Raw genomic sequence first — 1,153,433 nt, forward strand, 5'->3', positions numbered from 1 at the left:
TGCACTTCCAGGAGTGCAAACAGATGAGAGGAGGTAGAAAGGGAAGAGAGCTTAGTCCCTACAAGAATGTGTTTGAATGAGTAATCATTGAAATCAGTGCAACTCTATTTGTTTCAATCCACAGTGGCCCCACTATACTCCTGCCACACTATCTATTATTCGATTAAAAATTTGGTGCAAGCTTACAAGATGTGATTTTTGGACACCTACATTCATTTCTTAACCAAGTTTCTTCAAAAAACGTGAATGACGCTGATCACTGAGGGACAGATCCAAATCTGAAGTTTTTAAAACAGGCCAGATCCTCGGCTGGTGTAAATCAGCTCCATTGAAGACAATCTATTTGCATCAGCTGGGGAGCGAGCCCAAAATGAGGTCTGAGTTATCCAGGCACAGAAAAAGCATTTGATAAAGCTCTTAACTGTCCAGTTATTGCATGCTCAGTCAGCTCAAACCACCAAATGTAACATTACCAAACCTTCCACGAGAAAATCCATCTTTGTGATGCAGTTTTCATGCTTTTTCCTAGCACAAAGGCTAATTTTTCTGAAAACTTGAAATCACTAAACAAGAAAGGCTCATAAAAAAGGAGTGATGGTCTTGTGGTTTAGATGTGAGACTCAGAGTCACAAGAGCGAGGGTCTATTCCTGGCTCGGGTACAGACTTCCTTTGTGACCTTGGGCAAGGCCTCGTCAGTATACTCATCTGCACAACTGGAATTAAAATACTTCCTTACCTCTTAAGGGCAGTAATTCCTTAACATTTGCTGTAGATGTAAGTCTCTCTATATAAGTGCAATTCATGCTGTCTCAACCATCATCCTGATATTTCTAATGCAACACTATAATAATGTTCAGAGACATGCACTGAAATATAGTTTAAAAAAAGAAAAAGTATTTTACAGACATTGTGTTTAAACATCTGAGGTATTTCTAAGAAAATCAATATGTATCTTTTTCTGTATGCTCTAAAAGGAGCATATATAGTTTTTGAGATTTGAAATGCCTTTGTTCCGAAGCGATAAAGTAACCGCAGAACAGGGCTTGCAAGTGTCTTTTATCATGGAAGGGTTAATAGGAATATGGATAATATGAAGACACTTTTAGTCTAGCAAAAATGCCAGCATGTTAATAATAGATGACCAGCTCTACTCAGCATGATGTAGGAATCTGTGAAACGTTACAAAGCGTAAGTCTCATATTAGTGAACTGCTAGGTGGTAGCACTGATGGAGTCAGTATGTGTAAAAGAAATCTTCCCTTGAGGATGACTCTACGTGCATATTCTCAACCACAACACTTTTTTAGATCAGAAAAAGAGTACTAATTTTTTGAAGGCTTCCTAATGGTTCAATGACTTCATCTAATGGTCCCCTCTAATAGTGCTAGCACTTACAAAGCCCATTCAAAGGCACGGCTACAGCAGTTACAACGTGATCTAACAAGATATTGAGGGCCTCTTGGAAGGTAATATGTACCCTTAATTCCCACTGTTCTCAAAGGGAGCTGAGGCTACTTAGTACTTTTAAGGAGGTGCTTAGCACCTTGCAGAATCAAGCATTTAGGCCACTGATATTTCATACATTCTAAGGCCAAGGGAGACTATCCCCTTAGACAATAAAAATAATTTATGGCTTTGTCTCTGAGAGGGAAAACTATTGCTTATGAATGGTCTGCTTTGGATATTACCAGTCTCGAATTCACTGTCAGATATGCTTTTGTCACTTGGAAAAAAAGCGTGTGCAAAAATCAAAGGCCCATATGCCAAGAGGGTAGAATTTCATTGCAATGACAGAAAGAGTTCTGTAACATCTTAATTCCAGTTATCAAAAACTAAAGCAATCAGATTGGTATATTACCTCCTTCAGCCTAACTATACTGTGAAGATCCAAGTTCTTTTTATACAGTCAAAGAAGTCCTTAAATCCATCCATCGGGGGGAGGAGGCAGGAGAAATCCTTAATTTTCTTTAAATGGTCCCCACTCTATATTGTGGAGAGTCAACTTTAGCATTTTTGCAATTAAAACTTTTCATTCATCCTCACATCATGACCCACAAAAAATAACTGACTCCTGTCTTCTGTGAGGACTCTCCCCCACGAACACGTCTGGCATGAAGATTCTTTGTGGCATGGGCATTCTCAGACAAAATCATTCTTTAGCAAGGGGGTGAGGAGGATGTTTTGGTCAGCACCAGCCTCCTGCTGGAGGAAAAGTGGAGCACAGCAGCTTGTGCTGGGGTCTACTCAGATCTGTCAACATGTGGAAAAGTTTATGAGGGCAATTTTCCAAATACCTTGGGTGTGTGGAGGCCACCAAAATTGACCTCATGCCAGGGCTCTGTTGCACATTGCAGTGAAATATTAACAGATACATGCATGTGTGTGTATATATATACATACACAAACCTTACAAACATTAAGTAATTAAAAACCCATGCATATTTCTACATATGCACATTTGCACTCCCAAGTGCCATGAGTACACACATAAAAATCAACTGTTTGCCCATGGATACACACCTATACTCACATGTGGGTCATACGCCCAATTTACGGTAGTTGAACACACAAATATAACCACACAGAGAAGAAAAATGGCCCTGAGGCTAACTGCTTGCACTAGAGAGACTTGAGTTCAGCTCCCAGACTTTGCATGTGAACTCAAGCAAGTTACTTAATGTCTCTGTGCTTCCTTTGACCCACTTTGTGTGTCCTGTGTTAGACTGTAAGCTCTTTGGGGAAGAGTCTGTCTCTTACCATGTGTATGTACAGAGCCTAGCACGAAAGCACTCTTAGCTGTACTATAATGCAAATGATTTTTAAAAAGTAACAACACTCTCTTGTGATCAGAAGTTACACTGGCTGTGCAGCAGATGAATCAGTTTGGAGGAAACGTGTGGTGGCCCTCACAGTGCATGTGTGGCACATCCTTCAGCTTTTTCAACTTGGACTTTAATTCTCTCAAAAACTGAGGGACTGGTGGCCCTGGGTTTCACTTGTCACACAGGAACTTTATAAAACTTAGATGAACTGTGAATCTATAGATAAGATCAGTGACAAGCTTTCAACCATACAGATCAATTTTCATTTGCATGGTTATCTACACAGAGAAAAGGCCTAGAAACTTTGGTTTTAAATAAAATCTGAGATTAACCTTGACAGTTCTAGAGTCCCCAAAGCCTTCAGAAAACAGGTCTTCAACTTTTAATGTAAGTGAACATCATATACGGCCTGTGCATAAAAAGACTGTATCCTGTTCGTAGAAACTTTTAGTGATACAAAAATGAGATGAAATTATTTCACTTCAGCTTTCCCCTGATTCTTCCATTTGATCTTTAATTCACTTAAGCAACCAAGAAAGGTCACTAGAACTCTCATGCCATTGTGCAGCATGTGTCCATGATACACGTCGTCCAAGCTCAGTAGGCTAGGGAAACACAGAATCAGACTTTGATCCACAGATGTGCAGAGCTATGTTATGAAATAACTGGAAATGTTGGATGCCTTGATGTCTAAGGGTTTGATCATATTAATCCAATTTAAACTGAGTTTGGCACTTTGTGGTTACTTCTAACACAACAGAGTCAGCTCCATCTTTCATCAAATCACTATGATTAAATTATACATTAATAATACAACTTAAAGCCATTCAAGACATCCATGACTAAAGTTAAAATACTTCAATACACTTCAAGTCATTTGTGACGATGAAGTTTAAATTTAGAATACTTTCATTTTTATTTACAAAGTCTCATCACAAATGCAGTTTTTGACGGCAAAACTCTTTCAATTCCATTTCACTACTCTTTTGAAAGAGCCACTGTGAGAAAGGCATTACAGAAAGTGACATTATTAGTTTGTTCATCCAGCATTAGTCATTATCTATCATATTTATGTTCTAGTTTTTCTGAAACAAAATCCTATCAGTCACTCGCCCTTTTTAGTGTGCTGGTGCCTACAATATACGAGGAGCCAAATTCAGTCTTAAATTAGACTGCGCACAATACCACTAACTTCTGTGGGATTACAGCAGATGTAAACCATGGCAAAATGCAACCCAGTGCTACAAACCCTCTTTTTTTTACCCAGAGACCAAGAAAAATTATTTGATGTGTATTGAAGCATTATTAAAGGGGTTTCCTATGTACCTTGTGCTTTACTTTATAGAAGAGAAGATAGGGAAATTCACAAGTGGAATCCTAGGCCTGACATTCTGAAAACCTATCCTGGTTCTCAACCAAGATGTAGTGCTCAATTCTCAGTTTTTGGATTGTTGGGTTTTGGTATTTTTAAAGCCACAGGAATTTTAATCTTCATTTGTGTAACTAAAACGTATGTTAAAGCTATACACAGTATTCATTGTTCTACTGCGTGTACCTACCAATTCCTTTATAATTATCATCAAGCCCTACATTAAACCATAGCATGCTTCATAATTGTCAAGTAGGAGACACTTGCAGAAGGAAACGGTGTGATGATGGGACAGCTTCTCAGTTGGAATAAGGGAACTGTGAGCAGGAATAGCTGGGGGAATGAGGAGAGCCGCTGATCAGCTGGGTGATTAGCAGCTGTTAGTAGCAACCAATAATCTTGTCTTGAGAGCTGTGGAAAGGGTCTGAAGCCAAAGGGAGGGAAAGAGAACAGGGCCTGGAACTTGACAAGGGGTAGGTGGGAGGAACATTCAGAGACAAGCACTAGTCTCAGAGAAAAGAGAAGCAGAAGGGTTCTAGGCTAGAATGGCACACAGAGTCCAGTATCTCATGAGAATTAATATCTGGAGCCAGGAATTTGCTATGGGAGGAAAGGAAGAGTGAGCTAGGGCAGTAGTTAGGGAGGTTTTTTAACAAGATAGTCAATTGGGAGATAGCAGGAAGTTTAAGCAGCAGGGTAGACTGTGAGATTTGGGCCATTTATGGGGAATGGGGAAGAATCTAAGCACTTGTTATTGAATGTGCATATTACAGTGAAGGGCATCCTAAAAATGAATAGATGGTCACAGAGAAGTCAATTAGTCTTCAGTAGTTCAGTGGACTTTAATGAGGACTCTACTCCTCAGTGTTCTGAGAGTAAAGTGGGTTAGTCTGGGTTAGAACACTTTGGAGATTTCCATGATGTAAATAATTCAGATAGTCCATGGGAGTAGCAAGTCTTCTGACAAATTAAAATCCTCTAAACACTCCTACCTTGACAGTGTCTACCTAATTCAGGAAAAAGAATAAATATTAAATAATAAAACTTTTCAGTTCACTGTGCAGGAAAAAGGTACAGGAAGCTTTTAGCAGTAAGAATAAATAGCCCTCCTCCCCCACAAAAAAAGGCTATTTAGGTTGCATTGAGAGGGTGGGTAGGATAAAGCTAGGCTTGGATGGATTACATTGTCATCAATAAATATCAGTAAATCTCAATTTCACCGCATATACACAAACCCATGACAAAATATTTCCATTGATGATCACTGAAATTTGGAGATAGGCAAAAAAAGAAAAATGATGCCTGAGAACTTATTAGAATCAAAATCCAGCGATTTAGACTTTTTTAGTAAGCTTGTTACAAATGGACTAGCAAATGAATAATAAAAACAGGTGTGATTTATTCACTGAAGGATATTTACTTTGTATATTTTGACATGCAATGTTGACAATTTGGGTTTTAACATTTATAAAACTAACTTTTCGAATCCCAGTATCCATTGCTATTAAATAATTGTCTGAGCTCCCCCCACACACACACAGTTTTCCACTACTATAAAAATTTAAATACATAAAAATATCTGTGTTTAAAAATAAATGTTGATATTATCCATTCACATTATTTAAAAAAAAATACAGTACAAATTTAATTCTACCAAGCCTCGATAAAGCTTGTACATTTCTGTGATATTATTTCTGTAGTATAATTTATGTTATTGCCCAGCTTTGGGGGTTTTCTTGAAGCAGCAAGAACTTTAATTTTCTATGCATGCCTTCCTGGGAAGGTACAAAAGTGTGATATTTACACTAAATGTTAACAGAATCCCATTTTTAGAAAATGAGACACAATATAAAAGCCGATATATTCCACAGTTTCATTCTGAATAAAAATCCATTTTAGAATATTGGCCTGGTTGTGGGTGGCATCTGTAGTGGTGGCTTCTCCTGTATGTGTCAAAACTCTCCACTGAAGAGTTTCACAAGGTCCAGTTCTCAGGTATATGTTCTTTTCTACCTAGTCTTCCTTCCTGATTACTATAGCTATCTTCTACAATGATGACACTTAATTGTACATATATTTCCATGCCTGTAAGAACTCCTCTATGTTCACAATTTCTGATTCTCTTGATCAAATAAAGTTGTGCCTTTGTCTCAACTTCCTTCATGTGAATCCTGTAGTATGATCTTTTAAAAAGAATAACACTCTTAAGCACAACTAGTTGGTTTCCTTTCCTCATTCTTTTGCATTTCACAAATTTTCACATTTTACTTTTTTTTATTAGAACTTTCTATTGGGGACATTTGTCTGGTAGTCACTGTTTGTTTCAAATCCAAGCAGAAAACCAACTTTTCTGAATATTATATTTGTGTGCCTTTACTGTTTAGAAAGGTTTTATTGTTCTTTTTCCTTGAGCCTATCATTGTAAAAGCACTAGACCCATAAGAATGACTTTCTGGGACTTCAGTGGGAGTTTAGAGCATTCAGCAACTCATAAAATCAGGTACAAAATCACCAGATACACCATTAAAGATATCAGTCTACCAGCCCATTGAGCCAAGGAAAGATAATGCACAAGGTATGGATCCATGTGCAGGAAGACGACAATAGGGGAATATAATAAAAAATGAAAAGTCAAAATAAAATCTTTTACTATCTTTTTGTTACCATGGTCTTAAGCACTCTGTACGTTCCAGAGATCAAAGATTTATCCCGGCTTACTACTGCCTATAAACCTGCCAAAAGGCACAGATTTATAGTGAAATCACAAAGATTTCATTGATCACACAAAGGAAAAAAAGACCATAATCACACTAAAAATTGTGATAGTGCCACTGGTACTGATTTGTCAGGGAAGTGCAGTCCACACTGAAAGTAGCATCACATAAACCTAAACCTTTGGAAAGGTATGCATTAGTCTCACTTGATAGATGAAGGGAGATAGTTTTATGTGATGTGATTCAGAAAAACTTTCAAGATTCTAAAGTAAGTATTTCCCAAGTGCTGAATATTTTCTGTTGCCTGAATTTGGTTTCCAAGTCAAAAAGTCTTTCAAATAAAAAGTGGGGGACAAGGGTAGGGAAGGGAAGGGGCTCTTCCTTAACAAAACTGAAATCTAGGTAATAATCCATGCCATTTATTTTGTGTTTGTGTGTGTTTGGTTTGTTTGCTTGCTTGTTTGTTTTGGAGTAGGTGGGTGTTAAACATAATGTATTGCTTATGAAAGGTGCCAGATTGAGAGCCCTAGAAAATAAAGTTCTGTATTATAAACCAGGTACAACATAGGCAAAGTACTGCAAACTTCATCACAGCACCCTGCTGATATTCCTGAACAACGGCCTGTCGGAACCACTAGGATAAAAGAGTGCTTTGGTATTCATGACACCATGGCCTTTTGCTGAGACTAGTACTACCACATCAGCCAGGCTGCCAATTAGTGCTAATATGGAACTGTTGTTTTTTTTTAATATAGACATTGTATTGAAACACTTATTGCAGAGAGGCCATAATGACTTTCAGCAGCAACTAACCTGCACTGAATTTCAATTAGTGACCTAAAAATGAAAGACTCTTCATCCTATTACTAGTCTCCTGAACCATGAAGTCCCTTATTGTTATTACTATATACTACTTATCTAGAGTCATAGATGTGCGTCACATTTTGCAATACAGATAAAGACAGATTCCCTGCCCCAAAGTGGTTGCAGTCTAGTTTAGTATATCAGTGTAAAATTGAGTGAATTAACTTTAACTGGTTTTAATACAAATGCACCTATACAAGATTTGACATAGTGTTCGTGGAATAAAAACAAGAAGGCAAAATTACCCCCAGATAATTGCTATTCTTTTGTAAATTTAGCAGTGAAATTTAATAGAGAGAGGGATGTCTGAAGGCTGAAAATTACCATTCCCATTTCAGATTCATTTCCACAGCATGAAACTAGCAGTTTTAAAAAGATTCTAAGGACTTCTTACACCCTCAATGTAATCTAAATTACTGAATTCTTTAAATGTCCTCCTGTGGGAGACGGAGCTGCCCAATATTGCCCTCTTTAGGGCCACACATGGTCCTCCCACCTTAGTTTGTAAGGTTTGGATATCTGCTTGGGGCAGGGCAGTCTGTGCCATAAGTGACCATCAGTCTCTAAACCAGTGGTCCCCAAACTGTGAGGAGGAAGGTTCGGGTGGGGGGAGTGCGGTAGGGCCCAGGCCAGCCCCCATAAGGGGCAGGGAAGGACGCCACCCAGTTCCGCTCTGCCCCCAGCTCTGCTCTGGCTCCGGCCCCAGCCCTCCAGCCAAGGCACCGGATTTGGCTCCCAGTCCCAACCGCAGCCCAGCCTCGGCCTCAGTCCCCAAATGTGGCCTGGCTTGCAGCCCTGCTCCCGGCCATGACTCCACTCCTGGCCCCGGCCCCAGTCCTTGCTCTGCTCCTGGCTCCCAGCCCTGCTCCCAGGGGAGGCACAGATAGATTATGTTACAGGTAAGGGGGGGTGTGTGCAACATAAAAAGTTTGGAGACCACAGCTCTAAACAATCATGTAATAAAATAGCAATTCAGTATTCAGCTGTCTGTGCTTTTAAACCAGGGGGTTGTACCCCCTCAGGGGGTCACGAGATTATTATGTGGAGGTCGCAAGCTGTCAGCGTCCACCCCTAAATCCCGCTTCGCCTCCAGCATTTATAATAGTGTCAAATATAAAAAGTATGTTTTTAGTTTGGGGGGGGCACATGCAGAAGCTTGCTGTGTGAAAGGGGTCACCAATACAAAAGTTTGAGAGCCACTACTTTAAACAAAGAGGAAAAACCCTTCAAATGCAAGTGCTTAGCCCTGAGAAACACCTCCCCTGTCCCAGTCTCACCTGGCCCTGCCCCTAAGCAAAAAGAGGCAAGCCTTCCTGACTGGCCTGCTAGTTCAGTATTTCCTCCTGACCCTTCTAGGCCTCTGGTGGACTGTCTTGATGCTCACCTAGTCTGAGTGGATTTTCCTTAGGCAGGGAATGTCAGTGTGCTGATGCCTCCTCAGCAAGCAGACAAGATCTGGCAGACCCAGTCACACCTTTTAATGAAGAATCCATGGCTGTTTATATTGCACCTGAGCAAGATGCCTACCAATATCTGTACCAATGCTTGATCCTGCTCCTATTAAAGTCAGTTGCAAAATTGATATGGTCTTCTATAGTGCGAGATCAGGTTATAAGAACTTTGTGACCTGTTCCATTCCTTATTTACATATGTAATCAATTAAAGTTTAACTTATTTATGTAAGGAAGTAATATGTAGATTAGAGATGAGCCAAAACCCAAAGCACAGATTAAAAATGTAAAGGTAGTAGACTTCTGATTTCAAATCTCATATCTGAACCTGCCACTACTGTGGCTGAAATCTCTTTGCAAGATGATATTGAAAGATTTCTGACACCTATAATCTCTAAGGTTAGGTTTTTTCCTATTTTGTACCATTACCTCACAAAAATCAGCAATTGGACATCATCTAGTCAGCCCCTGCCCTGATCAGAGTGGAGAACACAAATCCTGTCCTGATCCTAATAAACAAATCCACATCCAAGTTCTGCATCCTGATTTAGATGTAACAACATAATTCCTGTTTTGAATTTCAATGATTTTTATGAGGGGAACCTCTGTAAACCGTAATATCTCAAACCCAAAAATCTGTTGTTTGGGACAGCAGCAGATGTGCAGCAGGTACTGGTATCCTATTGTTATATTCCCAGAAAATGATAGATCATATGGCCATTAGAGATCCTACATAACTCACTTTCAATTAATTAACTTCTGCTTCCACCCACAATCAAGACTAGATGTTTAAATCTTAACTCTTTCATCTCAGAGATGCAAAAACAATCATAATTCTACACAGCAGCCTCTGTGCATCATGAACCTATAATGAAAAGGAAAGGAGTAGCGTGCTATGGTGGACTGAACCTGAGACTGGGAGCTTGGCCTTCCCTGCTTTGCCACTATGTATGCTGACTTACTGTGTGACTTTTGGAAAGTCACATAGAGACAATTTTGTAAGAGAGCTCGCTCTCAGTTTGAGAAGGCATCCCCTCAAACATTAGCATATTTGAAAATTTAGTCCCTACCCACTCTAAGAGTATGTGTATACTGAATTTGTATCTGGGTCCATGTACTTACACATGAGCTTGCTCTTTTCAAGCTCAACTGTAAGCATCCACACAATTTTGGTGTGCACACCTCATTTCCATCCCATATACAAGCAGGTGCATCCATCCTGGCTTTGTGTTGATACACGTCTGGTGCTGTGGTATCTGGGGCCATATCCCACAGTTCTTACCACCTTGCTAGCTGTAGTTACTCTAAGGCTTAGTTCCTGGTATGCTGCTTCATTTTCGTCATCTGTAAAAGGGCATTTGCTTATGGAACTCACTTTCACCCAACATCAGCCTGACACTAAAACCATCCTGCTCCAGAGGATGTTACAGCTCTTTCGGCTCATGTTTCCCCAAACAACTATATCATATGATACGCAACACAAATCTCCTGAAAATCAACCACCAACCACTGGTATCTGAAATAAATTAGATTTAAATAAAAGTACTTTTCATTCTGGAGGTTAATTTGTTATTATTATTTTGCAGTGTGCTCAGAAACTAACATAGTAGGCCATTTGGAAATATGTATATTAATATCGCACAGGGATGTTGTGATTATTGAATGTATATACAATACACTCAAAGTGCAAATGTTAAGCATTATTTTTAGGCGGGAGGAATATTTATGTCCTTGATGACCAACAAGTTACAGAAGCATGATTCTAACTGATGATTTGGGCCCCCACCTGTAAAGATTTATGTGTACGCATAACTTTGAGCACTAGTACCGCTCTGAACTAAATAGGATTGCTCACATGCTTGAAGTTAAGTATAAGATCTAGTCAGAAATTTTACAGAATATTTTTCCATTGGAAGATTTTAATTTGTTGAAAGCTAAATGTTTTGTAGAAACGTGTTGATTGACAACATTTCATTTAAAGGAAAAATTGGGGAAAAAGCACTTTGATAAGGTCAAAACAACTTTTCAGAACTTAAAGCTTTGATTTTCCATTTTGAAATTACTTAAATTTTAATTTGTTTTAATGTTACATAATATACAATTTTAATAAGTCAACTCAGAGAAAAACATTCTGATTTTATCTAAATGAAACATTTCAATCAACCCAAAACAATATTTTTTTCAGAATTTAATTTCACAGGAAATTTCAAAAAACGTTGGTTTTATTCTGTTTTGGAATTTAAAAATAAATGAAATCACAGCTTTTCCTGCTAAACAAAAAACCCAGTTCCCACCCAGCTCTTTTAAGCATGTATATAAATGTTTACAGGATCAGGGCCTTCAAAAAGAGAGTCAGTCTGTCAGGAACAGCCAAAAGACTAGGACTTCATTTTGTAGAACCCACATGAGATGCCAGAGCAAATTTACCAATGTTATCTTACACCTTCTTCCCTTACTAAAAACAACATACCTTCTGGTTCTTGCAGTCAGTACATTCGCCAGTGCTAGGAACCACGCCCTTCCTTGCCCCACTAATATAAAACATACATTCTCAAACTCCTGCTTTACCCATGGACAGATGCTTCCTCTCCAGATCAATGGACTGGTAATTCTTTTACCAGCATCAAATAGTGCAGCAATGTATTGGTTCAAAGGGTTTACTTTCTTTCATTCATCACATCGCTCAAGTCCTTATGCTGTTATATAAATGTTATACATCTGTTCTAACATAAGAGTGCATAGAGCCAAAATCAGGAGGTTACAAAAAGTGTATTTTAGCAGCAGTTATAATTTCCTGCTTTGTAAAGTATACTCAAATGAGATGAAAAAATGTAAATTATTACAGCACGTGTTATGTATCATTTGCCAGCACCGCTATCGAAATGGTATTATGCATACTAATCAATGGTGAAGTATTATCTTTTAGTCTAATGGATACAGTCTCATCTCAAAGTGCAAGGATTTACACGTTACTCCAATTAGCATTAATGGGACTTACAAGCATAAATCTCCTGCATATCAAGAGAAGAATTATTTTAAGATGACCGAATGCACTCACCAAATAATCACTTAGTTGGCAAATATTAATACATAGTCACATTTTCATTACAATTATCTAAACTTGTGCTAAACTAACACTGAAATTGATTTGAAAGTAATATGGTAAGTAGAAAATAACTATTTTATACCAGCTGCACCATATAATGTACTTTTAAATCAAGAGCTTTAAATGAACACAGAGCACCAACACCTACAGATTAAATCATAGGCTGAGATTTTCAAAACTGTGATGGGGTGTTAGCCATACAGTTTCCATTAATCTTCTCTGCACTGCTTTTAAAATCTGAGCCATGACTTAACACTTTTTGTTGTGTTTACATAGCTATATAATTCTTGCCTACCAACATCCTTGCCCCACCAGCACACACACCTAATGTAAACTTTAAAACAAAATTAAATGTAAATTCCTTAGAGATACATTTTCAAGGCCGCATAGGACTTTAGCTGTGACACATTAACTACAATTGGATTCACACAGCTAACTCTGTATAATTCTTTGCCAATTTACCCCTTCCAGAATTTATTAGTATTTTTTTATTTGCTTTATTTTCTGAACATTTTCATTTTGCAGTGTTTCATTACCTGGTGGCTACACTAGCATTTAAAACATTGCTGGCAGTTTCTATAATAAGGCTATTGACTTATCTTGTATAGAAAAGGTCAACATATGTGATTCCTGATGATGCTAATGAGAGTTACAGCACATACTCAAAGATTAATATATCATTATGATATATTCTCTTGATACATGTACATAACTCCTGCTATGCACACATTAGGAGGATATATACATCTTAGAGCTCCCAGTATGACATCTTCTGAAATGACATTTTACAATGCTAGAGTTAATAAGATCACAGTGTAAAGTCAAGTCCTCAAAATTGCTCTCCTTACTCCGGGTTCTTCAAAGGGAGTTTTGCTTGAGCAAATATTGGGGCAGCCTCCAAGATTGTAAGATGACCCAATTCAGGAAAGCTTGTGCTTAAGTGCCTCCCTGAATCAGGGCCTAATAATGCCCTATTTAATTTGAAGCTATTTCCAGAACCCTTGTGTGATGAGGCATACTTGCCCCACACTGGCCATGCCCCCTTGGCCCTGATGGGCATGCTCCAGCTGGGGTATAAAAGGGTGCAGCTCAGCTCATTCAGGGCTGACCACTGAAGAGGGAGGATGCACGCTGCAAGCTCCAGCCCAGGAGCTGCTGAAGCAACAGATGGCAGTAGCCAGAGATGCTGAGACCCAAGCGAATGCCCCAGCTCCTGCAGATGCCCAAGGAGTGACAGAGCTGCAGAGAGTTGCAGAGGCCAAGGAGACTATGGACTTCTGGGACACCAGGACCACTACATAAGGGAAAGGGTAGGCAGTAGCTCAGGGGGACTAGGCATTGTACCGAGTGGTGTGAGCGTGTTTCAGGAGGATTCCCTGCTGACCCAGTGGTGAGCATACTTGCCACTGTCAGGGCCCTGAGCTGGGACCCGGAGGAGCAGGGAGGGTCCAGGTTCCCCTACCCAATCCCCACCACCCCACCCCCACCCAAGGTAGCAGCCCACTTTCCTGACTGGCCACCAGACCAAACAACCCTACTGAAGAGGGCGATTATGCTGACCCTGGCCTTGGGTCTCGCAGCCCTGAGAAAGGGTAGTTGGACTGACTCTGGCCATTGGGCCACACAGCCCTGCTGAACCAGGCAGCTCTATTGACTGACCGCTAGGCCACACAGCCCTGAGAGAGGGCAGCATATTGACTTTTATCCCCAGGCCAAGTTATCCCAAGACAAGGGATGGTTGTATAGACTCAACCGCGGGGCCATCATTACCAGCATTTTGTCTCAAGAAGAGACGGGGTGCACTTTCCTTGTGACACCTTGTATTATACATATTTATGCAGATTTACATTTGAAGAAATGTACATTTATATGAAACCATATAAGACATGGAATGCCTTGGAGAGTTCACTAGTGTGCATTTTTTTTTATTGTACTGAGAGTCTATTGCACTTAAGACTGAACTATATTCAGTACCAAATCTGTAAGGTTATGTAGTCAGTTTGGTGTATACACTCTTGTAGATCAAAATGTAGAAATGAAAATAATATATTTTAAAATATTTTCTACTGAATCTCACATACACACACCACTCCATATTTACAAACAATTCTTCTTGAAGATAGTAAGCCATAGTCTCTGGATTAAGTTTAGAAGTGTGAGCAACAAAGGTGATGTCATGGTGGGAGTCTGCTATAGACCACCAGACCAAGGGGATGAGGTGGACAAGGCTTTCTTCTGGCAACTAATAGAAGTTACTAGATCATAGGCCCTGGTTCTCATGGGGGACTTCAATCACGCTAATATCTGCTGGGAGAGCAATACAGCAGTGCACAGACAATCCAGGAAGTTTTTGGAAAAAGTGTACAATTTCCTGGTGCAAGTGCTGGAGGAACGAACTAGAGCAGAGCTCTTCTTGACCTGCTGCTCAAAAACAGGGAAGAATTAGTAGAGGAAGCAAAAGTGGATGGGAACCTGGGAGGCAGTGACCATGAGATGGTCAAGTTCAGGATCCTGACACAAGGAAGAAAGGAGAGCAGCAGAATACGGACCCTGGACTTCAGAAAAGCAGACTTTGACTCCCTCAGGGAACCGATAGGCAGGATCCCCTGGGAAAATAACATGAAGGGGAAAGGAGTCCAGGAGAGCTGGCTGTACATTAAAGAATCCTTATTGAGGTTGCAGGAACAAACCATCCCAATGTGTAGAAAGAATAGTAAATATGGCAGGCGACCAGCTTGGCTTAACAGTGAAATCCTTGCTGATCTTAAACACAAAAAAGAAGCTTACAAGAAGTGGAAGACTGGACAAATGACCAGGGAGGAGTATAAAAATATTACTCAGGCATGCAAGAGTGAAATCAGGAAGGCCAAACGAGACTTGGAGTTGCAGCTAGCAAGGGATATTAAGAGTAACAAGAAGGGTTTCTTCAGGTATGTTAGCAATAAGAAGAAGGTCAAGGAAAATGTGAGCCCCTTACTGAATGAGGGAGGCAACCTAGTAACAGAGGATGTGGGAAAAGGTAATGTACTCAATGCTTTTTTCTCCTCTGTCTTCACGAACAATGTCAGCTCCCAGACTACTGCACTGGGCAGCACAGTATGGGGAGCTGGTGACCAGCCCTCTGTAGAGAAAGAAGTGGTTCAGGACTATTTAGAAAAGCTGGATGAGCTAAAGGAGTTGGTGAATGTGATTGCAGAACCATTGGCCATTATCTTTGAAAACTCATGGTGATCAGAGGAGGTCCCAGATGATTGGAAAAAGGCTAATGTAGTGCCCATCTTTAAAAAACTGAAGGAGGAGGATCTGGGGAACTAAAGGCCAGTCAGCCTCATCTCAGTCCCTGGAAAAATCACGGAGCAGGTCCCCAAGGAATCAACTCTGAAGAACTTAGAGGGGAGGAAAGTGACCAGGAACAGTCAGCATGGATTCACCAAGGGTAAGTCATGTATGGCTAACATAATTGCCTTCCATGATGAGATAACTGGCTCTGTGGATAAGGGGAAAGCAGTGGACATGTTATTCCTTGACTTTAGCAAAGCTTTTGATACGGTCTCCCACGGTATTCTTGCCAGCAAGTTAAAGAAGTATGGGCTGGATGAATGGACTATAAGGTGGATAGAAAGCTAGCTAGATCATCGGGCTCAGCAGGTAGTGATCAATGGCTCCATGTCTAGTTGGCAGCCAGTATCAAGTGGAGTGCCCCAAGGGTCGGTCCTGCGGCTGGTTTTGTTCAATATCTTCATTAATGATCTGGATGATGGTGTGGATTGCACCCTCAGCAAGTTTGAAGATGACACTAAACTGGGAGGAGTGATAGATACGCTGGAGGGTAGAGATAGGCTACAGAGGGACCTAGACAAATTAGAGGATTGGGCCAAAAGAAATCTGATGAGGTTCAACAAGGACAAGTGCAGAATCCTGCACTTAGGATGGAAGAATCCCATGCACTGCTACAGACTAGGGACCGAGTGGCTAGGCAGCAGTTCTGCAGAAAAGGACCTGGGGGTTACAGTGGATGAGAAGCTGGATATCAGTCAACAGTGTGCCCGTGTTCCCAAGAAGGCTAACAGCATCTTGGGCTGTATAAGTAGGAGCACTGCCAGCAGATCGAGGGACGTGATCATTCCCCCTATTCGACATTGGTGAGGCCTCATCTAGAGTACTGTGTCCAGTTTTGGCCCCACACTACAAGAAGGATGTGGAAAAATTGGAAAAAGTCCAGCGGAGGGCAACAAAAATGATTGGGGGGGGCTGGAGCACATGACTTATGAGAAGAGGCTGAGGGAACTGGGATCATTTAGTCTGCAGAAGAGAAGAATGAGGGGGGATTTGATAGCTGCTTTCAACTACCTGAAAGGGGGTTCCAAAGAGGATGGATCTATACTGTTCTCAGTGGTAACAGTTGACAGAACAAGGAGTAATGGTCTCAAGCTGCAGTGCGGGAGGTTTAGGTTGGATATTAGGAAAAACTTTTTCACTAGGAGGGTGGTGAAGCACTGGAATGGGTTACCTAGGGAGGTGGTGGAATCTCCTTCCTTAGAGGTTTTTAAGGTCAAGCTTGACAAAGCCCTGGCTGGGATGATTTAGTTGGTGTTGGTCCTGCTTTGAGTAGGGGGTTGGACTAGATGACCTCCTGAGGTCCCTTCCAATCCTGATATTCTATGATTCTATGATAGTATTTTACCATTAGAGAAAGGATGGCGTATAGACCGCCCCCCCCCCCACCACCTCCACGGTCATTTCAATGACTGTGGTTCTCTTTCCAACAGCATTTCTCTATATACAAGCATAATGAGCAAAAGAAAGACGGTAAAATAGATATGATGGGGAAAGGTTGTGAGGGAACCAGTAAAACTGTGCTGAGAAGCCAGCACACATCACAAATGTGGCCAGCATTTTTAGAGGCAATTAGAACAGAATCCTTAGAGAGATTATGGGCCTGATTCTCCACTATCTTATACCAGTTTTACACTAGTGTTACTCCATTTACTTTAATGAAATCCCCTGGTATCAAATTTGTGTAACACAGTGGAAAATCAGGCTCTGGTCCAAAGGTCTAATTTTGAGCAACTAACTAAAATCAAAGCTCCAAGGACAAGGATTGTGTGAGTGTGATGGACACTCCACTTAGGAATAATGATAATATCATTTGTGTAGAAAGACTTCCAATTCCAAACATCAGTACATCTACACAATAATAGAAATGTCCTGTGTTGCAGGGTTTCTCAACCTTTTTCTTTCTGAGGCCACCCCAACATGCAATAAAAACTCCATGGCCCACAACTACTGTTTTTCTGCATATAAGAGTCAGGGCCAGCATTAGGGGGTAGCAAGCAGGAGTTGCCCAGGGCCCCATGCCACAATGGACCCTGTGAAGTTAAGTTGCTCAGGCTTTGGCTTCAGCCCCGGGTGGCGGGGCTTGGGTCACCAGGCTTCAGCCCCATGTGGTGGGGCTTTGGCTTTCTGCATTTAACCCAAATAAGTCTAATGCCAGCCCTGTTTGACGGACCCCCTGAAACCTGCTCGCGGGCCCCCAGGGAGCCCCGGACCCCTGGTTGAGAACCACTGCTGTGCTGGGTATCAAATATTTCTGAAATATTAGTTTTATTGGCAATCACCAGGGAAATGTGAGTGGCACAATCCATATCACAAACAAACAAAGAGAATTGCAAATTAAGTATTTTCATGAAGATTTTTGGCTCTCTGACTTTTCAGGTGCGTCTATACAGTCCTTAATCAAATAAAGGTTTGAATTGTTCACATAAACCCTTTCTATTGACCTATTTTTGTTTCCTTTGGTGTGGTCTGACAAGACTGTTATTGAGAAGGTGAACTGTTTCTTGTGTGGAAATTCACTACTTTATTTTTTAAAGCATTGCCATCTTTCTATTTTTCTAAAGTTTTCTCAATCCGTAGAAACCATTTGTATTTTTGCATTGCTACAAATTAGCAAGACAAGTACTTTGGCTTCTGTAGCACTTAATCTAAACATAGTCCACAGTCAGTAATATGTCTTTCACCTCTCCATAAATGGATTCAAGGTAAAATAAATCTCTCTTAATGATAGTAATGTCTGGGGATGCAGTTTTGTTGGGCATGCTTTATACTCATGACCTCTGTGATGTTAGAAACAGATCTAAAATCCCCTGTGGTGACAATTCCTACAAACATAAATTCAACACCACCACCACTGAGATCATTGTGAGTACCTTGGCTCGAGTTTATGTCTACTAGATTAAATCTTAAGTCTAACACATATTTATACTGCAGTTTTTATTTTTTTGTTTTTAATGAAAATAAATTACACTAAAAGCATTTGGCTAGACATGGATTGATCAGTCACTAAAACCTATGGATGTTATAGTAGACTGTACCTAATGTAGGCATTTTTATAAAACAGGAAAGTACAGTAGAAAAATCTACATACCGGTATTAAAAGTCTACAGTTTGAAAGTTGTTAGATCATTTGATGGGTCTGTTATAAAACATGATACCTTTTCTGAAAGATTTTATCTGCAGTACTCTACATATTATGATGGCTATTCATACTTTACTTCTTTGGTTTTTATAGCCTCCAAGTAATCTTACAGAATAGTAAATACTGTTACTATAACCTTCATAACTGTGTTAGTGTTATATTTTTAAAAGATGAAGCACCCGATTCTCCTCTCACACACATCAGTGTAAATCAAAAATAACTCCATAGTAGTCAAGAGGTTACAGCAGTGTAAAACAAATGCAGGGGATCAAGGCCACAGCTTTATAAACAAAGATTTGTTAATATTAAAAGTACAGATTATGAATACATTAAATCCTTTCCTCTTTTGTTAGTCTGTTTTATTCAGGTTTTAACATTGTACCCTCCCCATGGTATTTAAGAATATCTGAATAGAAGACAGTACTAATGAACCAATTTGCACCAGCTGAGGATTTGACTAATACTTTGAAAATGAATGATGTTCTTAAAGTGAAGTATTGAATATGTTGTGTTTAACCGTACATTAATATTACTCCTGAAACAGAAGCCTTTTCTAGAGGTTTAGCAGGAAGCTAGGAAGACTGCCAAATGATCATCTTCTGTAATCACCGGATAGTTTTACTTTACACATACACTTGCACACCCACAGACTGAAGAACCCATGCTCATCAAAAGAAAGATCATGTGGCAAAAAAAGATGACTGAATCAGTAGAAAAGAAAAAAAATTAAATTCTCATGGGATTAGAGACTGACTGTTAAAGGAAGAACATTATTTTATCACTCAGCTAATGAGCCATACAAGGAATTGTTATTGCTCAATATAATTCCGTTCTGACAACACTTCTTTGAAACAAATATGCCAACTTTAATACACAAAGAAAACAAGATACATTTTCAATTGTGTCAATTACATATCCAGGTGTATGTAATTGAAATAAAACACTTCGGAGAAAATACCCAGAAGGATGTGCAGATTTTGCCTTTTTAAACAGAACGAGATTTTTGCACATTCCACAATGGATCTGACACAAAAGATTGGTGGCTCCTGACCTCAAGGAAGTGACTAGAAAATAAATAGCAGAGTCCAATGACAGGTCCCAACACACATGTCCTAAAAGTGTCATTCTTGTGCTAGGTTATCATATACAACTTAGTCTCCCAGTCCCACTTCATATCGCACACACACATTGGCATCATCCGACCCCAATGCCGCCTGCACACCGTGATTTTATACTGATCATGAAGTGATTTTAACACAAGCCTGTCAACCTGAGACAATGTGCATGGGTGTGATTTCCAAAGAAATCTGAGTGAGATTTTTAAAATCTAGTTCAAACAGATTGGTTAGGGGGGCTGGGAAACGGGGAGCTGAGGAAGAAAGAGACTCAAAATGAATTCAGAATCCCTTCAAACACATGAGACTTGGCAGGCACAGAAAAGCTGTGCCAACCCCCTAGAGACCCGAAAGAGAAACTGGGCAACGTTAAACGGAGCCTCGTCTTGGGATGAGAGCAGATCCCCCCCCAAAAATGAACAGATTTCGAACCAAACAAATTTGTTTTAACATAAAAATACAAAACTTAATCCCAGGGCGCAAGAGTTAGCTGTGCTCCCCGGGTGAGAGCGGGTGATGAGGCGGGGATGGGTCACTCACTGAGAGGTGCCCGGTTAGTCAGCACTCACCAAAGGCAACGTGCAGAGGAGAGCGCAGTGAGCCCCTGCACCGCAACAGCCCTGGAGCAGCTGGCAGTGCCCGATGGGTGAGACCTGCATGCAGGGAGCCCGAGACAGGTACGGCTTGGTCATCCCACCAGCTGCAGCGTGCATGGGACCATCAGCCCCAGCGGAGGAGCTGGCGGTGCCCGGGGAGAGCTGGGGAGGGAGGAGAGGGGAATCCCGCCAGCTGCAGCGTGCATGGGACCATCAGCTCCAGCGGAGGAGCTGGCAGTGCCCTGGGAGAGCTGGGGGCCATCCCGCCAGCCGCAGCGTGCACGGGACCATCAGCCCCAGGCTGGCAGTGCCCGGGGAGTGCTGGGGAGGGAGGAGAGGGGAATCCCGCCAGCCGCAGCGTGCACGGGACCATCAGCCCCAGGCTGGCAGTGGCCGTGGGTGCGGAGCGCGGGTCAGTCACTCACCAGCTGCAGCGCGCAGAGGAAGATCAGCGTGCAGCGCCCGGTGCAGCAGCCCATGGTGGTGGCCGGCGGTGCCCGATCCCCGCTTCTCTCTCTCTCTCCTGCCTTCCGCTAAGGCAGCCCCGGAGGCGACGCGGCGCTCACCGCATCCGGACCGACCCGCTGCCCGGCTCCTTCCCCGCGGGAGGCGCGTCGCTTCCTCGGGATTCTTCCCTCCTTTGTGGCGGGCAGGAGCCGGCAGAGCTCAGCGCCAGCCGGGCAAGCGGAGCATCCGGCGGCGGCGGGCGGGCTCTGGCCAGCCCCGAGCTGCAGCGGCTCTCGGTGGTCGCGGGTCGGGGACGGCGTGTGCGGAGGGGAGCGGTGGCCGGGGGCGGGCAGAGGGAGTTTGCGATGGGGAGAGGCGGGGGGGGTGTTTGGGGGCTGGGATAATGGTGGGGGGAGAGTGCTCGGGGGGCGGGGAGGAGAGGGCTGAGAGGGCGGCTCGGGGGGGGGGGTGTAGTGAGATGGCGGGACGCCGTGGGCTGTGTGACTGTCTGGGGAGGGGGCGTGGGGGGGTGAATGGCTGAGGGGGCGTGGGCGGGAGGCTGCTGCGAAGCAGGCTCCGGGGTGCCGCTTTCCGGGCGCTAGTGCTTGGTGCGAGAGTCTCCCAGGGAAAGTTCAAGGGACTTGGGCGGCTCGGCGAGGGGGGCTGGCTGGAGAGAAGTGCGCGGGGGGGAGACGATGACGCTTTGCTGCTGGGTGGGGCTTGCACTCGACCACACCCACCCCCCTTCCCCCGTCTTCACAGCTGGGGCCGGGGAGAGAAAGGATGGGCTCGGGGGAGCCTGGCTCCATTGTTCACTGGTCCGTACTGGCACTGGGAGACCCCGGGGCCAGTGGGGAAGGGCGCCAATGCTGTCCGAAAGCACGTGTGCTGGGAGGGCATTGGTGTGTCTGTGGAGGGCAAAGGGAGACGCGTGGGCAGCATGCGGCGTGGATACCAGAAGGGGCTAGCAGGACCTGAACGGGCTGCCGTGGGCTGGCACTCAGGCACCGATAACACGGTTCGGCGGGTGCCTCTGGCTGCTTCGGATGTTAAAGAGCACAATCATCTCGCAGCTGTTTCTATCCCTCGGAAAAGAAGGAGCGTGCAAGCATCTCAGCAGCCCGGGTTAGTAAAACCCTGCTCTGAAATGCATCCCAGCGCCATTCTCACTAAGGAAGAGAAATTTAACTTGAGCCTCATACCTCGTCGGATTGGGGTGGGGGAAGCTGCACAGGTGTAACTGAGTTCGGATATTGGTCTAAATAACCTCCTGTTCCAAGGAACACCCTGGATTGCTGCCTAGGTGTAACTGAGGGCAGAATTTGGTCCAGACTCTTGTTCCTGCAGGATTCCCTCAAAGGTTGGGTGAACAGGATTAGTTGAAGGTAGTCATATCCCTATGGAGTTATGCTGCGGATTGCAGGAACATCAGCGATTCCAGCTCTCCTCACCTTCCCCCACAGCACTAGAGTGCAGCCAGGGATAGCGGAGGTTGTAGTTGGAAGGCAAGGCACCTGGGTGCCCTGCACGGGAGCTCAAATTCTTTAATCTGCTCCTTGGCCAATTAACCCATGGCAGGGCCGCCCAGAAGATTCCGGGGGCCCGGGGTCTTCGGTGGCGGGGGACCCTTCTGTTCCGGGACCCGCCGCCGAAGTGCCCCGAAGACCCGGCGGGGACCCCCCACCGCCGAATTACCACCAAAGCGGGACCCGCCGCCGAAGTGCAGCCCGGTCTTTGGTGGTAATTCGGCAGCGGGGGGGGCCCCACCGCGGGTCTTCAGGGCACTTCGGCGGCGGGTCCCAGAACGGAAGGGCCCCCTGCTGCTGAATTACCGCCGAAGACCGAGCTGCACTCCGGCGGCGGGTCCTGCTCCGTCTTCGGCAGTAATTCGCCAGTGGGGGGTCCTTCCGCCCCGGAGCGGAAGAACCCCCCGCTGGCGAAGACCGGGAGCGAAGAAGCTCCTGCGCCCGGCCCCGCAAGAGTTTTCCGCCCCCCCCCCGGAGCAAGTGAGGGACCCCGCTCCAGGGGCCCCGAAAAACTCTCGTGGGGGCCCCTGTGGGACTCGGGGCCTGGGGCAAATTGCCCCTCTTGCCCCCCCCCCTCAGGGCGGCCCTGACCCACGGGATATTTGCGGAATCACGGTTCCTTCCAATCAGGGGCGGCTCTAGGATTTGCGCCGCTCCAAGCAGGGCGGCACGCCGCGGGGGGGCGCTCTGGTGGTCGCCGGTCCCGCGGCTCCCATGGCCCTCCTGCAGACGTGCCTGCGGAGGGTCCGCTGGTCCAGCGGCTCCGGTGGACCTCCCGCAGGCACGCCTGCGGATGCTCCACCAGAGCCGCGGGACCAGCGGACCCTCCGCAGGCACATCTGCGGGAGGTCCACCGGAGCCGCCTGCCACCCTCCCGCGGGACGCCGCCCCAAGCACGCGCTTGGCGCGCTGGGATCTGGAGCCGGCCCTGCTTCCAATGTCAACTTCTGTGTGCCGCTCCAGCCAGGCAGATTATACAGTCACAGGTTCCCATGTAGGAGCTGAGAAAGACCCCTAGGAGAAAGGCTTGGCCACATGAATAGTTTCACTTGGTAAAGGGAATCAGAGTGCTGCAAAGAAGGAGATGCCTTCATGAAAAGGCAAGGATGAATAACCATTCCTCTGAGAAAGTCTTGCTATGGGGATGTGAGGGTTGCAGGATGAATGGGGTCCATACAGGTGTAAAGGTCCGTACTTCTGCACCACACTGAAAGATCTACATAAGAACGGCCATACTGGGTCAGACCAAAAGTCCATCCAGCCCAGTATCCTGTCTACCGATGGTGGCCAATCCCAGGTGCCCCAGAGGGAATGAACCTAACAGGTAATGATCAAATGATCTCTCTCCTAACATCCATCTCCACCCTCTGACAAACAGAGGCTAGGGTCACCATTCCTTACCCATCCTGGCTAATAGCTATTAGTGGACTTAACTTCAATGAATTTATCTAGTTCTCTTTTAAACCCTGTTATAGTCCTAGCCTTCACAACCTCCTCAGGCAACGAGTTCCACAGGTTGACTGTACACTGTGTGAAGAAGAACTTCCTTTTATTTGTTTAAAACCTGCTGCCCATTAATTTCATTTGTTGGCCCCTAGTTCTTATGTTATGGGAACGAGTAAATAGCTTTTCCGTATTCACTTTCTCCACACCACTCATGATTTTATACACCTCTATCATATCCCCCCTTAGTCTCCTCTTTTCCAAGCTGAAAAGTCCTAGCTTCTTTAATCACTCTTCATATGGGACCTGTTCCAAACCCCTAATCATTTTAGTTGCCCTTCTCTGAACCTTTTCTAATGCTAGCATGTCTTTTTTGAGATGAGGAGACCACATCTGTACGCAGTATTCAAGATGTGGGCGTACCATGGATTTATATAATGGCAATAAGATATTCTCCATCTTATTCTCCAGCCCTTTTTGAATGATTCCTAACATCTCGTTTGCTTTTTTTGTCTGCTGCTGCACATGCATGGACATCTTCAGAGAAGTACCCACTATGACTCCAAGGCCTGGTCTACACTAGGACTTTAAGTCGAATTTAGCAGCGTTAATTCGAACTAACCGCTCAACCATCCACACCAGGAAGCCATTTAATTCGAACTAGAGGGCTCTTTAGTTCGAATTTGGTACTCCACCCCGACAGGTGGAGTAGCGCTAAATTCGACATGGCTAGCTCGAATTAGGCTAGGTGTGGATGTTAATCGAACTTAGTAGCTCCGGGAGCTATCCCACACTGCACCACTCTGTTGACGCTCTGGACAGCAGTCTGAGCTTGGATGCTCTGACCAGCCACACAGGAAACGACCCGGGAAAATTTGAATTCCTTTTCCTGTCTGGGCACTTTGAATCTGACGTCCTGGTTGGACATCGGGGCGAGCTCCGCAGCACCTGCAACGATGCAGAGCTCTCTAGCAGAGGAGTCCGGGCAATCCAAGAATAGAAAGAGGTCCCCAGCATGGACTGACCGGGAAGTCATGGATCTGATCGCTGTGTGGGGCGAGGAGTCTGTGCTCTCGGAGCTGCGCTCCAACGAGCGGAATGCAAAGACCTTCGAGAAGGTCTCCAAAGCCATGATAGACAAAGGATACAGCCGGGATGCGATGCAGTGCCGCGTGAAAGTCAAGGACCTGAGACAAGGTTACCAAAAAGTCAGAGCGGCAAACGGACGCTCCGGAGCACAGCCCCAGACATGCCGCTTCTACGAGGCACTGCATGCCATTCTCGGTGGGTCTGCCACCACTGCCCCACCAGTGACCGTGGACTCTGAGGATGGCATAGTGTACCTGGACAGTTCCTCGGCGATGTTCGCCGATGGGGAAGATGAGGAAGGGTTCGTGGAGGACGGCGCAGGCGACAGCGAACACAATACCGCTTGCCCTGACAGCCAGGATCTCTTCATCACCCTCACAGAGATCCCCTACCAACCGTCCCCGCCCGTTAACCCGGACTCAGAATCAGGGGAAGGATCAGGCGGTAAGTGCTATAAACATGGAAACATTTATTTTTTTAAAAACGGGTATAGAAAAAATAGAAATACTATATACAAAATTTTAAATGTCAAACTATATAAATAGTAGGTCCACACATATAGGGATTGAACAATAATCCTCTTGGGACAGTTCAACAAAGCTCTCAGAGAGCTGCTCGAAAAGCCTCCGCAGGAGGTTCCTGGGGAGAGGTGCCTTATTGGGTGCTCCGTGGAAGCACACTCTTCCGCGCCAGGACATCCTAATGTAGAGAGGAATCATCGCCTCCACCAGCATTGCTGCATATGGTCCTGGTCTGTGCAGGGCTTCCCTTAGCATCCGCTCTCTCTGACTCCGAGTGACCCGCCTCAGGGTGATGTCATTCTGGACAGGCTGCATCTAAGTAGGGCAATTAGTGTATTGTTACTATTGTTAATGGTTTAAAATTAGGTTGCATAACAACGACCCTCGCTTAACAGCCACGTGCTGGAGGCCACAGAGAACAAGCATACATTGATCTTTCCCGTGCACTGGCGGGAGGGGCTGGAAAAGGCTCAGCCTTTCTGCTTTCCAGATTGCCTTTAGCAGGAGAGCACAGCTATCCACTAACTGATAAGCATTATCTACTTTAAGGCTTACCAGGACTGTCTGCAAGACGGATTCAGCTGTCTCTCCCCGCTTGTCCGCTCTCCTGTGCAATGGCGCCGCCAATGAGAGCGTATTCCGAAATCTCGAACTTGTCCTGAGATCTCATGGAACTTGGTGCCCTGTATGGTCTTGTTCAGAGAAACTGACTAGACTGTGTTCACTGTTCGCAAACATGTATCTGTTCAAGGAAATCACTTACTGTTTCCCATCACACAGCTTCTGCTCTTTCCCGGACTGCCCCGGCATCCCCCTCGCAGAGGCTGGCTCAGATTAGGCAGCGAAAGAAAAAGACTCGGGACGAGATGTTCGCGGAACTGATGGCCTGCTCCAGAGCCAAGGCGGCCCAGCAGAGCCAGTGGAGGGAGACCCTCTCTCAGCAGCAGCGCTCACACAGCGAACGGGAGGACAGGTGGCGGCAGGAAGACCAGCAGGCAACTCAAACGCTGCTTGGGCTAATGAGGGAGCAAACGGACACGCTCCGGCGCCTTGTTGATGTTCTGCAGGACCGCAGGCAGGAGGAGAGAGCCCCCCTGCACTGTATCTGCAACCACCCTCCAACGCCAAGAAGTCCTGTCCCCCCCTCACTGAAAATTACAAGACGGAGGGGCGGTAGGGGCCGTGAGAACTGTCACTGCACCACAGCTGAGCGCTAATGTACCACACACCTCTGACGCTATAACTGTGTAGAAGCGCTTCCCTTACAGGATCACCCAGTCCCAAATCCAAGTTTCATCACCCCACTATGTAGTAGATTAATAAAAGCTGTTTGCTGTTGTTCACTCTTTCCGTCACGTCTTTCGTGTCAGAAGACTGTGTATGTAGGGGGGGGCAGGGGATTTATAATTGCACGGGATAGCCTACATTAGCAGGGTACAGACTATCGGGGGCAGGATCAACTGCAGGGCACACACAGACTGCAGTCAGTAGTCACCAGGGTCACTCTGTGTGGTGTATGCTGCCCCGGGTCATTCTGTGATGTGTACGCTTGTCCACGGTCCTAGCGCCTGCCACCCCTTAATGTTAAGGCATGCTGCCCTTACCATGCACTTCCACCGTAGGCACGATCCTCTCCGCTGCCCTGAGCCCCAACAAGAGCCCTCATCCACAGACAGATACTCACCCTTCCCCCACACCCCTCACCCCTTCCTACGCCCAAACCCACAGCCCAGAGCCTGCATCCAAATCCCTATCCAAAGACGGCACCACTCGCCCCTTCCTGCAAACCCACCCCTACATGCACAACCACTTGAAACCGTCCCCCACCCCAGAGACCTATGTAGGAGCAGGAGGCTGTCCGTCCTGTATTGTACAAGCGGTCTGTACATCAGTGCACACCGTACCCAGCACAGTATGCGTCCATGTTTCAAACCCTGAACAGAAATGCAAAGTAAAAGAAAGATTTATTAACAATAACTGTTCCGTTTAATTTGTTTTAAAACTTGTTTTGGAAGTGGGGGAAACTTGGAGAACGGGGTATGTAACCGCAGATCTCACTCAACACATAGAGACACAGGCCCAGGATCAGCTTCTCTTAAAATCAAGTGGAGAGTCATAGGTTACCCTGCTCTCCGAGGAAACTTGCTTTCAAAGCCTCCCGGATACACAGCGCTTCCCGCTGGGATATTCTTTCGGCACGGGTGTCTGGCTGAGCGTAAACAGCAGCCAGGCGATTTGCCTCAACCTCCCATCCGGCCAAAAAGGTCTCGCCCTTGCTCTCACAGACATTGTGGCGCACACAGCAAGCAGCAATAACTACGGGGATATTCTTTTCGCTGATGTCCGAGCGAGTCAGTAAGCTCCGCCACCTCCCCTTAAGACGTCCGAAAGCACACTCCACCACCATTCTGCACTTGCTCAGCCGGTAGTTGAAGAGTTCCTTCTCACTGTCCAAGGTGCCTGTATAGGGCTTCATGAGCCAGGGCATTAGCGGGTAGGCTGGGTCCTCGAGGATCACTGTAGGCATCTGCACATCCCCAACCGTTATTTTGTGGTCCGGGAAGAAAGTTCCTGCCTGGAGGCGTCTAAACAGACCAGAGTTCCTGAACACACGCGCGTCATGAACCTTGCCCGCCCACCCGACGAAGATGTTGGTAAAACGTCCCCTATGGTCCACCAGTGCTTGCAGCACCATTGAAAAGTAGCCCTTTCGGTTAATATACTGGCTGGCCTGGTGGGCTGGTGCCAGGATAGGGATGTGAGTCCCATCTATAGCCCCACCGCAGTTTGGGAATCCCATCGCGGCGAAGCCATCTATGACGACCTGGACGTTTCCCAGAGTCACTACCTTTGAGAGCAGTTGCTCAACGATTGCGTGGGCTACTTGAATCACAGCAACCCTTACGGTAGATTTGCCCACGCCAAAGTGGTTCGCTACTGACCGGTAGCTGTCTGGCGTTGCAAGTTTCCAGAGGGCTATGGCCACTCGCTTCTGCACACTCAGGGCTGCTCGCATCCGTGTGTCCTGGCGCTTCAGGGCAGGGGCCAGCAAGTCACAGAGTTCAAGGAAAGTGCCCTTACGCATCCTGAAGTTTCGCAGCCACTGTGATTCATCCCAGACCTGCAGCACTATGCGGTCCCACCAGTCCGTGCTTGTTTCCCGGGCCCAGAATCGCCGTTCCACACCATGAACTTGACCCATTGCCACCATGATCTCCACTGCGCGGCGTACCCTGCTTTCTGAGAGGTCTGCGCCACTCTCCTCACCGCGCTGCCGGAGCCTCCTCGCCCGATTTCTCAGCAGCTGACTGTGGAAGAGGTGGACGATAAGGTGCGAGGAGTTGACAACGGCCATAAGTGCAGCGATGATCGCAGCGGGCTCCATGCTCGCAGTGCTGTGGCGTCCGCGCTGTAACCGACCAGAAAAGTGCGCGAACAGATTTCCCGCCGGCGCTTTCATGGAGGGAGGGTGTGATTGACGGTTCGATGACGACAGTTACCCAAAACCACCCTCGACACATTTTTTCCCCCAGCAGGCATTGGGAGCTCTACCCAGCATTCCAATGGGCAGCGGGGACTGCGGGAACTGTGGGATAGCTTCCCACAGTGCACCGCTTCGAAAGTCGATGCCGGCCCTGTTAATGTGGACTCGGAAATTCGAATTAGTGTATTTACTGTGGATGCACAAATTCGACTTCATAAGGTCGAATCCACAAATTCGACTTAAGTAGATTCGAAATAGTCTTGTAGTGTAGACAAGGCCCAAGATCTCTTTCCTGATCATTATGGCAGATGTGGCATGTTCCAGTCACTAATCACCAACATCCTTTGGTCTACTGTTGCCATTGTTGTCTACTAACTATTACCAATTATTGTTGAGCCTTGCTTCGGGAGAAACCTACATTTCTGTGAGGGTGGAAAAATACCTGATTAATACTCCCTGTTGAAATATATAGTACTTTCATATACCCAAGAATTAAAATACATTTTACAGGCAGGTTTTTAATTCCTCAAAGAGATAATAGTGACTTATTTAAAATTTGTTACCAACATCTGAATTATTACTTTATTGATGGATTAAATGTTTATAATAATCATAAAATAATTATGATTATTATACCAGAAGATTACCAGAAAATTAATTATGGGACTGTGACATGTTTACCATATGTTCACACTAAGCGCATTAAGTTGAAATGCTGCTTTAAATTTATTAAAATTTTGGTTTTTTTAAATAAAGTGCTACAGATAGTTTTATATTCATGAAGGAACAAAATAAAGAAAGATGTGAGAGCCATGTAATGCTCACGTTACTCAAATAAGTAATCAATTAGTCATGTGTTTAAGGAAAGCAAAATTTAACCCCATTGTGGAACATCTTCAAGGCACATACTGAATAAAAGTGTCAGAGGTTTATATTGACTCCACAAGTGTCTTAGACACAAACTAAAACCAGGCTCTAAACTTTCCCAAAGTTTAGGGGTACAGAGAATAAAGGTTCCATCTTGATCCCAGTATTTAGGAAAAGTGCTCAAATACCATATTGATAGGTGGAGTATAAGCAGCTGGTTCTCCTTTCAATGTAGGGGTGACACCAAGGGTATAGCTACACTACGAAATTAGGTCGATTTTATAGAAGTTGATTTTTAGAAATTGATTTTATACAGTTGATTGCATATGTTCACACTAAGCGCATTAAGTCGGCAGAGTGCATCCTCACTACCGTGGCTAGCATTGACTTACAGAGCGGTGCACTGTGGGTAGCTATCCCACAGTTCCTGCAGTCTCCGCCACCCATTGGAATTCTGGGTTAAGCTCTCAATGCCTGATGAGGCAAAAACATTGTCGCGGATAGTTTGGGGTACATGTTGTCAGTGTCACCTCCCTCCGTGAAAACAATGGCAGACAATCGTTTTGTGCCTTTTTTCCATACAAACATCATACCATGACAAGCGTGCAGCCTGCTCAGCTCAGCTCACTGACACTGCCGTTGTTGTGTCCTGGGTGCTGCTGTCAGCAGACGGTGCAGCAGGACTGCTAACCGTTGTCATACACCGCTTCCACTGCAACTCTGCTCTGCTGTTATTGCCTCAATAGCGAATTTCTCCTTATTGTCTGTCATAGGCTCCCGGGTACAGGTGTTCTTCCTCAGGAAATGTGCGCGATGCTAACCATCATCCTCCACCGCTTCCACTGCAACTCTACTCTCCTGCTCTTGCCTCAATAGCGAATTTCTCCTTATTGTCTGTCATAGGCTCCCGGGTACAGGTGTTCTTCCTCAGGAAATGTGCGCGATGCTAACCATCATCCTCCACCGCTTCCGCTGCAACTCTACTCTCCTGCTCTTGCCTCGATAGCGAATTTCTCCATGTTGTCTGTCATGGGCTCCCGGGTACGTGTGTTCTTCCTCGGGAAATATGCGCGGTTCTACCCATTGTCCTCCACCGCTTCCGCTGCAACTCTGCTCTCCTGGTGCCATGAATCCACCTCGCAGGTCCTCCCGTCGTTCTGTATAAATATCTATTCTCATGGCATCCGTTGTCATCCACCACTTCTGTGGCAACTCTGCTTTCCTGCTCTCCTTCAGACACCACACCACAGCAAGCATGGAGCCTGCTCAGCTCACTGCTGCTGTTGTGAGCCGTGTAAACAACTCACGCATTATCCTGCAGTATGTGCAGAACCTGCAAAAGCAGGCAAGGAGGCGACGATAGTGATGAGGACATGAATACAGACTTCTCTCAAGTCACGGGCCCTGGCAATTTGGACATCATGGTGGTACTGGGGCAGGTTCATGCTGTGGAATGACATTCTGGGCCCGGGAAACAAGCACAGACTGGTGGGACTGCATAGAGTTGCAGGTCTGGGATGATTCCCAGTGGCTGTGAAACTTTCACATGCGTAAGGGCACTTTCATGGAACTTTGTGACTTGCTTTCCCCTGCCCAGAAGCACCAGAATACCAAGATGAGAACAGCCCTCACAGTTGAGAAGCGAGTGGCGATAGCCCTCTGAAAGCTTGCAACACCAGACAGCTACTGGTCAGTCGGGAATCAGTTTGGAGTGGGTAAATCTGTTGTGGGGGCTGCTGTGATCCAAGTAGCCAACGCAATCACTGAGCTGCTGCTATCAAGGGTAGTGACTCTGAGAAATGTGCAGGTCATAGTAGATGGCTTTGCTGCAATGGGATTCCCTAACTGTGGTGGGACGATAGATGGAACACATATCCCTATCTTGGGACCGGACCACCTTGGCAGCCAGTACGTAAACTGCAAGGGGTACTTTTCAATGGTGCTGCAAGCACTGGTGGATCACAAGGGACGTTTCACTGACATCAACGTGGGATGACCGGGAAAGGTGCATGACACTCGCATCTTCAGGAACTCTGGTCTGTTTGAACAGCTGCAGGAAGGAACTTACTTCCCAGATCAGAAAATTACCATTGGAGATGTTGAAATGCCTATAGTTATCCTTGGGGACCCAGCCTACCCCTTAATGCCATGGCTCATGAAGCCGTACACAGGCAGCCTGGACAGTAGTAAAGAGCAGTTCATCTACAAGCTGAGCAAGTGCAGAAAGGTGGTAGAATGTGCATTTGGACATTTAAAAACTCACTGGCGCAGTTTAATGACTAGATTAGACCTCAGTGAAACCAATGCTCCCTTTGTTATTGCTGCTTGCTGTGTGCTCCACAATATCTGTGAGAGTAAGGGGGAGATATTTATGGTGGGATGGGAGGTTAAGGCAAATCACCTGGCGGCCGCTTACACACAACTAGACACCAGGGCGATTAGAAGAGGACAGCTGGGCGCCCTCTGCATCAGAGAAACTTTGAAAACCAGTTTCATGACTGTCCAGGCTACAGTGTGACAGTTTTCTTTGTTTCTTCTTGAAGAAAACCTGCCTCCTTGGTTGATTTTACTTCCCTGTAAACCAACTGACCTCCCATCTTCAATCACTGTTTTCAGAGGCAATAAAGTCATTATTGTTTCCAAATCACGCATTCTTTATTAATTCATCACACAAATAGGGGGAAAACTCGCAAGGTAGCTGAGAGGGGTGGGTGAGGAGAGAAGCACCAGGTGGGGGTGGTGGATGAGAAAAGGGCAATGTCACAATACAGTTCAAAATGTATTGAATGCCAGCCTTCTGTTGCTTGGGCAATCCTCTGGGGTGGAATGGCTGGGTGCCCGTAGCCTCCTCCACCCCCTGCCCCACGTTCTTGGGTGTCTGGGTGAGAAGGATACTTGGGGAGGAGGAAAGGTGGTTATACAGGGGCTGCAGCAGCAGTCTGTGCTCCTGCTGCCTTTCCTGCAGCTCCACCAGATGCCTGAGCATGTCAGTTTGCTCCCCCATTAGCCTCAGCATTGCATCCTGCTTCCTCTCAGCATGCTCCTCCCTCCTCTCATCGCATTCATTTAACGCTTTCCTGGACTCTGCCATTGTTTGCCTCCATGCATTCTGCTGAGCTCTTTCAGTGTGGGAGGACTGCATGAACTCTGAGAACATCTCGTTGGGAGTGCGGTTTTTTCGCCTTCTAATCTGCGCTAGCCTCTGGGACAGAGATGACAGGAGGAGCGTAGAAACATTTGCAGCTGTGAGAGGGAAAAAAAAGGTAAATTAGTATTTTAAAAGATACATTTTAGAGAACAAAGGGAAGACTATTTCACACTGAATCAAGCGATTCACATTACATAGCACATGTGCTTTTGGTAAGGTCGCATTTTGCCTCTTATATTGAGTGCCTGCCGGTTTGGTGTGAGACATCACACACGCTCAGCTGGGCAACAGAATTCGGCTTGCAGGCAGCCATGGTAAGGCAAAGGGTTTTGGTTTCTTCAACCTTCCTAACACGTGGGAACAGTTTCAAACAGCAGCACCCTCCTTTCCCATACCAAGCAAAGCCTGTTGGATTGGCCATTTAAAAGGAGGGGCTGCAGTTTTAAGGTGAATGTGCAGCACAATCCAACCCCCCCCCCACCACCACCTAATTCTCTGGGATGATTGCTTCACCCCACCCACTGCGTGGCTAGTATCAGGGAAGATCCCTGAGAGCCATACGTGAACTCCTCAGCATGAACAAGCCTCTCACCACCGCATGGATAACAGCAGGGATGATTTATTTTCAGCCAAAGGCAAACAGCCCAGCAGGAACAGGCACCTCTGAATGTCCCTTTAAACAAATTTCCCATATTTCAACCGGGTGATTATGAATGATATCACCCTCCTAAGGCTAACACAGAGAGATAAAGAACAGATATTGCTTGAATGCCACCAAAGCCTAAGCCCATTTGCTGCAAGGTTTTGTTCTTCAATGATTCCAGACTACTTACTACTGGCTTGGCGTAGTAAATTAATCATTAAACATGCTTGCTTTTAAACCCTGTATTATATTTACAAAGGTACACTTAGCAGAGGTGCTTTCTCCGGCTTCATAGTCTGGGAGCCTGCCTTGGGACGGTTGGGAGGATATTGGCTCCAGGGTGATGAACAGTTTCTGGCTGCCGGGAAGAAGGGATTCTCCGCTTGCCTGCTGTGTGCTATCCTCAACCTCCTCCTCATCATCATCTTCCTCATCTTCAAACTCCTCGTCCCTGTTGCGTGAGACTCTCCCATTGCAGGTGTCTAGGGACAGTAGTGGGGTAGTGGTAGGGGCCACCCCTAGAATTGCATGCAGCTCATCATAGAACTGGCATGTTTGGGGCTCTGACCTGGAGCAACCGTTTGGATCCTTTGGTTTTTGGTAGGCTTGCCTCAGCTCTTTAACTTTCATGCAGCCCTGCTGTGTGTCCCTGTTGTAGCCTCTGTCCATCATGCCCTTGGAGATTTTGGCAAATATTTTGGCTTTTCGTCTTTTGGAATGGAGTTCTGCCTGCATGGATTCTTCTCCCCTTACAGCAATTAGATCCAGTACCTACCGTTCAGTCCATGCTGGAGCTCTTTTGCGATTCTGGGACTCCATGGTCACCTGTGCTGATGAGCTCTGCATGGTCACCTGTGCTGATCAGCCCGCCACGCTGGCCAAACAGGAAATGAAATTCAAAAATTCCCGGGGCTTTTCCTGTCTACCTGGCCAGTACATCTGAGTTGAGAGTGCTGTCCAGAGCGGTCACAATGGAGCACTCTGGGATAGCTCCTGGAGGCCAATACCGTTGAATTGCGTCCACACTACCCCAAATTCCACCCAGTGAAGTCAATCTTAGCGCTAAACCCCTCGCCAGGGAGGAGTACATAAATTGATTTTAAAAGCCCTTTAAGTCGACAAAACAGGCTAGGTCGTGTGGACGGGTGCAGGGTTAAATCAACCTAACGCTGCTAAATTCCACCTAAACTCGTAATGTAGACTAGGGCCAAGTCTTTGTATTTACTTCTTTTCCAACCCTTTGGAGTTGAGCAACTAACTCAATGTCTAACAGAGACTGTGGTATGGCTGAGGTTTCAACCCAGATAAGAGTGAGGTGATGCACATAGGTTAGTAGAAGCAGTTGTAAGGAATAAGAGATATCAGTATTTCCTTCTCTGAGGAGACATATGCCTGAATTCACGGTCTTGCTGGATTCCCAACTGCTGCTAGATGCTCAGGTAGCAGCAGTTACCAAGAGTGTTCTTATCTGCAACATAAGAAGAAAGTTGCAGTCCTTTTTTCAGATGCAGATTCTGTTACAGTCATTCATATCTGATCCAGATTGAATCACCGTAACCTTAAAACCATTTAGAAATTGCAGCACGCACATGTGGTGCTCACATTTTAAGCAGTGTGTCATATTGCGAGTATATTACACCTGCCTTCCATGATCTGGACTAGCCTACATACTGACTGATTTCCAGATGAAGTTTAAGGTATTGCTTGGTATTTCAACCATAAAACTTTGAATGACTTTGGTACTTCAGATACCACCTGTCTCCTAGTGTAATTCCATTACAGTAAAAAATCAACTGAGACATTCAAGCTAGTAACCTTCTATTTAAGACAAGAGCAAGCAGCTAGCAGGGCATTCTCAGTGAAGGGTCAACAGTTTTGGATTTTACTTTTACGCTCAATCCAGCAGAGTCCTCAGGGTATGTGGGCAAGGCCCATCTACTCTCCTGGGCTTTTCTTGGAGAGAGTCAGTCTATGACACTGATAGTACCTGTGACGGGTTGGGTCACAGAAACCACCTTGGGGCCGTCACCTGATGTGCTGAGACTACCTCTGAGCCCATTTTCTCTGCCAGTTTAGGCCTCCAGAACCCTGCCTTGTCGAGCCAGACATGCCAGTCTGCTCCAACACAGACCCAGGGTCTGAACCACGCACCCTGGAACTGCAGACATAACTGAAAACAGCTTAAGAAGTGTTCCTGTCTCTAGAACCCAGACACCCAGCTCCCAGTGGGATCCAAACCCCAAATAAATCCGTTTTACTCTTTATAAAGCTTATACAGGGTAAACTCATAAATTCTCTGCCCTCTATAACACTGATAGAGAGATATGCACAGCTGTTTGCTCCTACAAGTATTAATTACTTACTCTGGGTCAATTAATAAGCAAAAGTGACTTTTATTATGTTTAAAAAGTAGGATTTAAGTGGTTCCAAGTAATAACCGACTGAACAAAGTAAGTTACCAAGCAAAATAAAACAAAACAGGCAAGTCTAAGCCTAATTCATTAAGAAACTGATTACAGATAAAATCTCACTCTCAGAGATGTTCCAATAAGCTTCTTTCACAGATTGGACTCCTTCCTAGTCTGGGCCCAATCCTTTCCCTGGTACGGTTCTTGTTAGCTCCAGCTGGTGGTAACTAGGGCATTTCTCATGATTTCTCCTCCTTTGTTCTGTTCTCTGTTCTTTGTTCTCCTCCTTATATAGCTTTGGCACAAGGCAGGAATCTTTTGTCTCTCTGGGTCCCCAACCATCCTTCTAAATGGAAAAGCACCAGGTTTAAGATGGATTCCAGTAGCAGGGGACATGGTCACATGTCCTGTGAGACCCAAGCCTTCATTCTTCCTGGCCTGACTCACAGGAAGGCTTGCAAGTAAACAGAGCCATTTACAACCAATTGTCCTAGTTGATAGGAACCATCAAGATTCCAAACCACCATTAATGGCCCACACTTTGCATAATTACAATAGGACCTCAGAGTTATATTTCATTTTTCTAGTTTCAGGTACAAGAATGATACATTTATACAATTAGGATGGCCACACTCAGTAGATTATAAACTTTGTAATGATACTTTACAAGAGACCTTTTGCATGAAGCATATTCTAGTTACATTATATTCACACTCATTAGCATATTTTCATGAAATCATATGGAGTGCGACGTCACAGTACCAAGAAAAGGCTCTGACAACTATGTCATTTTGTAAATGCTTGTAGTTTAACTTTTGTTTTCAGGGGGAGCTATGACAATCTGGTTCCCAAGGCCACCATGACACAGGTCTCCCATTGCCCCTGAGGTTCCACCCTTGTGGTCTCACCCTTGCACCATAACCCTACCTGCACATCAAGAGGCAGGGTCTGTAGCCTGAGGCTCCCTTAATATGTCCCCCCCGCCATACTAGTAGTACTCATCTTGGGAGTAGTAAGAGCTACCTCTTCCCCTCCCCACCACCAGAGAGGCAGGGATGGCAGCAAGGACCCATCCAGTTCTTATCCCAGTTTCTGGGGTACCTGGCAAAACCGGGTAGATGGACTGGGCCCACTGCACTCTTCTCAACATGCTACACACATAGTCTTCTGCTGGGGTGGCATTGGCTGGACTCCCCCAGATCAGTGGGTCTTGGAATAAATACTCAGTTGAAATGCATGGGGCAGTCCACACCTCTCATAGCTACTGTTTCAAGCTGGCTGCAGCCTGAGGCAGATAGTGCTGCTTTGCTTACAGTCAGTTCACATTTTCAAGTTTTTCTTTGGAAATACGTAGGGCTAGAAAGTTTTTTTTTTTAAAGCTGATATTCTGATATAATGGCATGATTCAAGGAGCTGGAGCTGTAGATACGGACCTATAATGCCTTATACTTTAATCCAATTCTGAAGTGTTTTTCAAACTAAACTTGAAAATGTGTCTAGAGAATATTGGTCAGCACAATTATATATATTACATTAAATACATTATTGTTTAATATGCTAAATCAATTATAGAATTAGGTACAAGCTATGAAGTTTTGATCTGTCTGAATCAAACTTTCCCACAATTTGAGTGATTCAAATTTGCAGTTCCAATTTGGGTCAATATGTACTTATGGCATCAGGCAGGAGAGACTGTTTATAACCTATATGTACAGGGATTAATAGGTTACATCCTTGGCGATCACAGATATGCAAATACTATACTTTGGACTCTATGAATCACAGGTTAAAAGGCTCAAGTCAACAAACAAAAAGTAAGTAGAATTCATGATATTCAACTGATCTTGCCCCCACAAATTTCCTTGTAACTTTTTTAATTGATCACAGAAGCTAGTAACATGTTTTTTTTAATTCTCTGCCTGAGCCTGTGCTTCAACCTCGATTAAATATGGTTGATCAGGACCTTAAGGAAAGTAGTTTTGTTAAATATGTTCAGCATAGCCCAATTATCAAATTATCAAAACAGGGAATGGACTCTTCTCTTGTGGTCTGACATTTGGAATAATAACTGACTTGAAAGGAATCCATTGAGTTCATTGAGACTCCCCAGAGTAGGGTACCCTTCACTCATTCTGACTAGTCTCAGAATCTGGCTCTTACAGTTTAGGCCCTGATTCTGCAAAGACTTACACCCCTGCCTACCTTTATTTACTCTAAGTAGTCCTAAATGTAGTATGGAAAATTAAGCCTACTCATCTAAGAGTTTCAGGATTGGATCTTAAAATAGTTTCCCATGGTCCGTAGGTTTTTGGTTCTTCTGCATATGGTGGAGAAATAATGGAAGATGGTCAGAGTCTGTGTTATTTTTTTTAAACATTTGTGTTCTATAGTTACAGAATTCATACTGCTTCTCCTTATAGTTAACAATAGGCTAAGTTTTAGTCAGATACAGAATTGTAATAGCTTAGGAAAACATATTCTAGTATATTTTCCACAAGCATCTTAAAGTACTGCAGTGCAAACAACATAGAAACTAGATAGAATTTAATATACTTTTAAAGACAAATGAGTATTTCAAGATCGTATCGGTGTTAGTAAATCTCAATTTCAATTTATCTTTCAGAAGGCAGAACTGCAGTATAATGAACTAATTTTTCATTCCAATTTTAACACCTCCTCCTAGGAAATGGTATTCCTCATTAAAATGTAAAGACTTTATGGAATGGGAAAGTTTATTAAGTCCTGTGTGATCAGTGAAAGAAGTTTTTATTTAAAAGATACTGTTTTAAATAATATTGTGGGTGAATCAATGGCACATATCTGAGCAAGGAATAGCATGAGCAGCTGTTGTACTATTTTCCTCTTGCAAATCTGCCCATATGCCTTAACTTTGATTTGTAACACCCTGGCTTTCCAGTCCTTGGTTCCCTTGTTCAGAGGTTGACTAGGGATGTTGACAGAGTAGAATGAGACCAGAAGCTAATTTGTACTTATAACCCAAGATGACATATGAAACCAAGTTTGCAAACCTCAGCCTGTCTGTGGTGTATAAATATAGCATTTCTTGGCAAGTTGACAAAATATTTTGTACAGCCAAGCTATATTCCCTCTGTTTTCTATCTTTTTCTTTACTATTCCTGTTTATCTGTAGTGCTTGCTACAATGGCACAATCACCCCTAGACTAGGACACCACTAGAGATCTTCACTTTGTAACTCTCTTGTTTATGTTAACCATAGAAACACTTAAGATGACAAGTACTCAGACACTTTTTTTTGTTTGCTAGGCAATAAATGTTTCACTTGAAAACATTCACTGTGAACAAATACAGTGCTGCAGTCCTTATTTATTTAACTTTCTTTCAAGGGTAAACAATTGAATACAAGTGCAGTACCAAAGCCTGACTGCAAACAAACAAAAATTAATGGAAACACTACCACGTACACAAAGCAAAAATCATTGACACAATACACTAGGTGTTTTTGTTCCACTGTATTGTATTCACTAAAACAATAGTAATGAACAGTATCCTGATTTTAGCAAAGACTTGTGAAAATGGGTAACATTCTCAAATGTGCCTAAGTGACTCAGGAGCCTAAGTGTGTTTTTGAAAGTGTTACCCAATATCATTAGGAAATTGCATGAACATTTTTAGAAATCAGCATACCAGTACCTTTGTATTTCCTGGATTAGAAGATACAGAAATATTTTAGTTTAGAAAAAAGCATGCATTTTAGAAATGCATGTTTTCCAGTAGTGAATAAATGACAAAATTTAAAATATCTTCTAGTTGCAGAAGGGTGATAACAAATAGTCTGCTGCTACTCATTCTTTAAAAGCATTTGTAATGGAACACTGGAAACTTCTGACAATATTTTAGAGGAAAATCCCTGCATACATGAAGTTGAATTTTGATTATCCAAAACATAGGAAATTTCTGAGGTGTTCTTTATAATTTCTCTTCTGCTTGGTTCTACTCTAATATTAATTCATTTTTACTAATACAGGACACAGCAGGTGTCAATACCATTCTTTAAATGGCCATGGGGCTTATTGTTAATCAAGAATACTTAGTGTTTTTTCAGGGTGAGTCACGCTTCCTTTCCTGCAATTGTGTACCAATATGTAATGGCAAGAAAGGCAAAAATGACTTGTCTACTTAATGCCAAACAACATAATTCACCTAAATTATAGTTATTATATTTGTTTTTAAAAACATGTCTGTAGTATTAAACATTTTAACTAAGGTGCCTGTTTTCTGCAACTTACAAGGCTAGATTGTGCTATCTAGGCACAGCCCATAATATGGGGTTGTGAGGAGCTACCCCAGGGGAAGCATTCTGACTCACAAAGCAGAATGCAACCCCTGCAATCTCAAGGTGCGAGGATGTTTTGACTGGGTTTGTGGAAAAAAGGATAGTGGGTTCTTTAATTATCCCCCAACCTTAGGGGACTGGGAAGGGAGCTGAGAGGGAGGGAGGGGATGAATCAGCTAAACTGGTAGGTGGCAGCTAAGCTGGTAAACCATCAGTCCTGTGTACCCGGGCCAGGGTATATAAACCCTGCCCCTCAAGCCTAAACCCCCTTTCTTGCAAGTCACTCAGAATAAGAAGTGTGTAGAATTTGAGAATTGGTGCAGAGGGCCAGCGAGGAGCCCATTCAGGTACAGCTAAACCTCTGCAACTTTGTTTTTTGACAAATTTTGTCTTTGCGCAAAACACTTAATGCCAGAATGTTCAAAATATTTATGGGGGATGTGGAAGGCTATTGGATGGGTCATGTCTATCAGGGCTAATAGGGGGATAGTCTAGAATGGATTTAGATAGGACTCTGGAATTTAGGGATCTGCAAGGGACAGGGAAGGAGATTGACACACTGATGCTCAAAGTACCAAAAAAAAACCAAACAGACCTGCAACATTGACACACTAACTCAGGCCACAGCCATAAGCCAATTTACTTGAGGGTGACTATCACAGAAATGTTAAGTATATTAATATGTATTCAAACTAATTCACTCGTATGCTAATAGAGATCAAAGGAGATGCTAATGTTATTGTATTCACTTATCTATAACCAGTTATCTACCATTACATTACATATATGTATACCTGTGACACGGTGGAGTAGGCCCTGGGGGCCCCTGCTGGGGGCCTTATGGCCCTGCCACATCCCACCCAAGAAAAGGGCAGTGGAGAGTGTGATATTGCACTCTACATGAATTTATGAAAATATTCTAATGAGTATGAATATAATGTAACTGGGATATGCTTCATGCAAAAGGTGTCTTGTAAGGTATCATTACAAAGCTTATAATCTACTGAGTGTGGTCATCCTATTTGTATAAATGTACCACTCTTGTATCTGAAGCTAGAAATATGAAATAAAACTCTGAGGTCCTATTGTAATTATGCAAAGTGTGGGCCATTAATGGTGGTTTGGAATCTTGATGGCTCACATTAATCAGGACAATTGACTTTGGATGGCTCTGTTTGATTGCAGGCCTTCCTGTGAGTCAGGCTGGGAGGAATAAGGGCTTGGAGTCTTACAGTGACATGTCTTCATGTCACCTGAACTGGAATCCATCTTTAACCTGGTGCTTTTCCATTTAGAACGAGGGTTGGGGACCCAGAGAGGGACAAAAGATTCCCGCCTTGTGCCAAAGCTATATAAGGGGCTGGATCAGAACAAAGGGGGCTGCAATCATAGCTACCAACTGAGCTGGAACAAGGGCTGTACCAGGGGAAAGGATTGTGCCCAGACTAGGAAGATGTCCAGTCTGTAATAGAGGCTTATTTGAACATCTCTGAGGGTGAGATTTTCTCTCTATTCCGCTTCTTACTGTATTAGGTGTAGAATTGCATGCTTTGTTTTAATTTTATTGGTTATTCACTTTGTTCTGTCTGTTATTACTTGGAATGACTTAAATCCTACTTTTTGTATTTAATAAAATCACTTTTTACTTATTAATTAACCCAGAGTATGTATTAATACCTGTGAGGGCAAACACTTGTGCATATCTCTCTACCAGTGTTATAGAGGGTGAACAATTTATGAGTTTATCCTGTATAAGCTTTATACAGAGTAAAACAGATTTATTTGGGGTTTGGACCCCATTGGGGGCTGGGCAACTGAGTGTTAGAGACAGGAACACTTCTTAAGCTGTTTTGAGTTAAGCCTGCATCTGTTGGGGGACATGGTTCAGACCTGGGGCTGTGTCTGGCTCAAACCAGGCAGGACACTGAAAGTCCTAAGCTGGCAGGGAAAACAGACTCAGAGGTAGTCAAAGCACATCAGGTGGCAGTCCCATGGGGGTTTCTGTGATCCAACCCATCGCTCAGAGAGTCCTCCAAGCAGCCCAAAGCGGCATCATGGGACACAGCCAATCAGAGAGGGGCGGCAGGCAGCAGCCAATCCGGGCCCAGCAGGTCCATATAAAAGGAGCTGCCATGCAGCACAGACATTCGTTCCTTGCTTCATGGTGTGCCTGTCTGGATGAGGGAGGTATAGTACCTCAGACAGAGCAGTGCTGGCAAAGACTGGGGGAACATGAAGGAGTTCTGGGATGGCTGCTGGGACTCAACCAGGACAAGGCCCTGAGGTAAGGGCAAAGAATGAGCTGGAGTCATGAGGAAGTGGCGCAGGGAATTTCAGTAGTGATGCGGTTTAAAGGGACATGGTGGATGGCTGCTATCTTGGATGTACCCCAGAAGGGGAACTTAACTCTTTTAGTGGCCCGGCAGGAGAGCTGGGGCCGGAAAGACCCAGAGGGGGTGAAAACATGGCCTCCAGGGAGGGAGTCCTGGGACACCGCTCCATATCAGAGCAGGGACAATTTGAGAAAGCCTAGAAGGGGCTGAGATACAGTGATAGGGTACCATACCAGGGTACTGTGATAGGCTTTGTTGGACTGACTGAGGATTGAGTCCAGGGATAGGGTCAGATAAAGAGATGTTACAGAGGGCATTGGTATAGGCCCCCTTTTGGACTTGTACCTGGGAAAGGGTTTGATTTTTATCTCACATACAGACTGCGTGTGACTTGGCTCTGCAGAGGACTGAGTCACTGAAGACTCCACCGGAAGCCAGAGAGAACGTTCAGGCACATGCACTCATACCAGAAGCGCTGGTGAGAAGTGAGTGCCACCCTGTTACAATACCTCTGTAATTAGGTAACCCTGAATTAAAGCGTGTGTTAGTATGAAAATGTATTCAGGTGTTCATGAAAACTAGTGAAATCCCTGATTGTTTGCTATTACAAAGATTTGCATTTATGTATAGCCCTGTAACTAATTTATTCAAAGAAATCTTGTGAAATGCTAATTTCAAAGCAAGAGACCATTCTGTGAGTAAAAACACTTACTGTTGTCTGAAGAAGGTATAAGTACTGATTCAAAGGAAGATCCTTTATCGCTGGACTGTTTGGATTCTAACAGGATAGAATAAATGAACAAAAAGACAGATCCCAAGAGTTACGCTGGGTAGCCCTGAACAGACTCTTGGGAAACTGGCAGATTACTACATCTCTACCATTTTGGATTTACAAACTTTTGCTCATCTGTTATTACATTTTACCTGCTTTAACTTCTCAATGTTTTTTTTTCTTAACTAATAAACCTGTACTTAGTTTACTATAGAATTGGCTGCCAGCATTGTCTTTGGTGTGAGATCCAGAGTACCAACTGATCTGAGAGTAAGTGACTGATCCTTTGGGACTGGGAGAAACCTGAGGTGGTGTGACTTGTGCCTTATAAAACTTTTTATATAAAGGTTTATATAAAAGTTAGCCTCTCCAGTCTAAGGGAACAGTCTGTGATTCCGTGGTAAGACTGGCATAGTGATCCAGTTCACATTTGTTACTGGCTTGGTGAAATTGAATTATAGAACATATCACCAGTTTGGGATATCTGCCCTTGTTTTCTGGTAATCTGCCCTGAGGTAGGCACTCATTCACAGTTGTGAGCCACTCCGGAGAGTGTGACAACACCCTCCCCCCCTACAGTTAACATATGGCAAGGTTAGCCATAATATTACAAGAGTGTGGGGAGCATGGGTGGCAGGTATCGAACAGAGGGGAAGGCGGCACTCCCCCAAACATCCTGGCCTGGCGCCGCCCACGCTCCAGCCCCAGACCCCTTCCTGTCTGCTGTTCCCTTCTGTGGCCCAGAGGCTGGGGCAGGCAGGCTGGGGGCTGCGGTGTGCACAAGACCCCTGGGGCTGGGGGTGCTCCAGCCATGCCACCTGCCTGAGGCTGGGGGTGCATGGGGAGGGGCAGTGACCATGTGTGTGTGGGGGGGCGCACTGTACTTTAGGGGGGAGAGGGGCAGAAGAGTTGGAGCCTCAGGCAGACGGGGAGGGGCCAGGGGCTAGCTTCCCTCAAGGGCGTGTTCATCCGCCACCATGGTATGGAGGCTTGGATTTCCCCAGTCAGAGCATACAGACTTGCCTAGTGTTGAGGCTGCTGAGGCCAGGCCATGCTCTCTTCACCAGGAAGGGAGTTAACCTTGCAAAGAGACTCACAGTTCATGGCAATATCAAAGATCGTGTGTCACTGATGCTACCCTAACTCATAGAGTCTGTCTACGCTACAGCTGGAAGTGTGATCAAGCAGCATGCTAAAAATAGAAGTGCAGCTACAGCAGCATGAACAGCAATGTGGGCTAGCCTCCCTGAGTACATGCCTAGGATCCCCTGCAGCATCATATCTGGGGAAGCCAGCCTGTCCTGCCTCTCCCACTGCTATGGCTATATTTCTATATTTAGCATGCTAGTTTGATCAGAGCTAGCGTGAGTATGTCTACTCAATATTACACCTCCTGCTGCAGCACAGACATACCTGTAGATAGGATTAGATGGGACCATTGTGATAATCTAATCTGGCCTCCACAATAACACAGGCCACTGGACTTCTCTCAATTAATTCTTGTTTAAACTAGAGCAGATGTTTTTCTAATCAATTTTAAAATCACCAGTGGCAGAGAATCCTTCACAACCCTGGGTAAGTTGTTCCTAGGGTTAATTATCCTCACTATTAAAACTTTGCTTCTTATGTCCCGTCTGAATTTGTTTAGCTTCAACTTCCAACCATTCCACCAGAAGATTCTGCTGAAGAGAGATCTCATTTGCACACTACTGGATCACATCCATAGCACAGCTTGGTATGGGAGCCCAGAGAGCTATGCCTGCCAATGATGTCATCCAAATACATACAAAGGTATAGAGCCCCTTCTGGGGAGTATAATTCATTCTTTATCCGTTCCGTCAGCATCTAGTAAATAGGTCACAGGGATTGGTGAGTGGATGTGCAATCACAGTATTGTGTATTTGGCCCAGAAAGTTAACCATTGGGCCTCTGTCTTGAGGCCGCTCTGATTTGGAATGGACAGAGGAGCACACTGTGGAGTCAGTGGATGCCCCTCTTCCATTTTTTGGCCAGGGAGTGGATCAATATGCAGCTTGAGGGAAACAATTTGGGGAATTCAGTAAAAAAATACCCAAAGTAACTGAGGTGGAGTCAGGAGTCCAAAGAAGCTGCAAGGCCTTTATAAGTGGGACAAGGCCTTTAGATAGATAAATCAGTTGGTGGCTAAACTGTGTGAGTGAGAAAGGTTTGTGATTGCCCATCATGAAATTTCATAAGGCTCATAGGATACAGGTGATCACTCTTTGGCATTCAAATATTCACAGGCTGTATGTGAGCTCCCCAGGTGAGAATCAAAGTCCAATGCTGTTTATCCAATTTTCAGGAACTAGGGAATGGGCTATCAGAGCTGGTGTCTTATCTATACACACACAGGCAGGCATCCCTGGGGGCTCACAGCTGGGCCTAGGCAAGAGGGGCATGCACTGGGACCAGCTGATGCTCCTCTTAAACTCTTTTGCAGACAGAAAGACACACAAAATCCTAAGTCACTTTCTCAACCCCAATAATTTCATAAGGGGTTTGAAGAGATTTAGGGCAGATCTAGGACTTTTTCCTGGGCTGACTGTAAACTGGCCTAAAATTCTGCAGCAGGTCTCCATGGGTTGACAAGGCCCAAAGATGTGTGAATTGGTAATGGGTAATTGCCCATCAAATATATCATATGAGCTACAGAGAAATTCAGGGACTATGGGGTACCCCTCTTTGACTAGAGAACATATAGGGGTTGGGTTTTTTTGCAGTCAGGGAAGGAATTATTAACTCTCGTAGAGCCAGCTTAGGTCAGCAGCGTGGTGGGAGGGATAAGCAGCTAAGCTAATTGTTGGCACCTCCTTTGACTGATGTCACATGCAGGTACTCATTCTATAAAGACTGCAGTTCCAAGGACTGCAGTTCCCAGATAAACCAGAATTGGAAGTGGACTTAGAGGAAGATATCTCCTAGAAAAGCTTAGGAATGGGGTTGGGACCCCCCCTAATATTTGGTACAGCAAGGAGACAACCCTCTTTCCCCTGTCCTTAACCCTCATAGAAAGGGAGGACAGTGGAGTCCCAGCAATGGGCTGGGGAGCTGATGGCATCCCTCTGCCCGCTGGAAATTATTAAGGAAGGATGACTGCACTATACAACTTATTGCTGGATAGTTCTCAGCTGAATTAAGTTATTAAAGTTGCAGCCTTATTAAACCCTTTTTTCCATTTTTTTTCTGTCTTCCCTCATTGTCCAGGACACTGCCTCCCAGATGCAGAGGGAATGTGCTTACTACTTCAGTTCTTTGTGGCGTGTGGCTTCCTCCACATAAAGCCAGCTAGCTCCCCTGAAAGCAAAGGCTATGGGCCAGATCCTTGGCTAGTGTAAAGTGACATAGCTCCATCAGCTTCAATTGAGCTATGACAATTTACACAAGTTGAGGATCTGGCCCTGCAAAAATGCCTGGCACTTAACCAACCATGCAGAAGCAGGAAGCTTCTTCCATTAGCACCTGCCAGGCCAGGCAGATTAGGTGGGCAGTATCTGTTTCCCATTTGTGTATTGTAGGATGGTCACTATTTGCCAGGTGCCCCCTGGTGACCCAAGGTGTTACCATAGAGCCTTCCCTCCGCCTACTCTCTTCGGCGGCTGTTGGAAGCTACGTCTAGCTCTAAGAGATTATCATTGAAACTATTAGTTTCCCAAAGTAATTCAAAATAGTCCTCAGTGTCCCAAACACAAGATCCAGGAATAGTAACCCCATAGTTCATACCCATCACCAATGCCCCTGTCATCCACAAGGCTCTTATGCTGCATAGCAGAAACCTAGCCTTCCATCTCTGGATTCCTTGCTCTGTCTGGCTGCCCCCTGCCGCTTAGTGCTACCTTTTACATTTGAATGACCTGGTTCCCCTTAGGTAGGGCTCATCTTGTAATCAAGGCTCACTTACTCCCAGGCTATGTAGCCCACAAGCAAGCCACCCTGTTACATGTATCTTCACACACACAATTTTGCTCCACATCATTTTAACTTTCTGCTCAATGAGCTCACAATACAAACATTAAGTTGCTGAAAAAAGTTAGACTTACCCATTTTCCTAAAACAAAACCAATTTCTGCTAGTTAAACCAACCAGATTTACAAATTATCATTTGGATCTTATACAGAGTGGCATTTATGTATGAGTGTGTGTATACACACCCCTCCCCCTCATGCACACAATAATTCCACAATTATATTAGCTGTTTAAGGGTTTACCTAATTTTATACTCTATACATAATCCTTGAAAATGAGATTTGCATAAAATAATTTAAAACAGACAGGGCAAACTAGAACCACATAATTATGTGTCACTCTGAAATAAATACATTTTTCAGTTTTCAATTTCCATAACTGAGTTCACAGAAACCTAATTTAGCCTGTGTATCTGAATTACTAAAAAAACTACTCTCCTTTTTCTACTATACACAGTTATATCTGGCTTTTACAGAGAGGCACTTTTGTTAGACTTACTTAGTAGAATACCTACATGCAGGAGCGGCGCCAGGGTTTTTGGCACCTTAGGCACGGGGCCGGCTCTACCCATTTCACCGCCGGTCCCGTGGTTCCGGTGGACCTCCCGCAGGCATCCCTGCGGAGGGTCCGCTGGTCCCGGGGCTCTGGTGGACCTGCCGCAGGCGTGCCTGCAGATGCTCCACCGGAGCCACGGGACCAGCGGACCCTCCGTAGGCACACCTGCGGGAGGTCCACCGGAGCCACCTGCCACCCTCCCGGCAAAATGCCGCCCCCCCCCCGAATCATGGCACCCTAGGCGACTGCCTAGGTCGCCTAAATGGAAGTGCCGGCCCTGCCTACATGGAGGGCAAACCCTGATAGCATCAAAAAGGATTGCTCTCCAAAAGCTGAGGGCTGGTCTATACTACACAGTGAGGTCACCATAAGGCAGTTTACTTCAGCCTAATTATATCAGGCCTGGTCTACACTACAAAGTTAGGTCGACATATGCCGTGTTAGGTTGAGTTAATAATGTATGTCTACACTACCAAGTCCCTTCTATCAACTCAAAGGGCTTGTAAAGTCAACTGCTGAATTCTACCATCGTGAGAGGCGTAGTGCTTGAGTTGACATCCATGCATTGGCATGGAGATAGCACAGACACTGCATTGTGTAATTCGAATGAATTGGCCTCCAGGAGGTGTCTCACAGTGCTCTACTGTAACCTCTCTGGAGAGCATTTTCAACTCCACTGCACTTCAGCCAGGTACACAGGAAACAGCCGCCCCCTTCTTAAAGCCCCAGAAACTTCTGAATTTTCATTTCCTGTTTGATTGGTGTGGAGAGCTCATCTGATCATGGGTGCTCAAAGCCACAAACATGCTCCAGCATGGCGCACACAGGAGATGGTGGGTATTATTGCTGTGTAGGGAGAAGAGTCTGTGCAAGCAGAGCTCCAATGCAGCAGAAGAAATGCTAACATCTATGCCAGAATCATGCAGGGCATGGAGGAGAAGGGCTACACCAGGGACACCCAGCAGTGCCGCGTGAAAATAAAGGAGCTTTGTCAAGCGTACCAGAAGACAAAGGAGGCAAACACTTGCTCTGGTTCTGAGACACAGATATCTTCCTTCTATGAGGAGCTGCATGCAATTCTTCACAGTGACCCCACCACTACCCCAAAATGCTTTGTGGATACCTCCCAGGAGCCCCAGGTCACCTCAGGGAAACAACGAGGAGGACACTGTTGATGAGGAAGAGGCGAATGCAAGGCAGGCAAGTGGAGCATCCATTCTCCCCAACAGTCAAGAACTTTTTTTAACTCTGGAGCCCATCCCCTCACCAGACCAATTGTTGGTGGAGTGTGATGCTGGGGAAGGCATCTCTGGTGAGTACACATTTTCAATGAAACTGGAGGGGTTACATGATATTATTTTTAATGTTAAATCTGAATTTAAAAATTGAGATAATAGTTATCGGTGGCCACTCCAGCTATGCAGAAGGTGCTCTTCAAAAAAGACTGTTTATGTACCCAGGGATGGCCCTGGAATCCTCCCCTGAGATCTCTCAAAAGCTTTCATGGAGGTACTCTGCAATCCTTTGCAGAAGGCTTCTGGGAAGGGCTGCCTTATTTTGTCCATCACAATAGGACACTTTCCTGCACCACTCCAGTATTAACTCTGCTGGCATCATTGCAGCACACAGCATTGCAGCATAAGGACCAGGTCTGTACCCAGACACTTGCAGCATCTTCTCCCTTTCCACCTGTTACCCTCAGGAGAGTGATATTGCATAGGGTCACCTAGAGGAAATGGGGAAAGCCCTTAAACTGCAAACAATTCGACAAGTAATCTGCCCCTATTTGGTGAATTCTGGGTCACACAACCATGCTTTCCCGAGCATGTCCTGGTTATGGTTGGAAGGGATCACCATGTATTGCAATCAGCATTTTAAAATGGGGGAGGAGGGGAAGGCGATGCTTCCTGTTCGTCTCCATTCCACCCCAACTCAGTGCTGCTTTTGCAACAATCAAACTATTTGCGGGGCTCTAGGCTGGTGCCTGTCCTCAAGCACCATCCAGGTTGCTAGGGGAAAGGGGGCTTTTCTCAAGTTCCAACCTGTGATCCTAAGGATGTCTTAACAAAAGCTGCAGCACAAGACCTCTTGCCCATGCCTCTTGGCCTTACTCACCATGGCTGGAGCAGCAAACCGACTCTTGCAGTAGCCAGTGTTTCTGATTGAGGGGTGTTTCTTTTATAAAAAGATTTAATCTTGCACCAGAAACAATGTATGCACTGTCAATGCTATCCTTGTGCTTTGTATTCTTTGCAGTGGAAACTTTATTCATCAGCGCATCCTCCACGCTGGGACAGAAACTTTTCCAGATTAGAAATCAGAAAAAGAAGACTCGAGAGGACATGTTCAATGAGTTAATGCGTGCCTCCAAGAGTGACAAAATGGAGCTCAGCACATGGAGGATTACACTGTGCAAATGCCTGCACAAGGACAGAAAGGACAGGAGCGCATGCAGGGAACATAAGCATGACATGCAGGATGAGATGCTGCAGATTATGAAGGAGCAAACAGACATGTTGAGACATCTGGTTGAGGTTCAGGAAAAGCAACTGGATGCTAGAGTCTCACTGCAGCCTATGCTGAACCTGCTGCCATCATTGCCCAGTACTCCCCCAAACGTCCTAGGATGGGGGAGGGAAGGTCCGGTATCACTTGCACTCAACTCCAGGGGAGGGTACAAGGACAGGAGGCATCCATTCCCACATCTTTGATTGTTATTTCAGTGAAATTGTAAGCAAGCTGTCCTGGTTTCTCCTCCCCCCCCCCCCGAGTGTTATCAGCCCCAAGTTATCTTACTTTTCTTTGCTGTGTCTCAGCATAATAAAACTTTGTGAGCATAATAAAACTTAATGGATTGAGGAGAAAAGGCTCTTTATTCATTCAGCACGCTGTGGTTAGTGGGAGTTTAGTTTACAGGGGAGTACATGCAACGAAGAGGCCAGCTTGGTAAGGAACAACACTCATAAGTGTCACGTTACTGTGGGTCATCGATGAAACTAGTTTTCAAAGCATCATGGAGACACAGTGCCCCTCGATGTGCTCTTCTAATTGCCCTGGTGTCTGGCTGCTCAAAACTGGCTGCCACGCAATCTGACTCAACCCACCACCCTGCGGAAACTTTTCTCCCTTTGTTTCACAGATATTATGGAGCACACAGCAACAACCATGAGGACACTGCTTTCACTGGAGTCTAACCTAGTAAACAAACTATGCCAGTGGGCTTTTAAACATCTAAAGGCACATTCCACCACCATTCTGCACTTGCTCAGCCTATGGTTGAACCACTCCTTGCTGCTGTCCAGGCTGCCCGTGTACCATTTCATGAGCCATGGGAGTAAGGGATATGCTGGGTCTCCCAGGTTCACGATTAGCATTTCACTGCTCATTGTCCCATAGCTGGATAACTATGCAGTCCTACCAGTCAGTTTGTGTTTCCTGGGCCCAGAAGCGGTGCTTCACCCTGTCAAGGTGATACACCAGTGTCACCAGCATCTGCAAATTGCTCTGCTCCATGGCTTCAAGCAGGACTGCTTGCGTGGCATCACATTGTTCGGCGCAGCGACTCCTGCTTCAGTTGAGCAAATACTGCAGGAAAAGGCACGAGGTGTTTGTAATGCTCACAGCAACAGTGTACAGCTGAGTGGGGTCCACACTTGCCGTGCTACGGCGTCTGCACAGGTAACCCAGGCTTAGGAAAAAAGGTGCGAAAAAGGCTTGGTTTGTTTGCCATTGATTTCAGGGAGGGAGTGAAGTAAGTGCATCATGAGAGACCTGTGCCATGTTCCAATAACCACCAGTGCAAATATTTTAGTCCCATGAGGCATTGCAAGCCCAACCCAACATTCCACTCAGTTCCATGCACTGTGGGATAGCTACCCACAGTGCAGCGCTCTGTGAGTTGATGCAAGTCCTGCTAGTTAGGATGCACTCTGCCAACACAATAAGCATAGTGGGGACATGAAAAATCAACTTGTCTAAATCAGAGGCTCAATGTTGGCTTATGTAAAATTGACCTAATTTTGTATTGTAGACATAACCTCAGTGTCTACACTACAGCCTTCCTCCCACTGATGTAAGAGCCCTACTACATCGACATCATAACTCCACCTCCATGAGAGCCATAAGGCTTATGTTGGTGTAGTTACAGCAACACAGTGTCTATGTAGAACACTGTGTTCCTTACATTGGTTTTTGGCTGTCCCCCCCCCACCGCTCCCCTGGAGAACTGGGGGGCCTGGACCCCACTGATGGCCAGGATCCGGGGTGAGAAGCCCCAAGCAGCTTCCTCCCGCTCCTGGCAGGGAACTGGGGCAGGTGGGGGGGGGCAGCCATCAGGAGTCCAGGAGCCTGTGTGGCAGCCGGACACCCTGCAGAGAGCTGCTAGAGGAGCTGAGACTGGCCTCCCAGCTCCCCACACTGCCCTTCTTAGGTCAGTGGAAGTGTTCCTGGTAAGGACACACACCACCAACCCAAGGAGGGTAGTGTAGACATGCACCGCTGCAGTAATTACTGTGGTGGCTGTAAGTTAACTTAATAAAGGTTGACTTAGGTTTGCAGTGTAGACATACCCTTAGATTTAGATATGTTGGGAGAGATTCTCATCCCCAGTCTGGCCTGTGGACATTAGATAATGGGTCTGGAATAGCGTAAGGGGACTTTAAAACTGAGAACTCTTCCAGTATAGGAATGGAGGAAGATAACTCCAAGCTGTCCACTGAGGACACCCTCACAAGACTTAGTATAAAGTGGGTATGTGGCAAAATGACCCCTCCTGTCTGGATACAGTGTTGCAGCAACTTTGTCTCAGGTTCCCTTACTGTCCTTTGGCCTACTCCAGTTTACAATCCACCCTCTTCCTGAGCTAGAGACCTTTACCAAAATCCTATAGTAGCAATATAAAAACCAAACCTTCTGCCCGGCTGGGCTCATCTGGCTGCCATTTTGTCACCAACATGTCTCCGCTGCTTTACGCTGTCCTGTGCTTCAACCCACCCCACAATCGAGGAGCTCTCCTCAGAGCATGACAGCAGAGTTTCTTTCTATCTGCAGCCTTTCCTTTTTTCATGACAAAGCAGACTTGATTGAATAATTTATGGCTACCACTAACTATAATTCCTCAATATTTAACAGTGTAGATTCTCTCGCTCTGCCCTGTCTTTTTCAGGTAATATAACAATGCCTTTTTAATAATAACCCAGTTCCCCAATGTTTTTAATTTGTTACCTCAAGTCATTTGAATTCCTCAGAAAGCTTTTCCCTTTTATCAAAATCCTTACATACCTGTACAAGATGATCAATTCTTTCTTCCACCTTACAGTGCATGCATAGTCCATCTTTGTCTACACTGCAAAATTAGATCGATTTTATAGAAGTTGATTTTTAGAAATTGATTTTATATAGTCAATTGCGTATGTCCACACTAAGCGCATTAAGTCGATGGAATGCATCCTCACTACTGTGGCTAGCATTGATGCCAGACAGCTACTGGTCAGTCGGGAATCAATTTGGAGTGGGTAAATCTACTGTGAGGGTTGCTGTGATCCAAGTAGCCAATGCAATCACTGAGCTGCTGCTATCAAGGGTTGTGACTCTGGGAAATGTGCATGTCGGAGTGGATGGCTTTGCTGCAATGGGGTTCCCTAACTGGGGGGGGGGGGCGATATACGGAATGCATATCCCTATCTTGGGACTGGACCACCTTGGTAGCCAGTACGTAAACTGCAAGGGGTACTTTTCAATGGTGCTGCAAGCACTGGTGGATCACAAGGGATGTTTCACTGACATCAACGTGGGATGACCAGGAAAGGTGCATGACACTCGCATCTTCAGGAACTCTGGTCTGTTTGAACAGCTGCAGGAAGGAACTTACTTCCCAGATCAGAAAATTACCATTGGAGATGTTGAAATGCCTATAGTTATCCTTGGGGACCCAGCCTACCCCAAAATGCCATGGCTCATGAAGCCGTACACAGGCAGCCTGGACAGTAGTAAAGAGCAGTTCATCTACAAGCTGAGCAAGTGCAGAAAGGTGGTAGAATGTGCATTTGGACATTTAAAAACTCACTGGCGCAGTTTAATGACTAGATTAGACCTCAGTGAAACCAATGCTCCCTTTGTTATTGCTGCTTGCTGTGTGCTCCACAATATCTGTGAGAGTAAGGGGGAGATATTTATGGTGGGATGGGAGGTTAAGGCAAATCACCTGGCGGCCGCTTACACACAACTAGACACCAGGGCGATTAGAAGAGCACAGCTGGGCGCCCTTCGCATCAGAGAAGCTTTGAAAACCAGTTTCATGACTGTCCAGGCTACAGTGTGACAGTTCTCTTTGTTTTTCCTTGAAGGAAACCTGTCCCCTTGGTTGACTCTACTTCCCTGTAAGTCAACAGACCTCCCCCCTTCGATCACTGGTTTCAGAGGCAATAAAGTCATTATTGTTTCCAAATCACGCATTCTTTTATTAATTCATCACACAAATAGGGGGGAAACTCGCAAGGTAGCCTGGGAGGGGTGGGTGAGGATGGAAGCACCGGTTGGGGTGGTGGATGAGAGGAGGAGGGTAGGACAAGGCCACACTACAGTTCAAAACGTATTGAATGCCAGCCTTCTGTTGCTTGGTTAGTCCTCTGGGGTGGAGTGGCTGGGTGCCCCCCTCACCCTCGCGTTCTTGAGCGTCTGGGTGAGGAGGATATGGAACTTGCGGAGGAGGGCAGGCAGTTATACAGGGGCTGCAGCGGTGGTCAGTGCTCCTGCTGCCTTTCCTGCAGCTCCACCAGACACCTGAGCATGACAGTTTGCTCCCCCATTAGCCTCAGCATTGAATCCTGACTCCTCTGAGCATGCTCCTCCCTCCTCTCATCACATTCATTTAACGCTTTCCTGGACTCTGTCATTGTTTGCCTCCACTCATTCTGCTGAGCTCTTTCAGTGCAGGAGGACTGCATGAGCTCCTAGAACATCTCGTCGCGAGTGAGTGTTTTTTCACCTTCTAATCTGCGCTAGCCTCTGGGATGGAGATGATAGGGGGAGCGTAGAAACATCTGCAGCTGTAGGAGGAAAAAAGGTAAAGTAGTATTTTAAAAGATACATTTTAGAGAACAAAGGGAAGACTATTTCACACTGAATCAAGTGATTCACATTACATAGCACATGTGCTTGTGGTACAAGGTTGCATTTTGCCTCTTTTATTGAGAGCCTGCCAGTTTGGTGTGAGACATCACACATGCTCAGCTGGGCAACAGAATTCGGCTTGCAGGAAGCCATGGTAAGGCAAAGAGTTTCAGCTTCTTCAACCTTCATAACATGTGGGAATAGTTTCAAACAGCAGCACTCTCTTTTCCCATACTGAGCAAACAGATGAATGTGCAGCACAATCCAAGCCCCCGCCCAATTCTCTGGGATGACCACCCTGCCTCCCTCCACTCCGGTGTGGCTAGTATCAGGGAAGATTCCTGTCAGCCAAACGCAATCAGCTCAGCATGAACGGGCCTCCCCTCACCGCGTGGCTAATAGCGGGGATGATTTATTTTAGCCAAAGGCAAACAGCCAAAGCCCAGGTCCATTCGCTGCAAGGTTTTGTTCTGCAATGATTCCAGACTACTTGCTGCTGGCTTGGAGTGGTAAATCAATCATTAAACACACTTGCTTTTAAACCCTGTATTATATTTACCAAGGTACACTCACCAGAGGTGCTTTCTCCAGCTTCATGGTCTGGGAGCCTGCCTTGGGAGGGTTGGGAGGGTATTGGTTCCAGGGTGATGAACAGTTCCTGGCTGCCGGGGAGAAGGGATGCAGTTCATCATAGAACCAGCATGTATGGGGCTCTGAACCAGAGCGACTGTTTGGATCCTTTGTTTTTTGGTAGGCTCAGCTTCTTCACTTTCACACGGCACTGCTGTGTGTCCCTATTGTAGCTTCTGTCCATCATACCCTTGGAGATTTTGGCAAATATATTGGCATTTCGTCTTTTGGAATGGAGTTCTGCCTGCACAGATACTTCTCCCCATACAGCGATCAGATCCAGTACCTCCCATTCAGTCCATACTGGAGCTCTTTTGCGATTCTGGGACTCCATGGTCACCTGTGCTGATGAGCTCTGCATGGTCATCTGTGTTGATCAGCTCGCCACGCTGGCCAAACAGGAAATGAAATTCAAAAGTTCCCAGGGCTTTTCCTGTCTACCTGGCCCATGCATCTGAGTTGAGACTGCTACCCAGAGCGGTCACAGTGGAGCACTCTGAGGTAGCTCCCCGGAGGTCAGTACCGTTGAATTGCGTCCACACTACCCCAAATTCGACCCAGCGAGGTCGATTTTAGTGCTAAACCCCTCTCTGGGGAGGAATACAGAAATCAATTTTAAGAGCCCTTTTAGTTGACAAAACAGGCTTGGTCATGTGGATAGGTGCAAGGTTAAATCGACCAAACACTGCTAAATTCGACCTAAACTCATATTGTAGACCAGGGCTTTGTGTCTATTTATTAAAAAAATAGGCCACAATGTTTAAGCCACAATGGCCAGTTAGTACTCTAAACAAAAGCACTTCCTTATTCCTATAAAGACTTGAAGTATGTTGTTATCCTTAACTAGCCCTAGCACAATTAAAAAAAAATCTTCCATTTCTTTTTCCATTAATCCAATTTTTTTGCCATTCCTCTTTTAAATGTTTCTGTACTAGGCTTTTGAATTCCTGTTTACTCAAGGCTATTTATGTGTCAATCCTTCCATTTTTTTTACAGTGTTTTTAGCTGCTTTGTCTGTCATTTCATTCCCTGTTGTCCCAATATGCACTTAGATCCAAGCTAATGCTACATGTATCCTTATCTGTTATTAGAAATATAATTGCATTGATTAAATCACGTCTGCATACTGACACCCTTTTTATTCACCATAAGGCCTGAAATTGTATCCAAAAAAATGACCACCGCTGCTGGGCATACATCCCAGATCCAATTTAATGCTAGCATTATGGGTACTAGTTCAGCTGTCATGGCAGCTATATAATTGGATATTCTTTTAGATGTACTAATTCCCAGTTTTGGTATACAATATGCTGTCTCCACTTTGTTTTTTCTTTTCTGGACCCATCTGTATATATATGACAAAACTAATTCCACTTTTCATCTACACAATGGTACACTTCATTTTTAATACCTACTTATCTCTTTTTTCCCCTTAAGTTTATAAAAGGATTATAAATCCATGTTTAAACATGCAGCTTTCCACCCATAAGTGATCTTCCCAGGACTAAAAGTTCTGACTTTGTTCAGCTTTTCCTTGTCTTTCAGCTTCTGCATCTACACTTGAACTCAGATAGTATGTGGAGTTCTAACATTGTGTGCTATGGTTCACCTATAAAATGCCAAACAATCTTCATACTTGTTTGGTATTTTCATCACTGCAGATACCATTAACTTTGGCCCAGAAAGTTATGTTCAGTAGTTTAAGGTGTAGAGTAACTGGCATTTCACTAGAAAGTGTAGCACACATGTAGGTGTTGTAATAAAATGCACCACACGCAATATGCAGTGTCTGGGCTTATATTAAATCTAATTTTTTAAGTTCTAATTTTGATTATGGCTGCCCAGCTTTTGGGTCAGCCATAGTCAATAACTAAGGTTACATTTTAGTCATGAGTATTTTTAGTAAAAGTCATGGACAGTTCACGGGCAGTAAATAAAAATTCATGTCCCGTGACCTGTCCATGACTTGTAGTATATACCCCTGACTATAATTTGGGGCGAGGGTGGCCTGGGGGCACCCCGGGTGCTGGGGTGGGACAGATGGCAGGGCTGGCAGTCTCCCTACCTGGCTCCACACCTCCCAGGAAGCAGCGACATCCCCCTCCCTCAGCTCCTAGGTGGATGCTTGGCCAGGCAACTCTGTGTGCTGCCTCCACCCCGAGCGCTGGCTCCGCAGCTCCCATTGGCCAGGGACGGTGCCTGCAGGCAGAGGCAGCATGCAGAAGTGCCTGGCTACACCTCTGCCTAGGAGTTGAGGGAGGGAGAAGTCACCCCTTCCGGGGAGGCCCCCAAGGTAAGTGCCACCCAGAGCCTTCACCCCCTCCCATGCCCCAACCTCCAACCCTGAGCCCCCTCCCACACCCAAACTTCTGCTGCTGCTGGAGAGGCGGGAGGTAACCTGAGACTGCCCAAGCAGCGGCCTGTGTGGCTGGCCTCAGAGCCACCCCAGCTGCTCGGGAGGCCTCGGGGTCAGCCGGACTGGCCGCTGCAGAAGTCACGGAGGTCCCAGAAGGTCACAGAATTTGTGACCTCCGTAACAAACTCGCAGCCTTATCAATAGCTGGTCTGATTAAGGCTTTGTATACTATCAACAGTGTTTTTTAACTGTCCCCCGAATTAGTCCCAGGAAGATTTTGAAGCAGGTTAATCCTTCCTGTACATTTATCTTTAATATAGTTTATATTATCTTTCCAAGGTAATTTAGTAATCAAATATTACCCCTAAGAATTTTTTTAAACCTTTTAATTATTTCTAGTTGTTCTCTCTACAGATAGAGGCTACATTCCTTTGTTGATTTCCTTTTTGTAAAGAAAAGTCCTTTGGGCTTAGCAATGGAGAACTTGAAACCCCATGCATTTCCCCAGTCAGAGGTCTCTCGTAGCACTTTGTTAATTCTCTTTTCTGCCACCTAACCCCCAGAGTACAATCATCTGTGAATAAAGTGACACTTATCCCGCACTTATTTGTTTTGAGAGATCATTTTTAATATATATATTCAACATTACACTTTCTCCAACTCTGCATGGTGCTTTTACTCAATTCTCTAATCCACTCATACATTCTTCCCCTTATCCATAGTGCACCTATTTTATACAACTAGTCTTCCCTCCACAGTGTGTTATATGCCTTTTCAATATCTAACAAGACAGCTATGATGAAACCTTTGTGCCTCATACTTTTTTGCATTTCAGTTTCTAACTTAATAATGTGAACAATGGTGCATTTTCTTCTCCTAAAACCATTCTGCCCTTACTTATAATGCCACTGTTTTCCAAATAGGCAACCAATCTTGCATCCACCTTTCACTCCATAATTTTATCCAGAAAGGATGTAAAGGCAATTGGGCTGTAGGTATCCACTTCTGTGGATAGTTTGCCTGGTTTTCATATTGGAATTACTACTATGTGTTTCCACTCTATCGGTATCAGTCCTTTTTCCCCCATATACGGTTATGTGATTCCAGGAGAAGCCTAAAAGTGCTTTCAGAGAGATATTTTAACATTATGTTGCATATATTATTTTTATCTGGAGATATATTCTTGCTGATACTTGCTGATAACTTTCTCAAATTTCCACAGGCAAAACCATTTAGTCAGAGCAGTATCTTCATGTTTACTCCAACTACATAATAGATCAGGACTCACTCTTCAATGAATTGTCTTAATCTAGTGGAAAATTTCACTTTGATTTTCATCATTACTTAGCCCTGGGAAAGTTTCTGCTAAACTTCTGCTTTCTCATTATTAGAACTTCTAGTTATGTTGTCAGTCACAATCAGACCTACGACTATTAGTCTGAATTCCATTAATTTTTCTAATTTGCCTGTATATTTCTGATGTCTTGGTATCTTTATTTATCCGCCCACAGTGTTTCCTCCAACTTTCTTTCTTTGATGTTTATTTAATAATTCTTTGTGCTATTGCCTTGCTTCTTTTATACTTCATTAGATCTTTGCTATTCATTGTACTTTTCACTTTTTGTAGGCGTTGTTCCTTTCTTTAATTGCCATTTTACACTCTTCATTCCACCATGGAAGTGAGTTTTTAGTTCTGGGAACTTCAGTATTTTAGGTATGATTACAGTAGCTGCTGCTATTAATCCCCGTATTACATTATCATTGCAGTTGCCTATGTCATCACTCACACAAAGATTATTCCCAAATTCAGTACATTTACATGCAAATATTTCCTAGTTAGCTTTCTTAAAATTCCAGGTGGATAATTTTCCATTACCTTCAAACTCACCTTGCCCTTGAAAAGTAATAAGTATATGGAAATGATCACACCCCATTCTTTCTTCTTTATATATTCCCCAGTTGCATTTAGTTGCCATATCTGCTGTTATATTTACCAGGTCTAAACAGGAAACATTACCAGTTGCTGCATTAAATCTAGTGGTGGGGCCATCATTTAAAACTACTGAATTGTTTTAATCAATTAACTTTTCTAAACATGCACCATTTTTATCAGTTGTTTTACTTCCCCCACAATTTGTTATGACTATTTAGGTCACCAGATATAATATACGATTTAGCATTCTTCACTATTTCTTGTAGCTCCGAGTTTTCTAATTTCCCTCCACAGGCACCAACTTCCTGCATTACCGGAGGGTGCTCAATCCCAGCTCCGCTCCAGACCCTGCCCCCACTCCACCCCTGCCCTGCCCTTTCCCACCCCACCCTCACCCCACCTCCTACCTCCCTGAGTGCATCCTGCCCTCGCTCCTCCCCCTCCCCCACAGTGCCTCCTGCATGCTGCTGAACAGCTGATCTGTGGCAAATGGGAGGTGCTGGGAGGAGGGAGGGGGAGGCACTGATCAGCAGGGCCACCGGCAGCCGGAGGTGCTGGGGGGTGGGGAGCTGATTAGTGGAGCTTTCAGTAGGTGCTGAGCACCCACTATTTTTTCCCCCATGGGTGCTCCAGTCCTGGTTTTTGGTTTTGCCTAAAGTCAATATACCCTGGCATTTTAAAAGGAAGCTTTTTCGCCAACCATGTTTCCTGTCTACATATATCTGGTTTAGTTTTCATTTCCAGTATATTTTGTTTTTTTGTTCTTGACCATATGCTATCAAACTCTGCACAGTCCAACAAAAGATTGTGATCCCCACTGGTCATATTTCTCCATTAATCTAATTGCATGAATACCTTCCATTGACAAATTGCTAATATACAAGCATTTTTCTGTTGCTCTTGCTATAATTTTCATTTTTTCTGATTTTTCCCGTTTGTGATGTACAATTTATCACTTCTATCATAAAAGCAATAAACCCTTATTTTGTCACTACTAGTATATCATTGCCTATTCCTTTTGCAGAGTTTATCATATTCTTTACAGAATAAGGCTGTGTCTCCTTTTCCTTTGCTGATTTTCTCTTCCATTTCCACTTGATGCTTTGAGAGACTCCTTACAGCTTGTGCAAAAGATATGTTATTAATTTTTTGTCTTTTGTGTCTCTTTAGCTCAATGGGTCTCAAACTTTTTTTTACTGGCGACCCCTTTCACATCGCAAGCCTCTGAGTGCGACCCCCCTATAAGTTAAACACACTGTTTAATATATTTAACATCATTATAAATGCTGGAGGCAAGCGGAGTTTGAGGTGGAGGCTGACAGCTCACAACCCCCCATGTAATAACCTCATGACCCCCTGAGGGGTCCCAGCCCCCAGTTTGAGAACCCCTGCTTAGCTTGTCTTGCTCCAATACACCCTCTATATGCTGGACTGTGATTACCACTGCAGTTACCACATTTGACCTCTGTCCCTTCTATATAATTTTCATATGAATGCTCTCCCTCACATTTACTGCATCTCATTTTCCCTTTACAAAAAGTTGCCACATGCCCATACCATTGGCACTAATAACCCCTTAAGGGAGGGGGGCTATATGGCTTGGTTCTGAATAGCTGAACCCTTAGGGCAGGTCTACCCTATAGAATTACTTTGGTATAACTACATCGCTCAGGGGTGTGAAAAATCCATACACAACCCCAGCAACATAGTTATACTGACCTAAACTTCTGTGTAGACAGCGCTGTCAGCAGGAGAGCGTCTCCCGCTGACATAGCTACTACCTGTAACGGAGGTGGATTAACTATGCCAACGAGAGAGCTCTCTCTAACAGTTTCCAGTTTCCAGAGTGACTTCATATGTAAAATTCCCCACCTCCTTCTAGCCCAGCACCCAGCCCCTTTCTGCTCTGAATTTCCTGTTTATAGTAGCCACCCAGTTCCTTTGCCAGCTGGGTACTAGTGTTCATTTAAGTCTGGCCCATTCTCAAGATGCAGCCAGATAGCATAACTGGCTGTGCAGGCCCACATTAACCTATTCAGGGCCTGTGTGGGGTACACACCTTATCACAGGGGACCCTGGCTAGAGTAAGAGGGACCTGTCAGGGATAGGAACAGGTGGAACCATGGTGCATAGAGCTACAAAAAGTCTAGGCAGCACCGTCACCCATCAGTAATCAGTGACAGGCTGCCATAATGTAGACAGCCCTCCAGGGCTTTGGGAGTCATCCATTCAGGGAGGAGATCCAATACTACCTGACTCATTTGACTGATTACCCAGCATGAAAGATAGCCAGAGTGAATAGTTCAAAAGTGGTCCATGGGCTCAAAGACAGTTGCCTAAATAACTAATTGAATAACTTGAATTTTATTGGTTTATTATTCAATCGGTTTGCAGATAATTCTCAAACAAAAAGGCTATGAATAAATTGTCTGCTGCAAATAGTTTTCCCAGCTCTAATGGTGAGAGCTTTCTCTGACTGGACAGAATGAGGCTGTGATTTAGGATGATTTTTGATCTTATAAGTTCCTAAGGTATTCAAAATCTGAATTATGTCCATTGCAAAATGAAAAGGCTATTTGGACAGTCCTTCAATATTGCACAGTATCACAGGAGATGTAAATAGGAACTAATCCAAAGTCCATTCTATTGACTTCAATGGGCTTTGGATCAGCCCCTTAATAATCATCATTCCAACTTTACAGTTTGCATATCTGTGTATAGTTAAGAAAAAAAGCAGTCTTGCCAACATTAAATGAATCAAACAACGATGATGCTTACTGGACTAGATTTTCTATTGGTTTTACACTGGTGCAGCTCCATTGGGTGCAGTCCCACTATATCTTTGATGCTGGAGTAAGTAAAGCTGTGCATATATGCTTCCAATAGTGCATGATACTGATGCTAGGGCACAACTTTGTTTTGTGTGGCAACTATCTAGGTCCTATACTTTTTAATTATAATAATGGGGTGATTTAACACTTTCCATATTCCACAATAAGAACCATGTTAGCTCTTGCATTTCTGATATAAAAGGAGTAAACTCTTCCCCTTTAAGATGTTTTCTAGTTTGTCTTGATATATTTATCAAAAACTTTAAAGCAGAGACCATCTTTTATGTTGCATTTGCTACCTTACCCCCAAAGGGACCCTAATCTGGACTGAAGTCTGTGGATGCTACCATGGTAAATAAAATAACATTGCAATTTGCCTTAAACAACTCAGTGTCAGCTTTTCATCCATTTGACACCACAGTGGAGAAGGATTGAGACTCCAGAACAAATAACTTGTGTAATGTTTCCTCAAAAGTTAATGAAACCAAAAATGCCTTGTCTGTCATTTGTTTGCTAAAATATCAAATATTTCAGAAAAAAATGTAATATGCTAGTTTTGTATTTTTAAATGTCAGCATTCAATAGCAAATGTCATCTTTTCAGTAAGGAACAAGAGCTTTGCAATATCAATGAAACTACAGTGAACTTCTGGATATGAATTTGACCCACCTGTAGTTCATTCTTCATACAGATAGAGATTTTTGTTAGCCCCAAGGAAAAGTAAAGGTAATTTGAGCCAGGGATTTTGTCAACCACACCATGAACTTTGACCTCTATCCTAATACAAAGACAGATTTTCAAATGAAAGAACCCCTCTTATGGCACAAAGACATCTCATCTCAAGCACCTGTAGGCATTGAACCTGTTGTCTCCTTATCTCCCATGCTTCTGCAACAACTAGCATTGTACTGCACACCACTGTTCTATACAGGTGGGCTTTTAAGACTCAGTGGAATTTTGGCTTGAATTACACAACCCCTGAGATGTTATTCCACAGTCTTCCAGCATTCCTCAATCTGGACTGTATCTCATCTTCAAGCTTGCAGTCTTCCAAAACCCATCTGCCAACGTACTTGAACTGGTCAGGCTGGTTTAATTTCATTTCATTAATCTCTATGTCCAGTTTCCCTGTGGCACCTCTACTGACCCATATGACCTCAATCGTAGTCATACTAATTTTCATCCCATGCCAGTGTAGCTGGTCATACCACTGGTTTACTATCTCTAGGTGTCCTTTTGAGAATGCCCTTTTCTTGCTATGTCAGCTGCAGATAACAGCTTCTCACCGTTTCCCAATGGGAGCCTCATGCTGACACGGTCTGTCGATATGATAAACAGCAGCAGAATTAGGGCTGTCCCCTGGTGTGGTCCAGCTTTCACTTCAAAGAGACTTGTTGTTCCAAAAACCACATTCAGATAGATCACTGTTATAGGTGATCTAAATAGGGCTTTCCTATAATTCTTAAATCTTTCATACTTCCTCAGCATTGGTGCGAGCATCCTTTGGTCCACTTTATTGTATGCCTTTTCCAGGTCTCTAAAAGCCTATCCTGCTGATGTTCTAGCTGCTTGTCTATCCTTTGCCAAATTATAAACATGGCACCTGTGGTTCCTCATCCTTTCCTAAAGCTGAACTTGTCTTGTTTGAGGAGGGGGTTGCATCATTCTCCTTATCCTAGCATCCAGGATACGTTCCAGTATCATCATCCTATGCAACAATAGCTTTATTCCTTGATAATTTCCACATTCATAGATGCTTCCCTTCTTATGTATTGGAACCAAGCTAGGAGAATTCCTGAAGGACAGATGCAAGTCTGTCTATCCATATGGCCTTAACCACTCTGATCATCCGTCTTATGCCTCTCTTGTCCAAGTCTTTCACCAGGTCCACTGTCACTTCATCAGGTCCCATTCTTCATTTTCTGGAGCATTTATTTCTCTAACCAAAAAGTAATATGTTCAATTCTGTGATTGTTAGTGTTGTATTTTTGTATTGTGTTTGGTAGTGATTTGTAAAGTTCCTTGCTCATGCTTTATAAATAAAATGCAATAAAAAAATACCAGCTACACAATGGCCTCTGATTTGTTGCAATTACTTATATTTACTACATTCCAAGTGTTAAGAGAAGACTCCTTCTTATACCTGGAAGCATACAAGCTCTCTAATTTGTAGATCATAAGGATGGACTGTATCAACAGTCCATACACCTGAGAAGAATAGTTTTAGTTTTGTTAATAGCCTAATGTTCTTGTCAATTTGTTCATTTTAAAAAGTAACTGATAAGGAAGGGATGTGCTACACATTAATTAGTCTTACTGATGCTAAACCATGAAAAGTAAAAGGAGGTTTGTGTCTATGTCACTGCAATCAGCATTGCTGCAGGGTTGCAAGGGTCTGGAAAATTGCTGTTCATCTATTGTACCAGCCTTAAAACCAAATTCTGCTCTCAGGAAGAAAAATGTGCCCAAGACAAGTTTAATAAGATCTTAGTGCATCACAGAGGTTTGGAATGTTTTCAAAGGCCTTAACTCTTAATTTCCACAGATCTCTATTTACAGGGGAGACTACTGGAAGCCTATGGATCTACACTTCTGCCAAAAACATTCAGTGTTTAACCCATAGTGATAGCTGTGTTAGGGTGACCAGACAGCAAGTATGAAAAATCGGGACAGAGGGAGGGGGTAATAGATGCCCATATTAAAAAAAGCCCCGAATATCAGGACTGTCCCTATAAAATCGAGACATCTGGTCACCCTGAGCTGTGTATAGGCTTCTCCGTACATATATTTGTTCTTTCAACATTCCTGCTCTTGCTTTCAAAAACAAAGAACTAGACTGTTGGTTATTCCATTACTTGAAATAACTGACCATATTACCCTCTGGAAACAATATTTTCTAAAGCGCATAATTACGGATGTTTTGAAATCCCAGGAACCCAACCTTTTATCCACTGTACTAGGAGTCAGCACATTTAGGACTGAATCTTCAGCTGTGATGGAGCAGAGCCCAGCATAGCTAAGACAAAAGAAAAAGGGCTTCTAAACCACTTTCCTGACTCACTCACTCCCCAAATCTTTCCACACCACAAGCCTAGAGCTGCTGTAATTTACATTGGGTTGTAATGTCTCAAGTGGCACAAAGAGACAAGGATCTGGCCTCTAATTTCTGGTCCCACTCTTATGCTGACTTCCTTTGCAATGTGTGACAAGTCACTAAGCCTCACTTACAGGAGGCACTGAGAGATGAAATACCTGCATGCCTCCATTATGCCTACTTCCCCTCTACTTCAGCCTCATCTCCTTTACATATGAGCTCTCTCATTCAAACCAACCTCCTTTTTTCCCTTAAATGGTTATGCTTCACCCTCCAACTGTGAAGTCTTGTGCACGCTAGTGAACACACACTCACTGCTTATGTCCCAATAGAAAGAAATCAAAGTCTCCCAGCTTCACTAGAGAAAATTCTTAAAGGTACAGCAAGTGCAGTGCCAGAGCCTTCAACAGAAACCAGTTTAGAGCATGTTCATTTCAGAACCAAAAGAGCAGCAGTATTTATTTGTAAAAAAAAAAGAAAAGACAGTTAACTATGCAAAAACCCAAATGCTTTGCTTTGAGCAAAGGCACAGACACTTCCTGCTTTTTTAGGCCAGAGATATGTTTATAGCTGATCTCTCCTATACTGTACCCTCTGACTTCTCAAGAAAGCAAGTCTTGTATTTAAAACCAGCAGGCCCCTGCTCCTTTCAGGTCACTTTCTGCCAGTGACTTGTCAGTCTGTCAATCATCCCAGCTCCTACCACCCCGTACATATTTATATAGAAAAAGCAGTCCCAGCCCCTATCCATTCCTGGTAGCGGTTAGGAGTTTTCTCTCCCCACTTTTTAGATCACATGAGGACCTATCTCCCAGTGAAAAGGTGATAGCCTTTTCTTTGGTGATGGGCTACCACTCATGTGCCTTTCTCCTCACAAGAAGCAAATCACAGCACTATAGAGTAAACTCAGTAAGTACTGAGAGGAACACTTGACGTAGTAAATGCCACAGATCTAGGGTGACCATATTTCCCAAATTGAAAACGGGAAACCCCCAGCCAGTTGCCCGATTCCCCCTCCCCGGTCCCCCGGGAGACTGTGGCCCATGGCTAGAATCCTGCGGGGGGCCCTCAGGAGGCTGTCTGCCAGTCTCTGGAACCCTGCCACCCCCCAATGCTGGAACGCTGCCTCCCCTCCCCGCTCTGCCTCCTCACTGCGGGTAGGGGGTGGGCGGGCTGTTATCTCTGCTCACCCCCACACACGTTCCTGCACACTGCACCCCACTTTTTTGACAAAAGTGGGCATTTGTCCTGTTTTCTCTTGCCAACTGATCAAGTCAGCAAGAGCAAACAGAACAAATGCCTCCTTGGGGGGGCGGGGGCGGGAAGGAAATCAGGACAGCTAGGACAGAGCTTAAAAAAGGGACCATCCTGGACAAAACAGGATGTATGGTCTCCCTACACGGATCTGTGGATTTCATGGAGGGTGACGTTCAGCAAGGATGTGGAGATGGAGAAGAACCACTAGGGTGGGTCATGGTAAGATGAATACTGGTGAAAATGGTGGATAGTGGGATTAAAATGAATTAAGGTCTCTTTATATAAAACAGGTTTCTGCATAGATTGTCAGTTTAAAATGGACAGACGTCTTAACTGGACTGTCCAGACAATCCTTGTACTGTTTAAGAGAGGTCAGTGGGTCAGTTTATTATTAATTACTGTTGTCATTGTTTGTATTTAAGCAGTGCCTCCAGCCAGGTTGGGGGCACATTGTCCTAGGTGCTGCACAGATATATAACAAAAGATAATCCCTACCTCACACACACAACCTTAAAGACAAAACACAAGACAAATGGGTGGAGGGTTGAATGGGAGGACAGGACAGGGCAATAGTAAATCACGCATGTTTTGCATAGACCAACTGTATGCACAATACATCGGTGTAATAAGCTCATCAATATCAGTCATCTCTGCTCATCACCTGCTTAGCTCTTATCAGATGGCAGTGTCCTGTATGCATCATGGGGGAGGTGACCCTTAAAGCAGATCTGAAAGTAGTGGTGTTTACAGATTTTAACCAGCTTTCCCTCCACCCCTCACACACAAAAGCAACGTGATTGCAGCTGGAATAAAAAGGCTTAATTTGTCAGTACTCTTTGAAATTCAGCATGTAAATTTCATTGACTTCCTGCTGGGGAAGCTACAAAAAAAAAGTCCTCCCTCCTTTCCCTAAGAATGTTGGGGAAATAAAATTATGAGATGCAAATCCCACTTGTATGCGCTCTGAGAAAACATGAAAATTAAGGGCCAGATTCTGCCAGGCTTATACATGAACCCCAGTTAGGCTCTTTGAGGGCCTACTTGCCATGCCAAACAGGGTTGGCATAAAAGTGCCCATCTGCACCCAGTGATGAGGAGAAATAAAAAGGATCTTGGGGCATGGTCATAGCTACTAAAGGATTCAGCAACAGATCCTGCAGAAGAGAAATGCACAAAATATTGGTCCATAAATTGATAGATGCCAGTTTGGAGAAAAATACTTTTTTCTAAATAAACAGTTAAAGATCAACATGATTAAATTTATTAAAATTATTTTTTTGTTTTCAGATCACTATATTACAAATGTACGTTCTGTACATTTTAGTAATATAGCCGTGTATTGTTTGATTTATAAGAAATGCACAAAAAAATGTCTACCACTATTTCATAAGAGAAGTCAGAAATGCATAGAGTAGTGGTGTTTTACATGAATTAAAAAAAAAAAGACAAGTCATCCTGATTCTCCACTGCCTTGCACCGTCTGTAGTCATGCAAAATGAGGGCAGGGTGCAGAAGAGTAGCATTCGATATTATCTATAGGACACCCATCACCACAGGCCTTGGGACAACTAATAGAATAGAACTGAAACATAACACTTAAAAAAAAAAAAGAAAGAAAGACAATGTAGTTCAATACATGAGAATGATTCAAAGAAACACCAGCTAAGAAAAAGGTGAAATAGTATTGAACGTCTATTAGAAGGATTCCACAACTGTACACAGTGAATATTGATGGAAATAGACAAAGCCCTAGTGAACGTGGAATGCTATGTTGTTGTATGATGACAGAACCCCTCTGAGAGACATTTCTAAAAGGTATATACGTATATATAATGCCAAATGACTTCAATTCAAATACTGTTACGTCCTCCTAAATATAGAGACTTCAAGTAAAAGAAAAACATGTCTTTGACATGGGAGGAACGTTCAAACTGAATACATGAACTTTTCCTATTTTGAATAAAAGCAAATGTCATTTACTTGGCTCATGATATACTGACTGAAAACTGAGAGACACACAGGAAAGAATGTGATTAAATAGTTCTTCATCTGGTACACTGTTTATGTATTCAGCCTTGATGATAATGCTCCCAAAGACAATCAATCACTGATTTTAATTTGCTTTATTGTGTTCCAGCCAGAAAAAGAAAAAAGTGAATTAAATGTAGAAGTTCTTTAGCCATTCCCTTGCATTCTAAAATAACCCAGATGAAACATACCACATATTGCTTAATTTCACATCTTAGTGAATAGCATAAGACTAAAACACTGTAATTTTAGGGCTTATTAATATAAATTATAGATGGAAGGGAGATAGGGGTCATCTCCTTCACAAGTTTATTGTATATCTTAGGTGCAGTAGGTGGTCAATAATGACATTCATTTATATAGTGGGTGTAAGTGTGTGAAGAGCTACATAAAACAGAGTGACACCTTTCTACCATGAATTTTACAGTCAAAGATGAGACATAAAACAGAGTGTGGGTGGGTGGGAGAAAAGAGATTACAATTGAGGAGAACAAGAGAAGACGTAGGTTTGAAGGAGGAAAATGCTCACTATGCAGACAAGAAATGGGAGATTAATTTAAAAGTAGTCAGCTGCACTATAGACTTTGTAAAGCTCAGACTGGAAGAAGACGACAACAAGGATCTAGGAAAGGGGTCAGAGCAGGGTGCTGTAGTGACTAGACTGGGTTAACTCATTGGAATGCTGTGACTTGATAGATTATGACAAGCTGTAGGCTTGATTAGTAAATTCAGCTACTGCCTTTACAGTTTGTTCATCACAATGTCGACATGCTTCCTGTTTTTGTTAGTTATGTTAATGTACAAGCATTTTGTTTGTGTTGCATTCAGGAAAAGTCCATATTCCTCTCTAACTGTTCTTAGAGACTCCAATGTTTGTTGCATTGCACTGGTAATTGTAGCAAAGAGTAGTGTGTCATCAGTCTGTTGAAGGTCAGTTAAGAAGTGTCTACTAAAGGAAATCCCAGCTCTTTCCACTTTGTCAGAACCTTCCAAGGCTTATCCCATAACGAATTCCGTGTATACATTTAAAAACCTTGGCGCAAAATACCCGCTTGTTTCACACCCTGCCCAGTAGAAAACCATTCACTGTTGCCTACTGCTGTTGATACTGTGGTCTGTTGGTGATGGTAGAGATTTGTGACGAGTTTAAGGAGATGCTCTGGAATCCCCACGTCAGCCAGTATCCTCCAAATATGATTGTGCTGGACAGGATCAAATGCTTTTTAATAGTTAATGAAGCACACGATCAGTGGGTGACTGTACTCTGCATTTTTCAATGATGTGACAGATATTCATGATTTGGTCATGTGTGCCTCAGTCCCCTCTGAAACCGGCTTTGTTGTGGTGCTAGTTCTGCTTCTGTCTTTAGTTTCATGCAATCCTAAATACGTTGATCAGAGCTTTGCTCCTGAGTGATATCAGGGAGATGGTTTGATAGTTACTACACTGTGTTATGTCTCCCTTTTTTTGGCAAGGACAGAAAAATTCCCGTTGGCCAGTCAGCTGGGCAATTTCTAGTCATCCATATATCATTACAAATTTTCCACATAATATCAGGACCACATTCACCAGTCGCTTTTAACTGATCTGTAGGCAAGTTATCTATCCTTGGTGCTTTCCCAGGCCTCATTGTCATGATAGCAAGAGCCACATCCTTTTGCATGATTGATGGCTTTGGCTCCAGATTCTCTTTTCCATTTTCTTGTATTATACATGGCTCTGGTGAGGCTGGCAGACTGGCACAGTAATCTTTCCACTTATGTTTAATATCATGACCCTCAATGAGGACTCTGCCCTCATGCTCATGTTTGATTATAGGGAAAACCTTTTGTTGAGAAGTCTCATAACTGTGAACAAACCTTTTGTATTATTACTCTTTATAGTTCTCAAGTTCCATGCGTTTTGCCCTTATATATTTGCTCATCTTGTCTCATCTGCCTTTGAATCTGTCTGCTCAGTTCCATATATTCTCTTCTATATTATTCTGTCTCCAAGTCATTCTCCGTTACTCTACCTCATATTTCTGTCAGCTCAAACACCTTCTCAGTAAACCATGATGCAATCTGACACTGACTTTTTGGAATGTGTGCTTTGGCAGTGTCAAGCATTATAGTTTTCATTTTACTCTAAAGTTTGTTGGGGTTATTCTCTTCTTTCACCTGTGCCAATGCTCAACCCCATTCTGGACAAAAATTATTTAACTTTGGTTGATTCTGGACAAGTCCAAATGTAGTAGACCTGTCAAACATCTTATCTTTTTGCATTTTAATTTGATGTTTGAGGTGAACAGCTGATTGCAGATTGTGGGTCAGACACTCAGGAAAATCTTTGTCCATTGGACACTTGATCGCCAATGTTGCTGTATCGCTACATAGTCAATATGGTTCTTTGTCATACCATCAGGCAGATGAATTTAATTATCTGGGCTCAGATAAATCCAATCAAGGAGCTGTTCCAAATGAAATCGGAAGATGAGTAGAGATTGCTTGCTCAGTTGTGGCCTCACTTAAAGTGTAGAAAAACATCTGAGAATGTACAGAGGTGTGACTGGTGAAAAGCCTAACTTTCTCCTTAGCAATTTATGGATATGAAGTGTGGAAAGTTAATGCTGCTGACAAGAAGAAAATTGAAGCTTTTGAAATATGGTGCTAGTGAAGACTCTTGTGTATCTGCTGGACAGAAAAAAAGACAAATGCCTGTATTAGAAATATTATTAGAAAAAAAGCAGACCTTGGTGTTGGAAATTGCTCACATTCTGCATGGATATGGAAATAACAGTGAGAAAGTTACTGTGACCAGGGTGCCTGGATGGGCCATGCTGAGAATGCCACACTCAGGAAAGACAGCAAGGAATAGGGCAGACAATCTGCCCCAAACTGACGGTTGAGTCTATAATTAGATTCACCAAGCCAGTAACAAAACAGCTTCTGTACAACCACACTCTTTAACAAGAAGTCAAACACAGTCCGCTTAAAGCATTCCAGTCCTTCACTCCCATTAGACAGCCAAGTCTAATATAGTGAGGGGGTACTGAAAATCTGATTCACCATATGTGAGGTTTACCAATTCCAAAGGACCAATCACTTCTCCCTTGGTCAGTATGAGCCTCAGATCTTACTAAAGGATTGACATCAATGTGATTATTGGGTAACTAAAACTAAAAGCTTCATAATAAAAGGAAAAAAGAAAGAAGAGAGTTATAGTTAAAGATCAACATCAAATGGTTAAAGATCAACATACGTATGAGTGACTTCCAGTGTTCATAGTTCAGGATCACAGCAGTCATGGAATCAACTGCTAGCATGCAAAAGTCTCTCTGGAATCATCTCAACAGGTCAGAATACAAAGGCAGCTTAGATGTAAAGTCTGTTATAGTCTTTTGTGCATTTTCCAGGTTATTCCAAATAATAATTTGAAAGATCTCCATCTTATGACTTATACTCAGGGGTGCATTAGGGTTTTGTGGGGCCTCTGGGCCTGAGAAAGTGGGGGCACCTTCCCACTCCATCCGCCTGCCGGGGGGCCCCCCACGCTGGGCAGGTGGAGCGGGGCAAGCTTCTGCGCCCCAACCCCATTCCCTGACTAGAGCTCACTGGCTACAGCACCCGCAGGCAGAGCAGGTCGGGGGTGGGGGTGCCCATTTTTCCAAGGGCCCCCAATTGGCCAGGGCCCCTGGGCACAGGCCCTGTTGGCCCAGTGGCTAATCTGCCACTGCTTATACTTTCCCTGTTCAAAGTTTAAGCAGATTAGAGATGGTAGGATCAGGTCTGAGGTTTCACTTTTATAGCTCTTTAGCAGGCTGACAAATCTCCACACAGCAATCGTCACAGCAGGGCCTTCCCTGGAAAAAGAATAGGTAATTTGGACCTTTGCTTGTCAATTAATCTTCTATCTCCTATGCATACACAGATAAACTAGTTACACTCATTCATGTAAGGTGATTAACCATAGGCGCCAGCTTCCTCCGGGCCTGGAGGGTTCTCAATCCCCCGCTCCGCCTGAGGCCCTGCTCCCACCCGACCCCTTCCCCCCAAGCTTCTACCCCCATCCTACCTCTTCCCACCCCCGCTCTGCCCCAGACCCTGCCCCCACCCTTTCCTCCAAGTCCCCACCCCCACCCCAAGCGGTCCAGTTCTGCCCCCTCCCCCAAGCATGCCCTGTTCCTGCTCCTCCCCTTCCTCCCAAAGCCTCCTGCATGCCATGAAACAGCTGATTGCAGCAGGTGGTAGGCACTGGGAGGGATGGGGAGGAGATGATCAGTGGGGCTGCTGGTGGATGGAAGGCATTGGGGTGGGAAGCTGGCTGCCAGTGAGTGCTAAGTGGAGCACTCACAGCCTCAGCACCTATGCAATTAACTGGTCCTTCATTATAACAGAGATTGTCTTCAGCTTAACTATGTAGATAATATTATTAGTTTCCTGAAGTATCTTACATCTTTGATCTTAAGGTTAACTGGACATAGTCACATACATAATTAACACAATTAAGACATGAAAGGGAATTAGCATCTATAAACTAATCTAGTTACATTGTTACACTTCTAATAAGATACAGGGAAACACAAATAAACACACTTTGCATCTACCTTTGATTTCTGTTACTACAAACCAATGAGTTTGATTGCTAGTCTAGTACATCTCTTTGAAATTCACATACAAGTGTATTGCCTTGATTGCAATTGTTATGCCTCCTGTTAAGTTGTTATGGGTCATACACAGGTTGGCTGGTCTGTTAGTGTCACAGTTACAATGGAAGAAATGGTGGAGGGTCATTGTAGTAGGGCATGACCAGTGAGGAGATGGATGGATGGATGGTGTGCAGCAAAGCACTGGAAGGCCAGCTGCTGAGTGCTCAAAGTCAGTGATGGATCATGAAGGCTTTAGAAAGTTCTGCTATGACACTTGTATTCAGACATAAATAACAATGGGTTTACTTTAGGCTTGAACAATGGCTGATGCAAAATATACAGTTGCTAGCTGATCAGTGAAACAGATCTTACCATATATTTTAGCATTATTAAAAACCTAAACCTTGTAAATGATTGTAACGGGTGGTGTTTGCTGGTAGCGTCACCTAGTAGTTAGGGCTTCTGCTTTCCATGACTCTAATCTTTCCCTCTGGGCCACTGTCATGTCCCATGGCAGTCTGCTTTTTAATGGGAGTTGACCCAACCCTCTGGTCAGGTCTGCAATCACTCATCTCTCTCACCAGTGTGATGGGATTCCAAGGAAGATATGGGGTCCATCTATTGACCCCTTTGGATGTCCAGTCCCACCTGAGGATTTCCAAAGGTCTTTACCTTTTCCTTCCTGCCCTCATAGAGAGTCTAGAAATTAAGATTTTTGTGTCCTCCTTAACAAGCAGCATTGGTAGGAAAGCCCAGGCCCTCCCATTTCACCAGGTTCTGCCCCAGGGCCCTGTAAAAGGTATCAGTGTCTAGCACTCAGGAATGCCTTACAGCTGCCTCCCCGGACCACTTCCTACCACCCCTCTCTTGCCAAAGTCTTACAATTTGCCTCTCAAAGTAGTAAAAGAAAATATTATAATTCAATTTTTTTTTATTTTATTTTTTTATTTTTTAAACCGCAGCCCCTCTGGACTCAGCAGGCAGGCTCTTTCTCTGTGGAAGGTAGTTTGTTTAGCACCCTGCTCCAGGGACCCTCAGGGTAGGTCTTTCCCCCTGCCTTGCCAGACATTGTCTGAGCTGTCTGGCTCCCTTTTAAGCTTTACCTCCAGCTGGAGCATGCTCTGCAGGTGTGGCTGGGTGGGGTTGCCTGGGCCCAGAGCTTCTCCTTAACTCTTTCAGTTCTAGTGCATACTGAAGAATTGAAAAACCATCCTATTTCCTGTGCCCCAAAAGAAGTTCTCAGAAGACTAATATTATATGAAAAATGGGGGATTTCCAGTCAAACCAGGATGTCTGGGCTTTTTACAGAGCTCCACAAATTAAAACAGCTCTGAAGCGGCCCATCTGCTTTTTCTCCTCTGCCCACATACCTGGACAGTGGATGCAAATTCTTAACCTATCACATCACTAGCATCACACTATACTAAATGATAAGGCAGAACATCCAAGCAACAGAAGGAAACAATGGATTTCATGCACCCAACCTAGTTCTGCTGAATGTCTATATTGAGATGATAACCTCCATGTTCACTTTCTAGCTTAAAGAATACAAGTGTCCAATTATTTCACTACTCTCTCTCCCCTTTCCTTTGACTTTCAGAGCTGCAAAAGAAAAGAGTTTCAGAGCTAGGTATATTTTTATCTTGCATTTGAACTCCCTTGCTTACTTTTTAAAAAAAAATGATTTTCAGCAAATTCACAAAAATCTACTGTTTCCCACCCCCTAAATCTTTTTACCCTAAAATATGCGCTTTCAAATCTTCAAAGCTTTTGTAAATTTGCTCCTTTTAGATTTGGTGTATTTTTAAATTATACTTCAATAACACATTGCTAACATGATGAAATTTACAATTTATAAATAATGAAAATAAAGTACTGAAGTTGGAAACAAGGATTTTAAAATAGAATCATAGAAATATAGGACTGGAAGGGACCTCAGTAGGTCATCTAGTCCAGGCCCCTGCCTGAGGCATCTAGACCATCCCTGACACGTTTGTCCAACAGTTCTTCCTTTGATCTGTGCTAGAGACAATCTCTTCTTGACATGCTTCAATTAATTTGCTTCTATTAGCAAATATTAATTTTCATCAGCATCCCATGGCAATCCTAGGACTGCCACTGTCTACAGAGTTTTCCCCTGACAAACCTCCCTATGAACGTATTGGTTATAATGGTTTGTCCCCAGACCACTAATCTGGAGACCAAGCAGCCTGCTTAATTGTTTGAAGCTAGAGACTTATGATTAACAACAGAGGTTGTGTCTCAGAGCCTGGGCTCCAGCCTGAGCCTTAATGTCTACACTATTATTAGCCCCATAGCGTGAAGAAGTAGTTGTCAACTTTTTCAGCATGAGCGGTTTAACTAAGAATACCAAAATGAAATGGGAAAACTTGTCCATATTTATTAAATTACAGTAATGATCTAAGTCAAATGAGTCTAATGTATTCAAGGCACTTTTGTATGAACTTTGAACATCATTTTTATATGGATCATTTTATAGTCTAATTAATGTACTCTTGAATAATTAGGTTCTTATGGCCCTTATTTTAGAAAGAAACCAATAATTTTTTATTCTCAAATAAAAAATTTAGTACATTCTACTCCTCCCCATTGTTTTTCCAACATCTTCCCTAAACACCTGTTATTTATTTGTTCTATTCCTATTTGTGTTGCTCTTGAATAATGCCTAGACATTTTCTCTTGAGCAGGGAGCAAACACTTGAAGATTATGGGAGCAATGATAATCATGACAAACTAGAGTAGCTATCTGATAGCTCCTGTTCCATGTTTGATGGCCAAATCCTAGTATGTGATGACTTTGAAAATGTAAGAGGGAGAAAAATTCTTCCCATTTAGAAAAATGGGTCAGGTATAGAAGGGCTAGTACTTGAATAATGGCGCCTGCCATTGACGAGAAGTTTATTCTCACATCAAAGAGGATTGTCTGCTACTGTCCCCTGCTGCCTGACAAAAAAAATAAAAAAATAAGTGCAAAAATAGGAAGAGAGGATTTATGTTGGCATGCATTTATATTACATGAATGTCAGTGACTGCAATAAAGTCAGCCTCTGGGTTTGTTGTTGGTATCATGCAACTGAGGAACGAGGATTTTAATAATGTTACCACTCTCATTTTAGAGGGATAGGAGAATTTTCAGTACATTACTGGGTTACCTTTCAAGATGAACTGCAAGAGTAGAGCACAGATGATCACGAAGGGAGGGGGCATGTCCAGTGACACTGTGATCATATTGTTTTGGCAGTTGTCACCAGGAGGCACTGTCAGAGTCTTCCGAGTTCTTTTTCTTTGCATTTGAGCAAATGTTCAGTGATGGGAAGATTCATTTTTATGATTGTAAGGCTGGAAGGAACCTCAAGAAGTCAAGTCCAGTCCTCTGTGCTGAGGCAGGACCCAGTATATCTAGACCATCACTGACAAGTGATTGTCCAGCCTATTCTTAAAAGCCTCCAGGCAGGGCTGGTGCAACCATTCATGCCTAGGGCGTGAAACATCCTTGCACCAGCCCTGCCTCCAGGGATGGGGATGCCACAAGTCTCCCTTGAAAGGCTATTCCAGTGCTTAACTACCCGTATAGTTAGAAAGTTTTTCCTAATATTTAATTTAAATATCCCTTGCTGCAGATTAAGCTGATTACTTCTTGTCCCTCCTTCAGTGAACATGGAGAGCAATTGCTCACCGTCCTCTTTTATAATAGCCCTTAACATATTTGAAGATTGTTTCTCAGGTCCCCCTCCCCCCATTGGGCTTATTTTCTCAAGACTAAACATGCCCAATTTTTTAAAAACTGGTGTTAGTTTTAGTTATGCAAGATTCTGGATGGAGGAAGCCATGAAAACAGCAGGGAGTGTGCTCTCTGCGTTGGTTTCTGATTGGAATAAATTTCTTTATAATTTGTATTGAAATAGTGCCTAGAGACCTTAGTCATAGACCAGAACTCTATTGTGTTAAATACATAATAAATACAATTCCAAATTTCTGAGGAAGAGCTGCTCCCTGGGAACCAAGTATAAGGGCTAAACTGAGACTCCTGGAAGAAGGGATTGTCTTACATGATGTTTGACCACCTCTGTTCCAGGACTGTGCAACATGCGTGAATAAGATAAGATATATCCAGACTCTGCACCACTGATTCCTCCTTCACTGGGAAGCCAACCTTCAAGGCCCTGGACATCTACTACTGCTTGGCAGATGGGCAATAATATTAATCTACTGACACAAACTTACTGCCTCTGATACTGCAGGGAAAGCACTGAGACTAGATTGTCCGTTTTTTCGGAGGTGGGTGGGTGTTTTTTCCCCTTTCTCTTAAATCCTGTTGAGATTCTGAATGTCATGCATGTTTTACAGAGGATTAGGTATTAGCCAAATGGTCCCTAACATGCAAAATTACTCACCGATTCCAATGGTAAAACTCATATGAGTAAGATTTATGCATAAGGAACAGGACAACAGTTTATAAGATTTGTAGACTGTAAGGGTGTTGAAACAATAAATTCATAATTATAAATCCAGATTATTTCCTCTTTGACAAGGCCCCAGATTGATCAAAAACGATTCTGCCTAAAGGTGAATGCCAAACTGCTGTATTCTTAAAACCATGACGAGTACATTGTGGCAGGGGAAAGAGACAAAATGGAGCCTCCATCTAGCAGCTTCGTCTAGAATCATTGCCAAATATGCTAGTATCTCTGTTATTTGTCCCAGCCTCCATTAGATTGGGAGAAGAGCAAATGTCAAAGACGGTTTCCAGAGTTTTCTTTAAGATTCTAAGACGGACATGCCAAAGATATTGTGGGGTACAAGTACTGGTACTATAGAGGCTCCAGTTCAAGAAGGCACTTAAGCAGGTGCCTAACTTTAACAACATGAGTAGCCCTATTGAAATGAAAGAGACTACTCATGTGATTCTAAATAGGCAGCCGTTTAAGGGCCTTGCTGAATCAGACAAGAATGAATCAACATTCTACAGAACTACAAGGCAACATACCTACTAAATGTTCAGAAGTATAAATTATAGTTGTAAAAATACAAAAAACTCAATATGTTTGGTTAGAGATGGACCTTAGCTAAAATCCTGGATCAAAATGGTCCTGAAATCCTGGACATTCAATGATCTGAATATAATTTACTACAGATTTATAAACCGATATATGCTGCAAAAGAAAAAGGCAGATTTGCAGTTTGTCCAAGCCATATTTAAATAAGCTGAACTCTATGCTCATTCATGCACGTAGAAATACTGTACATGAATCTGCTTGTTAAAATCCTCATTAAGATTGGTTTATTAAGATTATACTGTTGCTTAATTTTCAAATCACATCCTGTGGGGTTTTGCATCCGTGTAAATATTGTCAGCCTTGAAAGCCAGAATCAACACGATTAACTGAAGCTAAAATCTCTGGAGAATAGGAACGTATTTAACGAAGGGTGCGCTAATAGCATTTGAAAGAGTGACATAGTTTAGATGCCTAGTGACAGGAAATGCTTTCATTCAAGGCTTAAACCATTAAAAAAGTTATATCATCCCATGTGAAAAACCTGATAGAGAGACTGTGTACTGCATGTATGTTATATATGTGCATGTGCACACACACACACACTCATTAGTGACCACCTAAAGGAACAGCCCAGAGTACTTGCCTAGAAAAGGTCAAGTAAAATTGTACTGGAAACATTGGGAAAACTTTAAATTAATAGAGGAAGATATGGGTGTGGTCACTATTGCTGGTTTTATTGTGATCTGTTAATAGGATATGCAGCAATGCCAGCCTATCAAGTCAAGAAATGGCCCCTACAGCCGTGGAACATTTCAGCCATTAGTAAACATACACTGCTGCTCATGCTATATCTCTTCTCTGGATAAATACAGGACTTCAGACTCCAAGGCTGTATATGTCAAGAACTAAACTCCCCAAAAGATTATAAATAATCAAAATCAGTATGAGCTGAAGATTCTCTTAAAACTGTATGCCAGTGCTGTGACACCCTGACACCCCAATATTCACCACTGTCATATAATTAGGATATGTTTTGTACAAAGTATGCCTTGTGAGGTATTGTAAAAGTCTTCATCTGCTAGACAGTAATACCTAGTTGGATTGTATGTGCTATTGTTGTATGGGAAGTTATGAAGTTTGGCTATGTATGTGTTACTGAGACATGTTGTGAGGTTGAAAGCGCGCACAAACAACCTTTAAGGTACAACAGTAGAAAGGCCAAACAATATTAATGGCTTATTGAGGAGATGCACACAAGCACAAGGATTACCCAAGAACTGTGTACAATAGAAAACTCTCAGAGACAGGACCCAATGGGAACTGTTTGACCCAGGTCACAGCAAAAGAGCTTTCCAGCAAGTGAGAAGAAGATGTAAAAGGGGGACAATGAAATCATGGAGGGACCTCACTCTCCCAGCAACAACACACCTGAAAACACCCGAGGGGCAAGGACTGAACTGTAAGAAATGATGGTCCCAGGCTAGAAGGATTTTTAGCCTGTGTGTGAAAATCTGGAAAAGCCAAAGCAACTTGTTCCTTAAGAGTCTGCCAGCCTGTTTATCACTCAGGGTGAGAATTTTCTAATTTATGTCCTGCGTATCTAGTGTGTAAAACTCAGTTTGCAGTTTTTGTTTATTTAATCTACCTCTTGTACTTAATAAACTTGTTTTTGTTTTAAAGCCACTTTGTGTAATTCATAACTGGGAGGGGCAGGGGAAAACCTGTGCATCTCTCTCTCCACCGTGAGGGAGAGCGCGCATTTCAATTAGCTTACGCTGTACAGTTCTTGGTGCAGCGCAAGACAATACAATTTTGGGTTTACCTTCCAGAGGGAGAGTGCATTTGAGTGCTGGGCAATTCCTTAGCTGAAAGTCTTCCCACTCAGCACTGATTTCAGTGTTTGTGTCTTTCTGCAGCTGGGTGTCTCCCTGCCTGAATGTGCGCTAGAGGAGGCTTGAGGGCCTGGCGTAGCAGGACAGGGTGAGGGAGCCCAGGCTGGTGGACAGGTGGGCTCAGTGGTACCCCAGTACATCAGGTGGCACCCTGGAAGGGGGGGCAACCCATCATAAGTGCAAAGGTGCAAAACTAGTTTCAATACATTGCTATTTTTAGCAAGCAAAAATGTATGCCAAATGTTCACTCTGCTACAGAACAAGAAGCCAGAAAACAGTAATAAACAAAGTGTGTCAGTTGGTCTTTGAACATGCAAGTGAACAAAGTACTCACAATCAACACAGTAAAAAGGATTTAAAGAGGGTCTTCCACAGAGGGCCAGACTAGCAGTGGGGAAAAAAATCCATAGAAAATAATGTATTGAGTCATTTTTCCATTCAGTTTTTAGTTATTTGAGGGGGCTGGTTTGAATAAGAGCCTTCTCCCTCTGTCTTCCTGTTATAACCTGCAATGAAGTCATAATTCTGTGTTTGCAGTATCACAATTGATTGAAACAAGGTGATGAAATCCTGGCCCTATTAAGTCAATTGCAAAACTCTCGTTCTCTTAATTGGGGCCAGAATTTCACCCTAAAAGTTTATGATGTCACAAACTCAGCCTTATGATTTCACTTCAGGGTCAAACAACAGGCGAAGATAGGCTAGGAAAGAATACATGCCTGCTTAACGACCTGATTCTTTATTGCCTTGCACTTTGTGTAGTCATTTACTCCTGTGCAACATGGGTGTGAAATTCTATCATTTCATAGATGTAAATGTCTATGCAAGGTACAAGGTAGTGGAGAATCAGGCACAAAATATCTTCAATAGGTAGCAAGTGTGGCAGGAATATAAGGAAACACGAAATCAGACTGAACCAACACCGTGGCTTTGACAACGCCTAAACTTTGGGGAAGCTTGAATCTATTTCTGAACTGTGTGGCTCAATGGCCTATCTCCAGAAGCTAATAAAACTGAAATAAGTCTGTTACATGCATTTCCCCAGCACAAATCTCCCTTTTAAGGCACAATGGTGATATTACAAGTGTGGGTTTTGACAGAAGAGTTCTGGATTGATGCAACTTTCACCACCCTTCACCTCTAACTTTTAGCAATAGCTTAGAAAGGGACTGGACCCTCACCTAATCCAGAATAATATTTTTTCTTTTAAATCCCTGTGTCGCTGAACCTGTGCAATGGAATCAGGTTCCATAAATTTTGTGTTAGTAGAATTGAACTGGAGACATTCATAGTTTTCTATTTTTCACACAGCAGCATAAGTGAGCATCCGAAATGCCAAGCTTCAAGGTCAAAGATATGGAAAAGCTAGAGATTGTATACATCACCAGTGAAGAAACAGAACTGCATTATGCCAACCAATAAATAAAAGGCACCAAACGCTGATATGACACAGATAGTAAACAGAATCTAATGAAGCTCCTGTTGAAGAATTATAGTACTCAGAGAAAAGTTACCCTGCAAAAACATAAATAAAATACAGCTGTTGCCTGTGGGGTGAGTAAGACCAAACCAAGTCAAACCAAGGAAGTGCCAAGTTCAGTCAGTGGGTGGGGGCGGGCGGGCGGGGAGTGGGGCTGGGAGGTGGCAGCTTGTTATTCAGAAGTCTGGGTACATATGCTCTGTGATTTGGAGTTTTAGTTTTATGGGCACTTAGCTTTTTAATTTTAATAGGATTGTGGAGAAGACCAAACTGGGAACATTCTTATTAGGAATGTCTAGGAGGAGGAGAAATAAAAAAAGACTGCAAGTATTTTCTGTAGGCCATAAACATGGAACTCTAAAGTGGGATGCAATAGGCCATCTCGTTCCCACACTCCTGATTCAGCAACGACAACCCTGACAATTCACAGAAGAAAGCTGATGGCAAAATATGGTGTGTTGGCTTCTTTAATAATTGATTGGATTTACACATATAAATCCAATCTCCAAGTCAAGAGGGAATATTAATATACGTCATAAGAACGGCCATACTGGGTCTGATCAAAGGTCCATCTAGCCCAGTATCCTGTCTCCTGACAGTTGCCAATGCCAGGTGCTTCAGAGGGAATGAACAGAACAAGAAATCATCAAGTGAGCCATCCCCTGTCGCCCATTCCCAGTTTCTGGCAAACAGAGGCTAAGGACACTTCAGATCATAGTTTTGCATCCCTGCCCATCCAGGCTAATAGCCATTGATTGGCCTATCCTACATGAACTTATCTAGTTCTTTTTTGAACCCTGTTATAGACTTGGCCTTCACAACATTCTCTAGCAAAGAGTGCTACTGGTTGACTGTGTGTTGTGTGAAGAAATACTTCCTTTTGTTTGTTTTAAACCTGCGACCTATTTATTTCATTTGGCAACCTTTAGTTATTGTGTTATGAGAAGGAGTAAATACGAAAGTGTTATTTACTTTCTCCACACCCATCATAATTATATCGACCTCTATCATATCCCCCCTTAGTTGTGTCTTTTCCAAGCTGAAAAGTCCGAGTCTTATAAATCTCTCTTCATACGGAAGCTGTTCCATAACCCTAATCATTTTTGTTGCCCTTTTCTGTACCTTTTCCAATTCCAACATCTTTTTTTTAGATGAGGCAATCAGATCTGCATGCAGTATTCAAAATGTATTCACCCTGGATTTGTATAGAGGCAATATGATATTTTCTGTCTTCTTATCTATCTCTTTCTTAATGATTCCCAACATAGCTTTTTTGACTGCTGCTGCACATTGAGTGGATGTTTTCAGAGAACTATCTACAATGACACCAAGATGGTAACAGCTAATTTAGACCCCATCATTTTATATGTATGGTTCTGATTGTTTTCCAATATGCATTACTTTGCATTTATCAACATTGAATTTCATGTCACAGGTGAAGTTAAAGATTCAGGATAACCACTTTTCCAAGGTACTGTCTAGAAACTGCTAAGGATCAAGTCAGGGCCCTAAAATAGATTTACCAAACCATATTGAAGCACGGGCTACATAGCACTTAAAAGCTAGATGGAAGGCAGAAAGGGGAATCTCTATGGAGCATGGAGCAGAACCTTCTGAGGACATGGTACCATGTGGGGAAATGATAGTGGGCACGAGAGGCAGAAGTGGAATCATGGGGAGAGAGAGAAGAGCTATGGGTGGGAAAAGGAACCATGGGAACAGAGTAAAGCAGGGGAAGACAAAATTGTTTCAAGGGAAGACTTTGAAATAGTCTGGGAAATTGGGAGGAGCCAGGAGAAGGAATTAGGTGCCATCTAAAAAAAATGAATAGTAAGCAATTTCCTCTGCTTTTTTCCCCTTGCACTCTAATCAAAAAATAACCCCAAATTCACTAACAAATGTATACTCATATCAGTTGAGTGGCTGGGAACCTGATGGCCATCGAACCCTTACTTATATGAAAAACTGTTTCTCGTAAATTTTTCACATTGGCAACTATGCTCTGCACTAATGTGAATTTTATACAAAAAGCACCAGATATGGCTCCAGAACTAAGATTGAATTGAGTATTTAATATGTTTTGTAAATCCTCCTTCTTTCTCACCCTCCCCTTATTTTTTCTAATAAATAGTGGGCCTAAATTACTACCCAGTATCCCACTTCCTTATAGGTCCTTCCATCACATTTGTCATCATAGTATCTGTGTGACTATGCAAACCACCACAAGTTGTATAAGGCTTGACAAAAGACCTAGAGAACTTGAAGCAGACTGAAAAATGCTGATGTGTTAACATTTGCCAAAAAGTCCTGAAGTTGGCAATGCAACACAGTTTGAACAGAAGGGTCAGAAATCATGTAAGGTAAGATTTATAGACTTGTCCTGTTCACCCACCCAAGCAAACAAACATAAAAGAACTTGAACTTACTATCAGATTACATCCTTTCCTTAAAACATAAGGAAATAACCTAGAAACCCGATGGAAGATAATAAGTCTGGTAGACAGAATTCTATTACACAGGATGTCATGAACTGTCTGCATTCCTCTTAAGGAGTCCATGGAGATGGTCTCCTTCATGTGGCTTAATGGCTTTACAATGATATTTAGAGTTCTGAAAAGTGCAAAGAGGAGCTAGCAATAAACTTCTGCAGCAGCAGCCACCAGCAAAATAATTGGTGCTGGACTTATGCGAGTAGATTAAAAAATAAACCGATAAACCCAGCTCTGGGTCAGAATGAGACCCCCAGCAAGCTTGCTGTGTTTAGCTTTTTATCACACTCTGCACTATTGATCTAAGCTATTGGTAAACATTGTTCTCAGAACTGTTCATGGGCAGCACTCTTCAGATTGCACTTTCTTTCGTAACCTCCATCCAAGGGATAAGGAAAATTTAACACTCCAGAATGCGGTTTAGAAGCAGTAGAGGTAGATCAGGCATGTAGAGGCTGACTGCATTTACCAGTCCTGCTTGTGGCTCTCACTACTAAATAGTTGTGGTAATTATGCACTGATGTGACAGCTCAATTAAGTGATATGAGTCAGTAAAAGCAGCATAAAGAAAGGATTACAAATAGTTCTCTACTATTGAAGAGGTAAGACACTAGAGTGAAACATAAAGATGGATCCAAGCCAAACATTTTGGATCCAAACTGTTCCAAAGTTTGGTTCAAACCCAGTGGTTTAAGAAGCATTTGCCACCAGACAACTGCTTAGAAGGAAGCAGTCTTCTCTGTGTCTTGTAATGCTTCCCACTCAGCTACACATTCCCTTTCATGTGTGCAAGCACAGTCTGGACAAGGAAAAAAGACCCTGAATACACATAAAGCACAACAGCTCTTCCTTCATTAACGGGAATTGTAATGTTACAAATAATAGAGCAGATTCTCCACTCCATTACACCAGCTGCGCATGGGTGTGACTCCACTGGAGTCAACAGGCCTAGAGATTGGGGTGGGAGTCTCCTCTGACGTACATGAAGGGAAATAAAGGGTAACTCTAATGAAGTTAGTAGAATCACACCTTTGTGCGGGTGATATAACGGAGTGGAGAATCAGATCAACCACAGATTTAAAATGTCCCATTCTCTGTATCACTATAAATGATTACTGTAAAGACTGAGTACTTAAATGGACGCAATTTTAAAAATCTAATTTCATGTATTCTGTGTCCTTTCTTCTTTTGTCGCATTCACAAAGGGTAATGAACATAGAGTAGTAAGTTTCCATGGCTTCCAAGGGTCACACCTCTGATGTGACACTCCTGCATTTGACAGCACTATCACACCTTCCCGCAGCCCAGCTGAGATCTCACACATCCAAGTGGGCTATAGGAATGGCCTGCAATTGCTGCTCCTGGTTAGCCAGGCCTAGATCCTCAGAGGCATTTAGGCAACTAACTCTCCATTGAAACCTTTGAGGATCTGCGCCCAGGTGCCTCTGGGTCATCTGCTGATCTGCGCCCAGTGCTTCTGGGTCATCTGTTGCCAGGTGTCTTCTCTGCCTCTCATCTTGCTGCTGCTGCTAGATCTAGGCTGGAAAGGAATAGCCAGGAGGAGCAGGTGGTGACACCAGCAGCAGCAAGTGGAGGAGGCAGAAGTGGCAGCAGAAACTGAAGTATGGGCCCCAGTTCTGGCCTTGCTCTCTCTCAACACCCGCCCCACATCCTCTAGTAGTCCCCCCTCCCTTAAATTCACAACTGCCAAGTTTTGTGCAGCTCCATGCCCTACTCCCTCCATTGCTTGAGGCAGGGTGCGTTAACCATCAAATGCAGTTTATGGATCAATGTACATTTACAAATTCCCCTCATTAAATAATTTTCATTAAATGTCACACATGAAGCAGCACAAAACTTGGTACCTATGGGTTTTGCTGTTTGTTTTTTGGTTCTGTTGGGTTTTTGTTTTTGTTTTGCTTACCATGATTCTGGTTCTCATGCTCTAGAACCACGATGCAATGGAGGAGGTGCAAACACTGTAAAACAATGTTTATATCTAAGTAAAACGTTTTACAGACATTTTGTTTTGAAGAGCATCAACACCTCTGAATTAACATTTTGTATCTGTTTTTGTAGATTGTGTCTGTGTAAAAATTGGCCTAAACTGCCTGACAGCATACAATAATCTTAGGCCACCCGGCCCCTCAGAGTGATCTATCTGTGTTTGCTTGCTACTACCTTTGCGCTCTCTCACTCTGTGCCAGCATCAACATGATTCATAGGCCATATTTATGCCCATATACACTAGGGCTGAAGAAACTTCAAGGAATTTAGGGTGGGATTTTCAGAAGCAGTCAATGGCCTAACTCTTCTTCCATTGACGTCAATGGGAGAAGAGTTAGGCCAACCCTATTGTCCAATTATACCAGGGATTAATTTGGTCCTTTATATCTCAAGCTTGTAAATCTAAACTGTGAGCTCAGTTTAAACAAAGTCCCACCTAAACTGTTTTCAAACAGGGCCAACTGGTTCGTATGCAGGCTGGAGAATAGTTTTAGAAAGCTGTTCAAAAACATTTTGGCTCCATCTGCTGTATGTGGGAAACCTGCATTAACTTCCCTCACACACAAACTTCAACATGTGGTTAAGCTCCTTTCACCAACAACTTTCTCATTTCTTACACAAAGCAACAACTACAAATGGCTCCCAGAGGTCATCCACCCTGCTGTTCATGTCTCCTGTTGAGCTTGTTAACAACGGAGAGTTTGTGCGAGAAAATTATAGAGATTCCCTCCCTATCAAAGATGTCTATCAAGGCTCTGCAGCTTCAGGGGAGTCATGGAGTCTGCATTCACAAACCCCAAGAGCAGGGGTAGATGACACAATGGTAAAAATGCCTTTGCCTGATCTAACCTACTCCCTCTGCTGGTACCACCAGTGAGCTTCATTGGTGCAATGGGAAAAGAGCTAATGTAGACACACACCCATTTATCTTCATCATGATATATAAAGATTGCAAAATCTAGGAAGAAGTGTGTGAGCACTCAGGACAAAGCATTTTCCATTGCCTGCCAGCTTGTGTTGTCACTGACACATGTGCCCAGTGAGCATAAACCATTCTGACTTGGCAATGATTTACACATGTCAATGACTACACAAGCTGCAAGGCAGTGGAGAATCAGGCCCTAGGTTTGTAAGCTCCCACTTCTCCTGCGCCATTTAAAACTCAACAATTTTTCACTCTGAGCTCTCGTAAACAAGTTTTATAGTGCTTTCTTGAGTCTATCGTGTGTTGCTGGAGAATTACAAGTAGTTCGGATTTAAATCTTTTTCTCAGCATAGCAGGCTGAAGGAGCAAATGCTGTAAAAAAAATGCTTTAAAAAATCTTCCAGAACTCTTTTGAATAAGGTTCCTATTTTCCTCAATATGCTTTGGTATGTGTCAGATGAAAGACTAAATCACTCATTCAAATAATTAATGGTTAAAATTAGATTTTAAAAAGTCTAATGCAATATCCACTCCTCCCTCTGTCTGTAGATTGCAGTCTCTTCAGACAGGAAGGAAACAGAAACATGCTTAGTGTGACATCTAGTGTAGGTTACAAATACTTGAAATCATGTCAAACACAATGGCAGCTATTTAATTGTTATACACAGTACATGGTAAAGCTATTTAATAGCCAAACTGTAGGGCAACAAAGCATACTAGATATCAAATAAAATCAAAAATACAGAAATGGGGAATAGTGAAATAGTTCTACAAAAATACAACTTTTCAGGCATTTATTTGTCACTATCTTCTTCCCCACCATATCTAGGCCTCATTGTTTGTGTCATCCACCTATTATACTTTCTCTTTTAGGCTGTAAGCTGTTAGGGGCAAGGACTAATTTATTTATGTCTGGGCAGCATCTAGCAGAACAGCTAGGCCACTGATGTGCTGAGAATGCGGCCTATCATACTGACCAATATTCTCACTGTTTCTTTGTATTCCCCCATCTGCCAGTACCCATCTGTTGTCTTATGCAAAGACTGTAAGCTCTTTGGGCATATTGTTTATACAGCGCCTAGCACAATGGGGTCCTGGTCCATGAGTAGGGCTCTTAGGTGTTACCAATATATAAATAAATAAATTAAAAATAATATAATTAATGAAAGGGTCCAAAATTGGTTGAAGCTACAATATTAATGTTAAACAAATACCTTCATAAATAACACATTGTGGCATCAAAAATTGAACTGTACAGTTGAAATAATTCATGTAATAAGTGTTACTTGTGATTATTATGTATCCAGTTCTAGTTTGTTCAGATTCTCTGCACACCTAATATTAGTATCCCAAGGGGAAAAAAAAATACCTCTGAACCATTTTTTCTCGTCAGCCATTTTAAAAAGCAATTAATTCTAAATAGTAATTTCAATTGATGCCTAATGAAAGTTTGGTACTTGTGGTGTCACATTTTCTGTAGATATGATTTGCTACCATCATTAAGCTGACAGCTCACAGCTTTATCTCACTCACTCACTCGCTTAGGCTTTCAGTTCTCCTACTTAACTGATATTCAGACTTGAAGATCAAAACCTGTCCTAAAGGAGTCTTCATGATTGTTAGTGTTTGTAGTCTTGCAATGCCCTGGATGTGCCAGGGCAGTCCAAACACATAGGAAGACATAGCTCTGCCCCAAAAGAGTTTCAGTGTAAGGGCGACATACAACTTTGAGTATATCAGCTGTACAGTTATGTAACATTATGGAAAGTTTCTATACACCAGCGGTTCTCAAACTGGGTCGTGACCCTGTTTTAATGGGGTCGCCAGGGTTGGCGTTAGACTTGCTGGGGCCTGGAGACAAAGCCCCAGCCCAAGCCCTACTACCCGGTGCAAAGCCCAAGCCTCACCGCTAGGGTCTGAAACCAAAGCCTAAGCCCCACTGCCCAGGGCTGAAACCAAAGCCCGAGGGCTTCAGCTCTGGGTGGCAGGGCTCAGGTTACTGAAGCTGTTAGGCTTCAGCTTTGGTCCCCCCATCCAGAGCGGTGAGGCTCAGACTTTGGTTTTGCCTCCCATCCCACCTAGAGTTGTGGGGCTTGGGCGGGCTCAGGCTTCAGTCCCCTCTCCTGTGGTTGTGTAGTAATTTTTGTTGCCAGAAGGGGGTCACGGTACAATGAAGTTTGAGAACCCCTGCTATACACATATAGCTCAGTCCAGCTCATTTATGGGAATCAACTCTACCACTATAAACACATTTACACTGGTATAAATGCATTCATAATAGGGAGTTGCACTGCTTTAACTATCTCAGTTTCTAACCTGAGATAGTTAAATTAGTACAAACTGTGTGCAAACAAGTCCCAAGACGAGGCTACAAGCACATGAAGAGGAGGAGGAGAGGGATAAAACATGCTATCAAAATATGTATAGCGTACTCGTTACAGGTTTCTAAAAATATATATTATCCAAAACTGTCCTTGGCCAGGCTATTATTAGCTAGCTAGTTTCTTATAGGCATCATGGCATAAGTGCAGGGCCGGCTCCAGACCGAAGCACGCCAAGTGCACGCTTGGGGCGGCATGCTGCAGGGGACGCTCTGCCTGTCGCCGGGAGGACGGCAGGCGGCTCCGGTGGACCTCCCGCAGGCGTGCCTTCGGAGGGTCCGCTGGTCCCGCGCCTCCGGTGGACCTCCCGCAGGCATGGCTGCAGCAGGTCCACTGGAGCCGCGGGACCGGCGACCGCCAGCGCGCACCCCGCAGCGTGCCGCCCTGCTTGGGGCGGCAGAATTCCTAAAGCCGCCCCTGTTCAGGAGAGAGCTGGAGGAGGAGGAGTGTGACCTGACAGATCAGTTTGAGGGCATTACATGTACAGGGGGCAAACCTGACATTAAAATGAACAAACCCAAAAGGCTTGGAGGCATAAAATCCAACTGCCAGCTTGCCCCTACACCATGATAGGTCAACGAAAAAGATGATGTGAAGTCATTTCCCCAGAACTGTGTGTTGAGCTCATCCCTCCCGCACTGAGGGCCAGCAGGGATCAGCCACTTACCCCTGACACCCGATGTGTCTGCATGTGATCAGGTGTTAGGAGGAACGAGACGGGGCAGGGCCAACAATACTCACACCAGCCACCAGTGTTGGCCAGCATGAGCCCTACCAAAAGGATCATACAGCCTCAGAATGCACCACCTTTTCATTATTCCTCAATGTGCAGTTGAACTTTCCCTTCCTAGGAGCTCCAGCAGCAGAGGCAGCTCTGGCAGCATGGATCTGACCATCATATTTCCAAGGTGTGGAGAGCCACAGGATGCTCTGAAACTGGTGCACAGATAATTATGGCCTCTGGTGGATTCCCCAAGATTCCGAGCTGTCAGAGGACCCGGGAGGCTTGAGTGGTGGAACCTTTGTTCCTCCTGTGAAATTTCACCCCCTCAATAATAAAATACCAGGAACCTCTGTAAAGGATAATTACATAGAGTTTTCTTCCATGTGGGCACTATACCAACTATCTTAGCAGTCAGGCAGTGGCTCCACTGTTCTTTCTGGCCTGATCATTCCAGAAGGGGTCCCGGACAGGTCATATGTGGCAGACATCAGTCCTTCCTGAGTGTTTCTCTTACTCCCCTTAGGGTTCTGTCACAGCAGAGGCACAGGGAAGCAAGGTAGGTGGACCTAGGCCGACCCATTCCAGCAGGTTCAACCCTGGGCCTTAGAAGGGCATTAAAGAGTCCAAGCCACTCACAGATCCACCCCAAATTATCCTCCCCCCAGGTCCCTTCCTACTGTATGGCTCCTCTGTCTGGGGTGTGGTCACAGACTCATCTGTCAGTGGGACAATATCCATTCTTCACCATCTCTTGTCAGTTTCCAGTTCCCAAAGGGGGGTGGGGAATCTAGATCACTGGTTCCAGAATAGCCTTAAGAATGCTGCAACCACTGTCTCATTTCTTAGTGTAGCCTGTAACTCCTTCCCTTGGCCTACCAGGGTCCTTTTAAACTAGCCCTCCACCTGGAGCATGCCCTGCAGCTGCCCATGGGCAGGGTCTCCCTACCCCAGTACTGCTCTATGCCTTGCCCTAGTTTAGTGTGGGGTCTGTCAACCTCTAATGCAGGGGTTCCCAATGCAGTGCCCAAGGGCACCATGGCGCCCGCTGGGGCATCTAAGTGTGCCCGTGTACTGGCCAGTGGATGAGCATCCACCGAAATGCCGCCAAATTTTGGCAGTATTTCGGTGGCAACACCTCTGGACGACACTGCTTGTCGGTGGCATTTCGACGGATGCTCGTCCACCGCCACAGTCCTCCATGGCTTGTCGTCTGGCCCCTGCCAGACGAAAAAGGTTGGGGACCACTGCTCTAATAGGCCCTACTTCAGGAGAATGGAATCTGGCCCAAAATGTTTTATTCAGATCTCAAAAAACGAGCTTAATCAGATGAATGGGTGAGTAGAATGTGCAGGCTTGTTTTAAATGGAAGGTACTCTAACTAAGATATGGGCTTAATTAGACCTCCATATCTAAATACTTGAAACCCTAGGAAAGCTAAATACAAAACCATTTCTGCTGAATACAAAAAGCACTTTTACAAAGTTTAAGCAATGTTCATCTGAGAGCTTCTCAGCAGAAATTAATTACCTCAATTTATTAGGGAACTGTAAGTAATCAATAAGATGTCTGCTTCCTGTACGTAACACATTTGATGTTCATTGCCTGGGCAGTGTGGAACTTATTCGCTCTTTAATTATGGTTGAGACAGATTTATCCTGCTGCATCATTGAGCAATCAGTCAGCTGTTGCCTTCTTGAATTTGAAAAGGCTTTATTGCTAGTAATGAAATCATGCAGCAGAAAAACAAGACTGTAAAAGGGTTGGTATATTTTTTCTGTAACTTTGTTGTGAAGGTTATGAAAAGTAAATTAATTCTGACTTGCAAGTTTTCCATCTATCTTACCTGTCTAGTGATTTGTTTTAAAGAGTGACTACACTTGTTTTAACTGAAAGCCCAGCATTTCCCCCTTCCCTCCCAACCCATCAAGTGAAGCAGAACAAAGTCCTTACACTAACTGATATTATGGCAAAGCTCCAACAACTTTAGTGGTGCAGGATTAGAGCTTTAAAGTACATATGAAGTTTAAGCATATAGTAGAGGCCCATTGCCTTCAACAGGACTACAGCTCATGCTTGAATATTGTTCTGAATTGGAGCCTGAGTAAATTTGTCAGAAGATGGGTGTAAGTGCCAAAATAGTCTACATTAAATAACTCGGATTTAACTGTTTTTCAAAAGGATTCTGCTTAGCCATGCAATCAAGTCCCTCTAGTCTAAAAAGAGTTTGGAAAAACATGGATTTTGTAGCATATCTTGGTTGATTCAATAACCAAAAAGGGAACTACATTTGTAATGGATATTATTTGTTGTGGTGTATTGTTAAAATTACAAGATATCACTTTAAATATAGTGATTTAAGTATTTCCTAGTCCTGCTTTCAGATTAGGGTGCTCTGTAGGGAAGCATGCAATCTGGGACTTGTGTAGTCAGTCTGCAAAGAACCAGCCTAGAGTAAGGTGGGGTGAGTTGCACCTCTCTGCCTCAGGGAGAAGCCTGTTTTCTCTTTCTGTGTTTTAGGTTCTCATGTCTTAGGGTTCTGAATTCTAAGAAACAAAGTTGTGTTACACAGCAATCTTCCAGAAAAAAGTATTTAATATTTTTATCTAACTTCCCTGTGTGTATGCTGTGAACACAATAGCTGTAATGGACAGTTTAACCAAATCTGGGCTCTGGCAGACCAACTAGCAAGATGAGTTCCAAAACTGAGGATATCTTACTAAGAATGCTCTACCACCAACTCCTCCCACTTATAAGAACATGTGGGACTGCTTGTTCAAGTGTGCCAGATAAATTCCTCAGCTGTGATAGCACACAAGGAGAGAGGAAAGGTCTAAGATAGCCAGACCCAAGCCATCATTTAGGATTTTAAAGGTCAGAATTAACCTTTCTTAAAATTCTCACAGAAATCAGTCAATAACCAACACAGATCCCAGATCAAAGGTACAACGTGCTCTTTACTCAGATTAGTGGTTGCCACATTCTTTGCTAGCTGAAGTTTGCAAATATTTTTTATATATTCATGGTCATGCATTTCTGTAAAACATGCTGGTAAGATAGAGGAGTATGGATACACAATGAGATGATATTATTGATCGGTTATATTAAATCTTATTAATGGTAATGGGTCATATCATCCCATCCAGGAATGAAGGATGCAGCAGAACTTGTCTCCATGCAGAAGGCAATTTTGCCATTGTGAAATGACTTTCCTTCCCCCTCCCTTCCCCGAGCCAGCTGAAGTTTCTCCAAAGAGACTCTGAAGAACAGTATGGCTAAGGAGAGAATCAGCCATACGTTGGAGGGGGCAGGAGGAAGAATTTACCAAGGCTTCATACCCTCTCAATGACACAAGGTTACGTTAACTATCCCTTGTAACCGTACTTGACTGCACAAGAACTGCTCACAATCTGGCCCTTCTCTTTTTACTGAGTATTTAGAATCTTCACCTTATTCTTGTGCATATTGATTTCCCCTGCTATTGTCAGTGCCGGCTCCAGACCCCAGCGCGCCAAGCGCGCGCTTGGGGTGGCATCCCGCAGGAGGGCGGCAGGCGGCTCTGGTGGACCTCCCGCAGACGTGCCTGCGGAGGGTCCGTTGGTCCCGCGGCTCCGGTGGACCTCCCGCAGATGTGCCTACGGGAGGTCCACTGGAGCCGCGGGACCAGCGGACCCTCCACAGGCACGTCTGCAGGAGGTCCACCGGAGCCGTGGGACCGGCGACCGCCAGAGCGCCCCCCGCGGAGTGCCGCCCTGCTTGGGGCGGCGAAATTGCTAGAGCCGCCCCTGGCTATTGTATAACTTGCCTCTCAAATGGATCTGAATATACAGAATGTGTGTCTTAACAATTTAATGCAAATATGAATTGGGGGAAGGGAAGGGGAAATCCCCTGTGACTTATGGCGGGGTAGGCGTGCTGAAACAGTCACTCATGAAAGAAAGATGAAATGGATGCTGCCCATGAGCTCAACTAAGCTAGTGGTGTAACTGAACATTAGTGTGACTAATGGTAATAGGACCTTTTGATGAATTATTTGGTGAAGGGGGTCCAGCTGCTTCAACACTACACAAGTCAGTCAGATGTAGGAGATTCACTTTCCTAATGTTTTTGTAGTTAATTGTTGTTGCATTACACAATAAATGAATGATATGGACATGGACATCTCAGTAATTGTAAATATGTTGAAACAATGGGGAAGTGATTGGTATTGTGTCCCTAGCAGGACACTGATAGATATACGTCATCTTCACACCAGCTATCAGTTTGATGGGTGGTATTAATTTCAGATTCCTTATGCCTCGTACAAGATTCATGGTACTTCATCCTTAATAAGGACTCAATTCTGCAATCCTTAATCACAGAGTTCCATTTACTTTAGTGAAATTTGTCCCATGAATAAGTGCTACTCAATATGAGTGAGTCTGTAATAGGGGGAACTCACTGCCAGAGTACCCCGGCTGTGAGTGTTGCAGGGGTTCTTTAATATCCATTGTCATCTGCTATTTTTGTTCTGCAGTGGGGCAGCTTCCATGGCCGACCCATCTCGCCTGGTCACGTTTCAAGTTCAGGCCCCTTCTGTGCTAACAAAAGTCCAACTAAAAGTCAAACAAATAGTTCTTTTGTCCCTCTTGGGTTACTCTTCAATTTCAGCCCTTGGGCTACTCAATTCTCAGCCCCCTTCTGGGCTACCTTTAAGTCTTGCCCAGCTTTGTTATAGAATGGGGATTCCCAGGCTGCTTTCCATGCAGTCTTTCTCCTATTCACTGTATATCCCAGCTCTTCACCCCTTCCTCCCACGCCCCGTAGAGCTTTCCCTTGCTCTTTTAACTCAGCACAGCCTCCCAGGGCTTTCTTTCTGGAGATTCTTTTTTTCTATCAGGTTCCTGCTGCCTCACCTCCCAGGGGACTCTAGCAGCTTCTCCTGGGACCTTAATGCAGATCCTACCTCAGAGCCTTCCATAGGAGCCTAATCTACTTTCTATAGTTTCTTTCCATACCTGAGTTCTCTTAGCCCTTTATATGAGGCCCAGGTGTTCATCGGGCTATCACCTGGCCCCATTGAGCTCATTCCCTCAGGATAAGAGGCAGCTAACTATGGCACAGGTGGAGCTGGTGCCATTTCCCTATAAAGGGGCCAGTCACTCTGTGGGTCAATGACTCTCTCCATATAAGTAAGTACTGCCCATTGTAAGAATTGCAGAGTCAGTACTGGAATCCTGTTGTCTAACTCTGCAGCTGAATCTTGCCTCTTGGTTGATTTCTGACTTCTGATATTAGAGATGAGCCCAAATCAAAACTCCAGATCACAGTTCATAGCTCTAAACCAATCTCTATAATGGGTAGAATCTAAACACCCTGACATTTGGAAAATAATTATTGTTATTTCACATGTATACTGAGCTTGTCACAGACCAGAAGTGAAATCCAGAGTGATTTCTAGTGTGATCTAAAGAAACTGATATGCAGTGAAGGCCCCCTGGCATCTTTTCACCACAGTTTTGCTGAATGAGGAAATAAGAGGAAGAAAGTCCAAATGACACAATGTTGATGATGAGTGAAAATTCTTACAGAAAAATGCTCTCACAAACCTCTAGACAAGACAGCTTTATAGAAAAAGATATGGTTCCCCTTTATTTACAGAGTAAGAGAACAAGAAGGAATGTTTTAAGCAGTGTAAGACTAATAGTATAGTGCCCCTAAAGCAGCAGTTCCCAAACTGTGGATCGTGACCCTAAGTGGGGTCTCTCCATCAGCAGATGGGGTTGTAGCAATCTCAAGTGTGCAGACGACACCATTTTGCAAAATGGCACCCCACACACAATGTGACCTCACAAACACCGTATGTACAAGTCACACAAACACAGAAAATGCCGTTTTGCTCTACAAAATGGCACTCTCCATGCAGCTTGACCTCACATGCAACATACTGTGCATGCAAGGTCATGTTGCATAGAAAATGCCATTTTTAAATGACATCATCAATGCTGTCTGGGGTCATGGGAAGCAATACATGTGAAGATGGGGTCTTGCCAGAAAAATGTTTGGTAACCACTGTCTTAAAGCAATGTAATGAATTTGCCTAAGATCAAGACAGTGCAAGAAATTAGTGATTCTGTGCTTTAGATCCACAATGTTCCCTCAGAACCTGTGGGAAAATGAGGGTATGTGTAAAATATGTTCATGTCCCAGCACGGGTTTTTACTGCCCAAGGTATCAGGATTAGAAATAGGCTCAAACACAAAGTTTAGATCCTGCTTTGAGCTTTCCAAACCTTGGGGTTGTTCCAGGTGTTTTCATCAGGGCACAACTCAAGTCAGTACACTCAGCCTTGGAAAGGAAAGGCTGCCTCATTGGTGTTGTTAAGACTGACCTCTCTAGTCACTTAGAATGTGTTATACTCTGAAAAATCACTGTTAATGGGACTGTGGGATTCCACGTTTATTGTCTATGATTTCCAAATTAAGGCCCAGAGCTTCTGAATTGGCTGAGCTGCAAATAGTGCTAATAATAGTTTGGAGGGTAAAATGGCATTAGACCTGCTTGGCATCTTCATGATCCTGGGGCCAATCAGTGCCAACACAGTGACCTGCACAAAACTGAGCAGTTTAAAGGCAGCTCTGTCTTATTCCATGTGTCACCAGACCAACCTAGCTATTCTGAGAGGCATGGATGAGCAGGGTGTGGAAGCACCTTGGCCATACCACCTTTTTCCTGGCCACACTCCTAAAATAGCCCTAGACAATGGGCATCTTCCAATGGCCAATTAAGATCCATTTAAGTCTGCTTTGCACTAGTGTAATAATGCAAAGGAAACTTAATGGACCCCTTGTACACATTTTCAAAATAGCAGCTGCTCCAGCTGGGCAATCGGTCTCCATCTCATGCTAAGGCCCCAACTATTGACCGTTTTTAAGACCACACCATGGAGAGTACATGTCTATCTACTTCTTTCCTGCCTCCTTGCCCCACACTTGTCCTGCCTGGTCAATCTCTCGTGCCTCGAACTTGGTTCAAGAACTCAAAATGGCAGCTGGCATCATGGGGCAAGTGGAAGCTGCACCCCACCCTCCCTCAGCAAATGTGAATGGTGAAAACATTCATTTGTGCAAAAATTCAACAGTTTATGGAGAGAGTGGTTACAGGAAAATAAGTTTGGTCAGTATTCTCTGTTTACATGAGGTAGACATGGACATTGCATGCTCCTAAAGGTAGAAATATTACAGCTCCCTTCAGAGGTATAAATGCCTTGTAACACACTTTCTTACAGGAAAAGAGCTTTACTTTAGGGATAGCAAAGCTCTTAATGGCTTCTTACAGGCTCACATGGAGAAACTCTGGGAACACTATGCTTCAGACAATCATTGCAGAACTATATTTTTCTCTGCACTTCACCGTGTCTGCAGGGGGGGATAAAGCAGAATCTAACACTAAAAAATTGCTCTAGTTTGATCTAGACATTATGGAGGATAACTGCATGTCTTCCCTGCTACCCCCACCTCCCAACCCCATCCATATAGCTCGCAACTCCCTTCCACTCTTGCAGCACTTCTGGGGGTACCATCTTGGTGAATAACTTCACGACATATCTCACTGGTCTACCCTTGACCTTTTTGAGTAAGGTCATTGTCTGCCTCCTAATCACTTAATTTGGTGTAATGTCATCAAAAGTCAGGACAACTTAATGGGGATGTAGACAGGATTACTATGCAGGTCACTCCCAGAATCCCCCCATTAGCCCTTCCAACACTTTATAAGCAAAAATACAAACCCAAACAGGGAACATAGTTCCCAACCCCCCTGCCCTCAGCTTCCAGTTGGCAATGGTTCCCAACCCACTTCTCCACAGGTACGAGATACCACATATTTGTATGCTACCACTGTAGCTCAACACACACATATCACAAAAAAGATTGCTTATGCCATCCTTGAAATTTTCTTGCCACTGCTACTCATCCCAGGTCTGCAGAACAATCCTTTCCCACCAATCCACGCTGATTTCCCAAGCCCAGAAATGGCCCAGCATGATGTGAAGCTGCTCCAGAAATGGCTCCTCTAGTATCAGTTGTTCAATGCCCTTCTCTTCTTCCCGGTCGTCATTCCACTTCTGCTGCTGCCACTGAATCAGCTGGAGGAACTGCTGCTGCTACCACATCATCCCACTGTATATGTCTAAATCGAAATATGTCTACTCTTGGTATAGCTATGTTGACTGAATTGGCTATAAAACATTTAGTGTAGCTCAAGCCGAGCTCATATTCTCACTGTCCCAAAGTTCCAATCCATTCTGCATGCACAACCCCATTGATCTTGGAATGCTCACAGAACAGACCCTCAACACTAACCTCATTATGTATTCTTCCTTCCACACCCTATTGGCAACACTCCAGCATGCAGATCATGCTCCAAGCACTTCTTTTAATTTAGGATCTGCCATACACCATCTTTAAAGTTCAAAACTTTTGGACCAACATTTAGGCCAACTGGGGGGGGGGGTTCGAACTAAGGTACGCAAGTTCAGCTACGCGAATAGCGTAGCTGAACTCGAACTACCTTAGTTCAAACTACTTACCCATCCTGACGGTGCGGGATCGAAGTCCACGGCTCCCCCGTCGACTCCGCCACCGCCGTTCGCGGTGGTGGAGTTCCGGAGTCGATGGGAGCACGTTCGGAGTTCGATATATCGCGTCTAGATGAGATGCGATATATCGAACTCCGAGAAGTCGATCGCTACCCGCCGACCCGGGCGGGTAGTATGGACGTACCCTTAGTAACTGCAGTTTAGTATCACCAGAAAGGTTTCTAGTTCTTTAATTCTTTCTACTAGCCAAACATTTTAATCTTTGAAGACTAGGTACTTTGATGATAAAGGAAAAAAGGGCCTTATTTATCTCTTGACTGGGGCATTTATTAGCAATTACTTTTCCAGATAAGCCATTTATTTATTTATTTGTTGCATTAATGTAACTGCACACAGCAAATCAAAGCTGCCCATGCTTAGTATTGGTGCACTGCTAGAGACAGTGGGACTGGTTCTGGTGTAAATCAGGAGTAACTTCTCTGAATTCAATGGACTTATGTGGGTATAATGTTGATGTGAGAGGAGCCTCTGGCCCAGTGCAAAATATGGATGTGTCATTTGTCAAAGTGCTGACTGCAAAGGCATAACATACAGGAATTCTTGGGCACACTTAGTCTTTTATTTTTTTTGTGGAAGGAAAAGTTGTTGTTTTTGAAATGTTAATTAAGGAAGGACAGAAAGAGATTACTCATTGTCACTAAACCCTGGTCTACACTTAAAAGTTTTGCCAGCCTAGCTGTGTCAGCAGGGCCGGCTCCAGACCCCAGCGCGCCAAGCACGCGCTTGGGGCGGCATTTTGCCGGCAGGGCGGCAGCCGGCTTGGGTGGACCTCCCGCAGGCATGCCAGCGGATGCTCCACCGGAGCCGCGGGACCAGCGGAACCTCTGCAGGCATGTCTGCAAGAGGTCCCCCAGAGCCACGGGACCAGCGACCGCCAGAGCGCACCCTGCGGTGCGCCGCCCTGCTTGGGGCGTCGGGATTCCTAGAGCCGCCCCTGTGTGTCAGTTAGGAGTGTGCAATAAAAATCATATTCCTAACCAAAGAAAGTCCCAGTGTAGATGCAGTTAAGCTGATATAGGTATGGGGTTTTTGGGGGGGAGGGAGAAAGGGTGGGCTGGGGCAGGGACCTGGCATAAGCTGTATTGGAAAAAGACAGCTAACTTGAATTAAGAACACATCTTTTTCCACAGTGAAGACAGAGCCTTACTAGAAGCAGCTTTATCGCACTTCCCCTTGCCTATATATAATCTATACCTGTTCCTTTGGTGTGTGATCGAAAGCCAACTGAATTGGGACTCTCTTAACTGACTTCAATGGACTTTGAATCAGGCCCTTAATATGTATCAGAATTCAAAGTGCTTCATATCTAAGACCCATTCCACCTTCCAATGAAGTCAGCTGAAAAACACTCTTTGATTTTAATGGGAGTTGAATCAGGCCTTAGCACAGCTGAGGGAATGAGATGGAACAGGTATAGGGTGGATTTTAGGATTGTTATGGGCTGCACAGTTTCTTTGTTTCATTCTAAATTAAAATAATCTTTTTAACCTGAAGTTGAGTTCTGAGCCTCCTCAAGAGCAAGACAGATGATTGTGCTAAATTAATGTGTCATTGAATTATTGTTTCAGAGAGGAGAGAGAGTCCTTAAATCCATTCAATTAGAACCTGAGTAACAGCACAAAAGTAAGGAGGACTGCTAAACTGTGCAAGCACTGGAAATACATTTCCTGTTCAGAAAGCAACCTTTTGGCAATACATTATGGTTTACAACACAGTCAGTGTTCTGAGAAGCTACGTTTCAAATCAGTAACCAAAATGTGTTAAATGTTCCTATTGATTTTACATTATTAAAACCTAAAAAAAATCTATATATGTTGATCAGCGACCCAGTTCTGCATGATGTCTAATTTACTTGATTTAGTACTTTAATAATTCTGTCCCTGAAGATAAGTAAATAATATGGAAAGGAAAACTGCAGTGATTCTTCTCTATGGCCTTAGATAACTATAGATAAAATAATTTAATTAGGTTAGGTAAGAACATTAAAAAGTAGTCTTTTAAAATGTATGTTAAACTGTCTCAAAATCTGCAATGACGTGAACGTTCATCCTTTGGGCTCCTATGTACTACCGTACTGATGCAAAGTCTACTAAAGACAATGGAGTCCCACTGACTCCAATGAGCCTTGGATCAGGGTCATTACATTTCCAAAAGGAAATACAGCTTGATGACATGTATTAAGACAGGATGATCAGAGGTGCAGCGTGAGCTACTGATGACAGCAAGAGATTTCTACATCTCTTTCCCCTCTTCCCTCTACTTTGTACATTTGAATATCCACATAAAAAAACCCAGAAAACATATAAAACTCTGAAAGAGAAATCTGCTACTCCCCATCCCTCTTGCTGTAGAACTGATCTTCCTTAATAGGTACATGTCATCAGGCTGACAATACGGCTTCCTGCTTAATAATTTTCTATTCATGGGCATATTACGATTATTAATAAACCTTTTTATTTGTAATCTAATTGTTGTGGGCTATGTTTTAATTTTTTTTACAGTACCTACAGTTTAGAAATGAGTTGTTTTAAATCCAAATAAAGGTTATATCTCTAGTATTAAATGATTACTGGTGAGATAATCACATTTTATATCAGATCAAATTATTAGAAATGATTTTATATTCCATTGCATTTTTCCTTTAAAGTTTTGCTAAAAAAGAAGGTTATTTTAATTCCACTTCTGGAAATCACAATTTTCCAGACTTTTCCAGTTGCAACATTGATGTATGGAACTATGAGTTCTTAAAAGAATGTTCAGTTTTTCTCTGCTATGCTTCTCTACTGACCTCTGCTGAGCAATAAGTATATTGACTGAATAAATTCCTTTGCCTCGTTGCCCATTTATAGCAGAGGGAGAAATGGGGTGATACTATAAGGTCTTCCTCCTATGACTTATCCTCTTGACTGTCAGTGGGAATGCTTGCATGAGTAAGAGCTGTAGAATCATATCCTTAGATTGCGTTTAATCAAGAGCTGGGTTCTATAACCTTCTGAAGGAGCTGGTTTTCATTAGAATGTATGGCATGACTATCAGAGAGTGATAAGGAATGTAGTTGTGAAACGGAGTTAAAATTCTAAACATTAGTATCTGATGGCCCAGTCATGCAAACACCATTAGAGTCAATGAGAGTTCTGCATGCTGAGTGCTTTCACCACTGGGATCTTAGACCTCCTGTCACTAAAATTAAAGACATGTGTAAGTCTCTCTTAGAAGTAGAGCCCTACTTTGTATTGTAAAAATAGAACACTATTAAAATAGTACAGCAGAGATCTCTTGGTATGAGAATAACTGGTTAGGCATTTAATTAATGAGGAGCATGAGGCATATCATATTCTGTAGCAAGAACATGTCTTCCATTAACAAACAATATTTAATAAATTGTCTGAGGCTGAGCACTTTAAATCATCATTTTGTAGCTTTTTAATGTTCTGGTTTACTTTAAATCTGAATGTGGATTGTGTTAATATTTTATCCCTCTAATCCTAATTCTACTTAAGCACTTTAGACCCCAGAATTAGATATGATTTTTAAAATATATGGTAATCCTTCTGAAAAGTTCCAGACTGACCAATCTAGATATTAATGATGGAGGACTTTTGTCAGCCTAATTAGATTTTTATATTTATCCACACAAACAGTATTGCATGGGCAACAACAGTGCTACCATCATCACGCCTCTTCAGGGTGAGAAAAGGTAGAGCATTCTCCATGCCCATTTGATCCTTGGACTTCCTACTAGGACTGACATTATGGGCCATGGTGGGGGCATCTGTACAGAATTCAAGCTCGCTTCACATAGGGCTTTTTACCAGTCAGAAGAACTCCACTGACTACATTCAGACCTGGGCTGGATTCAATCAGTTATTTAAAGCAAAAGACTCATCATTCCATTATCCATCGCTGAGCTCTGTGGAATATAATATACCTTAAAATTATTACAGTGCTTTACAATACACAATATCTACCAATTAAATAATATTTCCAGACTGCTATCTTCTTGCCTGATTATTATGGTGCACATAACACAAAGTAAAAAGCCTTATTAGTTTCAGCACCAGTCAAAAGTGTAAGGAACAAAACAAATATTTGCCAAATGGAAAAGGGACAAAATCAGTGGGGAGAGAAATCTATTCTTTAGGGCCTCAAAGGATATTAAAAATAGAAGGTGGGGGGGGGGTTTAAATCAACAAGAGTAAATGACAATCTCTAATAAAGCTTCAGTTTTATTTTCTTCAGAGAAAATAACAGGTAACAATGCAAGGCAAAGGGCTACCTGTCTGGAAGGACTGAGAGTAGGAACATTGCCTCTGCCACAATTCTCTTGTGGCTTGTTTACCAGGAAATTGGTAAACTCTTGAGGAAATTGACCAGAATAGCTTCTGTTGTGTACAAACTTTTTCTAGAATAGAGAGCCTTTTTTTGATTTACCTAAATCCATTTTAGAACTGAAGTAAGCTAAACCAGAAAAAGACACTTCTGCTTTGGAATAATAGTGTCAACATGGGTAATTATTCCAGAATACCTATTGCACTTGCAATTCAAACCTTATCTTATTCTGGAATAACTTCCTTGTGTAGATGTGACGAAGTGGGAATGTGCGTGCTGTGTTATGTGAATGCTGAGTGGGGAATATTGACCTGGGAAGGTTTTTTTTTTGTTTTTTTTCCCCCCAACCAAACCAGGTTTTATTTATTGTATGCCTGCTACATTCAACTACAAAGACCAGAACCAGTCCAGAACGTGAAAGCTCAGGGCTACCACCCATATGGATGAGACCTTCATTCTTAAGATGGAAAACTCTTGAAGACTGATAGGAAAGCACTCCTGCAACACCAGGAAGGTTGCAAGGGAGTTGGGACTGCCTGCCTTGGGGAAGGGAGCATACCTGAGCATGTAACCTGAGAACCCAGGAGAGGTGTTGGAGGTCAGGTGACCTCCTGGCCCGAGAAAGAGACAAAGGCCAAAAAGGAGGGGCTAGAGGGGGTTTTCAGTTTGGGGCTGGCTGGGGATGAGGAGTGAGGGCAGACGTGGGGGTCTGCCTCACTGGGCCTCAGAATGGACCTGGCTGAGGGGTCCAGTTCTCTGCACCTACAAGCTCTGTTTTAGACCGTGTTCCTGTCATCTAATAAACCTCTGTTTTACTGGCTGGCTAAGGGTATGTCTACACTTACCGCACGGGTCGACGTGGTGAGTTCGACTTCTCAGAGTTCGAACTATCACATCTACTCTAGACGCGATAGTTCGAACTCCCCGCGCGCTCCGGTCGACTCCAGAACTCCACCACTGCAAACGGCGGTGGCGAAGTCAACCTTGGAGCCACGGACTTCGATCCCGCGGCGTCTGGACGGGTAAGTAGTTCGAACTAGGGTACTTCGAGTTCAGCTACGCTATTCACATAGCTGAACTTACGTACCCTAGTTCGACCCCCGCCCTTAGTGTAGACCAGGCCTAAGAGTCACGTCTGACTGCGAAGTGGGGGTGCAGGATACCTATACTATACTATAAATAACACTTTGGAAAATGAATGGTAACATTGTTTATTTCTCTCTAAGTTTAGACAATGAAAATAGATTACTCTGTTTCACTTTTGTTTCTAGAAACTTTCTATTCAGCAATTTTTCAGGGGGATATTAGCACAAAGTGGCATGTTTGTCAGCAGTAAAGGTGAATGTTTATTCATAGATTCTAGGACTGGAAGGGACCTCAAGAGGTCATCGAGTCCAGTCCCCTGCCCTCATGGCAGGACCAAATACTGTCTAGACCATCCCTGATAGACATTTATCTAACCTACTCTTAAATATCTCCAGAGATGGAGATTCCACAACCTCCCTAGGCAATTTATTCCAGTGTTTAACCACCCTGACAGTTAGGAACTTTTTTCCTAATGTCCAACCTAAACCTCCCTTGTGGCAGTTAAAGCCCATTGCTTCTTGTTCTATCCTTAGAGGCTAAGGTGAACAAGTTTTCTCCCTCCTCCTCATGACACCCTTTTAGATACCTGAAAACTTAGATCATGTCCCCTCTCAGTCTTCTCTTTTCCAAATTAAACAAACCCAATTCTCTTTCATCCTTCCTTCATAGGTCATGTTCTCAAGACCTTTAATCATTCTTGTTGCTCTTCTCTGGACCCTCTCCAATTTCTCCACATCTTTCTTGAAATGCGGTGTCCAGAACTGGACACAATACTCTAGTTGAGGCCTAACCAGTGCAGAGTAGAGCGGAAGAATGACTTCTCGTGTCTTGCTTACAACATACCTGTTAATGTATCCCAGAATCATGTTTGCTTATTTTGCAACAGCATCACACTGTTGACTCATATTTAGCTTGTGGTCCACTATAACCCCTAGATCCCTTTCTGTCGTACTCCTTCCTAGACAGTCTCTTCCCATTCTGTATGTGTGAAACTGATTGTTCCTTCCTAAGTGGAGCACTTTGCATTTGTCTTTATTAAACTTCATCCTGTTTACCTCAGACCATTTCTCCAATTTGTCCAGATCATTTTGTATTATGATCCTATCCTCCAAAGCAGTTGCAATCCCTCCCAGTTTGGTATCATCTGCAAACTTAATAAGCGTACTTTCTATGCCAATATCTAAATGATTCCATTGGAATTTAAGTTAATAGGGGAAGCACTTCTATGATTCTTTTTTTTTGTAAATGTTTAAAAAAAGAAAAAAAAAGATTGGGACCTACCCTCAATGGACCATGTCCTTTTAACAGGTTCTGAAATGTAAGCATACATATAGTAAGCTAGGATCAATTATACTGATTCAGTGACCATTAAAGTTAATAGGCTAACTTCAATGGGCATTGGATAAGACCCAGGGCTGGATTTAGGGGCAGGCAGCCCAGGCGACTACCTGAGGTGCCAGGCTTGGGGGGGCGCCAGAGTCTAGCATGCAAATTTATCATCTTATACAACAGGGATAATTCATGCATGCAAATGGTGCACCAAAGTCGTGAAATGGGCTACAAATGCAATAAAAATAAGATATTCAAAAATTTAACAAATAAAGGGGGGGGCGTGGAAGATGTTCTTCGCCTGCCTGGGGTACAATTTGTTGAGGGTCAGCCCTGACAAGATGCAGCTGAGATGCTAGAGGCCAAGTGAGCTGCTAGAAATCTTGGATCTTGTTGAAACTAATGTCCTAGTCTGCACCTATATTTAATTATTCTAGATCCAGAGCTGTGTAGTGACCTCCCTGAGAAATGCTAAAGTAGTGTGCTGCCTTCTATACTGGTTACTCTGCTACATTGCTCTCTAATTCTTGAGCTTTTCTTTCTGTGTTAAATCAAAGTTAACCATTTTGTTAACGAAATCCATGTGGGTGCTTTGTGACTCTTCAAAACACAACAGGGAGCATAGTTTTAAAAAATGCAAGTGCAACCCACGTATTAGTGTATGATTTACATGTCCCCCACTATGCCTGTTCCACAGAGGAAGTGTGAGTCTGTTGTAGCTTAGTTATAGAGGTTAGATCTTCAGCTCAAACTGTAGAAACTCATGCCTTTAGCTTTGGAAGTTGCTGGTTTAGTGTCTGGTGACAGCCAAGATGGCAGCCATCACATAAGCAAGGGCTTCTCTGGGATTCAAACTGCTGAACCTCAGATGCTTGAGACAAGCTCCCTCTCTAGAGGGGAAGCATATCAGCCATGGGAGAGCATGTTTTATGTCCCACTCTATGTTCAATGGATCTATAACAACTCTGGAGAGCCCAGCTCCTTGATTTAAGCTGAAGTATATTGTATTTCATACAGAGACACAGCATAAACAGAATAATTTATTCACCCCATTATTTTACTTTTTCCCCCAAATAGTGTGTGGTAGTACAGCTAAGGATAATTTTGACAGATAAATTATATAAACATTGATTTTAAGAATTTGATTATCCTCATTAAATTCTACTTCTAATTATATGCCTGCCTGAAAAAGAAGGTACCCATAAAAAACAGGTTGGGTTGCAAATGCACATTAGTCACATAGCCCTCCAAAGCAGTGAAGTGGAGCATGTGTAAAATTGCTGAAATGCCAGACTCATAAATCTGATGATACAATGGGAAGACTTTTGTTTTTAAAGCTAACTTCATCAGAATTGTTTCATGATCCTAAAACTCTTCAGTGCAAAATTGCTTAAGAACAAAGCGATATGCATTACTAAACCCTAATAGAAGGTAAGTCACAAACCTGAAGACCACTGTACTTGTCTCCCAGTGACATTTAAGAGCTCTAAAGAAAAAGAACAATGGCATCTAATTTAGTGCCTGAGCCAAAGCCCACTGAAGTCAGTGGAGAGATTCCCATTGACTTCAGTGGGGCTTCAAGCAGGCTCTTAGGACTATATGCTATTTGGAGCCACATACATACACTGGGAACAGAATTTGACCTCTTATTTTCTCTCACACACACCCCACATTTAAAATGGTTCTACAAATATTGAAGTTTACCAGTTTGAGACATATTTCTTATAAACGCAATGGGGAATATACCTAGAGCTGGTAACATCTCACACAAATGAACGAACATTTTGAGTGTGACCACTCTATGCATATATCTATAACTTTGTGCGAAGTATATTTTCATTGTGTTCTGCCCGCTTTCATAGTTCTCCTAGGTAGACTTTTAAAGTAATGTATATGATGGATATTGTAGACAGCCTGATTCAGATCTCACTCATAACCCATTTTATAATGGCACAATGCTGTAGGTCCTTATTCAATACCTAGGTTCAACTCTTGTGAGTCAGTCTGGAACTGTTCCAATTTATGGCAGCTTCCTGCGGGTTGCTCAAAGGCTGCTCCATAGCTCTGAGCATCCTAGAATTCCTGTAGTGCCATTTGCTACACCAACTCACTTCCTGGCCCCAGCTCTGGGCTTGGAAGGGGGCAGTAGCCCTACACAGTGCCTAAAATGGGCGAATTCTCCCAATTCGTTGCAGGGCTTTTGTGACCCCTGTACACTGGTGCACCATTGTCTATCATATGCTCTGCATTTGCACGAGGAAGAAATAGAAGAGTAACCACTTAAATTAAGTGATCATCAATTAAAATGTCTGGCCAGCACAAATTCATAGATTTTAAAGACAATTATAATAATCCAATCTCTACATAACACTGGCAATAGAACTTCCCACAGAAATTACTTAATCAAGCCCAGTAACACAGCAGCAGTTATAGAAGCAATCAGGATACATGGGTGAGTTAAAAGAGAGATACAAAATAAATAGCATAACCCTCCTGCCAGACGCCAATGGCAGCAATAAGGGCTGGGTGCAATCTGTGTGGGATCCTTTTCTAACGTAAATAGAATGATGGCTTGAGCCCCCATCCAGAGCTGTATTCCTGCCTTAGCTCTGAGAAATTTAAATATAACCTCTTTGCTCATCTCTGCAGGTGGTTCTTCCCTAATCATAAGCACTCAGGATTCCCAGGAAACATGGAACCAAAAAGAGGTTTGGGGGCGGGAGAGAAGAGAAACAATAACCCTCTACACACACACACACACATACATATATATATATATATATATATACACACACACACAAAGGAGAAACCCCAGTCAGTGTATCAGCATGGCTCCAGCACAGTTCAAAGTATGTATTATCTGGCTTATTGAGGTCCAGAATGTAGTTACCAAATACCACCCACCCGAATGCCTACCCACAGGTCGAATTAGACTCACTGATCATCTGAAGATCTGAGGGTTTTGCTCTCCTCAGGCTGTTTGCTTCAGTCCAGAGAGGTCCACACTACAGAACATCAGCTCTGCCACAAGTGGTCTTTTTGGGCCTATGAAGCTCAGCACTGAGCTGCTGCTACCTGTCAGGATACTGTTAAGTCACTGCACACTAATTCAGCCTAGTCCAGTCTAGTTACATCCCCTGACACGGTATCTCTCCACCCAGGATTCAGAATCTCCAAATAGAGAGCTTAGAACAAAATAGGACCCTTGGAAGTTCATTCTTTTTCAGGCAGAGCTCCTAGTTTCTAGGATAAAATGCATTCCCCTTTCTTTTTGAACTTGAATCTGATTCCCAAATCAAAGTCCTCTGCCTGTACACTCAGGGTGATCTACTTACTTCAGGGCATATTGAGCACTATTCCTTTGCTTTTTCATTAGTTCAGTCCCAGGAACAATCTGTTATCATTTACACACTCAGAACACAGACAAATTCCAACTAATTCAACAAAACACAGTATGTGGGACTATGGGTAAACAACATTATAACAGACACAAATGAGGCTGGAGAAGACCTGGCTTTTCCCCTGCAGAAGAAGCAGAGTTTCATCCCTCTAACTTTGGGGAAGGAAGCAATCAAATCATAGAATATCAGGGTTGGAAGGGACCTCAGGAGGTCATCTAGTCCAACCCCCTGCTCAAAGCAGGACCAATCCCCAGACAGATTTTTGCCCCAGATCCCTAAGATTGAACTCACAACCTTTGGTTTAGCAAACCAATGCTCAAACCACTGAGCTATCCCTCCCACTGCACTTCATTATACACTGGTATGAGCTCAGTTAAAATAGTTTTTTTATTTTGGTTGCCTCACTTTAAAATAAAAGCAGATATTGGAAAGTAACAAGAAGGGAAACAAATATGGCTTGAGCAAAGACTTCCCAATAATAAGAGATTAAATACACTATAATTGTTTAGTTGGGAAATGAGAAACTAGATGTTTAGTTTAGTTTAGTTTTGTAGCTGCATCAGTCCCAGAATATTAGAGAGACAAGGTGGGTGAGGTAATATCTTTTATTAGACCATCAAAATGATATTTCCAATAAAAGATATTATCTTTTGTTGGTCTAATAAAAGATATTGCCTCTCACCCACCTTGTTCCTAAATTTAAGTATTCAAAATTATGAAGTTTATAATAAAAACTGATTGGTAACTCTTTTATACTGTTTCCTTATAATACAAACACAAGGGGCCACCTTTGAAATTAAAAGCTAGTATATTTAGTACAAATTAAGAGAATATTGCTTTTTACAGTATAGAAGTAAAATTATATTCAACAGGAAGTCATTAAATCAGATATAATTTCTGATTTTTTTTAAAGGATTGGATGATTTTATGAGCATTAAAGACCATTTGTAGCTAAGCAAGTTAACATAATAAGACCTATCAAATTTCATGCTTCAAGGCATGAACTGATCACCCACAGAGATCCGGAAAGAATTTTGTTCAAACATGTATCTTAGCAGATTTGGCTTGGTGCATTGTGGGTCTGGGTTTTTTTTTGTTTTTTAATCCTTCCTCTGAAGTACATGGTGTTAGCACTTGCCTAAAGCAGGATGCTGGACTAAGTAGTTTAATGATCTGATTCTGTATACCAAATCCTATGCCCTCACATTTTGACTGCCATGCATTTCCCCTGTAATCATGCAAACTGAACCTGCTACTATTCATACTTTCCTTCTCAATTTACACACACACACACACACACACGCCAAAGTCATTACATTTACATTACATTTTTTTCTGCAATTTATTTTCATGGTCCAACACACACTCTGTAAATGAATATATTACACAAGTAAGAGAGAAATGTATAGCATTACACTCATGCAAGAAATCTAAAACCTCCTTAGCATCAGAAAGTTATCCTAATAAAAGCACGGTGAACCATTTCAATTACAATTTGTGTACACATTTGTTTATGTAATTTAATTGGATTTGACCGAGCCACTGTCCAGTGCTCTAGGAGGCATAGGCAATTTTTGACAAGATAAACAAAACATGTCAGTCCCCCCAGATCAGATCAAAGAGCCAAGGATAGGATAAATTAAACAGAAATCAGTCAAATCCACCCATGTCCACAACCCAAGTCCAACACCACCACTACCCAGCCCTACGCAACTCCCATCACCTCATGAGCATGGGAAAAATATGAGCCTTACAGGGCAGCTGGACAGCTGAAAAAACTCGGGGTTGGGGGGGGGGTTTGGGGGGTGAGGAGGATTTTTTGTTTTGTTTTTACAGACCTGGGGAGGAAGCAAGTTCCAAAGGTTCTAATGGAGAATGACCTACCAGCCACGCACTCTTATTCCAATGAGGCATCAGCTCAAACTCCTCAGTTAGCTGCATCTCTAGCAGTATGTCACAGGGATAGATGCGGTTTCTTATATAGGCCTCAGGCCATTTAAGGCTCAGCAAATCAAAACTAATATCTTAAAACCAATCTGGAAATCAATAGACAGCCAGTACAGGTTTAATATGCTCCACAAAAGGAACACCACTTAAAAAGCAGGCCGTCAATTTCTGCACCAGTTGCAGTTTCTCAATAGAGTCAAGCAGTAGTCCCCTATAGAGCACACTCCAGTAGTCTAATCTTAAGGTGGCAAAGGCATGCATGATAAGATCCACATCTGAAATAAATGGGTCCAATCTCACAGCTGTCCATATTTAGGAAAAGGTGCACCTGGTTGGATGATTCTCCATGCTGAAGAATTGTTAACTATCATCACAACTTATTAGATGCAGTAGAGAACTACAGTCATTTTTGTAAGTGTTCATGTAAAAATGAATATGCCCTTCCACGCAGTTACCTTGACTGCATGCATAATCATAATTATTGCTTATGCAAATGAGAATTGCAACTGGACATTTGCAGATGCAATTACTGAAAAGCCACATACAGCTGCATCACAATAAAGAGCAGCAAGTCACAGGCCAAGTTACAAAAATCACTGCTTTCTTTTTTAATATTGCAATTTGTTAAATCTTCTTTTCATGAAGGCAGGAATAATGTTCTTGGCATCAGAGATAGTTAAGTCCTCTTGTAACAAAATATTAATCACCTGCAAAAGCAGTTTATTGACACATACACACGATCTTCCTCCATCCACCAGCCTGGGAACAACAACTGGCCAATCCCAGTTCAGTTTGTTGCCTTTACCTCAGGGCCCTGTTTATTGTACAATGCGGGGGAAGGAAACATGGAAAAATAATATAAAATAACAGTCTTGTTCCCAACCTAGATCATGAGGCCCTCTGGCCTCCGACAGCTTAATGGTCAGGGCCTTTCCCAGCCCAGGGAGGCTCCAAGGCCTTCTAGCCCTCTTGTAATCTTCTTCTGCTGCAGTTACGGGAATATCTTTCTAGCCCTCTGTGATGCAGTATGGTAGAACTATGACCATTTATATCATTAATATTGCCACTGTTAGACAACTGCAACAAACATTGTACAAAGTATGTCATGTAAGGTATCAATGGAAAAGTTACAATCTAACAAATACAATTATCCTGTTTGTATGCATGTATCTCTGACAAGTTCCCCCTGGGGTGCCACCTGGATTCACTGAGCCCACCGGCCTGGCCTCCTTCTCACACTGTGCTGCTGTGACAAGCTGCAAAGCCCTCCAGCCTGCACTTTCACCAGCATTCACACAGGTAGGGTCACACCCAGCTGCAGTTACACACAGGCTCTCTAACCACCAGTCACCCAGCCTAGGACCCCAGAGCAGTATTGTCCTGCCCTGGTCAAATCTGACCAGTATATGGGTTTAATACCTGGTCTGCCTCTCCCTCAATGTGAAGAGGACCATGTACACTTGTCGTAACCAAGATGAGATTTTCCCCAGACACCTTAGTCAAATGCACACTGGTTTCTGAGAGGTTTCTATTGTATACAGTTCCTGGGGTAATCTTTGTGCATTTGTGCATCGCCTCAATAAGCCATTAACATTGTTTGGCCTTTTTACTGTTGTAGCAGAAAGGCTGTTTGTGGGTGTTCTCAACCTTCACAACAAGTTTCAGTAACACATACATAGCCAAACTTCATAACTTCACATATGATGATAGCACATGCAATCCAATGAGATATTAATGTCTAGCAGATCAAGACTTTTAGAATGATACCTCACAAGGCATACTTTGTGCAAAACATATCCTAATTATATGACAGTGGTGAATAAGGGAGTGTCAGGATGTCACGGTATCATCTTTGTATCTAAAGTTATGGATATTGATGATGTACCAGTATTTCAAATGTGTTTGCTCCTGGGGCAACACCCACAAGATAGTTTACATCTGGTCTAGCCAGCACATTGTGAATGGACCATTCAAGTTGATGGCCTATTAAAGAATACAGTGGGCCAAGCTTGTCCCTATCCAGTAAGTTTTCCTGTGGATGCTTTAGCCATAATATGGGTACTGGCTGCTCCTATGAGTCATCGAAGTGTGCAAGGGCATGTGACTTTCTCTTGTGACCTGGACTCCATCTTGTGCCTATAATTTTCCACAAATTAGTCTGAGAGCAGTCCCTTTACATGGGAGAAGATACAAAGGACCATCTCCATTTTGCCTCTTTCCTGCTCTGAACTATGCACTTACACTAAAAGAAGCATTTCAATCAATGCACTGAGGACCTTCCAATTTTTTGGAAGTTACCAGAGACTTGAGAAGCCAGCAGTTTATAACATCACTGCTACAAACCTGATTCAAGAACTTTGCAATGGTTGTATGTACTTGATTCCTTTGACCATTTTAACTCTCTCCTCTTTCTTTTCTCATATAAATAAACCTTTAGATATTAGATACTAAAGGATTGGCAACAGTGTGATTATTGGGTAAGATCTGAGTTATATATTGACCTTCCTGTGTGGCTGATCTCTTGGGTTAGAAGGACCTTTTGTTTGATGAAATTGGTTTTCAATAACCACTCATCATAAAGTCTAGTGTCTGGGTGGTGAAATGAGTGCAGGAATGCTTAAGAAGACTGCATTCTTAACTTCTTGTTACTGTGGTGAGACAGAAGTTTATTTTGTTGCTGGCTTGGTATATCTAATGGTAGAATAACCACCAGTCTGGGGTGTGTGCCATATTTCTCAGCAGTTTGTCTGGAATTTGGCATCCTCAGCTGTGACCCACTGAGGCACAGTGACACCCTCTCATGGGCCTGGGGTCCTCATTTATATCCCCTACCTGAGAATCATCAGACCCTATCACTGAATTCTGTCCAGGCAGGTTGGATGATTCTCAATACCTGCCTCTCCTGAACAGAGCTGGTTGCTTCCTGGACCTCTGGAGTATTAAAGGAGCAGATTGCCCTGTCATAATGGGTTTGTAGTGTCAGAAGATATCAGCATAGTCTACTTTACCACAAAGGGTGAAGTGGCGCAAACACCATTTGCACTTCCTAGTGGTAAATACCTCCAAGGCTGAGCTACCTTCAGTAATGCAGGGCGAAACCATGCACCCTGCTCTCCCAGAGTCAATGAAGGCAGCAGCATTCCAGTAAGTTGCTCTTTTTATACCACCCCAGGATCAGCTTCAGAGTGTCATGAAGCTCTCAAAGTATGTGAGGTTGGTAGTATTCTCACACCAAATTTTGATGTGTTATATGATTTGTAAGAGAGATGCATAACTTGGAAGTTAATATCTTAGCAACACGTTATAAGCTCATAGCTGAACCCTATATCCAAATAAAAATTTCCACCCTTTTTTCCATGCATGATGGTTTGTTGTAAGCTTGCTCCTGAGTGCTGGACAAACTAACATAGTGTTTGATGTGAAAAAAAAACCACATTAAAATAGCTCAACATATTTTGCAACTAGAAGGGACCATAGTGGAATCCTCCTATAAAATACAGGAGCAAATTACAACTGCATGCTGCGGTTATATGTGGGGGGTCTCCAATGTGTTGAGAATTGAACTATTTGGGTGGTACATCTCTGTTGCCTCACCTAACTGGGAGTGATTTTGGAGTCTGACTAGTATTGCTTACATTGCAGCAGCGGAATTCCAGCAGTGCTACCAATCCTAATTGGTAGCTATAGCGTAGATGCCACAGGCATTTATACAATTGTATTGAAGAGTTAAGCGACACAGTAGTAAAATTGCCTGCACCCTTTCTGCCATACAGCTTTATGACTGGTAATACAGGGAAGCTGCACTAGTGCAGAAAAACACAAGTTTTTCCATGTAGATACACTCTGAAGAAGAGGGCTGGCGTTGGTGGTAAAGTTCACACATGACCCCAGAGTTCAGTACTTTGGGAATTTTCTGGTTAACCAAAAAACAAACATTTTCACCTCACAGAAAAGTCTTCATTTTGCTCGTTACATTTCAAAGGAGCCTTTGTCTCTGAGGCAATTGGCACTAGACCTAAAGCCCAGTGAAGCCAATGGAAAGATTCCCATTGGCTTCAAGTGATCTGGGTCAGGCGCTTCATGCTGAAGCACCCTTTTCAGTGGTTACGAATAACTGTGATCACTTGACCACTCACCCAATTAACAAACACACTGAGAGGCCCGCAGTGGCACTCAGAGATGGGGGCACTTCAAATACAGTCTACTTCAATGAATGTTTTGTTTTCACATATTGCTCTGTAAGCATTAGACAGGTAGAGGACCCCTTCAGTCTGTTAATTCACTCAGAATAATTCATTAGCTAACACTGTTCAGCTGTGACAATCAGCAGAGCAGGCTCTTGTAACATATGTAAGTATAAAAGCAGTATACCATGTGGGGAATAGTATAAGATTATAATCTTAAAGCTGTAATAGCACCGGAAATAATGCTAACTCAACCCGGGCCTGTATTAGTGTCATGCTATTTTCTGGTCTTGTTCTGTTCTTAGCTAGAGATGGAATTATCAGAATTAAATGGCAATTCATTGTGAAGAAGAAGAGCAGCAATGACAGTGACACTAATGCTATTCAGTACTTAGATACTACACTGATAGGAGCTATATACATAGAGGTCTTCAAAGATGGCTGGGCCACTCTCCATTGAGTTGCCCAGCACCGTCGGGCTGCTTTAATTTGTGGCAATTGTCATCAGTCCCAAGGATCAGTTATGGACACAGGGACACCCCGGTCATGAAATCATTGCCCCAGCAACATTGATTACACTGGTCACTGGGAGAGGGGAGGAATGGAAGCTACTTGTTTAGTGGGACATTACTACTGGTTAATACTGTTTGAACCTAACTAGAGAAATTGCTATCAAACCAATTGCATCCTGCACCTTCTCTCAGCCTCTTCACCTCAACCCACTTGACACCGGCCCTTCATAGCCTCCCCCTTCCTTTACTGCCCCCTCCCTTCAATAGCTCGATCCCTGCTCTTGTATTTCCATTAGCATATCCCCTCCCAACTAACCTTCTCCCCAAAAATTGTGGAACTAGTGGCGTATTTGCCACCATCACATTGTTCACTCTACTTGTGTATAACAGCTCTTTCTACTATCCTTTGTCCATGCTATCTGTTTAGATTTGTATATTTATACAGTGCCTAGCACAATGGGACCATGTTCTTGTTGGCCCCTATGTACCACTTGAATAAACATGATTAATATTACTAATAATAGATAGTAAAATTAGTTTGAGCTTGTTTTGTTTTTGTTCATTTTTTTGCTGAGGCATATTCACCCAAATAAGTACATAAAATAAAAAAATGTATTTTGCCTAATGTTTGTCAATTCTGCCCTTGCTTTTACTCTGCCCACTCCTTGTTCCACCACAAATACTATTTTATTAACAAAATAATTTCAGATTTTGCCATCGTGTATTCATGGTTCAGAGTGTGTGGTTTTTTTTAATAAATCATGTCATGTTTTTATCTAATCAGGAATAAAGCAAATACATTCTTGAAATAAGACACTTCTTTTCAACATCATACTTAACATGACTAATTTAGTTAATGCATGCTGACAAGTGTTGTAGTTTTAGATTACCATCTTCTTATACATTTGTATTTAACTATTTCACCTATAGTGTAACATAACTGGGGCTTGGAACATCACTTTCCATAGTTTTACTTCCATTTACTTCAATGAAAGCAGGACTGGGACCTTATTTTTAACATCATTATAATCATTTTTTATCAGCAGGGGCAGAAAAATAACTTTAAAAAAATTTGCATTTAGAGTTTAAAACTTAGTAGCAATATTTCATTTTTCAATGGGAGATTCCCAGCACACAATAGGACACATTTTTGTTTAGCAGCTCAATTTATTGTGTCCTTATAAATTAATTAAACACACAGACTATATAATGTCGGTGACTAAAATACAGAAAACAATTGCTTCAAGTGTAGCTTTAAAATAGAAGTAATAGCTCTCTTGGACTCAACAAAAGAGTGCACTCCAGATTGGATAGGGTCAGCTAAAAGCTAAAAACCTGGGACTAGATCTTTAATTCATGTAAATCAGCAATGTTCTGTGGAAATCAATAACACTACACTGATTTACACCAGCTGAGGATCTAGCCCCTAAGGTTTGGAGCCCATGTCTCAGAGTCACTAGAAGACTGACATTGCTAAATGTTATCAAGAGAAAAACTAATTAATAAAACAGGCCAGATTCAGCCACCCTTACTCATGTTGAGTTGGACCCTGCTCCACTCAAAAAAGAAATGACTCATAACTCAACATGAGTAAGGGTTGGCAGACTTTGACCCACAGTGTTCTAAAAACAGCCACTTCAAATCTGTTAGTCTTACTGGGTCCAGGCTTAACATTGACACATCTGATTTATACTAGATGACCCTTATACTAGATGACCCTTGTGGTCTGTGACGGTGCTGTCCGTGGGAGCCAGCTGAGGTCACTCAATTAGGGTGAACTGCAAACAAAATGGGGCAGCCAAACCCCAAAAAGCTGGTGGATATTCCAATACTTAGGTTTACCAAGCCAGCACAAAACAGCTTCTGTAGTACCTCACTGGTTACTCAGAAGTCCAAACAACGCAGTTCCCTTCAAGTAAGCAGCCTCAGGCCTCAATCCAGACACACCTGTCGAATATGATGATGATTACTGAAAATCTTATCTCATCGTATTAAAAAAAGGTTCTTCCAATCCCAAAGGATCAGCCACATGCCCAGGTCCAATTATAATTTAGATCTTACCCAAAATACACACAATTAGCCAATTCTTATTAACTAAGCTAAAATTTATTTAAAAAGAAAGAGAGTTGGTTAAAAGATCAATACACATACAGACTTGAATTCAATTCTTGAGGTTCAGATACATAGTAGAGATGAGCTTGTAGTTGCAAAAAGTCCTTTTAGAAATAGTCCATAGGTTATAGTCCAATGTCCATATTCAGGGTGACTCCAGTCAGGGACTGGGGATCTCAATCCTTATGGCTTAAGGTTTCCCCTTCTTGAAACCCAAAGCATATCTGAGATGAAGTAGGATCATGTCCCAGGGTTCTTATACGTTTCCAGCAGCCTTTTGGCCTGAGTAAACAATAGGCTTAACTCCTCCCAAACATGCTGGCAATTAGCACAGGGTAATTTATCCAATAAACAGTTCAGATACAGGTTACTACAACCTTCAAAGAGACATATAGACAATAATACTATTTCACTCAAGTGTCATCATAAATGTTAATATTCCTTTTTTGATCTTTGAATTAAAGCTATAGCAATAGACAAGACTTGTTTGCTTACATCACAAGACCTGAGCAAACACCTACCCTTCTACCTCTAACAATGCAGACTTGCATTTCAAAGCTCTATTCATTTACATATCTTCCTAACCAGTCTCTAAAGTTCGGCTGTGGGTCAGCTCAGTCTGTGAGATAATTAACTCTTTTTGGCCCTGTCATCTTTCAATGAGATATTATATCACACTTATAACGTCATACGGTCCCTTCTAACCCTATGATTCCATTACAATGAAAGAAAAAGAAACAGTACTGATAATGACAGGTTTCAGAGTAGCAGCCGTGTTAGTCTGTATCTGCAAAAAGAACAGGAGTACTTGTGGCACCTTAGAGACTAACAAATTATCAGTATTGATAATCACATGCATGGTTAATAATGAATAAGGAACCTTCAGTACAACACATCTTCTATTACCACCTTCACAACTAAGACAATGGAGACCTTTATACTGGCAATGATGGTGTCACTATGAACAACTGTTTTGAGTCATGAAGTATGGTGTCTAAAGTAATTTCCTTTTGATGGCAATAAAGAAGCAAAACCATATAATCTGCATGAAAAATAAAATCAGGAAGAGAAATAATACCCTTGTATTTCATGGACTTTGATCTTTTGATTGTCAAATAACTGCAGTTTCTGAGGAGGCAATGTAGTGATGCACAATACATACTGCAGTGAAAGCGTAATGCAATCAAATGTTTACGAGAGTCACTTTTGGCTCCTTTTGGACAAGAGTGTACTAGCCTGCCTGCCTACTCCATATATAATTGCTGTCTTCATGCTGAAAATATTAAGGTTGGTCAGAAATCAAGTTGAACTTGTTGACTAATTTGGCACAAATAAATGCAGCCAAGTGTGGCTCTTGTGGTGTGGTCTGTTTCTTTTCTTTAGCTTAGTTTCATTATTTTCTTTTTCACTGAAATTTCTGGGGAAATAACATGGAAGAGAGTAAAACAAAAATAAAAAAGAGTTTATGGGTCATTTAATCAAGCACTAAAATCAACCAGTCTTAGAAATAATTCTGCTCTAGTCAGAGGGGAGGACATACTGTTACCTGTCAGTGACTGAAGAACAGCTAATTAAAATATACAGCTTGTGGAAAGTGCCCTTTTCAGAACATTTTAAACCCAAAGAGTTAAATAAAGGGAATGCAAATGTTGTATTATTTAGTACAATGTGGTGCACATTTTAAAGCACCAGCCAGACTGAAAATGGCACAAAGCTATATAAAATCATCACTATCCACAATCTGGTCTCAGAGGAGGCAACCAACCTCCAGTGCATCTCGGAAATGTAGATAAATGACTCCACCAACTCTTGGGGACAAGCTCCAAAATGTATAGCTCATTAATTTTAATTTTAAAAAGGACTGGGACTTATAGTGCCATATATCAGAATGATGCAGTGCTGTTGTAGCTGTGTTGGTCCCAGGATATTAGAAAGACAAGATGGGTGAGATAATATCTGTTATTGGCCCAACTGCTCTTGGTGAGAGAAAGACAAGCTTTCAAGCTATACCAAGTTCTTCTTCAGGACTGGGAAACGTAACACCAGTTAACACCTTTCCAGTCATAGGGGGAAAGGAAAAAAAGACACCTGGCCACTTCACCTTAAATGGTCCCTTGAAATATGTGTTAACTCTTATGCTAAATAATCTCTTTCATCTTGTATTTAGCTGTGACACTGAGTATTTCCCAGACCTGAAAAAGATGCTGTGTAAGCTCGAAAACTTGTCTCTTTTACCAACAGAAGTTGGTCCAATAACAGATATTGCATCACCCACATTGTTTCTCTAATATATTTAAAATATTATGAAAATGTGGAACCAACCATATTTTGACACCAACATCTGATTTGCAATTAAACACAGCAGGAGGAGAAAATCCTTCATGAATTTTAAAAGATAGTATACATGTACTCAAATACTTTTAAAGTCCAGATGTGCAGTGTACAGTTGCTTTGCAAATAAGCATGAATCATGCCATACAATAAACTCTTTCCTCCCTACTATATTTTTTCTATGTTTGCCCTTGATAAAATTAAAATGTAAACCTTTTCAGAACTGTTTGTTCACCAGAAGGCCAATGTTTACCAATCTATCCTATGGGATGTTGCTTGTCCAGATAATAATGTTGTACAGTAAAACCTTATAGCTTTATAGACAATGTTGCCACATATATTTTACCAGGACAATAATGGTCAGCAAATTATGAGTTTTCAAATGATACCTCACAAGACATACTTTGTATGAAGTTTATCATAGTCCTGTAAAAGGGGTGAACATAGGCTACAGACTGACACACCCACATCAACCTATTTTCCAACAGGACTCTTTATCTGGACAAGCAAAACATACAGAGTTCTTTTACTCTTTCCTCAGAGCCACTCCCTCAAACTACTTCACGATTTGTACTGTTCTTCCCTCAATTGCCTCTGTAATAGGTTATACTTCTCTGGCACCCCTTTGGGGAAATGATTGGAACCATTTCTGTCTCAGAGATCCCTCGCTGGACCATAGCATTGCTATAGGGTTATCCCAGAGTCCAGAGCACAACCTTCAGGTTGTATTGCTTAGGCATCTGCCCCCTTACAGCGGGGTAGGTAAAGTAGTCCAAATGAAAAAGTCAGGATGCTTCTGCAGTCCACAAAAAGCAGATTCTAGGGCCTTTGGAAAGCAAAGGAAAAAAAGAGAAAAGAACCGGTACCTCTCCTTTCTGACAGGGCCTGGGTGGCTAAGCCTCTCAAGTGGTTATGCCAAACCCCTGCTTCCTGGGGCTAAGGAGCTCCGAGCCCTGATCCTGCAGAGTGCCACCCCAAACTGAGCAGGGACCTGCCTTTCTCCAGGCTTGACAAGAACATAAGAACAAAGGTCCATCTAGCCCAGTATCCTGTCTTCTGACAGTGGCCAATGCCAGGTGCCCCAGAAGGAATGAACAGAACAGGTAATCATCAAGTGATCCATCCGCTGTCGCCCATTCCCAGCTTCTGTCAAACAGAGGCTAGGGACACAATCCCTGCCCATCCTAGCTAATAGCCATTGATGGACCTATCCTCCATGAATTTATCTAGTTCTTTTTTGAACCCTTTTACAGTCATGACCTTCACAACATCATCTGGCAAGGAGTTCCACAGGTTGGCTGTGCATTATGTGAAGAAATACTTCCTTACAGCAGTAAAGAATCCTGTGGCACCTTATAGACTAACAGACGTTTTGCAGCATGAGCTTTCGTGGGTGAATGCCAATGAAGTGGGCATTCACCCACGAAAGCTCATGCTGCAAAACGTCTGTTAGTCTATAAGATGCCACAGGATTCTTTGCTGCTTTTACAGAACCAGACTAACATGGCTACCTCTCTGATACTTCCTTATAGGTTCACCAGCTTGGGACTGACTGTGCCCAGAGGAGCACTTTAAGCCCTTCATGGATCCATCCAGCCCTCCATCTTGTTGGTATCTTTCTGGTTCTGAGATTCCTAGAACTGAACATACCATATGTAGTGTATTGAGGACTGTGTTTGGAACTGCAAGCTATCACTTTAAGGGGAAGGGGGCATAGGGGCCAACTTCGTGGGTGCTCCAGGACTGGAGCACCCATGGGGAAAAATGGGTGGGTGCTCTGCACCCACCAGCAGCTCACCGCTCCCCCCTGCCCCAGCTCACCTTCATCTCCTCCCCTGAGCATGTCGCTGCTCCCTGAGACGTACAGGGGAGGAGGGAGAACGCGGTGTGCTTGGGGAGGAGGTGGGGCTGGGGTGGGGATTTTGGGAAGGGGTCCAATGGGGCAGGGAGGGGGGTGGAGTTGGAGCAGGAACTTTGGAAGGGGTTGGAATGGGGCAGGGCAGGGGTGGAGTCAGGGCAGGGCTGGGGGAGGGGGGTGAACACCCACCAGCGCCGGGAAGGTTGGCACCTATGGAAGGGGGTTCCTGGTCCTGCTTGCAGACTGAAAGGCTCTGTAGGAAAGCAGCTATCAGAGTCAGCTTGTATACAGCCAGCCTAGAGTAAGGAGCAGTGAGTGGTGCCTCCGTGTTTTAGGGAGAAGACTGCTTTTTTTCTGTGTTGAGGTTCTTGTGTGTTCTGAATTCTAAGAAGTACAGTAGTGTTATGATGCAACCTGCCAGCAAGAGTATTTCATATTTTTATTCTAATTTCTCTGTGGTGAAACATAACAGGATATAAATTGATCTTGCACACCTTGATTATTGAAGTTTAGTTGCTGGAAGATGGCACCGTTCATGAATGCACCCTTAATCATTTTGAATCCTTGCATATTTTTACAGAAACTGGGCGGCTGGAGAATCATCTATCGCTTCCAATCTGATCGCAACAAAGTGTTGCAAGGGTTGGTTTTGTCCTAGTTGCCTCAACTGGATTCTTAGTAGATAGAAGACAAAAACAGTTGGAAAGGAGATAGGAGGAATAAAGTAGGGGTAAAGATTGACACACAAGGGAGGACCTCTGAAACTGATACAGCTACAGAGAATTGTCTGATTCTCTCCCCTTATCTGGTTTGTTTGGAACGTATTTCAGGATCAGGAAGAAAAGGATCAACAGAGTAATGGAAAAGCCCTTAATCCCAGCCTACTGTGGTGGTGGTAGAGATGATGATGATGATAATGATGCCCTGATCTCTCTCTGACCCCTTTTTGAATAAGCCACTAAGTCCTTCCTAGAACAGAAATATTCAAGGTGCATGGCACCCTTGACCCATGAGACTAGACCAATCTACACAAATTTCCACTTGTTCATACTTGAACACCTACTCTAATCTTGAGAGCATTTTGATCTATTACTAAAAAAATGTTAACCTCATTTAGGAGACTAAAACTCCTGATCAACCATTCTTTTACTTTCAAGAAACTCATTTTAAATCATTTATTTAACTCTTTCTTACAACAACAATTTGACATAACATATTTATAGGTTAAAAGGGCAGCTCTGCCACTTTTCACCCATTCTGAACAATTTAAAACTTCAGCTCAGGATATGGGTCAATACAGTATCCTCTCCCACTTGTTCTTCTTACAGATTTCTGTCATAGGTCTTCTCCCCCACTTGGAGCTTTTGGGTTCCAAGATGGGGACCTGCATGGGCTCCTCTAAACTAATCTTAGTCTAGATCCGGTTCTGCTGCCACCAGTTAAGTTTAAAGTGGGTAACACACTGCCTGTCCCCCAAACTTCCCCTGGGGAACCCAGATTCAAACCCCTTGAACCTCACCAAAGAGAGAGAAACAGCCAGTTCCCCTCCCCCACTTCCCTCTCTCCAGCCTGCTCCGGAGAGATACACACCGAGTCAAATCCTTGACTCAACAAAAAGAGGGACTCCCCTCCCCCTCCCCTTCCCTTGAAAATGCAAACAAGAGAAGAATCAATCAAGTCCTAATAAGAAAAGAGTTTATTAAAAGAACAAAAAGAAAGTACACTATCTCTGTAATACCAGGATGGAACAATACACAGGGTCTAACTTATAACCTGGAGAGATTTCCCCCTCTCCCTTTCTTTCTCAGTAAAAGCAAAGTAACAGCAACAGAAATAAAGATATTCCTTCAGCAAAACACACAACTGCAAATGTAGAAATAAACTTATAATACTAGTTCGCCTGTTTAACACTTACTAGCCTAAATAGATGAACAATACTGCAGAAATCTTGGAGGACTTGAAAAAGGTGTCTGGACTTCCTTAGCTCCAAAGAGAGACTCAACACAAACAAAAAAACAGAAAAAAAAATTCCCTCCACAGAGATTTGAAATTATCTTGTCCCTGATTTGTCCTCTGGTCAGGTGTTCATCAGGTACTGCTTGTTAACCCTTAACTAACTGTTTATGACAATTTCATTACTGGATATGACTCTCAGAACTGGTGACAAGTGAGGGCTGGGTATTGCTGCCAGAACCTCATTCCCCAACTGCCCTCCTGGCCAGAGTTTGGCCTTAGCTGAAATGGCGCTGAACCCAGTTTGTCCTCATCTACATTGGTAGCTCAGCTGTGCTCATCACTGACTCATTGTTGTCCCTATTGCTGACTCCCGTTGTCCATAAAGGGTATTACATCTGGAGTAAACAGGGCCTTGAGGAAAATAACTTTATGGCTAGACTCAGGCTGACCCTGCATCAGTGTGCAGAGCTGGGGAGAAGTATGACTGCAGAAGAAGCCTTCTCCCTGTTACTTTTTTGTCCCCTGTGCTGTGCAAAAGCCTGCCACAAATCCCTGTGCTCTCCTGAGGACAGAGTTGTCGTCTTTGTTGTGCTTTCTGGGGCACAAACTGCAGCAAAGGAGGCTAGGATGAGGTGGAGTCATGGCACCACTCCAAATCCTCCATGCTAGCAACAGAACTGTCTGGTTGTGGAAGGGAATTCACATAGGGCATGTCTACATGGCAGCTGGGAGGTGTAATTCCCAGCATGGGTAGATATACACACACTAGCTCTGCTCAAGCTAGCACCTAAAAATAGCAGTGTGGCCACGGGGTATGGGCAGAAGCTTGGTCTAGCTGCCCAAGTACAGTTCCACATGACCCTTGGGGTACATACTCACATGGCTAGCCCAAGCTGCCACACTGCTATTTTTAGGTGCACTGAGAATTATATCTAAATAAATAATAATAGGAGATATGCCAATCTCCTAGAACTGGAAGGGACCTTGAAAGGTCATCAAGTCTAGCCCCATGCCTTCACTAGCAGGACCAATTTTTACCCCAGATCCCTAAGTAGCCCCCTCAAGGATAGAACTCACAACCCTGGGTTTAGCAGGCCAGTGCTCAAACCACTGAGCTATCCCTCACCCCCAAAGTCTCCAAGGGACTGTGTAAATGTACCCCAATGGGAGGCACAGTACATGTGCACCTCTGTTCTCCAAGAAGCTCTGGGAAGTATTGGTGTACTGCTTCCACACAGGTGATGCAATTCTGCATGGCTGTGCCTATAAGGCACAATCAAACCCTTCATGTGAGCTTACGTTCCCTGTGTTATGCTTTGCTCCCCTGCCGCTTTCTGGGATGGTGGGGCTTGGGCTTTGGCTTTGGTCCCCCACCTGGGATGGCAGGGCTCGGTGGGCTCAGGCTTTGGTCCCCTCCTGCTGGGGTCATGTAGTAATTTTTGTTGTCAGAAGGGTGTCCCAGTGCAATGAAGTTTGAGAACGGCTGGTGTAAGTCAATGAAGCAAGAGGAACAGGATTTTACCTTTGCCTTGTTTACATGTAGCCTGTTTTTTAACTGCCAATTTTAAGTCTAACTTGGCTTCAGTTGGAGCTTTGCTGAGCTAAGACTGCTGTATTTGGCATTAAGTGCTTAATTTCCTTTAAATTCCAGATATTGGGACAAGATTTAAGACGGCTGTGACTAAGTATATTTCATATATTAACAATTAAATCATATTTTATATAATATATGACAAATTACACACTGGGAACAGGTGTTTCTGACTTGGAGAGTTCACAATGTAACTACTTCCTAGACAGTTGACACTGTTTTAGGCTTAACTGCACCTTCGATCCCTCTTCATTGAGGGCACCCACTTAAGGTTTCAGGCTTTCCAGATATCTCCACTCTTGGGGTGGAGACTCATGTCTCTCTCCGTGCAGACTGGGTGTGATGCATCCTGTAGGATAAATGACCCAAATTCAACCCTTAGAGACATTTTGGTAGATAAGGTTTGTGTTTTTGTATGTTTACATATATATTGTTAGAAGTTAACAATGTAATCAAACAGTCCCTGTCTATGCTGTATTCTGTTAATTCAGTGGTTCCCAAACTTTAACAACCTGTGAACCCCTTTCATTAAAATGTCAAGTCTCACAAACCCCTCTCTTAAAAATTAATATTTCCAGGGATTTTCTCCTTTACCTGAGTATAAATGATAAAAGCAGTGATCTTGGAAATATAAGATTTGTTTTTGTGACATGCTTATTACACGCTATTTATTATTAATTATTAATCATTACAGTATTTTTATTATGTTATGAAAACAGCAACACTCTTCCAAGATCTCACTTTCGTAGCTTGTATCACTTTGAATAAGCCTGTTATAAGACAAGACTCCTATGTTTCATCAAGGAGTATCAGATGTGAAACAGCATGAAGGTATTTAAGAAGCCAACTCAAAGAGTTCCTTCTGCATAAGCATTCAGGTCTTGAGCAGTCTAGGCAAACAACGCACGTTACAACAAAGCTTAAACTTATTCTTCATCATAATTTTAAAAACAATACTAGCTGCCTATTTCATTTTAAAAACAGCAAAAAATATCCACCTCCCTTTCCATTTTTTATAAGGAGTCTTGAAGTTTAGATCTCCTCAGTGTGATAGATATGCTTGCTTTGATCTGCTTAGCTCTTGGAAGTCTAGGGGCTCCGGGCTGCTGGCCTTGTGCTGCCCAGGGTCCCTAGAGACAGCTGTGTCGGCCATTAGGGAATTTTTTCCCGAGAACACTGTGTAACATTTTGCGAACCCCCGGGGAACCCCAGTTTGGGAACCACTGTGTTAATTTAAAGATCAAAAGGAAATATTAACATTTAAATGAACTGTAAACATAGTGATATCGCTGAATTCATCTCTCTTTGAAATGTATAGCAATTCCCTACTAGTGATAGAAAATAGGCAATTGCCTTATGTTAATCTGTGTAGCTAATTGCCAGTGATGCTTAGGAAATAGGTCTACTTCAAAGACCCCATGACTGCCTATTGTTCGCCTAAGGACTCTAAGCTGTCAAAAGAAGGCCTGGAACTGAATAAAAACCCCTTGGGTCCTGATCCTTTTTATCTCAGGTCTGCTTAAGTGTTATCAGGGGAAGTTTGAATCACAAAACTGAGGTTTCCAGCTCCAATCTGGATCACCCTGATAACGAATATTGGACTATAACCTATGGACAAATTCTGAAATAATTCTTTGCAACTATAAAGCTCGCCATCTCTACTATGAATCTGATCTCAGAACTGTATTCATGTCTGTATGTATACTGATCTTTTAACCAATTCTCTCTCTCTTGTTTTCTAATAAATTTTAGTTTAGTTAATAAGCATTGGCTGTAAGTGTGTATTTGAGTAAGACCTGGAATATTTATTAACCTGGGAGGTAATGTGTCCGATCCTTTGGGATTGATAGAACTTTTTTATACGATGAATAAGATTTTCAGTAATCCTCATCATATTTGACTTGGGTGTCTGGGTGGAGGCCTAAGGCTGGGTTGCTTTAAGGGAACTGTGTTATTGGCTTCTGGGTGACAAGTAAGGTATTATAGAAGCTATTTTGTGCTTGTTTGATAAATCTAAGTATTGGAATATCCACCAGCTTTGGGGATTGTCTGCCCCATTCTTTGCAGTTCACCCTAATTGAGTAACCTCAGTGTGGCTCCCTTGGGATCCCGGTCACACTGGGTGTTTAGGCCTGTAGTCCCTCTGCACCTCACTACAATTTTCAGCAGGTCTGACTAGGATCCAGGCAGCACCTGTGGCTAACTCTTTCCCCAGGCTATAACAATGAATACTAGTTACCAACCAGTTTTCACACAGCAACCTTCATTTATTCTTAGGGCAAACGCATTACAGAGAAAATATATACAAAAATATAAACGTTCCCATATGCATGCTAACACTTACTAGAGGTCACCCAACAGATTTATAGGGTCCTTGCAGGCCAAAGTCTTTCCAACACTTCTACAAGGGCTGGGCCCTTGGGGAAAAAAGTCCTGTTCATTTGCTGGATCAGAAAAAAGGCCCTGAGTCAGTTTAAACACAGTCTTTTTAAGCCAAAAGTGCTTTCTTTGTTTTCCTAGTCTCTGGAAATCCAGTTTGAACCAGTATATGTGAACTGGGTCCCTCTCTGGAGGTGTTTACAAGGAGAATGATTCACCATAATCACCGAACACTGTTTTAGTTCCTGAGGAGCTGTGGTAACGCTCTGCAATGGAGTAGAACACACCTTCTGGGTGTGGTGTTCTGTCCCATCTAGTGGCACCAAGACCACTTAGGCCTGGTCTACACTACGGGGGGGGGTTTGAACTAAGGTACGCGACTTCAGCTACTCGAACTACCTTAGTTTGAATTTCCTACCTGTCCAGATGCTGCGGAATCGAACTCCGCGGCTCCCCCGTCGACTCCGCCACCACTGTTCGCGGTGGTGGAGTTCCGGAGTCGACGGGAGCGCGTTCGGAGTTCGAACTATCGCATCTAGATTAGACGTGATAGTTTGAACTCCGAGAAGTCGAACTCTCCGCGTCGGCCCGGCGGGTACGTATGGACCTAGAGAGAGAGAGAGAGAGAGAGAGAGAGAGAGAGAGAGAGAGAGAGAGAGAGTGTGTGTGTGTGTGTGTGTGTGTGTGTGTGTGTGTGTGTGTGTGTGTGTGTGTGTGTGTGTGTGTGTGTGTGTGTGTGTGTGTGTGTGTGTGTGTGTGTGTGTGTGTGTGTGTGTGTGTGTGTGTGTGTGTGTGTGTGTGTGTGTGTGTGTGTGTGTGTGTGTTCGTTCGTTCGTTCGTTCGTTCGTTCGTTCTACAGCCAGTTGGCTTTTAGCTCATCTGGTAGAAGCTCATACACTAAGCTCCCTAGATCCCCGGTTTGATCCTGACAACCAGGGTCTGTCAGTCTTACACCAGCTCATGCCAAATTCCCAGCCTCACTGAGCACTGACAAATGCATAGCTGGAAACTAGTCTGGCTTGCCTGTGGGTTAGTGTAGTTAAAACAGATATTAGCGTTATAAGCATATGTTTAATGTTTAGATTTTGTGGAATGCTTGTAGGATGTTGTATGTATTAATCCTACTTATAATATCTGTATCCCACGCAATAAGGAACATTTAAGTGTTTGCTCTATAACTGTAAAATGTTAGTTTTGAAAATCTGTAACTCAAACAGGAACAAATTAATCTAATGGAAAATGCTGGATTCCTACAGAAGGTGTAATCTCCTGCCAGTCAGGAAGGACTACTGAATCCAAATGGGCCATTGTGGAACAAAGCCTTTATCAGTTGCTCTCCCCACCCATGAAGGGGTTATATGCAGAAGCACTGATCCCATCATCTTGGACTCTGGGGTGGGGAGGGGGGAATAAAAATCTCTGACTAAAAGGAATTAAGGTCTTTTTTATGCTGCTTGGTCTCTAACGGACAAAGATTCCTGAACATAAGCGAGAGGTCCCTAGCAGCTCTATCACCATCTGAAACCTAAGAGTGCATGCTATTTGTGTGTTTGTCTGTTGTAACCTTGTAAATAACTCTTATTTCTTTTTCCTAGTTAATAAACCTTTAGTTAGTCTATCACCGGATTTGCTACAATCATTGTCTTTGGTATGAGATCTGAGGTGCAAATTGACCTGAGGTAAGTGACTAGTCCTATAGGACCAGAAGTATTTTGTGATATTTTGTGAGCTTTGGTGTAAAGTGACCTTCTATCATAGATAGATAGGGGAGGGATAGCTCAGTGGTTTGAGCATTGGCCTGCTAAACCCAGGGTTGTGAGTTCAATCCTTGAGGAGGCCACTTAGGGATCTGGGGAAAAAAGTTGGTCCTGCTAGTGAAGGCAGGGGCTGGACTAGATGACCTTTCAAGGTCCCTTCCAGTTCTAGGAGATTGGTATATCTCCAATTATTACCTTTTATTTTATGGCAAAACAGTCCAGCACAGAAACGATGGGACGAAGGACCAAAACCTTGCTATGAATGACCGGAGACCTGCTGCAGCCAGAAGAAAGGAGACACTACCAGCACTCCCAGCTATCTTCGAGACACCACTGACTTCCTGAGGAAACTACAATCCATCGGTGATCTTCCAGAAAACACCATTCTAGCCACTATGGATGTGGAAGCCCTCTACACCAACATTCCACACAAAGATGGACTACAAGCCATCAGGAACAGTATCCCCGATAATATCACGGCTAACCTGGTGGCTGAATTTTGTGACTTTGTCCTCACCCACAACTATTTCACTTTTGGGGACAATATATATCTTCAAGTCAGTGGCACTGCTATGGGTACCCGCATGGCCCCTCAGTATGCCAACATCTTTATGGCTGACTTAGAACAACGCTTCCTTAGCTCTCGTTCCCTAACGCCCCTACTCTACTTGCGCTACATTGATGACATCTTCATCATCTGGACTTATGGAAAAGAAGCCCTCGAGGAATTCCACCGTGATTTTAACAATTTCCATCCCACCATCAACCTCAGCCTAGACCAATCCACACAAGCAGTCCATTTCCTAGACACTACTGTACTAATAAGCGATGGTCACATAAATACTACCCTATACCGGAAACCCACTGACCGCTATACTTACTTACATGCCTCCAGCTTCCATCCCGGACACACCACACGATCCATTATCTACAGCCAAGCTCTAAGATACAACTGTATTTGCTCCAATCCCTCAGACAGAGATAAACACCTACAAGATCTCTATCAAGCATTCTTAAAACTACAATACCCACCTGCTGAAGTGAAAAAACAGATTGACAGAGCCAGAAGAGTACCCAGAAGTCACCTACTACAGGACAGGCCTAAAAAAGAAAATAACAGAACGCCACTAGCCATCACCTACAGCCCCCAACTAAAACCTCTCCAGCGTATCATCAAAGATCTACAACCTATCCTTAAAGATGATCCCTCACTCTCACAGATCTTGGGAGACAGGCCAGTCCTCGCTTACAGACAGCCTCCCAACCTGAAGCAAATACTCACCAGCAACTGCACACCATACAACATAAACACTAACCCAGGAACCTATCCTTGCAACAAAGCCCGATGCCAGCTCTGTCCACATATCCATTCAAGTGACACCATCATAGGACCTAATCACATCAGACACACCATCAGGGGCTCGTATACCTGCACATATACCAACGTGATATATGCCATCATGTGCCAGCAATGCCCCTCTGCCACGTACACTGGCCAAACCGGACAGTCTCTACGCAAAAGAATAAATGGACACAAATCTGACATCAGGAATCATAACATTCAAAAACCAGTGGGAGAACACTTCAACCTCTCTAACCACTCAGTGACAGACTTGAAGGTGGCAATTTTGCAACAAAAAAACTTCAAAAACAGACTCCAAAGAGAGACTGCTGAACTCGAATTAATATGCAAATTAGATACAATTAACTCTGGCCTAAACAAAGACTGGGAATGGTTGGGTCATTACACTAATTGAATCTATTTCCCTATGTTAAGTTCTCCTCACACCTTCTATTGGCCATCTTAATTATCACTTCAAAAAGTTTTTTTTCCTCCTGCTGATAAGAGCTCATCTCAATTGATTAGACTTTTCCTGTTGTTATGCATACTTCCACCTTTTCATGTTCTCTGTATGTATAAATATCTCCTGTCTGTGTGTTCCATTCTATGCATCCGAAGAAGTGAGCTGTAGCTCATGAAAGCTCATGCTACAATAAATTTGTTAGTCTTTAAGGTGCCACAAGTACTCCTGTTCTTTTTGCGGATACAGACTAACACGGGTGCTACTCTGAAACCACCAAAAGGAGATGGGCAACAATCAGAGAAAGCAGGCACTAGAGTACAACAGGTCAGAAGGACATAAAAACAGCCACACAGGGTCAGAACAAAGGTCTGTCTAGCCCAGTATCCAGTTTTCTGACAGTGGCTAATGCCAGGTGCTTCAGAGGGAATGCACAGAACAGGTAATCATTAAGTGATCTATCCCATGTCACTCATTCCTAAACAGAGGCTAGTTCAGCCAATGACCTGATGGCCCTGGAGACAGGCACTCCTGTGAGGATCCAGCCATTAGAAAGATGCCAGAAGAAGTGGAATAAAGGAATCATGAGGGTTGCAGGCCCACCCCAGGGTCATATAAGGTGATTATTAGGCAAGAGGGATAACTGATCTGAAAGAACAGGAGATGATTATGAGCCAGAAGACACAACACCTGAAGGTCTAGCTCTCTCCTGACTAGAAGATCATGAGAGTCCCTTCTGACCTTAAAAATCTATGAGTCTGATAGCCTATAGAGGTCATTACAGACAGAGAAACAGAGAACCATCCAGAGGCCACAGGGAGAGGGAGACTCCACAGACTCAGAGACAAGGTGACAGTCAGCAGAGATAGGTCACTCCCTGTGTGGTCACTTCTTGTGGAGACCAAACTATCTCAAAGATTGCATAACCGGCTGAGCTTGAGGCAAAGACAAGACTCCAACTTGCCTATGTAGTAGTGTGATGGGGTCTATCAGGCTTTCTCTGCCCCCAGTTAAGAAGGTTTGGCTACTTTTTCCTCAGTTGAGGGTGAGACTGGGACAGAAGAGGAGCTCCTCTGGCCTAGCCCAGAACCCTAGGTGCAGGCCAGGAACTGTTCTCAAGCACTGAAGATATGTCTTTGCCTTGGAGTTTTGTTTATTTAAAGGCAGAGACTGTGAGGTTCTGAGGGGACTAAAACCTGGGGCTGTGGGAGGGCCACTGCCTCCACACTGCTACCCTGCAGCTGTGATAGGGCTGTGTGTATTATCGAATCATAGAATATCAGGGATAGAAGGGACCTCAGGCGGTCATCTAGTCCAACCTCTGCTCAAAGCAGGACCAATCTCCACATATAAACCCTGTGGAGACAAACACCACAGGAAGTACCATCTTGGAAGGTCAGACTGACATATTCCCTCATTGGTCCAGGCACCCTATTTAAGCTGAGGAGGAGTTCCAGGAAGTGTCCGTGCAACAAGGTTATAAAGCCCCTGCCAGTTATAGTGATGCATTTGCCTTTTGGCTTGCTCTTGGACTCCTGACATTGGCTCTAACTCCTGGTTCCTGGATCTGGCTCTGACCTCTGGAGCATTTCCTCACCTTCTGATCGCCACTGCCCTGACCACTAGGCATGACCACTCATGCCCTAGTCATGACACAGAGTGCCAAAGTTTGAGTTTGTTATCATTCTTGTTACTGAGCTGGTAACAGACCAATGCTAGTCTTACGGTAACAACCAGTGGATAAAGCAGTGCCGGCTCCAGCAAAGGAAGCAGGTGCCTGGAGCGGCCAATAGAAAGGAGCGGAAGTCTGTCCGTTGTTGTGGCGGCATGTCTGGGTATGCAGCGGCAATTTGGCGGCGGGTCTTTCAATCCCTCGCTTCCTCTTCACCAGCACTTCGGCGGCAACTCAATTGGTCTGTTTCAGTCTTCGGCGGCGGGTCCTTCACTCCCTCTCTTCTTCTTCGGCAACACTTCGGTGGCAGCTCAGTCGGGTTTCTCTTTTTTTTCCTTTGCCTCTTGGGGTGGCAAAAAGGCTGGAGCCGGCCCTGGGATAAAGGTAGGGAGTGCCTGCAGTACCATGCTTGGCCTTACAGGGTGGTGCTACAGAGCAGCCCCACCTGCCACAACTAGCAACCTAGGGCTGAAGGGACACAAGTGGGACTCGGGGCATTAATTATTTGTTTTTAATGTTTATATTAGAATTTTTGTAAAAAAGGGAAGATGACTAATGATCAGTGGTTTTGGAATCAGAGGGCCCATGTTCCCTGGAGGGACTGATAATGATGGGACAGTTGTGACAACAGAATCTGTCTGGTGACCAGGACTGTCCTTTCATAGGACAGAACCAGAACCAGGCTTGACCAAATAAGACAGTTGGAAGGCATGTGTAAATGCAGATAGTTCAAAGTAAATTATTAACATTAAACATTAGCTTTTGAATGTCACTCTTTACCCAGTAACTTATCAGCTCTTATCTCTTTTCTCTCCTCCCCTTACGTCTCACATAGTAACTTCAGCAAACTACACTCAGCCCCCAAAAGACATTTTCTCATGCTGTAGCAACTTTTCATATGGAAATCAGCTACAGAGGCACTCCAAAAACCATCTGCAAAAATTTGCAGCTAGAGCTAAGGTTTATGAAACATATTTCACCATTCACAAATCTCTAACGAGACAGGAAACTAAGCACTTTGCAAAACATTAATTACATGTTTAGAATTTTTACCAGTTAAAGTACAAAACAATGCTGCCTTTCTGTCTGTTACTTGACTATGTTTCAAAGTCTGGACCTCATTACAGAATTGCGTCTTAGTGCTCATCAGTAAACAATTCTGACTAGGCCTTAGTCTATTATTTAGGTCAGTAGCAAGTAGTATGGTAATATTGAAAAGAGTTTCCTCCATTCTAGATTTCTTTTTCAATAGTTCATAACTTTTACAAATATTTCTTTTGAACTGAAACTTCAGATTCATGGTGTGATGCAATATGGAATACGGGACACACTTTATGATATTGCTGATACCAATATTAATAAATTGCAACAGATATGCTGTGTGAAGTATCTGCAAAAATGTTATAATTGGCCAAGTATGATGATCTTGTTCATATGTTTGTATCACCTTTGTATTATGAGTTATAGATACGTAGGGTATATCTGTATTTCCAAACTTGTGCTGTGTTTCTGGGTGACACTCTCAGACAGATTGACTTCAGCACTAGGCCTGCTTGAGGGCCATCAAGGGACATCACCTCTACAATGAAGTTGAAAGGGCCAGGGACTACACCTTACGACTAAGGCTGCGAGTTTGTCATGGAAGTCACAGATTCCGTGATTTTTTTTAACCTTCGTGACTTCGGCAGCGGCTGGTGTGCCTGGCTCATGCCTATGGAGAGAATTCTAAGGTCTTTCAATGCCTGTGCTACAAGTTTGTGTTTGAAACAAAGGAAGTACCAGACACATGGCAAAAGGACTATAAAGGGCAGCTGTATCATCTCCATTTTCTTTTCAGTCCTGCTTGTCTTCATTCCTGCTTCTTATCTCTGGAATAACCTTTCTATAAATGAAGCTTTTAACAAAGGACTGAATGACCCATCCAAGCTGTGGATGTGTTCCAGAGGGACTTTCTTCAAGCCAGCAAACTCATCAATACTGCTAAGAACCTGATATATGGACTTTGAAGTCTTTGTATGTATAGTATGTGATTGCTTTACAATTTAACAACTCTCTTCTTGTTCTTTTTTCTTTATAATAAACCTTTAGGTTTAGTCGACTAAAGGATTGGCTGGCAGCCTGGTATTTTGGGTAAGATCCAAACCTATACTGACCTGGTAACATGGCTGACGCTTTGGGGTCAGAAGAACATTTTGTTTATGTGAGCAGAGTTTTTTTTTTAATAATTTCTCACTTTACTGGACCTATGTGCTGACTGGAAGCCAGGGAACAAATGCAATAAACTGGCCTGTGTGATTTCTTTTTTTGCTTCTTGATAACCAGTGTGGGGGATCAGAAGCACAGTTTATGACTGGTTGGGGAGTTTAACTATAGTGTTACTCAGCAGTCTTGAGAGTATCTGCTCTCCCTTTTGCAGTCTGCCCTGACCTTGACATTTCCAGCGACAGCTGCCCTAGGCACCCAGGGTCACACATGGTCTTAGCCCAAATGTGACTTTTTTTTTTGTGGTGGGCAAGTTCATTTGTTTTTATGTCAGTCTGTTCATAGACGCCGACTTCCCCTCTACCTGGCAGGTACTTGACCCCCCTCCTCTGCCCAGGCCCCGTCCCCACTCCACCCCTTCCCTCAAACTGGGCCTCTTTCCACCCCTGCTTGTGGACTACTTGTCTCCCATAGTTTGGAGGCTCCAATATCCCCAGCTAAGAGTAAATTAATATTGGACAAACCAGTTTAAGAAACATAACAAAAAGCTTCGAACAAAATCTTAAGCACTTGAAGAATGTATTTATAGCCTGCATTTAGCTGTCTTTTTTTGCATAAAGATCTATTTTTGTTCTCACTGAAGTCTATGATAAAATTTCCATTGACTTGTGGGTTTAGGTTCATATCCAGAGCAATGCGGCCCCAAGGGAAAGAGCACTAAACTGAAACTCAGAAGCTCAGCTACTGACTTACTGGGTGACCTTGGGCACATCATGTAACCACTGTGCCTCAGTGTCCCTATCTGTAAAATGGGGGTATTGATACTGATCTCCTTTGTAAAGGGCTTTGAGATCTACTGAAGAAAATGTCTATATAATATTATAATATACTTACATAGGACATTTATAATTTAAAATGAAAAAAACATTTTCTATGCACATAACATTGGATAACTGTACATGTTCTATTAATATTTATTTAATAGAAGCCAAAAATGTGCTTGGTGCCTCACAATACAGATAAACAACATAAATCCCTGCACTGAAGAGCTGAAAATTAATGATTTGGTGCATAATTCTGTGGGCTGGGGGACAACTTTTTGGTGAGTTTCTTTGAATGCAGCTCACTGACTGAAAAAGTGGCAGATCAAAAGGAAAGCTAATTACTTTCAGAGCATATCTGTGAAAAAGGAGCCTCTTTCCCCACTATACTCCAGGTCCCCACTGTGAAGTAAGAACTAGTATTGTCACACATCTATCACCATTGCCCAGATCTTCACTATGCTGCATATCCTAGCCAATGGCACAAGGAATGGCATTTTGGTCTCCTGCTCCAGTAGCACAAACTCCTACCACTTGCACATCCTCAACAGGGAGGGGGTTATGAGACACACCCAGTAAGGCCATATCTACACTAAAAACTTAAGTCAACTTATGTTGGTATATAGCTGCAGCAGCAATTACATTGCTTGTGCATATCTACTGTAGAGATGTTGGGACTCACCCCTGCGGCGCCTCCTGCTGGTGACTTCTGGGAATTAGCTTGTTCCAGCTCCAGGCACCCTCTGCAGGGCAGTGATCTGCCTGTCCTCTGACAACTGTGTCCCTCCCAGACCCGGTGCCCTGTTTGGCAGTAACCCCTTTCTCTCAAGGTCTCCCCTCCCCTGGGGCAGATTGCAGTATCAGCCTACTCATCACTGACATGGTTGGGTTTGGACCTGCTGCCTTTGCCTACCCCCAGGCTGCCCTCTGCAATCCCCAGTACCTATTAGCCTTGTACTAGACAGCAGCCAGGGGCTTTCCAGGCTGGAGCTCTCCAACTCCTCTACCTTTCCCCAGCCCTGCACCACTCAGGTACCCTATTTCTAGCTCCCTTCAACCAGGCCCATGTCCCTTTGTAAACAGAGAGTGACTGCCTATCTGCCCCTGGCTTCTCTGCCTTTATAGTGCCAGCTGAGTCTGTTTGGGGCATGGCCCCAGCTGCAGCCTCTTCCCTCAATCAGCCCAGGGTTTTACTGGCCCAGCCCCAGCAGCCTGCAGGGCTTTTCCAACCCTTTTGGGGTGGAGCAGGTTGTTACCCTGCTACAGTACACTTTGCTTCTTGTGTCAGCAGTGCATATCCTTACCAGGAGCACTTGTGTCAGTTGCATGGGGCAGCTTGTGAAAGTCAGTAACAGCAAGTAGGCATTTTAGCACCCAGGGTAAGCAAACATATTTGCACCCCCTACCATTTTTTCCATCATTTTCCTGCCCCATGTTTCCTCCTCCACAGCTTTGCACCCTGAGTAACTGCCCCACTTGCCCCACCCTGGTTATAGCTCTCGACATAAGCGACACAATGTCTACACTGACACTGTGTCAATCTAACTACATCGACTTTGACTTCATGCCACTCATGGAGGTAGAGTTATTAAGTCAGGGTAATGGGGCAATTAGATCAGCAAGAGCAAAATTTAAGTGTAGATACTTCCATAGTTAGTTCAATGTAAGCTACTTTGTATGGATCTAACTCTGTAGTGTACACCACACCTGGGTGTACAGTAGCAGACAGCATTAGCCAGTTCGAATATTTCTTATGTCATGCTTGCAAGCTGCTTTTTGCACAGATAACTGAGCACTGTCCCTTTCCTATAAGTAGGGAAACTGAGGCACGGGGCTCACTCAGCAACCCAAGTAGGTGAGCATGCAGCTGAGATCAGGGTAACGCCGCAAGCCCTGGCTAAAGAACCCTACGCTGAGCACAGCCACAGGCCGCCACCCCAGGCCTGCAGCCCCCGGCCCCTCCAAGCAGCCCCGCCCGCCTGCCCCTCGCTGACAGCGCGCGCTTCTCCCACTGGGTCGGAAGCGGAGTCCTCGCGAGAGCACTCGCTCCATGTTGCCACGTTCCAAGCGGCCGGTTTCGGGGAGGGGAGAGGAGAAAAGCGCAACGTGTCCCGCCCAGTCCTCGCGTCTACACCAATAAGACGCAAGTGATGCCCCGCCCATGCCGAGGAGAGCGCTAGGATTGGCGGAGGTGGCTGTCAGTCGGTCTCCGGGGCGGGTCCTTTGGCTGCGGCTGCTACACACGCAGGGTCAGGCAGAAGCCACCGCTGTGTCCTCGCTCAGGCCCGGGGCGCCCGCTCCTCCCCCTGACAGACGGTGACATGGCTCCGCGCAGGAACCCCCCCAAAGGCGCCGGCAGCAGCAGCAGCAGCCCCGGCCAGGGGGCCAGGAAAGGTCAGTGCTGGGGCGGGCCCGGCCCCTCTCCCGCGCCGGGGCCGCGATCGTCGGGCCACAAGCCGGGGCGGAGCCGGCGGGGCGCGCCGGGCAAGGGGGCGCCGCTCCCCGCTGGCGGGGGCCCGTCGGCTGCCAGCTCCGCGCTGGGTGCCTGTGGGGCAGGCGCTTTGCAGCAGGCTCGGCCCCTGGTGCCCCGGGATAGGGGGGCGGCGGGTGTCCCGCGACCCCTGGTGCCCCGCGGGGGGGAGGGGGGCGCGGCGCCGCCTGCTGCATTTTCGAAGTTGCCGCGTTCTTGAGTTCGTGGCTCCCGTGGCTGGGCCCGTGGCGCAGGGCGCGCCTCGCTGCACGCCGGGCTCCTGCGGGTCCGGGGGTGCGGCGGGGCAGCGCCCGGCAGCGGGTGTGTATCTGCCTCCCTCTAGCTGCCTGGTCACCTTCGGCCTCCTTCGTGTGTTTACGTGTCGTGTCAGCTCAGCTCTGGGAGGGCGGGGAGGTAGGAACAGATGGTTTAAATCTGTTACTCAAATTTCATTTATTCCCCTTTTTGCTAGAGTTGAAGTGGAGGAAAAGCTTAGAGTCTGGCTGAGCAAACAGAGAGAATCCAAATTACAGAGGATTAGTAATGAGCAGAGCTGGACATATCCCTAGGTGTGCTTAGGCCAGTAATTACAAACTTGGTTGTCTAAGAGAGGCTTCTAAATCCATGTGTGTCTTAAATTCCCCTATAAAAAGCAGTCCGGTTTTTAAAAAGGTGCTGAGCATTGCAGTCAGTGGAAAATATGGCTGTTTGGCACCTTTTTAAAATCAGACTGCTTTTAATCAGCTGTCCAAATTTGGATTTGAGATCTTCATTTGAGGCAACCACCTTTGAAAACTGTCATTATTAATGTGTAGGCTTCTTACTTAAATGCAAATGATGTATGAAAAATGCAGATATAAAGGAAGACTTATTTTCAGAGTAAAACATATGAACAACTTGAAACTGGGTCAACGAACCTAATCATAGAAGTAAATTAATAAAACATTTACAATAAACTCCTGTAACATAACAAAGCTAACCTCAATGGAAGGAAAGTCCTTGTCAGGTGAAAGTACGTGAACTCCTTTCTGAGAGTTGTATAACTGTACAGATTGTAAAGGTCTGATCTCTTTAACTTTACAGTGAACAAGCTTTCTGCCTGTACATTGTTAGCTTTCTAGAATTTTAATTTCTCAGTTTCATTTAACATCACTGGCACAGATGTGATGTTGACCTTGCATTTCACGTATGTGCATAGTACTAGTAGAGCTCACAGTGCATATCCTTGAATGCTACAGAGAACTCCAACATAGATAATACTTAATATTTCAAATTAAACAAAACAAAACCTCTTGATCGGAGTTTGAAAAATCCACTTACCCATGATGAGTAAGAACCTTTCCCAGGAATGTACAGTACCGATAAGAGGCAAAATTGGAAAGTAACTAAAATATTTCTCTGATGGATTATATCTACAAAGGGACAACCCATCCTAAGAGCTCGATTATTGAGGGGCAATCTACACTCATTCCTATATTTGCTTTCAACAACCAACTCTCTATATAACTGTTCATGAGTGATATACCTGAGTATTTGGATTCCAATATCTAAACTGTATCATCAAATTTACCTAAATTTGGGTTATTGCAAATTATGTACTGTACGTATTTTAAGAGTGTTTCAACGGACTTTGTATTTGTGGATAATCTAAGCACTGTACCCAGATGTACATACTCTTTTCTCAACTTGTGTATTATATAATTTTAACATTAGGTTTAACAAAATTTTTGACCTCTGCAAAATCTGTCCTTTTATTTTAAAAAGGTCTGGCCTGTATACTTGCATAGGGCACCTTTCAGTTGTGAACAGTGTAAACAGAAGCAGAGGGGTGGATGCTTTAAATCTGCAGCACAGTCCCAAGATGGGAGCAGCTTTGTTACTATCTTAAAACAAACAAACGGTGACTAAAGTATTGTCATTTTTGGCTACTCCTAATCAGAACTCTGTGGGCAACTGTGTGTAAATGACAGGTCTCAGGTCAGTTTCTTGAGAAAACCAAGAAGCAGCAGAGGCAGGCACTGGACAATGGTTGCTCAACAGGAATGAAAGTGGACTTCTTACATTGCATTAGCAACTAGGTGTCTTTGGAGTCAGAGTGAGAGTCCTCACTCCAGCTCCCAGAAAAGAGAGGGGTGAAGTGGTCCAGAGATAAAGTTTCACACTTTCATGTTGCAAAAGTCAAGATAGAGCCCTCTGATTTGGGGCAGCCCCTTGGAGAGATTCCGGCTATCCTTCCTTTTCTGAGCAACTAATGGAGGAAGATTTGGTTTCACACCTAGCATTGCCCATTGACAGTGGAGCCAATGAAGTCAATAGGAACTGCAATACTATTGAACATCAGGACGTTTACTTAGGAACCTATGTTTAGCCACCAAGGTCTCACTGACTGTTTTGGCATTAGTCTCACAAGTAGATGAAATCTGAAACGGTCGGAATTCCTGAAATTGTTCTACAGAAGTTGAAAGTGGTATAGATTTTGAAGTTTAAACCAAAATTTAGAATTGACTTTAAATAGCATGTGCTTGAAAAGCCTCTACTCCACCATCCTGCTGCAAGGCAGATGTCCCAAGCTCCCCACTGCCCCCAGTCTGGTGGGTGGAGAATGGGGAGGGGCATGGGAGGCTCTGCAAGCCGCACTTCAATGGTAAAAGAGCCACATGTGGCTTGTGAGCCACAGTTTGGCCACCCCTGCAATATAGATGCATGGTATGGGGCAGAGGACAGAAAACAAGTACAGGAAGAAGAGGTTTCTATAAATTAATCTGAGGTTGATTTGTTTTACAATGTATTCATCAATTGAGTTTCTTTGTTGGTATACATTTTGGAATTGCCATTGGAGTGTATGGGTCGTTACTGACTGCTTCAGATCTTACTATGAAGTAATTGAATGCTATGTTTCTTACACTGAGAAATGATGATGGCTTTCCCCAAAACTTCTTTTTCTACAACTATTCTTGTGTTTCTCAAAGTTGTTACGAACATATGCTGGTAGTATTGCATACAAACTTTTACTAGAGCAAGACTTAGTTTTGCTCTTAATAGCTGAGAGACTTCGTACTCTGTTATGTATTTAAATACAGCCAGTAACTTAGTGTATAAAACAAAATGTGGTCTTGGATATGTAACTGATAACTTCAAATTGTTTTGGGCTCGCTAACTTCTACATTGTGAAACTGAATAGAAGTCTAACTCAACATTAATAGTAGTATGACACTATCCCTATAGATATTATCAAGTCACATTGTATATATAAGTGAATTAGAAAGCTTTGACCTTGAAATTGAAAGGAAGACATAGTTATAACTTTTTTATTAAGAATGATTTTTGCCATATCCAAAAGAAAATGCCACTTATTATTATTTAAAAAAAAACAAAACAAAAAACAAAACCTTTTGTATTAGTGATGCACTTTAGTGAAATTCATTAGGTATAGAAGATTTGCTGTAAAGGTTAGCATATGTCAGAATGTACGTATTGAGGGCTTGTGGTACATATAATAGGTCTGCTGTATCTCAGAGCAGAAAAATTCAAGTGCAACTTTCCCTGAATTATAACTGTTGTCCTATTTATCAGAACAATATTCCATTTAATCCAGTATCCTGTGTGTGACAGTGGCTTTAGGAAAAAGGTTCAAGAACCTCCCTAATGGCCAGTTACATATAACCTGGGCAGTATCTTTCTAACCCATGTCAGTTGGCTTAACCCTTCACGTTTCAGGGTATATATGCCTTATAAAACGTATAGTATTTGTATACAGTAGACCCTAGACTCCCCACTGAGAGATTGATGCTCCATTGTGCTATGCACTGCACACACACACACAACAAAAGACAGTGTCTGCACCAAGTTACTTACCATTTAAATATATTAGATAAGATCAGGGATAGCATGTTTGTGGGGAGGTTAATGGGTCGTTCCATCCTGGAGGAGGTAGCATTTCAGTCCTATCCTGGAGAATGTGTAGGTGGGGGTGGGAGGCAGTGGTGAACAGGAGAGTGTCTCTCACTGATGGCTGGTCCAGGGCAGGAATTTGGGCCCGGCTCACTCTGAACTCAGCTCTTTTCTAGGCTGTGGCTGCTTCCTGTCCATCTGGGGGCAGAGGGGATGATGTTGACAATGTGATGATTAGGATCCCCTTCCACCTACGGTCCTGAAGGAGACACTTGAGCATCAGCTGGCAAGGAGCTATGAAAAATTTTGGGGGGACCAACTCTGGGGGTGAGGGGAGCTACTCCCTCTTCTCATAGCAAATGATGTGCTTAGACAAGAGACTCTTATTTATTTGTGTGTGAATGTTCAATCATCTGCCTTTCAATAGTTCTCTGAAGATCAGAGGAGGATTCTCTAGTTACTTTGGAGTAGTGGAGTGATTAGTCCTCTCTCTCTTTCTCTAGGACCCTGCAAAGTTCTTTTAAAGGCAAAATTGGGTCCAGCAGGAGACCTTTATCTTCTCTTTAATTTTATCTCTGATTGCAGAACTACAACCTGTAATATATAAACTGTTGCTGAAGCAAGGCTCTGTGCCAAATGACTGGAAGGTAGCTAATGTAACGCTGACTTTTAAAAAGGGCTCCAGAGGTGATCCTGGCTATTAGGGGTTGGTGAGCCTAACTTCAGTACCAGCAAACTGGCATAAACTGTAATAAAGAACAGAATTATCCAGGGCTTTGGAGCTGTGCTCCGGCTCCGCTCCAGCTGCAGGCAAAAACCTGCAGCTCCACTGCTCCGGAGCTGCTCCAGCTCTAGGCTCTGCTTCAAAGCCCTGGAATTATCAGACACACAGAGAAACACAATATGTTGCGGAAGAGTCAACATGGCTTTCGTAAAGGAAAGCCATGCCTCCCCAATCAATTAGAATTCTTTGAGGGTGTCAACAAATGCGGACAAGGATGATCCAGTTGATACAGTGTACTTGGACTTTTAGAAAGCCTTCTACAAGATTCCTCACCAAACACTCTTAAAGAACCTAAGTAGTCAAGGGATAACAGGGGTCCTGTCATGGATCAATAATTGATTAAAAAGTAGGAAACAAAGGGTAGGAATAAAAGTTCAATTTTCACAATGGATAGAGTAAACAGCGGGGTTTCACAAGCATCTGTTCTGGGACCTGTGGGTTCAACATATTCATTAATGATCTGGAAAAGGGAATTAACAGTGAAGTGGCAAAGTTTGCAGATGATACAAAATTATTGTATCAGTTACAGAGGGATCTCACAAAAGTGAGTGACTGGGCAACTAAATGACAGGTGAAATACAGTGTTGATAAGTGCAAAGTAATGTACATTGGGAAAATAATCCCAGCTACACATACATAATGATGGGGTCTGAATTAGCTGTTACTACTCAAGAAAGAGATTTTGGAGTCACTGTGTATAATCTTTTGAAAACTTCATCTCAGTGCACAGCAGTGGTCAAAAATGCTAGCAGAATCTTAGGGACTATTAAGAAAGGGATAGAAAATGAGACAGCAAATATCATAATCTCACTATGCAAATCTATGGCATGCCCACACCTTGAATACTGTGTACAGGTCTGGTTGCCTCATCTCAAAAAGAACAAGGTTCAGAGAAAGGAAACAAAGATGACCAGTGGTATGGTATGGTATGGTTTGGTTCCCATATGAGGAGAGACTCGAAAAGTTTAGGCCTGTTCATCTTAGAAAAGAGATGACTAAGGGATGATATAATAGAGGTCTATAAAATCATGAATGTTGCCAAAAAAGTGAATAGACAAGTGTTGTTTACCCTCCCCCACAATACAAATACCAGGGGTCACCAAGTGAAATTAAAAGAAGGTTTAATACAAAGATGAGGAAGTACTTTTTCACACTATGCACAATTAACCTGTGAAACTTGTTGGCATGGGATGTTGTCATAGCTAAAAGTATAACTGGGTTTTTAAAAAAACAAACTAGATAAATTCATGGATAATAGGTCCGTCAATGGCTATTACTCAAGATTGTCAGGAACCATCCTAAACCTCTGACTGCTGAAAGCTGGGATGGGAAGAATAGATGATCACTCTAACTGCCCTTATCTGTGCACTTACATGAAGCTCATACAGGCCACTATCAGAGACCGGATATTGGGTTTAGATGGCCATTTGTCATACCCAGTATGGCAGTTCTTGTGTTCTCATTGTCCTCCTGTATTTTTCTGAGGTCTCCATGCTTCTCTCTATCTCGGATACTGTGATTTATTAACTCAAAGTTATTACTCTCATCCTTCTAATTTGTCATAATCCCTCTTCATTTCCCTCCTTATCATTTGCTCTCCTCTTCTCTTTCCTATCTGCATTCAAGCTTATCTTGAAGAAATCCTGATCTATACAGTTTTTTTGGTGCTGTTTTAACTATTTTGGTTAGGGTATGATTGCCTGTCTCTTTTAACCAAAAATATTAAATCAGTACAACTTTTTGTGTGTCTGCAGTTATACCAGTATAAAGGTGCCTTGTACTGGTACAGGTTTCTCCCTAAATTTATGAGACTAAGCTATCCTAATAGAAGCACCTTCATACTATACTCCTGGGGGAATTCTGCTCCACTGTGTGCATGCATAATTAATGAGCTGCACATTTTTAATTTTTTGCGCAGAAAAAAGCTTCTTCCCGAAAGTTGCTGCAGTTCTGCCTTTTGCCCACCAGAGGACACTGTGGTGATAGAACAGAGTAGCAGCTCCCTGCCAGGTAGAGAAGAAAAAGAGCCTGCCTTTTTCACAGCGCCTGTCGGGCCAGGTCAGGAGACAGGGGCTATGGGGAGACAGACAGCATGGGGCTGCTGGGAGGTCAGCTAGGAGCTCATACAGGCTACTGGGGGAGGAAAGACTGGGGCAGGAGCTGAATGGGAGTGAAGGTGCAGGGCCACATAGGGACAGGGGATTGGCTGAGTGGGGGCACAAACACATGGGGACAGGGGGAGGAGGTGCAGGGCCAATGGGGTTGAGGGGAGTGGGTGTCTGTGTGGGGATGGATAGACACATAGGGACCGGGGGTTCAAGGACACGTGACGATGCAGGGGGATGGGGCAGATGTGCCTAACTAATGGGAGAGGCTAGGGGTCAGCCAGGGTTTGCCTGGGGGAAGCTCCCTAACAATGTCCTCCCCCCAAAACCTGTTCTATACTTTTCCCACCCACGTTCAACAACCCTCCAAGTTCTAAGCTCCTTCCCTTTTCCTCAGCTCCTCCGTTACTCCCATCTCCCTAAGCCTTTGCACTGCTTCTGAGGGTTTGGAGAAATACAGTTCTGTATTGTAGTTTAAATAAATTATTACTCGGAGTTCTGCATTAATATGCCTAGTAAGGAATCTATTTGTCAAACATTTCCTGATTCGTTTTTTGTTGTCTGTATTGTTACAGACAATACTGACAGGTATTTTGAAATAAATTACCAAACATAATTGAAACTGGTGATATTATATTGTGTTTTGATAAATAAAATATGCAGAATTTTGCAGAATTTTTAATTTTTTGGCACAGAATTCCTCCAGGAGTAATACTAGTTTAACTGCATCCATATTAGTATGACATACTACCTTAATTATATCTATTTGAAACTGGCAATAAAGAGGTACAAAACTGTGCAAACAAGTCCTGTTTCTCTCTATTGCCTCAACTCCCTTCCCTGTTAACTCCAAGGTCTTTGAAGGAGCTGAATTTTTCCAGTGCCTTTGACTTGGTCTTCCGTCAAACTCCTTGTCCTCTCTTCCAGTGCTTTGTGCAGATCTGCCCCTGCCTACATCTTATCTGGCTTAGCCCCCTGATCTCAGTTGTGCTCTGCTCACCCTTTCCCCCTCCTTTCCTCTTCCTAATTTCATCGAAATGCTCTTTCACTCTGCTCCTTGCTTCTGGAATGGCATCCTCCTTTTCTTTAAGCATCCTCACTCATTCCTCCTTGAAATCCCTCCTGACGCCTGCTTTGTTGGCTTACTTTCTATCACTGACTTAAACTCCTATACTATATTGCCTCTTCTTTCCCTATTTCGATCCCTCTAAACTTTCCTTTGTAGACTTTAAATTGTAAATTCTTGCAGTAAAGGATATTTTTTTAAGAACTCTGTAAAATTAGTGCTATGTAAGTGTTCGTTTGGACTGGTCTAAAGTCCCAGTGTGCCTCACCCCATTTCTGAATGTTGATGTGCCGGAATTAATTGTACTGTTCAATTAAATACCGTAATCAGTTCAGTTCAGTTTCACTTTTAGGTCAAGATGAAATCTTTTCTTCGCAATTTCCAGTAGCAGTTATTCAAAAATATGCAGATCTTATTTTGGTTTCTTAGCACTTTTTAGATGGCTGTTACATGATAGTGACAGAATACTTACTAGTTGAACTACTCAGGCCTTTCTATGATACTAAACTGCATTATGGGAGTTTTGAAACATCAATTTTAAATTCTGCAAATTCTTGGAAGTGAAGAGATGGATACTACGTTAACAAGCTACTAGCTGGGCCTCTGATCAAATTGGCACTTAATGTTGGCCTCTAGCTATATTTTTAATGCTACTAATTGATCAAAATACTTGGGTTTGGTGCAGGTAACCTTAAACTACCAAATATGCTTTCTGATTTTCAACATTGCCTTTCTAAACCAATTCATCCAAAAAGATAGATTGTAACTCATCTGGCTGATGCTGACATGTTCTACCTGGTTCTGAAAGTTAGTGACTTTGCTTGCACGTTATACCGCAATAAAGCCTCTCTACCTTACTCCCTGTCCACACTGGCAAGACACATAGAGCGCTCTGACTCCCTCTCTCTCTCCCCCCACATTTCCTGTCACACTCTGCCCTACCACCCCCATTTGAAAAGCACATTGCAGCCACTTGAACGCTGGGATAGCTGCCCATAATGCACCGCTCCCAAAGCAGCTGCAAATGTGGTCACGCCAGTGCGCTTTCAGCTCTCAGTGTGGACAGACTGGAGCGCTTTCCCTAGTGTGCTCTCCGAAGGATGGTTTAACCTAAAGCGCTTTACAGCTACAGGTGTAGCCAAGCCTGAAGTAGAGGGTTTGGTGGTAGTTATTTAATTATTTCAAAGTGCATAAGTTATACTGCCATACTAATATCTCTCTGAAAGACTAGTTTTTGATACGAGAATGATATGGGGGCAGGATGGAAGGAAATACAAAAAAATAGAGGAAAAACATAAGGGGGAAAAGGGTTAACTAGGTGTATAGCTTTCCATTATCTTTTTTTTCCTTAAAGATCCATTTGGTCCTATCTTAAGTAATATCATGCATGAAACTACTAATACCCAACTTTATGGCACTGTACCAAATTCAATTTGAGGCTAGACTTAATAAACTCTAGCTTGTGCACTTTAAAAATGAGCCAGTTTTTATTACTTGGCTTACTGTAGTGAAAGTGAAGGAAATTGTCCTGATTTTTCTAGAGCAGCAGTTGTCAAACTATGGGTCGGGACTCTCAAATGGGTCACGACCCCATTTTAATGGTGTCGCTAGGGTTGTCTTAAACCTGAGTGGCAGGGCTCAGGTTACAGGCCCCCTGCCTGGGGCTGAAGCCTTTGCCATTTAACTGTGGCCTCCCGGCACAGAGTAGTGGGGCTTGGGTTAAGTGGCGGGACTTGGGTGGGTTCAGGCTTCAGTCCCCTCTCCTGGGGTTGTGTAGTAATTTTTGTTATCAGAAGAGGGTCACCATGCAATGAAGTTTGAGAACCCCTGTTCTAGAGCAAAATTTCTCAAACTCAGATGAGTTTTAATGGTGTTTGTGGAGAAGTATTAAGGTAGTCAGATACTTTTAGATGATTGTTTTAAAAATTCTCAGATTTGTTGAATGTAAGAGCTTGTCTACAAGGTGAAGTAGCTATTGCACAATAAGTACTTTGCATTAGCTCCACGTGCAGGCACTTATTTAATACTGACACTCAGTGGAATGCTAGTGCAGAATAGCTGTTGTACTTTAAATTCAGACCCTAGTTTATTTTGCAGTTGCTCCCTTGTGAGGACAAGCTCTGAGAAATCCAGTCACACAGAATTTTGGGACATATCTGGCCTGTCTGTATATTCCATATGCATAATTATAGGTTTAACAGACGTTTTTTTAAATGTGGAGAATGAAGAGGACTCTGTTCTTCCAGTAGCTTGGACTGTCTTTGAAAGTGAAGCTATTCTTTAAATGCAGACATAGTGGTTTGCGATACTGTATTTCTTCCAACATGTGATTTAAAATCTGTAATCCAAACTTTTGCAGAGACAACTTGCTAAATGTTGACAGGCCTCGTTTTTAAATTAGAAAAAAATTCTTAAGTTACATGGGCAGTCTTTCAAAAGCTGCTGTTGTGCACATGTAGCCATGACCGGGCACAATTCTGATATTTTTCTTTTCTTGTATCCTATTATATCTTTTTGTTTGTTTCTGTTTGCTCATTTTTCTTCCTGGGTGTCCATGTGTATAACAGAAAGCTGCATACCCCTGTGGATAGGGTGGATATTCTATTGTTGGCTTTGTGGTATTAGGCTGCTTTGAATTCTTATGGCTCAGCTAACTGTTGAGAAGCAGAAAATGTTTGAACTAGTGGGGTATTGCCAGAGCACACATCCATGGGCTCTTTCTATATAGGGTGACTAGACAGCATGTGTGAAAAATCGGGACAGGGGGTGAGGGGTAATAGGCGCCTATATAAGAAAAAGACCCAAAAATTGGGACTGTCCCTATAAAATCAGGACATCTGGTCACCCTATTTCTACAACTCTTCTCTATCAGGGTTTATGGCCTGAGCAAAGTGTGGCCCAAGATACTTGCATTTGGATGTAAGGACCCAGGGACCATACACTTGATGTAGTACAGTTCACTGTTAACACCTCATCCAGTGCTTAGCTATTTTCATTGACTACCCATTGGAAAGAATCCAGTTCAAAGTCTGTCCTGATATTTAAGGCCTTCTGTAAAATTCACCCTAGTTACATGATAAATTGCCTCTACCACGACAACCATGTTCCACTGGAACCAGTACTGTCCATCAAAGGATAGAGGCTCATGAGTGCAACATAGAGCTTTCACAGGAGCGAGACCTAGACTATGGAACTTACATTTGGAAGAGATAAGAATGGCAAAAGACCTTGCCATTTTTTTTAGAACGCAATGCAACCTTTTTTAAACCTGGCTTTGTTTCAGAAATTTCTTCATGTTCAGCCCCCTTCTCTAAATAAACTCATCAAGCTATCTCTCCTACATATTGGAATTTTAGATAGTGTATTCTTTAATTCTACTTCATAGTGGGCAATGACATTTAAATCATTATAGTAGATAATACAAAAATATTCAATTACAAAAGCATCTTTCACATCTCATTTTATGGAACATATGGTGCTTATTCTTCTTGGACTGTGTAGTAAGCTGAAGTGTGTTTGATATGGAATCAAGTACTAGAATTAGCTTAAGGTCTTTTGAAATTCAAAAAAATTCCCCAAAATTATTTCCCCCCTCTAACTCTATCAAGCACTATTTGTGTAAATACCAAAATCCATGCTGAATTCACATGCAAAAACTAATGTTGATGGAGGCTCTACAGTGGTATTGTATTTCATAGTTCACATTTTGGGATACATGGCATATTGCCATTGAACAGAAAGAGTGGATGATTCAAAAGCTTTTAGTTTTGTGGTGGTGTCTGTTTCCTATTGCATTACTGTGACTGTGCCTCAGTGGGTCACAACTGAGAATGCCAAACTCAGGACAAAATGCTGAGAAACATGGCAAACACACCCCAAAACTGGTGGTTATTGTTCCATAAAATACACCTCTACCTCGAGATAACGCTGTCTTTGGGAGCCAAAAAATCTTACCGTGTTATAGGTGAAACTGCGTTATATCGAACTTGCTTTGATCCACTGGAGTGCGCAGCCCCTCCCCCCCGAGCACTGTTTTACCACGTTATATCCGAATTCGTGTTCTATCGGGTCGCGTTATATCAGGGTAGAGGTGTATACTTTTGTTGCTGGTTTGGTAAACTTCTGTTTACCAAAAGTCATAAAAGCAGTTTCCTTAGGCATTCCAGTCCTTGTATCACCACAAAAAACACTGGATTTAAAGATGAGTGGTTCTTTACAACCAGTCTCATCAAATAAAAGGTTCTCCTGATCGCAAAGGACCAGTCACACACCCTGGTCAATATATAACTCAGATCTTACCCCAAAAATCACTCTGATGCCAATCCTTTATTATCTAGAATCTAAAGGTTTATTCATAAGAAAGAAAGGTGAGAGTTAAACTTGATTAAAAGAATCAGATACATACAATAAATGCAGAGTTCTTGGTTCAGGCTTGTAGCAATGACGGAGTAAACTGCTGGTTTAAGTCAAGTCTCTGGCTGCTTCCAAATCATTGGAAGGTCCTCAATTCCTTAGTTAGAATGCTCCTATTAATATAAATTCATAGTCTGGCGGCTGGAGCAGGATAGAGGCAAAATGGCGGGGTTTCCAGGGCCCTTTATATCTTCTGCCATGTGGAGGGAACCCCATTGTTTTAAACAAAGCCCTCAGCACAGCTACTGGATAAATTACAGGTTACAAGAGAGTGTTTGGAGTCACATGTCCATGCATGAAGGTTTGGACACAGTAGAAGCCATTACCTGTACCTCAAACAGCACGTTTGCAGGACAGACCATTCAGTGTAGATGGGCGTCTCCTATGGTCCATTGCCAGTTAAGTGTTTCTTCATGAGCTACTTAATTTGAATAGTCCCTTCAAGAGATGCTGGCTAACCACCTTGTGGGCCTTACCCCAGGAGCAAACATTTGAAATCCAGGTATAGAGCCTATATTCATAACTTCAAATACCCAAAATGATATATGCATAAAGTTTGCATATTCATAACCAGCAAAACATAACCATTTCATAGACATTTTACATGCCACATTTTGTACAAGATTTGTTGCAAATATATAACTGTGGTTGCAACAATGATCTAGAGTCATATTTTACTCAGATAATGTCACAATTACAAACACCTTTAGTGTGAATATCATGTGTATTTACTGGTACTTGAAATAGTTAGTTATTTGCAGTGTTGTTGTAGCTGTGTTTGATCCCAGGATATGAAATTGACAAGGTAGGTGAGAGAATATATTTTATTGGACCAAATTCTGTTGGTACATGATACAAGCTTTTGAGCTACACAGAGCTTTTCTTCCGAAGTAAACATGTCACATTCTTCAGAAGAGCAGCTTTAGGTTGCTCAAAAGATTGTATTGTCCACCAACAGAAGTTGGTCTAATAAAACCTATCTAGTTTCTCTAGCAATAATTAGTCATGCGGACAATTTGGTTAATGGTAGTGTGGGGTGGATGAAACTTTTACTTCTTGTCTTCTATCCTTACTGCCACACCATCTGGAACTGCTCCTTAAGGAAGATCCATTTTGCTATTTCAAGGACCCTCAATGTGGGATGTCCCATCTGCTGTAGTCTGCATAATGAAGATAGAATCTTTGTTATAGAAAACCTGAGGCAATAACTGTTTCCATATTAGATAAAATGAAAGCAGCATTTATCAGCACTCTACATAACTTTTGAAAAGTTAGTTTGTTTCTAGAAGTATCCAGAATATCTCATTTTGTCTTCCTAGTAAGGCAGAAGTTCTTCAGGTCCTCAGTGGAGAAGCATATTTGGTGATCGGGGAGATTATGGGTCTTTGATGCTGCTTTTCTTCCACATGTTTGTCATGTGTTTAAATCAAATAGGTATTAGAGTGTCAAATACTCCGAGTGTTGTATGTTGGGGGAGAGGGGGATTATTACTGTTAATTAGTTAATATCCTATTACACAATGACTTCACCTTATGCTGCTGCTAGGTGCAAAGCCACCAATGCCATTAACCAGTTAGTGGTAATGTAGAATGTCCAGCATCCTGCAGTGCCATGGGTTTTTAAGGCCCAGTTTGACAAAGCCCTGGCTGGGATCATTTAGTTGGGGTTGGTCCTGCTTTGAGCAGGGGGTTGGAGTAGATGACCTCCTGAAGTCCCTTCCAACCCTGATATTCTATGATTCTAAAATTAAGGAAAAATGGTAAATTTGATCCCTGAGGCAGGGGATTATGGGTTTAAGTAATAAATCCATAATGGAGAAGTACCCATATTTCCTGGGTATCCTACTGCTGTGTGACTCCAGGATAACTACCTAAGTGTGCCAGAATGAACTCCTGAAAATAAGGTCAGTTTAGGATGCTAGGTTTATGCATAAAGTTATATTGGACAAAGACAGAAAAGTTGCTGTATGTTGAGCTGTGTAATTGATTAAACTTACTGTGTCGTATCTATCTACTAAATTACAGGTCCAGCTATAATATATACAGAGCCATAATCAGGTTTCACATATTTGGTATCTGTTAGTTCTCCAGGTGTACGCATCAGCGATTTAAATGTAGGCAGCATCTGAATTTCTAAACTAAAGTTCTAAAGTTAAAGCAGCTTTCTTAGCAAAACAAATTAGGGCACAGTCCTTTTTTTATTTCATCCTTTCTGTAGGTCATGTTTGCTCTTCCCGCATTCCCCCAAAATGAAGCAAACAAGCCGCTTGATTTTTACAAAGGAATTAAAAGGTGTAAAGAATGGGTCCTGGAGCATGACTGGAGGTCAAGTTGTATAGGGTTAACTGCATAAATTGAATCTAATGAGAGTCACCTTATTATACAGACATAACTTTGAAAATCTGAGGATGTGAAGTACAGAATCTTTGAATATTCAATTGCTGCAATAAACTTTGAAGTAATGTACAGTAGTAGTGCTACAAGACAAGCTTATGTAAGCTTATAGTATGAATTGACCATCTAGGTGAGACCGTTTGCCCTTGCTGTTTCTGTAAACTGAAAGTAAAGCTTCTGTACACAGACTGTCACTAAAAGAATAGTTCAGTTTTTTAAAATCTGCATGGAAACATGGTACTTCTGCTTAATGCCCTTGTGAAAAATGTTTTGAAGCTAATTATTTTATTGGATTCTTCATTGTAGAGAACTTATGCAGTGAAGTTCTGATTCTATCCAGGTGGTTCTTTCCTGATGAAGATCATAAACTGGTAATTTGTGTGGAGAGCATGCAGTGGTTGACTCTTTCTCTTCCTCCCCCTCTTCCCCCCCCCCAAACTGCATCATATGGACTGACTTCCTGCATGGAGAGTTTTTTGTGTGACTTCATTTGAAATGAAATGAAAAGTAAATCTTACCTGTATGAACTGTCTTGAAAACATTGTAATATGATACACACATGCTGAAATTTGAGAGACTGTAATATTTGTACTTTTAAAACTTTTTTGTTTTTTAATCTTCACAATTAAAGATCCTAACCTGTGCTTTTGTACATAGTATAACTTATTTACTACTGCATAGTGCTGTTGGCACATGATACCTAGTTATGACAAACGTTTAATACCAAACTTTAAGAATGTTATTGAGTGAAGTCTTGTTATGAACTACTGTTTTATAAACTACTATATATACTCATTTATTAGCCTGTTCATTTATAAGCTGACACCTCCCTCCCCCAAATGGATAGGTAAAAATAGCAAAAACTGTATGACCCTTTCATAAGCCGACCCTATATTTCAGGGGTTGGAAAACTTTGGCTCCTGGCCTGTCAGGGTAAGCCGCTGGCGGGTTGGGACGTTTTGTTTACGTCTGCAGGCACGGAGCCCCTCAGCTCCCTGGGGCCGTGGTTCGCTGTTCCCAGCCAATGGGAGCTGTGGGAAGTGGCGCGGACACTGGTAGCTGAGGGGCTCCATGCCTGCAGACGCTCCAGGTAAACAAAACAACAATGTATTAGATATTCAATTCAATGATTCTATAGAGTTTAAAATCATCAAATTTTGGTGTAGACCTGTTTATAAGCCAACCCCTACTCTTTGATGCATCACTTTTTTACCAAAAATATTCAGCTTATGAATGAGTATATACGGCAAGTGCTCTTTTAAATATAGGATGGTGATTTGCTTTGAGGGGAGAAGAAAGTAATTTGAGTTAACCAGAATTCAAGTTATTCAAAATTAGCATGATTACTGGTCCGCAACTAGCTAGACATCTACCATACCATCTCCCACGCTTAGTACTGTGAAAAGATGTGGACAGTAGTTGGAAAATCTGCTCCTGGAAATTGTTTTCTATTAAATGAACTTTTAAAGACTATTGGAGAGAAGTGATACACTTTCTATTATGGATCAGATGAATGCTTAAGGGTGTCATTTTAAGTTTGGATGCCTAAGTAGAGGCATTTGAAGCCAGATCTGGACTTCTAATTTCCGTAACTAGCTGAACTCAGTAAGAGCGTCAGGTGCTTAACGTTTGTGAGAATCAGATTGCTTTAATGAAGTGCCAAACTTGAAGTTCCTAACTTCAGAAATTTTGACAAAAGCTTTTAGAACACTTTTTGAATGTCTCCATGATCTTTTTATAATATTTTATGATTGCAAAATAGTGCAGGGATAATTGAAGTGTAGCCATTAGATGTCTTTTCATTTTAGGTAACTTTTTCTTTCAAACCATGGAAGAAATTCAGTACAGCAAAAGAACATCTCAGCTAGCTGCTCACTTACTTTTAATTGGAACATATAGCTAAGCATGATAATAGGAAATACACTACAGAGTAAGTGAATATAGAACAAGGAGGGAAATATTTTCCCTCGAATCATGGTGTTAATTAATCAGAAATTGAAAACTTAAAATCCTTGGTAACTAGAAATGACCATTTAAGGTGCCCAGCGCACCCTCTACATTCAGATGAGGAACATCTCTATGCTTATGGTATCTCTTTTTATATTTAGTCTATGTACTTATATCACATCCATTCCTATGGCATCTTAATTATTTCCCCAGCGTGGGATTGAAGCCACATCACTAGAGCGAGTAGAAAAATGTTTACAGGAATGTGTCAGTTTTATCAGCTCTCTGATAGAAACCAGGCAAGTTTCTTGTCAGCCTCCAGCCCTGCCACAGAGCTGAAATCCTGGAGACCTGTTTGAGCCATAGCAGTCAGGGCTTCTGGTTCCACTCTCCAAGTTGGGGAGCCTGAAAGCAGGGCTTCAGAGTCTCCAGCCAGCTCAACGATCCTCTTCAACCTCATTTTGATATATGCATTTTTTTAATTCTTAATTCCCATTTCATTGGAAGATTTGCGATTTTGTTCTGATGCAGAAATAATTTTTTTAAAATATATTTTTAGAATTTCCTGCTGAAGGGGAATTCCAGGTTCCAACCAGCCCTACTCATCAGCCACATACAACCAGATACACATCGTGACTACTACTTTTAGATACAGCTGCGTATTCCACTTAGGAATGTGCATGACCAGTACACCGGAGCTGGAGAAATTTGCCTAAAAGTAGAGGGGTGGCACTTGCATGTCATGGCCATATTCCCTTCCTGGCTCCATCAGGCAGCGCCACCCGGACCCTCAGTTCCTTTTTACTGCTCGTGGCTCAAGATGGAGTTCTTTGGTCTAAACCTCACAACAAATTCAGTCCCCCCCCCCACCCCCATTGTGTATAGTTAGTAGTACCCTCAATGTTAGAGAAGTGTTAATTGTAGTAGTTTCCCTTGGTAATGCCTTCACTGGGGTTTAAACATTGTCCTTTGTTTCGGGGAGCAGACTCCACGTGCAGTCCATGTGAAGGAGCTTAGCATGATCTGCATATTTCTTAAGAAACAGACTCTTGTGGCCTCGGGACTTTTATCTGAAGCAGCACCTGCTTGGGTAGGCCATGCGGTCTGCTTTGGTACCAAAGCCCTCATTGGTTTGGAGATTACCCTTGGGCTCTGAGTGCGCTGCTGTTTCACATTCTGGAGTGGGTGCCTTTCTGAAGAAACAGGAGCTGTTTTCCGTCAACTGTGCTGAGGAAAAGGTTGCATAAGACCCAATTAAGATTCCTCTTGGTCATGGGGTGACTCATCTGCCTCCCCATGGACTGTCATGGAAAAGCATGGACTGGCATGGAGTTGGTGCTGGTGTGCAGGGTGTTGTAGGTACCTTTAAGCCTTCACTGGTACCAAGTAGGGAGGTTAGAAACCCTGTACCACCCACTCTTGTTCCAGCTTCTGGACTCAATGGATGCCTGGTGCTGATGAGGGACATGCCAGTACCAACTGTTTCCATGTTTGGTGGTTTACCAGATAGCTACACACCTATTCTGCCTTTTGGTTCTGATCGCTTTGGTTCAGGACTTTGCCGGCCTGCATCAGCTATAGCCCCGTGAATTGAGTGAGCCACTGAACTATTGGGTCTATTAGTATTGCTCCCCAATGTTCCCCTTTCACAGGGGAATCTTGCTGCTGTCGGTACTGCAAATGCTTCTGTGCTGACTTTCACCATCATCGATATTGGTACCACAGACAGTCTGGTACCACTGTTTGCTTCAGGACCAATGCTGCTTCCGACATCGGCATACTCAGTACTGATGGTACTACTTCCATCAGCAGCACTGCTTCCTGCCTTGTTTTGGATGACGGATGAGTCAGACTTGCTCTGGTCTTTCTCCACCCTTATTTCTGAGATTCCAAGACTTCTCTGTGTCTGAACTGGGGTTGTCATCATCCTGCTCTCTATTGCCTGACCAGCATTGAGGGTTATGATGGACCGTTACAGGTACCAGGATTGGCATGCATCTTGTGGTCAGGATGGAGGTCCCATGCCTGGTGTATAGTGGCCACCAGTACCGTACCCACATCAGCGGCCTCCATAGAATCTGTGGGATGCTCCTCAGTCGCAGGTGTCCCACTCTTCATCTTTCTGGAAGGCGAGATTGTCAGCCAGGTTTGCAGAGATGACCAATCTGCCACAAGCCCAGGCATGGCAGTGCTGCTCCCTGCAGAGCCTCCAGAGTTGTCCCGTCTGAATGCATGAGCTCTGTAACAGAATCCAGCTTTGGTGCAGTTAAGATGATGTTGTGCTGCCTCTCTTGTCCTTACCTTCAGTACTAGAGGATTTTAAGGCATACCAAGATTTATTGCAGCATATAGCTGTTTCCCTCTGTATCCAGGTAGAGTTCTTGGAAGAGAACATCTGCAAATTGGTAGAGTTGCCTTCCCTATCAATGATGCACGGTGGCTTCAATACCACTTGTGGCTAAGTGCTTGGAAAAGCACTGTTTCAATCCCATGCAGAGTTTTTGAGGAGTTTTACTGCTGTCTGGCCTCCAATTTCCTAGTTGTAACTACAGTGAATGATGGAGCCCAGCAGGGCTGGTTCACGTGTACCCCCAAGGATAGGAACTCTGAATGGTTGGACTTCATGAGCAGAAAGATTTACGAACTGTGACGAACTAGGCATGTTCTTAATGTTTTCTCTGAATACTGTGTTGGTGCCTCAGTGTCCCCTATGCAGTTCTTAAGTATCTAGCAGACTAAAGGGCCAGTGCACCTAAATGCCTGTCTCCTAGCAACTGTTGGCCTGGGCCCCTCCCCAGCAAAGGTGCCAACTGAAGGTGTTGGAGACAAAGAGGTCAGGTGACTTCCTGGCCCGGGAAAGGAACTGAGCAGAGGAGGAGGGGCTGGAGGGTTTTCATTCTGGAGCTGGCTGGGGACGAGGAGTGAAGTACAGACTTGGGAGTCTAGCTCACTGCCCCTAGAATGGACCCGGCTGAGGGGTCCGGTTCGTGGTACCTACAAGCTCTGTTTTAGACCGTGTTCCTGTCATCTAATAAACCTCTGTTTTACTGGCTGGCTGAGAGTCGCATCTGACTGTGAAGTCGGGGTGCAGGACCCCGCTGGGGCGGGCTCACTGTGGGAAGCGCACGGAGGGGCAAGGGATGCTGAATGCTCCAAGGAGAGACCCAGGAGGTGAAGACGTGTGAGCTGCTTGCCCTGAAAAAGTCTGCTCCAAGGGAGAGGAGGCTCCCCAAAGTCCTGCCTGGCTTTGTGGGGAGCAGTTCCAGAGCATCGCCCAGGGACTCCGTGACAAGCTCTTCCTTATAAATATGAATGGCTAACCAGCAAGCCTTGCTGTCCAAGTATGACTTCAACTGGATAGCTGGGTCAGAGTTTGCAGACCAGCTGCCAAAGGCTTTACAAGAGGGGTTTTGCGCATTTGTCACTGAGGGTTGCTTGGTAGCTTAGACATCTTTGCAGTCCACGCTAGACATCATGGCTTCTGCAGTTGTCATAACTGGGGCTTCCTGTCTTTGGAATTCAGGCATTGCCCCCGATGTCCAGCAAGCCATTGAAGATTTGCCCTTTGACAGCCAAAAACAACTCTCAGGTGAAACTTCAGAGACTCTGCTCTCCTTCAAGGGCTATCATGTGGTCCTTGGAAGTGTATGTGCTTGTGGTGCAGAGGCACCACTATGATGTTCAACAGTGGCAGCAGCAGCATCAGCATCAGTGCATGCTTGGACAGCCTTTCCCTTCTCTGAGGCAATGCGACTACTCCAGAAAGAGTGATAGATCCCACGGAAGAAAGCAGTTGGGCTTGAGGTTCGGACAGTCCAAGCACCCATTTTGACTCCTTGGTCCAGAGCCCTGTTGTAATTTGTTGCTCCTCTCACCTCATCTATGCCCTTTGGGGGAAGGCTGGCTTGCTTTCACAATGCTTTGGGCTCCGTCACCACCAATAGCTGGATCCTAAGCACTGTCTTATCAGTTATGCTATCAATTTCCTCTTCACACTACCTCCCCATTTTTCCTCCTTGGTCTCTCTTTAGGGACCCCCGTCATGAGATATTGCTTCTCAAGCAGGTCTGTTTTTCTTCTGGCTTTGGGAGCAGTGGAAAGGGTACTTCCCAGTATCCATATGCAAGGGTGGCATAAGACCCATCCTCAACCTTTGCAGCCTCAACAAATATATCCGGTATGGAGGTTCTGAATGGTCACTCTTTTGACTATCTTCCCTGCATGGTCTCAAAAGAATGGGTTTGCTGCTCTGAACCCCTACTTTTCATGTGGCAATTTTGTCTAGCCAGAGAAAGTTCCTTGAGTTTGTTGTGGTGGAACATCCCCAGAATTTTTACTAAATGTGTGGTGGTTGTTGGGTGTATCTCACAGAGGGGAATTCACATCTTCCCAGATCTAGACGTCTGGTTACCGAGTGGCAGATCCAGAGGGGAAGTTCTTGCTCATGATGGTACCACACTGAACTTGTTTGACCTATCAGGGTCTCATCCTAAACACTGGAAACTCAATGTTGGCTCCCACTCAAAAAATTGAATTCATTGGGACACTGTTAGATTTTTAGGGATGTAAAATGCTAATAGTAAGCATTAGTCTTACCAGTTAACCTGCCTTAATCATTAACCCCAGAACTGTCCAGAGCAGCCTTGTGCCGGCCAGCTGGCCCTTTAATCGGTTAACTGTTTCAACTAAATATCTTTAGACAGTTAACTTTTTAAATGGTATTTACATCCCTAGTAGATTCCATGACATCAAGAGCATTTCTGCTGACTGTTTGCAGCCTTCCACAACAGTTTAGACGTCTCTCAGGTTCTTGGACCACATGTCCATTTGCACACAGGTAGTCCAGTTTACAAGGTTGTGCATTCGCTCCCTTCAAATATGGCTTAGGACAGTCTGCTGTCATACTGTTCATCCTCTAGACAGGCTGGTTCATCCTGTTCGCTGGTCGTGGATGCCTTGCAATGGTGGATACATCCTCACAATGTTTACCAAAGCTCTGTTTGACTGGCTCTTGCCAGCCAAGTTGATTATTACTGACTCTCCCTGATGGATTTAGAGGGGGCACCTGGTGTCGCTGAAAGTACAGAGACAGGTTGGAGCAGGAGGCCTCTCTACATATAAGCTTGCTGGAGCTTTGGGCCATATACAGTGCATGTCACACCTTTTTCGTCACTGTCTGTGAGACTCAGTGGTTTACATACATTGCGGTGGTGTTCTCAGTGAGTATTATGTGAACGGGGGAGCACACTCCAGATTGCTCTGCCTAGAGGAGAACATTATTATGATAGCCATTCACTTACTGGGTTTCAGAATAATCTCGTGGTGTTTTTCCCTAAGTCACGGAAGGTCCTTGAAGACAAGTATCCACTGGGACAACAAGAAATGTCATTGGTTCTGCTCTCGAGAGGGCGTCAGTCCAGGCTCCCAGTCCAAGGTTTTCTATCTGTTGGTTCTCCTGTAAACCTTTCCCCCAGTCCAGGTCATTCCTTGGGTCATACTCAAACTCAAGGCTGTCTCATTATTGACCCAGCCTAGCTGAGATAGTGGTGGTTCTCCGATCTTCTCTTACTGTCTATTCAGCCTCCCATACTGCTGCCTCTCCATCTCGACCTACTAATTTGGAATCACGGTTGCACCTTGCATCCTGAGCTCAGATCCCGGTATTTCAGGCATAGCTGCTGCATGGTTGAGTGAGGAGGAAGAGCAGTGTTTGGCAGCTGTTTGGTGCGAAGGAACTGAGGGAGGGTTGGGGCAGCACTGCCTCATGTAGCCAGGGGAGGGAGTACAGGTAGGAGACGCGTGTGCCACCCCTTTTGGGTACTGTTAAATTATATTTCTGGCTCTGGTGCGCTGGGTGTGCATACACCTAAGTGGAATACATGGCTGCATCGCATCTTGAAGAACCAGTTAAGTAACCATTTCTTCTATTAGAAAAATACTAACCACGAGTGTCAAACTACCTCTTAGAAACATGATAGGCAGCTTATAACCTTAATGTTCTACCACGGAGAGCTTGTGTGTATATGTACACACAGTTTCTTACATTTTTGTTGTCCTATTCAAAAGTAGTTTAAATAGTATCTTAGATCTGTTTCTGTTATGAAGCTGACTCTTACTGTAGGGTAAGAGACAATTAATAAACTTAATTCTGCATTGTCATACTCATTTTTTGTAAATCTTTTGAATTTCCTGGTTTGCTGATACTAAAGATCTACAAATTTAATATTTCTTTCCCTTACATATTTACAACTTTAAGTGATGCTTTAGGATTTAATTGTTTTGGTCTGTGAGTTGAAAAACAATTTTAAGTGTACCTACTGTGTGTATGAGTGTGCACACTTTTTCAAAATTTGATAGATATAACACTGTTAAGGTCCACCATTAATAATGAAGCAATTAGGGTGGATAAAAGTAAACTTAAAAAAAGCAGATTTTTAAAAAATTTAAATGCATATTTTAAAAATAAACATATTAAAATTAAGTTAGAAATTGATAGCCTATATTACTCTAAACTCACTATGATCTGTTAAAATTGTTTAAATTAAAATTTTAAACAAATTAGCAGTATACTGGCTGAAATTTTTAAAGAAAGTCAAATCACTGAACTAATGACAGTTGCTGTGTACACTCTGGGGACCAGAATTTGAAGTGCTAAACCAGCTTTTAACAGCACCAGCCTCTCCTCCAGGTGCGGAGAGAATATTTTCTTTATTTCAGTTTTTATTCAATGAGTTCAGTTCACTGACAAGTTCATTCAGAGTTATGAAACTGATAGGTAATTGAAAAAACAGGAAAGGTATTTTTGCCTTCTTATCAATAAGTAAAAACTAGGTGTGAGAGCATGAGATCTACTAGTTTTAACATCTTCATGGCTCTGGTGACCAGAAACTATCAGTGCAGGGAAGAAAATCTAAGGGGGGCGGGGGGGAAAGGAGCTGAGCACTGGCATCTTCTGAGATAATATTAAAGGCACAATTTCAGGCTGACTGTCTGAATTTGAAGGAAAGATTGGAAGAATAGTAAGGGGCCAATATGGCCTCATCAGGAACTCTTTAGGAACCTGAAAATCGTATGGAATCTGACAAAAAGTGCGAACGTGGACAGATTGCTGAGGAGGCTTACAAAGAAATAGCACAAACATGTAAGGAGAAAATCAGAAAGGCTAAGGCAGAAAATGAGTTGCACCTAGGAAAGGACAGTAAGAAGTTCTAAAAATAAATTCGAAGCAAGGGAAAAACACAGAAATTGTGGGTCCACTACTGAGCAAGGAATGAGAGCTAATAATTAATAATATCAAGAAGGCTGAGATGTTTAATGCCTGTTTTACTTCAGTCTTCACTAAAAAGATTAATGCTGATCAGGTGTTCAACACAATATTAACAACAAGGTGGAAGGAACACAAGTCGGAATAAGGAACAGGTTTAAGAATATTTTGGTAAGTTAGATGTATTCATTTGAAATTTTAAATCTGCAATACGAGTTCTGCCTTTTTTTGAAAAACCATCCCTCCTCCTGCATTAACAGAGTTAATGCTGAAAGCCTAATGGTTAATACCCAAGAAAAAAAAATACCTTCTTGATGAAAATTCTACTTATTTTTTTTATAAACCTCTAACATTACAAAAATCTAGAAAGGAACAGCTTAAGGACGGAGCCTCCTCCATAGTGCCATATACTCTTTTTAGCATGCTGACTTGCACTGCTTACCCATGCATAACTTTCTACTAGAGGAGAATGTTATCAACAGAGCCATGCTGGCACTCAACAAATCTCCAAAACGTCATTAGAAAAGATAGAATCATAGAACTTAAGATCAGAAGGGACCATTATGATCATCTAGTCTGACCTCCCGCAAGATGCAGGCCACAAAAGCTGACCCACTCACTCCTGAAATAATTCTCTCCCTTGACTCAGCTGTTGAAGTCCCCAAATCCTGATTTAAAGACTTCAAGTAGCAGATAATCCTCCAGCAAGTGATCCCTGCCCCATGCTGCGGAGGAAGGCGAAAAACCTCCAGGGCCACTGCCAATCTACCCTGGAGGAAAATTCCTTCCCGACCCCAAATATGGCGATCAGCTGAACCCCGAGCATGCGGGCAAGACTCTCCAGCCAGACACTCAGGAAAAAGACTTTCAGTATCCCAACATTGACCCTCGGTACTAATTACCAGTGGTCGCACGTTATTGACCTATTGACTAAATCACGTTATCCTATCAAACCATTCCCTCCATAAACTTATCAAACTTAACACTGGTAGTTCAATGACTATATATACAAGCAGTATCTACTTTTGTGCTGTTTTTTAATGTAAAATAGATTATCTTGGGTAAATCTTATAGAACTGTCCAACATCATATGATGAAAATATTTTTCAAAACTGTTTGCTTCAGTGAAAAAGTATTACATAATCCTGTTTTTATACTGACTTTCATCAATAGCTTTTTTTTTAACTGAATTGACTTTATAGTTTCTGTAACAAGATATATGCATTTTAGTGGGAAGAAAGAAACTTGTTTGTTCAACATTAACTAGTCTGGACTGATCACTGATTTATTTTTTAAAACCTAGAAACATAATGGAAGTTGTAATAAATGACCTTCACTTATCCTAAACTTAAGTTAATGGTCTCATTCTATGTAATTATTGGTAACCAATCTCCCATTGGAAACAGGTAATCAGTACCAATATTAAATCTGTCCACACAGCTCAAACACTTGTTCAAGTCTTCATATCACTTTTGGATTACCATATCCTCCTTACTGATTTCTGTGATGCCACATTCCCCCTTGCAAAATACAGCATTAATGATTCTTTTCTTTGTACGTTCTGAATGTCATTTTCTCATTAGAAATTCAGACTTCCACCTTCACCCTCGGGTCTTTTGCTGTCCTCCCTTAACTGCCCTTTATGTGTGTTTTACACTCACTTTTGCATCCAGACTGTAATTAAACTGTAGGATAGTGATTATTTTTTCTGCTGTTTGTACAGCCTCTCATATGACATGGTCCCAATCTTGGTTTTAGGTATAGCTAGTTGAAATCTGGAATGTCCATTTCTGCAAGAAGTTCCAAAATTCTGAAATGGGGTGGGGGGAATCCTGCTTCAGAACAAAAAATATAAGTTCAGAAATTTCCTGCAGAAGACAAAATACTTTTTTTTTAAAATAATTGAAATATTTCACTTTGAAAACTTAGAAATATAATTGAGCCTCGGAGAACCAAGGGCTTTCAGGCTCCCTGCTGCAAAGCAGGGAGCCTAGACTTTCTTGCCCCCTCTCCCATCACAGGATTCACCCTGCCAGCCCCTGGCTCACCCCAACATTCATTTCCTATACTCCTGCTCTCATGCTGCACAGCATCTCTGGCAAAAATCCCTTGAGTGGGTTGACTTCTTCCATTATAAATTTGTTCTCTTTTTAATTCTACCATTTTTAAGCTAAACAGCTCTACTTCTGTAACTTAATTGAATCTTACGCCTGCAATCCCAACTGCCTTTTTGCCACCCCTAATGGACTCCTTAAAATCTCCTCTTCTCTTGCCTCTACTTCTCCCTGCACAGGATTTTGCCAATTTCTTTCAAGAGAAAACTGATCAAATATGGTGTGACCTTTCCCTTTCCTCTACCACCACCTCCTCCCCATGACGGTGTCCTTCTCTCTGGTCACGGATGCAGAAATTTATATTTATTTATTTTTGCTCCTGTTCTCTAACTCCTCCCATTGCCCCTGTGACGCCATCCCATCTTCTGACTTCCCTTGTGCCCGCTCTCATCCCCTACCTTATTCTTCTCCTTAACTTCTCGCTCACCTCTGGCTCCTTCCTCTCACAGTAAAAACCTGTTTAGTCTCTCCCATCTTAAGAGAACCCACCCTTGAGAGCACTTGCTTCTCTAACTAAACCCCCGTCCCTTGTGCCTTTTTATCTCTAAGCTCATTGTATGTGCTTTTTTATACTTGTTGTCTTGAGTTCCTCTCCTCCAATTCGATCCTTGACCCTCTCTGATCTGGCTTTCACCCCTTGCACTCAACTGAAACTGTTCTTGCCAAAGTGTGCCCTTAGCTCTTCTTAGCCACATCTCAGAACCAGTACTCCATCCTCATCCTCCTTGACCTGTCAGCTGCCTTCAGTGAAGTTGACCCTGCTGTTCTTGAAATCTTGTCTTTTCTTGGCTTCTGAGATTGTCCTCTCCTGATTCTCTTCCTACCTCTGATTGCTCCTTCAGAGGAGCCTCCTCATCCCCCTTCAGCTTCCTGTGGAGGTTCCACAGGGCTTTGTCCTGGATCCCTTTCTTTTCTCTCTACCTTATCTTTGCGTAGTCTCATCCTCAGACACAAATTCAACTACCATCTCTGGTGATGACTCAAATTGTATTTCTATATTCCAGACCTGTCTACTTCTGTCCACCCTAAAATCTCAGCCTATCTCTCTGACATCTCCTCCTTGTGGATGTCTAGCTGTCATTATTATCCTTCAAAATCCTCCTTCTTTGCTTTGATGTGTACAATAAAACTTGACAACAGCTAGGCTTCTGGTGTGCTGAGACCACTGCCATCTATCTCTCCATATCCATCTGTCTCGTCTTATACTTTAATTAAAAGCTCTTTGGGGTGGTGGCCATCTTTTTGCTCCCTCTTTGTACACATCCTAGCACAATGAGGTCTTGGTCCATGGCTGATGTTCCTGTGTGCTATGATAATACAAACAATAAGAAGACCCTGAGAACCCTGGCTAAGGCCGGGTGTCCAAGGGCTTCTGGAATTGCTAGTCTCTAGGCATTAAAAGGAATAAAAGTTGTGTATTTGTACACAGTGAACACAAGTGCTGCACTTAATCCTAACATATTGTCCTTTTAATTTTATGCATTAAAAATATAAATTACCACGTCATCCATGTTTTCGTGGTGTCTTTTCCTTTCAGGTTTTACTCCTTTTTCTGTGTCTGTAGTAGATCGTGATGTATCTTTTCTTGCATTGTTTCCAATGTCTATTTTTATCTTCCAACACCCCGCTTTTAACAGTAAGCCTTTAAAAAACAAGTTTTGGAAGAGAGAGAAATGTTCAGGCTTCACCCTAACTGATGAAGTTAAGAAGCTATTCCATAACTTCTTACTGCAGGTTTCCACACCTTTTTCTGAAGCAGGTGCTAGTTATGGTCAGAGACTGGATTATGGACTGCATCAAACACTGTTGTGATCCAGTATGTCAGTTCCTGTTATCTTAATCCTTTTCCTTAACTTACGTGTTCTAAGTTCCTTTACTCTCCCTTCTCTTCTCACTTTCTCCCTCCTATACCAATCCTTTTCTTATCTAATTTGTAAGCTCTTGATTTGTAAACTCTTTGTGGGAGGAAACCTACAGTAAAAGCTTTGTTATCCAGCATGTTGGGAGACTAGGGGGGTGCTAGTAAGTCAAAAATTCCGGTTAACGAAGAGGGAGGGAGTTTGGGTGCAGGAGGAGGCTGGGGGTTGGGAGGCAGAAGGGGGTGTGGGGCATGGGAGAGAAAAGCCAGTTACTAGTGCTTTCTGGTTGGTAAAGTTCTGGATAACCTGGTTTTTACTGTAGGCATCTTTGCAAATACAGTATTACTGCCTGGCAGGATATAAATATATTTACTCTACTTTTGTTGATAAGAAACCATAATCCCCCAAAATACAATTGCAAATAATTCACAACACTAGAGAGGAAAATAAGGTGTTAGTGGGAGATGCTGCTTGTTAAATGATCATAGTAATTCAGGAAAAGGTTTTTAAATACGTGTAGAGAAACCATAATCAGCTAATTTTAAAAATCAGGTCATCCACCAACTATAAATTTCTTCAAAGCGCCCCCCCCCCTTTTTTTAAGAAGGCGTAACCAAACACACATTTTAAAATCTTTGCATCTACTCTGACTTGGCAGTGCTCACTGAATACAACTTGTGATTCAAAATAGGAAGGGAATTCAAATAATCGGGAAAAGAGACAGAATAAGTGGTGGAGACAGTGGCCATATAATGGGGGCCAGTTAAGGTAATTACTATGTATAGTCTATCACACACGGATACCTGAAAATGCTGTTTTGACAACTATAAACATACACTATGATTCAGTGTTTCTGAAATGTGGCCACAGCCTCTTGGGCAGTGATTGAGGGGTGCGGGGGGGGGGGGGGAAGCAGCAGAGCCACAAATGCCAAACACCTGTGAGAGTTTCCCACCTTCCCAGGAGTGGTGAGGTTCAGGTTTCTGGCTTCAGCTCTGGGGTGGCGGGCTCTGTTCTCTGGCCGTGCAGCAACAGGCTCCATCCTATGGCTGCAGGGTTTTGGGCTCTGACCCTGTCCAGGGTCACCACCTCATCGCCTCTGGCCCCTGCTGCCTCCCCTGGCCCACTCTGCTTCCCTACCCACCTCCCAATCCAAGGCTTAAATTTGTCCTCCAGCTTACCAGGGCTAAATAAGTCTGTTACAAATATCACTTTTCACATGTTTGTTAATATCACTTTTCACTGCCTCCAAGCTAGCAAGACTGCTGCTATGAAAAGTGATATTAACATACAAATATCACTTTTAATGGAAACAGACTCACTAGCTAGCAAGTCACTATTAAAAAAAAAAAAGCAAGCAAAAAACAGATAAGAACATGCAAAGCACTGCATTTGTGTTTCCATTCTGTTTAGATTCAGTAAAGAATGCAGACAACTGTATGTTATTTTTATTATTGAGTCGGCAAAAAACCATACATAAATAAATTACACTGATTTGGACCTGTATATTAACATATTTATTTGTTTTTCCTAAAGTTAATTAAGTATTTTAGGAAAAATGGTCAGAGCGGCCACCAGCAAAACCTTGGACTGGGAGCCCCCATTCACCCAACAAAGCTTTTGTATTAGATTTCCTCCCACAAGGAGTTTACAAATCAAGAGCTTGTTGCCATATTTGGTGATTTTAAAAAATAAATGGCCATATCCCTGTCTATAGTATAGTACTGTTGTTGTTCTCAGAATAGGGAAGGCATTGTGACCTAAAGAGAGCTTTTGAGGATGAAGGGCATTAAGGGTTAAATATGTGGAATGTAGCATTGTCACAGTTATCTAATTTTTCTATCAGAGCATCACTGTGGATGTTGGTCACCACTGAATCGGTTTAGTTTTAAATGGTAACAGTCATGTGCAGGTTTTCAGAACCGAAAAGGAGGTGAAGGATGCCTCTATATTTGATTGTGCCACATTATTTTAGAAATGTTATGCTTCTAGAGCAGGAGTCTCACACTCAAATGACCATGAGGGCCACATGAGGGCTAGTTCATTGGCCCGAGGGCTGCATCACTGACACATCCCCCCCCCCTCGCTGCCCCCAGCCCTGCCCCCGCTCCACCCCTTCCATGAGGCCCCGCCTCTTCCCACCCCTTCCTTGCCCCCATTCCCACCCCAACTCCGTCCCCCCCTGCCCCCAGAATGTGCATGAGGGGTGTGGCGGGGGCTCAGGGCAGGGAGTTGAGGTGCAGCAGGGGGCTCAGGGCAAGGGGTTGGGGTGTGGGGTGCAGCAGGGGGATCAGGGTAGAGAGTTGGGCTGAGGAGGGATGTGGGATGTGGCAGGGGGCTCAAGGCAGGGGGTTGGGGTGCAGCAGGGCGTTGAGGTTCAGGCCGTGGGCTCAGGGCAGGGAGTTTGGGTGCACCAGGGGGTTGGGTTTCGAGTTCAGGCGGGGGGCTCAGGGCAGGGGATTGGGGTGCAAAAGAGGTGTGGGAATACAGCAGGGGGCTCAGGGCACGGGTCTGGGGTGCAGGACGGGGCTGAGGGCAGGGGGTTGAGGTGCAGGCAGGGGGCTCAGGTCATGGGGTTGGGGTGTGGGGTGCAGCAGGGGATTGAGGTGCAGGCAGGGGGCTCAGGGCAGGGAGTTGGGGTGCAGAAGGGGTGTGGGATGCAGCAGGGGGCTCGGGGCACGGGGTTGCGGGGCGGGGTGTAGGAGGGCTTCAGGCTCTGGGGTGGCAGCGGTACACACTGGGGCTGGCAGCCAGCCAGCCAGGGCACCTCTGGGAAGTAGCTGGAACCATGTCCCTGGGGGAGGGGGACGCAGGGCTCTGCATGCTGCTTGACGCGCCTCCAGGTACCTCCCCCGAAGCTCCCATTGGCCGCGGTTCCCCCCCCTCTCCTGCCGCAGGGACGTGATACCAGCCGCTTCAGGGAGTGGCGCGGGCTGCTTGGTGGGCCGCAGGAAATAGCCCCGTGGGCCGTGTGTTTGAGAGCCCTGTTCTAGAGAGATATGATGTGGTTACCCTTGGTAAAATCAACATGGGCTTTGTAGGAAAATGCTCATTTAATAAGTTTTAAAAAAAAAAACCTGTGTGTGTGTATTTATGCTGCTGAGTTTGAGAAGTCATTTTGGGACTGAAGTTAATCTTCATTCTTTTTTTGCTAATGCAAAATGGCCAATAGCCCTGACCCAATTTAAGAATGCTAGAGGCAAAGTTGAGGTGCAGTTGAAATACTCAGAGAATAAATATGAATTCCTGGAGGTTCTTAGTCATGTTTAAGAGATTTTTCATTTGTAGTTTTTTAGCTGTGTTTTATCCTTAATGTGGATAGCAACAAATTTCAAGTAAACTATTTACTCAGGATGTTAGGAAAAAATGTATGTGCCAACACAAAGCAAGTTTCTTGGGTGAAGGCTAGCTTGAAAAATGCTACACAGACAAACTCTGGGTCCAGACTTTTGTTTTAGTTTATACTGCTGGATCTAATGCCCTTACAAGTCGGGCATTGAGGCATGACTTATTACAAAAAATACAGCAGCACAATTTGTTCTGTTTCATTTGCCTGGTATGTTTGGTGTTCAGGGATTAAGGGAGGAGAAAGGACCAACTATCCAAAATGCTTTGTTAAGAGGGAGTAAATTTGATTGTTGCCAGCACTGGATTTCCTTATGAGTGCTTAAAAGCCTGTAGCTTGTGAAGATGATTGCTCTAAAAATAGCTTTGGAGAAGAGTTTGCAGTCAGGTCCAGTTTCAGATTCTAGCTGAGTTAGCTTTATTAAACTACTTTTTTTGTGTGTGTGCGCCACTGTTACAAGACTAGATTGAGGGTAACTTGTTCCTTATTCCTCTTGGATGTTGATTTTGGACTCCAATATACTTTATTTTATCCATGGATAAGGGACACTAACGCCATGGCTGAAGATTCAGGTATAATTCTAACCTTTGGCAGAAACGAACCAAAAAAAATGCATAATTGTCCTTTGGCTGTGTCTGTTTTTTGTGTTCAACAGAATAACCGGCTTATTGTAGTATGTGGGTGCTTCGGATTCAGTTTACTATTTTGCTCTGCATCACAAACTGTTTTATTTTTCCTATTTTAAATGAATTCTGAAGTAGAGATCTTTTCTCCTAGGTTTTATGGCAGGTGGTCAATCATACTATGCTAAAAAAATATGTTGAGTATTCCTATTGAAATGGGAAGGTTTCACTTGAACATGCTGTTTGTTTGTTTTTTATTTACTTATTTATTTGAGGTAGAGCAAATTTCCAAACATATTAAGAACCATAGGTAAATGAACAAATTCGTTCCCACATAACCTCTTTATTCATAGAAACCAGTCATAACCAGTAGCTTAATATTTGTTATTGAAGAGTATTATGCAGTTCAAGACACTTATGGTATCTGTATAAAGACATATGGCAGGGTAAGCAAAGGCTTACCAGATATGGAAACTGACCTACTTTCTACATAGCTGATATGTGCAGAGAAAGGACTTCAAAGTTAAATTAAGGCCCTGGAATGAGTTCAAATCCAGAGTTAGTATTCCTTAATGGTTAGTTAGCTTTTAGCTCTTACTCTGTGTATGTATGTTTGCCTCTGCAAATGATGAATGAATCTTATGGTGACGAATTTAACATTTGCTTTAAAAAAAAAATTGTTGCAAGTTAGAGCAGATATCAAACAAAAACAAACAGTTCTGTATAGCAAAATTGTTCAAAGCACTTAAAGGTTGGGAGTCAAAGCTTGCAAATTGAAGCTACACTTGTAACAGATGTTTGTGTTGTAGGATCTGATTCTGCGAGACTTGGATAAAACTTTTTTAGAAGTGGAAGTGTGCAGCAGTAATATTAGGTTACTTATTTAATTTAAAAAAACTGTATTATTTAGATGTCCTGTCTTGTTGCTCTGTGGTGCACAGTCCTTTTTCCAGAGACAAATAGTGGTAAAGAAAATGCCACGCAAGAAAAGAGTATAGACATGTAAAATAGAATCATGCTATATTTGCTTATGCAAATACAAATAGTTTTCTTTAATGATACAATATAAGATCTTTGTCACAGACTTCTTTTAAAACACCCATTTAATATAAACTGTTCTTATGAAACATAATTGTGATTTATGTACTTGTAAGAGTTGGATGTGCTTATAAAATGGCATATTTATCTATGCTCTCTGTAAACATTCAGTAACTTCTTAGCCAGGGCATTTTTTATGTGATTTGTAATATTTGCTGAATATATTACAACACATCGTTTATCTTTGCCTGTAACCTTCCCTTGTGAATTTAACCAGTAATCACTAGTGTATTGAACTATACTCACGTGTCCAAGCATGAGGTTAAACTGTCTTAATCTTTTTCTAAAGATTATTGGAAACACCATACTAGGGGAATGTTTTATGGTTAGAATGTCAAAGAAACAGAATTCTATACTTAATTTTTTCTTATCTGTGCTTCTAGGATCAATATTAAATAGATTTTTTTTCCCACTATAAATATTGCATCAGTAACAACTGAGCTAAGGCAGCTATTTTTGGGACTGTCTTTACTCTGCATCTAACACCATGAATATGGTGAAGGGTTAGCTTAGTATGTCTGATCCTGACAACAAGGAGGGACTGGAAGCCCTTCTGCACTGACTTCCCCTCCCTCCCCTGTCCCTCTGTCATGTAAGCCAGCTAAAGAGGCCACCACTATCTCTACTTCCTCTACCCTTATCTAGGGCTACTACCTTTTAGTGTGAGATATAACTTGTGATCATTTAGATCTAGTTTTGCCTAATTAATCCTACTAGAGATGGCAAACAAATTTTTGATTAGACTTAATATGATAATACTGATATTAAACACAAATCTTAATCACAGTATATTAATGATGCTTAAATATTCTTTGTATTTGAAAAATGCATAACATATCTTTTTAATTTGGCAAAGATTTGGCCTAAACTATTTGGGTTAACTCCATTGTCTGGCAACCTTTGAAAAGTTGAGCCATTACAGTAACTTAGCTGCTGTATTGTTTGATTATAATACCCTTTTGTAAAGTTTTTACTTTTCCCGAGTGGGCTTGAAGTGCATGCACATTACACATCTAAATAATCACTAATTCCTTTTCCTTCTAATTAATCATATTGGCCGACTCCCTTCACCTGTGGGAAAACCCAGGAAAAAAAATTGATTATTCTGTTCTTATTCATTTTATTTGTTTATAACGTATGTGTTCTTGTAAAAATGTTAATCTTTTTTGGTATTTTTACTTTTAAAAAAAATTATGAGCTCTTATTTTTAGCTGGATTTTTTTTCATTGTAACTTTAATGTCTCCAAGAAACACCTTGAAGGTTTAAGATATTCTCCAAATACATCAAGAGCATTGATGAATTCTGTGCTTTTAGGACCATAGTTCAGGTGAATGAGAGCTGTTAATGGATGTTGCATCAAATAGGGATGTAACTATCAGTTAATAAAGTTAACCAGTTAAATGGTTAAAATTATATCGTTTAACCAGTTAACTGTTAACCAAGGTCCCTGGTGCGGCCGGGGCAGAGGTTAGCGATTTAAGGTCAGTTAATGGTAAGCTATTGCTTACCGGTTAACCGTTTTAACCTTTTACATGTCTAGCTTCAAATAGTCATTTTTCTGGAGTTGTTCTGAGAAGTCTGCTAGCTGTGCTTTCTCTTCCACAGAAAAATTGAACTTTGGTTAGTCAGTATTGGAGTTCCTCCTCAGTACTTTTATCCAGGTTGATTCCCCACCCCCGAATGCTTGACTTTTAACCATTTTCGGTAGAAATTGAGTCCTTGAACGGGCTGATTGATTCAAAGTAGGATCTTGGGTTGCAGAGTGGCACTTTTTATGAGGCCTCCCAAAAGGGTTTAAATCTGTTAAGGCATATTCAATTTTAGGAGGCTCTACCTTCCTTCATGGAAGTGACCTACTCTTTCCATTAATTTATGCCTAAATTACTTCTGTTTAGCATGTTAGCTGAAATACTGTCTTCAGTTTGTTTTCAGGGAACAGTTCCCAAAGATTTGTGCTCTGGATACATTAAGGTCTGTAATTACTCTTTAAACCTGCATTAACCAAGTCTTAACTCAGCAGTGCAAGGAGTAGGTTGTTCTCTTGCTTAGATTGAGTGTCTGCAAGATTAAGACTGGAGAGCAGGGACTACCTGTCTGATACTTCTGTGAGCAAGTGGGTGGGGAGTAGGAATAGCACTGGGTCTGCCATCATTTGCCAACAAGAATTGTTGGCTAGGTACACAGCAGGGAGTAAACTGCTGTATGAACATGTTTGAAGTAATCTTTTCCCTAGAGCAAGGGGGAAGCAGGGGAGAAATTTTGATGCTCTGAGTCACATTTCTTTCTCTGCCCTTAATAAAGGAAAGCTCGTACCAGATTGTAATTTTACAGTTTAGCCCTTTGAGTTGGGTACATAATACACTAACTCTGTTTTTAATATGAAGGCTTTAGAAACTTTTGGCAAATGGATAAAATCCATCATTTTCCTCATCCTTTTTGAGTAGTAGAGATGGGAGCAACAAGGTGTCTGAGTTCCAGATCAAAACCTGTAATGTGTTCTAGCATTTGAGCTCTGTCTACACACGTGACAATGGTGTGTTTTTTAAAATGTTACCTCAGTCAATTTATCTTAACTAGATTGAAAATCCCCTTTAAACCATTGTAGATCTGATTTAACACCCCTTAGATCTTTTGATCTGGTCATATTGTCACTTTGGTGGGAGCCTAGGAAACAATACAACCAATTTAAACCATCTAAAAGGAGTTAAACTGTGTATTTGCTGGCATTAAGTAGGTGCATGTTCAATCACGTTAGCTTCACTCATTTAAAAAACACACTTTTTGCCTGCGTATGCAAACCCTGGATGTCTATTACAATTACTACTAATAAAGGAGATAATAGTAGTGAAAGTAACTTAAACCTGGTCTAAAATTTATGTTAAACTATCTGTCACTTTTGGGGTTAAGACCACTTAAGCCCTGGTACTGAGCCCAGAGAACTGCGAGGTCGACAGATGAATTTTTTTGTCAACCTAGCTACTGCCTTTCTACGGGGTGGATTTACTACAGTATTGGGGGAAAAAACCCTTTCTGTTGCTGTAGCAAATGTCTACACTGTAATTCTATAGTGGCATAGCTGCAGCTGTGCTACTGTAGTGCTTGTAGTGTAAACAGCCTTACAAAGGTTATTGAGCACTTTGTACTATTGAAACATTATTCTAGAATACTTTTACTTGCAGAGTGTGTAAAAACATGCATACTTTTATAATAAAATATTATGCCTTCTAATAGTAATCCAGTTTCCATGTTTACACATCTTTCTTTAACAGAGACAAAGCATGGAGGAAACAAGAATGGGAAGAAAGAAGGCCTCTCTGGAAGCTCATTTTTCACCTGGTTTATGGTAATAGCACTGCTGGGAGTTTGGACATCAGTAGCAGTTGTTTGGTTTGAACTTGTAGATTATGAAGAAGTTCTAGGTAAGAACTTTCATGTCTTAATATGTATAATTTAGTACGTCAGAAAATGTGCGACGTGTATCTTCATTCATTGAATAGAAGCATTTTCCGATTTCAGGAAGAAAGACTGAAGATTTAATCTTGCCTTCAGATAGATGGGAGTACATCACCAATTTGTAAATTAACTATTGCACATATATTTGCAAGTGTATTATTTTTTCCAAGATAAATGTCAGTGGACTCCTGGTATGATAGGATGCATACTGTGCTTTGTGTATAATGTTTAAAATTCATAGTTCCAATAGCGTTTAAAAAAAAAAAACTTCGTATTTGTTAGGCGCTAAGAAATCTGTCCAGTGTTCACCTGACATTACACATGCAGATGCGTTGTTAGTTTGTCCTTGATCTTTGATGCAGGTGAATCTAGGAGAATATTATACTTGAACTCTGATTTAAAACCTGATCAGGGTCTGATGATGCAAATAATGGTTTTTGTATTTTTACCATGCATGCAGCCAAAGCAAAGGACTTCCGTTATAACTTGTCAGAGGTACTTCAAGGTAGGCTATTGGGAAACAAACTTCCTTTACTCTCCCTGGGATTAAAATCTTATGCTAATCATATTCTGCTTTACTCTTTATTTTAACGTATAAAAATTGTTTCTTTCCTTCAGTCATCATTCAAATGAAAAACTCCAGCATTCTATTATTTCTAACTTTTCTTCCTATTCTTGGAGAAAATGCAATTCTTTACTAGCTGAATGTTACAGAATTTCTAACTATGTACTTTAACCTGAAAATCAACAGCAATAATTTTGATTTCATTGTTGCAACAGAATAGTGATGGCTTACTTAGTCTACTCTGGACCTGTTCCTGGAATCCAGCTTCCACCAAACTGTCTTATTTTCTAAACTATATTTTAGTTTTATTTAAATATTTTCTGTAGGATTATTTTTTTTGTGAAGAACAGGAAAATAGTAGTTAACATTTTGTTTTGTTTTTTGTAGAAATTTTGCCACAGTTTTAGTGGTTGGTGATAGTTCTTTCCTCAAGGAAAAAAGCAATGGCATGCTCATGATAAACTGATAAGCTGTAAGAACCTCTAAATTTTACAACTCCTCCCCATGATCTTACAGCATTGTGAGTCAGGCTTGAGTTTTGCCATGATATTGAGATGTATCAAAAATTAATTAAGTATTAAATGACCTACTAATTCATTTGTTGATCCCAGGAAACATCTATTTTTAGCTGACATAGTTTTAGATAATACTTTATTTTCTAAAAGATACTACGTTCCCCTGAGTGTTAACTCTATGGCTGCTAGAGCTACTGTGGCTGAAATAAAAGCAAGACCTCTAATGTTTTGATCATGTATTAAAAATACTTACTAGATTTTACTGATTAAGGCAGCTACCATTTATGACGTTGCTTTTGCTTATCCATGTATACCAGGGCTCATGACTAGTGATGGTGATAAGCCCTGGATGATGAATAATTTCTTAGCTATAGTAAACTTATGTAGCCATTGGTGAAATGTTTGTGAATTCTTTCCCACTTTTTGTGGGATATGGGCTGCGTCTGTTCTATTAACCCAATACTGAAACCAGTCTACCATAATTTTAACTGTCCAATAACATTTTTATATATGGGAAGTGTCTAGAATAGCAGTCAGTATGAAGAAAGAAAAAATAAATGGTGATTATATGATTGCATAAATTTGGTTGATTATACCCTTTCAGATTGCTCGTTGTTATATGGCTAGCTTTGAATTTAGTACATTCAGATAAAGTGCACAATTTCTAATTGAATTATATACTTGCTATTGTGTGTGACAGACTAAAGAAATTATGCATTGAAATAGATATCGACTTATACTCCAGTAAGAATCATATTTAGAGAATATGTTGTACTCAGTATGGTTTTGCTGTTTTCCGCATGACCTAAAATTGAGTTAGGTAGAGAGAGGCTTAAATCATTAATATTAATATTTTTATATTTACAACCATCTGTATATAATGAACACATGTTGAACATATTACTTTTGGAAGCATTTTACTCAAGTCCTTCATCCTTATCCCTCCTTTTTTTGCATTTTAGGCAAGCTTGGGATATATGATGCTGATGGAGATGGAGATTTTGATGTGGAAGATGCCAAAGTTTTGCTAGGCAAGTACACACACAACTTTTTGGATTACAGTCTGAAGGCTATGTTATATAGATTTCAGTATTTCATATGGCTTTGTCTTAGTTTATGACATTAAGTGATTAAGTCGGGAAATAGAGAAATACCCTAAGAATAGAATTCTTTTCATGAAAATTATAGGAACTCCTTTTTCCTCCTAATACCTTTACAAAGTAGGTAGAATTATTTAGTACCTCGCATTGCTTGACTTTAAGATCCTCAGGCCTCAAAGTATTCACTTATCCCTATACCGAGAATTTTTTTAATTGATTATCTTATGTAAGATGTCCCAGTACTTCAAATGCTCACAGTATTACAGCATTCTTCAAACATATGTCAGGTCCATTATAAATCAGGTTGTAGCAGAAATAACTAAATATTATGTAACTGCTTTCAATACATTAAAAGTATGAGCATTTGGCATTTATTTTCTGTTGTCCCTCAGAGGGGTCATGAAAGCTCCAAAGATCACTGTTTACTTCCTTTGCCCTTCAAAGATCTTGCATAACATTGACTATCCCTTTGATATAGAAAAAGCCTAGTCTAGGCTTCCTCTGGAGCACACCAACATTATTCCATTTGTGGCTAGAGAATATCTTTTCTTGTACTCACCTGGAATTTTAGGGGAGATATTTCTAAAACATAAACTTCAGATACTACTCATGTCAATGCACTACATCAGATTCATTAAGACCTCTGGACCACCATGTCTCAAACTTGGATCAAGACTTGCACAGTTATTTCATATGTAGCTGAAAATAAGTTCCAGGTTGGGTTTTGACTTTAGTTTTTTCTTTTGTTCAAATTAACCCATTCAGAGTTCTGGGGACATATATAAATGTTACCAATAAAAACAATACATATACTGTTTGGACTGATGTCCAAACTAAATCTTTCTGAATCTCTCCCACAATTCCCTTCCACTCTATTATAACAACATTGATTGTTACAGTCTTTTAAAAAAAGTAAATAGGGAGCCTGAATAGAGGGAAATAAGGAGCAATATATTGATATCAAACTCACTTCACTGTTGAAACTAAAGAGAAAATAATTAGTATTCTTGTTCATTAGAAAACGTTGAAAAATAGTGACTCAGTGTACAAAGCTGGTGAAATACATTGTCATCAAATGGAATTGGAAAGAGTAACTGAAAAATTTCAATTCAGTGTCCTGAAATTACCTTAACTGTTTGCATCTTGATGGTGCATCATTGCAAAATATTACATAAGAACAGCCATACTGGGTCAGACCAAAGATCCATCTACCTCAGTATGCTGTCTTGCGACAGTGGCTAATGCAACGTGCTTCAGAGGGAATGAACAGAATAGGCAATCATCAAGTGATCCATCCCATGTTGCCCATTCCCAGCTTCTGGCAAACAGAGGCTAGAGACACCATCCCTACCCACAGTGGCTAATAGCCATTGATGGACCTATCCTCCATGAATTTGTCTAGTTCTTTTTTGAACCCAGTTATAGTCTTGGCCTTCACAACATTCTCTGGCAAAGTGTTCCACAGGTTGACTGTGTGTTGTGTGAAGAAATACTTCCTTTTGTTTTGTTTTTAAACCTGCTGCCTATTAATTTCATTTGGTGACCCCTACTTCTTGTGTTATGTGTTGATGCCACACTTCAGTGCAAACTTCCAGTATAGAATCAGGACGTTGTTAATACTCTCTGAAAGGCCGTTTAATGCTACCCTCCCTGATTTCTGTCTGAAAAGAGAGGCAAGCATCTTTGTTCAGTCCATTTGTTTAGCTCTTCTGTATAGGAGGAGAACTCCTGAGATCAGAGCTACATTCAGTCCGCTGAAGATCAGGTAGAGCAAGAAGAATTCTAATCAAACCTATAACTATGAGGGTTCTGTGTGTCTGTAGAGCTACAGATTGGGAGCTGTCACTGAACAGTATGCATGCTTGTATTTTATCTTGTTTTCTGTCAACTTATGATAAACTCTAACATTTCTTTTCCCGTAATCATTCTGCAAATCTGAATTTTCTCATGGTGTATATAAATAGGATAGTACTCTGACTATTGCTTTTCATGCCAGTCTCATTCTGGCTGCAGTGCTGGTAGCAAGATACATGTGTTGCTCTTTGATACATCTCCACTTTTACAGAACTTGATATGATTGGGGATTCTGCCAGTTATGTGACACTGTTTCTATAATAAACTCACATTCCCATGTGCATAAAACATAGTCTCCTTTAAATTTGTTATAAAAGGTCACAGATTAGTTACTTCCCCCCCCTCTAAATACCAGTTTTGAAATATAATTTTACAGTTACAACAATGTGTTCTGGAGGATGGGGAAAAATAATTGGTGATTTTAAGAAGTTCTGTTGCAGATTAATACACAAACTTTAGGAATTAAAAAGTAAAACTTGTCAAGCGATGAGTCCACAGTATGATTTTAATTGCAGTTACATTTTAGGAAAGAAATGGATAGTAGCCAAGGGACTTGGTTCTGTTTATTATCTATTTATACAAGGTTATTATCTGTATAGTACCATATAGATGCATAGTGCTCTAAAGACAAGTAAGACATGACCCTGCCCTGAGAAACGTGGTGTCTAAAATTAAATCTGTGAAGCTAATGAAGAAACATGTATATTAATAAGACTACTTCATCTGCTTGTGTGTAACTATCCAAGCACTTGCCTGTTGTGACTATTTTACTATGTATCTTGTGTGACTTTGATTAGAATTTTTTTTTCTTTTTGTCAAAGGATATCTTTTGTGGTGCATATATCTGTGGGAATACAATATTAAGAGATTGTTTGTTTGTTTCCATGCTAATTTAATACAGTATTAAATAATGAGAAGATCTTTACTGCATAATATTTAATGCTAATAAACCATATATTTTTTTCTGCTCTTTAACTGGCCTTTAAAGCAGGAGAGAAACCACTGATCTTTAAAATCCCCAACATCAACTTCCAGTAATACTGTAGCTGCTAGCAGGAGGTTTAAAATTTGTTTTAGTTAATTTCATTATAAATACAGTTTACATTTTCTAAATAGTGAAAAGTGTTTCTCACCAATGTGCTTTCAAGAGGCTCAAAAGGGGAGTGTAGGTTTTTATTGCAGGGGTGTGATAAGTTGTTGATTTAATATTCCGTGTGCTACAATATTTATGTACACTGGAACATGAGATTGCCGTATCAACCTTAAATTTAGTTTGTATTGATTTTGGACCCTATTCCTCTTCCTGTTGAAGTTATTGACTTTAGTGAGAGCAAGGTTGGGTGTTTGAGTAATACCCTTCATACATATGAAGCAGTAGTGTGTGGGTGAGCAGAGAACTTTTATCTCTCTGCCCAAACAAAACAGTTATTTGGGTTTTTAAGTTCAGTCCCTGAACTGTGTATACTTCTCTGATGCTATCAGTTGTAGGCCCTTATTTTCAGGCTGAATTGATTTAAGCTTTTGGGGATCTTTGGAAGATGCATAAAAAAGACATATTGGAGATGGCCTACAACTACTGCATGAAGCATTGGAGTTGCACTGGTGTAAATGAGGGCAGAATTTTGGTCCTCAAAACTTATTTTTGAAACTTTAAGCAAATATAAGGTTCCTGCATTATTTTGGGCTGGTGTAAATAAACGTGTGGCTAATTTAAATCTTTATTGGATTTCTCCATGTGTGTTACAATCTTTTTGTTTTCACAAATTAGTGGAAAGCATCATGTTTTAAGTTGCCCCACCATGCAGTAAACAAAGTAATCAAGAATAGATAATAGCTTTTTTAATCCTGCTATTTTTTCTTTGCTATATTATGCACCCTTTTAAAAATCTATTCCCTTTTTGGTCTAAGACAGACACTTTTTAGGATTTCTCTAGGATGGTTTTCATGTAGGCAATGTATATTAGCTTGGTTTTGGGATTTTTTTTTTTTTTAAAGACTAAAAAAAGAAGTGCTTTTGGCAGTCTTTTTCAAGTTCACCACTAATTGCCTGGTTATCTGTTGTATTCTTCCTATATTGTTGGAACATGTTGATTGCTGGCTACTTTCTAGTAGTACAGAGCCAGAGCAGTGGTTTCTATATACAAACAATGATTTTACGTATTACTTAGATCAAGCTCCTACTGTGCATGGTACTATGCAAACATAGTAAGTCTTCACCTCAAAAGAGTTTACAGTCTGTACACTTGTAATTTTGATTTCCTTTAGTAGCTCTCCACTGCTCTGCCAGCCCCAGCTCATACTGTTTTTGTTTTAAAATGAATAAATATACTTTTTTGACATAATTCAGCTACAGAATAAAAAAACATCTACACTTACTTCTGTGCCATGTGGATCGGATCATGTCTTGTGTTGTATCCTCAGCATGCCAGCAGGGGGAATTGTCAAGCAAGTACAAAAAAAAAATACAGGAACTCCTCACTTAGTCATCCTGGTTAACGTTTCGGTGTTAAGTTGCTGATCAATTAGGGAACACGCTTGTTTAAAGTCGTGAAATGCTCCCTTCTAAAGTCATTGGGCAGCCGCCTGTTTTGTCCACTGCTTGCAGGAAGAGCAGCCCGTTGCAGCTAGCTGGTGGGTGGGTGGAACTAGGGTGGACTGGCAGTTCTCCATCAGCTCCCCCTATCAGCTCCCCACTCCCCTAAGTTCCCTGTGAAGCAGCTGTCCCTCCCCCCACTGCCATGTGCTGCTCCTGCTCTCTGCCTTGGAGCTGCTCCCAGAGACTCCTGCTTGCTGTATGGGGGAGAGGGGGGAAGAAGGGGGCTAATGTCAAGGTGTCTCTCCCTTCCCCCGCTCCTGCACCCCGCTTACCCCGTCTTCCATAGAGTAGGGGGGACACAAGACGGACGGAGGGAGCTTCTAGGCAGTAGCTGTGGATCTCAGGTCTCAGCAAGCTGATTTAATTAACAAGGCAGTGTACTTAAAGGGGAAATGCGCATTTTTTTCTCTCTCACCCAGGGTGTGTGTCTCTGTCTGCCCTCCCCTCCTTTCCTGCTGCCTTGTCGAGTGTTGTGAGAGTTAACCCTTGAGGGCTCAGTCAGTTGCTAGTTCATTTAGCAGTAAGGCATTCCCTGGGAAATATCCCACCCTCTGACTCCACCTCAACCAAACTTCACAATCATCATCACTGTGTACCAGTATTAAATTGTTTGTTTAAAACTTATACTGTGTCTCTCTGTCCGTCTCTCTCTGTCTGTCTGTCTTCTGCCTGGTGAAAAAAAGTCCCTGGAACCTAACCCCCTCATTTACATTAATTCTTATGGGGAAATTGGATTTGCTTAACATTGTTTTGCTTAAAGTAGCATTTTTCAGGAACATAACTACAACGTTAAGTGAGGAGTTACTGTACACTATGGTGCCATAGAAAACTGAGATAGAAAGGAGGATAGAAAACAAGAACAAGCAAAACTCTTGATACCCACCTCTCTATATAAGCTGGAATGGGTAGAATAACTCCAGCAGCACTTGATCAGGCTAGTGGATATTGACTACGAGCAAAATTTACCCTTTACTAGTGACAAACTTTTGTTTAAAATACACAGCTGTTAAACCAAATATTGTTCTCAGATATTATCATAGAGATTTAATAATTGTGAGCTCTACAGTTTGATTACCTTAAGTTGGATTTGATCATTCTAAGCAGGGATGCTTAGTTTCTTCTTTGAGTGCTTGCTCATGTCAATTCCATGTTAGGTGTGTGCATGCCCATGTGCACGGCTGCTGGAGATTGTAGTGCTGGGTGTAGTGCCCCCTGGAATCCTGCGCTCCTGCATCGCTATAACGGACAGTGCCATCCCCATGCCCTCTCAGTTCCTTCTTACCGCCCATGACAGTCTCTTGCACTTGCAAGTGTTCCTAGTGGTTTTTTGGTCTCTGTTTCATGTATATAGTTACCTATTCGTTCTTAGTTGTTAGATTAGTTAGTATAGATAGTGGTCCCATCATGGAACATTGTCCCAGGGCACTCCCCCATACTGAAGAAGGATAAGAAAGCAGTGGCGGGAGCCAGAGCCAGGACCCGTGCCTCACCACTTGTCCTCTTCTGAGCTGCATGCAGGAGCATCTCAGGGCTCCGAGCCCAGTGAGGCAGCAGTCGGGACTTGCACCTGAGAGCCCCTTTGACACTGGCGGCATTTCAGGTGGCAAGGGACCTGATGACCCTCCCCATTGCAAGACTAACCTTTGACCTCAGAGTCAGTGAAGGCGGCTTCCACAGTGGGCAGTCGCTGGCTCCTCAATCCCAGACTCCTCAGTATTCTCCATCTCAGCACTGATTCCCACCTTCCCAGTATCAGTCTCTGGAGTCATGATGCCAGTCTCCTTCCCTCCGGTGTCTCCCCCCATCATAGCTGGCAGGGGGAAGCACTGACATCCCTGCCCATGGTCTCTGAGGGAGGAGTCCACCTCGGAATTGGAAAGGGAATCCATCCCCTGGCCACAGAGACACCATTTGGCCTATACACTGGGTTTTGGGACTGTTCCTGCAGTGGGCACCTGGCCATCAGGGCAGTAGCCAACACACTGCAAATATTGGAACCCCTGGGGGTTCTGCCTGATGCTAGGGCCCCACTCCCATCAGTCATCCACATCTTAGAAGTGAGCCCCAGCGCCGCTTGTGCAGTTGCGGTTGCCTGACTCGGACTCCAATGCCGGTACTGAGGCTCCAGCAACGGTTCCAGAGGCAGCTACCCCAGTTACAGAGGAGGTTCCAGCCCTTCCCATAGCATTAGCGTTGTCCTCATCATCCCCAGATGAGGTGGTGGGAGTGGGTGGGCAGGACCAGCCATTGGACAACTTCCAGGCTCACCATGAGCTCCTTAGGTCATCTCGAATTTGGAACCAGAAGTGGAGCTGAAGGAGCCCACAGACAGCCTCTTGGGTATTCTGGCTGCAGCACCCCCTCTAAGGTTGCGCTACCAGTCCATGAAGGGGTGCTGAAACTAGTCAAAGCACTCTGGCAGACCCCGTCATCTCTGCTTCCAACATCGAAAAGGGCAGAGAAAAAGCATCATGTCCTGACCTAGGGTTAAGAATAAATGTACTTTCATCCACTGCCCGGGTCTCTACTGGTGTCTGCTGTAAATAAGTGGAAGAGACTGGATCAGGCAAGCACCACACCTAAAAATATGGACACAAGAAGGCTGGACTTGTTTGGAAGAAAAATTTATTCCACCACCAGCCTCCAGCTCGGGATCTACAACCACCAGGCATTGCTAGGGAGATATAGATATAATATCTGGGACTCCGTGATGAAATTTAAAGACTCCTTGCCTCAGGATTCGAGGCAAGAATTCCTGGCCATTGTGGACTCAGAGGCCAGATCAGTGGCCTCGGCAGTGTCCATGCGGCACAGCTCATGGCTGCAGTGCTCTCTTCTCCAGAAGTGCAGCAGTCAAAGACCTCCCTGTCGAGGGCAATGCCCTGTTCTCTGAGCTGACAGATGCCAATCTGTATGGGCTGAAAGACTCAAGGGCCATGCTGCGATCTTTTGCCTACACGTGCCCCTGGCCTCCAGAAAAGGCTTCCGGCCGCAACCACCTCACAAGTTCTCAGGACCTCCTTGGCACGAGCCCTTCAAGAAGAAAGGCAAGGGCTATAAATGAAGACAGCCTGCACCTTCCACTTCGGCCTACCCAGCTGGCCCTAAACAGGCCTTTTTGAAGACGTGCCTGAGGGTGGCATACCGGACTTAGCCCAGGATCCAACCGTCTGCCCTTTTGGTTTTGACTATTTATTTCTATTCCATACTTCATGGTTCCAAATAACTTCAGACCACTGGGTTCTCTCCACCTTGACACTCGGATACATTCTGCAGTTTTTCATCCATTCCCTCCCTCTCATCTCCCAGTCCTGTCCCTCTTCAGACACCTCCTCACGGGCATTTCCTCATCCAGGAGATAGACTCTCTTGCATGTGAGAGCCATAGAGGTAGTTCTTCAAGACTTGAGGGGAAAGGGGTTTTACTCCCAATATTTTCTAATCCCAAAGGCCAAAGGAGACCTCAGGTCCCATCCTAAAGTGACCTGTATCTCTTCAACAAACATGTCAAGAAGTTCTGCATGGTCTCCCTGTCCTCCATCATTTCATCCCTGGATTCGGGAGATTGGTACTCCGCCCTCACTCCAAAAGATGCCTATTTCCATATCTCCATCTTCTATGGACACAGAAGGTTCTTTTGATTCATGGTGGGCCAGCGCCACTACCAATTCACTGCACTCGTCTTCGGACTTTCATCAACCCCAAGGATTTTTACGAAGTGTATGGCGGTATTTGCAGTTCACTTGAGACATCGAGGCATACAGATCTATCCATACCTTGACAACTGGTTAATCAAGGACCTTTTGCGAGTTCAGGTTCAACATGCGTCACTTGTCTAGGGATGGGTCTACTGATAAGCAGATATTCATTCTAATCCCAGTACAGAGGATAGATTTTTATAGGAGCAGTGCTTGACTCCAGTCAGGCCAGAGCCTACCTGCCAGAAGTCCAGTTTCCCCATGTCAGATCCCACCCGCTCACAACCCCTCGGGTATGTTTTGAGACTGCTAGGGCACATGGCAGCATGCACACTACGCGTGGCTGCACTTCAGACCTCAACTCCTCCAGCAAACACCACTTGGAATTATTCCTCACAATCTCGTCTGCCATTCTCACACCATTGACTTGGTGGGCAGATCCGTGATCAGAAATGACTGGGAGTCCCTTTGCCACTCTGTGCCCATCAGTGACATTGGTCTCAGATGCATCTGACCTGGAGTGGGGAGCCCACCTTGGCAATTGCAGTATCCAAGATCTCTGGTCACAGAAGGAACTCTCCCTCACCATGAATATCAGGGAACTGAGGGAGATTTTCTTGTCTTGCCAGGTGTTTCTTCCTTATCTCATGGACAAGGTGGTGCAGATACTGATGGACAATATAGCCTTGATGTTCTATAATAAACAAGGAGGGGCTCGTTCCTCAGCCCTGTGCCAGGAGGCATTACGGTTGTCGGACTTCTTTGTCTAACATGTTCACCTCAAACAGTGCACTTTCCAGGGGACTGGAATACGCTGGCGGATTCCCTTAGCAGGTTCTTTTCCTCTAGCCACGAGTGGTCTCTCCACCCTGAGGTAGTCAGCACCATCTTCCAGAACTGGTAGAATTCCCGAATGGACCTGTTCACCACCAGGCAGAACAGGAAATGCTAGCAGTTCTGCTCAATGTGAGGGCTCAGCAAGTGCTCCCTGTCCAATGCCTTTCTGCTCCCATCATCTGGGGGGGGGTCTACTTGTACACCTTTCCATCGATACCGTTGGTTCACAAGGGCCTTTTAAAGATCAAGAGAGACAAGGCAAAGATAATCCAAATCGCACCCGGCATTGGTATGGCATACTTCTGGAATTTTTGGTAGCAGCTGGATTAGAGCTCATGATGCTGAAAAAACTTGATCTTCCAGAACCAAGGCTGTTTACTCCATCTGAACCTTGCATCCCTGCACCTGGCGGCCTGACTGCTGTGTGGCTGAACTGGGAGGAAGGAGCCTGATTGGAGCAGGTCCACAAGGTTTTACTAGGTAGCAGAAAACCCTCCACCAGAAAGACCTCCTTGGCCAAGTGGAAGCAGTTCACCTATTGGGCTGCTGATCAGAGTCTTGCCCCGACATAGTCCATCTCTATAGACCATCTTGGACTACTTGCCCCACCTGAAGCACCATGGTCTGGCTCTATCCTTGGTCAGGGTTCACTTGGTGACCATTTTGACCTTCCATCCTCCAGTCCAGGGCAGGTCAGTATTCTCTATGAGATGACAGTGTGGTTCCTCAAGGGCTTAGCGAAACTATACCCACAGGTCCACGTCCTGGTCCCCTGTGGGACCTAAATCTGGTTCTGTCAATGGCTTCTTGTTCGCTGCTGCTCTCCTGGAACATTCTCTCCTAGTGGCAATCATGTTGGTTAGAAGGGTCTCCGAAATCAGAGCCCTGACTTCAAACCCCTTTACCAGTATTCTTCAAATACGAAGTCCAGCTGCACCTCTATTTGGCTTTCTTGCTAAAGGTGGCATCACAGTTCCACTACAGCCAGGCTTTTTTTCTGCCTGTCTTATTCCAGAAGCCCCACGGTTTGGATGAGGAACATGGTCTGCATGCATTAGGCACGCCCTGGCCTTCTACATTGAAAGGGCTAGACCCTTTCACAAGTCAACAGCTCTTCATGGCAGACAGGATGAAAGGTCTGCCGATGTCATCCCAGAGAATCTCGTCCTGGATAACCTCCTGCATCAGGTTTTGCTATGAGCAGGCAAAGGTTCCGCTGCCAGCCATCTTGACGGCCTATTCAGTGAGAGTTCAAGATTCGTCAGCGGTCTTCCTCGCACAAGTTCTGATCCCAGACATCTGCAGAGCTGTGACATGGTCATCTATTCATACCTTTGCATCCCACTATGCTATCACCCAGCAGGCCTGGGATGACGCGCACTTTGAGAGAGCAGTGTTACAATCAGCATGCCTGTGAACTCTGAGCCCACCTCCAGGGATACTGCTTCTGACTCATCTAATATGGAATCAACATGAGCAAGCACTCAAAGAAAAAAATGGTTACCTACCTTTCGTATCTGTTGTTTTTTGAGATGTGTTGCTCATGTCCATTCCATGACACCCCCGACCCTGTGTCAGAGTTGCCGCAAGAAGGAAAAGAGAGGGTGCGGGGCCATTGATGCCTCTTATACCGGCACATGAGCACAGGGCTCCAGGGGGCACTACGGCCTGTCCTATGGATACCACGAGGGGAAAAATCTCCAGCAGCTGTGCGCACATGGCTGCGCATACACCTAACATGGAATGGAAATGAGCAACACATCACGAAGAACAACAGTTAGGAAAGTTAGGTAACTTTTTTTTTTTCCCCGCTGAGACAGCTCCCGCCTTTTAATATTAAGTGCCACAAGAGACCAGATGAATATGAACATTATTCAGTTTGTTTACAGGGAGGAAGGTGTGAAAGAGGAACCAGATTTGCCTTGTTGCCTGAAACAATGATATGGTGCATGTATTGTCCAAATCTTTACTTCTTTGCAGGTTGACACTTTTTGTAACCTCTCTTCTATTCCTAATTAGCATTCCTGTAAAGACTGCTGTCTGACATATGTCTTTCATAGATCCTCCTTCTTCAGTTTCCTTTTTCCACCTAACTGCTCTCCTTTTTTTTCTCTTTCTCTCTTTCCTCTATTCTTGTGTAGGCTTGACCAAAGATGGCAGTAATGAAAATATTGATTCCCTTGAGGAAGTCCTTAATATTTTAGCAGAGGAAAGTTCTGATTGGTTTTATGGCTTCCTCTCATTTCTCTATGATGTAATGACTCCTTTTGAAATACTAGAAGAAGAAGAGAGCGAAGCTGCAGATGATGTTGATGGTACGTCACAGAATGAAGGGGTTCAGGGAAAAAAGACTTGCGTTATTTTGGATTTACAGAACCAGTGACTGATTCAGGGGCTAATTTTATTGGCTTATGAAAATGTCCGTGCAATTATCAATCTTAATATGACAGGGCTTTATGGCAGTGGGTGGATTAAAAAACAAACCAAACCGTTAATGGACATTCTAAATATGAGCTAAAATCAGCCAGCCATGTGATATAGTTTCACTACTTGAAAAGCCTTTCAGTGACTTTCTCCATTTTGTGACTGGGAGATTAACATTTGCACAAATGTGTAATTATGCCTAGGATAAAATAATTAAATAAAAAGTGTCTGCAGTTATGTAGTTGGCTTCTGTATGGTTTTGCTTCAATTTGTGCATTTTGTGCACTAAAGTTGGCAAACTAACTATAATAAGTTGTACCATTACCCCCTTATAAACATTTGTCTTTCTAACAAGCATTAATTGAGGCATTTTGTAATGGGCTTGATTACAAGATATTCTGGCATGATTAATATGTTATGTAAATATATATTTATATGTTAATCCTTACTAATATAGCTATTATACAAATGAGTGCTCTTATGAAATACCATATGATAAATTATTCATACCTTACATTTAAAATTAATTTTGTGATTCACTGATTTCTCAGATACATGCTTTTTACCCCTTTAATTAGAAGCACTGTATTAATAGTGCTTGTAAAATGTATAAAAAATATTTTGTTCTAGGTTAGTTTACATACCATATTTAGGAAATAGCATGCCAATATGTTTGTCTAATTTGAAAGAAAGTTTTCAGTCTAATTTTTTGTATAATAATCACACCCTAAGGGCTGTTATGATCTGTTTTCAAGGAATTTTTTTTTAGTGGGCATTTTATGAAAGTAGGGAATTGTGAATATGTATTTCTTATGTAATGATGAAATATATTAAAGATTACTCCACACAACGTCTTCTATTTTTTGCCAAATTCAACAAACCTGATTCCATTTTTCAAGGGTTAATCTGTTAAATTGTGTAATGCATGTTTCCAAAGTCTATTTTGGCATATGTGGATTTGTTGATAGTGAAGGTAACTGCTATAGAGAGACAGGTATTTAGTGGTGTTCAATCAGCTTCAGTTCTTATCTAATTCAGAAACCTTGAACTGAGATCTCATTTTAATATAGAAATATGGTATATTCATATAATTAATTCTTTGATATAATTTTAATGTTGAAAATACCATACACATTTTGTTAATGATGCCTGTTAACTTTGCTATGCTTATGTTTTGTAAAAAAATTCTATTATGAAACTCATATCTCAGAGTTTTAATTTGTCATATCCAGGCTAAAATTTAATGTGCTTTATTTTAAATGAATTATGAATTGACATGGCAGTTTTAAAAATGTATAAATAGTGTTGTAGCTTGGACAGCATTGATACATAATTCAAAATGAAACTAACAAAATTAAGTGTAGGTGGCTTCTTCAACTGCAAGTAAATTGCGGAGTGAGGTACATAAGTGGTCTAGAAATATTAGAGAACTGCAAGCACCCAGAACGGGCAATAATTACTTAGAGTAGGGTATAACCCAAAGAAACAAGATAAAATGAAGGGAGGGTGAGGTCTGGTTGAGTGTCATGAACATTTCTCAACAATAAGACATATTAAGAATGTAAGGGCGTTTTCCAAGGAAAATAGTGGAAGCAACCTGAAAACATATCCAGAGTCCCCAGTTGGCTTCTTATGGGACATAGCCAACAGTGAAGCCATCACATCTCCACTACTGTTGTTATGCACTAGCCTGATTACAGCTAGTGTGAGTATTCCTAACTGTGCGACAGTTTTAGACCTTAATTTGAGGTGTAGATATATCCTAAAATCCCATTGACATCAATAGGAGCAGTGTTAAGTCAATGCTGAGCAATTGTGAAATCCCACTCTGAAAATCTATGATAAAACTTATATTTCAGTGCAATGAAACTGTTAATGGTTACCTAACACATGAGGGACTTCGGTCTTGGAGGTTCTAATACAAGTTTAGTGAGTTTTAATTTTACTTTAGTGTGTTTTAAAAATTAAAATAAGTTTATTTTTGGGATTCCCTCCAAGACCAGCTTATCCAGAACACCTTCTCCAGTTCTGGGAGAACACTTCATCTGGTTCTCCGGGATCCAGAAACTCAGTTCAACTCCACATTTCATCACTCAGGTTCCTTTATTTGGCATACAGGAAAGCTACGCTGAGTAGATCAGACTCAAGCGTAGGGGCTGGGCATAGGACATACCACATATCCAAAGTTACACAGAAAAAAACGCTTCCTTTATATACATTTACTGAATTGGCTTGATTAGTTTTCAGGAATCTATCCCTGTACAGCCTGCTCTTCCCATGTGCTGCTCATATAGAACCTGATCTTTACATTCCGTATTTATCTTGTCCATTGTCCCTAGCATTGAGGTGTTCTGGCTTATCTTAACTAGCATAGACATCATGACTTTAACGTAATGCTTGTTAAGCCTCTGTTTACAGTCTAACCTTCCATTCACTTTCCTAATCATGCCCATTAAGAAATGATGCAAGTTATCTATGTCAAGTCAGGCCTATAGCTATATTCAAGTAAGTAAGGGAATAGTTAGAACTGAAACTCAATTCCATCTTGTCTAAGTACAAACTATATGCTTGAGCCTTACATAGTTTGTTCTGAAATGCCCATGTAACAAAATGGTGGGCTAAAGCCTAAACTTAGGGTTACCATATTTCAGGTTCCCAAAAGAGGACACTGCCAAAGGAGGGACCTGGGAGGAAGAGGTGGGGGGGTATCTGCTGCAGGGGTACTCAGTGGAGGTGGGGGCAGTGTCGCTGTCTGTCACCGTGGCAGAGCAGCTGGCCCAAGCTCAGGATGCAGCGACAGCCATTAGTCAGTGCCTCCCTGTGGAACCTCTTGCCCAGGGCTGAGAGCCAGGACCTGGGTGGGTGGGATCCAGCACCTGTGGCTTGCAGGGAAATAGACCAGTTAACTGCAGGTTAGGGATCAGTTGGGAAGCGGCTCAATCGGGGGTCTTTCTGAGCTGCAGATTGTCTGCTCTGCAAAAACCTAGGACATTTCCTATTGGTTATATAATCCCCCTTGGCTAGAGAAAAGAGACCCAAAAAGAGGCTTTGGCTGGGAAAATCTGAACATATAGTTGTCCTTTGTGACTTAATTCACTTTTAAAATACATTGGGTATATTAAAATATTCTACAAAAGCCAAAGAAATGTGTAAAATGTGCAAAATTTTATTTACTTCCACATGCATTGATATGATCTAAAATATGTTCAGAGAAGAGAGCTGGGTTACGTATAACAGTTGAAGTTAAGTGATAATACATATTTTAATGGAATTTGCATATACAGCATAAATGATAAATTCTCAGTTTATTTTGTAGTCCTAAATGAAAGAATACTGTTCTGTGAGCTCTTGTTAATGTGACATGAACTAAACTACATCCTATACCATATTATTAATTTTGCTGTGAAGATTTATGACTAAATATTTTCCCTTGGGATACATTTATGATGGTCTTAATCTTTCTCAAAAAGTTATTTTTAATGAAGTGTATTGAGTTGCATCAAATAAGTGTCCTGTTGCTTTAAAAAAGCTGCAGTTAATGATTCTGTCCACCTCTCCAGAATTTTTATGAACAGTATTTCTGGATGCCTTTATCTGTTCTGCTCCCTTATGCTCTCCAAGTCTTAGATGGAAAATTTCAAAATGCAAGCAGTTATCAGAATTCAAGTCCACAGCTTACAAACAAGATATTATATGAAAAATTGCATTTGTAAAATTGTTAGGTTTTCCAGAGAGCTCAGAAAAGCATTGGGTTAAATAATGTGACACTTCAAAAACTAGGCATGCTGACCCTTAGCTGAAGGGGTTGGATCTGAAAATTACTGGTTGAGGTTTCAAAAAGAAATCTTAGTTATAAATATGAAATATGATTCTTCTAACTTGTGCAATCTACTATCATTTTATTCTAGAAAAGAAAATCAAGTTAATTCTGTGTTTATCATTTTTTGTTTTCTACACAATGGTTAGGGGGAGCGCTGTTAAGCTGATCAGAAGTTAAGTTTTTTTATTAAAAATATTATTTAGTGAGCTGAGCTAATGAATGGATGCTGGGAAGTCATTAATCTTTCTGCATAAGCTTTTGCTTGCTTTGCTGTGATACTAATAAAATGAATTACATAAAAGTTTTATAGTTCTGTTCCACCCACAAAAATTGTAATGGCTGATGATGTATTTAAAGGCTGAACCCCTGATTTCTGTGACACCTTCAACAGTATTTAATGTGAAAGTGTAAGCAATTTTTTTAAAGGGACAATGTTTAGCATGGCTGGAATCAGTTATATTAAAGTTAATAAAATGAACCAAGAAATGTTTATATATCTTTTGAGATGACTATTGCATATATTTTGGAGCTTTTTTTTTAAAAAAAGCATCTTTAAAACTTTCACTCTTAAACTTTTTCAAGGGCAGTTGGTTATAAGACTGCTCATTCTTAGGTAACATTTCATAATTTTCTATCATTAGTCAGTCTCCAGTGACTTACCTTAGATGGAAATTAAAATTGTATGAATTATTCATTTAGGTTATGGGGGGAGGGGGAAGGAAGGGAAGGTGTTGAATGGTTAGGGAAGATTTTTATTGCAGCTTCTGTTAGTAAAAATGGTAGGATAGAACAAATCCATTTTTTAAAACATTTTTTGCTTAATACTTTGAGGTCAAAAAGTCTGTCGCTGTGGTTCAGTCAGTCTGCACTGATGTGTTTCCCAACTCCATAGCCATCCAGCAAGGTAGATTTCTATAGTAATTAATGAATTTCATGCTGCTGCACCACTACCAAGGGGTTTTTCAATCAGTTTTCATAGCTGTGTTGCACTTGTGAATGGTTCTTCCACTCTGAGGCTAACAAAGACAAAAGACTTCTTGGACTTTGTTTCTACTTGGCAAACAAGATGCAATACTCATACATCTGTGATTTATCGTCACCAAAAAAAAAAAATCCAACTTTTTTAAAGCCCAATTCTTTCTGTTCAGAGAGAAAGATAGTCTTAGTTATGAATCTCCTCTAACAACATACATTCCGGCCCAGATATTCTTGGTATCCATATAATTGAGGGAAGTGTTTAACAGATTTTAGGTCAACATCTTTCAGCTCAGAAACCCTGATCAAATGTACCATGGCTATGACTCAGTTCTTCCTTTCATAGTTAAGTGAGCAGGCAAGCAAGAGAGTCTTGAGAGAAGCTTACTCTGAATGACTTGACAGCAGTTCCTGCAATCCTCTGTTATGCTAACTGTGTAAACTACAAAGCTCTCTTGTATTTGAGAGTGTGGGAAGAACATCTTTCCAAGCTCTGATTTTCCTGGTTACCTGAAGGATATGTGAAACTTGGTAGCAAATAGAATCCAACTTAAGGTAAGTGATAGCCTGTTATAAGCAAACTATTTTGGTTGAGCAGAAGGCCATACAATTCCAATGTAGTATGTTGCAGAAGTAAAAAATAAAGATATGGACAAGACCAAAAAAAGCATAAATTAGTTTTCTCTTGTGATTCCTCTATGGAGTATAGATAGATGTGTTTAAAAAAAAAAAAAGTAACTTCTTGCTTGGAAACTTACTTTTGCGTTCTTAGTTCCACAATTTAAATATCTTCCTTTGTTAATCTTCTGCTAGAGATAAACTTTTTGAATAGGTAGTTTGGGAAACTGGTTGGTGGTGGACTGACATGAAACTCTTTTCTTTCTGCTACTCCGATGTGCCTGATGGAACTTTCTGGGGTATGGCAACAAATATGCTCAGACTGAATGTGAACTACAAAAGTTATTACTAAGTATGAAAATGTAGCCTCTGATGTTAACTTACAGTTCTAGTAAATGTGCTTTACCTGTGTAGAACAAGAATAGTAACAAGTATTGTCAATGTCAGTAATGGATTTGAGGTAATTTAACTCTTAAAATTTCATTAAACAACTATACTATAGCTTTAATATCACTAATTATTAAGTTCAGCATTGTGACTCCTCGGAAAACAGGACCTTCTTTTGTTAGAAACTAGCTCAGAAATATTTACGTTTTACCTTTTTAAAAAAAATCCACCTAAGAGTTGTAAACTGATGGGGGAATGTCCTCTGGATGTATAGGACCAAATCATGCTGTCAGTATTCAAACAGAATTCCCCATCAACTGGGAGTACTGCTTAAAATCAGTGATATTTTATGAATATTTTTTTTAAAAAAGAGAAAATTACCATTTTATTTATTTATTTTTTTGAATAGCCACTGGTTTGGTAGACCCTACTAAACAAAACTCTCAAAACAAAAAAACAAAACAGCATCAGCAGTTCTCTAGATATATGTTGACCTCAATTAATGAAACTGACACTGAAAGGCACTTGAAAAGTGTATTCAGTCATGTTAATTGAAATGTTTAGAAAAAAAACATTTTCTCAAATAAAATTGGAGAAGTAAATTGTTTTATTTATTTGTAAAGAGTGAAACTTGGAAGTTTCCAAGAAGATATTGTACATCAAAAGTATAAAGTGCGAACAGCTTTAAAATGATATCCTTTAGAAGTTTCATTTTGTATTAAATACTCTAACTATTATTTGTCTTTGAATGCTGTTCTTTCTGAATTAATAGTACTTGGGTATTGTTTCTGTAGTGATGAAATGCTTGAGGTGCTATTTGTGAGATTCATTGTACATTTTCTTTTGTATTGAAAAAATTTGTCATAGAAGTGTAAGAATGTAAGAATACCTTGTGTGTAATGTTTTAAGAGTTAGTGTCCATTAAGTAGAGTTGTGTAGTACCAAGTTGACTAATATTAGGAATTATGAAAAGATACTCTATTTATAGTAATATTTGTTTTTAATTTAGTAAGGGGCTTGTGAAAAGAATTCCAGAAGTCTCCAAATCTGTCATAAAATTTGGAAATAGTATGTGTGGCAAGGTACCCCTTCTGCCTCGCTGGACTTAGCGCTCCCTCCTCTGGCAGGGACAGGGTCTGGGGTAAATCAGCCCCACTCTGGAGCGTGTCTGTCTTCCCTCTTCAGGGTTTGTTTCTCAGAGCCTTCCCGGTAGGCCTTGGGGCAGGCCTTAGGAGTGGTCCTTGGCCAAACAAGAAAACAAGTCTATAACGCACTGAAACTAAAGGGGAATACCTTTCTCTGGCCCCCTCACTGGGGCAGGTGTTGTCCTGTCACTGGCCCTGGGGTCTCAGTGCTTCCTCTAAACAGGCACTGCATTAGGGTGTCTCCCTTGTGGAGAAGCCTATCTCCCTCCTGCCACCAGCCTTGCGGCAGTTTGTCTCCACCCCCACCAGGAGAGAGAGAGTAACAGGTTTCAGGCAGCCCTTAATTGGACTCAGGTGTCCTTAATTGACCTGAAGTAACCCCTTCCCAGCTTGTAGGAAAAAGGGCCTTTAGCATTCTAGGGCTAACATACCTGTTTTCCCAGACCCTCCTGCAGCTGTCTGGCCTGACTTTGTCACATATGTTTATCACATATGATTGAAATGGTACTAATACTGACATTTACAATATATGCCTTCAAATTTATGAAAACTATATTGTAGTATCTTCTTAAAAAAAAAAGTGGTATGTACAGCGAAAACAAAACAAATTTTTCAGGAAAAGTTATGGATTTGGTTGAAATCTTTCTTGTGGCTAGTTGTTTGTTTATGTATGTATGTAACAGTGTGGTATAGAATTGCTTTCAGATACTACATCGTTCTCCTAGAAAGGTATAACTATAATATGTTAATGTTCACCATGTAAGGCATTAACCTCTTATATGCGGTAAGGGTTTTGTTTTGTTGAAATCATATTTGTTGACAATAATAATTCTCTCTAACAAAACAAAACTAATATTGATGCCAAAAGTTTGTAAAGCATTCAAATTAGATCAAAATATAGTAGTAATTTTAAAGTGTGTTCTTGTTTTAAGTATTTAGAGATATTTTACTGTAGAATTCTGTGACCAAGAATGATGATAGACATGTTTTGATTTGGAAATGATACTATCTGTTAGTTGGCTTGCTAAATAGAAGTGCACGTAAAATTTGCACACCTGAGGGCTGCATTAATAACTTGCTCAGAACTTGGACTATTCTTTGTCTACATAAGAAGAGTTAAACTGCAGCAAATTATGGGTATCTATAAACAAGTGAAACATCCATAAAACAGAAACAGGGTATTTGCTGAGCCTATGGAGTATGCACATTTCAATTTAAAATAGTTTTAAATTACTGATCTTTTGGGGAAAGGTAAAATTAAATTCTGTATGGTTTTTTCCTAATTAAATCACGCTCTTATTTATGCAAAAGGCTTTTGAAATAACCAGATTTTTTTACCATTTTAAATTATTAAACACTTGTAACAGCTTAAGATGTTTTCATATTTACTTGCTTCATAAGTTTGCTAAATAAGTTTTATTACTTCTGCTATCTCCATTGACTCAATAGTACTCCTCCTTTTGCTTCAACTGATTGATTTATTCAGTTCTTGTAGGTTTATTCACTGGAGGCAGTAAAGTTACACAAGTGTAATTTTGCCAGCTAAGTTAGGCCTTAACTATTTTATCACTGATGTTAAAGCACGAGGAGAGAACACAGTTTGGCTTTCAGGTCAAGTTTGTAGGGCTAGCAGTTCAAAAAGTTTTTCAGTCTAATAAAGCCATTTTTTGTTAGTTTTCAGCACAAATTACACAACTTAACTGTAGCGGCCAAAAGTGTTTAATATAATCAATTGGTGAATACATTTAGTAGTTTGAAAGTTGTTGTTTCAATTAAAGTACGTATAGCCCCAGACACATACCGTACTTGGTCTTCATCTCACTGGCTGGCTATGCAGTAGCAGATTACACAATGTCTAGTGAAGTAAGCGTGCTCATCGGTAGGGAAGGCTGCCATCACCATGGTGGTAATGGTCTATTATCCTTTTGTTCTGGCTGTGTGATGGGTGCAGCAGTCTGCTTATGGTTGGTATTTGTGGGAATCATTTAACTGTTCCATGAACATCTGACCCTAGTTTGAGCCCAGTCCTGCAATCCATGCTGTCTCCAACAAATGGAAGTACAATAAAGAGCTCTTATTTTAACAAATATATAATTCAAAATATATTTAGAAATAGTTGGCATTTGGAAGAAATCTGAACACTAACTACCAGAAAGAGCCAATGAAATTTTGTTGCTCTAGATTGGTAAATTATATCTGTTGTTTGCTTAATGTATTGAATATCAGAAAATATGTTTATAACCTGTTTCCATCTTACAAACATTAGGAGAGGCGCCAGGAGGGGTAGACAAGAGAAAAGCTAAGGCCAAAGGTACTTTGATACGTCTTTTGTCAGTGAGTTTTGTGCAAATAATTTCTAATGCCTGAAATGCATGAGATTTGCAAACCAGGTAATTGAACTCTGGCTACTAATGCTAGATGTGATAGTTGTCTTTTTAGTTGGAGATGCAGTAAACAAATACCCAGCGAATTCTCAGTCAGAATTTCAAATTCCTGTTATCTATCTGCAGTTAATTTGAGTGCTTTCCTAGTGCGGGATATAATTAAATGCACAAAATGTTTTTGAATAGATTTACAAGTTTTTTGCATGATTTCGCTGATTATGTCTTGCAACTCTGTTATTTCATATTGTGTATGTAGAGAGATGCATTTAGAATATATGCCCTGATTTTGCTTTGTTTCTTAATCCTCTTCAGTGACATCTTTACTGTTTTCAGATATTTAAGGGATTTATTGATCTTCAGGCAGAAGAGGGGCCATTAGGATCATATAGTCTGTTAATTTACCTAACATAAGCAATAGAATTTCATCCAGTAATTCTTAAGTGTGGTTTAGAAATTAAAGTAGAGTTTAGTGGTTGTTCTCATTATAATTGGATGTTATTTCTAGAGTTGTTTCCAATTCTAGTCTTATTTGAAGAAACATTTGCCAGGAATAATCTGTTGCATCTACTGCTCTGTACTGGGCAGCCTGCTTGCTGAATGTAACAAACTTTATGCCATCATTGGTTGTCATTTTTTCCCCTAAGGCTAGCGTATCAAATTATTTTTTTGTTAATTTACAGTGACAAGATGGTTAGAAAAAATGTCAACTGGGGAAAGCTCTCATGCACATATGAATACTATTTTTTCTTATATTTGCTTGCCAGCTGAAATTTATAGCTTTTTGCTTTGCATTGTGTTTGGAATAACTTGTTTTGAAAGTGTGTTTCCCAAAATATTAATAAATGAGCCATTTAGTTACTTGTGTTTAGGTTCTTACTGAAGAATTATATGGTATTGTAGTGAAGGAATATTATGAAATGCCTTCAGTCCTTGCACATCATGTAGAGAACCTATTGGGAGGATATATTGTGGCTGAATTATAAATTTTATGAATTGAAAGAGTATATTCTTTTCGTATGCAGAAAATGTAATGAGAAGGTACAGGTATTCAGTTAGTACCCTACATTACAGCTTTCAATATTATTTACTCTGGCAAAACCTCCAGTAGGCTTCAAAGGGAGACTTTCCTGAGTAAGGATTGAAAACCTAAATTACATTGGTAAAAAATTACTATTGCTTTTCATAGGAAGAGGACCAGACTAATTTCTTTTGTTTGTAAGTGTGAAGAGGGCTGAAAGTAAATGACTTTTTTTTTCTATGCTAACCCCATCATAGTAAGCAAAATATTTTTCTAGTTTTTAGGTTTATGTATAAAGTGGAAAGTTACTTTGACATAGATTTCCCTCCCCCACCCCTCCCTCCACACACAAAGTATGAAAATAGCATCAAAGTAACTTTATTTTGCTGAATCACCTTTTCTGCATATTGTTAAGGAAATTAAATATTAAATCCTGATGACAAGTGAGGACAAACATATTGTAAACATTCCCTCCCCTTTTGAAAATTTCTACCAGTTTCAAACACCTTCTATTTAAAATGGGGAATACTACTGTAACTGATCATCTTTTTTTAAGTGTACTTTCAGTAGTTAAGAAGGCTGTGTTGATCTGCTTTGTTTGCATGTTATCTGGATGTTGCATCACAGTCGTAAGCTACTGTAATTTAAATAAATAAGAAAAAATAAAGTATGAAAGGGACAATGTCAAGATAAAAATCATAATAAAATGTATATATATTAATGCTATTGATTAAAATGCCAAGATTTTAAAATCAGATTTATCTTTGATGCTTTTAATTTGTATTTCATTGTACAATGAAAATAGACTGATCAGTTTGCATTTTTTTTGTTTGTTTGTTTTTACTGTCATTTTCTAGTACTCCCTATTCTGGCTTTAATTCACTGACAGTGCTGTTGGGTTCTCATCCTTTTTCCTAGTCATACTAACTTTTTTTGTGATCTTTGGCCTAACTAAGGTGACAGTGTCCCTAAAGTGTTATGCTATAGATATTAGTTACTGTAAATTTCCTTGCTGATCTATGAGGTTGAAAAATTCATGAGTAGATCTTGTTTTAAAGAAGGTAGTCTTACAAATAAAATACTTGCTTTATCTTATAAGATTCAAAGTACCAGGATCAAAGAGGTGTTAGACAAAGTCATTGAAAAGCATGTGTTCTGTAAAAGGAAATTAACAGTATTAGTTATAGAAAAGTAGTTTTCTTAGAGTATGAAATTGAAAATACAGCAATTTAATATAAGAAGCTTATTTTCTGCTTCTGCTGCATGATTTAAGACTTCAGTATGAAACTCAGATCTAATTTGTGTAGTTTTATAAATGTATTAATAGCTTTAAATTGCCATCTTAATTGGCAAGTATTTAGGCATCAAGAGATCTTTCTGCATAAATATTTCATGAATTTTGTTATGGGTTAATTAGAATAAAAAATAGACTACTAGCTATGCCAGCATTAGATTGGAGGTGGGGGGAAATATGGGTGGTCATCTTCGATTATTCAGGTTTGGAGCTGCAATTGGCATTGAATTATGCAGATACCTTGCACAAAAATATGTTCCATGATCTAAAAATGGTGCTGTTAATTAACGTTTTTCTTTTTTAAATGAAAATCTGAAAAGTAAAAGAAGCAATTAAAGAACCACTCAAGAAAATAAGAGAGAAAGAAGCATCCAGGAAGAAGGAAAACAAAGTTGAAGAGAAAAAGAAAACCATGGAAGGAAAAGTTGCTGACCGAAAGGTTAAGAAAGTTGTTGAGGTGGCTAAATTGAGGAAAGATTCTGACAAGGTTAAAAAAGACAAAGGCAAGGAAAACGAAAAATCAGGAATAGACAAAAATGTGAAACACAAGGAAACTATGAAGAAATCAGCCCCTGAAAAGGTGGTTACCCCTTCTCAAGCAGGGAAAGACACAGTAACTAAAAAGATAGCTAAAATCCTTTCTGGAGTTTCTGAAAATTCAGCAAAGGAAGATGAGAAGAAAAAACAAATAGGAATTTGATGGTGAGAAAAAATTAGTGTATTGGTAACAATTTTTCTGAAAGTCATTAGTGTGAGTGATTATGCAGAATGCTTATGTGTGTACTTGCATTGTAAACACACAACAAATATCTGCTGTGGAGCTCAAATGTGTACATAATGCTTTTGACCACAAGTCCTGTACATTAAAAAATTGTTGCTATAGCTTTGAAATAGGACTTCTTTTACATACAATATCAAACCCTTAAATACATGTCTCTTGCTTTGTATTAAGGTGTTACATTTTTCTTGTAGATATGTGAAGAGTGTATAAACATTGTTGATCATATGTAAAAGTTTATTAATGTATTATTAGAGGATAATCTGAACATTACCTAAGTGATGAAAATTCCTGTTGTAAGAAACTAATTCTCATTTCATTATAAGGCATGCAAACTAGAAATAGTGTCAGTGAAACACATTTGTCAGAGTCTGATGCTTTTATTGAGCGCTGTAATGTTTTTCAGTGGTGCTGTGACAGTTTTTGTTTTGTATTGCTACTACTGTGCTAAATTACTGCTGTGTTGGCTTCATCTTTTGTCTGAAACCTTTGTTAGTTCACTATGGGCGAGATTTTCAAAAGTATTTAGCACCCAAAATTGGGGGCAGATTTTCAAAAGAAATCTCCCAGAAGCCAGCAGCTCCCTTCTCAATGGAAGCTTCTGGGTGCTTACTGCTTTTGAAAATCTAGCCACTTACTGAGATGACTAACTGGGAGTTGTTGCTTGCTGATCAAATTTCAGGAAGCTGACATTGTACCATTATTTGTATTTTGGCTAGACTGGATTAGAGAACAGATTTGTGTATTGCAGCCACTCATAGAATAGCTTATTCCTACAATAGTTCTAAATGTTCTACTTCTATACATTAGCTCATTTTTTGGACTGGTATTTCTTTTGTTTTATTTCAACAGTGAAGAATGAGAAGTCTTATTAATTGGGGTAAATAGGATGTTACAAAATTTCTTCAGAAATAGTGTATTTCAGTATGTTACAAAATCTATACTTAATTTCTAGTTGGTATATAAGAGATACTTTATGTACAAATCCTGATTTTATTGGACAAACGATAGAATTGATTATATGCTGAATCATTGCAAATAAAATTACAAGAGACTTGAACAAAATCTGAAAATGATACTTGAGGGTCACTGACTGTAGTGGCTGGTGGTCCTAGCAAGGTTCTGGAATTTGACTCTGCAATTCTGGGTCTACCATAAACTGTTCTGTGACCTTGTATAAGTCACTTCACTTCTGTCTCTCAGTTGATCCAGTACATATATGCATGCTTAGTTGTATTGAGGCTTAGTATTTATAAGGTGCTTTAAGACCTATGAGTGACAGGTGCAGTAGTATACTTTTATATAACACTGTGAAGGAAACAATGTTTTTGAAAACAAAAACAATGGCAAACAGTACAATGTGACACACGTTGTCATAATTAGGGGGAATGACATATGAATTAGTTTCTAAACACTGGGAAAATATAAAGTGTATGGATACACATCTGCGTGTTGATCAGGGTACATTTTAGAGATTAGCAAAAATGTGGGAGTGAATATAGAAATCTCTCAGAACAGCTCTAGAAAAATATTCTAAATCTCCTTTGGAAATGGGACTTGATATCTATTCTTGCATAACAAGCCCAGACTTCTCCTAAGTTTAAGTTCAGTAACAATATTATACTCTTATCTCTTATTCCATTGTAATCTGTTGGAAATTAAGATAAATATTTGATAGAGAAACACTTTTCTTGTAATTAGGTACTGGAAGTACTTCTATTGGCAGATTACATCTAGGGTCCCTCCAGTGTCTGGATTGAGGGTGTGTACATCAACATTTTTCTTATATCTGGTAACAGAGAAAAGTACCGGGGGGGGGGGAGGGGAGAGGAGGGGAAGGTGGAGATTTGAGTGTCATACTTTTCTATAATGCCTCTTATCTGTTCCAACCTCTGAACTGCCATATTGCAGTTTGCTTTTTTTTCTCCTACTGGGAAACGAACAGATGTCTCAGTATACATAAAAAATAACTTTTTACACTTGCAGTAAAAATGGTCTTCAAAGTGAATAGAGCAGTTATATTTAAGACTATATATGTATGTATTTTTAAGTTGCATGCATCGAATGGTATTGAGGAAAAAAGGCAGAATTAACTCTCCTTCATACACTCCCGCGCCCCCCAAAAAGCCCCCCACACAAAAACCCCAACAATCCTGTTATGTCCCAATCTTACAAAGATTATACACATATGAAGTCCCATTGATTTCATTAGGACTGTTCCCATGCATAAAGTTAAGCACGTGTGTAAGACTTGGAGTATTGGAACCTTACTTAAGATTCTGTTTTAAAGCAGCTTCATGAAAACTTCTAATGTAGTTCAGACCATCATGTTTCTTTGTGATTGTTAATTTACGTTTTTCCTGTGAATTCCAATATGTATACAGTTTTAAATGGGATAAACATACACATGCTTCGTGTGTGAAAGATCAGTCACACAGTCACTCTGTAACCTAGTACGTGGGGTTGTCTCTAAACACCTTTCATTAAAATCAAACATCTAAATCCAATAGAGTTGTTACTGTATAAAGGTATGTTTAAGAGCCTGAAAATAAAATGTAAATATAATTTCCTTCATTGAAACAGTACACAAGGAACATCGCAACAGACGATTGTTCATCATAGTGTACGACCTTTTTGAAAGAGCATATTCTGAGGACATTAGTCATTTGTCTTGCATAAGTATGTTGCATTTGAGTGACACAAACCATGTTAGTTTTTTTAAGTTGCTTGGCTTCCATGGGTATAGTTAAAAAAAAAAAAAAAAAAAAAAAGTCAAATACGCAATATTAATCTTTTAACTCTGGATTTGCTGGTCTGCTACAATCTGCTCATGCTGTTCCAGGTAATTTAATTTAAAAACCCTTAAGCTTATTAGTATAAAAGATATGAGTTAAACAATCCTTGTACCACAGTAATTTCAAATATCCCGTTAAGTAATATAAAAGTACTTGTTTACATAAATAATAGTTCAGAATAGCCCAGAAATGGTTGTGAAATTAAGGCATATAATGCAGATTTAGCTTTCAGAAAAAATTCTCTAAACAGAATAATAGTAAAAAGCTGATGGAACTGAAGTGGTGGCTTAAAGCCCATTTTAAAGGGGTACGGTGTAGTTCACTTTGGAGCAACTTGTTTGCTTCCTGACTTGCCATCACATAATTACAGCACATCTGTTCCTCTGTCAATTTATACTTAAAGACAAATGGAGAACTTGAAACAATGAATCCAAGACATGGGTGCATATTTTAACATGCATTTTGTGCTCTGTTGATCTACCCAGTTTGTAAACTCAGTTGATATTGTGAGAGATTTGAAACTGAGAGTTTTGTTTTGGGATGTGCAGTAAGAAGTCTAAATTGCTATGTTTTTTTTTTTTTAAATAAGTGAGGAGGAGTTAGTATGCAAAGTGGTGAACTGCAGGTTTTTTGGGTTTTTTTTCAATCAGGTTTCAAATATTTTAAGTACCGACATGTTTCAGCTGTGCTTGTAACTATTAGAAAGAAGATCCTACAGAACTGTTGAAATACTTATAGTTGGTCATTTCTCTATCTTTTGATGTTCATTTAGGCCAAGTTCTGTTGAGAATTAATTAAAAAAAACCCTATATAACACTATCCTGGCTAAAAACACCTAATATAGAGTTGAAGGAACTAAAGTTCTCACTGCTCCCTCCATTGTTCAGGCCTCAAAAATTAGACCTGTTTGAGCCCTAATGAAAATTGTTCAGTGACTAATGTTGGATTTTGTTAATCATAAAACAAATCTGATGTATAATCAATTTTAAATCTTATGAGTTTGACATTTTAGGAATGAATGTTTCTGTTAATGAGACAGACAATACAATCTGATGTGTTTCAATGAGAACAACACAGGAAGCGTGTAGACCTTGTAGTATGGTTATTGAGTAAGAACTCGGGCTTGTATCCACTCTTCTAAAAGAGGAAAATTTATCCTGATTATCAAGATATTCTTGAGAATGTTCTACAACCTAATATCTCAATGTGAGTGGCTCAAAACGCTCACTTGTTACTTTCCAAAACTAGACTTCATAAGTAAGTGGAAAATGTGTGTTAGGTAACAATTCTGCACTGGACACATGAATGATGGGACTAGGTGATCTTCCCACCTGGAAATTCTGTGACTCTCTTACTTCTGGCACTGATCACTGTATATGTGCAGCTCCCTTGTTTTCCATCATAGTCAGATCCAGAGGCACTTATTTAGTTGTACGTCAAGTCTTACTATATTGGGGAAACCTTTGTACCAGAACTCCGTGAATCATAGTTTTGTTACAGCATTCATGAACCTGATGTATGGACTGAAGAGAACTAAAGGGTAGATTGCTGAATCTGAAGGCACAGTTAGGCTAGTAGCCTTCTTTACAATTTATTGAGCTATATTTGTGAGCTTAGTCAATGGTTTTATTGCGAGCTATGCGTTATGAAAACTTTTTAGAAGAACTCAAGATAAGATAACTTAAAAAAATCACAAGTACCATTTTTAAAATTTGGAAATAGTTGAAGTGAAAAGAAATGTCTGTTTTTATCAGCATACATTACTTTTTCATACTAAACAAAACCTATGAACAGTATTGTGATGTGTTTAAATCAGTGTGGACTTTGTTCAATAAACTTATACCAAAGAAAGAAGTTTGGGCATTTTTACCCATTTTTCTAATTTCATGGTTATGTGTTCTTCAAACAACCCTCCCAACGTGCTTCAGTTTTTGCAGAGACTGTACTGTTATGGACAACCTAGAACAGTACATTGCTTGAGTAAATCCTCAGGTGCTTATACTGTCCATTTGTTTTACTGATAATATAATTGAATCTCATGCTGATTATCAAGGTTATCTCATGCTGATATATAATTAAATCAAGACAAAAAAAAGCCTAAAGTTAACTTTATAACTGAAAAATGCAGGACTTAAAGAAAGATCTGTCCCAGCACAGCCAACACCAGCAGAATCTGAAGAGTCCATTCGACCTGCAGAACAGTCATTCGTTAAATCAGGTAAGGTCTTTCACAAACTGTACATGACAACAAAAGGCAAGAAACATTTCACTTGAATTATGATACTTTTGTCTGCGTGGATGTGAAATTGTATGACCTCTCATCACAGGTAAAAAATCCCTTCTTTCTGTTGCCAACATTTGCCATTTAACTTCTTAATAATTGTCAGTTTACTGTAGTAATTTATTCCAGAATATTGAGGAATCACTATAAGTAACAGTTAAGAATTTTAATGTTTATTAATTTTATAACTGGTTAATTCATACAATAGAAAGAGCAACTGTAAACATTCTTGACTACAATTTGTATAGTACTGTTCCAGCATATTTTTCTGTAAGAATACAAATGCTGGTATGTATATAAATTTAGTAGAGTTCTTAATAAAAAATGGGAGCAGATTTGTCAGTTTGAGTAGTCTGTGAAGTTTAATTAGGTTGCACCACCAAGTGTTTAATGAAGGTAGCGCAGTACATAAAAATGGACATGAATGTTGTCTCTTATGATTTTATTGCTCTCCTGGTTAGAGGACAAAATATACAAATATACAATTTAAGTTTGTGACTTGAAAGATACAGGCATAAAACTTGTTTTTTAAAATTAGATCAGCATTTTTTTTAAATGATTACATCTATAATAGTTTATACTGGGAGTTCATATTTGGCTCAACTGCTAGAACAAAAGTGTGGAAACAATTGTAAACCGATTATTAATATTAATATAAATAGGCATTAATGTTGTTGCTGCTATTATTATTTGTATTATGGTAATACCAAGAGGCCACCAAACTAGGCTCAGGACAACACAATGTTTTACACACACACACTTATACACACACACACTTACACACACACACACACACCCACCCACCCAAAAAGATGGTATTTTCTTTTTGTAATTTAAATGCTTTTTGTGTTTTTGCAATATTTTAAGCTCAATAACTAGGCAAAGTTTAATCAATGCTACATATTTTAAGTATTCAGTACTTATGTACTACAGTACTCAAGTACTTGTACTTAAGTTCAAAATCTACCTTCAGGAACAGATTTCCTGCTTAAAACATCAAAAAGATTAAAACCCGCAAGTCCTATGCAGAATTCAAGGAAATAAATTAAATACCCAATTTTACAAGTGCTTGCTAGCAAGTTTTACTTACTACCAGACACAATGCATGGATTGGACTCTCAAAACCTATTTTCTGCATCTTTTTTCTGTCCTTTCAGAAAGCACATCCTATTGAATATGTGCATAAGACTGTACAGAATGAGTTACGAACGTAGGACATATTGTTAATAAGCTGGAAATTAGAATCTGGGCTAAAAAAGCACAAGAAAATAATTTTATCATAGTTGATAAAATTCATAGAGTTTTTAAGTAGTAGTTTCCATGTGTTCTGAAGATACAGGTATATGCACTTCATCTGAATATACAGACGGTGGTAGTTTTCCTACAGCATTTAATTTTGCTATACAATTTATTTAAAAGCTGAGTTGTTTATTTTCAATTTCCCCCACTGATTTTAAGCGATCTGAATGCGTGAACTGCGTAAGTGCCAAAAGTACTATTACACAAGTAAACTTCTTTGAGTGATCCCTTCTGCATACACGTATAGTACCTAATTGGTATAATAATAAATATAAATATTACTATTAATGGATTATATTTAATATTAATAGTATAATTTATACAATTTTGTATTAAATAATTTCTATCCTATGTCTATAATCTTATCAGAAGAAGCACCCTATGGAAACAAACATCTGGTTCTTTTTCTAAATCCCTTTGTTGGAAACCTTAAAATTTCTCTTCAGTGTTTATAATTACTTAAATAATTTTAATATGATTTTTAGATTATCTAAATTGAATTGAGTACAGCTTGGTATATTCTTTTAAGCACTTATTCTCCCAGTGTCTGTAAATCCATTGTTTTCACTTACTTGAATTTAGAATTTCAAAAGAGTGTCTAATTATATAATCTTAAATGTATCTGACAGTTCCCTCCATATATGCAGTTCATTTTTTGCTGCTGAATAAGGGATTAGAAAAAGAATAGTCACTATTTGAACTGCATATATAATAGTCTTACTATTTTAAATTAATATTGAAAATAGAAGTGTTTTATGGAAACTGTTTTGAAAATGAGTTTTCTGTTATTTTTTTAAAAAACCTTTGTTATAGACATCAGAATTTTTTTTTTTAAAAATCTATTATTGTAATACTTTTATTTATAAATAACACTTCCCCTCTTTAAGCATTAAAGATTACATCCATTCCATTTTTCTTGGCTCAGACAAATTCTTCAGTTTGAGCCACTGTGGACTAGGCTCTGGACAAGGACTAAAAGACTTCCTTTCTGAAAACTTAGTCCATTTTACAAGTAATATTTTAATTTGTTGAGAAGCTCAAGTAGCTGAAGCTGACATGAACTTATGTAATATATGTTCAGTGTGTGTAAAACTGAAGAGCCAGAAGGCATTTAAGGGTCACTGATTTTTACAAAGACTTATTAGTTGCCATTTTGTTTCTTTATCTTTAAATTTCAAATTCAGAAAAAAATTCATATAATTAATAAAATGATATTTCCTTCCATATCTCATATATATTGTGGGAGTGTGTGTGTACACACACACACACCCCATAATAGGAAAGTAAATCTTTCTTCAATTGATAGAAGAATAAGTGTTCCAAAATTTCATATTGAAAACCCAGGACCCATCTTTCTGGAACTTGCAATGATTACTCCTTAGGGCATTGTGCACCAAAATTTTAAAAATTGTGTGTCAAAAATTAAAAATTCCCCACACACTATTTTTTAAAATTCTGCAAATTTTATTTGTCAAATAAATGAAGGCTCCAGCATGACTTTGCACAGGCCACTGGCTGCATGGAGGTGAGATCACTGTGACGCTCCCACCGCCCTCAGGACACAGATCCAGCGATGAGGCTGCACCCAACCCTGACACAGCGCAAAGACAGGTCCCTGCCCCTGAAACACCCCAGGGTACTGTCCCTCCGTGTCAAGCATGGAGGGGCTTAGTGTGGAGGGGATCCAGGTGTGTGTGTGTGTGGGGTCTGGGTGAGGGGTGAGGTTCAATGGGAGGGTCTGGGTATGAAGGGAAGGGGGTGTCTGGATGCTTGGGGTTGGGTGGATAGGGAAGCAGCTCCCTGTACAGTGACCCTGCCTCCTGCACCTGAGGAATGATGGGTGCAGGAAGCGCGAGGGAGAGAGTTTGCAGAGCTTCCTACAGCCAGGGGAGAAATCTGGGGGTGGGTCTCATATGGCCAGGAATACTGTGGAGGGGAAGAGGAAGTCCCATCCTCTCCAGCCCAGCTGGGACTAGGAGCTGAGCCTGGTGCAGGGTAGGAGCCACCAGCCGATTCTTCCCCAGTCCTGCCCCCATCCCCTGGTGATTTACCTCTTTGCCAGCTGCGCTGGCCACCTGAAACATACTGCTGGGGAGGGTCCCATGACTACTCTTGTGACCTCCCTTTGTATCCTGTTAGTCATTTTTCTGCAGGGTAGCAAAGAAATCTGATGGGGACATAAATTCTGCGCATGAGCAGTGGTGCAGAATTCCCCCAGGAGTAAATCTGGTGACTGTCAAACTTTCAACCATCCTTCCAGCATGTGCATACTGTAAGAAGAAATGATATCTGGTAACAGTGTGGGCCAAATATTCAAAGATGTTGTGTGTAAACCATTGCAGACTCAACACAGGTATTAAGAGCTTGATGTCTTCATTAACGTGTATTTTTGTATTCACCTGGTAGTTGAGCACCTAACTGGACACATGCTTCTGTGAATTTCTGGTTTAGCCTGTGCACACTAAGTATTTGTAATTGAGTTAGGTGTACACAAATGAGCAGTTGCACATACCTAACTGTAATAGTCAGTTTCTGTCTCTGTCGCATGAAAGGAATTATAAAGGAAGCAATAAATATAATAATATGGACATGGCCTATTTTTTTCTCATCAAGATACCTTTGAAAGCTCAATCTGATAATACAGTATGTATTGCTGTTTATCACCTCTTCTTTTTTTGTGTGGGTAGTGTCTTAAATTAGAGCCCCATAAATCTGAGAGGTGAAATAAAGTGAAGACTTACAAAACTGTGTCCTGAAGGCACATGCATGCATACATACACTTCCTTTTAGCAGACTTGTCTTTTAACTCCTGTAGTATTGTTTTGTTCGCATCTTATTTATGGAGCTATATAATTGCTGGAAAGAGAACCAATCACCTGAAGCAGTTTTTTAAAACAGGTGTTTGGGGAGCGTGTGCCAAAGGTTTTACCATAAATAAATGGGTCAGAAGTGGGACAGTTATGTGTAATGTGGCATGAACTGCTTGGGAAGTGTTACCAGTGGAAAAATTGACACCATTTGGCTGTTGTTTTTACAAAACAAAAACCCCACTGACTTGGATAGTGTTTTGCTGTCCCTACAGCATGACACACACATGACATTGCCTGTAAGATAAGAGTGTTTTGTTTAAGGGATTAAAATAACGTGGTGGGTTTTGGAACCATAAAAAGTAATAGTGGATCAGGTAAGATACAGAGTTTTACTGCTACTTGAAGCAGTTCAATTTTTTTCAGTGCCTGCCATTTTTATTTTTAAAAGTTGTGGGTTGTGTTTTAATTTTTTTTCTTGTGTATGTAGCGGGAAATATTTTTGTATAGGTTAACATCAGAGCGTTCTTAGTTGCATTTCAGCTGCCATATAGTAATCACCATCTGAAATCACTAGTTGTACAGAAAAGTTGATGTTCTTCACATACTGAAAAGCATAAAGCAAATGCTTTCAATTCATCTTCAGTGAAATTGCTAGAAGTCTGGCAAAGGTGTTCATTTTTACTGTTTAAAAATGCAATCTATTTTATCTGATCCCCTGCCTCCAGTCCAATTAATTACAGAGGTGATAGGAAAACTCTACAGTGATCTAATGAGGTCAAGGAGTTGCTTTACTGAATATGACAGGTTTCGGAGTAGCAGCTGTGTTAGTCTGTATCCGCAAAAAGAACAGGAGTACTTGTGGCACCTTAGAGACTAACAAATTTATTTGAGCATAAGCTTTTGTGGGCTGCAGCCCACTTCATCGGATGCATAGACTGGAACATATAGTGAGGAGATATATACATACAGAGAACATGAAAAGGTGGAAGTGGCTACTTCAAAAGTTTTTTTTTTCTCCTGCTGATGATAGTTCATCTCAATTGATTGGCCTCTTACAGTTGGTATGGCTACTTCCACCTTTTCATGTTCTCTATATGTATAAATATCTTCTTGCTATATGTTCCAGTCTATGCAGACGATGAAGTGAGCTGTAGCCCACGAAAGCTTATGCTCAAATGTTAGTCTCTAAGGTGCCACAAGTACTCTTGTTCTTTATACTGAATACGTCCATCTTTTTACTACAAACTAATTGCAACAGTTGCAAAGTGCAAACTTTGTTATCCTTTACATCTATCTTTGACATATTTTATAACCCATTTAGAGCACAAGAATGTTGAAGCAGAACTGGAAGAGGAAATCCAGGCCATTCTTCATGAAGCACTCCATTCACAAGCCGGTATGAATTCAGATTTTGCAGTCACTGTGTAATTTATAAATAGCACAACAGACTAGACAAATTTGGGAGAGATTCTTGATGATGGTGCACTGGATTTCTTTTCAGCTGTATGTGAGGGGGTAGCCAACAAGTTGTTAACACCTTGGTGGTCTAGGGAGCAAACCCTGATAACTGGCCTGATTTTCAGAGGTTCTGAGTACCTGTAACTCCCATTGACCAGTCTACAAATAATGTTTCAAAATGTTTCATCTTGACATAGCAAGAGAGGACAGGGATGGTGTCATCTGTCACTGTGGTTCTATCTCCAAGCCGTTTCTCCAGTGGATCAATGTACAGGCATTTTAGAAGTTCATTCTGATAATGGTTAAGATCATACTTATTTTGGGGAATGTCTAAGATCTATTAGAGATAAATTTGAATGTGGATTATTTGTTGGAAATTTAATTCAGCGGGTGCTGGATATGGTGTTTACATCTTCTGTACTTATTATTAATCAGGAGAGAGGCATGAGGAAGGTGCAGATGAAGGATTAAATGACGAGCCTGGGGAAGGTGCAGATGAAGGATTAGATGATGACCATGAGGAAGGTGCAGATGAAGGATTAAATGATGAACGGCAGGAGAAGGATGAAGTATATGAAGAAGCTTTTGAAATTCCTACAACAGATGACCTTTATGAAGCATTAGAAGATGAAATACCTGAAGTACCTGAAATACCAAAACCGGTTCAGGAAGGTATCTTATCTGAACCAATTAAAAATATTTCTAGTTGATTCTTGTAGAAATAGCAAGAGCTAATATAATGGAAATTATTTAAGTGTAGCAAGAGAGAAATTCTCATTGAAGTTTTTAGGGCCTTTCTTTTTTGACAAGCCAATTACTGCATTTATGTGTACAAACCCTAACTGAGAACAAAACTGGCAAATATTCACAAACAAATACGCTTTTGTACACCTACGGGAGTGTACATGACAATTTATGAAGTGCATGTAATGCATACCTTTTAAGAGTGTGACTCCATCTAAATTTCAGTTTGGTGAAGATGTTACAAGTGTTAAACGTCAGCAAAAGCTATTCCCAAATATAAATATGTTATAAATCAAAACAAGATTTTTAACGCATTTTAATTCATAGCATATTAATTAACCCTATTGTTTGTTTTATTTGTTTTTAACAGGATTATTTTTTGATTGCTTGAGATTTTCTTTATTCTACCGAGACACTTTTATTATATTCTCCAGATGGTCTTACTGTGACAAGTTAGAGGCTGCGCTGAAGGCTATTTGAAATTTGACTCTGTCATTACTTAGTTTTGTACACACACTTCACACTCACACTAGCTAATAATTGAAAGCAATTCTTTAATTTTTGTCTCTCAGAAACTGACAGTCATGATCAGGTAGAAGAGCATGGAGTAGGTGAGCCTGAAGCTGTTGAAATTCCTGGTATGAATCTGTTTTTCTTAACTACATAATACTGGGTTTTTTTGCCTTACTGCTAAAAATAAAATCAGAAAAGCTAAATAGAAATTACTGAACTAATCTAGAGTTGTGAATTTTTTAAAACACTTCGTACTGCTCCAGAATCTTTTTTTTTTATTGTTGTCTAAGGTATTCGAATCCTTTGAATGGACTAAGTGGTTTGCAATTTAAAATTAATAATGTAAGGGAAGAATTTTTGTAATCACAAAAAAGTGTCTGTCTTCAGTAGTGCAAAAGCTGCAGAAAGACTTCTTGTATTCAACATATGCCCCTGGCTGTCTAGAATATGTATTTGATAGTAAAATTCCACACAGAAAGTGGTGTTTTGTTTTTTTTTCACATACGGACAGACGAAGAAGACTAGGAGGGGATCTGTGGTTGGATGCTCTAAAAGTAAATGCATTGCTTTTCGAGTAAGGTCTTGTGTATTATGAGTTTTAATATCTTATTTAGTTGATTTTAAATCAGTAAACAAAGCGGTAGTAATAAAGCAAAAGATTTAAAAAAAAATTATTATCCAAGAAGACTTTCATTATGTTAGTTCCATTAATGCTGTCATTCAACAGCAAGCTTTGTTCTCAAGACTCCTGCCCCCATGACTGTTGTTTGGTGAAAAACAGACTTACCATGCAAGTGACAGTTTTGTATGGAGACTATTATCCAGTAACCCTTTAACCAGGTAGCTGATTCACTAAGCAATATCGACCTTGACCTTGAAAAATACAGCCAAGAATTGTGGTGTCCTGCCATTTAATTGACTGTTCTTAATGGTATAATGAAAACTCCCTCCTCGCCTCCCCCTTCTGTGGTTCATCATAGATTAATGTACAATTTCCCAGAATCTTGTTTCCCTATTCTTGAACAAAGATGTATTAGACAACAGACCAATGCTGACTTGATTTTTTTCTATTGTTTAGTTGTAGTGGTTCTCTATGTATGTTGACAGACATGTGTTGATAGACAAGGGTGATGGCAGAATTTGTAAGTGAGATAAAAATTGGAAGATTTTATTATGATATGGGCATCCTTATATGAAGATGATCAGAAGTTTAGAATCTGCTGGTATATCAAACATGTTTTTTTCTCTTGTTGTTCTTACTGTGAAACTTCACTTGAAATTTAGGCCCTATGCCTACATATGGAACTTTCTGTTGAACGACCACATTAATGGAACTAACATAATGAAAGTCTACTTCTATGGATAATTTACATTATCTGATTAAAAATATAACCATGTAGATCATTGTTGCTACCACTGTATTATAATTGCAACATATCTTGTACAATATATGCCATCTAAAAGTGGAAAAAGTTATGGTTTGCTGAGCGTGATCATCCTATTTGTATGCATGCATTATTTTTGTATCTGGAGTTATGAATATCGACTGTATACCTGTATTTCCAGTGTTTGCTTCTGGGTAACACCCACAAGGTATTTAAATCCAGTCTAGCCAGCATATTGGGAAAGGAATTTTTGAGTTGATGGGCCATCAATGAACACAGTAGGCCATGGAAGAAACCTATCTTCACTTGATCAACATTCTTGTGGACATTCTAGCTAGAATATGGGTAATAGCCCCAGCTCTGACTCATAGAAGCATACAAGGGCATGTGACTAGACCATGTGGTACTGAACTCCATTTTGTGCCTATATTTTTCCACAAACTAAGACTGAGAGCTTTCCCTCCATATGCCAGAAGCTATAAAAGGCTCTGGAAACATCTCCGTTTTGCAGCTTTCCTGCTCTGATCTCTGGACTATGAAGTTACATTCATGGGAGCATTCTAACCTATGATTTGGAAGCACCCAGAGACTTAATAAGCCAGCAGTTTATTCCATCGCTGCTCCAAACCCGGTACAGTAACTCCTTGCTTAATGTTGTAGTTATGTTCCTGAAAAATGCGACTTTAAGTGAAACAATGTTAAGTGAATCGAATTTCCCCATAAGAATGAATGTAATGGGGGTTAGGTTCCAGGAAAAAATGTTTTCGTCAGACAAGACTATATTTTATATATATAAAACTTATACTATGTATATGTGTTGTATAAACAATTTAATACTTTACACAGCAATGATGATTGTGAAGCTCAGTTGAGATGGTGAAGTCAGAGGGTGGAAGAGAGTGGGATATTTCCCAGGGAATGTCTTACTGTTAAATGATGAACTAACACTCGGCTGAGCCCTCAAGGGTTAACACGTTGTTAATGTAGCCTCACATTCTGCAAGGCAGCACAAATGGAGGGAGGGGAGACAGCATGGTAGACAGAGACAGACACACACACCGTGTGTGTGTGAGAGAGAAAGATGTGCATTACCCCTTTAAGAACGCTGACCCCACTCTAAGTACATTGCCTTTTTAAGTAGATCAGCAAGTTAAGACAGCAGCTGCTGCCAGCAAGCTCCCTCCCACATGAGCCCTGTCGTGTCCCCCTCCACTCTGTGGAGATGAGATACGGGGGGGCACCCTGACATTAGTACCCCTCTTCTCCCCCTCCCCCGCCCTTTCACAGCAAGCAGGAGGCAGTGAGGGGAGGGACAGGTGAACTGCCTGGCAATTGATAGCCTGCTGGGTGGCTGCAGCACAGGGAACGTAGGTCAGCTGCTGGCCCACCCTGGTTCCAAGCTCCCCAGCTAGCTCCAATAGGCTGCTCTTTCTGCAAGTGGTAGACAAAGGCTGCTGCCAAACAACATTATAAGGGGGCATTGCGCAACTTTAAACGAGCATGTTCTCTAATTGATCAGCAATGTAACAATGAAGCAAGGTTAACTGGGCCGACTTTAAGTGAGGAGTTACGCTATAAGAACTCGGCAATTATGTATGTATTTTATTTCTTTAACCAGTTTTAACTCTCTCACCTTTTTTCTTTCTCTTATAAATAAGCCTTTAGATATTAGCTACTAAAGGATTGGCAACAGCGTGATTATTGGGTAAGATCTGAGTTATATATTGATCTGGGTATGCGGCTGGTTCTTTGGGATCAGAAGAACCCTTTGAAATTGTTTTTAAATAACCATTCATCATTAAATCTAGTGTCTGGGTGTTGAATCCAGGTCTGGAATACCTAAGGAGGCTGCATTTCTGACTTCTTGTTAGCCAATGTGGTGAGACAGAAGTTTACTTTTTGTTGCTAGTGTGGTATATCCTATAGAAGAAAAAACACCAGTTTTGGGATGTCTGCCCTATTTCTCAGCAGTTTCTCCTGAATTTGGTGTTATCAGTTGTGATCCACTGAGGCATGGTGACAGCTTACATGTGGAACTTGATATTGAGTGGCAGTCATTAATGGAACTAACATAATGAAAGTCTACTTCTGTGGGTAATTCTTTTAATTCTCTTTTGCTTTATTACCCTTTTTTTGTTTACTGATTTAAATCAACTAAATAAGATACTAAAACTCATGATACATAAGACCTTAGTCGAAGAGCAATGCATTTACTTTTAGAATATCCAACCATAGGTCCCTTCCCTCCTCTTTTTAATCTATCCGTGTGTGGAAAAAACATACGTTCTTTGTGGAATTTTACTATCAGACATGCATGAGTCCAACCACACAGATTCAGTTGCAGGGCCTTAGTTTGTTCGTTGTCAGCCAGTTGTCCCTATATATACATGGAGAGGTTATTTGCCGTGATTGAGAGCCAGAATATGGTCACCCATTAAAATATCAGAACATTAAATATGAAAAAACAGCAAATGTCTTACTTTACAGATCCATATGAATATTACATGGATTTAGAAGAGCCAGCATATGAGTCAGAAGTTCCAGGTTTGTAAACTATTAAAAAGCCCTCTTATTAAAAATTATTTGTATATGTTATATATGGTACTCAGGTTTGTATTCTCAAGTAGCTTGGCATAATAAACACTTTTTGGTGTATGTTGTATACGTTAGTCTGTAATGAGGAATGGGCAAATCTGGGTGTGGCTTTGGTTTTGCAAAACCAGCAGTTCTATTTAATTTTGGTAAGATGAAAAAAATTTAGGCCACCATTGGTGAAATCTTTGCCTCGTTGAAGTCAATGATAAAACTTCCATTAACTTCAGTGAGGCCAGGATTTCACTCCATGTGTTTGAATTTTTTTAACCAGTAAGGAGTTTCCTGTGCTCACTTTGTGACTCTTGAACTACAGTAACTATAGATCCTTAGATTTTAAGGCCAGAAGGTACCATTATGATCTAGTTTGATCTCCTGCATAACACAAGCCATACGATTTCACCCGTAATTCCTGCAGCAAGCCAAATAACTTCTGTTTAAACTAGAGCAGCCTTTTAAAAGGACATCCAATCTTGATTTAAAATCTGAGACAATCCACCACATCCCTTGGTAAGTTGTTTCATTAGTTAATTACCATCACTGATAAAAATTTGAACTTTATTTCTTATTTGAATTTGTTTAGCTTCAGCTTTCAGCCATTGTTAAATGTAAGATCCCTCTGCTATAAGAAATCTTCTCCCCCTAGAGGTACCAACAGATTGTGATTGTTTCTCCTTAACCCTCTCTTTGATAAGTTAAATAGACTGAACTACTTTAGTCTCCCACTGTAAGCAAGGTTTTCCAGACCCCAAATCATTCTTGTAGCTCTTTTCTGAACCATTTCCAATTTGTCAGCATCCTTTTTAAAATGTGGAAACCAGGACATTGCATTACAATAATGGAACGCAGGGACATAGTGTTCCAGCTGATGCTGTATATGGAGGTAATACCACCTCTCTACTCCTAACCTATATTGCCCTCTTTATACATCCAAGGATTGTGCTACCCCTCTTAGCCACAGCTTTGCACTGGGAGTTTGTGTTCAGTTGGTTATACACCATGACCCCTAAATTCCTTTAGAGTTTCTGTTTTCCAGGATATACCCCCTCATTTTGTAAGTCTGACCCACGATTCATTGTTCTTTAATGTATTATCTTTTGCATTTGGCTATATTAAATGTTCCGGTGAGTCCAGTTTACTAGATAGTCCCAGTTCCTTTATATTAATGACCTGTCCTTATTTACCACTTGACTAATCTTTGTTTAATCTGCAAACTTTATTTGTAAAGGTTCTGTTTTTCCTTCCAGGTCACTGATAGGTAGCACTAGGACAAGAGCAGATCCATGCCAGGCTACACTAATAGTACCACCAGTTGATGAGTCCTAATGAGTTATTTTTCAAATGTCAGCCAGTTTTTAATCCATTTAGTATGTGCTACGTTATTTTTGTTTAGTGCTATTTTTTAATCAGAATGCGATTTGACTTACTACCACATGACTTGCAGAAGTCTAAGTATATTGTGTCAACACAGTTATCTTTATCAACCAAACATGTTATCTCATCTAAAAATATATATAGTTTACAAAACAATATCAAGTTCATAATTCTATCTTCCCTTTATCTTGAAATAATTATTACCCTGTTTCTGAGACCACAAGGAAAATGAAAAATAAGTTAGCACATGTTTTTTTAAGATCATGTATGGTATAAGTAGAAACATTATTTTGATTAAATGCAAAAATCTGTTGCCCTAATTTTTGGAATACTATTTGCTTTATAGTTGTAAATACAACTCCCTAGGCCCCAATCCTGCAAATACACATGGGCTTCATTTGACTTATGGAAATAGTCCCACCAAAGTCAACGAGACTACTCACATGCTTAAAGTTAAGCACATGCATAAATGTTTCCAAGACTGGGGATTCCTATTGTAGATTGTGGGATGTGTGGTTTTATAAAACAGTAATCAGTGCTTAAACATAATGTTGCATGATTATTAATACTATTAGTATTAGTATGTGGAATATAATTGGAGTGTAGCTAACTGTTTACTCACAGGGTATTTTGGTTACTGCTGTGTTTCTTGGCTATTTTATGACAGATTAATCTAAACAAAGCAAGTAAATATACCTTCCTTTTTAGATAACACTGAATTAGCACAGGAAGATGCTCTTGAACATCATGGAGGTACTGTAAAATAAAACGTTTTTTTCCCCTTTTTATACTATGTGGTTAAAAAGCTGCATTTCAGTTGGTTGTCGGGGGAGAGGTGTGCCTTTCTTCCTACAGTTTAAGGACTTCATCAACTTTTTGATAATGCCTTACATTTATATTATAGCTTCCATCCTGCAGGATTCCAAAGCACTTTATAAACCTAACTTGTATGTATTGTAAAACAATGCAGCTGCCCCAGTAATGGAGCCACATGTATGGAATATCTATCTTGCTCAGAACATACACATATGAAAAACAGAAACTAGAATGGATCTTAAGTGGTAGGCAATAACTTTATTAACTTAATACTGGGTAGGGGCAATATCTACCCATTGCTAGGGCCCTACCAAATTCACAGCTGTGAAAAATGCGCCATGGACTGTGAAATCTGGTCTTTTGTGTACTTTTATCTTATACTATGCAGATTTCACAGGGGAGACCAGCGTTTCTCAAACTGGAGGTCCTGACCCAAAAGAGGGTTGTGGAGGGGTTGCAAGGTTATTGTAGCAGGGACATGGTATTGCCATCCTTACTTCTGCACTCCCTTTAAAGCTGAGTGGCCAGAGAGTGGTGGCTGCTGGACGAGGGCCCAGCTCTGAAGGCAGCAGCCCAGAAGTAAGGGTAGCAATATTACACCATGCCATCTGTAATCTGCACTGCTGCTGGTGGCAGTGCTGCCTTCCGAGCTGGACTCCTGGCCAGCAGTTGCCACCAGCAGCAGTAGCGCAGAAGTAAGGGTGGCAATACCCCAACCCACCTACAATAATTTTACAACCCCCTTCACTCCTCCCCCACCACTACCCTCTTTGGGGTCAGGACCCCTACAGTTACAATGCCGTTAAATTTCAGTTTTAAATATCTGCAATCATGAAATGTATGATTTTTTAAATCCTACGACCGTGAAATTGACCAAAATGTAATGTGAATTTGGTAGGGCCCTACCCATTGCTTACCAGGCATTCAACTGGATCCAGTGTGAGGTTGCCAGTCTCCCTCCAAATAGCCAGTAACTCAGGACTCAACTCATTTCTGAATTCCTTGATCCTTGGTACCCTCTACCCCTTATAGGTTGAGATAGAGTGTACCAAAAGGGCTCTTGGTCTGCCAAGACGTTAGGCCTCCCCTTATGGGCACAAGGCCCACCAGCTAAAATAAACATTCCTATATTTTCTTTCAGTATTGGGCTCCTGAATCTTAGTTGTCTTCTGTGTTGTCTCAGTTCGCCAACCTGGGATGCCTTTTACACTGCTTTGCCTGTGAACAGACTCCTGGCCAGTTATCTCACAGCCTCCAGCATGTAACTTGATCCCAGCTACACTGTATTGAGTGCCACTAGCTACCCACTCATGAATTATTCTGCAGAAGAACACCAGCAGATTCTCTAGTCCCAGACTTTCTCCCAGAAATTGCATCTTGTATTGCCTGGCACTCTACTGGACTATGCAGGCTCATAGAAAGTGTCATTTCATCAGCTGAAAATGACATGCACCAGTTTTGTTATCCTATATGGAGTTTCCCACATACTTTATCTAACCAGTGTGTTTGGATTAAAATAGTGAAATAAGTTTAACTACAGAAAGAAAAGAGAGACTTTTAAGTGACTACAAGTAATGAGGCATAAAAGTCAGGACTGGTTACATCAGAAATAAAAGATAAAATGCAACTGACATTTAATTTAACAAACTAAAATGAATCCAAAGCAAATATCTTTTTCACCAGATGCTTTGCAGTCCGCTGGCTGAGATTTTTTCAACCAGGACTTGCCCCATCCTCCCAGTTCAGTTCTTTGAGTCATTGATGTTATAAGCAGGAGGAGGAGAAGTGAGGTCAAGTGTTCTTCTCCCCTCTTTATTATTCAATTTCTTGTGCTAGAAACATCATTGCTAAGCCATGGTGAGAAACCCTTGTGGACATGAGGTTTTGAACCATCCTTGTGATGAAATGTAAATTTCTTGTCCATGCCTTCCCGCTGCCGGAGAATGACCAACTAACCAGGTGGTAGTCCATTAACACTTGGCTGGGGTGCCAATGTGTCTTAGTCTCTGAAAACTGGTTTGGGCCTGCTTTTCTAACTTGGAATATGTTACAGCAATGATAATATTTTACTGTATAAAACTTTACATACAATATTGATTCACATATTTTACCAAGACAGTATTGTTCAGTAGATTTGAGTTTTCAAATGATACCTCACAAGGTGTACTTTGTACAACATTTTATCATCTTGAAAAAATGCAGGCTGTCACAGATGTTTAAGTGCTATAGGATAATTAATGATCAAATCCAAAACAAGCACTTAAAGCAGCAGAATGTCCCATTACATCATGCTGTAAATAGAAATGACTGAGTGCTGTCATTGTAAATTGATGGCATTTTTTTTGTAGTATTGTGAATTTCACAGGAAAATCTAGCTACTGACTCAACCTAAACCTTTCCTATCTTGTGGGAACTTATTTTTAAATTTGTCTTTTGGTGCAGGAAAGTTTTCAGAATTCTGTTGGGGGCGGGGGTGGGGGAAGCTCTACCCGAATTGAACTTTTTTGTCTTAATTTTAAGTATATCACTAACTTACAATTCAAACAAATAACTTAGTATATTCATTAGATAACTTTTAACGTTTATCCTATTCATGTTATCTCTAAAATTCTGTGACTTTAATACTTTTTTAACAGAAGATATAGTGCACCAAGACTATGATAAACATTTTATAACTATTGTCTTTAATGAAAATATTGATCTTGATTACATTTTAATTGTCCTGATACTTTAATATTTCACTTTCTTTTTTGTGAAACTAGACCCTATTTTCACCTCCCCTCCTTTTTATCAATAGGAGAGCCAGGAAAACATAGATTAAATAGATTAATCTAGATGCTCAGAAGTGAAGCACATATTTGTAACAATGAAATTACATAAAAGTTCAAGTAGTAACAGTTGTTACCAGATTTGCCCATTACTTGATTTATTCAGGTTACTCTTCTGGGGAAGAGGATTCTGTAATTCTATCACTGTACTGCATGTGTCACTTGTGTTTTCATATGGAGTTCTGCTTCTCCCTTCTGCAAGTCCCCTCCCAGTGGAGCTATCCTGCAGGACCTAGGTTCCCCAGGGCTGGGTTTCTCCAGCCCTAGAACTGGATGAACACACACACACACACCCACATACATTAACAAAGCAAGTCTGAGTGGATAGGTTCAATCAGCACTGTCAAGCTGCCCCTTATGTCTCTGGACTCACTGGGCTGGATGAAGCAGCACTTTCAAGCTGACTCTCCTTATATGCCCCTGGGCTCCATGGACTGGGTCAAGCAGCACTTTCAAGCTGTTACCCTTATGCGTCCCAGATTCAGCACGTCCTTATCCCCCCTCTCACAGCACAATTGTACTGTCAGTAACCTAGTTGATGAGCAGACCCCACAGTATTTTGGGCACTGCAGGATCTTTAGCTTAGGTAAAAGAAGCGTTGTTGTAGAGTGAATGGGGGAAGCTAAAAACACAAAAGAGTAAAATTCAGCAAGAGAGAGAGAAGCAACCAACTTAACCCTAAGTTATTTATTGAATAATAGTGATAACTACACAAGGAGGACTAAGACAACATAACATACATTATTAAAGGTTAATACCTAAGGTAGAAAGGAAAACGAAGAGAGAGAGAGAGAGAGAAGGGGGATCTCACCGCTTCCTGAAGCTTGAACTGGTCGGGGTTCCCAGATGATGGTGGTAGCTGAGGGTCCTGAGGGCAGGAGACAGGCATAGTCCCCAGCATGATCAGTTAGGAGAATATGGAGTCCCAGTGGAACTGATGTATAGTTTGGATCTAAGCATCAGAACCCTGACTAGAGGGTGAGTAGGGATTTTTGTAGAGAAAATACTGTTGTTGAATGGAGAACAATAGATTTGTTTATAGGTAAGCTGATGACTCAAGGGTTTTCTTTAGACTAGACAATAGGAGCTGATCACTCTTGGCTATGGGTGGTGTTTTCTTCCAGGGAGCTCACAATGCAACTAGGCGGCTTCAGTATTTGGATATCAATTACCAGAATTGGTCTGATGATTGCTGAGCTGGGTGTGTGCAGACATAGGTTCATTATCATCTGGAGCAGAGATTCCCATGATGCAGTGCTTCCCTGCTTTTTCTGGTCCCAGAGTCCAGTGTGGTTCTCTGTTCTCCATTCTGAATGCAAATTGAGATGTCTTAATCTTGTCACCCTTGTCAGGAGGGGTCTAGGTGTGTCTCCCAACGCCCTTCACTGCTCTCTGCAAGTTTTTTCCTCTGATGGGTTTTGGTCTAAGCAGAGGCTGGGGCGGGGGACGGGGGCGGGGGAAGGAGGGCTTCATGAGTCAGGCTGGATACTGCACCCTGGTTCCCCAAGAACACAGAGGTGTCTGGTATCACAGTGTGTTTAAAAAAACAGAAACCAGCTTTTTGGACAGCATTATAAATTGCTGCTTATTGCTCTCGCCTAACTTAACCCTGAACACCAATGGCTTAGATTCACAAAGAAACCTAGGCATGATGATGCTCAGTGTCACCATTCCTAATTTTAACCAACTAGAAAATCACTGGGATTCACAAAGCTTGAATTTGGTGCCTACCCTCCCTATATAATGAATGTGGAGAGATAGGCTCCTCAGAGTGGGATTCACAAAAGTCCCAGCACTCTAGTCAGCTTCTTACCTAAAATAGCCAAAGGAAGGTGCTAAGCTGAGGGGTATGTGCTAAGCTCCTCCCTCTATATGCCTAAATCTGGGCTGCAGGGAGGCATCTCTGTCCGCTTGGGAGTCTCAGCTGGAAACCCTCTCTTGATGTTAGGTGACTGTGCTGTTTTAGCGAGAAGCTGGGGTGGGGTTTGGGGTGGGGTGACAGTGTCTACATTGGGCCAGAGATGAGAGCGAGAGAGAGAGCATGAGAATGACACTGTAGCATGATGTTTGGAGCATTCACCTGGGAAGTGGAAGGCCCAGGATCCAGTCCCTCTGCTCCAATGATTTTTTTAAAAAATTATTTATCCACAGGGGTGGATAAACAGCTTCAACAGGAAAAACTGGGGAAGCCCCCACATCAGAATATCCCATAGTCCAGAGGCTACGGCACTTATTTGAGAGGTAGCAGATCCCAGTTCAAATCTCTTCTTCCCCCGCAGGTGAAGAGGAGACTTGAACCAAGGTCTCCCACATCCCAGGTGAGTACTGTAACCACTGAGCTAAAAGTTATAAGGAAGATCTTCCTCCCCTCCCCTCAGCATTTTGTGTAGGTGAGTTTTCAGCATGCATACCAGATTGGGCCCTGCAGGTAAGTTAGTCAGATGAATGCCTATATTTTCTTGGTTCAGGCATTGCTGTGGGGCTTAGGTGTCTGGACTTGTGACATGGGTTGCAATGTGCATGCTCACAGGCAGAAACATAGACACTTACCACTTAAATGTTTGCAGTAAAATTTCCCTAAGTGAGTTTAGGCTCCTGCAGGGTCGCAGGGATATTTGAGTGGGGATTTGTGACTCCTGTTGGTGCCTGATTCTGGGATTTAGGCCCCTGAAGTGGCAGTTAGGCGCACAAGTCCTTTTGTGAATCTTGTTCTAAATAGTTTGGGGTATTCTATTTTTAGAATAACATGTTAATTTGTTTGCATTTAAATTGAGCTTTTCTTTTAGTACTTACTGACATTGCATACATTTGATATAAAACTCGGTGTCCATCTAATGTACTGCGTACCTTTCCAAATTTTTAAAAATCACAACATCAGCAACACGTTAAACCTCCACAGGGGCGGCTCTAGAAAATAGGCTGCCCCAAGCAGCCGTGCGCAGCGCCGCCCCTTACCCGGTCCCGCGGCGGGTCCCCTCTTCCCGCGGCTCCGGTTGAGCTCCCGCAGGCATGCCTGCGGCAGGTCAACCGGAGCCCGGGACCAGCGGACCTGCCGCAGGCATGCCTGCGGGAGCTCAACCGGAGCCGCGAGAAGAGGGGACCCGCCGCAGTCATGCCTGCGGCAGGTCCGCTCCTCCCGGGCTCCGGTTGACCTGCCGCAGGCATGCCTGCGGGAGCTCAGCCGGAGCCAAATGCCGCCCCCCAGGGAAAGGGCTGCCCCACGCGCCTGCTTGGCGCGCTGGGGTCTAGAGCCGGCCCTGAACCTCCATATAATAAATAGCTAATTCTTAACGTTCTAATTGCCGTTACCCAACAGCAAAATAATAAAGCCTTTTAGTCAATTAGCCTCTTTCCTGTCCAAAGACTTGAAAGAAAAAATAGCCCTTGAATTATGTACAAAGGTAACAAATTTGGCTTGACAAAATAATTGTATAAAATTATTCTGCATATCAGTGATAATTGTCCTGAGGATTTATCTCTGCTTGGTGGGTCAATGTGCTGAAATCTAACTTTTTGATCTCATCTGGTTGAATGGAAAAATACTTTTTGAACTTTCACTTGACTGAATTTTTTTAATGAGACATTTATGGATCTGGTTATATAGTTGTTCCGGGTGTGGAATTCCCATTGACTTAAATAAAGACTCTGTGTGTATGTGGAGCTGCTGCTCAGTCAGGCCCCAGAACTTTACTGGGGAAAGCAGTTGAATGCGCTACATTGACTAGATGAGCTAATTTCTAACTCTAACACCTACACTTAGCAAATGTGTTACATTTTATGACACTTTGCTAAATCAGACCCCAGAACTTTTGATTGATATTAATTCTTCTCTCTCTTTTTTAGAACCAAATTATGAAGAAGGGACTGAGACTCAGGATACAGGTAGAGCTCTATTACTGTTATGTTGGACGTGGGAAGACATTGCAGTTATTAAACAAATGTCATTAAGGTGGAGTTACAGCTGCAAATCAATACCAATTAAATCAAACATAATATCTTAGTTTTTTAAGAGTAATTGAGCATTAGATAATTGTAAGTTAATGCTCCCCAAACAACCTTTAATTTCAGCCTATAATCCAGCTATATTAGTGTGGAATCTGGGTCATGTCAGAAAGTTACAAATATCATATGTGGCCTATTCAGTCAGAATATACTTTGGATGGTAGAAAAGGTGGATTATGCTCTTCAGCTAATGGTGTTTATAATGAGATGTTAGTTTTGAACAATATTTTGAGGATTATCACCTCCACGTATGTCTTTTTAGATAATATCCTCAAAGGATTCTCACCCTTGAGGTTTGACCCAGTAAGACACAGGTTGGGAACTTCTTTAGCTCAAAGCTTTTTGGGAGGGCTCCTTCGGACAGTTGTGATGTGATAGTTTAGTATTGCACCTCTCCACCTACTGGTTGCGTGCTGCCACTACCATAGCCCTAAAACCTTCCGGGCCATTGCTTATTGACTGCATTCAGGCAAGGAGCCTACAGGATCTGTAATCAAAACCATCTGGAGCTGCCACTAGTGGCTCTGCTTTGACCCATTGATCCTGCATTCAGTGCTGGATGTCCTTTGTTGGTGTCTCTACCCTCTTGGCAACACCAATAAGTTAGGTTTGTTTATTTTGTTTGGCTGCAGTGTGCTATATTCAGGAATACGAAGCTTCTTTGAGGCCTTTGCACATAAACAGAGGTGATTGAAAAGACTGATTCTTCAGCTTTCGAAGGAGACAAATAAGAATAGCCACAATAAAAGTATATAAAATAGCAAATGTTATAGGGAAGGTAGATCAAGAGCTTCTGTGTTCTCCTTGTTCTTATGTTGTCTCAGAACATAAGAAAAAGGAGACAGTCAATTTGATTAAAAGGTGGCAAATTCATCTCAAAATTAATTAAATTAAAAGATGACAAACTCATAAAAAGAATTTTTTCCCCCACACAAGTTGTGGAACTCCATTGCCACAGGATGTCCTCAAAGCCAAAAATTTGTCAAGTTTCAAAGAGACTGGTATTTATATGGATAACAAAAATACAGTTAGTTAAAGCAGTTAATCGAAACAGATTTTGGAAGAGATACCCTCCTGCCTCAAGGTTTAGGTTGCATTAAGTTACGCCACTACTGTAATTAAACCGCTGTTGCATGTCCACACTATGCTCCTTGTGTCAGTGGAGCGCATCCACAATAGCAGCTCTTGCATCGACACAGAGAATAGTGCACCATGGGTAGCTATCCCAGTGTGCAACTGGCTGCAGCATGTTTTGGGAAGGATTTGCAGTGTCTCGTGTGGGCTGGTTCAGCATCAGATGATGCAGGTTTCTCAATCCCATTGTTCCATGGGGATCCTTCTCGATTGCCAGCTGTGTTTCAACTGCCCTGGTAACCTGCAGCCCAGCCATCTCTGTCAGAAAGCATGGCTCCTGCACTGCTTTTTAGTATTGCACCATGCATTGACCACAAGGCTATAAGCGCAGCTCAATAGGAGAGGAGTGCTATTCGGCTGAGGGAGGCTTTGAAGGAGCATTTTAACACTGAGCCACAGTAATGGGTGCTGCTGTAGTGTGTTAAGCCTGGCATTATTTGTCAGGCTGTGCTCTGAGCCTTGTAATGATTGCTGTGTGCCCAAAAAGTAACACATTTTAAATACTTTTGAAAGTAATGTGACCAAACTGACATTGCTGAACAGTAACACAAGAAGTCCACAGATGGGGCGGGAGGGAGAATGGGATGGGTGTGTGTGTGTGTGTGTGTGTGTGTGAGAGAGAGAGACTGTGTGTGGAGGGGTGTGCACCTGAGTGAGTGTGTAAGCATGGTGTCTCTTTTAAGTGCAGCTGCAGGGGACCCAGCCATGCTGCCTGCCTGCCACTGTGGCCCTAGTGTTGGGGAGAGTAGGATTCCCCCAACGCTATGTTTGGCTGTCATTGTGTTTAATCTCCTATGGGTGGAGAGCCTTGGGTACTGCTGCAGCCTTGGAAGATACATGGAGGGGGGGTTGTAGGGAGTGCCTTATGATTCTCTCCCCCTGCCTCCCTACAGTGATTTCTCCCCTCAGATCCACAGCCTTCTCTCCCCACAGCCTCAGTAGAAGTAGCACTTCCCCTGTAGTGCAGACAGGAGCATTGGGCAGATGCTATGTGACCTCTCCAGCCGAGCAAACAGGAAGAGCAATTTCAAAACTTCCTGGGGCTTTAAAAAGAGAGTGGCGCATAGCTGTGTAGCTGGCTGCAGGACGGTGGAGTTCAAAACAGTGACCAGTCACGGTGGGCATTGTAGGATACCAGCTTGAGGCTAGTTATGGTAATGTAAGGAACTCAGTGTCTACACTGATGCTGCATCGCTCTAACTACATCACAAAAAGCTCTGTCTCTTGTCAGGGTTGTTTTATTATGTCGACATAGCAGGTGAGTTAAATTGGCAGGAGGAGCATTGTAGTGTGTAGGCCTCCACTGTTTTGTTGACAAAAGCTGCCTTTTGTCAACAAAACTGTGTTGTGTAGACAAGGCCTAACTATAAAGGGATTCAGAGGCAACCTGAAGTTAGGGACGGATGATCCCACAGCCGCCTAATGCAAGATACCTTACACCTTCTGAAGTCTCTGATGCTGGCCACAGGAGGCTGAATATGGGACTAGAATATGGACCACTGGTCTGATCCAGTATGACAATTCTTACCTACTTATAAAAGTAATGGGGAAAAAACAATAGGCAGAATTGAGAGGGGAAAGAATTGGTTCAGGGGTAGAGTGAAACAGCTCCAGAGAAGAGAGAGAGACTAAGTAGTGGAAGAAAGTAAAGAACAAAGCTAACATATCATTTAGGTTAGTAACCCTAATATGTTTATGCTGGATTTTATTTTACAGAAAAAATCTTAGCCAATGTTTTTTGTATGACTGCACTTATGTAAATAACTAAGATAAAATTATATCCCCTTAGTGTATGCAGAATTGGAGACTGGAAAAACAGAAGAAACTGCAGGTAAACTACTTTGGGATAGTAACCTTTAGATATAAGCGACAAAGAGTCCTGTGACACCTTATAGACTAACAGACGTATTGGAGCATGAGCTTTTGTGGGTGAATACTCCTCTGATACTTTAGATATAAGTAAATCTCCCCAATGCCAAAATAAAGAGAAAACAACCCCAACTGCTACCCTATTTCTTCTAGAGCCAAAAGGAGATTTTTTTTTTTTTTACTGGTGCACAGGTAACTTAAAATTCACTATCTGAAAACTTTATTATTTTTCATGTAACAGCTAAGATTGCTATAGCTGAAAGATTAGAGAGAGCAGTTAATTTTTCTGTTTGTATCAAAAAATTGTTTTTGGTGCATTTTACACCACCAGTATATAGGTAGCTTCACTGTTCTACCCTGTCTAATCAGTTGTTTTTCCCCTATTTGTGTAGAGTGGGAGAAAGAGAACCATTTTAAAAAGTAGGAAAAAGTAATTTTTTTGAATCTATGAAATTTGCCAGGGAGATTCTGGGACATGTAATATCTGAAACTATTTTAACACAATGAAATTGACAGGATTTCAAGCTAGCATCCCTTTGTAAATTAGATTGTAAATAACACCTTGCTTATGAATTCTGCATTGGTTTAATAAAGGTAATTTTAAAGAATGTTCTCATGTATCATTTGAATGTATCCCCATTTCAGGTAAACAGCCTGTAAATGAACACTACTATGAAGAAAGCATAAAAGGTGAAAATAAATACATTTGTTAGTTGTTTACATTAATCGTGGAACAATGTTTGTGTATTGTATGGTTTTATACACAGAAGATTGTTAAATATTATGAAAATTGGGGCCCATATCATATTGGCATGGTCACTTTCTCAGTCCTTGTCAGGAATTTCACATTTTATAAATGTTCTCTTGATGCTTAGCAATGATGTTGGCCCAAAATAATAAATTTGAAGCTAAGAAATGTTGTTCCCAACAGAACCAGCTGCTGATGCTGAAAAGGAAGATGAAAGTGAGTATAAGCAGCTGTTCTCTTCTCTCTGAAAGGAGGGCTAAAAGATTATTTTTCTAAAGTTGCTCTATCTTAATACAAATTGAAGATACTTGTTAAAAAAATGTACTTGACTGAGATTTTTTCTGTTACATACAGTAGTTTTAAATAGCTAATTTCCTTTGGAGAGTTAAATAAAAAAAAAATTATAAAAGCAGGTTTCTTCCCCCCAGGTTGTAACAAAATGTTTTATTGCTTACAGCCTCTTGTGGATCTCAGATTCTGGATGTGGTATCTGAACTCCATGGTTGTCCAAACCTATTTGTGGTCTCATTGTTCCTTAACCATTTTATACTTCACTTTTTTCAGTAGCTTTGGACTTGACTAAATTAGGTTCTGCTTCTGCGTGTTGTTTCTTTAACTCCTGTCTAAGCAGTGGAAACTGAAAGTACTCAGAGCCTTGCAGGAACAGACCAATTCATTCCAATGGGACTTACTCGCATCCTTAAAGTTGCTCATTGGAGTATCTGTTTGCAGAATTGGAGCCTTAGACTTTGTCTGTACTGAGGGTTTCCCCTGAATTCAGATACTGATGGGCAGTGACAAGAGTAGCTGAACCAATCAAACCTCCGGGGGTAGAAAAGATAAAATGATGTACTGTAAGTCACAGTTTGCACTGGTGCCACATACCTGTTTCAGGTAAGACTAAGCTCTACTGGTGCAAGTAGTCTCTGTGTGTCAAAGGGTGGCCGCCACCTCGCGCCCCCCCCCCCTCCCCCCGGCTTCAGGGTGGCCCTGCGAGGGTCCTCCTGCCTTGATTTCCCTCTTTCATGCACTGGCTGTTCCCCCTCTTCCAAGAGGCCCATTGCCCTCCCACATTCTCCACCATATTTGATAAGATGTCTCCTGCCTGGGGTGCTCTCCAGTTGCAGGTTTAAGGCCTGGTCTGCATTGGAGGGAGGGGGGGAATCGATCTAAGTTACGCAACTTCAGCTACGTGAATAACGTAGCTGAAGTCAACGTACTTAGACTTACTCACCGCATTGTCTTCACTGTGGTGAGTCGACTGCTGCCGCTCCCCTGTCAACCCCGCCTGCGCCTCTCACGGTGGTGGAGTACAAGAGTCAACGGGAGAGCGCGATAAATCAACCCCCACGGGATCTATCACTGCCTGCCAATCTGGCAGGTAGTGTAGACGTACCCACAGTATGACAGACCTACCTGCTTCAATTTCCCCTTCTCCTAGAGTCCCTAATAACTCCACACACATTGTCCACATGTAAATCGCCCTTTGCAGGGTTAATTTATTATAAAAGTTCCACAACAAGAGACCAATATTCCCCACCATAGTACGGGAAATCTTTCAAGTCCCACTAATCAATGAACCCTGGCATCTTTCATGATGCTCCTGCTCTCTGGCACAGGCTGGTATAGTATAAAATTGAGCATTAGTCAGGAAATTGAAAAGCATTGGCTCCTATAGCAATATTAACTCTGCCATGTAGTACAGTTTCTATACAACACAGTTGTTACTAATGGTTTTGGGAAACTTCTAACCTTTTGACATTTTCTTATTTGAAATTGACTTAAATTTTTTCACCTTGAACGCATGCGTAAAGAGGATGGATGGTCCATTGGTTGAGGTGCTTGTTTGGGAATCAGACACAAACTGCATAGAACTTTCCTTATCTCGGTTCTCTTCCTGCGAGGTTTTCCATGGGAGGGGTAATATGAGCCTTAGAAATTAGCCTTCGCTTTGTTTTGTTGCAGGTTTAACAAGTGTAGAACTTACTTTAGGTATTGCTACAAATATTCTGTCTTCTTAGCTGCAGGGGCGCTTCCAGAACCAGTAAATGAAGATACAGAGCCAGGTATGTTTTCTAATTATAGTCTTAAACGTCTATGAGAGATGCATTTTTTGAAGTATTTGACCCTAAAACAGCTAATTGGTTTTTGTTTTTTTGTTTTTGCATACCTTGAACTCTAGATGAAATTCCTGAGGATGTTGAAATTAATAAAAAGCAATCAGGTATGCATATTTTGTAAAAGTAATTATTTGCATGTTCAAATTGCCATATCTGTCAGTTAAATGTAAAAGGAAGGGATGTAATTAATTGATGTTTCCTACAGTGCATTACAAGAAATATTTGAGGTTTCAGATTTCCCAATAGGAAGAGTTAATTTTGCCCACTGACACACCAACTGTTAAATAAATGTTTTAATTACTTGCAGAAATGTATTTGCATTTGATTTAAAAAATTTAATGTATAGACTCTTAATTCTGAATGCAGTGTTATTGTCGCCATGTTGGTCCCAGAATAGTCGAGAGACAAGTTGTGTGAGGTAATATCTTTTATTGAGCCAACTTCTGTTGGTCCAGTAAAAGATATTTCCTCACCAATCTTGTCTCTCTTTATTTTGAAGACTATTTGAAAAGATTTAAGTTTGAAAACCTTTACATTTGTGGCTTTGGTGTTGCTGGCTACATTCTTGTTGCACCGAACTTAATACAAAGTGCCTTAATATGTCAGCTTACTGTGAGGAAAAATGATACAAGCCTTACTCTGTCCGTGCTCAGTCAGTCCTTCCAGTGAACTAAATTGGAGTTTTTCCTGAGTAATGCCTACAGGATTTGACCGTATATTAATATAGTTGTTTTCTTATGAAACTGTTTTAGTTTAATGAACTTAAAAAATCTTGCTCTAATATAACTAACTGAAAGTGTATATTACTGTTGGTATTTCATATTACAATTATTTATACTTTTAATATATAGTTCTGTTTTACTGAAAACAAGGTATTTATTGTAATGAAGAGGCATTAAAAACTATTGCACATAACAGTTGTTAATAAGTAATGTCTAGTGTCACATCTGTACCCATCTGTTGGGTTTGCAGTTAGTGTGATAAACTCATGCACACAATACTGTAAGTGTAATATACACCTTAATTTTCTTTGTAACAGAGGAAAAAGAACATACAGAAGACACTGTTGCTGCTGGACCTCAGGAAACAGGTTTGTGTAGTAATTCTTCTGCAATAAATCTGACCTAATTTTTTTTAGCGAATATTTCTATTGTGAAACTCAAGAACTGTGACTGTTGTGATATGGAATCCTGTTTTATAATTAGGCAGATATGAACTAAATTCTTTTTTCTGTTTCCAGATTTGTTCTGCAAAGGTTAACAGTGTTACAGTTCATGCTCTTTCTGAAGCTTTTAGTGTGGTCATTTTTGTAATAACACCTTTGCTATAATAAATACTATCAAACAGTGAGGCTGAGTGACGAGGTATATATTTTTTGGCTTTAAATACAAAAGGACATAAGAATAGTTATACTTGGTCAGACCACTGGTCCATCTAGCCCCAGTATCATGTCTTCCTACAGTGGCCTATGCCAGATGCTTCAGAGAGAATGGACAAAACAGGGCAATTATTGAGTGATCCACTCCCTATTGTACAGTCCCAGCTTCTGGCAATAAAATACAGTAATACAGTTTTTAACATTTAAATGTGTGTAAATAAGTGAAAAGCATACATACTGAAAAAGTGCATGGTCAATGTACACACACATTTCAAAAGGTGTGTGTGTGTAATGGGCCCAGTGTCCCCATTACATACCCCTAGCAAAAGCCCACTTCTCCCCACGCGCTCTAATAATAATCTGTTCAGAAAGGTATTTTGAAAGAGTAGCTTGTGTTAATGAAATAGTTACTACTAAAATGACCTGTACATGATTATTTAAGAGTTTTGAAAACAGATACATTATATGTAATTGCTGCAAAATTTGATTGACAGAAGTTCCTGTTGAAGCAGAGAATTACTCAAATGATGATCTAGTGGGTAAGTTAATTTTTAGAGTGTTATATTTTTGTAATAAGATTAAACTCTTCACAGTAGTAAAATTTATGGTGTGTGTGTGTGTGTGTGTGTGAGAGAGAGAGAGAAAAGTATAGGTATTCAAATATTATGACTTGAATTTGCTTTCTGTTTCTGAAGTCTGAATAAATCCTAAGGCTGTTTATTATTGAGTTAACAGGAAGTAACTTCAGAATACTATTCTAATTATTTTTAATTCAAATTTTAAACGAATAAGAAAAAAATTGCCAAAATAAAAATGGACTGTTCAACTGATGAAGACGTAAAAATAAAAATGTGTGTATTTGAAGAAAGCAATGCATTCTTTAGTGTAATTTTAGGTCCTGGTCTGAGAAGAAGACTTTTTATGACAGGGATGGGCAAACTTTGTGGAAATTCTATGGCGGGCTATGAATGCTCACGAAGTTGGGGTGTGGGAGTGGGCGAGGGCTCTGGCTGGAGATGTGGGCTTTGGGGTAGGGCCAGAAATGAGGAGTTCAGGGTGTGGGAGGGGGGCTCTGTGCTGGGGCAAGGTAGTGGGGTGTGGGGATGTGTGTGAGGGCTCCAGCTGGGGGTGCAGGCTCTGGGGTAGGGCCGGGGATGCGAGGTTTGGGATGCAGGAGGGTGCTCCATGCTTGGACTGAGGGGTTTGGAGGGCGGGAGGGGGGTCAGGGTTGGGGCAGCAGGTAGGGGCATGGGCATGGGTGGCTCGGGGTTCCGCAGGCTTGGCGCTGCTTACCTCAAGCAGCGACATGTCCCTCCACCTCCTACACAGAGGCAGGGCCAGGAGGCTCTGCTGCATGCTGCCACATCTGCAGGCGCTGCCCCTGCAGCTCCCATTGGCTATAGTTCCCAGCCAATAGGAGCTGCGGGGGATGTGTGCAGCGCGGAGCCCCCTGACTGCCCGTATGCGCAGGAGCCAGATGGGGACATGCCGCTGCTTCCAGGAGCCATGCAGAGTGGCCCCTGACCCTGCTTCCCGGCTGGAGCACCAGAGTGGGGAAAGCCCCAGAGCCCGCTCCCCAGCGGGAGCTCGAGGACTGGATTAAAACAGCTGGATGTGGCCAGCGGGCCACATGCAGCCCATGGGCTGTAGTTTACCCATCCCTGTTTAAGACATGCTACTTTGAGTATTTTTATCTTAGTCATCGATTAACCAGACTACCACAGTACTTCCAGTTCCTCCATCCATTACCTAAATGGACTGCGTGATGCATAGTGTTTGTCAGACCCATAAATATGCTCCATATGTTCAGAACTTGGTACCTTTTGAGATTTACTTCTACAGATGGGTACGTGGTTTTGTTCCTTCCTTACTATCCAATAAATTGAGCCCCATGCACACACTTTCCTTGGGTCCTGCTTTCAGAGTTCAACACCAAACATTGCCAGTGTTTCTTTTAAAACGGAGCAGATAAGTTGTAAGAAGTACAGTGCAGAATCTCACATGAGCCAATGGATAGACCTTGTAGTCCAGAGGAGGATCAAATGTGCCCATCTGACTGGGCTGCTCTGGGGGCCCCCAGCATAATTTTAGTCAGCCCTTTGGTTAGACGGCTGTCTAATGGATGGCACCCTCCCTGGGCTACCCAGAATCTCTGAAGTATTGTGTTGTGGCCCCATTTCTAGCTATGTCCTGGAATACCCCCTTCACTAGAGCTTGCCAGGCATCCTTGAAAGGCAACCTTATGGATGTCCTCCACCGTACGTGTCCTCTAGGAATCTGCCTCTGGCAGGGTTCAGGACTTTTATGCCACTCCAGCTCTTTCATCTGGCATAAAGGAGGTGGTGAACATCTGATCCTCTTTGTTTCTTTCTCTGTCTGTCTATCTCTCCTGGATGCAAGTCTGTTTCTTCAGTCTTTTGGTCAATCTATTAGAGTTTTAGACACACACTCTTCAATTTGTACCATTTAGAATTTGTCAACTTTTTGTTTGTCTTCAGGTGCAAAATACCGTCTGGGTTTATTTCCTGGAACAAGACAGAGACACTCATCCTTGTTCAGTTTTCAAAAAGTGCTATGAGAGATTTTGGATATGAGTTAGTCGATTTGTTTAGTTTTGTTTCTATTCCTCTTTCAATTAATTCTTCATCCTGAAACTGTTGGGTATCTTACATAATACCTGATATCTCAGATATTTCATGTGCAGGCTATATTTCTGGTTAAAGTTTTCACTATATTATTTTTTAATCCTCTATTTTTAAATGCAGTGAAATTCTATTCAGTGAACAAGTGGTTCAGTGGTAAAATTGTCGCCTACTATACAAGATATCTGCATTTGTTTGACTTTTGGTCAATGCAGGAGTGGCTGTGGTAGTCAAAGATCCATGAACCCTATGTTGTGGCTTTTTACAAATCACAGTTGTGAAGTGGTTAGTGTGCTAAATTTACATAATGAACCTTGACTAAGGGAATCTAAAATGTTCGTAGTAGTACATAATCCCATATTGGCTATGAGGTTTATCCAACAAATGTATTATTAATCCTGGCACGATACATTCCACTGCTTATGACATGGTATGAACATTGATCTGAGATTTATCTAAAAATGCAATTTAGTTAATTGTTTAACAATAGCTGTTTTAGAAAAAGTTTATAAACTGAATAAGGTATGACTGACTGACAGAGTAAATTCAGTGAAGATGGTATCCAGATTTGGTATGTTTTTGTTTTGAGGCTGCACCCTTAGTCCAAGGAAAGATACTTGTTGTCAAGGCTGATTTGTTCCATGGTAATGTTACTACTTCCTACTTTAGTACAAATGCAATACTGTATGGTAGTACAAATAATAAAGAAGCTAACATTTTATGGCTCTGGTGCAACTAGTCCATAATTTTCGAAGTAGAGAATTGTCCCGCTTGCATAATGTTCTTCAGACTGGTACAAAATGTAGTAACATCACCCCATTGTGTGATTTGCATACTGTTTTGATGCTTAATTCAAATTCCAATCATCAACTCAAATGTTGTTGATTTTGGTTTTGGTAGATGACATTCCTGTAATTTAGGATTACTTCTGATGTGATTTCTGCCTCATAATTATGTGTCCGTGAACGTTTCCAGTATTTGCTCAAAGTAATTTGGCTTATGTTAAATACTGGCGTCTGATTCTCCTATCTTTCCACATGTGTAACTGTGTAATCCCTACTACTGTTAATGGAAGCGTGAGTGGATTATGTGGCAGAACTGGGCCCTAATTGTTTACTGTGTGTTCCTTACATTCTGGTTTAAAGAGAAGCCTTTAAGACCGTTACAGATTTTCATAAACCATGTAGAGACTGGCTCAGAGGTAGGCTATGACATGGTTTTCTGCCAGCATGGTATTGTGTATTGTGGGCTTTTTTTTTTTTTTAATTGTGAGAGGGAGTGAGTCTGGTGAATTCCTATCTGGAGAAATTGTGCTTTGCTACTGTAACCCACACACCTACTGGGTGTGGTGTTCTGTCCCATGTAATGGCACTGAGACCACAGAGAGAGGTTGAGTCTGCTCTACAGCCTTAGCTAACCGAGTTGGCTTTTAGCTCATGCACTAAGCTCCAGAGCTCCCAGGTTCAATCCCGCCCACCACCGACAGGGGTCTGTCTGTGTTACAAGTGGGGGCTTGTCCGGGATTTCAACTGGGATATGTTCCTCAGCTAGGAGATGTATGTAACCCCACACCTACTGGGTGTGGTGCTCTGTCCTATCTAGTGACACTGAGACCAGAGAGAGACAGGGGCGACAGGTTATATGGGCTCAAGGTGCTCGAGCACAAGAAATATTCAAGGCTGAGGGCTGTGCTCCACCAATATTTGGAGCTGGGGGGTTTCTCCCCTGGCCCTACCTGGAGCGGGCCCTGCCCCCCCCCCCACCTCAGTGCTTCCCTGCCTGAAAGAAAACAGCCTGTGCCTCTCTCCCTTGCTTGTGCTGCTTCTGCCTAAGGCTATAGAGATCAGCGGCGGGCAGCCTCTTGGAGCACCGGGGGAGGGGAAGAGGGAGAGAGGAGGAGGGGGGAAGGCAAACATGTGCTTGGGAGCTCTCTTCCCTGCCCCCGGCACCCACATGGAGGAGACGCCAACGGGACTTCCGTCCAGGAGATGGACATCTGGGGTGGACCTCACTCACCTGAGCAGCTGCTGGGGCTTCGGTGAGGTTTGACCCTGTGATCCACCCCCTCCCCCCACAGCCCCCACTCCTGCCCAATGCTGGGCAAGGGTCAGCCCCATCCCCAGTGAGACAAGGGTGAGGGGCAGCAGGCTGCAGCAGGGGAGGAAGGAAGCCACATGTGCTGGCAGTCCCCCCGCCCCGCAGCACCCACCCACCTACCACAAGGGAGATGGGGGAGGAGAGGAGCTTCCTAGACCTGAGCAACTGGCACTTGGGTGAATTTTGTGACACCCTACCCCCCATCCCAGCCACCACCCTGCAGTCCCCACTCCTGCCCCATGCTGGGCAAGAGGCAGTCCCATCTCCATCCCCAGTGAGGCTATGGTGAGGGGCAGCAGCAGGGGAGGCCACACTTGATGGCAGTCCCCCGCCCCGGTACCCACCGTAGGGGAGGCGAGTGGGCTTTCTGGACCTGAGAGAGTCCCTAGGAGCATCTGCAGTGACCGTGGTGCAGAGTGAGTGTGCTGCCGGGGGGGAGGGGTAGAGGAGGGGTCCCTCCCCTGGAGCTTGCTGCTGCCAATAATGGGGAGGAGTCCTCTCTGGCCCTAGTCCTGGGGCAGCCTGTCTGCATCCCAAGTTCCTTATCCCAAGCCCTGTCCCACCCCAGAGCCTGCGCCCCCAGCACCCCAACCCTGAGCACCCTCCTGCACTGTGAACCCCTCATCCCCAGCCCCACCCCAGAGCCCTCACTTGAGGGAAAAAATGTGCAACTTAAATTTGGTGGTCAGTTTGGAGTATCATTGTGTTTAGCACAATACTTGATTATTTTACACCCTTTAAAGTATCCAAGTGTTACAAAGTGGGAATGTTCTTAATGTTTTCTCTGAATACTGTGTGGGTGCCTCAGTTTCCCCTATGCATTTCTCAAGGATCTAGATGGTGGGATAAGGGTGTGTGATTGTTGTAGAGCCCTAGAGTGCCAGTGTGATGCCGTCTGCACAGTGAATGGCCGAAACCCTGTCTCCGGGCAACTGATGGTCCCGGCTGCTCTCCTGCAAGGTGCCAACTGAAGGTGTTGGAGAACAAAGAGATCAGGTGGCCTCCTAATGCCTGGAAAAGAGACAAAGGCCAGAGGAGAGAGTGTCAGTGGCTCTGTGGACTTCCAGGAAGCACATGGTGTGGAAGGGGATGCTGGGATGCTTTGGAACTACTCCATACAAAGCCAGTCAGGACTCTGGGGGAAGCCTCCTCTCTCGGAGCATACTGTCTCCAGGGCAAGAAGCTTACACCTTCCTGGGTCTGACCTCGGAGCATTCAGCATGCCCTTCCACACCATGTGCTTTCCGCAGCGAGTCTGCCCAGGCAGGTCCTGGGGCAACCAGAGGCCCCTGCACCCCAACTCTGCAGTCAGACATGACTCTTAGCCAGACGGTAAAACAGAAGGTTTATTAGATGACAGGATCACTGTCTAAAACACAGCGTGTAGGTACAGAAAACAGGACCCTTCAGTCAGGTCCATCTTGGAGAGTGGGGAGCCTAGACCTAAGTTCTGGGTCCCCCATTTCCCCAGCCAGCTCCAAACTGACACTCCCTCCTCTGGCCTTTGTGTCTCTTCTGGACAAGGAGGCCACCTGATCTCTTTGTCCCCAACACCTTCAATTGACACCTTGCAGGGGAAACTGAGGCACCCACACATTATTCAGAGAAAACATTAAGAACATTCCCACTTTGTCACAACAGGTGCAGCAAAATATAATACCGTATATTGAAGCAGGCAAGTGCTACTTCTGACTTTCCACTTTTAATTGACCCTTGTAATCTTGTGGTGCCGACGCGTTGTAGCTTCATTTTATATCGGCTTATGGGGCAGGAGTGGGAGGGGGACCCCATTTTGGGCACCACCAAAAATTATACAAACCTGCCGCCTATGGAGAGAGATATTAATGAGTCTGCTACAGCCTTAGCTAACAGGCAGTTGGCTTTTAGTTCATGCAGTAAAGGATCATGCACTAAGCTTCGAAGGTCCCAGGTTCAGTCCCTCCTGCTGACAACCGAGGTCGTCGGTGTTACACTACCAATACAGAAAATGCCAGTAGCTAACACAGTTTGACTCTTAGTGTTTGGTCACAGTAAGTACCCCTTTTTTTAAGGTAACTTTCTCTGTCTGTCCCTTAAAATATGAGAAATGTTACTTTCTTTTGCCGGTATTAACAAATTTAGTTTAGCATAGCAAACGTGTTTTAGTACCTGCGGGAGACAGGACTTCCTCTCTATATTTGCCTCTTTTGTATTTTTATTCATTACAATAACTGAAATATTAAGGGTAGTTTAGATGAAAGAATAGAAGACATTTACCATTCTTTTAAGCAAGTCTAAATTGATTTGCAGGCAGAGTTTTAGAAATCTCATATGGTACAAGTGAAAAGGTCCAATTGTTTAATTACTTCAGATTTGTCATGGTTCCCTTGCTGGTGATTTTAGGGTTATCCTTCTGTTGTATGTTTTACATTTAATGCAGCCCTTCTCAAACTGAGATTGGCCTTCTGGTGGATGTTGCTTCTCTTCTGGGAAACTCTGGGAAATGTAGCGGGAAGAGAATATATTTTTCTTTCTCCTTAGGACTTGGAATAAACTAGAGCTTGTTAAATTAACAAATTCGGTGCTGATTATTAAATATAGTATCTGACTATTCAAAATGAAATGACCCACTCAACAAAAAGAAATAGGCTACCCTGTCTATACGTACAGTATGTAAGAAAAAGTAAGTATTTTTCCTTGCTCAGATGAGAAACTTTGAGTGGAATATCTTGATCTAATTGCATAATCCTTTTTGAGAAAATACATATTGTAAATAAAACTTAGTTTTATGTCAGTATGTAGGCTACAAGTCTACAATTAATTTTAAAAAAGTAAAGGTGATGATGTAAGGGGAAGTAAGTGTAAAATGTGTCTCTTACCTAAATGTCTGCATACATGGGCAGAAATGGGTTTAGGTATCGATGCAGGGGATGCGCATATGGTAGATGCATGAAAAATGACACAGTATAAAAGAGTGGAAGCTACACAACACCCATTCTGCCATTTCAGAATTGGTGAAGTAGAACTGTTAAATGGAACATAAGTTACTGCTGGTCCTTGGTAGTGTAACTTGTGATACGCATGATGGGGAAGGAAAAACAGTTTCCCCCAGGTCCTTACTTGGGCTTATTCTCTTTCACCCCTCCTCCTAACACAGCTGGTTTTTCCCAGCTGTTAATCCACCTCATTATCCCCAAACCAAGCCGTGTCTGGCTTGCATCCAGCTGTCTCTGCCATCCAGTCCCCCCATTAGATAATGGCTTTTTTTCTTTGTGTTTCAAGCACCCTAGCCTCCCATTTCCCCCATCCCTTGTTTTTGATGGAGTTCTGTGAGCATTTTCTCTACTCAGTTGTCATTTTGGGGAGGGCAGGATAATCTTTAAAATTGCTAACTGGGTATGTAACTTTTGTTCAAATACAGATGGTTCTGATACTTTTAAGGTCTCAGACTTTACTGTCTGCTTTCCATAGGAGACATTCTTGTTATATTACACCCACCCACCCCCCGTCCCTCTGTCCTCCAGAATATAAAATTCATACTTATCAAACAATCATGACTGAAAAGACATTTTCGGTGATTGAGTGTTCCCTCTCTTTCAGGTGGGTAAAAATAATTTTTTTAAATGAGAAATTTAAATTAAATATTTTAATTACAATTTTTTTAAAAAAATATATGTAAATTTGAAATTGACATCCAGTGTTATGGCCTAAACTTAGTATAATCTCTCTCAAAATTACTTAAATAATATTAATCAGTACATATTTGTTGCTGAAGTTTCAGTCAGACCACTGAATTCGTGGAAGTCACTGGCCATATACCTGGAACCAGAGTTTGTTGAAGTGCTAAGCCAGTTTTTGACAGCAGTAGCCTCTTCTGCAGGTGCACAGAGATTATTATTTTCATTTCATTTTATTCAGCTGTTCAGTACAGTTCAGTGCCTAGTTCATTGAAAGTTAAGAAACTAATTGGGAGTTGTAAAAGCAGGAAAGCTTGTTTTCCTCTTCCAATTGATGAATAAAATCTAAGTGTAAAAAGAGAAAATCTTCTAGTTCTAAAATTGGGAAGGACTTGTTGACCAGAAATAACCAGTTCACTTCACTAAATACAGATACTTCCTTTGTTTAATAAATCAAGTAGTTTTATCAAAACATATTTTGAATTTGAAAGCTTTTACTTTTGTAGCCAGCATATTTAAGGTAGTTTTATTTAACTAATAAACTGTTTTAAATGCCAATTTCCATTCAAATAGAATTTGACACAAATCATGAGTAAACAGTCATCTAGGAAATAAAAAATTCACCATTTCTAACATCAAAAATTTAAAAATCAAGAATCTGATTAAATGTATGTTAAGCTATATAATTATAGTGTAACCTTCTGATTAGCAAGAAGTACCAAATTTAGTGCAAAGGCTATATTGAATTGTGAATTAGCATGTTTTAATAGGTTGATTCCCACTGGTTGGTAACTTTCTTTAGGAAAATAAAAAGTACAAATGCAAAATAAGATTACAATCAGTGATTTTCATAGATTTCATAGAACGGTGTGATTATCTAGTCCAGCGATGCCCAAACTTTTCCTCCCACTCCCCACCCCTTACTAGTAAGGGAATATGTCTGTTCCACCATCCCTGGTGCTAGGGGCAGGCCCAGGCGAACTTTTTGGCTCGAGGGCTATATCTGGGTATTCAAATTGTACGACGGGCCATGAATGCTCATAAAATTGGGGGTGGGGATGAGGGCTCTGGTTGGGGGTGCGGGCTATGGGGTGGGGCCAGAAATGAGGTGTGCAGGGTATGGGAGGGGGCTCCAGGCTGGGGCAGGGGGTTGGTCTGTTCGGGGGGGGGGAAGGAGGGAGGGCTCCAGCTGGGGGCGTGGGCTCTTGGGTGGGGTTGGAGATGAAGGGTTGGGGATGCAGGAGGTTACTCTGGGCTGGGACGGAGGGGTTTCGAGGGCGGGAGGGGGATTAGGGCAGAGGCAGGGGGTTGGGGCATGGGAGAGGATCAGGGGTGCAGGCTCCGGGCAGCACTTACCTGAAGCAGCTCTCAGAAGCATCGGCATGCCCCCCCTCCGGCTCTGCATGCTGCCCTGTCCACAGGTGCTGCCCCTGCAGCTCCCATTGGCTGTGGTTCCCAGCTAATGGGAGCTGCCGGGGCAGCATGAGGAACCCCCTGGCTGCCCCTATGCATAGGAGCTGGAGGTGGGACATGCTGCTGCTCTGGAAGCTGCATGGAGAGGAGCAAGCCCTGGACCCCGCTCCCCGGGGATTAAAACATCTGGAGGGCCGGATTTGGCTCCCGGGCCGTAGTTTGCCCACCCCTGCCCTAGAGGGATGCCCCACAGTTTCGGGCCACTGATCTAGTCTGACTTCCTGTAAAGCAAAGGCCGTAGAACTTTCCAAAATAGTTTAAATCAAGGTCTATTTTCTGATTTAAATCAATTCACCCTACCCTCTTTGGTGTTATAGTATATCTTTTCTTTAAGTTCACTGGAGTTCAGGAGTTATTCAATGTGAGTTTCTTCTGTTTGTTTAAAACCATATTAAGTTGATGCAACAGAAATAGCCATTCAATTCATTATGCTCTATTCACTTGGTGCCTTTAAGTGTCTTTGGGAAGGCTGGTTGCTTAATATTTCAGATATTTGATCTGCTTTTTGGGAAACTGAGAGATCCAGGCGTTTTCACAGGCATATTATAATGTCAGTAGGGTTGGCTTGCAGATATAGGGCCAGATTCTCACCACGTGAACTTCAGTGGAGCTGCACCGATTTAAACTTGACTGACTTGCACCAGCTGAAGATCTGGCCCATTATGTGTGGGATTTCTGGAATATAAGGGTGTGTGTGTGTGTGTGTGTGTAGGAGTTTAGATGTGGGAAGCCTCTGAACAGTGGGAAAGGAGAGAAGGGCGTTGATACAGGGTTTTGGGTATATTGGAGTTCTGAGACAAGTATTTCTTATGGATTTTGGAGAATGGAAGCCACGTGGAAAATCCATCAAGGCACTACAGCACAGTAATACTTCACAGAGATAGACTTGAATACATTGTGACATTCAAAGCCAATGATACATCAGGGTAAACAGAATAATTTCTAAATATCTTTTTAAAAAATGCATGAAACTTCAAGAACCAGTATTGCTAAACTGTGGGGTAGATTATAAACACATTTCATTTAGTTAAAGGGAATACAATTAATGAAGTTCTTCTGCTTAAAAAAAAAAAGAAGTTTTGAAAGCATGGAAATTGTGAGTTAAGGAAATCTACAGGGACAAAGCTGTGGTTGTGTAATTCCAACTACCCTCCACACACATTCAAGATTCATCAGATTTAGAATCTGCAAAAACACTGTTTTTAATATTGATGATACAGTTTAATGCAGGAGTATATTTTATCAAATTTGACATTCTGATGTAAGTAATATTCACTGGAGATATGTGCGACCTACATTACTATAGACTGTCCATCAAGAAATCCTCTATCAAGAATTTAAGACCAAACGCCTATCAATTCCACCTTCCCCCAAATAGCTTGTAAAATTGCAGATTTTGGAATTTTTATAAACCATTTAAAACCACTGATCAGGCCTTTGCAAGGATGGACGGGCACTCTTTTATACTCTTGCTCAATTTCTCAAATTTATGGGGATAAGCTATACTAATATAAGCTCCTGTATACTGGTATAATTGTGCCCACACTAGGGAATTGTATCACTTTAACCATATCTGTTTCTAGACCGATATAATTACAGCAGTGCAAAAATCATGGGTAAACCAGCTTAAGATGTTACACAGTTCTCAGGGTCTCCAAACAGTCATGGTGTGCAGTGTGTCAGGAGTCAATACTTCATTGTAGTGTGATACTTGCCAGAGACATCTGTCTGACATGCAGGGTTCAGTGTGACAGAGTTAAGGTTATTCTGTATTTACACATTTACCAAACCTTTCCCCAGCTTTCTGATTCTTAAAACTGCAGATATTCTTGAAATTTTTCCTCTTACCTTGTTGTTGTGTCTTTTACGTCGTTAAGTTCCGCTTAATATATGGTTGAAATCCCTTTCTGCCCTGTTCCTACTTCCCGTCCGCCTGTCATTTGATTTTTAAAAATATAAAAATTTTTATATTTGGACATGGCCCTAATTTCCTTTGCAAGTTAAATTCAAAGAACTATTCTATATTCAAAGATCTATTCTTCAGATTAGTATTTAAAATTTGGTACTCCCCATCTTCTATAGCAACTTTGTGATTTAAATAGACAAGCTCCTGGGAATGATAGCTTTCTCCAAATAAATTACAATGCTACAAAGTTGCATTTTTTTTAGCATGTAGATTTGATTTTTTTTAATTGTGTTTTGGTTGGTCCTTTAATTTAGATTTCCCCTTATTTTTTCAGATACTTAAAGCTTCAAAAAGACTGTTCCTACAGCAGGAGGACCAGCCCTAACCATACGCTACACAAGGGGAGCAGATGGTTGTAATAGATCTCATGATGTAATTACTGAACAGTTCAGGATCTTGGGAAATGAACACTAAAATATTATAAATGGGTTTTAGCCAACTGTCATTTTATTACACTTTTTTTTTTTTAACATTTAGATGTTTAAATTTACGTTCCTGTCTAACTTTTTTTGTCAAGTTTAGTGCATTCATTGGTTTTATTTCTCTTTCTTCTCTGTTTGTGACAGTTGTGTGTTTGACATACATTTTAGATGTGCTATTCAAGCAATTTGTTAATATTCTATTTATGATGGAACATCAATTGATTTTTTCAGATTTTAATATATATATATATTGTAGGTACATACAGTAAAAAATTGGGAACAGATTGGGCAAACCATGTACAAATGTGATACATTAGTAGTAACATGTTTTAAATTTAACATATGAGCTAACTGCATTTTTATTGGAAACACTAATGAGACATTGAGCTGTGAAGTTTTGATTTTTATCTGTCTGCACTGATATTATGTCAACAGTTACACTACATGAGCTTCAAATCATTTACAATAATTCTACAGTTTCTAAAACATACATGTCTAATTCTAAGCAGTATATAGACAGATTATTAAAAGACTTTTTCCATAGTTCGTTATTTTACGCTCATTTGATTTTAAAACTAAGGAACCCGAAGACTTTAAAACGGCCTGACAGGAAGTCAGGGTGTATATTGACACACAGGTATGTAATCAGTTTGGGCTTAGTAAGGCATAATTTATATTGCCCAGAGCACTGACTAATATCACAGCTGGGATTTATGTAGCGTGATACTCAATTAACATTCAGAGAGGGAAAAACAAAACAGATTTGCATAAATACCCAGCTTTTAGATTTAAAAGCTGACCCTGTCAAATAATATTCACCTAAAAATAAGGTTTAAAAATTTAATACTGTAAATATATAAAAACTGTTTTAATGACTCAACTCCATTTAATTTAGATTTTGAATGACTGAGAATTTTAATAAAGCTGATGTGTTGTCTACCTGTTATGCTGCTGTTCCACAACTGTAGAGACATCATCTTTTCATTCTTGGGCTTTTTTGTGTTCCTTTTTGGCTCAGGAATAGTTGCTGTGATTAAAATATTGCAAAGTTTGATATGGAAACTAGAAAAAATAAAATACGCTTTATCAGTAAAATAACATAGGTTGTGGTTTAGTTGACAGGGAAATGTTTTTATTAGTTTCTTACCACTGTTTTGAGATTTTTACTGATACACCCATAGGAAAGGACATATATGCTTGTTTAATGTGTGGGACTCCAATTCACTTTGAGTTACATGAGCAGAGCAAGTGTAAAATATGCCCCAAAGTGATTTCTTTAAACTTGTCAGGTTAGCAATAATCTTCTTAAACTGTGATGTGGGTTGAGGCGGAGTATGGCATTCTTCTTGGTGTAAAATTCTCAGTGTTTGTGAATTGCAAAGCAATACATTTTACAAAGCCATATTTTGTAGGGAGCTTGGGAGTAAAATTTAAGACTTGTAGAAAAAAAAGAACAAACTTTACTGCATTTATGTGTAATATGACAGTCTGTTTATAGAATTATGGGACTATGAGGATGTTTTATGCTGTGATCAAATTTTAAACACTTTGTAATTAAGTATGTGATTTTTATGAGCTTCTTGTTTACAAAAGTGTGCCAAGCTGGGAATGGTCAAGGGGATCTTAAAAAAAAAAAAAAAAAAAGTGTGTGTTTCTTCTGTTTTAAAGTTATCTGCAATAAAACACAGAAGAGTATCTTTGCTTTGGTGTCTTTATTTTGTACTCTTAAGTGCAGAAATCTGGTATCTGTGTTAATAAAGGTGTTTCAGTACCTGCTTATCTCATACTAATTAATATCACCAATTTGTCATAATATAGCTCTTTGTCAACATTTAATACACAAGGAGGACAGAATTCGAACAGGACATAATCTTTATTTTGGTTGTGGGGGAGGGGAGATGAGGCAATATCAATGGGTTGAGGACATTGTCTACTAGAATGTTGCTGCGTGATTACTCTGCTTTTGAAGCTTATCAGTCCAGTTCTAAAGCCATTATGTAGTTGGCCAAAATTTGGTCCAGGGTGTATATTTTCTTTGTGACTTGGAAGGAATGGCATTTTACTCACTGAAATACACCAGTGTCTGGCAAAAAGGTCCCGCATTGGTGTAAATCTTCTGAAGGAAAATTGTGTCGGTGGTCCATATTTTGAGTTAGAAGTGTAAAGCGGATGCTGTGACTACACCATTTTGAGTAAAGCAGACATAAACAGGTCTGGTACACCTCCCTGACAATCCTGTGTCCTAATGTAGACTGGAATGTAGCTGGGTAAAGGATTCTAAGCAAGACACATTTCCACCCCCCCTGTATTTTTCCCTGCCTGCCCTGCTGTGCCCTCAGAGACCATGGATTCTTGCACTTGGCTGCCTTTTCAGTGGTGTTAGGAAAACACACTAGTTCGGGAAAATAATACATAAATATCATGAAATGGGTCACTGTTTAACAACTAAAATATATTAATGTTGAAGATATATTACCACTTTAGTTGTACCTGCACACTAGGGAAATACAACGTATATGGAGCTACTATAAGGTGGGTGCATAACTGGTTGGAAACCTGTTCCCAGAGAGTAAGTAATTAGCAGTGGTTCACACTCAAGCTGGAAGAGCATATCAAGTGGGGTCCACAGGCATCAGTTCTGGGTCCAGTTCTATTGAATATCTTCATCAGTGATTTAGATAATGGCATAGAGAGCATACTTCTAAAGTTTGCCAAGCTGGGAGGGGTTGCAAGTGCTTTGGAAGATTAAAATTCAAAATGATCTGGACAAACTGGAGAAATGGGCTGAAGTAAATAGGATGAAATTCAATAAGGACAATTGCAAAGTACTCCGCTTAGGAAGGAACAATCAGTTACACACATACAAAATGGGAAATGACTGCCTAGGAAGGAGAACTGCAGAAAGGGATCTGGAGGTCATAGTGGATCACAAACTAAATATGAGTCAACAGTGTAACACTGTTGCAAAAAAAGCAAATATTCTGAGATGTATTAGCAGGAGTGTTGTAAGCAAGACACGAGAAGTAATTCTTCTGCTCTACTCCATGCTGATAAGGTTTCAACTGGAATATTGGGTCCAGTTCTGGGCACCACATTTCAAGAAAGATGTGAACAAATTGGAGAAAGTCCAGAAAAGAGCAACAAACATGATTAAAGATCTAGAAAACATGACCTATGAGGGGAAATTGGGAAAAAATTGGGTTTGTTTAGTCTGGAAAAGAGAAGACAGAGTGGGGGCATAACCTTTTTTGTACTTGAAAACTGTTAACGAGGAGGGAGAAAAAATGTTCTTCTTAACCTCTGAGGATAGAACAAGAAGCAATGGGCTTAAATTGCAGCAAGGGCGGTTTAGGTTGGACATTAGGAAAAACGTCCTAACTGTCAGGGTGGTTAAGCCCTGGAATAAATTGCCTAGGGAGGTTGTGGAATCTCCATCATTGGAGATTTTTAAGAACAGGTTAGACAAACACCTGTCAGGGAAGGTGTAAATAATACTTAATCCTGCCATGAGTGCAGGGGACTGGACTAGATGACCTCTCGAGGTCCCTTCCAGTCCTGTGATTCTATGATTCCCACTAATTGGAGATGAGCTAGTGGTTATGATGTAACTCATGTAAATAGGAAATTCTGGAATATACTGCAGCAGATATAATTCATGTATTCACAGCAACATATATTTTGTAAAATTTGATACCTAAATTAAAACAGTTTTATATTTGTAAAATACTACAAATATAAATTAAAACTGAGTAACCACAAGAATATAAATTGTATATTAATTAGTTGGTGTGCATAGGCATAATATGTATTAATTATATATGGTTGTGTAATATGTATGCAGTATCTTGAAGAGACATTTTAAGCATGAAACGGATCATTTTTCTAAAATGTAAAATATATTTTCAGTTTTGAAAATATTGTTTTTAATGCTACATGAAAAGTAAATGTTTCTTTGTGGCAACACGTGGTTTTTTTTTTTTTCTTGGTTTTTTTTCATGGGGAAGCACTTTGCTTTACCTTTGCACAGCTACTTGCTGGCTGCTGAGAGCTGCTCTAGTTAGCACAATCAGCTTAAAGCAAGTTTACCCAGATGTTTCGCATTAGAATCACAGCAGTGTAATTTTTCAATAACGGCACCCTCCTATTGCTCCAGAAATGTTCACTTTTGCACATTGGTCAGAGTCAATGATGACACTCAGGTTATAAGCCAGAGTGTCAGGAAAGATGGAGGTGCTTTGTATGAAGGTGAGAAACAGGGGAAAGGGTTGGTGGGCTTGGAAGGAGCTTGGTCTGGGTCATGCTAAGTTTAAGACGCTGGCAAGACACTTGCACTGAGATGTCCAATCTCACATCACTACTGGAGGAAGATCGTTGTTTCCAGTGTTGTAGGTGTTTTGGACCCAGGATATGAGAGACAAGATGTGTGAGATATATTTTGTTGGACCAATTCCTGTTGATGAAAAAGAGAAGCTTTCTAGCACCACAGATCTCTTCGTCAGAAGGGAGAAAGGTCCGATTTGTAAGTCTTTATCATGAAGATGTTAGTTAAAACCATGTGTGCAGATAAGATCACCCTAGACATAAGTAGTGAGGGCAGCAGTACTCACCAAGATGCAGAGGGGAACGCTCAGCCAAGTAGGCAGAGAACCAGGTAAGATGGGGAACCAAAAGCTAAGGGAGGACAAAATTAAGGGAGGGTACAATCAGTGTCAAAAGTAGCTCAAAAGATCAAGGAGCATGAGGAAGGAAGAGAGACCCTAAGGACTGCTCAAGAAAAGGTAAGTAGAGTCTTTGAGAGCAAATGCAGCTGAGAGGGCAGAAGCCAGATTGGAGAGAATTTAGGATGAAGCTAGATAAGGGGAACTTGAGGCAGTAGTTATAAATGGCACATTCAGTGAACTTAGAGATGAAGTGGAGAGGGAAAAATGGGTGACTATACTTTACTTTTTACTGAGAGAGGAAAGAACCTGTAGAAATGAGTTGTGAATGGTAAGGGAAGGTAGGAGAGGGGAAGAGCTTACAGAGGTGAGTGGAGGGTGTTGTAGAAGGTGCTGGTGATCGGGGAAAGGATAGAGGGGAGTGGGAAGTTAAATAGTTCACTACTTCATGATTTACTACACAGTCCTGCTGTATGCTCTGTGGATGGGGTTGAGTGAATTCCACACTATCATAGAAATTAAAAACTCAGATGTATCATTTTGTCTCAGCTAGAGACTAGGTTGTAGGTCTCTCTAAAAATCTCCATGGAAACACTGAAATGGACTTAAAATTTTTTTTTATTACAATTACACATGCAAATAAGGTAATTATGCAAACAGGTGACAACTACATGTGTGCATTTACAGTCATAGTAAATGTATTCCCTATCCAAGCGGACCTGTAGCTTTTGAATATATCAACTTATGAATCTTTTCCCATTTCTAGTTAATATGATAACTTGTAGTTTAAAGATTTTTATAATTTAATTATGGAGGCAAATAATTCTCATACTCTACCAGGTTTATTTAATTCACTATTTTGTAACTTGATTAATACATTACAGGGCACACGCCAATATTAAGGGAAATCCAGATAACTTAGCAATCTGGGCATACTGAAGTAGCAGTAGTCACTCTATAGTTAACTGTCAAGATAGCTCCACATATTAAACGTGCATTTGGCACATGCACAGATTCCAATTTCCCCAGGAAAATATAAAATAAAATAAAATTGAGATTTTACATGCTGCAGATCATTCCAGGATAGAATTTCTAGGAAATCTGGTAAAATTCAGGCAGCTTTAAAGATTTAGTGTGTTGAAAATGTAGCTGTAGTTTACTTATTTGTTTTTCTTTTTCATCCAATCTCCAAAATGTCTAGGCCTAGGAATTTCTAATTTGTTTTGTTTTTGTAGTCCTTGCTGTGAAGAATTGTCTTTTAGTATTTTAGTAAGTGTGTAGGTTAATGAGAGAAATTCTATGAAAACTATAAACATAGAGATGTTAGGTCGATTACATTGATACGTACTGTCAGGCTGGGCTGTTTTCTCAGGAAATGTTTGTCAATATAAAGCTATCTGAAGTATTAAATAGGTAAATTAATATATATCACAGGTAAAATATTCACAAACATCTAAATGACTCAGAAGCCTAAGTTCCATTTTTCAAAACTGACTTTGGCACTGGATCCTAAATCTGACTGAAAGTTAATGAGACTTAAACACATTTGAAAATTATACTCGTATTTTCAAGCACAAGTGAATAGGTAAAATTTAAGAAAAATAAACAGAACCCATAGGTACAAAGTTAATCAAACATTTGGTGGTTGAACAACCTAGAAGAATTATGTATAATATAGTATATGTGCCTGGATATCATTCACATACGTGTGTGTGTGGGCGAATCGGGGAGGGACTTCTATCTTATTTTGAAAAGATTGCTATTAGTTCTAAAACAGTTCATGATTTACTACACAGTCCTGCTGTGTTAAATAATCCCCATCTTATGTTAAATAATAAGCTATAATTGAACTATAAAGTATCCAAGCATTTTTTATTAAAATGACTTAACAATATGCTGCCATGAAGTCCTACAAAAAGTTTTTACTTTAACTGTCTCTTTTCCAAAGGTATTGATTTACCAATAGTGTGTTTTGTACTATTCTTCACTAAAATGCTTATGCTATTTTATTTTTAATCTTCCAGGAAAAAGTAAAGAAACTGAACAGGAACAAAAAGAAAAAGGTAAATGTCTATTCTCTTAAGCAGTAGCAAAGTTGTATTACATTGAAGTCCAAAGTTATACCTTCTAGAAAGTGTGATTTTCATTAAATAATCTGGCGTTAAACAAGCATAAAGTGTGTTTGCTTTTGCAAGTTAAAGTACGTGTAATCTTAAAGGAGCTGAGAGCTGTGTTCTGTGTGATGAAGTCTCACCAATTTGTTCTCATGCACATGATACAGAAGATGGAATTAGCTAATCACCAGTAGTCCCCCCTTGACAAAGCTTGATGCCCACTAGCAGAGTAGCATGGAGGGGAGCTTCTACTGCTTCAGCCCATGCCATGTTTGTTCTATGGATAAGCAAACTATCCGGCACAATTAAAATTGCTGTGTTCTTATAACATGGTTGAGCAAGCCCCTTTGTCCTCCTGTATTCTGTATATGGCATGTATTTTCCAGAAGTAGTAGTTTAGAAGCGTTTCAGAGAGTTTTGAAAATGTTCCTGTCCCAATCCTCAATCTTTGTTCTGTGTTTGTACAGTGCCTAGCACAACAGGGTCCTGGTCCATGATTGGGGTTCCTGGGTGCTACCATAATATGCATAATTTATTGTTGTTTTGACTACAGATTTTTGAGGAAAAATTAAAAAACAAAATTAAACATGTTACCTAAAATAGCATTTCCATATCTAAATATGTACAGATGTAGAAGCAAATTCTTTGTGCCATAGAAAGCAAGGAATTTCCTCCTTCCATTTCCAAACTCCCATTTCTATCCCTTAAGGTCATGACATTGTCCCTTAAATTTGTATCTGGTCTGGGATTTAATATCTCTCATCTTGAGCCTCAGACCAGTGATACTGTGGGTAGCAAAAGTTCCACATTTAAGTTGTAAAGAAGGAAATATTTTGGTGATAGACTGATTTAAAGTTATTTGAAGCTGCATACAAATTTGGAATATTAGAATTGGTCCTAAGGAGATGAATTACGAGACAGAGTGGAAGTGAAGCTGGCAAATGTATATGCTAATAAAAGCGTTTATCATATGGCTCTCTCATATGGGTCACTACCACACATACAGTATATACCTATCAGTGAATCTAAAATTCTTGTGCAGTGACTCTAGATCAGGGGTAGGCAACCTATGGCACGGGTGCCGAAGGCGGCACGCGAGCTGATTTTCAGTGGCACTCTCACTGCCCGGGTCCTGGCAACTGGTCTGAGGGGCTCTGCATTTTAATTTAATTTTAAATGAAGCTTCTTAAACATTTTAAAAACCTTATTTACTTTACATACAATAGTTTAGTTATATATTATAGACTTAGAGAAAGAGACCTTCTAAAAACATTAAAATGTATTACTGGCACACGAAACCTTAAATCAGAGTGAATAAATGAAGACTCGGCACACCACTTCTGAAAGGTTGCCGACCCCTGCTCTAGATATTTGTGCAGCAACGTAGAACACAGTTAAAACATGGCTGCATTGGTTAGTACAATAAAAATCTAGTATGAACTAAACGATATACTAAGTTCATAAACTTCATACTTAACATCATATACTTGCATTCAATTCAGAAAATTGGAGTATATTGTTTGTTTGGAAAAATTGGTGTGTGCATTAAATGGACACCAGATGGCACTAAAAACAGCTCTCATTCTACTTTAATGTTTGCCTGAAAACAGTACGTACACGAGTCACATTATAATAAGAACAGGAGTACTAAGTGGCACCTTAGAGACTAACAAATGTATTTGAGCATAAGCTTTCGTGGGCTACAACCCACTTCTTCGGATGCATGTAGTGGAAAATACAGTAGGAAGATATATATACACACAGAGAACATGAAACAATGCCCCTCTGCCATGTACATTGGCCAAACCGGACAGTCTCTACATAAAAGAATAAATGGACACAAATCAGACGTCAAGAATTATAACATTAAAAAACCAGTTGGAGAACACTTCAATCTCCCTCGTCACTCGATTAAAGACCTAAAAGTCGCAATATTACAACAAAAAAACTTCAAAAACAAACTCCAACAAGAGACTGCTGAATTGGAATTTGCAAATTGGACACCATCAAACTAGGCTTGAATAAAGACTGGGAGTGGATGGGCCATTACACAAAGTAAAACTGTTTCCCGATGTTTATTTCCTCCCTCCCCCCCATAGTTCCTCACATCTCCTTGTCAATTGTTGGAAATGGGCCATTTTCATTACCACTACAAACAGTTCTTTTTCTCTCCTGCTGATAATAGCTCACCTTAACTGATCACTCTCCGTATAGTGTGTATGGTAACACCCATTGTTTCATGTTCTCTGTGTACGGTATATGTATCTTCCTACTGTATTTTCCACTACATGCATCCGAAGAAGTGGGCTGTAGCCCTTGAAAGCTTATCCTCAAATAAATTTGTTAGTCTCTAAGGTGCCACAAGTACTCCTGTTCTTTTTGCGGATACAGACTAACATGGCTGCTACTCTGAAACCTGTTATTATAATAAGGTATTTGCTACTTTACCACCAGGGTTCCTCCATATATGGCTGCATCCCATGTGGTCAGAGAGTGCACACTGAGTAGTACTGACTACTCTGGGGAGCTCCTTCACTAGGAGGTATCGGGGACTTCAGGACTTCCCCTCCCCTTTCCTTTCTTCCTCTGTGGAACCATAATTTTTATGTTTCCTAGCTTCTGAGTCCTTAGCCATGCAACTTAAATGTTCGTTTAGCATAGTGGGTATTTGATGGAATTTCTAGGACTTTTCCCTCCTAACTTTTTTTTAAAAAGCATTTAATTATAAAATATTAGCAAAATATGCATGAAATATTTATTTTTAATAAATCACTTGGCTTACTTGAGAATTAAACTAGGAGATTGGAAAAATAAGTTGCAGGGACTAGGCTCAGCAGGAAGTATGTTACTCTAAAAAGCTTAAATACATGACAATTATTAAAAAAGCTCTAGGTAAATTTAAGTAAACCATTTCAACCGTAGAATGAAATAACAAGAAATAGCATCGGGTGCCCACTTATTCAGAGATCACATTTCAATCTGGACAAAAGCAAGGATAAAGAAAGCCCCCACCACCATCCTCATTCAAAAATGGAAGTATATATATAAAATTATAACTACTTCAAGATTACTCTAAATATTCCCACTTACGGGTAATGCATTTATTGGTGCAGCATAACGGTAGAATCTTCTCCAGGCAGTACATGCCAGAATGCACATGAGCATGCTGTATCTCTCCCCTAAGCATCTCCAAATGATCTGAGGGTGAGGCTATCTGTATATCTGGATGCTGCACCCTCTACTCTTCCAGTTCCTGCCAGATGGAAGTGAACTGTTCTGGTCCATCAGACCAGCGAGTTTTCTCTTATATTAGTGACTTTAGAGAATTGTTGCTGTTAGCTTTTAGTGTTAGTTTAGTTACAGAGTTGTAGTTACAGTTAGCTGAGTTTGGTTTCATATTCAGTTCCATGTAATGGTGGACCTGAAGAAAAAGAAGACGCCCCGTTTTAAGAGAGGCACTTCATGCCCAGCCATCTTCCTGGCATTGCTCAACCATGTTAGGTGCCTTAATTACCTCAGAGAAGGTTACCCTCACTCTGTTTGTCACTTTGACACTCAGAGCATGTAAGGAGAGCCAGAATAGACTTCAGGTGCTCCTGCTTAAGAAAGTTCTTGCTGCTAAGCTGCTGGGTTCTGTGAGAGTGTCAGATCTGAAGACTAAGAGGCTTGTTTTGGTTCCAACTTCTTTGTCTGGTAAGGCTAAGGTGCTAAAAGGATCCTGGGGATGTGTGTTGTCACTGGTTAGGTTCCTGTTCCGTGAGATCCTCCTGTTAAGGCTGCTGAGGTGTCCGAAGGCACTGTCAGTTCAGTTGGTGGCAAAGAATCTTAAGATTAAGGTCCTGGTTTCAGCTGTGTTGGTTCAGAAGAAGGCGGTGAGAGAGAAAATGACCACTAAACTTGTATTTAATTTAAATTTTTAAAATCCATCTTTTTTTAAAATCATTGACAGGAAAGCCTTTTTTATTAACAATTGGAGGATTGTTACATGGGACAAGTGGGTCCTAGAAATAATGTAAGTGAGGTGTAACTTGCGGGTATGCAAGATAAATCAGGCTCCTGAAAGGGGGACAGTAGTCTGGAAAGGTTGAGAGCCACTGGGTTATAGTATATCTGCACATTCTGTTTCCAGACGGATAATCTACGTATCATTGAATGTTACAAGTTAACAGCTGTTCCTGTGCCTACTGTTGTGACGTCTCTTTCCAATAAGGCAGAGGCATCATCATCATCGTTTGCTTCTATTAAATGTGTTCCTGTTGGGGAAAGCTGTAAGGGCTGCTGCTTGGAAGTCACTCTATGAATTTATCAAACATTATGCTTTAAATTTGGCTGCAAGAGCAGATGCTGGTTTTGGTAGAGCGGTGCTTCAATCGTTATTTAATTGAGACTATGTTCTCTCCTCCTGAGGATTTTTTTCTGCACTGCTTGCCAAACTACGCATAGGTGGACAGAGCCACTCAAAGAAGAATGAAGGTTACTTACTTGTAACTGGAGTTCTTCAAGATGACTTTGCATATTCGCACTTCCCTCCCACCTTTCCTTTTTTCTTAAAGTCCTATTTTGGTTTCTGCGGGTCAGAAGGAACTGAGGCTGTAGAAGGCGCATCAGTCCTTTTATATAGCCTTGCCTTCAGAACGTTCGACGACAATGAGGGGAGAGGTAGGAGGGGATGCATGTTCGCTCTGACAAGCACTGTTTGGAGCAGGTTCTACAGCTAGCCAGTGCATTATCTGTAAGTATGAATATTCAGAGTCACCTTGAACTCTGGTTACAAGTAACTAATCTTCACTTGTGCAGCAGTGTCATCTAACAGAAAAAATATTAGGTACCACTGGATGCTCTATCCATGTACTTTACACGCACCAGAGGATGCAGCCCCTCTCAGGAGCTGTACAGTTTTTACCCCACAAAAGATGAAGCAAAGCTTTCCCCACAGCTGAACTGACTTAAGGCTGCTGCTTAGGGAGGAGCTTCCCTGGATGCAAACAGTAGCTCAGCCCTCGGAATTAAACATGTCTCTAGACAAATCCACCTTCCTTTTGGGGCATCCAGACACTAATGACTATGTTAGGGGGCTTTCCCTTCACCCTCTCCCCTGGTTCTTGTCACGCAGACAGAAAGCAGAAGTCTGAAGTGCAGGCAATGTGATGTTTATTGGGGTTAGTTTCCAGCAAGCATGTGTCCCATAACTCTGATGCCACAGAGCCCTTTCCCAGTGCTCCCACCCCCCATTCCCCCCCTCCAACCTCCTCAGCAGGCATAATTATACCTGAAATGAACACCCACAGTCCCACCCCTTACAACTTATGGTCATGTTCCATTTGGGGGGAGGAGAGGGACGTGGATATGAGGTCTTCCTCCCATCTCTTTTGTAGCCCATGGGAGGGGTAAGGTGAGATTGTGCTACGATCAGGGACAGGCATTTCTTTGGTCTTTAGTGTTTTATACCTTCCTCCCTAACTCCCTTTGCCTCTCTCAACTGGTTGCTTGATCTTGCCTTGAGATAGGGGTTGAGACAATCTTAAAGTGTGCGCTTCAGTAACACTTTAACTGCTCTTATCTGTTCCCATTGTCCTAAGAAACCCATTTGGCTAGTTTCAGAGTAGCAGCCTTGTTAGTTTGTATCCGCAAAAAGAACAGGAGTATTTGTGGCACCTTAGAGACTAATAAATTCGAGTTCAGCAGTCTCTCTTTGAAGTCTGTTTTTGAAGTTTTTTTGTTGCAAAATTGCCACTTCAAGTCTGTCACTGAGTGGTTAGAGAGGTTGAAGTGTTCTCCCACTGGTTTTTGAATGTTATGATTCCTGATGTCAGATTTGTGTCCATTTATTCTTTTGCATAGAGACTGTCCGGTTTGGCCAATGTACATGGCAGAGAGGCATTGCTGGCACATGATGGCATATATCACGTTGATAGATGTGCAGATGAACGAGCCCCTGATGGCGTGGCTGATGTGATTAGGTCCTTTGATGGTGTCACTTGAATAGATATGTGGACAGAACTGGCATCGGGCTTTGTTGCAAGGATAGGTTCTTGGGTTAGTGTTTATGTTGTATGGTGTGCGATTGCTGGTGAGTATTTGCTTCAGGTTGGGAGGCTGTCTGTAAGCAAGGACTGGCCTGTCTCCCAAGATCTGTGAGAGTGAGGGATCATCTTTAAGGATAGGTTGTTAGATCTTTGATGATGCGCTGGAGAGGTTTTAGCTGGGGGCTGTACATGATGGCCAGTGGTGTTCTATTATTTTCTTTGTTGGGCCTGTCCTGTAGTAGGTGGCTTCTGGGTACTCTTCTGGCTCTGTCAATCTGTTTTTTCAAAAACAGACTCAAAAGAGAGACGGCTGAACTTGAATTAATATGCAAATTAGATACAATTAACTTCGGTTTAAACAGAGACTGGGAATGGTTGGGTCATTACACTAACTGAATCAATTTTCCTATGTTAAGTTCTCCTCACACCTTCTATGGGTCATCTCAATTATCACTTCAGAAGTTTTTTTCCTCCTGCTGATGATAGCTCATCTCAATTGATTAGACTCTTCCTGTTGGTATGCGTACTTCCACCTTTTCATGTTCTCTGTATGTATAAATATCTCCTGTCTGTGTGTTCCATTCTATGCATCTGAAGAAGTGAGCTATAGCTCACGAAAGCTTATGCTGAAATAAATTTGTTAGTCTCTAAGGTGCCACAAGTACGCCTGTTCCATCTGGCTAGGGAGAAGCAACATACACTGTTTCTTTGTCCTTTGTTTACACACATCAGTAAGAATGTATGTGTATCAACAAATCAAACAGGCAAGCACAACTCAAAATATTATCTCATGCGAAAACACAGGCCTGAATCCTACACTGGCACTAGCACGCCTAATAGACTGCACCCTTTTTCCTACAGCTGCGAAAGTCACGATCACCCATTTCTTCTCCTCCTGGACATACAGTACCCTTTGAATGATGATCTGGACCACAGCACTATCTGGGTCTTCCCCTTCCCTTGGACAGACCCCTTATTTTTAACAGCTGTCCAGTTGCTGCTTTGTCTTGGAACTTCGTCGTAGTCCCATGAGTAACAGAGTGACACTGGCCCTTTAAGAAGGAGCAAGCAGGACCAGTGCACCTGTGCCTCATCAGCTGATCCCAGTTAGATTTAAAAGAGGCAGGTAGGCCTGGAAAGGGAGAGAGATGGGGTGAGTCAGACTAGGCAGCTGCAGGAAGCAGCAACAGGACTGCCTGAGTGTTACGAACTGGGATGTAGGTGGTCAGACGTAGTGGCTGGATCCAGAGCCAGGAGTCCGGGCAGGGCAGAACAAGAAAGTTTGTAACTGAGGCAAAATCAGGCCTGTGAACAAAATAGGCATAGGAGCGATTGCAGCTGAGGGCATAAAGCTTTGAGCAGCCGGAGATTGGCTGTTGCTGTTGTACTTGAGAACAGACATGCTGACTGCCTTGGCCAATCAGGCAGCCCAGCTTTACTCATAGGCCGCCTGGAGATTATTCAGGTGCAGATGTAAGTCCTCATTCCTGACACCGAGTCCCCTGGGAAAGAAGGCAGTGAGAGCCTAACAGGTAATGTGGGGAAAACCCCTAAGATGAGCTGAAGAACTGTGGTGGTTGTTTTGTGTGTGTGTGTTTACGTTTGGGACAATAAAACTACCTAAAAGAGACTGAATGTGGCATTTGTTTTTTTTGGGGGCCTGGGCCTGGGGAGAAGGCCTGCCTCATTATACCATGGTTTTAGACCCAGGGTTCCCAGTTCTAACCTGGCTCCTTTACCAAATTATTCAGGCTCCCCAGCTGAGGAATGGCATCAGGACATCCCTTCTAACCAATGCAAAGGGTGAAACCTGTGGCCATCCTCCCACCTTTAATTGCGCACCCCTGGGCTTATTTCCTTGACTACTCCATATTTGCCTATTCTTGTAGGCTCTAACTTCTTATAACTAGAGTCCATCCACCCAAAGCTAAAACTTTTAGCAGGGTCCATTCCCCCCAAAGCCAAAACTACCTGTTCCCTGGGATATCGCTTTTTCTGTCTCCCCAGTCCTTCATTCAGACTTCACAATAGTGCAGGCCCCAGTAGTTTGTGGCATAGTGTCTTTGACAGCCCCTCTCTCCCTGGTTCTTCTGGTGCTCAATGCAACCAGGCCAGCCTTGCAATCTTGGTTCATATAGGGGCAAAGCCATCCTGCATGCCCCACTTCTTCACAGTCAAAACATACCATTGGTGGAGCACTGTGATGCCTTCTCTTTCGGTGTCCGCAATAACTGACTCTTTTGCATCATGGTGCCTCCTCAACAGGCCTTTCCTGCTGATTGGACATTCCCGAAAACTGGAGCTGGCATTCCCAAAGCTCTGGCTGCACCTCCATATGCTCTTCGGCATATTCATAAATGAGCTAAAAAATGGGGTGAACAGTGAAGTGGCAAAATTTGCAGACAATATAAAATTGCTCTAGACAGTTAAGTACAAAACTTGACCGCAAAGTTACAAAGAGATCTCACAAAACTGAGTGACTGGGAGACAAGATGGCAGGTGACAATCAGTGTTAATAAGTGCAAAGTAATGCACATTGGAAAACATAATCCCAACTATCCAGACAAAATGATGGGGTTTAAATTAGCTGTTACCACTCAAGAGAGGGATATCTTCCTGAAAACATCTCCTTAATGTGCAGCGGCACTCAAAAAAATTAAGAGAATGTGAGAAGCCATTAGGAAAGGTATAGATAATAAGATAGAAAATATCACAAGGCCACTTTCAATCCACTGTACATCTACACCTTGAATACCGCATACAGTTCTGGTTGCCTCATCTCAAAAAAGATACATTAGAATTGGAAAAGGTGCAGTGAAGGGCAAGACAAATGATTAGGGTATGCAAGAGCTTCCATATGAGGAGAGATTAAAAACATGGGGACTGTTCAGCTTAGAGAAGAGGAGACGAAGGGGGGATGTGATAGAGATCTATAAAACCATGAATGGTGTGGAGAAAGTAAATAGTGAAGTGTATTTACCCTTCACATAACACAAGAATCAGAGGTCGCCAATAAAATTAATAGGCGGCAAATTTAAACCAAACAAAAGGAAGTATTTCTTCATATAACATACAGTCAATGTCTGAAACTCATTGCTAGGAGATGTTGTGAAGGCCAAAAGGATAACTGGGTTCAAAAAGAATTAGATAAGTTAATGGAGGATAGCTCCATCAATGGCTGTTAGTCTGGATGGTTAAGGATGCAGCCCATGCTCCAGGTGTCCTTAAACCTCCAACTGCCAGAAGCTGGGAGTGGACACTTGAAATTGCCCTGTTCTGTTCATTCCCTCTGAAATATCTGGCACCAGCCACTATTAAAGAAGGTACTGGGCTAGCTGGGCCATTAGTCTGACTCAGTATGGCCATTCTTATGTTCTGATGGTTAACATCTCCCAGCTGAGAGAGGTCTCTGCACTGTTGCTTGGTTATCCCTTAATGGGAGTGTGTCTCAGTATCCCCCTTCTCATACCAGTTGTCTCAGCATGTGTCTGCCCTGTAGCGGCGTGTCCTGGCCTAGTGTGGCATTGCAGGCACTCCCTGCCTAAGTTTCCCTTCTTTCAACTTTACAACTCCCCTTAACAACTCCATACCCCAAAAGGGTGTAAGACAAAATTTTCCTACTGAAGTTCTACTTGAATAAATACAAATAAACTTGAAATAAAGTCTTTCCCCTTGGGCTCAGAGGTTGCACAGCCCGCCTCCTTGGGGCTTGTGGTTCTCAGTCCTGGCCTCTCTGGCCTGCAATCTCCACCATTGGGCTCAGGGTTTGTACAGGTCTACTGCCTGTGGCTGGTGTTTCGCTGGGAGCTCCTTTCCCTTAAAAGAGCATCTCTGAGCACCTCCCTGCAACTGGGCCCTGATGGTCTTTTATGAGGCTCAGGAGCTCCTTATTCAATTAACCATTAATTAGCTTATCATGAGTAGCCTGGGCCAGCAAACCTGTGATGTGGTTTAATGGTTCTAATTTTTGTCCTCCATCTTTGTATTTTATTAACATTTAAAGCATCTCCCTTCCTCTTGCACTGGTCTTAGTGACCATGCTCTGGGATGTTTTGGCTTCACTTCAGGTGTCATTCTGAATCCCACTTAGTTTGCTTTTAACGATGCATAGTTCATAGAATAAAATTAATGTTAATTAGAATTATATCAGTTACAAATAATGAACATATTAATATATTGCCCCTTGTAAAAATACTGCAGTATCTTCCTTCAAGGCACCCAACACTGCAGTAACACTATGCTAAGCCTTTGTGTTTATGACCATTACTAGGAGACTAGAGTGTATTATTATGGAAGTCAATATGGAAATCTATTTCTGGACTTAATGAGGGATGTATAATCATTTCCTGTGAGTGAATCCAAAACTCATTAAGAGGCCTGGGATTATAAGCAAAGGGGATATACTGAAAAATACCATTATTGGTCAGTAATTGTTCCCTATGATGAGCATCGGCATATAAATGTACAATAACCAGTTTCAGCAGAAACCCTGAAGAACATTTTATGCTGCAGAGAAAATCACACATGGAATCGCTGCTGCTATAGATTTATTATAGTCATTAAATTCAGCAGCTTTATTAGTTTCTAAAATACCTAAGCATTTATAGTCTGATTATCTCTCTGGATAAGTTAATTATAGAACATTTCTAACTGTTACACTACTATAATTTAGAAAGATCTTTAATTATTGCAGTTCAAGTGCTTTTAAATAGTCCTACCATAGTTGCTGTCAAATGCACATTTGTTTTGTTATCTTCTAATCTTTCCTTTATAGAAACCTATAGAATTAGCTGATCATTTAGGCCACCTGTAACTCACCAAGTGAATATTTAGCCTACCAAACCACAGGGCTATGACAGCAGTTTTCCATCATCATCAAATACCCATTCTTCTGCTACCCATTGGGAGACAGAGCAATTTCAACAGCTAATTTGTATAATGATGCAGACATAGGTTGAGGGAGAAGAAAAACAATATTTCCTGAGCAAGTTTTGAATTTCAAATACAGAGTAGTTAGCTAGTTTAGATACAATACACAGTGGTTACTCTTGCGATTCTTTCAGTTTAGCCTTTGTATATTTGAAAATAGGACTGTAGTGTTTAGTATTAGTACAATAGTAAAATTAGGCTTAGTACAATATTCAGTTACAAAACCAAATGGGAAGCTTTTAAGGATGACTGCTGTAAATATGTCTTTATAATTTTTCTCTCTCGAGAAAGTTAAAAGGGCCTGTCCACAGATCAATGGCAGGAGGACATTCCAGAGACCCAGGTCCTTCCAGAAAATGTCTTTCCAGCCACAAGCTGGATCTAGCATTGGTGCCTCCACTGATCACAACTGTGGCAGTGTATCACAGGAAGAGACTTATAAAACCACAAGGCACAACCTATATTTCATTGTAGGCAGACCTGACAATTGATTAAAAACACAATTAATACTTTCAAACAACAATAGAAAATCCAGCACTAGCTGCACCTCAAAATCTAACAAATAACTAAAGGAACTGTCAAAAGGTAAATAAATGAAGTGTCGTGTGTACACCTTTCCTATACAATACCACACTAGCAGCATTTTCCTCCTCAATTACTCTTAAAATAATGGGCCATTCAGTGTACCCTGAAGGTAAATAGATCAGGGCTATATCAGGTGAAACACCGCAAAGGCAAGAATCCCTCATGGAGAACGCTTTTGTACATGGGAGGGCTCCTTTCTCTTTTATTCTCTGGCCCTGCCAACTGTAGCAACACAACTTCCCCTTTATCAGAATGGCATAGTCACACCAAATGTTTCTTTAAAAGCAGCAAAGAGTCCTGTGGCACCTTATAGACTAACAGGTGTATAGGAGCATGAGCTTTCGTGGGTGAATACCCACTTTGTCGGATGCATGTAGTGGAAATTTCCAGGGGCAGGTATATATATGCAAGCAAGAAGCAGGCTAGAGATAACGAGGTTAGTTCAATCAGGGAGGATGAGGCCCTCTTCTAGCAGTCGAGGTGTGAAAACCAAGGGAGGAGAAACTGCTTTTGTAGTTGGCAAGCCATTCACAGTCTTTGTTTAATCCTGAGCTGATGGTGTCAAATTTGCAGATGAACTGAAGCTCAGTAGTCTCTCTTTGGAGTCTGGTCCTGAAGTTTTTTTGCTGCAGGATGGCTACCTTTAAATCTGCTATTGTGTGTCCAGGGAGATTGAAGTGTTCACCTACAGGTTTTTGTATATTGCCATTCCTAATAGCTGATTTATGTCCATTCATCCGCGGTTTGAGTGAGTGGAATCTGCACGGTCGCAGCCACACCACACCTTGGGTAAAACCCCAGGTGTGAAAGCAAGGGCGACTGAGGCAGTAGCCTGTGGGCTCCTTTTCTGTGGTGCACCGGGCATCGCTCTGACGAACCTGTTTCTCACTCTTGTTTGGTTGATTGCGTGAGATCCTCCTCGTTTGGTTGTATTAGCCTCAAAATGGGCTCTGGGCAGAGTATAAGAAAGGGGACTCCCCTGGCTGCAGTTCTTGAGAGTTGGGAAAATATTTCTTGTACCAAAGGGATTTCTAGAAAGCGTGCTGTGCTTTTGTGTAAAGTCGAATAGCCAGCACTGACTACTCAGACGCCTTTTGCACGGCCACCCGACGGAACTTTTGGGCAGGACAAATTAGCTTGCCTTAGGCAACAATTGGAGGACAACCATCCGGCTCAAATGGATTATTGGTATGTATGGGATATTTGGGCATACGCTTGGACAAAAGGACGTCCCCCGATATCAGGTTCTGGTGCCAGTTTTAAAGTTTGTGCACAGCTTGCGGATTCCACTCCGCCCTATGCTGCTCTGACCTCTCCTATATTCCACTCTCCAACCACCCCCGCTGCCTCCTCTCTGTATCCTTCTCTGACTACTCCTACTCTGTCCCTTCAGTCACCCCGATAACACAAGTTGTCGTTACAAGAGAAGGGGGGGCAGACTGTCTCATTCGTAAATGCTTATCGGCCTTTTGGTCCACAGGGTTTGGTTACTTGGCAGCAACAGATGCTGCGTTTACGAGACGATCCAGAAAAGGGTCTTACAAACCATTTGAAGCGTCTTCAAAGCATATAATCCTAATTGGGCAGATGTACAGTTGATTTTAGATACCCTTTTTACTCCCGATGAAAAGTATGCCATCCTGGATGCGAACCGTTGCTGGGCCGGGGAGAGTGACCTGCGCAACCCGTGGCCCGAAAGCGAGCCCAATTAGAAGCCTAACAAGCTCGCACACTTGACCATTTTAAGGGCGGGCCGGGATGGGTTGTTGGAGGCTATTCGCCGGGCAGGGAGCAAGACCGCCAACTGATCAAAGATTAGGGAGTGCCAGCAGGAATTAAACGAGCATCCTTCTTTAATGGCCCGATTGTCTAAACAAGTACATATGTATGGGGGTGGGGTTGATCCACAGGGAGAAGCCAACCGCCCCATGATGGTCTCTTTCTATGTTGACCAGTTGGCACCAGATATAAAAAAGTATTTCTCTAAGCATGTGCCTGACTGGCCAGGGAAGTCTTTGGATGAGGTAGTGCAACTAGCTACCTTTGTGTTTAATAGCAGGGATGAGGAAAAGGCTAAGGAAAAGCGGAAACAGAAGAAGGAGGAGGTCAGTATGCTGGCCGCCGCGTTGCAGGTACCCTACGGGGATCAGAATCGGCAGGGAAGAGGGAATTCGAATGTCAGAGGTGGGGGGTGGAGGAATGTGCCGGGAGGCATGTGGGGCGTAGTTAGTAATGGGAATTGTAATTATTGCAGACAGCTGGGGCATTGGAGAAGAGAGTGCCCTTTGCTTCTGCGTGGGGCTCCCTGGGAGCAGGCGGAGGGTGGCCCTTCCTTTCCCCTGAATGCTCCCCGGGACCCTGGGGCTGCCCAGTGACTGGGGGCGGAGATCCTGGGTGCCTTGGGGGAACTGAAATGGGATCTGGGATCACACTCACAGGTTTGTTTAAAAATCGGAGAAACCTTTGTGCCCTTTTTGGTAGATACTGGTGCTACTCTTTCCACTTTAACTTTTGTTCCAGGGCCTCTTTCTGATACTAAAGTCTGGGTGCAGAGTATCGAGGGAAACCCGTGTTCAGCTCCTCTCTCCCACCCTGTTCCCGTGGAACTCGGCTCTTTGAAATTGTCACACAAGTTTGTCGTTATTCCAAGAGGTCCTGCGAATCTTCTTGGGCGGGACATGCTGGGCAAATTGGGGGCCCATATATATTGCGCCCTCGAGGGGCTCCGCATATCTGTTCCAGACTCTGTTGTTGCTTCTCTTATGGCCTTAGTTGCCCCTGCTCCTGATATTCCCACTGAATTGTCCAGCGTTCTGCGCAGTCTGTGGAGCATAGACCCCCACTGATGTGGGCCTCCTTAAGTCTGCCGCCCCGGTCTACGTTAAGGTTAGGGACGGACTGCCTCCCTCCGTAAAACAGTATCCGTTACCAAAAGAGGCAGAGGAAGGCATTGCGCTTCTTATAGATAGCTATTTGGCTCAGGGGGTTCTGGTTCTGTGCAGTTCTCCCTGCAATACTCCTATTCTTCCCGTAAAAAAGCCTAAACCGGGTCCGGATGGCCGCCTGGTTTATTGGTTTGTACAAGTTCTGCGCGCGAAAAATAGTTATGTTGTAACCCCCCACCCAGTTGTCCCTGATCCAAGTACTATTCTAACGCTGATCCCTCAGCCAGCTACTTGTTTTACTGTTGTAGATTTGTGTGCAGTGTTCTTTAGTATCCCTTTGCACCCCGATTCTCAGTATCCGTTCGCGTTCATGTGGAACAATTAATGTGGGTGCGCCTCCCTCAAGGGTTTTCAGGATCTCCCACTATTTTTTCCCGGATTCTTACTGAGGATTTAAAAAGATATATTTTTGCCTAGTTCGTCTGTATTAGTTCAATATGTGGATGATTTATTGGTTGCTAGTTCAGATTACGATGCATGCCTAACTGATTCTGTTGCTTTACTCACTGCATTAGCTAACAAAGGTCACCGTGCCTCTCCATCCAAGTTGCAGCTGTGCCAAGATCAGGTAATCTATTTAGGCTTTGTGGTCCGGCCCGGAGAGCGTCCACTCTCGCCTGATAGGGTGCAGGCAATCCAGGATTACCTGCGCCCGGTCACTGGGTTTTGTCGATCCTGGATAGTGGCCTTTGGAGAATTGGCCAAACCCTTAGTCCAGGCCACCATGGCATCAACCCCTGATCCTGTTCCTTGGACACCAGAAATGGAGTCACTCATGCTAACTTCCCTCAACACTCTTCAGTCTAACAAAAAAAAAAGTATAATGAGGTCCAATGGCTGGAAGCTGAAGCTAAACAAATTCAGATTTAAAAATAAAGTGCACATTTTTAACAGTGAGGGTAAATAACCATTAGAACAACTTGCTTAGGGATGTTGTGGATTCTTCCTGGGTAATCAGAAGTCATGGGCCTGATATAGAAATTAGTGATTGAAACTCTTTGACCTGTGTATGTAGGAGATCAGACTAGATAATCATAATGACCTATTCTGTCCTTCAGATCTGTGAATCTATGAAAGCTTAACTTGTTTGGAACTGGTGAGGTATCTTTCAGTAGAACTGTGCTTCAGTATTCAGTTTAGGTGCACAGTTGCCATTTGTTCATAATGGAATAATGTGTTTGTTCAAGAATGAGGAAGAGGAAAGACCAGTAATTTGTTTTGCTATTATCTTTCTCTTCCTCTTGCGTCTTCCTTTCTGTGTTTCCCTTCCCTATTTTAGAGGTATGGTATTGGCTTTGGTAGGTTAGTATGTTATGATGCCTTTAGCTGATGTTCATTATTTAAGAGGTTGAGGTTTGTAAATAAAGTTGTCAGGTAGTATCTTTGATTTCTATGCTTCTCTTAAATTTGACTTGAAAGCTGGCAAGGATCACTGACCTGTTCTTATAAAACTTATTCATTTTATATGTGTCCATGAACTTTGTTTATGTCTGACTGTTATATTTTTTTATCATGGTATTTTCAGGCAGTCATTGGAATGAAGTAAGGAATAAGGTACTGCAGGATATGCATTGTTTGCCATTAATTGCATTCCATAGGTTTGAAGAATGAAGCCAAAGGCAGATTGTCTTTTACCCCTGAGTAGTCTGACAAAAGCACAGCAATGCTCACCTCACAGTGCCTAATTGTGATTAGACGATGGAACTGAGCTGATAGGGGGAAATAAAACATTTAAAATGATTGTCTAGTCTGCATTCTGACTAGACGTATGATATAATTTCACAGGCCATTCATCAGAAATCTCCCTGCTACTAACTTACATTAGTCTGTCAAAATGTTCACATTTGTAATACTAATAAAAAGCACAGTGTTGTCAATTGCATCTTCCAAGTTGATCTAATTGTTTATTGTGTAGGTAGTTAACAAGTTCAGTTTAACTTGAAAACATTAATGAAACCAGCTACCAGGAATGGCCATTGTGGTTGTTTTTTCTGTTCTGTACAACCATTCATTTTTTAGTTTGTTCTTTTGTTTTGTTTTTTTTTCCCCTTTTTTCTTCTGTGAATACACCCAAGCAAATCAGAAACAACAACAATAAATGTTTACAAGTAAAACAGTGATGCTCTGTCCAAAATCACATAATTGAGACAGTAAAAGCCCCTTGAAAGGATAACTGCTAAAGATCTCTCTTTTGGGCACAAGGGAGGGGAAGGTAACTGGACCAGATAAACAGTCCTTGGCTCTTGGCTGGGTGTGTGAGCACAGGCCCCGCCCTCACTGGTGCAATGAGGCTATCATGGTGTATAGCTACCTCCTTGCCTTGGTGTCCCATTGGCAGATCTGAAGTGTGTGGTAGAAACTGATTGAAAGATGGGGGGAGCCAGAGGTCATAAAGGGGTCCTCCAGGGCTTGATATTTATTTGGTGTCCAGAAGCTCTCCCTCCCTCCTTTATCTGGTTTGTCTAATGCACATTATCACTGGGTTTCCAGTTATGCTGTGAGCAGAGCTAGTCATCTCTTGGCTCAAGGAAAGGTTTTATCCTTCACTGGAGAACCAGCGAAGTGGAGTACGGATTTTGTTTGCCTTCCTCACAACAGTTGGGAGGCCTGGTGTGGGGGTTAGGTCTTATTGTTTTCATATTACTCACAACTTTGGTTGTACCTGTTTTTTTCCCCATGGCTAGTGGGGTCAGTTCATGTCATGTGGGATGGCGGGGGGTGGGGGGAGTTAATGGAGCAGTGAAGGGGAGGCCTCAGGGTGGTAGTTGCTGGGGGTTGCCCTGTCTGAACAGATCTGAACCCGTACTTGACTGCTAGTGCTAGGTAGTTTGCAGCTAGTTCTTTTATTTTGGATTTGGTTTATAAAGCTACAGCCTCCACTTCTCTCCATGTTCATTGTTGTTGGCATGGAAGCAGAGAGACACAGACACCATAATATGGCTAAATAAAGAGGCCACAACATTATCCCAAACTTCCCTAACTGAGAAAACTACCCCAGACTGCCTGATAGGCTTGTTCCAGTGTGGTTCTCAATGGGCACAAATGACCTGATTGTTTTATAAACCAGAGGGTGGGTATGAAGGCCATGCCCCCTCTACACCCTGAGGCCTGCCAGCATATTCTGACTGGAAGTCAGACCCCCAACCACCTCCTCTCCTCCACACCAGATACAGGGAAGATGAGGGGAAGGGACCTGCAAGCTTTATGAGATATAGAGGCATAGCCCTTCCCTATGCCTTGTGCTCAGGACCAATGTCCAAACAGCCTCCGGGTATAAAGAAAACTCATAAGACCATTTCTAATCCACCAGCTGCTTTGGAACCCGCCAAAGTTGTGACCATCGTAATTTAAGCCTCCCAAGACCAGACTTCCAGGATGCCAGATGGAAGGTGGAAAAAACCCACACAGTCATTTTCCAATTTCCAATATGGGGGAAAAAATCCTTTCCAGCCCCAAAACTGGAGCTCAGCCTGCTCCCCAGCTTCACGAGGGATCCAGCAACTAGGCTAAGGGTGGGGCAGAAACAAGGAGCCCACAAACTCTACCTACCCCCACAACACCCTACCACTAGCAAATAAGAACCAATTGCCCAGCCCCCAACACCACCCCAGCCACCTAATGGCAGCAATAGTAGGCAGGAAAAGGCCCAGATTCTGGGCTCTAGATGCAGCATGCGACATCCCCTGCCTCCACCCCTTCCCTTTCCAATCACCACATTATGAACATAAGGAAGGAAGGGGGAAGAAGCATCCCCCCTACATTGTATGAAAAAGCGAGGGGGAGGAGAAGGGAGAGGGGGCTCTTGCTCCCAATTGAGATCTCTTCATCATGGCCCTAAAAGGTATCTGAACTACTCCTAGTCCATCAAAGCCACACCCTGGCCAGCCAAGTGAGCATTTGTGCACATCTGTGTCAGAGTAAAACTACAGTATTGCAAAATTTCTGTGCCCAAAATTTAAAAGGAGAAGAACAGTGGGAAAATATTTCTATAACATGTATGAACATATGCAAAATAAAATACTTTAAAGTCAGTTAAAATTAACTATAACTATTCTAGGATAGGCTTCAGAGTAGTAGCTGTGTTAGTCTGTATCCGCAAAAAGAATAGGAGTACTTGTGGCACCTTAGAGACTAACAAATTTATTGTAGCATAAGCTTTCGTGGACTACATGCTACATTAAATTTGTTACTCTCTAAGGTGCCACAAGTACTCCTATTCTTTATTCTAGGATAGTTGTTAATGATATTCTTCTGATGTCCTCTCTTGGGAGCAAAAATTTATACGGGCACTTTTAAGTCAAGGGCTAAAATAATGCATCCCATAAGGACAAATTATACCTCTTCTCCTGATTCTGCTATATTGTGATTCTGGTATCTCGCCTTTTACTGATTACATTTTTTGAAAAGTTAAATTAAAAAGTGCCTATATTCTAAATAGTTGATGAATCTTGTGCATAAGAGGCCCATTAAAAGTAACTTGCAATCTATTAAAATCCAAACCATACAATGTTTCTTCACATAAAAATAAGATATGCATTATTCATCAACATTAATTACAACTTATTTTGTCTTGTTTTGATCAATAAAAATAAAGCCTTCCTCTAGGTGATACGCTGCTCTATAATTAGAGCTCTACCAAATTCACGGCTGTGAAAAATGTGTCATGGACCGTGAAATCCGATCTCCTCTGTGAAAGCTGGCTATTGTGGGGGAGGGACAGGGCTGGACTATAGCTACTAGTCCCGGCCCGGGCTGGGGAGGGATGGGACTTCCTCTTCCCCTGAAGGGGCTGTTCCTGGAGCAGGGTCAGACCCACCTTCAGGAAGCTCCATGGCTACTGGCTGGGATAGCCCCTGACCTGGGATTGAGAGGTTGCAGCCCCAGATGTCAGCCCCCGATCCAGGCAGGAGGCTGCCAGGAAAACCTGGGCGTATGGGAAGCCACCTACCCCATATCCTGCAACTATCATTTCTGTGCTGCTGGTGGCAGGGGAGCTGGCTTTAGAGCTTTGCCCCTGGCCAGCAGCGGCTGCTCTGTGGCCGCCCAGCTCTGAAGGCAGCTCCGCCGCCAGCAGCAGTGCAGAAGTAAAGGTAGCAATACCACAATCCCCCTACAATAACCTTGCGACCTCCACCCACGACTTCCTTTTGGATCATGACCCCCACTGTTACAACACTGTGAAATTTCAGATGGAAACATCTGAAACCACAAAATTGACTATTTTAAAAATCTTCTGACCGTGAAATTGGTAGGGCCCTACCCATTGTTTGACAATGGAAATTGTTTTATGAGAGGTGTTTATATGTCACCCACTCATTTTCTAGTAGTTTTATGCCACTGAATAACAAACCTGTTCCTTTATCCAGGATTGTAACTGAACACACCTCATACTGTTCTTGCAAGGCCAAAGCATGATATATAAATGCATAATTATTATTTTAGTACCTGGGCAGAGATGAAATGTAAATCTCCTAAGTGGTCCTATCACTCTGCATTTGTTTAGGGCGGATTTGTTTTTTGTTTTTTTTCCCAGAAACCAGATTAGTTAGCTTCTCCATAATGCCTTTTCTTAACAGATGTGACCTCATCTGTTAAAGGATTATTACACTAGAAGGAAGTTGTGTATAATTTATTAAAATACCCCTGCAGGGAGACTACAGGCTACATTTAATATACTGGAATACTTGATGGTTGCATTGAAAGCTCCCAGATGAATCCTACAGCATCTCAGTAAAACGGGCAGATGAAAATGATTGCCCTTTATGTAATGTTTACTGTGTCATATTAGTTAGTGCCTCACAGCTGAATAATATTTATGTTAACAGTTCATTTTCAGCTTTGCATATTGGCCTCCTGCTGGTATAGAGTTGATGTTTAATTTTAAGGGGGATCAAAATGATATTATTTTGTTGAAACAGAGGAAAGGTTCTTCCAACCCTCATCTAAACCAGATGCCAGGGAAAAGGAAGGCTTCTTTCTCTGAGAAAGAGACTCAGTATATCATATCTGTCCAATTTACAGTGCTGAGGTTTTTTCTCACTATCTCTTCTGTGCCATTGTTTGTTATATGCCTGATGTCTCCCTTCCTTCTCATATCTACGTGAACAGCACTGTCCTCAAATCAATGGGATATACTGCCTGTGTGGGGCAGTCTGCCCGCTTTCCCCCAAGGAAAATAACCATTCCCATCCTCAACAGATCTGAGAAGGACGAGATATAAAATAGCTCCTGTATATGTTAACACTAAACCCTAGCCATGAGACCATGTAACTTTCCTTCATTTCTTATGATAGTCGGTTTCTTTTCAGTTAGCTAGTCTTTCAATTAAATCCTGATTCATGCTGTAAGGACTGAGAATTAAATTCTGGAAAGTCACAAATGTATTAAGTTTTTCTATATACAGAGTTCCAGTGTCCAGAATTTTGTTAATGTTGGCTGAATACAAGAAATAACTCTCTAAAAAAGTACAGTACTATTTAAAATCAAATTGTATATGTGGAATAAAGAAGCAAATAATAAAATCTAACGGGTTTTCTCACCAAAAGAACTCTGTCATGAAAGTACTGAGCTCAAGGCACATTTTTTGGTTGTTGGGATGTGCCATAAATCTTTCTGGTTAGCAGGTTTAATCCTGAAGATAAAGAGAGGCAGGATGTTCTATTTGGAATCAGGAGATCTGCTTTCTATTGGTGGCTCACCCACTAACTTGCTGAATTGGGCAATTCACTTGATTTTTGTGGCTCTTCTTTCTCTGCAATCCTTTGACTGTTTAGATTGTAAGCTCCTTATGGCATGAACTGTTTCTTACCATGGGTATTACAGTATCTAACACAACGTTTTAATCTCATTTGGGGTCTTGAGATGCTACCATAAGGCGAAAAGTGGAGAAAGCCTTTGAAAATTCTGTCCTCTAAAACACACAGGAATTATTCAAGCACTCCCAACTGTTTTGGGAGCAATCATGACTATATGGATAATGAGACAATCCAAAGATACATTAGATAGGTGGGAAGGAGGAGAAGGATATAAACTTTCTTGCTTCAGGGCCTATATTAATCACTAGCTGGTGGGCAGATTTCTTATGGCCACGTTTTTTGTAATTGTTCATTACTAGGTTTCTGGCACCATCTCTATAGCATATGGTGCTGGTCATTGCTGGAGGCAGGATACTGGACTGGATGGTCCACCAATCTGATAAGGAATAACAATTGCATTTCTTCTGTTGGGTTCAAAATATATGAATGTTTCGATCAAGACTTCATCATAGCTAAAACATTACTTTACTTTATATTTGTATGAAAATACAATAAACCTGTTCCTCTCCTCTCATAGATCAATACAAAAGAGAGACATAGCAAAACAGAATATCAGCTTAGTCCACAAAGTAAAATGAAGATCTATTAAATATTCCATGGGGAAATGAACAAAAGAAATGTAATTCATTGTGTGTTATCTGTGTTAATTGTTCTGTGTTAAAGAGCTTTGCATTTTTCACTCAAAATATCCCCATGTTCACAAGCATAGTTCATATTGCATTATGCATTTGGATAGTGCAATTTGAGAGTGGCTGTTTCTATATTATGTAAAACACTCATAGGATCAATTTGATTCTATCATCCTTGCCTTCCTGATCTACAAATGCTGACTTTCAAAGGATGAGATACAACGCGACAATAAAATGGATAGGAAAGCAAAAACAATCTGTTAATGAGGTGAGATTCTTTTCAATTTTATTCTCAATCCTGTTTGTTAGTAAATACTAAGTAGGAGCAAAATCTTTTAAGATTTTGTATAGCTTTTCCCCCCTCTTACAAAGCAGTTTTTGAAATCCAGTTAGTCACTGTGTTGTATCAGGGATCAATAGGGATAAAAAATGATTATAATAAATTTGTGCTTCTAAGTATACCAAAGTATATCAAAGCGCTTCCTATACTGAAAGTTTCACAGCAGCCCTGTAAGAAGGGTAAGGGATACTTTACACAACACTTAAATATCACCATCTCTGAAATGAAATTTGGCATTTGTTTAACAGTTCACAGCAATGCTACACAACAGTTTATAAAGAAAATATAAAAGAATACTCTCTCCATTTGAAACTTCAGGAGAAACTGAGGTCTGGAAACTATAATTACTAGAATTAAAATTTGGCCAAGACACAGTATTATACAAAAAGTGCCAAAGAATCTTTAGTGACCACAGGTGGTCAGGAGTAGATGAGTGCAAAACATTTTTGGTTAATGGTGTATTCACCAATAAATGCAGATTTGGTCGACCCAAATTATTCACAAATTTGAGTTCACTAAATGGTTACAACTGAACTAAAAACATCAACATGTTTCAGAAATGTATAAATGGAATGTTTTGTTTTAACCCAATTTTAAAATGTTCATTTTGATTTTGGTTATTTTGACAAAAGCAAAACAGCTGGAAGGAGGCAGCTGCCTCCTTAGCCCAATCTTGCTGGGGATTGGGATCAGGTTCCTCCTCTCTCTAATGTGAGAAAAGATTGGAATATGGGTGTCTTACACCGCAGGAAAGTGCCTTAACCACTGGACTATGGGATAGTCTGATGTGGATCTTTCTCAATCTGTCCTCTTGAAGATGATCCACTTTTTCTAAATAATAAAACTGTCATTGGAGCAGAGAGAGAGAGCGAGCAGACTCTGCACTCTCCTTGCAAGTGCTGCCTGGGAAGAGAGAAACAGACCAGAAGCTGGGAGACCTGCGTAGCAGGAGGAGGAGACTCAGGAACAAAAGGGAGCCCCAGGGGACATACAAGGGGCAGGGAGCTGGGAAAGACCCAGAAGGGTCTTGAGAGTTTTGTTAAGCCCTAGGTGAATGGACATTGTTTGTTTTATTGTTTCGTTTGAGCTTCTGAACTCTAGTAAGGGACTCTGAGGGTAAGCCCAAGAGCCCTCCAGTCTGAGGGACAGTTGACACAAAGAAAGATCCTGGAGTCATGAAAGATAGTGGAGCCCAAACCATTTGAGCTATAGTATTGAACTTTATTTTGTCATTTGAGGTGTCCATTTTAATAAATTACTCTGTGTCATGGGTGTTTATTAGCCTAAGATAATGTTGGAGAAGTATTTCTGAGGACCTCTGAGAAGGGAAAACAGAGGCTGAGGGGCCAGCAGGGCCACTCCTTGCCAGGAGGAAGTGCTCTGACATGGCAACAATGTGACATTTACATGTAGTATTAATCAAAAATACTGTTGCTGTTCTGAACTCCTACACAGAAGTATAATATTTCTGTTTCCTCTCATTTTATTAATGGCTTTTTGTCCCGAGAGAAACAAAGAAATAATTAAATCTAATTTAAATAAAAAACATGCAGATAATTATAATTTAAATAAAAGCATGGACAACTGGTAGTTTTTTGTGTTGGGGAAGATATTTGTCTTCAATGAAATGTAAGAGCAAAGATTGTTTATACATAATCCATAATAAACTTGGAGAAAATCAGTTATCTGCTGCTTTATCCTGTACACATCAGTAATTTTGTGTGTGCTCACATTTAATACAACCAAATAGAAATTTTTTTAGGAGCAAAGAAAATAAGATAGATGACTGTCCTCGAAAGCTGTGACTCTGAAAAAGATTCATCGTCATGGTGGATAAATAACTAAACATGAGCTCACAGTGTGAAGCTGTGGTTAAGAGGACTAATCCTATTCCATATAAAGAGGGCATCATTAGGAGTAGGGAGGCAGTATTACCTCTGTATACAGAATTAATGAGATCATGAATGTAATAAATACTGCACCCAATCCTGATGTGCGCACTTCAAAAAGGATGTTTAAAAAGGTTCAGAAAAGAGCTACAGTAAATGATCAAATTACAGAAAACATGTTAACTGTGAGAGAGTAAAGAAACTCAATTTATGTAATAACATAAGAACATGAAGTTGCATTCCTGACCATCATGGCTAATAATCATCGATTGCTCTATCCTCCATGGATTTATCTAATTCTTTTTTTGAACTCGGTTATACTTTTTGGCCTTCACAACACCACTTGACAATGAGTTCCACAGGTTGACTGTGTATTGTGTGAAGAAGTACTTTCTTATGTTAGTTTTAAATCTGCCGCCTATTAATTTCATTGAGTGTCCCTTGTGTTATATGAAGGGATAAAAAAACACTTCCCTATTAATTTTCCTCACACCATTCATGATTTTACAGACCTCTATCATATTCCCATAAATCATCTCTTTTCTAAACGAAACAGTCCCAGTGTTTTTAGTTTCTCCTCGTATGGAAGCTGTTTCATACCCCAATCATTTTGTTACCCTTCTTTGCACTTTTTCCAATTCTAATATACATTTTCTGAATGGGACAATCAGAACAGCATGCAGTATTCAAGGTGTGGGCATATCATGCCACTCTCTAAATCCATTATAATATTTTCTATCTATACCTTTCCGAAGGTTTTCTAATATCGTTAGGTTTTTTGACCGCCACTGGACATTGAGCAGATATTTACAGAGAACTATCCATGATGACTCCAAGATCTTTCTTGAGTGGTAACAGCTAATTTAGATGCCATCTGTTGGTATGCATAGTTAGATTATTTTTCCAATGTGCATTACTTTGTACTTATCAACCTTGAATTTCATCCGCCATTTTGTCTTCCAGTCACCCAATTTCGTGAGACCCCTTTGTAACTCTTTGCAATCAGCTTTGGACTTAACTATTTTGAGTAATTTTGTATTGTCTGCAAACTTTGCCACCTCACTGTTCACTCCTTTTTTCAGATCATTTATGAATATTTAGTTTAATAATGAATAGGTTAAGAGAGAACTTGATCATAGAGAGAAAATTTCTGATAGTAGAGAATTCTTTAACCTAACAGACAAATGCGTAATAAGATCCCATAGCTAGAAGTTGAAGCTAGATAAATTCAAACTCTAATAGTGAGGGTAATTCACTATTGGAAAAAGTTACCAAGGGTTGAGGTGGATTCTGCATCACAAGAAATCTTTAAATCACGATTGGATTCAAATCCCAGTGAAATGTAATTTCAGTATGGGAAAACAAATTTTTGTTGAGTATATTTTATTTCCAGTGTGTATTTCTTGTTGCACTAATTATTTAGACAGTTTCCAGTCAGAAAAGACATTTGTACAGGCAAACTGGATAATTGTATTCCCAAAAGTCCATTTAAGTAAACAGTTATTCAATGTAAGTGCATAAATGCTGACTTTCATATGTAAATGTAGTTTTTTATAGGCATAATGAATGCTTGCCTATTTTTTTCCAGTGTATTCTGAACCTACCTTATCGTGCTGTGGTTAAAGGAAACTTCCAAACATGTACTTGTGAAAGTTCAAGGAAATTCATAGTAGTTTTTTGTTTGTTCTTAAACTCTTCTAGCTAAGAAGAAACCAAAACTCTTAAACAAGTTTGATAAGACCATTAAAGCTGAACTGAATGCTGCAGAAAAGCTACGTAAAAAGGTAGGTTTGAATTCTGTTTCTCCTGGTGCCGTAAACCATGGCTCCAAACTAACAAACATAAAAATAACAAGGATAATGAATTTTAAATTTGTTTCTGTTTTTCTCTAACCAAGCATTCAGCACACATTTGTGATTGTACTTCAATGTTCATTTTAGCTTGGTAATTCACCTTTTGTCCTTTCAGGTCATAATGTGTGTTCTTTCATGTCTGTCATGGGCACTCGCTGTGTTTTTTAATTTACATCTTAACCACTTACTGAATTTTTATATATATATTTTTTAATGTTCCCATATTTGTCTCTAGGTGCATATACAAAATATTTATTTAAAAAAATTATCAGGGCCTTGTCAACAGATATACAGACATCCTCTATCCACCTGTAAAAATAAATATCCTCCTCTAACACTTCTTCAGGCAGAAACCTGAGTGAACAGGCTAGTTTTATAAATTGTCCTGAACATCAATAAATTCTGGCTCTGTCTTACTAATGGGTACACAGTGCTCCAACTCCTCTACTCACATGTTCAAATTGAATCACTGCTAGCAAAAGCACACCAGCTGACCTCAGCTGTCTTTAAAGTGATTAAGGAGGTATCATCCTATTTATTTGACGAATTTGCTATAAGGACTGATAATACTACAACTTGTTAATATAAATGCATAACAAAACAAAAGAGATAAATACATGCACAAGATGGAAATACCGTATGAATAACTAATTTCACTGTTCATTATTTGTAAAACCTGTGGGAAAAAACAAACCCAAACCAATCAACCAAACCAAATCCCCCTGCTCCAACAAAACAAAGCCTGAGCCTATAGAGGTCATGCAGAGCATCTATTGTTAAAGTGACTAAGTAGATATATACTGTAAGTGAGAACATAAGCTATGAGTATTGGGGACTAATATATATTAACCTGCAAAAGTATGCAACAGTTTTCATGTGTGACCAGATAGCTTTATTTTTTTCCCCCAAGCATTGCTATTCGACCGTGTCATTTTTTCCATTAATGCGATAGTAAAGAGCTCACTAAGCCAGTCTGTGTAGGAGGGAGGAATTGCAGATTTCCATTTTCTGAGATAACTCTTTTGGCCACTACTGCAATCCATTTCTTAATGTTAACTGGTAATACTAATTCAGCACCCCTAAAATATACAAGTTTGGAGAATGAAAAATAGCAACACTTAAAAGTTTTTGAGAGAGCACTGAATATGGTGTTGCAGAACACATGCGTTTTTGATAGGTATAGAGGATGTGTTAAAGGTTGACATGGGGCTGTTTGCATCTCCAACATTCACTGTGTGGTACCAATCTAGCCTTAAACAAACATTCTGGAGTCCCGTAATACCTGTTTAATATCTTGTTCTGGAAGAATCACAAGGATAAAGAACTTGAAGTATTTTTCATGTTAAGCCAAATATCTTCCTGGGTTTCTGTTCTGACAGTAATGCTAAGTTTTTTTTCCCCCATTTTTCTCTGAGAGTAAGATTGAGAGGTAATAGCCACCTATAAGTAATTCCTACAAAGTGGCTTTTGTTTCCCGATTTCTTAACATGTTCCTAGAGGTGAGAGTTGAAACAGACCAATTGTCTCCCATCGTTGCATGAATCCTTGGCATAGCCGCTGAAAGAAGGAACTGTGAGGCTGCGGTAGCTGATATTGCATATGTAATTGAAGGAGGCCAGTCTATTATTTTGTATTATATCTTTAATTATTATTAATCTTTTTTCTATCTAAATTGTCTAAGCATAGAGCTAGCTTTGATCCTGAGACATAAGCTATTCTATAGTGGTACAAGAAGAGAATTAGTAAGATCAGACACTGTAATCAACATGTTGCAGGAGGCCCCCATGGAGATGCAAAGGTTGGATTTTTCTTTAAGTGTGTTGGTAGTCTCTTAAGGTATATAAAAGAGAGGGAACCAAATGGCATAACTATGCTTTTTTCAATCTCAAACCAGGCCAGTGTGTATACAGAGCTACTGGAGGGGAACCACCTTCCAAGAGGACACATTTGGAATGGTAGATAATATAGATACAAATCTGCCCAGTTGCCCAGGATTTTTTTAAGAGAGTGGCAAGCAAGTTATCTTATATAAATTGCATGATAAGCCTATTTATTCAAGCAAAGAAGAGACCTTAAAAGGCAATAAGCAAATGAGATAAGTCTTTCTTGTGCAGATATTCACTTTAGCTATTTCTATTCCTCCACAGTAAGGACAGAGGGAAGAGACACCACCTCTCTACATCCTTGGAAATTTCTTTTAATACATAGTCCATATTTATAGAAACAACTTTGGGAAGATTAGGATAAATATTAACACCTAAATAAGTTATTTCCTTGCATTTTTCAAATGGAAAATGCTGAAACTGAGAAAGATCTCTTCTCTTGGATAGATCCATTGCTTGTGATTTATTCAAGTTAATGCGAAAACCAGAGCTCTTTCCAAAAATATCAACTGCATTCAATAATGATGGAATTGATGAGGATGTCTGATTTAAACGTTGTTAGAATTGCTTAAATCGATTATTTATATCTATTGGTTCAAAGATGGCACTCCTTTCCTCTTGTAGTAAGGAACAAATATTGTTGGCTAGATCCATCTTAAGTCTTCTGGCAAATAGTTGACCTGCTTTATTTCCCTATTCATAATATCTTTATTTGACCCTATTATGTGAAAAGTCAATGAATGCAGGATAAGCATTCATTATATTTATGTTTGGCACTGATTAGAGAACATAGGAGGTTTTCATTATTTGGGTCAATCTTATACTTTCTCTGCCACTCATCTCTTTCCTTGTCCAGAAAGTCTAGTAACTTGAGTCTTTCTCTCTTCTTTTGGAGGCATATTTTATGCATTCACCCCTTACAGTAGCTTTCAGAGGTTCCCAAAACATGGTATCTGAGAGTGCTTCTTTCTTGTATGACATTAGAAATGACTATATCAACTGTAGAACAAAACTTTGCATCTTTTAGTAGCAGAGTCCACCTAGGAGATTTTAATGATGCGCAACCAGTGTCTGCGGTAAGTATAATTGGAGCGTGATCTGAAATTAATAGCATCAGTAGCTGCTTCTAGGCATGCTGGAATCAGTGCCGAAGACACATGAAAAAAGTCAGTTCTGGAGTAAGATGAGTGTACTGTAAAGAAATATGCATAGTCACGCTCCTTGGGGCGTTTCAGCCTCCATATATCTTTTAAATCAAGTTCATTCATTAATAATGAGGGTTGGCATACTGTGCTTTGGAAGAGGGGTCTTGTGTAATTGGATTTGTCCAGATGTCTGTCTAGCATAGTATTCCAATTGCCTCCCAGTATTACCAATCCATTTTATTAGAAAAAATGACTGCAATGTCTTTGAAAAATTCAGAATTACCTCCACTTGGATACTAACTTTTTTGAGTTGAAACAGCCTTCAAGAAGAACGTAACTTCCTTCAGGATCAGTCCAAGACTGTATATATTGAAAAGTTATACTTTTGTGAATTCAGATGGATGTGCTTCTGCTCCTAGAATTCAGTGATGAATGATACTCAACACCTACCCACATCTTCTTGTTTCTGTTGGCATTTGTTTCTGCAAGATGAGTTTCCTGCAATAAAGCTACTTGGCACTTTTTTTTTAATCCAAGGTGTCCCAGGATTCTAATTTTTTTGGAAGATTGATGAAGTCCCCTCATATTCCAGGAGTGGCACTCTAAGAAATTTCATGGAAAGTTTTAAAAGATATATTAAGATATATTGCCTTATTCTAAAGATAAGTTGAAATTGTAAAACCACCTCTCTAGGAGATAGTCTGTATTTATACATATTAAATATTGGTTATTTTGAATGAATTTATGCCTTCAGTTGAGCCTCTGAGTGTGGCAGGCATACAAAAAGAGCTATAGTTAAATATCATGTGTCTTTCAAAGTATATTTGCTACCGAAAACAACAAATATTAACAGACTTAAAACAAGCCAGTGTGGGCACATTCAGATCTCTGATGACTTCAGTTCTATCCACTCCTCCCTTCCCTATATTATCTAATAGTATAAACATCTCTAAATTAAATATATTTAAAGTCCTATATTACCCTATAAATACCATTGGGGATTCTAAAATATATATAATAGATACAAAAGATTTTCTGTGTACACATATACACATATATTTATATACACAATTAATCATATGTAAATTAATTTATATTGATTTACCAAATCAATTGTAAACACATCATCTAAATACTAAGAATACAATATAAAAATCATATTCAGAGTATGTTCAATGCCATGCACAAATTGAATAACTAGTGCTATTTAAGGTTTAGGTTATAGCCTACTTTATTTGTCAGGAGTGTGTTGACTGTTCTGTAACACAAACCATGAGAGGCAGAGGTAATGGAGAGATCTTGTCTAGCAGTGCAAGTTGTGATGATTAATGCAGATAGTACCAACTACTGACTGAAGTTCTGTAAACTCCATCTTAGTGTTAAACAGTTACTCTATGCCTTGTGGTTGTTATTACTGCGCAATTCCCAAGGAGATCAGCAAGACTTGAGTCTTGCTGGTTATCTACTAGGAGCTGGAAGACGATATAAGGGAATATTATCACATCTACAAGGGCATATAAGAAAACCAACTGACTTTTAAACTTCTTGAGGTAGGCTTTTCATGATGAAAAACCATTCTGTTATTTTTGGTCAAATCTGGTCTCCGTCTTTGAGGTGTTGGCCAAGATTCATAGTGGGTTTTGCAAAATCTTGTGGAGCCTACTAAATCCATACTGAAGGTGAATGTGTACTTGAAGATTTGCTTTATGCCATTGAATGTAGCCCTCTTTTTGTTAAGCTCAGCTGAGAAGTCGGGGAAAAAGAGAAAATGTGTGGCCTTTGTACATAAGGGTTTCAGGTTTTCTAGCAGCTTTCATTAATGTTACTACATCATCAAGCTGCTGAAGTTTAATGATGATGGGTCTGGGTTTGCCAGACTCCTGGCTTCTAATACCACGCATTTGAAGAGCCCTTTCAATATCTAATTGGGGGTCTCTGGGGATCCAATTTAAGTATATCAGGGAGGAGCTTCTGAAGAAAGCTGATGATAATCATCCTCTTTAGACCCTCAGCAATATCCAAGAGGTAAAGTTTGTTTCTTCAAGATCTGTTTTCTAAGTCATCCTGTTTTTCTTCCAATTTGTCTAGTCTAAGCTTTAAGGAGGCAGTTTCTTCTTTCATTTCCCTGGTTTCAATGCAGTCTTTTGTAGCTCATTTTCCAAGTGACCCGTTCAGGATTTTATATCACATACATCCTGAGAGAGTCCACAAATATCTTTTGAGATTGAATCTAGTCAGTCTGTGAGGAATTGCTTCAGTGCTGCGATATCCTGAGCTAGGTTCTGCTGTGGCCTTGCAGCTGCTTAGGTGATTCAGGCTTAGGAGGGGAGGGATAGCTCAGTGGTTTGAGCATTGGCCTGCTAAAACCAGGGTTGTGAGTTTAATCCTTGAGGGGGCCACTTAGGGATCTGGGGCAAAATCAGTACTTGGTCCTGCTAGTAAAGGCAGGGGGCTGGACTCAATGACATTTCAAGGTCCCTTCTAGTTCTAGGAGATTGGTATATCTCCAATTATTACCTTTTAGGTCTTTTGTGGCCTCTCTTTCTTTTTTTTCACTGGAATCCATAGTCAACAATTTGAAGTTTATCCAGGGGATTAATTGAAACTTTGATGACACTTACTGCCAATTTGCTTGGAAAATAATTATTAGAGACAAATTGATATGTGGGGAGTGAGGAAGTCTGAAACTAGGCAGCCATCTTCTTCATGGGTACCACCTGATCCCTCAAAATCTTTTTGAATGAACTTTTTAAAAAAACACTTAATTTTTCATATTTTTCATTATTTTTGTCTATCAATGAAAATGTTGACATTTTTGAAACAATTAAAATTTTCATTTTATTACAAAAAAATTGAATTTTCATGTTTTGTTCTCCTTTCAGCTTTTCATTTTTTTCCCTTTTCTTTCCACTGAAATTTGATTTTTGTTTTGTTTTGAAATGGTGAGGAAGAATCCCACTTCCTCTCACTTTTTTTTATATCTTCCTTTCTTTTTCCATTGAGAGAGGGTTGCAAGAGAAGAACAGAACTCCATTTTATCTCCCTTTTTAACTCTTCCCTCAACTCATTTCCAGTGAGGGAAAGGAAAAGTTTAAAAAAAAAAAAAAAAAAAGGGAGAGTGGAATTTATTGATTTCCCCCTCCCCACCATTTTGAATGAAAAATATAGAAAAGTCAAAATGTTTCATTTGAAATTTAGTCAAAAATATTTTTTATATTTACAAAATATTTTTGCCTAAAATTTCCTTGTCACTGAAATCTCATTTTTTCAACAAAATGCTTTTTGTCTAAAAATGTTGACAAGTTCTAATACAAACATCTTGAATTGCACTCAGATAAGTAACTAGTGCAATGTTTGGAATATCAAAGGCCAGGATAAGGGTGGGAAGGTCATGAGAGAGAACTGATCGGTCATCACATCAAAAGCAGATGGCCACCTAAGAGTCCAGGAGCATTTGGGGATCCATAAGTAGACCTAAATTGCAATCGTATTGACAAAAGGTAAACAGTCTTACTCAGTCATAGAGGCAGAAGCCATCTTTATTCTATTCTCAACCAACCAAGATTACTTTTGATTTATGTGACTGGAGCTTCATCCACTTCACCCTCATCCAAGCCCCTAGCTCAGCCCGCATCTTGAAAAGCAAAAACACTGTACCATATGGGGCTGAAGAAAGAGAAAACGAGCTGTGTGCCATCCACATAATGATGATACTGTAGCTCAACTGCCTTGCTATCTCCTCCAGCCACTGTTTGTAGTGTATACATTTACATTTAGCTATATTAAAACACATATTGTTTGCTTGGACCCATCTTACCAAGGCATTGAGATCATCTGTCCTTTTAATTATTTGTGTCATGTCTAAACTTTATAAGTGATGATTTTATGTTTTGTTCCAGGTTATTAATAAAAGTGACAAATAGCACAGAGCCATGAACCAATCCCTGTGGTACCCCACTAAAAACACGCTTGTTGGATGATGATTCTCCATTTACAATTACATTTTAAACCTATCAGTTAGCCAACTTTTAATCCATTTAATGTATGCCATCTTACTTTTATATCTTTCTAGTTTTTTAATCAAAATGTCATGTGGTACCAACTCAAATGCCTTACAGGAGTTTAAGTATATTATAACAACACAATTACCTTTATCAACCAAACTTGTAATCTCATCAAAAATGTTGATTGGCATTAATTTATATTAACCTCCTTTAATTCTTTATTAATATAGTTCCATATCTTCCATTATCTTGCCCAGGATGGATGTCAGATAGGATGACCCAGTAATTATAGGCCTGTTTCCCCTTTTTGAATATTGGCACAACATTAGCTTTCTTCCAGTCTTCTGGAACTTCCCTGGTATTCCAAGACTTGTTGAAAATCAACATTAATGGTCTAGTGAGCTCCTCAGACAGTTCTTTAAAATTCTTGGATGCAAGTTAACTATACCTGCTGATTTAAAAATGGCTAACTTTAATAGCTGCTGTTTAACAACCTCTTGCAATACTAGTGGAATAGAAAGTGTTATCTGATAGTGCTGCATTACTACAGATCATGTGATAACTTCTGTTTTTCCCCCAATTACAGAACAGAAATATTATTTAACACTTCTTTCTCTTCTGCATTATTATTGATTGTACTATTTCCATCTAATAATGGGCCAATACCATTGTTAAGATTCTTTTTGTTACTAATATACTTTAAAAACTTCTCCTTATTGTCCTTAACTCTGCTGGCCATAGATTTTTCCTTTAGTCCCTTTGCTTTCCTTATCACTTTTCTACAGTTCCTGGCTTCTGATTTATGTCCATTACTTTCAATTTCCCCTTTTTCCATTGGTTTGTTTATATATATAGTTGCCTTGCCTTCACTTCCCCTCTAAACCAGGTCTTTTTTCTTTTTTTTTAAACCAATATGATCTTTTTCCTCAAATGTGGGATTGAGGCTTTCGGGGTATCTAGTAAATGTTCTTAAACAATTCCCAATTATTCAATTTTTTCTGATTAAATTCTTCCTCACAGTTGATTTGGCTCATAATTGTTTTCAGTTTTATGAAATTGACCCTTTTAAAGCACCAATATATATCACTGGTCTGGACTTTATTCCGTTTGCACATTATAAACATGGTCAAGTCATGTTCACTTGTACCCAAGTTACCATTAATTTTTAGTTCTATGATCGGTTCCTCTTTATTAGACAGGGTCTAATACAGAATTTCCCTGTGTTGGCTGCAACACTTTTTGAGTTAGGAAACTATAATATTTAGAAATTCCAGGAATATTTTAGTACTGTCAGCATGAAACTTCCAGCATATGTCACTCAAATCGACGTGCCCCATGGTCACTCAGCTTCTCTCCCCTTCCCCTCATCCCCCAAGAAAGAGAGAAATTGGAATACTCAAGTACAATCCTGTCCATCTGTGCCAGGGCCAAAGTCGAGTCAACCACATCAAAGGCTGCTGATATAAAAGAATCGTCCTGAACATCTGATTGCTGTCCATTTTTGGGAAAAAGTTTCCAACCAGCAAAACCTCTGTGGACTCCGTCCCATACCCAGATTCAGTGTAGAGGAAATAATTGAATCTGAAGACTCCAAATGATCCCAAAGTTCCATTGTCATTGTCTGCTCAATTAACTTATGTAAAAATGCAGGTTAGAGACAGGGCAACAGTTAGCAAGATCCTCAGCATCAGGAGATGGATTCATGAGTACCAGCCTAATGACTGCTCTTTTGGGTGAAGCTGCCACCTTGCCTTCTGTGAAGAGTTAAGGGTTAAATCAGAGGTGGGCAAACTACGGCTGGGCCACATCCGGCCTGCAGGACCCTCCTGCCTAGCTCCTGAGCACCTGGCCCCGGAGGCTCGCCCCCAGCCTCTCCCCTGCTGTTCCCCCTCCCCTGCAGCCTCAGCTCACTGTGTCGCCAGCGCAATGCTCTGGGTGGCGGGGCTGTGTGAGCTCTTGCAGGGCAGCGCAGCAGCAAAGCCGCAGCCTGACCCGCTGCTCTGTGCTGTGCAGTGGCATGGCTGGCTCTAGTCGGGCTGCATGGCTGCCTGTCCTGGTGCTCTGGGCAGCACGGCTGTAGCACTGCTAGCCACCGGTGCTCCAGGCAGCCTGGTAAGAGGGTATGGAGAAGGGGGGTTGGATAGGAGGCAGGGGAGTTTGGGGTGGTGGTCGGGGGTGTGTGTGAATAGGGTGCGGGTGGTCAGAGGGTGGGGAAAGGGGGGGTTGAATTGGGGCAGGGGTCCCTGGGGGGGCAGGAAGGAGATGGGAGGGTGGATGGGGTGATGGGGAGCAGTCAGGGGCTCCGGGGGTGGTCAGGGAGAAGGGGGGTTTGTCAGAGGGTGGGGAAAGGGGGGGTTGAATTGGGGCAGGGGTCCCTGGGGGGGCAGGAAGGAGATGGGAGGGTGGATGGGGCAGTGGGGAGCAGTCAGGGGCAGGGGTTCCGGGGGTGGTCAGGGAGAAGGGGTGGTTGGATGGGGCAGCGGGGGGCAGGGAATGGGGGAGTTGGATGGGGCAGGAGTCTTAAAGGGGCCATCAGGGGGCGAGAAATGGGGGGGGTCAGATAGGGAGCAGGGGCCAGACCACACCTGGCTGTGCAGAGAGGCACAGCCTCCCCTAACCGGCCCTCCATTCGGAAACCCAATGTGGCCCTCAGGCCAAAAAGTTTGCCCACCCCTGCACTAAATAATCAACAGACTTGTTTACTGGACATATGGTATATACATTCCTTTTTTATGTCTGAAACCACTTTAGTTGGATCCATCATCTCTCTGGGTATACCAATGAAATATGTTCATTCCCTAACAGGAGCAGAAGTGAGCCATCACTTCAAATGAGAGACAGTGATGTTCAGCTCATAACACAGCAGTAATCCTCATTCATAATCACAATCCTTAAAACTAGACTGGATCATAGTTGTCATGTCAGTCATTATATATAGTCAACCCAGAGGGGCTATTGTCCGTGTGATTATTGAAGTCACCCATTGTAAAAAAGCCTAGGTTACTATAACATCTGGGCAGGGCAAAACCTTGGTCAACTCAGCTCTGCTGAGGTGAAAATTCTAGCTACAGTCAGCTATTTCTTGTACTGAATTTTGAATTTTAAATTCCTTGATTAACTGCTTCTGCCAAATTTACTTTTTAAGGTCTTCTGTGATTCACCGTAGTGTCTCGTGGTTTACAGTACAATTTTAATCCATCAAAGTTTTTTTTAGCCATTGTAAGACCAAACAAAACAACTGGTTTTAACCAAGAGCAGCTAATTATATTGACCTATATGAATTCATAAAAATGCATTTCTCTGGAATAAGCAGGCAATCTGGTCAGATAGTGTGTAAGAGAAAAACCTATTAATTAACAATATGAAATAATTTTCTGCTTTGTTTTATAAAATCAGGGGTACTAATCTTATTATACCATTTATCCCTCAGGGTTCTGTAAGTGTTTTGCTACAAGATACAGAAAATATTTAGTATAAATATCTTCCTTTCAGGGAAAAGTTGAAGAAGCTGTGAAGGCCTTTGAAGTATTAGTGAGCAAATATCCACAGAGTCCACGAGCAAGATATGGGAAAGCACAGGTACCAGTGAAACTGTTGTAAATGTAAAAATAATATTCAGAGGTTATCTAATAATAGAATCCTGTGTACAAAACAGACCGTTTCTGTATTCTATACAGTGATCCCAGTTTTTAAGTTAAAACCCCTGGTTGTCTATTTCAAGTATCCTCCTCCTGAAAATAGACACTGGAAAACAAGCTCTGACTTCATAATAATTTAGTTCCTTGATGCAATAACTCCAAAACAGAAATAATCATTTTATTTTCATAAAGCATGGGGGAGTCACAGGAATAGGTGTAATAAAAATCTATTTGAACTCATATTCATCAAGATAAGCCAAGTGAAACCATCACAGTAAAAGAAAGTTGAGCTGTGCTACAATTAATGAGGCATTTGAACTGGAGTCACTATCAGTTTTCACTTGGTAAATAACAGTTATGCTAAAACCAAAGCCCCAACTACCAAAAAACCTAGTGCATACACAGTAGTATACAGTGGACCAAATTCTCTGATCATGGAAATGGATGAAATTCCATTGGAGTCAATGGATCTACACCCTTTTACACCAGCAGAACATTTGGCCCCATTTGTGCGATGGTGCTTCAGTTAAGAACAGATTTCTTTATTAAACAATGCTTTTCATATTTCCCTTCTTTATGAATTAATCCCTTCCACAGAGCTGTAAATTAATGCTTGCAAATGTTTTTAACAGTAATTCCTCACAGTATAATCGAATGCCGTAAATGTGTGTAGCACTATTCTTACACGGTCTCACAGAGCTTAACAGTCAGAACAGAACAAGACTCCATAACACTAAATAAAGCATTAACAAAATGCCTCACTGAAATAGTTGTTCTCTTGCTGCTAAAGCAGTCTGCGGGCCAGCAGGAGGAGGGTTCAACTGGCATCAAATGTCTATGGAAGCATTACAGAAGAATTAAAATTGAAACCAACAGCAGCCTGCATTTCAGTGGGGACTTTGGATGAAACTAGTACAAGTGTGAGGGAATGGTGATTTTAATACTTACCCCCATTGCGCTTAGATTGAAGCTGCAATTATAAAAAAAAAGAGAGACAGGGAGAGCAGCTTTGGCACATCTTCAATCAAAGTGGTGTGTGGGTGAAGTACCGGGCCAAATTTTGCCTGCAGCTAAAGCCATTTTGTTACCCCACTGAGTTGTCCAGGTGTAAATGGGGACAGAAGTCTAACGACTCAGGAGGCAGAGCGTAGTGTTAGTGTTAAATCCCATTTCTGCTATTTACTATTCTGGGGCTAGCCAGAGGCTGCTCCAGTGTACTCTAACAGGAACAACTCCCTATAAGCTGTTCCACTGGCAGAGGATTGGCCAGAGTTCTCCTGTTAGGCAGAGTCTCCTGTTCCTGGCATCGACATCTCCTCACCCCCAAAGCACCTCTTAAACTGGGGAGCAGGTGGTATGAAGTCAGCTATGCTGACTTTTTGACATCCAAGATTTTCTTCAAAATGTTGGGAACTTCAGTTTCACTTTTAAGGCAGTTTTAATATCACTTTGAACCACTTTGGTGTAACAGTATGATTATGAAAGAGGCTGATAATCAGGCCCTAATGTCATAATTAGCATTCTTTTCTCAGACATGCGTAAGTAACTTATAGGTGCATCTCTGGTTTTGGCAGCCTTGTATTCTACGTATGGAATTTGTAATCAGGGCTAGGTGGCATTAACTTTCTACTTTTGCATGCTCACCTTTAAATAATTGATGGAACTACTATTGATTTCAGTGGAGGACGGGGGCCTTGGAAAAAAGTAGTTGGACAATCATGGTGTGCGCTGAAGTACTGTGGATCATTCCCAAGACTGTCATTACATAATTTTATTTGTAAGACACTGTTACTTTTCAAGGAGGCCAAGATTTCACCCTAAGAGTGTCCTCACTCCTGCATTATGAAGGCACCATTGACTTCATACAATACATACGAATTGGCCAGATTCTGCCTCTAATAGATAGGTGGGGCTTGTTTTTTTTCTTATTGTTCTGAAAACTGTAAAGGCATGGATGTTCCTTTCCCCAAATTTCTGCAACAGCAGTTATAATTATGGTATTATCCGCAAAGTACAAGCAATTACTAGGTTGATTTCTTGGCCTGGCTGACACCATATCAGAATTGCTATATTGTAGTGGTAATATCTTACATAGATGTAATGCCTTTCATCCTCAGAGATCTCAGAGCTCTTTCCAAATAATATGTGATGTGATCTGTATCAATGAAATTTGATATATGATGGAATACGATGGCAGCTGTTCCTTCCTGCTATATTTTTCCTTAAACATCCTTCCCCATCTTTCATCCCAGAAAATAAGCCAGTTTCTTAGAGGGTATTCCATCAAGAAAAAAGAAATTATTCCTAACTATTGATTTCTGAGTTTGTCTCTGGGACAAACCACTCAAATGTTTGACTGTGATCATATTTTTCAAAGGTAACATGATCATGGTATTTTCCCCTTTCAGTTTCAGAATAGTGAGCTTGAGCCAGTCAGTCGTGATGTGCAGAATTAATTGTATAAACAAAGAAATTCATTGAACGTTGTAAACTTAAAAAAAAAAAACCTGTATGTAAGGAGTTGCTAGGTATTAATCACTGACAGCAACAATATGCAGTTAATGTGATTGAAACTTTTTTAATTAATGTCAGGGTAGTCAATAAAACATTGAATCTAAATTGATTGACCTATATATGTTTCCATTACTGAAGTGCTTGTGATGCACAAAAGCACCTACCCCATCGTGCTAATTAGCTAAATATGAATGGAACACAGGCCAATAAAAATAGGAGACATTAGGAAGGACTCATAGAATACTACTAATTTGACTCAGCATAGAAAGCATATAAATCAATATTCACACTTTTAAAATTAAGTATGTGAGATCAGTCTAGCTCTGTTTCACTACTAAAAACTGGGGAGCAAAATATATGCAGACAATGGAGAGAGGTTCCATGCTAGGGGTGAAATCTTGGTTCTCTTGAAGTCAACGGGAGTTTTGCCATTGTCTACGATAGAGCAAGGATTTCACCCTACATGTCAATATGCATCTAAGTCTGCTTTCAAACTTGAAAAACAAAATGAGGTTTGTGGAATATTCCTAGTAGAATTCTATCAGCTACTGTAGGTAGAAGTGGAGGACAGGAAAGAATTGTTGGGAGTAAGAGAAGAAACTAGGTAAAGAGAAGAGTGAGACCGCACGAGCACAAGGTATAAATGGAAGAGGAAAGGGTGAAAAGCCCGATGAACAGGGAGAAGCAGGTTGGGGACCAGAATGGTTCCAGTGGTGGAAGAAGAACTGAATGGAGGCTGGGAGGGCAGCAGACAACAGGCAAACAAGCGGGAAAATATCCAGGGTTCTCATGCTGTCAGAAGGCTGAGAAGGTTGCTCTCCTGGCAGCTTCCCCCTCATTGCGAGACGAGAGAGCGCTCACCCAGCAGAGGGACAGGAAGGGGAGCTAGAAGGCCTAACCTTGGTTCTGACTGGTGCTGGCTGCTTTGAGGGAGGATCCTGAGAGTCTGGGAATTGTCATGGTCTCCCCCCCCCGCCCCGCAAGTTCCTCCTGGTTCCTGCTGCTCTTCCCCATGTGGGGTTGGGGTGGAGGAGAGAAAGTGGTGGGGTCCAATGCTCTGAGCATTTTCCTAAGCCTTATAGAACCAATCTTCGCATTCCCATGCTGATAAGGTGTAACAATTTGTCTTTAAATAACACAAGATTTATTGTTATGGCAAGTAGATGCCACAAGTTACCAGAAAATTATTGAACACCTGGCAAATGATGGTAGCATTTTAACAATAGCTCAGGTATCTTTCAGCTCCTGGGGCTGCTTCTCTGACTTTCTCATCAGGCAACATCTGGAGAGTTTAGAAAATTAGGCATTATCCACTGACAGCTCTGATCTGTATAAAACATATTCCTTCCATATCATTAATATTGTCGTTTTAAAGCAGAAATTCTGATTTCAACTAGTATCACCCACAAAGTTTTTAGAATTTGGTATGATGCATTGCACTAGCATGTTACCTTTGAAAAATACAAAATGACAAATTTTCAGTTGGAATAACTCAATTACTTCAATGGAGTTCCATCAACAGAAAATGTGGCCCAAAATCTATATATATTAGAAAATGGTCTATGATGACAAAACCTTCTGATATAAGAATGCCGTTTCATCTCATTTACATGGATGCCTGTCAAAAAGAGAATGTAGAAGTAAGAATCTGCTATAGGTGGTTGTGAACAAAGTGCCTTGTGCTATTATGCAGATATAATTTCTCATACATATGATGACAAACATTTCCCAGGGAGATATGAATGCTGGATAGAAATCCACCTTGCCAGAGTGCACAAGCAACTAGAGTTCTGCTCCAAGCTCACACTTGAAGGCACTTGTTAAATTTGACACATTGAGGAATGATACAATTTTGCCTTTACTCAAAAAGAAATTTTTTTAAACTCCAAACTATATGATAATTTATTATTTATAAGAATTTTGTGATTCCACCTAGTGTGAGGATGACTTAGCTGAGAAGATGAGAAGCAATGAAATACTGCAAAAAGCCATCAATACTTTTCAGGAGGTGGCTAGCCTGCCAGACGTCCCTGCTGATTTGGTAAAATTGAGCCTGAAACGACAAGCAGACAGGCAGCAATTTCTTGGTAAGATTTAAATATGGCTTATATGTATGACTCAACTGTACACAATTTATGGGGGAGATTTTCAAATGTGCTTAAGCGAAGTAGGAACACCGACCAGTTCCACTGATTTTTCAATGGGACTTGTATACCCAAGTCCCTTACATACTTTTGAAAAATCTCCCCCTAAAATGCTGTTAGTTATTATTAGATATTTGGATTACAGTAATGCCTAGAATGCCAAGAATTGTGCCACATTGTGCTAGGTGATGTGCCTATAGTGAATGACAGTCCCTGACTCATAAAGTTTACGATCTATACAGGCAGAAGTAGGAGAAGGAGAAGCTTTGGTAGGCCTATCTTCAGAGGTGTTACTGAGGAAAGGAGAGATTAAGTGTTTACATATGATCATGCAGGGAACCTGCAACAGAACAACCTTGGGTATGTCACTTCACCTCTCTATGTCTCAGTTTTGCTATCTGTAAAATTGGTATAATGATGCTTATCTTCACTTTGTAAAGTGCTTTGAGATCTACTCATGAAAAGCACTATACAATAGTTAGGTGGTGTTGCTATTGTTATTCTCCTGAGTCCCAGTCCAGTGTCTTTAGCCACTGTCCTTCCTCGCTGCATGTTTGGGAAAGTGCTGTTTCTCAAAATCAGACCATCATTTTTAATGCATATTTTGAGATTTTAAAAATCTATTTTGAAGCTGTTAATGCACTGTTAAGGGACTGTAATTAGTGAGTATAACTCTGTTGACAAGAAATCCCATATTTATTATTGCTCACAAGCTTCCTGTCAGTTTTATATGTTTAGTTTTATTTATTTAAACTATTCAATTAACATAATTTACACTCATTGCTATTGAAACTCTTTCTAAGAAGCAGAAAGTTCAGTAAAGTATTACACCATCAGTTAGGTATTCTGTATCTCAGCTGTGTGGTTTGCTAGATCTCATGGGTTAAAGAACTACATGAAAACTGTCTTAAACAACCAATCAGTTGGCTGACAAAAAATCACTTGTCTTCAGTGGTGTTGCAGCCATGTTGGCCCCAGGATTTTAGAGAGACAAGGTGGGTAAGTTAATATCTTTTATTGGACCAACTTCTGTTGGTGAGAGAGGCCAGCTTTGGCACTCTTATACCTGAAGAAGAATGCTGTGTAAGCAACAAAACTGTCTTTCACCAACAGAAGTTGATATAATAAAAGAGAGTACCTCACCCCCTTTGTCACGCAAAAATCACTTGTTTATTTAATGGATAGGGTCTTGCACTGGAGGTAGACTACAGCTGTACTCAGTACATTCATAAATAATTTAGGGCTACCTCTAGATTGTCTAATACAGATGGTATCTTTACAGTTTTCCTTGTATATTTGTGTGTCAAGGTTTTTATGAAGTAGCCCATCACCATGGTATCTGAATTCTTACAGGCTTTTTGTAAGTTGATCATACTTTTCAGCTGATAACTTTAACTTACAATTCTATCTTCATATAGAACAATGGAAGCTTAATCATTATAGTCATGAAAAGGATCTGCCCCAAACTCTGAGCTGCATAAAAGAAACTTTAAAATTAGGGCTGTCGATTAATCTTAGTTAACTCATGTGATTAACTAAAAAAAATTAATCGTGATTAATTGTAGTTTAAATTGCACTGTTAAACAATAGAATACCAATTGAAATTTACTAAATATTTTGGATGTTTTCTACATTTTCAAATATATTGATTACAATTACAACACAGAATATAACATGTACAGTGCTCACTTTATATTATTATTTTTATTACAAATATTTGCACTGTAAAAATGATGAAAGAAATAGTATTTTGCAATTCACCTCATAGAAATAATGTAGTGCAATCTTTTTATTGTGAGAGTTGAACTTACAAATGTATAATTATGCACAAAAAATAACTGCACTCAAAAACAAAACAATGTAAAACTTTAGCACTTACAAGTCCATTCAGTCCTACTTCTTGTTCAGCCAATCGCTCAGACAAACAAGCTTGTTTACATTTATGAGAGATAATGCTGCCCTCTTCTTATTTACAATGTCACCTGAAAGTGAGAACAGATGTTCCCTCGGCACTTTTGTAGCCGGCATTGCAAGGTATTTACGTTCCACATATGCTGAACATTCGTATGCCCCTTCATGCTTCAGTCACTATTCCAGAGGACATACTTCCATACTGATGATACTTGTTAAAAAATGTGTTAATTAAATTTGTGACTAAACTCCTTGGGGAGATTTGACAAAACGCAAAAAAGTTATCACTGAACTTCAGGGTACTGAAAAATTTGGGCCACACCTAGGTCTTAGTGTCCTCCCTCCTGCCTCTTCCTATCCCTGTTCTGACCCTTCCTGCAAGCTCCCACAGCTAGCTGCTGCAGCCTGGTGAGTCTTCCTCTGGAGGGGATCTAGTAACTTAAAAGTGAAAAAGCCTTCTGGCCTGCCAGACCTATTAGCACAACATTGAAACTGTTAAAGAGCCATTCAAGTGGTAATGAAGCCTTTTAACAGGCATTTGCCAATCCCCAGATATATACTGTCAGTTTCTGAATTTATTGACAAAAACAGTTGTGCATTACTGTAATATTTACTCAGAACATGTTAGTCTCCAGGACTAAAATTTACTTTAGAAATATTTCATGAGTGTGCTTAAGATGATAAAATCACATTTCTAAAAAAATTCCTTGCATAGATTTTTAGACGCACTATCTGAGTATTCATCTTTAGCCTTATATGCTTGGATCTTCAGACATATAGTTTTTTTAAATAAATCCTTCAAAAGACCACCCTTTTCTAATATATACGTTTTAATTACTATAGTACAAAAAACTTGCTTCCAAAGTCTTCCTGTCCTTTCTGTCTATCCCTTTCGCTGGACAAATGAGTTTCCTTTTCTTTACTTCTAACTATTTGATGAACTAAATTTTGATGAATTAAGTTTTAAGAGAACCCTTTAAAAAAAATCAGTATCTTAGTAAGATATAAAATCCTTTGTTATGCCTAAAATCTTTGGAAACATATTTTTTAAAGTTGGTGAAATTTCATAAACGTGTCTATTGTTATGGAGATCACACAAAGTAAATTAGTGTTCCTTTTTTCTAAAAGCAATGAACATTGTTATGAATACACTTATCCTCTGTGACTGATTAATTTAAAAGAATGTCTTTATTTCAGTGAGTTAAATATGTAGTTAATCTGGAATTATTACTTTATGAAGTCTTAAGAGTACAATTAAAATATAAAATCAGCTTAGAAATACTGATTAAGAAGAACAGAGAAGAGTTGCATCATGTATTCCATAATATTTAATGTTGTATTCAGCAGGACAGCTGACTTGCCCTTACTACAAAGTTTTTGCAAATAAATCTCTGACAAACTTCAGGGTATATTAAAAAAAAAAAAATACCCTGACTGACATTTTTTATTTCCAGGTTTAGTGTTTTTAATTAGGTACCTTGTGCATGTCCAGTCTTCACCTTCTGGCATGTAGTAGAAAATATGCTCAATTTTCTTTAGAAAGAAATTGCAGAAGAGTGTTTTTTTTCCAAATGTCATTTGTTTCATTTGGGTTCAGGGATTTGGCTGGAAGGGGTTGAGCAGGGGCGGGGAGGGAAGAGAGACAGTGGGGAGAGGGCAGGGCCTGGTGCAGAGCAGGGGTGGAGTATGGGTGAGGGCCACAGGGTGAAGAGGTGGACTGAGGAACTAACCTCCCCAAGAGGCAGCTTCACCCACCATCCGTGACAGCAGGTAAGAGTGGGTCAGCTCCCGCACACTCAGTGCGCACTGCAGTCTCCTTAGGCAGGGGCCGTATTCACAGAGCCGAATGTGTCGGCGCAGCGCATTCTGCATGAGGGAGAGGGTAAGGGGGTCTCTGTGGGGAACTGTGACTCTCCGCTGCCATGAGGTGGGCGGGTGGCTCAATATCCTTTGCTGCCTCATCCCTCCTCCTCTGCCATCGGGCATAGGGGCACGAGTTTGATAATACTGCGTAGGGCCCCATAAATCCTAAGGACAGCCCTGTGAAGGGACATATGAATCTTTAGCGCATCTGGCATGTAAATATCTTGCAATGCCAGCTACAACAGTGCCTTGCGAACACCTGTTCTCACTTTCAGGTGACATTGTAAATAAGAAGAGGGCAGCATTATCTCCTGCACATGTAACCAAACTTGTTTCTCTTAGCGATTGGCTGAACAAGAAGTAGGACTGAGGGGACTTGTAGGCGCTAAAGTTTGACATTGTTTTATTTTTGAATGCAAGTTTTTTTGTGCATAATTCTACATTTGTAAGTTCAACTTTTATGATACAGAGATTGCACAACAGCAGTGGTTCTGAAAGCCTGTCCGCTGCTTGTTCAGGAAAAGCCCCTGGTGGGCCGGGCCGGTTTGTTTACCTGCCGCTCCAAGCCAATGGGGGCTGCGGGAAGGGCGGCCAGCACATCCCTCGGCCCACGCCACTTCCCGCAGCCCTCATTGGCCTAGAGCGGTGAACCACGGCCAGTGGGAGCCACAATCGGCCAAACCTGCGGATGCAGCAGGTAAACAAACCCACCTGGCCCGCCAGGGGCTTTCCCTGAACAAGCGGCAGACCGACTTTGAGAACCAGTGCTTGTATTAGGTGAATTGAAAAAAACTATTTTATTTTTACAGTGCAAATATTTATAATAAAAATAAATATAAAGTGAGCACTGTACACTTTGTATTCTGTGTTTAAATTGGAATCAATATATTTGAAAATGTGGAAAACATTCAAAAATATTTAAATAAATGGTATTCTATTATTGTTTAACAGCACAACAAATATTGTTAATCATTTGACAGCCCTAAGTAAAATCCCTTCCCTAAAAAAATCTGGAGACTTTTGGAATTTTGTCTTTTAAAAAAAAAAAAAAAAAAAAGAGAGAAAGAAACTCAGGTGCTCCCTGGGAGTCAGGAGACCTAGGCTTATTCACAATGGCACTGATGCAACATGATTTGAAAGGATTCTCTTATGCACACATTTTGAAAAATAAATGTTGAGTGCCTCAGTTTTTAAGTTGCCTAACTTTAGACTCACATGCCCTGACATTCAGTGATGGCAGCACCAATATCTCCCACTGATTTCAGCTGGGCTTGTGAGTTCTGATGATCACAATGTAGGAACGAAAGTTAGGACCCCAAAACTGAAGCTGCCAAACTAGAGGGCACTTTTGAAAATTTAGGTCCCAGTCTTGTGATGATCCAAGCTGACCCCCGAACTCATACAAAGCCTGACTGACTTCAGTAAGCATAAGAGTCCATCCAGATAGATCAGTTTTCAGGACTGGCTTGCTCTTAACTTCTCTGTTCTTCAGGAAGATCACAGTGCTTAGTTAAGAACATGCTTAAATTATTTGATTTATCAGGGCCAAAATTTGAGTTAAAGTGCTTTCCTGACTTCGTAGAGCACTTTCAGATCTGCAGAAGAATAGTAGCTACAAAAATGTAAGGTATTATTGCCATACATAGAATTGTAATGTAAAGTATTACTATTACTGCCATACATAGAACTGTCCACTAGAGGCTCCCATAATCCTGGAAGATATGTACAATACCATTGGAGATTTCTTAGGTATTGCTTGTAAGGTGAGAATGAACTAGTTAAGTGTATTCATATGTAATGAAATCCTCTTTTATGTTCAGCATCATCAGTGATCATTAATGAAAGGTGGGGTACACAATTCTTTGATCAGCATGTATTTCATGTTATAATTGTTATAATTCACTTTTATTCAATCAAATTAGGTCACATGAGAGGTTCTCTGGTTACTCTTCAGAAACTAGTTCATCTGTTTCCCAATGATATCTCATTGAAGAATGACCTTGGAGTGGGTTACCTCTTAATAGGAGATAACAGTAATGCCAAGAAAGTTTATGAGGAGGTGAGCTTCCATTTCATATCAACTGAGAAAAAAATCCATTGTTAAAGTATTTATTCAAAAGTTTGCTTATTTAACTCTCTTAATGCTTTGTAAAGCAAATCACCTGTATGTATGACTCTTAAGGGTTAACATAAATAACTCATTGCTCATGAATAGTTGATCTTAAATTGGTTATTCAAATATTCCTGTTATCAAGATATTAAACACTCTTCTTTATAGACTAGTAAAATTCAGGTGAAACTCTCTTTTTCACATGATTAACATAAATTGGCTCCTTATACCTTAGGGTAACCAGCTGTGTGTGTATTTATATACTAATGTACATAGGAATCCTATGTTCATGATGAGAGGTGAAGACTTCTAATTATCTATAGGACAGAATACAGCAGAGATCCCTTACTTTGCTCTGCCAGTGTGCCTCAGCCCTGTTCTGGAGAGAGGGATGTGTAGGCCCTACCAACTTCACGGCCATGAAAAACACATCACGGACAGTGAAATCAGACTTCCCCGTGAAATCTAGCTAAAGGAGAGAGGAAGGATGGGCAGGGCAGGGCTGGGGTGCCACAGCTGTGGGCATCTACTGTTCATCGGGCTCCAGCTGCTAATCAGCTGGGTTCTGGAGGGATGGGACTTCCTCTTCTCTTGCATGGCCACTCTTGGGAGGAAATCAGACCCACCTACACCTCTGGGTACCTCCCCCGGCTGCAGGAAGCTCCACGGATTTTGCCTTCAGAGCCCAGCTATGAAGGCAGTGCAGAAGTGAGGATGGCAATCACACACACACACACACACACACACACACACACACACACACACACACACACACACACCAGCTTTGCACCCCCCCCCCATGACCTCTTTTGAGTTGGGACCCCTGCAGTTACAGCATCATGAAATTTCAGATTTAAACATCTGAAAACGTGAAGTTGACCAATTTTAAAACTGGCCATGAAATTGATCAAAATGGGCCATAAATTTGGTAGGGCTCTAGGGATGTGTTAGGGTGGTTCAATCTCTGACCTTTCAAACCTTGTCGTCTTTGCTCAGACTGCCAACACAAGTGCTAGTTTAATCACGTTTTTATATGTGGTGTCTTGTTCACCAGGATTGATGCTGCTGACCTGTAACCTGGCAGAAGCTCCACCCATCTGGGAGGGTTTCCCTGCCCACATGACAGAGAAAGCAGGAAACCCCTCTCTCCATGTGTGGAGTTTCATGTGGGCTGGCAGGTCAGAAGCTTCCAGAGCTCAGGCTGCGTGAGGGGCTGTTCCCTGCTGAGTGAGGGGAGGCCCAGTCCTTCCACTGAAGATGCTGGTGCTCTTGTTGGACAACCTGAGCCACAGGATTAATTAGATTGGCCAGCACAGGAGAAGGCCGTTATCCAAAGTGAGGAATGGGCTAAGCTGGTTGGTGCCATGTGCTGGGTCCATAGAGTAGCCAGTTGCTACTGTAGCAAATAAAATTGTTGCTATACCTTGCACAGCTCTGTCTCTCCCTGGGAGGTAGAGGGAGCTCCTGCCCCATGTGGTGCCTCCAGAGGATTGATGAGCTGCTGGAGCCAGATGTCATGTTTAGGGGAGGGTGTGGTTCAAGCAAGGAGACCAGTCCCAGTACCCACCTTCCATGTGTTCCCAGCACAGTGTTTGCTGTAGCTGCTGCTGCTTTGGCATCTTGTATAAACCCAGCCTTAGAATGGTAATGGTCAGTTATTATTTTGGCATGCTGCCAACCTTTTTCTACAGCACACGAGCGAGACCAAAGAAATGGCAATTTTTAATAGTTGGTATCTCAGCCAAATCTGCACAGAATTTCATAGAACAAAGAAAAGACATGTCTCTAGCCCAAGGTCTGTCTTCCTTCTGAATTTCAATGGCATGTTGCAAACAGTGTAGGTGTTAGAGCTTGTTAAAAAAGGTCACAAGAATCCTTTATAATGGGGGGAGGGGAGACATAAGGCAAGCTAAATATAGATAGGGGCTACTATCAGTTCTCCCTGTAATTATTCTGATATTACTACATTGTACAAATTTTGCTGTACCACACACAAAAAAAACAGTTCTAAGACAAAATATGAAAAGTTATTACTGGTCTGTTTTGAATATCTTTTTTGCCATGGTGCTGGAGGCTTCTCAAATACAATTACTTCCTTTCGCAGATCACTAGCCAGTTAAATGAAGTAGACCACAATAATGCTTTGTCCTTGTAAAAGAGCAGCTAATGCCTCATTGGATAGTTTGGCAGATATTCTATTTGAAATAATACATCTTTTTTCTCATATTCTGACTCTCCTGTGAGCGAAGCCCTAACATCCTAACTCACAAAAAACGTCCATGGATTTCAACGTCCATTGGTTATTATGGCACAGGCTGGGCCTCTGGATTCTGTTGCTGATTCCACCACAGAATTCTTGTGTGACCTTGGGCAAGTCACATAATCTCTCTGTGCCTCAGTTTCCCTTCATTAAAATGATGGTAACACTTCATTTTTCCTGTCTGTTTTGTCAGTTTAGAATGTTAGCTCTTTGAGTAGTCAGGAACTGTTTGTCATTGGACAGTGTCTAGCACAAAGGAACCCAGTTTTTTTCTGGGGCCTCTAAATGCTACCATAATACAAATAATAATAATAATAAAAAATAACAATAACCACTACTTTATTTAGTAAGAAATAAATATGGATCTCAGTATTTGGCCTAGTGTGCAGAATCAAGATTTTTGTTTGTTTTCTTCCCACAAGTAACTTGAAAAGTTTTGGGTGGTTGCCTACCTGTTTTAGGGGCCCAATCCTGTGCAGTTCTAAGGGTTCTCAGTTTCCACTGAGTCACAAAGAGGGACTCATCATTACATAGGATCAAGTCCTAAAATCCTAAATCAGTAATGGAATATATTTTGATTTAATTCTAAATAGCTACATTTTAAACGAATATTGCTGAAAATCATTTCTCACTTCAAGCAGTGACCTGGTTTTAGGTTTCCTTTGAATGTTATGTTTAGGAATTCAGGAACAGTACATTAAAAGCAATCTTTGGAGGAGTTACAGATTTGTTTGTTTTCAAAGGTCTACAGATCATGATTTAACACTTTTCAAGGAATTCCTCACTTGCAGTGATCTGAAGGCAAATTCTCTGTCTGCCCCTTTGTGCCACTGATTGGTTATTATTCTGAATAACCCCGGAGGTTTATTTCTATATCCATGATTAATATTTAATGAACTCAGGGGCAATTTAGCATAACTTATTTCTAAACATAATTAATATTGTATGCAACAATAGCAACAGGTTAATATAATTTACATTAAATGCTTCAAGTGTACTTTCTGCTGATTTTTATTGAATCATTCTCCTTGAGTGGTAATGAATGTAGATTTTTGTCTTACTGCAGCTAGATATTGTTTAAAATTAACTATCATGCCAAGTGGCTTGTAAAACTAAGTCAGATGTTGTATGTTTGGACTTTCTAGTTTAGTTAATCAGATGTAACAAAATTATATGGCACATAAATACTATTGAAACTCAATTTGTTTAGCCCTTAAGGGAAGCTTCTTGGAACAGAATTATTATCTATAGAATATTGTAGCCAAAAGATGTAAAATCAATGGCAATACCATTTTTTTTCTGAATGGATGGTCAAACAGATTTTAACTGTGGATTGCCAACTCCATACTTTTACTAGTAATCTTTCTTTCTTTCTTTCTTTCTTTCTTTCTTTCTTTCTTTCTTTCTTTCTTTCTTTCTTTCTTTCTTTCTTTCTTTCTTTCTTTCTTTCTTTCTTTCTTTCTTTCTTTCTTTCTTTCTTTCTTTCTTTCTTTCTTTCTTTCTTTCTTTCTTTCTTTCTTTCTTTCTTTCTTTCTAGAATTTTATAGACTCCCAAACAGATTATCTATTGGATTGAACCTTTGTAGTAATTTATTCCTGAGAAAAGTGGATGTAAAATGCAACCAATCTTAGGTATCGGCATTTTACACACTTTGTACTCAGTTTGCACAGATAAGTGATTATATAAGGTGTAAGAGAGCACAGAGCCTAGTCCAAAGGAAAGAAGAGAAGGCACTTGACCAAAGAACTTTTTTAAGAGGCATGATTGTGTGGTGTTAGACAATTACTGGAAAAGACAAGGGAATATATGGGTGAAACATGTATGTGCATTGCTAAGGACTGGCATATAACTAGTAGTTTCAGGAATGTTTTTGCTTTTTTAAAATATTGCAGGCTTCGCTATTGCCTTAGCCCTGGTCTACACTTAAAATTTAGATCAACCTAGCCACATTGCTCAGGGTATGAAAAATTTACTTCCCCGAGCACAGGCACTGACTTTCATTTTTCTGGGTGGGTGCTCTGCCCCAAAGCCCTGCCCCCACTCCACCCCTTATCCCAAGGCCCCTCCCTTGGCCCCACCTCTTTCTGCCCCCACTTCAACCCCTCCCCTGAGCACATCCTGCCCTCGCTCCGCCTCTTCACTCCCCCACTCCTCCCCCTGTCCCCAGCACCTCCTGCCCGCCACAGAACAGTTGAGTGGCAGGTGGGTGCTAAGCACCCACTATTTTTTTTTTTTGGGTACTCCAGCTCCAGAGCACCCATGGAGATTGTGCCTATGTCCCTGAGTGCCATAGTTAAGCCAGCCTAACTCCCCGTGTTGACATGGCTAGGTCAACAGAAGAATCCTTCCATCCACATAGCTACTGCCACGTGAGGAGGTGGTTTACCTACATCAGTGGAAAAACCCCTTCCTTTGATGTAGGGAAAGCCTAGGCTATGGTGCCAGAGCAGCAACTGTGCTGCTGTAGCCCCCAGTGCATATACAGGCCCCCAGATTTGGTCACTTTACTAGATCCGCAGCTGGTGTAAATTGGCATAGCTCCATTGATCTCCATGGAGCTCTGCTGATTAAGCTGAGGTTCTGTCCTGGTGTCTGTGCCCATTCTTCCATTATTTTAAGGAGTGAGAAGTTGTAACAAAAGACACACTTAAGAATGTAATTGATATCATATAATACCACACATGACACTAAGGTAAACACATAATTAGTCTCAAAAAAAGAGGAGGGTGAAAGAGAGGAGTGTAGTTTGAGGGTATTGGAGCTTAGACCCACCTTCTTCGCACTTCACCCTTTGCTTGAAACACTCCCATTCGACAGGGAGGAGAAGATGCATACAATACTGTGATGCTCCCTGGGGGCACTCTGCTACCACCTGCCCTTAGCCAGAGGAAGCCTGGTTAGGGTGACCAGATGTCACGATTTTATAATCCCAGTCCCTGATCCACTGGACACTCACAGAATTCCCAAAGGAACAGTACCCACAGTTTGCCAGTTACACCATAGAACTCAGCTCTGCCTAACATACAGCACTTAGATTTGTTTACAGAGAAAGCAAGTATAAGTTTATTTAACAAAGACCAGAGAGTCAAATGATAGCAAGCAGAAGTACTTGGGCACAGCTATGCTGTAGTGTGGACAGAGGCTAGTTCCACTTGAGTGATGCAATTCCCTCTGTGTGCCAAGAAAGGACAAATAAGTTCTCCCACAAGTCACTGGGAAAAAGTTCATAGAGCAGCTCAGTTTGCTGCAGTGCAGAGAACCATGGGATATGCCCCTAGAACTCTTTGCACCACACATGAGTGAGCGCAGTGTGGTCATAGTAGCTCAAGTGTTATTTCACAATGTGGCCACTCACACTTGAAAGAGGCTAACTCAAGAGAATTAACTTGAGTGTAGATTACTCGAGCTAACTCTGCAGTGAAGACCCACTCTACGAGACATGAGGGGGAGGAAAGGAAAATAAAGAAATGTAGCTGAACAGCTAAGATACGTGCAGATGGTGTTAATTTGTGCGGCTTGTGATTTCTAACCATAAAGATGTGCTTGACACTGTTTTACTGTACACATAAATTATTGTAGCGAGATACCAAAGTGTAATGAATGAGCCTGGAAAAACCTGACCAAGTCAAGTGATTCTTAGAGAGTTGTTAGCAGATGATAGTGTTTGTTTTAAACCACAAAATCCTGACATGATTGTGGTCTGCCATATACTGAGCAATCTAAGTTAATTTTGAAAAGAAATCCATAAATGAATATATAATAATTATTAATTTGCTTTAAAACAGGTCCTGAGTCAGGCTCCAAAGGATGGCTTTGCTAAAGTACATTATGGCTTTATTCTCAAGGCAGAAAACAAGATAGCAGAGAGCATTCCATATTTGAAGGTAAAATTCCCATATTAGTTTTCTTTCTTTCTTTCTTTCTTTCTTTCTTTCTTTCTTTCTTTCTTTCTTTCTTTCTTTCTTTCTTTCTTTCTTTCTTTCTTTCTTTCTTTCTTTCTTTCTTTCTTTCTTTCTTTCTTTCTTTCTTTCTTTCTTTCTTTCTTTCTTTCTTTCTTTCTTTCTTTCTTTCTTTCTTTCTTTCTTTCTTTCTACATTTTAATGGTAGAAAGGGGGTGGGGTGGGGGAAATTGTGATAACACAGCTTTAGCTATAAGTACAATAGTTATAAATAACCATTTATACTACCCCAAAATATATTAATAACTGCACAAATTTATAAACTGAGACATGCTTATATATCCAAGATACATCAAGATTCAAGCATAAAGTATTAATGTTTCCTTGGTCACTAATGAATGATTTTACGTGATGGACAGGTTTGAGTTTCTGGTTGTTTTGAGATTGGCAGTATGGGGCCAACCTTAAGGTTCCTGATTAATCCAGATTATCCATTTGCATACTTTTGAATGTTTGGGAGGAAAGTTTGTAAAGTGAAACCCTGCCTTGGAATTTCCAGGCTTTCAAAAAAACAGAAAACCTTTTTGGAGGGAGGGGTGGGAAGGAGGAGGCAGTTGAAAAAACGACAGTGTTTTTAAGAATTTTTTGACTGAAGTAAGTGTTATACAGTCAACCTCAGTGGGTAGTGATCAATGGCTCAATGTCTAGTTGGCAGCCAGTATCAAGCGGAGTGCACCAGGGGTCGGTCCAGGGGCTGGTTTTGTTCAACATCTTCATTAATGATCTGGATGATGGGATGGATTTCACCCTCAGCAAGTTTGTGGATGCCACTAAGCTGAGGGGAGAGGTAAATATGCTGGAGGGTAGGGATAGGGTCCAGAGTGATCTAGACAAATTGGAGGATCGGGCCAAAAGAAATCTGATGAGGTTCAGCAAGGACAAGTGCAAAGTCCTGCAATTAGGACGGAAGAATCCCATGCACTGCTACAGACTAGGGACCAAATGGCTAGGCAGCGGTTCTGCAGAAAAGGACCTAGGGGTTACAGTGGATGAGAAGCTGGATATGAGTCGACAGTGTGCCCTTGTTGCCAAGAAGGCTAATGGCATTTTGGGCTGTATAAGTAGGGGCATTGCCAGCAGATCGAGGGACGTGATCATTCCTCTCTATTCGACATTGGTGAGGCCTCATCTGGAGTACTGTGTCCCGTTTTGGGCCCCACGCTACAAGAAGGATGTGGAAAAATTGCAAAGAGTCCAGCGGAGGGCAACAAAAATGATTAGGATGCTGGGGCACATGGGTTATGTGGAGAGCCTGACGGCTTGTTTAGTCTGCAGAAGAGAAGAGTGAGGGGGGATTTGATAACAGCCTTCAACTAGCTGCAGGGGGTTCCAAAGAGGATGGAGCTCAGCTGTTCTCAGTGGTGGCAGATGACAGAACAAGAAGCAATGGTCTCCAGTTGCAGTGGGGGAGGTCTAGGTTGCATATTAGGAAAAACTATTTCACTAGGAGGGTGGTGAAGCACTGGAATGGGTTACCTAGGGAGGTGGTGGAATCTCCATCCTTAGAGGTTTTTAAGGCCCGGCTTGAGAAAGCCGTGGCTGGGATGATTTAGTTTGGGTTGGTCCTGCTTTGAGCAGGGGGTTGGACTAGATGACCTCCTGAGATCTCTTCCAACCTTAATCTTCTATGATTCTTCTGAGTCTATGAACCTAAATTTCAGGATAACAAATAATTTTACATATATATAGTTATATAATGATATATTTTACACGCCTATTTCTTGGATTGAATGGACAGCATACTGTAACAGCTAAATTAACTCCATTTTACTAGTGTTACTTTTTCTTTCTTTCTCTAGGAAGGCCTAGAGTCTGGTGACCCTGGCACTGATGATGGACGCTTTTATTTTCATTTAGGTGATGCCCTGCAGAGAGTTGGAAACAAAGAGGTATGAGTCTTACGTATCCCTTATTCTAAAAAATGCAGTCCTGCAAGGTGCTGAGCGCTCTTTTTCCAGTTCAGGAAAGCATCTAATCATGGTCTTAACACTGGGAATGTGAGTAATCCCATTGGTTTAACAGCCCAGAATCTGGTGGAGCTCAGACTATAGGACAGCAGCAGCAGAAAGTCTGCCTGGAGTGTGGGTGCACAGCAACCTGTTAACAAATCCTGGTCCACCCAGGCGGGGCAGGGCTGAAGGGAAGGGCACAGAAAGATAACCAGTGCAAACCAAGGAGTGGGCAGGGCAGCCAGGGAGGGCTAGTCAGGGGACCAGGGGAATTCACAGATTCAGTGAGTGAAATTTTTTACTAAAAAGTATCTGTGTTTGACTAAAAGGTATGCTGCTACCACTGCAGATGGAACCAGCCCTGGACTACAGGAACTTTTCCCCCAGGGACAAAAATAGAGGAATACAGTGTATGTTCGCTCACAGGTCCAATGTAACAAACTCCCTTAAACCTCATCTCTGGGAGTAGGGCTCTCACTGCAACAGACATATAAGTAGTGCAGGACTTTGAACCAGTGCATTGGTTTCCAATATTCATTCGTGTGTTAGATTAGCAGCCAGATCAGAAAAATAGGATCCTTGCATACATATTGAGGATTTTTCTTTAGGGCATAATGAGCACAAAATATAATGGAAACCAAGAGAGCTTCTGATTTATTGAATTTAGCAAATTCAAGGTTACACATGTGGATTAGCCTTGCTTCTTTTGAGGGGAAATCAGAAAATATTTTTTAAACTATGAATCCTAATGTTGACATGAGAATAAAAAAGATTCTTTGATAAGGAATATGGACAGCTGAAAACAAGAAAGCACTGTCTTGAGAGAGTCTTATATTTGTATGTTATTTATCAGTGATACAAAAAATATTTCAGAGGCATTGACATTCAAGCCATTTTAGAAATGCAGTCAGTCCTCTTGTGTATCTTATATCCAGTCAGTGGAACAAAAGAATCTGCTCATGGCATTTCTGTAGTCAACATAAACCAGTGGCTATAATCAGACTTTGGCTGTGATCTTAACTGGAACCAGATAACCAAATATGACTGACCTTCAATTATTCTATAAAAATCTTATAGAACTGTGATTATAACTCCTCATGGAACAATTAGACTGAAGCTAAATCTCCAGATCCAGGTGACAACATTTTAGCACCTGCATTTTTAAAGTTAGGCTATCTCCTGTGGAAGTATAATAAAATATCCCTCTGCTGAATTCTTGTGGATTTAAAAGTTCATTTGCAAGTAAGAATTAGTTGGCCTCCCTTATAGATATATGGAAAACAAAACTGAAATGCTTTTATGCTCAGAGAGGAGAAGATTAAGGAGAAGAATAATCTTGCTTGTAAGGATCGTACTAGAGGACTAAAGTATTGATTATATGTGGCTAACAATACCACACAGACACAATTAATTTGTACCATCTTAATTCCCAAGTAGGGATTTGTACTAATGTTTATGGAGTTGAAGGCCAAAGTTATGTAGAAAAAGATCTAAACAATGATGAATGAACTTCTGCTTTAACAGAGCAGACTGTTAAATTTATCACAATGGAAAATCCACTGTTAACCTAAATTTTTCTCACTGGCCTTGCTAGACTTGCTGAATTTCAAGATTTAGTTTGAAAGAGGTCAGTACATATGGAATTGTCATCACAGAAGGTAGACATTCATCTATTAGGGCTAAATTAGCAATTCAGCTTTGGTAAATTGCATAGGGTAGAGTAGAAGAGGCTCTTTCCAACTCAAATAAGATGGTACACTGAATAATAAAAATATAAAATTAATAAAAAGTGTTATGTAAAGAATAAGTGGAGAAAATGATTTTTCATGGGGATTATATGGACTAAGTACTTATTAGACTATTAATAAATTGGAAAACATTGTTTATTGCTGCAGCTATCTTAAATTGTAGAGTGAGGTCTGCCTAATCTTTCCCTACATTAACAGATGTATTTGAAATAAAAATGTTTTCAATACAGGCTAACAATAATATACAACCCTACACATAAACAGCACTAGTGATCTTTCCACAGTCAGTAGTTGAAACAGGTAATTCATACTCTCGTCACCTGGGCTAGCTTTAGGTATATTGCAAATGAGCGCAGGCAGTGAGTGTGAAAAGTCTATTAGTAGCTATAGTTGTTACAACCTACAGGCTGAGGAACATAGGTTAAAAATCATCCTGTTTCCATTTCAGAGCCTTAACCCAGATAAGCTTAAACTATAAAGATATACTGGAAATTACCCAAGATAATACATAACATTTTTATGATCCATATCTAAAGAGACAACTTTAAAAATCTCCTCTCAGAAACTTGTAATATTTTATAGCAGTCAAAAGGAAAAGCTCCAAGGCTGTCCACTGTTGTTCTGTTTGTCAACATGGCTTTTCAGTACTTCATACATCCACTGTAAGAGCACATTTTGCAGCAATTCTCTCCTTCATAGATCATCAGAGTTTTATACACCAGAGAGTATCATCTAACATTTTCAGAATGACGAAAACTTAAACATATACCTCCAAAGAAATAATTATCTCTGGTTTCATAGTCCTGGATGGTTGTTCAATAACTTTTCTTTGAAATCCAACTCATCCACTAAAGTGTAAAGTACTTTTTTTATTTGAACAAAAGTGTATTAAGTAATTGGTTAAAATGACATATCAGATTTTTTAGGAAGGAATTACATTATGTAAAGAAATCCAATAGCTTCTTAACTGGTGACGGCTAAGATTAAGTCAAAGCATACAGTACTGTAGTATCTGATTCCTGTACAAGAAACTTCTATTTTTGTCTCTACTTCTCTAGGCTTTGGGGGGCAGTTTAAAATGCTGGCACTACTGCCCTCTACTGGATGGAATGTCAAATGTGCTCAGTTGATTGTGCTCATTTCTGTCCAGAGACTTATCTACAGAGAGAATCAAAAGTGATTTGTCCTTTCGCTTAAATGTTAAACATCTGTATTTCTATTGCAAACAGTCTTGGGCTTTTGTCCTTTGTGCAGTTTACTGGATGACTGCAGTTACTGCATACAGCCAGGGATTCGCTGTAATAGAAGGGATAAGGGGACTGTTTTCTATTCTATGTTTGTGCCTAACCAGGGCCTTTACGTGTTACTGGAATACTAATACTAATAATAATAATTAATACAACATCAAAAACACAAGCAGTATTCCACCTTCTGGTGAGTTCTCTTTGGAGTAGATCATCTTTTCTTCTCCTTGGATCTGTACTCTAGTGGTAGAAAAAGGCAGACTTAACCTTGCCTGCTGATAAAGGGTGTGAGCCTACAATTCCTTGCTCATGTGAGTAGTCCCACTGTGGTCAAGCTTGCAGGATTAGACCAAAGCAAGAGCACAAGAGTTAGATAGGATTTATTGTGGAGCAGTGGTTAACAAAGTGTGGCACACCAGCTGCAATCAAATGGGTCTTTATAATTGATTCAATACATCAAAATATGCACAGTCACATGGAGCTGGGTGGGGAGAAGGCAGCGGCCAGTCAGCCCCTGCCTCTAGGGTTACTGTTCCCATGCTGGGCAATCAGGATGCTGGAGCTGGGTGTCCTCTCTGGAGCCAGCTGATCTTCCTCCCCTGGCATCTCCCCAACTGGCTTGGAGTGGCTGAGGCATGGTAGAAGGGTAGTGGGCAAGCAGGGAGGGTCCAACCACCAGCCTCCTGCCTGGCCTCCAGCAGCAGCTACTTCTCTGTTTCAGGAGGTCTGGGAGAGGGGCTCTTGGCAGCACTGCGTTGAGCGGGAAAGCCTTGGAGAGCGGACTGGGGAGCAGGGAGAATTTGGGGGGGGGGGGGCGGATCACCTCCTGGTCTGGTGAGTGTGGTGTGTCGGCTAGTATGGAATCAGGATTCTTCTCTCAGGTGCTCACAAAGCCCCTGGTTCAGTGGTGTCTGAGTGCCTCACAGTCTTTATGGTATTCGTCTGCACAGCATCCCTGTGTGCTAGGGAAGTGCTGTCACCCCTGTTCTTCGGATCGAGAACTGAGGCATAGAGGGAGGGAGCGATTTGCTCATGCTCACCTGGAAGGAGCAAGGGATTGAACCCCAGGTCTCCCAAGTCCCAGGTTAGCCCTGAACTATTGGAACAGCCCTCCTCTTGGTGAATTACCATGGGTTGGTTTTCACCTGTCTTGGTGAATACAGACTGGAAGGTCTCACAACATTGGTTGACTCTAGCAATCTACTCTATTATTTTTTTTCTTAAGTGCTTATTACCAGGCTTATCTTAAAGGATAAAATGATGCTCATATAGGAAGTCTGTTGCTTTACCAAGGGGGAGTGTCATTCAGAGGTGTTGAAATGCCGTTTTAAGATTATTCTTTTCTGCCAAAGTTGGGCTGATGTAAATTGGTTAACAACTGCAATCTTCTAGGCATACAAGTGGTATGAGCTTGGGCACCAGAGAGGTCACTTTGCATCAGTTTGGCAGCGCTCTCTCTACAATGTTAATGGACTAAAAGCTCAGCCTTGGTGGACAGCAAAGGAAACTGGTTATACTGAATTGGTGAAGGTAAGTAATGAATTTCTCCCTCTCTCTTTTAACTAATAGACTATAAAGTTAACTCCAGATGCTTTTCACTGGGTGGCTGAGATAGATTTAATCAGTAAATACAAAATTTATATGATAGGCCACTGAAGTTTATCAAGTGCAAAATGACAGCAGAACCTCAGTGATTTGCACCAATGACGGGCACCCTCTATGAATTGTTAAGTTTTGTAATTAGTAAGGGCCATATCCTTCATCCTTTGTACTACAAAAGTCAGTGGCTTCATTGGGAGTTTTAATTGCATCAGGAATATGAGCTGAGGCAGATATGACAGATACAATAAAGAACACCAGGATAATACTATTTAGTTCTTTTAATGCTTTTTGTTCATTTAATTTGACAAGTGTAGTTCAGTTTTAATATTTATAGTAATACTTCATCATGTGCAAACATTTATTCTAGTATAGCTTGTAAAGAATATAGCCTTAAACAAAAGGAGACCTCACTACAAGAGACCTCTATTAAATCCTTGATGAGAAAGGGGAATAAATAACATTTTTGTGCATACGTGTGTATTGCAAAGTGTGAATCAGCAACGTTCTACTATGTGGGCATTTTAAAAACACGACTACTCATGTCCATGAAAAAACAGACTGATTCCTCCAAGACAGCCATTTTTATATTTATACATAAAACAACATATGTCATGGTTTTGGTGCAGATCTAAAGCAAAAAAAATTGACTGTCCATGGTAATTTCCCAGTTACTGAGAAAAACAACACATTTTCCCAAATAACATTTTATTGAATATAAAATCTGTGTTTATCTTCACACAGACACACACACACACACACAGACACACACACACACACACAGTATATGAAGAAAAACATGTAGGACCATATGTTGCCTGGCACAAGGGAGAGATCAGCACACAGGATGCCTCTTGCCCTGTCAAGGAGCTGTGCACTGTGGAAGTCCTCAGGGCAGTGCCCTTTCAGAGCTAGCTTCAGGAAAGATGGAGCCATGGCCTCTGTCCCACCCACATCCACCAGCAGAGGCACGGAGAGGAAGTGAATACTGCACCCTCACCAAGGGCGATGCAGTGGTCATGGTACCCCAGCACTTTGGGATTTCTGAAATACAGTGCCTCCCTGAATTCATTCAGGGGTGGCACCTTAAAAGCACTTTTAAGCCCATAGAATATAGTAGTGTAAATCATACAAACAATGGAATCCCTGAAAGCACAGAGGTACAATCACAATGAATGACAGAAGAGAGTAGGAACAATAAGAGTTGTACACAACGTTGTGCAGTGTATTTTTCCCATGTAGAATCACTACCAAGGTAGCTAGGTCAGTCATTTGTCCAAATAACAGTGAAACCTGTTCCTTTAACATTTGTTAATCACTGTAAGCAAAATAATGATTAAAATATAAAGCTAAATCAGGTCGGATGCACAGTACTATGAGGTGATGACTAATAAAGTACTCAGAGGTAATGCAATATTTAGTTCCTTGGCTATGTTATTGGTAACAGATTGCGTCATTGCACTTGGACTGAATTGCTGGTCTTGATTTATGGGTACATATTACTTTAACTGGGGAGAGAGATGTTTCACATTCTTTAAGTTTAAGGTAACCTTCACAGTTGCTAGTGTGAGTCCAAAATGTAAGTTGAAGGCCTCTCCAAAAAAGATTTGTAGTGTTGTATCCTCTCCCACCCTCTACCATTCCCACCCCCAATGACTCAGTACAATTATTTGAATATTTTTAAAAAGGTTAAATGAATCCTAAAAATGTACTGTGCTGCAAGCAAAATGTGCAGTAGCGTTCCCCAGACAGTGGTAACAAACTTCATAAAAACGGCTGTTTTATTAACTTCAAAGGCATTCTGACTTCCATTTACATTTTTGTTAAAAAGATGAAATCTGTGCAAGTTGTTTCCCCATCCCACACAAAGAAAACCAATCTGCAATCATTCTTCCCTGATTTGCATCTTGTACAGTCATTTAACATCTGTGTGAGACAGATGTAAATTGCAACCAAACGGGAATGAAAGTTTTACACTTTCTTTGCACAGGGGTACATGGCTGCACAAGGTGCCAGGCAGCGGGTAATCAGGCCTATTCTCCCTCAGAGTTGTTCTACGTATTGTCGAATGCGAGTTAGGAGTCGGTGAGGACAAGAACAAACCATATTCAGCACTATGGTGGCTTTACAGTGATTAAATTCTGCACGCTTAGGGTTTATTCATCATTAGTGCTACAATGCTGAACCCAGTTTGTCCTGATCTACACTGTCTGCTATAATGTGTTCACTCTATTAGTTAATGCAGCAGTGGATAGCCATGTTCAAAACAGTACCATTTTGTCACTTAGACCACCATAAGTGTATTTAATGTTATGGTATGGTTTCTTTGGAATGGGGATGAGAATTAAACTATGTCTTGTCTTGCTCAGTGTACAAATAACTTAGGAAAATGCCTTGTTCTAGTATTCCTAGTGTAAGAATAGTCACTTTCCTTTCCTTTCCTTTCCAATTACACAGCTAATTCCAGGATACAGGGACTATTAAAAATGATTATAAGCTTATTTTAAAATAATGCCATTTCAAGGGACGCTTATGCCTGGTAAGCAAGGGGTTAATGCCCCTGCAACAGCTGCACACAGTCTAATAATTAAGCTTTGGAGGGTTCTTGAAAAAAATAGGGACAAGCCTAATTGGTGACAAGCCTCTAATTCCTTAAAGGGCAGAGAACCTAACTGTGCTGTGCTGCTTGGAGAGACTAGTAAGTAGGTGTGCTGGTAATATTGCTCTCTGTATGTCTGTCTAGGTCATCATCATAGTACTTGAGGGACTTGGATTCTGAGGGCTTGTCTACACTGGCAATGTTAAAGCGCTTTAAAGTGGCTTGGGTAGTCATGGCACAGCACTGGGAGAGAGCTCTCCCAGCACTCTAAAAATCCACAAGGAGTTTTTTCACACCCCTGAGCGAGAAAGTTGCGGCGCTGTAAAGTGCCAGTGTGGACAAGCCGTAATAAGATGTAGGAAATGCCTCCTTTCTTCTTCAGTCTCGAAATATATACATCTCTGAACGTAAAGCAAACTAAGTGGCTTCTACAGCTGACACCTTTCCTTGGTGCAATTAGTTGCCCCTCTGCTAGCCTGTAGTATTTTTGTTTAACTCCAGTATATGTTTACTTCCTGGTTAGTTAGTTCTCATTCAAAATGTACAAGAGGTAAGACATTTTTTGTATCCTGAAATCATCTTCACTAGTCCTAAATAAGTGCCAACACAGATAACTTTGTCCTTTCCTTATATTGTAGCTTTGACATTTGGAAAGGATCCCAGTAATACTTTGCCAGCAATGTACTATAGTGAGTGGAAATGATTGATTAAAGTAGATCATGTGCTCTCTGTTTTCTCTGACAATGTGGATTTTACTGATTAAGAAATTCAAGCCATCCGCAGCTGGAAGAAAATGAAAGAGGTAGCTATCCTACCACATGTCCACTATCCATAATTGGCCTTGAAAAGAGTGCTGGGTGGCTAAATAGCACCTTTTGCAGATTGTGCTGACACCTAGGTTTGAAACGGTTTAGAAAACAAAGGCTAAAGATTAAAACTTAATGGTGAAATTAAGTTTTAAATTAAGAGGAGTAAGTAATATTAAAAAAAGTGTGGGGAGACTTTAAGGAAAGCCCTGTCTTGCAAAGAGCAAAGGCATTCAATATTTATTATTGTGACAGTGGTGATTGTTATAGACTAAATAGGCTTTGGAAACTCAGAGTGAAGACTTGTTGGTGTGTTCAGTAATATGTTTTTTCTAAAAATCAAGATTAAATGAAGAAAACCCATACTCGGGTGTAGTACAATATTTGCAATTAAAATCTACAGTGTAATCAGATGTAAAGCAACAATAAGTTTAGTGTTTAAGAAAAAGACATTGAGGAAAAAACGTGTAGGGGTTTATAGAAATCAGCTCTTATTGAACAAATGCTTGTACTCAAGGTACTATTCACATTTGGATTCTTGATTCAAACCAAGATTGGATCACAACTCAAAAGAGTTGGTTGGTTTTAACCTGTTGTTTGAAATTATGCATATAATATGGTATCGTAATTTTTAGTATTTTCCTGGGAAATGCCAGTACTTGGAATATCAGCAAGACAGTTGGTCCCAGTCCTGCAAACATTCATTCAACAGGACTACTCATAGTTAAGGCTACGTTTTAGTCATTTTAAATAAAAGTCATGGTCAAAAATTCACGGCTCATGACCTCTCCATGACTTGTACTATATACCCCTGACTAAATCTTGGAGAGGAGGGTGGCCCAAGGGGCACCCTTGGTGCTCAGGGGAGGGGGCAGCCTTGGGGTGGGGTGGGCGGCAAGCTCTCTACCCAGTGTCATGCCTCCCCGGAAGTGGTGACATCCCTCAGCTCCTAGGCAGAGGTGCAGTCACACATTCTGCATGCTGCCTCCTCCCCAAGTGCCGACTCCACAGTTCCCATTGGCTGGGAACTGTGGCCAATGGGAGCTGTGGGAGTGGTGCCTGCAGGCGGAGGCAGCACACAGAGCCCCCTTGCTGAGGAGCCAAGGGAAGTTGCCGCTTCCGGGGACCTCCTCCCCCCGCGAAGTAAATGCCACCCAGAGCCCTCACCCCCTCCCATGCCCCAACTCCCAGCCCTGAGCTCCCTACTCAAACTCCTGCTGTTGTTGGGGAGGTGGCAGTGGCCTGAGACTGCCCCAGCAGCAGCCGATGCGGCTGACCACTACAGAGGTCACAGAAAGTCACAGAATCCGTGACCTCCATGACAAACTTGCAGCCTTACTCATAGCTAAAGTTCAGCATGTGTGTAAGTGTTTTCAAAAAAGGGTCTTGAGATAAACACTAAGTTGTGTTTGAACTTTTCCACATAGTGCTCAGGTTCCTAAATCCACTTTCCATCTGATAAGAGAGAGATTTTAGTGTTACTTGCAGTGAAGAATTATCAAGTTGCTTTGCAGACATATTCAGTTATAGTCAAATCAGTTTGCCTGTGGGTCTGTGGAGACAAGAGTCTTAAAAGGAAAGTACAAGCACCTTCCAGTTGAATTTTGGCCTGTTTTGCTTGCAGGCCTCTAGAAGTGGTAGAGAAGATGCTATGTACAAGCTGTGATATAGACCCATGCTCTTCATGCTAGCAAGAGGTTGGTGCTGGGCCAGTTATTGTCAGGGATTAACAATATCTCCTTTTGAGAGGGCAGGATACAGACCTTTTGCATTAGATCCTTGCTCAAATAGAAGAATTGCTTGATGCTGATATTCTACCTAATTACTGCCCAGTCTCAACCTCCCCTCTTTGGGCTAGGGGATTGAGGAGATTGTGGCAAAGCACCTCCGGCACCATTTAGAGTTTTCTGATTTTCTTGACCTGTATTACTTTAGATTATGGCCTGTATAAAGTCAAGCTGCATTGGTTTCCTTCCTCTGTTCCGGCCAATAGGTGGTCAGTTATTCATGATAGAATTTTCATTTGGAACAACAGCCTTTTATAGCTTTGAACATGAAGTGGTGTTAACTCACCTGCCGATTCTGGCTTGGGTTAACAACGCTGTCTTCAATAGCTCCATTCTAGCCTTTCCAAAAAGTCTCAGAGGCTGATGATATGACACTACATATCCATAAACTACTCTGCTTTGGGGTTTGCATGGGAGGCAACTAAGAAGTCTGTGACCTACATTACTACTGGTATTCTAAATTCAGCTCTGTCTTTTCCATCAGACATAAGCAGTGCAGTCTTTCTCATCTGTTTGGACACTATGTAGGTCATACTAGTGAAATCTCCAAAGGGCTTCATAGGGCTTGCATCTGATCACTCTGTTTACCCATCTGTTGCCCATCCATTTGTCAAGGATGTTTTCTACCCTCATATACTCCTGGAGTCCCAAGCAGCAAAGGCCTAAAGTATTTTTATCAATGTATGGCTGGCAACGAGTCTGTAAACATTTTTGATCCTAGGACTTTTCCTTCTCTCCCACCCCCAATAATAAGCTCCTGTAGTTTTTTTGGGGAAATGATTTTTTTTCTTGTTGGAGTTAAGTCTACAGGAAGATTGTAGTGAAACCCACCTGAAAAGAGGCTAGAATGAACACAATAGAAAGCACAGTAATTGTGAATACCATCTCTTATATTGGAGAGTGGGGGAGAGAGAGAGAATCCTAGCCTGGAAAGAAAAAAGGAGATCTGTAATAGACAGGAAGTACAATCCTAATTTTCCTAGATCTTGGCACACCTACACAGTCTCTCAAAAAAGAGCTGGTAAGAGTCAGTCATTTTATTGTGGAAAACCCGGCGAATTCTAGGAATTGTGTTTCTAAAGCTCTTCAGATACGTCTGTGCTGCAAATTGAAGGTCTGATTGTCGCATGGGTAGGCACAACCAGATTAGTTTCAATCTAGCTAGCACAGATGATATCTGTATAGATGGGGTGACATGGACTTCAGCATGGCCTAGCAATCAGAGTCCAGGGTATGTCTGTGCATAGAAAGCCTAGTACAAGCTTAGGTGGTTGGCCAAGCAGCCGCCTATGATGCAACAGCCACGCTGCTATTTTTAGCATCCTAGCTTGAGCAAAACTGGCGCCAATCTGGCATGCTCTCGGAGCCAGCTGGGGTATGTACTCAGGTTGCTAGCTGGTGCCATTACGTCTACACTACTATTGTTACCTGTGCTAGCTAAATTAAAGCTAACACAAACATACCTACCCATGCTCAAGGCTGGTGCAACCACTAGGCGAATTAGGCAGTCGCCTATGGCGCCGAGTGGTTGGGGGTGCCAAAAAGCGGTGCCCTGACTCGGCAGGGAGGAGCTGCCTTCCGGAGGCACCGGAGAGCCAAAGCCTCCCGCTTGTGTCGGCGGTGAGCCCCAGCCATGGAGGAGCCGGCGCGGCGCAGGGGGGCAGCAGCCCTGCAAAGGCGGCAGTGCCGCTAGCGGGGAGCAGCCGCATCCCCCAGCCCTCCTGCCCAAGCTGCGCCGCCCCCCCCCCAAGGGCTCCTGCAGGCTGCCGCAGATGCATGCGGGCGGTGGCCCCCATGTGCCCCCCGGCTCCCACCTCACTGCACTTGGGCTCTGCGGCTTGCGGGAGCGTGAGCCGCTGGGGCGCGGGGCCTGAGCCATACTTCTGGGAACCGCAGAGCCTGAGTGCGGAGAGGGGGGAGCCGGGGCGCACGCAGGGGCTGCCGCCCGCAGCCCAGGCAGGCACGCCCCCTTGTCCCCCCTCACCATGCTCGGGTTCTGTGGCTCCCGGGCATGTGAGCCGCTGCCCCTCCCAGAGGGGCTGTGCACCCGGCAGCTCGGCAGCATGTTTTGCCTCCACATGGAGCCAGCATCTGACCAGCATGGGCATGGTAAGGGGAGTCCCGGGGGGGCAGTAAGGGAGCAGGAGGGGTTGGATTGGTCGGGAGTTCTGGGGGGGCTGTCAGGGGGCGGGGAGTGGTTGGATGGGGCGTGGGAGTCCCAGGGATCTGTCTGGGGGTGGGGGGGTGGATAAGGGTTGGGGCAGTCAGGGGACAGGTAGGGTGTAGGGTCCTGGGGGGGGCAGTTAGAGTGTGGGGGTCTCAGGAGGGGTCAGTCAGGGGATAAGGAACAGAGAGGCTTAGGTAGGGGGGTGGGGTTTTGGGGCGCCGTTAGGGGCAGGGGTCCCAGGAGGGTGCAGTCAGGGGACAAGGAGCGGGGTGGGGGTTGGGAGTTCTGAGGGGGGCAGTCAGAGGGTGGGAAGTGGGAGGGAGTGGATGGGGGCGGGGCTCCCCCATCCTATTTTTTGATTGTTGAAATATGGTAACCCAAGGCGAGGGGGGAGCTGGGGGGGCGCATGGGGGCTGGCTCCCGCATGCATCTGCTGCAGCCTGCAGGAGCCCGCTGCCTTTACAGGGCTGCTGCCCCCCTGCACCGCACCAGCTCCTCCATGGCTGGGGCTCACCGCCACAAGTGGGACACTCTGGCTCTCCAGTGCCTCTGGAAGGCGGCTCCTCCCTGCCGAGCTGCTGCTGCAGCAGCCCAAGCCCGGCAAAGCCAGTGTGTGGTGTTGGGGCGGGGGGTGGCCAGGGTGGGGTGGGGAGGGCTCTGCACCCTCCAGGGGAGTTCCGGGGGTGGGGAGAAGGGAACCTGCTCTGGGAGCAGCCCCTGGGCAGGCTGGCCCTGGGGTCTATAAAGGCTCGTTGGGATTTGCCCGTCAATGAACCAATGTGCAAGGGGGGTGGGGCGCAAGGTGGAAGTTTTGCCTAGGGTGCAAAATATCCTTGTACCTGCCCTGCCCATGCTACAATCACATCTTCGCTTTGTGGTTATATCAAGGTATCCATTTCCTGGGATCCGCTTGCTGCCTGTCGTTTAACTGAAGAAAGTCAAGTGGCAATGCACCATTGAACTGAAATGGAAATTTCATGGATTCACACATTTTAAGGCTAGAAGCGACCATTATGGTTACCTAGTCTGACCTCCTGCATTAACACAGGTTTTAAAATTTCGCACAGCAATCCTTGCATCTAGCCCATCACATTCAAACAGATGATAAGGAGATGTACCAGTAAGAGCCCATTTTGCATGTTGAGATGAATTGAAAGATTCCTACACAAGTGCTTTTGTTTTCAAAAATTGGAGGGGGAAATGCAAAATTGTTTCATGCAAAATGTGGTTCAGTGAACCAAGTAAATGGCTGGGAAAGAGAAATCATTTTTGTATCATTAGGTCCAATTGTTACTGTGTTCACTTATATGACTGTAAGATTAAAAGTACTCGCTACAATTAGAATATTAATTCTGTAATTTATAAGCTTCTATGCAAACATAATGTCCTAAGGAAGCAGCGAGGAGTAGAGCTTTAAATTTCTCATACTAACTTTTGAAGAGTGATTCAGTTTTGAATGCATACTGGATAAACAGAGGATAGATGTTCACCATTTAAACTTGTCCACCATTTTCAGAGAGCGTGTGTATATAATCCTTCCGCTGGAATTTCAAGTAAAATATTATCTTCCTTTTCAATAGTATGAGAGCATGCGAATGAAGCTTAGTAGACCTCACTGAAGTTTTAACTTATAATTGCAGAGTTAAGGAGAGTGCTTACATTGTTCCACTTTGAACTGTAAAACTCAGTTGGCGCTTTGAGTTTCAGATTATTGTAGTGGATTTGTTGTCTCAAGAGTATGCCAAGTACTAGTGTACTGAGATTGAATAGATCAGCACTCTTGTTAGCTTTCAATATAAAATGATCTGTTACACAGCCCATAGGCTAATCAAAAAGCAAATTAAAGTAGGGGCCAGTCTGCGAGCTGACTGGGGATTATTGAAATTTTTATGACACAAAAGTAATCGAATCTGAAGAACGACATGATGATTGTTTTTACAACCTTAATATGTCTTCTCAGAAATTGAAAATAAGGAAACTTGACAATGATGAACGCTGTTACTGCTGTTAAATTAAAAAGAGAGAGACAGAAAAACTAAAGAGGTACTAAAACTGAACACAAATTCTCAGAATAATAATGGTGGTTCTCACTACAGTCCCTAGAAAAAAACTGGAAGCTTATTCGTGATGAAGGGCTTGCTATGATGGATAAAGGAAAAGGCCTCTTCTTACCTGAAGATGAGAACCTGCGAGAAAAGGGAGATTGGAGCCAGTTCACATTATGGCAGCAAGGTAAGTAACCTATTTATTAATCTTCCTTCCCATTGCCCCCTCCTCTCTGTTCACTCAATATTCTGGAATAAGAGATAGTAACATAGCTTTGCAAAACCAGTGCTATTTTGTTAAATTTCCGGAACCGTAATTTGAGCCTGTGGAAGAAGGCAGCTAATAAAATGGTATTTGCACCCTGAGCATAGTGAGCAAGAATTCTTTATGCTAAATCACATTGCCCAGAAGCACGTGCAGAATCCAACATGATATCCATCTCTTGGCAAGGTTGCCAAGATTTTGTTCTAGCAAAGTCCGTAGCGCACCGGAGGAAGGAGAGAAGGTGGGAAGGAAAAAATGTATCGCCAGTCTTTTGTCACCAATTCTGTCATTCAGAAACTATATGAGCTACAGTTTGTTTTAATAAGCCAGCTGCTCTTTCTCTGAGCTATGATGTGGGAGGCCTGAATGTTGGAATGACCTTAGGTAGTGTAGGGATTTACACATGAGAAAGAACTTTAAAATATATAATTTCAACACTGAGGTATAGTTTGTCTTGATGGGAGTCGCATCTCTTTTTCCCCATAGAGCCTCATTCATCATCTTATGACTCATACCCGAAATGAATGATTTAAAAGCAGGGTGCCATAACTTAAACTGATAATATTACAACCCATCTCTCTTGCTTCAGTTTCAGTGTCTATCCTCTTTTTGCTTCTGTGAAATGGGAACTGTAACACTTACCTGGCTTTTGTAGGAAGCTCTTTGAAATCTTTGGATGAAACATGCTTATGTGAGTGGGAAGTGTAGAGATTATTTATATAGTGTTTCACTTGCCAATTTGTTTTGTTAGGAAGAAAAAATGAAAATGCCTGTAAAGGCGTCCATAAAACATGTGCTTTATTGGAAAGATTCCCTGAGACTACAGGGTGCCGAAGAGGACAGGTACTTATTGATATGCTTCATTACTGCAATCCAAGAGGGTGGGGTAAGGTGATGCCAATGAGCACTGTACACATAGGGGACACTAACTTGAGCAGAGTTCATTCAGTGAGCCAGAGCCACTGAAGCTGGTTCAGGGAGTTATAAACTAAACCCACTTGCACCAATCTGGCTTGTGGGTCAGCATGAAGATTCACCTCAAGGCAGGCAGGTGGGAGTGCCACTTCCATTTGCCCTTCCTCAGGTTTCTGCCTCTGGAAGGCAACTTTAAAACTTGCCACAGGATGCTGGCAAAGTATATATCTCATCCCTGCCCAGTGCCTGGCTCACATAGAGGGTAACAGCCTACTCCTGCTACTAGTTACTCAGTTAGTTGAGGATCTAAATGTCCAGACCCAGCTGATGACCCGAGCTGGGTCAGGATGAAATGTCTGTTTTTTCAATGTTTTAATTAGGAAATTACATCCAAAAACTGCATTAAAAGGGTGATAGGGTTGCAAAGTCAAGCATTCCAAATTTAAAGAATTATAGAAATGTAGGGCTGGAAAGAACCTCCGAAGGGGACCCTGCTGAGGCAGGACCAAGTATATCTAGACTATCCCTGATAAGTGTTTGTTTAACTTGTTCTTAAAAACCTCCAGTGACAGGGATTCCACAACCTGTCTTGGAAGCCTATTCTAGTGCTTAACTACCTTATAGTTAGAAAGTTTTTCCTAATATCTAGTCTAAATCTCCCTTGCTGCAGATTAAGACCATTACTTCTTGTCCTACCTTCAGAGGCCATGGAGAATAATTGATCACTTCTTTATATCAGTTCTTAAGCTATTTGAAAACTGATATTAGGTCACCCTTCAGTCTTCTTTTCTCAAGACGAATATACCCATTTTTTTAGCCTTTCCTCATAGGTCAGGTTTTTTAAACCTTCTATCAGTTTTGTTGCTCTCCTCTGACCTCTCTCCAGTTTGTCCATATTTTTCTGAAAGAGTGGCACCCAAAACTGAATACAGTAACCTGCATGAGGCCTCACTAGCACCAAGTAGAGCGGGACTATTACCTCCTGTTAATACACCCCAGAATAGTAGTCTCTTTCACAGCTGCATCATGTTGTTGGCTCATATTCAATTTGTTAGCCACTATAACCCCTCAATCCTTTTCAGGAGTACTGCTGCCTAGTCAGTTATTCCCCATTTTGTATTGTGCATTTGTATTTTCATTCCATAGTGTAGTACTTTGCACTTGTCTTTATTTAATTCCATCTCGTTGATTTCTGACTAATTCTCAATTTGTCAAGGTTGTTTTGAATTCCAATCCTATCTTCCAATGTTCTTGCAACCTCTCCCAGCTTGGTGTCATTTGCAAATCTTATAAGCATGCTCTCCACTCCATTATCCAAGTAATTAATGAAAGCATTGAACAGTACCTGATCTCAGACAGACCTGCAGGACCCCACTAGATACTTCCTCCCAGTCTGACAGTGAACCACTGATAACTACTCTGTGAGTACAATCTTTCAACCAGTTATGCACCCACCGTATAGTAATTTAGTCTAGACCACATTTTCCTAGTTTGCTTATGAGAATGTCGTGTGGGACTGTGTCAAAAGCCTTATTAAAAGCAAGCTATATTACATCTACTGCTTCCTCCCATTTAGTACCCTGTTAAAGAATTCTCTGTTCCTCAGTTCCCTTTCCATAAAATAGAGTTATACACTCGCAGGGTGTTGTAAAGATAAATTCATTCATGTTTTTGAAGCACTCAGATACTTTGAGGAGAGCATTGTAGAAACACCTGTATGGAAATTCATAATTTTGTATTCAGCACAGGGTTTGGATGGTGTGCATTAAATAAAGTCTGGGGATACATACTGAATGAGGTTAAAAAAGAAATATTGAATAATTAACTACCCATTCACTGAATGAGGCAGAGATCCTGTGGAAAAAATAGTATGTTGTACCATATAATGATTATATCATATTGCATATCATAACAGAGTCGAATAAAGTAGCATGGGCAAATTTAATTCTGGCATTTCCTAAATTTTGAATGCTTGACTCTACAGATGTAACGATATTTTAATGCAGTTTTATGGATGTTATATATTAATAATGTATGTGTGGTGCAGTACTTATGAACAGTGATGAGCTGCCAAAATTTTAACAACCGGTTCCCTATAAAAAGTTCTGATTTAAGGGGAGGGAAGCGGGGGAGGGGCCGGGGCGGGAGAGAGATATACTCGTGGGACCGGGGGCCCCTGAAGGGCCTGGGGAAAATTGCCCCCAGCCAGCGGCCCTGGAGCTTGCAGCCCCCCCCCCCCACCCTTACCTTGCCTGCAGCTCAAAGCAGCAGGATGACTCAGGAGCTCAGCTGAGCTGCCCAGCTGGTGGCGGCGGCTGGCCACACTGCAGCTGGGGGGGAAACGGGGGAGGGGCCAGGGGAACCTCAGCCTCCCCAGCTGGGAATCCTGGGAGCAACAGGATGGTCCGGCCTGCGGACCGGAGTTCTTTGCCCACCCCTTGACCCTTTAACAACCGGTTCTCCACGGTGGTCTAATTTTAGCAACTGGTTCTTGGGAACTGGTGGGAACCCGCTCCAGCTCACTACTGCTTATGAATTATATATATGGCATAAGTTGTTTGATGATACCCCATATGCAGTCCAGTGTGGGACAGTAGGTGTGCAGTTGGTGGGGGTTTTATCTCTGTGTTGAAGAAGGTTCTCTTGGGATATTTGGGTGGCCTGTTCCATGATACCTACTTCAATACAGAAATAAAACCCCCACTGACAGCACACCCCTAGTTGTCATGTACCACCCCACATTGGAACTCACACAGGTATCATCAAACAACTACAACCCGTACTCAATGGGGACCCATCCTGAAAGAAATATTTCCTGAACCTTGACAACTCCTCAACCTCTCCAAGCTCATCATCAGAAGCAAGCTGCCCACAGACCGGGACACACCAACTCAAAGCAGCACCAGACCCTGCTAAAACAATAGATGTAAAACCTGCAAATAGAGCTCCATGGCTACAATGATCAACACTCCACACAACACAGCTTTCAAAATCCATGGGTCCTATACATACCTGTCACAACAGGTGGTGGACTCATCCAGTGCACTAAATGCCCCAATAACAGCTATGTGGGTGAAACCAGACTATCTCTATGTTCTCAGATGAACTCACACAAGAAAATGAGACGACAACACCACCATATTATCTGTGGGTGAACACTTTTCACAAAGTGATCACTCTATATCTGCCCTATCAGTCCTCCTCCTCAAAGGAAATTTGCACAACACTGTCGAAAGATAAGCCTCAGAGCTTAAATTCATAACTTTGCTAGGCACTAAAAATCATGGTGTTAAAAAAGAGGCTGGATTTATGGCTCATTACAACAATCTGTAACCCAGTAAACCACCCCACAGCTGCTTCTCCCGCCCTCCTTACCTCCCTATGACTGGAGTGGGGTTAATGCACCACTTCCCCTTGAACGATCCCTTAGGATATGTACTAACTACTTATGCTAAACTATCTGTTCGATCTCGTATTTAGCTGTGACACTCTTAGGCCAGGTGTACACTAGAAAGCTTACAGTGGCACAGCTGTACCGATGCAGCTGAGCTGCTGTAAGATCTCTCGGATAGCTGCTCTAAGCCAAGTGGAGAGAACTCTCCTGGTGACATAATTAATCCACCCCAACGAGCGGTGGTAGTTACGTCAGTGGTAGAAGCTTTCCCACCAAGTAGCGTCCGCACTGGCGCTTATGTTGATGTAACTTATTTCGCTCAGTGGGCTGGTTTATTCCCACCCCTGAGCAACATAAGTGATACTGACATAAGTGGAAGTGTAGACATAGCCTTAGTACCTTTCCCAGACCTGAAGCAGAGCTCTGTGTAGTTCAAAAACTTGTCTCTCTCACCAACAGAAGTTGGTCCAATAAAAGATATTAGCTCACCACCTAGTCTGTCTAATATCCGGGGACAGACACAGCTACAGCAACACTGCGTACTGCAATGTTGGGCTGTCATGATTCATCTTGAATCAGCTGTAGTAAAGTTCTGTTCTTCTAGGAGAAGGTTAGTGAAAGTGACCTGATTAAACAATTGTATTTCTGTTTGCAGATCAAGTATTCCGTCATGCACCCAGGGACTCATGTCTGGCCTCACACAGGGCCTACTAACTGTAGGCTGAGGATGCATTTGGGCTTGGTTATACCAAAAGAAGGCTGCAGAATTCGATGTGCCGAGGAGAACAGGTATGTTTGTTTCCTTCTCTTCCCTAAGGCTTAAAGAATTGGATTGCACCTGCTTACAGATGTGACCCGCAAAACAAAAAAGACAATTCTGATGTGTGTGGGCTGCTGGCAAAGGGGTCTGCAATTAAAATATATAACAAGCAGTTTGGTCCCTAGAACTTGTTACAAATAAATGAATTTATTATCATGCAGTGACCCAACACTCTTTTGAGATGAAACCTGCTCTTTCATGTCACGGCCATTTTTCTCTTAGTAATTGTGTCCATAGGTCAAAGGCTTTGAATCATAGGCCGTTAATCCAATGACATTTACCAGTTGAATGCAAGAGTTATGCCATTTTTCCCTTTCCTCTGTTTGGAGATCAGTCATCTTGATCAGCAAAATCTAGACTCTTCACTGCAGCTCTGTTTACTTCTTTACTGCTGTGGATAAAGAGCGCTCTAGTCTGCCCATATAGGCCAGGTCCTCAGCTGGCATGTATTGGCATAGCTCCATTGACTTCAATTCAATTGAAGTTGAAGCCAGTGAAGCTATGCTGATTTTACAGGAGTAGAGGATTTGTCCCAATATGTGGATCTGATAAAAAGTTGTCTTCATTTTAAAATGTGTTAAGAAGGAAAACTGCTCTCTTACGTTGCATTGCACACCTGTTCAATCTCCGTTTGCTCACCTTAAAAAACAATAACTGGATATTTGAGCTCAGGGAACGTAATCCCCGGAGAAACATATGGAAGACCAAACTGTAGCATCTGATGCCTGATTATGGCATTATAAATAAAACCACAAAAATATAAAACTTAAGTTAAAGTTAAGCAACTGAATTACCTTAACTTGCAAACATTTGCCTTTCACTTAGCCACCACCTCAACCCCCCAGGAGTTCTATTGTTTACACTGGGAATTTTCAGAGAGCTAGTATATTTCTTACAGCATACGCACGCCTATGACAGCATCTGAGTGCATGCTGCTACTGTGGAGATGCATGTGGTGATGAAAAACACATCAGGCATCATGACAACATGTAGTTGACTGAAGTCTTCTGTAAACCAACCAGAGCGGATGATTTATAGAATTCTGAGAGTAGGAGTTTTCAACTATTAATAATCTAGCTGTTTGCAGAAGTGTTGGGACTCCTGCCAGCATGTACCTCATTTAAATATTCCATCACAGTGTCAGCATTGCAGCTGCTGCAGTATGTTTTGTCTAATCACTGATGAATACATTAGTTCTCAGCTTTCCAGCTCAGTTTTTGAAATAGCTTGAAGGTACTGTACACATTTGGGCAGGAGGGAGTGGTGGCTAGATGGCTTAGGGGTTTGTTAATGAGTGTGGCGCCTTCCACCTTTCAGTCACTGTTGTGAATTCAGGTCAGTAGTCACTGAGAGTTATGAAATGGCTGTTCGTTGACCTGTATGAAACAAAGTGGTGGGTCTCATTCCAGATCCGAGTGAACCGGTGTCCGCAACTCTCAATCCATGATCATAACTGACATTCTTATTTGTCATAATCTGAGCAGACAGCTTAGTGGCCTGGAGACTGAACTACCCTCTCACCTGTTGCACTGGTCCCTCCACATCTGGTATTTGTCTAGAAAGCATAGGGAAGCTGGTGGTGTTACTGCTCTGTACAGAGAGGGTTTCAGTCCCCAGGGCTCTGAGTCTGGCACATTCTGTACACACTAAATTCACTTATTAAAAATGTAAAACTAATATATAAGGGCCAGGTTCTGCTACACTGACATGTACAGCTCCAGTATACTTCAGCAGGAGCTGAATATTCATTACCAAAGACACAATTCCTCCCACCCCAAATGACGATATTTGCAATAATAAAAATTAAGGGTTAGGTTTTACTTTTCCTCCTCCCCTGTACATGGGGTGGCACATTGGTGAGGCAAGGTGGGAGCAGTACAGAAAAGGAATTGTCTCTCAGACAGGTCTGCTTCTTCCTTGCTGATTAAGTCGACGATGATGACGATGACATCATCATCATCATCCTCAAACATGCATAGTCTAGTGAGACCATTGTGCCAGCCAGAGGGACAGTTCATGGCGTTACATCAGGCGTCATGTGGTGAAGTTTCTTGGCTGCTTAAGACCAGTAGCAAATTACTACCCCACCCACTTGAGCTGGCTCAGCTCTGCAGGCTGGTGGGGTAGGGGGTCAGAGCTTTGATTCCACACCTCCCCACTCCCTGCCCCCCTTGTGTAGTGCAGAGTAATGGAAATGCAGTGCTCATTTACTCCTAGGCACCCAGAGGCAAGGCGAGCGAGTGGGAATGTAAGCCACCCCCCTGAGTGACATAACTTATGTGAGTGAGGTTCTGTGGCCTGCAATGCGCAGGAGGTCAAACTAGATGATCATGATGGTCCCTTCTGACCTTAAAGTCCTTGAGACCATGAGGCAGGTTTATTTCACACGATGCCCTTTCATAGGCGCCAACTTTTCCCAGTGCTGGTGGGTGCTCAACCCCCCTGCGCCCCTGGCCCTGCCCCGCCCCCTCCTGTCCCCACCCTGCCCCCATTCCAACCTCTTCCCCAAATCCCGGCCCCAGCCCCACCTCTTCCCCGAGTGTGCCGCGTTCCCCCTCTCCTCCCTCCCTCCCAGTGCTTGCCACCGCGAAACAGCTGTTTAGGACAACAAGCACTGGGAGCTATGGGGAGAAGTGGAGCTGCGGTGCGCTCAGGGGAGGAGGCGGAGGTGAGCTGGGGCAGGGCAGGGAGCTGCTGGTGGGTGAAGAGCACCCACCAATTTTTCCCCATGGGTGCTCCAGCCCTGGAGCACCCACGAAGTCGGTACCCATGTACCCTTTCATGGGCATGCAGCCAAGCGCACAGTCTAGCCTTACATTTTACTCATTCACCCCCTTCAAAGTCTTTGTGTGTTTGTTTGGATCACAGCATGGTAGCATTCAATTCTTAGGGTGTGGGGAACAATCCAGGCTGTTTTTTGGCCTTCTAAAAGCTGTAGCATACAAGATGCTGAATAGTGGTGGTACATGATGTTTCAGTATCGAAATAAAATGACCTTATCTCAAGGAATGTAATCGTGATTTATAATGGGAGTGAAATAAGACCCTTCCATAAAGCCAGGGCAAAACCTTCTCATCTAAAACAGGTTATAGTAGAGCTCTCTTCTGAGCAAATGATATAGAAATCCTTCCTGGCATTGCCAAATCTGACAAGATAACAAAGCTGAAGACTGCCTTTCATAGCAAGCCCAGAACAAGCCAAATTCATTTCAGAAGCACTGCCCCCTGCTAACAATCAAGCCCCAAACACAAGCCAACCCATTTTGGAGGCACCGCCCCCCTACCAACAACCCCCATCTCTCTGCCCCACAACCCCATCTCCACCGGAGGCATAGTTTTTTATTTCTTTATTTTGGGCGGGAGGGGCAGCTCCCATCAAGCCAATGGGCTGTGCATGGCGGGAGTGGGGGGATTCTGTGCTGGCCTACAGGGGCACCATTTCAGATTTTGAAGGTGGGGGCAACTTTAACAGTAATTCCAGCAACTACTTCGGCAATTGAAAACTCTATTTAAAAAAAAAACAAAGTTTTGCAGATAATAACTTAAAAATTATCTGACAGGAGCATTGTATCTAATTCCTATATAAAGAAAGAAAATTAAATAAATATTAGACCTACTCAGCTCTAATATAACATGTTCTGACATCTTGTGGCAAGTCACTTAAGGGACACAGGTTATGTTTAAAATTGTGATGTATATTCTTACTCACGTACTCTTACTAAAGTCAGAACACATAGGTGCTGATTTTTGTTTTTGCTGGTGGGTGCTTTTGAAGAGGTGTGTGTGTGTTTGGGGGGAGTATTCTGCCAGTTTTTTGGGGAAAGCTATTTTCATCATATTTATACAGTCTTTCATATTCTATTTATTGAATGTGTCTATCATTGGTATATTTACTATTTTAATAATTATTCAGTTGTTATGAACTACATAATTACATTATCATGAATTACGGTATATTAAAATCATTGCAATCACAAGCTGTCTTCACTAGCGTCCCAGTTTAAAGACATTGTTTCACTGTAGCTTTCTGGATGAAACTGTCAGCAGTCTTATTTACATCTCGGTTCCTGGGTATTGTTTTGATGCAAGTTAAGGGCAGTTACATTATTCAGTTGTGTCTGTCTCATTGATGACTGGAGATAATTTTTAAATCTTCTGAAGCTGGAGAATGAGTTCAGGATGATACAGGCACAGTGAGAAGGATTCTTATACTGCAATTGACTCCAAGATCTCTTTCTTGAAGTGTAACAGCTAATTTAGGCATCATCATTTTGCATGTATAGTTGGGATTATATTTGGCCTGTGCATTATTTTGCATTTAACATTGAATTTCATCTGCTATTTTGTTGTTAAGTCATCCAGTTTTGTGAGATCCCTTTGTAACTCTTTGCAGTCTGGTTTGGACTTAACTGTCTTGAGTAATTTTGTATCATCTGCAAACTTTTCCCGCAAACTACATACCCTTTTTGAAGATCATTTATGAATATGTTGCACTGGTCCCAATATAAACCCCTCGGGGGACACTACTATTTACTTCTCTCCGTTCTGAAAATGGACCATTTATTCCTACCCTTTGTTTCCTATCTTTTAACTGGAGTGCTTCACAATGCTTTCAGGATCATCTAATGATCCTTAATTTAATGTAATGACAAGTCTTTCTTATCGTGTTCACCTTGCCTCTGTTTATAAACAGGTTTCAGAGTAGCAGCCATGTTAGTCTGTATCTGCAAAAAGAACAGGAGTATTTGTGCCACCTTAGAGACTAACAAATTTATTGGAGCATGAGCTTTCGTGGGCTACAGCCCACTTCATCGGATGCATAGAATGGAACATATAGTGAGGAGATATATATACATACAGAGAACATGAAAAGGTGGGAGTTGCCCAACCGACTCTAAGAGGCTAATTAATTAAGATGAACTGTTGTCAGCAGGAGGGGAAAAAAACTTTTGTAGTGATAATCAAGATAGCCCATTTAAGACAGTTTGACAAGATACTTAACATGGGGGAAATAGATTTAATGTTTGTAATGGCTCAGCCATTCCCAGTCTCTATTTAAGCCTAAGTTGATAGTATCTAGTTTCCATATCAATTCAAGTTCATCTTTTTCTTGTTGGAGTCTATTTTTGAAGCTTTTCTGTTGCAAAATTGCCACCGTAACCTCTGTCACTGAGTGATTAGGGAGGTTGAAGTGTTCTCGTACTGGTTTTTGAATGTTATGATTCCTGAAGTCAGATTTGTGTCCATTTATTCTTTTGCGTAGAGACTGTCTGGTTTGGCCAATGTACATGGCAGAGGGGCATTGCTGGCACATGATGGCATATATCACATTGGTAGATGTGCAGGTGAACGAGCCCCTGATGGTGTGGCTGATGTGATTAGGTCCTATGATGGTGTCACTTGAATAGATATGTGGACAGAGTTGGCATCGGGCTTTGTTGCAAGGCTAGGTTCCTGGGTTAGAGTTTTTGTTCTGTGGTGTGTGGTTACTGGTGAGTATTTGCTTCAGGTTGGGGGGCTGTCTGTAAGCGAGGACAGGTCTGTCTCCAAAGATCTGTGAGAGTGAGGGATCGTCTTTCAGGATAGGTTGTAGATCTCTGATGATGTGCTGGAGAGGTTTTAGTTACGGGCTGAAGGTAATGGCTAGTGGTGTTCTGTTATTTTCCCACATGGCCCCACAGTATGCCAACATTTTTATGGCTGACTTAGAACAATACTTCCTTAGCTCTCGTCCCCTAATGCCCCTACTCTACTTGCGCTACATTGATGACATCATCATCATCATCTGGACCTATGGAAAAGAAGCCCTTGAGAAATTCCACCATGATTTCAACAATTTCCATCGCACCATCAACCTCAGCCTAGACCAATCCACACAAGTGGTCCATTTCCTTGACACTACTGTGCTAATAAGCGATGGTCACATAAACACCACCCTATACTGGAAACCTACTGACCGCAATACTTACCTACATGCCTCCAGCTTCCATCCAGGACACACCACACAATCCATTGTTTACACCAAGCTCTAAGATACAACCGCATTTGCTCCAATCCCTCAGACAGAGACAAACACCTACAAGATGTCTATCAAGCATTCTTAAAACTACAATACCCACCTGCTGAAGTGCCAACTCTGTCCACATATCTATTCAAGTGACACCATCATAGGACCTAATCACATCAGCCACACCATCAGGGGCTCGTTCACCTGCACATCTACCAATGTGATATATGCCATCATGTGCCAGCAATGCCCCTCTGCCATGTACATTGGCCAAACCGGACAGTCTCTACACAAAAGAATAAATGGACACAAATCTGACTTCAGGAATCATAACATTCAAAAACCAGTAGGAGAACATTTCAACCTCCCTAATCGCTCAGTGACAGATGTTAAGGTGGCAATTTTGCAACAGAAAAGCTTCAAAAACAGACTTCAACGAGAAGCTGCTGAACTTGAATTAATATGCAAACTAGATACCATTAACTTAGGTTTGAACAGAGACGGGGAATGGCTACTTTAACATGGGGAAATAGATTCATACACCTTTGTGTCAACTGTCCAAAATGGGCCATCTTGATTATCACTTCAAAAGTTTTCTCCCCTGCTGATAATAGCTTCTCTTAATTAATTAGCCTCTTACAGTTGGTATGGGTACTTCCACCTTTTCATGTTCTCTGTATGTATAAATATTTTCTTATATGTTCCATTCTATGTATGTTCCATTCTATGCATCCGAAGAAGTGGGCTGTAGCCCACAAAAGCTTATGCTCAGATAAATTTGTTAGTCTCTAAGGTGCCACAAGTACTCCTGTTCTTTTTACATTTCCTGTCTAGCAGTGCTTTGTACCCTGGAATACCCACTCACAGTGCTATGTGTTTGTGTCCACATGGTGTCACACTCAATGGAAGCAGCACTTAGCAAGCAAAGTACAGTAGAACCACGGTTTTGTAAACACCAGTCTTAAAAATGACCAGTTGTATGAACCATTGTTCCCGATTGGGTGGGGGGGGAAATCACATAATGAAAGTGATGTCAGTGAAGAAAAAGCTGTCATCCCTTCATGTTCCAATGCTTTCAGGGCATTGGAAATCACTTTGCAGTGGCTGGAAGGGCAAGAAGAAAGTGCTGCAGTGTACAGTGCTGCAATGTATGCACCAGACCTACTATCATTTTGAAATGTTCCATTTATGCTTTTTTGATGTTACAAACTCTTCAATTCCCAATTCGTAAAACAGAGGTTCTACTGTAGCTTAAAAAGGCATGGACAGAGCAGCATGGACTCACTTTTGATTTAGTTATATCAGCATAATTATACCAAAATAAACTATACTAGTGAAGCTTTCCCCTGTAGACACGCTCTTAGGCTCTGATCTTGGAAAGATTTATGCAGTGAGTCTGCTCACATTCTTGACATTAAGTCTGAACCAGGATTTAATTTTGTAATTCTGTTATTTTTAATCCATTTTGTTTGACATGATTTGTTTATTTTAAAACTATGTTGCTGGCTATTGCTCATCTTTCCGTTATTCTATAATAGTACATGTCTAAAAAGGGCAGGGGCGAGGGGAGGACTTGATTTAAAGTATCCAGATAATTGAGAATGATGGATAGTCAATACCTCCTAGACTCAGATCCCTAATATATATATATTCCTGTATGCATACAAAGAGAGAGAGAGAACATAATAGTATAACTCAGTGAATGGAACTACATCAAACTGAACTTTCTATAGTTTATTTCATTCAGAGCTCTGATACAGACATCTCATTTCTCTTTATTAAGTACTAGATTACTTATGGCAAAACATGTTGATTATACCTTCTCTATGTACAAAAGAACATCTCCAGAACAAATACCTGCCCAGATAAGTACCCATATTGGGTGTCCAAAAAGCAATAATAAAGGATGTTCTTTTCTATTACAGAACCTGGGAAGAAGGGAAGGTTCTTATATTTGATGACTCTTTCGAGCATGAAGTGTGGCAGGATGCTGACAGTTATCGGCTGATATTCATTGTGGATGTGTGGCACCCTGAGTTAACACCCCAACAGAGACGCACCCTTCCTGCCATTTAAGAGGTCATTTCTGATGTAAGAAACAGATGAGGTTTAATCTGTTGGAGTCTGCAAATATAAATACGCCACATTAATTTGGCTGGTCGTGTGGAAAATGTCAGCCTTCTAGGGGCTAGAAGATGTGAAAAAATTGTTCCACAATTACTATGGACTTACCTACAAATGTTCCATTCTCTTTCATACTGAAATGGCACTGATCTGATAGATTTGCTTGTAGGCTGCAAGGAAAATAATACTCTTGTCAGCCAAAGAGCTATAAGGCCAAATTTTCAAAATCAGGAATGTGCAAATGTTTGTGACATGTCTGTATTATGTGTACCAGTACTACAGACCTACATATGCACGGAGCTAGTTAGTCACCTTATTGGCCAGGTTAATGCACAAATATCTGATTTGTACGTGCACTGCTACCTGGTAATGACATGTATACATTAGATGTGTATAAACATTAGCACACAACTAGTTTTGAAATTCTTCCATGCAGTTTCTAATCATAAATGTTTTAAGTATGAAACAATATGCATATAGTATCAACTGTAGATAATGTGAATGAATGGTTTTATTTTGTATTTTTCTACATGGGTAATTGTATTTTTCTATCATAGCTATACATTGATCGTTTCCTTTTGTGAACCACTAATTTTTTAAAAAATATGTATAATAAGTGCACCTCCAGCTTTTAGCAGAGGGAGAAGCTTTACATGAACAGATCTTACTTTTGCTAAGTGTGGTCTTTTCTTGCCATCTGGAAATGCAAATAGTAACTTGTATTATTTAACTGCCAGTTAATAGAGTTTAAATACTGATATCCAATCAGTTTTGTTTTCCTAGAATGAAAGAATCCTTTAAGTCTCCTTCAGCTATAAGGATCTCTTCAATTTTAGGACTTCATCCTGGGAAGTACTGGGACATCCATTGATTTAAGTGGGAGTTGCAGGTGCTCAATAACTTTAGGATTTTGTAGTTAATTGCTTTGTTCCCTGTCATTTCAAGGCCCCTTGTGTCATGCCATCTTCTGTCCAAGAAGAGTTGGACACAGCTCCTTCTAGGGGCTGCTTCTAGATTGACCTAAGTGGTCATTCCTCAGAATAATAACCTAAATAGAAGAGAAACAGAATTCTCTGAGCTGGGAGCAGAGGACCAAATTCTGATTTGGAATTCTGATCCTTGCCTGGAAGCACTGACTTCCTGCTAGAATGCGGAGCCAGATAAGAACAGCTTTGAATCTAGTTTTCAATGTATTAACTTCCATGTCAGAAATTAGAGTGCTTAGATTTTGTTAGTTATACCTCCAGAGAACGGGCCTCTTCCAATCTTAGGCTTGGGAAAAATTCATATTGCAGTAAACTGTCAAATGTATTGTGTTACTAAGGTGCCTTATATCATGGTATCTAAGCACCATGCGCACATACTCCATATGCCATAATCAGACTGTCTGAGATTGTTTACTTCATTAAAGTGGCAATGTTGAAAAAACAGCCTTAACTTTGTATTCCTATAAACTAAGAGCCACTCAGATTTTGGATTTATTAAATAGTTAGATCATATAGTGCCATATAACACATTGCATGATGGTTTGTGCCGTGAGATGCTGTAACTATTTTTTGGAGTTGTGCAATTTTATTTCCTTTTGGATAAGCAAAATTTGATGATCATGCACGGAACAAGACTTCAGTCTCAGCCAGTCATGATCCAGAAAAGCTTGGATGTGCTTTCTAAACCAGAGACAACTATATACCCACCACAATAAGAAATTCACAACTCTCAGGTTAATTATCAGGAGATCCTAAAATAATTATATTCATTTCACAATTTAAGACATGTAAAAATGCTTATTGGGAGGATTTGGTAGAACCGATGTATGAAAACTATTTATAAATGAGGTGCTCAGTATAACTGGGCTCACTGGGAGGCAGCCTCTCCAGCCAATTGTTTAGTTGCATGGCATATTTTGTAATACTGTAAAATGATTAAAAAAGATAAATGATAAAATAATTTTTAAAGAATGAATCAAGACGTGTTTGGCTTTGAACCAAAATTGTTTCCTTTTAGAGTTCACCTTAAACTACATTGCAATTTCCATTGCTTGGATTTAACACCCAGCCTCTAGAGATATAACAGATATTATTTAGTTTTTAATTTGTGAAAACTTGTGTCGTGCTTTTCTTGTAGCTCTGATTGTTCTGGTATTGTTTAGTAGCATTTCTTTTCTCTTCCTCTGAAGGTAGTTGCTTTATCATTTGGGATTTTGATCAGCAAATACATTAAAGCACTCAGCACTAAACATGGACCTATAAACGTATTCATGCTCATTAAATAGTGTGGGATGCTATATTGTGCATTAAAAACTGAAGTACCTTGAGTGTGGCAATGTGGCTTCATTATTAGTAGCTTCTCCACCACTGAAATTGCTTCTGTTGTGCTTTGGTGGCAAGGAGTCAAGAAGGCTATTTTTTCTTGGATGTAGTTATTGGAATAGCATATGGAGGAACCTCTAAAATTGTACAGCCTATACGTGACACATCATTTTAAGCTTTTTAGGTTGCAAACTGATGTTCCCCCCCTAAGAGAGAACCTTTCTACATTGGAAATGCTAATGGAAGAAACAAATGAAAATGCTTTTTAAAGTGACAAATATCTTCAGTAAAACATTTTGTCCTTCATATTCATTCAACAAAGGGAAGCAATTTGACAGAGAAGGACTGTACAATCTAATGTTTGTATCATACCAGTAAGGTCAGTGAAAAATTAAATGTCTTTTTCCTGTTCTTTTTCTTGTTCATGTACCTATGCACAGAATTTAAATGAGAACCACCATCTTATATTCATGCCCTGATATTTTGAGATATATATTACAGGCCAACACAGATGTTTATTCATGTCACCATTGTATGTTTTAGTCATAACAGCTTAATGGGCTTTCTAATCGTTTATAGAGACTGATGCTCATGGACTTAGGAATTCAATGGCTTTCAAAACACTTCAGCTACACAACTCTGACTTAAATAAACTCAGGCTACTAAAATGTATTGCAGAATTCCCCAGCTAAGTTTTTCTTAGTCTTCTTTCTCTCTACCTCATGACTTACAAAATGTTAGATCACTGTTCTCGTGAGAGTATAATTTCAGTGGCAATACAGGTAAGTGTGTTAACTAGAAAGGCTGTAAAACAAGGCCTCTCTCTCACTACAGTACAGTCTCCATTGAAGCCAGTGGAGCAATGCTGTGTTACACTGCCTGCCAATGTGCCTAGTGTATTCTACCATGGATTTTAATGGGGGTGAGGGATCCCTAAGATGTATGACTTCAATCTTGAAACATGCTGAGTGCTCATCTGTGGTTCAGGGCATTCCTGCAAAGTGCTTAGGGCCCTCAACACTTGTTGACTTCAGCATCACCTTACAGAGCTCTTAGTGCCTTGCAGATCAAGCCCTATATCTACCCCATACTGCTGAGAAATAAAAACCAACATAAATTATACTCTTTCTGCAATTATTCTACATGTAACATTAGCAGCTGTATTAATCCCTAGTTGTGTATAATAGTATCTGACAGACCCCTTCTGGCCACGTATAAGTGTGATACTCTGTCAGTTAGAGGTAACACATTTTATTTTCATTCATTAGGGATGACTATGCCCAGTTGAACTATGTCATCGCTTCAGTGTACCACTCACAAGTTATGTGGCCCTACCCGAGGCATATTTAAAAGAGTATTATGCTGTCCACTGTCAACTCATGTTGTGTATCTGGCTTACAATTACCTTATTTGACATATGGGCACCGACCACTTGTTCTAATAAATGCCATGTAGCACAACTGAATGGATGGTAAAAAGTGCACGCAAAAGAATTGTACAGCGGTTTGAAGAAATAAAGTCACAGCAGATGCAATTTCTTAAGTGGATTTTTTATTATTATTTTTATCTATTTCCATTTCAATGTAGGGATGAGATTCATTTTGCAAAGAGAGAGAGAACAAACTGATCTTTGGCATTTCAGTTCTACATTTCTGTTCTTCCACATTTCCTTCCAGTCGACGCACTGTGTGATAGAATTCATTCTAAGGTTTCCCTTTCTGATTCAACCACAGCCACCATCTGCAATCAGCAGATCCTTCTGGCTACCCCTTTAGCTGATTGCAGGAGGAAGCTTTCATTTGCAGAGCTTTCATTTGCTGTAGTGACCTAAATGAAACAATCTGGATTGAACCATTAATCACCAGTGAATTTTTTCTGACTCCCCCTCCCCTCCCCAATGCACACACAGGGCTAACAGGCTGTAGAGTTGCCTGTGGAAAAACACATTGGTAAAATTAAATAATTGCATTTCAAATTGTGTGTGGCTGCTGCCCACATAGCTCATTACATTTAGCTGACAGTTTTATAAAGGCTTCATAAATAAAGAATAATCTTTGCAGGGTACAGAAATAAGTGAACCCTGCAAGCAGCCAGGAGGATATCACATACTGTAATGTTGAATGACATTATGCTGGTGATGTTTTGGGTTTTATTTTGTTTTTTTAAAAAACCTTGGTAGGGATTGAAGGGTATTGGCGATGCTGTTATCTCAGGTCTGCAAGCTACATTAAACCTAATAATTAGACTGCACAGGTTAACTTCAAGATACTGTACTTTAAAATGCACTTAATCTAAACTTTGTTTTAGGAAATTAAAGCGCATCCCTGCATAATGACTCAGAAAAACTTCCATCTGTGCATCATTTGTATGTGTACAAAGGAGCTCATCCTTCGCTTTTCAGTCATTTTAACATTGCAAATCTAAAAAGGAAAAAAGAAAATAATTTTTTTTTCAACTAGACTCCTTACTTTATCTTAGTTAGCATCTTGCACCAAAAGAAATCTCTGTCTTTGTTTAGCTTTGGCTGCACAGACAGGTGGCTGGTGACAATCATTAGTTGGTCTGGACAAATGGAGGACCTGTTTTCGAGCGCACAGAGAGAGAGAGAATGTTTAAAGCGTGTTGTGTGCTTCGCAGGTTTCTGGTGCTGTTGAAATTTGGCAATGCGTTTGTGTGTGTTGGTGATGCAGAACTCAGTCTAGAGCCAGTAGAAGTTGGGTGTTCTCGCTCTCACCCAGTTCCTCGTGTTTCAGCGTGCCAGGTTCCACCACAGACTGAGACCTGAAAGCAAAACACACACACACTAAGAAAGAGTAAGGCAGAAATACTAATATTTTCAACCTGCCTTAGCTTCTTCAGGATCTTGTGACCTTTACTTTTTCTACGGTGCTTAATTGAAATGCATAAAAGTATTGGTTTTACTATATATAGTCTATATAAAATCATTGGAAAACATATATTTAACAGGAATACCACTTGTTTATTACATGTCCAATTTAACTATCTGACACTTACGCATCATCATTCATGTTCTTTACTGTAAAGTAAAGGCCTGACCCTGAGAGGTTTAAAACAAATAAAAAGGAAGTATTTCTTCACACAATTGCACAGTCAACCTGTGGAACTCCTTGCCAGAGGATGTTGTGAAGGCCAAGACTGTATCAGGGTTCAAAAAAGAACTAGATAAATTCATGGAGAAATCCATCAATGGCTATTAGCCAAGATGGGTAGGGATGGTGTCCCTAGCCTCTTTTTGCCAGAAGCTAGGAATGGGCCACAGGGAATGGATCACTTGATGATTACCTGTTCTGTTCATTCCCTCTAGGGCACCTGGCATTGGCCACTGTCAGAAGACAGGATACTGGGCTAGGTGAACCTTTAGTCTGACCCAGTATGGCAGTTCTTGTGAGGTGCTGAAATGAAGACAATGGGATTTGTAGGGGGCTCACTTTCTGGACAAGGCCATAAGGGTCTGATCCTGCAAACACTTTAATGGGACTACTCAGATATGTAAAATTACTCATGTGTGCCCTGTGGTTGCAGGACTGATGCCTAATTTATTCTTGGACATACCTTGAGGTTGGCAAGAAAGAATTAACCCTGATTTACAAATATGGGAAATTGAGGCACAGAGCTTCTGTGACGAGCCCAAGGCCACAGATGGGTCAGACCCAGGATGAGAAGAGAGGAGTCCCTGGTTCCCAGTCCTGTGCTCAGATCTGTAGATCACAACCCTCTCTACCTGAAACAACTTGGCTTGCATAAACTCACTTTAAACAGCAGACCATTTTAAAGCCATCTCTCCATCCTCAAGCTGGTAGTTTGTCATTCAGTGCTAAGCTTTGTGGTGTGCCTATGAGCAGTTAGAGAGGAGTGAATGAGTGAGTATTAAGGGGAGTTTAATTTGATAGTGGCAAGATTACATGCAAAAATTAAAACTGAATGTGTTAAATTAACAGGAAAAAATAAAACACATTCATTTTACTGGAGCTACTTGCCTTTACCTTTGCCCATGCTCACAATTTAAGAAGGGAAGGGCCAGTGTATTTTGTAGAATAGATATGCTGCATAGTGCCAGTAATGTTTCTTGTTATTGGCACTATGTCTCCATACCTCAGTCATCTGTGTTTTGGGGCAGGAATTTACTTGTTGTTTGTTGGGGCAAAATCACTTGGTTTTAATATTTAAGAATAAACCAAAGGGGAAATCATTTCAAGTTTTAAAATTAAAAAAAGATAGAAATAAAATCATAAACCACATGATAATCAGTATGGTTTTAAAGAACAGTCTTTCCTTGATACAGTTATCCCGGATTACTGCCACTTCCTTACCTACAGTACATGTCTCTAATTCCTAGTCCTTAATATTACGATAACCTCTGTTTGACCACTATCTGACTCACTGCTCACTGATACTACTGGACAATTGATAAGAACCATTACTTGAATACATCCTGCGGTACTGAGAACAGAGGACAAATCTTGGTGAGGACTGATTGGTAAATTAGTAGAGTCTTCAAGTTTCTAAACCTTTTTCTTAAACCCTAGACTTTTAAATAGCTTTTTTTAATAGCTATTTTTTCAACTTAAAAAATCTCCAAGCAGCATCATTCTAGATTTTCTAGATCATAAGAACTAGATACTTAATATTAAGTCTTTGTATCAAATGTTTCAGTGAAAATACATTTCCCCAAATATATCCACTGCATGGAGAATTCATGCATTTTAAAACACAAAGATTACTGAATCCATTATGTTTGAGTTCACACAAAAATAGAGATTGGACCCAGCTCTAGTACATAAAAACACATTACACAAATGTGAAAATGATGCAACAAATAAGAACATAGTCTCTTTTTCTCTGTGTTTATGCATATACATGCATGCACACTACAGTAATATATCAAGAAACTGAAACCAAGAGGAAAAACAGCATTCATAGTCTCTGTCTTTTCCTCTGCAAAGCCTGGTTTATGCCCCTAGTGGTTGCAATTTAAAAAAATCAACATTTGCAAACATACCACAGATAGTTCCTCTTCTACGTATAATGGAAAAAAATATCATGATTGCCAAATGCTGCCTTTCAGTGGCCACCTCTGGACATCTCTGTTCAAGTTTTATCATCACTCCTCACTTGAGTGCCTTTGCTCTGAAAGGCTGCAGGTCTCACCACCTCTGTTGTATCCTTCCCAGGTTCCTCCTCTCACCTTTTTTCATGTGGGCCCATACACCTGGAACTCCCTTCTGGACCGGGTATGCTGTGCTTCATCTCCTGCCTTCCAATCTCCCTCTGTTAAACATGTTTCTCCCCTGAAGCCTGTCAACTCGTTTAATTCACCATTCAAGCACCTGAGCATCCAGGGCACCTGGGTTTTGTTTCTCTGCTTAGATGGCAGAGAAACAATGTGTCACTCACCACTGTTCATATTCGACACATAATTAACCTCCTGTGGCCTAGTGATGTGGAGAGGAAGAGACATAAAAGCAAGGTCCTATGCAATGTAACAAACCATTCAAATCCTACTCCCTCACCCCTTTCTGCTCTGTGCAGCTAATCCTAGTGCTCTCAGCATGGCAGGTAATCATTTCCTTGTTTCATGAGCGCAGCCCTTCCCTATGAATATAGTGTAAGTGAGAAGCCCCCTCCGGTGATTAACTCGATGTCGCAGAGAATGTGCGCTCTCCCTCACAGAAGCAAAGGCACTTGGAATGTACAGTGCTCATTCTAGCCATAGAGGGTGACATTCACATGCACACAAAGCCTGGGTAAATGAGCTACACGCAGGAGAGCTACAATGGGGTGGGAGGCAGTGAATCCCCCAATCCACTGACAGGGCACTGAGCAGCCCTGCCACCGCTAGTACTAGCACAGCTCAGGGGCTGGAATAGGAGCCACGACTCCTACATGTGCACGTGTAATCCTGCCCCCACTGGCTAGTCCTTCCCTGCTTCCCCAAGCCACCTTCAGTCTGAGTTAAAATAGCCTGAATGTGTATTGAAAGATCCCTCGACATAACATACTTGTCCACTAGATGCATCACAGTGCACGTGGTCAACCACATTCAAGGCCACTGCATAAACCATGTCCAATGCCCAGCGCATTAAAATAATACAAACAGGGATCCAACCTCAACATTATCTGTGGCCCGGCTCTGTGACAGCAATAATCCGTTTTTTCTCCCCTTTGTCTTCATAAGAAGCGGCTTAGCCCCCCTCCACTAACATAAATAATTCAGCCCTTTCTCCTGAGCTGTCTTTCTAATACTTAAATCCAGCTTAACCCAAGGGGCCGAGTACTGATTTAAACAATCAGCACAGCTTGCCTGATCTCGACGGCAACTCTAAGCAGTCACAACAAAGAACCAGCCGCGCCGTTCGGATTTTCACTTTCTAAACACGGATATTTTTGTTTGCTGGGAAATGAAAGTTTAGGTGTTTTGGCTGGATGTTGTTGTTGGGTTTTGCTTTTGTTTGTTTTGGTTGGTTGGTTTATGGAAGGAGTCAGGAAGAAAAACAATGAAACAGCTGTTGATTATATTAATTCCCAGTGGGATTCAAAAGGAATTTTTCATGTACATGGGCTCCGGTAGTTACTAAAATGTAGCTCCTCAGAAATGAATGTTGTTCATTTACCCCAGTGAGTATGTGGCTCATAATGTCCTAGCTTTCACAGTGGGCAGCAATAGGGTGGCCATATTTCCCAATGGGAAAACAGGACACCATGTGGGGCTAGCCCGAGCGCCTTCCCCCCCACTGCAAGGCTGGCCCTAGCCACTTGTCCGAATCCCCATACACACAAATGGGTCTGGGCCAAGCCACTCGCCCGACCTCTGCCTGCGCCCCCAGCCCACGAGGCTGTTCACCAGAGCCCTGCCTGCCTCCCGCAAGGGGCTGGGATCACCATTCACTCCCCGCACATTCCTCAGCACCCCAAGAGCCAAGGGGACAAATGCCCACTTTTGCCATAAAGTCGGGATAGCCGAGACAGGGCTGTCATGGCCAAAACAAGACCTATGGTCACCATAGGCAGGGTGCTCCTATTGATGTGATGATGTGAATTGGTGGAAGGTTCGCAACATAAATGTATTAGTGTTTTAAAATACAACTTGAAATATTATATTCTGTAATTACTTTACCTAATTTTAGAAAGAGGCTGTGGTCTATTACAGACTGCCTGTTTACAAGGCACTTCTGCCTGGCATAGATTAGAACATTGTCTAGCTGCAAAAACCAGTTAAATAAGCAAAATACTAATGTTATAACAGTAAAACTCACTTTCTTGGTTCCTGTTTCTGGGCCTACGTCATGTCATGTCTGTCTTTCTCTCTCTCTCTCAGAAATACAGAAATAGAGGAAGGTGTATTAACACTTTCTTCACAGAAATTCTGTCAATCACTCATCAAAATCGATCAATGAAATCAGACCATATAGGCTGCCTGATCGTGTATATAACTTGTAGCCCCACCATTTAAATACTAGTTTAAGCCATTTTGATTTTAACTGTTAAGTGGCCAATACAAAATTTTGCACTTATGGTAGATGAGTTTACCTTGACTTATACCATCATCACTGATAAAAACTCAGAGACTGTTTTCCTACCGGTGTCGTGCATAAACATGATGTAACACTTAGTAAATGAAAGGCACAAATAAATGGATGTTCATAATTCCAAAATGTCTTTATTTGGTTGCCTTTAAGTGATTATCTAGTGCCAAATTCAGAAGCGATGGGTAAGGTGGTATCAGTTAATTTAGATTCCACTAGACCTGCTCACACCTGTTCTGTGTTCATGTCTAACTTACATGCCAAGAAGCCAGAAGATGCAAGTTATAGTAGAATGGGGAATACTTTAGCTTGCACCTTCTAGACTCTCAGTGTGTAAGGCAGACCTGTTGTAGACTCCTTTACGCATGAGTAAAGCAGGCATAATTAGGTCTAAGGGGGTATAATTAAATGTACATTTCTGAAGGGTCCCAGTTCACCCATGATGTAACTCCAGTGCTTGTGCATTTACTTGGCTCTGAAGGTCATTTTCACCATGCGTGAATGGGCTATTCTATTCCAACAATGGTGTATCACAGGGATCAGCAACCTATGGCACGCGGCCCACAAGGGTAAGCACACTGGTGGGCCGGGCTGGTTTGTTTACCTGCCGCGTCTGCAGGTTCAGCCAATCGTGGCTCCCACTGGCTGCGGTTTGCCACTCCAGGCCAATGGGGGCGGCAGGAAGCGGCGGCCAGCACATCCTTCGGCCTGCACCACTTCCCGCAGGCCCCATTGGCCTGGAGCAGCAAACTGCGGTCAGTGGGAGCCACGATCGGCCGAACCTGCAGATGTGGCAGGTAAACAAACCAGCCTGGCGGGACGCATGCTAAAGGTTGCCAATCCCTGGTGTATCATAATAGGAAGCTAGACTTAGGGCCAGATCCTCAGATGGGTTGAATTCAATGGAACTGCACCAATTTACACCACCTGAGGATCTTCCCGTTCACTTTATTGATTTCCATGGTGTAATAGCATGGTCTAGGCTGATTATTATACCGGGGTCAAATCACAGATGATGTAAAATAACGTGAATATTTTATAAGGCACAGTATCGACTGACTTCTGAGTGTGAGGATACACAATGGAGCTAAGTGATATACAGTAAAAGCAGTTTTATCTTGCATGTTGGTGGAATGGGGTGCCGGTAAGTGAAAAATGCCGGATAACTAAGAGGGAGGGAAGAGGTGTGGGGCTGGCAGAGGGTTGGGACACAGGCTCTGGGAGGGAATTTGGGTGCAGGAGGGGGCTCAGGCAGCAGGTTGGGTATTAGAGGGGGTGCAGGGTGCCAGGTCCAGGGGGCACTCACCTCGGGCAGCTGCCCGCAAGCGGTGACCTGTCCCAGCTGCTCCTAGGCAGAGGCGCAGCAGGCGGCCTTGTGCCCTGCCCTGCCCCGCCCCTCCCCAAGTGCTAGATCCGCAGCTCTCATTGGCTGGGAACTGCAGCCAATGGGAGCTGTGGGGGTGGCGCCTGCCGGTGGAGGCAGCTCACAGAGCTGCCTGCCACATCTCTGCCTAGGAGCAGCCAGGACAGGTCACCGCTTGCAGGAAGCCACCTGAGATGAACATCCCCCAGATCCAGCACCCCGAGGTCCCTCCCATGCCCTGAGCCCCCTCCTTTACCCAATTTACCTCCCAGAGCCTGCACCCTAACCCCCTGCTGGCCCCGCACCAACAGGACTATAAACCGGAATTTCAATGAAGATCTGGAAAGCTGTATAAAATGGCTTTTCTGTTGGTGAAGTGCCAGATAAAACTGCTTTTACTTTATATAAATTCAGAATAGGGTTATGACTAGCTGAAATTGAAGTGATGGCTGCAGTTGACGAATGAATAGCTCACAGGACCAGGGAATAAGCCACAACCACCGAGAAGCAGATTTAACCTATGTAATCATGTTTCCCTGCCCTTCTGTATCTCTTCTCTGTGTTCAAGAAGACAATTCAGCTAGTTCCACACTGTTGTGTGTGTTTCCTAGTGAGTTAGAGAATGGAGCATTTTGATCAACTTAATTTAAAACTGAAATTGCCGTGTATCCACTTTTTGAAAAAGAATGTTCTTCAGTGAATTTAGCTCTTGTGAATGTGGCTGGATGGACAGTCCTGGGTAAAAAAGACCTTTGTTTATCCATGGAATCTGCAGTGGAAATGCAGGTGCCCAAAAACCCTCCATTCAGTGTGTCTTAACTCTGACATGGAGGATAGTTCATCCTCCCTGCCAATTAATTCCCAGTAAGCAGGGCCAGCTCCAGGCACCAGCCAAGCAAGCTCGTGCTTGGGCGGCAGATTCTAAGGGGCGGCATTCCGGCCAATCTTAGGGCGGCACAGGAGCCAGCTGCGTGCTCCGTCTGCCCCAGCCGGGCAGTGCCAGGTCTGCAGCAAGACCAGCAGCCCACGTCCTTCCCTCCCCGCCGACCGGAGCGGTGCAGAGCCCTCCTGGCAGGCAGCGCGGCGGGAGGGGCCGAGTGGTGAGCGACCTGGCTGAAGAAAGCCCTGGCCGCCCCCCTTCTTTCTCCTCCCCCGCGCCCTCTGCCTCCCCCCTGCTAGCTGGGGCGCACGCTCCACTGCCCAGGGCACGTCTGCAGCACAGGGAGTCCCGCTAGCCGAAAGTTTGCACCCTGGCTCCGGCCGCCCCGCAGGTTTTTTTGTTTTTGTTTTTTTGCTTGGGGCGGCAAAAAAGCCAGAGCCGGCCCTGCCAGTAAGGTTCCCAAGGGTGCCAACTGTGAGGTGGGTTTGGTGGTTTTGGATCTCTGCTCACTGGGGGCAAAGGTAATAAGCCTAATTCACACTGAACACCCACTTTCAAGTCACTACATCCTGGGCTATATGTGAACCAATAATCTAAATAAGAAAGACGAATTATCCCTTTATCAGTCTTCTGGTCCATCCAGTCCTCGTCCCCACCTCACTATATTTTAGTGATTTGGTTGCTGGTTTTCTTTTAAAGCATTTGCTGCCACAGTTTACAATACCTATCACTCTAGCCTTGCAAAGCACATCTTTTGTCTCAGTGTTTTTCATACTGCAAACCACAATTGACTGACTAAGCTGCAAAATCTCTGCTGAACGCCAGCATCCCAACTCAAATGAAGGTTGTGGATGCAATATCTACCCTCCCGGCTCTAGTGTCACAGGAGAGCTGGAGGATGAAAGCTTTGCGCCCTATCCATGTTCCCAGTGAACCAAATGAAAGTTTTGCTGCCTTAACTGAATGAAGGATTCAGTCCTTCCTGTGTCAAGTGCATCCAACGAAGTGGGTATTCACCCACGAAAGCTCATGCCCCAATACGTTTGTTAGTCTATAAGGTGCCACAGAACTCTTTGCAGTCCTTCCTGTGTATTTCAGGGAAACATGAGTCACGATGGAGGAAAGGAAGCCTGAATGGTTGTTAGCCTGAGCACTTTAGTCATGTATTCGTTCCCTGCTTCCTTTGATAACCTCATTGGGATTCAAGCTGCTTCTGTGGTAATTGAACATTTTGTTCTAAACCCACAGGTGGTAGCGCCAAGTGATCCTCCACACACACATTACTTTGTGCTGGTGACTCACTCCAGTTTAATACCATCCAAACATTAGTTGGATTTAGAAAGTATGATTCATCTTCCTGATAATATTATCTGAAGTTATTGCTAGACGTGCCAAGCTAAAATGCTAGGGCTAGTCAGAGCACTAACGAGTGACTGTTTTCTCCCTAACACCCACTGATCTAAAATGGATGCTGGTTTACTTTGTATTTAGAAGTGAGGTCTGCTTGGGGGCAGGAGCTGGACATGCAAACTCTGGCTTTGTTCTCCAAGGATCACAGCTGCTTCCACTGAAGGAAAGTGGAAGACATCCTCCACCCCTGGAAGTTTTTCTTGTCTCAAGGTAAACCTGTGATGTTCACTGATTAATCACACAACAATAAAAAACCCAGTGCCCTTTGCTCCTGCCTCTATGGTAAACCTTCACTTTCTGCAGTATGATACAAAAGAAATTTCCATGGAACTTCTTTACATGATGTGATAGGAAAGAATAGTAATGCTGCTAATCCCTCATTGTCTAGGATTTTGGAGCTGTCCATGCTAAATCTCATTTATGTATTCTTTTCTAGAATAGCATTCAAAGTATTTATTCTTGTGCTACAGACTCACAGCATTTAGTATTCAATAAATAATATTCTACTTAAGATGTCTTGAAGCTTTTTCTTCATGGAGTCTATTTTCCTCATCTAAACCATCGAAAGATCAAAGACACTATGAGACTGCTTTGCAGGAGTCTGACCTGTAATCTTGTGCATGGTCTTTCAGGACCTGTCTATCATCAGCAGATTGGTAGAGAGTACACAATTTATATGATGAAAGAAGCAGGGTGGGAGGGTTTACAGGCCAGGATTCATGTGTTTGAGCCAGGTGGTTCTGTCTCCATCTACCTTAGAACCTCAGAGTTACAAACACCTTGGAAATGGAGGTTGTTCATAATTCTGAGATGTTCATAACTCTGAACAAAACGTTATGGTTGTTCTTTCAAAGGTTTACAACTGAACATTGCCTTAATGCAGCTTTGAAGCTTTACTATGCAGAAGAAAAATGCTGCTCTCCATCCCAATTGGCAGCACAAATGTTTGTTCTCACAGACCGGTTAGTTACACATTTAAATTCTATTATTTGCTCCCATAAGGGTTGGCAGGCCCATTTTAAAGGCAATTAAAAAAAATCAGGTCCTAAATCTTTCCTCATAAATCAGTGTCTCGTATATACTGGGGACAGAGGAGGATTTGTATTGTATCAGTTGAGAGTACAATTATTCATCAATCAATCCTCTTTCAGAGGACCACATAGCAACTCAGTTTTGGCTCTGGCGTTTAGTAGGAATCAGGTGACTCCTCCCTTCAGCAGTCTGCAAAGTCCTTCAGTCCCTTATGACACCTGCAAAGTCTATGGCCCTGATTCAGCAGAGCACTTAAGTCTCGGTGGAGTAAAAAGAGCCTTGTTGAATGGGGACTTTAAATTGAGAGTCAATATTTTTCGCCTACTGCAGTTATGCCCCTTCCAAACCTAGCTCCCTCCATGCTACTCAGCCACATAGAGTTAGGGGTGGGCACAACTGAATCCCAGAGTATGTAGTTTTTGTTCAATAAAACTGTTCAGTAAATCTGAAAGTGAAAGTGCTCAGGTGTATGAGGGGCTGGGAGTGGGGGTGGAGGGGAAAGGGGGCAGGTGGGCTGGAGTTTAACCCCTTAGTAGAGGGTAGCATTCACTACATGTAAAATGTTCCTGTGTAAGGCCCTGAGATTGCAAACAATTATGCATGTGTTAAATTTTATGCATGCGAGTAGTTCAATTGATTTCACCAAGTCTCTTCTCCTGTGTTCAGTTAAGCATGAGTGGCTTTGCAGGGTTGGAACCCAGGAGTATGTCTCATTCAGAGCTATATCTGAATGTACTTAAAAGCTGTTCAGTGACCTTAGACTTCTCTACTAAACTAACCTTGCTTAGGAGAGCAAATCCAAAGTGGAAAGAAGAGTGAATCCTCATGCTCACTTCTGAAGCTTTGAGTAATGCTCAAGTATGTTCTTACTATTGAAAGAGTAAATGAAAACAAGTGGGGTGATTCACTCCTTGGTGGGGATACTCCAAAGTTGGGAAAGCCAAGAAAATCCTGCTGTTTCTCCAGTAGATTAGCCTTAATTTTCAAATGACAGCATTATGTAGGGGTATATACATAACTATGTGAGAGAGCGCAGATGCCTTTACATATTGTGTGATCATTTTAATGAGAGTACGTTACATTCAGTAGCAAACTATACAACAAAGACCAGATTGCTACTCTTTTAATCCAGTTTTATACTGCTCTAACTCCACTGATCTCAGAGACAAGGTAGGGTACAAGTGAAGTAAAACTGCGGTGATTCAGCTGCCAGGAATTTAAGACGGCTGGATCACACTTCTGAAAGGCTTTATAAACCAACAAAAACCCACTTCTGTACCAATAACATGCTCATGACATGCTCACCTAGAAAGCCACCTTTTCCAGTCTTATGCCTCCCTTATTTAATCTTTCCTTCCTGCTACTAACAAGCCAATGTGCTGTGGCAAACATGACAGTCGTGCCAAGGTTGTTTTTTTTTCTCCTCAGGAGCGAGAGGCTTTAAGCCTTTCAGACAGACACATTGTAACCAATCAATTAGATCACATTGTGAAACTCTATTAATTTACCTCTCGCCTCCCATCTGCTCAGTTCCCCCTAATTCTCTTCCCATTTCATGAACACTTCAGGGCTGTTCATCTTCCTGTTATTTATTCCATTTGTAGAAAATAATAAGCAGGGGAAATGTTTCTGTTAGACTCTCAGCCATTAATTTTCTTATTGGCAAAGCGTGAGGGACATTTTTTTCTCCCAATATGCTATGTAACCTGTCAGGGGTGGGAGAGAAAATGGGAGTTGCACTATACACAGGGCTGGCTCCAGGCACCCTGTGTATAGTGCAGGTGCTTGGGGCGGCAACTCGAGAGTGGGGCGGCACTTTCAGGGATTCGGCGGCAATTCGGTGGAGGGTCTCTCACTCCTGCTCGGAGCAAAGGACCTCCCGCTGAATTGCCGCAGATCACGATCGCGGCTTTTTTTTTTTTGGGCTGCTTGGGGTGGCAAAACCCCTGGAGCCAGCCCTGACTATACAGCATGTCTCCAAAACTAAACCTCTCCAGTGGAGAGAACAGCTATTTCCCCCATTTCAGAGGACAATGGGAGTACATAAATGATTGGTGCAGGACATAGACGTGTACATTATGGGTGATAAAAGATGGCGACTTTATTAATACAAATGCACTACAATGATTGCCTGTGGACAGCAAGATCTTGAAAGGTAAGTGGAGAAAATGCCATCTTCTTTCCTTGCAACCCTCACGCATGCGTGCACACACCCTCCATTGGCTAAGGACCCCATAAGTCCTCACCTCAGATCCCAGATGAAGTTTTCCCTGTTCTGTGGTATGCAGATCGGAAACATCAAGATGGCCCTGGATTTTGTGCAGATAATATACTACTAATCACCCCTACTACAAAGACTTCCTTTGAGCAAGTCACTTCATCTTTCTGTACCTCAGTTTCCTATTGGTAACTAGGGTTGACAGTACTTTCTTTCTCTCACCCGTTGCTTTGTCTATTTGGACTGTAAGCTCCTTGGGGCAAAGACTGCCTCTTACTCTGTGAATGTACAGCTCCAGTGGGCTCCTGATGCCTCTAAATTCTATTTTGATACATATAATTATTTTGCATGTACATGGCATCTTATAGCCATAGATCTAAAGTGCTTCACAAAGATGGGTGAGCATATTATAGATAGAGGGATAATGGAAGCAAAGGAGTTAAGTGATCAAGACATACAGTGAGAAAGTGGCAGAACCAAAAATAAAACCCAGGCCTCCCAGCTTATCACTCAGTCCACTAGATAACAGCTGCAAGTCCCTACCTTTCCCTAATGGTGGACTTGGTTCCTAGCCAGTGGGATGGTGCTCACGTAATCATCAGCCAGTTAACAGTTTGTTTTCTCAGTATTCAATGTGTGAGCCCAGGCCTTATTTACTGCACTACACTCATTTGCTGATCTGAAGACAGAATTATCAGTTTCCTCATATTCATGTCCCCAGATCTGAAGAAGAGCTCTGGGTAGCTCGAAAGCTTGTCTCTCTCCCCAACAAAAGATAGTCCAATACAAGATATTACCTCACCCTCCTCGTCTCTCCACAAACATTCATGAATTTATCTTCACAACAACCCTTGGGGGGGAGGGGAAATTATCTCCATTTTACAGATGGGGAACTGAGACACAGCCAGAGATGAGGTCAAAGGTATCCACTAATTTTGGGGACCAATTTGAGACACTGAGGACCTGGTTTTTCAGAGTACTTAGAATATAGCACTGCATATATCCAAAGCACAGCTCCCACAAAGTTCAGTTTGCAGCACTGTGAGTGCTCACCACTTCTGAAAATCAGGCCCCAGGGTCTCAAGTCAGGCACCCAGAAAATTAGGACCACACAATTATTGACCACCTGTGAAAAGTTTGAGTTAAGTGGGTTGCTTCACATCACATAGGAACTCTGGCAGAGGCAGGGATAGAATTCAGTTCCCCATGGCACCATTCAAGAGCCTTAACCATAAGACTGTCCTTTCTCTCCCTGCAATTCCCTGTCTCATTCACCACACACCTTCCAACTTCTGCAACAAATGAGTCTGGGGTCCTGCACACAACAGTTTCCTTCACTACACCACCCCAATTCAGCCCCAAAGCAATTTCATCCTGTGCCCAGAAGGAGGCCAGGGTCCTCTGGAAAAAATAGTATGTGATGAAGTAATTAAAGCCTGTATCATAACTCACAAAGGGGCTGAATTAAGGTTACACCAGCAACCTTATTTCTGAAATTTCCTAACTTTTGAGTGGTTGACTTCGCAACCTTAATAATGTTCTTTTAACATAGTTTGTGTGTGTATATAGTTTCCTAGGTTTTTAACAAAGGAAACTGAAAAAAAAACAAAAACAGAAATTCCATCATGTGGCATCATTTTGATACTCACATGGTTCACCAGCAGGATTGGAACCTTTAGACCCTCCACACAGACCTCTGCCACATCAGCAGAGGAGTAACTGGAGCACCTGACAGCATTAGTAGGTTGTCAGACTCTGTGTGGACTGGCACTACAGGAGGAGAAGACACATTTCACCAGTGGGTTTTGTGGATATTTGGTGAGACTTAGGAGTCTTGGGTTCCCTGCCAGGCTCCAGAAGGGCTGTGTGCTTGAGTGAGACTCTTCTGTCCCATTCCCTCCAACGTGACCCTGTCCCAGTCCTGTCTCTTCCCCACCCATGGCTCCTTGTTCCAATTTCATTCTCCTTGCCTACCTAATCCAAGGCTCCTCATTTTCTCCCTCCTTACACTCATGCCCAGCCTCCTTTTGCAACTGATCCCCACTGCTGGATCTCATCTGATCTGTCTTTCCCTCACTGGCTTCCAGGCTCCTTATACAATCTCAGTCTCCACATTCTCACTCTCTCACCCCCACCCTGGCTGATTGTCCCAATCTCTTTGTCCAGCCAGTCCCAGTTCTCTCCCCCATCCCGACACTGCGCCCAGCTCCTTCTAAGATCTGTCTCTCCTCTCCCCTGCCCCCATTCCCTCCCACAGTGGTTCCTAGGCCCAATCTTCTTGTACAGCCAGTCTCTCTACACCTCTCCCCCACAACTTCTCATATGACATGTGTTATCTTCCCATTTCCCCTACCTGCTCCCAGTCCCAGCCCTCCAACTCCCACAGTTTCTCTCTCCCCAACTCCCAGCTTGGCCAGACTCCTTGTCCGAGTCTACTGCTTTCCCTCCCTCTGGGCTGGCTTTTGGTCCTTTGATATTAAAATCAGATGGCTTTCTTCTCCCTGCTGCCTGGGTGCAAGCAGGGAGGTTACTGAGAGCATAGGAGAGAAAGGCTCCTTGATCTCCGTTTCAGGGCCCAGCCTGGCCCAGAGCTGTTGGAAACTGCATCTACAGGAAAAGTCCAGCTTTGTTCCTATAGACCTGGACTGAAGCATGTTTGGTCGTTCTTTGGGGATGGTCCAGCACTAGGAACTGACTGAGCGGGTTCAGTGAAAATGGAATCTTTGGAGCTTTTAGCTGCTAAAATCAAAGACATCTTTACTGAGTGTGTGTCAACTGTGATTTTTCAAAGGGTTTGTAATTTAGCCAAATTTGGGAGGATTTTCGCAGAGATGGTAAAAGGCACATCGCTGACACAAAGACCCTCCTCCCCCCCGCCAAATTTCAAGTCCCTGCTCCAAAGCATGGGGGCATTAGAGCTGTTCAAAGAAAAGTTCTTAACACTATTTTACCATCAGCAAAACAATTTTTTTCTGTAGCTTAATTCTTGGAAACAGCTGAACAATTTTGGCTAAAATTTCTCTCCCAATAAAAGTCAGCCTGGCCTGGAACATTTCAGCCCTGCTGGTTAAAGTTTGGCAGAATTATATACAACGGAAAACAGGGTGTTATAATGGGAAGTGTCGGGCCACCTTACTAATAGGCAGTGCTACCAGTTCTGCTATTATACATCAGCTGTATTTGTCTGCACGGCTACAGTTCACCGATCACTGTAGTACTTGAGTGCTGTGTATGGATTAAAACCGCAGCCAGAGCTGCCTAGGAAGGCAGCCAGTTCTCTGCCCCACTTTGGGTGTGCTCAGGATTCCTAGTGTTGTAGGTGTAGTCATGGCCTGTTACTTCTGATCACGCCTTCAGATTCCTTGCCCTCTGGTTCTTTGGGGAACGCTCTAGCATTTCATATGCTGCCTGCCAACGACCAGTTAACAGGGCAAATGCACCACAGCCTTTTCCATTAGTTTCTGAAACTTTAGCAAAATCCAGTCACCTGTTGTAACATTTTTCAACAGCTACTAATCAGCACAAACTACTGTACATTTACAATATGCCTTCAAGTGCCTACTTGGGTATTATGGCCTGTTTCACTCATCATGAACCACTGATGGGGAGGAGGTGCCACAAAGAAGTAAGTAGTTTCCTCATTTTTGAACCCAAAATATGAATAGTGAAAACTAAGTGCCACCTCCACCTGTATTTTATATGTTAGTTATAACACAAGGAATAGAACTATTTTGACTCAATATTCATATGGAATATCTGTTCCCCTCCTTGCATCCCTCCAGTTGGCATGGAACAAGTCCGCTCCCAGTTAGCGAGGGGGACAAGGCAGTTGCTGTTCATGGGCAATCAGAAGCTTTCACATATTTTCCTACTGATTTTTATTAGGGTTGTCAAGTGATTTAAAAAAATTAATCATGATTAATCACACTGTTAATAATAGAATACAATTAATTTAAATATTTTTGGATGTTTTCTACATTTTCAAATATATTGATTTCAATTACAACCCAGAATACAAAGTGTACAGTGCTCACTTTATATTTATTTTTTTATTACAAATATTTGCACCGTAAAAATGATAAAAGAAATAGTATTTTTCAATTCACCTAATACAAGTACTGTAGTGCAATCTCTTTATCACAAAAGTTGAACTTGCAAATGTAGAATTAAGTAAAAAAAACCCACCTGCATTCAAAAATATAACACTGTATAATTTTAGAGCCTGCAAGTCCACTCAGTCCTACTTCTTGTTTAGCCAATCGCTCAGACAAACAAGTTTGGTTACAATTTGCAGGAGATAATAGTACCCACTTTATGTTTACAATGTCACCTGAAAATGAGAACAGGTGTTCTCATGGCACCATTGTAGCCAGTGTCGCAAGATATTTACGTGCCAGATGCGCTAAAGATTCATATGTCCTTTTAGGCATCCATGTTGATGACGAGTTCTGCTTGATAACAATCCAAAGCAGTGTGGACCAACTCATGTTCATTTTCACTATCTCAGTCAGATGTCACCAACAGAAAGATGATTTTCTTTTGTGGTGGTTCAGGTTCTGTAGTTTCTGCGTCGTACTGATGCTCTTTTAAGACTTCTGAAAGCATGCTCCACACCTCATCCCTCTCAGATTTTGGAAGGCACTTCAGATTCTTAAACCTTGGTTCGAGTGCTGTAGCTATCTTTAGAAATCTCACGTTGGTACCTTCTTTGCGTTTTGTGAAATCTGCAGTGAAAGTGTTCTTAAAATGAACAACATGTGCTGGGTCATCATCCCAGACTGCTATAACATGAAATATATGGCAGAATGTGGGTAAAACAGAGCAGGGGACATACAATTCTCCCTAAAGGAGTTCAGTCACAAATTTAATTAACACATTATTTTTTAACGAGCATCATCAGCATGGAAGCGTGTCCTCTGGAATGGTGGCCGAAGCATGAAGGGGTATACGAATGTTTAGCATATCTGGCACAGAAATACCTTGCAATGCTGGCTACAAAAGTGCAATGCAAATGCCTATTCTCACTTTCTGATGACATTGTAAATAAGAAGAGGGCAGTAAATGTGAACAAACTTGTTTGTCTTAGCAATTGGCTGAACAAGAAGTAGGCCCAAGTGGACTTGTAGGCTCTGAAGTTTTACATTGTTTTGGTTTTGAGTGCAGTTATGTAACAAAAAAAAAATCTACATTTTTAAGTTGCACTTTCACGACAAAGAGATTGCACTACAGTACTTGTATGAGGTGAATTGAAAAATATTGTTTATTTTGGTTATCATTTGGTTTATCATTTTTACAATGCAAATATTTGTAATAAAAAATAATATACACTTTGATTTCAATTACAACACAGCATACAATATATGTGAAAATGTAGACAAACATCCAAAATATTTAATAAATTTCAATTGATATTCTATTGTTTAACAGCACAATTAAAACTGCGATTAATTGCGATTATTTTTTTTGAGTTAATCACGTGAGTTAACTGTGATTAATCGACAGCCCTAATTTTTATGCTATGGTATTTTAGTGCTTCTGCAGTAACTAGGTGCTGACTGTGAGCCAGCATCAGATGTGTCCCATAAAACCAGAAGCATCTGCTGAAGGGGGATAGTAAGGTCACACTGGAGTTAATAACTAATAAAACAGTGAAAGACCTGACTTCCACAACCTAGCCATCAGGAGCCAGTCTGAATAAATAGGAACCCTGCCCATCTCTGCCCAGAATGAGCCCCAAGTTCAGGCTCAAAAATATTCTAAAACATATTTCTTTGTTTTTATTCTACTGTCATAGCTTGTCATAGCTTCATAGTTAAGTACTGTTTTTTTTCCTTAAAGCAGGCATTCGTTGTTTTTGTTAGATATGGGAAATAGAATCTATCCTTTCCAAATGTACAGCTCCTTCTCTTTGAGCACTGGAGGAATTTTCTGAGACCATAGAAGATTAGATTGAGTTATATTTGTCTTGAAAATGATCCTTTAAGAAACCAAATCATGAGTGGAAAATATGAAAAAAATCTAATGTGTATTTAAAAATCAGTTTGATCTAATCTGGGGTCACAAACCCTAAAAATGCCTTAATCATAACCATGCAGGGACAGATGATCAAAGGAATTTAGGCACCTAAAGATGAAGATGGGGCCTACTGGAATTTTCAAAGCACTTAACTGGGTTAGGCACCTAACTCCCATAGATGTCAATGGCTAACCTATTGAAGTGCTTCTAAAAAACCCAATAGGCATCTAACTACATCTTTAGTAAATCCTTTGAAAATGTGGTCCTTGGTCACTATAAGGCAGAGTTAAGGATGTTTTGGTGCCTACACCGTGCATTTCCACATGTTAGCATTTCTAGATTTCTTTTAAGTGTAACTGTAATTCTGAATTTTCTGGGTTTATAATGTTTGATTTTGGGGATAATTGCAACATCCTTGCAGTTTATTTTGCAATGGCACTGGAATACTTATAAGAGTGGTGGTGCTGAAAGCCAGCCCCTTTACCCCTGTCCACCCCATCCCCCAGAGCTGTGGCCAGGACCAGGGCCGTGTCTCCAGGAGAGGGGGACTTGGACAAGTGTAAGGGGGCCAAGGTTGGAGCCACAGCTGGGGGCGGGCATGGGGCCGGCAGCTGGGACCCCGCATAAAATGGAGAACCACTAGTTCCTGCGCCTATGATATTTTGCTCTTAAATCACTGATACATGTTCTCAACCTAAACTCTGTCATAACAGTTTTTTGGCTGAGTAGTTTTGTTAAATTTCATTTCTCAACAGTTTATTTCTAAGAGGTATTGACTTTTCAGACGAGTCTTGATTGAAGGCAAGTTCCAAGGGGTGCGCTTGTGCTGACATGGGCAACAGAGAGAGAGTGGAGGAGGAGCAGTTAGCTGACAAATTGTGTCCCAGCCTACCACAAGTCAGGGATTCCCCTTCCATCACCTTTACCAACAATCTAGCTCACAGAGGAAGAAGTGACCCAAGACCCAGTGGTTGATAGGCAACGGTGATATAATGGAGAGGCAGGTATTGGAAGCGAAAGAGATTCACATGATAGTAAGGGCAGACTACATACTGCTGCTGAACCCAAACAAGACTAAGGTGGCACTTTTGGGAAAAGGGAAGATCTCCAAAGAATTACCATCCTCTGTAACATCCCCCTGATTGCTAACTCAGTCTGCAGCTTGGAGATCCTTTTGCACTCACTGCTAAGAGAAATCTAAATAGCTATGGGCGGTCATTGCCATCTGTAACTGGTGTGGTGAGCATTCATGACCCCTAGGCTTAATTAGTTCAACCCATTATAGCTAAGCGTGAAGCTACATGCCCTGAAAAAAACTCCAGCTGGTACAAAATGCAGCAGCTCATTGATTAAGCAACAGAGATCTCCATGAGAACTTCAGTCTGGTGCTCTGGTCTCCGTACTAGCTACCTATTGAATAGAGAGTCCAACTCAGGACCCTTTTCTTGATATTCAAAACGCATTGGCCCTCATTAGGCTAGTGAGAACATCTCCTTCCATAATCACAATCTCCCACAACAGCTACATTGCTCAACCAAACAGGCTTGCCATCACTGGAGGCAGAACTTTCACGGGAGCTGGACCTAGACTGGAATGTTCTCCCAAAGAGACATGACTTACCACTGTTCTCACCCATATAAACAATCTAAAATCAACATAACCACTCTTTAAGAATGAGTTGACTTTGCCATTACTATATTAACGCTAGTTTTCATGTTTTATTACCTTATCTATTTCAAACTTCATTGAGCTGAATCTTAGTAAACAGATCAAATCTGAATGGATTTTGTTGTTGCTGCTGCTGTTCTGGCTATTACCCTCATTATCTGGAGTCATCAGCAGTTTTGCTGTGTTTTCCATCTGTTATTCAGTATTAGGGCTCTGGTATTTTTCCATGGTATGAGATAATTTCAGAGGATGGGGCTATCATTTCCATTTGTTATGATTTTTTCTCAGTGTGAGTGGTTGATTTCCGCTCAGGTCCTTAGTTGGACCAAAAGGAAACACCAGATGGTTTGAGTAAGACCCTGTTCACACTATAATATTTGCCAGGTCGTGAAACTGCTTTCAAAATCATTTTAATTCCTAGGCTCAAGAACTATTTTCTATGTTGTTTTTTAGAATGTTTTCCTCATTTATACAAACTGGCATTTGCTAAAATAAACATGAAATTGTTTACAAGAACAGATCTTGTGCAGTTTCATGGTACTGGGAAAAAAACTGCTGAGGATGGGGGAGGGAGGTACTGTTGTGGTCTCATTGCTAATTAGTATTCCAAAACTTGGCTCAGTTCTGCATATCCGAAGCAGCTCATGTACCTGTTTTTTCTTCATTGTATCTGTACCATTTGCCATCATCCGAGACTTCCTGGGGTATTTTCTTGTCTCTGGTGTTATGTAATTTGATATGCGCGGTATGTTTTTCAGGTGAGAATGCAAGGTCTATTTTACTAATCTCTCAAAGGTTCTGTTTTTCTGTCAGCTTTGTATTAACTTCATGAAATGAAGTAAGACCATATTTCGGTTAGTTGGTCTCTGATTCCATCTCTTGGTGGTTTCTTTCTGATCTGTAGTTCTTGCCTTGTTTTCTCAGTATAAATGGTATTAAAGTCCTCTGAGGGAATGGAGTAGGCATAATGTTTCACATACAGTACTTGTAGTGGGAGGGGTGTGCTCAGATTGGCTCAAAATATTGTGCTCAGGTTGGCTCAAAATCCCCTCCCGCCCCCGCCAGCTGTAGACTGTATTCTCTATTCTCTTACAGAAGAGTTCACTTACTAGTAGCCTTTACATATTGCTCACGTGCTGTCATTATCGCATCTGTTTCAAGTTGCTGCAGTTTGAACTACAGTTCATTACTGCCTTTATCTATGATCAAAACATGAGGCACTACCACTACATACATTTAAAAAAACAGAAAGGGTGAAGGGGCTCTGATTGAAATACCCTCACTATTGTGTACATGGAAGTGCATGCATTTACATGCCCCTCCCCCCATATTTTAAGTGAATATTTTGAATAGCGGAAGGGTCCTGTAATAATAATTAGCATATGTTTATATCACTTTGTGTTTTCATTGGCCATATAACCAGCTAGTGTCTTTATAAATGATATACTTTAGTTCAACTGCAGATTATTGGGCTGGATGCATTCCTGGGTGAAATCTCATAGCATGTTTTACATAGGAGACTGGACTAAAAGAAATCATAATCCTTCCTTTCAGCCTTCAAATCTACGATTCTGTTAGGATCATCCTTTCTTTTGTTCCTTTGAAAATAGTATAATGACTAAAAGTGTCAGATATTTTTTTAAGCCACTCTCTAAGCATGCAACAGGTGTTGGTCTTCTGAAAAAATCTAAACAAAATCATGCCTTGAGTTAAAAGAGACAAGATTTTATGATGCCTGTGGAGAAGCAGAGCTTTTCTGAGAGGAGAAAAAGAGTGATTCCATTATTTTAATAGGGGGAAAAACTCACTTGTATGAAAAAGGGAGATTTAAGATCAAGAAATCACTTACTCCTAGAAAAACACTGATGACAACCATAACGTTTTGTTCTGAGTTAGGAACATTTCAGAGTTACGAACAAGCTCCATTCCTGAGCTGTTTGTAACTCTGAGATTCTACTGTAGCTACACCAGTATAGGTCTGTGTAGTGTAACCAGACCTCAGAGTGTGGTGTCATCCAGCACAGGCCCTATAATGACACTCAGAAATCCACAAACCTCACTATTCTGTATTGGTTCCCCCTCCAGTCAATTAGTGCAAATTAGTGAGCTTTGTGGATTTAAAAACGACCATTTTAAGCTTTGGAAGCACTAAACAATCATCAGATCTAAAAGTAAAGGTCTTCATGTACACTTAAGAGACCAGCTTTACTAGCTGAACAGATAATGGGTAGTGACTGCATAGGCACCTAAAGGAGACTATTCATTTTTAGAGGGCTACGGTGCTTGTTATACACCAACTACCAGAAGTACATTACAGGGAGCTAAAATCTATCATTGACAAGTGTGGTCAGAATGTACCAAAGCAACAGCTGTGAATGTAAAACAGAACAGAAATATTCCTGTATATTATGCCATGGAAATGGCATTCCACTGTGACTTTTTTCATTGAATACAATGTAAAGGGTCTCATTAATTTCAACTTCTTTTTGTTCACAATCATTCGTAAACAGAGAAGTAATTATGGTACTGCCGAAACACTGGCTTTTCACCGCCACATAGTAATCACTCTTCAGGCTAAAGTGCCCCTTACTTTCAGCTTCAGCAAAATAAGCTCCTGCCTCTTATTAAATTGGGTTAGTCCAACCATTAGACTGGTGATGACTAAATACATAACCTATAATTTGAAACAACAGGACAGAATTTGCACTCGTGGCCAGTTCTCACCTTGTCATGTGTTTCGGTGAGCACCCCCTCTCTAGGTTGGAGGATGAGTGCTTCACATGCATCGCGTTGTAGGACGTGTGAGTGTATTCATTTTCATCACTGTAGTCAGGACCAAGTAATGTCCGAGCCCAAGTTCCCATGTCATAAGGAGGAAGCGTACCTCCAAATTCAGAGGGCAGGCATTCTGGGTGTATTAGCTGGTGAAGGCTGTTCAGATTGTTACCATGGAGAAAGATCTGAAACGAAACAAAACAAAAAACAAAAGCACAGTCAGTTCCTTATTTCATAAAGCATTATAATTTAGAGCGGTGAATTTGCTCTGCAATTTATGGGTGGGTCTTTTCGAAAGCACTCAGCATTAGCTTTACTCTGCTCCCATTGAAGTCAACGCTGAAAATATGGTACTAGAGATGTTCCCTGTCATTACCATAAGATATACATCATATAAAACCAGGGAAAGGGTGGGTTGTGGAATTATTTTTGAGGGAAGGGAGAAGAGATTCCTGGAAGAAGAGTGTTCTAAAGAAGGCTCTGAAGAAGAGGAATATGGTTCTGTTATTGGATGCCACAGAGAGAGAGCATGAAGAAGAGAGTGAGAGAAGATAATAAAGGGATCGGAAAGGTGAGAGGTCTGTAAGGGAGCATAGGGAGCAAGAGGAGACAAGATCAGAGATATAAACTAGAACAAGATCAAGATCTTTAACATAAAGGCAATGAGCTGGAACTGGTACAGTAGCAATTACACCTGGAGCCCAGCTCAGTGACAGAATCACTGCCTATTTCAGATAGGCACCAAAATCTAGACCTATTTATTTTCAGAGCTCTGGAAATACTCAGTAGTTTTGGTGTGCAAGGGGTCATGTGCAAAAATTTTCCCTCAGTTTGGATCCACATTCTCTCCTGTCAAGTGAGTTGTTTTGGGTTCAAACAAAACATGGCATTTTAACTGACTTTTCATCAAAATTGCACAAATTGTTTCAACACATTTATAAACTGACCCAAGTCCATGTACCTGAACAATTTTCTTTGAACTTATCCTCAGTTTCTTAATTTGTAAAACACTGAACCACACAAAGCTTCTAGTAATTTAGGGTTTTATTTGAACACTCTGCCCAGCTCCAGTTATCCTTCCGCTCTTTAATCCCCCCAGACATGTTTTCACACTGAAGGACTCCTCAGCCTGTTCAATACTCCTCAGATGGAGCCCAGGCCAGATTTTGGTGCCTTTCTGAGATCCTTTTTAGTAACTATGGACTTCAGGATAAAAATGGACAAGGACAGTGAGGTCCAGTAATCCAAGTACATCTCTGCAGTGAAGACCTGCTTCTCCTCCTGCTGTGTGAGCTGATATAGAGAAGTGGAAGTTTTTGTGGACACCAGTGGGAGTTAAGAAAGGCAACCTGCTGAAGAAGCAAAACTGGCAAGTTCCTTGGAGTTGATAGTACCTCACTGGGCAGAGATCGAGCTCTATGGGAGCTTCTTCATATGGATGGCTTCACTGGGAGACTGTGCCTGTCCCTACACTATCACAGCTCAGTAAATACTTCCTCTGGCCATAGGCATGCCTTGTCCATTGTACGATAGGATAGCGCCTGTTCTTTGTACATTCTGTGGTCCCTGACTTTGATTCTGAAAATAACCTATTTCTGCTGAATTATTGATTGAATCTAGACTAATTGCAAACTCCAGCTGAGGCTTCAGTCATAGCTGCAGTTCTCAGAGGCCCATTAAAAAAAAACAGAGAAAAAAGAATAAAGCAAAGAAAATAGGGAGCTATTCAAGCCAATTAGAGTCTGAAGCATCACAGGTTTTCTCCCCCTCTAATTACCCTTTTCCTTGTCTTGTCTTTGAGAAATGGTTTGATTAGCGTGTACAGGGCATGGATGTACCAGGGCTGGTTGACAAAATGGACTCCTCCAAAGCGAGCAGGAAAGCTGTCCTGTAGAGAAGAAAGAAATGGAAGGCAATTAAATAGACGCACCAAATTAGTCAAGCAGCCAGCAGGACTAAAGTCAAAAGAACAAGTTTGCATCTTACCATCTGACGCACCATTTAATCAGTAGTCGGCTTGTGGTGGGGGAGATGGGTGGTGCAGGAGGACTAAGAAACACATGCACTGTTTTAAGGAGCCACTATCCCATTTCCCTCCATGCAGTTACACCTTGGTTTCTACTGCTTAAAAAAGCGGATATCAAGATCTCTGCCCAAATTTCTTCTGACTCCACTTCAGCGTATCATACTGTGCTGAGAAGGGAAATGCAGCCTGGGTGATGAACACAGCTTGTTTCCTGAACATCCCTTGAGGGGACTAATTTTAATTCCTTATTGTGTTACATAACTGAACTGCAAATTCCCACTCCTGTTCCAACACACAGCTCACTTTTTCACCCTTTCTGCCACCTTTGCCCCTCCCCCCCATCCCATTCCCCCTTAAATCATCATTACAATAGCTGAACTTTCTGGGTGAGTGCGCAGCACATTATGGAGAGCAAGGCGGGTGGGAAATGCTGATATGTGAATGTGTTGACAGAGAGAGAGAGAGAGCATGTGACAGCACCATGGAAACTGACACCACCAAGTGCTTGCCGCTGAGGTTTAGTGCAAATATCCAAGCATTAGCATTCAGGTAGAGTAGTCTCACAGAGGTGTTTGCTTAGGTGCAATAGGATGCTACTGCAATGTGGTACACATAATTAATAGGAGGCTACTGGAGTTTCTTTAAAGGTACATTGTAAATGATATTTTGTATCTACATTCACACCATGCAAATGTCAGAGTCTATCAGAGAACAGGCTAGGCTCCTTTCACTTTTGGAAACAGTGCAACTGCTGCTGCATATATCTGCTGATGACACCCACAGAGCGAGGCAAGTTGGCTGTTTTCTGACAGGAACTGGGGCCTCTTTGTAAACAACTAAGAAGATACATTCACTACTGATACATTTTGCTAGTCACCAGCCCCAAAGGAAGGCAATTATTATTTCCATTATGGCTATAGCATTCGGTAAGAATTTTAGGATCAGCTCCTCAGCTAGTATACATTATTGTGGTTGCATTATAACACCACCGAGGATATGGCCCTTAAAGTAGATGCACCTGGGAAAAAATTGAAATATATGAACTTTCAGCAAAGTCAAAAGTGGATTTCTGCTCTGTACAAGGATGATGTAAAAAGAACACCTGGAGCTGATCGGAAAATGGCATTTCTGTCCCATGGGAAATTCCCATATTTTGATATTTGTTTTTGTCCCAGTTTGGGATGAAAAGTCAAAATATAGAAACATTTCACAGAATGACAATTTCTGAAGCATTTCCACTGAGAATGACACAGAGAATGGGTTCTCTGTGTCTGCCTGAGCCACCACAGTGCCTCATGGGAGCTGTAGTTCTGGATCCCTCTTGGTCTCTGTAGCAGAGCTGCAGACTCTCTCTCCCAGTAGCTCAGGCACAGGGAGAGACTGGAGTGCAACATAAGAGATGTTGTATAGCAAGGGAGCATAGACGAATTAGAGGCTAGGAACTACAACTCCCATAAATCACCATGGTAGCTCAGGCAGACATTGAGATTAATGTTGACCCAAAACAAAATGTTTTGGTTCAATTTTCCTGCTATTGCTCTTTTCCCATGGCAAATTTCAATTTCAACTAAACTCCATTTTCCAATGAGAAAACATTTTGCTCAGAATATTGTGACTATCCCTAATGGCGCCTTCTCCCAAATTAAATCTACTTTCTATGTGGATTCAGAATTATATGGGCCAGGTGGTCAGTGGTGTATATTGGCATACCTCCCCTTGGCACATATACATAGTGGGGAAAGTAAGCTTTACTACTGTCAGCCCAACACAGCTCTGGAGGTCAGTGATTCTGACGTGTGTACAATGGGATATACTAAGTACAATAGCGAAGCCACCCATACAACCACATTGTTTAAATGTATTCACATTTAAACAATGTATGCCATAATTACCCGTGGAATAGGATTCCCCAAGGGGTACAGAGGGCAGCTTGCTGCAGCATCCTGCAGAGTCTTTATTACTGGGCCTTATGCACAGGAAAGAGCCCAGCTTGACTTTCATACCCCAGCTTGGGTTTGTAGGGTTATCAGTTAGAAACACCCATAATTTTTCTTTTTCACTCTGTACATTCAATATGGATATTGCTGAGACACCGCTCTGGAGCCCCAGTATGCCATTTTTACAAAGTTACCAATCAGAGCAGAAATATATAAGAAAAGCTCATGTCTCGTATATTGTCTTGTATTGTTTTTAGCTAGTTGGACTAAGCTGTGTGAGATCTCTCCCTGATCACTCTTGGGCTCTCTGCTGATTTCTCTGAGGCAAGATGAAAGTAACTAAAGTTGATTTTCTGTTGAAGAACTTGTGCTTTTAGGAATTATTTGCCCTTGTGCCTTTGTGATTCCTTGGGAAGGTGCATTTTATAATGAGAAATTTTGTGTGTGTGTGTGTCTTGGGTACATTTTCTTTGAATCCATGCTAGGAATGAGATCCTTAGTCTTATCTCTAGCTGAATCTTTCTTAAAAAAATTTGGGCCTAAACCTTCCCATTGATATCAATGATAATTTTGTCATTGAGTTTTCTGGGAGCAGGGACTGGATCTTGCAAATAAGTCTGGAAATGCTTTAAGGACCTGATCCAAAGCCATTTGCAATCAGTAGTAGTCTTTCAGTTTCTGCACTGGTGATGAAACTGTGACATCTGGGGATTTCTCAGACTAGCTATCTATGTATTTATCTGGCTCCATAGGGCTAGAATATGACAGCATCATAATCAGATTGTAGGAAACTTTTTGGTTCTAGTTATTGACTTAACTGGTGCTGTAGAAAAGACTTTCTGTTGCAGAATTCCTCTTTTTTTGTTTCCAGTGCTTTTTTTCTCCAAAGAAGTTAGTAACAGAAATAAACACTAAAGTGCCAGAATGAAACTCTCAAGAAAACTCTGAAGTTCACATCCACCTCAATATACCTTTTTCCTTCAGACTGTAAAGACTCTCCTAGTTCAGAGATCAGAAGGGAGGCTAACTCAGTTCTTTCCCTCTCTCAAGTTTTATGTGCCACCTCTGCACTGCAGTGCACAGCAGTCCGGGACTGAAAACTGTCAAGCACGTAATGATATGTTAAATAACTTGGGAGGAATATCTATGAGTTGAGTGAGAGACAATTTTTCACCACTTCCTCCCACTCTCTCCATCACCCTGTTTTTATTTATTTATTTATTTTGCAATGTGAACACGCAGCAGAAACCTTCTACTGGTCTTTCTTCATTCTTTTGTGCTGAAGGCTAAAAATCAAGATGATCTTCTAACAGTAAATACAAATCTTCTGACACAAAGGATATTTTAGAGAGGGAAGTTAATCATCTGAATATAAAAGTTAGAAATGGGTCTGAGGTGGAACACTGGATCCAAACCTTCCAAACTGTATGACATGGACCTCAACCATCAATGAGCTGAACCAACACACAAGATCCAAACAAACTTCCAAATTTGGGAAAGTTCAGATTGAAATCACATTCCAGTTCTGAATTTTGTGACTCAAACACATCACTAATGACAATGTGTGTGTACAGTCATTTGCAATCAAAAAGCAAAATAATCTCTCCTTCAAAAGTCCAGTGCAATCTGTGTAAAAATCCCCTCCCCAATGCAAATAAATGCACAGCCTCTCCCATTTGAACACAGTTTCGCCTACATTTGGGGAGGGTTTTAATCGCAAACAAAAGTGTTTAAATCAGGTCATTTTTCTCTACATTGAGCATAAAAACTAAAGCTTCTTGCTTCTCAGTACATTTGATCATTCCCTATAACAGTTTAGAGCTTCCACATATGGTATATTAATGGTTCAGTAACAGTTTCTCCCCAGAGAAGTACTGTGACTGGTACCATAGTGGTGTAAGGAGCCTTTCAGCTCTAGGTCCCAGGTCCAAAACTAGCCTGGGTTGGTGGTGATAGGAACTGAAACGTATTGCCATCTGATGCCTCTTCAGTGGCCTATGGTTGTATGTGGGCTAGGATAAAATGTTTATATTTAAAACATGTTCGCTAACATGCGTTAACACATTTTGAAGCCCTCATGTAAACAGGGCAGGTTGTGTTAGGCAGCTGAGGTGAATTTTTATGCTTGTCTACCCACTGAATGAGCATGGGGGCTGACTATTTCCCCCCGCTCCCCCAGCACAGTTCCTCAGGCTCAGGATGCTGGGGAGGCTTGTACTGGTACTGCCCAGGCTTTTGCTGTTTGGCGGATAGTTGGAAGGTTTCCTGTTCAATATCACAGCTTCTCCCTGCACTAAATTCAATTTTAAAAAGACACTGTAAGAACTCATTAATTTTCCCGTTGCTAATCTATGAGCCTAACGATTCTCACCAAAAGTCCTCTCTTCTAAGAAGGATTTAATAACAGAGGGCTGTAGCTAAATCTTAGTCAAATAAGATTTTGCTTTTTTTTTTTTTTTGGTATAAAGCATACCCAAGTACATACACTAGTATATGCTGAAATATTATCATATTGAATACTGAAGTATAAAGTGAACGTTGGGATGCACTATCCAAAGGTTTTTTTTTTGTGTTTGTTTGTTCTCCTGCCATATTGACTAATTCACAAAATTCAATAATTTGCAATAGGTCTCCCAGTCATTAGTGCAAATTAATGAGGGCCCACAAAGCATCTGTTCATGGATCTTGGCAGATGGTACCAATAAATTAGGGTATAGAACACAGATTTGTTTAGTAAACTTTAATTTGTGATAGAATCACACTGTCATATCACGTGGTCTAACCAATTGCTTGTAAGGTAACCTTGGGGTTGATGGGGGAATTCTTTCACTTTTTCCTCTTACTACTACTTTGCTGAAGCAGCTCAGAACCATTTAAGAATTTAAAAAATATCCAAAACTTCAAAAAGCATGCTAAAAATTGTTATTCTGGGGGTTCCCCCACCACAGACTAACATTCAGACCAAATCAGTCTCTGGTACGACTTCTAGCTTGAGTAACTGTCATGTCACCACTTTGGAATCCTGGCAGAGGTGTTACATGCAAACATGTCCTCTCTCCAAAATAACATGCAGTCTAATTAAATATGAAAAAAAAACCCCTCAGTTCACTCTCAGTAGTGAGGTTGAGATTTTATACAACAGAAGTGAGGAATTCAAAAGTTACCGGGACACATTGCTCATCTGCATTTTGTACTGCAATGGCTGCTGTTCCGTACCCTCTGTATTATATGTCATATAGGTGTGTGCTCACTGTGACTAAGTTATGGTGGGTGTCAAATGATAACTTTGAATTTATTAGCATCTGTGGGTGTAAAATCTGACCCATTAATTTGTTTTTTTGTTTTTTTTAATGTAGCTTCCTTGTTCTTTTAAAGGGTGGGAGGAATAAAGTTGCCAGTGAAGAAGTCTGCAAGATTATTTGATTATACCTCTGTACCCTGCGGAGTACACAAAATTTGAAATTACATGTTGGAGAGTGGAGAGGCAACTGAAAGACCATCAGATCTGGAAGTATTTTAAGGTTTAACTTGAAGCCATAAAACTCCTGGGGTGCAGTATGGAATTCTGTTCTAGAGGTCTGCTGAATGAATGCATCTGCTACTGCTATACTGAGTAATCAGAAACAGGCTAGAGAATTTAACAAAACTCTCTGAGCTACCAAACCTATGGGTCACTGTGAACTATTAGCTACAGTTGTTCATTTGAAGTCATCAAAACAGCAGAGGAGCTATATAGGTGCCAGGTTTCTAAGAGGAACCATGTTTCTAGGCCTCTCCAAGACAGCAGGCTTAGCAATAAGCTTAAGAGAGTAGTCAAGGCCTCAAAGCTAATTCTTTTTGTCTTTATGTTATCCTCTGGTGGTTCGTTGTAGGTGGAACTTCAGGCTTGGATTGAACTGGGATGTGCCAGTGATAAGAGGGACAACATTGACTTGACCCTGACAACGTTTATTATTAAAATCTGTAATGGTTTTGTCTGTTGTTTAACTGATTTTTCACCTGAAGATGTTCACGTGGTTTCATGTTGTTGCTTTTTTTTAGCTATGCCTGGAGTCAGAGTTCCAGGTCAATAATATTTATTTGGCTATTATCACTACACTAGCTCCTGCAATAGCTCCCAATTTCCTCTCCCTTCTGTCATGAACCCTGTCCTCCTCGCTGACTGGATTAGGATCTTCTGCCTCCATGGTCTGCTGTAAGTCACTTCTGGGAGGCATGAGGTAAGGCTGGCATTGACAGCAGTGCAGCACCTTTCTAGTATTGCAACGACGCAGGCCTGTGTCCTGGTACAGAACCTTCAAAAGTAAAATGATAGCACCGTATCCATCATTAAAAGTCAACATGTGGTCACAGTGAAAAGACCCCTGTCATTTCCTTATATTTGGAAAAATAACTGTGGGGTGTTTCAGACAAAAAAAGGGGGCCAACTGTGGCTAAATGTTGACCTTTTAATGGTAACCACTAATTGAAAAACCTGATTTTTTTTTAATTAAAATTTTCAGGGAGAGAAGAAGGTGGTTAAAAATTGAGTTTTGGATGAAAAGTTGAATCAAAAATTCTAAATTTAGAGAATTTTGGCCAGCCCGAGTAAGCACAGTATACTGAAGGAACAAATGGTGGCCACATATACATACCACAGCCATCAGAAGGGACTGACCCAGTATAAGCCTCTCTCACTTGAGCTAAGGGAGTAACTGCTTTAATTGTGAATAAATAGGAGGCTCTTTTTCCTCTCTGGGGACAGATTTATGGTTTGCACTTAGCCATTATATTACCCTGGTTTACTGGTGATCAGTGCAAGATGCTGATTTGGGCAGATGTTTATTTAGATGGATTTAAAATGTGGCTATCACTGGAGTATAGATACATTTGAAAAAATGTAATGCAAAATACATAAAATATCAATTGGACCTATATACAACATGTGTAACCTCCCCCAACCTATCCAGACTAAAAGTCTCCCTTCCTAGCTACTTCCTTCCCTATAGAAAGCCTGTGAAAACAGAAGAGCTTTGCAGCCTGGCCTGAGGGTAATAGATCAGTTATGATATCAAATCAATAGGTGAAAGAATGGGGGCACTGTGTTTCTGGGGGGCAGAGAAGAAAACACTGAGTCACTTTGACCGGATTTAAAAGGGCAGTAAAGGGAGACACATGAACGCATGCAAACAGCCAGGGGTAAAATGGATAAAGTACACCAGCGAATTTCTCATACATCAGGAACTGTAAAAGCAAAAGCTGCTTTAAAAGGGAAACACCTCTGTAGAGTCAGTCTCCTTAAACATGCATTGTTCCCCTGAGCCATATTACTGAAGAAATCTACACCACTACTATAGCACTTTTATTCTGTATTTCCTTCACATTGGCCTTGCAGTATCTGCTCATCTATTCTCAGCTGAAAGAATTTCAGACATGATGAAAGTAGACACTGGATGACTTCTATTAAAATGTCACAGAGAGGACAAATGCCCATAGCATTGGTTAAAGTGGATAAAGACAACCAAACAAAAGGCTATTAGGGAAGGTCTGCTGGCACTTGCCTTTCATCTCAGGAGATCTATTGACTTTAAACCAAAACTCCCCATCATGCTTATGGTTGTGGCTGTGTATTAAACAGGAATATCATCGCTGGACTAAGACTTGTTCTTTGATCCGTCACTTTTATGTAACAAATATGACAGCAGAGAAAAGAGGATTTCATTATTTATAACAATGGGCAAACTAGTTCAGAGTAAATAAAAATGTCACTGAAACTTTGCACAAGATCCAAATGGAACCTAGAGTCTTTGTGTGTGTGTGTGTGTTTAAAAAGTATCTAGTTTTGTATGTTTTTGACTTTTGCAAAAGGTGGAAGCAGACAGGCTGTTCTGATGGAAAAGAGATTCCTCGCCAGAAGCAGGGATACCCAGAAATCTCACCCCAAACCATATTTTGACAAGATTTCCAACCCAGTCTTGCAGCTCCCAGGTTCTGAGAGTTTAGATGAGCTTCAGTGTAGCAGACAAACATTTAGACTGCTAGATTTTTTGAATCTGGAGGGATCCAGGGCATAGAACCTCACTCCAACCTCTCTCGTTTGCTTTGAAGAAAGAGACAGAAAAAGACAGTGAATCCAGCAGCTAAGGGCTGTCTCTGCTCACTGTTACCCCTCCTCTCTTGCAAAAAATGTGTTGGCCCAACCTGTAGGCTTCTTTCCACCTCCCCAGTTCTGCTCTGCTCCTCATCTCATTATGGGAAAAGAATGGGAGAAAAGGGCATGGGAGCAGTGAACCAAACAGCGAGGGAGTACGGAGCCAGCGACCCATAAGTAGTGGAGTGGGCACATGGACGACACATATAGTAGGCTAGGGAAGGCTGTACCTCCCCAGACAGTCCCGCATGGCCCCACCCATGCTCTGCTCTGATGCCCCCTCCTGCTTGCTGCTAGTTGGCCTCAGCCCAGGCAGACTGCTTCTCTTCCAGGAAGCTGGCTGGGACTTGGTGTGGCTGGGGCCATCCAGCGCTGGTGTGTCCCAGGCACTGGAGCTGTGCCACCCAGTGCTCCAGGATTGGGTAGGGTGCCGCACACCGCCTGCCCAGTACTCTGGGGTTTGGGGGGCTGCACGTCACCCACCTGGAGCTCCAGGGCTGGAGGTGCTTGGGCAGCCCAAGGCTGGCGGTGGAGGGCTGGAGGCTGCAGGGAGGGGGCTCCTGGTTTCAGTGGGGAAGGGGGGCTAGAGGGGCAGGACCTCAGGCGGTGGGGTGGTCCAGGCTGGGAGCTAACCTACTTAAGGTTCACCCACTGCCTATGAGTAGGCAGCTGAGAGTCTTCAAGATCCAGGAGGGCAATGAGGCAGCAGTGGCAGCAGCAATGCAGTCCTGCTGGTGGGGGCAGTGGGTAGTGTTAAATGAATTTGGATTTGCCTAGGGAAGGATCACTCTTTCCCCTGGTGTCCCTGGGCAAAGACTCTCCCCTTTAAACTCCTCTCTTCCTGGAACCCCATGATCTGCCTGGACAGAGACCATTTCTTCAAACCCTCCAGCTCTTTGGCAGCCTTGCAAACACCTAGAAGATAATAAGGTGATAAGTAATGGTCAACATGGATTTGTCAAGAACAAATCTTGTCAAACCAACCTGACAGCTTTCTTTGACAGGGTAACAACCGTGGATAGGAGTGAAGCTGTAGAGGTGTTATATCTTGACTTTAGTAAGGCTTTTGATACTTTCTCACATTACTTTCTCGTAAACAAACTAGGGAAATACAACCTAGATGAAGCTACTATAAGGTGGGTGCATAACTGATTGGAAAACCATTCCCAGAGAGTAATTATCAGTGGTTCACAATCAAGCTGGAAGGGCATAACAAGTAGCGTCCCGCAGGGATCAGTTCTGGGTCCCATTCAGTCCAATATCTTCATCAATTATTTAGATAATGGCATAGAAAGTGCACTTATAAAGTTTATGGATGATACCGAGCTGGGAGGGGTTACAAGTGCTTTGGAAGATTAAAATTCAAAATGATCTGGACACACTGGAGAAATGGTCTGAAGTAAATAGGATGAAATTCAATACGGACAAATGCAAAGTACTCCACTTAGGAAGGAACAGTCAGTTGCACACATACAAAATGGGAAATGACTGCCTAGGAAGGAGAACTGCGGAAAGGGAACTGGAGGTCATAGTGGATCATAAACTAAATATGAGTCAACAGTGTAACACTATTGCAAGAGAAGTACATCCAGTCATCTTCATTGTCTCTTCCATTCCTTGGGTCACTACCACTGCTTCCTTTGTAGCTGTCATAGCCTTCACTCCTAAGCTCCTGTTAAGAAGGAACCACCTCCTGCCCCCCCTCCACACACACACAAACCGTCCAAACCTACAAAAATACCACACACACCTTCCCTCAAACTCCCCTAACAAACTTTGCCATAAACTCCCCCCAAAATGCCCCTAACAAACTCTGTCTCAACCCCCCCCAAGTTCCCCAACAGACTCTCCATCAAACTCCTCTAACAAACTCCCCCTCAAATTCCCCCCAAACTTCCCTGTTTTCTGCTCTGTTTGCTGACTCCTGTGCCCCTGTCAACCAGCTCCAATTTCAACTCTTGTAAAACTCTTGTAAAAATGTAATATAACAATACTTTGTGTTCCTATCACATGCTTTAGACCCAAGTGGCACACAGTAAAGACATGACCAGTCTTTGAAAGCCGAGAAGACTTTACTCAAGAGGTAGTTGGAACAGTTCTGACAAAACAGTCTAGGCTAGTATGGTCCCTCTCATCAAGGTTTGCATGTCCTTGATAAATACACAGGGTGAGGCATAGCCGTGATCTTGTTGAATGCTCTTTTGTGATTATTTTTCCTTTTGAGGCAGAGTTGTGTGGGGTTTAAATTCTGTAACTCCCATTGACTTTAATGGGAGTGTGACAGAGTGCTGGGGAATAGCAACTGAACCAGCACCCTGATCACTGTTTAACCAATTATGCTCCCAGGAAGGGCCTGACTAAGGGCATGGCTACACTTGCAAATGTACAGCGCTGTGAGTTAAACCAGCCTTCGTAGAGCACAGTAGGGAAAGTGCTGCAGTCTGTCCACACTGACAGCTGCAAGCGCACTGGCGTGGCCACACTTGCAGTGGCATTGGGAGCGGTGCATTATGGGCAGCTATCCCACAGAGCACCTCTTCCCATTCTGGCGCTGTGGCTTGTGGAAAGGGGGCAGGGAGTACGGGGCATTCTGGGTCCTGTCCCAACACTCCGTGATGCATCAGTTCGCATCCCAGCAACCCCTCTGCTTCCGTCCACAATTGGTGCCATCTTTCAACGTTTTTTGTACTGCGCTCTGTCTTCCCTTTCGGTCTGTGGGAATGGAGCCCAAACTGCTGAGGAATATGCCGACGAGTCTCGCCAGCACATCACGTTTGGCAGTCGAGTTATTCCTTAAGATCCAAAGTGACAGTGAGAGGTCCGATGATGATATCGATTTGAGTAACGCATATGACATGAGAGTGCTTGTGGCATTCATGGTTATGCTCACCACCATAGAATGGTGCTTTTGGGCTTGGGAAACAGGAACTGAGTGGTGGGATCACATGTCATGCAAGTCTGGGATGATGAGCAGTGGCTGCAGAACTTTTGGATGAGAAAAGCCACTTTTATGGGACTGTGTACTGAGCTCGCCCCCACCCTGTGGCGCAAGAACACGAGATTGAGAGCTGCCCTGATGGCGGATGGCTATTGCAGTCTGGAATCTGGCAACTCCAGACAGCTACTGATTGGTCGCTAACCAGTTTGGAGTGGGGAAGTCGACTGTTGGAATCATGTTGATGCAAGTTTGCAGGGCCATTAATCGCACCCTGCTCAGACCAGCCATGACTCTGGGTAACGTGCATGACATTGTGGCTGTCTTTGCACAAATGGGTTTCCCTAACTGTGGAAGGGCAATAAATGGGACACACATTCCAATTCTGGCACCAGCCCACCTAGCCTCCAAATACGTTAATCGGAAGGGCTCTTGCTCTATGGTTCTCCAGGCACTTGTGGGTCACCGTGGGCGTTTCATAGACATTAATGCAGCCTGGCCTGGAAAGGTGCATGACGCATGCATCTTTTGGAACACTGGCCTGTTCAGGAAGCTGCAAGCTGGGACTTTTTTTTTCCCAGACTAGAAGATCACTGTAGGGGAAGTCGAAATGCTCATTGTGATCCTTGGAGACCCCACTTACTGACTTGCAGTGCCTGTTGCTTTCCTGGGCTAAGGTATCTTTTACTTTATGTGATAATAAAGAATGTTTTCAAAGCAAAAAAATCCATTTATTGAAAGAAAATGCATTTATTGGAAAGAAAGAGAACTGCTTGGAAAACAGAAAGGGCAAAGGCGTAGGGTGGGGAACGGTACAATCACAGATTTGCGCATGTCCTGTTATCATATTCAGCCTTCCTGTCTGGAGTGCTGTGCAATGAGTGTTGCACTTCAGGATGGCTATACTGCATGGTGATGGGGGTTGAGTGCAGTGGGTAAGGGTTGTACTTTTCAGGGCTGGGTGGCGAAGCTACACGTGTTGGAGGCAGCTGGTGGCGATAAGAACCCAGATGTTGGGGAAAGTGGGTTGGAGGTGACATAGGGGCACAAGGGAAAGAGTTTGGGGACAAGGGCTGCAGGGAGGGGCATGGCTACGAGCGCCTGGATCGAGTCCGCTTGGTGCTCCATGATGCTTATCAGCTGCTCCGTGCTTTGGTGCGATCCGCATTCTGCTGGCAGACCCTCCTGCACTTTTTGATTTTCATTAAGGGACTGCTGCATTACTTCATGCAGCATGTCCTCTTTGCTTCTACGTGGCCTCTTCCTGATTCTTTGCAGCCTCTCGGCCAGTGATAACACGGACGGCTGAGATCTCAAGGTTGCATCTGTAAAGGCAAAATGCAACACTTAACAGAGGCAGCATTGTTCACACCAGACAGAGCAATGATTCCCCCGTACTTAAGGAGGGAAAGCACAGTCTTCACAATAGCATAATTTGCTCGTCCCAAAGTGAGTGCACATAACTCACGGGAGCCCCAAAATGGTGAGTAAGCAAAGTCAAGGGGGACTGATTCTTTCATGGCTGTACTGTCCTCTGGGTTTCTGTGCCTTGGGGAGAGCCAACAGCTGCAGGGGGCCCCTATACCAAACACTGTCCCCACATTTTCCACAGGAGTTCGTCCTGGAAGATATCTCGCTGCTGAGGGTGACCTGGGAAGCAAGGGAGGGTCTGCTACTACAATGCAGTTTCCGCCCTGGCCCATATGTAGCTTTCCTGTGTGCAGCAATGGTCCTCCTGCCCCTCACAGCACAGTGGCACTGACATGTTAGCCTGACTGGGACAAGGACCACAGTGGCTCTCCCACAAAACCTGCACAGGCGCATGGCCCAAATTCTGGCTGAGACCTCTGAAGAGATCACTGAGGCTGATTATCGCGATGTGAGAGAGCACCTCAATGCCCTATTCTGTATCTAGGCATGCATGCAGCCCTAACCCTCCTCGCCCCAAGAGCCCGCACCGAATAACTTCCTTCCCAAAATAAAAGCCGCTTACTGGGAACCTCCTCTGGCGTTTGTCCTTCCCCAAGCACCGGCCACTGCAACTGGCTACCTTTCTCCTGGCTTGAGAATAGCTCCTGGCTCCATGCATCTAGGGATGCTGGGGTATCTTCCTCCTCCTCAGCACCCTTGCTCCTGCTTTGCTCTTCTTCCTCCTCCTCCTCCTGCCTTGTTGGACTGGGCTCTGAAGTGTCCATGGTAGTACTTGGAGTGGAGGTACGGTCACCCCCAAATATTGCATCCAGCTCTTCGTAAAAATGGCAGGTTGCGGGAGCAGCAACGGAGCGGCTGTTTGCCTTGCGGACTTTGTGGTAGGCATTCCGCAGCTCCTTCACTTTAACCCTGCACTGCAGAGCGTCCTGGTTATGGCCCCTTTCCATCATGTCCCTTGATATCTGCCCAAAGGTATCATAATTCCTACGGCTGGAACACAGTTGGGACTGGACAGCTTCCTCTCCCCAAACACTGATGAGGTCCAGTACCTCACCATTGCTCTATACTGGGGATCGCCTGGCGTGTGGAGGCATGGTCACCTGGAAAGATTCGCTGAGAGCACTCCACGCCTGGCTGAGGAAACAGGAAGGGGATTTTCAAAATTCCCAGAGAATTTAAAGGGCGGGTCTGATGGTTGGTCATCTGAGGGCAGGACAGTAGAGTTCAAATCGATGACCAGTGGCTAGAACAGGCATTGTGGGACACTTCTGGAGGCTGATCAGAGTGTATTAACAGACCAGGGCGTCCACACTGGTGCTGTGGCGCTCCAGGAGGGGCACATCAAATGTTATTCCACTCGCAGAGGTGGAGTACCAGGAGTGCTCTAGCCGCGGAGTCAGAGCTCTCTACGTGCCTTGCCAGTATGGACGGGTCGTGAGTTAGAGCGCACTGGGCTGCTTTAATGCGCTCTAACTCACAAGTGTAGCCATGCCCTAAGGAGAAGAGTTTCTGTTTACCAGATCAGATTGGGGCAGGGAACCTAATGAGCCAATTAGCCCATTAATAGGGAAACTGGATAACAAAGCACAGGAAGGAAATGCAAGGGGGTGCAGAGCAGACGAGAGAGACACACAAGGCAAGCTGGACCTATAAGGGAGCTCTTTGTATGGAGAGACCTTTCCCACCCATCCCCACCCCTTGGTAGAAGGGATAGCTAAGCTGAATGACTCTGTAAATAGTATGGTTGCATGAGAATGGGAAAGGTGATGAGGTGAAGTAGTGTATATAAACTACAGGGTGATATCTCCAAAAGGAAGGTCTCTGAGCAATCTGTGTGAGAGCAAAGAAAACAGGAGGAGCAGCAGGTGCCCCATCACAGGGAGTCATAAATCTAAATCCTGGTTCATTGCTGAAAATGTGCCCCTAGGGACATTTAATATGAGGCAGCTCTTAATGTAGTGATAAACACATTCCTGCATCACTGCCTTTGAGTCTGTGTCACACACACATTCTTAGTCTTCAGAACAATGGAAATGTATGGAAGATATCTGATCATTTGGCATTATTTGTGTCGTTCAGTCTCCACCTCATTTCTAATATGCCACTAGGTTTACTTTTTTGCCACATCCCTCCATACAGAAGTGAAACTTGTTTCATGTATTTGTGTTTCACAAAGACCAAAATAGGCCCAGGGCTAAATTGACAGAAGTGGAACAAAATGTTTGTTCTTCAATAAAATATAATCTCTTTGTGTAGCACTCTGCCCCATACAATCCTTTTTTTCTAATAATGCAGCAGTGCCCAGCTAATAAGAAACTCAATCGTAATTGACTGTCCTTGAAATATATTTTGAGGCCAAACACAATATGATTAATACCAGAGATTCATGGCTTCACACTGAGCAAAATGTATTATTTAGAAAAGTTGTCTGTACAGTGACAGATAGCTTTTTGCGTTTTATTCATGATATTTTCTATGTAATGCATTTAAAAATCAGCTATGAAGGACACTTTGGACTAAAAAGCCTACAGTACAGAGAGCACAATGATTTTTTTCATCATGATTGATTATTTTATCTTTTTTTAATATTATAGGCATTGCTGGTAGTGCCACCTATAATTAAGGTTACCCAACTCTTTCCAGTATGAGACCCTGTGTCAGTTGTTTATAACTTTACCAGACTGTAACTGTTTGGGCTGAAATGTTCAAAGCCAGGTCTTTGCCTCAGGCTGATTTTTTTTTTAAAACAGTTTCAGCTAAAACAATTCAGCCATTCCTGAGAATGAGGTTAGGGGAAAACACATTGTTTTGCCCAGGTTAATAAAATTCTTATGACCATTTTGTTGAAAAGCTTTATTGCCTAAAGGCTTTGGAGTAAGAACTTGAAATTTGGTTGTGGGCAGAGATCACGTTGGTGTTAGGGATGTGCATTTTGATGTTTCTGTGAAAAGTTGCCCAAATTTGGCCAAGCTATGAGCCTCTAAAAATGGAAAAATCTCAGTTCTCACATGCTGTAATGAACCTGTATTGTGCAGGAGATCAGACTGGATGATCACAATGGTCCAATTTCAGTTTGCACATGCTATAATTAATTCAGGGGAGTCCTGTGGCTTGTATTGTGCAGGAGATCAGACTAGATGATCACAATGGAGCCTTCTGGCCTTGGAATCTATGGATCTATACTCAGTAGAGACTTAGAGTATGGCAGCTAAATTTTCTGATGTTTCTTTCTGCACCGAGCATGCTACAGTTTAGGGCAGATGAGGCTGAGGAGGAGTTTTCCTGCAATTGCTGCTCCCAGCTGTATCATAATGCATACACACAAGGATCTGTATTAAGGTTGACTGGACAACCTTAATTCTGGTATCTCTTCAGTTTTTAGTGCTTGAGTTTGCAACCTTAACCTTTTTTTACATTTTTATATATATAATATGATCACACATATGCCATACTAAACTCTGTTAACTTACAGTGAAGGTTGCTCAAGGGAATTTCCTATCAATTCAATCTCTAAAAATCATGGGAATTGCCAGTTAGGGCAGCATTAACATCCACATCAACTTCAGACCACATGCCTTACCATACGCCAACCATGCTCACAGACTCTTGGCTTCTACAACAAACGCTTTTACTTCCAGCGTACAACCAGCTTCAGTGCACATATCCAATTTCTCATTCTTTCACTCCGATGCACAATCACAACTTTGATCTCAAAAAAAGCCTTATAGTTTACCAATAGGAAAATGTTGCTGAAAGAGCCCTCAATTTCCAATCCAAGCAATTCCAAGGAAAGCAGTGATTGTAGCTCACCAGCCATTTCATTGCCTACAGCCAAGAATGAAAATCATGAGTAGAGGAAACACTGAATAACTCCAGTAAAATTTTGCAGCTTGAGCAGGAAAGTCTCATGCTTGTTTTGTGCAGGAGGTCAGACTCAAGGATCACAAGGGTCCCTGATGGCTTTTGAATCTATGAATCTATGTTCAGTAGAGACTTGTTAGAGTTTGGCAGCTAAATTTTCTGAAGAGTCTGCCTGTAGTTCCACCTTCCTCCACCACAATACCATTGCAGGATAAGCCTGCAGAATACAAGTAGATCTATCACTTTTCCCTTTCCAAATCTCAGTATCCACTTCCTCACCCCAATCCCAGTGGGTTATTGTTAGGTCCAGGTGAATTTCAGGGTGCAGGCTAGATGGTTCTGTGGTATTTTTTTAATTAGCTCTGATTATTTTTAGGAATTATTTTTCTTGGAGCATGAGTAGGAAACTGTAGCCATTCTTCAGATTCACTGAACTTTTGTGGCTAGCAGCAGACCTTGACTTCAGGTGTTGGCATCACCAGGGCCGCCCAGAGGATTCCGGGGGCCCGGGGTCTTCGGCGGCGGGGGGCCCTTCCGTTCCTGGACCCGCCGCCAGTGCCCCGAAGACCCGCGGCGGGGGCCCCCCCGCCACCGAATTACCGCCAAAGACCGGGCTGAACTTCGGCGGCGGGTCCCGCTCCGTCTTCGGCGGTAATTCGCCAGCGGGGGGTCATTCCGCTCCGGGGCGGAAGAACCCCCCGCCGGCGAAGACCGGGAGCGGCAGAAGCTCCTGCGCCCGGCCGCACAAGAGTTTGTCGGGCACCCCGGAGCGAGTGAGGGACCCCGCTCCAGGGGCCCCGAAAAACTCTGGTGGGGGCCCCCGTGGGGCTCGGGGTCTGGGGCAAATTGCCCCTCTTGCCCCCCCCCCCTCTGGGCGGCCCTGGGCATCACCCACCTCAGCTTCAAGAACACACAAAATTTCCCCTCTTCAAACTGCTTTTTGGGTCTAGCGTAAAGTCATACATCAAGGGTTTATTAACACTTAAAGTCTCAGATAAAATAGATCTTCTTTAGATGTTTGACTGCCTGCTGTACTTATAGTTCAGGTTCCCAAGGTTGCAGCTGCTGCCTGGCCTGAGAGATTGGGGAAATGGGGAGTTGTCTCTGAAGGGCCCCCAGCTAGGAAATTCTCTCTCCTGGATGTATGCAAAGCTCAAGATCTTTTGCTGTTGTTTCTGCTTCGTTTTGGGGGTTTGCATGTATTTTGTGTGTGCATGTGTGTGTGATTGTTTGTTGAGGTTTGTCAGACCTGTTGGGGAATTTACCTAGTCACATTGCATACTTATGGAGTGGTCACTCATCACTTCTTAGGTATGATTGCAGCTGAGTTTCTGTTTAAAGCTGAATTTAGCATCCCTTCTAAAATCCATAATAAAAATCTTGGTAAATTCATGGCATGGAGGGCTAGGTTTGTTTTTAAGATACGGGCCTCGACAAAGTAAAGTTCATGCTTGTGAACATGACTGACAGAAGTAAGCAAAGGAAACCACCCAATGCAAAATCCTTATCACAAACTAACTGCATTGCAGCCACACTCCATAAATGCAGGATTTCTTCTATATCAGTAATGTGCTGGAATCAAACATGAGTCATCAGAAAAGCTGCATTTCCTACTGCTTGCTAAAGTATTTCACACATACCTCTGTGCATATCCATCCTGTGTATGTCCATCAGCTTAAATGACCATTATTGAAACTGATAGCTGGCACAGTAATGTATCTAATCTTTTAAAAAAGCTTCATTTATGTTCCTTGGCCAGCTTTCCAGTGGGTCAAGGTTATTTCCAGTAGGAGCATTTCCAGCAGTTTGGTAAGAGTTTAGATATAACACTTCAGAACCAAAGCTGGTACTTGTCCACAAAACATTAGTGTAGTGTGATTACTACTGAAAAAAACCACAAGGTTTAACATTGGGGAGATACCTGACCGGGAATGTTTTTTGATGACAATGCACGTTTGCCATGTATGTGTAGTAGTTTCTCAGTGTAGTGAGTCTTTAAACAGAAATGCTACCAAGCTCTGTTTTTGTAACGTTCTGTCTCAGGCAATGTTGTTGGTCAGGATCAGGTTGCATTCTCTGACCTACTGTTAACTTCTCTTAAATTTCTCTGTTACACATATTGATTAATGTTGCTCCCCCAAACCTTTTCAAATTCCTACCGTGAAGCTGCTCCTTTAGCTTCCTGAATAGAAGTCTGCAGATGAAATCCTGGCCACATTGACGTCATTGAGAGTTTTGCCATTCAATTTAATGGAGCAGGATTTCAGCCAGTGTTTTCTGGGCAAGAGTACAAGAGCTATATTCCTCATTGCTGCATAAACAGTATATGGCTCACTAAAGAGCACATGTCTGTATCTTGCTAGAGATAGTTACAAGATTAATATGTACTTGTCAGGAGATGTAAACAAGATGGCAAACTCTCTCTCCAAGTCACAGGGATATACAAAACTCTAGTTATGAAATTTTGAAGGTCACCTGACTTGAGAGATTCATGCTAAACTGAGTGACTCGTGAACTTGTACTACCTTATGGTTTCTGCACAAAGGCAAGTGAAACTCAATCATTCTGAATGAGTTCTATTTCAAGCTTTGGGTTCAGGTTCATGTATATTCATGAACAATGTAACTGAAGAAAAAGTTGAAACCAAAAACTTACAAATTTCACACACAGAGCAAGTTATGGGTAATATCTTCTCTACCACCAAGAGAACCTGTATAAAAAACTTCTCTGGGACTGAAGAATGAGAGCTGCAGTCAAATTTGCAGAATTCCCCTAGCTATATCCGATGAAGTGGGATCCGATGAAGTGGGTATTCACCCACAAAAGCTGATGCTGCAAAACGTCTGTTAGTCTATAAGGTGCCACAGGATTCTTTGCTGCTTTTACCTAGCTATAGAGCAATCCTGCTGTGCATATAAACTGGAGCCTCAACTGTGGACCCAACTCTACATGAGGTTAGGGTTAGGAAAATGTCTGTATAAATGACAATTTGGTTCTGCACATGCTTGCCTCTATAGGGGTTCACCTCCCATTAAAGTGAACTGGGAACTTTTCCATCAACTTCACTGAGCTTTGGATCAATTCTTATAAATTCCTTCCTAATGTGTTTCCAGTGAGGTTATTGGAATTACACCAGGGATGAATTTAGCCCTACACATGTGTCATGTCATAAATCTGTCATGTTAAACTCACCAACATATCTTCTTTCTGACTCCAGACGCACTGTTGTTGACGATGTATAAAGTAGAAAATGTTTGCATCTGTAGTGTTTGCAGTTAGGCAGCTATTGCTTTATCTTTGAAATTGAGCAAAATTTGATGTGAAAGTCATATGGGGAGGATAAATATGGAACATCAAGATGCCATTTTTTCCAGTCACTTTTCAGAACATAATCACATTTCAGAGCCATCTATTGAAAGCCTTTCCTCCTTATAAAGAGGGAATCATATAGTTTGGTAGATCTAGTGTAGCAATGTCAGAATGTTCTAAAGAACCCATCACCATGGCATCTACATAATAGCTTAAGGCGTAAAGAACAGTACATACTGCTGAAGAATTTCAAGTTCTTTGTTCCATTTTTTATCTCAGGCTCTGGGGAAACAACTGCAATATCAAGCAAGTATATTTTAAATGCTGCCTATGCTTTGTCTCAGGCTTGGGAAGATGAAATGATCTTGCATTTAAATGGAAATAATATGGAACACTGATCCGATGTCAGTTTGAAAGACTGATATTATCACTGGAAGTCTATAAGTTTGCAGTTTGCAGTGATGTCTGACAACCATGGGGAATATTCAGCAGCCAGTATTAAAGAGCACCATACAGTTGAGTCACAGGATGGCTTGGATGCTTGCAAGAGACTAGGATCACCTCTTTTGTTCTCGTACATAGAATTCTTCTGCTTTGCACTGAATAACACTGTCCACATCCTTCTGCATTACCACCCACCTTATTCATCCTGTGCACACACCCCTCATATTTGGACTTCTCCCAGCTATCTTTCTCTCTGTGACAGCCCACCCCCAGCTTCTCTTTCATTCTCTTTCTTGGAGGTCCCCAAATTCCTCTTTCTCCCATAGTGATTTCCGATTCCCTTCTTCCCATCCAATGATCCCGCACTTTAAAATCCATCTAACCCTTGAGACTCATATATTGGGTATCAGGGATGTCTTATCTCCAGCAGCTTTGATGAGTGGGCCTCTGTGTGTGTTCTTAGACCCTGGTGCCTTCAACTTTGGTGCCTAATGCACTCTGGTGTGCTCATTACAAGGGAAGCCCAAGAACAGGGGAGACTAGAAAATAATCCAAGTCCCCAAGAGCCAGACCTGAACACAGCCTCCCCTATATTCCCAGTCTTTGGCCCTGGTTGTGGCCCTGGTTGCTTCTGCCACTGTTATTTCTGGGGCACCCATTTCTGACTCACCATAAACGTCTTTGGTTTTTTTTGAAAAAACATACAGGTTGATTCAAGCTCTTAGTGAAAGTAATTCACTGCAGATCCCAGGATTCCCAGAGAGATGCAATTCTTGCATGAGTCCCCCAGAAGAACAAAAACTGTTATTGGCAACAAACAAAGAGGTATAGTATCATCTGGTTCTGCAGGGAATTGGGAGCTACCCACAGTAGTCCCTAAGCATGAGGATGCGACTATCCTTCACATACTTCAAATACTTGTCTGCCACTGGATTGTTGCCTACTATATTTCTTCTCTTGACAGAAGACTGTACTCATCCTCTTACTTCCCATGGGCCTTAAAACTGTATCTTTTCCTACAGGGGCCTGGATGAGCAATGGAAACCACAGAAAACCTCATCTCACAATATGATAGTTGCTGGGTACTATTTCAATCGTTAGAGTCAAGTAAGAAAGAAAATGATCTACAGAACATGGCAAAGGAAAAACATGTTTTCAGTAAAGGTCTTTGTACATGATAAATTACTAAAGTTATAGCGTGCTTCGAAACAAGGCTATATTCACTGGATCAACTGTTAAAAAAAGCTACCCATTTAGAATAAACAAACATGCTGGACTATTCTGTTTCCATCCAATAGCCAGCATAAGGGAAGCACAATCCCCTTCTCCATGCATTATTGCATAGCCAGGCAAATAAAAATCAACAATTTTTCAAAAATGTAAATAAGATTTTTTTAACTTATTTTTTTAAAATAAAGCTATTTAAAATTAATTTGAAATTACGATAACCTATGTTAAAGGCCTAAACTTACTACAATCTATTGAAATAATTTAAATTAAGTTTTAAAAAATAATATTAATCAGTTCATGATTGCTGCTGAAATTTCAAAGTCAGACCACTGAATTGGTGGAAGTCACTGGCCAAGCACCTGGAACCAGAGTTTGCAGAAGTGCCAAATCAGCTTTTGACTGCCTTTTGTAGGCGCAGAGAGAATATTTTCTTAATTTCAGTTTATTCAGCTAGTTCAGTTCAACTACTATTTTAAGAAACCAATTGGGAGTTGAAAAAGCAGAAAGGCTTGTTTTCCTCTTCCACTCTAAGTTCTACTAGTTCTAAAGTCTTGAAGGATGTGGTAACTAGAAGCAGTTCAGTTCACTAACCACAGGTAATACTTGCTTTAATAAATCAGTTGATTTTAAATGCAAAACACATTTTTATAATCATAGGGCTTGACGACATGAACATTTAGTTAATGGCAAACTGGCTGATTGCATTTGATTAAGGTAGGCAGGCAGGTCTGCGAGGCGTGAGTGCCTGGGTGACATTATCAAATGTAAGATTTTGCTGAATTATGTAGATGTCTCTCATATTAAAATGTCAACTGAATGCTTTTATATACCCCATGATATTGCAGCCATCTTATTGCCACATTTAGGGTGAATTTTAACTAGAACCCACGATAGAGTAGTGTGTTAATAATTGAACTGGTGTGCATATTCTTTTTTTAAAAATGAAGTGCTATGTATAAATAATTATGATATTTCCTGAGGTTACTTTATGTGATAATACAAAGGAACATGCCAGATGAGACCTGTGGTCCATCAAATCTAGTATCTTGTGACAGTGCCCAGTGCCGGAGGTTTCAACGGAAAGATGCAAGAAATGCCAAAGAAACTCTGGCCAACAAGAACTCTCCCTGTCTAGGTAACTTGTAAAGTCTTGTTGCTGAAAAGTTCTCTCTAAACTCTGTCTTTCAGGTTCTATCGAGGGAGACTGCTACAAAATCCAGAAAGAGAATAGGAATACAGCCATCATACTAGAGCTGGGAAACTTTTTTGAACAAAACTATTTTTTGCTGAAAAATGCAGTTTTAGGATGACTGAAACATTTAGCAAATCCATGTAGAATTTTGAAAGATGATTTCAATTGAATGCCCCCTTCCCCTCCCAAACCCCCCCCCCCCAAATCAAAATATTTTGTCAACATTTTTTAAACCAAATATGTGGAAGCGAACTCAGCAACCAGTTGATTCCCTCTTGAATTCTAACCCAATCACAGATGCTGATAGCTGCAAACTTTTCTTAAAGCAGACATTCCAGATAGGTAGTCACACTGTGGGCATATTTTCCAGGGCCACCTCAATAGCTGAGCAGCCCACTCCAGAGATGTGGTGTTCAGTCACTAGATGTTTGAATATGGATGTTGCATACACTGCAGGTTTCCTACCATCAGCTTGGAATAACATCTCCCTTTGCCAGTCAGGCATCACAAGAACTATGTCCTCCAAAATGTGGAAGGCCTGAAATGATAGAAAAAGCTTTTGTAGCATGGCCACTGATGGGCCCCACCACCACTATGCAAACCCAAGTAGTTTTGCAGTTTTCTAAAATCAAAAAAGCAGCTTTGTATTTTTAATTTAACATGCCTGCAATTCTTTTACTGCAATTAACCAGGCTGTGTCCAGGGAGCTTCTATGGTCTGAAGCATCCCTCTCACAGTATACTGAATTCAGTTTGTAAAAGCATCATTTCAAGTCCTTGAAATTCCACAAGGCTTTTTTTCTCTGGTCCTGTACTGAGCTATTTGAGACCATAACTGTGTGTCTGTCTTGTCCTTTTCCAGGCCCATTGACCTCTACAGTCTGCTGTACCCTCAACAGTGTGCACACACTGCAGCAGAAGGCTGGGCCAATGAATCTTCATGGGCTGTTCCAAGAGGAAGCATTTCTGTGATGAATATATGGTTGAAGTTCTGGAGAGGGCCAAAAGCAGGTCCAGTACCAAAGACAGACTAACTTGTGACTAAAGGAAAGGCATGGTGAGATGCAAGAGGAAAGGCCAAGGGTACCAACTGGGGGGGGCATGGGGAGGGCAGGATGTGCCCCCCCTCTGAGTTTCAAAAGCACTTAGAAGGTTTGGTGCTTTGTAAACCCCATTAGATGCCTAGCTGCATGTTTGGGTGCCTAAAAACCTTTCAAATTCTGTCCTCAAAGCACTGGCCTGGGGTCAGAGAGGAATTCCATGTAGGGAGTAGAATCCAGGTCTTTCAGGGCTAGCTCTCTATCTAGCAGACCAGCCTCTCCCTCTGCCTCTCTCTCAGCCTCTGTATGCTGCAAAAAATGAGGACTCTGATAGATGGGAGCAAAACCAAAGCAGCCAGTTCTCTGAGACTCCAGCAAACAGTCCCAGGATGGATGCCATGGTTGACAGCATGAAAAGCAGAACCGAGGTTAGGAAGGATGGAGAATAGTCAAATGAGAGGAGATCACTTAACTCCCAAGGGGTGACAGGCTCCATTGGCGCTGATACCGTAGGTGCTCCGGGGCTGGAGCATTCACGGGGAAAAATTAGTGGGTGCTCTGCACCCACCAGCAGTGAAGCTCCCCACCTCGTCCCACCTCCTCCCCATAGCGCACTGTGTCCCCGCTCCTCTGCCTACCTCCCAGCACTTTCCACTGCCAAACAGCTGTAGCAAGCTCCAGGAGGGAGGGGAAGGAGCGGGAATGTGGCGCACTCAGGGAGGAGGTGGGGCCAGGGCAGGGTTTGGGGGAAGGAGTCAAATAGAGGCAGGGAGGGGGTGGAGTTGAGGCAGGGACTTTGGGGAAGGGGTTGGAATGGGGGCAGGAGGGAGCGGGACACGGGGTCAAAGGGGGGTCGAGCTCCCACCGACACCAGAAGAAGTCGGCACCTATGGCAGGTTCTGACCCAGTCATTTTTTGTTCTGAGTTTGAGAAAAGGAATGAATGAGAAAGTGTTGTATGAGTATCAGATGTGTTTATGCCTCAAATTCTTAGGGTTTCGCCTGGATTCAGGCCAATTCCAGAACAAAGAACAGAAACTGCATCCACAGAGTCCATAAAGTTGACAATTATTGTCATGATTTGCATTATTCACTGGACCCCAGTGCACCCTAAAGGCTCAAAAATCAGAAGGCAAATAAAAAGAACTCCACCTCTGTTATTTTTGCAAAATCTCATGATTTTAAAGCCAATCTCATGATTTCACTCCTGTTTAAGGTTAGTTTCTAGTCTATTATTTGTAGTGAGGTAACACCTCTAGAGCCCCAGGCAGGTGCAGTAAAAGCTGGTGGGACTTGCCCTAGTAGGATGTTTCCAAAGTTAAATGATCTATTCCAAGCTTGATGAACTGCTAAAAAGTGATAGAAAGTAATCTAGATTTTTCTACAATTGTTGTATTCAAGCGTTAGTAACAAAGAACATACGTTCAAATTTTAAACTTAACCAGTGTTCCTTAAGTGACTTCTCACAAGATGTGAGAACATGTTAGTATTAGAGCTGAGTGGGCCTAATATTTATTAAATCCTCTTGTTTTATATAGGAACTAGATAGAGTGCTCCAATCAGCTAATTTCTAAGCTATTATCTGCAAAAATCCCCTAGAGTTTTCAGGTGCCTAAGCAGCTCTTGGAATCACAGTTAAAGTTGCCCCAAATCTGAGATGGTGCCCCTGGGAAAAGTTCAGGTTGGCTGCACAGCTTGAGGACAGGGTTTCAGCGCGAGAGCAGGCCCTTGTTACACAGTTCCTGGAACAGGAATGGTGGCTAAGGCAGGAGGACAGAGCTCAGCAGAAAGAATTATTTGAGTGGATCATCTCACTAATAACCGCCAGAGCAGAGCTCCTGCTGCATCACCCACACCACAGCTTGAGTCACTTGTGTGCTACCCTGTGCTGCAGTCTAGACACAGCTTGGAAGACTCCATAGCTGGGTGGCCCATGCCATCAGGCCCCATGAGTGGCTGGGCAAGGCAACCTAGCTCCATGCAGCCATGCCACCCAGCTCCAGAAGTTCTGGTCTGCAGTGTGGGCATCAGCAGCTATACCAAGTGTCATGAGCAGCAGCAGTCAGTTTGAATCCGCCATGCCTGGGTATTCCTCTTCCTTTGCCTCCTCCTGCTCCATCATAAGCTCTGTCAGTTGCCTTTGGTGGGTCAGAAATGCTGACAAAATGTCCGCCAGCACCTCACAGAAGCTCTGCCCATCTCCTAACCCTAGAAGTTCTTTAAAAGGCACCTCTTCCACGTTGCTGGCTACAGTAGCTGGGAGTGCGCAGACCAAAAAGACTGCTTAGCAGTGTTAGCGCTGTTCAAACTTCCTGTAACATGCAGGGTGAGCAATCAAGTTTTCCAGCTCTGCACCACAATCAAAGAGCTAGAGCAGCCACATTTTGGGACGGCACTGGAGAGTCTGGGATATGGCTGGTTTGACTCAGGTCTGCGTGCTGCAGTATGGAGGCTAGTGTCCCACGTTCGAGCCTGGGTTAGAAAATGCTTAATGTAGGGTTAACTATCAGTGTAGACACTCAGGCCCTGGGTTCTCTAAATCAAGATCAGCTGATTCAAGTCCAACTAACCCTGGGATCACATTTTAGTGTAGACATATCCTAAGAGGTTGGCTTGTGCCCTGAAGCACTAGCATCTGCTATCTACTTTTTAAAGGTTTCTCATCCTGAGAAAGGGGAGGCAGTATGATTCAGTGGTTAGAAGACTGGTTCTCTGGGGACCAAGTTACTTGTGTTACCCTGTATCTCAGATTCCTCTATTAGTGATAAAAAGGGTAAAGGGGCTAATCTCCTTTGTAAAGTAGTTTGAGATCCATGGATGAGAAGCAATAATGTAAGTGCCAAGTGGTGGTGGTGTCATTTTTATTATAACTGTTTAAATTATGCTTTTACTTTTTACTTTCTGAACTGGTAAACACGACTGATTTCACATCAATGTACTTGCTTCATGCTAGTACAGTGAGGTTATTCATTGTGCTAAATCAGACCTCTCTGTCTAATGCAGTGACTGGCTGTGCTGAAGATCTGATTGCTGGTTCAGCAGTTGATTGAGGAAAACCCAGGTTAATGGCCTGATGTGGAACTGAGGGGCTCCTAATTTTGCCCAGCTGAAGTAGAACCGAAGAATGCTTATGGAAGCAGCCTGTAGTTCCTATGCGACAGAGCAAATGACCAAATATCAGCTGGAAATAATCACCTTCACTTGGATGCTGAAAGTAGCACAGGTTTGTGCTGAGCAGGATATTATTTTTTTCATCCTTTGACAGGAGGGGGTAGTGTCCCTCAGTTTCCCACGTACACACACCAGTAGGGAGAAGAATGAGGAGACACGCACCCCTGCTGGAGAAGGAGAAGAATGAGAATTAATGCCTTTGCTGAATGGGGTAGTGGGCTGTTAACTATCTCTGAAGATGGCATTTATAGGATATGTCTGCACTGCAATCTGAGGTGTGTCTGCAGCTGGAATAGACGTGCCCATGCTAATTTTACCTGTGTTAGCACAGCTAAGAAGATGGTTCAGATGAGGCAGCGTGAGCTTCAGATCAGGCTGCACAAATATGCAAGGGACCCTCGCTCCTTACCGGTTGCTAGCTCCCACTAAAGTCCCTCCCTATACAATGCTAGTTTTAGCAATGCCAGCATGGGTAAAACTAGCCTGGGCATGTCAATCCCAGCTGTAATAACCCTTTGGATTGCAGTGTAGACTTAGCCTGAGACAGCATCTCACTCTGTCTGTCCTTTTTCCACTTCTGCACTCAGAAGACATTGACAGGTAAGGGGATGGCATGCTTTTCCCCTCTTTTGGTGCTATTTTGTGATATATGTAATCTAAACGCTGTCCTTTGTAGCTGATCTGGTTTGGAGTTTAAAAAATTGTTTGTTTTTTTGACAAATTGTTTTTTGAAGCTTTTTAGCCACCTAATTGGGTGGTCAAATTTTTGACAAAAAAAAGTTGTGAAATTTTATGTATTTTCAATCAGCTTTAGTTGATAGTCCTAGAAAAAGGGCAGGAATTATTTAAAAATTATTTGCAGCACAAACCAGGGCTACTGAGATTTTGCAAAAGAGAAGTTAAAACCATCTCTGACTTGTCCCATGTCCAGTAATTACAGAGATTCAGAGAAGACCAAAGAGTTTTAAACACAGGAGATGAAATCCTGGCCTAACTGAAGTCAATGGGAGTTTTGCCATTGAGTTCAATGGTGCCAGATTTCCTTCAGGTTGTATAACCAATATGTTGACTCTTCACGCCTTCATGTTGGCAAAAATCAATCTGACATAGAATCTTAAATAAAATGGAGGTGAAAACCAATATAAAATGAGCCTAGGTACTTTGTTTTTAAACTTGAACTGCATCTTTTCCAAATTCTGCCTCCCATATAACAGTACGTTACTGTGTCATGATGGGTGGAACTGGAATCAGAGGTCCAATGTTCCTTGGAGGGGCTGTTTCTGAGGGGAGACCAGTGGAAAAGGAATCTTGGAGTGTTAGGCTGGGAGCAACTCAGCCACACCAACTGAGTAGTGCACAGAGCTTAATACAATTTCACTGGTTCAACTTAACCTGTGTTCAGCTTCACATTTTGTGAATGAAACACGATGGCAGTAACTGAGCCGTGAATTCTCAGCAGGGCAGCAGCTGGTAGAGGGAGCCAGGGAACTTGGTCTGAAGCCCCCAGAGCCCTGGATTTTGCAGACACAAACCCAGGACCCAGTGGAAGCAGGAGTTTGAGCTGGACAGAGACCAGGCCATGTGAGAGGATGACAACAGCACAGAAATAAAACTATTATTTTACTTATTGGCGTATGAAGCAGAGAGATCTGCACCCCTCTGAAGCTCACCAATGCCTCAAACCTCAGAGCAGTCCTAGGAGCCTTCGGGACCTACTGCTCCCCAGAGCAGAATGAAACTGTGGAGCAACACAGGTTTTTCACTAGAGACCACACCAAAGGAAAGGGGATAGATCCCTAGGTTACTGCCTTACACACACTGGCTGCTACATGCAATCTGGGGGATTTGACTGACCCCCCGATTTGGGACAGCACAGTCTGCAGCACATGGGATCACCATCTGCAGGAGCAACCCATTCAGGAAGGCGAGCTCACATTAGATAGATGCTTAGCCATGGGGCATGTGGTGGAAGCCTCGAGAGGATGAAATTTCTAAGAGGCATCGCACCTCCCAAGAACATGCAGTCAGACATCACAAAAAGGGAGTAAGTAGCCATAGTGAGATGTACTTACTGCAGGAGACAGCATGAGCAGGTAAAGGAGAAGTACCTTGCACTAGGACAGCATTGCAAGGAGTGTGCCAAGGTGAACCATTTTAGCAGTGTGGGCAAGAGCAGAGGAACGTTCCAGAAAGATTCAGTCAGACTTGTACAAGTGTACAAGCATCAATTATATGTCCTCATTGTTTATATGAAAATGTTAATAAAATAGGGAAGTGTCACATGATCAGTTGAACTGGAATCACAGGTCCGATGTTCCCCATGGAACAGGAAATGCAGGGAGTTAGGCGGGAAGCAACTCAGGCACATGAACAGAGCAGTGCACCAGGTTTAATAAAGTTCCACTTGTTCAACTTAAACTGCATTCAGCTACACACACTGTGAATGAAACAATTACTCCTTCCCTCCAGAATAATTTATCCTTATTTGAAAAGAGAAAAGAAAATCACTTTTTACTTTGTGTTATGAAGTACACATAAAATGCAATCAAAACAGTGGGGAAACAGAATAAATTGCACATGGCTTGAAGAAAGATGTGTGTGTAATCCTTAGTTTTAACTACCATAAAACTGTAAAGCAGTTCTGATTCAATGAAAATAATGGTGTGACAGCTGGAAATTGATTAGAGGCAGCGTTGGGAAATTCTTTGAAAGCCTGCCACAACAATCCCATTATGATTTAGTCTCAATGGGGCAAATGCTGCAGTCTGGACTCAGGCAGGACCTCCCTCAATGGATGTCTGCAGGATTTGGCCCAACATTAAGGCCCCATTCAGCTAAAAAGGAGCGTACGTGATAAATGACCAATAGAAGCTCTACAGACCCATAGAGCCACATAGACACTGCTCCTGATTCCTTCTGCTCCTCATTAGTGACACTGCATTAGGCATCAGAGAGCCAGCTATGGCCATCCACTTGGTACAGACTCTGACCAGAACAGGCTCTGGGGAATGACATTGGAGGACCTGACACCTACCGACAGGGCCGGCTCTAGGTTTTTTGCTGCCCCAAGCAAAAAAATTTTTGGCTGCCCCCCCCAGCCCCAGACATGAGCCCCCCCCCGCCCACCAGTACCCCCCACTCTCACCCCCTGTTGCCCCAGCACTGGCCTCCCCCACAAATGTGGGATCCGCTACCAGCACACTGCAGCCGAGCCCTGGCCCAGCTGAGACTCCGTCCCCATGCGGGTGGAGCTGCTGGGCTGCGCGGAGCGGGAGTACTTCCAGGTGGCGGCACGGCTATGGGGTGGCGCAAAGAACACGGCCCCCTCCCTGGGCTTCGCAGCACTGCTGGTGGCCAAGGTGGATCAGTTCGCGCTCACCACCTTCACCCTCGACATGCTGGCAGCCAAAGACCTGGAGAGCCCCCTGGACCTGCTGCTCTTCAGCCTCACGGTGCCCTGGCCCAGCCCTGGCAGGAGGGAAGGCGAGGATCTCCGGCTGCGGGGCTACCTGCTCAGCACCGACGAACCCAGTCGGCCGCTCACCTCCTCACACACTCCAGGAGCCCCTCGCCACCATCGCAGCCCGGGCTCGGCTCCAGGGGACCCCGTTTCCCTCCCTCCCCGGCTCCTCACACACACTGGGTAGGGCCGCCCAGAGGATTCAGGGCAAAGCAATTTTGGGGGCCCCTTCCATAAAAAAAAGTTGCAATACTATAGTAACATGTATTTGGAAATGTAAAAAATAACTAGTGAAAATTAATTTGTAATAATTTGAAAATACACCAAATACATTATTTAAAAACATTAAATGCTTTACTGGTCTGTATACATTTGCAATTACAAAATGGGCTGTTGCTGGGTGATGGTTGGTGCCAATGGGCTGTCACTGCCTGGAGGTGGTGCTGCTGTTGCCCAGGGCTGGGTGGGGAGCTGGACTCTGGGGGGTGCCCGGCTCCCAGGGGCTGGGCTCAGGACTGTGAGGAGATGGGGTCGGAGGTTGTCTGGCTCAGAGGGGCTCGCCTCAGAGCTGGGGGTCTGGGGTGGGGGGATGGGGTCGGAGGGTGCCCACCTCAGAGCAGCTGCGCTCAGAGCTGGGGGTCAGGGCAGTGGGGGATGGGGTCGGGGGTGTCCGGATCAGAGGGGCTGGGCTCAGAGCTAGGGGTCAGGGCTGTGGGGGGAATGGGGTCAGGGAGGTGTCCGGATCAGAAGGGCTGGGCTCGGAGCTGGGGATCAGGGCTGTGGGGGGAATGGGGTGAGGGGGGTGTCCGGATCAGAGGGGCTGGGCTCGGAGCTGGGGGTCAGGGCTGTGGGGGGAATGGGGTGAGGGGGGTGTCTGGATCAGAGGGGCTGGGCTCGGAGCTGGGGATCAGGGCTGTGGGGGGAATGGGGTCAGGGGGGTGCCCAGCTCAGAGGGGCTGGGCTCAGAGCTGGGTGTCAGGGCTGTGGGGGGAATGGGGCCGGGGGGGTGCCCAGGTCTTAGGGGCTGGGCTCGGAGCTGGGGGTCAGGGCTGTGGGGGGAATGGGGTGAGGGAGGTGTCTGGATCAGAGGGGCTGGGCTCAGAGCTGGGGGTCAGGGCTGTGGGGGGAATGGGGTGAGGGGGGTGTCTGGATCAGAGGGGCTGGGCTCGGAGCTGGGGGTCAGGGCTGTGGGGGGAATGGGGTCAGGGGGGTGCCCAGCTCAGAGGGGCTGGGCTCAGAGCTGGGGGTCTGGGCTGTGGGGGGAATGGGGCCGGGGGGGTGCCCAGGTCCTAGGGGCTGGGCTTGGAGCTGGGGGTCAGGGCTGTGGGGGGAATGGGGTGAGGGGGATGTCTGGATCAGAGGGGCTGGGCTCGGAGCTGGGGGTCAGGGCTGTGGGGGGAATGGGGTCAGGGGGTGCCCAGCTCAGAGGGGCTGGGCTCAGAGCTGGGGGTCAGGGCTGTGAGGAGGATGGGGCCGGAGGGGGTGCCCAGGTCCTAGGGGCTGGGCTTGGAGCTGGGGGTCAGGGCTGGGTGGGGAGGATGGGTTTGGGGGGGGTGCCCACCTCAGAGGGGCTGGGCTTGGAGCGGGGGGTCAGGGCTGGGCCTGGGGGGTAATGGGGTCAGGGGGTGCCTGACAAACACCTCCCTGAGACCCCCCAATCCAACCCCCCTTCCCTGGCCCCTGACCGCCCCCCCCCAGAACCTGTGCCCCCTCCCTGCCCCCTGAGTGTCCCCGGGACTCCCTGCCCCTTAGCCCCGGCTGCTTACCTCCGGCTCACCGTGCGCCAGCCGCATGGCTCCGGAGGGGGCTGAGCTCTTCCCCGCTCAGAGCCGCGTGGGGAGGGGGCGGGGCCGTGAGCTCCAGGCTGAGCTCAGCTGCCTCCACTCGGCCCAGAGCTTGTAGCCCCGCCCCCTGACCACGCGGCTCTGAGCGGGGCGGGGCTCAGCCCCGCCCCCAGCCAAGATGCTGCCGGGCTGTTTAGGACCTGGGGAACAAGCGGAGGAGGAGCGGCCCGTCTTCTGCAGCCAGGCGGGGCCGCGCTACTGGTAAGGGGCCCCCCCTCTCCCCCAAGCGGAGCCGGTAGCGCGGCCCTGCCCGGCTGCAGGGGACGGGCCACTCCTCAGCTCACAGTGGCAGGATGAGCTGGGGCCCCAGCCCCAGCCCCAGCCCCAGCCTTTTGCCGCCCCCTATATTTTGCTGCCCTAGGCAGCAGCTTGTTTTGCTGGTGCCTAGAGCCGCACCTGCCTACCGATGCGACACCACTTATATAACTGTTATTATTTCTCTTTGGATATAATATTAAGTACTTTATAAAGCTGAAATGTTTTTTAACTTTAAAGGACACAATGTCAGGTTAAATATCTACTTAAACCCAGTTTCCCTGTCTATGGCGAACATCAATGTATCCCTTACATAACACTTTACATTAGTATAACTGAAATAGTAGTTTAATTACAATTGCAGGAACATTGAACATCCGATTTCCTTTGTACGCTGCTGATAGTGATGACTCAGATGTGAGCCATTCCTGGTTCGGGTTTTGAAAAACAAAACCTGAGACATGGCAAATCACAACTCCCCCAATTATTTCATTAAACATGATATTAACCTTTTGTCTTATTTGAAACAGACATTGTGTTCTCCTATATTTACAGTACACTAGTTCCTACTGGGAACTCTAAAAAAGACAGACCTGGGTCAACAAGCTCTTCATGATGTAGTTCTTCCACTTGTAAATACCTGGGTGAGAAGGCCCAAGATTGACCTGACTAATAAAATCCTGTAGGTGCTGATGATCTCTTTCTGAGACTGCATCCTCATCAAAGATTGATTGGTCCGGTGCATAAAAATGTGTGTTTCCCTTTAGATTTTAGATGCTGCCTTGTCTCACAGGAATACAAAGAAACAAGCAACATTAAAGTGTGTTTCTACACTGAAAAGTGACTGTGCAAAAACAGCAGAATCAGTTTTCCTATTTTTCACAAATTCCTAGATTTGAAGGCCAGGAGCGACCATTATAATTATCTAGTCTTATCTCCTGCATAAACAGGCCATCAAATTTCCCTCACTGAGTCCTGTGTCAAGTCCTGTAAGACCTGATTGAGCTAAAGCATATCTTTTAGGAAAACATCCAATCCTGATTAAATGATTTCAAGCAATGAAGGAGTCATCAAACCTCTAAGTAAATTATTCCAAAGGTTAATTACATTCGCTGTTAAAAATGTGCACTGTATTTCTAATCTGACTTTGTCTAGCTTCAGCATCCAGCCATTGGATCTGTAATGCCTTTGTTTGCTAGAACGAAAAGCCCTCTTCTACCACTAAGACAACAAGCACTAATTTGTTAGTCTCACAATGATTTCCATATCAAATATATTCATTTTGCAAGTAAAAAACATGTGTTCTTCCTAACAACAAACCACATAAACTCTACCTAGGATTTGAAAGTACTGTTGGGTTCTTTCCTTCTTATTGATTCTCACCAATAGTAAAGGGTTTGTAGGTCCAATTCTGACTTTACTAATACTTATATAGCCCAGTGAGTTTGCACAAGTATAAATGATTAGAACTAAGTGAAGAATTCAGTGGATGTACAAGCGTTTCCAGCATACTGTCTCTTTGCTCATTTGTCTCTGCAGGGCTAACAGAAGCAAAAAGCAGTATAAATGTGTTCTTTCTCCTAATTTAAAGGAAAACACACTCTTTTTTTTTAAGACGCTGCCCCTCCACTGTGATGGCAAATATCTGAACTGCAGTCAGTAACGTAATGAGGTACTTTTGTGTCAAAACTGGCCCATCCACCAGCACCCAGCTAGCAGATGGCTACTGACAATGTTCAAAGTAAGGGGATAATTCAGCCCCATGTTTCCACTAATGGCACCATTTCAGATAAAGATGAATACATAGATCTGCAAGCAGCACTGCAAAGGAACACAATTAGCACTTCCACAGGGCTAGTAAAGGCCAGGTTGTGAGGAGCCCTTGCCTAAGCTCCTAGGGGTTATGGGGTAGGCAAACAGCAGCCTTGCACCCCATACTCCTATTGAAATCCCACCTGCATCTGAAGGCCCCTTCTCCAACTTAAGGGGGAGAAGCCACTGAACCCAGGATTCAAGTAGAGTTGGGGGGCAACAAATGATAAAGCAGTGATGGGATGCAGCTGCAGAATCACAGTGTTGCCATCTCTCATGCTTTTATCATAAGTCTTGTGATTTTTGGCACATTCCTTTCCAGCAGCTGGAATCATGATCTTGCATGAGGATCTCAGCTTTCATTTAAAAAAAAAAGCTTCTAGCCCTCATAGTGGCAGAGAATAGCTTGAAAATATGAATCAAGTGCCCATTAAAGGCTAAAAAACCTAGAATACAATTAACACCATATTTGTTTTTTTAAAACCATGATTTTAAGCCAATCTCATGCTTTTGTGGGGCTTTATTCATGATTATTGAATGGTTTGGGTTGACAATACTGTACAAGGGCCTTCCACAGTATCAGTCTCTGCCCTCCCTGAACTCTGGGAATTACAAGAACAACTCACCCCTGGCTCCATTGGTGAGCAAGATGCCAAAAACAGGTGGATACGGGCAGGGAGTAGGTGGGGTCATAGTCCAACTCCTTCCCCCTACTGACCCAATGGTTGGTGCAAAGTGCAAGTAGAGAAGCACTGGGAAAGATGGTGCCTGTGAGAGTAACAATCTCTCCAGTGCTCATCCTGGAGTAGTACAGCCCCTCCACCTCCACTTCATCCCGTTTGCAAAGTAAGGGGGGTAAATACCACAGTTTAGCGCTATGTGGAGATCCAACTGAAATGTCTGAATTATTTAATCAAGCTATATTTTAAGTGCACTGAACTCTGACATGTACATGGCTAGATGTGCAAAGTGAGAAATGCAAGCAGCTTTCCATTGAACGCAGGCATTTAGTATGCTTTTCAACATTTTGGTTTCTTGCATGATTATTTGTATCCTTCAGGCAAAAGTTTCTGCAGCCTGTGAACCTTTTTATGTAAATCAGCTGAAACAATTGGCAAGTCGTAGCAAAACTGCAGCTCCGTATATCATTGAAGCTGAAAATAAATGGAAATAATACATATGCATTAAAGTACAGATTTGTTTAAAAAATGAAGCCTGTAACTCAGAGGCTGGACTGCATACATTTAGCGATTCCCTGTTCATTGACACTGCATATGATGTACTGATATATTTAAACAATATAATTCTGATGTTAATACTAATTTGTTCTCATTTACAACAGTGTAAATCAGAAATAGTGTTGAAGCTGTAAAAGGAGAATCAGGTCTACAGTGTTGCTGTGTAGAGTTGTGCAAAAATGGATTTTTCAGTTTGTTGGCAATTTCAGAAAGTTGGAAAAAGTTTGTTTCAGGTCAGACTGAAACGAACATTTTCAAAATTTTCAGCAAATTGAAAAATCAAAAATTAATTTGGGGTCAAATGAAAAGTTTTGTAAGTTATAGTAAAGAACAACATTGTCAGATACATAGATGAACATAACTTGTTGGGGAAGAATCAATATGTTTCTTTAAAGGGAACTCATGCCTCACCAATCTACTAGAATTCTTTGAGGGAGTCAACAAGCACGTGGACAAGGGGGATCCAGTGGATATAGTGAATTTAGATTTTCAGAAAGCCTTTGACAAGGTCCCTCATCAAAGGCTCGTAAGCAAAGTAAGCTGTCATGGGATAATAGGTAAGGTCCTCTTATGGATTGGTATCTGGTTAAAAGATAGGAAACAAAGGGTAAGAATAAATGGTCAGTTTTCAGAATGGAGAGACGTAAATCGTGGTGTCCCCCAGGGGTCTGTCCTAGGTCCAGTCCTATTCAACATATTCATAAATAATCTGGCAAAAGGGCGAAAGAGTGAGGTGGCAAAATTTGCAGACGATGCAAAATTACTCAAGATAGTTAAATCCCAGGCAGACTGCGAAGAGCTACAAAGGGCTCTCTCAAAACTGGGTGACTGGCAAACAAAATGGCCAATGAAATTCAGTGTTGATAAATGCAAAGTAATGCACCCTGGAAAACATAATCCCAACTATACATATAAAAGGGATAGATAATAAGATAGAAATGATCATATATTGCCTCTATATAAATCCATGGTCCGCTCACATCTTGATTACTGCGTGCAGATGTGCTCACCTCATCTCAAAAAAGATATATTGGAATTGGAAAAGGTTCAGAAAAGGGCAACAACAATAATGAGGGGTATGGAACGGCTTCCATATGAGGAGAGATTAATAAGACTGTGACTTTTCAGCTTGGAATAGAGACGACTAAAGGAGGAATATGATAGAGGTCTATAAAATCATGACTGGTGTGGAGAAAGTAAATAGGGAAGTGTTATTTACTCCTTCTCATAACGCATAAACCAGGGGTCACCAAATGAAATTAATAAGGCAGCAGGTTTAAAACAAATAAAAGGAAGTATTTCTTCACACAATGCACAGTCAACCTGTGCAACTCTCTGCCAGAGGATGTTGTGAAGGGCAAGAGTATAACAGGGTTCAAAAAAGAGCTAGGGTAGGTCCATCAATGGCTATTAGCCAGGACGGGCAGGGATGGTGTCCCTAGCCTCTGTTTGCCAGAAGCTGGGAATGGGCGACAGGCAGGGCTGTCCCTAACTATTCTGGGGCCCTACACAGCCCCCCTGCCCTGTGGGGCCCCAGGCCTCTGCAGGGGGAGAGGGGGCTGGCCCCAGGCCTCTGTGTAGGGCATCGGGGCTGGCATGGGGGAACCACCTCCCAGCACTCACCGGTGGCATGGCTGGGGCCAGGTTGCTGCACTTTCCGCCGCTGGTGGGTGCAGTGGGGGTGGGGCTGGGGTGGAGCTGGGGTGGGAAGAGGTGGGACTGGGGTGGAACAGAGACGGCAGCCATGGGGAAGTGGGGGGTCAGGGGCTGGAGCAGCGCGCAGCTGCACAGGGCACCAGGAAATTGGTGCCCCAAATTTCCTGGTGCCCTACGCAGCTGCATACTTTGTGTATGGGTAGGGACGGCCCTAGTGACAGGGAATGGATCACTTGATTACCTGTTCTGTTCATTCCTTCCAGGACACTGTCAGAAAACAGGATACTGGGCTAGATGGACCTTTGGTGTGACCCAGTATGGTCGTTTTTTTGACAAAATCAAAATGACCACTCAAAAACATTTTTGAATTTTTAAAAATAAAATTAAAGGAACTTTTGAATTGAAAGTCATTAGCACAACATGTTTTGATTTTTTTTTAGATGTTGGTGAGTTTTTTTCAAAACGAACAATTTGGTGAAACATTTTGGTGTCATTAATTCAGCGGTTTTCTCTGGAAAAAAGTTGCAGATGAAGAATTTTGCAACAGTCCACCCCAGAGATGGCTATGTTTCAGCAGTAGATGAATCCTTAGAAATAAAAAGTTTTATACAATTATGATGATGATGATAGGGGTGGTTTATTTATTTTTGTTATGGGAGTGCATAAGGAGAGAGACAGGTTGTCTAAAGAGAGACACTGATGTCTCTTACATGCTGATTGCAACTTCTTTCATTTTACAGGGCTCGTCAGAGAGTTCTCTCTCTTATCAAAACAGCATTAATCTACAAGTTTCCTATTAATCAGAGGTAGATAAGCACGAATTAATGAAAAAATCATCTTTAGCAAATCTAGTTTAACAGGGTCGTTGTTCTTGCTTTTTATACACTTTGAATGTAATGGGTCAGATCCTCAGCTGGTATAAAATGGGGTAGCAATACTTATTTTAATGGAACCATAAAATAAATAAATAAAATTAAAGGAACTTACACTTCAGAAGTGGTTTACACTTCTGAAGATCTGGACCAACGTATTTAATGATGGGACAAATTCCAGCCCAAACTACTAATTCTTGGTAGTACTTTAAGCATAGTACTTGCATGCTGATACCGATCTCAATGAGGGAGACAATGTGCTTCTTATGTTATGACTGAGATGGACAGGAAGAGAGTGAGATCCGTAGGAGTGGGTGTGCTGAACAGCTGGTGCCTGAATAAAGGCTTGGATGTGCTGAGCAGCTGATCTTTGGACACTACTGATGCCTGGAGGCTGTTGTAACTCCCAGAGCTCATGAGCCCCATGAGAAATGAGGGGGGAAATGGCTGGTGGATCCCAGCAATAGGGGAACCTAGCCAGTCCTCCCTCTGCCCCCCAGACTCCCTTGTGCAACAGTGCAGCGAACCCTCTATATGGGGGTGAAATGTCATAACACTTGTCCTGTCTCAGAACATAGAGCCAGTTTTTCTGTGTCTGGGACCTCTAAGGATTGGGGCAGGATTTCCTCATAAATCTATATGTAGACTGCCCCCTGCTTGATGGAGCATCTGACCTGCAGTCCTCTCTCCTGTAGTGGGTGCCACCAGAAGAGGATAGAAACCCTTATATTCAGGGGCTGCTCTAGCTGTAGGCAAACTAGGCAGTTACCTATAGCAGCATATTCTGCTTAGGGCATCAGGGTGGCTAGGCCAAACCTGAGTGGGACTACAAACCCGCACACTGGATCACGCCGCTCACTCAAATTTGGCCCATCTGACCCCATCATGAGGGAGGGGTGGCTGGGCCAAAACTGAATCAGTGGTGCTGAGACCTGCTGCTTGCCCCCTGACCTGCCTTCTGCCATAGCTACCAAACCATCTAAAGGCTCTCTGCCCCCTTCCCCAGGAAAGTCCAATGAACCTGGTTGAGAAGCTCTGTTCTCGGGCTAGGAGGGGGCAGCACATTGAATTTTGCCTAAGGTGGCAGAGTGTCTTGAGCAGCTTCTGCTGATATTGCTACATAAGTAGGCATATATTACAGGCATATCTGCCTCTAATTTTATTTAATTTCTTTTGCCATAAGATGAAAACTAATGTATTTAATGTATGTTGAATTCACAGAGATTCTCAAGGCATAGCCAAAAATAGGTTTATAATTTGAAAAATGTGCTGTTTCCCCCCAAATATATTACAAGTTTTTAAAAGGCTTCATTCATCCCCAAATGACTTTGAACCTTTCAGGATCTTCCCAGCCACCTAAACCACATCTCTTTAAAGGAGAGACACCACCTCAGAAATCACGCTTAAGAGGTAAAAATTACTGGAGGAGGGACATAACATGGGAATGTGACAGGTATGGCAATAAAATATGTGAAAGCATGTTCTCTTGTATATTTAGCAAAGCAAACTACTGTAAATTACCTTCCATTACCGTCTCCTGACAGAAAGCTTATTAATATTTGATGCATTGTCACAGAGCACATTTGCATAATTCTGACACTGAACACAAATAAATGGCACTGACGGCTCTGCTTCATAAAGTTTCCTTTATGGCAATATTTCATTTCTTATTGCATGTGGATGCATGCAATAGCAAGCAGGAAGCTAAGTGAGATCATGATTGAAGATGCAGAAATTGAGATAAAAAGGAATAGATAAAACATTCATAAATTGCTGCTATATTGCATTTTGCATGTAGACACTATTTAGAGATCTTTAAAGAACCGTGGTACATACTTTACATGACAAAACAGTTAAGCTGCAATGAAATTTGAGTTAAGTCAAGGAGTTCAAAGTGTCCAACTCTATCACCTTTTTCAAGGCTGTCTCTACAGAAGCGGACAGGTTTCGAAAAGAAATGCTGCCTACACACACATCAACAGATGTTTCATCTCCAGTGAAATCATTTGCAAAATGTTTTTCCACACTTTCAGTGTGCCAGGCTGCCTGATTTCAAAGAGCTCCGATTTGAAAGTGTGGCCTACAGGCCCCATGCAGAAGTGATGTGTGGTTGTTCTCTGGGTTTGGAATTTGCAAACCTGAACCGTGAATGAGCACATAAAGAGAAAGTCACAGATTTTTGCTTTTTGGTTGCCACAGTGGCAGGAATAATAGCAATTGGTGAGACTATATACTTGTGAAATTGTGCCCCCTACACAACATAAACAGTGGGGAGGACAGTGTCTATGACCCAATGTCTGAGACAGTGATTTTGAGGGGAAATAGAAAGTGCAATCAACCAAAACTATTGTACCAGCAGCATCATTAAAAATGGATTGTTACAGTTTTCAGCAAAATGTTCATGTCCTTGCAAATCATTCCATTAATGAGAGCAGCCTTCTAAGACTCATTATTCTGAGCCCATGAAATAGTCATTCAGTCAGTATTTGTACTGTATAATATAACCAAACAAAAAATGTTGTTAAAAGAGGATTAACTGACAAAGTTGCTTTTAGGCAAAGATGATCACTTTCCAAACTCTTCCTGCCTACTTAAGCTTCTGAACTTCCAGACGTAGTTTCCTTCCTGGGATAGGGACATAAAATAACTCTGTATGGCTTCTCTCCCTCTTCTGTCCATGCACACAGTTAGAGCTGGGCAAAATATATGTATTGAACAATTTATTCATTGAACATAGCTTTTGGTTTCTGACGGCAAGTTGTCTACCAACGGGTCACACTTTCCCCAGATTTGTTCCTATTTATAGTTATTTGCTATATATGTTATGTGAGTATATTTCAGTGTATCGATTACTCACCCACTACTTGCTACAAATACTGCTTCAAGTACTCCTTTTTTGCAATTCTGGCTGTCTTGGATGGATACATAGCTAGTATGGTCTGTTTCTGTTCCCTGATAAGAGTGGTGAATTCTCAGAATGATGGACTCAAAATTCACTTTCTGTGAATATTCTGCAACATTCACTTCCTGTGCCAGTTTAGCAGACTCCTGAGAGTTTAGCTCATTTGCTAAAATAGTTGTGGAACATGAACCCAAAAAGAGGGAGTAAAAACAGTCAGAGCAACATACTTCAAACACTTCAATTAGCATTCTCTTTTTTTCCCCCCCAAAGGTAATTCATGCACGCATGCCTGCGTACGTGCACACACACCTTCACTGATGGCAGAATTCTGGTAGCAAGGTTTCTTATTAGAGCTCCAGGCATATTGTGCAGGCAGTAACACTGTCTGCAACAGAGATGTATCTAAACTATTTTGCTTTGCCTTATACGATAGAACAAGTGGGATTTATTTGCCTTGCCTGCTCAGCAAACTTGTTGATAAGCCTATATCTTTGGGAGCAGTTGCTCTACTTTTAGAGTAAAAAGTCTGTAAAATAGGGTGCTTCATTAAAAATACCATAGCTGGCACCTTCCAGAGGCATAGAAAAAGAATATTAACTGGGTAAGTAACACATTATAAATTATAATTGAGATTCAACTCTCCAAGGGAGAAAGGAAGGTAACTTGTCATCTGAAGCATTTTGCATTTCTGAAAATGGAGTAGGAGTTTAGACAGTATAATGATATCATTAAGAAATGCCCTTGGAAAGAAAGCAAAATTATACTATGCTGTTTCTTGCAAACCACAGGAGCTCTTTATTGTTCTGTCAGTGGCAGTTCAAAGAGCTCAGTGACCCCATTAGCATTCACTCAAGCATTTATAGTAAATTGGAGGGGTGCTATTTATTGAATAGTTAATTATATTTGTGTGTTTGAATAACTATCACAGTTATTGATGTGGACTGCATTCAAGATTATCCACTTCGTGCATGTACTTCCCCCACAGTTTTATTTTTTTAAAAACACTACTCCAGGTAGAAGTTGATCTGTAACAGTGGAGAAAAGCGAGAGCATGGGACAGTCTCTGGAGGCAGGAAAAGGGAAAGAGATGTATGAGAACATTTGGATAGATATAGTATAAAACTAGAGCTGGGCAAAAAATTCCAGCAAACTGTTTTTTGGCAAAAAAAATTGGGTTTTCAACTGAAGAATAATAAAAAAGTATCTGCTTTCCATGGAAAATGTTGACTTTTCATCAACAAGCTGAGCACCCAGAACATTTTGTTTTGGAAATGGTGCTGCAGTGCTTCATGAGAGTTGTAGTTTGGCTGTCTCCTGCCTCCTTACTCCTCTATCCACGAGGTTCTCAAATTGGACAATATCTCTCTCGATGGCCAGGGACTCCTATGATGCATCACGGTTGCTCAGTCAGAGGACAGATTGTGGTATATCATGGGACATGTAGTCCAATCAAGTAGCCTGTGTCATAGAAGAGAATGGGAACTTGACAAACCCCACTAGGCACTGTGCTGGCATTTATGAATCAAAGTTTTTGGTTTTCTGCTAAAAGTTTTCAATGACAAATTTTTTTAATTGGGTTTAGATTTTTTGCTGAAAAATTAAATCTTGAGGGAAAAGGACTATTTTCTGGCTAACTCTATATAAAACATACACATTGGGTAAGTAAGTAACTAACCAATTATCCTTATCAATTCATTTTATTTTAGGTAAAGTGCAGACTCAAGAGTCCTTATAATTGTAGGACCAGATCCTAATAGCCTTACTCTCATGGAATAGCACTTCTTGAGTGGTCTCATTGAATTCAGAATAAGGTCTTATTCCTCTCAAATAGGGTGTCAGAACATGGCCTTTATACATTGTATTAAGCAAAATAGAATTTACAATACAATAAGAAATTACAGAGTAAAATAAAGATGGTTGTGTTATAGTTCCAATAAAGTTTAAAAAGTTTAGATCAATGTAATTGCACCAATTTATACCAGCTGAGGATTTGTCCCAAATGAATTGACTTAACCTAGGATGTTAAAGCTTAATCAGGCAATAACTGATAAATCAGAGACTTATCACAAGGAGATAAATTTGGTCCATGTTCTTTTAAGGTTGTGATTTTGGTATCAATATGGTTCCTTAATTCAAGTTCTTATTGATTCATCAGTCAAGCGTTATACTTTCATAGAATCATAGAATCATAGAATCTCAGGGTTGGAAGGGACCTCAGGAGGTCATCTAGTCCAACCCCCTGCTCAAAGCAGGACCAAACCCAACTAAATCATCCCAGCCAGGGCTTTGTCAAGCCTGACCTTAAAAACCTCCAAGGAAGGAGACTCCACCACCTCCCTAGGTAACCCATTCCAGTGCTTCACCACCCTACTAGTGAAAAAGTTTTTCCTAATGTCCAACCTAAACCTCCCCCCTCTGCAACTTGAGACCATTACTCCTTGTTCTGTCATCTTCTACCACTGAGAACAGTCTAGATCCATCCTCTTTGGAACCCCCTTTCAGGTAGTTGAAAGCAGCTATCAAATCCCCCCTCATTCTTCTCTTCTGCAGGCTAAACAATCTCAGTTCCCTCAGCCTCTCCTCATAAGTCATGTGCTCCAGCCTCCTAATCATTTTCATTGCCCTCCGCTGGACTCTTTCCAATTTTTCCACATCCTTCTTGTAGTGTGGGGCCCAAAACTGGACACAGTACTCCAGATGCGGCCTCACTGATGTCGACTAGAGGGGAATGATCACGTCCCTCGATCTGCTGGCAATGCCCCTACTTATACAACCCAAAATGCCATTAGCCTTCTTGGCAACAAGGGCACACTGTTGACTCATATTCAGCTTTTCGTCCACCGTAACCCCTAGGTCCTTTTCTGCAGAACTGCTGCCCAGAAATTCGGTCCCTAGTCTGTAGCAGTGCATGGGATTCTTCCGTCCTAAGTGCAGGACTCTGCACTTGTCCTTGTTGAACCTCATCATATTTCTTTTGGCCCAATCCTCTAATTTGTCTAGTCCCTCTGTATCCTAGCCCTACCCTCCAGCGTATCAACCACTCCTCCCAGTTTAGTGTCATCTGCAAACTTGCTAAGGGTGCAGTCCACACCATCCTCCAGATCGTTAATGAAGATATTGAACAAAACCGGCCCCAGCACCGACCCTTGGGGCACTCCACTTGATACCGGCTGCCAACTAGACATGGAACAATTGATCACTAACTGTTGAGCCCGACCATCTAGCCAGTTTTCTATCCACCTTACCGTCCATTCATCCAGCCCATACTTCTTTAACTTGCTGGCAAGAATACTGTGGGAGACTGTATCAAAAGCTTTGCTAAAGTCAAGAAATAGCACATCCACTGCTTTCCCCTCATCCACAGAGCCGGTTATCTCATCATAGAAGGCAATTAGGTTAGTCAGGCATGACTTGCCCTTGGTGAATCCATGCTGACTGTTCCTGATCACTTTCCCCTCCTTTAAGTTGTCCAGAATTGATTCCTTGAGGACCTGTTCCATGATTTTTCAATTATATAGTTATAGTATCGTCAATGAGACTGTTGATGACAATTCAGTTAAAATTACAATGGGAGACAATTATTTAACTACTGACATGTCGGTTCAAACTTGCATTCCTAAATAACTACAACTGAGTCAAGTCTTCTTCCCACATGTCACACAATAACCCTGAATATGGATTTATTGATTCAAAACTACTTCTAATTTTGCATAGAATTTACCAGTAGTTTTAACCATAGGTAATTTGCAATACTAATATTAGTTAATGAAAAGTTGTGGTTTTACCCTAAGCAAACGTTTAAAAAGCATTAAACCCTTTGGCTCATCACTAATTGATGTAAGCTTCTGTCTTTTGACTGACAACCTATCAATTTTGTGACATCCAAATTCATATGGTAGTTCAAATATATCCAGGCTGTAATTGCTCTAGGCAGCTATGGCTTCATTCAGCTATATTTTCACTGCATGTAAACTAGAGCTGGTCAGAAAATTTAATTGAAATGGAAATGATTTTTATTAAACTTTTTCCATATTTTGACCAGGTCTAATGTAAACCATTGGAAATAGTGGAAGATGCTTGGGTTGAAAAGCAGTTTGCAAATGTAGATGATGAAATAGGTGCCTAACTTGTCTAACCAAGAGGGTGCAAAATGTATATGTAAAGTGTTTAATGAGGTATTTACAACACATGAGATTATTTTGTCAGAAAATACTGATTTGTCAAAACCAATACTTGTGTAGGAAAGGGTTGTTTTTTAACCAAACTCCATGAAAGCTATACTAAAATGTAATAACCGTGACAGTGAAAAAATGGTGCTAAGCTTGACATCTCCAATTTCTCTGTCTTAAGGAACACTAATGCATATAGCAGTCTACTCTTGCTAAGAGCCAAATACCATGAAAAGCCTCTGCCAAGCAAATATATTGTTGTGTTGATAGATTCTACTAAACAGTTGAATCTAATTTCCAAGTAATAAATGTGAGTCTATAGCCTGCTGTGATTTTCTTTTTATTTGTTCCATTCAGTCACTGGAGATGTTAGGCCAGGGGCCAGCAACCTGCGGCACGCATGCCAAAGACGGCACGCGAGCCGATTTTTAATGGCATGCTGCTACCTGCCGCCTGCCGGGGTCCCAGCCCCACTCAGCCCCTCCGCCCACTGCTCTCTCCTAAGGGGGCAGGAGGCAGAAGCTTGGTCCTGCCAGCAGCCAAGCTCCCCCCTCCCCCGCTTCTTCCCCCAGCGTGGTACTTTCCTGCCCCTCCTCCTCTCCTTCTCTGTGCTGATCAGCTGATCGCCCTTGTGAGGGGGAGGGGAGCAGAGCCACAGCACGCTCACTGCTCTGGGGAGGAGGCAGAGAAGAGGTGGGAACAGATGGGGCCCTGGGGAAAGGGGAATTGGGGCATATCCCCTCCAGCCCCCTGCCATGAGCCACTCATGGCAGGGTGCTGGGAGTACTCCCACGAGTCAAGCACCCCAGCCCTCTGCCCTGACCCCTGAACCCCCCACACACCCAGCCCTCTGCCCTGACCCCTGAACCCACCCCCACACCCAGCCCTCTGCCCTGACCCCTGCACCTCCCCCACACACCCAGCCCTCTGCCCTGACCCCTGAACCCACCCCACACACCCAGCCCTCTGCCCTGACCCCTGAACCCACCCCACACACCCAGCCCTCTGCCCTGACCCCTGCACCTCCCCCACACACAGCCCTCTGCCCTGACCCCTGCACCCTCCACAACCCCAGCCCTGACTTCTGCACCCCCCACACATACCCAGCCATCCAACATCCTGACTCCTGCACCTCCTCACACACCTCCAGCCCCCATTCTGACTCCTGCACCCCCACACATACTCAGCCCCCCACAACTCATGCCCCGACTCTTGCACCCCTCCACATCCCCACCCTCACCCTGAGCACCAAATGGGAGCTCCTGCACCCCACTCCCACACATTCCCATCTGCACCCCCAGTCTGGGGTCCCAGCCGCCAGCCCCGCTCAGCCCGCTGCCAAACTAGGTGAACGGAACCCCAGGCTGGCAGCGGGCTGAGTGGGCCGGCAGCGTAAGATCAGCATTTTAATTTAATTTTAAATTAAGCTTCTTAAACATTTTGAAAACCTTGTTTACTTTACATATAACAATAGTTTAGTTATATAATATAGACTTCTAAAAAACGTTAAAATGTATTACCGGCACGTGAAACCTCAAGTTAAAGTGAATAAGTGAAGACTTGGCACACTACTTCTGAAATGTTGCCAACCCCTGTGTTAGAAAAACAACCAGCATGGACCTTCTCTTACTGAGAGAAAAGTCTGTTTATCTGCATTTATTTTATATATAATGAGTCAATCTCTATTTTCCTTCCCTAAAATTCCAAAGGTGTCCCTGATTGATAGTTCAGAAAACACTTTACTCTTTATCATATTGCAAAAGCTGTGTCAGGCAGCTAGCACAAGCATTTTTTGGAACATTTCAAGTTGACCTGTTCCAATGGGTATTAAATGCTCATTGCTGCAGTTTTAACTAGTTGTGACTGCACATTCAGCTATTCAACAAAGGAGGCTAATGTTATAAAACATATTCTATGATGGGGGAGGGGGTTCCTCTCAATGAGCAAATGTTTCTAAACTCTTTAGGGCCAATTTTTCAAAATTTGGTGTGTAAATTAAGTCTACAAAATATATTTGTATGTGTATCCATTGCCAATGGGTACTTGTTTATTTAAATATATTTGTGTATACAAATGCATGTTTTGCGTGCATACTTTCAAATAAACATACTCACATTTTAGAATTCAAAGTTCTGAAATCTTTTGTCAGAGCTGTATGGGAGGTAAAGAAAGGTATCTTCACCTTCGTTACAGCAGCTAATAAATTGTAATCTGTAGACATGTGAAGTGTGGTGAATAGCCTTGGGGAACTTGGGGTTGTCTTTGTTCAGAAACAGTTGAATGTTTCTTGTTGTGAGGAGATGTCTATTTTCTTTATTGAAAAGAGTAATTGGAATCTGACCAGACTTATGATCTCCGTGGAGGCAAAGTCATGTCTGGTACAGACAAATGTGAATCTTGCCTGTTTGCCCATAAGCCTCTGTTATTCATGGAGGAGCTAGAGGTGCCTGGGGATCTCTGAGCTATGACTTGCAGACTTGATCCATATCCTGCCAGGCTGGTAAGATCAAGTAGGGAAGTACTAAGTCTGTTTTTTGAGGAGACTGTCAATCCCTTCCTTTGGTTGGCCCTTGCTGAAGAAAACTTGATTCTCAGAATTCAGCCCCTTATCTTCTGTCTCTAATCTCCCTTTTTTTGGGAATATAATTGGAAAGGTTATGTGGAAAGGACAACTCTGACAAATTCAGAGTCCAAAGATTTCCTTGGTCACTGTCAATCTGTTTTTAGGCTTGGATGTGACACACAGGCTACATTGGTGTGAATGTTTGATGTCCTTCTAAGAATGGCTTAAAATAATGGGCCAAATACCCAGCTGGTGTAAATCAGTGTAGTTTCAATGAAGTCAATAGAGCTACACCAGTTCACATCATCTGAGGATCTGGCCTCAAATGCCCATTCTAATTCTTTTAAATATGTTACCAGCTTTAGACACCATTTGCTGACAGGTTGAGGATGGAGCAGGGACATAGGGAGTGTCTCTTGGGTAGCTCCATTCTAGCCTGTCAAAGAGAGAGCTTTGGGGCAAATGTTCATCTACACTGAGGGAATTCGCATGCTGGGTATGAGGTGGTTCTATTCTCTCACCCCTCTAGTTCAGTGTATATATCACCATTAGTGAGGTGGAGGAGATTCTGACATTCTGAATTTTGTTTTCTTTCAGAAATAAATAAATAAATACAATCAAAATATAGGAAACAAAAATTCTTTATGAAACAAAAATTGAAATATTTCATCCTGATAATGTCAAAATGGAATAATCAAAATGCTTTGTTTCCTTTTTTTTTCAAAATGAAGTTTTGTGGAGATCAGAAACAATGAGGAGTCCGGCGCACCTTCAAGACTAACAGATTTATTTGGGCATCTTTAAGATTAGTCTTAAAGACTAATCCTTGTTGTTTTTGTGGATACAGACTAACACGTCTACCCCTCTGGTACTTGTGGAGATCAGCACATTCCTGCAAAATATGTCAGTTTTGACAAAAAAGCATTTTCTGACAGAAAAAAAACATTCCATCAGAAATTTTTCAACCAGCTTCTAGTTTTGATATTTATAGTCTTCATCCTATTTGGAACAAAACCAAATACAGAAATATCAGAATTTCCCCTGGGACAGAAATTCCATTTTTCAGTCAGCTCTACTCTCAAATCTGTACTTCTAGGGCATATTTTTAAATTATTTTTTTGCACACTTTTATATCACATTGTTTGCATGTGATCCTAAAGCATGATATAGGTACATCTGATTTTATATGAGAAATGTCTGTGGTTTAAGCCAGGGCCGCCCAGAGGGGGGGGCAAAGGGGGCAATTTGCCCCGGGCCCCGGGCTCCGCAGGGGCCCCCAAGAGAAGAGCGGACGCTCCCGCCTCCGCCCCTCTCCTGGAGCCTCGGCGCATCAAGCGCTGAGACTCCGGCCGAGCCCCTGAGCCCCGCCCCGAGCCGCGTGGTGAGGGGGTGGGGCTGGGAGCTCCAACGGGGCCTGAGCTCCGTCCCGCTCAGAGCGCCGTGGGGAGGGGGCGGGGCAGCTGCCTCCGCCCGGCGTGGAGCTCATCGCCCCGCCCCCTCACCACGCGGCTCTGAGCGGGACGGAGCTCAGGCCCTGCCGGCGACGCGCTCGGGGCCGGGGAGAAGCCGGGGCCGGGGCCGAGGGGGTGGGGGAGAAGCTGAGGCCGAGGCCGGGGGGGGGGAGAAGTGGGGGCCGGGGCCAGGCGGGGGGGGAGAAGCGGGACCCGCCGCCGTCGAAGCGCAGCCCGGTCTTCGGCGGCGGGGGGCCCCTTCCGTTCCGGGACCCGCTGCCGAAGTGCCCCGAAGGCCCGCGGCGGGGACCCCCCCCGCCACCGAATTACCGCCGAAGACCGGGCGGCGGGTCCTGCTTCGGCAGTAATTCGGCAGCGGGGGGCTCCCGCCGCGGGTCTTCGGGGCACTTGAACGGAAGGGCCCCTACCGTGAAGGGCCCCCGGATTTTATGGGCGGGCCCTGGTTTAAGCCCCATGGGACTTTGGCACAGGTGGTGTAAATTAAAGCAGCCTGAGGGCAGACAAGCCTTATATATGGCAGTGCCAAAATGATCTTTAAGCCACCTTTGCATGCCCATCCCCCAACTGCTGACTTGTGCTGTGTGCTGCTCAGCTGGACTTCCAGATCCTTTGATCTTCTAGATTTCTTTACTAAACTAATCAAATTGGGATCAGTTTTTGTGAACCATTTGTCCTGATTTTTCTCAAGGATTTTGTAGTGTTTCTGCATGGTGTTAAAGAAGCGGTCACATGTGAACTCATAGGTGGCTGCTCTTCAGTGCTGGCTAAGTGATCTATCTTTGTGCATGCGTATATGTGTATACACACACTAGAACAGAGCACCAGTTGCTGGAGACATATTTGTGTAAGCAGAGTCTGAATGTCTCCCCCGACATTTAATGGTGAGCTGTGGAAAAAGACTTCAGAAGCTGATCTTGTTTGCATGGACACACCCACCCTGCCTAGGTGCTCATCATGATGGGATTGCTTGCCCAAATAATCACTAGTGGCTGGTGTTGGATCCCCAGTCTCCTTGTTATTGCGACAGGAACAATAAAGGGTTGTTATCCTTGTTGTGTGAACTGAGGACAGCAGAACCATACCTGGCATACCCCAATGGAGGAACTTATCTTCAACTGAATGACACTTGCTAGGCAGGGGACATGGGTTCCAAAGCCCAATGAGTTGAAAGAGGGTGGGGACAGGTACTTGTACTTGGTGGTGTGGACCCTGTTTAATGGTCCTAGATACCATTTGACCCTTCCTCGACCCATGGTATAATAAAAGAGCTAATTTAGATTCAATTGAGAGTCTTGTTACATGCTGCAGAGTTGAAATCACTGATATCTAGGTATAAGTATTAAAGCTGCTTTGGGACAGTCTCTCTATTGCAAGAGACTGCCCAGTGTGCAACAGCAGTGAGGCTCCTCCACTAGCAGCTGAAATCACTGCGAGCTGTGTTGTGTGTGTGTGTGGGGGGGTCTGAAGACATCTTGGCGAATGACCAGCTGGGCAGCTGGCAGAGAGGTGCAGTAAGCGGCCAGCAGGGCAGCTGGTGGAGAGGGTCAGAGCAGAGCCCTGCAGAGGCATGGCAATCAGCCGTTGGGGCAATGAGCGAATGCTCGAGTGCAGTGTGTAAGGTTCGTCCTTACCATCCTCTGCCTTCCACACAGGGTGGGAGGTGAACTCTGCAGATGAACCTCTGAACTCTGGTAGTCCACTGGCCAAGGACAGCAACTATGAGTCAGGTACAGAGGTGGGACGGGCACATTAAAGGGACTTTGGGTTGTAAGACCCTGAGGGGAAAAGGACACTGCCCAACTTACTTGGGGGTGGATCTTTTGCTCATGGTTTGTGTTTATGAACCCTTGTTGTGGTGTTTTCCCAAATTAATGCTGAGTTAATTCCCTCCTTTTATTAAAAGTTTTTGCTACACTCAGGGTACGTCTACACTACGGGATTATTCCGAATTTACATAAACCGGTTTAACAAAACAGATTGTATAAAATCGAGTGTGCGCGGCCACACTAAACATATTAAATCGGTGGTGTGCGTCCACGGTCCGAGGCTAGCGTCGATTTCTGGAGCATTGCACTGTGGGTAGCTACTCCATAGCTATCCCATAGTTCCCGCAGCCTCCCCCGCCCCTTTGAATTTCCGGGTTGAGATCCCAGTGCCTGATGCGGCAAAAATCATTGTCGCGGGTGGTTCTGGGTAAATGTCGTCAGTCACTCCTTCCACTGGGAAAGCAACGGCAGACAAGCATTTCATGCCTTTTTTCCCTGGATTGCCCTGGAAGATGCCATAGCATGGCAATCATGGAGCCTGTTTCGCCTTTTGTGACTGTCACCGTATGTGTACTAGATGCCGCTCACAGAGGCGATTCAGCAGCGCTACACAGCAGCATGCTTTTGCTTTTGCATGATAGCAGAGATGGTTATCAGCCATATTGTACCATCTACCATACCATAAATTGGTAATAAGATGATCGTGGCTACCAGTCCTTTTGCACTGTTCCATTTGCTGCTGTCATAAGTGCCCCTGCTCTTAGCCAGGGGCGCAAAAGCCAAAATTGGGAATGACTCCCTGAGTCAATCCCTCCTTTTTGGTATCTAAAAATAGAATCAGTCCTGCCTAGAATATGGGCAAGTGTACTAGAGAACCACTGTATCAGAGAACCAGAGAGCACAGCTGCTCTGTGTCAGATCCTGCAGAAATTATGAGCTGGATTCTATTCACAGGGGGTGCTCCTGCAACAACCACACCTGTTGATTCTGTTCTTCCCCCAGCCTTCCTGGGCTACCATAGCATTGTCCCCCCACTTGTGTGATGACACAGTGACTTGTTAGTGAGAAATGAGTAGAAGGCAGCCTCCACCTGCTATGATAGTCCAGACAGGACAGTAAGGAGTGTGTAGGAGAGGAGCCCAGCATCCCTCTGCTAGTTCAGGGGCACTTGAATCTTTTCTTTACACATGAAGGGTGGGGGCTGATGGAGCTCAGCCCCCTGTTGCTATGATGACGATGGTTATCAGCCATACTGTACCATCTACCAGGAAAAATTAGGACCAGGCACCCTTGATCGACCTAACAGATGCTAGTCAGCATGGTTACCAATCCTTTTGCACTGCCCCATGTGCCAATAGGCTGATGACGAGGACGGATACCAGTCGTATTGTACCATCAGCCAGCCATAGCGTGGGGGGAGCAAGGATGTTGGTGTTGAGTGCTGCACCATCGCGTCTATCTGCAGCATTCAGTAAAGATAGGGTGACATGTAAAAGAGTCAAGAGAGGATTGTTTTCCCTTTCACTTCTGGGGGTGGGTGGGGGGGTGCGTAAATTGCTGAGCTATGCCCTGACCCACCGCGGACACTGTGTTTGACCCTAGAAGCATTTGGAGCTCTGCCAAGAATGCAAATGCTTTTCAGAGACTGCAGGAACTGTGGGATAGCTTGAGTCCTCCAGTCCATGAGCGTCCATTTGATTCTTTGGCTTTCCGTTACGCTTGTCACGCAGCAGTGCGCTGAGTCCCTGCTATGGCATCTGTCTGGAGATATTTAAAAAATGATTTTGAATTTCGTCTTCTGTAACGGAGCGCTGATAGAACAGATTTGCCTGCCCTTACAGCGATCACGTCTGCATCGTCCATGCGGGAGCTCTTTCTTTATTTTGATTTTTAACTGCATCACCACCTGTGCTGATCAGAGCTCCACGCTGGGCAAACAGGAAATATTCAAAAGTTCGCGGGGCTTTTCCTGTCTACCTGGCCACTGCATCCGAGTTCAGATTGCTGTCCAGAGCGGTCAGTGGTGCACTGTGGGATACCGCCCGGAGGCCAATACCGTCGATCTGCGGCCACACTAACCCCAATCCGATATGGTAATACCGATATTAGCCCTACTCCTCTTGTTAGGGAGGAGTACAGAAACCGGTTTAAAGAGCCCTTTATACCGATATAAAGGGCCTCTTAGTGTGGACGGGTGTGGCGTTAAATCGGTTTTACTCTCCTAAAACCGGTTTAAACGCGTAGTGTAGACCAGGCTTCAGATTCTGTGCTTGCGAGAGGGGAAGTATTGCCTCTTAGAGGCGCCCAGAGGTGATGTGTAATTGTCCCAGTCACTGAATGGGGGCTCGAGCTGGTTTTGTGTTGTATTGATGAAAAGGAACCCCCTAGATACTGAACCCACCCCTTGTTGCTGCTGGTTCCACCTGGCAGAAGGCACCTTTGCATATGGCAGAAGAAAGTTCAGTGTCTCCAGGATGACCATACTCAGCCGTCCCTTGGGTAGGGTGAATCAGGGCAACAACCTCAGGCCCCGCGCTCTGGGGGGCACTGCGCTTCAATAAAATAGGGACTGTTCCAATATTTAGCCCTTTGTCCTGCGTCCTGACCGATGTACAATCGGGACGCCATTTGTCCTGATATTCAAGTGAGGAGGTGAATGGGGAGGCGAGCAGCCGGTGGGCAGGTGGGTGGGGGTGAGGCGGCAGGCGGGCGGGCAGACAGCGAGGAGGAGAGCAGCAGTTGGGCGGATGGGTGAGGGGGGGAGCACCAGGTGGATGGCGAGGAAAGTAGCGAGGAGGCTCATTTGTCCTGGGCCCCCCAACCCGCTAGGGACAGCCCTGACCATATTCACTGGCAGCCCTTCATGCACCTTCAGAAAAGAAGTAGCCCACGCAGACATATTTATTTTGGTATTTGCCTTTGCGCAGGGAATGTGCCATGGCCCCAGTCCATCCACCCATACCCCTTCTGGGATGGTTAATATGCCTAGGAATGCTCTTTCCCTTGTACTCAGAAAGCACTGGCTGCAGTACAATAGCTGCCGCCTATGCAGAAATGCTGGGCAGAGAAAAGGAAATCTCTGTACTTCTCCTTGCAACCAGTACAGCTCCACTGCAGCATCTATTCCTCTGACCTAATTTTCTTAAGCATCCATGGTCTTCTCAATGGAACACTCCAAAATGTGTCACCCTACAAAAAGGATTGTGGTGACTATTTTCCACAGTTAATTATATTTCTTGGAATTTTTTAGTTATCCATGAATATATTGTTTAAATAAATGTTGTTATAGGTAAATCCTGATGAACTAATTTCTGATTAACTGAAACTACAGTCAATGTTGCCCACAACCTTAGGGATAATTAATAGACCAACATCACAGACATAGAAATATAACTTCACAGCAGGAGCAAGCAGAAAGAGAAAGGCTGTGAAGGGGAAAAGCTGTTCACACAGAAATGCTAAAAACAAATAGAAATAAAAATCCAACAAGTTATTGGCATAGTATATTGTTTTTGTATAAATATCATCTTTTTCCCCTTTGCCTCAGTATGACCATTTTTCTGTAAGATCTACCCTTCCCCCAGACATCAGTGAAAGAAACAGAAATAGAAAATAGAAAAACGCTAGAAAGAAATAGAGCAGTGTTTCTCAAACTGGGTTCGCTGCTTGTGTAGGGAAAGCCCCTGGCAGGCCAGTCCGGTTTATTTACCTGCCCCGTCCACAGGTCCCGCCAATCGCAGCTCCCACTGGCCACGGTTCACCACTCCAGGCCAATGGGAGCTGCTGGAAACTGCAGCCAGTAAGTCCCTCAGCCCGTGCCACTTCCTGCAGCTCCCATTGACCTGGAGCAGTGAACCGCGGCCAGTGGGAGCTGCAATCAGCTGGACCTGCGGATGCGGCAGGTAAATAAACTGGCCCAGCCCGCTAGGGGCTTTCCCTACACAAGCAGCATCCCAAGATTGAGAAACACCAGGGCCGCCCATGGGGGGGGGCAAGTGGAGCAATTTGCCCCAGGCCCCCACAAGAGTTTTTTGGGACCCCTGGAGCGGGGTCCTTCGCTTGCTCCGGGGGCCCCAGAAAACTGTCGCGGAGCCCAGGCCCCCGCAGCTTCTTCTGCTCCCGGTCTTCGCCGGTGGGGGGTCCTTCCACTCCGGGGCAGAAGGACCTCCCGCCGCCGAATTACCGCCGAAGCAGGACCCGCTGCCGAAGTGCAGCCGGGTCTTCAGTGGTATTTTTGCTGCGGGGGGCCCTTCCGTTCCAGGACCCACCGCCAAAGTGCCCCAAAGACTCACGGCGGTGGCCCCCCGCCGCCAAATTACCGCCGAAGACCCAGCTGCACTTCGGCGGTGGGTCCCACTTCGGCGGTAATTCGGGCGGCGGGGGGCCCCCACCGCGGGTCTTCGAGGCACTTCGGCAGCGGGTTCCGGAGTGGAAGGACCCCCCGCCTCCGAATTACCGCCGAAGCAGGGGTGCCCCGCCGCCGAAGACCCCAGGCTCCCGGAATCCTCCGGGTGGCCCTGAGAAACACTGAAATAGAGCATCTACTCAGGCCTGGTCTACACTAAGAAGGGGGTTCGAATTAGGGTACGCAAATTCAGCTACGTGAATAGCGTAGCTGAATTCGAAGTACCCTAATTCGAACAACTCACCCGTCCAGACGCGGCGGGGTCGAACTCCGCGGCTCCCCCGTCGACTCCGCCAACTCCTTCTGCCGAGGTGGAGTACCGGAGTCGACCGCGGTGCTTCCGGAGTTCGAACTATTGCGTCTAGATCAGACGCGATAGTTCGAACTCCAAAAAGTCGAACTCTCCGCGTCGAACCGGCAGGTAAGTGTAGACGTACCCTAAGACATATAGCAACTATTTCCTCATGATGAAAGAATGGACCTCATTAATGAGAGCCTTGCTTAGAACACATTTGTCCTTGCACATTTGAGATATAATTAAAAGTGCCACACTGTACACATAGTTATTTAGCATTAGAATGACCCTTGTTTAAGATGGTGATACTAGCTCTATTTTAGGTCATTAAATAGGGTAATTGAGAAACAGGAGAGCTGCCCTGTTGAGCTATAATGAACTCACTGGTGTGATCTTACATACAGACAAATCCAATAAATAATGGGAATATGAGCAAAATGTGATTTCAGGCCAACTTGAGTTTTAACTAGAATTTGTACATCAGCAAATCTTCATAAATAAGAAGTCTGCATAACATCTATATATGAATAATTTCATTATTATCAAGCATATTAGGTATAACTAGTGGAGGTTCTACAGAATGGGATTAATTAACATGTGCACCGAATAACATCCATTCTCATTACTTAGTGTTATTGCATTGCAGGAGCAGATTGAGAAAAACTAAAAGGGTTGAGCTGCAAAGACAAGCAGCTCTCTTTCACCAGGATGGAGAACATGCTGCATCTTAAAGGTGACAAGAAACATCATTGCCTAGATTAATATTATTCAATCAAACAATTAATGTTTATTTTTCAATAATCCTAGATTTCAAACAAAGATGGGCCCAAAGCACTGAGTTCGTATCCAGATCAGTTTCCCTAAGACTTGAGAGAGAGGGTTCAGATTTGGAGTTTAGGTTCAGCCAATTAGGAAGAGAACCTGCAAAATTCATATCTGAAGCTCCGTAGAGATCATGATTTGGGTTCAACCCCATTTGTAATCATAAAATAATGAACTAATTTCATCTCTAACTCCATCCACTTCACTGGTCTGATGCATGGATAAGTTTGGCCCAATATTGTTCCTTAAAAAAGGGAATGGGTATATTCCGTTAATCTGCCTGGTTGAATATCTGCATGTGGAGATTAGTGGCTGCAGATATTTACAAAGCACTAAAACCACTTAGATATTTTGCGGACATGATAAACCTTGAGACTAGAACCTCCTAAGTGCTTCCATTCAGACTGGGAAAAAGGCATACATTTTTAAAGGTGAGAGTAATTAACAATTGGAACAATTCACCAAGGTTCGTGGTGGATTCTTCATCACTAACAATTTTAAAATCAAGGTTGGATGTTTTTCTAAAAGATCTGCTCTAGGAATTATTTTGGGGAAGTTCTATGGCCTGTATTATACAGGTCAGACTAGATGATCACAATGGCCCCTTGTGGCCTGGGAATCTATGAATCCAGGTACCTCCAAAGTAGAAGCAACACACTCATACAGTGGTTCTCTCCCTTTTCCCCTCCAATATAGGTCTTGTTTATATTTCAAAAGCATCTGAAACAACTAAAAAGTTTATTAGGATAGTGACAGGTATGTTAAAATGAAAAAGTTACTGAAACTCTTTAAACTGGGAAATCAGTCACTTGAAAAGTCTGTGTTTTATATAAGAGTATTTGACTTACAATCTCCACAATGATTTTGTAATTAATATGTCTGAATGCTCTAAAGAAGTTCCTGATTCCTTTATTCTGATGTCAGATGAATGGCCCAGTACTGGTTGGTGTCAGATTGGTAGATTATGTTGAACAAAAAAGAGAACAATTGGAAGTCATGAGGTGTAGTAATCTTCAAGAAGCATCAAGGCATTGTTTTCCAATTTTTGCAACCCCAATTGCAGCGTTTACAATTCCCATTGCAAATAGAATCCTCCAGTCGTCTGCACAGTCCATGACACATTCCCCTTATTTTAATTTGTTCTAGAAATGCAGTTATTTTTATTTCCACATATATTTATTGCAATCATCTGTGTGTTCTTTTTAAATAAAAAATTTAAGAAATCATCTGTCACTAAGACTGGCAGCCTATAGACAAACAAATGAAATCTTTGCACAATACACAGGGATTTATCAGAAAATAAGGCAGTCTCAGAACCTGTAATAAAAAGCTTTGGGTTAAGGCAGTAGACTAGGACTCAGGCAATCTGGGCTCAATCCTGTGTAATTTTAGGCAAATCACATAATCTCTCTTTGGTTTAGTTTGCCATCTGTAAAATTATGGATAATACTAATACCCCATAGCACAGAAGGTGGTGTGAGGATAGCTACATAAATACTTGGGAGGGAGATGCTAAGTGGGAACCATGTAAGTACCTAAACTGTTCACAGAAACACCTAATTTCTTGCTAATATTGTAAAATACTTGCAGAAATCTTATTTTAAATGCCTTTTCTGTGAACATTATCACCAGAAACCTGATTCTAAGCGTCATGTTCATTCTAACCAGGAACAGAAACAAACAAGGTGACCTAGGGGACTGTAATGGGGCATGATGGCGCTTTCAGACAGGTTTTGGATCCAGCACTGGCCTGTTCCTAGTTTCTACCCAGAACAAAGGCATTCTGGAGGGAAGAGAAGAGGTTGCAATTTCCAAGACACATGAAAATTGTAGGCCTCTCAGGAAAGCATGCTGGGAAAGCGGACAAGGACAGCTCTCTTTTCTGAATTTAAGGGAGATTGGCAGGGAGTTAGACTTGTACTGAGTCTCCATGATGAGGCAGGCTGGGAAAGAGTAGGGTGTGGCTCAGTTTTTTGAGGGAGAGATTGGTAAAGGGGTTGGAGGTTTGGGTCTCTCCAGTCAAAGGTCCTAGGAGGGGCTTTAGGAAGAAGCCTCTGAAAGGTCCTAAGAGGCTACCTAAGCGGCCGGCAGACTGAATGTAATATATCCCCAGTGGGGGAAGTTCATATGGACTTTATTACAGACACATCAAGTAGACAGAACCCTGGAGTGGGAACAAAAGGTTTCTTGAAGTATCCAAGTAAAGGTGTTAGGCCAATGAGCCAGACAGAGGACCTTGTGAAGTCATCAAGTCCAGCCCCTTGCACTGAGGCAGGACCTAGACCATCCCTGACAGATGTTTATCCAACCTCTTCTTAAAAACCTCCAATGGCAGGGATTCCACAATTTCCCTATTCCACAGCTTAACTACCGTTATAGTTAAAAAATACATTCCTAATATTTAATCTTGCTGCAGATTGCTGATTACTTCTTGTCCTACCTTCAGTGATCTTGGAGAACAGTTGATCACAATCCTCTTTATAACAGCTCTTTTAAAGCATACTGTGGATCGATTGTGTACAGATCTGGTTTTCATGTAGTTTTACCTTGTTCCTATTTGTTTACAAGTGTCAGATGCACGTACCTCCTCTGAACTAGACCATAGCATAATTTAATGTCTGGTATATTATCATGCTTGGAGAGCTTCTGCAGGAAATTAGGGAAGTCTGAATGGCAGTACATTGATTCCCACAGGGAGTCTTTCCTTCCTCTTTCTCATTACAACCCAAACCCAAATATATTTGAGAGTATGATTCGGCAGTATATTTCCATCTCCTGATAATCACAACTACTCCCTTCCTTTCACCACCCTGTACATACATATGTACCCGCACATGTACGGCATGCTTCATAAGGCAGATGTTGCTGGATTTTAATCCCCAGGAACTCCCAGATGGATTAAATCTCAAATCTCTAAACATTATTCTAATTGCTACAGTAGGTAATACATGCCTGAGACAATGATGATTTAGCGTTTAAATGAAAGCAATAGATAATCAAAAATGAACATCTGAAACTAGGGCTAGGCTACAACTGGATGATACTCAAATAGTTTTTTTATTGACATTTTTTATTGGTTTTTCTCCCCTCTGCTTTCTGAGAAATATTATCCTGACTACAATAACAAAACCTAGCTAACTGAGTTCATGCATGCATATCACATTCCACATACCTGTAACCCTTCAATGGCCAGTTTGAGGATGGACGGTGTTAGCTTGGAGGCTTGCTTGAAGGAGAAATTGCTCCAGTCTATAATTAAAATGAAGCCATTTATCTGAAGCTCTTGATCTTCAATGAGAACTTCCAAAGACAACAGAATAGCCCGTAGAATATCTATGAAGGAGTTCCTAAGGCCAAAGCAGACATAAAGGGTTGTAATTATCTTCAGACCACAGGAAATGCAGATATGCCAGGGATGTTTCATGTACAAAGAAACTGATATTTATTTTGGTGAAGTTCTTTAGAAAAGACAGATATTTAAAAAGCATCACAAGGTATTCCTTGATTTGATAATGTCTGTTCACTGATGGATAAAATAGATCCTGAGTTAAATCTCTTGGCATTTTGTGGCATCCCTTATAATAGATTTTAGCTCAGCTGCATTGGAAAAATATTTGTCTATAGTAAATTAAACCGCTTTAGGCTATCAGTTTAAAACACTGCATTAACTATGACAACTAGCAAGCTCACAGAGTTAATGAGACGGACATGCATCAGGCAGATTTTCTGGTGCTTCACAAATTTCAAGTGTTCTCTTTCATTAATTTGTTGCTATTCCTTTTTTACAGTAATGAATCCGGTAACAACTAGAAGCTAAATGTGATAAACTCACACTCCCAGACCCTGATAAATCAAAGACCTGTGGTCAGATCTTCACCTGATGCAAATCAGCATTCTCTCTGGAAGAAAATATTCTGAGCTCTAGTCATTCACTTCAGAAACAGAAACATAGCCTATAATTTAGGGAGTACCAAGTGTACACTAGCTGAGGATTTGGCCCCTAGGATATATCCTTTCCTAGCCAGAACTGTCCTGGCCATACATTGGCATGCTCCAAATTATAGGAACATCACAGTAACTCAAAAGTATAGAGATCAGTGCTAAGATCTTTGAGTAAGGAAAGCCCATTAGAATTTGAACATTTCCGGAGTAAGAAGCAATAAACTACAGATTTTAAAAAAACCCACATCTGATGAAGTGGGTTATAGCCCACAAAAATTTATGCCCAAATAAATTTGTTAGTCTCTAAGGTGCCACAAGGATTCCTCATAGTTTTTGTTGATACAGACTAACACGGCTACCCTTGTGAAACCTGAAACCACAGATTATATGTATTTAAAAAAGAGAGAGAAAACCATGTTATAAACCTGAGACAACAGCAGTCAGGCGGGTGAAATAAATAGTGCATAGAACATGGTTTAACGTTATTAAGAAAATTTGCTTGAACTAGCCATCCTATTGAATTCCTGCACCTTGGATACATTCCACCAACAATTTGTCTGCATTATAAGGAAAAAAACCAGAAACAGATAGGCATGTCTGTACAAGACATGCATAAATTATATAGCGATAAATAAGAGATGCTATTTGAAAAGGAGGGAAGGGTTCATTTTTTTGTATAATACATTTTAGCCATGGCCCAGTTTATATCGTTCAAGCATAAAATGGAAAATAACGACGACAGATCAAAATAGGAACTCTGTATTAATTAGCAGTAGGCTGACTGCAGGGGCTCTGTCATCTCACAGAGAATAATTACTAACATCTGTATTTATGAAGAAGGGAGAGATAAACAGAGACAGAGAAGGAAACACTGTACATTTTTCTTAACATGTAATTCTGGACTGGGAAAGTTTCTTTGGTAAACAATGAGCATGAGTCTCTCCAAAAAAATATAGCTTAGTCTTTATGGAAATGATTATGCAATGCATAGGCGTTGGCTTCCTCCGGGCCCAGGGGGTGCTCCATCCCTCCGTTCTGCCCGAGGCTCCACCCCATCCCTTCTCCCAAGTCCCTACCTCTTCCCACCCAGTTCCACCCTCTCCCCTAGTGTGACCCATACCCACTCCTCCCCCTTCCTTCCAGAGCCTCCTGCACACTGTGAAACAGCTGATTGGGAGGGAGGGGCAGGAGTTGATCAGTGGGGCCGCCAGTGTGCTGAAAGTGCTAGGAGCGATCGGGAGGAGTTGATTGGCGGAGCTGCTGGGGAATGGGGGGCACTGGGAGGGACGTGGGGGAGCTAGCTGCTAGAGGGTGCTAAGCACCCGCTAATATTTTTCTGTGGGTGCTCCAGCCCTTGAGCACCCACAGAGTCGGCGCCTGTGTTGTAATGTACTGGTACAGTAGCCTTTGTTATCTTTGCACTGACCATGTGGAAAGATGGCTGCCATTTTGTTGTCAAAGTTAATATTGCCTGTGACATGGGGGAGAGACACTGTGCTCTCTCATGGAAAATCTAGTTCTGTCCTGTTTTGCTGTTTTCTTTAATCTTTAATGAGTCATTTTACATTGAAGAGATATTGTTTCTATTTGTATTAAACAAACCAAAAAATCGAAAGCATAGTCTTAAAGCAGGGTTTGCCTTTCCTACATAAGACGAAGGGCAACTCCACTGATCTGTCAGGACTGAATTCAGCCCTTAGTTTTGCTTGCCCCTCTTGGCAAATTTTGATCTACAAGTTTACAATTTCTGCTTTGAAGAAACTATATCCTGCAGATTGTTGTATTGTGTGGTGGTGTAGCCCTAACCTGAATAAGAGCTCTGTGTAAGTTCGTAAGCTTGTATTTCTCACCAACAGAATTTGGTAAATATAGATTTTACCTCACCCACTTTGTCTCTCTAATATCCTGAAGAATCAGTTTATTTTCTGTGCGTCTTCGTTCCCGCTTCATAACATAGTAAAAATACCCTTCAAAGTATAATCACCAGGGCAACATATGATAATCACAGAGCTTGCAGATGTCACTGAGATCCGTGACACCTTTGGTTTGAGATGAAAGAGTATTTAGCTTTCTTGGAATTGGGTATTATCAGCACCCTAGCAACAACAAGGAGACCACTGGGAACCTAACCAAATAGTACCAAAAAATCTGAGTTAGAAAGTCAAACTAAAGACAGTGTTTTCCTCAATAGTAGAAGGCTGCAGCACAACAGTAAATTAATCTGTGTCTCAGCTGAATATTTATTCTATTAATTTTAAGGATCCGATTGTCAAAGAAGCACCAAATGTACATAAAGCATTTCCTCCCTTACTATTCTTTGGGGCCACATCCAAAATAGGTGGCCAGGTCCACTCGTCAGTCTCTGTTGTGAGCCTCAGATTTACCTTAATTGTGAGCTCAACTGTAAAAAGTGAGTGACAGTTTATAAAAGGTGACAATAACCTATAATAACAAATGTTGATGGGAAAAGGTATGAAAGGGAAACAGACTGAATTAGTCCAAATAAAAAAGCCTATTGATATAACTCAAGGACTGTGTTAAGATCATGCTGGTAATCAAGAAAAGTGTGGAACCAGAAATCAGTAAACAAAAATTGGAGTGTCAGCAACTAAGCCTAATTAGTGCACAAAATAATGAGAGGATAGGCTACTGCACTCATTACTCCCTTTGGAGGTCCTTAAAGAAAGAGACTTTGGAAAAAAACCTGACTACTGGACTGAGCTTCATCATCATGGTTGCCACCATCACCCCAGCCTTCATCATCCTAATCCTGAAAAATATCCTGACCAGATTGGGCCAGATGACGCCACCACCTCTATTGGCATTGGCTGAATCCCGAACACCACGTAGAATGTGGGACTCCATTTCTCTCCCTGCCACCCTTGTATCCTTTTCCTTCCTCACCTCATTTATCCTAGCCTACTCCTCTCCCTTTCCCTTCTGTCTGATAAGAGTCTGGCCTAGTTGGCCAAGACTGCATATTTTGCAGGCCTGTGACCAAAAAGAGGCAGCTAAAACCAATGCCCTAAACAGCCTAATGCTGGTAGAAGTTTGCCAGATCGAGTGGCTGATAAGACTGTGCTGTGCATGTGTTTTTCCAGCAGTGAGGTAGCAGGAGAGAGTCAGTACCAGACACAGAAGCTGCATTTTTTCTCTTTGATGTTATTTTCTTTCCCCTTTGTGTGTGTGTTTGCCTTGTTTCGTCTTCTTGGGAATGGGATTGGACTTTAACAACAACAGCAACAATGAGAGCTCCAGTCCATCTCAGCTAATTTCTTCTCTTTTCCTCACAAAGGACAGTTATTACCATTTTATACCATCTAAGAGACTGTCAAACAATAAGGTTTTTCCTTCTAAAAACTCTCTCCAGCTAAAGGGAAAGGGAACAAGGGAAGCTGTTAAAATGAAAGCTGTACTTAATACTTTACATTTCAAATGAACCTCATTTGAAACTGTTTAATGGCCAGACCAAGTGACTCAGTTATGTGAGTACCTTTGGCCCATATATTCCATCTAAATTAATACAACACCTCTTAGTACGATTTAACCAATAAATACTTCAGACAACCATGAACTTCCAATAAAGGAAAAGTAATTTCTCCTTCAGACTCTGTGCCCGCAATTCACACCCCACTGGCATTCCTGTCACATCATGGGAGGGTTGCTTTAGGTGGTGGTCAGGTTTCCCTGAATACTAGTAGCAGCTTTCTAATAGGGGGCACTGAATTGGAAAATATGATCATGATATACTGGACATGTCTCCTCACACTGGGCTGTCTCTTTTTGGGGCTGTCCTGGGTTGTTGTAGGTATCAAAACAGAAAGGGGATTGCAGGCCCCTTGCACAATCATTTCAGGTGGATTCTCTGCCAATGGTAGCTCTGTAACCTGGATTATGTCAGGGGGAATGGAATAATCTCGGGCTGAATTTAATCCAACATATGCCATTTAAAAAACAGATTTAATGCTCATCACTGTAGGAAGCAACAAATAGGTGCTGAACAGGGTGCAGAAATGGATTGGTCTCCTAGTTCTGGCCAGGAAAGCTTCCTTTACAGCAGGGCTGGCTCCAGGCACCAGCGCAGGAAGCTGGTGCTTGGGGCGGCCCATGGAAGAGGGCGGCATGTCCGGGTCTTCAGCAGCAATTTGGCAATGGGTCCCTCAGACCGGCCACCGAATTGCCACTGAAGAATGAAGCGGCGCGGTAGAGCAGCGCCGAAGTGCCGCCGATCGGGGCCTTTTTTTTTCTCTTCGCCACTTGGGGTGGCAAAAAAGCTGGAGCCGGCCCTGCTTTACAGAACATTCATAGGGATGTTCCTGGTGCTGCCACCTTTGACACCTTAAAAGAAGACAGGGTGGAGTAATTTTAGGGATGGATGAGAACTGCTTGCACAAAGCATGAATACGTTTTATTTAAATTCTAAATCATACTGAAATGTTTGTTATGACTGGGCCCAAATCTTCATCGGGGTACCAAAATCAGTATTTAGGCACCTAACTAAATGACCAGATTAACAGAGCTACTGATCACCTGCATTTCCCATTGACTTTAATAAAAGTTACATGTGGGAGAGTTAAACACTATGGAAATCATGCTGAATCCCATTTGAGGTTGAAGCCCTCAGCTTCCTAACCTTGTGGCTTTCATGTGAAGTACTCAGCTGTTACACTGATTTGCATCCAAATTATTTTTCCGTACATTAACTCATAAGACTTTTCTGGGACTCCACCACTTTTGTCACTTGGCTCAATTTTCCATCCTCCCCGCACTTGACACACTTACAAAAAGTGATATAAATTGCTGTGTCAAGAAAGGGAACTACAATACCACCGTGTGGCCTCAGCATGGAGCCTGCTTCAGCCTGCCACTAATGAGTTACCAGAGATATGCACATGCTAGTCAACAATGAAAGCCAGGAAGGAAGGAAACAAACAGTTTGAGTGAATAGCAAGGTACCATAAAAGAAGTCTTCAAGCCAAACAAGTATCCTTAGGAAAATGGGGAGTTAGTCGAATGGAAGATAGCAGTAAGGAACAATAGCATGGTATAAAATTAGAAGGGTTTAGATAAGGGATTTTGGAGACAGATTAGTCAAAATCAGTCAAATTTATAAAAAGTAAATAAGAAATTACTTAATTTTAGCAGAAGTAAGCCACCTGTGAGTGGAGTAACGGGTACAAAGGGAACAATTAAAAGGGATAAAGACATTGCAGAAAGCTAAATGATTTATTTACTTCAGTCATCACCACCAAGGATGTTGAGGAGAAACCTACAATTTTCAACTGATAAAGATGAGGTACTGTTGGAGATTAAGGTGCTGAAAGAAACATATATTTCTGAGAAATGGTATCACCCAGGCGTTTTGAGATCACCGGACCCAATCTGCAAAGTACTTAAGCATACTTAGATTTAACCACGTGAATAGTCTTGGTGACTTCAATGGGACGTAACCTGATTTCAGTGGGACTACTCACATGTATAAACTTGACCATGTGCTTAAGTCTTTTGCTTCATCAATGCAATTAAGGATGAAGTGATACAACTACTAACAGAAATATGCAAATTCTCATTCAAATCTGCTGCTATACCACAGGACTGAAGGATAGCAAATTCTGTAGCACATACCCATATGGCCCCACAGTATGCCAACATTTTTATGGCTGACTTTGAACAACGCTTCCTCAGCTCTTGTCCCCTAATGCCCCATCTCTACTTGCGCTACATTGATGACATCTTCATCATCTGGACCCATGGAAAAGAGGAATTCCACCATGATTTCAACAATTTCCATCCCACCATCAACCTCAGCCTGGACCAGTCCACAAAAGAGATCCACTTCCCTGAACACTACAGGGCTAATAAGCGATGATCACATAAACACCAACCTATACTGGAAACCTACGGACCCCTATACTTACCTACATGACTTCAGCTTTCATCCAGACCACACCACATGATCCATTGTCTACAGCCAAGCTCTAAGATACAACCGCATTTGCTCCAATCCCTCAGACAGAGACAAATACCTACAAGATCTCTATCAAGCATTCTTACAACTACAATACCCACCTGCTGAAGTGAAGAAACAGATTGATAGAGTCAGAAGAGTACCTAGAAGTCACCTACTACAGGACAGGCCCAACAAAGAAAGTAACAGAAAGCCACCAGCCGTCACCTTCAGCCCTCAACTAAAACCTCTCCAGTGCACCATCAAGGATCTACAACCCATCCTGAAGGACAATCCCTCACTCTCACAGATCTTGGGAGACAGGCCAGTCCTTGCTTACAGACAGCCTCCCAACCTGAAGCAAATACTCACCAGCAACCACACACCACACAACAAAAACACTAATCCAGGAACCTAGCCTTGCAACAAAGCCCGTTGCCAACTCTGTCCACATATCCATTCAGGGGACACCATCATAGGGCCTAATCACATCAGCCACACTGTCATAGGCTCATTCACCTGCACATCTACCAATGTGATATATGCCATCATGTGCCAGCAATGCCCCTCTGCCATGTACATTGGCCAAACCGGACAGTCTCGATGCAAAAGAATAAATGGACACAAATCAGACGTCAAGAATTATAACATTCAAAAACCAGTTGGAGAACACTTCAGCCTTCCTGGTCACTCGACTTTGAGGTCTCAATGCTCCAACAAAAAAACTTCAAAAACAGACTCCAACGAGAAACTGAAGAATTGGAATTAATTTGCAAACTTGACACCATTAAATTAGGCTTGAATAAAGACAGGGAGTGGATGGGTCATTACACAAAGTAAAACCTATTTCCCCATGCTATTTTTTTCCCTGACTGTTACTCACACCTTCTTGCCAACTGTTGGAAATGGGCCATACTGATTATCACTACAAAAGTTTTTTTTCTCCTGCTGATAATAGCCCACCTTAACTGATTACTCTCATTATAGTTAGTATGGCAACACCTATTTTTTCATGTCCTCTGTGTATATATATCTTCCTACTGTATTTTCCACTACATGCATCCGATGAAGTGGGTTTTAGCCCACGAAAGCTTATGCTTAAATAAATTTGTTAGTCTCTAAGGTGCCACAAGGACTCCTCGTTCTTTTTGCTGATATAGACTACCACGGCTACCACTCTGAAACCTGTATCTACCATAGACTCATAGATCACTGAGCTTTAGGTCAGCACCATATAGACTTATTTAAACAATAATTAGAGAGTTATAAAACTGCTAGGTAAACATGATATAATGGGGACAACAGCTTCTATAAAGGAAAAGTTTATTTCCCCAAGGTACTAGAATACATAACCCATCTCAACAAAATAGTGGTTAAACTAGAATCAGATTAAATGTATTTGAACTTCTGATAAGGTTTTTACAGAGTTTCTCACAATAAGTTATTAAAGAGTCAAAATAGCATAGAATAAGAAATAGCTTGTTTCTAATCCATGACAAAACTTTAACAGAGAAAACAATAACTAAAACCCCACCAACAACGAGTATAAATGGCCAATTTTCAGTTTAGGAAAGGTTGACAGTACAATACCAAAAGGATTCCTACTAGGACTGTTGGATGTGTAATATATTTCCTTTAAAAAGTGAAAAAGGAGGTGAAGAGCAATGTGGCAAATTTTGCCAGTTCCCCAAAATGATGTAGGTTAATCAAATCTAAAGAAACTATGAAGGGAACTCCAGAGGGACCCAAGAAAGTGATGCGAATGAGCCGTAGAATGGTAGGTGAAACTTATTACTGATTTACGCAAGCTAATGCAGGCAGCTCTATTTTGATCTACTCAGCCACAGATATGGGTTGTACCAGTAGTTTCCCCAGGAATTGAAATTAGGGGGGGGTGTTCGAATTTACAAGGGGGGTGTCAGGGCCAATGAGATATATAAACAAGATATGAATAAAGTAAATGGTTTGTTAGGATAATGCAAATTTAACATAAGGATAATGCAAGTTACACATAACAGGTCTAGATTTCTAAAAAATATATATAAAATTTTTTAAAAATGTATTTAATTTAAATTGCGTTTTGAAAAGTAAGCCATCATGGGATAAGAGGAAAGTCCTCTCATGGATCAGTAACTGGTTAAAATATGGGAAACAAAGGGTAGGACTAAATTATCTGTTTTCAGAATGGAGAGAGATAAATAGTGGTATCCCAGAGGGGTCGGTACTGGGACCATTACTGCTCAACATACTCATAAATGATCTGGAAAAATGGGTAAACAGTGAGGTGACAAAATTTTCAGATGATACAAAACTACTCAAGATAGTTAAGTCCCAGGCAGACTGCGAAGAGTTACAAAGGGATCTCACAAAACTGGGTGACCGGGCAACAAAATGGCACATGAAATTCAATGTTTATAAGTGCAAAGTAATGCACATTGGAAAACAATCTCAACTATACATACAAAATGAAGGAGTCTGAATTAGCTGTTATCTCTCAAGAAAGAGATAAGGTAATAATTGGAGATATACTAATCTCCTAGAACTGGAAGGGACCTTGAAAGGTCATTGAGTCCAGCCCCCTGCCTTCACTAACAGGACCAATTTTTGCCCCAGATCCCTAAGTGGCCCCCTCAAGGATTGAACTCACAACCCTAGATTTAGCAGACCAATGCTCAAACCACTGAGCTATCCCTCCCCCAATCTTGGAGTCATTGTGGCTAGTTCTCTGAAAACATCCACTCAATGTGCAGTGACAGCCAAAAAAGCAAACAGAATGTTGGGAATCATTAAGAAAGGGATAGATAATAAGACAGAAAATATCATATTGCCTCTATATAAATCCATGGTATGTGTACACCTTGAATACTGTGTGCAGATCTGGTCACCCCATCCCAAAAGAGAGATATTGGAAATGGAAAAGGTACAGAGATGGGCAACTAAAATGATTAGGGGTATGAAACAGGAGGAGAAATTAAAATGACTGGGAATTTTCAGCTTAGAAAAGAGACGACTAAGGGGGAATATGATAGAGGTCTATAAAATCTTGACTGGTGTGAAGAAAGTGAATAAGGAAATGTTATGTAATCCTTCACATAACACAAGAACTAGCAGGTTTCAGAGTTGCAGCCATGTTAGTCTGTATCCGCAAAAAGAACAGGAGTACTTGTGGCAGCTTAGAGACTAAGGCCTGGTCTACATTAGGGTGGGGGATCGAACTAAGGTACGCGACTTCAGCTATGCGAATAGCTAGCTGAAGTCGAACTACTTTGGTTCGAACTTCTTACCTGTCCAGACGCCGCGGGATCGAAGTCCGCGGCTCCCCCGTCGACTCCGCCACCGCCGTTTGCGGTGGTGGAGTTCCGGAGTTGACGGGAGCGCGTTCGGAGTTCGAACTATCGCATCTAGATTAGACGCGATAGTTCGAACTCCGAGAAGTCGAACGCTATGCGTCGACTCGGCAGGTAAGTATAGACCTACCCTAACAAATTTATTTGAGCATAAGCTTTCATGGGCTACAGCTACACTTCATCAGATGCATAGAATGGAACATATAGTGAGGAGAGATATATACGTACAGAGAACATGAAAAGGTGGGAGTTGCCCAATCAACTCTAAGAGGCTACTTAATTAAGATGAGCTATTATCAGCAGGAGAAAAAAACTTTTGTAGTGATAATCAAGATGACCCATTTAAGACAGTTTGACAAGAAGGTGTTAGGATATTTGACATGGGGAAATAGATTCAATGTGTGTAATGGCGCAGCCATTCCCAGTCTCTATTTAAGCCTAAATTGATTGTATCTAGTTTGCATATTAATTCAAATTCAGCAGTTTCTTGTTGGAGTCTGTTTTTGAAGCTTTTCTGTTGCAAAATTGCCACCTTTAAATCTGTTACTGAATGGCCAGAGAGGTTAAAGTGTTTTCCTACTGGTTTTTCAATGTTATGATTCCTGATGTCAAATTTTTGTCCATTTATTCTTTTGTGTAGAGACTGTCCGGTTTGGCCAATGTACATGGCAGAGGGGCATTGCTGGCAAATGATGGCATATATCACATTGGTAGATGTGCAGGTGAATGAGCCCCTGATGGCGTGGCTGATGTGATTAGGTCCTACTATAGTGTCACTTGAATAGATATGTGGACAGAGTTGGCATTGGGCTTTGTTGCAAGGCTAGGTTCCTGGGTTAGTGTTTTTGTTCTGTGGTGTATGGTTGCTGGTGAGTATTTGCTTCAGGTTGGGAGTGCTATCTGTAAGCGAGGACAGGTCTGTCTCCCAAGATCTGGGAGAGTGAGGGATCATCTTTCAGGATAGATTGTAGATCTTTGATGATGCACTGGAGAGATTTTAGTTGGGGGCTGAAGGTAATGGCTAGTGACGTTCTGTTATTTTCTTTGTTGGGCCTGTCTTGTAGTAGGTGACTTCTGGGTACTCTTCTGGCTCTGTCAATCTGTTTTTTCACTTCAGCAGGTGGGTATTGTAGTTTTAAGAATGCTTGATAGAGATCTTGTAGGTGTTTGTCTCTGTCTGAGGGATTGGAGCAAATGCGATTGTACCTTAGAGCTTGGCTGAAGACAATGGATCGTGTGGTGTGTCCTGGATAGAAGCTGGAGGCATGTAGGTAAGTATAGCGGTCAGTAGGTTTCTGGTATAGGGTGGTGTCTATGTGACCATTGCTTATTAGCACAGTAGTGTCAAGGAAATGGACCGCTTGTGTGGATTGGTCTAGGCTGAGGTCGATGGTGGGAAATTGTTGAAATCATGGTGGAATTCCTCAAGAGCATCTTTTCCATGGGTCCAGATGATGAAGATGTCATCAGTGTAGAGTAGGGGCATTAGGAGAATGAGAGCTAAAGAAGCGTTGTTCTAAGTCAGCCATAAAAATGTTGGCATACTATGGGGCCATGCAGGTACACATAGCAGTGCCGCTGACTTGAAGGTATATTTTGTCCCCAAATGTGAAATAGTTGTGGGTGAGGACAAAGTCGCAAAGTTCAGATACCAGGTTTGGCATGTAACTAGTTCACAAAACTGGGGGAGGGTGTTGGGAAAATTCAAGGCGGGTGTAGGGAAATCACTGGGTTGTACTATGGTAATATAAATAATAATTAATGATAATGATTGTTATCAGTTCTCTAGAAATATGTTTCAGTATTTGATCTTCAAAATGTGATGGTTGGTTGTGATTGGTCATCATTTTCTTGTTTAAAAGGTTTCAGTCAGGAAGCAGAAAAAAGCACATTGTGATTTGGATGACGAAGCACTCTCCAAAAATAGTGAATACTCAAATAGGAAACTTCACAGCCAACTCATACACTGAAAATTTTTTGTCCAAACTATCCAGCAAAATGATGAATTACATATATACTCACAGACGTTGTTACATTTGTCAGTGATTCACAAACAGAGGAAAAGGGATAAATTAATAACTAAGATTATTCACATCAAATAAGGTCCCTGAGGTCCCTTCCAACCCTGAGATTCTATTAACCAATTATTTTCTTCAAAGAATCCAACAAGTTAAGTTAAAGTCATTTTCTCTCATCTCCTGAAAAATATGAGCAATTTAGTAACACACTCAAACCAGAGAATTAGCTTACTGCAATACCAGATTTTGATGAGGATCGGACTCATTTTGCCCATCACAGTAAATCAGAATTTGCTCATATCTCTACAGAACCAGAACCAGCATTATATTAGTTGGTGTTAACGCCAATTTACTCTTCTCTAACATCAACTTTAGTTAGATAAGATGTACATTATTGTATATCATTGCCAGACAGACATTTCTAATTGTTTTGGTACTGGAATTCACTTATTTTTTCTATACAGCATTGTTACCTATCAGCAATGTGTTCTTGGGGGACCAGGGTGCAGTACCCAGCCTGTCTGACTCATGAAATACCTTCCCCCACTCCCACTCACAGCCTCTGCTTGATCCAAAACTGATCAGAAGAAAGACTTACAAAAAGCAATGAAAACAGGCAGGAGGTGGGGCAATGGCAAAGTGGTTTCCCTCTGCACCAGTCCATGGAGAGAAGAAAGCCCTGTACCATCCTGCAGTGCTTCATTCCAAGGGATGGTGAAAAGTGGGTACTCCCCCAATGCTCTCTCGAGCTCCAAAAATCCTCCCCTGAGCTCTCCTGGGGCTTGATCTGAAAAGGCACTGAGCACTCTGTCTCGATCCAGCAAAGCACCAAAGCACATGCTTAACTTTAAGCATATGAGCAATGCCCTTGATTTTAACAGGACAACTCAAATGTTTAAAGTTTTGTGTTTCTAAGTACTTTATGCGGGGGGCAGTGTCCTCAGCACCTTGCAAAATCAAGACCCTGGCAGATGACAAAGAGGTGTGTGGCTGCACACTGCTCCTTACTGCTCAGGGTAAATGCTACAATCTAGCTCCAGTGCAATATATGCTCTGGTTTCTTTGTTGTTGGGGTTTTTTTGTTTGTTTTTTAAACAGGAAAATGCCTCTAAAATATTCTCTGGCTATTTTCTTGGCTATTTAGTTACCAAACCTATGCTGGATATACACACAATTCTTACATTCAAAAGGGTGTCTGTCTTTCACTGTTGCTGCCAGTCCTGGGCAATGTGTTGTTTTGACTTATATAAATGCACCCTGGGGCTGTGGCAGCCCTTACAAATCCTACAGTAAGGGCCACAAATACAATCTGGTTACAACAGAGCTACTGCCGATTGATTACGAGAGAATCCTGTAGCTTTTTTGCACAAGGGACTGGACAAAGAATACCTGTCTATATAAAAACAAAAAAAGTTGACTTAAAATATCATGGATGGTTATTTTGGAAGGGTATTTATGATTTATTTAACCTCTTCTTTAGGAATCTAGGAAATGTGCTGAAACAGACAAATGGTCCATCCAATCCTATATTCTTTCTCCATCAGTGGTCAGCGCTGGGTGCTTCAATAGGCAGGCTTAAATCTCCTATCACCCACCTTGCAATGTTGTAAGTACACCATAGCCTCTGGGCACTATAGTAATACTACTACTAATAATGATAATAAGGACATTTTTTCTAATGCCACTTTGTGAACACTTTATGCTTGGAAGCATGAGAATTGATGGCTTTTGTAGTTTTTTCCTAGCCTGTGTAATTGCATAATCTTTTCTTATTCAAACACTGTGTGTTATAATCTGTTCTTGCATCATATTAAGCTATTTGCTTCAATTTCTTGCATCAGTGAGTTCCACAAGTTAATTTTTTCATTTAGAATTTAGAAAAAAAATTTCATTTAGTTAATTTAGAAAAAAACAATTTCCTTCTGAATATTTTAAATATACTGTCTAATTATAACATGGTTCTGCCTTTATTCTATTATTATGGGAAGGCATGAGCAGGAGCAATCAGGCTTCTCTGTACTATATGTTGTTCTATATAACCTCTTTTAAATCTCCTGTCTTTTTCCATTCCAGCTTACATAGTTCTGGGTTTTTTAATCTCTTCTGATGTGGATGCCTCCTTCACTCCTACCTTCCACAAATTATATCCGTTGCCCTTCTCTGAACATTTATATTTATGCCATACCCATGGTTTTTAGACTACATGACAAAAAATGAATTCAGTATTCAAGATGAGGATAGAATGTTAACATACATAATGGCATTTTCCATTTATTCTCTAGTTAAGTTAATATAATTTAACCTTATATTTTCTGACCATCGCTGTGCTTTGAGAATGCTTCTTAACTGTTGTGTCAAGAATGACTAGATGTTTTCCAGAAAGGGTACAAGTAATTTAGAATCCAACAGTGTGTACAAGTATAAAGGACAAAGGACCTGAGTACCAGATACGATATGATAAAACTTGGCACTTACTTACAATGAACATCATCTACTAGCTCATTGTAAGATTAGCTAAATCTCAAATTCTTTTCACTCCTTCCTAATCTTCACTAACCTATAACATTCCGTTAAGTGCCCATTTTGTCATTTCACCATTCACCTCACCTTCATGAACAACAAAGATCTTACTACTGGGGCAGTATTATTAACCTCTGCTGATAATTGCAAAAAGAACAGGAGTACCTGTGGCACCTTAGAAACTAAGACATTTATTTGAGCATAAGCTTTCGTGGGCTACAGCCCACTTCTTCGGATGCATAGAATGGAACATATAGAGAAGAAATATATATACACATACAGAGAACATGAAAAGGTGGGAGTTGTCTTACCAACTCTGAGAGGCCAATTAAGTAAGAGAAAAAACTTTTGAAGTGATAATCAAGATAGCCCAGTACAGACAGTTTGATAAGAAGTGTGAGAATACTTACAAGGGGAGATAGATTCAATGTTTGTAATGGCTCAGACATTCCCAGTGTCTATTCAACCCTAAGTTGATTGTATCTAATTTGCATATCAATTCGAGTTCAGCAGTTTCTCATTGGAGTCTGTTTTTGAGCTTTTCTGTTGCAAAATTGCCACCCTCAGGACTGTTATTGAGTGACCAGACAGGTTAAAGTGTTCTCCTACTGGTTTTTGAATGTTATGATTCCTGATGTCAGATTTGTGTCCATTTATTCTTTTGTGTAGAGACTGTCTGGTTTGGCCAATGTACATGGCAGAGGGGCATTGCTGGCCTTCATGTGAAACCAATGTAATGAAAGCTAAATGATTTTTCTCAAAGTACCAATAAGATACTCCCACATCGTGCATTTACAGAGAATTATCAGAGAGGTTAGGTAACTGAAGTCACCATTGTGCCCACTTGTTTAATTATAAATAGCTACTTATGTGCTAATGCATATAGCAAATAGATGTGATAAAGAGCTCATACCAAAACCTTTAATGGACAAAAAGCCAGAATTAGTCCTGCTTGTGATTTGACAGATATGATGCCAGTAAATGACTGCCTTTATCTTGGACTTGATGTCACCATGTTCATACCTTGATTTACTGAGGCTGTTGTTTTGTAAAAGCACCTGTGGGGAAAGACTTAGATGCACAGAACATGGAAGGAGAAACCTGCATAATAAAAAATTGAGTCAACCCTTTGGAAGATTTAATTTACAAAGACTATAATTTGATATGATGGGAGTCCTTGATGAAATTGCAGGGTTTGGTAATATCATTTGGCTGGCCCCTTTTCTCTATTGCTGTGTAACAGTAACATTACATCAACAAAGGAAAATCAGGACTTGGGGGTTGTACTCCTATCGATTTAAACACATTCTTATGACATGTTTGGGCTACTTGAAAATCTGAGGAGTATCTTTTAAAGCAACTACGGTGTATACTTTTCTTTATTCTAGCTAGCACTGTGACTTCTCCAAAATATTATTAAAGGGCCTTTACTGCAATACCAAACTTCAGAGACAAAATACAGCAAGCTAAGCTTTTGCAGGATGATAAATCCCAATACATTGTTTGTTAGTTTCCTTCTGTAGTAATGCAAAGAATGAAAATGTTCCCAGCCACCCTGCTTATGAATTTGTTTATATTTAAACTGAATAAATCAGAGGTCTCACAGAATTCTCTGCCACTTCATTAGCTTGCATTCAGCATTAGCTAACATTTTGTAATTTTAGTACTGTATAAATGAATCAGGGCTCTATATTTAAGGACGTATGCTGGTTTCATTTCTGTATAAGACATACATGTCGGTACTTAGGTCCCACTTCAGCAAGGTACTTAAGCACATACCTAACTTCAAGCATATGAGCAGTTCCATTGCTGCACTTTGTCTCTGTAGTTAATTTCCATGGGATTATTCATAGGCTTCAAATTAGTCATGTGCTTAATTATCTTGCTGAATGGAGGCAGCAGGGAAAATCTCCAGTTTTCATTACTGTGTTATGGAAAATTATTGTTGGATTAATGTTTATGAAATAGTGAACTTTTGAAATAGTGAGCTAGACAGACTGCCTAGCTCTAGCCAATCCTTAGAGTCAACAGCCATTGTACAAACTCCAGCCTTTCTCCCCATAGTTCTGCCAATGCACTTTGTTTTTGAGCTGTATGGTTCCTGCTTCTCCATTCCAGAGCCTCTCCTGAGCAGAGACAGCCAGCTGTGCTATATAATGATACAAACATGTTTTAGGTTGAGATCTCTCACATTCATTCAGTCTCTTGTGACTTCAGTAAGATGTATTTTAGCCTAGATCTCCAAAGCAGAAAGGCTAATTCAGTGGCTCTCAACCTTTCCAGACTACTGTACCCCTTTCAGGAATCTGATTTGTCTTGCATACCCCAAGTTTCATCTCACTTGAAAACTACTTGCTTACAAAATCAGACTTAAACATACAAAAGTGTCACAGCCACACTATTACTGAAAAATTGCTGACTTTCTCATGTAATTATAAAATAAATCAATTGGAATGTAAATATTGTACTTACATTTCAGTGTACAGTATACAGAGCAGCATAAACAAGTCATTGTCTGTATGAAATTTTAGTTTGTACTGACTTCGCTAGTGCTTTTTATGTAGGCTGTTGTAAAACTAGGCAAATACCTAAATGAGTTGATGTACCCACTGGAAGACCTCTGCGTACCCCTAGGGGTACATGTACTCCTGATTGAGAGCCACTGGGCTCATTAATATATATGCTTTGGATTCTGTCACCTTTACTCACATTGGACAGTACCGTAAGTGGTTCCATAGATTTTAATGGCCTTCAGAGGTGAAAGTAAGCCGGTACGGTCCAGTACGGTGTACTAGCAAGAGCCAGTACACCGTGCCGGACCGCACCGGCTTCCGCGACGGTGATTTAAAGGGCTCTGGGCTCCCTGCAGCCCAGAGCCCTTTGAATCCCGCCCGCGGCTCGGGCGGTTGGGCTGGGGCCGGATTTAAAGGGCTCAGAGCTCCTGTGGCTCTGGGCAGCCCAGAGCCCTTTAAATCCTGCCCACAGCTCCGGCAGCCAGGCTGGGGCTGGATTTAAAGGGCTCAAAGCTCCCACGGCTGCGGTCAGCCCAGAGCCCTTTGAATCCCGCCCGCCACTCCGGCCAGGCTGGGTCCAGATTTAAAGGGCTCAGAGCTCCCATGGCTGCAGGCGCCCCCAAGCCCTTTAAATCCCACCCATGGATTTAAAGGGCCCGGATCTCCATGGTGATCAGAGCCCCAGGCCCTTTAATTTGCCCCTGAGACCTGGGGGTACCCAGCAACCTCTTCAGCTGGGAGCCCCAGGTTGATTTAAAGGCCCTGGGGCTCTCAGCCACAGCCGTGCCCCAGGGCCTTTAAATCTTGAGAGGCACTGCCTCTTTCGGTTGAGGCTACCCCCCTTCAGGACTCTGGCAGTACCAGTAAGTCCTGTAAGTTACTTTCACCCGTGATGGCCTTACACTAGGAGCATGGGACTACTCACCATTAATAAGGATGACTCAATCTAGCACTTTGTTATTTGTGGACCTGATCCTTTACCCATAGGTGCAGCCCCACAGATGTCAATGGGGCTACTGATGTAAGAGCTACTGTATCTGCCCTGGGATAACACAAGGTTTTTCCAACAAAAGGTATTTGACACTAACCTTATCTATTCATAAGCCTCCCTTTAAGTTCAAACAGGCTGATATCAAAAATATTTTGCCACATGATTTGGCTCCTGTACCAACATCAATGTTCACTGACTCTGGCGACATGAGGATAGCTAATGCTAGGTCTAATCTAAAGAAGCAGCAGCAGACAGAGGTGTCAACTAGACGTACTTCACAAGAAGTTAGCTGCAGGGTCATTGACAATGTATCAGTGTCTGTATTAGCAGTATACCTTGCTATTAGGCCGTCTGTTTCTCCCCAAACCATGACAGAAGGCATATTCTTCTTGTATTCTCAGAGCATGCGGACTTAACAAATTCTTACCTATTCAATCGTAAGAATTAATTTTCAAGTATTGGACAATTATAGCAATTCATAAATTATAAACCAAACACAGAGTACACACCATTTCTTCTTTGAGGATCGCTTCTGTTGCATTTGTAGTCAAGAATTGCTGCAGTTGCAATGGACAGAGAAGCTGCTATTAAGAAACTGGAGCTGTGAATACATCCCTTTGATCCAAGTAAGCACCCAGAGACAATAGTAAGCATTGTCAGTGGTAGAGGGGCGCCACAATCAGTCAACATAGATGACACACTTCCAACTGGAATTCACCAAATGCAAAAATTTATATGTAACTGGCCCACAGGGTTTTATGGAGGCTTTTTCACCAAAATCTAAATGTTTTACTTTAAAATACAACAAGCCATGTATATTTTATTGATTTTAAAGCGTAACTATTTCCATAGGTCTCGTCCCTTCTGTTTTCCATTACTATATCTTTTCTCACCCTGATTGAAATTCCCCCTGTGCAAAAATGTCTGAACAAGACCTGTGCACTATTTAAATTCCATTCAAGCCCCTGTAACTCTTAAGCTTAAGCATGACACAAATGAGGAACAGGCCTCATGTGATCCCTCTGCACAGGGGCGAATTTAATCTCCACTGAATAGAGAACACCAAGAAGCAATTTAGAGCTGCTTCTCAGCATATGACCCATGCTGGATTCAATTCTTAAACCAAGCTGCTTTGGGTTGGATGCAGGAAGGCTGAAAGCACCAAAACTGAACATCTCATCTGAAGGATAGCACCTACATCATTTCTGCAACCTTCTCCAGAATGGGGTGTGAGCCCCCTCAGAGCCATTTATGCAACTGGAACTCACTGACCCCATAGGAACATAATATGGCACTTTTTAAAAGAAGAAGTTTAGTGTAATAAGCACAAAAACAACACTGTGCTTGCTCCTTCATTGTGCCTGCACAAGAAATGTCCATTTGCATACATAAATGCCACAGCTCGCAGCCACTCCCACTGCACTCAGCTTTTAAGGTTTGGGCCTAAACCCATCCAGACTGAAGTCAGTTGTAAGACTTTCACTGAGTGCAATAGGGACAGGATTGAGCATTTGGCCCTAACTGTATTTCTAACTTTAGCCAATTTATCTCCAAATATTAGGGATTAAGATGAGACCTCCATGGTGGGGTGGGGAGCTGATTAGCCCATATTTTCCTATGGCAGGTTTCTTACCCATTTCTCTGAAGCATCTGGTGTTGGCCAATGTTAGAGACAGGCTATAGCACCAGGTGGACTATAGGTGTGATTCAATATGGCAATTTCTCTCTTTCCCATATTTTGGGACCTTTCACTGTTTCCTGTGAGCCATAAATTCAAAATCAAAATTATGAGTCATTTAGGGCTTGCAAAACCAAAACTAGAATGCATGTGATTTTGCGAAATCAATACCACCACTAGACTGCTTCAGCCCATTTCAAATTTCCACAACCACAAGTAGAAACTTCAATAATATTTTAAATTAAACATAACTAACAAGGATTTGTGTATACTAAATGACTGATTATTTTTTTTAATTAATCTTTTACAAGCATTGCATAGATAAATCCCTTACTGTGGCTGTAAAACTGTAGTTAATCAGTTCTCTCTCTGTGTGCATGCATGCGTGTGCATGTACAGAGAGAGAGAGTTTAGCCAAAGGAAAGGCCAGTGTTACTGACTAAGAACAGACTGGCTGGAATATGTGTGTTCCATTCAGGCTAAACTATGCAGTAGATTTATGATGTGCCGTACATCCACTAGGAGTAGGTTGACCTCAACAAACTAATGTTAACTTGTGATCTACAGTACTTAGGCTTTGATCCATGGTCTCCAGAAAGAAGAATTTGTGAGGTATCCCATAGCACCACTTGCCCACCATAAATTTTTCTTGGCCATTAGCCTAGGAACTAATTTAATCTCTCTAGGTATTTCATGATAATAAAATTAAATAAAATAGCCATTTATTATAACAGGCATATTTATATTAGTAGTTTATGATGAGCAAAATCCTAGGCCAGGTTTATGAGATGGCAAAAGGAACCATTTCAGATTGTCTCTTCAGGAAATTTTGTTATTTCATGAAAGGAGGTGACTGGAGTAAGGGATTCATACTGCCCATCAGCTTCATAAGGATCTGAGCAGCTGGATCATATTCAGAGATCCAAAGAAGGAGAAAAACAGAGAGATGCTAGGATGATGTCCTGTGGGCTATCTATAAATTCTATAAGGTATTGGGGGTAGGTGGGTCCTTAACTTTGCATTTCAGTTTTACACAGATTTACAATTGCTTCAGGGTTACAAGCTGTTACAAGTGAGGCAGGGGTATAGGGAACATGATGTTACACTCCATATTCTTCATAGAAATATTGTTATGATGTGAATAAGGCATAACTAAGATATGTTTTATGCAAGACAGGTCATGTGAGATATCATTGGAAAGGTTATGAGTTACTGAAGGTGATTATCCAATTTGTGTGCATGTATCATTTCTGTAGCTAAAGTTAGTAATATTGACTATGTAACAATTACAACTATGTGTGTACTTGGGAAACACCCACCAGACAGCAGGCCATTAGCCTTGATGGGCCATTAGGAAGAAACAATAAGACTTTGAAGATACTAATCTCTCTCCTTTGTGAGAAGCTGGGACGTTGCTTTGACACTAAAAAGTTAGGTGGTCATGTCATCTGGTACTAAATACCATCTTGGACGTCCAGTGATTTTCCACTAAAAGGAGAGGGTGGTCAAGACTGGGAAACAAAAGATTCCCACCTTAAGTAAATTCTATTTAAGGCTGGGGAGTAAGTTGATCTAGGTTCACTCGTCACTGAATCCCCACCCAGGATGACAGCTGGAAAGATCTGAGAAACAAAGATATGTGAGGGGCGGCGGGGGTGGGAGCGAGAGGGAGAGTTGAGCCCAGGCTGGAAAAAGAATCTGGTCTGTGAATATGGTGTCTGAAGATTTCAGCTGCAAGCAGGGTAGCTAACCTTCAAGAATTTCTGCATCCTGCCCAAAAGCAACATTTAGGGTGAGAAATTACTTCTTGAAACCAGTCTCTTTAAGACCTTAAGCTTAGTATGCATGTTTTGTTTTATTTGCTTAGTAATCTGCTTTGTTCTGTTTGCTCTCCCTTATAATCATTTAAAATCTGCCTTTTGTAGTTAATAAACTTGGTTTTTGTTTATTATAACTGGAGAAGGGGGCAAGAAGTTGTGCATATCTTCCTCCACATTGAGGGAGGGGGCAAATTTATGAGCTTACATTGTACAGATTTCTCTACAGCACAAGACAATATTATTTTGGGTGTACTTTCCTGAGGGGAGCTGCATTTGAGTGCTGGGCAATTTCCTAGCTGAGTCTTCCCATAGAGAGCTGCTTGCAGACTCTGTGTGATTCTACAGCTAGTGCATCCCTACCTGTGTGTGTGTGCTGCCAGAGGCCGGAGAGTCTGATTCAGCAAAACAGGGAGAGGGAGGCTAGTGGAGCAGGCAGGCTCAGTGAAACCCCAGTACACCAGGTGGCACCCTAGAAGGGGTCTTGAAAATCACAAGGGGTCTTGAAAATCACGTACCAATTTATGGACAGTTTATGGACAGTCCTCTACCCATGGCACATTCCCTAAGTCTGATGACTGCAAGGAGGTGACTAGCATGTTTCCTCATTGGCTATTTTGTGGGGGCTTTGACCTCAAGGGACTAATTTGGTCCCTGGCTGACTGCTCTGTATCAAAGGCTTCATCCAGTGTTGCTCTCTGTGGGCAACACAGGTCATACAGTCTCTCTAGCTATGAAGAACATTCCTCCTACACTGCTCCCTTTAGTGTAGCCCCATGCCCCAAATCCATACATGACTGCAAGGGATAGGCAGAACTAAAACTTAGAATCCTTTCAGTTGGAACAGGGTGCTTCAAAAAATATACAGAAACTGATAGAAATGATTCTGAGACCCAAAGGCAACATTGCACACAAATGAGAAGATTCATGTACATTTCTTTTAGACATGGGAAGAGAAGAGAAGGAATTTTGCCCAGAAACTCCACAGCTGGAGAAGAAATATTTCCTGTGGTTAAAACGTGTGATTCAAGAGACTTGAGTTCATTTTCTGATTTTGCACAGATTCACTCTGTGACCTGGAGCAAATCACTTCATCTCCTTGTGCCTCAGCTCCCCATCTGTAAAATGGAGTTGATAGTGGTTTTTTTCTCCCACTCTCCATCTAGCTTCTCTATTTAGACTCTAGGGTCTCTTAGGCAGGGACAGTCTCTTACTGTGGGTTGCACAGTGCCTAGCACAATGGGACTGTGATCTCGATTGGATCATCTAAATGCTACTGTGATATAATTAAATAAAGTTAATAAGAAATGTTTGAAACTGGCTTGTTGGGCAATGACCACAGCCTTGCCAGCATTACTCTACTGCCCCTTTATAAGTATAACACAATACGCAACACTTATTTGTGTATGGCCATCACTATAAGAGTTTGGGTATAATTATATTTATATTCCATGTTTATATCTGTTTATATTTTACTTTACTCTTGGCTGTTGTCTATATATCACTTCCCTGCTTACACATTCTGCACTTTACCAAAGCATGGTAAATAAAAGCTTCAGAATTTACAGTCTTACTTGATTCTTGTATCATTGAAGGCGCAGTAAACAAAGTGCTCCAGTGTATCTGGGGCGAAGGGGAGAATAAGGGGGAAAGTGGGTTTATACCAGCAAACTATTCCTGGATGTAATGATCCCAAAGGGACCATCAACAGTCAGGGATAGCCACAGCACAGTGGTGCTTTGGCCATGCTTCCTGCCCCCAGTCACACTCCACCATGCCCCCTATGCTGTGTCTGGGAGGCTTGGAGCAAGTGGCACAGGGCTGGTGACACAATCCCTGGGATTCCTCTACATGAAGATGTAGCCAGATTTCAGACAATGGACAGGATCTGGACTTTAAAGGCCACAGATAGCGAGATCACTTCCCCCACCATGGAAATACAAATACCTCTGAAGATAAAAAGTGCACACGTAATTTCCCTTCTCCCTCGCCTCTCCTGCATGTCATTCCTCTCAACATACTTGTGCACGAATGCTTTAATTTAATTCCTGGAATTTCCTCCTTTTGGGAAATGCCAGCAAATCAGTGTTGATTACCTTGGAGGACTATTTCTTGAAACATTGTCTGACTATAGATTCTGAACTGCAAAATCCTTAAGCATATAGTGGGATGCACAGACACACACTGCATCCTATCGTCCTCTCACAACAATTTGAACACCTGCATTATTAGAGAGCTGCATATAGGTCTGTAACAGTGTCACCCACCTCTTGTGAGCACCCCACTCTGGTCGGGTATGTCTGAGGCAGGGCCGCCCAGGGGGGGGGCCAAGAGGGGCAATTTGCCCCAGGCCCTGAACCCCACAGGGGCCCCCACCAGAGTTTTTCGGGGCCCCTGGAGCGGAGTTCTTCACTCGCTCCGGGGGCCCCGGAAAACTCTTGCGGGGCCGGGCGCAGGAGCTTCTTCTGCTCCCGGTCTTCACCGGCGGCGGGTCCTTCCGCTCTGGGGTGGAAGGACCCCCCGCTGGCGAATTACCGCCGAAGACGGAGCGGGACCCGCCGCCGAGTTCAGCTCGGTCTTCGGCGGTAATTCGGCGGTGGGGGGCCCTTTCCTTCCAGGACCCGCCGCCGAATTACCGCCGAAGACCGGGCTGCACTTCGGCGGCGGGTCCCGCTTCGGTGGTAATTCGGCGGCAGGGGGGGCCCCGCCGCGGGTCTTCGGGGCACTTCGGCGGCAGGTCCCGGAACGGAAGGGCCCCCCGCTGCCGAAGACCCCTGGCCCCTGGAATCCTCTGGGCGGCCCTGGTCTGAGGTCTTTAAACCAGTCCTGGCCCTGGTATCAGGCCATACTCCCAAGGCTTCCTCCCTGGAGGCAATGGTTTCACCCTCTTACTTTGTTCTGGCCCCAGCTCTACAGCTGGGCCTGCTGACAATTCATTCTCATTCTCTGGGTATGTTGCTGTACAATTGTAGGCCCTTCATCAGTGGCCTGGGGGAAAGAGAGAGGACACAGGCCCACCCACTCCTTCTGGTCCAAGTCCAGGGACCCTAAGAACAGCAGCCACATGCCACCCTGCCCCTTTAGCAAAACTGCCTTCAGCTCCCTGGGCAACTTCACCACAGCTGCCACCTTCACTGCCACCTTACCCTGAATTTAGGGGCCCTGAGTACAGATGGATAGTGTGGGAACCCAGACAGAATCCCAGGAGCAGTTGGACATAGTTGGGACCCAGACAGATATTCAAGGTCAGCCAGTTATGGTGAGAACCCAGGCTGTACCTCACAGTGAACAGGTTAGCAAAAGGGGAAAGAGAAAAGGGTAGATCAGACCAGCTCTGTGAGTTCCCGCCTAAGTGTTAGCCATTGTTAGCCATTGAGCTAACTGAATGGCTGGAGTCAACAGAGAGTGAAGTGGAGGATCTCAGGTGACAGAGAGAACAGCTGGCCATGGATTTCCAGTTTGCTAAGGAGGAGAAATAATGCCTGCTCCACCTCGAAGTCCCGAAGGCAAAGGTGAACTGAAAGGACTCTTAAATGCTCTGTAGGTGAGAGAGACCTGGGAGAATAGACCCTGACTAAAGGGGGCAAAAAGACAGAGAAAAACACTCTCCAGACAGAAGTCTGGGAAGTAGAAGACCCTGCTAAAGCAGGGCAGAAGACAGCAATAGAACCCCAGCCCAATCCTGGCTGAGGGGGGAGGTGTGTGATAGGATGGACTAGGCCCAGAAGCCCCCTGCTGGAGGCCTTAGCATCCTCCTACACCCCATTCCAGGAAGTAGCAGAAGAGAAGTCCTCCAAGCAGCCTAGAGTGGTTGTGGAGAAGCAGCCAATTAGAGAGGCTGCAGAGAGCAGCCAATCAGGGCACAACCAGGCTATATAAAAGAAGCTGCAGAACAGAGCAGCAGTCAGTTGCTGCCTGGAGCTATAGAAGAGAGGACTGTATTCCTGGATGGCTGAAAGAGCCACAGGACCACCGACAGCAGGGACTGGGGGAGCAACAAAGGAGCTCCTGGCTGGCTGCTGGGACTAAGTAAGCCTAGGGAGGGCTGCAGGAAGGTAGTGTCTCCAGGGAGGAAGCCCTGCAGGTATGGCTCCATACCAAGGCCAGGACTACTTAAAGACTGAGCCCATGGAGGGCTAGTGAAACACCAATCAAGGGGTACTGAGAGAGTCCCCTGGTGGACTATATACCCTGGAAAGGGTCTGTTCAGATTCATATACAGATAGTGTCTGTGGCTCAGCTGGAGGGCTGAGTCACTGAAAAAACACCTGAGAAACCACTGGCAGGGGTCACCAGAACTAAAACACAGCAAACACACCCAAACAGAAGGGGGCACACGTGAGAGGTGGGTGCTTCCCTGTTACAAGGTCCTACACCAGTGTGATGCACTTACTAGATATTGAGAGCAACAGGGGTCTTGTAGCCATCATCTTTGGAGGTGTGCAGCAGGCTGTGAGCACTAAAGTTCAGATCCTCAAAGGTATTTATGGACCTTAGAGGATATGGACCTAAGTGTGGGAAATGATGACTATAGCAAATAATTAACATCCAAGCTATCTTCAGTGGTTGCATTTTTCATGAGAGATGCATAAAGCACATAGAAAATATTAAAGAACTGGGAACTAGATATTGGAAGAGAATTTGGTTTCATAAAGCATCTTTAAATACAAGGTATCCTACAGCACTTTTAGATACACAGTCTGCTGACATAATCCTCATGTTCTTTACTCAAAGCACTTTATTGGTTTATCCTTTTCAAAAGCTTCTGTCTGAACTAAAATAATCCAACCCAAATGCTTTTATCTAAAAACCAGGGGGCAAGGCCCCCTCTTTGGCCTAAAGCATCTGCTAGAAATAAACCTGCAATGATAGGCACATCATGTACTGTGTGTCTATCTAATAAAGGACATACTGGGTTTTGATGTGGAGTTGACATCTTTTATCACTGTTTTTAGAGTAAATCACCAAATAGTTTGAATGTTGCTGCACCGATGAATTATGTTTTAAATGAGCTTTAGAAAGCGTTCACTGAAGGAAAATAAGTATGTGTGTGTGAGAGAGATGTGTATCAGTAGAGAATAATAGGAAGATGTTAGGCATTCATTTCTCATTTTTTCACTCATTCATCCTATCTAGGGCATCCTCAAATTTCCACCCAGTATTTCCTGCCTAGAATTGCAAGCACTCTTCCATCCAAAGAAAATGAAGGGCTTTAATAAAGTGAAACTGAATTTAAATTGCAGTGGGTGGCTAGAAATCGCTTGGATTAGAATGAGAAACTGAAAAATGGAGCAATTTTCTATAGTTTTTCTGTTGGATCAGAGCTTACTCCTTTTTATTACAGTTTTGAAATGAGTTTTGAGGAATATTTTGAAGAAAGATTTTAGAGAAGGCTATTTTCTTTATGAGCTTAAACTGTTTTGCTCCTGTTTCCACTTACACAACCAAGTATTAAGATTTGGCCCAGGAAACCATATTCACAAATCTTTCATATTCAAAAATCTTAGGAAGCTGTTTCTAGGAGGATAGGTCAGGATCAGAGGTAGAGGGAAAAGGGGTGGACATGGAGGAAGAGGAAAAGTCCAAGTTGAAAAACAGGTACCTGGAGGGAACAGTCAGAAAGATACAACAGAAGAGGGGATAACAGAATTGGAGAGCAAGAGGCAGAAGAAAGGAAGAGCCAGAGGAATAAAATGGGAAGATACTATAGTGCATCATTAAGGTTAAAGAGAGAGAGGTGAGAAAGAAGACTGAGAAAGAAGATAAAATAAAAATGGAGAAAACAAGACAGGTTGGAGGGGAAAAGAAAGGGAAAGAATTAAAGGTAGAATTAAAGCTGGGTGAAAATTTTCAGCCAAAACTTTTTTTGTCAAAAATGCAGATTCAGGTTGACTGAAATATTTTGCAGATTTGTGGGGAATTTATTGTATTCTTGCAGCTGGGGAAAAAAATCCTGAAAAAGTTGAAACATTTCATTTCAACACTTTTTAAATGAAACATTTTGATTTTTCAGTTCAAATGGACTTTTTGTTTTAAATTCCAGTTCAATTTTGTTTTTAAAAAAAGTTTTAAAGACCTTGAAAATTATATAAAACATTTTGTTTTGGATTCAATAAACTATTTTGTTGGACTTGAAATTAAATTTTTCCAAGTTTTTGGTTTGACCGGCACACTGAAAAATCAGTTATTCACACATTTCTCGTTGAAAGTGGATGGAGAAGAAGAATTATATGAAGACAACATCTTCTAGGTTAGTGGATTTTATTCTTTTACATGTAGTATTTCCCTGGCAGTCATCCAGGAGCAAGGGTTTAATTTCGTCTTCTGCCTACTTATTTTTTGAACTCACGCACTGAACCGTGTAATGCATTTGCACTACTGCTATTCAGTATTTATTGAATTCTGCTCTTTGGTAAGATATTGGAATGTACATCAGAAGTCAGGGCTGGCCTTCCCATGAGGTGAACTGAGGCAGCTGCCTCAGGTGCCAGACTGTGTGGGGGCACCACTAGGACCCAGGGTATAGAAAATGGTGTCTGCTGCTGGTGCATATATATTCTCTCTGCTCTAGATCCACAGAGATGGTGGAGTGCTGTGCTGGAGGAAGGAGGGCACAAGAGACATACAGGCAGGCAGGAGAAAAGGTGAGAGGGAATAACAGAAAGCAGCAGGAGCTGCAGGGAGAGAGAGGAGGAGGAGCCTCTTATGTACCTCTCTAGCACCCCCAGGAGCCTGGACTGATTAACACCAGCTTCTCAGGGAGATTCCTGTTTCCTGCTGCTTCCCTGAACCCACTTGAGGAGAACAGGCAATCAACTGAAGTAGTAGGACCCAGTTAGGCCTTTAAGACACTGATATCTTCCCTCACTGAGGCCCTGCTACCAGCCTGCTTATTTGTCCCCTTCAACTGAGTGTTGAGAGCCACTATAGCTGGCACAGAACAGCAGTCATGAGTGAAAGAAGGGAACGCCCCTCTGAGGCAGCATTCAGAAAAAGAAAGAAAGCAAAAGAAGCTTTTCCATCTAAGCAGGAAGGAGCTCTCCTGAGATACATAGACACAAATGTTCACAGTGAGCCTTCTGGCCCCATTGAGGATGTGAGTGGTGAGGAGATGCCTGATCTTCCAGTTAGTCAGAGTGCAGGTGACCTGGCAGCTACTGCAGATCCATATCTCCATCTCAAATGGATGTAATCATGCACATTCCTGAAGAAAAGTGTAGATCAGAGAACAGTGTGGTGGAGGTGCAAGAAACCGCTGCTGTTGAGTTTAGTTCCTTAAGTCTAGATGATCCAGGACTGTGGACCCACTTGAGCAGTAGTCTGGGGGACTTCCTTGCACTGCATGGGCCACAGCAAGTGAAAAATGTCATGTTCCCCAACACATTACTGGCGTGAAATCCCCAATGGTGACAAAGTGGAGAGGCCATGGCTTATGTACTCAAAAACCCAGAATGCTGCATACTGTTTTTGTTGTAAACTCTTCCAGTCTAATGTTCCAGCCACATTGGGTTCTACAAGAACAAAGGACTGGAAAAATCTGGCTAGAAATCTGGCATGCCATGAGAAGGCAGCAAATCACCAGAGAGCATTCCATAGGTGGAAAGAGCTTGAGATGGGACTAAGGTTACTGTCAGAGAGCATTTTCTAGAATTTATTGACATTGATGATACTACAGGAGCTGGTATGACAAATGTGCTTCTTAAAAAGTTGGAAGATACAGGAATTGGGATAGCTGACATGAGAGGTCAGGGTTACGATAACGGTGCCAACATGAGAAGAAAGAAGAGAGGAGTGCAGACACAGATCCAAGAGTTAAACCCTCGAACTTTTTTTGTCCCATGCAGTTCTTATTCATTGAACTTGGTGATCAGTGATGCAGTATCAGCTTCTATTGAGGCTGCTGCATTTTTAATGTAATTCAAAGCATTTATGTATTTTTCTCTGCATCAACTCATCAAATGGCAAATTTTGAAGGAACATCTGGGAACATCATCTCTGACACTGAAACCACCTAGTGCCATATGATGGGAAAGTTGAGTGGAGGTGATAAAGCCTATCAAACACCAAATTGGGAAGATAGATGATGCCATAGTTGCCATTATGGAGGATATTGCCATGACAGGAACTTTCGTGGGAGAACAGTGGCAGAGGGAAATGGAATCACCAGAAACATATATAACTTCAAATTTCTGTGTGGCTTAGAGTTGTGGCATGACATACTGTTTGAAATAAATGTTGTAAGCAAGAGACTCCAAGGTATGGACCTTGATACATCTGGAGCAATGGAACAACTGGACAAAGCAGAGTCATATCTACAGTCTTACCGGTCAGATGAGGGATTTCAAAATGTTCTGAAGAGTGCACAGAAGTTGGCAGAGGAACTTCTCATTGAAGCTATTTTCCCACCCATTCAAGAATACAAGAGCCACCGAAGAAGAAGACATTTTGATTACGAGGCACCGGGTAATCCCCATAAGAGACCCCAAACAATAATTCAAAGTTGAATTCTTTAAACAGGTACTAGATTGTGCAATACAGTCAGTTGAAGAATGTTTCATGCAGCTCAAGGAACACAGCAGTATATTTGGGATGTTGTATGATATTCCAAAACTCCTCACTATACCTGAAGAAGACCGACACCAGCAATGCAGGGCACTAGAGAAAGTGTTGACACATGATGACATGAGCAATATTGATGCGAGTGATTTAGGTGATGAACTGAAAGACCTTTCAAGATACATTTCAGCAGGATCAACTCCAAAGGCTGTTCAGGAATATATGTGCACAAATAAGATGACCACCCTCTTTCCAAATGCTTTTGTTGCTCTGCACATACTTCTAACACTTCCTGTAACAGTTGCCAGGGGAGAACGCAGCTTCTCCAAGCTGAAGTTAATAAAAACACATCTACGCTCCACAATGACACAAGAGAGGCTGGTTGGCCCAGACTGTGGACCTTCAGGAAGCAGTTCAAATCTTTGCAACCAAGAAGGCACAGAAAGCACCACTTTGATTATTCAAACAGAGAAAAATGCCAGTGTTTACTATGCAGACAAGAAAAGTTACATTTGCTGTTCAGGCGTTTGAAAGTTAAGTGTTACTTAAAATTTTTGAACAAGGCATTTTAAGTTGTTAGTTCTCCTTTATTGGGGTAGGTAGCAGAGCAGTACAATGAGAGGAGTAGAACAGGAAGAAGGGAGAATTGAGACCTTTCAAATTTTGGCCCAAGTGAGGGGGCACCATTTGAGCTCCCCGCCTCAAGTGCCAAAATGTTGTGGGCTGGCCCTATCAGAAGTGGTATTGGGGATGTAACTAATTTTAATGGAACAAGCTGCATGGTAATCAACTCGATTAGGTAAGTGTAACAAACATTTGCATTGCACTGAGATGATCATTCAAAGCTATCAGTGTTGTTCTGAACTCAGACAAGACACCTAAGTTGTGCACATGAAGGACCTGATTCTCCTCTCACTTCAATGTAAATCAGGAGTAGCTCAGTGGAGTTACATGAATTTGACCTTGTGGTGGGGGAAAGGGACATAGACATGGACACAAAAGGAGCAGGCACCATTTGTATCTCTTCACTGGAAGAATTTGGAACTCAATAAATGAAACAGTATTGGATAAAAGAAGAAGCAAGGGCATGAGGTTCCAATTTATTTTATAGGCTACGTACTTGGTAACTTGCAAGTTATTATTTTGGGAGCTGGGCATGGGTGAAGTGGGAAAGATATTGATTCACTCTGAAGAGCAGTTATGATTTCTCATGTACAATAAATCCATATTTTATGCTTTTCAAAAGTATGCCACTGTAATGCTATTGACATCAATGCAGCTATTTCTGATTTACACCAGTGTAAATGAGTAGACAAACATGTCCTGAATTTGGACCTGGTATATCATTATGGCTATAAAGATGTATTGTGGGCAGTTATGTAAATGCTTGGTTATTTGAAAACAATTTGTTACTGATCTTATATACAATGGCTACTCTGGAGATGTGATTTATACTGCTGTATGAATGATAGTCAGGTCTATGTGTAAACACATGCACATACATACTTCAGTCACATCTCAACTTCAATGGAATCATGGTGCCATGTTTCAAGAAGGAGAAAACACTGACAAAGATTCTTACACTTTGCTCTATCTGTTCCTTTGAAAATCAACCTCTGCTGAGGCAACTGTACTCAGCATGATCGGAAAATAGATAGTTAAATGGTCTATTCCAGCAGGTAGGTATCTGGCTGTGTTGTATTATGACCCCGGCTACAAATGTGCCCTATATGATTTTTCTGGAGCTGAAATTCATCTTGGGATGATGGAAAAGGCAATTCTCTCTTATTGCCACAATGCTCTCTGCGCTTATTAAAAATATCGACCTTGTGAGCACAGATAGAATTTAGTTGTAGACAGAGTTTCCAGTCCTCAACTTGCATTTTCCATTTTCTGCTCTTTGGTGCTTTGGAAACTCTTATTCTGATTAATGTGATTACTGCTCAGCCTCCTTTTTACAGTGCCCACCCATATACACAGGTATGTTAATCCCTATATACTTATTAATCTTGAAAAGCAAGTTGTCATATATCAAAGCAGTCACCTATCAGCATTCAGGATTGGTTTTTGATAACATTGACTTATTGGAATTACTTTTTTCTCATTCTTGCCCCTCCTCTGTCTCTCTTACTTATTGGATTTTTAGAGGCCATTTGGTAAATTACAAGTCACTTCACTCTCCTCCAAACTACTCACACCCTGTATATCCAGTCATGTTTTCAGAATCACCCTGTTCATCCCAGAAAGACCCTTTGCAAAATATTGTCATGATACAACTTTCTAACATCAGCAGTTTTTAAATATTACTTAGTCTTACAAATTACTGGAAGTTGAGGAAATTCAGTACTTCACAGGATGGTTGTAGAAGAGGTGACTCTTATTTTGTAAACTATAATTGATATTGAGGCTCCAAGTTCAAAGGAAAGCATTATAAATAAGTGATGGTCTTAGGATACATTTTGCCTATATTAAGAAATAGATTAAAATTTTACAATTTCAATCATATTTAAAGAATCTGTCTCTGTCTCTCTCTCTCCACTCACTTATAAAACTTCTATGTGTAAATTTTATTAGCTATCCAAGTGGAGAACTCTTCCCCACCCTCCCACCCCCCGTGCAGTCTATTCCTCAAATAACAAGTGAAGATGTTTTAACTATTTTAATTAGGTTGATAAATTAAAAGATGATCCGAATATCTAGTATTTGCAAAACTTGATATGCACAAAGTTCTAACCAAAAAAAAAAAAAAGGAATATTCTGACTGAACACATCTTAAACTGCTGCTTATAGCAGCTGAAGGAGCTACCATATACAATAAAACACATGGCTTCTGATTATTCCCAAGATTATTTCCAAATGTCCAAAGAGAAGAAGAATCCAGATAAAATGAGTACTGGTGTGATCTCAGTTATATTCTATTGATATAGGGGGCTTTGGCAACACGCCTCTGGAAGAATCTGGCCTTAAAACTGGCTTATCCAGACCTGATAGGATTATGGTCATTTTCCAGTAGTGTAAAACCAGCACTCCCTCCACCTTCTTGTTTAAAATCACCCTTATTCATTCTCTCTCTCTCACACACAGACACTCATTCACACACACACACAGAGTTTTGGTCTATAGGGGCCATTTGCCGTCGGTGTAAATGAAAACACTTGGGCTAAAACTGTGGAATGCAGCAAATCCCAGCACGGGTGTGTACATGTCCATTTAATCTCTCTTCTTCTTGCATAACTCCTGGGTTTTGTTTGGTTTCTTTTTTCACAAAGGGGCACATGACACAGAAGTCATCTTTCCTCTAATTTCCATATCCCTCTTTTCAGTTCTCATGTAGTTAGCTTCTTTTGCTCCTCTTACCCCACCAGGACAGCCCTATCACCCACCTGCCTCATCTCTCTGGACCTTCCCTCACAAATCTCAGTCCCAGTCCCAGAATCACCCCTTCCTGCCAGTACCTTTCCTCTCACTCTTCACATGTTTGACTTCCCAACCCACCTGGTGCTTTCCCCCTCAGTCAATCCTATCTCACTTTTCAACATTAGCCTCTTTGTCCTTTCCCCCAGCAGTTCCCTTTCCTCCTCTTTCCTGGGTTTCTGAGTCCAGGACTCACAGGTCATCTCACCTTTCTCATTCCCTTGATAGCCCTGCCCCAAACTGGTACCCTCCTTGCATGATCTTCTAGGGACCTGTCTTTCTTATTTGATAGGAAGTGAGTTCACTTGTCTCCTATGGTTGAATTAAACAATTTTGGGACCGAGCTATCTCACGTCCTCTGTGTCTGATCCATCATTCTTTTTCCACACGTCACTGCCTGAAATTATTATTCTGCTTAAATCTCTCTCTCCTTTTCCACCCCATTAACTTTATTAACGTTTTAAACCCTTCCTAAAAAATGTCATCATTTTAAACTAATTAATTCATTTGATTATCTATAACCAGGTTTTTGGTCACTGTACCATCTAAACAGTTTTTGCTATGTTGTATGTCACTTCCTAACCAAAGACAAAGACTCTCTTTGTAAAAATCATTTCGATACTATGGTTGGTTGTATCTTAGCAATAATTTTGCATATTAAACAACTGAGTTTGAGTTATTGCTGTAGTTTGGCTGCATCTATAAGTCAATCCCAGCAAGCATTTATTCCTTGGTATTCTATTAAACAACTGAGGCTATCCTCCAAATATATTACAGTAATCAGCATCTAAAATATATTCAGTCATACTAACAGGATGAAGTGATGATAATATCCTCATAATTACATCATCATGAATATTCTCAGCATGTACATAACTTACTTTATCATAATCCTTTAAAAAATTTATAGCTGCTGTTCCAGTGCTATGTTGGAGTAATTTTTGTCCTTTTGAAACTCTCCATACACTTTCATACAGAATGGTAAGTGTCTGGCATTTAAGACTTTTGGGTTAATAGAAGAGAATTGATGAGCAGCAGCTGGTACGGAAATGTATATTGTAAACAAAGAAGCATTTCCCCCCTGACTCTTCAACAATATCTGTTGAAGTCACATGACATATTCTGTGATACAAACAGTCCAGCTATAAAGAACGAAAAAACAAAACAAAAACAAAACAACCCTATTTCCATAACATTATAAGGGACTGATGCATCACTAATATTCCACTTATGTCCTAAAGGCTTTAAATGAGACTTACATGGTGCATAGTTCTTGTCCTGGCTCACTGGGAGGGATTTCACCCTGGATGCACGTTTGTGAAAGAAATATCTTGAATCAGAGGAGAGGTTGGGAGAGTTATAAAGTCTGATCCTGCATTATTCGTGCACCCAAAACTCCCAGTGAAACCCATATAGCAGTCCTGAGTGCAAGTTAAATATATTAGCAGTAGCAATAGCAGTACCAAAGCCAGGGATGGCTGAATCAACTAGTAAAGGTCTTCTGAAATCTAATTGCAAGTAAGGGAAGACATTTTAAAAGGAAACTAGTTATTGTATTTGAATCTTTTAAAAGTTTCTATTTCATATTGGATTCATTGTTGAAGCAGTGGGTTGGGCTACCCTGATTTTGATTAAATTACTAGTTTGGTTGATGAAGGAACTGTAATGATGTATATTCTTCTGTAAACATTTGACTTAATTCTGCAAGACATTCTGATTAAAAAATTATGCTATACAAAATCAATGCAGCATATATTAAATGGATTAAAAACTGGCTAACTGATAGATCTCAAAAAGTAATTGTAACTAGGGAATTGTCATTCATTGGGGAGGAGGAGGTCTCTAGTGGGGTCCCAAAACCATATGGTATTCAACATCTTTATCAATGATCTGGAAGAAAACATAAGATCATTGCTGGTAGAGTTTGCAGATGACATAAAAATTGGTGAAGTGGTAAATAATGAAAAGGACAAGTCACTTCTTCAGAGCAGTCTATAGGGCAGGGGGGCTTACTTTAGAAACACACATTTTAATACAGGAAAATGTAAGGTAAATGTAGGAGCCAAGAATATAGGGCACATTTATTGGATGGGAGACTATATTTTGGAAAGCAGTGTCTCAGAAGAGGATGTGAACTGAACATTAGCTTGCAGTGTGATGTGGTGGCTAAGAGAGCAAATGCAATTCTTGGATGTATAAGCACGGGAATATCAAGTAGAATAAGGGAAGTCTTATTACCACATTATACAGCATTAGTGAGAGCATTGCTGGAATATTGTGTCTAGTTCTGGTGTCCACACTTTAAAAAAGACGTTGAGAAATTGGAAAGGGTTGTGAAAGAAGCTATAAAATTATTAGAGATCTGGAAAACCTGCTTTAGAGTGATAGACTAAAGAAGGTCAATCTATTTAGTTTATCAAACAGTAGGTTAAGAGATGACTTGATCATCGTATAAAAGTATCTATATGTGGAGAACATTTCTGATAGTAGAGGACTCTTTAATCTAGCAGACAAAACTATAAAAAGATTCAATGTCTGGAAACCTTAGCTAGACAAATTCAGACTAGAAATGCAATGCACATTTTTAACAGTAAGAGTAATTAACCACTGAAGCAACTTACCTAGGGACATGGTGGATTTTCCACCACTTGAAGTCTTTAAATTAAGATTGGATGTCTTTCTAAAAGATACATTCTGGCACAACCAGAAGTTATGGGCTTGATGCAGGAATCACTTGATAAAAATCTATGACCTGTTTAATGTAAGAGGTCAGGCTAGATGATTACAATGGTCTCTTCCAACCCTAAAATCTATGAATCTAGAAGGTTTCCAAACTATTCCACTCACCCATACATGTGATCCACACACCCACTGCATTATAAGGAATATTAAAAAAGTAAATGCCACTTCAGAGAATGTCTCCTCTGGAAATGAGTTTATAAATTATAGCAAATTTTAGGTGGGGTTATACTGTCTAAATTATGATTTAGGGCTTTTCTACCTGGAGGGTTACCCTGGAATAGCTATTCCTTATTAACAATTCCTAATTAACTCCATTCCAAATAAAAGCATCCACATGCTGAGTTAATCAGGAATAGTTAATCTGATTTAAATTCACACTCTGCCTTATTCTGGATTCACTCACATGTGTAGTGTTAAAGGGAAGGAAGATTAAGTCTAACGTCGGTACCGGGCAAATTAGTCGAAACAATAGTTAAGAATAAAATTGTCAGACACATAGAAAAACATAAACTGTTGAGCAATAGTCAACATGGTTTCTGTAAAGGGAAATCATGTCTTACTAATCTATTAGAGTTCTTTGAAGGGGTCAACAAACATGTGGACAAGGGGGACCCGGTGGACATAGTGTACTTAGATTTCCAGAAAGCCTTTGACAAGGTCCCTCACCAAAGGCTCTTATGTAAATTAAGCTGTCATGGGATAAAAGGGAAGGTCCTTTCATGGATTGAGAACTGGTTAAAAGACAGGGAACAAAGGGTAGGAATTAATGGTAAATTCTCAGAATGGAGAGGGGTAACTAGTGGTGTTCCCCAAGGGTCAGTCCTAGGACCAATCCTATTCAATTTATTCATAAATGATCTGGAGAAAGGGGTAAACAGTGAGGTGGCAAAGTTTGCAGATGATACTAAACTACTCAAGATAGTTAAGACCAAAGCAGATTGTGAAGAACTTCAAAACGATCTCACAAAACTAAGTGATTGGGCAACAAAATGACAAATGAAATTTAATGTGGATAAATGTAAAGTAATGCACATTGGAAAAAATAACCCCAACTATACATACAATATGATGGGGGCTAATTTAGCTAAAACGAGTCAGGAAAAAGATCTTGGAGTCATCGTGGATAGTTCTCTGAAGATGTCCACGCAGTGTGCAGAGGCAGTCAAAAAAGCAAACAGGATGTTAGGAATCATTAAAAAGGGGATAGAGAATAAGACTGAGAATATATTATTGCCCTTATATAAATCCATGGTACGCCCACATCTCGAATACTGTGTACAGATGTGGTCTCCTCACCTCAAAAAATATATTCTAGCACTAGAAAAGGTTCAGAAAAGAGCAACTAAAATGATTAGGGGTTTGGAGAGGGTCCCATATGAGGAAAGATTAAAGATGCTAGGACTCTTCAGCTTGGAAAAGAGAAGACTAAGGGGGGATATGATAGAAGTATATAAAATCATGAGTGATGTTGAGAAAGTGGATAAGGAGAAGTTATTTACTTATTCCCATAATACAAGAACTAGGGGTCACCAAATGAAATTAATAGGAAGCAGATTTAAAACAAATAAAAGGAAGTTCTTCTTCATGCAGCGCACAGTCAACTTGTGGAACTCCTTACCTGAGGAGGTTGTGAAGGCTAGGACTATAACAATGTTTAAAAGGGAACTGGATAAATTCATGGTGGCTAAGTCCATAAATGGCTATTAGCCAGAATGGGTAAGAATGGTGTCCCTAGCCTCTGTTCGTCAGAGGATGGAGATGGATGGCAGGAGAGAGATCACTTGATCATTTCCTGTTAGGTTCACTCCCTCTGGGGCACCTGGCATTGGCCACTGTCGGTAGACAGATACTGGGCTAGATGGACCTTTGGTCTGACCCAGTACAGCCGTTCTTATGTTCTTATGTTCTTCTGTTCTTTAGCCCTCTGTGAATGGGAATGAAGAAAGATTCATGAGGCCAAATCCTTCCATTTGTGTCAGTACTGAACCATTGTCCCAGTATAATGGCTGCAGGCACTGTGCAAGTATCGATGTTATCTTTCAGATGAGATGGAAAACCAAGTTGCTGACATCTTGTGGTCATATAAGATTCTCCTATGGCAATTTTCTCAAGTATGTATTGTCTGACTCACTATCCTAGCCAAAATCTAATCTGGGTAATAACATTCTTCTTCCTCGTTGCTTTAGTTAGACATTGTGTTCACCACTTCCTGTCCCTAAATGTAATATACAGTCCACTGAATTCTGTTCCCAAAATGGTGGTATATAAAGTGAAGTGAACTCCTGTATTTATTTAGGGAATTAATCCTGCCCCTATTGTAGAGCTCAGGTGCACTTGCAAGCTCTGCTGAGGCCAGGAAAGAAAAAGAATCCTCTCCCAGGCCATATAGTAGCACTCAGCATCCACTATGCCCTGACCCCATTGTAGGGTTGATACAGGGATAGGACTCACCATGGAAGATACTATATGTAGAAGTTATCCCATGCTTTGTAATTCCAAAAATTCCTTGCTCTTTGGAAATAGGGTTGTTGATGTATTTCCCCTATTATCAGAGCAACCTGTAGGTAGCCACAGAATCCCCTCCGCAAAAGGTAAGGCTTCTCTTTTCAGAATTAAACTATTTTTGAGTGTAGGATTGCTTTGATCATTTTTAAACATATGATATATAGAGAAAGAGGAGGTGCACCACTCTCCGAATTTCAGCAAAGTCTAACTGAGATCTGGCGAGAATCATTTTTCTTTCAAGATATCAGCAAGTGAGCTTGGCCGATGGTATCTCCAGCTTTGCCAGAGCAAGGGCTGATGGAGCAGGTGACTCTTATGAATCCTTTCTACTAAGGGCTCTCAGAAACCTAAGGCTAGCGCTGCATAATACTTAAATCCCTTAATTCAACCAATGCAGCCCAAATGTTCCTGGCCTCAAAAGCTGATGTCTTGTATTCAGTCAAGATATATGTTCATTCATCTGTCTTTTCAGCTTTGCTCTGATGAGTCCCAGGGTAGCTGGTCTCTGTGAGTAGACTGGGCCTATCTCCCCTGTATCAAAGCACGTGAGCCCAATCCAGTCAGCTAAAGGGGGCTAGAGGCTAGCCAGAGAGGGGAGAGAGGTACTGGAATATGGTGTGCCTAGGGGAAGGAAAGCCATGCTGGAGCAGAACTAACTCCTGTAGTGAGTGCCTAGAGCAAGGGGCTAGGTGCTGAGGAAGGCAGAACTGGGTCTACTGCTCCAGGAAGGGAATTGAGCTGACTAGAACTAGGAAGCTGCCTGGAGCAGGGTGCTGGAGACCTGTGGGCCCCTGAAGACAAAAGAGTTAGTTAAAAACTATTTACTGTTTGTTTATTTGTTTGTGTTACGAGAATAAACCTGCTTGAAAGAGACTGAGCATGGCAGCACATATTTGGCGAATAGCTGTTTTGGAGGATGAGTAGAAGGGTGTCTGTTTTCTGGCAAAAACTCAGCTTTACAAATATTGGCCAAAAATGTTTCATGGAGGGTGAAATCCTAGCCCCATTTAAGTCAATGGGAGTTTTGACATTGACTTCACTTGGGCCAAGATGTCACTCAAAGTGAACAAACTACTTTTGCACATGCAGAATAAGATAGCTGAGTGTATTTATCCTGAATTTGCACATGCAAAGGCAAATGACACATACATCTGAGTTTTCCATACATGATAACATATGGGTTAAAAAACATGTCCAAAAAACCTTCAAAAATAAAACATAGGCACAGCTCTAGACTTACCTACTAATTCCTGAGTTTGAAAGACATACTTTTACTCTTGAGATAACTGCACCCAAAAAACAAAAAAATCTGCACACGATATTTTAAAATTCTGCAAATTTTATGGTCAGTAAATAAATGTGGAGGCTCCAGCCTGGCAATGGGAAGCATAGGCCACTGGCTGAATGGAGGTAGGAAATCACACTGCAGCCCCCCCCCCCCAATCTTAGTGACACGTACTTGGCTGCACCCAACCCTGACACAGTGCAAGGGCCAGGCTTGCCCCAAAGTGCCCCCCCCTGCAGTGATTTCACGCTCTACCAGGTGCTCCAGGCACCCATGCTGCTGGGGAGAGGACATGACCGTTCTTGTGACTTGCCTTTGCTTCCTCAGCAAAAAGTCATTTTTCCACAGGGAAGCAAGAAAATCTGTGCGTGCCATGAATTCTGCATGGCACAGTAGCACAGAATTCCCCCAAGAATAACAAACCCCCAGTGTGACCAGCACTGAGTTTTGGGGTTAAAATCTTAATCCTGATATAGATTACCCTGTTTATGGGCCGTATCTTTATAATGAGCCATCCCAAATCCCTGGAATAGAACAGTGCAAACTTTGGGAAGTTCAAAATTTGAATCTGGGCCTTTGCAGCTTGAGCTACCCTATACTGAAAATCTATAGTTGGCATTAAAATCCTGTATTTTATTAAGTTTCTCAACCTCATCATGCAGGCAGAAGAACTGCAGGGGAGCGACTTGAGAAGAGAAAGATACTATGAGAAGAACATTCCAGATCTGCCCCTTTCATATATGTCTACACCACCTCCAAGAGGTAGAGAGAGCTGACTAAATAGTCACATTAAATTTTAATATAATTTTATTTTAGGGGATGGAAGAGATCTTTGGTTGTAACATATTATAGCAGAAATAGGCTGAACTGAAAATACCCTTTGCCTGATTGTATCTCCCAAATATCTAACCTACCCACAGGCACCAAAGTGTGTAGAAATTAAGATGCCATTCTTGTCAAAATATCATTCAGAAGCTGTACCTCCTGCATGAGGCAATTGTCTGGCTTAAACCTGCAAACATTATGGAAAAATATGAGCTACCTGTTTAAAGTGATGTATAGTAAATCCTCTGTGGCAAGGTATGAGAAATGATAGACAATCACATTAGATGAAGGCTTTAGTGAAATGGACTCATGTTTAGAATACATGTTTATCAAAATGATCTCATTGCCTAAAATATGGTCATTAATCAACAGTGAACAGGTTTTGTGTGTGTATAAATATATAAGTACACTATCTACATTTACCTACTCTGATCCCAGTTAGCTGCAAAAAGCAGAAGAATCTTCCTGCCGTAGTGATCACGTTTTTCCAGCACTCCAGGGAATCCATCAATCAGAGCCCGTTTGATCCCAGGATCATCAGCCTTGAAGTTCTTGAACATATCCAGGTTTAACTGGCGGTACTGGAAGTACTGGGCCAGCAGTCTGAAGGCATCTGTTTGGTGAAACTTTCTGGCTCGGAGAAATCTCAAGATGAAGGCATCATCCGTACGTAAAAACCCAATGTCAGGCCTGGTGATGATCATGTCCCTGACTTGTTGGATATCCTGATGCAAAACATCTGGGTTTTCATTCAGTTCCAAACGGGCTTTCTCTATAGTCTCTGGACTAAGTCCAGTTTGTAAATGGGTCATCTCTGCAAAAATCTCTTTTCCAGATCCTTAACTTCAGATTATTTAGCAGGAGAAATGCTGATCCCATTCAACTAATGGTCTGCTGTAAGTGTGATCCATTCAAAAGCTTTTTGCTGCCCAGCTGTTTGAAAAGGATTGTTTGAGGGCCTTTTTCATATCCTTGTAAGGGGGTATAATTTTCAGTTCGTATGTAGTGTAATCCATCCAAAAACAAGTGTAGCTTATTCCATCACTCACTAAAAAACAAATATATATAAAAAACATTGATTAAATATGTACTGAAGGCTTAAATGAATCCACTTCTGAGTTTGTATACAATAATCACTGCATTGCTTCTGTATTTTAAGTATTCGGAGGATAGCAACCAAATAGTCTTTGAGTGGTGCAGTTACCATAATGCTATCATTGATATCTTGAATGCATAATATATAAGTATCCCAAAAAGACAGTCTGATGAATTTATCATTATATTGAGCATATAGCAATGGCAATGTTATACTGGTTTAGTATAATAATAAATAATAACAGAGAAAGGCCAGCACTTCATGACCATGCTCTATTACTGTTATGCTTTTCCTGTGATACAAGTCCCTTCCACGGCCAGCCTGGAGTGACAACTGTAAAAATAATGGCAGCTCATAGTTTACTGGTCTGGTTTTTCACCCATGATGTGACAAAGTGTTCTCTTCTGATGAGCCATGCTAAAACAAAAAAGCAACATTTTCAGCCTTTTAAATAAGCAAATTTCCACTTTTCATGATGAATCTAGTATTTTTTAAAGGTTGGTTTATTGTGAATAGATCATTTCATACATTTCCCTTTACTTCCCTTTATCCATTTATTCCCTGTGTTTATAACTTTTCCCTAGACTGGTGCAGAGAACCATGATAAAATTGTGAACACCGTGGCAGTCAGGGTAATTTGATACATGGAGACCACTCTTAGAAAACATTTTCCATTGAGGGTTTTCATTTTTTAAAAAGTTCTTTCTTGTTTTTTCCAGTGGTACCATTGTGTCTGAGACAATGATCTAGAGGCTTTGTCTTCACTGCCATAAAAGGTGTGTTTTCAAAAGGTGTGACAACTAAGGTGAGTTCGCTCTTGCTGTAAAATCCTACTGGAGACAAGGCACTGTAGTTTTATAGAGGTAAACTAGGCGAGGTCAACTGCAGGTGGGGAGAATATAGTGTTGATCTCCCCTGGCTTCCTCACAGTAAAAATTACAGGAGCCTTGTCTCCAGTAGGATTTTACAGCTGGATAGCTCAGGTGTGGAAATTATGCCACTAAAACAATCCACCTTTTCTTGCAGTGAAGACATAGCCAGCATCTCTTTAATTGCTAGGTGCAGAATAACATCACTAGCAAAGCTTAATGCTCAACACAGACTCCCAACCCACTGCTATTCCTCCAGCAATGTTCTTCCTGATGAGTGCACACACACGCACGCACACACACACACACATCCTCTTCTCACCTCATAGTCCCTTGTCACCTTATCTCTTTCCTTTTAATGGTCTTTTAAGTAATGCTGCTTATCTTCTTAAAAGAAAACAGTTTCTAGTTTGCTTAGCCCAGTAGTCTAGAAGTTCAAAACACAAAGTCTCTCAATGAATAAACTGTGACATGTGTTTGATAATTCTAGCATTGCAATCTTGATGTTAAGATGATAATTTTATTGTAAGCTTGTACTTTCAGTATCTTGTAATTTTTCTGGAAAAACTTTACATTTTGTGTTTAAATTTTTCATACTTGTTCTTAGCTATGCTTATAAAAAAAAAAGTCCTGGGCTGCTATAAGCATAACAAAAAATGCCACAGAATCTTCTTAGGAGTTTTACTGGTGTAAATCAGGAGATACCTCCACTGAAGTCAATGGAGCTACACTTTTGTGAAGTAAGATCAGAATCAGGCCCAGTTTTTCAGCCTTTACAGAAAAAAAAAAGTTCAGATTTCTCTTTTGAAATGCCTCAAAAGAAGCTTGGTTTTAAAATGTAGACACTACATACCCCTCAGTGAGGTGGGTACTTTATTAGGTTTGAAGAAGGTTGTTTGAAAAATAATGGAGTTTTAGGGTATGTCTACACTGCAATTAAAACCCATACCTGGCCTTTGCCTGCTGACTCCAGCTCGTAGAACTCGAGCTAAGGGACTGTTTAACTGTGTGTAGATGCTCAGGCTGGATCCCGGACGTGCTCTAGGACCATGAATGATGTGAGAGTCCCAGAGCTCAGGCTGCAGCCTGAGCCTGAATGTCTACACCACAATTAAACAGCCCCTTAGCCCAAGCCTCACGAGCCCGAGTCGGCTGGTCCGTTCCAGCCAGGGGTGTCTAACTTCAGTGTAGACATACCCATAGACAGTGACATTGGTGTAATTTGAGGTGACTCCGTTGATGTCAATTGAGTTACACTGGTTTAACACTGACACAGGCTGCACAAGAACAAGGCCTTTGTTTTTTAATTAAAATTTCAAACTTAATGTGTCATTAGTTTTCTTGCATTTAATAAGTTTTTTAATTATAATTGATGGCATTGTACTTATTTAAAACTAACCCCCCCCCCAGCATGGGAGTGTCATCTAAGAAGTGGTATATCAGTTTCCAATCTGTTTTAACAGTGGCTCTAAAGCCAAAGAAACACATAGGACCAGAATTTTTGCTGCTGTAAGGTCTGCTCAGCAGAGGAGGGGTGCAGTCAGGGTAAGCACTGTTCATGTCATCTGATATGTGGGAAAACTGAAGCACAAAGTTTAAGTGACTTTCCCAAGATCACACAGCAAGTCAACGGCAGAGCCAGAAGTTAGCACTTAGTTGTCTGCATTATTTTCTTTGGCATCCTATCAGCTGTTTGTCCCTACCATTGAAATCTTTTGGACTGCAGCCAATCCTGTACCCAGATTTCTTTGTTTGCCTTAAAATCATTCCACTCCCATCTTTCCATCTTCCAGACAATTCTTATCTCTACTGCCCTTCACACTACTACATCTGGCATTATAGCTTGTGAATCATCATTGATAAACTAATGCTATACATCACCAAAAATCTGATGATTCCAGCTTTCCAATGATGTATAACATTTCTCTGGTCCTGTGGGTTCCCATCAAATTAGATATTAACATCACATTGTGTGTATTTTTAAGCACTTCTCTGATTATTCTGATTACCATCTTGCCTTGCAATTTTAAAGCAAATACATAAAAAAATTAATAAATTAATAGAACCACTAACTTCAGTTCCAGTCGGATTTGTTACCCCTATCTACAGACCTTTGAGAGCTAGATCCAGTGCTATAAGCCATTTGAAAGCTTGCTGTCATGGCTTTTAGATGGTCTCAAGTATTAGGGAAAGCTCCTCAGCTGGTGTTAATAGTCATAGCTCCATTGGGATCTGGTCCTTAATTTCTAACTCCTGGCATCCATGAGGATACTGGCTGCTCAATGCATTCTGGAAGGGAAGTGAGTGGATAGAAATGGAAATAAGATGGTAGTCGAGAGTGACTCGACTTTCACCATGTGGGTGTCATCTCATTAAATTGCTTTTTAAAATATGTTGATATTAACTGTGTAAAACAACTTGGGGTTAGATTATACTCCCTAATGGCATAGATACTGGAATAGGGATGCAGGGTGCTGCAGCACCCCTGGCTTGAACTGGTTTCCATTATATACAAGGTTTTCAGTCTGGTTCAATGACTGTCAGCACCCTCGCTATAAAAATTGTTCCAGCACCCCTGTCAAACAGGGAATGAGAGATGAAGTTATAACTGAATCTCTGTATAGTGTGTATATGGTCTCTGTTACACTAAATACCATGAGGTAGTATGGTATTTATCCTCATATCACCCCTGTTGTGCAGCGAAGTACTATTATCCCCATTTTATAGAGGGGAAACTGAGGCACAATGGGACAAAGTGATCTACTCAAAGTCAAACAGGAACTGTTTGATGGAGCAGGGAGCTGAGCACTGGTTTCCTGAGTTAGCACCCTAACCGTGCAGTTATCATTCCACCCCTTACATACTGACCAGGGTTACGCTGTACCTCGTGGGCTGAAATGTAGCTATGTGCATGTGCACTAGAGAGCTTCATGAGACAGTGTGTCCAGTGCTCCTTCCAGGGCTCTGCAGCTCCACATTGTCCCCAGTGTAAGGCAGGGCCTAAATGGCACAATCTAGGCCTCAGCAGTTTAATGTTTCTTTATGTTTCACTAATATTTGCGCCTCTGCTTTGATTCTTTCTCCCATCAAAATCCGAGAGGTTGTTAGAGTCCCATCTTACTAGTGCCATCGCAGTCATTTCCTACTTCTCTATATGAAGCGCTAGAATGGCTCAATGGGGTTAAATGGAGGGAAATATCTTATTTCATTATCTTTCTAAGTCTCGCATTTACTTCATGGGGGCGTTGTAGCTTCTCTTGACTGTGGGAATAGGAAATGGTTGTGATTATAACATCAGCATCAGACTCAACAGTGTTCTAAGAATTTCCTGGAACTAGGAATCCTAGCTAAGGTATAAATATAAACACTTCCTTAAGTTTAGTGACACTAATACATGACAGATCCCTAATGCTCTCAAGTTAGTCTTTCCCCGCCCCCCAACTTTTGGCCAGGTCTTAATTGTGGAGTAGTGCACATTATGGGGGTCTAATTTCCAAAGCACAGTAAGGTGTCATGCAGTCGGTGCAGACCCTGCTGGTTCCCTACTGTGCGATAGTTGTTAAAAAGTAATAGGGAACTTTTTAGTGTGAACCAAAAGGGTCTGCAATTACTTTGCAACATATTAGTGGCTTTAGAAATCATACCGCTGTAGTATGTATTGCTGCACCAGGTAGACAAGCCCTAAGTCAGTTACAGGTTACCTGAGCACAACACTTATCTATCCAGCACTAGTAGCTGAGCCATAGTGCAGGACAAAACACGGCAGCAACTAGATTGATATTTGTGGCACCTTTCCACAGCAAGTAGAGCAGCAAAGACTGCACTACCTACTTCCATTTGCTCCTGTTGTGTTTATGGGTTGGTTGATAGGCTTTAAGAGATTCAAGTAATAAGGTGGCAGGGTGTAAAAGAGATTGAGAATTTGGCCAATTATCTTTAAGTCTGGAATTTGCATCATAAGTTATATGTAAGTTTTGTAGAAGGGTGTCATAGTGTGGTGGGACTCAAATACCTTTTAAATAAATATTTTGTACAAAATGTTTTATAAGCTAATAAAGTTATAGCAGTCTTTCCTCAAATAATTTGATATCAATCGGGAACCAAGACTTGATAAAATGCATATCATATGCAACGTCATCAATGAACTTGGGCATGCAAAGTATGGAACATTCAGAAGGAATAGAACAGGCAGTAGGACACGTCATTCATGAAATATGTGTCAAATAGTCCAAATGTCAATATGCAGTCCTTCACAAAGCACTATACTCATAGGCTTTTGTCAGACTCAATCCAATGGACTACACTATGCATGCAGTTTAATATTCTTCTTTTAGAATGCATTATCAGTAAATGGGTAGTGCCATGAATTCTCGCATACAAATATGATATCTGTGAAACATGCTGAAATCTGAGTGATGAGTGACTGAAATGCTGAGGGACGGGAGTGACTATGTGGGTAGAGATGATTGTGTTACAATATCTGCACAAGCATATGTATAAGTTGTACCTGACATAATCAATGGATTTATTCCTATGCCTTTAAAAAAACATGACTTACCTAATTTTCCTGTTCTTTTGATCCCCCTTATAAATGTTGGATCTTTTAAAAAAAACAACAGTTCACTGCATGCTAATGTTACTTGTACATGACTGGCACAATCCTGCAGCTTTTAGTTCTAATTGTGCCATAATTCCCAGTGAAGACAGAGAACATTTTTCCTGAGTAGGGCCTCCAGGATCAGTCCCTTACTAATGCTGTACTGCATTTATTTTGAAAGAAAAAGATTGGATTTCCACTCCACCGAAATGAGGAAATGCTGGAATTTTCCTGTGGTTTTACTTCTGACCCCTTGCACACACCTAGGGTGACCAGATGTCCCGATTTTATAGGGACAGTCCTGATATCTGGGGCTTTTTAAAATATGGGCTCCTGTTACCCCCCACCCCCTGTCCCGATCTTTCACACTTGCTATCTGGTCACCCTACACACACCTTCAGTTCCAAATTTACAGAAAAGGAGAAGCTTAATTTCATTTTAGAATGGATAAAGGTTTGTAGTCTGTTAAAGAAAGTGCTCAACATTAGGATTTTGATTTCCACAATACTGGTTTGAGAGTTTTCCGATTAAATCTCTTGAGATTGTATTGAATTCAAGAGGGATGGGGCTCTGTTTATTCACCAAACAAAATCAGCATTGGCCACTACTCATTGAACTTCCCAGCACTTCCCCTCCCCAATAAAATAAGCCTGATATTGCTTCTGTTTCTTTACTACATGCCATGTGTATGTCATAGTGGTGTCCAGATGCTTCAGAAATGGTAACATTAGAAATAGCTATAGTGAGAGAATAAAATGCTCTTGCCAAATGGTGATGTAAATGCTTCATCAATTGCACATGTAAATGGAAAGCTGCAGGGACTTACAGATCCAAGGTTTAAGGAACGTATCTGATTTTTACTATAAAACTGGTCAAGACATTTTCATTTTATCCAATATTGTCCTCTTTTGGAACACCAGCAGCCCGTCCTAGTGTTTGAATAAGGTATCCTCTATGTACAAAGCAAACAGACTTTAATGAGTTATATATGTGAACCAATGCTGTCAAATTAATTCCTTCAACCCTTACATTGCAGAAGTCAAGAGGACTCCCCACTGGAGTAAGTGCTATGCAATATAATTAAGAGTTGCAGAATCTGGTCTGCACAAGATTAAAAAGTGATTAAATAATGAGCCAGGAACTTAAAAGGTTCTTAAAATGGATGATTACAGTTTCCATTATTTTGTATTACTTTGCAAAAGGCCGATTCCTACAAAATACTCAATGATTTTCAAAGATGAGATGAATCAACAAAATCCTTAAAATCATCAGCAATATTTTCTATTTGTTAGAACTGATTATGCTGACAAAAACAAATGGACCCTGTTAACTTCAAGCTGGATACTTAACTACAAATCGGTAAAAGATATATAAGGTTATCCAACTTACTAATAGCTGAAAAATAAAATCCTTACCTTTGCTATGCCATGCATGGCATAATGTTGTTGCATAGTATGTCATTTACATGCTGGCACCATGTTAACTTTTCATATACTAGAAAATCAGTTTTATCATCTGATTCCATGAAATCTGTCTTTCTATAATTTGATCATTCCGATCCAGTCACTGACTAGTGAAAGAAAGACCAGCCATCTGTTCCTTAACTTCATTTTTATTTAGGCTTATTTGGAGCAAATATTTAGGAATCAACATTTTGAGAAGGGGAAAAGGACCCACAAAAACAACATCCTCCCCCAAGCTTTGAACAGCTGAAAATCAATTACAGTTGGTCCTATAAAATACATGGTATTTCTTGCCTTTATTTGCCTTTCGGGTGTTTTTAAATGGATTAAGATAAAGCTTTAAAAAACCCCTTACATTACATGAGAGCAACTTACTCCTTGAGTTTCTGCAGTGGAGGAGCTAAGGGGAGCCGGGTGGAAGTGACTCACCCCACACCCCTCCCCCGCGCGCGCACCACCATTAATGATGATTTCCCTTCGGGCAACCAGAACATTGGATTGACCCTGATTGTTTTCCCCAGCCCGTCCCTCGCGCTTCGGGTTTAACACGCCGGATGAAAACAGACAGCAATTTGCTGAGGAGCAGCAGCTCCCTGCCGGTCTTGGGCACGCGCCCCATCAGCCAGCGCCTGGCTAGGGATCCTTCCATCCTCCCCTCACTTTCCCCTTCCCCCGCTTTGCTTTTAGATTGCATCATTCAGCTGAACTTTCCCCTCCAACTTGTGCCCCGGTCCCTGCCCTGCCGGGTGCTGGGGTTTTGGCTGGAGCATTTCTATATTATTGCTCCTGGGAGTGCAAGACGAGGCGCTGAGAGGGAATGTGCAGGCAGAGCGGAGAAGGAGGAGAGGACAGGAAGGAATGCGGTGCAGGATTGCGGCTGAGAGCTGTCCAGGCAGGGTAGTGCTGAAACGCTGCAGCCATGGAGGGGTGGGGGACGAAGGGGAGGCAGGAGCCTGTGTAAAGCTAGAAGAAAACAAACCCAAATACCTTCACAGTGCCACGCAGCCTTGCCTGGGGGTATTTTTCCTGCAGGTGCCCTTGCTGCCGAGATGGGTGGGGGAGAAGGCTCCCTCTTTGCCAGCTCCAGGCTCAGATCTCTCGCGAAAACTGTGAATGAGAGCGCCCCAGCTCCACCGGGCTGTGAATTTTTGGTAGGAGGCGTGGGCACCAAAGCCCCGCACGGTGGCTGGCATTCCCCTGGGTCCTAAACGCCTCCCGGATTACCTACTCCTCCTGCAGGAGGTCACACTGGGAGCCCACAGGATGTGAGAGCGGATCCGGACCGTGACAGATGCTCCCAGAACGATTGTGAGGTTCACCCTGGAAGCAGGATAGGAGCACATGACAGTAAAACGCACTCCCCATGTAAGCTCCTCCGTGCTACTAAATTCACCGCGGAGATCCCGTGAGCTTGATGATTTTGCAGACATTTCTTTCAGCTCTGGCAGCCTGCGCTGCACTGGGCAGACGAGGGAGGGGGGAAATACCCACCCCGGGCTGCTCTCCATATCACACTTTCCCGGTTAAATCTCAGCGCTAATGGAACCCCTCCTCCCTGACTGTCTAGGAGACTACGGCTGTGATTCCAGCCAGGAAATCTGGGGCTGTCACAGAGAAAGCGATCTTTAATGACAGCCGTAATCTGTGGGCCTTTGGAGTCTGCGGGTGGGGGAGGGCTTTTGATAATATTGCTGCCAAAACCAAGCCTCCCAATTCAATATTCCCTAAACACGTTTACTTCTCTTCTTTTCCTCTGTGTTCCCATCTCTTCATAAGTCCTTGTGTGGACACTAGACGGTTGTTTCAGTAACAGTTCTGTTTGGCATTGTGACACCAACAAAACCATTTTGGCAGCGTGTTCATACTTGGGTGCTTGCGCCAGTGGATTGTGTCCACACAGTTGTATCAGCAACAAAAAAAGGATGTTGCTCTGTGACTGAGGATCCCTGTGTCCTCTATCTCACTGCCAGGAGCACTACCTTGTGGGAAATTGCCACTGTGCATTGTGGGACAGCTGATGTGTATTGTGGGATAATCACAAGACTCTCCAAAAATTGGGATTGGAGTCAGATTCCTACAATTCCTGCTGTTCTATCCTATTATCAACAGCTCTCCCATGCCAGCCAACCACTCATGAACTTACCACTGGAAACTCATGAACTCCCTCTTGAAAACACTGATGCAGCACAGAGGAATACATCTCTCTTCTCCATTGTAAGAACAGGGCATATGATCCTGTTGTTTTTGCAAGGATGTTGCACTTGACAAACTAAACAGGATGGCTGGACAATTACTACAGAATGACTGCAACTGGTGGAGTGGCAGTTTTGGTCCCATCTGATGAGCACCGAGTGGTGGGGCCAAATTGAGACGCAAACTTGAGATGACAAGCAGTGGCTCCAGAACTTTCATTGCAGAAAAGCAAATTCCCAGAGTTGTGTGCTCAGCTCAACCCCATCTTGCAGAGAATGAACACCAAGATGACAGCTGTCCCTACACTGGAGAAATGAATGGTGATCACCATGTGGAAACTTGCAACCCCAGATTACTTCCAACGGATGAGGTCATCAATTTGGCATTGGAAAAATCAACGGTGGAGATACTTGTCATTGCAATATGCAAGCTGCTAAAGTGTGCCTTGCTGTAGACAGTAGTGAGGCTGGGCAATGTGCAGGAAATAATAGATGGACATCCTAAACTATAATGGACAGTAGATGGGACACAGATCACCATTGTCTATCTGGCCCTCCCAATGTAATATCTTCTTCTTCCCTTTTCCAAGCTAGCTGGGGTTGGGACACTGGATTAGTCTTTTTTCAGGCTTGCTGGTCCAATGTTCACTCCTGTTGCATGTTTGAATTTATTAACAATTCAAAATTGTCAAATAAACTCAAATGGAATTATTTAATCAAAGATGATCAGTCTGAGCTATGTACAGCACTATACAGAATACAGACAGAATAGATGCATTATTACCCTTGGTGTAAGGTAAAGAGCTGGCTTTTGCATCTCTCTCTGTAACTGGTGGGATGCCGGCAGTTTGCACTTCCTACGTGATTTTCAAAACCTCTGTCCTTTTATAGGGTATGAGACCCTATAAACTCCTTTTTGGAGGGAAAAATACTTTTCCATGATTAATTTCACCGTGTCATGTTTTAACATCTTTTACTTCATTACTTATGGAATATCCTTTATGGTAGTTTTAGCTTATCAATCATGTAACCTCAAGGGAATTGTAATCCAGTCATTATTACTGACAGCTGGAACAACCGGCAGTTCTCACTGAGTTAACATCTTTTAATGGATCCCCATTTCATCATTACAGAAAACATCTGCAATAACAATTGTTCCTTATCAATCTCCCAATCCTAATTATATTTCTGCAGACACTTTTACTAGTCTGAGGGGGTCTCTTTCCTGAACATCTGTTTTCCCAGACTTGGAGGCACCAGCCATAATGAAGTATGGTCCATAAGAAATTCTTTCATATAGGTCACTCACAGGTTATAAACCAGCACTCTGGCCTTACTATTCAAACACACTTTTTGCTAATTGAAGATTTTGGGACAATAGTTCATATGTAAATAAATTTAATATACAAGAAAAAGAAAACTAAAAGGGTTAATATTTACTAACAGGTGCTAACACTTTACATCCACTCTGTCCTCCCATACCCAATGTATCCATTGTTTTCTTGGCAGTGCTCTTCTTCTCCTCCTATGACTCCTAGGGTATGTCTACAGGACTTGCCAGATTGGTGGGTAGTGATCGATCTATTGAGGATCGATTTATCGCATCTAATGTAGACACGATAAAAACGATCCCCATCGCTCTGCCGTCGACTCTGGAACTCCACTGCGGCAAGAGGCGGAAGCAGAGTTGATGGGGGGGTGGCAGTGGTCGACTCGCTGCTGTCCTCACGGCCAGGTAAATCGACCTAAGATACGCTGACTTCAGCTACGCTATTCGCGAAGCTCAAGTTGCATATCTTAGGTCGACTCCCCCCCAGTGTAGACCTAGCCTTAGTCTCAAATGCCTCCCCAAAAGAAATCCCTTTATCCATGCATGGCCATACCATCTCAGACTCCTCTCTTACAGCATCTCTTTGATATTTTAGATCTTGGTCTTACTCCTGATGACATCATTCAGCATTTTGTCCAGCAATATCACCCCTCATTGCTCCCCTCAAACATTTCATTTCAATGGTTTCAGGTCCTCTCAAGTGCCTCTCTTTGGTCACCCATGTCTCTAATCCGTACAGAAGAGCTGGTTTTGTATAGTTGACCCTGAAGTAATCTGGACATTGGTTTATCAAGAAAAAAATACACTTATCTTTCCCCACACTGAGCAGGCTTGTTGCAATTCTCTGTCAATTTCTACATTTGCTGGTAACTGGCCCCCAAGGTATTTAAAAGCAGAAACCTGATTTAGGCGTTGGCCCTTGATGTTGATATTCATCTCTTGTGGTTGCATGTGAATCACCCATATGTCTTCACTCTTTTCTTTACTCATTTAGAGGCATAGTTTGTTAGTTTCCTGTTCCAGGCATCAATCTGCTGGACCAAAACTTCCTCACTATGGGCCATTAATGCAGTATCATCTTCCATTTGGATTTGCTTTCTTATGAAGGCCATCAGAATTATGAATAGTAATGGACTAAGGGCTGATCCTTTATGGAGCTCAACCTTCACCTCAAAAGCTTCCATTACACTGAAGGGCATTCTCACCTTTTTCATGGAACTGTCATACAAACATTGTCTCACCTAGTCATAGCAGTAGTTGCCAAAGTACTTTGTTAAATGCTTTCTCCAAATCAAGGAAAGTGCTCGACAGAAACTCCAGCTTCTTTTCTACCAACTGTCTAGCGATGAACATACTATCTGTTGTCCACTTTCCTTTTCTAAAAACAAACTGCTTCTTTCCAAAAATGGGCTCCACTATTTGATGAATGCAACTACCTGATTCTCTGTAATAGTTTCATGAAATGGGACAGAAGCTTAATTTCTCAGTACTTTAAACAATTGTGTACTGTTTGTATAATGGTACCAATAGACATTCTCCAGTCTTTTGGGATTTTTCTTTTCTTTTCAAATAGCATGCAGGACTTACATGAGCCAGTGTATACCAACCGGTCTCAAAGCTTTGATAATTTCCTACATGACTTTGTTTGGACCTGCTGCTTTTCCAGGTGCTATCTTCAGCAGGGCAGCCTTAACAGTCATCAACATCTGTGATTATCAGTTCACATGCTTGTAGTATGGCATATAAAGGGTTCTCTTCATTAAGCAGACCATTGTAGTATTCTCAACATTGGTTACATTACTGTAACAAGCAGTCTGCCCCTTGCAACACTTACGAATGGCATGGTTGTTTCATGTTCCCTCCTTTTGTTTCTTGTCCATTTGATCACATATATTTCTTGTTGTCAAGTTGACAGTTGTTCAACTTATTATACAGCTCTTCTTAAATTAGGTTTCTTGCCTTTCTGACTGCTTGATTTGCTTTTTGCTTGGAGGCTCTGCAGGGAGCAACTACTTCTTCTGAAAGGTTATTTTCCATCACCTTTCTGGCTTCTCTTATTTCTTACTTCTTTCTGCATCTCCTCATTTCACCACAGTTTTACATGATATTGTGGGCAGTCATGCCTGCGGCAGGTCCGCTGCTCCCGGGGCTCCGGTGGACCTCCCGCAGGCATGACTGCGGCAGGTCCGCTGGCCCAGCCTGCCGCCCCCCCGGAAAGGGCCGCCCCAGGCGGGTGCTTGCCCCGCTGGGCTCTGGAGCCGGCCCTGATTGTGGTCTACCCGACTTAGCACATCAACATAGCATATCAGCTTCTTGGATCAATATGTTCCTGAAGATACACCACTCCTCTTCTGCTGGTCCAATTTATATATCTCATCTCAAACCTTTTAATTGTCTCCCTAGACTTGACTGCAGTTAGGGTGACCAGATAGCAAGGGTGAAAAATCAGGATGGGGGGCAGGGGGTGGTGGCGGTGGTGGTAATAGCCACCTATATAAGACAAAGCCCCAAATATCGGGACTGTCCCTATAAAATCAGGACATTTGGTCACCCTAACTGCAGTCATGTCACATACTTCCCACTTTTGATGCGTGTCTCATTGGAGCAAAGCTCAGGCTGTGTCTATTTGCCAGTCACAAGCATTGCCACCAATGGGTTGTGTTGGAATGAGACTGTTTTTGCTCAAGATAACCTTGTAATCTTTAACCATCTTATGCTGGTTCATTTGAGTAAGCAAGAAATCTATTTATGTGCATACTGCACTGCTTTGGTATGTATCACGATGATAGTCTCTTTTCTTAAACCAAGTGTTGGCAATCACCCACTGATTGCCTAAATACACATCATTCAATTCCTCTGTGTTCTGTAATCCCAGCACATGCTGTCCCAGTCTCTGATCATGGTCTGATTGACTGTATGGGCATCGAAAGCTCTGAGAATGAGCAGTAATTCTTCTGATCTGGCCGTATTCACTAGGTTCTGCAGGCTCCAAATTTATCAACTGAATATATAAATTGCAAGGAGTACTATTCCATTAATATGAAGGCCTTGGTGAATCACTCTGGGTACATTAGTGACAGAAATATTGGCTGGTCTGGAAAAATCCATGACACCTGGATTTTTAGAAACATTGAACTTTTTGACAAAATGAAAGCGGGGATTTTTTCTCAGACTGTCCAATTGACATTAATGGAGCTTTTGTGCCAAATATATGTGGTGATTCAGACTTTTATTTCCCTGGCTTATGTTGTCAGATGCTACCGGTGTGGTGCTCTGCTCTGTTCAATGTTGATATCAGTTGGCTGCGTGCATGTGTTCCCTCTGTGTGCTGCCCCAGCTCTGCGCAGATTGCTGGCACAGCAAACCCCGAGAGAACTCCCAATGACCACAGACTCCGATAAGGTACAAAGGCACCCAGGCCAGGTTTATTGTCAAAGAGAAACATGGTCTCCAGCTCCCTGGATTAGATATCCAAGGTGCTGCTAAGGTGCTGCTAGCTAGTACATATGTGGTCCCTGGCAATGGACCGGCTCAGTCAGTAGTGGGAATTTCCACTGCCCACTAGACCAGACAAAGACACCGCTCCAGGGATGCATTCTTATACACAGGTACAAACAAGTTACACATCACTCCTAATGTAGTGAGGTGCAACCCCTCTACACAGCAAGGTGCCGCTTCTCACCTTGTACATGTTGGTTCAGACAAAACAACTCTATCCATCATATTGCCCTTTTGACCCTGTCTTTAGGATGGGTCAGCCTGTTCCTTGTTATCCATGTGGAATGTACAAGTATCCAAATGTTCTGATATCTAGTGTCCAGTACCTTTTAGGTATGTATCTTTTTGCAGCATCGGCCCTTTCCTTGCCAGCTTCTGTACACAGGGCTTTCCTCTGGCTCACAGCTTAACTTTGCTTTATGTTAGCAAAATCTTGACTGTTACTTTAGTTCAGGACTTAGGCCTCATATCAGGCCTCTGATACCAAGGTTTATATCTCAGGGCCTCCTCTTACTACAGCTTATGGAAGACATATAACAGCAACCTGGACAGTAGCAAGAAAAGGTTTAACTATTGCCCAAGTAGTTGTAGAATGAATATAGAGTGTAGTAGGTTGTCATCCTCCATGTAGACCCATCACATGCTTTGCCACAGATAGTTGCTGACAGCAGCAGAATGGTGAGACTTGGGAATCTTTGATTCCATGACAGGTAGGCAGACCTCTGCCCCTGCCCTTGCCCCTCTATTCTGTTTCTGTCCTTGTCCTGTCCACCCTCTCCCAGTTGATCTTCCTAATCTGCCCCTCTTTGGCTCCTTATCCTGTTCCCGAGATTCTCCCTTTGCACAGTTAGTCCCAATCTCACCCTGCAAGATCATGTCCAAGACCCAGTCTTCCCCCATGGCTACCTCTGATTTATGCTTTTTTTCCCTTTCTCCAGTCCCCATCTTCCACCCATACACCTTGTCCCAGTCTCCTTGCCCAGCCAATCCCAGTCTCCCCTGGTTCTTTATCCAAGTTCACCTCCTACCCATGTTCTTCATCTGATTGCAGTCTTTCCCCCCTGCTCCCAATCCCAGTTAGCCACCCAGATGTTTATTCCAGTATCTGTGCCCAGCCAGTCAGTCTTCTTCTCCTCGTCTCCTCACCTGATCTCAATCTCTTGCTGCTCACCCAATCCCATTTCCCTCCACTCACATTCCCCACTCCCACTAGCCTGCACTCCCAGGCTCTTGGTCTAGCAAGCCCCAGTCTCCAACTCAGCTCCCAGTGTCACCTCCATAGCTCCCAATCTCCCCCTATTTTGTCCCAATCTACTCCCTCCACCCCTACTCCACCCATCTTTTGTCCCCACTGCATCTGAGTCAGGCAGTTTCCTCCTCTTCCACACTGCCTCTTTGCCAGGAAAGTTGGGGGTGGACAGGAATTGAAAGCACAGGGTAAACAGCATCCCTGATGTCAGCTCCTGTGCCAATTGCCACAGCATCCCCTGGCATTTAGGAGGAACAACTACAGGTAAAATCTTGCAGGCCCAGGCTGGAGCATGCTCAGTCTGTCTGTGGGAATGGTAGATGTGCAGTTTGGTTGGCAGGTAGGAGGTCTGAGAGTATGGTGCATGCTTAGTACCAACAGACTCTTCAGAGAATTTAGCTGCCAATCTCTAACAAGACTCTATTGAGCATGTGCGAACTGTGTTTTTTTTCAAGGCTAATAACTTGTCCAGATTTTGGCAGTTTTTCATGAGCATGACAAAAAGCACACCCTTGATTCCAGGGCAACCTCCCTGACAAGCTTCAAACTCCTGCTTCAAAGTAGGGAGGCTTTAGAGCTTTTCAGTGAAACAGCTACAGGAATTTTTCCTAATCTTGTTCTAAGGAATGGCTAAATCGTTTTTGCTGAAATAGTTGTTTTTGAAAAACAGACACTCAGCAAGAAAAATTTCAGGCTGAATGAAAACAGGGTCTTGCAATGGGACATGTCAGGTAACTTTAACTATGGGCATCGCTATCAGCACTGCCTACAAATCAGAAGTTACATTCAATTCAGATAAAAGAGGGAGCTGTCACTGCACCAGCCAAGGGGAAAGGGAGATCTGTGAGGCAGATCCTCTGCTTTTAGCAGAGAATGGTGAGCTGTGTCCATTCACCCCCTTCCTCCAACCTTGTATGTTTAAAACCAGGACACCAAGCCTCTTGCAGTCTCTGACCCAACCACATGGGCTGGGAGAGGTAAAGTAGCAGTTTCCAGTGGTAGAGACAAGGAGCTCAGGGTTCAGAAAAAGTCATGCAGCACTCTTGGAGGGCATCTTCATAGCTCTCTGGACACCAGGGGTGTCATCAGACATTTATGTCCTGCACTGACTACTGAGATAATTTTTGAATGATAATATACATTCTATTTTTAGAATCCTACCGCAAGTATCCAGTTACTGTACATATGGTAAAAAATAATGTACTCTCTGCTATACAGTACTTCAATGGGGATTGCTAATACTATTACGTACAATGAACATAATTCTATAGATCACCTCGACTAGGCAGTCCACTTTCTGAAGTGACCACTTCAAAGGTTTAGTAAGAAGGTGCAGGTTTTACACAGTCATTTTTAAGAGTGATCCAAAATGATCTTTTGATATGAAGCAGCAAAGAGTTCTGTGGCACCTTATAGACTAACAGCTGTATTGGAGCATGAGCTTTTGTGGGTGAATACCCACTTCATCGGATGCATGTAGTGGAAATTTCCAGAGGCAGGTATAAATATGCAAGCAAGAATCAGGCTAGAGATAACAAGGTTAGTTTAATTAGGGAGGATGAGGCCCTCTTCTAGCAGTTGAGGTGTGAACACCAAGGGAGGAGAAACTAGTTTTGCAGTTGACCAGCCATTCACAGTCTTTGTTTAATCCTGAGCTGATGGTGTCAAATTTGCAGATGAACTGAAGCTCAGCAGTTTCTCTTTGAAGTCTGGTCCTGAAGTTTTTTTGCTGCAGGATGGCTACCTTTAAATCTGCTATTGTGTGTCCAGGGAAATTGAAGTGTTCTCCTACAGGTTTTTGTATATTGCCATTCCTAATATCTGATTTGTGTCCATTTATCCTTTTACGTAGGGACTATCCAGTTTGGCCGATGTACATAGCAGAGGGGCATTGCTGGCATATGATGGAGTATATTACATTGGTGGATGTGCAGGTGAATGAACCAGTGATGGTGTGGTTGATCTGATTAGGTCCTATGATGGTGTCACTGGTGTAGATATGTGGGCAGAGTTGGCATCGAGGTTTGTTGCATGGATTGGTTCCTGAGTTAGAGTTACTATGGTGTGGTGTGTAGTTGCTGGTGAGAATATGCTTCAGGTTGGCGGGTTGTCTGTGGGCGAGGACTGGCCTACCTCCCAAGGCCTGTGAAAGTGAGGGATCATTGTCCAGGATGGGTTGTAGATCAATGATGATGCATTGGAGAGGTTTTAGCTGGCGACTGTAGGTGATAGCCAGTGGAGTTCTGTTGGTTTCTTTCTTGGGCTTGTCTTGCAGTAGGAGGCTTCTTGCTACACGTCTGGCTCTGTTGATCTGTTTCCTTATATCCTTGTGTGGGTATCATAGTTTTGAGAATGCTTGGTGAAGATTTTGTAGGTGTTGGTCTCTGTCTGAGGGTTTGGAGCAGATGCGGTTGTAGCTCAGTGCTTGGCTGTAGATGATGGATCGTGTGGTGTGTCCAGGATGGAAGCTGAAGGCATGAAGGTAGGCATAGCGGTCGGTGGGTTTTTGGTATAGGGTGGTGTTAATGTGACCATCACTTATTTGCACCGTGGTGTCTAGGAAGTGGACCTCCCATGTAGATTGGTCCAGGCTGAGGTTGATGGTGGGGTGGAAGTTGTTGAAATTGTGGTGGAATTTTTCCAGGATTTCCTTCCCATGGGTACAGATGATGAAGATGTCATCAATGTAGCGTAGGTAGACATTGATATGAAGTTCACTGTAATTTGGCTATTGCTATTTCCATAGGTATGTATGCTGCATTTCAAAAAAAGCCAGTGAGGTAACAAAAACATTTGAATGTAAAATATATTTGCATCAGTAACAGAAATTCTACCACTGGACACGTATGTGTGGCCTACATTGACAGAAAGTCACAGGAGGGCAGAATTCAGCTCTTCATGTCAAAGGTAAGATGATAAATGGATCCCGCTGGTTACCATTTGGGCTAAAGCAAAAATGTTTATCTTCATACAATATCAGTGGCTGTTAGTAAAAAGTATAACTGGAATTTATATAGTAGGCAATAACCATTATATTAAAATTCAATTTAAATTTTATATGAAGCGTTTAATTAGAGCCTGCTTTCACTGACATTAGTTGCAAAACTCTCAGGCCCAGTTCCACAAAACGACTCAGGCACTGCACTGAGAGTTGCCACCCCTAACTTTTAGACACCTTTGTTGGGATTTGTTAGGGTTAACAAAAGCCATGTAGAGTTGGACCTTGCAAAGGGAATTAAAACCAATAGTAAAAGGTTCTATAGCCATATAAATAAGAAGAAAACAAATTAAAAATAAGTGGGACCACTAAACACTGAGGATGGAGTGGAGGTTAAGAATAATCTAGGCATGGCCCACTATCTAAACAAATACTTTGTCTCAGTCTTTAATGAGGCTAATGAGGAGCTTAGGGATAATGGCAGGATGACAAATAGGAATGGGGATATGGAGGTAATATTACCACATCCGAGGTAGAAGCCAAACTCAAACAGCTTAATGGAACGAAATCAGGGGGCCCAGATAATCTTCATCCAAGAATATTAAAGGAACTGGCACATGAAATTGCAAGTCCATTAGCAAGAATTTTTAATGAATCTGTAAACTCAGGGGTTGTACTGTATGACTGAAGAATTGCTAACACAGTTCCTATTTTTAAGAAAGGGGAAAAACGTGATCCAGGCAACTACAGGCCTGTCAGTTTGACATCTGTAATATTCAAGGTCTTGGGAAAAAATTTGAAGGAAAAAGTAGTCAAGGACATTGAAGTCAGTGGTAATTGGGACAAAATAAAACATGGTTTTACAAAAGGTAGATCATGCCAAACCAACCTGATCTCCTTCTTTGAGAAGGTAACAGATTTTTTAGACAAAGGAAATGCAGTGGATCTAATTTACCTCAATTTCAGTAAGGCATTTGATATGGTTCCACATGGGGAATCATTAGCTAAATTGGAAAAGATGGGGATCAATACAGGGCCGCCCAGAGGATTCAGGGGGCCTGGGGCAGGGCTGGGTCTTTGGCGGCAATTCAGCAGCGGGTCCCTCTCGGAGGGAAGGACCCGCCGATGAATGAAGCGGCGGCAGTAGAGCAGCCTAAGTGCTGCTGATCGCGGCTTTTTTTTTCCTTTTTCTTCTTTCTTCTTTTCCCGCCGCTTGTGGTGCTTGTACTCACCGGGCAGCGCTCTGTGGCTTTGGCAACACTTCAGCGGCGGGTCCTTCACTCGCTCTGAGTCTTCTGCTGCACTGAAGGACCTGCCGCCGAAGACCCGGAGCAAGTGAAGGGCCCGCTGCTGAAGTGCCGCCGAAAACCTGGAGCGGCTTGCGGGGCTCCTGCGGGGCCCAGGGCCTGGGGCAAATTGCCCCACTTGCCCCCGCCTCTGGGTGGCCCTGGATCAATATGAAAACTGAAAGATGGATAAGGAACTGGTTATATTCAGCTTGCTCTCTAGTTTCATTTTGGTTTTTTTCAGTGTTAAGTCTCTAATCTTCAATTTGTAACAATCAACTGGTGGATAGGAATTTTTTTAAAATAACAATAAAGAAAAATTTGGCATACTCTTGTATCTTGTCTTGTCTTTTTCATGAACAAGTTGCTGTATCTAAAACTAATAATCCAATTTTAATAACTAATTGGGAACTCATTCTTTCCCCCTCATCTACAATTATCTGTGTTTATTTCCTTGCAAAGTTAATATGCTGACACCTCCAGCAGATTACAAAAAGATGCTTAAACTGTTTGAGCCCAATAACTTACTATTCTTAAAGGAAAAGTAACTCCTATATCAAATTTCAGAGGATTTCATATATATGTTAGAAGCCTTTGAATATTTTTCAAACTCTAAAAATATTTTAAAGTATGTACACAATGTGCTCTTTTCACTGAATAAAAAATGTTCACTAGTGAATTGTTGATGTGATGAATTTAATCACAGAGAGCCTGAGTCTGTCATGATGGGTAAAATTCACCCCTCTGCTGAGTGCTCTCACAATTCCTGTCCACCACATAAGTCCCATATAATGCCATCCAAATAGGTCATAGGTGGGGCTTAAATAGAAATGAGACCTTGGGGTGAGCCATCTTCACAGGGTGAATTTCACCTGTTAAGCAGAACCACACTCCAAGCAATCTCCATGGGCCAGACCCTCAACTGATGTAAATTAGCATAGCTCCATTCAGGGCCAGCTCCGGGGTTTTGCCGCCCCAAGCAGCCAAAAAACAAACAAACCACGATCGCAATCTGTGGCAATTCAGCGGGAGGTCCTTCGCTCCAAGCAGGAGTGAGGGACCCTCTGCCGAATTGCCGCCGAATAGCTGGACTGCCCCCTCTCCAGAGTTGCCGCCCCAAGTACCTGCTTGCTAAGCTGGTGCCTGGAGCCGGCACTGGCTCCATTAAGTTCAGTAGAGAAACTCTATTTAAAACCAGTTAAGAATCTGGCCCTAACTGAATTCAATAGAATTATTTATAGGGTAAGATTTTGCTCAGCGTGAATGAGGGTGGCAGTATCATGCTAAAGTTCAGGAAATGAAATGTTTTTTCACTGGAATGTTATCTCCTTGAACATATGCAATATTTTGGATGGCTAGTTAGGATGCTGTCTTCGTTTTTAATATAGGCAGTTTGTGCAACGTGGGTCAGTTGACATTAGAGTAAGAAATTAACTCTTGACCTGCTGAATAATTTTGTATGTATTTGGTAACTTTGCTGTGCCCAAGTGCTGTCAACCAAGAAGACAATAAAAAAACAGATTTACTTTTAGAGTGAAGAATGTATGGTTATATTTTGGCTGGCCCCATACACAGGTTTCCATAGCATAGGGGGTATACAGAACAGTGCCCTCACTTTGTGCAAGTCTTGTAAAGCCCCTGTGCTCTGGAGCCCTCCGGGATTGCATCCTCCTTACTCTTCCAGGGTGCCCTGTCGTCTAAATATAACTATTGCTGCCTCTCCTTCACACACTGGCAAGTCACGTGGGGGGAAGTAAATTATGTCGCACGAAGGAGTGTAGTAGCAGGCATTCTGGCTCTATGTACCCATTTTGTATCCCTGAAGAAGAAAACCCCTATGTGCTACTCATGAGGTGTTATTCAGTACTGCTCCTTACTGGGGGCTGTGTTTAAATACCACAATCTAGCCCTTAATTAATTACAATGCCACCTTATAAAATCTACCAGTAGTATTCTGAGATCAGAGCTAATGTTTTTCTCCATGATCCTGAGATATAGATCCCTAGTGGAAACCAAGTCTGCTGAGGAAATTTATGGTGTAGAAAATTATCCAGGTGGTAGACAAGCCTAGGAAGAAGGCTTAGGATGGGATTTCATGTAGAATTATTTTAGAAATACCTTTTTGTTTAAAAACCTGCACTCCAGGAAGGATGACAGTTTCTTGGTCCTATGAGTGTGTAGTTTTTGTTCGGAGCAGTGTGGTTATATACACCACACAATTATGTATTCTGCATACACTACATTTTACAGAAAATATTCTGGAAATGTTTGAGAAAGGCTTTAAACTTTTTTATTGGCAGTATATTTTTGCATTCTACCATCTGCCAATCTTGGCTTCCATAGTCCAATGGGTCCAGTTTCTCACTGTATGTTTTCCTGAGGTGTCCTGGCCAGGCCTCTAGAATTCACATCCCCTTTTCCCCCACTTCTGTCCCAAAAAATCTCAATTGTTGACTTCAAAGCACAGTGCAAAGGTATCTGCTTTCTGACTGGAGAGAACTGAAAGGTGAGTTTGTTTGAGATTGCTGGAGATGAGGCAAATAGTGCATTGTCAGTTGGTTGTTTAATTTGTTGTGTAACTGGGGGTTGGTTTAGACTGAATTTGTTATTTTAAAATATTGTGTATGGTGTTTTAAAATTAATGAAGCACATAAACGTATGACACTTTGGCTAGCAACTCTATAAGCCTATAATAATCTTGATACTAAGGTCTTACATGTGTGCAAGCAAGTATGCATGCAGTATAACCTCAATTATCTGAATGTCACTGGGAACATTGAATCATTTCACATATTTGTGGTTTTGGATAACCGGGAGAGTTTCAGTGAAAAAAACAGATGGGGGACTTGACCCCATTTTGGATAGCTGAAGTTTGTGTAATTGGGGTTGAAGTGCATGTATATGCATACACAGCGAGTGAGAGAAATTATGACCCCAATCCTGAGCTGGTGTAAATCAACATAGCTCCACTGAAGTCAACGGAGCAGTGCTGATTTACACTAGCCAAGGCTGTGGCCTTTGTGTGTGTGTGTGTATTTATATGTACATAACTGTACAGGAGTTATTTCACTCAGATCTGAGGAGAAACACAGTCAGCAGTTTAACAGCTTACGTTAACACTACGTATCAGGAAATGAAAGCCACAGTAACCCACTGAAATGGCTTCCTAGTGCAATTTCATCTCCTAGGGATGCAGCATTAGAGTTGGGGCCTAAACATTGACAATATTATCTTGCTAATGCTGGGTGCATTTAAGTATCTTTGGCAAGCCACAAAGAATATATAGCAAATCTAGAGTCCTGCAGCTGCCTGACAGGTTGGAAGCTTTTGTGGTTTTTTGCTTGTCAAACCTGGCAGATCCCTCGGGAGGAGAGGCTGCTGCTGTCCCCATTCCAAATATGTGCTGATTTGCTCATTAAAATGTGTGTTCATCTTACTTTCCCAAGGCCCAACAGTGCACAGCAGGTTTAACTAAATTGCCCATAAGAAACCACCTTAAATCATCTGCTGCCCTGACTGTCAGCACCAGAAGCAGATGCAGCAGCAGATCCCAGGACAAAGGGGGGCTGTTTAGCAGCAGCTTTGCATTTTTGTACCAGTCAGGTATTATCATCGCTAATAAACAAACAAGAAAGAGGTGGGAGAAGCAGGAGAGAAAAGGAAATGCAAGAGCAATGGCACCTTCTCATTGCCTTATTTGTGTCATTATCCATTCTTTTGTTAGCTGTTCAGCAGGAGCGGAGAAGGAGCCCCTACCCCAGGCACCCGAGATTTTATGTTCAGAAAGGAATTAATAGGCTTGTTTTCAGGGAGCATGGACCTGGAGGAGGGCTGACAATGAGCTGTCACTTCATAGATCACAGAGCAGTGGATCTAGTCCTTTCCTTCCCCTTTTGGCTGAGACTTTAATTGCTCTGAGGGACATGGCTCTCTTGTTCTGTCAGTGTGTGTGTAGACAGAGAGTGAGAGGCAAAGAATACTGGGTATGTGAGTATTTTGTGTGTGTGTTCCACTATCTATACATGCTCAGATTATATATAGCTACACCTGTACCTCGATATAATTCTGTCCTTGGGAGCCAAAAAATCCTACCGCGTTATAGGTGAAACCGCATTATATCGAACTTGCTTTGATCCACCAGAGTGCGCAGCCCTGCTCCCCCGCCCCCCCCAGAGCACTGCTTTACCACGTTATATCCGAATTTGTGTTATATCGGGTCGCGTTATATCGAAGTGTATTTAAAGAAACCCTTAGAATGGAGAATTAATTCCAGCAGCAGTAGCCCCTTTTGCCAGGTATTACTGAAGTCTGTTCCATGGCTGCCAAGACATCTCTGGAAAGCCAATGAAATCCAGAGATTGTTTAACCCTGTGTTTTAGCTAAATTGTCATCTATAAATTGGGTCTGGCCATTCAACCCTTAAAACAAGAGTAGGGGTTAGCTTTGGGCCATTTCCGTGATGATAATTTGGTAGAAAGCTAGATCACACATGGCAGATGCTCCCCAGTATAACAGCTACACTTATTACCATTAGGAATAAGCAAAATTATGCTGCATGTAGGCTGTTGAGATAATGTGAGTCAGTGACGCTGCTACTCAAGGTTTGATGTGATGGGAATTTTATAATGTGAATGTGTTAGTGGGGGACCAAATAAATGTTTAGTTTTGTTGATTATCAAATTAGCTCTTTCTATCTTGTGGGTAAAGGAATAATTGTTTCAGTGCTGTAAAACATAACGTATTGCAAATTATTGTCAAATTTCCAAGTGATCACTTCGGCCTGAGTTTTTTGTTGTTTTTGTTTTTGTTTTGGTAGTGCACATATATCTTTTGTAAGGCACATGCTCACTAAATACACCAAGCCCAATCTTCAGCTGGTGTAAATCAGCATAATTCCAATGATTTCAATGCTGCTCTGCTGATACACCAGCTGAAGATCTGGCCCAATTTTTTTCTTTAAATATACTGAATTCCTACAGAATGTACCATTTTTCATAAAGGTTTTGATGGGTTGTCTGATTACAAATAGCACATTTGTAATCAGACTGAATTACTGAAAAAATAGATTTAGGCCAAGCAGGTTAGGTTTTGGTGTTGCAAAACAAAATTAGGGGTCGCTGGGATCCAGAGTTTATTTCAGCTGAAGCACTCAAGCTCAGCAAGTTCAGATAAAGGGTTCCTTTGGTTCCTTTCTACTGACTGTCACACTCTCAGGACTGAAAACTCTCTCAGTCCAAGACCCCCATCACTGCCTCACAATCTTTAGTGCATTTATCCTCACAACACCTTTGTGAGGTAGGGAAGTGCCATCATTCCTATTTTATAGATGGGGACTGAACTGCAACGGAACTAAGTGCCTTGCCCAGGGCCATACAAGAAGTCTCCTGAATCCCAGGACAGCACCCTAAGCACTGGACCATCCTTCTTCAAGTAGATGATGACTTGGTGGCCTGCAGAAGCACTGCAGGGGAGACAATTCATTCCATTCTGCACCATGGCTTGAAATGTGCTAGTCATACCCACAATCAGAGACTGCCATTCTTCTACACTGCTACATGGTAAGTGTTTCCATTCACGATTGCTTCTAGGGCAGTTTCCTCATTAAATATTTTAACAGCCCTGTTAGCCCCATAGGCACAGCTATAAGAAATCCAGGTATGGTAGGCTGTACCTGTGTTTGAAAATGGTTTCATGCACATTAACAAGACACCGAGTATGCACAGTATTTCTTAACCCCTTCGTTGTTCATTGTGTGGTTTCTAGTTTCAGAGGTGATGAAAGATAAGTGTTGCTGAGAAAGCCGGAATAGGATTACACGAGGGGTTGTGATTAAATTATGCAGGGGCATTTTAAAATGTGCGCTGAATATTTAATATCTGAGGATCCTAATGCCATTGCCCAGGCCTCTGCTGTGCTTTGTATTTAGATTCCTATTTCATGTTCAGCACTATGGTATCTGAGGAGCTGTTGTGTGCAGTGAGCTAGCTTTGAAAAGGTGGTTTACACTTAGACCAGTTAATATAAATTAAATCCCTGGCTTCTGGAAGAAAGGCTCTTATAACAAATGTGTAACTTAAGACGCATTCTTCAATGGTTAAGTTACAATACTGAGGATCAGGAGCTCTGGATTTTATTCCTGTCTCTCTTACAGATATGCTGCATGACAGTGGACAAGGACAAGTCTCTTACCCTACTGTACCTCAGTTTCCTTCTCTGTAAATTGGGGTAATACTTGCCTACTTGATAAGGGCATTGTAGGCACTAATTTAGTAGGATTTGTAAAGCCCTTGAGGCATTCTAGAGGGGAAGCACTAAAGAAATGCAGAGTATTAGTAATACAAACAGGATCAAAATCTTAGGGAATTGAGTTGTATTTAATTTTATTGGTGCGTAAGATTATTGGCTAACAGGCCATTTCTGTGTACCAAATGCCACTGTGACTTGTAACACCACAGCTGATACCACACAACAAGAGATTGCCAGGGAACCAAGATCATCTGTACTATGCAGTCGCCCCTATTTCTGATTACTGCATCAAAATTCTCTTAGCACATCAATTCATTCAAAGCACATTGACTTCCATTGTTTAGTGGATTCGGCCTGGTGTGCATGGGTTTATTGTTCTGGACTTTAAGGCTGAATCATATTTGGACTCCAGGTTTTGATAACCCTCCCTTTACTTATGTGGAGCAAGACATCATAGCTCCCAACTTGGTAGCACATGGAAGGTGTCCCACATTAATGCCACTATGGTGACTTAACAGTCATGTATGTTCACATAGGGCTGTTCAGGTCAATGGAAATTTTTCCATTCACTTCAAAGGGCATTGGGTCAGACTCATATTTAGGAGGCTATTGTGAGATTAACCTGTAGAAACTAGAGGACCCACTTTCATTTAGGCTAACAGCCTTGCATAAGCACAATGAGGTTGAACTAACAAAGATCTTTCATGTCGTCTGATTATGCATATATTAGGAAGTGGGGCTTCTTTCCTTGAAAAACTGGGGTTTGGTCCTGGCAGACTATGGGATAATTCTAACCTGATGAGGAAGGCTCTTATAGAATGATACTACCCCTGCAAGAGAACAAACTTAACAGTAAACATATATGTCTGACTTTTGCCTCTCTGCACACTAATGACTGGTATTCAGCTAAGTTTGCTATGCATGCCCTGCACAGTGTACTGTTCCTTGGGTGTGCAATTAACAAGCTGAGCACAACCACTACTGAGCTTGCTCAGTAAGTGATTTTAAAACCCTCTTAATGTAGCCAAATGAAAATCAATTTCTGTTGGAACTAGACCATGCACTGCTTTCATGCCACATTTCTACTTTCAACCCTCAGCTGTTGAAAAACCCAGAAAGGTCAGAAGAACTCTATTGCAGTGGGGAATAAATTGGTCAGGAGTGGCCCCAGCTGTTTTGCCAGCCAGGGTGGAAAACATTTTTTGTGTTGTTCCCCACCCCCACCACCGACACACACACACCAGAGTGGCTGGGGGGAGGGGAAAACCTGAGGGCTTAGTCATACAGCATCCCCTGGAAGCTGTCATCCAAGGCAACAGCCTGCTTGCCCACCCCTAGAACCAACCCTGTATGTGGCCAAACCATTTTTGCTCACATTTTAAAAAAAACAAAAAAAAAGAGTTCTGGATCAATATAGCTGTACCCAGTGGAGCTAATTTGCTTCAGAGTATAGTATAATTATCCATGGCCACAAATATGGAAGCACAGGAATTACCAGCCAACTGAATGCATACAGCGCAAGGAAGAGAATTTAGGAGGCTCAGCTCTAAACAGTTAAAAGAACAATTGGGATAGGACATATGTGCAACACTTCCTTCAGATCTAATCTACTTCATCCAGTAGAGGGCAGTAATGAGTCACTGCCTCAGAGCTTCTCCACAGTTCAGCTAAAGATGGTCTTCAACTTCAGTATAGAGAATCTGGGATTCATAGCATTCCATGTCAAGAGCCGGATACTGATATATAATTATCTGTCGCTGATGCATAAGGACAACAAAGTCATTAGCTAAACATAACTGTGTGTCTTCAAATTCCAGCTAAAGACCTTTAACTTCAAAAACATAGGCCTGTCTCTGAGAAACTAAGGCAGCTGGTCCTGTAACTTGGCTTATAGAAGTTGCTGTTGTATGTGAGTAGGTCTTTCATATTCTATTCCACATAACCATAGTATTCAAAAGAAGAATCTTCAAGCTCCAGGACTTGCAGAAAATACCACATAGAGCATGTATATTCCATGAAATTATTTGGCTAGATACCACCAGACTGCTTCCATCTTTGCCCAAAGCTACTAGGACCCAGCTCTCCAAAAAGGAGACAGAGAAGGATGATCCCCTTGACCACCTTCTAGCATTCTTGAAATATATGTCCAGGTGGTACAGAGCACTTCAAGATACTAAAAATACAAAAGACATTTTATTAGGTGAACAGTTAAGGGTTTAGCAAAATAAATTTGTAGTTCATGTTCAGTATGGACCATATTGTGATTTCCTTTCTTGGGTTGAATAGTACCTTACACTATAATGTAAGCCATGGGGTCTGAAACCATAGGGAGTAGGGAGTCCACTATTGGCAACTGTTGGTGAACAGCAACAGAGCTGCTTGAGAACTCCAGATGGACAAGGTGCACCACAGGGGAGAGAGATCTCTGCTAGCATCTATTGTGAGCAAGGGGGAATGACTAAATGGACCAGGCCTCATTTGCATGTCTATTTGGGACAGTTTGGTCAAAAATTCAGTTAAGTTTTGTCTTAATAACAATATTGTTTTCCCTGCTGGGTAATAGAAGGGCAAGAGAACTGCACCAAATGTGTCTAGGATGAGTGGTCGCCCTAACCATAACCACAGATGGGTTGTGGTGCCTGAACAAAGCCAGAACAATAGAGAGGGGAAGTACATTCATGGGGGGAAAGGACTCTACTTAGGGTTTTACATGCTACTGATTCCCTCACTGAACACTTTGTGAAAAGATGGCTTTTGCTAACACCCTAGAGATTAGCAGTATAAGCAAGTCAAGATATCCAAGATAGTCTAAGTTGCATCTTCAAACAGACTCAGGGTATGGCTACACTTACAAATCTGCAGCGCTGGTAGTTGCAGCGCTGGTCGTCCAGCTGTGCAGGGCCAGCGCTGGTGTGTGGCCACACTCACAGCTACCAGCGCTGCAGTGTGGCCACATTTGCAGCATTTGCAGCGCTGTTGGGAGTGATGCATTATGGGCAGCTATCCCAGCTTTCAAGTGGCAGCAACGTGCTTTTCAAAAGAGGGGGGTGTGGGGCAGTGTGACAGGGACCGGGGGGGGAAAGAGAGAGTGGATTTTTGGAACTGACACTGTGCAAAATCAGAAAAATTTCCCACCCCCTTACTGTCAACTGCAAACAGCCTGCATCCAACATACTCTCTTTCCCCCCTCTGCCCCCTCCCCCCGTTTCTCTCAAGCAAAGCAAACACTCAACCCCTGTGAATGACTCCTTTTCTCGCTGCTGGTCAAGCAAAACGCAAACACTCAACCCCTGTGAATCACGCAGGGAGGAGGATCTCATTTGATTGTTCACAGATTGATCACAGCAAACAGGAGCTGATAAGCAGCTCCGGTAGAGCAGCTCCGGTAGCAACGGAGCTCCGGAGGTTCACAACAAAACAAAGAGAGGCTGCATAACAAAACAAAGGGAGTAATTTAGTTAAAAGCATTCTGGGATACACCCTTATACCCTGGAGGCCAATAACAGCGCTGGTGTGTGGCCACACTTGATGACCAGCGCTGCAGCACCAGCGCTGGAATCCTTATTCCCCATGCTGAGTGAGGTGTACGGCCAGCGCTGCAGCCAGGGAGTTGCAGCGCTGGAAGTGCCCTGCAGGTGTGGCCACTTACTAATTGCAGCGCTGGAAAGCCTCCACCAGCGCTGCAACTCGCAAGTGTAGCCATACCCTCAGTGCTTACATTCTGAGGGTTGAGTGGTAAAAAGATCCCTTACAGCGGAAAAGCTGGAATAACAGGCCTTCTGAACTTTGGGAGTGTTTGAAATTCAAAAACTGATTTGGATCATAACTTTGCAAGAAATCCTTGTGTGCATAATGGGCTGAAGCAAATCCCTAGATCCAGATGCTTCAAAACTTTGAAATGTTCAGTAGTGCTAAGAGCTAAGTATTTATTCTTTCCCGTTATTCTTTATTTTTTAACCCAGTTTAGTATTGTCTGTCTTGAGCCTTTAACTCAGGGGTGGGCAAACTTTTTGGCCCAAGGGCCACAGCTGAGTATGGAAATTGTATGGTGGGCCATGAATACTCACAAAGTTGGGATGCAGGAGGGGCTGAGGGCTCTGGCTGGGGGTGCAGGCTCCAGGGTTCGGCCAGAAATGAGTTCAGGATGTGGGAGGGGGCTCCAGGCTGGGGCAGGGAAGGTGCGGTGCGGGGGGGTGAGGGCTCCAACTAGGGGTGCAGGCTCTGGGGTGGGGCTGAAAATGTGGGGTTTGGGCTGCAGGAGGGTGCTCCAGGCTGGGACTGAGGGGTTCAGAGGGCAGGAGGGGGATCAGGGCTGGGGCAGGGGATTGGGGTGCAGGCAGGGGTGGCTCAGGGGTGCAGGCTCCAGGTGGTGCTTACCTCAAGCAGCTCCCGGAAGCTGTGCCATATCCCTCCACCATCTCCTACACAGAAGCACGGCCAGGCGGCTCTGCTGCACACTGCCCCATCTGCAGGTGCTGCCCTTGCAGCTCCCATTGGCCAAAGTTCCAGTGCTTGGGGCAGGGGCAGCGTGAGAAGCAGAGCCCCTTGGCTGCCCCTATGTGTAGGAGCTGGAGAGAAGATATGCAGCTGCTTCTGGGAGCCGTGCAGAGCGGCCCCTGACCCTGATCCCCAGCTCGAGCGCTGGAGCGGGGCAAGCCCCAGACCCCACTCTTCAGCACGAGCTCGACGGCCACATTAAAATAGTTGGTGGGCTGCATGCGGCCTGTAGTTTGCCCACCCCTGCTTTAACTAAGTTATTTACTAAAAACTATTTTTAACTAATCAATAACATGGTGAATATATCATGTTGTGAGAATACAAAGTAATACTAAAATACCCGTGCTGCATAGTTCACTTTTATGATGTCCTGTTTCACTACCTCTGAGACACTTTTCTATGAGACACCTTTCTAGATGGACCACACCCCACACAACCCTACCCCGGGCTATTTGAGAAAAGCTGGAGTTTAAGATTGAAAAACGACAAAAATCGTATAAACAATAATATACTGCACAAGAAATAATATGAAAATAAGAAAAGTTAGTGAAAAATATGTAGTATAGTATTACAGAAAAAATATGCCATGCAGTAGAGGACTCAGCACATAGCAAAAATCTGTTGACACTTGCTCATACGCATTTATAACTGTAATGAATACGTATCTGTCAAACAACCCAGTTGTTTACATGTTGATGTGGAGTGGAATCATCCCTCAGGGTTATTTTATCAGCCCACCTGCCCGACCAGCAGCTGGTATCAAATATCTGTGTGTGGGTGTGAATCATCTCCACTCATGTGAGGGTTTGTTCATTTATCATCCCTAATGTATGCTGGGATGCACAGATTTTTTTATTGGTAGGGAAGCAGAATACAGAGTTAGGAAAAAACAAACAGAACTGGCCTTATTCTTAACTTTCTAGTTTTACTGGGTATCCAAAAGCAAGAGAACCTTTCCACATAAGTTTATGGGGGCAATGATTTAAGGTTAACACATTTAGAATTGGCTGAGAAGGGTCATCCTAAACATGTGCTGAAAAATTCTAAGCTATAAATCTTCAAACAATGGTGTTCGTTTGGGAAAATAACTTTGAAAACTTAGGCCAGAAAACAGATGCAGATTTTAAGGATTTGTAAGATGAGATCACTAAGATTTTCAAAAAGGGGCAATGATTTTTAGTTCCTCAGTTTATTTTGAGCGTCCAAGTTGAGGCACCCTACGGGGGCTTGAATTTCTGAGGGTGAATGCTCAGCATTTCTGAAAATCAGACCCCTCTAAGGTGTGTGAAGACAGGCACCAAAAACTGGAGGTATTCAAAATCACTAGTTTCAGAGTAGCAGCCCTGTTAGTCTGTATCCACAAAAAGAACAGGAGTACTTGTGGCACCTTAGAGACTAACAAATTTATTTCAGCATAAGCTTTCGTGGGCTACAGCTCACTTCTTCGGATGCATAGAATGGAACACACAGAAAGAAGATATTTATACATACAGAGAACATGAAAAGGTGGAAGTAGCCATGCCAACTGTAAGAGGCCAATCAATTGAGATAAGCTATCATCAGCAGGAGAAAAAAAACCTTTGAAGTGATAATCGAGATGACGCATAGAAGGTGTGAGGAGAACTTAACATGGGGAAATAGATTCAATTAGTGTAATGACCCAACCATTCCCAGTCTCTGTTTAAACCTAAGTTAATTGTATCTAATTTGCATATTAATTTGAGTTCCGCAGTCTCTCTTTGGAGTCTGTTTTTGAAGTGTTTTTGTTGCAAAATTGCCATCTACCAATGTGATATATGGAGTGTTCTATACCTGCATGGTGCCAGATTGCTCTGAGGATCATCTGATGAGATGAACCATACAAAACCCCAGTAGCAAAAAATTGAGTCAAATAACTAGCCTGCTTCCCTTTGTTACAAAAAGTGTGCTTCATTCCACTGCTACTCAGACACTGTCATGGTGCAAAGCATGAATGGATTAGACATAGAAGAAATATTTTGTTCTGTTCAGGTCTGCCACAAAAATAGTCTGTTTTGTAGAAGAAAAAAAGCATATTAAGTTAGTGTGTCATATCCTATTAGATGCCTGTCCAATTTTCTCATTCACAGCAGATGAAAAACTGTCTGTATTATCAGTGTCATGTTTTACTCTCTCTGTGGAATTAATTTTGGATGGTGATGTTTCCAAATACTGTTTTGACTGAATCTAGTTATCAGTGAGAGCTAATCACTGAGGCAATAATGAATATCCTTATTGAAAATTATCATGGCATAAAAACATGAAGGGAAGTACAATTATCAAAATTCATTAGCTACAGAAGGGATCAGTTAGCAGGATTACAAAAAACATAATTACATAAATTCAGATGCCATTCTTCCTACCTGAAAGACATGGAAATCTAACTTAAACAATGATTATTTGTAGTATGTATGTTAAGGAGAAAAACCAGAACTTCCATCTTCTATCAAACCTATAAGCATGATAATTTATTCCTAACAGTAACATGGAAGAATGCTGAGGAGGGTTGGCCTGAACACATGTAGTAAATTCTAATAAATGAACAATGAACAGTTTTCAGCAGTGCTGAATTAACAGTGTAGCTTTTAAAAAATATATAGACATCCAAGCTGATGGAGCTGTAAGCATGGCATATGTTATTCAGAGGTTTAATCCAATATAGGGCTGTTCACTCAAAGGGAGCCTCATTTAATTGCAGGCATTATCAGTTTGAGGTGGCAATGCACACAAAGCCTTTCTTCAATTAAGTCATTTGATAAGTTTTATCGATGGCCTATAAGCATTCAACTTGACAGTCCCAGAACTGCATGCTGTTTATCACAATTCTCCGTGTCCATGGATGATTGTTGAGGGAAGGTTCTTAGTTCTTACAATAGCTGTCATAAGGAACATGTTGATATCACCCTAAAATGCCAGCATACTGGCGTGCTATGATATTTTGATCATGTTAATTTTAAGGGTTAACCATGGTCCTGACAGTGTTATGTGGGGTTCCCCTTGAACCCAAAGCTCTGGTAACCCTTTTTCCCTGGAGTTCCAATGAACCCACAGCTCACAGTAACTTTACTCTTTGTGAGTCAGTATCAAGACAGATCAAGGGAGCCGCACACCTCTGTCTGCTATATGGTGGGCACAAACAAATCAAAACCACGTGCTTTCACTTAAAGCCAGAACTTTATTAATTCACTGCACTCCCAATGGAACACCTCTACTTTGTCACTGCTTTATCTAGTCTCAAGCACACACAAGCATAATAGGTTACAGAACACCCCAAACTGCAATATATCCCTCAGGAGTTTGGAGCGGTGATTTCAGCCGTGCATTTTCAGTGACCAACTTTCCATCTGTGACTGGAGATCGTTTCAATGTGTCCACAATGTGACAACCTAACCGAGACCCACAATTCCCCTTTCATACCCCAAAGTTACAACAGCATGTAAATCAAAGGTGTTACATAGCTGATTAAATGGAATCAATTGCTGGTTACAAAGAAAGACAAAACAGGATGTGGTTTTGTGGTATCCAGCAGTTAGTCTGGCAGATGTAAATATTTCCAGGCTGCCTGTTTTTGCACACAGATGCTCACCCCCATACTCCAAGAAAAAGGGCACAAAGGGTCAGGTTCACCCCTCCTCTCTTTCAACTTTGCCTTAACTAATCTAAGGGTATGTCTACACTACGAAATTAGGTCGAATTTATAGAAGTCGTTTTTTTAGACATCGTTTTTATACAGTTGATTGTGTGTGTCCCCACACAAAATGCTCTAAGTGCATTAAGTCAGCAGACTGCATCGACAGTACTGAGGCTAGCGTCGACTTCCAGAGCGTTGCACTGTGGGTAGCTGTGAGTAGCTATCCCACAGTTCCTGCAGTCTCTGCTGCCCATGGCTGGCTCCAGGCACCAGCCGAGCAAGCTCGTGCTTGGGGCAGCAGATTCTACGGGGCGGCATTCCGGCCAATCCTAGGGCGGCACGACCGCTTTTGTTTGTTTGTTTTGTTCACCGATCCGACCTCCCTGTAGAAGGCAGCGGCGTGGAGGAGGGGAGCACCCTGCTGGGAGCGGGCTGCATGCTCCATCTGCCCCAGCTGGTGCCAGGTCTGCAGCAAGCCTGACAGCTTGCGTCCTTCCCTCCCCACCGACCGGAGCGGCATGGAGTCCTCCTGGCAGGCGGCACAGCGGTGGCCGAGTGCCCTGGCTGAAGCCCTGGCCTGCCCCCGCCCCCCGCTCCCTCTCCCCCCCTGCCGCTCCCTCTCTTCCCCCTGCTCCCTCCCCGTCCCCACCCCGCCAGCCGGGACACAACTGCAGCGCAGGGAGTCCCCTGCACCCTGGCTCCGGCCACGCCGCAGGTTGTTTTTTGTTTTGTTTTGTTTTGCTTTGCCGTTCTGGCTGCCCCGATTTATTTTTTTTTTTTTGCTTGGGGCGGCAAAAAAGCCAGAGCTGGCCCTGCTGCTGCCCATTGGGAGTCTGGGTTGAGATCCCAATGCCTGATGGGGCAAAAACAGTGTTGTGGGTGGTTCTGGGTACATGTCATCAGGCCTCCCTCCATCCCTCCATGAAAGCAATGGCAGACACTCGTTTCGCGCCTTTTTTCCTGGGTTACCTGTGCAGATGCCATACCACGGCAAGCATGGAACCTGCTCAGCTCACCATCATCGTACGTCTCCTGGGTGCTGGCAGACGTGGGACTGCATTGCTACACAGCAGCAGCTCACTGCCTTTTGGCAGAAGACGGTCCATTACGATTTGTAGCCATCGTTGTCATATTCCTGGGTGCTCTTTTAGCCGATCTCGGTGAGATTGGTCAGGGACGCCTGGGCAGACATGGGAGTGACTCAGCCAGGTCATTCCCATCTTCTGACGAGCACCCAGAAGATGACGATGGCTAGCACTCGTACTGCACTGTCTTCTGGCGAGCATACTGCTCCGTCTGTTGCTAGCCTAAGATTTAAAAGATAGATGGATCAAAACAAGAAATTGACCTGTTTTGTTTTGTGAAATCAACAGCCTGCTAAACCCAGGGTTTTGAGTTCAATCCTTGAGGGGGCCATTCTGTGTGACAGTTGTTTGTGTTTCTCCTTGATGCAAAGCCACCCCTTTTGATGATTTTAATTTCCTGTAAGCCATGTCGTCAGTCGCCCCTCCCTCCATCAGAGCAACGGCAGACAATTGTTTTGCGCAGAACCAGGCGAGGAGGCGATGGCAGTGCGGTGACAAGAGGGACATGGTCATGGACTTCTCACAAAGTACGGGCTGGGCAATGTGCCCCAGCAATGTACACAGCATGCTGATGAGCTCTGCATGAGCTCTGCAAACACGTTGGCCAAACAGGAAATGAAATTCAAAAGTTCACGGGCCTTTTCCTGTCTACCTGGCCAGTGCATCTAAGTTGAGGGTGCTGTCCAGAGTGGTCATAATGGAGAACTCTGGGATAGCTCCTGGAGGCCAATACCGTTGAATTGCATCCACACTATCCCAAATTCGACCCGGCAAGGCCGATTTCAGTGCTAATCCCCTCATCAGAGGTGGAGTAAAGAAATCGATTTAAAGAGCCCTTTAAGTCGAGAAAAAGGGCTTTGTCGTGTGGACAGGTCCAGACTTAAATAGAGGTAATGTTGCTAAATTCGACTTAAAGTGGTAGTGTAGACCAGGCCTAAGTTATTGCAAAGATCTACTAAATAACTATTCCTAGCAATAAGCAAAACAAGTCATAGTCCATCCCAATAGTTGGCAGTGGCTTAGGTACCAGGTTGTTTGTTAAAATACTCCTCTACAACAGTAACAGAAGGATGGGGAAAGTGGTGGATTTAGAATACATAGATCCAAAGAATTAATTAATACTTAACCAAAAATAATATAAAAAAATTTAAAAAAGGGAGCCCAATTGTATGTAGTGATGATGAGCACCCTCATCGCCCTTTGACTTCAGGAGGGGAGCTAAGGATGCTTAGCACCTTGCAGGATTAGGCCCAAGGGTCTGGATGAGAACATCCTATATTAAATGTGAATGCTTTTGAGAAGAGTTGGCTCTTAAAAGTAGCAAACCAGCTACTCACTGTATTTATTAATCTGCTAATCTTAAAGAAGGATCAGTTTTCCTTTCATAATTATGACAGAACTGGCTACTGGGCCCTGATTTCCTGAGAACATTAAATCAGTTTAATTGCAGAGCGCAAGCTGTTTGAAGTAATTTGTGAAGCAGATGGAAGAAGTGTACTGAACACTTAAGGCCTGATTCATCATGCCATTACTCCAGTTTTATGCCCTGGATTGATTTCAGTGCAGTTACACAAGTTTAAGACTGGAGTAATGCTGGGATGAATGAAACCCTTAGATTTTCTTTTAAAATTTGTTTCGATCGCCTACATATTGAAAGGCAGAGAAAAGGAATATTTTCATAGGCAGGCCTATTCATTTATTTTAACAACAGTAATATTTATGTGTTCTAACATAAATTAATCAGCAATTAATTCTTATGGAAGGTCCATTTTTTCTAGAGTTTATTGGAAATACACTAGTGATGGAGTGTTTCATACTATCTATCTGGAATACTGTGAATGAGTAGTTACATATATTAACATTAAGCAATAACTAAGGACACACAGAGACACAAGGTGGGTGAGGTAATATCTTTTATTGGACTATGTTCTGTTGGTGAGAGAGACAAGCTTTCGAGTTACATGAAGCTCTTGTTCAGGTCTGGGAAAGGTACTGAGACTCTCATAGCTAAATACAAGATAGAACAGATTGTTTAGCATAAGTAGTTCGCACATATTCTAAGGGACAATTGGGTGAAATTTACCAAGGGTTACGGTGGATTCTCCATCACTGATCATTTAAAAATCAGGATTGGATGTTTTTCTACAGGATATGTCCTAGGAATTATTTTGGAAGTTCTATGATCTGTGCTATACAGGAGGTCAGACTAGATGGTTACAATGGTCCCTTCTGGCCTCAGAATCTATGAAGGTGAAGTTAAAGACCAGCCAGTCATTAATCCCCAGGAAATGCCCTATGCTGAGATTGCTACTGCCATTATCAAATTTACAACATATAGAAGCATCTGTAAAATTTTCAAAGTCAGTTTTTCCTATATATTTCATATGTTGAGGAATAGGTACATGATGTCATCCATGTGTGCATTACCTTATGCATTAGGTCGCTGAATGCTATATATGTTCAAGTACAGCACAAACATTGTCAGTCTCTTTCTTGCCTCCAGCCTTGATTTGGTAGTGCTAAACAGATCAGGCTGAATAGCTGCTATAGGATTGAGGCACCTTACATTCAAAGCTTTCCAAAATTTTTGAAAGACCGAAGACATTTTTGTGTGATGACACGAGATATTTGAGTAGGAACCAAAGGCCAGTTTTCACACATGCAGAATGTGTGGGGTGCCCTATGGATCAGTTCTAGAAATGGAGAATGGGCAATGTCTTTATTAAAAATCTGGGGGTGGGGGGCTGATGAATGTGGTGAGAGAAGTTTGATGAAAATTAAAATCTAAAATTATTTAGACTGGTCAAGACCAAAAAAAGATTGTATAAATCCCAGGAGAGCCAAATAAAACTCAATCCTGGTCAGTGTTCCCTCTAATTTTTCCCACCCATTTGCGGAATGAGTTTCGTTATGTGCACCAATATGGAGGTGATGTGTGACACATAACAAAATTCATATGGTGGAGCCAAGGGGTTCGGAGTGTGGGAGGGGGCTCAGAGCTGCGGCAGAGGGTTGGGGTGCAGGAGTGTGAGGGCTCCGGGTGGGGATGCGGGCTCTGGAGTGTGGCCAGGGATGGGAGACTCAGGGCTGGGGCAGAGGGTTGGGGTGCAGGGGTCTGAGGGCTCTGGCTCGGGGTGCAGGCTCTGGGGTGGGGCCAGGGATGAGGGGCTCAGGGATGGGGCAGAGGGTTGGGTGGGGGTGGGGGCTCTGGGGTAGGGCCAGGGATGAGGCATGCAGGAAGGGCTCCGGGGCTAGGGCGGGAAGAGAGGACTCCCCCAGCTCTCTCCCCGCCATAGCAGCTCTGGGGCTGGGGCCACAGGATAGGTGCCCCTTGCCCAACCCCCGTTCAGGAAGGGGCGCCCCAGCCATGACAGGTCTGGGCCGAGGCTGGGTTCCGGGAGGAGCTTGGTGGCAGGGCCTGGGCCAGGCTGCCCTGGCTGGGTTTGGGCTGGGGTAGGGGCGCTCTGGCCGCAGCAGGTCCAGGCCATGGCACAGTTGGGGCTGGGCGGCCACAACAGCGGTAGCAGGTTGGGGGCCGGGCTAGGTTGGGGCTGGGAGAGGGGCACCCTTCCCCCAGCCACGGCAGGTCCCCGGGAGAGTTCCCTGAGCACCTGTGCAGCCGCACAGCTTACAGGGAACTTAGGTCCTGGTCTACACTAGAAAATTTGGTGGCATAACTACGTCACTCTGGAGTATAAAAAATCCACAACCCTGAACAGCATAGGAAAGCCAACCTAAGTCCCTATGTAGACAGCACTAGGTTGACGGAAGAATTCTTCCATCGACATTGCTGCCACCTCTCAGGGAGGTGGATCACCTACGCTGATGGGAGGGATTCTCCTGTGGATGTAGGTAGTGTCTACACTGAAACACTATATCGGTGCAACTAGCTGCACAGCTGTGCTGCTGTAGCATTTTAAGTGTGCACAAGCCCTGAATAACTGCCCAATGTAATGGCAGATACTATTTAGTTTAGATAAATAAAAGGCTTTCATAAATGTTCTTTGGGCCTGATCCAATGCCTAATGACATCAATGGGAGTCTTAAGAACAGTATCATATGCATTGATTCTTGTGCTGAATATCATGATCATTTTTGGTCATTTGAGCTCAGAACAGACTTAGCAGATACTGAAAAGGCCCATCAAAGGGCATTGAAAAAAGATTAGAAGCATGAAGAATAAGACAATAAGGGTACGTCTTCACTACCCGCCGGATCGGCAGGTAGCAATCGATTTCTCGGAGTTCGATATATCGCGTCTCATCTAGACACGATATATCAAACCCCGAACGCGCTCCCGTCGACTCCAGAACTCCACCAGAGCGAGTGGCGGTAGCGGAGTCGACGGGGGAGCCACGGACGTCGATCCCGCGCCGTGAGGACGGGTAAGTAATTCGAGCTAAGGTACTTCGACTTCAGCTACGCTATTCACGTACCTTAGATCGACCCCCCCCCCAGTGTAGACCAGGCCTAAGACTCTTAGTTTAGGCAAGACTAGGAATACTAGGGGTATTTAAAATGGAAAGGTGATGACTATATTAAAAGTATATAAACTAATTAATGGTATAATGAAGACCAGATGTTTGGTCCCATTATCCCTTTATTATACTACAAAAACAAGGCATCACTCATCAAATCTGAAAGGTAACAAATTTTATAAAATGATAGAAGACATATTGTGTTTGGGACCACATATAATTAACCTACAGAGATCATTGCCACACAATATTATTGAAGGAAATATTCAGAAAGGAATATCATCTGTGGTTAAACTAGATATGACAAAAATGTCAAGGTATATCAACCTTCATTCTTCAGGCTATAAACTGATTGCCAGCTGGGTTCGGGGAAAGTTCTTCCCTTCCATGGCCTAATATTATATGAGGTTCCATATTCATCCAGTATAGGTGTGATGCTCTGTACCTCAGGGGCGATACCCTACACCCCTATGTTCATCTTTATAAAATGATTGTGTGGTATCCAATGCAAAGTTTGTCACATTGGGTGTCTTCGGAAGGCTCATGATGCACTGAGCGTGGTTGTTATACTGATGTTATAGTAATTGTTACAGTAATGTTGTAATAAGATTATAGGTTATAATTTCATGTGTATATAGTTATGAGGCTGAAAATGTATCCTCATGGCTTAAAACAAGACCAGGCAAAAACTCTCAAAGAACAGAGAGGCAGTTCACACCTCATCAGGGTATGCATGGGAGAAACCCAGCCCAGCCTCACAGGAACAATGGACACTGGCTCATGCAGCAACAAAAGAATCTGTTAGACCCTTGAGGCAGTCACCCCCTTCCTTTGGTCACTTTGAAACTGTGATGAGGTAATGCTCACCTGACTCTGAAGGTCTGGGCGGGCAAAGCCAAGAGGAAGGAAAGGACATGATAAAAGGGAGAGACATTTTGCCATGCTCTCTCTCTTCCGCCTACATCTACAGACACCACCACCAAGTGACTGAACCACTGATCAAAGGGGAGAGCCCGGCTGAAGGGCAACCAGCCAGCCTGTGGTGAGAAGCATCTAAGTTTGTAAGGACATTGAAAGTGTTAAGATCAGCTTAGAATGCATTTTGCTTCTATTTCATTTGATCAAATCTGACTTCTTATGCTTTGACTTATAATCACTTAAATCTACCTTTATAGTTAATAAATCTGTTTGTTTATTCTACCTGAAGCAGTGCATTTGGTTTGCAGTGTGTCAGAAACTCCCCTTGGGAGAACAAGCCTGGTACATATCAATTTCTTTGTTAAATTGACGAACTTATATAAGCTTGCAGCATCCAGTGGGCATAACTGGACACTGCAAGAAGGAGGTTCCTAGGGTTGTTTCTGGGACTGGAGATATTGGCTAGTGTTATTCACTTGCAAGTAGCTGGGAGCAGCTTACATGCCAGAGGCTGTGCGTGAACAGCCCAGGAGTGGATGTTCTCACAGCAGAGCAGGGTAATGCTGGCTCCCAGAGTCAAGGATTGGAGTGGCCTAGCAGATCACTGGTCCAGACAGCACCAGAGGGTAACGTCACAATAGGCCACTGCTGAAAGCAGAAGGCTAGATTAGATGGACCATTACTTTGTACTAGTATTGCAATGACTGTTGCTTTGCATATTCCCCCTTCACATAATACAAGAACCAGGGGTCACCAAATGAAATTAATAGGCAGAAGGTTTAAAACAAACAAAAGGAAGTACTTTTTCCCACAATACACAACATGTGGAACTTGTTGGCCAGGGGATGATGTGAAGGCCGAAACTATAATTGGCTTAAAAAAACAATTAGATAAATTCATGGAGGACAGGTCCATCAATGGTTATTAGCCAAGATGGTGAGGGATGCAACCCCCATGCTCTGGGTGTCCCTAAGACTCTGACTGCCAGATGCTAGAATTGGATGAAAGGGGTGGATCACTTGATAATTGCCCTATTCTGTTCATTCCCTTTGAAGCATTTGGCATTGGCCACTGTGGTGGAAAACAGAATACTGAACTAGCTGGATCATTGTTCTGATCCAATATGGCCATTCTTATGTTCTTTTTACATAATTGGAGGGGATTACCTAATTTTATCAAGAAAGCCATTTCATTAAAATCACATAAAATGTCCTTATTCATGTTTACTCCTTGTAAGATTCATTCTCTTAGCAAAATTCAAGAAAAGTGAGATTTGTTTTTAAATTATTTTTTAAAATATGGTTTGACTATTAGAATGGTGGCAAGACTGTGACACCAAAAGCAGAGAATGTAGTCTTCAGAAAATGAACTGAGTTTGTATCTTGTAATCCAAATGGCAAAAAATATCTAAAAGTAAGGAAGTATGGCTATTAGTTAGAGCACAGTATTAAGAGTTAGAAGCTTTGGGTTCTGTTCCCAGCTCTGATCCAGAATTTATATGTGACCTTGGACAAGTCACTAAATACTTATGTGACTCAGTTTCCTCATCTGTAAAATAGGGCTAATAATACTTCCATACTTGGAGCAATATCTATGGATTTATACTGTCTGACTCAGTGGATCATAACCTCTTTCTTTTAAAGATACTCAGTGTCCATTGGTGTTATCTCTGTTGAAACCTCTGATGGAGGAGATAGCAAGTATTAAGAACTCTCTCTTTGTTTTTAAAATCCTGTTGGGTGGCTTATGGTAGGATTGGTCTAACTGGCAAACTAGATGACCCCTTCTCTTCTCTTCTCCTCTCCTCCCCCAACAGCTAAGTCTTGATCTGGAGAAGGAAAAACCTAAAATTATAGATAATTTTGACTCAGACTCAAGATAGAAATATAAGTTTTATTAATGCCACTAAGGCTAAATCAATTGAAATTGACTTCTCTTCTTGGTTTGTCATCGACAGGATTGCTGAGGTTTCAGAGGACTATTTCAAGGAATACTTCTTCCTTTCTTAGAAATCTTTCAAACATCTTAGACACTTGGAAAATTCCAAAAGTTTGGCCCTCTGATAATTGACATAAATTGTCTCCTGAATTGATTTTTAGGTTTTTTTAGGGGATTATATCAGATAGGCAGCCCCTTTCAGCTATTGATTTAAATCAGTTACTGGCTAATAGGGTTTGTTTTTAGTTACCATCTAATTCTGTTAAGTTTATAAGGCACTATAACAGGGTGGGACTCCCCACCATGGCACCTCCTGCTGGTTGTTCTGGGAATTAGCTCAGTCTTTTTGCAGGGCACCCTCCTCCAGTGGTGTCTCGCCTGCCATCACTTCTGCTCCAGACCAGCATTTCCTCAAGGATCGCAGCATCCTCTTCAGGACACAGCCCTTCAGCCATGCCCCATTCTGTTCTCCCCCATTCCGAGGGAACAGCAGTCCTCTGTCCAGTCCAAGGTTGCAGCCCAAGGTTCTAGCCACTTGCCTCAGTGGCAAACTGCAGCCCTTCACTGGCCACTCCCCTCAGTAGCAAGTTGGAGGGGAGACCTGAGCTCACCCACTACTCTGGGTCCCAACCCAGGGACCCTCTAGGTAGGAGCCATGCACTGCATCTCCATCAACCCCCCACCATCCGTTTCCCTGGGCCACTTCCCCGTAGCCCTAGCACCTTCTCTGCCCCGTATCTAGGCTTCAGTCTTTCAGATAGTCAGGCTGGAGCACCCTATTGCTCCCCTGACCCTATCCATGATGTTGGTGGCTCCCTCAGCCCCGCAGGGACCCAGTCTTTTCTCCCTGAGCTCCCAAGAGAGAACTGATTCTTCTGTCCTGCAGCTCTCTTTATATAGGGGCCTGCTCTGCCCTCATTGGCTGCTCATTGCAGACTCTCTCTGACTGGCTGTCTGCTGCGCAGCCACTCCAAGGCTGCTTTTAACCCTTTCTCCACCAGTGTGGGGTAGATGCCCCATCACAGCACTTTTATTCTTGCAATATGCATGAGAGGTGGGAGGTAAAATTCTTAATGGAATGTAGTTTACAGAATTCGGAAAATGAGGAAACAGCTATGACTCCAAGGTGTCTTCATCTCTAGAGTAGAAAACACTCTTGTGAGATCCTTACTTTCGAGGGAATTCCCAAATAATATAAGGTATAATGCTTTGGCTCTACAGGAAGAGGCTGGTTCTTATTTTCTTGAGAATATATCTCAGGATTTTATTCTTCCTCGGGTACATTATAGAACTTTTTGCACTATTGATTTAACAGGGTCATCTAAGCCTGACCCTCTGGTCTCTTCCTCTAAACCCACTAGTTTTACCATTTCCCCCCATGAAATGGAGCTATTTCTTTTGAAGTCTTGAGATAGAATTCCAAGAGGATTCCCCCCTTATGTTTACAATCTCTTGTGCAGATTGTTTGTCAGAATATTATGATATTTGAAGATTAATACAATTTTTACAATCAGGCTGTTGACTAGATTCTCTGATTTCATTCCCTCCATCTCGGGAGAGATTTTGCCAGAATAATTTACATATCTTATCCTGCAATTCATCTTGATATAAAAATAAGATGAATAATATAGAATATTTTTTTTAATTTTTGGAAACTTTGGATTTGTTTCTTTACAAGAAGCATGTTTCTCTGAGTCTGAAATCATAGTCTTTCCTGCAGGGGCGGCTCTAGCCATTTTGCCGCCCCAAGCACGGCGGCAAGCCACGGGGGGTGCTCTGCCGGTCGCCGGTCCCGTGGCTCCGGTGGACCTCCCGCAGACGTGCCTGCACAGGGTCCGCTGGTCCCGCGACTCCGTTGGATCTCCCGCAGGAGTGCCTGCGGATGCTCCACTGGAGCCGCGGGACCAGCGGACCCTCCGCAGGCACGCCTGCGGGAGGTCCACCGGAGCCGCCTGCCACCCTCCCAGCGACCAGCAGAGCGCCCCCTGCGGCATGCTGCCCCAAGCACGCGCTTGGCGTGCTGGGGCCTGGAGCCGCCTCTGCTTTCCTGGTTTTGAATCCTTTCTCCAAGAAGAAAGCCGAATGTCTAAAAGGGGCCATCTATCAGGAGGACTTGCCACCTGGTTGCCTTTTGCTGAAAGCCCAGATTTTCTCTCTTAAATCAACGTGTCAGGGCATTCTGGCTGTATTTTTTAAAAATGTTCCTGATCTCTAAATTTTAGTATTCAGTGTTTATTTTTTCTCCACGTCTTCCTTTTATTCTGAATGGCTGAAGAGCAAACTGATATAGTAGGTCTTCAATTCCCAGTGACTCATCCAATTATTTTGGGAGATTGAAATGCTTCAGTATTACTCCAATTACCCTAATCTCCCTCGAATCTCTAGAGATCAGGTGGTTAATGTCTCTAGATAAAAATTAAAGGCATTATTAGATAAGTTTGATTTGATACCGGTAAATGGAAGAAGCGTAGGGGACAGAAAAGAATATTTTACTTATATTTCAATGACTGGCGGTAATATTATTGATTATATTATCACCCCTATAATTAATTTGTCCTTTTACAGGAATTTTTTTACACTTTCTTGCCCAGATAGTGACCACTAACCTCGCGCTATAATTATGACTGATGTGCCTTTTCTAGAGACAGTTTTATTTCTGATGGGTGAGAATACCTTAATTACCCCCGTGGAACTATGTGGTTGTAAAAGACTAACATGAACCTCAGCCACTCAGGACAAATTATCTAGGCAACTGGAGGACTCTGATGTTAGATTTCTCAGAGACATAATTATATTAAGTCTGAGGGTACGTCTACACTACGGGACTATTCCGAATTTGCATAAACTGGTTTTGTAAAACAGATTTTATAAAATCGAGTGCGCGCGGCCACACTAAACACAGTAAATCGGTGGTGTGCGTCCATGGTCCGAGGCTAGCGTCGATTTCTGAAGCGTTGCACTGTGGGTAGCTATCCCGTAGCTATCCCATAGTTCCCGCAGCCTCCCCCGCCCCTTGGCATTTCCGGGTTGAGATCCCAGTGCCTGATGGGGCAAAAATCATTGTCGCGGGTGGTTCTGGGTAAATGTCGTCAGTCACTCCTTCCTCTGGGAAAGCAACGGCAGACAAGCATTTCGCGCCTTTTTTCCCTGGATTGCCCTGGCAGATGCCATAGCATGGCAATCATGGAGCCTGTTTTGCCTTTTGTGACTGTCACCGTATGTGTACTAGATGCCGCTGACAGAGGCGATTCAGCAGCGCTACACAGCAGCATGCTTTTGCTTTTGCATGACAGCAGAGATGGTTATCAGCCATACTGCACCATCTACCAATCCATAAATTGGTAATAAGATGATCATGGCTACCAGTCCTTTTGCACTGTTCCATTTGCTGCTGTCATAAGTGCCCCTGGCTGCTCTTAGCCAGGGGCGCAAAAGCCAAAATTGGGAATGACTCCCTGAGTCAATCCTTCCTTTTTGGTATCTAAAAATAGAATCAGTCCTGCCTAGAATATAGGCAAGTGTACTAGAGAACCACTGTATCAGAGAACCAGAGAGCACAGCTGCTCTGTGTCAGATCCTGCAGAAATTATGAGCTGTATGCTATTCACAGGGGGTGCTCCTGCAACAACCCCTCCTGTTCATTTCATTCTTCCCCCAGCCTTCATGGGCTACCGTAGCATTGTCCCCCCACTTGTGTGATGAAGTAATAAAGAATGCAGGAATAAGAGACAGTGACTTGTTAGTGAAGGCAGCCTCCAGCTGCTATGATAGTCCAGACAGGACAGTAAGGAGTGGATCCCTCTGCTAGTTCAGGGGCACTTGAATCTTTTCTTTACACATGAAGGGTGGGGGCTGATGGAGCTCAGCCCCCTGTTGCTATGACGATGATGGATATCAGCCATACTGCACCATCTACCAGGAAAAATTAGGACCAGGCGACCTTGATCGACCTGTCCCAAGCAAGTTGGTATGGTTACCAGTCCTTTTGCACTGCCCCATGTGCCAATAGGCTGATGATGAGGACGGGTAGCAGTCCTATTGTACCATCAGCCACCCATGGCAGGGTGGGAGGAAGGATGTTGTTGTTGAGTGCTGCACCATCCCGTCTATCTGCAGCATTCAGTAAAGATAGGGTGACATGTAAAAGAGTCAAGACAGGATTGTTTTCCCTTTCACTTCTGGGGGTGGGTGGGGGGGGTGCGTAAATTGCCTAGCTATGCCCTGACCCACCGCGGACACTGTTTTTGACCCTAGAAGCATTTGGAGCTCAGCCAAGAATGCAAATGCTTTTCAGAGACTGCAGGAACTGTGGGATAGCTTGAGTCCTCCAGTCCATGAGCGTCCATTTGATTCTTTGGCTTTCCGTTACGCTTGCCACGCAGCAGTGCGCTGAGTCCCTGCTATGGCGTCTGTCTGGAGATATTTAAAAAATGATTTTGAATTTCGTCTTCTGTAACGGAGCGCTGATAGAACAGTTTTGCCTGCCCTTACAGCGATCACGTCCGCATCGTCCATGCTGGAGCTCTTTCTTTATTTTGATTTTTAACTGCATCACCACCCGTGGTGATCGGAGCTCCACGCTGGGCAAACAGGAAATATTCAAAAGTTCGCGGGGCTTTTCCTGTCTACCTGGCCACTGCATCCGAGTTCAGATTGCTGTCCAGAGCGGTCAGTGGTGCACTGTGGGATACCGCCCGGAGGCCAATACCGTCGATCAGCGGCCACACTAACCCTAATCCGATATGGTAATACCGATACTAGCGCTACTCCTCTCGTTAGGGAGGAGTACAGAAACCGGTTTAAAGAGCCATTAAAATCGATATAAGGTGCCTCCTAGTGTGGACGGTTATGGCGTTAAATCGGTTTTACGCTCCTAAAACCGGTTTAAACGCGTAGTGTAGACCAGGCTCCAGAATTCCTCTCAAATGTGTGAATTATATGAGTTGCTGGTAAAGTCCTTACAACCATTTGTTTCTAAACAAATTGATTCTGGTTTACCTATTCCAAAAGTGCATTCAAAAATAAGTGCATTTGGTTTGATGCATAAAGGAAAAGTCAGCTCTACTGCTTGTAGCTAATAGGATGAGACACAGTCCCTCTCCTAATTTACTTCAGAATTTAGTACCTTCCAGAAGAAAATATAAAGGTTTATTATATCATAAAAAATAAGAATATCTTAGATACTTATGGAAGGACTTAGTAGCAGCAGCTAAAGCTAAAAATTCTTCCATGTTTTGGAAGATGGTGGCCTCAGGCTCTGGTAGATATACTCCAGTTGAGGAACGCCATATTAATGATGAAGCCTGGACAGTACATTTGGGCCAGGTCTTTAATGATTTCCTCTACCAGTTTTTTTTAATCTAATTCTACCTTAATTGAGGCAATGAGGAATCCTCTCTTTGATTTACCTCTGTGACCTTCAGTAATGGACAGTAAAGTACAGTAATTTATTTTAGCCCAACAATGGAAAAATAATCCAGAAGATTTTCTCCATGTTGAAGATTTTCAGGAGAGCCTTAATTGGAGGTCCTCAGTCTTGGCTAAATTATTTACTATTACTAATCATACTGGATGTATTCTGGCTGGCTGGAAGCCCAATATCATACTTCCTATTTTTTAAAAAGGGGATAGAAAGTATCCTTCTCCATATAGTCTGTTAGATGTGACATGTGGTCTTTAGAGGCAACATGGTCTTTAGAGGCTAATTTTACTATATGAAGAGCAGTCTGGCTTTATGGCTAGTAAATCCACAATTAATCATTGTTTTATTTTATCCTATATGATTTATAAATATACTGTGATTAACAGTACTAGATTGTCTGCTGCTTTCATAGCTTTAAAGATGGCAATTGATTCTATTAACCAAGACAAACTTTGATGAAATAAGAAGGATGTGTATCCATCTAAGACTTTTGCATATGTTGGAGACTTTACTCCAGGGCAATATGGCTAGGGTAAGAACTAAGGCCAATGGAGAATGTACCAATATTTTCCCTGTTTCTAAGGGAGTACTGCAGGGATGCCTTCTAGCATCTCTTCTTTTAAATTGCATGTTAATAAAGGAAAATAATTTCCTCTTTTAAAGGAAAATAATTTTTTCCATCGCAAATTGAGAGTACATCTATTTTGGTGGTGTTATATGCTGATGATATGGTTGTAGGTTGCCACTGGTTATTATCTTGTTTTTCCTCTTATGGTAACTGTCATAGAATCATAGAATCATAGGGTTGGAAGGGACCTCAGGAGGTCATCTAGTCCAACCCCCTGCTCAAAGCAGGACCAAACCCAGCTAAATCATCCCAGCCAGGGCTTTGTCAAGCCTGACCTTAAAAACCTCTAAGGAAGGAGATTCCACTACCTCCCTAGGTAACCCATTCCAGTTCTTCACCACCCAAGACCCAGTTCTCTATTTTAAGAAGACCCAGGTCATGATTTTGGGGAAGAACCCTCTGCAAATTGAGAAGATAGAAGGCCACCCTGTAGAACAAATCTCTGTTTCATCACTGGTCTGCTTTTTATAAAGACTTAAAATAAAAGCCCTTTGCACTACTCAAGGGATGCTCTGTTTTACCCACTCATATGGTGGGAACAGAGTTGACCCAAAGCTAAGAATTTTTAATGCTAAAATAATAACACAGATGCCCTGAGGGATTGAAGTTTGGTTTCGGGGCCAAATTATGGCCTTAGAGATTGTTCAAAACAATTTTTGATGAGATGTTTAATTCTCCCAAATTCTACCTCTGCCTCATTTTTACATGCCAAGGTTGGTGTTCCATCTGTAAGTAGTAGAAGTTGTATTGCTTTCCTTAGATTTTGGTCTAAGATCTGTATTCTTCTAGATTATTGATGGTCCCATCTTTGCCTTCTGGAGATTGAGGAACAACCTGTGTACACCTTATTTCCCAATTTAGTATAGCTAGAGTGGGTTTTTTAATCAACATAATCAACTATTCAAACAGAATGTGATGTATAGTACCCAACAAGAACTGGCTATGATTCTAAGTTTGCCTTTTGGTTTTCTGCTTAGAAGATGGCTCTTTTTTAAATGGTATTTAAATGAGTTATTAAATCCTCATTTATATGAGGCATATACTTAGTTAAGATTCCAAACCAAATAAACGTTGTCCTTAATGGAAGATATGGAAAAGTTCCTTCATGTCTTCATTTTTGCCATGTAAATCTGGAGCACTGGAAGATCTACCTCATTATCTTTTCGGATTGTAGAATTTTTCAGCTTCTGAAAGCACGATGCATTTTACGTCTTTTGTATAAAAAAGAATTTTTATCACCATCCCAAAAGATAATGTTTTAAATCTTTTTCTCAATCCCCAGTAGTAATCAAATAGGAGGCAGTTTTTGCCCTTTCAGCATTGTGCTGAAGAAGAGAATTTTTGTTAGGTTCTGACTGACATTTTAATGTATTACAAGGGTGCTGTTTTAGACTGTGTATGTTTTTTCTTTTAGCATTTGCAAGAGACATATATCATATGTGATTTAATAAAATGTAATTGAAATTGAATACTTCTCTACTTAACAAGAATGTTGGGACATGAAAATCACTACTGTTTGTACTGTGCTTTGTGATCCTAGGATGGAACATGCTATAGAAGTGCAATGTGTTTTTGCTGTTGTTGTTGTTTATTTAAAGTTCTGATATTCTTACAAATTAAGAGTCATATTTCACAGTCATCAACTCTCAGCTAAAACATAGCTCTCTTATTATACCACAGCTGTGAAATAGGGCTGTATGATAACTGGCTTTAAGATTATTGTTATACCCATTAAAGAAAGATGGATAAAATTCATACCTCAAGGCTCCTATTTGAACTTTTGTGATAACAGGCAGAAGAACACTCTTGGTGGAATCCACCTAATTGCAGAGGGACAAGGTCTATGTGCTGCTTACACCCTATGTAAGACCTATTTTAAGGGTTGTATGAGCCTTGGCCTTGTCCTGGTCCTCTTCAGTTGGATGGATTTCATTCTCTTGAGGGAATTGAACTTACTAAAGAGTATTTAAGGTTTCACAGGGATATTTGGAACCAGAAATGCAGCACTTTAAGTACCTTTACATGGGCAAAAAGTTGTACAGGGTGATTTCACTGCAGTTTGTTGACATCAGTGGGAGTTGTAGGAGCTCAGCAGCTCTAAAAATCAGACTATTTAAATCTCCCAGTATGATTTAGGTGCCTAGCTGTGGACACCATGTTTGAAAACTTGAGCCCTGGAGCTTATAACAAGTGCTGGTTTGACAGCCATAGAGTCCCAAGTCCGCTCTCTAGCCATCAGAACATATATAGAAGGGCAATACAAGCTTCCTTATTTACCGTGTCTCAACCCTTACCTGGATGGAGCACTTCTAGCAGCAAGGAAGTAGTTCAGGCTCCCATTAATCATTTGCCTTCTTGCTGAGGAAAGCACCAAAACTATTGTTGGTTTCATGATGTGGACTAGGAACTGCATTCAGATAGATCACTATACTGTCAAACAGCAATGCCTTTCATTCTCTACTGCCCTGGACTGGATTCAGGTGGAGCACACAGTAGAGAAAGCCACTGTATCCTAGTATCAGTTCCATAAGCCATCCAGTCTTAGTTCTGTAAATGTCCAGTGCCTTTATTTCATCTAGCAACAAAAAACTACACAACAATAATTTTAACACCAATTTTGACATCATCATAATTCAAGGACAAAAATCTTGAGGATTCTTATGTACAGGGCAGGTGTTCTTCTATTTTTTTTACTTCAGATCTCGGTCATCTTAAAATGAGTGTCAGTGATCACATTGTTGGGTATAACAAAACCAGGTTTTTGCCTCCTACTTAATTCCAGCAAGCATTACTGTCCTCTACCTTTGTCCACATGCATTATCATTTGTGTCTATTATCCATGTCCTCGGAGACCTAATACTCTTTTCTTTGGTGCAGCTTGATGTGGAGCAGCAGTAAGAATTGCTGCAGACAGTGACTGACAAACACCTGCCATTTGGTCAGTGTCAGTTCCTTTGGGGAGGGGCGGACATTTGTTTCATTATTGGAGGAAAAAATCCTATATTTATCAAGACCAAAGAAAATACGTAACATTTGGAACAAAAGGTCCATGTTCCAGTCCAGCTGGCAATACTAATAGCTACATAATCGGTCTTCTGATGGGCACATTCATTAAGGTCATATTAATACTATGTAAAAGTCATAGAATGTGCAGGAAATGTCTCTTTCCTCTGTCAGTTTGAATTTCTACCTCTCATTGATCCTGGCATTCTAAGAGTCTATGTGAAACAGCACCTTGTGTAAAAACAGACTGTTCAATTACATTGCTTGGGAGAGGGAAGTAATAACAGTGAGTGAGCCCGAAGCTTTAAAAAAATAGATCTGAAGCTTATTCTGTCATTTATCATCATGCTTTTATATGGCTGCAGAGTAAATGTGAATTTCCATAATTGTTTTCCTTCCCCATTTATTGAGGTTAAAATGATGTGGATAAAAACTTTGTCGGGTCACTATGAGGCATCTGATGTGCCTGTCTCTTTAAGAAATTCTCCTGAACTCCTATTTCCCTCAGATTTTCTCTCCACGGGACCTTGTACTTAGTTCTCTGCAGGGCAGGCTCAAGCTTTTTTGCCGCCCCAAGTGGCGAAGAAAAAAAAAAGACAAAAAGAAAAAGATAAAGCTGTGATCAGCGGCACTTTGGTGGCAGCTCTACCGCACTGCTTCATTCTTCAGCAGCAATTCGGTGGCCGGTCCCTCCCTCCAAGAGGGAATGAGGGACCCGCCGCCAAATTACTGCCGAAGACCTGGACATGCCGCCTCTCTCTGTTGGCTGCCCCAAGCACCTGCTTCCTGCGCTGGTGCCTGGAGCTGGCTCTGGTTCTCTGAGTTTGTTAATCTCCCTTTTTAAAAATCCACTGTCCTTATTCTGCTGCTCTCACTCCTTTCTTTCCTTAGCTTAATGATTCTATCATGTCATGATCACTTTCACCCAAGTTGCCTTCCACCTTCAGATTTACAATCAGTTCCTCCCTGTTAGTCAGGATCAAGTCTAAAATGGCTGACTCCCTTCCCCAAACCCACCCCACCCCACACACACTTACTTCCTCGAACAAGAAGTTGTCCCCAGTACGTTCCAAGAAGGTCTTTTGCTGTATTACCCCCTATCCTGCTGCCCCAAAATGACAGCAACTGTCTTTAAAATATCAGCTAGCAAAACTTGAGCAACACAAAGACTTCTTGTCTGTCACAGGGTAATACTGGCCCTGTAAGAGGTCAGTTGACCTCCAATGAGATTTAAGAGAGGGCACTTGGATCCTACAGGGGAGAAGACTGGGTGAGTCAGAGATCTGGTGGGTCAGAACCTGAGAGAATCAGGAAGGTGGAGGTGAGAACCATCTGAGAGCTCAGAACTGAGTCCAGAAAGGGAGTGAACTCAGAGAGGATGCCCCTGAAGGAAGGAGTGGTGAGAGTTCTCTAGTGAGCAGTGGAGCCAGATCAGGCTGGTGAAAGCAAAAGCAGGAAGGCAAGAGGTGGGTGGGGGAATTATAGCCAAGCTTCTCCAGGCCACAGAGCCATGGTCAGAAAGCGCTGAAGGCTGAGTTCAGCACCTGCCTGCTGGCTCTCTGAGCTGGAAAGCTGAGGACGGAGAGCTGCTGAGGACTGGGAAATGCTGGAGGGGTGAGCCTGCTGATGTCTCTGGGCAACAGTTGGAATCATACCTGAGAGGAAACACAGGGCACAGTAGTACCCTTAGCTAGGGGAGCTGGGGTGAGGAATGCTGGAGCCATATCAGAGTGCTGGGCATGGTGAGGGGCACCAGAACCGTACTTGAAAGCTGGCATGTGGTGAGAGATGCTGGAGTTGTACTTAGGGTGTTGATGGACTGTAGAGATCTAAAACAGTAACTGTATTGTGTGAACTGTGTTGGGGAATTATGGTTGTGGAACTGTTTGTAATAAATTATCCCTGCAAAGGGCTAGTTATACTTTGAAAACTTGTCCGGAGTTACTGGGGACTCCATAAGAAAAGGGAAACTGAGGAGGATGCACTGATTGTGCTGCAGCCTACTACAGGACGGTGACCAAGGCAGGGCTCGCCTTATCACATGGCCATCTTAAATTAAATACTTTATAAACATTCTCACCCACAGGGGTGCTATAACATAGCATAATCATGGCTGAAGTCTTCATTGCTACATGATTGTTTATCACAATACTTACTATAACCAAATGTACCATCACTGAATGGATAGCATCAACAATAGTTCTAAAAAAAACCACCCTGGAGCCGCTCAAAAATGTTCTAACGTATTGTTTTGTCATTGGAAAAAGCCATTTCATTTATATTGAAACTGTCTGTGGGAAAGTTTTTTGACACCATTTTGTTTAGAAAAACAATCACAATGTGGCATTTTGATAAGGTTGATCTTATTAGAATGGAATGTTTTGATTTTTTTGGTTTCAAAATTTATATTATACTAGTACAGGGGTTCTCAAACTGGGGGTCGGGACTCCACAGGGGGTTGCCAGGTTATTACCCGGGGGGGGGGGGGCGTCACTAGCTGTCAGCCTCCAACCTGTTGTATCCTTGGGGCAGCCGGTGTAGGAAGCAATCACTTGAGGCCAGAGAGCAGACAGCTAACCAAAACCTCCATTTTATTTACAGATACAGAGAGCTCACTCAGCCGGTTGAAACCGGCTGAGCTATCCCTTAATAGTCTAACTCAGTTGCCATAGTAACAAAACCCATGACAACCAAATACACAACATATTCCTCCCCCCCTAATAAGAACATCCCCTAAATAAAACACACTCTAAACTAGAGAAGGAAGGTAGACTGCCTCCATTCCCGGCTAAACCCTGGGGATTATTTTGCCCCATAACCGTGGGTTCGCCCTAACTAAAGATCCAGCCGATGAGGAGGCCTTCTGTCTCTAGGTGGATTACGGCGAACTTCTGGTGTTGTTGCACCCAAAAGTACTAGGGGCTCAGGGTCCGCAGCACGAATAGGTGAGGAGGTGGTATCAGCTCGTGCTGGGCAAAGGGGTATCTCAGCTGCCGGCAGTAATGGAGGAAAACAGTCAGGAACAGGTGACTCATGATTCGGTGTCTCACCAGGAGGGGTGAAGTCAGACCCCCTCAACTGCAGATGGGTCCTGAAGACTGGCATGACCTCGCAACAGCTGATCTACATGTTGCCGCCAGGTAAGATTCTCTGCAGTCCGGACTGTATAGGAAACAGGTCCTGTTTGAGTGATGACTGTGGCCGGGACCCATTTAGCTCTGGAAGTATAATTCCGAGCCAAAACTGGCTGCCCTGGGCTAAAGGTTCGGTCTTTTGCTCTGGGTGCCCGTCTGATGACTTGATATTGCTGCTGATGTTGCACAGTTTGTCTGAGTTCAGAAGGTTTCAGCAGATCAAAGCAAGTGCGCAGCTGTCGTCCCATCATTAGAAAGGCTGGGGAAGCCTGGGTCGTAGCATGAGGTGTGTTTCTATAGGAAAGTAAGAAGGTATCCAGACGCTTTTGAATGGAGTGTTATCCCTTTGCTGATTTCAAAGCGTTTTTCATTGTCTGCACAAATCTTTCAGCTAATCCGTTGGTGGATGGATGATATGGTGCTGACGTGATGTGGTGTATCCCATTTGCCTTCATAAAATTTTGAAACTCCTGAGAGACGAACTGCGGTCCGTTGTCGCTCACAAGTTGTTCTGGCAGACCAAAACGACTAAAGAGTCCTCGTAGTTTTTGGATAGTACTCTCTGTAGTAGTGGACTGCATTATAGAGACTTCTGGCCATTTAGAATGGGCATCTACTGCCACCAAGAACATGCTTCCTTCAAGGGGGCCAGCAAAGTCAACGTGAATACGTTGCCACGGGTTTTCAGGCCAGTCCCATGGGTGTAGGGGTGCCCACTGGGGTGCATTTCTTACACCCTGACATGACATACAAGCTTTTGCCTTCTCTTCAATAGCACTGTCCAATCTAGGCCACCAAAAATAGCTTCGTGCAATTTCCTTCATGCGCACTATTCCACAGTGACCGGAATGTAGCTGTTCTAACATCTGTGATCTCAGGGGTGGTGGAATAATGACACGCCTCCCCCACAACAAACAACCAGATTGGACCGATAACTCCGTCCGCCTGGACATGTAGGGAACAAGGTCGGGTGAGACCGGAGAGGTTTGTCGAGATTTTCCATGCATCACCAGGTCCATAACTTGGGATAATACTGGGTCAACGCGGGTTGCCTTCTTTATCTGAGTAGCAGTGATGGGTGTATTCTCTACCTGTTCAAAGTAGAAGATTTCCTTTTGGGCACTATCTTGATGTTTGACCGGTAAAGGCAACCTTGAGAGGCCATCTGCATTGCCGTGCAGAGTGGATTTCCGATATTTGATTTCATATGTGTGTGCAGAAAGTATCAATGCCCAACGTTGCATACGACTAGCAGCTAATGGGGGAATGCCTGTGTAGGGTCCAAAAATTGATGTCAGAGGTCGATGGTCTGTAAGAAGAGTAAACTTTCGCCCAAACAGGTACTGATGAAACTTCCTAATTCCAAAAACAATTCCTAATGCCTCACGTTCGATTTGGGCGTAGTTAGTTTCTGCTTTGCTTAGAGTGCGTGAAGCAAAAGCAATAGGTCTTTCTTCTCCCGAAGGCATAATGTGTGACACGACCGCTCCCACTCCATAAGGGGAAGCATCGCAGGCCAATTGCAGGGGTAAGGATGGATCAAAGTGCGTTAGAACTTCAGAATTTAACAATGCATCCTTAGCTTTGTTAAATGCAACATCACAGGCTTCAGTCCACTTCCAGGCCTTGTTCTGCCCAAGGAGCTCATGAAGTGGTTTTAGCAGTGTGGCTAACTGTGAGATGAACTTTCCATAATAGTTCAGTAGTCCTAGAAATGAGCGCAGCTGGCTTACATTTCGAGGTGGGGGAGCCTCCACAATAGCTTTAACTTTTGCAGGGACCTTATGAAGACCTGCAGAATCGATGATGTGTCCCAAATATTCAACAGAGGGCTTGAAGAATTCACACTTGTCTTTGCGAACTCGTAGGCCATACTCTTCCAGTCTTTGTAGGGTAGCCTCTAAATTCTTTAAGTGATCCTCTTCATTTCTTCCCAAATCATCTCCAAAAACAGCAGCATGTTTCCTTAGTATAGGGGTTAGACTGGTTTCTTCTTTAGTCATCTGGTGCACTTCTGCCCAGTTCAGCTGAATCTTCCCAAGCCAAGACCTACCCATTAAGGCTGGGTAGTCACCTCTCACCACAAACAGTGGCAATTTAGCCGCCTGTCCATTGAGCTCCACCTTAACATCAATAGTGCCCAACATGGGCACAGCTTCACCTGTATACGTCTTCAGAACAGTTTTTGTTGCCTTAAGCGGAAGATGCTGTAGCTTTTCCTTATACACAGTCTCAGGAACCAGCGAGACAGCTGCACCGGTGTCTAGTTCCATGCGTATAGGTTTGCTCTCCAATAAGGGGGTTACCCAGTATTCATGTGACCCGCTGCCAAAGACAAAACATGCAGTGGCACTTCCTCTTGTGAGGAGGTGTCACCTTGATCATCCTGGGTCTGCTCTAGGGTATGCAAGGTTCCTCTTTTTGTCGGCCAGACCACGGGCCTCTTTTTCTTTTGTTTACAGGCATACTCAATGTGTCCCTTTTTGCCACAGTGTCGACACACCAGGTCCTTACACCAGCATTCTGATGCCTGGTGACCCAGCTTACCACAGCGGTAACATTCTTGACTCTGCACCGTTTTGTGGGTCAGTTCTTGTGACACTTTTTGCACCCTAGGGGATGCACCGATGTATTGTGCCTCCCTTGTAGCCAGTTCCATGGAGACAGCAATATCAACAGCCTTCTGTAAGGTAAGCTGAGCCTCTGTCAGTATGCGCTTCCGTATAGCTTCACTGCAGAGGCCACACACTAACCTGTCACGCAGGGCATCATTTAACATCTCTTTAAATTCACAGTGTTCTGCTAGCTTTTTTAAAATGGCTACAAATTGTACAACTGTTTCATCTTCCTTTTGGTCTCTTTTGTGGAACCTATATCTTTCAGCAATTACCAGTGGTTTTGGGGAGAAATGAGACCCCAGGATTTCCACAATGTCACTGTAAGATTTAGTCTCAGGCTTAACAGGGTGTAGTAAGCTGCGTAGCAGAGAGTAGGTTTTAGCCCCTACAACAGTTAAGAATATTGGCACCTTCTTCGCTTCTGTAATGTCATTTGCAATACCAAAAAGCTCAAAACGCTCAGTATACACATGCCACTGCTCTGTATTCTCATCAAAAGGCTCCAGGGGCCTGGTCAGAGTAGCCATGATTTTTAGTTTCACTTTCACAGTCAGTGCAAACAAGCAGCTTTTTTTCTTTGTTTGGTCTTTACCTTGACTTCTACTTCCTTCTGTTACTGGAGCAGCACCAGGATCCCACCCTCGTCGCCAGTGTTGTATCCTTGGGGCAGCCGGTGTAGGAAGCAATCACTTGAGGCCAGAGAGCAGACAGCTAACCAAAACCTCCATTTTATTTACAGATACAGAGAGCTCACTCAGCCGGTTGAAACCGGCTGAGCTATCCCTTAATAGTCTAACTCAGCTGCCATAGTAACAAAACCCATGACAACCAAATACACAACACAACCCAAACCCTGCTTTGCCTCCAGCATTTATAACAGTGTTAAATATATTTTAAAAGTGTTGTAAATGTATGGGGGGGTCACACTCAGAGGCTTGGTATGTGAAAGGGGTCACCAGTACAAAAGTTTGAGAACACTGTACTAGAATATAATGTCATAACATTAAAAAAAAGAAACTTTTCCTTATCTAAATGCACTTTTTCAAAATATTGTGTGTTGTGGAAAATTTCAAAATTTGATGTTTTGTTTTGATTTGGAATGAAAACAAATGTCAAAATTTTGGACTTGCCCACAAAACTGAAATTCCAGTTCCCACTCAGCTCTAAATAAAATACATATAGCATATTTTATAATCAGACTTTATCACAATTTCACTGAAGATAAAGATGAAAACACTCGTTGCATGTTAGCTAAACAATCCCATCCCTCCAAAACCAGCTTAAAGCTTCCTTCCTACACATCTTTTTTTCTTCAGCAAGAGCCAACTGCATGATGCAGGCAGCAATATATGCCAACAAATCAGTGTGTTTACAATTTTGACATCCATGTTCCATCCCGGGATCTGCTTCAAGAAATCCTGTGGCGAAAGCAGCAAAAATGTGCTGTGCAATGTCATTATTCTATTAGCAAAAGAGCTTGACCTTTATAAAAATGTAATAAACCTGCATGAATATTCAAGGCAGATGATGACCTTTTGGAAAAATATTATATTCTCTATAAGGCATTGCATATTTATTATGTGTTATATTCTATCAACTTTGCCTGTGTATATTAAAATATAATGTGTTTTATATAATATGGGTAACCTTCAAGTGCACTATGGCAAGATTCTGATGTCAAAGCATTTTTATACTGATGAAAATCCATTGACTTGAATGAAGTTATTCCTAGTGTAAATAGGGGAAGTGAAGAGAAAATCGAGCCCACCATATACTCACAAAGATGAACGGAATTATCCAAAATGTATTTATTTTTAAATTTGGCTAGACTGAAACACCAAATATGAGGCATTAGGTGTATGCCCATGAAGGGTTCAGTGTCCTTCCATACCTATCACTAATTGCTGTGTACTAAATACTCTTCATTTTGCATTCTTCCCCCAAATTAAGAGGAATTTAAATTAAATGAGCGGACATATGTCAATAAAAGATAGACAATAGTTGTACAAAGACAGAATTTGTAATGGATGGATATTAGAGATATGTGCAATCTTTCTGCTGAATCACATTTAATGGTCACTAACACACATTAAATTAGAGGTCCACATTCCAACACACACAAATCTATTTCTGGATGGACTTTTTGCAGATGTTGTGTTGATCATATACAAGATTAGATTGATTGATCCTTCACTCCAGCTCAATGAGGATTGATTATGGGCACCCAGATGACTAGAGAGTTAGGCGAGAGCTCGTTCAAAATGGCTAATTGGATGGTTCAGTTTCCTTCCATCACTGACCATTTTTTTAAGCAGCAAAGAATATATAATATGCCTTAAAAGGACTCATTAGGGCTCAGTAACACAGATCTTTGAAGCAAATGAGAAAAAGTTCTGGTCAGCATGCTGGTCCCCTCAAAGCCCATTTTGCAGCTTGATTCCAACCTACCCATCTAGCAGAAATCTCCTCACTACCTGCCTGTCCACCCACCTTCTGTCCCCCATCTGCCTGCTTAATATTCCAGCCCAACAAACATAAAGCCAACCACCAGCTAGATATGCCAAGATTACAACCCCCACACCGCGCCCTGGGAAGCTGTTGCTGCAATGCTACAAACACCAAAGCAGAATTAAAACAGTGCACAGCTGCTGCCCTCAAGACCCTGCCTGAACTCCAGTCTGAAAAATTGCTTTAGCCATAAGCTGCAGAGTAAAGCATTAGCAACAAAAGTGAATCACTTGAGGGAAAGCAAAAGTTTGAGCATGCAGTAAATGAAGGATGACAAGAGATCCACTGAATCAAACAAATTATTTGAGACCACAAGAAGGGTCATTAAAAAAGACAAAAGGTTACAGTGCTGTGGGTGAGGGAAGCAGAGATGAATGGTAGGAAAATAATCTCCCTGAAAAACTACCTCTAAATTCTTGAGTGACAACAAATAATTAAAATGCAGACTAACAGGCTTGTGTACCTACCCCCATGCCAACCCACACAATAACAAGGTTAAACATTGGCCTCATCACATTTGAGGAATGAATCTTAGATAATTTGTGAGGGGAGGCCTCTTTAAATCATGTAAATTACAAAGTAACCAAAGATACTTCATCAATTATTTAGATAACAGCATAGAGATTACATTTATACCAACCTGGGAGGGGTGCAAGTGCTTTGGGGGCTGGGATTAAAATTCAAAATGATCAGGATAAATTGGAGAAATGGTCTGAAGTAAATAGGATGAAATTCAATAAGGACAAATGCAAAGTACTTCACTTAGGAAGGCGCAATCAGTTGCAAACATACAAAATGGGAAATGACTGCATAGGAAGGAGTATAGCAGAAAGGGATCTAGGGGTGATAGTGGACCATAAGCTAAATATGAGTCAACAGTGTAATGCTGTTGCAAAAAAAGCAACCACCATTCTGGGTTGTATTAGCAGGAGTGTTGTAAGCAAGACATGAGAAGTAATTCTTCCACTCTCCTCCATGCTGATTAGGCCTCAACTGGAGTATTGTGTCCAGTTCTGGGTGCCACATCTCAGGAAAGATGTGGACAAATTAAGAGAGTCCAGAGAAGAGCAACAAAAATGATTAAAGGTCTAGAAAACATGACATATGAGGGAAGACTGAAAAAAATGGGTTTGTTTAATCTGGAGAAGAGAAGACTGAGAGGGGACATGATAGCAGTTTTCAAGTACATAAAAGGTTATTACAAGGAGGAGGGAGAAAAATTATTCTCTTTAACCTCTGAGGCTAGAACAAAAAGCAATGAGCTTAAATTGCAGCAAGGGCAGTTAAGGTTGGACATTAGGGAAAACTTCCTAACTGTCAGGGTAGTTAAGCCCTGGAATAAATTGCCTAGGGAAGTTGTGGAATCTCCATCATTGCAGATTTTTAAGAGCAGGTTAGACAAACACTTGTCAGGAATGGTCTAGATAATACTTAGTCCTGCCATGAATTCAGGGGACTGGACTAGATGACCTCTCAAGGTCCTTTCTAGTCCTATGATTCTATGAAAGAGAAACAATTTCTCTTAATCAGATCCCATAAGCACATTTGTATTCCAATCTACCCATCTAGCAGAAATCTCCTCAATGACACCTTGATCTGATTCAGACACAACAAACATGGCTGAGTTCTCAAAGAAGCTTTTTTCCCAACATGATACAACTCCTATGGCAGCTGTATTTGTGCATGATACTTACCACTTTCTTGAACAGGGTTTTAATCTGTGCATTCTGGGAAAATCTGGGCAGCTATCCTATTGTACTGTGGCACAGGATATAGTGCCTGAAAAAATGAACACTGAGCAGCATCAGCGATGTGCATGGCAATGACCTTTGAAATGTCTTATTGCTGAGAGGCCTGGGGAAAAGGTGAGCTATCTTAGGGTACGTCTACACTACGGGACTATTCCGAATTTGCATAAACCGGTTTTGTAAAACAGATTTTATAAAATCGAGTGCGCGCGGCCACACTAAGCACATTAATTCGGTGGTGTGCGTCCGCGGTCCGAGGCTAGCGTCGGTTTCTGGAGCGTTGCACTGTGGGTAGCTATTCCCTAGCTATCCCATAGTTCCCGCAGCCACCCCTTGGAACTTCCGGGTTCTGTCTGGAGAATTTTTAAAAATGATTCTGAATTTCATCTTCTGTAACGGAGCGCTGATAGAACGGATTTGCCTGCCCTTACAGCGATCACGTCCGCATGGTCCATGCTGGAGCTCTTTTTTTATTTTGATTTCGGACTGCATCGCCACCCGTGCTGATCGGAGCTCCACGCTAGGCAAACAGGAAATATTCAAAAGTTCGCGGGGCTTTTCCTGTCTACCTGACCACTGCATCCGAGTTCAGATTGCAGTCCAGAGCGGTCAGTGGTGCACTGTGGGATAGCTCCCGGAGGCCAATACCATCGATCAGCGGCCACACTAACCCTAATCCGATATGTTAATACCGATATTGGCGCTACTCCTCTCGTTAGGGAGGAGTACAGAAACCGGTTTAAAGAGCCCTTTATATCGATATTAAGGGCCTCTTGGTGTGGACGGGTTGAGCGTTAAATCGGTTTTACGCTCCTAAAACCGATTTAAACGCCTAGTGTAGACCAGGCCTTAGATGCACCAGCAGCAGTGCTGCTAACCTGGATCATTCAAAAACCATAAATCAGGACTAAAATTTTCATGAGATTGGTTTGGCAATCATGAGATTTAAAATATGTACACCTTTGGAGTTCTTTTTCTTTGTCTTCTAGGTTTTGAGCCTTTAGGATGCTCTCGGTCACATTAGCAAGCTTTTCTCTACAACCTTGTGGGTTAGAAACTTACTATTTCTAAATGAAAGCTGAGATTCTCACATAATCACAGGTGTTCAGGAGCTGAGGCTTTTAAAAAAAGTCAAATATTATGAGACTTGAGATCAAATTGCTAGACTTGGCAACAAATGCTGCTCTACTCTGGAACCTTTCTGATACTAAAGACCAACAACCATTTTAACAGATTTGCTGCTAGCACAGTGTTTATGCTTTCATCTGTTTCTACAATTTTGTATCATGGCCACTGGTGCTGGTACAAATTATGATCTGCATTGTATCCATTCGTGATATTGACACAAAGCACACTTTCTGCAGCCATTGCAGATTGTTGCACTTATCCCAAAATTCTGGCCACAGATCACTGGAGCTTTTCTGGAGCAGATAGAAATATCGAAATTGCCACCTTTGTCCATCTAGTTCATTATACTGTCTCTAACGGGGACCAGCAGCAGATGCTTTGTTGGAAGGTGAAAGAAACCCAGTAGGCAGATGGGGGCTAATTTGTCCCACATCCAGATGTCAACCTAATTCCCAATAGTTTGAAATCGGCTTAAACCCTGATAGTGGAGGTTTCATATCCCTTCAAAAATTTTATCATGAAATATTATACATTTGGATATTCTTGTCCATCTAAATGTCCAGTCTGCCTTTGAATCTTGGTAAAGTATTGTCCTCAAAACTTCCTATAGCAATGAATTCCACAGATTATATGTGGTATGAAAAAGCATTTCCTTTTATCAGTTTTGAATTTGCCACCTTTAATTTCATTGAAAGTCACCTTCTTCTTTTGTTATGACACAAGGAGAACAGAGACACCCAACCTACTGTCTCTCTGCTGTTCTTCATAGGCCCTCACATTGTTTGGCCAACACATTTCTGTTGTCTAACATGATTGCTTTGGAATGTCACATCAGATCAATTCCAAAATTTCAGGGAATGATCTAGGCATCAATGGGTAGAACCCTATTGATTTGGGGAAACATTGAAAAAAAATAGGGGGCATAGCAGATACATGGAGACTCATGCATCTGGTTAGCAGACTCTGCTAAATAAAAAAAATTGATGGCAGCAATTAACATCTTCAGCATAAGAACACACCCCATCTCAGCTCCTCCTATCCTTCTAATACAGTTTAGAAATGTTGACACTCTAAATGAATTATATCCCAGACAGAAAGAAAATCCATGAGATTGGTGGGGGATGGGGAGAAGGAGGTGGCACACTGAGCTTCTGGCATGGGGCTGGGGGTAGGTGTTGCAGGGACTTGGAGATGGGAGGGTGGCACACAGGGAGCCTGTGGGATGCAAGAAGCCTCTGGCATGTGCAATAAATTTGGCCAACTGAAGTAATAAAGTGTGTGCCCCCATAGTTTTATATATTTTTATCATGTTCTCTCTTATTTATTGCCTTTCTAAGATAAGCAATCCCAGTCTTCAATGTGTCATCATTTCCTAATCATTCCCACCAGCCTTCTCACATTCTTCTTGAATTCTTCATAATGGTGCACAGTCTATGATATGTAATGTCTATTTTCACCTGTTTAGATTTCTGCTTTGTTTCTAGTGGACTGCTTTGGTTCTGTCCTACATGAGGATTTGTGCCTGTGGCATGAAGGGCAGAGGTTGAATGTCCTACCACACTCTTACATTCCCAGAGTCGTTGCCTTGGTCAAGGTCACCCTGAATCATTGCCAGGTTGATTCTGGGCTTGATGGTCCAGAGCTATTGCACTGAGTACTGCCCGCTTCATGTGGAAGTGCTTGAGGAGGGAATGAGTTTTTTTTAGCATTGTCAGGTGTCCAATAACATTTAAAATGGGGATTTTGTTGCATTACTGTTCATTTCTTGTTTTCTTTTGTGGTTTGCTTTGCAGCTGAACTTATGGTTTTATTCTCTCATGTTTCTCTCTAGGACCCAGAGACTGCAGTGGTGTGTGCCTGAGTCTGTAGAGCGGACACCCCTCTAATCCCTCCATATGGCCCAAGGAGTTCTCCTCATCCCTCAGTCCGGTCTAATGCAGTGGGGCCCCTGGGAAATATACTACCTTGAGGAGGTAGGAGGTACTAAATCTGGCCCTGCAGGGCTTCTTTCTCCAATACCCTTCTGGATATGCCACTCTCACAGCCACATTCCTCAAGATAAATGCTATGGAATGACATAATTCCCTGCCTTGGCCCAGCCCCACCACAGCCAAGGGCCCTCTGGCAGAGACAGACACATCAGATAAAGGCATCTCCACACTCTGAAACATACCACTGCCATTTAAAAAAACATACTGGGGAAACCCAGCCTACACTCTCTCTGCACCAGGAAATGTGTTGTCCCCATCCTGATAATTAGTGCTGGTTGCTATCATTAACCAAATGCTTCTGGTGTCAGACGTTATCAGTGACGTAAAGCAAATGCTCATGTCCTTAAATTTTCAACCTTTATCCCACCACATGAGTGCAAATACTTCCATCAAGCAGTTATACTTTCAATCACTGTTACATCTGTGTTTGAAACTCTTCAGGACAGGGACTCACTCTTTGTTGTACATCTGTACAGTACTTCACACAGAAGGGCTGGGGCCCATTGGTGCTTCCACAACACAAATAATAAATATATAACCTCATCCTAAGTTTAAAATTTACTGCATACATTCAGATGTAAAAACCCATTTAAGCACAGCATTAGATATGGAAATAGTGTTTTTGTTAATTTTTCTGCTAAAAAGATATGTCAACATACTTCTTAGTTTTAATATAAAAATCAATTAACTTGGCTAAAGTACAGTATGTCTTTTTTAATCTATTGATTTCTCTTAAAATGCAATCCAATGGTCTATTTAGCAACAAGATTAAATATTTATTGACCTGGCTGTAGAGTCTCTTACATTCTGTCATATATCCTGAGTAATCATTGCATAAATATTTCCATTAGGAATATTATCATGGTTTCTAAAGCGAAGGACTTATCTGTGTGAACACTTAGTACACGGCAAGCTGGGGTGTAAATCTATAGCACACTAGCCTGCTGCGCACTGACTGGCCATGTGTACTCTGCTACCTTGCACTAAAAGTATCCCATTGCGTTCATAAAAGGCAAGTTAGATGCTCTGAACAAGTGGTGCTCACTTGTCATTGTGACATGCCCCAAAATTACTGAAAAAAGGGACTCTAAAGTCTTCTCCATAACCAGTAGCTTTAATCAGTTAAAAGTAAGCAAAATGGAGAATGAGTCCTTGCACTGTCATTAGAATAAAAAATTAAATCCCTCTGTAGGTAAGGAAATGCCAATGAAGGCATAAAAATGAAGTCAGCTCAAAATAGTCTGAATTTATGGCAGGGAAAAAAACGATATGGTCTGATGTTTCATTCCCCAGGGTTTTATCAAGGATACAAATGTGAAGAAAGACAAATGTGAAAAAGTCTCTAGAGGGTTGAAACATAGGCCATTCTGTATTCACTTTCAATAAATTAACTATGTGCAAGTTTGACTTGCTTTTAGTGACAGTATTTGCTGTACTCAGAGATGTGTTTAATTTTTGATAAATATCTGAGCCTGATAAAAGTTTGAGTCCCTCCCCATTTGCGGGACTGGTTGGCTCTGGAGATTAGCAATAGAATATTGATCTTTTTCTTCTATGTCACTAGTTTAAATCTAACTCATGTAGACAGTAGCCAAGATTTGAGGTGAGCCGCACAAGTGGTGATCTGATCTGGGTTAGGTTTAAAGTTGAATCAGCACTAGAATTAGGGTTCAGATTTGGCAGCACCAAAATATCATGCCCTTGGGCCAAAATCTCAAAAGAACCAACTCTCTTGAAAGATTTCAAGTGAATCAGAGCTGAAAAATGGGTGCATTCTGGCTTTGGATTTGAGCCTAAACTGAAGGTGAAGAGTCAGAGCTGAGGATTCTAGTTCAAACTCTACCTTCCTCCCCTCCTGAAATTCGCAGGATTTCAGATTAGAGCCTTTCTATGTGAAAGTCATTTTTCTTTTCAGATGTCTGTGTCTTTAATAATTCAGTCACATAGCCAGATCACTAAACCTGGTCATGTCTTAGTCTCTTGTTAGCAGTCTCAGCAGAAAGGTCAGGGTTTTTGAATAAGCACATGACTAGAAACTCCAGTAGATTCTTAGTATCCTTCAACTGGCCCCCGTCTTTGTTTCTGTTGGTCAATGTTAGTTTCTAATGGATGATACTAATAGCTACAGGAAACTATAACACAAGGAGCCAGTAGACCCACAGACCCATTGCTCTGTTCTAAAAAATAGTTGCTAACTGGAACCAGTAGGAACCAGTTGACATTTTTAACTGGAATTTTCATTAGGACATAGAGATGAAATAACTAGACAATGATGACCCATGTGGGCAAAACTGTTGAGGTGCCGCAGAATCTGATTACCTTCAAATATTATGTTTATTTTTTGTGCTTTTCTGCACTTCCTATTTCTGGACAGAGGCAAAATACTGTGAGAGAGACTATTCTTACCAGCATTTCCTATCTAAGAGGCTGGAATAAGTATCTAGATATTTGGGTGCTCATAAAGGGCCATGGAAGAATGGGGGACATAATTTATTCTTATTTATGTGGATTATAGTCTTAGGCAATAATTGGAGATGTACCAATCTCCTAGAACTGGAAGGGACCTTGCAAGGTCATTGAGTCCAGCCCCCTGCTTTCACTAGCAGGACCAATTTTTGCCCCAGATCCCTAAGTGGCTTCTTCAAGGATTGAACTCACAACCCTGGGTTTAGCAGGCTGAGGCAGGCAAACCACTGAGCTATCCCTCCCTCCTAGAAATGTGTTTAAAACCATGTTAAATGGTGTAAGTCAGAGGTTCTCAAACTGTGGCCCACAGCTCACCGGTGATCAGCGAGATCCATTCAGGTGGTCCGTGGATAGTTCCCTCTAAGGTGTGTGATTGGTCAGGTGCACATGAGAGAATGAAGGGCTAACCACCTAATTAGTGGAGCCATGCAGGCGTGGCTTCACTAATTAGGTGCGGGGACCCTGGAGAAGATACACATGTAAGGTTAGGTGGTGGTCTTGGGGGGAATAGGGGGAAGTGGGGTAAGAAGAGGGTGTGGGGGAAATTTGGGATGTGCAGTTCTGGGGTGGCCTGAGAAAGAGGTGACTTTTAAGGAGATTGATTTTTCTGCTTCCAAATGAGACATATGACAGTGGCAGTAACAAGCAGATGAAGTGAATTGACAAGATTTCCATTCTTTTTTTTAAAATGTCTTAATCTTTTTATATGTTATACATCTGTGACTTGATGATCGTTGTTTGGATACCCAGCACAGCATTGTTATCACAGATTCCCATAAACACTGCTGAAGAGTGTTTATCCCATTTCTTTGTACCTGCTGAAGTAAAATCAAGTTCATTAAAAAAATCTAGTTGCTCAATATTAGCAGTGAGGTGACTCCAACCATGCACCTTCCCTCTTCTCTTTTCCTTGCTTAGTGGTGAATCACTGATACTAACTGAGAACCCGCAGAGCAGATGCCCTTGAATACACTGGTATCAGCAGAACTAATAATAATAACGGTATCTCAAAAGCACTCCACACAAAAGGCTTGAACAAACCAGTTGGACAGACTTTGCAAAATGCATTTTTAAGGGTACATTTAAGAACTTTCACATCTTTTGTGACCAGTTTTATTCCATAGTGCTTGTTTTGTTGCATTCTTTGACATAGGCTGCATAATGTTTGCTTTTGCTCATGTAGTTGATTCATTCTTATATTTTCACACTGGAAGATTTTAATATAGTTGTGACACACTGAACTGACTTTCCTCCTCCTAGCAATGGAGAAAAATGATGTGTTGGTTTTATTTACACACTGTAAAGGCAGAAAAATGAACAGATTTATAGTAGGTCAATAACCAGGAAGCAGCCGGCTGCTGGCACATTTTGGTGGCCTCTGGCAGGGGAGGGGAGACAGGAGAGGCAGCTCCACATGCTGCCCCCGCCTCCGGCACCATTCCTGCAGTTCCCATTGGTCAGTTCTCAGCCAATGGGAGCTGTGGGAAGCGGCACTTGCAGGCGCAGGCTGCGCACAGAGACACACTGTCCACCTCTCCCCAGGGGCACGCAGAGATGTGCCAGAAGCTGGCCATTTCTGGGAGCGACATGGGGCTACAGCATGCAGGCAGCCTGCCTGAGCCCTGCTGCACCACCAGCCGGGAGCTGCCTGTGGTAAGCGCCTCCTGACCAGAGCCTGCACCTCGCACCCCTTCCTGCACCCCAACGCCCTCCCAGAGCCCAAACTCCCTCCCCTGCACCCCAACACTCTGCCTCAGCCTGGAGCCCCCTCCTGCACCCAAACTCCCTCCCAGAAAGAAACTAATAGAACAGCTGTTCTGAGGGAAGAAGTAGGCTAGTTTGAATTAACTTAACTATATTCTACATGTTTTAAGACTGAAATGTAACCACAGAATGGCTTTATGTTAATTAAACGGTAAGTTTAGTATAGTGTTAATAGCCTCAATGCCGTAATTGTGATCATTATGTTTTAAATTAGGAAAAAGACTTGTATGCAGGGGCCATAGGAGAGTTGCAATACACACATACCAGTTAAAGTTGCAAAAAGTTATTGTTGGAGAAGCAGAATATTGTTTAGTACAGGTATTTGGAGAAGCTTTTATTTGGTATGGCTCCAAACTATGCTGTGGATTCAAATAAAGTCACTAGACACCTCTAAACCAGAATATTTGAATGAAAATTGAAAAGCACTGTAACTAATCAAATCCCATAAGATAGGAAGCACTACTCTTTTTTTGTACATAACTGATCTTAATAAGAAATCTGGATTACGGCTCGCCATTATGGGCTGCTTTCTGCAAAGCCCCAACTAAGATTTCATGAGGACACTAATCAGTTTCCAAAACAGTTGTGTGATGCATAAACCCTGCCTACCACCATTCAGTGTTCCACTGGTGTTTACAAAAATAACCATATTAACAATTACAGTAATTTAGCAAAGTCCATTCCATTCTTTTAGTGCTCAGGAATGACCTTCATAATCAATACCAAGTCCCTAAAGAGAAGGCATACAAAAGTGTAGTAAATTTTTGTAAAGTAACACATCAAGCAGTTTAGTGTAAGCCCTAAGAAATGTACAGCACTACAAAAGACATTACAAAAAATGTACTTATGAGCTGCTAATTCTTTGGATGATCTAAAGCAATAACACGGATAGGGAGATCTCTTCATATTAGAGCAGCCAAAAAATGCAAATAGGGGTCATTCATATTTTTTTATTTTGAAATTTGTTGAGATTCTGAAAATTTAAAACAAACAGATTGCTCAGTGAATAGATCAGACAAAAATGAAGAAAATAATTTCATTACAATTTCATCAAAATTTCCTTTTTTTCCAAATTTCCAAATTTTAAAAATGTTGACCATTTCCATTCCAGATATTATCCAAAACACTAAGAATGAAACCCTGGCTGCATTAAGTCAAAGGCAAAAAGCCCCCGTTGACTTCAGCGGAGAAAAGATTTCACCCCAGATCCCTGCAATGTAACTTAGGGAAATATAGTTCCAGTTCCCATGGGCTGGCCAATACATAGTAGGGAATTAAAATAGAATTGCACTAATTGAACTTAAAAGATTGGGGCACTGATCACAACAGGACATTTCCTCACCATATGCAGTCAGCAAGGGTCAACCATTGTTGCATTGTTTGCTCAAGAGGCAGAAAAGTATAATTCATAATTCTATAGGCTCTTTGTGAATATACCATTTTATAAGGTGGCTCCAGAAGCCTAAATATGAAAAGATGAACAAACATGGCTACTCCCTGCCATATGGAGTTGGTTGCTTTACTTACCAAGTCATAGTTCAGTTACATTTACCAATTTGTAATCCGTTCCAATGATTAATTGCTCTCACTGTTAAAATCTGCATCTTATCTTTTATGAGTTTCCTGTCGCAAGCAGAGAGAACATGAGCACCCCATGTTGGTCCTGAAAAAAACTGCAGAAAAAAGGCTTGTACTGATAGACCATGGGTGTCAAACGTACAGCCTCTGGGCTAGATCCGGCCCGCGGAACAATTTCATCTGACCTGCAGACTCCTCATTAATCTTCAGGCTTGGCTACACAACCCTGAAGTCCATACTATAAGTGTGTGATTTGTAGAGCACACCAGTGTATTGTGCTGTAGCTACATCAATGTGCACTAAGGACTGTTTGATGCTTGCCAGCAGGGTTCACACACAGGAGAGTTAGACAGCAACCCACTAGTGCACTCTACAAATCACACCCCTGTAGTCCAGACTCCAGTGCAGCAATCCAGGAAAACCTCACATGCAGGTGTCAAACCAGCTGGTCACATTTAAGAGGTGCTGGGGAAGCCTAAGTCTGGCAGAAGCTGATACATGTCTAGGCAAGGAGAAATGGCACTGAAGAGCACTTACCCACTTGCTGGAGAGTAGATAACCCAACTTTGCAAGTCAAAGAAAAGGAAACTTCAAGTAAGTCAAAAGGTTAATATGTATTGCAGCTGGCAGGCTCACCTTTTTTTAAAAAAAATGTTTGAAAGAAAATAACATTCATGCCTCTGAAATTAATGAATTCACACCTCTGAAAGAAAATAAAAGGGCTTACCCTTTCTTCACTTCCTTATTCAGCTTGTGACAAATAGGGAGGAGGGATAGCTCAGTGGTTTGAGCATTGGCCTGCTAAACCCAGGGTTGTGAGTTCAATCCTTGAGGGGGCCACTTAGAGATCTGGGACAAAAGTTGGTCCTGCTAGTGAAGGTAGGGGGCTGGACTTCATGACCTTTCAAGGTCCCTTCCAGTTCTAGGAGATTGGTATATCCCCAATTATATATATATATAAGCAGCCCTCATGTCTTTATCCAAGATGAGAAAGGTAAATCAAAAGTGTTGTGCTTTACAAGAGGAATGGAAAATATCATTTTCTTTGTGGACATGAATGGAAAGCCCACCTGCTTGATTTGTAAGCAGCAGGTAGCTGTGGTGAGAGAATACAGCGTTCAAAGGCACTATGAATGAAACCATGATGAGAAATATGATAATTACACAGGAAAGTTACACAAAGATAAATACTCTGAATTAGCTCTGTAGTTGAAAAAGCAGCAATCAGTGTTTATTAATGCTCATCACGTAAGTGATGCTGCTGTTCAGGCAAGCTATGTGATTGCCCATGAAATAGAGTTGTCACTGAAACCATTTTCTGAGGGAGAAATTTTTCAGAGCTGCATACTAAAAGCTGCAGAAATAGTGTGTCCAGATAAGTGGTAAGTTTTTGCAAATATCAGCCTCTCAAGGAACACAATTGCTGAGAGAATCAATGATTTAGCTGAGAATTTGAACAGTCGGTTTTGGGACAAAGCAAAGTTCTTTGCTGCTTTTTCAATTGTATTTGATGAAAACACAGAAGTGGTGTGTCTTTGCTAGCAGTATTCATTTGTGGAGTTGATGAGAACATGTGCATAGCAGAGGAGCCTGTAGAATTGATGCCAATGAGAAAGACAACAACAACAAATGACCTCTTCAGCAGCTTAGTAGAGAAACTCTGAACAAATTAGATGTGGACTCGACAAGACCTGTGAGTTTGGCCACAGATGGCTGGGGCACCTTCAATGGTGGGCAAGAAAACTAGAGATGTGACAAAATTGTAGGCCAAATAGCAAACTATCAACCTTACCAGCGGTTTGGCAGTTTTCACTGCACTTTATATCAAGAAGCTCTCTGTAGTAAAAGTTTGAATATGAATAATGTGAAGGACGTGGTTGTTAAAACTGTATATTTTATTTGAGGTAGAGGGCTCAACCACTGGCAGTTCAGCTGGCTGTTGGAAGAATGTGACATTCGTCATGGACTGCTGTATCACACTGAAGTTTAGTGACTAAGCTGGTGAGCTGTGTTGGAGCACTTTTTTGAATTGCATGGTGAGATTCAACTCTTCATGGATCAGACAGGGAAAGATGTCACTGAATTACAGGACAATGAATGGCTTCAAGACTGCTTTCTTGGAAGTATGGGAACAAAACCATACTCTGAAGTGTCCCTAGCCTCTGTTTGCCAGAAGCTGGGAATGGGCAAAACAGGATGGATCACTTGGTGATTACCTGGTGTGTTCATTCCCTCTGAAGCACCTGGCATTGGCCACTGTCAGAAGACAGGATACAGGGCTAGATGGACCTTTGGGCTGACCCAGTATGGCCGTTCTTATGTATTATGGAGCACCTGAACTTGCTGAACACAAGAATGTAGGGGGCACAACCAAGTAGTGACAGAATATTATGAGAACATTCACACCTCTGAAATTAAGCTTCAGCTGTGGGAGAGCTTTCCCAGAGTAACTTGGCACATTTTCCCACCTTGAAATTACTACATGATACTGTTGGGTCTCAGTGTGATGATGCCACAGAAAAGTATGTGAACAAAACTGCTGAACTGAAAAAGGAATTTCAAGAATGATTCTCTGACTTCAGGAACTAAGAATGAGAGTTTGCAATTTTTAGCATTCTCTTTTCTGTCAGTTTGCATAATGTACCAGAGGAGCTCCAAATGGAACTTACTGAACTGCAGTGCAAGACCGAGGAAAGACAAGTTTTCCAATATTGGTATTCTCAAGTTTTATCACTATCGAATTATTCCAAACTGAAGTCCTTTGCATCAAGAATTCTTTAAATGTTTGGGAGCACGTATGTTAATAGGTGTGCCACATTGTCAGTATCAACAAACCAAAACTATGTTCTCAGCTCAGTGACACACACCTGAACTTGATACTCAGCATAGCTTTAGCCCAGGCACTTGCTCCAAATGTTGATGTGCTGGTTGAAGCTAAGAGACCCCAGGTATTGGGGAGCAGCAATATCAGTCACTAAAATCTACAATAAAGCTAAGTAATCAGCAACATGATTTATCTTTATCTATTTCTATTTTAATAACTTTTGCATAATGTGTCCCAGGCCAAGTGTCAGGGTATCAGATCAGGCCAGCCATACGAAATGAATTTTACATCCCTGGATTAGACTTGAAGGCAGCATCACAGAAAGAGCAATAGGCAAGATTCCTACAAGTACCGATTTGCAAATGAATGAAAATAACATTTTAATGTGCTTCCACTGTACTCTATAATTGTACCTTCATCAAGCTTGAGCCAACACCCCGTTAACTTTAGCACAAGCAACATCGGCCCTTTAAATATACTGTTTCCATTTCTGGAGCTGCAGTGTTCTGTGAGGAATTTTTTTCTGTAGCATTTTATGAAATAAAATATTATATACAGTAGTTGGCATTTTTCCCACTAGCCCTTGAAAGTCACCAAAGATTTTAGCCCCTCTTTTTCATTTTGAAACTTAATATCTGTTAAGGCCAAATTCTACCTCATAGATATTTGGGAGCTGCTCCCAGTGATTTCAGAGGGAGATACTCTGTCTTTGATATCAGAAAGCAGAATTTGCCCTTGAGTATTTCTTTGTAAGAATATGTCTCTTCTCTACATTTGATTAACCTGACTGACCTCAATGTCTCTCAGGTTTTCCTCCTGATTCCATGACCTGAAACCTTATTGGACATCTCCCTTTTTTCTTTCTTTTTTAGTTCTTAGCTCCTAGCAACCTGAAATGTTTGTTCTTGACCCTTACATCCATTTTCTGTCACCAAGGGCAGGTAAAATAGACTTTACTTTAGCATCTCATTTCTTCCTCCTCCTTGGATTTTGTATTTTAGGAATTGGTATTTCAAAAGCTGTCCAGGAGCTAAGTACTAATTCCAGCAATTGTGCGTCTCCTAGACTATAAAATGATCTTCTCTTGCAGTGAAGAATGCTGACTGTCTTTAAAATAAAATATCAGCCGTCTAGGCTTGTTTCACAAACTCTCTCCTTATGTCTTCTAAGCCCTTGTTAACAAGTCATACTTGTGGATTGTTAATGTTCTGGGTTTCTTTTCTCTCCTTTGTCATATTTCTGTATTGACAGCAATATCAGCTAAAACCTTGAATCCTATTTTTCTCTGCCCAGCCAGTCCTCTCTTGGGATACCGTACCTAATGATGGGTGAGACATGAGTATAGCTCTTCTTATCACTGCATGCATTCCAACCTCCTACGAAACCCAGACTCCCAGGATCAAGAAATGAATGGAATAATTGATAGATCAGTAACTATACAGTGCCCAGATAACAAGCACTTCCCGCACTTCCAGGAGAGGAATCTTCTCTCTGTTGCTTACAAAAATGTCGTAGATAACAAGCACTTCCCGCACCTATTCAATTAACCAAACTTTACTCCGAGTCTTTCTGCGGTGTTGGACTGCATGTTCTCCCTCATGTTTCTCACACAGTTTCCTTTTCCTTCTTTCAATCATTTTGGCCCCACACACTTTACATATCGGGTACGTATCACCTTTTATGTCTTTTTTTTTTCATCCAAAATGGTAAGAGAACATCTATGGCCACAAGTGAGCTGAGCTAAACTCATATAGAGGCTTCCAGGAAAATAAAGGAATAACTCACCTGCCTCACTTCTCAGTTCACAAAACCAAATGCTCAGGAGCTAAAAAGCAAAGGTGGCCATGTTATGACTTTCTCCCAAGGTTGTCTCTTGGTTTTACCTTATTGTGGAGATAGTGATGTCTGCTTTCTCTCCCTGCCCTTTGGCTACTGGCAGTGGCATGCAGTGTACGTGTAGATATATGTCACAGTAAAAAGCAGACTGCGTCCACCCTGCGGAGTGTAGCTACACATGTTAGTGAAAAGTTTTGGCAGAGCAAAGGCAGTGGGGAAAGGCTTCAGCAGCTCTCTGCTTCCAGAGCCTTTCACTGAGCCTTTCCCCATCGCCTCCCCACAGCCAGAGACTTTCCCTGCTGCCAGAGGCTTTCAATGCAATGGGGATATGCTCCAGCAACAGGGAGTCAGCACTACATGCTAAACCAGGGTTTCTCAAACAGGGGTCGTCTCATGTGTAGGGAAAGCCCCTGGCGGGCTGGGCCGGTTTGTTTACCTGACCTGTTTGCAGGGTTCACAGAGTGTGGCTCCCACTGGCCGCGGATCGCTGCTCCAGGCCAATGGGAGCTGCTGGAAGCAGCGGCCAGTATGTCCCTCAGCCCACGCTGCTTCCAGCAGCTCCCACCTCGATCAGCGACCAGTGGGAGCTGCGATCGGCTGGCCCTGAGGATGGGGCAGGTAAACACACCGGCCCAGCCTGCCAGGGGCTTTCCCTACACAAGCGGTGACCCCTGTTTGAGAAACCCTGCACTAAACCCACTAATGGATATTCACCCCTTCTCTGCCAAACTGCACAAACTGTGGAGAACTGGATGGTACCATACAGAAAGGAAAATTTTCTACAAAGTATTTTCCTCCATATTACACAGCAACCAGCAACCTCTCTGTGCCCAAGGCCAGGCCATAGTTATGCACTATGGTGTTTGAAGAGGTGAAGTTAGGACACAGCTGCTGTATGTGGCATGTTCCCTTCAGGGAAAGGCATAAGCCAAAATAACTGTCCCTACTGCTCTAAGATGCAGTAACTATTATTACATATTCTGTGATGCCTTCCCCTGTGCACCTTTATCCCAGAGGACAGTTACCTTGACTATGTGCTGTCATGAGTGCTTGTGGAAGTACTCAGTTGGCAGGCAAGCAGCATGGAGTTAAAGGCAACCTACACAGATCTTAAAACTTGTGAGATTTTTCACTGTTATTTCTCAGAGACTCCAGCCAATGTGTGTAATATGGGGATGAAGCCACACCTCTTCCAGTGGTCCAGAAAGGGATCATGTGGCATAATGAGAGATCCCCAAACATCTTTGGAGGTAAGTGTTTCTTTTTCTAGACTTTTACCTGAGAGGAGAAGCATAGGCATCCCAGGCTTACCTTTCAAATGCCCCTCATTGTAAAAGACAGCACTCACTTTGGTCCCAAATTACCTCTGCACTATCACAAATTAGGTGTCTCCTCCTTATATTGCTGAAATTATTTGCATCCGAAATAAAAAATCATAAAACTAAGAGCCTGCAAAATTATTTATGTAAAGAAACTAATTTGACATCATTTAAGGCTTCTGGATGAATAATATTTTGAGGTCCCTTATTTTTGGTCTTTGTTTCCCTTAGACATTGTGTTCCACAGAAAAAAAAAGTCTCGTTATTTTAATGCTTGTATTGGATAATAATAAATGTTTATAGCTTTTAATAAATAATGAGACTTTTTTCTCACTTTAGATTAGTTTTATATAACCATTCTCAGGTTTAATAACATGCTGTTTCCTGATGTTGAAGTGATATCTGATGACAGGTATACCTGAACTAAACTCATATTAGCACATGATGTTAGATTTCAACCAGTTTCTCATTTCAGTAATACCAGTGTAATCTAGAGTGATCCAGTGACTTCTGTGGCAGTGAAACATCAGTAATTTTTGGGTCTTCTGTGGCTTCCCACCTGACCCTCATGCAGCTCACAATCCTCAAGTCCCAAGGACTGGAAATACAGTGGCCTCAGTTAAGACACTTTGGACTTACACTTGTGTAACTGAACTGGTCCTAGGTGACAATGTGACACCTTCGTTCAGTAGCTAGGGGCAGGCCCAGGCAAACTTTTTGGCCTGAGGGCCACATCTGGGTATGCAAATTGTATGTCGGGCCATGAATGCTCATGGGATTGGGGCTGGGGTGCAGGATGGGGTGAGGCCTCTGGCTGGGGCCAGAAATGAGGAGTTTGGGGTGAAGGAGAGGGCTCCAGGCTGGAGCTGGGTGGTGGGGCGGGTGAGGACTCCAGCTGGAGATCCGGGTTATGGGGTGGGGCTGGGGATGAGAGGTTTGGGGTGTAGGAGGGTGCTCCAGGCTGCGACCAAGGGTTTGGAGTGTGGGAGGGGGCTACGGGCTGGGGCAGGAGATTGGGGCGGGGGGGTGAGGGTTCTGGCTGGGGGTGCAGGCTCTGGGGTGGGGCTGGAAATGAGAGGTTTGGGGTGTAGGAGGGTGCTCCATGATGGGACTGAGGGGTTCAGAGGGCAGAAGAAGGATCAGGGCTGGAGCAGAGGGTTGGGGCACGGAAGGGGCTCAGGGGTGCAGGCACTTACCTCAAACAGCTCAAGGAAGCAGCAGCATGTCTCCCATCCAGCTCCTACGCGAAGCCGCATCCAGGTGGCTCTGCATGCTACCCTGTCTGCAGCGCCACCCCTAAGCTCCCATTGGCCACAGTTCCCAGCCAATGGGAGCTGCGGGGGTGGCACTTGGGGTGAGGATAGTGTGCGGAGCGCCCTCTCTGCCCCTATGCATAGGAGCTGGATGGGGGACATGCCACTGCTTCCGGGAGCCGCGCAGAGCCACTGCACATGTGCAAGGAGTGGCCCCCCGACCCCGCTCCCCAGCTGGAGCACAAGGAGTGGGGCAAGCCAGCCCCAGCGGGAGCTCGAGGGACAGATTAAATCAGCTGGCAGGCCGGATGCAGCCCACAGACTGTAGTTTGCCCACCCCCAAGGTAGGGGAATGTGATGAGAAGGAAAAGGATTGCTAATGGGTAAACAGCTTCATATTTCACTTCATAAAGGAAAATCTGCTCCATGCATAACATTTTAGCAAGAAAGGGGAAACCCAATCCTATTTATCACTTTACATCATTGGCTATGTCTACATTTATGACAACATGTACAGTACAGTCACTACATATGTAGCTACATGCCACTGTGAAAAGCAGGCTGTGTTCACATTTGTCACTGTCTCTCCCTTCCAGAGCCCTTCCCTGCTGCCAGAATCTTTCACCGTAATGGGGAAAGACTCTGGCAGCAGCAGAGGTGAAAGTAAGCCGGTACACCCCAAGAGCCGGTGTGCCGAACCAGGGCGGATTGGCTTCCACTGGCAGCAATTTAAAGGGTCTGGGGCTTCCAGCAGCGACTGGAGCCCCAGGCCCTTTAAATTGCCACCAGAGCCCTGCTGCCAGAGCCCTGGGGAAGCGGCGGCAGAGCTCGGACGGTGATTAAAGGGCCCAGGGCACCTGCTGAAGCTACCCCCCTGGGCCCTTTAACTTGCCGCCGGAGCACCGCCGCCGCTACCCCAGAGCTTTGGCAGCAGGGCTCTGGGGATGATTTAAAGGGCCCAGGGTGGTAGTGGCAGCCAGAGCCCCAGGCCCTTTAAATCACCGCCCGAGCCCCCAGCTGCCGCTGCTACCCCCGGGCTCCGGCAGTGCGGCTCGGGTGGCAATTCAAAGGGCTTGGGGCTCCCACTGCTGCTACCCTCTGGGGCCCTTTAAATCACCACCAGAATCCCGCTGCTGGAGCCCTGGGGTAGTGGTGATGGGGCTATGGCAGTGATTTAAACGGCAGGGGCTCCCAGCTGCCGCTACTGCAGCAGAGCCCCGGGCCCTTTAAAGCTCCGCCAGAGGCCGGGGCCCCCTCCGATGGTGATTTAAAGTGCCCATGGCTCCATTGTGATAGCAGCAGCTGGAGCCCCAGGCCCTTTAAATCACCCCCAGGGCTCCCAGCTGCTTCTGCAGCTGGTAGCTCCGGGGGTGATTTAAAGGGCCCAGGACTCCCAGCTGCTGCTACCACAGCCCCATCCCCGGGCACTTTAAATCCTGATTTAAAGTGCCCGTGGCTCCAAAGCCCCCGCCTTTTCCAGTTGAGGCCCTGCCCCCTCCTAAGGACTCTGGAGTACCAGTAAGTTCTTTAAGTTACTTTCACCCCTGGGCAGCGCAGCAGGGAGGCCATGGGATAGCACTGCCTAGGCATGTAGAGCATCATGTAGGGTATATAACTTGGGCAGTGGTAGGCAACCTGTGGCCCATCAGGGTAATCAGCTATATAGAATCATAAAAATGTAGGTTTGGAAGGGACCGCGAGAAGTCCAGCCCCCTGAGGCAGGACTGAGTGAACTTAGACCATCCCTGACAGGTGTTTGCCTAGCTTGTTTTTTAAAACTTTGAATGACAGGGATTCCACAACCTCCCTTGGAAGCCTATTCCAGAGCTTAACTACTCTTACAGTTAGAAAGGTTTTCCTAATATCTAACCCCAAATTAGGATGACTAGGGTGTAATTTCCTGGGTTCTTTTTGTACCTCATGTTAAAGATTGATACTAAATTTGCCCTTCTCCAGTCCTCTGGGACCTCACCTGTCCTCCAGAGGGTCTCAAAGATAATTTCTAGTGATTCTGAGATTGCTTCAGGTAGTTCCTTAAGAACTCTAGGATGAATCTCATCAGGCCCCACTGTCTTCAATACATTTAACTTATCTAAATAGTCTTCAATCTGCTCTTTTCCTATTTTGGCTTGTGTTCCTTCCCCCTTCTTGTTAATATTAGTTGTGTTAACTGTCTGGTCACCATATACAGGGCCATCCCTAGCCATTTGGGTGCCCTATGCAGACCCCCCATGGGGGGGCTGTGTCGGGCCCCAGGCCTCCCCCCACCAGGGTCTGGGAGGCAGGAGCTGTGAGGGGGCCCAGGGATTAGCAGGGGGTCAGGAGCAGCTCACTCCACTTCCCTCGCTCCGGCCTCAGCCATGTCGCTCGGGGGAGGGGACTTGGGGGAAGGGATCCCCCCCCCCATCAGCAGTGGTGGGAAGCAGAGCAACTCAGCCCCAGCCCACTCTACTCCGCCAGCTCCCAGCTGCAGCGCTCTGCTTCCCCCCGCCGGTGAGAGCCGGGAGCGGTCCTTTCCCCAACCCGAGCGACATGGCTGGGGCAGGACAAGGGAAGCGGAGCAGGCTGGGACCATGTCTCTCCACTTCCTGCTGCCAGTGAGTGCGGGGCCGATCCTTTCCCTGCACTCACTGGAGTAGAGCGGGCTGGGGCTGGGTTGCTCCGCTTCCTGCCACTGCTGGTGAGCGCGGGGTCACTGGGGAAGAGGTGGAATGGGGGTGGACCGGGGGCAGAACAGGGGAGAAGGGTAAGAGCCAGGGAGTAGGGAGTTGTCCAGGGCCCCACACCTCCTAGGGATGGCGCTGCTCCTTGCAGGGGAAGCCGGCCAAGGGCTAGGGCTGGTCGCCGGGGCTGGTGCTGCCACGTATGCAGCATGCAGCTGCCTAGGGCACCATGAAATTTGATGCCCCAAATTTCATGGTGCCCTACGCAGCTGCATATGCCTAAGGATGGACCTGACCATCTACCTTTTTAGTGAAGACTGAAACAAAATCAGCATTAAACACCTCAGCTTTCTTGATGCCATCAGTTTGGCTCTCCTTCCTTACCAAGTAGAGAAATTACACTTTCCTTCATCTTTCTCTTGCTCTAATGTATTTAAATACATTAGAAAGGCTTATTATTGCCTTTTATGTCTCTTGCTAGGTGTAACTCATTTTGTATCTTTGCCTTTCTGATGGTGTCCCTACATGCTTGTGCTGTTTGTTTGTACTCCTCCTTAGCAATTTATCCATGTTTTCACTTTTTGTAAGATTCCTTTTTTTTCCAGGTCATTAAAGAGCTCCTGATGTAGCCATATTGGCCCGTACCTATTGTTTCTATCTTTCCTTTGCACCAGAATAGTTTGCACTTGTGCCTTTAATATGGTCTCCGTCCAACTGTCCTGAACAACTTTTTCCCTTAGATTTTCACACACCAGCCTCAGCAACATGTGCCTGAGCAGTAATTGAAAATGTTGTGAGAGACCAATATTGTTATCAATGCAGAGAGTAAACTTGACCTGGGACAAATGTGGTCTAACTAGAGGCATAGCAGTAATATATAACGTAATGTAAGGTGTAATATATCTATGTACATATGTGTGTTGACCTACAGACAAGATAAAGGACCTATTATTACTGGAGATCTTCTTTAAATCAAGATGTACAGGCCTGTAATTTTGGAGCTGAAATCCCTAGGATGTGTGTGTGATTTGCATAGAAATCAGCTGAGGGTGTGTGTGGAGAAAATGTTTAAAATGTTTGTATAAATTCCCCTTCCCCCTGCCGATTTTTTTTCAACCTTTGAAAAAGTTCTAATCCAGTAGTTACATCTGGTGTCAGCAGCACATAGATTAATTACAGTGGTGAGACATCAGGATCTAGTGTGTTCCCAGTACCAGAGAAGAGACTGGGACTAGAAACAGCAACAAGAAGAGGTATCATTACCAAAAACATCAAAGACGCCTTGGTGCTGTTGTTATAGTGCAAAGCATTGTTGCCAAGAAAAGTGGGAATGGAGAAGAGTCAGTGAGATTATGGACTTGCAATGAAAGAGTATAATTGAGTGGGTATAACTTCTTATCCACAGATCTTGGAAGTCCCTTGGAGGATAAGCAGCATTGTAAAGGATTAGTGAAGAATAAATTGAATCCTGGAGGAGGAGAGGTAGAAGAGGATGAAAGGTATCTAGTTTTCTCTTGGTACAGACACTAATACTGATGCCTTATTTCCTTAAAAAAGATTTTTTATTATGTAAAATAATAGGTGAGGAGTGTCTTCTCTGATAGTAATTTTATTGTATGAAGCCTGTGAGGGGTTAGAGCTGGTCAAAATAATAAATAAATAAATATTAATCATGTTGTTTTATTATTCCATACAATATTTTCACCAAATAGTGTCCATTTTTCCCCAATCAACTCTATTGATTTGACTGAAAGTATACCCAGTGCTGAATTTTTTTGCTGAGGTGAAGTGATCTGTGAGGGTTTTTTAACTAATGAATGAACCTCACAATATTCTGCTTATTCCTAGTTCTACTGGAATTGTGATTACTGCAAGAACAGCTTCTCGTGCTATTTTGCCTTCACTCTTATGGAATCAGAAATCACAATGGGAATGAAAATTAAATAATAATGACTTGCTGGGGGTTGGGCAATCAAGCCACTACACTGAAGCTGTTGGGCTTGATAGCCACCTTCCATTCAGGCTACACGAGGGAACAGTTAAATGCTCCTTTGTTTAGTGATACCTGAAACAATGGAAAACCACCACCCAAGGACTAAACTGCATGCAAGCCTGGGCTGTGGCTGGGCCAAGTGTTCCAAGGGGTTTCCCAGGAATCTGATAACAAATGCAGAGGTGGGGGCTGATTTGATTGCACATGTATGTCTGTGCATGTGTGTGAGAGAGGGAAGCAGAAGAAACATCATAGAAAGAAAAGGCAGAAAGGAAACTGTAGAGACAGCCAGAGAAGTATTTTGTAGTGTGATCCTGACAAAAAGGTAAGACAGAGAGCTTTTGGGCAGAGTGCTGACTGGAAAGGGTGTTGGAACTGTGAGGAAAGAAACTGCCTCCTGATGTTTGATTCCTACAATGTTGATGAAAACAAGACTAGATGAAGATGAAGATTTTGGACCAATTTTATTTTATTCAAGCCAACTAGCTGATCCTAGGCTGTGTGCTCTTGGTGTAAAATGATGCAGGAGATTTACAAACAAGATCTTGAGGCAACATTATTTGGGGTAAAGTGTGGCTACATTTCCCTAAAGTAAAATAATTGATTATACCTGGTATACACTCCGCACAATGATGCATGTGGCCAAGTTTCTTTAATGATATGTGATGCCTGAAGCAATATTTCCCTGGTGTAAAGAACATAAGAAGCTACTGATGGCCTTTCCCTATCTATAGTGATGCATGAGACACAGTCTCTCTGATATCCAGTGATGCATGGAGTTGTGTTTCCCTTATGTAAATTGATATAAGATGTAGTGTTTTTCTGATGCCCATTGATGTGTGATTCAATTTTTCCCATGTGAAAAAAGAAACATGAGGAAAGAATTCCTTGATGTAAAGTGATATGTGATGCCAGGGTTCACTGACATAAATTGATGCACGAGCTGCTGAGATAGCATTTCCATGATGTAAACCGTTGTATGAAGCTGGGTTTTTCTGATATTCATTGTCAGTGGTGGCTGCATTTCCCCTATGTAAACATATACAAGACAACATTTTTCAGATGTCCTTTAATATTAGAGGCCCACAAGGGATGCATTCATTCATGTCTCTATGATTTAAAAAGTGAGACAACCTTCCTAACTTATACTGTATCTACCATTCAATAAGGCATGATACCAGTCTGTCTTAATGAAAATTGAAGTACCTAATAACTGCTCCTATGCACCCCAACTGGGCTATACAGTCCAAGTTTCTATTCCAATATTTCTGCAGATGCTAGGAGGCGAACATAACATCCTTCAAATCACCTAACATAATAGCATCTAACAAAGTTAGGACAATCCAGGAACCAGCATCAAAACTCAAATACAGTGATAGCACCTAAAAAGTTCATTCCATTTTCTGCAGCGGTGTTTCCCATTTTAAAAGTATAGCAGTCTGGAAGCCAAATGCCAGATTTTGGCAATGTCTTACAATGGGTTTTCCTTTTAATTCTGAATTTCAAGACCCCAAATTCAAAGAAACTGCTTGATGACACCTTGTCACTATTGAGCATTTTGTAATATAAGCAGTTATTTCCACCCAATCCTGATTCATAAGCAAGGTGATGGTGAAACCACTTTCACTGAATCTCAATTATTTTCAATATAAACTTCACACTAATATTTTATTATGGAACTAATTAGCTAGGAGATGTATATGTTATATCTGTATCAGTGTCTGTTTTAGCAGTATATCTTGCTTTTAGGTCCTCTCTTTCTCCCCAAACCATGACAGAAGGCATATTCTTCTTGTATTCTCAGAGCAAGCTCACTTAACAAATTCTTACCTATTCACTCATAAGAATTAATTTAAAAATATCGGACAACTATAGAAATTCATAGATTATAAACCAAACACACATTACACACCATTTCTTCTTTGTGGATCTCTTCTGTTGCATTTGAAGTCAAGAATTGCTGCAGATGCAATGGACAGAGAAGCTGCTATTAAGAAAATGGAGCTGTGAATACATCCCTTTGACCCAAGTAAGCACCCAGAGACAATAGTAACCATTGTCAGTGGTCAAGTAAAACCACCATCAGTCAAGGTAGATGACACACTTCCAACTGGAATTCACCAAATGCAAACATTTATACATAGCTGGCCCACAGGGTTTTATGGCCCAATATCAAGGATAATAGAAACACTGGCAGTGACCAAAAAAAAACAAAAAAACCTTTTACAAGCTTGTCCAACAAAAGGTATTTGACATTAACCTTATCTATTCAAGAGTGATAGGCCTCCCTTTAAGTTCACAAGAGGCTGATATCAAGAATATTTTGCCACATGATTTGGCTCCTGTATTAACATCAATGTTCACTGACTCTGGTGACATGAGGATAGCCACGGCTAAGTCTAACCTAAAGAAGAAGCAGCAGACAGAGGAGTCAACTAGATGTACTTCACAAGAAGTCAGCTGCACAGTCATTGACAATTCTGCAGTTCTTAGGTTAGTACATAGGCCAGCAAGAGGTATCAAGAGCTTCATGACCAATTTCAGTGTCTACACTGAACACGAGTTGGCAGCAGATGATGTACACCTTGTCTTTGACAGGTACAAAGACTTCAGCACAAAGCGTGTCACAAGATCTAGCAGAGCTATAGAAGCAAGCAGAATGAATCAGTTGAGTACAAATACATAGTTACTTCCACAGAAAGTTGTCTTGACAGTTACTGAAAATAAGAAACAGTTGAATGAAATCATCATTTGTGCAGAACACATTCAAGATAAGTTTCACCTTTGACACACACTAAAGCATAAGGTAGTTATCATGGGCGGAGACAACACCCTACCTGAAATATACCAGGGAGGTGTGGTGATCAACAGAAAAGATAGGGCAACCTCACATGAGGAAGCTGACAACATCCTTGTACAGACTGATGTATTTGTCTTACTCTTGCACTATTACCTTAAACAGGGCCTAATGTCTTTAGTGATTATGGAAGCCCCAGTCCAAGACAGACCTGTAATAGACATCCATGCTACTGCAGAGCAACACCAGAAAGTTGTACAAGGACTGTTAGCTGCCAGTGGTCTCTCAGGCTGATACATTAGCTTTCTACTTTGGCCTTGGCAAAGGCACTGTATTGAAGGCACTGTATTGATACTCCCTCTCCATCCTGGGTGACATCAGTGCAGCAGTACTCCGTATTGATGTCAGTGAAATTGATGTCAGTGGGTTTGCAGTGAAACCTGCAAACTCATAGAGAAGTACCCCTTTATACTGATGTACTCCATTGCGCAATGATCAGGGGCCAAAATTGGAATATGCGTGCCATCTATCACCCTGCCACAGTTAGGGAATCCCATTGCCACAATTTCATGCACATTGCCAAGAGTGGTAACAGGATCCAATTAATGGCCCTGCACATTTGCATTACCGCAGCCCTAACGGTCAACTTCCCAACTCCAAACTGATTCATGACTAACTGGTAGCAGGCTGGAGTCACCAACTTCCACTCAGCAATTGCTATGGACTTCTCCACCAAGGAGACAGCTCTCACTTTGATGTCCTTGTGCCACAGTGCTGGAGCGAGCTCCACACACAGTTCCAGGAATGTGGCTCTCCTCATCCAAAAGTTCTGCAGACACTGCTCTTCATCCCAGACCTGCATAATGATGTGATCCCACCACTCAGTGCTTGTTTCCAGAGCCCCAAAGTGACCATCATCCATGTTCATCTGTTCCCTGAATGCCAAAAGTAACCTGCTGTTGTTTCTTTCCATGGCATACAGCAGGTCAGTAAACTCTGATTACTGTTCATATTGGGTGCTCATGATATACTGCATGACCATCCCCAATGTGTTCATAACAGTGACTACAACAGTAGAGAGCAGTGCAGGATCCATCCTTTCAAACAGAGATGGTGGGTGCAGAGTAAACAGGGGACATTGAAAAATGCCGCAAAATGCAGTCAGAAGCCCATGGAATGCTGGGATGGAAAGAACTGCTCATGGGACGTTGAGCCCATCCCATGATGCACTGCGATCCACTCCAACTTTCCACAACTCCTAACTGCAGAAGGTGGTGAGTAGCACAGTGCACTGCTCTCTCTGTCAATGCTAGTGTATCGACTGTGAGGCTCTCTGCCAACAGAAGGAGCATTGTGAGAACATGTACAAGCAATGTAATTATACCAGTTTTTGAATGTTGGCTTACCTTGCATCAAGAAAACGCTGTAATGTGATAAGGCCTGGGTTGTATAACCCAACCCATTCAGACAATGACTAATGTTTAGCACTTCTGCAGGAATCTCATTTGAGAGATTTCTTTCAATAAAGTTATTGAATACATTTTTTAAAAATTTTACTGTGGAATTTAAGGAGCCAGGTTTTCCTGATCCAAAATGATGCATGATTCCACAATTCACTGACTTAAAGTGGTGTGAAGTTGGTTTACCTAATTATAGAGTGAAGATGCACAAGGCTGGTTTCTATTATGTGAAGTGATGCAGAAGGCTGCTTTCTTATGTGAAAAGTAAAGCATAAGAATGGAATTTATGGATGCAATATGATATATGATGGTGTTTATTTCCTCAAGGGCACTGTTAGGGGGCTATGTTTTTCTGATATCCAATTCATATGTGTGAAGGTGATGTTTTCAGTTAGAAAATTAAGCACACGGATTACTCTGGTGCAAAGTGATGAATGATAATTTTGCTGATGTCAATGGATGCGTTAGGTTTGGTTTCTCTTACTGAAAATGCTAGGTGAAAAAGGGATTCATTTCATGGCCATTTGGAGCCTGGATTTCCCTTCTTTAATATATAATTATACAAGATTATAATGTTTCTGCTTGGGTAGACATATGCATGCTAGTTCTGATGGCACTACCGTGCTAGTGTACAGATAGCAATGTGAGTGGCAGGATGGGCTAGTTATTTGAGGATGTAGCTAGTGTCTTGTATGGGCTCATGTTTGAGGTGGCTAACCCATTCTGTCGCTTGTGCTGCCATGTCTACTCTACTATTTTTAGCACATTGCTGACTGAAGCTGGGTTACTTTAGTATAAGACAGTGGCATGAGATCAAGTTTCTGAAATGGAACCATAAATGTTGGTGAAAGTGAAAAGCATGAGGAAGGATGCTGAGCTCCAGCAATATCAATGATGTAAGAAGCTAGATTTGATTATATTGTTATAGCACGCTGTGGCCCTAAGAGCCCCTTTATGCCAGCTGACAAAGAAAACACTCAACACTCTGTTGTCAGAATATTTAGCCAAACAATGGTTTGTATGGTATCACATGAGAGCTGGTGACACACTGATTATGAATATTATTGTGTTATGTATGCAGGATTCTGTATAAAGACAATGAAAGTACATTTTCATATTAGGCAGACAAAGCAATCAAACTAACAAGCATTAGAAGAAACAACTTGGAGAGCACACCAGGGGAGACACTGGAGTCTTCCTGGCTCTTGAGACAAAGACAATGGACTTTGGGAAATATAAGGCCAGCAAAAAGACATTCTAGTTTATCCATCACCTAGGGAACAAAGGGCACAGCACCCCCTGATTCTGTGGAAGCTGGATCGTCTTGCCTGGAGGGCTGGAGATGCCGATAGCTTGATGTAAGTGAGAAACTGTGTGAGACAGACACAGATTGCTAGAATTAAGTCTTCGGCACTAGAAAGCATGTTTTATTTTGCTTTGTTCGTTACCCTTTTCTACCTCTTTTATTCTTGCTTGGTATCATTTATATATGTGTTCTTTATTAATAAACTTTTTTCTTGTTGTATTACAAAACCACCTCCATGCTGTTATATTAAAGTATGGGATGTCAGCTAAACTCACAAACTGGTGTGTGCACTATCCCTTTGGAGGCAATGAACTTAATAATTTCTGTGAATGCCCAGTGAGAGGCTGGAGGCTACAGAGCAATGGCACTGGGGAATTTGAGTACTGGGTTTTAATGATTGTTTCCTGCAAGGCAAGGTTAACACTGGCAAAAATCTCAGGAGTTGGCTGGTGAAGGGGACAGACTTTTGTGGCAGGGAGCTGTCTCACAGTCTAAGCTCTGGCAAAGCTCTTGTTTGCTAAGGCAGAGAGGTACCACAGTGGCTTACAGTTCTGGGTTCCCAGAGGAAAGCATCACACAGGCATCAGGCATAGTGATGTTACACTTGGTCTTTCAAGTGTTTTTCTTAGCATCTGAGCAAATGTTCAGTTCACAGATGAAATACTGCCTGGTCAGTTTTTGAGCTATGCAAGCAGGGCCTGCTCCAGGGGTTTTGCCGCCCCAAGCAGCCAAAAAAAAAAAGCCGTGATCGCGATCTGCGGCAATTCAGCGGGAGGTCCCTCTGAGCGTGAGTGAGGGACCCTCCCCCGAATTGCCACCGAATACCTGAAAGTGCCACCCCGCTCCAGAGTTATCGCCACAAGCACCTGCTTGATAAACTGGTGCCTGGAGCCGGCCCTGTATGCAAGGTTCTGTGCAGAGGCAGTAGTTGCTGGAGAGGGAGCTGTGTGAGCAGCCAGAGAGTTTCCGCTCTGCCTTGTTCTTGGATTTGAGTCAATTTTTGAGGCAGAGTTGCTTCCCGGAAACCAGGCATTGGTGTTAGGCTGGGATTCTTGGAAGAAGGGATTTCCCTGCTTACTGTTTGACCACCTCTGTTCTAGGACTGGTATACATGTGTGTCTAGAATACGTTACACTTAGAGTATACCCAGACATTGCATTACTGATTGCTTCTGCACTGGGAAGCTGCCCTGGAAGGCCTAAATGTCTGCTACTGTTCAGCAGATGGGTGTCATAGGTGTCAGATTTTTCTGATGTCCACTAAGTCATAAAAGCATAGTTTCCTTCATGACACTGATTTTTTTCCAATGGCCAGTGATGCAATCACTGCCATAAGGCTGAGGTCCTCTAACATACTCTTATGTATGGTCTTGTTTCCATCATCTGTAATACTCTATATGCCTGATGAGAATGATATGTGAGTCTGGGTTTCTCTGATATAAACTGATTGACAAGCTTGTTTTCTTCCCTACTTTCAAACACCTTCTGTGGTTGGATTTCCTTCATGCTAAGAGATGTACTATTTTTGCAGAGGTCAATTATGGTAATTCATCAGACTGTGTTTCACTCTAACAGAAGGTAACGTGCAGCTAGGTTTTTCTGATATAAATTGATGTTTGAGCCTGGATTTCCAAGATACTAATGGATATGGCTACATTTCCCTGATGCCCAATGATGAATGAGTCTGGCTTTCTTTGATATTCTCTGATGCATGATGCTAAATTTCACTGGTATAAACCAATGCATGGTACTGAGTGTCCTTGGCTTAATATGATACATGAGGCTGGGTTTCCTTTTCTGGACATAAAAAGGTGTACAAGGATAAATTTCTCTGACATTCAGTGATATATGATGCTACATTTCTCTGATGTTCAGAAAAACTCATTCCCATGCATTAAGCAGTTGCAGGCTTTTCACACTTCAGTAAAACGCAGCCCCATGCATTACTAGTTAGCAAAAAAGACGGTTACTCACCGTTGTAACTGTTGTTCTTCGAGATGTGTTGCTCCTATCCATTCCAGTTAGGTGTGCATGCCCTGTGCACGTTCGTTGGAAGATTTTTACCCTAGCAACACTCGGTGGGTCGGCTGGGCGCCCCCTGGAGTGGCGCCGCTATGGCGCAGGATATATACCCCTGCCGACCCATCCGCCCCTCAGTTCCTTCTTGCCGGCTACTCCGACAGTGGGGAAGGAGGGCGGGTCTGGAATGGATAGGAGCAACACATCTCGAAGAACAACAGTTACAACGGTGAGTAACCGTCTTTTCTTCTTCGAGTGATTGCTCCTATGCATTCCAGTTAGGTGATTCCCAAGCCTTACGTAGGTGGTGGGGTCGGAGTTAGATGTTGCAGAATGCAAAACTGCTGAGCCAAAGGCTGCATCAGCTCTGGACTCTTGGACCAATGAGGCAAAGGTGTGGACCGAGGACCAGGTAGTTGCACGACACATCCCCTGAAAGGGTATGTGAGCCAGGAAGGCAGCAGAGAAGCCTGAGCCCTGGTGGAATGTGCAGTAAGGTGGCTCTATGGAACATGGGCCAAAACACAGGAGGTGCAGATGCACGACGTCATTGAAGATGAAATCCTCTAGAAGGAGACAGGTATGCCCTTCGACCGGCATGCCAGTATGACGAAGATTTGGGGGCATTACGAAAGGGCTTTGTCCACTCGATATAGATTGCAGATGCCCTACGGACGTCTAGGGAGGACAATTGTTGCTCTCCTTACGATGAGTGTGGCTTCGGAAAGAAGACCAGAAGGAAGATCTCCTGGTTGATATGAGAGGCCGACACCACCCTAGGGAGGAAGGTCGGACGTGGTAACAACTGCCCTTGTCCTTGAGGAACACAGTATAGCGTGGTCCATCGTGAGAGCCTGAAGCTCGGAGACTCGTCTGGCCTATGGCAAGGCTATGAGGAAAACTGTCTTCCGGGACAGGTATATCAGCGAGCATGTTGTCAGTGGCTCTAATGGGGCAGTCATAACTGGTTAGAACCAGGTAGAAGACCCAGGTTTTGATGGGGCCAACTGGGGGGGTACAAACGCTCCGAGCCCTTGAGGAACCTAGACACCACAAGGTGTAAGAATACGGAGCGGCCACTCTCCACTGGGTGGAAGGGAGAGATGGCTGCCAAGTGTACCCTTAATGATGATCGCGCTGCTGTTTGAGAGACCAGAGGTAGTCCAAGATGGAATGGACCAGGACCTCAGCGGGAGAAACATTGCGTGTTTCGAAGCAGCAGGAGAAACGCTTCCACTTGGCCAGATACATTAACCGAGTGGAAGATTTCCTACCACCCAGGAGAATCCTGTAGAACCGAGGCAGAACAATGTAACTCGGATCAGTTTAGGCACGCAGCAGCCATGCTGTGAGGTGCAGGGATTACAAGTCCGGGTGGTGAAGCTTGCCGTGATCCCGCGTCATGGGGTCTGGGCAAAGAGGCAGGGGAATAGGGTTGGCTACTGACAGGTGTAGCAACGTGGTGTACCAGTGCTGCCTGGGTTACGCTGGAGCGATCATGACCAGGTGCGCTCTGTCCCTGCGGAGTTTTAGCAGGACCCTGTGAACCAGCGGGAACAGTGGAAAAGTGTACAGCAGATGGCTCATCCATGGCATCAGAAAAAACCTCCAAGACCGAGCCTGGGGAGAGGCCTTGGAATGAGGAGAACTTCTCTCTCTTTTCGTTCTCGCGAGAGCGAAGAGGGCTATGCGGGGAAAGTCCCACTTCTGGAAAACGGCATGGATAATGCCCGGAGGAAACAACCACTTGTGAGACAGGAAGGATCTGTTGAGGCGATCCGCCAGCTGAAACGCTTGGCATACAAGGCAGACTGCTCTCAGCTCTCGGACATTGACGTGTAAGGCCAGCTCTTGAGCCGACCGAAGGCCGTGAGTGCGAAACTGACCCAGGTGAGCACCCAGCCGAGAGATGGGGTATCTGTCATGAGGGACCCCGAGGGGTGAATGGAACAGTATCCCTGGATACACCAGGGAGGGCGCCGACTCCCGGTCGAGGGAGCCTAGGATGCTCAGGGGGAACGAGACGACCATGAGTATGCTATCTCTGCCCGGGTGGTACACCAAGGTGAGCCACGATTGAAGTGGACGGAGGCGAAGCCTGGCATGTTTGGAAACACACGTGCAGACAGCCATGTGACTCAGGAAACCTAGGCAAGTGCGAGCCAAAGTTGTCGGGAAGGTCCGTAGACCTTGTACAATTGTTACCATCGCATGAAACCGAGGCTGAGGTAAGCAGGCTCTGGCGAGACTGGAGTCCAGGATGGCCCCAGTGAATTCTATTCCCTATGTGGGAATCAGAGTGGATTTTTCTATTGATCATCAGGCCTAGACACAGGAATAGGTCCGTGTCGATGCCCACATGACTGGTAACTTGGGCCCGGTGGTCCCTCGAATGAGCCAATCGTCTAGTTCTGGAGAACGTGTATCCGATGGTGGCGAAGAGAGGCGGCGACTACAGCCATGCACTTTGAATACACTTGGGCTGTATAGAGGCCAACCGGGAGGGCCGTATACTGGAAACGACGGTAGGCCCCAAACCGGGGGTACCTTCTGTGTGGAAGAGAAATGGCGACGTGAAAATACGCGCCCTTCATCTCAAGGGCGGCATACCAGTCTCCGGGATCCAAGGATGAGATGACGGTCCCCATGGGTACCATGCGGAACTTATCTGCATCGTGAACTTGTTGCGTTCCCGCAGGTCTAGGATTCATGCATCAGAGACCTAGGGGATTAGGTTTCATCCTTAGGTACCTCCTGTATAGCTCCGATGAAGAGGAGCATCCGCACCTCTTGCAAGAGGAATCACTCGTGAGAGGGGTCCCTAAGAGGGACGAGGATGGGTAGGCTTTAGCCCCATTGGTGGTTAGAAGGACCCTAATTTTGGCTCCTTTGGGGTCCTGATTGATGCCTACGACCGCGTAAGCAACGCCTGCTGGCAAAGTCCTGTCTTTGTCTAGGTGCAGGGTAAGAGCGGTGAGGCTGGGGACGGAAAGGTCGGCGCTGAAGCACCGGCGTGTGCATGCCGAGAGAGAGCGCAAAGTGACCCTGCTGCCCTTTAGGCTGTGCAGCCTAGTGCCAGTTTTTTCAGAGAACAGGCCTTTGCCATTGAAGGGCAAGTCCTGTATAGTGCGCAGCAGCTGCGAGGGAAGGCTCGATAACTGGAGCCATGAAATGCGCCACGTGGCAACACCCGAGGCCAGAGTCGTGGCAGCGGAGTCAGCTGCATCCAACGAGGCCTGGAGGGAAGCTCTCGCTTCCTTTGTTCCAGGAGGGCATCGAACTCTTGACGGGAGTTCTGAAGAACCGACTCTGTAAATTTGCCCACCGCCACCCATAGTAGCAGCTAAGCAGGGCTTGCTAGTTTGCTACACAAAGTTGCAGGGCTCCCGCCGAGTACATCTTACGGCCCAGTAAGACCATTCACCTAGCCTCCTCGGATTTAGGGGCTGGTGCCTGCTGGCCATGGCGTTCCGTCCCATTGAGGGACTGGGCAACAAGGGAGCGGGGGGGGGGGGAGATGTACATATAGGTACTCGTACCCCCTGGAGGATACCACGTACTTGCGTTTCGATTAGAGGAGGGCCCGAGGAGTATGTTCCTGCCCCCGCCTCATCTGGGGAGGAGGAAGAAGAAAGGCCAGGTACAAGCGGGTCCTGTGTGGGCTCGCACTCCTGGACGACCTCCTGATCGGTGGGATCTGGGAGCCCGGTGGCTGAACCGGGGCTTGCTCTGTACCTGTCGGAGGGGGACGGCTAATTGTCGGCTCTAGCACCCAGCGCTCCGACGGAACGGAGCGAGATGGGACCACCGGTACGCCTCTGGCGTGGTAGTACGCCCAAGGTGTCCAGAATGACCACTGATAGGTCTCCTGGAAGACTCTGGAGGGCACATCGGAAAACAGAGTACTGCGCATATGAAGTGTCTGCACGGGACAACACTGATGCGTGGCTGGATGGCCCTGGAGGAGCTGAAAAGCCCTTGGTAGAATCTCCCTCTCTAACTGACGTCGCTCGACGCGGCACCGGGGATCGGTACCGGGAGACATACCGGTACCGAGAACGGGACCTGCCACCGGAGCTGTGCCGGCCAGTCGACCGAGAGCGCGAGGCTCGATGTTCAGGAGTGGCTACGGGAGTCCCGGTGCCTGGGGCGGTGCCGGGAGCTGGATCGGTGCTGAGTGTACCGGGCCGGCAAACGGGACGCTGACCGGTGCCACGAGTACTACTGGTACCGAAACGGAGAACAGTGCCGAGACTGTGAGCGGCGTCGGGACCTCGATCGGTGACGGGACCGAGAACGTCTGCAGGACCGTGATCATGAACGGTGCCGCTCTGCGGTGCCGACGCCGGGTGGCGTGGGCAAGACAGGCTCGCCAACAGACAATATAACCCGCACCGGCGGTGCCGGGGGTTAAAGCAGTGCAGGCTGTGCCCTTGCCATCAACTCCCTCGCTGTGGAAATGTTTCCGGCGTGGAGGGAATAGTGAGCTCGACCACAGCTCGCACCGGGGAGCGTTCAGGTGCTGGACTCGACGGCTCTTGCGTGGCCGGAGTCTACGGTGCTGATACTGTCGGTGCCGCAGCAGGTACAGGTGCCGGGCAGTGCGACGTAGTAGAGCACTCAGGCTGCAGAGCAGGCGGCTCGGATGCAGCTTAATAGCGAGCTCGACCACGGTTCGTACCGGGGAGCTTTCCAGCACCGGGCTCGACGGCTCTTGCCTGGCCGGAGTTAACGGTGCGGATATTGTCGGTGCCACGGCAGACATCGGTGCCGGGTGATCCGACTGAGCATAGCGCTCGGCTGCGGAGCAGGCGGCTCGGAAAGCGCTTCATAGCGAGCTCGACCACGGTTCTTACTGGGGAGCTTTCCAGCACCGGGCTCGACGGCTCTTGCCTGGCCGGAGTTAACGGTGCGGATATTGTCGGTGCCGCGGCAGACATCGGTGCCGGGCGATCTGACTGAGCATAGCGCTCGGCTGCAGAGCAGGCGGCTCGGACGCAGCAAGGATATTGTGCCTCTTCATCCTCCAGGAGAGGGATCCATGCCGAGTGGACGTTGGAGCCAGCGACGGACGGTGCCGAGAGGCCTTGGCGGTACCGGCGATCCGGTGCCGAGGGAGCGCTCCTTGAAGATTAACCAGCGCTCGGCGCCGAGAGCGGAGGAGCAAGAGCTGCCTCCCTCAGGAGCTTTTTGGGACGAAAGTCCCGCTCCCCTTTGTTCTCGGATTAAAGGCCTCACAAATGTGGCACTTATCTGTGAGGTGAGATCCCTCGAGGCACTTAGGAGAGGATCTCTTGTCGGCATCGGCTTGTGGCCGTCCGAGCATTATAAAACCCTGTGGACCGGGCATCGGACCCGGCACCGGGTGAGGGGAAGGGGATAAACCCCGAACCCCTGTGAAATAAATACACCATACTATACTACAAACAAATAAAGTTAACTACAACTATAAACATCTGAACTATATACTTAACGAGAGAAACTACGAGTAGCTAGGGAAGTGGAGGTCAGCTAAGCCGCGCTCCACTGTTCCAACGACCGACACGGGCGGTAAGAAGGAACTGAGGGGCGGATGGGTCGGCAGGGGTATATATCCTGCGCCATAGCGGCGCCACTCCAGGGGGCACCCAGCCGACCCACCAAGTGTTGCTAGGGTAAAAATCTTCCGACGAACGTGCACGCGGCGCGCACACCTAACTGGAATGCATACGAGCAATCACTCGAAGAAGAACTGAGCTTCTTCCATCATTTACATCATTGACAACAGATCTCAGGCATCATTTTTTATCATACAGCCCGCGTCTCATGGATGCCTAGACAGAAAAGATGGCTACATTATGAATCACTTTACATGAAATAAACGTAGTTTATCTGGGTTGGGTTTGTTTGTTTTTTATTTTTGGATACATCATTTTACATCTGGAAATCTCAGCCTCACTCAGGATTTTATATTCTGAAAACCCCGTCTCACACATCACATAGAAACCAAGTGTTGTGCAATACTGTACTTCAGGAACAAGCAAACAAATAAAAAGAATCTGATGTATCTCTTTAAGTCTGAGGAAGAGTAACCCAGCCTCATACATTTACTCCTTGGAAACAGAATCTCTTCATTTACTTTCCAATAGCGAATCCAGGCCTCAACTTTTATGGGGCATCAGAGAAATCCAGTGTCATGTATTTCTTTGTGCATTAAGGGAAAGGAAACACATCCTGAAGTATTAATTATTATCAGGGAATTGCAGCTTAATTATCAACTCTTGTGACCTTCAGTCCAGAGGTCTGTCACATTTATCTTAAATAAAGAAACCTTTATAAGAAGACTGAGAGAAAATCAAAGTGAATCAAAGTTAAACCATATAAAACCATTTATAATCTAAGGTCTGGGTAACAGCCTAGCTAGATATCTAACTTTTTGTATTTATGGATTTAATCTAGAGTAAAAGTCTTAGGACCAATTATTGTGTCCGTGCACAACTCTGGTTGACTTTTCTCTCTTTTTCAGCATCTCAGAGTCTGTGTCGTAGAATCTTAGGCCTGGTCTACACTGGTTGGGGGGAATCAATCTAAGTTATGCAACTTCAGCTACGTGAATAACGTAGCTGAAGTCGACATACTTAGCTCCTCACTGCAGTAAGTCGACTACTGATGCTCCCCCTTCAACTCTGCCTGTGCCTCTCACTCCGGTGGAGTACTGGAGTCGATGGGAGAGCGCTTGGCGGTCGATTTATCATGTCTTCACTAGACGCGATAAATTGACCCCTGCTGGAGCGATCACTCCGGAGGTAAGTGTAGACATGCCCTTAGAAACCCAGGCCTAGAATTAACCTTAAGAGGACATCTAGTCCAGCACTCACTGCTGAGGCAGGACTAAGTATACCTAGGCTGTCCCTGGCAGAAGTTTGTCTAACCTGTTCTTTAAAAGCTCCACTGATGGGATTCCACAACCTCCCTTGGAAGCCAATTCTAGTGCTTAACTATACTTATAGTTAGAAAGTTTTTCCTAATTCTAGCCTAAATCTCCCTTGTTGCAGATTAAGTCCATTATTTCTTATCCTGCCTTCAGGGGATGTGGAGAACAATTGATCACTGTCCTCTTTATAATAGCTCTTAACATAGTTAAACACTGCTAACAGATCCACCTTCAGTCTTCTTTTCTCAAGACTTAGCATATCCAGGTTTTTAAGCCTTTCCTGATAGTTCAGGTTTTCTAAACCTTTTATCATTTTTGATGCTCTCCTCTGGACTCTCTCCAATTTGTCCGTCTCTTTCCTGAAGTGTGGTACCCAAAACTGGACACAATACTCCAGCTTATGCCTCATCTGTGCCAAAGGGAGTGGGACAATTACCTCCTGGGTTTTATATATGACATTTCTGTTAATACATCACTCAATGACATTAGCCTGTTTTGCAACCGTATCACATTGTTGGCTCATATTGAATTTGCGATCCACTGTAACTCCCAGATTCTTTTCAGCAGTATTATCACTAGCCATTTATTCCCCATTTTGTATTTGTACATTTGATTTTTCATTCCTCAGTACTATATTTTGCACTTGTCTTTATTGAATTTAATCTTATTGATTTCAGACCAATTTTCCAATTTGTCAAGGTCATATTGAATTCTGATCCTGTGTTCCAAAGTGCTTCCAGCCACTCCCAGCTTGGTGTCACCCACAATTTTATAAACATACTCTCCACTCCATCACCCAAGTCATTAATGAAAATATTGAATCGTACCAAACCCAGGACAGTCCCCTGCGGGCCTCCACAAGATATGTCCTCCCAGTTTGACGGTGAACCATTGATAACTATTCTTTGAGTACTGTCTTCCAGGCACTTTTGCACCCACTTTATAGTGAGAGTCACACCATTTTCTGACAGGGAAGCTCTTGCTGGCCTGTTTATATTATGTCTCAAGTCTTTTATTACTGAGCTGTTGATCCTTCTCAATCATTTGACTTCCGCACAAACCTCTTTGTAAAATGAACACTGGGATTAGACTTCATCCATATAAGTACATTTCCACCACTATACAGTTCTCCACTATGTTTTTCAGTTTGCCCAATTTTTAAATGAACCAAATTAAACAGAAACTTATATTCTTTTTCCTTTTGTATTACCTTTGAATTCATGTCTGTGTGTAGGGTAGTTACTCATGTCCTACTTGCACGCAGCTCAACTTGACACCTATTGCAGTTTGTCCTGTTTAGACCAAAGTCTAGCTGCATGTTGATAGCCCTTCCTCCTCATAGGGTGACTTGCTGTCTCTGACTGACTAACGAGGGAGGATTCTTTTATTTGTGTGTGTAAAGTTACTATATTTCTTTAATTTGTGTAATTTACATAAAATATGATCACACCTGGATGGTCCTCTGTCTGTTACACCTGTTCATCAGGCCGTTTATATTATGGAAAAACAGGTACACATTTCACATGACATTGGAGAAGCACAGCACCATGGATCATGGAGCATCAAAAATCCTCCAGTTTACACATCAGTTTACATCTGCCTTTTATCTGACCTCAAGGAAACCCGACCTCATATTACTCTTTGTATCTGTAAAAGGAATTTGAGGCCTACACATCCTGGTTAATCAAGATACTAACCCCCAGACATCACTTTATATCAAGGAAATCCCTGCTCACTCATCACTGAACATCTGGGAATCCCAACGTTATTCATCATCTTGAATTGTGAATAATTAGTGTCAGCCATGCCTTTACAGTAGGAAAACCTCAACCTCATTCATCACTTCACCACACAAGGGCTCTTTCTCCTACACCAGAAACAGAGCAGATTAGCCATGTGTGTTATTTTACATCACTGTCTTACCTATGACTTTACATACGAAGTTTCAGCATCAAACATCATTTTATATAAAGGAGCTGCCTTTGCCCATCACTGCATACCAACAAAACCCAACATTCAGCATCACTTTGAGAAAAGACAAGCATCGCGCATCACTTTACATTAGTGGAATAAACAGCCTCATGTAGCATTTTAAAACAGGGGATTCCAGATCCAAAATGATTAATGAAACCGGGTTTCCCTGGCATAAATAATTCAGGAGGGAAGATTTTAGTGATTAAATCTGATAAATGATATTGTGCTTCCTATATCTAATATGATGTGCAAGACCAGGTAGCAAGAATGGGAAAAGATACATAAGAATAGGCTTCCTTCAGAGTGTGATAAATGAGATTTAGTTTCTCTTTTATTATACGATTCGCAGGGTCCGTTTTCCTGCAGCAAAGGAATACAACAGTCTGTGCTTTCTCATAGAAAGTGGTGTTTTATGTTGAATTTTCTGTATTTAAAGACAATGTATTAGGCTAGAAGTATGAATCTGAAGAGATACCAAATATATTTTGGACAGGCATATCTCTTAATACAAGATAATACATGGTTTTATAATTTATTAGTATATTTACCTGTCTCTTATGATGAACTTGACTTAGCAATATTTATTTTTAAAAAAATCCCCACACCCTTAGAGCTAATAGTGGGTTGTAGTTATCTGTGCAAAGGAGCTGTCCAATTCATTTTACTGGATATACTGACCTCTGGTGGTTCATAACTGAGTATGAATTTCTTAATTCTTAAAATTTCTTGATTCTGAGCCACAATAACACCAAAACATTTTTTCTTTATAATAACTAATCCATCTAATTATTCAGGTATTTGCATATTCATATGCATTTAATTAGAAAAGGTAAATGTCAATTTCCAAACATGTATTTGGTGCACACTTTGCTCAGCGTTAACGCTTGAAGGGCCACATTCTGCCTTTTTGTTTTCCCTGTCCAACACCAGTGAGTTTTTCTTTTATTATTTGTGAGTATTATGATTAGCTTATAAAGGTTGGTTTTAATATGGCAACTGATATTGTTCATATCTGTGCACTATTATCTCAGTGTCACGGACTCACAGATCAGGCCCACTCTTTGCCCCGTGCGGTCTGTGGGGGGTGCCCCTTTCAGTGAGACAGCCCTTCTCGGGGGTCCACTCTCTCTCGGGGTCAGGCCCCTCAACCTCCTGGAGCCGCACCTCTCTGAGCCTTAGCACACCTGTTTCTCGCCGTGGGCCGCCTCAGGGAGTCCACGCGCTCTGGACCCCCCGGGCCTCCTCACCCCCAAAGGGGTTGATGCAACCCTGCTCTCTAGAGTGGAGCGACTCTCAGCAGGCATAAAACAGGAGGATTTATTGAGAGTTGAACACCGCACAGGAAACTCTCAGGGCCTCAGGCCTGGCCTCTCTCCGCACAGCATATCCCAGTCCCCCTGCATCCAGGTGGGCTCTGCCTGCTCCCCCTCTCCAGCCCAAAGCCCAGCTGCTTCCCAGCTGGGCCTCCGATATCCCCAGCCCCAAGCCCCGCCTCTGTCCATTGTCTTCTCTCCAGGTAAACAGGGTCATAAACAGGAAGGCCTGGGTCTCCTCTCCTCTCAGCCCTCCTCTGGCTCCTCTGACTGGAACCAGCTGGTCAGGTCACCGGGGTCCTCTCTCCGCAGCCCATTGTCCTCCCACTGGCCAGAACCGGCTGTGTCTCCTGAGCCGGGTCTCTGGGTCACCAGGTCACCAGTCGCTGGGGTCTCCATCCTCCAGGCCATCGGCCAGGGTCCCAAGTCCCTCTCCAGTCCTCTGTAACAACAAACTCCCTCTCCCCTCACCTCGTTAAACCAGTAACACCCGGGGACACTGAGTCCCACCCTCTGTGCGTGCAAACCACTGGAAAACACAGAAAACCCCAAGAAAATCCCCCACTTCGTCACACTTGGTACATTGACTCTACTAGTTATTCTAGTTTAACTCTGTTGATAATATGAGAACATCTTTCTACGGCTGAACTCTCTGTCTATCTAACTTGGCCTTTTCATATACAAAATATTTTGAATCAAATGAATATGAATCATCTCTTGCCAACGATTCTTTCCCAGTAGAAAGTTTCCCAAGTTCAGAACAGATCGTCAATGTGTCTTTTTCTAATGTTAATTTTCAGTGTGCATTATTTCCATATCTTTTCCTATAATAGATAATGAACTACTTTTCTGTCTTTAGGACAAGTCTTGAAGCTCCAATGGGGATTTTGTCAATTTAAGGATTGTGTAAGGACTTCAAAAGACTGACCTCGTATTAATAATACTGCCCTTTGATTTCACTTTTGGAGGCTTCAGTTTTATTTTTGGCTAGTCTCTTTAGGCCTTGTCTTCACTAGGATTTAATAGTTATTTTAATGTGTTAGTCAGTGAAGGCAAGGCCTGAAAGTGTTTCATTCAAGTCCATTTTAACGATGCAACTCAAAATGTACAACAGCCAAAACACTGATAACAAGCTAACTCGCCACTGAGTTAATGATTTATTCCTAAATTGTAACTATAATTATTTTTTCCCTTTACCGCCTAATCTTTTATTTTAATTTCCCAGAGATATATAATATATTTGAAAACTGAGACATTCATGAAAGTATATTTTCTCACTAGCATTAGTGTTCCAGCCTTTTCAGTGATTCACTTTTAATTACACATCAAAGACTAAGGCTCAGATTATTAAAGGTACACCTGTACCCCCATATAACACAGTCCTCGGGAGCCAAAAAATCTTACCACATTATAGGTGAAACCACGTTATATTGAACTTGCTTTGATCTGATGGAGTGCACTGTCTCCCCACCCCCCCGGAGCGCTGCTTTATCGCGTTATATCCGAATTCATGTTATATCGGGTCACGTTATATCGGGGTACAGGTGTATTTAGGTGTTTGTGGTGCTCAGTATTGCAGTGGTAACTGAATTAAGAGCCTCAGTGCTTGTCTATATAAAAACACTTAGTTTTTGAAAGCTGGGGTATAAATCTACCCCACACTAGTCTGCTGTTCACTAAGGGTCCATGTGAACCCTGCTGCCATATATTAAAAGTTCCATAATGCACTTTAATCTGCTCCTGTTTCAAAGCAGGATAGCTCAAAGAGCAATAGGGGGCATTTAGTGCATGGCAGCAAACAACACTTAGTGCATGGCAGGCTACTGTAGGGTATGTTTACACTCCAGTTTGCCACAAACTAAGTCTTCATTTAGACAGGACCTAAATCTCACTTTCAAAAGGATTTAAGCACTTAGGAGCCAATATTCCATTGACAGTCAAGGTTCTAAAATGCCTAACTCCCTTTTGAAAATGAGACCTAAGCTCCTAAATCAGTTAGGCATTGCTGTGCTCAGCATTGAAATGGCTAGATATCTTAGAAATATGGGCCTAAGATCTCGCTTCTCCATTCACTTATATCAGGGCAAAGCAGGAATAACTCCACTAAAGTAAATGGGCAAAATCCTAGATCCATTCAAGGCAATGGCAAAACTCCTATTGACTTCCATGACTCCAGGATTTCATCCAATGGATTTACATTAGTGTAAAACCAGTGTAAGTGAAAGGAAAATCAGGCCCTTGGTTTTAATTTTTTACTTTTGCTTTTCTACAAATATAAAATGGGGCAGGGCCTTTATCTGTTAGCACCCCTTTGTGGCAGAATGGGGAGCTACACCACCTGACTGCATCCCCTTTATGCTGCCCCTTATCCACCCACCCCCATGAATCTTGTCTTTCCAGGACGTAATTCAGTATCTGCCCATGTCTATATGGGTTCAAGCAGGGTCACCTCTTTAGTCACCTTCTCTAGGTCTACTGGCCTATTCACCTCCCTTAATCCTTTCTTCCAGCCAAGGCTGCCTCAAGGAAGCATGCAAGCCCTTTCATCATTTTTCTATGGTTGTCAGTGAAGTATGACATTACTGTAAGCTCTGTTCCCTGAAGCCCTATGCCAGTCATGTGACAAATGAACCCCTCCATAGTCCTTGGCAATGTTATCATTCAAAATGAGTTGCTCACCTTGTCAGTCTAGTCCTCTTACTTCTTTGGAGGTATTCAACAGCGCTATGCTCTCGCCATTGGTAAATCTGTGCAAAGCTGTCTCTGTCTCTTTGGTCACAGCCTTTCCGGATCCCCTCACAAACAGCCTTCAGAGATAATGTTGTTTTTCATCCAAACTAACTCCCCGTTGGGGTTTCTAATTATTATGGCCTATTCTTTCCTATGGCCATCAGTAAAGAGTTTATAGGAACTCATGTCTGAGCCTCTTGGACCCACAACATATTGTGTGTAAAGCTATTTGTTGGAGAATCACTTTTTTTTTGTTCTCCCCAAGAGGTTCTCCTTCACCTGTACAACAGCTCCATGTTCACTAGGGCCTTGCATTGCCGTTTCCAAATCTCAGGTCTCAGAGAGGACCATTATCCCCTCTTCTTGTACTTCAGCTACTTCTTGGACATGCCTTTTTTTCCTCACCAGCTTGGAGGCTTTCCCTGTCAGGCATGGCCTCACCCTGTCTGTCTTGGGCCTGACTTCCCTGGGGTTCAGTTCCTTCTTGAGGGCTACATTTTCACCCTCTAGTGATTCAGTTTTCTTATCCTGTGTCTTGATAACTTGGGACTCTTGAATGGCTTTTTCACAAAGCACCCTCAACTCCTTCTGTCATCATTGTCCTCCTTTTTTATGCTCATACTGGCTAACTCTTGCTCCTGTTTTATGGCTACAGCCAGAATCCAAGCCAATGAAGAGTGTATTTCCTTTAGCTCCTGCAAGGCTACTGCCTTTTGACCCTCTGGGGTGCTGTGTTGTGCCATGACTTCCTCTTTGACCCTATTAGCACAGCAACCTTATTTTCTACCTTTCTCCAGTCCAATGGGGATTGTGTTTGTTGGGTAGCTGGAGATCTTACTGCAGCTTCTCTAGTTGACACAGGCTATGGACGGATGGCTGTTGATGCTAAGTCCTTCACTGGGTGGTGAATCCATCCCCTTACAACTTTGTGCAGGGTGCTTGAATAATTACCCTATTCTTCTCTGGAGATGCAAGTTTCCCTATTAACTGTCACATGCTTTCTATTTCAAAGTTCATGCTTATGTACTTATTGCACCTCTGTGCCTTCTCCTGGACTGTCACCTTCAGTTCTCTCAGTTCTTAGTTTGCTCCAAGGGGTGGTTGTTGGCTCAGAAGGATTCTTGTAGCTCGGTGTAGAAGTTGTCCCATTGCCCAAGAGCATCTCTTTCTCACTCTGTTGCTGCTGCAGCTCCAGGCTAAGCATTATGCTCTGGTCTCTCAGACTCATCTGCTGGATCTTGAGCATCTGGATCTGGTCCTGGCAGGCTTGTAGAGCCACCTCATGTTCCTTCTGCTGGCTGTGTAGTTGGTCCATGCCTTGAAGACACTCTGCGTAGATGTCTGCAGACCCTGTTGCAGTTTATGGTTTGAAGCGTCATTGATTTCAGCTTCTTGTCCTTCCTGCCCTGGGATCTCCTCGATTTTGGTCTTGCTATGGCTAAAAGGAGTTTTCTTCTCTACCAGTATCTGTAGGAAACTCTCTTCAATTTTTAATGCGCTTATCCAACTCATCCTGAAGCCTGGAGATCTCTGTTTATTTCACAATCTACACACTCTGCAATTGTTCCTTCAGAAGCCTCTGCTTTTCTTTCTCCATCAGCAACTGCTCTGTCTGGGAGGGGCTGCTGTCTGGTGTCTGCCTGTCTACAGCCTCTGCCTCTTGCCTTGGGAATCCTGGGGGCTACCCTCTACCCCTGTTCTCAGCTTGATGGAGTACTTCCTTTTGTATTGCTCCTGCAGGGGTGCCACATTCTTCTGCAGTGCTGTGTTCTCAGCCTGTAGCTTCAGTTGGTCTCCATCTATAGGGCCAGGGGACTGTGAAGCACTGGGACTCTGTATCACATCCTTTTGTCTTCTTTCAGCCATTCAGTCTGAGAACACTGCTTAGAGGGCTTCTGCATGAGCATGCTGTTCTGGAGGTGAAAGTCATCCTCCTGGCTATGTAGCTTGTTCTGGGGCATCTGATTGTCATGGAGCAGCTCCTCAACTTCCCAAGTCTTTTCACTTCTACTCAGAGCCTTCTTAGCCATGTCAGATTCCTCGTCCATAAAAAAAAATAAAAAAATAAAAAAATAAAAAAATAAATTCCTTGTGTATTAAAAAAATTAAAGCTAATGTTTAAAATCAAATGTACACAAGAGGGAAGGAATTGTACATCTGGGGTCAGGCTTGAGTTATGATAGGTGACAAATATCGGTTACAAGGTTCACAAAATATATACATGTTACATAACCAGCATAGACCCAGATTGGGGTGCGGGAGTTTTTAAAACATCAGTGAATAAGTGATCTTGGGTATGCCACCCATATAATGTATTTAGAGTCCAAGTCCATTGGTCAGCTCTGCGCTGTTCTTCTGCAGCTCATCTGACAGCTGACGGTTGTGAGTCTGGAGTTCCAGCTGCTGCCCCTGCATGCGCTGGAGTTCCTCTTAGTCATCTTCTCATCTTGAGATATGGCTGTTACTTCAAATCCTTTCAACTTGGTGCTGGCCAATGTCTGGCCATCCTTTCTGCAGCATCTCTAGTGGGGCCAAAAGGCTTGTCCAGGCCTTTCCATTTTGTCTCCTGGGAACTTGTCCTGTTAGCAGTCCCTTCTTCCCCTTGTTTGCCTGGTGGCCATGAGCCTGGTGCTTCCTGGACTCTGAGTCCTACTGCTGTTTTTGCCAGGTTACCCTTCCAAAGCAATGAGGGAAGATGTGGTCTTGGACACCATCATATCTCCTATCATCTCTATAGTCTATATAAGTCTGTATTTGCTTTCCTAAACTGATTGTCCCTTGTTATGCTTTTGCTGTGGCACTCCTCAGTTTGAACTATACAGGACTCTGAGCCCTGCTTCCCTTCTAAAGTCAGGGTTCCCTGGTCTTGCGTCAGGGCTGCCCAGAGGGGGGGGCAAGTGGGGCAATTTGCTCCAGGCCCCAGGCCCTGCAGGGGCCCCCATGAGAATATAGTATTCTATGGTATTGCAACTTTTTTTTATGGAAGGGGCCCCTGAAATTGCTTTGCCCCAGGCCCCCTGAATCCTCTGGGCAGCCCTGTCATACGTATTAGCCACTGCCACAACTGGTCCCTCCCAGCCACGTTCCATCTGGCCTTTGATATCTTGTTCATGCGTACACTCCTCCAGTGTGGGGACTACTTTAGACATCGCCTAATGGAGCTGCACCCTCAGCTGCTGAGATTCTTGGCTGTTAACCCAGGCTTTCTCTTGTAGAAGGCCACATTCCCTATGCAATGCCTTAATCAGCCCCTGTATCTTAGACTCAACTAGGTAACTTATCTGCTATTAACCCAATCCACCTGTCTGGTAGCCACTGGATTTGCTTCCCTTTTTTGAATAATTTTACTAGGAAAGCCCATATTTGCATCTACAAACTGAATAAATGCTCCACCATCTCATTAGTAATCTTGCCCACCTGTTCCCTGAGATGCCGAGGAGTTTGGGACCTAGACTGACCTTCCCCCTCTTCTAACTGATTTTTTCCAGTTCCTGTATTATGCCCTTCAAACTTCCCAAACTCTTGTGCCCTGAGGCTGAGGAAAGCATCACCATATCCACAATAAACAGGGCAAAGCATAAACCCCATTGTCGAGTTCTTGCCCTGGTCTCTATACCCTGGGTCTGCCCAGACATAAGGCTCTGATACCACTGTAGTGCTGTCCCATCTGTGGTTTAGAGCTCTTTCTAGACAATGTCTCTTTATGTCCCCCAGCTCCCCACACTTGACACGTATTATCCCTGGGACTTCACTCTTGTCAGTACCAAACTGTGATTCATCAGATGTTTTGTTCGGCTTTATAATCCATCAGAGTCTCTGGCATTTGAGACACAATGTTCTGCATAACCTGGACCTCCCCAGGTGTGTCAGTGCTTGGCATCATCCAGCGACCCCTTTGACTCTGCCATTCTAGGGACAAGCCCAACTTTCATGCTCCTCTTACCCACAGTACATGCACCAACATATAAGGACTGTCCGACTCCTTTCCCTCCAGTGTCTGCAATGGCTGGACCTATTTGGATGCTGTGGTGGCTACTGGCCTCCCTGCCATTCCCAGGACAGGTGCTCCTGGAGTCATTGCTGCTGCTCTATCTGAAGATCTGGGATATCCAATATTTAGTGCTCGAGATGGATGTAAGCATTGCTCTGTATCGTCATCCTTTATGGGAGGGGCTCTCTCATCCCACTTTTCGTACCATGTGTAATATGGGTCCTTTATCTGTTGGTGCTCCCTTGTGGTTGGATGGGGAGCTACACCACCTGACTCCGTCCCCCCTTCTGTCACCACACGCTATTCTGTGTTCATCAAGTCCTCGTTATGACCCAGTCCTTTGGCCAGTAGTCTCTGTCCCCTTCAGGATAATGGGGAGTAGAAGTTCCATGCCTGTAGTGTGGCCAGACAGCGTTAGGTCTCCTGGGTTTAGAGCCGTCTCCAAAGTCTTTGGATGGAGTAGGCAGGGGAACCCAGGCCCGCCCACTCTGGTCAGCTCCAGCTCAGTGCCCATGTTTGGAATAGCCAGAACCAATCCTTCTCAGTCCCTTGCTGCTCCCTGAGCTACCTCTCCTCTTCTGTAAGCTTCCCCAGCCACCTCCTCTGCCACTTCTTCCTTGGAGTGTCGGCTTCTCAGGCAGCTTCTCACCAGTTTGCTGGAGGGATCCTCTCTCTGTTCTCTCACTGAAGTCAATGGCAAATTCCCATTGATTTCAACAGGGCCCTTTGATATTTATATTGATCATATCTCCCATTTACAATATTTTTTTAGGGACAGCCACTTGTCCACCCATAGCCCCACAACCTGGAGTCTCCTCTCTGCCCCTATTGCCACTCAGTCTTCTGCTCTCCCCTGATTTGTGCCCTAGCTTTCCTTTGTCCTATTCACCTTTTACAAATTTAAAATTTAAATGTTTAAATCTAAAGGTGTTGATTAAAAAACATATTTAAAGCCTGATCAGGGCAGGGGACAGAATGGAAGCAAGAAAGACTCATCCAGTCATTTGAACACCTACATGGGATTTCAGAGACCTCAGTTCAGTTCCCTGCTCCACTGCAGACTTCCTGTGTGACCTTGACCACTTAATCTCTCTCTGCCTCAATTCTGTAAAAAAGGGATAATAGCACTTCCCTACCTCACAGGGCTGCAGTGATGACCCAGTTTTCCTCCCTTCCCCATACCACGTATCTTGCAGTGTTGCTATAAAAACTTTTCATTAACTGATGTCTGAATGTCATGGGTATAAATGTCAGCAATCACACAAGCAAACACGTCAGTACCTCAAGTGCTGTGAGGCTTTGTCACCAATGTTGAGGTCTTTAGTCATCAAAGAGTCCCATACAATTATATCACATGAAAGCAGACAACTAAATATTGACAAATTTGATAAGGGCTTGTATATAAATGCTAGATGTCTAAATGTAAGCAGGGTCTGAATGAATTCTTCCTTGACATCTAGCTGGAAGGGGTAGAAACTTTAGGTGTGTTCATGTAAATACAATTTGTTCCTGCTCTGCTTAGATATCCAGCAGATAGAGTGGTGTTTTGCTCAAAGTAATCAACTTTGGCTGGTGTTGGGTTACAAATCACTTTAGTACTGAATGCAGGGGTAGTGAAATGCTGTTACCAATGCTGTAATTATTGCATGAATAAAGGGGAGCAGAACTGTGCTTAACCTGCCCCGAATGAGGGGGGTCACCCACAGCTGAAAGGACCTCATTAAGCCAGGGGCTCGAATGCCAGAGCCCTATGAAAGTAAGAGGGGTGGGGACAGGTGTCCCAGCCAGGAGGTATAGACCCTTCCCCAAGGGTTCTCCCTGGATTGTTTTAACCTGTTTCCCCCACCCACCCACTGTTCAAAGAAAGAGCTAAATAGTCTTCATTAGGAGTCTCTTTGTTATTTTAAATGCTCAATCAGAGCTGAAATCAGTTGCGGTGGGGCTGTGTTTCTGCCCTGCCTAAGAGCTAAAAATCACTAAGAGATTGATGAGCAGAGGTCACTGCAGAGACGCAGATGACAGCAGAAGGTAACTGGCTGGTGGCCAGCAGCTGGCAGGAGTAGAGGGGCAGCGAGAGTGGTGAGTAGGCGGCCAGTGGGAACGGCCGGCAATTAGCCAGCAGGGCAGCTGGCGGAGAGGGGTGGCAAGCGAGTGCCCGAGCAGCAGAGTGAGTAAGGTGCCTCTTTACACCCCCTCCACCCAGGGTGGGAGGTGAACTCTGCAGATGCACCTCGAACTGAGTCTGCACTGACCAAGTACAGCAACTGTGAATGGGGTGCAGAGAAGGATCAGGCATGTGAAAGGAACTTTTGGGTTGCTGGACTTAAGAACCTGAGGGGAAAAAGACACTCCCCAACTTACTTAGGGTTGGGTCTTTTGCTCAAGGTTTATGTTTATGAACCCTGTTTGCGGTGTTTTCCCAACTTAACACTGAGTTACGTCCCTCCTTTTATTAAAAGTTTATTTTCTACACTCAGACTCTGTGCTTGTAGGGGGGAAGTATTGCCTCTCAGAGGCACCCAAGAGTGGTGTGTAATTTTCCCAGGTTACTGGGTGGGGGCTTAAGCCAGTTCTGTGTTGTATTGATGGAAATGAACCCTTAGATATTTAACCCGGCCATGGTTGCTGCTGGCTTCACCTAGCAGAAGGATTATACTAAGCTGAGTGAACTTGAGGGCCTGGTATTATGAGGATGTTGACATAACAGGCATCACAGAAACTTGGTGGAATGATGATAAGCAATGGGAAATGCAGGGTACAAAATATATAGGAATGACAGAGTAAGTTATGCTGATGGGTATAGCACTATATGTGAAAAAAAGCATAGAGCCAAATATAGTAAAAAAAATGAATCAGTCTATACCATAGAATCTTAATAGATAGAAATTTCATGCTTGAATAATAAGATCAGAACAATAGAAATGTTCTACCAGCCACCTGACCAGGATAGTGATGGTGGTTGTGAAATGCTAAGGGAGATTAGAGAGGCTACAAAACCAGAAAACCAAGCAATAATGGGGGATTTTCAACTATCCCATACTGATCGGGAACATGGCAGGATGCAGAGATATAATTTTTAGGTATCATGAATGACTGCTTCTTGGAGCAGCTAGTCCTGGAACCCACAAGGGGAGAAGCAATTCTGGATTTAGCCCTAAGCAAAATGCAGGATCTGGTCCAAGAGGTGAACTGCTCAGAACTAGCAAACATAAAATCATTTAATTTAGCATCCTTGTAGGGGGGAAAATACCAAAGAAACCCACCATGGTAGCATTTAACTTCTAAAAGAGGAACCATACAAAAATGAGGAAGCCAAATAGACAGAAATTAAAAGGAACTGTCACAAGAGTGAAATGCCTGTGAGCTGTATGAAAACTATTTTAAAACACCTTAATAGAAGCTCAAATTAAGTGTATACCCCAAAATAAAAAAAACAGTAAGAGGACCAAAAAAAAATGACACCAACTAACCAACAGAGTAAAAGAGGTGATTACAGGCAAAAAGGCATCCTTTAAAAATTAGAAATCAAATCCTACTGAGGAGAATATAGTACTGTGTAAAAGTATAATTAGGCAGGCCATAAAAAAATTTGAAAGACAAGTAGTAACAGACAAAAACTAACAGCAAAATTTTTTTAACTACATCAGAAGCAGGAAGTTTGAAAAACAATCAATGTGGCCATTGGATGATCGAGGTGCTAAAGGAGCACTCCCGGAAGACAAGGCTGTTAGAGAGAAGCTAAATGAATTTTTTGCATCAGTCTTCACAGCAGAGGATGTGAGGGACAGTCCTGCAGCAGAGTAATTCTTTTTAGATGACAAATCTGAGAAACTGTCCCAGGTAGAGGTGTCAATACAGGAGATTTTGGAACAAATTGGTAAATTAAAAATAATAAGTCACCAGGACCAGATGGTATTCACCCAAGAGTTCTGAAGGAACTCAAATATGAAATTGCAGAACTACTAACTGTGGCATGTAAGCTATTGCTTAAATCATCTCTATACCAGATAACTGGGGTATAGCTAATATAATGCCGATTTCTATAAAAGGCCCCAGAGGCAATCCTGGCTATTACAGGCTGGTAAGTATAACTTCAGTACCAGGCAAATTGGTTGAAACTATAGTAAAGAACAGACACGTAGATGAACAAAATATGTTGGGGAAGAGTCAACATGTTTTTTGTAAACGGAAATCATGCATCACCAATCTATTTGAATTATTTGAGGGCATCAACAAGCACATAGACAAAGGTGATCCAGTTGATATAATGTACTTGGATTTTCAGAAAGTCTTTGAGAAGATCCCACCTGAAAGGCTCATAAGCAAAGTAAGCAATCATGGGATAAGAGTCATGGTCCTCTCATGGATCAGTAACTGGTTAAAAGTAGTAAACAAAGGGTAGGAATAAGTGGTCAATTTTCACAATGGAGAGAGATAAACAACAGGGCCACCCAAGGATCTGTACTGGGGCCAGTGCTGTTCAACATATTCATAACTGATCTGGAAAAAGGGTAAACAGGGAGCTGGCAAAATGTGTAGACAATAGAAAAGTACTCAAGATAGTTAAGACCGACACTGATTGCAAAGAGTTACAAAGGGATCTCACAAAACTAGTGACTGGGCAACAAAAAGGCAAATGAAATTCAATGTTGATAAGTGCAAAGTAACGCACATTGGAAAACATAATCCCAAGTATACATATACAATAATGGGGTCTAAATTAATTGTTACCTCTCAAGAAAGAGATCTTGGAGTCATTGTGGATAGTTCTCTGAAAACAGCCACTCAATGTGCAGCAGCAGTAAAAAAAAAAAAAATTAACAGAATTTTAGGAATCATTAGAAAATGGATAGATAAGACAGAAAATATCATCATGCCACTATATAAATCCATGGTACTCCCACACCATTAATACTGTTGCCCCCATCTCAAAAAAGATATATTAGAACTGGAAAAGGTACACAGAAGGACAACAAAAATGATTAGGCATATGGAATAGCTTCCATCTGAGGATTACCTGTTCATCTTAGAATAGAGAAGACCACGGAAGGTATGATAAAGGTGTACAAAATCATGAGTGGTGTTGAGAAAGTGAATAAGGGTTTTTTATGTAATCATGTAACAAGAACCGGGAGTCAGCCAATGAAATTAAAAGGGAGCAGGTTTAAAACTAACATAAGAAATATGTTCTTCATACAACACACATGTAACCCGTGGAACTCATGCCAGGAGATGTTGTGAAGGATAAACAAGTATAACTGGGTTCAAAAAAGAATTAGATAAATTTATGGAGGATAGGTCCATCAATTGCTATTTGCCAAGGGGGTCAGGGATGCAACCTTATGCTGTGGGAGTCCCTAAACCTCTGACTGCTAGAAGCTGTGTCTGGATGGCTGGGGATGGATCTCTTGATAATTGCCCTGTTTTGTTCATTCCCTCTGAAGCAACTGGCACTGGCCAATGTTGAAAGACAGGATACTGGGCTAGATGGACTATTGGTCTGACCCAGTATAGCCATTCTTTTGGTCTTATGTTGTGTTCTAAGGGTGGGATTTTCAAAAGTGTTCAAGATTGGCCCAAATCTGCCCCCATTGAAACTTGACTTCAATGGGAGTAGGGTCAGACCAGCATTAAAATGCTTCTGAAAGTCCCTCTACCAATTCAGAGTTCATCGACCATCTGGAAGTAATGAACTGGCAAAAGTGCTGATGTACCAAATTAACACAGCACCCAGGTGCTGATGTGTTATTTCCAGCTGTTGATCGGGCTCCAACATTCACGTTCAATGACAAACACATTAGGATCTTGACACTGTGGTGCTTTTGTGCCAATGTGTTTATTGTTGCATTATATTATTGCTAGAGCTGGTCAAGTGATGTGGAAACTTAAAATACTTTTCCAAAACAAAAGGCAAGTGTTTCCCAAACAATGTCCCTTTTTTCTTTTGCCCAACTCTAAAAATCAGTTTAAATAAAACTTTAAAAATTGTGCTGTCACTTTCCTGGATTCTCTTTTTTCCATTGCTTCTATATTTTTTTGTGGATTTTTTTGATAGCTATATATTTCTCTCGGTCTCCCCCACTCATCTGTTTCCTATTACAGATTTTTTTCTCCTCTGATTATCACTTCCCTGAACTTATTCCTTTTCCATCCCAATATATTCTCCTTCAGCATATAGCTCTGTGCCTTATATTTTATTCTATTTCCATACCTTTATGGTTCTTCTCTTGCTTCATCTCAGTCTCCACCTCTCACTTTCCATCACCACATCTAGTTTACCCTGTCTAGGCCACCCTCTACAGTTCCTCCCCACATTACTCTTTGTCAAACTTTACATTCCCTACTTCTACCCCATTTTCTTCACTAGTTCATAGCTTCTGTCCTTTCCCCTGGCTCCCCTCTCCACCCCATACCTTCTCCAGCCTCTCCCCAATCCCCATGGCTTGCAAGTTCCAATCTCCATCCCCCTCCTCCAGGGGTTTCACTCAACAGTTCACACTTTCCATTCCCCACCCCACCCCACCATTAGAGGTAAACAAAGAGAGTGGAGGGGTGGCACCTTCCTGTCCCCATTTCAGTATAAATACCCATGTGGGTGTTACAAGTGAGTATGGCCTATGCTCCCCAAAAAGATACTGGCCACCTCCTATGCAAGGTCACAACTAGGGGAAGCTACTTGTCCACCCAGAAGGATCAGCTAGGAAAGAACCCTAGTGGCTTAAGAACATAAGCTTTTGTGTGAAGATAAAAGTAAGAGGTTCTTGCTTTTAGGAGTAGTTTATTAAGAAGGGGGCAAAAGTTCTTGTTGCAAATTTTCCCTTCCATTGAAATTTATCTGAAGATGAAAGAAGATTAATGCTCAATTGTTGGATTAACAAAGTATGCAAAGTGAATAATAACTATTTAAAAATGAAAAAAAATCTGCTGTCAGACACACAGGTCTGATTCCTATTGACTTTATTGGGAGTTACACCCCTGTAACTGACAGAAGACTTTGGCACAAAAAATGTAGGATTGGAGTATGTGCATTTGTTGTTTATTGTACCATGAGTGCTGTTAGCAAAAAGATTTTGTGAGTGAGAGGAGAGGGAGGGAATCGAAGGGGAAGCTATCAAATGAGGAGGGTATTCTTGGCTCATAAATCCCAACACATCGAAATAGATAATAGACCCCTAACATTTGCATTCTTTTAAGCCAGCCCCTGCCTAAAGTTCACTCCCATCCTGAAATCTGCTGAACGGTTCAGCATATCTACCTTAAAGTAATGAATTGGCAAGCCTATTTCTTATGATGATTAATGAAGCCTTTCAGATGCAACCCATTATTTGATCCAAAGTTAAAACAGTGGTTCACCATTAATCACTATAAGGAATAGGCTCACGGATTCATAATTCTAAGCAAGCCCATTTCATTAAGGAGCCCAGTCTTTCTTTTGTTAACCCAGAAGCTCCACATATTTCACAGCCCTTTGCTAATCACCTTCCTGACATTCTATTTCCCGATTAGTTTAAATAAAAAGTCACATTCCCTGGCAATATTTTTCTGAGCCCCAAAAGCCTTTGAAAATTGAAACATCTTCTTTTACATTTAAAAAATTCTGCTCCCATAGAAAGATGCCTCATTTTATTACAGATGAGCCAACATTGGCACCCAGTGGCTGAACAAATTAATCACAGACTTAGATTCTCTTGAGGCTACTTTTACTGTTCTTCAAAGACCACTTTTCCATAAAGGTATATGTGCTATTCTCAAATAGCGCACCAGCCCAGTCCCACCTATCCATAATTTTGAACCAGTGGCTTTAAAGAAAGCTAGAAAGAAAACACAGGTGTTTTGAACCTGATTCTCCTCTCCCACTGGGGTAAATCAGGAATAACTGCATAAAAGTCAAAGGCATACGTGGTGTAAGTGAGAGGAATATCAGGCCCTTCATCTATACATTACCTTGTAAAATTTGTTGCAGGCCAGAATTGATGGAAAGTTGTTATTTGAGGGCAGTTATATGGTGGCCGGAGTAAATGCAATAGCAGTCACAGGCTATTACCACTGCAGACAGCACCAATAGACACCCTTTATGCCAGTCTCCACAGAGAGGTCAAGGATTAAACAGATAAAAAGCCAGACTGGCTTTAGGCCCCTATCTACATTATAGGCAAGTGAGGAAGGGCCACAGATCAGCCAGAATCCCTCAAATTATGTTCTTCAGCTCCTCTAGAGGAGTTCACGCTGGCAGCTCCATCACCTTTTAATGTATTCCTCCCACAAGGCCAGACCTCTTAGCTGGCACAAAGGGAAAGGTGAAGACTTTCTTCTTGGCTGCTTCTTCATGTGAACTCCTGTTGTGGCCTCTGGCTCTGACACTAGCACTATAACATGGTGCCTGTGTTCCCTGCCCTTATTGCCCTTGCTGCACCTGTCATGTGGACAAAAAGGCTTCAGCTATCTGCAGTATCCATCTGGCTCCTTTTACAATCACTAAATTCACTGTGAAATTTTAAAGGAAATCTAAAGAGCTAAGTGGAGGAATAGGATTATAATACTCAAATTGGACTATAAATAATAATAATTAATCAATTAATTAATAACACTTAGTATTTATGTAGCAGTGTGGATTTTCAAAGCACTTTATAAATATTCAGACCCAGACATAAGCCTGCCTCATGTTGGAGGAGAGCCTGGAGTCTTGTACTGGACTCAGCCACAATCAATGAGCTTGGAGTAGCAAAACTTGGATTAGCATTCAGGAGTTCTGGACACACAGCCTAACGCTCATTCATCTACACTATGTTCTGTGGGAAAGTCTAAAGTTCTAAATTTGTTATTGTTCCAAATTGAAACAAAAATCCAAAATTTACTGCAGAATGGAAATTCAAAAAAAACACCCTCAATTTGGAAACATCAAAATATTTCCCTTAAATGATGAATCATTTTGGTTTGATAATGACGAAATGTTTCATTTTGATGGGGCAAAAACAGTTAGTTTCAAAAATGTGGAAACATTATCATATAATGTAAAATCTTAACTATTGCATATAATATTAAATATATTATACATAAATATACTGCAGTGTTTAAATTACAATTGTAATATAATGTAAAGTCCAAACAAAATTAAATGAAAAGGTAAAGCCAAAACACAATGTTTTCATCTTGTCAAAACAAAATCTTTCAACATTATCAAGATGGAATGAGAAAGTCAAAATGATCTGGTTAGCTTTTTCTCTCATTAGAAATATTGTTTAAATTGCCACATTCCCACGTAACATTTCAATTTTGATGAAACTCCATTTTCTGATGGAAAACTCTTCCATTTAAAATATCATGACCAGCTCTAATCATTAAGCCCATTTTCAGATGTGTAAATGTAGGAGAAATGAAGTGACTGTCTCAAGGCTGCATAAGTAATTAGTGGCAGAGTCAGGGATAAAATGCAGGGCTCCTAAGTCCCAGTCCATTGCTCTCTCCACTGTGCAATGCTTTCCCCCAGGGCCGGCTTTATGACCCATGGGGCCCGATTGGAATACTTGGTGGCACCGAAGGACCCTGCCGCCGCCGAAATGCCGCTGAAGACCCCCCGGAGCGGGGCCCCCTTAGGCGTGGGCGCAGGGCCCGATTCCAGGGAATCGGGGGCATCAGCATAAAGCCGTTCTTGCTTTCCCCACTAGGTTATTGGGACTATGTCCATATAACTATTGTTTTAATTAGCAGTGAGTAAAACTCAGGCTTTATTTTGGGCCAGCCCAGTCCCCAAATAGTAGCTGAAGGGACACCAATAAATTTGCTAATCCATTTTTTTTTCCTATGGCGCCCCATTTAGCTCCTGCCCATAATACAATTTTAAATACTTGTAAGTGTGAATCTGTGTCTAGCACTTGAAAAACAGATGCAGCATGGAATTGGATTGGCTACCTAAATGTAGGTGTTTGTTTATTTATAGACTGAACCAGATCCAGACATGAAAAGGCAAAAATTTCTTTAACTTACAACATTCAAAGCAAGATTATCCAAAAAGAACACCGCACTTAAACAAAATGAAGGTAAAATAAATACTAAATCAAAATGAAAGTCTTATATGGAGAAAGCTGATAAGAGTTAATTAACTTTCTTACCACTTCAATGTACATGTCTCAACAAGCATATTTAATAGTGCATCCAAGACTATCAACATGTACAGTAGCATGTACAGTGAAACACATTCAAGCAGCATGTTTCATGGATATATCAGATAAAGCTACTCAGCTTATGAACTGAGTTTTTAAATAAGCTAAAATTGGAATAAGAGAAAAATAAATGCATTCTGGATGCCGACCACCTTGCATCTTCATTGGAGCCTTGTACTGGTAATAGTCTCACAGCAGAGTGGAACATTTGTTTTCATGTCCTGGCAAATAAAAAAATGTTTTCCTTTTCTCATGAATTTTGAATACAAGTTCTGCACTGGTTAGGTATACTCAGCAGAGCAGAGATGTGCTTTCTGTAAATATTTTCCTTTTCTGTCCATCAGGTGTATCACACTATGGCAGAAATGGTAGCAGCGAAAGTTTGAGTGCATGTGCATGAGAAGATCATTAGTAGTAGGACAGCTGACAGACTGCAAAGGTAGTACCTCTACAGTAGATGCCACATTTGTATAAGTCTGCATGTGAGTATGTGCATGAGAAGTTTTTTGTGCTTCTGAAAAGTGCCCTGGAAAATGAAGTTTTCTATTTACCAACAGAAAAAGTGCCACAACTGTTGTGCGAGCACAAGCTTTCTCACGCTGCCTCACCAAGGCACCTCAACCCTGACCCAGATGGACTGTCTTTCAGAGTAAGAGCCTAGTTCAGTCTCCAGGCCTATTCAGAGTCCTTGCTCTCTTGGCTGATTCTCTCAGTAAACATGCCAATTACTGACATTTGCAGTGTTAGCTTTGCAATATTGACACCTATCCACTGGGCATTCAACTGACACTACCAAATGCTTAATGTTCTAACAGAATTGCCCTTTTTATTGTTTGTGATTTGGCAAAGGATCTATTTGGACACCGCTTGACTACGCTCATTATCCACAGCTATGGAGCATACAATTACTCATCTCAACATTGCAGATCTGTGTCTCTAAAAGAGGGTGTGTTTTTTTAATTTATGATCTGACCCAAAGCCTGTTGAAGTCAGTGGAAACTCTCTCTTTGAGTTCCACAGGCTTTGGATCAGGCCCAAAGCCTCACACAGCAGTTAGTTTTGATAAATAAAATGTCTGGTGCTAATTTGAGTTTTCCTGCTTTTTGAGTGAGAGAGGCAGAGGACTCAGAGAAAAGGCTATAAATAATAATTAAAAATAAATTTTAAAATGGACAACGAGCTGAGCAGAGGGAAGGAGCATTTTGCAAATTCATTTTTGTGAAAATTCCTCTTCTTTCCTTAAGGTGGCAGCATGTATTTACAGCTCTCAAATCACAGGCAGAGGTTTCACACCTGCAGAGGCGCTTACATTGTGTGTGTTCAAATATTGCTGGTTTAATTTTCCAGAAAATCTGGCACAAGCAATTAAAATGTTAATATTGTGCTGAAGTTCAAGAGTCAGTTGTGCTTGGTGGAAGGAGGAACAGTCTATTGATTTTGAACAAGGTCATATCAGACTTGCCACCTGGATTATTTTTGTTTGCCTTGATCAGCTACTGAGTCCTTGATTTCACAGTTAGTTTGAAACCACCTTAATGGAGAAAAAAAATTCCCACCAAGAGTTTTTCATTATAGAAATGTACTCCTTCACCTGTTTATCTCTGACCACCTGTGTACCTCTGTGCTTGTTAACGGTAGCTCATTAAAGAGACAATGCTTTAAATTGGCAAGACCAAATTCTGACACCATTATTCACACTGAGAAGTACTTTCTCAATAGTGCCACTGAAAGCAGCAAGACTACTGATGAGATCCTTTCTTTTGGAAATATGTGTCATGTAACACTACCCACCTAGGATTGTGCAAAGACCCCACAAATCGACCTCTTTATTTATTATGACTTTAAAAGCCACAAATGTAGAATTTATATTATATTTTATTCTGCAATGTAGCAAAAATATGTTAAAAGTAAGGTTCTACTCTCTTTATGACAATTTACATTGATCAGCATGTAGATTGCATAGCACTGAGGATGGCCTACGGACACTAACAATATATATGCACAATCAAATGGTCAGTACATGTTTCATTATGTTGTTAAGAGCAAGAGAAAGATAAGGGGTAGATGCTGCCATCTCATTTTTAGTCTTTTGGGGGACACCCCCTCCCAACCCAAGCACATATTCCCTCATTCACAAGCCAGAGAGCTCATATTGCTCCTCCTTCAGGGGCGGCTCCAGGCCCCAGCATGCCAAGCGGATGCTTGGGGCGGCACGCCGCGGGGGCGCTCTGCCGGTCACCGGGAGGGCAGCAGGCGGCTCCAGTGGACCTCCCGCAGGCATGCCTGCAGAGGGTCCGCTGGTCCCACAGCTCCGGTGAAGCATCCGCAGGCACGCCTGCGGGAGGTCCACCAGAGCCGTGGGACCAGCAGACCCTCCGCAAGCAAGTCTGCGGGAGGTCCACCGGAGCCGCGGGACCGGCGACCGGCAGAGCGCCCCCCCACGGCGTGCCACCGTGCTTGGGGCAGCAAAATGGCTAGAGCCGCCCCTGTCCCCCTTCATGACCATGGCTACACAAGAGACAAGATAACAGGTAAATATGGATGTTTTTCACATAAAGTAAAATAAATTATATTATTTCTGGTGATAATTCTGGCCATGATTCTCCAAACCATCTGCATGGATAAATGCATTAATGTGACTATGCAGTGTTGTTGTAGCCATGTCAGTCCCAGGATATTACAGAGACAAGGTGGGTGAGGTAATATCTTTTATTGGATCAACTTCTGTAGGTGAGAGAGGCAAGTGTTTGAGCTTACACAAGGCTCAAAGCCGAAGACAAGCTCTCTCTTAGTTTGCCTATTTCATATGTCTAATTACCACAATTGCACGTGCTCACTGGTTTATTTTGTGTGCAAATGTCACGTTAGGTACGTAACTGACCGTAGCATGTGCAATGTGTCTGAGTTGTGTTAGCACCCGTGGCAATTTTGTCAACAACTGCACATGCGCTTTACACACTAAGGTTCGGGTCCTGTCATAAGAACCACACAAATAGAATCTTGTGCCTGTGTGGCGTCCAATTTAAACAAATGAGCAGAGATTTCTTCTCTTGTGGATCTGATTGCAGGTTCAGGTCCTTAGTTTGGAAAATCAGGTTGAAGGTATCTTCATGTTTAATCAGAGTTTCATGATTACCTTGCCAATTGAGTTTGGGTATTGTAAAGCAGAATAGATTTAATATTTATTTGAAAACGAATAATCATGAAAGTGCAACTTTATAGCCTGGCTGCCTTGGATTGAGTTAATACAGACTTTCCCTGTCAGATGGTAGACAAAGCCCAGCCTGTCTCTTCCTATATTCCCACAGAAAGCACAACTGTGAATAACCTAAATAGCTCAGTGTTAGCAATAAAGGACACTAGCACTGCTTTGGACCACAGCAGCTGGACAGTCTTACTATGGTAGCAGAAATATAAGAAAACCCAAACTTTATGGACAAAAGTTTGTGCTTTCCCCCTTTCACCAAAGATATATGATTTTAAAATAAAAATACTGAAGAAAGGACCAAAATATGTATGAACTCAAGGCACAGAAAGAGAGACTGCGTTATGATTTGTTTAATCCATCACTTTTTCCTTCTCCAACAAGTCTCTTGCTTTGAATTTATGACATGCAGTACATGCAGTACTGTCTATAGATTTAACATTGACATTTCCTTCATGCATTAATCCTTTAAATCCCATTTACTGTACATTTCTGCTGAATGACAGAAAAATGATGATTTTTTTTATTAGTGAGCAGCTTATAATGAGGAACATTTTCACTACCGCTCAAGAAAATACTGAATGGGATTCAGAGCCATTGGAGCACCGGAATGTGCCTTTACTATGAAAATATAGACTCTTTCATGAAATAATGTTATTTATTTGACAATGCCTGCAAACATTTTATACCAGAATCAACAGGACTACTCAAAGTTGTAAGCACTATGCCCAGGATTACATAGTTCCTGTATAGGGCTTTTAGTAATGATTGTTTGGGAACGGGATATACGGACGCTGTTGGTAGGTGTTAAAGTCCCTTTAAAAAAAATCCAAATGTGCAAACAATATGAGTAATAATATTGCATACAAACTGAAGTCAATACTTGTTTTGATTATGAGTTATGTTCTGAACATATCTGTCATATGCCTGCCAATGTTCTCTGTATCCACTGCCAAGTCTGGGATCTTTTACAGGAGCTCAGCTGCTATGGTGGTGAGTCGAACTGATCACAAATTTTCAAAGATTTGAAATTTTGAGGAAAAAATTTGCAAAATATTTTCAACATTCTTTGACCAACCCAGTGCTAAAGGATGACTAGCTAGCTAGAAAGAGAGAGATTTATCTGTAAAATACTATATTCTCTCTGGAGTTGTAGAAATATTGACAATATAATTCCATAGTTTATGTAGGTTCTTTTTTACTCCAAGATAATATGCTTTTAATTTTAAAAAGCAAAACAGAGAGAAGTTGATACAAGGTAATAAATGTACTATGATCAGAATAAAATAACCACAAAAAAGAAAACTCAAGGGATAACTGTTTCCACACTGCTTTAGCACACCCAGCAGAGTAAGACTTGGAAATACTTTCCAGGCCATAAACTTTCACAAAGGGCTGGAGTACTGCATTTTTCTTATTAATTCTGAGTAACTTTGAGCCATCAAAGAAGGAAGAAATGACTTCTTCAGACCTACTCAGAGAGGTTTCTGGTCAATCAAACCTTCAGGTCATTCCTGGAAAAGTCACCACAATGTTAAAGATTTCTGCGCTCTCCCCTGAAGTCTACAGCGTCTCTTTTCCACTATGTCACTCCATGTCAAACCTATCTAAAGACTTTGTTGATGGCAAGAGGTTAGGAGTCTTCCAAATGCAGATGCTGGCTTATTTCCTGCAAGGATTTAGATTAAGATTTTTAAAAACCCATAGTAATGCATGATGGTTAAGGTCATATCAGCATCATTACTTTTTTTCAAAGGTTTATGCTCAATGCTTAATTTGACCTACAAAGTCTCAGAGGCAAATCCATTTTTTAAAAACACATTTTTAAAAAACTAAAATCAATTATTTTTATCCACTTATACTTTGCACAGGGCTAGATCCTGCCATGTAATGTGCAGGTAGATTAGAAGGCTTCTTCTCATCTAATGCACTGATGCAATAGTTGTGAAGGATTCCATCCTAGCTAGGTGGGGGCCCAGCTAACATACCCACCTGTACCCAAGGGCAGTATAGTCTATCCATTTGAAGGCATAGCCTGTTTTCTTATCCCCCTGAAATACGCAGTCGATACTAGGAGTGAGAAGGACACACAGTGCTTTTTTTTTTAGGTGCAATGGAAAGGTGCACTACAGAATACACTGCCTTCAAGACACAGCAATATCTGACAAAGGCAGGATTGAGTCCTAAATGTCCACAAGGCATCTCCCAATGACAGGTATCAATTGTAATGTAAATCATTTCATTTTTCAACCCAGGGAACATTCTTTTCAGAGAAAGAAAATTCTCTCTCTCTCCCTCCCCTCTCTCTCTTTTCAGAGAGAAAAGATTCCCTTGTGACAATGGAATGTTCCAAGAGGAGGAAAACTCCTTCCCAATCAGTCAGGTTTTCACAGTATTCTAAGGGCTGCACTTAGCCAACACTCTCAGAGAAACAAGTGTGCTTCAGAACCTAGGCTGCTGTTTGGCTGGCATGGAGGTAATTATATATGATGAAATATACAAGGGGAGACAATACAGGGCCTGATCTTGAGAAGTGCTGAGCACTTCTGAGCACTGAACTCCATCAGATCTCATTGACAATTGTTAAGGGCATGCAGCACTTTGCAGGAGTTGCTAAGCACTTTAAAAACTCAAACCATAGCTCAGATTTCAGAATATTGCACTAACAAGAAGTAGATTTTTTTTAAGTTTGTTTTTATTTCTGGCCTGATTCTCATTTACCCGAAGGCCTCTTTACACCAAATTAAGAAACATTAATATTACTCACTCTTAAACTGATTGAAGAGTTACCCACTCTCATATAAGTTTAAGAATATCCTCACAAAGGAGTTGCAACTGATTTCTATATCAATTTAGTTACATTCATGCAATTTCTATATAGATCAGCTCTTAACTTAAATGAGAATCAAAACCACTGTGGCCCAATTGATTCTATTACACAGAGAAACGTCTTTTTTTCATTACAACAAAAGCCTAAATTTAATACAGGATTAGATCTGAATGTCAAAATGTGATGGGGTATTTTATCTATATCAAGTCTGTTTCCAGGCATCCCTGGGGACTACATTTCCACTTAGGCCATGTCTACACCACCACATATGTTGGTATAGCTTCTGTCGCTCAGGGGTCTGAATAAACCATTCCCCAAGCGACACAAGTTACACCGACAGAAGCTCCAGTATGCACAGCGCTATGTTGGTGAGAGAGCGTCTCCTGCCAACATAGCTACCGCCACTCATTGAGGGTGGGCTAATTATGTCGACAGGAGAGCTCTCTCCCATCGGCATAGAACAACTACACAAGAGATCTTACAGTGGCACAGGGGTTTGTGCTGATGCAGGAAGCAATAAATGATCCCTCTCTGTGCCAGCTTGAGTGAATCATAATCGTATGACGTAGAACATTAGTAAAAGCCTGGTCTTTATTGCCTGGACTCTGTCATGTGACAGCTCAGGGCTCAGCGTCAGTAACCTGGGGTCAGGGTTACAAATGGTAGCATCCCTGTCTCATGGCAGAGTCAGTACCATTGACTCCATTGGGTACTGTTGCACAGTGACTCTAGCAGTATGAGACAAGTCCACAAAAGCAAGGAATGTCAAAACTGACCCTGTGCCTTTAATTTACCTCCTTCTGCCTAGATTCTGTGGGGGCCATTGGTTTAGAAAATGGCATGTTCCAATATACCCAAGATGATCTATGGGTTCTGATGGTTTAATGTTTACTGTTGTTCTTCCCCCAGAGCATCAGTGGCCATTGCTAACCTTACCCTGCTTAACCCTACTGCCCCTCAAAGCAGTCCTAAATACAATGTTACTAAGATATACATTACAGGACTCTAGGCACTTCAAGCTGTAAATATGACACTACCCATTAGATACTGACACATGCGTCATCTAATTTAAACCATACTCTTCATCAAGAAGTCCTGAAATAAACAAGGTAGACAGCAACAAACATTAACATCATGCAGTCCCCTGAAGAGCTTCTCAGAATATTTGGTCTGGATGGATAGGACCTGAGTCAGATTCCATTTACAGTGGTATAAATCAGGAGTAACTGCACTTCAGTCAATGAAGGCCCAATAGTGTAAATGCAATGTAAGTAAAGTAAAAAAAAGGTTCACAAGGCTAGTAGAGCAATGGAGGTTCAGCAGAGGAAAGTCTCCTGGTTTGGGTGCTGTAAGTAAAAGGCATCTCTTTAATGTAGGGATTATGTGTTAACCAATCTTTTACTGACAGTTGTAATCTATTTGTCATGGCAACTGAGCTTTGATTCTCTGTTTTTGTCCTGCAAAACTCCCTTTTTTTGCCATTTATCTTCAGCTGTCGAGGCACTACTCTTCAGGTTGCCTTAGCCTGCCTCTTAGTTTTGACCTTAATTACTCAAAAAAAACCAACAAAAAAAAAACGAGGAGTCCTTATGGCACCTTAGAGACTAACAAATTTATTTGGGCATAAGCTTTCGTGGGCTAAAACCCACTTCATCAGATGCATGGAGTGGAAAATACAGCATCAACAGTACATGAAAAGATTCTACTGTTGCAAATAGTCTACTTCCACTTTAATTGAATTGTCTCGCTAGCACTGACCCCCCACTTGGTAAGGCAGCTCCCATATTTTCATGTACTGTGTATATATCCTGCTACTGCAATTAAACAGCCCTGCAGCCTGAGCCCCATGAGTCCAAGTCAACTGGCACAGGCCAGCTGCAGATATCTAATTGCAGTGTAGACATACTGCAAGTGACTTGCCCAGGGTCGCACAGGAAGACTATGGCAGAGCAGGGAACTTAAACCAGATCTCCAGCTAGCACCCTAACCACTGGACAAGCCTTTCTCTCAACTTGTACTGAATTCAGCCTAGTGGCTTTAGAGGTAAATAGCTCCATATCCCAATTCCAGTCTGCTGAGCTGGGCACTCCCTCTATTTCTACTTTGGTTGTGAATAAAACAAACCTATGGTTTTCAATCTCTTGCTTGTAACATCTTTTCTTCAGAAGCAACTCAAACACTTATTTTTCCGATTGCTTTTACATACACTAAGAACATATTTTAAAATTCCCCACTTCACTCTTGCCAGTGACCAGATCAGAAGTGTTGTAATAAGGAATGCAATAAATGTCAGTTTGTCTTAGAAGACACTCAGCAGTGGTTTAGGTTCACCATCCCCAAACAGTATTATCTTCAGTCCTATCATAAACCTGGAGGAGGAATGGGTCACCCCAGAGCTTTGGCATTTCATGTGAAGTAAAGTTATACAATTAAACATGTTAGGAAATATCCATAACTTATCAAAAGCAGAGCGCAGTTAAGAGCTTTACCAGCTGTCAGCACCTGAGGAACTAAATTGACTGGCCAGAGAATTGAGATATGAAAACTAAAGAGAAAAATTGCATGTGCCTACTTACTTTACTGCTACAGTGTCACAGGTCATATATCCTGCTAACCCATAAGAAATAATAGGAACTCGAAGATAAAATATAGCTCCAAGTGTCAAACGGGGCATGGCACAGGAGAAGTTAAGCAAGGACAAACAAATTACTTGAACTCAGAAGTGTAAAAATAAATGTCTCAGAGACCTCTCATTATACTACTGCAACTTTATTAGCTAAACCAGCTGTTGCAAGTACACCTCTACCCCGATATAACGCTGTCCTCGGGAGCCAAAAAATCTTACCGCATTATAGGTGAAACTGCGTTATATTGAACTTGCTTTGATCCATTGGAGTGCGCAGCCCCATCTCCCCGGAGCGCTGCTTTACCGCGTTATATCAGAATTCGTGTTATATTAGGTAGAGGTGTAACATTATTTGCAGGTTTTTTAAAAAGAGACAGTTGTCCCAATGTCTCTCTCTTATTTATTTTCTCTGGTCATTTCCCTGTAAATGGGAATGAAAGTTCCTGTATGCTTTTCTAATATATAAATGTTCTTCCCCACAAATTTTTACTTTAAAGAAATGCAATCTTTGCTAAATTTCTAACCTTGGACTCTATAAATCGTAGGTATATTTTGCAAAGGATTGGTGTGGGGCAAGGGTTGGCAGGATAGAGGGGATTTGGGGCCATGCAATAGGGTGGAGGGGGGGGCAGCACCATGGCCTCACCCCTGCCCCTCCTCTTTTCCCCAAGGCTTCTCCATCGACCAAGCCAGAAGCTGGAGCATGCTGGGAGCTGTGGACCTTCCACCTGCCTGGGGTGGGAAGGCCAAGAGCAGCCCTCAGCACATATCCCCACCTGCACAGCCCCCCCTCCCCCTCCCCGAAGTAGGAGAGTCGGAGCTTCCCACAACTGCCCACGCAGCTCTTACCCTGACCTGGCTCCAGCTGGGGGGACGGGGCGTCAGAGAGGCAGCCCAGCCATGGTATGAGCCACGCAGGAGCCATGGACCCTCCATCTGCCCTGAGTGGGGGGGCCCATGGATACAGGCCAGGATCTGTTCTCGGGGGCCCCACCCTGGAAAGGTGGAGGGTCTGTGGCACAGCACCCCACAGCTGCCCAGGCTTCCCAGCTGGGCTCCAGCTGCCAGACTGTTGGGGCAGGGGTTTCACGGGGAAGAGGAGGGGTGGGGGCTGCAGCCGAGCCATGGCAGAAAAGTGGGCGGGCCAGGCCTATCCACTTTCAAGAAGTGGGAGGGCCATGACCCCCTGACCTCCCCTATGCCGGCACCACTGGCAGCAATCCAGCTAGTGCCGTGGGGTTTTTGAAAGGCAGGAAGTACAGGGTGACTGAGTGATGTGGTAAGAATTAAGAGAATGAGTAGGAATGAGTAAGAATTAAGAGAGTGAATAAGAACAGGAAACTTTCACACTTTTCAAAAAGCTTTCTGAGCAGTGATAATGAAACAGCAGCCCAAAGGCACTTACTCCTATTTGCTTCTTTAATGCATCAACTGAACCACTGCTATCATCACACACTGTTCCCACAGAGCAAATGGAAAGGGCCGGGGGCTGGCCAAATGCAGGGCACAGTGACATCCCTACCCTGGGGTACATGAACTGCACGTACCAGAGCATATAGTAAGACTCAAACCAGCCCATTCCTGCCCTGTTCCTTGCAATATAGAGCACAGCTTGTGGCGCTAAAACAGAGCAGAAGGTATGTGTGGTGGGGGAGGAAGAATAGCGAATATGCTCAATGCATGACAAAGAGCTACACACCTCAGTAACATCACTTCACTGTTTGGGTCAGAACATGGATTCAGCCAGGCAGTGAGGCAGCAGGAACACCTCCAGGGAAATTGACTGACTCACACTCATAAATTAAGGTTGTGAAAATGCAGTAATAGAAGAGCATGTTTGGTTTTATGTGTTGATCAATCATTTACTGCCGTCATGGAAATACAAACGATAAGCACAAATACTGAATCTATCCATAATAGCGAGAGTGAATGGATACAATTTAGAAATTCTGACATCTGAAATATGGCATGTACAAAACTCTTGCATTTTGTATTAAATTGAAAGTGCAAGTCAGTAAACAAACCTAACGGGCTGTAGAACTCTGCGTGATGCTAAGTATTGCTTTGTCAGAGCTACATAATGGCACTGTCTGTAGAGGGTAGGGGAGGAAAGGGAGGGTAGCACAGGAAATACACTATAGCCATAAAATGAAGGGACAGGAGTAGAAACTTGGACCAAAGTCCTTATGTTGGGTTTTTGGCCTCCTTCCAGTGAAAGGTATTAGAAACTAATATCAAGGGTGGAGCAGCAGTGACTCCTACAGTGACTCATTCTCCTGTGATGGTAGCTATCCAGCTGGCTGGCATGAGGCTTTGCTGTATATATGGTCTTTGTGATCGTGTCATGTAAGCAGTTGGCACATTTTTCTCCTTTCCATCATAAAGAAATAACTAAAATGCAGATAATGTAACATGGATGCATGAGCTTTATCATACAGATAAGACAATTATTTTATAATAGAAATGGAATTGGAATTGTCTTTGCATGACTTCTGATCCTGCCAGCACTGCAGAAAAGCACACAGCATTATGTTAGATAACCAGGAAATGAAAGTCCAGATGGAAAGAGATTAGGGACTGCACTTTGTGTTTGTTAAAATCAGGGCCAACCTTCATGTTCCATGTTCGAGCATAAAATGTGTGACAGCCATGACAGTGCAACATTCAGCCTTTATTCCTTCCTTCACACATGCTGTTCTTTCTCATCAATCACCACCTAAAAGTAGCGTTCTCTAAGTTCTTAGACATAATCATACTTTTAGCTCCCACTATTGGGATCTATTCATCGTAAGATTCCTGTTGTCGTATTTATTTGAGATAGCAAAATTATATATGACTACCATTAGCTGTGTACATAACATTCTGTTATACCCACATAAAGTCTATATCATCATAGATTAACTTAACATCAACTCTTTTTGTTTTAATTAACAAACTTAACTTGCTTAGTAACTAAGGTATTTTCCTCTGAGTTTGGGAGGGACCTTCTTTCATTCCTTAGTGTTGTATAAAGTCTTGTGTATAACTTGCAGGTGGTTTGATGTTGGAATGCAAGTCTTTTTTGTGATGACAGGAGACTGCCTTGCCCCTGAGTCCTTCTGATAATGTGGTGTTTTGAGAGCCAGTTCTGACATCCATCATTGTTCATGGCCTGTGTTCCTTCTGCGTCTTGCTGATTGAGTCTCAGAGCAGCACAGATTTCCATCCTTCACGTCTGTGTTTTTGTCTTGGACTCATAGCGGGCAAATGTATTGTGGTTTAAGTGAAATACTTACCCACAACTACATTGTATCATAGGGGATTTATTTGTTCAATACATATAGCTTGCTTCGAAGTGCATGATTTGTCCTGAAGAAATAGTTTGATCCTGACAAGGTCCCCCTGTTGTAGTTCTAGGACGTCTTTAACTTGTCTATGTAGTAGTCTTTGGCCTTTGAATGCCTCCCTTTCTTTTGTCAGTTACTACATACATCACTGACGGCTGTAGTAATTTTGGGTCCATAAGCACCAGGCCATGCATGTGACTTGTCATCAAGTATTGAATCGGGATGCTATCAAGGCCTTCAGAGGAAGTGTTTCTTCATTCAAGGATGGCTTGCCATATATTTTCTTTGCTTTCTGCAGCTTTCTTTAATAGCGTCTTGGCAATTGTAACTGTTGATTCAGCTTTGCCATTTGACTGGCTATGGTATAATGATGATGTGATATAAATGAATTCCCATTCCCTGGTAAATTGCATAAATTCACTGCAAGCAAAGTGGGGTTTGTTGTCTGAAACTACACAGTTTGGTATGCCATCTTTGCTGAAATCTCCATTGCTTTGTCTATGGTGGTCATTGAGGTAGCATCTGACAGTTCATCCAGTTACCAGAAGTCTAAATAGTAGTCTACAATAATGAGGTAGTTTGTGTTGTTTGTGGTGAAAAAGTCCGTTCGTATTTTGCTCCAAATATGCTGGGGATGCTGTGTGTTTTCATTGTTTCTTTTTGCTACTTGGTCTACATTTCTCCACATGCATCACACCTGCTCACCATCTCCCTGATTCCTTGGTCATACTTGGCCAGTATGTGGCATCTCTGGCTTTCCAAAGTGATTCTTCTATTTCAGAATCGTTCTGATGTATTACTGAGAGAATTTCTGTTCTCAGTGACCTGGGTATTATGATTTGACTGCCTTTATATATTATACCAACATGGACAATCAGCTTGTCTTGGTAGTTCCAATATTCTTGTGAGGCAGGTGGGGCTTCTCCTGTGGTGTCTGGCCATTCTGCCAGAATGATGGAGGTAAGCACTGGTAAATCTTTGGCTTGTATAGTCTGTTCTCAGACTCTTTCTAGCCCCTGCCTTGAAACTGACACATAGCTGGCTTGGTTGATGATTTATATGTATTTCTGTGTTTTCTGTATTTCTGAGACTCTCATATTCTTGTTCAACAGCCATATTTTTGTGCTGAAAGGTTGCTCCAGATAAAAAGTCAGCTATATACATCTTAGTCCCTTTCTTGCAGTGTACATCTGAGTTATAGCATTGCTGCTTTAGTGGCATACACTAAAGGCATTTGGGGGCTGCCAACATGAGCTTTTTAAAAATGCTCTCTTGTGGTTTATGGTTATGTTCTACACAAATGGTTTCCCGTCCTTGAACTTTTCATGTGCAAACACTGTTGCAAAACACCCCCTTTCAGTTTGAGTGTCTCTTTTTTTTCCCATTTGCGACAATGACCTTGATGTGAAAGCTACCAGCTGTCCCTTTTGTAGATGTGATGTCCCAAGCCCTGTTTTATTGACATCACATTGTTCGTTGCTTCTTCATTCACATCACAGTATTTCAGGATGATATAGTTGGTCACCAGCTCTTTGACATGTGTATGGCTGCATCATGTTGAGATAAGCATGTCCATGCTGCATCCTTGTCCCATAGACACCTCAGGGCTTCACATATGGCTTGGAAGAAATTTTGTCACCTAGTTTGCAAATCCTAATGGTCTCTGACATAATTTAATATGTTTAGGTGTGGGCGTCTGCTATATTGCTTTTACTTTTTCAGGATCAGGTTGTAGCCCTTGGGAAGTCAGAAAGATCCCCTGTGCAGCCCTCCACTACAGAAAGGACGTGGACAAATTGGAGAGAACCCAGCAGAGGGCAATGAAAATTATCAGGGGGCTGGGGCACATGACTTATGAGGAGAGGCTGAGGGAACTGGGCTTATTTATAAAGATGTCCCTGGAGGATTTCTGCTCCATCACCAGACAGATTAACAGACTTTTCCAGTAGCTGTACTGGCTGCGAATGCCAGGGCAAATTAATCATTAAACATGCTTGCTTTTAAACCATGTATAATATTTACAAAAGTACACCCACCAGAGGTCCCTTCTCAGCCTGGCGGGTCCGGGAGGCAGCCTTGGGTGGGTTCAGGGGGTACTGACTCCAGGTACAGGGTGAGAAACAGTTCCTGGCTGTTGGGGAAAATGGTTTCTCCGCTTCCTTGCTGTGAGCTATCTTCAACCTCCTCCTCATCATCTTCCTCGTCCCCAAAACCCGCATCCCTGTTTCGTGCTATTCCATTGATGGAGTCAAAGCATAGGGGTGGGGTAGTGGTGGCTGCACCACCTAGAATGGCATGCGGCTCATCATAGAAGCGGTATGTCTGGGGCTCTGACCCAGAACGGCCATTTGCCTCTCTTGTTTTTTGGTAGGCTTGCCTCAGCTCCTTAAGTTTCATGCAGCACTGCTGCGGGTCCCTGTTATAGCCTCTGTCCTTTATGCCCTTTGAGATTTTTTCAAATGTTTGGGCATTTCGTCTTTTGGAACGGAGTTCTGATAGCACGGATTTGTCTCCCCATATAGCAATCAGATCCCATACCTCCCGTTCAGTCCATGCTGGGGCTCCTTCGCGATTCTGGGACTCCATCATGGTCACTTCTGCTGATGAGAGCTGCACTCACCTGCAGATCACCATGCTGGCCAAACAGGAAATGAGATTCAAAAGTTCATGGGCCTTTTTCTGTCTACCTGGCCAGTGCATCGGAGCTGAGAACGCTGTCCAGAGCAGTCACAATGGAGCACTCTGGGATAGCTCTCGGAGGCCAATACCGTCGAATTGCGACCACACTACCCCAAATTCGACCCGGCAAGGTCGATTTCCGCACTAATCCCCTCATCTGGGAAAGAGTACAGAAATTGATTTTAACAGCCCTTTAAGTCGAAAATAACAGCTTCGTTGTGTGGATGGTTGCAGGGTTAAATCGATCTAATGCTGCTAAATTCACCCTAAACTCGTAGTGTAGACCAGGGCTAAGTTAATTGATTCACTTGTTTTAGTTAAAAGCAGTGGTTTCTGTGTTTTAGTTAAAAGCAGTGGTTTCTGTGTTGTCTGCATTACCTGAAATTTCAGCCTGTATTTTTCCCTTGGCATTCTGCTTGTAAAGAGCACTAGCCTAGTGGTATTATGAACATGCCATCATACAATTTTAGCTTGGCTTTGTTAGGTGGCATCTTTCTTCCTTCGCTCACATAATTCTGAGGAAGTCTTTCTAGCCTAGCACATTCACTGATTCCCTACTGTCCATTTGGCATTCAATTTTCTATTTGTTTGTGCACTGTCGCCCTGTCTTTATATCTGAAGCTAATCAGAGTTTAACAAACCATTTATTGTTGCTGTTTTGTACTGCACTAATGTGCCAAATCTCACGCTCTGAGTCACTGTTTGCTTCCTTGATGCAGTGCATTTTTTTGTTTGTTTTTCCTGTCTGCAAGCTTTGGCATAGTTATTTCTCTTGTCACAAGTATTGAATGTGACACCATATGCTGTGCTGTCTCAACCAGCAATTCCAGAAAGTAAAGTTCTCTGCATTCTTATACATAATCATACAGTAGTGTTCCCTGTTGGGAAGCTATGTATTGTAACACTTAGGACTCTGGTGAAGGCTGGTGAGATGGTCCTTTTCCTCCTTCAAACTCAAATGTAACTAATTTTTAAAAAATAAAATAATAGGATGGTTAATTGGGGCCACCAGCAGTGCTGAGGTTTGTGCACAGGGGCCGACATTGGGGAAATCTACCCAGAGTCAAGGTTTGCTAAACCTGGCACCTGATCCAACAACCACTGAAATCAATGTGAGGCAGTGCAACCTAGAGCTGTGGCTCTCAAAGCCGGTCCACCGCTTTTGCAGGGAAAGCCCCTGGCGGGCCGGGCCAGTTTGTTTACCTGCCGCATCCGCAGGTTCAGCCGATCCCGGCTCCCACTGGCCGCGGTTCGCTGCTCCAGGCCAATGGGGGCTGCAGGAAGCGGCACAGGCCAAGGGAGGTGCTGGCCACCCTTCCCACAGCCCCCATTGGCCTGGAGCGGTGAACCGCGGCCAGTGGGAGCTGCGATCAGTCGAACCTGCAGATGCGGCAGGTAAACAAACTGGCCCGGCCCACCAGAGGCTTTCCCTGCACAAGCAGCGGACTGGCTTTGAGAACCACTGACTTAGAGGATAGGATACCTGGACTAGGACTCAGGAGATGTGGGTTCTATTTTCAGCTCTGCTGCTGGGTGACCTTGGTCAAGTCAATTTCCCACTCTGTGTCTCAGTTTTCCCAACTGTAAAATGAGGTTAATGATGCTGGCCTCCTTTGCTAAAGTGCTTTGAGATCTACAGATGAGAGGGGAAGGAGGAGTAATGGAATTGGAATGTATGTTGGATCAGGCCCTTAAGCCTTAATGAGCTGAATTGCGGTTGCCCCTCTAGCAAGTGTTTTGTGCGCAGAGTCAGGGGCTGGAGGCTGAAAGAAGCAGAGGAGCCATTCCTCCCCTTCCCCCCCCCCCCCAGATAATACATCTGAAGGATTCAAATCACTTCCATTGTGTGATTATAATGTACTACTAAATGGCAGGGGAAGAGGCCTAGTTCCTGTACCACACATTTCTTCTTCTCCCCTTTCCTAATAAGCTACTAAGAATCCATTTGGTTCCTTTTCCCACAGCCTGGTTGTTATTTAAAACTTATGTGTGTCATGTGATGGCTGTCCCCTTGGCTGACACACTGGAGATTGAACTAGAGACTTCCAGAGCTAAAAGTACAAGCTGCTGCAACTGAGTTGAGGAGCAAAGGCTCTGTAGTGGAGGTCTTCAACAACTCATATCTTCTGTGTAGCAGCACAGCTGAGGACTTATAAAACACACTCACCAGTAGGCTACATTTACACAATATTTTAGCAGCTGCTTGCAACAAAATGCTTTGAGATCTGCAGCTGATGTGTGTCCTGATTTCCATTGAAAAATGGGATTTGGTGAATTTTCTTTTACAAAGTTTAATATAAACTAGAGTTGTCACCACTAAATTATCCCTTATTTTTGTTGCATATATCTTGTAGTTAAGGTTTCCTTAAACTTGGAATTTCCTCTAAGATTTTTTCAAGGCAATCACATTAGGTCACTGGGTTTAGATCACCCTCTACCTCCGCATCTTCAGGGTCCAAGTTGTCAATTGTCTCTTAAGCACGCTTTGCTAAATCAGGATGTTTTGCTGACTAAACACTGTATCCATAAAATAAAGAAACAAAAACCCAGCAATATTTACAAATCTGACAAAATTTTGCCAGAAGGGCTGAATCCTTCACTTTCCTGAAGTGCAGGGAAGTGGCTGTAAGCCACCCTTTTCTCTCCCAATTCTGGAGCTGATCTAAATTTTGGTATCTGCCATGGTTCCTGTAGACTCCACTCCACCCACTGTGGATTGATCAGCATGTTGTGCAGTCTAGTTGTGCTCCCAGCGCACCCTAATATTCCTCTCCCTAACCCTGGCATCCTCCCAGGCAGAAGTGGTTTCACAGGTACTATGCCAACTTTGCACCACACAGATGATTCTTTTATGCTAGGGGAACCATGGTGGTTCCCAAAGGGATGTTTTAAGTCCCTTTGTGCTGCTTGAGTAGTGCAAAGCAGCCAGAACAGGGGATGAAGATCTGCCCTAGCTATTTATACTGATAAATACGTACAGATGAACCAAGCTTTCAAGAGAAGTTATCATAATATAGCATATTAAGAATATTTAAATAGTCTTATTAATAGTAAAAAAACCACTAATTTCTAATACTAAACTCAAGAGAGATTCATACCACAGCCTCTTTCTTTAGGAGCATGTATTTAGTTGTATTCTACCAACACAAAGTCATGCAACCTTAGGCCCCAATTTTGCAAGCACTTATGTGTATGAGTAGTAATGTGGAGCTCATTGGGACCACTCTTCTTCAGGAAATTACACTAGTGCTTAAGTTTTTCAGTTTTGTAGCCTCAGGGCCTTAGGCATGGTTCACCCCTGAAACTTAGGTTGATCTAGGTACATTCCCCAGGGCTATGAAAAATGTCATGTCCTGTGCAATATATTTATCATAGAATCATAGAAGATTAGAATTGGAAGAGACCTCAGGAGTCCAACCCCCTGCTCAAAGCAGGACTGACTCCAACTAAATCATCCCAGCCAGGGCTTTCTCAAGCCGGGCCTTAAAAACCTCTAAGGATGGAGATTCCACCACCTTCATAGGTAACCCATTCCAGTGCTTCACCACCTTCCTAGTGAAATAGTGTTTCCTAATATCCAACATAGACCTCCCCCACTACAACTTGAGACCATTCCTTGTTCTGTTATCTGCCACCACGGAGAACAGCCTAGCTCCATCCTCTTTGGAACCGCCCTTCAGGTAGTTGAAGGCTGCTATAAAATCCCCCCTCACTCCTTTTTTCTGCAGACTAAATAAGCCCAGTTCCCTCAGCCTCTCCCCATAAATCATATGCCCCTACCCTCTAATCTTCCCTGTAGATGCAAATAGGTTAATGGAAGAATTCTACCTTCGACCTATGTACCGCATTTCAAGGGGGTGGATTTACTACAGTGACAGAAAACCTCCTTCCATCACTGTAGTGTCTGCACTACAACAATGTAGCTGCAGCAGATAGTGCCTGTAGTGTAGACATACCCCTCAGTCTCTTATGTCCCTGGGTTAGTTAGGACAACTGGATTTCCAGCTTTAAGATTTATCATCCCTTAACCTGGGACGCTGTACAGTAGCCACCCACGTCTTCTTCAAGCAGTGTCTAACACCAGACTCCCTGTCTCCCATCTCCACTGGACAGCAGCAACTGAGAGCTTGTGTCACTTAACAAATACACTTTTACACTTAATAGGGTTAATTTTGTGTACAGTATCAGCTGAAGACATCCTTGGTGTCCCAACTCTATGAAATGTGGGCTGGTTTGATACAAATGACAATATTCAAGCACTCCTTGTGGCCCACCAAGCCATGCCCCAAGTTAAACTGAACAACCCCCTCTTCCCTCACGACTGCAGAAGCCTTCTGGAAATCAAAATCTGAAGTGCAGAAAAAGCTGCAGGAGACGGAGGACACTTGGTGGAGAAATAAAGCAACAGAACTACAAGCTCTTGCTGATACTAACAACAATTGAGGGTTTTTTTCAGGAGCTAAAGTCTATTTACGGACCATGAAAAGCCAATAACTGTCCAATCCTGCCCACAGATGGCACCACCCTCCCAACTAAGCACAGTATAATAATAGAAAAATCACCCTTATACACTGCTTCCTGTAGCCCATGGGGTTAAACAGGGCTGTGTGCTTGCCCCTCCATTATTTACTTTGTTCTTGGCAGGAGTGCTAGAAGTTGTCGCACGTACCACCACTACTGGTGTCACTTTAACAACACGATTCAATGGCTGACTTGTAAACCTCTGGTGATTCAAGACCAAAAGCAAATCCCAGCAAAGTAAAGGATCTACTGTATGCCAACAACTCCACATTTGTCACCCTTTCTGAGAATGACCTGCAACATTTGTTGAATTCCTTTGCACATGCTATATCCATTTTTGTCCTTTGTATTAATGTAAAAAAAACCAGAAATCCTGTACCTACCATCTCCAGGCAGAAACCCATCATTTTCATCACCACCAGAAATAAAATTGAATGGCTGCCAATTAAACAATGTCAAGTCCTTCTGCTACCTAGGTAGCATAGTTACCGACAACACCAGCATTGATAAAGAACTTTCAGCACACTTAAAATCATCTGCCTCAGCTTTTAGTCATCTACAAAAAAGGACTTTGGACAAGATCGGGGGGGTTAAAGTGTCCACAAATGCCAGGTTTAGAGAGCTGTACTCTCTGATCTTCTATATTCGTTAGAGACCTGTCCCCTTTATCATTGCCATATCCAAAAACTTAACTGCCTGCAACAACGCCATGTGCACAACATAAAGGGAATCATATGGCCTGACAAAATCACCAACAATGAAGTACTACAGCTGGCAGCCATGCTAACTGTGGAAACCATGATAGCATAGAGGCAAATGACTTGGATCAGCCACATCATATGTATGGATAACAATCAACTGCCTAAGAGAGTTCTGTATACTGAATTTGAAAAAGACCATAGGAAGGTTGGCCATCCCAAACCCTGCTACAAGGATTGCATCACACAGCACATACAGTCTGCCAGGCTGGGCTTAATGATCTGGGAGGATACAGCCCATGATGGGTGAACTTGGCACTCCACTACAAATGAAACAGAATGTGCAATAGAATATCATCACGCCACCTTGGCCGACAGTAGGCGGGAACGCTGACATCAACTTGCCTCAGCACATTTCATGAACCCTACATATGAAAACTGATTTCCAGTTGTAGTCATACTTGAATACAAGTGACAGTCATTATCCTGTGCTCTGATAGAAGGAACACAGCATGCATAAGGAGAGAACGATGTGTGTGTGCGTGTGTAGGAAGAGGAAGTATTATTATAGTGTTGTCCATTGGAATCTTTGCCTTCACCCTTGTCCACTTCAGTTTTCATTTATAATTCCTTTAATATGCTTTCCCAGGTCACGAGTCATTTAAATTATTATTAAATGTTTTCTTTGCCAGCATAGTTTTTATTCAGTGTATGTGTGTGCATTATTACATTACATATCCACCTATATGTAATATTGAATAATTTAAAATTATAACCCCCCAAAAGATATTTATAACAATTTAAACTACCCTGAACAAGGAGTTTAGAGGATTAGAAACCAGATTTAAGCAGTTGCCGAGGGGCTAAATGTACCCTTTACATTCCAGCACTCATTGACTTTAAGGCCAAAGGGATGGAGAGATTCACAGTGACTGACATGAAGAAGCGAATTTAAAGTTGTCAAGGTTAAAACCAAGAGTCTGTTCGTTTTTATGGCCTTTCATCTTGCATGTTTGGAGGGCAGAACACAACTGGGCAAGTTCTGCTCTGCAATCTCTATCCCTTTTTCCCTTCCAGACAGCCTCTTCCTCTCAATCCAGCACCGGTTGCCAGGACCCTGCCTGGGCTTAAAGGGAGAGAGCAGGCTGAAATGTTTTCTTGCTAAGATCATGGAAAATCTCCAGATGCACTGTGACACAGGGCATGTACTGTATCTGAGGACACAAGTGGATTTTAAAGGTTTAAACTATACTAACTCTAAGTTTGACAGGGAAGAAGAGAAGAGCAAGAGTCCTAGAGATAACGACATACATACCTTGAAGAAGCAAAGTGATGTTCCTTTACTTTTCTAGTGTCTTGGCAATACAACAATACAACAAGTATTGCTTCACTTTTAATACATACCTGTCATACGTTTATATGGATACATTTATGCTTTTTTTCCATTCACAGACTATTTATATTAGATAATCATTGTTACTCTGACAGTTTCCTTTGAAGTAAAAATCACCCAACCTAGTTATCTCTTTCACAATTCCGGCAGCCCTTTCCTGTATTTCTGCCTTGCTGATGTAGCAGAAGGTGAATTCTGTAACCATCTTTTCTAACATGTTAGCACTGAAGGTATTCCCCATTTCTTGGTGCCTCGATGTTAAAATCCAAGAGGCTTATCACAAAAAAGTAAATGCCTCATATGTGCAATGTTTCTACATTCTGGGCCAAATTCATCTCGAGTGAAACTCCACAAGAGTGATATCCGAGGCAAGTTTATCCCAGTATTCTCAGAAAGAATTTTTTTTTAAAAGAACATCTTGTTTCTGAGTAATTGCTGATCTACATAATCTTCCCCTCCTACCTAAGGTACAAGCTTACAATTACTCAGCCTAGGAGTGAGCAGCCATTAAAGGGTGCAGTTAGATTGGGGGCATCCAGCTAGAGTGGACTGTCCAAGCCACAATTCTTACGGGTTTGACTCTGCCATTCAGCTCAAAAGGAGTAATAATGTTGAACCCAGACCCCTTAAATACAGGTATTTCTTGCAAGACCCGTCCAAGCATCTTCGCAGTGAAAATCATGCTGCAGTTCACATGGGGAAATATGACTTTGCTACACTTGTCAGGGTGCAGCGTGAGTATAGGAGAGCTGTTTATTAAATGTTCATTTATTTCCCTAGGTTTCAAAGCCGTTTCAAAGCCTTTTCCCTAGGTTTCTATTTTTGTAGTTTACTTGGAAGGGAAGAGAAATAGTGGCATTTGGGTACTAAGTGCAAGGTAGAACTGCAGTGTATCGTCACCTCCTCTAGATGCACCCTAGATGATGGGTGCTTGGGGTTTTCATGATTTACAAATGCTAAGAGAAAACCTAGCCATTTGTTACCATTTGTCTTCAGATTATTGCTACTCTGCTGAATAAAAAGGTCTGTTAAGGTAGCTGAACCCCAAACCTGGTTCTATTTTGCAAAATCTGTAAAAGCCTGTATTTATGGGGCAGGGGGAGGGGTGTGAAAAAGAGAGAGGTTTCAGACCATCTTTCAGTGCCTGATGCTCTGCCTTCTCACAGCAAATCAGAGTGTGCAGACAATACAGGAGGAAATCATGTTTTAGATAAGGAAACAGCTTTCATATTAAGGTCCTCAAGAGGTTATTGCATATAATGGGGGGAGGGGAAAGAAATTACCAAAATGATGATAAATAGCATGCCATAGCCCATCTATAAATTCCACCTGCTGACACGGTTTAGTGGGCAGACATGAACCCCACCCGAGGGAGGAAAAGGGAAGCCAGCAGCGGGACAGGAAGAGGTTAGGCAAGATATGAGTGTACAGGAAGCAATAAAGGTTGTGGAGGTTTAGCAGGAGTCTGGTGTGTGTTTGACTGAATCCTTGGTTAGGGAGTAAACTTGACAACAATATCTGGTTTTGCATAGGAACAACTGCTCACTTGTCTAAATCTTGCCCTCAGCGCTGATCTCTATCAGCCTTCAATTTACTTTTGCTTCCATTTGAGTCACAGTATGAATCAAGCACAACTCCGTGCCCCACCCCCAGCTCCTATGCAGATGGTGTGCGGAAAAGACAATGCACAGTTTGTTTTAAGTGTGTGGCTTTCTTTTTAATTGAATTAGGCCTAATTTGTTCTTCCATTTCCTGCCTAAAGCTAGTTTTGCACTGTGCAGACAGGTGGTGTTTTCGAGGGTTGGGCAGGCAATTTGGATGAAAACTCAAAGGTGTCTGAACATGCAGCAGTCACGTCTGCCAAACTGAACCCAAATTTTGCAAGTTCAAGTTTGGCAGGCAGCAGTGTCATGAAGGCAAAGCCACAGCGAAACAAAGAGAACATTCTCGGAGCCCAGCCCCAGGAAAAGGCAAAAAAAATGAGGCCAGCCACTTCTGAGCAGTTAGGCAAACAGAGCCCATGTCTGAGAGCCAGTTCCCTGAGCACAGCCTGAAAGAATGTATGAAATGCCACACTAGATCAAATCAGTGGCCTCATCAAGTCAGGAATCCTGTCTCCTAGTCTGGCCAGTAACAAATGCTTCAGAAGCAGGAGTAGCACTGCTCCTCCACAGACAATGATCATTCAATAACATGCCCATGAGTGAGCTTTCATTGTAAACTAAGCCAGGAGTTAGTGAATGTCTCATGCCCTGAAGCATGAGGTTTGATTTTGTACGCATTTGTTTTTATCATCCCCAGTAGTTTAACTGTGGATATACTTAATATCCATAGTCATGTCTAATATTTATTAATCCAGCTAAGCTTTTTTCTCAGTAATATCTTGTGGCAGTCATGTGTTAAGTATTTAGGGTTTCAGATTTAAACTTCAGAGGGGTACCCGTGTTAGTCTGGATCTATAAAAGCAGCAAAAAATCCTGTGGCACCTTATAGACTAACAGACGTTTTGGAGCATGAGCTTTCGTGGGTGAATACCCACTTCGTCGGATGCATCCGACGAAGTGGGTATTCACCCACGAAAGCTCATGCTCCAAAACGTCTGTTAGTCTATAAGGTGCCACAGGATTCTTTGCTGCTTTTACAGATTTAAACTTGTTGCTTTCAAGTCATTGAGTGCCCCTTTGTTCTTTTATTAGGAGAGAGGTTAACAGCAGCATTCAACTGATCTCTCTGTACATGCCACTATTTTATGTACCTCTCTTACTTGCCATTTTTCTAAACTCAAACAACCTCATCTTCATCTCAGTCTTTCCACACCTCTGATCATACCTTTTGCTGCTCTTCTCTACACTTAAAAATAATCTCTGCCAGGTAACCTTTTTCAGGTGAAACTGACTAAAACTGAATGGTGTATTCCAGGTGAGGACATACCATTGATCCATTCACAGAATGACATTATAAAGCTTTCAGGGTTAGCCTTTATCCCTTTCTTAATACAGATTAATGAGGAAGCCAGGAACCTATCATCAGAATGTTCCTTAAATGGAAGGAGGAGTTCAGGGTCTCTGAATTCTGAGCCTTTGCAAAACTTTGTGTTGAACAGCAGAAACCAAATCTTATCCTGTTATCAGGGTCAGTTTTATCTTATCCATAGAAAACACAATGGGCATTTAAGAGGGGGATTCTATTTATATTCTGGTCCATCAGAATTTTCAATGTAGTTTCATTTGGATAAATTATCTTTTGCCTGCCATCTTTAAATAAACTGCTGAGCAGCATGTTGGCACAAGCTGACTGCTAGCTTTCACTCCCCAGAGGTGGCTGCATTTCAGTGGCAAGTGAAGGTGATACCACTTCGTATGTGTGAAAGTATTTTGGTATCCCTCTCTCTGTGTATGGAAAACATTATAATATACAGACCTCCCCAACTCCTGCCACCTTGCACAAATTCTTGGCGTATAGGGACAGCCCTATTCTAGGAATTGTATAGGCTGGGGAGGCCACTTCAATCAATTTCCTCTGCAGCTCTTCAGTATTGCCATAGAAACAGACTAGGTGTTTACTGTTTTATCCCAGAATGCTGTCCCTTTTTGATACCCTGCCCTTCAGTATTGAAAACGCAGTGGTTTTATGCTGAGTGGCTTAAAATGGGATGCCAGAACTAAATATGAAAAAAGCAGATTTAGGAAGGAGGGGCTTTAAGGATTTAGAGATAATTGAATTTAGTAGACTCAGTTGAGCAGATCCTGTTGGAGTGATTTTTCACTCCCTCTAAAATGCATGTATATTTGGTCAGAGTACCAGTGGCATATAATATTCCTGCTTTGTTATTTTCTTCTGTTTGTACCCGAATCCTAAAGCTTAGAAAATGTGTATCCAAGGGTGTCTAGCTTTGTGGTAGGCACTTGAACTTTTAAAAGTATGGGAAAAAAGGAGACGAGAAAGGAAAGAGGAAAAGGAATTTCAGAAGATCTGAAAAGCATGTTAGAAGGAATCTGACATGTAAAGACTAACAGGAACATCAAGAAGAAAGTTGTTTGTTCTGTCTGAGTACCGGTATGTCATTACTCAGCTATTACAGCAAGATGTTATTGCTTTGCCTTTATTATTGTGATTGACTTTGGTTCCTCTGCAAAATATGAGAAACAAATATTGAAAATATAAGAAGAGAGAATGGTGAAAGGAAAGAAGAAAGAAGAACAGAGTGGTAGGTATATTTAAGAGGCATAAGAGGAGACCTGAGGTAGCAATTTGTAATGGATTTCCATCATTGATCAGATTATTCAATAAGTAAATATAGTATATTGTGGATAATCTAGAAACAATCCCTCTCTTTTTAAGGTTACTGTATGGTCTTGTAGTTAAGGTAGTGGAGAGGGATTCAGGAGTTCTGTTCCTGGCTCTGACACAAACTTTCTGTGACTTTGGGCAAGTCCCTTAGTTCATCTATGCCTCTCTTTCCTATCTGTAAAATGGAGATGCTAACACTTCCTTTCTTTCACTCCCAGTCTGTTTTGTCTATTTAGATTTTAAGCTTTTGGGGGAACAGAAAACTTAATATGTGATTTTTTTTCATAGATTCATAGACTTTATGCCCAGAAAACACCATTGTGATCATCCAGTCTGACCTCCTGCATAACACAGGCCATAGACCTTCCCTGAATTAATTCCTACTTCAAATCCAATAGCTGTGGCTGAAATAGGGCATATATGTTATGCCTTTGTCTGCAAGACTGAAGAGTCCTCTGTTATCAAAGTTCTGTTCTCCAGGTAGGTATTTCAAGACTGTGTTCAAATCACCTCTTAACCTTTACTCTGTTAAGCTAAACAGATTGAGCTCTGTAATGGCTCTTCTCTGAAACTTTCCAATTTTTCAACATCCTTCTTGAAGTGTGGACACCAGAACTGGACACACTGTTCTAGCAGTGGTTGCAGTGTCAAATACAGAGCTAATATAACCTCTCTACTCCTATCTGATATTCCTTTGCAAGGATTTATTGCATTAATCTTTGTGGCCATAGCACTGGGAGCTCATGTTCAGCTGATTATCCACCAAAAGTCTTTTTCGGAGTCACTATTCCACCACGCCTCACTATCACCAGTACGGATAGAGGATTATGTTCTCACCAATGTAGAAACATTCACATACTTGGGAAGCACCACCAGCCAGGATGGTAGAACAAGCCAGGACATCCGAAACAAAATGAATAAAGCCAGGAACACCTTCAGGAGCTTAAATAGAGTCTGGAAATAATAAAAAAACAACACCAAAACCAAACTCAAGATATATCAGAGCAGCATACTTTCATCATGCAGAATGCTGGGGAATGAGAACATATGACATGTCCAAACTGTCTTAATTCCATAGAACCTGCCTCAGAAAAATCCTCCATATCTTTAGGCTCAAAACAATCTCAAACCAAGATCTATTGACACAGTGCAGCCAAGAGGATATGAGCACCATCATTACTAGGTGGCATTGGAGATGGATTGACCACGTGCTTCAGATGGAAACTGATTCCATCACCAGAGTAGCACTAAGATGGACACCTGAAGGCAAGCGAAAACAAGGCCACCCAAAAACAACATCGCGAAGAGCTGTGGAAGCTGTGCTGAAAAACCTGGGGCACAGCTGGGGAAACATAGAAAGACTTGCCAGAAACAGACAGGAGTGTAGGAGCTTCGTCACTGCTCTTAATGCCAGAGGTGTAATGGGAACATGATGATGATGATGACTTTACCATGACAGAGTCCCCTATCATGTCAGTATAGTCTGCATTCTTTATTCCATGAAGTATGACCTTACATTTGACCATATTGAAATATGTAGAATTTGCTTGCACACAGCTTATCGAGTGATCCAGATTGCTATGTAGTAGTGTCCTGTCCACTTCATTATTTACCACTCCCCCAATCTTTGTGTCCTCTGCAAATTTTATCAGTAATGACTTTATGTTTTCATCCAGGGCATTGATAAAAAGTATTAATTAGTGTATGCTCAAGACCCAGTAGCTGGGTGCCCCAACTAAAAACACATGCGTTTGGTGATGATTCCCCATTGACAATTATATTTTGTGACTAGCCAGTTTTTAATCCATTTAATATGTGCCATGCTGATTTTGTATCATTCTAGTTTCTTAATCAAAATATCATGTGATACTAAGTCAAATGCCTTTCAGCAATCTAGGTATATTACATCAACACTAGTACCTTTTATCGGGGGTAGCTGTGTTAGTCTGTATCCACAAATACAACAAGGAGTCTGGTGGCACCTTAAAGACTAACAGATTTATTTGGGCATAAGCTTTTGTGCGTAAAAAACCCATTTCTTCAGATGCCCTTTATCAACCAAACTTATAATCTCATGCAAAATTATATGAAGTTAGTTTGGTGAGATCTATTTTCCATAAACCCATGCTGATTGCTATTAATTATATAGCTCTCTTTTAATTCTTTATTAATCAAATCCCATATTGGCCGATCCATTATTTTGTTGAGGATCCATGTCAGATTTACAGGCCTATATTTACTTTGGTCATGCCATTTACCTTTTCTAAATATTGCACTATCTTTCTTCCAGTCCTCTAGATCTTTCCCAGTGTTACTAGATTTATTAAAAACCTGTGTTAACAATCCAGAGTGCCTCTTTATCCAGCTCTTTTAAAACTCTTTGATGCAAGTTATACGGACCTAGCAATTTAAAAAATGTCTGACTTTAGTCATTGCTATTTAACGTCCTCCTTAGTTACTATTGGAATGGAAAGTATTTCATCATTGTATGATATGAATACATTGGGGGTTTTTCCAAAATACAGAATAGAAATATTTTTCGATACTTCTGCTTTTTTGCATTATTATTGACAAGTCTACCATTTCCATCTAGTAAGGGACAAATACCATTGTTAGCATTCTTTTTGCTCCTGATATTCTTTTAAAATATCATATTATTTTCCTTAACTTTGTTGGCCATAGGGTTCTCCTTGTGTTCTTTTGCTTCCCATAGCAATTTTCTACAATTTCTAGCCTCTAATTTATATTCTCTGCTAACAATTTCCCTTTTTGTCCATTGGTCATAGTTTTTTAAAAAAAAACTATTGCTGCTTTCTCAGCCCCTCCAAGCCAGACTGTTTTTTTAATGATTGTGGAAGGGGGTTGTGGGGCATCAGGTAAAATGTTCTTAAACAGATTCCAATTATCATTCACATTTTTCTGTTTAAATTCTTTCTCCCAGCTGAACTGGCTCAGAATTGTTTTCAGCTTTGTAAAATTGGCCATTTTAAAGCAGAGAGAGAGAGAGAGAGAAATTATACAACTTTAAAATCTAGCCTCTAGTGCCTGGTTCTTGGTTGAAGATCATTGGGGCACAGCCAGTCTCTGTGTGTATGGTGTTTGGTACAATGGGGTTTCCATCCCTGAGTAGGGCCCTAGTTACTATTGCCACACAAATAAAAACATCCACCTAGCACTTCACAGTTGAGTTCTGATGTACATTATGGCCCCATGGACCTTCAAGTTTGCAATAGCACAAATCAGAATCATAGCCTCCTACTACAGAACTGCAGGTTCCCACTATTATTTGAGCTAGAGGATCTCTATTAGCTGTTATTGCAATAGGCTTTATGGCTTACAGATGAGCAGCTTGGATCTCATGCAATAGAGAGCACTGATGCTCAAGTAATCAGGATCTGAATGAATTCTCCCAAAAGCTAGCTCTGGGGTGGGGGAGACTTCAGGAGCAAACTGTATTTACATGAACACATCTCTGCTAAGATATCCAGCAACGTTGCTCAAAGTAATCAACTTTGGCTGATGTTGGGTTATAACTCACTTTAGTACTGAATGCAGGGGTAGTGAAATACTGTTACCAATATTGTTGTCATTATTGTATGAATAAAGGGGAGAGAAACTGTGCTTAACCTGCCTTGAATGAGGGGGTCACCCACAGCTGAAAGGACCTCTTTAAGCCAAGGGCTCAAATGCCAAAGTCCTATGAAAGTAAGAGGGGTGGGGACAGGTGTCCCAGCCAGGACTCTCCCCCAGGGGCCCAGGTCTAGTTTAACCTATTCCTCCCCATTGTTCAAAGAAAGAGCTAAATAGGCTTCATTAGGAGCCTCTTTTTTATTTTAAATCAGAGGTGGCCAACCTGAGCCTGAGAAGGAGCCAGAATTTACCAATGTACATTGCCAAAGAGTCACAGTAATATGTCAGCAGCCCCCCATTAGCTCCTCCCTGGCTCCCAGTGCCTCCTGTTCACCGGCAGCCCAACTGATCAGCGCCTTCTGCTCCCGCCCCACACCTCCTGATCAGCTGTTTTGTGGTGTGCAGGAGGCTCTGGGAAGGGGAGGAGGAGCGAGGGCATGGCAAGCTCAGGGGAGGGGGCAGGAAGGGACGGAGTGGGGGCAGGGCCTGTGGTGAGCAGTGAGCACCCCCTGGCACATTGGAGAGCCGGAGCCACAGGTTGGCCACCCCTGTTTTAAATGCTCAATCAGAGCTAAAATCAGTTGTGGTAGGACTGTGTTTCTGCCCAGTCTGCAAAGAGCTGAAAATTACTGAGAGACTGATGTGCAGAGGTCACAGAAGAGAGGCAGTGTCAGCAGAAGGTGACTGACGATCAGCTGGCAAATGAGTGGCTGTGAGGCAGCAAGGAACCGCGGCTGGTGGCACAGCCAGTGGAGAGGAACTGCGGCAGTGGGATGGCTAGCCAAAGCATATGCTCAGATGGTGGAGCAAGCAAGGTGCCTTTTTCCCTGGGTGGGAGGTGAACTCACACAGATGCACCTCTGAACCCTGGATCCTCATTGACCAAGGACAACCACTGTGAGTGGGGTATGGTGTGGAAGCCGAGAGGGGCCCAGAAAAGGAACTTTTGATTGTAGAACTCAAGAACATGAGGCAGAAGGCACTGCCCCGCGCACTCTGGGGTCAGTGTCCGGCTCACAGTTGTATTATTATGAATCCTGTTTGTGGCATTTTCCCTCATTAATGTTGGATGACTTCCCTCCTTTCATTAGAAGTTTCTGTCCTACACTTACACTCTCAGAGGCATCCAGGGGTAGTGTGTAATTTTCCCAGGTTACTGGGTTGGGGCTTGAGCGGGTTCTGTGTTGTATTATTGAACAGGAACCACTGACATTGAACCTGGCCCTGGTTGCTGCCGGCTCCACCTGGCAGAAGGGTTACACTCACATATACTAACCAGCTCTTTAAAATGCTTTACAAGAAGGCATTGAAAAGGGTAAGGTACAGTGACATTTTCTGATATCTTAATCCTGTATTTGAGACAGACGGATCATTGGAAACGGGTGTAAGAGTGGGAAAAAAAAGATCATAGAGAAAGAGGAGATTCTTCGGAGGAATTCAATGGATCTTATATTGATCTTTGTGGAAACCTCTACCCCCATTCCTAGGTTTAACTTTAATCTCTGTTTAAATGTACATAGAGCCAGATCAGCTGGTATCAATTGGCATAGCTTCATTACAGTCAGACTTGCTACACTAAGGGTATGTCCAGACTACCCGCCGGATCGGCGGGTAGCGATCTATCTATCATATCTCGCCTAGACGTGATATATCAATCCCCGAATGCACTCCCATCAACTCCGGAACTCCACCAGGGCGAGCGGCAAAAGCGGAGTCGACGGGGGAGCCGCGGCCGTCCATCCCGCGCCGTGAGGACAGGAGGTGAGTCAAAATAAGATACGTCAACTTCAGCTACGCTATTCCCGTAGCTGAAGTTGTGTAACTTACATCAACCCCACCCATAGTGTAGACGAGGCCTAATTTACATCAACTGGGGATGTGGCTCTACCTCTTTTCAAGATGAGAGATTGAGTCTCTGCATAACCTCTTCTATAAATGAGTGCCATTGCAACGTACTTCCAAAAAAAGAAACTCACACTTTCTCCTTCTAGTGATACTGTGGGTGGAGGGTGTCATCTCTTTCTCAGCATTATTAGTACAATGCCAAAGCTTAAATGGAGTAGCTGGGAACACATCCCATTAGCCGTGAGGGTGAGATTTTAAAAATTACTAGACTAGAAAACTGCAAAATGATCAAGAAGTGAAAACAAAGTAATATTAAAGTGAGAAAAGCTAGGAAATTCAGAATAAGGGCATAAACGCACCCTTTCCCTTCCAAATCATGTCTAGATATTGCAGGGCTTTCCAAACAATGGATGATTTCTCATTTCATATCTGTTGCAAAGCCTATTCACGAGCTGATTGTGTAGATGAAAATGACTTCTGTTTAAATAGTAGCAACAAACAAATATGTCAGCCAACGGCCCTTTATAAGTCACTAAAATAATAATAAATTGCATTTCTAACATGGATTTCATCTGACAGTCTAAAGCATATTGCAAATATTAACTAAGCTTCAGAACCTCCTTTGAGGTCAATAAGTATTATGGGTGAAATTCTGGCCTCATTGAAGTCAATGGGTATTTTGCCTTTATAAGCTATGTTCCAATTCAGAAAGAGAAAAATAAACTTCAGCCTAAAATGTCTTATTTTAAATGAAGGCAAACGAAACAAGAAAGAACAAAAGTCTCCAAGAGAGAGCACTGTGAATCTGTCTCCTCTGTAAGAAGGAGTCCCCAGAAATTCTGTACAACTCTGATCAAAATGGCTGCTGGTTCTACCTACAGGCACACCCAGCACCACGTGTCTTTTTTGGTGGAATCTGCTGGATGCTAAGCTCTTTGGAAAATCTAGCCCTAAATGTGAAGTACATGGAAAACAAAGTAAACTCTTTTTAGGGTAACCATACGTCCCATTTTGGCTGGGACAGTCCCTTTTTTTAGGTCCTGTCCTAGCCATCCCAACTTTTTTGGCAAAACTGGACATTTGTCCCGTTTGCTCTAACCAACTGATCAGTTGGCAAAAGCAAACAGGATAAATGCCCAGTTTTGCCAAAGAAGTGGGGTGGGACCCCTAGCGGGGCACGGAGGAATGTGGGGTGGAGGGCAAGCAGCAACGCCAACGCCAGCCCCACACTGGAGGGAGGCCTAGGGAGAGCAGCTTGGGTCAGCCAGCCCTACATTCAGGCAGGCTGCAGGGGGGTGTTGCCCGGCTGGGGGCGCTTAGGCTGGGTCATGGGGTGTCCTGTTTTCCCTCTAGGAAAATATGGTCATCCTAGCTCATTTAGGCCCAGATTCTGAAATCTGATACACATGGGTCTTCATGGAATAGCATTGGCTTCAGTGGGACTCTGTAGAGGCCTAAGACCCTGCCCAATCATAGGCGCCTTAGACTGTGAACTCTTCGGGTCAGGAACAGTGCCTTCCTTAATGTTTGTAAACTGGCTATCACCTTGTGGGCACTACTGCAAACTAAAGAATAATAAATTTAAGTGTCTATTAAAAATAAATACCAATAATTGCAATGTCATAGCTACACACACCACAGTGCCTGTTTAACAAATGGAAAACCTAAGGAAAGGGTAAGTGACTAGGTCACAGAGACAAGGTAAGTGAGGTAAATATCTTGTGTGGCTCAAAAGCTTGTCTTTCTCACCAACAGATGTTGGTCCAATGGAAGCTATAACCTCACCCACCTTGTCTCTCTAATATCCTGGGACCTACGCAGCTACAACTACACTGCATAAAATCACAGAGTCTGTCAAAAGCAGAGCTAGGGTTAGATCCTTGCATTTTTTACTCTCAGTCCTATAGTGTAACCACTAGCCACACTACTTCCCAAAGAGGACTATACCAAGGTAAAACACTTAAACAATATTTATTCTTAGACTGGCGGAAAGGAGACAAGACAACACAAGATTTTTTTTTGAAGATTTTGTTAAATGTTTAAGTGAAAACAGACTTTGCCAGGGAGTTACAAGTTCCAATCCTTTTCTTCAAGTTCAAATAGCCGCCTTCTGGTTTGGCTTCCAGCATCAAAGTCCAGTCACAGACTCTTCATTCCGGCAAGCCAATCACTTCTCTAGGTCCAAATGTCAACAAAGTGAATTGGCACCGTCATATAAACTCTGGGCCCCATTCCTGGTAAGACTATGATTCATTTCTATCATGCATCACAAAAAGTTAAAGACAAGACAAATTGAAACACTTATGTAGAGAAAGAGTTATAAAAAATCACTCCTAAAGCAATCAGTCTTTACAAATGGATACTGAAACTGGACTTATTTTGCTCCTGATATTATAATTGTTACATCACAGAGCACCAAACTCATTAACAATAGTATGTTATCACTCACAGAACAAATATTATACTCTGTATTCACACCAGTGTTTTGCACAGAACATATCGTGGTTAATAGTACAGTGTCTAATATTACACAACACAGTTCAACAGTAACATACTAATATTACAAATCATAGCTGAAACTCTTTTCATAAATTATAGTGGCATGGCTGGATTTTTTTTTAAACTACTAGGTTGCTCAATGACTAGAATCATGAAAAAGAAAATCAATTATTTAAAATTCTCATGGATGCCCCCTAACATAGGAGATGGAATACTCATAAAGCCTCCAGGAGAATCCAATGTTAATATGTGCAAATTGGATAGATAATAAAGAGACAAGGTTCCGAAAGGGAAAAGGATATATCCGTAAAGCAGAATAGAAAAAAATAAATAAAAGAATAGGAACAACAGGAAGAATAAACCCTAATCCTATAGCACTCGTATAATAAGAAATCAAAGATGGACAGATGAAACTGAATACATACCTCACTCAATCACCAAACTTTTTGGAAGTCTCTCCCATGAATCAGACCTCTGTCCTCTCCTCATTAGATGCCACTCCAGGTATCTTCTGCAGGCACCCCACTCTGGCAATATAAGGAACAGCCATCCAAACACAAAGCAAAAGAACTGTCCTTCCTAAGAGAAAGTAGGACTTATGTCCTTATTTCAAAATCTACAAAGTGCAGATCCAGAAAGTCTCACATTGTTTTAAATATCTTATCTCACCAATCCCTCTTCAATCTTGGAACATGCTCATACCCTAGGAATCAGAATGGTGAAAGTGAACAAGAGTTATTGAAATACTATTCAATGGGGAAATTCAATAGTTTATCTCATAAGGGCTGATTTGTGGTTGATCATCTTTGTTTTAATGCTCCGAAGGTCTTCCCTGTATAACACAGGCCACAAGGCTATAGTAAATTACAAAACAGGAAATGCACATAATTCTAATGCTCTTCCCTCAACAGGATGTTTATTCCCTGTTGCAAGACGATAACATTGATTTCCACTTATCTTATTATGGCAATTTATAAAAGTGCCCATAGGCAGGATGTTCATGAAGAGAGAAACTGGCTCACATCTAGGTTAGCACATGTGAATGGCCTCTGAATTTAAATTCTTCTTATAACAGAACAGAGAGGTATAATATAAATACACCAAGCGATAAGAGGGACCAAACATCTTTTGGGCAAGGCTGCTATATACATATGTGTTTGTATAGCTCCTGCAATAATGGGGCTCTGATCCAGACTAGAGCCTCTGCACACTCTTGTAATACAAATAATAATAACCCAAGGTTTTAAATAAATAAATCCTCAAGTCCCGAGCACTAAGAGAAAAGGTCTAATCTTGCAGTCACTCAGTACTCAACAGTTCCCTGGGCAAAACTCTGCGCTCACTCAAAACTCCCACTGAAGTCTATGGGATTGCATGGGTATGACTGAGAACAGAATTTGGCCCCTTGACTTCAATTGGCCCTATGCACTTTTAGGTGAAATTTAGTCCTGTGCAGAGGTCCAATACAAGGCCTGTGTAAATCATAAGCCCTAGGAGGAGTTAAGTGGTCCATAAGCCTTGTGCTGTCTTATGCACCAATCCCTTATGCAATGGGATTTGAATAATCAGCCTCTGAAGGTAGAATAGTTGATAACAAAAAGTCTTTGTGGTCAAATATTCAGTTCCCTTTAAAAAACTCCATCTATTTAGAGGCATTGTTGGGAGTTCATGGGCATGTGGTGACCATTTTACATAGAGGAACTGGAATAAGTAACTATCAGTCCTCCACACACCATACTCCCAGTATGGGAGGCCACTTCAGGAGGCACAGACCCAACCTAACTGGCTTCCTGCCCACCTCCATTCTAGGGGCGCCCCTAGCACAGAAGTGAACTCTGTTGCAGCTGGGTGCAAGTTAGGGCATCTTTCAGAGCTGCCTTAACCTGCACTGATGATCAAACCAGCCCCTGGTGACCCAAAATAGGGGAAGCATAAGCTGCCCGCATTCAGTCCCTGCACCAGAGTCAGCACTGCCACAGGGATGAATTTCTCCCATAGACAGCAAGGATTTTTCTGAGCTGAAGGAAGCATTTAGTGGAAAATGAAATCCTTCAACCTTCAAACTAACAGATACAGGAGAATTACTCCTTAGCCAAGTGAATTCAAGATGGCTACTATGACAGAGTGTGTGTGTGTGTACGCACACACACACTTGCAGAGTGATGGCATAACAGGTATATATTGGACACTACAGTAAACTAGTTTGAAAGGGACACACGCTGAACTCTCTCTTTTTCATTCTTCATGAAATTCTCTTGGTGTTTGTCACTCCTCTATAGCCATGTTTGTTCAGGGATTACAAATGCCTCTGCATTTCCATTCATATATTCTGGGAACATGTGCATGGGGAATTACAGTGAAGTATTTAGTGGTGAGGGACCGTTCAGCAGTACAGTGAAATCGTCCTTCTTTGAACAGGCTGAAAACAAATACAGCACTTTGAAGAGTAAGGGATTCATAAAAAAGATAAACAGAGAATCTTCTGTTTTCAGCTGTTACCAAATAAATAACATTGCTAATGACTGTTTACATCAAACTCCTATACATATGGAGATGAATCACAATTTTCTGAAAGACCAATTTTCTACCAAAAAATTCAAACTCACCACTAGAAGTATTTAATACATTGCAGAAGGACATATTCAGCTGATGTAAATAAACATATCTCCACTGATGTCAAAGGAGATGTGCCAGTTTACACTGAGAAATTGGCACTAGGAGTATTATGTAGTTGGGCTAAATTCTCCTCCTCTGGTGTAAATCTGGAGAAACTGCAGTGAAGTCAACTGAGTTACTCCAGATTTACACAGCATTTGGCAATCTGCTTTTTATTCCTTTCATGAGTCCACCTCATAAAACTATCAAGTGAAGTCAAATCTTTTGTTTTCAGTGTGCTGCTGCTGCTGCAGTTAATCTTCTTCTCCCAGCCTCCCTGTTGGCACTTCCCAATTCACACATTCTCTCTCTCCCCCCTCTTCCCCTGGCCACTCAGGATCTCTCTTCACTGCACAGTTAGACCGGGCTCTTACTTAGGTTTTAGTACCCACCACCACTGTTCACACATAAAAACTTTTCACCCAGGTTTATATGTGCTTTGAACCAAGACTTCTTACTCAGCACCTCTATGACAACATCTCCAAGAGGTTGGCAGAGAAGAAGCTTAAGCGGATGGCAATTCAGAGCAGAGAGGGAAGAAAAAAACCTGAAGAAGGCATCCCACAAAGCAAAAGATACCAACAGCAAGTCTAGAAACTAATTGTAACTTGCCCCTACCCTGAGGAGTTTGACTGGGCACTTGGCACTGCCCTGAGCAGAGTCTAGTGTCATGCTGGCCAGGCTTTTGAGACCAAAAGGGCTTATTTTTGCTCAGCAGAGCCAGAGAAGACCTCCACAGCAGAGGGCCTGGAGGAGCAGAAGCAGATCCTGGAACTGGAGCAGAGGGACTGGAGATGTCCTCAGCCCAGAGTCTGTGGACCTGTTCAGGGAAAGGGAAAGTGGTTGGGGAATGGAGCAGAATGGAAGCATCAGGAACCATAGCCAAAGTCAGGTAATAGGCTGATGCTATCGTTGTTATTGTTAGGGAGGAAATTACAGAATAAAGGGAGGGTATTACTGGTTTATGATCAATTCAGTTATTGTTATGGAGGATATTACATACCGTGGGGCAGCTTTTGATTCAGCTGAGAGCCATTTTTCTGCCTCCCTTTTCCCCCTGACAACATGCAATGCAAGAACAAGTGGGAAAAAAATGTTAAACATGCAACTAATTATTTATTCTAGCTGGGATTTAACTGATTTATTCAGAACTGGAATTACAAAGTGAGCAATGCCTGCAGACACAGGGGTATGTACGGCACAAGCACACATGCATATCCGTATTGATACTGCACTGTGTTTTCTCACACTGGCACTAACATTAAAGCACTGTCCAAGAACCTGGATTATAAATCCACTGTATGACCTAGGGCTGTATTAAGTGGGAAAGTCTCTTGTTATTGCTGGTCCACTGGGTTTGCTAATCAGTCACTAGGTGACAAAATATCTCCTTCACATAAATGGTCTTCTACCAGAGACCTGGAGAAGTTGTTCCCTTTTCCAACCTGGAATCTCCAACAAATTAACATCTTCCAGTGCCACCACTGCCTGAAACAGTGTTCAAACCATCACTGGTAAAAAGTCCCTGGTCTATGGAACCTAAGACCCTCACCCAAGCCAAAAACATTTACTGAATTGTTTTAATAAAATATTTCCCATTGGCTGGCGGGGCTGGGCTGATGATTTGAGATGAACTGCTTCTGAACTGGCAAAAATGGAGAGGGTCACATATCAACTTGAGGTCTTGCTGTTACCCAGAATGTTAAAGGAGGGAAACTTTTCTCTCTTTCTTTGAACAAAAGCATTGCCTTTGCAGCACTTTCCACCTTTGCTGAGCCCAGGCAGCCACTCAGGCCTCTTGGGCAAGAACCTTGAATCAGCACAGGAAAAGGAAAAGGATCAGGGATGACCTACTGCAGGACATATAGAAAGACTTTGGCTGCAGGTCGGACTAGCAACTAGAATTCTAGAGCCAGCTGCTGGAACAGGAATGGGAGAGGGAGATGGACAGGGAGGTGACGGACAGGGAGAGGGAGGACAGACTGGTGGTGGAATACTGTGACTATGAAAGGACAATGAGGGAGCAGGACCAAGAGCAGCAGATGAAACTGTTTGAGCAGCTGCTTAGCCTGGTAGCCAGCAGGCAGAGGACTCAATGGGTAGTGATCAATGGCTCCATGTCTAGTTGGCAGCCAGTATCAAGCAGAGTGCCCCAAAGGTCGGTCCTGGGGCTGGTTTTGTTCAGTATCTTCATTAATGATCTGGAGGATGGCGTGGACTGCACCCTCAGCAAGTTTGCAGATGACACTAAACTGGGAGGAGTGGTATATACACTGGAGGGTAGAGATAGGATATAGAGGGACCTAGACAAATTAGATGATTGGGCCAAAAGAAATCTGATGAGGTTCAACAAGGACAAGTGCAGAGTCCTGCACTTAGGAAGGAAGAATCCCATGCACTGCTACAGACTAGAGACCGAGTGGTTAGGCAGCAGTTCTGCAGAAAAGGACCTAGGGGTTACAGTGGACGAGAAGCTGGATATGAGTCAACAGTGTGCCCTTGTTGCCAAGAAGGCTAATGGCATTTTGGGCTGTATAAGTAGGGGCATTGCCAGCAGATTGAGGGACATGATCATTCCCCTCTATTCAGCACTGGTGAGGCCTCATCTGGAGTACCGTGTCCAGTTTTGGGCCCCACAATACAAGAGGGATGTGAAAAAATTGGAAAAAGAGTCCAGCAGAGGGCAACAAAAATGATTAGGGGGCTGGAGCACATGATTTATGAGGAGAGGCTGAAGGAACTGGGATTGTTTAATCTGCAGAAGAGAAGAATGAGGGGGGATTTGATAGCTGCTTTCAACTACCTGAAAGGGGGTTCCAAAGAGGGGGTTCTAGACTGTTCTCAGTGGAAAAACTGGACATAAAGAACTGGAGACATCATACATTCTACATTGCAGCACAAGTGCCTCGCAGGCATCTGGCTTCCATAATTCCTCTTCTAAACATTTGGGATCCACACTATCCATCCAAGTTTGGACTCAGGTGACTAGTCCAACCTGCCATCTGTGCAGCAACATCCTGTACATCCTGCCCATAACAATGTTCGTGCACAAGACGGAAACCAGTCTCTTCTATTCCTCTCTGTCATTTGCTGCTGCTTCCATTTGCTCTGTGGTGCTGAGATTCTCATTCTGCCCTCCCTGCTAAGGACTGCCCTTAAGGGTTCTTCTTTCTCTTGGGAGCCCTCATCTCCTCACACCAGTTGGTTTCCACTGTACAGCTTCATGTGAGAGTCTCTTGGCATCCAGAATACATGCACCAAATATGTCCAGAGCTTCCTTCTGACTCTGGTGCAAAAAAAGCTGCTAGTTGATAACTTCCTGGATCTCTTTGCTGGTGATGAAGTCTTTCTAACCAATACCCAGAATCTTTCACAGGCACTTATTTTGAAAGGCAATTAGTTTTCTGTGTAATGTTTTAGTAAATCTCTTGGTCTCACAGCTGTATGCTAGCACCAAGATTATGTTTGAATTGAAAATTCTCAGTTTTGTTCAGGTGCTGTTATATTTTTGATTTCCATATGTTGTTGAGTTTAGTAAATGCTGTGATTGCATTTCCTGTCTTTGATGTCATGTCATTCTTGAGGTCTCCATTGGCTAATATGAACTGTTCTACTTTCTTGATATTTTTGCCTTCAAATGTGATGCTACTGCTTGACATCTGGGTTTTAAGAACATTTGTTTTAGCATAACTAATTTTGATCCCTGCTTGGTCTGCTATTTTTGCCAAGTTATCTGTCTTTGTAATTTTTCAGAGGGGTTGCTCAACAGAGCAATATCATCAGCAAAGTATAGGTCTTCTGGGCAGTTTGCATCTACTCAAGCTATAACTGTGTTTGTGTTGCTAAATGCTTCTTCACTGTCCAGTCTATGACAATGCCAAACAACGAGATAAAATGTAGCCATGTTTCAGACCAGTGTCCACACTGAACCAGTCTCTTGTCTGGTTGTTCACCCTTATAAAGCACTTTACATCTCTATATATGGTCATGATGATGTTGACGACTAGCTTGGATTCCATAGGACCGAAGAATATTCTGTAATGTATGTCTGTGCAGGCTGTCAAATGCCTTTTGAAAATCAATGAAATTGATGAAGAGGGGGGGTTTGTCATTCTATACATTCTTCCGTGATGGACACAGGATCTCTTGGGTCTGAATACAGCCTAGTTTCCTCTAAGCTTTGCACCCATTGCCTCTTTTGTCCTGGGTAGTATTACACTGCAGAAGGCTTCCCTAAAACAGAGAGTAATAAAGCTCCTCTCCAGTTGTTACACTCAGTAAATTCACACTTTTGGGGTGTTCTGATAATATTCCATGTTTGCACTGGTCAGGCAGAGTCTCTTTTATCCAAACGTCACTGAACAGCTCTGTCAATTTCTTTAGGACAGAGGCATCCGGTACTTTTAGCTTGTCTTCTATAATGTGATCATCTCCCAACGCTTTGTTATTTTTCAGCTTTTTGATTGCAGCCTGTACTTCTGACATTTTTGCTGGGCCCATGTTAATGTTAAGTTGATCAGGTTTATAGGTTTCATTAAAATCTGGTAGGCGAGGTCTGTTGAGGGCTTGTTTGAAATGTTCTACCTCAGTTGTAAGCATTGCTTTTTATTGGCCTTGTCCTGTTTTGAAATTTGGAGTCACTTAGGGCTAGTCTACATTTACCAGCCGGGTCGACGCGGTGAGTTCAACTTCTCGGAGTTTGAACTATCGCGTCTAATCTGGACGCGATAGTTCGAACTCTGGAAGCGCCGCGGTCGACTCCGGTACTCCACCACTGCAAACGGCGGTGACGGAGTCGACCTTGGAGCCGCGGACTTCGATTCCGCGGCGTCTGGACGGGTAAGTAGTTCGAACTAGGGTACTTCGAATTCAGCTACGCTATTCACGTAGCTGAATTTGCGTACCCTAGTTCGACCCCGCTTCTTAGTGTGGACCAGCCCTTAGTAAATGGCTCTGTGGTTTTCTGTCATAGTAGCAGCAATGTCCACATTGCAATTTTTAGTGCACCAGCCCAAGCAGAGCTAATGCAAGTCTGTCCACCTGCACTGGGAATCACACCTCCTAACTGCAATGCAGAAATACCCTATGTTTGGAAAAACAATAGAGACCCTACTGTATAGAATATGCATGATGTGGCATGACATCACTGTAAATAAGCAGCTAATCAGTTATTCTCAGTATAGGTATGCAAGGAATTGTAAATGCCTTGTCATTAATAATTCACTAGATATTTACGGTAATTACTCTGCTTGTAATGATTTCATTTGGTATTAATTTAGATGTCATATAGACAATATTTCTATAAGAATTTCTGTATGATTCAGCATTAATTCATCTATCTTTAAAGCAAAATGTTAACAATCAGTTCACATTATTAGGATACTTAAATTGTTGGCAGCACTTTTATTATGATTATTATTATTTACAGACTGGAGGAAGTAGACTATTACCATATATGCAATTATCTATGCTTTCCATACGTACAGCACAGTACTTTAGTCCTAGACATCCATATATCCCCAGGGTCTTGCCAAACTGATTTGTCTAATCAATACACCAATGTCCTTATCTCTAAAGATGTCATCTTGTATTTACAGTCATTGGTAAGTCACTATACATAAAGATATCGCAGCTGGTTCTTTTCTTTATTGACAAAACCTACCGTATATTATTTTTACACCAAATTTGCCTCCAAGACTTTCCACTCTTCTTTCTTCATTGCAGAGTCAGAGGAAATGAAAAGCAGGTGGTCAAGGTTTAAAAGACAATCCTCAAGGAATTTGCATCCAAGAATGGGGTTTTATGCAAATAATAAAATGACACTTGATTTACAAAAGGCTTTATTGGTAAAAAGAAGTCTTACTTTAATCAGATCTTGATTTAGTTGTACTACAATTTAGTTTTCTCAGTACTGTAATAAGAATGCAGTCATTTATTGCAGTAAGATATACATGAGCATCAAATAAGAACAGGCGTTATTGCTGTTTAAATGCACCCTATCCTTCACCTTATGAAAACTCCAAGGCAATAAAAATGGAGCCACTTTTAGAGCTGATAAGAACTATGAACTCTATTTAAATTAAATGTAAATAAGAGAAACTAAAGTTAAGCTTCAGTAAAACTGAATTTACTGTGGAGCCAGAGAACAATGAGAGATAGCCCTTCATATTATTCTTGCAGTGATTTTGGATACATGATTACCCTTTGCAGCTCTCTTGATACTTGATTTCCAAATCCTGGGAACAGACATCTGATGCCTGCTGAGATCTTTTTATTCAAAGTTTCCCCACCGCACCCCCCCGACGCAACGTAACATTTTGTACCGGGCCAGTGAATAGCTTATTGTAAAATACAGGATTAATATTAATGCACATTCTTAGTGGCTTTTATCAGGAATACAGTGTGAGCCTCCTTGAAAGATTTCTTTTTGTCCTCTTCTTGGGGTATGACAGTATGATGTATATGATCTATCATGCTCATTTCCTTCACACATTCTTAGCGCTACTAGAGCAGCCTCAGAGTGATGGTAATCTTATGAAAACTCAGAATGATTTGTTTATTACCGAAGGTTTATTTAAGGCTGTCACCATGACCTATATCCATTAGTAACCTCAAGAATTCTTAAAGGGACACTGGTCCCATTACCTGCTATTTTCAGCCATACTCCCTGATAGCAGAGAGCTAGGGCTGTTGCTTCTAAGAGCCTTTTATAAATTATATCTCTGTCTCACTCTCCCCATCAACCTTCCTTGTTCTACAGTGATTAGGGTTGCCAAACCTCCAGGACTGGCCTGGAGTCCCCAAGAATTAAAGATTATGGCATGTGATGAAATCTCCAGGAATACATCCAGCCAAAATTGGCAATCCTAACAGTGATCTTGCCTGAAAAAAAGTTTAAACCCTCCCGTATCATCACACATGTAAAGTGGATCGAAAGAAGGGAAAGCAGACAGATAACATCGTGCTTTTTAAAGTATTTGGTCTCAGTGATTTCATGTAGCTAGTAAATCATTTTGAATACAAAGCAACATACAGTTTTAAAATTATAAATACAAAATACATTAGTTAGCTGCATATGCTTCTCCTGTGTGGTGGCTAAATCACCCTCATTTCTTCATTAGCCCCCGTCCTCCAACCCCTCTTCTCCCAGCCAAAATATCTGAATCTTTTTGGGCTTGATCCTCTGGTCTGGCTGATCTGAGCTCTGCACAGGACCCAGTGAGGCATGAAAGAGGTAGCATGACACTACCTTTAAGAGTCCAGTCCAGAGCCATGCCCCTTTCCTTACCCCCTACCCCAATGGCTGTTTAAGAGGCTAAATCAAAGACCAGAACCTGGCCCGTTGTCTGTGATCTCAAAACCAGGCTGGATTTAAATACATCATCACAGAAATGAGAGATGGGTGGCAGGACTAGACTTATTGGGTCATATAACACTAATTCCTTCTTTTCCCACAGCATATATTCACAGTCATTTTATCCTATCCAGCTTTAAATGGCTCAAGCATTGCAGGTCTCATCACTTCTATTCTACTGCCTAGCAAGTCTACTAGGAATTCTTCCTGCTATTCATCCTACCATCTCCATTTATTTCAGTTTCTAGTAACATGACCCAGGAAAAAATTCAATAGTTCTCTCTCCTGCCTTTTGTTTGCACCATTCCGATGCTTGTACACAGCCCTCACTTATGCCCTCTAGTCTCGCGTCCGACCCACTGAATGATCCTTGTTTAGCCAAGCTTCTATATGCATTTAAGGAATGAAGACAGAAATAAAAACTTAATCTGCAGATGATGGGCCTGATCCTACAGTCCTTACACAGTCAATACTCACACTGAAGGAGCTAAGGGCTTGTGGTTAAAACACAGACCTGAGACTCTGTTCCTGCGTGGCCCTGTCAGCACTCTGTGCCTCAGTTTCACCATCTGTAGAATGGAGATAGTGATACATACCACATACAGGGTTGTGAGGCTAAATTCATTGATGATTATAAAGTACTTTGAAGTTGGAAGTTGCTCAGAAATTAAGTGTTATTAACTATCTTTATTATAGTGGTATTAAGGACTGAATGATTAGGCCTTCTTAGAACCAATTTCTTTCTTCAGGCATGCACACATGATTTCCACTGAGACACCTAGGCAGATATTGGCCTAAATCATTTCAGATTACAAGACATCCTCAGCACGGTCACGTTTGTGCTACCATGTTCCTTGTCCTTTCTGGAATGAAATGAGACAAAACTCTGTTTAATATCAAAAACTGGCTTAACATGGAATGATAAAAAATATTTCAGAACAGAAAGTCCCAAACCTGCCTATCCATCTCTCTAAAGCATTTCTACACTGCCCATCACCAGCATACCAAAGCACTATCAAAACCAAAGCGAGGCTGAGTTCAATTTAAACATTTGTTTCTATTGTATTTATAAAAACAAGCACCTTTTGCTGGGCTTCTGGGCATGGATACATTAGTAAAGACATAATTAGTATCAACATTAACTACATGTAAACCAATGTAATTTGCAAATAATGTTTTAATTGCCACAATAAAGAGCACCAGCTCTCCAACAATATCCCCACCACTTGCCCAATGATTCAGCAAAGGACCCTTCATGTCCCCCACCCGCCCTTGCACTAAGGCCCAGTCGAACTGATCAGCTATACATACTGTGCACTGAATGTCAACAAGAGATGACAAACTGACCAAGGATGTGAGTTCTAGAGACAGGGACCATCCATGAAAATCCCTTTGCCCCCAGAATCTGAATTCTAGAGACTATAAATAAAAGCAGTTTGTCTGATCTCACTAGTCAAGAGTATTCACTGGGAGAACGTCACTTGCTCGGGCACCCAGGACCCAGACAATATAGGCCTTTGTAACACACCTATTTTAGACTTGCCCATAGATTTTTAACAACCAGTTCTTCATTTTGTCTAATTCAATTTGAACTAGTAGTGTAATGTAATGTAATGGTGCACTAGAAAATACCATCCAAGCTTGCAAAAGCAGGTACCATTTTTAACCTCTCAAACAGCTTGTCTCCAGCCTAGAACCTACTTTTCCTACTGTTCTGGAAAAGACTGGGTGAAACCAATAAGGCCTATAGAAATACAACAATGTTCCATAGAAATTTCTTTATAGAAACTGTAGGATCAGATTCTCAGTGTAAATTGGCACAGCTCCACTGAAGTCAAGAGAGCTGTGATGAGTTGCACAAGCTGAAGATCTAGTCCAGAGAATTGAATACAAAACTAAAATCTTTCTCTAAGATTTTTAGAACCATGCTATAGAATTCTATCAGAGGGAAGGAACTGTCTGTCAAATTCCATAGGATAGTTAAAGCAAAACCCCATAGAGAAAACTTCTATTCTGTTCTACAGGACTTATCCATAACATATACCCTTTTGTTTTTATGGTTTCTGAGCAACTTAGATGCCTCAGTAAATTATAAAATTGAAACCAAATGAATAAAATGTGCCAATGGTTTTAGTAAAAATGGGAACTTGAGACCCTTTGAAAAGGAGTTAATTTGATGGTCATTCCAAGGTCAGGAAGACCCAACGAAAGACCCAACGAAACAGAGGAAATAATATAGGAGTGTCTATCCTGCCTCTGCAAAAGCCACATTCCCTCTGATTTAATAGGATGTGATAGCCCATATGGCAATAAGTGATTTTTAAAGTATGCAATTCATGCCATCAGACAGGTGGGGTTTTTGCCTTGGAGATATGTTTTCCTTTTTAGCCAGCAGTGTTGATGCAGCGTTTGGAAATCTTACTTGTGGAGGGAAAGTTACACTCTTTTTCAGTAATAAGAAAGGAGCCCTTCTCTGTAGCACTACAATTCCAATCACAGCAAATGGCCCGAAATGACCATCTGTTGCTCTGTTGAAATGTTTGAATGAGAGAGTGAAAGAGGAGGAGATGGCTGATAAATTAGAGCTCTCCTGAAACATTTATATGCATAAATATTGCGGCTGAAATTGTTCAATGTGACACCGGGGGAACGTGAAACTCTTCTGATATTCTTGGGGGGTGGAAAGTTTTAGTCAGATGTAGTCTTTCATGAGGAAACCCAGCCTCCAGAATGACAGAGTTACATGGGCCCCATATATATCTTGGCTATCTTTCCAGAGGATACAGTCTAGCTCAGCCATGAATTGTTGGGCTAGATGTAGAAATCACTGTGTGAAATTCTATGGTCTGCATTATGCAGGAGGTCAGAATAGATGATCATAATTGTCCTTTCTGGCCTTAAAAAAATCTATGGACTCTATTAAATCTTACATAAAACAGAGCTTATTCAGACAAGGAATGTGAAAACTAAGTGTAAAATTATAATGCTAATGTATTTTAAATAGGGATTTTTAACCTAACCCATTGTAAATCTAATTCTTCAAAAACTGTTTTTTAATTTATTAAAACATAAATAGAATGTATATAAATTAAACTGCTCTTACTTTCAATCTCTCACTGAAACAGAGTTTGAATCCATGTTGATATTTAAAATATAAAGACATTTCATTTGAAATGAAAAAAACCCCTAATATTTTAGAACAAAACCCCAAGTAAATAGTAACATTAATCTGGTCCTTATCACAGAGGGACCTTTTCAAACCACCGGCATCTGCCTGTAAACATAAACTGGCTTCCTCAAAACTGAAATGCACATGAGAAAGATTGGCATCTGGTAATGAAAGTATTGCTTCCCGGATATGTTGGGTAAACATCATTTTGATTAAATCATTTGGGGTTTAATAAAGAAGAATGGATGCAGCAAATACACAACAAAATTGGTTGGATCTGTGTCAGGAGCAAAGTATATATATCCTATTTTGTGATTTTTTTTCCTGGCTGTCTCAATGTTTTTGAGCACACCAAGGATGTAAAAAGAAGCTTCACAGAATATTTAGAACTTGATTTAAAGACAATTACAACTTCACATAAATGTGAAAGATACAGATAACATTCTTGTGAAAGATTTTGCATGGCTGTACAGCTCGGTTCATTTAGATCCTATGTAGCAGTAGCTGATACATCCTGGGTCAGGGAACTATACTGTACTGAAGCAGCAGGATGGACTCATTGATATAATGGGACTTTTCCATCTCTAACTACCATGATCCAAAACCATTTGGCCCAGAAAAATAATGAAAGTGCTACTGTGTTAGGTCCTTACTGAGACACTGGTGTTCCAAACTCAGCCAGTAGGTGGGGCACAAGGCTACAAACTCAGCTAGGTGGAACCACAATCATTGTGCTGCATAATAGCCGAGTATTTTGATTCATAAAAAGCATAAATCCTACAAGATGAATAATAATAGGAAAATGAAATGACTGCTTTTGCCCCATAGGAATAAATTTTGTAAAGGCCTAGAATCCAAGATGTTCAGGCAAATATTTATTTAGTGTGATTTATTTATTCACATTTGCATGATTGTTCTATATGATCATGGAGATGGCTTATTTAGATTGTATAGCTTCTAAATGTTTCTGCTGAGTGTGAATTTTGGTCAGCTGCCTGGGCCTCAGAGAAGTCTGTTCCCATCCCCATCCTCTGTGTAAACAAATAAACAGTAAAATAATGTAGACATTGTAAGAGCTATCCTACCTATTGAGCATGAGAAGTAGGAATCGCTAAGGAACCGCTAGTTTACCGATGCACTAAGGCCCATTCAGAAGAATTGTAGAAAAACAACTTTTTAAGGAAAGAAATCACCATTAAAGACATTAACAGTATAAAGCATTGCCTTTGTGGGTTGAATGACTCCTGAAGAATCATCATAATACCTTTGCTATAGTTTATGCATACAATTGATTTTTAATATCAAAACTATATAGAACTTAATGTATGAATGTGTATATTTATTTTTCTCCCAGTTTTATTTCTAATGTGCCTTCAGACTATGAGCAAATGTGAATTTGTGTCTATTAGTTAAGTAGATATTTATTACCCTTAAAGGAGGGGGACAAAAATCACATTTCTAAGTGCTCCCTCCACACACACACACACGCATGCATGCACGCACATACACACTAGATCTGCTGTCTGTGTACCACTCCCCTATTGTTTTCACTGTAACTGATTTTGGCACCAGCTCTTTAGCACTTTGGAAGGGCCTTCATTAGCACTGGGATACTGTCCAAAAGAAATCCAGAAAAATCAACACATGGCTGCTCTTGTTCTCATGATAAATGACAGCTTTGGCTGAAAAACAACAACAGTAAGGAAGCAAAACAAAAACCAAAAAGCAACAAGGGTAGCCATAATGTGAATAGAGGAAGTCAGACATGACTAACTCAGCGTAGATGGGGGAAATGGGCTTGTCTGGGGGGGAAGGGGAGGGGAGAGGCAATCTTGGATTGGCACTGCATTAAAAAAGGTAGTTTGTCCTCTTTGCTGACATGGGTGGGGCATTCTCTACAGTGAGAAGGAAAGAGGGTGCGCTAAAGAAAATGGGGACAGCGTCAAGCCAGCAGACAGTAGGCTACAGCAGCAGCAGCAGACAGTAGGCTACAGAAAATAAAATGCCTGCTGCCTTCACCCACTAAGAATGGGAATCTGTACCCTTTAAATAAGATGAAGATTACAAATGCAGAGACTATATTAGTGCTGTATGAACACTGTTTTCCAATGAAGGTTTTATAGTTTAATTCCACAGTCCTTACTCAGGCAAAACTCCCCCTGACTCCTATCCTGAAACCTTTCATCAGTCAGTATGCCCACTGACTTCAATGGGAGCTTTGCCTCAACAGCAATTCAGGATTATATCCTACATGTCTAAACTAGAGCTAGTTGGAATTTTTTGCACAACATGATTTTTCCTTGAAAAAAAAAAAACTTTTTCAAAAGCAAAACTTCAAGCAAATTTGTCAGTGGTTTTGACTCCCCCACACCACCCCCTGCCCCTGGAAATTTTCTGTGATGATTTTTACCAAAATGTTTACAGAAATTTTAATTCAAAAGTCTCCAGAACAGTTATTTGTAAACCAAAATTTTCAATAAACAAAATGTTTTGGAAACTATGTCAGTAAAAATTATGGTAACAAATATCATGAAAAATGGGTCAAACTGGAAACTTAAAATTTTCCAGAAAATGATTTCCTTGTTTTTAGCCATCTCCAGTTTAAATTATTAAATACTATTTGGGAATGTACCAGAATTGGTAGGAAATTGCCGTAAGTCTCTAAAACCTAATTTCAGACCTCATTATGTAAGCTGAAAACTCTCACATTTAGGCCCTGATGCCACAAATACCAGCATGTGCTTAACTCTATATACGGTGAGGAACCCCACTGACTTCAGTGGGACTTCTCACAGTGCGCAGAGTTAAGCAAATGTCATTTTAGGAACCGGGTCATATTCAGTACAGTAAGTAACCCCTTAACTAGATTTTTTGTGTGTAAGGCCACAGACACATGTAGCTGTGTATAAAATAGCCACAATAAAAGGAGAAACTCCTGGAACTATTTGAAAATTGGGTTTTGCGCATTTCATTACAAATCTGAAAATGTACTTCTTTTCCCGGGAAAATAAATGCATTTCTGAGTACAAATGAACCCAATCCGAGCAAGATGTGGCTTTGAAATTTGAAATTCAGTTTTCCCATTGTTTAAAATTAGAAAATAGTCAGTTTATTGAATTCCACGGAAATGCTAAATTTGAGAAGCACACTAGTGCTCCAAATGAAAAAGCAATATTTTCTGGAAAGTATTCAGTAGTTTTGTACCAGGCCCATCTCATACAATCTTGGAAAATATCAGACAACTGGTTAAGAATTAACTTGAGAATACACTCAAAACTCTCACACATTAGCTCCATTGCAACTTGTTCATTATCATACACAGCATCACCCATTGATCGTGAATATATATCTCATTAGAAAACAGACTATGTGCTTACAAGAAAGAGTTTTGAAATGCTTCCTCTTGAAGTTCACCTTTTTATGGGGGAAACAAATAATTATAATTATAGATTCCCAGACTGTCTACGACAGTGATTAGATGAAGTTATTTTATTAGATCCCAGACCCAAGTCTAGATCTATGCAAAACAGTCATTAAAAAAAAACCCACACACAAATTCATCATTTGGGTTTTTGTTACAGATCTGAAGCTCAGATGGGGTTTGCTATACCTTCTGAATCTGGATCAGGTTTAGAGCAAATTTGGATCAATTTCTGCTTTTGTAGCAACATAAAACTAGGAGCTTTGAGTGGTTTCAGATGACTTTCATTTAAAGTTTTGGGGTTTATTCAGACCCACACATCAAAAACAAATTCAGGGGCACATATGGATCAAAGCTGAACATTACCCACAACTCCCTCTGCAAAGCTAAATCACTCAGAACAATCAGGTAAGAGATTTCTAAATTCCCCTTCAGACCCACCCAATAAAACTTTCATCAAATTGGTAGATCCGGTTGATATAAAACACAGGTCTGTCTTAATGCAATTTGAAGTTGTGAGCTGCCTTCTGGGAGAAGGGCAGATGCCTGATGTACCTTAAGCTGATTCAGTTTTTTTCTGCTTTATGCCATTAAAGCACTTGTTCACCATATCCCCTACCATGCTGCCATCAGGGAAATCTAAGTTTGGCAGCAAGCTGGGATCCCTGCCTCTAAGCTGAAAGAGGTTGAGCTATTTGCAGAAATAATGCTTTCCAGACGTACTAAACAGCACTCAGCTTTCCAGATGGAGAGGCATTAGTGTTGCTTCCAGCCATTTCTTCACCTTCTGGTATACTTGTCACTCCTCCCTTATGTACCCTGGATCTTGTGTTTTGGAGACTTTCTGTATTTGGGGAATCTCTGATATCTGCCTGCATCTCACACCCTCAGGAAGATGCTACAGATTGTTGGAATGCTGTTCCCCACACCCCCCACCAGCCCCCTGGAATGCAACAGATTGTTCGCTGAGGAAAGCAGAGGCCTTGAAAGTAGCCAAACATTAGGGAACCCCCAGCTCCTCCTGGAGTTGATATTTCTACTTAAAGTCCTTACAAATGAGAGGGTTTGGCATGTACACTGCCGGCGACATAGAAGTTCTGATGGCAGCCAACTTCAAGGGATTGAAAGAGACAGAGAAATTCAGTGATAAAGAGTTAACCGCCCTATTGCAAAGCCAAAGCTTTTAACTGTCCCATGAGGCCTGCGGACTGTCTGGTCCAATGACTGAGAGACAAGCCTTGAACTTGCAGTTCTTGGATCTGCAGCACAAAAGGCTCGCCCAGCCTAGGTCAGCTGGATCCTATGAAAGTTGAAAGTCAAACAACTGGAAATTGTGAATCCCCCATGGAAGAAATCCACCGAACAAGCATGTTGATTTTGGCAACAGCACACAGTCACTCTGTTCTAAAGATGAGTTGACATGTTCAGATTCACAGATTAGCCATTTCTAAAAGGTTAATTAAATATTACCATTGTTTTCCAAGCTATTAATGTATGTTATTCTATTTCTCTGTATTAAAACAAAATTGGGGTTTCTGAGTTAAAAACATCACACGGCCCTCATCCCCATGAAACATTTTTTAACACAACCTCCCCTTTAAAAATATCAAATGAGCTGTCATCTCACAAAATCCTGAAGCTGAGATGAGATTTTTGGAAGCAAATCCTAGAAAAAAAAATTCTCCTTCTGTAAAGCAAAACATTTGACATGTAGTCTCAGCTTGTGACTGAGTTTCAGAATGACCACACACTATAAAGGGACTATACCAAGGCTGAAAGAAAAGCTCCCGGTATCTATCAGCCCTTCTTTACCTTGTGAAATTACCAGAAGTTGTAGCCCTTAAAGATGTTACTAACTGAAAGCATTAGTCAGAGCCAGGATGTGCGACAGCTAGGTCTGTGCGGAATGCTGGGACAGAAAACTTCCAGACACTACTGCATTCATGCACCCAACCTGCATAAACTTCTTACCATTTTTGTCTTGGGGCTTTCCTAAGCATATCGGACTGTTGTGTGTAGGTTTGGAAGGAGGAGGGGAGATTAAAAAAGGGAGGAGGTTACAGAACTTAAAACATGGAGCCTGACTCACCATTACCCTGTAATCCTGTATGAAAAGCTACCAGACTGCTTTGGTAGAGGTTTCCACCCACTTGAACTGCTGTAAATGACTTCAAAAGGTACAGGGAAATGGTGTGTCTCTGCCCGATAGCGTTATGGTTAGGGCTGAGGAGTGGGAATCAAGAGAACTGGCTTCTGCTCCCAGCTGTGACCTTGAACAAACCAGATTCTTCACTGCCCTGCAGCTCGCACTCACTTATGCCAATGCACGCCAGTATTGAATGCTACAAATGGTACCATTTTGCACAAATGTAAATGATTCGCACAAAGTGCAAGGTATGGGAGAATCAAGCCTCACCGTGGCTGTGTCTCACTGTGCCTCTGTTTACCCTTCTGTAAAATGGTGATAATAATACACCGTTGACTCTCAGGAGTGTCAAGAAGCTTAATTCATTCATTTTGTCAAAGACCCAGATCCTAGTTAGGCACCCAAATAACTTTGAGAGTCTGAGCCAAAGTGCTTTGAGATCCTCAGGTAAAAGGCACTATGCAAATGCAAAGTATTATTGTGTCACAATGGGAGGTGATTTTGTATATTAGACATCTACTCCTCTGCAGCCTGACTGCGACCATCAAATCCACATTATTTGTACAAACTGAAATCACACTTCAACTCAGTTTCCAAAAAGGGCATGCATGGGTCTCAGTTCTGATTCAGGATCCGTGCCCAATCAGGCCTGATCACGAGCTAGTGTAAATTGCTGCAGTTCCATTGACTTCAATGGGCTGGTGTGATCTACACTGATTGGTGATCTGGCTCACAAGCTATTTAGATTCAGTATTACACCGTCTGGCCTTATGACTCCAAAAACCAATTCCCCTTTACATGCATTCAGAGACTGGTGGTGGGAGCATCCCTTCTCTCTCATGCCACCCTGTGGCAAGCAGGTTTCTGTTTCACTCCCCCACCTAGTGAAGGAAAGGGCAGTGTCACATTCTCTCCTGCAGAGGCACTATAGAGCTGATGGTGTGTCCACTTCATCTCATGCGAGCCAGGAGAGAATGCCTGGGGGCCACCAATTCTGTTCCCTCACAATAGAGTGAAAAGGGCAGAGCATCAAGACCAGATGTCTCCTTCACCCTCACCAGAAGGATGCAGAGGGTTCTTCTTTCCTCACTAGGCCTGGCTTCAAGGATATATTTAACATAATGAAAGCTGCTTATGTGCTTTCCAAGATCAGGGCCACAGTCAAGAGGGAGGGAGAGGTTCGGATATGGCTACACGAGGTATATATATATATGTGACCCATACTTCCAGACAAGCACACCGGGTCAGGCTCAGCACCTACCTAGGTACATGTCTAAGAGCTTTGAATATGGATGATGGGGCCCTGGATAACAACCCATACCTCCACAAGCAGAAAGCCAGCAATGCACGAGCTTGGCGTACGGCAGGGGCAGATCAGTGTTCCATTTGATTTATCTAAGAATAGGCAGAGCGAGCTGAGAACTGAGTGGGGTTAGAGAATCCTTTCCCCAAACCTGAATGTCAGTGACACTAGTCCAGATAGTCAAGATATTTAGGGAAAATATGGTATATGTGGCTTGAGGCGAAAGTCTAATGTGTTAACTCTCCTAGTCTCCCTTACCTAGTCCAGCACTTCATTACGCTGAGCCATTTGCTAGCCTGTTAAAACAGAAGAAGTCAGATCTGAAACGAAGAGGAGCCAGTTATTTATTTCTGTCAAGTTCTGCTTGGAAGGTTTGAAGATTCCTCTTAACAGGCATTTTACTAATAAACAAAAAGTTATCCATAGTGTGACGCCTGCAAGTTGGTGAACAATAAATCTTAATTACGGCTAAATGCCAGAATTTGCAAAGAATGAAGTAACATTAGTCAGCTGTGAATTGGTCCTGACTCCTGCTTCTGCTTTGGCTAGAGATGCAGCTGCAGGAATACATAAATTAGTTTTTGATTTGTTTGTGCCAGTACAATCAGTTGTAGCTGTTTCTTAAGAGCATTTCCAGAACTAGTGGGCTTATTGGCAGGTGACATCTGCAAAGGTTTCTTTTAAAGGACTTCTAGTATTGTACTTAGGTTAATAAGAAAGCACTATTTTTAAGTATCTCAGCAGTTTTCCAAAGCGTAGCTCAGTCTCATGGCATCTGCTCAGTTGATGCTTGTTACCTTTGGGTTTATTCAAGAAACCTTCTGAGTAACCCTTTTTGTTAGCAATCTGCTTTATAGGCTCTGCAGCAGACTAGCACTGGAGTGCAAATGTAGTCACTAGTGGAGGGGAGAGGATTTTCTGTGCTGTAACAAGCTCTTTGGTATTCTAGCACTTACATGTCATGATGTGAAATAAAATCACCCAGTCCTCCTCCTCCTTATTTTCCCCTCTTTGTGAGATTCCACCATCTTTATACAAGTGCTGGAATTTAGTCATCTGCAGTACAACTTTGTTTGATCAGTTCAGGGTGGTTTGCATTCTAGAACAGGAATCTTGGCACTGAGAGGGACTTGGTAGGGGAGGATTCAGGTTCTGCACCCCATTTATCAATTTGTGCATTTTCTAGTTCAGGGATCGGCAACCTTTCAGATAGGGTCAGCTCCAGCTATTTTGCCGCCCCAAGCGGTGAAGCAAAAAAAAAAAGATAAAGCCGCGATCGGCTGCACTTCGGTAGCAGCTCTACCGCGCCGCTTCATTCTTCAGCGGCAATTCAGTGGCGGGTCCTTCCCTCTGAGAGGGAGTGAGGGACCCGCCGCCGAATTGCCACCCAAGACCCGGACGTGCCGCCCCTTTCCATTGACCGCCCCAAGCACCTGCATCCTTTGCTGGTCCCTGGAGCCAGCCCTGCTTTCAGAAGTGGTGTGCCGAGTTTTCATTTATTCACTCTGATTTAAGGTTTTGCTTGCCAGTAATACATTTTAACATTTTTAGAAGGTCTCTTTCTATAAGTTTATAATATATAACTAAACTATTGTTGTATGCAAAGTAAATAAGGTTTTTAAAATGTTTAAGCTTCATTTAAAATTAAATTAAAATGCAGAGCCCCCAGGACCAGTAGCCAGGACCCGGGCAGTGAGAGTGCTGCTGAAAATCAGCTCGCCTGCCGCCTTTGGCACACGTGCCATAGGTTGCCTACCCCGCTCTAGTTTTAAGCTTAGCAATGGGACAAATCAGTATGGAAAAATGTATATACCTCCAGACATCTGAGGATATCTGCCTGTCTATAAAGATAAAGGGACAGATATTTAAAGCTATTTAGAAACCTCATTCCCATTGATTTCAGTTGGAGTGAGACACCTAAACACCTCTAAAAATCTGGGCCAAAGTGACTATTTTAATAGCTAATAGTGATGTTGGTGGGGCAGAGAGTGCTGATAAATTACATTGGCTGAGTAAAGCCTCATTCATCACAAAGCAACAAAGGAGTCACAGAGTAAATTGCATCCAGTATTCATGATAAAAAAAACCCAAAACAAACAATTTTACGGGAATTCTACTTGTAAGCAATAGTATTTGGTTTATTTGTAAGAATGCAAGTTTCCTTGTTGAAATGTAAAACCTACACTCTTTATGAGACTCACCTTTACCACAACTAAAAGTAACCTTGTAACAAAGTGTTGCTGATAAACCAAACCAGTTATTGTGGGAATGTCCATATATTAAACCAAAGCATAAAGTGTCTCTGCTGGAGGATCAAACATCCGACGAAGTGGGTATTCACCCACGAAAGCTCATGCTCAAAAATGTCTGTTAGTCTATAAGGTGTCACAGGATTCTTTGCTGCTTTTACAGATCCAGACTAACACGGCTACCCCTCTGATACTTGAGGATCAAACAGAGACTGGATTATTCTTTGGATACATTCTTCTCTTTACACTAAATCATACTCTACAGATTAAACTGCAATAGAACCACAAACGTAAACCAAAGTAACAGCTGAAATGGTGCTTTCCTTTCCATCATGTTAAGAACGTTAGTTCCACCCTAAATATGTAAGTGTGATCCAAGATCTCCTGCTGGTATGATGTAGCTGAAGTCAAAGCAATAAAGCTGTAAATGGAACTATTTTGATTTTCATCACGTGAGGATCTGGCCCAATCTTTAGACTCAAGTACTAGTGTCAGTTCAGTATGATGCTTTGAGTTTGGGTATGGAAAATCTGGATCACTCTCTACATACACCGCAGACCTTCCATTTGATCTTGCGTTGTGATTTTTCTGGATCCTGATACCATCACCTCTACGGTGACATTTGAATCTTTAGAGACATGTAAGAAGTCTGAATGCTATTACCAGAGCTGGACCTTGGCTAGGAAACCAGGGTTTACACTCCTTCTCTTACAAAAAGTGCTCAAGGATCTTTAATTAACCTAATTGCTTTGGACACCAGTCTAATATATTATCCAAAAGATGACATCATCAGTGGTACAATGCACCTTAACACAACTTTGGGGCACTGGTGCAGAGCATTGACTCAGAGCAAATGGAACCATGAACAGAACTTCTTGTAGCCCCTAGATATTCTTTGTAGGTCTTTCATTTAAAGTATTGACCAAGTATGGCCTTCCTTTGCTCATGAGATCACAGCACAAAGTAGGAGATTTCTGATTAGTGAGGCTGTTCCTAGCTGAAGTAACAGTATTTACCGCAAAGACCAGGAGCAGACTCAGAAGCTGATGGAGGTATGCCACATCCCCTAAACCACCAGGATAGTGCAGGAGTCATCAGGATAGAGGGCCAGATGAGGTGGAATAACCAAATCCTAGTCCCATTGGTATCAATGGGGATCTTTCCATTGACTTTAATGGGAAATTAATAAACTCTATGACTTCAGAGCCCAATGTTGGTAAGTAGTTCTCAGTTTGGGACTAGCATTAGTAAAAAGTGTCAGTAGCAGACAACATGGTTTTATGAGGTAGCAGACAACATGGTTTTATGAGGTGGAAAGACGAGTGTTGATTTAAAAAACTGATTGTTCCGCTGGAAGCAAATTTCATGACACATCACTGTTGGAAAGATAAGATTTTTGTCCTTTTTTACCAGCAAATCTGTGCTAGTTGAGCTGAGTGAGTACACTGGAGAAGGAGAGAAAGCTCGGGGCATTGTTAAGAAGTAGGACTGGTTGAAGAGCTGGCCATCCCGCCAAATTGTTGATATTATCAAAAATTATGTCTGCCTGTCTGTAGAGATGGGTTTTTGTTTTGTTTTTCTGGTTGGTTGGAAATTTTTGATGCAATTTTTTGTCAGGGTGGCCCTCAACTCTTAACGTGTGGAGCACTTCATCCATTCTTTTACTGAGCAGCTCCATCACCTCGAACAGGAGGTCCTGAATAATGTCTAAAACCTTTCTTGGTATTCCAGATGGGAACAACCCAGAGACCTGCTTCATGGTTATACACATGGCCATCAACCTCATGGCTGTGTCAGAGACATCCAGGACTAGGACTGATAATATCCCTGAATTACTCCTAATGTCCTGTGGCATTTTCAACAGGACATGAGTCACGCTTTCCTGTGGCAGGAAATTATATTTGGCAAACAATGCCTGGTAATTGGCCACATGGTGTTGCAGTGAGGCAGAAGTGGAGCTTTGTGCCTGAAAGCTCCAGCTTTTTGCAGTTCACTGATTTTCCTGCACTGCTGCAACTATTAACAATCCTGAGTTTGGGAGGGAGTAGAAGCCTTCAAAGCTTTTGGTGGGCACCTGATAACGCTTTTCCACCTGTTTAGATGCGAGCTGAGTAGCGGCCAAGGTTTGCCAGAACCACTTGGCTAACTCTAGTAAAGTCCTCGCTGGTGGAGAGTGATCCTGGCCAGGGCTGATGTGGCTACAATGTCAAAGTTTATGGGATTTCTCCCGTATAACTGTTATTTCCATACCTAGAATCTCCGTGATGTGAGTGAGGAGATCCTGAAAAAGCTTAATCATCTGCAGGATAGTCCACCACAGGTCTGTAGGGGCTAGTGATGGCAATGGTGACAATTCTTTCAGCAAACTAGGCATGCTATTGTTCTTCTGTTGCTCCCTGCTGCTGACAACGGGCTCTGGCATCAGTGCCACTACGGAGCCTGATCTCTCTTCCGGGAGCTACAAGAGGAAGATCTGCTGTGAGACACTTGAGATAATGGTTCCCAGCAGGGCCAATATGTCATGTTATATGTCTGGTCAGCCCATTGCCACTCGCACCTCTTTTCTGGTGGTGCCCAGTGAGAGGAATTTCTGGTACCAGCTCTACCCTTGGGGCAGGGATCATCTTTTTGTTGTGTTTATTTAGTGCCTAGCACAAAGGAGTTCTGATCTATGACTAGGGCCCCTAGGAGCTATGGTAATACAAATAAACAACAATAATAAAAGGTCACTCTCAAAAGGAAGAGTAGAGGCACCCTTACTCAATGCCAGGGAGAAGGCGTAGTGAAGAAGAGTAATACTCTTCAAATAGTAGAGCCATGTGGTAATGTCTTAGGCCTGGTTCCTGCACTGGGCGCTGTCCAGTTACCAATGATGTCCCTGTTTGGTTCCATGAGGGCACATCTCAGGCCTGTAATTCACATGATGGTCAGCGCTGGTGATAGTGTTGATGCCAGATTGCAGAACATCGCTCCTGCCTTCATGGAGGATTTAGCACTCTGTCTCTGAAGAGTTGATGCTGCTTCTCCTCCCTATGCTTGGAGCTGTGTTTGGGCCCTTCTGGGCTCTGCCTTTCAGACTCATCCTTGCGTTGGGATGGTGGTGGCGGCTCTGATGATGTTGTTGGCTCCAGTACCAAGTCTGTTGGTGCCTATGAGGTTGTTGGTGCCACCACTGGTGTAGCAGCAGCCAGTGCCAAAGGCTCTGGTTTCTAGGTAGTTAGTAGATCTCAACGTGGTCAGTGCCAGTTTTAATGGTCTCTTCTTTCCTACAATCCTTTCACTGCTAGAGACTAGAGTTTGGGTCTACTCAAGAGAGTGCTTGTTTTTCTTCTTTACTTGTGAATCAGCTACAGTTTTTAGGAGGACCATGCCACTTTTTACAGCTCCTTCCCTCACCCACTTTTCCTATGCATTCCCTGAGCTGGATGGATATCTGGCACAGGCAGTAAGTATCCTCAGAGAAGGGGAAGGCACAATGTTGTTCTTCTTATGCAGAGCCCAGCCTGGGTTCCTCTGCAGAGTTATCCCCATCCATGCTGCACAGCTGGCTGCAGCCAAAAGCTGTACTTGTTGTGTAGATTAATAGAGTTCAGTTTCCTGTGCTGTTAATCAGGTGCCTTTAATATCACTTAATTCACTTTTTTAAAAGTTACAATCTTTTTATTCTCTTTTTTAGTTCTTCTCCTGCTTCCTAGGAAAGGACGATCCCCTGAATGATATGTCAGTGGATAGAGTTCTGATTAAACTGAACTCAGTGCAATGAAAACAGCATTTTTTCATGCACCAGACGAAAGGACTGACCTGCTCTCTCTGAGTTTCTTCTGGGTCAGGATACCCAATTAACCTGCAGGCCCTGGTATTGACAGGTATCTGCTCTTCAGTTTGAAATCAAGTCACTCTCCTGTTTGGGAGCTTCACCATTCACAATGCATTCCTGTTCTTCAATCTTCAAACAAAGCAGCTGCAGCCACTATTAAAAATGAAAACACAGCATCATTCAATATGTGGCTTATCCTCTCCCATGGAAAATATGGTCCACTTTGAACTGCTTCCGCACCTCACATGGCAGATGCACCTACCTCCTCCATAAATGGGGACTGAGACACAAGCCTATTTGCGACTTCAGAAACAGAATTCAAACTGTGGCCGCATCCGGCCCTCCAGATATTTTAATCTGGCCCTCAAGCTCCTGCCAGGGAGTGGGGTCCGGGGCTTGCCATGCTCCGGCACTCCAGCCAGGGAGTGGGGTCAGGGGCTTGCCCCACTCCACGTGGCTCCCAGAAGCAGCAGCATGTCCCTCCTTTCAGCTCCTATGCATAGGGGCAGCCAGGGGCTCTGCACACTGACTCTACCCCAAGCACTGCCCCCGCAGCTCCCATTGGCCAGGAACTGCAGCTAATGGGAGCTGCGAGGGTGTGCTTGCGGACAGGGCAGGGCACAGAGCGGCCTGGCTGCACCTCCACATAGGAGCCGGACGGGGGACATGCCGCTGCTTCTGGGAGCTACTTGAGGTAAGTGCTGCCCGGAGCCTGCACCCCTGGCCCCCTCCCGCACCCCAACCTCACTGCCCCAGCCCTGACCCCCTTCCACCTGCCGAACGCCTCAGTCCCATCCTGGAGCACCCTACTGCGCTCCCAACGCCTCATCCCCAGCCCCACCCCACAGCCCGCACCCACAGCCAGACCCCTCTCCTCCCCACCCACATCCTAACTCCCTGCCCCAGCCCGGAGCCCCCTCCCACACCCTGAACTCCTTATTTCTAGCCCCACCCCAGAGCCCACACACCCAGCCGAAGCTCTCACCCCATCCTGCATTCCAACCCCCAATTTCATGAGCATTCATGGCCAGCCATACAATTTCCATACCCAGATGTGGTCCTTGGGCCAAAATGTTTGCCCAGCCCTCACCTAAAAGAATCAATTGGATCGCCTAATTAGACCAAACATCAAATGTTGCCATTTTTAAGCCAGGCAAAATAAGAAGATGATTCAATATGAACTGTTATATGCATGGGTAACACTCTATAAAGTTCAATTACATTGTAACTGTTTAGCTACTAAGATTGCATGCCCAAGCTTAAGTGTTTGCAAGATCAGGTCCCAAAGAATATATAAATCTTTTTAAAACCCACTTCTGCCACTATCTATCCAGAATCATAGGACTGATCTATCAATACACCTAAAGTCAATACAAAACCAAGTCCCACTGATGTTTGTTTTAACCTGATGTAGAACTAAGAGTTTTTTGTGGGGGAGCATTCCCAGCTTGAGGAGACGTATTCATGTTAGCTCTCATCAAGCTAGTGCACTAAAAATTGAGTGCAGCTGTGGCAGCACAAGCAGTCCCAAGTAGATGCCTAAGGTCTCGGATGGGTACATACTCCTGGTAGCTAGCCTGTCTTGCCACTTGTGCTGCTGTGACTACACTATTTTTAGCACACTAGCTCAATGAGAATCATACCCCCAGCTTCAAGTGTAGACAAAGCTTAAGTGCAGTTATCCTCCAGACCTGAATCTCCATTGCCCTGCACCACATGTAATCATTTAAATCAGTACAAAGAGAAGATAAAACACTACCAGATTAGAGTGAACACAGGAGCTGCAGTACAATGGAGAATCAGGCCCTCTGTTTTTATCAGCAAGCCAAACAGCATTTTCTCTTGTATGGTATTCATCCATCTAGCTCACTCTCTTTAAATACAGACAGAGAGCTAACTCATTCGTGATTCTACATAGGACAGTTTGGAACAGATGGAGGCCAGGAAACAGTGGTCTGTACCCTCCTTTGATCTGATTTTAATCAGCATAGATTTAACAAAAGTACAATGATTTGGGATGGACATTTTTGTTACAGTTTAATTTCACACACATGCTCTAGACTTTTTGACTCTACCATATTGTAGAATGAAGAATTATATGCAAGAATATCCTACAATTGCCTCATAGATGCTAATTGCTAAACTTCCCAGGAGTCCTAGCTTGTCTGCATCCCAAGACACTTTAAGGGCTTCTAGTCATTAGAATTCCCTGGGTTTCTAACTCCCTTCCTTGCAAGCCATCTGGTCTCTCTGTACTCCAGCTGTAGTCCAGCTTCCCCTCACCATTCACACCTGATCTTTTTACTCTGTGCACCTGAAACAACCCTAGCCCAATCTATCAAAGAACATAAAATTAGATAATTAACCAGGCTTTTCCAAAAGCTTCAAATGATCAATCCATTTGAAAAAAAACCAACACTTTCTTTCTACCGTAGCCAATACAATATTAAAATGGGGGTGACAGGGCTTTTTGGGTGGAAAGTCTGAACCCACTCAACCTTCCTAAGATTAAAATTTCCCAATGGGACAAGAAAAAGTTAGGGTCTGTGTATTTCTTTAAGGGGTTGTTCCCTTAATGCTTGCTGGTGGGATATTTTGACTGACAGCTCACTCATACCCTCCCACTGACTAGCCAATCAAAATGTGGCATGTAAATGAAGGTACTATCTAAAGGAAGCAGCAGGCAGGGAAGGTAGAATAAGCGGTGTGGCAGCAGCTGGTAGTGTTCTGAGGGAGTATGATTGAATGGTGGTAGGAGGTAGAACTGATGCAAAAGGATTGTTATTCCTATATTCATATATTCCACCTTGTCCCACAGCTTAGAATCTATCATCTTTACACCAGAGCTGGGGTTTTCCTCATTTTGTTTCTTTCCTACTTTCCACATTATGAGGCAATACTGACAATGGATTATTTGAATATTTTACAGTCAGTAAGAAGGAAACAAAACTCCTTACAATAAGTCTCTTTCTGCAGGGCAGTCTTTTGTTATGGTACAATGAGCTGACTGTACCAGCAAAGAACCTGTGATACAAGATGGAAGGCAGTAAGCAATGAAAGCATATAAAGTAATAGGTGAACCTCAATAGGCCTGGATATTTGGTTCAGAGGCTTAGTGAAGCATAACTTCTGGGAATTAGTACTTTCTGGTTTTCACCAAATCTAACAAACCAATTTTGAAACCTGGAAAAAGATTTAGACCTAAGTTCTGGGCAGAATCCACAGAGGTTTTATGTTATCATTTGAAACCATTGGCCCATCCCTACAGTAAGAGACAAATAGCTGGTGCCTTCTAGGCTCATCACAACTTTTTATATACTGAAAGTTAGACTATTAATTTATACCATTTTTGCCACTATCTGGAAGCTATTGCCTCCACAGCTACAGAAATACACCCAAAGTGTTGAAACCACCCACACTGGGACAAGATTCTGCTCTGTTATCCCTTACTAACTCCATTGACTTCCATTGAGACACTCTGGATGTACACTGATGTAATCAAGAGCAGATTTATCCCTAAATTCATAGCATTAGGTGTAATAATTCAATTAAAATATGTGCTGAATTTGTCTCCTCAGAACTGAAGCAGTCTTTATGGCATTAATAAGTCATATAACTGCTTTGAGGCCTTTGTTTTTAGTACAGCTCCTAAATTTTCAGGTTAGGTGAACCAAACGTATCACAGGATTCTCTTACCGCTAATTTCTGAGTCTTTGAGCATTGCATCTCATATTTTCCTTCCCTACTATTTTATAGTAAGAAAGTCAGTAGAAAATAATAGAGTTCAGCACTATAGAAGTTGAAGCCAAAAGCAGCCATAGGCAGCTGAAACTAACAGGGGCTCTGATCCAGCTTCCTGTGTTTGGTTCCTGCTTCCGTTTCTGTTTCCATGGAAATCAACATCAGATAATTGAAAATAAAGTAAGGATTTTAAATTACCTACTTTTAAAACTTCCTCTGACCTTGATACTTGGGGGATGGGCATATATAATTCAAATACATTTGAATTGTTTGTTAATTAAATACACATTTCTAAAACATTTGATTTCTTTCTTTTAAAAAATCACAAAGGCATTATTTCCCTGCAAGTAGTGCACTTATATTGGCTACCCTCCCTCCTCTTTGGGGAATACTAATTGTTTTTTTTTCTCTTTTGCTCTGCAATGTACCAAAGGCACATAGACATCACATGTAACGTGCACACCTTGCTCTGTGCTGTTATTTATCCGTTAATATTGTTATGCTGAAAGTTGCTAATGGTTTGTCCGTTGTCACCTGAAGGTGACTAGGTCAGTTAACGCACTCTCCTTTGGCTGGCTGGTAATGCTCTGAGGTTTCTGCTGCACAGAAGGGTCCAAGCCCATCTTTGTACACCATGTGGTTCCAGAGGAGGCGCTTTGAGCTAGGGGGCTTCCAAGGTGAAAAGCTCAGGGACTAGGGCAAGAGGAGAAAGCTGTTTTGTTAAGCTTTCAAGTATCAGAGGGGTAGCCGTGTTAATCTGGATCTGTAAAAGCAGCAAAGAGTCTTGTGGCACCTTATAGACTAACTGATGTTTGGGAGCATGAGCTTTCCTGGGTGAATACCCACATGCATCCGACGAAGTGGGTATTCACCCACGAAAGCTCATGCTCCCAAACGTCTGTTAGTCTATAAGGTGCCACAAGACTCTTTGCTGCTTGTTAGGCTTTGAAACTTGTGAGAGACAGAGAGATGGGAAGCAGGATTTGGGTGCATTTGTAAAGAAAATATCTGATTCCACATCACCAATTTCTGTTCCAAATGGGAGACCGACCTGCAAGATCCCCAGGTATGCTACCACTTGACAAAGGGGCAATGATACATTCTGGTTCTAGTCTGTGATAGTTTAGGCCACGAAGATGAAATCTAAAGGGCCAATTTTAACAGGAACATCCCGTGTCTACGGTTCAATATTTTTTCCACCAGCTCCAGTGATTGCCCGTATTGTACAGTGACTAAAGACAAAACTATTCACTACCTGGTAATCTGACAATGCTGTTCTACCACCAGATAATTGTTCATGCCTTTTCTCACAGCAGTCCTCTAATTCTATGAAACCCAATGGATTAACCTGAACTTTCTAGCAGAATTTCACAAAATGGTATCTCTGCATGAGCTAGTATTATTCTTTGCAACCTGCAATTACATGGATCCAGTTTAAAAGCCTAAGAACATTATTTCATTAATTCAATTAGTTTCAATGCCAGTAAATGTTATATCTTCTGATTGTTTTTAAAGTGATCCATTACCCAACAGGTAGCTGGGGAAACACAATACTGTTTGGCAAAGCATCTAGTGAAGTGTCAGTGTCTTTAACACACACACTCCCAACAAGAAAAGGAAGAGAGAAAGCAATCAAGGTAAATCTACATGGGACGGTAGTTTTAAACCATCTAATTACTGTAGCTGCAGCCAGTTATCTCTAAAGCATGGATCACAAAAGCTTTGCTCCTGTGGAAATCAGCCATGCGTGGAAGATCAGGAATTACAGCTACTTTACCAATGTTAGGGATTTGCTCTGGTCTCTGAATCAAACCTTTAAAGAGATTTCCTCCAGTGACAAAAGCCCTTTGCCTGATGCGAATGCACAGCAAGTAACTAATGTACTTTACAGAAAAGTAGCCTATAACGCAATCACAGCCAGTCCTAACCCTAACTTGTTTAAATGACTTTTATGAGACTTTTATTACAACACAGGCCTCTGATTTTTACTCAAAGCCATCACTGTTGAGCAGTCTAGTGTGTGGCTACAGAGAAGAGAGAGCCAGATCGTAAGTAACCCCATGGTGTCAATGGCAGAGGGTTTGATTTTTTTTTTCTTGAGGGCTGGGTCAGAAATCTTAACTTTGAGTGATCTCTTTCTGCTTCCTTTCTATGAGAGGTGCTTACCCTCATGGGGACTTACAGTTCCAAGGCAGATCTGTTTTTAAGGCCTCCACCCTGCAAACACTTATACACCAGCTTAACTTTAAGAACATGACTGGTCCTACTCAAATCAATCATAGAATCATAGAATCTCAGGGTTGGAAGGGACCTCAGGAGGTCATCTAGTCCAACCCCCTGCTCAAAGCAGGACCAAACCCAACTAAATCATCCCAGCCAGGGCTTTGTCAAGCCTGACCTTAAAAACCTCTAAGGAAGGAGATTCCACCACCTCCCTAGGTAACCCATTCCAGTTCTTCACCATCCTACTAGTGAAAAAGTTTTTCCTAATGTCCAACCTATTCCTCCCCCCTCTGCAACTTGAGACCATTACTCCTTGTTCTGTCATCTTCTACCACTGAGAACAGTCTAGATCCATCCTCTTTGGAACCCCCTTTCAGGTAGTTGAAAGCAGCTATCAAATCCCCCCTCATTCTCAATGGGACTACTCACATCCTTAAAGCATATGTGTGAGCATTTGCATGATTGGGACCTAAGTTGGCAGCACTGGAGTAGTTCACCAAGTCACTGGTAATGAGAGCATTGCAGAATGGATGAAAGAAAAACTTACCAAGTTTTATTTGGATACTTGCACTGAAAAGCATATAAGAGGCAGGTTGCAGAGTGCAAAGCACTTAAGGGAAACAGCAGGGAGAATAAAAGAGCTGGAATCATAGTTTAAGGCCTAGTTTACACTAGAAAGGATTTGCTGATATAGCTATACCAGAAAACCTTCCCAGTGGAGACACAGCCCATACCAGTTCCCCCAAACAAAATAAGCTATACTGGCTAAAAACACTTTTTGTTAGTATATAAATATCATTAAAAAAAACCAGACATTATTATACCAGCAAAAGTTTCTAGCGTGGACCTGGCCTAGTTGTAAATCTGGAGAAAAGATCCTCCAAGATTCTTCTGCTTTGTGTTTGTCTCCCCCCAGATGTTGTGGGGCTTTTCAAGTAGTAAGAAAGAAGAATTACCTAGTGTTTCTCAAAGTACAAGAACAGCTGGAGAAAACTGAGTATTGTGTGGCCTAGTGGGTTGGAGTCTGGATTAGGGATCAGGAGACCTGGATTCTATTCCTGGCTCTGAGTACCTTGTGCCAGTCACTTTGCCTCAGTTTCCTCATTTGTAATATGGGGATAATGATACCTACCTCCTTTGTAAAGAGCTACTATTATAAATTCTAAGTGTTAGGTATTATTATAAGTTGCATCCAATTCACCACAGTGTTACTCCAGTTTTCCCATTTTATGTTGGTATGACTCCACAGAAACCAATCCAGTTATAGTAGCTTAAAGCAATTCCATGGGTGCTGGCACAATAGGACTCTCCAACTGTTTACAAAATTCAGTTCACCTACCAAGGCAGCATCCTTTCAAGTTACTACGCACTGAGTGTATTATGATTTGTAAATTCATTCAACACAAAGAAACATTTTAATTCCCTCAAAAGGCTGAGAAATCTGGCATGACAGATTTGCAAGATGGATGTAAAATGCCATTATTTATTATTTTAAGACTAGCTCCATCAAAAAGCAGTGACCCCAAACTTGATGTCCATGCTAACCCAACTGGATTACTGTTCAGAAAGCTTCATCATTACCATATAAGGCTCAATCAGTGCATTAGAAAATTAAATTAAAATAATTGTTAATTGTAATTTAATTAGCTTGGCTTAATTACTTTGCTCAATGGCTGAGCATTTTATTGTTATTGTGAGAGCTTCTCTCGTTTGGGGACTGACGTTAAGTGGAAGAGCTTTCATGAGCTCTTCTCCCTTTTCCACCTTAATTTTCAGCTTCAGGAATGTGCTGGTGAAAGTTTTACCCAAATTTTGCAATTTATCACCATCAATATCATCACAAATCATAGAAAGCATCCAGCAGTATAACTTCTAAATGAAGTGTAACCAGGGCACTAGAAGCCTCAGCTGTTAATTCGTCATATTTCATATCTGGCCTGACAAACCGTCCAATTTGCTTGCAAACTTTATCCCAAAGACAGCTATGTGAGCTGCCTGTAACTATGGATGGAATGGGGAAGATGGAAGGACATCCTGCTAAGCCTGCTTGGCTTTCTGAGCACCCACACTTTATATACAACTGATCTGCAAACTAAAGGCAACTTCTTAAAGACATGAACTCTTTGTAGTTTAGTTGTTTTCTTAATTAACAAAAGTTCCCAGTCCCTAAGCAACAAAACAATTACACTATTGATTTGAAATGTGCCTTAAAATCTATTGTATACGATCCATTCCTGACCATGATCTGATTATATAGTTCACATAGGATGTTTAAAAGAGATGAGATCAAGTGAGCAAGGTAATATTTCTAATTGTGCTTCCATGCCCCATGCATTTTACAAATTTAGGGGCAAATCCTATGAAATTACCTATGGGAAGAATGCAGGGCAACCTTACAAAGTCACCCACAAACCTTCCCTTCTGGGCAGAGGTTACAAAGAGCTGTAAAGGTGGATATTAATATCCTTTTACAGGGTTGGTTGCTCTGTACTACTTATCTGATGCCCCGCCCCTCCTGCTCTGGCCATCCTGAACCTGTGAAACCTTCCCCTCTCTGAACCACAATTTATGCTAATTCAAGCAGCATTATCTCAGTCACAGATGTCTTCCATATAATCATAGATGAAAACCATAGAGAGCTGCTCCTCCTCCCATTCCTGACAATCCAGAGCAGAGCTCAGCTCCCATGGTTTAACATAAAATGGCTTCCATGAGATCTCGAGGGGGTGGAGGGGAAGAATCAATAATGCTGATGTACTCCAAAGCTCTGAGAGAAAAAGAGTGAAGTGACTCTATTTAGAAATGTAACTGACTATTGTGGTTTAAATAGTAATTTGTAACAAACAAACAAAGATGGATTGTGTGGGACATGCAAGTTCCAGGAAACAACTGATCCTTTCATGTGAGAGTGCAAAGAATGTACCATTGAGAAGAGATATTAATATGAAAAACTTAGAGGCCTTCAAGTACCAAAATTTTCACTGCAACACTTAGTAAGAGCATCAGGAAATGGGACCCTATAAAGAAGCCATATTGCAATTTTTTAAGAATATTGGGAAAGGTGAAAGACTTCAATTTTGAGTTATCTATGGTGTCCAGTGCTTGGCAGTCATAGACTCAGTAAGTGAGTCTGCTTCACCATGAAGAAGAAAAAGAAAAAGAAAAAGAAGGTGGATATAGTGATCTGATTTTGTGTTTCATTGCCTGGTAAGGGTCATACAAAAAAAGGCGATTCTACTGGCAAAAGCAGAGAGGGTGATGATCTCAGCAATAACGAGGTGGACAGTATTTTCATCTCAGGGGACAGAGGTAAGAATGGGAAAATCTAATGAATCTGGATGTTTCAAAACCATTAGAAAATTTTTTAAATGACAGTACATTTTAAATTTGATTCCTGTCTTCTCTTTTTCATTCTTAAATGAATCACAAACCTTGTAGTGAACCTCTGAAGTGTTCCAAGACTTAGGAATCATGAGCTTGTAAACTGTAAACTGTATCTATGTTGAACATTAAAAAGTCTGGGGAATCTTATTGAGAAGATATAAATGATTGGGAAAGCTTTTCGGTCTGAATGTTAGAAATGTTAGCTGGGAAAAACTAAAACTGAACCAATACTTCTGTAAATTCAAAAGAGTTTTAAACAGTATCCCTGTGTAACAGAATGTACTCCTGTGTACACCCTACACACTACTGTCATAATTTTTGTACAATGCATGTCTTGTAGAGTTAACATTTACAACTCATAATTTGCTGGTCATTATTGTCCTGATCTAATGTGTCTAACAATATGGTATGTGAAATTATAAGATTTCCCTGTATGATGTTATTAACACATGTTCCAAACAGAGGTTGGCAAACAGGTCTGGCTCAAACAAAGGAACATGTGTTCTGCTTAATCTGAATTTGTTTCCTGCTTAAGTACATCAAGAAGGAAGGGAAACAAAGGAAGTTCAAACAGGTGAGGAAAAAAGAGCAGGGAACATCCTTCCACACAGACTTTTTGTCTCCTGGTACCCAGCTGGAAATGTTTTTCAAGAGGAGGATGAAACTATAAAGAGGAAAGATGAACACCCCAAGGCACCCTCTCTTTCTCCCTTTCTCCATTGCATCACTGCATCTGAAGGAATAAAGGAAGCAGCCATTGGACTGGATAAGGGTCCTGACCTAAAGACTTTGGTCAATAAGACTATTGAAAGCTTGTGGTGATAAAGCTTTGCTTTGAATTTAACATAGTTTGTTAAGTTAGGTACCATGTGTCTTATCTTTATTTTTCTTGTAACCATTTCTGACCGCTTCAAAGAATACTTTCAGGATAACACTGAACAGCCCACTGATACACAGTTACCCTCCCACCAACAGCACAAGAAGAAGAACTCCACATGGACTCCTCCTGAGGATCGAAATTACAGTCTGGACCTATACATAGAATGCTTCTGCCGACATGCACAGGCAGAAATTGTGGAAAAACATCGCTTGCCTCATAACCTAAGTCGCGCAGAACGCAATGCCATCCACAGCCTCAGAAACCACCCTGACATTATAATCAAAGAGGCTGATAAAGGAGGTGCTGTTGTCATCATGAACAGGTCTGACTACCAAAAGGAGGCCGCCAGACAACTCTCCAACACCAAATTCTACAGGCCACTTCCCTCAGATCCCACTGAGGAATACACTAAGAAACTGCACCATCTACTCAGGACACTCCCTACACTAACACCGGAACAAATCAACATACCCTTAGAGCCCTGACCAGGGCTATTCTATCTACTGCCCAAAATCCACAAACCTGGAAATCCTGGATGCCCCATCATCTCGGGCATTGGAACTGTCACTGAAGGACTGTCTGGATATGTGGACTCTCTACTCAGACCCTATGCCACCAGCACTCCCAGCTATCTCCGTTTCCTGAGAAAACTACAATGCATTGCTGACCTTCCAGAAAACACCATCCTAGCCACTATGGATGTAGAGGCTCTCTACACAAACAAGCTGTCAGGAACAGTATCCCCGATGATGCCACAGCACAACTGGTTGCTGAGCTCTGTGCCTTTATCCTCACACACAACTATTTCAAATTTGATGACAATATATACCTCCAGATCAGTGGCACCGCTATAGGCACCCGCATGGCCCCACAATATGCCAACATTTTTATGGCTGATCTGGAACAACGCTTCCTCAGCTCTCGTCTACTCACACCCCTTCTCTACCTACGCTACATTGATGACATCTTCATGGCAGGCCAGTCCTCGCCCACAGACAACCTGCTAACCTGAAGCATATTCTAACCAGTAACTGCACACTGCACCATAGTAACTCTAACTCAGGAACCAATCCATGCAACAAACCTCGATGCCAACTCTGCCCACATATCTACACCAATGACACCATCACAGGACCTAACCAGATCCGCCACACCATCACTGGTTCATTCACCTGCACGTACACCAATGTAATATACGCTATCATGTGCCAGCAATGCCCCTCTGCTATGTACATTGGCCAAACTGGATAGTCCCTACGGAAAAGGATAAATGGACACAAATCAGATATTAGGAATGGCAATATACAAAAACCTGTAGGAGAACACTTCAATCTCCCTGGACACACAATAGCAGATCTAAAGGTAGCCATCCTACAGCAAAAAAACTTCAGGACAAGAATTCAAAGAGAAACTGCTGAGCTTCAGTTCATCTGCAAATTTGACACCATCAGCTCAGGATTAAACAAAGACTGTGAATGGCTTGCCAACTACAAAAGCAGTTTCTCCTCCCTTGGTTTTCACACCTCAACTGTTAGAAGAGGGCCTCATCCTCCCTGATTGAACTAGCCTCGTTATCTCTAGCCTGCTTCTTGCTTGCATATATATACCTGCCCCTGGAAATTTCCACTACTTGCATCCGATGAAGTGGGTATCCACCCATGGAAGCTCATGCTCCAATACATCTGTTAGTCTATAAGGTGCCACAGGACTCTTTGCTGCTATTTCTGACTTTATGCCTCATTACTTGTACTCACTTAAAATCTCTCTCTTTATAGTTAATAAACTTGTTTTATTGTTTTATCTAATCCAGTGTGTTTAAATTTAAGTGCTTGGGAAACTCCATTTGGGGTGGCAAATTGGGTGTGTATTATTTCTATTAAAGAAATAACACACTTTATATAGAAAGCTCATGCTCCAATACGTCTGTTAGTCTATAAGGTGCTACAGGACTCTTTGCTGCTTTTACACTTTATATAAACTTGTATTGTGCAGGAGAGGGCTGGGCAGTACAGGACATACATTGCCATACATTTCTGATGGAAAATCAAAGACTGGTGTGTTGGAAGTCACCCTGCAGTATAACCAAGGCTGGAATATAACCCAGGTGTGGCTGGCAGGGTACAGTTGCACACAAACACTCAGGGTGTGGCTTGCATGCTGGAAGGCTCCTTGTGAGCTGCCTAGATGGGAGTTCCTTCAGCAAGGCATTGTAAAGCATCCATATTTGCAGAACAGGGGTGACACAGCTGCTCATTAGTCTAGATTGTACCTGGTTATGTCACACCCTCCCTCTTCCTGATCAAAAGGCTGTAATCCTTTGTGGGACCTCACTAAGTCCATCGCTTTCTGCTAGGAGGATATCTGCTGTCTTCAAATCCAGCACTTCCCTGTAGTCACATGGTGGATGAAGTCACATAGTATGCTAGAATTTAAAAGAGCAGCAGTCAGACCTCAGCAGAGAATCAAATGTGAGCCTGGCCTCCCTCATGAATTATCAAACACAAGGGACTGCTGGGGAGTCAAGGAAACAGAAAGATTTGGCAGTTATTGTGCCTGTTGCCGTTAAGGGAGAGGGAGGTGAGGAAAAGGAAAGGAGAGCTGAGGGCTAGATGGTCTGGAAAAGTGAATGGATAGAAAGAGAAGGATGGATTAGGGCACAGAAGAATCTGATGGGAAGAAGGTAGGGAGAAGCTTGAATGCTTAGAAACAGAGGGAAGGAGAAGGATTAGGCAGAGTTCAGATAAGCTTCCAAATTTGGGGATGCTTATAGGAACCAAATAACCATGTGTTAATCTCCTGAGGCTCTGCCCACCACTGCTAAACATGAGATCTACTTGTTTTGCAGGATGGGCTCATTAGAAAATGGGCCCCATTGTTGACAGCTTTGTCAGTCATTTGATGCAGTTCCTGTAACAAGCATCCTTCCTAACAAATGTGTCAGGAGTCAGGCAGAGACTGAAATGCAAGAAGGAGAGTGAACATCTGCTGGCATATTTGGCAGTGTAACTCTGAGCCGAGATTATTTCTAACTAAAGCTGTGTTTCAGTTCACAGCATGCTTATGCCACATTACTATTGTTTGGGGTGCTTGTGAGTTCATGTCACTGAACTTTGCTTTGAGCTTTAGGTTCAATCAATTCAGAGCAAAATGCAGCTGCAACTGTTGATTTCTGCATGCCTTTGATCCAAAACCATAACGCTGCTCAAGTTTGCTTGCTGTTCCTGAGCTTCAGCTTGCACTGAAAGGTTTGCACAGCTCCGCTTATAAGTTGTTTGCTTCTTATCAGTCTCGGGGGCATATTTTCCAGCTGGGTGACACCTAGCCAGCAAGCACAAATTGCACCCAGAGAATGGACTGCAGTTGTACCCTCATCTCTCCAATTTCATCTGCATGTCTGATTTGCAGCATTGCAGGTTTGCCAATTGCACCAGCAAAAGGAAGTCCACCCCTCATAAAATTTAGCCATTATCCTGCTCCTATTGACGACAGCAACAAAATTCCTAGGCCCAGATTCTCACGGGTAGTTAGGCTCCCAACGTCCACTGAAATCCATTGAGGATCTGGACTCCACTGACTTAGACAGAGCAAGATAGATCCTTGTCATATAGAAAGATTAAAATAGGTGAATTCCAGCCCATTTTGAGCTAAGTGTCTGCCTGCCCTTTGGACTTGATCCTGTGCAGTGCCAACCACCTCCTAGGAGTTAGTGCTCAGCAACTTGAAGGAACCAGCCTGTTTTCAGCCTTTCTGAGGGTTTGCAAAAGAGAAGGGTTAATACAGTCATTCACCAGTACTCTTTCCAGACCATGCTACAAAACACTGAACAGAAGGAGGATTTCCCTTCCCACTCCATAAATCCATTTAAGCTAAGATTATGAACCATATTCACCCAATTTTTGCTGTGAGCTTAGTGCACCACAGTCCTCCTGTCAGGGTTACAGAAGGCTGTAAAGTTCAGGCAGCATCCAAGAGACTCTGATTCAAACTTCCATACGTGAAATAGCAGCTTCTTTCATTCCACAGGACTTGAACAGAGTAGGTCTGTGTTCCAGCCACACTTTGAGGTCGCTGCATAAGATATTATGGAAATACATAATGTGTGCACAGAGCTTAGCAGGAAAGGGCTTGTTTTAATAACAAAACGCATGTTAGTAGCGTACAGAGAATGTCCTTTTCAGCTGCTCTTGCCATACTGAGATGACAAAGAAATAACAGGGAGCACTTCCTCTCTGGACAGACCTTGATCTCATTTCAAGTTAGTGAACAACTAACACTGAGGGTCTCAAACCCAGGCTTCAAGTATTATTTCCCAGCCTGCATCTTCTACCTTTACGTTTCTTCCCCTCAATGCCAGTGCCCACAGAAAGAAGAAAAACAAAACAAAAACAACACTGCTGCTGGCAGGCTGTGTGAAACCTCTGCACATGTCACCAGCTTCCAGTGCTGTCCTTCCAATACCTATCCCTGATGAGCTGGCTCAGTTGTGCAAGGTAGCTCCTAATTACCTCTCTCCTGGTTTCTCGTTTTCCCCCCTGAGGACAGCCTTTCCAAGAAATAACATACATGCATACACCTGGCACTGCGAGATAGGGAAACTCACCATGGATACCAGGCTACCATTCCCAGCCTGACTGGTGCTTCTGGGATTCGAGTAACTATCTCCAGAATGTTGCAAACTCCAGGTGTGCCTTGCCTAGTGCCTTGAGACACTGCACACAAATAGCTAAGATGGAGAAGGGGAGAAAAAAGCAAAATGGTAATCTTAATCTTCCTTTTAATATGCTACCCCATGCCAGATAAGAGCAGCTGTGCTTGCACAATGTGTCCAACTGGGCATGATAAATAGATATATATATACATACACACACACACACACACATTCTCTTAAGGTTTTAAAACATGTTTATTTACAGGGGGTGGAGGCTAGCTCACAGTGTCTTATCAATATAAAAGCTGAACAGAAATAAGTATGGCCTGCCAGAGCTGGGACTGCAAATAAAATTGTACAGTAAATATCTACCAAGGTAACCCAAAGGGTTAAACTGATAAATGAACAAATACTGGAGCTCCTCTTGTTACAGTTTAAATGCTGATTGGAAGGAAGAGATCACTGTAGGTCAGCATGTCCTTTACATTGTGAATAGCTTGACAGAAGCTAATAAACGCAGCCGCCTATGGCAAAGATAATTTATTTTATATTCCTAGACATCACATGCAATGTATTTTTTTTTAAAGGAGGGGATAGCAAACTGGTTCAAGGAAAATGTTAAAACAGGAGCATGGGAAAATTTGGCACCGAAGTTCGATAGCTCAAATCTCGCCACCCTTTTGTGATACAGTATAATCCTATTTATACCTTTACATTTTTCTCTTCTTTTAAGTGTGGTACATGAATGTCATAGCCAATGTGACTTTGAGCCAGTGCAGTGTGGTTCAGTGGACTTCTTGGGGATTGGGGATAAAGGTAAATCCACACACACCACTGCCTCACAGGCAAGCACATATAGACACATACCCCTCTCCTGTCATAAAATAAACCCGGTTGATTTATGAAGAGCCTCTTGAATCAAGATAATTATAAACTAACAGATTTCAAGTTTATTTCCTGAGTAGTCCGGTTGAGGACAGCTCCTCCACAGTCTTCTAATGAGGAAGCCAGACCCTAGAGAGTAGTCTGCTTTGCTCCTGTCTTGCACTTGCTACATTTCACATGGATGAGGTAATTTGACTGCAGATGAGGTAACCGTGCGACTTGCCCATGAGCTGGAAGAGGTTACCATATGATCATTCATGTAAACATAGGGACAGTTCCCCTAGGACGCTGACTGACAGCTGCGTTCTGCTGTTGTGCTGTGCTCCGAGACTGGTAGAGGAGAGGAACCGGTGGGAGTAACACAGCACTCACGGAGCCTGTCTGCTCTCTTAAAGGAGACAGATCACAGACTGAATAGTTGTCACGTACTACAGACACCAGTACACCCAGCAACCACAGCACAGCCCTGAGCAAAAGAGGTCTTGGGCCTGTTGTGCCTTAAACCAGCACATGGCTTACAAGAGAAGCAATCAGATCCACTAGGTGAGTCACTACCACTGGCTATGGACTGTTTGGGTAAAATGAATCTGAAGGCATGTTACTGTGCAAATCAGACTGTGCTAACACCCTGGGAGCTGGTGGGTTGAGTCCACAGAAACAGAGCAGGTGGAGTCAAGAATTGTTTTTTCCATCAAGGGATACAACAGAAATCCAAATGAGTTACTATAAGTATAGAAGAGTAACCGAACTACCCCATCCTGAAGTTTAACCCAGCCCTCTGCCCTTGGGATGGAGCCAGCCTTTCCACAGGAACTGTGCCCCAGGTCTCCCAAGCAACCAGTTTATAGTTCTTTCCATGAGGATGGGAAAGGGGAAGCTGAGTGAAGGTTAACCTCCCATTCATGAACCCTGACATCATCACAAGTCCTCTCTAGAAGCAGTGTCCTTATTGCACTGCATCAGTGATACAGGAACATTTGCTTTTTATTGTTCATGGAACATTCTTAATATTTCATTTCTTTTTATCTGGGGTAGGATACAGATTTTGCATCCTTGTTTTTCTTCTCTCTCTACAATGCCATTTCTAAATAGGTGCACAGCTTCTCTTCTCCTTCTCTCAGTCCAGGTGATTATGTTTTTTTCCCAAGTGTCTGGTTACTACTCAAGGGCACTTCTTCCTGTGCTGAAAAGTGCTTTACTCCCAAGGTTTCAAGGCACCATTGTTTGTTCCTTTGCTCACAGAACATACAGTGAGGAGGGCAAAGTATCTACCAGAAAATCATGAGTTTTGCTTGTGGAGGCTGAATTTTTTGTACATGATGGTAAAGATTTCATCAGTTCAATTCAGAAATGGGGTGAAAGTCCCTGAATCTGCAAGAGGCTGAGTGTAATTATTTTCTGCTAATGGGCACAATATTTTCCCATGATATTCATGTCTTCCTCTCTCCACTGGATGCAGGTACAGAATGCCTAGGCCCCACAGGATTTGCTGGCCACATTGGCCTAACATGCAAGAAAACACTAAAAATACCCACACTATGTCAGGGGCCTCATGACATTATGATGATTTACATTATGGCAGAGCTTAGAAACTCCACACAAGGATGAGAGTCCCATTGTGCTAGGTGCTGTACTGACAAGTAAAGACAGCAGTCCCTGCCCCAGCGAATTTACCTGTCAGACTGAACAAAACAGACTGGGGGTGGACTAGGAGGATGAAGTAACAATAAAAGGAACAGAAGACAACAGAGGAGAGGAAGTTCTCAGAGTCCTGTGTTGTCATTCTGGAGCCTGCTAAATGCCTAGTAAATTATGGGAGTTTCCCAAGAGCATCCTTTTGGCTGAAGATCTGCCCAGATCAAATTGTAACGCAGTTCCCAGCAGCAACTTCTGCCTCAGTGGACTCTATTTAACTTCAGAATGTTTGTTTAAATTACTAGTTTAAATAAACTTCATTTCAGCACACTGACTACTGTGGGTGGAACTCCGTTCTAGAGAGACCACAAACCAAGATAACAAGCCACAAACAATCTAGGGCCCCCAAGGCTAACATTGATGGTGCAAGGGAGGCACATGTTCTATTCAGCCCCAGGTCCACCAGATTTACAAGGCTGCACTTACCCAGCCCAGGCCTTAAATAGCTGAACTCCTTAGAAAGGCTGTTTGAGGCAGGTCCAACTAATCAGTGACAGTGCAAAGCATTGCCACGTGTAAGATCCAAGTGCAGGACCCCTGCTCAGTCCCTGACTCCCAAGCCAGCAGGTGCTAAAAGCACTGTGGAGTCAGCACATTCGGCCCCTAGGGGGTGGGAGCACTTTCAATCACTCTTTAGTGAGCCTGCCTGGCCAAAATAAGGAATAGCGCTAATGGGCCCTGGAGGGAGCCACACTTTTATCCCGCTCCTCCTCTCAGAGAAGCAGTCCCAAGGAACAGGCTTCATGAGATGAAAATTAATAGTAGTTATAATTAGAATGTGTACAGAACAAAAACTTCAGCATACAGGGCGAGACAGTGCCTGACCATTATGGTGGACGGTGGTGCAAAGGTTGGACACAAGGAACCTTTTATCTCCCTTGATCTTCCACCCTTGTTTAACGACCAGGCAAGTCCCCCGCAAACCATCGTCAAGGGCAGGAAAAAGGAGAGAGGCATAGCATGCTCTCCCTCCCTCTGCATCAGCCGGCAGAGCTGGCCCACCCTACGATACAGAGCACTCTGCACCAGCTAGAGGAATGATACAGGGTGCACACTTCCCTGCATAGCAGCAAGAGTTGCACCTTCTGAGACACCTCCTCCCTGGGGCAATGAAGCTCTCCTCCATGATTTGCTCAGACTGCAACTCCACAGCTTGATTGAGCCCACAGCATGTGGCCAGCCTGTAAATTCACTAGTGCAGGATGTTGGACTCAGACACCATAGCTAGATTTCGAAAAAGAACTTGCTAATTTTATAACCTATAACATTGGCTGTCGTTAATAGTAAGATACAGTTAATCATACCCATGCCTCCTGCTGTAATCTGATTGTCTGCACGGTCTCTCCTCTTCGCGTAACATGGCTAGATGAAGTAGGTTTCTCACCTTACTCAGAAGCATGAAGCATTGGTCATTGCTGGAGGCATGATACCTGGCTTGACAGAACAATGGTCTGATCACATATAGCAAGTCCTAAAGTGTGTTGCCATTTCACAGTGTCTGGGAATACAAGGCAGACGCATCCCAAAAAGCTTGGGTTGCACTGGAACCTTGCCCTCTCCTGTAACTCTGAAATCTTTAGAGTTGGGGGCCCTCACACTGAACACTATCTATGTTAGGTATTTATATGGTCCCCACTATTGTAAGTATCTGGGCACCTCACAATCTTTAATGTATTTGTCCTTACCTTCCCAGAGTGCTGTGAGGAAGCACTATTATCCCATTTTACAGATGGAAAAGAGAATGAGGCTACACCTACACTTCAATAAAAGACTCGCAACAAGGCTGCAGTTGGCCTGGGTCAGCTGACTTGGGCTCACAGAGCTAAAAATTACCTGCATAGACATTTTGGCTCAGGCTGGAGCCTGGGCTTTGGGACCCTGCCCCTCTCAAAAAGCCCCACAGCTCAGGCTCCAGCCCCACCCCCAAATGGCTACAGAGCAATTTTACAGCCCTTCACCCTGAGGCCCGTGCGCCAGAGTAAGCTGACCTGAGCCAGCTGTGGATTTTAATTGCAGTGTAGACAAACCCTAAATGTCTTGCCCTAGGTCACACAGGAAGCCCATGGCACACTAGAGACTTGAACCCTAACCACTGGATCATCTTTCCTTCAAAGCCTAGCATCAGCTCTGACAGTTTTACAGTGCAAGCATAGAATTTGCTAACAGTATTCTGTGCCATACCAGCATACCCAATGCCAGCAGAGGATGGGAATCATGCTTAATGGATAAATATATATTAAAATATAGATGTTATACAGATTACGTCAAATGGGGTAGTGAAAAAACAGCAGCAAAAGAGTTAACCGGTGTCAGCGGCTTGTTGTTAATCAAGAAACTTGGATGCTATCTCACCTTAGAGGGTAACATGCAGCTAGTCCTTTCTCAGGCATTTTTTGGCATGTAGCATTGTCAGAAAACCACCTGTTACTTGGGAGAGATTCAAAAGAATTTTAAGCCATAAATGAACAATAATGATTTAAAAGAACATATTGTATGTTACTATCTAACCTCTAGACAGATGTGTTGTTTAAGTGTGGTTATGATCTGTGCTGTTAATTTTAAACAACATATGATCAAAGATCATGTCTGGCTTTGTGCTTTGTTTCCCTTCAGCTTCTGGCTTATGCGCTCATGCCAGACAGTTGTGGTTTGTGTCATATGGCAGGAAAAGCTTATTTTACATGCTGTCTAAATTTGTACTATACTGCACATTAAAACATCTCAGTTAGCCCATCAGAATTAAGTTATCGCATCATTTAGTATGGCAAGTGAATTGCAGCTGTAGGAAAGAGGGCACAGTGTGAGATAATAGGGATTTTTAGGCACATGTACCACCAATGCTGAAGGCTATCAGACTGCTGCCTTCAAAATGACTGAAGCACAGACTAGCTATATTCCCTGGGCACATGCATTTGAATAAGCCTATGTAGCCAGTGGCTACTAGTGTAGCTTGGCTGAAGAACACTTGAAAACGCCAGTACTGCCAACCCCAGACATCCTAAAAATCACGAGGCAGGTCCAAAAAAGGAACGTGATTTACTTTAAAATCATGAGATTTAAAAACGAATACAGCCTGGGTTCTTTTTATTTGCCTTCTGGTTTGAGCCTGCAGGGTTCATCTTTTCAAGCTTTTACCCCCACAGCCATGAAGGGCTAGAAAACTACCTTTTAAAAAAAAGGGTAGATGAGTCTCATTCTAATTCTCATTTTCCAGTCTGTATAGTACAGGGTAAAAGCACACAAAAGACCAGATTTCACAATCTGTGACACATTTTTCATGGCCAAGAATTTGGTAGGGCCCCAGTCATGTGACAGGGCTACAGTATATACTAATACAAGCCTGTGACCCAGAGACTCAAAGGAATAGGATGGCTATGAAAGTTGCTGTCTAGAGCAGAGGTGGGCAAACTTTTTGGCCCTTGGGCCACATCTGGGTATGGAAATTGTATGGTGGGCCATGAATGATCATGAAATTGGGGGTTGGGGTGCAGGGGGGGTGAGGGCTCGGGCTGAGGTTGCAGTCTCTGGGGTGGGGCTGGGGATTAGGGGTTGGGGGGTGCAGGAGGGTGCTCCAGGCTGGGACTGAGGAATTCGGAGGGTGGGAGGGGGATCACGGCCAGGGCAGGGGCACAGGAAGGGGCAGGCGGGCAGGCTCTAGGGGATGCTTATCTCAAGCAGCTCCAGAAGCAGTGGCATGTCCTCCCTCCAGCTCCTACATGGAGGCGCGGACAAGCCACACTGTGTGCTGCCCCATGTTCAGGTGCCACCCCTGTGGTTCCCAGCCAATGGGAGCTGCAAGGGCGGTGCTTGGGGCAGGGGCAGCGTGCGGAGCCCCCTGGCTGCCCATATGCATAGGATCCGGAGGAGAGACATGCTGCTGCTTCTGGGAGCCGCGTGGAGCGGGGCAAGCCCCCAACCCTGCTCCCCGGTGGGGGCTTGAGGGCCGGATTAAAACAGCTGGAAGGCCAGATGCAGCCCTCGGGCTGTGATTTGCCCACCCCTGGTCTAGAGACAGCAGGGAGGGATAGAGCTTGAGAAACAGCCATAAGGGACCTGCGGCGAAGGGTCCTGGAGAGTGCCTGGGAGAGGCAGACTACAGAAGGAGGACTTGTGTGAAGGGGAAGCCAGAGAAGAAGACACAACCACAAGTGATTCTGGGAAAAGAGAAACAGGTCAGTTTGAGTGTGGACAGGTCGTGGTATGGAGTCCCAGCACTAGTGACCTGTAGCAGAGGGAGGGGAGAGGTTTATCCCTGTTTTTCCACCCAGAGGAATGGTGCAGAAATCTCTGCAACAATGGGGCTAGGAGCCTGAGAAGGCTGGAATGACACTTGGGTGAAGAAACTGATTACTTCTCTGGACAGGGTGTGAGGGAGCCGCCCTTTGTCCTGTGTCAACAAGAGAGATCAACATTCACTCTGGTAGGGAAGAGACAACTAGTGCCTGAAAGGGGATTTCATGGGGGAGACCAATGTTTCAAAAGCTGGGGTTCCTAATCCAAAATGGGGTCACTGGGGGGTTGCAAGGTTATTGTAGGAGGGTTGTGGTTTTGTGACCCTTACTTCTGTGCTGCCTTCAGAGCTGGGTAGCTAGAGAGCAGCAGCTGATAGCAGGGCACCCAGTTCTGAAGGCAGCGTCCTGCCAGCAGCAGTGCAGAAGTAACAGTGGCAATACTATACCATGCCACCCTGACTTCTGTGCTGCTGCCTTCAGAGCTGAGTGGCGGGAGAGTGGTGGCTTCTGGACAAGGGCCCAGTTTTGAAGGCAGCAGCGCAGAAGTCAGGGGTGGCATGGTATGGTATTGCCACTGTTACTTCTGCACTGCTGCTGGCGGGACGCTGCCTTCATGATTCTTTTGCCACTATGCAACTTCGAATTTTGTGTCTATCATGTACCAGGCTTTACAGAATCCACAAACAGATACACAGAGAGAGTCTTTAAAATAAATCATGGCAACTTTGCAACTGACACGGTAAATGATGATCCCAAACAGAAGCAGAGGAAGTAGATTTAAGTGGCATTGAGTCAAGCTTAGCCATTGGTGCACATCCATTGGCTTTAGTGAGCTGACACACCTCTCCCCGCCAGAGGCTTGCGTTCAAATGTGGTGTAGCTCAGAGGTGAAATGACTAGATTTCAGCTTCCAACTCTCACAAATTATGCAAGTAACATAATTTTGGTCCCTGCAGGAGCCAGCCTCATCACAACACCAGAAGCTCCAGCCTTCACCTGATTTTCAGCTCTGTCCAGGGGAAAACCTTTTCTGACTGGTTCAGGCTGTCTTCCCCTCTTTCCTGCCTCCTGATGAAAAGCAGTAGGTGAACACTTCAATCTCCCTGGTCATGCTATAACACAGGGGTAGGCAACCTGTGGCACGCGAGCTGATTTTCAGTGGCACTCACACTGCCTGGGTCCTGGCCACTGGTCTGGGGGGGCTCTGCATTTTATTGAATTTTAAATGAAGCTTCTTAAACATTTTAAAAACCTTATTTACTTTACATACAACAGTAGTTTAGTTATATATTATAGACTTATAGAAAGAGACCTTCTAAGAACATTAAAATGTATTACTGGCACGCGAAACCTTAAATTAAAGTGAATAAATGAAGACTCGGCACAGCACTTCTGAAAGGTTGGCGACCCCTGCTATAACAGATTTAAAAGTCACTATTCTTGAACAAAAAAACTTCAGAAACAGACTTCAAAGAGAAACTGCAAAACTAAAATTAATTTGCAAATTTAACACCATTAATTTGGGCATCAGCAGGGACTGGGAGTGGCTGGCTCATTACAGAAGCAGCTTTGCCTCTCCTGGAATTGACACCTCCTCATCAATTATTGGGAGTGTAGTACATCCACCCTGATTGAATTGGCCCTGTCAACACTGGTTCTCCACTTGTGATGTAACTCCCTTCTCTTCATGTGTCATTATATAATGCCTATATCTGTAACTTTCACTCCATGCATCTGAAGATGCATGCTTACCCACAGCAGCTTATGCCCAAAAAAATCTGTTAGTTTTTAAGGTGCCACTGGCAGGGCCGGCTACATACCCCAGCGCGGCAAGCACGCGCGTGGGGCGGCCCTTTCCCGAGGGGGGCGGCAGGCTGGGCTGGCGGATCTGCCGCAGTCATGCCTGCGGGAGGTCCACCGCAGTCCCGGGACGACCGGACCTGCCGCAGGCATGACTGCGGAGGGGGCGCTCGTCCCGCGGCTCCAGTGGACCTCCCGCAGGCATGACTGCGGACGGTTCGCTGGTCCCGCGGCTCGGCTGGACCTCCCGCAGGCATGACTGCGGCAGCTCAAGTGGAGCCGCCGGATCTGCGAACCGTCCGCAGCTGCGGGAGGTCCAGCCGAGCTGTGCGACCAGCGGACCCTCCACAGTCATGCCCGCGGGAGGTCCACTGCTCCCGGGGCTCCGGGGCGCCTCCCGCGCATGACTGCTTGGGGCGGCCAAAAAGGTAGAGCCACCTCTGGCCACTGGACTCCTTGTTGTTTTTGTTGTTCTGGTGAAGAGCAGCCATACAGAGCTGCTACAGGAAGCAGGTACAACTCGCCTTCTGTTTCAGGAGCCAAGAGGAGTTTTCAGGTAGGGGGAAGGAGGAAAGAACTGGCACCATTGTCACAGGAGGGGAGGAGCAGAGGGATCCCAACAGCTTGGAGCAGTCTGTTCCCACTTCCCCCTCCCTTGCTGTGAACAATGGATCAGTCTGCTCTCTGCTCCCCTTCCCTTCTCCAACCCTGCAACATCAGACCCAGGAAGGGAGTGAAGAATCTCCCCAGCTGCAAGAGGAGCAGATGTGAGGCTGAAGGGCAAATGGGGATGGAGAATTGATGTGTATCTGGTAGATAGGGTTGATGGTTCCATGTCTAGTTGGCAGCCGGTATCAAGTGGAGTGCCCCAAGGGTCGGTGCTGGGGCCAGTTTTATTCAATATCTTCATTAACGATCTGGAGGATGGCGTGGACTGCACCCTTAGCAAGTTTGCAGATGACACTAAACTGGGAGGAGTGGTTGATACGCTGGAGGGTAGGGCTAGGATACAGAGGGACCTAGACAAATTAGAGGATTGGGCCAAAAGAAATATGATGAGGTTCAACAAGGACAAGTGCAGAGTCCTGCACTTAGGACGGAAGAATCCCATGCACTGCTACAGACTAGGGACCGAATGGCTGGTCAGCAGTTCTGCAGAAAAGGACCTAGGGGTTACGGTGGACGAAAAGCTGAATATGAGTCAACAGTGTGCCCTTGTTGCCAAGAAGGCTAATGGCATTTTGGGTTGTATAAGTAGGGGCATTTCCAGCAGATCGAGGGATGTGATCATTCCCCTCTACTCAGCACTGGTGAGGCCTCATTTGGAGTACTGTGTCCAGTTTTGGGCCCCACACTACAAGAAGGATGTGGATAAATTGGAGAGAGTCCAGCGGAGGGCAACAAAAATGATTAGGGGGCTGGAGCACATGACTTATGAGGAGAGGCTGAGGGAACTGGGATTGTTTAGTCTGCAGAAGAGAAGAATGAGGGGGGATTTGATAGCTGCTTTCAACTACCTGAAAGGGGGTTCCAAAGAGGATGGATCTAGACTGTTCTCAGTGGTAGAAGATGACAGAACAAGGAGTAATGGTCTCAAGTTGCAGAGGGGGAGGTTTAGGTTGGATATTAGGAAAAACTTTTTCACTAGTAGGGTGGTGAAGAACTGGAATGGGTTACCTAGGGAGGTGGTGGAATCTCCTTCCTTAGAGGTTTTTAAGGTCAGGCTTGACAAAGCCCTGGCTGGGATGACTTAGTTGGGTTTGGTCCTGCTTTGAGCAGGGGGTTGGACTAGATGACCTCCTGAGGTCCCTTCCAACCCTGAGATTCTATGATTCTATGATGTGGGCGCTGGGGAACAAAAGTAACTAACGTAAGGGTGCAGCAGCAAAATCATACCAAAGAATCCCACCACAGTAGCATTTAACTTCAAAAAGGGGAACTACACAAAAATGAGGAGGCTAGTTAAACGGAAATTAAAAGGAAGAGAGTCATAAGAGTGAAATGCCTGCGAGCTGCATGGGAACTTTTTAAAAACACCATAATAGGGGCTCAAACTATAGGTATACTCCAAAAAAAATTTTATTTTTTTTAAAGTAAGAGGATCAAAAAATGCCACAACGGCTAAACAGAGTAAAAGAGGCAGTTAGAGACAAAAAGACATCTTTTAAAAATGTTCCTCAGTAGACATCTTTTAAAAATGTCTACTGAGGAAAATAGAAAGGAACAAACTCTGGCAAATCAAGTGTAAAAGTATAATTAGGCAGGCCAGAAAAGCATTTGAAGTAAACTAACTTAAAATTTCTTTTAAGTACATCAGAAGCAGAGAGCCTGACAATCAGTGGTGCCACTGTACAATCAAGACGCTAAAGGAGCACTCAGTGAAGACAAGGCCATTGCAGAGAAGCTACATTTTCATTGCAGAGGATATGTTTACAGAAGCTACATTTTCATTGCAGAGGATATGAGGGAGATTTCTACACCTGAGCTATTCTTTTTAGGTGACAAATTTGAGGAATTTTCCCAGATTGAGGTGTTAATACAAGAGGCTTTGGAACAAATTGATAAATTAAACAGTAATACATCACCAGGACCAGACGGTATTCACCCAATAACTCTGAAAGAACTCAGATATGAAGTTTCAGAATTACTAACTGTGGTATGCAAAGTATCACTTAAATCAGCCTCTGTCCCAGTTGACTGGCAGATAGCTAATGTAAAGCTAACTTTTTTAAAAGGCTCCAGAGGCAATTCAGGCAATTACAGGCCAGTAAGCCCAACTTTAGTACCAGGCAAATTGGTTGAAACTATCATAAAGAACAGAATGATCAGACACAGATGAACATGGTATGTTGGAGAAGAGTCAACATGGCTTTTGTAAAGGGAAATCATGCCCTGCCAATCCTAATTCTTTGAGGGTGTCAAACAAACATGTGGACAAGGTTGATCCAGTGGATGTAGTGTATTTGGACTTTCAGAAAGCCTTTGACAAGGTCCTTCACCAAAGGCTCTTACGCAAAGTAAGCAGTCATGGGACAAGAGGGAAGGTTCTCTCATGGATCAGTAACTGGTTAAAAGATAGGAAACAAAGGATAGGCATAAATTGTCCGTTTTCACAATGGAAAGAGGTAAATAGCAGTGTCTCCTAAGGATCTTTACTGGGACCAGTGATGTGCAGTATGCTCATAAATGATCTGGAGAAAGAGGTAAACAGACAGGTAGCAAAGTTTTCAGATGATACAAAATTGCTCCATATAGTTAAGACCAAAGCTGACTGCAAAGAGTTACAAAGGGATCTCACTAAACTGGTTGAAAGGTGGCTGAAATTCAATGTTGATAAATGCAAAATAATGCACACTGGAAAATATAATCCTAATTATACATACAAAATGTTGGAGTCTAAATTAACTATTACCACTCAGGAAAGAGATCTTGAAGTCATTGTGAATATTTCTCTGAAAATATCTGCTCAATGTGAAACCAGCAGTCAAAAAAGTAACAACGTTAGGAACCATAAGGAAAGGGATAGATAATAAGACAGAAAATATCATGATGTCACTACATAAATCCATGGTATGCCCATACCTTGAATACTGCATGCAGTTCTGGTTGCCCCATCTCAAAAAAGATACAATCATAGAAGTGTAGGACTAGAAGGGACCTTGAGGCAAGACTAAGTATTATCTAGACTATCCCTGACAGGTGTTTGTCTAACCTGCTATTAAAAATCCCCAGTAATGGAGATTCTACAGCCTCCCTACGCAATTTATTCCAGTGCTTAACCACTCTGACAGTTAGGAAGTTTTTCCTAATGTCCAACCTAAACCTCCCTTACTGCCATTTAACCCCACTGTTTCTTGTCCTACCCTCAGAGGTCAACGAGAACAATGTTTCTCTCTTCTCCTTGTAACAACCTATTATGTATTTGAAAACGGTTATCATGTCTTCTCTTCCAGACTAAACAAACCGAGTTTTTTCAATCTTCCCTCATAGGTCATGTTTTCTAGAAATTTAATCATTTTTGTTGCTCTTCTGTGGACTTTCTCCAACTTGTCCACATCTTTTCTGAAATGTGGTGCCCAGAACTGGACACAATACTCCAATTGAGGCCTAATCAGCATGGAGTAGAGCGGAAGAATTACTTCTCATGTCTTACTTACAACACACCTGCTAATACATCCCAGAATGATGTTTGCTTTTTTTGCAACAGTGTTACAGTGTTGATTCATATTTAACTTATGGTCCACTATGACCCCCAGACCCCTTTCCGCAGTACTCCTTCCTAGGCAGTCATTTCCCATTTTGTATGTGTGCAACTGATTGTTCCTTCCTAAGTGGAGTACTTTGCATTTGTCCTTATTGAATTTCATCCTATTTACTTCAGACCATTTCTCCAGTTTGTCTAGCTCATTTTGAATTTTAGTTCAATTTGTCCCCCAAAGCACTTGCAACCCCTCCCAGGCTGTTATCATCTGCAAATTTTATAAGTATAGTCTCTATGCCATTATCTAAATCATTGATGAAGATATTGAACAGAACCAGCCCTAGGACCAATCCCTGCAGGACCCCACTCATTATGCCCTTCCAGCTTGACTGTGAACCACTGATAACTACTCTCTGGGAACAGTTTTCCAGTCAGTTATGCACCCACCTTATAGTAGTTCCATCTAGGTTGTATTTCCCTAGTTTGTTTATAAGAAGGTCATGCGAGACAGTATCAAAAGCCTTACTAAAGTCAAGGTATCACATCTACAAGGTATACCACATCTCCCTTCCTCCCCATCACCCACCCTTGTTACCCTTTCAAAGAAAGCTATTAGGTTGGTTCTAATATATTAGATATATTAGAATTGGAAAAGGTACAAAGAATACAACAAAAAAATGACAAGGGGTATGGAACAGCTTCCATATGAGGAAAGGTTACAAAGACTGGTACTGTTCAGCTTAGAAAAGAGATCACTGGGGTGGAGGGGAGAATATGATAGAGGTCTATAAAATCATGAATGGCATGGAGAAAATGAATAGAGAAGTGTTATTTACTCCTTACATAAAACACAAACCAAGAGTCACCCTATGAAATTAATAAGCAGCAGGTTTAAATAACATATAAGGAAAGACTTCTCCGCACAATTCAGAGTTAACCTATGGAACTCATTGCCAGGGGATGTTGTGAAGGCCAAAAATATAACTTGATTAAAAAAACAATTAGATACGTTCATGGAGAATAGATCCATCAGTGGCTATAGCCAGGATGGTCAGGACACAACCCCATGCACTGGGTGTCTCTAAATCTCTTATGCCAGAAGCTGGGACTGGACAGGGAGTCACTCAATAATTACCCTGTTCTGTTCATTCCTACTGAAGCATCTGACCCTGGTCACTGTGGGAAGATAGGATACTGGGCTAGATGGCCCATTGGTTTGACCCCATATGGCCACTCCTATGTTCTTATTTCTCATTGTATAGTGGCTACATTAATTATCAAACATATTGGTAGGGTGACCAGACAGCAAATGTGAAAAATCGGGATGGGGGTAGGGGGTAACAGGAGCCTATGTAAGAAAAAGAACCTAAAATCGGGACTGTCCCTATAAAATCAGGACATCTGGTCACCCTACATACTGGGGACAGAAAGAGTTCAAAAAATCAGAAAATGGCTCACAAAACATTATTTAATCTTTTTTTGGTTTGTTTGTTTAAAAAAACCTCATGCTTTTAGGAACCAACTGATGATTTTCAAACATTTGCAGTTGGCAATACTGGATTTATAGTCAAACACAGCCAAATCAGAGGCCAGATATCAGGGTTATGGGTACAGTACAAGAGCCCAAATTAGCCAGAGGGGGAGTAACTGTTTTCAATGGCTACATCACCAAACCTGACCCAAGTTTGTCAGAATGACCATGAGATCACTGCAGGTCACAACTGAGAAGCAAAGACTAAGACCCAATGGTGCAGGGAAGCTTACTGACAAGAGATGAGCACTGTGGGGGAGGCGCCCTCGATATTTAAGAAATTCGCCAAATGAAGAAACAGTGATGTGAAGAATGAAAAAGAATGAGTGGAAATAAGGTATTTCCTCCACTGGCAAGCCAGTGAGGGGGAAATCACAGCCCCACCTGCTTTCCTCCCTAACCGCTTTCAGATAAGTCATTTCTAGAGGGTAGCAACATATAAGCAGTCCTCAAGCATTGGGGACACAATTCTGACTGGATTTACTGAGGTGGCTGGGGTTCCTCCTTCCCTCCCTACTCACTGCACAATAGCTGAGGGTGCCACAAACTGGCCTGCCACAATGGCAGTTTTGAAAGTGTCTCTCTGTTCCCTGCTGTGACTGTCGTCCAATGGCATCCTGTTGCTGCTACTTTGTGGCCTCCTAATGGAACGTGGATATGCGGTCTATATAGACACGAGCACAATAATTAATAATTAAATAATAATTAAATAATTAATTAAAGGGAAATGTATAAAATTCTAATTCCACTCCTCACTTTTCTGAGTGGCACAGTGTCCCAATTGGAGCTGGGTGAATAATAGATTTTTTGATTCAGCGACTGAACCAACAGAACTGAGAGGAAAAAGTTGTTTCAGGTCAACCTGCAATGACAGGTTTTCAGTTTTTCGTGCTGAAATGAAAAACCAAAGAACATTTAGTGTCCAGATAAACTAAATAATCAGTTTGATCCAAAACTAAAGTTTAGTTTAATTTTGGGGTGTCGTTTTTAATCCTTTTCTGTGGCATTTTTGTTTTGTTTTGTTAAATCCAGCTAAATTTTTAAACTAAAAACATTTGGAAATGAAACATTAAAACATTTTGTTACAAATAATATTGACCCAAAATTTTTCAAAGTGTTGGGAATTTTTTCTCTATTCTTTTTTCGGCGGTAGCTATTCACAGACATCAACCTGAGTTCACTAACAGTTTAAGTTGATCCAAAACTGTATTTTCCAGCCAATAAACTCTTCACCGAAAACATTTTGCCTACCTCCAATCCCAATGCCAGAAAATCACTAAGAATGAGCTTCTGGGGAAGCAGCTGTCCTAAACCTTCACATCTACATCCTGAAAATAGCAAGCAGAAAATTTTGCATGAGAAATAACTGCCCCATAACCAAAACATTTGGTAAAGGCTTCTAGAGAGAAAATGATTAGATGTAGGAGGAAGGCTATCCCCAGGTTCTGCCGACTCCTGGAAGCCAGATATAAGTGCAGCTTGAGTACTAGCAGGTGCTGCATAAGCCTGGGTTAAAGTGATCTCACTGTGCTGATTTAGTGTGCAGTACGTACTGTACTTGGATGGCTATTTTTAGAAAGACTGAATACACACACACACACACACACACACACCCCTTTACCAGGCAAGTGTGTGTGCGGGGCAAGAGGGGGATGTCTGAGGCAGAAGATTGCAGCTGAGGTGAATGTGTATCACAGAATAAGAGTGAAGGTTTTAAAGAAAGAATAGTCATTACATGACTCAATGCAGGAATCACTGGGTGAAATTCTATGACCTATAGTATGCCGGAGGTTAGTTTAAATGATCATAATGGTCCCTTCTGGCCTTAAAAAAATCTATGAATCCATATAGGAACTTTGAAATGACCAGATTCATCAGAAATTGGATTTCTGTTGCTTCTTTATTTATATTTTAATATACTGTCAGACACAGCACCCTCCTGGACAAAGAGGGAGATGGTAGCCATGGTCGTAAGTATTCTTTTTTTCTTACTGGTAATAATCTGTTTAGGGTGAGGGGATGGAGGGTTCTTAGTGCTGAGCAGATTTTATATTTCATTCAAAGGAGAAAAGGTTAAAGAAGGGGGAAATATTTCAAATTAAAAATCAGAAATGTGGAGCTGTTCTAGAAACGAGGCACCGGGACGAACATGTGGAGAGCCCAAGCAATTTAGTGCTAGTGTTTTCCTAATAGGCTTTTTAAACTGCACTTTCCCAACCTCAGATTAAGTAGCTCTACACTCTCCTTGGAAAGATGCACAGAACTAATGATAGCTGCACTAATTGCTGTTTCCTTTTGCCCATTAGACAAAGGGGCTCCCCTATTGTCTATTATTACTTCATAATTTTAATAGTATGAAAAGCTTGTGCACATCACAAGGAAGAAAGGACAGCAGCAAAATACAGACCCTGCACTTCAGAAAAGCAGACTTTGACTCCCTCAGGGATCTGATGGGAAGGATCCCCTGGGAGAATAACATGAGGGGGAAAGGAGTCCAGGAGAGTTGGCTGTATTTTAAAGAATCCTTATTGGGGTTGCAGGAACAAACCATCCCAATGTGTAGAAAGAATAATAAATATGGCAGGCAGCCAGCTTGGCTTAACAGTGAAATCCTTGCTGATCTTAAACACAAAAAAGAAGCTTACAAGAAGTAGAAGATTGGACAAATGACCAGGGAGGAGTATAAAAATATTGCTCAGGCATGCAGGAGTGAAATCAGGAAGGCCAAATCGCATTTGGAGTTGCAGCTAGCAAGGGATGTTAAGAGTAACAAAAAGGGTTTCTACAGGTATGTTAGCAACAAGAAGAAAGTCAAGGAAAGTGTGGGCCCCTTACTGAATGTGAAAGTGTGGGCCCCTAGTGACAGAGGATGTGGAAAAAGCTAATGTCCTCAATGCTTTTTTTGCCTCTGTCTTCATGAACAAGGTCAGCTCCCAGACTACTGCACTGGGCAGCACTGCATGGGGAGGAGGTGACCCGCCCTCTGTGGAGAAAGAAGTGGTTCAGGACTATTTAGAAAAGCTGGACGGGCACAAGTCCATGGGGACGGATGCGCTGCATCCAAGGGTGCTAAAGGAGTTGGCCAATGGCTCTGCAATCACATCTCCTATTATCTTTGAAAACTCATGGTGATCGGGTGAGGTCCTGGATGTCTGGTAAAAGGCTAATGTAGTGCCCATCTTTAAAAAATTGAAGGAGGAGGATCTGGGGAACTAAAGGCCAGTCAGCCTTACCTCAGTCCCTGGAAAAATCATGGAGCAGGTCCTCAAGGAGTCAATTCTGAAGCACTTAGAGGAGAGGAAAGTGATCAGGAACAATCAGCATGGATTCACCAAGCGTAAGTCATGCCTGACTAACCTAATTGCCTTCTATGATGAGATAACTGGCTGTGTGGACGAGGGGAAAGCAGTGGACGTGTTATTCCTTGACTTTAGCAAAGCTTTTGATACTGTCTTCCATGGTATTCTTGCTGGCAAGTTAAAGTAGTATGGGCTGGATGAATGGACTAAAAGTGATAGAAAGCTGGCTAGATAGTCGGGCTCAATTGGTAGTGAAGAATGGCTCCATGTCTAGTTGGCAGCCAGTATCAAGCAGAGTGCCCCATGGGTTGGTCCTGGGGCCACTTTTGTTCAATATCTTCATTACTGATGTGGAGGATGGCATGGATTCAGGGCCGGCTCCAGGGTTTTGCTGCCCCAAGTGGGGGGGGAGGGTGGGAGGAGCCGTGATTGCGATCGGCGGCACTTCGGTGGCAGCTCCACAGCACCACTTTCTTCTTCAGCGGCACTTTGGCAGCAGGTTCTTCCCTCTGAGAGGGACTGAGGGACCCACCGCCAAATTGCCGCCGAAGAGCCGGACGTGCCGCCCCTTCCCCTTGGCCACCCCAAACACCTGCTTGCTGCGCTGGTGCCGGCCCTGCGTGGATTGCACCCTCAGCAAGTTTGCAGATGACACTAAACTTGGAGGAGTGGTAGATACGCTGGAGGGTAAGGATAGGATACAGAGGAACCTAGACAAATTAGAGGATTGGGCCAAAAGAAATATGAGGAGGTTCAACAAGGACAAGTGCAGAGTCCTGCAGTTAGGACGGAAGAATCCCATGCACTGCTACAGACTAGGGACCGAATGGCTAGGAAGCAGTTCTGCAGAAAAGGACCTAGGGGTTACAGTAGACGTGAAGCTGGATATGAGTTGACAGTGTGCCCTTGTTGCCAAGAAGCCTAACAGCATTTTGGGCTGTATAAGTAGGGGCATTGCCAGCAGATCGAGGGACGTGATCATTCCCCTCTAGTTGACATTGGTGAGGCCTCATCTGGAGTACTGTGTCCAGTTTTGGGCCCCACACTACAAGAAGGATGTGGAAAAATTAGAAAGAGTCCAACGGAGGGCAACAAAAATGATGAGGAGGCTGGAGCACATGACTTATGAGGAGAGGCTCAGGGAACTGGGATTGTTTAGTCTGCAGAAGAGAAGAATGAGGGGGGATTTGATAGCTGCTTTCAACTACCTGAAAGGGGGTTCCAAAGAGGGTGGATCTAGACTGTTCTCAGTGGTACCAGATGACAGAATAAGGAGTAATGGTCTCAAGTTGCAGTGGGGGAGGTTTAGGCTGGATATTAGGAAAAACTAGGAGGGTGGTGAAGCACTGGAATGGGTTACCTAGGGAGGTGGTGGAATCTCCTTCCTTAGGGGTTTTTAAAGTCAGGCTTGACGAAGCCCTGGCTGGGATGATTTAGTTGGGGATTGGTCATGCTTTGAGCAGGGGGTTGGACTAGATGACCTCCTGAGGTCCCTTCCAACCCTGATATTCTATATTCTATATTCTTATTGATTATTATAATAAAAATACAGAAATAAAAACAACTACACATTATTAGTATTTATTTAGCATCATTGTTATACATGCCAATTTGTAATGCAAAATTATACAAGTTGTCTGTCCCAAGATGCTTTTCAATATAAGGCTCTAGTCCACAAGCACAAGACCTGATCCTGCCTCCCAGTCACACACTGAGTAGTACCACATTCAGCAAGTAGTCCTATTCCTACTTGCTGAGGCATGTACCACTGGGTCCAGCCGCCACTTCAGCTCCTGCAGCAGCCCAGAGTTAGTAGAGCTCAAAGGTGACTTAAAGCCTCCATCCCTCGAGGCTGTGCCCCTGGGAGGTGTGGCACACATGCTGACCCATGAATTATATCTGTGTAATTATGGGACACATGGGGAAACAAGTTTCAAACACCTGTCCCCTCTGTGTCAAAGCAAGCAAGTTTGGGACAGACCAAATTCCCAGTGCCAGACTCATTCACTTGCACCTTCCAACTCAATGATACTTTTGAGGGAAGAAAAAAATCAAATGAAAAAGAGATACTATTAATATTGAAAATTGTAAGCCAACAAGGTTAGGTCCAGTAGAAGACCATTAATCTCAGAATGCTTCTAACATACACCTTTTAAATCACTAATACCTTGTTCAAATTCAAGCATAAATAGGATTTTTATGAGGACATTACTGCTCTTGCTGCATTGAAAGCCATATCATGTTTTACGACTACTCAGGCTGAGAATACAATCAATTTGCAAATGGAAGGCCTTCGCACCAGATGTTCTTAGTACCAACCACACAACAATATTGGGCTGAAACTTACTTCTGTGGAAAGTCAGATACTAAGACAGACAAGTACATTTCTCTCCCAGAGCCTTTCAGCAGTGTTCCAAGGACTAGTGGGGGGCAGGTAAGTTGCATTTTACAACTTTCATTTTTTACATCTGATATGGGCATGCTATCTTGCAGACTAACCACATCCTCTCTCTTAAGCTCCTTCTCCCTTCCTGCCAGCTAATCACAACTCATACAGCTGTGCTGAGAGGCAGCTTAGGACAAGCAGTGAAAAGCAACTGCTTCCAATCACCTAACCCCATTTTCTTTCTTTCTTTCTTCCAATAGGATTATCTCTTTTTATCTCCATCCACCCATTTTGCTGAAGAGAGAAAAAAATACAGTTCCCCCAAATTTCTTCAGCAGGAAACATTCTCAAGGGATCAAACCTTTGGTAGATCATTTTCTACCACTCTGACATGTCAAATACTCCAGTGATTCACCAGTCATCTAGCTAGTGCAGTATGATTCACCTGCAGCAAATGGGAATGACTGCTTCCCAGAAGTGTTATTGTTTACACTATAGTTTAAAGCACACACTTCCTCTTTTAGGATTGGAGCGTACCCAGCAGCAGCTGTGTGCTTCTCAGCTCCTAACAATGAACAGTCTCAATTGAGCTAGTACAAGGAACAAATAAACAAACAACAAAAAAGCCAAGACATTCAGGGTTTGATCTTTAGCTATATGCAAATCAAAATCAGGGAATTTGAGGGTCAGTATAACCTCATATTCTCTATTTGGAGAGTGAAAGTTGAAAAGAAAGAAACATTTTATACCCACCCTCCATTCCCATGAAAAAAAGCAGGGCATGGGAGAGGCAATGTGAGTTAGTTAGAATATATTATAGTGCTCACTGAGTTCATCTCCTTGCCAGTGTAGGATACAGTTCCTTGGAGAGGGAATATCAGCAACAGAATTGATGTGACACTAAATGAGAGTTCTGGTGGCAAATACATTAAGCTTGTAGAAAAGGGTAGAGAGACACAGCGACCATGTGATGGTTAGTCTTGGAAAGCCTCCAACTGCACCCCCTTGATTCAAAAGGGAAGTAAAATTAGCCATGCCTCAGGACAATAATATAAAGATGTGGCAGCAGGAAGGGGCCAATTCATTAAGCTGTTCCCAATGCAGAGGAACACCTTAAATTCCTTCCTAATACTGGCTATATTGAGGCTGCTGAGTTCCAGGGTATCCAAGAGGTTATTCTGCCCCTGAGGACCTACCACCAGATCTGGTTCAGACTCAGTCACCAAACCTGGAGCTGCAGAGAGTGACAGGTCATGGGGGCCGTACCCAACCAGGGACTACTGAAGTGTGAGGGTGATGTTTGCTGTTTGTACTCTGGTGCACATGGTGTGGAGCAGGAGCTGCTTTGTGCTGATAAGAGCTCAGAAACCAAGTCCTCTAGTGAAATGTGTTGTTTCTCCACATATTCCTCCTAGAAACCGCCATCCCTTACTGAAGATTCCTTCCATCGCCAGACATCTCCACCCAATGGAATTGATGCCGTCTTCCCAGAAGGTGATAACAGAGCAGCTTCAGGAGGTGTGGTGGCAAAAGAAAGTTGCACATTAAACCTGGGGCCTTGCAACTGCAGAGGGGAGGGCGGGGGAGGGGGTGAACTGAGGGGCTTCACAGTGGAGACTCAGATTTCCTCAAAACAGCCATGCCAGTTCCAGTTGAGCTATGGAGAGACAAGCGGTGAAGACAGTGAAGTAACAGCCTGCAGGACCCCGAGGGAGGAGAAAGAGACACAGGCTGCTAAACTGACACCAGCCAAAAGTTGGCCGCATTTTCTTTGAACCATGAAGGAATAGCACAGGCAAGTCAGACGTGACCATGTTAAAGGAGCCATGAGAAAATAAAAACAAGTGACAGCTGACTCTTGAAGTGCTTGTGGGGGTGGGGCGAGAAAGAGAGGAGAGAGAGAGAGAGATCAAAATATTGGGGGCAGGGCAGTCTGCAACCCAGGAGCCTTCTGCAGCAGCAGATGGAGAGGGAAGTTACTGCTGATTCCTGCGGAGTCCGGGAAGGAAAGAGACAACATGTAATAATGAGGTGATCTCAGAAATAGACAACCAGGGGCAAGAACAAAAAGAGGACGCAGGAGAGAGAAACCCAGAACTGTGCACCAGGGGCTCTTCTCTCAGGCGTTGCTGCTGTGAGTATTGCTTGCTGGCTAGATGGAAGTTTCTGGCAGAAAGCCTGCCAAGGAGACTAGAAGAACGGGTCAGAGTAGACGAGAGATAGGGGAGACCATGACATGGGGAAGTTTGGGGAGGATGCAAGAGAATACTGTTTCTTGATGCCACAGAATAAGGGATTTCTCCTTCCTCAGCCCCAGTAATTAGGGACAAAGCAGGAGGGCCAGGTACCATGGAGAGCCTAATTCCCCTCACCCTGGGTTTTGGATTGGGAGTTTCCTGTAACTGACCATGGGACACAGCAGCAGAGATTGAAATTGCGTTGTCTGCCTTTATGGCAGCAGCGATTGCACACTACGGTGCAAACGATTCTTGTTACAACAGACAGTCTTGTTATGATTGACACCTCAGGGTTAGTTCAAGGTCACTGCTAGAACATCTCCCTTCATTTGAATGACTGAGAGTCAGTCCATGACCACAGGCCAGGGCTAATTAATTAAGAGCCCAATTCCACCATTTAGGTAGAGGCTATAATAAGGGATGATGCAGAGCCACTGCACCCCACGAGGAGCTTGGGTAGAAATTCTCACTCAGGGAGATTCTTCTCTGAGCTCTCCAGCACTCACACAGTGCACATCCACTCATACACCCCTTCATGGATTCAAGGCAGATTATTTTCCTTGTCCCTTTTTGCGCACAATGGTATCCCAGGTAACTAGGGCCTGCAGTTGTGCCTAGTTATTATGTGGGCCATAAAAGGGGGCAGAGGAGATGATAGCAGGCTCCTTGAGACCCATCAGGCCATAATTTAGGGAATAATAGATGGCAAACAGACTTTTGATTGGAAGAATATCATTTTAAAACACTGTGGAAAAAAGGTTAGGCCACAAACCTCTGTAATAACTAACTTCTTTTGCAATATAAAATAACATATCTAACAACTGAAAAACTTCTTTAAAATGGGGAACATTGATACAGATCTAGGCTGGCTTTGTAATTTAGTAGTTTGCACTTTTAAACAGGTGTGGTGGGACTGTACCAAGTCCAGATTTTGGGGAACAAATATTCAGAGAAAGCAACCTGATCCTAGAGCCCCTACACACATTACAATGTCTCCTGCTTTGCCTGGCTTGGATAACATCTCATTGTCGTGTGTCAATAGTAAAGAACCACAGCAAAAGTCACTTTCTTCTAACACGGAACAAGGAACTGTATTAAAACAGTATAATCCCTAAAGCTACTCTCTCTCTCTCTCACTTTTTCACTATAGAGATATTGCCTGGAATCGTTTCAGGTTGCCAGAACATGCAGGTCTACCAACCCGGCTAGACAGACTTGCGCTAGTTTGGTTCAGGCTAACATGAGAAAAATATCAGTGTGAACGTTGCCGCACTAATGGAGGCTCAGGTTAGTCACCCAACCTTGGATGCACCTGATCCCCCTGGGGCTGAGCTTAGGTAGTTAGCCTCAGCCTCCGGCAGTGCTGTAATGTCTGTGCTGCTATTTTTAGCATGGGAGTTCGAGCTGAGCTAGAGCGCATCTGACTACCTGGGCTGGGAGCCATGCTCCCAGTGCAATCTAGACATACCCTTAGGTGACCAAAGTGCCCAACTAAATATTCTCTATACCTTATTGACCCACTGGGTTCAACTGAAGTGTATTCTGTTTTGCCTAACTATATGACCTCCCCCTGCAATATTTTTTTCTATTGTTATGTGATTGGAAACTCCTTGCGTACAATTTTCACGTATCCAAGTGACTTAGGAGCCTAAGTCCCACTAAAAGTTTTTATGTTGTCAATGTTCATCACATCATTCATGTATCTGCACAAGCACCCAGCCTATTTCTTTCACTCTCCCCTCGACAGTAAAAATTAAAGATTTGCAGGTGGCACACTTGAGAAATGGGAAGTTGGCTCTTGAGGCAGAGATGTTGGAGTGGGCCATTTTCAATAAATCAAAAGGCAAGTCAGGGGTAGCCTGTGCGTGTCATGTCTGAGAAGGCTAGGCTTTGCGTCTAGAGATAAGATACAACATGAGCCTGATATTTACAAAGATATATATTCATACATGTACACACACACACCCCTGTTCCAGTGGTGCCTCTGGCAAAGAAGCTGGAATTCCTGGAGGGATTCCCGATACACTAAGCATATCCAACGATTTTGAAGCCTAATGCAGAAGCAAGTTAGATGCCTCACACCATGTACATTTCTTTTTTGGGTAAATAAATACAATTAAAACACTATTCTCCATTTTCCATTAGCTTCTCTCAATAACTGTGGTTCATAACTTACTTAGGCCCAGAGTCTACAAATACTCCTATGGTATGTCCAGCCCAATGGGGCCCTGATCTTAACTGAGTAATGTAAATATTAAACAACAACAGTAATACTGTGTGCTTTTGTCTGGGATCATGAACAGACAGACAGAAAAAGATATAACTGACAATAATTCACTCTCCTATACCTTGAGCAGCTTACAGTTGTAAACTTTTAAGAATATATATATTGTACAGCCTACCAAATGCCTTTTGTGCAAGTGGCCATAACTAAGTAAAATATATGTAATGAATTCATCATTCCATTCCATTCTGTGACTGTCTAATCCAGGCCAGGATTTAGAAAGACCCATTGTGGTGACACTAGGCACCACACTGTGAGAGTCAATGTGGGAGCTAGACAGCTAGGAAAAAACTGCAGCTTTGGTCTGTGTCCAGTAGCCTAAATAAAAAGTTTCCTTTACATTCATTACAGCAGAGTCCTATGTCTTCTCTAGTGCAAATATGCACTACAGTATAAATGCATACACTTTGCTGATGCAACATTAAAGTTGCACTGTGAAAAGCTCAAAGACGGGAAACACAAAAATTAAGCTTCCAACAATAATGTTACATCAGCCAAATTGCTCTTTTATAAGTCTCATGGCCTATATTCACTATTGCTAGCCCCAAACATTCAAAAATCATGAGCTGGGACCCCCAAAACTCATAACATTGGCTTAAAAATTGTGAGGTGTTCTTTTTTTAAAAAAAGAAAAAATAAATTTGGGGGTCTTTTAATTTGGTTCCTTGTTTCTGAGCCTTTACTTTACAGTTCAGTCATGTTTTCAAGCTTTTCTTTACAACCATGATGGTTAGAAACTTATTTTATTTTAGAAAAAAAAAGCTGAAATTCTTACATATTCACATGACTCCAGGGGCTGGGACTTTATGAAATAACCAAATATCATAAGATTCATGATGAAATTGCAAGAGTTGACAACGCTGTACATTGTACAAGATAATCAATAATATTAATCTACACATTAAGCCAGAAAAAGAGGCATTGAAAATATACCTTATGTGCAATGCCTCTGACTTAACATTGCTGATGGAAACTTAACATTTGCATTTCCTAATTTTCTGTCATATTAACTGTTTGCCATTACCACAGCATTATTAATATAGTTTTATGAATGTAATTTCCTTGGCTTAAAAAAGAGAGAGAAAATGTTAGCTTAACTTTAGCATTTTAGCAGTTCCAAATAAGCATGGAAGTTCATGCCTCTCAGAGGTGAATGAAGTGGGGAATGATAATTCCCACTATGGTTAATATCCACACTACTAATTGGACAGAGGCCACTTCCTGCAAGATTGGATTAAACATGACATCAGCACACTGGCTTTCACTGAAATAGCTGGTCCTTTGCAAGGGGGGAAAAAACCTTTAAAAACAAGAAAAACAAACAACAATTTAGGATCTGCAGAATATTGTAGATTAAAGTGAACATCACAGACCAAATCTAAGATCGACTTACATGCATGCTACTACCAGTGTGTCCGTGAGAGTTGCACCTATCTGAATGCAGTATTGGTCTCAGGAGGGATCCATCATTTGTAGGCACCTATGAGTTTCCTCACTGTTGATGTTAAGAGAGTTTTTGGAGCATTCTGATCATTTTTTTAAATCTTTGTGCCCTGGTGTATAGAGCCCTGAGCAGATAGAAATTTATATCCATGAATGCAGATATCCGCAGATATAAATCAGTATCTGCAGAACTGCAGGGCTCTCCCAGGAACCACAGCAGTGAAAGGAGCAGAACGTGGGACCACCACTCCCAGGAGCCATTGCCCTGCGCCGACAGCTCCTCAGGCACAGTGGTACCACCCCAGCCCCGCCCACTGGGACAGGCACCAGGCTCACTGGAAACTGCCCCTGGTCATGCTCTTGTGTTCAAGCAGCACACATGCCCACAGACAGGAGATGCAGACAGCTGCATGGAAGGGACAGGGGTGAGGCTCTGGGCAGTACAACCACACCGGAGGAGCTGCCAGCACGGTGCACTGGCTCCTGTGAGCGGCGGCCCCATGTTCTGCTCCTTTCACCATTGCCCTGCGGTTCTGTGGATACTGATTTATATCCATGGATATCCGCATCCACGGATATGTGTATTTGTATCTCTATTTGTCTGTGCTTCGGTGACATACAGATGATCTCCATAGGCAAACTGTCTCCAGAACAGCCCCTAGAGCTGCCAGAACTAGATGGGAATTATGACCTTTGTAAAGCAATCAAGGAGGCTGGCGTTCAGTAGAGTTGTTAAAATCTTAGTGGATGAGACCAAGCATAGTTAGAGTCATTTTTCAGTCACAGCATCTTTCATTTGTTTGTCCTCTTCAAACCAAGCAAAGCACCAATCCTTAGTGAGGACTATGTCCATGGTGACTTCACTCATTTTTGCTGTAGCATTTTGACTAAGCCCTGCAGCATGAGGATTTAAATCTCTTTCAAACAGAGATTGGGAAGGGCTACAAAAACTCATGCTTCCTAATTTAAACCAATCTCTACTTTAGGAGTTAGGAGGAAAATGTTCTAGGGGCTGATTAACCCACAGCTCCCTATTGTGGATTATTTTTAACACCTTCTGCTGAAGAAACTGGTGTCGGCCACTGGCAGAGACAAGCTATTGGACTAGATATGGGTCTGATCCAGTATGGCAATTCCTATGGTGCTGTTCAAAAGACCCTATTCGCCCCTATTCAAAAGACCCTATTCGCCCCTGTTCAAAAGACCCTATTCGCCCCTATTCACTGTTCACAGTGCTCTTTCATTACTCAAATATGGGTTATAGGGAATGTGCGTGGGCAGAGACCAAACATAAGAAATTTCAGCCCCAAAAGTGAATGTTTCAGAAAGTTACAAACAAACTCAGAGGGCAACAATGGAAACTGTTTTACAGTCTTAACTATAATGAGCAGGACACGAGCCGTATCCTCTTGGAACAAACACAGGTGCTGGCCAACATGTCTGATCCTAGTCTCCAGTTTCTGCCTCCCCGTCTCCTTCCGCTCCCACTTATTCTGCTCTCCTATCACACCTTCTCTACCCACTCTCCCGAAAGCTGACAGTGGAGACAGCAGACAAAGGATGAGCAGCACGGATGTAGCCATTCAAAGCAGCATGCCACACAGTCGTCTTTCACTTGCATTCCCACAGCTGCCAAACAGTTCCTCTTTCAGAGGAAGGTCTTTTCCGCTGTCACCCTTTTCGTTAGCCCATCTCTTTAAACGCCACCGTGTTCATTGTTCACCTACTTCCAGTGCTATATTCTAAAGGTGTTTGTATGGCTTCATTTTTAAGCTGCCACAAACCTCCTCTCTTCATTGCTGGTTACGCCCATGCAACACGCAGCACTAATGGCAAACGTACAGGGCCTGCCTTGGTGCCCCATTCGTTTGAACAGGCATGCTGTAGAAAAGCCCTGCTGAAACACTGGCCATCAGAACAGCAGAAAAGGGGTTAAAGGGTCTAATAGCAGAGGCCACACAGCAAAGCAGAAGTTAGACACAGCTGTGCCCCTCCCCCACCCTTCCCTTTGCTGCTGCAGTCCTCCCCCTTTCCACTGAACAGCTCCAGCAGTACTGCCTTACTCAAGTGCCTCTTTCACCCACCGTGCTCCTGCCCCACTTGTGTGATGTAAAACAATCCTTTTGTTTCCTTTTTAAGACATTAGCCTCAGGGGCCATTATAGGAAAGAAAGGTAGCTGGGGCTCTTTTATCTGAAAGAATCCATTAAGAGTTTTTTCCCTGCCTGGCGATCAGCTCACCCCTACACACTATTCCATGGTTATCTACTTACCACACTTCAGAAATCTGCCAGAGCAAGTCCACCGAATGCAAATTCAGTACTGCCAGCCCAAAGTGTTCAAAAATCATGAGTTCGGGCCCCACAAAATCAAGTGATGAGATTTTTTTTAAAAATACATTTTGGATTCCCTTTCTTTGCCTTCTGGTTTTTAAGCCCTGACAGTTCACATTTTCAAGCATTACCCTGCAACAAGGAGGGCTAGAAACTTGCTCTTAATTTTTAATGAAAGCTGAGATTCCCATGTAATCATATGACTCCCAGAGCTGGGGCTTAAAGAAAAATGCCAAATATCATGAGGCTGAGGATACAATTGTGAGTTTTGACACACTGAAACAACAACAAATTAATAGCAAAATATAAGAATGGAACAAAACAGCTAACACTGTGTGCTTTTACCATCTGCACCAGCCCTTCGCACTCTGCCACACCAGGAATCACTGAGCAGCTCATAAATTACCACTCTGATTTCATGATGTGCATTCCACTGTATGAAGCTGATTGAACTTTAGTCTGTAGGCCCTATCATGTATTGTTGCCGTGCCATAAGGAGCATATAAGAGAATCTCAGAATGATTCATTTACAAAGTCAGCCTGTGTTATTAATGAAGATATTAACCTCACCTGCTCTGTACAATACATTCCATAAAGAATCTTGGGGTCAGATCCTCAGCTGGTATAAGTTGTCATAACTCCAGTGAGGATTTGCTGCTAGAAGAATAAGTACTTTCAGGACCAGATTTCTCAAAGGTAAGTAGGTGTCTAAAGATGCAAATAGGTGATTAGTGGGACTTTCAAAACCTGAAATCAATGGGAGTTAGGCACCTAGGTGCTTTAAGTCCAGCTAGGCGCCTATTCGCATCTTTAGGCATCTAAGTACCTTTGAGAACCTACCTGGTCCTTGGATACTGTGTTGATGGGTACCATAGAACACCTTTAAAAAGAGGGAGCCATTTGATTAGAGTGAATAAATGTGAACAGCTGCTGAACTTGTGTCTGAGAGTGAAAGAGAAATGATGTGTGTGAAGATTTTATAGAAGGGGAAAATTTGTGTGTGTGTAGATTAAGGACAGCATGAGTAGGAATGTGTGCGTGCCTTTGTTTTTCCCTAATTGGAAACAAAAGATCTTTTAAAAAACTTTTTTTCAGAAACAGCTCTGCAAAGTACATTTCAGGAGACAGTTGATGGAAACAACTAGCGGTTTCATGTGAATCATCAGAAAGTAATCTAACACAGATTAATTATTTATATCTTCCTTAGAACTTGTGGACACTCTGCATGTGTGCAATGCATTACCTTGTCTCCTTGTCAAAACAATAAGGGAAAGAAATGCCAACAGGCTGAGAGCAGAGGATTGCCTACTACAGCTTTCAGTTGTGGATCTGAAGGGAAAGGGAAGAGGGGGAGGGGGAAAACAGTTTTGAGCCATCACAGTTCACATTAGTCTCAGGAGACGCATATTGCCGTGGTGTAGGATCTATGTTCTAGTTTTTGATGTGGTTGCTTTAAGAAATGCACCTCAAAGAAAAGGATGCTGGGGGATGCATGCTCTTCTTTTCAAAATTCTGCTCTTGTACTCCTCAAAGTGATGAACTCTACTGCTGAAATATTAGAAGTTTGTGAAATCTGTCATAAAAACACAAGGATAATGTCCCCTTAATGGAATATACAATGCAATGGTAACTTAATATATCTACCCAGAATCCTTTCTGTGGTGAACTCTTTAGGATCATCTTTTGCTCTTTTACAGTGAATATAAATGTTTTCCCGATTTACCATATGTTACACATGTACTCCACTGATTCCGCTGACACAATTATGTTAGGCCGCAGGCAAAGGGAAAGGAATGGCCTCCTCTAACACTGGAGTGGGGGGTGGAAGCAGTGTGTGTGTTTAAGGGACAATGTCACTTTCCTCTTAGTCAAGATTCTTTGTCAATTGCTAGGGAAATAATTGACCTCAAGCTACTTCAATCACAAGCAATAGAAAAATGGAACAGTGATGAGTCCAGCTGTTCAAGAAAAGGCAGACAAGAGCAGGGGGAAACAAAGGTAGCAGGAACAGAGCTGACATGAAAAATATTTAAAGCTTCATGTTGGAATTCTTGTGCAGTTTAGGAATTTTGCTCTTAAAGACATATAGCTCTCTGAAGCTCCAAATCTGCACATTTTGGTCCCCAAAATAAGTTTTTGCACTTTAAAAGACAAAAAATAGATGCTACATGACTTTTCATAAAGCTGCAGTTGGTGGTGTGACCTTTCCATAGCATTTACTGTCTCTAACTTTTTAAAAATATTGTCTCCACATTCCCAAATGAAATTTGTTGTCATACTGGGCTGCTTCACACTCTGTCTGCTTTGGTTCTGTATTCTACTGGCTCATAAGGCATTCCAAAACCATAGATAAAAGGCCATAATCTGATCTTCATTGCCCAGTTGTAAATCTGGAGCAACTGGCAGATTGACAGAAGCTGGCCCTTAAGAAGGCCCTTAAGAAGAAAAAAAAATCCAAAATAATGCTCTTTCTTAGATCCCCTGCTGGGCTCACAGTCAAGAGTGGCTTGTTAAAACATATATCATATTCCAAACCACAAGCCATCCCATGTACTAAGATGTTCCTGCTTCAGTATATTATAGTCTAATCAAGTTAAATATATATATCAGTGAACAGGTTTCATGCCACCAATGTGGTAACACTCAAGTACCAAATCAAACAGGAACTGAGCTGGGGCTTGAACATGCAAATCTACTGCCCTCACATTCAGGGTCTGATCCTGCATGTGGCAGAACTTCTACCCCCAATCTCCACTAATTCACGCTGCCAGAGGAGCTGGTCCTCATTGTCTAAGTGCTGCTCTGGAGTTTAGTGCTGTGTGAGAGGCAGAGAGGAAGGCAGGAGAGAAATTGCTCAGAAGGCTCCAAACTGGTAGAAGTAGGAGCAATGGGATAAAATAAAGCAAAGTAACACTTACGCTGCACATGGCAGTTCCTTCCATGATTATGTAGGCCAGGCCAGGGTTTACAGAATCCCTGGATATGGCCAGAGGTGTCTATGCACACATTTTAAACACAACTTAATTTGCCTAGTCTAGACAGAGCCTCCGTGTGGTGACATTAGGCCCCATTGGCTGTGCTAGTCAGTCTGGGAACTAGAGATCCAGGGAGAACTATAAGGTCTATATATTTTATCTAGCAGCCTCAATAAAAATCACCTTTGCATTAGTTGCAGTGGTGCCCAGTGTCCTCTACTGTGAGAGCTCATGACAAACATGAGAGCCCAAAGAAATGTGGTGGGGAGTGGTAGAAGCACCACAACTTGATTGACTGAGCAAAGCGTTGAAAATATGATGTCGGGATCTCTCCTGCAGTGCCAGGAGGAACTAAGACAAGAGTATTACGTATTGATGGACTGATTATGATTTACATATAAAACCCACCTGTTCCAGGCACTACATCAATAGAATACAGTCATTGGGAGTCAGACTGCTAACACCTGCATAATTATTTGAGAACATATCCCCACGCATTGAAGAAAATAATTTCATTTTTACTTCACCGCCTTTACCCATAAAGAAGTTGGTCCAAATTCCACTGAGGTCAGTGGGAATCTTTCCATTGAATTCAATAGGTCTTGGGTCAGTGAAATTTGAACATGGGGCTCCTGCAGTTGGTTCAACTATTCCATCCTACAAATCTCATCCCCTCCCCTTCAGGATTGAGCCCTTAGATTTCATGGGAGTTTTATCAGCCTTGACTAGATAAAATTAAGGTACACGTGAGAGGGGGCTGTGAAACCAATTTTTGCAATCAAAAGTGAGTCAGTCTTCTAGAAAATAGAGGGCTTGGGCTATAACATCTTGCCATACAAGTGCTGGAACAAACCCATCGAAGGATTTGTCAGGTTCTCCATTAGAAAGTTTTCCCAGGATTTACAGCTTGGCCATAAAACTGTGCAGTGGGGTGAAACTTGGCCTAGCACAGCATGGGAGCAAAGTTGTGGCTTTATTGTTTTGAAGCAAATTTGATTTAGCCATTTCTTAACCCTCACACTGCTAAAGAAAAGTCTACTTGTCCTCGACATTATGCACTGAGTTAATTAAGTTTACTCATTGACTAGCAAAACTCCCAATGAATGCAATGGGAACGGGAGCGGGACCTTAAATACAATTAATAATATTGTGTCTTGTACAGCCCCAAGCATATCTTCAGTGCTTAAAAAAGAAATAATAATAATGTTATGTGCTTCCATAGTGTGTTTGATCAAAGCATCTCTACATGATTTAAAAATATTAAAGGCTAGATTGTGTGGCAAGGTTACGGCATGGGGGAGCACATTGCTGCACTATACCCAGGAATAACCCAAGGAAGGAATAATGAATCCCTGATCCTCCTTTGCTCCAGGTTGGGTAATAAGATGCCACCGGCCTATAGAAGCAGCAAATTACTGTCCCCTGCTTCTCACACACTCACTCAGCACTGCTGCTTCTCGGACTGAGTCAGGGGGGAGAGCCAACTCTCCACCATCCCCACTCACCTGCTCTGGGGGAAAGGAGGAGGTGCACAGCACCTGTTTGCCTCTGCATGTCCTGTTCAGGCTTGGGAAGTCCACACAGGGATGTAACAGGGGGCTTATTCCCATCCACTTGTGCCCTTGCACATGCATGCGCACAGAGGATCACAGTATTGCCACAATTCATTAAAGAAACACAGTCAATTAAAAACACAAAATCCCACTCTGCCAGAAAATATTCTAGGGGTAGCTCCTAAGGGTACTCAGACTGAAAGAGATCAGAGAAAGAGGATCTTCTCTCTCACCCCTCACCCCCAATTTATTTCCTTGGTGCATTTGGCACCACTCATTGTTTCTAGTCTATAATGAATTAGTCACTGTGTTTCCCCTCATGGTTGTGGGGATCTTTCATTAAAAAACTTTAAATAGGAAAATGTGTTTATGAAGGCACAATAATTGGAAAGGGGCCTCAGGTGCAGTCTCTGAAATTATTTGTAACTCTTCTTTTAATGGGACTATACTTTAAGTTGAGGGAATTCCTTTAAGCAATCAAATTGCATAGTACCCTTTGGCAGGAAGTAGTAGTATACCAATTCTAAGGGTAAACTGAGGCACAAAGAGATTAGCTTGTCAAGGCCACACACTGAATAGAGCTATGCCAGTTTACACTAGCTAGGCTCTAGTCCATTAGGAGGCGCAGGTGCTCAGCACCTCTGAAAATCGAACCATTTATTTAGATTCCACACTTTAGTTACTCAGCCTGATAACATCATATCTTCCCTTGCATCATTCTCCATCTTGACCAGAGTTTTGTGTTAAATCTGCCATAAACACAGATGCAAAGCTAATGATTCCAAGAGAAATTCCAGTTCCTCCAGAACTTGTGCCACTTTCACCCTGTCCAGGTACTTTGTTAGCAAAGGAATCACACAGTGCACTGTGTCAGACTTGTTTTCAGCTTCTTTTTATGCTCAGCACCTGAGCTTCAAACACTCCCCATTTCAGTGACACTAGAACTGCGTAACACCTCGGAGATACACTCCATTTCCAAAAGCAGAAAACCTAAAATTAAGCTGATGCAGCTTTGGAAAATGAAACCTTGTCAAAACAGCTTTTTTTTTTCCCTGCAGACTTCAGGCATGGCTGTCTTTACCACACAAAATCTTCCTGAAATCAAGTTAATGGAAGCCTGGGCTTCCCTTTTAAACAGATGAAATGGGGTAGAGGGTTGCCATAATTGGATCACTTACTGTGTGACTAATCACAGTTGTCTGTAACCACAGTGACTGTGGTTTTAACCTTACTTGGTCATTTGTAAACCACATTGATAAACCAGCCATCTGCATGAGGCAGTGTCTGTCTGTGAGCTCACGCCCCATCCCTTGAGTATCTGAGGAAGCTTGGCCTGTCTCTTCATTACCTACCACTGGAACTGATACCAGCTCACTCACAGTGCCCCCTCCAGCAAGGGCCAGTGACGTGATTGAAACTGATTCGAATTTTACAAACCCATTCCAGGCAGGTATTTCCTCCACTGCCTTCCAGGCACCTTTGTGACAGTGACTTCTGTGCACTACAATAGGCAACAGAGTTTAGCACAGCAATACCTGAAACATGCAGCACATGATCTTCATTTTTTTTTAAAAAAAAAAAGTGTAAGAAACAGAACCACTGGGTTTATCTTAGCGACAGGCCTAAGCTGTGAAATACTGATCTAGATCTGAACTTCCTCAAAGCCTAGGGTTCTTTGGATTCATTGCAGAAATAGACCAAGCTGTGAAGTTTGGATCTGGATCTAACTAATGTAACCCACAGTTATCACAGCAGTGGTATCTGATCCTCTCTGGCTGGCTGGGGTATATCTATATCTGGCAGGAGTATCAGATTGCTTGATTACAAATGATGGAGAAGATTAAGTTTTGATTCTTTTTATTTGAGCAAGAACAACCCTTAAAAGCTATTATTAACCTCTTTACCTTTAATCAGCCAATTGCTGACATCCTAGTAGCCCTGCTTTTCCCAGATGACCTGATGAACCTGAATGCAGTTCAGGGCAGTGGCAGGAGGCTACTGCTGCTGCTTATCAGGAAGCTCACTCGCTAAAGAGTGGTGAATCATTTGAGTTTCTTTGCAATAAATATACAGACCTATGGTTAGGTTTGGGAATCTGCCTCTGGCCCTATACAAATATAGTGCATGGTGATTTTGGCAGTTGTTTCTGCTCTTGCTCATTTTGGGTTTGGAGTTTACTTTCTTGAAATAGGGGCGGAAGGAAGCAACAAATGGGAAGGAAACCGGCCTGCTTGTGAAATCCAAAACCAGATTGGTAAGAAAAACATCATAAATTATGGATCCCCTGGAGCCGCCGGCAGCCTGTCATTGTGCATGATCTGTCTCCATTGTACTTTTCTGTGTGGGTGAAACTGTTGTAAACTAACACAGGGCATGCTTTTTCTGCCTAGGATCACTGCCTGCTGCTCAAATAGACCTGTGCCTTCCAGCACAAACACGCCATTGGAAACCAAATGTTTCATGTAACTGATAGTGGCCCCAGTGGATAGGCAAGCCCTTGACAGGGGATGAAGGAGAATGAGGGTTTCAGCTGATCTTGTTCACTGGAGCTTAGTACTGGTAGAAGCGCCAGCTGCAAGGACAGGGACGCACAGTCTCGAAGAGCACAAGGCTGGCTATTGTTCCATAATACACTGGTTTAAAAGACAAACAGATTAGGGTTGTTTAGTTTAGCAGCAGCAGCAGCATTGTGCAACCGTAGCATAGGAGACCCAGGTTTAGGAGCAGCCATGACTGTCTCTTGCTCTGGGCTGGTGGAGCTCAGGCACATTGAAGTGATTCCTGGGGAAGGGGAAGGATAACGACCTCTCACTACGTGGGGATGGGGGAGGGGAGAAAATTCCCTGCCAGCTAATCCAGGGAAAGGCATTCACAGTGCACTCAGGGGAGGCCACCTGTCTGCCCTCCTCGCCAGAGAATGCATGGTCACTGCCTTCTGGAATGGCGAGGGTTAAAGGGATCAAGGTGGGAAGCTGTGGTCCACAGAATGGAGAATGTGTGCAGAGAGGGGATTTTTAGGACCCCTGGCTGTAGTAGTCTTCATTTGTTGCCAGATGCAGAAAGGGTGGGAAGGGAGGAGAGAATGAACTCAAGGTCAAATGCTGAGGGGAGGAGGTGGAAGAGGAGATGGTGCTCGGAGGAGGAAGGGCATCCCCCACACAGAGATTCACTCTCTCTTTATTCACCACACAGACGCACACACAGAGACAGTCTCTCATGAGGACATTTATGAACACACACAAATGGGATGCAAAAGAAAAACGTACTTTGCTCATTCTCTTTCTTCAAAGAGCAGATGTGCTATGGCCCCTGCAAATCTAGACGGACACTCCCTTGCTGTTGGCTAACTGAGGCTCTCAAGCTGGGTTTTGCGTTTAGAATAAAAATGTAATAGTAAACCCCCCCGCTAAAATTAACAGACATATTTTTGTGCTTTTTTGAAATTTCACAGAAAATGTTTTTTGTTTTTAATCTAAAAACTCTCTTTCTGCTGTAGCATTTGTAACCCAAATGTTGCAGCATCCGGCTAGTGCATGAGAGCCACATATGTGAATGTGACTGGAAACAAAATCAAAGCTGACTAATGAGCTATTTCAATGATAGGGACAAAAGTAAATAAACTGTAAAAATAATTAACAGGACATGTGCTAAGGTTTGTTAATAACACAAGTAAAAGAGTGTGAGTGAGAGACAGAGAGAGAGTGTGTGTGCGTAGAGAGAGAGAGAAAATAGATATTTTTATCAGGATCATATTTTAAGAGGTTGCCAATTTTTTAAAACCACGTTCCTCCTTATTTTCCAGGGTTTTTGGCAACATTTCAGCTGGTCATCAGAAGGTGGGCAAGTCCCTCATTTCAGATTCAAAAGCAACTCTGTGCCAAATTGACCTGCTGTTATTCCCCCTTTCAGCTACTGTAACCAACACCACACAAACAATGAATTATGAGATTAGAGGTCCTGAAAAATGGACTCATTCTGCAGATGTTGTGTCTGGAACAAGCTGCTCTGTCTAATGTTTGTTGTGTCATCTCCCCCATCTCTGCCAAAGCCCCACATTTGCTGGGTGGTAATTTGTGCCATAAGCCTTGTTTTGTGAAGAGTTAATTATCAGCTTCAACAAAAAAGCAAAAAAAAAAGGGGGGGGGGAGGAGGGAGAAACCTTATTTGATAAGAGAATAGCTATTGTAGTGAATGGAAGAAAGTGAATTTTGACCTGAGAGAAAAACAAAACACAGATCAGGGTTATTTTAAAGCAGAAAATATATATTAGAGGTGCACAGGCAAACTATGAGGGATGAAAAGTAGGAGACAGCATGTTGTTTTTCAGACCCAGGAAGCCAGTAATGAAATCCCATTTGCAGGGATGGGAGGAGAGGACGCCCTCAAAGAGGGCTGTGAGATTTCTTTGTTTTGTTTGTGCTCTCAGGAAGAGGCGGGGGATGTGAGGGCTGGAGGGAGAGTGTGTGTGAGAGTGTTTGAATCGGTATACTACTGTCAGCTGTTCAGCACTGTAACAGCTGGTACCTGTAGACTATGATACAGTGCACATTAGCAGCATCATGATTTAGCATCACAGCATTAAAAATTTAATTGCTTATTAGGATGATTGGGGTGTTTTACTATAATGGAACCAACATGTCATCCTTTAATGGTGTAGTGATTTGGGGACAGGCAGAGACGTGGGGTGAAATCCTGGAGCCATTGATGTCAGTGGGAGTTTTGCCATTGCTTTCAATGGGTCCAGGATTTTGCCTATGAAGTTTGCTAGTGACACTGAGTGAGCTGCGTGGGTACATTCTCTTTCAACTTGTATTACATTTGTACCCAAGATTCCAAAAAATAAATAAATCAATAATTAGGTCCCAGTTACAAAAGCAGAGAAAGATGGAAAAAAAGGCCTTCTCCATGCTGAGAGGCAGATTGTGCTCTTGAAATCCATGTACAGATCGTCCCCTTTGCACTGGGCTCTCCCTCTGCAAATAGAAAGAAAGGGTGAGAAAGGAAACCAGCTGCCTGCGGGGCAATGTCCCCTATTTTCCCCAGACCCTGCAGGGGTTCTCTGCAGAGCTGTAAGAAGGGAGTGATGGGGTTTGGGTGCATTTGGTTTCAGGGGCTGGGGAGTTTACCCCTATCCCCCTTGCACCCAGTAGAAATGTCACAGGAAAGTTATATGCAGTGTTGTTGTAGCCATGTCAGTCCCAGGATATTAGAGAGACTAGGTGGGTGAGGTGATATCTTTTATTGGACCAGTTTCTGTTGGCGTGAGAGACAAGCTTTCAAGCTACACTGAGCTCTTCTTCAGATATGGGTAAGGTACTCAGTGTCACAGCTATAAATACAAGGTGCAACAGACTGGAAAGTTAGTCGAGCCAGAGGTTGTATCAGCTTCCCTGTAGAGCCCCACTCCTGTGGCTCGCTACTCAAACATTGCCCTTCCTCACTTTCCTCCTCCTCTGCTAAGTGTCACTGAGCAGGGATCTCCACTTCCTGCCAGGCCTGCTGCCACTATTCCCATTACGCAGTTTCCCTCAGCCACCACAGTGCTGCCTGTTACCGGAGCAACAGCAGACATTGTGTAGTCCCAACCTGGGAGATAGACTGACAGGGCACACAGTGGGAGAGGGAACCCCCATAGCCCGCAGTGACAGCACAGAGCTCTTCTTCCCATGGGAAACGGGATTTCAGATTTAAAGGAACAGCATCGTACCCCAAAATGAGGCACTCCGACTTCCTCTAGGGAACACATGAGAACCCCTGAGTGGCCATTTGTTGCAAGTGCTGCTCAGTCTCCCCTCCTCCAGGGGGCGCTACATAGTTGCCTCTATGGTAACAGGGAACACTGTGTAACTCTGCAGGATCAGGACACTGGGAGCAGAAGCTTCAGCAGTTGACTCAGGTTCCCTGGGGCCATTGAGGGGTACCACTGAGGGGTACTTCCAGGGAGATACCATATCTGCTCCTTGATGCTTTTTTTTTTTTAAATCATCTCCCAGACAAAACGTGTGTGTGAACAACTTCCCTAGAAGACCCACACACACTGTCTGGGGATGCTGCAACCTTGGGCTCTGCAATGCCTATGTTTTCCTCTATGTCTCTATTCTTCCTTCTCTTAGACAATCTCATACTAGAGTTCAACTGTCTGGGAAAAAAATCAAGCTATACATCTGCTTGAGAGACCTACATCTAATCCTGGTCCCAGCACTAGCTATGTCAAGTCACCAAGTATCAGTTACCCTAGCTGAAAATTGGACTAATGATATTTACCTGAGTCATATGAACATTAGGAAGTACAACTAAATGATACCTGCTAAGACCAGTATGTAGCAGAAATGGGAACAGAACTCTGGCAGCCTGTACTATCAGTCTTATTCACAATCTTGGAAGCCATGTTCTCACATGATGCTACCTCCTTCTCCTCGGATTGTATATGGTTCTGCATTTCCAGAGTCATGTATACATATTGCCCTATTCTAGCTGATTAAAAAAAACAGACTAATATAAAAATCCTACTGTACATACGTAAAAAGAAACTTCCACTACACATGACTACTGTTCCAATTTTCTTAAAATAGCAATGAGATCTACAAAACGTGCCATGTTTGAACAAAATCTGATCTAGTCGTTGAATTATCAAGACATAAAATTTGTGTTTGGAACAGATGGTCCAAGTATTTTTGTTTTATAATGTACCTGCAAAATTCAAAAATAGATCAACAGATTTTCTGAAACTTTATCCCTGCTACAAAAAATATCACTTATGAGTAGAGTCCAAGCAAGGAAAATTTACGCTCTGAAGGAATTTGAGAGAGTAGGTTGAAAAAAGGACTTATAATGGAAGTGGCATTCCAACCTTAATTCTAGTGGTCACTACCACACCAGTTACAATGCATGTGCTAGGAGGCAACTGTATGGCTTAAGCCTTGCTCCCAAGTCTATCTTTTGATGGATCTGTGTAGATCACTACTGGCACTTAAGACATAGGGCAGATGTATTGCTGAGTATTTTCTTTGGACATCCATTTGCTTTACCTTGCTGTAGCCCCATAACCACATAAGCTTTTTACACAGAAGCTTTCTCAAAGGTTCAATGGTTATCAGCCTCTACTGGAATATATTAGGGTATATCTAACCATATCCATTACTTTGTGTAAACTTTTTTTTAAATCTACAGGCACTAGCATTTGAGTTATGACTCTAACCTTTGAGTTATGACTCTAACCTTTGCTTCATTAGTTTTAACTCTTTACGGAATCACTTCCTGACCCACATATATCATCTCAGCAACTTTGTACTCTGTCTTATCTTTGCTAAATGTAATGTTTTAATCTCTTGCTACCTTCATTATCTTTAAATGGATGGTATCATACTTATCCTCATCAGCTGCAGCTGTATACATTTGCTCACCCAACTTGAACTTTATGCACCTAAATGCTCTTGGAATATCACTTCTAGAATATTTCACTGACATGTTTAATCATAAAAGATAACCAGCAAAATTTGTAATGTACCTGTACAGCACTGAGTGGATACAACAAGGGATTCCTCGCCCAATTTCACTTGCCAATACCCCTCTTTCTTGTCTAGTTCTGTAGAAAACTGCTCGTCTGTTTTGTTCATCTTCTGGAGTTCATATAGGATAGTGCTGCCTGTGAAGGCCTTTATTAATAATCTGAGGAATAAAAAAAACACAAAAAAAACCCACATTATGTCCCAGACTCTTTTTATAGGTACAACCAAACTGGTGGCAAATCAATTGTCTTAATAAGTGCTATATTTTCTAAATGAACAATAGTTACTGTAAGTTTACCCTTACACAATGAGAGGTATCTTTCTACAACTCTGTGCGACTGGAATGTTGTCATCAACACAAATATTGTGTTCAATTTGGAATTATCTAATTTCAGCACATCATCTTCTTTGGTACATTTGTGGTACCATTTACTCTGTAACATTTACTCTGTGTCCGACGTCCATTACAGCATATCCCTGTTTATCAGTGACAGTCCTATATTAGCTCTGAAGAGTGAAGCATATGAAGTTTTTGCATCATATGCTGTCACATTCAACATTGTGCCACCCTGTTTTTGTCTTGATGCACTTTCTCCAAAAGCAACTAAAGGCACACGGGGGCTCACAGAGTTGTAAGAAACCAAAATTTATCAAACAGATTTGATGGATTACTCCTACTTGTACTCCAGTGTCCAGTATGAATGGGAGTGGAACACGGGACCATTCCTGCTCCAGCTAATGCTTCAATCCTGTTGATTTTCACTTTTCCTCACAACACTAATAAATACTCCCTCACACTCATAAACTTACCCTCAGTTGGGACACCTAGTCTCACCTTGATATAGCCCATCTCATATCATCAGCTGTCACAATTTTTGGCAAAACCTTCATTGTGGTTACATTAGGATACATGTTATCATTCCTTCTGGGAAAATCTCCTGTGATAGGGTGAACTTAAAAAATATTTTTTATACATTTTTCTCACTTCCTGAAAGGAAGGAATTATCTCAGGGCTGGGGTTGGGCTCTCTTTGGAGAATCTTTATTGGATTTTCCCTTATAATGTAGCCAGTGTTGACTAAAACAACGAGGAGTCCAGTGGCACCTTAAAGACCAATAGATTTATTTGGACATAAGCTTTTGTGGGTAAAAAGCCCACGTCTTCAGATGCATGGAGTGAAAATTACAGATGCAGGCATTATTATACTGACACATGAAGAGAAGGGAGTTACCTCACAAATGGAGAACCAGTGTTGACAGGGCCAATTCAATAAGAGTGGTGTAGTCCATTCCCAATAATTGATGAGGAGGTGTCAATTCCAGGAGAAGTAGAGTTGCTTTTGTAGTGAGCCAGCCACTCCCAGTTCAAGCCCAAATTAATGGGGTTAAATTTGCAAATTAATTTTAGTTTTGCAGTTTCTCTTTGAAGTCTGTTGCTGAAGTTTTTTTGTTCAAGTATGGCTACTTTTAAATCTGTTATAAAAAGTCCAGGAAGATTGAAGTGTTCTCGTCCTGAATTTTGTATACCATTCCCGATGTCTGATTTGTGTCCATTTATTCTTTTATGTAGAGACTGTTTGGTTTGGCCAATGTACATGGCAGAGGGGCATTGCTGGCACATGATGGTATATATCACATTAGTAGATGTGCAGGTGAATGAGACCCTGATGGTATGGCTGATGTGGTTGGGTCCTCTGATGGTGTTGCTAGAGTAGATATGGGGACAGAGTAGTAGTACTCATGTGTCAGTATAATAATGCCTGCATCTGTAATTTTCACTCCATGCATCTGAAGAAGTGAGTTTTTTACCCATGAAAGCTCATTCCCAAATAAATGCTTTAGTCTTTAAGGTGCCACTTGACTCCTTGTTGTTTTTGTGGATTCGGACCAACACAGCTACCCCCCGATACCAGAGCTGATTAGTTACCTTGCTATGCGGAGGGGGGATCAGGGTTGCAAGAACCACTTTTCCTTTCCTTTTTTTGGTCTATCAGAAATATTGGTTGCTCTATTTCTATTGCAGTTTTCTTCTTTTTTGGCAGCTGTGCCTATTGGAAGGCTGGATGAACCTCATCGAGAAAAGAGGCATCCGTCCGTCCGTCTGTCCATCCATCCCTTTAGCAGTGAAGCACCCTGGGAAATCGCTCTAGGGTATAAAGATCAATCGTGTGAAAGGATTTCAGTCTGGTGGAGGAAGTAGGAACCTAATTGAGGTTGGTGATTCACTGGGGTACCAGCACTGGTCATAGTTTTGTCTGATTTTTTTCGTTGGGGTTTTGTTAGTACTAATATATTAGAATGGTTTTGAAAATTGCATGTCATCTTGACTAAACTACAAATGGAATTTTCTAAAGCACTCAGTGTTGGCCTAATTCTGCTCCCATTGACTTCAGTGGGAAAGCTCACTTTGATTTCAGCGGGAGCTGAGTTAGGCCAACTCTGAGACCTTTTGACAATCCCACCCAAACCTTTCTAGGAGAGTTTCTAAGTCTGGTTTTCCTTGTTCCTCAGTGATCAATGGGTTACCAACTCTTTACAAAAATATGCTTAGATGTTTGTTTTGTAGGAATATTTACAATTATATACACAGGTAGGCATGGCTTAGATGGGGAAAAACAGAAGTACCTGGTGGAATATTGTGCTGCGTGAGATTATGCAAAATGTTACACAAGTATTTTGCATAAATATGTACTCAGTGAAATAGTATTATTTATGCTGATGGGTCCATAGGTAGTTGTTATAGGGTTTTATAGACTGATAAGTTTGTGTGTAAGCAAATTGTTATAGCTCAAGTACGTTATACACTTTACTGGTTGAAAAGCTGTGAACTTGCATTAAAAAATTGCAAAATGTTTTCAATTTTTTTGATGAAAAATTGTCATTGTCTTTTCCAAGCAGCTTAGAGAGGTGCCTATATTTATTGTTGTGATTTTTCCAACCAGCTCTTTTATTCAGCATGGAAATGAGAGAGTGATATTTGTCTCGTTAGCCTTTGTCTCCTGCACATTATAAATGTTCCTCCCCCATCGTGTGCAATAAAGTGGCTACTCAGATGTCCTTGGTCTTTAGGGACTTTCCACAACAGCCTCTGTGCTGAGGTTGAACTAATCTGCAGCCTGAATCAAGTATGCAAGTTGTTGCTGAGGCTGCCTGTCAGCAGCAGCCTGCTCTGCGAACAGTCCTGCTCCATTACTTAAATCCTTTTTCCAGCCTCTCTCTGTTTAAGATCATAGTTTACTATATGATGACTATCTGATAATGGGTTGACACACACACAAGGGCTGGTTAGAGACTGTGGCCTAATTTTCAAAGGAGCCATAAGTGCTGAAAACCAGGCTGCTAAGCTTTATTTTCTGGCGTCAATCACATAACATGGGTCACAGTTAGAAGAGTTTACACCCATCAATTCCCACTGCGCCCAAGGGCTGTTGTTATAACCATTCTTTGCCATACTCTTGTAATTAACGAGCCGGGACTGGTCAAGGTCTAGGCATCTCCAGTTGATATGCAAGACACAAAACTATCTTGAGTTTTACCGAGAGGGACAGAGGAGCCCTAAGACATAGAGCTGACTTCATCTCAAAACCACACACACAAGCAAGAGGAAGCTGTTTTTTCCCCACAGACCATAATGAGGTTCTGCACATGTCACACTTACCAGTGCCTGTATCTTATAGCTAGGCCTCAGAAAGGGAATGAACAGGAAAAAGCAAACCGGAGTCTATGCCACAGCAGGAAATTGCACAAAAGGACATAAGGCCAGAGCAATGGTAGCCAGGCTGCAGTTTAATGTGACGGGCAGTAGCTAAGAGTGGGAACTAATGCTCTAGAGGCACTAGTCCTTGAGTTGAGAGAGCCCCGGCAAGGCAATATATAGCCCTTAGCAAGACACTATATTTTTCAGGACAGAAAAGCATGATAGTTTCTATACCAAGGTGTTTGCACATCAGAGAAGGAATAGAAAGGCAAGGTGAGCAGCATGCTCCTTCCTGGCAGGGGCATGCTGTCATGCTTCATCGGGCGTAGCATGACAAACGTGTCATGTAAGTATCACAAAAGTTGTTAAGAAATTATACTTAGTCTCCTCTAAACAATCCTGGGCATTCCCATAGTTAGCCAGCACAAAAACCAGGGTCCAGGGATTGAGCATGGAGAGCAGTGATTACACAGACACAGTACTGTGCCCAGAAATGAAGAGTCACCCAAGTGAGGGGGTATCAAGAAGGTTCAATTCATGACCCTACTAATTCTCACTATTCTAGAATGGTTGTGGTGCATGCATCATGCCTATAAAAGGAGCGATCTCATTTTAAACATTTGCCATTGCCCACTCTAAGAGTTCAAACATCGAGGTATAGGCCTCCCCCAAATCATGACATTTTAAACCAATTTTATATGTTTTGGGTTCTTGTTTGTTTCTGAGCTTTGAGCCTTTTGGGTTCACTCAGGTCATGTTTTCAAGCTTTTTTTGTGCAACCATGAGGGCTAGAAACTGCCTTTTAAATGAAAGCTAGGAGTCTCAGATAATCTCTGCTTACAGTACCTGGGGCTTTGAACAAAGCACCTAATATCGCAAGACTCCTAATAAAATCATGAGTTAGCTGCACTGCAGACACTTCCAATCTAGAATTGCCACACAAATCAGGTGAGTGGTCCATCTAGTTCAGTACTTGGCTAGTAACAGGGGGCAGTTACAAATATTTCAGAGAAGGTGCCAAAAAATGTCATAATGGGCATTTCTGGCCTATAGAGGAAATTTCCCTCTATCCTCCACCAGTTAGAGGTTGGCTTATGTTCTCTCTCAGGATTCATATGCAATTTCCCAATTCCTATCTGAATCCTGCTAAATGCATGTTCAGTGATATATTGTGGCACTGAGTTCCATTGGCTAATTATGCATCACATAAGAAAGTATTTCCTTTTATTAGTTTTTAATTTGATATCTCTTAATTTCATTGAGCATCCTCTTGGTCTTGTATTTTGAGAAGGGTAAGCAGGTGCACCTATCCACATTCTCTGCACCATTCATTATTTTACAGGCCAGGTCTCCTCTGCATTTTTCTTAACTATGAACTAACAGATCTTACTCTTTTCACACTGTCCTTGTGTGAAAGCTTTCTGTACTTCTAATCATTTTCATCAGCTGCCCCAGAACCCTTTTCTTTTCTGGTATATCTTCCAGAGTGCCCAGAAATGAAGAGTCACCCAAGTGAGGGGGTATCAAGAAGGTTCAATTCATGAGCCTACTAATTCTCACTATTCTAGAATGGTTGTGGTGCATGCATCATGCCTTTAAAAGGAGCGATCTCATTTTAAACATTTGCCATTGCACATAGCCACAGCTAAATGGAATAATAATTTAATACCCTCTACAAAAGGACTATATCCTGTTTATCTGGAGGAGAGAAGAGCTGCACTTGATGATGAAACAGGTCTTTTCCCTCTGCAATGCTAATCCTGTGTCTCACTGAAATGGACAGCTACCAGAGCAGGTTTCAATGCAGGAGTAAAGAATAGGTTGGACAGGAGCCGCTGTTTAAATCTTTTCCATACAATAAATGTTTGTATTATTTCCCAGCCTGACTGGTCGTATTCACGAGTCACAAATATTCCCTCAACTGCCATTGCTTCACTTAGCCACTCTGCCTGGTTAAAGGAAGTGTAGAGGTGCAGACTCACCCCTGCAGCGCCTCCTGCTGGTCGTCCTCAGGAATTAGCTCACTGCCGACCAGGAGCACCCTCTGCAGGCCAGTGATCCGCCTGTCTTCTGGCCCCCGTGTCCCTCTCTGGACCCCGGTGTCTTTTTAACTGGGGTGCTGCCCCATAGCAGTACCCCACCAATCTGGGTCTCCCCTCCCTGGGGAACCCCCAACCCACTACCCCCACTTCACCTCAGAATATGGCTACTGCCAGTCACCATCTAGCCCCCACGCCCTGGGGCAGATTGCAGTATCAGCCACTCATCATAGGCAAAGGGGTTTGGACCTGCTGCCTTTGCCTACCCCTGGGCTGCCCCCTGCAACTCCCAGGGCCTTATGCTAGGCCACAGCCTGGGGTTTTCCAGGCAGGAGCTCCCCAGCTCCTCTGCCTTTCCCCAGCCCTGCTCCACTCAGGTACCCTGTCTCTAGCTCCCTGCAGCCAGGCCCTTCTCTCTCTACAGGCAGAGGGAGACTGTTTGGGCTCCTGGCTCACAGCCTTTTTATACAGGCCAGCTGTGGCCTGTTTGGGGCAGGAGTGGGTAACCACCCCGCTACAGGAAGCAATATGCTTCCCTGATAACTATGGGCTTTAAAGATCCGCCATCTTTGGGTTTGTCTACACAGCAACGTAAGCCCAGGGGTCGTAGGACTCAAATCAACTGACCAATGTTAGAAAACTTGGGGCATGGGCATCTATACAGATTCTTAACCCTACGGTAAAGAATTTTCTAACCTGGGGCTCTGGCATCCACACTGCAGCACGCTGACCTGAGTCAAACCATAGCTCAGATTCCCTAATGCCCTCCCAAAATGTGGCCTCCCGAGCCTTTTGACCACGGTGCACTGTGGGAAACTTTACTGCCCACCCTTCACATTACAGGAAGTTTGAACAGTCACCCAATGCAGCCTGTTGCTCAAGGTAGAGGAGACCCTTTCCAAGAAGTACTCTTGCTTGCACTTTCCCTCCTGCATCAGGAAACAGGCAGCGCTTTCCTGAGCAGCTGTGAGCATTTCAGCAGCATTCTCTGACCCACCAAAGGTATCTGACAAAGCTTAAGATGGAGCAGTAAGAGGAGAACCCAGGCATGACAGACTTGCACTGCCTGAGGTTACTCAGTACACTCAGCATAGCCACTGATGCCCCTATGTAGGTTGATGCTTCTGGCACAGGGCCCCAAGCACAGACTGGCGGGATCACATCATGCAGATCTTGGACAACCAGCAGTGGGTCCAGAATTTTTGCATGAAGAAAACTACATTTCCGGAGCTTTGTGAGCCGCTTGCCCTCATCCTCCAGCATAAAGACACATGTATGAGGTCACCCTTGCTGGTCCAGAAGCAGATTGTCATCTGGAAGTACCCCAGACTGCTACAGGCCCATTGCAAACCAGTTTGGTGTTGGAAAGTCAACTGTGGGTAAAGTGGTGGCACAGGTTTCTGAGGAGTCAAGCATATGGTTTTCCCCAGGGTACCGGCCATTAAAGTTATTCCCTGAAGTAAGTGCTGGCTTTGAGAGATTGGAGTTTCCAAACTGCACCAGGGTCATTGATGGGACTCGTGTGCCCATAGTCTGTCCTCCTCAGGAGCACACAAGTATATACGCTGCAGTGGGTACTACTCATTGTTATGCCGGCCCTCGTGGACCATTAAGGTCAGCTTATGATTATGAATGTCAGCGTGACTACACTGGGAAAATTCATGATGCCTGGGGTTTTCACCCATCAGAAGCCTACATTCATGAACAAGCTGGGACACTATTCCCACCAAATGACTGTCAAATGGAGTTACTGTACCCACCATTATTCTGGGGAACCTCCTGTACTCCCTTTTGCCTTGGCTTATGAAACTGTACCCTAATTTCAAAGGTGTAATTACACTCTCAGCAGGTGCAGAATGGTTGTTGAATACACTTTTGGCAGATTGAAATCCCATTGGAGATGTTTACAGACTCATTTGGATTCTGGTGTCATCAATGCTGTCTGCCTCACTGTGATTTGCTGTGCTTGTCACAATCTATATGAAGCCAGAGTCGAGCCATTTACCCCTGAATGGACCTGTGACAGCCAGGGCCGCCCAGAGGGGGGGGGCAAGAGGGGCAATTTGCCCCAGGCCCCGAGCCCCACGGGGGCCCCCACCAGAGTTTTTGGGGCCCCTGGAGCGGGGTCCCTCACTCGCTCCGGGGTGCCCGGCAAACTCTTGTGCGGCCGGGCGCAGGAGCTTCTGCAGCTCCCGGTCTTCGCCGGCGGGGGGTCCTTCCGCTCCGGGGCGGAAGGACCCCCCGCTGGCGAATTACCGCCGAAGACAGAGCGGGACCCACCGCCGAAGTTCAGCTCGGTCTTTGGCGGTAATTCGGCGGCGGGGGGCCCTTCCGTTCCGGGACCTGCCGCCGAAGTGCCCCGAAGACCCGCGGTGGGGCCCCCCTCCGCCGAATTACCGCCGAAGACCGGGCTGCGCTTCGGCGGCGGGTCCCGCTTCGGCGGTAATTCGGCGGCGGGGGGGCCCCCGCCACGGGTCTTCGGGGCACTTCGGCGGCGGGTCCAGGAACGGAAGGGGCCCCCCGCCGCCGAAGACCCCGGGCCCCCGGAATCCTCTGGGCGGCCCTGGTGACAGCAAGAGGCTGCTGATCCGGTATCGGTAGCCAGCAAGTGCACCTATCACAGCTGGAGCTGAATGCAGCTGGGCAACAGAAGTCAGGGACCCTTTGTGCTTCCATGTTATGGACTTGCATGACCCAGTGGAAGAGAGAAAATAGTACCTTTATGAATGGGCTTCTGGAGGGGATGGGGCTATTGATGGGGGAATACAGTACTTGGGACAAGGTGGGGAGCTTGAATGCCATGCAGTGTATTTATGAAGTACATGACAACTTGTGAAATGGGGCTTGGGGTGATTCACACAAGGAAGTGACTGAAGTGTGCATGGCTGGACCTAACTATATAGAGGAATAAAGTCTACTTACTAAATTTCTATTTGTTCCTGATCATGAATTTAAGATTAATTATTTCACATACTGATTGTATGATGAGATGCAGAGATAGCAATAAACTTTCTTGATGACATAAAAGCTTTATTTATAAACATGAGTTAAAGCAGTACAACATTCACTCATTGTCAGGCAGGTCAGCTGCTATTACAACACCAAAATGCCACTATGTAGTACAGTACCTTGCCCAAAGCAAAGCAAAAGGGCATGAACAAGAGCAAATAGAACCCCCCAATGCTGCATATTCCCTAGCCCCCCATTCTCCTTTATCCACCCCCCCGCAACTTCCATCCACTTGGTGCCAGGGAAAGGCTGGTGGAGGCATCCACAGGAGAGGATGCCAAGATGGAGGACTGCATGGGGCTCAGTTGCCCTGCCCAGCTCCTCTCATGGCCCAACGGCATGGGCCACCCAGCCATGGAATTGTCCACGTTGTTTCTGGACTGAGGCTACATTGCAGGGGAATCAGACTGTAGGGTTTGGGAGATGCAGGAGGAGGCAGAAATCTTACAGCCATGTTTGAGAAGAGCCACTCAAACTGTTCTCTCTGCAGAGCTCGGCACTTCTCCCTTAGCCGCAGTTCTTGTTCCAGGAACTGTGGAGCAAGAGCCTGCTCCCACACTGTCCTGAAGCTGTGCAGCCAGTCTGAGCCTTTCCTCTAGCCGCAAATCCCTATGTTTCTGATCCTGGACCTGGTTATGGGCCCTCTCCAGAACTTCAACTACAACTTCTTCATAGAAATGTTTCCTCTTGGAACAGTCCATGAAGGACATTGGGCCAGACTTGTGCTGCACTGTGGGTAAGCTGTGGAGAAACAGCAGAGAGTAGAGGTAGAGGGGCCTACAATAGGGCAAGATTGTCTCAAATAGATGATTGTCTCACAGAATGATTGTCTCAAATAGATCAGTGGAGGAACAAATAATTTTTGTGAAATTTCAAGGACAAAACGTCACATTTCAAAAGTTAACTTCAGTGTATTGTGAAAGGGATGCTTCACTTCACAGACTCCCTGGACACTGGCTGGTTAACAACAGTTAAAGTTGTGCAGAGACAATGGTAAGTTAAAAATCCAAAGTGGTTATAAAAATTGCACGACTATTTGTGGGGAGGGTGTCAGTGGCCTTGCTACCAAAGCTTTTTCTATAAATTTCAGGCCTTTCACATTTTGGAGGACATAACTGTTCTTGTAGTGCCCTACTGACAAAGGGAGGTGTTATTCCAAGCTGCTAGTGGGTTGCCCAAGGTGCAGTTCCAATCCCTGGTTTGCAGATACTTTCTCAAGCTGCTTAATCCGCTCCCTGCACTGGCCACAGTGTGGTAAATTTGCAAAGCTAGCAGCTTATTCGTAATTTTTTGGTGTGGGGGGTTATTCCTGGTCCTCTTACTAAAATCCACAGTTTTGCTGGCTTCACACGTGAGATTCACCAAGATCTGGCTGTGTTCTTGTGACCATGAAGCCGTGTGCTTTGCAAAAGGCTGTTCTGGTCAATCTCCATTGCAAACACAGAAAGCTCACTGGTGTGTTTGCAGCTCGGTGATCAGAAGACAATGGAAGGGTTAATGCTGACTAGGTGAGCTGCTGCTGTACGCCAAGTGGGGTTGCTTCTGTTTTCACTGGAGTCAACTGGAGAGTCTTGGGATAGAGAGGACAAAGGAAGTTGACCCATGGGATTGTGGGATACTTTTGGTGGACTCCCAGGACCTGAGTCAAGTAAGGCTGCATCTTGACAAGCAATAGGGCTCAAACCCTGGGTCGTGGCTTGACTCTGACACGGACCCTCCACACCCACAGAGTCCTAGCACTCTAGGTCTGAGCCTGACTCTGGGAAGTGTGTGTGTAACCGGAAGGGGGATGGGTCAGGGCTTACATTGCCGTGTAGACACACCCTCACACTGACTCAGTGAATGGAAAAATCAAGCAAAACATGGAGCGGCGCTGGAGTTTGTTCAGCAGCCTGCCCCTGCCTAGACAGGATAAAACAAGGGAGAATTCAGAGAATAGGAAGATATTCAATGAAGCATCCATTGTACAGCTACGGTATGGAAAGCTGTGGATTTGAACTATAAAAAACAAAGGCAGGAAATGCAAACATTCAGGTTCACACAGCAGTATTAATTCAGCCACACTGCACAAAGTTTACAGGTGTATGAAGTTACACAACTATACCCTCACGAACTTTGCTATTGGAACTTTAGTTTTGCAGTTCCTGCCTTAACCTTCCAACTGCAAACTTAATCATGTCTTAAATCACAGCTTCTGCTTTTATTTTTTTTTCAAGGACCTCCTGGGGGGCATGGATCAGTGTTCATGTCGCCCTCCCCATCACTATCCGGCCTGAGCTGGGTAAGCAAATGATCCAGCCAACAGACCAAATTTGGTGATGAATCCTCGTCACATGTCACTTGAGGCACATTGCATATATGCTAAAGACCACCTTCCCAACCCAAAATCCTATAGCTGTTTTAAAAAAAACAAAACAGGTGGATAAAAGAAACTGGGGTTACCAGCAGTGGCACTGGAGCTCTGCAAGTACTGAGAATGTCACAGCACATAGTAACTAAACAGCTAGAATGTTTTTATTGTGCATTGTGGAGATCAGGTCTTTTTTTAAAAAAAGAAAAGCTAAAAGTGATTGAAAACCAAAGTATCAGACGTCCCTCGTGGCTCATACTAGCTGAAGATCAGTTGACTTACCAGACAAGTTTTCCAGTTTTGCTACTGTAGCTATGACTAGAAAACCACACATTTGTAAAATATAGATTTTCCTTCCTCCTCGGGTGAGATGCCTTCAGATGCATTTAGGTGCCATGCTTTAAACACCTAAATAAGGGGGAAGATCCTCTCATGGATCAGTAACTGGCTAAAAAATAGAAAACAAAGGATAACATAATCCTTTTCCATAATTGGAAAACATAACCTTAACTATACATATACAATGGTGGGGTCTAAATTAGCTGTTACCACTCAAGAAAGATCTTGGAGTCATTATGGATAGTTCTCTGAAATCATCCACTCAATGTGCAGATGCAGTCAAAAAAGCAAACAGAATGTTGGGAATCATCAAGAAAGGGATAGATAAGACAGAAAATATCATATTGCCTCTATATAAATCCATGGTATGTCCACACCTTGAATACTGCATGCAGATGTGGTTGCCTCATCTCAAAAAAGAAATTTTGGAATTGGAAAAGGTTCAGAAAAAGGCAACAAAAATGATTAGGGGTATAGAATAGCTTCCGTATGAGGAGAGATGAATAAGACTGGGACTTTTCAACTTGGAAAAGAAGCAACTAAGGGGGGATATGATAGAGGTCTATAAAACCATGAGTGGTATAGAGAAAGTAAATAAGGAAGTGTTATTTACTCCTTCTCATAATACAAGAACAAGGGGCCACCAAATGAAATTAATAGGTAGCAGGTTTAAAACAAAACACAAGAAAGTATTTTTTCACACAATGCACTGTCAACCCCTGGAACTCCTGGCCAGAGGGTGTTGTGAAGGCCAGTACTATAACAAGGTTCAAAAGGGAGCTAGATAGATTCATGGAGGGTAGGTCCATCAATGGCTATAAGCCAGGATGGGCCGGGATGGTGTCCTTAGCCTCCGTTTGCCAGAAGCTGGGATTGGGTGACAGGGCATGGATCACTTGATAACCTGTCTGTTCATTCCCTTTGGGGCACCTGCAATTGGCCATTGTCAGAGGACAGGATACTGGGCTTGATGGACCTTTGGTCTGACCCAGTATAGCCGTTCTTATGATAGGAATAAAAGGTCAGTTTTCACAGTGGAGAGAGGTAAATAGCAGGGTCCTCCAAGGATCTGTACTGGGACCAGTGCTGTTCAATACATTCAGAAATGATCTGGAAAAGAGAGTAAATGAGGTGGTAAAGTTTGCTGATGATACAAAATTACTCAAGATAGTTAAGTCAAAAATTGGGTGTCCCCCTAAACCTCTGTATGCTAGAAGCTGGGATTGTATGAGAGGGGATGGATCACTTGATACATTGCCTGTTCTGTTCACTCCCTCTGAAGCATCTGGAACTAGCCATTGATGGAAGAAAGGATACTGGGCTAGATGGGCCATTTGTCTGACTCAGCATGGCTGTTCTTATGAAAATGTTAGCAATTCTTTTTCACTCACTATCAAATGTGTCTTTTTTACTATTTTTTTCAGCACAACAAAATATATCTACGCAAGACCTCCAATGAAGCTCCAATAAATAAAATAGAGTGATTATACACATTAGTTTCCATTACCCAACAGAATGTTATAAAAGACATGCATTGAGACATAATTAAAAAGGCCAGAATAGTACATCACCAAATGTACGTTGGTCATTCAGCGTGGCTATTGTAGTTCACGATGGCACTCACCTCATTAAGCCCTATGTGAGTTGGGACCTCCCATGTGGGCAATACTGCTGCAACTGCAATCAAGCAGTGGCCACTGGGCTTAGGAAAGCGGGAGCTGGTGTTCATGGCTGAGCTCATTTGCAGCTGAAGGAGTGTCAACATGCAGCTCTTTGATCTATTTTACGTGTAAGTGATGAGATCACGAATTCATGCATAAGGAATGCAAACCCCCGACCTCAGATCCTGGCAGAGAACTGGAGGATGAAATAATTTTTCCAGCACAGTAGAAATCTCACCTGCACTATTTGTCCAAGAATATCAGTTACTTTTCCATGAGATGGGAAAACAAGCCTAGAGGGAAGTCTCACATTTCAGTTTGATGTTTAAAATGTAGTTTTTTATAATTAAGGCTATGCACATATTCTATTAAAGGTTTAACGGCCTTGAGCAGGACTTTCTAAGCATTTCCCCTTCATTCGAATGGGAGCAAGACTGGGCCCCAGGTGGAAGAAGCAATGGAGCAGAGATGTGTTGAAAGAGGTGGAGAGACTCAAAAGCTATTCCAGATGGCAGGAGCTGTGGAGGAGAATGCTGTCACGAGTGGAAAGATAACGGAAAGGAGCAGAGTGCAAGTTCTTCTGGAAGGGTCTTATCTATGTTCTGTAAACTATTATGTAAATTTATGGCACTATATAAAAGTTTAATAACCACGGGGAAGAGGCCTCTGAAGAAAGGAAGTGTTGGTGAAGATAATAGTGACAGACTTCCTGTGTGCAGTAGGCTGGAAAAAATCCATGGAGAGTTTTAAAAGCAGTTATGATTTGGATCCTGAAATGAATGGGCAGCCAGTAGATATCTGAATAAGGGTGATGTGGTCTGACTTCATTGTACAAGTGAGAAGGCAGCAGCAGTCTATACAAGGTGGGAGCCTGAAGAGATGGTACCTTGGGAATAGCGTGGAAGAACATGGTATTCAAGGTAAAAGGAGATGAATGTGTGGATGAAGGAAAGGCATAGTATACTCAGAATAGTCAGGGCCAGCTCCAGGGTTTTTGCCACCCCAAGCGGCAAAAAAAAAAAAAAAAGGTGCTATCGTGATCGGCTGCAGTTCCACTGCGCCGCTTTCTTCTTTGGTGGCAATTCGGCAGCAAGTCCTTCCCTCCGAGAAGGACCTGCCACCGAATTGCCACCGAAGAGCCCGACGTGCTGCCCCCTCTCCTTGGCCGCCCCAAGCACCTGCTTGCTAGGCTGGTGCCTGGAGCCGGCCCTGAGAATAGTGATATACAGAGGCACATCTGCAGAGGTGGTGAGAGAAAGATTTACAGACATGTGGTAGGGAGAGAGATCAGGTCAAGGACAGTGCCAATATTATGGGCAAATGGGGCCAACGGAAGGGCTGAATCAAGGTGTCAGAGAGCAGATGGGATTGTGCCTTCAACTGTCAGAATCTCAGATTATTCCAACACGAATATATAATCCGTAATGAATCACCAGCCACCTCCACCCATGATGTGTATGAGAACTACACCTCCAAAATGTATGTGTGCTCTTTAGAGTTATTCAGAACATGCCCATTTTCATCCAGGATTACTCTATGAAAAGTGGCAAGCTGTACTGCATTGTTCTGTGTATGCTTAACTTTGTATTCACAAAGAAACAGTTGTCATTGTGTGCTCAATGACACTGCATGTTAGAGAGGACACCAGTGGCATTTAAGTAGAAAAGACCGTTACCTTTTCCATAACTAGTGTTCTTTGAGATGTGTTGCTCATGTCTATTCCACAGTAGGTGTGCGTGCTCGCCACATGCACCGCTGCCGGAAGTTTTTCCCCTAGCAGTACCCATAGGGGAGCACCCTAGTGACCCCTGGAGTGGCGCGTCCATGGTGCAGTATAAGGGGTGCTGTGCGCTTCCCCCACCCTCAGTTCCTTCTTGCCAGACAACTCCGACAGAGGGGAAGGAGGGTGGGATGCGGAATAGACATGAGCAACACATCTCGAAAAACACCAATTACGGAAAAGGTAACTGTCTTTTCTTCTTCGAGTGATTGCTCATGTGTATTCCACAATAGGTGATTCCAATCTATATCTGTTGGAGGTGGGTAGGAGTTCACAAATTCTCGGGAGGGAGCACAGCCCTGCCAAACCTGGCGTCCTCCCTGGTGTGGGAGACGATCGCATAGTGCGAGGTGAAAGTGTGAACTGAAGACCACGTGGCAGCCCTACAAATGGATGGGGCCATGGGCCAAGAAGGCAGCCGACAAGGCTTGCATTCGAGTAGAGTGCACCTTCACAATTGATGGTGGGGGGATTCCTGCCAGGCCATAACAGGTACAGATGCATGAGGAGATCCAGTTGGAGAGCCGCTGAGTGGAGATTGGTAGACCTTTCATGTGCTCAGCCGAGGCGAAGAACAGTTGCGAGGACTTTCTGAATGGCTTAGTCCGCTCCAGGTAGAAAGCCAGAGCCTGTCTCACATCCAGCGTGTGGAGGCGGCACTCCTCACTGGACTCATGGGGCTTGGGGCAGAGGACCGGCAGAAAAATGTCCTGATCCATGTGATAAGTGGAGACCACCTTTGGGAGGAACGAAGTGTGTGGGCGGAGCTGGACCTTATCTTTATGAAACGGTGGCTTGGAGGTCAGGGCCCTGAGTTCTGAGACCCATCTAGCTGATGTGATCGCAGCCAGGAAGCCCACCTTCCACAAGAGCAGTGACCAGGAGCACATAGCTAGCAGCTCAAACGGGGCCCCGTAAGACGGGCCAACACCAGGTTTAGGTCCCACTGCGGGACAGGGGGCTTAACATACGGGAAGAGACAATCCAACTCCTTAAGGAATAGGCCAGCCATAGCATGGGAGAATACCGGGTGGCCCTGCACTGGCGGATGGAAGGCCGACATGGCTGCCAGGTGCACCTTGACTGACAAGGACACCAGGCCTTGGGCTCTAAGGTGAAGGAGATAGTCCAGAATAAACTGGATCGGGGCAGCCACCGGGGAAAGGCCCTGCTCGTCCGCCCATCTGGAGAACCAACACCACTTTGCCAAGTAGGCTCGGCATGTGGAGGGGGGCCTGCTTTCTAGGACATGCTGAACCCCTTCCAAGCATGTTTTCCTCCCTACCTACCCATTGAGCAGCCATGCTGTGAGGTGGAGTGCCACTAGGTTGAGGTGGAGAAGGTGGCCCTGGTCCTGGGAGAGCAGGTCCAGGGGGGACGGCAACGGCCATGGCAGGTGACCACCAGGCCCATGAGGGTCCCGTACCAATTCTGCCTGGGCCATGCCGGGGCAATCAGAAGGACCCGGGCCTTGTCTGACTATCTTTTCCAGGACCTTGCTGATCAGCGAGAATGGAGGAAAGGCATAGAGAAACTGGCTTGACCAGGACAGGAGGAAGGCATCAGAGAACACCCTGTCCCAGCCCCCACCTCACAGAGCAGAACCAGGGACAGCGACAGTTCTGCCGAGTCATGAACTGGTCCACCTGGGGAGTTCCCCACCCTTGGAAAAGTCTGTGCACCACCTCTGGGTGAAGAGACCACTCGTGCTGAGAGGAGAAGTTCCTGCTCAAGCGATCCACCCACGCGTTCTGGGCGCCCAGCAGATGGAAAGCCTGTAGGCAGATGTCGTGGGCTAAACACTCGTGAGGAGAGAAGTTCCTGCTCAAGCGATCCGCCCACGCGTTCCAGGAGCCCGGCAGATGGAAGGGCTGTAGGCAGATGATGTGGGCTGTACAAAAGTCCCACAGCCTGAGGCTTCGTGGCAGAGTACAGAGGATCAGGCCCCATCTTGCCTGTTGATATAGAACTTCGAGGCTGTGTTGTCTTTGAGGACCCTGACCACCCGGCCCTCCAGGCATGCACAGAAGGCCATGAATGCCAGCCGTACCACCCTGAGCTCCTTGATGTTTATGTGGAGGGTCAGATCCTGAGCCAACCACAGACCTTAGGTCTAAACATTCCCCACATGGGCCCCCCATCCTGATGTGTCAGACACCAGTTCCAGTGACTGGGCCCTGCCCCTGAACGGGATCCCTTGGAGCATGTATCTTGGGGAGGACCACCACCGCAGGGAGGTGATCACTGGCTCAGGCACCATGAGGACTTTGTCCATCCTGTCCCTGGCCTGGGAGAACTCAGAGGCCAACCAGAGCTGGAGGGGCCCTATCCTGAGTCTGGCATGACAGACCACATACGTGGCACGCTGATATGTGACCCAAGAGCTGGAGGCATGCTCTGGCTGTTGTCACCGGAACCCTTGTGACTGTGTCCATGACCACCTTCAGGGTCTCGAACCTGTCTGGTGGGAGGGAGGCTTTGGCTGATGAGGCGTCCAGGACCGCCCTGATAAACTCTATGCGTTGTACAGGGACTAACGTGGACTTGGTGGTGTTTACCAACAGGGCCAAAGTGGTGCACGTGGACAGGAGCGCCACATGATCCAACACCTGCAACCGGAAGCTGCCCTTGACCAACCAATCATCCAGATAGGGGAAAGATCTTGAGCCCTCCAGTGCCTGAGGTAGGCCACCATCACTGACATACATTTTGTGAATACCCTGGGGGGACTGGACAGGCCAACCGGGAGGACCATACACTGAACAAACGCTACAGCAAAGCTGGAGCAGAGCAGTTCCAAAGCACCTTCACTGGCAGCAAGGAGGAACTGAGGGTGGGGGGAGCACGCAGCACCCCTTATGCCACGCCATGGAGGCACCATTCCAGGGGGCGCCGGGGGAAAAAAGACGGTTACTCACCGTGGTAACTGTTGTTCTTCGAGATGTGTTGCTCCTATCCATTCCAGTCAGGCGTGCGCGCCGCGCGTGCACGGCATCTCGGAACTTTTTTACCCTAGCAACTCCGGCGGGCCGGCTGGCGCCCCCTGGAGTGGCGCCGCTATGGCGCCCGTTATATACCTCAGCCGGCCCGTCCGCTCCTCAGTTCCTTCTTGCCGGCTACTCCGACAGTGGGGAAGGAGGGCGGGTCTGGAATGGATAGGAGCAACACATCTCGAAGAACAACAGTTACCACGGTGAGTAACCGTCTTTTCTTCGAGTGATTGCTCCTATGCATTCCAGTCAGGTGATTCCCAAGCCTTACCTAGGCGGTGGGGTCGGAGTGAGACGTGGCGGAGTGTAATACCGCTGAGCCGAAGGCTGCGTCGTCTCGAGACTGCTGCACCAACGCGTAGTGGGAGGCGAAGGTGTGGACCGAAGACCAGGTGGCCGCTCGACAGATGTCCTGGATGGGAACATGGGCCAGGAAGGCGGCGAACGAGGCATGCGCTCTCGTCGAGTGAGCAGTGAGGCGGCATGGTGGCACGCGAGCAAGCTCGTAGCAAGTCCGGATACATGTTGTGACCCAGGAGGAAATCCGCTGTGAGGAGACTGGCTCGCCCTTCATGCGGTCGGTGACTGCTATAAACAGCTGGGGCGAACGCCGGAAGGGCTTCGTCCGCTCGATGTAAAAAGCGAGCGCCCTGCGGACGTCGAGGGTGTGAAGCTGTTGCTCCCGAAGTGAGGCATGCGGCTTCGGGAAGAACACTGGGAGGAAGATCTCCTGATTCAGGTGGAAGGCCGAGACCACCTTAGGGAGGAAGGCCAGATGCGGTCGAAGCTGCACCTTGTCCCCGTGGAAGACAGTGTAGGGTGGACCCACCGTCAGAGCATGGAGCTCAGAGACTCGTCTTGCTGATGTAATGGCGACGAGGAAGGCTGTCTTCCAGGAGAGGTACAGCAGGGAGCACGTGGCCAAGGGCTCGAAGGGGGGACCCATCAGCTTGGCCAGCACGAGGTTCAAATCCCAGGTCGGGGCAGGACGCCGCACCGGCGGGTACAAGCGGTCCAGGCCTTTAAGGAAGCGGGAAACCATCTGGTTGGAGAAGATGGACCGACCTTCCACGGATGGACGAAAGGCGGACACTGCTGCCAGGTGAACTCTTAAGGAGGAGACCGCAAAACCTTGCTCCTTGAGGTACCAAAGGTAGTCCAGGATGGTAGGAACAGGGACCACGAAGGGATTGAGGCCTCGTTGGTCACACCAGAGCGCGAACCGCTTCCATTTCGCCAGATAGGTGGAGCGAGTGGAAGGCTTTCTGCTCTCTAGCAGGACTTGCTGTACCGCCGCCGAACAGTCCCTCTCTGCGTGGGTCAACCACTCAGGTACCAAGCTGTAAGATGGAGGGACTGTAGGCTCGGATGGCGGAGTCTGCCTAAGTCCTGAGTGATGAGGTCCGGCCACAACGGAAGGGGGATGGGATCCCGAACGGAGAGCTCGAGCAGCAGGGAGTACCAATGTTGCCTCGGCCAGGCCGGAGCCACGAGAATGACGGTGGCTCTGTCTCTCCGAAGCTTCTGTAACACTCGATGGACGAGCGGGAACGGAGGGAAGGCATAGAGGAGGTGATCCTTCCAGGAATACAGGAAGGCGTCCAACAGGGAGCCCGGCGCGTGACCCCGGAATGAGCAGAACAGGTGGCACTTCCTGTTTGTCTTGGAGGCAAATAGGTCTATCCAGGGAAACCCCCACCTCTGGAAGATTGTGAGTACGACGTCGGGACGGAGAGACCACTCGTGGGAGAAGAAAGACCTGCTGAGATGGTCGGCCAGCGTGTTTTGTACTCCCGGAAGAAAGGACGCTTCCAGGTGAATGGAGTGGGTCACACAGAAGTCCCACAGGAGCATCGCTTCCTTGCAGAGGAGGGAGGAACGGGCTCCGCCCTGTTTGTTCACGTAGAACATTGCTGATGTATTGTCCGTGAACACTGTCACACAGCGGCCTGGCAGGTGGGTGCAGAAGGTGCGACAGGCCAGACGGATCGCTCGCAGCTCGCGGACATTGATGTGCAGAGCGAGCTCCTGGGGCGACCACAGGCCTTGGGTGTGAAGATCGCCCAGGTGAGCTCCCCAACCGAGCGCTGAGGCATCCGTGGTCAGAGTGTCGGACGGGCAAGGAGGATGGAATGGGACTCCCACACAGACAATCTCTGGGTCTAGCCACCAGTTGAGGGACTCGAGGGTCGACTTGGAGACTGTGACCACCATATCGATGGGATCTCGATGCGGCCGGTACACCGACGCGAGCCAAGACTGGAATGGACGGAGGTGAAGCCACGCGTACGCGGTGATGTACGTGCATGACGCCATGTGGCCCAGGAGGCGGAGGCAGGAGCGCACCGTCGTGGTTGGGAAGGAGACGAGGTCCCGAATGAGGGAGACCATCGCCAGATGTCGAGATCGCTGTAGGCAAGCCCGGGCCAACGAGGAGTCGAGGACCGCTCCAATGAACTCCACCCGCTGCGACGGAATCAAGGTGGACTTCTCGGTGTTGATGAGAAGACCGAGTCGTCGGAAGAGGGACAGTATGTCTGTCAACTGGCCCATCACCAGCTGTCGAGACTGTCCGCGAACCAGCCAGTCGTCGAGATACGGGTAGACATGTATCCGACGACGGCGGAGGGCTGCGGCAACCACCGCCATACATTTGGTAAATACCCTCGGTGCGGTGGAGAGCCCGAACGGCAACACGGCGAACTGGTAGTGGGCGTTGTTGACCACAAACCGGAGGTAACATCGATGGGGAGGATAGATCGCGACATGGAAGTAGGCGTCCTTCATGTCGAGGGCGGCAAACCAGTCTCCCGGATCCAGAGAGGGAATGATGGTCCCCAGGGTGACCATGCGAAACTTAGGCTTGAGCAAGTATTTGTTCAGCTCGCGAAGGTCCAGGATAGGACGTAGCCCTCCTTTCGCTTTGGGGATGAGAAAATAACGGGAATAGAATCCCCTGCCCCGCCTGTCTTGAGGCACTGCCTCTATGGCACCCATGCTCAACAGAGTCTGGACCTCTTCTAAGAGGAATTGCTCGTGAGAGGGGTCCCTGAAGAGGGACAGTGAGGGTGGGTGGGAAGGGGGGGGCGAAACAAATTGAAGGCGGTATCCCGACTGGACTGTTTGAAGCACCCAGTTGTCCATTGTTAATTGGGACCACGCCGAAAAGAAATGGGAAAGGCGGTTGTAAAATAAAGGGGTGGGATCCGGTATTGAGAGTGATGGGCCGTCCTCGTGCGTCCCATCAAAAGGCCTGCTTGGACCCCTGAGGGGCCTTGGAGGAGGCCTGGCCCTGGCTACGCCTATTGCCAGAAGGACGACGGCGATTTGGAGCCGGTCGCCGGCTATTGTACGGGCGGTAGCATTGTTGGTAGAAGGGCTGGGAGGATTGCTGCCGGAAGGACCTGCGCTGTGTTGCCGGCGTGTGCATCCCTAGGGTACGGATGGCAACGCGACCATCCTTCAGGGTCTGGATCTGGGAATCAGTCTTCTCGGAGAAGAGACCCTGCGTGTCAAACGGCAGGTCCTGCAGTGCATATTGCACCTCCGGCGGCAGGGTGGAGGACTGCAGCCAGGCGATGCGCTGCATCGTCACGCCAGAGGCTAAGGTCCGAGCTCCCGAGTCCGCAGCGTCGAGGGCGGCCATGATGGAGGATCTGGATGACTTCTTTCCCTCGTCCAACATCGCCGAGAACTCCTGGCGGGAGGCTGTTGGCAGGAGCTCTGTAAACTTCGCCAGGGATGTCATGATGTCAAAGACGTACCTGGCGAGGAGGACCATCTGGTTGGCGATGCGCATTTGTAGGCCGCCCGCCGAGTAGATTTTGCGGCCTAACAGGTCCATTCGCCGCGCGTCCTTCGACTTGGGCGCAGGGGCGGGTTGACCGTGCCTCTCCCTGTCGTTGACCGACTGGACGACCAACGAGTTCGGGGTTGGGTGAGTATAAAGATACTCATAGCCCGTGGGGGGGACTGAATATTTGCGCTCAACCCCACGAGCCGTAGGGGGGATGGACGCAGGCGTCTGCCAAAGTGTGGTGGCGTTTTTCTGTATTGTTCGCACAAACGGTAACGCCACTCGCACAGGAGCCTCGGCACCGACGACGTTCGTGATAGGGTCCTCGTCCTCCTGAACCTCCGCCACCGGAAGAGCCATAGCCGTCGCCACGCGGCGAAGCAGGTCCTGATGGGCCTTCAGGTCTATAGGCGGTGGCTCCTTGGTAGACGCTCCGGCCACCGCCTCGTCCGGTGAGGAGGACGAGGACAAGCCCTGGACAGCGACCTCCGCCGAAGGACCTGCGGACTGTTCATCGGCTGGGTCGGGCTGCATGGTCCCCTCACGGTCAGGCTCACGTGTAGGGGAAGGGGGCGGTCGGCTAACCGTTGCCTCTGGTACCCTGCGCTCGGAAGCAGGGGCTCGCGGGAGCAATGGCACCCCCTGAGTCTCGTACTGGGCCCATGGCACCCAGAATCCCCACTGCTGTGCCCCCTGGGGCTGGCCGTGCGGGGTAGGCGGAAGGTGGGCAGTGCCATCCACTGCGGAGGCGACCGATGCAGAGCGGGATGGCCATGGCGGTGCCGAGGCGCTGATAGATTGCGCCGTCGAGTGAGGCAGTCTGGCCCTGGACGGTGCCGAGGATCGGTGCCGGTCGTCACGGTGTTGGGACGGTGACCGAGACCAGCGCGTGCCGCGGTGCCGGGAGCTCGACCGGGAATCGGACCTGCGGTGCCGGGAGCGGCTGTGCGGAGAACGGTGCCGGGAACGGTGCCGGGACGGAGACCTTTGTCGGTGCCGACGCGACGGCGATCGGGACCTGGTGCGACGCCGGGAGTACGACCGGTACCGTGATGACGAGCGGTACCGGGACTTCGACCGACGTCGAGACGGCGACTGGTACCGCGATGGCGAGCGGTGCCGAGATCGCGATTGACGGGACGGTGATCTACGGCGGGACCGGGAACGTGACCAGGAGCGGGAGGGTCGTCCGTGCCGTCTGTCCGGAGAGGGCGGCCGGAGCATCATGGCCGGTTTCCCTGCCGACACGACAGCCCGCGCCGGCAGTGCCGGGGGCCGGAGGCTCGGTGCCTCTATGAGCTGTATCAGCTCTCGCGCCGAGGAGAATGTCTCCGGCGTAGATGGCAGCCGGGGCTCAACCACGGTTGGTGCCGGGGAGCGTGGCGATGCCGGACTCGACGGCCCTTGCGGCGCCGGAGTCAATGGCCCGGTGCACATCTTGTGCACTGCCACCGCAGGGGTCGCAGGTGGCGCAATCGTCTTCGCTGAGTCCTCAGCGCGGGCCTTAGCAAGTGCCTTCGCCAGCTTGTGTTTTCTTGAGGGCGAGAGCGAGCGGTGCCGGGTCTTCAGAGCCGCTGGCTGAGGCAGTGGGGCCGCGGTGCCGGAGCGGCTTGGAGCCGCCGGTGCGCTCTGCACCGATGAAGCTCTCGGTGCCGGCGCGGACGGTGCCGGGGGCTGGAGTGACGCCTCCATTAGGAGTTGCTTCAAGCGAATACCCCGCTCCTTTCGAGTTCGCGGCTTGAAGGCGGAACAGAAAGAACACTTATCTGTCCGGTGTCCTTCGCCCAGGCAACGGAGGCAGGCGTCGTGTGGGTCACCGACTGGCATAGGCCTCTGGCACGCTGCGCAGGGCTTAAAGCCCGGTGCTTTGGGCATGAGCCCGCACCGGGGAGGAAAGGGAGGGGGTACCCCCCCTTAACCCTATCCTAAAACCTAACTAACTAACTATGAACACAATCTACACTAAGTACTAACAAACTATATACACAGAACAGTAGCGAGAGCTAGGGTAGTGGAGGACAGAGAGCACTCCACAGTTCCAACTGGCCGTCACGGGCGGTAAGAAGGAACTGAGAAGCGGACGGGCCGGCTGAGGTATATAACAGGCGCCATAGCGGCGCCACTCCAGGGGGCGCCAGCCGGCCCACCGGAGTTGCTAGGGTAAAAAAGTTCCGAGATGCCGTGCACGCACGGCGCGCACACCTGACTGGAATGCATAGGAGCAATCACTCGAAGAAGAACCTTCCAGCACTGGTGCACGTGGCAAGCACACACACCTACTGTGGAATACACATGAGCAATCATTCAAAGAAGAAAATACAGATTTTATTAAAATAATGAATCTATTTTAGTCTTTGTAGGTGTGGACTCATACACAAGTGAAACAGGGCACTAACACCAGCCTTTCTGATAAGCCAGAGCTTTAATCCAGTAGCATGAAAAGGGAAATGAAGGTAAAACCTCCCTTTTTCTTAGGACTCAGAGTCCACAACACAGATTGTGACCTGATAGGGAAGAAAACATGGGGAAGAGTCAGTGGGATCAACTGTTTTATCCTAACAGCCTCTGCTAGGTAAGGTGGCTTAGAAGAGACTATCAGAATCAAGGAAGCAGGGCCGGCCATATAGGTGGGTGCCATGGTCAGGGGGGCAACGTGGTCAAGAAGCAAGGAGCAGGGTAGCCCTGGGGTGCAAGGTCATGGAAGGGAGCTCAGTGAAATGGGGGTGGAGGGATGCAGTGGGGCCAGAGGGATGGGTGGGGGGCAGTGGGGGCCAGGGTCACCAAAATGCAAGTTTCCTTAAGGCTGACCCTGCAAGGAAGGAACGTTCTACTTGGAGGGAGCGCTGGTAAGCTGAATGGGAGGAAGCAAAAGTTTTCACAAAGCTGCTGACAGTATAAGGAGGCCCTGTGTGGGGGCTTCAAACTGTTTACAAGTAGCAAAAGTTTCACAGGACTATCAATCCACCAGGAAAAGTTTCTGTATTTCTATTGTGGCAGCAAACGTTCCTGCCCATTAGGGCTCATTATTTAAGCTTTTGTTTTTCATGCCCAAGCACAGATCCTGGCAATCAAATGGCTAGGATCATTCTTCTCATGGGAACCTGAGCTTGTGTGTTTTTCTCTCTGAAGTTTGTCAGCCTTTCTGTACCTGACAGAGAGAAGTCTCTCCCTGTACATTTAAGGGGTAACTAAATTCAAAGTTGAAAACACCCTTCTTTTTCTATTCTTGTAGAATCTCCATTTACTTTACCATTGAACTGTTATGGGACATGACATAATTTCCTATAAGCCATGTGAACAAAGTGTGCCATTGTGAACCAGTGTGTTACTTTCAGCAAAGTTTAATAGAAATGTAATGTTGTTAATGTTGCTAAACTTCACCTTTGTAAGTCAGTTGGTGCATTTGATCAGCCGGAAAGCTAGGTTACAGCTAATTAAAACAGTGTACTTCTTCCTAACATCATATCCTCACTACTGAACTTCTAACCTGACATAAATACATTGCATACTGGAACCTGTTTCTCCTGATTATTAACCTTGAGCATGGCAACCTATAAATCATTGGTGAAACAGCTGGTGCTCAGCATTGCCCCAAAGGTGTATGATTATGATCATTTTATATATATATCTTGGTATGCAGACATGAAAAATTCGTTGAAGAGCTTGGTATCCTAAGCCTTATTGTAATGAATTTTCTTAAAAACATAGATCATGCTTAAGATAGGTGTCTGCTCATTATAATGCAGCCATTTAGATCTTCTTGAATTACCTAATCCAGGCTCTGCCATTTTCTTAGAGTCAAACATGATGGTTCCTAAACAGATTTACAGTGGTCAGCTTCTCTGCACTCTAGGATAGGAATTTGCATTTTATCCTTATGCCCTTTATTCCCATAGAGGCTAGGACATGAATATACAAGAACATTAAGGAAACAGAGCAAGAATTTTCCTAGGTTTCAGAATCCACTAAGACGTCCTCTGTGTGGATTTAAACTACTATGTTTGGTGCTTTAGATACGGTTAAAGCCCTATAGATAGATGCATCTATGTCATTTTGGATCTAATAGGCAATGAGTGAAACTATAGTAAAACAAGTCTGTGCTAAGCTGTTTATCAAAGAAAAAAGGTTGTAAAGCAACCTTCATAGCAATAAAGCAGGTGGCTGGTCCTCCATGATGAGAAATTGCGCAAATGAGTTTGTGAAAAGTGTAAGCAGAGTGAAACCTAATGGGCAGGGTTTCAAATCAAGTGGTAAAGGGGCATGCATGCAAGACCTTGCCCTAAGGCAGATCAGCTATTTGGCTTACCCTGGAGCAAGTAGGAGTTGTTATAGTGGCTCAGGCAGATAACTGTTTGAAGCTGTCATTGCCCACATACCACAAAAACATATTTCCCTCCCCGCTAGCCACATCTACGTTGTGTATGGGCTCCAAACCCACTCCACGTTAATGGGAAGGAGAAAAGCCTCTCTCTGAAGCAAGTTGCCGGCTAAAATGATAGCTGGCCCCTACGTCCCAATACTTCAGTTGCCTTTCACAGGAGTGCTCTTGCTGGCTGTGCCCAAGGTTGCATTCCTGATGGTAGGTGGCAAGGATGGATGGCTGAAGGCCTCCACTGGAACTGGCTCACACTAGTCATTTTCCACACTGCAAATCTTGACTACTTTTTGATGCAGTGCAAGAGGCCTGTGTCACCTACTACCTTTATTCCCCAGTGTCTCCTCGAGACAGGTCTCTCAAGTCCCTCATTGGAAGGAGAGAGTGTACTGGAGAGGTAGCTTTATTATGCTAACTGCTGGCCACAGCTGATTTTGCTTGTTTATAATATGCCCCCAGATATCACATGATGGGCACAATGAATGAGGAAAATTATCCCCCTATCATAGCCTAGAGCAGCTATCATTGTCTCCATGAACTACACCAAACCTGTGGGGCTACATCAAAACTTTGCCACTCGGGGCACAGCCAGTTATTTTAAAGGAACATCTAACCCCACTCTGTTCCCCAAAGATGTCACTGCCTAGCCAGAGAAACAGCTACTGCCAGTCTTTCAAATCCTCAAGAAGGCAAATAATAAAGCCATTATGAAAAAGAAATTCACACACACTCCCTCTAAACTGCTATATCAAGCAAATCTTAAATTGCGTGTCTGTTCTGCTTGCTGCCAATCAGAGAGGGCTAGTACAAAGCCCAAAAGCCTGGTGCTAAAGGGGATCAATGCCACCCCATTGCCTGTTCACTGGCTTCATGGTCAGTGTAAAGATCAATGCAGTTTTAGTTTGCTTTACCACACCTATCAGATGGGATGAGGACAAACACAAAGCATTTAGCTTTCAGACTATTCCTCTAGTCTGAATAGACAATATACTTATTCCAAAAAGCAAACAGTAAAAATACAGCAAGAAAACCTGTGTTATTAATGCATTAGCTATCGCTCGAGTCACAGCTGGCATAATCTGCTGAGTGGAGATCTAAAGTGCTATCTCCGCATCACAAGCCACACATGCATTACAAAGCATAATCTGCTCCAATTTACTTACGATCCTGTTAGCACTTCTACTGTAAACTGCTTTTTGAAGGTGTTCATTAAACTATGGGCAAGAAAACCCTACTCAGCCTAGAATACAATGAAACCTCCTTGCATGAGGACTGCTTTACAGGGGCCATACTAAATCCATGTGAAAAGTACCCACCTGTGAAACGTTTCTAGCCAAATGCTAAACACACCCAGATGCTGCAGTTGTATATGATGATCCCTGCTATCTACCAATAGCAGAGAAACTGATACAGCAGCACTGAAGGCCAGTCACTCTGAAACTGAAAAGGCACCAGTGTTGGGAAATGCATAAGGAGGAGGACAGAGCTACAATAGCTGAAGACATAATAAAAGATATCCATTAACATTTGCTTGCCAAGAGATGCAGGAAGATCACTTTCCTGTAGTCACACATGAATCTAGGATATGTGAGAAATAGAAGTGGTCCAGTGCATGGGGAGAGAAACAGGTTAAATGAAACTGTAGTTTAAAGCTACTAGATAAAAAACACCACCACACTCCTGTAAGTGTGCTGTTATTGCAGAGACAAAACCCCATTGATAACAGAAAGTTGGGCGAAGGAGCATTGGTTTCAAGTTAAGAATTGGTAGTTTGACAGCTAGAGCATTAACTGTAGGAGTTTTTAAAATTACCGATTTCAGCAAGGAGACTAGTGGGCATTGGGAAAAACTGTGCTAGACTGCTTCCAACTATTCATCTGTTATCAGTCAGATAGCAATAAAGAACAAGAATGATTCCTCTAGTCCCCCAACCCCCCGCCAATGTATTCCACCAACTCCCCTGTGGAAGCAGTTGCAGACAATACCCGGGCGGGGGGAGGGGCCCGCTTTAAACTGAGCTCTGCTGTTCTATGATAGTGTGACTAGTGAGAAAAAAATTGTTAATTGGAATAACCACAGAACTGTCAAGCATTCCACAACCATTTAGTGTCAAAGCTGTCCAAGATGTAGAGAAGCCTACACTGCACAACATAATGGATGATTTTTTTTTAAGACTATGAAGCTGTAACAGTGTCATATACCTTACTCTTTAGAAACAGTGCCTCAATATTTAGCTCTATCTAGGTACTTATTCTAGTCTGTTTGTTACACTGTAACCACGGCTGGGATATCCCAAGTACCTTCCAACGCTATAGTAAGTTACATGGATCATATCCATTCCTCTTCTCCATGGGAAAAATTACACACAAATGTTTGTTTGCCCTTTGTTTTATGATGCACTACGTGTAGTTTTATCAGGGAAATGCACCTCACCCATGGAATGGAAAGTAGCAAAGGCGGTTCTTAGATCAAGTAGGAGTGAGTTCCATACTCTTCAACTGGCCTTTAAGAAAGCTGTGTCTCCTGCACAGATGCAGTAAGCAGTTTCATTGTGCCAAAGAAATAGAATTAATGACTGCAGTCCTGGTTCCAGTCTTGAAGCAATCTTTCTGATATCCTGGGATCCTATCATTAATAAACTACAACATACAAATTGAGATCTTAAGTTTTTTGACACAACTTTCTAGGGCAAGCCAGTGTAGCAAATGGAGGATAGAGCTGTTGTGCCTATGGAAACCCATGTTGCTATGACCATTGGCGTGAACAAGAAGTTTGGTGTTACATTTTGTACTAGCTGTAGCTATCTCAGGACTGAAATTTTCTTGCCCCAGGAGACTGAGTTACTACAGTCCCGCCAGGATATAATGAGCCTAGATGCAGCTTATTCCCAATTTTCCCTGGAATGGGCATTGAGATTGTCAATGAGGTGTTCTGCTATCTGAGTTAACTAGATTCTTCACCTACTTCAGATGTTCTGCACATTCTTCATGTAAGCAGGGTATTTAAGACTTTTGGTAGCCATGGGGGATGGATTTAGTGGCTGCTTTGAAGATTGTTTTTGTCAGGTGAATGTAATACTCTTTCGAATTCTTGTGTGGTATACACATTATATACTCAGTCAACTCCAACTATTTTTCCAGTCTGCTTTTCTATAGTTCCACTACAATCTAGGGATAGTGGTTGTTATAGGGATCATCACTCCCATCCAAGTAAGAATAGGACAGTGCTGGCTGTGTGGGTAGTTGCCAAGAATTTCACAAGAGGCTAGTAATGGATGGCCCCCTACTGAAGTGACCTGACTGGACACGACAAGGTCAACAGGAAAGCATGGTCACTCAAGCAAGTTTGGAGAAGCACAGAAGTACCATCCATACATCAGTATAAAGTGTTCCCAAACAGCATTGCCATATGACTAACATGGCAAAAGCCAGAAGGAACAAGACCTTTGAGGAATCAGTTAAGAGGGAATGGTGCAGATACAGACTGGCTCCACCTCTAAGTGAGGAAAACATCTTTCAGCCTTTCTGCACTTGGAAATTGGGGAGAGCACTGAGCATCATGAATGCCAGAAAAGCATGTGGCTTTGACAAGTTTTCACCTTGGTAAGAAAATGGTGGTCAATTTTCATATCCTGTGTCATCCAAGAAAACAAGATGCTAAAGATATGGAAGAAAGCTAGGGTGGTAGCAATACCAAAAATCAGGAAAGGACCATTACCTTCCAGCTATTTACCATCCAACATCACTTCTTAGCTGTGCTTGCCAACTTCCGGAGCAACTAATTCTGGAAAGAATCATGTCCATGGTAAAGCAGGATCTGGGTGATGACCAGGCAGATTTAGGAGCACTAGTTACCAAGTCTTTGCTCCTACCACCTATATAAAAATGTTTTTCAGCAGAAGGAAAAAGTCAGGGGCTGTTTCTTGACTTGACAGCAGCATATGATACTGTCTGCACATAGGTCTGCTGGTTGTTACTACAATGGATTGTTATAGATGCAGAAATAATTCTTTGAAACAGACAATTCCACGCAATGCTAGAACATGGACTGAGCATATGGAGGATCCAGAAGAACAGACTACCTCAAGCATCTGTTCTTGCCCAACTTAGATGTGTGTGTGTGGGAGGGGGTAATATCTTTTATTGGACCATCATTCTGGGACCAACCCAGCTACAACTACACACATCTCACGATGGTCTTGCAGGAGGACTTTTCAGACTCCACACTGCTGATCCCAAGGCTATTGAATGGCTAAAACTTGTGTGATGTCTACCTAAGCCTTTTTGACATTGTTTTATTTCTACTTCTCCCTACTTTGTGTTTTATTTTGAACCTTTTCTCAACTTTAATGCACTACAGATATTGAGCCCAGAACATCATGGGTGCAGTCTCATTGCAGCCAGCCCTTATCACTGTAGTATCTGAGCACCTAACAGTCATTGCTTAATTTATCCTCCAACACCCCCTGTGAAATAGGGAAGTATCATTATTCCATTTTACAGATGGAAAATGCCCAAAGTGACACAGAAAGAATCTGGAAGAACTAGAAACTGAATCCAGAGTCCTACTTCAGTGGTTTAACCACCAGACCATCTTCCTTTCTAAACTTGTGGATACACAGCTTTTAGAAATTAAACTGTTAACTCTTGTCTATAATCAATGGATGCTGGAATTACACAGACTTACCTTCTACTGTGAGTCTTGGATGACATCTCTAATTACTAAAATGGACAATTAAAAGAGCAACATTGCTTGCAAAACAAAACCATACCTCCTGGATGCTAGCCGGCTAACAAGTTGGAATTGGTGTGGGACTTGTGACAATTGGGAAAGAATGCAATTATGTTTTCTGACAACTTACAGGAAACACTATCAGGTGATGGGGAGCCTGGACTGCACAGCAGCACCTTGGTGAACTGATTACCCATATACCAGATAGCAAGCCTGCTGCAGATTATTAGAGAGCTGAAAATGGCATATCTGCTTGTGAGGAACTTGAAGACCGGGAAGGAAAGGCAATGCTTCACAGCTACAATCTAAAATGGAAATTCAGCTGAGATGGCTCAAGTTAGGCAACGTATAGGACTTGTATCAAGATTTCCTTGAGCCGTGTCTGCCTATTGATGAGCTGCTGTGCAGACTGGATACTAACATTATAGAGCTGTTTTTATTTGGTCTTGAACCATGAATGAAAACCATTCATTTCATCCCTCGCCTTTACACAAATCCATAGCAAGGAGGGAATAATAAAAAGCTATTGCTTTTTAAAAATTCTTCTAAACAAAGGTACATATTTTGATCTATAAAGTTTCCAGGAACCAAGAACAAAGTAATATGCTGTCTCAAATATCTTTTAGATGTCTTCTGAAAACACTTATTTGTGAAAAGTTAATTCAGGAAAACACATTGAGAACAGATCTTTAGAGAGCAAAGATTTTGCTTTCACACCTTTGGCTCCATTTGCTATATATTTTAGAGGTGGGGGCTTGGCATGTGTTTGGGGAAAATTCATGTTTTTAATGGTTTTAGGAAATGCTTCAGGCTATTCAGAGTCTGCACAGATGCTCATCAGCAGCCAACCATGGCTGAAGGGGCAGAAACTATGGATCGTAGAAATATGCCATCTTTGTCTGGGGAAGAACAATGCTTCTGCAGTGAAATACAATGGCCGTCTCTTTATTTTCTACTCACCCTTAGAAAAAAAATGGAAGGGATCATGCAGTTGCCTCACAGGGCCTCTGAGCTGAGTGAGAACACATTAGCTCTGCAGCCACAGATATGCAAATCCTTTATGAGTCCAACAATAGCAGAAAAACCCTGTGGGAGGAGACTGATAGCACAAACACCAGAGCTGGAGTGGACTCCTACACGTACAAAAATGACAGGTTTCAGAGTTACGTAAATCTGCATCTGAAAGGTTAAAGCATCATCCAAGAGGAACAGAGCTATAGAAGCCACCAGATTTCGAGTTGCTGACAACATCCACCTTAAATCAGCATTTGATATACACTTGTAATTACTACTGGACATTTTATAGCTTGCACTTAATTTGTCATCTATACTGGTTAATAGATATACTTCAGGGCCATCACACACATTTTACTATAAATAAATCCAAAGTTCAATGGCTGCACATTGCTGTCAGGATTCAGTGTTAAAATGCTGCACTATACATTAATAAGGCATGTAGGTAAAAAAAGTCTTGTTTTTAGTTCCAACATACTATTCTGGGTGGCAATTCCCATTCATAATTGTGGGAACTCCTCCAATTTAATGATACTTTCAATAAATCAGCCTGTCTGTGACTATGTCATTTGTGCAAAATCTGACACTCATGTGCTGGCTTTTTAAAAGCCAGAATGTTTTACTAGGATTTTAATATGATCACTAAACACTCATTCGTGACTCTGAGATTTGTACCCAGATCTCTAGAGAAGTACAGCTAATTCATTAAACCACTGCAATAGCTAGAACCAGGGCTGGCTCCAGCTTTTTTGCCACCCCAGGCGGCGAAGCCAAAAAAAAAGAAGAAAGAAAGCCGCGATTGGCAGCATCTCTACTGCGTCGCTTCATTCTTCAGCAGCAATTCAGCAGTGGGTCCTTCATTCCAAGAGGGAGTGAGGGACCCACTGCCGAAGACCCGGACATGCCACCCCTTTCCATTGGCCGCCCCAAGCACCTGCTTCCTTTGCTGGTGCCTGGAGTCGGCCCTGCCTGGAATCCTGGCAATGTTAAAGTTCAGGCTTGTCCTGTTACTACTGCTAAAGTGAAGCCATGAAGTGTATAACAAAAACAAATCTACCTACTACATCTCAGCCTATTTTGAACATCTGAGTTATTTTTAGTTTAGAATTAGGTCACATTGTTTACCAGAACTGGGTAATATTTTATATTCACAGTTATGACCAAAAGTTAAATGCAGGGAAGGTTTTAACATTTACTTGTAATACCTTAATTTTGGAGTGAAGATTTTAGATTTAGCAAGACCACTCAGTGCATTCATGTAGAGAGATGAAAAAAGACTGGTGTAGTGTTGGCTGAAGGGGACTCTTACCTGAGACTTGTACAATGGCAACTATCATTCTTGGATTTGAATTTCTCTTGACTTGTTTTGGGCCAAACAGTTGGCTCAAGCATATCTTAGGCATCCACACGTGAAATCTTTAATCAACATTTAAAAGGACAAACCACTGGTTCCTTCCAAGGCATCATCTCAGCCAGAGAAAAAAAAGTAGACTACTCATAGCACCTTCCACATAATCAAGCACAAGGAAATTTACAACACAAAGTCCAAGCAGCACCCTTGCCTATTGAATTGGATGACTCAGAAAGCATCCTTTAGCCTATGCCTTTCAGACCCCACAAGGAAGAGCTACAAGTCAGAGGGGCCAGAGTCATCAGACGTCCTAAGTCACTAGACGGCAGCCCCATAGAGTAAGTTCTCAAGGTCACTGAAATGCATGGTGCCAGATTAATAGAGCTCTAAATGTCAAAGCGATTTTGTATGCCATACAAAATGTAATGGGAAACCTAATAATGGAAAAAAGCCTGCTACTCTCTAATTCCCAAAAAGGCCCTTTCTTTGAGACGCTTAGCCCACTGCAGTCAATGATAAGGTTATCCATGGAGGAGTCCTGTATTTGAACATTATTCCAGTAAGTAAAACACAAAACCTATATCAAGTATCAGAGGGGTAGCCTATAGTAAGTTCTGCAAATACACAGGCTTTGTATTGGATATTGTTATGAAACTGTAGAGATCAAAGCTACTGGGGGACCCTGGGGACCAGTTTAGAGAGTTACCTAATTTCATTGGTGAGCATTTTCCACCACTTGTACTTTGTAGCAGTTTTATATACAGCCTCAGTTAATAGAACAAGAATATAAACTTTTAAAAAATGTTTTTTAAATATGTATCATCTTTAATCTGATAGCTTGAGCAGTTTTGTACTCTAGGTGAGCAGGCACGAATAGTAAATACACAGAAAAAGGCCTACTTGAACGCTAAATTACAAGGCACACCATTTCTATACTATGATAGAGTTTCCATTTGCAATCGTTTTCTCACTTGTTCCTTGATATTGCCAGTAGGTTTCAAGTAACCACTCCAGAGACCAACAGAAAATGGCTGTTTAACAGAGATAGACTTCTCGTAAAGCAGCAGGAGACAACCTGTACTCCACATTTACTTACAAGTCCGGAGAGGTATCTTACCTGATACGGTGCAACCTCCTGTGCAGGATTTTCCCCACAAATAAAATTTTAAAACTTTATAGTCTTTTCAGTGGCTAACGAGTAAAAACATTTCTCCCATGAAAGCAAACACTTTATATTTTCATGTAATACAGATCTTGGACATTAGATGGCAATCCCCCTCGCTTCCTTTTCTTTTTTTTTTTTTTTAATATGAAGGCTGTTATCCATTCCAAAAATCAAGTGTTATCTTCTTTTAGAAACAATAGTAGATGCCTTATATTCTAAATGTAAAAAGTTACGGTGTTGAAAATGCTGGTTGTTTTGCTTCCTTAACTTATTTAATATTAATTTGTCACATATCACAATGTTACACAATTTCAATTTTTCTTTGAGTAAGAAATGCAGGTGCTACATAATGCTAACTATTGCTATAGAAAAATTCAGAGGAACATTTTATAGGGCAGAAATAATGTTGTGGTCTAATGGACAATCCATGCTAGGATTCAGATTTTCCTGTGCTGATGTCCATTTGTCATCAGTGGATATATCAAAACCATGATTTTAAAACTCATTCCTACTCTTCTCAATTAATAAAGGCTTCCCCAAGGATAGCATTAGCTAGTGTAAATTCCTTGCTGGTAATTGTGAAATTGAATAAAACCGGATACTGTATTATTGGTAAAAATAATATAGTTACAAATAATCATTCACAGCAGACACTTCTGAGAATTGCATAATTGGTTCCAAAAATCAGTTCAACAAAAATAATTCAAGTAACTTCAAAACCTGATAAAATGAATGCATCAGACGAAATTTGCCACACCTGATCAGACTTGTGGCCTTCCAAGTTTGGTATCTAGCTTTTTATGGTAGCCTATATGTGATGTTTTAGAGAAAGGCAAGAATAATGCACCTAGTCAACTGTGCAGTGAAGCATACAGGGAAAAAAATCCTCCCTGACCTTCATTAACTCTGAATGATCTATTAAAGGGGCAGAATGAGCCATTTTGATTTCTCCTCATTTAGAGTGTATGCATGTGATTCATTCATACAATATTCACTTTCTAGCTTTTCATTTCTAATCTTGTATTTTCATTGCTCATGAAGTGCTCTTTTTAGGCCAAGTTCTTCCCTCTCATACACATCTACCTCCCACTGAATTTGGCCCTTGGAACATTGATCTATTTGAGACCTTGTGTCAATCTGTACTGCAGATCAGCTTGAAGTTCTCAGGCAGCTACAATTCTTACGGCAGATAGTATAACTTTCTTCAAATGAGCATTAGGATTTACCCACTTCGGATATTCTGGGGAACATTTTCAGCATTGTGCATGGGTTTTTCATTTGTCACTGGAGTTGTGTGCCCACAGAAGTTAAAAATCTAGTTTTTCATGCACTATAGTGGAAGTCTACCCCTTTAACTTCATGTCAGGAGGGTTATGTGTATATCCAGGTGACACAACAAAGTGAAAACAGTAGTTCTCAAATGATACATTATCTCAAATATCAAAGGTCACATAAGGGTACAAATCAGTAGCTCTCCAGAAAAGGTTTTGGTTTTAGAAAAGTGGGTCATTTTTAGTTTCATGTAGGTTGTTTGACATGGTGGTTTCTGGCATCACAAGCTTTGGTCTACAGGATACCACAGAGTCTTTGTGTCCCTTGCTGACACTACAGCATTGTGTTTTTCTACCCATTAACCAAGGATAAATGACCTAGATATTGTGCCTATTAAAGCCTCATTTTTCTTTTGCCCTTTTGTTCTTTAGTGTACCACATTATCACATGCTGAACACATTTTAAAGTATTCTCACATGCCCTTTTGAGGGAGTAATGCAGGGTTTTTGTGTGTTTTTCTGTGGAGTGAGTTAGAGTGGAATAATGTGAAGGTAATTCAAGATTTTTCGTCGTGCTTAGTCTCCTGAAGACAATCAGTTCGACATATTACTAACAGTTAATCTAGTAAGAGAGGATATAGCAAGGAACTGTACAAATGACCACAATGATGTATTTTGCTTCTACTGTGAATACACCCCCATCCCCCCAAAAAACCAAAACCTCCACACCTATATATATATATATATACACATATACACACACATACAGAGAGAGAGAGAGAGAGAGACACCATTTGCCATTTCTCTAAACACTACATTCTATAATTACAGCTCTGCATATCATGGGTCACTTTTATTAAAAGCATCATTACTACAGTTGGCAGCAATTTACATCTTATCTTACATGATAGCAGTTCCCAAAGAAAAAAATAAAAAGACATCACAACAAAGAAAACAATACATTTACAAAGTCATGTCTGTAAACTTCAAGGCTAGTTTAGAGTTGAGGTAATGCTGTTTAGCTTTGTGGCTAAAGTAACAAAGTCCTTTAATTTAAAAAAGGTACCTGATTTTCTTTATTTTTTTTCTCTTTCTTTTTTTTTTTTGTTTATACCAGTGCATTACAAGATCACGAGACGATTAAACTGTAGTTTTATCCTGTAAGAACCTTCTCAGTGGGTTAATTTCCAAAAGGTACTCTTCACATTCAACAGCTGCCTTATTATTGCTGTGTCTCAAGACAGAGACATTCACACTATCATGGAGATTGTCAGAAAGAGTGTGTGTGTGGGTGTGTGCACGCGCGAGTGTATGAACTCCCATACAGTCAAAATGATGCGCAAGTATGATATGTATGGTAAATTTCATCTTGACCTTCACAGCAAAAATTAAAAATAAAAAATAAAAAAATTAAATATATAACTTCATACTTCCTTTAAGCAGCACTTCCTTCTATTAGTGCCACTTGATTACAAATTGCTGCTTTTATAATAATACCAATGGTACCAAAAGAAAAAAAAGCAGAGCATTATGTCAATTTCCTTAAAAAGACATGATCACCTCTCAAATTTCATCTCTCCTAGGGATAATAAATAATGCACTGCACAATACTTAATGACCAAGATACCTTTTGACACATCTGTATAACATGACTTGAAACTTTTTTTTTTTTGCTACACTATGTTACAGAACAGCTTATAAAAACTAAGTATGGACATTAACTGTGAGTGTAAACAGTAGGACTACCACTTGTCAAAAGTTTAAAACACTTTAACTGTAATTGGTACTGGTTATTCATCATTTTCATTGTTTTCTATTTCATCCCCCCCATCAAGCGAGTCTAATTCTTCACCCTGTGCTATTTCATCTTCTAAAACGGAGGAATCTGCAGTTTTATCAAGGCTCTCCTCTGCATCACTGCCTTCTAAATTCTCCTCTTCTTTAAATGCAGCCCCTTCAGTTTTGTCAGTAGCCTTTTCTTCATTGGAGCCCACTGCATTCTGAAGTCCGGCTAATCCTGGGAAACCAGGCAGTGTCAATCCTCCCAGTCCTGGAGGTAGAAACATAGATGGATAGAACAGGCCAGGAGCCATGGTGGACAATAGGAAAGGATTGAAGGCCAGAGGGTTTGTGGGCAATCCAGTGTTGTTGCTGGTGGCGGCGGCGGCAGTAGCAGCACTGACAGATCCATTTGCAGAGTCAGTAGCAGAAACGTCTGTGCTTTTCTCAGCATCTTTGTTCTCCTCTTCGTTCTCATTTTTCTTCTCTTCTGATTTTGAAGTGCCATCTTCAGTTTCTCCTTGACTGGAAGCAGGAGTGGTGTTTCCAGGAGCAGCTGTTATTGGGTTATTCAACAATCCACCCAGTCCAAACATGTTGGGTAACCCTGCCATACCTGGCAACATCAGAGGCAGCATGGCAGCTGGATTTTTAGAATCACCTCCAGCAGCCGCAGCTGTTGCTAGTCCTGGAGGGAAGCCCATGAGGCCGGCAAGCTGGAGAGACTGTAGATTCTGTAGATTCTGAAGGCTTGTGAGGTCCATTCCAGCAAATAGACTGTTCATTAGCAGTGGGTTGATTCCCGAAGTTGAAGCTACAGCGGCAGCTGCTGCAGCTGCTTTGGCAATTTCACTTTTTGGCCTTCTTCCTCTTCTGCTTGCTCCTTCCTCTCTCACAACTGGGCCTGTGAGAAGACGGTCAAACATGGACTCTGGAACAAAACCCTGAACAAAGAGGTGAAAAAAAGATTCTTTATCAATATACTTTCAGTTTTAAATCGGAACAGTTGATTATGCCCTGTCAGTGTTCAATACTCAGAGTATATGTTTAATGGGTCATGTGTGAGAGAAGAATTGTTACACAATCATTCTGCATTCTTCCATGTTGGTGGTGGTAAAAAAAAAAAAAAATCTCAAAATTGGTAAATGACAAATGGAGAGAGACTAACATGAATGTTGGAGCTGGCAGAAAGCATAGGAAATGGAACAAAGTGAACAGCAAAAAATGCTAATTTTATACATATAATCACAACGATGGGACAAAACATGCTGAATAGAATCAGAGCTGTGAAACACATATTTCACAGACTGCTCACCAAATTCAATTAAAATACGATGAAAACACTGCAATTACACGCTGGTCATGGTTTTTCTATTTCTACTGAACTACTGTTTATCAGCTGGGCATTATCCTACACTTTCACAGAATAAATGAGTATTTGCAGTGTTGCTTGCTTCTGCTTCAGACGGATCTTTTAAAATGAAAAGCTGGAAAAGTTAACCCCTGGATGCTGGTTGATACCAATATCCTTCAATTAGAGAATCCATTTCTTATATGGATGTGACTATTTGATTAATATTCAATTAGTGAATGAGTATTTGTATTTAGCAGTCACTCATATTTATATGACTATGAAAAAACCTTAATGTATAATAAATGTTTAAGATTGTGCACTAGTGGCTATCTACTGCAATCCCATTGCACATTTCTATCATCCTCTCCCAAATGTCGGATAACCCCATCCTGCCACTAATATTTCCTTAGTTCAAAACAAGCTACAGGCTAAAGGCCTAACAGTCTGCTTATGTGGGGGAAATGTATACAGTGTTAATTTTTTTTTTGCAAATAAACTTTAAATGGAACAACTGAGCCTTATACTTACAGACTGCTTAACAATATCAGTCCAGTCTGGAGCAACAGCAAATTCAGGATTTTCTTCCAACCACCTTGGTAGGTCCTTCATTGGAGGGGCCATAGCTCCACCCATCTAATTAAAGACATTAATTACTCTTAAAGAATGAAACAATGCACACATTTCATATGCAGAAGATTACTTTTATTTTCTAAAAGGTTATAGTGGCTTTTAGTAGTGCAATTCAGAGGTGATTAAGGGATATTAAGTATCAGAGGGGCAGCCATGTTAGTCTGTTGTCCACAAAAATAACGAGGAGTCCGGTGGCACCTTAAAGACTAACAGATTTGTTTTTTTACCCATGAATGCGTATGCTCTAACAAATCTGTTAGTCTTTAAGGTGCCACCGGATTCCTTCTTGTTTTTAAGAGATACTGTCCATCTTAGGTCATGTCTATGCTGAAACTTCATGCGGGGCAAGCTTGTGTGTAAATCTATAGTGCTCTAGCATGGTGCGCACTAACTGTCTGTATAGACAAGCCCTTAGATACCAGTTGGGAGACTGAATATTTTTGAACTAATATTTGTGACTCAAGCAGAGTCAATAATTTGAAGTTTGTTATATATTTTATTTAAAAAATCTGACAAAAAAAGTCAAATTGTTCAGCAAATTATTCACCCACTAGCTAAAAGGGCTATAAATCGGGGGGCTGCAGGCCCCCTAATTCAGCCTCTCAGGATTAAACCCTAAATCATCTTGGCATGAAAGACTTGCTTCCTGGGTGCCAGAGATGCTCTGAAACAGCTCTAGCAGAGGAGAGGACTAGTCTAAGTTTTACCTTCTTTCCATTTCGTTTATTTACAACAGGTACCCTCTCTTCTCCTGTTAAGGTGTTTATATCCAATTTATTAGGGTTTCGACATCTGTGTCTTTTTTGCTTCGGCTTCTGAAATGGGGAAAACAGCACATCTGCACTCTTCTAAAAGGAAAAAACAAAAAATATATTGTGTTAGGTTTTTCTATTTTCTGGTCAAAAGAAATAAACCTTCAATCAACTCATTGCAATAAAAGTTTTTAAGACTGTATATAGCCAAATTCCTTGCTTTAAAATTTTTCTCAGAAATCTTCTCATTTTTGCCAGAGGGAAACAAACATTCTGCACAATTTGATGTATATTTTCCAATACACACATCGCTGTTCAATTTAAATATAAAAATGAAGTTAAAATAACATTCTGGCAACCTATGGGTCCTATTTCCATTGAAGTTTAGGGGAAAACTACAACTGACTTCAATAGGACATAGGATTAGACACTAAATGAGTATGCCTGGTATTTCAATTTCTTTGAGCCTTAAGGCCACACTAATTTGATATAAGCTATAGTTTTATATGCAACATCTACTTACTGGTACATAACTTGGCATATCAACAGTATAGGTAGGATGCGATTTAAGCCATTCAATTAAATCCTTGTTTTTAGGAGCATCCTCTCCCACCAGCCTGGTCCCATCCTCTAAGTTAATTACAGGGATCCGAGTGTCTGGGTCCAGTTGTCCAGGAGATGGAATGTTCCTTGCTGGTGGGGTCTCCATATCGTCTTCAAATACTTTGGTCACTTCTGCATCCTCCTGCAAAAAATTGATGCTGGTATGAATTTTCACCTCTAAGGAATATTATCTGGGAGAAGTGATTTCCCAAAATGACTAGCTAAAATCACAGCTTACCCATCAGGGAATCTCCCTAGACTATTAAAGTTGTTTGAATAAATTTTACCATATAAAGCAATATTGTTACATTATGGACATTTGGGAAGTTTAATGATATTTTACAAGAGCACATTATAGCCCAAAAAGCCAGTTCTGAGGCTATTTTCTAGCTGTTCCCAACGCAGAGTCCCCTGATCTTTCCTCCATAATTAGTATTCAGTAAAACCTCAAACTGGAATTCCATTTTGTTAGTACATCTGTAAGGTTTTTGTGAAGAGTGAAGTTTGTGATTACTATTTAAGAGGTGTATATCACACAACAAAGTTGTCATTTGTCACCGTTAAAAGTGCTTAATTTGAAATGCATAACATTTTGGTCAATAATTGAAGAAAATATAGCTCTGAATATGAACAAGGAGCTGATGGACTTAGTAAAAAGAAGAAATTTCTACACAGTCACTTAGACTACAATAGCACTTCAAACTCAGATACCTAGAGTAATAGATACAAAGGAAAAAACAAAAAAAATTGCTCTCTTACAACAGTCAGCGATGTCCGTTTGTTGCTCATAAACAATAGATCAAGCCCTTCTACATTTTTCCTCCTTCCTCTCCTCCTCTTCATGGGCGGTTCTCCATCTATTAAAGAACCATTTAGTAGATGCCTTGTGGGTGTGCGTGAAAGACCTGCTTGCAGCAGCTCCATTTGAGTTTTAAAGGCATCAGACACTGGTGTGGAGACATTAGGCAAGATAAACTTAGAAGTAACAGATGAAAAATTTGAGGTAGAACTTGTTGCCTCTCGTGAGGCCTTTGATAAATCTACAACTTTTTCTTGTCCATTTTCTGAGACCACCTGAGACTCTCGTAACTGGGCAACCATTTCCATAAGATTTCTCCTCTTGGCCGCTCTCTCAGCCTCAATTTCAATCTTTCTCCGTCTCCTCCTCCGCTGACGTGGGACTGATAAATTGAGTGCATCTTCCTAATAAAAAAAATGAGCATTTCTAATTACTAACAAAGCTGTACTGAATTTTAGGGGAAAAAAACCTGATGTTTCACTTGACCATAAGACAGAAAGGTCTCATTTTATTCAGCAAAGCAGTTTAAAGCAGCCTATTTTTCCTTTTCATCTCCCCCACCCCTGGTTACTTAACATGCAAAATGAGGTTCCTTTTTCTATAATGTAACCAGAAAGATTCAACTTGCCTTTGATAACTGAGGAGAAGCAGTGATATCTTCACTGCCACTGATGCTGGCTTGACCAACCATGGAGAGCTCTGCAAAGCTCCTTTTCTGTAGAGGGCTGTCCACAGCTGTTGGAGTATACCCAGGTATGAGCCCCTGGAAATCAAACATCTGGCGCCTATTTACTGGCCACTTCCCTTTTAGCACTGCTTCGCAGATGTTGTCTAATCGGTTGATCATTACTCGGTCCTGCATAAAGGAAAGTACATAATGAACCTTTGGTGCAAAAGTAGCCATTTAAACTCAGTCAGACTGAGCACAACTGCACAGTTTAATAGCCTGCAAGACTTGAGAAATACAAGGAAAACTATCTAACAGAATGCTTACAGACCAGAAAATAAACCAGTTGTTCTAAACAGTTCACATACAGAGAATTATGGTGGAGAGAGATGAAGTTACTTTTCATCATTTAAAACTAACATGTTGGGAGAACTTGTTTTCTATAAAGAAATATTACACTAGTTGACATTTACAAAGCACTCACTATTGTTTACATAATGCTGAACTTCAGTTCAGCAAAATCATCAGTTTGGACAGGAGAATTAAAATATCTGCCATCAGTATCTTAAAGCTATGGTATTTCATATCCAACAGGCTTGATTCTGCAATTCTGTCCCAGGAAGTGGTTCCTCATTAGCGTCACTATTAATAAAGTTCAACATTATGAAACGGGCACCAACCTAGGGACATCTAATGAATGTCAATTTTCATTCCACACCCATTATCACTTCAAATTTCATTGAAGCATGTACATTAAAAAAAATTCTAATTACAGTTTAGTTTACTTAGACAGAATTTACACAGATTAAAAGCATTTGTTACTATGAACCTTTAAACTCCTTTGGTGAAACTTTCTGAATCTAGCAATAGCTGATTTTAGCATTTTGAATGTTTCCTAAAATGACTTTATGAAAAGAAAAAGAAGGATCACTTGATTTTTCCATGTCAGTATTCAATGATTTTGTATTCTAGCTTGCTTGAAATATACTGAAACACACTACAGGCGCTCCCCGGGTTACGCATGACCTGACTTACGCAAATTCGCACTTATGGAAAAAGTTCCATAAGCCAGAAATAGGATTTTCGAGTTGCGGACATTTTTGCGTAACGTACGGGTGTACATTTCCCACTTATGCAAAATTCGAGTTACGTAAGGCTTTCCAGAACGGAACGATTGCGTATGTCGGGGGGCATCTGTATATGAAAAATACTGCTGATTAGGGAATAGAATCATCCTTTAGCTTCCTGAACAGCAGAACGCTGCAAAAGCCACTAGCAAGTCTCAGCAGCTGCAGCAGACTGCTTGCTTTCCCCAGGAATAAGCCTATTAGAGCAAGATTTTTTTTCTAAACCAGATGGCCCTGTTATGGTGATTAGTAAGCTTAAGACTATTACTACTTTATTTCTCTCCCTACCCTCTTTGCAAAACCAGGAAACAAATTTATAAGGATTTATCACAAAATCACTGTTTTATAGATGTTTCCTATTAAATAATTATCTGCATTGTTACAAAAATAAAATACAGGACAAAACTTCATCTGCAGTTGCTGCTTATGTTTACAGGAAACCTTAATACAATTACATCTGTCAACATTATATAATGGCTTGGAACAAGTAGGTCATTAGTATGCTCTCTCTACAATCTCCTCACCCCCAACATAAATGGTGATCTTCCAAACCTCTGCTCTTAACATTGTAGGCACCTCTGCAGATGAAACCCATAAATCAAGGTAATAAATTTGCTTCTATCAACAAAAGTGTGATTCTGTTGACATAAGAATATATAGTTTGCAAGAAAAATAATGCATTACACCAGTCTGTCTATACCAAAGAATGTAATGTAATTCCTACTTTTTTCTCTGCCTACTCTCAAAGAAATTGAAATTTACAACCTTATTTCATAAACTTCCTAGGTCTCTATTAGACCATTAATAAAATGTGTTTTGAACATTAGAGAAACATACAATCTGCAAAACTGAAAGACCATTAATGAAATAAAAGCAGGAATTTTTCCATGTTCTATTCATACTGAGAAAGGTACTGGTCAATCGTGAACCAACCTTAGGCCAGAAAGAAAAGGCAAATGTTCTCTCATGAAGCAACTGAGCGACTGAAGGATCTCCATCTTCCAAATAGAACCCATCACGGGTTTCATCCCTTGCAGTGCTCATAGATGCATTGCTTTCTTCATCAAAATTCTTACCCTGAGAAACTGTTCCTGCTGAGGAATAACAATCACCAGGCATTAGCTACAAACAGACCAATCATCCTAACTCAAAATCTTTGGTTGAAATGTGGAACGTAGAGGAGAAAAAAAAAAAAAAAAGTACCTAAGTACAATTTTGGTCTTTTTGTAATGTGGATTAGTCATGCTGTAGCTTCAGAGTTGAGTAACATTTGGTATAAACATTATTATTTTTCCAGAGGAGCTTTCCATATCCTAATGAAGAAAACCACTAACTTAAATTCTTCTGCTATAAAACATTGACCGAAACCTTGCAGCAGTCAAACTATTGGCATTTCAGGGTGAAAAAAGGGGAATTTAGTATACTATTTTGTTAACCCTTTCAGAGAAGGATTTCAGCTTTCTACTGAAATATTTTAAAACAATAACTAAAAAGTAAGATTGATAATCCTGAGGCACAGTAATGCTTGTAATTTAGATACTTATTGAATAATTGTTGGGGCATATCCTTGGCCCTTCTACAGCCTCTGTGCGCTCTGATGGTGCCAAGGGCCTATATTATTGGCTCAATTCGCTATCTTAATATTGACTTGCTGTGGGGGAATCCCCAGGTGAAACAGCGCTGTTGTAGCTGCTCTTACACCACCCTATCTGGGCCATTGGCCTAAGGAGAGTGGCTGGGGAGCAGATGTATCTGTCCAATCCTCAGTTGCCATAATGGCTCCTTGGCTGCCAACTATCAGCTGGCACAACTTTTAACATTAGCTTCATGGCTTTTCTCTGTTAGTCAAATCATTTCTGTATGCATTACCTTCAGGTTGGGAGGACTCTTCTGATTTGTCATCATCATCAAGTTTCTCCTCTTCGTCCTCTTCTGAACCTTTTTCAGAAATAGATTTTGGATCTACATCTGTACTCATTTCTATAGCTTTCCTTTCACATTTAACAGGTCCAGGCTCAGCCTCAGCATCACATTCCTGCTTAATGCCTTTTTCTGCAATATCTGTCTCCTCTTTAATATCAGACTTTTCTTTGGCTGCTGAATTTTCAGACCCCTCAACTTTAGACTCAGCTTGTTCTGTAGCCTTGTCGTCTTGTACTGGTGTGGATGGAACAATAGGGGGCGTATGACTGCAGCCAGCACCCAGTGGGTTTAGTGAAGACACACTACTTGCATTACCTGCCCCTCTGTTTTGAGCAAAATTTCTGTGGGCATCAAGAAAAGAGAGTTCAGGGTCATTCAGGATGTGATAATCTGTCCTACTGACTCCATGTTTAGCAGCACCAATCAGTAAGTCTTTGTCATGTTTACCACACTCCCACCACTCTGGCAGATCCAAGCTTGGCTGGCACAATTTTAGCCTCTCCCCCAACTGAGGGTGATGGAGAACCTGCTCACGGATTTTCCGTAACAGTTCTATGCGATATAAAGTCCTAGAAGCACGCTCCTCTGTGATTGGCTCAATCATGGTGGAAAGATCAGGTGGTTCTGTAACAAAATTGGATTTTCATTGTTTAACCTGATTGAATATAAAAGTTGGTTTTTAAAGATTGAAAAATTACAAAATTTGTAATTACTATGTTTTGTTATCAAATCATGTTTCAACAGGATTAGTCTCTTGATTTTAAACAGAGTAAATTATTCGTGTGGATTTTTATTATTATAAACTTACCTTCATCTGGTTTGGCAGGCATTCGGCATACCCGCCTGCACATAGTCACAAAACAATTAAAGTACTTCTCCAAACTTTCATCGGACTTCTTATCAAGCCTAGCAAAAGCTCTGAACTGGTTCCAGTCAAATTGTTGTTTCATAGGGTCAAAAATAATCCCAAAAGTAGATACAACACGATAAAAATCTGCTTCTTCTCTTCTTGTCCATCTAGAGTGCAAAAAATTAAGAATGGTTAGAACAAGGCCTGACTTACTGCACCGGAAGACCCCAAATGTTACCTATTAATCCAAAGCAAAACTGAAGTGATGGCAACATACATTTTCATAGATATCTGCCATTGGCATTTGGGGGAAGAAATCTTAAACTCACTTTTGACGTTTTTCAGTTATTATAGCTTCTCTTTCTGCTTCTAGTGCTCTCACTTCCTCCCTAGGCCGACGTCTCCGTCGGTCCGTCTTCATTAGTGCCTCTTGCCTCATTTGTTGCCTTTTGTAACTGCGCTGATAGGCAGTAATGAGGCGACGCAGACGGGTAGTCAGGGTTGAAGTGGTGGGCCAGTAGAGTTGGCCTAACTCAGCATTGCTTTCACTGTGCTTGCCTAGAGAATAGAAAAATATTTGTGTATTGTAAGGATAACATTAGGCATTTCAAAGTCTTTTTGACTACACAGGATTCTAATTTTGTAAGGTGAAAGTATACTTCATTACTCTAGAAGTGAAATAAATAAAAATTGGGAATAACTATTTTTGTTTGAAAGGGAGGAATGGATAGGATTAGTAAAAAACCTACCTCAGAAAGTTACATAAATTTGACAAATACTTACGTATAGCCAACTGCCTTCCTCTTATTCCTAATATTTCTATCACATGCACCTTCCTTATTGACTTGTTTTGTGACATCAGGAGATTTGCATTATAGAGTAAAGTTAACGCGATAGATCTCTAAACATATGTACTAAAATTATTCAGTCCCTTATGAGGAAACACATTTACCATTTCCCATCTTATTATTTTTTACTCTTACACTTGGCAAGCTTCCTCACTACTGAGAAACATATTTTAAATGATTTCAATATTATCCACTGGAAAAATATCAATGGCTAGACTTTCATATCTTAAATATGTAGAGTTTTACCATCCCATAAACCCCACTGTGTAATCAGAAACTGAACAAGACACATAATAAAGCGGGGTTGTTCACAAGTAGCTAAGAATTAAGATCTAAGACATCCGTTCTCAATCTGTGCGTTGGGAACCCAAAGGGGGTCATGACCCCATTGAATGGGGTCATCAGAGCTGATTTAGACTTGCTCAGGCCCAGGCCTGAAGCCCAAGCCCCGCTGCCCACGGCCAAAGCCAAAGCCCGAGGGCTTCAGCCCTGGATGACGGGGCTCAGGCTGCATGGCCCCTGCCTGGGGCTGAAGCCCTTGAGCTTCAGCTTTGGCCCTCCCTGCCCAGAGTGGTGGGGCTCGGGCTTTGGTCCCCCAGCCGGTGCAGTGAGGCTCGGGCAGGCTCAGGCTTCAGTCCCCGCTCCTGGGATTGTGAAGTAATTTTTGTTGTCAGAAGGGGGTCACGGTGCAATGAAATTTGAGAATCCCTGACTTAAGACTCTGAAAGATTTGGCTCTTCTAAGCACTAAAAAGTTTTAACATCGATTTGTCCTAAAGGACTAAGCTAGTATCTTAAGTATGGGTATTAATATGGATAATAATTAAATGTATTAGCCCCTCCCTTTTCACTTTCACAAACCCTTACTTGTCGTGTGGCTCTCTATGGATTCTTCTTTATCTTCTGGAGGTGAGTTTGCAAATTCCTTTGGGGAAGACAAGAGTTACTTTAGTTTTAGGTTTCAGTTGTGCTTTATCTTTTAGAGGAAAAAGGGCAATCTTCCAAAAACAAACAAACAAAAACCCCCAAACACTAGCAGCAAGGTATGATTGTCACAAATGTGTTTTATCTGGTGGCTTGTGAACTTTTATAATTAAACAACATTCTAAGAACATTAACATAGGCACTGAATGTCAACATTACACATCTGCATTACTACATTGAGGTTCTTACATCAATTTCATCCTTAAAAGGAATTCTGGTTGGTTTATATTCTGGATCTTCATCTTCTCTGTCAAACTCTCCTCTACACAAAATTTAAAATGATAAAAATAGTTATCAGAACAGAAGTATTTTTCTCAAAACAACCCATATTACTGATGTTATATGTCTCAAAGAACAAGTGACAAAAACAGAAGTGTGAAAAAAACAAGCATCCGTTTGTGATGTATTAATACACAAATATGTCAAGTTCACCTGTCTCAATTTATCTGCTTCTCTGAAAATATTAGTCTGAAGTATTTTTACACTGTATTAACTAATACATTATCACTTAGTATCCTCAAGTCAGATGTAAACACAATAAGTGAACTCACGCCAACATATTTTATTAAAACACTTATTTTATTAAAATCAGTTTATTATTTATTACATTTATAAATATCCTTCTTACCCATCACCACCATCTGCTAACATATCTGTCCCTCTCTGTTCAGCAGCTATGGCCTTGGCATCAGGCATACCAACCCGTTCCAGAAAGCACAGCGCAGAGTCAGCTCTCATAGAATTGTACTTCTCATAGCCTGTATGGGGTGGGGTAGAAGGGGGGAGGGAAGAAAAAAAGAAAAAGAAATCACACCACAACTGAACAGAATGATTGATGTTATAAGGACAAATGGTACATGTTTTACTTTCATAAAACAAATATCTTCCTCATCATCTTGACTTGAATCAAATTGTTTCATAAAGATACTCAGGATCCTGGAAATTAGTTTTTCTATTCATGTAACAAAATATTCTCGTATGAGTAACTTCACCAATGTAAAAAGTACGAATGTTAAAACATTTGCAACAAATAATAGCAAATACTAAAACAGGAATATTTTCTAGGCTTTTTTTTCCAATATCCAGTTTTATATGACACATGAAAAACTTCTTAATGATTACTTTATGACCTCTGCAGCAGTTCTCCACATTCACCCCCCTCCTCCTTCACCCTCCACCTCCCTCTCTTTCTATAGCTCTGGCCCTGCCGGAACCTGCATTAAAGCTGAAAAAATGCTGCATACATGGGTTGTACGCAAGGCCAGCGAACCTGTCTTATTAGGTTTAGGATGATGCATGTCAGTAAGATGACACTGTTCCCTCTATAGTTTTCAAACTGCTGTTTGCTTTTTTTACTGCCCAAGTTGACTAGATGGAAAATGGCAGATCCCAACAGTGCACTGCAGGAAAATGATTTTTAGACTACACTTGCCTCAGCTGAGCCCACAAAACGGAGCTGCTGTACATAGGCAGAACAGCACAATTCAATTAGGATTTGTACTACAACACACTGCTCCTAACTGCTGTAGAGCCTCAAGCCAAACTGTAATCATGAAAGGTTTTATAAGCCATCATTCTCCCCTTTAGTCAGGCTGCGCTGCTGAGAATACCTCTGCGACCTCCAGAGAATTGGGATTATAATCAGGAATCGCTCACTGTATATATCATGCCAGCTCTGCATCCCCAGCCTTTCAAAGTTAACAAGGCTGCATCCCACTCAAGGGAGCCGGGAGTTCTCAGCACTGACATTTGTGAAATATTGCTTGGAACAAAGCCCAGGAGGCACTTGTACAGATTAATAGCAGAGGTTAAGCCCACCGTCCACTTTGACACTGGTTGGCAGAGTTAGCAAGTGAAGCAGTGCTGGAAGCAAAGTTTATGGAGATCTATAGTATTGCTTGGCTATTATTAAAACAAATATGGTTTTGTTTTATTTACAGCCAAGAAAGTAATGTTTTCTTCTCAAATGTTCTGCAAACATTTAAAAACAGCATCTGATATTTACAACTCATATTAGATTTTTTAATACAAGGGGGAAAAAAGGAGATAGAAGCCAACAGTTCTTTGGAACTATTCTTGTTAATATTATGACTGAATAGTTTTACACACAGAAAGCTTTACAACTGCATTTTGCTCAGAGTGAGACATCACTTACCATGTTTGAATACACCAATTAAGAGGGATTTATCTGCTTCTTTATCCCACCAGTCTGTAGGAACCTCTGCATGGAATGGTTCAGGTATCCACACATCTACTTCACTGTAAAGAGAGGGTTACATTTTTATTAAACCACTACTGAAGGACAAGGCACCACACACCTATATGCATTAAAGCGATGTGTTTAAAACTATTCAGCAAACATACATTTCTTGGAACAAATCTGAAATCGAGATTCCTGAAAATAATAAAAAAATGGTCCAATTGTAGGAATTATTTTGAGGTGTAACGCTCAGAAACTGTCCAAATGTTATTCATTTAAGTTTTTTAATGTTAACTTAAAAAATATATATTCAATATTTAAGCAGTGAGTGAATAATCCTCCATTATAAACAAAGTTCAAAATCCCATTTGTCACCCTTTACCCCCAAATATCCAGTACTTAATGATTTATCCAGTTGCTTGAAAATAGATGTGTAAATTGATGGATTATGAAGCTCTTTAAATGTCACATTACAGTATTTTTCAGATATATTCAGTGTTACAAAGCAAAGAACAAACCTGCACTTGCACTAACCTTGAGTCAGCACCCTCTAAGATCTTGTCTGCTTGGTCCCCTATAACTTCTTGTCTTAGATAGTACAGCATGCGGACACGCAGCAGGACCCTGGAGAGGAAGGCAGAGGGGAAAAAAGTTCTTAACTTCAGGACTGTTTGCCAACAGTGGCTTTTGGCAGCTGCTGCTGTTCATCCATCATCCTGCCAAGGCTGATTAGCCATGCTGTATGGTAGGCTTGAAGCGTGACAGATGGTGGCACATAATCACCTCTGTGTGGTGCTTTCTGCTGGCTTCCAACAGGCCTGCCTGGCAACCGCTTACACTGCACAGAGAGGGATCGAGCTCAACCCAGCCCAGGCGCATTTCATTTAGTTCTACCTAGTGCAGCTTGTGAAGTTTAAACACGTACTCTACCACTGCCTCTGAAGTATTGAAGCAAGTTTGTAAACAACTGAGCAGATGGCTTTCAGTAACTGTTCTGCTTCATTATCTCATAAAATTTCCTCAGCTGCTGCCTTAATACCATTTTTGGAAGCACATCAGAAGTTGTAGGAATAAACGAGATATAAAATCTGGTTTTACTACCTTACCATAAACCCTCAATATGGAATGTCAGGTTTTTCAGATTATACAACTTTTTGCTTCAGAGAATGAAAAAACCAAAATCCCCCCATTTCCCTTAGGAGATATTAGCTATTTTTACACTTTCCTATTCAAACTGCTATTTTATTTCACCTGTGCATCTACATAACTGCTTGTGGAAGATGGAATTTTAGTTATTCAGGTTTACTCTGTCTCGTCTCCGAAATGCTACAGATAATTTTTTGAACCATTATCAAGTATTCACAGTCAAAGTTTAGACAACTGGAAATGGCAGGGACTGGATTTTCAAGATGGCTAGGAAAGCATTCTTTACAGCAAAGATCTACCTGGAAAACATGCTCTACTACATTTACCCAATAAAGACACCCCCTGCTGCCCAATTAATGAAGTAACATCAATGCTGACTACAATGGATTGCTCAGCCCACCCTCTCAAACTGAATCTAAAGTCATCACACCAACTGTTGAACTGCTGCTGCTCCTGGAATAGTGAGGGGGATCAGAGAGGCAGAAATCTGATCACCAGGTTGCATGTAAAAAACTTCAAACCACCACCAATTTTGAGAGCACCTCACCAGCAATTAGGAGCAGCAAACACCCAGTTTTGTGCATGCGATTTAAAGAAGTCCTGTGAAGGTAGCAGGGGCTACACTTTAGTTGGAATTTTGTCAAAAATGCAAAAAACTGTACACAGGTGTCAGACAGTTCCCATCCACTTACCCTTGCACTCATCATCCTTGCACTGTAAGGGACCCCCTCTCAGGCTCATGCATGGAAATGTACATATGACTGCACAGGCATTGCATCATCTTGAGTGCCATAATATTGACAAAAATGGTAATAGCAATTGGATAACACCTGTTGTTACATCAAGCCAAGTACAAAGGGAAGAGGGAAAAAGGGGGAGGAAAGTTGAGGGGGGAAAATGGTTTCATTGGGCTATGCCACTGCCCCTTTCAAAAGTCCTGTATGCAATTATCACACAGAAGGACAGAATGTTGATCCTTATAGAGCCAGTTTTGGTTGCTTCCCACCCCAGCATCCTCTTCATTCAAGTCAGTAATGAGCTTCCTCCACTTCACACAGAGCTAAACATGTTGCCTCTACAGCCCCTGCTCTCAGCCCCTGCGAATCTGGGAAGGGATAAGACTGGGACTGAAAACGATCCTGCGCAATGACCTGCCATTCTGGGGTGCTGGGACAATGTGTATAGTGCGGGTGCTGAGAGCCATTGAACCTAACTGTGAGCCCTGGATATGACTTCAAACCAGAGGATGCAGCAGCTCCCCCAGCACCCCTGGTTCCAGTGCTGCCATCAGCTTTACTAATATTGTTAATTGTGTTATACCACCAATTTACTGAAGGCAAGAGTTGGAAGTCTAGGATTCTGATGTACAGATTGATGTAGGAAGGGGCCAGGACCTCTGTTTGGGGGCTGAAAGGGACAGTTGTGGTGCAGGAATTAAATAGTTATTTGAAGAGCAAATGAAGGTGGATTTGAGTCACAGTTTAGAAGAATCAGAGGTTTTTGAGCCAAAGACTTGCATACTGTTATTCATTTTCATCAGTAGGTAGAAACTGCCTCTTAGCATGGCAAACATCTTGAAAATAACTGATAACTAGCTTAAGTGCCTTTCCCCTTCTCTTCCACTCTACACCTAATATGGCCAAGGAATATCTTTTCAGTACTGATTATTTCTTTTAAACAGCATGACAATAGTAATAAGACATGCAACATATGTCACAAAAAGCTCTGAGTGGCACTTTAATGCGGGTATATTACATATTCCTGGATACCCATGTGGTAAAGTAACAGCACAAAAAGAAGAGGGTTTATTTGGGTGAGGAGAATTAGGTCCAAGATCTTTGGTCAAAGTTTGGGAACCCTGTCGTAAGTCTGGGACAGAGTATGCACAGCTGAGATGTGGAAGAAAACCAGCATATGATAAAAGGATAGTGACAAAATCCCCAACTACTAAAGGTACGTTTAAACTTACAGCCCAGAAAGGCTCTGGCAGCAGGGAGGCAGCAGGGAAAGAAGCCTTTCACTGCAGCACATAGCTACACTCTGCAGTGACAAGTTTCGATTCAGCCTGCCTTTCACTTTGGCGTATAGCAGGGGTAGGCAACCGGCGGCACACGTGCCGAAGGCGGCACGTGAGCTGATTTTCAGTGGCACTCACATTGCCCAGGTCCTGGCCACCAGTCCAAGGGGCTCTGCATTTTAATTTAATTTTAAATGAAGCTTCTTAAATATTTTGAAACCTTATTTACTTTACATACAACAGTTTAGTTATATGTTATAGGCTTATATAAAGAGACCTTCTAAAAATGTTAAAATGTATTACCAACATGCGAAACCTTAAATTAGAGTGAATAAATGAAGACTCGGCACACTACTTCTGAAAGGTTGCCAACCCCTGGCGTAGAGCTACACGTAATATCTGTACTCTGCACAATGCCATAAGTGCAGACATAGTCTAAGATGCTAAAAAAGCAAAGCAAAAAGAATTCAGGTGGTCCCTTTCTATTATACATTTACTTTGTACCAAAATATACAGAGATTTAAAAACACAAAACAAACAAAAACAAAAAAAACCCCCACAATAGGACAGTCTCCGCCCCTGCAGATCTGGAAAGACTAGACTTGGAAAAATGATTCAGGAAGGAATGGACATTATGATTTTGATGGGAAAAGACTGGAAGGGCTGAGTTTTAAGGAAGGATTAACAGGGAAGTGGAGGCTTGGGAGGCAAGAAGTTGAACTTTGTTCCAAGCAAAGAAAGGAGCAAAACTGAGAAGGGGCCGAAGGAACAGGAAGGAGAGATGTTTGGGTACAACAGAAGGTGCAAGAGGGAGAGTAGGAGAAAGTGAGATGAAGGCGTGAGGTAAAAGCCTGGGGGCCAAGAACCCACATCAAGAGATTCAAGGAAAAGGTTATGTGATTATGAGTCTGGGAGATGGGGAGGAGAAAGAAAAGAATTGTGGAGAACTACTAGCATCAAGATAGTTTTGGATAGCCCTGAGATGCCACACATTGTTGGAGAAGATGTCTTAAAGCCAGGATCCACTCCCCTTTTTGGCACATTGGGAATAATGAAAACTCTCTCACTTAGTGAACAAAACAAACTTTCTTCCTGAAATGTCCTCATTAAAGCCAATCATCCCCCCAAAAAAGTTTACAGCCAATCACCCAGGCCTGGTCTGAAATGATGTGATGCTTCATCACAAGTTAACAGCAATGTACAGCAGTTTACAACCCCACTACATGGTCCTGTGGTTCTATTAAAGATATCCAAATGACGGTTCTCACACATATTAAGAACTATAAGCTCACTATAAATTAAACACACTTACTTATTACAGTGATGTTTGAGGTGTTTCTTATAGCTGTCCTCTTGAAACAAGACATCTGGGTTACAGCTTGCCAGCCAATCAGCATCTTGCAGCATTGGCTGTGAACTCTGGGCTTTCACTTTTTTTCCTTTCCTTCCCCTGGGCACTGGTGCAGATAGGCCTACAAAACATCCCCCAACACTTCTCACAGTTTGAATTGAAGAAGTTTGATCCCAAGGATCCCAAAGTGCATTACTGACAAACTGATATGAAAACTAAGTACCACCGCAGCCACTCTTGAGGTGAAACATGTCAATTCACAATTAATAGCAACACAACAATTTAGTACAGGGGATTTTGAATACCAAAGTCAGTTGAAACTATAGTAAGAATTTAGCTATGAAGAGTGCTACTACCCACGGTGTAGTGTATCTGACCAGGATAATGGGGTTAAGTTCCCTGCTTTTGTGAAAATTGACATGGGAACCAATGACTAGACATCACCTCCAGGAGCACTCTAACACCATGCAGGAGTATTTGTTCAATTCTGACTCAGAGGAAGAGTACTAACTCACTGAACCAACACCGCTTCCCCCAGCACAAAAGGTGTAGTATATGCTACAGTTTAGAAGTAGTATGTAGTACGACTGCAGCAGGGTTCCCCCACCTACAGTAGCACCATCACTGGTATGGTGGTAGACATACCAGAGTGGTTAACCAAGGCTCGTGTTTGTCCATCTGCAGTTGGAGTGATCAGATCCCAGATGAAACTTTTGATATTTTCATCTCCTTTGTAGTGATTAAGACAATAAACCAGGATTGTCCGGCAGATGGTTTCCACATCTTGTTCCGTTAGCGGACGTTTATAGCGCCCATGTGAAAGGATGTCTGTCCACCGACCCCAACTACAAGAAAAATATGCTTAAAGAACACAGTTCTGGCACTGGAATTTCCATTTGTGATTTTCATTTTAAACCCTAGGTGCCAGATGGGTTAGGAGCTCTTGTATTTGCATTAGCAGGTCATGTCAGGAAATCCAACTTCCAGCACTGAAAAGTTAAGAATGCTTATTTTACAGAGTAGGCAATAAGTTCACTGCTCGTAAAAGCTGCAATTGAATTATACTGGTAATAATAAAGTACATATGTCTAACAATAATGTTTCCAATAAGGTATGAATAGGGATTTGAACCCCAGAACGATTTGGGGTCAATTTTAGTTTGATCCTGAAATACATCATTCATAATAATCACATGCAATCTTTCTGGATAAAGAAACACAAAGTGACTAAGAAGCGCACCATAATGGTAGCCACATATAGTTGCCTGCCTGCTAAGATACAAGGACTCAAATTGGGCTATCCACCATGTGATAAGAAAAGTTCAGCATCCAATTTATCAACTGGCAAAACAGGATTTCAGTACAATACTAGATGATGTTTCAGTTACTGACTATAAATTATAAGACTTCCATACTTCAGAATATTTATCCACAGCTCTCTTTGGACTGGTATAAAAAAAGACAAGTATTTTTCACATTGCCATTAAGATGCCTTCTACTTACCCATAGACCAAAAGGTTCTTCTCCACTCTAAAACATTCACTCCTTGCATAACCCTGGGATTTGTCCTGAGGTCTACGGGGCTTTGTACAGGGCTTTTCTTCAGAATCACTTTCCAGGTCTGAAAACTCCATTAGTTCATCTTCTTTGACTGCACTATACAGCCTGGTTTGCTTTCTTACTCTTGGTGTATCAATAACTAGGTTGTTCTAAAACGAAAATAAAAAGAACGTGAAAACTCAGAAAAATCCTCTTTTAAATGAATTATGAACTTGTATAAATGTCTCACCCTTCCATTTAAGGCATCAATATCCAACTCAGCCTTCTTAGCCCACTTCTGCCAGAAATTGGGGTCATCCAAGGAAATGTCTGTCCTGTTCCCAGATGCAACAAAACTAGCCTAGACAATATGAAAAAAACTACATTGAGTTCTTTACTGTGTATCACCAGGAAAAAGTTTCCATTTTCAGTTGTAAATGTAACTATTTTTTAAAAAATTAGTATTATAAAATAAAAGGAGGTGTCCCTTAAAGTTAACATTATGGAGACATCGAAACATAGTAACTGGACATACTGAAACACCAATATATATTTATATGGAGATTTACTCACTGTCCAATCAATAGGCAACAGTAAGTTGGACAGCATAAATCTAAAAGCTAAATTAAGCAGAAAGCAGATTTATCACTATTTTCATCTATCTTGGTAATATTTTATCAACTTTTTCTTCAAATTTCAAAGCACACCTTAGCAAATGTTGAGCCTTTCCCTTCAGACTCAATAGTAATTGTGTGTGTTCGCCTTAGGAGAATCTGATCAATGTCTTCTTCACAAAATTTGGACCCTTCATCCTCTTCATCCATAAGAGCACCATAAGCCCCCTTTCGTAGAAGATCTTCTATTTCTTTCTTAGAAAGCTGCTGTACCTATAATTTGGGAGGAGAGAAACAATCTCCTTGGATATGTCATTGTTTACATCTCATAGCATAGCCAGACATTTTGCCTTTTACTTAACCCTTAAAAATTGTAAACTTCAAAAATGTTTTGTTGGTCAATAAAAACATTCACACTTGTTGCACTTATCTTCTGTGAAGAACAGTAAAAACAAAGGTAAACCTATTCTAAAGCTAATTGACAGTCAAAAAAACCCAGTTTCCTTTAACTAAAGCTACAGTAAGCAAGAAATAGGATACATTTATGGCCTTTGGAAGTCTGCATCTGAACATATTCTCACCCCATTTGTAGCATTTTCTCTTCCACTCATAGACTGCAGTACAGCTTTATCAAGGCCAAGCTTTAAACTAGCTTTGTCAAACATTTCTCTTTCATAAGAATTCCTTGTTATCAATCTGTAGATTTTCACTGATTTGCTCTGTCCAATTCTGTGACATCGAGCTTGAGCCTGGCAAAGTATAAAAAGGAATATTCAGTTACAAGTTACATAGAAATGAAAAGTCAATGCCTAGAACTTAGTATGTTTATTTTAAACACTCAAATTAAAATTTTTAAAATATAAATTCCAAGCTTAATATGTTTTTAAGAGGCAATAACAGACATTTTCTCCTAACTGGGTAGAAAAATACATTGCAGACAACTAAAGAAAATGTTTAACAAGAATTGCCTCTTGCAATATTACCTGGAGGTCATTTTGGGGGTTCCAGTCTGAATCAAAAATGATGCAGGTATCGGCAGCAGTAAGATTAATGCCTAAACCTCCTGCCCTTGTACACAGCAGGAAAACAAATCTATCAGAATCAGGTCTGGAAAACCTGTCAATAGCTGCCTGACGAAGGTTGCCTCTTACTCGACCATCAATTCGCTCATATGGGTACCTGAAATAAAGTTGTGTTATAAGCAGATTTTTACCATCACTTTCTCATCATTAGCTTTCTCATCATATCTTCCAACGTATTTTTTTTAAAGGAAAAATCTCAGCATGACTACCAGGTCAGCAGAATTCCAACAAAGTGGAGACCTGAAGATGAGCTTTACGTAGCATAAAAGCTTGTCTCTCTCACCAACTGAAGTTGGTCCAATAAAAGATACTACCTTGCCCACTGTCTCAGCAAACTAGAGAGCGCATATTCTTGAATCAACTGTGTGCAGAAGTGAAGAAGACACTCCATTCTCTCCCTCTAAGCAACTTCCACGGCAGAAACAGCTGTCACCCGAAAGAGTGAAACAGGCCTTCAAGCAAGAGCTACACGACATTCTTACTCTAAACTTCAGATGGACAATCTACCTGATCAACTAAAAGGTGATCCATTAAGGTTCTGAGAGATCACTTGCACTTGCCCATTAGGAAATACCCCACTCAGAGCATTAATGTGTAACATTATTAAGTGTCTAAGTTTCATCCTTTTACAATATAGATCACTCACAGGTTAAATACTTTGGCCACTGAGGAAAATACAATTTATTTAGGACTGTATTGTATTGTTGCTCTCACCGTCTTTGAATGAGGTAGTCTTCCAGTATGTCCAAGCAGCGCACCATCTGGGAAAAGATAAGCACCCTGTGGCCACCAGCCTTCAGTTTTGGCAGCAGCTTGTCAATCAGTACTAGCTTGCCAGCAGCCTGGATCATTGCCTGGAGCTGAAAATCTGGAGAGTCGGCATTGTGTGTTTCTTTAAACTCTTCCAAAATTTTCTCTTCAGCACCTGCAAAGATTGGACAGCAATATACGAATAGCATAAAGGTTTTATTAATAAAAACAATGAGCTTTCCTTCAATACCCTGCGTATAAGCCCTAGGAATGTTTTAAGTATTATGTGTATAAACATTTACACAAATACATTAGCTTAGTTAAAACTAAATATATACACATACGCACGCACACACATACAGGAAAAAAAAGGTCTTAGCTTTCAGCAGAAAAAGCTGAGGCGAAATCCCCTTCCAAGTAAATGAATATCAACTATGAGTAATACATGAATTTCAACAAGAGACTGTCAAGCCAGAAGTTGTATTAAAAAAGCAGCAGACCAGACATTGACTGAACCATTTTAAAATAGTTATTTAAGGGGCAGAAAAAGCAATTTAACAGATAAGTGTAAGTGTGAAAGATGAGTACTCTGACATATTTAGAAATTGTATTTAGCTTTTTAAAAATATTTATATTCAAACATGAAAGAGTAGAAGCTGTAGGCCTGCTACTGCCACAGTGCCTTCACAGAGCCCAAATTCAGCCAACAAAATATTTAACTGGAAAAGCAAAGAGCTTTGAAATTATTTTGTTTTACCTTCTATTTAGCTTTCCTCTCACTGCATGTACTCCTTTGTGTTTGCTTAGTTTGCAGAAGCTCTCTCTCTCACACACACACACACTTTCTAGTCACTCTTTTCCATCTAAGACTGCTATGGTTAAGAAAAATTGCATGGGACAAAAGGTAGTTCAAGTTTTATGCCCATTCTCTCTTCGACCTCTCTTCTGAGGCTGCCAACAAGAATGCCATTTTAAATAGGGAGCTTATTATGTGGACACCTGCCCATTAAGAACCGAACAGACCACTAAAAGCACATCAGATAGTTATTTTCAGCTGTGCAAGAAGCTTCACACATGGCATTTTTCACAATTTGCTTTCAGGTTGATTCCATGCATGAGAAATAGTATTTCTGTGACCTTCTGGACAATGAACATTTATCTCTCTGAAATGTTGAGCAAAAGCTGTTTTTTAAATTATGTATTTCAGAGTTGTACATGGACCATCTTGGACATTTGCCTTGCAAAACATGAGCGAGGGTAAGGGAAACAAAACATGTTATATTTAAAAAAAAAAAAGTTTCCTTCCTAGCTTCCTAGGGCACTCACATACATGTAGTCGGAGTTCTGAACCAGCAGTCCGTACATGTCTGTTGTATGTGAATTGTCTCACCTATATATGAGCCCAAGTCAAGAAACAGGAACTGCAGTGACTACATTTCCAGTATGTCTGACAGCTCTATATTAAATCAAGGAGGATAGCGTACATATGATAGAATTTAGGCCAGGTTACCTGGACAGAGATCTGCATTGCTCAGCAAACACCTGCACAACTAGGATTGACAGAACAGAGTTCACATGAGAAAGTGCATGTGAAATGCCTCACAAACATAAGCATCTTCAGCTGAAGCACATAGCTGGACTATTGCCCACCAGACTAACTAATCATTGATCCTTATGGCCTAAACGCTGCACAAGAATGATGACTCATTTAAAAAGTCTAATAAACGTAGGCAAGAACAGTAGAATTAGACAGATCTTCCAGCCCAGTCTCCATCTAGAATCGCTTCTCAGTGTTGTAAAATGTGCAGCCATCCTGACCTATATGCTATGAGAGTTAAATACTTTACTGAACACATGCCCCAAGCCGATTGTAGACTATCAGCCAGCTTATGTAGAGTACTACTTCAGTCACAATATTTAGTCCCACCACAGTTTTCCTCTGATCACGCTCAAGTTGTACTACTATGAAATGAACAAAATCATGCAAACCTCTACATATAAATATGTAGCCAAGCTACATACAAAAGGACATACTAAGCCAGCCACACCATAGCAAGCCTACATACAAATCTAGTGATAGAGGAACCTCAAAAGAGCCAGAGTTTGGTTTAGATAATACCACTTCCATAAGAGACCTCTGCAAACACACTTTACCCTTTCCACAACCCTTCCCCAATAAACTGTCAAAGAATGCATCCACCCTGCACCCTCAAACACAGTCTTCCTCACCCTCCAATAGTCTTCATTATCCCTACTTGGTCATTTCTTTTGGGGAGAAGTATCTGGTATCTTTGGCTGACTGTAAGCCAGTAACACCAACTTTCCTTCTCCCTCCTCAGCTTTAGGTTGTTTATTTTTAGGGTGGGTGGGTAAGAGAAGCGGGATTTGTGGACCACCAGGAGGGCCAGCGCTCTCACACTTGCCAATCAAAAATGACTTCCAGGAGCACACGATGTTGTGAGGGCAAGAGAATGCTAAGCCCTCTCACCATGCCCCACAACACTGCAGCAAGGATCAGCATAGAGCCACATTCTGCTGCTGGCTCCTTAGTGTGTGGGGAAGAGGAATGATCTATAAGTCCTTGAGAGTGGTTGTTCAGAAAACTCCGTTGCTCATGATTCTAAAAAAACCCAGATACTGCTTTGTCTGTCTCAGAACACATACAAAATGCAGCCATTCCCTGAGATTAGGGGAATCAAAATAGTTTCTGCTGACTCCACATGGAATATGCTCACCCAACCAAGGAACCATAAGAAATACCATGTGACTTCAACCATAAAATTTCCACTATCTATTAAACACAATTTAAAAGTACTGCGAAAAGCTGCCTCAAAATTTACATGGGACCTCATGTAATGCAAGATACTTAATGCCCTGGTTTGACAAAAAACGGATGATTTAAAAAAAAAATCCTAAACCAAAAACCTTCATGTGCAACGAAACATGTTTGCAGAAGCTTTCATGAACTCTAAAAATAGAGTTTTTCCCCTTAAATATTACACATCACTCTAGTCAATGCCAACTGTGCCAAATATGATCTGGTGACCTAAGGAGTCAAAATATTTGCATAATTGTGTCCACTGAAAAATATCAAAAGAATAATCTGCACGACATCTTTAAATACAGCAGTGACAGTCCCTCTTGAGATCTTGCAACCGCACTAAGCTGTTTTTGGACAGAATAGTGATGCAAAGCTTCTGTATATATCCATTGTAGGGTTTTGAGATAGAATTACAACTAGCTTGTGTCATTGTTATAAGTGCAAAGATGTTAATTATTGATCAACAGGATAAAACCTGAGGCTCAGACAGTTACAGAAGGCAAGAATAAGAAGAATTTCTTCTCTAGAATTAAAGGACTTACTTTGGTAAACTTCATCTCATTATCATAGCCATGATTTTTCTAGCTAAAGCTGAGGATTTGTTTAAACATTTAATGCCATGAAACTGACAGCACTGTTTTGCTAAAAGTACGTTTTCAAAAACTGTAAGCCCCCCCCCCCCCACACACACACACCCCTACACACCCTGCCCCCAAACAAAAAGCCTTCAGTTTACCTATTGGATCAAAGTTTTGTTTTTTTAAAAACCTACTCTAGTCCAGGATCAGCTGAGCTTGAAGACACCCATCTAACATGACAAGATGCAAGATATTCCAAAATACTAAATCATATCTCAGATTAGTCAAATGACATCAGTATAATTACTTCTCCTTTTCCCTCTATAAAAAAATATTCCAAGAAAATTTAGTTAAGCAACACAATCTGGAAGCCTCACAATACTCAAAACTAAAAATAATTTCTTTAGCACTGTGGTCATGCATGCAGCTTAACAGAAAAGGCCCTTAAATCAGGGATCTTACAATCAGCATCACATCAAACACATACGATAGATTATTGTGGAAAAGGGAAGAGAAGCTGGTGGGCAGAAACACAGTAGGAGGGAAGTGACATTTACAGAGGTATGTAAATACTTTGTCTCCAAAAAGCAGATAATAGGTTTGATCACCTAACGCAAGTAAGTTAGCATACTTTAATTAGCTACATTATATCAGCTTGTAATGAAGTTATACTGGTCCATCATCGCGTACTTGCTATATTCCAGGGGTAGGCAATCTATGGCACGCGTGCCGAATGCGGCATGCGAGCTGATTTTCAGTGGCACTCACACTGCCAGGGTCCTGGCCACCAGTCCAGAGGGTTCTGCATTTTAATTTAATTTTAAATGAGGCTTTTTAAACATTTTAAAAATCTTATTTACTTACATACAACAACAGTTTAGTTATATATTATAGACTTATAAAAAGAGACCTTCTAAAAACGTTAAAATGTATTACCAGCACGCGAAACCTTAAATTAGAGTGAATAAATGAAGACTCAGCACACCACTTCCGAAATGTTGCCGACCCCTGCTATATTCAGTCCTGATCTAAAAACAGCAGTGTTACCCCGAAAGACCAATGACAATTAAAGTCTGGTATCTTACAAATGTAAATATTATTTCCAGAACTTGTTCCTAATTCTAGCAGGTCATGAAATATCTGCTTTAATATCATGCCTAATCACCACTTTTTACTCAACAAGTTCTATTCAGAGATTATTTTAACTGCATATCAAGATTCACTAGAGCTAGAAGATGTGATGTACCCAAATGCAGCTTTGTAGTGACATAAAGCAACAATCTCTAACTTGAGTGGTTTGACATATTGGCCAACTAAAGTCATGTTGGAATTCAAGTGACAGTGCCATGGGGGAGGGAATAAGAAATGTTAGAGGGTAAGGCTGACCTAATCATCTCACAAGTTACCAGGGATACAGGACCAATGAACTTTTCTAAGCAGTGGTCCTGGATGTGGACCTGGACCTATGATGATCTTAAAGAGAAATGTTTTGTCACTCTGCTGGGGGAAATTAATAGTATGCTCGTATTTTACAGGTTTTGTCAAGACATGCAGTACATCCATCCATCTGTAGTAATTTTATCATGTGAATTTTTGATGGAAAGGGGGCAAATCTACTATTTCAGTGTACATACTGGAACACTGTCATCTTGAACTCCCCATAGCTATTATGAAAAAGAGGGGATCAATATGCAGGCCTACCATTAATAAGGTATGGATGATTGCAGCATTTTCTTAGTTCCATCATAGTGTTTAAAAGATTAGGTACATTAGCTTGACCACCGCCCTTGGAGAGAAATGTGAAATTCTTTTCAAGAATAGCACGATAGTATTTCTTCTGGATGTTTGTCAGCTCAACTTCAATGATTGTTTCTTCTTTGGGGGCCAGGTTCTTTTCTACATCCTCTTTAAGGCGTCTCAACATCATTGGCTTCAAAATGGCTTGGAGCTTTTGCACCTAGGAGACACAGCTTTAGTAAATAATTATGTAACAGTAAAGCCTTAAATACTAAGTTTTTATTTTCAAATCATATTGTGCCACCTTCACTTTTAAGGAGATGCTCTGGTTATCTCCGCCATATGCATCACCCTACTCCTAGAACTCCAAGAACCTCTAAAATTTCCTGTTCTCCATTTTCTACCACAACTCAGATACAGAAGGGTTTCAAAAAGGAAGATTTTCATACAACCCACTAATGACTGAATTCTGCTTTGGTTACCCTATGGATACATAAGACTACAGCTGAAAAAAATGTTACTGTATTATTTCTGGCTGGTAAATTTTTTCTCAGGTGTGACCATGTATTTGATGTTATGAAATAGATCTCACTTGAATAAAAATTTCCCAAGCCAAGAACCATCATTTCAGACCAATCATAGCAGCTAAGTGAAGTAAAGGAACGTACCTGAAGACAAACTGATATCTACAACACTTCAGGGTCTTTGTTTTGTTTTAGACAGAATTGGCAGTAATGCCTATTATAGGTTGCCTAGCACTTTTCATTATAAGACCCTGTTTTCAGTTGCTTATAAAACTAACTGTTTAGGCTGAAATTTTCCATGCTGATTTCTGCCAAAGGCATAATATTACTTTATATAATAAAGATCCAAGGAAAAGCCTTTTGTGAGAAGTAGTTAGGGGGAAAATGTGTCTGTTTATTTAAGACGACTTGCACCTGCATGCTTTGGAGCAGGTATTTGTAATTTGGTAGAATTGCCCTGGAGAGATGCTTTTAGTGTCTGAGTGAAAACCTACCAACATTTGGCCAAACTATAAAGGTTCTGAAAATCCCTGTTTCTACATCTTCAGAGGTTTGTGTGAGGCTGGCAGCTAAATTCTCTAAGATTCTATCTGCATTGCCTGCCCCACCATGCAATCGCCCTCAGTGGCAGGCCTGAGCAAGAATTACCCTGCAATTGTTCCTCATCTACTAGTGGCCACTGTGGTGCTGGGCACCAGAACTGAGAGCAGAAAGACTATCTCCTGTGCTCTCAATGCTCCCTCTGCTGTTGATCAGGCAGTGTGGAGAGAAGGGGGGTAGACGAATGCAGAGGGCTGAGGATTAGATGAAAATAGGAAGCCAGGGGGCAGGGGAGGAAGAACGTAAATCATTAGACCACATGACCTTCCCGAATCTGAAATGGAACCCAGGATTCTGGAGAAGAGAGGAGTGAGTGGGGACAGTTTCAAGTACATAATTTTTCACCCTCCTTCTTGTAACAACCTTTTGTTTTTTTTTAACATCTGAGGATAGGACAAGAAGCAATAGGCTTAAATTGCAGCCAGGGCTGTTTAGGTTGGACATTAGGGCCTGGTCTACACTAGAACTTTAATTCGAATTTAGCAGCATTAATTCGAACTAACCGCTCAACCGTCCACACCAGGAAGCCATTTAATTCGAACTAGAGGGCTCTTTAGTTCGAATTTGGTACTCCACCCCGACAGATGGAGTAACGTTAAATTCGACATGGCTAGCTCGAATTAGGCTAGGTGTGGATGCAAATCGAACTTAGTAGCTCCGGGAGCTATCCCACAGTGCACCACTCTGTTGACGCTCTGGACAGCAGTCGGAGCTTGGATTCTCTGACCAGCCACACAGGAAATGACCCGGGAAAATTTGAATTCATTTTCCTGTCTGGGCACTTTGAATCTGACGTCCTGGCTGGACATCGGGGCGAGCTCCGCAGCACCTGCAACGATGCAGAGCTCTCCAGCAGAGGAGTCCGGCCAATCCAAGAATAGAAAGAGGTCCCCAGCATGGACTGACCGGGAAGTCATGGATCTGATCGGTGTGTGGGGCGAGGAGTCTGTGCTGTCGGAGCTGCGCTCCAGCAAGCGGAATGCAAAGACCTTCGAGAAGGTCTCCAAAGCAATGATAGAGAAAGGATACAGCCGGGATGCAATGCAGTGCCGCGTGAAAATCAAGGACCTGAGACAAGGCTACCAAAAAGTCAGAGCGGCAAACGGACGCTCCGGAGCCCTGCCCCAGACATGCCGCTTCTACGAGGCACTGCATGCCATTCTAGGTGGGTCTGCCACCACTGCCCCACCAGTGACCATGGACTCAGTGGATGGCATAGTGAACCTGGACAGTTCCTCCTCGATGTTCGCCGATGGGGAAGATGAGGAAGGGTCTGTGGAGGACGGCGCAGGCGACAGCCAACACAATACCGCTTTCCCTGACAGCCAGGATCTCTTCATCACCCTCACAGAGATCCCCTACCAACCCTCCCCGGCCGTTAACCCAGACTCTGAATCAGGGGAAGGATCAGGCGGTAAGTGCTATAAACATGTAAACATTTATTTTTTATAAAACAGGTATAAAAAAATAGAAATACTATATATAAAATTTTCAATGAAAAACTATATGAAAAGTAGGTCCACACATATAGGGATTGAACAATAATCCTCCAGGGACAATTCAAGAAAGGTCTCATTTAGGTCCTCGAAAAGCCTCCGCAGGAGGTTCCTGGGGAGAGGTGCCTTGTTGGGTGCTCCGTGGAAGCACACTCTTCCGCGCCAGGACATCCTTATGTAGATGGGAATCATCGCCTCCACAAGCATGGCCGCATATGGTCCTGGTCTCTGCAGGGCTTCCCTTAGCATCCGCTCTTTGTGACTCCGAGGGACCCGCATCAGGGTGATCTCGTTCATGAAATGCTGCATCTAATTAGGGCAATTAGTGTATTGTTACTGTTGTGAATGGTTGACTTTTACTTTGCATAACAATGACCCTCGCTTAACAGCCACGTGTTGTAGGCCACATAGGAAAAGCATACATTGATCTTTCCCGTGCACTGGCGGGAGTGGCTGGAAAAGGGTCAGAGTATATGATTTCCAGATTGCCTTTAGCGGGAGGGCACAGCTATCCATTAACTGATAAGCAGAATGTACTGTAAGGCTTACCAGGACTGTCTGCTAGACGGATTCAGCTGTCTCTCCCCACTTGTCCGCTCTCCTGTGCAATGCCGCAGCCAATGAGAGCGTATTCCGAAATCTCGAACTTGTCCTGAGATCTCGTGAGACTTGTTGCCCTGTATGGTCTTGTTCAGAGAAACTGACTAGACTGTGTTCACTGTTCGCAAACATGTATCTGTTCAAGGAAATCAGTTACTTTTCCCATCACACAGCTTCGGCTCTTTCCCGGACTGCCCCGGCATCCCCCTCGCAGAGGCTGGCGCAGATTAGGCGGCGAAAGAAAAAGACTAGGGATGAGATGTTCGCGGAACTGATGGCTTGCTCCAGAGCTGAGGCGGCAGAGCAGAGACAGTGGAGGGAGACCCTATGTCAACAGCATCGCACACACATCGAACGGGAGGACAGGTAGCGGCAGGAAGACCAGCAGGCGACTCAAACGCTGCTTGGGCTAATGAAGGAGAAAACGGACACGCTCCGGCGCCTTGTTGATGTTATGCAGGACCGCAGGCAGGAGGACAGAGCCCCCCTGCAGTGTATCTGCAACCGCCCTCCCCCGCCAAGAAGTCCTGCCCCCCCCCACCCAAAAGTACAAGACGGCGGGGCGGTAGGGGCCGTGAGAACTGTCACTGCACCACTGCATAGCGCTAATGTACCACACACCTCTCACGCTATAAATTTGTAGAAGTGCTTCCCTTACAGGCTCACCCAGTCCCAAATCCAAGTTTCATCCCCCCAGTGTGTATTAGATTATTAAAAGCTGTTTGCTGTTATTCACTGTTTCGGTCACGTCTTTCGTGTCAGAGGATTTTTTTGTGTATGGGGGGGGAGGGGATTTATAATTGCACGGTATAGCCTACATTACCAGGGTACAGACTTGGGGCCATGATCAACTGCAGGGCACACACACACTGCAGTCAGTAGGCACCAGGGTCACTCTGTGTGGTGTATGCTGCCCCGGGTCATTCTGTGATGTGTATGCTTGTCCAGGGTCCTAGCGCCTGCCACCCCCTTAATGTTAAGGCACGCTGCCCTTACCATGCACTTCCACCGTAGCAACGAGCCTCTCCGCTGCCCTGAGCCCCAACAAGAGCCCTCATCCACGGACAGATACTCACCCTTCCCCCACACCCCTCACCCCTTCCTACGCCCAAACCCGCAGCCCACTGCCGTCATCCAAACCCCTATCCAAAGAAGGCACCACTCGCCCCTTCCTGCAAACCCACCCCTTCCTGCAATCCCTCCCCTTCATGCACAACCACTTGCAACCGTCCCCCACCCCAGAGACCTATGTAGGAGCAGGAGGATGTCATTCCTCTATGGAACAAGCGGTCTGTACATCAGTGCACACCGTGCCCAGCACAGTATGCGTCCATGTTTCAACAGCTGAACAGAAATGCAAAGTAAAACAAAGATTTATTAATAATGAGTGTTACAATTAATTTGCTTTAAAACGTGCTTTGGAAGTGGGGGAAACTTGGAGAACGGGGTATGTAACCGCAGATCGAAATCGACACATACAGACACAGGCCCAGGGTCAGTTTCTCTTGAAAGCAAGTGGAGAGTCATAGGTTACCCTGCTCTCCGAGGAAACTTGCTTTCAAAGCCTCCCGGATACACAGTGCTTCCCGCTGGGATATTCTCTCGGCACGGGTGTCTGGCTGAGCGTAAACTCCCATCCGGACAAAAAGGTCTCGCCCTTGCTCTCACAGAGATTGTGTAGCACACAGCAAGCAGCAATAACTACGGGGATATTCTTTTCGCTGATGTCCGAGCGAGTCAGTAAGCTCCGCCACCTCCCTTTGAGACGTCCGAAAGCACACTCCACCACCATTCTGCACTTGCTCAGCCGGTAGTTGAAGAGTTCCTTCTCTCTGTCCAAGGCGCCTGTATAGGGCTTCATGAGCCAGGGCATTAGCGGGTAGGCTGGGTCCCCGAGGATCACTGTAGGCATCTGCACATCCCCAACCGTTAGTTTGTGGTCCAGGAAGAAAGTACCTGCCTGGAGGCGTTTAAACAGACCAGAGTTCCTGAACACACGCGCGTCATGAACCTTGCCCGCCCACCCAACGAAGATGTTGGTAAAACGTCCCCTATGGTCTACCAGTGCTTGCAGCACCATTGAAAAGTAGCCCTTTCGGTTAATGTACTCGCTGGCCTGGTGGGCTGGTGCCAGGATAGGGATGTGAGTCCCATCTATAGCCCCACCGCAGTTTGGGAATCCCATCGCGGCGAAGCCATCTATGATGTCCTGGACGTTTCCGAGAGTCACTACCTTTGAGAGAAGTTGCTCAACGATTGCGTGGGCTACTTCAATCACAGCAACCCCCACGGTAGATTTGCCCACGCCAAAGTGGTTCGCTACTGACCGGTAGCTGTCTGGCGTTGCAAGTTTCCAGAGGGCTATGGCCACTCGCTTCTGCACACTCAGGGCTGCTCGCATCCGGGTGTCCTGGCGCTTCAGGGCAGGGGACAGCAAGTCACAGAGTTCAAGGAAAGTGCCCTTACGCATCCTGAAGTTTCGCAGCCACTGTGATTCATCCCAGACCTGCAGCACTATGCGGTCCCACCACTCCGTGCTTGTTTCCCGGGCCCAGAATCGCCGTTCCACACCATGAACTTGACCCATTGCCACCATGATCTCCACTGTGCGGCGTACCCTGCTTTGTGAGAGGTCTGCGCTACTCTGTGAATTCCTGTCCTCACCGCGCTGCCGGAGCCTCCTCGCACGATTTCTCAGCAGCTGACTGTGGAAGAGGTGGACGATAAGGTGCGAGGAGTTGACAACGGCCATAAGTGCAGCGATGATCGCAGCGGGCTACATGCTCGCAGTGCTGTGGCGTACGCGCTGTAACTGACAAGAGAAGGGCGCGAACAGATTTCCCGCCGGAGCTTTCAGGGAGGGAGGGCGTGATTGACGGTTCAATGACAACAGTTACCCAAAAGCACCCTTGACACATTTTTCCCCCAGGAGGCATTGGGAGTTCTACCCAGCATTCCAATGGGCAGCGGGGACTGCGGGAACTGTGGGATAGCTTCCCACAGTGCACCGCTTCCAAAGTCGACGCCAGCCCCGTTACTGTGGACTCAGAAATTCGAATTAGTGTATTTACAGTGGATACACAAATTCGACTTCATACGGTCGAATCCACAAATTCGACTTAAGTAGATTCGAAATAGTCTTGTAGTGTAGACAAGGCCTAGGAAAAACTTCCTGTCAGAGTAGTTAAGCACTGGAATAAATTGGCTAGGGAGGTTGTGGAATCTCCACCACTGGAGATTTTTAAGAGCAGGTTAGACAAACATGTGTCAAGGATGGTCTAGATAATACTTAGTCCTGCCATGAATGCAGGGGACTGGACTAGATGACCTCTCAAGGTCGCTTCCATTCCCACAGTTCTATGATTCCAGAGTCCCAACACTCCTCTGCTGTCCAGCAAACAACTATGAAATCCACTGTCAAAACGAGGTGCCTCATCCCTGTCTTGTGGCTGGTCCATGCAGGGGATATTTCTATCCGCAACCTTGTTAGTTCAAGTGGTATGGGACTGTGCTGTGAATCCAAAGGTGCCAACCCTGCTGATGTCATATGTAGAGGGTTATTATGATCCATATGATGTAACTGCTGTTTTTTTCAGTTTGCTTTTTTAAAAATATATGCAATTAAATAAAAAAAGTCCTTAAAAGAAAATTAAGGTCACATGTCAAGCAAACAGAAGTTAATACTACCAGAATTAAGGTGTTTGAAGCCGAACCAAGACAGGATCCTGCTGAAAAAGTAGTATGTCAGCGTTTAATTAAAGACTGTATCATAACTCACAAGGCAGCTAAATTAAAGTTGCATGTATAACCTTTATCCTGGCATTTCCTAACTTTTGAGTGCTCAACTTTGCAACCCTAACCTCCTTTTAATGTAGTTTTTGTATGTAATTATAAATTAGTTTCTCTTGATATTTATCAATGACTTAAATTTAGCACCTGTTATGTTATGCTGCATGAACTTTTAGAAATCTTTTCGTTTCTTTCAATGGGAAGCACTAGAATAGTCTATTTCTGAATAAAGATTACAAGCACAATAATGTCTGTATTGGGTTAGGTCATTTACTAATCTGGGATCAGACATAATCCTGCTCCCACTGAAGTCAATGGCAGTATTCCCACTTGTTTCAAGGAAAAAAGGAGCAGCTCCTTATTCTGTTGCCATGTTAAAGGGACAATGTCAACTGGAAATCTAGTCAATCTAACCAAAAAAAAGAGTGAAAGCTGTTTCTGCTACTACACCTGTCCCCAGATCCCCCAGCCATTTTAAAAATCCCTTTTAAAACATTTTTGAGCTGCCCTGGTGCTATGTAAATGATTGACTGAACAGAGGATACAGTGAAATTTATTACACAAAGTATACAGTCTAATGCACAAAGTAAATACACTAGAAAAAGATTTGTCTCCTTTAGTCTTCCCTTTCTGAAGATCTATGGTGTTGTTTGTAATAAATCATAATAATTAGTTAAGAAAAATTACTGTAGCAGGATTAAAACTATCTCTTTAAACAGGAAAACAGTGCATGACTAAAATTACCTGTTCTTCAGTTTTCAGATCACCAAACTCTTGCATGAATGTGGTTTCTGATGGGAAGCGACCTGGCTCCAAGAAATGAAGCAAGCTGAACAGCTCTTCTACAGTGTTCTGTAATGGGGTACCAGTGAGCAGCACCTTGTGTTCCTGCAAGAAAAATAAGCAGCTGACTAGAAACCATCTGTGCAGATGTTTTCTCCTTATTATGTTTTTGTCCTCATCATTCAGTAGTCCCTTCAACTCTATGACTCTTTGTAAATCTTTTGAGACACCAAACGCTCTGGTCTTCCTTCAAGGGCACTCTAGAGCATTAACTCCAAATCAGTCCAGGCACTCCACTCAGCTTCTTGCCAAAGATAGGTCCTTTAGCCAACCAGACAGTGTCCTTTCTTGCTTATCTGTGCTGCATGACCCCATCCCCTCCACAAATCTTACAGACTTTTAGACTAGGGATATGCTACAGGCTCTAACAACTCCGCTTCCCCCACCATCTCTCATCACTAACACAATGGAAATCCTTCAACGTACTACAGTACATTAACAATATAGCTAGAACTAGTTACCTCTTCTCTACTCTCCACTTTAATAGTAAAAATTCTACACTACTCATGTAGCATTAGAAAAGGGCAGTTACCTATCTGTCCTAGCTTTTCAAGCATCTCAAAACCAGCTGAGTAAACATTTATTTGTACATAGTACCCTACGTTTGTTCAAAGCTGACCCATTTTTTTCTTAAGAGTCAGGAAGTAGAATTATCAAGGTGCAGACAAGGATGAAGGAAGCAGATTTGGCAAGTGAGCTGCTGAGGCATAAGACCGAGAATGTGGGAGAAATTAAGATTTGGCCCCAGAGTCAATGGGGAAGGACAATTGTTGCGGTATGGTGGGGGAGCAAAATGAAAAGTTTCATATTGTTTAAGTAATATAAAAAAGGCAAACAAAAAACTTTAAAAAATGGTGTGTTTAGTTTTGGTGGATTGAAAGCTGAAAAACAAAGAATAATGCTATTTACTTATATCAGAGTAGCTCCTGGAAGCTGATCCAAGACTGGGACTCCATCATGCTAGGCATTAAACAAATGCAGAGTCCATGCCCCAAAGATTTTACAATGTAAACAGACAAGACAGTCAAAGAATAGGAGAAATGAAGTATCATCTGCATTTTACACATTAGGAAAGGAAGCACAAAGGTTAAGTGACTTGCTCAACATTACATAGGAAGTGTGTAGTAAAGCAGGAATCAAAAGCAGATCTCTTGAGTCCCAGTCTACTGCCTTAGCTATAGTCCATCTTCCTCTCAGACATTATAATAAATGCCTTTACAGAATTTTACAAACATTCATTAATTAACCCTTAAAACCACTGTGAGCAAGATAAATGTTATTTTACAGATAGAGAAAACAGGCAAAGGTTAAAGGCAGCTTGCAAAATAAAAATAAAATAAAATAGCTGTTTTTGAATATTCATTTTTTTTTCCTTAAAATAAAACAAGAACAAAAAACCACATTGGAGATACCAGGTTTTTACTTTCTTAGTTTTGTTGGAAAACCTACTGTAGGTCTGGAGACCACTTTATTTCATTCTTCTGACGCTGCAAGGAAATCTTCCAGCAAAAGCACAAGACAAAAATATCAAGAGTATCATGTCTTAAGCCCACCCCCTCCGCCTCCAAAAATTTACTTTTCAAAGCATCTTTCAATGCTTTTTTTGGTATACAATAAAGAAAATGGGGCACCTTTTAACTACCTCCCCATGAAAGTCAGTTTTAAGGAACTTGGTCTAAGTTATACAGCAAGTCTCTGGCAGAGGCAGAACTGGAACTGAGCAGTTCCGATCGCCTACATCAGAGTTCATTTCACTTCACCATGTTTTCATTAATTACACATTTAAAATAGATAAGTGGCCAATTTTTAAAGATGGGAGGCAGGGAAAGGTGTAGATGGAGATAAAGAAAGGACAAAAACAGAGTTTAAAAATGGCATGATATGGGAGGAAAAGTAGGATAGAAAGAAGGACTTCTCTTTGTCTTCCTTTCTTAAGGGAGAAGACCAGCTTCCAGAATTAAATTTAATGAGGAGATTGGTGGGTTCTTCAGCACTTTAGTTTAGGGTTCAGTTTAGTTTAAACTAAAAGTTTGTAGATATGTCCATTTGGCTAGCTAGAAAGTCTTTAAGAAAAGTTTCTCATATAATTCTCTCTCTCTCAAAATTGAGCTGATTTAGTGGATAACACAGGAAAAGGCTTACAAATTATCTTCTTAAGAAATTACCAACCAGGACTATAAGTACGTAAGATCCAAGAAGCACCTACCAGGTCCATCATCTTCAGTCCTTCCAAGAGCTTGCAATTCCTGTTCTTCAGCCTGTGGGCTTCATCAATTACTACACAACGCCATGGAATGTTACGCAGCTCAGGGCAATCAGTCAAAATCATTTCAAATGTAGTGATAATAGCATGAAACTTATAGGACCCCTTTATTACCCGACCCTGAAAGAACAGCAATGATTATAAGTAGACAACCTTACTAATGAATAAAGAAGAAAGATTAATTTTTTTTAAACTTCACATTATATATAAAGAAAATTAAAAAAACAGTGCAATGAGCAAAGTATTTAAATACAATCATTACCACTGACATCAGAATAAAGGAATGCAAACAAATAAGTCTGCTGCTTTATGCTGTTTTGTGTTTGTTAATTCTGCACAAAAACCAGTGCTTTATCAATGCATATGAGACACAAAGATAACGTCACTGCAAAAATTTTATCACATTACACCACACAAAACAACAACATATCAATGCAACACCAAGTTTTAGTGTAATTTTTTCCCCCTTTTTTTTTTTTTGAGAAATTTATCTTCTCCATCAAAGCTGTGTTTGACAGTTTTCAAGCATTCTGAATAAACTGGAGGAGAGAGTTCCATTTTTCTGAGTATTCCATATTTTGTTAATTTACATGTCAGTACTCATGTCTTAGTGTTCACTACATATATAAATCATTAATTCTAATAAGCAGAGTTTTGGAGAGGAACAGATTCACAACTGTGGAAAGATCTTTGCATATATTTCTCCAGTATTTCCATAATTTGAAGTAAGAAAATTCTATGGGACAGTTTAGCTGATTACTGGGGGCATCTCCACCATTTACTTTGGTTAGTTAATCCTACATTTTTCAGTACCAGTGTCCAATAAAACCTATTAAATATTTTATTCTGGAAATATTGTGAAGACAATGGACTGGATGTAATTCTGATATATTTCTTCCCAATCTTCTTCAGACAAAAAATGTAAACTAGCTTCAAACACATGTTTTAGTTCCAAAGTCAGTGGCTACAATTTGACAATATTTGACATAGTTGTCATTTGCCCAGCTTTTCCCTCCTCCCACATGCTGAAACCACAGTTACTGTAGGGTAAGTAACTGCATATACCCATTTGTTTATAAGCCCACCCCCCAAGATGGTTAGGTAAAAATAGCAAAAAAAACCTGTATGATCCTTTCACTTCAGGGGTTGGAAAATGTTGGCTCCTGGCCCTTCAGGGTAAGCCACTAGTGGGTCTGGACATTTTGTTTATCTGGAGCATTCACAGGCATGTAGCCCCTCAGCTCCCATCGGCTGGGAAGGACGAACCGCGGCCATAGGGAGCTGAGGGGCTCTATGCCTGCAGATGCTCCAGGTAAACAAAACGACAATGTAATAGCTATTCAATTCAATTATTCCATAGAGTTTAAAATCATCAAATTTTGCTGTAGACCCACTTATACGCCTACCCCTGCTCTTTGATGGGTCACTTTTGTACCAAAAATATTCGGCTTATGAACGAGTGTCAGCATGGATCCCAATGTGGGTAACTAGCAAGCAATGTCCCTTCTGAATTGTGGAAATGAGGAGTGCCACCCAAGGAGTCAAACCTACATTCCTTCAATGTTTCCACAGCTTCTCTCTATTACCTGATGGGACCAAACCCTTTTAACTGTCTCCTAATCTCTTTTTGTGGCTATATCTGGTTCATTGCTTGGCTTTTTAATCTCATCACAGAGAATTTCAACATGTATCACACACTATCTCCACCTGTTGATTAGCTGCTGAGTCACTCTCACCAAATATCAGTGCAGATGTTGGTCTTCTGCCTGCTTCAGGAACATGCCAGAACTTGATGACTTTTGTCAAACATTATGACCTTGATATGTTGGGTAGGTTTGATGCCAAGTTCAAGACAGCAGAACTACATATTCTTCTCTTATGGTATCAAGTATGGTTTTGAAAAGAAGGCTGGTAGGTTAAAATGACGGATTTCAGTGAAACTTTGAGACCAAGACCAGATTTGGGATGAATTTAGGATGAAGTCTCAGCACTGACTTGCCCCTGTGAAAAGGTGTGTAGGGAGATCTGGCCATTAGAACTTGGAGCTCATTGACCCTCCATGCTGAGCTGATGGCCACTAGAAAGACCATGTTAAAGGTAAAGTGATGTATCCAACAATTGGAAAGCAGCTTAAAGGACAGGAACAATATTGCAATCCCATATAGAAATCAGCTCTTCAACAGGTACTTAAGTATGCAGGAGGGTCTTTAAATGAATCTTGATTCTGACACGTGAGAAGCCTCAGTATGGACTGACTGGAAGCAAGACATGATGATACTGTTGCAAGATGGACTTTTGGAGAACTAAATGCCAATCCAGTTTGTTTCTGGTTCAGAATATAGTTGAAGATCTGTGGTGTCAGAACCTCAACTGGGTCCATGTTATATTGGGCTGTCCAACAGTTTCCATTTGGAGGAGGAGATTTTCCAAGCAGAATGCTTCCTATTCTGTATGGGGAGTTTTTTAACCTGTTGAGAACAGTCTCTTAGTGGTGCTCAATCAGCCAACATCTAAGCCAACAAGTGCCACAACTGCAGGACTAGGATATCATATCTGGGAAGATCAAGAAGGGAGGTCTGAATGGAAATGTGCAAGAGATCTGACAGTCAAAACTGCTGTGTCCAATTGGGAGCCATTAAGGTCCACATGACCTTGTTCTGTCTGACTTTGGATATCACTGTAGGCATCAAGGGAACCAGGGAAAAGGCACATTTGAGACCGGTAGTCCACTGTAGCAGAAAGATGTCTCATTAGAAGCCCAGGTTCATGCCCTCTCTGGGCAGAAGTTCATTCATTTGGCATTGTCCTCCGTGGTGACCAGATTAATTATTGGAGCCCTCCAATGGCAAAATATCAGCTCTGTGATAGATTTCTGCAGCAGTCACTCTTGGCTGGTTACCATCTGCTGCTTCAGAAGTTTATCATGTCATGGCTAGTACCTATAAGGTTCCTGTTTGGATGACACCATGTCCACAGCCTGACAACTTCTTGGCAGTGAGGGGATGATTAAACACATCCTTGATTGTTGATATAGTGTATTCCAGATAGGCTATCCATAAAGATCTGCACCGTAGAGCTCTTCAGGAATGCCACGCAAGACAGCCAGATGTCCCTGAACTCCAGGATGTTCATATGCAGCACAAATCACCCTGGCACCAGGTGCCATTCATCTGCAGGTGGTCTAGGAGGGCATCCTAACCTGTTTGAGGCATCTGATGAGGCATAAGAGTAAAATGTTTCTCCAAACAGATAGAGGCTTTTTGGGTTCTTGTCATTAGCAGTAGTTCTCTTATTCCAATTGTTCCTGTAGTGCCTTGTTTGATTTCAGTTGTTCCTGAAATTACTAAGAAGACTGGCTTGGGGTGGGCATAACAGTACTTAAACCCAGATTGAAGAACCTAGTACTGTTTCTCTATCCATTTTTCAGTCAAGTTATTATGGTTAGTGTATGCCCCAGGGTTTTAAACCCTCATTTATGGGGAGGGTGATTCTGACAACAATTAGTCCTGCCAGAATGTTGAACAACTTGTGAGATTTCTCTTATATGACCAAATTCTATCTCCAGAGTCTCAGCAATTCTAATAAGAAGCTCTTGGAATGACCTGAAGTCATCCAGCACTAGTATCGGTTCCAAGGATACTGTCAGATGACGATGACAGGCCCTTTGGTGGTGAAACAGGACATTGCTGATTCATAGATTCTAGGACTGGAAGGGACCTCGAGAGGTCATCAAGTCCAGTGCCCTGCCCTCATGGCAGGACCAAATACTGTCTATCTGGGTCCAGACATTTATCTAACCTATTCTTAAATATCTCCAGAAATGGAGATTCCACAACCTCCCTAGGCAATTTATTCCAGTGTTTAACCACCCTGACTGTTAGGAACTTTTTCCTAATGTCCAACCTAAACCTCCCTTGCTGCAGCTTAAGCCCATTGATTCTTGTTCTATCCTTAGAGGCTAAGATGAACAAGTTTTCTCCCTCCTCAAGACACCCTTTTAGATACCCGAATACTGCTATCATGTCCCCTTTCAGTCTTTTCTTTTCCAAACTAAACAAACCTATGAAGGAAGACTGAAAGAACTGGGTCATGTACATTTAATCATTCTTGTTGCTCTTCTCTGGACCCTCTCCAATTTCTGCAGATCTTTCTTGAAATGCAGTGCCCAGAACTGGACACAATACTCCAGTTGAGGCCTAACCAGTGCAGAGTAGAGCGGAAGAATGATTTCTCGTGTCTTGCTCACAACACATCTATTAATGCATCCCAGAATCATGTCTTTTTTTGCAACAGCATCACACTGTTGACTCATATTTAGCTTGTGGTCCACTATAACCCCTAGATCCCTTTCTGCCATACTCCTTCCTAGACAGTCTCTTCCCATTCTGTATGTGTGAAACTGATTGTTCCTTCCTAATTGGAGCACTTTACATTTGTCTTTGTTAAACTCCATTCTGATACTCTACTCTGGGGTCTGGCTCTTCCTGGTCATCTAATATAGGTGATGTGGGCAGAGAAGTAGAAAGGAATGTGAGCTGTTCCTCAAATGCAGTGGAGAGATCATCTCCTCGAGATCTGTGAGGACAGACTCTAGCAGGCCCATCAGGTGTATGGCTGGCTTGTTTGGTAGTGAATAGATCAATGCCATTCCTGTCATGAGGGCAGTTGAACATGACTAGGGGAACTGGAAGGCCTTTCAGGGGACACTGACCACAAATCTCCAGGGAGAAGTTTCCTGCTTGAAAATAGCAAGAATATGAGACCTGGTGACAGGGAGGAGGAACGGACTTACTCTATGGAAAACAGGGTATACATCAGTACCAGTAACTGTCTTGGCTTCCTAGCAGCTCATATTTGGCTTTAGGCATCAACTCAGGAGGGTGCGCTGCTGGAGCGGGGATCAGTGCTCAAGAAGGCCCTCCCTCTGTGCCACACATTACACTGGGAACTCATCTGATTCTCCACCATGACTTCCAAGTCTTTTTTAGAGTCACTGTTTCCCAGGAGAGAGTCCCTCATTCTGTAAACATGGATTTTGTTCCTAGATGCACAACTTCACTTTTGGCTGTACAGAAACACACACTGCTTGGTTGTGCCCAGCTGGATAAGTGATCCAGATTACATTTCATCAGTTACCTGTCTTCTTTATTAGTTACCACTCCCACAATCTCTCTGCCATCTGCAGACTGATTTTATATTTATCAATTTTATATTTTCTTCTAGTTAATTTATAAACATATTAAATTGCTTAGGAACAAAAACTGAAGGACCCCAGCAGAAACACACTTGCTCAATGATTATGATTACCTGTTTACAATTACATTTTGAAATTTATCCATTAGCTAATTTTTAATCCATTTAATGCCAAATTTGTACCATTCTAGTTATTTTAATGAAAATGTGTGAAGCCAAGTCAAATGCCTTACAGAACTCTATGTATTTCACATCAACACTATTATTCTTTATCAATTAAACTTGTAATCTCATCCAAAAAGGTATCAAGTTAATTTGACAGGGATCTATTTTCCATAAACCCATGTTCATTGGCATTAATTATAAACTGAAGCCCTATTATTCAGAAGACAAGTACAGTGAAGCTGCAGTTTTTATATCCTTCTACTTTCCTAATACTATTTTGCCCGCACCAACAACCTCCCTCCATAGATGCAAAGTGCTTTAGACTTGCTAGCTCACGTCCAAATACTGACTAGTAAACAAACTAGCTATCTGCCAGAGGTCATGGCATCTCATTCTTTTTAATAATAAAAAACCTGCACTAAATTTATCAGAAGTTAAAGAGGACAGTAATAACTGAACTATGTTGTCTCCACTATTCAGCAACATACAAAAGGGTGGATTTTAGGATCATATTTTCTTTATCCAATCATCCGTTTTTAAAATGTTGTTTGTTTCTCCCTATAGCCCCAACACCTATCATCCCAACTAATTCTTTATTTCTAGCATGTTCTATTCAAAGTGCTTTTGGGGGTTTATTTATTTTATTTTTCTGGATTTTTAGCTATTTTGGAGTTTTATGCAGGTGTGCAAAATCAGAGGTTTTGGGGTTCTTTGTATATGCTGTTGTGAGAAAAGTCTTATTACTTTAATATAGTACTGTGCACTTTAATGAAGAAATGTTTTAAACGACAATATATTCAAGTGCACATGGGGACCTTTAGTGCGCACCAGCAAGGTCTACACAGACCAATTAATGCACAGCACATTAGAAATCATACCCCTGTAATATTACTCTGCTTAGATAAAGCTTTAGATACAAGTAACCATTTCCAGGGTTAACTGCATAAACACTTTTGGGGGGGGGGGTATTGGGGTTGTTTTATTGGTGTTTATCGGTTAAAACCTAAAATTAGAAGCCCTAACTATTCACTTTCCGATATTCTCCTTCATGCACAACGGTTTTTCATCAAGACTGTAGTGATCTCAAGAAATATTTGTGCAATTTATGGTAGCTGATAATATAGAAATTTCCATTAAGCTGGATTCTAACCTTAGCAGTATTAGAAATTGATGTTCAAAGCACATAAAACTCAACCCACTATAGCCTCATTACTTGATTTTTTTAAATTACAGTTTTACAAAATTCCAAAAAGTACCTGTGGATCTTTGAAGTACATTTCATACAACTGAATGGTCCGCCGGCTGGCTTGACTCCCATGATACACAACCACATTCAACTCTGTCCAGGTGCGGAACTCCCTTTCCCAGTTAGGAATTGTGGACAGTGGAGCAATAACCAAGAAAGGACCGTGGATTCCTTTCAAATAGATCTCATAGAGAAACGTAATAGACTGGATAGTTTTTCCCAACCCCATCTCATCTGCTAAAATGCAGTTTCGTCTGAAAAATAATACAAATAGCTCTATTATGGCTCTATTCTGAAAATGGCATTTACAAAACAAAAACATCTGTAAAGCTAAAATCTGCAAGATCAGATATATAAATTAATAGATTAGTATGGATTTAAACAGGACAAAACACTCAGAAAGTTTTAAATAAATATTATATTAGCAGGTGTTGCAACAGGATCATTATATTTCTCATTATACAGTTCTCTCTCAAGTATAGGTGTGTGCGTATATATGTTTGTCACATAATAAAGACATGTCTTTATTATGTAACATGATGTTTTTATATATATAAAATAAAACTACATAATATAGTATCTATAATATAATAAAAATTATTAACTTTATGTAATCCACGTAATAAAAATAGTTAACATAATTTTGAAGTCTCACTTTTAAAAGACTATAAAACATTTAAAATATTAACATATTAAATTTAAACTATAAAATCTGCTCTAAAGCAGCAGTTCTACAATAAAAAGTTACTTTACGCACGTGTTGTACCAGTTGAAAAGAAGCCAGTTTACTCCCTCCAACTGGTATTCCCTGAGTTTGTTATTGTTTTTATACTCCCTGGAACTCTCCGATTTCTTCCAGTCATCAGCAGGAGGTCGCTCCTGTTTCAAATACAGCAAATCCCATTAGTGGTTTCTGAAAGACCACATTACTTAGCTATTTTCAAATAAAATCCTCTATACAGAGCCAATTCTTACCACACGCTCCATTTGTGGCTCCCTAGACATCAGTTTCTCAAATTCTTCAATCTTAGCTTGGTCTATGTCTTGCTTCAGCTCCCATGTGCTGTCTTCATAAGGAAGTGAACACCACTTCACCAGATAATGAGTAACAGGCTTTGGTTTTGATCAATAGTTAAAGAAAGAATAAAATTAGATTCAAATGTAAAACAATACAACAAACTTTTCTACATGACATGTAACTAATTAAAGGAAAGCTGCAGTGTAACATGAAAGATATTCTAGACACTACATACAATGAAAAAGAATTAACAGATTTTTTTTAAAAATGTCTTTAAAAAACAGCCAGAAGGATAACCTAACAGCAGGCTGACCTGTTGTAAACCTGATGATTTAAGATAAAAATAAACGGAATGGAGTTCACCACCAAGATGAGTGGCAAAGCTAAATTTTGTCATCTGAAATGCCTAAAATTAATCAAAATTTTAGAATAAATGAAAACTTTGCTTTACAATTATGACGGTCCCGTGTCTTTGCCACACATTCAGATGGTGAGCTGTATTTGTCCTGTCCATGTATCATCACAAACTTTGCAGCAGGAAATCCAGAATCACTGAAACAGCAACTGTCAATGGGAGACATCACTATTCATTGATGCAGTGATAACAAACCAGAAATAGGTATTATTAAAGCCTTTTCTGCTCTCAAGAACAGGATGGCCCACTGGAGTTCTCCTGGAAGTCAACCACGCAAGTGATCCTGCTCAGGGGATGGGGTCATAAATGATGAGCTAACAATTTAGGTTCTTGTGTAATGATGATTAGAGAGGATTAACAAAGTGCCTAGCTCCTTTGGTGATGGTGAATTAGAAATTCAGATTAGATATGGTTTAATAACTGTTTAACTGTATGTAGCTGTACGTTTAACCTCTATAAATGTCCAGTACACTTTCTTTTAAAAAGTTAGCAATTACCATGAGAGCTTTATTTTACAAAAATAGCTACATTATTAAACTACATGCTTTTTCTACTTTATAGACATATCCAGAGGGCAATAGCTTAGTAATAGTTCAAAATGCTACATACGTTTCCTAAAGAGCAAAATGCTAAAAACTAGACATCTTGTCATGTTCTGATCAGGTGTACTGGAATCCAGGCTTTTTAACATTTGAAATGTATTGTTGAATATCCAAAAACAATTCACTAAAGAGTGGTAGAATATTAGGTCTATGAACTTTACTGCAGCAGCATGTGTATACATATACATATCCCTGTCATAATGCTCTCTATCTTCACTTCTACAGGATGAAATAAGTCATCAAAAACCTACTGAAGTTTCTAATATTTATATAGGCAGTTGTACAAATGGCTGAAGATGTACCGACAGTTTTCTTTACCTCTCCATTATCATCTGTGCTATGTGAAAAATCCATTATTCTATCAACTTCCACATAGTCTGGATTAAAAAGCTCATCATCAATCTGTTGAAAGACAGCAGGCAAAAAAACAAAACAAAACAAAAACTTTGTTAGCCTGTCCTTGGAGCAAACATTACACTTTTCACCAGGTAACAATATTTTGGGTTACGGCAACATAAAATTTATATTTGGCAACCTTCAGCATGTTAATTGAAATGCCACAATTCAGCAAGATCATTCCCCATGAGGAAATCAGACTTCTCAGACTTTGTTAACTGGGCCTCTTAATTACTGTGTGAAACCTTTTACTGTGAGAGAATGTTTAAGAATATTTTAAATGAAGTGTGAAATTACAATTCACTAATGAGCAATCGAAAAGGCTTATGGCATGCAATGCATTTAGCATTCTTGAAAACTACAGCTTGCAATAAAGAAATTAGAGCCGTGTACACTAAGTGCCATTAGATTACCATAACTACAGGAGTTGTCAGACTGCTTCATAAGCAAGATTCAGAGAATATTATTCCAAAAAATGGAAAGCAAACAAAACATACTTCCCTCCCTGAAGTTTATAATTTGTTACCTCCCTCTTCCACCCCAAGTTCTTTACTCAGTGATATATGCACAGAAATGCTGTTTCATTCTTTTGCCTTGTACTCAACTACATTGATGGCTGTGTGTGGTGGGGAGAAAGGAAGAGTTGTAAGAATGTATACAATTTAATATTATGACAGCTTACTCAAATAAAAAACATCTACAAGCACTTGTTAAACAGAAATGGTATACTCGAAAATAGTAAAAAAGTGAAATACGTGGCCTGGTCACCTGTTACATCAGTGGTCCCCAACACGGTGTCCGCGGGCGCCATGGTGCCCACCGGGGCATTTATGTGCCCCCGCCTAGTGCCCAGCAGGGGAGAGAAGCTGGGGCCCCGCGCCTGCCAGGGACAGAAAATTTCAGGGCTGCAGGCTGTGGGCGCCGGTGTTCTCTGTCCTCGGCAGGCACCGGGCCGCAGCTTCCCTCCGGCTTTGAAGCTGGAAAGAAGCCGCAGCCCCGCCCCTGCCGGAGACAGAGAACTCCAGGGCTGCAGGCTGTGGGTGCCAGTGTTCTCTGTCCCTGGCAGGCACAGGGCCGCGGCTTAAGCCGGAGAGAAACCGGGGCCCTGCGCCTGCCGGGGACAGAGAACTCCAGGGCTGCAGGGTTCATTCTGTGTTAAAGTAAGAATAATAAATATATTTGGACCAGCCGTTCAACAATGTTTTACTTTTTTAAAATAAATCAGATGAAAAAACTGTTTATGATATTTATTTTGTAGAAACTCCTTAATTTTTCTTACAGGTAGATACAAAAGAGCAAATTCACATGGTAAGGTGAAAGAGTAATTGCAGAATAATTTCATTAATACCTTTTACATGTAAAATTACCCTTTTTATCTTATGGATTCATATATTATGTAATATTAAATATGATGTTTTTCGTATTATTTAATGTACAAATACAAAATAAGCCTTGAAAACTTGTTGGCGCCCGCCACACACTTCTAAAAACGTGAATGTGCTACTGGCCACAAAAAGGTTGGGGACCACTGGGTTACATAAATTTCACAATGTTGTGTCATTAGCCAATTTTTCTAGAGTGCATCTAAGATACCTATTGGCAAATATATCAAGTATATCAAGTTCTTTTGAGATAGTCATTTAATCTGAATGTTCCTTAGTCATTAGAATAACCTGATACAGCTGTCCTCCCACTTTCTAATTAATTCAAAAGCATCTTTTAGATGTTTTGACCCATGGCTCAGACATTTTGTACCTACTTGTAAAAGCACAGAATGTGGAAAATAATAGAATTCTGGTAAAATTTACACAAATCTCTGTATTTGGTCAAAAACCAACAGTGATTTTGGTCACTGTATTTGGTCAAAAACCAACTGTATTTGGTCAAAAACCAACAGTGATTTTTTAATGGAAGTTTCCAATTCTCTATTGGCCTTGCTTAGCCTGAAGTACTCTATGAAATAAAAATTCATAAAAAAAGAAGATCAAGGCACTAAACCCTTAATTTCAAATTACTAAATTTTGCTGAAAGGTAAGGTTTCACAAGGATTGGCAAACCAGAAAAGCTGCCCCTTTATTGGCAAGACCTCTGCTATAGTACTGCTTGTGGCTCTAAGTGAAATTAAATTGGTGATCAAAAGCTCAGAGTCCCTAGTGGGCAGTAGTCCAAATCACAGAAAATTGCCATGCATTTTTCTGGCATAATTGGCTGCTCAGAGGAGAGCTCTGGTACCAATTCTGCAGGAGACTCAGTCTTTTCAGTGACTATGGATAGCTGAGTAGGGCTTACATTATTGTCAAAGTTCTGAATTTTAAGATCAACAATTTGCTAATGTCTATTTACTTACAACCCATATGGCTTACTTAAACATGTTTAAATTTAAGAGAACTCTTCCGCACCTGCGTGTCATCTTAAAATTTTAAACAGACCTTTGTCTCCAATTCTCTTCTTCAGGATAGAGATGCTACGAGTCAGGATGATATCACAATCATTTCCACATTAAATTGTGGTGGGATCAAGTTCTCTTAGAACAAATAAACAACAGGAAGACCAAGTAACTTCCTGTTTATAAAAGTGAGCAATTAACCATTTACCAGAAAGAAACAGCAATAAACTATAAACGGAAACTGTGTAACTTTATGTAACTGAATTCAAAAGCTTAAGAATATTTTTACATTGTGATGAAAGCTAATTTTATATCAACAAGATGTTCAAAATCTTATCTACATATAAGGGATTGAGCATTTATGAGAATATCTATGAGAAACTATGTAACTTTATGTAACTGAATTCAAAAGCTTAAGAATATTTTTACATTGTGATGAAAGCTAATTTTATATCAACAAGATGTTCAAAATCTTATCTACATATAAGGGATTAAGCATTTATGAGAATATCCTTTTTTTTAAAAAAATCATACCTCTGAGAGGAACTTGTTCTGACCCTGCTTTGCCTTAAACCTCTTAACCTTTTGCTGAATTCTCTTGTCTTTGTCCAACTGTTCTACAGATGCCCACTGACAATGAAGGTAAGAGCTAGAAGATGGAAGAAAGAAAAACTTCTTCAAAGCAATCCCAGCCCAAATGTTTCCACTGCATACTCCGATTTGCTTCCCTGCATCTATTCCTTCTCTGATTTCCCCCCAAACTTTTACTGGCAACTGAACAGAGTAGCACCATGTTATCTGGACTACCAGATACTATCTTTCATTTAACTAATCACCTTTACTGGCAGCAATTGTACTTACTATCTAATAAAGGTACTGGTCAGAATCATCAGTATGGCTCATATATACATACCTCACACTTCTGGCCTTTGGCTTAGAGTGCTCAAGATAAATTTTATTGGGAGCATTCAGAATATGTAACAAGACAAAAATGTACACTCTATAAACTTCACTACTTATTAACTCAAAAGTATAGTGGGATTAAAACTCATTGAAACGGTCTAAAAATACCTTTAAATCCACTGTGTTACATAGTGCATATCTCTAATGTAGAGCTGTAATTAGAGGCCCTGTGCAAGCCAATTAGTACTACAAGACAATTTTAATCATACTTTTGGGAATATTCAATAATCAATAGCTTAAGCCTTAACACATTTTCTTAAAGATTAAAATGTTCCATCATCATAAACCTGCAATTAAAATTGGTTTTATTTTAAAATTTTGTTTTTAAGTAATAAAAAGTTCAATATCAAGTTATACAAATACTATAAATAACACATAAGCATTGGTCACGTGTGGTTAACACTACAATAAGAATTACAAATAGAATGAAACAAAATAAACAGGATTTAAGCTATTAATCGTGTCAGATCAATATGAAACAAAGAACAATAAACCTGGGGAGTTTAGCTGCTTATATTTTATAATCAGTATAGTTAAAAGCAGGGCAGGTGCAAGGATGTTTCACGCCCTAGGTGCCCCCTCCCTTCCCCGCAGCAGCTCCCCACCCCACCCCCCAAGGCGCCCCCTTGCAGCAGCTCCCCCCGGCCCGGGGAGCCATGAGGCAGCTCCCCGCCCCAGCTCACCTCTGCTCTGCCTCCTCCCCGAGCACGCCGTCGCCACTCCACTTCTCCCGCCTCCCAGGCTTGCGGCACCAATCAGCTGTTTGGCACCACAAGCCTGGGAGGGAGAGAAGTAGAGCGGGGCGGCGGCGGTGCAGAGGTGAGCTGGGGTGGGGAGCGGTTCCCCTGCATGCCGCGCCCCCGCTTACTTGCTGCAGGCGGCCCTCCCCAGGTCCCTCCGCCTAAATGCCGACGATGACCGGGGCGTCCGAAGATCTGGCCACCGCAGTCACCGCCGAAGGACCCAAAATGCTGCCCCCCAAATGCTAGCTCCCTAGGCGACCGTCTAGGTCGCCTAATGGGTTGCACCGGCCCTGGTTAAAAGGAAGTCAACCTGCAATTAACTGGAAATGAAAGTGAATTTCTATCAGATGTTGAAATTTATTTTACCATTTTAATATACTGTTTCCCAGTTCAGCCCCTACTCTTTCTCCCTTCCCTAAAAGGGAAAATGCACTAGAGTTCAGAGTCAAATGTGATACAACATGCTTCCATTGCTAATACTGGACATTCCAGGAAAATTTAGCTGCCATCATGAAACTGTTGGAAATAAAATTCTATTTAGCAGTCTAATAAAATGTCAGACATTTTGTTGAACACTCACTTTTTTGGGGGAAGGAATGTAAAGTTTAATTATTTTGATGACCTTTTTGTAAATTAAGAAATTAAGGCTCCAATGCTGCAGTCAGATCTATGGAGGCCTAGGCGCCTGTCTGCATGGATCTACCTGCAGAATCAGGGCCTTATCGAGCAAAAATCAAAGCCAGTTTGACCTTGCTCTTATAATGGTTTCATTTTAGAGATAAACTTAAATCATACAGATAAGAATGTATTCAGTCACCAAATCTAGCATCATGTCAATGCCAAAATGCCTATTTATTATTCATTGTTTAAGGTGAGATGTTAATAGTGTGTCACTTTCTAAATATAATTTTGAACAAAATATTCGGAACCTGCTGATATTTTTAAGGAAAAAGGTAACAAAAGTTACAAGCTTACTTACAAGTTTTTGTACTTTACATAGAATTCCTCTGTTTCCACTTCCTCTCCATTCTCCATCTGTAACAAAATAAGATTTCAACTGTGTGTTGAACTACTAAATATCTCAATAGTTTTAATCATTCCCTCCAACTAAAGTACATGTATATATGGGGGGGTGGGGGGGAGATGTATGAAGGGAAATGGAGAAAAGAATATGGGTAAGAAGTTTCCTCCATCAGCTTACTCAAGCACATATTACACTGCTTACTACAACTTCCAAGACATGAATCATTTTAACTCCTCCCTAACCACATGCAGCTTCATTCACAACAACCTCACCCCAAATCTGGCTTTCTGCCAAACCCACAGTGTTAAATAGAAGCCAAGCGTACCATTTTCTCAGGCAGCAGCCAATTAGCAACTGCACTCCTGAATACCATATGTATTATTTTTGGCCGGATCATGGCAACTTTACATTGTGGGTTTTGTAACATTTTAAAATAGACTTTTAAAGGGGGTTTATGCCTCCATATAGTTAATAACACTAAACAAGAAGCCATATAAAACTAAGCCTTGTACTTCTGCTATAATTTTAGTGCATCATTGTTCATGGATTTAGTTTTACTCAATGGTGCAATTAAATTCACTCAGGCAAGATGTCTCACGTACAGAGCAGCCAAATTAAATTAACACCAAAATACTACATTTCAGCAAGGTTGAATTTGTGATAGAAACCAGCAAAGCCAAGGGCATTCAGTGTTAAGGGTTGAGACTGTGCTTAACTCATCTCTGGTGCCAGAGTATGGGGGTGCATATGGCATGTAATTCAACAAAGTCTTATTCCTGAACTCTGCTATAGGACAAATTAAGGACAAATTTGAGGACCGCCTAAAATTTAGGATTTTATTTATTTCACAACATTAAGTTAAACAGTTGTTGTGTTAATATGCTTTGGAACTGTTACTGTCTATTATATAATAACACAATTTTCAAAACTGACACAGCACACATAAGCAGGGTCAGTTCTTGGGGTTCTGTGAAAAGTATTATTTGCAGAGCTACATATACCTACATTCCCTCCTATGCCTTGAATCCTCATATCCACATATTCCATCCCTACCCTTAAACCCCCCATTACAGATAGAGAAAGGATGTGATGCCCTGAGACGAAGAGGAGACTACTTATCTGCCAGTATTAAAAATATTTTGCTGACTAGATATTCTATTCATTCATTCCACTGCTATTGACAGTAGCAATAGCTGCTCTCAAGCTCTGTTCCAGTACACTCATGTTTCTACTCTTTGCAATAGCAACAATAGCTGCTCTCAGCTCTGTTCTAGCATACTTGTGTTTCTATGCTTTGCTTCACCAAGTACTCTCTCTCTTAATATACCAGGGAGAAACTGACACCATCCTACACCATGCTCCCTTCGCCCCCTTCCCAGGAAAGGAAGTAACACTACCCTCCACCGAGATCTCCATACAGAGTTACATCAGGGGAGAGAAGGAAAGGTGTTCTTTATATCTATCTCCAGTTTCTCCTAGCTCCTATGTAGAAAGAGATGAACAATTCCCAGTTCTAATTCTGCAGGAGTAGGTTGTGCAGCCGCTCTATGAAGACACCTCCAAAAGAGGGAGTTTGAACACTGCCAAGGCTTTCCCACTCAAGACAACTAATGGTATATGGAGATTTCTGAATTGGATATTTGTATTTGGAGGTCCTAACATAACAGAAGTACAAACTCCAACTAGGAGTATTTTAGTAACCTGACTCTTGTCAGCATCTCTATGTGATACCAACCATTTAGGAAAGTAGCTCCTAGTAAAAATAAATAAATCAATAAATCAGATTTAAATATCCTGGTGATCATTTTAGAACTTGTACTTTATTTACACTATGGCCTAATCTCTCTATTTTTATTTTTAAATTGAAAAATTTAAATGCCAATACCATCTAAAAACTGATTGATGTGTATAACATCTACATAACTTTAAAGTTAGCAAACATTTTTGTTTATTAATGTAGCATACTTCTGCTAGGGTTTAGCCTTATGAAAATGTCTCCACTCAATTGATAAATTAACAACAAAACAATTTACACTGAAAATGCTGACAGACTCTGTACTACTGCAGTACCAGAATGTGTTACTATATTACCTAATAGATACTAAACTTATTGTGTGTGCAATAAATACACTTATTTTCATCAAACTGTATGTGTCTAACTCACTCTTTAAAGCAAATATTTTGGAAACAAAACTCTTGTTGAATCATAGAATCTCAGGGTTAGAAGGGCCCACAGGAGGTCATCTAGTCCAACCCCCTGCTCTATCCCTGCCCCCGCAATCTAGAAGTAAGTTTTGGCTAACACATTTACAGTAACCAAAAAGTAATAATCTTTTACAAAGTCCAAGAACTAATCTACTTGTTCTCTGTACATCTAAAAACCCTAAGGTTGACAATATATTGATGCAGCACAAGTTGTGAAAAGCAGCTTAAGAATATTATATAACTGCAGTCTAAAATATTCAGTCATGAACTTTGTTGTGACTCAATAAAAATAGACTGATGTCAGACTAAGTAGAATGTTTGTGTGTTTCTCAGATACCGATGAAGGAGTCCTAAGATGGTATGCATCGTGTTTGGGCAACCATGGATACGCTAAGTAGGCCTGATTAGAGCTGGCTGAAACATTTTTGCAGAAATATACTATTTCACTGAAGCTGAAACATTTCACAGAGATGTATCTGTTTCCATGAAACTTTTATCAGGATAGCGTTTAGGCCTGCTGAGGGAAGGAGACAAGGGAAAGGCGAGGACAGAGACTATAGCCGACTGATAAGGGTACTGATAAGGATGCCTGGGATGTGGTAGAACCAGGTTCAAGTCCCTGCTCTGCAGTGCTAAGGGATAAAAAAAATTCTTCTAAAAAATGCTGTGAAACAGAGGTGTCATCCTCCAGTCCACTCTAGCACTGATCATATCCAGGTCTGAAACTAACTGGCAACTTTGTTTATAAGCTTAACAGAGGATTGAATGATCATGGGGACTGAACTACATTCACAGTCCAGCAGTGATCCATATCACCACCTCCTCTAGGAGAATGTTATAGCACACATTATTGAGGCAGCATGGATAAGCTTGCATTGTCACTGCCTGTACTTTACCTACTCTGTGGCAGTATTTGCAGATAGTTATTGAGACTACTGAGACTAAAGAAGACTGAGTAAATTCAGAAACAGTTGAAAGTTACATGAATGGTTAGCACAAGGGAGGATGAAAATAACTATTGACAAATGCAACGTAATATACATTAGAAAGAATAATTTCAACTATTGATACACATCACAGAATTTTAAACTATCCAGTTCAGAAAAAGATTTGGGCATTGGCAGCTGGGTGAAAACATCTGCTCAGCATGCACTATTAGGCATATTTTCAGTATGTTCTTTCTATAAATCAATTGTATGCCTTCAGTTCTAGTCAACCCATCTCAAAGAAGATATAGCAGAAATAGGGGGCTGTGGTCACAAAATGAGTGACAAAATGATTACAGAGATGGAACAGCTTCCATATGAAAATACACTGAAGTGACTGGGACTGTTAATTCAGAGAAAGGACATGACAGAGGTATCAAAACAGTACATTGGCTAAATTGGCACTATTTACCCCCTTATAATAAAGGCAAGGGAACATTCAATAAAACTAAATGACAGTAAATTTAAAACTGATAAAGTATTTTATCTATTTTAATGTTTATATAATGAAATGGTTTACATTTTGTTTTCTGTACATTTAAATAAAATGAATTTTAAGCCCAATGTTTTAGGCTCTTTACACAGAAATATTTTGCATATAGCAATTCTAAAACCAGACCCAGGATATTTTGGTGGAAACAAGTAAAACTCAATGACAAGAAGGCTGTCCAAAAGCAGTCTCATTAACTAATATTGTTCTTTGCTAGGACAAAATCTTTTGTGGCACCCCAATTTGCTGAAAGGTTCCCCAGTGAAGCCTTTTCTAAAGTTTATTTTGTGTACTGGTCCTGATCACAGCTATTTTATTTTGATTACTAATCTAGCAACCATGGTTTTGATTATATCAGTAATAGTGCAAAAGATTTAATAAATACACAGTTGGGTACTTTAGATGTTAACATTTAACATCCTCAAACATTTTTGGTATAGGGAGTAGGGTGAGATGGAGAAGAAGAGAGAGAGGATAGATACCTCTCAAACCTGCAAATGCAATCCATAAAAAACATTAAAGGAAGAGCTCAAAATAGAGCTTGCCTCCAGCCGAGCTTGCAATCAAAGACATGCAGGCACCAGACCAACCACTTCCCACAAACTGCAGCAAAATACACACTCCCCATGGGTAATCACACCTTTGCTTGCAGGGACGAGGAAGAAGAGAAGAATAATTGGTGACAAACTGCCTCCAATGTAAAAACATTTATGAAGAGACCAGATTCTCCACTGTTGTCCAGAGGACCATCAGGACAACTAATTACTGAGTTTAAGATTACAATTAAGTCTACCTGAAAAAATAAGCCTGTGGGTTGAAATACAAAACATAGATCTGAACTATAATAAAGTTAGAATTATTATACTGTGATGACTGAAAGGCCAGGTCATCAAAAACAGTCATGACATGCCATGAATTTAGATTTATAAAGCACCTGAAAGTACTAGTGCAACCAGGAGTAAGGTTCAAAAGCCTTACGAAACCCCCAAAAGAACTGAGGAAAAGTTTTTTCCTCTCCTTCTGGAAAACACTCTCCTAGGACATGTGAAAGTCTTTTTATTTAATCATGATGAACTTGAATATATTTAGGTGAATCATAGAAGCTGAATTTCACACAAAAGCTAAAGCATAAACAATGAGTAAGCTATAGAGAATGTCTTGCAGAATTCAATAACGTTTAGACCTTTGGTAAATGACCACCCTCTTTGCATTTCCCACAGAGTAAGGAAATCCAATAGTTTGGAATTAGCATGTTATTTTGCTGTACAGGTCAGCCAAGCTCTATTGAGGAACTCCTGTTCCTACATTCAGCGAAATGATTGCACAACAGACACATTTTGGAGGAGAACCATGTTAACCCTTCCACGGCCTCAAACTTCATTATTCAACATATTTCTGCAGATGGCCAGATATGATCCTCTTGATCACATGTTGATTCTGTTAACTGCATGGGGATGTCCATTGTGAGAGGATTTGAAATGAAAAAAGCCTGCCCATGATTTTACCACAAATGCAAAAAATTAAAAATTTAAGTTTCAAGAGAAGGATATCTCCCACTACACCTACAAAGCAGTAAATGGTACTCCAGTGTAAGTTCTGATAAAGTGAATGCATTTGCAAAAGTAAAAATTGTCATTTGTACATGCACAGAAAAAAAAATTGGAAGGTCGACCACAAACATTTTCTTGTGTGCACACACATACTTAAAAAGCCTATATAATGGCACTTTTAAGGAGCCCTCTTCCTTCGCTAAAGCAACTGTTTAATTGGAAATATTTAAATTTTGAAAATGAAAAACTAGATTGGGTATGGGCATCTTTTGTTTATTAAAAATAAGAATTACCTGTTTCTTGACTGAACGACTACTCATGATTTTTTCTACTACTGGACCTTCAGCATCAGCTGATTCCTGCAAAATGAATGTTGCACAATAGTTACAGAAGTAAGCAGAGTATTTTTGTTCTTTAAAAACTTTCTTCAGGAAGACATCCTTTAATAATTTATCATAATCCGAGTTTAGTTGCAGGAGAATTTTTTTCTGGTGCATGGACTGTAGAACTCAATTGCATTTAATGCCTTATTAAATCTGGTGGAAATTACATTTTAAAGAAATATTTTTTAATACAATAGGAGGCTGACTAAATTCTTGGTTGACATTCATTGGTGGGAATCACGCCAGCAGAAAGGCTAATCAGTGACACACTGCATGTGCCAGAGACATGCGTGTGTTTTCTTGTTGTGTAATTACGTGGCCAGTTACTTCTCCCATAAAGCTGAACACTCACTTTGCTGCCTAGATTCCCAAAATCAGAGGACCTTGGAAAACCTCAGTTGGCAATGCACAGTAACAGTGTCCATGTGATAGCTGTCAAAAATACGTTTGTTCCCCCTGTTAAAGCTGCAGGTAAACATACCCATGCCTCTTCTGTTAGGGGTATTTATAGGAGATCACATATGACATTTCACAGAGCTTAACATAGCACAAATTGCCAAATGAAGTACCAAAAAGTATGTATACATTCACCAATGGCATGTCGGTTAGTTAAGTGAAGTAGTGATATGAAAAGAGCACTACAAAACAATAAGATTGTTATAGTCATTCGTGCATTATTACCCCTCATTTTATTCCAACTATTTTATCCATCATTTACATTGCACAGAGAATAAAGTGTACCCTGCTGGGTACTACAAGGCAGTAATTTCATAAAGGGGTTCTTATGGTGCCTAGCAGCAGGAGACAAGCTTGAGTGGTTTATTAAAGTCATAGAAGCCAGACCACTGAATTCACAGAAGTAAATTCAGTCTCCTTGCTGTCTAGTTTTAGGCTTCTCCTTAGCATAGACTGTTACATTTCACCAAACTGTGTCAAATTACATTATTGTAGGCTTGTAAAAAACAAAACAAAAAACCCAAACCGTGAATGAATATAGCCTTTAAGAACCTAAACAACTAATTTCTTTTGCCAACCTGAGATGAAAATCCCTTGGTAAAGAGGCAAACACTTAAAATTTTAAATACCTAGGATGCTGTTACAACATTTCCAGTCCATCCATGTTTGGAATATGAACTGACCTGTAGCTCTGACTGAGATGTATTTGAAGGGGAGTCTCTTCCCGCAGCATCCACATCATCAGCCTCCTCATCTGAAATCTTGAACTCCAGGTCTTCTGTGTAACGTTTTCTCTTAACCTGCCTGCTGGATCGTCTCTTCTAAAAAGAGATCATTGATATTCTTTGTAAGAAACAAAGAGGTGGGGTACAGAATAAACACGAAAAAAGCATCTTTACAGTTTTCATACACTACTACTGTTTAAAAATCAATTACAGTATTCTGGTAGTGAAGTGGCATTTTCAGTGGAAATTTTTTAGTTGCTTGTAATTTTTGCAAAAAAGTTTAGACTAGAATTCCTCATGCTTGTTTCTGAATTGGAAGGATGCTTTATTTTATTTCTATTTTAATATTTAGCCGTTTATAGAACTCATAAGCAAAAAGGGTGAATTTTCCTTAGTTTTGTTTTCAGTGTTGGTATATATGTAGTCATGAATGAAGACAGTTGCACTCACTGATGACCTCATCTTCATTATTTCATTGTGAGCTGAGGGCCTATACACTTTGCAGAATTAAGCCCCTTGTTTAAAGGTTTTTAAAAAAAAATCTCCAAATTTAAAAATAGAGGCTAGCAAAAGTGTAGTACAATATTTTCCTTAACTCCAGATACTGTACTGAAGTTTTACTCTAGTCATTCATGCTTTTAGGATTTCCAGGGAGAACTAGTAAAAACCCATATAGTTAGGTTGTTTCACACCTTCTTTTATAAAAGATTCTTGAGAATCTCCAACATCTCCACTGTTACAGCTGGACAAAGCCCTGGGGCTAGATATGCTTTCTGCTTGTCCCATGAAATTCTATTCTGGTTTTGCTGAATACATAAACTGAGGAAAAAGTTCACTATTTCCCTTCTCACTTTCAAGGACAACCATAGGTGGTGTGTGAGTCTTTTATTTGAGGAGGCTAAGCCCAGGAGTGCCAGTAGCTTCTTAGAAGTGTGTGTGGGGGTGGGGGGGAGAAGAGAGAGAACACCAGCATCAAGACTGTTGCCAAGCCCCTGCCCCACCCCTCCTCCTGAGGCCCCACCCACACGCCACCCTCCCCTGTGGAGATCCTTGCTGCTTCTTCTGCTCACACTCCACCTCTTCCAAGGCCCCATCCACTGCTCACTCCTCTCTGGACCCTGGCTCAGAATGGGGCAGGAGAGCATGCCCTTCCACTTTTTCTTCCTTAAGGTGGAGTAGGAGGAGAGGAGGGACCAAGCTGAGGCCAGGGCCACTGTCCGGGCACTGGTGCCTCCACCCCACACTTCTAGGGAGCTTCCGGTACTCCTGCTCCCAGGGTGCAAAGGGGGCAGGTCTCCAAAGGGAGGTGAGCCGCATCCAGCATCTGCCCCCTGCATGACCAGCCTCTTTTTTTATTTTGGGAAGGCTTACCCTCCCCCAGCCTCTTATACATGCTGCCCATGAAGACAACTGTGGATCTGAGATTTAAGTTTTGAGAATTTGACTTTGCAACCTAAATAATATGCTTACATTAAAACAAGTTAATTCAAATATATGTTTGAGGAGAAAAGAGAGAGAGAGACTATAAGATGTATCCTATAAATGCACATCTACTGCAAAATTTAAAATTTATTTTTAAACAATCATTAGTTAACCCCCATTCTCTGCAACAATCCTTCTCAACTTTTTCAACTAATCACTAGTGTGGCAAATTATACATTTCTAAAGCTAATATGATATTTTTGCAGTAGTTGTTCTAAACAAAGAGGTCATAGTACCTGGATTGTTAACATCTTAGATTCTTATTAATGACAACCTGAACATTTCAATTTACTCTTCAATATTTACACTAGTTACTTATTTCATTTTTTCAGCTTGGTGATTGAAAAATCATAAATTAATTACAATTTTGTTTGTTGTAATTTTCATTTTATGGTTCGTAGTGCTATAAATGTTCAGTATGTAAACACAAAGGGAATATTTATAAAAATAGCTGTTTCTATTGGACTATAATAAAACTATTAGAAATCTACCTTTTCACAATCCCTCAAGCACCAATTCTCTCATTGCCTTCACACAATAAATACAAAGTTAAATGATAAAAAATTAAACACTAAAATTATGACTGTTCCACCTAACAAGCCACATAGCCTTCTATGTATGCCCTCCCTCCCTTCTACCTGTCTCTTTCCTTTGTGTCATCTCATGAAACTAATTCAGATTATAAGATCTTTGGGGTATAGACTGTGCTTTTACTTTGAAAAACACCATGCACACCTATAGTGCTAAATACAAATGTGTATGACTGGCTCAGTAGATGTATACATTTCAATCCATATTTATATATCTTTTGATCTGTATAGATGGAGCTAAAGATATTTACATCTGGATAGCTCTAGAAATATTTATATAGCTATATAAATATTTATATATAAAAATACTACCTTCTCCTAGGTTTTCTTACAAAATCTAAATTTTGGGTCAAGTCTGAGTTTACAGCATATCTTTAGGCAAGATATTGCAACTATATAATTACATCTTGGAAGAAAAAAGTTACGGGAGTTCCCGTTAAACTGCAATATAAAGGCAATAGTTGGATGTTTGAAAATATTTGCTACTACTTCTGGTGCCAAAATCTCTTCTTGCATTTCCTTAATGAAAAGGATGCTGAACTACTAAGGATAATCCTGCATTTTATGTTTATTTACATGGTTAGCTTCCTGTTTCCTTTAATGTCCTCATGAGCCTTTTCAATTTTTCTGTATTCTTGCCTGAATCCATATGTGTATGTGTGCACTTTCAATTTAACATTTTATTTATTGCTGGTTTGTAGGTAGCAAGATGGACAGAGTTTGAATAAAAACTACAGATCTATATTTAATTTTTCATTGTGGTAATACTTACAGCTATGACATCATAACACACTATAATGTGACAGCACAGCAAAAATATTAAGACTATACTGTTTTCCTCTAATTAAGGAGCATTATGTAACAATAGGAAAAGCTACACATTTGTAAATAAGTCTTACTGAGGATTCAGTACTAAGAATAAGAATAAGAAGATTTTAGCTTCATATTGTCTATAAACTAAATATGCATACACAAGTGCTGGAACTAGGGGAGCTGGGGGGTGCTGCTGCAGCCCCTGGTTTGAAGTGGATTTCATTATATACAGGGTTTACAGTTTGGTTAAATAGCTCTCAGCACCCCACTATTCAAATTGTTTCAGCATCCCAGTATGCATATGTAACTATTTGTATTACTCTCTATAGATTGGTGATAAGCTAATGTGAGTTCTTATTAACAAGCATGTGTGTGAAGGAAAAAAGTCAAGTTTTTGCAGGAACATTAATTCTGAATGCCCTAATGTGTATAACTATGTCCTTCCTTAATCACATATAAATACAAAAAACAAGCATTTCAAAAATATAAAACTTTAAGAGCATAAATGAAAAAAAATCAAATATTTAAGTGATATCTTATTACCAAATGATGAAAAAACTAATTGTTTTTCATTATTTACAGAGAGAGATTTATATTAAAGTTCTTATGTCGTCCTTCTAATCCAATCTGAGACAGTTTTTGTCCAATTAACACTCAAACTAAAAATACCAACACAATATTGTTTAAGTTGATTTGCACAAAACTGAACCCTCTAGTCAAACATGCGTCATTTACATCAGCAACATGCTGAATTCACCCATTAACCAGGCTAAAAGGAACACTGAACACAACTAAAAATGCATCCTTTAGATCGTCTTAATGTCATGCTGTTTGTATCTGCTCTTCTGTTCCAGAATGCATTATTTTGAGATGTCATAGCTACTAAGGAGTGAAAGGAAAAAAAAAAAGGGAATGGACTGAGGGAAACAGACAAATAGTGCTTTGGGTTGTTTCTATTTGTTTGCTTTTTGAACTAGTATACTGTAAAAGTTTGAGTTTTATTATAATAAATTCTATAACCTTTATTGAAAAACCGGGTGAAAAGAAAGACTAATTGTGCCATGCACTAAAACGTCACCTCTTGCCAGCCTACTTTACAACATCCAGAAATGACACATTCTGTGGCATTGCTGGTCAGTGGAACATCTTTAACAGGCTCACAAGAGAAAAAAAAACAGTACATTTGTGACATGTGTGCTGAACACCTCTCTGTGTGGTTACCTGAGCAATATCTGAATATCTCCACTAAACAAAATGCATGTTTTCATTTCCAGATTTTATTTAAAATAAGAATGCAACAATAACATGAGCAGAATACATCAGCAAATTCCTAAGGGAATTTAGCACTCTTGATGTTTACAACTGACAGACCTACAGATGGAAGTCCTTTATTTATCCAGAGGACAGGTATAGTACAAGCAGAAGCAATAACAGTTTCCCTACCCTGCTCTGTCATGCTTTATGCTTGACCTAAAAAGAGACCACCAAGAAGTAAATGCAAAAAACCAAATGTTAGTTGGGCTGGACTACATAAAGACTTCTGGTAATACATTTACACTAGAAAGGTCAGCATCAGAATACAGTATAGTGACAGAGGAGAAAGAAATTGAAACTTATTTGTATATATTCACAGATGGCAAACCAGTAAAGCCAAATTACAAACAAGAGAGTTCTTTTAACACACTATTCGCCACTGGGATCTCCGATTCTTACCTTTCTTGATATACTGTTTCAGCCAACAAGAAAATATTTTAAAAGCATCTCTCTAATGGAGTCAGAGTTTATATTTTATACATACATAGATACATATAGTTACCTTGTGCTAAATAATTACGTTTTGAATGTCAAAATAATGGCATTACCTGAACACCTGGGTCATCTTCTTCTTCATGAGGAGATGGTGGTGGTGTTTTCTCTAAATCCGAGTTTTCAGAACCTTCCTTTCCCTTGTTGACCTTTTTCTTCACTGCACTAGTTTCTGAGTCTGGTTTCTTGTTACTAAAACATAATATCGTTGATTAGTGATTGAGAGAAAAATTTAAACAATAATGTACTATAATATGTTGAACTATGAAGACATGTTTATCCCTAGTTATTTTATTACTCTAATCACTTTGCTTTATTTTCAGGAGCTAAACAAATCTTTAAAATATCATTGACCTCTTATTTTTATACACTTCCCTTTGACCTTTTCAGCATGACATCTTACTTTCCTTTGCTAAAGTCAAGCTGCTGATGTGGCCTGCACTTAATGTTGGATGGACTGACTGGAATATTTGATAAGAGTCAAATGAGTGGCTAAAATGAAAACTTGACTTCCACTTCAATATCTTTGTGAATTCCAAACAGTAGTTGAGCTTCATGATAAATCTGAGGAAAAGTGAATGTATGATCACTACGTGCATTTTTCTTAAAATGCAAGTATGGAGAACAATTAGCTGAGCAGAGCCATAGGAGGAATTTATCAAAATAGTGAACAGAATGAGCAAATCATTCTTTTTATTCTGTAGTTTCATGGTATTTACAAGGAAACTGAGGCAGGACAGTTTATTTCAAGTCTCAGGTCAGACATACCCAGTCAATTAGTACAACCATAATTTGTAGGTGTGGTCACTTTGTGCAGCAGGGATTAATTACATTTCACTTCACCTGACCAGGTCTGTAATTGTCCACCGTAACCAAAATGATTTTTTTCCCTAATCTGCCTCTGCCCAAGTTCTCCAGTGTTTTTTACTGGGGAATGGGGAGAGAAGAGATGAACACCAACAGCTGAAGATTCATGAGAAAGGCTACATCAACACCACACTAATGTGATGGGGGAATTTTGTGTGCGCGCGCACACACATGCATTTGTTTTTTAAAATAGATTCAAGCTTCCAAGGAGTTGGGTATTTTGTATAATCCTCTCACTGTATTTAACACTGTCTGTGCATATAAACTTAATTTAAAGAAAAGACATACCTGAGAAGGCATACCTCAAAATCTCCATCTTCCAATTAAATACTAGGGGATTTTGAACATTATATAGGTCAAATTCTTAAAATGACACCAAAAAATGTAAGATTGAAGGGGGAAATTTTATGAGCAATTTAAAATGTCCTCAATTTTTGAAGTTTTAGGTAGATTTGTGTGTTCTATATATGTGTCCTTTTCCCCTCCATGTCTGTTGCAGGTTTGACAGATGATTGCTTTTAAAGAATGGCTAACATTTGTGCTGAAACATTTAAAAAAAACATTTAATGTAGAATCATATGCTGAGTTTTGTCAAGTGAAAAACTGAAATAGGCAGACATCTCAAGAACTTTTAAACAGCTTCCATTTATTTAAATTCATAATTGCATATCAGGGATGCTAGTTGGAAAAAAAACTTGGTAATTTTCAATTCTGTAACTTCTAATAAGAAACTCAAACTTGAACTGACTTAAGCACTTATCAAATGAGAGCATATTTATATTAAGGTTTGTAAAACAAATCATACAAATACATTTACACCATGTTTTGGTTTTAAGAATTCTAGGATGTATTATTCCTGTTTTGTAACATGGTTATATATTTAAAAACCAAGAGATTTTTGTATATTTACATGTTAATATATTGGGAAATTTAAAAATACAACTTAATTAGAGCAAAATTCTAGGGCACAGTAATATAGTTTAGCTTTCAAAAATCTCTCAATTCTGACAACATTCTAAAGAGTTTGGTACCACTGAAAGAACCACATAAGACAAATCATTAAAAAAATAATCTATAAAACAGTTCCCCTTCCAACCGTCCTAGTGTGCATGCTACACATGGACAGAAGTCTCCCCTACTATGAGGCTCCATTTCCAGCATTTATTTCCGCTCTAACTGCCACAAATTATACAATACTACAGCTGAACACTGGGCCCCTTTCCTTTCATCTGCACGCCAAGAGCAATCAGATTACCCTGGTAACCAGTGGTCACATGACCAGCACCTGCTCTTTTGGCTGGATGCCACTGACTAAAGCCATCTGCTTCTCTCAATCAGCTTTCAAACATTCTCAACACCTGCGCTGCAGCGTTTTGTGGTTTCTTTTATCAAATCAGTGCAAAACTGCTTCCAAAACTTTACATATTTCTCAAATTTGTTTAAATCAAAGGTAAGCTTGTCAGGGAGTTGAACCATTGCCAGGTAAAGTAAGTTGACAGGCTAGTGCTTTTCACTGGTGACCTCTATAAATCAGAGCAAAGCATACAATTTAATTTAGTAGTAGTTACTGTGCCCTGGGTGCACAATCACATATGAATAACAGGCTTAATGTCCTGAAGAACAGCATAGCCCAGGTTTGATAAAATATCAATTTGCTGAAAGACAAGAAAGTGCTAATGATTCTCTGTCTGCCCTTCCTAAGAATGCTCTATGGAATGTCCACAAATTGTTCAAGTCATACAGCATCTCCAAATGCTTATCATACAGGAAGATTCAGACAAAGAACATGCATCCAAGTGAGGTACTTGTAGCGGATTTAACTACACAAAGATTTCTTTCTGAACTCTATTAGACCTTCCCCTCTTAGTAACAGTAGAGGGTGTGAGCTAAACACCTTCATATGTGCCTTTTATGACCTACATATACAAGCTGTGCTTCAACTCCCCCCAGTCTCTCTTAGTAATAGGAGATATGTACCAAGTAATTTGGACAGGATTTCAAATCATCCTCATGCCATGGCTGCTGAAAGCAGGTACATATAAAAGTACTATTCACATGGGGGAAAAAAATAACCTAAATTGCTTTATTACAGCAATTTTTCTACAAGTCCTATATTTGGCTTAGTGAACAAGTAAACTGCAGATTCCGTTGTTTAATAATTACAATTATTTTTTTTAAATCTATCCCACTATATCATTTAGAAGAGAAAGAATGAAGGAAACTACAAAAGCAACAAGGCTCAGTCTCTAAACTGAATGAGGATTTGCATCCATACTATAGTCATGCTGCAGGCCCACTAGGAGGTGACTTCACCTGGTGGGTGGGAACAAACACTTCCTGAAGCTGTCAACAATCTTGCTTTCCTCTCCATGGTTCACAAATCAGGTGCAATGTTCATAACTGCTAAGTGGATCCCTTACAACCTGCTTTGCTTCCTAACTAGTTAAATCCACCTGCTAATAAAAAACAAATCCCATTCAGAGTTTAGATACTTTAGGTATTTAGGGCCCAACTTTTAGATGTAGGTGCCTAAAGTTAGATGCCTAAAGACAAATTTAAGTATCTAAAACCAATGTTAGACAGCTAAAAACTGATTTTGATGCCTTAGAAGCCTGTATTAAATATCAATATGTACAGGATGGTATTTCCTAAATTTTTTGAATAAACTCAAGATAATGAGATAGGCTACTTGTACATATTTAGGTCATAGGCACAAGATCTCACAGGCTAAGTGGTTCCAGACACCAAACAGAATGCATCAACCTGGCACAGTTTAAAACAAAAAACAAAAATAAAAACAAAAATCAGAATTTGCTGTTAAAAATAGCCCTTTTATTTAAAGCACACACACCACCAGGCATCATTTCAGATTCCATGATTCGGAATCCGGTATCCAATACTAACTTTGTGTTGAATGTTCTTATTCCTTAAGGCAGCATATCATATCGTCCCATATAAAATCACTAGCAGCATAACCATCGGAATGGCAATGGGGGACAACAATAATAAAAGAAATACAGCACGAGAGGAAAAGTGTGACAACAAGGAAGAAAGAATTAAAGTTGGAGACAATGTGCGTCCTAACAAAATAAGTTTTTTGTCAGTCAGACAATAACCACCACCAGAAGAGCCAGGTCAATGCATCACAAACTGGGATTGCTGAATCATGCAACTTGAAAGTATCAAAAAACAGTGTGGCAGGCTCCAAAGGACTGAGCAGGGAGGTCAACTAGTTCTTGTTATAAATGTACTCTGTTGGGTTATTTAATCTGATCGGGGATTACTAACGGGTCCGTTTATTCATTAGTGTAATGTAAAAGAGTGTCAAGGTTGACCAAAACATTAGATGGGTACTCTTATTGTTGTCTAAAAATCCAAATAAATAAATCCTATGGTTAAAATTCTGATCCCTTTCTTTTTTCATTTGTGGGACACTAGCCCACAGACAAATTTCTAAAATAAACCCTGCAATAAAAGGAAAACCTGAAAAAATTAACATGCAACCACTTGCCCTGGAAAATGAATTTAGCAAACAACCCTGTCCCACAGTTGAGTTCTGCTCCCCAATCCACCCGACAACAGAGTAGGGGAGCGGCATGCCAACCCAAAGTACTGCAGGCATGCACTCAAGGAAAGTGGATGAGTCTTGTGACTAGTGCTCTGCTTATGTGCTGCAAGCAGAAGAGGAATCAGGGTGCCCTGCAGGGATGAATGATCCTCTCTCCCATTTCTGGTGGAGATGGAAGTCTGTTTCCATCCTCTATAGGTGAGAATGTTGCATTAACACCACCCCATTCCAGTAGCTTTGGACTGCAGGAAGGCAGAAGGCAATAAGTTAGATATACTCAATAATTCAGAATTTAGTAAACACTCATTAGTCAAAGTGATACAAAGAGTTCCCCCAGCAGGGTTCAAGAGCTCTGAGGGTGAAAAAACCAATGGTTCCTTTTATTCACAAGCAGGATGCTGCCCTAGACTCCATCTTTATTATGGCTTTTTGCTTAGGTTTAGTCCTCCTGATAATAGGTACAGAGAAAGCTTTAAAACACAAATCCTCCCAAATTTAATTGTGTCCCTTGCACAGGGGCAGGGCCGGCTCCAGGCACCAGGTCAGCAAGCAGGTGCTCGGGGCGGCCAAGGGGAAGGGGCGGCACATCGGGCTCTTCAGCGGCCGGTCCCTCAGTCCCTCTCGGAGGGAAGGACCTGCCGCGGAAGAAGAAAGTGGCACGGTGGAGCAGCTGCTGATTGCGGTTTCTTTTCTTTTTTTTTTGCCGCTTGGGGCAGCAAAAACCCTGGAGCCAGCCCTGCAGAGGGCTGTTTTGCAATACAAATATAAAGAGCCAGGGGGCTTTGTTACAACATGGTTATCTCGTGCCCGGCTCAAGATATTGGTTATGAATGGGCCGACTATGTCCCATAACTGGCTAAAGGCTTGGGTCTAGGTTAAAGTGTCCACACTAGAATTGTTAACCACGTTGTAACTGGGTCACAAACAACCATGTAATAACCAAGTCATCTGACTCTCATACTGCACCTTAAGTGACTGCCTTAAGGAGAGCTGCGTGGACTTTAGGAGCAGATACTGGACATTTCAGAAGTGTACATTTCCCATTTCCCCATCTTCCTCAAAACTAATGGATGGTTTCCTGTAGACAGAAACAGACAAAACTTACTACTTCCTCTCCCTCAAATGCTGGCACTGACGAAATTTCTGTACAGCCTGGGATTTAGTGTAACATTTTCTAAAAGCTTTTAGAAAAACCAAAAAGCTTTTCAGATTTTTATACTCAGTTGAAATAACTAATAGAAAAAATGGCAGTAGGGATGAACAAATTTCTTTTAGTAACCTGGGCTACCTGACTAAAAATGAAAACTGGCAGACTTTAGTGACCCACAACCTTTGGCACACATGTAGTCAATATACCGAAAGAATGTTTTTGGATACTACCTTATCTGTACTCAGGGCTCAAAATTTTGCAATCTCTCAAAAGTATTATATGGCTACAGTGATCTTGAACTGATTTCTTGGGGGGGGGGGGGCGAGGGGGAAGGTCCCCCCTTCATTTCTTCCAGCCGCCATTTCTGTGTATCGTTTTATTATTACTTTTTTAGGGCCAGGCTAGCAGCCACAGGAAGTTAAACCATGCCATCCCAGTCCATGGACTTGCTTTCCAAAAGTACCAACTGTACAGTGAAGTTCACTTTTGAAGTTTCCTAGATTTCTGGGGTGCCACTGGAAATGTATTTCACATGAGCACTACAAAAGTCAACTTCTTCTCTTATTCAGCTGTTTGTTCACCATGTGATTATGGTGTATCTCAACCACACAGCTTACACATTTCTTCAAGGCTTACTCCAAAGAAAGGAGGAGGGAGATTCCAAGATTTTTCTATACTTTCATGGTCAATAAGAGGATTACATGGCTAGTTAATTCTGATGTGCTGTTTTAATAAAAGTATGCATATTGATTAGAATAATCTGCTACTTTAGTGTATTTTGCCCATTTTATAATTCAATTCAATTCATTTTTTCATCCTTTCACTTCAGTGGTAGTTTCTGTCTCTGCCTGTGTACTGTCTATGTAAAGATACTTTTTGAACGATCCAGTAAAAGGGGCTACCCTTTTCCAACCGAATTTGATGAATGGAAATGCCTCATATTTTGTATGTAGAAAGAAAGACACCGCTGATTGTCTCTGAATTTTCTCTCACTTCAAACACTTATTCCATCCCCTAAGAAAATGGCTTTTTACATAAACTCAAGTCAGTTTATTTGAGGTTGAAAGTAACCAGTATCACATATAAACTTTCCAAAATGCAAAATTGGCACTACTGTAATCCAATGCCTAGAAGCAAGCTACTATGACAGTATAACAAGCACTAACATAACCAAAACACCCCATCACCTTCAGCACCACATATTCAATTTATATAATTATCCTTTGCCACTCAGAATTTACATTTAGGTGCATCCATTTTAGCCATCTCTGCTATTTTGATGTTATATTCTTCCTAGTGGAGTAGCACTATAGCAAGACTAAGATACATCACTTAAGATTCCTCTGACCATCTGAAGCACTGTGGCTCAGATTATTGGTTTATCCTGTTGATTCACTTAAAAATTTGATTCAATTACCAGTGTTACTGGACAGATTTCCCAGTTTTTGCATGGCAAAAGCAGGCAAATATCTTTCACAGAAGTCATATTCCTTATTAATCTGTTACACACACACTCCAAGTCAGCAGGTTCTTCGACAAGGTTTACCTCCTAGATACTGAAGCTATCAAAGTAGACAAACTGGACTTGAAAAGTACATTTGGCAATGATGAATCAAGGCTGTGACTGACGTGGCAAGTACACTTTTCTTGAACAGTCCTGCCTATTGGGGTAAGAGGCTGAAAGTGTTGTTCATGCTCCCAGGTACATTTTTCCCACAGAGTGGGAAGAACAGCACTTTGCAGCTATGAAAAATATTACAAAATTCACCCTTCCAATTACAAGGGGTACTGCAAAGCGAGGAGGAAAGAGAATTAAGTCCCGCCCCCTCCACCCCCATAGGCATGCAAGAGAGCAGCTCTGTTCCCTGGAAGGAGAGTCTACTCCCCTGCCCCCAAAGTGCTGTCCCATGACTTCACTTGGGGTGACCTGCACAGACTTATCAGCCTGGGTCACGGGGCATCTCAAATGTTGAGGCCTGATGTCAATCTCAATTCATAGGAAATGACATATTTTGGAACCAAATTCTTTCTAACCTTGGTTTGTTAAGCATTATTAAATTCTGAAAGACTGTCTGTAGAAACTATATTCATAGCACCTAGTTGAAAAGGTTTGCAGTGAGAAGCATTTTTCAAATAAATCTCATGTCTTTCACTTCTTGATGTAGAAATGGCTGGGTGAGACCTATGTTATGGTGAGAGGTTGAATTAGATAATCATAATAGTCCTTTCCCTTTGTGGCCTTTTAAAAAAAAACTCACAAAACCCAAAAACTATGAATATCCTGTCCCCATGCAAACAGTTCATCTTTTCATTTAGCTGATACAGTCTTCTAGTTTCAAAAGGATACAGTGGGAAAGCTGTTCAGTCCAGTACCTAGATTCAGTAACATGTAACCAAAAATTAAACTACTGTACGTATAAACCCATCATTTCAGCAATCTAGAACATTATATATAAAATTTTGTAACTTATAAGTAGGTTCAACTGTCCTGGAAAGCTAATAAAGCGTTTACAGTACATTTCACTCTGCCAGCTTATACAGATTCTTCAATAAAACACTAGTTTTGCTATCCACCCAAAGAACCTTTCATTCTTACTAGAAGTCCATACTATCTGAGCTTCATTCATCCATGTATCTGTATCAGAAAGAATTAAACAGTAACCAGCCTTGCAGAATACATGCAAATCAGATTTGTTAATCAAAATGTTTTTAATCTTAATACAAATGGATTCTGCAAACTGATTTGGATTAACCAGGTCTGGCTGTGCTTCCATCTGGAAGTTATATTTTCTAACATTAGCCACATCTTGAAAAACAGATTCAGATGTTTGGAACAGGTTCAGAACAGTTGTAAGAAATTTTAGATACAAACGAAAAAATCAGTTTTAATGTCTTTTTCCCCCTTTCAGTTTTCTCAGTGAACATTTGTACTCATGATAGTCTGGGGGTGGAGGAAACAGGGGCGGGGAGGTGGTTTGCTTTGGAATGACTGTGTACAGTACTGTGATTGGATCTCTTATATTGCCTACTAGGATTTTAACCCTGATCCTAAAAAGAATCACGATACCAAGTGGAGATAATTCTCCTGTTGCAACTACTAGGAAACAGGGTTAGAGAAGCTACAATTTTTGTATCAGCATAACTATTTCACTTAGGGCTGTGTGGGTTTTTTGCCCTCCCCCACCCCTTTAAGAAAAGGCAAAATAGTTAAAATTGGTATAATCTCTAGACAACAAAATGTTTCCCCCTCCCATTCTTTTTGCATTATTTTTTTTTAATTCCATTAATACACACAGCACATTATTTTTGTTTTGAATGCCAACTTATCACATACCCAAAGAGATATTTCCTGACCTACCTTGTCTTTTTGCTAGTCTTGGGTTTTGGTGTGGTATTTTTTGCTTTCTTTTCCTTTGGCTCTTTGGGAGGCTTGGGGGTTTTGGGAGGCTTGGGTTCCTTAGGCTCCTTCTTTTCCTTGGGTTCTTTAGGATCCTTCGGTTCCTTTTTTGACTTGGGCTTTTTCTTTTTCTTTTTCTCTTCTTGGGAGCAATCCAATGAGTTCCTGGTTTGATCCTGGCTGTCAAGACCACCAGGAAAATCTTCCTTACCAAAACCTTTACTGGGACCCTCTGCAAGAATGTGATTGTTTTTCTTTTTCTTCTTCTTTTGCTGAGGCTGCTGTTCAATCGATGGCAGGTAATCATCATTTTTCACTAGCTGGGTATTCAGTCCACTAACCTGAGTCATATCCGGCACTGGTTTCTCTACAAAGGGCTCCGATGGAGAATGCTAAGAAATACAAATAGGCATTAAATTAGTATAGCATAATAAAAACACACATTTGTGGTCCATAAAATTGTTTACTTAGAGCTCTACATTTTAGGGCTGAGAGGTCATGGAGGGAGACAAGAGAAAACAGAAGGTAACGTTAATTGGTAACATTTCAAACAAATATTGTACAATAATTATGCTGCTTTAAGGTTGTGGCAGAACAGCTATAAAGTACTGAATATTGCAAGTATAAAATTCTTCACAACTAAAAAAATCTGTATAAAAGGTATAAATCCACAACAACATTTCATATACCCAATAAAATTAATTTAGACTTAAAAATGAAAAGATAAGGCAGACATTGGCCTCATCCCGCCAACCAGCTGTTTTATTTAGCCTGACCATATGAAGCTGGGGAATATATTCTTGGGGGATGGGGGCAGCAGCAGCATAAGCTGGGTGGTGTAACAGCAGAGCCCCTTCCCTGGTGGCATGATGGAGGGGCAGCCAGGCCAAATTTGGGTGCCATTATGACTTGGCACATGAGGCCCTGCTGACACCAATCTCTACCTCCACTCTGCTCCCCTTCAGCACAGGCTCCAACTCCGTTCCATGCCACCTAGCTCTGGTTACTTCCTATGCTTGGTGGAGGGTGAGGAGTGAAGGCCCTGGCTGAAACCTCATTGGCTTTCAGCTCCCAAATCATCAATGGGTAGGCAGTAACGAGCTGGGAGGCATGGGACTGAGGTAATCTGTGCTGATGAGGCAGTAGAAATTTTACTAAAAGACTGCGTACCTCAGCAACCTGGCTCAACCTTTAATTTTTGGAGGGAGGGAGGTTGTTTTCTGTATAGCCTGACAAAGGGGTTTTTAGTGGATTTTATGGCCCTCTGCTATCCTAAAGTTGTCCATCTCTGAAATAACCTTAATTTATATAAGACTTTCCCATATTCTGGTAACAGCTATTTTGTATGCGTAATCTGGGACTTTTGTCATCTGAAAACAAGTATTAACTTTGGCTTCTATACATACAACTGGAAAATTAATAGGACACAATCACAGGGTGCATTTACACAAGAGAACTGCATCGGTGCCATTTACACTAGTGCATGCATGACATCAACATTTTCACCAACATCCCAAGGACTGAACTGAGGACCTCCAGAGCTAAGAGCATGATCTTTTACAGCATATGCTAAAGAGCCATGGTTCTCTAGGTGGCGTTGTAATGGACTCTTATCCTCTGCAGATCGGGCACAAAGGAGGACTAATACAAAAACATCCATGCTGTTCTGAGTATGCCCAGTGTATCATGTTCTCACACAGCACTCCTCAAAAGTACTGCCTATATGTTATACATGTCCAGGGGTGGGCAAACTTTTTGACCCAAGGGCCACATCTGGGTATGGAAATTGTATGGTGGGCCATGAATGCTGATGAAATTGGGGGTTGGGGTGCAGGATGGGATGAGGGCTCCGGCTGGGGGCGTGGGCTCTGGGGTGGGGCTGGGGATGAAGGGCTGGGAGTGCAGAAGGCTGCTCCGGGCTGAGACTGAGGAGTTCAGCGGGTGGAAGAGGGATCAGGGCTCGGGCAGAGGGTTTGGGGCATGGAAAGGGGTCAGGGGTGCAGGCTTACCTCAAATAGCTCCCAGAGGCAGCGGCATCCCCCTCTGGCTCCTATGCGAAGGGGCAGCCAGGAGGCTCTGTGCACTGCCCTGTCTGCAGGTGCTGCCCCGCAGCTCCCACTGGCTGCAGTTCCTGGCCAATGGGAGCTGCAGGGGCAGCACTTGGGGCAGGGACAGTGTGCAGAGCCCCCTGGCTGCCCCTTCGCATAGGAGCTGAAGAGGGGACATGCTGCTGCTTCTGGGAGCCACGTGGAGTGGAGCAAGCCCTTGACCCCACTCCCCGGCGGGAGCTCAAGGGCTGGATTAAAATGTCTGGAGGGCAGATGCGGACCCTGGGCCGTAGTTTGCCCACTCTGTATGTGTCCCACAGTTCCTGGCATGACCATCTGGAGCAAGTATAGAATGTCTGCATTTACTCTTGTTTTTGTTTTGTTCCACTCAGTGCTTTAGATAGTTCTGCCCTACACAACTATCCACACAAATGCTGTGAAGACAAGGAGTTATGTCATGCCATGGCATCACACTATCAATGCAGATGCAACTAGCTTCCCTCTACACCCATGGGATCTCCTACTAGATCAGCTAAGAGTTTGATCATCCAGAGTTTGCTATGACACTACTGAGGATGTAAGGAGCAATATTACTGCTTTTCCCTATATTACTTTTACAACTTTGTATTTTGTTGTGTAGTTTGCCTTCCCTATTTCTTTTTGGGTTTTGTTTCATTGAATTGTTTTCCCTCAAGATGAGGGAATGAGATGACAGGCCTGATTCCAGATGGAAGAGGGCCCTACACCAGGCTTTTCCTGAGGTCCAGCCTTTTGGAAGACAGGGATCACTGAGCCATGGAAAAGTACGGGACAATAAGTAGTAAGGTGGATATTTCTTCTGGGGGACAAGTAGCCTTGTGTAACTGTATGTAATGTCACTTTTTTCTTTGAGATGTTGAGTGTGTTTCAGAGTTGCAACTGTCTGACTGCAATTCCAACCCTGGTCTGCCACTTAAGTACTGGTAAAGGTGTGAAGTGTGAAGTGTGAAGTGTGAAGTGTGAAGTGTGAAGTGTGAAGTGTGAAGTGTGAAGTGTGAAGTGTGAAGTGTGAAGTGTGAAGTGTGAAGTGTGAAGTGTGAAGTGTGAAGTGTGAAGTGTGAAGTGTCCGTCCCCGACCCATCAGGACCTAATACATAACAAATGCATGTGGACCTATGGTATGTTAGTTTTGTCAGGAGTCTAAATTATGGATAGCATGCCAAATTTTCCTAATATAGACACGTTTTATTTTGACATCCAGGTTTTTTTATTTCAGGATTTTAATTCCTCGTGGCTGTTAGAATAAGCTGCTGAATGTAAATCCAAGTAGTTCTGTCCTAGCAGCTATATGTAAACTCAGAATATTCAGCACTTATCCTATTAATGGCCTAGCACTGCATTAAGTTCACCAGTGGTTGTAACCACAGAAACACTAGCATAGACTGGGGGAGGTATTTTTCCCCTCAGTGTAGATACAACTAGTGCCTCTGCTGCAGATCACAACTTTCCAAAGTAGCTGCAATGAAGTTACCAAAAATATCACTTTTACTTTACTGATGCTTGGGAAAGCCTTAGACATCACCCCCATAGGAAATGGAACTATTCATGGCAGAGAACTGAGGAGAGGGTTGAAGAGAGGGGAAATTGGACTGGGAGACAGAAGACCAAGGTTCTATTCCTGGCTATGACAATGACTTGCTGTGTGACCATGGGCAATTCTCTTCAGCTATTAGACTATGTTCTTTGGTGTTGGGAATGTCTCAAGTATTTGCTGCAATGGAGCCCCAGATCTCAGTTCAGACCTCTAGGTACTATTATAATAGTGATGAGGAAGAGGATTTTCTGCTACAACAGGAGAAAGGGATGGTTGAGAGATAATCTTGGAAGAATGAGTTTAGTTTAAGAGAAAACGGCAGGGCAGGTTGTTTCAAATTTATCAGACACCTTATTGATAGAGGCCAATATAAAACATGGCATCCCTAAACATAGTCCAGGATGACACGTGGGAATTACCACACCAGATCATTCATGTGGTCCGTAGAGTCCTGTATCTGACTGTAGAAACAGATACTTCAGAGGAAGGTGCAAACAACCTGAAGTTAGGCAGATGTGCCTGCACATTAGGTCTCCTCCTAAATCCCTGTGGGCGATTAGCTTCCACCCAGAAGCATGAGGTTTAATATTTCTTCCAAAAATCTCTGTTCACATTAGTGATAACTATTATTGATACAAATAGTTATTACCCACAGTGTCCAATCTTTTTTTTTAACTCTGCAAAATTTTTAGCCTCAGTATCACCATGTCGCAATGATTTCCAGTTTAATTACATATGTGAAAAAAATATTTCCTTTTATCAGTTCTGAAATTGTCACCTTTTAATTTAATTGAATGTCCCCTGGTACTTGTGTTATGAGACAAAAAACAGAAGCTCTTGATCTACCTTCTAATACCATTCATTATTTTATGTACTTTTATCATTTCATCTTATTCATCTCCTCTCTGAAAAATAATAAAAATACCAAAGTCTTATATAGTGCTCTTCATCCATAGCTCTCAAAGTGTTTTATAAAAGAATAACCCCACTCTTATCAATCTTTGAAGCTTCTAATTTTGCCCCCCCCTTTTTTTTTTTGGAAAAAAAGATAAGCAACCATTTCTGCACACAGCATTCGATGTTAGGTTACACCCCATCAACTTACACAAAAGTATTACAATAGTCCCCATATACCTATCCTAAAACCTTGTTTAACTGCAACTGCACATTGAGCCAAGGTTTTCACTCAGCTGCCCACAATGGCACTCAGATCCTTTTCCTGACTGATACAGTGAATTTAGAACTCTGTAAGGTATACGAGTAGTTCAAATTTTTCCCTCCATTGTTCATTTACTTTGCAATCTGCTTTCCATTTTCCCAGGAAACTAGGGTGGTGAACACTCCTCCTAGGCTTTCCTCCAGGTTGCTGCCTTTGGATATCATCACAAAGACTTTTTCTTTTAAATCACACTTTAGATAGTAGATTTAGTTGTATCAATCCAGACAACAATTGTCCAAGCCCTTGAAATATCCTTGCTTATTTTTTTGCCACTTGATTGCTTTTAGCACTGCTCTTAATCTGGACAATTAAACTCTATTAAATCAGTTTCATTGGTAGATATTCAGAGCTTCTGGTTTTGGTTCCAATGCCAAAGGGAAATATTTATTTTAAAACGCTGTGTTGGAATTTTAAAAAACAGACATTTCTATTGATCTTAAGTTTTGCAAAAGCTAAAATATCTAATTTTGGAGCCAAATTAGAGTTTTTATTTTAAAAATGATTCACAAGGAATTTTTTTTTTTAAATGACCAGCAGCCAGACAAGCCACTAACATTAACAGTTTCAATGAAGTCTTTTCAATGCATCTGCTCAATGAGCTACAAGACTGAGGATGTTTAAATTTTAGCCACTTTTCAAAATGTGCCTGTGAAGCCAAGTTCACAGGATTGATCCACTGATTTCAAAATGAAAGTTATTTTATTTGTGTGCATGCATGCGCGTGCACACACTTTCATGACTTTTTTTGTGCAATCCAAAAATATACCTGCCTCACCTTGCCTCTCCATCTCCTGAATGACTTTTGTTCAAAAGATTAAAAAACTATCTAGAAATGGCAAGATTTAGAACAGATCAGTAAAAACCAGGATATTTGAAGTTGAGGCTCACATTCTCTCCAATTTTCCCCATACACAAAATGGTGTAAAAATGACTGGTATTGCTGTCACAAATTTAACTTTTCTGCCTCATGTCAAGACTTTACATTAAAATATTTAAAATACTGTTCCTGATCTCGTTCCTTTCTTAAGAACTTCTCAAAACTACAGTGAATTAAGTTTTGTAAGATGTCAACCTGTAGACTTTCACGTTCTTTCAGTCCCACTCACTACCTCAAAAAAGCATACACTCAAGTGGTGGTTTAAAATATGTAATTTATATATTTCATGCGCAAATTACATATGAAATTGGAAAGCCAAAAATCTAAAAAAAGTTATACCAACTCCTATTCACAATATTAGGTTATTGAGAATTAAAAATAGGTATCCCAGTTCAACAAAATAAAATACCTTATACATTTAAACATTTCTATATTGCTAGAAATTTTCATTCACATACCTCAAAAGCATACATTAGTGAAACAGCCTATGTCTGCTCTAATTTGTTTTCAGTTGATATTACTTCTGTCTCATTTTACTTTGCAAATGTTTTAGTTTTAAAATTATATCAATATGATCTTAATTTTTAGCATTATACTTCTCAAAAGTGGATATGATTAAGTCTAATTTTCTGTGCATTTTGGGTTAATATTTTTGCACCGAACTTGATAACCCTGACTGACAGCCCCACATTGCTCCCTAGTGTGAAGCTGTGTAGGAGCAGCACAAATCTGAGAGGAGGCCGAGAGATCAGAGGCAGCTTGAAGGAGGCATTTCTCCACCCTAGAACAGTTCTCTGAATTGTTTTTTAAAACAGGGTTGAGAAGAGAAGGAAGGTAGGACAGGTTACCACCAGTAAATATTGGTTTAAACCTATCATAGGGACTTATTTCAAATAATTCTTCATCTTTAAATCTACATTGGATTAACTACAGTTACAGGATCACAATTTCCAATGACAGAACCCTGTTTTCCATTTATAAAAAATTACAAAACTGTATGTACTACATACTTTTACAAAAAGATTGAAAACTTACCTGCACACTTTAGAACACAAATCATTCCCCCCCGCCACACACACACACACACACAGCTTTTAGTAATAAATGAGGCCATAATTTAGCATCTTGGTACAGAATTTAATCTTCCACATGAAAGAAACCAGTAAAGACTAAATACAAATAGGTATTAATCCTATTTGATATGCAGGCAGAATTATTTTTGGTATTATTTGAAATAAGGTGAAAAAGGTGCTCAGAAATATTGCAGTGTTTACTAGACCCACATCTCCTTAAATCTTTTAGAGAAAAGCTGTTTTTGTAAACATTTAACAAAGAACAGATGGCCCGTTTTAATCATGTGAAAAAAACCTGGAGCTCACATTAATACTCCTACAACAGACTACTGGGTCTAGTCGCCTCCCTAACCAGCAGTACTGTCTTCAGTAAAGCCATTTAATTTTACTATGGACATTTTCTCATCAATTCCCACTGCTTGACAGTTAATCAATGTCATTAACATTCAATATGACCATGCAGGACATTGCTAAAATCTTGTTTATTAGAGAAAATGTGGAGATACCCAAATCTTCAAAGATTTTAAAAACACAATTTATTAAACAATAACTTGACACTCAAAAATTGCCTTTGATAGCAAAATGTTTTCATAAAATTAAAGCCCAGCCATATTTGAACAAATTTCATACAAATATGGCATTTATTTGAGAAAATTCTTCAGATCTGTACAATCTCACCCCTGGAGTTCACATTTATTTATTTTTTAATTTGCAAACAAACATTTGATGCTCAAAAGATTTAATAAATTAAAAGTAAAGAAGCTTGTGCTCCATGAATGTTTACACATTTAGATCCAAACTCATTTTCTACTGCTCAGAAAAGATGGATGGCTCAAATGAGGCCTGTTATGTAAAGTGGCAGGATGGACAGGATGCAGAATTAATCCAATGACTGTTAGTGTGAGCGAAGGGGGGGGGGGGGGGGAATGGTGGGGAATTAAGGAGGAGACAATCTTTCTGTTGCTTGAACAAGGATTGAAACAACGTGAACTATACTTAAGTAGTGATAGCAGATGAGTGTCAGTTCCCTGGCAGAGAAGCCTCTTGAGATATTGAGCTTTTCAGCTCTACAGTAAGAACAGCAGAGTATGTGACGTGACTCAGCTAACTTTGTCAGATATAAACACCAGAATTTAAAAAATCTCTATTTCCTCTGACAGCTTAGAAACCCCATTTTAATTTGCATCAGGCGCTCTTCTAGCCTCCAGGAGCCCCTTCAGACTCTATGAAGCACATCTAGGGTAACCACATTTTATTTACACTTTTGGAATCTTATCTGTTAATCATGGCGTATAACTTGAGAAGAAATGTCCAATTAGTTTCCTGACTCCAAAATCTGAACTGCTCTCAACACCATCCCCAAATTACGGGACAATATGATACAGATCCAAACTTTTCGGTTTAAGCAAATCACGGCTGAATACTTTTCCTCAATAACAAGTATAATTCTGGTAAGTTTTATCTCCTCCATCTAACAGATAAGTTGATTCTCTTCAGAAAGATGCAGACAGCACCCAGTGACTGAATTCAGAACTCTTTTTAAAGAGGTGGCAGTAGGGGCAAGAGGTTAGACAACAGGAGACAGCAGCAACACATCGGGAAAATAGAGTTCTGTATAAGGCCAGGGCTCTACCAAATTAGCAGACGTGAAAAATGCGTCACGGACCATGAAATCCGGTCTCCTCTGTGAAATCTGGTCTTTTGTGTACTTTTATCCTATACTATACAAATTTCACGGGGGAGACCAGTGTTTCTCAAACTGGGGGTCCTGACCCAAAAGGGGGTCAGCAGGTTATTGTAGGGGGTTGCAGTAATGGCACCCTTACTTCTGCACTGCCTTCAGAGATGGGTGGCTGGAGAGCAGTGGTGCTGGCCAGGCGTTCAGCTCTGAAGGCAGCACCCTGCCAGCAGCAGTACAGAAGTAAGAGTGACAACATCATACCATGCCACCCTTACTTCTGCACTTCTGCCTTCAAAGCTGGACAGCTGCAGGCTGAGGGCCCAGCTCTGAAGGCAGCAACATAGAAATATGGGTGGGAATACCATACCATGCCACCCTTACTTCTGTGCTGCTCCTGGCGGCAGCGCTGCCTTAACAGCTGGGTGCTCGGCCAGCAGCTGCCGCTCTCCATCCACTAAGCTCTGAAGGCAGCACAGAAGCAAGGGTGGTAATACTATGATTCCCCCCTACAATATCTTTGTGGGCCCCCCCACCCTCTTTTGGATCAGGACCCTTACAGTTACAACATTGCAAAATTTCAGATTTAAGTATCTGAAATCATGACATTACTATTTTAAAAATCCTATGACACTGAAATTGACCAAAATGGACCGTGAATTGGGTAGGGCCCTAACCATGGAGGTCAGTCATTAGTAGGTTCAAGCTCGATGGCAAGGTCGTCAGGGAGATGAAGTCTCCACATGCAATATATGCCCCATTCCCATCACTTTGAATCCCTTCATTAGCTTCTCATCTTTTACTGAATTAAATTCATGCTCCTAATCTTTACTTACCTGTACTAGGCCCTATAGGACTTTTTACCTAAATATCTATGCTCATTTTCTTTTACCACCCCTCTCACTCCATATGCTGTTCCTAAAACTTTCACCCTCCTGATTCCTTTGCCTTCATGCCACTCGGTTTCGGGCCTTCTTTCATGCTGCCCCCTACATCTTGAACATGCTCAAGCCTAGTCAACACTAGCAAATCCAGTAATAGCAATAGTCCAGATGCAAAGCTGGAAGAATCAGAAGACAGGGCTCACCACTATGTGTTTGTCAACTCTGCAACTGAAGGTGTGCTTGGAGCTGGAGCATGCATACCCATGCTAGCTATAATCCAGCGAATGAAGCTAAAAATAGTGGTGCAGATCCAGCATTGCAGGCTGCGCAAGCCTGACCAGAACCCTCGATACGTACTGTCATTACTGGAGCCCACACTTGGATCAGTGTCGCCATGTCTTCATTCCTATTTTTAGCTGAAGTAGTTAAACATACTATGAGAATGTTTACATGAGCTGCAATCACACCCTTGATTTCAGCACAGACACACCCATAAAGTCTTAATCAACTACTAATACAGATGCACCAGTGCTGGAATATGGGTACAGACTCAATGTCATCCATCAAGACTATTCTTCCTTCTTTAAATGCCTCTGTGCAACCTCTCTCTTCAAATAATCCTTCCTCATTCTAATCTGCTCCTAAACCACCATCCTAAATTTAACTGCAAGATCTTTTGGAGCAAGGGTAGATCTGATAATACATAAGTGTTCAGGCAAAATAGCATTATTCACTGCCATTCACTTACAAGATACAATAGTAGTAAGACCTCAAATACTTGCCATAGTTACTGCCATTCACTTACAAGATACAATAGTAGTAAGACCTCAAATACTTGCCATAGTTAATATTTCAGGATCCAGGGTGACAGCTGATTTAATTTTCTACAAACTAATTTTTTCAGAGGTCCCTTTTACAATATAAGGAAAAGCCAAAACAGTTAAAACTTTTTGAGAAGAACAATTCTGAAGAGTTTCCACGTTTTCTTTAAATAGTGTAAAGAAGGCTAACGTATTATAAACTATTTTACAAACAGGTAGGGTAATAATTAATCTTGTAAATCTTTAAATTAATTTTGTAAATCTGGGGACACATTGCCATGTCTCATTAACACCTTTTGAACAAGAAATAGTGGTAACAGGCCACTTCACCTAAACAATCTATGCAATCTTGTATTTAGCTATGACATTCTGAGTACCTTTCCCAGACCTGAAGAAGAGCTCTGTGTAGCTTGAAAGCTTGTCTCTCTCACCAACAAAGTTGGTCCAATAAAAGATCTCTCACCCCACTTTGTCTCTCATATATCCTGGGACCAACACGGCTACAACACCACAGCATATAACAGTTATTAGTCAGTTTTCCCAGGGAAATACTCATTTTTTTGTTGAAGTGTCCTTTAAATGCCATTTTATTTTTAAAGCAATTTTTTTATCCCCTTTGACTGATTATAAGGTCTATTCTGAAAAGGAGAAACTGATTGAATATAAAATGGGAAGTAGTAAAACTAGCTACACACACTTAGGTGTTTTATAACTGGTACACAATTTTCAGACAAATTATTTTCAAGTTGACAGTGTCCTAAAGATCACGAGAGAATGGTTAGAACTGTCGTCCAATAGGCCCCAGTTCTATATTCTTGGGCCATCACTGCAAGAGCACATTCACTCACTATTTAGCTGAGCTGAAGCTATAACCCAATCATGGTTTAGGTGTGTCACCACCACAACAAGCTGATAATTCCCCCATTACAGTGTTGACAGCCAGTGGAAAGAATTCAAGGAAATTAACTGGGTTTGCAAATGATCCCCAAACAAGGAAGCATGTGGATACATTTTGCAGTAGTTGGATGTAGCAACATTTGCTTTGATACTTGCCTGGAGCACTGGGAGTTACAATTCCTAAATTGTGGTCTGTGAAGCACTGAGCACTTGATGGTGGCTATGGAGAGTTGACTAGTCACATTATATTGACTCTCCTTGCTTGCCACTGAAAGACTTAGAACTGATAGGCGGGGAAATTGACATGAAGAGCAAGAACAGATACTAAAGACAGCTGAATATACACCTACTTTCCAAGCTGCTTTTTCATATAAGCAATTGCAGTAGTTGCCACAGCCATTTTATACATGGGATGTGGCATGGTCCACAAAACAGCTCTATTATGAACTGGTCCACAGTATGAAAGTGTTGAGGACTCCTGGCTTAAGATAGCTGTGCAAGATCACTGCTAAAGAATTTAGGGTGAATTCTACACATTACAAATATAGCAATGCACACATCCTAACTAACTTGACACGTTTTTCCTATGAATAGAGTAGTCAAAACCTCCCAAGTTAACAGATTTTACCAGCTCTAGTTGTACTGCCATCAACACATGATGGGACAAACTGAACATAGAATTCATCACAGTAATGACCCCAGCTCAATATCTTCACCACCCTGCTAGCAGAGTACTATTTCAAATGGATTGCACTTATCCAACCCATAGTCACCTCTATGAAAGTTCCTGACACCAATTTACAACACAATGGAAAAGGTTGTACTTCAGTTATCTATGGTCCAAGAGGCAAGAAACATACTAATGAAATTCCCACCCTGCACTTTCCATACTTGTGCCCAAAGAACTCAAACATTAAGCAAAAGGTGGAGGGAAAAGGATGGACACACTAAAGGAACTAACTCACACATACACGCAACTAACTCACCATTACTTTTGATCTCATGTCTTTGAAGTATGACCTGAGCCAATGGTCTGTTTTTAAATGATTTTGGTTATCCATTTTCTTATAGTGTAAGCTGGACTTTTCAGTTGCTCCAACACGATCAAAAAGGAGCCTAACACTAGAAAATCCCCCTGGTTATTCCAACAGTACACATAAAGAGAAGGTTTACTCTCAACTTTATTTACAACAGGTGCTGGCTATGCAACTTTTGCTAACCTAATGGAAGTTGCCTCGGTGAATTCTCATAACAAACTGCGATTACGCCAGACAAATATTTTTAAGGAATGTTACATAAAACTGAAGAATTTGAAGTAGACAGTTTTGTGGGAAAATCAACACAATAATTAGGCTGATATTACAAGAAAAAAATCACACCTATTCACCTTAATGCAAGTGTTCAGAACTACTGTAAGTTACTGTAACTACTGTAATAAACAATTCCTGTAAATAATAAGTTGTGTGCTTCTATCTCAGTATAAAACTGAACACAGCAGCTATAGCAAAATCAAAACCCTTTCGCAGCTATGTCTAGAAACAAGAAAGTTCTTTTGGAAGGATGGGAATTATATGCTTCTTGCTACCCTCCTATTTCTTCCCCCAACATAAAAATATGTTCTTTCAAGTTAAGCACTGAAGTTCTAGTCTGTAACATATAGCCTAAGTTGGAAGGAGGCAGTTTCAGCATCACATTCATAATCTTGACATGACATTGTAGTCACCGTCAGGCCTCGGTTGGTTTTCTTCTTAAGAACTAGCAGTCTTTACTTAGTATGTTCAACACTTTTATAGCCAGGTTATTGTAATTAATAAATACCCCAATAATTTTTTTTTTAAATCAAGCAATGCTTCAGATCACTTAAAAGTGTTTTAGAATTGCCCTTGTTCATTTAGGTTCTCGTCTAGCAGTAAAGTTCGCTTCTCCTACCCACATCTTAATTACAGTAGCATATCATAAACATCACCCGGCTTAGTGCAGAGCAGTACTCCAAATACTAATACACAGAGCAGACAAGCCACTAATGTTGATCCTAAAGGATAAACTAGTAAGGTCCATTTATCTTCCCACTTCAAGATGAAATTGGGAAACAAAATTAACCTAATACACACTGAAAATTAGGAATCCCTTCATATACTAATGTTCTGTCTTTTCTCCCAACCCCATACAAACAGTTAAGGACAAAATTGCTTAATTAATAGCTACATATGAAATTATAAATTCAGAAGACATGGCACTGCTGCTTGTTTAGTGAACTTCTAATTCAGAAAGAATAGTATATACTTGGGCCTAGCTCACTAATGAAAGCATCATCTAGTGGTTAAAAGCTCAGAACTGGTAGGCCAGGAGATTTGGGTTCTATTGCCAATTCTGCCAGAGACTGAATTTGGGCAAGTTGTCTTTTTTGCACAGCTGTTTCCCCACCTGTAAAAAACAGGAATACCACCAACCTGACCAGTGCATTGTGAAGATTAATTCACTGTTTACAAAATGAACCTCTTAGATGAAAGATGCTTTAGAAGCTCACGTTAAGACACGAGAATAAAGGCGATATCTACAAAATGGTTTCAAAAAATTCATTTTTAGAATATTGTAAAATTAGTATTAATTATATTATGGAATGAATAATTATTTATACTAGGATTTTGAGTTAAGATTCAGCTTATCTGATTACACATTTTAGTGTTAATATTAGAAGAGGCTTCCAATACCAATAAGAATCAAGGGAGAAGAACACGCCATCACATGCTATGGAGGTAACTGCTAGCTTTTCATCCTAAGAGTTAGGTTCTTTGACTGACTAAACTGATTGGTTTTGAGAAAGTCTGCACAAGAATAATACATTAACCTACTGGTGCAATAGCAAATGTGGATCCAGTTTACTGGGCCAATGAAAATAGCGTGTGCACAGTCTACAAAGAAAGTTTCATGAAATTTGTCACTAAGCATACCTATCAACAACTGTATGAACAAAGAGCAAAACCCTTCCCCCCAGAGGTGTAAGCACATAGCACTGTTACAGTAGCCAAGGAACAGGGAAACAGCTTATTAATGTCCCCCTTCTCCCAAAATGAATCAAATACTTAACTTTACTGACAGCAGAGTTTAATTACCCTCAACTCATGAAACTTTACTAGAGGTTAGGCAAAGACAGTTTAAGATTTAAAGAGGATAATTATGTCCTTAAGGCTCATTCCAGTAGGAGCTACACATGAAACTGAAGCTATTAAAGCAATTAAACATTTTACCAACATTTAAAGGGTCAAAAAAAAAAGAGAGGGTCATTTACCAACTAGAAATATAGTAACACCAGTGTTATGTAGCTGAAGAGATCACTGACATAACACTTTACAGATGGGGCATTGTTTTAGAACCCTTAGTTTTGATTCATGTGTGCACACACATTTTTATAGTAGGAACAGGAGTGACCCCCTATTTAAGGTTGCCTAACACTTCTATTACATCAAAAAAACAAAAAAAGTATAAGAATTTGAACAGCTCTAATATTTTCATGGTTTTCAGCAAGATTCTGAAATTTGACAAAGGGCTGGTTCAGGAAAGTTCCTATTGCTGTCTTCATGAAAATCAATTCAGATTAGATTGAGTTATAAACCAGTTGTTTTCTTCCTAAAATAGAACACCATTTCCCATCCATTTAACAGAACCTACTTTGTTTTTGGTTTGGCCAAAACCCAGCAGCATTCGAGAACACTGCACGTGTACCACCTTGGTTTTTCAACTTCAGAATTCTATACGGAGCTCATACCTGGATGAGATACACACAAAAAAAATATATATATATATATATTCTTCGCTTTCTTTTATTCCCTCAAAATTCTCTTTGATTTAGGAGAAGTGGTAGCATAGCAGAAACCAGGAGACCAACTTCGCCCCACAGCCTCTGAAAAGAATACATATCTTTGTCCCTGGCTATGCCATCTATAAATTCAGGTTACTCATACATAGATGAAGAGAGGTTACCTACTTTCCATAAATGGAATTCAAGATTTGTGGTCCCTATCTGTAATCCACTATAGGTATGTATATGTGCCATGCATTTAAGACTGGACGATTCTTTCTAGTAAGGTCTGTTGGCATGGACCTGCACACACTGTCCTCTTGTGCTCTGAACCAGGGGCATAAAGGGTGGGCTTCTTCAGTTCCTTCTCTGCCGCAAATCACAGTTAAGAGCCAAAGCAGAGCCAAAGCAAAGTAGGTAACAGAATACGGATAGGGACCACACATCTCAAAGAACTAAGATTAAAGAAAGTAACTATGAGCCTCAGAACACTCCCAATGCCAGTTAGCACACCTGCCATGACATATAATCAAAGGTGACATGAAATATATCACTGAAAAACTAATAACTCACTGATCATTAATATTTTTTATTGATTTATGTATAGTAAACCCACAAAGATCTTTACAGATATGTGCTGGAAATATGTTCTTAAAAAGTATCTGGCAAGTAGTGCTTAAGCCACACCTGTTTCAAGTAGACAGAACGACATTCCTCTGTGTGGATGTGTCTCCAATGTAAATTAAACAAGGTGCGACCAAAGAAAGAAATGCACATTTACATGAAAGGTAAACAAAGCCATAAGTGGGGGAAGCTGACCACTTAATTTCTGTGGGGAATGGAGATTGCATCCCCAGGAAGCCTTCCTGCCTCTTGAAGCAAGGTCAATGAACTCTGGGAAGATAAAAGCAGAGAGAAAAGGCCATTTTGGCATCCTTCTTATCAGAGGAGACAAAGGAACCAAACACTTTGAGCTCTACATGAAGGGACCTGGCCAGAGAGTCTAGTCAGCCATGCTGGAAAAAGAGACTTGGTGAGAAACTTCTTTGAACAAGAGTCCAGTTTGTTAAATCAGCTTTTAGTCTTAAAAGCTTATTTTTACGTTTGTTTGCTTGTAACCCTTTATCATCTTTATTTCTTATACTCGGTATCACTTAAACCTATGACTTTGTTTTACTTTTACTATAAGCCAGTTCAGTGCTTTGATTAAAATAGTGTTTGTTAACCCCACTTAAGGTAATAAGCTGCTGGGTACTGTCTCTTTAAAGAAGCAGGCAACAGTTTTGTAAGTGTTCAATGAGAGGGCTGGATACTACACGGAAACTTGGGACTGGGAGGGTGTTACTGGATGGCAGAAACCAGGATGTGACCTACATGCTTGTATGCTGGCTGTTGGTGTCAGGATTGTGAACCACAGCAACATAGCATTTAAAGCACCAAAAGTTCCAGGGCAGACAGTGACCCTTACTAGATTGCATCACAGTGACCTCCCTCTTTCTTCTTCAAGTGCATTCCATTGTGAGTGACTGACAAGCACTACTTATGATTTCATTTTGACAAATAGGAAAAAACTGATTGAAAATTTGAAAGTGGAAGGCAGCTTGGATAAAGTGATCATAAAATGATGAGTTCATGATTCTAATGAATGATAGTAGGGAAAACAGCACAATAAAGAAAATGTATTTTAAGAATGCAGACTTCAACAAATGCATAGAGTTGGTAGGTAAGATCCCTTGGGAAGCAAGTCTGAGGGGAAAAAACAACTGAAGACAGTTGGCAGTTTTTCAGAGAAACATTAAGGGCACAAGAGAAAACTATCCCACTGCATAGGAAAGAGGAAATATGGCAAAAAACTACCCTGGCTTAACCAGGAGATCTTCAATAATCTGAAACTCAATGAAGAATCCTACAATAAGTGGAAACTAGCTCAAAATTACAAATGAATATAAAACAAGAGGTATGATGGGATAAAATTAGAAAGGCCAAGGCACAAAACGAGATGAAACTAGCTAAAGACATAAAAGGTAACAAGAAAACATTCTACAAATACATTAGACCAGAGGTCGGCAACCTTTCAGAAGTGGTGTGCCAAGTCTTCATTCATTCACTCTAATTTAAGGTTTTGCGAGCCAGTAATACATTTTAACGTTCTTAGAAGGTCTCTTTCTATAAGTTTATAATATATAACTAAACTACAGTTGTATGTAAAGTAAATAAGGTTTTAAAAATGTTTAAGAAGCTTAATTTAAAATTCAATAAAATGCAGAGCCCCCAGACCAGTGGCCAGGACGCCACTGAAAATCAGCTCGCGTGCCATCTTCGGCACACGTGCCAGAGGTTGCCTACCCCTGCATTAGAAGCTAGAGGAAGACCAAGGACAAGGCAGGCCTTTTACTCAATGGAGGGAGTCAACAGAAAATGTGGAAATGGCAGAAGTGCTAAATGACTTTGTTTCAGTTTTCACCTAGTAGCAATTGGATATCTACAGCTATGTCTACACTTGGAGTTTTTGCGCTGTCAATTTCAACGGTGATAGTGAACTAGTGAAAGAAAAGCGCTGGTCTGCGTACTCACTCACTTCCACCGGCATCAGAGATTGTTTACATTTTCAGCACTTCCATCGCTGATGAGAGCAGTGCACAGAGGCAGCTATCCCACAATGCAGCTCTCTCCATTTTGACAATAAGCTTTGTGGGGATGGGGGGAAACGATCGCCAGGCATCCTGTGTCCCTGCACAAACTCCTCTCCCCAGACACTGATCAGCTCCAGTAGCTCAGCATTACTCCAAGCAGGGGATTGTTTGCTCCGTGGAGCAGGTATTGTGGCTTGGCCAGGTAAGTGAGCACTTGCCAAGAAAACAGGAAGGGGAGTTTCAAAATTCCCGGGGCTTTACAGGGGAGGGGTAAATGTCTGTTTACCTGGAGTCAGAGCACCAGAGCTGCTGGCCAGAATGGTCACCGAGGCACTGTGGGATATTCTGTGGAGGCTAAAAGCTCTGTAAACAGGAAGAATGGTGTCTTCACTTGCACATCACCGCAAAAGCATAAACGGTAAGAGCTGTATGCCTCTCATGGAGGTGGTTCTCTTTTTATGGTGAAACTTCTGAGTTTCACCGCAAAAAGTCATTGGCAAGTGTAGACGCTCCCATGGTTTTTGCTCAAAAAAGGGACTTTTTCTGCTTTAAATGGCAAGTGTAGACGTGTCCTTTCTTAATGAATGCCAGTGAAAATGAGGTGGATCAGAGGCTAAAAGAAGAAGTTAAAAATTACTTAGACAAGTTAGATGTTTTCAAGTCACCAGGGCCTGATAAAATATATCATAGAATACTCAAGAAGCTGACCAAGGAGATATCTGAGCCAACCGTGATTATTTCTGAAAAGCCATGGAAGATAGGTGAGATTGCTGGGGACTGGAAAAGGGCAAGTATAGTGTGAATCTATAAAATGTGGAATAAGAACAACATGAGGAATTACAGACCAGTCAGTTTAACTTCACTATCCAGAAAGATAATGGAGCAAATAATTAAGCAATCAATTTTCAGACACCTAGAAGATAATAAGGTGATAAGTAACAGTCAGCATGGATTTGTCAAGAACAAATCATGTCAAACCAACCTAACAGCTTTCTTTAAAGGTGTAACAAGCCTTGTTGATACGGGGGGAAGTGGTAGATGTGGTATATCTTGACTTTAGTAAGGCTTTTGATACATTTTTGCATGACCTTTTCATAAACAAACTAGGGAAATATAACCTATGGAGCTACTATAAAGGTGGGTGCAGAACTGGTTGGAAAACAGTTTCCAGAGACTAGTTATCAGCGGTTCGCAGTCAAGCTGGAAGAGCATAGTGAGTGGAGGCCTCCAGGGATCAATTCTGGGTCCAGTTCAGTTCAATATCTCCATCAGTTATTTAGATAATGGCATAGAAAGTACACTTATAAATTTTGCAGATACAACCAACCTGAGAGGGATCGCAAATGCTTTGGAGGATAGGATTAAAATTCCCAATCTGGACAAACTGGAGAAATGGTCTGAAGTAAATAGGATGAAATTCAATAAGGACAAATGCAAAGTACTCCATTTAGGAAGGATCAATTGCACAAATACAAAATGGGAAATGACTGCCTTCCTAGGAAGGAGTACTCAAACATCAAAATAAGATCCCAAGATGGGGGAAGGTTAGAGTAAACCATTCAGAAGCCCCATAGTCACTGGATGCGTGAAGAGGGAGTTGCTGTCAATCAGAGGGCAGCAGGTACTGATGGCTGCTAGATGAACCTGAAGTGAGCTAAGTAGAAAGACCTGAGGATTTCAAGGCAAGTAGGTGTCACTAGAATAGACATGGAGACAGAGAAGACAATGAGGTTTGTTACAGGGATTGGTTCCTGGGTTAGTGTTTCTGTAGTGTGGTGTGTAGTTTCTGGCGAGTATTTGCTTCAGGTTGGGGAGCTATCTGTAAGCGAGGATTGGCCTGCCTCCCAAGGCCTGTGAGAGTGGGGGATCGTTTTCCAGGATGGGTTGTAGATTGTTGATGATGCGCTGGAGAGGTTTTAGCTGGGGGCTGTACGTGATGGCCACAACAATTTTGGTTCTCGATTCTTCTTTGACTGTTGTCCTGCCCACCAATTATCATTCGCTCCTTCCCAGACCTCCTGACACAGGTCAAGGGCAGGATCAAGTGTCTGAATTCAGTCACTTCACCTTGCAGTATGGCATTTGGAAGGGTGTTGAACCTGGATCAGAAATGTTCAGCAGCTGCTAAAGCTATCCTTAGCAATAGTAGAAAATAATTCACCAGAAAGTGTTTCTTAGCTAAACGAAAAAGATTCTCTACCTGAGCTCTACTTTACCATATATCCCTAGTGGACATGGCATGGGATGAATAAACAGAAACTCAGCTCCCTTATCTGGGACAAAGTATCTTTTTGCTGTTCTTTTAGATGTAGGTGCACATGTTGCTGGAGTATGCCTCATCACCTTAGCCAGCTCCAGGATCACTTTGTTTACTGTGAGCACCACTGTACTCAGCCCTGCACTTTGCAGAATATCCAGAATATTCATGGCATGACTTCTGGACTTCCTCCAGAGGGATCTGGAGCGCCTCAACAACACTTCTCAATAGCTCCTGGAACTGTTTGCAGTCAATGCATGCATAGATGATGCTGAAGCATCTACTTCAGGGAAGGAAGATGTTATACCCAACTGAACTGGAAATGCTGTTGGATCTGGGTTCTTTCCCCTGCCCCTCCACGGGTTCCAGAGGGAGCTCTAGCTGGTCTCTGGAAGGAGAGGGATGTGACACTCTATGGGACCATACCAGTATGGCCAGTGGAAAGGATCCATCATGGATTGTGGTGGTCCCCAAGCATGTGGTACCCAGCAATCCCAGGGAGGGTGCGGTGAAAGAATACAAGAGGTTCTAGATTCTGCATCCAGGCTAACCTTCCTTGGTGGGAGTAATAATAATCTTTCCTCAATGTCAGATGCTTCCGATAGAAAGGTATGGTTGGTCTTTAATGTCAGCGCCCTCAGAACTACTGATGTCTTACTGAGGAGTGGCAGTTGGAGAAGTGTCTCTCTCCTTGTAGTAAGCCTGCACCAAAGTGTATCTGGTGAAGAGCAGTTCTGAAAAATGAGGTCAGACTGGAAAGTGATAACCTCAGTTGTGGTATACCCCTCCCTAGACAAGGGATGAAGGTTTTTGTCTCCCTGTACAGATGGAGCTGGTGTGTGAAGCCCCTTAAAAGTTTTAGCTTCTGAATGGGAGTGTGCCGTACCATCAGTGCTTGTGGCTCATTTTGAGACTTCTTAGCTGGTATCTTTGGTAGTGGACATCTGGGCTCATGGTGCTTCTCTTTTCACTGCCACTGAGGCAGTAATAGCTGGTAACACCATAACCATGTTCTTAATCTTCTGAGCCTAAGTGTTGGTGCCATGGGTCTTTGCAGGGCCAGCACGCAATGATTCAGCCAACTTTGACAAAATTGGGGAGAAGGTCTTCCTCTTAGAGGATTTGAAAGGGGACTTTTCTCTGAAACGCGGAGAGTGCCTCTCTTGAGTAAAAGAGAGTTCTTAATTCTATTCCTACTCACCCCATATTGGAAGTGACATACTAGGGGGTGCACTTCTTAACGCCACTGTCCAATGTACAGGTGGGTCTGCCCGGCTTGGGTCAGACTGCAGTCTCATCGCCTAACTCTGCAAGATGCTTCCTGAGCCTTGATTCTCATACCTGGCAGGCCTGGCTGGGGAAGGAGCAGCAGATGCTGTACCTGGCTTCAATCTGCACTTACCCCAACTATAGTAAAACATCTAAAATTAGTTAAATTATTCCTTAAATAACTATGTACAGATAATCAAAGGGAGCAGTTCGAGGACACCAGAATGTTCTATCTCAGACCACACAGCAGTAAGAAGAAACTGGAGAGGTGCTTATACCTTCATTTCAGAGCACGAGGAGAGAGAGCACAGACATAAACCAATGGCCACTAGTAGCAAGAATCTTCCTGTCTCAGGTGCATGAAGTGCATGCGCACCCACAGTGCAATACACACAGCACTCAAAAAAGAACCCACTCCTTTCAGCGTTTTATCTCATCCTCCTCTAGTGGCAGGTTCACATATGATAACGGTCCGCTCCAGCCACCAGCTAATGGAGTTAGCCTTGTAGCTCAAGCAGTAGAGGTTGGTAACGTACACTGGAAGATGAGGACTCAAAACATGATGATACAAGATGGGTGATCGTTACAATTGCACAGAACTTGTTTGACTTTTTAAAGCAAATCTCAAGAGTCACATACAAGAAAAAAAACTAAGTTATTTAGGTTTCAATGTCAAGTACTTGAAAGTTAAGTGTCAGAATTAAGGTCATCTTTCAAACTAATTCTACTTCTTTGTGTATATGCATTAAGATACAGTCTCGATTTATATGATCATATACACACTCTCCACCAGTCACTGAAGCCCTGCCTCATTCAGTTCACAGGATGGATTGCACTCAGAGAATCAAAGAGGCTGTAATCTGTAGGTCCCCTACTTTACTTGCTCTTGAAGTTGGAAGGAGCACACAAAAAGGGACAGGAGATTGCATCAGAAGATGATTGTGTGGTTAAGGCATGTAAATGTCACCCATCTTGCCTCTGCCACAGGCTCTTAATGTGATGTTTTTCTAGCCATTTAAACCAAAAAATTTGCAGATGACCACTAAGTGTCCATTCCTCATTTTCTGGGTACATAACTTGTACCTGCAGCAAGATTTAGAGACGCGCCAAGCACTCACAAATGCAGCTGAATACAATGGGAGCTCAGCATCTCTGTCATTCAGGCAGTGCAGTCTGAAAGAATGTGCACAAAGCTGAACATCTGGTACTCCAGAGTCCTAGCTCTGTCTCTGATTCACTGTGTTCTTTTAGGCAAGTCGCTGACTTTCTGTCCCTGTTCCCCCATCCATAAAGTGAGGATAACAAATACTCTTATCTTGCAGAGTTGCAAAGAAATTCACTAATGTTTTGAGGGTCTTGTATACCATTGTGATGAGTGCCACAGAAAAGCTCAGGAGGCAACTAATAACTCCTTATTCAGTGTAGGATTTGGACAGAATACAGTAAATAAATCATAGGACCACACAAGGAGCAATGAAAATAAAATTACATTAAATAGTCACTGACCACTGACTGAGATGGGGTCCTATGGAAAAACAGTAAGTGATCATGTGTAAAAAAATCATAATGCCTATTAACAAAAGTTGCGAAAGCAACCTTAATTTCTGCATTACCTAATCTTTGAATGCTTAACTTTGCAAACTTAATAACATGCTTTAGACACAAGTTATATATTTGAGTGAGTGTGTATTCATATATGCCTTGTGTGGACTGATTTTAGAGGTGTTGGACTAATATTGCTTGTTCTATAGTTTGGGGATTTTTTTTTTAGGGGGAGGGGTTATTCAGTTAACCACAATGTTAGTGGCCACCTGAACATTCAAGATTTTCGTTTTTTGAGGCAAAGTATATAGGAACATAATAATAAATGAAACAGGCTAACAACCTGTTAATATATTTTTACTATACATACAAATAAGTTACATAGCATGTGGTTAAGCACAGTTATACTTTCCTGAGATGTCCTCATTACACATCTCTTCTAGAGACATTTTATCTTATTTGTTCACAGCAATATGAATAATTAAGGAGTGTGACACCCTGGTGTATTGAAAAAATAGAAGAACAAAGTAGCTTTCAACATTTGAACATTTAACCTTCACTGTGTTCTTGGAATTTCCTCTCCACTTTGATTTTTTTTTATTGCAATAGTTTCAATGTCCAGTTTTTCTAGCAAAGCAAAGAATCTCAAGCAAAGAATACAGAAACAAGATCAATTGTACCATTTGGATGCTTACTCAGGTAAGATGTTCAAGAAATAATTTCTTCCTTTACATTCCGGAATTTTTAATAATCATTGTAGTCACATCAAAGGTATATGCTCCCTGGAGTAAAATACAAATCCTCAGAAGGTGGTCAAAATATGATGGGCCAGGTAGCTTTCCTTCAATTAATCAGTAATGAAAGCACAAACTGAAAATTAATTCCTTGTGAGATGTCACTACATTTCTTCCTTGATTTTAAACAAGTTCTTAAATATAAAAGGACAAGTGGCTAATTGTGGAAAATAAACTTTATTCAGTGGGCAGAATACCTAAATACCTTTCAAACTCAAATGGTTGATTAATATAAATTTAAGCACAAAAATACAATATATATCCAACAGTGATGTATATTACATCAATGATATCTATTTTATGAGATAAAACTACTAAAGCTTTAATGGTGGTAATTAAAAAAGCCAAGCGTTTGAGTGGCTCAATGGCTGAGTCATAGACCTTTTACCCATAATGGGTTCCATTATAGCCCTGAGCTCAATTTGGAAGTGGTGGAGGTGGGTGAAGGAAAAGAAGTACTTTTAAATGTGGTTGTAAAATAAGGTTGTATTCTTTATGCACTGGGCAGTTTCAGCTCACACTGCAGTGTGACTTAACTGGTAGATATTTCACTAGATGTTCAGAATCCTATTAGTTAAGAAGGTGCACAGTAATTTTAAAAAGCTTGACAGCTTGAAAATATTTTTCCAACGACTTTATGAACTATTAAGCCAACATAAACCCAACAACATTTGAACTATCATTTCTTATGCAGCATCTCTGTTTAGTTTGAAGTTATCAAACTAACTGCCCTTCAATAGCTACATTGTTGTCAAAGTTCCGTACCCACATATGTTCAAACAAAACGGAAGACAAAGCTCTTTAGCTGGAGTGAAGAAGAGTTTATCTGCCTGTAAGAACTTTGAGCAAGGTATTAGTGATGAAAATCTGAACTAAATAGTGAAGAAATCAGCAAAGGGATCAGAGGATTCTTCCTTAGATTTCAGAACAACATTCATTTTAATAAATAAACTGGAGTTGTAACACTATTATACTTTTAAATTTGGAAATGAGTTACAGCATGGTATGCACCATTTATGGCTTTAATATTCGAAGGAAAACCTTTGTAGTTTCAAGCATGCACATTTACAGTTATTCTGTTGGTTCATGCCACAGTTGGGATCTGCAAAGGCACATCACCTGTATGCCCCTCAGTTTAAAATGGATCGGGCTACCGACAAGGCATTCTGACGGAAGAACCCTCAACTCCACAATTTCTTCCTGCCATTGTCTGCCTGAGCCCACTTTGGATAACTTTCCAGACACATTGCAAAAGGCCACATAGGCTGTGAGTACACCAGAGTTGAGGGATTTTTTTTAAAGTATTGATTGATTAATTATTATTAAAGCTATATGGAAAGTCTACCTTGTATATTTGAAATAATTTTATGTAAATATTTAGGGCCTGGGATGCATGTTTCTAACAGTTGTACAGGGATATTAAAATTTTACAATCTGTAACAAAAGATATCCGATTCATTTTAAAAAACCCTCTTAAAAACTAACCTTTAGAAATACAAAAACATACAGTTTTTTTAGATACGACTGAAAAACAGAAGCTCTTTAACAAATAAGAGTCATTCTGGAAAATAGTATTGGTGATATCTCTGAAAATCAAAACTAAACTGACAATATTGCTAAAGACTTGCAGATTACTTGGCAATTATATAAGAGATAGGTTCAGCAATGCAAAAAAAGTTAACCCTCAAACAGAATATCACTAATAAGAAGCATTTAGAACTTGCTTTGCATGTATAATACTGAACCAATACTAATTAATCCTTACAACATTCATAAAGGTGGGGTTAATCATTCCTTTTTCACGTACGAGGAAACAAAGGTAAATGACCTGACCAAGGCTTTACAGTTAATTGAAAGCACAACTTAGATTAAAACTCGTAAGTTTCTAGCTTCTGGTTTCCTTCTCAAATTCAAACCCCACTGTTTTTGTTTGTTTTAAATATAAACAAAGTATTTTCCCCCTATCTTCATGTGGTCTGTAGTTTTAGATTTTTTCCACTGTCAACTATAAATATCAAATATAAAAATTAAACCTTGTCTAGTGGCAAAAGAAATCAGAAAGCATTGGGAATCTTCCTCAATGCTTCTGTTTTTGAGTAGGTGAGAAGGCAAAGAGGAATCTAACTACAAAAAGAGGGGTCCCAGCAGTTAGCGTATTTGATTATATTGTCCATTTTTAAAAGTGGGGAGGGGAGAATAGATAAGGTTATGCTGAAAAACAATTCCATGTAAGTTACCCAAACAGAGCTAGATAAACCTCACAGTTTCTCCCCTCAGAGTCGCTTGTAAAGTTTGAAAGTTCTCCACACATCAGTCAAGATTAAAGATTTAACTTTCGTAGTTTTGTTTTTAACTAAGGACAAGACACAAGGAAGCTTTCTTGTAAACCACCAGGTAATTTCTACCACCAATGTTCTTTCACAACACTAATGTCACAGAACTCACTTTCTTTTAAACAATGAACTCAATTTGCTCAGGAGTTCTATTATGGGCTAAGTTTGTCCAAACTGATGTGGAGATATCACATAAAAGCCACTAAGAGATGAGGACAAGCACTGCTAGTCCTACCAGTAGGGATCTCAGATGTAAATAGTTAATCACGAGAAGAAGGCAAAGTGTAAATCATACTCTCGTAAAAAGTATTTTCTGGGGTCCAGATGTCTAACCAATAGCATTTTTGAGGGAAAAATCGAAACATTTTATGTGGCTATCTTACACAACTGCATAATGCAAGCATTTTTTTATTTAAGTAGTTGCTGTAACTCAAAGAATGAGTTTGTACAGTAAGAGGCAGATAATCTTCACAATAACTTCTGCAATACAAGAGTTAAGCTATGCAGTATTTGTGACTTTTGGTGTAAAGTGGCATTTTTCTAGGATTAAAATAATAGCCATTTCCACATAGACAGATGATATTCCTTTTAAATCCACGCAACAGTGCTATATGAAAATGTCTAAATATCTGGGACAGAAAAAAAAGTTTGTAAAATCTTCTAAATGATTAGAGACAGCTACTGTCTAAAAGTAGAGTGGTCACTTTCAAGTACATTGCAATGCTCAACCCATTGTACCAAAAGTATAACAACATTTGAGGATGTAGGGTACCCCTAAATATAGGGCAGAAATCATTTTATGGCACTAGAGAAATTTACAATAAGACAATAGAGTAGCTGACTGCTGCTCAGAAAAGTGTGCAAGTGTGTGGGTTTATTTCTGAAATTTGACCTGCTGAAAAAGATGTGGATCCTGAATGGAACTCTAAATAAAGCAGTCAGTCTCTCAGGGAAAGGATGGGTTTGTGGCTGAAGCACAGGACTATGATTCAGGACACCTACTCCCATCTCTGCCAGACTGGGTGGGTGATCTACTCAAATCCTATGATGGAAACTGATACAGAAATACAGTATACAGTAAACTAAAAGGGTCTTTCCCCAGTAGACTTATTGATGTGATAAAACCAACACTGGTAGTTCAAATGACTACAAATCTGAACTTCCATAATTTCTGTAACATACTCATCTCTCAGCTTCAGGGAAAGGTACATTAACTGTTTCCTTTGGGCCTAAAATAAGGCAGGCATTTCTACCATTATGTTGCTCTTGAGCCTGCCAAAAAATAAAAAATAAATTAGGAAGTGACAAAAAGCACATTACTTTAAGAGTAACCAATAGAACACTAACTTGTTCAGTCATTCACCTGGGAGATTTGACCCTGAACAAGTCATTTGTACATTTAATTTTACAGCAAGGTACAACTATAGACATTTCCAATAACTTTTTTAGTCCACAGTTAGAAGCTAGCAGAATCTGTTCTATCACTGCTTAGAGGAACAAGGGGGTCCAATGTATATATGTGAAATACAAGACCAAAAAAGTTGGTCAAATAAACACAGCTGAAGACTTATCTATCCATTATAGATTTAGTTTGGGGAAGAAAGATACTATCTTTCCAAAAGGTTTTTCCAGTCAACTTCAGCATGAAAATTAGCAAAGTGGGCCTGAAATAATAAGCCTGTTACAGTCCTTTTACATTATATATGCTGGCCAAGAACTGGGCATGTTGAAGGGCCCAAAGTACTACTCAAGCTATCAAATAATAATGCCATCCTTAGAATATCTGTTGTCTGATCACTTTACAAGGTGACATCAAAGCAAGGTTTTTTTTCTAGCTTCTGAAGTCACTGAACCGTGGGCCATGAATTATATGCATTCTAAATAGATACTTAGAACACGGAATTAGATTCTTAAAAAAAAAATCTTTAAAACAAGATTCCAACTTATGAGCTCCAATACTTCATTTAGTAGTACCATAAAGCCAGGTAACAATAAATGCCATGTGATTAACATGTGTCTCAAATATTAACATAAAAACTATCCTTGGTAATAAGAGTACCTATCTGGGTGCAACCATTATTTGGCTGCTGTATGTTGCATAGCTTGACGGGAAGGAGGAAGAAATCAGTTTGGCATCATTAGACAACAGTGATTCCTGCATGGAATACAGAGCTTCTTGCTCCTAGAAAAAAATTCAGAATTTCATAACTTTGCTTCTTTACACAAAATAGGTCACCCGTAACCCTGTGGCAGAGCTGTTAGCAGAAAAAAACCTGCCTATTTTAAGCTTAAAAAAATAAAATTTAACTTTTGCATCAAACATGGTTAAACCCTGAGCTAGAAATACTTCAATGGAAAAGGTCGTAAGAGGAGGGAGAAAGTTGTCTAGAACCCTCATTCCCTTTGAGCAGAGAGAAACATTCTAAATTCTAAAACAGCTCTTGTGGGAAAGGGATGGAGGGAGAGATTCATTTTCCACGAAAGCTATATTAAGCCCTCTGATCAAGGATGTTGATAAAGAAGTTGTTTCAAGGTTGGAGATAGAAGCCAGCAATAAAAAAAGCCTTTGCATAATCCACTGTCCTCCCAAAAGCTGCTAGAGAGATGCTGTAGTCCTAATTAAATATGAACATGGTGGAGAATGGGGGCAGAGAGAGAAGATACAATTAGCAAAAATAGGAAAGATACCCACCCACCCCCAGCCATAAACAACTTGTGACAGTTACTTAATTAGCTGGTACACACACTATCATGGTGAGCTCTGTGAACTGCTCAACACTTGTCACAATCTTGTTAACTAATATTTCAATAAGATATTTTGGAGTGTGCAGATCTCAAATACCCTCACAATGAAGTTTCTAGTCCTCTAGTCTAATAAGGTAGAAGAAAATGTGTCAAGAAGTCTAAAAAAGCAATATGGATAAAAATGGCTGTAATTCCTGTAGACCACCAATTTGTATCAAACATTAACTCGATATAAAAAGTTTGGACAAACTGTGCAATAGCATGTGCAATCCCTAAATATTGTGGTTGCTAGATCAGCATTAGTTTACCCTGAAGAAAAAATAAATATTTATTCGTGGCTATATTTCAGCTTTAAGATATAGATTTACATCACTAAAAGGAAAACTGTTTAAAATGATTCCTCAACTCTTCCCTCCCTTCCATAATCCATACAACAGAAGACTAATTTTATGGTGCTTCAAATACACTGTTCATCAGCTTTAGCTCAGTCCTGAACTTGACACTAGGAAGGCAGCATGATCATGCAGAGTATGAAGCCAAGATACCTAGAACACCATAGTAAATGTCTGGAAAGAAGCATACACTGATAAAATGCACCTAAAAATAGAAACCTTATTTTCGTCCTTGAAGAGCACATGTTTTATTATTTAGGAATTCTGGTTAAAGTTCTGTTTTTGTATCAAGGATTTTTAAAGGGGTGTCAAAGAATCATTGGTACAAACCAATATCATGTGCACCTGAGGCTTTCCACTCCTTGCAGTAACTCTCGATAAACACAAACCCTCCAGATTCATTGGGTGGAATGAACAAATTGGTTTAACAGCTAAATGGGCTACTAAAGTACAAGTTTCAAGAGCTCATTGAAAACTTTTACACTTTTTTTTTAAATAAAAAAATTCAAGGAACGCCAATATTATGATCATTTTTGCACCCTATCCCAGGCCCCACAGTCCCTTTGTTGTTTAACAGGACCAAATTGATAGCCCGTATGATTCCTAACCCAAGCACTAATTGCAGCTACACTTCCAGCAGTTCTCAAACTTCGTTGCATTGCGACCCTCTTCGGATAACAAAAATTACTACACAACCCCAGGAGGGGAGAGACTGAAGCCTGACCCCCAGCACCCTGTGGGGGAGGGGGGGAAGGGATGCTCAGGCTTCAGCTTCAGCCCCAGGCCCCAGCAAGTCTAATGCCAGTCCTGGAGACCCCATTGAAATGGGGTCACGACCCACAGTTTGAAAATCGCTGAGGGTAGATGATACCTTGTGGCTGCTAGTGCCTGTTTCTCCTCTGCTCAAGTATAGGTGGCAGACCACTGACAAGGAAGCGTGGCCAAGAATGCTGCCTATTAAGTAGGTCAAGAACTTACATTTCTTCTTATCCACATGCATGTATTTTGGGCATTTTATTTTATTTATTCATGTGTAGGTTTTTCTATGGCACTTACCAGTGTGGTACTGAGCACTTCAAATACTGAGTACAGAAATATCCCCATTTTACAGATATGGAACTGACGCAGACAGAACTTAAATGACTTGGTCAAAGTCACTTAAGGAATATGCGCCAGAGGTAAGAATAAAAACAGGATCTCTTGAATACCAGTCCAATGTCTTGACCACAAAACCATCTTTCCGAAACATTTTTTCAGGAGAATAGTAAGAGAGAAAGAGAGGTTCATTTCTTAAATAAATAGGAAACCCAATTTCTAATCTTTTTTAGGCATTTATTCCATTGACATTATTTCTTCCAGTTCATGGCCCCTACCACTGAAACATTTGCAATACCCCATTGTGAAAATGATTATGAAAGGTATGAATCTAATAGCTATGAAGCCAAAGATTTAAGAATGTATCTTGCCCCAATCTAAACACATATTTAAGATTAGTGTCAATATATATTATACACTAGTATGTGTAACTTTTACTCAAAAATATCACAAATTTAGAACCATAAGCCGTGTTTATAAACTGTACATTGTATCCAGCAACAACTGACTGATACAGATGAAAGATTTCTTCCAAAAATAAAGCTAAGCACTTCATATTAATCAGCCCTACCATATAGGGAAAATTACAGTGTTATCACAGTCAACAGGGCCAAAAAGATATGGGGTACCAGAGCTGTAAGTGGATACAGGGCCATCTGGAGAGAGAGATGGAAAGGAAAGTGGAAAAACAAAGTTCACATTGGCATCTAAATCCCAGGAAGTTCTTTATGAAGCTATTTTCCCCTTTATCTTTCTTAACCTACAGGAACACGATTTAGACCTAAAGCCAGTAGGAAGTACTAGCTGCTCAGCAATGGTGGTCAATGTGTTTTTGATTACAACAGCTGACATACAGTTTAGAAATAAGTTAGCTACATTTAGGCATAAAGTTTACTGGTTGAGATTTTTCAAATTAGTACACAGATTTTAACCATATAACTAAATTCCCTGCTTTGAGAAGTGTCTATTACACATTCACCCCTCAAACTCTTCCATACTTCAAATAAAAAAACAACACCACTTTATTTTCTCTAAGCGGGCTCAGTATAGTTAAGTTAAATAAATCAGTTCTGTTCTTATCTTACCATGTCTTAACTACAGTATTTTTATACCAATGCAGTAAAGTCATTGTATGCCATATACACTACTGAAATGCAATAGCTGTTGCACTACTAAAGCTAAATAATTGTGGTTTGCAAAAAAAAGGAAGTTACCAGCAATTTTATGCAAGTCTAAAACTCAAGAACATTGAAGTTTCTTGAGATGCAGTTTCCACTGAAGAAAGTGGCTTCATACAAATGTACACCAAAATCAATACATAGATAAGATTGTTTCCTCTTTCCTTCTGGAGGTAGCTGAAATGGAGGGAAGCTGAGGCTGGTTATACAAAAGCAGTTGCATTTAGCCTTTAATGCCCTTTGCACCTTCCCCTGCAGGACTGGAGGAAACAATGCATCAGCTTCTTCCTCCCTTTCAGCAGCATCTACCTGAGAGAAGAAAATTTGGCAGTGATTTGAGGAAAGAGGAGGAGAAGCTGCAGAACCAGCAGGAAGAAACTTCTCCCCAGAAAACTCTGGCAGATCAGAGGACTGCAGAACTCAACTTTTCCTTAGATCCGCCCTTAAGACCACAGTGCCCTCCACACAGAGAAAGTCACTTTGAGAAACAGGCACCGAAGTTGAGAATTACCTGTAGATGGACAGCACAGTGTGATTTAGTAATGACAACTTAAAGACCAAAAGAATAATAGAATCTCAGGGTTGGAAGGGACCTCAGGAGGTCATCTAGTCCAACCCCCTGCTCAAAGCAGGACCAAACCCAACTAAATCATCCCAGCCAGGGCTTTGTCAAGCCTGACCTTAAAAACCTCTAAGGAAGGAGATTCCACCACCTCCCTAGGTAACCCATTCCAGTTCTTCACCATCCTACTAGTGAAAAAGTTTTTCCTAATGTCCAACCTAAACCTCCCCCCCCCTGCAACTTGAGACCATTACTCCTTGTTCTGTCATCTTCTACCACTGAACAGTCTAGATCCATCCTCTTTGGAACCCCCTTTCAGGCAGTTGAAAGTAGCTATCAAATCCCCCCTCATTCTTCTCTTCTGCAGGCTAAACAAACCCAGTTCCCTCAGCCTCTCCTCATAAGTCATGTGTTCCAGCCCCCTAATCATTTTTGTTGCCCTCCGCTGGACTCTCTCCAATTTATCCACATCCTTCTTGTAGTGTGGGGCCCAAAACTGGACACAGTACTCCAAATGAGGCCTCACCAGTGCTGAATAGAGGGGAATGATCACATCCCTCGATGTGCTGGAAATGCCCCTACTTATACAACCCAAAATGCCATTAGCCTTCTTGGCAACAAGGGCGCACTGTTGACTCATATTCAGCTTTTCGTCCACCGTAACCCCTAGGTCCTTTTCTGCAGAACTGCTGCCCAGCCATTCGGTCCCTAGTCTGTAGCAGTGCATGGGATTCTTCCGTCCTAAGTGCAGGACTCTGCACTTGTCCTTGTTGAACCTCATCATATTTCTTTTGGCCCAATCCTCTAATTTGTCTAGGTCCCTCTGTATCCTAGCCCTACCCTCCAGCGTATCAACCACTCCTCCCAGTTTAGTGTCATCTGCAAACTTGCTAAGGGTGCAGTCCACACCATCCTCCAGATCGTTAATGAAGATATTGAACAAAACCGGCCCCAGCACCGACCCTTGGGGCACTCCACTTGATACCGGCTGCCAACTAGACATGGAACAATTGATCACTACCCGTTGAGCCCGACCATCTAGCCAGTTTTCTATCCACCTTACCGTCCATTCATCCAGCCCATACTACTTTAACTTGCTGGCAAGAATACTGTGGGAGACACTATCAAAAGCTTTGCTAAAGTCCAGAAATAGCACATCCACTGCTTTCCCCTCATCCACAGAGCCGGTTATCTCATCATAGAAGGCAATTAGGTTAGTCAGGCATGATTTGCCCTTGGTGAATCCATGCTGACTGTTCCTGATCACTTTCCCCTCCTTTAAGTGGTTCAGAATTGATTCCTTGAGGACCTGTTCCATGATTTTTCCAGGGACTGAGGTGAGACTGACTGGCCTGTAGTTCCGTGGATCTTCTTTCTTCCGTTTTTTAAAGATGGGCACTACATTAGCTTTTTTCCAGTCATCCGGGACCTCCCCCGATCGCCATGATTTTTCACAGATAATGGCCAATGGCTCTGCAATCTCATCGGCCATCTCCTTTAGCACCCTCGGATGCAGTGCATCCGGCCCCATGGACTTGTGCTCATCCAGTTTTTCTAAATAGTCCCGAACTACTTCTTTCTCTACAGAGAGCTGGTCACCTCCTCCCCATACCATACTGCAGAGTGCAGCTGTCTGGGAGCTGACCTTGTCTGTGAAGACAGAGGCAAAAAAAGCATTGAGTACACTAGCTTTCTCCACATCCTCTGTCACTAGGTTCCCTCCCTCATTCAGCAAGGGGCCCACACTTTCCTTGACTTTCTTCTTGTTGCTAACATACCTGAAAAAACCCTTCTTGTTACTCCTAACATCTCCAGCTAGCTGCAACTCCAAGTGTGATTTGGCCTTCCTAATTTCACTCCTGCATGCCTGAACAATACTTTTATACTCCTCCCTGGTTATTTGTCCAATCTTCCACTTCTTGTAAGCTGTTTTTTTTTGTGTTTAAGACGAGCAAGGATTTCACTGTTAAGCCAAGCTGGTCGCCTGCCATATTTACTTTTCTTCCTACACATCGGGATGGTTTGTTCCTGCAACCTCAATAAGGATTCTTTAAAATACAGCCAGCTTTCCTCGACTCCTTTCCCCGTCATGTTATTCTCCCAGGGGACCTTGCCATCATTCTTCTCTTCTGCAGGCTAAACAAACCCAGTTCCCTAAAATCCTAAATGTAGTTGTCTGCATAACCATTAATCAAAAATGCTTTTTAATTCACTGTTCTGGAAACTGTATCTGAAAACTCTTTGCCCAGCTATTCCAGGGAGAAAAAATTCCAGGTCAGCTTTTCAAACTGCCCACATTCAACACATTAACCTCTAAGAACAAGTCAGGTGACTCTACAGTCTACCAAATCAGCATGCTGTTGTGGACTTGTATTTTTATGCTAATACTGCAAACTGGCTTCAGCCAGCCTCATGAACAGATAATTTAATGGCACAAATTACTTTCCTCCAGTTAACTTATGGCACCTGATGTGGCAAAATGCTCCTAACAATGTTTCTCATCAAAGTCATTTGTATCTCCTTAACTCCATTTCTTTTAAACTAAGACTTTTTGCCCAAGGGCATATACACTCAAGAGCTAGTCTCTAATCTCTTATTTACAAGAATGTATATAGTCCCTTTGTTTTCTTGGGAACCAGGGGGAGGAGAAATGGAGGAAGAAGAGGGTAATCTTTACATCCAAAGTTAAATCCCAAGATGCTTTCAGCAGTAAAAAATGCAAACAATTCTCTTAGAGGCCATACATTTTTCTTAATTATTCATAAACATATTAGAGTTTTGTAGTTTGCACTTTGAATTTCCTCTGCAAAATATAAAAGAAAATAATTGGCACTAAAATGTTATACCTTTTGAATGAGAGAGATGGAATGTAGACAAGCTCACTGTTGGAGCATTTCCATAATAATAAATAGAAGACAGCTAGTCAGTATAACTTAAGAATAGATATGAAATATCTTCCCTGACCTTAACTGAAAAGAGTTTAAAACAGTCTCATAATTGTTCAGCTTCTTGAAAGAAAAATACAGATAAATTTTAATTATGTTCTGTCCCTCATACAAATGAAAGACAAAAGCTTGGCAAAACAAATTACCATTACCCCATACTTTTTTCTGTACTAACCTCCCTCCCAACTCCTACAGATTTTCTTCTTTACTTTTCAATTCTGGTAGAATAATCTTCATCCAATGTTGATAATATTGGGATGGCTTGCAGTTTCTTGCAAGTGATACTGCCACAGCAGTCAGCAGTAGTTACTGCCTGAAAATTTTATTTTACTCTGGCATGTTGAAGAACCCTGCAGCCAGCCAAAGAGAGATTAAGGTATGTATGCATGTTTTGGCCATCTTTGACTCCCAACGAAACATGCAGCTGGCTTGGATAGAGAAAAACACCAATTTTTCCCAGGTCATCCTCTCCACTCAAACTGGCTAAGAGTTTTTTGGACTGCCAGAATTTGCACCCTCTCATTGTTGGCTTCAGGCCTAAAAGATGCCTCAAACAGATTACGATTCCAGCAGCAACCATTGTTTTATGCTGTCTGAGGTGGAAGAGCAGTACACAGGACACTTCCAGAAGATCTATCAATAACAGCAGCATTGTATGAGAAAGATTATTACTTCTATTTCTGATACAGAAAGTTAAGACATTTTTATTTTCAAAACAAAGACCAACTTTTTTAAAATTCTTTTTTTATAAAAAGAGTTTAATGAAAAAGCCAAACACACGCTGGATGAGAAAAGTAAAAACTAGTCTTTGCTTAAAATTCAATATCTAATAGTGACAAAACACTGACTTGTTTGCAGTGTTGTAGCCATGGGATATGAGACACAAGGCAGGTGAGGTAATTTATTGGACCAGCTTATGTTGCTGGAGGTGACAAGCTTTTGAGCTTCACAGAGCTCTCTCAAAAGCTTGTCCCCTCCAGCAACAGAAATTGGTCCAATAAAGGATATTGCCTCAACCACCTTGTCTCCCTCAAAGGCCTGACTTGTTAATCTCATAGTATCAGTATTTTGTTTAGCCATATAGTATTAATTTAGGTTTGGTAACCAAATCAAAGGTAACTGGCAGTATAAGTTACAGATTAGTAAGAAAACATGATCTGGTCACTTTTCTTGCTATAACCCCACTTACTTTGTATGCAAATTAAGCCAATTGGGGGGTGAAATTTTCAGCCTCTGAATTTGACTATTAGAATCTAGGCTATTCAGATTTTTAAAACGTAATCTTCTTCTTAATTTACACAATTTTCAGAGTCAGACTACTAGGACTGAGGGTCAATCCCAAGAAGCTTGAAAAACTAATGGACCTGTCACAAGAGTTACCCTGGTAAGGATCTACTGAATGGTCCCTCCCTTTGTTCTCTCACACCCCTCAATCCAGTAGGTCAAGCAAATGTCCCACTCCTTTGCGAGTTGCAATGTTGCAGCTACTGGTAAACTGGTAAATTTTAATCAGTGATCACCATGAATGAGTTCAGAACACACAAACTAGGAGCATTGGCTCAGCTCTTCTCAGAAACTCTATTTCAGCGAGAAATCAAGCACCTCAAATAGTATCCCCTTTCCACAGCAATGTTACAGTGCATCTATTGCACTGCTCCTCATTTTACTTTCCAAACATTATTGGAAAAAAGCTTCTATGTCCCATTATTTAATTATTCCTATATTTAACTACAGTGATGCAGATTACTTAGTGCTTGCGAAATATGATCGACAGACAGCACTAGAGACTGAAGACTTCAACTTATGCACAGCTAACTGTGAAAATGTCTATTGTGCCTCCCTCAGTATATCTGAATCCTGACTGGAAGGAGTCTCTGTGCCCATTCTATTTTTGGCATCTTTGCCACGTCTGCCAACAGTGCTAATTACAGTGGTAATCCTTGTGATATGAACATCAGTCTACAAGGAACCAAACTGAAACCTGCAACTCACTCCTAATAGGCCAAACAGTAAAGGATTCCACTTTCTACTGATCTGGTCTAGATATCAACTGGTGACCTAGGATTGTAAAGATCCTTATCCCATTACTAACCCTCAGCTATCCAGTCCCTGTGACTCCCAACCAGCATATATATGTTGTTGGCAGTTTTTAAGCAACAAGAGAAGGTGTGCAGAATTCTGTATATTTTAACTTCGCTCTCAATTTATAGACAAGGAAACGAATGTTTCATTTCCTTCTAGGATGCCGCTACATACAAAACAATTACTCATTTAACCATGATCATTATAGGTGATTATAGTCCAAGGTGGGACTAGCTTGGAACCACTTAGAAACAATTACTAAAATCGCCTCCACTCGCGTCAAAGTTACGCAGTGGTTTTTATTTTTTTGAGAAAGTTACTTTTGTGTTTTAATTTTATACAAAAATTATAGAATCATAATTTAGGGCTGGAAGGGACCTTGAGAAGTCATCAGTCCAGCCCCCTATGCTGAGGCAGGAACAAGTAAACCTAGACCATCCCTGTCAGTATTTGTCTGACCTGTTCTTAAAAACCTCCAATATGTTGGGGATTTCACAACCTCCACTGACAGCCAATTCTAGAGTTTAGCTACCCTTACAATTAGAAAGTTCTAATATTTAACCTAAATCTTCCTGGCTGCAGATTAAGCCCATTTTTATTTCTTACCCTGCCTTCAGTTGACATGGAGAACATTTGACCACAGTCCTCTTTACAACAGCCCTTAACATATTTGCAGACTTATCAGATTCCCCCTCAGACTTCTTTTCTCAAGACTACTCATATTGAGGTGGGTTTTTTTTTTTTTTTATTAAACACACACTTTTCCTCATGGGTCACATTTTCTAAACCTTTTATCATTTTTGTTGCTCTCCTCTGGACTTTCTCCAATTTGTCCACACATCTCCTAAAATGTGGCACCCTGAATTGCACACAGTACTCCAGCTACGACCTCCTCCATGGCAAGTGGAAAAGGACAATTATCTCCCACATCTTACATATAACACTCCTGTTAACACACCCCAGAATTTTAGCTCTCTTTTACAATTGCATCACATTGTTGATACATATTCAATTTGTGATCCACTAAAACCCTCAGATCCTTTTCTGTAATACTGTCACCTAGCCAGTTATTCCTCATTTTGTAGTTGCCATTTGATTTTTTCTTCCTAAGTGAAGTGAAGTACTGTGCACTTATTTTTACCGAATTTCATCTTATTTAATTCAGACCAATTCTCCAAGGCCCTTTTGAAATCTAATCCCATACTCCAGAGTCCTTGTAACCCCTCTCATCTTGGTGTCATCTGCAAATTTTATAAGCATACTCTTCACTCCATTATCTAAAGTTATTAATGAAAATATTGAATAGTACCAGACCCTGGACTGACCCTCACGGGACTCCATGGATATGCCCTCGCAGTTTAACAGCAAACCATTAATAACTGCTCTTTGACTATGGTCCTTCAAACAGTTGTACACCCATCTTATGTGAATTCATCGAGACCGTATTTCCCTACTTTGCTCATAAGAACGGCAGTACCGGGTCAGACCAAAGGTCCATCTAGCCCAGTATCAGTCTACCAACAGTGGCCAATACCAGGTGCCCCAGAGGGAGTGAACCTAACAGGCAATGATCAAGTGATCTCTCTCCTGCCATCCATCTCCATCCTCTGACAAACAGAGGCTAGGGACACCATTTCTTACCCATCCTGGCTAATAGCCATTTATGGACTTAACCACCATGAATTTATCCAGTTCTCTTTTAAACGCTGTTATAGTCCTAGCCTTCACAACCTCCTCAGGTAAGGAATTCCACAAGTTGACTGCGCTGCTTGAAGAAGAACTTCCTTTTATTTGTTTTAAACCTGCTGCCTATTAATTGCATTTGGTGACCCCTAGTTCTTGTATTATGGAAATAAGTAAATAACTTTTCCTTATCCACTTTCTCATGAAAACATCACATGGAACTGTGCCAAAAGTCTTAATAAAAATCAAGATATATTACATCTACTGCTTCCCCCCCATTCACTAGGCCAATAACCCCATCACAGAAGGAAATTAGGTGGGTTTGGAATTTCTTGACAAATCTATGCTGGTTATTCCTTATAATCCTATTATCCTCCAGGACCTTAAAAATTGATTAATAATATGTTCCAGTACCTTTCCAGATATCCAAGTTTGGCTGACTGGTCTACACTCTCTTAGGTCTTCTTTGTTCCCCTTTTTAAGGGCAGGTACTATGTCTGCCATTCTCCAGTCCTCTGGGACATCATCTGTCCTCCAGGAGCTCTCAAAGATAATTGCTAATGGTTCCGAGGGTGCTTCAGCAAGTTCCTTAAGCTCCGTAAGATGAATTTCATCAGGCCCTGCTGACTTGAATACATCTAACTTATCTAAAATATTCCTTATTTTGATTTATGTTCCTTCCCCCGTTAATATTAATTGCATTAAGTATCTGATCACCCTTAGCCCTTTTAGTGAAGACTGAAGCAAAACAAGCATTAAGTACCTCAGCCTCCTTGATGTCGTTAGTTAGTAGCACTCCTTCCTCGCTAAGTAAATGACATTTTCTTTTGTCTTTCTCTTAACATATTTAAAGAGCCTCGTCTTATTCCCTTTTATGTTCCTTGCTAGGTGTAACTCATTTTGTGCCTTAAGCCACGTCTACATGTGCAGCACTGCAGCTGCACTGATACAGCTGTGCTGCTGCAGTGCATCTGGTGAAGACGCTATGCTGACGGCATTAAAAAAAAGCCACCCCCATGAGTGGCATAAGATAGGTCAGCGGGAGAAGCTCTCCCACCAACTAAGCACGGTGCACACTAACGCTTACATCAGTGTAGCTTGTGTCACTTGGGGGGCTGAATATTCACACCCGTGAGCAACGAAGTTTTGACGATATAGACACTAGTGTAGACATAGCCTTAATCTTTCAGATTTTTCCCCTATATGCTTGCACTATTCTTTTGTTCTTCTCCTTAGCATTCTGTCCACGTTTCTACTTTCGGTAGGATTCCTTTATGATTATCTGATCATTAAAGAGCAACTAATGGAGCCACACTGGCCGCTTACTATTCTTCCTATCTTTCCTTTGCTTTGGGATAGTTTGCTGTTGTGGCTTTAATACTGTCCCCTTGAGAAACTACCAGCCTCCTTAACTCCTTTTTCCCTTAGATTTGGTTTCCCATGGAACCTTATCTACGTTCTCTGAGTTTTAGGTTTTTTAAGTTCATTGTCCTTATCCTGCAGCTCTCGCTCCTTCCTTTCCTTAGAACCATGAAATCTATCATTTCAAGATCTTTCATGCAAAATGTTTTTCACCTTCAGATGTGCTACCAATTCCTCCCTGACTGTCTAAAATGTCTGTCCCCCTGGCTACTTCCTTCATTTTCTGAAACAAGAAGTTGTCTCCTATACATTCCACAAACTTACTGTAAATTTTGTTTTGCCATATTACTTTTCTAACAGATGTCTGGATAGTTAAAGTCCCCAATTTTACTAGCAATACTTGTGTTTTGGATATTTCTACTACTTGTTCTAGAAATGCCTCATCCATTTCCTTTTCCTTATTTGATGGCCTGTCGTAGAGCCCCCTGCCATGACATCACCCCTATTTTTTTCTTACTCCTTTTATATTTACCTAGAGATTTCAACTGGTCTGCCTCACCTCCTCCTGGACCTCAGAACAAGTGTATATATTCTTGATGTATGATGCAACACCTTCCTGTGCTTACTAAAGAAGCTATACACCTCTATGCCAACATTCTAGTCATGAGATTTATCCCTCCAAGCTGTAATGCCAATTAAGCGATAATTTAGCCTATGGACTTACACTTCTCGTTTCATACAAAGTAAATTGAAAGAATCAAGCTTTTCATGAGTATCAATCTCTCGCCAACTCATATGAAGAAGGCAGAGAGATCATAAGACATCTGATGGACATGAAGCAAACAAATTCTGTATCATTGGTTTCAGGTTATAAAAGCACAGCAACAAAGATTTCAAGACTATTGTAACCTTCACTAAAATGGGCGCTTCATGTTCAAGTCGTATAGTTTTTAAGGAGGAAGGGATACCAAAGTGTCTATACCAAGTATTAGGCAGGTGAGACATGGCAAGCCAAGCTGCATACTGTATCACACAACCTTGCACCACTACTTAGTGCAATTTAATCCATTTAACATAATTGCCCATTAGGAAACTGTTTTCTTTTATTTTAATTTGGTCAAACTAGAGGAATCTAGATTTTCCATTGAAGGAGTAACATCTCTAGCCACAAAATGCTTGATTTATACTTTAAAATATTAGAATGAAAGCAGTCGTGATTATAGTCAATTACTCTATCACCATTCACCTTTTTCCAATTATATGTATGAGTTCAGGATCACTAATGAGCTATCCAAGCTTTTATTTATTTAGCACACAAATTGCTTTTATTTTATATTTCACCACAATAGTCATTTAAAAATTAATAAGTGTCTCAGAAGTACATTTGGAAAGATTTTTCACTGAAATGGTAGATAGAACTTTCTACATTGGGGTGGGCAAACTTTTGGGCCCAAGGAAGGGTCACATCTGGGAATAGAAATTGTATGGTGGGCCATGAATACTAACAAAATTGGGGTTGGGGTGCAGGAGGGGGTGAGGGCTCTGGTTGGGTGTGCGGGCTCTGAGGTCAGGCCAGAAATGAGGCGTTCAGGGTGCAGGAGGGGACTCCAAGCTCAGGAGGGGAGTGAGGGTTCCAGCTGGGGGTGCAGGCTCTGGGGTAGGGCTGGAGATGAGGAGTTTGGGGTGTAGGAGAGTGCTTCAGGCTGGGACCGAGGGGTTCAGAGGGTGGGAGGGGGATCAGGGCTGGGGAAGGGGGTTGGGGACTCCGGCTGCGGGTGCAGGCTCTGAAGTGGGACTGGAAATGAGAGGTTTGGGGTGCAGGACAGTGCTCTGAGCTGGGATTGAGGGGCCTGGGAGGGGGATCATGGCTGGGGTGCAGGCTCTGGGTGGAGCTGGGAATGAGGGGTTTGGAGTGCAAGTGGGTGCTCTGGGCTGGGATTGAGTGGTTTGGAGGGTGAGAGGGGGATCAGGGCGGGGGAAGGGGGTTGGGGGGCAGGGGGAGGCTCAGAGGTGCAGGCAGCACTTACCACTAAGCAGCTCTCAGAAGCAGCAGCAGCAGCATGTCCCTTCTCCAGCTCCTATGCGAAGGCGCAGCCAGGCAGCTCTGCATGCTGCCCCATGCACAGGCACCACCCTGCATCTCCCATTGGCCACGGCTGCCACTCTGTGCAAGAACTGGAGGGAAGCCATGCTGCTGCCTCCAGGAGCTGTGTGAAGCAGCCCTGGCCCTGCTTCCTGGCTGGAACGCCGGAGCGGGACAAGCACCAGACCCCACTCCCCAGTGGGAGTTAGAGGGCCGGATTAAAATGGGTGGCAGGCTGGATCTGGCCTGAGGGCCATAGTTTGCCCACCCCTGTTCTACATTAAAGACAATATTTCTTCCAAACCCTCTAATACTGCAAAATGTGAGACTGTTGAAAATTTTATTGAAGTGCTACCAAATGTAACACTGAGTGAAACCCTGGTGTAAATTTACAGTGCTCTATATATTTTTAATAAGTAATATTTATTAAGGGGAATTCAAATTATGCAAGTCTTTTGGGAATTAGGGCCCATTCCCACTACCATTTTGTGACAGATCTTCACCTAAGTTTCATTTCACCTCTTTTTTGCCCAGGCTATGTTCTTATTTCTTCGTGCATCTGTCTGAACATGTTTTTGCAATTCTGCTTTCCATTTTTGATTCTTGATTTTTCCTCCCTGCTGCTTTGACATTCGCATCCTTTTCTCTTCATTTGTCTCCATGTCTTCACCTTGTTATGATGTTCTCACCTCTTGTCTGTCCTACAGCATCCTTCTTCTCCTTGTATCATTTTCTCCAACCTGTCTTACTTTTTTTCTAGATCTCTACCCATTCTAGCACAAACTCTTAGTTTTGCTCTCCTTTCCGTCTTCCCCTTTCCTTGGGATACAGCTGGCAACATGAAAGTATTTCCAAGAACAATTCTGCCAACTAGCAGATGATGGATAATTCTCTGGGCATTCTGCTGATCTTTAATTTAAAGTCTCCTTATAAAGTGAGAGGAGAAAAAATTGCAAATAAAACATTCAAAATTCACTAGAATGCACACAGCCTGCACAAGGCTCCTTCAACTCACTAGCTGATTTGAAAAAAAAAAAATCTCTTGAAAATATTCACCCCCCTCAACCCCATTTCTCTACCCCTGCTCCCACACAGCTTCTCCTCTTATCCCCACATGGCTTCCACCTCTTGATTTCCACCCATTGCTTCGCCTACCCTATGGCTTGACCCATATTTCCCCAGGATTTCATTTTGTCCAGTGAGCGCTGAAGCCTCTCCCACCTGCTGAGTCACCATCTCTCCTCCACCCCCCACCAGCTGCCTCTCTCCACCCATGCATCTGATTCCCAGATCCATCACATGCTGTGCTGAGCAGCTAGCAGAAGCAGCCGGCAGGCAGCAGTCAAGGGGGCTGCTGAGCAGCTGCTTTCCATGCAGTGCTGGGACATGGGCTGGGACAACTGTTCATATGATTTATTAGACTTATTGTATCAGACCTTATGACTGCATTCCAACAATTATCTCCAAATATTTATGGGTAGTGCTACTTGGGATTGATTTTGGCTATAATGAGGGATTGAAAAATGGAATATACTCTACCATGGTATACCGTATTTTCCGGCGTATAAGACGACTTTTTATATTAAAAACAACCCCCAAAAATCGGGGGTCGTCTTATACGCCGGGTATAAACAGCGGGCAGCCTGGAGCCCTCTGATTCCCGGCCGTGGCTGGGATTTAAAAGGCTCTGTGCTCCCCGCCACAGCGGGCAGCCCAGAGCCCTCTGATTCCCAGCCGCGGCTGGGATTTAAAAGGCTCTAGGCTCCCCGCCACAGCGGGCAGCCCAGAGCCCTCTGATTCCCGGCCGCGGCTAGGATTTAAAAGGCTCTGGGCTCCCCGCCGCAGCAGGCAGCCCAGAGCCCTCTGATTCCCGGCCGCGGCTGGGATTTAAAAGGCTCTGGGCTCCCCCCCTCGGAAGGGGGGGTAGTCTTATACAGCGAGTATAGGCCAAAACCTATGTTTTAACTGTAAAATTAGGGGGTCGTCTTATACGCCCAGTCGCCTTATACGCCGGAAAATATGGTATCTGCCACCTATACATACAACAAAAAGCTCATGTCTCATTGCCATCACTATATCTCGATTGATATGCCCAAACTTCAAAAAGACGAGAGATCTGATTTGATCATGCACAAAAAGAGTACAGATGCTTAGTCAAACCTGCTAAGTTAGGTTGGAAAAGGCTCTCAAGAGTTCCAGTACTTCCAGCTTCTGAGTGGGAAACACTGTCAGAGCAGTGCTATTTTAAGTGGAAGCAGGAAGTTCAGAGACTCAGTAAAACCAAAGTTGTGTGCATGTGTGTGACTCATCCAAGCCTCAAGAGGTTTGGTTTTAGGCTAAGGTTCACATCTGCTCTTATTTTATCTCAACCAGGTTGCCCACCTCTCATTATCAGGTGCATTATTTAGTGCTGGAAAGTTTCATATGAAAAGATTGGGGAACTTTTCCTTGAAGAACTTTCAACTTTATACTAAATTAAAACATTTCAAATCTGCATCCCAAGCCTAAATTTGCTTTAATCAAGAAGTATAGCTATCTTAGGCCAGCTTCACTCTGCAAGTTTGCAAATGCTTAAGTGTTGGTTTAATGATACTGTGAAAATTTAGACACAAACTTTCAGCTCTCATAAGATTCACCACAATAATAAAATAATTGTTGCATTCAGGATAAGTTTGATGCTGCTTCACATTTAAACGTACTACGGTGTAATCCTGTAAAAACCATCACGAGACCATAGGCAACGAATGAAGTTCCGGTAGCTTGCTACTCAATAAAAATATAAGTAAAATGGGAAAGACAACCACCAGTACACAGAATAGTTAAGGCAGAACAATGGTTTCAGAGCAATAAACCTGTATCCCAGGGTCTGAATAGGTATATAATTGAAAAACAAACACTCTCTTTCAGCTGGAAGTAACTTACCTGAAGGACAGGCACTTTTTGTGGTGTATTCTGTGGTGACTGGTGAAGCTGTGCCCAAGGCTGGTGGTGGGGATGTGGTGGTGAAGACTGATGATGTATCCCTGGATGAGGTGGCATGGGAGGACAAGTTGGCATTTGCTGTTGAAAAGACGGCTGTTGGCTGGGATGCTGCTGGCCAGATATCAGTCGTTCTTGTATTGCTTGTGGATCTGCAAGGCCAACACCTGGACAACCATTTGGTCTCATGTGCCCACCCATTTCCCGTGGAGTTGAAGACATACCCATAAATGGACGACTCTGTTGCATGTTTCGGGGGCCCATATTCCTCTGTCCAATTCCCATGGCACCAGGGGGCTGGTGTGATGGCTGAGGATGGGGTATATTTGGATAACTACCAACTTCCATTGGTATTCCAGCACTACCAGGCCTAACCTGTGGAGGGGGGGTACCTGCTGGATTACTCATTGCTTTCATAGGTGACATGGGAGGTGGAGAGGCATAAGTTCCCTGAGGCTGTGAAGGGTGCATAGTTTGTGTGTTCATTTGGTTGAGTGAGCCACTAGGGTGAATGGGCTGCTGGTGCATTAGTCCTTGACTGCTGTTTGATGGAAATCCTACAGCATTTGTGTATCTTGGTACAGATTGATTCATTGGAGTGTTACTTGTAAGGCCTAAATTCTGATTCATCCCTGTATTGTTAACTAATCCCTGATTTAGGTTACTGTAAGGATATCGAGAATACTGCCCTGAGTTGTTTATAGTAGGTGAGGGTACTGTCTGGCTCCGAGAACTAAAATTAAGTGTTTGTGGCCTAACAGCACCCTGCTGAGGAGGATTAGGGGAGAATCTGGGACTGTGGGCTACTGATTCTCCATGGAGCGCGGTGGGGGGATGGTGGTGAAATTGTTGGACTGAGTGTCGCAAAGAAGGTGCCATGCTGGGATTCTGTTGGGGCACATGAGACAAGTGGCCAGGTCCTGAGGTGGCAATGAAAGGATTTCCCTGATTAAGACCTTCTTGACCTTGAGAAAACTGGTTCATCCTCTGCTGTTGTGGTTGACCATGCTGTTGCATTGAAAAATCACCACGAGCCATGTAGTTTCCCATTTGCTGCATGTGCTGAGAATGCCCCTGCCCAGGGGGTCCTGACGGTGTCTGTGATGGCTGCGTCGGTGGTTGCTGCTGCTGCTGGTATGGTGCTCTTATTTGGTCGGGCACCTGAACAGCCCGCGGTCCCCACATGGAGCCACTGTCTACAAAGGGTTGCCCGTGCCTTTCATTCTGCATACTAGAATAGACTCCCATCTGACCACCAGTGCCACTGCCATGAGGAACCTGAGGAACTGGAGGGTTGTGATACTGTGAGTGAGGAGATGCTATACCATTCCCAGGAGCATTACTCATCATTCTGTTAGGCTGATCCATCAGATGTATTTTTTGCTGTTCATATTGATTATAGTGATCAAAGTGGGTCAACTTTGCTTGGTTTTGATTGGTGGGAGGATGATGAAGAGAAGACTGTAAGGAGGGGAATCCTTGATCTATGGGCATTTGCTGCCCCATAGGATTTACTGTATTTTCAGGATATCCACATTCCCCAAGACTTTCCAGCCCTTCACTGAAAATATTCCCATCTTCTCCAAATAGACTCATCATTCCTGGATCTGCCATCTTTTTTCGGCACAAAGCTCCTCAGAGCTACAAGTAGAAAGCTAGTCTGTGCTTCACCTCACTGAGGTGTTTGTCCTCAAAGCCTTTAATCCTCAACTAATCTCCTTCATGTCATTCCATATTTCCTTAATTCTTTCGGACCACGTAGTGTCAGCCAAAGTCTGGTTACCGATCCTAGAAAAGAGAGGAAAAAGAAAAATTGGAAACAAATAATAAAATAGTCATACAATATTATAAACACACCTCTGTTAGTTGACACTAGATTATTTCAGATGCTGAAGTGTATTTTTTAAATCTGTTTCACTTTAAGAAAAACTCATTAGCTTCTATCAGAAGCTTTATTATGATAGGGCACTAGACTGCAAGCAAAACACTAACCTTAACCTTAAATTAATCCATTCACTACACTTCCTAGTGTTCCATTCTTGGATGGAACAGAACAAAAGAACACAACATGCAGCAGCAGCAGCTGCCACAGCAGGCAGGCAGATGTATGAATATAGCCAAGCAGCCCATCTGCTGAACTAAAGCCCTGAAAATGCTCTAGTTACCAACAGCATGTCCTTAACCTTATTCCCCTGAGCAGTGTAATCAGATGAGCAGGCAGCAGTATCAAGGGCTATGATAAGCTAAAGTTAGTTAAATGGACAACAGGATTGTGCAACACCAGTAGTGACCCTTTTAAAAGCTAAAGATTTTAAAACTGTAGATTTATATAAAAATTAAGGTGTTATTTTGCATAACAGTGATACAGGTCACAAACAGCTACTTTGTTAAATTAAAAATGGAACTATACAATATTGTTTCCCTCATTGAAAAACTATGCAGTTATTAGCTTCAAAACTGAAATAAAAATGAAAAGTTTTCATTCTGCAAGAGGGCAGATTTCTAAATGCAATGTTCAAACTAATACCCATGGCTCCAAACCCACTGCAGATCAAATCCATGACAGAATTTGTCTGTGGATAGAGGAAGTTCAATAACTGGGGTTCACTATTCACCTTCAGGCAAACTCCTTACTAATGGCATAATACACATTTGTGACTACATACTAAAATGCTTCAGAGTAAGACATACATTCTGCTTTGTATACGGTTGGTTTTCCTCCTGAAAACAAAACTCCAACTAGCTAAGAAGAATTGGTCACTGCTATAGTATTTTATTCATTTAAATACTTATGGCAGGTAATTATTACTGTTTGCAGTATTGTTGTAGCTGTGCTGGTCCCTGGACATGAAAAACACAAGGTGTGCAAGGTAATATTTTTTATTGGACCAACTTCCCTTGGTGAAAGAGACAAGCTTTTGAACTACAGAATTATTCCTCAGGCCCAGACCTGAAGAAGAAATCTGAAGTTCAAAAACTTGTCTATCTCAGTTAAGTATTACAGCACATGTTCAGTTAAAAACTTTACATTTATAGTGACAGATTACTTTCCTAACAGAAAGGTTCCAAGAAAGTTCTAGCTTTTTCCATACAGGACTCAACTAAGTTTAGGCTGGGATGAATGACATTTTCTTAAAAGTCATCTGCAAGTGGGATTATGCTCTTTTGTCATTATTAAAAAGAGGACCTAAACAAAATCTATTTTTTTATATTAGAAATTCAGATTCTGTGATCTATGGCTGGAGGACATCTCAACGTGGTAAGGGCTTGTGCACATGCAATTGGAACCAAAATAATTAACTCCATTGTAACTAACTTTGTAAACTATTATTTCAGTACAATTCTGTTTCAGAACACTTATTCCTGCATTATCAAAAGAGTTATTGTTTAAAACTTTGTTTTTATTAATACCTATTTAATTTAATAGCCAACATTTTGGAGAAAGGCCATCTTTTTGATGTTTCAACCACCATCCCTTCAATTGGAGGTGTCAGCTAACATGATACATTCTGTATCCTCCAGCAAAACCAAGAGAGATACTGCAAAGGGAAAATGTCAATAGATTTTTGGCTGTGCATTTATTTAACCACTTTCCAAAGACCTCTCTACAAAAAGAATACAAGCTCCCTTTCTTGTTTTTTTTTTTTAAATCCATTGATCACCACTTTTAAACGACCATCAATCCAATAAGATCTAGATCACTTAGGGTAAATTTCTTGAGTCTCAAATATCCTTAGAAGTACAAACTCATTAAAAAATCAGTTACAAGGGACATAATTGTAGAGGTGTTTAAATATTTAAATATTAACACTAAACTTCAAGTCAGAAAAATCAACCATATCAATGGTAAGGCATGTTTCACTCATGCAATCTTACAGCACAAAGCTGCCATAAGCTAGGCTAAACTGTTACTTTGAACTTTCTTTGCATAGAGCAGTGGTTCATAATCCGCGGCCCAATCAGCGCACAGCTGCAGCCCATGTGAGATCCTCAGGGCCAAACAGATTGCATATATATATATTGTGTGGGTACAGCCCACAATGGTAAATAGGTTGAGAAGCACTGGCACAGAGGAATCCCTCCAGTGGCTTAGGGCCACTTCAGCAGCTCCTACATTACCACTCCACCTGGCAGTTGGTGTAATACATATAGCAGCTGGGGCACTCCTCTACATAGTCACCCTCCAGCTATCAGAAAAGCCTCCTTGCCAAGGAGTGGACTAGCTCCTGGAGTTCCAGGGGAGCCTAAAAGGTAACTTACAGCCACAATAGCTTCCTACCACCCACCTTCTCCTGCATGGAACACAGCTTGGGCAAACCACAGAATCTGGCTCAAGCTGCCCAATCATCTAACTGTTCAGTTATGTAGCATAATATACAGGTCAGAATTTGTTCACCAATACACCTTCTTATAAACAATTATGTCTTAAAAAAACCCCAAGGGTGGGAGAAAGAAACAAAGGTTGGGGAGAGAAATAAAAAAAGTCCCTTGCTGCCAGTTACACAGGCTTTGGGATCTACAAGTAAAAATTCTGACTCTGGTAAGTGTCATGGCCTTTCCAATCCAGTTTCTCCAGAAATTCGTTTCAAATGCATGAAAATTAAACTGTTATACCTGAATGCTTAGTTTATTTTCTATGACCTAACAGGCTTCCAAAGAAACTCCAGCGGGAGCCAGCCACCAGTAGCAGAGCCAATTTCAGATGATGGTGGTCAGTGCCTGCTACTATTTCCATGGAAACTGGTGAAAATAAGGTAATAGGTTTTGTTTAACAATTCACTTTATTTCTGGCCATTTGACCCCAATTTCTGCAGAAACTAGACTGGAAAGGCCACACTGAAGAGCTGGTAGTCTGTAGCTGAACCAAGTTACACTCACTTAGACCACAGGCTCTCTGATGGAAGCTACAGAGGCCAAGACCACTGTGGATTTTCAGGTATGTAGTATTTCTAAGCCATAAACTTAAGATGCAGTGTACAAAAACTTGTTTCTTTAGCTACATTACTATAAGTGAAAATACAATTTATTTGTTACTATTTATGCTTTTTGCATATGTTCTGCATTTCTCATCTTGGACAATGAAAAAAGTTTCTCTTTCAGGTTGTTAGTGCTTGGGATTCAAAGAATGCATGAAAATATTTGTTTAGAGACAAGTGTTTGCATTAGTTTCAATTTCAGGAACATTTCTGTTAGCCTTATTTTTAAGGGTTTTTTATATTTAAGTTTGGTATCAAATATAAAAGTTGATTGTGGCCATTTAAATGGGAAGCAATAATTTAGCTGTCCTTACACTTTTTTTAAAAAAATGGGTTACTGTTAAAAAACCACTATCAAGAAATTTGGTTATCCCAAATATCTACTTCTGTCAGGAAGATAGGAATATTTCATAGAAGATCTATCTCAGGAGTTTAAGCAGCATTATACAAAGTGTGTAGTTACCAAGAAAGCTATTACAATATATAATTAAAATGATCAGCCAGAGAAAAAATCAAATCAAAATGCACACATTGACTTTGAAATTGTCTTTTCCAGATTTCCTAAGTAGGGTATCTTACCAAAAAAAAAAAAGCAAAAACCAAAAAAAACAACACAACCATGTAATCTTAGTTGTGTTTGGGTCTTAATCTCAAATAAAACAGTGCTATGAAACAGTTCTGAAGGTCCCATATTGGTAGAGCAAAGCAAGTTCACTTGCTCCACTAAATGTTATGCCTTTAACAGTGCCTAGCGATCACTGAAAAATATACTCAAACAGTAGTTCGTTGATGAAGATTAAAATTTAAGCATTCAACTTGGCTAGTAAAAAAAGGTTACGTAGTATGTCTAAGGACTATGGAGGTGGTGTGAAAAGTTCTTGGCATTATAAAAAGTTCAGTATTTCTGTGTACTGCATCTTCTTCACTGTCACCATTTCCAAAATGTCTTAAAATTAAGAGTTCTGTTTCCATAGCGTAGACAAACAGGTTAGCCCATCTTTCTGTTGAGAACGTATAAATAGTTTGGGCATGAGAGAGATTTATGGTCTTGAAGAAAGGGATGCTCTGAGCACCTTTGAAGATCAGGCTACCAGGGTTGTTTGCATTTAATAAATAAAACAATTATGTTAATGCAATATTAAGGTTGCATAGCTAAAATAATGCAAATTAAAAATCCCAAAACAATGTTAAGATAGCCTCCAAAGGAAAAAAAGATCGATCTATGCATTTTTTTTTAAACTTTGACATATAAATAAGGCCTGATCTTTTATTAATTTTTGTGCTGGGGGAGAGAAAAGGTTTTCCGCCCACCCATTGCAGAAATATCAGCAATATATACTCTTCTTCCCTGTTTTTCTGGAGGACCATGGAAATGGAAGTGAGAGCTTTTGAAGCCCTCAGCTAAAGGGACAGATTTGCTGACAGTATGTGGACACTGCAGTTCAACATGAGTCAGGAGACTTGGCTGGCAGGGCTGTAAAATTATGGTGTGGCCGTTCGGGCTCGGGCTGAACACTCAAACATCTTAACTGTTTGTTTGGCATCTGAATTAAATCATTACAAACAAAAATCTTTATGCAGCCCTATCACAAAATTCTCTCCTCTCAGATTTTAGCTTATTTGTGACATCAGAATCTTACTTGTTGTCCAGAGCTGACTTTCTAACTGGAAAGAGCCATCATTGTTAAACCATTCAGATAGTCTTTATACATCTTAAGAGAATAAAAAGATCACCTTTTTTGGGGGGTGGGAGGGGAGGAGAGGGCAGATTATCCTTTAAATTGGTTGAACTGTATATGCTAAATGTTTCAGGGTATACATTTTACAACTCTGTAGTACGCAATAAGTTATGCATTAACACAAGCATAAAAAATGTATCCAATGCAAATGAGAATGTGCTCTTGGGAGCTTAAAAAGTCAGCAACATACAACTGGATTTCAACTGTGCAGCCAGTACACAGTATTCATGAACTATTCGAAAACTAATCTCTTTCATAGACCAAATAAGTTGATTTGAAAGCCTCATTCTCCCAAGGCAATGACATGGTGAGAAGGCTAGCCCAAGCCACCACAAAGGTGTCCCTAGATTCTGTCTCAGGGCTCCATCTTTTACCCTCTGGCTAGTAGGGGTTCAAAAATTTGAAAAATTGTCATATTTTAAAATTGGTGTCAAACAGCTTTCTCCATCTTCTCCCAATCCCCAATGGGTATTTAAAACCTTTGCCCCTCCAGTCTATTTCCCTCATGATAAAGAAAAGAATTCCATTGTAATATAAAAGGGAGTTATTTATTTAGGTCATTGGACACAGACAAAAGATTATTCTTTCTGGCGTGCTAACTCCTAGCCTAGACACAGATTGTGCTTCCTAGTATTCCCATAAAAAAGATCCCTGAATTTTAGCCCAGGTAGGGATAGAAGGGAGTAGTGACTACACTACATCCAAATAGCTCAGCACCCTGATTGAGAGAGAATAGTCAACTGAGGGCTTGTCTACACTTACATTTTATAGTGCTCTAACTTGCTGGCTCAGGGGTGGGAAAAATCACCCCCCTGATTGCAGCAAGTCTGAGCGCTTTAAAGCGCTAGTGTAGACAGGTTCTGAGCGCTGGCAGCCGTGCTTGGAGCTAATCCCCTCATGGAGGTGGATTACCAGAAGCGCCGAGAGAGCTCTCTCCCAGCACTTGTGCGCGACCACACTTGCACTTCAAAGCGCTGCCACGGGAGCATTCCCGCGGCAGCGCTTTGAAGTTTCCAGTGCAGACATACCCTAAGGAACTTGCAACAGATGTTGAACTCTGAATCGTTCTACACCAACAGGATAGTTGTTTTCAACAACAGTTGAGAGAGAGTTGTGGAGCTGGTGAGGTGAGGACAAACTTTAATACTCTACATCGAACAAGCTAAGATTTTCTAGCACAGGCAGCCTTCCTGTTATAAAAAGTCCAAGCAGCAACTTGTTTCTGCTTGAGCCGGTCAGAAAGAAGACGCTTATCATCATCAAAGAGGGTGGAATTTCTTTAGGATTTTATAAAATTCAGATATCCACTGCACATGCTCAGAAGTGATATTTTCACATAAAGAAAATGTGTTAATCTTAATGAGGACTATGTTCTGTTTCAAACATCAGCCATTTGTACCACAAAAAAGGATTTAAAAATATAATTTCAGAAAGTAGTAAGTTCTCTTCTCTCTCCTACAACTCAAAAACAGTGGAAAGAATTTTGAGACTTTCCAAAAGAGACCAAGCATAGGAAAATTCTGCCCAAAAAGCAGATGTTTCACACGTTTTGAAGCAGGAGAAAATGGAAGTGGTTGTTAACAGAAATTTTTTGTTATCTTCACTAAACCACAGGTAACCAATGTCTTCTATAATTCCACTTAACCTGGCATTACTGTCACAATCCTTCTCTACATCCCAATGAACACTCCCCATCCTCCTCCACACTCTGTGGTGCAGTGTTGCCAATTTAGTCATTTTCCAATCCCCCTCCTATAAATTCTGACCCCCTCTAATTTAAACTCCTGGGGGAAACACTGCCTATAAGAGCCTATCATGCAGGCTTGTTAGCATTGCCTAGAGCAGGGGTAGGCAACCTATGGCACGTGTGCCGCTGATTTTCAGTGGCACTCACACTGCCCGGGTCCTGGCCACCTGTCTGGGGGGGGCTCTGCATTTTAATTTAAATTTTAAATTAAGCTTCTTAAATTTTACATACACCAATAGTTTAGTTATATATCATAGATGTATAGAAAGAGATCTTCTAAAAATGTTAAAATGTATTACTGGCATGCAAAACCTTACATTGGAGTGAATAAATGAAGACTCGGCACACCACTTCTGAAAGGTTGCCGAGCCCTAGCCTAGAGGTATTACTGTTGGTTATTTCCTCCACCTCCAAAATAGTTTGTTTAGCAACCCCATATGCCTCAATAGGCTCCACTCAGTATTTTAAGGCCTAACTGACTTAGAAGCCTAAGTTTCAAAAGTGACTTAGACACTTAGGCATGAGTCTCATCAACTTGCATTGAGACTTAAGACTCACCTACACTTTGAGTAACTGTGGGTATGTCTACAACACAAAGAAAAACCTGCAGCTGGCCCATGCCTGCTGACTCGGGTTTGCGGGACTCCCGCTGTGGGGCTGTTTCATTGTTGCAGAGATGTTCAGGCTCTGGGACCCACCCACCCCACACAGTCCTAGAGTCTTAGAGCCTGAGCGTCTAACACAGCAATGAAACAGCCCCACAGCGGGAGTCCTGCAAACCCAAGTCAGCAGGCATGGGCCAGCTGCGGGTTTTTCTTTACTGTGTAGACATGCACTGGCATGCCACACAATAAACTCACCATGTGGCCAATGCTACAGTGCAGTGAAAATCCTGGAGTGTGGCTTAAGTCAAGTCTACACTAGCACTTTTTTTTGACAAAATTTGTGTCAGTCAGGAGTATGAAAAACACACACCCTGACCATCAAAAGTGCCAGCGTGGACAGCACTATGTTGGCAGGAGGCGCTCTCTTGCCGACATAGCTACCGCCACTCATTGGGAGTGGTTTAATTATGCCAGCAGGAGCATTCTCTCCTGTGGGCATGCAGTAGTCCATAGCGTAGATCCTAAGGCTACGTCTACACTGCCCACGTTACAGCACGGCCGTGGCATCGCTGTGACATGGGCAGTGTAGTCACGCTTTATTGCCAGGGGAGAGCTCTCCCGGCAATGATAAAACACCCCAAATGAGGGGTGGTAGCCTTCTCGCCGGGAGCTTTTCAGCACTAAAATTTTTGTCATTCAAGAGGGGTGTTTTTTCACACCTTGAAAAACTAACGTTTTAGCTCTGAAAGTGGCAGTGTAGACACAGCTTAAGTGCTCAGAGCAAAAATTAATTTTGTATACATCTCAGTGCAATTAGTTCATTCTTCACTAAAAATAAAAGAATGGTTCTTTTAAATAGGATATCTTAGTGGCAAATCAGTCAATTCTCTTAAGACACTGAAATCTCATGTTAATCTTCAATGAGAAAGAATCCTGTCTCCCTTCCCTCAGACACCTGGCATAAGTAAAAAAATATCTAAACTAAAAATGGTTCATCGCAAAAAAATTAAGGCTAGGCTATATACATACCTCACTATTTCTCAGATTTCTTGCATAAAAATAACTTGTTAGTTTTCATGTAATATTAGGCAGGAATTAGATCGGGGTCGGCAACCTTTCAGAAATGGTGTGCCGAGTCTTCATTTATTCATTCTAATTTAAGGTTTTGTGTGCCAGTCATACATTTTAACATTTTTAGCAGATCTCGTTCTATAAGTCTATAATATATAACTAAACTATTGTTGTAAGAAAATTAAATAAGGTTTTTAAAATGTTTAAGAAGCTTCATTTAAAATTAAATTAAAATGCAGAGCCCCTCAGATCAATGGCCAGGACCCAGGTAGCGTGAGTGCCACTGAAAATCAGCTCGCGTGCCGCCTTCGGCACATGTGCCATAGGTTGCCTACCCCTGATTTAGATTGTTCTTTATTTCCTTATTACATCAAGTACCTTGGCACAGAACTTGCTTTTACAGAGGTAATTGAGGGCACAAGAGTTTTCAGAATATCTGGCAGCTTGTTACTGTCAAGCAGCTGATGCGAGAATGACCAGCTAGTAGTTCAGTCAGTGCCACACATTTGGAAACAATATCCTACGTCATTCAAATTCATAGAAGCTTTGATACAAAGCTACAATAGTAGCACCATATGCAGAATACTGCTATGATGCAAATGCATTGAGGGCTTCCCAGTACAGAATGTCCAAGCTACAGTCCTAACATCTGACTCTGCCAGTTTTAAATGGACAGTTATGACACAAAATAGGAAATCAAGCACGGTCTTTTCTTCCCAATCTAGAAAGAAACCAGAACCACTAGAATTTCTAGCCATCTATTACCCCTACAAATTTGGGGTGTTAAGTGGTGCAGCATTGAAAAAGTAACTACTTCTAAGTTTAAGTATATTTAAACACAATATACTTACATTTTTTAAGGTAGAACACTACAGTTTCAGTGTGATTTAGTCTGATCTTTTAAAATGCCTTTTTTGACCATATGACCACATCTTACCCCCTCAGACGTTCAAAACAAAGAGGGAAGGAGATGGTTTGTCTAAAAATACTTCAAGATAAGGGGGAACAAGCAAGATAATTTTCAAATATTTCAGGAGTTATTTTCAAAATATCTGATAGGAATATTATTTTGAAAAAAAACATGAAGGGAAGTAATGAAATTTTTGCATATAATTGTGTAATACATATAAATTAAAGGTGAAGTATACTCACTAAATCAAGAAAGAACTTTGACAGCACAATTCTTGTTAATAATCCCTAGTATAAACTGTACATTTCACTAATTTCAGTATACAAAAAAGAGGGAGCAAAATTGGGAGGGAGTAGGGAGAGAGTCAGAAGGGAAGAGTTATATTGTTGCCATTAGCTATCAAAAGATCTGCTAGCAATTACATTCTCCTATAAAGCTGACACTAAACCAATGGAGGATTCAAGAGGTGGGGCCAATGGCCACATGCTGAGGCACTGAAAAAACACCAAGCACAACTGATTACTCTCGTTAAGGGCCATGCTTTTTGTATACTTACTGCAGTTGTCACTGATTAACTAACTGATCTGGCAATTTCCTTCATTCTTTTGCATTTAAAAAGGATCTGAGAGGCTGAAAGTCATCCCCTTTCATATTCTAGGAGAAGTTTAAGACTGCACCCTGTCCTGATCATGTTATGGAGGGGCCTCTGTTCAAACAGGCTCCTCTTATGCACACTACCAACATTCTTTTTTCCAAGCTCGGGAGGGCTGCAGCTGAATCTCTCTGCAAGAGCACAGCATATGCGATTGGGAGGGAAACGTATCCATCATGAATAAACTTGAGCACAAAGACAGGCTGAGTGTCACAGGATACAAAAGGGTAGAGGTCACAACAGTAAGCTGGAGGGATTGCGCAGGGCTGTTAATGCATGGCTGCTTCATTCATTTTTTGGCATGCAAAACAAACGTTAGGCAAGAGCGTTTCAAGTTTAAAACATATCTATGAAGGAAACACATCCTGAACATGAACTAAAAAATAATTGACAAAATGCTGAAGCCAATAAAATATCAGAGATAGAGAGGACACATAATAGAACATTTAAGCTATAAAAGGACAGCAAAAACTAAATCAAATTGTTGAAAACAGCTTTAATGAATTTTACAATTCTCAATTTTCCATGTTTTTTTTTAAAACATCTGATTACTACAGGAGTATAATTATTTCTTTTAGGATCCTGGACAGGAAGCTTATCAGTTGTCTTAAAGATTTAAACACTCCTGAAATACCTACTGCCAGCTACATCATTCTGAGCATTTTAGGGAAGCCAGAACTTGTTATTTACCTTATCTGTTATAAGGCTAATACAATCTTGTTTCATTTAGAGTTTATGAAGCCTGAGAAATCACTTGATGAAATTACAGTCTAATACCACCACACATGGTATATTTTTCCCCATATATTCTGTTACTTCAATTTATTACTTTTGTAGTTGAAAATTATTTTCCTGTACATGTGTTCTTCATAAATACTGGCAGATTACAGTCAGCATTTGTACAGGAACCACATATCCACACTAATTTTTGAGAAGATAAATACACCTCATACATTACAACTGAAAAGACAGCTTGAGTTTTCATGGGACTTATCAGAACACACATTTTATTTGTGTGAAATAAAATGGCAGCTCTTCACTTGTGCTGCTTACATGTAGGGAGATTACTCATATTGCTTCTGGCATTCAGGTTTTTATTCACTTTTCAGAGTTAGGCAAAAAGTTATTGTCATCAAACTTAACATTTGTCTTGCAACTTAACTATGTAATATCAATATTCACAAAGCATATTAAGAAACTTAAGAAGTAATTTATCTTACAATAAAATGTGAACTATTTAACAGGTTACAAAAGGATTGTGTATGATAATCATGTAATGAACCACAGTAATTATTTCAAAATGCACGGAACACAAATGTGATCTGCCACCTTGCAGCTCTGCTGTACCCTGCTGGCACTAGGTCTTATATTAAACTAAATGACCTCACAGGTTTTAATCTATCTTGGAGGAACAAACATGTAAAGAATTGTTAAGTCTTTGCCCAGACATCCTGTCCATTTTTAAATAGTAAGTTTAAGTGTTAGTCACCAACTAAACACCAAAGCTACTGTAAAGAAAAGATTTGTTTTAAAAAAAACATTTAATGAAAGAAATGCATTCTGGGATACAAATCATTTGATGTGATGGGCAGACACTGGTGGCTACTCACTCCACTTAGAGATCGTTATCAGTCGGAGAGTCAAAAAAATCCTAAATTAATGTGGGTTACAAGGCTGATACAGAGAAACATAAGAATACAGTTCTGCAAGAAGAAAAATAATCTTTAATATTCTTTATACCAGCCTAGGACTGAAAACTAATAAGCAATCCAAATTGAGTGATAAGACTAAGAAATTACAGCATGCAGGTCCCTTTTGGTCAAATGTGGCGTCATTCTAACTTATAATAAGGGGTAAATGAAATGACTCCTTTCCAAGTCCACTGCTTTACCCATTTCTTAGCCTGAATTCTACTTTCAAGACCCAGGAAGCAGCCAAGAGTCCAAGAGGAATTACACAAACCTGAGCAGCTAAAAATTTACTTCTTAGCTTGTATGCCTCACAAATACAAGAGGAAATTAAACTATTGCAAAGTTAGAGACAGAAAGATCCTATTTAGCTTCACAATACCACAAGAAGCTTCAGACTTTCAAAAGCCTTTGTCCTGTGTAAATAAAATTAAGGTTTGTCCAGAATGTAGTAACTACTTATGATATAGGGTGGGGATAAAAAAAATGGGGGAAGTCTGTTAAGTGTGTTTTTACTCTAAGTTTAACTCCAAAACTGTTACTGTGTCCCCCTTATTGCAACAAGGATTTTTTCATCATTCCAGTAGAGGAGGATCCTCCTGTGGTGTACAGCACAACTCTTCCAATACCACCTCACATGTCCCTCAGCTTGGCTTGTAGAGCATAGGTGGAGAAAAGGGGATATGGCTGACTCTTTTCTATGCTTCAGTAGGCACACTGACCCACTGAGGATAATGGCAGACAGTTTAAGTTACACAGCCTGAGGAGTGCTATAAAGTGAGGATATAATTTAGTCTTAGGGCTTGTCTACATGGCAAGATACTGTGTGGCAAGCCAGGGTGTGAATCTACAGCACACCAGCTTGTCACTGCTACAGTGCACTGAAAGTCCTAGAGTGAAGTCAAGCAGCAACATTCTCCACCCACCCCCATACTCTTGAAATCCATGCAACAAATATTTCTAGGGCACTGACTGGTCATATCTAAATGATAACCATGGAATAGCAGCAGAAGGAAAGACAAGATGTAGGTCCAAGGAAGAGCATCCTGTTCATTCACCTAAGAATTCAGGCTCGAATCTAGCAGAGTAAGTGAGGCAGTGCTCTTCTGCAACCAAAAAGTGTTCTGGGAAGAGCATTTAAAGGTCTTGGATGTAGATGGTAGACAACTGAGTCACTCACACTTTAATGTTTAAGCATACCGCCAAGTGGGATGGTATCTAGTTTTTAGGTACCTTTCAGCTTAGCAAAGCAGCTGGTATGGATTTCTTCAAGAAAGCCTTACTGAATCTCATGTGGTTTATTTACACCACTGCGAAGGAATCACAGCAGATATAACAAGCCTCTTCCAGTTGATTTCAAAGTGATAATAAGTGGAGATATACTACTATTGTCTCCAGTCACAGAGTTGAAAAAATATCATTTGCTTTGCACCATTGTATTATGTAGTGAAATCCTCAACTTGTCAAGCCTACCGTAAGTGTTTAGCTACTACAATGATCTCATGGCTGTCCCCATCACACTACTGTTATTGCCAGTGTAATATTTATTTTGTGCATATATATATTGGTGGGTGCCGGACATATGGTCACTTATTTCATGCTGCCAGTATTATTCTTTGCAGTGAACATCTGTAACTTTGAACAGGGGATCAAATTCATGTTACACCATAAAGCACACTGTTTATTATCATCCCGACCCATGGTAAACACAGATGGCCCACTACCTGCTCTAGTTGAATCTTTTACTCGTCACTGTCCTTGACTCTTTATATGCATCAAACAGATCTCCCAGATACATCGTCCATCTGGACAGGCTGAGGGTCTTATTGCAAGTCACTCTACCCATATACAAGATTTTACTGTGTCAAGCTGTACTAATGTTTTAGGATTTGGCTAGCCTAGAATTATCAGAAGATTTAATATTCTCTGCTTGACAGTAGACATGAGCCATTAGGGAAAAAGTATTTGTAAGACTCAGAATGATGCCAATCCAAAACATAGGGGCATATAATGGAAATACACCACTTTCACAGATAACTTTATGAAGTGAAGGCTAGACTGCCTCAAGGAAATATATATCCCCTGAAGCTAAACAGCTATCTGAAGCGCCTCCTTCCTGTTGGGCAGCTTGCACTACTGATCTGTGTGTCTCATCTTTCTTTTTTGGTGAATGAAGAGATGAGATCATAAGGAAAGTTACAGTAAGCCAACTCCAGTAGAATCTGAAGTCTTCAAAAGTGAGTTTTATTTTAGGTTTTGTTACGGTACTGAGACTTAACTGGTTGATCTGGTAATGGACATAGAGTGTCCATATAAAAGTGTTAATGTGATTATTTTGATTGTGTTCAATTGCCTTCTGTATTCTTGCCTACGAGGCAATGATATGTTTCAGACCCTAGAAGGGGAAGATATTTACCTAAACGGCTCCAGTTTTTTCTTGCCAGGAAACCAACATAGTAACACTGGGAAAATGTTCATCTGCCCCAAGGAGCTATCTTGTTCACGGTTCTACAATATTCCATTCCCACTACTGTTCACTGTGTAACCAGTGCCATCAGGAGGACTTCAGTTTATAGCTGACACCTCTATGTTTCCAGCTTACCCAGCCTGTATGGTTCAGTGACAAACATCACTGTCTAGAAGAGATTAGGGCTACGGTTGAGCACCAGCTAAGGAAACCCATTCTGCTAAAACATATAATGCAGTGATAGCAGCCGTTTTCACTTGGATTTGTTACTCAGATTCACAAATTGGGTCTATCTAGAACACTAATTTGCTTCTGGATGTCTGGGTGGCAGCTGTCTTTATGCACACAATCATTTCTACTTTGCAAGAAGGTTGTGAACTTTGTCTTTCAAAAGCACACTTCACTAGAGTACTAAAATTATTACAATGTACTTTCTAGAAAACTACATCTTGAAAATTGTGGCTACTGAGAAACAGTGCTGCCCATTTATTAAGTGTGGCTTTTTTTCTCATAGAACATTACACCTGTTATCTACACTAGTGAAGACTTAAATTTTCCATGTGAAGGTTAAGAGTTGTTTTTTACGTAAAATCCCTAAACAATTTGGATCTTAGCCACCTGAGTCACCCTCATTCCCCATGCAACACTGAATATGAAGATACTTCACAGATTAGAAATGTGATCTCTTTAAGCTTGATGTTTTGTGACTTTTCAGCACCAAAAGCTTTGCATACATATTTTTACAGAAATAAAATTAAAAAGTTAACACGGAATAGGAAGAGCTTTATAAATTCTAATCCTGCCTAACTTTCTCTGCTCCACCCAACAAAATCATTTTCTTCAGAAGGGGGATCTTATGAAACTGGAATCTCTAAATTTGGTGGACAGAACATTTTGCTGGAAGATTCTCTTGAATAACTGAAGTATCTGATCATTTCTTTTCACTATCAGAATCGGCCTATTTGAAAATGGGCAAAGGAAAATTCACGTAAGTACAGAGCTCTTATCCTTCTAGATCATCAACTCTGGTAAGAGAGATTACCAGATATTATGTAAGGTGCAGGGTTCTCAAACTCTCTCACAGCATTAACATGTTTAATAGAGGATCTGTGGATCACAAGGGTTGCATACATGTAAGAATAAAAGTAGTATAGTTTAAGATTGCTTAATGGAATTTAGTAACTAAAACGCAGGAAAGCCAGACTCAACAACTGCTACCTCTTTCTCTGGTCTTGACATCTGCAGTTCTGCCTCAAATATCAAGTCCATTCAAAATGCTCCAGTCATTTTCCTAGCTCACCACTTTGACCATTTCACCGATACTCCACTAGTTTCCATCTTCTCTAGCACAAATACAAGCTTCTTGATTTTTACCTTTAAACCCCTTTATGACCTAATCCAACGACTAGTTATTCTACCCACCCATTGAATCATCAACCACCACTTTCACTCCAACGTTCCCAGCCTTTATTACCCAACTGTCAGCTTTTCCCCTCAAATACTTTTGTGCCTTCTCTTATGCTGCCCTTCATGAAGGTAGAAAAAAGCTCCCTCCACAATTCTGCAAGGCCACTTTATGTCCTTCAGATCCCTTTTTAAAGATCACCTCTGCTACGATACCTACAAAAATATGGCTAAGCATATTGGAAAAGTTGTCTAAGCATATGTGGAAAAGTTGTTTCACTGCTGCGCCAATCATTGTTTCATCCACATGTCACATCTTGCAATAACCAGAATTGTCAGCTCTATAGTAATTTGCCAATGAGCAGAGAATGGTGTCAAGATAAACCCTTTATGATGAACAGAAATGATATAGAGACTAAGTAACAACATTTTCTACTATTCTGTGTAGCTGCAGCCTGCGACTGCCCTGGGCTTCTTTGTTTCCATGCCAGGAGAAAGCATGTCCCAGGAAACCAAAGATTGCATCTACAAATGTACAGGAAGTAGGACACCTCTGTACTTACAGGGAGGATTTACTTTACAGTGCATTTTACAATTTTTGAACTCCTTTTTAAAAATTTCTGAATGACAACTCCTCAGCTTGCTTAGACACAACCCTAACATATCTCAGTCAGTCTCCTAGGAAGTTTCAGCAATCTTCTCGATCTGCTATACTTCAAACCCTCTTTAGGCAATTCCTTAACTGTAACAACTCTCTCTCTCATGGTCATTACTACGGTCAGTTTGTGAATTATTTTCAACTTCCATGTCTGCTGTCACTTCACTTGTATATGCCAAATTGTCTGGTATCTTGAGCAGATGCTTACAATTCCTTTGTGAGATTTTGCCTTCATCTGTGGTCAGCAAGTGTGAATGAGGTAATTCTAATTACTGTAGCTTTGACTGGCCAGTGCCCAATCTTGCCAAATTCTCATTGAGTCTTATTTTTTTGACCTGTGGAATAGGTCTTGCTCTTATTATAATACTACGTCTGATAGTAAGGAAACCATTGGGAAAATACAATTACAGATTTTAGGCATCTTTTGTTTTTGTCCCATATCTGGAACTGGATATTTATACATCTGTTGTAGAGTAGTTCAGCAGGTGATTTTTCCACATTGCAGCATTGTAGCTCTATAGTTGAGTTGTGCTAAATATGTATCTTCTCTTGCATCCATTGCTTTTTTGAGCAAGTTCTTCACTAAGTATACTCCACATTCAGCTAATCCATTGATTTAAGGATATATAGTGGTCTCATGAAGAAAGTCATACATTTTAGCAAATCCCAGAACTCCCTGTTCTTCAACTGTGGTACATTGTCAGTTATTACTGTGGCTGCAAGTTTGTCACAGAGATCACGGATTCTCTTATTTTCCGGGACTTCTGTTCAAGCGGCCCCTGGGCCAGCTGCACCGGCCATTGCTGGGGCAGTCTCGGGCCACCACCACCCTCAGCAGCAGCAAGAGTTTCTGTGCATGTGGGAGGGGGCTCAGGGCTGAGAGTTGGGGCGCGGGAGGGAGTGAGGGCTCTGGGCGGTGCTTTCCTTGGGAGGCTCCCCGGAAACTGTGACATGTCCCTCCCTCTTAGCTCCTAGCTCCATGTTCTGCCTCCGCCCCCAGGCACCGCGGTTCCTGGCCAGTGGGAGCTGTGGAGCCAGCACTTGGGGCAGGGATGGCACGCCAAGCTAGGAGTTGAGGGATACACATGTCGCTGCTTCCGGGGAGCCTCCAGCCCCACCAATGCCCTCCCCTCGCCCACCAATGCTCCCCTCCCACTGCCCCACACCCCCAAGCACCCACAGCACTCCCCTGGGCTCTGGACCACCCCACCCCCACAGCATCCCCAGGCTGCCACCCCATTCCCCCAAGATTTAGTCAGGAATATATAGTACACATCATGGACAGGTCACAAGTCATTAATTTTTGTTTACTGCCCATGACCTCTCCATGACTTTTACTAAAAATACCAGTGACTAAAATGTAGCCTTAGTTATTACTATGCTTGGAAATCTATGATGTGCAAATACAGATTTAATGTGCTTAACTATTGCTGCTCTGCTGTCTTCAAGCATGGCTAATTTCTGGGAAATTGGTAAAATAGTCCATTTTAACTAGGCCCTCAAGCCTTCCCAAGTTGAACATGTCAATTCCAGCTTTGTCCCATGGAAATGCGAGTTGTTTGTGTGGTATTACTGATTCTTTCTGCTGGGAATCACTGTACTTCTGACATGTTCCGCACTTGATCACCATTAAGCCTGGTCCACACTCGGGGGAGGGGAAAATCAATCTAAGATACACAACTTTAGCTACGTGAATAACTAGACTAGACGCAATAATCAACCCCCGCTGGATTGATCGCTGCCTGCCAATCCAGCAGGTATTATAGACATACCCTTTGATGTCACCATTCATCTGTGGCCAGAATACAACTTCTCCGGTTCTTTTTGGTATGGTCATTCCTAGATGCCCTTCGTGTACTCATTCCAGTATTTTCCTTATCATAGTGGGAACCACAATCTGTGTTTCCTTGAAGAGCACTCCTGAGATAAATGAAAACTCTTTTTATGGTTAGAATATGCAGGCAGGAAGAGTTGCTCTTTCCTCTTTTAATTATCACTTGTACCTAAGGTAACCAGACAGCAAATGTGAAAAATCGGGATGGGGGTGGGCGGTAATAGGAGCCTATATAAGAAAAAGACCCAAAAATTGGGACTGTCCCTATAAAATCAGGATATCTGGTCACCCTACTTGTACCTGCTTGCAGAATTTCATTTTTAGCTGTTTGTCTTCAATTTATCTCATATGCCTGGAGATACATGTGAACAAAAGTATGTTTATGGCTTGTTTCAGATCATCGGAATCTGTATTGTCGCATGGAGCCTATGTCTGCCATTCATAAGTGGCAGCCAGGAAGGAACTCCAGGGTCACACCATACTTCTATATTTTCAAAAGTAGTTGCTGTACCATTGGGGGGCAATTCTCTAAGTTCTGTTTGTGACCAGTTTCTGCTCCCAAGCTATGACCATAGAGAAAGACATTAAATTCCACACAACCACAGTTCAGACTAGTGTCTGTTTTTCAGTTTGTGCATACATCACCTCTGTAGCTCCCACAGCCCTCAAAGAATCTGAGATTGGCAACCATTCAGTTCCAGGACACTGTGTGGTACTGTTCCCAGTCCTCTGGGGGGAGTTTGCTATCTTTCAATGAGTCAAACTATCACTGTAGCTGGTGTCAGGATGTACTTTAACTTACTAAACTTTTTCATGCTCCAGCATCCATGCCCATTCAGTGAGTTATGGTGGTGATGTCTTAAGATGAGTTGTGCAAGAGTTCAGTATGAATTTGAGAATTCAATATGTCTAGCAGCCTTTCAACTCCCTTTAGGTCTCAGCATGTTCAGTATTCCTTGAATCTTTGATTCATTGAGGAAGATTCCCTTGAAGGTCAGTCTCCCTCTCAAATAGGTCATTTGAAATGGACATTTGACTTTATTCAGTTTCAGAATATTAGCCCTCAGTTTCCAGAACTCTCCTCAGTTATGCTTGATGTTCAATGGCAATGCTGTCCAAAATTATATCAGCCGTGTACATTTTCACACCTGCTAGACCCTATAGCATCTGATTCATTGTCAGGTGAACTACTTCTGGAGCCAAACATATTCTGAAAAGTAGGCTTGGGAAGTAATATCTGCCAAATGGTGTGTTGAAAGTGCAGATCTCAGTGTCCAATGGGACCTACAGCTATCCAGCGGATGCATCCAATGTGTTGAAGAATCTGGCTCCTGTCATATAAGACAATTGACTTCTTGGGGTGAAGTGGAAGTTTCTCTTCTCATATTTTTGTTCAGCTCTATAAACAGCTGTAATCCCCCTCCTTTTTTCTTTCTAAAACTACTCAAGAATTAAACCAACCTGTTGGTTCTTCTCTGAATTATACCACTTGATGTTTCACAGCTCTTATTCTAGCATCTTCCACAAGCCTTAAAAAACTTTTCATGTAGGATGTACCTATGTTTACTTGCCTCACTGTGTCTCATGTCACACAAGTGCCATTGGTGCACATTTTAATTAACCAATCTTTTCAGTTTTCAGCCTCTTTCGTTGTTGTGGTTAAGAAGGAGCTCTTCTTCACCTGAGGAATAACATTCTGCACTTAATGCACTTTCCTGCTTCCTCTAGCATAATGGTTGGGTTTATTACCATTTCTACTTATTGGCCTGTATGCAAGGCATTTCCTATACTCATGTTGGTTGCTACATTGCTGGCATTGTTTATTATTTCCCATGTTTCTGTCCTTGGCCTACTTCATTTTGGTGAATGTTTCCTTGTTCGTTTAGCACATCTGTGCGCTCTGTGCCTTTTTCTAGGCCATTTATAATATATGCTATGAAGCAGAAAAAATATAGTACCACTTCTAGCATCTGATTCATTCCCTGTAGAAACTACTCACTGACTTTTTATTGTTACACCACAAGTCAATCTGGTCTTTAATGAGTCTTAATATTCCATAGTCACAGGACTGACTTTTTAGTTTTAAGTCTGTGATAAACTCCTCTGTTTCCCCTTCATTCGGTCCACTGAACACCTCTTTCTGATAAGTAACATTTTTCCTAGGTCACAATGATCCTTAACGATTTTTGTTATTTCTGCAAAAAACTTTCCCCTCTCCCCCCATCACCACATGTATGGAATGTACTGTATACATCCAGGGCTTGTGTTCCTGCCACTTAAGAGCAATCTTTTGCTCATCTTCCAGTTTATTTGCCTCCATGTCTCTCATACAGCTCAAAATCGTTGTTTGAAATCTTTCCAGGCATATTTAGCATTTCCCCTGATTCTCAGGGTTTGTGGGAGTTACTTGGAGTTGCACAGGCTCTGCAGCAGCCACTGCAATCCTCCTCCTCTCACAGGGTCTTCCAGCACGCTGTGCCCCCCACTCTTGGTACCATGTAGTATTTTTATGATGACCAGAGACCAGTAGCAAGATAAACCCTTTATTATGAACAGAGCTATGTACAACAACAATGAACCTACTATGTATAGCTACAGCCTAAAACTGCCATATTCTGGGCTTCTGTGTTTCTGCTCTATGAGGAAGTGTGTCCCAGGAAACCAAAGACAGCATCTACAGTGTACAAGAAGCATGGCATCTCTATATTTACTGGAGAGCTAACTCTATAGCACAAGCTCCTTGAGGCTGAGGTGATCTTTTTACTTCATCTCTATAGAGCATCCAGCAAACAAGGTCATGATCAGAGATTCTAGGCACTACTTTAACACAACAGTAATAAAACCAGCATTGTTCCACCAAGAAAAAACTAATCTCCTATTAAATTTATTATGTGAATTGAATTTGGCCCTAGCAAGAATTCTGACATGCTCTCTGTATTTCTTTGTTAAATAGCACTCCATTCAAGATGTGACTATCTGCACAGGCCTCCTTGGAAGGGTACTGTAAACAACCATCGTACAACTAGCCAGTCCTCAAATCTCTGCACTGCTAGGTAATCCCAATAAAACTGGTCTGTAAAATGGTTGTGTGTTTTCTGTACAAGTCGAGGAACTCTCCACATGATTTAGTTGAGCTCTGATATCTCAAACTATCAGAAGCACAGTTGTGCACACAAAATGTGAATTCCTCACAGGGGCGGCTCTAGACATTTCGCCGCCACAAGCAGGGCAGCATGTCACGGGGGGCGCTCTGCCGATCGCCGGTAGGGCAGCAGGCGTCTCCGGTGGACCTCCCGCAGGCGTGCCTGCGGAGGGTCCGTTGGTCCCGCGGGACCCTCCGCAGTCACGCCTGCGGGAGGTCCACCGGAGCTGCGGGACCAGCAGACCCTCCGCAGTCACACCTGCGGGAGGTCCACCGGAGCCGCAGGACCTGCGGACCCTCCGCAGGCATGCCTGCGGGAGGTCAACCAGAGCCACCTGCCACCCTACCGGTGACTGGCAGAGCGCCCCCCGCAGCATGCCGCCCCAAGCACGCGCTTGGCGTGCTGGGGCCTGGAGCCGCCCCTGATTCCTCAAACTACATGCATAATTCAGGTATTTGCATGTACAGTTCAACCTTTAGGGGTCTACCTGCTCTGACACGTGCAATCACAGTAACTCCATGCAAAAATTAGGCAAGCAATTTCATTGGCAAACCAGGTTTTGTGTTCTGGAATTGTCAAGCATCGCTTTCCTTTTCTGAGATTTACACTCAGAGTTTAAGCCCAGAAAGGACCACCAATTATAATGAGGAAACAGATTTATTAGCCTGGCTTCTAACAGATGAAATGCATCTGTGCTAATAAATCTGTGTTTCTTCATTATAACTTAATGGTAGGGTTATAGCTAGCAATTTGAAATTTGCACAGAGAGGGCCATATTTTCAAAACTAACTATGCATTTGGGGAGCCTCCCCCGACCTGATACATTTTAAAGGAGCCCTATTTTTCAGGAGGCCAAGTGCTCTGTGCTGACAATTAGTCCCCTTTAAGGGATTTCAAGTTGGGCCTCCAAAATCAGTCACTTTAGAAAATTAAGATCACCGTGTCCCATTGTTAACCAACCGCTCCTCCCTCCAATCTCCTAAAGTAGGCTTACCAAAAAACCACCATAAATATGGGTGTAAATATAAATATCTAGCAGCGTTAATAAAAGGACTGAAAAAACCCATGATTAAGACCATAAAAATCTTACCCACAGAAATTAAAAACTGGATGCCATAGCACCATGCTAATAGAGGCACTTAAAGATTCTGGAGATAATTAAAATTTTTAAATGTAATTATAAGAAGTTAGAGAGATACATACTTAAGGGAACAGAAGATATGGATATATTTAAAAAAATAAAATAAATTTGATACTGCCCAAGTAAATTTACTTATTCTTCTAAGAAATGGTGTAACTGGCCCTTTAAAAGTGTGCAGATACAATGAGGGAAAAGACTCATGCTTTCTAGGGCAAACTGACTGGCAAGTGACTGTGCCAATGATAATTCAACATAGACAATGGCAATTTTGTTCAGCTGAGGCAAACTGGGGAAAAAATGACTGAGTACAGTCAGAAAAGTAATATAAAAAGGACACTGTTGCTCAGCCATTCTCTTGTGTGTATTCCATGTCATTTTCATTCCAGTTTTTCTTCTGCGTTTCACACCTGTTACCACTGCAGAGCCAGTACATCGCAGAGAGAGCTAGACTGTCTGGTTTATGAATCAACTGAAGTATTAACCAAGTTCAAGATGCTGCATCTGATTCTGCTCTCCCTTTCACCTGGGCAGCCCCACTGAAGGCAGTCACCTGGATAACCCAACTAAAATCAGTATGGTTACCTAAGTGTGATTGAGTGCAGAATTTGTAGTTCAGAATCCATTACTAATGATGATCCAAGAGATAGAAATAAAACAGCTTGACTTTCAGATCCCAGACTCGGTTTGAAGTGCTGACATTTACAACAAAACAACTCATTTTATTTGTAAAATTTGCTACTTTTACATGACATTTTACAAGGACAGCAAACATTGGACCCATTATTTACATTTTCACAGTTTTCATGGAAAAGTTCATTTATGTTCTTTTTAAAGAGTTTGAAAAGTAGGAAGCTACATATTGTAGTTAAAGAGAAATATACATTACTTTTTGATTCTAAGTTAGAGACATTAGTAACAACTTTTGCATTGCTAATTTAAAAAAAAAAATCCAGTTTCTGAATTTAACAGTTTCTTTCAAATAGATTTGCAAGGATTCTTCTACTTCCCTGTTGATGTTTGCATGTGTCGTTCCAAGAATACTGAGGTGAGTGAAACTGACTACAGAAAGAGATATCAATGCCCAACGTAAACTGAAAAAAGCAGAAAAACTGTGCTTACTTTTCAGTTACAGTAATCACAAAATGGTCAGGCAAATCAAATTTAAGCTGGTGTCCTTTTAAGAGAGTCTCATGGGTTAGTTAAAAATATTAGTAGAATGGTGAAGAGTATTGCATTTTAACATTACAATAAGGATTCATGTATAACGTGGTTATGAAACTGCACAAGTGAGCACATCATTTACATTTGTCCATCTGCCATTAACAATCCCTAGGAGAGGAGGTGTGGCTAGGTACAGGTTTGGAGACCTGGCACGGGTGTAAGATAAAAAGGGACTGAATTAGGGTATGTCTACACTGGAAACTTCAAAGTGCTGCTGCAGAAACGCTCCCACGGCAGCGCTTTGAAGTGCAAGTCTGGTTGCGCATGAGCGCTGGGAGATAGCTTTCCCAGCACTCCTGGAAATCCACTTCCATGAGCGCTTGGAGCCTGTCTACACTAGCACTTTAAAGCACTCAGACTTGCTGCGCTCAGGGGGGTGATTTTTCAGCCCCCCCTGAGCCAGCAAGTTACTATAAAATGTAAGTGTAGACAAGCCCTTAGTGTCAAAGTAGAAGCAGGCAGTGGCTGCCAAAAGAAACACCTAAGCCTGTCAAAATCAAGCTTCACTCCCTTATGGTTTAGAAGCAACAAACCATGGTACTGCCTTCCTCAACCGTGCACTGCTTCTTGCAAGTTGCTCACTGCTCCTCACAAAACAAGAGATCAGCCTTTTCTGTAACTGCCTGCCCCTGCTCTTTGCTGCAAGTTATTAAATACTTTCTTAATCAGTTAACATTGCCACTTAATTCCCAGTTCACCAATGAACTCAGGTGTAGCTTATATTAGAGGCTTTGCCATATAATTTGGGTCTAGTATGCTGCACAGTAAAGAAGGCCCTGAATACACGTTTTATTGCTTTAAAGAAAACAATAGCATTTGCCTGTAAACACAGCTGCAGGTTATGGACAAGGTAACAGCAGACATAAAACATGAACTTTATTCACAAAGTGTATTTCCCCCGGCCAAGGTTTGTGGGTGGGGAGAGATAAGAGTGCGTAATTAATTCTCTCTGAAATTTTTACGATGCTCTAGTAATCCGGGTTATTGTCTGGTCCTTTAAAAATTCTGTTTAGCTAGTGGGATTAGGGAGCAGTCATAACAGAGGGTTCTGTGACAGCTGGAAAACAAAGAACAGCTGAAGAGAGAAGGAGAACAGAGTTTTACAGTAAAGAGAAGTTGCATCTCCCCCTCCTCTCTAAATTTTTAGAGAGAAAAAACTGCAACATTTCCTGCACCCAGCCACCCTATTTTGCTGCATGCTGACCTGAGGACTCATTAGGCCCCAGAAGTGGGAGGAATGGGTGTATGGCTGGGTATGAGGCGCAACAGCACCTGCCCAGAATCATCTAGCCAACTCCTCCTTTCCCAGCCCACAACTCTCTTCTGTGAGAAGTTGGAAAGACAGACCTAGGCAGAGCCCAATGGCAAAAAACAGTTAATGACATCCTTTCCCCTCCTAGTGCAAGATAGCTAGAGAAGTGTGACTCCAGGAAAGATGAGTACAATAGAATGGGGAGAAAGAGAGGAAGCTGCAACTGAGGAAATATAATGGGGAGATGAATTTGAAAGAGAAAAATAAGTAGAGACAAAGGCTTACCAGAGAGGAGAGTTTTGATAGAGAGGAGAAATAAAATGATAATGCCAGAGGGACACAAGAAATGTAGAAGGGCAAGGACAGGACAGGTGAAAAAATAAGAATGTGAAGAGGACAAATCAAGAGTGCTTTGAAGAGAAAGTAAAGGATATTTTAGTAAAACTGGACAGAAGAGAGACTACAAGAAAAAAGCTCATGAAAGTAAAATAAAGCAGAGAAAAATGATGCAGTACTGTTACAGAAAGTTTGATGCCAGTGTCACAATACACACAGTAAACAGAGTAACTGTACTGAGTCACGCATAGTAACTACAATCAACTTCCTTCCCTCAACTTATCTCACTGGAGGAGCATGTGGGCAGTGGGGCTTTATTCTAGTGGGAATAAACAGCTGTATGGGAATAAGAAATGTTTCTTTTCTGGAGCAGTCTGGAAAGTAGTTTTAAGCAGTCCCAAAACTAGAGAAGGAGACTGAGGTTATAAACAGCAGAGTTATTTATACTTAAACAGATTTGTTCTTTAATGAAAGTAAAAAAGCCCCAGGAATAGAAGTTAAACCTAGAAAGAGCTAGACAAGTTCACTGCATCCCAAGTACGAGACAGCTGATGAAAGGAAGGGCATCGCCCAGAAAAATCTCTGAATAGAGCAGCAGAATGGAACTACAACTGATTCATGTATAAAGCAGCAGCCTCCAAATGGTGATATACTAGTATCACCTTGATAGCACCCAACACCCTAGCATAAGCACAATTATTACTTACCTGACATACCATGTACATATAGCAACAGACTTTGAAATCCAATTGCTTCCAGTAATAGTAGGATATGCTGTTACAATTTCTTACATTTGCTGATTTCTAACATTGATGGCATAGTATAAAGTCGTAGTGATAGTTTGTGTTCACTATTTAATTTGCTATTGTGCTTATTTCCATGCCCAAACAATGTGCTGTCATTCTGCTGTCTGTCTCTAACCTCTCCTCAAGATATTCTGGATACAAACAGGTAAGCCATCAATCTTAAATTTGGAAAGTACAGCGCTACCTTGATATAACACCACCCGATAAAACACAAATTTGGACATAACGCGGTAAAGCAGCGTTCCGGGGGTGGGGGTGGGGATCAAAGCAAGTTCAATATAACACCGTTTCACCTATAACGCGGTAAGATTTTTTGGCTCCCAAGGACAGTGTTATATCGAGGTAGAAGTGTAGAACATTATACTTTGCATTTTGGATCCATACATGACGGAAACACATTATTTAATGGGCTAAGTAAAGACTCCAAACATTGTCAGTATAGGAACATTAAAGCCTTCCAACCCGAATTATGGCAATTTAGGACATTTCCACCAATTATTCCTAGCTGGCAGAATTGAAGTGCTACCTACAACAATGCTAAGCATAACTTCAGTTAAGAATATTCACATATTTTAGTGTTTACTTCAATATATTATAGATGAAGCATATCTGATTTACTGGGATAATAAAGAATATGTCACTTGTATTCAAGAACTTGAACATACATTTCTTGATGAGAAAAGGTCCCATCCCAAGAACAGCTAGCTCAGGGTGCTCAGAGACCACTCCCCTCAGTATTACTGTCCAATGCCATGCCCAATCTGTGCTTAAGTGGATGATACTTCATCTCCATTCAAGTTTAGCACTAGCTGCTTGCCCAGTGGGCATGGAAATGCATCAGGAAAGCCAGCTGTACTCAAGCAAAAAAAAAAAAAAAAAAGGGAAGCTTTCTCAGCTGAACCTCCCTGACCACGCTATACCTCTCTGAAGTTAGAAAGAAACTCTTTCCTCCTGCCCCATACACATGTAACTATACTCAGATTAAGATTCCTTTGGGACAGAATTAGTTCATTTTTAAACTTTATTTTAAGGCAGTTCACCACAAGTACAACTTTTGCAAATATCTCACACTCCTTGGAAGCTGCTTTGTTCCTAGAACTGGCCCTTACCAGACTATTTTCTAGACACGGCAGAACAAATTCCTTTCTGTCTGAGAGTTGCCATGGTAATGAGTCCCCTTTATCACATCCATGGTGATTTGGGCTGACCAAACAGACGGCCTTTGTACTCCTCTGTGCTGATCCTCCACATGCCACTGTAAAAGTGAATGCTAGTGAAGGAAGAGTAAAACGAAGGCTCACATCAGTTTCACACTACTGCTGTTTAAGCAACAGAACAGGTGTGGCCCTCTGGAAGAATCTCTCTCTCAGTAATTCCAAGGGGTTGGGACACAAGTATGGGATTTCTATGGGCTTGCCTACACTAGAAATTTTTGCCACTTAAACTATACCAATATAGTTAAGCAGAAAAATCCCCATCACACTGACACACAGCTATACCAGTGCAAATGTTTATACTAGTAAAAAACTTATTTTAGTTTGGGGGGCAGAATAAACTAAACTAGTATAAAATGCCTTCATAGTGATATAACTACCAGTTTTTGTAAAAAATGACAATTGACAAATGATAGTTACACAAGTAAAATTTAAATGTAGAACAGCATTAATATGCTACCTGTAAATCCCAGCAAAGGCTTGAAGAAAAATAAGTTTAGGACTAGAGAAATATGCAGAATTGGAGTTAATTTTTTTTTAAGTTATACATTATATTATACTGCAGTTCATGTCAGATTACTCAGTCATCTTAAAATAACATTTTTCATTTAAGTTTAGCTTGTGACATTTTCAAACAAAATATAATCTGAAAATGTTTAGGTCCCACTACTAGAAAGTCATTTTTTTGTTTGTTGGTTTTTGTTTTTCACACACAGGAATTTTCACTCTATTGAAATAATCTTTCAAATCTCTCAGATTTAAGGGGGGAAAAAATCTTCATTTTCTTTCATGTTGCTACCTCTGAAGCGCTCCTCTATAGGAGCCGAATACTCTATAGTATGAGCTGCGAAACCTTTTCAAAGTAATAATCCAAAAGGATAACAACATGGCCTAGAACTAATGATAAAGCTTCCACTTGTCCCTCTGTTCTTTTTTGTGCCAGTCTGTCAACACTTTACACTCCCGTTATGTGTGTTTAGTTAGATATGGAAAAAATTTAGCTTTTTCTGCTAAAGCTTGTTTACTTATAGCGTAGCACAGTTTATAGTTTAGTTAAAGTTTGCTTTTAGGATTTATCTACTAGGAATAATCCGTTATGGGAGATGTTAAGTATAAAATTAGGGAAAGAAGAATATTTGTTAAACCCTACACGAATGACCATTTAGGACCAATTCCTCCAGAGTGTGAAGTGTTTAGGTAAGGAACGTCTGAAGGGGTGATAAGAACCTCAGACTCAAAAGTCTCCAGGACACAAGCTACTCTCTTCTTCAGGAGATGGCCCAGGTCAGATGAATCTGGCAGTCAGAAATGGATCCATCAGGAAATAATGATGCACCCAGATTCAAGATCTGTAAGTATCCAGCTGTGTTCTAAGGTGTATGCCTGCGCAGCTGCGCAGGAGCCCATCAAGGGCCGTGCACCTGATGAGGAGAGCCCCACAGACGCGAAGCCACAGGGGCCTGGAGAGAGGTGTAGGGTGAGGTGGGGAATAGGGGTGCGCAGGGAGCTTGGGGGCATGCAAGGCTGCTGTGGCCAAGAGAGAAGCGCCTCTTCCTTGGCCCCCAGGCTGCTGTGGCCAGTGGGGGGAGGGGTGGGGGAGTCCTCTCTCCCTACCACAGCCTGAGGGCAGCCTGCACCCCAAACCCCTCACCCCCAGTCCCTCCCCAGAGCCCGCAACCCCAGCCGCAGTCCTCACCCCCTGCCCCCGCATCCCAATCGTCTGCCCAGCCCTGAGCCCCGTCCCACACCCTAAACCATTCATCCCAGCCCTACCTCAGAGGGTAACGCCCCCCAACACACACCTAGGGTTGCAACTGTCTAATCGCACAAACCCAAACACCCGTCCCCAAGGTCACTCCCCCACTCACTCCAGCACCTCTCCCTCCATTACTTGCTATGATGGCCCCCTCGCTCACTATCACCAGGCTGGGGTGAGGAATGAGTGGGGGCTCCAGGCTGAGCCTGGGGGAGGGGGTTCGTGTGCAGGAGGGGGCTCAGGGCTGTGGGCAGGAGGGTGGGATGTGGGAGGGGGGTTCAGGGTGCAGGCTCCAGCCAGGTGGTGTTTTACCTTGGGTGGCTCCCGGAAGCAGCAGCATACCCGGCAGCAGCTCCTAGGCTCACAGATGGCCAGGCATCTCTGTGCGCTGCCCCTGCCTGCAAGCACCACCCCCGCAGCTCCCATTAGCCACAGCTCCTTGTTCCCAGCCAATGGGAGGTGCAGAGTCTGCACTCAGGGCAGCGCACAGAGACCCCCCTCACCGCTGGACATGTCGCTGCTTCCGGGAGCAGTGTGGAACCAGGGCAGGTAGGGAGCCTGCCTTAGCTCTGCCCGATTTTAAGGGCCTAAAAACTCCCAGTTTGACTTCAGTAGCCTCCAGGAGATCAAGTTGGGAAGCTCCTAGCCAAACTGGGAGGGTTGGCAACCCTACCCCAACCCTTTGCCCCAGCCCTGAGACCTCTCCCACACTTCAAACCCCCCCTGCCACACATCACCGCCATACTTATGCACAAAATTAATTCCGCACATGGATGGAAAAAAATAGAGGGAACATTGGTATCCATATCTTTGATTCCTTTTCGCAAGTTGAGCTGGTTGCCCCTTTACAGACTCAGAATGCAGATACCAAAGAGAAAGTATTAGCTATGAGTAAGGCTACATTTTAGTCATGGGAATTTATAGTAAAAGGTAGGGACAGGTCACTGGCAGTAAACAAAAATTCACAGCCCATGACCTGTCCATGACATCTACTAAAAATATCAGTGAATAATTTTTTTTTGGGGGGGGGGGGGGGAGGACGCCTGCCTGGGGCCCTCCGGGTACTGGGAGAGGGCAGCTCAGCTCCTTTGAGGGCAGGCGGCAGCGCATGGCCTCGGACTCCCGCTAGGCAGGCTCCCTACATAGCTCCACGGCTTCCCCATCCCCAATGGCAGCAGAGTTTGGGTGTGGGAGGGGGTAGGGGACTGGGGCACAGGATGGAGTGAGGCGGGTTCCGGGAAGCGCTTATCTGAAGCCACGACATTCCCCTAGCTGAGCTGCTAGGCAGAGGCGTGGCCAGGCAGCACTGTGCACTGCCTGCACCTGCAGGCACTGCTCCCACAGCTCCCAGTGGCAGTTCCCGGCCAATGGGAACTGCCAAGCCACACCTAGCAGCTGAGCAAGGGGGATATCGTCAGTTTGGGGGAGCCCCCCAGTAATCACCGCCCAGAGCCCGCCTCTCCCCCCCCCTCCCACAACAAACTCTGCTGCTGGGTGGGGCATGGGAACATGGTGTTTCGAGACTGCCCCAGCAGCAGCTGGTGCACCCGGTGCAGTGGCTGCCTCAGCTGTCCCTTAGCCAGGTGGACCAGCTGCTGCAGAAGTTACGGAGGTCATGGAAAGTCACAGAATCCATTACCTCTATGACAAATTCGCAGCCTTAGCTATGAGGGATCCCAAAGAAGCTAGGTTTCTGGTTTGATCCTTCACTGGTACAGAACCTGGCCCTAAAATCTTAAAGGTCCTGAAGCTGGCAGGGCCTCCTGTGAATTGACACATCCAGATCTTTACCAACTGAATCTTTGGAAGTGGCTTCCTCTGAGTCTTTTTTAAGGCTTTTGCATGTGTTCTAGAAGGAATCCATCTGGACTAATCTCTCCTGTGCCTCCCCTCTGAGTGGTCCAGATTTTAAGAACCTTGAATCCCATGAGTTCTGGCTGCTTAAGAAATGGACACAGAAGGGAGAGTATAATGTCCCATAACATTTGGGACTTGGGCTGCAGCTTGGGGTCTCAAGCCTACCCCTCTTCCTAGGCTTCAGAGCCTGAGTTCCAGTCCAAGCTGCAACTTCAAAGTGTTGTCTATGCCATTATTTTCCACTGATAGACAAACATCTGGACCGGTTCAGGAAAAAGGCATATTGTTCAGTATCTCTCACTCTGCCAATGGCAAGTTACAGTTATTCTTGCAGATATATTTTCCTGACTGCTATCTCCTGATCTTCCTTAAGAGTCTAAGATACCAGACACGGTAACCTTCACAGCTAGAAAACTGCAACAACCCTTTTGTTTGAAGAAATAGATGGGTTCAACTTGGAGAAAAAAAACACTCAGAAGCTAATAGGTGAGCAGGTCAACAGTGAGGTCTTTGGAGAAAAGTCAGTTTTCACTTAGGAAGAGGCATTCCCGTCTTCTGTTATAGGAGTGCCAGGTCTGCCAGTTCCCCAAACATGACTTCTAGTCCCATTGAAGTTCTAATACTAATCAAAGAACTCATTTATAGCCAATTGAAAGGCTATCTGCAGCCTCCAAGAGGTCACCTTCTTCATGCTCTGCAAAGCAAGTGTTTTGATTTGCCCAAGGACCTTCAAACCTTCCATTAGCAGCCCCTACCCTTGATTCTTTTTGGAATTTTTAGGCCTTCAACCTTTAAGTTGTGTACGGACTTAAAAAGATGTGGTAGAGACACAGGAAGTGTCTGAGGTTTCAGATGAACAACCACCATTAAGTTACAACCAGTTCTTTTTAGGCTGTCTGCAACTAGAGAGTAACATGGGTTGCCACTACTGTCAGATATCATGAGGACACACAGAAGTATCAATATCTTGATGACCAGCTTATAATACCCAATCACACAGAGAGGTAGACTTCATATTCTAAAGTTTATGCTCTGTGTTTGTCTCGTATTCTTTCAATTCTAGAAAGTCGATTATGGATCCCACTCAGCTTCTCACCTTCAGAGAAGAGTTTCTCCTTAATGTTGGGCTGTACTGGATAATGTTCTGAAGAGAACACGGCACTATCCATTGTGAATATAAACTATGACAGGCCAAGTGAGTGGATTTTTGTGAAAGTGTCAGACAGAAGAAAGACACTATTTAAAATTAAGTTTTCACTAACTCCTTCACATTTAAATAATGTTCATGTCCCTCGCTAAATGATTCTGAAGAGCAAGTCAAATTAGCTAGAATGCACACAAAACAAACATGGGAAAGCATGAAGTTCTTATGGACTTCTGAAGAAGTTTTGTTCTATTTGCAATATCACATCAGAAGATGAAGTCAACCTGTAATGACCTCAAAGTGTTTATGACATAACATTTTAATATTACAAAGCTTTATGAAATGTTATTTCTACAAAAATCATAAGTTAACTATAGTAGTTATACCAATTCCCTCTGATAGATATAAAAAGTTCCCATATTGCAGCATTCCATATAACAACATACCACAGTGATGTAAGAGTAATGAATAAAGTTTAAAAAAATGAATAATCGAATTGCTAAGCAACTTTTTTCAGTATTAGCTGCCTAATGAATGGCTCCAAAATTTTCTGCAGCACTGGCCACCTAACAGCGATAGCTCCACAAGGGTCTTTGAGAGCACTAACCTCCAGTAGAAAGTCTATATTCCCTTCAACAATGCTGGCTGTCCAATAGTCTCTGTTCTGTTGTTTTCAATTACACTAACTCAGTGACAAGATACCAGCACTAAGCTGCGGGATAAGAGGTTTTATAAGTTCTGTAGGGGATCCATTCCCAACCCTGTATTATCACTCAGGTCACTAACAAAAGAAAATTACCTACCAGAATCCAGTATCACTCATAGCTCAGATCTCCACTTCAGCAAATAAGCTACTACTGAATCTCTCTTTAGTCTCAGATATGATATGGACAATTTTAATTGTCAATTGCTATATTAATTATAAACATGTACAAGTGACCCTTAAATTATATTTTATCAAACTTAGGTGCTAATTATGTTCAGTTTATCCTACAGAGTATCGTAAACTGGAGTCTCTATCTACCAAGCACCCATCCGATTTTACAGTCAGACAAAAGATTTCATTATCACCCTGTACTGACAGAAGCCAATATTAATTATTTGAATTAACCTCTGAGCCGTGGTTTTCTTTAGTACTCAATGAAGACAGGGACAATTTCTAATTACATTCTACCCTCATGATTAGTCAAGAGGGTGTAAAGCTATGTCTGAAGAGATTACTACACTTTTGCCTTGAAAGTGCTGTGGACTTCACTGTAAATCTTTTGATATCATCCACTTAGTAACGTACTGAATGCAAAGAAGTCAGCACAAAGGCTATTTCCCTGATAACTTAGCAAAGAGTGTTTTAAGCAATAGCATACTATGTACACAAGTATTTCAAAGAAAGTGGTTGCATCCATCCTGTACTGCAATACAAGCAGGAGGAAGTAATCAATTCCTACATATTACAGCAAATAAAAATCAGCAAATTTAACGTGTATCAATTTAGAAATATTAAGATTTGAAATAATTTGGAAGGAGTGATGTCCTGACTAAAATAAATCCCTACTCTTAAGGGATTAGTATTATCAAGTACTGCAATATAAAGGAAGTAGACTTTCAATATTTCAGCTGAAAATATGAAGTGGTTTAATTGTTTATTTTCATAACCTATAACTTTCAAATAGCCAGCACAGTTTCAGAGGTCATGGTTTATCAAGCTCAGTCTTGAAGCCAGTTGGGGGTTTTTGCCCCACTGGTCTCCATGGAAGGCTGTTCTGGAACTGCACTCCTCTGATGGTTAGAAACCTTCATTTAATTTCAAGCCTAAACTTGTGGATGGCCAGTTTATATCATTTGTTCTTGTGTCCACATTCACACTTAGCTTAAATAACTGCTCTCCCTCCCTAGTATTTATCCCTTTGATGTATTTATAGAGAGCAATCATCTCTCCCCTCAGCCTTCTTTTGGTTAGGCTAAACAAGCCAGGCTCCAAGTCTCCTCTCACAAGGTTTTCCATTCCTTGGATCATCCTAATAGCCCTTCTCTACACCTGTTCCTGTTTGAATTCATCTTTCTTAAACATGGGAGACCAAAACTGCACACAGTATTCCAGATGAGGTCTTCCAAATAATAAATCCACAGCTTACAAGAAGAATTTTTTCTATTAGTCCTTAAGTGCATGACTTGCATTTTACACTATTAAATGTCATCCCATTTCTATTATTCCAATTTTCAAGGTTGTCCAAGTCATCTTGTATGATATTCTGGTCCTCCTCCATATTGGCAATACTTTCCAACCGTATTATCCACAAATTTTATTAGCACGCTCCTGTGCCAAGGTCATTTATAAAAATGTTAAATAAGATTGGTCCCAAGACAATCCCTGAAAAAGTCCACTAGTAACCGCCCTTCAACTTGACAGTTCACCTTTCAATACGACCTGTTGTAGTCTCCCATTTAACCAGTTCTTTATCCACTTTTCAATTCTCATATTAATCCACATCTTCTCCAATTTAACTAATAATTTCCCATGTGAAACTGTATCAAATGCCTTAATGAAATCTAAGTATTTTTATATCTACTGCATTTTCTTGGTCTGAAAAATCAGTTTTTCCCCAAATCCAGTGCACTATCCACTGAAGGACACTGTATCAAGTATCATCAGAGGGGCAAAAATATTTTTTTAAATATTGTCAATGTCTCTTAAATAGGCTGAACAAACAAGTCTCTGGTCAACTCTTCCTGCATTTTTGCTTTGCAGCTCACTAATAACATTGCTTAATTTCATCTCTGTGTTAGTACAGTATAAACAAATTCAACCTGTGTAAATTGGTAGGTTATATTCAAGGATAAGCAGCCATTGAATCCTAGCATTTGAAACAGACTTTTACCTTTAGTCATATATTGTAGACCCACTGAATGGCTCAAGTTTAAGAATACGATTTTTCACAGAAAGTAATTATGATTAAATTGACAGGGTTTGGGGGTTTTGTTTTGTTTTTTTAAATAAAAACTAAACCTTGAAACTAAACTAACAAAATATTTGTAGATGTTTTGGCAAATTCTGTTATGAGTCCAAACCCTAAGGCATAATAAACTCAGTGTACAAAAGGCTATTAGATATCTACTACAGAACAGAGGTAAAATTTAACTACTAAAGAATCAAGTTTTGCAGTAGACAATGTGTATTTTCTGAGAATTATAAGTCAAAGATGGTAACACCTATCTCCATGTACTCTTACCAAGTTATCCAGTTTTACTGTATTATCTACCCTTGATTTTGCTACAGTCAGTTTAGCTACTAGGCAAATGGCCGTTAAGTATGGAGTTTTGGGGTTTTTTTAAACTAGCTCTAGTTTTTCCTAAGGAAAGAGGTAGACACTTTCAATTTGGCTGACACATAAGCTCTAGGCTAGGTCATAGGTGTCCCTATTGGCATTGATTTGACAACGTTAAGAATTTAAAAAAGTATACTCCGCATACAGATATGTTGTGTTACTTCTAACAAACTGCCAACACTGAATTGAAACTGCATACATATACAGTGGAAGCTTCCACTGAACAGACATTCCAAAGGAGCCTTGCCTCTTTACATATATTCACATGAGCGTGCACATGAAAAAAAGTAAGGCTCTGAAAGATCCTCAGTTCATTCCTCGGGAGCCTTTTGTTTGACTGCGTGCACACACTGTCAAGTGTTCTACTACTGTCTAGCACATAGTTGTACACAATGAATGTTTTTCATTAACCTTGGAAATTCCTTGTGTTTAAAAAAAACAACCAAGATGTATAGTGAAGCCCTCAAGTCCAAAATTGTGACCATATCCTTAGCTCTAACAATGTTAACCTATATCCCAAAAGCATAATGCACTACAACAGTGGCTCCCAACCTTTACTCTGCCACAGCACATCTTGATGCCTTTAATTATTTTGAGGCACACCATATTGTCTCCAAATAAACTCATGAATATTCATGAGCTAATCCAGACTGAGGCTAGTAGAGTTACAGTCAAAACAACCATGGTGGATGTTAGATCGTGATCTGTCTTTTGTGCCAGAACTAACATTTTCAACAGTGGAAACTAAACATTAAAGCTAAATAAAAGAACTCTGGACAAAAGCATGCTCAGTGGAGAAAGTGACACCCAGCCCCCATCTCACACCAATTATGCCCCCATCCCTACCCAGCTCCCCCACAACTCCCCCACCCATAGGTGCTAGAAGTGCGAGGGGGTACTGAAGTGGTTTCCATCATATACAGGGCTTACAATTTGATTCAATGACAATCAGCACCCCTATTATACAAATTTTTCCAGCACCCCTGCCTCCACCTCACCTCCTCCTGGGGTTCTTCCTCCTTCCCAAAGCTGAGGGAGTGCAGCAGGGTCCCCACTGCCCTTCCAGGCTTGGGGGCAGCTCTATGGGCTCTTCCCCCAACCCAGCAGCTGAAGGAGGCAGGGGGAGGGGCAAAGGAACCGACCTGTTGCTCTCAGGAGGGGAGGGAGTAGGAGAGGGAGACTAACCTCTGATTGGTTACTCTGCCCCTGGAGAAGGCAGGGGAGTGAGGCCAACAGCCAATCAGAAGGTGGCTTCCCCACTTCATTCCCCCTTGCCTGCCCCCACTCCGCAAGATTCAATGGAATGTGACACATGCATAATATTTGAAAGGGGCCTTCTCCTGGACAGCAAAGTCAGATTGCATTCTGTACTCTTGACACTAAATTTTCAAAAAACTCCTTCCCTTGTATGTTAAACCACGTGAGAACACAAAAATCCTGTGGCACACCTGTTTGGGCCTGATGGCACACCAACATGCCATGGCACACCAGTTGGGAATCACTGCACTACAATACAGTGTCTAACATACCATTATTTTCCCACAGAACCCCTTCCTCATTCAGGATGGGGACTCGCATAATGTGCAGACTATTAAGTATAGAATTCATATTGAATCCAAGAGATAAAATAGGTATCAAAAAGCTGCCCCACTTCCAGAGCTCTGCCCAGCTTGTACACTGATGAGCCAAGAGTCCAGAAAAATAGAGATGTGACTACATAACTGAAAACTGTCAATGCATATGCACAAGGAGGCAAAGCTCAAGCTGTGCAGGTAGCCTTAATCTTACTATTTCTAGATTTTTAGAACATAACCATATTTTAAATACAAAAAAGTCATTAAAAAGAATCTTAACTTTGTAAATTCAGTTACTCAAAAGTTAGGAAGTGTCAGAATGAAGGTTGCCTGTGCAATCTTAATTTAGCCCCTTTGCGTGCATGTATGCTAGAGTCTTTACTTACATGATCATATACTTCTCTCTCCATACAGGATCCCCTTCTCATTCAGAGCACAGGACAGGTAATGCTCATTGAATGAAACAGGATTGTGTAGTAATGAGGCTGTTGTCTGTATGACCCATACCCCAACTTGCTGTAGAAGTTCAAAGATGTAGAGAGAATGAGGGGATTTCATAGAGAAAGGATGGACTTGTAGTTAGGCAGCTGAATGCCACTTAGGAGAACAGGTTCTATTCCCAACTATGCCACTATTTCTTGGGCAAACACAAAGTTTTCAAACCCACTAATTTTCATGGCCATGTTCATTTCTTGATGCCCAACTTCAGCCTGATTTTCACAGTACTGAGCACTTGTAACTGCAACTGAAGTCAATGACAGCTGTGAATCTGGCACAAAACAGTCTGGTTTGGAGGAAAGAACAGAGGGTTCAGAATGAGGAGGTTCCAAGTCCTGAATCTGGCTCTGCCAGTGTATGAAATGTATAGCCAATGAAGTCCATTTCTGGTGCAAGGTTTTGATGGTATGAAGAAAAGATGATATGGGGCTATACACTGAATATTGAGAATAAATACTGAATAGTTGCCTCATTCCCTCAGAATTAGGCAGAGAACCTGTTGAAAAGACATTCATCATGTAATAAAAGACTATATAGCATGCACATGCATGAGGAGACAGTTAAGACTGCATGAACATTTTTAAACTTTGTAGTGCCTGAATTTGCAATCCTAATAAAGTAGATCTTGTGTAACTAATTTACTAGTTTCTTTTAAAATAGCCTACCAATTCTATATATGCAACTCCACTCCTTCAACAATCACCTGGATCTGAATTGTGATCTTCAGTGCATCAGCACAGAGTTCTGCACTAATAACCAATTACAATAATAGGCAGCAGAAAGCTGCTCCCCCTGTGGATCAGCCACTAAATGAGAACAAGACACGTCAAAACGGGTGGCTATAGATGCAAAGGTAGTCCCATTTCAGAGACATGACTGAGCACATAAATATGGCAGATTCTGAGAGACTGTCTGACTAGATCTTATTTTGTGACTCATGGGAGGGTTAGAACAAATGGGAAACAAGATGGACAGGGTCACAAATTACATTATATGGTGACTTCATTTATGTACATATAATGAAGTTACTCATCGCTAATTTTTTTTTAACTGAAAGACAGACATTGATTTCCCACCTTTTTTTACCATTAGTTCTATTTTTGTGCTTTGAAATTTTTTCTTTAAATAAAAGCAAGTTATGGCAAAAGGTACAATAACTTTACAGTCTTTGAATGTTTATACCAAAATTATACAATAGAAAGACCATTAGTCTGATCCATTGTAGCAATTATGTTCCTAGTAAAAATCTGAGTTGAGCTATCATGAGTGGGGAGGAACAGCTCAATGGTTTGAGCACTGGCCCGCTAAACCCAGGGTTGTGAGCTCAATCCTTGAGGGGGCCACTAAGGGTACGTCCAGGCTATCCGCCAGATCGGTGGGTAGCGATCGATCTATTGAGGATCAATATATAACGCGTCTCGTCTAGACGTGATATATCAATACCCGAACGTACTCCCGTTGACTACGGAATTCCACCAGGGTGAGAGGCGGTAGCGGAGTCAATGGGGCAGCCACAGCTGTTGATCCTGCACTGTGAGGACAGGAGGTAAGTCAAAATAAGATTTGCAACTTCAGCTACAGGAGACACATCTCCTGTATCTTACATTGACACCCATCTCCACCCAGTGTAGACCAGGCCTTAGGAATCTAGGGCAAAACCAGTACTTGGTCCTGCTAGTGAAGGCAGGGGGCTGGACTCGATGACCTTTCAGGGTACCTTCCAGCTCTATGAGATAGGTATATCTCCATATATATTATGAGAGACATTACTCACAGATCCTACCAAAGAAACCATACAGGAAGTCAATCTAAATGATCACAATGGTCCCTTCTGGCTTTAAAGTCTATGAGTCCAATTTTTTTTATTATAATTATTAAAGGAAGAGAAAACATTAGCAAAGATTAACTCTGACCATCACTAAAATAATATTTTAGATATATAGCAATACTACTGTTTCCCTATATACCGTTCAGTTTCTCAATCACCCTCTTCCGTGAGATGTACAAGTGTATGGAAAAATTAAGTTTGACCATTTTGTTAAGCAATTAGCCTCCAAAGTCACCATTTACATGGCTCTATCTGGTATGGTACAATTGGCATATCATGTATACCATTCTGGGGATCATATATTGAATATCCAAGAGCAACGAAGAACCTATTTGCCTTAAACAGAAGAATCTTAAGATGTTCTGTGTAGAAGAGACTATCTGAAAAACAAGTGAAACTAACTTTTGACCAGACATACAGAAATATGAACACTGAAAAAAAATGGTAAAAATAGATTGAAGGCTTGGTAACAATCAAGACAACTGAGCAACTACATTATTGTTCCTATGTTTGGGAACAAACATTTTACAATGTAACACTTATACATGACACTAACTCTGGTTCATGCTGACTACAAGTATTAAGCAACTACAGCAATGTTCTATATGGATAAGTAGTCTGGGAATAAAAATACATAAATGTAGAGAACATTGATCTTTATTCATCCATAAATTTGTTTCAGGTTTATTGCTTTTCACACCAGGCAGGCTCATCTTATATACTAAAGCTATTTGATGCAAGGACTGTACTTCAGTGTTTGTACAGCATCTTGTACAAGGCCCTGACCCTTACTGGGGCCTTTGGGCACTGCTGTAACATAAATATGACATAATTTAAAAATTTAGCTTGCTACCCACCGCAGCCAAAAATAAGAGAAAAAAATTACTATTGCACCAGTAATAATCAAAGTGGCAGCTACCATTTTAACGTCATGACGTTAAAAATCACTGTATGAGCTCAGATCTATGCCAGCTTTCCTGAAAGTCAGCTGACTCCAAAGACCACCTCAGCCTGCAAAAACCAAATAAATAAAAAAAAAACACTAAGAGAAAAATTAAAGCCAAACATCACAGTGGAAACAGATAGAATTATCAAATTGGAATGCATATATGGAGAGGTCAAGTTCCAAGTGACTTGCAGTATGTAGGTGGACGAGGGACCAAATATATACTGAGTGAAAAATCTCATCTTTATATAGACTTTTCCAAAGTATTTTGAAAAACTGGGTCCCCCAGGGCAGCATCTCAATGGGAAATAGTATTTCCCATTGAGATATTTCACCCTTCCAGCTAGTTGGAAAGGGAGGCATACTATGTTTCTCCTATGGAACCTCCAGCACTAGTATGAAGGCCATTCCAATTTCATATTGAATCTAGCTAACATCCCCTTGCTCCTATCTGCAACAGGTTAGGAAGAGAGGGAATGGACACCTTTTCCCTCTTTTTTTTCCTGGTGTCTAAATTGCCCCTCTCTCACCTTTCCCTTGGATAATATAGCTATGTCCTCCAATAAGTCACAATTTATACTGTGAAGTAACATTGAGTAAGAAAGGAGCAAACTCAAGCAGATAGTTTCATGTAGTTGTCAAAGAGTAGGTTTTTATATTATGAAGTGCAAAATAGATGCATTTCTGCATAGTAACTCTGCAAAGAAAAGGGGGGTGGGGAGAAGCACGCACTTTTTCCCTTTAAACATGGTTACGAATGGTGACCCCATACAGACTTCATTAACTCCATAATATGTTACAGAAGGATTAAAGGGAATGCAGAAGTCTATGTTTACATTTATTGCCAGCTGGAAACAAAAGTATAAAGGAGTAGCTAGCACAGGGATTGGCAACCTTTCAGAAGTGGTGTGCCGAATCTTCATTTATTCACTCTAATGTAAGGTTTTGCGTGCCGGTCATACATTTTAACGTTTTTAGAAGGTCTCTTTCTGTAAGTCTATAATATATAACTGAACTGTTGTTCTATGTAAAGTAAATATGGCTTTTAAAATGTTTAAGAAGCTTCATTTAAAATTAAATTAAAATGCAGAGCCCCCCAGACCAGTAGCCAGGACCCGGGCAGTGTGAGTGCCACTGAAAATCAGCTCGCGTGCCGCCTTCAGCACCCGTGCCATAGGTTGTCTACCCCTGAGCTAGCATATAGTTTTTCAATGCTAAAAAAAAATAATAATATACCAGTTGTGCATGTTTTTAAATGTCAATATATTGTGGATGCAATTTTGTCATATATTTGAGATGCTGGTTTTAAAAAGAAAAAGCTAGTTGTGCATAGTTTTAAAAAAGACATCACAATATACTGTGGATAGTTAGGGCTGCCCTACTATCTTCAGCAACAGCCACCCCCTTAAAAAAAAAAAACATCAGCCTTGCTCTCTTCCACTGCCAGTGGGTGTGAGAAGACACCACCTGACCAGGCCTTGATGCTGTGTAAACCACAAATCACCTGTGTTTAAGACTAACTCTGGGTTCATCAGCAGGAAGTGTAAAGGGCACAGCTCAGTGGTGAATGGCAGCCTTTTGTACTACACCTCTACCCCGATATAACGCTGTCCTCAGGAACCAAAAATCCCTACCGTGTTATAGGTGAAACCCGGTTATATCGGGGTAGCGGCGGCAGGGCTCCAGCGGTGATTTAAAGAGCCTTGGGCTCCGTCCGATGTGGGGAGCCCAGGGCCCTTTAAATCGCTGCCCGAGCCCCACGGTAGCGGTGGCAGGGCTCCAGCAGTGATTTATAGGGCCCGGGGCTCCCCGCAGCAACTGGAGCCCCAGGCCCTTTAAGCGCCACCCAAGCCCCACTGCCAAAGCCCTGGGGTTACCGCGCTATATGCAAACCTCTGTTATATCGGGGTAGAGGTGTACTTTCTATAATGTTATTTCATAATTTGTCTGGTTGGAGTTTTGGAAAATTTACCCAAAGATTTAAATACAGTGAGAGGATTGTGAGAATCCCCACTTTTCTACCCAATCTGCTGCACTTTAACAGCTACTCTAATGGAGAAACTTGCAGACTAAGAATGCACTTGTACGTAGTGATTCTTCTTCTGCTCCCCCAGCTGAAGCATAAAATGGATACTTATCCTCATCAGTTTTACTCTAATGGGCAATGAAGAAAGTACCATTCTGCTTCCTCACATAGCAGTGGCCAGCCAAAGTTAACCAATGGAACAATTTACCACAGGTTGTGGTGGATTCTCTATCACTGACCATTTTTAAATCAAGATTGGATGTTTTTCTAAAAGATCTGCTCTAGAAATTATTTTGGGGAAGTTCTATGGCCAGTGTTATACAGGAGGTCAGACTAGATGATCTGAATGGTCCCTTCTAGCCTTGCAATCTATGAACCTTTGAAAAAGTTAGATGCAGTCAACTGGAGAGTGTTGGGGACAGAGGGAAATTACTTTAAATAAAGGTGCCCAAACCTGTTAATTTGAACCTGTACTAATTACTCAATCCCAGTAATTACCTACGCTCTTCTCCCTGCCCTTCACAGGGAGCGTGAACCTCAAGTAATCTTCTGCTATATGAACACCAGGCAGAATGTTTCAGTTGGTGTCATGGAAGGACAGAATGCTGGAATTAAAAGACTGTTGCATTTGAATATGATCGCAGGAGAAAGGGTGAGTTTGAGGACAGCAGAAGTGCCCATGAGATGAAGGGGAGACATTGGTCTCAGTGAATGCTGCATGAACAGTACCAGTGAAGGGACACCAAGAGCAGACAACAGTATTAACCAGTCCATAGAGAAAGTGCCAGAGTTTCCCCAGCTACCTCTGAGCTGAAGAAGTTATTTGTATAACTTCAGCTGCCACCTACCTGATGGCCATTTGTTTAAACAATATAATCTCAAACCGCCATTTCTTCCCTCCTCCACTAATACCCAGCCACAGACTGAATTCTCATTCTTGAAATGAGAGCATCTCAGTAAGGAGTAAATGTAATTAATCTAATGCTCTCAACCACTTCTGCCCATCTCCATCATAGTTAAATTGAATAGTTAAATAGTTAAATTGAATGAGGGTGGGAATTCAGTCTTTGAAAATCAAGAACAGTTTGTAAATACTTTTCACAGGAGATCCCCAACACCTTGCTTTTTTAGCCGAGTCAGTAAAAGAGCCTGTTGTGCTCCCTGTGGAATTTCAACCAAAACCAGAAAGGACAGATGTGCATCTAATCAGTGAAAATGTAAGTAGGGTTAAATAGTTAAACTTCAAAAGGCTCAAGTTTTGGGTTAAAGTTGGTTCTGATTTTAACCTACCAAGGTTGCCCATCCTAACATTGGAGTTAATGTGTCTTTTTGCATGGGTATTGGTACATATGTATACATGCATCCATAAATGTAGGAATCCTTTCCTTAAGGGAAGGTCATTTGTCAGGATGACTGCACAAAACTTAAAATTCTCCCACTAATTTACAAGTGAAGTTGCAAATCTTGTAAATAAAGTCAAGGTTGTTTTTTTTTTTTATTCAAACCTAATACGCAGAGCTTCTGATATCAACCACCCTTTACAAAAAGGCAGAGAAACCTCAGCTGTCTCAGCTTCTCAATGACAGAATTTGGATTTCTGGAACTGATTCTCTGTATTACTTACCCTGCCTAGTTGGGACTAGGTGAACCCCACTGGGGCAATGGCCAAATGAAGTGAAGACTGTTCCTGTCCCCAAAAAAGTGAAATTCCAAATTTAGAGAGAAACAAGCAGAGACCCAGAAAGTTGTATTCCAAGCTTTTTTAATTATGCATATTTACAAACTTAAAGACTGCAGAAGCAACAGCAAAGAGCTTTTTTCACATTTCCAGCCAAATGATTTATGTATTTAATGAGTCACTTCCAGTGCCAATGCCCACTTTTAAGATACAGTGGGGATGGAAAAATATTACAGCATCTAGTTTATCTGTTTATATATTGTGACAAGAATCCCTTCATGTAATTTGATGCCATTTTCTATACAGAATCTAATGCTGCCGTCATGAACCAAGATTGAATGATGCCCAAGAACTAGTTAAAGGTTCAATTATGCTGATTTAGTCAGCTAGCCTGTAAAGCCTCCACCCTCTTAGATACTGATAAAAAGACAAAATGCCTTTTTTAATAGGCTAGTATCCCCCAATATCAATCTTCTGGTATGCCATCACAGTACAATTTTTGCAGCTGTTGGGACAAAAGAAGTCCAATTTTTTTTTTAATTTTAAACTTGTATTTTTTCAAACTTTTCTGCTGCTCCCATTTTAAATCGCATAGGGTTTGAACTAGAACTCCTCCTCCTAATGAAAGTGCTGAATACTTCAACCATTTCTTCTTTAAGACTGTCTACTACAGGGGCTCTCAAACTTTGTTACACCGTGACCCCCTTCCGATAACAAAAATTACTACATGACCCCAGGAGAGGGGACTGAAGCCTGAGCCCCGCCGCCCTGGGAAGGGGAAGGGCTTCAGCCTCAGGCAGTCGGGCTTGAGCTTTGGTTTCCGCTGTGGGGCTTGCGCGTTAGCCCCAAGCACAGTTTGAGAACTGCTGGTCTACATTTTAATCACTCTAGTTCCATCACCTTTAAATATAAATATACAAGGTTTGAAACTCCTCCCTAACCAGCCTAGGGATTTAAAGTAATATGTTCTACAAATCTTTGCTCCTAAATCACCAATACTCGCTACTACAAAGCACTATTTTCCATACACTAGGTCCTTTGCCATTATTCTTCTAAAGGGTTTTTTAAGTTCCTGTCAACATCAGAACCAGTACTAGTGTACAGCGCTCCCTTCCCAGTGACCCACAGCAACTGCAAATTATAGGGTCATAGGACTGGAAGGGACCTGGAGAGGTCATCAAGTTCAGTCCCCCAGACTCATGTGAGGATTAAATATTATCTAGACCAGGGGTCTCAAACTCAAATGACCACAGGGGCCACATGAGGACTAGTACATTGGCCCGAGGGCCGCATTACTGACACCTCCCCCGCCCCACCCTTGGCCCCGCCCCCACTCCACCCCTTCCATGAAACCCCACCCCTGCCCCACCTCTTCCCAGCCCCCATTCCAACTCCTTCCCTGAAATCCCCACCCCAACTCCATCCCCTCCCTGCCCCCAGGGGGTGCAGGAGGGGTGTGGCAGGGGCTCAGGGCAGGGGAGGTTCAGGGGGCGGGCTCTGGCCCGGTGCGCACCAGGGGCAGAGCAGGCTCCCTGCCTGCCTGCCCACTCTGCCCCCATGCCACTCCAGGATGTGGCTGGAACATGGGGGAGCAGGGGCACGGGGTGTGTGTGTGTAGCTGTTGCTTCAGGCACCACCCCGAGCATCTCTCATTGGCCGGGAACAGGGAACCGCAGCCAGAGGGAGCTGCCGGAGGCGGTGCCTGAAGCAACATCAACACACACCACTGCGCCCCTCCTCCTGCAGGTTCTGTCCGCTTCCTGGAGCAGCACAGGGGCAGGGCAGGTAGGCAGGGAGCCTGCCCTGCCCCCGGTGTGCGTTGGGCCGGAGCCACTCTAGGTAAATGCTGGAGGGTGGGGGAGGAGGGGCTGCGAGGACCTCAGAAAATAACCTCGGGGCCGTATGTTTGAGACCCCTGATCTAGACCATCCTTGACAGGTGTTTGGAGATTTAAGAGCAGGTTAGACAATGATGGAGTTCTCGTATTATCTTAAATATGATGGTCACCAATGGAATTCTATTAATTTCTTTCAGTTAAATAAATTTTGGGATGTGAACAAAATTGATTCTTGCAAACATGACTGTATTTGGGATACTAGCAACAAGCCAAAGCAGAATTCGTGGAACAGTTAACAAATTTGTCAAAGTAGGGCTGTGCTGCACAAAACAGTCACAAAACAAAGGCACAAAACAGGCAAAATTATGAAATTTCTCTTCTTTGAAATACCCTTTTGAGATAAATCTCCTTACCTAGCTAATGTTAAGAAAGTTGTTTCGCAGAAAAAAGATACATTATGAAGTAGTTGCTGTTTTTCTGTAAAGTTAGAATATTACGTTTCTTTGAAAATATGTATATCACAGCTACAGCTGAATAAGCTCATTTGTTCTATCATAACCTCAAGTACTAGAGATTTGCATTCAAGGGTGTACTATAACATTTTACATACATACGACCAAAGAGAGCCTCATTTTTAAGAGACCTCAATTTTAAACAATTAAATAAAATAAATTTACATCAATGCAATGTTATGGTTGAATTTTTCATATGCAGGGCCAGGAAAATGAAAGTTATGGCTCCCATGATAACCACAACTTGATTCAGTTGCATATTTATATTATTTATACCATTATATATTGAGAATTTATGTCATAACCAATTTACAGTTGCTGTGGGAATTGTAACTGAATTTCCTGACTTTATACACAAAGTCTCAACCAAAATACAATAGTTCATATTTTGGATTTATTTCTTTTAAATAGTACATTCACATTACATTGTGCATGTGGCATGCCCCAACAAATGGAACACCCTACAGAGGGCACAAGATGTGCATGAGAAAGAGTGCAGAGTATGATGGCACATACAGGCCACACTCGTGGTTTCCTAAGGATGAGTATTCCGGGGCACTGGCAGAAAAAATGATACACAAACCAAAAAGAACAAGGGGGGGGGCAGGGATAGCTCAGTGGTTTGAGCATTGGCCTGCTAAACCCAGGGTTATGAGTTCAATCCTTGAGGGGGCCATTTAGGGAACTGGGGTAAAAATCTGTCTGGGGATTGGTCCTGCTTTGAGTAGTGGGTTGGACTAGATGACCTCCTGAGGTCCCTTCCAACCTTGATATTCTATGATTTTGTGGCACCTTAGAGACTAACAAATTTATTTGAGCATAAGCTTTCATGGGCTAAAACCCACTTCATCGGATGCATGCAGTGGAAAATATAATAGGAAGATATATATACACACAGAGAACATGAAAAAATGTGTGTTGCTATATCAACTCTAATGAGACTAGTCAATTAAGGTGGGCTATCAGCAGGAGAAAAAAAAACGTTTGTAGTGATAATCAGGATGGCCCATTTCAAACAGCTGACGAGAAGGTGTGAGTAACAGTAGGGGGAAAATTAGCATGGGGAAATAGGTTTTACTTTGTGTAATGACCCATCCACTCCCAGTCTTTATTCAAGCCTAATTTAATGGTGTCCAGTTTGCAAATTAATTCCAGTTCTGCAGTGTCTCATTGGAGTCTGTTTTTGAAGTTTTTTTTGTTGAAGAATAGCGACTTTCAGGTCTGTAACTGAGTGACCAGGGAGGTTGAAGTGTTCTCCGACTGGTTTTTGAATGTTATAATTCTTGACATCTGATTTGTGTCCATTTATTCTTTTACGTAGACTGTCCGGTTTGGCCAATGTACATGGCAGAGGGGCATTGCTGGCACGATGGCAGTTTACATTGAATTTCAATGTGTACATCTATAGTACCAGATTTCACTGTGGTGTAAGAGTACTGGGTAAATAATGCCACACTGGATCAATTTTCTTCCAATAAGTCCAAGACACTTGTCAATGAGGAGTAAAACTGTGGGAAGTCTTAAAAATAAGCCACTGAAAGAATGAAATAAAAAGAATCCCCAAGTTAAACTGGTTAAAAAAAAAAAAAAAACCACCACACTCTCCTACAATGGAACTAAAACAAGCTTTAAAAAAAAAAAACACCTGGCTATTTTAAAAGGATACACATGTGTAAGTAAGTCACCTTAGGGCAGGGGTTCTCAAACTGGGGGCCAGGACCCCTTGGGGTCACAAGGTTATTACATGGGGGGGTTGCGAGCTGTCAACCTCCACCCCAAACCCCGCTTTGCCTCCAGCATTTATGATGGTGTTAAATATATAAAAAGTGTTTTTAATTTATAAAGGGGGGTCGCACTCAGAGGCTTGCTACGTGAAAGTGGTCACCAGTAAAAAAGTTTGAGAGCCACTACCTTAGGGTTACTAGGCATGAGAAATTTAACTGTAGAGTTGTTGTTTTTCCAAAGTTCTAAGTGCCTTAAAAATAAGGCTTAAAATAAATATGCCTTAGCATTGTAGTAACCACAAAACACAGTTTAATAACTGTTGTGACAAAATGACAAAAGGAAGTTCATAGTTAGAACAGATGGAGAAAACAGGATGGATTTATGAGTGAGAGCACATTACGTTTGAATTTCCTGCCCTCTACTTTGTGTCACAAATATAATATTGACTTTAAGTAATAGTGTGCATTTAGTATGCGTGTTTTAAATAATGTTCTTAGAAAAAAATATTTGTTTTTTTTTTAATCAAAAAAAGACACATCACTCCACAAATGCGCCTTCTTTATTTCCACAAAGCTCGATTTCAAGCCATACCTCACTGCTCCAAGGATGCATCTAAATGTCATGCTTCAAAACACTGCAACATGGAATGAAACAATGACCCCCGAAGAGGTGAATAACATGCACTGGTACAATTCTGCCATTTATTTTCAAGTTCTAAAGGACTCTGTATAAAAAGTTACCCTAGTTTGAGAACAAATTTCACAGCAAGGTATCTTTTTATAGTTTCATTATAAACTCTTGGGTAGGGTTTGCACCAAAAATTCTGACACTCTTATATACACCATAATGTGGACAGTACATCTTGCCTAGATACTACCAAATACATATGCTGGTTCTCACATTTGATCTATACCCAGACCAAGAACAACAAATATACCTACACGCAGGTTTTAGGTTATATATTTTTCAATACCGTAAAAAGATCAGAATTAGTAATTTTATAGAATGTTGTTTAAAAAAGTCTGAAGGCAAGGGAATTCAAAGTTGCACTTAAGTCTGGAAATATGTATCATTCATTAATCAGGGTGTTTTTGGAGTATCTTTAGTCTATTTACATATTTCCTGATTTTAACAGCTTAAAAGGGGCATTGTCAACTGAAGTCAGTCTGAAAATGTTTTACCTAGTATTCTTACAAGCAACACTTAAGATTACTATAATAAAGAACTATGAAGGTTAAATAAGATAAGCACTCAAAAGTTAGGAAATGCAAGAGTTATGGTAAACCCATGCAACTTTGAATCAGCCCCCTTGAGTATAGGTGCATTTTGATAGTTTTGTCAAACATTGCATAAAAAACAGTAGCAAAGCCAGAAATAGAACCCAGCTCTGCTGATTCCTTGCCCAGTGCCTTAAACACAGGAGAGAATCCTCTATTCTTTCAGCCCTCCATCAGATTCATTGAACATACTGTGCACTGAATGAGGCAATGGTCATTTAGCTCTGTCAAGCATATGCACAAGCGGGCAGAATTAAAGTGGAATGGGCAACCGTACTTTTGTGGTCTACACTACCTAAACTTTGTAAGTGTCTACACTAAAATGTAGCTCCTACTGATATAACTTGCCCAAAACACCGACTTAATAAATCCACCTCCATGAGAGGTGTAGCACTTAAGTCGATATAGTTAAGTCAATACAGTGTCACAGTAGACACTGATTTGCTTACATTGACTATTGTTGCCTTTCAGAAGACATCCCACAACGTCCCACACCGACACTTACATCCAGTGCAAGCGCTCCTGGTGAGGACGCGCACCCATGACACAAGGAGTGTAGTGTGGATGTGTAAAACTGACTCAATTACTGCAATGGCTGTACACTGTCAACCTAGGTTATGTCAATTTTGTAGTGTAAACATGCTCTGAGTGCTTGAATTTACAAGCATGACATTCTTTAATCAGTATTGGACAAGAAAAAATTAACAAATTTTATCTGGAATCATTATTGACCTTCACTAGGGTCCTCAGGAGGGTTTTAGATCAAGACCTTTAGGTCCACAGCAGAGACATATAGCACTGAAGGTGAACTAGCAGCTTCACTAGTAGCAGTCAGTTAACTCTCTGAACCAGTCACTAATGAGGGGTAGGATACAAACTATGCCAGTTGCTTGTACAATTATTTTCTGGACAATAATGGACTGTTAGGAATAAGAATTTCTAGGCTTTATTCCTTGCTCTGCAAGGCAGCATGATCTAGTGATTACTGACACCAGAACCTAATAAATCTGGCATATCCATTCTGAAAGGCAGCATGACTGCAGATGAGACTTAGAGCGGTCTCTAATATGGCAGACTCATCTTCAGCTTTGATGTGATCTTATGCAACCACTCAGTTTACCCCCATTTTACAGATGAGGTTGAGATACTTACCTGCCTCCTAAATTAGGAGCAAAAACCCTTGCTCAAGAACTGAAATTAAAACTCTGCCTCCTCCTGGCTTCCAACCCAACACTCCTTCCCTTAAAACAAAGAGGTGACTGCTTTTGCATATCAACAATAGCTCACACTCTCTAAGGCTGGGGAATATGCTCAGTGCAGACAGAAAGTTCAAAGCTGCAGCAAACCTTGAATAAGCATGTGTAAACGGTGATTTTCAGAGGCTTATAAATTGGCCAAATTTCTATGGATTTTCATGATAGTAAAATGCACCTCATCCCATGAGCACATCCCTGACAAATTACAAATCCTACTTGAAACAAGGCAGTAAAGCTCTTCAAAGAAAGTTTTTAAAAAAATATTGGCAAAATACATATTTTCCCCTAACCTTAGTCTCAGAAGTGGCTGTGTCATATTTGCTGAGATTTTCCTAAAATATTCAGCCTGAAGCAGTGACCAAGCATGGAAAATTTCAGTCAAAATGGTTAAAGTTAGGCAAAGTTATAAGCAACTGAAAACAGGGGCTTGTAATGGAAAATGTTAAGCAATCTAAACTATAAAACTCCTACCAACTCTGCCTATAGCAGAACAAGATTTTTTTTAGTTTATTTATTGTGTGTCTTTGACAGCATTTCATGTATATTACGTTTCACCACTTCCCCTCTATAACTAGTTTCCTATGTTTAGGTGTCTTCCCCCAACAAAGACACACATGCGCGTGCACACACCCCCACACACAAAAAACCACTAATTTCTGCAAGTTCTGAAATTTTTTTAGGGGAGTTAAAAGGTAGGTGTGATATTTAAAAATACTTATGGAGGGATACTCAAAAGTGCTCAGCATTAAACTAATTCTGCTCCCAACGATCATGCCAACATACTTTTATAGAAAGTAGCAATAAGACATAATTAAAATGTATATAACACTAAGATCATTGATGAAATGTGCTACGTAAAGGCTAAGGCTTATTAACCCCATTGTGGCAGGCCTGAAAATACCATTATGAATTTAGGAAAACCGTTTAGAATAAAACTCAGATTCCTGCATGTGTTTGTTCGGTCCACCAGACAAAACTAACTAGTCTCTCAGTAGACTTATAAAGACTGACCAAATATTGGTCTCATAGGGTATGTCTAGACCAGAGGTGGGCAAACTACAGCCCGGGGGGGCGCATCCGGCCCTTCAGACATTTTAATCTGGTCCTTGAGCTCCCGCCAGGGAGCAGGGTCCGGGGCTTGCCCCGCTCCAGTGCTCCTGCCGGGGCGCAGGGTTTGGAGCTTAGCCCGTTCCAAGCATGCCGTGGCTCTATGCGGCTCCTGGAAGCAGCGGCATGTCCCCCGCTCCAGCTCCTACATGTAGGGGCAGCCAGGTGGCTCCACCCCAAGCACTGCCCCCACAGCTCCCATTGGCCAGGAACCATGGTCAATGGGAGCTGCAGGGGGTGACGCCTGCAGATGGGGCAGCATGCAGAGCTGCCTGGCAGTGCAGGAACCGGAGTGGGGACATGCTGCTGTTTCCAGGAACTGCTTGAGGTAAGCGCCACCAGGAGCACACTGACCCCCTCACGTGCCCCAACCCCCTGCCCCAGCCCTGATCCCCCTCCCACCCAAAGTACTCTCCTGCACCCCCAACCCCTCCATCCCCAGCCCCACCCCAGAGACCTCACCCCAACCCCTTGCCCCAGCCTGGAGCCCCCTTCCGCACCCTGAACTCCTCATTTCTGGCCCCACTCCACAGCCCGCACCCCCAGACAGAGCCTTCACCCCATCCTGCACCCCAACCCCCAATTTTGTGAGCATTCATTGCCCACCATACAATTTACATACCCAAATGTAGCCCTTGGGCCAAAAAGTTTGCCAACCCCTGGTCTAGACTGCAACTGGGAGGTGTGATTGCAGTATGTACAGACATATCTGAGCTAGCTTTGGTCAAATTAAAATTTTGCACAAAGATCAAGGGTAGTTTATGGTCTTTACATAGTAGCTCAAGCTTTTGTTTACTATTTGTTCATTGCCTTGCCACATTGGGCCTCAGGCAAAGGGAAATATACTCACTCTTAGGGTACGTCCAGCCTACCCGCCGAATCGGCGGGTAGAGATCAATTTTGCAGGGATCGATATATCGCGTCTCATCTAGACGCGATATATCGATCCCCGAACGCGCTCCCGTCGACTCCGGAACTCCACTGGAGCGAATGGCGGTAGCGGAGTCGACGGGGGAGCCGCGGACGTCGATCACAAGCGATGAGGACGGGAGGTAAGTCGGGATAAGATACTTCGACTTCAGCTACGGTATTCCCATAACTGAAGTTGCGTATCTTACCTCGACACTGCCCCCCAGTGTGGACCAGGCCTTATTTTTCCTATTTGTCTCTTCCTTGTCTTTGTGTCCTCTGTCCCTTCCTCAGCATTTCTTGCAGCAATTCCCAATTCCCACCCCCAGCAGCTTCACTCCCACCAGCTTCCTCCTTTCATCCACTAAGTAGTTAATCTACATTAAAATGTTATCATTAGCCTGTACAGTCAGCACCCCAGATAGATTACTGGGGAGCAGAGCTGTTCATATCTCTGAGTCATTGTTTCAGGCTCAATGCAGACTCAAGACATCGCCACTGCATTGAGCTACACTAGGAGAATGACTAGGAGTTTTCTTTTTATTTTAAATCTGAATCTGAGCATGCCATGCAGGCCACAAATGCATCCGAGACTAGATCTGGTCCCACTGCCAGATGTTTTACAGCCAGGTTCCAAAGCCCCTTAAAGCAAGAATGTAACTAAAATGTTCACTCTAAATACAATTAAATCCACCAGTCCTCACTGAGACTAACAGAAGCTTGTAACTTCAAGTTCCAGTCACTGGAAATATGACAAGCCAAAAATGTCAGCATTATCTTTTATTGAACCAACTTCTGTTGGTGAAAGAAACAAGTTTCAAACTCCACAGAGCTCTTCTTCAGATCTTCATGGCTATCACAACATTGCAAACAGGAAACTAATCAGGAGTTAAAACCTCATTAAGAACTCATCTCAAATACACCTTGTCTACTTTGCCTCAAGCTTTCCAGAAGATTTCTACCCTACCATAAGTACACAGACATAAGATTTGGTTTTGAAAACAAAGGAGGAGGGGGAAGACCAAGTGGACTTTTAATAGGAAACTAGCTTAATCCTAACTGACTGAGAAATGTCTGCCCATAACACTGTAATCAATTTATGTATCTACACAATACAGCTGCTTGTCATTTGAAGAACCTAGCCCTTTAGAATAGTCTTGAAAATTACATCAAAACTATAGAAGCATTCTGTAAAGGGTACCCCGAGTGAGATACACAGCACAAAAATTCCTGTAAGTAATTTATGTAAGATGTTCATCCCTTTCTTGAGTGATGTATAAATGTGTTTAAGTATAACTGTCAATTTCTATTACTCTGGAGAACAGTGACAGCATAATATTAAAACTGCTCAGTTACTCACTGATATTTTACTTCATCCAATATCGCCTTCATGATTTCCCCACCCTTTTTAACCTAAGGAACATTTGATATGATGCGAGTTATATTACATTTGTTTATTTCAATAATATAAAGCTTTAGACTTACTCTAGAAAATAGCCTGAGTCAGTATAATAGCAATAAACATCTGATGAGACCATGCTGAGAAGTTTCACAGGATACAAATTAATCCTGGATACACTCATTTGATTTTTTCATTAGTCTCATTACATTGGGCAAATATACAGGTGTGAATAATTGACACGATTGTGAGTGATTGCTAATTTGATAAAATTTGTGATATTCAAGTTGACTCACAGACTTCAGAAGTCAAATTGAGGACTTGAGGTTTGCCAAAATAGGAACTGCAAGGAAAAGACCAGTGGGATAATAGAAGCATTTTTTTTGTGAAGAGGCAATAAAGAAGATTAAGTATATCAGCTTAGGCAAGGCATTTTATACATGATTAAATCTTCAGGTTTCTCATCCCTCTATCCATAAAGAGATGAGTTTTGTCTTCACACACCATCTTAAAAGAACACAACTGAAGTCTACGTTTATTATCAAGTGCCTTTAGAGCACTCGTATCCTCACTAACTGCAACCAATTATGGTTTAAAAATAAATATATACGGTCTTGAGCCAAGATTACTCTTCTAACTCAATGACAATACACTCAACTGCAAAGCTCAGGAAACAGATTCTGATCCCACCAATAGCGTCCCTGCCTAATGCATGTATTGATGTTCATTGGGGATATTCAACAGCCTTCCACTGTATTGAAAGCTACAGAACTCTTTACTAAAGTAAAAGTCAGAATACACTATGTATGACATGTCTACAATTTAGGCACTCAGATTTTCCAGTGTACGAGAAGTTTTTGCAATAGATGTCAGATTAAGAAAAGCCTTAAGACAAAGTTAACTAGAAGCAGAGGATAATGCAATTAAACAGAAAAAACTCCTACTATTTTCACATTAAATAAAAAACTTGGCCATGAACAAAAAGGACAACCAAATTAGCTACCATAACTATAAAGGCAACAGCTTAAATGACCACAAATTTCACAAAAGGCTTTATCATTAAGATTCTAAAAACCCATGTTCCTGATCAGCAATCTTGCCAATTTTTCCTTAATACAAGAGGGAAAGTGTTCTCTTTTGAAGCCATCACCATTATTAAATATATTACAAGAGGATGACATCCATGCTCTCCAAAAACCCCGAGGAAAGTATTTTAGAGAGAGAGCAAGCCCACAAATGGCAAGTTACGTTTCCATTTCCCAATGAGCGTTTGACCTAAATCTCTAGTTTCTTAGGTTTCTAGACCAGTGCTCCTCCCCACGCCACTTCCCGCAGTGGATAGATTTGCTATACTTTGTGAAAGACTGCCTAATGCAGATATGCCATTTCACTTGAGAAACGATAAGTGAACACGTATCAAACACATCACTCCCACTGCAGAACTGGACTGTTTAAAGTAACAAATGGGCAGCTCAGCTGCAAGACTCCTTGACTTGCTATTCACTCTGATGAAGTTAAGGCATGCAACTGCAACCAGTCATATACCTTGAGGCACCTCTACTTGCTTTCTCTCTATTTGTTTAGTGTCTGCATCAAGGAAATGCGCCCTGTCCAAAAACTACCCGGTATGTCCACTTCCACTATTCAACCTTAAGCACCTAGCACAGACAAGTGGCTTTTCTGATCTGTGAAACCTAACATTAATCTTTTTCACATGAAAAATTCTCCTCAGAACAGAGATCTAATCTAGTACTTTACCCAACACTCCTCCAGTACTCAACCCTTCTAAAAAATTCTCTCAGCACTGAATAACTGTCTCCTTCTCTCTAGTCTACCTTTTCTATTTCTTGAAAAATAGTCTTCTCAATATTCAGTCACTTTAGCAGGTTTTTAATCTAACCACAATAAAAAAAAGCCAACACAAAAATACATTTTTTTCCTGTTTGACTTCTCCACTTCTCTTTAACCTCAATGCAGCCTTCAACACGTGACTCCAGGACAATCCTGCTCCCTCAAACTAGGAGTGATGCTGTAGTTATAGTTCTGCTTCTAGTTAATAAACCATTCTTTCCAATGGCAGTTCCACATCTGTGACAAGACTCATTCTGTATGAAATGCCACAACATTCAAATTTTTATCATCTTTTTTCTAGGTAACAGTTTTTTGTGGGGGTCGGGGGGAAGAAGAGGAGTTACTACACTTTTCTTGTCAAGTAGAGCTCCAGTAGTATGAAACACATGAATTTCTTTTAAATATCACTTTCTCTTCTGAGGAAGGAATAGAACTTAAGAATCCTGCAACTGTGACTTCTCTATACAGAAGTAAGAAGATACAGTATGGAAATCAAGACAGAGAGGAGGAAGGCAAGAAGGAACTACAGAAAGTCTGCTTATCTGTCTCCCAGACTAAGACAGGAAGGCTGAACCAAACAAACAGAGGGAGAAAACAAATCTGCCCCCTCCCTCTAGTAGCCAGGTGAGCTCAAAATATAACAGCCTCTTAGAAGAAAAGCTAACATGAAAGAGTGGCATTATCAAGCACACCTCTCCCAGACTTGTTAAGTCTCCTGCACCGGCAAAGGTGCTCCTGTTTCTAGCTGCTTTCTAAATTGCTCCTGCTTAGGAGCTTAAATCAAGTGATTTAGAGAGCTGATGACAAACTTTAAGGCTGAATCTCTACCATCAGGGCTGCTTGAGGCAGGATCTGGACTCTAGACATACAGGAGCCGGTGAGCAGTAACCAGCAGCCAGGGCCAGAGGTCCCCCAACCAGGGGGTAAAGGGGCAAAGAGCAACCCCAAACAGCCACCCTAGCAGCACAGCCAAACTACCTCCCAGCTGATGACAGAAAGCAGATATCCTCCTTCTAACCCAGAACAAGCAGCAGCCTGCACCAGGGGCAAGCAATTCTTCATCACTCCAAGATATAGAAAAACTAGGGGCAGAGCCTGTGGTAAACACCAGATTTACCTAGATATCAACCCAGGGAAATTCCAGAGACAGCTATGAGCACAGCATTTCCTACACTCCTAAAGCCTGTTCCATGCTAGTTTTGTTAGTTCTGGTTATCAGGAAATTTGCTATCATATACATAAATATGGCAATACATATCACTGAATCATAGAATATCAGTGTTGGAAGGGACCTCAGGAGGTCATCTAGTCCAACCCCCTGCTAAAAGAAGGACCAATCCCCAGACAGATTTTTGCCCCAGATCCCTAGATGGCCTCCTCAAGAATTGAACTCACAACATTGGGTTTAACAGGGCAATGCTCAAACCACTGAGCTATCCCTCCCCCCCAAAAGCTAGAGTCATTTCTCCAAGATCTAGATTTCTAACTTTCAACTTTAACAGGTATGCTCTCCTATCTCAGCAAGTCTGGAGGTTTCAGCAAGATCGGGGAAGGGGTGCTACATACTGAACTATAAACTATAACAGTCCTTGGAACCCAGTAGTTCACCATATCCATCTAGGATTTTACACCACACCTCATGAAAATATCTGAACAGCTCTTACCCTTATGCCCCTCCCCCATGCCAGCTTTTGAATCTGTCTCTAATAAATGTTTGATAGTTTTCAATTCAGATCTCTCCCCGATGATCTTACTTTCACCTTTATTCTAATACTAAACCACCCCTCTCATCACCTTTAAAATGACTCCTCTCTGTCCTCTCTGCCAGTTTCTACCAAATAAACTTGTAGCTTTGTGTCACAACTTCCATCAGATAGGTGGATTAATAAATCTTTGTCAGAAAGAACACCTTGAGAGACAAATTACTCTCAGCTCCGATCTTCCACTTACTGAAACAATGAAAAGTGGAGGCATTCTTGACTTTGAATTCTTCTCTTCTCACACAGATAGTGAGATTTTAAGGTTTAGAGTATCATTCTCTCCCATGTATTGTACAGCTGCATCTCTACCTCCCTTTATTTCCTTTTTCCAATGATGATCATAACCTCTCCATTGCCTTCTCAAGTCCCAATTCTTTAGGCTCCAGCCTTGTCAGAATGACACTTTCCGCATTATCTCTTACAAAGAATGCCTACAGGCTCTTCAACACATACAAGTCAGCCCCATTCCTGTGTGAATCCACTAGCTCCCAATTTCAAGATTCAGGACACAACTCCCCTTACTAAAATCTTCTTTGGACTTACCCCAGTCCCTTATCTCTCATGAAGGCTAGAGTATGTCTCCAGAAAAAACTTTGTTCAAGTACCTTCTTCCTTATACCTCCTGTCACATGGAACAGCGTTCCTTTATCAACATAATTATTTCTATCTCATTTAAAATCTCATCTGCATACATTTTTCCCTTGCCTCTACCTCTTAACTAACTTCTCCAATCCACTATTTTAACTCTCAAGAATCCTAGGATAGAGTTTTCATGAAATGTACAACACAAAATAAAGCTTAATGTGTAAAGCTGTAAAATATTGAAAATATTTTCCTATTCAAAGATGCATGAATACTCCTGACTGCGACTTTCTGAAATATATAAAGTGATCAAGTTGAGCCATTCTGGCATTTTAGAGATAACACAACACATTCCCACTTGTTGGGTCAGAGTTTGGGTTCTAAACTGACTTCAGTGGGCTTTGGATCAGACCCTTGGTTCTTTACACTAGTTAGAAGCTCCCTTACATCTTAGGGACAAAGTAAGGTTAGGAATTGAGACGCTTGATTATTTTTGTAACAAATCTTCATTATCTGACCCTAGCAACAAAATAAAAAAAGCAACTCCATTAAGCAAACAAAGAGCAGCATAAACTGGGAGGTTTGACAAAGGACTTTTCAATGAAAATGTAAGAGGAGTGGTTCACTCTTAAAAGAAAAAACAAAGGAGATATTACAGGTATATTTTAAAATTGATATGAGATCTAATTTCTACCTACAGCAAAGTTTACTACACTTCACAAAACATTTATGTTTAATAGTGGGAGTGAAATACCGAATGAGATATTTTTTTTAAAAATGTATGGAGTTTGAATTGTCTACAAAAAACCCTCCAAATATTTGCATACAAGATAATTTATTGCAAAATGTGATTACTAGAGCAGGGTTTAATAGACAACTACCTGTTGAAATTGTGAGCTCACTATTATTTACAATGTAAAACTTAAAAAGTAACAACATCACAGACTAGAGGGTTTTAAAAGTTACTCAGCACTGCTTTCTGTTATTCACAGAAAGGCAACTTTTAATCATAGTAAACAAAGTGGGCTCATATTTCAATGAACTCTGAAAAAAATAACCTCTAGGATCAAGATTATATATGGTGAAACTTAATTTTCCTCACAGAACCATTAGGAAGAAGGCAGACATTTTGGCTGCACTGACTTTTCCAGACAATTGATTCCTGAAGTTATTTATTCCCCACCATTCACCTCAAGGCCCTCTCATTACAGCAATTGTCTATGTCAGAGGAAAGTTGGATACAGCTCCCTCCAAAGCCAGGCAACACAACACCCAAAATAGCTACAGGGGTCACAACATGAAGTGTTCCCTAGTTCATGACAGCAGGAGTTTGTTCCAGCACCCCGTTTAGGAGCTGACTGCAATCTGTATTGGGGGAGGAGGTGAGAGCCATTGAACCAAACTGTAAAGTCTGTATATAATGGAATCCACTTTAAGCCTGGGGGTGCACCCACACCCCCAGCACCTATACTCCCAAATGCCAATCAACTTTCAAAATAGAGAGTTCTGATACCATTAATCTGACCCATTATTAAATGAGTGGTCTTTATTTTTTCCCCATTTTTAAAAAAAGTTACATCCTTAAAAGTTTCACTGCCATCAGTCTGTGTTTCCAAGTTTTAAGAAAAGCACACTATTTGATATAAACATGGAGAAGGGAAAAGAACAAACACGATGTTCAGAAACAGTTATGGGACAGTATGCATGAAATTAAAGAGGTCAGAAGCTTAGGGATAATCTGCTCCTACCTGATTTTTTCTAGATGCATATTTACACCTTTAAAAAAAAATCACAGTTGGAAGATAAGTATACAGAAACTGATTAATTCTTAAGAACATCCTTAAGAGTTTTGTTATTATATTGAGACACTTGGAACATATTCCCAATGTCACAGACAGCTTCTTATTGAATGGAATAATTATTTAGAAAATAGTGGAGAATAAAGGCATTTCAGTTTGTAACTATGCGATGTAATTTTCACTCTGAGCAATCCATGATAAAATAAGAGTCACAGAAAGTTAGATTATACGGATAGAAACAAAACAGAATGAAGGAGTCCTTCATTCAAGTTTTAGCACCTTGCCAGAAGCGTTCTAAAAAAATAATGTTACATATCCTGTAACTGCTGCTCTACAATAAGTTATCCATCTCTCTGCAACAAAGGATCCTAAAACCAGATTAGGTCTCCTTAGAATAAACTGTTTTCCTCCTCTTAACTTTGGTAGCATTCCAGCAACAGTAATCTTAAATTTTAGCTCAAATAAGTTATATTAGAGAGAGTCTTTATAGCAAGTGTCCTATTTATGGGAGTAAGACTGGTTGGGAAATAAAGAAAGAGGATGCATTAAGGAAGAAGTTGGAATCTGCCACAGATGGAACTAGGTAGTGTCAGCAGATTAATGCAACAGTCTTTTGCCCCTTTGGAGAACAGATTAAAAATGGAAATTAAGGTCTTGTCTACACAAGAAAGTTTTACCAGTGTAACTAAATCAGTTTAGTATAGTTTTCATATTGTAGGCAAGGCCTAAGCCACAACAGTAGAAAGTATGCTGTTTCACTCGTATCGCCTCTGAGCATCACTAAACAATTCCCTAATCCAGAACAACTGGTAATCTATCCACAGGAACAACATAGGAGAGGGGTTGCAAGACAAGAATGAGGTATATTTGTAGAGATTGGGGAAACCTGCTGTGCAACTGCTCCACATCACCAGCCCCAACTTGATCCAGACAGCCTCATTTGTGAACACTAAATTCACCCATTCAAACATTCAGCAGATTTTAAAAGCCTTCCATCTGGAAATTAATTGACAGATATACTACCTACAGGAAATGAAGGCTAAAGATTTGGTATAGAATTAAAGGCACTTACATGTTTGTTTCCCCCCTTCCCCATCTTTCAGGCCCCTTCTTCCCTTCTCACATGTACTGCTTAAATGTGTCACATCAGAATTTAGATAGCTATAGCCAGTATCAGACAATATAATATGGTCATGCCAATCCAAAAACTCACAATGCAAGATTTAGGAGATTCTCTTGAAATAGCATTGCAAATAATAATTAGTTTCTTATTAAGGCTTTTGCCCTTTACAGATGCACAAATCTGTTTTTCCCCACTGTCTCCTTATACTTAAGACTGTCTTTAGATAAGGGCCTAGGCCATTTCCATTGAACATCTGAAGTTTAGGGGCTTTTTAGTAACATACTTTGTACTTGTACAGAGCTTTACTTTTGGCACCTTATATTTATAAAAATGGTGCAACATCTTCAGTCAAATCAAAATTGGCCTGTACAAAATTCCAGCACGGTGGCAGATGGCTTGAAAATATCTGAAGCTAATAAGAAATAGCTAAAATGAAGTTAAAAATAATCTTTGTAAGGCACCACAAATGATATTAAGAATTTAGATTATTTCTAATTATTAATATATGATAATCATAGATCAAGGTTGTAATCCTTATTTAAACTTTTAGATTGAAAATATACTAACTTTTCCAAAGTAGATATGTGCTATTTTATAAAATATTGAAGGGTTATATCAAATAGCTGTGGTATACAGTTTGCATATTCAATGGGGGGGGGGGACCACATTCCAGTGCTATTTAAAAACAATTTCACACATCCATAGGAATAGGTATTTCAATGGAAGTCACCAAAACCATACTGAAGTTTAGCCTATTTGTGTACACTTTTTCTGCTTTCAGTAAGCAGGATTCCAGTCTCGTTATAAATTAATATTTCTGTTATGTCATTCCTTTACATACTAACATTTTAGAAGAGGATTAACATCCCTTCCAAATGTTTACACACTTTGATCAAAACTTTGAATAGCTAGACAGGTAGTAAACTTGTGTGCATGTTCTAAATTAAGAGAAAGCAAGTTCTTCTATTGTTTAAACCAATTAATTTGAATTTTAAAAAACTAAAAGGCATACCATTACAGTGTTAAATATCTAGTGAGAAGCTTGGTTAGGTGTTTATCCAATTGATAGCAATGCAAGTTTAACTGACTAAAGGATTCAAGCGTAAATGATATAGTTTCGAACAAAGTATCTCTGGGAAAATGTCTTTTTTAAATGAAAGTGTTTGTAAGGTTTAAAGGGACTAAAAATAAGCAGCTAAAACAAAGTTAAGTGTTAAGCAGGACAGACCGTAAGATTTGTGGCATTATCCATTTCTATCTAAAAACAAAAACACAAAACTATTGTTCTGTTTTCCAAAACTAGTGTTTGAAACTTCAAATAATGTTGTTCTCAGAGAAAGTAACTGTCATCTCTGAGAAGATATGGTATTAAGCTGAGAAAAGTTAAACTACATAATATGAAATATATCTAGCACCTTTATAATGCCATATAAATATCAAAAGAAAACAAGTAGCATGCTTATTTTATCCTCTCAGCTAGAGATATAAATGTCAACATTGGTCCCATCACCTGTTACAAACCTCAGAAACAAATGGGTTAATTTCCCAATGTACTGCAGGTTATTTCGAAGGGAACTATTGCGATTTTCCCCCTATTGTTTAAACAGAGCAATTCTCTCTCTTAAAATAACCCCTATCTAGCTGTCTCACCACGGTTAAGTTCTTAAGCTACCCTGTTGTTCAGCATGTGTTATACAAAGCAACATGATTTTTTAAAAGGAAATTTTTGTTGAAAACTTTTGATGAAGAAACTATAGAGCTTAGAAGTCCCTCTCTCTGCTGTGCTTAGCGATGCAAAAAAGAGTCCTGCAACGTGCCCCAAGCATCCAGCTACATTTAGCTTTCAGCCTTTTTATTATCATTGTCAATGAATGGGCCCCAGTCAAATTAAAGCTGCCATTTTAGGTTAAAGACTGGAGAGTCTCTGTTGTGCAACAGCAAGACAAAAACACTCCAAGCGACAGATGCAGCATTCTCTCCGGAAAATGATGGATTTCAACTTTTATAAAAATAATTACTGGTCATGCTTTTAATATGAATTATATATTGATACTCACACATTACTGCAAACTAACGGGATTTATAATTGGGATAAATCAGCTACCCATGCTGCTAAGGTCATAGTCATTAAGATTTTTTGCCGTCGTTAGAATGGATGATCTGTGAGGAAATGAACAGAAACATTTTTTGTTCAACTTGTTTCTTTGTATCTCCCTTAGTCCCATATACAACGATAGAAAATGACACACAGTTCCCTGAAAGCCATCTTTCAGTACAAACATTGCTCAGATTCTACTCTGATGAAAGTAAAATCGAGGCTCACATATACACAGAAAGAAACTTATTGCCCCGAGAAGGTTTTTCTGATATTCCCCAAACCAAAATCCACGCGAGAGCAAGTAACTGAAAAAACTCTCACAAACGAAAAATCTTGCCTAAATGTAGTTAGAAGGCACATTCAGTACCTTCCCAAACCAAAACAAAGGTAGAAAGTGGGGCAAGTACGTGGAGAGTTGTGTGGGGTATCTAACAATCTCTTAGTAATTCAAAGGGAACTCCCCGTGCATTGCTACTTTTCTTTTGTCCATTGTCCTTTTAAAAAACTAGTTTAAACCAAGGCGTGAGTAGAGTGTAAAAGTGATCTAAAGAAACCCGTCCGATTTAGGGCATGTGCACGAGAGTGACCCCCTTTCCCAGAACCGAGTGGCCCCTAAAATAGCACAGCCAGCACTTCGGGGGGTACCCCAGAGTGTGAGAGGGTGTCCCCTTATGTAATGCTACCAGGATAAATGAATGCAACGTAATGATGGCTGCTCATTGCCTGCAGCTCCTTCTCCCTGAGTCTCACCAACAACCTTCCCTCCGCCCCCCTCCACCTTCCCCCCCCCACAGTGTCCGCTTCCCACTTCCACCAGCCCCCCCATTCAGTACCCAACCCCGCCGCAGCAGCAACCCCAACCCTCAGCAGAGCAGGGAGACCCAGAGAGAGAGAGAATCGCCTGCCAGCCTCATTTCCCTGTGTGAATCAAACACAAACAACCCCCCCCTCCTCCTCCTCCCCTGACCGCTTGGCCTCAAACCACCTTTTCCGCTCACCCACAAAATGGCCTTGATTTCAGGGGGAGCAGCCCCAGCTCGTGTGCGCCCTGCCCAGCGCTCCGCTCCGGACCCAGCCTGGGGAGGGGGCCGGGGTAGGAAGGGGAACCGAGTTGGTTCGCAGGGTTAAGTCTCTATTATGCAGGCGCCGCCAGCACCAGTCCAGCTCGCGTTAGGTAGTGTCTCTCCCCCACCCCCTTCTCTTTCTTCTCCGGCTGTTGGAAGCAGCCGGGAGCCCCCTCGCCTGCCGGCCTCCCTCCCCCGGTCCCCTGCGTGTGACTCTCCCCCGCCCCTCCCGGGCAGAGACCCCCGGCAGCACCTCGTGTTCCCCCGCACACACACTCGCGGCCTCCCCGGGGGGCTCCCCCCGCGCCCCGGCTCCATGTGCCCGCCCGGGGACCGCGGGTGGGGCGGGGGGGCTCCCTCACTTTGTTAGCGCTTGTTGTGCTGCCGGCGCCGGGAGCAGTCAGCGTGGTCAGCGCTCCCCAGAGGGAGCCGCTCTCCCCGCGGCTCGGCCCCCCGCCTCGCCGCCCGCCCGCTCCCTCCTCCCCTCCCTCGCGCAGTTTTACCCAACTTTTCCCCGGTTTCCATCGCCCTCCAAACTTGCGGAGCGGGCGGGGGTCCGAGCGGGCGGCCCGCCCCCCTCGCCCCGGGCAGCCGGAGCACAACAAAAAGCCCTTTGCCCGCGGGGCAGCGCCCCGCCGAGACCGCGCGGCCCCACGCGGGGGTGCCCCGGAGGGAGGGGCGCTGACACCCGGCTCCCCGGGGGGCAGGGACCTGCCGCGGGTCTCTCCCCCCCCCCCGCCATCCGGCCCCCGGTTCCCCGCCCGCCCTCCGTGCCCGCGGCGCGGGGTCACTCACCGGGTCAGCGCAGGGCTGGCTGGGCTCGGTGTCCCCCGCTCGCTCCCTCGCTGCCCGCCCGCTGCCGAGGGGCCGGGGAGGAGGAGGGGACACGCTCCGGAGTTGGTGCCGCTGCCCGGGGCTGCGGCGGGGCTCGCACGCCCGGCGGAGTTGCTCCCTGGCGCCGGGAGTGCGGGGGCGGAGAAGGTCCCTGTCCGAGGTCAGCGCGGGTCCGGGGCCGTGTCGGGCTCTCCGCCGGGTCCCGGCTCCGCTCCGCTCCTTTGTGTAATTTTCACTCGATTCAAGTTTAATCCGATAGTTCCCGAGCGCGTCCGCAGGAGCCGAGCGAGACACCAGCCAGCCAGGCGGCTGCTGCTACCGCCCCCCTCCCGCCGCCACAAGGCGCGCCCCCGACACCGCCCCCTCCCCGGGGGCGAGCGCGCCCGCAGGCCCCGCCCATGCCCTACACGTCACCACCCAAGCCTGGCATAATTTATGCAAGAATCCAGCCCCGCTTGGGGGGCGGGGGAGAAGGGTCCCTAACCTCTCCCCCGCCTCACCGCCGGGCAGGGCCTGCTGCTCCTCGGGAGCCGCTTGCCGGCGGCGGCGGGGGTGAGGCGCTGCCCGAGCGCAGGGGACCCGGAGCCCACTCCCAGCTCCTCCATGCAGCCAGTCCCGGGGGCGCCCCAGCCGGCCTGGCCGCCCCGCGCCCGGGGAGGGAACGAGGAGCGGGGGCGGTGGGGTACGGCCGAGGACACGAGCCCCATCGCGGGGTCCGAGCTGACGCCGGCCACACGTACTGACCCCCAGCGGCAGAGCCCTCCCCCCGGCTCTCCTCCGGGACCCCGCTGCGCCTTGCTGCCAGCGCGCACCCGGCTGCCTCGCTCCCCAGCCCAGGCTTGCGTCTTCCAGCCAGGCACCCACCCACGGCAGAGTCCCGGAAAGTACTGGCCGGCGCTGGCTTCTGCTCGCCGCCGCAAACTTCCCAAGCGCCGCAAAGAGAAACTCCTCCGGAGAGACTGGATGCCACGGAGCCCGCAGGGTACAACGAGCCCCTCACGCTGCCGCTTCCTTTCCTCGGCTCGCTCTTTCTAGCCAAATCCCATGTCCCAGGAACCAAGCTCACTTCGCAGCTCCACTAGGACTTCCCGGCACCATCCTCCAGTAGCAATAAGCGTGTCAGAGCTGCGGCTCCTTACAGTGAAAGGGACTTGTGAAAAGTAGGGAATGGTGGCTTGAAACCTACCAGAGCTCGGGCAGATTCCATAGGGCCTCTGAACATGTTTTTGTGAAAATACTGCCTGTTCTATATCTACAGGCTCCTACTCGAGTCCCTGTATCTGTGTGGTGATCTTTGCACCACCCGCTCAATTTTTCAAAATCAAGCCGCCCTCCAATACTATCATGTGGTTTTATTTGAGTAGTAGGCTGGTGCTGATTAAGGCTCTGTGGAGGCCAGTTTCCTATTCATAAATTATAAATTCACATTCATCATACAAACTGAAATATCAACATCTTTTCATTCCATAAGTAAATCCCGCCCCCTATAAATGAATGCTCTGCTGGCCTATTTAACATTCACTAAGACTACCCTTTCCTGAATCGCACTGAAAGCTTATGCTACTGTAAAGATTATATATCGGTGAGTTTTAAAAGTGAGCTGTCTAGCAAGTTAACTTATTTAACGTCTTTGCTTGTGTGACTGGGAGAGTAAGAAAATAATGATGTGCCATCTCCTCTCTGACCCCACAATCCAGCTATTTTTAACTGATGTCTTTCTGTGGCTTTCTATCCCCTTTCATGGTAAAAACTGAGATAGCTCAGAGAATCCATTCACACAGTTCTTCCTCAAATACTCCACCGTAGGGTATAGTCCTCCCCCATAATATGCCAGGGTCAGGGTGCTAGCCCTACATCAGGTGGATCCAGGGCAGCCCAGTGGCTCTGCACTAGCTATGGCCTCTCAATTCTTTAGCAGAACAGCTCCATGGGTTTGTGTGACTAGGGACTCCCTTTGGCTGCAGCAGCCTCGAAGACTAGGGCGGGGCAGCTCTATGGTAAAAAATTATAGATCTATTTTCAGGTTCTTCTGGGAAAATCTGCAAAACTGTGGAGGACAATGGGCATCCCGTCAGGCCTATCCTCTCCCCACCTACTTCCTGGGTGAATCCTACATTCATGGAGCACCTTTCACAGGGTCCCAGGGAAGGAGAAGGGACACTCCCTTTGATGCACATGTTAAGGAGCCCCTGTGTGTGTGGACTGGGAACTCATTAGGTCCCATGATTGCAATGGAGAGTTCTGTTTAAAAGCTGATGGCACCAGTTGTATGTATGGGGGCAGAGGGGGGTGAGTTTGGCTCTGTCTTTTTAAAAATAAGTTTAAAGGAGTCTGGTACCACACATGCCCCAAGTACCTCTGGTGATTTTTCTAGTTTTATAATCACAATTTTCAATTTTTAACATGTATTTTTTACTTTTGTTGTGTGAAAGAGCATCACAAACAGAGGACCCTAACATAGTAACTGCCCATGCAAGAGGAAACTAAAACTGATTACACAATGTTGTCAAAGGCACAAAGTAAACAAACAAGAGAGTTACTCGGCTGTAATTCTGCTTCTCCGAAGGTATCATTTGACTAGCATTCTGCTCTTGGGTCCCAGCTCCCAAGCATGAATCAAGCCAGAGTTCAACTAGCTTTCAAAGACTTTGTGCCCTCAGACACAGAAAAGCAAAATTCATTCTGATATTAACAGTCAGGGCCCCATGCTTCTCTAAAACATTCCCTTTCAGTTTCTTCATGAGCAGAAAGCAGAGTTCAGAGTTCTAACTGTAATAGACATTATATATATATAATGAATTAGACCATCAGCGAATATATATATAATCATGGGAAAACCATGTGATGGGGGAAGAGGCATGAAAAGGAATTCAATCAAATGTTATGTTCAGAGAAGTTGAATTACAGGTATATAATTACTCTTTTAGAAAAGTTAATATAGTTTCCAAAATAAAACAGTTAAGATAATTGAATGGCATTAGGATTTGTTGTGTTAAAGCTTCAGTGTTATAAAACGTGAGTGACTTACCCTCGCATGAAAATACATAGGGAAGTTTGGGTTCTGTAGACTTTTCTGTTTTAAAAGGTAGATTTGCAAATGTGATATTCAGGTCTAGGCACTGTCACTTCAAAGAAAGGCAGGATGGAACTTTACAACACTGATGCATAGAACACCAAAAAATCATTTGTGCAATATCAGGGCTTAAGGCTACAAGGTCTCACTGGTCTATGCCTCATTTCCTACAACAGTTCATAAATACCCTGAGAACTTTGAGTCTTCAAAAACTACCAATGCGAAGTACAAAACATTGTGGGACTATAAGGAGGCACATCTACCTAAAGAAGCTACCGATGCAGCAAATACATCTGCTTCTTCATGTCAGAAGGACTGCAAGGAGCTAGGCCACATTTCAGAAGACCCCATCTACCTTAATCTCTATGATTTCAAGATGTCTATATTGAAGGGCTGCTGCCGTGCACTGATTCGGGATCTTGAAGTTCAAAGGACATTCTGCACACATATTCCAAACCTTGACATATTGACTCAAAGCAACTCACTCTCCATTAGGAGAGTTTTAAAGGCTGCATCTCAGCTCAGTAGCCATGTAGCTTTGATGCAGAGCCTTTTAAAGCACTCCAGGATGGCATATGGTTTGGACTTAGATTTGTCATTTGAAAGTTTCAAGAGATCTCAGGTGCTCCGTTGTCTCCAATAAGATGTGGTTAGTGTCTCCTGAACATAAAGAGATGCCCAACACAATACTCGGAGGTCTTCTCTCTTCTGAATTTGACTGAAGTGAGATTCAGAAGAGAAGAAGGAAGTAAAATTGATGCACTAAGTGAAGGCACCAAAGCAAACAACTGTGATGAGGAATCCACACTTCAAGATAGATTCCAGGGTAATGAAAGCACAGTGGGATGAGGTCAGAGAGATGTTGAAGCTTTCCTTCTAAGATGTCTGTTATAGTAATCTTAAACAACTCACTGAGCAGGGATGACAAATCTGAATGAAGTAGCTGTTTTACTCCCTTCCAGGATCAAATGTAGGAACAGTTAACTCAAAACAAAATCCTTAGAGTGCACCCACTTAATCTGTGACTACAGAAATAAAGTGAACCTGGACATCCAGCTAATCCATAAAGTCCCAGACACCAAAGCCTTTTGAGTGGTTTTGATAGAAATGTTGTCTGACACAATGGATGAAGTGCACAAGACTCATCATCTTAGGAGATGAAGATGCTGTATTTGATATGATAGCCCCAAACTGCCTATCTGAACTCTCCACCTTAGGTTTCTCACAGACAATCCCCAGATGCACAAGCCTCGGACTAGATCCTCAGGCTGAAATTGGACATAAGTGCAAAAACCATCCCTGCCCTGGTCAGACCACTTCCTACTTCTGAAGGAAATAAGAATTCTCTCTGTCAAAAGAGGAAAATGATCATCGTAATCCACCCCAAAACTCTTGGACTCAGCCAAATTCTAAAACTTACACAAACTTCTATCCAGCCAATAAACCAAAGAATAAAAGAAATAGGAAGACTTCCTGACTTCTGCTATAGGCTCTTCTGCTAAAGTGCCCCTTCCCATCCAGCTACTGACTTAGTTTCTTCAGTATTGGTCATGCTATAGTATGCTTCAGGGTGGGTGAAAGATTGCAATGATTTTTGGGCACTGGAAAGAATCTATCACTCACTGTTAATGATCTCACAAATGACTGTTCAGTGTTTAAGCACACTGAGAAGCTAGCAAAAAATAGTCTCCAAGTAGCTGTCAGTCTTCTAGGAACCTTTCAGCTAAAGTTTAGGCCAAAGTATGGTACAGAGACAGGACTTGAAGATCTGGGGGATGAAGTCCTCTTGTGCATAGACAAGGGGAGTACATCCTGCTGTAATTCTCTGCAGCTGTTGATAATCAAATACTCTTGTTCTACCTCCAAAAATCTGCAAGAGTAAAGAGAAATGCCCTGAAATGGCTTAATTCATTCATCTCAGACTGAAGCCAGGATTGCTGTGAGCTGTTCCTCAGCCTCCAAAGCCCCTAGCAGTGGAATCCCACAAGACTCAATCTTCTTCTCCATATCATTCAACCAGGGAGAGCAGATGAGACAACACATACTGAAGTGCTGGTAGAGCACAGCTGACACTTAGCTCTACATCCTCTTTACATCAAACAAACAGTTCCATCTCCAGCGTTCTGAAAACATATTTGAAATCAGCAGCTAGAGAAAGATCTTTCTAAATCTAAACCCCAGGCAAGACTGAAGTGAAACTCTTAGGAAGAGTTACACTGGGGGAGGATTAAAAAAAAAGTTTGGAAGGGATATAAATGCTTGTGCAAATTAAGGAGATGGGGAAGTTTCTTCCCCTACAGGCAAGTTATTCCATAACTGCCCACTTCAGGGTTTCTGGTACTTATCGCTATCAAACACAGTGTACTAGACCAGATGCTCACTGATCTTATCAGTGATGGCAATTCTTGTGTTTCTGTAACAAGTGAAGTACACTAAAGAATTTACTTCCTCTACAACATCCCCGTCATGAGGACATTTGTTTTCAGGTTATTACATCGGTTTGCAGCCTTGGAATATTTTTGGGCTTCACAATGTCCAAACAGCCATGATTCCATCTGCTCAGTAGATGGCTCCCCTCCCAGTTGGGTTCAGACCTGACCATGGAGAACCACATATTTTTAGTCTTCATGCTTGATCACGGCAACTCAATATACTTAAAAATGAAGCCACATGCCCTGAAAGAGCTCCAAATGGTAAAAAATGCAATAGCTCATCTGCTTAGCATCACAGTTTGCCACAAGCAGATCAGCCTGGAGCTTTCCTCTCAGCATCAGCTCCCTATTGAAGACAAAGCTCACTTGAAGGGCTCTGCCCTGATATTCAAACCATCCATAGGAATGGAACTAGTTACCTGAAAGGTCACGTCTGCCTCTGTGATCATAACTTCTCTCAACAGCTATATTCCACTGGAGCAATGGAACTCTTGGGCAACAGGAGAGGAGACCCAGAACTTTCACAGACTATGGCATTCATTACCACAAGAGGTAAGAAAGCCATGGACCTCACCATATAAACATTGAAAGCCAAACTCAGCTCTTTAACTCAGCTTTCCTTCAATAAAGACTTCAGATACAAAGAACAGACTGATCAAACTATGTCTCATGGGCCTAGAAAGTAAGAGAAATGTAGTGTTGTTGTGGTTTTCTATTTTAAAATACTCAAGAGGCACTCAAGTTCTGTGCTCTTGGGGACCATATAAGTACCTAGATGTATAGTGGTTACTTGTTTAAATAGCAGATTAAAAAAAATTCAAGTAGAAGTGTGATTTTAAGATGATAATGTTCTTATAAATAGTTATAACCAAGGACATTGTGGCAGTGAAAACATTGCTATGCTACCATGGATTAATAAAAAGTCATTCCCTCCAGAAATGTATACACATTCTTTAGCAAAGGATACTTTATGGGTTTGGGGAAAGTTCTTTTCCCTTAACAATGACACCCATTGCAAATAATCCAGATCTTAACCCAAATCACAAACTAGAGAGCTTTAAAGATTAGGAAAGCCATGGAATACATACTGTTAGCCAGTTATTCAGTAAAGAAACTTTTCTAATTTAGAAATAAAAGCTAACTTTAACTGGTTCACTTTTCCATGGTACCAGTACTTTCAAATTAGGCACTATGTTTCTCAAAATTTGTATAACTGCTTTATATGGAAAGGTAACTTTAAGAGAAGCGATATCCAGTCAATTAGGAAACAAAAGAATAACTCATTTATCTTTGCAGACAACTTTCCTAACAAAAACAAGACCATATATGACATACTGGAAAAAGACCTGAGTAGACAAATTGCCTCAGAGGAATGGGGTTTGATCTGGAAAAGAGGACCAGCAACCTTAGGCTGTAGCACAATAAAATAAAATATCTTTAAAATACTATTTCAATGATACCTCACACAAGTCAGGTTAAAGAGAGGGAGACTGAATGGGGATAAATATTGGAGGAATTGTGGAGAATGAGATTTTATGCATATATGGTGGATATATTGGAGATGCAATATGTAACCAAATATCACAAAATGTTGGATATTTCTTACCAAATTATCCTTTGGTCATCCTGCCGGGGTTCTCAGTGGAAATGGTCAGACAAAAAGAAATGAAGAATTAATTTCTCATTTGCCAGTAGCTGCCAGGCTACCAATAACCTTTCACTGGAAAAAGAAAAATGTCGAACCGTAGAGGAATCGTTCATTTATATATAAGCAAAATAGACAGAAGACAAATAGACATATATCTATTTGGTTATCTTTTATTCAATACACAAAGTACATTAACCTGCAAAAAACCTGTATAACTGTCTAATTTTTTGAAATATTACCAATTGATAGAAATGCCTGGTCTGTTAAATATGCACAATCAGATATTTCACTCAGTTTAATAAAAATCACTAAAAATGATGAGTTGTAAGTGTTGTAATGATGCTCGTTCTGTAATATGGTAACACACACTTAGAGAAATCTGATGTCTATACTCCTGTATGTCTCTTTAAACAAACTCTCAAGTTCAATCAAGGTGCTTTCCAAAACAAACAAACTAACAAAAAACAGTACAGTCTCGATCTGCAAAGGCAATACATTCAGTTAATTCCAGTTATTTGATAAGTGATCTTTCCTTCGTCTTCATTTCACAGATGAAAATACTAAGGAAGAGATATTAATTGATTGTTACAGTTGCTGAGCATCTTCTTCTGTTGACTTCACTTGGAGCTGTAGGTGCTTGGTACCTCTGAAAACCAGGCCATGACTTGCCCAGCATCATAGAAGGAATCACTGTGAAAGCCAAAATTAGAACTCAAGACATTCTAATTCACAGTTCCATGCCAGTAAACTATCCCCAAACTTCTCATGATAATAGGTAGCATAGGGTAGATGAAGCAGTATCATAAGTACTAGCCTATATTAATAAACAATGTGACAAAATGCATCCCCAATAACATTTGTTTTATTGTCTTAAGTTGCAGCTATAACTTGTTACACTTTGTTACAGGTGAAACATGTAGAGTGCCTAAGAACTTTCAAAATGAACTTTATTAATCTGAACATTTGTGTTGAAGTTTTTAAGAATCATAAAAAGTAAAAATGTGGCAGAGATTTTACACAATAGGCAGTCAGCCATAATTGGCACTTTTAATGCTTTTTTGAGGACAAGTCTCTGATGCAGTAAGGACAATATTTAAAAAGAACACATTTTACATTTTTAGTAATCCCTCTCCTTTGCCTCGCTCTCCCCATGTTTCCTATGTACAGATGACCATCCTTCCACTTTATCCATAAATAGGGGTGTCTCACCTTTGCAGCACTGAGGAAACTGCACTGGAAACCTGGTTAACATGAAACAAATTCACATCTAATTTGCATAAATTCACTTACACTTTTTTATATTAGAAACAACTCTGCACAACCATTATATTTGTTTGTACTTCATTGATGGATGAACAGAAATTGCTTGCTGTTTGAGTTAATCAGCGATAAAACCATGTAGCTGATCAGCTTTATCTTCATCCTGAGGTTATGGAGGAGATAGGTGTGATTTGCATTTTGTGATGCTATGACCTCATATTTAGCTCTTAGGTTGCACTTTAAGTATCATTGTTTGTAGTATGATATAAGTTCCAATATTGCTCTTTAATGAAAAATAGAACTTACTATTTTACCATGGAGACCACATACATTAATGTTGCCTTTAAGGAGGCAGGATTTTACTTTACATTATAATATAACTAAATAAAATAGCAATATCTGCTGGATACTAGTTTTAATTTTAAGACAAACACAGAGTTGATTCTTAAAGAAACATAAATATTCAGTACAAGTGTTTTTTGCACAGTTTACAGGGCAATGGATCAGTTTCATCTCTGGTGTAATAACTTAATTGACTTGACTTTAATGAGTTACACCAGGGAAGTATTTTACCAAATAGATTTTTTTTCCCCAAGTATGAACATTCTGCCCAGTTCTGTGGGGGTTTTTTAATACATGATCTTTCATACATAACTTTACTTTTTACACAATAAAAATATTTGTAGAAGCATACATAAAATTATACTGTACAGTTCAAACAAAATATGCACTCTCATTTATGCTAAAACCCACATCCAGAAGTTAATGAAATTATTCCATGCTACTATTATTTTCTGATTTTTGTTTAATAAAGTGCTTAAATATTTTTATTAAATGGGTATTAGCATGAGATGGTATGGGAAGTAAGCACTGAAAGGGAATTTTGACTCCCTTAGCAGGGAGCCAGTGAAGATAGAGACAGGCATGATCAAGTAGCCACAGCTTTATTAAACTTATAACTTAAACAAAATATTTCATGTAGACACTCAACTCATCGCTTCTCTGAAGAGGTGGAATTGCAGCAGAATGGCTGGTGGAGCAGGAAGAGGCTCATTTCCACCTGGCATCACTTCTTATGGGGCTTTCCCTGTCATCTACCAGCCAATCCTGATAACTGCAGGCAATCCAATTGCCCAATGGCAGGCCTCCAAACAAAGGGTGGACAGGTAGTTTGTTCTTGGTACAGTGGGAAAAGGGGAGTCAGCGGAAAGATACAAAGAGGGGAGTGATGTAATCAAAACAATGAGTCAGGAAGATTATTTTTGCCACAACTTTTAAAAAGATTTAAGGTGGAGGGGAGCAAGTTGGGGATTTCTCAAGCCCAGAGAGGAGGTGGCTATATTAGTTGAGATGTGAGATAACAGAGGCCTGGGGGGTTGGGTTTTTTTTTGGTAAGATAATTTTGATTAGGCTGGTTTCCAGTTAAGTCTTCTGAAATGCTATAATGTAGAATCAGGCAGCATATCTCATAGACTCATAGACTTTTAAGCCCAGAAGGGACCATTATGATCATCTAGTCTGACCTCTTGCACAATGCAGGCCACAGAATCTCACCCACCCATTCCTGTAACAAACCTCTAAACTATGTCTGAGTTATTGAAGTCCTCAAATCGTGGATTAAAGACCTCAAGGTGCAGAGAATCCTCCAGCAAGTGACCCGTGTCCCATGCTGCAGAGGAAGGCAAAAAACTTCCAGGGCCCCTGCCAATCTGCCCTGGAGGAAAATTCTTTCCTGACCCCAAATACAGCGATCAGTTAAATCCTGAGCACGTGGGCAAGACTCACCAGCCAGCACCCAGGAAAGAATTCTTTGTAGTAACTCAGATCCCACCCCATCTAACATCCCATCACAGACCATTGGGCATATTTACCTGCTAATAATCAAAGATCAATTGCCAAAATTAGGCTATCCCATCATACTATCCCTTCCATAAACTTATCAAGCTTAGTCTTGAAGCCAGATGTGTTTTTTGCCCCCTCCCTTTGGAAGGCTGTTCCAGAACTTCACCCCTCTAATGGTTAGAAACCTTTGTCTAATTTCAAGTCTAAACTTCCTAGTGTCCAGTTTATATCCATTTGTTCTTGTGTCCACATTGGTACTCAGCTTAAATAATTCCTCTCCCTCCCCGATATTTATCCCTCTGACATATTTATAAAGAACAATCATATCTCCCCTCAGCCTTCTTTTAGTTAGGCTAAACAAGCCAAGCTCTTTGAGTCTCCTTTCATAAGACAGGTTTTCCATTCCTCGGATCACCCTAATAGCCCTCCTCTGTACCTGTTCCAGTTTGAATTCATCCTTCTTAAACATGGGAGACCAGAACTGCACACAATATTCCAGATGAGGTCTCACCAGTGCCTCTGATACATTATGTTGTCCTAGGCCCTTTGTCATTATGTAAATATAACTCCTGTGCTGTCATCAAGGATGTGTCATTAATAACACTATGTCAACATAAGTTTTGTCAACATTCAAAACAATAACTTCTTAAACCTTAACTACAGTACTCACTGAAATCATCTTGCAACTTTTCACAAACATTTGTCTCTGCTACACATGGTAAACAATTACACACCTTTAATTGCATATCCCTGATTGCTCTAGTATATTTTAAAAAGGGGTCCAAAGAAAAAGTTAGACATTGGAAATTATAAATTGGAGTTAACTCATATTGAAGGGGAAATAAACCAAAATGCCATGAACGGCTTGAATTTTCTATAAGTTACAAAAAGCATTTGAAATTGACCCTTTAACTCAAAACAGAGATTTTCTAAAACATTTTCACCCCTTTTAAAATGAAAATCCAGGTCCAACTTTAAACATGGTGACATTATCACTCCACCATAATTTTACATAAAGGGGAAAACAAACAAAACAGAACACTTAGGAAACTTGGGAGCTAATCCTGCTACCATACATAGTGCTTGCTAAGATGATTTCAATGAGACCAGTCAGAAGTAAATAATACACGTTAGTGTTTGCAGGATCAGGGCCTGGTTTAGTACATATGATAAAGAGAATTTCTAGAAGATCATAAAAATGGAATAAGAGGAAAAATCCAGCCAATTATATCTGGAATCAATTAAGTATTATGTTTTGTTCAGATGCTGCTTGTCTTTCTATTAAATAGAGTTAAATTGATACAAGTTATCAGGATGTAGCAAAACAACTAGACACTGCATACTATACATTGCCTCATCTTTAAATTGGCTGTACATTGGGGAAGGGGTAGAGAGAGAAAGAGAAGCATTCCTTGTAAGTTTTTTAAGTCCTTAACATTTGAACTTAAAATTAATCTGTCTACCCACTAAATGACAAATAGCTCAGCATGACATCAATATACTGGCATAGTTTTCAGGTTCTACATGACATTTCCATGACGTACTGTACCTGCCTGAAAATAAAACTGAAAGTAAAGGAGTTGTTCTAGGAAAACCAACAGTTCACACTGAGTCAGATACACTGCATCCTAATTTCACTCATCTCCATGGGAGTTTTATTTTAAATATAATAAATAGGTACAAGTTTGGAAGAAGGCAAGTATTAGTATATTTTTCTGAGAAAGAAACTGTATTAATTAGTATGCTTATGCCTTAAAGTCCAATACTAATTCATCTGGATTCATTCTGGAGAGAGGGCCTTAGTTAATGGCAAACTGGTTATCCAGAATACCTCTAAAAGTTCCCACATTTTTTTCATTTTTATTTTAGTATGTGCTAAATTGACCTTATGTACAATAAATATCAAGATAGGCACAAGGTGTTAGGCACAAGGACATACAATACCGGAAGGTTTTGGGTGAGTTCACCTGTGAATGAATCAACTGTACTGAAAGTATAGAGCTGGTCAAAAATTTCAACCAAAAATGGGTTTTCAACAAAGAGGAAATTTTTGTAAGAAAATTTGTTTTTGTCCCTCCCCCCAACCCCATTTTTGACCCAAAAAAACCCTCTATTGACTTTAATGGAAACAGACTGGATCCCTAAAAAACTGAATCAGATCATTCACTTTGGGTGAAATTCTTACATAGGTGCCAAGTGCCCTTATAAGACCCTCCATACCACATAAAGCCTGTGCTGGGGCAACATAGAGGCATAGGGGCACAGGTGGAGAGTGAAGTGGCCACACACATATGAGGATCTCCATACCACTATGGAAAAGGTCTCTGCACCTATCTCACAAAGATTACAGCAAAGGCTAATGTGAAATATTGCAAGGGAGGGGCTATGTGATATAGAACCATGCAGATCTAATGGTTCCAGCACATTGTGTAAGTGGTGACAGGCTGGGGCTGCCCATAGGCTGGAGGGGTGGAAACAAGAATCCTGGCCCCAGGCTGCAAAGGTGAATTTTGGTTCTCAAACCAGCCCTTTCCCACCCCTCCCCTCCCTGGCATATCAGCCATACTCAGACTAATCATCATTCAGCAACAAGAGAATGTTTGTGGGAAAAGGGCATTACCTAAAAGAATAGTTATGAAATAAACAGTAAAAGTACAAATAAGGAAATAGTTAATTTTGAAATGCTCTGTCATTTTGAAAAAGTACACAAGTTTATTATTGGGCCTACTTCCTTACTGTGTACTTCTGAGCTAGCGTGTGAATGAGAGAAAGCCAGCAATTGCATTGTTATTATAGTATTGTAGAGTCAGATCCCATCCACATGGTACTGTAATCCAGAAGAGATTCACTTTGACCTGATTTTAGGCAACTCACTCTCAACTGGATGGCACTCAAGTGTATTAACGTTACCTGATCTTTCTAACAAGGGATGTCAGTTTCAAATGACACCATATCTTTTAGACAAATTTGGACCTAATAAAAATAAGCTTCCCTGCCTGGCTTTGTTTTAAATGCTTTCAAAGCATCTTCCCAAGGAAAACTGTAAGAAGCACATAACCTGTTAATGAACATGGTTTATAAAGACTGAAATCTAAAACCTACTTCTCTGACCTACTGTTAAGTATTATTTATATTACAATAGCTCCCAGAGGGCCCTGATTAGAGTTGAGCCACACTCTTGCAGGGCACTGTACAAACATCAAAAAGACAGTCCTGGGCCATTTTAGCTGAGATTTTCAGAGATGCCTAAGGGAGTTAGGCACCCGACTACCTTGAATTTCAGTGTAATTTGGGAGCCAAACTCTCAGAGTCCTCTGAAACTCTAAACCAGAATGGGATGGGGCTGTCTTTTGATACATTTGTATCATGCCCAGAACAATAGAGACTACTCTGTGAATGTTAATTTTTAGAATGTGTAATATGCTCATATAGGCAGTTATACTACATTCACCCTTGTACTAATTTGGTAGGTACAGTCTGAAAATCTAAAATCTAAATTAGTAAATCAAATAGTAACTAACAGCTTCTATTTTTATTTTGAAAAAGATGATTGCAAATTTCCATGTCATATATTTTATACAAGAAAGTCAAACTATCAGTACTGTCTTTTTTTTCCATTATTACACTGAGGAAAAAAAGACTGAAAACAACTATCTATAGGTACATTTGTAGTTTTATTTATAATGTAACATTCAGCATCAAAATGAGTATATTATATAGCATGGTTATGAAAACTGTATAAATAGCAGTAGATATACATCAGCCTCCTCAGTGGTTGATGGAGACATATTTATTGTAAGAAGAAATATTCCCATTATCTGAGAACTAAGGTTAAACAAAGAATATGTGGAGTTGTGACAGCCTGGTGAATAATATTTTATATTACCAGTATGATTTTAAATGTGTCATTCCAACACACATAGTGAAACCCTCTGTCACAAGGAAGAAATAAATTTACAACTGCCTTCAAAGTAACCCCAAATGGAGTAGTTTGTTTCCCTAAGTAATGAGACTTGGAAGATCTTCTTTGTGAAAATTAAGCAAAGATGTGAAAATATCACAAAGCACATTTAAAAAAGAAAATACAGTTAAACAGCTAGAAAATCTGTACAAGGACGATGATAGCAGTAAGGATGGCAAGTAGAATGAATTATCCCAAATTAAAGAAACAAATAGCAGTTTATTGGAAACTGGAGAAGAGGCGGTTTCAGGCAACACATAGAAGATTTAATCTTTAGAAGAGAGATCTGAAAATGAACTGAAATCCAATACAGTGTCAGTTTAATATGCAAGTGTATGTTTTGCTGGCTCTTGCCATCTCTAATGATCAGGATCACAAAGAATCCCTACCCTCCTAATGGCAGGATTCTTCACCCTGTAACACCTCTCTCCCTTTCCCCAACATCTTCACCCCTCTACTCCAGAGCCACCACAAGTTCCCCTAACCAAGCATGATGCCATGGTGGTACCCGCATTATCCCCTGGGAATCCCTCCTGTGGCAGCTCCTTTCCCCTCCTTTTCCATGGCAACACACCCAGCTCCGCTCCCCCACCATCAGGCAGAATGACCCTCACCTCTAACTACCCAGGAGTCCCCTTATCCCCACAGCTCCCCTGCCACCCTCCCCACACTCACGGAGCCCTATTCCCCTCCACGATGCTCTTCCCCTCAAGTTCCGCGCTGCTCCCCGGGATTGCTTCCCCCACCCCTACCCCTGGGCGGTTCCCTGGGATCGCTCTCCCACCCCCCAGCCACGTGTGCAGCTCCCCGGGATCACCCTCCCTCACATCCCCCCGTGGGCAGCTCCCCGGGATCTCCCTCCCTCACATCCCCCCGTGGGCAGCTCCCCGGGATCTCCCTCCCTCACATCCCCCCGTGGGCAGCTCCCTGGGATCGCTCCCCCCACCCTCGTGGGCAGCTCCCTGGGATCGCTCCCCCCACCCTCGTGGGCAGCTCCCTGGGATCGCTCCCCCCACCCTCGTGGGCAGCTCCCTCTGCTCCCCGGAATCCCCTCGCCCACGAATACAAGCCCCCGAGGCCCGGATCTCTTTCCCCAGGCAGCCCGCGCAGAGGTCGGTTCAGTCCGGCCCCGCTCGCACCTCCAGGGCGGCAGCCGCGATTCCTGTCCGGCCCCTCTGCCCGGGATTCCATCCCCGCCGAAGGTGCCGCTCGGCCCGTGACGTCACCGTCACAGGGCTTTCCTTTCCCTGACGGCAATTTCCTCGTCGCGCTGATTGGCTGGAATCTCCGGCCAATGGGAACGGCGCGGCCCTCCCCCCATCCCGTGCTGGGCTGGTGCAGCGCGGGCAGGTTCTCCGCTCCCTAGGGAGGGGGCGTCAGGAGGGAGGGGGGAGCGAGTGAGCGAGCTCAGGCACCAGGTGGCCCAGGGCTAATCCCGTAAATGCCCGAACAGCTGCCCAGCGCCATTTAAAGCGACAGGGCCGCGCCGCGCGTGAGTAGGGCAGTGAGGGCAGGACAATGAGTCTCGCTGCGGCGCGCGGCCCGGGGAGGTCCCGCTCCGCGTGGCGCGAGCAATTCCCGCTGTGCCCCTCCAGGCGTGGCGCGGAGCCGTCCCCGCGCTGCGACGGTCCCCCTCACTGTACCCCATGGGGACGAGTCAGGGCCCTGCGTCCTTCCTCCCACTCCTGCGACAACACCTGGGGGAGGGAGCCCGGCCTTTGTCCGGCCCTGGCCCTGGCCGCCTGTGTGCATCCCTTGGCGCCCTGAGCCCCCCTGGCAGTGGGGAGGATAATACATGATAGCCCCGCCCCCCTTCCCCAGTCTATTCAGTCTGAAAGCCCTTCCCTGTGCCTGTGCCCCATGCAGGACAACAGGCCCTGACCTCAGCGAGGGCCTCCTGCAACTGCCTAGGCCAGCGTCTAACAACATAATAGGAGCCTCCTCCTTCAGCTCTGCCCGGAGGGAAGATGGCCCTCGTGCAGCCAGGGTCCTTTCCTTTCCTGTGAGGAATCCTAGCGGGGGGAGTGAGGCCCTACGGCTGGCACCTACGTACTTAATGGGAAAGAAAAAACAGGAAACGACACGTGGGGGAAGACGAGTTCACTTCTAACCAGGAAAGCAGGATGCCACAGTGACAGGGTGCCACAGAAACAGGGACCTTAAAGACTTAAAAAGCTAAAGTTGGGTGACCAGATGTCCTGACTTTATAGGGACAGGCCCGATTTTGGGGACTTTTTCCTATACAGGCTCCTATTACCCCCCACCCCGTCCCGATTTTTCACACTTGCTGGCTGGTCACCCTAAGCTAGAGACAATATTACAGACTGGCTACCTGGCCTTTTTGTGAAGTGACCACTGTTTTAGGGATTCAGGTTTAAAGAGGGAAATTACTCGTAATTCCATTAGTTTTTGTTTTGTCTATATGCAGATGCTGCACTTGTTTAACTTAAACCCCACGTACATACTCTTACTGCCTGTTAGTCTAAACCTGGTCCTAATCAGCCTAAGCTAAATCAAATGAAAGCAGCTTTAGATCATTCTAAGAGTGCCACAGAGCCGTCTGCACCAGGTTAATTAAACTGATTTTAAATCTCACAGTTAGTTTAACTGCTGCAATTGTGCATGTAGACAAGTCTGTGGTCCCATTTTCTCCCATCCCACAAAAGAGATGGTCAGGGACAGATTGTTTTACCACTCCACCTAGCAGGAAGCAAAGGAGGGAAAAACTGGAACGGGTTTATTGTATTTAAACACAAGTCCACCCCTTCCTCCTCCAATTATCTACTGCTATAGTAATAAGGTAAAGAAAAAATGGAGAAGTATGCAAAAAGCAGCAGCACCCTTCCTTGGCAGGGTGTAGGATGGAAAAGAAAGTTATGGTAAATGGAAACATTGATTTGTAATTTTTGCTTGTCTCATGTTTCACTTTTCCGACTTTATGAAAGTCCATCAGGAACAGATGATGGATGTAAGAAGCATCATGTAGGAGAAGGAATTATTTAATGGAACTTAAACACTTTCCAAGTAAAGGTGGGGTCTGGAGTTAGCACACAGCAGATCCAGCTGATAGCATGTTATAAATGTATGGAGTGTCACTTGCCACTTTATATACCTCAAAGGAGTGGCACTAATATGAGGGTTGCTTCCACTTCTGCCCCCAGTGTTTTTACACTTCTCAAAGTTGCTCAAAGTTCCATAGGCTGTGTAGCCAGGGGGGAGGAAAGCACATGGCCCAGCCACTTTCAGTCAGCAGTCCCATACTAAATCAGTATGGGTGCTGTCAGAGTGGATTTGAGCACTGTTCTGGCTGTGTGGTCACCACACTGTACAGATGGAGGGGCAGTTGGGCCAGATTTCAGTGAATGGTATTGTGATCTGGCACATGAGGAGTCTGTTCTTGTATGATGGAGCATAAGAGGGGGAGGGATAGCTCAATGGTTTGAACATTGGCCTGCTAAACCCAGGGTTGTAAGCTCAATCCTTGAGGTGGGCCATATAGGGATCTGGGGCAAAAATGTGTCTGGGGATTGGTCCTTCTTTTAGCAGGGGGTTGGTCTAGATGACCTCCTGAGGTCCCTTCCAACCCTGATATTCTATGATTTCTAAGAGAGTCTGCTGAGAACTTTAATTGCTCCCATGGCCCTGCTTTGAGACTATGGGAGCCAATTCTTTAAAATCTATTACTATCAAAGATGTTTTGGGGCTGGCAGTTACTAAGTCCAGGAGGACTGAAAAATTGGGCTCTCTCTCACCAATACCTCTCCATATCTACAATTCTTTCCAGGCAAAGTGATGCTTTTTAGCCTTTTTCACAAAGATAAACACAAAATTTCATATTAATGAACATATTGTTCTTCCAGCCTTCTATACTACTCAGGACACAAAGCTATTTTCTTGGATGTCAAATTAACTAACTGTGTTAATAGGGTAGTGCTAGACCTTTATAATAAGAATGTAACAAAGATGGGAGCTAATAAGGCCATGTGAACCATGAGATGGCTGAGGCATGAACTCTTAAGTGCTTTAAAGTCCTTTCTTAAATCTTGACTTCTTACTGACAAGGGCATTCTCCAGGTTTAAGAATGAGCTTCTCTAGAGCACCACCCAGAGTGGGTGGGATTTAGGGCAGGTCTACACTATAGCAGGGATCGATGCTCTGAGATCGATCCACCAGTGGTCGACTTAGCGGGTCTAGTAAAGACTCACCAAATCACTCTCCAGTCAACCCCTGTGCTCTACCCCCAACAAGAAGAGTAAGGTAAGTCTCCCGTCAACCCCCCACGGTGTAGACGCTGCGGTAACTCGACCTAAGGTATGTAGCTGGAGTTGTGTAGCATAGGTCGACTTACTGCGGTAGTGTAAACCTAGCCTTGGTAGGAGTTTAGAAGGGAGGAGATGGCAACATTCCTGGAAAGACGGGGGCTAGGGGTAATCCAAGATGACAATCTGGGAGCAGAAGTAGACAGAGGTTTCTGAAGGAGAAATCACTGCTCTTCTCCAAGCTCCGCCCTGCAGAGGATGCTATTACAGGAAAACTGAAAGGTTAACAGGTCCCTGAGCAGACAGAACAGCTTGCTCCATTAGCAGATGTGAGATCAGACCCTGCAACAACCCAGAAAAATGAAGATTGGTACTGGATCCCTAAATTGCTCCCTCTGTAAAATCCGTTGCTCTCAGCAGAGGACTTACATACAGAGTGAGTACCAGCTTCCCCATATGCTTGGATCCTAACTGGCTTCAACTGGGGGAAGGGGGGAAGGAAGGAGGTTCTGGAATACCTATTCTCTCTCTCTCTCTCTCTCTCTCTCTCTTTTAAAACTTATAGGGGAAATAAAAAAGAATGCAAATCAGAAGGAAGAGAGTAGGCAGAGCAGGAAAAGCGAGGCAAGGGCTCCTTTCAAGTTGCAGGATGCACAGGAACTGGAGGGAGGAAGCAGATGGGGGCTGTTCTCGGGTGAGTTTCACTCAGAATTTCTTTGCATCATTGCTTTCTGATAAATGGAGTCCTAATATGTATATATTCCTGACAGTATCTTATGTAGGATGGGAGAAGATGGATACCCAACAATTTTGTATATAGAATCTGCCATGCAAAGTATCTTTAAGAAAAAATGCTCTATATAGATTGCAAAACAAAAAGATGGAATGGAGTAAAAAAAAAAACTTGCACACAGACAACTGTGACTTTAATGAAGATGCAGATATGAACTATTAGAGAGAAGGCAAAAATCACATCTCTGTAGGGCAGGGATGGGACTGTCCTGTTATGTGTTTGTACAGTGCCCAGCACCATGGAGGCAAGAACCATTAGGTGCTACAGTAATACAAATAATAGTCGATTCATAGATTCCAAGACCAGAAGGGACCATTATCATAATTTAATCTTACCTCTTGTATAACACAGGACACATAATTTCCCCAAAATAATTCCTAGAGAATATATTTTAGAAAAACATCCAATCTTGGAGAGTCCACCACAACCCTTGGAATATTGTTCTATTGGTTAATTACACACTGTCAAAAATGTATGTCTTATTTCCAGTCTGAATTTGTCTAAGTTCCAGCCATTGCACTGTGTTACGCCTTTCTCTTTTAGATGGAGTCCATTATTAAATATTTGTTCCCCAGGTAGATACTTAAAGACTAAGCAAGTCATCCCTTAACCTTCTCTTTGTTAAACTAAATAGATCGAGTTCTTTGAGTCTATCAATATAAGGCATGTTTTCTAATCCTTTGATTATTCTCATGACTCCTCTCTGCACCTGTCCAATTTATCAACATCCTTCTTGAATTGTGGGCACAAGAACTGGACACAGTATTCCAGAAGCAGTTGCATCAGTGCCAAATATTTCTGTTTGAGATTCCCCTGTTTATACATCCTACCCAGTACCCAATTAGCTGTTTTGGCCACTGTGTTGCACTGGGGATTCATATTCAGCTGATTATCCATCACGACCCCCAAATCTTTTTCAGAGTCAACACTTTCAAGGATAGAGTCCCCCATTCTGTAAGTATGGCCTACATTCTTTGTTCCTAGATGTATACATTTATATTTAGCCATGTTAAAATGCATGTTGCTTGTTTGTGCCCATTTTTCCAAGTTATTCAGATTGCTCTGAATCAGTGACCTGTCCTTTTGATTATTTACCATTCCCCCAATTTTTGTGTAATCTTTATTCGTGATGGTTTTCTTCCAGGTCATTAATAAAACTGTTAAATACCATAGAGCCAAGAACTTAGCCCTGCAGAACCCCACTGGAAACACCCCTACTTGATGATTCCCCATTTACAATTCCTTTTTGAAATTATCAGTTAGCCAATTTTTAATCCATTTAATGTGCAATGTTAATTTCATATTCTATTTTTTAAATCAAAATGTGTAGCACTAAGTCAAACACCTTGGAGAACACTAATACCATTATCAACCAAACTTGTAATCTCATAAAACAAAGATATCAAATTAGTTTATCAGGATCTATTTACCATAAAATCATGTTGATTGGCATTAATTACATTACCGTCCCATAATTCTTTAATAATCAAGTCCCATATGAGCTGCTCCATTATCTTGTCCAAAATCGATGTCAGGCTGACAGGCCTATATTTACTTGGGTCATCCTGTTTACTCTTTTAAAAATTGACACAGCATTAGCTTTCTTCCAGTCTTCTAGAAGTCTTCCCCAATGTGCTAAGACTTATTGAAAAGTCAGCATTATTAGTTGAGTAAGCTCCTCAGTCAGCTCTTATAAAACTCTGGATGCAGGTTATTTGGATCTGGTTATTTCAAAATGTGTAACTTCAGTAGCTTCTGTTTAAGATCTTCCAGAGATACTAGTGGAATGGAATGTGTGTTATCACCACAAGGAGACTATATCATCTGTTTTTCTCCATATACAGAATATAAATATTTATTAAACATTTCTGCCTTTTCTGCATTATTATTGATAATTCTGTCTTTTCTATCTAGTAATGGACTTATACCATTGTCAGGATTCTTGTTCCTAATGTATTTAAAAACCTCTTTATTGTTTTTATCACTGCTGTCCCTATATATCTCCTTTTATCTGTTTGCCTCCCTTATCAGTTTGCTACAATTCCTAACTTCTGATTTATATTCATTACTATCAACTTCTCCCTTTCTTCCATTTGTTACATATTTTTCTTTTTTATTTATTTTTATAGCTATCTTCACTTCCCCTCTAAAGACACTTGTGGGATTGTGTCTTTTTGGGCAGCTAATAAGGTGTTCTTAAATGATTCCCAATTATCATAAACATTTTTCTGATTAAGTTCTTCCTCCCAGCTGATTTGGCTTATAATTGGTTTCAGCTTTGTGAAATTGGCCCTACTACACCACCAATTATATATATTACTGGTCTGGAGTTCATTCAGGTTGCAAACTATAACTGTGATCAAGTCTCAGAGTAGCAGCCGTGTTAGTCTGTATCCGCAGAAAGAACAAGAGTACTTGTGGCACCTTAGAAACTAACAAATTTATTTGAGCATAAGCTTTCGTGGGCTACAGCCCACTTCATTGGATTCATAGACTGGAACAACAAGTCATGATCTTTGTACCTAAGTTACTATTAATATTTACTTCTGTGATTGGAAATAAATGGGTGGAGGAAGAGAAATGGCAGAAGTCCCTCACTGCAAATGTAAAACCCACAGGAAAGAAAAAGAGGAATCAGAAAACTCCACAAAATTCACCCACAGGAGAGAAGGGTTTGTGGTTTCACACAGGACAAGGGATGTGCCTTTGAATCCCAACCTTAGAAATCCTAGAGGATGTGTGTCAATGGGCTAACACCTTCAGCATTGTTACTGGGTACCTTACAGCACAGTTTCATCAGGTGCTGCTAATTACTAGCCCTTGTGCCCTACACCCCCCTTTGAGGTTTTGTCTATAATTTAGACTTTCATCACGGTGGTAAGACTGCTGGAGCTTTATCTATGCTAGTGCTTACAGTGTAGCTGCACTGTTGCAAAAAAAAAAAAAAAAGAGGTACCAATTACTCTAATATATTCACAACTTGAATGAAGTAGGCAATGCAGTTGAATACCTCTAGATTTGGAGGAGAGCAGACTCAGGGTTTTCTGAGGGGAAGAAGAACAGACCACTTTGGCTCCAAGCCCTTTGAACCTTTTAATCAAGCATCTTTTCTCCTCTCCACATAGCAGAGAAAGATGGGACCCCATTCACAGTGTAAACTAAAAAGGTGTTGTTTCGTGTGATATTGGAATACAACACTTTCAGAGAGCTAGGGCACTACAAGTAAAACCCCCTGTCCCGTGTTGCCTCACTTCTGCCCCCTGTCCTTTAACAACCCCCTCCAAAAAGCAGTTGGACAGAGAGGGTCCCATTGACAGCAGACAGGGGAGAGCAAATAATGGAGAAGAGTGACATGCAGAAGATGCAATGGGGATCACAGGACGAAGAATCTTTGGAGTTTGGAAAACCAGGAGGATCATCTGAGTTAGATTCAGAAATGCAGATAAAGCCAGTGAAAGTACTAGAATTATTTAGTTAATCAGCACCACAGATCACTATTGTTTCTGCCTTCCATAAAGTGCTGATGTAGCAGGGCAAAGCCCACCCAATCCCCTGCCATCTCTAGGTGCAGTGGGATGTGTGTGCTCAGCCCCTTCCTATAGGTGCTGGAACTAAGGGTGCAGAGGGTGCTGCCACACCCCCTGGCTTGAAGTGGTTTCCATTATATACAGGGATTACAGTTTGGTTCAGTGGCTCTCAGCAACAGGGCCGCCCAGAGGCGGGGGCAATTTGCCCCGGGCTCCGCAGGGGCCCCCAAGAGAACAGCTGAGGCTCCCGCCTCCGCCCCTCTCCGGGAGCCTCAGCGCATCAAGCGCTGTCCTCAGACAGCGCCGCAGCGTGTCTCCGCCGGGGCCCCTGCGCCCCGCCCCGCTCAGAGCCGCGTGGTGAGGGGGCGGGGCTGGGAGCTCCGGGCTGAGCTCAGCTCCCTCCGCTCGGCGTGGAGCTTGCAGCCCCGCCCCCTCACCACGCGGCTCTGAGCGGGGCGGGGCTCAGGCCCTGCTGGAGACACGCTGCGGCTGTTCTGCGAGGCGCTGAGACTCCGGGTGAGGAGGGAGCCGGGGGTAAGAGGCTGGGGCCGGGGGGGGGGTTGGCGTAGGGGCAGGGAGTCCTGGGGACAGGGAGGGGGCAGAGGTTGGGGGCGGAGGTTGGGGGGGCGGTCGGGGGGCAGGGAATGGGGGGGTTGGATCGTGGGTGTTCTGGGGGGGGTGGATAGGGTCAGGGCCGCCCAGAGGGGGCGGGGCAAGAGGGCGCAGGAGCTTCTTCGCTCCCGGTCTTCGCCGGCGGGGCGGAAGGACCCCCCCCCCACTGGCGAATTACCGCCGAAGCGGGACCCGCCGCCGACGTGCAACCCGGTCTTCGGCGGTAATTTGGTGGCGGGGGTCCGGGACCCGCCGCCGAAGTGCCCCGAAGACCCGCGGCGGGGGACACCCCCCCCGCCGCCGAAGACCGGGCTGCACTTCGGCGGTGGGTCCCGCTTCGGCAGTAATTTGGCGGCGGGGGCTCCCGCCGCGGGTCTTCGGGGCACTTCGGCGGCGGGTCCCGGAACGGAAGGGCCCCCCGCCGCCGAAGACCCCGGGCCCCCGGAATCCTCTGGGCGGCCCTGCTCAGCAACCCCACTGTACAAATTGTTCCAGCACCCCATCCCTTCCCCTCTCTGCATTCTCCACTGTGGCATGAAGCATCTGGTCTAATGGGACTGCAGTCTGCATTGAGCTCCCTGGATTGGGCTCTTTTCCATCGCCACTCCCAATTTCACATCTGCCTGTAAAACAGCTCCTGCCTACCTGCCTCGCCCAGCCAGCCCGCTGGCTGGTCCCTCCGCAGGACAGGATGTCTCCTGTGTGAATGGCTCTATTCCAGCTGCCAGCCAAAGTCAGCAGAATAGCAGGTAGTAGAATTTGGCATCTGTATAAAGTTAGCATAGATTTACAAAATAAATAATCTTATTCTTTTATTTAATTTTAAACAGTATGCGCCATATCTTGTCTCATGGACATCCTTTCCCTCACAACATATACCCGTATTTTTCCGTGTATAAGACGCCCCCATGTATAAGACGCCCCCAACTTTTCTAACCCCAAATTCAGGTTTTTTGTTTTGTTTTGTTTTCTTTGCCGCTCCAGCCGCGCTTCAGCTGTCCCCCCCGCAACTTTGCCGCTCAGGCACAGGAAGAGAACGCCGAGGTAGGGGTAGAGGGGCCGAGGAGGGCCATGCGCCCCGGCTGGTCTCCGGCGGCGGCCCTGCCCGGCTCCTGCCGCATCCCTCCCCGGCCGCGCGACTCCTGCCCTGGCACCGCGTCCCCGGCCGCAGGACTCCTGCCCTGGCCCCGCATCCCCGGCCGCCCGGCTCCTGCCCCGCGTCCCCGACACCCCGGCTCCCCGGCCCCAGCCACCCAGCTCCCCGCGTGCCCAGCCGCCCGCTCACCGGCCGCCCAGCCCTGCGTCCCCAGCCGCCGGCCCCTCAGCCCCGGCTCCTGTGTCCCTGACCCACCGTGTCCCCAGCCACCCGCTCCCCGGCTCCCCAGCCCCGCATCCCCAGCCGCGCGGTTCCCCAGCCGCCCGGCTCCCCGCGTCCCCGACCCACCGCGTCCCCAGCCACCCGGCGCCCGCGTCCCTAGCCGCCCGGCTCCCCAGCCGCCCGGCTCCCCGGCTCCCCGCGTCCCCAGCCGCCCGGTTCCCCAGCCGCCTGGCTCCCCGCGTCCCCAGCCACGCGGCTCCCGCGTCCCTAGCCGCCCGGCTCCCCGCGTCCCCGGCTCCCCGCGTCCCCGGCCGCCCGGCTCCCCGCTTCGCCGGCCGCCCAGCCCCGCTTCCCTGGTCCCGCCTCCCCGTCCCTGCTTCACCGGCCGCCCGCCCGTCCCCGCTTCCCCGTCCCCGCTTCGCCGCCCGCCGGCCCGTCCCCGCTTCCCCGTCCCCGCTTCGCCGGCCCCGCTTACCCGGTCCTGCTTCGCCTGCCGCCCAGCTCCGCTTACCCGTCCCCGCTTTGCCGGCCGCCCGGCCCCGCTTCCCCGTCCCCGCTTTGCCGGCCGCCCGGCCCCGCTTCCCCGTCCCCGCTTTGCCGGCCGCCCGCCGGGCCCCGCTTCCCTGTCCCCGCTTTGCCTGCCGCCCGTCCCCGCTTACCCGGCCCCGCTTCGCCAGCCGCCCGCCCGGCCCCGCTTCCCCGTCCGTGCTTCGCCGGCCGCCCGCCCGTCCCCGCTTACCCGGTCCCGCTTCCCTGGCCGCCCGGCCCCGCTTACCCGTCCCCGCTTCTTTGGCTGCCCGGCTCCGGGTCCCCGTCCACGGCCGCCCGGCCCCGCTTCCCCGGTCCCGCTTCGCCGGATCCAGCCACGTGCAGGCAGCGCGGTAAGGGGGCAGGGAGGGGGTGTTGGAGAGAGGGCAGGGGAGTTCAGGGGTGGGGGGGTGGATAGGGGTTGGGGGGGTCAGAAGGCAGGGAACAGGGGGCTTACTTCCGTGTATAAGACTACCCTCAATTTTTAGTCTAAAGATTTTAGGAAAAAGTATAGTCTTATACACGGAAAAATACGGTACTACATCCCACTTTCCCAAATCAAACCAAAATGAAGGTGGTACAAGAAGCCATTTACTGCCAAATACATACAAAGCAAGTAAAACATTACAGTACATGGAAATAAAATTACTTTGTAGAACACTTTGAAAATGTAAAGTGTTCTATAAGTATAAGTATAATTCATTCTATTGAAGCTTCCTTAATTTAAAGTAATGAATTTAAGAAACCTTTCTTAGATCATGACTAGATCTAGAATTTAGCTTATGAACATTTTGTGATCAACTAGTTGTTCAACTTTTTATGAACACGTAATATGTTCATATGTTTCTTTTTCAGGCAGCTATTGGAAAAAAGAGGTTACTTATTTTATGTAACTGATGTTCAAATGATTGTCTATTTGTATTCCAGTCTTGGGTATCTGCACATCCCTGCACCAGAGTTTAGAATTGTTTAGATCAGCAGTGATTGTTGGCCCATGTCTGTGCCCTACCTGCCCTGATGCCCCTCTACTGAGGGTATAGAGGGGCAGGATATTTAAAGGGAGTATTGAACTATTGGAATATCTGGTTTCCAGCCACTCTGCTGCTACCAAAGAAGGCGAACATCCTTGAGTTTAATATAACATGGCACTCCTGTTTCCATTAATTAGTATGGCTACAGATAGATCTGCTAAAATGTTTCCATTGCTATAATTCTGTAAAGCTAGCTTTGTGTTTATATCCTTCTAGGCCACAGCTTTCTATAGTGAAAATGATTTCAAAGGTTAAAAGGGGGGAGAATACCAGTGTAAAGAGAGGTCAACACGTTTTAAGATAGAGTGGTTTAGAACTAAAATACATTTATTATATATATTTTTCTGACCACAGACTTGTACAGACTCTGCCCCTGAAATTCTTCTTGCTGTCAAGCTTCACAAACAAACAAGCACCTAGAAATTAATTATGCACATCATCACTTGGATGTAGAGGCCAAGTGTTCCTCGTGCACTTTGCTATTTAGAGCAGTGACTCTCAAGCAGGGGTACACGTCCCCCGGGGAGGTACGCAGAGGTCTTCCAGGGGATACATCAACTCATCTAGATATTTGCCTTGTTTTACAACAGGCTGCATAAAAAGCACTAGTGAAGCCAGTACAAACTAACATTTCATAGGGACAATGACTTGTTTATACTGCTCTATATACTATACACTGAAATGTAAGTACAATATTTATATTCTAGTTGATTTTATAATTATATGGTAAAAATGAGAATGTGAGCAATTTTTCAGTAACAGTGTGCAGTGACACTTTAGTATTTTTATGCCTGATTTTGTAAGCAAGTAGTTTTTAAGTGAGGTGAAACTTAGGGGTATGCAAGACAGATCAGACACGTGAAAGGGGTACAATAGTCTGGAAAGGTTGAGAGCCACTGATTTAGCGTACTTTAGTACATTTTTTCAATATCCTCACCTAACTTGTTCACAGCTGTGCCTTTTTAAATGGTTCCAATGCTTGAACAGAAAAAATTCAACAAGTCCTCCTTTTTGATCTTTTATTAAAGATTTTAAATAAATTAGTTTAACAAAACTCTTTCAATAAAGAGTTGATCTCTTCCATCTTTTACTTACCTTCTCTAAACGGAAGCTGTTTCTGTGAGCCCAGGAGCGCTAATCCTTCCTTAGGGTACGTCTACACTACCCACCGGATCGGCAGGCAGACATCGATCCAGCAGACTAGACACGATAAAATTGACCCCCGAACACTCTCCCGTCGACTCCTGTACTCAACCACCACGAGAGGCGCAGGCAGAGTCAATGGGGGAGCGGCAACAGTCGACTCACTGCAGTGAAGACACCGTGGTGAGTAGGTCAGAGTACGTTGACTTCAGCTACATTATTCACATAGCTGAAGTTGCGTAACTTAGATCGATTCTCCCCTCCTCACCCCCCAGTGTAGACCAGGCCTTAGTTTCAGTTTCTGCCTCCAGGAGTAAGGAGCAAGTTTAACTGCAGTGTTGTCCTCTTGAATACTTTTCTGTTAGCCACCTTCTTTATACACAATCTCATATAGGTGAAGGGTGACCTCTCCTGCATCTAAACTTAGTTTCTGTAATTGCTCTTCCATTATCCCGTATCCTGTCTGCTCAATTAATAGTTCCCTCATAGTTGCCTTAGTTTCTTCTGATCTGTTCTCTTTAGCTTCCTGCCTCCTAATATGTTTGTGACCAACCCTGACAAATAGTGAGCACCCTCAGTTTCCACCAAAGTCAGTACATATTTGTGGGCTTTCCTTAGCACACAGAAATGAGGGGGGACCATTGAGGCCTAGCAGATTACATTAAGTACACCATAACCCTTCCTACTCTCCCTCCCACAAGAGATGAAAGACTGACTTCCTCCCCATTTATAAATATGTCCATCAGTGGCTCCAATCTCTATGGGAGGTATACTGTGAGCAACCCCATCTACATTCTAGAAAAAATAGGGCTCTGTGAATTGAACACACATTGATACATTGCTTCACATACACCTGCATACTGACAAAGATGTAGTTTTACAGATAAGAGAAACAGGTAAGGTACCTCCAAACTAATTTGTAACAACAGTTTGAATGGGGGGTGTTGATCTAACTTAGACTACACGCTGGTTAAAACTAGAATGATTTTCTCCTCTCCTTATTTTACCTCTTTCAAAAATATAGGATCAAATTATTATCTGTCAAGTCAGGAGATCAGACATATTCCATTTTATTTCCTATAGCAAGTTTCAGAAGTATTCACTACCCTGATAGAAAGGCCTAAAGTGTGAAGGTTGCAACCAAGGGCACTATTTTTTAAGTGAGCAATATATCTATATAGAATAGTGATTTCCTTAATCAAAGCTCCCCTGACAGCAGTATACTCCTTTAGATTTTGATAAAGCTGATTGCCTAGTGTGTCATTTTACCTTCCCCAGCTTGGAGTGCCTGCAATAAGGCTGTCATAGTTATAGTCTCTTTCCTCAAGCTGATCCTCCAGCAGAACACTTTTTCAGCTGTTAAGGAAAGCAGGCAATAAATGCCTGGCTTAGCCCCTCCTTTTCTGGAGCCAGAGTAGAGTAATATGCTGTAATTGGTTTTCCACGTTTGCCAAGAGTCTGTTTCCTCTTATCCACAATATTTAACACAGGTCTTGTAATAGCTCCAAAAATAATAAAATCTGTCCCAAGAATAAAAACGATAGATCGACAACATGCTGCTTTTGTCATGGTCTTGGTTTGGTTAGATTCTGTTAGTAGTTTTTATTGCCAAATGGTGTGGTTTCTTTCATGCTCAGCAAGCCTAGTAAAGACATTTCATCAGCTACTTATATGGCAGTGACGTGGATTATTTACAAACTGAGACTTCAATACTATAATAAAACAAATTACTACTGTATATTGTTAATAAGGTTAGCACATAGCTATATGGCAGAGGAATTGTAGTTTGGCAGGGGTCAGGGAGGCATTAACTCTCTAGGAATATAGGTGTTTATAGTGTAGTCTTCTGCATGGTTCCTAACAAGTAACATTAGTGCAGGTTTACATTAAAGAAAAATCTGATCCTTCCAGTACTGAATGGGAAAAACAGAAGGAAATAGATTATGTTCCACACACAAGCAAAATCACGCATACATGATAGGAGAACAAATAGCATCTATGCAATTCTTTATCTGCTACATGATTACAACCAGGAGGAGAAAGGTGCATTCCTTGTCTCACATGCTAAATTGGAATATGGGTAACGTTACCTACAAAGCATAGGTGTAATTGGTTTATTGGAGCAGGGTTGTAGAATAACATTTTACTGGTTGGACTCCAGCTCCCTGGCTCTGGTGTGGGAGTTCTTATATTTCCCAAAAATCAGCCATTTCAGTGTCTTCTTCTGACTGGCTTTTAGAACATAAGAGTATAAGAATAGCCATACTGAGTCAGACCAAAGGTCCATTCAGCCCAGTAGCCTGTCTACTGACAGTGACCAATGGCAGGTGTCCCAGAGGGAGTGAACCTAACAGGTAATGATCAAGTGATCTCTCTCCTGCCATCCTTCTCCATCCTCTGACAAACAGAGGCTAGGGACACCATTCTTTTCCCATCCTGGCTACTAGCCATTAATAGACTTAACCTCCATTAATTTATCTAGTTCTCTTTTAAACCCTGTTATAGTCCTAACCTCCTCAGGCAAGGAGTTCCACAGGTTGACTGTGGGCTGTGTGAAGAACTTCTTTTTATTTGTTTTAAACCTGCTGCCCATTAATTTCATTTGGTGGCCCCTAGTTCTTATATTATGGGAACAAGTAAATAACTTTTCTTTATTCACTTTTTCCACACAACTCCTGATTTTATATACCTCTATCATATCCCCCCCCTTAGTCTCCTCTTTTCCAAGATGAAAAGTCCTGGCCTCTTTAATCTCTCCTCATATGGGACCCGTTCCAAACCCCTAATCATTTTAGTTGCCCTTCTCTGAACCTTTTCTAATGCCAGTACATCTTTTTTGAGATGAGGAGACCACATCTGTACGCAGTATTCAAGATGTGGGCATATCATGGATTTATATAAGGGCAATAAGATATTCTCAGTCTTATTCTCTATCCTTTTTTGAATGATTCCTAACATCCTGTTTGCTTTTTTGTCTTCTGCTGCACACTGCGTGGATGTCTTCAGAAAACTATCCACGATGACTCCAAGATCTTTTTCCTGATTAGTTGTAGCTAAATTAGCTCCCATTATATTGTATGTATAGTTAGGGTTATTTTTTCCAATGCGCATTACTTTACGTTTATCCACATTAAATTTCAGTTGCCATTTTGTTGCCCAATCACTTAGTTTTGTGAGATCTTTTTGAAGTTCTTCATAGTCTGCTTTGGTCTTAACTATCTTGAGCAGTTTAGTATCATCTGCAAACTTTGCCACCTCACTGTTTACCACTTTCTCCAGATGATTTATGAATAAGTTGAATAGGATTGGTCCAAGGACTGACCCTTGGGGAACACCACTAGTTACCCCTTTCCATTCTGAAAATTTACCATTTATTCCTATCCTTTGTTCCTGGTCTTTTAACCAGTTCTCAGTCCATGAAAGGACCTTCCCTCTTATCCCAGACAACTTAATTTACGTAAAAGCCTTTGGTGGGGGACCTTGTCAAAGGCTTTCTGGAAATCGAAGAACCATAATAGATTAGTAAGACATGATTTCCCTTTGCAGAAACCATGTTGACTTTTGCCGAATAATTTATGTTCTTCTACGTGTCTGACAATTTTATTCTTTACTATTGTTTCAACTAATTTGCCCGGTACAGACGTTAGACTTACCGGTCTATAATTGCCGGGATCACCTCTAGAGCCCTTTTTAAATATTGGCATTACATTAGCTATCTTACAGTCACTGGGTACAGAAGCTGATTTAAAAGGACAGGTTACAAACCATAGTTAATAGTTCCACAATTTCACATTTGAGTTCTTTCAGAACTCTTGGGTGAATGCCATCTGGTCCCGGTGACTTGTTACTGTTAAGTTTATCAATTAATTCCAAAACCTCCTCTAGTGACACTTCAATCTGTGACAATTCCTCAGATTTGTCACCTACAAAGGACAGCTCGGGTTTGGGAATCTCCCTAACATCCTCAGCTGTGAAGACCGAAGCAAAGAATTCATTTAGTTTCTCCGCAATAACTATCGTCTTTAAGTGCTCCTTTTGTATCTTGATCGTCCAGGGGCCCCACTGGTTGTTTAGCAGGCTTCCTGCTTCTGATGTACTTAAAAAACATTTTATTACCTTTTGAGTTTTTGGCTAGATGTTCTTCAAACTCCTTTTTGTCTTTTCTTATTACATTTTTACACTTAATTTGGCAGTGTTTATGCTCCTTTCTATTTACCTCACTAGGCTTTGACTTCCACTTTTTAAAAGATGCCTTTTTATCTCTCACTGCTTCTTGTACATGGTGGTTAAGCCACGGTGGCTCTTTTTTAGTTCTTTTGCTGTGTTTTTTTTAAATTTGAGGTATACATTTAAGTTGGGCCTCTATATGGTGTCTTTGAAAAGTGTCCATGCAGCTTGCCACTTTGCATAAGTCACATAGGAAGAACATTGAACAGAGGTACGATAGGAATTGCAGAGCAGTAGGTGTGTGAGCAGGGCAAAAGCTCCTAAACTGTAATAAGGCAGGATCAGCCAAAGGAAAAGGACTATTTTTGCAGGGGAAAGAAAGGGGCTTGAAGGAATGGTAGAATGGGGGCAGAATGGAAGAGGATAAACAGAGTAAGTTGAAGATGAATAGGAGAGTATGTAGGAAGAAAATAAAGTGGAAATAGGAGACAAAACAAGAAGAAAGCGGTGACTAAATTCATCCTGCCAGAAAAAGAACCTTTAGAGTAATTGACAGAAGTGCCACTCACACAAAGCTAATTGAGGCCCTGGGAACTGTGGGAGCACTTGACCCAAGGTAAGAAAACGGAAGGCAAAAAGTAGTAGGGGTACAGAGTAGTTGGGGTGTTCTTACATTTGGATTAAAATGCTTCAATTGTAATCAATTTTTAAACCATCATCTACTTCAGAAGCCACTATCCCTTCCCTAGAAAGCCAACTCCAGTTCTTCTGTTGATATTTCTGTTTTCTTTCCTACATATCCTCTCAGTTTTGTAATTATAAGCAAGCTACACTGTTGGCGTCTGATTATAGCTCTACCAGCCTAGGTTCCCATTTCTTTCCAAAAGGGGATTTGGCACCCCAACTCTATCATACTTTAAGACTACTGTATACAAGAATTCAGAACACCCTTCTTAAAGAGTGGAGCAGTGATTGAGCATTGTCAGTCTTCAGGAACTTCACCCTTTGTTGAAATGAGGCTAAATAGTTTGCAAAGGCGCATGAGTGTGCCTCTTCCTCCATGTTTTAACACTTCAGGTGGTATGCCATCTGGACCTGACTGCAACTTCAATTTCCATTTCCAATACGTGCTGCTGTTCTTCGTGGTAGCCCTCACAGTTGATGGCCTCAAGGACCTAGAAATTAAATAGCATCAAGGGGCTGGGGGCACATTTGGGTAAGGAATGGGGTATTCCTTTGTAATTGATTTGAGATGGATTGAAGTCATGAGGGCCCAGCAGTAAATACTGACACCCATTTAGTGTAAAAACCTAAATATGCAATTTGATTTTACTCTGTTATGCATGGGATTATAAGTAGGACAAACTACTTCACAAAAAAGCAGCCTTTCCTAGTTATATCTATGTATCTCTAACCAAAAGTTTAGAGACAGAAGAGCCATTCTATTGTAGAGATTGGGTTTGGGATTAATCTGGTGGTGTGTGAAGCTTTTAAAAACACGTTTGCTCTTAAACTGAAAACCAGGAGCAGGTTTGTTAGTTTGTCTTAAGTAAAAGTGAGTTAGCAAGCATGAATTATGAACAGTTCAAGAAAGAGCAGCTCCTAGGCTTCTGTGTGCTGTGAGATCTGACAGCAGATGATCAAAAGAAATCAGAGCTGGTGACCATGCTGCACTTGTATATCATGAGTCATGATGGAGCATGTGCTACAGATATTGGGCCAGAAGGGGTCCCTTTTTCTCCTGAAGGGCTTGCAGATGAAGAGGACAGGGCCACAAAGGATCTAGTAGATGTAGCAGTGATGGTAAGAGGTCCAAAGCAATGGAGGCTGGAGTAGAAGGGTGGATGGAGCTGGGGGCCAGACATCAGAGTGAGCAGACAGAGCTGGAGCAAGAGAAGCTTGCTAACCAGGACAAACAGGCTGCTCAAACAGGAGAAGACAGTCAAGTCATGCCCATGGGACCCAAGACATAAGGGTGTGCCTTATCAGAGGCTAGCAAGCAAACAGCTATGGGTATAATACCTGCAGCCCTTAGTCAACGTGTACACTACAGAAGATTCTAGGATTCTGACTGTAGGAATCTGGGGAAGTTATTTTTCTTGATATGTAATTTTCTGTAATTATGTAACAGGGTGAAACCCTGAGGGCTCTGGTGGAAACCCGCCATAGTCAGACTCAGTGGCCGAAGGGGCAAACTTGATGTCTACCCTCACCAGGGAAACCGAGTCAGTGCTGAATGTTTGTGGCCAAGAATCCTGCTAGGAGCAGTGAGATAGTGGTTCAGCTAAGATGTTATGGGTAAGGCTATGTTTTGGTTATGGGTATTTTTAGTAAAAGTCATGGATAGGTCATGGGCAGTAAACAAAAATTCACAGCCCATGGCCTGTCCATGACTTTTACTATATACCCCGGACTAAAACTTGGGTGGCGGGGAGGGATGGCCCTGAGGGGCACTGTCGGTGCTCGGGGGGGCGGGGGCGGAAGGGGAAGCCTTGGTGGGGACTGGGGCAGGGTTTCCTACCTAGCACCTGGGAAGCAGCCACCTCCAGCTCCTAGTTCCAGATGCTGCCTCTGCTCCACCCCAACCCTGGTTCTGTAGCTCCCATTGGCCGGGAACCACGGCCAATGGGAGCTGCAGGGGCAGTGCCAGATGCAACAGGTGGAGCTAGGCACTGAGGTAGGGGAGTTTCTGTCACCCTTCAAAGGAGCATCCCCCCAGGTAAGCACTGCCCCACATCCCAATCTCCAGCTCTGAAATCCGCCCCCCACACTCCTGCTGCGGGGCAGGAGGGGCCCAAGACTGCCCCAGCAGCAACTGGTGTGGCTGGCCCAGGGGCTGCCTGAGCTGCTCAGGTAGCTCCCATGCCAGCCACATGGGCCGCTGCAGAAGTTACGAAGGTCATGGAATCCATGACTTCCAAGACCTCCGTGACAAACACAGAGCCTTCGTTAGGGTTTTTTTTCCGGTTGCACAGTTCCCTGCCTACACAAGGATATCCCCAGCAAGCCACAATGCCTAAAAGGCCAGTGTCTGTGCTTTGTTTTCTCTATGAAGGCAGTGAAGAGGGTAATTGCCCTCGGCTACAAGTTAACTCACAGCTCTTCCTAAGTACACACAGTTATTCTTAAGGTGAAGGCATTAAAGGAAAAACATATTTAAAAAAAGTGTGTTCCTATATGCATGTTAACAGCTTACAAGAGGTCATTGCTCAGTCTTATGGGACCCCAGTAGCTCAAATCCTTCCAACCCCCTCCAAGGTTTGGGATCCCTGGGACAGAAGGGCCTGTTTGCTGGATCAGAAAGAAAGCCCTGAGTCAGTGTAAACTCAGGCTATTTATTCAAAAGGCCTGCCTTTGTCTATTGGTCTCTGCAGAATCCAGTTTAAACTAGTATATGCAAACCTCTCCAGGTGCTGCTACTTGTCTGGTGGTGTTACAACCTGAGTCATCTTAGCATATGCCCAACATGAATGCTGATCCATGCCCCGCACAACCTGAGTCAACGTGCCTAATCACCCCCAATGTGCAGAGTTCCTGACAGAGCTGTTCCCGTCTGGAATACAATCCCTCATCCACAATGATAGAGTAACTTAATGCAGTAAAATCTTCCAAAGATATGCAGGAAATTGCCATATTGTTCACAGGCCAGAACAGGGAAGACTGTAGCACAACCAGAAGGTGTGGTGACCAACAATCCTGCTGGGAGTGGTGAACCACTGGTACAGTTAGAAGATGCCAGAACTCCACTGGAGCTGAGAAAGTGGGTACAGCTAAAAGGTGCTGAGATTCAGATTTCCACAGGGAAAGGCAAAGTGAGCCAGGGCTAAAAGGTGATGTAAGCCAGCTGGAGCTGTGCAGTGATAAGAGCTGCCCAGGGAGCCCAGGCCACTGTAGGGAACCCTGGACCCTCCAGCTGCTGTGGGTGGTGCGCCTCAGGGGGCCATCCTCCATTAGAGCAGGTGGAGGCTCCAGGGCTCCCCATAGCAGCTCCCTGGGTGGCTCTTACCATGGACCAGCTCTAGCTTGCTTATGGCTTTGGGGGTGGGAGGAGGGGGAAGAGGAGCAGAGGGTGGGGCCACAGAGAGGAGCAGGACATCATGGCCTTCCCCCGATCAATATTCCAGCCATCTTGATAGAAAGCCTCTATGTACGTAGATCCACCTGAGTTAGCAGGATTGCATCATGTCTCTGCCAGGCCACAGCTAATGATGAATTATCAGCATTCAACAATGGTCCATTCAAAGTAAACCACTTTGGCACAGTGGGTTTGCTGCAGCTGGGAGGAGACACTTCCTCTTCTTAACTGAAAGGAGGTGAGGTTGGAATGTAATGGAAAGTTAGCAGGTGACCACAGCAGGAGTCTATAAAGGGACTCAGAGGTGAACAGGGGAGAAGAGCCATTATGCCCCAGATTAAGATGAGGAAGGCTAGTGCAGGGGCAGAATAGGCAAGGGAACTCCTGCCTGCCTCCTATAACAGATAGATGCCCCAAGGAAAGGCTGGGCTATGGAGGGGGATTGCAGTTCTGAATGTTTTCTGTGATCGGTACTTTCCTGTGCTTTCCAGGATTAAATATAACACAGCATGAAGACTGGGCGAGGTGCACACCTGTGCTGTTTTACAACTACTACATGCTCCTGCCAGAGTTACACTGTAAATTAGAAGCTTTGCACCACTGGGTGGAGTTCTGGGAGGTATGTGTAAAGTAACTAGGTAGTCTGTCCCCAGAGGGCTTATGGAGCTAGACAGTGGGTTCCAGCAATTGGAAGGGTCTGTGGCAGAGACTGTGCCTAGGGTCCCTGAGATCAGGGCAGGGGCTGGACTTTAATCAGGCTCAAAGATCTTGAAACAGCCCTGGGAATCCAGAGTGCAGCAGCTTGGATGCCCCTCACAGCAAACCCAGGGGGTGGCCAAGAAGCAGCTGAGACAGAATGGTGATGAGGATTTTTTTTTTTTTAAAAGTAAGTCCCTTCCCACCCCCCCCCCCTTTTAAAAAATAACTGTTGTGAGGTAGGTGCACCCCGTTGCAGGGTGTCAGGTCACACAGTCAAAAACAAGTGAGCCTGATTAAAAGCAGGGTAGTATGGTCCTGTGACCAGAGTCCCTTGGACTGCCCTCACTCTCAGGGCAGTGGCCTGATGGCCCAAGTCAATAGGGGATCCTTCCTTACAGGGCTGAATGGCCAGAGTCATTACAGCGGCCCATCCTTACAGGGCCTATTGGCCGGAGTCACTAAAGTTACCCACCTCTGTGGGGCTGTGTGGCCTATTGGCCCCTCAGGGAAGTGGGACACCACCTAGGGAATTGTGGCATCTGGAGTAGAGGGACTCAGGCCCTCCCTGCTTCTCCAAGTCCCATCCCAGGGACCTGGCAGCAGCAAGGGTACTCGCCAATGAGTTAAAAGTAACCAGAGCAATGTCTAAGTCCCCTGGGCTGCTTCCTACCCTGTCTTCCGCTGCAGTGGTCCACAGTTCCCCTGGGTCTCTGGGGTCCTTAGCTGGTGCAGCTCCTGACTGCTTGGTTCCCACTCTGGGTTCTGCAGGCAGGCTAGGATTTCTCTGGGGCTAGGCCTACTTTGGTTCTGTGGTCCAGAGGCTGTATCAGCTCCTGGGAGAGAGCTTGTAATCTGCATATTTCCCCTACAGCAACCTGCCTAGAGTGACCTGGGCTGCTTCCTTTTATAGCCTATCTCCAGCCTGAGCATGCCTAGGAGGGGTGGAGGGGCGTGGCCTCCTCAGCCTGCAATGCACAGCTAACCCTTTCTGGGACAGGGTGGGGTAGGTACACCCTGTCACAATAACCAAAAAATGAGAACACTATTTTTCTTAGAAGTAGTATTTTAAAATATCACTTACTATATTATCAACATTCACCAAAAAGGGTGGGGCTGACGACAAAGAAAGGAATGACACAGAATGCTCCTCTAACCAAAATGAAGTTACTAAGCTGTATGAAGAAGAAAAAACAAAGACTAATTTTGTGAGGAGCTTTTGTTGGATGAAATTGACAAAAGCACCACCCTATGTTTAAATAAATGTTTGAAATATTAAATCATTTCTAAGGAACTCTGAGAAAATTATTTGGCAGATCACAGGTTTCTTCATCTATTAAATGCTACTTAAGCCATGTCTTGTACAACAGCACTGTTTAAGACACCTGTAAGGGTTCATGCCCCTCACTGAAGGGCAGTATGGCCTAGTGGCCAGGGTCTATAGAGTTGCCCCTTGTTGTGGGGCAGCACAGACGAGCGGCCAGAGTCCATAGGATTGCCCCAGGTTACAGGGCAGCATAGCCTAATGGCCAGAGTCCATAGAATTGCCCCTGGTTACAGGGTGGCATGGCTTACTGGGGACTAGGTACCAGTCCATCACTCCCTTCCCTGGGTCGCTTGCTACCGGGTTGGGAGTTGGGGGCTCCCATGAAGCCCCAGGTCCCCCACACGTCTCCAGGTACACTGCCTTGTCTGGCTCCTCCTGGAATATGTCTTCGTGCCAGCAAGGAGAAGCTTCAGGTCTCAGCAACTTCAAAAGTGGTGGCTGGTCCTTCCCCTGCGGCCACCAGCCCAGATGGAGCTGAGTTCCCTCCTTTTATACTCTCAGAGCACTTGGAGCATGCCCAGTACAAGCGGGGTGGGACTTCCGCTGCCAGAGATACTGGTCTGACGCTGCTGGGGCTAGTGCCAGGCGGGGCTGCCCCATCACATAACCCATAAAAGACTCCCTCTAAAACATTTTGTACTAATTAGTAGAAGCAAAAGCCATTAAAAAGTGGTGTCTATCACTAAATTCTATAATGGTATCTACTGAAAAACTCCATGGCACTAACAAAAGAGCATAAAAACAGTATACCAATATGGAACAAAAATGTAATGCCTGGTCACTGTGTGAAGCTACACAAAGTTTCTATAAAACAGTTGATGCCGATCTCTGGCAGAGACATAGTTGAAGTGTTTTTGAAGCAGACCTTGCTATTCTAGAACATCCAGAGCCAACTGGCTTTCAGGATGCTTGCGGCCTCATAACCTCCAACTTCCTTAATTTGTTGTCCTAATCCCCCCCCCCTCCAATGTATAGACTATCTAGAGGTCAAACTTTTGGAGGTAAATGTAAAAGTATACATGTGGAATAAATTACTTAGAGTTATTTTCTTTTCCTGGTAATTATTCAGCAGATGGTCTATTCATTGACATCTATAACACTATTCTCTGTAACAAATAAGCCCAACAATTTGGTGTATTTAACAGTGTTGAGGGAACACGGCTACCTTTAACTAACAAAGGGCCTGAGTCTGATCTCACTATGGTGTAAAATCAGAGCTAACTATTGAAGTTGTTGGAATTACACTGGCATAAAACCATTGTGGGTAAGATCAGAATCTGTGAGTATTCCTAAACTCCAGGAGGTTGGTTACTATTTGTATTAGGAATGATACAGAAGAGCCTAGAAGTTGCTTGAGGGAATTTGCCATCCTGAATTTACCATTTCTGTAATCAGCATTATTTCTACTCCATACTGTAAGTTAGGAGAGGAACAGAAATAGTTAGCAAGTTGCATAATAGCGTACCTTGATAGGACTTTTCCATTGCTAGTAGTGGTTTTTCCACTAGATTACAGCAGCTGTTCATGTCCCTGGTGTACAATGAAATATTTAAATTCTATTGTCATCCAAGCAATTTCTTGGCCATAAAAAGGCAATGGGTTTCTTGAATGCAACTAGGAAATTAGACAAATTATCACAGCCAATACGGTGTAAATAAAGTTGCAAATTTTGCCACAGAGTTGTCATAACCTTGGTAAAGTGTGCTGTGGAATTACAACCACCATAGTCCAGCCTACTGCTGGTGGCTCACTCCAGTAGCTATACTTGGAAGTGTTGAATAGCCACACACACACACACACACAAAAAAGGATAATTCCTCAAAACAGAAAAGCAACAAAAGGCTGCAGATGGTGTATTACAGTGCAAAGTATTTGTTTTAAGGATAAGTTTAGTGTGAAACTGGTGGCCAACGCAGGGCAGCAGGACACCCCCCACGAACTAACATCCCTTTTCTAGCGCCTCCTTGAAAGTACCAGATTATGACCAGTAACAGGACTAGAAGAGGAGTGGATTCTGTAGCAGAACTTCTACTACATCCGTCTACTGGAGTAGTATTAGCAGCATGATCAAAGTGAAGATTTTATTCCAATCTGCAGACTTCTGAATACTACTACTATAGTCTGAAAACTAAGGTTGGCGCTCTGCAAGAGTGGTTGATTTCCAATCCTATAAAATGGAGAGTCCACTAAGCCTTCAGCAGGTAAAATGGTTGTCAGATGCTTCTTTAGTTCTATCCCAAAACCTATCACTCATAGAGGACATTATCACCCCCTGCCCTTTTCCTGGGGTAAGGCTCTACTGGAGAAGGGGAATCTCTTGTCCATAAGACTTATTATACTAACAATTGCTATGGCCAAGGATGGCTGGCTCTAATTTCCAAAATGGCCTGAGGTTACTATGGAGCACAGTATTCCTTTCTCACATCTCCAGGATCAAGCATTTTATCTTTGCAGCACTGGCAGCCCCCAATATCCTGGGAGCAAAAGACTCTTGGCTCACATTAGGTAGCAAGTTGTACTGCTAGACTACCAGTCAGATCCAAGGTAGATTTTTATTCTTAGATTTCTTATGTAGCTACCCAATCATCACACTGAATCCATTCTAATCAGTTATATGGGTAATGGTGGTAAACAATCACTGTAGTACCTCTGAGTCAGCACAAGTGAAATCTTTTCTTTTGTGTGCTTTATAAATGCTTCAAGTTGTACACAATTTTGGTTTCAAATGTTATATTACAAATCATTAATATTCATAACTGAGATAAGTATGAATGACATTATAATGGTCTTACAATGTTCACTAGTTGAAAATATAGGTGAAGGACAATGTATTACAGACAGATTCCAATACTTCTACAACCATAATTGGATAGAAAGAGGTCTAAAATTAGAATCAGTGATGATCATTTGCTCATTAATAACATCCCCCTCTAATAAAAATTGCAAAAGACCCCACATACTTTTAAACTTTATTTAATCTCAGAACCATTGCTATGTTACACTTCTCAGATTGAGCGTTATTACTTTTGATGTTAATGTTCCCTTTTGTAGCTTGACAGTAAGTGTAGAAGAATTGAGGGGGACTCCGTGCCCCCCGATTTATGCCTCAGTCTCTCCTGGTCCATTAAGACAAAACTTGTGGCTGAAATTCTTTTCTTTAGAGAGGTATATGAAGCATGAGCTAGCATCAGTGTCACCCCTTTATTTTTGAATGTGTGAGTGTGTGTATATATGAAAAATAATGGGAAGTTGTTTCCTCATTTGCAGTCAGACCAACATTAATATTCTGCACCTTAACCAGTTTAAATACTTAAACACAGAATTTTATTTTGCACTATTAACTATTTCATTGTGAGAAAAAATAAAATAAACCACCACATTGAGTAAAGTACCAAAGCATTTCCAGTTTTGGCTTTTATCAAGATCTTCAATCTGGCTGATTTATTGTCACACCTCTTTCACAACAGAGAAGATGCTTACCATATATTTAGGATTACAAGTTGCCACTGAAAGAAAACTTTACACAGTCACTGTACAACTAGGTTGAAAAACTGTCCTGCATGAAAAATATACTGAGAAATCAAGCAGTAAACAAGAAAAAAAATAAGAAAAGATCATAGTCTTCATAATGTGCCATTTTAAAAGGTTATCAATTCCGCCTGTATTTTTCATTCATTATACTGTTTTTACCTACAGTATTCATTAAGGCAAACAACTATCCATTTCTGAAGAGGTGCTGTGGAAATTGTGGACAAACAGCAAACATTTGGCATTAAAATAGTTAACACATATGTAGCTTCCAGTAATATACATTAAGCATTTTTCTTGGACTTGAGGATAATGGCAGGAGAGGATGAACATGCTAACAATGTCAAAAAGGTTTAAAATTCAGCATCCAAGCGAGTTCTAATAATGTTTCTGTAGTTTTCAAGCTCTAAATAGTATAGAATTTATGCAAATGCATTAAAGAATTATAGCTTGGCAAATACACCCAAGCAGGTTATTAAACTATATATACAGAAAGTAAATGATAAATACAGAATTAAAAGAGTCCTTCTGCTTTTCTTTATAGCCTTGAAAATTGACAAAAACTTGGACAGCTCTACAATATTAAACATTAGGCAACCACAGTAGCTGGGAAACCTAACTACACAAACTGATTAAAATACTCAGATGACTTTGTAGTGTTTAATACAATTCAGTTTGTAGTCAAGGGCACAAGACAACATTTAACAAAAATAATCACATCAATTGAACTAGAAATCAAATGTAAATAGATATGAATACAATCTCCAAAATCTGTCTTTAAGTGAACATTAACCATTTATTCAAAGTTATACAAGAAGTTGAAGGATAAAGTCTTCTTCTGCCACATGAAACCAACTTACAATAGTTTCATGTCTCAGTTGAGCTGCAGTGGGGGGAGGGTGAAAGAACAAGTTAGTGGGCCCCATTTGGGCAGCTAGAAAGTAAAAATAGGTTCAACAGCAGCCTCCACCAGCTTGTTGTCCTCCCTGATTGCCTGCAAGTGTTGCATTACTAGCAGCATGCTGAGGGCCAATTTTAATACCATTTGCCTGAAATAAAGTTGAATACACAGCAATTATTATTTAAAAAACATTTCAATATGCTGGAAAATACTAAAATTAGTCCATTAATTTTTGTTTATGCACATGTCTAAAAGTAGTTCTCCTTTTAGTTTCACATACAATAAACCACAGAAAAAAATCCTATTTAAAACTGTGCCTGGATGCAAATAAGGAAGTAAAATTAAGGAAAAGATGCTTTTTCTTGTTTCAGTTTTTCTCCATTTCATTGCTATAAACAGAACTCTGCCTGTTCTCAAACTGTTAACATAAACACACAGGAAGAATAGTATTTAAATGCTATTACACATAAAGTAGCAAACTTTTAAAAATACATATATACATTTCTAATACACACTTGAGAGATTCAAAACCTCCACTTGTTTAATACAATGTAAAAACTTTCCCTCTCTAGACAGCATTTATTTCCATGTTGAATCAGCTGTACAGGCTAAGGGCATACGAGTGTTCTGTGTCATCAATAATTTCTATGATCCCCAAAGACATGGCAACTTGCCAAGAACCCACACACAGCGTAGCTCTTTCATTCATCAAACTCACACTTATATCTTAACCCTCACTCCCTCAAGTGGATTTTACCTAAAAATACAGCACTTTGAGAAAAGTAATACAGTAGCTTCAGAAATTAAGCTCTTAAGGAAACTTTGCGTCACAGTAAATCTCAGATTTATAGTGCTTGGCAGTTGTTCTGCAACAGTAGTAGCCTTGGGGTTTCTGGCACTAGCTCAGTATTGACAGCAGCTGATGTGGTTTCTTTTCGCTCTTTGACTCCTCTTTAATAAAAAGCATGCCCTATGGCTCATTGGTTTTGCCCCCTCTGGGCTGGTAGCAACTTCTTGAAGAATCAAGGAGCCAGACTTGGCATTAAGCCAAATAAATAGCACGGACTGTTGGCTCTTGACAGCATATTGCAATCAAAGCTCCATAAGGCACAGTAAAGCAGTCAGCTAGTATATGAAACTCGACAGATACAATGAGCATGCCTCTTCAGAGGCCCTGATTACTGTCCAATTTATAAAGCATCAGTTTCTAACTGAATGGCATCTCCTTTAAACCAACTCAAGACTTTGTTATATTACCCCTGAAGAATTTTGAAAAACTGAACAAGCTGGATGAAAAAAGGATATTAACAATGAAATATTAATTACAATTTATAAATAATTTGAGAAGATGGGATCTTTGTTTTAAGAACCTATGCTTAAGACTGAAGGTCTTAGCTACATGTCACAGTTTAAGCAGCTGGAGTGGTAGTGAAGCTTCTCTCTAATGCCTTACTAATAACGTCTATTACTATAACTAGAAGTAACTTTTTACTTTTTAATGCAGTTCTGCTAATTCCTTTGCCCCATCTTCCCCAACAATTCAGTGACTTTCATGTCTATTAAAAGCAGTCAGATTGACACTGCTAGAAAATGAAAGCCCTATTCACAGAACAGATACAGAATGGCTGGTGGCAGTGCACAATCCTCTGTGTGGTTCCAACCAACTGGCCTTTGCACTGATCTCAAGGGACACCTCTATGGGTGAAAGAAAAGGCTATGTGCCAAGGACTAAAAGGACATCTCAGACTGCCAACAAGGTGCCCCATTTGTGCTGATTGTGCTGTTGCTTTGTGATGTGGACATTAGTCCACCGAGAACATGACTGATCCCACCAACTTACTTCAAAAGAGGAATGAAGAGCTATATTAGATGATAACTTTGATTACTAACCTGTACTGAATTTGAACCAGTGATCAGACATGAAAGGCTCTATCTCCTTGAGCTACTCAAAGTACTCTCACATAGTCATTTTCAATGTAAGGGCATATGATGTATTTGAGAATTTAAGGACAAACATCACAAAGATCTACTCTGAGACAGTACACATCGATCCAGAGCAGAAATGTTTAGTTGTTCCAAGACATAAAATGTTTTTTTTTGGCTCTAAGAATTTCTTCACTACAGAACAAGAACAAGCCATAATCTTTCCTTTGCCTACACAAATTCCTAACAGTGGGCAGTATTTTACTCCTTATAATATCCAGCTACCTAAATCTGGATTATTTAGTCATATTTCATGTAATTCTCAAAGTTAATTCTCCCCCCCCCCTCAGTCTAGAAGTACATGAAATTACTGGACAAATTATAGGAAGGTGTAATTTGATTTAAAAAAATCTACAGAATCATAATTTCAGTGGTATCATCCTATCCGGAGTGAATGGGTGTATTTGCTAATCCCCCGGTTGGTGGAAATTACCACATCAGCAGAAATGGGTCAAGCTTGGTAACATTCAAAAGCCCTGTCTCCCATGAACACAACGGTACCAAACATGACAACCCTAGAACAATTCTGTAGATATACATTTGAGAAAATGTTAAAAAAAAATCAATGCTTTTTAAATTATATTTTAACAGAGGTGTGTCAAACATGCAGTCCTCTCAAAGTTAAATTGTGGTCCTGGACTAACAGTACTCTTATCAGTTAATGCTCAGAACACGATACCGGATTATATTTTTTAATGTTACGGATTACTAGAAATGGAAGAAGTATCTCAAGTTTATTTGCTATCATTGTTAAAAAAGAAGCAGTTCAGTGGTACTGATTATCAGCTTGGTTTATTATGACAACACAGTTGTAATGAGTAAGGCTTCATGTTTATCACTGATTCTGTGACTTTCCATGACGTCCGTGACTTCTGCAGAAGCTGGTGCACCTGCCCCGGGGGCTGCCTGGCCAGCTTGAGCAGCCCCTGGGCGAGGCACACTGGCCACTGTTGGGGTAGTCTCAGGCTCCCCTGCCCCCCAGCAGCAGGAGTTTGGGGGGTCTCAGGGCTGGGAGCTAGGGTGCGGGCCAGTGCTTACCTGGGTGGTGGTGGTGGTGGTGTCTCGCCAGAAGGGTGACAGGAACTCCCCATCTTCAGCTCCTAGCTCCACGTGCATCTTCCACCTGCAGGCACTGCCCCCACAGCTCCCATTGGCCGCAGTTCCCAGCCAATGGGAGCTGCAGAACCAGGGCTTAGGGCGGGGGCAGCACGTGGAGCTAGGTAGGGAGCCTGTCCCCCCCCCCAAATCACCCCCTCCCAGCACCCGCGGCACCTCCCCCTGCTCCCCAAATTTAGTTAGGGGTATATGGCAGAAGTCATGGACAGGTCATGGGCCATGAATTTTTGTTTCCTGGCCGTGATCTGTCCATGACTTTTACTAAAAATACCCGTGACTAAAACGTAGCCTCAGTAATGAGACACCGGTTAAGATGTCAGCATCCAGCCAGAAATTACTGGAATCCATCTGCAAACGGTATGCACATAATTATATAACATAATTAATTACAATCCTGAAGTAATTTATTACAAAATCCTTGTTTTTACTTTGGTCTTGATCATTTTTAGGCATCAAAGGGGAGATGAAGAGTAGCTGACTCTTTGGAGAATAACTAGGTCCTCTGCAGTGGTAAACACAATGCTCAGTGGCACCTTACATGCTGTAAGAAGTGCACCCATAAAGTGAATCTGACAATGTTAGAGAGGAAGTACATTGAGCATCAGGAAAAAGTTGAGGATGCTGGGACAAGTGCCAGTTGTGGGCGAGACACCTAATAATAGGTCCCAAGACATACTGTATATACTTGTTCATTAGCCCGTTCATTTATAAGCTGACCCCCCCAAGATGGGTAAGTAAAAATAGCAAAAACTGTATGACCCTTTCATAAGCTGACCCTATATTTCCAGGGATTGGAAAACTTTGGCTCCCAGCCCGTCAGGGTAAGCTGCTGGCGGGTCGGGATGTTTTATTTACTTGGAGCGTCTGCATGGAGCCCCTCAGCTCCCTGTGGCCGCAGTTTGCCATTCCCAGCCAATGGGAGCTGCGGGAGCCACTTCCCACAGCTCCCATTGGCTGGTAACGGCAAACCGCAGCCACAGGGAGCTGAGGGGCTCCATGCCTGCAGACGCTCCAGGTAAACGAAACAACAATGTATTAGATATTCAATTAAATGATTCCATAGAGTTTAAAATCAAATTTTGGTGTAGACCCATTTATAAGCCGACCCCCACTCTTTGACGGGTCACTTTTTCACCAAAAATATTCGGCTTATGAATGAGCATATATGGTACATTTTGAGAAGAACAACTACTTCTTCTGCAGTAAGCTCAAAGGCATCCCTTGAGAATGTTTCAACAGATGAGAAACTACATGAAGGAGTCACTCTTAGCACGAGCACTGCAGGGAAAGTAAAGTGGGTACATTGACCCAAAAGACACCCACGCACATGACATTGCATATCACATCCTACGCCAGAAATGTATGTAATGTGTTACACCAAGCCCTACACCAGTAATGTATACAATATGTTATGTCAAAAGGGCGAAGCAACAGAAACCAATACTGATTTTACTACTGCAAACTGTGCGACTCAGCTGGAGTTCATAAATTGCCTCAAAAGGGCTCTAATGGATGGGAAAGTGGTGCTGATGGCCAACGCAGAGCTAAGTACAGAGTGTGCTTTGAATGGGATTGAAGAGGCACAAGTGCTTAGCAGAAAGGCTCTTAAAAAGTTATTGACGATGAACTGTGGGATATGGACGTAGTTTTTGCAATCCTATCAGGAGAAATGAATCATAGCACATAGCACCACATCTTTTGCAGCTTTTGAGGATACCAAAAGCAGAAGAAAGCACTGATGTTAATTGTAATATGAAAACTGTTTGCAGCTGCTAAATTTATATGGAAAACTATTCTGTCCTGGAGTATATGGGAGTTTCAGGGATCTGTAGTGGATGACAAACCTAAAAAAAATAGTGTGACCTGTTCTACTTCTTTAAGAAGTGCATCAATAGTTTCAATGACTTCAGCACAAGTATATTAATAAGCAAGCATAGCACAAGCCTCATGTACGTGTGTTTGAGTGAAAGGCAGGTTTCCAACACATGCATGACAACTTTGAGACATATAGTGGTATATTACACATAAGTAGCTATTGGTTTATCAATTCATTCCAAAACAGAGTACTTCCCCTGGAGACTGCAATTGAAAATGAGGTTCTTTGCCACATGGAACTGAATGAAGAATTGTCTCTTCCTCCAGACCCTGTTTAGGACAGTTTTATATTTAGTGCTGTTGAGAACTTGGACTTCCTTGAAGATACAGCAGATGGCAAAGATATTCTTTATGCTACTGTGATGGTCTGCTATTAGAAGTGAATTAATGGGGATCAGTCCCCTCCTCAAGTGCTATAGGAACCAGCAAAAAACTGTGTCCTTGGAGGAGCTTACTAACTTCATAACTCACTCACTTTCCTATCAAGATTCAAAAATTCTGAAGCCAAGGAGTCCAGTTTTCAATGAAGTAGCAGTTAAATAGGCTATAGCAGAGTTTTCTACATTGACTAACCTTGACCTCACTTGGTTTGTGCTAAAGTCAGATGCACTTCAAAGGCAAAAAATCATTGAGTACGGCTTTGGCTGAAGAGATAGAACATGCACCCTCAAATGAGTTGGAAACCCGGGACAGCATACCACAACATTTCAGGAGAAAGATACATTCTCCAACATGGTCAGCCTTTAATACGACATTACAAATGGGGCCAGAGAAAAAGACCCACGTATGCATCCTGCCAATCATAACTGAGCAATCAGTGGGCCAGCAGGTAACATTCTTTATGCAGCTGGAACACATGAACAAATATTTGCATAACTGAATCAAATGTGTCATGACATTAGACATGGGCCTTTACAGGCCTGTTCGACATCAAATAATGTCCTGTGATGATCTTCGAGGATGGTGGAGTCTGTCCTGGTGAATCGTATATATTCTTTACAGTGATACATATAATTGGATCCTTTGTTGATGGCACTGGTATTCCTGAGATCTGGGGGGAATTTTAAACAGTGACAGTACTGTAAACCAAATTTTTGCAGGGCAAATGATGTGACGCGCTATGGAAGCACACACCCGAATGCTTGTTGCCCTTCAAAAATGCTACTTACATGTCTTCTTTGAAAAGCATACTGATGTGTCTGAAGTCATTTCCCAATGGATACAGGACTTGCAAGACCAGTTCCACAAATCCAGTGCACATTCTGCTCATAATGATCTATTGAGCACAATGGAGAGCTGCAACATCATCACAGAACAGATGAAGCAATTCAATGAGGTTGAATTGATGACAAAGCCAACTTTCAGGATGGTGCAGCAATACATGTAGATGACTGAATCTTTGCTGCTCTATTCAATATCTCAGGACTTCTAATTAGAATGTTCACGTTGCAGCACTCCAAGATGTTGTGAAATACTTTTTTGCTTCGATCTAACCAACTATTCTGTGATGATGTCCCTGGTACCTTGCTGAAATAAAAGGTGTAGAAAAACATCTGACTGACATATGGGAGGAATTTTGAAAAGGAAACTGGGTTGTTAAAAGGTCGCCAGTACCCTTAAGAACATAGGAACAGCCATACCGCATCAGACCAAAGGTCCATCTAGCCCATTATCCTGTCTTCTGACAGTGGCCAATGCCAGGTGCTTCAGAGTTGCTTCTGTGCACTTGGTTCAGATGAAGCACTGGAATGCGAAAATAGAGCAATGAAAATAATTGGGCGGTTGGGGAGGCTGGTGGGCATAACACAGCTTCCAATTACTCTTTCCCAGTTTTTCCTGACAACCCCAGAGCTCCATCAAATTTAAAATGACACATTAAGCATGGCTAGGATGACTTCCTCAGACATATCCAAGATTTCAGTTGAATGGATACTTTGGGTCATGACTTGTATGTGGCCTTCAAACCCCAAAGAATTATCCAAGGCTCTGTCAATCTATGGGCTCCAATCAAGGAGAACAGACTAAAGCTGTGCTTGAATGCAAAGAAAGTCAGAGTGAAGGTGGCAGGGACTATTACAGAGCTAACTACAGACAAGTCATTGTTTGCTCATCTCCAGGTCATGTCCAGATTGTAGCAAGATGTTGATCTGTGTCAGACACTGGAAAGTATGAGTTCTCTGTGGCAGCATGATGGATGTATATGGTCATAGAACAATGCATGTGCATCAGGCGAAAAGCAAATGAACAAACATTTTGCATGGTCTTCCTAAGCCAGCATCTACTGACAATGTGACTGACAGCTTATGCCAGCAGAAACCTTTCAGATTCATAGATGGTATGGTTGAGGTACAAGCTCTAGATAAACCTGCTGAGACTTGGCTGAACACCTCATTATGAGGCTACAAAGAAAAATACTGTACCTATGACGAAATCCACCTCATGTTTGACACATTTGCAGAGGAGTCAACTGAGAGACTTCAAGGTATTGCACTGCCTTGTACAAAATCTGTGACTCCACAAACATCTCCAATGTCACAATGAGTATGAGACACTAGCTTCTTCACATGAAGGATGAGTTAACCGAATACCATGCAGAAAAATGCTCCAGCATGTGAAAAATTATTCAACAAATGCTCTGTGAGGATGTGACACTACTGGAAGGTTGGCTGGAAAGAGGAAATTCTCTTACTGAAAGGCATCTGATTCAGCCTCTGAAGACTCTCTCCTCATTGTGAAGGTGCTCAGAATGGCTGAGCAGTCATTGGTGAGGTCATAAATGGACTGGAGGCGTTCGTGTACCAAGTTTACCATTTGAAGACCAACATTATGACACCTTGCAGAGCTATGTCGGTGAATGTTTTCCAAGAAGCAGACAAACTGACCAAGGGTGTATTTATACCTGCTATGAAGAGAGCAAATCATCAAGTAATAGAATGGCCAATGGAAAATTGAGCACATCCAAAACTACTCTCCCTATTACTCCTGGATGGGTCTTGGAGGATGGACTAGTCACACCAGTTATGTGTGAAATACCATGTGCTCATGAATCAATTCTTCAGCTAATCAAATGATTGTGTAAAACACCAGATGCTCATCATGCTGCACGTGTTTGGCCAGCAGCTTGTCTTGTACAGAGATGTGCAAGTGTAATGTGGATGATGATCAGTGTGACCTGTGTCTAGCAGTGATGTCCTAGATAGAAACACTGATGGTGACTTTGAAGAATAAATGTTTTCAGTCCTACATGTCAAGACTAACTTCCCTAGAATTAACAAAGATCAATGTCTTTTACGTGAACAATGCATGCCCATGTTAACAGAGTTAACAAAAAAAATTATGTTTAAACATTTTCTCAAATATATATCAACATAAATTGTTCTAGGTTTGTCATGTGTGGTACCACTGTTTTCATTGGAGAAATAGCTTTCGAATGATAGACAACTTGACCTATTTCTGATGACACTGTACTATCAAAATTTCCACAAATCGGAGGACCTGGAGCTGGGAGGGCAGCGAGTCCCCATTATTGAAAATATGATTCTGTAAGATTTTTACAAATCAAATGACATCTCTCCCTTATTTTTCCAATCACTAATTTGCCCACGGAATGAGATTTTACTACATTATGCTCCCACACCAGCTCTTCCACATTGGACAGCTCATTTACTATATCTGGCACATTAACATGGCCTCTCCGTTTGCATAGTGAAAAATTATCTTTGAAAGCAGATGACACCATATGGGGAAGTGAATGAAAGTGGATTTTCTTCTCTCTTTTGGGGATTTACATGATTTTGTGATGCTTCATGAATGGATAGGGTCACTTAATTCTAATCTGTTTTCATCACAATAGTAAGTGAATCTGTGTAAAAATGGGATGTACAAATGTTTTACTGCAGTGTGTGCAGAATACTGTAATACACGTGTTACAAAAAGCGATCCAAGGTCTTGTAATTTTGTGCTTTAAAAAAAAAAAATAAAGTAACTCACTAGAGCATGCTATCAGAATACTATAAATGTTACCTCATTATTAATATCAAAGACTCCTTCTTGGATTTTCTCATAGATTTCTTTTGCTGTATTAATAAATGCCTGAAATGGAAACAATAGAAAATTAGATCATATTAATGAGACAAAACAAATATGGACATAACAAGATACTTTACAAATCCCAATACTCTCATGAAAGGTCAAATTCTGCTCCCACTAAATTCAGTGGGAGTTTTACCACAGACCTCAATAAGGTATGAAGATTTGGGCTATCAAGTGATTAAAAAAAATTAATCACAATTAATCTCACTGTTAAACAATAACAGAACAACATTTAATTTTTTTGATGTTTTCTACATTTTCAAATATAGTAATTTCAATTACAACACAGAATACAAAGTGTACAGTGCTCACTTTTTATTTATTTTTGATTACAAGTATTTGCACTGTAAAAAACAAAGAAATAGTATTTTTCAATTCACCTAATACAAGTACTGTAGTGCAATCTCTATCATGAAAGTTGAACTTATAAATGTAGAATTATGTACAAAAAATGCATTCAAACATAAAAATATAAAATTTTAGAGTATGCAAGTCCACTCAGTCCTACTTCTTGTTCAGCCAATCGCTCAAACAAGTTTGTTTACATTTGCAGGAGATAATGCTGCCCGCTTCTTGTTTACAATGTCACTTGGAAGTGAGAACAGGTGTTCTCTTGGCAGTGTTGTAGCTGGCGTAGCAAGATATTTATGTGCCAGATGCGCTAAAGATTCATATGTCCCTTCCTGCTTCAACCACCATTCCAGAGGACATGCGTCCATGCTGATGACTGGTTCTGCTCGATAACAATCCAAAGTAGTAAGGACTGATGCATGTTCATTTTCATTATCTGAGTCTGATACCATCAGCAGAAGGTTAATTTTCTTTTTTGGTGGTTCAAGTTCTGTAGTTTATGCATTGGAGTGTTGCTCTTTTAAGACTTCTGAAAGCATGCTCCATACCTCATCCCTCAGATTTTGAAAGGCACTTCAGATTCTTAAACCTTGGGTCGAATGCTGTAGCTATTTTTAGAAATCTCACATTGGTACTATCTTTGTGTTTTGTCAAATCTGCAGTGAAAGTGTTAAAATGAACAACATGTGCTGGGTCATCATCCGAGACTGCAATGTAAATATTTTGTGATGCTGCCTACAACAGTGCCATGTGAACACCTGTTCTCACTTTCGGGTGACATTGTAAACAAGCATTACCTCCTGTAAATGGAAACAAACTTGTTTGTCTTAGCGATTAGTTGAACAAGAAGTAGGACTGAGTGGACTTGTAGGCTCTGAAGTTTTACATTGTTTTGTTTTTGAGTGCAGTTATATAACAAAAAGATCTACATTTGTAAGTTACATGTTCACAACAAAGACTGCACTACAGTACTTGTATGAGGTGAAGTAAAAAATACTATTTATCATTTTTACAAATATTTGTAATGAAAAACAACGTGTATCTTGATTTCAATTACAACACAGAATACAGTATATATGAAAGTATAGAAAAACATCCAAAATCTTTAATAAATTTCAATTGGTATTCTATTGTTTAACAGTACGAATAAAACTGTGATTAATAGACAGCCCTAATGACGATCATGTCCATTACCTATCCGAAATAGCATGCATCATATACACAGCTTACAAAAAACAGTGGTTTTTGTAGTAGCACATGTAGCCCAAAACCTGGTGTCCAATAATTACTGAGAAAAGTTGTTTTTAAAATATATATAAATTACTCTTAAATAATTTATTTTTGACCCTTATGGACAGATAATGTGGCAGATGGTTCTCCCACCCTTAATATCTTTGTAATATTCCACTCTAGATTAGAGTGCTTAGCAATGTAAAACTGCAGGGAGCTTACGATATGTTGTAAGGATGCTTTCTGCCTGTTGTACAAAACCTTATACTATCATTTAATATTCATCCAATTTTAAGTTTTTTCTCTTAATTAATCTTGTACTTGGGAGGCTATAGGCAGTCATTTGAATATTAAAAAGCTAAAAACCTGGGCTTTTTATACTGTATTCAGAAAATGTATCTTTGAATTCAAAGTAATGACTTAGTTATACTACAGTTAAGGTCAGAACTAACACATTAGTCAAATGAAAGGGAGTTACTGGAGAAAGATTAGCATTAGTATTGAGATACAAAATGTAATCTTGCCCTATTTATCTTTATAGGGCAAGTAACTCCTGAAAGACAATGTATAATTTAAGGTTTGATTGACGATAATATCTACAATCAATATTACAAATCAAATTCTCTTCAGATTGAAACACCATCGCTGTACAATCATAAAAGGGATTCTATCTTCTGCACAAGCCCACCACAGCTGATGTGGATCTAATTCAAATATAAAAAAGTAAACAGGGTTCATGGAGAGGAACAAATCATACCTTTCCTCATTTCTACACTGGAAGCATTTGACTGCTGAACTTGCCACCAGAGCTTTGTTTCCTAATTAACAGGACTGATATGTTTTCACCTTTAAAGGCCTTACAGCTCCCCAGAGTAATCAATCTACTGCAGCTCAATTACTGCACCAAGCACACACCACAGCCAGTGAAGGAGACTTGAACGACTGCAGCAGGAGTGGAAAGATATGAATATGCATAAACTCTAAGTGGGTGATCGAATCATCACAGAGGGTCATGAGAATTTGCAGCAAAATAATGAGAAGAATTAATCATTGCAGATTCACAAGGCACTTAGGAAGAGAGTACGTTTTTCAAACATGTGTTAGAGTTGAGGAGGAGAAGAAACTGGCTTTCAGCCAACTATGAACTGATTCACATTCCTCAGAAATTGAAGTTTTCAATATAAAGAAGAAACTTATATTTGTTTCTGATAACGGACCAATTATTGCAATGGCCACATACACTGGACTAATTGAAAACAATTGTCAGAGCTTGAGAAATTCACACAGCTGGAAGCTCTTATGCGGATATTCACTTGTTCCCATTAAACTAGAACATTAAACAGAACCATGAAGTCCTGAAAATGTGTTATGATAACTTCATGTAAACAAGCACTTAACAATTGGAACATACAAGAGGACTAGTCCTAGAAGTCACTATCTGAGCATGCCTACCTCTTACTGTTAATTCTATTAAAATAAAAGGTAATCTATCAAAATTAAGTTCCAAGGGCTTAGTTTATTTTAGACAAAGAAAACTGCATTGTAATTTATGAGCATAAAAGTTACAAAATACAGTAGTAAGTCTCTCTAAAGAAAATACAGATATTTCAAACTTAACATTCAGCAGATAACTGTTTTAGGAGTACTTTGTCACTCTCATGAAATAATCAAATATAAAACATTTTTGTTCAGTGACCTTGTGATCTGGATCACAACCAGGGCTCCTATTCAGCAAGGTACTTAAGCATGCGCCTAACATTAAGAATGTGAGTAGTCCTTTTGACTTCAATGTGACTACTCATGTGCTTCACGTTAGGCACACACTTGCTGAACTGAGGCCTACAACAGTGTGTGATTAACAATGGTAGGAAAAAGTAATAAAAATATTCTAATTCAACTGGTTATCTTTAGAAAAAATTAAGTAACAGATTAAGCACTTGGCACTGGTGGTTCTGCAGCACCAACTATTAGTGGTAATACATTGCAGCAGGCTAATGCACATTGGGAAATAACCACTTCTATGAAGTTATATATTAACTTTAATCCTGATTTGAAAAAAAAAGTTGTTTTTTCATGTACTATAACAATACTTGGTAAGTTTACTTTTTAAAATGTTCTTCACTGGCCCTGATTCTGAAAGAACTAGTCAGCTATGGAAGTGAAACACTTCATATCTACCACTAAAAAATAAATAAAATAAAGAAACCTACAATTTTCAGTTAGATTCCTAGAAAATCATACTTTAAGTCAGCCCATGGTTCAAACCATAGGTTGACTTAAAAATATGAGTCTTAAGAAAACTAACTAAAAATTGTAGTTGACTCACATTAAGAACTCTATACCAATTTCAGTATTCTATAGTGCCCCAATTAGCAAGGGAAAGTGGGTGAACTCGGCATAACTGACTTTCTACCAAAAGTCATTTATATGCTGATTGTACTATGTGGAACATTTAATATATATTTTGAAATTTCATGTATTTATGTAACCTCCATTTGACTAAAATGTTCCACAACTATTGCAAAAATAATTACAACCAGGGATCTCCATGTGCAAGTTTAAGCCTCAGTTTTTCATCTTCATAATTACCGGTAAGCATGAAGTCATCAGTGAGATTATTTGAACAGTGTTAGATCAGTCTGTATTGGAAAACTATCTCGGGGTGAAAATAAAAAAACAACAACATGATATTTCATGAATTTATGGAACACATTGACCTTCTGATTCCCTTAAAGCAAAACACACACACAAATGCTTACTGGATAAGCAATGTGAGATCAATATTTCCAACAATCCAACTCACCTTAATAATCATCTAGGACATCAAGTGCAATAAGTATCTACACTCTGTCTACCACACACAAGCAAGACAGGTAGCCTTTGCTCACTGGACCCTACCACTAACAAGCAGGAAGCATGAACTCGCTCTGCCTATTACTAGTGGGAGTCTAGATCTGGAGTAAGTAAATAGCTTGCCTGCAGCTGTCTTAATACTTCATGAGTCCACAAATAAAGAAGAATCCATTAATTGAGAGATCTTGAGGTTAAGGCACTGACTGGGACTCAGGAAATCTGGATTCTATTCCTAACTTTGCTGCAGCTGAGAGAGACATTGGGCAAGTCACTTAAAACAGTGCCTTGGTTTTCCAATTTGTAAAGTGGAGATAATATCACCTCTACCCTAGAAGTTGATGGCAAGGAAAAATCCTGCATAGTGTTTGTGAGGGTCTCAGATGCTAAGATGAGAGCTACAGAAAAGCCTATAAATATATGAATCAATCACTGCTGATTTTTGAAGCTTCAAGAACACAAAAGTAGTGAAAAAATTAAACAGAAATACAGCAATAAAAGGAATCAAACTCTTCCTTTGCTTAAAACTGAAATACATCAACCTGTTTTCTGTTCATGTAACATGCTGCCATCTGGTGGCCACATTAAAGGTATCAATTGTTAATTCAAATTTTCAGCTGACCGGGTCAACGATCTGATATACTGTCAAAAATTTATAGGTAATGTGCTATAAAATTTGAGAATATATAATCAAGAAAATTTAAAAATAAAGTCGGAATTTTAGTCAGCCAGAAATAAATGTGAAATATGGTATTCATCTCTATTCAGCCAATTCCTGGAATTAAAGTTTCATTCTTATTTTCTACCATTAAATAAGAAGATGCAATTAAGCACAGATTGTCATACATTAATTCTAGAACAAAAGGGTGTGCTTGGAAGGAGAAGTGAAGTCAAATATATCTTCATATTGGAAATCGAGATAACTTGTCAATGAACATGCGTATGCATTGTCACTACAAATCTTAAGTGTCCCCTATTCTGTAAAAAGTGAATTTAGTATGTCTAGCTATGAGGTTTAAGACCCCTAATGTTAGCATGGGGTTCTGCAAGTTACATTAACTAGAATCTCTGCTAGCCAAATCAAGATGTTTAACAGATGTTTATTACTCTCTGATTAAAGTTTAAAAGACGTATCCTATCACCCAACCAAGCAAGCTTAACTGGCAGAAGTGGAATATAGCATGCTTTTAAAAAATAAGTTTACTTTGGAAAAAAGACTCATTTCTGAGAGCAGTTCAGTCTTGTTCAGGGGTTGTCAATTTCCCCCTCTTTTTAAATAATATGCATCACTTCTTAATGGAGAGTTTCTAGGGCCACCTTCCAACCCATTTGTTATCAGATATTATCCTTGTGGAAGCTACACTAATTACTTACGTGGATAATTAATATTAGAAAAGAGTAAGTTTTTTTTTAAGCTTCCTTTAGTGCAATTTAAAAGCTGGAAACAAGGAGAACCAGCATCATGTGACCAGTCAGTTCTCCACTATCAACCTGATAATTACCCAGGTGATTGGTGCCAAGATCTGAGTACCTGGGTTAGACCAGCCTGAGTATGAGCATTCCCACAGCAAAGCCCTCTCCATGTTTCTGTGTCCTTACTGTTTCTACACTTGTTTGTGTGTGTCTGGGGGCATATGCCATGGTTCTCTGTGTTGAGATAGTCTAGGATTCTTTCCAGTCAATTGTCAGTTGCAGGAGAAATTGCCTGAGCTCCTGGGAGAGGGGAAACAGTATGAAGGGCACTGGAGGACTGGCACTTGCCTGCATTCTCACTGCAAAGTAGGAGCATTCTGGCCAAAGCTAAAAAGTGCAGTTTAGGCTTTTATCCCCAGCCATGAAAGCAAGCATGGGTTCAAAGCACAAATGAGCACATACTCGAAAGTTGTGTGTGTAGACAGAAGGAAAGTTTGCGCAAATACATGAAGGAGCGCAGGCTAAGACTAAAATGCAGACATACCATGCACTTGATCCTAGACAACGAATTCACTAATAAGACGTTACTGATACAAAACAACCTCTGAAAAGCTAGAGTTATATTTGACTGACCCAGCCTGGAACTCAAGGTCTCTTTCCCTTAAACAACTCCTTAATATTAACTTATTAACACCCCCAAGAGAGACAATCCTTTACCTTGGGAGACTTCAATATCCATACCGACAAACCACTTTGCCTTTAAAGTCTATTTCCACTGGACACTGGGTTCCTCATAGTTCATCTCCAACTCCCCTATCTACTCTAGGAGGAATATATTCCATCTAACAATATCAAATGTTACTCTCATCTTGCCCATCTCACTTGCAACTCACTCATTTAACTTGGGGGGAGGGAAAGGAAGGAAGAAGAGTACTAGCTTAGGATGAACAGTCCCTTTATTGTCCCATAAAATAATGGAACCTAGAACCTGACATCTCCATAATTTTCTAAATATGAATGTAGTACTTGTGAAGACAGTTGGAGCAGCAGCTCTGGAGCCAGAAGTACCCATAAAATATGACCAGCATAGACAAACCTTCAACAAACATCTCTATTTCACCCTGTGAATGTGCATCAACGCTGTCCCCGTATACTTCACCAGAGTGAAAAACAGTTCAGTCCCCAAGACCATGACTCATGACTGTGCCCTCTCTCCCTACACCGTCCACAAGTGTACTGTACTAGTAGAAGCAGCAAAGAGTCCTGTGGCACCTTATAGACTAACAGACATATTGGAGCATGAGTTTTCGTGGGTGAATACCCACTTAGTCAGATGCCAGACTAACACGGCTACCCCTCTGTACTAGTAGGTGGCGATTGCAATTCTTGTGATGACCTTAACAGGAAGTACTGACCACTAATTTGTTTCACAGTAGCCACTGTGCAGAAGTAAGATACTAGCAGCTTTTGGACATTAATGAATTGGGTTGTGTTCAAACAAACTAGATTTTGTACGTGTTACTAGGCCACTGAACCATCCATTCCTCCCTCACAGCTCTGCTATTTGTCTCTCAATGAATCATCTGCTGATCCCTCATTTGCAGATACTATCCCACCATTCGATATGTCAATAACTGCTGTAAAACTTTATCCCTTCTTGGGCTCTGCTAACTTTGTCCCCCTTCTTCCTTACCACCTGATCATGGTAACATGAAGAGACAATGGCATGAGACAGAACGTACCGTTCGTCATTACTTGGGATTACCCAGTGCACTAACCAACACTCTTGGGAGCAGAGACCCAGTCCCTTGAAAGTTCAGTTGGTGTGAGAGACTCAGTATGTTCAGGACTAAACATTTCTCTCTCCATTAGATGCTAGGAGGAATTTGTTATCCTCTCTTTTTAAAAAGAGAGGATATTTAGTTCTTATAAAACACTTTTCACCTATAGCTCTCAAAGAATTTCAAAGCAGGGTAAAGCATTATCTCCTTTTTACGTATGAGGAAACTGAAGCACAGAGAGGTGAAGCAACTTGCCCAAGATCACACAGCAGGTCAGTAGCAGACCAGGAAATATAACCAGAGCCCCCTGATTCCTAGTCTAATGGACCATGCTGCTTCCCATTAAAATGAGACTATTACTGCTTACTGCTTACAGCTAACACCAACAACTCAACCTGGTGCTCCCTTTATCCAAAATTATGTTAAATGCATAATGCCGTGCTAATTCAAGATTATAGCTGTACAGTGCACACTCAAGAAGGTTTGAAGTTAAATTTTACCCCTTTGAACATGTGCATTATATACACGTTCACACACATATCAAAGTCCACAATACATATCTAAGGTAATGTGATCAAGAATTGAAAGATCCAGTTGTAATGCATATGTGAGGGAGGAAAAAAGTTAAGGATTAACATTACATTTTAACACAACTGTATGACCTTAATGTGGCATTAGTGTAATTTTTTTTTTTTTTAAAGGGAAAACAGAAAACTCCCTGGCTCTATAACTAGACAAAGGACAACTAGTACATTAGTATAGTGGACTAACTGTGCATTTCCACACCTATGTGGAAAAGATGGTGAACCACCTCTGTAGGGGCTACAATAGCTCTTGGCATAGTTATGGTTAATTAGGTAAAAACATATCTTGGTTCAATAGTCACTTTGACAATGTCTCTGATAGACATAAAAAGTGGAAAGAGTAGTGTAAATCTGTTTTGACACTTATTTGATGTGAGTTAATTTGGAAATTAGACGTTACTCTAACAATCCAGACACTTAAGGAAGTTAAATATGGAAAATCTGTTAGGTCATCACATCCATCTCCCTGTCAATGCAGAACCGTTCCAAACAGTACATATACTAAGGCATTTTATAGTCAAAATTTATTTTTCAAGCAATGACGTTTCCACTATTCCCTTTGGAAAAATAATCTATAGGTCACCATTAAGATAAACATTCCTGATATCTGGCCCACATGACTTTTGCTTTGTTTCATCTCATTAATTCTAGTTGGATCATCTTCAAATACACGTAAACTATCATTTCACCACCTTTTAGTTGTGAGGTCAACTGAAGTCAGTGGGAGCTCTGAGTAAAGAGGGCTTGCAAGACCTTGTCCCTCTAGTTCTTTATAATTCCTTCCTCATAATTTAATCCCTCCAGGCCAGAAACACCACCTTTTTGGACACCCTTCAATTTCTTGACATCTTTTTGTTACTGACTGGTATCTAGAATTGAATGCAGATAAGTGCAGCCTCAACAATGTTTTATGGAAAGCCATTATTCACCTCACTTCTTCATAATGTGACACCTTTTGCCTATGCAGCTCAAAACAGCACTGCATGCCCATCCTTCAACGTAAAATCTAATTTTACTTGTGTTCACCATCTCATCTAGACTTCTTTTAGCATCATGCTTTCTTAAGTATTTCCCTAATTTTTCCCATATCCATTATCTTGTGTGTTATAAGCCAAAGTTCATTATTTCCTGCTTACAGTTTTAACTTCTCTAGATCCTTTTGATTATTTCCTGTTCATGCCACCTCTTAATTTAGTACTGCATGAAAAGATAATTAAAAAGTGCTCTTTATCTCCTTTAGGAAACTCTGCAAAGCCTTCTTATTTCATAAAGCATTCCTATTATAACTAGTAGTGTCAAGCGATTAAAAAAAATGAATCGCGATTAATCACGCTGTTAAACAATAACAGAATACCACTTATTTAAATATTTTTGGATGCTTTATAAATTTTCAAATATGTTGATTTCAATCACAACACAGAACAAAGTGTACAGTGCTCACTTTATATTTATTTTTTATTACAAATATTTGTGCTATAAAAAAACCAAAAGAAATAGTATTTTTCAATTCACCTCATAAAAGTCCTGTAATACTATCTATTAAAAAAGTTGAACTTACAAATGTAGAATTATGTACCAAAAAACCTGCATTTAAAAAAAATGTAAAACTTTACAGCCTACAAATCCACTTAGTCCTACCAATTGAAATTTATTAAAGATTTTGGATGTTTTTCTACATTTTGACATATATATGTGTTGTAACTGAAATCAAAGTGTAGATGTTTTATTACAAATATTTGCACTGTAAAAATGATAAACAAAAGAAACAGTATTTTTCAATTCACCTCATACAAGTACCACAGTGCAATCTAAGTTAAGTAACTGCACTCAAAACCAAAATAATGTAAAACTTCATAGCCTACATGTCCACTCAGTCCTACTTCTTAGTCAGCCAATTGCTCAGACAAACAAGTTTGTTTACATTTGCAGGAGATAATGCTGCTCACTTCTTGTTTACGTCACCTGAAAGTGAGAACAGGTGTTCACATGGCACTGTTGTAGGCAGCATCACAAAATATTTACATGCCAGATGCATTAAAGATTCATATGTCCCTTCATGCTTCAATCACCATTCCAGGAGACATGCATCCATGCTAATAAGGAGCTCTGCTCGATAACGATCCAAATCAATGAAGACCAATACGTGTTCACTTTCATCATCTGAGTCAGATGCCACCAGCAGAAGGTTGATTTTCTTTTTTGGTGGTTTGGGTTCTGTAGTGTTGCTCTTTTAAGACTTCAGAAAGCATGCTCCACACCTCATCCTTCTCAGATTTTGGAAGGCACTTCAAATTCTTAAACTCTGGGTCGAGTGCTGTAGCTATCTTTAGAAATTTCACATTGATACCTTCTTTGCGTTTTGTCAAACCTGCGGTGAAAGTGTTCTTAAAATGAACATGTGCTAGGTCATGAAATATATGGCAGAATGCACGTAAAACAGAGGAGGAGACATACTATTCTCCCCCAAGGAGTTCAGTCACAAATTTAATTAATACTTTTTTTTTTTTTAACGAGCATCATCAGCATGGAAGCATGTCCTCTGGAATGGTGGCAGAAGCATAAAGGAGCACACTAATGTTTAGCATATGTGGCACGTAAATAGCTTTCAATGCCAGCTACAAAAGTGCCATGTGAATGCCTGTTCTTACTTTCAGGTGACATTGTAAATAAGAAGCCTGCAGCATTGTCTCTCATAAATGTAGACACTTATTTATCTTAGTGATTGGCTGAACAAGAAGTAGGACCGAGTGGACTTGTAGACTCTAAAGATTTATATTGTTTTGTTTTTGAGTGCAGTTACGTAAAAAAAAACAAAAACAAAAACACATTTGTAAGTTGCACTTTCACGATAAAGAGAGTGCACTATGGTACTTGTATGAGGTGAATTGAAAAATACTATTTCTTTTGTTTCTATTATTTTTATTACAAATATCTGCACTGTAAAAATGATCAAGTGAGCACTGTACACTTTGTATTCTGTGTTGTAATTGAAATCAATATATTTGAAAATGTAGAAAAACCATCTAAAAATATTTAATACATTTCAATTGGTATTCTATTGTTTAACAGTGCGATTAAAAAAGCAGTTAGTTACAATTAATTTTTTTAATTGCGTTTTTTTTTAGTTAATTGCGTGAGTTAACTGTGATTGACAGCCCTAATTATAACCCTGTTCATCCTCCTGACCCTTGAAGACAGACATCCTGACCCAGACAGAAATTTCAGAACTCAGAAGGACATCTGCAAAGGAGTCCACAAAGTCCTCTAGAGACTTTGCTATTGCCAATCTATTTTATGTGGAAGGCATTAAGATGCTATAGTGAGGTGCAACATTAAGATAGACAGATGGAGATACTCACTCTTCTAGAGTATCTATAAATGGAAGGAACCCTAATCTACCAAATGTGGTTGTGGTAAGGGAATAGAATGAGGGAAGGGTGTGCTCACTCCTTGGCACCTCTCCTTCTCTATTTTTGACCCACAGAAGGATAATTGGGAGCTCACTGAGTTTCTTGTGCAGTTCCTCTTCCCCAGGGGTTGATTGAGTCCATCAATAAAGATTGGGCCCAACCTTGATGCCCCACTAGATTCCTCCTCTCAATTTGATACATTACAGCTTACAACTATAATAATTTGACTTTTTGATAGTTTTCATTCTATGTATTCTTGCTCACATCCAAGTCACAATGAAAATATTTCTGGTACGATTTTTGAGACCATTTACTAAATTCTAGGGGTGTCAAGCGATTAAAACCATTAATCGCGATTAAGCACACTGACAGACAATAGAATAGCATTTATTTAAATATTTGTGGATGTTTTCTACATTTTCAAATATATTGATTTCAATTACCACGCAGAATACAAGGTGTACAGTTAATTTAATTAACACTTTTTAAACAAGCGTCATCAGCATGGAAGCATGTCCTCTGGAATGGTGGCTGAAGCATGAAGGGGCATACAAATGTTTAGCATATCTGGCATGTAAATACCTTGCAATGCCGGCCACAAAAGTGCCATGCAAATGTCTGTTCTCACTTTCTTGGTGACATTGTAAATAAGAAGAGGACAGCATTATCTCCTGTAAATGTAAACAAACTTGTTGGTCTTCGCGATTGGCTGAACAAGAAGTAGGACTGAGTGGACTTGTAAGCGCTGAAGTTTTACATTGTTTTGGTTTTGAGTGCAGTTATTTAACCAAAAAAAATCCTACATTTGTAAATTGCACTTTCACGACAAAGATTGCACTATGGTACTTGTATGAGGTGAATAGAAAAATACTGTTTCTTTTATCATTTTTACATGCAAATATTTGTAATAAAAAACATACACTTTGATTTCAATTACAACACAGAATACAATATATGTCAAAATGTAGAAAAACATCCAAAATCTTTAATAAATTTCAATTGGTATTCTATTATTTAACAGTGCAATTAAAACTGCAATTAATCACAATTTTTTTTTGAGTTAATCGTGAATTAACTGCGATTAATCGACAGCGCTACTAAATTCACTAGGGACCATTAATAGCCTAATTCTGTTTTTAAAATGTCTATTTTATGAATGCATGCTGTTTATTGTTCATGGCACCATTATCCCCTAGAGGCTTACTGATCTCAATATTTCTTCCATTGTGTTACTAGCAACTGAAATCGGATTTCCTGGACGATTATCATCAGGCTTACTACCCCAAAATTCTTTTGAGGGATTATGTGGGGGTGGAGAAGAATTATCAGTGTCACACTGCTTCCCCCACATTCTTCTAGTGCCTCCCCATTTTCAGAAATTCTTGCCACTGATAAGGTAAATATATTACAAAATTTGTTTACCTTGAGATGCACATCCTCTATATCTGCATATTATGAAGATATGCCGGGTTAGTTAAAGCTGAAGCAAGTCTTCACTTATAAACCTGATTTAACATTCACCCTCACACTTTCACCTCTATTTTGCCATTGTGAAACCAAATTCACCTGAAATTTCACAGGCATTGAATTTCCACCACTGTGAAAAAGTTTCAGTAGATTTAAAGTTTATTTTGGTGAATACATGTGCCTTAGACCACAGAAAACATTGACCAATCTGGGAAAATATAAATAGGATCCTGTTTAGTGGCGCTAGATGTGAGCTTGACTCCTACAAGGTATGGATCCCTTCAGCAGGCAGAGAGAATGTATATCTTACATGGTTTAGGAAGTTTGTATTCAACTTCCCTAGACAGGACTGTACTACTTCTGATTGCAGCACATGAAAGCCCTACGCCTCAACTGGGAGTAAGGCAGCTGTGGATTCTATTTCCAGCTTCCTTCTACGGGAAGTAGTTTTACCTTGTTTTTCCTTTTGATATCAGACAGCTAATGGGCAACAAATCCACTATCAAAAGTGAACACAATATGAAAAGTACCAAAATCAGACTAAACAGTCAGAAATACATACTAGAACAGAAGAGTCTGAACACGGTCCCAGTATCCTGTCTCCAACAATGGCCTATATCAGAACTTCAGGGGGAGCATACTGATCAGGACAAGTAGAGAGTGATCCATTCCTAGCTTCCACTCCTAGATTCTGGTAATCAGAGGTTTAGGGTCATTCCTGACCATCTTGGCTACTAGCCATTGATGGATCTATCCTCCATCAACTTATCCAGTTCTTTTTTTTAACCCAATTATACTCTTGGCCATCACTACATCCCATGGCAATGAGTTCCAAAGATTAGCTGTGAGTTGTGTGGAAAAAATACTTCCTCTCTTTGTATTAAACCTTCTGCCTATTAATTTCATCAGGTGACCCATGATTTTTGCTAACAAAAACTCAAAGAAGAGGCACAGTATTACAACACTCAGTATTTTGACACTATATTTGAAATGCTGTAAATGTACATCTTAGCTTTCTTAAGCTGATAAATATCTGTAAATTCTTGTAGAAAGGTAGTATAGCAGAGAAGTTAAACACTGCAACCTCACCAATTTACTCAGTCTGATGTGTTCACTACATTTTACTGAAAATCATCTCAGAATATTTAAAAAAAACAAAATAGAAAAATGAAGAGTAGGGTTCAAGTTATATTTCTAAAAGGGAGAGTAAAATGAGATTCAAAAAAACTTTCAGTATAAAGCAGCGGGAAAGTATGTTAAAAGATTAAAAGCTTAAAACCAACTGTTTAATTAAAACGTTATCAAGAACAATTGTAAGTGCAGTTACCTCCTCGACATTAGAAGCAGTTTTGGCAGATGTCTCCATAAAAATAAGTCCATGCTCTCGTGCAAATGCTTCACCTTCTTCTTTTTTCACTTCTCTTCTAGATTCTAAGTCACTAAGATGACCAAACAAGAGACAGAGTTACTTACCTGGACAAGTAAAAAGACTCCAAAAGCAGTTTCTTTAGAGACGTACCTCACATGGCTTTCATGTGCTTCCCATCAAGGGAACTATTCACATCTATTAGTTAGAATCTTTACTTCAAGTCAAATATGCAGCAGTGGTACCATAAGGGATAGTCATACCACATTTGTTTGAAGTAATAAGTTATTTTTGACCCAGACATAGCATGAACTTTATAATGAACCAGCTTCCAGAAGGAAAATATAGGGGAGCATGTATGCATAGACACTAACTTTAGAGAACTATTGTTAGAGGCAAGTATCTCTCCTCTCAAATGTAGCATCATCAATTGATCCACCCTCTAGAAATTTAAACTGGTAAAAAGCATGTATTTATACAAATAAACTTTTTGTGAAATAAAAAGGGATCAGTCAGCTTCATTTTCTGGGATTCACATGCAACACAACACTGGCATGTAGGGACTGCAAATGCAACAAAAGAAATCTTATATTCAGACAAAAAACGTATTACAAATCATAAAGAGAAACATTTCTAAATGATTCTATGTTGCATTAAACCTTGTTTCTTACAAAACCTAATTTTTGGTCTTGAAGTTGCATACTCATAAAGACTCCTTTGCAACAGACAGGTGAAATTGAGTGACGGATACACAAAACTACTCATTTTCTACTTCCTAAGAAGTCTAAGTGAAAATGTATTATTGTAGGTTAGGAAATAGCGTACTTGGATTGGACAACTAAAAAAAATGACATCACATGTTGTGAGTTACATAAGGTAATTTTAATAGCTGTGGCTATTTCATTCTTAAGAACTCAGATTTTGTTAGTGTGCAGAGTGATATATTTACTTCCTGTCTATTCTGCTTACCTTCATTTTGGACAGGAGGGATTACACTTTTTAAAAGTTGTACCTAAACTGTTCATGTAAAATATGTTTGCAAACAGTGTTCCAAGTAAAATAGCTAACTGTAAACTGAACACCCATTTAAAAAGATAAAATCTTGTAGTGGTCAGCCATGGATAATATTAGTGCCGTATTGACTTTATAATGACAATTTTGATGAACACAATGTATACAAGAGTGAAGTATCTATATAATATTTTATTTTCATGTTTACTTTTTAATCCCGCCCACTGCACTTATATTTTGCATCACAAGACAGGTATCTGGTATTTTGACAGTCTTGTGTTAATACAACAATTTTGATTGTATTCTTTGGCTAAGTACATGTACTAAGACTATAGCTGCATTTATAAAGATACTAAGAGGTACTGTGTAATGAATATGACTTATGAAAAAAAAACCAATTTCATCATATTAAACATTTGACTCAAAGTTTGGGGCAAGTTAGCACGGTGTTTGTTCTGGAAGTCCTGGAATACCTGCCCTGATAATGACTTTGAGGCTTGAGCTAATATGTACATGCAGTGTCTGTCAGTCAGTTGAGATCTGCAAGTTTCAAAAGTGGTTTAGAATTTGTAGGATATTTTAAAATGTCCTTACAATTAATGTGTTAAAACACATATGCAGAACAAAGCTCTAAATTTAAGTAACCATTTCAAATATTCATGTAAATATCTGATAGAAAAGGTTGCTGCCTTGATATTACATACCCACCCACACGCACCCCTGTGTGTGCGCATCATTATAAAAATAATTATAAAGACTGAAAATTCTCCTGTACTTTGTCTTCTTAACTCAATGAGTTAAGGCTTCTTTGTTTCCAACTTAAATTTTCCTAAGGAAATGTCAGAGTTACTCCCCAAAATTCTACTTATTCCCTTTTTTGAAAGACTAAAGTAAAGGAACATTTCCTAAAACCTGAGGAATGGGGAGGAGAAAGGGGTAAAGAAAAGAAATGCTGGATATTAAGTCTCAGCCACTATAATACAAGATTAACCCACAGCAGTGTTATGCCAGTTTTAAACTAGTACAACTCCTCCATTAATTTCAATGCAGTTGCACCAGTTTAAAACTGGAGTAAGCCGAGGGGTGAATCCAGTCCAAACCCACTATTTCTCAACTTTTTTTTGGAAGTGAAGTCTTATCTGCATCTTCTGGTACCCCAGGTTGCAACCCTATCCCTACCCACCCATTCCAGTGATTTAAAGTATTTGGTCTTGTCAGACTAGTACAGCTGTAAAGGTTTGCCATTATTTCTTCTTTTGAAAGGATTAAGTGATAGGACCTGTATTGTTTTGGTGCTTTGTTACTGTGAAGATGTAACAATGCAATTTGCACTGTACAGTCTTATTCTGACTATATTATTTGCATATACTTTATCAAATGTTTACAATGAAACATCAATTTAAGCAATATCTTGGATTATGGTGTTAGGGATACTTACATAATTTAAGTAATCTTCCCCATTACCAGAATTAAAGAAATAAAACCACTGTTGTAGTATATACATTTCAGCTGGGTGTATTTTTTCCTTTAAAGCCTAGTGAAATCTAAAGAAAAATTAGAAAGGTTGTTTCTTGAAGATTACTGCTCCTTTTGCTTTAGGATTGTAGCTTTCTAAAGGCATTTAAAAAAATCTCACCACATTGTAAAGTAACAATGTTATGAGATATCTGTACATTAACAGATTATGTTTAAGCAATAGGAGTTTTAAGTGTGATATTAATGATTGTGGCACACAACCTAATGGATCATCACACTCCCAGTTATGTGTTATAGTAAGCATATTAGCAATTAACTGCAAAAGAATACATTCAAAATATGCAGTATATTTTAGCAGGAGAAAAACAAACAGATGAGTCCCCTAGCAGCTCGGAAAAACGTGCTCACGGTAGCCTTCATGCAAGAGGTCTTTATCTTGCTGGTCGGTGGAAAAGGGATGCTGCCCCTTTAAGGGATTCCCCTACAATGGGTGGGAAGGAGGCGGAAAGTTTACATGAGGGGCAGAAAGCAGCTGGGGCCAAGTCAGTGTTGGGTCACTGGTTTTCCTGCTGATGAGATGAGTGTATATGGGGGTTATTTATACCACAGGCAGCTCCAGAAAAGCACTTACCAACAGGATTGAGCTTGCAGCACCCATCCACAACTATGAAAAAAGGATCAGGTGTTTTTCTCATGACCCGCTGTGGGGATTACAATAGTCACCCATTTCTTTGGGGGTTGGGAATGAATTTTTTCCTCACTGCCAGACTGGCTGGGACAGGACGTTTTGCCTTTCCCACCAGCAGGTCTGGGACCCAGTGAGGTAGACAGGGGATTTATGGTACAATATTGCAACACAATACATAAAACTCATGGCAGAAGTCTAGTGCAGGTCTTTGGCATGCAAGGGATATGATTATCGGACAAAATGGACTGGAAAAAAGGATTTGAAGGAAAGCATCCTTTACGGGACCTGAGAAAGGGGGTTTTGGGGCTCCTAATGACTTGAACAGCAGGGCGCTGATCTTTTATAGCCTCCATTTCATCTTATATGAGGTGATGGAAGCAGAGTCCCAGCAATGGGATGGCTGGGACAAGGTTGGGGATTACGTGGAAATTATTAAGAAAGTGATGACCTGCACTGTACAATTTATTGCCAGGTACTCCTGGATATTTTAAGTGAATGAAACTGCAGCCTGCCACGTTTATCATCGCTTGTCTTTCTTCTAACATGGCTGGACAAAGAGAAGTTATATTATGCAAACTGATGTGGTATTTATCTCTCACATACACACAATGCAGATCTAATTTGCCACACGATACGCTAATTCCCTCACTGCCATATTTTAGCTCACATGACCAGAAGAATGTGTGACCACTCATTTAAGTAAAATGGGTGTAGTTTGTACATTTAATTCAGAAAAGTTAGCGTTTGCCAGTTTGACTACTCAATCCATTTCACTGGCTAATGGAAAACTGTCAGTTAGCCGTACAGTCCTTTTTCCAGATTATATGCAATAATAAAACTTTTAGGCAGCTTTCACAATTACTTGACTTCAGAGCATGTTAAAAGTTAATTTTACATGGAAATAAGATTTCATGGAAAAATATTAGATGAATGAGCCAGATTGTGAAATGAGCTGGTAGTCAGTTCAATTGAGTGGACATGTATCCACATTACAAAAATTACCATTACAACTGACACCTTTGTAGAATTGCTCAGTCATAGAGATGGGTTGATCTCAGACCAGGAAAAGGCAGCTGTAACATAGCTGACAAATCACTTAAATCCTGAACTTCTATCTTCTCCTTTAGTATTTGAAATTGAAGTTCCAGATTTTTACCAAAAAATCTGTTTGCTAATATGCTGTCACAGTTTGCTGAATCAAAATGTTAGAAAACTCAAGAAATGTGCTGATTTAATAATTATCATTTTTCTAAAGACCTAAGTTCCTGTTCAACCATTTCAGAATCAAGAGAGCATTTTTAGCACATTTGGATTGCTTTGGCTGAAAATTAATAGGCTAGGTATTGAAAATGCAAGTAAGTAGGATAAAAAGTACATCGCATCTAATGCCAGACACAAGAAAAATAGGTCTAGATAATCACTTACTGTATCAGTTTGTTGCAAACATTTTTATTTTTCCAACTAGCTTATAGAAACCTACATGTTTTTTAAAAGTGTAACCAGATCTACTTTAGTTTCATTTACTGAACACACTTTCCGTTTTGGATAGTGAGCGTGTCTTTAATTTTTGCAGCATAAATGTGCTTATGAAGTGAACTGCATAGTATGAGTTTCGAGTTTTATATATAAAAATGCTTTTTCTCCCCCTCCTCACCATTCTTTCAGGAAAAGACACAGATTTTTGTCAAATGTAGGGAAAAACTGTAACCACTCTGGCATACACATGCAAAAATTTACATTTCAAGTAGTATTAGAAAGAAATGCAAATAAGCTCAGTTTAATTAATTAACAGCATCAAAAACTAAACCTAAACAAATTACTGGACTTTGTCTTTTTAAATTAAAATTACTTCTGAATGATCTAGACAGAGCAGGAGTGCATATAGCTCATCCATGAATGAGGTTATTACATCCAGACTATTTAGAAATGTACTTTTTTTGTGCACTGAAAAATCTTTATGTTCATTAAAGTTTAAAAATTATCTAAAATTAGTACATTGATTACAAAGAATCACAAATATCAGAGGAGAACTATTACCTAAACAAGCAGGTCATAAAGCTTTATTACCTGCAAACTCATTAGCTTCTATTTCATAAAGGATTATTTTTACCTTTTATTTCCAATAAGCATAATGACCATGTTGGAATTGGAATGCTGGCGAGCATCTTCTAACCAGGTTGTCAAGTGATTAAAAGTGTCTCTCCTGAGTTTGAACAAGAATGAAAATTAAGAGTGATGCTTCAAGAAAAAAAGTATTTGCCCAAATACTATCACCCACAGATTTTTCTTTAGTAATTTACTTCAATGATAAGATTTCTTACATTAATTTCACACACAAGCCAATATACTGTAAGCATAATCAAAGTTCAATATACTCTGAGACACAAGACATAAAGGGTGAAATCCTGGCCCCGATGTAGTCAATGGCAAAGCTTCCACTGACTTCAATGGAGCCAAGATTTCACCCATATTATGTGGCAAGTACACCCTGGCATGGGGGGGGGGGGGGGGGGGGGGAACAAGACAAAAAAACCAAAACACTTTTATATTAGCATGAAATGCATTGAAAAGAATGCAGAAAATGAAGGTTTGTTGAACTAATATACATGTATTAATTTTGTTATTCATTTATGTAGTTTTAATGAAGATTTCCAGTTTGAGCTATGCCACAGGCTGCTGCTCCATTCTGCTGCAAGATCCACTATTTGCCATACCTACCTTTCCCTTTTCTCAGCAATAAGGAGTATGGGAGGTTTTAACCGCATCTTTCCTTCTTTCTGATAGCTAGAATGTTATCAGCTTAAAGGAGCCGGGGTAAAGGGATGGATGAAGGAGGTGGATGATGGAAAGGAAAGCTCATCAAGTTCAAAGACACCTCAAGTTCAACGATCAAAGGTTTTTGTTGTTTCGTTATTGGCAGAGTCAGCATGCAAGGTTCAGGGTTCAGAGTGCCAGTTAGAAGACTGCTGCCTCCAAAGCTCCACCTCATGACTCAAGCAGTGAACTCACTGAGCTCTGAAACATGTCTGCTGAAAACAGCTAGAATTCCCCCTGGGGGAAAGGAACAGGCAGACAAGTAGTAGTAAACAGGGAAGCAAGAACAAAATGGTGGCTGTCTTCACCTAAAAATCAGCAAGTTCACACAGGATGCTTTCAGCAATATAACTGTAGATTTCATGACTATAACTTTCATTAAGAGTAATCAATAAAAGGCCCCACACATTGTAAAGAATTCTTCTAAACGACGTAAATAATTCAAAAACTTTAAAAACAAAAACCACCACAACACACTAATGCAGTGGATACAATAGCAACTGCTACAGTCAAGATTTCCAGGTTCAGTCTCTGCCTAAAAGAATACATATTTTAGGAAGTTTAAGTAAAAAAGTTTTTAAAGAAAAATGAAAAAAATATATAGTCTTCACTCTTTGTACTACCCGCCCCCACAAAAACAGTTTTTGCACGAAGATGCTTGTTCCATTATAAGCAAAATCACAAAAAAAAACCCTTACAACTCTTTTTGAACAGATGTACAACTGAGGCTGCAAAAGATTAAACTTGGCATGGAAACAGCCCTTACTGAAAAAGCTGCTACCCGTTGTGATGAAATTCGTTTCAACTCAGTAGTTATGACCCTTGAAAAAAAAATTACATACTGCACTTTTCAACTATTAGCTTGTAAATGTGAATAAGTTAGATATGTAGTGAAAAAGTGTAATGAAAACATGCATGAACCACAGCAAGGATTCTGCAAAGGTTGTAAGGTGCAAAGGGAGGTCTGCTGCACACTTTGAAAACACTAATGCAGGGGTAGGCAACCTATGGCACATGTGCCGAAGGCAGCACGCGAGCCGATTTTCAGTGGCACTCACACTGGCCACCGGTCCGGGGGGCTCTGCATTTTAATTGAATTTTAAATAAAGTTTCTTAAACATTTTAAAAACCTTGTTTACTTTACATACAAAAACAACAATTTAGTTATATATTATAGACTTATAGAAAAAGACCTTCTAAAAATGTTACAATGTATTACTGGCATGCGAAACCTTAAATTAGAGTGAATAAATGAAGACTCAAGCACACCACTTCTGAAAGGCTGCCGACCCCTGCACTAATGCTTTAATCCTGAATTCAGAAACTCATGTCCACCTACACAGTTTTCAGGCAGTAAGCACTTCAGAAGCCTGCGATGTGTCTTAGGGTATATCTAAAATGCAACTGGGAGGTATATAGGCTGACTTTATAATGGACACATACAGAGAGCAGCGGTAAAGTTCTGCTTTCAGCACAAACTTTGGTATTTTCATAGGGCTTGGCTACACTTGAAAGTTGCAGCGCTGGTGGAGGCTTTCCAGCGCTGCAATTAGTAACCGTCCACACTTGCAAGGCACATCCAGCGCTGCAACTCCCTGGCTGCAGCGCTGGCTGTACACCTGGTCTGGTTGGGGTGTAGCGATTGCAGCGCTGGTGATCCAGCGCTGCTCGTCAAGTTTGGACACACACCAGCGCTGTTATTGGCCTCCAGGGTATTAGCAGATATCCCAGAATGCTTTTAACTAAATTACTCTTTGTTTTGTTATGCTGCCTCTCTTTGATTTGTTGTGAACTCAGAGCTCCGCGCGTTGCTCCCGGAGCTGCTTATCTAAAAAACAAACACAGCTCCTGTTTGCTGTGATCAATCTGTACCTGGCTGTGAACAATCAAATGAGATAATGAGGCAGGCAGGGAAACAGCGGGGAGTCCGTTGGATGCAGGCTGTTTGCAATTAAGAGTTAAGACTAAGGGGTCGGGAACATTTTCTGATTTTTCAAGTCAGGAAGCTAACACACAGTGTTGGCTCCAAAAATCCACTCTCTCTCTCCCCCCCGCTTCCTGTCACACTACACCACCCCCCACCCCCCTCTTTTGAAAAGCACGTTGCTGCCACTTGAACACTGGGATAGCTGCCCATAATGCATCACTCCCAACAGCACTGCAAATGCTGCAAATGTGGCCACACACCAGCGCTGGTAGCTGCGAGTATGGCCACACTCCAGCGCTGTCCCTACACAGCTGCACGACCAGCGCTGTAACTCCCAGCGCTGCAACTTTCAAGTGTAGCCAAGCCCTCAGTGCTTACCCATGCAGCTGTAACAACTTTTAAAAGATCTTGTACAGAATTTCCTATAGGGCTGTCATATTATTAAAAGAAATAATCGCAATTAATCAAAGCTTTAATCATACTGTTAAACAGAACACCAATTACAATTTATTAAATATTTTTGGATATTTTTCTACATTTTCAAATATACTGATATCAATGACAACACAGAATACAAGTGTACAGTGCTCACTTTATATTATTTTTAATGACAAATATTTGCACTGTAAAAAGATCTGAAAAATACTATTTATTTTGTTTTTCATCTCATACAAGTACTATAGTGCAATCTCTATTGTTAAAGTGCAGCTTACAAATGTATAAAATAATAATAATTCTACAACTGCACTCACAAACAAAACAATATAAAACTTTAGCATCTACAAGTGGAAGCATGAAGGGGCATACGAATGTTTAGCATATCTGGTAAAATAAATACCTTGCAATGCCAGCTACAACAGTGCCATGTGAATGCCTGTTTTCACTTTCAGGTGACCTTGTAAATAAGAAGTGGGCAGCATTATCTTCCATAAATATAAACAGACTTGTTTGTCTTATCGATTGGCTGAACAAGAAGGAGGACTGAGTGGACTTGTAGGCTCTAAAGTTTTATATTGTTTTGAGTGCAGTTATGTAAAAAAAATAATTCTACATTTGAAAGTTGCACTTTCACAATAAAGAGATTGCACTACAGCACTTGTATGAGGTGAATTAAATATACTATTTATTTTGTTTATCTTTTTTACAACGCAAATATTTGTAAGAAAAAAATATAAAGTAAGCACTGTACACTTTGTATTGTGTTGTAACCAAAATCAATATATTTGAAAATGTAGTAAAACATCCAAAAATATTTATCATAAAACTTAAATTGGTATTCTATTAACAGTGTGATTAAAACTGATTAATCATGACTTTTTTTTAATCTAGTTAATTTGTTTTGAGTTAATCACTTGTGTTAACTGTGATTGACAGTCCTAATTTCCTAGTTTTCTGGCTTAAAAAAAAAAGGGCAAAAGAAAAGCTACTGATGAGCACTTTACTCTCCCTAACTTGGAAGCGCCACTGGTTTGCAATAAATGAGTAAATACCATATGTAAATTCCATAATTGGAAATTATTTGATTATACATCCTGCAGGCCTTCTAAGGATACAGTAACACCTTGCTTAACGTTGTAGTTATGTTCCTGAAAAAATGCGACTTTAAGCGAAACGATGTTAAGCGAATCCAATTTTCCCATAAGAATTAATGTAAATCGGGGGGAGGGGGAGTTAGGTTCCATAGAAATTTCTTTCCACCAGACAAAAAACTATATATTGTATAGATATACACACAGTATATTTTTAAAAACAAACAATTTAATACTGTTCACAGCTATGATGATTGTGAAGCTTGGTTGAGGTGGTGAAGTTAGAGGGTGGAAAAGGGAGGGATATTTCCCAGGGAATGCCTTGCTGCTAAATGATGAACTAGCACTCGGCTGAGCCCTAAAGGGTTAATACATTGTTGTTAATATAGCCTCTCACACAAAGCAGCACGAACACAAGGGAGGGGAGAAAGCATAGCAGACAGAGACAGACACACACCTTGTGTGTGAGAGAGAGATGCACACTGCCCCTTTAAGTAAGCTGACCCACTCTTAAGTGCATTGTCTTTTTAAGTGGATCAGGAAGTTAAGACAGCAGCTGCTGCCCCAGGTGCTCTCTGTCTCTCTCCGTCTGTGTCCCCTCCCTGCCCGATATGGAGAAAGGGTAAGCAGGGTGCAGGAGCAGGGGGGGACACCCTGACATTAGCCTCCCCCCCCCCATCCCGTTCCCTCCCTGCACAGCAAGCAGGAGTCTCTGGGAGCAGCTCCAAGGCAGAGGGCAGGAGCAGCACATGGCAGTGGGGGGAGGGACAGCTGAACTGCCAGTGATAGCCTGCTGGGCGGCTGCAGCACAAGGGACTTAGGGGAGTGCGGAGCTGATTGATAGGGGGGCTGCCAGTCCACCCAGGTTAGAAGCCCCCACCAGCTAGCTGCAATGGGCTGCTCTTCCTGCAAGCAGTGGACAAGGCAAGAGGCTGCCAAACGACATTAGAAGGGTGCATTGCACAACTTTAAACGAGCATATTCCCTAACTGATCAGCAACATAACATTAACTGGGATGACTTTAAGTGAGGAGTTACTGTATAGCTATACTGCATAGGAGACATGATTACAACACATGCAGGTATACCTGAGCTAGTTTTGATTGTGCTAGCTCACTAAAAATAGAAGTAAAGTTGTGGCAACACAGGTTAGCCACCCAAGTACAAGCCCACTTAGGATCTCAGGTGCGTATGTGTTGTAATTGAAGAAAAAAAGTAAATCATGAAATTAAAGACCATATGGTACAGAGGTAAGGTTCAACCTTCACTTGGCATTTCTTAACTTTTGAAGATTTAGACCAGGTGATGTTAATACACCATTTACTACAGTTTTCGCATGTCTTGTATTTCAGTTTATTTTATTGAAACGTATCTATAACATTTTTACAGACAAAAAAAATCTAATTGTACATTCTAAAATATTTCTGATGTCCTTCATTAAGTTTCTCACCTTGTAATGTCATATACTAGTAAAGCCCCTGCTGCCCCTCTGTAGTATGACCTTGTGATGGAGCGGAAGGACTCTTGCCCTGCCTGTAGGAAAACAAAGTACAGTTATTTCATTTATTAAATTACCATCTGTGACAAAAGCTACCAACTTATTAAATTACATTGAGGGTTTTTTTTTGGTTTTTGGGGGGGGGGGAGAACTTGGAGAACAAAACCTCACTAGTTCTGGAAAGAAAAGTCACATATAAGAAGATGACTACAGCAGAATGTCATTAATAAAATAAAAAAATAAAAAAAAGAGAAAGAAAGATCAGGAACAAGACCTCTAAACCTTTTTTGGCAATCCCTGACAACCAAATTTACTGAATGGCTTCACAATACATGAATCATTATTAGAACACAGAATGGACTCCTAGCAACTAAGCTCTGAAGACAAATTTGAAAGGAAGCAAATAACCCAGAGCTTCACATTTGAATTCAATAACCCGCTCCTTGGGGCAGCTGTTGACACTAGAATAAATAAAGCCCATTGTAAATAAATGATGAATGACATCTTTACGCCCACCATCTGCTGGTGTAAAGGTTGTTGGAAGGCCAAGGATGCAGATTTTATCCGTTATATCATAAACTGCTGCCAGCTTTCAACAGTCTTCAGATGGAATTCTTTCAGTAATCATTTTATTATGAAAAACAGAAAATGGTTCAGAATTTAATTTCATATCATTCTGCTCTACACTTAATCAGTTTCCTTTCTATTTGATATATAATGCTTGTCAAAAGGCAACAGGATGTAAGAGTCATCTTCATACCCACTGGTGAATCAAACACCAGAGATCCTGCATAAATTAGGCAGTTTCTTTTTTGTAGATAAGAATTTCTGTTACAAGGGTCTCTCAGCACAAAGGATGTGGCCCACTGATTCATATTTATGGTCATAGTGTAAGATTCTTCAGTTTGTTTTTACCCCTCTGTGCAGTCCAAAATGTCCCTAACCCCTAGGAAGTGTCATCATTCAGCTTTCAAAGAAGAGTCACCTGTACTATTTCTATTTGGAAAGATCCATTTCTGCATATATAAGAGTATTAAATTCTTCAGGGCAAGGGAACTAATGACAAATGTATTTAGTTAACTGTACAGTAAGAAAACAATATACAGAAAGTTAAACAGGTTCAGTGGACAGAAGAGTAGGCCTAATCAAGATTCAGCTCCTGGAAAATGCAGAAATGCACAGCAGCAAACCCTGAGCTCCCTTCCCCCATTTCCCAAGGGAAAGGCTCACCAGCATCTGACAACCATGTTATAAATGCTGAGATGTGAAATGTTCACCTCCAATTCTAAGCCACATACAATATGTCTTCTAGTGATGTCAGAAAATGCCACTGAGCAGGATTAGGACATACTAACATTTATGTGGAGAAGGCCCTACAAGTAGTAAAATATTGTTACTCAGCTGAAATTAAGAATGATTTTTGAAAAAGGAAACCATGTATCCTTAATCTGTTATTTTATCAAAAGAGAGGCTTCTGCCAGATATACATACTGGGTATGTAGGGAACTTACTCCCACTGAATAAGCTTATCTTCCAAGAAAGGCCCTCTTGAATCAGGGAGAAGAGGCGTTCACTAGCAAGAGTGACATAGGCCGTATCTACTCTACAAAAGAATCCATAATATTAAAAAATAAAAATCAAAACACACACACATTGTAAAGAATACTTTGTTAGAGTTTTGCTGTGGTGTATATGGGTTTCCTCAACTAACATTATGACCTCCCAGGCTAACCAGTAACTTAAACTGGTTTATTGAACTGGTTTAAGTTCAGTAAACTTAAACTGTTTATTGAAAGCTTATGCCCTAACCACACTGCGGGCAACACAAACACACACTTTAAAAATTATATTTTTTAAAATGCTTTCTTGAACAATTGTAACAAAAAACAGGACTCTAGCCACTCTTCAGGTGCTACGCCCACACATACATCTTTACAAAGTTAAAAAGTGCTACTCTCAGTTTGCTGTTAAAGTTTATATGCACCACAGACAGGATGCCAATAAGATTTTACAACTCTGTCCTTAGTTCTAAACCCAGAAGCTCCATGAACTCTACAAATATATTTTTCCTAGTGAGTGAACAGTTCTCAAACTCACAGAAAGTAAAACACTAGTAAAAAATGGGTTACTTACTGTAACTGATTCTTCGAGATGTGATGCAGACGTGTATTCCACTTGGCGCTCTGGCACAAATACACCTAAGTCAGAGACTTTTGCCTAGCAGTACCCTTTGAGTGGTGGTGCTTGCGCCACATGACTGTAGCCCCTACCCTGGCTATATGAGGTGGTGCCACTCTGATCCCCCCCCTCAGTTCCTTCACACCAAAAGCTTGAGAGGCGACTCCAACACAAAAACTTTTTCTCTTTGAATAGATGCAGGCATGTATTCCAATTAGGTGAGTTGCGAGCAGTACCCCAGTCCAGAGGGGTTTGGAGTTTACTGCAATTAGAAGGGCAGTCCTGCAATTCCTATGCCTGCATCACCCTGGAAGATGCAGAAATAGCATAATGGTCCCATAATATATGCATGGATGACCACATGGCTGCTCACCAAATGTCCAGTATGAAAATGTCACTGAGGAACGCTATCCATGTCGTTTGTGCTCTTGTGGAGTGAGCCCATGTGCACTGAGGAGGCGTAGCCAAAGCTATCTCATATCCAGTCTTAATACAGGATGGTATCCATCTAGAGGTGATCTGTGCAGAGATTGCTTGCCTCTTCATGTGATTTGCATCTGACACAAACAAGGAAGGAGAAACACAAAAATGGTTTGGTCCTGTCTAGGTAAAAGGCTAGATATCATCTGACATCCAGAGTATGAAGGCGTTGTTCTTCTGGGGAAGAGTGCATCTCAGGGAAAAACACAGGTAAATACATTGCTTGATTCAGATGCAACTGAGAGACTGCCTTGGATAAAAATTTTGGGTGTGGTCACATTATTTTGTCCTTGGGGAACTGAGTACAAGGCAGCTCAGCCATTAGGGCTTGCAACTCTCACACTCTTCTTTCCAAAGTGATGGCAATCAGGAACACGGTTTTCTGAGACAGGAGGGACTGAATGAAGGGCCTATCATACCTGCCCGGACTGTGTTTATGTCCCACAAGGGAACTGGTTCTTAGACTGGAGGATGTGAGGAGAGAAGCCCCTTCAGAAATCTTGTCAGCATGGCATTGGAAAAAAACTGACTTCCCTTGAGTCAGAGGGTGGAACGCAGATACCGTTGTCAAATGCACTCAATGAACTGAGCGCAAGGCCTGATTTCCGAAGATACAGCAGGTACTCCAAGATGTCCTGGATGGGAGCCCTGTTAGTTGGATCCCACAGGTCAAGGACCACACCAAGAACCTCTTGCACTTCGCTAAGTAGGCTGTCCTAGTGAAGCACTTCCTACTGTTGAGGAGGACTTGTCAGACAGCCACCAAGCACTGCTCCTCCTCTTCATTCAGCCATGTAGCATACATGCCATAAGGTGCAGGGAGCTGATCGCAGGATGGAGGGTGCAGTCATGGTCCTGAGTGAGGAGGTTGGGATGGAGAGGAAGCAGTATGGGAGGCTGAACTGATAGAGCAAGGAAGTCTAAGAACCAGTATGGTCTCGGCCAAGCTTGAGCAATGAGAATGACCTTTGGCCTGATCCACCTTGAGCTTGAGGATGACCTGTGGAATGAGCAGAATAGGTGGAAAGGCAGACAAAAGAGCCTACTTCCAGCTGCAATGGAAGCTGTTGGAGAGGGAGCCTGGACTGAGGCCCCTCCGGGAGCGGAACAGGTGACACGTTGTTTTCCCCCGTCACAAACAGCTTGATGACAGGGATGCCCCACGTTGCAAAGACGACCCAGAGAACACTTCAAGGACCACTCGTGGCTGAGAGGGTCTGCAAGATGATTTTACATCCCTGGCAAATGGATTGCTACCGGAGTGATGTCATCTTTGATACAAAACATTGACACAGGTTGACTGCCTCCAGAAACAGTAACATGGAATGTTATCCCTTGCTTGTTCACATGGTGCATTGCATTGTGAGTATGCGAACCACTGAGTGTATGATGAAGTCCCAGAAGGCACAACATGCACTGTGGATGGCCCAAGGTTCCAACATGTTGATATGGATTTAGGCTTCCTGTTCTGAACACAGGCCCTGCACTCTCAATGAGTCCAGATGTGCCCCATCTCCCCCAAACCCAGAAGGGAAGCGTTGGTAATCAATGACTTGGTTGGAGAGAGCTGAGTGAAAGGGACTCCTTGGCAACATTATGTGGGGACTCCCACTAGTGCAAGGAATCCAGGACTAGTGGAGGAAGGTGAACCAACCTGTCCAGAGAATGCTGGGGAGGGTGGTAAATTGTCCTCAACCACATCTGAAGAGGGCAAAGGCGCAACCTGGCAAACTGGACCATCTGTGTGCCACATGTCTGCTTGGACAACAGCCTCAGACGCACACAGACTGTTGTTGATGGCTGAGACTGCAGACTGAGGCAGAGCTGTTAATTGCCTGGAAGCGGCTGGTCAGCAGGAATGCCCTCAATCTCATGGACTATAACAGGGCCCCACTGAATTAAAGTTTTTGAGTGGGAGCCAAGGTTGACTTTGTGGAGTTTAAAATGAGTTGGACAGTTGAGCAACACAATGTGGTGTTGACATGGGCGAGACCCTTCTCTTTGGAGCTATCCTTCAGCAACCAATCAGAAAGATGTGGATTCCCTTCCTCTTGAGATATGCCATGACCATTGCCATGCATTTGGTGAAGACTCAGGGGGAGAAGAGAGGCTGAACAGCAAATCATATACTGAAAGTGGCGTTCGCCTATCGCAAAATGCAAGAACTTCCAGTGACTCAGTAGAATCACATGAAAACAAGCATCCTGAAGATTGAGAGCCGTGAACCAGTCATTCTGAGACAGTGTGGGAGGATAGCCGATAGTGACCATGTGGAATCTCATGTACTTGATGAATTTGTTGAGGCCAGAATGGTTGAGAATAGGTCTCATCCTGCCCTTGGATTTCAGTATCAGGAGGTACCCAGAGTAAAAGCCATGGCCCCAGTGTTTCTGGGGAAATTCCTCCACCGCTCCCAACTTCAACAGAGAGCTGACCTGCTTGATGAGCAGTGTCTCATGAGAGGGGTCAGGAAAGGGGTGTGGAGAGGAACTGGATTACACAGCACAATCTGCCAATGTCTAGGTCCCACCTGTTTGAGGTAATCAGCCCCAAGTACTGTAAAAGCAGGCCAGGCTGACCCCAAAGGGACGGGGGGCAGGGGAAAATACAGGGGACAGGGTGATGACTAGACCATTGCTCCGGACAAAAAAAGAGTTAAAATGGATGCTTGGCCTGTGCCTAGGGAAGACATGTGGACTGTCCAAAGTCCAAGCCCGACTGCTTCCTCTTGTGGGATCTCTCTCTCTCTCTCTCTCTCTCTCTAGAGTAGTCAAGTTGCTTCAGGGGGAAAAGGTTGCACAAAGCAATGCTGTGGGCAATACTGTTGCTGCTGTACCCCATACTAGCATCTTTGTGTGGATGGCATGTATACTCCCAAGGACCTCAAACTAGCCCTGGAATCCCTGAAGGAGTGCAAAGTGTCATCAGTTTTGTTCAAGAACAAGACTTGGCTGTCAAAGGGCAAACCCTAGATTGAGATTGCTCCGGACGTCAACCAGGAAGTCCATCCTCTTAGTTACCACTGAAGCCATAACTCTGGCCAAGATGTCTGGAACAACAAGGGTGGACTGCAAGGACATTTTGTCCATGAAACAGCTTTCTGCAGGGGATGCCTGGAACTTCTCACATGAGGCCTCAGGCAAGTAGTCCTTGAATTTAGCCATGGCTGACCAATTGAGGAAGTTATACTTGGCCAACAAATCTTGTGATTTTTTATCCTTATCTGTAAGGACTATGAAGTGGAGTCTCTGTCCTTGAGGATAGACTTGAACCTGCCCTGTTGTTTACTGCCATTACGACTAGGAAATTTGGGGTCAGGAGGGAACAGAACCCCTCAAATCCCTGGGAACAAAGTAGCATTTTTCCATGCATTATGCCACTGGTGACATAGAGGCTGGTGTATTCCACAGAGCTCTTGCCGGTTCAAGGAGTGCATCATTGATTGGGAGGGGACACTTTCTGAGGACAATGGGTTGTAAAATGTCCACTAGTTTGTGTGTTTTGTCTTGGAGAAACTCTATCCAGAGATGCGGCTATGCAGTATAAGTGGTCCTGGTATGCCTTAGATGTCCTTCGGAATAGAAGGGGAGGATGAACCAGGCAGCACGGCATTGTCTGGTTATGAGAATGAAGGTCTTGGCTGAGGCAAAACTGGCTCTCGTTCCCGGGAAGATTTACCCAGGAGGGAAGACTCCATTGGCTCCGCATAGAAAGACCACCAATGCTTGGGCTTGCAGTCCAAAGTCACCACTGTCAACCTAGTGAGAGAATTCGGCTTCAAATGAGACAAAGAACAGGATCTCTGCAAATGAGGAGCATCCCACTGAGTCCAAGGCCACTGATATTGGTGGCCAGTAGGGACCAGGCCAGGGACCTCTGTCCTGGACACAGGGCACACGCCAACCTGGAGAACCATACTGGTCCACTGATAGGCCCCCGAGTTCACTGGGTGATGCGGAGTGCGAGGATGACAACTCTGACTTGGACTCAGAGCCTTAGAATCTCAGCAACATGGATGAAGAAACTCCTGAAGGAGCCAACAGGTGGCCCGATTCACCTGACGCCCAGAACGAGGTGTGAATTGGCGCCCTCACTGAAAGTGGTATTGTCGGTACCAAGCATGCCGGTGGACACAAGTAGTTTTGGTCCCTGCAGAAACAGCAGTACTGGAGTGCCCAAATGCATCAAAGGTAGCGAGAGCCGCCATGAGAGCATTTGCATCATCGAATGCCGTGGGGCCAAAGAGTCCTGGTGCCATAGGTCCCCAGCACCGATTCCAGTACCGGCTTCATCGCCATCACAGGAAGGGGAGTATCGGGATGCAGTGTCAACAGACATGGAGGCTCAGTGGATTACTCCACTGGAGGGACCACAGGTGGCACAGCCCTGGGGAATTCCTGGACCAATGGTGACATTGGGACTGAAAGGCAGAGGTCTGCGACTGCCTGGTACACTGATGACATGGACACAATCGTGACTGACATTTCCCTCGTTGGTACCGGACTCAACAGACCCTGGAGGCTGGAATTAGAGTCAATGGTATGGGGTTTCTGCCCTTCCAACCTGGTGCTGGGGAAGGGTCAGAGGTACCCATGCCATCCCACACACTGGAACTAGCTCTGTGCCAGTCCGTGCTTTTCTTGGGGAAGGCAAAGGTGTCACATTGCAACCTGGAGCAGTCCAGATTGTTTTTAATGAGACCTCTTCCTCAGCACTGACAACAGAGAATGGCTCCTCTGCCCCTTTGGGAAGGCGCCTACTCCAGAACAAGAGGTGGCAGCACTCTCTGAGCCAGAGGATGATATTCACCCCAAGGAGGGCCTCAGTACTGGATCAGGCTGCATAGCCTGTTCAAGCAGGTGCTGTTTCTGACAAAGGTCCTGCACCACCGGAGTCCATTTTTAAAATGATTTACAAATTGAACACTGCTCTTTAAAGGTGGGCCTCACTGAGACAAAGCAAGCACCACAAGCGGGGGTAGCTGTTGAGGATCACCCCTATACAGGAAGAACAGTGTTTAAACCGTGGGGAGGGTATCACTGGGCAACACTATTAACTAACACTAACTACAATAAACTAGGCTAAGACTAAATGCAAGGTTGAGAGACTACAACCACAAAGAGCTCCAACTCCAGCCACAGGTGGCGAGAAGGAACTGAGAGGGATCAGGGTGGCACCGCTTTATATAGCCAGAAGAAGGGTCAAAGCCACGAGGTGCGAGTGCTGACCCTCTATAAGTAGTGCTAGGCAAAAGTCTCCAGCTCCTGCATGCTGGGCACATACAGACATATATTTCACTTAGGGATGTATCTACTCAAAGAAATTTTTCTCCCAAACAGAAATATCAGTGTTCCGAAGTACTAGATGTGATATGCTGAAATCACATCAGACCGTATTTATGATAGTCTGATATGGTTAGGCATTTGCCACAAATACTTCTATATTAAGGTTGCTTGTTTGTCACGATCATAAATGCCATCACAAAAAACGACAGGTTTCTCCATCGTCTACCCCATGAAAAGTCGTAGTCTTTGTCACCCTGTCTAGCCTGCTACTGAGCAAGTGGTTCTATGAAGCTTTCAAATTTGGCTCCATGTATATACAATAACTTCAAACCCCATGTGCTGCAAGTCATATTGTAATTTCCCTTCATGAAAAATATCGTGCGCCATGACTTCCCCTTAGAAAAAAAAGCTACCAAAAGTCTATAATTTTATTTCATTGCCAGAACAGTCATCACTTTTGCCATTTTTTGCCACAAATAATCAACCTTAGTTATTACCAACACCACCTGACAGAGGTGCTAAGTGAATTTACAGCTCAGTACTTAACACTTGTTTGAGGGCACAACCATCAGCCACTACATCAAGCATGCCCTCAGATAGATATATGTTCTCAACACTCTACCTAAATGTAGTTTCTTTTTACCCTAAATAGAATGAGAGTGGATAAATAAGTTTCTATAGAGAAGACCATAAATTTAGATTTATATACAATTAATTATCTTGCTCTTTAATGAGTAGTGTCTTTTATTCTAAAAAAAAGTGTGTATCAAATATATTGCAGAAACACATTTCAAAAAGAAGGCCAAAATAGCAGGTAGATACACACCTACAATTGATTTTTAAATATGTATAATTTTAAGCCCTGCTAATCTGAAACACACACACGATAAGGCTTCCTGGTACCAGCAAAAAAAAAAAAAAAAAAAAAAAGAAAAGCAGCGTTTATTAAGCAGCCATAAAATAAGCTTTACATTTTTCCAATAACCTTATATTAAATACATTGATTCACACATTTATAAAAAAGACTTCATATTACTACTTTACAAGTCTGATCAGGTGGGACCAATTTGAGTTTAACTACTTATGATGCCAAGAATGACATTTATGAAAAGAGCAGACTGGAAGCTGAATACAAAATTAAAAATGGGTCTGACACTGTATTATACATTCATATGGAATAGACAAAGAAATAGGATTAATCAGGCTCCTTGTAAAAGCCAATACAGTATATTCCCATTTATCCAAAACCCTATTATCCAAACCTCCACAGCACATCTCTTATGCTACAGGACAAGGAAGGGATTTGAATAATACAGAGGTTCGGATAGAGCAGCAATCCCCAGCTAGGACTGCGAGGACGACGATGATAAGCCCCCAGCCATGAGGGAAGCTACCCTACTTTTGAAAGGCTCCCGGGGCAGCACGGGGAGCCCTTTGCAGCACTGCTGTCACAGCCCCACAAAAGTCACTAGGGTTGTCCAGTGGCATGGCAAATCAGGACCTCTTTTTGACTCTGGAGGAGTCTAGCCAGTCCCAGCACTCCAGCTCTGATACACATGATTCAGGAGAGGGGAGCTCCGGTAAGTGCTCATTCTGCTTTAATACTGCACGGTGTGTGGAGATTGAGCTCTCATTTACTTTGTTACATGGAAAAAGGATGGATAAGGGTCAGAAATTAACAACAGCCTGTGGGGGCCTGGAGGAAAAGTTTGTTAATGTACACTGGGATGTCCTGGGAATCCTCTATAGTGATCTCTAGGAAACTTTCCCATAGGTATTCTGCAATCCTCTGCCTAAGGTTCCTAAGTTTTGCTAGGTTACCATGTAGGGTGACCAGATGTCCTGATTTTATAGGGACAGTCCTGATTTTTGGGTCTTTTTCTTATATAGGCTCCTATTATCCCCCACCCCTGTCCCAATTTTTCATACTTGCTGTCTGGTCACCCAACTACCATGCAGACTAGAAACTTTTTAAAATGAAAGATGAGATTTTTATGTATTCCAATAGTCCAAAAAGCCCAAAGATTCAAATAAAACTGTTGGAGTTGGCAATACTGTCAATCTGTTCCTTATGAACTAGACAGGCCATCACTTTGCTTCACACAGACCCACGGATATCTGTAGAATGGTAACTTCTGATCAAAATAGGATCTTAATTTCAAAATGCTTGAGGCAAGATGCTCCATAGACTACCACCAACCCAATGTCATTAAAGTACCTTAGAAATGTAGGGCCCTTACTAAAGGTTTCAAGAGCTATTAGGCTCTAAACTTTACCACAAAACTAAATAAACAATTTTTTTGCGACAAGTTTATTATGTGTCAAAAGTATAGTTAGACTTTTAGGGTTAAATTCACCACCATGCAGGCGGCCAATAAAACACCTACTCATAGATTCCAAGCTCAGAGAGGACGACTGTGATTATCTAGTCTCACTTCCTGTATAGCACAGCCACTGAACTTCCCCAACATAATTCCAAGAGTATATCTTTCAGAAAAACATCCAATCTTGATTTAAAAATTGTCAGTGATGGAGAATCCATGATGAACCTTGATGAACTGTTCCAATGGTTAATTACTCAGTTTAAAAAAAAATTAAGCCTTCTTTCCAGACTGAATCTGTCTAGCTTCAACTCCTAGCCATTGGATCATGTTACAGGTCTTTCACATCTTACACTGGGGTTACATTCCGCAGTCAGTGTGTAAAACGAAAATTGCGTATAGTCAAAATTACACTGAGTGTGATGGCGAGCAGAATTGCCCGCACTACAGGTACAGTATTAAAATTGTTATTTTTCTCTTTTTTTGTTTTTGTTTTGTTTTTGCTGACTGCGTAAAGCTGAAATCGTAAGATGCAATAGATCTGTATACCTTTATCTGCTAGACTGAAGACCCCATTATTAAATATTTGTTCCCATGTAGGTGTCTATAGACTATAATCAAGTCACCCCATAACCTTCTCTTTATTAAGTTAAATAGATTGAGCTCCTTGAGTCTATCACTATAAGGCATATTTTCTAATTCTTTAATCATTGTCATGGCTCTTCTCTGAATCCTCTCCAAATTATCAACATCTTTCTTGAATTGTGGACACCGGAATGGGAATCAGTATTCCAACTGCAATTGCACCAGTGCCAAATAGATGGATAAAATACCTTCTCTACTCCTATTCGAGATTCCCCCCGTTTATTCATCCAAGGACTGGATTAGCCCTTTCGGCCATAGCGTTGCATTACAAACTCACGTTCAGCAGATTATCCACCTCAACTCTCAAATCTTTTTCAGAATCACTTCTTCTGAGGATAGAGTCCTCCATCATGTAAGTATGGCCTACATTCTTTGTTCCTAGATATATACATTTACATTTGGCCACGTTAAAAACACATATTGTTTGCTTGTATCCAGTTTTCCAAGAAATCCAGATCACTTTGAATCAATGATCTGTCCTCTTCATTTTTTTTTTTTTTATTACCACTCCACCAATTTGTGTGTCATCTGCAAATTATATCAAGTGATGATTTTATGTTTTCTTCCAGGTCACTAATAAGGATGTTAAATAGCATAGGACCAAGAACCACAATCCCTGCAGGACCCCTCTCGGAACACACTCATTTGATGATGATTCCCCATTTACATTTACATTTTGAGACCTATCAGTTAGCCAGCTTTTATCCATTTAACATGTGCCATCTTGATTTGATTTTTTTCTAGTTTTTTGTTTTGGGGTTTTTTGGGTTTTTTTTTTAAATCAAAATGTCCTGCGGTACTATGTCAAATGCCTCACAGAAGTCTAAGTATATTACATCAACACTCTTACCTTTATCAACCAAACCTGTAACCTCATAAACAAAAAAGATATCAAGTTAGTTTACGGGATTTATCTTCTATAAACCCATGTTGATTGGCATTAAATTATATTTCTTTCCTTTAATTCTTATTAAAGAAGTCCTATATCAGTCACTCCTTTATATTGCCCAGGATTAACGTCAGATTGACAGGCATACAATTACCCAGGTTATCCCATTTACCCTTCTTATGTAATAGCATACAACATTAGCTTTCTTCCAGTCTTCTGGAGCTTCCCCGGTATTCCTAGACGTATTGAAAAATAAACAGTAACGGTCCAGTAAGGTCCTCCGCCAGCTCTTTTAGAACTCTTAGATACAAGACACCTGGACCCACTGATTTCAAGATGTCTAATTTTAGTATCTGCTGTTTAACATCCTCCTGAGATACTAGTGGAATAGAATGAGTGCTATCATATAGGACATGATCTGTTCCCCACCCAAACACAGAACAAAAATATTTATTGAACACTTTAGCCTTTTTTGCATTACTATTGATAATTCTACCTTATCCTTATGGCAATGAACCAATACTATGGTTAGAATTCTTTTTTTCCTACTGTACTTAAAGGAACTCCTCCTTTCTGTCCTCAAAGCTGCTGGCCATAGATTTCTTGTTGTGCCCCTTTGCTTCCCTTATCAATTTCCCACAATTTTTAGCTTCTGATTTATATTTATCATCATCAACTTCCCCTTTCTTCCATTTGTTTTTTTTTTAAATATTCCTTCATTTCCCCATCACACATGGCCATCTTCCTTGATTTTGGGATTACGGCTTTTTGGACATCAAGTAAAATGTTCTTAAACAATTCCAAATGGTCATTCACTAATCCTTCACTAAATCCCACCTAAGCTCTATTTTGAAGATTTAAGTGGGATATAAGTGGTGCACTAGACATATGCTGGCCCCCTGCACAGCGGTGAACCTTACCCCTCCTACTACCCCAGAAAGATGCTTGTAATCAACCATACTGTACCGTGTATAATACACACCTGCAGTTTTCATTTGAGACCTATAAATGGATCTTATTGCTTGGCTTTATACACCTCTACCCTGATATAACACGGGTTCGCGTATAGCGCGGTAGCAGCGGGGCTCTGGCGGCGCTTTAAAGGGCCTAGGGCTCCAGCTGCTGCGGGGAGCCCTGGGACCTTTAAATCACCGCAGGAGCCCTGCCGCCCCTACCCTGGAGCTGTGGCAGTGGGGCTCCACCGGCGCTTTAAAGGGCCTGGGGCTCCCCAAAGCGGCTGGAGCCCGGAGCTCTTTAAAATCACTGCCAGAGCCCTGCCTCCCCTACCCCGATATAACGGGGTTTCAGCTATAACACGGTAGGGATTTTTGGCTCCCCACGACTGCACTATGGAATAAAATATTTTAGATGGAGTGAAAGGGGAGACGGATATGTGCCCTTAAACTGTAGTTCTGAAATATTTTTACACCCAAGATGTGTAAATAAATTAGCGAAGCCAACCACACACGAGCCTCACTTTCACGCAATGACTACTCCTGGGGGAATTCTGCACCTCTGCGCACTCACAGAATTCATGTCCAGCGCAGACTGTTTTTCTGCGCAGAAAATAGATTCTGCCCAAGAAGTTCCGCAGTTCTGCCTCTCCCCCATTAGAGGCTGCTGTGGCGCCATAACAGCCAGCAGCCAGTTGATCGTCAGTAACAGCCAGCTGCCAGCTATGGCCATCACAGCTACCTGCCTGTGGAACTCAGGAGCTAGTGGGGTGACAGCATTAAGCCAAGGGCTGAATGGGAGGGAGGCTGCAGGGGCACAAGGGGACAGGGGCAGATGTGCTTGACTGAATGGGAGAAGCTAGAAATCAGTCAGGGTCAGCATGGGCAAGGCTCCTCAACTCCTTACCAATCCCTCCCTCCCTCCCCTGCAAAAAAACCTGTTCCATACTTCCCACCCACACCCAACAATCCTCTAGGTTCACTCCCTCTCCCTCAGGGCCTCTGTTACCCCCCTTTGCACTGCTTCTGAGGGGTGTGAGAAATACCTCCCAAGCCTTTGCACTGCTTCTGAGGGATGTGAGAAATACCTCTGTATTGTCGTTTAAATTAATTACTCAAAGTTCTGTATTAATTTGCCTAGTAAAGAATCTATTTGTCAAAAAAAAAAAAAAACATTTCCTGAATCTTTTTTTTTTTGGTCTGTACTGTTACAGACATACTTGCTGACAGGTATTCTGAAATTAATTACCAAAATAATTAAAAATGGCGTGATTATATTATGTTATTTTGACAAAATATGCAGAATTTTAAAATATTGTGTACAGAATTTTTAATTTTTTGGCACAGAATTCCACCAGGAGTAAATGACAGATCCACCCTGCAATAATTTATTCCAGAAAAATTTGGTTCACTTCCACTTAATTCAGGGCATTCTAGTAAAACCTATGTAAAAGCAATGTAACTTACCTGCAAAGTTATTCAAGACACACATTTTTCATAAGAGTAAGCTTTTCCATAAAGATTTGTAAAACAAATAGCTGCTGAATTGTCCACAGATAAAGTTATCTTTTTAGGACACTTTTTAGTACCTAGAAAGTAACATATGAGTTCAGAATAATCCTCAGCATTCTGAGATCCTTATCTCAAAAACAGTTTGGATTTCTAGAGGGAACAAGATATCCAAGTGCAAAATCCAGTGCCCATGCTTCCCACCCTAAATTAGATACATCTGTGCCTATTATGTTCCGGTTGTGAAATTAAAATCCATTCTTTTGAACATATTAAAGAGATCTTCTTTAAGTCACAGAAACCAAAAGCTTCTGCTGTTTACTACTGGTAAAATAGACTGAGATCATTGTATGAAAACATGAACACTGCTGAGGTCTTCAGGTTTTAAATAAAGCCTACACTTATCTGCAGAAGCAATTTTAGCTTCCTTAACAAGATCATAAAAACCTGGTAAGGGCAACAGGAAACATTTTCCTCTCTTCTCCCACTTAAACCCACATCTTAAGCAAGGACCTAGTTTACTTCTGTTGCTGCCACATACAGGAGAACTTTGGAGAAATTCCTGATGAACACAAGAAGATACACCACCACTGAAGGAATCAGAAAGAATCTTCTTCCATTGTGGAGGTGTTCAGACAGTTTCTGAAACAGGAACATGTGTGCTCTCAGACATTGAACCTATATTACAACTACAGTGGATGCCAGTTATTAGCAACCTCTCGGTTGCCAGCAAAAAGTTGCCGTTCTCTGAAAGTTGCCATTAAGTGAAGTGGAGGCGGGGCAAGAGAAGAGAAGGAGGTTGCAGTCCAAATGCCAGAAGGGCCCCTGATGGAGATCCAGCACTACAGGCTGGAAAAGGAGGCTGCTGGCAAGGGCTCCCAGGGCTTTCCATTGTCTCTCTCCCCCTGCACTCTGGAATGCACCTTGCCCTGGCACCGAGGGGCCAGGCGTGGCATGTCCCACTGCTTTCTTTGCTAGCTGCAGCCCTGTAAACCTGCCTGCAGGTGGGGCTTTCCACGGGGAACAGGGACACTGGGGGGTGGGGGGGGGAGGGGGGACACAAGGCTGCACAGTTCCTCTTCTTGTAATCTCCAGGTTGCAGACTCAGAGCCAATATATTAAATTACATGGGGAACACCTCTTCCAAAGAAGTTGTCAATAAGCCGCACGACAATTGCTAATATCCAAATTCTATTAACATTCAAGTCAATGGGACAGAATTGGTTCTTGGGAAAATGTTGCTAATAACCGAAAGTTGTATTTATCAGGATGGAATCCAATGTATAACCAAACATATGTGAATGCAAAGTTAGAGGATCTCTCAAAAGATAGCTGTGATGGAGGTACTTATAGGTGAAATGGAGATTACAACTTAGCTATAAACCCTCATTGTGGTTCAGATGTTGGTCCTTGCACACAAGGAAAAAACTGGATTGGAAAAAACTATTTGAAGGTATCGACTACTCCCCTTGTGAACCCAGGTTAAAGACAAAATAAGCTTATAGTTAGGGCCCTACCAAATTCACGGTCCATTTTGGTCAATTTCTACAGTCATAGGATTTTTAAAATCGTAAATTTCATAATTTCAGCTATCTGAATCTGAAATTTCATGGTGTTGTAATTGCAGGGGTCCTGACCCAAAAAGGAGTTGTGGGGCCAGGTATGCAAGGCTACTGTGTGTGTGCGCGCACACGTGGGGGAAGGGGAGAAACTGCTACCCTTACTTCTGCACTGCTGCTGGCGCTGCCTTCAGAGCTGGGCAGCTGCAGAGTGGTGGCTGCTGCCCAGAAGCCCAGCTCTGAAGGCAGAGCTGCCGCCAGCAGCAGCGCAGAATGAAGGATGGCATGGTATGGTATTGCCACCCATACTTCTGTGCTGCTGCCTGCAGAGCTGGGCCCTCAGGCAGCAGTCGCCACTCTTCGGCTGTCCAGCTCTGAAGTCAGCGCAGAAGTAAGGATGGCAATACCACAAGCCCCAAAAAATAATTCTCTGATCTCCCCTGCAACTGCCTTTTGGGTCAGGACCCAATTTGATAAACACTTGTCTCCCCCTTGAAATCTGTATAGTGTAGGGTAAAAGCACAGAGAAGACCAGATTTCATGGTCCAGGACGCATTTTTCCATGGCTGTGAATTTGGTAGGGCCCTACTTATGGTTAAAGATATGGCCAGCGGGTTCACAACTAAACTTGTCCCCTGGCCTGAGCCTGCCCCACTTCAGACTCTCAGCGTAACTTCTTTATACTAACTGTACAAGCTATAAAGCAGAATTACACTAACTAAATTCAGAGCCTTCCACAGCCATAACTCAGGCCAGAATATTTAGATATAAACCTGTAGTTACCCAAGTTCAGAAGCAAGTCCAAGGCAACAGAGTAGGAGTTCTCAGACTATGGTCTGCAGAACATTTTCTGACAGTGCATATTACTAACAAAACAGGAAGAAAATACCACAAAATAGGTGAAGAATTGTAAAGAGATATTTACAGGAAGATCACAAAAACTGGTTCACAGAACGAAGACTCATCTGTGTGTTAACTTAGCATTTTTGTTGGTGAACTTTATCTCGTGTTAGTAAACACCTTTTGTTTTTTAGTAATTGATTTTAAGAGACTAGAACTTGAATAACTGACCTGCCAAAGCCAGCACTGGCATTTCCATCCAAACCCAGAGCATTGGCAAAGTATATTAAGAAAAAAAATCCTACTATGGGTCTCATGAATGAAGACTTTGTGATCGTTATGCTTTCTCTTGCAGAAATTCACTTTTTTTAAAAAAAGGTAATAAATACATAACATTATTCAGTTGGAGAGTCTCTATTTGGAAATACAGGAAATGTTGGGTTTGATGCCACAAGCTCCAAGAACAGGAGGGGATTTATTAAAAGAAATAGATATTTTTCTCATTATCTAGTTTATGCAACAAATTTTCTCAAATCACTTATTTCTTAGACTTAGAAAAATATGGGTCCTTAAACTGAGTGCAGTTTTTAAGCCACTGTCACCATAAATAAACCCCTGACCAACACCAATTACTTGTTCCTGAATTTAAGTCATATTTTAACAAATTTCAAATAGAAAATAAAAAAAATAAACACATGAATGATGGAAATATTCACATTTAAGAAAATTTAACCAAATGAGGAAACTTGAACTTAGTAAGGGCCACGTGTCTGTCCATCACAAATATGAGAGGTAGAAAAAGGGGGAGACAGAAAAATTCGCTGTCAGTAGCAAGTTTGTAAGTTTAAAAATAAATAAATTGTTGAGCGCCTCCTGGACAGAATCAAGCAGTGAAGGAAACTACACAGTTAAAAAACAAACACTCAGCTATAATTAAATTGGTTATCCTCATAATGAAACAAAAGTGAATAGTAAAAATGCAGCCTCTCTCTTTAAATACACAGGAAAAAATGATTTCATGTCTATGAAAGGTTCACACTGCCACAACATGCTTCAGAGGTACAAATAGAGATATGTTTTATACCTAGCAAGTACTTATTACATATTTCTGTTCCTTCCCATCTTCTTATGGAGTTTTGTCTTTGTTCCTGTGTGCTAAATTCATTTAACAGCAGAAACTGCACAATTTTTAAGTAGTACTTTGAATATAAAAATTTATAGGAACCGTAGTGAATATTTAATCTTTACAGAAAATAAATGCATTTAAATATATATACAAAGAACACATTTTTATTATGCTTACCGTATCCCATATCTGAAGTTTTATCTGTTTTCCATCAATTGTTATCATTCGAGCACCAAATTCTACACCTGAAGAGATTTTAAGAGTTACAGTGTTACTACCCAAGAGGGAAAAATCTATCCAACATGAAATTGAACAGGTGGGGTAGACTTAACTCAACTTTTAACCATAGAAAGCAACCTTGCAGTGCACTTTAACTTTATATTATACCCTAGTTCAGAGGTTCTCAACACACGGCCCAATCAGCACACAGCTACAACTTATCTGACATTCTCAGGGCCACACAATGCATATATATCCAGCCCACAATGTTAAACAGGTTGAGAACCACTGCTCTAATTGTTTTCCTATATTGCTTTTACTGCTTTAAATGTGCATTGCTTTTTCTAAATCTTCTTCTAAATCTTCCAAAAGTCTTAATAAAAAGGTGTTTGTTTCCTTAGTTCAAGTGGGTGAAAAACAAACAAACCACCCATGTATCTGTTTAGGCTAACACAGGAAATTAAAGATAAACATACAACCCTACTCATTTTTGTTCTCTATACCTAAGATTGTTATTGGAATGCTATAATTAATGTTGATTTTCATTACTTTTTCAAAATATAGATTCATACACATTTTACATAAGCAAGGCTAAACCACAGAAATTCAAACAGTAACAACAAAGACTGAAAGTAAAAATTCTGACCATTTGTCGTTAGTACAGCAATAAAAGCATGAAGTAAATACTGCTACCACTGTATAATCGATATTTATAAAGAATTTCATAGTTTCTCACCTGTAAATAGTATTTTTTTTGATGGACGGGGTCAATTTCTAACTAGAGAAGTTTGTGCTTATATTACAATTTAACAGCTTGATGAATCAAAGTAAAATTGTAGAATTTTTGAGCACTAATCAAAGTATCTCAAGGCTCCCGTTAGCTTCCCCAACTGTAACTGCTAAATACCCAAAATAAAAACAAAAACAATCTGGGTGAGACAGTGGTAAAAATGAGATTAGTTTGAAAAAGAAATGAATTCTGCTCAAGGTTGGATTAAGTTGACAATGTTTATTAGTGAGTGTAAGAGATAGTGAAAGTGACCAAGTGACAGTCAAGGAGCTATATTTCACTAACAGGCCAGTTTAACAAACATTATAAACTGTACCAATAGTACTAACACATCATAACAGCAAAAGATTGATGCTGCCCATCTGAGCAGCACTATTTACATGTGAAAGAGACTTGTTGAGTGGACATGTCACATCAACAAGATGGGATCTCGGGCATTTCTTCAGTACATAAGCACAGGTCTATTTCTTAAGAACAGATGCTTCAACAGTTCTGGTAATTACTGTGGGCAAAGTTTTCGAACTTGGGTGTCAGATTATGCTCCTCAACTCAGGGTCAGGCACCTAAATAGAAGTGATCTTACTTTTAAAGCTGCTGAACTCTCACTGTCATAACAAAGTCAATGGGTTCTGCAGGTACTCACTACTACTGGAAAATAAGGATTTTGTAGTTTTGTTTTAGGCACTCATTTTGAAAATTTTGGCTAGTGTCTGCAGACACGCAAGGGTGGGATTTTCAAAGAAGCTTAGGGAAGTTATACACCAAATCCCATTGAAAGTTGGAACTTTAATACCCAGAGGTACATTTGAAAATCCCAGCCTAAGTCTTTTTTTTTATAGCAGTAATACTCAGACCTCAGTGGTTCAGGAGCCAAATTAGCAATCAACTTTACCCGAAACAGCCAAGTAGTAGTGTGAAATCATTGTTTCATTTACTATAGAACTAGATATTAATATTTAAATAGTATGACAATGGAAAAATTTAGATTTTTAATAAATATATTATGCTCACAGCAAAATGACTGACCAAGTATTGCTATTTTATTAACTACAATTGGTTAACATAATAAAAGCATGCTGGGAGAAAGTACACGTGGGTGGCACAGCCTGAGAGAATTGTGGTGGGTGGGTAGGGTACCTGGGGCAAACTCTTCCCATTCTTTCCTTTCCCCATCAGGCTCCTAAGTTCTGTTCCTATCCCCCATTTTGTCCTTCTATAGGCCCAGACATTTTAACAACTCCAGATCTCAACCCGCTGCCACCCCTCCTGTCAGCAGCTGCCTTCTTCCAGGTCTCTAATGCTGGCTGCTGGTGAGGTAGGCAGAGCAGGCACTGTAGTCATCATGGGAACTGCAGCTCTTTACCATCACCCGGACAGAAGCAGGAGAATCCAGCTAGCTGCAGAAATATGTGACAGGGCAGCAAATGCATGAATCTTATTCAAGATTTGACATACTTAACTGTCCTGGTCTTGAAAGAAAGATGACAAGAAGTCTGCCTCCAAAGACAAGTCCTGGTTCTTTATTCAACCAACCTACCTGGTTCCAAAACTAGGGGGAACAAAGCTGCTGCTAAGACTGACAGTTTGAAGTACTTCAGAGACAGCTGTGTACAATGACTGGGAGGTCTGTCAAGAGACAGACCATCTTGCACTGTTCTGCTAAAAGAGGAATGGTTGTTTGTTTTGCGCTTGTCCATTTTAAGTACTCCCACAGGAGAGGCGCTTCATTAATCTAAGAGAAACTATGCTAGAGAGTGAAAAGCAAAAGTGGGTACAGACTCATGTTGTCCGTCCTGTGCAAGGCTGAGCATAATTGGGGATGCTACCTTAACAGGGACCTTGAAATAACCTGAATTGTAGTTAAAAGATCCTGCAATTTTATTATTGGCTAGTGCCTGTTCAAGCATAGCTTAAGTAAAACTCATCTGAAGACCAGCCTTCTCCACAAGAGAAAAATTACTTCCCATACCATGCATCAGAAGTATCCATCTGCTTCACAGTGGAAAGTAAAAAATTGCAAATTTGTTTCATACGGAAAAAATAAAAGTCAAGTCACGGCTAATACATTCCCTCCCAGCTCACTCATTTCATCTACCTCTCCGACCATCAGACACACCTCTTACACGTGCAACCTCCCCATCATGCCTGTCCAGGCCTCAAATCTTCCCCTTCCAGGTGATAATTATATTCACAATTCAACTTTTCACCATCAGGAAACTCTATACAGTTTCTCATCTAGTAAACACAAAGGTTTTTATTTGTTGAAGTCTGCTTTGTTTTTAATCTTAATTTTATGCTCATGGCAAACGGCAGAGAGCCCTGGAGACTGAAGTCTGACCCACTGAGTAAATGCAAGCTCTCCACATCATTCTACTAATGTGCTTCAAGCCTGACCAGTTTCTATGCCCACTCTCTCTATGGCCTTCCTGCAGAGGCAGCCAAGGAGGCTGCAAATTATGATTGTGGAGCACTTTTGTGATGTGAATATTTACCCACTAGGAACTGGATTAGCATCTTATTTCACATCAGTTATGATATAGCCAGCAGACAGCAAAGACATATGATTTGTATCACAATAAAACAAATGGCAATTAAGTGAAAGGATATACAACCCATAACCAACATGCTGAGGCACCTAGCTGTCCATCACCTTTAAAAATATATCCTTATTTTAAATACCTTTTGAATAGAATATTTAATAGGAAGAACTTACCAATAGTAAGGTCATGCACTGGTTGAAACCTCTTGTCTGTAAATTGTAACAATAAACATGATTTCCCAACACCTGAAAGAGAGAATATTTTCTTCAAGCAAATTCAAAAAAACTTTACTTAAGCTGCAGCAATTAAAACCTAATTTATAACTCATTTAAAACAATATATATCATTAGCCAATTTATCATTAGACCCATTTTGATATACAGGACCTGACATTTGTTTATCCTTGTCATATTATATTAGAATATAATTATATCTTTGTCTTACATATTTTTTTTAAAATTCACAAGTGTCTGGAAAGTGACAACCACAATTTTAAGATTAACAGTTAAAATAATACACTTTATCTTTCATTCCCTCATATTGTAATGTGAACGGCACTTTGCCCTCTCAGTGCCCTACAATAGTTTATCACTTCCACTTGTACTTTTACCTTTCGCTCTTCCATATCCCTTCCTTCATACATATTGCCAGATACATGCCTGCTACCTTAAAATGTGGCCAGAATAATCTGATTATGAACCTACCAAACAAAGAAAAAGCAGAGCACACCAGGAACTACAGTGATTTTCAGTGTGTCTGGGATAGCGATCCTGGCGGTGGGGGCAGAACAGAGGGAATGTAATTGAACAGCCTACATGAACGTGACGGCAAAAATCACTAGCACTCTTACAAGATTTTGTTGCATTATGGCAAAACAAGGCCATAAGAATGACGCCACAAAGTAGAAGGTCCAGGAAAAGAATGCACTTAAGTTATATATGGTATGGCTACACTTACAAATCTGCAGCGCTGGTCGTCCAGCTGTGCAGGGCCAGCGCTGGTGTGTGGCCACACTCACAGCTACCAGCGCTGGTGTGTGGCCACATTTGCAGCATTTGCAGCGCTGTTGGGAGTGATGCATTATGGGCAGCTATCCCAGTGTTCAAGTGGCAGCAACGTGCTTTTCAAAAGAGGGGGGTGGGGTGGGGCATAGTGTGACAGGGAGCGGGCAAGAGAGAGAGAGAGTGGATTTTTGGAGCCAACACTGTGTGTTACCTTCCTGCCTTGAAAAAGCAGAACATGTTCCCGATCCCTTAACTCTTAACTGCAAACAGCCTGCAGCCAACGGATTCCCTCTCTCCCCTCTGCCCCGTTTCTGTCAAGCAAACACTCACTCCCTGCCTGCCTGCCTCATTTGATTGTTCACAGACTGATCACAGCAAACAGGAGCTGTGTTTGTAGATAAGCAGCTCCGGGATCAACGGAGCTCCGAGTTCACAACAAAACAAAGAGAGGCTGCATAACAAAACAAAGAGTAATTTATAAAAGCATTCTGGGATATCTGCTAATACCCTGGAGGCCAATAACAGCGCTGGTGTGTGGCCACACTTGATGACCAGCGCTGCAGCACCAGCGCTGCAATCTTTATTCCCCATGCTGAGCCAGGTGTATGGCCAGCGCTGCAGCCAGGGAGTTGCAGCGCTGGATCTGCCCTGCAGGTGTGGACACTTACTAATTGCAGCGCTGGAAAGCCTCCACCAGCGCTACAACTCGCAAGTGTAGCCATACCCATAAAGACATAACTTCATCCACAGACACAGCTGCTGCCTGCCAACAGTGTAGAACACTGACCTTTCAGCTTCCTTTTCTTTAAGTTTTACACACTTCTAGGAAATGTGGTATTTTGCTTTAGTTACATAATTCAGCTAGTTTTAATAAAAAATATCAGGAGGATGTAAATAGGTTTGTGAAAAACTAAGGCAAATTTAAATGTAAGAGGAGTGAAGTCTCTCAGAAAGGGATACAGGGGGACAGTTAAGAGGCAAGATTCCCTAGTTAACACTTGGTTGCAGTTTTTCATTCAATTAGCTGTTAATCTTTGCAGCTGGCTAGGGACAAATATTTGTATTAATAGATTTATAAAGTCATCTGAAATCCTCCAAGCATTTTGCATGTAGGAATCATAGCAATTGTGCACATCAGGGTAAAGAAAAGTAGCTTGTCTAATTAAAGCCACAGGAAGACTTTTGGTAGAGGATCCTTGTTGGAAATGTAACCCCTCTGTGATGTTAATGCAAGCCTAAGATGCAACAGTCCAAAGGTCTGAGTTGCTAACTGTGTCACTGATCAAGTTTTCACACAAGTCTTGTCCTTGCTCCTTTGTAGCAATGTAAATTAAATTGAAAATTAATTCAGACTTAGCTAAACAAAGTGACACTATTAGGCAGTTTAAACCACAGCTTGAAATCATTTGTGGTAAGGAGGAAGTTTTTCCTGGAGAACATAGGAGGCTCAAGCCATTAGTGTCTGCTGAATTTGGGATTACATTTCAAATTAATAAAATTTCTAGAACTTACGATTAAGATATCCTTCCAAATTGAATCTACTATAAAACAATGTAGTTTTGTCTTCCTAAAACTGAAGACAGCTGTAGTCACTCTGCTACTTACTTACTAAGCTCAGACTTACTAAGTAGCAGGAGAATGAAACTAAAGCCTTGTCTACACTGGCAAGTTTCTGTGCAGTAAAGCAGCTTTCTGCGCTGTAACTCCCAAGGTGTACACACTGCCAAGCCACTTAGTACGTAGAAACTGCGCAGGTGTGGCGCTCTAAAAAACCACCCAAATGAGAGATGTATAGCTTTCTGCCCTGGGGCTACAGTGTTGCAGTGCCAGTATAGACACCATGGTGATTACAACACTGTGATTGGCCTCTGGGAGGTATCCCACGATACCAGTTCTCACCTCTCTGGTCATCGGTTTGAATGCTACTGCCCAGCCTTCAGGTGACCAATCATCAGCCCCACACCGTACATTCCTTTGCAAAGTTGAAAGTCCCCTTCCTGTTTGCTCTGTAATGCGTACAGTGGTCTCAGTGCATCTTTCCAGGTGATCATGCCTGCTCCACGCACCAGGCGATCCCCTACTTGGAGCAATGCCAAGCTGCAGGACCTCATCAGCATTTGAGAAGAGGAGGCTGTGCAGTCCCAGCTGCGCTCCAGCCGTAGGAATTATGATACCTACAGACAGATTTCATGATGCATGATAGAAAGGGGCCATGACTGGGACACATTGCAGTGTAGGGTAAAAGTGAAGAAGCTGCAGAATGCCTCTGACAAGGCACAGGAGACAAACCACCGCTCCGGTGCTGTGCCCACGAGCTGACGGTTCTACAAAGAGCTGGACGCGATACTCAGTGGCAACCCCACCTCCACTGTGAAGGACCCTGTGGATACTTTGTTGGCTCATGTGCCAGTTGAGAATGGACCGAGCCAGGAGGAGGAAATCTTGGACGAAGAGAGGGAAGGAGACCCAGAGGCAGAGGATGACTCGCAGGCCAGAGATGCATGCAACCAGGAGCTCTTTTCTACCCTGGAGGAGCCTAGTCACTCACAGCAGTCAGATCTTGACGAAGTGCAAACAGGAGAGGAGGCCCTTGGTAAGCGGATCTGTTTTTGTGAATTGCTGAGGCAAGTTGTTGGGGATAGGAGGGTTGCAGAAAGAAGGCTTGTATCCTACTGCATGCACAGTCTGAGTGGCAGAACAGGCTGTTGATAGACTCCCTCACTTCACGGGAATCTCCCTCAGAGACCTCCAGGAAACTCTTGCGGAGGTACTGGGCAATCCGCTGCCAGATTCCTCAGCAGTGCTGCTTTGTTTCTTGCCCCATTAATGGTGTAACTTTCCCACATCACTGTGCCATCACGGGGGGGATGGATGGGAGAACAGTTGCTGTACACAAGCGAGCTGCATAGGCGCCAGTGCGGAAGCTGGAGGCTTGGAGAAGACCCTCCCTTGATTCCCTGCTCACCCTCAGCAGTGAGATATCTTCCATAATGATCACCTCCTGTGGAAAGTGTGTGAACAGGAATGATTATTAGCCCCCCTCTACAGTGCTGGCTCTCCCCAAGAGCCCTGTGCACAGCAGGGTCCGGGAAGAGTGATTTACACTGCCCCTGCGGCTACTCACCATTTTGGGGGTCTTGTGGCTTATGTGTGCTTGCCTGGGGTCAGCCAGTTAGTGACAAGTGTGAGAGTACTGGCTGTGTTTTAAAGCACTGAGTCAGTGTTGTCTATCGCAAACAATATTGCTTCTGTAAAATGTTACATTTAAACTTCACAGAGATGACCTTGGGAGCCCAGCCTCCCTCTTTGTTATGGGCGGCAGAATGGCTGTGCAGAATTAGAAAACGGCCAAGAACTAAGGAGGATTTTCTCCGTGAGGTTATGATGCACTCCACCGCCAAGAAAAAGGAATTGAAGGAGTGGTGGGACAGAGAGAAGAGGGACCAAAAGGAGAACATGGAACACTAGAAAGAAGCAAGGGAGCGGCGCTTAAACGTTATGTAGCGCCAACTGGACACGCTTCAGCCAAGAAGTGTGCTGCTTGCCAGGAACTAGGATTCACGATGTGACGGAAAGACTGCAGAGACTCATCAAGCCCTCAGATTGCTACCCCTTCCTGCTTCTCCACGTTGGTACCAATGATACTGCCAAGAATGACCTTGAGCAGATCACTGCAGACTACATGGCTCTGGGAAGAAGGATAAAGGAGTTCGAGAGGCAAGTGGTGTTCTCGTCCATCTTCCCTGTGGAAGGAAAAGGCCTGGGTAGAGACTGTTGAATCATGGTAGTCAACGAATGGCTTCGCAGGTGGTGTCAGAGAAGGCTTTGGATTCTTTGACCATGGGATGGTGTTCCAAGAAAAAGGAGTGCTAAGCAGAGATGGGCTCCACCTAACGAAGAAATGGACGAGCATCTTCACAAGCAGGCTGGCTAACCTAGTGAGGAGGGCTTTAAACTAGGTTCACCAGGGAAATGAGACCAAAGCCCTGAGGTAAGTGGGGAAGTGGGATACTGGGAGGAAGCACAAGCAGGAGAACACAAGAGGGAAGGACTCCTGTCTCACACTGAGAAAACAGGATGATCAGCGAGTTATCTTAAGTGCCTATACAAAAATGCAAGAAGTCTGGGAAACAAGCAGGGAGAACTGGAAGTCCTGGCACAGTCAAGAAATTATGATGTGATTGGAATAACAGAGACTTGGTGGGATAACTCACACGACTGGAGTACTGTCATGGATGGATGTAAACTGTTCAGGAAGGACAGGCAGTGCAGAAAAGGTGAGGGACTTGCATTGTATGTAAGAGAGCAGTGTGACTGCTCAGAGCTCTCTGGATTAAGTTTAGAAGTGTGAGCAACAAGGTTGATGTTGTGGTGAGAGTCTGCTATAGAGGTGGAAGGGGCTTTCTTCTGGCAACTAACAGAAGTTACTAGATCAGAGGCCCTGGTTCTCATGGGAGACTTCAATCACCCTGATATCTGCTGGGAGAGCAATACAGAGATGCACAGACAGTCCAGGAAGTTTTTGGAAAGTGTAGGGGACAATTTCCTGATGCAAGTGCTGGAGGAACCAACTGGGGTAGGGTTCTTCTTCGCCTGCTGCTCACAAACATCAAAGAATTAGTAGGGGAAGCAAAAGTGGATGGGAACCTGGGAGGCAATGAGCATGAGGAAGAAAGGAGAGCAGCAGAATATGGACTCCCTCAGAGAACCGATGGGCAGGATCCCCTGGGAGAATAACATGAGGGAGAAAGGAGTCCAGGAGAGCTGTATTTTAAAGAATCCTTATTGAGGTTGTAGGAACAAACCATCCCGATGTGTAGAAAGAATAATAAATATGGCAGGCGACCAGCTTGGCTTAACAGTGAAATCCTTGCTGATCTTAAATACAAAAAAGCAGCTTACAAGAAGTGGAAGATTGGACAAATGACCAGGGAGGCGTATAAAAATATTGCTCAGGCATGCAGGAGTGAAATCAGAAAGGCCAAAGCACACCTGGAGTTGCAGCTAGTAAGAGATGTTAAGAGTAACAAGAAGTGTTGCTTCAGGTATGTTAGCAACAAGAAGAAAGTCAAGGAAAGTGTGGGCCTCTTACTGAACGAGGGAGGCAACCTAGTGACAGCGGATGTGGCAAAAGCTAATGTACCCAAGGCTTTTTTTGCCTTCGTCTTCACGAATAAGGTCAACTCTCACACTGCTGCACTGGGCAGCAGAGCACGGGGAAAGGGTGACCAGCCCTCTGTGGAGAAAAGTGGTTCAGGACTATTTAGAAAAGCTGGACAAGCACAAGTCCATGGGGCCGGATGCGCTGCATCCAAGGGTGCTAAAGGAGTTAGTGGATGTGACTGCAGAGCCATCGGCCATTATCTTTGAAAACTCATGGTGATTGGGGGAGGTCCTGGATGACTGGAAAAAGGCTAATGTAGTGCCCATCTTCAAAAAAAGAGGAGAAGGATCCAGGGAACTACAGGCCAGTCAGCCTTACCTCAGTCCCTGGAAAAATCATGCAGCAGGTCCTCAAGGAATCAATTCTGAAGCACTTAGGGGAAAGTGATCAGGAACAGTCAGCATGGATTCACCAAGGGTAAGTCAGACCTGACTAACCTAATTGCCTTCTATGACAAGATAACTAGCTCTGTGGACGAGGGGGAAAGCAGTGGACATGTTATTCCTTGACTTTAGCAATGCTTTTGATAGGGTCTCCCACAGTATTCTTGACAGCAAGTTAAAGTAGTATGGGCTGGATGAATGGACTATAAGATGGAGAGAAAGCTGGTTAAATCGTCAGGGTCAACGGGTAGTGATCAATGGCTCCATCTCTAGTTGGCAGCAGGTATCAGGTGGAGTGCTCCAAGGGTTGGACCTGGGGCCAATTTTGTTCAATATCTTCATTAATGATCTGGAGGATGGCGTGGACTGCACCCTCAGCAAGTTTGCAGATGACACTAAACTGGGAGGAGTGGTAGATACGCTGGAGAGTAGAGATAGGATACAGAGGGACCTAGACAAATTAGAGGATTGGGCCAAAAGAAATCTGATGAGGTTCAACAAGGACAAGTGCAGAGTCCTGCAATCAGGACGGAAGAATCCCATGCACTGCTACAGACTAGGGACCGAATGGATAGGCAGCAGTTCTGCAGAAAAGGACCTAGGGGTTACAGTGGACGAGAAGCTGGATATGAGTCAACAGTGTGCCCTTGCTGCCAAGAAGGCTAACGGCATTTTGGGCTGTATAAGTAGGGGCATTGCCAGCAGATCGAGGGACATGATCATTCCTCTCTATTCTGCATTGGTGAGGCCTCATCTGAAGTACTGTGTCCAGTTTTGGGCCCCACACTACAAGGAGGATGTGGAAAAATTGGAAAGAGTCCAGCGGAGGGCAACAAAAATGATTAGGGGTCTGGAGCACGACTTATGAGGAGAAGCTGAGGGAACTGGGATTGTTTAGTCTGCAGAAGAGAAGAATGAGGGGGGATTTGATAGTTGCTTTCAACTACCTGAAAGGGGGCCCCAAAGAGGATGGATCTAGACTGTTCTCAGTGGTACCAGATGACAGAACAAGGAGTAATGGTCTTGAGTTGCAGTGGGGGAGGTTCAGGTTGGATATTAGGAAAAACTTTTTCATTAGGAGGGTGGTGAAGCATTGGAATGGGTTCCCTAGGGAGGTGATGGAATCTCCTTCCTTAGAGTTTTTTAGTTGGGGATTGGTCCTGCTCGGAGCAGGGGGTTGGACTAGATGATCTCTTGAGGTCCCTTCCAACCCTGATATTCTATGATACTAGCTCTTCAAACCGAGCAGCTCCGCACCTGCCCTCCCCTGCAGCTGCTGTCCCAAAACTCTTTCCCATGCAACTCTCACACACCGCCAACACACTATTATCAACCTCCTGGCTCCACTCTCTACCCGCAGCATTCCACTCCTCCCTCCTCACAGTCCAGCACTGTGGACTCCCACTACCCACTGCACTCAACACCCACCCCCTCTGCAGTTTGGCCCTGCTGAAGTACAGCACCCACTGCATTGTACTCCAAAGGAGAAGGTTGGGTATGATCCCTGGACATACACAAATCTGTAGCTGTCCCAGGACCCCTCCTCCTCCTGAGACCTTCCCTTCCTGCATCCCCCTCGCTGCTGATCATTTTTTTCATTTAACTCTCTCCTCTGGTTGTTGTCTTTCAATAAAAGAATTGTGTTTGTTTGAAAAGAATCTTTATTCTATTAAGTGACAGCAAAAGGAACACTGCAAAACAACATATAATAATGTTGAGCCCCTTTCTTGCATCATGTGCACCAATCACCTCCTAGCATTACAAGCACTGCAATCCCGAGCACTGCAACCAATATCAGTGGCTTTCAGGTTCAAATTGCTGCCTCAAGGCATCCCTGATCCTTATGGCCCCACACTGTGCCCCTCTAATAGCCCTGGTCTCTAGCTGTTCAAACTCAGCCTCCAGGCGCTGAGCATCTGCGGTCGAGCCCTGAGTGAAGCTTTCACCCGTCCCTTCACAAATATTATGGAGTGTACAGCACGCGGCTATAAGCATAGGAATATTGTCATCGGCCACGTCCAGCTTCCCATACAGGCATTGCCAGTGGGCTTTTAAATGGCCAAATGCACACTCAGTCATTCTGCACATGCTCAACCTGTTGAACCAATTCTTGCTGCTGTCAAGTTGCCTCATGTATGGCTTCGTAAACCACAGCATTAAGGGGTAGACGGGGTCTCCCAGGATCACAATGGGCATTTCAACTTCCCCTACTACAGAGGTGGGCAAACTATGGCCCACGGGACCCTCCTGTCCGGCCCCTGAGCTCCTGGCCTGGGAGGCTAGCCCCTGGCCCCTCCCCTGCAGCCTCAGCTCACTGCGCTGCCGGCACAATGCTCTGAGAGGCGGGGCTGCGACCCCTTGCCGGGCAGTGCAGCTGCAGAGCCGTGGCCTGACCCAGTGCTCTGTGCTGCATGGTGGCGTGGCTGGCTCCAGCTGGACAGTGAGGCTGTAGCACCGCCAGCCACCGGTGCTCCAGGCAGCGCAGTAAGGGGGCAGGGAGCAGAGGGGGTTGGATACAGGGCAGGGGAGTTCGGAGTGGTGGTCAGGGGGCGGGTGTGTGGATAGGGGTCGGGGCAGTCCGAGGGCAGGGAACAGGGGTGTTGAATGGGGCTAGAGGTCCCAAGGGGCAGTCAGGAAGGTGGGGGCTGGATGAGGTGGTGGGGGACAGTCAGGGGCAGGGGTTCCGGGTGGTCAGGGGACAGGGGTGTATCTGTGTGTGGATGGGGCAGGGGTTCCAGGGAGGGGTTTCAGGGGGCAAGAAGCAGTCAGATAGGGGGCAGGGCCTTGCCACACCTGGCTGTTTGGGGAGGCACAGCCTCCCCTAACCAGCCCTCCATACAATTTCGTAAACCCGATGTGGCCCTCAGGCCAAAAAGTTTGCCCATCCCTGCCCTACAGTGATCTTCTGGTCCATAAAGGAAGCCCCTGCTTGCAGCTTCTTGAACAGCCCACTGTTCTGAAAGATGCATTTGTCATGCACCTTAACGCAGGCTGGTCCGGAAATGTCTGTGAAATGCACACGGTGATCCAAAAGTGCCTGGAGAACCATTGAGAAATACCCCTTGTGATTAACGTACTTGGTGGCTAGGTGAACTGGTACCAGAATTGGAATGTGCGTGCCATCTATCGCTCCTCCGCGATTAGAGAAGCCCATTTGTACAAAGCCATCCACAATGTCACACACGCTGCCCAGAGTCTTGGTATTTTGGAGCAGGATGCGATTAATGGCCCTGCATATTTCCATCAACACGACTTCAACGGTCGACTTTCCCACTCAAAACTGGTTAGCGACCGATTGGTAGCAGTCTGGAGTAGCCAGCTTCCACAGTGCAATCGCCACGTACTTCTCCAGCGATAGGGCAGTTCTCATTCTCATGTCCTAGTGCCGCAGGGCTGGGGTGAGCTCATCATGCGAAAGTTCTGCAGCCACAGATGTGCATTACCATGTGATCCTACCATTCAGTGCTTGTTTCCCAAGCCCCAGAGCGGCGTTCCACTTTGGTCAGCACCTCCGTGAATGCCACAAGCAATCTTGTGTCATAGCTCCTATACATGGCGAGATCAATGTCACACTCTTCTTGCTTTTGTAGTTTAAGGAATAACTCCATTGCCACTTGTGATGTGTTGATCAGAGCGAGCAGCATACTGATCAGTAGTTTGGGATCTATTTCTGCAGCCCGAAAGAGGCAGGGTGCGCAGTACACAAACAGTTGAAAATTGGTGCCAAATGCAGACGGAAGCACAGAGATTGCTGGGATGCGAAGCAATGCATCACGGGGCATTGGGACAGGACCAAGAATGCCACGCGACCCCCTCCAACTTCCCACAACTCTTAGCAGCAAAAGAGAAAGAGGTGCTCTGTGGGATAGCTGCCCAGAGTGCACCACTCCGAATAGCGTTGCAAGAGTGAACACGCTATTGTGCAGGCAGCTGTCAGTGACATAACAGCGATTTTCCTTCTGCGCTCTCTGAGTGGCGCTGTAACTTTGCCAGTGTAGACGTGCCCTAACAAAACTCCAGTTAGTTCCATGCTTGCTATTCAAAATCCTGTGGACAGCAGTGAAACTGTCAAAAAATCACATGAAACAATCACAAGATGAAATGCCTGCAAGGAAACTACTTTAAAACACATAATATAGGCTCAAACTAAACACATACCCCAAACAACAAACAAAAAACAAACAAAAACAGTAAGAGGAGCAAAAAATGTAATCATCGCTAAACAGCAGAGTAAACAAGGGGATTAAAGGCAAAAAGGCATCCCTTAAAAATGGGAAATTAAATACTACTGAGGAAAACAGAAAGGAACAAACTCTAGCAAGTCAAACATAAAAGTATAATTAGGCAGGCCAAAGAAGAATTTGAGGAGCAAATAGCAAAAGACACAAAAATTAAAATGTTTTTTTTGGTTTGTTTTTAAAAAGTACACCAGAAGCAGGAAGCCTGCCAAACAATCAGTGGGGACACTGGATGATAAAGGTGCTAATGGAGAACTTAAGGAAGACAAGGCCATTGAGAAGCTAAATGAAATCTTTGCATCAGTCTTCATTGCAGAGTATGTGAGGAAGATTCCCATACCTGATCCATTCTTTTTAAGTGACAATCCTGAGGAACTGTCCCAAATTGAGGTGTCAATACAGGAAAATTTTGGAACAAAATGATTAAACAAATAGTAATGAATCAGCAGGACCAGATAGTTTCCACCCAAGAGTTCTGAAGGAACTCAAATGTGGAATCACAGAACTAACTGTGTTATATAACCTATTGTTTAAATCAGCCCCTGTACCAGATGACCAGCAGATAACTAATGCAATTCCAGTTTTTAAAAAAGGCTCCAGAGGCAATTCTGGCAATCACAGGCCAGTAGGCCTAACTTCAGTAACAGGCAAATTAGCGAAAACTGTAGTACGCAACAGAATTGTCAGACACATAGATTAACATGATATGTTGGGGGAAGAATCAACATGGCTCTTGTAAAGGGAAATCATGCCTCGCCAATCTATTAGAATTCTTTGAGTGTCAACAAGTGTGATTCAATTGATATAATATACCTGGACTTTCAGAAAGCCTGTCATAAGGTCCCACATCAAAAGCTCTTAAGCAAAGTAAGCAGTCATGGGAGAAGACAGAAGCTCCTCTCATGGGTCGGTAACTGGTTAAAAGATAGGAAAGAGAGGGTAGGAACAAATGGTCAGTTTTCAAACTACAAAGTGATAACTGGGATCTGTACTGGGACCAGCGCTGTTCAACATGTTCATAAATGATCTGGAAAAAGAGTAAACAGTGCAGATGACAATAACTTATTCAAGATCATTAAGTCCAAAGCTGGCTGCAAATAATTACAAAGGCATCTCACAAAAGCGGGTGACTGGGCAACAAAATGGCAGATGAAATTCAGTGTTGATAAGTGCAAAGTAGTGCACACTGGAAAACAATCCAAACTATACATACAAAATGATGGGTTCTAAATTAGCTGCTACCACTCAAGAAAGATCTTGGAGTCATAATGGATAGCTCTCTGAGAACATCTGCTCAATATCCAGCAGCAGTCAAAAAACCTAACAATATTAGGAACCATTAGAAAAGAGAAACTAAGATAGAAAATATCAGAATGCCATGCCTTGAATGCAACCTAAACATTGTAGCATTACAGATGGCTCCCTGACTTACGCAAGCGTTCCATTCCGGAACGCCTTGCATAAGTCGAATTTTGCGTTATTCGGGAATATATACCCAATTATGCACCAAAAAAAAAAAAAAAAAAGCTTATGGAACTTATTCCATAAGTGCGGATTTTGTAAATCGGGTTTGCGTAACCCAGGGAGCATCTGTAATCTATCCCATGAAGACAAGAAAGTGAAACTAACTAGTGTGCGTTTTTATTGTCAAACTGATTGAAAGGCAAAACACCAACAGCATACATAGTGAAAAGTAAATGAGTTTTCAACATAGACATTCCATTTTAATAACAGGAAATTTTTAGAAGTGATGTATCCTCTCCCCATTCCATGTGTTTCTCTAAAGTATAAAGACAACATGAAAGGTTTGGTGGGAGGAGGGAGCCCTACTTGTTTTGATGGAAGACTTGGAGACATCGTTTGTTCTGCCACCTCAACTAAAAGGGCAAATGCGCTGAATCTTCAGCCAAGACTTCCTTTTTTATCATATTAGTCATTCAATCAAGTAAGTGTTTAAAAAAAATTTAAAAAACCAAAATGTTAAAGTCTGACTAAAAATCTCTTTCCCTCAACTGCTCAGTTTCCACTCTTGGCTCTTGTGGAGACATCTGACTAGCTCTCCAGTCAGAGTATTCTAGACTACACTGTACCTAAATTTACAATGTAAAACAAGCAGAAAACACTTAAAAACCAGCCTTTTAGGTATCTGCCCTTTTTTTGTTTATGACTGATATCAGTGGTGGGCAACCTGCTGTGGCCGCAAGACAGTTTGTTTATATTAACTGCCCGCAGGCACGGCCGCCCCCAGCTCACAGTGGCTGCTGTTTGCCGTTCCCCGCCAAAAGTATGATATGGTACTTTTGGTACAGAGGTGAGGGGGGGGGGGCTCAGCAGGGGATCTGGTTGCTGGGGGAGTGGGGCTTGGTGGGGTGGGGGTCAGGGTGCAGTTGGCTGGGGCTAACTGGGGTGGAGGACTCCTGATGCAGGGGGTGAGGCTCTGTTGGGGGAGGGGGTTCTGGGTGTCAAAGGCTCCTGATGTAGGGGTGAGGCTTGGCAGGGGGATTCCGCTTGCGGGGGGAGGTGAGGCTCAGCAGGAGGGGTTGGGGGCAGAGGGAGATGTCCAGATGCTTGGGGGTTGGGTGGACAGGAGGAGCAGCTCTCCATACAGTGACCCCTCCTTCCGTAGCTGAGGAGCAATAGGGCAAGGAAGTGGGGGAAAGGGTCACTGTATAGGGAGCTTCTCCCGCTCTCCGCCCAACCCCTATGCATCTGGACCTCCCCGCCCCGCTGAGTCTCACCCCTAGCACTCAGACTTCCCTGCCAAATCCCACCACTCCCCCATGACGCAGAGCATCCTGCAGCCAGGGGAGGTTTCTGGAGTTGATCTGACCCAGCCCAGCTGCTCTGTGCAGGGGAGGGGGAACTCCATTTCTGACATCCAACTGGGGGGAGAAGGGGATGAGGAGGGACTAATGTTCCTGGGCAGCTGAGGCACCCACAGAACCCCCTTTCTTCCCTCCCCCACAGTGACTTCTCTCTCCCCTGCCTGTGCTGCTTGGGAGGGGTGAATGAGCACTGTTGCAGCTTCTCTTTGCTTCCCCACAGAAACCATTTTTCTGCAGGGAAGCAAAGAGAATCTTTGGGGGGGAAGAAGGGGGAGTTTCTGCATATGCACAGTGGTGCAGAATTCCCCCAGGAGAACAATACCATCAAATCTATGGAAAGGACACTGGCCAACTGGAAATCCACTGAAATGAAGCATTTCTTCTCTAAAGATATACAAGTAATTCTCTTCTCTCAAGAAAATAAACCAATTTCAGTGGATTCCTCATCCTCAAGATTAAAGTCTACACTATGTTAATAATTACTTTGCTACTGTAATGTCTAGATGCCTCAGCTTAGATCAGGCCCCATTATGCTAGGCACTATTGAGATGCAGAGTAAAAAAAACAGTTTCTACCCTGCAGATGGACAAGACAAAAGATGGGGAAAAAAGTATCTTTATAGATAGGAAACAGACAGAGATGTGAGTGACTTATCCAAGGTCACACAGTGAGTCTGTAGCAGAGCCAGGAACTGAACACAGATCTCCCAATTCCCAGCCCAGAGTCTTAACTACAAGACAGTCCTTCCGCTCATTATTAGCATTTATACTAGTAAGTGACACACATAATTAAAGATGCACAAGCGTTTCTATTCTGAGGGATCACTTACATTTTCAACTGCTTATAATTTAAAACAATAAATCAAAGTTTGAACAAAAGTGGAGTAAAAATATACCATAGCTATTTAGCTACTTTTGGGGTGGGACAGCTATAGTGACTTGGCAATTTGAAAAAAAATTTTAATTTGTATAAGTGTCTATGGGACATATATGCCTTTCTTTAGTCCAGGAAAAGTTAACTGCGATTTTTGAAAATCATAAAGGTTTTTAAGAAGGATGTTGCACATATTCACTAGATCAGTGGTGGGCAACCTGTGGCCCATCAGGGTAATCTCATTGAGGGCCGCAAGACATTTTGCTGATGTTGACTGTCCGCAGGCACGGCCCCCCGCAGCTCCCAGTGGCAGGGACATGCTGGCCGCTGCTTCCCGCATCTTCTATTGGCCAGGAATGGCAAACCGCGGCCACTGGGAACTGCAGGGAGACGTGCTAGCGGACGGTCAACATCAGCAAAGTGTCTCGAGGCCCACAATGAGATTACCCTGATGGGCCACAGGTTGATCACCACTGCACTAGATTTTATAATACACATAAGAACATAAGAATGGCCATACTGGGTCAGACCAATGGTCCATCCAGCCCAGTATCCTGTCTTCCGACAGTGGCGAATGCCAGGTGCCCCAGAGGGAGCGAACCTAACAGGTAATCATCAAGTAATCTGTCTCCTGCCATCCATCTCCACCTTCTGACAAACAGGATCTAGGGACACCATTCCTTACTCATTCTGGCTAATAGCTATTAATGGACTTAACCTCCATGAATTTATCCAGTTCTCTTTTAAACCCTGTTATAGTCCTAGCCTTCACAACCTCCTCAGGCAAGGAGTTCCACAAGTTGACTGTGTGCTGTGTGAAGAAGAACTTCCTTTTATTTGTTTTAAACCTGCTGCCCATTAGTTTCATTTGGTGGCCCCTAGTTCTTATATTATGGGAACAAGTAAATATTTTTTCCTTATTCACTTTCTCCACACCACTCATGATTTTATATACCTCTATCATATCCCCACCTTAGTCTCCTCTTTTGCAAGCTGAAGAGTCCTAGCCTCTTTAATCTCTCCTCTTATGGGACCCATTCCAAACCTCCAATCATTTTAGTTGCCCTTCTCTGAACCTTTTCTAATGCCAGTACATCTTTTTTTGAGATGCATAGACCACATCCATACGCAGTATTCGAGATGTGGGCATACCATGATTTATAAGGGCAATAAGATATTCTCCGTCTTATTCTCTATTCCTTTTTGAATGATTCTTAACATCCTGTTTGCTTTTTTGACTGCTGCTGCACACTGTGCGGACATCTTCAGAGAACTACCCATGATGACCACAAGATCTCTTTCCTGATTAGTTGTAGCTAAATTAGCCCCCATCATATTGTATGTATAGTTGGGGTTATTTTTTCCAATGTGCATTACTTTACATTTATCCACATTACATTTAATTTTCCCCCTTGTCCACATGTTTGTTGACCCCTTCAAAGAACTCTAATAGACTTAGTAAGACATGATTTGCCTTTGCAGAAACCATGTTGACTTTGCCCAACAATTTATGTTCTATTTGTCTGACAATTTTATTCTTTACTATTGTTGTAACTAATTTGCCCGGTAATGATGTTAGACTTACCGGTCTGTATTTGCCAGGATCACCTCTAGAGCCCTTTTTAAATATTGGCGCTACATTAGCTATCTTACAGTCATTGGATACAGAAGATGATTTGAAGGACAGGTTACAAAACAATAGAAATATCTCCGCAATTTCACATTTGAGTTCTTTCAGACTCGGGTGAATGCCATCTGGTCCTTGTGACTTTTTACTGTTAAGTTTATCAATTAATTCCAAAACCTCCTCTAGTGACACTTCAATCTGAGGAATTGTCACAGATTGGTCACCTACAAAGGACGGCTCAGGTTTGGGAATCTCCCTAACACCTTAAGCCGTGAAGACCGAAGCAAAGAATTAATTAGGTTTCTCCGCAACGACTATTGTCTTTAAGTGCTCCTTTTGTATCTCGATCGTCCAGGGGCCCCACTGGTTCTTTAGCAGGCTAACTGCTTCTGATGTACTTAAAAAACATTTTGTTATTACCTTTGGAGTTTTTGGCTAGATGTTCTTCAAACTCCTTTTTGGCTTCTCTTATTACATTTTTACACTTAATTTGGCAGTGTTTATGCTCCTTTCTATTTACCTCACTAGGATCTGACTTCCACTTTTAAAAAGATGCCTTTTAATCTCTCACTGCTTCTTTTACATGGTTAAGCCAAGCCACGGTGGCTCTTTTTTAGTTCTTTTACTGTGTTTTTTAATTTGGGATATACATTTAAGTTGGGCCTCTATTATGGTGTCTTTGAAAAGAATCCATGCAGCTTGCAGGGATTTCACTCTTGCAGGGATTTCACTCTAGTCACTGTACCTTTTAATTTCTGTTTAACTAACCTCCTCATTTTTGCATAATTCCCCTTTCTGAAATTAAATGCCACAATGTTGGGCTGTTCAGATGTTCTTCCCACCACAGGAATGTTAAATGCTGTTATATTATGGTCACTATTTCCAAGCAGTCCTGTTATAGTTACCTCTTGGACCAGACCCTGTGCTCCACTCAGGTCTAAATCGAGAATTGCCTCTCCCCTTGTGGGTGCCTGTACGAGCTGCTCCAAGAAGCAGTCATTTAAAGTATCAAGAAATTTTGTTTCTGCATTTTGTCCTGAGGTGACATGTACCCAGTCAATATGGGGATAACTAAAATCCCCCCCCGCCAACCTCATTATTGAGTTCTTTATTTCGATAGCCTCTCTAAGCTCCCTTAGCATTTCAGCATCACTTTCACTGTCCTGGTCAGGTGGTCGATAGATCCCTACTGTTATATTCTTATTAGAGCATGGAATTACTATCCATAGAGATTCTATGGAACATGTGGACTAAGATTTTTACTTCATTTGATTTTACATTTTCTTTCACATATAATGCCACTCTCCCCCCCACCCCACCACACAACCTGTTCTGTCCTTCCGATATATTTTGTGCCACGGAATGACTGTCCCATTGATTGCTCTCAGTCCACCAGGTTTCTGTGAGCCTATTATATCAATAGCCTCCTTTAACACGAGTCACTCTAGTTCACCCATCTTATTACCGTATTGTCCCGAGTATAGGCCGCACTTTTTTCCCCTAATTTAAGTCTTTAAATTAGGGGTGCGGCCTATAATCAGGAACTTAAAAAAAAAAACAATAAAAATACTTAAAATCCCAGCCGCGGCCGGGAATCAGAGCGCTCTGGGCTGCCCGTGGCGGCGGGGAGCCCAGAGCCTTTTAAATCCCAGCCGCGGCGGGGACTCAGAGGGCTCTGGGCTGCCCGTGGCGGCGGGGAGCCCAGAGCCCTTTAAATCCCAGCCGCGGCGGGGACTCAGAGGGCTCTGGGCTGCCCGCCGTGGCGGGGAGCCCAGAGCGCTTTAAATCCCAGCCGCGGCGGGGACTCAGAGGGCTCTGGGCTCCCCGCCGCGGCGGGGAGCCCAGAGCCCTTCAAATCCCAGCCGCGGCCGGGACTCAGAGCACTCTGGGTTGCCCGCCGCGGCGGGGAGCCCAGAGCCCTTTAAATCCCAGCCGCGGCGGGGATTGAAAGAGCTCTGGGCTCCCCGCCGCGGCGGGCAGCCCAGAGCCCTCTGAGTCCCGGCCGCGGCTGAGATTTTCTTTAAGTTAAAAAAAGTTAAAAATTTAATTTTTTTAAAATAGCACCAAACTTTAAGGGTGCGGCTTATAATCAGGAGCGGCCTATACTCGGAACAATACGGTATTTAGACTTCTAGCATTTGTGTACAAGCACTTTAAAAACCTGTCACTGTTTGTTTGTTTGCCCTTTTCTGATGTGTCAGATTCTTTTTTATGTGAATGTTTCTCATCTGACCTAGCCCAGACTTTATCCTCTTCCATCCTCTCCTCCTGACTAAAACCTAGACAATCTCTATCAGTAGGCTCCCCTCTTAAGAGAAGTCTCTGTCCAATCCACGTGCTCCTCTGCAGCAATCAGCTTTCCCCCATCTCTTAACATTAAAAAGATTGCAGAGCAGTTTTTAAACTAAGTGCCAGCAGTCTGGATCCTCTTTGGTTTAGGTGGAGCCCATCCTTCCTGTATAGGCTCCCCGTACCCCAAAAGTTTCCCCAGTTCCTAATAAATCTAAACCCCTCCTCTCTACACCATTGTCTCATCCATGCATTGAGGCTCTGAAGCTCTGCCTGCCTACCTGGCCCTGCGCGTGGAACTGGAAGCATTTCTGAGAATGCTACCATAGAGGTCTTGGATTTCAGTCTCTTTCCTAGCAACCTAAATTTGGCCTCCAAGACATCTCTCAGACCCTTTCGTATGTCATTAGTACCTACATGTACCACGAACACCAGCTCCTCCCCAGCACTACATATAAGTCTATCTAGATACCTCGAGAGATCCACAATCTTCTCAACCAGGCAGGCAAGTCACCATACGGTTCTCCCACTCATCACAAACCCAGCTATCTATGTTTCTAATGATCGAATCTCCCATTACTAACACCTGCCTTTTCCTAATGAGTGGAGTTCCCTCTCCCAGAGAGGTAACCTCAGTGCAAGATGATACCCCAACATCATCCGGAAGGAGGGTCCCAACTATGGGAAGGTTTCCCTCTACTCCCGTTGAAAGGCTCAGGGAAGGAGAGGAGTCATCCTTCTTAACAGTGCACGAGCTGTCTGACTGGAGTCGGGACAAATCTACAGTGTCCCGGAAAGGCTCATCAACATACCTCTCTGTCTCCCTTAGGTCCTCCAGTTCCGCCACCCTGGCCTCCAAAGCCCCTACGCCAGTGGTCCCCAACCTTTTTGTGGCCAGTAGCACATTCATGTTTTCAGAAGAGTGTGGCGGGCGCCAACAATTTTTCAAGGCTTATTTTGTATTTGCACATTAAATAATATGAAAATCATATTTAATATACATAATATATGATTCCATTAGATAAAAAGGGTAATTTTACATGTAAAAGGTATTAATTAAATTATTCGGCAATTACTCTTTCACCTTACCATGTGAATTTGCTCTTTTTTATCTACCTGTAAGAAAAATTAAGGAGTTTTTACAAAATAATTATAAACAGTTTTCATCTTATTTATTTTTAAAAAGTTAAACATTGTTGAATTGCTGGTCCAAATATATTTATTATTCTTACTTTAACACAGAATGAAGCCTGCAGCCCCAGAGTTCTCTGTCCCCGGCAGGGGCGGGGCCGTGGCTTCTCTCCGGCTTCAAAGCCGGAGAGAAGCCGCGGCACGGCGCCTGCCGAGGACAGAGGACACCAGGGCCCGCAGCCTGCAGCCCCGGAGAAGCCAGAGAGAAGCCGCAGCCCCGCGCCTGCCAGGGACAGAGAACGCCAGTGCCCGCAGCCTACAGCCCCGGAGTTCTTTGTCCCTAGCAGGCACGGGGCCACGGCTTCTCTCCCCTGCTGGGCACTAGGCGGGTGCACATAAATGCCCCACGGGCGCAGGCACCACATTGGAGACCACTGCCCTATGCAGTCTCTGAGGGTCAGGAGCTCTTTGCACTGAATGCACACATACACTACAGGGCAGGTAATCATACATGTTACACTAAGTGCAATAAACAGGATAGCCCCCACTCTCCTGCTGGGCTTCTGGCTGCATTCTCTCCTACAGCTATCTGGGTTAATGATAAGGTTTTTGTTTAAATCAAGAAGTTTTAATTATAGTTTAGTTTAAAGGCTTTAAAGATTGGCAAGTATACCTTGCCTCCTTCCCACTCCCCCTCAAAACTCCGTTAGTGGCCCCTGTTCACAAACCACCTCCTAATGGTTTGTCAACATTCTACGCAAATATTGTTTAAGCAAATTTGAATGAAGATATGCAGGGAAGAAGGCAGATCTCAAATGAGAATTGGTGCAGAAAAGTGTGCAAAGAACATGATAAAATCTTTTGCCTTATTAACTGCACAGCTAGATTGGGTATAAAATTTTGTGGGGTTTACCCTAAGACCTCAAATGAACATTAAGTTTGCAAAATGAAGCAGTCAAAAGTCAGGACATAACGAAGATAAGGTGGCCTACCCAAACTTAACTCTGCCCTTTTGTATGTATATACGACACAATCCTTAAAATTACATAATCACATAAGACCAAGAATTAGGCAGGGCTGCACAGTGAATTGTTCCAAGATGCAGAGCATGTCTGCCACATTTGTTACAGTTGTATTCTGGATACAAGAGGTTGAGAACAATCCACAGATAATATACTAGACTGGAACCCAGAAAAAACATGTTCTATCCCAGCCTCTGCAACAGACTCCCCATGCAACTTGGGAGTCAATTTTCCTGTGCCTCATTTAATCATCTGTAAAATGATGACTGCATTTCATGACCTGATCATAGAATCATAGGGTTGAAAGGGACCTCAGGAAGTCATCTAGTCCAACCCCCTGCTTGAGGCAAGACCAAACCCCAGACAGATTTTTACCCCAGTTCCTTAAGTGGCCCCCTCAAGGATTGAACTCATAACCCTGGGTTTAGCAGGCCAATGCTCAAACCACTGAGCTATCCCTCCCCCTCACAGGGGTGTCATGAGAAGAGATTCATTAGTGTTTGTGAGGCAGCAAACTATATGGCCCAGCAGTGTTTGGATGGTATGCTATAATAATGCATGGGGCACAGGGAACAATGAGGACCAAAAATTTTTTTGAACAGCTGTCTTATTCATTCAGCACTGTTTTGTAGTATGTGAAATGAAGCAGCGGTCCTAGGGAAAAATAGTATGTGATCTTGTAATAAATTATCATAATACATAAAAACAAAGGGGCAAATTGAAAATTGCACAGGCCTTAACTCTGTTATTTCCTAATTGGTGTGCTCTTCACTTTGTTGCCATAACATTAAAATAATGTTGTTATACATATTTGGTTAAGACATCTTGAAGGGGGTAACATTTGAGATAGCCTGAGTTCCTGCTTAATTCAAGATAGAGACCAACAGTTTGGACACACCTTGCCAAGAAAGAAAGTAAACCTGAACTCGTTTACAAGCCAAATCTAAACAATGTTTGGTTACATACTACGAGACGACTACTTGGCATCACTGAAATCTATTGAACAGACTTGAGGCTGGCAGCTGAAGCATATTCAATCATGTTCTTGAGTAGTCTCCCATTAGTCCCTCAATAATGAGGGCAGAAGGAAATTCCAACTAACTTTATAGCTTGCAGTTCTAGTGTCAGACCCTGAATTCAAAGCAACAGTCTTTTTTGTTCCCTGAACTCTCCTGCCTGCCTACAACTACTTCCTCCTCCTCAGTCTCTGCTTCTCTTGGTCTCTGTCCCATAGTATGTGCAACTTCAAATGTGCTGAAACATTTCTTTTCCTCTTCGGAACAAGTAAAAAGTATTTAATCAAGCAGCATACAGTCTTTGTATTGCCTCTTTTAGAAAGAGAAAAAACAAAACTTTCAAAGACTACCAAACAAAACAGTTTATAAAAAACACTAAATTGACTTTAAACAAAACCAGATTAGTAGAGTTATCTTCATGAAAAGTAGATTTCCAGTACAGTTGCTGAAGCCTGGTCTACACTTAAAAGTTATGTCAGCAGGTACATCTGTCAGGGGTGTGAAAAAACTACACCCTGGACAAACATAGCTATGCTGACAAAACCTCTAGTGTAGACACAGTCATGTTGATAGTAGAGGACTTTTGTCAATGTAGCAAATGTCATCCAGGGAGGTCAATGACATTTCTACACCAACAGAAAACTCATGTTGGCATGGGTCACGTCTTTACTAAGGAGCTACACACGCACAGCTATGCCAGTATGGGTTCTGTAGTGCAGACGTAGCCTGAGATATCCATACTCCCAAGCTCCTTATTAGCTTGCACTACCTCTCCTGTGCTCCAGGCTGGCTTTCTGTGAAGCTAATGCACTCTAGGTGTTGCATGATCCTCCTAGCTAACTCTTGCTTCCTTGCATAGAAACCAGGAGGCCCCCCAACGCTTTCTAACCTGGTCACTTGTCTGGAATGCAGAGAGATAGTATAAACTCTCACAGCCCCAAATGGAATGAGACTTGACATGATGCTCAAGTTACAAGACTGTCAGGCTGAAAAAGAAAGATACAATCAGCAGCTGTTTACAGATGTTCCTCTTGGAAACAGGAAATCCAAATTTTTGTATTTGATGTTAAAAAGCTGGGTAGACTCCAGGATTTCAATTAACCTATTGATAAAAGTGAAGGGACCTTCAAGCTTATGGCAGGAGAGGGGAGAAGTACCTTTCCAGGATGAATGACTCTATAAGATGGGACTCCATCACCATATTTGGAAGGAATTCACAACGTATCCACAGAACCTTGAAAAGGTTAGTGTAAGATGATCAATCACTACGACACATTATGCACTGTAAGATGAAGTCACTGACATCAGGAAAATAACCTTTCTACATGAGGAACTTGATGCCTATGTCACATGTAAACTTAAAAGGAGTTTCTTCATCTTAACTGGGTCTGATTTAATATGTGCTCTTTAAAACGAGATGTTCAATAGTTTTTTTTAAAAAAAATATACATCAGGCCCCTCGTGCATTGACATGGAGCGCAGAGAAACTAGTCTACGTTTGATGTGTCCATGATGCATCCTGTGTCACAGATTCAAATATAAAACAACTGAAACAGAACACTATTCAATAACCACCTGCCAGTTTAAAAGTCTGATTGAAATGATCTTATACAGAGCGCTTAGTTATCCATTAATATAGAAGCACCATGTTATTTTACCTTAAATGTTTACTACCTGCTTCACAGTTCATGGTCTACAGCTAGCTAATTCAATGTATTTGAAAACTGAATCTAAGTATTTCTAGAATGCCGTAAAAGAGAGGCCCATTTCCTCTAGTGATTGCTGTTTAAAGTATCATTGCTTCTAAGTATCTCTTCTGAAAAATAACTAAAAATTACATCATAGGGTTCCATGCTTGCTGCCTCACTTATTCCAGATAAAATCTGTTCAGTTTTATAAATACGTTCTCTTTTCCTAGCTCACAGTCCTTCCAACACAACCTGGGATCTGAAAGCCAAGATACACATGCCAAAAATAATGTCTCACCCACAACAGAAACTCTGCAACTGGACATTAACCATTCTGTCTAAGATATGATCTAGAACAGAATCCATATCACTCTACCAAAGCTCTTGCTTCTGTTAGCTTCAGACAGTAAGAAGCCACTAGAGTAAGCAGAACACAAACGGATGAGATTGGCTGAGTAAGAAGTGCCAGTTTTAGTCAATTTTCTGTAGCTGCAATTTAATTTTTTTTTTTTTAAAATACACTTATGATACCCGCACTTAAGTGAATAAAAGCACTCGGCATCATGATTCAGATCAGAGACATGCAGTTTTGGTATAACTGCATACCATTTTTGTTACTACTTGCATAACCTGATTTCCGTTATGAAGTAATGAGCAGTGGAGAGCAACTTAATTTTAATATTTTGATAGGGTTCAATAATGTCTCCCTTTAACTTTTCTTTCTACAACACATTGAAAAATAATTGCCGAATCACCATCCAGCTTTGAAGACTCTACATGGAAATCCTTGAAATAATCTCTGGATTAGTATGAAAATACTAGTGCAGATAAGCCAGTTCTTTGATGCCATACTAGAATTCTTGAAGTGCTCACAAGAGATCTAATAACCACAAATTCACAAAAGATTTTCCACAATAAACCTGTTTTAGCCATTTACAGAAATATGGCTCCCCTTCATTTATAAGCGGAATGCCTCATTTTAAAAGCAAATTTATTTTAGCCATGATTGTGTGTCCTTTATAAGCTTCCATCAGAAATTCTGAATCCTGAAACTGAAATTATAAGAAATAGTTTTAAATTAATAACTTGTTTCCATCACACATGTATTTCCCTCACACATGTATTTCCCTCCATCTTAGAGTTTTGTCATATTGTGCCACATTCAGCATTTAAAGTTAAAACAGACTCAGGCTTGGGTGAGCTCAGGCTTCAGTCCCCCCCTTCTGGGGTCATGTAGTAATTTTAATTGTCAGAAGGGGGTTGCAGTGCAATAAAGTTTGAGAATCCCTGGTCTAAATGCCTTTTTATATTTAGTAAAGTATTTTAGAGCACTTACACATTTGTTAAAATATCAAAGAAAATCTTTCCAGGTAGATACACCATAGATTTTTTTTTTTAAGTTAGCCACGACTATAGTGAAATCAATTTTAATACAATCAAAATAAACCAAATAATTTTGGGGAATTTTGATTAGCTGTAGGCCCTGCCCACACTGGGGAGGAAAGCACATTCACTTGGGAAGCTTGATTTTAACACTTGTGGCTAGCTGTTTTCAGCCCCACCATAGAGAGTGGCCTCATATATTAAGGCCTCTCAAAGCTAGAGATGAACCCACACTGGCCACAGGGCTATGGGAAGGAGCAAGGGTGTGCCTAACCAAGAGAAAGGGACCAAGTCAGACAGTGACCTGGCAGAAGGCAACATATGAAGTCTATTTATAGGGACATTTAGTGACAGAAGCAGAGGTGCATTTTAGTTGCCCTCAAGTGGCTGGACTAGGCACTTAGTGGTGCCAGCTGGAGAAAACAAGATGCCTGGTTAAATGGCTGGTTTCCATGGCGGCCTGGTGCTGAGGCTACACTGCACGTGGGGGGCTAGTGGCCTTAAGCGCCAAGGCTCTCGCGCATGGAGGCTCGTTGGGGCAGGGGCTCCTGCAAGGCCCCTGGGAGCCGAACAGCATCAGCCACCACCTGAGCCCGGGGAAGGCAGCTCCCCTCCCGTATGTTCCGGCGTGACGCCCTTCCCGCCCCCAGCACTCGGGTCCCCAGCGCCCCGGGCCGGGCCCGGAGCAGCCAGGCCCCGCACAAGCCTCGGACGGACAGCAGGCCCCAGCGACGGGCACCGCGAGCTCTTGCGGGCGCGGGGTTGAGCAGCACAGGCCAAAGCCACGTCGGGCGGGGCCCTCCGCCGAGCGCAGGGCGGGGGAAGTTACCACGTCGGCGACGCCACCACTGCGGAAATGGGTCAGCCGGGGTCGGGCTTAGCGCGGACGCTCTCGCTCTCCCCGCCTCGCAACCCTCCCCCATTTCCGCAGTAAAGGTCTCCGCTCCCCTGCCTCTTACCTGTGTCCCCAATGATGATATATTTGAAGAGATACGCGTAGGCCATGGCCGCCCAATCCCCGCCCTCGCCGCCGCCTCTCGGTCTCTCTCGCTCCTCAGTGACGCGCGCTCTCCCCCCACCCCCGCTGTCAGGGCTCGCGCTGCGGAGAGTTCCAAACCGTTAGCGGCCACCGAGCTGCCCCTGCTTCTCAGGCGCTCCGGGCGCTCTGCCCCCTCGCGAGCTGCTCAGCGTCCGCAGGCGGCAACCCCGCGCGAGCAGGAACAATAACAGGCGGCGGCGGCAGCAGCCCGAACCCTTCAGCAACGTCACGCAAGGCAACCTCCTCCGCCCCGCCCCCGCCGACCCGGAAGTGCTGAGGCAGCCGGTGCTTGGGGAGGGCCCGTGTGACGGGCAGCTCTTACCCCGGCCCCACCCGCGAGGATCCCTGCGCCTGCCTGAGGCTGGGAGGGAAACGCTCCTGGAGCCGCTGCCCGCCCCCCTCCCCGGTGCCCGAGGGGCGAGAGACTCCTTCAGGCGGGCCCCCGTGACTGAGGCAGGTGCCGGGTCTGGCTGTCCCTCCCGGGGCCTGGGCCGGGAGCCTGGCTGTGGTGCCCTACCGCCCTGTGCGTAGCCGGCGTTGCCAGGCGCGGTGCATGGGACGAGCGTGGCAGCCCCCGCCCGTGAGCGGAGGGAAGGGGCCGCGGATGTCACTGGTTGGTCTGACGGCCAAGAGCCGTTATGGGATGTTGCTGGTTGTATTGCTGCGGCGGCCTAGGACACTGTGCGGGGCCCAGGGCCCCACCGTGCTAGGCGCTGGCCACACACAGACCAAACAGATGGCTCTTGCGCCAGAGCGGCTACACGCTAGGGCCTGGTCAACACCTAAAACTGAGGTCAACCTAGCTCCAGCGCTCAGGGCTGTGAAAACTCTGTGCCCTGTGTGATGTAGGTGGGCGATCGACCCCCCACTGTAAACACAGCTAGGTTGGTGGGTGAATTTTCCCCCTCAAGGGTGTGGATTTACTACAGTGATGGAAAAACCGATTCCGGCGCTGTGGCAATGGACTACACTACGGTGGCGTAGCTGCATCTGTGCTGCTATAGCACACGTAGTGTGAGCATACCCTCAGTGGCCATTCTTTCTGATTTTCCTATCTGGAAGTAAAGAGTTGAACCCTGGTCTTGCAGTTGGATTTTTTCCTACGGCTTTTATGTGGAGGAGGGTGTCATGCTATCTGGAGTTGCTCACAAATGTGAGCGCCTACATCAGGGCAGACAGCCAAAAACAGGGCAGACACCCCAAACTGGTAGTGTGTTTTATAATTGGATTTCACCAAGCTAGTAATAAATGTGAACTCCTGGATCACTATAACAATCTTACCATCACAGACAGTCGTTACACTCTCCTGTCTAGTTTGCCACCCACAAAAACTGGATTGAGTGATAGATGGTCATTTACACCAAAAATCACACCACATTTAGGTTACTTCCAGTCCCAAGAGACCAATCACTTGCCCCAGATCAGTTGATACTCTAGATCAGTGATTCTCAAACTTTTTTATTGGTGACCCCTTTCACATATCAAGCCCCTGAGTGTGCCCCCCCAATCAATTAAAATGCTTTTAAATATATTTAACAACAATATAAATGCTGGTGGCAAAGCGGGGTTTGCAGTGGAGGCTGACAGCTCGTGACTGCCCATGTAAGAATCTTGTGACCCCCTGAGGGATCCTGACCCCCCAATTTGAGAACCCCTCTTCTAGATACTATACCAAAGACAATGCCTATAGGAAATCCTGTGATAACCTATCTAAAGGCTTATTAATGAGGAAAGAGGAAGAAGAGAGTTATTTACAGGTTAAAGCAAGTAACCATCTCAACACAAATGAGTTACCATTTAAATCTTAAGAGTGACAGAGTTGTAGTGGTCTATCTATTCAAAGTGGCTTTCAGGGCAGATCCGGGAGGCAGCCCCTGGGGATCTCTGGCCCTTCAGAGTTCCAACAGCCAAAAAAGATGCAGCTCCTGCTTGTCAGGAATTTTTATTCCCTACCCCCAGAATTCAGGCTGATGGGATGAGTTCATGTGCCCATCTCCTCTTCATTGGGCGGGGGAGGGGAAGGGGGAGAGCAATCAACAAAATCTTTTGTCCTCTGATGTTCCACAATGGTTTGTCTGATGTTTATGGGCCTTCTTTTGTTGAGCCAGAGATAACACCTCTTGTGGCAAACTAGTATTTCACATTTGGTAATGGTTCTCTCCTGACTATGGGGGTTTACAGTTTCAGAGCAAACACTTAAATATTACCTTATAGCATGGGATATAGACATAGGCGGTAGGTTTGTATAATTTTTGGTGGGGCCCAAAATGGTGGTGCCCCCCTGCTCTGTAAGCCGATATAAAATGAAGCTACAACGCGTCAGTGCCACAAGATTACAAGGGTCAATTAAAAGTGGAAAGTCAGAAGCAGCACTTGCCTACTTCAATATACAGTATTATATTTTGTTGCACCTGTTGTGATGAAGTGGGAATGTTCTTAATATTTTCTCTGAATACTGTGTGGGTGCCTCAGTTTCCCTGCAAGATGCCAACTGAAGGTGTTGGGGACAAAGAGATCAGGTGGCCTCCCTGTCCGGAAGAGACACAGAGGCCAGAGGAGGGAGTGTCAGTTTGGAGCTGGCTGGGGAAATGGGAAGAGCTGGCTGGGGAAATGTTTCTGGGCTTCCCACCCCCCAAGATGGACCTGACAGAGGGGTTCTGTTTTCTGTACCAACAAGCTCTGTTTAAAACGTGTTCCCGTCATCTAATAAACCTTCTGTTTTACTGTCTGGCTGAGAGTCACATCTGACTGCGGAGTTGGGGTGCAGGGTCCTCTGGTTGCCCCAGGACCAGCCTGGGCAGACTCGCTGTGGAAAGTGCATGATGTGGAAGGGCATGCTGAATGCTCCGAGGTCAGACCCAAGAAGGTGTAAGCTTCTTGCCCTGGAGACAGTATGCTCCAAGAGAGGCGGCTCCCCCAGAGTCCTGACTGGCTTTGTATGGAGTTGTTCTAAAGCATCACAGCATCCCCTTCCACACTGTGCACTTCCCAGAAGTCCGCACAGGCACTGACACTCCCTCCTCTGGCCTTTGTCTCTTTTCCAGGCATTAGGAGGCCATCCGATCTCTCTGTTGTCCAACACCTTCAGTTGGCACCTTGCAGGGGAAACTGATTTGGGAGAAATGAAGTAAAAGCTGCCCAAACCGAGCTTGAGCACTCCTGAATTTTGAGGTGTTCAAATCTGGAAGGCAGGTGCTGGGGGTGGGAGAGGGCTGTGGGCTCCATGGGGGAGCATGGCAGCAACTGTCTGGAGCTGCACGGAGCCAGACACGCTGGTCTGAGTGGCACAGTAAGTGGTTTGGGGGTTGGAGAAGAGGTAGGGGGTTCCGGGGGGCAGTCAAGGCAGGGGTCTGGGGAGAGGGCAATCAGCGGCGAGGGGTTGGGAATCAAAGGGCTCTGGGCTGCTGGCAGCCGCGGGGAGCCCAGAGCCCTTTAAATCCCAGCCGCGGCCGGGAATCAGAGGGCTCTGGGCTGCCTGCTGCGGCGGAGAGCCCAGAGCCCTTGAAATCTCAGCCGCAGCCGGGAGTCAGAGGGCTCTGGGCTGCCTGCAGGGGCGGGGAGCCCAGAGCCTTTTAAATCTTAGCTGCGGCCTTTTTTTTTTTTTTCCCTGCCGCTTGGGGCGGCAAAAACGCTGGAGCTGGCCCTGGGTCTGGTCCCCTTTCCCAAATCCTGTCTTTCTTTAATAACTGGTACAGAGGCTTGGCTTTGTCAGAGAAATTTCAATGAACTCTCTGGAGAAACTGAAAGTTCCCAAGAGAGCTCAGAGGGCGTGTGTGTCGGTGGGAACAAGTAACTTTCCTATAATTTCTACACTTTCCTGATCGGGAGTCCAGCCATCCTCCCCAAGACACACCCCCATCCTTCAGTGCCGCCGAAGACCTGGAGCGAGTGAAGGACCCGCCCCCGAAGTGCCACCAAAGACTCGGAGTACCGCCCAGTGAGTACAAGCCCCACATGTTTTTTTACATTTCTTTTTGTCATCCCTGTCGGGGCCCTGTCAAAACTGTTCGAATTGGGCCCCGCACTTCCTAAAGCCGGCCCTGCCCCCAGGTATTTCACTTGTTGCTGTACCGAGCCTTTTCTCGATTTACCTTAAATCCGGTTGCCTGCACTATAATTAACACCTCCCTGGTGATTTCCTTGTTCATTTCTGAAGTGGGGGTGCGTATTAAAATGTCATCCACGAATGAAATTACTTGTGGGTGGTGCTCAGGGCACAAATGCTTCAACGATTTAATGATGTGGGCATGACAAATACTAGGGGAAGAATGGAAACCTTGGGGAATCCGGCTGAAGGCATATTGTTGTCCCTTATAGGTAAAAGCAAACTTATATCAACATGAAGAATGGAGGGGTATAGCCATGAAAGCATTAGCCAAATCCCACTGTGATGCTGGCAAGCCAGATGTCAGTTACTGCCCAGGCTGCAGGCATTAAGAACTGACTCATAGCTGGAGACCAGACCAGGTCACCTGTTATGTTAGTTTTCCTCAAAATAGGTATTAGCCTTATAAGAATGTATTTAGTGTTTAGACTCTATGAAAAACTTCTATGTTGCTGCATGTATTAATCTCACATAATATCTATATCCATGGGCGCCAACTTATATGGGCTCCTGGGGCTTTAGCCCCAGGAATATTCACAGTCAGGGGCTCTGCTCCAGCAATATTTGGAGCTAGGTTTCTCCCCTGCTCTGGGCTGCCGGCAGCCCAGAGCCTTTTAAATCCCAGCTGCGGCCGGGAGTCAGAGGGCTCTGGGCTGCCTGTTGCGGCGGGGAGCCGAGAGCCTTTTAAATCCCAGCCGCGGCCGGGAGTCAGAGGGCTCTGGGCTGCCCGCTGCGGCGGGGAGCCCAGAGCCTTTTAAATCCCAGCCGCGTCCGGGATTTAAAAGGCACTTCTACCGCTGCTGCTTCATTTTTTGGCAGGGACTGAGGGACTCGCCGCCGAAGAGCCAGATGTGCCGCCCCTTCCCATTGGCCGCCCCAAGCACCTGCTTGCTGCCCTGGTGCCTGGAGCCGGCCCTGACCAGACCAATAGACTGCCCTGGCCACCTTGAAACAAGGTTTGGTTAGTGCTCCTGCCCTGGCTTATCTGGACTCTGCCCTGCTCTTTGTGATTCAATTGGCCTCCTGAGAGACAAGCCTCAGAGCTGCTCTCAATCAAAGGCAATGTGACAAGCTCAGAGTCATCACATATGCCTCCAGGCTCCTGGATCAAACAGAGCAAGGCTTTACCCTCCTGTGAGAAAGTGTGTCTTGTGTTGGTCATACTTGCCCAGGACAGCTTAGTAATTGGCTGTGTGAATCTGAAGAGTTCAAAGTACAGCATCCTGTCCAGGAGATCCAGGCACTTTGCCTTGAGTGTGGTGAGCTAAGATGACTAGTTTGTCTTGACCTCTCATGAGCTACCAGACAACAAGTGTGTGACAAAATACTCAAACTGCTTCTGTGAGACCTGGTAGAAATAGCCTGCCTCCCTGGAAATGGGAGTAATGGGTGCCAGAGTCAGCTAAACGTCCTTTGCTGTTTATAAAATGCCCTAATTGATAGGAAGGACCACTTTCCAATTGCTTGAACTGCAGGATGTTGAAGAGTCAATAGTATTTTTCAATCACTACTGACAATTCTTAGCCTGGAATGTGCCTCTTCTGAAGATCATGGACTTTTAAAAAAGTATTTCAAGACAGATTTCAGACCATGTAACAACCTTTGGGGAGGAGGGTGGTGGCACTGACTCATGTGTTGTGGCCTCTTCCACCACATCATATGATGATAAAAATGGCCATACTGGGTCAAACCAATGGTCCATGTAGCCTAGTATCTTGTCATCCAACAGTGGCCAGTGCCAGAAGCTTCAGGGAATGAACAGAATAGGGCAATTGTCAACTGTTGTCCAGACCTAGCTTCTGGCGGTCTGAGGTTTAGGGACACACAGAGCATGGGATTGCACCCCTGATCATTTTGGCTAACCCATTGTGATTCCCATTTACAGATATAGGGGAGTGAAAACTTTCAGTCAAAGATTTCTTTAAGGGATGCTTAGACCAGCCTTCCATTGCAGAGCTTGTTTTCTTGGTTGACATTGGGGAGTACTTTAGGCATCATGCTCCTTTTAGAGCAACAAAGTTGCCAATTACCAGCACCATATTCAGTGGACCAAAGTAAGTATCTGGACATTGAAACATCTTAGGCCAGCGAATAGCGTAGCTGAAGTCGAACTACCTTAGTTCGAATTTCCTACCTGTCCAGACGCCGCGGGATCGAACTCCGCGGCTCCCCCGTTGACTCCGCCACCGCCGTTCGCGGTGGTGGAGTTCTGGAGTCGACGGGAGCGCGTTCGGAGTTCGAACTCCGAGAAGTCGAACTCTCCGCGTCGACCCGGCGGGTAAGTATGGACCTACCCTTAGTATTCAACATGATGGGTAAGGGGGAAATGAAGTCTTCATAGTGATGTCTAACAGGTGAAGTTTGAGGCAGACTTCTTAAGGTCTTTGTGTGGTTAGAGAAGGCCTGACATGAAGCATCAATTGGCAATATGCCCCTCCCTTAGGCAGAATAATAAAAGTGCTCTGGTCCATTTTGGACATAGGTTCCTCACAGGAGACACATGGCAGACTTAGTATCAGCCATCTCAATAAGGGTAGGTCTACACTTACCTGCCGGGTCGACGGGCGGCGTTCAACTTCTCGGAGTTCGAACTATCGCATCTAATCTAGACGCGATAGTTGGAACTCCGGACGCGCTCCCGTCGACTCCGGAACTCCACCACCGCAAACGGCGGTGGCGGAGTCGACGGGGGAGCCGCGGACTTTGTTTCCGCGGCGTCTGGACAGGTGAGTAGCCCGAACTAAGGTACTTCGACTTCAGCTACGCTATTCGCGTAGCTGAAGTCGCGTACCTTAGTTCGACCCCCCCCCCTTAGTGTAGACCAGGCCTAAGAGTAGGTTCGCAATGGAGAGACAGAGGCTCAGCAGGGCCACAAACAATGAAAAAGGAAAGCCCATTAGGGCAAAAACTTTGCAAAATGGAGGCAAAGTTTGTGAACTAGAGCTGGATGGAAAAGGGAATTTCCATTTCACTGGATATTCTGGATTCTCAACATTTTATTTTATATCAGAACAAAACATCAACATAGCAGAATTTCCCACAGAATAGAAGGATCCATTTTGGCATATGCCTGTCTGCCAGCTGGGAAGCTAACCATCTTGCCTGCTGACTGGCTGCCCAGCAAGGTAGCCAGGCAGCTCACGTGCCAGCCAAGAGGCTAGAATGCTGGCTGGGGAGCCAGGAAGCCTGCCTAAGCCAGCTGCCAGGGAGCAGGACAGTTGGCCAGCTTGCTGGCTCTCTGGCAAGCCAGCCAGGGAGCCAACTGAGGTGCTGGCCAGTTAGCTGGCTCACCAGCCATCAAGTCAGGCAGCTGCCCACCCATTGGGTGGATAGCTTGGGGAGGCAGCAAACCAAGCAGTCCACCTGCCAGGCAGGCAGCTAGGGAGCTGGCCACCTGGAGGTCGGGCTGCCCAGCAAACCAGCTTGGCAAGGAGGTAGGCTGGCCTGCCTGCCTGCCTGATTTCTGCCAAAAGGTTCAGCAGAATAAACATTCCTGTGAAACATTTCAGTTCTGTCAAATCAATATTTTCCAATGGAAAATTGTTTCATTAGAAAATTTCCAATCTGGTCTATTCTGACTTGCTGAGGACCTGGGTGGTGAACAGGGGTTCTCTGACCCGAGGACCCAGTCTAAAAGTGGGATGAACTGCAGGACTCTGCCCCAAGAGAAGTCCATGTGCGGGCCTATCATTTGGGACAGGGTGCCCACATTTAGAATAAGCGAGGGTGGGTCAAAGGTAGAGCTCTCCATGGCACCATAAAAGTGAATATGTAGTTGAAGACATACTGAATACGTACAAGTGGGCAGAATTAAGAATGCATGGGCAACTGTAAATATGGCATTTGCTAACATTTAAATACATTGACTTTACAATCTAAATACCATTCTTTTAAAATAGGGTTTTAAAATGTAATTCTTAAATGTGTGTAGTTTTTTTAAGGAAAAAGGTAAACAGTCCTATTCTGTTCTGCATGTTAGGGTCATATTCTGTTCAACTGTAACAGTCCTCCATCATCACCACTTGGTGTTAACCGGGAATAATCTCTGCTTATATTTTGCCAGTGGTTAGCTGGATGCGCCCTAGGTTCCATACCTTAAAGCCCCACCCAGCAGACTCATTGCCCCAACCTGCATCTATCATCGGCGAGAAATCACAGACAGGCCTAATTATGAAACAGTTTGATTTATTTAACAAAGACTTAAATAGTAACTAATAAGACCCCCAAATAAAACAGTACACAAAGGGTATTCATGTCAGTTTGTTAAGCCAACCTGTACCTGAAGTCAAGGTCCCAAACCCACAAGACAAAGGAGTTTACCGCAGGTAAGGTACAGACATACTACACCAGGTTCCGAGGAATGGACCCATGGTAATGGACTTCATGGACCAGGTACAACAGGATTCTTGAACACAGGTAAGACAGGAACTAATCAAGAACAGGTAACTGGAACAGGAGTTTGGATTTTCTTCTGTAGATCCCTCATAGTCTTGGCTAGGACATGCACTGTGCTGCTACCAGGAAGGACAGCCCCTTCTCTCAGGTGCAGCAGTCTTTTATGTTCTCCTGTTACTAGGCTGAACAAATACCATGTGACCCTTGGCACCTTTTTCCCTCTGAGGCGGGAAAAGAGTAATTATCTCAAGAAGAAGGTCACCAACATGGTGGACAAACAACAACTATTCACAAACAAAATGGCAAAATGCCTAAACAAAATGGAACTTGTAGATTTTTCCCTACGTTTGGTTTGAAGTCTGAACCTTCATCATTACAGAACAGACTTCTACCATATATGAGGTACAAGAGAGACTGCTTTAGATGGTAGCAGGTAGCAGGATAAGACAGTGGGGGGCGGGGGTAGGCCATTCGGTGCAGGGATAGAGAGGGAGTTGTGCCCCCATGGGAAGTCATGGGCCTTTGAGGCCATGGGCAAGTCTGGGAGGGGAGCTACAGAATGGTGGCAACTCCCCACCATCTCCAGTAAGGGCATCATCATCATCTGCTGCTGCAGCTGCAGCAGCAGTGGAATGAGCCCAATCTTAGAATGATCATGTTAGTTATTTTGGTGTGCTGCCAAAGATTTCCTGAGGAATGCACATCAGATGGGCAATGGCAATTTATAACTTTTTTATATCAGCAAAAAATGAAGAGTGTGTCATACAAAAAAACCTCCACATTTCTGTAGCTTCAAGGCATTCTCCTTGCTAAATGATCAAAGGTCTGCTACAACAATAGAGATGAGAGATTTTCAAAGGAAAGGTTGTAAGAATCTCAGTATATAGGCTTCTACTAGCTCCCCTATAATATTGTTTAAATATATTATTTTAACCTTCTAAAAAAAAGCTTACACTTCAATTCCTTATATGGACAGAGGCCAAGGGACCTCTGTCATCCATCACAGGCTTCTGTAATTAATTATATATTTGATGCATTATATATGTTTGTATTTTCCAGTTGTATTTCTAAGATGTTCAATTCCATCAGTAGTCTCCATACATTTCAAACACTTCCAACCAGAAATTAATGAAAAATTGATTCTCCTCTACCTTATATATACTTTATCCCTGCATAAAGGGTATTAACTGACTCCCCTGAAAATATGCATTGAATTTGCTTCATTTTTACCGCTGGTTCAAGTTACTGCTAGAGAAATAAGGTGGGTGAGGTAGTGTCTTTTAGTGAGCCAACTTCTGTTGGTGAAAGAACAGGCTTCTGAGCTTTGTGAAGCTGTTTCTCTGGGCCAATGATTATTAACGTGCTTATTCAGAGTGAGAGTGAGCAGAATGATGCTAAAGCCTGGTGGTTAGGGCACCTACCTGGGAGGCTGGAAACCCAGGAGGCTTGTCCTCCTGCTCCAATGTCTTTATCCAGAGTGGAACAGCTTCAACAGCAGAGAGTGAGGGAACCCCATATCCAAATGGCTAGGGTGTTCCCCTGAGAGATGGGAGACACCTGTTAAAATCCCTTCTCATCAAGTAGTGGGGAGGATTGAAACTGGGTCTCCTGCAATCTGGTGAGTGCTCTAACTCCTAGGCTAAGAGTTTGAATCAAGTCCCCTTCAGAAAGTGTGTGAAATAGTGAACATACCCGGAGGCAAAAACTTAGCTCTTAGAACAAAAATGTAGGCACCAAGTGATTTGAGCACATATAGGGTTCAACAGTAGCCAAGCAGGGTCTTTTTGGATTGCAGTGATGCCTAAAATTGGTATTTATGTGCCTAAATGTTGGGTTTAGGCATCTAAGTCTTCTTGCAGATCTGGGTGCACGTAACTATATTTAATATAAGGACCATGATAGTAGCTTTTCACACGTGTATCATGGTTTCATGTGCAAGCTAAAATCAGTGATGGGCCAGTGAAAATGCAGTTCTCTGAAATGTGACTGTGGAAAAAACCCCACCCTGCTACCTTCTTAGTCAAGTGCTCTGTTCCTGTGTGTGTATGGACAGAGCAGAGGCAGCCAAACTTATTGACTGTCCAAACCACATATGACAATCTTCAGAAGTTTGAGAGCTGGGACACACCTGCTGGGGCTCGGAGCTTCAGGCCCACTCCTGATGAAGCCCCAAGCCATGGCAGCTCTGCCCTGTGGGGCTAAAGCCCCAAGACCCCTCTCCCCACTGGGTAGAAGCCAGAGGTGATGTGTGTGTGTGTGGGCACATGTGGAAATGTGCTCCCCCAGATTTTTGCCAGGGTTTGCTGGCCCCACTGGGTGCCGCCAGGTCCCCTCCCTGCACAGAAGCTGCTGGAGGCAGCAAGCTGGGAGCTGTGGCCTTGGGGAGAGGCAGCGGCAAACTGCTTTTGTTGCTGTCTCTCCCCATGGAACTAAAGCAGTAGCCCCTTTCTGCAGCTCCCAGCTCTTTGCTGCTACCTCTCCACAAGGAGCTAACACCTGGGAGCTGCAGGGAGGTGCCGCTGAGGGTAAGAGGGGGTGTCTGCCTTGGGGGGCATGATTCAATCTGTTGGAGGGAGCAAACCATTACATTGTGTCTCCCACTCTCAGGAGGCACCAGTTGTCTCTGGCAAAAGCCCCTAGCCCCAGCACCTTGCTGCAGGGCAGAAGCCCCGAGCCCCTCTACCCTCTAGTCTGGTAGGTGGAGAATAGGCTGGGGGTTCTGCGAGCTGCACTTTAACTGTAAAAGAGCCACATGAGGCTCGCAAGCCACAGTTTGGCCACCCCTGGTATAAAGTCCTATTTCTTAAGAGAAGTTTCCTTCTTAAGTGAAGAAATGACATTTTACTGGTTAGTAAAACTCCACACTACACCAGGGCCTTTTCACTCAACTGAAGCTCTAAGTTATGGGACATCTCCAATTCTTTTAATAGCTCTTTTTGAGTTGTAGTTAAACTTGAGTTTTCTGTCCATCAGTCTTTAACAGTTTATCCTGTGCCAGGCCAACTCCCTCCTTCTAAAACATATTTGCCAAAACATATTCAGAAATGCAGACTTGGTAGTTGACATGACAATTCCTGTTGTTGCCCCTAGAATGGAAAGACCAGGTGATTCATAAGGAGCATTGTTAGCATCCTGAATAGATACATAGTTTCAGCTTGTTTGAACACGTCCAAGCTACTGTATAATGTTGGTGCTGTTAGTTTGGAGCTAAAAATATGCCTGAATTAAGTGTTTGTACTTAAAGTTTCCATCCAGAATAATTTGTCTTTGTGTTAAATTGCTAAATTGTAATGCATTCTGAGTGTTAAACATTGTGACAACTTCCCCTTGCTTCAATTTCCTTATGCACTGAAGCTATGGGGGTTCCCAGGGCCAAAATGTCCACTGATTCCCTATTCCAATCCAAATATCAGGTGTTATTCCTGGAGCACTAACAACAAATTGGCTAGGCATACCAGGTGGTCTAATCTCCCAGATGTCATGGTGAATAATCCAGTCCCACATGCATCCTCCCCATGGGCCTAGCAGCATTCGGTATGTGGGAGCCCACACCCCTATGCTTGGCAGGAGTACTGTGAGTACTTGCAACTCCATCCTGAAAATCTCCAAGTATGTATCTATCCATGGCCACAAATCAGATGGTACTCCTGAAGCACTAGTAAGGGAAGTGGGCCATGCCTGATGCTCGAGATCACTCCGAATAGTCATTAGTTGGTCATTCAGGAAATCCTGAATCTCTGAACATGCCAGATCCCACTGCAGTTCCTTTCCTGCCTCAGTGATCTTCAATACCATCTCTGTCAACAGCTCCTGGTTATTGAACTAAGGACAGAAATAACATGTAATTCACCAACTCCAGCTTGCACCTGGGTCAGCTGTGCTCCAGTAATAAGACTGGTGGCCTTTTCTAGATGCCCTAATTTCTCATCATGTTGTTGGCCCTTAAGAATATTCCAAATTGCTGCTGCTCTATTTGCACCATCCCATAAGTGTCCGGCTAAGCCTCTTTTCTTCCTAGAGGAGACCCATGCCCTTTGCTGTGCTAGCCAAATAGCAGCCCCCTTTGAGCAATTTGGATACATGAAAGTGATTTGAAAGCTGGATAGGGGCAGGGTAAATTTTACAGTCCCTAATGTGGCATTAATTATTGTTGTTCGATATCCTAGTACATCTCTCTTTCTTTTTTTTTTAAGCTCGTTCTGTTTTTCCTTCTCCCCTTCTTGGCTTCTTTTAACTTACAAAAGAAACTTCTACTTTCCACTCATACACCTTTTCCCAGCAATGAACACATACACATTGCCATTATACAGTACTTTAGTCTTATTATTCAGTGTATGCCACATACACCCTTCCAGTAAAATGACTTTATTACAGAGCTTTGGAGCAACAAGCCAGGACAAGCACACCCACTTTTGAGGAGTCCACTCGGTACAACCTGTGGTGTCCAATAGCTTTCTGCCCTTTGGCTAGAAATCTGAGGTAGCCAGAAGGATCCCATGTGCAGTATGGGGAGTGGGTTAACCTTTCAGGTTCTTGCTTCCAAAGACTGTTGGTGTGCAAATTTTAACAACAATTTTTCAATTAAAAGATCTGGCCAATGAAGTTTCTTTTTCTTACTTACCCCAATATTCTAACACCGGTGTAATTACTGACTTTTGTGCTTTGTACAATCCATTACTGTTAATAAATTATAGTTTAGAAAGCAAGTCACTTGATTAAAATATGTTGCTTTAAAAGTATAATTTTAAGACCACAATCTCAAGCCAGTGCAATGAGAGAGCGCAGTGTAAAAGTATAGTTTTTCTACACAATTTTATGTTTCCTAGCTATTTGAAGCTGTGGAACAACTCTCGAGAGCAACATTAAGCCTACTTATTTACTAATGGATCTTTGAATGTAGTCAGTACATTCCCTTTATCCCTTCAAGTAACCATGTGATTTACTGCCTTGAGATCTAAAAACAAACAGTTTGGTAAAACAGCAAAGGAGACATATACTTTAATATTTTCCCCTCCCAAACAGTGGGGAAAACACGAGAGTCCTTGGAATAATCTTTAGATGGCTAACGCGCCAATAGGAAAGGATAGCCTGAGGCTTGGAACCTTAAGATATTTTACTCACAATAGTGTAAGAAAATGATGTGTATTCACATCTTTAAAAAAAATCAGAAGAATATGAGGGATTAGTATTATGCAGGAGAAACCAGAGATCAATCCAAAATCTACCTATACATTAATCAGGGCAGGTATTAAATTCTTTATTTCCAAACCTCAGGATCTCTAATTTCCTTTTTAATATTGTCCTGGCAAGTCTATGCAAAGGAGTGTGGTGAAGGAGGCAAACAAAAGAACCAAAAGTCACACACATGGTTTGCACAAAGTGGAGTGACCAAAACTTGGTGATTCAGCCATGGAAGGAGCAAGAAGTCTCTAGGGACCTGGTAGCAATAGATTTAAATGAGAAGGTGGAAACTGGTTGTGGGTCTGGCGGGACCGTGTTGCATTAGAAGTGAATAGGAGTAACTGGGAAGAAACTGGGTGGGATAAAGATAATTGAAAATGGCAAAGGGTTTCAGAGTTTGCTGCAAGAGAGTGGAGAGTTGCTCAAAGCTTTTTTGGTTTAAAAAATGTCTTTTAATATTTTGTGAAACTGGATTTGAACTTTTTTCCCTTAGGAATTTATTTTTATTTTTATTTTATTTTTTTGCTCATACCAAAAATGCTATTGAGGCTCTCTGCTTACAAAACCCACCTACATCTTTGTTGAGTGAGTGGATGTGGTTGCTGCTGCAGGAGTAAGGAATTGTCTAGACTAGGATTTGGGCAATCAATTGAGTTGGTAGAGTACTTGGGACAGGACAATTTTAGGGTATGAATAGGTAAAGTGGCAGTGGAGGGAAGTGACAGGTGAAGTTTTTGTGGACTTACAAGAGGATCTGGATGGGGAAATTAGGCGACTATCTGGTGGATGGATGGTGAAGTAAAATAGGAAATATTTCTGATAACTATGGTACAGTGATAGATGCACCATACTTAAGATAGCATTGCAGAGTTCTGTTCTGACAGGAGCTTTCAACCTTTATTCTGTAAAAATCTCATTGAAATGGCCAAAACCAGAACATAAAATTATGTTTAACACTATTTGAATTTTTCATGGTGATTTCATGAAAAACAAATTGATAGAGAATAGTAAGTTTTAACATCACTATTTACAGCAGTTTTTCACTGGATTGATCAAAAGGGGTACAAAGAAAAGTGAGACAATTTCCCAATCTGCAAAATCGGGATGAAACTGACCTCCTTTGTAAACCACTGAGATCTGCTGATAAAAAGAGTGGTGTATAGGTGATATTATTGCAAGAAATGTAAGACACCTCTGGGATCTATCTTTTACCATATTGGGACTCCTTGCAGAATTGCACTTGCACTCCACAGCAAACTCCTTGTCTACACAAGGATAAAAACCTCATGGCTGGCCCAAGTCAGCTGACTCAAGCTTGCAGGGCTCAGGCTCTGGGGCTGAAAACTGCTATGTAGACTTTTGGGCTTGCGCTGGAGCCCAAGTTCTGGGACCTTGCAAGGGTGGAGGGTCTCAGAGCACAGGCTCCAGTCCAAGCCTGAACATCTACAGAGCGATTTTTAGCCCCACAAGCCTGAGGTAACTGACTCAAGCCAGCCGTGACTGTACCACAGGGATTTTATCCCTGTGTAGACATACCTAAACAGGGACTTCAGTAGTGTTAAGGAAGAACATGTTCCCAAATGCATGGAATGTGTGTTAATAAAATGTGCTGATCTGTGTATAGCTGATTTCAAAGTATATGAGGTCACTGTTAATCTTTTGCACTGGTATGTTACTTTTTGGTATCTGTTGGAGATGGAAGTGAAAACAATAGGGAATGTTGGACTCAGTTACTGATATACTGATGGTAATACAAAGATGGAAAGGAATGCACCTTTTTCCCTTTAACTTATTTCCATTCTTTTAAAGGGTTGGGTGGATGGAACGTATCCTGCCTCAACCTTCACTGCTACCACACACAATTTTAGTTTGCTAGTGTGTATTCAGAATCCTAATTAACTGTATTTCCTCATTTATATCTCTGCATTTATAATGCAGCAACTTGCAACATTTCAAAATGTGTCATACTATTTCTTTCGACTGTGAAAGGAAAAAAATGCTCATAAGTTTATAGAGCACTGAATGAGTGTGATGATGAATCCTGTGGTTACACAACAGCAGATACATCAGCTTGCTTCTACATATGGTTCTTATTTAAACATTGACAATGACAACTAGGCTTAATTGTTCCTCATAAATCAATCCTCATAGCCTTCTATTATTTATATTACCAATTATTTGCCGCTCTTCTCTGAATTACCTCCAAGTTTGTCAGTATCTTTCTAGCAATGTAGTGCCCTGATGTAAATGTAATATTCAAGATGCGATTGCATCATTACCAATGTCCTCTGATGGAGGATATCTTTGTGTTTGCAGCCCAAGTTTGCTTCCCTCCCCTCCTCCCCCACCAGCCATATTGCATTGTAACCCATGTCTAATTAAATTTGTGTGCTCAGAACCAATCATTCCACATACAGAAACGCCTCATCCTTAAGTCTCTTTTCAGCACTTCAGCTTCTTAGGGTTCTCCCTTCCATTGCATATACTTTCTTTGGATTATTTTTCCTTTTCTAAAGTTGAATCTCATTTTTAGAATTGCAAAACTTTTTTAAAGTGAAAGATGACTTTTCAGGCAAAACAAAGTTTCCATGGAAAATTTTCATTTTGGTAAAGTTTAACAATATTTTTGTATGAAAAACTGAAAACCAAAAGCTTCAGTAAACATTTTTGGTTAAAAATAGGGTTTTGGTAGGTTTGTCTTTCAGCAAAATAGTTTTTGAAGGACATTTAGAAAAAAACATGTTTATCACAAAATAAGGGACGTGACCAGCTACACTCATTTGTTATTTCTGCCCATATTTCTCGCTAGTGACCAGAAGATAAAATTCAGTCTGATAAAAACCAGAACTCCCTTGTATCACATGAAAATAGTAGGGCTATCAAGCGATTAAAAAATTTAATCATGATTAATTGCACTGTTAAATAATAATAGAATACCATTTATTTAAATGTTTTTGGATGTTTTCTACATTTTCAAATATATTGATTTCAATTATAACACAGAATACAAAGTGTATAGTGCTCACTTGATATTTATTTTTTATTACAAGTATTTGCACTGTAAAAATAAAAAAATAGTATTTTTCAATTAAGCTAGTACACATATTGTACTGCAATCTCTATCATGAAAGTTGAACGTACAAATGTAGAATTATGTACAAAATAACTGCATTCAAAAATAAAACAATGTAAAATTTTAAAGCCTGCAAGTCCACTCAGTCCTACTTTTTGTTCAGCCAATCGCTCAGACAGACAAGTGTTACATTTGCAGGAGATAATGCTGTCCGCTTCTTGTTTACAATATCACCTGAAAGTGAGAACAGGCATTCGCATGACACTGTTGTAGTCAGCCTCACAATATATTTACATGCTTCAACCAACCTTCCAGGTGACATGCGTCCATACTGATGACAGGTTCTGCTCAATAACAATCCAAAGCAATGCAGACTGACGCATGTTCATTTTCATTATCTGAGTCGTCATGCCACCAGCAGAAGGTTGATTTTCTTTTTTGGTCATTCGGGTTCTGTACTTGCCACATTGGAGTGTTGCTCTGTTAAGACTTCTGAAAGCATGCTTCACACCTCGTCCCTCTCAGATTTTGGAAGGCACTTCAGATTCTTAAACCTTGGGTCGAGTGCTGTAGCTATCTTTAGAAATCTCATATTGGCACCTTCTTTGTGTTTAGTCAGATCTGCAGTGAAAGTGTTCTTAAAATGAACATGTGCTGGGTCATCATCCAAGACTGTTATAACATGAAATATATGGCAGAATGTGGGTAAAACAGAGCAGGAGATATTCTCCCCAAGGAGTTCAGTCACAAATTTAATTAACATACTTTTTTTTAAAAAACAAGCATTATTAGCATGGAAGCATGTCCTCTGGAATGGTGGCTGAAGCAAGAAGGGGCATATGAATGTTTAGCATATCTGGCACATAAATAGCTTGAAATGCCGGCTACAAAAGTGCCTGCAAATGCCTGTTCTCACTTCTTGGTGACACTGTAAATAAGAAGAGGGAAGCATTCTCACATAAATGTGAACAAACTTGTTTGCCTTAGCTATTGGCTGACTAAGAAGTAGGACTGAGTGGACTTGTAGGGTCTGAAGTTTTACATTGTTTTGTTTTTTGAGTGAAGTAATGTAACAAAAAATCTACATTTGTAAATTGCAGTTTCATGACAAAGATTGTGGGATGAAGTGGGATGAACTCTGCTGTCTCGCTCAAGAACAAAATGAATGGAGGAGAGTGGTTGGCGCCTTATGCTCCACTGGGAGTGAATAAGAAGAAGAACTTGTATGAGGTGAATTGAAAAATACTATTTTTATTTATCATTTTTATAGTGCAAATATTTCTAATAAAAATATACACTTTGATTTCAATTACAACACAGAATGCAGTATCTATGAAAATGTAGAAAAATATCCAAAATATTTAATAAATTTCAATTGGTATTCTATAGTTTAACAGTGTGATTAAAACTACGATTAATCACAATTAATTTTTTTGAGTTAGTTGCATGAGTTAACTGCTAATAATCGACAGCCCTAGAAAACAGACATTTGGCAAAAAAAGAGCAAAGGAAATTAACTGATTCCCTTGGTCTGGAAGGACACCTGAGTGCCCTGACAGAGAACTGGAGGACATGGTTGCAGTTCTAAGTTCTTCTGGAAGGAAGTGATATTGAAGAGAAATCCCCCCGCCCACACTAGTACATGTGGTGTGTTCAGAAGCACTGCAGATCTATAATGCGTTCCAGTGGGAGCTCAGAGGGGACTACAAACTACTAGATAATGTTATTCAGGAGTTTCAAACATATTTTTATGTACCTAAGATTGTTATTTGGGAAAGGCACTGTCTTTATATAGGATATCAGCTGTCAAGTGAGATAAAGGACCATTCTGTTGGAGACCTACATAAAATAGCTAAGTCATTTAAATTTGAACAATTAAAAATTGGACTAATCAAAGAACAAGTTATTTGTGGTATTATGAGTCAAAACAAGACTTTAAACTATTCCTCCAAATGAAAACAGTGAAAGAAGTGCATCTTATAAAATGCATAAAGGCAGAAGACAAGTACAAGAATATGGAAAATACAGTATTTAGAATACAATACATAATATTCAGTACAAGGAGTACAATGTCAGGCATACCATAAAAATAACCATTTTGCACAACTGTTTGGCTCTCAGCATAAATTGGAAAAAAAGCAGAAGCAAAATACATTCATTGTGACATGCCAATTGTATAAGTGTAATGACCCCAAAACAAGTAGACTATACAGAGATTCATAGGTTTGTTAACATATTCAGGTGAATTCATCCTTAATTTGTCACAATTAAGCATGCCTCTCTCCTGCCCCTTAATGGAGTGAAAAATGTAAGAGATCTTTTGGGGGCACCAATGGGTTTAATCTGAATATCCTACCTTTTTTTTTTGTTATTGCTCATTTCTTCTAGGTTTCAGGTTAGTATGTTTATTTGTTATTTATTTTTGCTATAAATGTCATATACTTTAAATATTCCTAGAAAAGGCTTTCATGATAATTCCAAAGAGTTTATACAGTCTTACAGAAGTCACTTTGCAGACTAACTGTCCTGCTCTTCAGAGCACCTTACCAGTTCCTCAACTTTATGAGCACTAAACTCACCAATGGCTTTTAAAGTGAAAACATAAGGATTCTATGCAACAGTTTATCCTATCCCTCAGATAAGGATCAAATAGGTTTAATGCCACATGCTGCAGTAAACAGATGCTTGACCTTATGTCCTAGGATGAGTAAGTTCCTCACATATTTGTACACATAAGTTGGTCTTTGGCTTTTACATAAAAAAGAATCAAAGAATGTCTAATAAATGAGTATCTGTGATCTAGCTGGAGTTATGTAAGTACAAACTTCTAGTCAGGAACCAACTACAGGTTATGGAGGCAGAATAGAATACATATTCCTCGGCAAGAACAGTTAACTTGATTATTAGTAAAGTTCTTGCTAATTATTTCTGTATGTGGAATGATTGCCTCTGAGCATACAAATTTAATTCTTAGGAGTGCAGTGGAGTGCTGGGGAAAAGCACCATATTAAGAATCAGTGATTAACATATAATAAACAAGAGTTGTAACAAAGATAAACAAAGTTTTGACACTTGTGTATATGTAGGCTTTATATGTTGGTAAGTGCAAAACATACTGTGATGTGGTAGAGGATGCTGCAAATCTCCTCTAGGGGGGCCTGGGCAGGAGTAAGGGGGGAAGAGACTCTTAAAAATTTGGGGACCACTGTTCTAGGTGATAAAATGGAGACAAATTTAACGTGGTGGAGAATGCACTGGACAAAACAGCTTGTGAATTATAGAAAGGATCTGGAAAAGGTTTCCAAGAAGCATCTGAACTAGGAATTCATGCTTTTATAATCACATTGGTTGAATTGGCCCTGAAATGGATGCAGCCTACCTTGAATACAGTCAGGCCTGGTCTACACTACGCGTTTAAACCGAATTTAGCAGCATTAGACCGATTTAACCCTGCACCCGTCCACACAACGAGGCCTTTTATATCGATATAAAGGGCTCTTTAAACCGATATCTGTTCTCCTCCCCGACGAGAGGAGTAGCGTTGAATTCGGTATTGCCATGTCGGATTAGGGTTAGTGTGGCCGCAAATCGACGGTATTGGCCTTCAGGCGCTATCCCACAGTGCACCATTGTGACCGCTCTGGAAAGCCATCTGAACTCAGATGCACTGGCCAGGTAGACAGGAAAAGCCCCGCAAACTTTTGAATTTCATTTCCTGTTTGGTCAGCATGGAGAGCTCACCAGCACAGGTGACCATGCAGAGCTCATCAGCACAGGTAACAATGCAGTCTCCTGAGAATCGAAAAAGAGCTCCAGCATGGACCGCACAGGAGGTACTGGATCTGATCGCTGTATGGGGAGAGGATTCCGTGCTAACAGAACTCCGTTCCAAAAGACGAAATGAAAAAACATTTGAAAAAATTTCCAAGGCCATGATGCAGAGAAGCCACACCAGGGACTCAGTACAGTGCCGTGTGAAAGTTAAGGAGCTCAGACAAGCCTACCAGAAAACCAAAGAAGCAAACGGAAGGTCCTGGGCAGGGCCGAAAACATGCCGCTTCTATGCTGAGCTGCATGCAATTCTAGGGGGGTCCGCCACCAGTACCCCACCCCTGTCCGTGGATTCCGAGGTGGTAATCTCAGCCATGGCTGAGGATTCTGCAGACGGGGAAGATGAGGAAGAGGAAGAGGAGGACGAGCTTGTAGAGAGCACACAGCACTCCGTTCTCCCCAACAGCCAGGAGCTTTTTCTCACCCTGACGGAATTACCCTCCCAGCCCTCCCAAGCCACTATCCCACACAATGAAGCCATGGAAGGGACCTCTGGTGAGTGTACCTTTGTAAATATAAAACATGGTTTAAAAGCAAGCGTTTTTTAATGATTAATTTGCCCTGAGGACTTGGGATGCATTCGCAGCCAGTACAGTTATTGGAAAAGTCTGTTAACATGTCTGGGGATGGAGCAGAAATCCTCCAGGGATATCTCCATGAAGCTCTCCTGGAGGTACCCCAAAAGCATTTGCAGAAGGTTTCTGGGCAGGGCAGCCTTATTCCGTCCTCCATGGTAGGACACTTGACCACGCCATGCATGTAACAAGTAATATGGTATCATTGCATGACAAAGCCTAGCTGCGTATGGTCCCGGTGTTTGCTGGCATTCAAGCAACATCCGTTCATCTCGCTGTGTTATCCTCAGAGAGAGTGATATCGTTCATGGTAACCTGGTTGAAATTCAGGAATTTAATTAAGGGGATAGAGATGGCCATTCCTACTGGGCTGTTTGCCTGTTGCTTAAAAGAAATCCTTCCTTGCAGGTAGCCAAGCAGGAGGAAGTGGGGGGTGATTGGCGCTGAGCTTTTTCACATTTGGCTAGCAGGGATCTTCCCTGCTACCAGCCACGCGGTGGTGGGGGGGGGAAGTGGGGTGTTTAGCAGTGATCTTCCATGATACCAGCCACGCGGTGGGGGGAGGGGTAAAGCGATCATCCCAGAGAATTGGATGGGGGTGGTGGTTTCTGCTGCTACATGTTAACAGGAAAGAAGCAGCACTGAACGGGCTTTGCTTGGTATTTGGGAAAGGAGGGCACTGTGTATATGAAGGCTGCAGAAGCCAAAAGACAATGGCTTACCATGGCCACATACAAGCTGAATTCTGCTGCCCAGACCTGCGTCTGTGAGATCTCTAACACCAGAGCCGCAGGCACTCAATATTAAGATGCAAAATGCGACCTTGTAGTGAAATCACATGTGCTATGTAAGGTGAATAGTGTTGTTCACCGTGAAAGAGTATAAGCATTGTTCTGTAAAATGTATCTTTTAAAATACTTCTCTCCCTTTTTCCCCTCCCTCATGCAGCTGCAAATTTTTCAAGCCTCCCTACTCCATCCTGAAGGCTAGCTCAGATAAGGCGGCAGACAAAAAAGACGCGAGACGAAATGTTCTCGGAAATCATGGAAGTGACCCGCAATGAAAGAGCTCATCTGAATGAGTGGAAGGACGTGGTATCAAATTACAGGAAAGATGCCAGTGAACGTGAGGACAGGAGGGACGCTCGAGATGAGAGGTGGCAGCAGGAAGATCAGAGGAGGCATGATGCAACGCTGGGGCTGCTGCGTGATCAAACTGACATGCTCCGCCGTCTGGTGGAGCTTCAGGAATGGCAGCAGGATCACAGAGTGCCGCTGCAGCCCCTGTGTAACTGCCCTCACCCCTCACCATGTTCCATATCCTCCTCACCCAGACATGTAAGAATGCGTGGGGGGAGGCTCCGTGCACCTGCCCACTCCACCCCCGTGGACAGCCCAACCAAAAGGCTGTCATTATTTTGAAATATTTTTAGTGGCCTTTTCCTTTCCTCCTATCATCCTCCCAAACCACACCCGGGCTACCTTGTCAGTTCTCTCCCTCTTTTTATAATGAATTAATAAAGAATACATGATTTTTAAACGATAGTGACTTTATTTCCTTAAGCAAGCTGTAATCGAAGGGCGAGGGTGGGTTGCTTACAGGGAATGAGTCAATCAGGGTGGGGGGTTCATCAAGGGGAAACAAACACAGCAGTCACACCGTACCCTGACCCGTGATGAAACTCGTTTTCAAAGCTTCTCTGATGCGCACCGCTTCCTGGTGTGCTCTTCTAATCGCCCTGGTGTCTGGCTGCGCGTAATCAGCGGCCAGGTGATTTGCCTCAGCCTCCCACCCTGCCATAAAGGTCTCCCCCTTACTCTCACAGAGATTGTGGAGCACACAGCAAGCAGCAATAACAAAGGGGACATTGGTTTGGCTGAGGTCTGATCGAGTCAGTAATGTGCGCCAGCGCGCCTTTAAATGGCCAAATGCACATTCTACCACCATTCTGCACTTGCTCAGCCTGTAGTTGAACAACTCCTGACTACTGCCCAGGCTGCCTGTGTATGGCTTCATGAGCCATGGCATCAAGGGGTAGGCTGGGTACCCCAGGATAACTATAGGCATTTCAACATCCCCAAAGGTTATTTTCTGGTCTGGGAAGTAATTCCCTTGCTGCAGCCGTGAGTAGTGTTCCTGAAGACGCGAGCATCATGAACCCTTCCCGGCCATCCCACGTGGATGTTGGTGAAATGTCCCTTGTGATCCACCAGTGCTTGCAGCACCATTGAAAAGTACCCCTTGCGGTTTACGTACTGGGTGCCCTGGTGCCTGTCTGTTACAGCTCCATTTTGTTCTTATAGCTGTCCCCTTACTCCATTTTGTTCTTGTTCTCCTCTGTGGCCGCCCCTCCCTGGCTGTTAAGTTGTTTACCAGGGCCTCTGCCCTTCTCAAAGGGAGGGCCCCTTAAGTTGTTTAACAAAAGCCATTGCCCTTCTCAAAGGGATGGCCACTTATGCTAAGTGGGACCACTGCCCTGTTCAAAGGGTTAGTCCTGTTATCACCTTATTAAAACCTGGGCTTGGTGTAGGGTAGGCTCTGTCCAGAGCTGCAAGACCTATTGTGTTTTTAAGATCCTGGGCATGAGTCATACCTCTGGGCTCAGGACTAGTCCAAACATGTCTTGGTGGCTGCCTGCAGTTTTTTCTCTGCCTCCCTCCTCCCTGTAAGAGGGGGAGCCAATCAGAGTTACTGGCGGGAAGCTGCCAGGGTTTGTCTTTAAAAACAGACATTTTTTAACAGACTTCAGAAAGGTTCTTGCATTGCTGCCTGGTCTGATCAACCAGGGGTTCTGGGGGGTCCTTTCTCCGCTCTCGTTTTATTTTTGAGCGTACCCCCGTTTTTGAAACCCCCCACGAAGAACGAATTGCTGCCTGAGAGATCTCCTGATTATCAAGACTGTACCGAGCCTTCTGATGTTCTTGCTGCTTCTGCCTCTGCTGCTGCCTTGTGGGATGGTAAGAATCCCTCTGTGAAACTTTCTATACTTTTATTTTATTATTTTAGCTGCTGGCTCTGTCTCCCCAGCACACAGACTCAAGCTAAACCTTGGTCTGTGTTTTAAAACCTCTCTCTTAAACTCTGTGGCACTCTGCCACTAAAAGTAAGTTGGTGCTGCTGCTAAGCTCTGCTCCTGTGGGCTTTGCCCTGGACTCACGGTTTTCAGCTGTATCCACTGCTGCAGCCACCTCCCGTGGCTTCCTTGGGGGCTGCCTTGGGAGCTGTATTCTGGGGCACATACCACTCTGCCCTCTGTAACTTCCCCATAGCATAAGGTGCACCATAGATTTTGTTTCTTTAGTTTAATAAGTCATAGTTTGTTAGGATTGTAAAGCTTGTAAGTCTCACCTGCCTTGCTATAGTTCGTTGTTTTGTTGCTCCATATAGCTGCTTGTTGCAGTTTGCTTAGAATTGTGATATTTGTTGTTTTGCCTAGTCATTGGTTAAGATAGATTTAAAAAGTCATTGCCTGACTGTATTCTGTACCTGTTTTTGTTACTTTGTAGAAGCTGCTTGTCATTTTATATAAGTTTGATTAAGTTAGAGGAGAGATAAGGTTCTTGCTGTTCCAGTCTCCCCCTCTGAACTTCCCAAACCCCTTGCTGCTTTTTTCCTCTGTGTCTGCATCACCTCTGACCTTCCCAAACCCCTTGCTGCTTTTTTCCCCTGTGTCTGCATCAACCTCTGAACTTCCCAAATCCCTTGCTGCTTTTTTCCCCTGTGTCTGCATCACCTCTGAACTTCCCAAACCCCTTGCTGCTTTTTCCCCTGTGTCTGCATCACCTCTGAACTTCCCAAACCCCTTGCTGCTTTTTTCCCCTGTGTCTGCATCACCTCTGAACTTCCCAAACCCCTTGCTGCTTTTTTCCCCTGTGTCTGCATCACCCTCTGCATCACCTTTGAACTTCCCAAATCCCTTGCTGCTTTCTCCCCCACGTCTGCATCACCATCTGAACTCCCCCCCCCCCCCACTGCTCTGTTGTCCTTACCTCGCAGGGCTTCAGAGTCTCTCGCTGCTTGCAGCTGCATCTCTCATCAGTTGCCACTATCATTTCCCCCCCTCCTGTTTCTTGACCCAGCCTTTGGGTACACTCTTGCTATCACAGCCTCACAAATTAAGTCTACACTGCATAATTTCACTTATCACCCATATTGTATTATTGCACTGTGATTCACATATTACTTCCACCTTTCTGATATACTTTGTATTTGCATTGATACTATTGTGTTACATTGTGTATAAGGCCACCTACCACTTAATACATTCTATCTAAGATTGTTGACCATTCTATATAGAAGCTACTATTTTATTTTGCATTTCCTTTTGGTATGTTTTACATTCCACATTGTATCTAGAGCTGTTTCTATATAAAGTTGAGTTGCTTATTAACTGTACTGTATCCCATTGTGCTAAACCCCACTTACTGTACCCCACTGTTAGAACTCCCTACACTGCTCAATAAGAAACCCCCCCCACCATCATTGTCTATTGTAAACACTCTATACACCCCATCCCATCGTATTTCATTGTTAAATTCTCACCACTCCCTTTTTCCTCTAATAAAGAAATTACTTTGCACCCCACTTGTGTGGTAATTGCTCCCCAAGATCCCATATACCTGCAGGCAGGGACAGTGCCAAGATAGGGATATGGGTTCCATCTATCGCCCCACCACAGTTAGGGAATCCCATTGCAGCAAAGCCATCCACTATGACCTGCACATTTCCCAGAGTCACTACCTTTCGTAGCAGCAGCTTAATGATTGCTTTGGCTACTTGCATCACAGCAGCCCCCACAGTAGATTTTCCCACTCCAAATTGATTCCCGACTGACCGGTAGCTGTCTGGAGTTGCAAGCTTCCAGAGGGCTATTGCCACTCGCTTCTCAACTGTGAGGGCTGCTCTCATCTTGGTATTCTGGCGTTTCAGGGCAGGGGAAAGCAAGTCATAAAGTTCCATGAAAGTGTCCTTACGCATGCGAAAGTTTCGCAGCCACTGGGAATCGTCCCAAACCTGCAAAACTATGCGGTCCCACCAGTCTGTGCTTGTTTCCCGGGCCCAAAATCGGCGTTCAATGGCTAGAACCTGCCCCATTACCATCAGGATCTCCAAAGCGCAGGGGCCCGCGGTTTGAGAGAATTCTGTGTCCACGCCCTCATCACTCTCGTTGCCGCGCTGCCGTAGCCACCTCCTCCTCGCCTGGTTTTGCAGGTCCTGGTTCAGCATAGACTGCACGATAATACGCGAGGTGTTTACAACATCCATGATTGCTGTCTTGAGCTGGGCAGGGTCCATGTATGCTATGGCATTTGCACAGTTCACCCAGGAAAAAAGGCGCGAAACGGTTGTCTGCTGCTTTCACGGAGGGAGGGGTGAGGCTGTACCCAGAACCACCTGCGACAGTGTTTTTTGCCCCATTAGGCACTGGGATCTCAACCCAGAATTCCAAGGGGCGGGGACTATGGGATAGCTATGGGATAGCTACCCACAGTACAACGCTCCGGAAATCGACACTAGCCTCAGTACATGGACGCACACCGCCGAATTAATGTGCTTAGTGTGCCCGCGTGCACTTGACTTTATACAATCTGTTTTACAAAACCAGTTTATGTAAAATCGGAATAATCCCATAGTGTAGACATACCCTCAGAATACTGATGAAGAACTGAAACTGAAAGAATTGAAACTGACACTTCCCAGAGGACCATTCCTATAAATACAGTGATAAGACCTCACTTTTAGGTTCGAGTTGAAATAAGTTTAAACTCCATGTTGTACAACAAACTCTCTTCACAGCTATTCTGACCAAAGGAACCATTATCAGGAACAGGGCAGCAGTAGCAGGGGAGAAGGAGAACTCCAAATGGAGGAGGCTGCACCAGAGAAGGTGCTTTGGAGGAGTGAGAAAAGGAGCACCACAGTGGAAGATCAGTTTCCAGCAGGAGCCTCTGAGTTTCCTGGTAGAAGGATGAGGAAGAGGAGTAGTCCAAGAACAGCTTTTTCCCATGGTCAAGAGGAGCAGCAGAGAGAAGAGGAGCTTTGGAGCCTTTTAATCCCATCAGAAGCAGCAAGTGGGAAGAGAAGCTCTTTTCTACCCAGTCAGGAGTAGCAGCATCCATAGGGAGGAGGAGCCACTTGATCTGTGGAGTGCAGCTGGAGCATGGTGGTCCTCTCAAATAGGATGTTCCTGGAGAAAAAGGACATGAGGTTTGGCGAGATCTCACGTCTGGACAGGCATCTAACTAATTCTCATTGAAATGCTGAAGAATTGCTGGTCTAATAAGGACACTTATGAACTAAGAGTTAACCCAGGAGGGTTCATATTAGCCTGAGGAATGTTTGTGGGTGCCAGGAAGGATTTGAGAAGCAGAGGGACCAACCACTTGGGATGAAGAAGCAGAAGTCCCTTTTTTAATTGGATTGATTTGCCCTCACAGAGTCACAGTTACAGGGGCTCCTCCTTAGGTAGAATCCAGACACATGCCCCACAGACCATCTATCTATGTACTGTGTAGACACCCATTCATAATGGATTCAAGGGACAGCACTGAAGGTGCATTTAGCCCCATATGCTCCTTCCAATACAACACTGACACTGAAAATATCATCAGGTTTTTATTTAACTAAAAAGCAGCATATCTGCCTGCCATAGGTGGGTGGATTTACCACACCTCCAGCTCCCTGTATTTACTTGCACAAAGGACCAAAAGGAGAAACATCTCAGAGCTTGATTTCTCCCAGTTTCTGGCAATTTTCAACCTGCTCCTTTGAACCATGAAGTCAATCCGGTGTAATAATTTTTGACGAATTAAAATTCAGCTGATCCCTGCCGCTAGCAGTAGAAATGATCGTGAGAATGTTTGGAAATGTAATAGAACAAGTCATAAAAGAACATAAGAACAACATCAATGGATACCACCCATGGTTCAAGCAGGTGAAAAGCACTAGTCACTCTTTTGCATGCAACAGCAATCTTTTAGCTATTCATCTTTTCACTTGCAAGTGTGTCTGCATATTTATACACGAAATATTCAAGTTAATTTTGTGTGTGTGTGTGTGTGTGTATTGGCAGGATGCACTTTCGTATATATAAAATGGTTACATTAAAATAGACATGATATTGTGGTTCAGGATTTAGGAAACTAACCCAGGGCTGGATTGTGCAACTCTTATTCACTTCAGTGAGATTACTTGTGAAAGTTGGTGCTCATCATAATGAATAAAGGCTGAATAGTATGGTCCCAATTTAGTAAAAGTCAGATGAGGGATTATCTTGATGTATTAGGACCAGATTCTGATAGCCTTATTCACAAGAAGTAGTGCTTTGCTCTGCACACAGTTCAATTGATTTTAATGGAATTACTCAAAGGCACTACTGTACTTGGAATGAGTAAGGTGCCAAGTGCTCAGAATCTGATCCATATGATTCCCAACACTTGTGAGAAATCCCTCCCCAGTGAAACTTGAATAGGAAACCTTTAGATACTGAATGATAGTGTGACCCAACTAAAGCGTAAGGGGATATCCATGAGCTATCTATGATAGAAGCAGCCCCAATATGCTGTGACAGACCCAGACCAGTGGGGTACAGGAGTCTGGTAAAGGGCAAATATACTGGTCACTAGCTGAGTAGTTTTGTGTTCCCTGAGTGACCAGAGCAGGGGCTGCACTAGAGTAATCAGGAACCTGCTAGAAACAGTTAAGGCAGACAGGCTGATTAGAACACCTGCAGCCAATCAAGGCAGGCTAATCAGGGCACCTGGGTTTAAAAAGGAGCTCATTTCAGTTTGTGGTGTGTGTGTGAGAGGAGCTGGAGGTGCAAGGAGCTGAGAGGGTGTGCTGCTGGAGGACTAAGGAGTACAAATGTTACCAGACATCAAGAGGAAAGTCCTGTGGTGAGGCTAAAGAAGGTGTTTGGAGGAGGCCATGGGGAAGTAGCTGTCATGCAGCTGTTACAGGAGGCACTAGAGACAGCTGCAATCCACAGGGCCCTGGGCTGGAACCCGGAGTAGAGGGCAGGCCCGGGTTCCCCCCAAACCTCCCAACTCCTGATCAGACACAGGAGGAGTTGACTCAGACTGTGGGTTTCACCAGAGGGGAAGATCACTGAGGTGAGCAAATCTGCCAATAAGCGCAGGATCCACTAAGGTAGAGGAGGAACTTTGTCACAATGCTTTGCCAAGCTTCCAGAAAGGGAGAAACTCTGGATACCACCAGACCCAGCACTTAAATATATTGACTCATTCAGATGTATTCATCCTAGGTTGCTCTTGGATCTACTATTTTGGTTTACTTCCAGTTTCTAATATTATAAATAGCAGCACAGATGGCAGGCTAAATTCAGACCTATGTAAGCAGGAGCTGCACACATTTACATCAGGTTTGATTCTATCCCAGTAAATTATGACGAGTTATGGTCCTTGATAATAGGTATTAAGTAGCACTCATCCCCATCAGTGAAACTGGTAAGGTTTGCAGAGATTATATAAATGTGTATTGCATTGAGTGCTAGATCAGTGGTCCCCAACCTTGTTGTGGCCAGTAGCACATTCATGTTTTCAGAAGAGTGGGGGGTGGGGCACCAACAATTTTTCAAGGCTTATTTTGTATTTGTACATTAAATAATACAAAAAACATCATTTAATATACATATGAATCCATAAGATAAAAAGGGTAATTTTACATGTAAAAACGTAGTAATTAAATTATTCGGCAATTACTCTTTCACCTTACCCTGTGAATTTGCTCTTTTTTATCTACCTGTAAGAAAAATTAAGGAGTTTTTACAAAATAAAATATCAAACAGTTTTCAATATTTATTTTTTTAAAAGTTAAACGTTGTTGAACTGCTGGTCCAAATATATTTATTATTCTTACTTTAACATAGAATGAAACCTGCAGCCCTGGAGTTCTCTGTCCCCGGCAGGCACAGGGCCCCCGCTTCTCTCCCCTGCTGGGCACTAGGCGGGTACACATAAATGCCCTGGCGGGCACCATGGCGCCCGCAGGCACTGTGTTGGGAACCACTGTGCTAGATCATTCTGTTTGCATACCACCCATAGTAAGGGGTGGTGCACAGGGACACCAGTTACCAAAGAATCCCCTGTTGTAGCAGTGGGGAGGGGGAGAAGAAGGAAAAAGTATGGGGAAAATAATTTGCTACACTCTTTTATGGGGTGCAGCATACCTCCTCTCTGTGCCATCAGCAAGTTCCAATGGCTATGGTGTACAAAGAGAGGATCTGTGAACCCACCTACTTGTTCCTCGTGGGATGGGACAAAAATATCTGTAGTACTTCCCCAAGCCCCCCATGGGTTTGTCCAGACTAGAGTCCTTTTTTAACTCTAGTTAATTTGTTGTTAATTAAGGTGAGCTGGCTCACATGATTGTAAACGCTAATCCAGATACTCCACAAATGTTTGATCCAGGACACAAGCTCCAGTCCAGACATACCATATCTGACCACATATGGGCTCAATACAATATAGCTATTGTGACAGGGTCAGGCCAGATGGATACAGGAAAGTGTTCCTATAGGGAAACAGGAAGTGAGTGGGCAGAGCCCACTACTGCTAAAGGACCCTCTCCCCAGCCTAAGGGGAAGATCCACAGGGCCTGGAAACCAAATAATTCCAGGGGACAACTAATGAGATCAAAGGGTCAAACAAAGGGAACCTGATGGGGACAGTGAGCAGAGAACCCTGGACAGCGCCCACTGCTCCTCAGAGATGTCAAGGGAGCCAGCGGATGCTGCCCAGAGGAACTCTGCCCGGATGCGTGAATGGACAGAGGATCGGAAATAGGCCCCACAGTCACAGGAGACTCCATCGGCCAACCTCCTCTCCCTGGTTTTATAAATGGCTGTTTTAGCCAGGGCCAGGAGGAGATTGACCAGGAGGCCCCATGACACAGATAGGGAGTGCATAAATAAAAAGGTGAGGGGGAAAAGTGCAACCAAACTCTTAACAAAATATTTGTGAGGAGCTGTAATAGGAGCTGCAGCTTGAAGTGCACCAGGGTTTCCCTCATGCCGCAAAAGGGGTGGGATAGCTCAGTGGTTTGAGCATTGGCCTGCTAAAACCGGGGTTGTGAGTTCAATTCTTGAGGGGGCCACTTAGGGATCTGGGGCAAAATCAGTACTTGGTCCTGCTAGTGAAGGCAGGGGGCTGGACTCGATGACCTTTCGAGATCCCTTCCAGTTCTAAGAGATTGGTATATCTCCAATTATTACCAAGTGTCCAGGATAGGGGTAAACCACGCCAAGTACACGCCCATGCTCACACCCTCATGAAGGAGTCACCAACTGATATCCCTGGAGGGCCTCAGGACCAGGGCAGAGTATAGGCTGGCCCACTGGGGCTCCTCACCCTCTAGAGGTGGCAGGAGGTCCTGCCACTTTGTGTCGGGGCAGGACACGAGGGTGAGGAAGTGAAGGGTGTGGAGCACGAGCGTGTATAGATGTTTCCTTGGTGCGGTCTGGAAGCGGACAGGCTGTAGATTGTGCAGCTGGCTCACGGTAAAGGGGCAGGTGGGCTGGTTGGGTCCACGGGGCAGGAGCCCGATTGAAAAGGTCCGGAGGGCCTGGGGTGGAGGGGGCGTGCCCTCTTGCAGGACCCGGTCAAGGTAGGCCCGAGCAGAGGGCAGCAAAGCGGCCCTCACCTCCTGAAGTTCGCGCTGTGGAGTATGAGGCCTGGAGAGCCCCATGTGCCGAGCGAGCATCAGGGGATCCAGCCAGTCTCCCCGGTCATAGTCCAGGAGGTCTCAGACTCTGGTGACTTCTGCCAGGACCAACCTCTGGCACACTGAGGGGGACTCCACCACCTGCACACGGAGCTGGGGGTTGTGTAGCAGGGGCTCCATGAGGAGATCTACCCCCTCGGTGGCTGCCACGGACCTGGTCGCTAAGAACAGTTTCCAGGTCTGGAGGAGGTCCTGGTTAGAAGACTGGCAGCCCAGAGAGGTCTCGCAGAAGACTGCTCGGATGGAGATAAAGGAGCTGTTGGTCGTATCGGAGCCATCAGAAGCAGCGCAGGAAAGCGTGTGCCAGTACTGTCCACGCCGGACTACCTGCACCATAAAGAAGCCTCCGTAGGCCCTGGAGGTGGAAGACATGGACCTGAGTGTGTAGACATTTCAGGCCCTGCCCCGCCTCCTTCAGGGGAAGGTGGAGGACCCTTGTGGAGACCCAGTGCAGTCCTGGCCAAAAGAACTCCAGAATCACTGTCCAGAGGTGGGCTAGGAAGCCCGGGGTTGGGACCAGGGTGTTGAGTCGGTACCAGAGTATGGACAGGACTAGTTGATTGAGCACCAGTGCCCTCCCTCAGAGGGAGAGGCACCGGAGTAGTCCTATCCATTTCCAGAGCTGCTCCGTCGCCCTGCCCGTCAAACTGTACGAGTTTTCTGTCAGAGACGGATGCGTAGCAGAAAGGTGAATGCTGAGATAGAGCAGCGGACCTAAGCTCCACCGGATGGCCTGAAGTGCAGGTGGGAGGGAGCTTGCCTGCCATCCGTCCCTGACCACCAGGCCAGAGCTCTTGACCCAGTTGACCCAGGCAGAGGAGGCCTCCACCCGTGCCAAGTCACCCGGGTCCTGGACCGTGAAGAGCACGTCATCGGCGTACACCAACAGGACTAGCCGCAGCTCCGGCTCTCGCAGCACAAACCCTGTCAATCTCCTGTGGAGGAGGCAGAGGAAGGGCTCGATCGCCAGAGTGTATAGCTGGCCCGAGAGGGGGCACCCCTGCCTTACCCTTGCCCGAAGCTGACCTGTTTGGTCCGGGTCCAGTTGAGCCTGACCAGACACTCTGCAGAAGTGTACAGCACCTGGAGAAAACCCACAAACTGGGGTCCGAAGCCAAATGGTCGCAGAGTGCTCAGGAGATACCCATGGTCCACCCTGTCAAACGCCTTCTCCTGATCCAGGGACAGGAGGACAAACGACAGACCATCCCTACACCTGAGCTCCAAGAGGTCCCAGACCAGATACAGATTATCGAATATGGTGTGGCCCGGGATGGTGTAGGTCTGGTCTGGGTGGACCACATCCGCCAGCACAGACCCTAGCTGCAGCGAGATGGCCTTGGCTATGATTTTGTAGTCTGTGCTGAGGAGTGAGACGGGATGCCAATTCCGTAATTCATGGAAGTTCCCCTTCTTCAGCAATAAGGCAAGCACGGCTAGTCTGCACGAAAGAGGGAGGACCCCGCCCTGCAAGGACTCGGCCCAGACTGTGACTAGGTCTGGGCCAAGGACGTCCCAGAACACGCAGTAGAACTCCACCGTCAGCCCATCCATTCCCGGAGACTTATTGGTGGGCATGCGGCGAAGGGCTTCTGAAAACTTGGCCAGAGTGAGAGGCAGCTCTAGCCGGTCTCGGTCGCCCGCGCTGACCACTGGGAATCCATCCCAGAGCACTCTGCAAGCTTTAGGATCAGTCAGATCTGGGCGAAAAGGCCTGTGTAGAAGGCCCTGGCCCTCCTGCACATCTCCGCCGGATCCGTGAGGGGGGTGCTGTTCTCCATCAGGAGGCAGGTGACATGCTTCTTGGCCCTGCACTTTTTCTCCAGGGCATAGAAGAAGTGGGAGCCGCGATCCATCTCCCGAAGGAGGCGGATGCAGGATCGAACAAAGGCACTCTGGGCCCAATCGTCCTCGAGGGCCCAGAGCTCCTCCCGCTTCTCCCGGCATGCTCCGCAGAGGGATGGATCCTCAGGGCTGGCGGCCAGACGTCTCTCCAGCTCTAAGACCTCCTGTTCCAACTGCTCTATCGCCGCATCACTCCGTTGGCTGGCGACCCGGGTGTAGTCGCGGCAGAAGAGCTGGGCACGCACCTTCCCCACGTCCCACCACTGCCGCCTGAGGGAAAGGCGTGCCTCTGCCCTGGCCAGGCCAGCCAGAATTCCTGGAAGGATGCCACGAAGCCCACATCCTCCAACAAGCTGTTGTTGAAATGCCAATAGGCTGACCCTGGCCTCTCTGCACAGAGAGTGACTGTCACGGTGGCTAGATGGTGATCCGAAAACAGGGCCGGCCGGATGCTGGAGGAGTGTGCCCATGAAAGGTAGAAGTGTGGCAGATATATGCGGTCCAACTGGGAGTGGCGCAACCGATGGGCCTTCACCTGGACAAAGGTGAACGTTGAGACGTCGTGTGGGTGGTGGTCGCGCCAGACATCCACCAGAGAGTGATGATCGATCTCCCAGAGGACATCCATGGCATCTGGGTACTGCTCAGTTCCCGAGTAACACTACCCTCGAAGAGGGGGACCAAAGTCCCCGCCCAGGACCAGGCACTCGCGAGGATCCAAGGAGCCGAGGAAGGTGGACACCTGCTGATAGAAATGCAGCCACTCTGGGCCCAATGTCAGGGAGTAAACATTGATGAGATTGACCATGAGCCCCTCCATATGGACCCGGAGGTGCAGCAGGCGGCCCGGCACAGCCTTGGCAACCCCCAGCACCTCTGGCCGTAGGTTTGGGGAGAACAGGGCTTCCACTCCAGCTGTACAAACCGAGGTGGCTAAAGTAGACCCTGTCCCCCACCATTCCAGCTGTCTTCGGCAGCCGGAGCCGTATGGGTCTCCTGCAGGAAAACCACAGAGTACCCCCCTGTCCCAAAGGAAGGAGAGCACCTGGCTCCTGCAGAGACCCATCCTACAGCCCTGGGTGTTCAGTGTTGCAAAGATGATAGGTGCCATGAAGAGGGCTGGGGGGGGATCCTCGCCAGCAGGGTCACTCACAGCCCCCGTTGGGTCGCACAGCAAATCATGACCTACCCTGTAGGTGAGTAAGGAGTCACGGAAGAGGCAGACCCGCTGGTAGGCCATGGCGGCCTGCTTCTCGGTCCTTTTACCCTCCCCCATGAGGGCCGTCGTGGCCCAGAGGATTTGATGGCAGTCCCCCCATTGCTGGAGAGCGAGCTTCACCTTGTTACAGGAGCCACGGACATCTGCAAGGAACTCCCGCAGCTCTTCTCGCAGTGTATGGGGTGGGGGTCACTGGACTCTGGATTGCCTCTGGTGGGGCCCCTGTCGAAGCCCTGTGGCCCACCGAGATGGGTAGGCAGGGGGCGGACCCCCGACGTGGCACCTGATGGGCCGGTGCCCTGTAGCCCGCCTCACACACCGGCTCAGTAGGGGGTGGCGGAGGGAAGATTGCAGCCTCTGGTGGGTCGGGACAGGGAAATACAAAGGCCGCTCCCTGCGGGTCATCCTCTGGAAAAGGGCATTGTCTGGGGGCTGGTTAACAGGGGTCGGGGGGCAGGGGCAACAGCTCAGGGACTCGGGGAGGTAGCAGTGGGAGGGAAGATTCCCCCTGGGGCGGGCCCTCTCCCATGCCTGGCAGTATCCCTGCTGCACCCTCCTCTACAGTCCCCGCCAGACTGCAAGCAGCAGAGGCAGGCCTCTCCCGCTCGTCTGGGCATACCGGGGGAGGTACCCCTTGGGCCCGAGGGGGAACAGTGGTGGACTGAGAAGGAGAAGGGGCAGTTCGGGGCGCTGGGCAGCCAGGGGCACCGGCGATGACGGGGCCGGCACCCTGCCGGGACTCGGGGATTCTGAACGCTCCTCCGTGCCGGGCCACGGGGCAGTCCCTCTGGACGTGCCCCATTGCCCAGCAGAAGTAGCATCGGGCCTCCCCTGTGGAATAATGCACCTGGTAGCGGGCCCCCTGGTAGGGGATCAGGAAGGATCCCTCAAGCGCCTCTCCATCACGCGCTGCCGGCGGCAGTTGAAACTGCACCTGCCGGCGGAATGAGAGGATGTGACGGAGGGTGGGGTCTTTGTAGCCCAGTGGGAGAGGGCTGATGACAGAGATTGGTTTCCCCAGGGTAGAAAGGGCAGGCAGCAGAACGGCATTGGGTAGGAAGGGAGAGACAGAGGTTAGGACTATTCGGACTCCCAGGTCCTCCAGTTGCTCCAGGGGGATGAATACACCCTCCACCGCCAGACCCTTCTCCACCGCCTCTTGGGCAGCGGCCTCCGACGCTAGGAAGAAGATGAACTTTCTGTACATCTTGGAGGCCGCCACGATGGCCGTGGACCCCACCACCCTCGCCAACGCCCGCACATAGGTCTCCATGTGGGGCGAGGTGGGCACCAGGAGGCAACGGACGCCGTGCTTCCTCATCAAGGTGAGGAAGGGGCCCCAGCTGCTATAGATGGTAGCAGAGGCGGTGGTCGGGAGAGATGACACAGCAGCAGGCGGGGGGGGGTTCACTGCCACCTGGGTGTACGCCCTGGGGGCCGGGGGAGGGACATCCACAGAGCTGGTGGAGGGAGCAGCAGGGAGGGATGCCATGGCTGGTGGTGGGGCCTAGGCAGCGGGGGCAGCCCCTGCCATGGAGGGCCTGGTCTTTTTAGCAGGGCCCTTACCCTTCTTCTTTCCCTGGCTTTTCCTGCCAGCTGGGGGGGCTCCCCCAGAATCGGAAGGGGCGAGGGATGTGGCAGCAGCGGAGGTCTCCCCAGTATTCACTGCTGCCGGCGCCTCGGCAGGGGCAATAACAGTTTCTCTCTGAAGTCTGGTCCTGAAGCTTTTTTGCTGCAGGATGGCCACCTTAAGATCTGCTATTGTGTGGACAGGGAGGTTGAAGTGTTCTCCTACAGGTTTTTGTATATTGCCATTCCTAATATCAGATTTGTGTCCATTTATCCTTTTCCATAGAGACTGTCCAGTTTGGCCATGTACATAGCAGAGGGGCATTGCTGAGAAACTGTTGAGCTTCAGTTCATCTGCAAATTTGACACCATCAGCTCAGGATTAAACAAAGACTGAGAATGGCTTGCCAACTACAAAACCAGTTTCTCCTCCCTTGGTTTTCACACCTCAGCTGCTAGAAGAGGGCCTCATCCTCCCTGATTGAACTAACCTCGTTATCTCTAGCCTGCTTCTTGCTTGCATATATATACCTGCCCCTGGAAATTTCCACTACATGCATCCGACGAAGTGGGTATTCACCCATGAAAGTTCATGCTCCAAAACGTCTGTTAGTCTATAAGGTGCCACAGGACTCTTTGCTGCTTCTACAGAACCAGACTAACACGGCTAACCCTCTGATACTTGACACCATGCAAGGCACTGCATTTAGCCGTATGGAGTGGAAATCCATCAACCTCATGAAGAAACTTGCACAAATACAGACAGATATCATCTTCCTTTCCAAATGCAAACGGATGGACATCATACCAAATGGACTAAAGGTAAAAAATCCACTGCCATCTACATACTACACAGACCACAGTGAGAGATTATGCCATACTCTATCAAAGAAACTGAGGAACCACCTGATCAGCATCCTATACAGCAAACAGGAAAACATTAAAAAAGAGCTCTCCAACCTGGAGACTCTCATAAATAACCAAACTTCCATACAAACGGACTTCACTAAAATAAGACAGGAGATCTACATTACTCACTTAACCTCTCTACAAAGGAAAAAGGACTGTAAGCTGTCTAAACTCCTACCTGCCACATGGGGCCACAACCGTGGTACCCCTAACCCACCCAGTAATATCATCAATCTATCCAACCACACACTCAGCCCAGAAGAAAAGTCTGTCCTATCTCGGGGACTCTCTTTCTGCCCTGCCACTCCCACTAACATGATACAGTTCTGTGGTGATCTGGAAGCCTACTTTCACCGTCTCCGACTCAAAGAATACTTTCAGGATAACACTTAACAGCTCACTGATACACAGTTACCCTCCCACCAACAGCACAAGAAGAAGAACTCCACATGGACTCCTCCTGAGGGTCGAAATGACAGTCTGGACCTATACATAGAATGCTTCCGCCGACGTGCACAGGCAGAAATTGTTGGAAAACAACATCGCTTGCCTCATAACCTAAGTCGTGCAGAACGCAATACCATCCACAGCCTCAGAAACCACCCTGACATTATAATCAAAGAGGCTGATAAAGGAGGTGCTGTTGTCATCATGAACAGGTCTGACCACCAAAAGGGGGCCGCCAGACAACTCTCCAATACCAAATTCTACAGGCCACTTCCCTCAGATCCCACTGAGGAATACACTAAGAAACTGCACCATCTACTCAAGACACGCCCTACACTAACACCGGAACAAATCAACATACCCTTAGAGCCCCGACCAGGGTTATTCTATCTACTACCCAAGATCCACAAACCCGGAAATCCTGGACGCCCCGCCATCTTGGGCATTGGCACTCTCACTGAAGGACTGTCTGGATATGTGGACTTTCTACTCAGACCCTATGCCACCAGCACTCCCAGCTATCTCCGTGACACCACTGATTTCCTGAGAAAACTACAATGCATTGGTGACCTTCCAGAAAACACCATCCTAGCCACTATGGATGCAGAGGCTCTCTACACAAACATCCCACACACAGATGGAATACAAGCTGTCAGGAACAGTATCCCTGATGATACCACAGCACAACTGGTTGCTGAGCTCTGTGCCTTTATCCTCACACACAACTATTTCAAATTTGATGACAATATATACCTCCAGATCAGTTGCACCGCTATGGGCACCCGCATGGCCCCACAATATGCCAACATTTTTATGGCTGACCTGGAACAACGCTGCCTCAGCTCTCGTCCACTCAAGCTCCTTCTCTACCTATGCTACATTGATGACATCTTCATCATCTGGACCCATGGGAAGGAGACTCTGGAAAAATTCCACCACGATTTCAACAGCTTCCACCCCACCATCAACCTCAGCATGGACCAATCTACACGGGAGGTCCACTTCCTAGACACCACGGTGCAAATAAGTGATGGTCACATTAACACCACCCTATACCGAAAACCTACCGACTGCTATGCCTACCTTCATGCCTCCAGCTTCCATCCCGGGCACACCACACGATCCATTGTCTACAGCCAAGCACTGAGGTACAACCGCATCTGCTCCAACCCCTCAGACAGAGACCAACACCCACAAAATCTCCACCAAGAATTCTCAAAACTACAATACTCTCACGAGGAAATAAGGAAACAGATCAACAGAGCCAGACATGTACCCAGAAGCCTCCTACTGCAGGACAAACCCAAGAAAGAAACCAACAGGACTCCACTGGCCATCACATACAGTCCCCAGCTAAAATCCCTCCAACGCATCATCAGGGATCTACAACCCATCCTGGACAATGATCCCACACTTTCACAGGCCTTGGGTGGCAGGCCAGTCCTCGCCCACAGACAACCTGCCAACCTGAAGCATATTCTCACCAGTAACTGCACACCGCACCATAGCAACTCTAGCTCAGGAACCAATCCATGCAACAAACCTCGATGCCAACTCTGCCCACATATCTACACCAGCGACACCATCACAGGACCTAACCAGATCAGCCACACCATCACCGGTTCATTCACCTGCACGTCCACCAATGTAATATATGGCATCATATGCCAGCAATGCCCCTCTGCTATGTACATCGGCCAAACTGGATAGTCCCTACGGAAAAGGATAAATGGACACAAATCCGATATTAGGAATGGCAATATACAAAAACCTGTAGGAGAACACTTCAACCTCCCTGGCCACGCAATAGCAGATCTTAAGGTGGCCATCCTGCAGCAAAAAAACTTCAGGACCAGACTTCAAAGAGAAACTGCTGAGCTTCAGTTCATCTGCAAATTTGACACCATCAGCTCAGGATTAAACAAAGACTGTGAATGGCTTGCCAACTACAAAACCAGTTTCTCCTCCCTTGGTTTTCACACCTCAGCTGCTAGAAGAGGGCCTCATCCTCCCTGATTGAACTAACCTCGTTATCTCTAGCCTGCTTCTTGCTTGCATATATATATACACCTGTCCCTGGAAATTTCCATTACATGCATCCGACGAATTAACGAAATCGTATTCACCCATGATCATACTCCAAAATGTCTGTTAGTCTATAAGGTGCCACAGGACTCTTTGCTGCTTTTACAGATCCAGACTAACACGGCTACCCCTCGGATACTGTTCTTTGAAAACGACTCTCACCTCAGACCTCACAAACTCACTACACTTTATCTTGCGTGATATTTATCCATAAAGAGTAACATGGAAGGTATCTACAGAAAACTTATATCTTGTCAAGATTCATAATTATCATATGTATGTATAGTTAATATTTAAGGGAAATATATTTATATTGAATGTATGTTTTATGAACTTAGGAGTAAAAGTTAGTCAACAGGAGATAATTACTCCTGGGGGAATTGTGTGCCACTGTCTGCTTGCAGAATTCATGTTCCCTGCAGAAAATGTCAGGGAAGAAAATGGAAGCAACAATGTTTTGGGCACCTGGAGGAGCTAGTGGAGAAGTAAATCACCACAGTGGAGGGGGTGGCATGGTGGGGATGACGCCCCGGCTGGCCTCAGCTGCTGGTTCTAGCTGGGCTGGGGAGGACAGGACCTCCTCTTTCCCTGCAAGGAGCGGCCAGGGCTGGGTAGACCCATGCCCAGAAACCTCCCTGAGCTGTAGGAAGCTCCCCACCCCACTCCCTGGCACCATCTTGCCTCAACTGCAGGGGGAGGGGTCACTGTAGGGGAAGCTGCTCCCTGTCTGTCCAACCCTTGTGCATCTGACCCCCCTGCTAAACCTCACCCTCCCACACCTGAACCCCCACCCTGCTGAGCCTTATCTTCTGCATCCAGAGTCCCCCTGTATCCCAACCTTCCCACAGAGACCCATCCCCTCTGCATCTGGACCCCCAACCTACACCCCAAACCACCTCCTTCTGAGTGCCCCACACTCGAACCCCCTCACCAATGAGCCAAATCCCCTCTGCACTTGGACCACCCCAATGAGTGCCCTGCACCTGGACCCCCATCCCAGTGAGCCCCAACCAGTTCACCCAACCCCTCGCCCCACCAAGTCCCACTCCCCCACACCCAGACCCACCCTGCTGAGCCCCAAGCACCTTCACCTGGACCTGCCCGCAAAGTCTCATTCCCCCTGCACCCAGAACCCCACAACAAGCCCCTGTGCATCCAGATCCCACCTGACTCCCCACTGATCTACCCACATGCAGATTGCCATATACAGAAACCTCTCACCCCACACTAAGCCCCTCCACACTTGAATCCTGCTGGGCTGAGCTTGCCTGCTCCATATCTGGATTGCTTGCTATCTTGGAGTGCCTGGCATGGAGGGGCAGGGCCCTGGGGTGTTTCTGGGCAGGTCCAAGGCTGCATGGTGATCTCCCACCTCCATGCAGCCAGTGGCCTGTGCTCTCCACTGCTATGCTGGATCCTCCACATTTATTTATTGACAAAATATGCAGAATTTAAAAATATTATGAGCAGATTTTTTTGGGTGCAGAATTCCCATAGGAGCAGATAATACATCTCAGTGATGGCCTGTTCAAGTAGGATGGAGTTGTCACTCTGCCATGGTTAGCCAGTGATGTAATGCAAGGCTTAACTGACTAGGCTTGCTCCATCCCAAGACTATCAGAGACCACTGCAAACAATTGAAATAACTGGGAGGTAAAAAGAACATTTCAACAGACAGAGGTTTCCTCTGTCTATGAATAGAGACAAAACACTGAAACAGTCTAACACAGGCTGGGGGCAGGCACTCTGTGTCCATTTACTGAAGAAACAACTTGTGGAGGTGGGGTGGTTTCATGAAAGTTTGGATCCTGGTTGATGTAAAGCCAGCTGGCCTTGCAATATACTGAACTTTATGGGGAAAATCTACTTTATTAGCTAAGAAAGGTAAATATGAAGTGTGAGCCCTACGTGGTGTTTTATTATTTTGTTTTATATTGTAATCATTTGTTTCCACCACTCTCTTGTTTTTAGTTGAATCTCTGTTCTTCCTGATTTAAGTCTTCTTTTGTTTCATTACAAGTGCTGTGTGTATTACAGGAGTGGTGATTTAAAGTAAAACTAATGAACTGGGGTACATTGCTCCTTTGGGGGCTGAGGATCTGGGATTTTTGTGAATAACCAGTGTCGGGAATAATTCAAAGAGACCCAGGGACTGGAATGCATGTATTTTTAGCCTGCAAGGCAAAGACATTGCTGGCATAGCCAGGGGAGAGTGCTGGAGTGGCTAACAGGCTGGTGGTGTTAGGGAGCTAATGGTGAGTCACCACAGGCAAGGCTGCTACTTGTTAGAGATGGGGTAACAAGATAACTCTCAGTCCTGGATACCCCAGGAACAGTCATTGGTGCTCACTGCAGTATTTTATATTAATTGAGAGGACTGTGGTACTGAACTTGCCTGTATTAGACACAGAAGTCTCGAGGTCACGTCTCCCCTTCTGTCATCTCTCCCTGCTCAAAAGAAGTGTATAAAACAGGAAAGAAATTTGCTGCGGTCACAGTCAGTTTCTCCTGTCCCCAAAACTGCAATACAACAAAGGAAGTGGAGGCTATCTAGAGAAAAATTGGCAGAGAGCTGAATCTTGAGTTGATATGATGCAGTAGGTATATTTTGAAGGTAACTTTTTTAGGATTAATTGTCATTTCCCCTTTATTCTTTGTAATTTTAAAGTTTCACTTTCAGCAGTGGCTGAAGATTAATAATCTCCTTCAGAAAAACTCAAAGAATTTCCTTCTTTCAAAATATTTGCCATCCCCCATGACTGCTAATGGAACTAAGACCAGAAGCTACCCTCAGTTAAGATGATCTCCTCAAAATGGCCACCACCTTCATTGTTCACAACAGAATAGACACCACAAGCTGCTCTTAGCATAAATAGCTACCGCCTCCACCCACCTGCTCTTGATAGTGCTTCTCTCCTCGAGAGTATACAGGGCCCCCATCTTCCTTGAGGGCAGGTTTGCTCCACTGCAGAGGCTGTATTTGCTAAGGAAAATCTGTGGTCTCAGTCATCAGCAATGGAATAGGAGAGGCCAGGGGCCATGGCCCTCCTACCATTTGAAAGTGGATGGGCCTGGCCCCTCCACCTGTCCTCTTTCCCCCAAGCTGGGTTGGGGTAAGAGCTGTGTGGCCAGGCAGCTGTGGGGAGCCACGAACCCTCCACTTGCTCTGGGTGGAGGGCCCGCAGGGTAGAGACATGGGCTGAGGGCGGCTCTTGGCCCCCTCAACCTGGGCAGGTGGAAGGTCCATGGCTCCCAGCCTGCTCTGGCTTGGCCAGGGCGGGGCCTTGAGCAGAGGGGGTGGGGCCCCTGGATGCCCCACTTTTGGGAAGGCTCCACCGGGGCTGATCTCAGTCCCAGTGAGAGAAATGGGAAATAGTGGCCATTTAAAAAAAAAAAAAGACAAAACTTTGAGAGTTTCTCTGAAGGAGATTTTATGTGCTAACTTCTGTTGAAGGAGAAACTTTTTGTTATTAAGAATAAGGGGCATCCACTCAAGGTTAGGTATGGAGGTGTAAATTGCCTGTTGCAATAGTAAATGAAGAATGTATGTAGGATGAGTGGAGTGGCTGTCTCCCTTAACTGTTCATTTACAGATGTACATCCTGGGTGTTGTTTGAGATAGAAGAATTATTCTGTGGCAATTATAATAACCAGAAAATGTGTTAGGTAGACTCCATTGATAAGACACTTCAGTATTAACTATTTCCTAGTTAGTTTTGTTATATATTACACATGCCAAGATTTTTGAGACATGACTAGTGATTTGGGATGTCTTAGGGTTGGGGTACCTAACTGGAGACACCTTAAAAATGCCTATTTTTCAGTAAGTGCTGAGCACCTATATCTATATGTATGATATAAAACTTATTTGACCATGCTGAGCATATGTCTTTGTTGGTTATCTGCGTAGTAATATTGCAGTGATCCCTGCTTTTCTTCCCCCATGTCCATTCTTCCGTGTTGTCACATCAAGTGTGAAATTAGATTGTAAACTTTTTAGGGCAAGGGATATGTGAAAATGTTCTATACTGTGAGGCACTGAGTATACTTTTGGGTGTTGTAAAATAATGCTTATTTTCATATGCAAAAATACCCAGACTCCTCATATGATCACATGGACTGAAAGTTATGGTTGTTGGGGGAAACATAACTATATATTTCCTTACTTTGTGCAAAGTCTTGGGCATAATTTTGCATTCATGTAGCTTTTTCATTTAAGAGCAATATTGGCAATTGGCAAGCATGAGGCCTAGGCACCACAAAACCCTCAGAGTCCAGGGCAAGTGAAACATAACTGTGGCATAAGCCTTGTGCTGTCACTCTGCTCAGGTGTGAAGTTCACTCATTGAGCCTAGCAGGTAAAGTTCAGCTCTTCCAAATGAGCTAGAGGGACTCATTCACAAGGGACCAAATCTCTGGCAAACTTCTTGCTGCAACTCTAGTTCAGACTGAGTATTTTAAAAAATAAGATATTGCAGTCTAAGTCCCTCTTGCTGTTGTACTATAGAGACCCAGTGTGTTTCAATAAATGCAAAGGACTGAATCAGTCTTTGTCCAAGTTTCTGGAAAAATACCCAAGATTGCCTGAGTTATGTGGGGGCAAAGGGACGCAACAGTGACATCTGGAGAGCTAGCACTGTCACTATCAGCAGCACAAATGTGTTTGTGCCATCATTTAGGAGCTTAATTCAGCTAAGGATAGAATAGAGCTTTTGACAAATGCTGTACTACAGTTGCAAGTCTGTTGGTCAAAGAGAACACTGTTTATTGGACTGAGAACTCAGAGCCAGCTTTAGTTATCTATGGACTAGGCTACTACAGTAATTTAACACAGAAGCAAGGAACACTATCAGATTATAGTAAGTAATATCTACATCATATTGATTGCTTTTTCTAAATAATGTGTTTTGGAATCCTTTAGGACAAGAGGAGATATATGTATAAAGTAATAAATAAAATACTGAAGTGACCTGATCACTGCTTGGGATGTAAGGGAACACAATACTTTCATTTCTTTCTTGGCCATCTTGTCATTCCAGTCCAGAATGTAATGTCATGGTATCAAGTATAGCCATAACAACAACAAAAGGGATAAAATGAAAGATAATGATTAGTGATATGTAACTGATTATTTTTTCAACCTGCTAATCTAGTGTGGGAGTGGTAGGCAAAGGTCTCCTGGGAAAACAGAGAAGAGGATGTGGAGTGTGGTGCCAAAGGTGTTTTCCAGTATTTTAGGGCTAAACTATGGAAGAATGAGACCTGAAGAGGGGGTACAATTCTACAAAAATGGAAAGATTGATTGGTGTTTAAAGTAATTTTGAGTTGAGAACTGAGCGCATCTGAAATTTAGTACATTATTACAGGAAAAAAAAGGGAAGGTCAAAGCCTCAACTCTTGTAAATCAGAAGAGCACCATTGAATTAATTAGAGCTGTGAAGCCAACTTACACCCAATGAGGTTCTGGCCCTCTTTGATTAACTTGACATTTAGTAAGACTTCTCATATAGATGTGGTGAGATCCAGAAGCGTTCTGGGAATTGTGGTCAGATTAATATCTGAGAGTTTGTCTAAAGAGTTGCTCTCATTTAACTTAGTGTTAATTTAAATAGATTTAGCTAAACCCAGTGTAGATTGACACATTTGTTCCTCAGAGCCTTGTCCCTAACTATGCTCCCAAACTAGGGTTCTCCTACTGTCAAAATCAAGGCCAGTATTTTTCCCAGCATGAAGGGTATAGAGTTTCCCTCTATGTGAATCCCATTTCTTTGTGTGGACAGAGTGGTCAGTTGTCTTCACAGACTTGCCCTCCTGTTCCAGCCTTTTGGAATCTCTTCCATAGGGCTGGAAAATCTGTGGCTAGTCAAGGACTATACAGAGTAGCATACGTGAATGACATCTTTCTTCCAAATACTGAAGAAGAGCAGGCAAAAGTAATGTACCTTGTGGCTGCTTTCTCTCTTCTATAGTCACCTCCAAGCTGGAGTCTTTGCCAATACTCCACATTTGTGGGGATGTTGGACTGGCATGGAAGCCCAGAGACTACCTGAAGGGCAGGTTCTGTGCACAGTTACAAACCATTCCACTGGGGAGCAACCATGACAGAACAGCCCCAAGGAGTTGCCACTGGGGGATCCATGTGCCCCCATTCATGTACACACCATGCACTCTCCCAGAGATATTTCCATGGAAGAGGTGATCTGGGCTTGGGTCTGGAAAAGTGAAAGTGCTTTTCCTTTGTAGCCCCACAGTCAAATTCAGAGCCAGGGCCGCCCAGAGGATTCCGGGGGCCCGGGGTCTTCGGCGGCGGGGGGCCCCGCTTCGGCGGTAAGTCAGCGGCGGGGGGGGTCCTTCCGTTCTGGGACCCAAAGTGCCCCAAAGACCCACAGGGGGGACCCCCCTCCGCCAAATTACCACCGAAGCGGGACCCACCGCCTAAGTGCAGCCCCCACCGCGGGTCTTTGGGGCACTTAGGCGGCGGGTCCCGGAATGGAAGGACCCCCCCGCCGCCGAATTACCGCTGAAGACCCGGCTGCACTCCGGCGGCGGGTCCCGCTTCGGCGGTAATTCGGCGGCGGGGGGGTCCTTCTGTCCCGGAGAGGAAGGACCCCTGGCCAGCAAAGACCGGGAGCAAAGAAGCTCTGGGGGCCCAGGCCCCGCGAGAGTTTTCCGGGGCCCCCGGAGCGAGTGAAGGACCCCACTCCAGGGGCCCCGAAAAACTCTCGTGGGGGCCCCTGCTGGGCCCGGGGCCTGGGGTAAATTGCCCCACTTGCCCCCCCCCCCGGGCGGCCCTGTTCAGAGCTGGACCTATTATTCATTTCCTGGGACAATTGAGTATGCTCTGACTATCTTTCCCCAAGAAAGCTTCTAGAATCTGCTTCCTAAGAGTTTCATTGTCAGCAGACACACTGATAGCATAACATTCTATAGCTCTTTATCAGTAACCTTTGCATCTTCTGTATGGGAAAGATTCAGTATTAAGTTGTTTGCCTTCCACTATTCATACAACATGAAATGTAGTACAGTGCTGCTAGTGGCGTTGTTCTAATAAGACAGTGATGAATCCTTTAGTGTTGTAAAATGAAAGCTGAAAGTGTCACTTTCTAGAACTTAATGTGGAAACCTTTAGTGTGTTAGGAGTAAAGATCAGATGAAAACACCAAGTCAAACACACAAATAATCAGTCTACGTGCCTCCCACAATTTATGACATTTTAACAGAGTATTAATCCTTGCCAGCAAACAAATTCAGATAGTGAAAGACCTTTCAGAATCTTTGTAATTACTCAATGGTCAGCTCATAAAGGAACATTTTCTTACATACTGTACATGAAAAAAAAGAGACAGTTGCTAATTAAAGTGCTGTGTGTGTCCATCATCCATCTTCTTTAGAGAAAAAAATCCTGAATTTGGAATCACAATCCAATCCCAAGGGAAGCTTATTTATGTCCAATATGACCCTAATTATAATGATGATATAATGAAGCAATGTTCCCTCCCTTCCTGTAGTTGCACAGTAGCAATCTGTTGAAAATTGCTTTCAGCTGTAAATGTATAAATAAGTGTTTTGGAGCTGCAAGTTGTACATCTGCTATAGCACGTTTTTTTAATTGTTTTTGTTTTGTTTTGTTTTTGTTTGGTGGGGGTGGGTGGTTTTAAGAACAGCAGCAAAGACAAGGGAAATCCCCCATTATCAAAAGGGTAGCAAAGTCGTCTGAGATCAAAGCCAAATGCCAGTTCAATTTTAAATGAATGCAAAGGAAAGTACACTAGCCTTAATAATAGTTTACCCACAGCTTTATACCAATGTAAGTGACTATTTTAAACAATTTAGCATACTATAGCTGGAGTATTAGCAACAAACATGGTTAAGGATGTCTAAGCATTTCCATTCTAACCCACTATTTCCAGTGGCTCACTGTTTTCTGACACTTTCACTTACCGCATTGAAATTTTCCAGGCTCAGTCTCTATGCAAGGGTCATGGCTATTTGTACAGATTGAGAAAGACATTTCAATCTTCTTTGACAACAAGGAAAGTGGAAAAAATATTTTCCTCCCCTAATAAAAAATATTTGTAAAGGTCTTAGTGCTAAAGCATTTGGGGGTAAGGACGCTGAAATTTGGCAGGGAAATAGCTATTTAGTGTGCTGCCAAAAATCATTTTGATTTGGTCAGTTTGAGTTGTTAGGAGTGTTGAAAATTTGGTATTTCCTAGGAAGATTTGAAAGCTAGAGTTTGCACATGTACAGGAGTCTTTATTTCTAAAACAGTACTTTTTACTACCTCCCTATAAATCAAGCTGCCCACCACTGGTCCATCAGTGCCAAGAGTTCCTAGCCACCTGTACCTGGCTTAGGAAGTGTTGGGTTGATTTTTATTGTCCGTAACCATTATGCCTAGGTTATCTGCACCTCTTAATTTCTGGCAGGCAGTTCTAGTAAGGGAATCCTTTTACCTGAAGCGTGTGAGTGCTTATTGGAACACACAAAAGGGTAGAGTCTGAACAACCCAGTCTTGCATCAAATCTCATGCTACTCAGAGTATACTACCAGACAACCAGAGGCGACTGCTGTCCCACAACATTCACAGTAACATCCAGAACAGGGGTCAGTTACAGTATTTACCCAAACACCATCTTAAAACAAAGTGAAAGCTTACAGTTATGTTTCCTTGATGAGGCCCAGACCTTCCTTAGCCCACTCACCATTGGCTTTTAAGCCATTCTCCAAAGGTCCTGCCATAGGCTTGTACTTCCTCTTATAAGTGCTGGAAGGCTTAGACTTAACTCTTGCCTTCCCTTTCTGGAGCTCCAGGTCTTTGAGCCCATCACACTTCCAACATTATAAAAAAGAGAGAAGTGCACTGTGCACTTGACAAATCCCTGGCTGGATGATTTAGTTGGGGATTGGTCCTGCTTTGAGCAGAGGGGCTGAACTAGATGACCTCCTGAGGTCCCTTCCAACCCTAATATTCTATAATTCTGTGATTTGTTGTGTTTCCCAGGTAAATCTCAACCTCCTGGAGTGCCAATTTCCATTTTTAAGCAATAGGGACAATGATACCGACTTATGTGGATATATGGAAGATTAGCTAATATTTGTATAAGGCTTTAAACATATGAAGCTCTAGAGAAGTGCTAAGAATTATTTGAGTTTCCCTCCCCACACACACACTTAAAGTAATTTTATAGCTGACATGAGAGGCATTTTTGTTCACAAAATTGTGAACTTGAAACATATTCCAAGCACTTGCTAAAACTGAGATGATGACAGATAATCCTTGGCTATTTTTCTATTGTCTTTAAATGTTTTTAGCCTGTTTTGCTTTGCTACAATTGCTCCTCTGCCCCAAGAACAGGGTACTGAGGGATCTATATTCTAACATTTCCTGTTGAATATGTATATGAAACAATTAGGAAGGTTAGTGAAGGAAGATGGTGTGCCATATTGTATATACAGGATGGTGACACCTAGCTCCACAACTCCATCACAACCGATATGCCTGAGGCAGGGGAACAAATAGCCCAGTGTCTGTGAGACTGCATGCCGGATAGGCGCAAATTGAGTGTGACTAAACCCAGATCAAATTGTGATAAGACTTGGTGGTTTGGTAGAAGCTGCTGATAAAAGATTATATTGAGATCTCCTTCAACTGCGGGAGTGTAGCCAATGTTGGAAACAAAGTTATCAGTTTAGTATTAGATTCTGTACGAGGAGGTTCAGATACTCTGTTAGCACAAGTGTACAGTTTTATTTGAACCTGTTCAGAATATTGAGACCTTTTCTCTCTGCCACAGTAATCCTTACCTTTGGGACCTCAATATTGGATGACTAATACACTCTGAGTGTGGCTGCACCTAGAGACCACTCTGAAACCAAAGGTAGTTCAACATGCAACCACACAACTATTAAGTGGTGTGTCATACAGGGATAAGAACACATTACACTAGTGCTCTGGGATCTGCATTGGATGTGAATAAATATCTAGGTGCAATTCTTCATGTTATTAATTTTGACTAGGTTCCCAGACATTTAAGGGGGGTTAAGTTACCTGAAGGAACACTTCTCTTCTTGTGCGATACTGCCACAATTGTGATCAACAGAGGCACTTGAGCAGAAACCTCACTCATTTTAATGAGGGGAAGCTGCTTGCAGGGTGATCTCCATGAAGGTCCCTCATATTTGTTAATTTCTCCCAGAGACTACCTCTCTTCCCAGACATCTAATTTTGATCTAAAGACTTCAAGTGTTGCAGAATCCACCAGATGCCTTGGTAAATTTGTTCCATTTATTAATCTTTACTGTAATGGGCTGGTGGGCTTGTTTTATTGTTGAGATATTAGCAAATATACAAGTATATCTACAGTCTAAAATTGTATAGTATCTGTGCATAGATTTTAGTATTTGTGAAACACCTAGGAATTTCAAATGGATTATAGGGAAAAAAAACTAATGAAAGACCTGCCAGACAATCAACCTCTGGGTGAATAAGGTATCTTGGAGCAGTGTTTCTTTAAGTTGTACTGTGGATAGACTGTAGTTTTTAGTAAGTTGTTTATTAAAAGTTGTCTTAGCTTTTATGTTTTTGAAACAAAATATAATTCTGCTTTCATAAACATTATGTACAGAAATGCATTTTTATTTTGGTAATATTTGTAATATTGCAAAAATACTTAAAATATTATATGAATGAGAAAACAACTATTATGGGCCTTGCATTGCTCAAAAATACAACTTATCTCATATAATGAATTATGAATCAATTACATGGAATTAAAAATTAGTCCACTAGGTGGAGACCTTGCATTAAGTATGTACCTAAATTGTTAATACTAGTGAAAATCATAGTTACCATTACACAAATTAATTTTTTAGGAAATGAATCATGTTTGTGTCAATGTCTCTTTTCAATTCTGATCAAGGACAACTTTTAATTTCTTCTGTAAAATTTCAGTGAGCTTTTGGAAATATACATTAATTTATAAATAAATTATAAATACTTTCAGGTTGATAAAACAGTCAATTTATATTCCCTGACAAAAACACAACAAAAATCCTCTCCTTGAACTGTTATTTTCAAACTTGCTGTGAAATTGTTCACTCGAGACATTTTTATTGGCTGTCCAGTTAAGTCTAATGAGCTGGTTTACTGTGCAAAGGCAAAGTAATTGAAAAATGTGTGCCAAGGGAGGAATATTTATTTCAGCAAAACAGCATGTAACTGGACCCCAGTTAACAGAAAATCCAAGTATAGTGATATTTAGTTATTCTCCCTGGCTCTGCAAATCTGGTCAGCTGATATACAAGATCTGCACCAAACTTTAAGTAAAAGTAAAGGTAAAGCTCATCTGTGCAGGAGACAATTTTCTTTCAAATCTGCCCAAATAAATCTGTTAGTCTTTAAGGTGCCACCAGACTCCTCATTGTCTCCATATTCTTTATATTTCTAGGTTATATAGTAAGGCATCCAGGAAATGGAGGGATGTCAAACACTTGAGCAGGGTATATCTTGAGCAGTCTTACTACCAGTCTTGCTCTGTGGGTGTGCCTGCAGAGCCTAAGGCCTGGTCTACACTAGGCGTTTAAATCGGTTTTAGGAGCCTAAAACCGATTTAACGCCACAACCGTCCACACTAGGAGGCACCTTATATCGATTTTAATGGCTCTTTAAATCGGTTTCTGTACTCCTGCCCGACGAGAGGAGTAGCGCTAATATCGGTATTAACATATCGGAATAGGGTTAGTGTGGCCGCAATCGACGGTATTGGCCTCCGGGAGCTATCCCACAGTGCACCACTGACCGCTCTGGACAGCATTCTCAACTCGGATGCACTGGCCAGGTAGACAGGAAAAGCCCCGCGAACTTTTGAAATTCATTTCCTGCTTCCCCAGCGTGGAGAGCTCATCATCACAGGTGACCACGCACAGCTCATCAGCACAGTTAACAATGCAGTCTCCTGAGAATCGAAAAAGAGCCCCAGCATGGACCGCTCGGGAGGTAATGGATCTGATCGCTATATGGGGAGAGGATTCAGTGCTAACAGAACTGCGTTCCAAAAGACGAAATGAAAAAGTATTTGAAAGAATTTCTAAGTCTATGACGGATAAAGGCCACAGCAGGGACTCCGTGCAGTGCAGAGTGAAAGTTAAGGAGCTCAGACAAGCCTACCAGAAAACCAAAGAAGCAAACGGAAGGTCCGGGGCAGGTCGAAAAAACATGCCGCTTCTATGCTGAGCTGCATGCAATTTTAGGGGGCTGCGCCACAAGTACCCCACCCCTGACCGTGGATTCCGAGGTGGGGGTTGTAATCTCTGCCATGTCAGACGGGGAAGATGAAGATGAAGAGAGGAGGAAGACCTCGCAGAGAGCACACAGCACTCCGTGACCCCCAGCAGCCAGGAGCTTTTTATCACCCTGACGGAATTACCCTGCTCCCAGCCCTCACAAGCAACTATTCCAGAGAATGACGCCATGGAAGGGAGCTCTGGTGAGTGTACCTTTGCAAATAGCAAACAGTGTTTTTTAAGCAAGCCTTTTTTAATGATTGATTTGCCCTGAGGACTTGGGACGCATTCGCAGACAGTATAGTTACTTAGAAAAGTTTGTTAACATGTCCGGGGATTGAGAGGAAATCCTCCAGGGACATCTCGATGAAGCGCTCCTGTAGGTACTCCAGAAGCCTTTGCAGAAGGTTTCTGGGCAAAGCATCCTTGTTCCGCCCACCATGGTAGGACACTTTACCATGCCATGCATGTAGCAAGTAATCAGGTATCATTGCGTGGCAAAGCATAGCGGCGTATGGTCCCGGTGACTGCTGGCATTCAAGAAGCATGCGCTCTTTATCTTGTTCTGTTATCCTCAGCAAAGTGATATCGTTCAGGATAACCTGGTTAGAAATCAGGAATTTAAGTAAGGGGGGGTGGCCATTTTTCTACTGGGTTCGTGGAATGCAGCAGCTTAAAAAAAACACTTTCCTGCACGTAGCGAAGCGGGGGGAGGGGAGGAGTGAAATGCCGATGATCTTTTCTGTTTGGTCACCGGCGAGGCGATCTTCCCCAAGCTACCGGACAAGCAGTGGGTGGGGGGGAGGGGGAAGGTTGTTGATTAGCAGGGAGCTAGCGTGGTATTAGCCATGCGTTGGGGGGGGAGGGGTAAATCACTGAGACAGTGGCTTACCATGGCCGCATGCAAGCTGAATCCTGATGCCTGGACCTGTGTCTGAGATCTGTAACCCAAGAGTTGCAAGCAGGCACTATTAAGATGAAAAATGCGACCTTGTAGGGAAATCACATGTGCTATGTAAGGTGAATAGTGCTTTTCACTGTGAAAGAGTATAACCATTGTTCTGTAAAATGTATCTTTCTAAATATTTATCTCCCTCATGCAGCTGCAAATATTTCAAGCGTCCCTCCTCCATTCCAAAGGCTAGCACAGATAAGGCGGAGGAAAAAGAAGACGCGAGATGAGATGTTCTCGGATATTATGGAAGTTACACGCAATGAAAGAGCTCATCTGAATGAGTGGAAGGACGTGGTTTCAAATTACAGGAAAGAGGCCAGTGAACGTGAGGACAGGAGGGATGAACGTGAGGACAGGAGGGACAACCGAGATGAGAGGTGGCGGCAGGAAGACCGGCAGGAAAATCAGCGGTGGCGGCAGGAAGATCAGCGGTGGCGGGATGCAACTCTGGGGCTGCTGCGTGATCAAACTGACATGCTCCGGCGTCTTGTGGAGCTTCAGGAACGGCAGCAGGATCACAGAGTGCCGCTGCAGCCCCTGTATAACCACCCTCCCCCCTCACCATGTTCCTTAGCCTCCTCACCCAGACGTGTAAGAACGCGTGGGGGGAGGCTCCGTGCACCCGCCCACTCCACCCCCGTGGACAGCCCAACCAGAAGGATGTCGTTACTCTGAATTTTATTTTTTTAATGGCCTTCTCCATCCCTCCTTTCCTCCTCCCAAAGCACACCCTTACTTCTCTCCCTCTTTTTATAATGAATCAATAAAGAATTCATGCTTTTTAAATGAGTGACTTTATTTGCATAAGTAAGCTGTACTCGAAGGGGGAGGGGGAGTTGCTTACAGGGACTGAGTCAATCAAGGGGGTTGGGTGTTCATCAACAAACACAGCAGTCACACTGTACCCTGGCCATTGATGAAGCTCGTTTTCAAAGCTTCTCTGATGCGCACCGCTTCCTGGTGTGCTCTTCTAATCTCCCTGGTGTCTGGCTGCGCGTAATCAGCGGCCAGGTGATTTGCCTCAGCCTCCCACCCCGCCATAAAGGTCTCCCCCTTACTCTCACAGAGATTGTGGAGAATACAGCAAGCAGCAATAACATAGGGGACATTGGTTTGGCTGAGGTCTGAGCGAGTCAGTAATGTGCGCCAGCGCGCCTTTAAACGGCCAAATGCACATTCCACCACCATTCTGCACTTGCTCAGCCTGTAATTGAACAGATCCTGACCACTGTCCAGGCTGCCTGTGTATGGCTTCATGAGCCATGGCATCAAGGGGTAGGCTGGGTCCCCCAGGATAACGACAGGCATTTCAACATCCCCAACTGTTATTTTCTGGTCTGGGAAGTAAGTCCCTTGTTGCAGCCGTTTAAACAGAGTAGTGCTTCTGAATACGCGAGCGTCATGAACCCTCCCTGGCCATCCCGCGTGGATGTTTGTGAAACGTCCCTTGTGATCCATCAGTGCTTGCAGCACCATTGAAAAGTACCCCTTCCGGTTTACGTACTGGGTGCCCTGGTGCTGCGGTGCCAAGATAGGGATATGGGTTCCATCTATCGCCCCCCCACAGTTAGGGAATCCCATTGCAGCAAAGCCATCCACTATGGCCTGCACGTTTCCCAGAGTCACAACCTTTCGTAGCAGCAGCTTAGTGATTGCTTTGGCTACTTGCATCACAGCAGCCCCCACAGTAGATTTTCCAACTCCAAATTGATTCCCGACTGACCGGTAGCTGTCTGGCGTTGCAAGCTTCCACAGGGCTATCGCCACTCGCTTCTCTACTGTGAGGGCTGCTCTCATCTTGGTATTATGGCGTTTCAGGGCAGGGGCAAGCAAGTCACAAAGTTCCATGAAAGTGCCCTTACGCATGCGAAAGTTTCGCAGCCACTGGGAATCGTCCCACACCTGCAACACAATGCGGTCCCACCAGTCAGTGCTTGTTTCCCGGGCCCAAAATCGGCGTTCAATGGATAGAATCTGCCCCATTACCATCAGGATCTCCAAAGCGCCGGGGCCCGCGGTTTGAGATAATTCTGTGTCCACGTCCTCATCACTGTCATCGCCGCGCTGCCGTATCCGCCTCTTACTCGCCTCGTTCGAAGGTCCTGGTTCAGCATATACTGCACGAGAGTGCGCGAGGTGTTTAAAACATCCACGATTGCGGTATGGAGCTGAGCAGGGTCCATGCTTGCTGTGCTATGGCGTCTGCACGGTTCACCAAGCAAAAAAGGCGCGAAACGGTTGTCTGCCGCTGTCAGGGAGGGAGGGAGGGGTGAGGCTGTACCCAGAACCACCCGCGAAAATGATTTTTGCCCCATCAGGCACTGGGATCTCAACCCGGAAATGCCAAGGGGCGGGGGAGGCTGCGGGAACTATGGGATAGCTATGGGATAGCTACCCACAGTGCAACGCTCCAGAAATCGACGCTAGCCTCGGACCATGGACGCACACCACCGATTTAATGTGTTTAGTGTGGCCGCGCACACTCGATTTTATAAAATCTGTTTTACAAAACCGGTTTATGCAAATTCGGAATAGTCCCGTAGTGTAGACGTACCCTAAGAAAGGAGCAGCATTACCTTGGATATATTAAAGATCTGTGGCTATATTACTGTTTCAAACTTGCAGTGTTGATTCCATATAGACAAAAGTGGACAAGGAAATTAGGACAAGGTAGTAGCTTAATTAAGTGATTCAGATTAATTTGTCTGCCAGTTTCCATATGAACTATTTTTTGATCTCTAAAATTTACAAGGTTGGCTCAGTTTGTTTCATTACAGCTTTCTTGCTTGTAGCAGTACCACCTTGGACTATGATCCTGTCAGATCATATGCAGTGTCAGGCTTGGTCAGTACTATATTTGAACATGAGACCACTGAGGAAAGGCCAGGTGTGGCAAAAAGTAGTGGTGATTCAGCAGGTAATACTTTTTGTCTTAATTAGTACCGAATTAATGCACCAGCATGATTCAGGGTATGTCTACACTACAGGATTATTCCGATTTTACAGAAATCGTTTTTTTAAAACATTGTATAAAGTCGAGTGCACGCGGCCACACTAAGCACATTAATTTGGCGGTGTGCGTCCATGTACTGAGGCTAGCATCGATTTCCAGAGTGTTGCACCGTGGGTACCTATCCCATAGCTATCCCATAGTTCCCGCAGTCTCCCCCGCCCATTGGAATTCTGGGTTGAGATCCGATCCCAATGCATGATGGGGCAAAAACAGTGTCGCGGGTGCTTCTGGGTAAATGTCGTCACTCAATCCTTCCTCCATGAAAGCAACGGCAGACAATCATTTTGTGCCCTTTTTCACCTGGATTGCCCTGGTAGACGCCATAGCATAGCAACCATGGAGCCTGTTTTGCCTTTTGTCACTGTCACTGTATGTGTACTGGATGCTGCTGACAGAGGCGGTACTGCAGTGCTACACAGCAGCATTCATTTGCCTTTGCAAGGTAGCAGAGACGATTACCATCCCTATTGCACCGTCTGCCATTGTAAATTGGCGATGAGATGATGGTTATCAGTCATTTTGCACCGTCTGCATTTGGAAATTGGGCGATGATGGTTATCAATCCTTTTGTACCATCTGCTGCTGTCATGGGTGCTCCTGGCTGGCCTCGCTGAGGTCAGCCGGGGGCGCATGGACAAAAATGGGAATGACTCCCTGGGTCATTCCCTTCTTTATGTTTTGTCTAAAAATAGAGTCAGTCCTGCCTAGAATATGGGGCAAGTGTACTAGAGAACCAAAGAGCACAGCCACTCCGTGTCAGAGCCCCAGAGATCCCATAGAAATGATGAGCTGCATGCCATTCTAGGGGATGCCCCTGCAACAACCCCACCCATTGCTTCCCTCCTCCCCCAACCCTCCTGGGCTACCATTGCAGTGTCCCCCCATTTGTGTGATGAAGTAATAAAGAATGCAGGAATAAGAAACACTGACTTTTAGTGAGATAAAATGAGGGGGAGGCAGCGTCCAGCTGCTATGATAGTCCAGGCAGGACATTAAAGGGTGTGGGGGGGAGAGGAGCACAGCCTCCTGCTGCTATGATAGTCCAGGCAGTACAGAATCTTTTCTTTAGATATGAAGGGGGCGGGGGCTGATGGAGCTCAGCCCCCAGTTGCTATGATGAGGACGGTTACCAATCCTTTTGTACCATCTGCTGAGAATGACCGGGAGTTATTCCTATTTTTACCCAGGCGCCCCGGCCGACCTCACCGAGGCCAGCCAGGAGCACTCACGGGCTGATGATGACGATGGATAGCAGTCTGCCACCGGGAAGGGGATGCTGGTGTTCAGCGCTGCAGCACCCCGTCTACCAGCAGCATGCAGTAGACATAGGGTGACATTGAAAAAAGGCGAGAAACGATTTTTTTCCCTTTTCTTTTGGGGGGCGAAGGGTGTAAATTGACGACATATACCCTGAAACACCCAGGAAAATGTTTTTGACCCTTCAGGCATTTGGAGCTCAGCCAAGAATGCAAATGCTTTTCAGAGACTGCGGGAACTGTGGGATAGCTGGAGTCCTCAGTACTCCCTCCCTCCCTCCCTCCATGAGCGTCCATTTGATTCTTTGGCTTTCCGTTACGCTTCTCACGCAGCACTGTGCGGAGTCCCTGCTGTGGCCTCTATCTATCATAGCCTGGAGATTTTTTCAGATGCTTTGTCATTTCGTCTTCTGTAACGGAGCTCTGATAGAACAGATTTGTCTCCCCATACAGCGATCAGATCCAGTATCTCCCGTACGGTCCATGCTGGAGCTCTTTTTGGATTTGGGACTGCATTGCCACCCGTGCTGATCAGAGCTCCACGCTGGGCAAACAGGAAATGAAATTCAAAAGTTCGCGGGGCTTTTCCTGTCTACCTGGCCAGTGCATCCGAGTTCAGATTGCTTTCCAGAGTGGTCACAATGGTGCACTGTGGGATACCGCCCGGAGGCCAATACCGTCGATTTGCGGCCACACTAACCCTAATCCAAAATGGCAATACCGATTTCAGCGCTACTCCTCTCGTTGGGGAGGAGTACAGAAATCGGTTTAAAGAGCCCTTTATATCGATATAAAGGGCCTCATTGTGTGGTCAGGTGCAGGGTTAAATCAGTTTAACGCTGCTAAATTCGGTTTAAATGCGTAGTGTAGACCAGGCCTCAGATTCATAGACTGTAGGACTGGAAGGGACCTCGAGAGGTCATAGAGTCCAGTCCCCTGCCCTCATGGCAGGACCAAATACTGTCTAGACCATCCCTCATAGACATTTATCTAACCTATTCTTAAATATCTCCAGGGATGGAGATTCCACAACCTCTTATCGGAGAAAAACTTAGTTCTCACTTATTTGTTTGGGTACAGCAAAGTCAGATACTTTATTCTGTTTAGCAGCTACAGCAGGGAGAGAGTGCACTAGGACATAGGGTCTCCCCTTCCTAGACAGATCTCTCAACAGGTAAACAATTACAGCAAGCATTTATACTTTTGTTACAGACAATAATAAGCAACAGCTGCATTTTGTTTATACATAGGTTATCCTGATATCATGTTTTTCTCACTTCTATTTAGACGCCAGTCTACATTTCATATTATCTACACATTATCTACACAAGGTCGCAACAACTTCTCACACAGTTCTTTTCCACTCGCCTCACACAATCCTCGCTTCTACAAATCTCGCGTTATTAGGGTTACAGCTAGCCTAACTCTTGCTAACAGAGACTGTCATGCATTAAGAACCCCTACAAATCCCTGTCAGTTCTTTCTCTACTTCCACACTCTCTAGGCAGTTTATTCCAATGTTTAACCACCCTGACAGTTCGGAACTTTCTCCTAATGTCCAACCTAAACCTCCCTTGCTGCTGTTTAAGCCTATTGCTTCTTGTTCTATCCTTAGAGGCTAAGATGAACAAGTTTTCTCCCACCTCTTTATGACACCCTTTTAGATACCTGAAAACTGATATCATGTCCCCTCTCAGTCTTCTCTTTTCTAAATTAAACAAACCCAATTCTTTCAGCCTTCCTTCATAGGTCATGTTCTCTAGACCTTTAATCATTCTTGCTGCTCTTCTCTGGACCCTCTCCAATGTCTCCACATCTTTCTTGAAATGCGGTGCCCAGAACTGGACACAATACTCCAGCTGAGGCCTAACCAGCACAGAGTAGAGTGGAAGAATGACTTCTCGTGTCTTGCTCACAACACACCTGTTAATGCATCCCAGAATCACATTTACTTTTTTTGCAACAGCATCACACTGTTGACTCATATTTAGCTTGTGGTCCACTATAACCCCTAGATCCCTTTCTGCCGTACTCCTTCCTAGACAGTCTCTTCCCATTCTGTATGTGTGAAACTGATTGGAGCACGTTGCATTTGTCTTTATTAAACTTCATCCTGTTTACCTCAGACCATTTCTCCAATTTGTCCAGATCATTTTGAATTTTGACCCTGTCCTCCAAAGCAGTTGCAATTCCTCCCAGTTTGCAGATGATACTAAACTTAATAAGCATACTTTCTATGCCAATATCTAAGTCGTTGATGATGGTAAACGACACAGAGCTGTGGAGATGCTGCTTTTAACTGAGATATAAAAACAAGGTTCTAAGTACCTGAGGTCATTACAGATTCTATTACACTCTAAAGTCCTAGTCAAATTCCAGTTTAGATAATTATTTTCACTTAGACTTCCTTACTTCATCCGACAATGCAGGGTCTCAAATTTCAGTGAATGCCCTGTACGTAAGTATCTTCAGCACTCAGTGCTCCCTCTGTCACATATCCGATGGGTAACTCTGCCTGTGATAACTGGAAGTCCATTACAAGCATATAATGCCCAGCATCTCCTGACAGGTGATATCAGAATGGATATTTAGCACACATAGAAAGCTTATTTTAAGTTTACTCTTTTCTCCAATGTTCAGCTATCAGCATGGTGTATTTCTCAGTTATCCATTCTTCCAAGTTCGTGACCAGATTGCACAGTAAATTATCTTTCCCTGCCAGCCCTTATAATAACATGTTTACTTCACAGGGCAGGGTACAAGTCAAGATCAATATTTAAAAAAGTTAAAATCCAGATTTAGCTGACTGTCTTCTGACTGTACCAAAACAGGGAGCATGGAACATGGGGAGAAATATTCATCATGGCAATGTCTGTCAGTGTCATTTGGTCAGCTGACTCAGCAAAGATAACTGTTAAGGCTCCAAACTGAAAACAGGTAATTTTTGAGAAACTATTCATCATAATTGTTCGTACTCATTTCCCTGTTTCCCCCTCCAAGTATGTCAGGCAAGAATGAAACTTTTGCTTTCAAAAAGCAATTGCAGTTAGGAAAAGGTACATTGTGTATGTCTAGTGGGGTTTGCCCCTCAAGAAAGGATTTTAGAGAATTCAGTGTTAGAGACAATCTGTGCATTCTAAGCAACATTATAATCATGCAGTTCCCCATTTGTAAAATGTAATATTTCCCTTCCTCACAGAGGTGTTTCTGGATAAAGACATTAAAGATTGTGAAATGGTTTGAGATCTACTGATGAAAAGTGCTAAGAGCTAGGTATTATTCTTTTCTCATTCTATGGCAAAGGCCGTAAGGTTAATTAACATTATGGCATTGAGTCCTAGCATCAGTCCTCCTGTTCCCCTTCTGTCTTTAATTATTGTTCCTTTTCCTCCAAGGATAACTGGGATGCAAGAATGAATGAAAGAGTAGAGGAGAAATGGAGAAGATAAATTTCACAAAGGAAAGAGATGGAACAGAGGGAGAGCATGGAAATCACAGTAGCCTGCTCTTCTTCTAAGTCCTTTTATGCAGGGACACACAGATGAGCAAGCAAGTTCTTATATGAGCTTGTAACCATGGCTTACTTGGTCTATCTGCCTCAGTTTCCCTCTTCTTGATAGAATAGTTTGTCTCTTTGGCCAAACTAAAACAATTTCACTTTCTTAGGTAAATGAAAATCCAAATGCAAATATCACAAATCTCAACCATCACCCCTTGGTTCAGGAGGCAATGAAACTCCTTTGCCCTTCCTGGGCCACAGCCCTCCGTATGTGACCTCTCCTGTCACCCCTTGTATGAGGGGTACCCTGTTTTGCTCTCAGGGGTCCACAAAGTCCTCTTCTTTAGGTGCAACTGTAACAGCTTACCGCTTTCTGGTGGCAGTTGAGGTGTAGGGGAGTGCGATATGGAGCTCAGTGGGATGGGCAGCCTAGTGATTAGCACATCCAACAACTTCTAGCCCCTTGTCAACTTCTAGCCCCAATGTCCAGGCAGTAGAAGCACCTGTTCTTGACCTCAATCTAGGCATCTTTTTGGCTTTCCACCTACATCTGGGTCTAGGCCCTTAAGGGGATTGGTAGGGGGACCTGGGCCTTCCATCTCCACCTGGTCCCAGCTCACGGCCCTGTTGGAAGCAACACCAGCAGGATCCTCCCTGAAGTCAGTCTAAGTTGCTTCCCTGGGCTACTTCTTACCAATAGATTCCTTCAGTTTGGGGCATAGTCCTTATAGTCCATAAGTACAGTATAGTACAACCAAAAGAGTCCAAAGGTGCAAGGCCCTACCTGACTTTGGAGTTCTCAAAGGCAATGGTGGTTAGAGAAGGCTCCGCATGTGGGGCTTTCCTGCTCTGTGGTCCCTGTTCAGGATCACTCTTCTGTCTGACTTCCTGGAGAAGGATTACTTCTTAGAATCATAGAATATCAGGGTTTGAAGGGACCTCAGCAGGTCATCTAGTCCAACCCCGTGCTCAAAGCAGGACCAATCCCCAATCTTTCCTGAAGCCTGTCCACCACCCTTTCTTTGGAATTCGTAGCTCCTTTTAACCTGCTCCTCTGTGGTTGGAGTGTGCTTAGCAGGTTTGGGAGTAGGGTTACCAACTTGGAAATACAAAAAAACCCTGGCACTCCCCCTCCCCCAGCAAGGGAAGCCTGCTGCAACCCTAACCCACAACCACAAGGCAACTCCACAACCCTCCACCCTTCAACAACCACTTATAGAATCTAGAGGGACAACACATATAGATAAGACTGATAACATTTTCTTACCTTGGTTGTGTTTCTCCAATCTGCTTTGTTTGTGCCTGTCTTCACTGAGATTATTTTTTCCCAAACTGCATCAATTCTATATACCTGGTTCATTCAGTCTTTCAATGCCTCCTCACAGCTTTTTGTTCAACAGAGTTTTTTGGGTGCTGAATCCTTTAGTAAGTCGACCCAAGGGATGGCAATGGTAGCAACGTTTGGGATGAATTGCTGATAGTGTCCTGCAAATCCCAAGAAATAGCAAACTTGCTTCTTGGTGGAGGAGACATGGAAGTCTGCTAGGGCTTGGACTTTACCCAGCAGGGGTTGTAACTGTCTTCCTCCCACTGTATACCCCAGGTAAGTGACTTTTTGATCAGCTAGGCAGCACATGGTTGTGTTGGCCATTAGTCCTGCCTCTTTCAGAATTTGTAATATTGCTGAATGGTGCCTTTATATGGTCAGCCCACTCTTCATTGTATAATATGCTGTCATTGATGTAGGCATCAGTGTATGCCCCATGCAGCCATAGCATTCTATCCATCAGCCACTGAAAGGTGGCAGCGGCCCTGTGGAGCCTGAAGCATGTGGTCTTGAACTGATACAACCCAAATGGGAGTGGAGAAGGCAGTCTTCTCTTTAGACTCAAGTGTCAAAGGAATCTGCCAATACCCCCTTGTTAGGCTGAGCTATATACTTGGCTGCCCCCAGTTTCTCTAATAGTTCATCAACCCTTGACATGGAGTATGCATTGAATTTTGACATTGCGTTCACCTTGCAGAAGTCAACGCAGAACTGTGTTGGCCCATACTGTTTGGGCATGAGCACAATGGGGCTTTTCCATTTGCTATGCAATTCTTTCATGACCCCTAGATCTACTATGGCCCAGAGCTCCTGGTGCACTGTCTCCCACAGCTTCTTTGGAAGGAGACAGAAACTTGCACAACTTTCTTCTGGGTTCAGTGTCATTATGGTGGGATACCATATGTTTTTGCTTGGGCAACACCAAGAATACCTCTGGGAATGAGGCAACCAGCCAACAAACTTGTTGCACTTGGTTGGTCCACAGATGCCTCCCTACTGGAGCAGGGGTAGGATCTTGGAGCCTGTAGGCCAAGTTCGGGGTTGGGGGGGCAGACATGTGGTGATGAGGAAACCTTCATGTCCTTTCCATGCCTTCAACAGGTTGGTGTGATACACCTGGGTCCTTTGTTCCTCCCAGTTGTTGGGACATGTAGTCACCTTCCCCCACTCATCTCACCACCTCAAAGGAGCCCTACCATTGGGTCAATAGCTTTGATTCTGATATTGGCATCAGGAGCAACACTCAGTCCCCTGGATGGAACTTGTGTAGATGGGCTCCCTTGTTATAGGTCTGCTCTTGGCTGTGCTGTGCCCTTTGCAGGTTTTCCCTTGCAAATCCCTCCCGAGACTTCAACTTCCCTCAGAACAGGGTAATGTACCATACCATTCTGGTTGCTCTGGAGTCCAGTTCCTCCCGTGTCTTGCAGGGGAGGTTTAGAACTCCCTGGGGCTGCCTCCCGTACAATAACTCAAATGGAGAGAAACCAGTGGATGCTTGGGGCACCTCACAGACAGTGAACAGAAGAGGTGGGAGCAGGGAGTGCCAGTGTTGGGGATCAGTGACTACAAACTTCTTCAATGTGTTCTTCAATGTCTTGTTGAACCACTTACTAATTCATTAGTTTGAGGGTGTTATGCAAACATTTTCAAAGACTTGACCCTCAGTACATCATGCAATTTCTTCACTAATTGTGAAGTGAAATTGGTTCTCTGATCTGTTAGCATCTCCACCTGGAAAAACACTTTCAGTAGCTCACTAGTGATAGTGGCCACTGTAACTGATCAGAGTGGGCTGGCTTCAGGGCATTGGGTGGCATAATCCAGGATCGCAGTATGTATTTGTACCCAGCTGTGGACTTTTCCAATGGGCCCAACAGGTCAACACCTATCCTTTCAAAGGGCAGCTGTGTAATGGGCAATGGTACCAGTGTGGCCTTTGGGACATTTTGGGGATCTGTCCACTGGCACTTGGGGCATAACTTCTGAGTGAATGCCTGGCCAGTAGAACTGCACGGTCACTCTGTCAAGTGTCTTTTTTTCTCTCCCAAAGTGGCACCTGCGTAGTATTGCTTGGACCGATTGGAGCACCCCCCACCCCTGAACTTCCTGGGCATAAGCAGCTGCATTCTCACCTCCCCCATCTTGGTGTCCTTCATGGCCTGATAAGCCCTGTCCTCAACCAGCTCAAAATGGAGCATTGCTTTCAAAAGCTGAGGGTCTAGTACTGTGTCATCCATGCAAGTGACTTGTTCCTAAATCTGGTCCAAAGTCGAGTCACTCCTTTGTTCTTCTACAAAGTGTCTCTCGCCAGACAGCAACTCCTTGTTGAGGGGTGGTGATGGGTCCTTACTGCTCTGGTTAGGCCCAGGTACATGGTCATTCACCTCCAAGAACGGTTCTCTCCAGGTCCTTGACTTTCTCCAGGGCACTCCCCACATGGCACCCTTCCTTGGCCACTGCAGCCATTTCTGATCTTCTGGGGTCTTTGGCCTTGGCTCTGTCTCTGCTAGAGATGCACCATCCCATCTCTGGACAAGTGGAATTAGTTATTGACACCCATTCAAATATCTCCTCACAGTGAAGAACATAACCTGCTTTTATATTACCATATCTGCATCTTCAGCAGGCCCTTTGATAGCAGACAGATACATGATACCTGGAAACAAGGCCAGCAATTCTCTCGATAGGGGAGGAAATTAGGTACAGATCAGAGCAGGGACTTACAACTCTCCTAAAGGCCCAGATCACCCTGTGACACAGTTGAATAGACAAGGAAAGTAAGGAAGACCCAACATCCTAGGTAGCTGATCAAGAGTTTTACTGCTACTATGAGAAACAAATAAGGACATGCCCATGGACATCAGCCTACCCTTACCTTCTAGTAGCCTCTACCACAGCATTTTGCTTCATACTTTCCAAATCAGTAATCCTACCTCTTAGCCCCCTACCTACCTCCCATACTTCTTGGGCACTATACTTCCTGGTTCTATGACACTATAGACTACTTACTCCTCTGAATCTAATTCATGATTGCTTATTAGAAGCTTTCTTATAAAGTATGCTGCAATATTTTTTATTAGTCCATGAAAAAAATATATGTCCTGATATCTGAAGTGGTTTGATAAGTGTCAAAGCTAAAGGGGTATCATATGACTGAAGTTTAAGCATTCCTATTTCCCTCACATGTGCCACACCAAATATGATGAAATAATTCAGCATTATGCATAATCAGGAAGCAGGTATCTCAAAGTCAAATAATACTTAGTATGATTTGTGGCCTATAGCAGCCACTGTTGGCCATTTGATTTCAGTTAATGCTTTTCTTGCCTTTTGCTGATGCAAGCTGAAAAGTATTGTCAGAGGGCCTCCTATATCATATTAGCTTTCCTGACACTTGCACAGTGCTGAGCTCTTACATCTCAGGGGTTTTGGGATAGTGAAATACAGTAGCTCTTTCAGCCTTTCTATTTCTCTCCCTGTGAAAAAAACCTCGGTTGCTTTCACAAATGTGTGAAACGCAACGTGATGAAATTAGATGGAGGACATAGTGCCATTATCACTGCACTTTAGAAGCCATCTCCATTTTGCTATCAGTCTTCCAAAGATATGCTCAATCAATATTCAGTGCCTGGTGAGGCACCAGTTGAAGCAATGCTTTACTCTGTTGGTGTAATCAGGGTAAGGGTTAATTAGCCCAGGGAGTAAAGGATCCTCCAGCATCCTCAGGTAAAGAGATCCTGTTAATTTCTCTGCAATGTGTTAGGAATAGTTCTATCCCTGTTCTGTCATTCCATGTATAAGCAGAGTTCTTGAAAACTCATGCATCATGAACTTTGCTTTGCTAGCTTGTGTAACTATCGAGGAACCAGCATCTGTGATCCAGTACAGATTGCATTGCAGAGAGCAGACATACACTTATGCATCATGTAGCAGGCAGAGAATGGTAACTAAGGCCTGGTCTACACTAAGGGCGGGGGTCGAACTAAGGTACGCGACTTCAGCTACGCAAATAGCGTAGCTGAAGTCGAAGTACCTTAGTTCGGGCTACTCACCCGTCCAGACGCCGCGGGATCGAAGTCCGCGGCTCCAAGGTCGACTCCGCCTCCGCCATTCGCGGTGGTGGAGTTCCGGAGTCGACCAGAGCGCGTGGGGAGTTCGAACTATCGCGTCGACCCGCGCGGTAAGTATAGACCTACCCTAAGTTATTGTCAGTTGGTCCTTCAAAACTAAATAAGTGAAACCCAAAGTGAGGGGAAAAAAACCTGGAAACCTAGGGATGAAGAACAGAAACTATCTAGATAACTGGCTATGCTGAGTAATTGCTTTCCATGCAATGTAATTGAATCTGTGGTGGTTCCAGGATATTAGACAGACAAGGTGGGTGAGATAATATCTTTTATTGGACCAACTTCTGTTGGTGAGAGACAAGCTTTCGAGCCACAGAAGAGCTCAGTGTGGCTCAAAAGCATGTCTCTCTAACCAACAGAAGTTGGTTCAATAAAAGATATTACCTCACCCACCATGTCTGTCTAATTGCTTTGCATTTAGTTAAGTTAGAAACATAAGATCAAGAGCCAAAATGCCCAAGTCAGATAGTTTTGCTATAATGGAAGAGAAGATGTTTTTGTTCCAATGTGTTAGATCTGTAGGTATAACAAAGAAGAAACTCACCATGAGACTTCTTATTGTCACTGAGCAGTATCTTAAACATCAGCAATATTAAAGCAGAAAAACCTCCCAAATGTATGGAATGTGTGACAGTGAGATGTGCTAATCCAGGGGTCAGCAACCTTTCAGAAGTGGTGTGCCGAGTCTTCATTTATTCACTCTAATTTAAGGTTTTGCATGCCAGTAATACATTTTAACATTTTTAGAAGGTCTCTTTCTATAAAAGTCTATAATATATAACTAAACTATTGTTGTATGTAAAGTAAATAAGGTTTTTTAAATGTTTAAGAAGCTTCATTTAAATTAAAATGCAGAACCCTCCCCCCCCCCAACCGGTGGCCAGGACCTGGGCTGTGTGAGTGCCACTGAAAATCAGCTCACTTGCCGCCTTCAGCACCCATGCTATAGGTTGCCTACCCCTGTGCTAATCTGACATAAGAGGTCACTGTTAAGATTTTGTCTTAAAGTGCTAGTTTGATGAAATTAGAGTACATATTGCGTTTTTGTATTGGCTGGAAGTGGAAGTGAAAGCCATTATGGAGTGTTTAGAGTGTGGTGTTAACAATGCTGAAGGCAATGAATGCAGGAGACTTTTACCTTAATTCGTTAGTTCAACCATGGTTTCAACCCTCCCATTAGTTACTTATCTTGCATAAAAGACTTTGTCAAGTGATCCTCGATCAGATCTTCAGTTGTGTGCACTTAAGATATACTGGAGTACAGGAAATATTGATTTTCATTCAAAAGAGATTTTACCAGCTTCTTGTTCCAGTGAGTGAAGGAACTTTTTTCTGGAGGTCATAAACATTATGTCTCATGGAAAATATTTTAAATGCTCACAGCTTTAGAATGTTATCATAAATAGGATCACCACTGCAAAATAATTCTGATATCCTCACATTAGAATTATTTTGGACTACTTCACCAGTAAGGCTAAAGGAGTAGCAAATGGAACAGTTTTATCCTCTATGCATCTAACTCCATCACCCATATTTCTTACCAGTGCTCTATAAGAAAAGACTCAGGGAGAGAGAGAGAACATCCTTTTTGAAGATTTTCTATGTCTGGAGTGAAATCCTGGCCCCATTGCAGTTCATGGCAAAACTCTCTCATTGACTGATTCATAGTCTAGAATCTAGTCTGACCTCTTGCAGAACACAACAAATAGATTTTCACCTTGTAATTTCAAGCCTGTAACTTCCAGTTGAGGTAGAGCTTTTCATTTAGACAGACATTCAATGGCACCAGTATTTCATTTGTGTTTAAAGAGTTACTGCTATTGTGCTTCTCTCTCTTTTGCTTTTAAATGTTGGTTCTGTCCCTTATATATTGGAACTTTCCTTGACAATGGTAAAAAGGAAGCTGTCTAATATATACAACAGTTGACTGATAGCAATCTGCTAGGAAATATGCAAAGCACTAGTCAACCCACATACAGTAGAAAATGTACATGTCCCACTATAAAGTTTTTCGTTAAACCCTTACAGAAAATATTTAACTCCAATTCCAAGTGAATATAAAGAATACAGTTGGTTACTGTTATTGATGACTTAATGGATTACTCTTGTTACCAGAGATTGTTAGGTGGTATAGTCAATAATTATATATAGGGATAACATTTTCCAAATAAAAGTTTAATTTCAGACTCTTCTTTACAGGCTCAGAATATTATGTTTACACAAAATCAGGATAGGCAATTTCCCCCCTCCTTTTGTTCACAAACAGTGAAGACTTCAGATTTGGTTGCCTGACATGAAATTGGTTGTACCAATATTTGGTTTTTGGTCTCATTCCTTTGGGTAAATTAAAATAAAGTATTGTTGTTACTGTGACTGTCTAACAGTACAGTCTCTGCATTCTGCTTATTCTTTGTGTGGATCTTTGTGTAAGAATTTGTCATTTTTATATTGTTTTCTTAGTGTTGATTGTATGTTTAGTTTTCTCCTTGTTTATTATTGAAGTGCCACGCCTGTCACCAGACTGGATCTGCAAGTCAGAACAGCGTGTATGTAATTATTTATTTCAAATTCAAGCAAAAACACCTAAATATAAGGTGTTTTTTTGTAAAATTGGTTTACACATTGCCTAAATGTTTGTTCCAAACTCCAAACACCTGTGTTTGTGTTACCCCAGGGATCAGCTTAGGGTAAACTGCAAATGTGTGTAGCCTAGAACAAATGTTTGGGCATTGTCCAAACTAGTCTTTATAAAAGTGGTAACTGGCAGTAAATTAACTCAAAACAATTGTAATGAGTTGAAATCTACATCTGATCAGACAGAATAGCACTAGTCTAGCCTTTTATTAGAGTTGCCTGTAGTTGCTGGTGAGTGCCCACTGTGACCATGTCCATGAATAAGCTTTGTTCCCACTCCCTTTCAGCTGAAGAGAATACAGTCGGTTAGAAGTTTATGAAGAATGCATCTACGCTTGGGCCATTCATTGGTATCCACATCAAGTCCAGCACCAAAACCCAAATATGTTAACATTCATAGTGGAAAACCTGCATTTTATTTCAAAATTTTGACACACAGCCCCAACAAAACATTTTTTGACCAACTACAAAATTAACATTTATTGATGATCAAATATTTTCATCAAAATTTTGAAATATCAAGTTTTTCTGAAATTTTTAAAAAAGCATTAGCCATTTTTGAAATAGTCACACAATTTGTTTTCAGTTTTCAACCACCTCTAGTTTTATTATAGAGTCTGTTTCCTCAACCATCGCATAGCCACCCATTAATGCACACTCACTATTACCCTATCTGTAAAAATGTGTAATTATCTTTTTCTTTAGAATTATTATTTCTTATAATATGGGTAAACACTAAATTCCTCTTCCATTGCAAAATACCTCCTCTTACCTCTGATCTGAGCTCCCTTGAAACCATTACCCTGAGGATTTCATGTGAGATTCCCCCCACAGCAATAGTCATTCCATTTTCTCTTCAGCATTGAGCAGGGCTCTCCTGAGGTCAAAAGTGAGAAAAGGGTGTGTCATCAGAGAGTGTCTTTGACATTCTGTAAAGGTCAGACCCTGCTCCTGGGAGGCAGTGTGGGAGTACATGCACTCTCCCCCCCGCCCTCTCCCCCACGTGGTTGTTATACAGGACAGCACTGAGACCAAACATAAAGGTCTAGGTATGATACTGGCTGCACCAAGTTCTTTTCTCTTTATCTGTGAGGTATTAAGTGCCAAATTCTACTCAGATATGCACAGATTGGAGTCTTGTGTGTCTGCCTAAGGGCAGAATTTGGCCCAATGTTTGTATGTACATGTGTGCTCCTGATGTTCATAAATGGGCTCCAGGAACTGTTGTTAAAACCTTGTGCACTGAAATGTTAATTTTGTAATTAAGAATGTTACACAGACATTCTGGCATCCTGCTTCTGTTGCTAAATGTTTCCACTCAGCAAATCTCAAGGTTTATTTTGTATCATAGTTGGATGAAATATCCTTGAACTAGTCCAAACTATGTTGAATTATTACTTGTCTGTCATCTGCTAAGGTCTGCTTGACAGATAAATGGCCAAATCCTGGCAGTGAAGCTATGATTATTTGCTAGTTTACTGCTGTCACTTTCACATCCAATGTGTTCCAAAATGGCCCTTAAACATTTTTCATACATGTTTGGAACAACTTATTTGGGTAATGATGCTTTTTTACATAACACCTTCGAATGCCCACTGGGAAAAGATCTGTTTTTTTTTTTAAAAAGGATGATTTTCTTACAAACACACACACTCCTAATTTTAGCACAGAATATTAGGACAGAATTTAAAACTACATCTCATGTGCAATTTTATACATATGTATATATTTGTCATCAATCATAATCAAATTTGAACAACATTACATACTCCATGCATAATGTATAGCAACAGCGATTTACAGCTTGTTTTGGCACAGGCATGCTTGAAAGATATGAATGCAGATTTTGTTTTTCTGTTTTAATAGCTGACAGAATGTTTTGATCCTCATCTGGAACATGCTGTTAACTAATACGTAATTTCCTCCTTGTTCTCTAAGAAGTTTATTTTTATGTAACCCTTCTGCCCATCAGAGTTGGCAGCAACAAGGGCCGGGTTCAGTATCTAGGGGTTCTGTTTCAATAACACAATGCAAAACCAGCTCGAGCCCCCACCCAGTGACGTGGGACAATTACATACCACCCCCCTTGGTGCCTCTAAGAGGTAATACTTCCCCTCTCGCAAGCACAGAGTCTGAATGTAGCAATAAGCCTTTAATAAAGGAGGGCAACAATGCGGCATTATGTTGGGGAAACACCACAAACAGGATTCATAACACAAACTGTGAGCAAAAGACCCACCCGCAAGTAAGTTTGGCAGTGTCCTTTTCCCCCCAGGGTCTTAAGTCCAGCAACCCAACAGTAACCCCACCCACAGTTTCTGACCTTGCTCAGTGCAGCCCTCAGAGTTCAGAAGTTTCTCTGCAACATTTATCTCCCAGCCTGGGTGGAAGTGGGGGGACGTATGGGAGGCATCTTACATGCTCTGCTGCTTGAGTTGATGGCCGATTTCTGCTGTAATCTTCACTGCTAGCTGTATCTCTCTGCCAGCCACCCTGCTATCCACTCTGCTCACCACATCTCTCTGCTAGCTGCTTACCAACTTATCTTCAGGCCCCCCCACTTAACACAGCTCTCAGTGATTTTAGGACCCTCAGAAGGGGCCCACACTAACCCTTACAAATACCTGTCCCCAACCTCTCTTAATTCCCTAAGGGCTTTGGCGATGTCCCTTGCCTAGTGAGTGCTACTTAGTTGAGGGCGAGTCCCTCCGTCATAAAATGCCAAGTACAGTTCTACTGTCCTTGATTCACATAACCAGGATAACAGTCCATTATTACTCCTGCCCCAATAACAACGAGACTGGGGATCCCACAGCAACCAAAGTGACCATTTGGGCAAGCAGTCCATCATGCTGGGCAGGGTGGGTGTGCCCATGCAAATGAGATCAGCCTCTGAAGTCCTTTTCCACAGCTCACCACCAGATGTCAGCGGAGAGCTCATTCTGACTCTGCTTACATTTATAAAGAAAATAAGAATAGTCCAGGAAGTGGACCCATTTAAATCATCCCACATTTCATCCAGATTAAAGGAAGCTTGGGGAGCTACAACTATACTAATTTAAGGTCTCTAAATGTCATTCCAAAATGTATTAAGTTTGATGGCTCAGTATTATAATAGATAAGACAACAAAAGTTCTAGCAGGACCCCCTACAGCTCAGGGATACTGAGTCAAGGCCACATCTATTCTATTTTTTTTTTGAGAAATACCTTTTTTATTTTATGACTATTGAGCTACTTTTCTGTTTCTATAGTGGTAGGCCCCATAGACATACCTATCAATACATAAACATCACTGCTTTGTGTACATTGGCTGTTTGCAAACATAACTTAGGTGCACACAGTTATGCATTCACCCACCTTTGATAGTATGGCCAAGAAATACAGGTATATTCAAACAAATATAAATAAATGATCATTTAGATTCTAAGAGTTGATACCTGTTGAATCACAATGTGATGAAATGGAATGTAAACACTTCTGTTTTCTCAAAATCTTGGGTGTAGTGTGGGATTCAGCAGTGAGTGATCAAAGACTCGATGTCTAGCTGGCAGCAGGTATCAAGTGGAACGCTCCAGGGGTTGGTCCTGGGGCTGGTTTTGTTCAACATCTTCATTAATGATCTGGATGATGGGATGGATTTCACTCTCAGCAAGTTCGCAGAAGACACTAAGCTGGGGGGAGAGGTAGCTATGCCAGAAGGTAGGGATAGGTTCCAGAGTGACCTAGACAAATTGGAGGATTGGGCCAATAGAAATCTGATGAGGTCAGTGCGGCTCCAGCTTTTTTGCTGCCCCAAGCAGTGGAAGAAAAAAAAAAAAAAAAGAACCCGATTGAGCTGCTGCCGAAGAGGAAGACAGCGAGTGAAGGACCCACCACCAAATTGCCGCCGATCTGGAGTGGGCCGATTGAGCTGCCGCCTAAGTGCCGCCACCGCCGATCCAGACATGCTGCCCTGACAATGGACGCACTGCTGTCCCTTTCTATTGGCTGCCCCAGGCACCTGCTTCCTTTGCTCATGCCTGGAGCCGGCCCTGGATGAAGTTCAACAAGGACAAGTGCAGAATCCTGAATTTAGGATGAAAGAATCCCATGCACTGCTACAGGCTGGGGACCGACTGGCTAAGTGGCAATTCTGCAGAAAAGGACCTGGGGATTACAGTGGACAAGAAGCTGGATATGAGTCAACAGTGTGCCCTTGTTGCCCTTTGGGCTGCATTAGTAGGAGCATTGCCAGCAGATTGAGGGAAGTGATTATTCCCCTCTATTCAGCACTGGTGAGGCCACATCTGGAGTATTGCATCCAGTTTCAGGTCCCCCACTACAGAAAGGATGTGGACAAATTGGAGAGAGTCCAACAGAGGGCAATGAAAATAATTAGGGAGCTGGGGCACATGACTCATGAGGAGAGGCTGATGAAACTGGGGTTATTTAGTCTGCAGAAGAGAAGAGTAAGGTGGGATTTGATAGCAGCCTTCAACTACCTGAAAGGAGATTTCAAAGAGGATGGAGCTCAGCTGTTCTCAGTGGAGGCAAATGACAGAACAAGAAGCAATGGTCTCAAGTTGCAGTGGGGAAGATCTAGTTTGCATATTAGGAAAAACTATTTCACTAGACGGGTGGTGAAGCACTGGAATGGGTTACCTAGGGAGGTGGTGGAATCTCCATCCTTAGAGGTTTTTAAGGCCCAGCTTGACAAAGCCCTGGCTGGGGTTATTTAGTTGAAGTTGGTCCTGCTTTGAAGCAGGGGGTTGGACTAGATGACCTCCGGTGGTCTCTTCTAACCCTAATCTTCTATGATTCTATGAAGAAAATGAACTGCAGAGACTCATTCTCTTCTGAATGTCCTGTTGTATAAGCCTTGTTTTGAGATGCTGGGGCTACTCTTAGGCTACATCTGCACTGCACGCTTTTTTTGGCACACAGAGTATGTACTTGGGCAGCCCCCATAACATGGGTTTCAGTAGTAGTATAGATGGGGATACATGGTTTTGGTGAGTAGAATATGGACATGCTTGAATGGTATAGGTATGTACCGGAGCATGTACCCTACATGCCTCTCTGCTTGCTACACTGCTATTTCTAGCCATATAGTGTCCTAGGAAAGGACTCTGGCAGCCAGCAAAGGCTTCAGCTGGGAGCAAAGGCTCAGCCAATTTCCCACTGCTAGAAACGTTCCCCATTGCAGGGAAAGACTCTGGCAGCTCCCTGCTGCTTGAACCTCTCCTGCCTGCAGGTAAGGACTCCAGCAGGAGGGAAAGACTCTGGCAGTGGGGAAAAGGCTCCCACTGCCTTCCCCCATCAGAAATTTTCCTCACCACAGTGAAAGGCTTTAGCATTGGGGAGCTCCTGAAGCATTTCCCCACTGCTTCCCTACTGTCAGAGTTTTTCCAATGACATGTAGCTACACACTGCAGCATGGATGCAGCCTGCTTTTCAATGAAGAGTGTAGTTACACATACCCTACTTGCTGCTGAAAGTGGTGGGAAATGTAGGTATACCCTTAGTAAACAAAGCTTAGTGCACTCTTGGCTGCAAAGCTATCCAATACACAAAACAATTTTACTACCAAGGTTATAGGATTGTCACCCTATTTTTAAAGGAGTCACAGAAGAATCTTGAACAAGTTTTGCTTCAGAATCAAAGGACAACCACTGTGCTCCCTTTAAAGCTAACAGGCATTTCTTCATGGTACTCTATGCGTGAGAAACCAGGGGTGTAGCCTTTTCCAGTGGTTCAGCTGAGGTGACAAAAACATGACTTTAGATTTAACCCTCCCCAAAACAAACAGCCTAAACACAATGCTTTATTTCCCAACCTAGTTATTGCAGTCAAGTAAATGTTCTCTTTATAGGTCTCGCTTTTGGCATGTGGGGGCCCATGAAGCAGTGGGAAAGATGGAGCAGTTCAAGTTCAGTGTATTGGAGCTTGCTGCTGCACTCTTTACTCAAGCAAAACTAATTGGAATCAAAAGAAAATTTGCCTTGCATAAGATCTGGCAGGAACAGGCCTTTTGTGTTAAGCTAAGGTTATAAAAACAACAAGATTAATAAATATAACAATACGTTATATATAGCAATGATAACAATAAGGTTAAACAATTCCATCCCATCCCTCCTTTTCTACATGCTGCATTTCCTAGTTTGGTGAGAATTGGAAACAGAAATGAAATGTCAAAGAAAAGTTGATGCTCTGGTGTTTCTGATTTGCCTAGTCAGTGATCAGAATTCCCTATTTTCAACCTGTGTGTTTTATCGCCTAAATGACAGTGTGTGCTTCTTCTGGATGACCTAACCTTTACAAACAGGAAGTGTTCTTGTAGAAATCATTGGAGCTTTGATTTGCACAGGGAGAAGGTGGATCAGGAAGGAATACAGTAAGGAGAGAGAGGCAGATGAGATAAGCAGGTCTTGGAAATTTAAGGATATTTAAATTTGTTTCCTATCCTCCTCTTCACAAGAAAGAACATTATGGTTGGCTGTATATTGGAAATCCAGATTTAAAAATCCCTCAGTTCCTTCCTGAATGAGAGAGAAAGACATAGAAATCACTCTTATTGGCTAGTAATAGGATTTTACATTCACGTTTCTTGTCATAACAGGAAGTATTTGCATTTTATGTATATGAACTTTGCTATCTGTGAGGGGTGCATCTACCTCTCCATCTCAGTTGCCTGAATGTCAGGGCTCTGGCGAGGGGAGTTAGAAGCTGATGTGTATTCCCCCATTAGACTTTATCTCTGTGCCATTGTGCCACAGTGTTGGTCTGTGGGAGCACCTCTGATTTAAAAGAGGGAGCTGCTGGCAGGATTTTCTCTGTGAGGGGTTCTAAGTTTTGGAACTTTTTGGTCCAAAAGAGCTGAAATTGATAGGCTATGTTGCAAAGCTTTTAAGGAGTTGAGGGGAGGGGAATAGGAGAGTTGTAAGTGGTGGAGGTAATGGTCATTTGTTTTTTGCTCAATCATTAGTGGTTAGATGGGTGATGAAGGGAGTATAAGAAGCATGTATTTGTTTATTTGAAAGTTGACTAAGTCAACTAGAGTAATGGAGTAGGTGCTCAATTATAAATGGAAGGAAATAGGGGTAGATCCCCAGCTGGTGCCTTCAACTGAGCTAAGACAATTTACACCAGCACAGAATATCAGGGTTGGAGGGGACCTCAGGAGGTCATCTAGTCCAACCCCCTGCTCAAAGCAGGACTAATCCCCAGACAGATTTTTTTTTACCCCAGTTCCCTAAATGGCCCCTTCAGGGACTGAACTCACAATGCTGGGTTGAGCAGGCCCAGGCTCAAACCACTGAGCTATCCCTCCCCCACATTGCATTTTGCTTGTTAGCCCCAGAGAGCCGAGCCAAGCGAGCCGAGCCAAGCCAAGCCTGCATTCAACTTTGTGCATTATCAGCATACATTTTTGCCAGTTTTAGGACCAGAGTTATACTGTGCAAATACACTGAAAACGATGGGTTTGCATAGGTGTTATTGAGGGTATCATGTGAAGACAATAGCATTGCACTTTTGAATAAGAACATAACTTGGTCAAGAGACCCTTCATTACTGAGTACACACAAGACAGCCCAGTTTGACTTTCAGATTCCGAGACGAGGAGCAGATTTTGATCAATTTACTAATGATGAGTAGTACTTTTCGCCAACAGTTGCTAACAAAGCATACTTGATGGAGAAATTGTTGAATGACAATGAACATGGAGCCACCCAATGTCATTTACAAAATGACTTTTAGAACATGAACAACATTTTAAAGTATAAAGGCCAAGAGTTGAAAGACACTCATATGAGATTAAGTATCAGGAGGTAGCCGTGTTAATCTGTATCCACAAAAACAACAAGGAGTCCGGTGGCACCTTAAAGACTAACAGATTTATTTGGGCATAAGCTTTCATGGGGAAGTGAGGTTTTTTACCCACGAAAACTTATGCCCAAATAAATCTGTTAGTCTTTAAGGTGCCACCGGACTCCTTGTTGTTCATATGAGATTAGTGATTATAAATCACAATTACATTTAGCCCTTAAAACAATCTTCTGCCATCTTTTTCAGGTAAGTTAAAAACAGCACCTGGTTCTAAACTAGCTAAAATGTGGAGTTACAGGCAGAGGCAATATGCTGGATTGTCATAGTTTCAGTCTGTGTGTGTGTGTGTGTGTGGAAGTAATTTTTAAATGGCTTTACAAGAATTAGGAAGGCCAAATCTCAGAGATAAAAGATCTAAAAGATGTGTTTCCTGTATCCTGTCATCAAAAACTTGTAATATGCAAATTGAGCAATGGCCTGATCTAGCATTTTACAATACAATATAAATGTACATAATTGTTGGTATCATCATGTCAGCATAGTAAAATTTATACAAAGTTGAAATGAAAACTTCAGAGTAAGATCCAAAGCATATAAGAAATAATGTACATTGTTGTCTATTTTATACCTGGTGACTATCATCTGTTTATTTGATTTACTGCATCAAGACAGAACAGAAAATGTTCATAAAATACATACACGATAATGTAACTGGAACAGAATGTTTTCACAGAATAATGGACTCCTGTGGCTGTTAGATGTTGAAGTAAAGTAGAGACATCTATTCTCCAGGCAGGAAACATCAATCCTGGAATAAAGTTTTATCATAATGAATTTATTGCTGGCATATGGTGTAACTGTATATGTATGTAACTATAGACGTATCTGATTTTATATAATGAATATTGATCCAGTAGCATGATAATTGTTCATTGTGGCTGTGACTGGACCCTGGGGTGCAACCTGGGACTGTGGGACCACTGTGTTCCCTTAACTGTCTCCAGCCTGGGCTGTCTCTCATACGGCTTTGCTAGTGACAAGCAGCAAGCCCCTCCAGGTGCTGTTATCATTCAGCACAACCATATGTGGAGCCCCCACTTCCAGCTAGATTGCATGAATGCTCCCAGAGCCACTCATGAATAACACAGAGAAAGGCACCAGAGCCAAATCCTTCCAGCTCCCAGCACTGTACCTCAGGAATATACAGTCTTGCACTGCTCCAGATGAGCTCTGCCAATTTATTAATTAGTTCACCACTTCATCAATGGAAAGTGGATATACAACAGCCTTTGCAAAACCTGAGTAGATTTGTCACACACTTCATACAAACTTACTGGTAAAGATAAACCCTATCAGACCGGGCAACAACTAGATTAAGCAGTTTTTCTCACCCCACTGAATATTGCAGTTCATAATACACAGATTTCCCCCTTGAAATCTGGAGCAGTCCCCTCAGTTGGAGTCTTCAGAGTGTCCTTGTTGCTTGCAGTGTAGGTGGATGAAGGAGAAAGGCCCAGCACTGTGGCTGTTTTATACCCTCAATCGTAAGTGCTTGGAGAGCAGAAGTCAAGGCATGTCTGGGGGCATTGCTGAGTCTACAGGCAAGGTTGAGCAATTCCCCTGATGGGGCCTCATGCAGGTGAGTCATTGAATAGTAGCTCCCTTGCTGGATAATGGTTGTTGATGGGTTGTTTGAAACCCCACCTGGGTGTTGTTACTTTCCTTACTGTTGGCTCTGGGGAGATAATATCTGGCTAATTCCCCAATTTACAGCACATTTTAGTGACAACCATACAACACAATTCTCATAACTTCATATGCATTAAGGATATACATATATGGATAGAGAAATGACTTTCAGCAGATCATAACCTTTCCCCTGATACTTTACAAGGCATGCTTTATATGTAAGATCCCGATTATATAAAAATGAGGAATATCAGGGTTACAAGATACTCCCCTAAGGTACAGAATGTCACAGTGGCCCCAATTCATCAAAGCACTTAAACAAATGCTATGTTAACTTTGAACATATGCTTAAGTCCTATTTCTAAATCAGAGACTAGCTGAGTTTAAAAGAGATATCCAAATAGATGATAGTATTTGGTCATGTATTCACACACCAACTTAATGTTGTTTGAAAATTCTAATTTCCTTTTCAGAAGAAATGGTGTTTTATAAGAATAGTGAGAGACAGACTGAATTAATACACTCTACCTTTCATGTGAACTGATGCTTTCTGAAGGGCAGGGACTTTTAATATAGCTGTTCAATGATTTGTTCAGGAGACACCACTTTTTTCCTCACAGGAAAATTAGTAAGGTCATTTTGTGGTGTATTTGCCACTACTGAGACCCTTCTCCAACCCTCTTAACTTTCCCACATGACTTTCTTTCAGGGTATGCTTTTTGAAATTCCCTCCTCATACATCTCTTTTGTTTTACTTTCAGGGCACAAGTCTCACCTTTGTTCTTCTGCTGACCCCTAATGACCTCAGTGTCATCATCCTGTTCCTATACTCTGTGCCTGAGATTTAATGTATTTCTTGGCAGCCTTTAAAAATTGCCCTGTCTATCCTGCCTTTCTCACTGTTTCCTCTTTCGTTAGTCTTTGCTGAATATCTTACATTTCTCTTCTTGTTCTTTGGGATCTCTCTCTTGAATGTCATCTCCAAATGGTCTTTTATATCTCTGGATATGTCTTTCTTTATATTCAAAAGCAGAAACGTTTCATTTTTTCTTGGCAAATAATTCACTTACCCTGACATTGGGTAAGCAGGGTTTGATTTAGGAAAAAAGAACCTTATAAAAGCAGTTCTAAATACTGTATTAGGAAATATCATTAGGAAATCAATCACAGAGCAGTCAGCTGATTTGGGGTCAGAAATACAAGTACACACAGTCCTTGGATACACGTAAAGTCCCCAGATACACATTTCTGGAACTGAGTAAATCTCTAGCACATGGGTTGGCCAGTTTGTTTAGAGATCAAGCAGAACTTGTCACTTTTGACTCAGATATGTGGTCATGAAGTACATGTACTTATTGCTTGGACTATTTGATCTTAAAATGTCACTGAGAGTATTTGTGTCAGGTCGCATTATCCCTCACAAGGTGTTTAAAATGTTTTCCTTCCTTTCTAGTTGATAGATCAGGGGCGGGCATACTTTTTGGCTTGAGCACCGCATCGGGTTTCATAAATTGTATGGAGGGCTGGTTAGGGGAGGGGGTTGTGGCCCAGCCCCCACCTCCTATCTGCCCCTCTGGGACTCCTGCCCCATCCAACACCCCCTGTTCCCTGACGGCCCCTCTGGGACCCGTGCCCCATCCACACACCCTTGCTTCTTGGCCCCTGACTGCCCCTGGCCCCTGCTGCCCCATTCAACCCCCTCCTCTCATTCCTGATGGCCCCCCCGGGACCCTTGCCCCATCCAACCACCCTTCTCCCTGCCCCTGCTGCCCCATCCAACCCCCCTCCTTCCTGATTGCCCCCCCAGGACTCCTGCCCCATTCAACCCGCTGTTCCCCCCTGACCACCATCCACCCCCCCACCCCCTGACCACCACCCCGAACTCCCCTGCCCTCTTACCGTGCTGCCTGGAGCATCGGTGGCTGGTGGCGCTACAGCTGCACCACTTGGCTAGAGCCGGGCCACACTGCCACTGCCGCCACCGCCAAGCAGCACAGAGCACCAGGTCAGGCCAGGATCTGCAGCTGTGCTGCCCCAGGAGCTCATAGCCCTGCCGCCCAGAGGATTGCGCCGGCGATGGAGCGAGTGAGCTGAGGCTGCGGGGAAGGGGGAACAGCAGGGGAGGGTCTGGGGGTGAGCCTCCCTGGGCAGGAGCTCAGAGTCTGGGCAGGAGGGTCCCGCAGGCTGTAGTTTGCCCATCCCTGTGATAGATGGAGTGTCCCTGCTAGTGCTTACTGTAAAAACTTGCCACGTGTATTTTACCTTAAATTGCCACCTATTTAAACTGACATATTATTGAATGTCATTTTTACAGAGCCTGAAAGTCACCTTAGCACCTCAGAGAAGACAAGTCACTTTATGTTTTGTTGCCAGTAACTTCTTTCTTGTGGATCAGCCCATGATATCAGCTCATAAATATGAGAAAGCAGAGAAATGGCCTCCATTTGGTGTACCTTGCACATTTTGAATACCTATAGATCAGGTTATGTAATAAATATTATATAATAAGAGATGATTCTGGTCTTGGTTATATATTTCTTAAGCCACCTTTGAGGGATTCAGCTCTCCTCTCCAATATCATATTAATCCAACATCATTCATATTTTTGCCATGCCACAATAACTAGTAACTACCTGGTTTAGCAGACACACAAATATTCCACTCAAGTTTCTTATATGTGACCGGATCCTGTGGTCTTAGCCACAGGAGCAAGTTGGTTGAAATTTATTTGGCTACATAGAATCACTGAATATCAGGGTTGGACTACAGTCAACTGGATTTGGTCCAGGTGCTGTAACATTTAGGGACAACATTACAAACAAGATCAACAGAAAAATCACACCAAAACAACAGCAACAAAACAGCACTCTTGAAAGGGTTGAAAATCCTGTACACTGAAGTGATTTCTCACCCCCACCCCCCCGCCGCCGTCAACAAAAGAGAGATGCTGCAGTTGCTTTAAAAACTTATATTTCCCAAATTTTAGGGATTTTTATTGTTGTTTGTTTGGGGGTTTTTTGTTTTTCCTTTAAGAAAAGATACTACTGATTCAAATTCGGGGCCTGGACCTGTGACTAATGCCTGCAAACTCCTGGTGCCCTAATGAGAATTACTTGTATGAAGAGCAGTAGGCTTGGGACAAACCCTAGAATGAATAAAAAATTTTGAAATACAAATCAGAGACATGTCTGAAAGTCAGGAGTGGTGTACAGGTCTCTGGGAAGATTATGTTTATTATTTACAAGGTTGAGAGCTCAGTGAATTCAAGATTAAGATTATTACTTATATAGGGGGAGATGAGATGAATACATTCATGAATCTTATCAACACGAGAAAAAAGTCTAATTTCCATACTTAGGCCCACAACAGGTGGATGTCAGAAATCTGGCTTCATTTACTTTGAGTGCCATTAATATAGATGCTCACTGTGTCACGTGCCTTTACTTGCTATTTGAAGGATTCCCTATACTTAGAATGGAATATACTCCAAAAACTTTGGTAAATTCAGCTACTATAAACAGTAAATGTACAGGTTTTAATGGTGCTTAATTGACAGTGTCTAGGAGGCCCTGGAGCTGATGACCTCTGAATATGGGTGGGCAAAAGTTTACCACACAGAGTAAAGATCATATCTCAAAGCCTAACCGGCCAACCACGAGGAGCCTGTCAAATGGCTGACAAGAGCACCCACAGTTAATTGAGGAACTGTTGCTGTAGAGTTCTCCATGATTACATGTCTTCTGTATTCATTACTATTTGTTATTTGTATGACTGTAGCACTTAGAAGCCCCAGTCATGGATCAGGACCCCACTGAGCTAGGCGTTGTACAAACAGTGAACAAAAAGATGGTTTCTGCCTCAAAGAGCTTGCTGATGCCTCAGAGAGGGAAGTGGGTTAAAACATCACTATTTCAACAGTGGCAGCCGGCCTGTACTCACATATACACTCATATATAGGATATTAGTTTACTTCAATGGATATTTACATAAGCAAATGCAGATGCATACTTGCATGTGTATTCACTGATAGCCATGGTCTGCCTCCCAGTTTTGAAAATTTGCCCTAAAGTGATTAGAAGCAGCAAACAACAGAAAGAGACAGCTCTGAAGGGGGGAATTTGGAGCACAAATAAATGCCGGACTCAGCTGCAAATTTTCATTCTTCAGCAGCTGCTGCTCAGTAATCATTAGGGAGTTCAATAACGACATCCATCAGCTAAATCTGAGATCCAAATGCCAAATCTAGCCTTCAGTGTCTTTAGAGGGGTTGTATGGGATTGAATTTGATCCCAGGGTGCTGCTATAGGCCAACAGTCCTTTAAAAAAATTATGATGTCTGATCCTGGTTCTCCATTTATAAGGAGGACTGGTATGGCAGTTTGCAAGAAGCTTGCCTCAAGCTGAAATTCATAGATTCATAGACTCTCGGACTGGAAGGGCTCTAGGACTCTAGGACTGAGAGGTCATCGAGTCCAGTCCCCTGCCCTCATGGCAGGACCAAATACTGTCTAGACCATCCCTGATAGACATTTATCTAACCTACTCTTAAATATCTCCAGAGATCGAGATTCCACAACCTCCCTAGGCAATTTATTCCAGTGTTTAACCACCCTGACTGTTAGGAACTTTTTTCTAATGTCCAACCTAAACCTCCCTTGCTGCAGTTTAAGCCCATTGCTTCTTGTTCTGTTCTTAGAGGCCAAGATGAATAAGTTTTCTCCCTTCTCCTTATGACACCCTTTTAGATACCTGAAAACTGATATCATGTCCTCTCTCCGTCTTCTCTTTTCCAAATTAAACAAACCCAATTCTTTCATCCTTCCTTCATAGGTCATGTTCTCTAGACCTTTAATCATTCTTGTTGCTCTTCTTTGGAACCTCTCCAATTTCTCCACATCTTTCTTGAAATGCAGTGCCCAGAACTGGACACAATACTCCAGTTGAGGCCTAACCAGTGCAGAGTAGAGCGGAAGAATGACTTCTCGTGTCTTGCTCACAACACACCTGTTAATGCATCTCAGAATCACATTTACTTTTTTTGCAACAGCATCACACTGTTGACTCATATTTAGTTTGTCGTCCACTATAACCCCTAGATCCCATTCTGCTGTACTCCTTCCTAGACAATCTCTTCCCATTCTGTATGTGTGAAACTGATTGTTCCTTCTTAAGTGGAGCACTTTGCATTTGTCTTTATAAACTTCATCCTGTTTACCTCAGACCATTTCTCCAATTTGTCCAGATCATTTTGAATTATGACCCTATCCTCCAAAGCAGTTGCAATCCCTCCCAGTTTGGTGGTATCTGCAAACTTAATAAGCATACTTTCTATGCCAATAACTAAGTCGTTGATGAAGATATTGAACAGAGCCGATCCCAAAACAGACCCCTGCGGAACCTTTCCAGCAGGATTGGGAACCATTAATAAATACTATCTGAGTACTGTTATCCAGCCAGTTATCCATCCACCTTATAGTAGCCCCATCTAAGTTGTATATGCCTAGTTTATTGATAAGAATATCATGCGAGACCGTATCAAATGCCTTACTAAAGTCTAGGTATGCTACATCAACCGCTTCTACTTATCCACAAGACTCGTTGTCCTATCAAAGAAAGCTATCAGATTGGTTTGACATGATTTGTTCTTTAGAAATCCATGCTGGCTATTCCCTATCACCTTACCACCTTCCAAGTGTTTGCAGATGATTTCCTTAATTACTTGCTCCATTATCTTCCCTGGCACAGAAGTTAAACTAACTGGTCTGTAGTTTCCTACGTTGTTTTTATTTCCCTTTTTGTAGATGGACACTATATTTGCCCTTTTCCAGTCTTCTGGACTCTCTCCTGTCTCCCATGATTTTCCAGAGATAATAGCTAGAGGCTCAGATACTTCCTCTGTTAGCTCCTTGAGTATTCTAGGATGCATTTCATCAGGCCCTGGTGACTTGCAGGCATCTAACTTTTCTAAGAGATTTTTAACTTGTTCTTTTTTTATTTTATCTTCTAAACCTACCCCCTTCCCATTAGCATTCACTATGTTAGGCATTCCTTCAGACTTCTCGGTGAAGACCGAAACAAAGAAGTCATTAAGCATCTCTGCCATTTCCAAGTTTCCTGTTACTGTTTCTCCCTCCTCACTGAGCAGTGGGCCTACCCTGTCCTTGGTCTTCCTCTTGCTTCTAATGTATTGATAAAAAGTCTTCTTGTTTCCCTTTATTCCCATAGCTAGTTTGAGCTCATTTTGTTCCTTTGCCTTTCTAATCTTGCCCCTGCATTCCTGTGTTGTTTGCCTATATTCATCCTTTGTAATTTGTCCTAGTTTCCATTTTTTATATGACTCCTTTTTATTTATTTAGATCATGCAAGATCTCGTGGTTAAGCCAAGGTGGTCTTTTGCCACATTTTCTCTCTTTCCTACCCAGCGGAATAGTTTGTTTTTGTGCCCTTAATAGTGTCCCTTTGAAATACTGCCAACTGTCCTCAGTTGTTTTTCCCCTCAGTCTTGATTCCCATGGGACCTTACCTATCAGCTCTCTGAGCTTACCAAAATCCACCTTCCTGAAATCCATTGTCTCTATTTTGTTGTACTCCCTTCTACCCTTCCTTAGAATTGTGAACTCTATGATTTCATGATCACTTTCACCCAAGCTGCCTTCCACTTTCAAATTCTCAATGAGTTCCTCCCTATTTGTTAAAATCGGGTCTAGAACAGCTTCCCCCCAGTAGCTTTTTCAGCCTTCTGAAATAAAAAGTTGTCTGCAATACAGTCCAAAAACTTATTGGATAGTCTGTGCCTTGTTGTGCTTTTTTCCCAATATATATCTGGATAGTTGAAGTCCCCCATCACCACCAAATCTTGGGCTTTGGATGATATTGTTAGTTGATTAAAAAAAGCCTCATCCACCTCTTCCACCTGGTTAGGTGGCCTGTAGTAGACTCCTAGCATGACATCACCCTTGTTTTTTACCCCTTTTAGCCTAACCCAGAGACTCTCAACACTTCCGTCTCCTATGTCCATCTCCACCTCGGTCCAAGCGTGCACATTTTTAATGTATAAGGCAACACCTCCTCCCTGTTTCCCCTGTCTATCCTTCCTGAGCAAGCTGTACCCATCCACACCAACATTCCAATCATGTGTATTATCCCACCAAGTTTCGCTGATGCCAACAATGTCATAGTTGTATTTATTTATTAGCACTTCCAGTTTTTCCTGCTTATTACCCATACTTCTCGCATTTGTATGTAAGCATCTAAGATACTAGTTTGATCTTGCCTCCCAGTTTTGCCCTGACCCTCCTTTCTCTCCGCCATTATAGCCCATGCTCCCTCCTATTTCCGACCCATCTCCCAGGTCTCCATGTTCCCCACTTACCTGTGGGCTTTGCTCACCTGTCCCCGTCAAACCTAGTTTAAAGCCCTCCTCACTAGGTTAGTCAGTCTGTGTCCAAATAGGGTCTTTCCCCTCCTTGAAAGGTGAACGCCATCTCTGCCTAGCAGTCCTTCCTCGAATAGCATCCTGTGGTCGAGGAAGTCAAAGCCCTCCTGGTGATACCATCTTCGCAGCCAGGCATTCACCTCCACGATGCACCTGTCTCTGCCCGGACAGGAAGGATGGAAGAGAATACCACCTGTGCTCCAAACTCCTTCACCCATACTCCCAGAGCCCTGTAGTTACTCTTGATCTGCTCAGTGTCACACCTCGCAGTATCATTTATGCCCACATAGGCCTAAACCTCCCTTGCTGCAGTTTAAGCCCATTGCTTCTTGTTCTGTTCTTAGAGGCCAAGATGAATAAGAACATCTTGGAGTAGTAGTCAGAGGGCTGGATAATCCTTGACAATGCCTCCGTAATGTCTCAGATACAGGCCCTTGGCAGGCAGCATACCTCTCGAGATGAATTGTCAGGGTGACAGATGGGCACCTCCGTCCCCCTCTGAAAAGAGTCTCTGACCACCACTACCCTATGTTTCCTATTCGCAGTGGTGGCAACAGACCTGCCAGCCTTAGGGGTACGAGGCTTCTCCTCCTCCGCTGTAGGGGGTGATTCCTTCTCTCCTGTATCAAGAAGAGCATAATGGTTTCCTATTACCATGGTGGGAGGGTTTGGAGCAGGGGTGGAGCACTGCCCGCTGCCAGAAGTAACCAGCTGCCAGTGTCCACCCTGAGCCATCTCCTCCTCCACCAGGGGTGTGTCAGCAGTCCTGTGTACTGGGACGGCTACCTCAGCTGTCTCCACGTGGAGACTGTCCAGGAAGTTCTCATGGATTCGGATGCTTCTCAACCTAGCCACCTCCTCCTGTAGCTCTCCCACCTGCTGCCTGAGGGATTCCACCAGCAGGCACCTTTCACATTGGATGGTCCCCCCAGCCTGGAAAGTGGGAATTGCAAGTCACAGTCCCTGCAAAACCACGCCAGGATCTGGCTACAGGCGCAGGTGGAGGAGACAGAAGCAGTGCTGGCACAGGTGTTTAGGGTCTTCCTAACCATCGTAGGCCTCCCACTGTCAAACTCCCTCTCAAACTCCCCTGTCTGCTTCACATCTATTGATGCACCTATTGTGCAAGAATTGGAATATACACAGTATGTTCTTGAAACACAAATACAAACATTTAGTTTAGGGAACCCGGTGATGAAGCTCTCCCCAAAAACATGTTGGGACATATTATAACAGATTCCAGAAGGGGGAAGCCTTTAAAATGTAAGAAAAAGGTTTTCAGCACTTTTAATATACCATATGTGGAAGACAAACACTGTAGATATTTCACATCCTTTTCAGATACATTACAAACCCCCTCACATTTCATGGAATTTGATTTTATTGATCACCATTTGCACTGATCGTATCAGTTCACAGTCAAAAAGGGGATTTCCCCCAAATGATTTTTAACTGCACACCACTTTATAGGCTGTCACAATTAGAACATAGCCTCAGCACAGAAACATATAACATATACAACCTCCTCACCATAATCCTTAATAAACAACATGATTTGGGATAATCTATGTCTGGCCATTGGCTAAATACACATGGTAGTGAGGAGAGGATACAAGGATCCTTCCTCGCTCCCCCTGATGCAGGGGACAGGCAAACTTCAACACATGGGCTCTTATGAGTGCAAGGACTGCTGCCAGCCTAGAAATACTCACCATCTCAAAGGGATGGCAGTGAACCTGCTCCCACTCTCTTCTACCGGCCAGACACAGAGTGGAGTGTGTGCAACACCCTCTTAAGGGGTAGGTCAATTTGGGAAAGTCTCTGATGGTACAATCTGGCCCTCTATTATTTGCCACTTGTCAAAGCCACTTGTCAGCAAATATAAGACAGGGCTGCAGTGAGGTTTCATATTATTAAAAATCCATTATTTTTACAAAATTACACTACAGTATCGTTATCATAGACTAGGAAGTTCCATCAAGTAGTTTGACTGACACCTGTTACTTCTTAAAATGAAGAGAGCACATTTTGTGATACACTTGGAGAAACAGAGATCAAACTTACAAGTAGACTAAGGAGCCTAGTCTAATAGCCAGAAGATGACAGATGGTGAGCATATAGAAGCCCAATTTTTAAGAAATCCCCTGCTGACTATAAATCAGCCATGAGAAGAATCCTTGATTCATTGATGTGTTTGCTAAGTTTCTGGACTAAATACTAGTACAGCTTCCTAAAGAGAATATGTTTACAGCACTGTCCTCTGCCAACCAGTTCTTAATGAAATAAATTACACCAGCCTTCACATATATCAAGCCAAATCTTAACAACAGTGTGTGTGCGTGCGTGTGTGCGCGCGCGCGTCAACTGCACATAGTATTTTACCCATGTAGACAGTAAAGTATAAGGTCATCTGAACATGAACACGCCAGGATATTGTGCTCATGAACCTTTCTGTAACTGGAGCAATAGATTAGAACACTGACACACCTAAACAAGGAACTGACATTAACCCCATGCTAGACCTAAACCATTCCAGGCAGTCTGTTTTGAATTTTCTAATGTGAACTACTGTTCTAATGAGTTAATTCATTTTATATCAATTTCCTTCTGTCAGCTGTTTTTGGAAAAGAAATGGTATATTGTTGTCTAAGCCTTGTCCACTCCTTCCAAATCTCGATTTAGACATTGCTATGGATGGTTTAGGAAATGCCACTGAAGATTATCTGAAGCATTTCTATAGCAGAGATTGACCTACTGCAGTAGGATGATTAACACTTACATCAGGAAGGAGCACAAAATGTGAAAGGATTATTAATTTCACTCTTGGTCTTAAACATGGTATTTTTAAACTCTTGTCTTCCCTTCATGAGAAGATTTCAAAACACAAACTATAACCCCAGAAGATTTATTACAAAATCTATTTTAATGCATAAACAGAATTCACTAAACTAAAATTATGCTAACACAAAATAAATTTGACATTTGCCAACAGCAGATTTAAATTAGCTTTTTCAGTTGCTATCCTTGTTTGCCTATGAAGCGGAGCTGTTTGAATTATTCATTGGGGAAAATTTATATGAGGATTTTGGGGTATTTTTCCACAAGTAAATTAATCATAAATTGCATTTTTCATTATTGACCTGCTGTTATAAATGATTTAATAGTATGCAGCAAGTAATATTTCTGACTCATTTTTCCATCAATCATCAAATAATGTGATTTTTTAAATTTATTTATTTTCTGACCAATTTCATCACTGTTGATGAAAACTCAAAACTTTCAGAACCTTCTGTGAGAGTCTGGAAACAGGATTTAATAGTTTCAGTCTGAGACCAGCTCCTAGTGTAATGATAGCCACATTGCACATGCCACTATGACAATTAGCACCCAATTTGGTAGTTTCAGCATTAGGAATGAGAATGGAGATAGTACTTAGATACTGTAATGGTTTATCATGGTAAAGAATCATAAAGAGTTGCTTTATTTTAACACTGAACAAGAAACTCTGTTAGAATACAGAAAACAATATTATCCATAAAACTATTCACTCACATTCTCCCTCTCTGCTTCACTGTACAGCATCTGCTTAAAACCTTGTCCATGCCCCTTCTGCCTAGCTTCTGAATACAATTTTAAAGAAACAATACACATTCTTGTACTTGCTATGGTGATAGGCACTAGGGCCGGCCCACAACATTTTGGCACCTGAGGCGGGGAGCTCAAATGATGTCCCCATATCCCTTCACTTGGGCTAAAACTTTGAAAGGTCTCAATTTCTGCCTTCTTCCTGTTCTACTCCTCTCATGGTACTGCTCTGCTACCTACCCCAATAAAGGAGAACTAACAACTTAAAATGCCTTGTTCAAAAATTTTAAGTAACACTTAACTTTCAAATGCCTGAACAGCAAATGTAACTTTTTTTGTCTGCATAGTAAACACTGGCATTTTTATCTTTTTTAATAATCAAAGTGGTGCTTTCCATGCCTTCTTGGTTGCAAAGATTTGAACTGCTTCCTGAAGGTCCACAGTCTGGGTCAGCTCATGCTCTATTGAGATGGTTGCAAGGCTGACCAGCCTCTCCTGTGTCATTGTGGAGCATAGATTTTGTTTTTATTAACTCAGCTTGGAGAAGCTGCGTTCTCCACTGGCAACTGTTACAGGAAGTGTTAGAAGTATGCGCAGAGCAACAAAAGCATTTGGAAAGAGGATAGTCATCTCATTTGTGTACATATATTCCCGAACAGCCTTTGGAGTTGATCCTGCTGAAATGTATCTTGGAAGAGCTTTCAGTTCATCACCTAACTCATTCGCATCAATATCACTCATGTCATCATGTGTCAACACTGTCTCTAGTGCCCTGCATTGCTGGTGTAGGTCTTCTTCAGGTATAGTGAGGAGTTTTGGAATATCATACAACATCCCAAATATACTGCTGTGTTCTTTGAGCTGCATGAAACGTTCTTCAACTGACTGTATTGCACAGTCTAGCACCTGGTTAAAGAATTCAACATTGAATTGTTGTTTGGGGTCTCTTATGGGATTATCCCGTGCCTCATAATCAAAATGTCTTCTTCTTTGGTGACTCTTGTATTCTTGAATGGATGGGAAAATAGCTTTAGAGTGAAGTTCATCTGCCAACTTCTGTGCACTCTCCAGAACGTTTTGAAATCCCTCATCTGACTGGTAAGACTGTGGGTATGACTTTGCTTTGTTCAGTTGTTCCATTGCTCCAGATATATCAAGGTCAACACCTTGGAGTCTCTTGCTTACAACATTTCAAATAGTATGCCATGCCACAACACTAAGCCACACAGAAATTTGAAGCTATGTATGTTTCTGGTGATTCCAATTCTCTCTGCCACTGTTCTTCCATGAACAGTTTCTGTCATAGCATTATCCTCCATAATGGCCCTTATGGCATCATCTATCTTCCCAATTTGGTGTTTGATAGGCTTTATTGGCTTCACTCGACTTTTCAATCGTGTGGCACTCAGTGGTTTCAGTGTCAGAGAGGATGTTCCCAGATGTTGCTTCAAAATTTGCCAGTAATGAGTTGATGCAAAGAAAAATACATTGATACTTTGAATTACATTAAAAAATTCAGCAGCCTCACTAGAAACTGATGCTGCATCACTGACCACCAAGTTCAATGAATGAGAACTGCATGGGACAAAAAAAGCTCGAGGGTTTAACTCTCGGATCTGTGTCTGCACTCCTCTCTTCTTTCCTCTCATGTTGGCACCACTGTCATAGCCCTGACCTCTCTTGTCAGCTATCCCAATTCCTGTATCTTCCAGCTTTTTATGAAGCACATTTGTCATACAAGCTCCTGTAGTATCATCAATGTCATATAGAAAATGCTCTCTGACAGTCACCATTGCAGGGACATTTTCACTAGGTTCTTTTGTTACAAAACACACCATTAAAGTCATTTGTTTCATATGGCTGATGTCAGGTGTACAGTCCAGAATAACAGAGTAATATCTTGCTGACTTCAGATCTGCCACAATCTTCTGTTTGACTTTTGTTGCCAGTAACTGTATGATCTCATTTTGAATTGTTTTTCCAAGGTAGTGGTGTGCGTACATTTCTTGGGTGGTGACTCTTCTTAGATGCTCCTGGAGTACAGCATCATACTCAGCCATCAGCTCCACAGTTTTAAGGAAGTTAACATTGTTTGGCACATACAGCTGATCTGAAGTGCCACACAGTGCTAGGTTCTGGGTAGCAAGCATTCTCACAATGGCAATGAGCCTTTTCCGAACATTTTGCCAGTAAAGAGACTCTGATGCAATCTTCTCTTGATGCTGATCATCTATGGTGGTTCTTTCCACCTATGGAATGCTCTATGGTGATTTGCTGCCTTCTCACGGCATGCCAGATTTCTAGCCAGATTTTTCCAGTCCTTTGTTCCTGTAGAATCCACTGTGGCTGGAACATTAGACTGGAAGAGTTTGCAACAAAAACAGTATGCAGCATTCTGGGTTTTTGAGAACATAAGCCATGGCCTCTCCACTTTGTCACCATTGGGGATTTCATGCCAGTAATGTGTTGGTTGGAAACTTCTATTTTCATTGTCTTTGGGGAACATGAAGTTTTTCACTTGCTGTGGCCCATGCAGTGCAAGGAAGTCCCTCAGGCTACTGCTCAAGTGGGTCCACAGTCCTGGATCATCTAGACTTAAGGAACTAAACTTAGCAGCAGTGTTTCTTGCACCTCCATCACACTCTTCTCTGATCTACACTTTTCTTCAGGAATGTGCATGGTTACATCCATTTGAAATGAAAATATGGATGCTGCAGTAGCTGCCAGGTCACCTGCACTCTGACTAACTGGAAGATCAGGCATCTCCTCACCACTCACATCCTCACTGGGGCTGGAAGGCTAACCATGAATGTTTGTGTCTATGTATCTCAGGACAGCTCCTTCCTGCTTAGATAGAAAAGCTTCCTTTGCTTTCTTTCTTTTTCTGAATGCTGCCCCAGAGGGACGTTTTCTTCTTTCACTCTTTACTGCTGTTCTGTGCTAGCTATAGTGGATCTCAACACTCAATTGAAGGGGACAAATAAGCAGGCTGGTAGAAGGGCCTGAGTGAGGGAAGATATCAGCGTCTTAAAGGCCTAATTGGGTCCTACTACTTCAGTTGACTGCCTGTTCTCCTCAAGTGGGTTCAGGGAAGCAGCAGGAAACAGGAATCTCCCTGAGAAGCTGGTGTTAATCAGTCCAGGCTCCTGGGGTGCTAGAGAGGTATATAAGAGGCTCCTCCTCCTCTCTCTCCCTGCAGCTCCTGCTGCTTTCTGTTATTCCCTCTCACCTTTTCTCCTGTCTGTCAGTTATGTCTCTTGTGCCCTCCTTCCTCCACCATCTCTGTGTATCTAGAGCAGAGAGAATACATATGCACCAGCAGCAGACACAATGTTCTACACTCTGGGTCCTAGTGGCACCCCCCACAGTCTGGCACCTGAGACGGCTGCCTCAGTTCGCCTCATGGTAAGGCCAGCCCTGATAGGTCCTATATTTAGTGATTCATTCTTTGGATTTAGAAAACAACATTAACAAGAGGCACCTCTGACTCATACTTAAAATACAAGAAATCAATGTGAGAAACAGCAACCCCATCATATATAGAATTCTGAATAATCAGCAGCACATCCCTTCTCTCTCCCCCCACCCTCCAAATTCCCTATTTTTCTTTAAACGTCACCCCCAAGACCTTACACAGCGATTGAAATCCTGCTCATTATCATGCCCATAACTAATTCCTGAAGCTGTCTAGACATTTTTGACTCTTGGCCTGCTGGTTGTGTTACTGGGCCTTGTCCTCCGGGCTGGCTTCTCATCACACTGAGCCCAGTGTTGCTCTCACAATCTCCTGTAACGCTTGGACCTTCCTGTGTCCATTTAATCCCTCATTTCCAACCACAATTAGATCATCACTAAATATCTCTGCTACTCAAGTTCTCTAGGTCTCACCTGAGGGGCCCTGTATTAATTTAGCTCTGCTGATCTACCTGGAGACTTACACTAACTACTCATTTAGTAGAGCCCAAATTCTCACAGGCTGTCCCTGGGCTGCAGACTGCTGGGGTCTGTGGGAATAAAGTGCATATAAATAGAAAAAGAAGCCTTAAATATTTAGTCTTTCAGCAGTTCATTTTCCTGTGACTTTCAAACACTTGTCAGTTGCACATTGGAGACATTAACAAGCACTTTCCTCCATAAGAAATGGATTTAATGTGCAGATTTTATTAGTCTCTCTCTTTGGGAGAAATTCCCCTCTGTGCAGAGGTTCCAAATAAGGCTACTGTGCTACTTAAGTCCCACGTCAGCCTTATTTTAAGGCTTTGGGTGTGATTCTGATCCCTCCTGTGTCCAAGCTTTGCTCAGCAGAGTAGATGGTGGTGGGGTGAGACCATCAGGGAGATGGTTATGGCTCCCTGATTCTCACTGGCTGGCTGCAGATAGGGCCGGCTTCAGGCACCAGCGAAGGAAGCAGGTGCTTGGGGCAGCCAGTACAAAGGGGCGGCACTCTGTCCGGTATCGGGGCGGCATGTCCAGGTCTTCGGCGGGAATTTGGCGGCAAGTCCCTCATTCCCTCTCTTCCTCTTTGAGCTGCCGCCGAAGTACCACCGAAGAGGAAGAGAGGGAGTGAAGGACCCGCTGCTGAACTGCCGCCGAAGAATGGAGTGGCACAGTTGTGCTGCTGCTGAAGTGCTGCGATCAACGTTTTTTTTCTTCTTCTTCTTCTTCCACTTGGGAAGAAATGCTGGAGCCGGCCCTGGCTGCAGCATGATTGTGAGCAGCCTAGGGCAGAATGGCATAAGGTCCCTAGGCTTCCCTCACCCCTGACACACACTTTCCCTCCACTGGTTTGCTACCTCTGCTGGAAGTGGGGGCACTTCTGGAGCAGGAGCCTGTCCTATGTCAGAAGGCACATCCCCTCTGCCAGAGGAATTCTCAGCTGGCCACTTATGGCCAGAATCTTAACATGTGGCACTGCCTGAGTACAATCTTAAGTAGGACTTTTCTCACAAGCATGAATTTTATGTGTAAGAGAGCTTTCATTTCCATGTCTCCTAAGCATGAGAAGGTGAATGTCAATAACCCTCCTTGAGGTGCTGGCGACTACTGAATGGCCTACATGTTTGTCTTGGGGGCGCTACATCTTCATGATCAGTTTTTGGTGTCTGTGGGCAGCTTGTGTTTGCCTTGCTGCTGTTAAGATGCAGCTGTGCATCTGCTAGCTAGTGCAGTGTAAAATGAGATTGTGTTCAATTTGTACTAATAATCTCTTTGTTCATTTAAGATTTGTGAGAAAAATACAATTTGTATTTTTACTTATATTACACTCTCTTTCTTAGAACTTGAGGCAACTTTGGCTGCAAACTCATGGAGCCAAATTCTTTGCTGGTGCAAATTGGAGCCTCACCATTGAAATCAGTGGAGCTGCACTGGTTTACACCAGCAGAGAATTTGGCCTGTAGGTCTACAAAGAGGGAGAAGAAAGTTCTGCAATACCATGCTCTCACAACGATCTCTCATTTTTTTCATTTTCTAAAGATAGGGAGCATTTTTCTTTAATCAAAGTTCTGGCTGCATTTTTTACTATGGAGGATGTGGACCACAAATAGAAAAATCAAAAATTAAATTATAATAATTTTCAGTCACTGCACCTGTGTAGCCTTCATTTTCAGTGAAACATATAGCCCAAACTCAATATCAGATAATGTTTCATTATCCTCAAACCACTGTTGATATAATAACTTCTATTTTAGGTTACCAGTATAGAGAAGAACAATGTGACCCATTTAAAAACTCCCTCACGGGAGAATATTAGCAAGCCATTTATCATTCCTGTTTAATTTTGTTGATAAGACCCATCTGATAGAAGCATTTCTTTGTTGCAAAACTAATAGCAGTGTAGGATGTATTTGATGGCTGTACATGCACTCTGCAGTAGTACTTAGAAATGGATTTTTTTGTTTGTTGCCCATTCAATTTGGATGGATAAAGAAAAAGGAGAAAATTCACTTTTGAATACATCAGGACATGGAGGCTAACGTTAGAAAACAACAGGGGTACATGAGACAAAATATTGCTTATATTCTCTGTAAATAGGTAGCTCCCAAATTACAGGTATGCATTTAATTGTATCTTGCTGCTGGTATTTGTCATTCATTTCTATTAGAAGGAATTCCTGTACAAACCTGCATGAGGAACACAATAATTTCAATGGGCCTGATTCTCTGCTCAGGATACCTGGGTGGGAGGAAGAGAGGAAACAGAGGTGGCCATGAGGGAATGACAAACAGTAGCAAGCAAAAACAAAAATAAAAAAAATCTATAGCGATAGTGGATGTTTTCCTTAATGTATTTTTAATGTCCGATATGATAAATTATGGTCTGAAGTAAATATTGCTATGTTTTACAATATTTTTCTAGTATTTATATTCACCTGACTACAATAACTGAAAAAAAGAATGAAAGAAAACAGGCTAAGATAAGATGTGGAAGAGGGAAAGGCTCATACAGTAAGAAACATGTATTAAATGTTGTAGTTCTCCAGTGCTTCAGTTTTGCTCAGGTCCCTACAGTATGATGAATGAGGTAATATGACAACTGGTCTGGTGATGAAGAACAATATTTTTTTAAGTGTGCTGTTGTGATATTGGTAAATACGAAACTTCTTATAAAACCTTATATCTTTGATTTATTAACTAATATTGAAATTACTTCAATGAAGAAATGAGGTTAATGTAGGCAATTGATTCTGTTAGATCCTAACTTTATAAGTCTGTTTTTGGAGGGCTGTTTCCATCATGTATTTCTGATAACAAGAATCTTCATCACCCCTTACTCACTCTGAGAAGTCCCATTGAAATCAATTAACAAAGGCTCTGTGGGGAAGGGAAAGCATCCTCAGGGACGGCCTTCTGTTCTGCATGCTTCTTAGCACCCCCTTCTCATGGCAGTGTACCGGTAAATTCCTAAGGAACCCCACTATCCCTGACTTACTGTGCATCCCTGTGACTGTGTAGTATCCCTTTCATCCACCCCAGCTTGCCGTCACCTGAGTAGCAGAGGCCTACATTCTTAGATTTGACACGGAAGGGATTCTGCAGGTACAGGAGACCATGTAACAGAGCTTCTCTATTACCTTTTGTGTAATTTGCCTTGTGTCCATGCCAGTTTGCTTCACCCACTTTAAGGAAAGGGAGAATTAGACTTATGATTTTTATCTTTGTAACATAGTGAAAAACATAGATTTCTTCATAACTGCTTCATTGAAAGTATTAGGGAACATGGACACAGACGCAATCACAGAAGCACTTTCCTTATGTTTAGTGTAGGGCATGGCAATGCATAATCATGCCATTAATATCGGATGTCTCCAATGATGTTAGCACTAATGGTGATAACCTTGTGGGTACTAACCTTGTGCAATTCCCAAGTCTCTCAGTATCTGAGGGTCCTATGACATCCCAACATCCCGTCATTCTGGCCTTGAGTTCTACTTCTGGTCTACAGACATACTCATGCTCACTCAGGCACCTATGGAGGCTATGGAATCTCCATCATTGGAGCTTTTTAAGAACAGGTTAGGCATACACCTGTCAGGAATGGTCTAGTTATTACTTAGTACTGCTTTGAGTGTAGAGGAATGGACTAGATGACCTATTGATGTCCCTTCGAGTCCTACACTTCTATGATTTAAAATCATGTTCCGCCTCTTGAAGTCTGATTTATTAAGTCATAACAAATCATAAACAAGTACTTTGTCTATCTCTGAAACAAGCAGTTATTCCCTAGACAGCAGGATTTCACAATTCCTTTCACTCCTCTGTGCTTAGTCCTTTTTGGCCTACACAATGTGATGTGGCTGTGAAAAAAGGCAAATGTTATCCATGTGAGGCATTTCCAGTAGTGATAGAGAAGTGTTAATCCCATTGTACAAGGCACTGGAAGACCTCATTTTAAATACTGTGTATAATTCTGGTCACTCATGTTTAAAAAAGATTAATTCAGACTAGAACAGGTGCAGAGAAGAGCTACTAGGATGCTCAGGGGAATGGAGGGCCTATTTTATGAGAAGAGACTGGAAGAGTTTGGCTTATTTAGTCTAGCAAAAAGAAGCCTGGGAGGGGATATGATTGCTCTCTATAAATCCCAGGGAGGGTGAAATGCTATTTAAGCTAAAGCACTGTGTTGGCACGAGAATAAATGGGTATAAACTGGCCATGAACAAATTTAGACTGGATCTTAGAAGAAGGTTTCTAACCATCAAAGGCTCTGGAACAGCCTCCCACTAGGAGTTGTGGGGGCAAACAACTTAATTACTTTTAAGAGAGAGCTGGACAAATTTATGAGTGTGAATGTAGAGTGAGGTTGCTTGTGATGATGCTCAGCAACATCCGAGCTCACTTCTGGTTTATATCTTATGTTCCTAAAAAGTTCATGCCTCAGGGTTTCAGACAGCCTAAAACCTAGGGTTTTCTTCCCCCAATGTATTCTGTATATTTTTAATCTCCTTCCTCTGAAGCATCAAGGATGGCTATAGCTGGAGATAGGACATTGTGGGGTCGTGGGCCAGGGCTGTGAGGTGGCATCGAGTATTCTCTTTCTCTCTCTTAGATGCGTGGCTGGCTAGTTTTTGCTCACATGCTCAGGGTCTAACTGGTTGACATATGTGGCATCCCTGCCACTGCAGTGCTTCAGGTACTGGTGCACCTTGGTTCTTCCTATTTGCTACCCATAGCACATATTAGTCTAGTTTCCTGTGGGCTGTAATACTTTGATCTAATTTTGGTTGTTGGGTTTATTGTGTGGGTGCTGGGTGATGTTGGTGGCCTGTGATACACAGGAGGTCAGACTGGATGATATGGTGGTCACTTCAGGCCTTAAACTCTATGACACAGCCCAGGGCTCTACCCCCTTGATGCAGGATTGTTCACTTGCCTCATCCAGGAGGCACAACCAAAGGTATAAGGGTACCCTCCTCTCCTTAGGCCTCAGGCTGAATTCTTTGTGAGTTCCACAGGCCTTCTATTCTCCCTAAGCCCAATACAGTCCTTTCCAGGTTATTACACCTGAACAGCCTCTCATCACTACCTCCTCCCTACTTCCTTCACCGTGGGCTTGATCCTGTGCCCATGGAAGCCAATGGAAAGCTCCCTCTCATTTAAATGGTGAAGGATCAGGGCCTGTGTGAGCTTTCAGACTCTCTTGGTGCTATCTGTGGGCTGCCAACATGTGACCCTTAGTCTCCTCACTGAGCTGCAGGTCAGATCCGAAACCTTATCCCCTAATGGGCCCAGCTTACCCTGTGACACACAAGATAGGCAGAATGTGTATCTGTAGCTGAGTTCAGAAGAGGTAATGGCAGCGAAGAAAAGGAAGCATGGATGTGAAGCAGGGATAGGATTAACATGTTATAAGGAATTTGATACTTGTGATGTGGGTTTCATATTTTTCTATGCAAGATTCTGGCTAGGCTATCACTTTCAATCATCAGCTGAGACCAGTGGCATAAGGAAACTGGAGGAGACGGAGATCATAGGCAATAATAATTTTCAAATGTCTGATATCTGTAGCATCTGTAATTTCATTTAGACACCTCAGGGTACTCTTAGGGAGAATGATTTGAGGTGTGACATGGACTTATGTAACCTCCTAATATAATGTAATGTATCAAGTGAGAAGTCAACTATGGCTTTCAAAAGGAAACTAGCTGATAACATTTTGACAGAAAACAAATGTGAAAAGAAAAGATTTCAGTTAGTTTTCTTGGCTGGTTATTTGAGAGGAAGGTTACTCGCAAAAAGCATTTACCATAGGTAGATTAGTTTCCAGCAGTGTAGTGCTGTCATCTCTCTAACTTCATTAATGCTTCACTGAACTGCTCTAGAGCCATTAGACTGGCCCATGTCACATGTGTTCTGGCTATGAATGCTTTCTTTGTCTCCACTGTTAGAGTGAAAAATTAAAGACACTGGAGTGGAACTGATTTTGCATGCTGAGAATCTGTGTGAGTGTGAATAGAAAGACCCTCCCTCAATCTAACATCTATTGATTTTTTTTCCTGTTAGAAACAGCTGAAAATATAAGGAATAATCAGGTGTGTGGGGTGTGTGTTTAAACTGCTTTGAGAACCAATAGGAAGCAAAGCTAGTAGAGAGGCCCTGGGGAATACTCCAACAAGTGTTACATATTTTTAAGAGTAAAAAAATGAAGATATTTACGATATCTACACACTGATTTCTGATAATTATTTATGAGAGACATTTTGACGGAAGATAAAATAACTTGATGAATAATAAGAAAGAACATTTATAAAATATATGCATATTTTTCCATATATCTCTATACTATATACAAAAAAGCTACACTGATGGAATGTTATTAAGGTTGCAAAATCAACACTCAGCAGTTAGAAAATACCAGAGTTAAAGTTTCCTGTGCCATGCAGTGTTGTCACAGTATGCAGACAGACAGCTTGAAACAATAGCTCTAAAAGGCACTAATCTCCATTCATTTCAATGGAGTGTTAACTCTGGAAGCTAATAATGACATCAACAATGTCCACAAGTTAACTATTTCATTGCTGATTAATTTAGTAGCAATATCCAGCTACTCTGAGAGAGTGGTGGGCATGGGCTAGTGCTACCATCAACCCTGGGAAAAGGCATTTCAGTTGTGAGGAGTGGTTTGGGAAAAGGCACTGACATCAAAGCCATCAAATTCAACTTTTTTTATTTTTGAACAGTGAAAAAAACCTGAAACCTGTTTTAACATCATTTACAGCCAGACTGTGCCCTGCTCTTATGAGTCGATGCAGGGGAGAAAGTAAAGCCCTTCCTCTACTCCATATGTGGCTGTGTGGGAGCTACCAGATCTCAGGTCTGACCCCATGAGAAAGAGCAGGTCTGCTTGCCAAGCAGCAAGTTGATGGGAAGGGGCACACAGTAGGCAAAGTGATGGCTCCCGCTGCTTCTCCCTATATATGAGTGGGGCAGAGCATGCTATCCCTGGCAATGAGCAGACACATAATCTCATCAGTAGAAAAGTGCTTTTTTAGTAGGAATTTGCCATTTCATGCAGTGCATCATTTAAAAAGTGATGCTACAGTGATTTTGTGGGCTTTTAAATAAGGTGCATTTTTTTAATGTTTGCAGTGTCTTGGGCTTAATACATTGGGCATTGTCTGACAGATTTCATTTCCCCCATTATGTTGAAAAATAAGTAACAATATAGTTACACAACAAGCTGCTTCAGATACTATGTCAGCAACAATCTACATATAAAAGAATGTGCATTTTTATATAGATATATATATACACACATAGACACATTTATTTAGTAATCTGTAATTTAGTGAAGTTGCACGTCAGCTCTCATTGCCACAGGCTAATAGTTTCTAACAAAACCAACCACTAATAAAGAAGGGGAAACTCAGAGGAGAGAAAGCTGGTCACTCTCAGAGGCTTTGCAGATTCTTACGGTTCACTAATCATGCCCAAATTAGAGATTAGTATGCAATTTTATTGTGAAATTTACTCTACTTACTGCAATGTATTGCAGCACATTACCTAAGGCCTAAAGGATGGTTGCACACCTGAAAACATATAGATGCATTTTCCCCTCCCTCTGAACCTTCCAAGACCTGATCCTAAAAGGTACCAATCACCCTCATTGAAATCAAAGGGAAGAGAGAAACTCAGCAACAATCTTCCCTTTTTGGTGATTTGAAACTGCTGTTTCCTGGTGGGTCATAAGATACTGATGCTGAAATGTGTCCTTGGCTGACTGCACTTCACGTAGGTCCAGTGGGGTTCGGGTGAAAAATTCTGCATTTGGTGTGTGGGTGGAATCTTTTATTTATTTAATTAATTTATTTATATATAAATGGCAGCTGTTTGCAGCTGCTCCGAGTTTTGAAATGCTAGGAGTAGTCCTCTGCAATTCCAAAAGCACACATGTATATATGGGTGGAAGATCTGAGTTTTTAAAGCTTTGATATCACAGGACAAAACTCTTTAGTGATTCTTTTTATGGCAGATTTGATTTTAAGATAGAGATTAACATCTTCTTGTTGCATGGTATTGTGTTCCTGTTCGGTAAAAAAGCTGTCACAGTTGTCATAAGTTTTCTCACACTTTAAAAACAGTTATGATTAATCATGAGTTATAGTATAAAGGGAGGCATTGTAGTCCATTGAAAAGGGCACTGGACCAGAACTTGATAGACTTGCATTCTGTCCCTCTCTACTTTGTCACATGTCACCTGTCTCAGTTTCCCCATCTGCAAAATGAAACATCTGTAAATTCATGCTGACTCAACATTACCATTCTCAGTTCTCTCTTGCCACCTGACAGTGAAAACCTCCTTAAGGGAATTCAGCAGCCAGTGGCTGGCAGTGCAACCCCTTCTAGCCAGATTTTGCATAGAAGAGTAGGCTTATTTATTAATTTATTTCTCTAAATGTATTTACATTACAACAAAAATGTTGAAGAAAAGTGCTAAGTGTTTTTTATATGGGCAAAAGCCCTGATCATACAGATCAGAATGAAACCAGCAGCTTCTCGAACTATGACCAACTATAAATAAAAACTAAGCCCTGTCAGAAGCCAATGTGCAGCTGAGAAAGTCTCTGGGCAACCTGATTGAATGCAGCTGATCCTGAAAGAAGCTGTCTGATTGACTGCACCACCAGATTGGTTGCAGGAGTCACCAGGCTGATACCTAAGCTCAGTAGCAGCAGCAGCCACAGCAGTCCAGTGGCCTACAAAGATGAGTTGTGTGAAACATGCAAAGCTAAAGAAACAGTTGGGCATCTGCTATGGTAATGTAGGGATAATTAGAAAGGAAGAAAGATTCTTTATGTAGAATGGAGATGCCTCAAGGTGAAAGAATATAGTCTGACACGATTGGTGAAAGTACTGGGGAAAACATGGGTAGCATTAAAAAAAGTACTCTTGCGGTTTTCTTAAGAGTACAGAATAGAGTAAGAAGATGTCGATTTTTGAATATGTTAAAGCTGTGGTAAGGTGGTAGTCATAGCCTCACATGCTGAGGCTGCTGCACCATAAAACATCAGGAAAAGAAAGAACAAGAAAGTCAAGCGATTGCTCAATGAAGTCCTAGCTCGCAGCTGTGCTTTGTTCTGTGTCTAGCCCTGCTCCATCCCCAGCCTGTACCCAGCTTCTTTCTGACTCCTGGCTCAGACCCTTGGCTCTGCCTTCTGACTATGACTCCAGTTAACCCTTGCGCTTAGGCTTTGGCTTCTGACTCCTGGCTCTGACCCGTGGCTTTACTCCTGCCCTCCCCTGCCCTCCAGTCTGGATCCAGCTGTAACTGGTAGGCCAGGTTTTTGCTCCAACCATTATGCAAGACTGCCCATGACCTAGTTGCTGGTAGTTTGAATAGCTCAAGAAATTAAACATGAATGGGTAGGGGGCCGGACTGCCCTTCAGATGATTCCATAAGGGTGGCTGTGCTCCTGCCAGACATTGTGGGAATCCTGCAGAGTCTACAGGCCCTGATTATGGCTGCGTGGATACAAACTACAGTCCTGCAGCCCTGTCATCCAGACTGTATCTGCCTCTCCGGCTTCTAGGGAGCCGGAGATTCCAGTGTCAGGTAAGTTTGACAGGAACCATAACAAGTTCTGCAGTTTCATGAACCAGTGCCAGCTACTGTTCATGCAATATCCCCATCCATTCTCCAGATGTTAACTGGAGAGGCCCTGGCCAAAGGAGGCCAGAGGATTGGGCCAAAAGAAATCTGATGAGGTTCAACAAGGACAAGTGCAGAGTCCTGCACTTAGGATGGAAGAATCCCATGCACTGCTACAGATTAGGGACCGAATGGCTTGGCAGCAGTTCTGCAGAAAAGGACCTAGGGGTTACAGTGGACGAGAAGCTGGATATGGGTCAACAGTGTGCCCTTGTTGCCAAGAAGGCTAACGGCATTTTGGGCTGTATAAATAGGGGCATTGCCAGCAGATCAAGGGACGTGATCATTCCCCTGTATTCAACATTGGTGAGGCCTCATCTGGAGTACTGTGTGGCCTCATTTGGGCCCCACACTACAAGAAGGATGTGGAAAAATTGGAAAGAGTCCAGCGGAGGGCAACAAAAATGATTAGGAGGCTGGAGCACATGACTTATGAGGAGAGGCTGAGGGAACTGGGATTGTTTAGTCTGCAGAAGAGAAGAATGAGGGGGGATTTGCTAGCTGCTTTCAACTACCTGAAAGGGGGTTCCAAAGAGGATGGATCTAGACTGTTCTCAGTGGTACCAGTTGACAGAACAAGGAGCAATGGTCTCAAGTTGCAGTGGGGGAAGTTTAGGTTGGATATTAGGAAAAACTTTTTCACTAGAAGGGTGGTGAAGCACTGGAATGGATTACCTAGGGAGGTGGTGGAATCTCCTTCCTTAGAAGGTTATAAGGTCAGGCTTGACAAAGCCCTGGCTGGGATGATTTAGTTGGGTATTGGTCCTACTTTGAGCAGGGGATTGGACTGGATGACCTCCTGAGGTCCCTTCCAACCCTGATATTCTATGATTCTTCCCTTCCAGGAGACTTCTAGTCCCCACCTCCTGCTGGAGAAGTTCAAAGTGTTTGTTCAAGCCATGGTGATTGTGTTTGATTATCTGAATTGCACATGGTCCATTGTGAATGAGCTTTGTGAGGTATGTCAGGGAACAGCTCAGCCATCTAGTTTGCTGTGCTGTTCCAATGCCTGGCAGCAGATACCCAATGGAATGAAGCAGCCCGGCACTACCACTTCTGGCATGCCCTAAGTGAGGAAATCAAGGATGAGGTGACATGGGTGAAACCACTGCCCAACCTGGGCACCTTGATCAAGCTTTGTATCCATACTGACTAAGCGCCGCCTGGAGAGAGAGTTAAATTCCCAATCCCCTTCCATGCTCTCCTCCCAGGGGTCGGGGTAGATCAGCTGGCTTTGACCTCACCTTCGGACATGGAGAAGTGCTGGAATCATGTTTCAGGTTCATGCCTGTATTGTGGGGAATCTGGACACTATGCCATGGATTGTAACTGGTAGGCCAGGTTACAAGAACTGGGGCTTGTTTCAACCAGAAAGACTGCAGGTCTCAGCCCTGATGCAGGGGGTCATCTTCATTCCAGGGCCCTGAACCCTGCTTTATCTACCAGTATTCCACACATGATACAGACATTTTCAATGTTTTGTTATGCCTTTTGGGTTGTGTAACACTCCAGCCATGTTCCAGGATTTTGTCAGTGTTATCTTCTGGAACATATTGGACCAGTTTGTAATTATTTATTTGGATGTTATTCTTGTTTTTTCTGGAAACTAGACTCTGCATGACCAACATGTATGCCACGTTCTCAGCAGACTCTGCCAAAACCATCTTTATGCCCAACTGGAGAAATGTGAGTTTGACATAAGAATGACCAAACTGAGTCAGACCAATGGTCCATCTAGCCTGGTATCCAGTCTCTCACTGTGGCCAGTGCCAGATGCTTCTGGTAGTTGGAGGGTTAGAGACACTTGGAGAATGGCATTGCATGTCTGACCATCTTGGCTACTAGCCATTGATGGACCTGTTCTTTATGAACTTATCTAATTCTTTGCTAAACCCACTTATACTTTTGGCTTTCAGAACATCCCATGGGAATGAGCTCCACAGGCTGACTGTGCATCATGTGAAGAAGTACTTCCTTTTGTTTGTTTTATACCTGCTGCTGCTTGTTACTTTTATCAGGTGACCTCTGTTTCTTGTGTTATGTGAAGGGGTAAATAACACTTTCCTATTTACTTTTTTCCATTCCATTCATGATTTTATAGATCTTTATCATATCCCTCCTTAGTCATCTTTTCTAAGATGAACAGTCCCAGTCTTTTTAATCTCTCCTCATATGGAAGCTGTTCCATATCCCTAATAATTTTCATTGCTCTTATCTGCACATTTTCCAATTCTAATGTATCTTTTTTGAGATGGGATGGCCAGCACTGCATGCAGTATTTAAGGTATTGGGGATACCATGGATTTATATAGTGGCATTATGACATTATCTGGGTAGTTTCTACCCCTTTCCTAATGGTTCCTAACATTCTGATAGTTTTTTTGACTGCTGCTGTACACTGACAGCCCTGATAATTGTGCTTCTCTGAAAGAGATTTCACTTCATCTGGTCTCCAGGGGCACAGTTAATATTTGATCAGCTAAATAAATATTTTACCTTTTGGGGCACCCAGGTCCTGCCACACTCTTCACATTAGGGGCTTTGAAATTTGCTATCTGAGCCATTCTGTCACACATACTGGCCCTCATAATAATCCATTCCAGCCCTGTGCCTTCTATTTGTGAACACTAACCCCCACAGAGAAGAATTATGATATCTGGGACAAATAATTCTTTTCAGGAATTTGAATTCAGCATTTGAAGAATGGAGATACTTAATTCAAATTCAGCATTTGAAGAATGGAGATACTTTCTGCAAAGAGCTTGGTCCCTCGTCCAGGTTCTTACCAACCACAAGAATCTGGAATATCTCTGAACTGCTCTTAAAATTAACCAGCAACAGATCTTCTGGTTGCATTTCTTTGCCAGATTCAACTTCCTCATCACCTACTGCGCTGGATCACAGAATGGGAAGGCAGATGCCTTATCCCACAAGGATGAATACTTTGAGTCAGATGTGGCTCTCTTGACTACCATTTTATGTCATCAAATTTTATTCAAGGGACAACAAAGAAAGATCTGATGTCTCTTCTCCAGTCCCTGCTTCCCCAAGATGTGCAAACTACTAAGATCTGTCAAACCTTAAAATCGCCTCCTGTTCTGCCTGGTTGGGGGTTTCATTTGAAGGATGGTCTACTTCATTATGGAAGGCAACTTTATATCTCAGAAGGCCAGCTCAGACTTGAGGTGTTAAAGTTATGTCATAATACACTGGCTAATACATAATACATAAGTCACTTCAGACACTCTAAGACCCAAGACTTAATACTATGGAATTACTGGTGGCCAGTGTTGAGTACTGATGTTAAAAGGTAAATTTAGTTCCTGCTATCTGTGCTGTCAGAGCAAGTGCCCACATGCCAAACCACTCAGTCTTCTCCAGCCTTTGCTTGTCCCATCTTGCCCCTGGTTCTTGCGGTCCTTGGATTTCATTGTCAAGCTAGTTTGTTCCCAGGGTTGCACTGTCATCCTCATCACCGTCACTACATTTATTTGCATTCGCTCTTCCCCAACCACGCAGGCAATGGCCCACCTTTTTCTAGATCATGTTTTTTTGTTCCGTGTGCTGCCAAAAGGAATAGTCTCAGCTTGAGGTCAGCAAGTCACTTCCTATTTTTGGTGCAAACTTTCCGAAATGGAACTGCTTACCTCCTTGACCTATCACCCACAGACGAGGCAGAAAGAATGGGTGAACCAGGTCCTCGTACAATACCACTGTTACTTTGTCAGTTATCGTCAAGATGACTGGGACATCCTTCTGACATAAACAGAGACTTTAGGCTATAGTTGCCAGAATTGCTGGAGGTCCACCTGGTCTTCCATATGTCCCTTCTGAAACCTTATGCAGAAAATCCCTTTCCTAGCCACTCCACTTCACCACCACTTCCCGTGGATGTCCAAGGCCAAGAGGAGTACAAGATCTGGGAAATCCTACACTTCAAGGAAGTTTAAAGCAAACTCTATTACCTGTGGAATTGGAAGGGTTATGGACTGCAAGAACAATCGTTGGATCATGTAGAAAATGTCCATGTTCCATGTATCTCATATGTGTCTTAAATCAAAACCACCCCCTGAAACCAGGTCCCATGGTGCCTAAGAGGTGTCCTCGAAGTGGGGGTACTGTCAGGGGCCAGCTGCAGCACAGCTAGTCTTAGGGCAACCTAATGAACACAGTTGGTCCTGATAGAAGCTGTCTGCCTGCACCACCTCATTGCTTTCAGGAATCAGCAGGCTGACACTTCAGTTCAGTAGCAGCAGCTGTCCAGCAGCCACTCAAAGCCTTTCTACCCACAATTACGCTTGGTCCTGTCCCTGCCTCTGCAGTCTCTAGCCTCACTACAGCTACAGCTTGTACTTGCTCCAACCCCCCCCTTCTTCTGGACTTCTGAATCTTGACTCAGACCCTTGGCCACGTCTTGTGACTGTGATTCCAGTTACCTCTTGGGCTTAGGCTTTGGCTTCTGACTCCTGGCTCTGACTCTTGGCTTTGCTCCTAGCCCTTCCCCTCTGGATTCAGCTCTAACTGATAGTTCAGATGCTTGCTACAACCATTAGGACAAACCCCCCACAACAATTACTGACATTGTCACTGACAATCCTAAATTGCTCACCATTCTGGCTTCAATAGAACTATGCTGATTTGTACCAGCTGGAAGTCTGGCCTACTGATCTTTGCAGCAGCATCACATGGTGACCTCATAGTCTTTGCTATCCTTTTACTACCTGGACACTTTATGAATGCTTTTTCCCTCTAATTATTATCTACAGTTGCTCCCTGGATATTTATAGATATTGGTCTGAAAATAAAAAAAACCTTATTACTGTATCTTACTTATTGCTATGTTTTTTCTTGTTTATAGTTGGTGCTTCAAAAGAGCTCATTTCCCAGTGTTTAGGAAAATTATGAACACGATTGGGAGGAAAAAATGTAGACAGGAAAATATGTATGAAAATTGGGAGTTCTTTAAAAAGAATGTATTATATAGTTAACAAGTTGCAATTTCACAGCGAAGAAAGAGGATGAGTTTACTAAAGCCCATCCTGATTCAATGGTGAAGTGCAGACAGCAATTAGAAATAAAAAACAATAAATAATAACAGAAAAAGGGGGGAATAGATAGCAATCAATATAAATCAGAAGGTATGAAGTGTAGAAAACTGATAAGGGAAGTTAAAGACATCAGGGAAAATCCATGTCTGGTGGGATTAAGACCAATAAAGAGGAATTTTTTTAAAGTATATTAGGAATGACAGAAATCCTAGCAATGATATAGACCTATTACTATATGAAATGGTAAAACAGTTAATGATTAGGTTTGGAAGGATTAGATTTTTTTTATTGGTAAATATTGGTAAACGTCAATTTCACCATACACACACAAACCGACAAAAAATATTGACATTGATAATAATTGAAATTTACAGATAGGCAAAGTAAGAAAAAAACTGCTTGACAACTTATTAGAGTTTGATTTAAGGATATTTACTTCGTATATTTTGGTATGTGATGTTGATAATTTGTGTTGTAATGGTTATAAAGCTTTAACTTTTAAAATCTCATCATCTTTTGTCATTAAATAATTATTGTCTAACCCCGCCTCCGATTTGCTGACACCAGCCCAATGTCCCAGAACTGTGAAAATTTAAATAGATAAAAATTGAAAAAAATGTTTAAAAATAAACATCACTATCCATCAAAATTATAAAAATAAAATTAAAAAAGGCAAATTCTGCCAACCCTGAAATGATGCAGAAAAGGCAGAATTGTTCAATAAACCTGTATTTCTGCCCACACTGCTTCCTGCAGCCCACATGGCCTGGAGTGGCGAACTGCGGCCAGTGGGAGCCGCGATTGGCCGAACCCGCAGATGCGGCAGGTAAACAAACCGTCCCGACCTGCCAGGGGCTTTCCCTGAACAAGCAGCGGCCCTAGTTTGAGAACTACTGGATTAGATGATCGAATAGTCCCTTCTAGCCTTAAATTCTATGAATTCATGGTTTTATTGAAAAATATAAATATAAATAGGTCACATGGGCACTGTAGTTATCCCCACATGTTTACACACTGAGAAGTAAAATGAATGAAATGAAGAACTGAGCATCTCTTTGCTATCATTCTATATAATAGAAAATGTGGGTCCTGTACCCCTAACCCCACTTGCTTTTTGTGCACTGCTTTCCTCTCTACATGTGCTCCACAAATGGATTCCCTTAATACACCAACACTGTTCACCTTCCTCACACGAAAAATCCCACTGTTTTCAGCGGGATTGATCATCTCAATAAAATCAGGTAGGGTATCAGCCATTGTGTTTTCAAGAATTTTACCAGGGATAGAGGTCAGGTTAATTACTCAGATCATTCTTCTTTTGCTTGTTAAACACTGGACCTATATTAATCCCCCGCCCTCCCTCCCCCTTGCCATCCTAGGATGTTAGCCATTTCTGTTGAACCCTTGCCCTTTAAAATGTGCAGCTAAATTTTCTACCTTATTATAATTAACCCCACAGTCTAACAGACAAATCTAGCAACATTTCGCATTATTCTCTTCAATCTGAATAAAATAAAACAAAACGACCCTTTATCCCCCCACAAAGCTTAGCTGAGGAAGCAACTTGGCAAGAAATCAAGAGAGAAACAGCCAGCCAGTGTGAGAGAGAGGGATGTTGGCTAGCCAGCCTCAGACAGAGATAGTCAAAGCAAAAATAAAAAAAGCTATTCATTCAGAAAGCCAGGTGCTCCTCACTCTCTTGGACTCTAAATTAGCTCTTTCTTTAGGCTGACATTTCAGCACAGCTGGCCAACATTACATCTCTTACTACTCCTTGGGGCACTTCTTTTCTCCCCCAAGGCAGATATAATCCCTAGTGTTGCCCTTCCACCCTTCATTGGGGGCCCCATTTCCAGGAACGCCTTAAAAAAAGAAAAAGTAAAGCATGAAGGAATCCCATTCCTATCACAAACCAATCCTATTTTTTCCTGAGAGTCAGAGAAATAGCTGTGACTTCTGCAGCCACCACCAAGCATTAGCATGCTGGTTTCTGGTGGTGGGGAGGCACCAGGAAGTAAATTTTGGGGAAGAGGAGCTATACTTGACATGCAAGGCATCCTCTTCCTCCTCTCCTCTTTCAGTGCCCTGCAAAGGATGGGGTGGGGCTGGAGCAACAGAGAGGGCAGGGAGTGTTACAATTGTTTTCTTCTAATGCAGCATAAGGATAAGGAAAACATTTTTATCACTAAAGCTACTCCATCTGCTTCACTGTCCCAGCCCCATCCTGTCCAGCGTTCTGAGTCAATTGAAAGAAACAGTACCCTTAATATCATGTCTTCACCCCCTTTTTCTGCATCAGCAAAATTGTTAAAAAGTACTGATCCAAACTGGGGCCCCTGCTTTAATCATGGACTGATTACCAACACTGTAAGAAGAAAGTTTGAGGCCTCTTAAGGATTTGTTATCTCTCAGCTTCACAGTTTTTAAGGTCGGCAGAGTTGTTTTGGTCTGTCAACCCAGAGGCATCCTAGTTGGGCTTACTCCAGTGATTGACATGAGGATTACCCTACAGCTCAGCAGAACTAATATGGGGTCTTTTTACTGTAGAGGATTTTTTTAAAGCACTTTTTACTGTTCTCTCCACCAGCTCATCCTCCTGTGGATTATGAGGGCTGGAACTAAAATGCTTTAAAAAGCTTGGTATTCAGATCTAGAAAACTTGGGATCATTGTCAGTGGAAATGTATGGATCCAAACTTCAGTACAGGTGTTTGGATCTAGAGGTTTGGTTCAGGCTTGTCTAGCAGTATTTAAATTGTAAGATCTTTGAAGCTGTGATAGCGTCTTCAGAAAGCCCCGTCTGTAAAGTTCGAAGCCTAACACGGTGTTGATGCTATACAAATAAGAATCTGTAAATAAAATAATAAACAAGCAATAATAATTACAACCTAGATAATGGGTAACACAAGAATGGCTGATTGCAATCTAATGACAATTGAAAATGTTCTAAAATACAACTCCTCAGCTTGCAACAGCAGATGTGAGACCACTGGCATCCAGGAGGCTCAGCTGTCTTTGGGATAAATTGTCCTCTCATTTCCAAGAGACTGGATTATGTAACAGAAAAATGAACTCGTGTTAGGTCATGAAGTTCCTCATAGACCTTTTATTGCTGTTTTCCACAAATGGTTCTTTAAGGACTCTAATCTGAGGGAAAGTATCAGCATTAGATACCCGAGAGGCAGCATGGTCTAAAGGGTAGAGCATTGGCCTGAAATTCAGGAGATCTGAGTTCTATTACCAGTTCTGCCAATGACCTGCTGTGTGGCTTTGTACAAGCCACTGTTCCTATGCTTCCTCTCTATCGTTCTTCTATATATAGACAATATATGCCTCTTGAGGGCAGGGACTATCTCTTACTATGTTTTAGCATACTATTAGTTAGTTAATAGCGTGGAATAGGTACATTTTTAGAATGTGTAGGCTGAGTATTATAGGAATGTGTAGCAATAAGCAGAATATACGCACATTCAGTATATCACACCTATGTCACAGAACAGAAATGGGGCTAGAACAGTGGTTCCCAAACTTGTTCCACCGTTTGTGCAGGGAAAGCCCCTAGTGGGCCGGGCTGGTCTGTTTACCTGCCACATCCACAGGTTCGGCTGATCGCAGCTCCCAGTGACCGCGGTTTGCTGATCCAGGCCAATGGGGGCTGCTGGAAGCAGCATGGGCCAAGGGACATACTGGCCTCTGCTTCCAGCAGCTCC

The 1,153,433-nt window shown here is 42.5% G+C and overlaps 5 protein-coding genes and 5 long non-coding RNA genes across 16 annotated transcripts; 5 read left to right on the top strand and 5 right to left on the bottom strand.

Annotated features, from left to right (window-relative positions):
- The first annotated feature begins 138,861 nt into the window (after positions 1-138,861).
- LOC123365316 (aspartyl/asparaginyl beta-hydroxylase-like) lies at positions 138,862-203,309 on the top strand. 3 transcript variants are annotated; one of them, XM_045008051.1, is made up of 6 exons: positions 138,878-139,130; positions 175,380-175,529; positions 176,024-176,068; positions 177,606-177,674; positions 198,363-198,407; positions 201,113-203,309. In XM_045008051.1, exons 1-6 carry the CDS (start codon positions 139,058-139,060, stop codon positions 201,490-201,492), a joined length of 762 nt encoding a protein of 253 aa, XP_044863986.1. In that variant the 5' UTR covers positions 138,878-139,057; the 3' UTR covers positions 201,493-203,309. The 3 variants fall into 3 exon arrangements, with proteins under 3 accessions (XP_044863987.1, XP_044863986.1, XP_044863988.1); XM_045008052.1 differs by lacking the exon at positions 176,024-176,068 and having other exon boundaries at positions 138,862-139,130; XM_045008053.1 differs by lacking the exons at positions 198,363-198,407; positions 201,113-203,309 and adding an exon at positions 188,869-189,937 and having other exon boundaries at positions 138,879-139,130.
- A 6,917-nt stretch (positions 203,310-210,226) lies between these two features.
- LOC123365314 (aspartyl/asparaginyl beta-hydroxylase-like) lies at positions 210,227-337,969 on the top strand. Its single transcript, XM_045008047.1, has 26 exons — positions 210,227-210,298; positions 212,077-212,151; positions 212,649-212,885; positions 213,530-213,595; positions 217,343-217,399; positions 219,530-219,574; positions 226,309-226,347; positions 229,391-229,432; positions 230,116-230,160; positions 230,402-230,434; positions 232,240-232,284; positions 232,401-232,442; positions 233,378-233,428; positions 234,211-234,255; positions 252,655-252,693; positions 278,604-278,686; positions 289,280-289,366; positions 293,876-294,026; positions 299,780-299,916; positions 306,014-306,112; positions 307,987-308,076; positions 312,521-312,658; positions 322,183-322,318; positions 323,148-323,239; positions 327,361-327,494; positions 335,457-337,969. Exons 1-26 carry the CDS (start codon positions 210,265-210,267, stop codon positions 335,605-335,607), a joined length of 2,193 nt encoding a protein of 730 aa, XP_044863982.1. The 5' UTR covers positions 210,227-210,264; the 3' UTR covers positions 335,608-337,969.
- Positions 337,970-339,494: 1,525 nt separating this feature from the next.
- Positions 339,495-617,312, bottom strand: CLVS1 (clavesin 1). Of its 3 annotated transcripts, XR_006577528.1 has the most exons (7): positions 474,217-474,346; positions 465,628-466,252; positions 424,277-424,451; positions 364,647-364,757; positions 362,819-363,054; positions 340,433-340,745; positions 339,495-339,791 (listed from the first exon to the last, which is right to left on the bottom strand). XR_006577528.1 is itself a non-coding variant. In XM_045008049.1 (6 exons), the coding sequence occupies exons 2-6, from the start codon at positions 466,014-466,016 to the stop codon at positions 340,658-340,660; spliced, it is 999 nt and encodes a 332-aa protein (XP_044863984.1). In that variant the 5' UTR covers positions 466,017-466,252; positions 617,039-617,312; the 3' UTR covers positions 339,495-340,657. The 3 variants fall into 3 exon arrangements, 2 of the variants coding, with proteins under 2 accessions (XP_044863984.1, XP_044863983.1); XM_045008049.1 differs by lacking the exon at positions 474,217-474,346 and adding an exon at positions 617,039-617,312 and having other exon boundaries at positions 339,495-340,745; XM_045008048.1 differs by having other exon boundaries at positions 339,495-340,745.
- A 56,276-nt stretch (positions 617,313-673,588) lies between these two features.
- LOC123364546 lies at positions 673,589-681,754 on the top strand. 2 transcript variants are annotated; one of them, XR_006577160.1, is made up of 3 exons: positions 673,589-673,917; positions 677,505-677,680; positions 679,048-681,754. It is a non-coding gene; the product is annotated as an uncharacterized LOC123364546 (long non-coding RNA). The 2 variants fall into 2 exon arrangements; XR_006577161.1 differs by lacking the exon at positions 673,589-673,917 and adding an exon at positions 675,235-675,284.
- Positions 681,755-734,345: 52,591 nt separating this feature from the next.
- Positions 734,346-918,079, bottom strand: CHD7 (chromodomain helicase DNA binding protein 7). The gene is made up of 39 exons (XM_045004672.1): positions 917,806-918,079; positions 915,906-916,008; positions 851,161-853,005; positions 806,376-806,806; positions 797,489-797,624; positions 792,700-792,837; positions 791,471-791,536; positions 785,902-785,957; positions 783,751-783,865; positions 780,753-780,836; positions 779,375-779,512; positions 779,157-779,278; positions 778,410-778,653; positions 771,739-771,915; positions 769,434-769,577; positions 761,645-761,900; positions 756,509-756,719; positions 755,696-755,891; positions 755,294-755,461; positions 754,806-754,985; positions 754,349-754,459; positions 754,063-754,268; positions 753,206-753,405; positions 752,522-752,681; positions 748,581-748,670; positions 748,002-748,105; positions 746,475-746,604; positions 746,036-746,108; positions 745,730-745,787; positions 744,345-744,573; positions 743,974-744,182; positions 743,112-743,789; positions 742,176-742,336; positions 740,077-740,304; positions 739,409-739,852; positions 738,570-738,791; positions 738,002-738,142; positions 737,193-737,297; positions 734,346-736,254 (listed from the first exon to the last, which is right to left on the bottom strand). The coding sequence occupies exons 3-39, from the start codon at positions 852,829-852,831 to the stop codon at positions 735,322-735,324; spliced, it is 9,015 nt and encodes a 3,004-aa protein (XP_044860607.1). The 5' UTR covers positions 852,832-853,005; positions 915,906-916,008; positions 917,806-918,079; the 3' UTR covers positions 734,346-735,321.
- Positions 895,610-925,333, top strand: LOC123363555. The gene is made up of 3 exons (XR_006576800.1): positions 895,610-895,685; positions 896,138-896,250; positions 924,646-925,333. It is a non-coding gene; the product is annotated as an uncharacterized LOC123363555 (long non-coding RNA).
- An 8,160-nt stretch (positions 925,334-933,493) lies between these two features.
- LOC123362945 lies at positions 933,494-942,258 on the top strand. The gene is made up of 4 exons (XR_006576652.1): positions 933,494-936,756; positions 936,886-937,014; positions 938,034-938,067; positions 942,237-942,258. It is a non-coding gene; the product is annotated as an uncharacterized LOC123362945 (long non-coding RNA).
- Positions 942,259-958,191: 15,933 nt separating this feature from the next.
- On the bottom strand, positions 958,192-1,041,676 carry RAB2A (RAB2A, member RAS oncogene family). The gene is made up of 8 exons (XM_045003526.1): positions 1,041,364-1,041,676; positions 1,015,935-1,016,006; positions 1,012,390-1,012,457; positions 994,380-994,462; positions 988,770-988,862; positions 983,446-983,557; positions 968,964-969,032; positions 958,192-960,114 (listed from the first exon to the last, which is right to left on the bottom strand). Exons 1-8 carry the CDS (start codon positions 1,041,407-1,041,409, stop codon positions 960,019-960,021), a joined length of 639 nt encoding a protein of 212 aa, XP_044859461.1. The 5' UTR covers positions 1,041,410-1,041,676; the 3' UTR covers positions 958,192-960,018.
- LOC123362948 lies at positions 1,027,280-1,039,695 on the bottom strand. Its single transcript, XR_006576655.1, has 4 exons — positions 1,038,491-1,039,695; positions 1,038,223-1,038,319; positions 1,035,254-1,035,280; positions 1,027,280-1,027,464 (listed from the first exon to the last, which is right to left on the bottom strand). It is a non-coding gene; the product is annotated as an uncharacterized LOC123362948 (long non-coding RNA).
- Positions 1,041,677-1,101,072: 59,396 nt separating the features above from the next.
- LOC123362947 lies at positions 1,101,073-1,113,209 on the bottom strand. Of its 2 annotated transcripts, XR_006576654.1 has the most exons (4): positions 1,112,837-1,113,209; positions 1,111,286-1,111,390; positions 1,103,693-1,103,910; positions 1,101,073-1,103,313 (listed from the first exon to the last, which is right to left on the bottom strand). It is a non-coding gene; the product is annotated as an uncharacterized LOC123362947 (long non-coding RNA). The 2 variants fall into 2 exon arrangements; XR_006576653.1 differs by lacking the exons at positions 1,101,073-1,103,313; positions 1,103,693-1,103,910 and adding an exon at positions 1,110,120-1,110,406 and having other exon boundaries at positions 1,112,837-1,113,202.
- Between the last annotated feature and the right edge of the window lie 40,224 nt (positions 1,113,210-1,153,433).

The sequence above is a fragment of the Mauremys mutica genome, chromosome 2, assembly GCF_020497125.1.
Source record: "Mauremys mutica isolate MM-2020 ecotype Southern chromosome 2, ASM2049712v1, whole genome shotgun sequence".
Lineage (NCBI taxonomy): Eukaryota > Metazoa > Chordata > Testudines > Geoemydidae > Mauremys > Mauremys mutica.

What these genes read in the sequence shown, in the direction of transcription:
- LOC123365316 (XM_045008051.1), top strand. Translation starts at nt 139,058, where the DNA reads ATGGCTCCGCGCAGGAACCCCCCCAAAGGCGCCGGCAGCAGCAGCAGC. An exon ending in AGATTATGAAGAAGTTCTAG is followed by an intron (nt 175,530 to 176,023) that starts GTAAGAACTTTC and finishes CCATGCATGCAG; the next exon opens with CCAAAGCAAAGGACTTCCGT. An exon ending in CTTGTCAGAGGTACTTCAAG is followed by an intron (nt 176,069 to 177,605) that starts GTAGGCTATTGG and finishes TTTGCATTTTAG; the next exon opens with GCAAGCTTGGGATATATGAT.
- LOC123365314 (XM_045008047.1), top strand. Translation starts at nt 210,265, where the DNA reads ATGTTGTGTGTAAACCATTGCAGACTCAACACAG. An exon ending in AGAGCATTCCATATTTGAAG is followed by an intron (nt 306,113 to 307,986) that starts GTAAAATTCCCA and finishes TTCTTTCTCTAG; the next exon opens with GAAGGCCTAGAGTCTGGTGA. An exon ending in AGAGAGTTGGAAACAAAGAG is followed by an intron (nt 308,077 to 312,520) that starts GTATGAGTCTTA and finishes GCAATCTTCTAG; the next exon opens with GCATACAAGTGGTATGAGCT.
- CLVS1 (XM_045008049.1), bottom strand. Translation starts at nt 466,016, where the DNA reads ATGACCCATTTACAAACTGGACTTAGTCCAGAGACTATAGAGAAAGCC. An exon ending in GCTAACTGGGATCAGAGTAG is followed by an intron (nt 424,452 to 465,627) that starts GTAAATGTAGAT and finishes CTTTGGCCTTAG; the next exon opens with GAACTCCTTCATAGATATTC. An exon ending in TCACCGAAACACATGACAAG is followed by an intron (nt 340,746 to 362,818) that starts GTGAGAACTGGC and finishes TTTTGCTTTCAG; the next exon opens with GTCTCAGTCTGTGGTGGAAC.
- CHD7 (XM_045004672.1), bottom strand. Translation starts at nt 852,831, where the DNA reads ATGGCAGATCCAGGAATGATGAGTCTATTTGGAGAAGATGGGAATATT. An exon ending in TATGTAAAGTACAAAAACTT is followed by an intron (nt 783,866 to 785,901) that starts GTAAGTAAGCTT and finishes TCCATCTTCTAG; the next exon opens with CTCTTACCTTCATTGTCAGT. An exon ending in AGAGTCCTCCCAACCTGAAG is followed by an intron (nt 742,337 to 743,111) that starts GTAATGCATACA and finishes GTTATTCCTCAG; the next exon opens with CAGGAACAGTTTCTCAGGGT.
- RAB2A (XM_045003526.1), bottom strand. Translation starts at nt 1,041,409, where the DNA reads ATGGCCTACGCGTATCTCTTCAAATATATCATCATTGGGGACACAG. An exon ending in CTAGTATATGACATTACAAG is followed by an intron (nt 988,863 to 994,379) that starts GTGAGAAACTTA and finishes GTTCAAACTCAG; the next exon opens with GAGAGACACTTTTAATCACT. An exon ending in CTGCTTCTAATGTCGAGGAG is followed by an intron (nt 969,033 to 983,445) that starts GTAACTGCACTT and finishes TTTCCATTTCAG; the next exon opens with GCATTTATTAATACAGCAAA.